The following is a 1,153,433-nucleotide window of genomic DNA, read 5'->3' as shown; positions in this document are numbered from 1 at the left end:
AGTAGAATTACTATAATGCTTGTTTTTGACTACTTCCTCCATCACCCCTTCCCCAAATGAAAATTGGCCATCGTTTTTTCTGTGACAGTGAAAAGCATTGCTAGGCCTAGGTAAGGTTTGTTTCATGCGGCCAGATGCTCTAATGAATCTATGCAGATAATTACAGCCTAGCGCTAAGACACCATGGCTATTTTGTTATTGTTCTTGATATGTGTGTGACTGAGTCACTTTGCTGTACAGCAGAGGTTGGCACAGCACTGGGAATCAACTATAGGTCAATAAAAGTGAATAAATAAATAAATTTTTAAAAAATTAAAAGTGCTGGGCTTCCCTGGTGGCGCAGTGGTTGAGAGTCCACCTGCCGATGCAGGGGTCACGGGTTCGTGCCCCGGTCCGGGAAGATCCCACATGCCATAGAGCAGCTGGGCCCGTGAACCATGGCTGCTGAGCCTGTGCGTCCAGAGCCTGTGCTCCGCAACGGGCGAGGCCACAACAGTGAGAGGCCCGCGTACCGCAAAAAAAAAAAAAAAATTAAAAGTGCTAATAGCTTAGCATCTAAGTGCTGGCTCTGGAGCCAGACCCCTTGGCCTTGAATCCTCCCCCACCCGCCTTACTAGCTGGGGGCCTCAGATCTCTCTGTCCTCAGTTTCATCATCTGTAAAATGGAAATAATACCTACCTCATTTGGCGGTTTTAAGGATTAAATGAGATAAATTTGGAGGACCCAGGAGAGGGCCTAGCACATAAGTATCAAAAATATTTATGTTGGTGACTCAGTGTTCACCTCCAGCTTCTTATGACCTGAGACTCATTTGATGATAATAAGAAAAAAGACAATGATTAAAATAGATACGATTTGAGTTGTAGAATTTTATTTTCTGGGATCTTTAGTAAATAAACGTTAAATGGCAAGGTCGTTTAAAATATAAACATTATATGGAAGTGATTTCAAAAGTGTCTAAAATAGTAAATCAAAATATTGGCCCTCATTAAGAAAACAAGATAAACAGGGCCACAGATGTGATAAGTCAGAAGCTATCTGGGAGTGGTGATGGCTGTAGTGCTCTGGAAGGGAGGTACCCAGGGCTGGGCTGAGCCAGTTGGTCTCCAAGCGAGATAGGTGTTGGTTCTGTCCTTGCAGATTTCAGAGAGAGAAGTTGCCAAAGCTGCCCAAGTCCTTTACCTGATAGCAAGTCATGTGTTCTATTTCTCTTGCAGATATCATTTGATTTGGAAAATAGGAGTATTGACTTCATCCGAAGGAAGCTAATAGGATCTTTGAAATGCATCTTTTCCTTTTATTTGTGTTATTAGAATAATCTCTTCTGTTGGTATTAAGGAGACTGAGTAGTCAGTCACATATTTTCATGTTCAAAATAATACAAATGGCTGGCAGATCTGTGTCCTCGTGTCTTGACCACAGCAGGAAAGTATTAGATATTTTATGAGCAACATTTTTCAATTATCCTAAATTTTGAAAGACAATTTGCATTGGGAAAAATGTCAGTGAAAACTCAAAACAAGATTAAAGACCCATTTTCAAATGTTACTTTTTTTGTTTATTTGTTTTCTCGATGATTTAGTGTTCGTTCCCAATTCATACGGTGCCCAAACTGACTCACCTTACACACTTGCCTCTTAATCACAAAAGAAGTTCTTGACTGTGGATTAAAAAAAAATAGCAGCAGCAGCTAACTAATCTTGAATGGTAAAGCATTTTGCACACAAATATACTTACTTTTTCACCAGTGTGTATTAATTACAATGCTCAATGTTCCTGGAGAATTCCTCTTCTTCTGAGGCAAGGGATTTTTTTCCAAGCAATTTCCTTGAAAGGTTACTAAACTGTAAATATTGTTGCAGAGAATACAGGGGGGAAATGACTTGATGGAAACAGGTTCTCCTTTAATGTGCACTGACCAGTTACCCTCTCTGCCATCCTATTTATAGCCTCTGGACCTGGCCTGGGGCCAACTGCAGAGAAGACACGCCATCCGTCCTTAATCATGTTTATGTAGCTGAAGTAGAAAATAATCACTGCCTTCTCTTTTCTACCCAAAAATATCTGCCAGATGGTGGCTTGAGCTTTTCAGGCTTTGGGATTTCTTTTTAAATCAGTCATCCTAGCTTATCTTTCTCCCAAACTGGTTTTCTCCTGACTGGCATCACAGATGTAATCTCCCGTTGGAAAGAAAACATTTAATCTATTAGTTTATCTTTTGGAAACATCTTTTTTTAGGCAACAGTAACATCTGAGAGTTGAACTCTGTTTTATATTACTTATTACCTTGTTTTATTTCCTAGTTTGCAGCGTACATCCGAGCAGCTGTCCGCAAAGAAAAAGGGCTCCCCATCCTTGTAGAACTTCTGAGAATGGACAATGATAGAGTTGTTTCTTCTGTGGCGACTGCCTTGAGGAATATGGCCCTAGATGTCCGCAACAAGGAGCTCATAGGTATGTTCTGGTGACCAGGTGAGCTATAAAGAGAGAAACAACAGCGTTTATAAAACTCTTCTTTTGATTTATAAAAATATGACATTTAAAATGATTAACAACTCAGTCCTAGTCCCCGGTGTCTTGGCATGTTTGGTGCCCGTGTGTCTGTCCTTTCTGACCATTCCTTTTCAGCAAGAGGCAGCCTCATTCATTAAACACTGGATCAGGAAGGTAAATTTTCAGAAGAGCTAGCAATTTCAGTCATACATTATAAAACTGCTTGGTAGATTTGGTGTATCTGTTTTCCCAGAGAGTCATTTCTTGAACAACCAAAAAGGTTTAATTCTCCCTTTTCTGATTTTTGAGACGTATCTGCTAATTCTCCAACACTACCGTGTTCTAAATTAAAAAAAAGAAATCACATGAATGTTTTATAGCTTTTCCCTCTCACATCTGTGTAAGTGCTCGCCTTAAAACAGAGGCACTGTTCCGAGGCCTGACCCCAGGGCAGGGTCAGGATGAGGATAAGGCAAGCGAGGCACACAGGGTGCACAATTTTAGGAGGCATTCACCCTTGGGTCCATCCAGACGTCGGGTTGGCGCTTGCATGAACTTGAGAATGAGTGCCTCTTCAAAGTTGTGCACCCACGGCAGCTTAGCTTGCTTACCTCCAGAGCATGGCCACATCCCAAGCAGAGTGTGGGGAAAAGAAAAGATCAGAGACCCTCCAGTGGACCTCAGGTTAAACCCTGGATGTGCTGCTCACTGGCGGTATAACCTGGAGTGTCCTGTATGGAGCCCATGTGGGCTTCATTCCTTCTTCTGAACTGAAAACTCTCCCTTGGTTCCCATCTCTGAAAGGGAGCTGCCCATGCCTGCACTCGTCACCGTGGGCTTGCTGTGAAAATGCCCCTTGTAAACCCCCCAGCTCCACGCCAGTCCTACAGCCGATGACAGGTCGGGGAGAAGGAGGGAAAATTTGACAAGATCTTATGTGGATTAGTGGATATATATTGAACTCATATTAAAATACACCTGCCATGATAGAGCAAGACAAAGGTGGAGAGAGAAAAGGAACAAGGACAACAATGTTTACCTCAGAGAGTGTCTACGAGGAGTCACCACGGCCCCTCACACAGTGCCTGGTAGACGTGCTATTTTAAATTATTGCCTGGATTAACCTGCTCTTAAAACACTGTCTCTTCGGGCCAAATTGTACCCCCCGGAGAGGAAAGGAGGCTCTTCCATGCCCTGTTCATAGCCAGCTCATGCCTGATTCCAATAGATGTGTTATAGCTCCAAGATCCCACATTTCCTTGAGAGAAATCCTTTAGGTCCCTAAAAAGATATTTTTTAAGTTATTTGTTACATCTATATTATTTGAATTTCTTATAAGAAGCCCGTATAGTTTGGGAGTTCTTAATGCTAAAAAACAGTGTTGGCCACACACACCTTGTGTCCTGTAATTCCACAAATGGGAGGAGAGAGATGGGAGAGCAGAGGGTGCACAGCCAGCTCCATGAGTGCTAAGACCTTGGGGAAGAACGAATGTATATTCAGGGGCGTCGCCTTCTCTCGGTGCATCCCTGTGTTTTCTGTGAATGTCCTCACCCCCTTTTAAACTTTCACGCGTGTTTTCTCTCTCCGCTGATGAGCATTATTTTACCCAGCTGGAGTACTCTTGAGCTGTCTCAGGAGTCACTTTTTCTTGTTTCCCCATGAAGATCCCTGCCTTCCTGTGTGGTCTGAGCCCCTCCCATAATCAGTATTGGACTCTGATTTACCCAGCACTTCTGTTGCTAAGAAGCATGCCCTTCTCTGACCTCTTCACTCTCTCCTCACATCCGTCACCAGCGCTAGCCATGGACTTTCTCTCCAGAGCCGTTTTTTACGAGGAAACAAAGTTTTGTCAGTTCACAAAAGTTGCTGCATACTCAACTGAGTCTGACCAAGCCAGCTGTCTGGGCTGCAGGCTCTGAAGGGACCACTAGGGTCACTCACAGACCGAGTGACTGGCCTTCTCCCAAGCCTCCAGAGTGCAGTTTAAAATTGTGCCGTAGCAAAGTGACGAATTACATGTTGTGGACCTTTTGGTCATTCGTGAGTATTCAGAATCACCAGTGCTAACTTATCATCTGTTCTTAAAAACCACATTTATCTTCTGGCTTACAGTGTCATCACTGCTTTTCCACTCTTCCTAACAACGTTCTCTGTGAGTTATGCCCGCGTCTTCACTTTGACGTGCTGTAAATTATGCGGCGTGTACTCAGGCCCTGTCTTCTTCTGCTTGCCATTGTGTATAAATAGGTCTTCAATAAAAACCCCATTTAGCATCCACTCAGTTATTAGCATAGGGAGAAAAGCTAAGAAAATATTTACTTGAGTTTTAGTTAATTTCTTTTGTCTGCAGTACAGTTATTCCAGTTTGTCAGTCAGTAACTGAAATGGAAAAAGCTTGAGATAATCTCTTTTTGGAGAAGAGTAAGGGGAATTGAGGATCTGTACGGAAATGCCTCAGTAGCAAAGGGACACCCCAGCCTGGTCCTGTCGGGAACTTTATTATTGCACTACTTCTGGGACGTAACATGCCCTTAATCTTCATACCAGAATTATACTTCTGTCTTCTTTAAAAGAAACGAGCATGTTGTTACTGATGTCAGACCAACTGATATAAACCCTCAACTTGATAAAAATGTGGGATGAATTGGGAGATTGGGATTGACATATAGATATATATATATATATACCAATATGTATAAAATAGATAACTAATAAGAACCTGCTGTATAAAAAAATAAGATAAAATTCAAAAGTTTTGAAAAAAAAAAAGTGTAACTGTACCCAGTTCACATGTTGAGATCTAGAAAGATTTCATGAATTGTTTGGCAGCCTTACTTGGTCCAGCTTAAAATTTCTTCAAAGAAAAGTTTTTAAAGGCTTTAAGAGGAAGTTGTATTTCCTATATGACGCATAGGAACTGAATGGAGAGTAAAATTTACTGTCATAATTCCTTTATTCTTGCTGTTAATGAAAATAGTGGAACTAAAGCAACTTGTTTGTTACACCCAGTTTTATACCCTGATTTACATTTTCTTTCAGCAATTTGCAGTAAGGTTTTATAAACCAATCATTTCTTCGAGCAGCATGGCCATAGATGTTAACCTGCCCCATACAGTTAAAATGTTTGTTATTTCTTCTTTACCGTGGATTTTTTCTTTCCGGTTATTGTCTCTTTTGAGGTTTTGTTTTCAAGAGACTGCACAGTCACAACCTTTCAATGACAACAATAACAAAAACCAGGTCCCTTCCAAAAGTGGAATGAGCTCTCTTTTGCCTCGGGCAGGTAAATACGCCATGCGAGACCTGGTCAACAGGCTTCCGGGTGGTACCAGCCCCAGCGTGCTGTCGGATGAGACCGTGGCAGCCATCTGCTGCGCCCTGCACGAGGTCACCAGCAAGAACATGGAGAATGCCAAGGCCCTGGCTGACTCGGGGGGCATAGAAAAGCTGGTGAACATAACCAAGGGCAGAGGAGACAGGCAAGTCTGCTGCAAGGAGACGCCAGCGCCAGGCCCTCATTCCTGTGACAAGGGCCTTGGTCGAGGATACACTGCTTATTGGGAAGGATTTATCTGTGCACTTCTCATGTGCCAATAAGCTAAGTGGTTTCCAGCAGTTAAAACCTGTTTTTTGCTGGGAGAGGTATCTGTGGTCATGTGGCCCCTTTTCTGCTCTTTATTTTCTTAGAGCATCCCTCACCCCTACCGTCATTCCTGTCCCTAAAGCCACATTTGGCCGTTTTGACTCCTGGAAGAATCAGACGTTTCATGAGGAGGAAAACCTGGGGCCCCATCTCCCTTGGACCTTTGGCTCTGCTCCAGGCTCCAGGGCCTGTTCTGCAAGAACATCTTCTTAAATCCTCAGTTCTGGGATTATTTCACCTAAATAATATTTCACCTAAAATCACCACGTGCAGCAGAGCCAGAGCCTGTTGTGTGGCCTCAGGATGTGCCCTGGGCTTGGATCATACCTCTCTTGTGGGTGACACCCAAGTGATGAAGCAGCAGAAGTAGGGATTAGAGAATTGGTGGCAAAAATGGAAGGTTTCTTGTCACGGAGCTATAGCAGTGACTGTGAATTTGCCTTAGTATCAGATCAGAGAATCCTTCAAGGAAGCTGGAAGTGTAGAGCTGCTTGTCGCATACAACAGGACAGTAGCCTCCCGATCAGTGGTAAAATGGCCCACCCGTCCCCCCACTCTCCTCCTGCACACGGCAGTGGCTTCCCCGGGGTTATTTACGACCCCTCTGGCATCTGACAGCCCCCCCGGAGCGGGTGCCTTGTCTTTTCATTCACTGCTGCATCCTCGGTATCTAGAACAAAGACTGGCCCATAGTAGTAAACGTTTATTAATTGGCTGAGTGTCAGTACTAGAACTCACACTATGTGTACTTTTTTTTTTTTTTTTTTTTTTTTTTTGCGGTACGCGGGCCTCTCACTGTTATGGCCTCTCCCGTTGTGGAGCACAGGCGCCGGACGCGCAGGCTCAGCGGCCATGGCTCACGGGCCCAGCCACTCCGTGGCATGTGGGATCTTCCCGGACCGGGGCACGAACCCGTGTCCCCTGCATCGGCAGGCGGACTCTCAACCACTGCGCCACCAGGGAAGCCCCTGTGTATACTTTTGAAGAATAATGTAGCAAATCATATTCTCACCCCGCAGAAACCACAGCTACCAACATTATTCATATTTCCTTTCAGTCCTTTTCTGTTAGGTATCTTTTTTTATCTCATTAGTAATAAGTGCAAACACACTCATTTTTATTTCAAAGGAAACGAAACATTACAGATAAAGCTAAGGCCCTGTTCCACTAACTCCCCCTCCAGCTCCCTTCCCCTCTCTTGTAAGAGTAACCGAAATCACATTTAGTGCTCCCAAAATTTTGTGAGATAGGCTTTATTCGTGAAAGGCATTAAAAACAGGCTGGAGAAATGCTGAACCAGTGCCAAAATCTTTGTATATTGAAAAAAAAAGTCTAATTTTTTTTTTCCAATACAAGAGATTCAGAAAACCTGGATCAAATCAAGCTGTCTTCTGAACGTACACTTACTTTCCTTTTGATTCACTCACCAAGCTTCTATCTCTTGCCCACCTGCCACGTGCTACAGCAGTGAGCAGTTCACACCTGCCCGCAGGTAGCTTACATTCCATGGGTGGAACAGACAAGGTACCGGTGGAATGAGCAGCGCCTGTGGATGGTGCTGAGTGAAAGGCAGATAATAAAATCGGGGACAGTGATTGGGCTTGCCAGGGCGAGGAGGGGTTGTCACAATTTCAGACACACTGGTCGGGAAGGCCTCAGGGAGAGGGGAGGTAATACCTGACCTTATTTTCCAAGTCAAACACTAGAGCACACAGACACATCTGTTTACAAAGAGGCACAAATGACAAGAAGGCAGTGAACATGTTTTATATGAAGGCCTAATAATGGGGGTGGGGGGTAACTTAAGTTAACTTGGGAGGGTCCTCAGACACTTGAGATGTGTGATCATGGTCAGAAGTCGTGGGCTCATCCCGACCACAGCTTCTGACCACAGAGCCAAGTGCCTGTGAGCCTCTCTTTGGTCCTTGCCACCTCTGGCCAGCCCTGAACTTGACTGACTCCCAGGTACACCTGATTCCTTGGTGGTGGTTTCTAGCAGCAGCCTCCTTGCCCCCTGGTCCTTGGAGTGATGGCCTCTTGGCCATTGCTTTGCTGCCAGAGTCTCTTCAAGTGGAGCCGCCCATGTTCATTAACATCCCCACTCTCTCCCTAGATCATCTCTGAAAGTGGTGAAGGCAGCAGCCCAGGTCTTGAATACATTATGGCAATATCGGGACCTCCGGAGCATCTATAAAAAGGTAACTTACAAGAATAGCTCTGGCATAATTAGCATTCATGAGAGCACACGCTCGTAATCATTTATTGTAATGAAATGTCATTATCCACTTTGAGAGGTTTCTTTTCCTCTTTTAACTCCACAGGATGGGTGGAATCAGAACCATTTTATTACACCTGTGTCAACATTAGAGCGAGACCGATTCAAATCACATCCTTCGTTGTCTACCACCAACCAACAGATGTCACCTGTCATTCAGTCAGGTCAGTGGGTAAACTCCCCTTCTTGGTGAGAGCATTTGTGTGACAGAACATTGTTTCCCATTCAGAGATCGAACGTACGCTGATTAAGCCTGTCACCTCCAAACACTGAGGAAAGGAGAGTTTGCTCTTCAGGCTGAAAGCCTCCTTTGGGAATTACATGGTATTGTATACAGCAGACCCACTCTCCTCCTTCTGCTTTAAAAGTTTATGTAAGTTTACACCAACTGTGGCGCATAAAAGTATCCCGGGGTCCTCAATAGCATCTGTTCCCCCTAAGATTCTGCTTCACTAGGTTTGCAAAGGGGCCTGGGAACCTGCACTTAATAAGCTGGCCCAGTGATGCGGATACAGGAGAGTGGACGAACACACTTTGAGAACCACTAGGTTGTGCCTGAAAATGGCTGCCCTTGCCTGCCTGCAGGCCCTAAATCTGAAATCTCTTCAAAGTGATTTTTTTCGTTTTCTTGGTGAAAACTCTTAGAAAGAATCCCTTAGACGCGGGCTTTAGACCCATAGCCTGGGAGAGCCGTGATCTCCACCTGCGCCTTACTCCTCAGCAGTTAAAGCTTCATCCCCTGGCTGCCTTCCAGACCCCCAGCATCCATGGCTAATGGGAGCAGGCCCTGCAGGTGGCTTTACAGGAATTCCCTGTGATTTGTAAGTTGGGAATCTTGACAACCACACTACCTACCTATTGGTGGTGTTTAATTTGGTAGAAAGAATGTATTGAGGCTCAGACTGGGTTTTGTCGGGGGGGGGTTGTTTTTTGGGGGGGGTTTTTTTGCATGTAAGAACAGAATATTACTACCAAGTCGATTCAGTCCTGTAAATTTAATTCTTAACTAAATGAAACAGGAAAAGTAATAAATATCTTTTTCTATTCGGCTTTAAATCTCCCATTCTGACATATAAATATTACCTGTTGTATTCAACTGTGCTCCTGCTGGCAGTCTTATTTCTCACGTGGACAAATGTGACCAAAAAGACTAATATATGACTGGTGGTTCTTGTCACATAATTGGACGTCTCCGCTTGTACCAGGAATTTTTAAAAATTATCTCTGCCTACTGCATATGGTGTATATTTATGTCTTAGTTTTTAAATTATGAGTTGTTTTCTTGAAAGAGACCTCTGCTTGGTTTTTAGTACATCTTGCTGGGTTCCCAGGTGTAGCCTGAGGCTGTCTTGCTTTATAAAAATGCTCAGGATTCTTTAGAGACTCAGGAAGAGGGGTGCCCGGAGAAGCAAGAGAGTTTGCTGTTTAACGAAAGGCATGTGTACAGGCAAAAGAATAATTTCAGACAAATCAGGACATAGTCACTAAGCAATGAACTCGTTTTGAGGACCTCTTAAATATACGCACTGGACAGTGCTGACAGGCCCCGTCCAAGTTCCTAGGTCCCTCTCTGGATTCCATTTGAAGGTAGGATCTGATTCACACTTGTTTCTCCATTTATTCTGAGGACTGATCATCCACCCCTCAGCACTAGCACGGCATCTGCTTACGGGCACATCTCATATCTTGCTGATGTAATTATGGGAGGTGGGTGGCGATGGCCTCTGTCCTCCTACCTTGTAGAAAGTAGGCAGGATGAGAAGCACATAGACACTGCCCATGCATGCTCACTGTGTGTCAGTGAAGTGACTTTCTAGGGAAAATATTTTGATGTCAGTCTTCCTCTGAAAGCATCCGTGCACACAAAACCACTGGTAGCAGGGCCTGGGGCCTGCCGCTTTGAAGTGGATCCAGTGAATAAGTGACCACTCTTAATTACAAGATACTTCATTGCAAGCAAGATGTTTTTTTTTAATGAGAAAAAGAAGATGTTTTCCTTCTGTGCAAAAATGTCCCAGCAGGACACCCATGGGTAGACACGTTATTATGAAATGTTTGGCTCCAGCTGGGTTAAAAAAGCTGGGCCTTTGTGAGGCCTGGGCTTCTCAGCACCATGAGCTTGATGAGCAGGGCTTACGGAGTTTATAAATTTCCCTGACAGCTGATCACCATAAAAAGAATTATAAATTTTATGGGCTGGGCACTCTTATTCAGACACATTTAGAGATGCAGATATTTCTGAAATCATCAGAAATCAAAACATGCCGTAAAACATCTACTTACTGAAGAGCTATACATAACGGATAATAGATGGGTGTGTTACGAGTAAGTGAACTGAGATCATAAAGCAGCAAATGGAACTCTTGCATGACTGGGAAGTTACCATCACTCGGTTTCGAAGGCCCGAGCAGGTGGTTGAGACCCACCGTGTCAGTGGGGAAGCCGCATGATCCCTGCAACCACGTGCTGTGGCTCTCTAGCAAGCTTGGGGGTTGACAGTGCTGATCCTCACAGTGGCCGGCCTGCAGGTCACCTTCCAGAGACCCAGGGCTGGCTGCCCTACGACTCACAGCACCTCTAAGAGCTGACTTTAGTGCCAGCCACGTGCACTTCTAATTACTGACCTTTGTTTTTCCAGAGGGGACTTTCTAGAGACACTGACAGCCTGATTTCTCTTTCTTCTCTCTCTCTCCCTCCTCCTCTTGCCTCTCCCTTCAGTCGGCAGTACCTCTTCCTCACCAGCACTGTTAGGAATCAGAGACCCTCGCTCTGAATACGATAGGACCCAGCCACCTATGCAGTATTACGGTAGCCAAGGGGATGCCACACATAGAGGCCTGTACCCTGGTAAGACGCCAGTCGGGTGTGTGATAGAGTATCTCGAAAAGCCGCGTGTCCCCAGGCACTTGGCCGGTGGCCTGGGAGGTAACCTCTGCCTGCAATGAGATGGTCCCCCAGCAGCAAACCATGGTCCAGTCTCTGCATCTCCTGCTTCAGGGCCTTTTCCACTTGTTTTAAGTAAAAACAAGTGAGGGTAGTGGTCTGGTGACCGCACATAAAATGAGCACTGTATCCAAACGAGAAAGCGTTTCCGACTCCCCTGCAGCGCAGGCCCTTTGTCCTGCCCCCCTCCCCCCTCCCCTGTGTGTTCCAGAACCCTGAGCTCTGTGACACTTGGCAGGCCCACATCTCCTGGACTGACTCATAAATTCAAACCTGCGGATGGAGATTAATTCCACTTACATTTTTGTGGAGAAGAGTTTGAATGAATAACAAAATATATAACGGGATTCTCCTCAGAGTGATTATTTTTTAAGAATAACAAAAATGATGTTGCCCAGTATTAATATTTTTATGTCCTATTCAGAAAGCCCTGCATATAATTTACTTAAAGAAGGCCAACCTGAAGGGTTACCAAGGTTTCCTATTGTCTCCATTCTCAACTATGTTGCAAATTAGTACTCTACAGGTTTCAAATGAAGCAGTGTGAGCTACCAAAAAGTGGGGGAGAAACCCTCCTTTCTCAACAACAACAAAAAAAAACTGTTTCTTAAAAAGAAAGAAATAAAAACTGGTGGCAATTTAACAACTGCTGGGGGAGCAGTCTCAGTTGTGCTGTTGTCTTTAAGATTGTGATTTCACAGGACTGTTTACTAATCAACTACTGTTACTATGGCAATTAATAGCTCAGAAAATTGCAGATGCTACATTTCAAACACCAAGCTCTTTGCAGAGGAAATGCACATACCAACTGAAGTGCATTGTTGCTTCAGGTTTGCGGCAGCCTGCTTTATTTTAAAGATCGCCTCCTTAGCATGCACGCCCTTCTGTATCTTCTTTGCTTGCTTCAATAAACTAATTTGCCTCAAATATGTTTCATTTTCCTCATTAAAAAAAAAATAAAAATCTTTGCTAGCCTTAACAGTACTTGAAGGGTACCCAATGACATCATTGGGAGTCTACTGTGGACTCATGAAGACAGCTATCTGATTACCAGGTTCTTTTTGTTTTGAAACATACTTAAATATGGTGGACACAAGGATGTGCCCCCAGGTGGCCGGCCTGTTAGAACACACCTGTGCCTGCTCCTTCCAGGACCTGGGATTTTGAATCAACGCTGTTCTGAGGGCATGGAGCTTGTTCCACTGTGTTTCCCTACCCCCTCATCTGACCCAGTTCTCTAGCTCAGAGCCCTGGAAAAGCCGTGTTCCTTGGCACAGGGAGCGAGTCTGCTCTTCAGAGCCAGCCAGGGAAATCTTCACAGGTGGGAAGAGCTCAACCCGAGGTTGAGAAGGAACCCTTTTTGGATGAGCTATGCATTGGCATTGCTTTTTGGTGAAACACACAGCCTCTCTTTGCCGTATTCATTAGCCCCTAAGAACCCTGGGTAAGCAGCAAGCAGGCTTGATCCAGGGCACCCAGGCTGCTGACTGGTCCGGGGCTGTGCTGGCACCGGGGAAGGCAGGGCCTGTCGGGGACGCCACCAGCCCTAGAGCAGGGAGTCCACACAACCTAATGGGACAGAGTAATGAGCACTAGTTTTAATTTCGTAAAATATTTTCTTACAGGCTCCAGCAAACCTTCACCAATTTACATCAGTTCCTATTCCTCACCAGCAAGAGAACAAAATAGACGGCTACAGGTGAATTTGCAATATCATTTTTACAGAAGGCCGATTAGCAGGGATCAACACAGTAAGGGGTCCGCGCCGGTTGACTTACCTGAGCTGGGCCCACCCGGCAGGGGCCGAGGAGCTTTCCCGGGGGAATCTCTGCTCCTCGGAAGCTCATCCGTGGTTTAAGCAAATCACTTCCACAATAGCCTTATGTCCTTGCATATCCGAATTGGTACCACCATGCCACTGATGGCAACCAGCTGAGAAGTCTTTAACTCCTATTCTTTGCCCAACAGTTTCTTTTCCCCACTCTTATTTTTTTTTTTCCTGTTAATCTTTAAAATCTCTTCCATCCTGTGGGTGCGGAAAGGTTGGTAAGCACACTTCATTCTCTCTTCGCATTGTTCTTTTTTGTACGTACACCTCTTTCTCCATCTTCATGACTCCCTCGCATCCAAGCCTCCGTGGTTTGAAAACACCTGAGTCCACAGCCAGATCTCTATTAGGCTCAGAGGTCAGAGTGGACCCAGCCCTGCAGGGGTGAATTCCACTCTCCATCACAATAGGGACTAGTGATTGTAACGTTCAATCTCTGCGTTCATGAGGGGCCTTGAAGTTCATTTTGGTCCTTCCTGATGCCATGTCCACCTGGGCCATCTGATCTCTCCTCTTACCTTCCATTAACACATGAGCAACTGGGGGTTTCCCAAACAAGCCTGTATCCTGCTCTGCAGAAAAGGATGCTCTTAGACCTCCCTTCACATCATCTTTTCTCTGTAGATGGAAGAAGAAAAACCTCTCAAGTTACTCATAATCTTCTTTAGCCAGGAGAAATAGCCTCAGAATCGTAACTCTAATTAAAAAGCAAGTTTAGCTCTGAAATCCTTATAATATTAGAATGCGTTTAGTTCCAGAACGTGGTGTTGATACCTATGTGATAAATATGTTACATCTTACTAAGAGGGGGATTTGGGCATGATCGGGGGAAAGATAGACATTAGAATCATTACAGTTTTTCTCCAAACATGTTTGAAGAAATTAACGTGAGGTCAGAGATAAGACAACACAAAAGAAAATGAGGGCAGGGGTGGATGAAGCCCACCTGTGTTTCACCTTGCTTCCTTACAGATGGAGTTATTATTAGCCCCAGCTTGGGGAAGTCTTTTCCTTTAGAATTGTATGTGCTCACGTATCTCTTCTAATTTTGCTACTCTCCTGCCCAGAGACTGCCTTATTCCTTTAAAAGCACAGCCAGCAGGGTTTCCAAAGTGTGACTGTTCACCAAACTACATATTTCTTTTTCTTTTTTATAAACATCTTTACATGTTTCTTTTAAAACTGAGGGATGGACTCAATCTTCATCTCTGAGGTAAATGTTTTAAAAGATGGTTGTGCAATTACACAACAATCCAAAGCCCAAAAATCCAACCTTTAACTAATGTGCTAATGGTTTCCCTGTGTCAAAGCAAAAATCAAGTCTGTCCTTTCATTGGGCACGCCCAGGTCACAGGCTCCTCCACAGCAGAGCACGGAACTCGGCCTCTAGTAAGGAGGGAGGTGTCTTGGGTTCTCCCAAGGCGCTGACTTCTAGAGGCCATAGGAAAGGACTTGAGCAAACTGCCGGCCTGCCTGTAAACATAGTGTAAAATCCCTACGGTCCACTAGTGAACATACAGTATGCACCAGAAACAACTTTCAACCATAAATTCACAAACACTGAAAATTGCTTTAAAAATATGAAGCAGGAAGCCCACGTTAATTTTCCCTAAACATGTACTTCCAAAAATTGCCTTGATTTATTTGCTTTTTCATTTTGTCAACAGCATCAACAGCTGTATTATAGTCAAGATGACTCCAACAGAAAGAACTTTGATGCATACAGATTGTATTTGCAGTCTCCTCATAGCTATGAAGATCCTTATTTTGATGACCGAGTTCACTTTCCAGCTTCTACTGATTATTCAACACAGTATGGACTGAAATCGACCACAAATTATGTAGACTTTTATTCCACTAAACGACCTTCTTACAGATCAGAACAGTACCCAGGGTCCCCAGACTCGTGGGTGTAGCATCAATGCTTGGGAGAGGAACTCTTTCTTTCTAACCTTGTTTGGATTGAGATGAGAAGTCCGTCTTGCTGATTTGCTGATGAAATGTGAAAGTGACATGGAAGGAATGAGTGAAGAGAATTTTTTTTTCTTTTTTGAGGAATTATCAGGGAAGTGAGGCAACCTTTGGGAGGGAGGACTTTCTAAGCTCTACTTAGGCATTAGATCTAATTACCTGTAGATTCTATAGTCTGGTGAAGGTGTGGGCGATGTGATGAGAGGTTTGTGAAATGGGTGAAATGAGATGGGGGATGTGTAGGTCAAATCAAATTAAAGATGATTTTTTTAATGTGAATAAGTTATGTTCTGATAGTTTGTACAGAAAAAAAATAATAAAATGGATGCCCTTCATGTTTTATTGCTATTACTAAATGTCAAGATTGTATGCTATTGTGTCTTGTAAATTTCTTTTGTTGGTGTAAATATGGAAATGCCACATTGGTTGAGTGCCATCATCTGTAACGCAGTGTGTCATTTGAAAAGAGATTTGAAGAAACTGACAGCTTAAAAAACAAACGGGAAACCCAAGGAATCGTTAGCAGTTAAAAACAAACTACAACATCCTTTGTTTTCAAAATGAATAGTGTACCTTTGAAGCACAAAGTCCAGTCTGGTATAGCAGCGCCATGCCCATTCCCTTGTCTCTTTCATAGGACACTTCACTGCCATTTTCTATGCACATGAAAGAAAAATAAATGTGGAAATTTCATCCTTGGAAATTTGTTCCCTGTTCTTTTTTTTTTTTTCTGTGTATGACACGGAAAAGCAGATTGATAAATGCGAATCTCATTGCATCATGTAGGAAACGGCTTAAATATATCGAACTATTTTGGACTTTTCCTAGTTCTGTACAGTTAATACACTTTGTGAGATGGACTATACCAAAGAATGAAGCTGTGAACTTTCCTCCTCTTTACCTATCTTAGTGTTTTTATTTCTTGGGTTCTGTTTTGAATCTAATGCCCATTACCGTTTTATCATGTTTTTTTTCCAGACTGCTGTATATTTAACACCACTTTTCAACGAAGAGAAATTACATCTGGCAGCCTGGCCCTAACTAAATTGACAGACTCCTTTGGGCATCACTTTAAGAACTCCATAACTACATAAGAACAGTGGTCGGGCATTTATTGGTTGGCACCAACGTAATAGACCAAAACAAATTCTAAATTATTTTGCTAAGTGATTCCATGAGACAGAATAATTCCTGGCTTAGAGACAGGGTGGGGAGGCCCCAACCTGCATGGCAGGCGGGGGTCTTAATGCCAAACTGCATCACTTCTGAGCTTTTCTCCATCCTTGGAGACGACAAGGGCATCAGCCCCGGGAGGCCCAAAGTCTGAGGCCTTCCCAAGTCTGGGGTTTCCACCCTGCATCTTACATGGGAAACAACCCATATGGCAAGTCAAACCCAGAGGTGTTGACTCAGCTCAGTATATCCTGCGTATATGACACAAACCCTAGACGAAAACGTGTGTGCTTATATTTGTGAGTGCACAGAAAGAGTCCCAAGGCAAAAGTGCTTTCCCTTGCTGAGTGGACTGCGACCCAAGGTTAGGCTCCAAAGTGAAATGGAAGTACAAGTATAAGCAGGAAGATTCCCGAAGGCTGCCAATGGGGAGCCTTCCTGACATGCAGGCTCTCTGAAATGACACTTGAGCCAGTTCCCACAGACTGCCCAGCTGCCTCCGCCTCACGTGCCCTGGAAACAGCCCTCTTTAGACGGCAGAGGCTGCCAGACTCCCCCCAAGGAACTGGCATCAGGACTTTGGATATGTCTGGTATCCGTTTGAGTTTTGAATCACTGACTTCCCTGAACCTGATTGATTTTTGTGCATCTGGGTTAAAGGCCCTCCCCCAGGGAGTCAGGAATACAAGGGAATCTGCAGCCGGCCTGAGCTAATTGAGAGTGACTGTTGCTTTTAGGGACCTCATTAGCCTTTGGGGTAACTTAGCGGACCCAGGTTCCCCATCTGACAGAGCATTTCAAAAACTGACCCAAATTTAGATTGCAAAGAACTCACTTGGGCCTCCAGCCAGACCTTGTAATGGGACCAGAAAGAAGCCTGTGGGTGACGACTGGACAGAAAATCAGATGCCCTCTCAGGCTCCTCCCTTATAACCAGAGAAAAGAACCTGCAGACGGAGCCTGAAAGACACAGAACTGCATGATGGATCAAAGAGCTGAGCCCACTCCCACTCCAAGGCATAGGCATGAAACTCTACTAAAACAAAGTTGACTTTCTGCTGCTGCCCGGAAACGTGACCCAGTAGAACGCAGAATTCAGCTCTCGTGAAGAGGGCTGCGCTTCCACTCAGCCAGGATCGGCGTACTTCCACCCAATCCTGGAGAGTCAAGGCTGAACTGAGCCGATGTTGGTCAGCTAGACCAGGTTGCACCCTGACCGCACATCAGAACCACCTGGGAAGCTTTCATAGATAGGAGGGTCCCACCCTGACCCATGGAAACCCCAGGAGGTGGGGTCCAGGCATCAGTGTTCTTGAGAAGCTCCCTGGCTGATGGCAATGTGCGGTCAAGGTGAGAGGCCACTTGGCCTGCGTGCCATTCCCTCCCCTCACCACCTTCCTGCCCTGTGACCTGAAAGTTTAGTGGTTGGAGTTTGGGGTGTGAAGTTTGCCTGGAAGAGAGTGATAAAGATTTGGAGTAGTAAAATTGAGATCTTAAATTTAGAATGTCAGAAGTGAGGTTTTTCTTCTTGGCCAGAGTATATATCTTTTGCCCATGCATACTTTTTAAAAAGTTATGAAAGCCCAAGGGTGTTCCATGGGTGTCAGAAGTGATGACTTCAGACTTCCCTGGTGGTGCAGTGGTTAATAATCCACCTGCCCATGCAGGGGACATGGGTTCGATCCCAGGTCTGGGAAGATCCCACATGCCGTGGAGCAGCTAAGCCCACAAACCACAACTACTGAGCCCTCACACCACAACTCCTGAAGCCTGCGTGCCTAGAGCCCATGCTCCGCAACAAGAGAAGCCACCACGATGAGAAGCCCACGCACTGCAACGAAGAGCAGCCCCTCTCTCCGCAACTAGAGAAAGCCCGCGCGCAACAACAAAGACCAAACTCAGCCGAAAATAAATAAATAAGTAAGTAAGTAAGTAAGTATTTAAAAAAAAGAAATGATGACCTCACATAACACTTCCAGTCATCAATCCCTGGCCAGTGTTTGGTTGTCCAACGTGATTGCTGATTCTTGCAGTGAAATACCACTAGTTCACTAGTTAGTGCTAGTTTATCTAGCACTAACGATGTGCTACTAGTATCACAGACATCATTTAACCCTCACAGCAAATGTATGGAACCTGTACTGATAGCCCATTTTATGGATCCTGAAGCTAACTTGGAGGGTAACTTGCTAAAGGTGACATAATGAGTGGCAAAGGCAAGGTTAGCACCACAGTCTACCTTAACTACAATGCCAGTGTTTTTAAAATTCAGCAATCTGAGTTTTCAACCGAATTATTTTCCTGAAAATTTCTCATCGGTCTTAAATTTGCCGAAGGGAAATTTATCACAAAGGATAAAGGAAAAACTATCATCACTTGCCATAAATAAAAGGCAACCATAAAACGTTTGAGGGGCTGAATTTATCTAAAAAAAAAAAAAGAGGCAACCATAAAAATGAACATTTAACTATTAAACATACAAATATCCATGTACCACCAAAATTCATTGTCTACCACCACTGGTGTTACATGAACCTCATTTCTGGAAATGTGGGTCCTGATCATATATGATGATTTAGGTTGGGCTGAGAACTCCCCTTAAAAGAACCTTGTCTATGAACACAGGCCTGTTAAAATCTGCCACTGGGCAACCCTGTCATTTTGGAGTCTCAGTAATACCTTTGGAGGAACATGTATCTAAATCCACGGGATGGTGGTTTTATTTCCATGATCAAACCAGATTATAAGGAAAAACTGTTTGCAAATTTGGCCATTGCTGCTCACTTAGATTTTTGAAAATTTTTTATAACAGCATTATTCATAATAGCCAAAAACTGGAAACAGCCCAAATCTCCAATAGGAGAATAGATAAATAAATTGGGGTACACTCATAATGGAATACTAGTCAGCAATAAAAAAGAATGAACCACAGATACTCATAATAACATGGGTGAATCTCAAAAACATGCTCAAAAGAAACCAGACACAAAAGACTATACATACCGAATGATTCTATTTTAAAAAGAGGCAAAAATCATCTATGTTGATAGAAATCAGATCCATTGTTGCCTACTGAGTACCAATACCTACAGGGGTATTGACTAGAGCACTTTAGGAGATGATGGAAAGGCTCTATATCTTGCTTGGGGTGGCTCTTACACAGATGTATACATTTAGGAAAACTCATCAAAATGTAGACATAAGATCTTACATTTCATCACATGTAAAATTTATTCCAATTAAAAAAATTAACACTTCAAAAATCATGAAAGAAATGAGTGATGACATTGTCTGAGACTTAGTTTTATAACCTAGAATCAAAGTTATTCTTCCTAGTCTCCCGAGTTGAGAAAAATCCAATTTATAAATTTCAAACCTTATAAAACATCTACTTACAGTGGTTCTCACACAAAAGATTTCAGCACAGAATTCTTTGCAGTTATATACACCAGTCTGCTTAAAAGCTGACAGCTTACTAAAGTTAAACAATTCCAGAAAATTGATATTTGAAAAGCACTGTATGGGAGAGTCCTTTTGAATGAGCCTGTGACTGGACAGATTTACGTATGTGTTGACAAGAAAGTAAGTTGAAAAGTAAAACTCGGGCTTATGTTTAAACATGTTGCCAAGAGAGAGAAGTGTGTCACCCCTTTTATCTAATGATCCAAAGAGATGTGTAAACAAACACCTCACCCACCTTGGTGCTACCCAAGCTGAGGGAAAGGAATGTGGGAAAGGAGCCCTTTCAGCAAAGTACCAGAGAGGTATTAGCACAAAAACAGGTCAGTGAAATCAGAGGTAGAGCAGCTAATAGGATTTTTTTTTTTAACTCTACAAATGCAGGGTGGATTGAATTCAAAGAGGATCTTGCTATAGGTCAAGGAAATCCTTGCTGGAGAGGAAGCAAACAGTCTTAATTAGTGTGCAACTGGCGAGGGGGGTTGAAGAACAAAGGACGCAAAGCATGTTGGGGGATTCCATAGGCAGCTTCCATTCTGATAGGGAGCTGCCCTCTTCTGACCTATCCAGGGGCTGGACCTCAGAGACCATGTGCAGCCATGAGCTGCCACCCATACAGAAAAACTTCTCAGCTGGTGCTTGTCCATTCTGCCCCGCTCCAGGAGATCCTGCCTTTTGACTCCGGCCTTACTCACCCTTACGATAGAAGTTTGCTGTTATTCATCAGTGTGGTGGCTTGACTTGGCTTGCTGTCTTTATGAATGCACTTACTCAGGACAATCTTTCAAGGCTGCAGACACAAAAAGGAAATTATTAGCAACCAAATTATGACTTGAATTGTATCTGTTTTAGTGCTTTTCCCTGTTTTTTATGTCAGCAGCTTCACTAGAAGCAGCTGGCCTGTCCCCTGAGTGGCTATTTGTACCCATTGCTATTGCCTAATTCTAACTTGAAATCACCAAAAAGCATTTTGTGCTGTCATAATCATTTGCATGAGCTATAACAAGCTCTTTCATTATAAAAGCCCCATCCAAAGGTTGGGGAAGTTTTGATAGACTTCATGACACAATGGGCTAATTCACCCTCCATTCATGCCCCAGTGATTCCAGAGCTGACCAGTGCATTATCTTGTAAAGTAAACACAGCTTCTGCTGGGTCAGAGGTGTAATTCTGAGATCAGTGGGAAAATATCCAATTCTTCCTTTAGAAAGCTCCTATAACTGTTCAGTTGCTTCCCCAAAGGCAACACCCCTGAAATTTGCCTTTATTTGCTGGTGATGGGATATAATGTGTTTGGCTCCAATGCCTTGATGAGCTGCCATCCACTGAGTACTAATGTAATAAAATGACTTCGGGGAGGTTGATGCCCTTCCAGGGTCTCTCTTCAGGGTTCTGCAGAGTCAGTTGCCGTCCCATCCCAATCCTAAGGAACTCTCTTTTCCTCTCAGGTGTGAGAATGATACAGGTGTGCCCAGCTTCCTGGGGCACTAGAGGAAAGGATTCAATCCAGATGGGCTCCAGGTTGGAGATGACCATAATAGGAGGGGATCTGGCAGCCATTACTGAAATGGTTGTGCAATGAGGAATGCATTTCAGGCCTTTACAGACTATTTTGTGAAGACAAGCCAGAAAGCACATTCTGTAGCTGAATGATTAAAATATTTACATATCCACCAACATCCCTGCAATCATGGCTGGCCTCAGTGACCAGAAATCTCCTTTTTGTCTCTAAACTGTGATCTAAAGATAATGGTGTGTTCACTTTGCAATAATCAGTTTGCAAATAATTAGGTGCTCCTTTTCTCACTTTTACTGCTTGTATCCTACTTTTGAATTGCTTCTTTGATAATTAACACTTCTGTGGAGAAAAGCTATCAGAGGAAAGGTGCGGTGATACTGAAACTCATCCAGCCTGTCACTATATAACATCTTAATTAGAGAAAAGCTGGCCTAACACCACCTGGAACTATTAATAATATTATCCTCTGAGGCCACATCACTGGGTTGTGGTAGTGACATATCATCACTGAGGAATTATATTTGGTTGATAATAACAAAATCCCCCAAAGTTGTGGCTTCAACAAGATGAGTTATAGAAGGCCTTGGATTTTTTTCTCCCTCACATACGGAAATCAACAAAGAAAGGCATACCAATGCTAGTATGGTGGTTCTACAATGTCCTCAGGGACCCAGGCTCCACCCTAATCTCTGGGTATGGCCCTCATCCTCATGGCTTCCAAGCTGGCTGCTGGAACTCCAGCCATCACATCCTCATTCTTCAATGAAGAGAAGCCCTCACTCCTCAACTCAATTGGCAGGAAATGTGGAACCGCCAACTGAGTTAGCCTCTTGAAAGAGCTTTTCTAGACTCCATCCCATATATCTCACTGGAAGAATAGTTTAACCTGGACTCATTGCTGCCTCTGCTCACGTAGGGGTTCTGTTAGAAAGGAAAATGAGGGTATGGATAAGGCTCTATAGGTCTCTGCCCAAGATATAGATGATGTTACGGGGTGATCTCTACATTTCTATTACAGTACTTGGGTTCCTATGAATGTAGGCTCCAAGCCAGAGACCTGTGTTGTATTAATTCTGTGCTTGGGCAGAAGCCAGTACCCAGCCCTCACTAGACATGAAAGATAAAGCTGTATAAAATTTCTCAAGCTCAGGTTGTCCTAGAAGCAAGACTCCCCATCAGGTCAGTTTCAACTTACTGACCCATCTCACAGCTTAGATGTTAACCACAGAAAGCCAGGTACCATCAGTAATCTATGGTCAGAAACCCCACCCTGTGGTGGGTTCTAATCTCTGAGGGGCAGAGCCATAGGTGTCCTCAGAAGAGCTTCAGAAGTTGAGGATAGGGACTCTGGCCCCTCTACCCACTGCATCAAAAGCAGCCCCCTCTGAGCCCATCAGAACAGACAGCGGCCATCAAATCAGCTGTCAAGGTAAACCTCATAGAGTAAGAGGAACTCAACTTCGGGTTAATTAACTTCAGGTTAATTCTAAGCAAAGGCACGAGAAAATAAATGAGAATGGCATGGGGCTAACGAGAAAACCAGCTGAACCCAAGGACAGGGAGAAGGGCAAGTGGAAAAGGCAGAAAGAAGCAACAAAGAGTTTCTCTCACTGGTTTGGGTGAGAACAAACCTCCAAATAATAACCCTTTGCTGAGTGTTTACTAGGATATTGAGTGTCAAGGGCTGCGCTAAGTGCTTTACACACAGGAGCCCATTTAATCTTCAAAACAGTCCTAAAACAATGTGCAAGAGAAGACTGTGCTCAAAAATGGAGCATGAGTAGCTCAAGGTGATATCAATCAGAGATCTGTTGGATTCTAGAACCCCATCAGTCCTTCTGGGTCTCCCTGATGAGGCAGAAGAGCAGTCACCTCCAGCCTTCACATAATCTAAATTTCTGCTAAAGTAAGCCCATGAGACAACCCCTCTCCCAGCCAGGAATTCCCCTCCAGCTTCCTACTAGCTTCTCCGCCAAATTAGGCTCAAAGAATGTAAACCAGTTTTAACGTTTGCCTTAGCAAAGACAGCTAGGAAGATACTTTACCGGCTCAAGTCAAAGTAGATGTTTTGAAAACTACAGAAAACTATAAAGTTGCCTGTTCACAAACTATGCTCTGAGTTTTGGCAGATCTGCTGCAAAAGGCCTCAAGGAATAAAGCAAACCCGAGAGAGCACCTTACGAGCTCCGTCAGCCCACCGCCAGCAGCCCAGCCTGCAGGAGCAACTCAGCTGGGAACGTCTGAAGCCTGGGCAGGAGGAGGGGGCAGGGGGCCCGGCAGAGCAGCCTGGGAAAGGGGCTGGTGGCCTCCAAGCCTGAGAAGGCCCTACCCGCTACCCTAGCTTTTGTGAAGAAAGGGCATACACGGACGGCTGACCCACAGTCCTCCAAGTCTCAAAAGGGAACCATGGGCACCTCGCTCCTCTTCAAGGGGCAGAGGAGGGACCACCTGATGCGCCTAGGAAAATCCAAGGTAAGCTCAGGGCGCTCAGCGGCCCGGGTGAACGCCAGAGCGTCCAGCCTGCCTGCGCGGTGGCTGGACCGCCCCCCTCGCCCGCGAAGTCCTGGCTGGGTGAGTTCTGTTCACCCGAGTAGCTATGGAAGCCTGCTTTTCACTCTGGTTCAGGCTATAGGTCCTAAATCCACTTCCCAAATGAGAACGCTGACCTGCGTTTGCATACACTATACACCTGGGCGTGCCCTTCCCTGATTCTGACCGCAAGAGAGGAGAGGAGTGCGTCCTTATCACACAGGGACCGAACTGAATCTCGACATGTAAACCAGAAACCCCCCTCCCCGGGAAAAGATAAGAAGAGGGTTTGTCTTGGGTGCTGGGGAACAGACACCATACTTCGAGGGCGGGAGCCCGCCTCGCTAACCCGGGCAGCACCCAAAACCCTGGGAAAACAGCCGTCCTTTTGGAGAACACAGCCGAACCTGAGGTTGAAACTGGATTTCCCACCTCTCCCCTCGCATCCCCACGTAGAATTTAAGACAGTCAAGTCCGTGGTGCAGGTCTGAGCTGACCTACCCGCCCCAGTCAGAGGCTGAAGGGAGGCTGGAGAAGCAGGAGTGGAGAGCATCCGGGTGGGGAAGTCCGCTGGGGTGCGGAACACCAGGGAGGGCCGTCCCCCTAGCCTGGTGCCCCCGCCCCGGGGCGCCACGTTCATGCTGTGTCTCAGGCACTGAGTAAAGCCCTTTGCCTGGATTGTCTCACTGGGAGGTTGTGAGGAGAGGGTCACTGCGACCCCATTTTACAGATGAGGAAGCCCAGTCTAGGGAGGTTAAGAGACTCACCCCAAGTGACAGTGGCAGAGCGTCTGCCTCCAGAGCCACTTCCCTAAAGGAACATCAGGCTCTCACCTATGGGATGAGTAGCTGCCCCTCTGCTGGGAGAGCAGGGAAGCAGGGACGGGACCTCTCCCAGCAGCCGTAGCCCTCTCAACCTTTGTGGGCCAGGTGGAAACTCCATTCCCCCTTCCTGTTCTGTGACTGGATGGGTAAGGCGGGCCAGCCCTGCCCTCTCTTCCCGCCTCTCACTGTGTCACTGTACCCCCCTGGGGGGCTCTGCTCTCCCATGCCCAGTATCCCGTGTTCCCCACTAACTCTAGAAAGCCTCCCTTTCTGCTTCTCCCCGCAGGCCTGCCCTGGGCTTCCAATCACCTCTCTATCCAACGTGATGGAGTGAATGTTTTCCAGCCCATGCCACCCCCAACCAGACCCTGCACACCTGGAGTGAGCGTGCAGCCAGCCCTAACTTCCCTCACGGGATCAAGCAAGTGGATTTCAGGATACTAAGCAGCTCTCAGCACTCGAGAGACCACTTCATCCTTTTGCTGAGTAAAGGAGTTTCCCACGTTCTTTGGAAGATTAGTTCCACAAGTTGTCCCTAGAAAGAGGTTTATGCTCAGGTAAGTCTGGAAAATGGAGCATAATATCGCTCATGTAGAGATTCACAGTACCTTTAATGCTCATTTTGGGGACTCTGAGAAAACTTGCAGTAAATACTGGGTTCAGAAGTCCAGTACTTCTCAAATTTATTTGACCCAAGAACATTTTGTTTTGAGGAGTGGGCACCTTTTTTAGAAAACAGTGTTCAGTGGAACACACTTTGTGCAATATGAGAGTAGATGAAAGTTATTTTTCCTCAATCATAGTGATCTCAGGGGCTGCAAGGGGCTGCAGCTTGAAGGGGGATCTTAGTTCCCTGACTAGGAATCGAATCCAGGCCTCAGTGGTAAAAGTGCCGAATCCCAGCCACTAGAGCACGAGGGCCAGCAGGCTTGAAACAGAACCTCAGTCCTCATTTTCTCTGAAGAAGGAATTCAGCAAAGAGACAAAAGGTAGTGAAGCAGGCAAAGCATTTATTAGAAGAAAAGTACATGCAGAAAGACGCACAGGTGGGCTCAGCGAGACAGTCGCACTTTTGAGGTGACTTAAATTGCTTATATGGGGGCAGTTTTCCGGGTTCCCTCTGGCCGATCATCTTGCTTTGTCTTGCATCCTGCCTGTATTTGCTCTGACTCAGGGCCCTTCCTGATGTGCACATGTGTCCTTTAGCCAAGATGGATTCCAGCCTGAGGGTCTCTGGGAGGTTGGCAGGACGTATTATGGACTAGTGCCCCTTCCCTTTTTTGACCCCTGAGGAACCTTTTTGCACATGTGTAGTCAGGGAAGTCTCCTTGAGCTCAAGAATGGAAAATGTGCTCATCTTATCTCTCTACTCAAGCAGAGCTCAGCTCCTCTCTGCTCCTGCCTTTTTTTCCTTTAAGTGCCAGCAGGAGACAAGCTCCAGCTGTTCACCCCGGAGCCCGTCTACCTCCTACCTCAACAGGTGAAGGTTCTTTTTTCCTTACGTAGTCTATACTTTTATAATTAAAACACATCTTCATAGACTGTAAGGTCCCCTTAAATCCATGATAGCCTAATTAAGATCTGAACCCATTTAATTATTCTGTGGAGACCAGGAGTAGGCATATAACGTGGCCCAGAGGCACTGATGCTAAGTGATGGACGGGTGTTCTGTACCCTCAATAACATCAGTAGTTCTCAAACTTTTTGGTCTCAAGACCCCTTTATTGTTTTTTTTTTTAAAACAGAGAACAGGAGTATTTATTTATTTTTAAATTTACTTATTTCTTTATTTACTTATATTTTGGGCTGTGTTGGGTCTTTGTTTCTGTGCGAGGGCTTTCTCTAGTTGTGGCAAGCAGGGGCCACTCTTCATCGCAGTGCACGGGCCTCTCACTATCGCGGCCTGTCTTGTTGCGGAGCACAGGCTCCAGACGCGCAGGCTCAGTAGTTGTGGCTCACAGGCCCAGTTGCCCCGCGGCATGTGGGATCTTCCCAGACAAGGGCTCGAACCCGTGTCCCCTGAATTAGCAGGCAGATTCTCAACCACTGCGCCACCAGGGAAGCCCAAGACCCCTTTATATTCTTAAAAAATATTGAGAATCCCAAGGAACTTTCATTTATGTGGGTTATATCTATTGATATTTATGATATTAGAAATTAAAATTCAGAAATGTATAAAATATTTTAATACTTCATTAAAAAATAAACCCATTACCTGCTAACATAAATTACACATTTTGGAAAAAATAACTATCATTCTCCAGAACAACAAAAAATTCAGAAGAATGGCACTGTTTTTCATTTTTGCAAATTTTTTTTTTTTCCTTTTCTTTTCTGGCTACACCATACGGCTTGCAGGATCTTAGTTCCCCAGCCAGGGTTTGAACCCAAGCCACCACGTGAAAGCACCTGGTCCTAACCACTGGACCACCAGGGAATTCCCTCAAATCTCTTTAATGTCTGGCTTTTTTTAAAATTAATTTTTATTGGAGTATAGTTGATTTACAATGTTGTGTTAGTTTCTGCTGTACAGCAAAGTGAATCAGTTATATATATATTCACTCTTTTTTAGATTCTTTTCCCATATAGGTCATTACAGAGTATTGAGTAGAGTTCCCTGTGCTATACAGTAGGTTCTTATTAGTTATCTATTTTATATATAGTAGTGTGTATATGTCAATCCCAATCTCCCAATTTATCCCTCCCCCTCAGTAACCGTAAGTTTGTTTTCTACATCTGTGACTGTATTTCTGTTTTGTAAATAGGTTCACTTGTACCATTTTTTTTTAGATTCCACATATAAGCAATATTGTATGATATTTGTCTTCCTCTGTCTTACTTCGCTCAGTATGACAATCTCTAGGTCCATCCACGTTGCTGCAAATGGCATTATTTTGTTCTTTTTTATGGCTGAGTAATATTCCATTGTGTATATATACCACATCTTTATCCATTCATTCGTTGATGGACATTTATGCTGCTTCCATGTCCTGGCTATTGTAAATAGTGCTGCAGTGAACATTGGAGTGCATGTATCTTTAATGTCTGGCTTAACAGAAGACAGCTGTATTTTACCTGCTTCTACATTCAATCTGTTCTGACATCACACATCATATGGTCTTCATAACGTGCCACTGTACACTGGTGAGAGAATATGGGTGAAAAGGGAAAATGACATATTAGTACTATGCAGGTAATAGTTTAGACCTTGTGGACCCCCTGAAAGAGTCTCTAGGACCCCAGTGTCCCTGGACCACACTTGGAGAGCTGCTGCTTCAGATGACCAGCCCAGTTCCTTCTCACTCTGCACATACCTGAAAGGAGTAAGGGGGATGGATGCATCTCCCTGCTCCTGAGATGAGCACATCCATGACCAAGGCATCCACCTCTCAGGGGGCCCTGGTGCTCTGGGCTGGCTCATACTCCTTCCTCTCCCCTACCCACCACTTTCCACCGCATCACTTTTCACCAGGAGCCCAGTAGAGGGAGGGTCATTTTGCATGTTCTTGACACAGGGTTTTTTTAAGACTTCTGATGTATAGAACTTCATTAAAACCATAAGTTCCCCAAGGTAGCCATTGTCCAAACACAGATATTGCCTTCATTTGTAAACCACCCAATTCCTGCAAGAATGGAGTTAAGCTTTATCTATAATCCATGCCCTGTTCTCCTGCAGGGTTTGAGTGGGTCTATGATGTAAGTGAGCCAAGAAGAGCTATCTTTTATTCTTCTTCACACATGGGAGGAAGGTGAAACAGTGTTTCATCTTGGCCCTGGGAGATTTGAAGCCCAGACACAAAAGAGAACAGAGGGAAAGACACCAGCTTTGGTAGATCTGAGCATAAAGACCACATGCTGTGCCCATGCGGAGCCCCTCCCTTGGGCCAGCCCCTTAAGACTGTGTGACAGATGGCTCTAGATGAACAGGACCTGGGTGCATCCTTGTTCTGTAGAATCCCCAGGTGAACAATCAGAAACAGCTAACAATTTTTCTGCCACGGACCCAAAGGAGAGGAAATGAAACCTTGAGGATCCTGCTTGGTACCAGGGCAGTAGCTACACACCTGTTCCCTCTACACAAACCTGTGTTTAGGAGACTCAGGTAAAAAGTTCTGATTTTGGAGTTGGGTGGATAGAACATAGTCCCAGCTCACCCACGCACTGGCAGGATGACCTCAAGCAAAGCCCAAGTCTCCGTTTTATCGTCTGTATAATGGGTTATTGTAGGATTTGCTGAGATAGTGCATGTAAGCACTTAGCACAGTGTCTGGCCTACAAAAAAGTGCTCAATAAATGCTAGCCATTATTTTAGACTCTAGCTCACCTTCTAACATGATTAGAGGCATGAAAGTGCAGGCCCACCCTTAACATTTGCAGAGCACAGGGAAATACGTACCATGTAAATATAGAGAGAGATTTAAAAGATATAAATCTGTTAATACTGTTATATAAAATGTTTCATATATTTATCTCAAGTATTTCTTCATAACAAAATTTTTAAAGCATGCCTAAAGGTATGGTTTTTATATGACTAAAAGTTTGCAAGATATGAAATATGACTGAATTTAATTATGCTTGCACATATCTGGGGACCAGTATTACTTGTATGAATAATAAATACAAACATAATTCATTATTATAAATATTTTTTCACAAAATACGTTCTTGCTTCACCTTTGGCAAAGGTCTTTTCAGTGGGTTTTCCTCATTTACCATATGTATTAGCTCCTAAATTAAGGTGTTAGCAGGGCCATGCCCCCTCCAAAGGCTCTAGGGGAGGACCCTTTCTTGTCTCTTCCAGCTTTTCATGGCCCTGGGTGTTTCCTGCCTTGTGGCAACAGAACTCAATCTCTGTCTCCATCTTCACATTGCCTTCGTCCTAGTGTGTCTCTGTGTTCTGTCCTCTTCTTTTTTTTTTTTTTTTTTTTGCGGTACGTGGGCCTCTCACTGTTGTGGCCTCTCCCGCTGCGGAGCACAGGCTCCGGACGCGCAGGCTCAGTGGCCATGGCTCACGCGCCCAGCCGCTCCACGGCATGTGGGATCTTCCTGGACTGGGGCACGAACCCGTGTCCCCTGCATCGGCAGGCGGATTCTCAACCACTGCGCCACCAGGGAAGCCCTGTCCTCTTCTTATAAGGACCTCAGTCACTGGATTTAGGAAAAACCCTAAATCCAGGATGATTTTTATCTCCAGATCCTTAACTAATTACATCTGCAAAAACCCCATTTACAAATAAGATCACATTCTGAGATGTGAATTTGAGGTGAAGGGATACTGTTCAACACAGTGTATCCTAGAAAGGAGTGACTTTTTAGCTGAGAGTAGTGGCAGTTGATGTTTTAGAAAACAAAAGCCATGGGTACCCATCCTTACTTCCTAAATACCTGAGCTGCAGCTGCAGAGAAGTGAAAATAAAGCAGGTGAATCTGGCAATACCCAGCTATCTATTATCAAGTTTAGACACTAAAAAGGTAGGTTCATCCTCTTCTGTGTGTTCCTCCTGCTCAAAGCCTTGCTTTTTTTCCCTTACATAAAAATGAGCAGAAAATAGCACAGAAAAAAATGAACTCCATGGGAACTGTATGGAGTCGGTGGCAGTTTTAAAGCATGGCCACACGGGCTTCCCTCGTGGCACAGTGGTTAAGAATCTGCCTGCCAATGCAGGGGACACAGGTTTGAGCCCTGGTCCGCAAAGATCCCACATGCCACGGAGCAACTAAGCCCGTGCGCCACAACTACTGAGCCCACGTGCCACAACTACTAAAGCCTGCACGCCTAGAGCCCGTGCTCCGCAACAAGAGAAGCCACCGCAATGAGAAGCCCACGCACCGCAATGAAAAGTAGCCCCCGCTCACCGCAACTAGAGAAAGCCTGCGCACAGCAACGAAGACCCAACACAGCCAAAAATAAAAAAACAAACAAATTAATTAATTAATTAAAAAAAAAAGCATGGCCACAAATTCTTTGGCATTCCTGCCATTGAAAGGTCCTTGTCTTAGTCCATTGGGGCTGCTATAACAAAATACCATAGACTGGGTGACTTATAAACAAAATAAATGTATTTCTTATAGTTCTAGCTGAGAAGTCCAAGATCAAGTCACCAGCAGATTTGGTGACTGATGATGGCCCATTTCCTGGTTCGTAGATAGCCATTTTTTTGCTGTGTCCTCACATGGCAGAAGGGGCAAGGGAGTTCTCTGGGGTCACTTTTCTAAGGACACTAATCCCCTTCATGAGACCCCTGCCCTCATAACCTAAACACCTCCCAAAGGCCCCATCTCCAAATACCAGTATGTTGGAGATTAAGTTTCAACATATGAATTTGAGGGGACACAGACATTCAGTCTGTAGCAGTCCCCTTCCCTTGAATCTGGGTGAGCTTGTGTCAGTTTTGTCCAATAGAGTAGGTGAAAACGTAAACAACACAGCTAGTGAAGCCTGACCTGGGAGCCAGTCCAGTCTGAATCTATGTCCCTCGCTCCTAGCCTCTACGCTATCTTCCTTGGAGCAGAGCATATCTGAAGTGGTTACCTACACATTCTTCAGGCAAATTAAGTTTTCTGGAAGTTTGTCTTCTTGAGAAAATTAAATTAGAGCACTGTTGAAAAGGCTACAGCATCTCAGGAAGGATTAATTGAATCAAAACATCCCTGGGGATGTTTTGCCCCAAGATGGCACAACCAGTGTTCATTTGGCTGCTTTGTGTAGATGTTTTCTTTTAAGCTCACAGCAAATATTCTTGACAATTAGAGACCTTGCAAGGGGAGGGGTCCTGTTTTCCAAGTATAAGCCCTGGGGTTTTCTCCTCATATCCCTTAAGAACAGTTTGTCCAAAATGAAAACAGAAGTAACTTGTTTACCATGTAACTTGTAGAGAGTTGAGGAAAGAACTTTATATTAATTTATTTAAGACAACCTTTTAGACTTTCAGTTTTTGGTCTAGCATGTAAGGCGCTTGGAAGTCATCACTCCATCCTAACAGCAAGTAAAATGCTGAAAATCAACAACTCTTCTTAGATCCACCAGGGAACTGAGGTCACAGAGAAAACCACTGCCCCAGGTGTTGGAGAAACAAAGAGGCAGATACAGAGAATCACAACTTACCAGAGCAGAAACCTCTGTGGGAACAAGTGCTGGGGTAGGAAAACCTAAACTGTAAATAACAAATTGGTGGAGGCTCAATAATTCATCAGTCTCAACTCTGAGAGTTAAAAACTCCATGGTGGGGGGGCTTCCCTGGTGGCGCAGTGGTTGAGAGTCCGCCTGCCGATGCAGGGGACACGGGTTCGTGCCCCGGTCCGGGAAGATCCCACATGCCGCGGAGCGGCTGGGCCCGTGAGCCATGGCCGCTGAGCCTGCGCGTCCGGAGCCTGTGCTCGGCAACGGGAGAGGCCATGGCAGTGAGAGGCTCGCGTACCGCAAAATAAAAACAAAAAAACTCCATGGGGCCCAGTCTTGGGTGGGGGGTAGGGCACACTTTTGTGAGTTCTACCTCCAGACCCCTACCAGGTTCTCACAGGGAAGATGGAAGAAAAATCCCCTCATGCTTCCAGCAAGAGGAAGGGAAAGATAATCATTCTGAAATAAAACCAGAGCATTCTCTTCTTCTTAACAAGGCCTGCCCTCAAGAGAAACTATCTTACCAGAACCTTACCTACTGAGGTTTTAACAGAGCCTAACAGAGCTTGGGGGAAGGGAAATACCCAACTCCACTCCCCCCCCCAACTTCCTGTCCCACCTAAGGTTCAGGGAGGGGTGGCAAGGAGCACAAGTTCAATAAAAGTCTGAGATCTAATCATAGGATTATAGAATACTTCCTCTCCCTGTATACCTTACCACTACAACACTACAGGCCATGTACCTCAGGTCCTCGTACCCAGTATATCATGTCTAGCTTTCAACCAAAAATTACAAAGCATACTACAAGGCAAAAATACAATCTGGAGAGACAGTAAGTATTAGAACCAGACTCAGATGTGGCAGGAACGTTGTTTCTATCAAGTGTTGAGAGAGGGGAATTAAGGTCTCCAGCTATAATTGTGGATTTATCTATTTCTCCTTCCTATTCTACTTGGTTTTACTTCACGTATTTTGCAACTCTCTTGTTGGCTGGATATACCTTGAGCACTGCTAAATTGTTTTCTTGGTGAACTGACCCTGTTATCATGATAGAATGTCTCTGGTATTTTCCTTTGCTCTGATGTCTACTTTATCTAATATTAATATAGCCATTCCTGCTTTCCTTTGATTAATGTTTATATGATATATCCTTTTCTATCCTTTTTTTTTTTTTTACCATTTTAAGTGTGCACTTCAGTGGCATTAAGACCATTTGCAGTGTTGTACAACCATCACCACGACCCATACCCATTTCATGTTCCAAAACTAAAACATACCCATTAAACCAGCTCCCCATTTTTGTATCCCCACCAGCCCCTGGAAACCACCATTCTACTTTCCACCTCTATGAATTTGACTACTGTGGGTACCTCATGGGACTGTGAAATAAGCCAGTCACATTTTTTTTGTGACTGACTTATTTCACTTAGCATAATATCCTCACAATTCTTCCATATCTTAGCAAGTGTCAGAATTTCCTTATTTTTTAAGGCTAAATAATATTGTCAGTGTATACTACATTTTGTTTATCCATTCATCCATTGATGAACACTTGGGTTACTTCCACCTTTTGGCTATTTGTGAATAATACTGCTATAAACATGGATGTACAAATATTTGTTCGAATCTCCACTTTCACTTCCTTTAGATCTATGCCCAGAAGTGGTAATAGTAATTCTATGTTAAAGTTTTTGAGGAACCACCTTACTGTTTTCCATGTGGCTGCACCATTTTACATTCCTATCAGCAGTGCACAAGAGTTCCAATTTTTTCTAAATCCTCACCAATGCTTATTATTTTCTGTTTTATTTTTTAAATAATTGGCATACTAATGGTGTGAAGTGGTTTTATCCTTTAACTTTTAACTTGCCTATATCATTGTACTGTAGTTGAAGTTTCTTATAGACAGCATACAGTTAGGTCATGTTTTTTGATCCACTGTGCCAATCCCTTTTAATTGGTGTTTTTAGACCATTTATAGTTAAAGTAATTGTTAACATCTTAAGGCTTAAGTCTACCATTTAATTTTTGTTTTATATTTGTTCTCTCTGTTTTTAATTTCTCTTTTTTCTTTTTCCTGACTCTCATTAGGTTACTTGAATGTTTTTCAGAATTCTATCTGGGTTTATCTATAATTTTTTAGTGTATCTCTTTGTATGGCTTTTTGGTGGTTACTCTAGGCATTATATTATGTATACATAATTTATTACAGTTTACTGATGGTATCATTTTGTCAGTTTGAGTGAGGTACAGAAAGTTTACCTCCCTTTATATCCCTTTACCCTCGTCTATTTGTAACTGCCTTAAATATTTCCTCTGCATACATTTAGAACCACATTAGTCAGTGTTGTAATTTTTGCTCCAACCATCAAACATAATTTAGAAAATTTAAGAGAAGTAAAGTATACAGTAATTACCCATGTTTTTGCTTACCATGTTCTTTGTTCCTTTCTGATATTCTAAAGTTCCTTCTTTCTTCATTTCCTTTCTGTTTAGAGAATGTCCTTTAGTTATTCTTTTAGGATAGGCCTGCTTGTAACAAATTCTGCTGATTTTCATTCATCTCAGAATATCTTGACTTCCTCTCATTTCCGAAGAATATTTTCACTGCCTATAGGATGCTGACCATTCTTTTCTTTTAGCATTATAAAATTATTATGTTGACTCCTTCTTGTCCCCATGGTTTCTGAAGAGAAATCTACTGTCATTCAAACTAGTTTCCCCCTATAAGTACGGTGTTGTTTTTCTCTGGTTGCTTTCAAGATTTTTTTATGTCTTTAGTTTTTAGAAATTTAATTATTATGTGTCTTGATGTAGATTTTTTTTTTTTTAAGAAGATGTTGGGGGTAGGAGTTTAGTAATTTATTTATTTTTGCTGTGTTGTGTCTTCGTTTCTGTGCGAGGGCTTCCTCTAGTTGTGGCAAGCAGGGGCCACTCTTCATCACAGTGCATGGGCCTCTCACTTTCGCGGCCTCTCTTGTTGCGGAGCACAGGCTCCAGATGCGCAGGCTCAGTAGTTGTGGCTCATGGGCCTAGTTGCTCCGCGGCATGTGGGATCCTCCCAGACCAGGGCTCAAACCTGTGTCCCCTGCATTAGCAGGCAGATTCTCAACCACTGCGCCACCAGGGAAGCCCCTTGATGTAGATTTATTTGAGTTTATCCTAACTGGATTTTACTCAGCTTCTAGAATCTATAGCTTTATATCTCTTGCTAAATTTTGGAAGTTATCAGTGATTATTTCTTCAAATACTTTTTCACTCCTTCCCTCTTTCTCTTTCTTTCTGGACCTCCAGTGATACAAATGTTAGATCTTTTGTTATAGTGCCACAGGTACCTGTAGCTCTGTCTATTTGTTTGTTTCAGTCTGTTTTCTCTCAGTTGTTCAGGTTGGGTAATCTCTATTGTTCAATCTTCTAGCTCACTGATTGTTTCCTTTGTCCCCTCTGTTCTGCTGTTGAACCCATCTGCTGAGGTTTTTTATTTTGGTTATTGTGTTTTTCAGTTCTGAAATTCTTTATATGATCTATAGTGTTGCTGATATTTTTCTGTTTCTTTGCTGAGGCTTTCTATTTTTTCATTTGTTTCAAATATGTTCATAATGTTGAAGCATTAAATCACATTAGACAATTACAACATTTCTGTCATTTCATTGTTGGCATCTATTAACTGTCTTTGCATTCTATTTGAGATGTTCTTGGTTTTTGGTGTGATGAATGACTTCCGATTGAAATATGAACATGTTCATATTATTTTCTGTCTTAGCTCTCTTTCTTTGACATTGCTCAAGCAAGGGAAGGGTTATGCTGCCTCGTTATTGCCATGTGGAGGTGGAATTCTAAGTTCCCTACTCAGGCTCCACTGACACATAGGGGTGAGGGGGCTCCTTGTCACTGCTGGGTGGGAGTTCTGGCTCCCCAATGCGGTCTCCACTGACACCATTGTGGAGATGGCCGTGTTACCACTGGGCAATGCTAAACATCCTGATTCTCCATTAGATCTCCTGGGACACCAAAAGCCTTACTTGGCCTTTGCTAGTAAAGGGGAGGCAGGGACCACAGTATTTCCTGCATTGTCTGGTTGGAATGAAGTTGTTATTGCCTAAAAGTTTCCTCTCTGGTTAGAAGGCCCCTTTCCTGGTCCTTTGGCAAGAGAGAACAGGCTTTTGTGGGAACTTTATTTTGTCTGTGCTTGTTGCTGTTTCCAGCTTCTTTTTTCTTAACTATTTTTTAAATTGAAGTATAGTTGTTGTACAATATTACATAAGTTACGGGTGTGCAATATAGTGATTCACAGTTTTTAAAGGTTGTACTCCATTTATAGTCATTATAAAATATTGGCTATATTCCCTGTGTTGTACAGTATATTCTTGTAGTTTATATGTAATAGTTTGTACCTCTTAATCCCCTACCCCTGTCTTGCCCCTCCTGCTTCCCTCTCCCCACTGGTAACCACTCGTTTGTCCTCTATCATCTGTGAAACTGTTTCTTTTTTGTTATATTCACTAGTTTGTTGTATTTTTTAGATTCCACATATAAATGATATCATACAGTATTTGTCTTTCTCTGACTCATTTCACTTAGCATGATACCCTCCAAGTCCACCTGTGTTGTTGCAAATGGCAAAATTTTATTCTTTTTTATGTCTGAGTAATATTCCATTGAATGTTTATACCACATCTTCTTTATCCATTCATCTGTTGGTGGACACTTAGGTTGCTTCCATATCTCAGCAATTGTAAATAATGCTGCAATGAACATTGGGGTACATGTATCTTTTCAAATTAGTGTTTTTGTTTTATTTTGGAGTAGAATTGCTGGGTCATATGGTAGTTCTATTTTTAGTTTTTTGTCAAACCTCCATACTGTTTTCCACAGTGGCTGCACTAATTTACATTCCCACCAACAGTGTATGAGGGTTCCATTTTCTCTGTTTCCAGCTTCTTTAGCTTCAAACCTTGATAAATGAGACAAGAAGAAAACCCAGAGAACTCATCACTGTGTCATTCCTGGGGCTGAGTTCCCTAGTCAGGCTGCCTTCTTTTCTCCACCTTTCAAATTTTTCTGTTTGTTTTTGTTTTTGTTTTTTTGCGGTACGCGGGCCTCTCACTGGTGTGACCTCTCCCGTTGTGGAGCACAGGCTCCGGACGCGCAGGCTCAGCGGCCATGGCTCACGGGCCTAGCCACTCCATGGCATGTGGGATCCTCCCAGACCGGGGCACGAACTCGTGTCCCCTGCATCGGCAGGTGGACTCTCAACCACTGCGCCACCAGGGAAGCCCTATGTTTGTTTTATATGTAATGTCCAGTGGTTTCCAGTGTTGATTAGCAGGAAGAATAGGGAAAATTATGTCTACTCCACCTTCCCAGAAGCAGAAGTCTGAGAGAATGGTGTTTAGCAGTGGATTTCTTTTTTGAACCTGATATCAAGAACAAAATACTTTGTATAGCCAAAGGCATACGAATGGACATTGGCATTTACCACCCTGTTCTGAGATACATTAACAGTTGTGCCATGAGAAAAATATTTCTCTGAGATCAAAAATATCTAGGAGAGGCTTCATTTTATGTCCCTCCCTTTGGGATTCTCAATGCAATTAGCATATTAGAAGCTCTGAGAACATCTGCAGTGAAGAATCTGCTTAATTTTTTAATCCAGTGTTTCCCAAATTAACGTGAGCATGAAACATATTTTCCCAGAATATCTGATCCTATCCTGTAATAGTGTCCACTTTGGAAATGTTGAGCCACACACATAATCCAGGGAGTTATCTCAGGACTCAGGCTCTGCAAGGGAGGGGACTGGTACCTCGCTATGTGATCTGTCCTCCCGGGTCTCCAGAAGGGTGGATATTCTGTCTTGACGGAACATGCACAGTAGAGAGGTGGAGGGAACATAGCCATCGTTCGCATTTTCCCGACTCTAGTAACCTGTGCTTTTACTTTGTTTTAGTTATCGATTGTTATTGGTACACTACTTCTATAAGGTAAGAGGGGAAAGTATTACTATTTCCATTTTGCAAATGATGAACAGAGGCCCAAAGAAATGTGTGTTCCTAGAAGATCCAAATCTGGATCTGTAGCCTTTGGATTACAAAGGCTGTTCACAGTTACTGAGTCCCTGCAGTGCCTGACTGGGGCCCTGTCCTGCCAGACACGGGTGCAGTCTGGCCTCCCGGGCCTGCATGCTCGCACCACGTGACCTGAATCTTAGCTGGGTCTCCCCAGCAGAAGCACACCCACGGGGCTTCTAGAACCTCACTCTCTGCTCCACACAGGGCTCTACCAGGATGGGCTTCGTGCTTTCCAGAAACCTTTGTTCCGTGGAAAATAAGTGCTTGTTTTCCAGAACAAAAACTCTGGGGGAGGTGAGGGGAAGCTAGAATCCTAAATACAGGATGAGGATCAGAATTGCTTCCTGACCCTCACGTCGTCTTCAGCCACCACAGCCCACTGTGCAACTCGAGAGAGGAAGTGGCCAGGACTTCAGAAAGCAGATTTACTGAGAAGAAGTGTTCCCAGTAAACATAACACATCTACGTGGCATGTCCCCCCGCTCCCAGAACCACACAATAGTGACTTGTCTGCCATATGCTGCCTTTAGGGAATCAGGAGGAGGAAATGGCCACTCTCTTAGTTTAAGGAGGTTCAGCATGAGGGCAAAATCACTGAATAAAATGAGACGAGACACTGGATGATGCTGTAAAAACTAAAATTTGTCCCAGAAGAGAGCCCCTGTCTGAAGGCCTTGATGTTTATCTTCCTTTCCGGTGATGTCCTAGCCACCCTTTCCCCAGCAAATGGTCAGAGAGGAGAGCAATTCTTCAGTGGGGAAAAGATGAGAGAGGACAAGGGATTTTGTGGTTGACATCTCTTGTCTGACTGGACTCACCAGAGAATGGAATTTAGTGTTGCCTACAATTAGTTCTTCCTTCCTACTTAGCAACTCTTCTTGCTACTAAGAACATTACCTGAGGCATTAAATTCTGCAAGAGCTTCCCCACTGGCCAGGCCTGGCTGCTGCAGTGGTTACAGGAGTCCTGTAAGTCACTGATGACTGCTGTTAATATCCAGCTATAACCTGCAAGGGAAAAAATAGGGTCAGATGTTCACTTGTGCGCTTGGATTCGTTTCTCCAGCTTAACCAGATAGGTTCAAGGAATCAGATGTGGACACAAGGCAGATCTGATTGCCAGGGAGGTCAGAAAAACATGGAGCATGTCCAAATGATGGGCCCAAGAAGGACCTAGAAAAGTCACTGTAATCAGCCTGGTGCCGGCATGAGAGCCCTCTGCACCTGAGGCAGGCCCAGAGATGGTGAGAGGAAGGGAGGAATGTACTCCATTTATTTTCCTTTTATTGAAATAGATTTGACATATAACATTGTGTGCATTTAAGGTGTACAACGTGTTGATTTGATACATTTATACATCGTAATATGATTGCCATGGTAGCCATCACATTACATAATTATCATTTCTTTATTGCGGTGGGAATAATTAAAATCTAGCCTCTGAGCAAGTTTGATGATTATAATACAGTGTTGTCTATATTCACTATACTGTGCATTAGAGCTCCAGGACTTCATCTACTAGTTACAACTTTGTACGCTTAAACAACATCTCTCCTATTTCCATCCCCCCACCCCAGCTCCTGGTAACCATCATTTTACTCTGTTTTTATGAGTTTGGCTTTTTTTAGATTCCATGTATCAGTAATAACATAGAGTATTTGTCTGTCTGACACCTGTTAGAAAGGCTGCCATCAATAAGACAAGATACCAACTGTTGGTGAGGGTGTGGAGAAAAGGGAACCCTTACACACACACTGTTGATGGGAACGTAAATTGGTGCAGTCACTATGGAAAACTGTATGGAGGTTCCTCAAAAAGTTAAAAATAGAACTACCATGTGATCCAGCAATGCCACTTTTGGGTATATATTTGAAGGAAATGAAAACAGGATCTCAAAGAGAGATCTGCGCTCCCATGTTTATTGCAGCATTATTCACAATAGCCAAGATAGGGAAACAGCCTAAGGGTCCATCAATGGATAAATGGATATAGAAGATGTGGTGTATGTATACAATAGAATATTATTCAGTCATGAGAAAGAAGGAAATCCTGCTATTGGCCATGCACAGATGGACCTTGAGGCTATTATGCTAAGTGAGGAATGTAGAAAGTCAGGTGAAGGAGCAAGCAAACCTACCTCAGCCACGCCTCCGCCTTCAGGTGGCGCATAAATACTGTCCTGTGGGAGGACCTGAGAGGAAGTGACAAGGACAGTAAGGACAGCCAGGTTTTCCTCCAGATTCTGTCATCACCAGCTCACTGTGCGGCCTGGGACAGTTGCTTCACCTTCAGGACAATTTCCTCCTTGGGCTAGATCATCTCTAAGGTCACTTTCAGAGCTAACATTCCATGATTTAAAAAAATTATGAGGCATTTTTTATTTTCTTTTCCCAGATTTGCATTTTTATTACATATCCATCTCAACCGAACTTTATAATGGAAAAAGCAAAGGACACCACCCACCTCCTCAGCCCTGCTTCCCCCAGATCGTTGCCCCTGGAATTTCATTTCTACACAATGAAAGCAGAGAGTTTAAAACCATGGGCTTCTGAACCACATGGCCTGGTTCAAATCCATTCCCTTCTCCTTCCCAGTTCTGGGGCCTTGAACACAGTTGTCCTCTCCCGCTTTTGTCCTGATCTACAAAACTAGGAAATGAGAGTATGTATGTTACTATGAATTGACACATATAAACACAGCAATGCCTGGTACCTAGCGTTCCATACCTGTTAGCTGTTTTCCCCACAGCAGACCTCCGCCTATAATAAGGGAACAATAGATAGAGTAGACCTGGGTGCTACCTGTAAGGAGCTCACAGTCTAAAGTCAGCCCAGGCATCTGTCAGGACCCACGCTGTGTCTGTTCCATGCCCCTCTGTGTGGACATTCTCGACAGAAGGAAATGCTGGTTAGAGCAGAAAGTGGGTAAGGAGCTGCCCAGGACAGGCACGTCCCACACCATGACATCACAGTACCAATCCCTTCAGCCAAATGAGTCTGAAACAGGAGGGAAGGGGACAGGGCACAACCTTTAAAAAATGACATAGCCCAAGGACATGACATAAGCTGATTAGAACCAAATAGGTCCAAGATGGCAGATGAGTCAACTTCTACTAGACCTTGACCTTGAGCCTCAGTATATGCTCATTGTAACACATCAGCAAGCTAAATGACACACCCACAGGCGCCATGGCAGTTCCAAGGCCAAACATAAAGGTCAAAAAGTGGGTGGTGGCCCAATTCCTGGAAATCCCCACCCTTTCCCCAGAACAGCTGGAATACTCCTTTGGCTCATTAGTGTATGAAATTACCCAACCCTGTAAAAACTGACAACCCCATACCCTGGTGCCACTTTCGCCTTCTGGGATGGCCTACACTCTGTGGAGTGTGTTTCTCCCTAAATAAATCTACTTCTTACCTATCACTTTGTCTCTCATGGAATTCTTTCTGCGATGAGACATCAAGAACCTGGTGTGATCTCAGTTCAAAGATCATGGGTTCAAGTCCCAATCTGAGTTGCACAGTTCCAAGTCCTCAGAAGAAAGCTGGACAATCCATTTAAAAACAAGCATCTGAAAACAGCATTGCCAAGAAAGCAACAGAGGGAAAAACTGAATTTCCTGTTAATAGTGATGTGTTTTTAAAAAATCCATTCCATGCCAAAATTCCCATTCAGGCGTTGTCTGGCACTGAATACTCCGCCCCAGAGAAAGGCAGAAATGCTTCTTGACACAGAGAACAAACAAAACCCCTCCTGTACCCCTGCCTCCCCCAGGTTATGCCCTGCCTTCTTCAGCCTCCACCCAAAAATGAGTTGAAGGGCTTCCCTGGTGGCGCAGTGGTTGAGAGTCCACCTGCCAATACAGGGGACGCGGGTTCGTGCCCCAGTCCGGGAGGATCCCACATGCTGCGGAGCGGCTGGGCCCGTGAGCCATGGCCGCTGAGCCTGCGCGTCCGGAGCCTGTGCTCCGCAACGGGAGAGGCCACAACAGTGAGAGGCCCACGTACCACAAAAAAAAAAAAAGAAAAAAAAGGGTTGAAGAGATTTCCAGGCTCCCCAGCAGGCTGCTCACCCAATGATGCTATCTGGCTTCTCTAGCTCGTTATCACCACATCTCACCCCTGAACTGATTTAGTGGCCTACGATCTCAGGCTCCCAATCCTTGTCCTTAGCCAGGCCCCACTGAGGCTTTCCCTCCTACCCTGAGTGCCAGCTGCCCCTTCCTCTGATTCTTTAAGATTTATACAGGTTATAAAGGGACATCAGGAGCTAGGAGGAAAAGCACGGGCTTTGGAGTCAGGACTTAACTTCCATAGGTCTCAGTATCCTATTCTCTAAAATGGGCTAATAATAGTGTCAGCCCTCATAGGCTTGCAGCAAAGACTAAGTGAGACGAGAATGTAGATAAAATGCTTAGCATTATGCCTGGCATATAGATGATGTTCAATAAAAATTAATCTACTTGTCACTTCCTATGACAATTATACGTTTGTCAGCCTATCTGCCCCACTAGACTACAAACTCCTCAAGGGTAAGAACAATGTCTTAGCTGTACCGTCATTGTATCTCTCACTCTCTGTGGCTCCAGACTCCAGAACAGTGGTAGTATATAGTAGATACCCAGGGTATTGGTTATCTATTGCCATAATAATGCTACATAGTGAACCAAAATTAAAACAATCATTGTTTAGCTCATGATTCAGCAGTTAGTCTGTTTAAGCCAGGCTCAGCTGGGTGGTTCTTCTGCCATGGGCTGGGCTCAACTGCAAGTCATGAAGGCTCTGACCTGAGGATGGGGGAGGGCTGGGGTGGGTAAGGGAGGGTGGCAGCCATGTCTCTTATCGAGCAGCAGCTGAGCCTGGGCCTGTTCACATGGCAGCTGGCAGGGTCCTCAGAGTGGAAGAGTGAAAAGCCTCTTATGGACCAGACTGGAAACTTCCATTGTCACTTCCACCACATTCTAAAAGCCAAAGCAAGTCACAAGCCCAGCTCAGATTCAAAGGATAGCAAAATAGACACCATCATTCTATCTCTTAATGGGAAGAGTGACAAAGTTACATTTTAAAGGGCATGGATTCAGAGAAAAGTGGGGAGTTATTACTATTTTTGCAATTTGCCACACCCAGTTTTTTGAATGAATGAGGTTAGTTAGGGAGAGATAAATGAACCAAAAAGGCAATAAGAAGAAAGGTCCAATTTAAGTGATGGGCAAGGACACTTAAATTCTAGGTTGTTCAATACAAGCAAGATGGAAATTGACCTCTCAAACCATTAAGTAGTTGAACGTTCTCTAAGGTACAGTAAAGAGAACATGTGCCAGTTGGGGGATAAATCAAGCTACTCCCCTCCCCGTGTCTTGGAAAGGCACATGAGCCTTGATTTATCGAGGACACTCAGCCTCCTGACAGCAGTATAATTACAGACTCCAGCATCATTAATCAGCAACCGCTGATGATCAAGGGAGACTATAAACCACTAACTCTCTCTGTTCCAAAATTGGTTTGACTTAAAAACAATTATTTAAATTCCAAATACTTGAGCATTTAGCTTAGGAGAAAGGAAAATATTGAAAGGAAAAGTTTGTGTTTTTTATTAATCTCCACTTCTGGAACATCTTTTATTAGCCTTTCAAAAATTGGATAAACCTTCTGTTTTACACATACACACACACAAAACTTCTATCAGAGAGACTCTCACCAACACCAAATAAAATGGATTAGGAAAGTCCCCATTCCACCTACTGCAGGAAGTCTGTCATCTCCCAGTATATCTGTGAATTTCCAAGGGCAGTGGCTTGCATTGGTTTTGTCATTCCTTGCTACCAGCTACTTCCTCACCGTCACTCCAATTCCTGCAGCGCCCACCTCTCTCCTTTCTTAAGATGTCCTGGAATGGTGCAAAACCCTTGTCTTCTTTTCCTGCAAAGGTCTTTGCAGACAGCCTCACATAGATTTTACTGAAGATTTTGTGGCTAAAGGGGGATATTTACAGCACAGAGCAGAAAATAAATTCAGTGTTAGGCAGACATCACCATTCCTAATTTTGATCACCTCTACGTACCAGTGGGGCTTTTTCTCCAGCTCTGTCTTCTGCGTGCTCCAGCCTTGTGCCATGTCACTGTGCTCTGTGTTCTCTCAGAGCTCCTTCTAGACCACTGTGCCATGTCCTGCTGGTCTGGTCTTCTAGCTTCTCATCTCTTCCTCCTCCTCCTAGATGCCAACAAAATTTTAACAGTTCTTGATTCCAAGAGCTGTTTAGCCTTCTTTTGTTTCACCCTTACTCATCCAGCTCAGGCCCACGGACCTCTTTTCTCAGCACTTGGGAGGCTCCTATAATTGTTCCCCAAACAAAAGTGCAGTTCTATTTAAGAACAATTCTTCCTCCCAGACCAACAAAGAAAAATTGCTTTCACCTTCTAAAATAACAAGTGCTTTCTGCCATCTGTCCACTCTATCTGCCACGTGATTTGAAAGCTCAGAGAGCTGTGTCTCACCTCCATGCCTGACACCTCCACCAGAAAGGTCATTCCTTCAGGTTAAGAGATTATATCCAGAAGACACATATAATCAACTCTGTATTTGGAAGAAGCAGCTCATGAAGCTAGAAGTTCTCAAACTCTATACGAAAATCTTCTGGTGCACAGGTTAAAAATACAGCTTCCCTAGTCCTATCTGGTCAGTCTGATTCTGAAGCTCTGAGGTAGAACCTAGGAATCTGAATTTTAAAAAGTGTCCCACTGCCACCTCTCCCTCAGTTGATTCTGAGGTGGGGAATCAGTTAACCACACCTTTAGAAACACTGCTTTTCTGTTTGACCCATGGAGAGGAAAGTGGGGGTGCCAAGGATCAACTTACCACCTATATGAGTTCCCTAGGGCTGCTGTAACAAATTACCACTACATTGACGTGCAGCATTATTCACAATAGTCAAAAGGTCCATCGATGGATGAATGGATAAACAAAATGTGATATAGACATGCAAGGAAATATTAGCCTTAAAAAGGAAGGGAATTCTGATCCATGCTCTGACAGTGGATGAACCTTGAAGACACTATACTGAGTAAAATGAGCCAGACACACAAGGATAAATATCGTATGATTCCATTTATATGAGGGAAATTCATAGAGTCAGAAAGTAGAAAACTGTTTTCTAGGGATTGTGGGAAAGGGGGAGGAGGAATTGTTGTTTGATTGGTATGGGGTTTCCATTTAGAATGATAAAGTCTGGAGCTGGGTAGAGGTGATGGTTGCACAACAAAGCAAATGTACTTAATGCCAGAGAAGTGTACACTTAGAAGTGGTTAAAGTAATAAATATTATGTATATTTTAACAGAGTTTTAAGCTAAAAAAACCAAAACCCAGATATTTATTCTTTCACAAATCTGGAGGCCAGAAGTTGAAAATCAGTATCACTGGGCCACACTCTCTCCAGAGGCTCTGGGGAGGATCTCTTGCATTGGTTCTTCCAGCTGCTGGTGGCTGCCAGCACTCCTGGCTTGTGGCCACATCACTTCAGCCTCCGCCTTCATCTTCACGTTACCTTCTTCTCTATTTTCTCTGTGTGAGATCTTCCTCTTCCTCTCTCTTATAAAGACTCTCGTGATTATATTTAGGGCCCACTCAGATGATCTCCTCGTCTCCAAGTCCTTAACTTAATCACATCTGTAAAGTCCTTTTTTACCACACAAAATAACACTCACAGGCTCCAGATCAGGATGTGGATATCTTTGGGAGCCTTTTTTTCCCTGCCACACAGTCTGTCAGGGTTCCCAGGAATGGGGCCAGGATGGGAAGAGGGGAAGGGGTCCAGAGCTGGGATTTTGACCTCAGGGAGAGCAGGTCCAGGGGAAGGATGGGCATCTTGGGTAGACAAGGGGACCACTCTGTAGTTTCCTGGTGTCTGGATGCAGTCCCAACATAGCAGGAGGGGCCAGCTCAAGACGGATCCATCTGTCAGGGAAGGGTGGCCAGGATGCAGCCAGGGGCCAAGTCACTGCCTAGCCTCACAGATCCTCCATGGTTGGTGGGTACCTAGGTGCTCTCAGTGTCACATGCTCTGGAGTTGAAAGGGAAGCAAAAAGTGACCACAACCTCCCTCATGCCCACCTTGGACCCCAGTGAGAGCATCCCAGATCTCAAGGAAGGACCAAGAGCTGCGTTTAGCACCTGCTGTGTGCCAGGAATAGAGCCAGGCTCTCTCCATACTTATTCTCATCTAATCCCTACTCCAGCTTTAGGAAGGAGGTGTATTACGCCCCCGTTACAGATGAGGCACCTGCAGCTTAGAGAGGTGAAGTGACTTGCTTACAGTTACACAGCAGATCTGAGTCCCATCAAGGTGAAGGGCTTGAATTCAAGTTGAGTTCACATCCTGACCCTGTACTTACTGCCCACGGGGCCTTGGACACAACTGCTCTGCACCTGCTTCCTGATCTCTAACACTGGGGGCACTGCTGCAGGAAGCATCTACCTCGTGGGCTCAATTGTGATGCATATGAGCAGAGTGCTGAGCATGGTGTTTGGCACAAAAATGCCCAGAGAAGCAAGATTAACACTCCCACCTGGCCCAGGTGCAGGGAGCAGGGCCCGCCCCAGCCTGAGCTCCTCCCTCCCTCCCCTGCCTGAGGACCCGAGGCAGGCCTGCAGCCCGCTGAGCTGGCCTGGGTCGGAGGGGGGTTTCTGTACAGGCAGTGCCTGGGTTTGCAGCAGCTGGACTCTTCCAGTCCCCGCCCTTCTGCCTCCCCAGCGAGTCCATCACTGACCCTCAGCAAAGCAGAGGGCAGGGAAGCCTCAAGATAATCCCCTGTTTGTTCTCCACCACCGCCGCCGCCAACATGGGTCTCGATGGGCGTCAGCAAGCCCAGCCTCACCCCCAGTGCCAGCTGCAACTGCAAGGCTGGCGGCCAGACTGGGAAAAGCAGGGGGTGACCCCATCCCCTGCCCTGGGCCTTCTGGGGGTTTTGCCTGCACAAGAACCTCTTTCAGAGCCACGAGTACAGTTGCAGGACAGGCCTGTGATTGTATGAGCTGTTTTTAAGGGTTTTAACAAACACAACTGGCCCAACAATAGCCTGACTAACATTGACTCTGGAGGTCACCAAGCCCGGGCGCCCACAGGGAAATCACAGAGGCTCCGCCTGAGCGTCCCCAGGCGCCCAGGGCCTGGTGGGGGTCAGCGGGGCGGTGGGGAACAGCTCGCACAGGCCATGTTCTGGGCAAACCTCGTGCTCCCTCGGAAAGGAGGGAGCCTGCCCTTAACCGAGCACCGCTATATGTGAGGCCCCGGCCTCCGCGTCATAGGAGAGGGGCTGGTGCTCTACGAAGAGGCCCAGGCTCTGCCCAAGGCCTCAGGGAGTTTTTCCCAAATGAACCTCCTGCCCTCAGTTCCAGACCTACCTGCTCCGACCTGGTATCTCTAGTTCCTGCTCCGTAGCGGGCCTCTGCCCCTGCCTCTCAGAGAGGGTGGTGTGACAAATCCCCCCATGGAGCTCACTCTGCGCCTTGCCGGTTCACTGTCAAGCGCGGTCCTATTTGCCATGGCCTTTGCCCAAGTGGAAACAGCCAGTGACAATGGCTCCAGGGCTCACACCTGGCCTCGTGCAGCGAGCCTTGTCTTTGCCTTGAAATTTGACACCTCAGAGTTCCTCTTTTAACTTGAAAAGTGCTGCAGGCAAAGCAACATGACCCAAATGAGGACTGGGTGTGCTTATCTACATACGCATTTTTGAGGGGAGGGGTGGTTGGCTGATCTTAGTTCCTGGACGGGGGATTGAGCCCATACACCCTGCAGTGGAAGCGCAGCGTTCTAACAACTGGACCGCCAGGGAATTCTTGGTGTGCTTATTTGTGTCATCAGTAACAACAGCAAACAAAGCACTTCTGACACAGGAGGAAATTTCCTTTGTTTTTTTGTTTTTAATTTATTTTCTTTCTTTATTTTTGGCTGTTGGGTCTTCGTTGCTCGGTGCGTGGGCTTTTCTCATTGCCGTGGTGTCTCTTGTTGCAGAGCATGGGCTCTAGGTGCGCAGGCTTCAGTAGTTGTGGCCCGAGAGCTCAGTAGTTGTGGCTCATGGGCTTAGTTGCTCCTCGGCATGTGGGATCTTCCCAGAGCAGGGCTCAAACCCGTGTCCCCTGCATGGGCAGGCGGATTCTTAACTACTGAGCAACCAGCGGAGTCCCATAAGCAGGTCAATTTTTTTAGGTGCTTAATAGTATTTATACAAACAAGATCCTATATAACTGCCTCTCCCGATGCCCATCCCAGAGATCTTCCCACCAGACCAAGAAGCCCACTGCTCAAGCAGAGCCTGAAGTTGCTGAAGAAACATTGATTTCTTACCTATCTATGTTGCTACCCTTCTGGCTTGGCCTGTGTGAATGAGCTAGGGAACTGAGGCTTTAGCTAATTTTTAAAGTCCATCTAGCTCCATAACGAGCAGCAGGTCCTACACTGGGGACAGGTAGGTCAGCCATCAGTCCTCAAGGCAACCCACAGGTGGACCTGTTACTCTGGACCTCAGTTTCTCCAATTATAAAAATTAAGATAGAAGATGGAGAACAGGTTTACCTAATGCAGGCTGATTTTCAGGAGCCCCCAACTTGCACAAGCACTTTTCAAGGCTTATAAGTAGTATATGTATAATTTACATTCCTTTTCTTTTAAAGGTCCCCAAATTACATACGTCTAAGACTCGATAAAACCTAATCTAACCCTAGATGGTGTCATGTAGCTAATTCAGAGGCACTAAACCTTCACACATTTTGAAGAAAGAACCCAAGCTCCTTGAGAGAAAGACTGGAAACCATACAATCTTATCTCTGGCTTTTACCGACTCCTTTTTTTTCCCCCACCACTAAAATGTTAGTAATGTTGGTATCAATAGCAAGCTAACATTAGACATTCATAAACATGATTCTATTTGAAAAGCCACAGGGCTTTGGGTTACAATGGTGCCTCTTATTAATGAGGAGATTTGAGGAGCTTCCACTGTGAAAAATAAAACTAAGTTCATACAAAATTCAGCCTGGCTAATTTGACTTGAAGGTTGTGAAGCTGGAGGAAGGCAGGAAGAGAAGAAAAATGAGGTAGGAAAGGCTATGAAGCAGGGAAAGATTGAGAGAGGGGCCTAAAGACAAGGAAAAGCCATCCCCTTAGCACGGGGCCCCCTTAACAGCACAGAGACAAGCATCACCACGGCCCTGCTAACATTCTAAGTAGCAACTAAGGTTGCATCCAACAAAAACCCCCTTCTGTGCTGAAAGATTGATTCCATGATGTGTTATGAAGGGATGTGACCATTCATTTTTCAGTCAACAAATGGTTTAAGTACGTGTTGCTAGTTGCTGGGGACATAATGATGAGCAAAACAGACATGGTCCCTCTCTCCAGTGTGGGGGAATGCAGAGAAGCAGAGATGACTGCAGTGCAGTGTGAGATGGGCTTTGATGGGGGAGGTACAGGATGTTAGGAGAGCACAAAGAGGGTATCTATGGGCTTCCCTGGTGGCGCAGTGGTTGGGAATCTGCCTGCCGATGCAGGGGACACGGGTTCGTGCCCCGGTCCGGGAAGATCCCACATGCCGCGGAGTAGCTGGGCCCGTGAGCCATGGCCGCTGGGCCTGCACGTCCGGAGCCTGTGCTCCGCAACGGGAGAGGCCACAGCAGTGAGAGGCCCGCGTACCACAAAAAAAAAAAAAAAGAGGGTATCTAATCCAGATTCAGGGAGTCAGGGGAGACTTCTCCAGAGGAATGAGGAACTGAGACCTGCAAGATGAGCAGACACCCATCAGAAGGAATGAGAAGCATGTTTTAGGCAGAACAAAGAGGGAAACAGTTGAGCGTTTCTGAAGCAATGTGGCCCCGGTGCATGGTGGGTTGTGGGAGGAGGGTGGAGGAGGCGTGGCTTAAACAGCGCTGGATCACAGAGGTTTTGAAAGGCTTAATAAGGAGTGTGGACTTTCCCTTAAAGCTAATGTGGTTGACTTTATGAGACCGGTGTGGGGAGTCGACTAGAGAGAAGCAAGGGGATAAGGAGGCCAGTTAGGAGGCCGTGGCAGAGATGATAGTGGCCTCAATGGAAGGAAGCTGCAACCTTGGGATGGAGAGATTTGTATGGATTCAAAGAATATTAAGAGGCACCATGGATATACCTTGATAACTGGTTAGAAATGAAGTGTGAAGTGTCCAAGTGGCCAGGGATGACCTCAGGTATGTCTGGCTTGAGCAGTTGGGCAGCCAGGTGGTAGAGCCATTTGGAAAGGCAGTGACTCCAGAAGGAGCATGTTTAGTGCTTCTGAACTGAATCACCCATTAGGATAAAAGGAGGCTTCAACATTCACAGCAGAAGGCCAGGCTGAAAGACCCAGGAGAGACTGACTTACGAAAGTTATGGAGGCCAGGACAGAGGTGGAAAAGGCAAGAGGTTAAGTCCGAGTGAAAAGATGTTCAGGTGAGAAAGGAAGGCTACAAAACCATGCGTACAGTAAAATACATACACGCAAAATATATAGTGACCCGGAGGAAAGACACTGGCAGTATTTTCATGAATAGCTTAGCAGTTGTGAGATTACTGGTGATTTGTATTTCCTTCTCCTCTCCTGACTGTATTTGCAAAGCTAAGGATTGTACAACAAATGTATGGTATTTTGTAATAAAAACAAATGTTATTTTTGAAAAGTGGCTAAAAGAGGGACGATTATTAAAGGACTTTTAACTTAAAGAGCTTAATTGGAAAGGGTAGCAACAAGGGAGCTAGTGGACAGCTGAAGGAGATAAGTAAAGTGATTTACCACCTCAGAACCATGGTTGCATATTGAGATCACCTGCTAAATGGAAAACTACTGATCCTGGATCCCAACTCCAGAGATTCTGGTTTAATTGGCAGGCAGTGTGGCCTGAGCCCTGGAGATATTTTTTAATGCTACCAGGTGACTCTAATGTCACAAAGATGGAGAACCACTCATGTAATTAATGAGAAGTAAGAGGGTTCACTTCAGAGTGGCATTCTGAGTTAATTAGTAAAGAGTAAGAATCTCCAGGACAAAGTTATCGTAGTGAGGCCAGGAGGCGGGTGAAAGGTTAGCAATGAGATGACGCCCGCCAAGCTGGGCATGGGCCAGTCACACAGGATGGTTTTAAATGATACAAGTGAAGGGAGCTTAATGCAATCTAATTTTTTGTTTTTTAAAAAAAGGAGCTCTAAGAAACTGCAAAAAATGAGGGCATTTTACATGGAAAGAAATTCTGTAGTTTCAGAGACCTCAGTGCAGTCAGGAACAGGTGGGGAGGCTGGTACCATGTTAAAGGCAAGGGGCTTGGGCAGCCTAAAGGGTTGTTTAGTAAAAGGCAGTGTCAGGACAGCAACTCAGCTGAAAGCCTTCGAATCCACGGAAGACAGAGTATGGATTACTCACGAACACTGAGGAATGATTGCAGCGCGGCGTGTTGCGACGCAGGCGCACGCACGTGGCAGAGCTGTGCTTCCGGAGTCGCCGGCTCGGCGGGGCTGCGGTCATGCTTCTTTTTGAATTCTGGTCCCACTACTGAGGATCCCGCATTCTTCTTGGGTGAGTTATTTCATTTCTCTGACTTCGCTCTCTTCACTTGTGAGAAAGAGGATAGTAATACCTGTTTGACAGGTTTCTCAGGATTAAATACAGTAACATTGTGAAAGCAGTGAATAGGTTTTTTCAATGTTTTCTGTTGGCCGGTGTTTGAAATAGGAAAAGGAGATACGATAGCTGTTAGAGGCAGCCTGGACCCATGTCTTTCTGCCTCATTTCCATCTCTCACTTGGTATTTTCTCCATTCTTATTTAACTTTCTAAATTCTAAAGTATGGTGGCTAGGGCAGACAAACTGTTTTTCTTAGTAGCAGATTAAAACCGTGGAGTTGGTGGACCTAAAAAAAAATGTAAAACTTAAAAAGCGTAATTAACAAACTCAAAACTTTATTTTCTACTTAAACTATGTTTGTTAGGGGGCATCGGAGTGAAACAATGATTATTAAAATTTAAACTCTAAGAGAAAAGGCAATTGTGGTAAAGTGTGTGGGACTTTGACTTATATTTCATGAAATCTGAGATGGCTTTGCTTGTAAGATACGCCATATAGTGTATTATGAAGGAAAAGGGATGTTCCTTATTAACTATGACCAAATGCTTTCCTTCCTCATATTTTTTTTCCTTATTGAAAGAGCCCTTTGAGGTTAATTTAAACATCTATTGTTATCATGTATCACTCTTACATGCATCTAAGAAGGAAAACAGTGGAAAAGTTGGTTAAGGCATCACTTTTCAGTCATTGATGTGTGTATTTTTCCAAACAGTAATGTCCTCTGGGCTTTCAAGTGAATTGGTGATATGCTGTCTCATAATATCCCATATCTTCTAAGCCACTGACATCTTTTTGCAAGCTTTCTTGCCTAGCATGGGATAATCTTTCTGTGCGTATCTCTGTAATGAAACATAACTCAGCTATATCCACCTGTGGATATTTTTTCTTAAGTCGTATAGCACTATGCTTCTCAAACTTTCATGTTCATACAAGTCACCTGGGGATCCTGTCAAAAGCAGATGTAAAGTAGGTCTGAGATAGGCCTGAGATTCTGCAGTTTTCACACAGCCCCAGGTGAGGCCAACACGGTTGGTAGGTACCACAGTTTGAGAAGCAAAGCTACAAAGCAATTGGTTCAATTGGTTGCTTCTTTGCAAGAAAATGAGGAAGTATGGTTCTTCCTCCAGTAGATAGTTGTTTCGCTAATATCAAATTTATGCCCTGCTGCTCTGTCTTCATGGCCTTGTGTGTACACAACAATTTTTAACTTCAATACCAAATTATAGTATAATCTCCTGGAAATTATTTAAATGGCAGTGAAACTCAACATGTGCAGCGCCGGCAATGCACACAATTCGTTGGCATGATGGTGGAGTAAAGAGCTAGGAACAAGTTAGCGTGCGGACAGTCAGTGCTGCACTCCAAAGCCAATTGTAAGCTGCACTCTGATGTCAAAGATGCTAAAAAGTGCAAAAATGTGCAGCTTCGGGCTTCCCTGGTGGCGCAGTTGTTGAGAGTCCGCCTGTCAATGCAGGGGACATGGGTTCTTGCCCCGGTCCGGGAGGATCCCACATGCCGCGGAGTGGCTGGGCCCGTGAACCGTGGCCGCTGAGCCTGCGCGTCCGGAGCCTGTGCTCCGCAATGGGAGAGGCCACAACAGTGAGAGGCCCGCATAGCGCAAAAAAAAAAAAAAAAAAAGAAAAGAAAAATGTGCCGCTTCAGCTCAAGGAAATATGGAGAATCTGTTGCAGACCTCTGTGCTATCTTAACCTCTACTCTTTGCAGCTTTTTTCTACTTAAGAAAATGCTGAAATCAGCTTAGGAAGCATGAGAGATAACAATAATAACCCCAGCGTGTTTCTCAGCCTCTCTGTTTTTTAACATTTTGGCTTCACCTACGTGAGTGGTACACAAGGATGTTGTTGAATGTGTTAGCGTTGGTGATTTGTGTGTTTCACAACTGACTTCTCAGTGGTCAAAATTACCTTAGTACTTGTAGAAAATGTCTGACTCTGAGTTCCCCCAACCTACTGAAGCAGCATCTTTGGGAGAGGATTCTGGGAAACTCTTCCACCAAGTCCCCTGGGAAAGCCTAACTCAGCTCAAGTTTGAGAACCATTGGTTTAGTGTCTTCACACCTTCTACAGGATTTAGTCTGTCCATCTCCAGGTAGGGGAACCTACCGTGTACCAAACACTGCCAAGTGTTAAAGGGAACACCACACCCGTCAGAAATCTGACACAGTGTTTCTCCCCGTCCTCTCGGAGCTTATGCTCCAAGTAGGTTGAGAGAGAGAAGACTGTGTCATGGCCATTCAGAAGGGGTGGAAGAGAGGAAGAAGGAGGCTGCTTCTGATGGATATGATTGGAAAAGCCTTTATGGAGAGGTGGGAAATTTGCTAGTCTTGAAAGGCAGAGTGAAATGTGGATAGTACATTGGAAAAGGGCCTTTCTGGCAGGTGGTACAGCATAAGCAAAGGCAAGGAGGCAGAGAGCCGACCAGGTGTTCTAAGAAGATGGTTCATGTCACGGAATCATAAAGTGCACCCTAGACAGAAGCAAGACGATGCCCCGGGAGAGCCTGCTCTCTTGTATCTTGCCTCTCCATCTAGAGTTTTTTCATTTATTTCCTTTTCTTCTTTTTCCTTCTCCTCCTCTTCCATTCTAGTCTCTTTTGAAGTTGAGAGAGGAGACCCAGAGCCTTTGATTTTTCATCAGTACCTTGAGCCACACCCCTCTTCCCTCATCGCTGGCTTCGCCTGCCACTCAATTTGTTTCCTCACAGACTCCTGTGTCTCACCCCCTCTGCTGTCAGCTGACTCGTGAGAAATGCAAGCGTAATGCAATATTAATCTGAGCAAAACACAACTAGAGAGGAGATTTTGCTGCTCTGTTGCAAATAGCATATAGCACCTCCCCAAAGCCAAAAGGAATGATTTTTTAATCATCTGCTGTTCAGGATTATCTACGCTCCCTTTCCTCGGTGTGGATAACTGAGAGTTGGTTGCATTTGGGTTTCAAAGCAGTTTGGACTTTACTGAAATCCAAGGTTCCCTGTTTGCACCACACCCCCATGGGCATTCATGCCTGTAATTAAAGTGATGTGCAAAGGGAGGGCCACAGAAGTACCTCTGATGTGAGTGGTTACCGGAGAAGGACAGCTGGCGTTCTTTATGTCGTGCACGTGAGACTAAAATGATAGTAGCTGCCTTCCTTCAGGAGAGATGGCCTTTGTGCTCTGGGTCTGGGGTGCTGTAAGCTCTAAACATTTCAATCTGCGCTCCAAAAAGTCTTTGGTCAACTTAACACCTTTTTAAGGTGAGACTTCACTATGGTGCCCTTGGGGTTTCACAGTGATACAAGCAGAGATGTTAGAGATGATTTGTTTTAAGGTAGGCAAAAACTGGCCAACACATCCACGCACATATATATTCTGGGAGCGGAAATTTTGAGGGAAGGAGAATGCTGAATACAGCATGGTTAGAAAACTTCGTGTGTTCCCTGCGCGTGTGTAGAGTGTGTGCAAGGAGGAAAGATGGGCAGCTTCTTCTAGAACACGCGGAGCTCGGGAGCCGGAGCTGTGTTGCTTCAAACACAGTTTTTGCTGGGGGCAGGGGGGCAGGGGGCGGGGCAGAGGAGATGTAAGCCAGCCCTTCACCTGGACGTGTTTGCCACCTAGAGAAGAAGAGAGGAAAATCTTAGATGAAAACATAGGAACACACACAAGAAGCGCTGGAGGATGTCCTCCGCAGCCGCAGAGGCTCCACACCGCGCTGGGGGAAGGCCCGGGAGCCGGGTGGTCGCTGCCTGGCCAGGTGGCTGTGTGCCTTGGAGGGGCTGGGCGTAATGACAGAAGAGGAGGGCTGGAGCAGGACTGCACCTCTTTCTGGTGGCCACCTTCAGAAGAAGCATCGGCTGAAGCCTCCTGGGCGCTCTCAGTGACTTCTCCACGCCGTGCCCCTCCTTGTTGGCAAGGGCGCTCTCCTGGTTGCCAGGGGCCGTGAGGAGCATTCTCCTGAAGCCCACTGACCGTGTCAGCCCGCAGGGGCAGCCCACGTCCATGTTTAAGGTCAGAAGCAGGACATGGGTGTGCGTCGGGGGGACTCCATCCCTTCTTTGCTAAAGTCAGAATAGGGAGTCAGGACCCCAGGTACCCCTGACTCCCCACCTCCCCGAAATTGCACCACTGCAGCCCCTTCTTGCCCCTCCCCCGGCCACACCCTCACCACGGACATCCCTGCTGCAGTGCAGCACTCGTTCTGTTTTGCTGGCTGGCGCCAACTGGCCCATGAGAAAGAATGTCGTTGATCCGTCAGGAAGGCCGGCACGGGTGCTGTGGCCGGTACCCCTCCCTCTCGCTCCTTAGCCTCCCCTCTCTGTTCCTCTGCCACAGCCAGAGACACTGCTCTTCTTGCCTGGCGCATCTGGGAAGAGGTCAGGTCAAGACTCCCTGCACTCCTGTGGAGCTCACTACGGAATATGTGCGCCCCCGTGTCCGTCCCCTCAGCACCACGTAGACGCGGAGCCGGTGGCCCTGCACAGCCGGCTGGCTCCCCACCGAAATGAGGGTGGGCTCTGGGTGAGGACAGAAAGCCATCCAAGGCGTCACTTCCCTGCCGTCCTCGGAGAGGACAACCAGGTCATTCTCATGATTAAACACAGGAACCACTCCCATTGGCTCTGTGACAGCTTCTCCTGGCCATCGTGGTTGCTGATTAAAGAGAAGCTGGATTATTTTTCTTAGAAGTAAATTAAAACCACAGAGAGAGAGAGAGAGAGAGAAAGGGCCTTCCACTGCAGTGCCTTTGGTGAGAGCCACAGACTGCTCAACCTGTCTCCACCCTCGTGACATCTGGCTCTCCCTCCGTCACCCAGGATACACCCAAGAGGACGCAGGCCATTGCGCAGTAGGTGTGCATATCTGGGGGAGGGGGTGCAGCTGCTCTGGGCCTCCCCTCACTGAGCATATAGCAGTTCCCCCTGAGTGTCAGGCACCGTGCTGGGTCCTGAGTGCAAAGCAAGTTGTCCTCAGGCTCCCTCTCCCACAGGGAGACTGGCCAGCACACCCTGAGCATCTAGGGGAGGATTTCAGACAGTCCTTCCTCCCGAACTGTTCCATCCTGCAGAGCTGCCCGTGCACGTTGCTTTATAGACTGCAGAGCTGCAGCTCTGCCTCAAAAGCTAACGTGTGTCCCTCTGGCTCAGAAGCAATGACCTGTCCACTGGCAGCTTTCCCAGCAGGAATAGAAAGCCTGTACTTCAAATACAGTTTCCTCTAAAAAATATAATAAAAATAAGGCACTACCCTGGTGTTTTCCATCTGTGCGCCTGCCTTTTATGGCCTGGACTTTTGACTCTCATTACAGTTGCTGGCGAGGAGCTGGTGACTGAACATAGGAGTGGCTCCAGGTTTCCGGTATGGGGGCCTTGGGGGTAGCTTTATGGTCGGTGGTGGGGTCCTTGTGTATTGAGCTCACTGGTTATTTGGGGGATGCTGATGGAGACTGCAGGAGGATTAAGCCCTCTCCCATAGCCCCCACCAGTCCTTAGCAGCCTCCCAAATTGAGCCTTTGTTCCATGAATGAAGCCAGCACTGGGAATCAGAGCTGCGGCCCAGTTCCAGCTCTCATTAGCTGGAGGGGGACCTCGTACAAGACTTGGGATTCTCATCTGTAAATAGACTGGGCTTGGACCACATCATCTGTAAAATCCCTTGCAGTGATTCTAGGCCTTGGAGGAAGGAAATGAGATTAGAGATACAGTCTCAAACCCAGAAAAAGCTGATGATGGTGAAAATATATCTCTGAAGGAAAAATGCATGAGACTACAAATGGTGGAAGTAATGGAAAGTTCTTGCTTTTTGTCCCCCAGCATCTATCACCACTACTTCTGACAACAGCACCTAATTTCCATTTGGGAAAGTTGCGAGGATCTTCCAGGGATGGAACCCATAACTTAAAATGTATCCTAAGTCTAGCCACTTCTCCCCAGCTCTGCCCCCCCTTTGTCCCAGCCACTGTTGTCTGTGCCTGCTTCCCGCAGCCCTCTCCACACAAGAGCAATGGGAGCTTTTGTGGTTGTTGTTACCTGTTGTACATAATGTCTTTCATTATTTTTTAATTTTTAAAACAGATATAATTGACATATAACACTATATACTTTAAAGGCGTATGTGTTGGTTTGATACATTGATATATTGTACTATGATTACTGCAGTAGCCTTACTAACACTTTGTCCTGTCACATAATTATTTCTTTTTGTGTGTTGACAATAGTTAAGATTTAGTCTCTAAGCAACTTTGAAGTTTATAATACAGTATTATTGACCATAATCACTAGGTTGTATATTCGATCTCCAGAACTTATTTATCTACTAGTTGTAAGTTTATACCCTTAAACAGCAACTCCCCAATTTCTCCACCCCCAGCCCCTGGGAACCACCATTCTACTCTCTGTTTTCACAAGTTCAGTTTTTTTAGGTTCCACATATAAGTGAGATCATACAGTTTTTGTCTTTCTCTGTCTGACTTAGTTCACTTAACATAAAGCATTCAAGGTCTATCCTTGTTGTCACAAATGGCAGGATTTCCTGCTTTTTCTTGGCTGAATAATATTCCATTGAACATATACACCACTTTTTTTATCCATTCATCTATTGGTGGACACAGGTTGTTTCCAAAACTTAGCTATTGTGAATAATGCTGCAATAAACAAGGGAGGGCAGATACCCCTTCTAGACACTGATTTCAGTGCCTTCAGATATACACCCAGGGGTGGGATTGCTGGATCATATGTTCAATTTTTTAATTTTTTGAGGGACCGCCATACTGTTTTCTGTAATGGCTGCACCAATTTACATTCCCACCAATACTTTATAAGGGTTCCTTTTTCTCCACACCCTCACCAACGTTTGTTATCTCTTGTCTTTGATAAAAGCCATCCTAACAGGTGTGAGGTGATATCTCATTGCGATTTGATGGGCATTTCACTGATGATTAGTGACGTTGAGCAACTTTTCATGTGCGAGTTGGCCGTTTGTACGTGGAGATCTTTTTCAAACATAACTCATGTCATGTCTTTCCTTTGAAAAGCCTTCCGTCCCTCCACCATGGTCAGAATAAAATTCCATCTCCTTCCCTTGGCTGGGCTGGCATCTCGTGACTCCTTCTCCACTTCCTCTCCCATGGCTCTCTGCTCGGTTCACACTGCTTGGGCCACACTGGCCTTCATGGCTCTTCCTTAATAACCCTGGTTTGTTCTGCCTCAGGGCCTTTGCACTTGTTCCCTCTGCCCAGGTCTTTACATGGCCTCTATTCTCCTTTCATTCAGGCCTCTACTCAAATGCTACCTCCTAAGAGGGGCCTTCCCTGACCATCTCATCTAAGGTAGCACTCCACCACCTCCCCACTTCACTCTCTACCTTCTTAATCTGCTTTGGTTCTTGGGTTTTTTTTTTTTTTCAATAGCTCTTGTCATTTCTTAATTTGTATCATTTTACACGATATACTTGTTTTTTTTTTCTTTCCTACTAGTAACTAAGCCCCCAAAGGGTGGGGCTCTGATCTGTCTTGTCCCTACTGTGTCCCCAGAATATACAATAGTGCCTGGCACATAGCTGGTGCTCAGTAAACACTAGGTGAGTGAGTGAGGTCAATCCATGCATTCAGTGTCCTGGCCACACTGCTTGGTTCAGGGTAGGCACATGACTTAACCTGGTCCAGGCAGAGTGAATCCCTGGACTTTGTCAGAATGGTGAGCTGCGGGTACACATTTTCCTTCGCTGCCCTACGTGTCGTAATGGTATGAGGCTGAGGCCAGAGCTGCCAGATGGATCCAGAACCGCTGGCCAACGCAGGGGAAAGCAAGACCAAGGGGCAAAACCTGGTGGCATCCTTAGGACCTTGAATGAAGCCATGCCTGAAGCTGTAACTTTTCAACCAACGTGAGCCAATACATTTCTTAAGCAAAGTAGCGCTGCTTCCCCACATCTCCCAGAGGTTAGAATAAGACTCAGATGAAAAAAAGTTGCGTGACTTAGCCAAGGTCACATGGTCAGATTCAGGCTCCATTTCAGCTCTTCTGACCACAGTGCCATGCTTGGTATTCTTCTCTGCATGGCCTCAAAGGGCCCTGCTCTGGGAAAGGCAGCAGCCTCGCTGACATGACAGAGCCTGATAGGCGTGGGGTCATCTTAGCCTCGAGGCAGAGCAACCTGCTATTTGTCTTCTGTTTACATGGGGCTTTTCTTTAAAGCACCCCACCTGCTTTTGCAAATAACTATTGCAAATATTCTCTACAGCAAGGCTAGAGGAGACAGGTCAGGTCAAACAACGGCAACAGATGTTCTCCAGCCTTAGAAACCAATGAGTGTCCAGGTGACAGAGGCCGGATTAACAGTGCAGACCTCTGTGATTTGGCTAGTGGAGTGATGTGGCGCCTCCCAGGTGTTTAATTCTCCTTGTCCATCGGCACCACCAACAGAGTGTGAGATGTGCAATTCCTTATGTTTCAAAGAGTGGCCCTCCGCCCTCACAGGCTCCTCTCCCGTGAGAGCCACTGAGGACGGCTTTGCTGGGCTGTCCCACAGGCCCGGTCTGCCTGCCTGCTCCAGGATGAGCTTCATTTCTGGAAGCTGGACTCACACTGTGTGAATCCTGAGCCCACCCTCTAGGCTTGAGGTCTTTCCAACAGCTTCCTGCTGACAGCCCAGGGGCTGTTTTCAGGAGGGAGCCTGCAGGAGCATCTCAGCCACACGTTCTCACGTTTGCTCCAGGCCCAAACAGCATCCAGGGAGCTGTGCCCTGGAGGCGGTGCCCAGGCTCCCCTGCCAGCCCTCAGGCTCTTTATGAGGGATGGGACCCCATTCATCCTTGGGAGTTGTCTCCATTCACGCGTGGCAGCATGCACAACAGCTCATCAGGAACCTCCCCTCGATCTGGGATAATGACCTGCTGTGGCTCCCACTTTGCTTCTCAGCTAGCCTCTTGGGTTCCTTCCTATTATCAGCCTGCTCTGCCACTTGGACGAGGACACGTCTCAAGCCCGATACTCAAAGACCCCCCACCTGGGTGTTGGCACTCATTTAGGCATATGGCCCTACAGAAGGGGGGCTGGGAAACTACCCAGCGTGGAGTTTGAATTCAGCTAGTAAAGATGGGAGAACGATTTTTGACTTCCTCGGGCAGTTCTCAGCAAACTAGAGTCTGGACAGAACCTACTAGGCCTATGCTCAATGACCATCTGGCTTCAGACCCCTAAGGTTGGAAAATTCCCACAAATGCGTGTTCTTCCAGCAGGGAGGTGTATCAGAATCAGTTAGGGCAACCTGGCCTCTGCCTGCGGACATTTGAGTTCAGTGATCTGGGACGGAATCACTACACACGTTTCCCTACCCCGACACGCCAAAGCCCTGAACTCCATAGACAGAAAGGAAAGTTCTGCAGATACAAGGAAACTTGAGAGGTGATCTCAGCTGACAGGGAAGACAGCTTCATCTGACAGCAGACCGTCAGCTAATGGGTTTCAGCTAAAGAGCACAGGGTGTCACATGCTGCAGAGCCGAATGGAGCAAGTAGCCAGCACTTTCCCCCACCTTCCTCATTGTCTCCTTCACTGGAACTGACAGCAATCTCCTCATAATTTGCCTCTAGGACAGCCAAGCTCTTACCACCTGGGGGACAAAGACAGCCCCTACTGTCCATCAGGGGTAGCCCATGGCCAGGCCGTAGAGACAGTCTCCACTCATCCAGCAATTTGTGCTTGGCTACCCCCTAGCCAGGACCTCGGTGGGAGGCTGGCAAGTGGCAGCCACCCCAAGCCACAGGGGCTCTGCCCTCCGAAAGGGATGCTACTGTCAGTCCCAACGGGGACGGGGCAGGGTGGATGTCTGGGGGAAAACCTGGCCGTAGTTCAGCAGGAAGCAAGCCATGCTTTTGTTCACGGCGAGGATTACATTTCACCCGTACTTAGCTGCTCCAAGCAAGCAGCGGTGATCTCTGCTCTAGAAGGTCGCACAGGGTAGGCTTTCTCTGCAGCTGGACTGGGATGTGTGTGGCCATAATGCTGTTTCTCCTGTCAACAGTAACAGCTGGCACGTTCTAGGTACTGTTGTAAACACATCGTGTTATTAGCTGCCTAATCCCCATTATGGTGTCTTCAGGTAGGTACTACAATTATCCCACTTTGTAGGTAACCGGGGCACAGAGAGTTCGAGTAACCTGTCTGAGATCACACGGAGAGTGGGTGGAGGAGCTGGAAAGAGAACCCAGGTGTTCTGCCCCCAGAGTTCTCCATAGCTTGGGTATGAAGACAGGGTACCAGGTGGGTCTGCAGTTCTGTCAGGTCAATTCAGGGACCCATCGGATCAGAGCGAAGTGGTGGCAAAGGCACCGTCTGCCTAACAGGGTGGTTAGAGTTGATGTAGTCTGGGCACTGGGAGTCAAGGCTTTTATGATTAATGTCAGCTATATGCGATTGGGTGACATAAAAGCACCATCAGAGTGTTGTAGCCAGGCGTGCTGGTGAGGCAGTGGGGGAGCACCAGATACCGGCCATAGACACCTGAAGGGCCGGGCTAATTCAAGCTTCTGCTTTCCCCAGACACACGTTCCAATACCAGGAAAGAGAAACCGGAACCAAGCTCCAAAGGGCTGGCTTCAGATCCTGTCCAAGGCAGCTGTCGTGGTCCTAGAAGGCCTTTGGTTCCCTCCCTCCTCTCCCTTAGCCAGGCGCCCACCTGCAGGGGGCCCTTCTCTGTGCCAGGCTTTGGAGGCACAGAATAGAACCAAACAGCACCTGCCTCATATGACTGTAGCTGGCGTTGCTCTGTGTAATTCATAAGCATGCTCTGCGTTGAAGAAAAGGCCACCTGCCCTCTCTTCCTGTGTGTCTGCCCAGGAGATCCCTCCCCTGCAGACCTTCGGGAGGGGAATCCACTGAGTGCCTTGTGGAAGAGTCACCGCTCCTGCACAGGGAGGGGGCGAGCGGGAGACACTGAACGGTTCTGCTGGAACCAAAGAGCAAAGGCTTGTGAGTAGAGCAGAGAGAGCGGGGGCAGCAGCTTCCTGCGTGGCTGGGGGCGGGTGGTCGGCACGCCGCCTGGCCAGTGGGCGCTGCAGAGTGGATGTGGGAGGACAGGGACGTCTTGCGAACCAGGGCAGGAAGGACCTGAGATGCAAACAGGTGGCCTTGGCCAAGTGAATAAGGAATCCAGAACTCGGGGACAGAGCTCCCTGGAAGGGCTGTGTCCTGGGCTCACAGAGCCGTAGCCCCCGTCACTTGTGGCTGGAACTGCTCATCTGCATGGGACCTGGTCCTCTGAGGCAAACAGACACCTGAACTGGCATTCATTGAGGAGGAGAAGGAGGAGAGAAAAACGGATGGCGACATTTCTGAGGCCCAGTCGCAGATGGAGGCTTAGAGGAGAGTCCCCAGTCTCGGTACAATTTATACAGTGAGAGTGTACCTGCAACCCCTGAGCGTTTTCTCTCTTCTCTCTCACACTCCTCACAAACACACGTACTACAAACACACTCACTCCACCACCAACACACCCCACCACAGACACCTACTCCACCCCCACCCACCCCCACTCACACACCCAACCACGTGTGCGTGCACGCGCATGCACGCACACATACACAAACACACCCCGCCGGGTATCAGGCTATGACCCCAGCTTGGAGCTTCATCCTTGGGTCTATGTTCTGGAACCTTATCACAGGAACTTTAGAACTGCAGTGACTAAACCCTCTAGGATGAAGTCCAATGAGACCTTCTTATTCTAAATTCTGTTTTCCAGTGAATGCCGGCACAATGAGTTTCCAGCTGACAAGCAGAACCACAAAGCCAGACAATATCTCAGATGATCGCTCAGGGCCTAAGGGAACAGACGGGACACCACCCAAATCTCTTCCAATAATCGCAGTTGCCTTTTAGTAATCCTTTCCGGAAGGGACATATGGCTCAATCTCAATTCCAGAGTCAGTCAGTTTTTCTTAGGTAGAAACGGTGCATGATTTTCCTGGTTTGGAACCAGACTCATAATCTGCCCCCCATTATTTATTTACCATTACTTAGAGCATCACTTTTTGTTGGAATCTCTTCATTTTAGATTCATTACAGTTCCTCTTTCAGATTCTTTCCCCCATTCACGGCAGACTTGCTTTCGACTGGGAGGCCGTGAGGCTGCTGGGGGGTGTATTTGTAGGTGGAAATCTCTCCTGGGGGGGTGGGGCAGGCATTTAGGGTGTTTGTGGAGAGGAAACGAAAAACAACAATCCGGTGGTACCGGTCCAGCAGTCACAGGAAGCTGCACAAGCTGGAGGTCTCTGTGGCCAGTAGATTCCATCCTGTACCCCGCTCACCTTTTATCTGTGGTTTTTGCGGGCGCAGGAACCCAGTCCTTGGGATGGTCCTTGTTCTCCCAAACGCCTACCTCCTGGATCCCTGAGTTGGTGTTATGCAAACCTGGGAGGCCCTTAGGTTTGTCAGTCTCTCCATTCAGGTCCTCTGTTCAATCTTCAGAGTCCTGAGGTGGGGAAGAAAAGGACTGCAGTAGCTTCAGAGGACAGACCAACCTCACCAAAGTGCACGGTCTGACAAGTCCCTGTTGAGACTGTTGGAGACAGATGTCACCGTGCTTGGGGCCAAGTTTCCCCAGAGCCTCAGAGTCTCAGCAATGAATGCAAAACCCCCCCTGGGAAAAATCTTCCCATGCAAGTTCCACCCAAAATTGTTCAAAGAAGTAAGCCTAATGGCAGACAAGTGTAAATCTGGACACCAGGGTTCTTCTCAAGCTAGGAAGTTATTTAAAGTCATAGGTCTTCCTACATCTTGCACATTTTGCATTCTATTCTGTATTTATTTGTTTAATATAAAAATATTTTAATTATTCACAAGCTAAATTATAACTTTCCCCCATAAGTCTTCACATTAAATGAACTCTCTAGGAAAATGCCTGCTCTTTATTTGTATTCCTTGCAGTAGGACTTAATTCATGAAGAGTGGGCCTATTCTATCCCTTACTACTGTAATCGGAATAGTAATACAACTTTCACTACCCATGATTGGTAGTGGAATTCTGGACAGGATATTGTGCTAAGTGTTCTCTATGTATCCCCTTTTTCCCACTTTTAAAAATTGAGATATGATTCCCGTACCCTAAATTTCAACATTCCATGGGTTTTAGTATATTCACAAGGTTGTGCAACAATCTTCACAATCTAACTTTAGAATAGTTTCATCCCCCCGAAAAGAAATGCTCCAAGCATCACCTTGTGCCCTTTAGCAATCGCTCCCCATTCCCCCCTCCCTCAGCCCCTGGCAACCCCTCATCTACTTTGTCTCTATGGATACTTGCGTTCTTTCAGATCATCCTAAACAACAACTTTGAAGGATGAGAAAACTAAGCCTCTGAGAAGTTCAGTAACTTGCCCAAGCCCCATATGTAGTAAGTGGCTGAGCCAGGTTTTAAATCCAGGTCTGTCTGACTCCAGCACGTCTGCTCACAGACCGTTCCCGTCACTCCCTCCGCTCTGTCTACCGCTGCTCTCATTCCATCCCAGTGCCCTAGTTCAACCTGAACACATCCAAGGGACTTTGCTCATTCCATTTCCGCAGGGCCAGGTGCCCTGCTGCCACGTAGCAGGTGCTTTCTACCCCACACCTGCTGGGGATCAAGCCAGCCCCTATTTGCATACCTTTGGGATGAGGTTTATCCCTCACTCACTGGGTTCCACCTACAGGGAAGGGCTCATGTTGAAAGTAGGGACCTTGGCTAAGAATAAGGATGGGACCAGATGCGTGAAGCTAGAGAGTAAGGAAGTGCCAAGAGGGGAAGCAGGAGGACCAAGAATCCACCTCACGTCTTTAGGGATTATCCATCCTATTCAGAGTCATCCCAGTGGCTTGTCACACACTTAGGACATGGTTGGTAGCCCCTGGTCTTCTATTTGGAGGGAAGTCAAGCCCGCATGGTTCTTTCACAATCAGTAAATGTTTCCAGGACAGCAAATTCAAGGAGAGTAGGGATGGGGGGGAAAACTTGCAACTTTAGATGTCTGACAACTTGGTCATTAGGCCTAATCATCAAAAGGAACAATTTTTTCAGGTCATTAGCTCTCGATGTGAACTGCCCCTTCTGCCAGAGCGCAGACAAAATTCTCGATGGCAGCATGGTTTAAGTTGGGGCCCCTGTTTAGTGCAACAGCAGGCAGGCCTCAGATGCTAATCCCACATGTTACAAGGCGTCTTTATGAGTGGGTACCTTCTGCCTCTCGCAAGGCCCCTCCTCCAGTGCTATTGCCAAGGGGAGCAGGGAAAAATGATACCTTTCAGCTGTGACCTTTCTGCTAGGAAATCTCTCAGTTGATCAGTTCCCAATATGTTTAATGTGATATTTGCAGGGAGAATGGCCTTCATTAAATGGTAAGGTCAAATGCACCATTGGAGGAGGGAGACAAGAAACACCATGAGAGAAGGGAATCGCGCCACCCCCCCCCCGCCCCCGCCACCCAGGGTGTTGAATGAGTCCAGAAATATTGAAAAAGGTCTCTAGGGCAATGACTGCAGCTTTCCAACATCGAAGGTTGCTGAGTCAAGCTCCAAGTACTCAAAAGCAAGCTCCCCGTATACTCACTGGATAAATAAAAGCAAAGGGTAAAGTGACTGCTGGCCGCCTCAGAGCTCACTTTGCTGTGCTCTGGCAGGAGCCAAGGTATTCAATTTAATTCAGCTGATGGGAAAGGCATAAACTACAGCAGTTCTGTTTAGAGACCTCCCCCCCCCCCATTCTAGGGGAAAAAAAAAAAAAAGCCAGGATCCCAAAGTGTTTCCTAAGGGCCCTCAGGAAGATCAATCCATAGAAAAGACCACAAAGTGTAGCTGCCGGTGAGTTTTTAAAGTCTGCATGTGGTTTTCATGTGCCTACAAAACCCAGACAATCAGAAGAAGCTCAGGCAAGATCCAAGGTAAAATATTTTTCTTACGGCCCTAAAGGTGTCATTTCTTGGTTATTTTGTCAGTTTCTCCCTGAGAGCCTTTGAAATGTAGACACAGTTCATGTAGGGGAGAAACAGTATGATAAAAAGAGAGCATGTGTTCTGGCATCAAGAAATCTATATTTGTGTCCTGGCTCTCCCTTTTACTAGCTAGCAGACTGGGCAAGTTATTAAAGTTCTGTTAGCCCGAGTTTCATTATCTGCAGAATGGGGTTATCAACTGAGGTTCTTGGGCTGCAAGTCACAGAAAGTTTAACTCTTAATGCTCAAACAATGGAGGGGCTGAATGGCTGACATTACTGAGGACCAGAGGACCAGCAGCTGCTCAGTCTGGGCCTGTTTCCTTTGTCTGTATCTGGGCTCACTGCCCCACCACATGTCAGCAATAGAGAAACGGCTGTAGCGGTTGCAGGCCTTATATGCACACACAAGTTCAGCAGAAAGAGACGCCTCCAGCAACTCTCCCTTAGGAGAAACCAAATTTCTTTCCCAGAAGCACTTCACCAACTTCCTCTTGTTTCCTATTAGCCCGAAGAAGTCACATGCCATTTCTTAACTAACTGCTGCGGCAGCAAGGATGCCATATCCTGATTGGCTGAGAGCTGAGTTCCTCAGCCTATCAGTGGCAAATGATTCCTCTTGGACCAAACAGACCCACTTCTGGAGCTAGAGCTGGAGCTGGGAGTGGGATCTGTTTCCTGGGAAGGCCGAGGGATGGATGGATGATGCTTAGGTAGGCATCAATTACCCCATTCACAGAAGACTGTGAGAATTAAATGAGATGTGTGAAAGTACTTAGCCCAGCCTCTGGCACACAGTGAATCTCAGTGAGAGTTTCTCAGGGTGGAAGGTGGGGAAGAATATCATAGATGAAGTGAAACCAGAAATGAATCATTCACATATCTGGAGGCTACAGGTTAGAGAACATGTTTCTAAATGGCTTGAAATTCTATTCCGATAACTGTCCAGCACCTACCACCCCCCAAACACAAACATGTAGCGTGTTAGCATTAAGACCATCCTCAGGGTGCTTCTAAACTCTGGAGTAGGAATTAGAAGACCATTCCCTGGCTGAAAGACACAGCATGCCTGAGCCTTCATTTCCTCCCATTAATTTGCTCTTAGTTAATTGCCATTGTTGTAAGTGGTCTCACATCGTTCCCATAGGCGCCCCAAACAGTACTGTTTAATAGAACTTTCTGAAATGATGGAAACGGTTTTGGTGCTGTCCGGTATAGTAGCCACTGGCCACGTGTGACTATCGAGCACTTGAAATTGTGGCTAGTATGACTTAGGAGTTGAATTTTCAATTTTCTTTTCATTTTAATATAAATAGCCACATGGGGCTCGTGGCTACCATAATGGATAATGCAGCCCTAGACTGGAGCTCCCTGAACGATGAGGCAGAAGTTTCTGCTTCCTCCGTATCTCACCCCAGCCTTGAGTCAAGCCCTTGGAGGGCCCTCCATCAGTGCGTCTGACCGATTGACTAATGATGCCACTTTGCACCGAATCACGCACAGACCTGCCCTCACGCAGCTGTGTAAGAGAGAGGAGAAAGATGGAATTAACTTGGGCACAAGAGTGATGTGCTGCTTGCTCCATTCTCTGCAGCAATGGATTGCTTTATTATCTAGGTCATTATCAAGTCTGTTCCTGACTGGGTTTGCAAGTGTGCCTGTTAATTGTTTGTGTAAATAAGAATGGCCCTGGATGGTGAGGGGAGCTGCCTCCTCCTTCCTCATCTTCCTGGCGCCTGGCCCTGCCTTCCGAGTTGATGACCTTTGTCCTGGTCTCCTGCTCACTTGAGCACTTGCTGAGATGATGCAGGCTTGCAAAGGGGAGGAAAAAAACTTACTTCAGGGGCTGAGCAGACTGAATACATTCTCGCTTGACAGCTGAGAGAATCACCACTTCTACCATTGTGTTCCGGAAACACCGCTGCTGATACTCTCTCAAGAGTAACAGTAACCCTGGTGAACGGTGCCCTTTCTGGGGAGCTGAAAACATGGGCACACTTCACCTCTCTCTCCTCCATGAAAAGGCCACCGCGGATGGCTCAGGTAGATGCAGTGCCTCCCCCACTATTGTCCTCAAGACGATGGAAGCCCTGCCCTCTTTAACATTGGATCCAGAAGGGTTTAGACGTGGGAGTTGTTTCTCAGCTGCTGTGGGGAGTAGCTTATTTGTAAAGGCTCCCCTGCTTCTGAACTGAACCTTGAAGCTCAAGTCGCAGATGAAAATCGCCTCTTCTCCGGGTATTTATTAAGGTGTGTGCACCACCTAGAGGCTGCTGTCTGAAATTCAGACAGTTCGGCCACCAACCTGTCGTCTTTCTCTTTTTTCCATGTCAGACAAATGACCTCAGAAAACCTGTCTTTGCTGAGTAAACTCCATTTTCCTCCTGCCTCCTCAATGCTGGCTCTCTGTGATCCCAAACTCTCCTCTCACAGAGCTCTGGGCCTAAGGGAGGCCTGGAAGTCTTCCCAGGACTTTCCGGCCTCTATCAAAAGGAAAGAACTTTCCAGGCTGTCTTGAGACTTAAGAAAGATGCTTAAGAAAGGTGAAAGGAGCCTTCCTGTTTATGTCCCAGACCTACACAAGCACTCTGAGCCACACTCGGGCTGGGTTCCTATGCATGGGCTTCAGTCACCCAGGACTGAAGGTCTAGGGCCTCTTATCCCCTCTCCTGGGACCACAACACGGATTAGGAGCTGTCCCCAGGGATGGACACTACATTAGGGGAACCGATATCAAATATTTTATTGGTGTCACTGCTATTTATTTTGTTTTATTGTGGCAAGGTATACGTAACATAAAATTTACCATTTTAACTATTTTTAAGTGTACAGTTCAGGGCCATCAAGTACATGCACAACACTGTGCAACCATCTCCACTGTCCATCTCCAGAGCTTTCTTGTCATTCCCAACCAAAACCTCCACACTCGCTACCCAGTAAACCCCTATTCCTCCCTCCCTCCAGCCCCCAGGTACCTTGATTCTGCTTTCTGTCTCTATGAGTTTGCCTCGTCTAGATAACTTATGTAAGCGGAATCGTCCAATTCTTGTCGTTCTGTGTCTGGCTTGGTCAAATATTTTTAGCTGTGCCTGTTTTGACTTGGGCTAGAGAGGCCTGGCTTTTCTGTTTTCTCTGGAGGAGAGACGGGAAAGAAGTCAGCAAAATGAACTTAAACCTTGCCCTTGAGCCCCCGCCAGCCCTGCTTGTGCTCTCCGGCTGGGTGTGCCTCTGAAAACTGCTGTGGAGTGGAGGAAAGGTGGAGCCACAGCTCAAATCTCTCAAAACAAACAAGGAAGTGTCCATTGTTTAGGGGCTTAGGCGAATCAGGCCTCTGCTGGCATTTCCTAGCCAGGGTTTATGGGGATCCGGAGAAGGCAGGCATTGTGAAATCTGACGGGAGGGGCCGCCACTGCAGAGCCTGTGGGGAACTAGAGGGTCTGACCCTGCAGGTTTGGGGCCAGACAGGCAAGAGGCAGCTCTGAGTGTCTGAACTTATTGGTGGAGTGGTTTTGGGGTTTGTGGGTCTGGAGGGAACCTGAGGAATCCAGGGGTTGGGGTCTACACTTCTTTCTTCCTCATTCTGCGGAGAATTGATTGTGTACTTTACAGTCACCGTATTGCACTGACAGAAAGGACCCTGTGGTAGAAATGGCTATGATTATGTGTGTAGGTTTCAGCTCTTCTTATATTATGGAACTGTAATTCTGAAAATGCCATTTCCCAGGGAGAAGGGGATTGGAGCACCGGCGTGAGTCATTGTACAGGTAACAACATGTACACAGCATTTAAATGGCTGGCAAAGCACCTTTCACTGACATGACCTCATTTTTCATCCCAGAGACTAGAAGGAGGTAAATGGCACCGGGAAAGGGTGCGTCAGTTAAATGGTGATCATCTCAGACCTGCCCATGGGCCTCAACCCTGAGATATCTCCTTGGCTGCAAAGAGGGACTCAATGGGAGGTTCCCCCAGGAGCAAGGAAACTTGACCTCTAGGCCAAGGTCTTTTAGTTGATGAGTGGAAAATGTTGAGTTGAACGGTCACTTACTTCTTTGCAGGACTTCTCAGAGCTTGTAACGTGTTAGTGTGCATTGTGACTCGCCAAGGGGGGGCTAGAGCATGTAATGTTTCTCACACATATTTTACAGTGGAGAAGTGTTTGAGACTAATGCTCCTCAGGACACCGTTTGGGAAGTACCGACTAAAGAGGGTGGGTCCCTTGGCCCAGGGAGAGACCGGGACCACCAAAAAGTGGAAGCAAAGAGCTTTGCAGAGAGGTAAAGGAAGCTGGAGATCTAAGCAGAATGGTCTGAAGCCCAGAGGAGCAGAGCACATGGCAAGGGGCTCACTCCTGGAGTGAGGATAGAGCAAGTCTGAAAGCAGAAGGTCCAGCTGCAGAACTTCCCGCAGTAGTCGGGCTCATCTGAGTGCGGTCAGTGCAGCCTCTGCCCTTCCATCTCTACCAGCTCGACAGCAGTGGGATCAGGAAAAGCCCCCATCCCTTCAGGTTCATGGGGAGTCCCTCAAACTGGTCAAACCCGCTCACACAGGAATTCAAGGACACCTCAGGTCATTAAGTCCTGTGGGGATCACACTCGAGAGGAGTCATCAGCACAGGCTTGGAAACCCCTCACATGTTTTCTGGATGACACATTCATTCGAATGGGCTTTAATTTTTATCGTGGATAAGCATAGAAGTTGTAGACGTTTTGCTTTCTTTCCCAGCCTCTTAAATCAGAGTGACGGTAATAGCTGCTGTTTTGGAGGGCTTTCGCTCTACCAGGCACTGTCCTGAGCGTCCTAGGTCAACGGTTTTACCTGACTTTCACAACAAACCTGTGGGAGAGGTTTTATTACTTTCTTCATTTTACAGATGAGGAAACTGTGTCTCAGAAATGTTATTAGGTGTCTTGTTGTTGATCACACAGCTAGTAGCTGATGGAGCTTAACCTAAGTAACCTTGGAGGCTCCAAGCTTAACCATGAGAATTTACTGCCCCATTACATGTAGAAAAGATTACTAGTTGCCCCACCTGCCCATTCATTCTCCCCATCTAACTTTCCAGAAGGGTCTGTTTTATTCCAAAAAGCCAAGACTGTATTTCCCGGCTTCCCTTTCAGCCTGTTCACTGAGTTGTGAGCAGAAGTCATTGGGTGTAGCTTCTGGGAAGGCTACTTAAAAGGCTACCGGGCTAAGACACACCCTGTTGACCTTTTCCTGATTCCACCTACCTAAAATTTGGAGATGGTGGTAAGAGTTTCAGAAGCCATCTTGGACCATGAGGTGTCCTTGAGGATGGACATCCCCTTGCTAAGGATGACAAAGCAGGAAGGTAGCAGTCCCTGCCAATCAAGGAATCAACACACCCACGATGGACTACATACCATCAGAGACAAATTAGTCTCTATTGTATTTAAGCCACTGTTATTTGGACTTCCTTTCAGTTCTGTGAAATGAAGCATATCCTAACAGATTCACCAAGCCGTATTTCAAATTGTGCTTCCTGGTCTGGATTTCTAACTGCCTGCCCGTCAATGAATAATCTCTTCCACTAAGCCCTGTTTCCTTTCCATACCGCATGCCCCAGGGAAGCATGTTCCCTCCTTGTCTGACTCAAGTCCTAAGTCCCAGTGACCTTTTCCACACCCGCCCAGCCTCTCCCTTTCTTTTTTTTTTTGAATTTTATTTTATTTTATTTTATTTTATTTTTATACAGCAGGTTCTTATTACAGCCTCTCCCTTTCTAAATCCAGCAATTAATACCATACCCACACATCTGGCCCTGCATTCTTTTCAGCACCATTCAAAATAGTATTAGGAATGTTTTATACCAATGACTGTTTGGGGAGGAGTATGGTTTAGTGTAAAAAGCACTGACCTGGTAGAAAAATAAGGGGGTGACTCTCCCCTTTGCAAGCAGCAAGGTTGTAAGGGGAGAACTGGTAGGTGATCACTTCCTCCACATGAGCCTGAGACCCCCTGACTCGGCCAGTAATGACTTTTCCATTTTATGGGAAGCAGATGGGATTTTAATGGACTGTGATTATTGTCTGTTTTCTTTAAGCAACATACACCGAGATGTCTGTGCCCCTTCCAGGCAATAGGATATGTAGTCACAAAAAAGAAGGTGATGTTTGCAAGTTCCTACTTAAACCCTTTGCTTTAGCAATCATGCTGCTTTGCTTTTTTATTCCCCCCAGATAAGAGGAGACCCCAGCCCTCTGTTTTCTAGATGAATCAAGAGAGTTGTGATTGGGTAGTACCACAGTGCCCCTTTTTTTTTACCCTGAAGAAAACAAACAAAAAAAGGACCGTTTCTTGATACAATAAATATTAGGATACTCTTAGCAGGGGAAAAACAGGGTAGAGTTTGGACAGAGCAGTGGAGAGGGCTCCTAGGATGGCTGGCAAAGTTCTACCCTCCAACTCATCATGATGAGAGTTTTCACTCTGTAGTAATTTATGAAGCTATACATTTGTTTTATGCCACTTTCTGTATTTGTTATATTTAACATAAAAGGTTTAAAAAAGGGGGGAGGGAAGAGAGATCACATCTTCCCATTAGAACTGTCTCCTAGTCACGTTCATTTGTAAATAGCGGCAGGATTCTTTAAACCCGCCCCCGCCCACTGCCAAGGAAGCAATGCAGGCTCTGGAAAAATGGAAGAACCCCATTTCTGCAGAGAGAGGTGTGACAGTAATAAGTGTCCAGCTAGTTACAGTTGAAAGAGTATTATATATTTTTTCTTTTCGAATCCTTAGCATGACCCCATAAGACATACTTAAAAAAATTTTTTTTTTATTTTATATTGGAGTATAGCTGATTTACAGTGTTGTGTTGGTTTCAGGTATACAGCAAAGCGATTCGGTTATACATGTATATATATCCATTCTTTTTCAGATTCTTTTCCCATATGGGTTATTACAGAATATTGAGTAGAGGTCTTTGTTGATTATCTATTATATAGCTATAGTAGTGTGTATATGTTAATCCCAAACTCCTAATTTATCCCTCCTTACCACCTTTCCCCTTTGGTAACTATAAGTTCGTTTTTGAAGTCTGTGAGTGTGTTTCTGTTTTGTAAATAAGTTCATTTGTATCATTTTTTTAAGATTCCACATATAAGTGATATCATACGATTTTTGTCTTTCTCTGACTTCATTTAGTATGATAATCTCTAGGTCCATCCATGTTGCTGCAAATGACATTATTTCATTCTTTTTTATGGCTGAGTAATATTCCATTGTATATATGTGCCACAGCTTCTTTATCCATTCGTCTGTCGATGGACACTTAGGTTGCTTCCATGTCCTGGCTATTGTAAATAGAGCTGCAATGAACATTTTGGTACATGACTCTTTTGGAATTATGGTTTTCTCAGGGTATATGCCCAGTAGTGGGATTGCTGGGTCGTATGGTAGTTCTATTTGTAGTTTTTTAAGGAACCTCTATACTGTTCTCCATAGTGGCTGTATCAATTTACATTCCCACCAACAGTGCAAGAAGGTTCCCTTTTCTCCACACCCTCTCCAGCATTTATTGTTTGTAGATTTTTGATGATGGCTATTCTGACCTGTGTGAGGTGATACCTCATTGTAGATTGTTTTGTTTTGTTTGCAACTCAAAAGACATACTTTTTTTAATACCCATCTTACAGAGGAGGAATCTGAGGCACCGAGAGGTTGAGTAACTTGTAGTTAGGAAGGGCCTGGGTCGGAACTCAAATGCAGGCAGTCTGGGTTTCCCTACCACCCATTTGACTGGGGGATGGAGGATGGGGGTGGGGTAAAATCATTGTGGCTACTGTCTCTCTCCGGGTGTCTCGCATTTACATTTTACTGAAATGAGAATAAAGCACGGTTTTGCCAGAGAGAGACGTTTCTAATTTGGCACCGCTAGCATGAGCCAGTTTGGCTGTGCCGACAAGAAGGCCCAAGCTCCTGCTTCCTTCTCGGTGTGCCCTGCTCTTGTGACCAGCCATCCCCGTGTGCCCAGGTCTGAGAGGTGTCCTCACACACAGGACTTTCGGTGCTACAATTGGGAACCCTGGGAGAGTTCCTCACCCTAAATGGGCCCCTGCATCGGAGGGATGCAGGGACAGTCTCCCCAGAACAAAGCTCAGGCGACAGCTGGGACACTATGATGCATCCGTGAGCCACAAACTCCCATCAGGGAGCACACCCAGCAAGGAGGGGTTCTGGCCGCTCAGAGCCTGACTAGGGGGCTGCCTGGGATTGAGTCAACTTCCTAATGCGGAAGGCTGAATTAATCCTGACACCTAGAGAAGAAAAAGATTTGATGGTAGCATAGGAATGGTTTGAATGAGAGCGAAATTACATTTCTTTATATTGGGCCATAAATCCCTCTTGGACTTCTCATAAGCCTAGACCATGTTTAATTCTGTCAGTCACCCTGAGCCGGCACCGTGGCCTTAGCAGACAAGGATTTGTGCCTGCTGCTATAATCCCTTGCCGGGGAACAGAGCTCAGGGCATCCACAAATGTCACAGTCGCCTCTGCAGCTGTTAAGTGATGGGCTCATTGTCAGGGGAGATGTGATTCGGCAGAGGCCACACGACTTGCCACCAGCATCCTTTTCCTCTGGTCATGTAATGGGTTGGAGAGGCGGACGTGGAATTGTAGAGTTGCAGGGGTGGAAGGGACGTGGGAGGAGATGTGCAGCCGGGGCCTTTGGGGGAGGGGCGGTGCTGCAGTGGGTAGTGGGGGCTGGTGGGGGAGCAAGGACATTAAAAATGATCACCCTGTGACTTACTTTCATGCATATTCCTCACTATATTGCCTTTAGTATTCATTCAACAATATTTGTTAAGCATCTGCTGAGTATTTAGGCAGTGAGGATCATAGATGACGTTCATGTCCTCCTGGCCTTATATTCTGGTGGGGGAGCCAACCTTCTGGAGGAGCTTATATTCTCGTGCCTGGATCTCACAGTCTTGCTGTCTTTGATGCCTCTTCATTGTAGATTTTATACATAGAATGTCAACACGTTACCTTCAAGGATCTGTTGCAAAGGTACCATTGTTTGGAGAACATGCTTGGGAAGAGGGACTGGTACAGCTGCTCCCCACTTCCCCCATGAACATCTCTAATCCAATCCTAGGAACACCAAGGACAACCGTACAAGTTGTGCACTGCACAATGCCATAGGGCACCATACACTTAGATTACAACAGGTCCACCTTGACCCTTACAACCTTAGGTGGAACTCCTGCCCACCACCATCTACCTAATGCAGAAACCTTATCACCTCATCCTGCCAAGGGATGAGGCCTTTGGATTCATCCCTAAAGATGAGTTTACCCTACTTGACTTCTAGTTCTGAAATCTTGACCTGTCTTTGTTCCTTCTAAAATGCAAATTGATCTTATTCCTCTATTCAAACCCCTTTAAGTCAGTGGCTTTCAAACTTCAGTGAAATGCATCTTACGTTACGACCCAGCGCACATACACATGCATACGTACACACATACATACAGCTAAAACCTTGCCCCCGCCAGCTCCTAACACTGTGTTCTCTTTCCTGTTGAGGAAAGTACAGTGGTTGAGAGTAGCCAGGCTCTGGGCCTGCATCTCAGTTCCTCAGTTACTAGCCGTGTTAACGGAGCATCACACACTGGGTGGCTTGAAACAGCGGCCATGTATTCTATTACAGCTCTGGAGGCTAGAAGTCCCAAATCCAGGTGTCAGCAGGGTAGGCTCCTCCTGAGAGCTGTGAGGGAGAATCTGTTCGTGCCTCCCTCCTAGCTTCCGGTGCCAGCCAGCCAGCCTCGGCATCCTTGGCTTCTAGCTGGACCACTCTGCTCTCCGCCTCCATCTTTACATGGTGTTCTCCCCGCGTCCCTGTCTTCACATGGCCGTCTTCTTATAAGGATACCAGCTTTGTTGGATTAGGGACTACCCTACTCCAGTATGACCTCATCTTAACTAATGACATCTACAACACCTTATTTCCAAATAAGGATCCATTCTGAGGTAGTGAGGGTTAGCACATCTGTTTTGAGGGGGACACAATTCAACCCCTAACAGGCCTTAGGCAAGTGCTTCAGTTTCCTCATCTGCAAAATGGAGATAACGGTGGATCAATGAGTTGATCGTGAATACGTAAAACTCTCAGAAATGTGCCATGACTGCCTGACGTAATTACTATTTACAAATTCGCCATTATTATTTTATTTTTATATGCTGGTTATGAACCACTGTATTGATTTCACAACCACATTTTAAAGATCATTGCTCTAAATGTACCTGACCCATGGCAGCCAGAATAGAATTCCAACTCCCCCACGTGGTTTCCATGGTCTTTGTGATGGGCCCCTGCTAACCACCTAGCGGGCTCTATCTGGGTCTCCCGTTCCAGGGTGAACTTCTCTCAGTTACCTGAATGTCATAATCACTCTTGCTCCCGGGGCTTTCATGCAAGCTCTCATTCTATTCCTATCCCTAATCATCTGGAAAACTCCTGCTTTATCTCTCAAAGAGCACCTCCTCCAGGAAGTCTTCCCTGACCACCAAATATGGGTCACTGCCCTACAGTTCTCCCTGCATAGCACCTACACACTATACTGTTAATGCCAGTTTACTTGTCTGTAACCTCCCCTACAAGCTCCCCAGGAATGGCATCTGTCTTAAAAACTACCATATGCTCAATACCAACTACAGTGCCCAGAAAATACTCTCGGTTGCCTACCAATAGCCATTTCTTCCCTTCTGTCTTTACTGATTGATTTTGTTCTGGTATCAACAACTCCAGAAGACTAAGCGACATCTTAGGGTGAATAATGACTGGTCCATTCCAATCACAGAAACCCATTCATCTCACCAGGAACTGATTTAGGGAGGGGTGAAGTGACCTGCTTCTGGTCCATGAGACATGAGGGAAGGTCAGCTGGGGCAACTTCTGGAAAACAGTTCCAGGAGGATTCTAAAGAGTCTTGTGAGAGGAAAGAGCCCAGGCCTGCCCCCAGGTGAGTGGAGTGGCAGTCGTCCTGAAGCCATGGTGGGAGAGGCACCGGGACAGATGGGAACTGGCTGAGGATGGCGGAGTCAAAGTAGGGAAGGAATCGAGTCCCTGATAATTTTGCTAAGACTCCACAGTAACCCGCCCTAGAACTGCCCTGCCTCCCGACTGCTTGTTATGAGATAATACCTTTTCCGTACTGTTTACTGCCATTTAGGTGAGGTTTTCTGTCACTTGCAGCTGAAAGCGACGTAACTGATACAGGTACTCAGGAAATGTTCTTGAATGAATAAGTGTTTATAAGCTAAAGAGGGGGAAGAGAGGAGAGAACCAGAACGTTTACTGTCTAGAGCCAGGTAGGAGAGGACTTGCATGCACGGTACATTACTTACTCTTCACAGCAAACTAGTAACTACAGTAGTTTTCCCTCATATTAGAGATGAGGAAACTGAAGCTCAGAGAAATTGTATACCCTACCCAAGGTCCCAGCACTGGAACTGGGAAACATTTCCCTACTGTTTTATGAGGACTTAGTTCATCCAAGCTGAGAGTTCTCATCGATAGTACGGGGTTTTTTTAAATTCCTTTTTCCTTCTTCTTTCATTTCCACTTACCGTTGAATTTTTGCCTGCTAGTTTAGAAGTTAAGCGACCTAATTTTGATCTTATCCAGGTCACTTCTGACTTTTGACCCACACTCATGTTTATTTACCCCAATTAATTTCTCCATCCCATCACTATATCTGTGTTCCCCTCCAGAGTAGGGTGTATCACCCCTCCTCTGAAAGCAGGGCCCAAGGGACCTGATTCAAGGACAATCCTAACTTCTCTGCTACCTCACATCAAGTTCCTGTTGGAGTTTCTCCAGGGCTGCCAGCAGCCCGCACTAGTTTGCCACCTTGGCAGGAAGCCTGGGGATAGGAAACGAATCCCATATAGATCTAATTCCAAAGCACATTATTTGCACTATACTATAAGGCCTGTGTAGACACACGTATCCTACAGGTATATTCTACTAGTAATCTTAGAAACAACAAAACTCATTCTTTCGGCTTCCTGCAGCCCTTTTCTTCTCCCGGGGGTGGGACTAAGCAACAGGAACAGAGAGTGCAGTGTTTCCTTCACCCGCCAGAATGTCTGCTCCTCGCAGCCAACATTTCACAGATGAATGCCATAGAAAATGCCTTAGCTGCATCCAGGGAATTTCAAGTGCTTTCCTCCTGTTTCTGAGGGAAAACAAACAAACAGACAAACAGAAACTGTCCTTTCTGCTGAGAAGCCCCAGGAATTGGCTGTATGGAGGGCCTCATGAGCTGGCAATCATGTGCCCTCTAGTGGTCATCTGGAGGAAGTCCTACCCATTGGTCGTTTCCGCGGAAAATCTGCAGGGAGTGTGGGATTCAAAAACACAGAATGCCTCAGAACGCTTTAATAATACATTTTAATGGTGGAAAGCCACTTGCTTTAGAATTTTACTTAAAATACCAAGTACCGGTCACGGGTGTGAAAAGGGATATCCAAGCTGTCCACAAATCCCGGCAGGTTTCACTGAAGTTGCCCTGGCACTGGCCTCCCAGCCCAGAGCCCCTAAAGCTTGGATGGGTTCCCGAAGCAAGGGTGCTGAGCTGGAGGAAATCCACTTGCCAGAATTCCTCCCGAGAAGGGAGGGCTGTTTCTGATGGGAAAATATTTGGTAAGAAGCTGAGACCTGAGTGGCAGAATGGTTCTGGCTTGACCCGGCGGAGGATCTGTTTGTTTGTTGTTGCTTTGTTTTTATTGCAGCCTAAGAAAGGGAAGAAGAAAAGGACAAATGAAAAAGTGGGAAAGCCAGGTGAGGGAAGGCTGCCCACCCCTCCACGTGTGAGCCCTCCCAGGGCTGGGCCCACGACAACCCTACCAAGCCTTCAGATGAGTCTCTAAGGCCAATGAGTTGGGAGGGGGGGTCCCTTGGGGCATCTCAAAAGGGGAGCTGAACTCTGCATCGGTGTCAGTGCAAAAGTGAAAATAGCACGTGGGCACAGGAGTGGGGTGGCCTGGAGAAGCACAAGGAAGTAAGCCCCACGAGCTCACAGGTATCAGGGGAAGGGACTGAACCATAATTATCCAAGTTTAACCAGATTTAAACTTGGATAATTAAGTCATGGGGGGGGGGAACCCTAGTGGGTAAAGTTGCACAGGCATAAACTTGGTTAAAGCAGATGTTCGGGCTTGGGTGTTCAGAGACAACTACCCACCTAACTAGCAACTCCAGCCTGAATGCCGAAATTCACATCATAAGAGCAACAGCAAGGTACCTTGACGACGGTCCATCTCAACTCAGAAATGACGAATGTGACATTAGGGTTCAAGAACAGAGCCTGTGATCTCAGAATGATGTAATAAACTGCCGAAAAGCCTCCAGATTTAGTTATTTAAATTTCCCAAGGCAGGGGGCGGGGTGTGTGACAGAGAAGATAGACCCAGATGAGCACCCCAGATCCAGAGACTTGTCTGTTGGAACGTGACAAATGAGTAGCAGATCTAGGACTCAAACCCAGGTCTTTAATTGCAAATCCCACATTCTTCTCCTAGCCTACCTTGTCTCTCCCATACAGAAAGCCCATTTTTATTGTTGTTGTTTTTATGGTGAAATAACTTCAGTTGAGAAAAGCTCGATAGTCAAATCCTTCTCTCTGATGTCATCTACTACCTTTCTGTTGGTACTAGAAAAATCAGTGTTATAACAGCCCTAAAACTGCCAACACATCTGAAAAATATTTAGCTCTTCGTCCAAGGATGGGAACCAACTGACCAAGTAAAACCAAAATGAAGTACCTATAACTGCTCTTCCCCACGTCTTTCATGTGTGCCTGGAAACAAATTGTATATCTCTTTCCATGGAGATTTCTTTCTCTAAAATAATCCAGGTATGTGGCTTCTTAACACACATCGTCTTACACACGGACACATTGAGAACAGGGTGGGATCTTATTTATCTTTGCCTTCCCAGGGCCTAGCATCTTTTTGACACCTTTTGGTGAATGGAACGTGGACAGATGCTCTGAAGTGGGCAGCAGGAGGAAGTATGCAAAATTTTACAGCGAGAGACAAGGAGTGAAAAGAAAGGGCTAAGTCACACAGGGGCACACATTCACCTTGTCACTAGGGAGAGCCTTGCACGCCAGAGTCACAGTTTCCCCAGAAGGCTTTCATTTATTGTATGATGATTCATGCAGATGCCTGCAAGAGCTCTTTTCATCCTCCGGACTGACTTGTGCAGGCACGATAAAGCGAAGACAGTTTGGAGTCATTTACTTTGTTTCTCCAGTAAAAGAAAGAGGTGGATTTACACAGCCTCTCTTCTCCAAAGAGCTCAGCATGCTTGCCCATCTGGTGTCTCATTTGTCTTCCTTTGAAGACTTCTTGTGACGTCAGTAAAGTGTTTAGCCCAGGGCAGGTGAGAGAGTATGTAGGCTTATTCCTGCTCACCACAGGGAGGGAGCCTGTGAGCCCTCCAGTCACACATTCAGGCAGCAGACACCTATGGCCCACCTGAGTGGCCAGCACCGCTCTGCAGGTACTAAGAGATCTCTGTCCACAAGCAGCCGCAGCCTGCCAAGTCTAACAATGGAGAGAGACACGTGAACACAGAATTAAAGTATAGAATTACAGTATAGTGTGATTAAGGGCAATGCTGCAGGAATGGATCAGGTATGGGTATGGAGGGTCTGGAGTGGGCATAAAAGGAAAGGGGTTATTGAAGAGTTTAAAAGTAGACCTTCAGCATACATCATAGTAAGCAAAATAACTGGAAAGATGGTCTTCAATTCTTTCTAGTTAGTTAAGTTAATTAAATCAGACTTTCCACTCTCCAAAATGACTGCCTTATATGTTTTCTATGCTCGACTGGCAATTTTGCCTGAAAGGACTAAACAGTGCTTTGCTTAATAATCACCAAGTAAATAGAAAAAAATTTCCCTGCAAGAAAAGTAAAGCTTCAAACAGCAAGTATTAATGAGGATATGGAGAAGTTGGAACCCTCGTGCATTGCTGGTTTGAATGCAAAATGGTTCAGCTGTTGTGGAAAAGTTTAGCAGTTCCTCAAGAAGTTAAACATAGAATTACCATATGACCCAGTAAATCCACTCTTAGACATATATACAAAAGAACTGAACACCAGTACTCAAAGCCCTGTACACGCATGTTCATAGCAGAACTATTCACATGGCAGCACCATCCATATTAGCAGAAACAACGTCCATCAACGGATGAAAAGATACACAAATTCTGGTGCATCCGTCTGGTGAAATATTACGCAGCCATAAAAAGGACTGAAGTGCGTTAGCACTGTGTACTTTGTACTGCAACTTAGGTGAGCCTGGAAAACATTAAGCTGAGTGAACGAAGCCAGACACAAAAGGTCACATCTTGTGTGATTCCATTCATATGAAATATCCAAGATATGCAAGTCCATAGAGACAGGATGTGGATTGGTGATGGCCAGGGGCTGGGAGAGTGTTGAAAGGGGAGTTTAATGAGGAGAAAGTTTTATTTTGGAATGCTGGGAATGTTTTGGAACTAGATGGAGATGGTGGTTGCATAACATTGTGAATGTACTGGATGCCATGAAATTGTTCACTCCAGAATGGTTCACTTTGTGTTATATGAATTTCAACCTTAATTTTTTTTTTTAAGTGAAGCTTGAGCCAAGAGGTGACTGGGAACAGGAGGACAGCAGGATCTTGACAGATGGCTGGGAGGAGGACATTTGAGTCCAAGAATCATGTGTAAGAGAGAGGCAGCACAGAACAGAGGACATGGGTGGTGTGTCTGGGTGGTGGAAGCAGTCCTGTGTGCTGGATGGGAGTCCCAGGGGGAGATAGGCTTAGAGAGATCTCTAACCAGGAGTAGAAAATTAGACAGCACATAGTTCACAGCTATATTTGCATTAAGTCCCTTTGTCCTGTCACAGGCATTTCCAAATGCTTAGACAAATGACTGAGGAGGGTAGGAGTTGGTGGGACCTGGACGAGGGGTAGGGTACCCCAGTACTACACAGAGAAGACCGGTCCTCACCTGAGGCCAGGACAAGATTTTTCTCAGAAACTATCAGCTCTAGGTCTGTCTCAAACCACCACTGGAACAAATGAGGGATCGAGGCCCCGGACTCGGAATCCACAGGGCAGGGCCGCAGCCGTCTTCGCTGGGGAACGTTCTCAGACCTTTAAGTTACAATCCAGGGCAGAGGTTCTTAAGATTTACTGTGCCACGGACCTCTGGGTGCGTCTTCGTTAACAGAAACTGTGCAGTAACATAATCAGGTGACGGTTCTAATAATTACGCTGTAGTGATAAGTACCAGTGATAAGCCTAGATATCTGCAACATCTGTAATGTGATACAAAAATATCCATGATTGCTCCTGCCAAAAAAGTCGTGGGATCTACTGACTGTGGAGTGGTTTGTTGTCTCTATTCATGACTGAAGCAGATGATGAATTTCAGTGAGAGGCTGATAAAAATAAAGGTGTGTTTCACGGATCCCAGCTTAAGACCCCTGTATTACAACCCGGAAGGGAGGTTGTGGAGCGACAGCTAAAACTCTCCTCCCTCAAACGGGCTGGTTGTCACTGGTGTCTAACCAAAAGAATTGAGGTATTGTGCACGGCTGGGTTGGTTGACCCAGTTGAGGTATTGGGTCTCATCGAGGCTGGACAGCAGGCAAGGGGAGATGTGATGAGCTGAAGGAGGGAGGGGTGGGGAGGGAGAGGTTTCAAAGTGCATGGTCAGTGAGAGGGAGACATCCAGGCGGCCCTTAGGTTTCCCGCCTGCTTCTGTGGCTGGGCGTGTGATGGTATCTGCAGTTTCCTCCGTGTAGAACTGGTCCAGCCAGTTCCACTCAATGAGGTTTGTGTATCACCAACTGAGAAGGGTTTAGTAATGACATCTTTGCTCAAGTAGCTCTGTGTGTGTGTGTGTGTGTGTGTGTGTGTGTGTGTGTGTGTGTTAGGGGTGGGACATATATAGGAAAAATTCCCCAGAAATTGCTCTTATCAGGCAAATGGTAGAAGAGGGAGAAACCCAACTCGGTGCAGTGTGCCTCTCATTCTACCCTAACAACGAAAATGCAAGCCTGCCGCCTACTTTAAAGACCCTCATTCTCTTGTAGTGGCCTCATGGGGCACCTAGAAGGAATGGCTAATAGATGTGTGCCTTACACTCCGTCCTGGCCCCTCCCAGGATTACTGCAGCTGCCTCCTCAGAACACCCCGAAACCCCCGTTCTCCCCCGATCTGTACTCTCCGCCTAAATGTCATCACTCTTCAACTTGCCTCCAAAGCCCGACATGTCCTGGGTCCAAGGACCTCCCCCCAGCAGCCTTATCCTTAGTCATTCCCACCACCCTCACTGGACCACCCAGCAGTTCTGGGCCACCAGGCTCTCATTTTCCCGGATGTGCCAGGCTCTCCTGCCTCCAGACCCTTCTCTACTGCTCTGGCCCCTCTCAGGTCCATCTCCACCAGCAGGTGAGGACAGGAACTGTGTCTCATTTATATGAGTTTAGCCTCAGCGCCAGGAGAGAGTCGGTGTGTATTTGTTGAATGAATTAACATTTGAGTGACAAATTAATACTAAATACAACAGAATGTAGCTGTTTGGGTCTTGCATTAGTCTGCTTGGGCTGCCATAAGAAAATAGCTCAGATTTGGTGACTTCAACACACAGACACTTATTTTCTCACAGCTCTGGAGGCTGGAAGTCCAAGATCAAGGTGTGAACAGGTTTAGTTTCTCCTGAGGGCTCTTTCCTTGGCTTGCAGATGACCATCTTCTTGCTGTGTCCTCACCTGCCTTTTCTCTGTGTGCACATCCCTGATACCTCTCCCTCTTCTCATAGAGACACCAGTCCTATCAGATTAGGGTTCAACTCATTTTAACCTAATTACCTCTTTAGAGACCTTATCTCCAAATACAGGCACATTGTGATGTACTGAGGGTTGGAACTTCAATATATGAATTTGGGGGGAGGGTGGGCATAATTCATCTCGTAACAAGTCTGGAGCAGTTTATTGAGCAGGGTAGATTGCCCTGTGGCAATATAATGCATTTGCACCCCTCTTCTGCCTCTACTCCCTATGCTGTCATCTAAATATCATAATAAATATAAAGCCCAGAAAACCGAGACTGAGAATCTTGGGCCCAGCCCTTGTCTTTCCAGGGCAGTAGCTTCCTTAGCAGACTTCTCCCTAGCGGGGCTGGAGCTATCGGGGTACTTAGAGAATCTTGCACAATCACACTTTCTCAAAATCGAAGAAACGCTCTTAGAAAACTTTCAAATCAATTTGAAAATAACTGAACAGGTACTAACCACCAAACTAGAGATACATTTTGTCTTCATATTCACCGGAGACTTACTCAGAATGCAAAACCCAGAAGGCCTTGGGAGAATCAACCACAGCGTTTGGTCCTTCCAGATGCCCCGAGCGTGGGCTTCTCGGCTCCACTGGGTCTTGCTGCCCTGCAGCTCTAGGCCCTCCTCTGGCTGGCTGGCTTTGGTGCTGCTGGCCAGGCAGGCAGTGCTGATGCCGCAGAAAACATTCAGCTTGAAGTTTTGTTATGGACTGAATCATGGCCCCTCAAATTCATATGTTGAAGCCCTAACCCCCAATGCGGCTATATTTGGAGATAGGGCCTTTAAGGAGGTAATTAAGGTTAAATGAGGTCATGAGGGTGGGGCTGTAATCCAATAGCATTGGTGTCCTTATAAAAAGAGGAAAAGACATCAGCGCTCGCTCTCCACGCATGCACAGAGGAACGGCCGTGTGAGGACACAGCAGGAAGGAGCCATCTACAGGCCAGGAAGAGAGTCTTCACCAGGAACCAAACTTGGACTTCAAAACTGTGAGAAAATAAATTTCTGTAGTTTAAGTCACCCAGGTTGTGGCATTTTTATGGCAGCCCAAGCAGACTAGTATAATCTTGTAAAACATGAAGAATCCCAGGTCCCACCCCAGACCTGGTGACTGAGAACCTGCATTTTAACAGGTTCATTCATGAGCACATTGCAATTTGAGAAGCACTGTCCTGGAGCACCTTCTGTCTTAAAACTCTATGCTGCTTTAGATACAATAAAATGGACCACTCAGGAACCTCAGCTATACTGAGAGCTAACAGATACACAAATTGGATGAAATGATTTTTATGACAGAAACACGCAACTGGCGTGGACATCTGATGCTTTTGTCTGTCCAGCACTCCTTTTTCTGTTGGAAAACTAGCCCATCCCCTGTGGCTCCCACAGTTCTTGTCATTCACAGAGCTCCATCAGCCACCTGTCCACAGGTATGGACACCTGACCCAGGGTTGGCCAAGCCTGGTACCTCGTGTGCCTGTCCACTATGATTTGTCAATGCATATGACCAAACAGGTCCAAGCAGACTCCCTTGAAATTTGGTATGTGGATGCTGAGAGAGAGAATGTCTTTCTCTTTTGGATCATAAACTGTAAGGACATAGGCTTAGAGCTGCCAGACCTCAGGGAACAAAAGAGACCAACTTGCAAAGAAAACCAGAGATGAGATGGTTAAGAGAGACCCCTGACAGCATCGTTTGGACCGCCCTCCTAAGTCCAGCTGCACCCTTGGAGTTACCAGTTCTATAAGCCAACTTGTGCTTGCACTCGGTAGAGATGGATTACTGTCACATGCAACCAATAGATTCAGGTATTAGGCACAGTTCCCCTCACAAACCCTGATTGCTATAAAGCAATATTGAGTCCAGAGGTTGGCCAATCTAGTACCCACACATTTTAACATTATGTGCCAGGCATGAAGTGGAGGGCTGGGGACACCCACGTGAAGAAGGCGCAGCCTCTGCCTTCAAGTTGCTGACAGTCTGGATGGGGGCTGGCGGAGATTGAGAGATGTGAGCGAGTCATGCATCAGAGGTGCTAAGTGCTGTCATGGACTATGGGCAAAGTTACGGGTGAATATAGGGGAAGAAGGTAGAAACCTCACAAGAGAACCAACAACGAGCTAAGGCTTCACGAAGGAGTTAGCATTTGAGCAGAACCTCAAAAAGCAGGCATGTCCCAGGAGTTTGATATGGAGAATGAGGAATTCACATGTGTAAAAACAAGGATCTGTGAAACACTTGTGGGTCCCCTGGGACTTGCCCACAGAGGGTGTGGTTGGGGAGGGGGGCAGATTATGAGAGTTGAGACTGTGGAGACAGGTTCAATGATGTTGTGAAAAGACCGTGTCCAGCCATGGAATCGTATCTAATCCTTAGGCAGCAAGGAGCTAATGTGGGTTTTTGAGCAGAGCAGATTTGTAAATCAGTAAGATCCCTCTACAGGTTAAATGGGATCGTTAAACTATGAACCCCTAGATGGCAGAAATGTCTCCGGTACATGGTAGTAGTTAATAAATATTTCTTGAATCAGGAGACAATGACAGACTCAATGGAGGCAGTGGCACTAGAAAAAAGGGAGCAATTTTGAAAGACATTTTTGAGTTAGAATCAATAGAACTTATCAACAATTAGGGAGGAAGAAAAAAAGGAAAGAACTAAGAATGATGGTGAATCCGGGGTGCAGACACCTGTCAAGCTCAGGCGGAGTCCCTGGCATGCTGGGTGGCGCAGATTGCCTGGCTCTGACCCCAAGGACACCAGGCCACCCTGTGCTCCTCAGGCCACCACCTGCCCCTCCGGCGGCTCCAGGTCCTCATCACTGCGCACCAGCCAGGCGGTTCCAGGGATTTGGATGTCCATATCTTTGGGGGACCATTACTTCTCCTGCCACATGCCGTGTGGCTGACAGGGTCTTGGTGCTCTGGCCTGGTGTCAGGCCTGAGCCTCTGAAGGGGGAGAGCCGAGTTCAGGACCTTGGACCACCAGAGACCTGGCGCCATGTAATATCAGTCAGCAAAAACTCTCCCAGAGATATCCACCTCAACGCTAAAATCCAGCTCCACCCAATAGACAGCAAGCTCCAGTGCTGGACACCCCATGCCAAACAACTAGCAAGACAAGAACACAGCGTCCCCCATTAGCAGAGAATCTGCCTAAAATCATACTAAGTTCACAGCCACCCAAGAACATACCACCGGACATGGCCCTGCCCACCAGAAAGATAAGATCCAGCCCCACCCACAAAAACACAGGCACCAGTCCCCTCCACCAGGGAGCCTACACAAGCCACTGAACCAACCTCACCCACTGGGGACAGACACCAAAAACAACGGGAACTATAAACCTGCAGCCTGCAAAAAGGAGACCCCAAACACAGTAAGTTAAACAAAATGGGAAGACAGAGAAATATGCAGCAGATGAAGGAGCAAGGTAAAAACCCACCAGACCAAACAAATGAAGAGGAAATAGGCAGTCTACCTGAAAAATAATTCAGAGTAATGATAGTAAAGATGATCCAAAATCTTGGAAATAGAATGGAGAAAATACAAGAAACATTTAACAAGGACCTAGAAGAACTAAAGGGCAAACAAACAATGATGAACAACACAATAAATGAAATTAAAAATTCTCCAGAAGGAATCAGTAGCAGAGTAACTGAGGCAGAAGAAAGGATAAGTGACCTGGAAGATAAAATAGTGAAAATAACTGCCACAGAGCAGAATAAAGAAAAAAGAATGAAAAGAATTGAGGACAGTCTCAGAGACCTCTGGAACAACATTAAATGCACCAACACTCAAATTATAGGGGTCCCAGAAGAAGAAGAGAAATAGAAAGGGTCTGAGAAAGTATTTGAAGAGATTATAGTTAAAAACTTCCCTAACATGGGAAAGGAAATAGTCAAGTCCAGGAAGCACAAAGAGTCCCATACAGGATAAATCCAAGGAGAAACATGCCAAGATACATGCCAAGATATTAATCAAACTGTCAAAAATTAAAACTATCATGCCAAGATATTAATCAAACTATCAAAAATTAAATTCAAAGAAAAAATATTAAAAGCAGCAAGGGAAAAGCAACAAAAAACATACAAGGGAAAACCCATAAGTTTAATAGCTGATCTTTCAGCAGAAACTCTGCAAGCCAGAGGGAGTGGCAGGACATGTTGAAAGTGATGAAAGGGAAAAACCTACAACCAAGATTACTCTACCCAGCAAGGATCTCATTCAGGTTTTACAGAGAAATTGTCTGTTTTACAGACAAGCAAAATTTAAGAGAGTTTAGCACCACCAAACCAGTTTTACAACAAATGCTAAAGGAACTTCTCTAGGCAGAAAACACAAGAGAAGGACAAGACCTACAAAAAACAAACCCAGAATAATTAAGAAAATGGTAAAATGAACGTACATATCAATAATTACCTTAATTGTAAGTGGGTTAAATGCTCCAACCAAAAGGCACAGACTGGCTGAATGGATACAAAAACAAGACTCTTATATATGCTGTCTACAAGAGACCCACTTCAGACCTAGGGACACATACAGACTGAAAGTGAGGGGATGGAAAAAGATATTCCATGCAAATGGAAATCAAAAGAAAGCTGGAGTAGCAATTCTCATATCAGACAAAATAGATTTTAAAATAAAGACTATTACAAGAGACAAAGAAGGACACTACATAAGGATCAAGGGATCAATCCAAGAAGAAGATATAACAATTGTAAATATTTATGCACCCAACAAAGGAGCTCCTCGATACATAAGGCAAATGCTAACAGCCATAAAAGGGGAAACCAACAGTAACACAATAATAGTAGGGGACTTTAACACCCCACTTTCACCAGTGGACAGAATATCCAAAATGAAATTAAATAAGGAAAAACAAGCTTTAAATGACACATTAAATAAGGTGGACTGAATTGATATTTATAGGACATTCTATCCAAAACAACAGAATATACTTTCTTCTCAAGTGCTCATGGACATTCTCCAGGATAGATCATATCTTGGGTCACAAATCAAGCCTTCCTAAATTTAAGAAAATTGAAATCGTAACAAGTATCTTTTCCAACCACAAGGCTATGAGACTAGATATCAGTTACAGGAAAAAAAACTGTAAAAAAATACAAACACATGGTGGCTAAACAATACACTACTAAATAACCAAGTTATAACCAATAACCAAATTTTCAAAGAAAAAATAAAAAAATACCTAGAAACAAATGACAGTGAAAACATGACGACCCAAAACCTATGGAATGCAGCAAAAGCAGTTCTAAGAGGGAAGTTTATAGCAATACAATCCTACCTCAAGAAACAAGACAAATCTCAAGTAAACAACCTAACCTTACACCTAAAGCAATTAGACAAAGAAGAACAGAAACACCCCCAAAGTTAGCATAATGAAAGAAATCCTAAAGATCAGATCAGAAATAAATGAAAAAGAAATGAAGGAAACAATAGCAAAGATCAATAAAACTAAAAGTTCGTTCTTTGAGAAGGTAAACAAAATTGATAAACCATAAGGCAGACTCATCAAGAAAGAAAGGGAGAAGACTCAAATCAATAGAATTAGAAATGAAAAAGGAGAAGTAATAACTGACACGGCAGAAATACAAAGGATCATGAGAGATTACTACAAGCAACTCTATGCCAATGAAATGGACAACCTGGAAGAAATGTACAAATTATTAGAAAAGCACAACCTTCTGAGACTGAACCAGAAAGAACTAGAAAACATAAACAGACCAATCACAAGCACTGAAATTGAAACTGTGATTAAAATCTTCCAACAAACAAAAACCCAGGACCAGATGGCTTCACAGGCGAATTCTATCAAACATTTAGAGAAGAGCTAACACCTATCTTTCTCAAACTCTTCCAAAATATAGCAGAGGGAGGAACACTCCCAAAATCATTCTAGAGGTCACCATCACCCTGATACCAAAAGCAGACAAAGATGTCACACACACAAAAAGAAAACTACAGGCCGATATCACTGGTGAACATAGATGCAAAAATCCTCAGCAAAATACTAGCAAACAGAATCCAAAAGCACATTAAAAGGATCATGCACCATGATCAAGTGGGACTTATCCCAGGAATGCAAGGACTCTTCAATATACACAAATCAATCAATGTGATAAACCATATTAGGAAACTGAAGGATAAAAACCATATGATAATCTCAATAGATGCAGAAAAAGCTTTCAACAAAATTCAACACCCATTTATGATAAAAACCCTCCAGAAAGTAGGCTTAGAGGGAACCTACCTCAACGTAATAGAGACCATATATGACAAACACACAGCCAACACCATTCTCAGTGTTGAAAAACTGAGACTATTTCCTCTACAATCAGGAACAAGACAAGGTTGCCCACTCTCACCACTATTATTCAACATAGTTTTGGAAGTTTTATCCAAAGCAATCAGAGAAGAAAAAGAAATAATGGGAACAAATTGGAGAAGAAGTAAAACTGTCACCGTTTGCAGATGACGTGATACTATACATAGAGAATCCTAAAGATGCTACCAGAAAACTACTAGAGCTAATCAATGAATTTGGTAAAGTAACAGGATCCAAAATTAACGCACAGAAATGTCTTGCATTCCTATACACTAATGATGAAAAATCTGAAAGAGAAATTAAGGAAGCACTCCCATTTACCACTGCAACAAAAAGAATAAAATACCTAGGAATAAACCTGCCTAAGGAGATGAAAGACCTGTATACAGAAAACTATAAGACACTGATGAAAGAAATTAAAGACAATACAAGCAGGTGGAGAGATATACCATGTTCTTGGATTGGAAGAATCAACATTGTGAAAATGACTCTACTACCCAAAGCAATCTGCAGATTCAATGCAATCCCTATCAAACTACCGATGGAATTTTTTTCAGAACTAGAACAAAAAAATTCACAATTTATATGGAAACACAAGAGAACCTGAATAGCCAAAGCAATCTTGAGAAAGAAAAACAGAGCTGGAGGAATCAGGCTCCCTGATTTCAGGCTATACTACAAGGCTACAGTAATCAAGACAGTATGGTACTGGCACAAAAACAGAAAGATAGATCAATGGAACAGGATAGAAAGCCCAGAGATAAACCCACATACATATGGTTACCTTACCTTTGATAAAGAAGGCAAGAATATACAATGCAGAAAATACAGCCTCTTCAATAAGTGGTGCTGGGAAAACTGGACAGCTACATGTAAAAGAATGAAATTATAACATTCCCTAACACCATACACAAAAATAAACTCAAAATGGATTAGAGACCTAAATGTAAGGCCAGACACTATAAAACTCTTAGAGGAAAACATAGGCAGAACACTCTATGACATAAATCACAGCAAGATCCTTTTTGACCCACCCCCTAGAGAAATGGAAATAAAAACAAAAATTAGCAAATGGGACTTCAGGAAACTTAAAAGCTTTTGCACAGCAAAAGAAATCATAAACAAGACAAAAAGACAACCCTCAGAATGGGAGAAAATATTTGCAAATGAAACAACTGACACAAGGATTAATGTCCAAAATATACAAGCAGGTCATGCAGCTCAATATCAAAAAAACAAACAACCCAATCCAAAAATGGGCAGAAGACCTACATAGACATTTCTCCAAAGAAGATATACAGATTGCCAACAAACACATGAAAGGATGCTCAACATCACTAATCATTAGAGAGATACAAATAAAAACTACAGTGAGGTATCACCTCACACCAGTCAGAATGGCCATCATCAAAATATTTACAGACAATAAATGCTGGAGAGGGTGTAGAGAAAAGGGAACCCTCTTGCACTCTTGGTGCAAATGTAAATTGATACAGCCACTGTGGAGAACAGTATGATAGTTCCTTAAAAGACTAAAAATAGAACTACCATATGACCCAGCAATCCCACTACTGGGCAGATACCCTGAGAAAACCATAATTCAAAACGAGTCATGTACCACAATATTCATTGCAGCTGTATTTACATTAGCCAGGACATGGAAGCAACCTAAGTGTCCATCAACAGATGAATGGATAAAGAAGATGTGGCACATATATACAATGGAATATTACTCAGCCATATAAAGAAATGAAACTGAGTTATTTGTAGTGAGGTGGATGGACCTAGAGACTGTCATACAGAGTGAAGTAAGTCAGAAAGAGAAAAACAAATACTGTGTGCTAACACATGTATATGGAATCTAAAAAAAAAGAAAATTGTTCTGAAGAACCTAGGGGCAGGATAGGAATAAAGATGCAGATATAGAGAAAGGACTTGAGGACATGGGGAGGGGGAAGTGTAAGCTGGAACGAAGTGAGAGAGTGGCATTGACATATATGCACTACCAAATGTAAAATAGATAGCTAGTGGGAAGAAGCTGCGTAGCACAGGGAGATCAGCTCGGTGCTTTGTGACCACCTAGAGGGGTGGGATAGGGAGGGTGGGAGAGAGATGCAAGAGGGAGGGGATATGGGGATACATGTATACTTATAGCTGATTCACTTTGTTATAAAGCAGAAACTAACACAACATTGTAAAGCAATTATACTCCGATAAGATGTTAAAAAAAGAATTAAGAATGATTTAAGGGCTTCCCTGGTGGCGCAGTGGTTGAGAGTTCGCCTGTCGATGCAGGGGATGCGGGTTCGTGCCCCAGCCTGGGAGGATCCCATGTGCCGCGGAGCGGCTGGGCCCGTGAGCCATGGCCGCTGAGCCTGTGCATCCGGAGCCTGTGCTCTGCAGCGGGAGAAGCCACGGCAGTGGGAAGCCCGCGTACCAAAAAAAAAAAAAAAAGGAATGATTTAAGCGATTTATCTCTAGGGTGACCAGAGAAGTGGAAATAAGAAATTCGTACAGGTTTTCAGGCGAAGATATTGGCTTCACTTTGAACAAATTAGATGTGGGCCTGGGAATCCAGTGTGCACTTTTTGGAAGGAAGTTGGTCTAACAGACCAGGAGCTCACGAAAGTGGTCAGGGCAAAAGATGGGAGGGCCTGGAAGTCATCATCACAAAGATGCAGTTCAGAAGAGAGGGTGTTAGTCGAGAGAATTAGCCTCTGAAATGCCAGAAATTGCTCAAATTATGATCCTCCAAAAGAATGTGTCATACCCAAGAACAGCGCAGTCCCCCTAGTGTCCACACCCCCAAACAACAGTGGCAAGCGCCTCTACGCTACCCGGAGGGTAAAATGAGGAAGACTCCAGAAACTTGACTCCCCTGGCACGTCTGGGTCATAAACAAACCAACCATAAGTTTCTGGAGATTCTGGCTGGCAGCCGATGTTGGACCATTGATGAGAAATAGCACCAGCCCAGGGGCTTCCCTGGTGGCGCAGTGGTTGAGAGTCCGCCTGCCGATGCAGGGGACACGGGTTCGTGCCCCGGTCCGGGAAGATCCCACATGCCGCGGAGCGGCTGGGCCCGTGAGCCATGGCCGCTGAGCCTGCGCGTCCGGAGCCTGTGCTCCACAAGGGGAGAGGCCACAGCAGTGAGAGGCCCGCGTACCGCAAAAAAAAAAAAAAACCCCAAAAAACCAGAAGTAGCACCAGCCTCCACTGGACCAGACAACATTTGAAGTCCTCCCGCCTACCCTTGGATAACCACGGAGCCCAGAGGCCGTCTGGTCTTCTAATTTTCCTGCCAAACTGGCCACACACTCACTCTCCGTCGCCACAAGTTCCTGCCTGCACCTCCATGGGCACTTAGTAAGTGGGGGCACACACAGGAGCGCAGGGGGCAGGCGGCCACGGGAGACACCAGCCCAGGGTCGGTTGTACCAGTGATTCTCAGCTAATCGCTCAGGTTGAGCTGAGGTTCAGAACCTGATTTGAATATGAACCTATCAGAAAGTAGATTACTTATTGTTATATCCTTTTCCTTTAAAACAATGAATTGACATCGAAGGGTATCTCTGCTATAAAGTAGCTTGTATAGCTGTATTATAGTATGACCTGAGTTTTTTTTTCAAGGATGTATAAATGTGTGTGTGTGTGTGTGTGTGTGTGTGTGTGTGTGTGTGTGTGTGTGTGTGTGTGTGTGTGTGTAGAATATACCTGAAAGAATATACACCCAACACTGGAAGCTAGAATGAGGAAGAGGGAGTGCAGCACTTTTACGTTTTACCCTTCCATATAGTTTGCTTTTTTTCAAGAAAATTAATTTTCAAATAAAACTTTTTTCAAAAAGCATTGAACATTTAAATCAATCATAGGAGGACAGCCCAATGTTTAATAGCCTTCCAAGGCCTGTGTGCGAACATGCATCACTGAACATCGTGGTTTCATGACGATGCTCTTAGCCAAGTCAGTACAAGTTTCAGACTGAAGGAGAGGCGGCCTCCTGTCCCTAGAACCCCTGCCTGTCAGTCTCCCTTCATCTCGCCCAGGTCAGGTAAGAACTTGCCTGGAGAATGTTTGTAGGAGAAGGGAGTTACCATGATGGTAAATGTAGGGGTCACTGGCTGCAAGGACTCTCGTGAAGTAAGACCAGGCACTGGATTACTTAGTGCAAATTCATGGGGAATTTGATACTCTTTGCCCAGCTTGACCCAGGTTTATCATCCCCAGTCTAAGCTAACGTGAAATTCATAATCAGGCCAATGATCAAGGCTAATCAAGACTGGCTTGTCCCTGGCTTGAAGGCAGGTGGATGCATGTTCTGGGCTGACTTTTTTCCCTTGGCAAGAGCCAGATTCCTGACTGCTTGAGGTATTTTCCCCGCCAGCCTGGGGAAAGGCCATTTGGAGCATAAATCCTGAGCGCCTCCTCAGAAAAATCAGAAGAAACCATGAGGAATCAGGACTAACTAGCTCAGAAAACACTTCTTAAGGGCAGAGATTTTTAAAAATTCTCATTTGGAGAATTTAAGAAATTAAGTAAAATTAAACATAAAAATCAACTTGGAAAACAATATACAGCCATACCTCAGAGATATTGTAGGTTTGGTTCCAGACCACCGCAATAAAGCAAATGTTGCAATAAAACGAGTCGCACGATTTTTTTGGTTTCCCAGTGTGTATAAAAGTTATATTTATACTATACTGTAATCTATTAAGTACGCAATAGCATTATGTCAAAAAAACATGTACATACATTAATTTAAATATACAAAGCAAAGAAACAATTACAGTAGTAACATCAAAGATCACTGATCTCAGATCACCATGACAAATATAATAATAATGAAGAAGTTTGAAATATCGCAAGAATTACCAAAATGTGACACAGAGACACAAAGTGAGCAAATCACTGCTGGAAAAATGGCGCCAATATAGACTTGCTCAAGGTGGGGTTGCCACAAAGCTTCCATTTGTAAAAAACACAATATTTGCAAAGCACAGTAAATTGAGGTATGCCTATACTCTCTATTAATTTTTGATGCTCTTTAAATATTAGGAAACTGAGAATGTCAACATCAATGATAGGCAGCCCAAACAGGAAAGGGGCTTCCTTTACATCCTGTGACATCACCAATAGCCCTGGTGCAAGAGCCCCACCTGCCCGAGGCAGGGGGAGATTGTTAGGAAGAAAGCCTGAGAAGCTTCCTCCCTGCCCACTCACCTCGCCATCACCTCCACCCTCTACCGCCCCCATCAAAGGGCTTGCCTGACTACTCCCACCACTGCCAACTACAGTGTCCTCATTCTCCACTTTCCCTCTCCCTCTCTCTCTTTTTACTATTTTATCTTTGTCTGTATATTTGCTTAAAATCAGCAAATTTTTATGCCATGTTCAGGTAACAGAAGGGCTTTCTGAACAGTTTATGTTGTTAGGCCCAGGGTCTGCAGCAAACGCAGTCTGGAGTGAAGTGAAAACATCTTTGTAAAGAGAGGTTAGAAATTCTAATCCAGTGAGTTAAGCTACTTCTTTCTCTGGGAACAGGGATGAGTTATATCTGGCCACAAAGCCACCCTTCAAAGGTATAACCAAGAAAAGAGGAAGCAGATCACCAAAAACCAAGATCAACCATGGGATATACCATGTTACAGTACAGCGACCACAGTTCAAACCACCTGCAGTCAAAGGTAAACTTACAAAATCTTTGTAAGGTACATGCACTGTCCAAAATGAGATTACTGCCATTGGTAACCTAGCAGATATTCTAACCCATGTTGCACTTGAGACACATCAAAAGAGACTTTTTATGAGGATGTGGAGAAATTAGAACCCTTGTGCATTGCTGGTGGGAATGTGAAATGATGTACCCACTGTGGAAACCGTAGGTGATTCCTCAAAAAATTAAACACAGAATTATCATGGCCCAACAATTCCACTTCTGGGTTTATACCCCAAAGAAGCAAAAGTAGGACTCAGATATTTGTACACCTATGTTTACAGCAGCATTATTCACAATAACCAAAAGGCAGAGACAACCCAAGTTGTCAATTGGATACACAAAATGTGTTATGTACACACAATGGAGTATTAATCAGTTTAAGAAGAAAGGCAATTCTGACACATGCTACAACATGCATGAACCTTCAGGACATTATGCTAAGTAAAATAAGCCGGTCACAAAAGGATAAATATTGTATGATTCCACTTATATGAGGTCACTAAAGTAGTCAAATTTATACTGACAGAAAGCAGAAGGGGGGTTGCCAGAGCCTGGGGGAGGGAGGGAATGGGGAGTTAGTATTTAATGGGTACAGAGTTTTAATCTGAGAAGATGAAAAAGTTCTGGAGGTGAACGGTGGTGACAGTTGCACAACAATGCAAATGTACTTAATGCAGATGAACTCTATACTTAAAAACGGCTAAAATGATTAATTTTAATTACTATCATAATAATTAAAATAATTTTTAAAAGACTGTTCTTAGGCCACAGAGCATAGCATTAAGTCCAAGACATGTTGACCCATGTTCATGTAGGTCCATTTCCTCTTCCGGAACTTGGCTAATGTTTCTGGTTATGATATCACAAGTTGTTAACTTTTTCCTGATGGTGTCACCTGGTTCATGATTTTCCATCTTGAGCCTCACGCTCCCCTTCTCTCAGCAGCTGGTCCCTCTGCCACATCCAGCACGCACAGCACCTTCTGCGTATCTCTCCCAGGCATGGCCATCTTTGACTGACCTCATCCCTCCAGGTTTTAACCCTACAGGTCTGTCCTGACTTCTGGTTTTACCAGCACTCACTATTATCGTCATCTAAAACTCCTCAAGTGTGCCAACATGCTCTATACGGAGCAAATAAAAGGTCTATTTCCTCGTCCTGGCAGATAGCATTCTAAGGGTGACAATGAGCTTAAGAGGGTGGAAATTATTTCTCATGTTGTGTTTTTAAAATTCTTAGTGGGAGGAGTCTGGCCCATATAGCTTTAGAAACATAGCCTAGAGATGTTAATTTCTCATGTTTTTATATCCTCTCTCTCGTCTTCACTTTATTTTGTCCCTCCCTGTGCACACAAACGAACAAACAACACAACTCATCTTCTGTAGAGTATGAATCTTCACTCCTTTCTCTGAAATACTGGAGTCTCTGGAATCTCAACTTCTTCCCTAAGCAGACTTATCAGAAAGTTCTTTTCAAATAAGTACTCACTCAGAATATATTTTGGTAAATAAAAAATACAAATTTACATCCAGTTATAAATATGTATGTATCATCTTACATTTGTATAGTGTTTTGGAGTTGGCCACGTACTTTAACAAGCATGATCTGATTTGATCTTGCCAAGAATGCTGGGAGGTAGACAGGATTGTCAAGCCTCCATGTTATAAGTGAGGAAACTGAGGCCCAGAGAGGTTGTGTGTGGCCCAAAGTTAGAGGTAACCAATCAAGAAAAGCAAGATTCATTCCAAGTCTGCTTCTTTTTCTACTACCCTTTGCTGTCAAAGCAATTAGCCAGACACCATCAGCAGCTACCACTTCGGCTTCCTACTGTGTGTGGGATCTGGAGCCGGCCCTAGAGTACTAAAGCTTAGTCCCCGCCCTCAGTGGAGAGTTCAGTGAGAAAGGCAGAATTTAGTCAATAAGAAGTGGCATATGCCAATCACCAAATACACCCTACAGGCAGTAAATGCAACAGGCAAAGTGTCCTACGCCTTCTAGCACACGAGCAGGCAGGACCTACGTGGTATAGTACTGACACCCTGGCAGGAACTGTGAAAGGAGTTTGGGAAATCCAAGACCCTCTAGAAAAGGATGAGCTCCTCCAAGTGGTCTGAACCCCTTGCAGGCACTGACTGAGTTGGTCTCAGCCTACTGTTTTGTCTGGCATGGCTGTACCTGGGCCTTTTCCACCCTTTTCCATGGTAGACCCCAGCAATGACTCACCTCCTTTTTGTGGCAAATCTTGCCACAAGCTCAGGTGTGCTGACAAACCTGGCCTAGAGCTGCAGATGTCCTTCTGTCAATCCGCCCTCCAGGTCATACACCCATCCATAATTGTTCCTCCTCCTCTGGAACCACTGCTCAGTCTCTCTTGGAATATTGGCGCCCTACCTGTCCCTGTAATTTAAGAGAGCAAAATCCTTGGACAAAGTCTAATCAAAGACTACTTCAGCCAACAAGCATTTATTTAGCACCTAAGAGATGCAAAACATTTATGACCTTGAGTTTGAGCAATCAGTAACCATCAATCAAGTTAATAATTAACCAGACATTGATGTCTATGATTTACCCTGCATGTAGGTGGAGTAGGTGGCCAGTGGAAATTGCCAAAGACTCGCCCAAATTCGCTTTCTGTTAGACCACCTAATTTGGAACTTGCAGGGAAATCTGGGAAGCCTGACACACCTAATTGCTACTACTAAAGAGACTCTTGATGATTCTTTCTGGACCCATTAACAGTATAGTGATATGAGGTGAAAGAAGGTCTCAGAGGGACACCGGAAGGGTATATTTTATGCGGGCAGAGAAAATGGAAAGCCTGAAGCATAAAGCATTGGCCAATAACGACTGGTCTAAGACTGTTTGTGGGAATGTAAATTGATACAGCCACTATGGAGAACAGCATGGAGGTTCCTTAAAACACTAAAAATAGAACTACCACATGACCCAGCAATCGCACTACTGGGCATATACCCTGAGAAAACCATAATTCAAAAAGAGTCATGTACCAGAATGTTCATTGCAGTACTATTTACAATAGCCAGGACATGGAAGCAACCTAAGGGTCCATCAACAGGTGAATGGATAAAGAAGATGTGGCACATATATACAATGGAATATCACTCAGCCATAAAAAGAAACAAAATTATTTGTAATGAGGTGGATGGACCTAGAGACTGTCATACAGAGTGAAGTAAGTCAGAAAGAGAAGAACAAGTACCATATGTTAACACATATATATGGAATGTAAAAAAAAAAAAATGGTTCTGAGGAACCTAGGGGCAGGACAGGAATAAAGACGCAGACATAGAGAATGGACTTGAGGACACAGGGAGGAGCTAAATAGATAGCTAGCGGGAAGCAGCCGCATAGCACAGGGAGATCAGCTCGATGCTTTGTGTCCCCCTAGAGGGGTGAGTTAGGGAGGGTAGGAGGGAGACACAAGAGGGAGGCGATATGGGGATACATGTATACATATAGCTGATTTACTTTGTTATACAGCAGAAACTAACATGCCATTGTAAAGCAATTATATTCCAATAAAGATGTTAAAAAAAAAAAAGTCTGGCCTAAGGAATAAACAACACTGAGTGGCCTTGGACAACCAAGGTTTAATGAGGACACCAAGAATCAGGTGAAGGACTATCTAAAAGGCACATGGGGGTAGAAGAAGAGGCACAAGAGAGGAAGTGGCCTCCTCCATGGTTTGGCCCTGGGCCAGCCCTGAGCATAACTAATGGAAGCATGTGGAAAAAGGGACACTGCCTCTCAGTGCCTCCCAGCCTAGCCTTTGCCTGGGAGAGAACAGATGGTGCCAAGGCTGAAATGCTTCAGTGTGCTCTCCCATACTATGCAGATTCCCAAGACTGGAGAGGCGTCTTCTTTGGAGGCTCTCAACCTAATATTTCTCTGAGGCAGCTACTCTGTCAAGAAGACAACACTGTCAGACTTTGAGATGCCACAGCCCCTTGGAATCTTCTGAGTAGAGTGGGATCCTGCTCTAGTTTTCCAATCCATCCGATTCACTAGCCAAATTATTGTGTGTAAAACATGAAGTCTGTGACCAGTCTTCCTTTGGTGGTCTGCCATGTTGTTAATGTGCCAAAAAACAGCTGAGATTAAAGCTTAATGGAGCTGAGGGAAATACTCTGTAATGAGCATTAGTAAGCACCAAGTGTGAAACTATTAGTGGGATTGTTACTGGGATAAATCACCTTATTAAATGGCATGGGATACTTTGTGGTCCAGAGAGTCCAGCCCTCTGTTCTTGATACTCTTTCAAACCCAGGAAAGCATTCAGTGTTTCAACCAGTTCTCCTGGACATTCTACCCTGTGGCTACTGGAAACCAAAGCTGTATCTATAATGGGAATTTTAAGGACCGAATTTTATAGCTGTTCCACACTTAAAGTGTAAACATAGTGTGATATTTTAGAACTGGTTAATTTCCCATGACTTTCTATTTTTTGTACTTGTAAATATATGAACCAGCCAACTGGGGACTCATTAATGTTGTAATTTAATATTAGAATTTCAATAATTTTCTTGAAATGTACAAACCATGATTTCCCCTTTTGGCCGTTTTAGTGGGTATGTGTGCTGTGTGAACTTGGTTTAGCTGGAACTACATTTCCCAGAATCCCCTTATGGTTCTGAAATAGAGTTCGCCAAAAGAGGAATTTATGTAAGGTTTAGAAGGCAGGAGAAAACATGACCATTATTCTTCAAAGGTGACAGACACAGAGGTGCAGGCAAGTTCCAGATTTTCCTCATTCTCTCCCGCTCTGGGTCCAGCTGTTCCCAACTGACAGCGCTGCTGACCAACAGCCCCCCACACCCCCCTTCATGAAGCTTGGCTGCAGACTTTCGGAAGCAATAGTTTTGCAGAAATCACACCTTTCACCAGGTCTCCTTCATGATCCTACTTTGGCAACTGGATGTATCTGGTTTTCCAGATAGATTCCCCTGCAAGTTCCACTCTGTTCACCACACTAACCCTTCAGGGGACAGATTAATGACTTTTCTCTGGTCCTCCAACTCCTCCTTTCAGACCCTCACTTCCCCAGCATCTCCCACCGTTGTGTAATGAGTTGCTACGGCCCTAATATACCTAGTAGTTGTGCTTCCCTGATTAAGCCCTGACTTGAGTACCTTGTCTCACCATGTTAGAGTCAACCAACCAGCCAAAGAGATTTTGCAGAGTTAAGTGTTGCGTCCACACTCATTCCTGCAGAAAGGTGTTCACAGCTAAACTCAATATCCATTAATAATTCTCAGCAGAAGTCAACATGAATTATATAAGGTGACATTCTATGTAAATCCTCTTTCTTATGATGTAAAATGAAGACCTGGCCTTTAAAAGAGCTAAGAAGTTAGTAGTTTTAACTTGTCCTTTGTGGATTCCTAAGATAGTGCTAGGTAGGGTGAGCACCAGCTTTCTGCAAATCTACAGGCCCCAATTTTACCAGCTAGTTCACAACAGTGCACAAAGGAAAAGGAAAAAAGAATTGGAAGCCATGGGTTTTATGCTGTTTAAACGGCAAGGCTCCCGTCTTTAGTCTTCACCTGGGTACAACAACAACAACATAGTAATCATAAATATTTTTCCACCTTCTGAAAGTATATTACACAAGAGATGTCCCAAGCACTAAGACTTCCTTTATTATTCAGATAATTTCACCCTCTTACATACCCCCAAGGGTCTCATTTCAGTCTCTGCCAAAGGCAGCCTCTCTTGATTATCTTGAAAATTCCTCCATGTGCTACAAACAATTCTTATCTGCTTCATTGCTTTCTCTGCACTTTCTTAGGTGCCCAAGAGACCACCCAAGATCCCAATCCTTCATCTGGTGTGACTTGAGAATATTCTGCCATGTGATATTGGGACAAGAGGACCCACACACAGCATCACATACATTGCCAGAATGTCACACACACATATAGAGGAAAATGGTAATTCAAGAAAACGTGGTAGGTCGCCAGAGAGGCATCCGCCCATGGTAGAGAGATGTATGCAGTTCAGTGGGCAAGTTAAGGAGCTAGAATAAAAATGATACCAAACAACAAGTAACAGGAAACCTGGGAGAGCTGGCTTCTACCTAGTCCTGACTCTACGCTAACTTGCCGTGCAGCTGTAGGTAAATCACACACATCTGTTGGGGCAGAAAGTGCTAATTTTGCCCCTTTAGAATGTCCACAGTTTATCTGAGCGCATGACAGCCGGGAACAGAGACTCAACTTTCCAGCCTTCTTTGCAGCTAGATGTAGCCAGAGGACCAAGATCTGACCAATGGAATGTAAGAGGAACAATTACATGGAAGTTTCCAGAAATTTCCTTAAGAGAAAACTGAGACTTGTGCCCTTGGCTTTTTCACCCCCTCCTTCCACCCTGTATCTTCGGATGTGGAAATGTTAGAATTCTATCTTGGAACATGAGGACATGAGACATACTTTAGTGACTGTGAAGCCACAAGGGAGAAGTAGCCTGGGTTGCCAATGACTGGGGAGCCTCCACATCAGACTTTCATGTGATAAAAATCTTAATTTCTATGCTGTTTAAGCCACTGTTTTTCAGGTCTCTGTTAGTTAGAGCTAATCTCAACAAATGTATATGTTATTATTTTTTCCATTGCATTTAGATGCTCTTAAAATTAATAAGATAAATATCCAACTGAAATGTTAGTGCATGAGCAATATTTTTGATGGTATGTATATTTTAATCAGTAGAAGCAACTGCTGTTGCAGTTTTTCTAGAGACTTTTGATGTTAAAAAAATCTTTATTCTCAAAAATATTGGGATACTTTGCTCTGGAAGTTGGGAAGAAGTTGGAAGTAAAGAGGAAGGAGCTGGAGTGGAAGAGTCACACTGAAACCACTAGGTGACGTTTCAGGGGCTCCAAGGAGCTCCAGTCATTTATGTCTCAGCACAGAAAGAATTCAGCAAAAGGCAAAGTGATAGATAAGCGATTTATTTGCATATATACAATGGAATATTACTCAGCCATAAAAAGAAACGAAATTGAGTTATTTGTAGTGAGGTGGATGGACCTAGAGTCTGTCATACAGAGTGAAGTAAGTCAGAAGGAGCAAAACAAATACCATATGCTAACACATATATATGGAATCTAAGAAAAAAAAAAGGTCATGAAGAACCTAAGGGCAGGACAGGAATAAAGACACAGACCTACTAGAGAATGGACTTGACGATATGGGGAGGGGGAAGGGTAAGCTGTGACAAAGTGAGAGAGTGGCATGGACATATATACACTACCAAACATAAAATAGCTAGTGGGAAGCAGCTGCATAGCACAGGGAGATCAGCTCGGTGCTTTGTGACCACCTAGAGGGGTGGGATAGGGAGGGTGGGAGGGAGGGAGACACAAGAGGGAAGAGATATGGGAACATATGTAAATGTATAGCTGATTCACTTTGTTATAAAGCAGAAACTAACACACCATTGTAAAGCAATTATACTCCAATAAAGAGGTTAAAAAAAAACGATTTATTAGAATAGGACGCTTGTGAGGCCTACAAGTGGGCGGGCAAGAGGGTGCTGAGCCCGGAGAACTTAGTGGGCTACAGTTTTATAATCAAAGGAGGAGTGGGGAGGGGAAAGAGACCACCTTTCCCCTCATTCTTGAGTAGATGTGGCACTTCCGTCATCAGCTCCTCCTCCAGGCTGGGTGGGGGAGTTTTCTTGTTCCCACATAGTCAAGCCAGGACCGTCATGGCACTCTGGAAAAATTACTTCAGGTCTTAGTAAATGAAGGTCTTTCACTTTGAAATGTCACCTTTCCATAAATTATTGTTTTTTATGTGTGTGGAGAGCGTGTCCTGGGGGTCATTAGCTTCCTGAGCTCAATGGGCAGGATGTGGGTCTCATGCCACCATTGTTTTATTGTTTGGGGGCATGTCTCATGTTTCTGTTGCATGGTTTTGTTGCTAAGCCAGCCTGCTTGGTTTTGTGATTAAGCAAACCTGCTTTTTTTTGAGTGATCATTAACTTACAGGGGTCTCCCATACTTTTTTCTTTACTTACAGTCCCCTAGTGGGATTAACTATTTAATGACCTACTTTGTCCCTTTATCTGTCCCTATCAGCATGAGCTGACTGTTTCCAACCTTGCAAATCCACCTGGTTAACCTACTTGGCATAATTCGGGAAAGAAAAGTGAAAGCAGGTGGAGGGAAACAGCGTATGGCTTCCCCAAATCTCGGTACGGTAATCGACAGTATTGCTGGGATTTGTCCCCAGGTGTCCCAAGTTGTTTGCTTCACTGGGCCTCTTTACCATGTTTCTCTAGGACTCATGGTGTGAGCTACGCACGTCTTCAGTGATGCGAGGATCTTTGTTTCACTTGTCCCTTTCCTTGCCATCCTCTGTCACTCCATGTCTGCACTTGAGCTAGAATCCTGACAGAGCTCCCTGCTCAAATTTTCTCTAGACTTCTAACCTTTGCTGTCTTCCCCTCTGTTGTTCCTCATGTCATCAGTTTCACTCTCCCAGAGTTATAATCTCCTTCTCTCCCTACCTCTCCTGCCTCTCTGCTAAGATGTGAAATGAGCACACTTTTGTTAGAAAAGAACACCCACTGGTCTGCCATCCCTCCATCAAGGTGTATTAATTACACCCTGATACCATGTCAACTTGGAGGCAGAACACAGACCCTTCACTGATTATCACAGGAACACCATTATTCCAAGCACTTTGACTTTGTTTTTCTGGTCTTTACTGAAGCTTTGTGGGTCACAGAGAGAGGTCAAATCAAGCAGCACATTAGATATTTCTCATCTCCAGTAGCATTGTCATTGGAGTTTTCTCTCCAAGGTTTCCCCATGCAGCTCCCACCCCTCTGGCTTCTCCCTCCTTGATTCTCCCTCCCTACTTCCTACTCCTTTTATGTGAGGAGCATTTGAGCCCATTTTTCACAGCCTGTCTCTGCAGACTCAGATGCCCCAAGGTGCTTAAACAAATACCTGTAAATTGACAGAAATCCTCTTTGGGAGACAGTTTACCCATTTCCTCTTGTCACCTGGACCTCACCTTGGGGCCTCACCTTTCTCTCAAGTTTATCACGAGTATTTCTTCCAAACTAATATAATGCCCTTCTCAAGGGGAAATCTACCAGCAGCTAAGAGAATAAAATGTGCTTCTGCCCTATGGATTTCCATGGAACCACTAATCTAACCTTGGTATATCCTCAATTATCAGTTCATTTTATATTTTGTTAATTTCATAGGCTCATTGAAAAGAATGCAGTTCTTTCCCTTTTGCTTTATTTTTTCTTAAAATTACTCTTACTCTTCATGGTGAGCATGGCCTACAAGAGTTCTGCATATGCACTTAAAGTCAGGCACACATTATCCTTCTAAAAGTGTACTTCCTCTTAGGTTTTAATATTTGCTAAAGGATATTCGTAAAGAAACTAAATGGACATTTAGCAGAATGGATAATACTGACTTTATCTTAGCAAGTTCAAAATAGGATCAAGTGAGTCTGACCCTTAGCTCTGGGCCTTAAACTACACATATAATTTCCGGCAGATGGATTCCCATCTATAGCATAAGGAAAAAGCATAATTCCTTAGTAGGGCCTATGCCCATTTCATTTGCCAAGGACAGTCCTGGCATAATTATAAATAGAAGCCCTTTTCATTCTCAGAAATGTCCTATTTTGGGCAATAATCCATATGGTCCACCTGGGTGAGGCACCCACAATCTGGAGCCCAACGCAGTGTCTGCCCAAAGTAGAGGTGGTGCCTGTAGGGCTCAAGAATGTGGGTTCTGGACTTCCCTGGTGGCACAGTGGTAAAGAATCCACCTTCCAATGCAGGGGACACCGGTTCGATCCCTGGTCAGGGAACTAAGATCCCACATGCCGCGGGGCAACTAAGCCCACACGCCACAACTACTGAGCTCACGCGCCTCAATGAGAGAGCCCGCATGCTGCAAACTACAGAGCCCATGCACCCTGGAGCCTGTGCGCAACAACTAGAGAGAGAAAACCTGCAGGCCACAGCTAGAGAGAAGCCTGCACGCCGCAACAAATGATCCCGCATGCCTCAACGAAGACCCCACGTGCGGCAACTAAGACCCGGCACAGCTGGAAGGAAGGAAGGGAGGGAGGGGGGAAGGGAGGGAGGGGGGAGGGGAGGGAGGGAGGAAGGAAGAAAGGAAGGAAGGAAAATAAATACTTTTCTAAAAACAGAATGTGGGTTCTGGGGTCCAACTGTTTGGAACAAGTTCTGGTTTCCCCACCAGAGTGCCCAAATCAGTTAGGGTTCTTAGCCAAGAGTGCAGAAACTGATGCTGGCCAGTTTAGGCAGAGAATGAATTTATTAGGATTGGGGGTGGCTCATCCAACATTGCCAGGAAAGCTGGTGAACCACGCTCAGGAGCTAGGCCTCTGGGGCAAGATCCAAAATCACAGTGCAGAAGTGGTTTGGTGGTGGAAGCTACCGCCGTGCCCTTGTGCCTCCCCTCGCCCCCTAACTGGCAGCACTGCAAACACCAGGACGCAACCCTGCTGCAGCCAGCACTGCCCTGAGGGCTCTCCACGACTCTGCTTCTTTAGGCGGCAGGGCAGCTCCACACAGTGGAGCTCCAGGTCACCCCTTCTTTAGGTCATTTGCACACATCTCTTGAATATTTACTTTTACTTTGCTTCTGTGGAGTCTCATCTACATTGGAGCTCCTGGGTCTCTGATTTTACCATCTGGGATTATTCTATTCCAATATTTGTAAGAACATTTAAGTTAATGAGCACAAAACAGGCTGTTCCGTAAAGCTATAAACCATCACTATAGATAAAGAAGAAAAGGGTAACGTAAAAATCCTCAATTTAATCTAGAAATATTACAGAGATGTGCTCAGACTTTATTTAGAAAAGCAGTACATACTGACAGAAAGATCACTAATCCACCCCTAAATCTATCCCCACAGGAGACTCTGATATACCTTGGTTTTTTATGGCTCGTATTGAGCAATTTGTCACAGACCCTGTCCAGCTCCTCAGGACAGTGCACAACCTGGGATTTACACGGTAGCCACTGACCTTGCTAAATCAGTAGGTCATTATCTCCGAGTCCTGTGCCTTTGAGCTCTTTGGAGAGGTCATGGGCAGGGAAACACTCCCCAGTCCCATTCAGATTTACCCTACTGAAATAGGCAAAGATGCCCAGGCAGATGAATCTATGGGAAGGCAGAGCACAGAGTCAGCATTAAATGCAGAGGCAGATGCTGTTCACACTGGTCTCTCCAAAGCTGGCGGTCCTGTCCCCAGTGAGCAACCGGAATACTGTCCCTGCTTGCCAAACTACAGAATTAGAGAGCTGAGCCTGGGCTACTGTTGTCCAGTGCATTTAATGGACAATGACGAGATTTGAAGGTGATTCAGATGTGCTCAGCCCTCAGTCATGCTCTCGGAAGAGGATGTGCTCATTGTGGCAGATGGAATTTCCTGTTTTAATTATAAACCACTAGTGAACTATGTTTGAAACTTCTCAAATAATGAGTCCAGATCTCAATTTTCATTCCACAATTGGATGCTGTGAGAAAATAGGGCAATCATTGTTTCTTCCAGATTTTCATATGCCGAGCCTCTGAGGCTTGTGAAAACCAGTAAGAAACTTGTGAAACCAGTAAGAAAGGGAAGGCAGGAATCAAGGCTGAGACACCTATCTGGATCCTAATTCATCTGAGACATAGTATAGGCTCGTTATGCTTCCTTCCTCTGAAGCTTGAAATTTTACAGAAAATAAACGATGACAGTGAGGCTATTTCTGCTAAAAGAAAGGCTATGCCCTTTTTAAAAATCAAAACAGACAACACAGTTTATACGTGAATATGAGTACAGAATGACTGAATTGGAGAAAAAATCTATGTTCGGTATAGTGAATGTCCATGAATAAATCAGAAGTTGACCTCATGGGACTTCAGCTAGCTTGCAGAGCAACTTGTGCAAATTAGAAAAAGGCAGCCCCTTTTGGGGGGCTGAAACCTTGGGGAACATGTCTGTGCATTGAGGCAAAAGAAGGCATGCCCCAGGGTACATGGCGTGGTGAGGGCCATCCCGAGGCCTGAGCCTCAGGTCAGTTTGTTGATGGGCTCTTCTGGTCCTACACTAAAAGCAGAGTCTAGCGGTATAAAGATGATGAGACTGTAATGGGTTGAATTATATCTTCCCCAAAAGATGTAGATAGTCTAACCCACAGTACCTATGAACATGACCTAGTCTAACCCACAGTACCTATGAACATGACCTTATTTGAAAGCTGGGTCTTTACCAAATATCAAGTTAACATGAGGTCATTAGGGTGGGCTTTTATCCAGTATGACTGTATCCTTATTAAAAGGGGAAACTTGGACACAGAGATAGAAGCCCAGAGAGAAGCCAATGTGAAGATCCAGGGAAAAGAAGGTCATCTACAAGTCAAGAACATCCCAGGCCACCAACAGCTAGGAGCGGGGCCTGGAGCAGATCATTCTCTCCCACCTTCAGAGAGACAGAGCGTGGCCCTTCTGACAGCTTGACTTTGGACTTCTGGCCATCGGAATGGTGAGATGACACATCTCTGCTGTCAAGCCACCAAGTTTGTGGCACTTTGTTACAGCAGTCTTAGGAACTCCTACAGGGACCAACAGTAGGGCTGCAGCAGAAAACAAAGCCTCTGAGCGTGACCTGGACCAGGAGGCCTGCATTCAGCAGAGGCCACAACTTGCCCAAAGTTGACTCCAGGGCTGTGGAAACCGTGTAGCTGAAGCCAAAACTGAGCCTCAGGAAGGGTTGTAGAACTGCAAACCTACAGGGGAGAACGGAGGCCAGCTCTGGAGGGAAAAGCAGGTTGCATGAAAGCCTGGTCAGAGTCATGTGGCTGCCACTCTAGGCCCGTGGGGAGAACTTCCAACAGACACCGCCCCTGTAGCACAGGAGTAAGATAAAAGAGCCAGATCTCAGGCCTACGGAATAAAGGAGACAGTGCCTAAAGATAGGGCTTGGGGGTTCACATTCAGAGCCAAGAGATTTAAGCCACTCAGAAATGAAGAAAGAAGTTCCTGACCACAGTCAAAGCAATTGGGCCGAAAGAAAACAGGAACAATGACTTCTTCAAAAATAAAAATGTGTTTATGATATGTTGACTTTACCTTCATAAAAAATAAGATACAGGACCTCCCTGGTGGCACAGTGGTTAAGAATCCGCCTGCCTATGCAAGGGACATGGGTTCGAGCCCTGGTCTGGGGTGATCCCACATGCCGCGGAACAGCTAAGCCTGTGCACCACACTACTGAGCCTGCGCTCTAGAGCCCTCGAGCCACAACTACTGAGCCCACGAGCCACAACTACTGAAGCACACGCACCTAGAGCCCGTGCTCCGCAACAAGAGAAGCCACTGCGATGAGAAGCCCGCGCACCGCAACAAAGAGTAGCCCCCGTGCGCAACAACTAGAAAAAGCCCACGAGCGGCAATGAAGACCCAACACAGCCAAAAATAAATAAATTTAAAAAAAAATAAACAAGATACAAAATTAAAATGTGTGTTATTCATTATTGGTGGATCTATTTTCCTTACTATGAACAGAAACCAATAGAACACCTGAGGTTGTTGAAGGATTTTCAGGTCTGGCCAGAGAGGGATACCCCATGTCTGTATGATTACATCACACCAAGACCGTAACTGGCTCTTTTAGGCAGCATTGCTGAATGTTTTATATTTCCTACAGATAAACATCAAGCCATAAATCGCATGTTTGATCCAAGGGAAATACCAAAGCAGTTGCCAGTTCAGAAAAGATAGTTTGATGGCCTAGGAGGGAATTAACTGAGTCTCATATTACATTTGCAAAACATCTAGAACTGAATTGAGCCTGCAAGTGAAAGACAAGCTAGTGTTTCAGAACAAAAATAGAATAATGCATGAACTCTACCCACTCTTGATCACATCTGAGTAGAGGCAGAGGCACTGGGTTTTCCTTTCTGTCATTCTTGCCTTACCCACACATAAATGAACTAGCTAAGTGAGGTATAATCATAGTGTCCCAAATGGATCCATTTTCCTAGAGAGTTTCAAATCATCTCATAACCACATTCAGTTTAAATACGCTTTCCTCGTAACCCATAAAAGGGATGTTACACTCCTCCGCCACACAAAATATGAACATTATCCACGTCTCCAAGTGAGCAAAAGAATTCCCAGATGTTTGTTATTCTGAATCCTCCAATTCGAAGAAAACCTGTGGATCTTTTTTCTTCTGAAGAAAACTGTCTCTGACGCTTAGAGGAAAGGACCACAAATATATCACATATTCTCAACAAAAATATCTATAAAATCTTTGGAAATACAAATAACAGTGGGAATGCTATTTTTCAGCTTACTGTTTCCCATAGCAGCTGAGATCAATGCACGTGGATGTGGCATTTACTTTACCTTATATGACAGCAGTGGAACACTTCCATATGACGCCAAGCAAACAATCTCTGAAGGATGTTACCTGGAGCTTAATTTTATTATCTGCTGGAGAGATTTAAGGGAGGAGGTCAAAGGTCACTTGTTAAATAACATTAGATATTGTTTCACCAGATTAAAAAGAGCTTTACAGGGAGTTCCCTGCTGGCCTAGTGGTTAGGATTCCAGGCTTTCATTGCTATAGCCCAGGTTCAATCCCTGGTCGGGGAACTAAGATCCCACAAGCCACGCAGCACGACCACAAAAAAAAAAAAAAAAAAAAAAAGCCTTACAAAATGTGCAACAACTATATAAGGTCACTGAATCATCCAGTTGGGGAACATTTTAGTCAGTAACTAGACTCAACCACGAATCAGTCTAATCTTAGTGATAAAAATGATCAAAAATACTTAACTGAGCATTTAAAAATCTGCTCTGTTCTATTGTGTGAAAACACTGAGAGGAAGATACACACATGCAAACCATACACACAACCCAACCAATGATTGCACTAGACGCATTCCATCTACTAATAGGAATTACGGTAATAAAGTGGGAACTGTCACTCGCTCTTGAGGATCTATTATGTCCTGGGTGGGATGCTTAGGCTTTACCTGCACCATTTCCTTTGTCCTTACAACTTTTTAAATTTTTTTTAAAAGAAGACGTTGGGAGTAGGAGTTTATTAATTAATTTATTTATTTTTGCTGTGTTGGGTCTTCTTTTCTGTGCGAGGACTTTCTCTAGTTGTGGCAAGCGGGGACCACTCTTCATCGCGGTGCGCGGGCCTCTCACTATCGCGGCTTCTCTTGTTGCAGAGCACAGGCTCCAGACGCGCAGGCTCAGTAGTTGTGGCTCATGGGTCTAGTTGCTCCACGGCATGTGGGATCCTTCCAGACCAGGGCTCGAACCCATGTCCCCTGCATTAGCAGGCAGATTCTCAACCACTGAGCCACCAGGGAAGCCCCGTCCTCACAACTTTTTGAAGCAGATGCTATGATCTCCATTTTACAGAAAAGAAAACCCAGGCACAGGGAAGTACTCACCAAACATCTTACTGTCAAGAACTAGGAAAGGTTTGAAATTTTACCCTACTTGCCAGCTAATGACTTAGTCTGCCCCATTTTCATGCATGCTGGCAGAAGACACAAAACTTCTTGGTCAGAGACAAAGGACTTTATTTTCCTGGCATAGCAGACAGCAGGAGCTTCCTATACACATCAGTTTCCTACTTCACTAGAGTGACCAGCCATCCCAGTTTTCCCAGGACTGTTTCAGTTTTAGCATTGAAAGTCCTAGGCAAATGAGAACAGTTGGTCACTCTAGTTCCCCTTGTCCCTCAAGTCCAACGAAAGGACTGGGGAGCCGCTGGGGTGTGATGACTCACAGCTGAGGAACCCCAGGCTTAGGAAACCCCCAATCTTACAAGGAAGCTGTTAGTAAACTTGCCCAACTTTTGCCCTAAGAGTGACGTTATTTTTATTATCATGGATAGCAAACAAATCTGCCCAGTGCTCCAGAGGGAGACACTATATCTTCTAAGACTGTTCGCTATACAGACATCCTTGAAAAGATTATCTGATATAAAAGCTGTAACAAGTGAAGAAGTGTGAGAGACTCATAGGGAACTATCTCCCGACACCTATAGCTAATAAGTGAGGGAGGCAGTATTCAAATTCTTCAGCTGTCAAAACCCATGTGCTATCCTGCCTCTTAAATTATTATGCTCAAATTTACAGAGTTAAGGTCAGAAGAGGGTGAGCTTTTCTTTCAGTTGTAGCTTTGAACTCTTAGTTACGATGCCAGAAACTCAGCCTTTGTGCACTAGTGCTGCATTGAATCTCAGAGACAGAGTTTTGGGTGAAGTAGAAAAGAATAGCTTTATTGCTTTGTCAGGCAAAGAGGAACAGAGTGAGCTTATGCCCTCAAAAACTGTGTGTCCCAACCCGGGGCATTTGGTGAGGAGTTTTATAGAAATGGTTCAAGGGCGGGATTGCTGATAAGGATCAGGGTGTGTCTTCAGGGCCTGCACTCCTTTAACCTGGTCTCAGGTGGTTTGAGCTTCTCTGGTTCTCAAGGTTGTCAAACTGTGACCTTCTCTGGAATGAAGAAGGCTTCATCAAGTCGTTAACTTCATCAAGCAGTTCCATTTGCTGGGGGTTTTAGTTCTCCAGAAGAGCTCAGAGATCTTGTTATGTGTATCCCTTGAGGCAGAACCAGGACCCTGCCCCAAGGCTGCACTGTTGTTTCTTGACTGCTCCTCCCTCGTCTCTGCATCCCCTCCCTTCCCTGATTAGCAACTGTTTGAACCTGCCCTTTGGAACTCAAGGAAGGTCATGGATGCTGAAGCCTATTTCCTACAAACAAGAACCGGGGACACAGAAAGGCTTCCATGCACAGGAGCCCCATGGGGTCCTGCTCGGTTTCAGTTATATCAAAAAAAAAAAAAATACATGGTATTTTCAATCTTGAGTGAACCTACGGAAAAAAAGTCTGGAGGTATTGCAGAAATGATACTGTAATCCAAAATCAAATTAAATGAGTTGGTTAATCTACTTGACTTCTAAGGGCTCTTCCTGCCCTGAGAGTCTATGATTCTCCTTCCATCCACGTTATTACTACTTGCTGTTTTCTTTCCTCTTGTGGTGATGAATGCCTTACATGAAATTATATCCTTCTGCCTCATTTGGAATCCAGGCGGAATTTCAGCAACAAAGCTGGGATGTATGTTCTGATACCGGAATAATTAAAAAACAAGTTCCATTAGAAAAAGAAAAGCAAATAAGATTAGAACATGGGAGCTCACTTTTTTTAAAACAAATTTTCATTTATTGTACAATGGTAGCCACAGCACCAAACAGGTGTGAATTTTTTTAGGCAGACAGAGTTTAAAGTATATTTTTTCTCTAATATTCAGATCAAATTTCCTTTTTCTTTTTTTAACCCAAGGGGCTAGCAGGGGAGGATATTACTGTGTGTTTTAAAAGGTTATTTTGATTTCCTTTCTGGGTAGAGCTGGTTCTTCTCTCTATTGCCATCTGAAGATCAAAGAAAGATGAAAAGAAACAGGTAAGCAAACAGAGAACAAAAGACCTGTGATAAGAGAGTTTCTATATTGCCTGAGTGATAGTTTGCACAAAAGTTAAGCAAAGTATGAAAAAGTTGATAGAAACAACTCATCCTTCTAAGAGGAAGCTAGGGATGAAGGTGCCTTTAGGACATGATCATGCCACACAGAAACCACATGGATTAGCTGGTAGGAACAATTATGGTCCCCATTCTGGGACCTCAAGTCTGCTTGGGGACTGTAAAGATTAGCAGTCAGGATCTAGAGGTATTTTCAGTGAAGGGAAATCACGTACTCTCCCAGAAGATATCTTCAGGAGCCGGATCGTCCACCCAAATGCATGAAGCAGAAGCAACGCCTTGGGGAGTGGTGTAGCCTTTGGCAGACTAGAGAACATTTGTCCCACCTGAAATGTTCAAATTCAATTTTAACGAAGCTGCCCATAGATTCCCTGCTGGTTCAGTGGTTAGGACTCTGCACTTTCACTTCCAGGGGCCCACGCTCAATTCCTAGTCTGGAAATTGAGATCCTGCAAGCTGTGTGGTGGCACAGCCAAAATGAAATAAAATAAAATAGGCTTTAAAAAACCCTGCCCATATAGTCTCTGAGTTATTTTGGACAGTCAGAGGGCCAAACTGCAGCCCTGCCTCCTAGCCTATCTAGGCACAATGTGCTGGAATTTTAGCAGCAATGAGAAAATGCCCATGAAAAGCTTTGGTCCATACATTTGATGAAATATGTCAAAATATGACTTGCTTATCAAATGCAGTCTGGCTGAGGAAATCTTTCAGAACATGGAGTCCATGAGATAGAAAACAATGAAAGGGGTGCTTAGAATGGGGTTGGTTTTCTCTCCAAATGAAGCAACATCTGGCATACTGGGAATGAAACCAGAATGCATTTAGACTGTGCAAGAAAATTTAATAACATTTGTTTTCAGTAGGCTTATTTTTAAAAGGAATACTCTTTTGAGACCTCAGGCCTCTGTTTTCTACTCCCCAACACAAGCATGAAGATGCCCCTGCTTGGGAAGCACACGTGCACAGCCTTATTGATATTGCCACTGCTAAACTGAATGGGGGTCAGCAAAGGATATTGTTGCTTTTCTGAAGCATTTCCTGCTGCCTTAAAACAGAATGCTGGTGTTTAAGTAGGACCCAGTTACCTCCATGGCTTTGCTGCTGAAACCAGCTCCCCTCCCCTTGCTGACACCAACACTTCATCACAAAACTGTCATTTTATATAAGGTATTCTTTTTTTTTTTTATAAGGTATCCTTTGCATCTTCTTTTTTACTTTCTTCCCTCTCTTCTGCCCAATTTTTGACATTTCCATTCTTCATCCACTACCTTGGCTATTCTCTGACCTTTTCCACAGTTCATAGGCTTAAGGTGCTTTTCTTGTCATTTCTGTTTTCATGGAATACATACTGGTCACAGAGGAGAACCCTTAAAATTGTCATTTATTACAGTTGTTTGTCATATTGTCTTCCAAGTGTATCAGTAAGATTTTTTGGTGACTTGGATTGGTGGCCCTCCCTTTCTGAAGTGGAATTCTAGAAGTTGGAGCAGCCAACTTTTCTATTGACTGTTACTAGTACCATACAATTAAGATCCGAACACTTCTCATCATTGTCATTCCTGGTATAGCAGTCCCCCCTTATCTGTGGCGGATACATTTCAAGATCCCCAGTGGACGCCTGAAACCAAGGAGAGTACTGATGCTGAAAACTCGGCCTCTGTGCACCAGTGCCAAATCAAGTCTCAGAGACAGAGTTTTGGGTGAAGTAGAAAAGAATAGCTTTATTGCTTTGCCAGGCAAAGGGGGACACGGTGGGCTCGTGCCTCTCAAAAGTGTGTAAGAGTTTGGTGAGGAGTTTTATAGCAGTGGTTCAAGGGCAGGGTTGCTGATAAGGATAAGGGTGTGTGCAGGGCCTGCACTCCTTTAATCTGGCCTCAGGTGGTCTCCTGATGAGCTTCTCAAGGTTATCAAACTGTGATCTTCTCTGGAATAAAGAATGCTAGCATCTTCCATTTGTTGGGGGTTTAATTCTGTAAAGAGCTCAAAGATATTGTTATGTGTATCCCTTGAGGCGGAACCAGGACACTGCCCAAAGGCTGTGCTGTTGTTTCTTGGCCGTTCCTCCCTTGTCTCTGCATTTCCTCCATTCCCTGATTAGCAACTGTTTGAAAGGCTTCCCTGCCTAGGAGCCCCACAGGGTCCTGCTGGGTTTCAGTACTGAACCTTCTATGTACTGTTTTTTTCCTATACACACATGCCTATGATAAAGTTTAATTTATAAATTGGGCACAGCAAGAGATTAACAACAACAATAATAAAATAGAACAATGATAACAATATACTGTAATATAAGTTATGTGAATGTGGTCTGTGTCAAAATATCTTATTGTACTATACTCATCCTTCTGTCCCAAAATATCTTATTGTACTATACTCATCCTTCTTCTGATGATGTGAGATGATAAAGTAAGTACCTATGTGATGAAATGAAGTGAGGTGAATGACGTAGGCATTGTGACGTAGCATTAGGCTGCTTATGACCTGCTGAGCACACATGAGAAGGAGGATCATCTGCTTCTGGTGATCCTGGATCATCGAGCAGTGACACTGTCAATGGTTGGAGATCCTGTGTGGAACAGAGCAGGCCATCGTGAGATTTCATCACACCACTCTATGAATTGTTTCTTTCTGGAATTTTCCATGTAACATTTTCAGACCACGGTTGACTACAGGTAACTGAAACCACAGAAAGTGAAACCACAGATGGGGGGATGACTGTATTCTTAGCGTCAGTAACATACGTTTATTTTGTGCCAACCACATGCCATGAGATCTGAATAACAGATTCCGCTCTCCTAACCCCCACGCCACCCTCTTCCAAGCACACGCGAAGATAAAAATGCTGATGTTGCAAGTTAGCCTGTGTTAAAATTCATCCAGGGGCTGAAGAGACCCAGAATCCAGAGTCAAGATTCTTGTCCCAACTGTTCTGCATCTTAAAATCCATGACTTTGTATTGCCCACACCTACATGCAGACACAGATTTCAAATAGTATATACCCCAAGCAAAGCAAAGAAAATGAAGGGACTGTTTTTTTTAAATCTCTGTTTTGTTGTGGTCATCTAAGAAAAAAGGAATTGTTTTAGCATTACCCACCCTGAAAAGGTATTTTATTCAGAAATCAGATTATTGGGTGATATAAGACACTAAATTTATTAATGATATACTATAAAAAATTTTAGTATATACATGCGTGTCTTATTTTTGTAATCTCCGACCAAAACTGTTAAAGAGCAGAAGATTTTTGGAAAGTAGGTATTCTCTCACAACTTCTCTTCAGGCACAGTTGACATCAAAATTCTATAAGACCCGTCAGTGTCTTCAGATTTTCATCAATTTTTCAATTTCGAAAGCACATCAATTACCACATACACCCACAGCACAATATCCGAGAGAACAGAGCACATGTGCCTCCTTTCTAAGCCTGCCCACACCCCAACCCACACAAGCACACATCTTTTACTGAAGGCAGATTACTGTAGTTTCTTTCATACCCACAAGGAAGGGACAGCCCAAAGCAGGGGCATCTGTGGAAACCTTTCAAAGAAGACACTTTGCTTATAGTTTCATCAGTTTGTCATGTTTCATAAAAGGATTACCATAAGATATGTTTAGAAAAGTCATTTTTTATGGTTAAAAAGGAATTAACTAATAGGATTAAGAGCATTGTAAAAAAAAAATCATAAAATAAGATTATTCACAGTTGTGTTCCTATTACTTTATTTTTAAAATTTTTATTTTGTATTGGAGCATAGTTGATTAACAGTGTTGTGATAGTTTCAGGTGTATTGAAAGTGATTCAGTTATACATATACGTGTATCTATTCTTTTTTCAAATTCTTTTCCCATATAGTTTATTACAGAATATTGAGCAGCGTTCCCTGTGCTTTACAGTAGGTCCTTGTTATCTATTTTAAACATAGTAGTGTGTATCTGTTAATCCAAAATTTCCAATTTATCCCTTCCCCTAACTTTCCCCCTTGGGAACTGTAAGTTTGTTTTCTATGTCTGTGAGTCTGCTTCTGTTTTGTAAATAAGTTCATTTGTATCATTTTTTTAGATTCCACCTATAAGCAATATCATATGATATTTGTCTTTCTCTGTCTGCCTTACTTCACTTAGTATGATAATCTCTAGGTCCATCCATGTTGCTGCAAATGACATTATTTCATTCTTTTTAATGGCTGAGTAATATTCCATTGTATATATGTATAATACCACATCTTCTTTATCCATTCATCTGTCGATAGACATTTAGGTTGCTTCCATGTCTTGGCTATTGTAAACAGCGCTGCCATGAACACTGGGGTGCATGTATCCCTTCAAACCATGTTTTCTCCGAATATATGCCCAGGAGTGGGATTGCTGGATTATATGGTAGCTCTATTTTTAGTTTTTTAAGGAACCTCCATACTGTTCTCCATAGTGGCTGTACAGATTACATTCCACCAACAAGGTAGGAGGGTTCCCTTTTCTGCACACCCTCTCCAGCATTTACTATTTGTAGGTTTTTTGATGATGGAGATTCTGACTGGTGTGAGGTGGTACCTCATTGTAGTTTTGATTTGCATTTCTCTAATTATTAGGGATGTAGAGCATCCTTTCATATGCCTCCTAGCCATCTGTATGTCTTCTTTGGAGAAACGTCTATTTAGGTCTTCTGCCCTTTTTTTTTTTTCCCTTAAGTACAAAGATGTAATTTTATTCTTGCAATAATATGAATACTGTTCAACATGTAGGGCTTTTTCCTCCCTCTTTTTTTTTTTCCTCCCTTTTTAAGTTGAATTTCATTCTGAACATCTAATATTGACAAGCATCAAGCTACTTTAATCAGGTTACCTTTTACATTTATAAAAGTGGTACAAATGTCTCTGAATACCGCTCCAGAGATACTGACCCACACTTAGCATCTAATATTAGTCTCTTAAAAGTCCCAAAGATCTTAATAACATGTCTGCTCAGTACAACAAGGCAAACAACTACCCGACTCCTCTTTAGGTTCATATCACATAACGAGGCAAGACAGATGGAATAACATTCCCGGCGCTCTAGGGAAAGCAGAATACAGGAACAGGGTATGAGGGTTTCTGGGTGCCTGCCACTGTTTCACATGCCTCTTTCATCTTCTGTCTTCCTTCCCAGGCACGGCAGGGCTCCTTTGATGGAAGGCAAGATGGCTGCCATCCCTTCTGCCAATTGTTTGATTGAGTTGTTTTTTGGATATTGAGCTGCCTGAGCTGTTTGTAAATTTTTGAGATTAATCCCTTGTGCATCTCATCATTTGCAAATATTTTCTCCCATTTTGTGGATGTCTTTTCATTTTGTTTATGGTTTCCTTTGCTGTACAAAAGCTTTTGAGTTTAATTAGTTCCCATTAGTTTATTTTTGTTTTTAGTTCCATTACTCTAGGAGATGGCTTGGAAAAGATTTTACTGCTATTTATGTCAAAGAATGTTCCGCCTATGTTTTCCTCTAAAAGTTTTATAGTACCCAGTCTTACATTTAGCTCTTTAATCCATTTTGAGTTTATTTTTATGTATGGTGTTAAAGAATGTTCTAATTTCATTTTTTTACATGTAGCTTTTCAGTTTTCCCAGCACCATTTATTGAAGAGACTCTTTCCTCCATTGTATATTCTTGCTTCCTCTGTCATAGATTAATTGACCATAGGTGTGTGGGCTTATTTCTGGGCTTTCTATCCTGTTCCATTGATCTATATTTCAATTTTTGTGCCAGAACCATACTATTTTGATGACTGTAGCTTTGTAGTATAGTCTGAAGTCAGGGAGCCTGATTCCTCCAGCTCCATTTTTCTTTCTCAAGTTTGCTTTGACTATTCGGGGCCTTTTGTGTCTCCATACTCTATTACTTTATTTGAATAATAAAGAATTATCTCTTACCCAAGATGACCACAAAGTTGATATTCACTTAATCTAAACATGTAAGTACTTAGAAACAGATATTATAGAATGGCTTTGAGAAAAGTAATTTTTCATTGAGAAACCATATGGGTTAATTGTCTTTGAAGAAACGCAATTTTAAAAGTAGCATAAAACAGAGAAATTTGATTGCCTTTAAACAAGTACTTCTTGAGGACCTACAGGTTGGTTCAAATCTAGGATACAATGACATTTCATTCATCAACCCACAGAGCATTATGAATGGGAAGAGTGGGATGATTGCAGGAACATCTCATGGACTGATGGGATCATGGAAGGCTGGGGGTTAACCAAAGCAGGGGGCTGTAGAGAGAAAGGAAAGTGAAAGCTCAGAGGCAAGGAAGACAGGGTAAGCAATAGGCACTTAGAAACTGAAAGCCACTGTGATCACAGCTGAGACCTTGGACATCAAGTCCTCCTGGGAAGACATCTTCCAAGCCCCCTAACCTTTTATTAACATTTTAGAGGTAGCTGGCAGAAACAGTTTTAAAAGTGAGAGGTAATAAGCGAGATGAAGACATTTTTATTCCAAGTCAAATGAAAAGGAAAAGAAGGTATAAAAATGCCTGAAACCCAAATACATTTCGTTCAACACAGTGAGCCAACCTATAGGTCCCACAAATACCTGAATGTAAAACTAAATGGAACTTGGACCAAAAGAACACAGTTTCATTCTGAGCCTTTCACCATGTTAAACATGAAAGCTCCCCACGTCTCGTATTCTCTCCTCCCAAAATGAAAGTGTGGGTTTCTCCTTTGGCACTTCATTTTCTATAGAGACACAAGTTTTGTTTTCAGGATCTAATACAGTTCTTTAAAAGCAGAATGTCAGCGAAAGTGACACCAACCTCAACATCGCACAAAGAGAGACAACCAGACTTCACGTGCCTCTTGACATGATTCAGGAGGAGGTGCATGATAACCCTCGTGAAGTATACTTGCCAAAATAATAATAATAAACCTGTATCAGATCAAGCCTCTAGATCTAAACACCAGTTTACAGAAAAACATGGTAAACAGCAAAATGCTAATCCAACAAAATCCAGAATGTGGCACGTTCTGCAGGACTACAGACCCGGCTTCTTCAACAAATAAGTGCAAGAAGAAAGTCAAGAGAGGGGAACCTATAAATTTGAAAAGGACTTAACAGACATACATCAACCAAATGCAATGTGTGTAGTGGTTTGAGCAAACCATCTATAGGAAAAACTTTACAAGAGAATCAGGCAGATTTGAACACTGACTAAATATCTGATGAAATTAAAGAATGACTATTGATTTTGTTTAGGAGACCTAATAGTAATATTTTAAAATAATAGAAATCATTATGTTGAAATTATATAACACCAGGGATTTTTCCATCTAAATAGTCCAAGGGGCAGGGGAATGTGTATGTGTGTGTGGGAGGGTGGGCATGGGGGGAGGTTACAGTTGAAATAAGATTGGCTGTATGTTGATGATTGCTGAAGCTGGGTAATGGGTGCATGGTCATTTGTTGTGCTATTCTCTTTTTCTATCTATGTTTGAAAATATCAGTAATAAAAACGTTTTATTTAATGACTAAAAATAATTTTCTCTAGAGGAGACTTTTGACATATACGTCAATAATATCTATGTATTTTCTAATTTATACAAGAAAATTATCAAAGTGTTGCTTGCTATACTCATAACAACATGTAAAACCTTCTAAAAAGCAATAAGAAAAATGACCAAAATATCAACAAACCAACAGAAGAATCAACATAATTTATCAACAAACAAGTCACAACATAGAAAATACCAGTCAGTCTTAAACATTAAAAGATGTTTGATCTCACTCATACTAAGAGAAATGCAGATTAAAAAAAAATCAAATACTATATTTCACCTCTCAACCTGACAGAGATCAAAAGTGGGCCTATTGGCAAGACCGTGGGAGAAAAGGCACTCATATATTTCTGGTGGGAATTGCCCTCCAACTTTTATGGAAGGCAATTTGGCAATATCAGTATTACAAATGCATGTACCTTTTGATACAGAAGCTACTTCCAGGAATTTATCTTACAGATAAACTGGCATACACAGGCAAAGTTGCATTTGTACAAGATTATTCACTGTAACATTATTGGAATAATAATGGTTAGAAGCAACTTAAATCTTCATCAGAAAAGTACCAGTTAAATAAATTCTGATTCATCCAAAAAGTGGAAGGCTATAAAAATCACTAAATAATAGCAGAGATTTTATGTCTAATTAGGGAACTATCTTCAAGATACACTGCAAGTGAAAAATGTTAGGTACACGGTATATGTACCTATTGCCATATGTGTTATAGAAAGAAATATATATATATATATATAATTTTTTCTAAATGTATAAAATGCCTTAGGAAAACTGATAGCCTTGGTTGCTCTCAGAGACCTGGGGGTGGGGGTGGGCAGGGATAGGGGACGAAAGGCATATAGATTCACTATATACCCTTTTGTATCTTTTGAGTTTTGAATTACAGGGATGTGTTACTTGTTCAATATGTAAAAGTGTAAAAGTCTTTGGAGGTGTTAAGTTAGATGACTAATTTGTAGGAGACCTAAGTCAGGACTTTGTCAATAAAGAGACACACAATAAATATTTACTTGAGTGGGTGGTTTTTTTCTGAACAGTAGGATGGGACTTACAGAGCAGAGGGGCCCATCGCATGACTGAAGGGTCTCAGAATTCATGTGAAGGGATTCCCAGGCTCAGAAATCCACTCCTTACCCTGTGTGGCACGAAGAGAAGGCCCCCGTAGGCAAGTATGTCCCAGCCCTTTAAGCCAAAGGACCAAGTGAACATTTTCTCCATAAAGTCACCCCCATTCCCCACTTCCCACCTAGAGCACATTTAATGGGGAAACAGCAGGAAAATACTAAATGAAATCAAAAGAGAAAACAAAGCACTAAAACTCATCCAGACTAAAGAAAAAAATTACAGCAATGTCTATGAATTTCCAGCTCTAGTTTTCCCTGTAACAGGAAAGGCAGGGAGGGCCTTGGGCAGGAGGGGAGGGATGCCATCAGCAGAGCAGATACAGTCAAACACTGGCCCACAGAAGCCTGGTGGCTGGCACCCCCACAAGACATCTCTTTCCCATGGCCAGTCTGGCCACAGTTAGAACTTCTTTCAGAATCTTTGGTACCTGGAACTTTCTAACACATGGAAGGACCACTCATCCCTGTGATGTATAACCTATTACTAGCATCTGCTGCTCAGAGAGTAATGCTGCTCTCGGGCTGTTTGCTTACCCCAGTGTGTGATACAGATTCCCAGTAGGACTTTTCAGGTGCTTGATGGTCATGTCAAGCACCTGAACAATAATAAAGATTAGGCCAACAGTGGATCAGTAGAAGCTTCCAATCATTTCTCTGCCATTTAGTAATATTTAACAACTAATTTGCCCCTCTTTATCTCTTTCCATGGCCTTTTCCCACCTATAAAATGGGCTAACTACATTTTTACCTTTTTGGAGTTGGGGAAGTTTGGGGGTTGCAGAAATAGGTGTTTTCACTTATCTACTCAAGTGTGCTTCTATAAACAAGTCACTACTATTATCTTCTTATGAAGACTATCTGCCTCTTTGCTCTAACACCTACCACTAAAACTTCAAGGCCCAAGGCAAGAGGAAGTATACTCTTCACTGTTTACGTCATTATCAAGGTCGACTCACTCCAGATCTATGCCTCTATGCCATCCTGTACACAGAGCCAAGACTTGTTTTGTTGCTGGGGAAATCCCCCATCTGCAAAGGTGTGTGTCCGTGTGACAATTCAGAAGAAAGATCCCTACATACATCTCAATTATTCATGGATTCTTTGTTTCGGGTCTGACAAGTAGAGAGAGAAAACAGAGCAAGTTTAGCACTAAAGAATACCAGGAATTAAAAATGTGCCTGGAGGAGAGGAAAAGCCCAGTGTTTTGGAGAGAGAGGGGAGAGGAAGCCATGCTACTTCTTAAAAACAGACAAGGGAAGCTGGTGAGCCCAGGCAGGCACTGGAAGCCCAGAGACATCTTTCAAAACAGGGGACAGGGCCTCTTGCAGGGGGCTTCCCACTAAAACACGCTCTCACGTGAAAGTCACAGGCCTCCTGGTTAGCTTTCTTGCTGATCATGCCTGGGGATTAGATTCAGTATGTAACTAATATTAAAAGAAAAAGAAGTAAAATACAAACATGAGGGCTTCCCTGGTGGCGCAGTGGTTGAGAGTCCGCCTGCCGATGCAGGGGACACGGGTTTGTGCCCCAGTCCGGGGGGGTCCCACGTGCCGCGGAGTGGCTGGGCCCGTGAGCCATGGCCGCTGAGCCTGCGCGTCCGGAGCCTGTGCTCCGCAACGGGAGAGGCCACAACAGTGAGAGGCCCGCGTACTGGAAAAAAAACAAACAAACATGAGATACAGACTACAAAGCTTCAAGCGCTTGAAGAAGATAAAATAATGGCTCCCCACACACAAATTAAAAGAAGAAAGTACTCTACGATGAAAGTGTTGTATAATCTTAAAATATTATTAATGTCTTTAGTGTTATATTGTCCTTTCATTTCAAAAAGACAGAAAGCTCTCTGGCAACCTCAGCATCCTGAGAAGCCATTTCACTAGGCTTTTAGCGTTACGAAGCATAATCCCAAATACTTTGGTCCTAGCATGAACTACTCTCTCCCTGCAGCTAATTAGACTAATGCCTCTCTTAAAATGAGGTTTACAAGCCCATTTAAAGGGTAATATATTGCTTTCCTTGGATGAGACTTTCATCCTAATGGAGGCTCTAGTATATCCCCAACGTAAATAATCCGACTCACCTCACTGTGTGCAAAACAGGGCTGGACTTTCAGTGACTAATATAAGACAGGGCAAGGAAGCCCCACCCCCTGAGAGGGCTACCCCGTGGGGTACACATGCACCAAGGGAGTCAGGATTGCGACTCTGGGCTTCCTATTCCTGGGGAAGCAGATGGTGGCAGAGTGGGGAGGAACGTGCTAGAAGGGGCCACCCAGGAGGAAAACCACGGTGGCCTCATTTTTCCTTCTCCCCCGCCTCTATGGATGTTTCTACAGTAAAACAGTTGTTTGTCTCATTAGAGGTCATGCTGTCTTTTATATATCCTCATTTATAGTCATGTTATTAACGTATACATATTTTCCATGTTGGGGTAAAAGGAACAACGAAAGTTAGCCTACCACCTATTACTCCATGAGGCTCATGTTTAATGTGTAGTGTTGGGAGGAGAATAGAGGACGCCCTGTGGATTCTAATCAATTCTTCCGTTTCCTCCTTTATTTCTCTTTCACCGTCACCTCCTGAACACCATCACTCCCGTCGCTTAGATCAGAGTTTTCCTACTTGGGTTTCAAGAGCACGACCTCTAAGAGTTGTTATTCAGAGCCGTGCGAACAAAGGTTTCGTAATGAAAACAACTCTGAAAATGTTGCCTACTAACTCCCCCTATGGAGGTTCACAACATATGTCTACTCTTGAAGGCTTTGCATATGAATGAGGTAAAAAGGAAAGTTATTTGATAGGAGATCATGGTTAAATAAAGCAGCATGTGCTCAGAAGAAGTCTTCCTCGCTTGGGCATGCATTATGTTTTAGCCCCATCAGTTGGGCTGTCCTCCGTACAGACTCTCCTAAGAGGTGGTTGGCCTTTGATGTCCTCCTTGCCATCTGTAACCTGTAGAAGCAGAGGGTAATCAGTGAGATCTGGGTGACAGTCACATGTCTAGCTTTTATGCTACAGCTATTCTAAACAGTAGCCACAAGCCACATGTAGCTATTTATATTTAAATTATTTTAATTAAAATTAAAAATTCAGTTCCTCAGTTGCATCAGCCACATTTCATGTGCTCACATCACATGTGGCTTGTGGCTACCCTTTTGGTCAGAGCAGATACAGAAATTGCTACTGAACCTTGCTGCTATAACCCTTGTCAATCATCAAAGCAATCCTCTTAGCCTTCTTCTCACCTCACCTTCTACATCCCCCATGAGACCGTGAGATTCTCTGAAAACAAGGAAGGAGTTGTGTTACCTCTGAAACCCAGCTGCTAGTCCAGGGCACTGCAGGGAAGGCCACTCACAGAATATTTGCCTATGACGTGGATGATCCCTTCTCTTTGCTCCCATAGCATGTACCTACCTTGGTCAATGCTATAGCATACTTTTTCCCAAAAAAACAATTTAATTGATTTCTACTGATTTTAAAAACAATACAGAAAAACTGAGAAAAGATAGTAAAAGTCAACAGGTAATACTCTCACCTACAGACAACCACTCAACATTTTGGAGTATTCTCATTCATTTATTTAACAAATAGATATTTTTATTTACTGAGGTATAATTTGCATACAGTAAAATTCACCATTGTCGTGTGATGTATGTATGATGTATGATGAATGTAACCACCACTACAATCAAGATACAGAACATTTCTATCAACCCCTAAAAGTCCCCTCCTGCTTCTTTATGATGACACCTCTCTCCTCACCCCCTCCTCTGGCAGTCACTGGTCTGATTTCTGTTCTGTAATTTTGACTTTTCAAGTCATATAAATAGACTTGTATACGTGGCTTTTTTAGTCTCCTTTCACTTAGCACAATGCTTCTGAGATTCACCCATGTTGTTGCAAATATCTGTTCATTTCTTTTTATTGCTGAGTAGTATTCTATTCTATGGATATACCACCGTTTATCCATTTTACATTTGATGGACTTTGGGGTTGTTTCTATCTCTGGGCAATTATAGAATAGAGCTGTTATAAACATTTGCACACAGGTTTTTATGTGTACATATGTTTTCATTTCTCTTAGGAAAATTCCTAGGAATTAGATTGTTAGTCATGTACTAAGTATATGTTTAATTTTATGCGAAATACCAGACTTCCAAAGTGGCTTTACCAATTTGCATTCCCATCAGCCATGTTTGAGAGTTCTAGTTGCTCTGCATCTTCACCAGCACGTTGTATTTTCCAATTTTTTTAGTTGAGCCATTCTAATATGAATACATATGTGGTGTAGCTCATTGTGGTTTTAATTTGCATTTCCTTAATAGTTAATGATGTTGAGCAACTTTTTATGTGCTCACACGTTGTCAATATCTCTATTTGTGGAGTTTCTGTTTAAATCTTTTTCCCATTTTTTTTTTTTTTTTTTTTTTTTTTTTGCGGTACGCGGGCCTCTCACTGTTGGGGCCTCTCCTGTTGCGGAGCACAGGCTCCGGACGCGCAGGCTCAGCGGCCATGGCCCACGGGCCCAGCCGCTCCGCAGCATGTGGGATCTTCCCAGACCAGGGCACGAACCTGTGTCCCCTGCATCGGCAGGCGGACTCTCAACCACTGCGCCACCAGGGAAGCCCCTTTTTCCCATTTTTATATTGGCTTGTTCTCTTTGTATTGAGTTGTAAGAGTTCTTTATATATTCTAGATGCCAGTACTTGTCAGAAATATGCTCTACCAATATTTTCTCCCAGTTTGGGGCTGGTCTTCATTTTCTTAACAATGCCTTTTGAAGAGTGGAAGTTTTTAATTGTGTTGAAGAACAAAGAGACATTTCTAAGCACCTGCCTTTTGCTGAACTTTGATAGCACTGGAGATACAATAATGCCTAAGCTTGCATTTGTACTTTTTCTCTTTAACAAAGCAGGCATCTCTTGGTTTATAGCCTGCTTTTTCACTGTCTTATCATGAATATTTTTCACAACATTAAATATTATTCAAAAACACAATTTGTAATGAGTACATAGTACTCTCATGGCTATATCTTAATTAATTTAACTATCCCTCTCTATTTGGGGGTGTTTATGTGGACTCCAATCAATACTAAAAAGAAAATAAAAGAGAGAGAGAAATGTATGATTACCATCCCTTGCAGAAATCTCTGTGCACATCCCCAATTTTACTTTCTTAGTATAGATGCTTGACATTGCAAAGACTGAGACAAAGGCATCACACTTTGTTTTATAATTGCCTCCTCAGAAAAACAACTGATGTCTTGAAGCAAAGATCTTGTCTTGCCCTCCTTGTCACGCGAGTATATGACAAAACCTGTCACATTGTAGGTGCACCATACAAACTCGATGGATAAATAGTTAGAAAAAGAATTCCACTGAGCTTGATCCTTTCCCCTTCCTCCTGGGAAAGAAAGAGTCCCCTTAGCTGTCTACCTTGACTTCTCAGATGAAGGGAATAATAAGAAAGTTTTCTTCTAAGAGGAAACTTGCCCCCAATATGTAGGTTCCCAGAAAAGCTAGATGACAAGCCCTGTTGCTGCTCAGCAAAGCCCTGAAGGGACCCCGCCCCCAGCCCATATAAAGCCAGGGTGCAGTGGGGCAGCCGCACTCAGCCTCCAGAGCGCCGGCACTGACCCTGGCCCTGGCACGCGCTATGGCAAGTGAAGTGCAAGTCCAGCTCTCCGCATTGAAAGGGGGGCATCCTCCTGCAGGTAGGCTGCCCACCTGCCCTCTGTCCTGCAGACAGCAAGACCCCCTCAGCTGCTGTTGCCCCTCCTTCCACAGAGGTGCCCCAACAGAGCAGAGGCTCTCAACCTCCCCTTGTTCCTTTAACTTCCTCCAACCTGAGTTCCTCCTGTCTTTGATCCTTTTAGGCTTCTGTGTAAAAATCACCTGGGGATTTGTCAGGCCCGGTTGAATGAAAACCTAATTCTATGTGGGAGTACAAGGGATTGGGCGCTGGTAGAAAGGAGCAGGTGGTGAGCTTGGACCTTCCCTCCCTGGCTGCAGGTTAGCAGCGACCCATTCACACCTGGAAGGTAATTTACTGCCATGGAAACATTCCTCCCTAGAGGTCCCAGCTTTCGGACTCAGTCTCCCGGAGATGCCTGTACGTCATCCGACTTCATACCCAGCCAATCCAACCTCCACACTGAAGAGAGCAACCCAATTTTTCTCTCCCTTCTCAGGCTCTGGGGTCGGGCAGTGTGATCAGTAGTGTCTTTTGTCTGTCACCAAGCTGAGGAGCACTTTTTAATAAGGACACTAGTGTGGGAGGGGTTGACTGGAAAAGGTAGTTATCAAGGCATTTTGCAAAGCATCTACAGTTCTTTTCTTTTTGTAAAACAGGTATGCTATTTGTATCCACTCCCTGGAATATGGAAATTAGTTTTATTGTACTTAACCATATGTTCATATAGATTGGCTGAGGCATGCAGGCCTATTTTTAGCTGATTTGATGCTCTTTTAACTGCCTTTCTTCTTTTTTCCTTAAGAAATATCTCAGCAACTTGACCTCTTTGTTCTTGCCTTTCTCCATTAACAAAATTCATTTACTGGTATCATTCTTTGGCTCCTCTGAGCCAAGATTATTTCAGTCATCTTGCTGCAGAGGATGATGGCAGGTATAAACTTCACAAAGCATCGAAAACTGACACAAGGTTCAGTGGCTTTCTGGTGAGCAGCCCAGCCAAAGTCAGAATTGTTACTGCTAATTCCGAGTTTCCACTTCTCAGCACCCTGTCCTGGCCTCCTGTGGCAGACTCCTGACTTTTTATGTTTGTCATTGGATTTAGGAATATTTAACATTATCTATATTTAAAATTAATGATGCTAAATAATGATCAAGAACTATCGATGCAAATTATTAGAAGTTTCTACACAAGGACAAAAGAAAACGCCATTCTCTTCCCGCCACAATCCTTCATAAAACAGTTCAGCTAACACTTGATTTGCTAAATGACGTTTATACACAAAAATCACAGGGATAAACTTCACCAAGTGAAAGTTTGAATGAAACCACCAGGAACTTTCTGTCTCCGCCACTAATGATTGCTAATTACTCTGTGTACATAGCCCACCGTGACGCCATCAAGCATGTCAACAATGCCTCTGGTATGACAATTAATTATTATGAACTGTGACACTACAGATAAGAGGTTGGGGATAATTAGAATGGAGATGAAGGAAGACTTTTGCCTCCCCACTGAGAACAAGGGAGCAAAGAAGCCTCATCCTTCAGCTTGTCTCGCTATATATTTTAAGTCTGAACCAGATAGCTACTGTACAAAATTGTATTTATAGAACAAAAATAATTCATTGCCAGAATTCCATTAAATTTCACCTGATTTTTATAGGCAATGGACAGGTCCATGAAAGTAGGACACAGACATGATGAAAGGTCTGTGAAAGGTCTGACGTGGCCTTTGGAATCAGACAGTCCTGGATTTAAACCCCGCTTCCCTTCCACTTCTCTGAGCCTCAGTTTTCTCATCTCTAAAGCAGGCGGTAATAAATAACATTGATAGTGTAAGGTTGTTATGACTATTAAAGGAGATAATCTATGTAAGGTACCCAGCACATGAATGTGAATCCCTGTAAAATGCAGGCCTAGTAAAACACGTAGCCATCAAAAGAAATGATTCTCCTCAATTGCAAGACCTCCTGATGTTTGCAGACTGCATTCGGCACTACTGCAGTCATCGGAGCAGAAGAAAACTGCAGTGGGAAAGATACATATGCCTGCTCCATCATGGTTAAAAGTGAAACCGCTCCAAAGTCAGCCAGCTGTAACTTTCCCACCTACACAGGGGGTGCTTAGTGGTTTTTCTTTTATGTATATTAATATAACATATTGTACCTCTGTGGATCCTGGCTATAAATTTATGCTGTAAAACAAGACTACATTAAACATGAGGCGGCCTGGGCTCTAGGAAGCTTAGCTTTTCTGCTAAGGATTTTCTGCTGCTTTGGTTTGCCTCGCTCTCAGTTTTTAAGAACTCCATTACCTGAACAGTCAAAAATGTGTGAGTAGAAGGTAATCCGAGGAGACCGAGTACATATGTGATGAACCAGAAAAAGCAGCAGTTCATGAGTTTTTGTATATTCCTTGCACTTTAATTTGTTTTAAGGCAAATGAGTCAGAGCCATCAAAGGGGTCACCACTGAGAACCCCCAGAGAGAATCCATTTTCTGGCTCATTAAAGAGACGGAAGTTTGGGGAGTGTATCCCCCAGGGTGAAACTAATGCAGAAAATGGGGAGGAAATCATAGCTGCAGAAGGGTTAGTATGGTTTTTTAAAAAGCAAACACCAGAGGCTTAATTCTCTCAACTCCAGTCTGCTCACGTCAACTTCTGGGAGTTGATCTGTGAGGTTCAACAGAGAGGTTACGAGACCCACTACCCCACAGGTCACAGGGACAGGGGTTTGATGACAAGAACGGCTGCCATTCACTCAATCCTGTGTGACTGGCACTGCACAGAGCCTTCTAGACACAGCGCCAGTACTGCAGACTGATGATGAACCCTCATCCTTGTTTCACAGAGGAGCAAACTGAAAGTCAGCAAGGTCGAGGGACGCGCCCAGTGCCCCATAGCTGGTGAGAAGGGGCAGAGACGTGACAGTAAAGTGGGCCCAGGTCAAGCCCTCTCCCTCTGAAGCCCTCTCTCCTTGCTTTTCCTGATGAGAGTCTTTTGTCTTGACTGACAGTTTAGAATATGCCAAAAACTCAACGGTGAATGCAAAGTAAGCGTTTTGCAAACATCTAACCTTTTAATTAAAATCTTCAAATGAACGTTCTAAGTCACAAGGCAGAGTTTGCCCAAACCTCTGTGGTGGTCAGCTTTTTCACACACATTCTCCACTGATTAATGAGGGAAAGAAGCTCTTGCACAGTGTTTGGTAGAGGGTAGTCAAGATAAAGAAAGATAAGCCTGCAAGAAAAATTGTGCGATATAGCATTCTAAACTCAAGGGTCAACTTTCGAAAAGTTATAAACTACAAAAGCGGCCACAAAATTATACCTCTTACTCAGAGATAGGAAAGCAAAGTTTCATTTTCTCCACATCAATGTAGATTTTCTAACGAAACTATCCAAAACATCTCTCTCTTACATTTTAAAATCTCTCGTTCATTTTGCGTATTGAAAGGACCTAAACATGGAATTATGTGATTACACATTTTTTAAAATAAATTTATTTATTTATTTTTGGCTGCGTTGGGTCTTCGTTGCTGCACGCGGGCTTTCTCTAGTTGCGGTGAGCGGGAGCTACTCTTCTTTGTGGTGTGTGGGCTTCTTATTGCGGTGGCTTCTCGTTGCAGAGCATGGGCTCTAGGCACACGGGCTTCAGTAGTTGTGGCATGCGGGCTCCACAGTTGTGGCTCACGGGCTCTAGAGTGCAGGCTCAGTAGTTGTGGTGCACGGGCTTAGTTGGTCCGAAGCATGTGGCTCTTCCCGGACTAGGGCTCGAGCCCATGTCCCCTGCACTGGCAGGCAGATTCTTAACCACTGGGCTACCAGGAAAGTCCTTTACATTCCCTTTACATTTCTTTTGGGATTTGTTTCTCTGAGTACACTATATTCTTTCAAAAGGGAGGGACATGATAGATTTTCTTTTGTAGGTAGGTGGGAAGAGTTAGAATCATAGTAAAGACCTTACAATAAAAATCATCTAGTTCAACTTCTACCAAATTCCCCAAAATCCTTCTAAAATATTCATGGCAGATACACTTCTTTTCTTTACTTTAACACACTAAGGGACCAGAGATATACTATTGTACTACGCAATCTTCTTCACTTTGATTAACACAGTTATATGTAGCCAGACTCTGCCTTTCTGGAACTTTCATTCTTTGCTTTCCATTCTCTCCTCTGGAAAAACATAAATATAAATAATAATAACTACTAATTATTAAGTGCCTACCATGTGCCAGCTGCTTATGTCACCTCTATTCCCTAGGACAACCTAAACAAACAGTATTATTCCCTTTTGAAGGATGCAGAAACTGAGCCTCAGAGGAGTTTATCTTGCCCAAGGTCACAGGGCACAGGAGGGGGTAGAGCTTTCTGACCCTAGATAACATTTCCTTACCAGTAAATCCTTCCTCCTCCACAAGACAGCCCCTAAACTCCTTGAAGATGGTACCATAAGCTTCCCTTGAGTCTTTGCTTCCTCAGAAGCCATCTTTCCAGTTTTCCCAGTTCCTTGTCTGACACGGCTCCTTCTCCACTCTGGTTGCTCTCATCTGGACATTCTCTAAATTGTCTGTGCTCTTTCAAGTGAGTGGCACAGAGCTCAACATTTCAAAGGTCTTCTCACTTTTAACTATTGCTTATTTTAACTATAACAAGTGTGCTTCTATAGTTGGCTATAATAACCAGTGGAAGAAAACGTGCAAAAACAAAAGCATCAGAGAAAACAAAAGGAATACTAATAAGAAAGTAATTACAGCACTCCATGTTTTAAAAGCATTTGTCACAAGGAGGATGAAAGATACTGCTGGGAGAGCTACTGAAGCCTCAAGCTCTAGGTCTAGACCTATTGTGATTTGATTCCTCTTGGTAGAAGAGGCTATGAACCACACCACTCCTCATACAGTGGCACACCCTTCTCAAGCAGTCTTCCAGAAAAAGCCACCCCTTGGTTTATTTCATCTCTGTATTCCAGGGCTATTCAGAAGGTGTTTCCACATTATTTCATTTCTGTTGCTGATTATTTTGTATGCCTGTTTTTCATGTGTGTGTGTGTGTGTGTGTGTGTGTGTGTGTGTGTGTGTGAGAATTTAAAGCAGACCATGTATGAAAACAGGACTTTTTTCCTGGACTGTATCTAATATTACAGAATTCTAGTGAGACACCTTTATAATCAATAAAAAAAAAACTTGGTGATTCAAAATGACCAAGTGGAGTTTATTCCATGAACACAAGAATGGTTTGATAGTAAAATATTCATTAATATATATTTATAAAATTTTTATCTATTAATATAATTAACCTGATTAAGGTGAAAAACCATATTATATACATGATGATAAAAAGGCATTGGATAAAATTCAACATGTGTTTGTAATTTTTTAAGCCCAATGAAACAGTAATAGAAAGATATTTCCTTAATATGATGAAAGAAATATATTTGAATATACGTTATATATATTGTAAATATGTGTGTGTGTATATCCAACTAAGTATATACATCATACTTAATGGGAAAACACTAAAAGCAATCCATTAAAAATTAGGATGACAAAAAAAAAAATTAGGATGACAAAGATGTCCATCATCACCACTATTTAATATTATTCTAGAGAAAGTAATATTATAATTATTTGCAGATTATATAAATTTTTTTTACCTGGGAAACCTAAGGGAGTCAACAAAAATATTATAAATAATAAGAGAATTCAATAAGATCTGGGTATAAAGTCAATGATATTAATATAAGAACAACAATCTGTGAAAGCTATAATGGAAGAGTAGACCGTCTCTACAACTACAACAGCAGCAACAAAGACAAAATACTTAAGGAATAAACCTAGCAATAAATGTGTAAGATTTATGTGAACAAGTTACTGAGGGACCCAAAAGAAAATGTAGAAAATGGAAAAGCGTACCATGTTCTTAAATAGAGAGCAACCAGGAATATAAAGATACGAATTTTCCCTTTAAAAAAAAATCTATAAATCTAAAGCAAGACCATTAAAAAACTACCAGCAGGATTTTTTGGAGGAAATTGACAAACTGATTCAAAATTTCATGTGGAAAAATAAATAAGAATAGCTAATAAAATTCTGCAAAGAAAATGTAGCAAAGAAGGACTATCAAAATTAAAATATGTTAGGGACTTCCCTGGTGGTCCAGTGGTTAAGACTCCGCACTTCCACTGCAGGGGGCATGGGTTCGATCCCTGGTCAGGGAACTAAGATCCCACATGATGCATGGTGTGGCCAAAAAAAAATTTTTTTTAATATGTTATAAAGCTACAGTCATTAAAATAAAGTTGTAATGGCATATAAACAGAGAGATTAATGGAACAGAAGTCCAACAGGACAAATGGACCAAAAATGTGAACAGTTTATAAAAGAAAATACAACTGGCTTCTGAAACACAGAAATAAGCTCAACTTTTAATAAAATATTAGAAAGGCAAATTACCTTTCTTTTTCTTATTGGTTGATGAAGCCAAACATTTTCTAGTTCTCACTGTTGCTTGAGATATAGGGAAACAATCACTGTCATTGTGGCTGGTGAGATTGTAAACTGGTGCAACCACTGTGAAGGGTGACTTGGCAAGATTTAGCAAAATTTCAAATGCACATACTCTTAAGAATTAACAAGATCACTTATAGGAATTTATCCCATGGATATACTTGCACTTGTGCAAAATTATGTATATGCAAAGGATATTCATTGCAGCATTGTTTGTGATAGCAATGGGTTAGAAACATCTAAAATGTCCAGCGGTTGGAAATTGGTTAAGTAAACACAGAATGTTCATATAAAGAAATTTTAAAGCAGATGTTAAAAAGAAAGACATTCTCTCTATATATATATCGATAGGGAACTTACTCCAAAGTACATGACTGAATGAAAAGTATAAACAAACAAGATGTAGAACAATGTATGCTGCCATTTAAAAAAATATATAGGTATGTGTATAGAATGTCTATCGATGAATACATAGGGACTTGTTATCGTTAGCAGTATCTAGGGAGATGAACTGGAGACTTAAAAATAATGGTAGAAGGGAGACTGCAGACCTTTCCATGATTTTTGAATTGTGTGCCTTATGCATGTACTATTACATAATCAAAAAATTAATTAATAATAATTTTAAAAGAAAAATGATGAAGTCAATTCACGAGGGCATTGAGAAATAGGTTTTCCTATTTTTCACTCTATTGGAGCCAGTTTTAGAAAATTGCCAATCTGACATTTCCATAAAAAGAATTAACAGGTTCAAACAAATCAACGTCCATTTAGCTTTTTCTCATTTGAGCTTGTCAGATTTCAGATGTGCAAATTTCCTGGGAACAGAAAAAAGTATTTGCTTTGACTTGCAATCTGAAATGGGCTCCTCCTTTTCAAAAGTTGATTTCATCTGACATTGTTAAACACTTGAATTGCTGTTAGGTCATCTGTAGCCTAATTAACACTAATTGATCTCTTGAATGGCAGGATTATTAATGCAGTTTAATTACTCATTAGAACATCTGAGCTCCTCCAACATCGGAGGTTTGGGGTCTGGGATGGAAGGTGGGCATCTGGTGGGATCAGAAGCATCTCTCTTGAATTAAATGCCTGTTACCACCACATGCCCTGACTTTTGGCTCATTCTTCAATCTAGCTTTTGAAAGCTTTGGTTGAAAAAAAATTTTGCAAGCCTTGCACTTTAATCTTGTGGGAAAACAGAAGGGTCACATTGGAATTGTCGGTTGCTGTCATGAAGAATGTAATTGGTTTTCTAATAAGAAAAAATGTTTTTCAGTAAAATGCCTAAGGGAATAAATTGTTATCTCCTCCCCAAATCGAAGGTGTAAACACCTCTGCCTTTTTCAGCCTCAGGTCCCCCTCTCCGAACACAGACAAGCAAAAACCTTAGCCCTTCTCTCCTTCCCACCTTGTTTGCCCAAAATATTTTTTCTTCTGTTATGCTAGTTCAGGGTACCTTTTGATTATGTTGTTTTAGATTAAAGTTTAGCTCTTCAAAAAGTTCTAAAATTCTTCAAATCTACAGTAAACTCATACCTTGAATAACAAAGCAAACTTTCTCTTGCTGCCCTAAATATGACTCCCTTGTTGATGCTTATTTGTTTATAGTGAAAGCTGGAGGAAAGCGAATTTCCAAAAAACAAGAAATTGGCCTCTTGGAGAGACACACCAAGAAAACGGGATTCGAGAAAACAAGGTAGGGGACTGCTTAATTTCTTTTCCTTCTTCATCTTGATTTTTAAGTGACCCTACTGCCAGAAGTCAGAGGCTTCGCTGGATCTTAGGACAAACCAAGGCTCCCTAGGCACTTACTAACCAGAGTTAGAGGCAGCTGGCATGGTGGGGTGGGGTAGGGGTGGGGGTCAGCATGGGAGAGGGGGTTAGCTACCCTCTGGAGGACTCTCTCTGCCCATCCTCCTCTTCCCTGCAGCCAGCGCAACTGCCTCCTGCTTAAAAAGCAAGGTCCTGAATGCACCCAAACAGGACTCACATCCCTGTATCTCATTTTCACCTTAGCCTTTAAAGTACTGTCCCTAAGCTGGCCTTGTGTTTGTAATATGCTTTCTGCTGAAGCAAATCTGAATTAAAAATAAATGTGCTTTTATTTTAAATTCCTCACTCAATTATTTAGAAAATAAAGGCCACTGTATTTGGCACATCTGGAAGGAATTTGGATATGGAGGTTTTCTCCCTGCTCCTTCCGCAGTAACCTTGACACACTGCACCTTTCTCAGAGCTAAGCAGAGAGCCGTGGGCTGGATCTCATGTACAAATGGCCCAGCCCCTCTATGCCTTGGGTAAGAAAAATAGTGCCTTCAAAAAGAAGTGAACATGTGAAACTAGCTCCTCCAAGTAGAGGCGCTTCAGAGCCTATTTCAGGATGGTTTCCATAGGTGAGTTCATGAGTGACTCAAAAGGAGTGAAATAGAGGATGCTCAGATACATCCTTAAGAGTTAAAATGGTAACAGTCTCAGAAAGAAAGTGTGGAGGGAAATAGGCTATGGAATTTCTCGGGGCTTTTTCTTTCTGTATAAAATTACTTTTTAGATCACTTTAAAAGTTTTCTTCTCAATTTCTGGGAAGGAAATTTTTTGAGGATTTTTCTACTTTAAAATGAAATACTCTGGGCTTCCCTGGTGGCACAGTGGTTAAGAATCCTCCTGCCAATGCAGGTGACATGGGTTCGAGCCCTTGTCCGGGAAGATCCCACATGCCGTGGAGCAGCTAAGCCCATGCGCCACAACTACTGAGCCTGCACTTTATAGCCCCCAAGCCGCAACTACTGAAGCCCGTGTGCCTAGAACCCACAAGCCACAACTACTGAAGCCCGTGCACCACAATTACTGAAGCCCACGTGCCTAGAGCCCATGCTCCGCAACAAGACAAGCCACCGCAATGAGAAGGCTGTGCACCGCAATGAAGAGTAGCCCCCGCTCACCACAACTAGAGAAAAGCCCATGCACAGCAACAAAGACCCAACGAAGACCCAATGCAGCCAAAAATAAAATAAATAATAATAATAAAATATAATAAAATTAAAATATAAGAATTAAATTTTTAAAAAATGAAATACTCTATCCAAAATATATAAAGAACTCATACAACTCAGTAGCAGGAACGCAAACAAGCCAGTTTAAAACTGTGCAGAAGATTTAAATAGACATTTTTCCAAAGAAGATATACAGATAGCCAACGGGTACATGAAAATGTGCTCAACATTATTAATCATCAGGGAAATGCAAATCAAAACTACAACGAAATATCACCTTACATCTGTCAGAATGGCTATTAACGAAAAGTCAAGAAATACCAAGCTGTGTCAAGGACTTGGGAAAAAGGGAACCTCTGTGCACTGATAGCTTGTAATACACATTGGTACAGCCACTGTGGAAAGCAGTATGGAGTGTCCTCAAAACATTACAACTACAACTACCATGTGATCCAGCAATTCCAATTCTGAGTATTTGTCTGAAGAAAATGAAACCCTAACTTGAAAAGATACATGCACCTCCACATTTACTGCAGCATTATTACAGTAGCCAAGACATGGAAGCAACCCAAGTGTCCATCGACAGATGAATGGATAAAAAAATGTGATACACACACACACACACACATACATACAGAGGAATACTGTTCAGCCATAAAAAAGAAGGAAATCCTGCCACTTGTAACAACGTGGATGGACACTGAGGGCATTATATTAAGTGAAATAAGTCAGAGAAAGACAGTGCCATATGATCTCTCTTGTATATGGAATCTAAGAAGAAAAATAAACAGGACAACAACAGCAAAAACTCGAGCTCATAGGTGCAGAGAGCAGATTAGTGGTTGCCAAAGCTCGGGGGAGAGGGGATTGGTGTCTGGGGTAGAAAATGGGTGAAAGAGATCAAGAGGCACAAACTTAGAGTTATAAAATAATTAAGCCCTGGGGATGAAATTATAGCATGATGACTATAGTTAATGATACCATATTGTATATCTGTAAGTTACTCAGAGAGTACAGCTTAGAACTTCTCATTACAAGAAAAAACATTTAACTATGTATGGTGAGGGATGTTAACTAGACTTACTGTGGTGCTCATTTTGCAGTATATACAAATATCAAATCATTATGTTGTACACCTGAAACTAATGTAATATTATATGTCAGCTATACCTCAATTTTTTTTTTTTTTTTTTTTTTTTTGCGGTACACGGGCCTCTCACTGCTCTGGCCTCTCCCATTGCGGAGCACAGGCTCCGGACGCGCAGGCTCAGTGGCCATGGCTCACGGGCCCAGCCGCTCCGCGGCACGTGGGATCTTCCCGGACCGGGGCACGAACCCGTGTCCCCTGCATCGGCAGGCGGACTCTCAACCACTGCGCCACCAGGGAAGCCCTATAGCTCAATTTTTAAAAATTTGCCCCTTTGGCATTAAGCTTTTGTTTCTTCTGAATCAGAAAATAACTATCGCATAATTAAAGCAAAGCTATAAGTCCTCAAGGGTGGGAGTCACATATTATTTATCTCCTGACCCAGCATCTAGGACAGTTCCTAGAACAGAGAAAGCACTCTGTAAATGACGTCACACTGTCATTGAATTGCCAGCTGGTTAACTTCAGAAACCTATCCTGCTACTAAAACCTGACTCAAGTGTAAGCCCTGTTTAGTGTGACACCGGTAAACACGCCTGGGCCAGGGGCTCAGGAGCTAGAGTCATAGCTTGGAAATGACCTTCTAGTTGACAGCCATGGACAAGTCATCCGTTTCTTTGCACCTCAGCAAAAGGGACTTACTGTTAATTCTAACATCAGGTGAACACTGCAGGAAGAGGAGCTGCCTAGAGAGTCATAAAGTGCTGATTGGAACCCTCTTAAAAAAAATTCAGGGCTTCCTTGGTGGCGCAGGAAGCTGAATCTTATAGAATTGGGGGACCATTTTAAGGAAAAATAATACAAAATTACAAATATGAAATGGCTAGGGTCCCTCCCAGGGCCTTGAAAGGAGACTGTGCAGTGAGAGGCCCTGAAGCTTCCCTAGCTCCCCCATGAGTCACCTCTGCTCTTTATATCTGCTTTGTGAGCATTTCCATGGATAGGATTTCCTCCTTTTTGTGGACAAACACCTCCTTATATCTTCTAGGAGAATAGCTTTTGAAAAATATAGCGTAGAAAATAAATTTCTAAGCATCATCAATCTGTGTCCATACCCCAATAACTTCTACGAACCAACACAGACCATCCAGAAAAAAGTATGGCAAGCGCAGAGTTCCCTTCAAGAAATTGCACTGTAAGCTCAGCCCTGATTGAAACTCTCCCAGCAAATAACTTGGCCCGAGAAAAGAAGCCAGACACAAAAGAGTACCTGCTGTATGGTACCTTTTATGATATACAAATAAAGTCAAAACTAATATATGGGGCTGTAAGTCAGGGTAGTGATTATTCTTAGGGGCAACTGGTTTGACTACTGTTACAAGTTTGTGAGTGTTCACCAGCCTGTACGTCGATAACATGTGCACCTTTCTGCATGTATGCTGTACTTGGGTGAAAAGTTTAAAAATATTAATTATACTAAGTTGGCCTGCAAGGCTTGTTGTCGTACATGGGCATACAGAGTAGGACTTTTTTTTTTGTCTTCCAGAAGTAGCCAAGCAGAATGAAAGCTTAAAGGCCAAGTAGAAAACCCCCTGTAAAAGTGGCTGAGCCTCTTTAGTGGGAAAGTTTCCATTTCTATGTGAAGTTTCTTTTCATCTTCACAGTGCCATTGCAAATGCTGCCAAAATACAGACGATGGATGCCCTGAACGGTACGCTGGAGAAGGTGAGCCGTGGGGGAGGTGCATCACGTGATGCTCCCAGCCAGTATTCACCCAGCCTCCCAGCCGATCAGGCTGCATGGGTGAATGAGCTGATGACCACTGGGGTGTTTTCCAACTCAGAGGTTTGATGTCCTTGTGAAAGAATCTGCTCTCAGTTCAAGGAACACGAAGTGGTTTTGATGAGAAAAGCTGATGCTCCCAAATTCCTAGTGTCTATTTAATAAATCATTTCAAAAATAAGGTAGTAAATTAAGCAAGAATCATGATGCCAAACTGGCAGAACTTGACGTTGCCATCCCAAATATTTATTGGAAACGCTGGCCTGTTGTTATAAAAAAAGGCAGCCTGTGTATTGGGAATTCAGCCCTTTTTCAACTTCCTCCCCACCACTGCACTCCCAACAGGAAATGTTTGATTTGAGGCCAGGGTGGGTGGTGGAGGGTTGCCCATTTGGGGGCTGGAGGAAGCCTGGGCACTGGCTGCCTTTATCTAGTAAAGTCTATTTATGAAGGTGGTTGACCATTGCTATTTTTATTTCCGTATCTTGAATTCTTTCTAAGTAGCTCCGGAAACTCAGAAAATTCTTCCCACGTAGACAGTGGTTTAGTTTTGGATTCAATCTTTTGTTTTTAAATGTTGTAAGTGAGCTGAGTGAGGGTCCTTATTCTACTTCTAGGGGGCGGGTGCATTGAATTCAGGCATTGAAGGACCACTCTTTCTGCTGCCCCCATATATATTGAAGAGACAGGACTGGGCGGGTGTCCTTTGCAGAAGGAAGGCTTGCTGTTATTACCAAAATCAGGGGTCTGAAAAAGATTAGAGTAGAAACTGTGCAGCTAGACTTCTGAGACCCCTGTTTAGCACTGGCTTCTCCACTTGCTACCTCTGAGGTCTAGAGCAAGTTACTGATCCCGTGCCTCTGATTCGTCATTTGTAAAATGAAGATAAGGAAGAGGATATATATACTTCAGATGGCTGTTGAGTGGAATCGATGAGGTTCACACACAGGAAGTTCTTAGAACAGTGCCCGACACAGAGCAACCTGCCTGCATTCTCTGCTCTAATTAGTAACATCTGTTTCATGGCAATGAAAAGAAAAGGTGTGTCTGAAGCCCATGAGGCAAGTAGTATCAGGCAGGATCTTAATGAAAGACGAAAGCTACAGCCTTCTCACGTAGGGGGGCTTGGTTCGCCCATCAGATAGATCGGAAGGGGTGCGGTCATAAGTGACTCTTTGCCTTCCTGACTTTAGAAGAAGGGCAGGGATGGATGATGACCTGCCACACACATTCTCCGGCCTCTGCCCACTAAACGCTTCTTCCTCAGGGGCAATAGAATGTCCACAGTAAGTAGAGCTAAGTGGAATAGATATATTCCTCTAGAATATATGTTAACCCAAAATAAAATGTTTAAAGAGAGTGGTCAGTAAAGGTTGATGATGCTGTACTTTAGATATGATGCCAGAGCCTTTATTGTTTTTTGTAGACACGTGTGCATATGTCTATGACATAAAGGTTCTTTCCCTTTCATATTGTTCTTTCATATCACTTCTGAATCTCAAAGATAAACAGAAGAATCAAATAACAACAACAATAAGTTGTATTTAGAAATCATAAGAAAATATTGAGTTGGTGTGCTGTTACAAATATTTTTAATAGCAATTGTATCTATTTTTTTTTAAAAGCCGCTTTAACACTTAGCTCCATGTCTACTGGCGTAGGTCTATGGCTAAGACTGCATAGATTACTGGTTAGAACAGGTTCTGGCATTCTGGCGTCAGATATCAGGTGCCTGGGTCCTATGCTGACTCCATCACTTGCTAGATGTGTGTCTTTGGGCACGTTTCTTCACTTCTCTGTGCTTCTGTTTCCTCATATGTAAATGAGAATGTGGTTTATAGTATCCACTTCACGAAGATGTTGTGAGAATAAAATGAAGGTATAGAACATGTGCAAAGGACTCAGCACAGAGCCGGACACAGTTAGCCTGCAGTAAGTGTTAGCTTCTATTCCCAAGGAGATATCCTACAGGGCATCACTTGGAATCCAGGCAAAGGATAAGAGACCAGCAATAAAATCAAGTCCCAAGATTACCATAAGTCACTGTCTTGAATATGGAAGTTGGTGGGATCCACATGGTCCCTTACAGCTAAGAAAAATCTTCCCTGAATCCATAATTCAACGTGAAGCATAATAGGATTTCATAATAAAAAAGGTCAACCTGGGGTGGAAAGACCAATGCCTTTTAAGAAATAGATCTGCTGAGATCAGTGGTTGCCAGAGAGTGGGAGGAGGGGTTGACCACAAAGTGACAGGAGGGTATTTTGGGGGGTGAAGGAACGGTTCTATATGTTGACTGAGGTGGTGGTCACAGATGGTATGCACTTGTGAAAACCCATAGAACTAAACACTAAAGAGGGTATCTATTTTACTGTAGATAAATTATACCTTAATTTTTTAATGAAAAGAAATGCATAACTAGCAGCAACGAAGACAACGCAGCCAAAAATAAATAAATTAATTAATTTAATTTTAAAAAAAGAAATGCATAACTATACAGCCTAATATAAAAAAGTAAGACATATAAAATATAGAGATTTAGGGTTTCCCTGGTGGTGCAGTGGTTAAGAATCCACCTGCCAATGCAGGGGACACGGGTTCGAGCCCTGGCCCAGGAAGATTCCACATGCCACGGAGCAACTAAGCCCATGCGCCACAGCTACTGCCTGTGCTCTGGAGCACACTAGCCACAACTACTGAGCCCGCGTGCCACAGCTACTGAAGCCTGCGCGCTCTACGGCCCATGCTCCACAATGGGAAGCCACCTCAATGAGAAGCCACCGCAATGAGAAGCCCACGCACGACAAGGAAGAGTAGAACCTGCTCTCCACAACTAGAGAAAGCCCGTGCTCAGCAACAAAGACCCAGCACAGCCAAAAATAAATAAAATAAATTTATTAAAAAAAATATATATATATATATACAGAGAGATATCTGATGATAAATTTTCATCTGCATTACAATGATTTTCCCAACAATATATATTGTCATGAAGATCTAACAATATATAACTGGCCAGAAGAAATAATGAGGGTCATAGCCTCTGCATTTATTAACATTCCTTCATGCCCTCAGCTAGAATTATGTCTAGTTCCTAGAACCCATGTTAATTTTCATACCAGTTTAAGAACTTAGAGTCCAAAACAGTGAGTTATAGCCCTATTCACAGGAGCTCAGCAACCATTCAATCATGGCAGGAAATTTCTATCCATATGCCAATCATGTCTGGATACCCTACTTTAAAGCCAACCAAGGGTTTAAGATTTGGGAGATTGGAAAACAATTCCCAAGAGGTTGGAATTGGACAAATCTAAGTGGGAAGCAGCCTAACATTTTCCCTCCCACTCTTTCCCCCACTCATCTCCACACAGACTTCACTCCCCACTACCTTTCAAGGTAGGTAGGACCCTCCCTTCTTCTCTAGTCAGTCTTTCTCACCTCTTCCAGCCCTAAATACTGAGAGAATTCATGTTGCCCACTGACAGGCCACATCATGTGTTTATTCCTGCAGAAGAAGGGTTGTATAACCCCAAAGCTCTCTAAGATAAAAATCTAGGAGACCTGGTCTTAGACAAAGTTCCATCTACCCCTTAGAGTCACATAGCTCCCCTGAGATCTACGATTGCTTGTTTACTTAATTATTTTAAGGCAAGGAATGAGAGAGAATGACACTGCCAAATATATTCGTTCTCTGGATAGTTACAGAAGTTAAGTTTGGCAATAGTTGTGAAGCTTCTCCCAACATAAAAGTATCCAGTTAAACCATTAGTAACGGGGCTAGGTTATAGTGCAGATGGGGGTGGAATGTTGAAGCCTAGTTAAATTGGGGCCACTTTTCAAGCTGCCAGCTATGTCACCAGGGCCAAAGTTAGTGAGACTATGTGAAATGGGATCCTGGGGGAAAGGAAGCTGTCAAAGGCATCTGCAAATCTAAAAAGGTTTCTCTTGTTCTGTGTAGGATGATCCTTGAATTTCATTGACTCAAGCTGAATGTTTTGTTTTAAGCACTTTGCTTAACGGGGTGTGGAAATCTAAGTGCCAACGTTCACGTTGGAAGTTAACACCCTTCAAAGATGAATGGAAGAGCTGCCAGTCTTCTAATACCACCTGACTTCAGGCTCTAAAACAAAACCTGCCACTGACTTTTTAATTTCTAGAATTTCTTTCATAGCTCTAATCATAAAGACTTTTACCGTACTTCTTTGACTTTTTCTCTGAAACGAAAAATGTAGGCTCTGAGGTCACAACTACCCAAAATGATGGTAAATTCTCAATGTGGAAGTTTCTATTGATCTGCTATTCAAGTTCAATATTTTGCCCCTTATGGGATGGAACCACAGCCAGGAAGAATCCTTACACATATCCTTCTTTCTCTTGTGGGGTTAACCTAGATTCTTTTACCCTAATGAGTCAGACAAACACCTTTCATTCTACAAACCCTATCATTTTACAAAGATTAACGATGAAAAATCCAAAGTGTCCCCAAAGTTAAGATGTCAGACTAAAGCACAGGTTGTAGGTTAGAAACCTATTCCTACTTACTTCCGGTCTGGACTTGAATATAAAATGTTCCTATCTCCATTGGTTTAAAATCTACAGGAAAGAATCAGGGCATTTAATGATTGACTATTATTTACAGTTCCATCATCTGAAGGTAGACCCTTTGTAGACTCTCCACCCACAACCCCCAAGTCTTTCTATATTAGGACGTTCCTGATTGAGGGGGTGGGGTGTTTGAGAAAGAGAACTTGACTCTCTGGTTGTATTTTCACCTGTCCCTATAAAGCCCTTCCCCTCCGCAACTTGTACATTTGTAATTTAATAATTATGGGCAGTTTATCTAAGGCTCTTATCCTTGTCGGAATTGTTTCCACTATTTTCTCAATCCTGTTGATTTTTTTCCCCCTAAATTTTGCCAGACCAGTTCACAGATGGCCAACAGCCCCCAGGGGCAGTCTCCCATTCATTCTGATCTGTGGCATTCCTCTTTTGAGACACAGTTGAGCAGAGCTCTTACAACCTCAGTTAAATGCCTTAGTTGAAAGGTAGCCCCTAACACTTGTGCATTCCTGGTGAGAATGTAAAATGGTGTAGCCACTATAGAAAACAATATGGCAGTTCCTCAAAAAATTAACTATTGAATTACTGTATGATCTAACGATTTTACTTCTGAATGTATAGCCAAAAGAATTAAAAGCAGAAATTTGAAGAGATATTGGTGCAACAGTATTCATAGCAACATTATTCACAATAGTTAAAAGATGGAAGCCACCCAAGTGTCCATCAGCATATGAATGGATAAACAAAATGTGGTCTATGTACATGCAATGGAATATTATTCAACCTTAAAAAGGAAGGAAATTCTGACACATACTACAACATGGATATATCTTGAAGGCATTATGTTAAATGAAATCAGCCAGACACAAAAGGACAAGTATTACATGCTTTCACATTTATGAGATACATGAAGTAGTCAAATTCATGGAGAGAGAAGGTAGGATGGTGGTTACCAAAGGCTGGCAGAGGAGGTAATGAGGAATTATTCTTCAATGGGTACAGAGTTTCAGTTTGGTATGATGAAAAAGTTCTGGAGATGGATGGTAGTGATGGCTATACAACAATGTAAGTGTATGTATTGCTGCTAACCTGTGTATTTAAAAATTGTTGAAATGGTAAATTTTATGTTTTATGTATTTTATTGCAATTTTTTAAATGATCAATATTGTAGCCCCTGAATTGCGGAGATAACCCTGGAAATGATCAAATAATGAGTTAGTGCCAAATTAAGCAATAAGTGTATCCTCACGCACCGTTCTCCTCTCCCCTTTCCTTTCCCACCTCCACCCATCATCACTCTGACACCTTAAGAGCAACAATCAACACTGTGGCTTTCTCTCTTCTTTCTCACCTTGTCATCTTGCCCCATCCATCTCACCTTGGCTAATTGCCCAGATTTCTGTTATATCAGAATTATTTGTTCATTTCCTTTCTCACCCCCCTTTACCTTACATTTGACTTTAAGTAACTTGCCAAGTAGGTCTTCCTACCTGTAATCTCTTGAATGTGATTTAGAGCTAACCTGAAATAATCCATATGTTTTAGTTGACACTAAAGACACCTAGTCTGGAAGAAAACTACTGAAGTCAATGACCTCTTAAGTTTCCTTCTGGTTCTAATGTTAAAAGAAAAACGAAACAAAACACTCTGCCCTTACCACACTATAAAATGTATGTCATGTGGCCCAATGATATCTGATCTGACAAAAAAATAAATCAGCAGCTCTTTTGTTAGATTGTAAAGTAATACTTATAACCAATACCTCAATTATGTTTCTTCCTTTCTGCTAGAATGCCAGCATAGACCGTCCTTGGGTTTAATTATTACATAACTTTTACCTTCTCTTTGTAAAAGAAAACTTTTAGAGAAACAAAGGCAAAGTAAAGAAAAAGACTAGGAATTGCCCATAATTCTACCCCTCAGAGATAATCATTGTTAACACTTCAGTGTATATTCTTCCAGTATGTTTAATTTTTTTAAGACCAAGAAGAAAGAACTTTCTGGAGCCAAGTTTCACATGAAAGGGAATGCTGTGTGCTCAGAGCTCAGGGACATTTGAGAAGTGATGTAAGGCACATATGTTTTCCCTGGCTTAGAAGAGCCCAAACAAACCATAAACAGTGATGTTTGGGGTCATGAACAGTTTATCTCCCCTTTTATTTAAGTGTCAAGGCAAGGGCATCTAAGTTCAATAGTGATAAATTAAATTCCTGGTGAGCTGAGGCATCCCTTCCTTGCTGGCTAGGGAAGGTGTTCTTAGGTACCTTTATACTGAATCAGTGGGCTTGAAAACCAAGAACTGGAATGGAACCGAAAGGCCTCTGGGTCCAAATTCTCCTCCTAGGAAAACTATGCCTGAAAGACTTGCAACATTGGGCATCCTTTCCATCTTCAGCTGTCCTTAATGTAAATTCCATAAGGTCTCTTGGTTCCATATGAAATTCCTCTTATTGTCAAAGTCTCAATCTGTGTTAATTTAAATCTATTTAAGCTCATTTCCTCATAGATGTCTTCTGCAGAGATGACCAGTGAGAACTTTTGTTACCTGAAGCTAATAAGTCATTCCTCAGCCTTCTCTTTACCAGACTGTTTATTTGAACCTTATAAAATGGCCAGTTTCACATACTTCAACCTAAAACTCCCCTAACTTCTTTCAGAGGTTCTTTATTTCTGATCTTCTGACATCTGAGGCGTTCTTCCTCCCCACCCCAGGACCTTCTTCAGTGTCCCCATAGCCTTCTTAGCATATAGTGTTTCGTATATGCATAGTAGTGCCAGAATAAATTCTAATATTGGAGGACTGATGAAGATATTTCTACCTTTAAAAATGTCACTTCAGGGCTTCCCTGGTGGCACAGTGGTTGAGAGTCCGCCTGCCGACGCAGGGGACACGGGTACGTGCCCTGGTCCAGGAGGATCCCACATGTCGCGGAGCGGCTGGGCCCATGAGCCATGGCCGCTGGGCCTGCGCGTCCGGAGCCTGTGCTCCGCAACAGGAGAGGCCACAACAGTGAGAGGCCCGCGTACCGCAAAAACAAAACAAAACAAAACAAAACAAAAAAAGTCACTTCAAAACATATATATATATATAATTTATATAATTACCTTATATATAATATATTTTATAATTTTAAAAACTTAGAAACACACTAATGAGGGAAAACCCAGGTTAACAAGTATATCCATGGATACAGAGCTAGAGGTGGTATGGAAAAAAGAGATACTATCAAAGAAGTAAACAAAACTGTGAAATTCCTCTGACCAGCTGTTTTGTTTTCTACTACTTTAATGCTTTATGACCCAAAAGATCCAATATGCTCATTTTTTTCTTTCCTCCTCACCTTTAGCTCAGCCATAAATTTCCAGCAATAATGCACATGACACATCAAAAACCCAGACCTGCTCTGGAGAAGGTCACTCCACTGAAAAGGATCTACATTATTCAGCAGCCTCGAAAATGTTAATCTGGGATGTAAAACACAGCCGTCTAGCCAACTGCCTCTAATATCTGAGAGCTTAGCAAAAAGGACCGACTTTCCACAGGCCTAGTGCACTTTCTTGGTAAATAAAACAGCTTTTATATCTTCTCTTCTGACTTTAGGTAATAAAGCATCTGAAATTGCAAATCCAGTTCATTCCTGGGCCTCATTTTGGTCCTAGTCAGGATCCCATTGATGTTTACGTGTGCAATTTTCTTGAATAAGTGGAGAATCTAGAATACTGGACTACCCACTCCACCTCCCTGGATAAGCTCTTTTCTCCTGGATGCGGACCGAGCGGTTCCACCCACAGTGAGTTCTCCCTGAAGGCAAAGGTTAGAAAGCGGTACACTGAGCCTTGCAAAGGCCAGCGTTCTATGCAAACGTAAGGAGTGATTCTTCTCAGTGTGTTTGTATAACATGCTCAAGTTTTCACTTGAGGTGAAATGTCTTTTCCAGTTTCCCACATAAATACATAGTTTGTTTTGAAGGTTTGGTGAGGGAAAATGAAAGTATTAGGTTTATTACAGACATATTCTCTTCTGCAAAGCAATCAGGTCGGAAAGTAGAATTCTAGTTTCAAGGGGAGATTTACTCAGGGCCTCCCACAAAGTTGATGCTCTAGAACTGAGGGGCCCTGATGCTACAGGACATTGTGGTTGGGGTATAGAAGTTGGTTTTAACTGGAGGTGGAGGTGAGAGGGAAACCTGCTGTAGCTCTTCTACCCTCCGACACACACACACACACACACACACACTTCATATGCTCACAGGTGAATAGCCAAAGCATCCTCAGGTGACAGTAGGGGACAACCACATTTTTCTTGCCACAGAAGTTAGCTGCCACTCATAGTTCCACCATTCTGCACCTCTAACTAATAATGCTATCCAACAGTCAGCAGTTCTCTCTACCCAAGGAAGGGGTCAGCACTCCAGCCCATCATTTTACAGGTTGACAGCCCTTGGAGTATGACCTGATGCCAAGACTTTCTCTGATTCCTGGAAGTCCAAAGGCACCTGGCGAAGGTCCAGTGGTCATGATGTTGCACCCCACCTCCTCTCCTGAATTGTTCGGCTCTTTTCAGGATTAAGAGAACTGTTTGAGACAATAGCCAGCTTCAGTCAGCGCCAGCATGAATCAATAAGGCAGTTAGTCCTGACCACCCCACGCTGGCTTAGCTCAGTTCCCAGTCCTCTGGGACTATTGTCAGAAATATTCCAAAAAGGTAAATGTTGCAAGGCAAATAAATGCACAGAAGTTCAAGGTCAGCCATCACTTCCCAGGGGACAGTAGCAAAGTATAAGCCAGATGGTGGGTACCAGGTATAACATTGGACTGTGATAAGGAAACTAGGGTTCTATTTCTGACACTTACTAGGTCATAAACCTCAAGCAAGCCACTCAACCTTTCTGATCCTTGTCATACAAGCATAAGAACATCTGACCCCTCAGTTGAACCCTCGGAGTAGCATAATGGGAAGAAGACAAAAGGGACACAGGGATTTGTAATAAGCCATTTAAAGGGTATTGAGAGCAAGGTGATACCAGGATGATTGTCCTAGAAGCCACCAGAACTGTAGTAGTTGCAGAGAACTATGAGAGATGATATAAGCTGAACCTAGAATAGGAAAGCTGAAGATTTGGGCTAGATGACAGCAGGGAGGAAACTGGGGAGGACGATAAGACACATGGGAAGCAAAGATGGCAGCACTGCTACATTTGCCTTTCCAGAGGGTGATATGAGGGCCAACCACCCCAAGGAAATGCAAAGAGAAAAGGACGACATTCTCTGTGTCCTGAGACAGAAGGTGAATTGCAGGGAAAGAGAGGCTGCTCAGAATGACACCAGGCAGCGAGGACCCGCACATTAACCTAGGCCCACAATTGCAGTCACTTGAATCACCGAATCATAGGAGGAAGTTTGATGTGAACTCCAGATCTGAAAGGAAACTGGAATTATCTTGGAGACTGTCTTGGAATGACTGGAAATATCTTGAAGAAGAACCAGGCTGATAAGAGAAATTTGTGGTGATAGGGCTGCGCACGTAGAAAGCCAAAGGGGCTATTCCCTCTCCCTCCTGGGGAATGCAGCCCTGCACCAGGGGGCTGTGACCCCACGCAGTTAGAAGCCCCTATATGTGGTCACAGACCCAGCAAAAGCCAGGACGATGGGGGAGGGGGCATCTGTCAGTGAAGGGCTGGGGGTTTACTGACAGGTAATTTAGCTCATTCCTCCTCAGTTCAACAGGCTGCATCCTAGGCACTACCAAGATGAGTAAGACACTAGCCCTTGCCCACCAGGAGCTCTTAGGCCAAAGGGAAGTTGGCAAGCCAACAAACCAATATGGAAAGTTTAGAAATGGCTCAGTGGGGGGCAAGGGATGTGCTGGGGATGAGGTCACGTACAGGAAAAAAAAATGTGCTAGCTGTGGAGATCAATGACGCCCATGCAGATCTTTAATAAACAGACTTTAATTGAACTTTTTATTTTGGAAATTTCAAACTTACAAAAACGTTCAGTGAATATCATACTGAACTGTCAGGTACCCATCACAGAACTTGAACAATGCAGCCAATCTTGTTTATCCATAACACCCCCCTCCACCTCCCACTGCCACTTTTTCTCCCTCTTCCCTCTTTTCTTCTGGATTATTTTAGAGCAAATCCCAAACCTTAAATAATTTCATCTAGAAATACTTCAGTATGTTACCCCAAGAGATAAGTGCTCATGTGTGCATGAGTGTGCACTCACACTCTCTCTTCTTCTCTCTCTCTCTGTCTCTAAATTGAATTTTACAAATATGGTGGAGCAAAAGGGAGTATTTATGTAAACCATCCAAGAATCTTTCACCATAAAAAGGAGACTGGCTAGCCACAAGAGCCAGAAACCACAACCAAAACATTACAGAGAGAGAGCAAGAGAGAGAATGCTGAGACAGGAACAGCCACAGAAATGACTGCTGTGGAATTTGAGAAAACAGTGAGAAGTGGAACTTCTGGAGGGAAAGTAGAAAATTAAGATAACATGCAGCTGTCAGGGGTTAACAAGAGGTACAGGAAGGAAGCACTAGGGAAATTAGTTCTTGTTGAGGAAGAGGATAAAGAGAACACTTAAACATAGCTAGTTCTGAGGTCACTCAGATTTAAAAAAAAAAGAGTGTGATAGGAGTAAAGGAGGGTAAATAAATGGCAGTAAAAATTAAAGTCGATTTATTCAACGAACATCGATCAAGTTCCTCCTGTGCGATAGGCTTTCTTTAGTTGGAAACCAAGTCCAAAGAGGCTATGGCATTTGTACATATTATGTTTTAAAATGAATGTCTAGGGCTTCCCTGGTGGCGCAGTGGTTAAGAATCTGCCTACTAATGCAGGGGACACAGGTTCAAGCTCTGGTCCGGGAAGATCCCACATGCCATGGAGCAAATAAACCTGTGTGCCACAACTACTGAGCCTGTACTCTAGAGCCCACAAGCCACAACTACTGAGCCCATGTGCCACAACTACTGAGCCCACGTGCCACAACTACTGAAGCTGGCACGCCTAGAGCCCGTGCTCTGCAACAAGAGAAGCCACTGCAGTGAGAAGTCCGCGCATCGCAATGAAGAGTAGCCCCCGCTTGCTGCAACTAGAGAAAGGCCACGCGCAACAACGAAGACCCAATGCAGCCAAAAATTAATTAATTAATTAAAAAATAAAATGAATGTCTAGATGTCAGCAAGAACTGCCACTCCCTTCAAGTAAGATTAGCTCAGATGCCCATCCTGCCTCTACTGGATGTTCAAAGCCCTCCCCATGGTATCTGTGAGCCTCTAGGGGGTTACATTGTCATGGTCACTTCTGATTTCCAATAGATTTGTTCATTACTTGCTGTCCCCATATCCTACCACCCTGCTCTTGGCTTGGGACTTAGCCCTTTTCCACGATAAGCCTTACCAAAGATTTGGCATAGATTTACATCACAGGAACCAGACAGCTTCCAATAGAGTATTAGATAGCCCCACTCACTTCTTACTCTCCCGCAACCTGGATTTTGTTCACTGCTCATTGCACCCTTGGCAGTCTCCTACTCCTCACACCATCTTCCTGGATGCTTTCCTCTCTCCCACTCTCCCTTTCCTCACTCTTCTCCTCTCCCCCTCCTCCTGATTTCTATTCCATCCCAAATCAGCAATTAGTATTTCTGTAGTTGTCTCGACTCCAGAAAAACTACGTCCTTAGGGAGTCACCTTACCCCCAAATCATCTCCCTGCCTCCAGCAAGTCTGACATCAACTCTCAGGAGGTCAACATTTTCATCCAGATACAATAGAATGGATGAATGATCAATCAATTAGTTAATTAGAAAAAGCAAAGTGACAGAGAACCTGAGCCAAGAAAAATGAAGCGCCAAAGGAAAGAGGAAAACTTGCAAAGGAAACATTAGAAGACTAAAAGAAAACGCACACATACACACACACATACACACACATACATGACTAAGGTGAGCAGCGCTTTAACTAAATGAGTACAGTATTTCATGAAATCCTCACAACAATCATGCGGGATGGTAGCTATCATCCCATTTTATAGATGAGAAAAATAAGTCTCATGGAAGTTAAGAGATTCCCCAAGGTTTTATAGCTTGTTAAGTGGTGGAACTTCTCTGGGAATCTTGTCATCTCAAATCTAGCACTGTCTCCATTACCCCATAAGAACACAGGCTGGAGCTAAAGCTTAGAAATCTCCACAAAGAGAGGATCTGAATGTAACTTGGGCTTAAGAAATAGAGCTGAATTTGAAGAGAGAAATCGGTGTATGAAAGGACTGCTTGGGGACTAATCAAGTTCCTCAGTGGGAGAAGAGGCACCTAAGTTCAGATTTCCAGATTTTTGTTTAAAAGTTTGGAAAGGTCATGGACGTCAACCAGGTTGGGAGAAAAGATACAGTTTTTAGATCTGAACCCTCAAAAGAAAGAATGAAAGCTAAAAAAGGAAAATGTGCACAGGATGCCTGTCCAGTGTGCAGAAAAGCCATGAGGCTGAGGGAGATGTCACATGCATCTTGGGAAAGGAGCTGGGGCAGTAGATAAACAAAAGGTGACCCCTTCAGTGAAGTATTTGTTATCAGCCCATAAGAGGTAGATACGGAGATGTGAACGTCTTCTATAAGAGCTTTCCAAATCAATCTGAATAATTGCAAAAGCGTATTTGGATGACCTGTGTGCCCACTTTATCAGCAGGTGTTAAACAAGACCTCAGGCACAAGTTTGCACCGGTGTTTTCAACCTCAGTCTCACTGGGGTCAATCATATCACTAATATAATTATCAGAGACCTATGAGGAAAGAAAAAAAAAGGAAGCCTTACCACATAAATGTTCATCATGAACAAAAGTTTTAGGATAGTTTGAAAAGAAAAGAATGTGAGAGAATTAATTTTCGTAGGCTTGCTAAAGTCAGGAAACTACCCACACTAGCCAGAACCATATCTGTATTAAAACAGCAATTTATCATAAATAAAATAATTTAGATCAATACTGTAGGTCAAGAAAATTTTTCTTTTTTTAATAAAAGGGTCCGTCAATTATTCAAGTTTAAAAATTACTAGATTGGAGAGAGAGAGATTTATTTAGCTGTCCATGCTGGCTAGCCATCTGAAAATAGTAGACTTGAGTATCACAAGCAAAAATGCTAGAGGTCATAAAATTGAAGTGAAAGATCTTATCACTTCTATTCATGCAATGATTGAGGTTGAAATTAATTTCTTAAAACATAGGGAATTGGGTAGAGAAGTGAAGAACCAAAGTAGTGCTTCCCTTTAAAGATTTCAGAAAAGTGAAACACTTTTTAATGACATAAAGAGAGCTCTCCAAAGAAATACAGCCAAAGATTTTCAAGAGTAAAATAGATATTGTCACAAAGGCATTTAAGGGAGAGCACAGACAGCTAAAATCAAGGTAAAGACACTGGGGCAGGAACAGTGAAATCAAAGAATAGATAAAACAGAATGGAGACGATGAGAGCAGAAAAAGGTCACAGAAGAACAAAACTACTCCCTCTGAAAGCTAAAGAAGAGAGAGGATTGCTGCAAGATTAAAATGGGCAGAATAAGGTACCAAAAGAGAGTCTAGAGATAATGGAAGGGTTTAACCAAACTCATCAAGTGTAAGGAAAGATTGAGCGATGAGCTTGGCTGTGGGCTGATGAAGAAACAAGCCATCTGACAGAGAATATCATGGGTCAAGTGATTCTAAGGGAGGCAGATTTTGAAGCAAGGACACACTTCTGGGTCTGGCCGACATGCTGCTCAGTTCTTCCAAGCTTTTAAAAACCTAGCCAACCGCACTTTTCCACAGCATACACTTGAGAGGAAGGTGAAGTGACCTGTACAGGGAAACAAGGAGCCAGTGATCATTTAAAAAGGAAAGAGGGCAGATGTTGGGAACTAGACACCACTCTCTTTATAAGGACAGAATAGGGAACATAGGGACTTCCCTGGTGGCACAGTGGTTAAGAATATGCTTGCCAATGCAGGGGACACGGGTTTGATCCCTGGTCCGGGAAGATCCCACATGCCACGGAGCAACTAAGTCCATGTGCCACAGTTACTGAGCCTGCGCTCTAGAGCCCACGAGCCATGACTACTGAGCTTGCATGGCAAGCAAGAGGAGCCATGACTACTGAGCTTGCATGGCAAGCAAGAGGTCTTCGTTGCACAGCAACGAAGACCCAACACAGCCAGAAATAAATAAATAAATAATAAATTAATTTAAAAAAAATAGGAGGCTTTTGTAGGAAATTTTCCCTTGCATAGCAGAATGCTCAACAAAGTAAAAAAATTTTTTCAGCCATTATTTCTACAAATAAAATTTATGCCCCTCTCTCTCTCTTCTCCTTCTGGGAGCCTTATAATGCAAATGTTAGTCTGTTTGATGTTGTCCCATATGTTCCTTAAGCTATCTTCAATTTTTTAAATTCTTTTTTTAAAATAAATAAATTTATTTATTTATTTTTGGCTGCATTGGGTCTTCGTTGCTGTGCACAGGCTTTCTCTAGTTGCGGCGAGCGGGGGCTACTCTTCATTGCGATGCATAGGCTTCTCATTGTGGTGGCTTCTCTTGTTGCAGAGCACGGGCTCTAGGCATGCCAGCTTCAGTAGTTGTGGCACACAGGATCAGTAGTCGTGGCTCGTGGGCTCTAGAGTGCAGGCTCAGTAGTTGTGGTGCACGGGCTTAGTTGCTCCATGGCATGTGGGATCTACCCGGACCAGGGCTTGAACCCGTGTCCCCTGCATTGGCAGGCAGATTCTTAACCACTGTGCCACCAGAGAAGTCCCTAAATTTTTTTTTCTATTTGCTACTTTGATTGGGTGGGTTCCATGCCTTGTCTTCAAGTTCACTGATTCGTTCTTCATCTAATCTGCTTTTGAACCCCTCTAGTGTATTTTTCAGTCCTATTATTGTCTTCTCCAGCTCTGTGACTTCAACTGGTACTTTCTTATATTTTCCATCTCTTTGTTCCATCACTGTGTTCTTTCATTCTTCTCCCCAGTTCAGTGAGCAAGTTTATGACCATTACTTTGAACTCTTTATCAGATAAATGACATCTGTTTCATTAAGGTTTTTTTCTGAGGTTTTATCTTGTTCTTTCCTTTGGGAAATATTCTTCTGTTTCTTCATTTTGCTTGACTCTCTGTTTTGGTTTCTATGCAGTAGATAAAGAAACCACCTCTTCCAGTCTTGAAGGAGTGGCCTCCTGTAGGAGATGAATCTTGTCATTCACCCCTCCCCTAGCTCATAGTTGTCTCTCAGACTTTGGTAATTATTTAAGCAGCCTGTTATATTTTCAGTAGCTCCCAGTAATTGAGGATGTGCCGAGACTTCAGTGTTCAAGAGGGGAGGCTCTCAGCACCTAGATTCAGGCTGATTGAAAGCCAGACTTTCAGCGAGCAGCTTTTAAAAGTATACAAGGGGGCTTCCCTGGTGGCGCAGTGATTGAGAGTCCGCCTGCCGATGCAGGGGACGCGGGTTCATGCCCTCGTCCGGGAAGATCCCACATGTCGTGGAGCGGCTGGGCCCGTGACCGATGGCCGCTGAGCCTGCACGTCCACCTGTGCTCCACAACGGGAGAGGCCACAACAGTGAGAGGCCCGCGTACCGCAAAAAAAAAAAAGTATACAAAATATGCAATCCTGTAGGACCACAAGCATAAGCCCTGCTGGCCACCACAGACAGGCAATCTGGAGGTATCCTCTGGGCAGCAGTCACGAATATAGGGGCTCCAGACAAGTATATAAGTTCTTCTCTGGACGATACCAGCAAGCTGGAGTGAGGCCAAGATCACATCTACAGCCTACATTCCTTGAGAGCAGCCCTGTAGGCTACTAGATGTGTGCCCAACACAAAGCCTGCCCCTCAGGCCAGAGCTCCAGCACAGGCAAAGAGGCCTCCTTCACAGAAGGATGGTGGGGAGTGACCCAGTCTGCTGTCTGTACAGTATCCTGCGGGTGGCAGCCTGCCAAGAATCATCACTCCAGTTCCTGCAGGACCCAGGAACGCAAGCCCCTCTGGCCACCAGAGCAAGGCAATCAAGGTGCATTCCCTGGGCAATTACCACAAAACCTGGGGCAACAGACACAAAAACCAGGGTGCCAGATGCATGCAAATCTCCCCTTTAGGGAAGGAACACTGGTGCTTTGAAGCATAACGGAGGGAGAGTGCAAAGATAGCACTTTCCTCTAAGGTCTCTGGAAAGGATTAGAGTCAACTCCTAGATGCATGTTTAATTAGAAGCCTGACCCTCAGGCCACAGCTATTATAATTACCTAACAGGTATCCTTCACAGGAAGACCAAACCCCTGCGTCTGGGTCGGTGTCCATGAAGACATGAGAGTACCTAGTATAGGCAGGGAAATGGCAAACAACTCAGTGCCACTAGAATTCAAGGCAGGGAATAGCAGAAGATGTGGCTGGAAAGGGGGGGCTCTTGTATGGTCTGCCAAGGAGCTGGGGCTTGACTCTGGGTGGTTGTTAAAGGAAGGAGCTTTGGCATGTTTGCCTTTTAGAAGGCTCATCTTCCTCTTGACTTTGATATGGAGGGTGGTTTGGAGGAGGGGATCAATCCATAGGCAGAGAGACATAAGGGTGGAGAGGAGGAAGCATATTTGAAAAAGGTTTGGACAACAAACTCTGTAGGGTTGGATGGTTATTGGTTGTGGGTGGGAGGAGGCCAGGAAGACCCATGGGTTCTGAGTTGCGTGACTCAGGGAATGGTGGTTCCATTAAATGAAACAGGGAAACACAGAAGGAGGAGGGAGACGGTGATGAGTTCTTTTTGGGTCACGTTGAATTGAAGATAGCAGGCAGATGACTGTGACGGATGATCAGAGGAGAGTTCTGATGTTAGAGCTATAGATTTGGGCGTTGTATTAGGGTCCCGAGGCTGCTGTAACCACTTACCACAAAGCTAATGGCTTAAAACCATACAACTTCTTTCTTACAGTTTTAGCAGTCAGAGGTCTAAAATCAGTCTGGCTGGGCTAAAGTCAAGGTGTCAGCAGGGCTGGTTCCTTCTGGCGGCTCTAGGAGAGAATACTTTCCTTGCCTTTCCTGCTTCTAGAGGCCATCTACATTTCTTGGCTGGTGGCCCCTCCTCCATCTTCAAAGCCGCAAGTGTGGCATCTTGCTTCAATGTGTGTGGCATCACATTGGTTTCTTCTGCTATAGTCAAGTCTCCCTCTGCCTCCCTTTTGTAAGGATACTTGTGATTACACTGGGTCCACACAGATAATCCAGGATAATCTTTGCATCACAAGATCCTTAACTTAATCACATCTGCAAAGTCCCTTTTGCCAAAAAAGGTAACATTCACAAGTTCCAAAGGTTAGAACCTGGATATATTGGGGGGCAATTATTCAGCCTACCGTATGTGTTGTTGGCATTAAGTTCACGAGAGTGTGTACAATCAATGGGATGGATGTGTACGGAGAGAAGAGCATTAGATCAAGAAGAGAGCACTGGGAACATCAAAGTTAAAGGAGTGAATGTTGGAAGAAGGAACCCAAAGGAGATGGAGAAGGAAGTCTGACCAAGAAGGGCAGTACCAGGAAAGAGCTAGTGTCAGGGAGACGGGAGAGCCTAGAGTAATAGGGAGGAGGGAGTAGTCAAGAGCTGCAGGTGAAGCTGAATAAACCATGTGGAGGTCCCTGGGTATCTTCTCCATCAGTGGAGTACAGGGATAGAAAACAGATGGCAGTGGATAGTAGTAATGGGCAATAAGGAAAGGTGGGGACGAAGTGAGAGAGTAGCACTGACATATATACACTACTAAATGTGAAATAGATAGCTAGTGGGAAGCTGCTGCATAGCACAGGGAGATCAGCTCGGTGCTTTGTGACCACCTAGAGGGGTGGGATAGGGAGGGTGGGAGGGAGACGCAAGAGGGAAGGGATATGGGGATATATGTATATGTATAGCTAACTCACTTTGTTATAAAGCAGAAATGAACACACCATTGTAAAGCAATTATATTCCAATAAAGACGTTAAAAAGAAAAAGAGAGTGGAGAAGGAAAAACTGATGGCAGCCAGAAAGCAGTGCAGACTCAGTGGAAGTTATTTTGTTTTATTCTACTTTGTTTCTAAAACGATTTGAGTCTGGAGTATGCTTGTGGGCTGAACAGAAAGAGCCCAAAGATGGGAGAGGCTAAATATTTGTGCAAGAGTGAGAATACCTGATAGAATGAGGTCCCAAAATAGGCTGAAGGATATGAACTCCAAGAGCACAGATAAACAAAATTTGAAATAGGCCTATCCTTTGATCCAGCTTCTAGGAATTTATCTTACAAAAAAATCTTATGAAAATGCTTACATAAGAGGAAAAAATGTACAAGATTCTTCAAAGGCAGAAGATGTACAAGAGTGTTCAAGGCAACATTGCTTATAACAGGGAAAACTGGAAACAACTTACTTGTCTATCAGCAAAGGATTAGTTAAGCTCTGGAGTTGAGAATAGCTTTAAAATCTTAGAGTGGAAAGGTTTCCCTGTGTATGATATGATTTACAGACATCATAAGGAAAGGTATTACAGAATAGATAATAAAATATACAGTTTCTATAGACCCCATAATCAAGTAGATACTTGAAAAAAAACATTTCTAGTCTACCTAATATATAAAGAATTCCTTCAAATGCATTTTTAAATGACAGCCTAACAGGAAAATGGTCAAAAGCTATAAACTAGCATTTCAGAGAAAAAAATCAAATAGCTAATAAATATATATTTTTTGTAATCAATGTCATTAGAGATGAGAGATATGCAATGAGATACCATCATTTTGTCTATAAGATCAACAAAAATTAGAAAGATTGTTATCTGTTGTTGGTAAGTTTATGGAGAAAAGGACATTCTCAAACAGGGTTGATGGAATTTAAATATATACAAGTTTTATAGAGAAATTTGGTAGTATTTATCAAAATATTTAATGTACCTGACTTTTAACTTAGCAATTCCACTTCTAAGAATCTATCTTATAGAAATACTCTATACATACACAAGAAATTATGAACAAGTATGTGTTTTACTGGTTCATACATTTTTACTTGCCTGGAATGGTGAAAATTTGGACATGACCTGAATGTCCGATACAAGAAGAGCAGCTAAATACATCTGTAACACGTGTATAATGGAATACTGAGCAGCTATTCAAAAGAAAGAATTAGATCTAGATGTAGTAAATTATACGGAAGTAGGTTTATAATATTTAAGTAAACAAGCAAAAATAAAATAGCTTAATTCCAGGTATAGCATGATTCCATTTTTGGAAACAAAAACTATTTCTGGGCTTCCCTGGTGGCACAGTGGTTGAGAGTCCGCCTGCCGATGCAGGGGACGTGGGTTCGTGCCCCGGTCCGGGAGGATCCCACATGCCGCGGAGCGGCTGGGCCCATGAGCCATGGCCGCTGAGCCTGCGCATCTGGAGCCTGTGCTCCGCAACGGGAGAGGCCACAACAGTGAGAGACCCGCGTACCGCAAAAAAAACCAAAAACTGTGTACTAGACAAAATAAGGACTTGATAATACATACATCAACACAGATGAATCTCAGATGTATTATGCTAAATGAAAGAAGCCACACTCAAAAAGTCACACATTGTGTATTCTGTTTATATGACACAAATATAAATATATTTGCTCTGGAAAAAGCAAAATTATAGGAACAGAAAACAGACCAATGGTTGAGAGGGCTGAGCATTGGAAAGAGAGTCATTATAAAAGGGCATGAGGGAAGTTTTTTTGGGGTGATGGAAATGTTCCATATCTCAACTATGGTGATGGTTCCACAACTATATGCGTTTGTACATTTGTAGGCTACAAAACGTGAATTTTACTGTATGTGAATTATACTCTGGTAAATCTGACTTTTTTAAAAGTTCATAAAGATTCCCAGCAAGTTGTTAATAATAGTTACCCCTTGGAGAATGGGACTGGGGAATATGGGAAGGGAAGCATCTTTAACTTTTTATACTCTGTATAATTTGGATTATTTTTAGTAAGCATACACTACTTTTGGAATTTTGGAAAGGGTTTGAATAAGATGGCATACGCAAACAATGGAACACTATACAGCTACTAGAAGCAGATTTACATGTACTGACACATAAAGGCATTCACAAGCACTGTTAAGTAGAGAAACACAAATTACACAAAAATATACAATCATAGTTTTGGAAAAATACAATACAATTTTGTGTATACATATATGTTTAGGTATATACGAGGATGTGTATGTCTCTGTGCATGTGTGCGCATGTGCACACACCAGGATTTCGTCCAAATATTTAACAGTAATTTAACAGTATTTACTTTTGAGGAGTAGGATCATTGTGGGTTTGTGGAGGGGACTACTTTTATTTTTAACTTTGGCTGAATGGTTATGAGGGTACATCATTTCTATAATTATAAAAAACATTATGTTTTTAAAATAACATAACTGAAGAGGTTGCTTCATCTAAAAGGAGGACTGTCCATTCTCTGAGAGTGGAAGCAAGATATGGACAGTTATAGAAAACTTTGTAGGTTGGACAGCAGATAGAAGAGTCAGTAACTTTGGTCTCAGTTTTGTCAATAAAATAGGTTATCTGATGAGAGTGCAGGGGAACAAATGTTGGGGAGGGTAGGGAGTTTAAGGAAAATGCAAAGATCTGGAATAAGTTTTTTTGTTTGTTTGTTTGTTTTTTTGCGGTACGTGGGCCTCTCACTGTTGTGGCCTCTCCCGTTGCAGAGCACAGGCTCCGGACGCGCAGGCTCAGCGGCCATGGCTCACGGGCCCAGCCGCCCCGCGGCATGTGGGATCTTCCCGGACCGGGGCACGAACCCGTGTCCCCTGCATCGGCAGGCGGACTCTCAACCACTGCACCACCAGGGAAGCCCCTGGAATAAGTTTTAAGAGGTATGATGAGGAAGGACATTGAGGGTAAATGAAAACGATTGTCGAGGATGGAGGTTACAAATGCCCTTAGGGGCTGGGCCATAAGGTGAGTGTGGTAGGGACCAAGAGGGGGCTTCAGCAAACTGGGACAGTCAGGATTATCCAAAATGGGTCCTGGTGACTGTCACAGCCCAGTGTCACCGAGACCCCAAGAGAAGGCAGAAATATAACTTTTTAGATGAAGTCATCCAATCGAAAATATTGGCAGCTAGTTACATGCTGCTTCAAATGCTGTCCAGGCCAAATAAAACCTGACAGCCCATGGCAGGGGGTGTTTGTATGTGCATGTGTGTGTTTTGTTGTTTTTCCCGGACTTTTTATAGCTGAACATCTTTTTTTTTTAATTATTTATTTATTTTTATTTTTGGCTGTGTGGGTCTTTGTTTCTGTGCGAGGGCTTTCTCTAGTTGCGGCGAGCGGGGGCCACTCTTCATTGCGGTGCGCGGGCTTCTCACCGTGGTAGCTTCTCTTGTTGTGGAGCACGGGCTCTAGGCGCGTGGGCTTCAGTAGTTGTGGCACGTGGGCTCAGTAGCTGCGGCTCGTGGGGTTTAGAGCCCAGGCTCAGTAGTTGTGGCACACGGGCTTAGTTGCTCTGCGGCATGTGGGATCTTCCCGGACCAGGGCTCGAACCCGTGTCCCCTGAATTGGCAGGAGGATTCTTAACCACTGCGCCACCAAGGAAGTCCCTCTTTATACTTTTTGAATTACATCTAGGACAAGGGCACCGTAGTTTTTTCAGCACCTAGGTCATCTAATCTGGCCCTGATTTTCAGGTGAGTAACTGCGATCCCATCTGGATGAGCTAAGAAACAAAAGGTGCTGACAACAAGAAGACAATAAAAGGCTCAAGGGTTCAGGGTCTCCATGGGGTCAGTGACCTGGCATGGTAGGAGGGAGGCGGTAAGGAAGGTTGTGGTCAGAGCCCCTTGAGGGCAGGCTCTAGGCTGTGGCCACGGAGGTCGGTGATTAAGTGAAGCTGGAGAAGGGAACAAGATTACTGATAAAATCACCAAGGTTGTAGGATAGAGAAGATGACCATGAGTCAGGAGCCAGTCTCAGGGAAAGCCAGAGAGCGTCCCAACGCTGAGCGGATGCCAGATGCAGTCGGTTCAGTGACTATAACCTGTCAGCCACACGTTTCTATAACTGGACCTTCATCTAATGCAGCCCCATAGGCAAGTTACATTGAATAATGGGCTTACACGGAATGCTGATATAATTACACATTGATTAATAACATTGGTTATGTTTCTCATTTGTCAGATTTTAGCATATGCAATAGTAACTCTTTATACTGCTTACTTGGTCTCCTCTTAAACACATATAAACTTCTCCTTCCCAATTTTTCAGTTGACAAAGGAAATATATTCTGAAATTTTTGGTTTTAAGCAGCTAAAGTTGGACCCCAGCTGCCAGGGGAGACTGCTGTGTGCATTTTTACTTGACATTCAAAATGAGGTTGCAGAGAAAGCATTTTATTCAACATAAATGCTGCTCTTTTTTTTTTTTTTTTTTCTTAAGTCTCCAGAGAAAAATTACTACCCGGGAATGGTTTTTTTTTTTTTTAACTTGTTTTCATTTTCCCTGTGCCAGACTAAGTATTCCTGAGAGAAAACAGACCTTTTCAAGGAATCCAGACTCAGTGCCACGATAGCCAATTCCGAGTGAATTAACACTTTTTTCCCACCGATATAAGTAGAAAACAGACTATAAGAGAACCTGTTGACTCCTAGTTAATCTTTAGTTCTACAACAGCATTAGGCTGTCATTTCTCCTTAACGATTTAAGTATCTGATACTAAGCTTTCTTGTCAAATAAACGAAAAGTCTGGTTTTATTCTGTCTTGAGGTTTGTAGCTAAATATTTATCTCTGGTCTGAAGAAAGAGGGGGAAATCCAGTTGGTCGTAGTAGAATGTATTTCTGCACACATCCTCAGAAACTACGCAAGATGGTGACACAATTACTGCCACTTTAAGTGCTTGGATCTGCCGAGTAAGGGAAGTTCTTTTTGTCTCCCCAACAATGTTCACTTACTTTAATTTTTATTTTACTTTGCTAATCAAGACGTCTGTAAGATCTGAGGCTGCATTGGATCTAATTTAGGAATTTGTGGGGTGCAGGGAGTCCTTTGAAAATGAAAGCAAACAGTTTATGTCCTTGATGTGATGGAGTAAGTGCTCAATTACCCATGTAGATAGAGAGGGGATATTTAGGAAAATATAATATAATATATGATATAAAAATCCTTTTTATTTAATGTGAACTCTTGTCCAGATATATCACACAGCACTGTGACTGCAAATTGCTCACAGGGTCTGGAGGGAGATATTGCCAGACTTGCCTCCCTATCTCCTTGCAATATTCAGAACTGGTAGAGAGGGGTCTTTTGTGGTATGGAAACTCTTCAGAATTCTGAGACAGAAGCAGAAGTTGGAGTGATATGTTTGTTTGTTTTTTAAAATTTTTTTTTATTTATTTAATTTTTTCTTTTTGGCTGTGTTGGGTCTTCGTTTCTGTGCAAGGGCTTTCTCTAGTTGTGGTGAGCGGGGGCCACTGTTCATCGCGGTGCGCGGGCCTCTCTCACTGTTGTGGCCTCTCCCGTTGTGGAGCACAGGCTCCAGACACACAGGCTCAGCGGCCGTGGCTCACGGGCCCAGCCGCTCCCTGGCATGTGGGATCTTCCCGGACCGGGGCACAAACCCGTGTCCGCTGCATCGGCAGGCGGACTCTCAACCACTGCGCCACCAGGGAAGCCCCAAGCAGGACAATTTTTGGAATATTTAGCGTTCCAGGTCTTTGCCCTCTAAATGCCAGTAGCACCCTCACCACTAAGCATTATAACAATCAAAACACACTCCTACAAACTTCCTCCTGATCCTTAGGGAGGTGAGATTAGCAGAAAACTGAGGCAGGCCCCTGACTCATCTGTTCCCTCTCAGGGCCTCAGGGAGCAATTGTTTAATGTTCCCTTTAGGTCACGCAGTCTCTATTCAGCAATTAGGATGCCTGATCAATACAAAAATTGAAATTCTGGTGGATTTAGGGCTCTGCTGGAGAAATCTGCCATGGGGTCAACTTCCCCCTTATCCCCCTCAGGGCCCCAGTTTGCTAACTCGAGTGGGGAAGGATCAGCGAAAGGGGGTCAGAGAGGTTCCCAAGTTTCTTGCTGATGGCGTGATCACAACTGACTTTTCCTTTTGTGGGTTTTTCGGAGAGTCCCGTCACTGGGAACTTCTGGTACAACTCTCAGGAAGTATGGAATGCATTCCATTCTCAAGGCAATTCTCCCGCCATCCCTGCCATGGTACTCTCCCCCAACCCGCCAGCCCCCAGGGTTCACCTCCCTCTGGGGTAAAGTGTCATGAGTCAAGGAGCTGCTTCTCCATTTCTGCAAATGATGTGGCCTCCACTTGGAATGTCACATCTATGGCATCTTTGTACATAGTTGACACTTCCATTGCAACATTCTGTTGTGAGAAGGAATTAAGAGAATTATTTCAAAACAAATCAATAGAGCTGATTCTTCAATGACTAGAGAACCTCTGGGTCTCTGAGTTTTCACAACATTGTGAAGTACATACAATTCATTTTTATAATCCAATACCTTTTCAAGCTGAATGTTGAAGATAATACTTAAAATGCTGCTTGTCTGGAAGAGTGTTTAGGAAGTTTTTTTTCTTCCCATTAAAATGCTGTTTTTCTCTTTTCCACTAAATCTTAAAAGCTCTTATTCCTGCTGCTTTATATTCCAGTCCCTTCAAAATGGAGGTTTGGGACCCACAGAAAACTTCTCATTGTTGTTCTTTTCTTTTTTTACTTTAAGGAATATCTGGAACACAGAGGAGTGACTGACTCAAATATGATGAAAATATAATGACCTGTTTCATAGTAACTACTAGTGCATGTAGCACTTCCCAGCTTACAAAGTGTCATTATGTAGGTTTTCTCCTTTGATCCTTATGAGGCAAGGATGAGGCAGGTCCCATGTTACAGATGAAATAAGTGAGAAAGACAAATACTGTATGCTAACACATATATTTGGAATTTAAGGAAACAAAAATGTCATGAAGAACCTAGGGGTGAGACAGGAATAAAGACACAGACCTACTAGAGAATAGACTTGAGGATATGGGGAGGGGGAAGGGTAAGCTGTGACAAAGCGAGAGAGAGGCATGGACATATATATACTACCAAAGGTAAGGTAGATAGCTAGTGGGAAGCAGCCGCATAGCACAGGGAGAGCAGCTCGGTGATTTGTGACTGCCTGGAGGGGTGGGATAAGGAGGGTGGGAGGGAGGGAGATGCAAGAGGGAAGAGATATGGGAACATATGTATATGTACAACTGATTCACTTTGTTATAAAAAAAAAAAAGATAGGCCCCTGTCTGTCATACCTTAGATTAAGAGGTATGTCCTTGGATTAAGAAGTCATCTTCCATGATGGAAAAGAATCTGAAAAAGAGTGTGTATATGTAGCTGAGTCACTTTGTTGTACACCTTGGAACATTGTAGATCAGCTGTACTTCAATTTAAAAAATAAAAAAGAAGTCGTCTTCCAGTTAAAAAAAAAGTATATATGTACATGTATATATGTATATGGCATATAAAACACACATATATAGATCATTTAAAAATCATATGTAATCAATTCTAAATACAGTCTTAGTTTCATTCTTTCATCCTATTATTGTTAAAGATGAGATTTGCATAAAGGGGTAAGTGTGCATTAAGAAAACAATGTCTGCTCAATTTGCATTTTCTCCCTGGTAGTCTGTCCTGTTGCATTTCTGATAAACCATGGTTGTCATGTGTTTAATGAATTTTCTTATGGCGAGCTAGCATCTCTTTGTTTAAAGCTACTCACTGCTTTCAGTTGGGACTGGCTGTTGATCACAGCTTTGGTACAGCAAAAGAGTTGTGTCCAATCCCTTCATCCCTTCCTGCTATTTTGAAATGGACTATTAGGTCTGTCACTTAGACAATTAGATAAATAATAACTGTTGGGTTTATTGTTAAAAAAAAAGAAAGTGAAGCCTAGGCAGAAAAGAAGGGAGAACTAACATTTAGTGAGTACTGTTATGTACTAGGTGGTTTTTGATACATTTATCATCTCATTTAGTGTCCTTAGTGAACATAGAGGATAGGTATTACCATCGTCTCCAGGAAACTGAGGCTCAGAAAGATTGTTACCCAAACTCACAAAGCCAGTACGTTTGCTTTTTGCTGTACCATATATTTAATCTTCTCTCCTTTTTTTAAAAAAATTTATTTATTTATTGTTGGCTGTGTTGTTTCTTCCTTGCTGCACACAGGCTTTCTCTAGTTGCTGCGAGTGGGGGCTACTCTTCATTGTGGTGCGCGGGCTTCTCATTGCTGTGGCTTCTCTTGTTGCGGAGCACAGGCTCTAGGCGCACGGGCTTCAGTAGTTGTGGCATGTGGGCTCCGTAGTTGCGGATCACGGGCTCTAGAGCAACAGGCTCAGTTGCTCTGAAGCATGTGCGATCTTCCCGGACCAGGGCTCGAACCCGTGTCCTCTCCGTGTCCCCTGCATTGGCAGACAGATTCTTAACCACTGTGCCACCAGGGAAGCCCCTAATCTGCTCTCTTGAATTAGAACTTGATCAGTTACCCATAAAATGCTTTCATATTCACCCTAAACAGGAAAAAAGAAAAGGTCTGGGTGTTTTTGTCTGTCTGTCTTACTGGATTCTAATGCCAGCAGAAAGCCAGATGGCCAGAAAGAGAAGCCTTTTATGGTTCCCAATTTTGACATTTAAGAGTGAATGAAAAGGAACATAGATTTGAGGAAATAGCAGTGCAAGGCATTGCACTTTGTAAAACGATTACTTTGAGACCAATCAAGCCAAGATAAACACTGAATCATTTCAAGCAAGACAAACCCAATCCCGTCTCTACATTGCGCATTGGGAGCCCAGAGCACAAAGCTCACAGGACTGGTAGTAGAGGGTTACATTCTGGAGCACCCTGTAAACATTTCCAGGAACTTCTTTGCCCTTTGTCAACTGTACATTAAACAGCTTCCTCAGCCCACTGGGGCGCTTTCTTTCGCAGACCTCCTGCTGGGCAGGGCCTTCCACCCACTATTTCTCTCTTTACCTATCATTTGGGGAAAGCCCTGTTCCCTCCCTCTGTTGCAGAGTTCTGTTCTGCTCTGAGTACTCAGGCCTTCCTGAGCCCTTTGTCCCCTGAAGTTTTATAGCTTGTGCTGAGTCCTCTATCCAGTATAGCACTTCATAACATGTGGTATTCCTTGCTGTTATGTACGTTCCATTATTACTACAATCAAGCCTTTATAAATCATTGAGTTGTGGGAAAGAACTGTGTAATGCAAGTTCAGATGACGATGTTTTACTGGACACAGGAGATTCTTGAAAAAAACACAAAGAGCATAAATATTTAGCAGCAGTGATGTGGCTACCCATACAGTAGCACCCTACATGGGAGAGTCTGGCTAGCACCGTGCAGAGGACCCTATCTAAGAGGATGAAGTGGTTATTATAAGCAAATAATGCAGGAGAATTAAGAAAAGAACAAGGCAAGCCTTAAAACTGAATGGCTCCCCAGAAGGAAACCTCTCTTCTCTGAACTCTATAATCTCACTTCAAAGCAATTTAATGGTGCCAGTAATTCTATGGCTGGTCAGTATTAGCATAATGAACTTCTTGCTTTTAGAGCAATTGATGATGGAGTAAAGCACCCGGGATCAAGGTAAGAACTCATCTGTGGCTATTTTGCATCAAAGTGGTTAAAACAGACGGTGGGTTTACAAAAGCAGGTCTGCACTGTCCAGGGATGGAGTTCACTACTGCCCAAGTGGGGCTCTTTCAGATTGTCAGGGAAAAAGGCTCGGATGTCCTGCCTTCAATGATAGGTTTTTGGTTTGGGTTTTTTTTTTTTTTTTTAACTCATAGCAGTCTCTTTATTGATAACTCTCTTGGAACTAAACCTATTTCCCATATCATTACATCCAGGTCAGTTCTACAATCTTTTGATACTCAATGTTGTTTTGTATTCTCCTAGTTTAGATTTTGCTTCTTAACTTTATTATTTTATTGTATTTTTATTAGGTAACTTTGATGTGTACAACATTATATTTCTACTTCTGTCTTCCCTACAACGTGCTCACCACCAAAAATTTATTTTCCATCCATCACCATACAGTTGATCTCTTTTACCCATTTTATGCTCCCTCCCATTCTTTTCCCTTCCCCCTAACCACTACTCTGTTCTCTGTAATCATGGGGCTTTGTGATTAAAACGAAAGAGTCACGACCCAAAGGCTGGTGTGTAGCTAGAACCTCAGGCTCTGAAGTGAGGCTAATTCAAAAACAGGCTCTCTCATCCGTGAACTGTGTGTAAATTATTTAACCTCCCTCAGCATTCATTTTGTCATCTGTTAAATGGGAAGATGAATATCTAACTTTAAAAATTAATTAAATAAAACAACTGGTAAAGCACTTAATACTGTGGCTGGTTCAGTGTGAGCTCTTTCATCAAAAAAAACATCATTAGGGACTTCCCTGGTGGTGGCACAGTGATTAAGAATCCGCCTGCCAATGCAGGCGGACACGGGTCCGAGCCCTGGTCCGGGAAGATCCCACATGCCGCGGAGCAACGAAGCCTGTGTGCCACAACTACTGAGCCTGTGCTCTAGAGCCCACGTGCCACAACTACTGCAGCCCGCGTGCTTAGAGCCTGTGCTCTGCAACAAAGAGAAGCCGCCACTCCTGCAACTAGAGAAAGCCCGCGCACAGCAACGAAGACCCAACGCAGCCAAAAGATAAATAAATAAAATTTTTAAAGTAAAAAAACATCATTAGGAAAATGAATAGGCAAGCTACAGATTGGAAAAATACATAGAGTGTATTTATCTGAAAAAGTATTCATAACCAGAATAGACACAGAACTGCTACAAGTCAAAAACAGATGAACCACTCAGTTTTGTTTTTTTTTTAAATGGGTAAAAAACTTGGACAGACACTTCACAAAAGAAGAAATACAAATGGACGTTAGCACATGCAAAGGTACTCAACATCATTAATCTTCAGGGAAATGCATATTAAAGCTACAGTGAGATACCGTTTCCACCCAATAGAATGACTAAAATCAAAAAGACTAATGACACTAAATGTTGACAGTGATACAGAGCAACTAGAATTCTCATCTGTGGCTGTTAGGAGTGTAGAATGGTACAATCACTTTCGGAAACAGACTCGCCGTTTCTCATAAATGTAAGTATGCATTAATCCTATGACCCAGAAATTCCATTCTGTTGTATTTAGCCAAGAAAATTAAAACATATATCCACCAAAAGATTTGAACATGAACGTTTGTAGCAGCCTTATCCTCAATGACCTCAAACTGGAACCAAGACAAATGCTCATCAACAGGAGAAAAAAGAAACTTTAGCACATTCCTACTGTGGAATTGTACCCAGCCATGCAAAGAAGCCAACTGTTGATACTTGCAACCACATGGATTACTCTCCAAATGAGTGAAAGAAGCTGGACACCAGAAGGACATTTTGTATGAAGCATAAGAACAGGCACATTAGTCTACAGTGCTCTTGTGCAAGAAGAATTGACTGGAAAGGAGCACAAGAGAAACTTCTAGGGTCATGACAGTGTTCCATCAGGTTTTGCGTGGTGGTGACATGGATGTATACAATTTTCAAAATTCACAGAACAGAACATTTAAGATCTGTGGATATTATTGTGTTAAACTGTATATCTGAAAAAGATAAATGAATGTTACTTATTGCTTTATCGTTATTCCGACAAATCATCTCATCTCAACACCGCAGGCCTCTTGGAGAACTGAACACGATTCACAGCTGTCCAGGATGCTCCAGCAGCTCGACGACGCCAGCATTTTATGGTCCATCCAAACTGAGCATCTGTTGTTGCCTGGTGCCTTTGCACTCTCATGGCTCGGATCCTCTCTCAAGTCTCCAGCTGTTTCTACTGCTACCTCTGTCTTTACTTCTCTTGGCTTCTGAGTTTCCCACTTCCCTCTCTTTTCGCCAGAATGAGGAAGATAAGACGAGTGAGTTAGCATTCTATTTGGCACCCCTACTGGTCTGACTTCTCGTGTCTCACCACCTCAGAAGCCTCTGCTCTCCTTACATAAAACATATAGAGTTGCCTTTGTCAGAACCCTATTTCTTTCCTTTTTCCAGTTTTCTTGAGATACACTTGACAGAGCACTGTGGAAGTTTAAGGTGTACAGCACAATGCCTAGATTTACATATACTGTGGAACAATGACCACAGTCAGTTTAATTCACATTCATCATCTCATATAGGTACAAAAAGAAGAAGAAAGAAAATTGTGTTTTTCCTTGTGATGAGAACTCTTAGATTCACTCTCTTAACAACATTCAAATATACCATACGGCAGTGCTAACTGTAGTCACCGTGTTGTACATCACATCCCCAGTACTTATCTACCTTATGACTGGAAGGTATAAGGTAGATAAGTACCACCTTTTGACCACCTTCATTCAATTCCCCATCCCCTGCCTCTGGTAACCACAAATCTGATCTCCTTTTCTATGAGTTTTGGGAGGGATTTATTGTTATGTTTTTGTAATTCTACATATAAATGTTTTTACCCTTAAACAACATCTCCTCAATTCCTCTATCCCCAGCCCCTGGTAACAACCATTCTACTCTCTATTTTTACAAGTTCATTTTTTTTAGATTCCACCTATAAGTTAGATCATTAGTTTTTCTCTGTCTGACTTATGTCACTTAGCGTAACGCCCTCAGTGTTCATCCATGTTGTTGCAAATGGCAGGATTTCCTTCCTTTATGGCTGAATAATATTCCACTGTGTGTGTGTGTGTGTGTGTGTGTATACCACAACTTCTTTATCCACTCATCTGTTGATGGCCACTTAGGTTGTTCCCATGTCTTAGCTGTTGTGAATAAAGCTGCTATGAACATGGGAGTGAAGATATCTCTTTGACATAGTGTTTTTATTTGTCAGAACCTTATTTCTGGTCCAATCTATATGGCCAAGTTGGCCGGGTCTCATGACACACACATGGCAACTTGGGTGGAAGGCAGGAACTCAAGAGACTGTGGATGGTGGGCACTTGGAGGTCCCTGAGCCGGTCATTGTAATGACCACGTTCTACCACATGCAGTGTCGCTGGGCCCCCCAGGTTATAAGTCTCTGGCTCTAGTTTTGGAGCACATATCACTACAGCAGGAAGGATCCAAATGCATGTGTTTTATACCCATAAGACTGCGCTAAGACTTGGTCATCTTACTGACAAGGTCACAATGTTATCGCAATATATAGTTAAATATATGCTTGATGTCAACTGTTAAGTCCCCAAAGACCACCAGAATAAACCTGTTGATAAACATCACCTTTTAGGGCAGGATGTTTCTAGGGTTTTTTGGACCTGAGCTGTGTGATTTTTCCGGCGACTCTTGCAAAGTGCGGAACTGTTCGGAATTAGGCAGCGTTTATGAAACAATAGCTGTGCATTCATGGGCTCAGCGGGAAAGGGTCTTGAGGGGCATGTTTATGAGCAAGTTGTTATTCTTGATTGGGAAGATATTTAGTTGGTTCATACTCTTATCTTCTAGGAGTAACAGTTTCTTGGAAGAAGCAACTAACTTATTTCTGCTTGACCCAGCATCAGTTAACCCAGAGACAGAGAACTCTGATTTTCAATTCTCACTGGTTGACCTGTCAAATTTTAAAGCAATTTCTCACATATTCTACTTTAATCTTCTGCCTTCAGATCCGTCAATCACAAAGTTTTAGTGTAGGTTGTAGCTGCTGGAGACCTTGGGCCATGAGAGCAGGCTGTGATGGGGAGGCTATTGTCTCTGAAATTCCTGTGAGACAGTAGGATGTTTTTTACTTTCTATTCATTGTTTTCTTTCTATTAGTTTATGATCCAGTACACTCCTTGATTTCCTCTTTTGGAAAATAGGGATAAAAAACATACTTACCCCCGTGGAATTGTTGTGAGAATTAAAAGAGTTACGTAATTATGAAGAGCTTGAAAACGATCATCATGATCTCCTCTTTTCTCCAGCCCTGACCCCGCAGCCATCTGTTATGCCACGAACGTGGCATAACATCCTGGCAAGTCCTTCTCCGGCACTTGCCCCAGGTCTCCTGCCCCTCACCCCTCACCCTCAGTAACCAGGTGCACCAGGATGGCCATAAGAATTATTTAAAATATTGAGAAACTTCCATTCAAGTGTACATGTGCCTCCCTCCCCACCACCTCTCCCTTGGGACACTTTATTTTCCCTGTCAAGCAGCTGAAGGGTAAGCACTTTTTTTTTTTTGCGGTACGCGGGCCTCTCACTGTTGTGGCCTCTCCCGTTGCGGAGCACAGGCTCCGGACACGCAGGCTCAGCGGCCATGGCTCACGGGCCCAGCCGCTCCGCGGCATGTGGGATCTTCCCGGACCGGGGCACAAACCCGCGTCCCCTGCATCGGCAGGCGGACTCTCAACCACTGCGCCACCAGGGAAGCCCATGGGTAAGCACTTTTACTGGGCTTCCAGAAAGGGCTCCAGACCCTGCTCAGCCCAGGTTTCTCTCTACTCCCTACCTCTGCTCCTGGTTTCAGCCCATACACCCTTTTGTTCCTTCCTCTCCCAATATTAATAATGTGCAGCCTTTCAAAAAATGTTGCTACAAGCCATAGGGCTGTATTCAGATGTACACAGTTATAAGGAAAGAATCTCGTTAAGTGAATCACTTGAGTTTAATTCCATTTAGGAATCATTCACCAGAGCCAGTATTATGCTGAGCTGCGGGCTCCCAAACAAGGGACTGTTCTCAAATGCTCAGCTGGAAAGTGTCCTCAACGCAAGGGGGAAGAGATATGGGGATACATGTATATGTATAGCTGATTCACTTTGTTACAAAGCAGAAACTAACACACCATTATAAAGCAATTATACTCCAATAAAGGTGTTAAAAAAATTTTTTTTAAGTGTCCTCAGCTAGTAAGACTAATGCTACATGAGCCCAATAGGTCACCTCGGCCTCTGGGGTTCAACCGACTCCCTGGCCCTCTGCCTGTTCCTACAGCAGTTGGTGGCAACCTTAGGGCTGGCTCTGATATGTTCTGGTATCCAGCCACTGCCAGATTAAAGCACTTCTCTTCTACGGACAGTCTTCTTTGCTTTGCACCCAAATGCCTTGTCCCTCCTGCTTTTCTCAGGATTAGAGGCTGTTGGTTCCCCTGGAAGGGCTAAAGGGACATTCCTTGTTTACCTGCTTACTACTCAAGTCCTGTACTGCATATGGAAGCCACAGACATCACATCGTACGCACATGCAGACCCTTCCTTCCCCGAGGCGGGAGTGGGGGCAGGAGACATTCACCACAGGCCTCCCTTGTTCTGAGCCGTCCCCACTGTTTCACATGTCAGTGGGCAGGAGTGCTGCTGCCTCACGAGTAGGGGGAGGCCCAGCCTGTGTGTGAAGGAACAGATGGCTGCAAGGGGGCGGGGGCCCAGCCGCTCTCCACGCCCTGCCTGGCTTGTCCTGGCAAGTTCACCGACTAGCACAGCCTGGCTGTGGCACCCGCCACCTCCGCTCTCTCCCACTGCCTTTTGTCCTGAACTGAAGCCGGCTGAGGGTTCTCAATACTATCAGTACCCTTGTGCCTCCCCCTTTTCCCTCCCCATGTACCGCCTCTTGGGGCCTAGGGGTTATAGGAAAAGGGTCCTGTCACACTCTGCTGCACAGCCTTTGTTGATCTGGTAGGCTCCAGGATAAATGCTGACTTCTTAGTTCTGCCTATTCTCCACTAATCACAGAGTGCTCCTGTCACATGACCCTCCTGTCATTCCTAAAGTTATTATAGCTGCAACCACTCTCTAGACTCTGCACCAGGCAATTTCTTCCTCCCAGAATTCCTAGAACCTTCTTTCACATTCATCCCACCAGCCAAACTCCTATTCACCCTTCAATACCCATTCTAATATCCCTTACTCTGGAAAGCTTTCCCAAAGGCCTCTGTGGAAAGATTGCCTCTTCAGAGTTCTCTTAGCACTGGATTCATACATCTAATACCACATATTTCATGTTTTATTATAAGTTATGTTTACATCTCTCTCCCCCACTAGGCTGTAAGATCCTCAGATACAGAATCCCTGTCATAAGTTGATGTTCAATATATTTAATGAATAAATTATGAAAAGTCTAATTCACACCATGTACTTACAGTTTCTTCCTAAGCTTTAAGAGGCTTCTCAGTACTATCAGTATCCTTGTGCCTCCCCCTTTTCCCTCCCCATTTACCACCTCTTGGGGCTTAGGGGTTATAGGAAAAGGGAAATTATGATGACTGAAGTGGGACACCCATGTCTCTTCTACCTGCTGTCTTCTGATGCTTCCCCACTCCCCTTGAGAACTCTCTCCCTCTCCAGATGCCCAGAGGGAGGGCAAAAGTAAACCCCATTAGTGTGCATCTGTGGGCGAGTCATTTAACATTCTAGACAGCAGGTCCTCATCTGAGAAATGGGAGGTTTGAACAGGCGATGTCTAAGATTATCTGTAGTTCTGACAATCTATAAGTCATAAAGGAAGTAACTGGGATTCTAGGCATTCCCAACGAATAGGAAGGTTAGTTCTGTGCAGAGGGCCTTTCCAGTGTCCTGTATAACATCCATCTATGCATTTATCTGCGAATGAGGCCAACTCTGGCGGCGTCTTTCTGTCCTGGCGCAACCACTTCGGATTCAAAGCTGCCTCCTGAGTTGCCAGGTGGACCCCTTGGGAGCCTTCATTTTTGGCTTATTCACATTGATATGACAGCATTTTCAGCTACTGCAAGCTGTATAGTCCAAACTCTCCATATCAAACATTTCTTGTGTTTTCCCATCTCCCAAAGTTTCAAAAAGCCACAACTCACACCATGGACTATTGGCAGAGCCTCTCAGAAGTGCGGAAGCCAGGGTCCTTGCATTTTGCAGAGCTCTTAGTCAGGGATTCTTTGAACGACACAAGGGTAGCACATTGTGTGCTACAACTCTAGAGGGGGGCACCTTTCGTGCAGAGATCCTTGTGGACTTGTACCTGCATGAGAATCACCTTCTGGCAGATGGCAGCAAGGTGTCTGAGGAAAAGGGGCCTTTTCTTACTTGCACAAAGGTGCTTTGGAGGTTTGCTACCCTTTTTTTTTTTTTAAAGGAAGCTATGCCAAAATAGCGTTATGCAAACTGTAGTAGATCATCAATGTTTCCAAGCCACAAAATAGTATTTTTAAAATTATGCTAAAATATAAAATGTACCTTCGTAACCATTTTTAAGTGTTAAATTCAGTAGTCATTTAAGTTCAGTAGTGTTGAGTGCAGTCACACTATTGTACCACCAATCTCCAGAGCTCTTTTCATCTTGCAAAACTAAAATTCTCTACCTATTTAGCAACGATCCCCACTAGTACCTCCTCCAGCCCCTGGCAACCACCATTCTACTTCCTGTCCCTATGAACTTGACTACTCTAGGAACCTCATGTAAGTGGAATCATACAGCATTTGTCTTTTCCTGACTGACCTATTTCACTTAGTATAACGTCCTCAGGGTTCCTCCATGTTGTAGCATGTGACAGGATTTCCTTCCTTTTTAAGGCTGGGTAATATGTCCCTGTATTTGTATACCAGATTTTGTTTATCCGTTTATACTTTGACAGACGCTTGGGTTGCCTCCACCTTTTGACTACCGTGAATAATGCTGGTATGAACATAAGTGTACAAATTAATATTTTTAACACACCAAAAGTGTTACGTGATAAGTAACTCTCTTGTGCCTTTGAGAGCACCTCTGGGATTACTTGTATAAACCTCATTTCCTTTTGTGGGTATGAGGCCAACATCCTACTGCTCCCACCCCACATACTGCAGGGTCTTTTTATATAATCCCTCTAGCAGGCCTCCCTAGCATAACTGGCAACCAGAACAGAACATTTTTAACACCACTCTTCTAAACAACAAAATTATTTTCGGAAATAATTATGAAATAAAATAAAAAATAGGGGCTTCCCTGGTGGCGCAGTGGTTGAGAGTCCGCCTGCCGATGCAGGGGACACGGGTTTGTGCCCCGGTCCTGGAAGATCCCACATGCCGCAGAGCGGCTGGGCCCGTGAGCCATGGCCGCTGAGCCTGCGCGTCCAGAGCCTGTGCTCCACAACGGAGAGGCCACAACATTGATGAGGTCCACGTACCGCAAAAAAAAGTAAATAAATAAATAATAGTGATAGCCAGAAAAGAAATGCAGACAGTATTCATTTTACTTTATTGAACTTTGCATATGTTGAGAAACGAAATCATCTACAGCCACACAGTTTACTATCTGCATTAACACAACTCTACTCTTGTTAATTTACCAGAAGATTCTTGATCAGGAAGGTCAAGTTGAATTTCCTGAAAAATTAATTTATCCAAGCAACAGACCATCAATTTGCCCTTAGTGGGTGTCTTAGTTTGGGCTGCTGTAAAAAAAAGTACTGTAGACTGGGTGGCTGAAACAGAAGACATTTGTTTTCTCCCAGTTCTGGAGGCTGGGAAGTCCAAGACCAAGATGCTGACAGATTAGGTTCTCAGTGAGGGCCCTCTCCCTGGCTTGTAGACAGCCACTTTCTCGCTGTGCACTCATGTGGCCTTTCCTCAGTGCGTGCACATGAGAAAGAGAAAATTCTGGTGTCTCTTCCTCTTCTTATAAGGACACTGATCCCGTTATGGGGGTTCTACTCTCTTGACATCATTTAAACCAAATTACAGCCCCCAAACCCCACCTCCTAATACCATCACATTGGGGATTAGGACGTTAACATATGAATTTTGGGAGGACACACTTGGTCCACAACACTGGGTAAATAGCTACTGAGCTACCTCTCAAAGCAATACTTAACTGTACTTAGCAATTGATTGTTTAGTTTTTGAAGACTCACTTCAAAATCCTAAATTATACTAAATTATATTAAAATTATTATATCATGAACTTTGCCCAAACCCAATCAAGTCTGACACTGAAAGGCCCACCTTAAACCAGACCCCGATACCTTATAAATATCCCATGTCTGACCTCCCTCTTCAGAGACACTATGAAGACTGTCAAAGTAGTGACCTCCACAGGGCATCAGCAGTCATTGATATAATGAAGTCAGTAAAAAAAATTTTTAACAAAAAACAAATATCACAGGACGCAAAAGAAAACATGTAATGGATTTTTGAAAAGGGGGCTAAAACTTATACCTACATTTGGTGTGTTGCAGAAATGAATAGCATTAGTTTCTATTTTTGAGCCTTCACGCCTGCAAATTTGTCAATGATTGTCAAAATCAACCTTCTTCACATGTTTAATAGACAGCATAGCTGTCTCCACTTATATTAAACAAAGAACCCTTTTAATTATTTTAATTTTGACGGTCCTCTTTCAAATGAAGCAATACATATACAAAGAGTTAGCAAAAAACTTAACCATAAGGATGAGATTGGCAGAGATTATAGCAATCCTATTTCACAACAGATCTCAGAGATTGCAATATTGTCTATGTCTTTGTTTCCTCAGGATGAATAGTAGCAGTTTTCAAATATCTCTGCAGTCCACCCCACAAAGTAAATTCCCTAAAGTATCTTCATCAAAAAATTCATCATAAATTTCTACTGTATTTGGTTTAAACCTCCTAAATTTTTGTTTTGCAGAAATCAGAGAAAGTGGCTGAGTGATAGTTAACATTGATTGTATTTGATATTTTATACCCGTTCTTGGTGAAAATGATTGAAGCATTCAAACATGGTCTTCTTGATTACTTCTGGCAGTGTAAGGCCAGCATCATTTGCTGCTTCTCTTGACATTCTTCTTCGAAATGTTCATTTTCCTTATGCTTTGTTTTGGCAGAGTTAATAGTATTCTCCACATTTTCTATGTGCCAGTCTTCAGTGAGCAATTCTAAAGCTTAGCATTTCACTGTACGTTGTCCTAGGTTGATTATGGCTGTTTGCAAATATGTTTGTATGGTTACAGGGAAGGACAGAATGAAAGTTACTCAAATTCCGTTAGTCTTTGTAGTCACTGTGTTGTCACTGATTCTCTCAAATCTGTAGTTTAGACTCAGAAATACGTGGTTCAACTAAGTGCAAATTGAGGTCTAATGATTCCAGTTTATCATGAACTTACTCCTGGAAAAAAAATGCTTATAGCTGCGCCTGCATGTGTCACAGGCCAACTGTATTAACCAGAAGTTCTCCAAATTACCTTCTATGTCACAGAACACAACGTTTATGAAAGGATAAGTAACACAAATATGTTAATTAGAAACATATTAAATGTTAAAGTGTTAGTGTGTTATTAAAACTAAGCAGAAACCATAGTTGTTTAGAATTTAGACCAGCAAAAAATTTTTCAGGGAGAATTATTTTATCGTTGTCATTGTTTAGAATTGCCCACTGATGGAGATAATAAAAAGCAGACCCTTTTTACGTTGGTTTTATTGTTGTTTTTAAATTCCTCATTACTTCAAGAGAAAGATTGTTCCCACTGCCCTCCCACCTGTAGGCCAGCACCTCCTAAAGTCAGCCAGGGATGGAGATTGGGGGACGAGAGACTTAAGTAAGACTGTGATGTACTCATGTAGCAGGACTTCCTCCTCCTAAACAGAGCACCAGGGAAGGGGTCCCTATGCCCAATTCAGGGGAATATTAATTAATCTAAGATCTTGTGTTTATTCTGTTCCCCTTGTCTGTGATTGGTTTAGGCATGGGTATTTGTTGAAATTATAGCCAAAGAGCCTTGGAGGGAAGTCTTCTGTGAGGCTTTCAGATCCATCAGTGTACCCCACGCATTGTCTATAGCTAAGACTTACACATAAATTATAAATAAATCGCACACATGTATATGTATATATGTATGTATGTATGTGAATGTATATGTGTGTGTGTATATATGTGTACATTGGAAACAAGATGGTGCATATCTTGTTTGCAATGTGTATGTATACTCTTGACATTAATAAAACATACCCACATAAAAGAGGTACTGAATTCATAGTAGCTTTTTGTCTTTATGAATCCCCCGGGCCCCCCACCCTCACAGTTAAAAGATACTGTAAGTACAAATATTATCAATCCAGGTTCAGGACTTAGTCCTCTTAACAGGCAACATTCTCTTTGTCATCAAATAGCCACATCATCAGAATTTTCTATTAACCACTAGAGGGTAGTATAAACCAACAAAAAGTTCAACCATACAGCCTGCTGCAGAATAGCCCTGAGACTACCTAAGCAGGGATCAACAGCCATTTCATTAGAATAACTGATTTAGGCAAAGCAATTCAGGTCCCATTTTTTAGCAATCCAAAATGAAAATACTTTTACTAATTCCCGTAAGAAATACGTATATTCTAAGCAGTTAGACAAACTTAGACACTAAGTGCTCAGAGTCTAGGGTCACAGTGACTGGTTTTAAATCTGACCTCCACCCTTAATAACAATGTGACCTCGGGAAAGCTTTTTTTTACCTCTTTATTTCCTTATCTGTGAAATGATAGTAATAATGCGGTGAGAACAGTGCCTGCCTGGTGCACAGGGAGCATGCACCGTAAGTGTTAGCCCTTATCAGAGGTTAAGCTCTCAGGCTCTGGAGTTGCACTGCCTGGATTCAAATACCCGCTCTACCAAGCTAAATAAATAACTTGCTAACTCTGGGCAAATTATTTTTCTTAACTTCAGTGTCCTCATTTGTAAAATTGGGCTAATAACACGAAGCCCAGGAAAACTGCTTGAGGACTAAATGCACATCTGCACTTAGTACAGTGCCTGGCATATAGTAAAATGTAATATACGCTTATTGTTAGTATTATTTTTAATATTCTTTTTATGATTACGAACAATATTATTGCTAGACTTGTAATGAAAAATTTGGTACTGGTCTTTGTTCATATTTGAGAAATAGCATCAGGGAGAACACTTCCTGATTCTTGCTGAAGTTAGGCGCGCTCCTGACCACAGACTACTTCATCACTGTTCTAAAGCTTTGCCTGTACCGGAAAACCAAATGGAAATTGTGCAATTAAGTGGAGATTTTGATCTTTGTCAACAGTGTGGATAGTGTGTGCCCTTTAAAACCTGCTTTCTTTTTGGAAGGAGATATTTTCTTTGGATCCAAAAACTTTGAGTTTCTGTACAAGGTGTCAGCCCTTGTGTATTTCTGGAGAAATTTTACAGATCAAAGTGAGCATCTGCTTTTTCCCTAAGCTGGTGTCTGCTGGGGGTCTTTGCTGTCATTGAACAAGGATGGCTAAGCATTGGCAGCCCAGCTTATTTACATCCTTCTATCTCCATGGAGAAACTTGTCTTTTAAAAACTCATACATCAAAATGATACAAATACATCATTAGTCATTTTAAGTATTTTATTATATCTGCCAGAAGAATTTGGACTGTTGCTTAGCATATAGTCTCTCTTTTTCTTTTTTTTGGCCACAGCATGCAGCATGTGGGATCTTAGTTCCCTGATTAGGGATCGAACCCACATCCCCTGCACTGGAAGTGCAGAGTCTTAACCACTGGACCGCCAGGGAAGTCCCAGCATACAGTCTCTTTTAGTAATCAAAAAAAAAAAGAAAGAGGGCTTCCCTGGTGGCGCAGTGGTTGAGAGTCCGCCTGCCGTTGCAGGGGACACGGGTTTGTGCCCCGGTCCGGGAGGATCCCACATGCCGCGGAGCGGCTGGGCCCGTGAGCCATGGCCGCTGAGCCTGCGCGTCTGGAGCCTGTGCTCCACGACGGGAGAGGCCACAACAATGAGAGGCCCGCGTACCGCAAAAAAAAAAAAAAAAGAAAGAAAGAAAAGAAAGCCACAAAAATGAATTGATTTCATGAGCTTACCAATAGTATTAGAAGATTTAGAGTTTGTCAAAATGAACCAAGAAGGCCAAACTGCTTTGGCTGGCCTATAAATCCTGAAGATGCCAGGCAATCTGGTCAGTATAGGGCAGTGAATTGACTTCCCTGTCAGTTCTGCTCAGTCTCAGTTCTGAACTTCCTGTTTCACTGAACACCATCACTAGTCAAATCAACCGCGTTACGGACAGCACTCCAGTGGTGATATCTTGGAAGGACAGAGAAAATGGCTGGGTTGGACTACTCTAAGCCCTGGATCGCTTCCAGAAGACAACTTCCTCATGCGAGCCAAGCAATCTGTTTTCACCAAGTTAAAAGTTCAGAAGACTTGGCCCAAAAGTCAGAACTTATGTAGCCGGACAACTGGTGTTCCAGCATAATCATGTCTGCCCTTTCAGTGTAAAAACTAAAGCACTTTGTAAAACCTGAAAACAGTTTAAGACATTAACAAGATAGAGGCCTCCCCTCCCCAAAAAAAGGAATTTTCATGCACTGCAGAAACCATTCAGAGGCAAAACATCACATCCTACTGAATATAATAGGGTCTTGCATCCCCCTCTTATTTGAACACAACTCTCATTGACTTAAAAGTGACATTTCCAAACGGCCTGCAAGAATGGTTTGTCCTCTAGACAAAGCAGGCTGCATTTGTTCTGGTAGAATGGCTTCTCTTCTTTGTCCCCGGATAATTTGATACAGCATTCATTCATTCAAGTGTGACTCTCATTTGAAAATTTTCTCAATGAGACCATTTAAAAAATATTTTTTAATCTGGAGCTTTCATGACTGACTCTAAGGCTTCTTTCAGCCTTTAGCCTTGTCCCTGTTAGCTTAATAGAACTGGCAAACATTGATCTTTTGAAATAAAATTTTTCACAGTAAATTTCAAATTAAAACTAATCATTTTCCCCTAAGACTTCGTTTGGGCTACGTACGTGCAGGTTGTGTCTATAATTTTAGGGCTAGGGATTTTCTAATTGCTTCAAGAATTTTTTTTTCCCCAGGTAAAATGACAGGCTATCAGCCTTCAAACTTGGAAGGGGAGGGAAGGGAAATCTATTAAATGACATCTAGTGAATTCCACATGCCGGCGGCTATTTTAAGAGGAGTAACGAATCTCTGCAAGTTTAAAACTCTAGAGCTGCGGGTAATATTGTTTTCTCTCCTGGGAAATGTGCCCCACGGGAGGCCAGTCCCCTTTCTACCCACCTTCTCCAGTCTCCTGCACTTCCTGGCCCTTTAGGTCAGAATTCCCATAAATTTCAGGGCCTGCCATTTTCTCAGGGCAGAGGTGAGATGGGGAAGAGGAGACGCCAAAATCACATCTTCATTAACTCAAACAAAGCAGCCTTGCAGGGTTTACATTTTAAGCCTATGAATCTTCTTCATGATGGTTCCCATGTCTCTTGAAATAAACCATGTGGAAAGAAAAATATGATGGTCTCTATTTGCAGCATTTTGTTCTGAAAATAACTATGCGGGTGAGGTGGCCTAGTGGCACATGCCTGAGGAAAGCTCTCTGACCTCACTTTTACAATCGCCTCTTTCTAATCAACAACCAGCCCACCAGTTACTGCAATACCTGTGTGCACATAAGAAATCCAAAATTAGAAGGTCTCTTTAACACTAAAGGTAAGCTGCCAGTTACATTTAGAATTAACCAGAAGGCAGTCTGGTTAGTGGTTGTGCTTTGCATTCAACTTCTGTTTTTAGCCTGTGACTAGGGTTTAAATGAATAATCAGTATTTAAAGTCAGTGTGGGCCTTTAAGACATAAATAACAGAGACCATCAATGAGATTGTTAAATATCAAAGAGGTTACTACTACTTCCTAAATTTCCCCTTGAGTGAGAAGTGAGTGATCAAATTCAGAAACATTTCATTTGGTAAAACTAAATGTGGTCCTTCTCCCCGCTAATCTCCTCCTGAAGCTTCGCTAGAGCAAGTTAACTGAGGGCAAACGATGATCAAAAGAAAAACTCATGAAGAGCCAACGCCATAAATCACTGGCGAGACTGAAACACAGATCAGAAAAAAGTCTTTCTTTAGTCAGAGATCAGAAGCAAAAGGCACAGATATAATCACGAGATAGCTGCTATAAATAAATAGAGAGAAAACAGCAAGCAGCGTTAAGTCACAGTCATGAGAGGACTTTGTGGTGCTCGACAGCCCCTCACAGCCCTCTTCCTGCACCTTTCCTGGCAGGTAGAGCTCCCAGTTTGTAGCCTCACCCCCTCCCTATTCCTCTAAACACCCTACGCCCACACACACAACACAACACCCCACATTCACACAACACCTATACCCGCACATAACACCTCCACACACAACATCACAAACACAACAGTACACACACGCAGACCACCCTCCCTATACACACACCACACACACACACACCATCCTACACCCACACATCTCACACACACCAATTTTCTTTTTTCATAAATAGGGTTTACACAACCCCCCCCCCCACCCCGAGTTTAGTTGAAATGAACAGAGGAAGTTTACGTAGCCATTAAGGAAGTCCGTGCTTTAAGAAATAGTAATCTGGGGCTTCCCTGGTGGCACAGTGGTTGAGAGTCCGCCTGCCGATGCAGGTGACACGGGTTCGTGCCCCGGTCCGGGAGGATCCCAAATGCCGCGGAGCGGCTGGGCCCGTGAGCCATGGCCGCTGAGCCTGCGCTCCGCAATGCAAGAGGCCACAACAGTGAGAGGCCCGCGTACCGCAAAAAAAAAAAGAAAAAGAAAAAGAAATAGTAATCTGAAAATCACTTCTGGAATATATCTCACCGAGAGAACTGCACGCAAAGGACCTGTGTACAAGGTTATTAATTGTCATGTTGTTTATACAGAAATAGATGGAAACGACTCAGTGGCCCTCAACAGGGAACTGTCTAAATAAGCGGCTCCTCATCCCCACAACAGAACCACGTGACTGTAAAACCATACTGTCCGAGAATGCTCTCCAGGATATATTGGTGCTGAACAGTGTATGTATTTTGTTATTTCTAGCATAAGAATGGAGAGGACATAGGAATATGTATTTATATTTACGGAAAGAAGCTCTGGAAGGAAACAAATTAGTGAAACTATTCTCTAACAGGTTAATGGGGACAGAGTTGGGCATTTCTTGATGAATGATTTTTTAAATCACTTTTGGTGATTTTCAACCATGTGAATGTATTACCTATTCAGAATATTTTATTTAGAACAATGATAATAAAACTCAGTAGCAGGGCTTCCCTGGTGGCGCAGTGGTTGAGAGTCCGCCTGCCGATGCAGGGGACACGGGTTCGTGCCCCGATCCGGGAAGATCCCACATGCCGCGGAGCGGCTGGGCCTGTGAACCATGGCCGCTGAGCCTGCGTCCGGAGCCTGTGCTCCGCAACGGGAGAGGCCACAGCAGTGAGAGGCCCGCGTACTGCCAAAAAAAAAACTCAGTAATAAAACAACCCAATTTTTTTTAATGGGCAACAAATTTGAACACTTCACCAAAGAAAAAATATGGATAGTAACTAAGCACATAAAAAGATGCTCAACATCATTAGTCATTAGAGAAATGCAAATTAAAGCCAGAATGGCTCAAATAAACACCCCAATAATACCAAGTGCTGAGGGGAATGTGGAGCAACTGGAATTCATACACTGCTGGTGGGAACGCAAAATGGTACGGCCACTTTGGAAGACAGGGCATCGGTTTCCTATAATATTTAATATACATTTACCGTATTATCCAGTAATCCAACTCCTACATGTTTAACCAAGAGAAGTAGATACCTATGAACTCCCCCATTGCCCCCCAAAATCCAACAAAGCTGTACGCAAATGTTTATAATAGCTTCTATCATAGTCACCAAAAACTGGAAACAATGCAAATGTCTACGAACTGGTACATAGATAAAGAGTTATGTTGCTGGAATACCACTTAGCAATAAAAAGGAATGAGCTACTGACACAAGCAACAACATGAATAAATTTCAAATGCATTCCGTTAAGTAAAGGAAACCAGACTCAAAAGGCTACATAGTGTACGGTTCCATTTATGTGACACTGTGAAAAAGGTAATGGTATAGAGACAGAAAACAGATCAGTGGCCAGGAGCTGTAGGTGGAGAAAGGTTTGCCTACAAAGGCGCTCCAGGGAACTTTTGGAAGCATAGAATTGTTCTATATCTTGATTATGGTGGGAGGTAACACAACAGAGTGTGTTTGTTAAAATCCATAGAATTATTGGGAATTCCCTGGCAGTCCAGTGGTTAGGGCTCCGAGCTTCCATTGCAGGGGGCACGGGTTTGATCCCTGGTCAGGAAACTAAGGTCCCACAAGGTGCGCAGCACAGCCAAAAAAAAAAAAAAAAAAAAAAAAAATCATAGAATTATATACCTTAAAGGGATGAATTTTACTTTATGTAAATTATACCTCAACCAACCTGACCTTTTTAAACAAAATTATAATAAAGTGGTCAAACTTCTGTTTTGGAAAGGTCACTCTGTGTTGCTACATGGTAGAAAGACTGGAGGGAGCAAGAGTAAAAACCGGTTTGCAGGTGTGACAGTGGTTCCATCAGACGTCTCTCCTGATAGCCAGGATCAGGTGGGGATGCTGAAGATGGGGAGAAGTGGATCCATCAGAGACATATTTTGGAGTGAGAATTGGGAAGACTTGCTAACGGACAGGACATGGGTCAGGAGAGACCTACAGTTGTCAAGGGGCACTTCACAGATTTAAAAATTTCCTGTGTACCTTAGTCTGTTCAGGCTGCTATACCAAAACTACCACCAATAGTCTGGCTTAAACAGCAACCATTTATTTCTCAATTCTGAGTCTGGGAAGTCCAAGATCAAGGTACCAGAAGATTGGATGTCTCATGAGGGTCTGCTTCCTTGTTCTTAGATAGCTGTCCTCTTGCTGTGTCCTCAAGTGGGAGAAGGAGCAAGCGATCTCTCTGGGGTCTCTTTTTTTTTTTGTGGTACACGGGCCTCTCGCTGTTGTGGCCTCTCCCATTGCGGACCACAGGCTCCGGACGCGCAGGCTCAGCGGCCATGGCTCACGGCCCAGCTGCTCCACGGCACGTGGGATCTTCCCGGACTGGGGCACGAACCCGTGTCCCCTGCATCGGCAGGCGGACTCTCAACCACTGTGCCACCAGGGAAGCCCTCTGGGGTCTCTTTTATAAAGGCACTAATCCCATTCAGGAGGGCTCCATCCTCATGGCCTAATCACCTCACTTCCCAAAGGCCACACTTCCAAATACCATCACATTGGGGATTAGGTTTCAACATAGGAATTGCAGGAACACAAAAACATGCCGTCTGTAGCATTATGCCATTTGAGGCAGGCATTGAGCAAAGACTGTCAAACAGCGCTATTCCTAATTCTACTATGAATTACCTATAGAACCTCCTGCAGCATCTCTAAATGCATGCTAAGGACTGGAATAATAATAATATAAAATCTGGAGAACATGAGACCGAGAATCCTAAAAATTAAAAAACAAAGAACTAATCCAGTCAGGGTCTTCTCAGATAAGAAGGGCTACTTTGAAAGAAGATGCTTCCCACTCCTGAAGGACAATAGCAAAAAGATGAAACTCCATTACTTGTGTTTTCTGGTCAACATAAAATGGCCTAACAAGGAAAGGAGGAAAACAAACTGGCTGAAATGTACTCCATTTATTAATTAATAAACAATCATTATAATTTATTTGTTTGTTTGTTTGTTTTTAATCTGTAAAGTTCATCTCCAGTGCTTGCACATGTATTTTCTGTGGCTGATTGTGGACTGACAAGTTGTTGCCCATTAGCCTAGCTTGGATATTCCTAGCTGTACCACTAACATGCTGAACGCAATTTGGATCTAACAGTCTAGAGCAGGGCAGTTGCCCTTGATCACCTCAGTTCAGAGTCATTTGGTTAAAGTAGCTAAACCAGATCATAGAATGTCAGGTGAAGTTCAACAGGATATTCTTTCAGGTTTGTGATAGTGAAATCCCTTTATGATGAAGGCGAAAACAATAAAGAATTGCAGTAGAGCCCAAAACTACTATGTAAAACCTCTTATTTTATCCTACATATATACATATACACATATGCATTCACAAATATATTGTGATTATAAAAATAACACACAAAGGCTGTAAAACATTTTAGAAAATCCTACCCAATTCTACATCCCAGATATCCACTGTTAGTTTTTTATTATATGTTTTTCTAGATTGTTTTCTATAGAACTACGTGTTTAAGAGAATTGCTTATACAAAGATAATTTGAAGAAATTCAAGCCAAGATATACAGATTGGATATTAATACTTCTACCCTGATTAGAAGGAGGAAATTATATGAGAGGATATATCTAAATATCTCAAAAGGATATGTCTAAATAATTCATTAACTTTTAAAGCATTAATCTAGTGCTATTCCCTTCGACTGTTACTGTGAGAATTTGATAGAAGATGTATGTAAAAAGAGTAAAATAAAATTACAGAATTATCTGATTCTACATAAAGATTCTTAGCAAGAATATTTCACAAAGAGTTAATACATTTAATTTATGATAGTAACAGGGTTAAGAACACGCTACCCCCAAATATGGCACCTTGGCGTACTGAATATTTTAAGCTGAAGGACTTTGAGAAATGGCAGGTGTAGGAAGGTGTCTCTGCTCTTCCTTTCTCCCTGGAAGCAGGTCGAAAGACCTTCATGTGGGAAGTGCTCTCCCTCTACCCAGAGAAAAGGAGGGACACTGAGAGGAATCCAAACAAGCAGGCCTCCTCGCTAAGCTTTCCTCAGTTTACTACTCTCAGCTCATGCCCTTTTGTCCTATCACATTTTCTGTGACTTTCCATTCTTCACCAAACTTAGTATAGATACATTCAGGTTTAACTGTTTCTTGGGGTCTTCATTTCCTTCTTGTGTCACATAAAACTTATATTGAATAAATTTGAATGCTTTCTCTTGTTAATCTCTGCCTTTTGTCGCAGAGCCCCAACCAAGAACCTAGAAAGGGTAGAAGGAAAAAAAAATTTTTCATCCCTTATAATAGAAAATATTTTACTCTGATAGAAATACTTTCTAAATAATATAATAAAGTACAAGCCCTCATGAATTTAGCCATTTGAATTAGGTATTTGAATTAAGGAAGAATAGTGATTAATAGCTAGAGGTAATTAACATCAAGATATCTTGTTTGTTGGGCTTCCCTGGTGGCGCAGTGGTTGAGAGTCCTCCTGCCGATGCAGGGGACACGGGTTCGTGCCCCGGTCCGGGAGGATCCTACATGCCGTGAGCGGCTGGGCCCGTGAGCCATGGCCGCTGGGCCTGCGTGTCCGGAGCCTGTGCTCCACAATGGGAGAGGCCCGCATATCGAAAAAAAAAAGGTATCTTGTTTGTCTAGACCCAGCCTATTCCAAAAAGATTAAGAAAACCTTTAAGACGAATGTTTTATATCACCTTATATACAATTTGTTTAGGTCATAAAAATATTTTTGGCATCAAAAAATACCCAGAAAAGGTTTGAAAGGTCAACTAATACTTACAAAATTTTAAATAACAAACAAACAGCAACAAAGTAATACTCAGCCCCAGTAGTACAATAGATTCCCCAAAGGCAGAGGCAACTTCTAATCCAGTTAGCTGCTTCTCCTCTTATATTTAACTCCATATTTTTGCTAATAACTTTATGCAATTTTAGACATTATCTACTCACTTCTTACTATGGAAGATAAGGACTTACTATCCTTTCACCACCCCTACACACATATAAACTTCTCCCTCCCTATGTATTTTTATTTTTTTATTTTTTATTTTTGGCTGCGTTGCGTGTTTGCTGTGCGCAGGCTTTCTCTAGTTGCAGCAAGCGGGGGCTACTCTTCCTTGCGGTGCATGGGCTTCTTATTGCACTGGCTTCTCTTGTTGAGGAGCACTGGCTCTAGGCATGTGGGCTTCAGTAGTTGTGGCACACGGGCTCAGTAGTTGTGGCTTGCGGGCTCTAGGGCACGGCTCAGTAGTTGTGGCGCACGGGCTTAGTTGCTCCGCGGCATGTGGGATCTTCCCAGACCAGGGCTCAAACCGTGTCCCCTGCATTGGCAGGTGGATTCTTAACCACTGCACTGCCAAGGAAGTCCCTCCCTATGTATTTTAATTGCAATTTTTTAATTAAGTGAATAGTTTTATAATATAATGATAATGAAAATATTGTTCATGAGTAAGCAATACTTTGTTTACATTTCTTTTCTTATGCATTTTTTGTTTTCCTGGAATTAAATATTGTCTACTTATTCATTTTGTTATGTTTTATGCATTTGTGTTAGTGGAGATACAGATATAAAATACTTTTCTTATACTTCTCCAATTCTCTTTCCAGCAACATGGTCAAGCACCTTAAGTATTCTAATAGTTATTCTTCATTTTTTTTTTTTAATAGAGACATCTCTCCTGGATCCTTCCATCCTTCAGTTTCTACCTGAACTGGTTTGTCTCTAGAACCGGTTTGTCACCTTAGTACATTTCTTCATCACCCTTCTAGAAATTCAACTTGCCTCTTTCCTTGTTGGAATCCTTGTTTTCTCAATCAGATCTTCCTCTTGGTTTATTCCCTTCTTTTGGTAACACACATGCTCCAGAAGCTTCTTGGAAAAAGAGATACAAAGAAAGCAAAGTGTTTGAGATTTGCCTGCTTGAAAACATCTTTTTTTTTTTTTGCTACCTTCCTATTTTTATAGTTTGAGCAGAGAATCGGGTTGGAAATTTTTTCTTGCAGAATTTTGGAGACATTGCTGCATTAGCTTTTAGCTACTAGTGTTGCTGAGAGTCTAATGCCATTCTATTTCCTTGTGACCTTTCTGGAAGCTTTTAGATTCTTATTATCCCTGCTGATGGAGGATTTTACAGTGATGTGCCTTGGTATGGCTTGTTTTCATTTCTCATTCTCATTTGGACCTGTCACATTCTTTATCCTGGGATATGTTCCTGCATCGTGTCTGCGATGGTTAATTTTATGTCAGCTTGACTGGGCCACAAGGCGCCCAGATATTTGGTTAAACATTATTCTGGGTGTGCCTATGCGTGTTTCTAGACGAGATTAACATTTGAATCAGTGAGTAAAGCAAATTGCCCTCCAATGTGGGTAAGCCTCATTCAATTCATTGAAACCCTGACTAGAAAAAAAAAAGGCTGAGGAAGAGAGAATTCGCTTTCTCTGTCTGACTGTCTTCCATGTGGGAAATCAGTCTTCTCCCGCCTTTGGACTAGGCTTGAACTGGAAACATACCATTGACTTTCCTGGGTCTTCAGCTTGCTGCTTGCAGATCTGGCCTCCATAATCAAGTAAGCTGATTCCTTAAAATAAATATATTAAATTTATGTAAATATAAATATATACCCCATTGGTTTTGTTTCTCTGGAGAACCCAGACTAATATAATAGCTGACAATTTCTGCTTCTTTCTTTTATTTTCTTTCTGAAATCCCTATTAATCAGATATTGAACCTCTTGAACTGCCCTACTTTTCTTCCCTTTTCTAGTTTTTTGTTCTACTTTTCAGGGATTCTTCAACTTTGTCTTTTAACCCTTCTATTGAATTTTTTACTTAAATCAACATATTTTTAATTTCTAAAGCTTTTTGTTAATTATTCCATTGTCTCATCATTCTGTTTTTGTCTCAAGGATTTAATATCATCACTTATCTTTCAGAGGATATTAGTCATTTGTTTGAAGTTTCCTTCCGTTCCTTGTACTGTCTTTGATTTTTCTGAGTTCCTTTTTTCTGTCGTTTTTTTTTTCCTGTTTTTTTTCATGTCAGAGGCTTTCCTCAAAAAGTCTGCCAGTTCATATTAAATGTGAGGTGCTAAAAGGCTGACTGGAAGCTCTAGGAATATGAATGGGGTTTGTTGAATGGTGAGTTTTACTGTAGGTTAATCAAGTGGAACATGGACATTTTACTGGACAACGCTAAATGTCAATAGGTCTTTCTTCTTGGAAATTCTCCAAGGAAAAATTATCCAGTCTGCTAACTGAGGCATATAAACTTCCCTGCCAGCATTCTGGGGGTTGAGAAGGGGAGAAGGCCTGGATGTCACTGTGCAGTGTGTAGCCTTTCACTCAATCCCACTGTTTTCTGTCTGGTGCCTTATCCCCTTCAGTTGTGCCTGTCATCATCCCGGAGTTCACCGTCTCTTCAACATCATCTCTCCATGGATCAAACCTCCCATTTCCTGCTGAGGTTGGGGGTTTAATCACTGGACATCATGGGGGTGGGGTAGAAGTTCAAGGGGTCTACTTGCTCCTTATGCAAACTCTCAGCTAATTTTCCTATGTTCATCTCACATCTTGCCCCTCCTGAAAGTACATGGTGTCTCTAATTCTGAGTCTCTCAGGTGTTCTGGGCCATGAATCAGTTTGCTTCTCATTGGAAACTACCTCTGCAGAAACATAAGCTTCAGTTTTCCCTATTCTGGTAACTCAGTTACCACTTATTCTCCACTTTTAACCTTCCAAAGTTTTGTCGATGTCTCTAATCCTCTATGGTGCTCTCTCTCATCTATTGGCCCTGTATTATCTCTGTATGTCTTTACTCTCATTTGGGTGAGGTTTTAGGAGAAAGCATAGATGAACACAAAACACATGTTGCAATAGATACACAAGAATCCTTTACAATACATTAAGTATAGAGAACAAAATGTGAACGCATCATTCTCCCAAGCCCTCCATTCTCCCAAGGCAGTCCCTGTCTGTGATTTGGTACACACACACTCCCCAAGCTATTCTTGATTATTACAGATATACAGACTATTTGATTCTATATTTTTTTGTCTGGTCTTGGTTTTGTCACTTAACAAAATGTCTTGGAGCTCTTTCCATATTAATATCTACAGACCTATCTCATTCTTTTTAATAACTATATCATATTCAATAGTATAAATTTATCATAAGTTATTTAACCATTTAACCACTCTCTTTTTTAAACTTTATACACATACACAGACATATATATACACATATATATCTTCTTGAAAAGTAAGTAAATTAGGTGACTAGAATTGCATAAATATCAAATAATCACATATATGTAAGGAAGAGATCAAAAGGACAATGTTATATACCTAGAAATCTTCATGGTTATATCTAATAGTGGATGAACAGAGCCATCTCCAATGCCTCTACAATCTGAGATATTAGGATTCACCTCCAGCTAAAGATGCACCATAGTTCAACATAGAGAATCCTAAAGATGCTACCAGAAAACTACTAGAGCTAATCAATGAATTTGGTAAAGTTGCAGGATCCAAAATTAATGCACAGAAATCACTTGCATTCCTATACACTAATGATGAAAAATCTGAAAGTGAAATTAAGAAAACACTCCCATTTACCATTGCAACAAAAAGAATAAAATATCTAGGAATGAACCTACCTAAGGAGACAAAAGACTTGTATGCAGAAAATTATAAGACACTGATGAAAGAAATTAAAGATGATACAAATAGATGGAGAGATATACCATGTTCTTGGATTGGAAGAATCAACATTGTGAAAATGACTCTACTACCCAAAGCAATCTACAGATTCAACGCAATCCCTATCAAACTACCAATGGCATTTTACAGAACTAGAACAAAAATCTCACAATTTGTATGGAAACACAAAAGACCCCGAATAGCAAAAGCAATGTTGAGAAAGAAAAATGGAGCTGGAGGAATCAGGCTCCCTGATTTCAGACTATACTACAAAGCTACAGTAATCAAGACAGTATGGTACTGGCACAAAAACAGAAATATAGATCAATGGAACAGGATAGAAAGCCCAGAGATAAACCCATGCACATATGGTCACCTTATCTTTGATAAAGGAGGCAAGAATATACAGTAGAGAAAAGACAGCCTCTTCAATAAGTGGTGCTGGGAAAACTGGACAGCTACATGTAAAAGAATGAAATTAGAACACTCCCTAACACCATACACAAAAATGAACTCAAAATGGATTAAAGACCTAAATGTAAGGCCAGACACTATTAAACTCTTAGAGGAAAACATAGGCAGAATACTCAATGACATAAATCACAACAAGATCCTTTTTGACCCACCTCCTAGAGAAATGGATATAAAAATAAGCAAATGGGACCTAATGAAACTTAAAAGCTTTTGCACAGCAAAGGAAACCATAAACAAGATGAAAAGACAACCCTCAGAATGGGAGAAAATATTTGCAAATGAAGCAACTGACAAAGGATTAATCTCCAAAATTCACAAGCAGCTCATGCAGCTCAATATCAAAAAACAAACAACACAATCCAAAAATGGGCAGAAGATCTAAATAGACATTTCTCCAAAGAAGACATACAGATTGCCAACAAACACATGAAAAGATGCTCAACATCATTAATCATTAGAGAAATGCAAGTCAAAACTACAATGAGATATCATCTCACACCAGTCAGAATGGCCATCATCAAAAAATCTACAAACAGTAAATGCTGGAGAGGGTGTGGAGACAAGGGAACCCTCTTGCTCTGTTGGTGGGAATGTAAATTGATACTGCCACTATGGAGAACAGTATGGAGGTTCCTTAAAAAACTAAAATAAACCTACCATATGACCCAGCAATCCCACTACTGGGCATATACCCTGAGAAAACCATAATTCAAAAAGAGTCATGTACTACAATGTTCATTGCAGCTCTATTTACGATAGCCAGGAGATGGAAGCAACCTAAGTGTCCATCAACAGATGAATGGATAAAGAAGATGTGGCACATATATACAATGGAATATTACTCAGCCATAAAAAGAAACAAAATTGAGTTATTTGTAGTGAGGTGGATGGACTTAGAGTCTGTCATACAGAGTGAAGTAAGTCAGAAAGAGAAAAACAAATACCGTATGCTAACACATATATATGGAATCTAAGAAAAAAAATGGTCATGAAGAACCTAGGGGCCAGACGGCAATAAAGATGCAGACCTACTAGAGAATGGACTTGAGGATATGGGGAGGGCAAAGGGTAAGCTGGGACAAAGTGAGAGAGTGGCATGAACGTATATACTCTACCAAATGTAAATTAGATAGCTAGTGGGAAGCAGCCGCATAGCACAGGGAGATCAGCTCGATGCTTTGTGTCCCCCTAGAGGCCTGGATAGAGAGTGTGGGAGAGAGGGAGACGCAAGAGGGAGGAGATATGGGGATATATGTATATGTATAACTGATTTGCTTTGTTATAAAGCAGAAACTATCATAATTAAGCTAAAGCATTCTTGAAGCTATGCAAGCCCATAGACATAAAGCTATGTTAATCAATAACTCCATGGGGGACTTCCTTGGCGGTACAGTGGTTAAGAATCCACCTGCCCAGCTTCCTTGCTGGTGCAGTGGTTAAGAATCCACCTGTCAGTGCAGGGAACACAGGTTCCAGCCCTGGTCCGGGAAGATCCCACATGCCACGGAGCAACAAAGCCCATGCACCACAACAGCTGAGCCTGCACTCTAGAGCCCACGAGCCACAACTACTGAGCCCGCATGCCTAGAGCCCGTGCTCCACAACAAGAGAAGCCACGGCAGTGAGAAGCCCATGCACCGCAACAAAGAGTAGCCCTGTTCGCCACAACTAGAGAAAGCTCGCGCTTACTAATGAAGACCCAATGCAGCCAAAAATAAATTTAAAAAACAACAACAACAACAAAAAAGAATCTGCCTGCCAATGCAGGGGACACGGGTTCAAGCACTGGTCCGGGAAGATCCCACATGCCGCGGAGCAACTAAGCCCGTGCGCCACAACTACAACTTGTTGCGGAGCCCGTGTGCTCCGCAACAAGAGAAGCCACTGCAATAAGAAGCCTGCACACCACAACTAAGAGTAGCCCCTGCTCACCGTAGCTAGAGAAAGCCTGCGTGCAGCAACGAAGACCCAATGCAGCCAAAAAGAAATAAATTTATTAAAAAAAATAATAACTCTATGGTTCAATTTACAATTTATCTTTTTGCAAAACATGTGATGTATTCTCCACTAATCAGAACCACTTTGTGTCAGAGTCCTGACAGGAAACAGATGGCACTTTCAAGTGGGGAACTGAGGCAAATTTAATGAAGGGACCATTTTCAGGGTGTGAGGGTTAAGCGAGAACAGAAAGGGATGGTGAGCTTTCTGAGGCTTGCAACACAGAGAACCATGACCCCCTTTAGGCCCCAAGATCAGGGAAGAGAGCAGTTACTGGGCCCAGGGAGTATCTCTAGCTGTAAGAGAGGGCACCTACAGGAGCCGCGGCTTGACAGAGGGACACAGCCAACCTTCCGCAACCAGAAAGGGAGGAGCTGGAGGAAAACACCTGACCTCACTCTTCATCTTGTATTTTTCTTTGCTGAATCTGGCACCCCCAGGTGAGGAGAAGAGTAGAGAGTCAATCTGGAGGGACAAATGGAAACTACTTCTCTTATATGAAGAGGTACCTCAGTGTCCTACTTGCTCTTTATTAGCCATGTCTGTGGACCTCAGGGTAAAGCCATTCACCAAGAACCACAGATAATGTATTTATCCAATCACAGTAATGAATTAATTAAATCTGCTCTGAAAATTGCCCACACATTGGCTTATAATTCCAATTATATAGAAAAGAGACTACATAGAAGAAGAGTCAATAAAAATGAAAAGGTAAACTTTGGACGGAAAACCATCTGTTTTTGTGCCTGAACTGTGCAGGCACAAATGAGTGCATGTAAAACTGATGGACGTGGAATGGCTGTGGACTGGACCAAGGTCAATCTCCTGGTTTTGATATTGCACTGTAGTTATGTAAGATGTCAGCATTGGAGTAACTGGGTGAAGGGTACCAGGATTTCTCTGTACTATTTTTGCAACTTTCTGTGAATCTATAATTATCACCCCCACACAAAAAAATCTTTTAAAGGTTACGTACCGAGTTATTCCATTTATTTGATATATTTTTTTAAATAATTTATTTGATATATATTTTTAAAATAAATTTATTCATTTTAGGCTGTGTTGGGTCTTCGTTGCTGCTGTGCTTTCTCTAGTTGCAGCGAGCAGGGGCTACTCTTTGTTGTGGTGTGTGGTCTTCTCATTGTGGTGGCTTCTCTTGTTGCAGAGCACGGGCTCTAGGTGCGCGGGCTTCAGTAGTTGCAACACGTGGGCTCGCTAGTTGTGGTGCACGGGCTTAGTTGCTCCGCGGCATGTGGGATCTTCCTATGCCAGGGCTCAAACCCACGTCCCCTGCATTGGCAGGCAGATTCTCAACCACTGAGCCACCAGGGAAGCCCCTATTTGATATTCTTGAAAGGACAAAAGTATAGCAACAGAGAACAGATCATTGGTTGCCAGGGGCAGGGAAGGATGTGACTACAAAAGAGTAGCTCACAGAGATTTGTGGGGTGATGGGACACTTTCGTATCCTGATTGTGGTTGTGGTTAAGTGAATCTATACATGTGTTAAAGCTCATAGAACTGTATACCAAGAAAATGTCAATTTTACTGTATAATAATTATTTTTAAAACTTGTCATTCTCTTTTTTAAAATTTATTTATTTATTTATTTATTTTTGGCTACATTGGGTCTTTGTTGCTGCACACGGGCTTTCTCTAGTTGTGGCGAGCAGGGGCTACTCTTCGTTACAGTCTGTGGGCTTCTCGTTGCGGTGACTTCTCTTGTTGCAGAGCACAGGCTTTAGGCGCAGGGCTTCAGTAGTTGTGGCGCACGGGCTTAGTTGCTCTGTGGCATGTGGGATCTTCCCAGACCAGGCCTCAAACCTGTGTCCCCTGCATTAGCAGGCGGATTCTTAACCACTGCGCCACCAGGGAAGCCCAAACTTGTCATTATCTTAAATATTCTTTGAAAACTGTTGAAAGCTTTGGAATCAGTCAGACTTTCACTTAAATTCTGGGCTAGGGAATTCCCTGGCAGTCCAGTGGTTAGCACTCTGCTCTCTCACTGCTAAGGGCCTGGGTTCCCTCCCTGGTCAGGGAACTAAGATCCTGCAAGCCATGAGACAGGACCAAAAAAAAAAAAAAAAAAGTTAGGTCTCAGTTATCCTATCTATAAAATAATAATAACAGTATCCATCTAATGATAATGTATGTAAAGGTCTTAGCACATTGCCTAGCACTGAGTAAATAGCATCACTTATTTTAATAATTTTTTTTTATTTTGAGAATTCAGTCTGTAAGGACATTCAGAATAAGGAAAAGGGCTTACTGGATGTCTCTAATGGAAAACTGCATTGTCTAGAGCATACCCTTTGCTTTGTCGGATTCTAGCCTTTTCCTGACTTTGAGCTATTTCATAACTCTGAATTTGTAGATATTTGGTAGCAATGCAAAATAATTTTTATCTAGTGTCATACAAATAAATTCTGTGGTGGAATTATGGCATGGTGGTTTAATCTGACTACTCCACATCCCTCAACTGCCCTGCTCCACATCCCCGTGAAAATTCCAGTTTTGTGTCCCTTTGTAAATTCATTTCAACATTTCTTTATTCCATAGAAAATTGTGGTTCTTTTGACTTCTCCTTTGAACCAGTTATAATGTAATTCCAGTTTCTTCATTGAATAATGAGTAAGTAAAATCTTTAACATGTGTTCATTTTACATCTGCATGAGAGTCATGATTTTACCTTTTGGGGGAAATCTACCCTTTAACAATTTTATAGCTGGAAAATGCTCAGAGGCAATGGGAAATTGTAATAAAAGCACTATGCACAGCATCTTAGATGCTAAGTCATTTTGGCTATTTTGAATTATCTGGAATTTTAGTGTCTTTTAAATAAATAATCCTGATAATCAAATAAAGTTTTTGTTACCCTTGTTAATAGTGCTTTGAACAGAGTAAGTCCTTAATTAAGATTTGCTAAATGAATCAATTGAATTGTTATTTTATCTGAGATTTCTCCAGCAGATGGAAAAACAGACTTTAACTTTTGACTTCACGGGCTGAGGCAAAGATTCCCAATGCTCTTCATTACTTATTTATAGTTGTTTCAAATTTTATCAGTCTAGAGGGGCTAGATTGTAACGAATAGCTCCCAAACCTCAGTGGTTTAACATAAAAAAAGTGGGGGCTTCCCTGGTGGCACAGTGGTTGGGACTCCGCCTGCCGATGCAGGAGACACGGGTTCGTGCCCCGGTCCGGGAAGATCCCCCATGCCGCGGAGCGGCTGGGCCCGTGAGCCATGGCCGCTGAGCCTGCGCGTCCGGAGCCTGTGTTCCGCAACGGGAGAGGCCACAACAGTGAGAGGCCCGCGTACCGCAAGAAAAAAAAAAGTTAATTTTTCACTGTTCATTGCAGTGAGGGAGGGTCTTTTAATCATTGCCACGCGAGGACCCAGGCTGTGGAGGATCTATGCTAACATCTACTACTACAACCACTGCAGCAGCGGGATGGGGATCTGAGGCATCACACGCGGGTTTTTAAAGTTTTCCCTGAGAAATGATACACGTCACCTCTCAAGTTCCTTTGGCCAAAGCAAATCGCGTGGTCTCACCTTAATTCTAAAGGGGCAGGGAATTACAGCCCCTACCATGTGCCAGGAGGAAAAAAATCCCAAAACAGCAGTAATGAATCCCACATCAGTACACTCAGAGATAAAATGAACACAGAAGGATGGGGTGCCCAGCAACAGACTTCTAATAATTTTTAATGTAAACTGTGGGGATGTTAGAAATTTACTCGACATCTTCCCCCTGCATGAAAACGTTCCCCTGCCACTGCCCCACAAGAAATCATTCTTTGCAAATTTTGTTGTTGTTGTCAGAGTTTACAGAAAAGGAAGAAAACTTTCCTTTTTATTACCACTACCAGAAAATCACTGAAGTCCCTGGTAGAGGTGAAGAGAGCCTGGGGGCACTAATCTAAGAAAAGGAATAGTCTAAATGTCTAAGGGAAAACTGAATGCTCAGAGAGAATCAAAATGAAATTTCAAGTGAAAAGCAAAGGAGGAGTGAAAAAATAGAGTTCTTATTGGATAAAAGTAGAAGATTTTTTTTTAAATAGATCTTCATTGGAGTATAATTGCTTCACAATACTGTGTTAGTTTCTATTGTACAACAAAGCGAATCAGCCCTATGCGTACACGTGTCCCCATATCCCCTCCCTCTTGAGCCTCCCTCCCACCCTCCCCATCCCACCCCTCTAGGTCATAGCAAAGCACCAAACCAATCTCCCTGTGCTGTGCTGCTGCTTCCCACCAGCCAGATAGATGGGCCTGAGAAAGTGTTTACCTGATTATCCACCATGGGGGTGGCTGGCTACAGAGCTCTGGTTGATTTTTGTGTACTCTTTGGTGAAGAAAGAATAATTATGCCCTGGCACAATTTAAAAACAGGAAGAATGAAGGTTTTAAATCACTGTTTTATTGAAGGAAAAGCGTAGCCTGCACCAGAGGACTCAAAAAACCCAGGAAGTGAAGTGTAGCCAACGACTGGCTGGAGGCAAGGAGCGGGTCGGTTCTATACCTGGATCCAGACCAAGTCTGTTTCAAGTTTATTTGACTGAGAATTTCACTTTGAAAAGAGTACTTCACTGGGACCTTTGGGAGCTGTCAAACTCTGCCCCAGGGGAGAAGATTAACGGCTCTGTGGACCAGCAGGGAGAAGCCTAGTAAATCAGAGGCCCCTTGTCTGTGGGTCTGTGGTTTACAGGTGGCAACATAACAGGCTGTGCCTCTCCACGGGCGCCTCAGGGACTTCACAGTTTATGGGTCAGAACTTACCATGGGGATGGAAGGGAGCATCTGAATCTGTTCTCCAAACTGCTGATTGAAAAATGGGCTTGAATGAGCCTACAAAAGAAAAGTTTCCTTGAATTATCTATCTTCTGGAAGGATCCCCAGGAAGCTGGTAACAGTGGTGGCCTCTGAGGAGGGGACCAGCCCTTTTGTGTCTCACGCGGGGGCGGTCAAGCGTAGCGGTTAAGAGCGTGACCCTGGAAGCTTTGGTCTGTCCTTTAGTGGCTGTGTGGGTTTTCAACCTAAATGGTCTTGGCTGTAAAATGGGGATTATAATAAGGATTAAATGAGTTAATTATTCGGAAAGTGGAACAATGAACATAGTGCTATACACCTATTGGCTTTTCTTATCCCATGTATTTGCATATATATACACCTATTGAAAAATTTTTTTTAATTTTATGTTTTTATTGAAGTATAGTTGATTTACAGTGTTGTGCCATGAAAAAATTTAATTTTATATTTTTATAAAGCATTAGAAATATTTCTACAGTGCAAATAATTGTCTCCTAATCTGCTTTCTGTGATTTTATTTTTATAAATGAAATTTTCTTACAATTAGACACAACTCTAGTGCCCCTTCCTCCCTCTATCTCCCTTCTTTGCATTTCTTTTCCATGATTCTGTCCTGCACACAGCTGTGTGGTGACCTGGAAGTGTGAGGGGTCATTTCCATCAGTGGTCCCCAGAGCCCAGTTCTCTGGTGATCACCTGATTGCTCCCCAGAGAGCTTATCAATAGCAGAGGAAATGAAATAATATTTACTACCCCTCACGCAGTCCCCAAAGAGGGAATGATGCTCTCTTCCTCCATTTTATTTTGCAATTAGGAAAAGCAAGGGAATGCCTTCTAAAAGTGATGTGTAAGGGCATGGATGTTCAGCGAGAATTACCACCATCCAGTTTTTATTTTTTAAAAATTTCAAATATACAAAAAGGTAGAGAGAATGGTATAATGAACGCTTGTCATATCCAGCACCCAGGTTTAACAATGTTAACTCTGCCATATTTGCTCCTTTTTTCTCTTAGTTGTTTTAAACAAAATTATAGAGCATGACTTTTTTCCCTCTTTTGTAAATACAGCTTTATTGAGGTGTAAGTCACATGCCATACAATTCACCCATTTAAAGTGCACAATTCAATGTTTTTTACTATATTCACAGATATGTGCCACCCATCACCACAATCAATTTAAGAACATTTTCATCATCGCAAAAGGAAATCTTGAATCCTTAAGCCGTTAACCCCACTTCCATCCACATGCCCAGCCCTAGGCAACCACTAATCTACCTTCCATCTTTTTAAATACATTTGCCTATTCTAGACATTATAGGTAAGAGGAATCATACAATATGTAGCCTTTTATGACTGGCTTCTTTCATTTAGCATAATATTTTCAAGGTTCAACCATGTTGTGGCACTAGTCAATACTTTATGTCTGAATAATATCCCATCATATAGATATTCCATATTTTATTTATCCATTCATTAGTTGATAGACATTTAAGTTGTTCCCTTTTTTTTTTTTTTTTTTTTTTTTGCCGTACGCGGGCCTCTCACTGTTATGGCCTCTCCCATTGCGGAGCACAGGCTCCGGACATGCAGGCTCAGCGGCCATGGCTCACGGGCCCAGCTGCTCCGCGGCATGTGGGATCCTCCCGGAGCGGGGCACGAACCCGCGTCCCCTGCATCGGCAGGCGGACTCCCAACCACTGCGCCACCAGGGAAGCCCCTAAGTTGTTCCCATTTTTGACTACTATAAGGCTGCTATGAACATCGGCCTACAAGTAACCTGATATTTTATCCCTAATTTTTTTATATTCATGTCTAAGAGATAAGGACATTTTCCCACATAGCCACAATGTCATCCAAATCAGCAATCCTCTAATAACCCAATCAAGATACAAATTTCTGGGGACTTCCCTGGCGGTCCAGTGGTTAAGACTCCATGCAATACAGGAGGCACAATTCAGGTTGGGGTTTCATCTTTCCCCAGGTGGTATCCAAGTTCCTGGGGGTTTATAGAGTGTGGATGTGTATAGACGGGTGGGTCTTGGGTGCCTGGACAGTCATCTCTCCATGACATCCACTGAAGCATTCCCATGGCCCTCTGTCCACTCAGTCCATGCAGATCAGCACTAGATCAGATTCCCCTCAGTCTGAATCTGTTTCCACATCAGGTCCAACTGCTCGCTGCTCAAAAATCAATACTCAAGAGGAAAATGTTGGTAGAGAGGAAAGATCCTTCTAATCAGAACACTGGCAATCTGGGGAGATGGTGGACTCAATGTCCCCCAAAAACCACCTCTGAAGATTCTGCTCAGCCGTGAAAGTTTTTCAGGGGAAAAAAGGAAGTACTCTCAGTTAATCATTGAGATAGGGGTTCAGAGTCGTCACCATCCCCCACTGTGTGCAGGCTGATGTGCAGGCTTGTCCACTCCTCGTGAGTTTTCTTTAGATGCTATCTTGTTCACACAGTTTGTTCTTGAGATTACTGAAGGGGAATCTAGGGATGAGATCTGGTCATCTGTTAATTATTTATTTTTCATTTCTACTTCTTTGATCTGCAGAAAGAACCAACAGGTTAGGCAAGGTATTGTGTGATCAAAAGATTTGAAAGTTGTGCTAGGGCCAGAGATGAGTAGATCATGGGGGTGCCTTGTTTAAGGTTAGCGACAAGACAAAAGGGGCCTCCTGCAGAGAACTTTTTCCTGCAAAGAGCTATGTCCTGCCAACAGCTGCTTACCAAACAAGATCTCCTTAGGTCACCTGGCTTTTTGGTCCTTGTCTATGATATTCTTGAGCACACAGGAAACATTTTATGTCTCCAGTCCTCAGCTGTGGGATTAGGCAGTCCATGGGACCATTTTCCATCTGATTGTCCAGACCCGCCCATGCTGTCTAGCGTGGTCTCCAGCCACAGGTGGCTGCTGAACTTTTTCTTTTTTTAAATTGGAATCACACATTTCTATTTCATAGATTATTTTAAAGCAGAGCAAATATCAAAAGATACATTTGAGCCTGATGGTTCTTCTCTGAAAATCGTTACTATACATTTGCATTTCCTTAAGTACTGATTCCTTTTCTTTTTTTAATTAAATTTTTTATTGGAGTATAGTTGATTTATAATGTTGTGTTAGTTTCTGCTGTACAGCAAAGTGAATCAGTTATACATATACATATATCCACTCTTTTTTAGATCCTTTTCCCATATAGGTCATTACAGAGTATTGAATAGAATTCCTTGTGCTATTCAGTAGGTTCTTATTAGTTATGTATTCTATATATAGCAGTGTGTATATGTCAATCCCAATCTCCCAATTTATCCCGCCTCCCCTGCCCCCCCGCTTATCCCCTGGTAACCACAAGTTTGTTTTTACATCTGTGACTCAACTTCTGTTTTGTAAATAGGTTCATTTGTACCATTTCTTTAGATTCCACATATAAGTGATATCATATGATATTTGTCTTTCTCTGTCTGACACTTAATTGAAATATGGCTACTCCAAACTGGGGTGTGCTGTAACTATAAAATACACACTAGATTTCAAAAACTTAGTACAGAAAAATGCAAAACATCTCATTAATAATTTCTCTATCAATTACATGTTAAAATGATGATATTTGGATATGCTGGTATAAATAAAATATTTAAAATTAATTTTACCCATTTCTTCTTACTCTCTTTAATGTGGCTACTTACTAGAACACTCAAAATTACATACATAGCTCAATATATTTCTGTCGGACAGTGTGCTGGTCTAGATTTTCCATGTGGCCATTTCCCCCCTACTATGCCACTTCCTCTTCTCTGCCACGAGGCAGGGGGCTTCTGATGTTCTACCTACTCCACAAACTCTACTCAGGAATGGGGTTCAGCAGGGTGGGAGATAGCACCCAGGCCCCTTTCTCAGGAACACTCGCCGGTATCTTACTTGTTTCCTTTTCCTCAACTTTCCTTTCTCCTCCCAATTAGACCATATTTAGTCAGGGAGGAGGTAATACAGCTTTTCCGCCTGTCTTCCAAAACTGTTGTTTATACCCCACCTGAGTATTTGAAAGTCAAAAGCCAAGAATGCAACTCTGGTTCTACTGTGTTATTCTTACCTGGAGGCAGTCTGGGCATGAAACACTCTCACTACTGCCGGAATGGGGGAGTCATTACAGAGAAGCAGGAAATACTGGAAATTAAAACTGCATTAGTTACTCTACCAAAGCATTACCCATCATTCTAGAAACACGTGTTGCACAGTGATTATGTCAAATGCCATGCTAGGATTTGGGAATACTGGGATGAAGGAGACCTAGGCCCTACTGTCAAAGAGGACAGACCTAGTTGGTGATTTAAGTATATAATCCTTAGGTGCAGTGAAATTTTAGAGGTACTGCAGCTGAAGTATCTGTTCAGGACACAACGGGGCACAAGAAAAGGGCTGACTGGCCAATTCTGCTGCACAGTAAGGGCAGAGCACCCAGTAAATGCAAGCCAAAGCACTATGGGAATCAAACAGCTTGTTATGGACTCTTCAGGCCTCAGGAAAGTCACTTTCTGAGCCTTGGTTTCCTCATCTGAGAATAATATAATATGGATGATTTTGACCATTTCCTCTCTCTTAACGCACTGTTGTAAAGGAGAAATATTCATTAAATAAATATACCAAAATCTTAGCATGGCTTGGCATTGGGTGGGGGGATTATGGGTGACTATTATTTTGTACTTAATATTCTGTATTACCCAACTTTATATAATAAACAAGTATTGGGCTTCACTGGTGGCGCAGTGGTTGAGAGTCCGCCTGCCGATGCAGGGGACACGGGTTCGTGCCCCGGTCCGGGAAGATCCCACATGCCGCGGAGCGGCTGGGCCCGTGAGCCATGGCCGCTGAGCCTGCGCGTCCAGAGCCTGTGCTCTGCAGCGGGAGAGGCCACAACAGTGAGAGGCCCGTGTACCACAAAAAAACAAAAAACAAGTATTACTTTTATAATCCGTTTAAAAAAGAACAATTTTATTTTAAATTTTGCCTTTGCTGCCAAACTTTTTGAACTAATGGTCTATACTGGCTCCCTGCACTTCCTCCCCTTCCACTGAATCCAGCCATTGTAATCTGGCTTCCACCCCCTCATCAAAAGGTCTCCAGTGGCCTCCCACTTGCCAAGGCCAATGACCTCTTTTCAACCCTTGTCCAACTTGACTTCTCCACATCATTAACACAGCTCCTTAACCTTTCTGAAAATCATTGTTTAAATTATAGAAAGAATGGACCTGTACTACAAAAAACAAAACAAACTATCACCTACAGTGTCACCACCATAATATAACCAAGGTCACTTTGGTATATTTCCTGCTAGTCTTTTTACTTAAGTATTTTTTTACATCATTATGGCATGAATGTAAATCCATTTTTGAATTTACCACCTCTTTCTTGAAACTCTCCTTATTTCCACAAAACAACTGTTTCCTGGGTTTTCAATAATTTACTCATCTCTTAAACTTGTACACTAATGCACTACTTTGCATAAAATTTTCTAAAGTGCTTGTTAAAGTGCAGGTCCCTGGACCCCACTCTACCCCCTCACAAATACTCTATTTCATTAGGATTGGTTTGGACCCAAGAGCCTATGTTTCTATTTTTAGTTTTTTAAGGAACCTCCATACTGTTCTCCATAGTGGCTGTATCAATTTACATTCCCACCAACAGTGCAAAAGGGTTCCATTTTCTCCACACCCTCTCCAGCATTTATTGTTCGTAGATATTTTGATGATGCCCATTCTGACCGGTGTGAAGTGATACCTCATTGTAGTTTTGATTTGCATTTCTCTAATAGTTAGTGATGTTGAGCATGTTCTCATGTGCCTCTTGGCCACCTGTATGTCTTCTTTGGAGAAATGTCTATTTAGGTCTTCTGCCCATTTTTTAATTGAGTTGTTTGGTTTTTTGATATTCAGCTCCCTGGGCTGTTTGTATATTTTGGAGGTTAATCCTTTGTCCACTGCTTCATTTGCAAATATTTTCTCCCCTTTTGAGGGTTGTCTTCTCATCTTGTTTATGGTTTTCTTTGCTGTGCAAAAGCTTTTAAGTTTCATTAAGTCCCATTTTTTATTTTTGGTTTTATTTTCATTACCCTAGGAGGTAGATCAAAAAAGATCTTGCTGTGGTTTGTGTTAAAGAGTGTTTTTCCTATGTTTTCCTCTAAGAGTTTTATAGTGTCTGGTCTTATGTTTAAGTTTTTAATCCATTTGGAGTTTATTTTTGTGTATGGTGTTAGGGAGTGTTCTAATTTCATTCTTTTACATGTAGCTGTCCAGTTTTCCCAGCACCATTTATTGAAGAGGCTGTCTTTTCTCCCTTGTTTGTTCTTGCCTCGTTTGTCATAAATTAGGTGACCATATGTGTGTGGGTTTATCTCTGGGTTTTCTATCCTGTACCATTGATCTATATTTCTGTTTTTGTGCCAGTACCATTTTGTGCCAGTCTTGATTACTGTAGCTTTGTAGTATAGTCTGAAATCAGGGAGCCTGATTCCTCCAGCTCTGTTTTCCTTTTTCAAGATTGCTTTGGCTATTCGGGGTCTTTTGTGTTTCCACACAAATTGTAAAATTTTTGATCTAATTCTGTGAAGAATGCCATTGATAGTTAAGACCCAGCAATCCCACTACTGGGCATATACCCTGAGAAAACGATAATTCAAAAGGACACATGTACCCCAATGTTCATTGCAGCACTGTTTACAATAGCCAGGACATGGAAACAACCTAAATGTCCAATGATAGATGAATGGATAAAGAAGATGTGGTACATATATACAAAGGAATATTACTCAGCCATAAAAAGGAATGAAATTGGGTCATTTATAAAGATGTGGATGGACCTAGAGTCTGTCATACAGAATGAAGTTAGCCAGAAAGAGAAAAATGGTACAGATGAACCTATTTGTAGGAAAGGAATAGAGACACAGATGTAGAGAATGGACATGTGGACACAGTGGGGGAAGGGGAGAGTGGGACGAATTGGGAGATTAGGTTTGACATAAATACACTACCATGTGTAAAATAGCTAGTGGGAACTTGCTGTATAGCACAGCGAGCTCAGCTTGGTGCTTTGTGACGACCTAGGTGGATGGGATGGGGCGGGGAGGGAGGTCCAAGAGGGAGGGGATATATGTATACATGTAGCTGATTCACTGCATTGTACAGCAGAAACTAACACAACATTGTAAAGCAATTATACTCCAATTTAAAAAACCCAAAAAACAAAAACCAAGAGCCGGTGTTTCCTGCTTTCTATAGCAAGTGGTCCAGAGATCCTACTGAGAAACACTGCTGCAGACTCACCCCTCCACAGCAAACAGCTAACCAACCAACTGAAGACCAAAAGCAACTTTGGAAACGCAAACCAGTGCTTCCTAATCATCAGATTCTCTAGGGGTTGGGTTTGAGTGTCTGTCTATTTTTTAAGCCCTTCTTGTGATTCTAATGAGCCACGGCCTTACCTACAACTACGTTATTCTATTTGCATTTCCCACTCTCAAGTCTCATATCTTTGCCTGCACCGTTCCCTTGGCCTGGATTTCCATTCCTACTCACACTCATCCTTGAAGTCCCGCTCAAAAGTGGCCTCCTCTGAAAACTTCACAGAGGCTTCTTTTCCGTCTCCTCTGTCTTTCTTGCCCACTCACAAATTAGAGTTAGTCCTTTAAATGTCTGTGACTTTAGGCTGGGCAACAAGCTACTTGAGAGCAAGTATAGTGGATGTATTAGTTACCTACTCCTGAGTAACAAATTTCCTCAAAACTTACTGGTTTAAAACAACAGTAAACATTTATTGTCTCACAGATCTCATAACATCTGCAGTTCAGGAATTCAGAAGCAGCTTAGCTGGGTAGTTCGGGCTTGATTCTCTCATGAAGTTGCAGTCAAGGTGTAGGCCAGGGCTGTAGTCGTCTGAAGGTTTGACCAGGGCTGGAAAATCCACTTTCCAGATGGCACACTTAAGTGGCTAGCAAGTTGGTACCAGCTATTGACAGAGGGCCTCTGTTACTCTTCATGTGGATCTCGTCATAAGGCTGCTTGGGCATCCTCACAACATGGTGGCTGGCTTCCTTCAGAGCAGGTATTCTAAGAGAGAGCAAGATGAAGTCTACAATGTCTTTTATGACCTAGCTGTGAAGGTCACACACCATCACTTCTGTAGGATTCTGTTGGTCACACATGATACAATGTAGAAGATTATGCAAGGATATAAAAATACCAGGAAGTGAGGATCATTTGGGGTCATCTTTGAGGCTGGCTACCACAGAGAATATCTATTATTTTTGTCTATCAGTCACCCTTTGCTCTGTGTGGGAAACACATTTCATGTTATACAACCAGGTTGAACCTTCCTCATCTGAGGGGGAAGTATGTAACCTAAGCCTGGCCAATTTGAATGTTCCATTCGTCTGGTCAGAGTGGTCAGTTAAACAGGCATGTGATCAACTAGAGATAATCAGAATCTTTCTGAATTTTGATATGTGGATTCTGAGGGAGAGAGGATCTCTATTCTGCTATTTTGAGCTCTAAGAATGATCTTAGAAGATCATTCTTAAGAAGCTGGAACTTCTTAAGGCCATTTGTTCAGGTCATATTGGAGGAAGCTATCTTTAGTAAGAGAAAATGAGGTCAGCACACAAAGAGAGGCAAAGACGAGTGGAGATGAATAGAGAAAAAGGAGTCCTGATGAAATCATTTGAGCTCCCTTGATCCAGGCATGCCTGAATTTACACACAGACTTTTCAGTTACATGAGTCAATAAATTTCCTTTTTTGTTTAAGCTAGTTTAAGTTGGATTCCTATCACCTGCAACCAAAACAACTCCAACGGATCCGCAGGGTCTGTATCTTATTCCTCCTGAGTTTTCAGCATTGGGTTCCAAGTACTCAACTCAAGTTGGATGAATACATTAACTATTTATTATATGTTTACATAAAAGTAATCTGATACATGCAAACATTGGGAATTTTTTTAAAAAAGAATTGGCAACTTACCAAGTAAGTAACAGTTATGAGAACACTAAAAATTCTAGAACCTTTAAAAATTTGGTGATGTGGCAGCCCACAGAGCCATTATGTTAGTCTGGTGCTCAGTTTCCTAGAGTTCTGTGTAATGTGGTTGAATGAGTGACTGACCAGCATCCTGAGAACATGCAGAGCAAGGCTGAGGAAAGGAGGACCGTGGGAGATGCACACCAGGTTGCCTCGGTGACAGGGAAATGGAAGAAGGCCCTGAATGCACCTCGCAACACTCGGGTAACACTTGGTAAAATTACGTAGTGGGAATTAGAATGAGTAAATCAGCCAAGGACATCCACAGGATGCTGGCTATGGGTGGTGGGTTTCTGGTCTCTCTAAGAACCACGCCCAGAGAGGAACTTGCAAAAGCAAGATGCAAGACCAGATTTATACCTGCAGGTAAAGAGTTCACCAAATGACTGTGCTAGTAATCAGATTATCCCAACTCTTGCCCTGGTTGAGGGAGTACAAGGAGCAGAGAAAAATATGGCTTCATGAAGGAACGTTTTGCTGTGACTTAGATGTGTGAGCGGTTGTTCTGGTGTAGGGAGACAGAAAAGGAAGGGAGCCAAATATGGGAAAGAGAAGCAAATTGTCACCTGCCTGCCTTTCTCATCAAAGTCTTCTAATACTCAGCAGCTTTGTTGCGTCTAGAAAAACTGTTACACACATCATCAACCAAGTGACAGGTCTTTATTTTTAATTCATCACCGAAGCCCTGCTGCCCAAATGATGCTTGACAGGAAAATCTCTGGTTGGTAAGGGCCTTTTCTCAAGCCAAGGAAAACCTCAGAATTCCTTAGTTTCCCCCCAGGGCTCTTAAAGCAAGTCCAGTTTTCTTTAATTCTATAAACTCCTGTGGCTCCTGGTCACTAACCGACTGCTATTTTTCAGAAAGGAAACTAGTGTCTATAACAGTAAGAGCCTGGATTCAGACTGCCTGGGTTCAAACCACAGCTTCCCCACTCACTTTGTCTGTATCATCTAGGACAAGTCATACTGTGTGCCCCAGTTTCCTTGCCAGTAAAATGGGGTTAATAATGTGATAATAGTATCTCTTTATAGAGTTATGACAAGTATTAAATGAATATATATATGGAGAGAGAGAGAGAGTTTAGAACAGTGCCTGACACGTAGTAAGCCGTTTTAAATTTTTGGATATTATTATATAGACAAAACCACATTTCTATGAAACTTCCTCAAATCTTTGTCATTGTACATAGACTTTTTTTTTCCTATTGGTCCTCTTTTTTTTTTTTTTTCATTAAATACATCTCATGAGAACTGTTTGTGGATCAAGTGTTGTCAACTGGCTTAAGCCAGTTTGGTGGCACACAATCGTCGGTGTCCTGGTGGAACCTCTGACAATTTGTCCCCTTAGAGCCTGGAGTTCCATGAACTTGTAGCTCCTGACCAGACCCATCAGGAAAACTTGAACTGGACACCACAGTGTTGTAGAGTAGGATCCAGCCACGCATCTCATCGGATCAGGTGACAGAATCCTGCACTAAGTGGCAAGCACAGGACTAAACAAACACCCGGGCCTAGAGCACTGTTCTGGGCTCACCCAAAACTTATGCCCCATTCATTTAAGGGTAAGATGCCCGTGCAGTGCACATACCTCAATAACCATCCATGTCATCAATAAATTATTAAGTTATTTCCAACATCTCTTATTGCTAAAGAATAAATTCTCTAGTGTAGGTTCAGAAACAGATAGTCAAAGGAGCTGCAGTAGCCACTATTCCAAGTCCAGGGTCCTGATTAGGGCCCTTCAGTGGTGACAAACCACCCCCTAGAGTGTATATTCCCCATTAGAGCACTGTAGTGTTCATTAACAACTCCTAGGGTTTAATAGAATATTAAAACTATTTCTTTAAAGCACACACATAGGGACTTTCCTGGTGGCGCAGTGGTTAAGAATTCACCTGCCAATGTAGGGGACACAGGTTCAAGCCCTGGTCCGGGATGATCCCACATGCCACGGAGCAACTAAACCCGGGTACCACCACTACTGAGCCTGCGCTCTAGAGCCCGCGAGCCACAAGTACTGAGCCCATGTGCCGCAGCTACTGAGCCTGCACTCTAGAGCCCACTAGCTGCAACTACTGAGCCCACACACCGCAACTACTGAAGCCCTTGCACTCTATGGCCCATGGGCTACAACTTCTGAGCCCGCATGCTGCAACTACTGAAGCCTGGGTGCCTAGAGCCCGTGCACCGCAATGAAGAGGAGCCCCCACTCACCACAACTAGAGAAAGCCTGTGTGCAGCAACGAAGACCCAGCACAGCCAAAAGTAAATAAACAAAATTTTTAAAAAATGACATCAGCTGACAAAATGCTCTCTTTGCAAGGTACTTTCACAGCTCTTGACTTTATAATCTCCGAAAAATGTGTTTTCAGCTGCGTGGGTGGGTTAGAAGTGATTCTACATGTGACTCAGACACTAACTAGACCTCCTTAATTCCAGGATTATCAGTGGGAAACAGTTTTCAAACAAACAGATTTTTGATGAAGCAAGTGGAATTTCAGAACTTGAATATCAGTGTATTGACACGGAAGATCTTTGCAACTTTTGCTGTCTATAGAAAACAACTTTGGTTGACAGTACAAAAGCCATGCAGCCAAAACGGTAGGACAGAGTTCACTGACATGTTTATTTAGGGCACACCTCACCCCTTTGCTTTTGACATTGAACCAAAAGTAGGTCACAGTAGGCAAAATATTAAAAGAAAATATAGATATTTATTTTTAGTGTCCTTGATGGTACATAGGTTTGGCACTAGTTAACTGTACAGAGGGCAGCAGGAGGACACAGATCCTTTCTGCAGGTTAAGGGAGAGAAGGAAGAAGGAAGGAAAGATTAAGAAGGGCAATTGCCGAAGACAAGCTTTGTCTAGTTTGAAGTGGATGGTGTATCACTAAAAACCTGAACCAAAGTTTTTTGGTTTGGTTTCGTTTTTCGTTGTTATGTTGTTAGGGGAAATGAAAGAACCCTGTGATTTTTTATTTTTGGCCGCATTGGGTCTTCGTTGCTGCGCGCGGGCTTTCTCTAGCTGCAGTGAGCGGGGGCTATTCTTCGTTGCGGTGCTCGGGCTCTAGATGCGCGGGCTTCAGTAGTTGTGGCACGCAGGCTCAGTAGTTGTGGCTCTCGGGCTCGGTTGCTCCGCGGCATGTGAGATCTTCCCGGACCAGGGCTCGAACCTGTATCCCCTGCATCGGCAGGCAGATTCCCAACCACTGTGCCACCAGGGAAGTCCAGAACCCTATGATTATTAAGGCGTAGCAATTCATTGGGGTGTAAACATGAAGCTGTTTAACTGCTCCCTGCCTCCTCTGGTAAAATCCCCCCTTTACTCTGGGCAGTGAACTCCCTTATCTTTATGATGTCTCCATCTAATTCCATAACTTCCCAGTCTTATCTCTAATGCCCAGCCCTATTCATATTCCAACTTCAATCTCACAAACAAAGCAATACAAAACTTCAATGTCAATCTAGTGGGAGAGGGGATGGGAGATATGTCTGCTCTCACACCCCCGTCTTCTCCCCCTTTCCCAGCAGAAGCACGCTCAGTTTGGAGGGTGAAATGAGAATCTCCTCCCTTGGCTCCTTTGGACAGGGGGCAGTAGGTGCTACCACTGAGGTTGCCGCTGCTTCTCTAACGTCAACAAATTTTCTTCCCCCTCTGGAGCTGCCTGTGTTGGCTCTCCCTAAGTCACATGTCCCGGCCCACAGTCTCCTGACAGAGGGTCTGGCTCAGGCTCAGCCTCTTCTCTCCCTCAGCCCAAATGGTCCTCTTGTCTAACATTCTCTTGGATGTGAAACTGGCAAGATGGCTCAAGCTCAGCTACTTCGTCTACTCCACTTACAGGAAATCCTATCCTTGCAGTACAAATGGTGGAAATGTAGTCTGGAGCCTCTTTAAGAGTGAATTAGAAAAAAAAAAAAAAAGTGAATTAGAACACTTCATAGGAGGCAAGGGGAACAATAGAAAACAACCTGTCATTAACTCAAAAGGAAGGCACCGTTCCTGGAAGTAATGCAATTCCAAGCTGAGGCGTGGAGCCGATTAATTAAGCTACCAATTCATCTCCTAACTCCAAACATTAATGCCCAATACACAGATAAAGAATGCATCAGGTGCTTTAATTGGTAAGACAGATACTACGTTTGATTTTAGCTCATAGACAGAGAAGAGATAACAGTTCTACTTAAGGCACACCCGTTCCCTTTCACACTTGTGGTGGAAGCTGATACCTTCAGAGCCCCCCCTCTCCAGTGCACCAAATCTTACCCTGATATTGCTCTAACCTGATATAATGCTCCTGAAGAAACATCTTCCTCACTGAAAATCAGTTTTGATGTCTTGTTCCTGAGACCGTCTCCAAACACCTCCCTTATTTACTTACTCACTAAACTTAATTGATCAACTCCATCTTCTCAGCTCCCATATTTTCTGTACACCTTGGGGAGTCAAAGGACAACTCTGGGACTCAAGTTGATAGACTGTTTTTTTTTTTTACTTTTTATTATGAAAATTTCTAAGCATTAACAAAAGTAGAAAGAATAGTATGATAAACTGTCATGTTCTCAACACCCAGCTCAACAATTATCAACTCATGACTAAGCTATACCCTAACCTACCTTCCCTTTCCCCTGGACCATGTGTCTAAAATAAAAGAACTATTTTTGTTGTGTTAAACATAACTGCAGGGGTTTCCCTGGTGGTCCAGTGGTTAAGAATCCGCCTTCCAATGCAGAGGACGCGGGTTCGATCCCTGGTCAGGGAACTAGGATCCCACATGCCACGGGGCAACTAAGCCCACATGCTGCAACTACTGAGCCCGGGCGCTCTGGAGCCCATGCGCTATAACTAGAGAGAAGCCCGTGCGCCACAACTAGAGAGAAGCCCGCGCACCACAACAAAGAGCCTGCACGCCGCAACGAAAGATCCCGCGTGCCACAACTAAGACCCGACGCAGCCAAAAATAAATAAATAAATAAAGGTCTAAATCTTAAAACTTAAAAAACTGCAGTACCGTCAACATACCTGTAAAATAAATAGCAATTCTTAATTATCATTAAATATCTAGTCCATATTCAAATTTCTACCGTGGTCTCATAAATTGGAATCCTAACCAGGTTTACCTTTTGTATTTGATTAAAACATTTATTGCATGAATCAGATTATACTAGGTTATGCTGTGGTAGCAAACTGCTCCATAATCACAGTAGCTTATGACAACTTGGGTTTCTTTTCTGCTCACGTGAATTTCCACTGTGAGTCAGCTCTGCATCCTCTTCACTCTTGGCCATGGGCTGAAGAAACAGTCCCTATTTGGGATACACCCACTTCCTGGCAGATGGAAATGATGAATGGTTGAAACACAATGACTTTTAAAACTTCTGCTCAGAAGTAGCAACCATCACATCTGCTCACATTTCATTGGTCAAAGAGTGTCACATGGCCAAAGCCAACGTCAGAGAGGAGAAGGGAAGAATAAGTCTCCCACAGGAGAGGACAGCAAATACTGGGAGTAATACAATCTATCATACCTTGTAAGTCCCTTTTAATTTATGGGTTCCCTTTCTCATCTTTTTTTTTTTTCCAATTTACTAGCTGAAGGAGTTGGGTCATTTATGCTGTAGAGTTTCCTATATTCTGGATTTTTGCTATTTGCATCCCTGTGCACATTTATTCAACATGTTGCTTTGTCACCTCTACTTCTTCTAACCTGTGTTTAAATATAGAGGCATTATCAGATGCAGGTTCAAATTTTGGCCAAGTATATTTTCTAGGTGATCACGTGTATTATGTTAATTATCTCTTGCATAACAAATCATCCCAACATTTGGCGGCTTAAAACAACAATAATCATGTATTGTCTCATGGTTTCTGTGGATCAGGGATTCAGAGAGGGCACAGGGGGATAGCTTGTCTCTACTTTATGATTTCTGGGGTCTAGCTGGAAATTTCAAAGGCTGGAGGACTAAAGTCATCTGAAGGCTTGACTGAGGCGGAAGTTTGTTCAAGGTGGCTCCCTCACTTGGTTAGCAAGTTGGCGTTGGTAAATTGGTCTTTTCTCTGTGGGCCTGTCCACAGGGCCGCTTGAGCATCCTCACACATGGTGGCTGACTTCCCCCAGAGTGATTGATCCAAAAGACCGAACACTGAAGCAGCATTGCCTTCTATGACCTAGCTTATGAACTGATACACTGACACTTCCATTGGTCACAAAACCAGCCCATATTCATTGTGGAACGTCTACACAAAAGCATGAATACCAAGAGAGAAGGTTCACTGGGGGCCATCTTGGAGGCTGGCTGCCATACGTATCAAGTGGTTTTTGATGTGAAAATAATAATTAGGAACAATCTATATCATGTTATGTGAGACAATGGTTTCTAGCATTTGGGATGTCATGACCCAGTAAGATTTCAGGCGGGAAATAGGGCCTAAATGGAACTATTAGATCTTTATTTTACCATGTAAAGCCATTTAGAAAGAGTAATCTGTTAATTCTACCATTATCAATTTTATCACTTTTTTTTTTAAAAGGTCTTTTTCATACAGAAGTACATTATCTCAGAATGAAGAATGATCATTTTAGATGCGAAGCATAGAGAACTCTCCTAAACTGCTTGTGGTAATGTACATTGGGAATCCACTTGGAAAACATTCTATAGTCCAGTTGAGAATTCACATACTCTATCACCCAACAATTCCACTCCTAGCTATACACCCTAAAGAAATGTATACATACACACCCGTAATCATGTATAAGAATGTTTACAGCAGCATGTGGAACCTAGCAAAATGGTACAGATGAACCGGTTTGCAGGGCAGAAATTGAGACACAGATGTAGAGAACAAACGTATGGACACCAAGGGGGGAAAGCGGCGGGGGGCGGTGGTGGTGGTGTGATGACCTGGGAGATTGGGATTGACATGTATACACTGATGTGTATAAAATTGATGACTAATAAGAAACTGCTATATAAAAAAAATAAAATAAAATTCAAAAATTAAAAAAAAAGAATGTTTACAGCAACATGTTAATAATAGTCCTGAATTGGAAACAAACCAAATGCCCATCAACAGTAGCATAGATATACAAATTGATGTATATCCACACTGTGTGATTCCATTTATATAAATTCCCCAAACAAGCCATACTGAAGTATAATGTTTGGGATGCAAGCTTAAATTTTTTTTCAAAAAAAAAAAGACCAAGAGTATGATTATTATAAAGGTCAAGTCATGGTTACGTTTTGGGGGAGGGAGGGTTTTCTGATTTTGAAGAGACACAGGTGGAGAGGGCTAGGGTGTTGGCAATGTTTTGTTTATTGACCTGAGTGATAGTTACACAGATATTTCTTTGATAACTCATTAAGTGGAACATTTAATGTTTTTTTCTGTCTATGTCTATATTTTACCATAAAAAGAGAGTTCTAAGAAGGAAAATAATAGTCTTTTTAATTAAAAATTTTAACTTTAGGGGAAACTTAAAAACAAAAAAAAGACCGTCTGTTCTTTCTCGACTCCATCCTCCTCCTCCCACCCCTTTTTCCATACGGGGTGTTGGCAGGATCTCTGCTAGTTCCAGCACTGACAGCTTCACACGAGACACTTTCACATGTCCCTGACTCGGTGGAGCAGGAATGGATGTGGTCACACACACACACACACACACACACACACGTGAAGCTTCCCTCCCGGTGCTTCAGGAAGAGGAAGTACCTTCTCTTCCCTGGTTGGTGAGAAGAGGGAATAGCCTCTCCTCAAGGACTCTGCAGCCCCCCACACCTCCTGCCAAAAGTCCCCCACTTGTTCCCAGGCGGTCTGGGCAGGAATGACAGCAGACTTGACGGCTCTTCTGACGGGCACCGTCAGCTCGCCCTGCCAGCAGCCCCAGTGCCTGGTAGTGCCCCAGACTAAGGCTGAGTGGTGCTTCCTGCTCTGGTGGGCCTGAATAGATCATTTTAGTACTGGGCACTGTACAGCATCTTGTTACACCACTGTTGATGGAGCATCTAGTATATGCCACGGATTTTGCTAGTTGTTTCATTTCACGCAGTGCATTACAATTTACAGTATTTTATTTCATGCTCATAACAATCCTATGTAACAGGTGGAAGACATCTAATTATTTCTGCTTTTCTCATGGGTCACTGAGTCTCTAAGGTTTGAGTGTCTTAGGTAAATTCACTCTAAAGGGCTAGTCATACCTCTGAATACTTACCATACCCACAGCCTCATGGTAGAAAAGTAGCCCTGGGTGGTTCTTCAGACAGGGTTTGTTTAATGGTATCTCCTGACCCATCTCCCACCCCCAGTCCACAGCCGATTCTGCCAGAAGTGGTTGCTTGATTCAAGGACAGCCAAGCTGTAGGGCCGAGATATATGGGATGGCCTGGAGAGACAGATCTGCCCAAACAGGAATAATGGAATGGTGATTAGGTAGATAATTAGATTATCTCAGAAACATTTCATGAGAAATACAAATTAGGTGTTGGAAAAGCTAAAAGACACCAGAGATGAGAAAATTCTGCACAGATACCACAGGCAGTAGGAATAATCAGTAAACAGAGAGGATGAGTAAGAGTAATGTAACTGTGCATAGAAAGGAAACTTTTGAAGGGCAATTTGATAGTACCTATCAAAATAGTAAAAGCAGAAATGTTTTGATACAGCAATTCCATTTATAAGAATGTATCATGCAGAAATACTTAAATAAGCAGGCAAGGTTTTACGTACCAGGATGTGTACTGCAATATTATTCATAGTAACAAAAAACTGTAGACAACCCAAATGTACATCTTTGGGGAAATGATTAAATAAATTATGTTATTAGTATCTAATGAAATGCTATGCAGCTATTAAAAAGAATGAGCTATGTGTTACAAGGAGAAATGATATCCTTAACATATTATGTAATGAATAAAAATTTTTAAAATAATATTCATAGCATTTTCTAGACAACTATAAATATATGTAAAACATGTATATGTAATAGATATACATTCATATGTACCTCATATATGTATTTGTATGTGCATAGAAAAATGTCTAAAACGTTATATAACAATATATTAACAGTGATTATCCTTTAAAGAATAGGAGCACTATGGTAGTTCTAAAGTATGTCTACAAGTACTTCAGTACTCCTGTCTCCAAAAGTGAGGACCAGTTTCCCTCCCCTTGAGTGTGGCTTGGATTTGGTGTGTGTCTGTGTGTGATTCCCGAGATTAGGTCATACAAGACTTTCAGCCTCTTCCTTGCCATCTTTTGGATCTCTCACCCTGGGCATAACTAGCTTCCACCTTGTGAAAACACCCAGCAGCCCTGTGGTAAGGTCCACGTGGTAAAGAACTGAGGCCTCCTGCCAACAACCAGCACTAACTTGCCAGGTGTGTGGATGGATCCTACCTTGTTAGCAGATCTTGCAACCCCAGTCAAGCCTTCAGATGACTGCAATCCTGCTGGCTCCATGATTGCAATTTGTGAAAGACTCTGAGCTGAGAACCACCCAGCTAAGCCACTTTAGATTACTGACCCACAGAAGCTGTGTGAGATAATAAATATTTATTGTTTTAGGCCATTACATTTTGGGGATAATTTTTTTTTGGGGGGGGGATAATTTTTTATGCAGCAACAGACAGCTAAAATGAGTATGAAGAGGAGAAGGGTAACGGAGAACAAGTTACTGTAAAAATTTTACTCTAAAATTTTTTTTCTATTCCTCTTCATTGTTTATATTTTTATAATTAGCATTTATGATTTTTTTTTTTTTTTTTTTTTTGCAGTACGCGGGCCTCTCACTGCTGTGGCCTCTCCCATTGCGGAGCACAGGCTCCGGACGCACAGGCCCAGCGGCCATGGCTCACGGGTCCGGCCGCTCCGCAGCATGTGGGATCTTCTCGGACCAGGGCATGAACCCGCGTCCCCTGCATCGGCAGGCGGACTCTTAACCACTGCACCACCAGGGAAGCCCTGCATTTATGATTTTTAAATTAAAAAACTTTAAGTTGAAAAGGGCAACCTTTATGGAAAAGTACTAGCTCACATTGGCTAGACCTAGAGAGAATAATACATATTTCAAAAAGCATGTAAGAAACTCAATGACTAGTACTGGTGACTGCACATATAAACAAGCCAAAAAATAAAAATATCTCCTCTCAGTGATATAAAACATAAAACTTTGCCAGTCATCGATCATTATGTTTTTCTAACTAAATATTATCCAGTCATCCCTGAAAGGAGAAAACCACAGAAGGGCATTTCTCTCTGTTGTACAAATATTTATGTTTGTGTTAACAAAGGACAAAGGACCCCTTTCTAATTTTTTTCTTAAAGAACCAGTACTTAAATTGGCAGCTTTGATTAATGGTAATGCCACTAGTTAAGACACCGTTAAAGAAGTTAATTAAGTATTTAACATCTGCTTCTTTCTCATCAACTCCACAGCCTTCCTCTGGGTTGTACCCATTAGAACTTCAGTTTTTATCTTCTGTTCACATCATTTTTTATCTCTGCAGTCCTTGGACAAACCCAGGAAATCAGTCTAGCCAGGTTGCAAAGTAAGAAATTCCTAAAAAAATACCATTGACTTAACAACCTCCCCTGTTCATAGTTACATTTAATTCTTTTTGAGCTAATGGCACCAGGGAACTGATGTCTGCATCCTGGAGCAAACATTCTCATCATTTCTTCCTCTCCATTTAAAAACATTCCTTAGCCCTTACAAAAGTTAAGGGCCCCAGAGTTTTTTATGTGAGTATTGTATGTGCTGTTATATGGATTTTATCCATGTACCAGATTTTTTATAAAGTAAATATTAATCTTGCCTGTTATATAAACTAAACATCTGTAATTTTCCATATGTAATGATACCATCAAGGGAGGAAGGAGCGTAAGAGAAGAAGGGGAAAAGTCATCAAAAAGAGAATGTTAGGCTAAGACAAAGGAATCTAGCTAGACCTAGACCGTCTGCCTCTGGAAAGTTAAACTGTTCAACTTGAATTACATCATCAAAGTTGGGGTGTTCAGGGCCATTCCAGTCATGGCCATTTCGGTTAACCACCCACGTAGTATAAAAACTGCTCTCAACCAGTTCTTATTCATTTTTAGTATCCAGGCTTAATTAGTGTTCAGACAGGAACTTGACACCTATTTGAGACATTTAAAATATTTTAGTAAAATAATTGTCCCAACATCCTCCCCTAGTCCCCTTTGCTAACACAACCAAAACATCCACTGTAACATTCCCCAAAGACAGTCCAGATCTATACCGTTATGACTATGAAAAGCAGGTCTTTCGTATACTGACTATTTTATGGTCTCATTTGGATTGTGATGGGCAAATAACAGTGAGATAAAGTCCAAATAAACTGGCTTTCAAATTCCCATGTTTGTGTGGATTTATTTGGTCCTTTGATGTCTCTTCTGTTTCTCTGTTGGAATGTTTCAAATATGAACTTAAGTCACCCATAGAAAAGGCTGCTAATGTAAATGGATGTGTGTTTAGAATGGGCTGTCATCTTAACCTTCCCAGAGATGCAAAACCCATAAAACACAAGGGGTCAATTGGAATTACCTCTTCTGTTTCTTCTTTTAAATATGAGAGTTTGCAGAGTTCAGGTTGCCCTTTCCTTCTTGTCTCTCTGTTTATTCAGGTGACTTAAATTTTGGCTGTTATAAGGCGGGGTTGACCCTCAACTCTAGGACATTCCTCTTAAAATTGAGTTTTGACTTCCATGCCTTACTGATTATTTTAAGAGTATGATTCTGAGTCTTTGATACTCTATCTTCATAGTGATTTCCATTAAAAAAAACAGTAATATAGGAGTGTGTAATCTGCAGTATTTGATCTCTTACTATAAATGCACTTTTCAAATAAAAAAACATTTTGTCATAAAAGTGTTATAAAAGTAATACTAAAGAAAAATTGAGAGGTGGGGGCGGGGTGGGGATCATCTGTAATCTATAACACACACAAGTGTTGCTAAAATAGACCTAATTAGGGCTTCCCTGGTGGCGCAGTGGTTGAGGGTCCGCCTGCCAATGCAGGGGACACGGGTTCGTGCAGTGGTCTGGGAAGATCCCACATGCCGCGGAGCAGCCGCGAGAGCTATGGCTGCTGGGCCTGTGCGTCCGGAGCCTGTGCTCCGCAACGGGAGAGGCCACAACAGTGAGAGGCCCGTGTACCGCAAAAAAAAAAAAAAAAAAAAAAAAAGACCTAATCAGAGGTGAGCTGGGGCATTGACCCGTGCAAGCACTCCAGGTTGCTATGTTGAAGCTGGTGAGAACTGGCTGCCCAGCAGCTCTAGAACCAATGGTGTTGTAAAAGTGTAAGGACTGCCTTTTACATGTAATATAACATCACAAGCATTTTTAGGTACAGTCTTCACAACAGGAGGAATTATATGGCTTCAAGTTTAGAGGGTTTTTTTTAGTGTGTACTTAGAGAAATCAAAATCTAGCTATATCATATCCACATCTTCAACTTTTGTTGAATACTTAAGGTCTTACCATTAACAATGGAGTAGAAATGAGTCACAGTGAAAAAACCATTTTAAAAGCTTAAAGGATCATTCTCTCCTTACTGAAAATTACATCCCTCGTAGAAGCAGTTCTATGGTACACAACCGTGCTTTGCCTGAGACTTCTAGATAGAATCTGTATCGCAGACATGCTTGAGTACATACTTCAAGTCAAAATGTGAATCCCTGTCAGCATTCGTATATTCAGAGCAATAATATTGATATATACATAATGCTTTTAATGAACTTCCCAAAATTGTAAATAATCTTATGGATTAAGGTTGAGAATTATGGAACAGCCAAGAGAGCTCCTTAAAAAAATGGGGCTTCAGGGCTTCCCTGGTGGCGCAGTGGTTGAGAGTCCGCCTACCAATTCAGGGGACACGGGTTTGTGCCCCGGTCCGGGAAGATCCCACATGCCGCGGAGCGGCTGGGTCCGTGAGCCATGGCCGCTGAGCCTGCGCGTCCGGAGCCTGTGCTCCGCAACGGGAGAGGCCACAGCAGTGAGAGGCCCGTGTATCGCAAAAAAAAAAAAAAAAAAAAAAAAAATGGGGCTTCACCCTGGGTAATGCGAGGCATTCTGAAGGGATCCCTTGAAGGTTTTTGAGGAAAAGAAATAGCATGATGCTGCCTCTCAATTTGATGGCACTGATGCACTTGGCATCCTTAGTATCTCCTTTTCCACAATCTCGTTTTAGTCATTTTTTGTTTCTGTTCTGGTGGGTTCAATTTCAGATCCTTGGTTAGGTTACTTTGTTTGGTCCCCTCGTGGTACTAATGAGGCCACAGAAATAGGGACCATTTGGCTTTGTGGAGAAAAGTATTTCTTAACAATAAACCCTACCCTTCTCTCCATTCCCTACCCCGCTATTCCACTTGAACCCTCAAGGTTGTGAGGTGGTGAGCAGCTGAACATGTTATACTAGGAGGCTTGGGGAAATAATAGAAAAAGCTCCGATTCTGGAATCAGATGAAACTGAAATCAAATCTACATATTTGATGGGACTCTTGGACAAATTACTTGACCTGTGTAAGCCTCAGATTTCTCATCTGAAAATTAAAGTTAATATCAAAATTTGTTTTGAGAATTAGATAACACAAGTGCTGTGACACACAGCTGGTATATAACAGGCATTCAGTGATGCTGTTTCTCTAATGTCAGTGCAATTTGCCAACTCTTGTTGGTGCTTCCCTTTTCAGTACATGGTAGGATTGCCCTTCAAGGTCCACTTTCGGTTGCCTGGGGCCATGGGACTGGTTCTAGCTATTGAGTTGTGAGCAAAAGTGATACATATTTGAAACTGCCAGTACAAGGTTTTTTCCTTTGATGTGATGACTGGCAACATTCAAGGTGGTGGTTTCTCTCAGCTTGGGTTCAATGACTGTAATGAGAAGAGTGTCCTGCTGACCCATGAAGGCTGAAGAGAATGAACAAGGAACAAATTTTGATATCTTCAGCCACTGAGATTTTAATATTGTGACTGTAGCATAACCCAACCTATCCTGTTGCTTTCCTCTACTTGACCAAGAAAGTATAAAAATGGAGAAAAGAGGACTGCAATTTAATTAGTGGATTGAGGAGACATCTGATAGTTTCTTTGATTTCACCCTGGTCAACATGGTGAAGTTATATTTCCAGACAGAAGCTAGAAATAGCTTTTCTGATGTTGGGAGTGCCTCCATATTTCAGTCCAAGTAGAGGAGCTTGATGAAGCAGAGATATGAGGGCAAGCTATTTATGGTGTCATGTACTAACCCTTCAGAAAGTCTTGACAAATCTCCTAGAGCTTTTAAGTAAATTTCAGATTTACTCTTGGATGAATCAACAACATTCTCTTCTCCCTACCCCCACCACAAGTCTTACTTAGAAAGCATTAAAATGTTCTTGAGTTGCAAAGAAACTAATCTACTATATTCATAAATGAAAATAAAGCAAGCATCTCTTGGAAATGAACATTTCTTTCCACCAAACAAAATAAATGTTCATCAAAATATTTCAATGTCCTGGAAAAGAAGAAGTAAAACTGTCACTGTTTGCAGATGACATGATACTATACATAGATAATCGTAAAGATGCCACCAGAAAACTACTAGAGCTAATCAATGAATTTGGTAAAGTTGCAGGATCCAAAATTAATGCACAGAAATCTCTTGCATTCCTATACACTAATGATGAAAAATCTGAAAGAGAAATTAAGGAAACACTCCCATTTACCATTGCAACAAAAAGAATAAAATACCTAGGAATAAACCTACCCAGGGAGACAAAAGACCTGTATGTAGAAAACTATAAAATACTGATGAAAGAAATTAAAGATGATACAAACAGATGGAGAGATATACCATGTTCTTGGATTGGAAGAATCAATATTGTGAAAATGACTATACTACCAAAAGCAATCTACAGATTCAATGCAATCCCTATCAAATTACCAATGGCATTTTTTTTTTTTACAGAACTAGAACAAAAAATCTTAAAATTTGTTTGGAGACACAAAAGACCCTGAATAGCCAAAGCAGTCTTGAGGGAAAAAAACGGAGCTGGAGGAATCAGACTCCGTGACTTCAGACTATACTAAAAAGCTACAGTAATCAAGAAAACATGGTACTGGCACAAAAACAGAAATATAGATCAATGGAACAGGATAGAAAGCCCAGAGATACACCCACATACCTATGGTCAACTAATCTATGACAAAGGAGGCAAGGATATACAATGCAGAAAAGACAGCCTCTTAAATAAGTGGTGCTGGGAAAACTGGACAGCTGCATGTAAAAGAATGAAATTGGAACACTCCCTAACACCATACACAAAAATAAACTCAAAATGGATTAGAGACCTAAATGTAAGACCGGACACTATAAAAGTCTTAGAGGAAAACATAGGAAGGACACTCTTTAACATGAATCACAGCAAGATCTTTTTTGATCCACCTCCTAGAGTAATGGAAATAAAAACACAAATAAATAAATGGGACCTAATGAAACTTAAAAGCTTTTGCAAAGCAAAGGAAACTACAAACAAGACAAAAAGACGACCCTCAGAATGGGAGAAAATACTTGCAAACAAATCAATGGACAAAGGATTAATCGCCAAAATATATAAACAGCTCATTCAGCTCAATATTAACAAAACAAACAACCCGATCCAAAAATGGGCAGAAGACCTAAACAGACATTTCTCCAAAGAAGACATACAGATGGCCAAGCAGCACATGAAAAACTGCTCAACATCACTAATTATTAGAGGAATGCAAATCAAAACTACAATGAGGTATCACCTCACACCAGTTAGCATGGGCATCATCAGAAAATCTACAAACAACAAATGCTAGAGAGGGTGTGGAGAAAAGGGAACCCTCTTGCACTGTTGGTGGGAATGTAAATTGATACAGCCACTATGGAGAACAGTATGGAGGTTCCTTAAAGAACTAAAAATAGAATTACCATATGACCCAGCAATCCCACTACTGGGCATATACCCAGAGAAAACTAATTCAAAAAGACACATGCACCCCATTGTTCATTGCAGCACTATTTACAATAACCAGGTCATGGAAGCAACCTAAATGCCCATTGACAGACGAATGGATAAAGAAGATGTGGTACATATATACAATGGAATATTACTCAGCCATAAAAAGGAACGAAATTGGATCATTTGTAGAGATGTGGATGAACCTAGAGACTGTCATACAGAGTGAAGTAAGTCAGAAAGAGAAAAACAAATATTGTATATTAATGCATATATGTGGAACCTAGAAAAATGGTACAGATAAACTGGTTTGCAGGGCAATAATTGAGACACAGATATAGAGAACAAACATATAGACACCAAGGGGGGAAAGTGGCGGGAGCGGGGTGGTGGTGGTGGGATGAATTGGGAGATTGGGATTGACATATATACACTAATATGTATAAAATGGATAACTAATAAGAACCTGCTGTATAAAAAAATAATTAAAATTAAATTAAAAAAAGGACTTCCCTGGTGGCACAGTGGTTAAGAATCTGCCTGCCAATGCAGACGGACACGAGTTCAAGCCCTGGTCCACGAAGATCCCACATGCCATGGAGCAGCTAAGCCTGTGCGCCACAACTACTGAGTCTGCACTCTAGAGCCCACGAGCCAAAACGACTGAGCCCGTGCGCTGCAACTACTGAAGCCCGCATGGCTAGAGCCCTTGCTCCGCAACAAGAGAAGCCACCGCAATGAGAAGCCTGCGCAATGCAAGGAAGAGCAGCTCCCACTCGCTGCAACTAGAGAAAGCCCTTGCACAGCAACAAAGACCCAACTCAGCCAAAAATAAATAAAGAAATAAATTTGTTAAAAAAAAAAAAGAAAGATTAACCAAGAGGGAAAAAAATTTTTTTTCAATGTCCTATTCCCTTCCCCCTCATAAATTTTCTAGATTTATCAGTAAAATCATCTCCTCAGACGACTAGCTGAATATAACCTAGCAGCAATTTAAAAAACAACAGTACAATGTCAAATTCTATTTTAACAAATGTTATTACAGCCAGTGTCTCTGAATAATGAGAATGTTTTACTAGTCATAGTTGACAAGTGATAACTTTATGCACTATTTACCATAACTAAATTCCAGAGCAATAACTGTGAAACTCTCTTAGTGCTCATTGCCATGACAGGTGACTTATAATCATGACGCTTTACAGAAAAATGAAAAGTAACCTGTATTAAGGTATTACTATTGGCAGGCAGTATGCTGAGTGCTTAGGTCAGGATAGCACTCAGCTGCATATAACAGAAACCCGACCCCAATGGTTAGCCAAATGAAGTTCATTTTTCTCATCTAACAAGAAGTTAGGAAGTAGGTAGCCCACTCCTGGTACAGCAGCTTGAGAAAATCATAGAGAACTCAGGTTCCTCCTAGCTTCCTGATCTACCATTCTTAGCACATAGCTTTTGTTCTCTTAGTTCCAAGATGGCAGCTTTTCCTCCAGGTATCCCCATTCTATACAGAAAGAAAAAGGAAGGACAAAGAGCAAAATACACATGCCAACTGGCTCTGTCCCTTTTTTTTTTTTTTTTAAATCAGAAACTGTCTTTTTCTTGGAAGCCCCTCCCTGTAGAACAGAATCAGATGGTCACCATAGCTGTAAGAGAGTCTGTGGACAGAGTATTTTTAGCTGGGCACATTGCCACCTCAAACAAAACTGTGTTTCTGTTAATAAAAAAGAAAAGTAGAATGGATCTTGGGTAGAACACTAGCAGTATCCTCCATTAGGCCTTAAGGGCATTGTCCCTGATCTTTGCAGCAAAACTATGAAGCAGCTACTGCTATTTCCTGTTATTTCTCCCATTTTATACATTAGGAAACCGAGGCATGGAGGCTGAGATAACTTACCTAGGGTCACACAGATGGTAGGTGGAGAAACTGGAACAGGAATCTAGACACCGTTTGGAAGATGATTCTCAAGTCATCACAAAAGGCAAAAATGACAAGCTAATCGAGTTGGGCGCTTGTTTCTCCTGGAAGGCCTCTAACTGCTTAATCAACCACACAGAGAGCCAACCCAGGGGATGGCCAAGGTCTCTTGGGCAATCTGCCAGCAGGTCCCTGCAGGAGGCAGTTATGCTGTCATACTTTCCCTGTTGTAACCACATACTCTCAGACTCCCAGTTGTCACGAGGCAGCTGTGACAAGCATCTGTATGAGCCTGTTAATGAGGCAGAGTTCATGAGTGCAAAGTACTTGGCATATCAAGGTTCTGAGAAGCAACATGGGCTAGGGGAGGGGTGAATCAAAGGTGTGGCCTTTCTGCCCTCTGGGTTTAGGGAGTTTTGTTTCAGGCAGGGTATAAGGCACTTCAGTCTGTGCAGAGGATGGGGCAGCGGCAGGGGAGAACAGACCATTTTGAAGCAATGAATATTTACAAAAATCCGAATAGTCATTAACAGGCTAATGGGTTTTTTGTTTGTTTGTTTTGGTTTTTGTTGTTTTGTTTTTTACCCACCCTGTTATCTTTATTCATTGCTTTAGTTAACTTTAGCAGTTCCTAGCCTGTAGTAAAATACGTGAAGTATAGCAACAAGAAGAAAGGCTCCGCTCAGGGCAGGAGACCAGAGGCACTGGGAGAGAGCCAGTCTTCTCAGGTTGTAAAATAAAATCTCTAGACCAATTGGACACTGGCCTCGGGCCATGGCAGTGACTCATGCCAGAGTTGTAAAAAGTGCTATGGTGGGAATGGTTAGCCAGGTTGTATTGTGTGTGTGTGTGTGTGTGTGTGTGTGTGTGTGTGTGTGTGTGTGTTGCTGGTTTTTTCTTCAAAGCAGCTTAACATGAAACACATCATTTTCATTTGGTTTGGAATCTAAATATACAATTAAAGACTCGCTTACTTTTCTTTTTAAATTAAGAACTTAAGCAACTTTATAGAAGAAAAGAAGCCTAAGAAGCATTAAGCTCTAAACTAGTTACATCATCTCCCCTGATCTTTGTTTATATGCTTTTGTACATTTTTACACAATTGTAATTATTATAGTACACATACAGTTCTAAACGTTCTACTTTTTTTCCTTATATTCACTTCATGTGAACATTTTCATACTTATTTGAAATACATGGGTTCTTTTTTTTTAAGCTTTAGAGTATTTTATTACATCCATTTACCACAGTTTGCTTAATCATCTCCCTACTGTTGAGTATATGGGCTGTTTTCGTGGTTTTGCTGTTATAAATGTGCCACTTTCAACATCTTGGTACAAAGTTTTTATTTCTTTTTTGCCTTTAAGTTATTTCTTTCAGTCATGTTCCCCTAAGTGGCACTGTTTAGTCAATGAGTATGAAGAGTTTCTTATTTCTAGCTGTGTTCTGACTCACAGTGTTATCAGCAATGTAGAAATACACTTGCTTTTCCAAATCACTGGATCTGCTATTTACTTGTCTCTGAGCTCTGTATCAGTCCTCCTATAATCTGCTTTGAAATGTTGGGGCTAAGAGCCTGGAAACTGCATTTCCCAGGCCTCATTTCTAGCTGGCTTCCTGTTAAGTTCTGCCAGTAGAAGGTGTCAGCAGAGAATTAGAAGGCATTAGAGGAAAAGAGGGGAGAAGTCATAAGTCTCTTTCTTTCTGTTTCTGGCAGTATCTCTAGAAGTGACTTCATCTCTGGCTGCCCTGTCCCTGGTGTTCCCAGCATCCCGTTTAGCGCTCCCAGTGACGCAGTAAGAAGTGCAGTCCTGTGCTATTATAGTGCTGCCCCCTCCTCTTCGTTTTCCCACTTGCTTTCTGTCTTTCTGTCCTACTGATCTCAGGGTTACCTACCTCTCCCTTTTTGACATTTCAGCTCTCCCAGCAATATAATTTCCTATATGAAATGCCCTCTCTTTGAAATACCTAGCTTGGTTTCTATTTTCCTGACTAGACCCTGACTTATAAGCTGAGTTTTATAATTCAAATATATATTTTATTAAGGTAGTGTGTGTACGATGGCTCCCCAAAGCCTTCAAAAATATTTATTTATTTATTTGGCTGCTCTGGATCTTAGTTGTGGCACGCAGCATCTTTGTTGCAATATGCGGGAAGTTGCGGCATGTGGGATCTTTAGCTGCAGCATGCAGGATCTAGTTCCCTGACCAGGGATTGAACCCGGGGCCCCCGCATTGGGTGTGCGGAGTTTTAACTGCTGGACCATCAGGGAAGACCCCTTTTGTTGCATTTTAAAAAATTACTAATGGAAATGGATTTCACCCATTTGTCATTAACCTAATTGCTCTGCATGTCTTTAACTACAATGATACAAATTTCTAGATGACTACACATATGTGCATTAATTTAATAAAATAAATTACTTGTATTAAGCAGAAAAAAAATAAGCATTTTATTAGCAAATATAATTGATTTGAAAATTTAAATCTAGTCTTAGGATCTTTATACAATTTGGTTAGCTTATTTTTCTGTTTTAACAAATATTGTAGTAGGTTGAGGGGCGGCCCTCCAAAAAGATATGTCCAGGTCCAAATGCCTGGAACTTGGGAATGTCACCTTATTGGGAAAAAGGGTCTCTGTGGATATGATTAAATTAAGGATATTGGGATTAGATCATCCTGGATTATGTAGATAGGGGCCCTAAATCCAATGGCAAGAGTTCCTATGAAAGAAAGGCTGAGAGAGATTTGAGACAGAAGAGGAGAAGACCCAGACACAGAGGAGAAGGCCATGCAGAGGTGAGGGCAGAGGCTGAAGTTATGCAGCCACAGCCGAGAAATGCTTGGCGCCATCAAAAGCTGGAAGAGGGCTTCCCTGGTGGCGCAGTGGTTGAGAGTTCGCCTGCCGATGCAGGGGACACGGGTTCGTGCCCTGGTCCGGGAAGATCCCACATGCCGCAGAGCGGCTGGGCCCGTGAGCCATGGCCGCTGAGCCTGTGCATCTGGAGCCTGTGCTCCGCAGCGGGAGAGGCCACAAGAGTGAGAGGCCTGCGTACGGCAAAAAAAAAAAAAAGCTGGAAGAGGTAAGTAAGCATTCTTTCCCAGAGCTTTTGGAGGGAGCAGAGAGCACTGTCCTGCTGACACCTTGACTTTAAACTTCTGGCCTCCAGAACTGTGAGAAAGTAAATTTCTGTTGTTGGAAGCCCCCAGGTTTGTGGTAATTCGTGGCAGCAGCCACAGGACACTCATGCAAATATTATACAATTTCAGTATTTATTGTTAACTATATTTATTCCATTTGTAGTATTCAAAGAATTTATACATTAAAAGGGAAAAAGGTTGCATAAATTTTGCCATTAGATAATTGGGTTTCAGATGCTTCTTTACTTGTATCCATCCCTTATTTAGTATTTGTTCCCATCTTTTTTTTCTTTTTTTTTTTTGCGGTACGTGGGCCTCTCACTGCTGTGGCCTCTCCCGTTGCGGAGCACAGACTCCGGACGCGCAGGCTCAGCGGCCATGGCTCACGGGCCCAGCCGCTCTGTGGCATGTGGGATCCTCCTGGACCGGGGCACGAACCCGTGTCCCCTGCATCGGCAGGCGGACTCTCAACCACTGTGCCACCAGGGAAGCCCTCCCACCTTTTTTAGGTGAGATTTATTTCAAGTTGTTCCTGTTCTTTTCTTTTCTGTTCCATTTTGCTGATGACTCTCATAAAACTTATAATTAGGCCTCTGTGTCATTTGTGTTCAAGGAAAAAATAAACCTATTAGCTTCTTCTTGAGCCAAGACTCTTACAATTAAGTTATCTTTGCCTCTGTTTTTTCTTTCCAATACTTCTGTTTTCATTTTCAATCCGTTATCCTTTTCTCTTCCCTTTGTTTTTTTTTTCTTGTTATATCTGTGATTCCCAGCTTTTTCTTTTAAATTGTGGTTAAAAAAAACCATATAACTTGTTTTTTAATCACCAAAGCTCCCCTTGATTATTTCCCCCCATATAGTGCATAATCTGGAGGATTTTTGCCTGTAATCCATATTTGCCAGTTGTGGTAGATATTTTTTTGTTTGCTTCTCCCTAATCTGATATTCTTTGGGGAACTTACCCTTTCCTGGCATTGCCCACATGCTTCGAGGCAAACTAACCACCTCCTCTTCTAACACCAGAGATATCACACCAGAGATAGGCCACGACTGACTCAGGCCAATCAGTACATCCCTGCCCTTGTCCACGGTCACTGATTTAGAAGCGGACACTAGACCTCAGACGGTCCAATAAAGGTGACTCTCAGGACTCTTGCTTATAATGTTGGGACAAGAATGTGTGTTCTCTCCTACTAGATGCAAACAGGGAAACACAGCTCAGTTGCAGTTGGCAGCCACGTTCCACTGCCAAGGGGAATTGGCTTTAAGATGAAGGATGGAGGTCACATGGTACATAGCTGAGCAGAGGGTGGAAAGAAAATCAATCTCTGATGACCTTGTTGAGTTGACGGATCATCCAGTTCTGAGGCTTACTCTACCTGTGGCCTTGCCACTTAAGTGAGCCAATAACACACTATTATTGGTTAAGCCCTTTTAAGCTTAATTTTCTCTGATGGCCTTAACTGGTATATTAAGAATAGTTAGTCACTTTTATTAAGACATGTAAAATTTGAATTTTTGATCAATAGCTATAATACCTGTTACTATTTATTGAATATCTACTTTGTGCCATTACATTGAAAAGTGAATACAGTCATTGTCATTAAAGTATAATTCGTATGTCAGCTGCAGAGGGAGGGGAGAATGGCACAGAAGGACACATAGAAGCACACGTGACTGTAAACAATCTTCAGTTTAGTAATAGACATTCTATCATTTTTATAATGTCCTTTAGCCTCTCCGTTGAAGGGAACTTCTAAGGGCAGTGGGGAGGGGTGGTTAGTCATACACATTGCTTTGCACCTTTTGCTATCTTGCAGTTTCCTCTTACCTCCTCTCCTCAGAAGCAAACACAGATTCCTCTCCTTGTCACACTCAGAGCTGTCTAGCCCTTGTCTGTAATGCCTTGCCTCTCAACTTACACTGAGGTCCAAAGTTCTTACCTCCTGACCCAATAAATGTTTTCCCAGTGAATACCTTCTAAAGGTGAATTCTGATGCCAGTTATTAAGAAAACAGTTTCACCTTGGGTTACAAAGAGGTTAAATCACTTTGCCAAGAAGGGGGAACTGGGCTGTGAATGCAGGTCTGCCTGTCTCTGAAGCCCAAGGCCTTTTTATTACACCATGGCCACTCTCAACAAGAGCCATAAAGGTTGCTGTGTGACTTCTGAGTCTGGGTTAGAAAAGGCCACGCACCTTCCACAGATGCTCTTGGGAACTTGTGCTGCGAGCCCTCAGCTACCATGTAAGAGGTCTGGCTATACTGGGGCCACCATGTGGAGAAACCACGTGGAGACAGATAGAGAGATGCCTAAGGAGCCCCAGCTCTTCTGGGTCTTCTTAGTCCAGGCTCCAGACCCCACCAGCGCCACATTCTGACCGCAACCTGAGTGAGAACTGCCTAGCTGAGCCCAGGCAAACCCTAGATTGCTATTATACGAAGACACTGAGTTTGGGATGGTTTAGTACACAGCAATAGATAACTGGGAAAAAATGCACAAGTTATATTCATTCAATAACGCAACATATTCCTTGTCCTTATGGAGCTCACATTCTAGTTGGGAAAAGCTGTCAGATTCACTATGACCAGACTTTAAACAACTCTGCCATTTGGTCATCAGCATTATTTATTGTACAGATCACTCTTCTCAAGGGCCTCTGGATGTTATGTTTTAATCAACATGTTGAGACTGTCTTTGCTTTTGATATGTTTGTCATTCTGAGTGATGATACACAGGACCTTTTGTTTAATGACAGTTTTTTTCTATTATTATTTTGGTTTTCATCTTCCTGAGTATTTTTTTTTTTGCCGTCTGATTTTTTAAAATTAAACTTTTTGTCTTGGGATCACTTTTTCCAACACATGCAATTGTAAGAACTAATATAGAGCTTTCCTGTCCCCTTTACCCAGTTTATCCCCAATAGTAATATCTTGCAAAACTATAGAACAGTACCACACGGATATTGACATCGACATGGTCAAGAAACAGCAACATTTCCATCACTCCAAGGATCTCTTCTGTTGTCCTTTTATAGCCACTCTGCTCTCCCTCCACCTTGCACCAACACTGACTCCTCGCAACCAATAATCTGTCCTCCATTTCTATAATTTTGTCATTTCAAGAATGTTATATAAGTGGATCATACAGTATGTAACCTTTTAGAATTGGCTTTTTTTCATTCAGCATAATCCCCTGCAGATTCATCCAAGTTGTGTGCACCAATAGTTCATTCCATTTTATTGCTGAGTAAGTATTCCATGGCATGCATGAACCAGTTTGTTTGACTATCTGTCTGTTGCCGGATCTCTGGGTTGTTTCTACTTTTTGGCTATTACAAATAAAGTTGCTATGAACATTTGTGTATAGGTTTTCGTGTGAACACAAGTCTTCATTTCACTGGGATAAATGTCCAGGAGTGTAATTGCTGGGTCATATAGTAGTTGCATATTTAGGGTTTTTTTTGGTTGCTGTTTGTTTGTTTTTAAAAGTAACTGCTCAGTCATTTCCCAGAGTGGCTGTATTATTTTATATTTCCACCAGCGATGTATGAGTGATCCAGTTTCTCCAAATGCCACCTTATTTTGAATAAGTTAAATATAGATTCCCAGATAAATATTAGGACAGTTTTTTTTTGTTTTTTTTTTTTAAATTGCAAGTACCAATTCTTTGTTAACAAAATTTAGGCCTCTAACATTCTGGTTGGCTCTTTGGGGACAGAGTGAGGGTGTGGAGAATTAGAAAGAAGATGAAGAGCCTAAGAGGACATCATCTAATTTTAACCCCCAGTGATTGCTGTCTTCTTTTGGGTTCCTTATGTCTTGTTTTAACCTGATTCTATTGTAATTGTATCAGTAATCTCTTTCCCTTCAGGTGGTCTTTTCAAAGGCACAGAAAACCTTGAAGAGTGAGAGGCAATAGATTAGCCGTGAAAGCTAGAAGAGCTTTGAATTCACTGAAAGGTAACAGGGCTTTAGCTACAGCTCACTAGGTAGTCAAATCAATCTTTACTAAGTAGCTGGTTTTTAGAACAAATGCTCTAGGTAAGGGGTGACTTCTCTAATGAAGCCCAGTGATAATTACATCATGCCCTATTTTCTCTTAGGCAGACATGATTCCCGTTAAAGCGATTGAAACATTTAGACATGACACACACGAAAGATCTAGAGTGCAAAAGTGTAGATTTAAACATTTCTGCCCCAACTTTAAAGATTTTTTAATAGACTGTTTTAGATAGAACTTCTAATTATTGTATTAAATACCAAGACTAGTTGAAAAGATAGTTTTCTAAATGGAGGAATCTTGCTGTATGAACATTTTGGCTTGGAAGTTGTCTCTGTCTATCCTACATTGCCCTTTAGTAGAGAAACCTCTCTCTGTTCTAGGAAATTGATTATCATCATCATCAATAGAATCAATATTCCTCATCCATTTCTGCGTTAGGATTTTTGATTATCAAAGGGGGAAACAGCCAACTGATTTTTAAACAAAACCGTACTTTCCGGTTAGTCTAGACTCTCCACATTTATGCCTCCTGTTCACTGCCCTTTAAACCAAATCTTGTGGTAGGTGCTAGTGTCTGATTTATATTTCTTCAAATAAATATGCAACTGCAAAGGAGTTTTGACTAGTGCTTGGTGTTACAAAAAATGTTTATATGGGTTCAAGCTCATAATCTCCTTAGTGTATCAGTACTATTTCACAGAATTGAAAGGATGATTATTAGTTATTAATAATGTAAATAAGATGGTAGTGGCACTTGGAAAGAATCTCAGCAAGAATTTTTAAAGAAGAAACATTTCCTTTTAATCAGTATATTGTGTAGTTAAGAATTTCCATATGTTGATTTGCATAAAGTGAGGTCCACCTGTATTGTATATATACTACAATTTTTCTTCCTTATCACTAACACAGAAGAATAATGAAAATGGCCCCTGACTACTACTGTTTGAGACAAGAACTGCCAATTTACCCCCAGATGAGCCTCTGAGGGCTTGATTGGAATTATTATCTACTTCTGAATCATTGTTAAGGCACTCTTCCTCTCACATTTGGCAAACGAGGGCCCTCTGGGCTGCCCTGATCAAGTCTCTAGGTTGTTATTCCAAACAAAGTGGTCCCAGGTAATGGGGAGGGAAAATATAGCTTATTGTTTATTAAAAAAATTAGCTTTTGTAGAGCATTTTCTAATTTATTAAGTGCTTTTCACCTTATTTCATTTAATCTTCCCACCAAATCTGTGAGGCAGAGATTCCATGCTACCCTCCTTATTTCATAGTTGACGGATCGGAGGCTCAAAAAAACTAAGTGAATTGCCAGGAATCACAAACAATAACCGCCGAAGTCAGAACTGGAGTCTAGATATTATGACTGTAATGTCCGGAATTTCATATAACTTGCTGAGAAGAAGGAAGGCACCCCTCACAAGGTGGGGAATAGTAAAATGCATTTGTTATGCTCAAACTTAACAGCACGTTTCTCCTTTCTTTTTAAGCCATCTTAACCAGACTCAACAACATTTATTGGAAGGATTATTACCTGATTGCATTACCTTACCCTTCCTGAACACAGGAAATTTCTCTTTCCTCGACAGACCATTTCACCATCAGAATATTGGACTAAATCTATATTTTAAATGTTAGTCAGAGGCATGCCATCTTAAACCAGATTCTCCCAGGATTTTAGTTACTCCTATATTCCAATAAGGAAATGTGAACCCCTGAATCTATCTCCCTACTTTCTTCCCTCAGTGGATTCCTTATCAGTTTAAATAATTCACGGCCTAGCCACTATTGGATGAGCTTCTGCAATATTGGCAGGCCATGTGCTAGACCTGCAGAGGGGTTTGTGTGTCCAGTTAGACAACTCTTTTAATTTAACTGCCTGAATAACTGTGTACAAGTATGGCTTTTGATATCCCTGGATGGATGTCTGCCATTAGCCCACATCTGACCATGCATTGGTATATGTGTGTGACCTTGGATTGTCACACACACAGGAACTGTGTAAGGGTATGTAATTCCTTTGTTTTTCCCAACTGATTTCTAAATATAACCCAACTTATTTCATTATTCCCCAGGTTTTAAAAAATTAGTTTCCTCTCCAAAACGTTAACAGGGAAAGGAGGAATGAATGGATCGAAGCAGAATGAATTCTGTAAACATTAAAAAACACTCCAAAGTAGGCAAAGTGTTTGTGGGCTGAATTATTTTGAGTCTGGATTGCCTACCTTGCCTTCATTTTTTTAAAGTCCTGTCTCAGTTTTTGCATTTAATTACTATACTGTTTTATTTTTTATTTTTTTAACAGCTTTATTGGAGTATAATTGCTTTACAATGGTGTGTTAGTTTCTGCTTTATAACAAAGTGAATCAGATATATATATATATATATATATATATATATATATATATATATCCCCGTATCTCGTTCCTCTTGCGTCTCCCTCCCACCCTCCCTATCCCACCCCTCTAGGTGGTCACAAAGCACTGAGCTGATCTCCCTGTGCTATGCGGCTGCTTCCCACTAGCTATCTATTTACATTTGGTAGTGTATATGTAAGTCCATGCCACTCTCTCACTTCGTCCCAACTTACCCTTCCTCCTCCCCGTGTCCTCAAGTCCATTCTCTACGGTCTGCATCTTTATTCCTGTCCTGCTCCTAGGATCTTCAGAACCATTTTTTTCCCCTTTAGATTCCATGCATATGTGTTAGCATACGGTATTTGTCTTTCTCTTTCTGACTTACTTCACTCTGTATGACAGACTCTAGGTCCATCTACCTCACTACAAATAACTCAATTTCGTTTCTTTTTATGGCTGAGTAATATTCAGCCATAAATATTCAGCCATTGTATATATGTGCCACATCTTCTTTATCCATTCATGGACACTTAGGTTGCTTCCATGTCCTGGCTATTGTAAATACAGCTGCAGTGAATATTGTGGCACATGACTCTGAATTATGGTTTTCTCAGGGTTTATGCCCAGTAGTGGGATTGCTGGGTTGTATGGTAGTTCTATTTTTAGTTTTTTAAGGAACCTCCATACTGTTCTCCATAGTGGCTGTATCAATTTACATTCCCACCAACAGTGCAGGAGGGTTCCCTTTTCTCCACACCCTGTCCAGCATTTGTCGTTTGTAGATTTTCTGATGATGCCCATTGTAACGGGTGTGAGGTGATACCTCATTGTAGTTTTGATTTGCATTTCTCCAATGACTAGTGATGTTGAGCATTCTTTCATGTGTTTGTTGGCAGTCTGTACTATACTGTTTTAAACATTTCACTTCTCACTATGTCTTCTATACTACACATACCATAATAAACACTGGCTATGATCCTAACTTAGTCTTGCTTTAAAATAGAAGTACTTAAGAATCTGAGCAAGGGAAAATAGTGTACTAACACTCACAAGGCACATTCTTTTCTCACGCCTTCCTCAGCCTATTGCCCTGGGTAATAAATTGTAGGGTAAAATAACCAGTTTATTTGCTGTTTCCTTTCACTCTGCTGAGAAAAGCTACACTGCTGGCAAACTGACAGAAAATTTAAAAATAGAATCCAGTATATTGTATGTATGCTTGGTGAACGTGTTCAACATATAACATTCATGTGATCTATATTTCTTTTAATTTTTTTTGACTGGAATTAACAGAAATGTAATGAGTGAGCTTTTTAAATTGGATAGGGTAAGCAGAAATACTGTAAGAAAAGCAAGAGGTGATTCTTGCCCTCCCCTCCCCCTAAAACTCAAGCCCTCACCTAACAACTAACCAAAAACATCTTTTATTTTTTTAAGGGAAAAGCAGATTTTTAAAAATCATTAAAATTCATTTTTTGAACCTGTGTTCCACTAATACTACACTTATTTAGTTGCTTACAAATTGTTCATAAATTTTTCTTGCAGACTTGGTCTTAATGGATCTCCCTTTTTTTTCCTCACCCATGAATTTTTATTACTCTGTGTTTTTGGCCTTGTTTTCTATAAAATGTACCCTTTTCACTCACAGCTTAACACAGCTTTGATGTTCTTAGTATGACATACTGTATGTAATGTTAACTGTTTAAAGGTGGAGATCAGATTGTGCATAATAACATAGTTAATTATAACTACCTAATAACATAGGTAGTTTGGATTATATAAACACTACAGGAAGAAGGGGAGACAGGGCCCTTCTGTGTACAAATTGCAGATTGCTAGCTGTATGCCTGTTTAGAATGTTAAACACTCCTAACTAGGCAGTGATGAAGTTACTTCTTTAATGACTGTGACTTCTGAAGCTATAAAGACAAAAAATTTTCAACTAGAAATAATTTAAAGATGATGCCGGTAATTAGCATATTTACTTTATGTGATTTTCTACTTGCTACTTAGGGAGCTTTGAGGATAGAGGGAAAAAAATGAATTTCATTGTCTTCAAAACCCAATTTAACAGAGCAATTTCATCAAAAACTTGGAGAATATAACTTAGAAGAGCCAAAGGCAGAAAAATGTGATACAAATTGTAAATTTCATCCATTTATACCTTTCACCTATTATAATGAAGTCGAAGTGGGAGGCAGGGAAATGTACCAGTCTATTTCCCTAGGATTGTTTCTTTTATATCTTAATATTTAAGATTAGTTAGACTAGCGTGGAGTTTTTTTTTTTTTTCTCTTTAATTTGTGTCATCCTTTTATTACTGAGGTTGCTGTCCTGCTTTTTCATCTGTTGTTGAAAGACTGGTAACTTTTGTGCATTTCAAGAGAAATTAAAACAGATTACCATATTTTTCAGCAATGGGACATTTCAGAATGAAGAAATAAGTCAACTGCTCTTCTGATTTAGTCAGTTTATATTTTATTTAAATATTCATATCCTGCTTTGTTTCAGGAAGACTTCAAGCCTGCTGATACGTTTACTGTTCAAATATCAGCACAGTAATAATCAGGCCTTTGAAACTGTGGGTGAAAAAGCCAGCAAGTTTCAGTCATCTTTTATTTATGTAAAGAGATTGTGTGGCATTTTACTTCCTGTCCCTTTTCACGGGAACTTTAAATATGGACGCTCCTCTCACCGGGTATCTTTATATTGGGAAGCTCTGCGTGAGGTTGAAGTTTTTATGTGGGGACTCGTTTAAAACACAGTTGTCTTTAAAGGCGGATTTGCCACAGCAAGGTTAGGGGTTGCCAATAAATCCATTTGTAGCAACTTCTGTATTCCCTGCTCTAGACACACCATTGGGGTGACCCGTGCATGATTCCCGCAGGCCACACAAGACAGCAACAGTCCTAGTTGATCCCTCCGTGAACAAGCCTGGTCTAAAAGCCTTCGGGTGTGGAGTAGGCTGCGCCCCCCAGCCTGAATTGCCTGCCTGGGAATCCAGGATTCCTGAATCCATAGGCCCTACCCCGGCTTTTGCTCTGCTGGGGGATAACAAAACATTTTGGGAACTCGGGAATTTAATTTACTGCTACCGACCGAAACAATAATAGCATCTTTGTGTTTCTCCTACCTCCATACCTCCCTCCTCCCGCCGATATAAGCATGACGTTTGCCCTCCAAGTTTTTAGCACAGACAACACAGGGCCAGCCCCGAGCGGCTGGAGGAGGCTGTTGGGACCCGGCCCCGGGGACGCTCGAGGCAATCACCGGTCCCCAAACCTCCCTAATTCGCGTTCGGGAAAGAAAAAGACACAGCAGGCGAGGTGCCCTTTACACCTTACATCTGCCTTAGCTCATTCTTGCCCAAGAAAGTGAGTGAGTGTGTATGTAGTTAAGTGAGGCAGAGAAAATTCAAGAAAGCCACACAAGTCACCCTAAAACATCCACCAAAACTTCATCTTGGTTAATTGCTCCCATATGTCCTCCTCGGCTGTTTTCAAAATGCAGCAAGGAGGGGAGGCCAGGCCACTTCACTGATTTTTTTAGAGGTTGAAAAAAAGATGGACTATCGCCCATCTTGGGTCCAATCCTGCAGGGAACCAAGCGCAGCCTCGGGGGACTAGCCCCCAAGGGGGAAGCTGGGCACCCCGCAGAAAGTTCACGCGCCGGGCCCCAGTGGGTCTCGGGAGCCGCCGCAAGCCTGGGCGGGGAGGGGCGCGAGAGGCGCGGCCGGGGCGGGCGCGCGAGAGGAAGGTGCCTTCGGGAACACGCGCAAGGGCGGGGATTCGCGCTGCCAATGAGGCCCCGGTGTGGGCCGTGCGAGGCGGGGGGACGGGCCGGAGCGCAGCCTGAGCTGTGGCAGCTGAGGGAGCAGCGGCCGCTTTGGGAGCTGGCGGAGAGGCAGCCGCGGAGCGCAGAGCTGGCCGCGCCCCGAGGCCCGGCCCTAGCGGTGGGGAACCGCACCGAGGGGCTGGAAACTTTCCCGGTAGGTAACTCCCGCCGCCCTGGCGCCGCCGCCGGCCTCCGCGCGTCCCGGGCAGCGCCAGCTGCTGCGGTGCAGAGGGGAGCGGGGGTCTCGGGAGGAGGAGAGGGTGATGGGAGAGTGGAAAGGCATGTGGGAAAGTTTCTGGAGGCTCCCTGCCCCCCCTTCGCTGGGCACACCCGGGAGCTTTCCGGGGATAGGCACGAACTTGTTGGGCGCCTCGGGCCTCGGTCCTGGCGGCTCTGGAGAATCGGTACCTTCCCTTCGCCTCAGCTCCGCGCCGGACCGAGCCGGCCCCGGGCGGAGCTGGGGTTCGGGGGCGCCGGGAACGCGCGACTGCACGCTCGAGTTTCTGGACCACCTCCGCCCGGCGCGTCTCCGCGCCCCCTTTCCCGCCTCCTCTGTTGCCTTCGGGCTTGGCAAGGGCCTGGGCTGCGCTTGGTACCTGGGGTTGGGGGAGGCGAGGAAGAAGCGCACCTGGCACCGCGGGGTCCGGGACGCCCCCGGAGGTGAGCGTGGGTCGCGAAGTTGACGGGTGAACTTAAGCCTCGGAGGGAGTCATATTGCCCCACTCTGGGCTGAAAGTATTGCTTCGCTTCCAAGAACACTGCGATGAGTATATCCACGTTCTTTTTTGGGGGGTGGGGGGGAGCTAGGATTAGATCTTTAGGGAGAGTGAGAATTGTTTCAAGGTTGTGTATCCCCCCCCGTTCTTGGAGACTGAAGAGTGCTCACTTCTTTGGGGGGACTTATGTCAGGGCGCACGTTTTTCCTGCCGGACTTTGGGGTGCGGGCGCGCAGCGCTGTGGGTGTGACGGGCTCCCCGCTTTGGCGCGGCAGCTTTCCGGAACGGCTGGCGAGGAAGGAAGCCCCAAGGCATTGTGTGCCGAGTTTGCAGACAGAAATGTCTCTGGACTGGCGTTCTCAAAACTTACTTCACTTATTGTGTAAGGCTCCGGGAGGAAATGCGGCGGTGGCCAGGTAGAAATACGGCGCCGCGGCCAGGGCTTCGGAGGACGCCGGGCTCGGCGACAGTCTACCCCTCCCAACCCCCTCCAGTCCACTGTTGGCAGCCCCAGATCCCCGTGTCTTGAGGGGTGGGACTCGTCTCTGTAGCGCTGTTCCCTGCTTGAGTCAACTCCGGGAGGTTAGGAGGGCACCTTCATCTTGAACTTGACCCTAGGAGCATCGCCGTCTGGGCAGGTTACAAGGTAAAAGGAAGCTGAATCTTCCCGTGTGATGGGCCTCGAGCTCTGGCATGGAAAGGAAGTGACTGGTTAAAAATCTTTGAGGAATGGCCTTAGGACTGCTGAGGTCATTAACTCCAAATGCCATACCATCAGACTGCAGAAGTTAATGTGTTTGGAGGGGGATGGGGATAGGAGAGGAAAGGAGAAACCTGGTGAGTTGGTACAGAGAGTTGGTATTTCTGCGTAGTGGAAATGAAGGGAGTCTGCATCTCTGCTTTCACCAGATCCGCTACTCTCTCTCTCTCTCTCCCCCTCCCTCCCTCCCTCTCTCTCTCTCTCCCCCCCCCCCCCGTCTCCCTCTCCCTCCCTCCTTCCCTTCCTCCCTCCCCCTTTTTTTTTTCTTTCCTTCCTGGGTCATCGTTATTCCTGCCAGCCTGGCACTCCTGGGATGGGGGAGGGGAAGGAGAAGAAAGCAGTTGGGAAGCTTCCCTGGCCAGCTTGGAGGTATTTAAGATCTGCTACTAGGAAGATTCCAGGATTTTAACAGCTGCTTTTTGATTGCTGGGAATGAAAGAATTTATGAGCCACCGAGAGATGTTCATTATAGTGGTAGTCTGACTGTTTTACTCATCTAAGCTACTGAAGATCTCACAAGGGACCTTCCCTTGGAGTATGCCAGTTTTTGCAAAATTTGTGTCAGCCAGAATGCTTGGTGAGTGTCAGTCAGAACTCATCGTAAATATATCCTGGAGGTATTAAGATGAAAAGTATGTGGGAGTGAAGGAAATATGGTATCTGACATCCTTCAGGACTTCCTCTTAGGGTTGCTCCTGTTACCTGCCAAGTGAATTCGGTCCAGGCTTCCGGATTGTTGTGATTTGACAATAAGAGATGGGAAATAGTGTCATCGATTTTAGTGGAGGCAGGAAAGTCCAGAAATAAATTTAAGGTCACTTTTCATGACCCTGTCTTTCAGCTGTGATACCACAAACTTAACTTTTACTGGGACTTGGGAGCCATGGTTTTCCTGCTTTTTTGGTTTAACCACCAGAATGTCTAAATTGTCATAATTTATGTCCATCGTGGAACTAAAACATAACTGATTCATAGTCAGCCTTTTTCTGCTTCCCATAACAGCCTGTAGAAAAGCACATTTCGTCTCTTTAACCACACACAATTTATTTGGTGCCATAGTGGGTTTTTGATAGTGGGTGATTGAGGGCACAAATCTAAAGACAGTGGAATTTTCTCGATTAAATTGTTCATTTTTAGGCAACACCCCCCTCTGAGTTGCTGATTAATTCTTTGTCTCCCGGGAACATTAAAATCAGTATCCCTGGGCTGCTAGAACTGTAATCCATAGTATAATGATGTCTGCCAGCATAGCTGGAGGTTCATGTTATGTCGATGTTTCCATTAGACATTTCTAACCCAATTGTAAAGATTTTTGTCTGGGTTGGATTACAAGTAGGCTGTGAGTCTCATAGTCAGGGAGATGGTTTTATTTTTTTATTTTTTTTTTGGTACGTGGGCCTCTCACTGTTGTGGCCTCTCCCGTTGCAGAGCACAGGCTCCGGACGCGCAGGCTCAGCAGCCATGGCTCACGGGCCCAGCCGCTCCGCGGCATGTGGGATCTTCCCGGATCGGGGCACGAACCCGTGTCCCCTGCATCGGCAGGCGGACTCTCAACCACTGCGCCACCAGGGAAGCCCATGGCTTTATTTTTTATCTTTCTGATGAAAAGTTTGTTTAACTTGTAAGTTACAGGAGTAAAGTTTACAAAAGCAAAATAAAGCAGAAGAAATACATGTATTGCTGGGGAGAGATTTGTTTTAGTTCCTAGGATAGCTTTGTTTTGAACCATCCTTTAAAATGCATATTTCAGTGGTGGAAAAACTAGAACCTCTTCCCAACCTCCCACCAGTTTACAAATGTTGTCTATTTACTAGGCTCTTAAGACTTTCTGGGCCTTAGTTTTCTCATTGTTATCATCCCTGTAATGGGATTACCTTTCAACCACAAAGTTCTGTGACTATCCAGTAGTTTGAGAAATGTAGGCATTCTGGAGCCAGTACTGTAATATTAGAATAGTACTTTGGGGTTTGTAAAGGGCTTTACGTACATATTTTATCCTTAAACCCTCAGTTAAGTAAACTGAGGCGGGACAAGTTAGATCAGTTTGCTTGATATCATCTATAAATGGTGGAGGTGAACTTGAACTTAGGTCTTCTGATTCTCCCTATTCCCACCCCCATATCTCTCTTTATTCACGGAGTCACAAGTAAGTTGGCTAAAACTTGACAAACAGACTAATGTTAATATGTGGCATTTCATTTATGGGCTATTCGGGTTTCAGAACCCCAGGGTTAACATCTATGCTTTGATGTCAGAGACTAAAAACAGTTCAGTAATAATGGTAATAAAACTTTCTTCCCAAGAGAGTTTCAGAAATTCACATACCTCAAACTAACCATTTGTTTATTTTCAACTTCTTTTTTATTAAGGAGGCTTCAGGGTCTAGTGCGATTTATAATCCAGACTAGTAACCCAGACAGCATTCTTAAGGAAATCACTTCTCAAATCTGTACATCTTTTTTAAAATAAGCAATGAACATATCATTTGCCTTTCTTCTTGATATCTCTCAGCTGAATTACAAAGCCTGGATAAATGTCCCATTTTTGGTGACATCCTTCTTGGGCTCTTTCTACTGATGTCTGGGTAAGTCTGATTCTGCAGCACTTCCTGTGCTAAATAAATTCTTCCCTTATGCTATTGGCTTAACGGTAAAGAAGTAGTAGGCTGCAGGTGACCCATTTTCACTGTGACTCTAAATGTTTGTACTGTGTCCTGCTTGCCTAGTTAAGAGCGGTGAGTGCAACTTGACACTCATCTGGAAGCTGGTATGGATTTTCTTTAAAAGGTTCTAAAATAAAATTATGTGCTAAGCTATAGGCTCTTTTATGTCTGAGCAACCTGTTCATCTTCAGCTCTTTAAACTTATTCTCAGAAGACCATCTTTTTAAAATATTAAGCAATGGGGTTTAAACCTCAGGAAGAGGATGCATCAATGAGTTCTGATTGGCTGACTACAAAATAAAAAGGCTGCCATTTTCAGGTGTGCGTGGAGAGACAGTGTTATGAAGCAGTATTTGCTAATGAAGTTGGGAGACTTGGTTATCAGTGTAACAGAAGGGGACGAGAGCAGCAAAGCAGAAGAATGGCTTCTGGTTTTTTATTATGAGGAGAATGGATTTTGAAGGTTAGGGGAGGACTTTTGATAAAGAAGGCTATCGGGAGACGTTATCTTGTGCAGTGTCGAAGGGGTTCTGGTTTGGGTTGGCTGTGTTACTGATGAGAGATACCCTTCTAGGGTAGATGTTGTCTCTAGGGGCTCCTGCAGGTGTGTGTGATCAAGGAGAATATTCTGGAAAGAAGAGTCCTATAGGTAGGAATGTCAAGGACAAGAAAAGTGTTGCAGAGGGATGGCATAGTCCCTGAATTTTAGCACAGATTTTGCCGCTACCATGAGGGAATTTATTAGTAAAAATCTTCCAGTCACAACTATATAGATGTGAACCCAGGATGTTCAGCCGTACAGCCCAGAACCACGGTGACTCACCACCCTGTCTGCCACGCCCAGAACAGAGGCTTATTACCTCTGTGAGTTGGGGTCGGAGTTGGGGAAGTCTCTAAGAAACACTTGGCTGTGACCTTTTCATGCATATATGCTCATGCAAAAATGGGATCTTCTATTACATGTGCTTTTGAAGAAATATGTAAAAGATTCGACACAAGGGTGCATGTAATGTATCTGCACAGTTTAGAGTACAGTATATACTTATGGGATGTGTTTTTTCTCCTGTCATATCTGTACATTCTTCTTTGGCACTGTTTTAATGGCTGTTTAGTAAATCCATTACATACATTACTATAATTTATTTTAACCAGCCCATTTTGACATTTAGGTGTTTTGGAAAGAAATATCTCTCAGGCTATCAGAGCCCTTTGGCTCAGATATGATTTACTCATCATTAAATCACAGGGCCCAATAAAAAATAAATTAAAAAATCATAGGGCCCAGCACACAGGGGTACCTGGCTGCTGGTACCTTCAAAACCTCTCATCATCAAGAAACTGACTCTTTGTTCTCAGTTCCAATTTGAGAAAACCCTGGAGAGAACCCAGATTGGCCTGATGCCAGCCAAAGGAGAGTTACGGTTGGCAGTCCCCATTAGACCCACAAGATGGGACTCTGGGGAGACAAAGTATCCTACAAAGAAGGGGGTTATAATTAATGGTAGAGAGAGAGAGCTGGGTAAACAAAAAGAGCTCGCTGTCTAACGCAGGATATGTTTCCAAAAGTGGTGTTGATGGTCATAACAACATACCAATATGCCAAATAATGTGAACATTTTTAATGCTCCTGTGATATATACCCTATAGTCTTGAGAGTAGTAGACTTTTCCACACTCTGTGGGGATTTGAATTGCTTCGTGCACAGGCACTTGTGTAACAGGGTATTGAATTACTGCAAAAAACTCGGAAGTTGGTCATTATTCCCATGTAACCCATTATACTCCCCTCTGTCTGCCATGCTTTATACTAAATTACGTGGGATTAGTAACATCAATTCTTAATGTTTATTGAGTGCTTGCTGACTCTGAACTAGATGATTGAACTTTAAAAATTCTGTGGAAATGAAACAGCATTGTTCTTTCTTCACCCACTGTCCTACATATGTAGAGTGCTGGGGCGCAGGGATAGTTTCTTGCCCATACCACAGCATTCCCCATCCTGGTCCTCCCTTCCTTCTTGTGGCTTAAACCAACAACCCTTTATTTGCTTGGGATTCAGAAATTGGAGCTGGGTTCAGCAGGGCGGCTTTTCTGCCTGGGTCTAGGCTCACTCATGCTCTGTGGTTACATGATTCATAGCAGGGGCCAATTGCTGTAAGAATTTACCACATTGCTTGATAACATAATGCTGCTTTTGATTAGTTTTCCATTGCCCATGTGTTGCAGGGTAAGTTGGGTGTACCTCCGGTCCCAGGGAGTGCATCTTGATTAAGCCAAGTTAACCTTAGTAATACCATCCATACCTGTGACTGGTTAATGATTAAGTGTTTGACCAACTATTGGGTCCCACCATATTGAGAACCTAAGATTGTCAGTACAATAAAATAGGTTGACACTCTGAAAATCACAGAGTACAAAGACGGAAGGAGCCTAAGACCACAGGGACTTTTTTTAGCTGCAGAATTAACCAACCCTAAAACCACTGTGACTCAGAACTTCTTATGTGGGAAAATTTTTTTTTATTATTGTTTGAGGCAGTGATCTCCAAAGTGGAGTGTGCCAGACCATCCAATATGGGAAGAAAGAAAATATTAAAAGTTTATCTAGAAAAAAAAATAAGCTTTACTAATATTTAATAGATGAGTTGACACTCGTTGTTATATCTGAAAGTCTTCTTGTCACTTAGGTTATAGAAGGTCGCCTGAGGGAAGAGGAGGCATTTTACAACCTGGTGGAACTGACAGTGGTACCCTCATTCTTATTCTTGTCTTTGGTGAACTCTATCCATGTAAATGGATTTATGGGTTACATCATCTAGTTTGTTTTTTTTGTTTTCGTTTTTGCGGTACACGGGCCTCTCACTGTTGTGGCCTCTCCCGTTGCGGAGCACAGGCTCCAGGCGCACAGGCTCAGCGGCCATGGCTCACGGACCCAGCCGCTCCACGGCATGTGGGATCTTCCCGGACCGGGGCACGAACCTGTGTCCCCTGCATCGGCAGGAGGACTCTCAACCACTGCGCCACCAGGGAAGCCCTATCATCTAGTTTTAAGTAGACTGACTACAACAAAATAGGCAAGTGGTTTAAAAAGATTCTTGCAAAGAAAGTTGAATGGTAATGATGTAAATCTACAGGAATAAGAACATGTATACGTGTTCTTAGGAAATGCCTTTTAAATCAGATTTAATGAGTTGGCACCAAAATTGTGCATGGATGTGTATTAATAAATGCAAATAAACCTAAGAGTACTGTTTGGATCGTTCTCATCCTTTAAAGAGTTGTTGATGGATGTTTTATAATGTATATACCACATTAGTATACACATGTAATTCGTAACTAGTGTTTTAATTATGTATAAATTATTGGGGTACATGTTTAATGTTTTTACTGTTAGGGCGGCATGATCAAAAGGTTTTGAAACCCCAGTGTAAGTCACTTATTGTCCCTTATTGTCACGTAGTTTTTGTTACTCGCAACTGAAAACACCATAGCTAATGCAAGGACAGATAAGAGCCCTGGCTGTTCCCCTTTTATTCATAGGTTTCAAGATTCTCTGTGGTCTGATTCGTAACTTTCTTTACTACACCCACTTGTCCTCCATGTGTCTCTGCCACTGAGACTGTAACTGTCCTACTTCGTTTCAATTTTGCCTCTGAGGAGGCTGTCCTCTCCTTCCCCCCACCACTGAACTTTTCATTGTCCTTCAAGGCCTAGCTTAAGTAAATATTGCTTTCTCATTCACATTTTTCTGATTTCTCCCTTCTGCCTCTAAATGGTTCCTGCCATTTAATCCCCCCAGCACATTGCTTGTACGTAGATTGTAATGTTTCTCTCTTTTTGTCTTTTATTAAAAAGTCGTTTGCCTGCTTGCTTTGCCTATGGGCTGTAGGCCTCTTGATGGTTGGGTCCTGGCTTGCCTTAGTCATTTTTAAAAATTGCTTGTTTCCCCTTCTGGGAGAAAGGCAGGCAGACACCCCGCAGTTGTTAAACACTGCTCTATGCTGTTTACCGTGGGGAGGGTCTCTCTCCCCCAGCCCTTGACAGCCTTAGGAGGTAGAGAGCGCCATGTACGTGTGAGGGATCTGAGAGCAAGGAGCGCACGTGGCCAAGACAGGAGGATCCAGGATCCAAACCAGGGTCACTTTATTCCAAAGCAGTTTTGTCTGCCCGCATATGTGTTGCCTGCAGTTCCACGTTGTCCTTCTTTTATGTGGGAACACTGGCATGGGTGAAAATGGAAAGCTCCGTGGGATGATGCTACAAAGATGTTACTGGACCATCCTAGGCAGGTGTAGTGAGTTCAGAGGAGAGTCTACTCTCCTTGTGGGATAATAGGAAAGGCCTGGAGGATGATATGTGTGAAGATCTAAATGCCTATGGACAGTTAGCTGCCTGCAAGTACCCCCAAGCAAAATCATGTGTGATAGTCCCTGTGGTAGGGTCTGGCCTGAGCATCCCCACTGAGAGACAGGAGGTGAGGGACACTACACTGCTCAGCTGAATCAAATTACTTATGCCGACATTCTCTCCATGGTAAGGATAATTGAGGGTTGACAGGTTGTCAGCTTTCAACTTGAGCCATGTTAGATATATGTTATGATGGAAAACAGGCGTCTCTCCAGGGTTTTGAGGGTCAGATGACGGAATGTATATGAAAGGGTTTTGAATGTTGTAAATGACTTCCTAGATACCAGGGAGACATCAAATTTGATTCTTTCCTCGTAGTAGTGACTTCTAGCTTAGATTTCTTTGTTAGCCATTTTTGTTACTTTTAAGTGAATTTCCAAAGGATTTTTTAAAAGTACTGGGGAATAGGACACAGTTTTTCTCAAATGAACTACAGATATCTCAAAGCTTGCTATAAAACTTTTCGCTGTGGAGTAAGTAGAATTTGTGGTAAGGTGAATTTGTCTTGGGATTTAGTTGTTCAAGTACCCATAGGATCCGTTTATAAGAATGGGACCACTTCTGGTGCATAAAGATGGAAATCTGGGGGTCTCTGAGGTAAGTTATTAGGAACCCTTAAGTACCACCTGAAGGACTGTGAAAGAGTTTTGATTTGAGGTTATGTTTTGTTCTGTTTTGTGTTTTTTTTCTGTGAAGCCAGTTACTGATTTTGAGGAGTCTCTGGAGAGGGTTTGGGGAGGGACCCTTTGAAATATCTCAAGATACTTTTGAGAGTGAAAACTAGGTGTGGTTTGAAACTTAAGAATTCGAAATCTATTCCATTGTAGATTTCCAAGAAAGTGGATGTGAATACGTGAAATTTAAGTCCATTTGAGGGAGATTTTCCAGTGGCAATTTCATATTACAGAAAGAGTATGACATAAATTAAAGCATGTTAACTTAAAGAGTAAGTATAATAATTTATCGACTCAAAAGACAGAAGAGGTGAGCGTCTCCTAAGTTGCAGATAGATGCAGTTGTGAATATTTGATTATTCAGGATTCTTGAAGCTTGCACGTGACTTAAGAGAACCTTACCTCAGGGTGGTTTAGCTAGATAAGGCAGCAGTTCCCAAAGTGGGTTCCATGGAAATGGACTCTCAGGAAATTAATAGACATTATGCAGGGAAGCAAGGTTTTATGTTCAAATAAGCAGGAAGATCTGGGGTAACAAAAGTAAAACAGGTGTTTTTGTTTTTAACTGCAGGACTTTTGAGCATCCTTATTTCTAATGTTCATTCTCTATGTCCTTGAAGGGAAACAGAGGAGTTAGTATTTCCCAAGTGCATTGAATTGTAGAAGCTTTTTTTGCAGAGCATCTTTCAGCGAAGACAATGTTGGGTTAATTTGCCAAAATATTTTAAAGCAAATCCCAGGCATCATATAATTTCAGCTGACAAATTTTAGTATGCATTTCTAACTAAAGACTTAAGGACAAAAATCACCACCTCATTATCACTTTTAATAAAATTAACAGTAATTTCTTACTGTTATCTAATTGTCCTCCAAACGTCATTTGTCACCATTTCTGTTTTGTGGAACCAGTCAGTCAAGGGTTACATATTGCACTGTGGGTTGTTGCTTTTGTCCCTGTAGTTTTTTAAATATAGAAAAATACCACCTCCTCCCTCCCTCTGCTGACTTTCAGCAGAGAACTTGTAGGATGTACCATATCTGAATTTGTTTCCTTGTGTTGGTGTTTACCTTGTTTGTTTGTCATCTGTATTTTCTGTAAACTAGAGGCTTTCCTTTAATCTAAAGGCACGTTTAGATTCAGGTTAAATATTTTTCGCAAGAATAGGTCCTTATGATTTGGGAGCAGGCAATTTAATTTAGCAATTCATAAGTTGCTTTCTTTAAAATATAAAGAAGTAATGGGGGCTTCCCTGGTGACGCAGTGGATAAGAATCCGCCTGCCAATGCAGGGAACACGGGTTCACGCCCTGATCTGGGAAGATCCCACATGCCACGGAGCAACTAAGCCTGTGCGCCACAACTACTGAGCCTGCGCTCTAGAGCCCACGAGCCACAACTACTGAGCCCATGAGCAAACTACTGAAGCCCGTGCGCCTAGAGCCCCTGCTCCGCAACAAGAGAAGCCACAACAATGAGGGGCCGTAGCACTGCAATGAAGAGTAGCCCCCGTTCGCCACAACTAGAGAAAGCCCATGCGCAGCAACAAAGGCCCAAAGCAGCCAAAAATAAATAAAATAAAATAAATTTATAAAAAAAAAAGAAGTAATGCCTTAGAGTTTGTTTGGAAATTTATTAATATATCATGGGGGAGGGGTGCAAGTTCAGTTTATTCCAGTTGTGGTTGAAACACCATGGTATTCTGAATAGTTGACCTGGTTAAATGGGTATAAGTTTTCAGTATATCTTAAGACTATAAATCATGTGACTCTTGGGTAAAATGGCTTGAGTGTTAAACATTTCTGGTGGTAGAATTTTATTCAGAATGACAAGTTACCTGAGTTATAATGGTGAAACACTGTTCTATAAAGATTTATTTCTAAATACATTAATTTAGGAATATGCATTAATTCTACCTCTATTCAATAAATTTTAACAGAATATTTTTCTGATAAATGCTTATGCTGATTTGAAGTACAGCCATAAGTCTAAATACACCCTCAGGGTGATAATTTTATATGTACATTGTGTTTGAAACCCAGACATGTAAATAAAAGTTCGTATCATAACTGACTTCGCTAACTTAATTTGATATTTAAGTTTTTTCCCTTGATATCTTTCCAAGTGCTTGTTGTATGTCTGGGAAAAATCAAACTTAAAGGCGTTTTGTATGTCTTAATGAAGAATAGCATGGTATATATAGAGTAGCTTTGATGGACGGAAGCTATCATTGGCAGTTCCCAGCATATCCTTATGTTTACTGCTTGGTGGGCAGGGATACTGTTTTATACATTACAACTTGCCTGTTGTGAATAATAAGGTGCCTTGGACAGCGTAATGCTTTGTACCTATAGTAGTACACTAAAAATATACACATATACACTGCTTTTTTCTCCTCCTTTTTAAAAAATACAAATATATAGGAGATAGTGAAAAAAGCATGATCTTTGAAGCCAGATGAACCATGGGTAGTTTACTGGACCTCTGTCGCTTTGTCTGTAAAATGGAATAGTAATTCCTGTTTTATAGGGTTCGTGCCAAGACTGAAGGTGAGAACCTACACAAAATATTTCAGTTGGCCAAAAAGTTCGTTCGGGTTTTCTGTACCATCTGACATACATAGCTATACATAGCAGTGTGCTTGGCTCATAGGTGCCCAAAACAGGTCCTTTTCTCCCTTCTCCTCTTAACCCTATTTTTATTTTTAAAAATTTTATTCATTTATTTATTTATGGCTGCATTGGGTCTTTGTCTCTGTGCGCGGGCTTTCTCTAGTTGCGGCGAGCGGGGGCTCTTCTCCGTTGCGGTGCGTAGGCTTCTCATTGCGGTGGCCTCTCTCGTTGCCGAGCACGGGCTTAGTTGGTCCGCGGCATGTGGGATCTTCCCGGACCAGGACTTGAATCCGTGTCCCCTGCATTGGCAGGCGGATTCTTAACCACTGCGCCACCAGGGAAGCTCCCTAACCCAATTTTTAAATTCAGCTTTCTGGATCAGTAATTGAATGGATGTTTCTGTTTGTTCTGAGGGTTTTAAAAATTGCTAACTTTAAGGTACTTGTTACAGAAGTCCAGATAAGAGCTTGATTTCAAGATAACCTTTATGCATAATTTCCCAGTTGCTTATATTAAAATAGTGAGACGTTTATATGAAATGTTTTGAACAAACAAGTGGGACATTTTTAGATGGTAATATATAGAGGAGAAGGAACCAGAGAATAAAATGGGTATTTTATTATTGCCATGAGGATATTGCTAACAAACCTTCTGGTTTTAATGAAAGTCAGTATTTATAAAGTCCATTTATTTACTAAGCCTGTGAGAACATGAGATGCTCCGCACACTTATGTAGAGTTTTGCTGGAGTGCGGTTTAGAATGAGAAACTTCATTTTATTTAGATGGAGTAAGTCTGTAGTGCCGCACTCAAGTCCTACGTGTGGTTTATTTATGAACAGGGCCACCGCCAACGTGGAGCGCAGTCTTCCCTTCAGAGGAGAGGCATCGGTGCTTCCCTGAAGGGCCCCGAATCCTCACGAGGGGGGAGGACTCTCTTTGCTGGCTTGTGCCCTATTAAAGACTCATGGAAGGGAGAATTAATATGATTAATTCTGATGATGTTCGAGGCCTGAGTTATCGGGAGGAAGAATATGAAAGTCAGTTGAATACCTTTTAACGTGGATTTAGGGTGTGTTAGCTCATATAACATTCGCAGAAACTTTTCAGAGTGCTGTTGTTATCATTTTGCAGACAAGGAAGCGGCTACGTTTGAACAGCCTACGTTTTGAACGGCAGAAGTCAAGGAACAGCTTGGAGGTTGCTTAAATAGGCATTTATGGGTGAAGCGAGATATGTTTTCTTCTATCAGGTGTTTCTAAGTCTTGGGGCATTTGGCTTTGTTAATGGCTTGTGGAAGAAGAGGTCTCACGAAGACAAGGGCGCACGCTGCTCCCTGCTCTGGTAGTACCTGTTCTGTGAGAATGACCTTGATTCCCTGAGGCTACTCAAGTTCAGCCGCACTGGAGCTTTTTTTTTTTTTCTTCTTTTTTCACTGGAGCTTTTTTACACTTCTTTTTTCCTGCCGTGAAGTAACAGTTTGTTTATCCCTTCCTTTCTGTAATGTTTTGTTTAAGCAAGAAGGACTCCTTAAATTGTCCAGCTCCACGTACAAACGTCAAGCCAAGAGGAATCAAAGAACGTGATTGCCCCTCCCGTCGTGGAAACAGTGATGAGATACCATTTTTAGAGGGATAGTGATTGAGTTCTAAGCTGATGGGATTTATAGGCATTTGACCTTGACAGGGCTTTTTTTTTTTTTTTTTTGCTTTCTTCATTAAGAGCAGTCTTAGCTAGCTCAGAGAATATAATATCCTTAGGAGTTTTAGAAGTAAAAAGTTACCATGAAGGTGTTAACTGTTTGACAAATTCGAAACTGTTTGCACTTGTCAAAGGGTGGCGGAAGTCTTGCATTGATTTTTCCAACAAATATTTCTTGAGGGCTGTCATTGTGCCTTTCTAAGTTTGAAGCCCAGCTCTGTGTCAGTCTGAGGAGACAAGTGCATGCAGAGTACAAATGTTAGAGAGACACGTGCGCTGCGGGAGCCAGGAGGAGGAAGGGGAGGAGGAGTTGGGGCTGGGGAAGGCTTCAGGGCGGAGGTGGAGGATGCCTAGCCCTTTGCCAGGTGGGGAAGAGAGTGAGGGGCTTTCTATGAAGGGAGCCTGCTGAGCAGAGGCTGGGAGGCATGAAAATACAAGTCATGTTTGGGGTGTTGTTACTAGAACAGATGGCGCCTGGCATTTGGGTACAGTGGCAGGGAGGGGAGAGCCAGATTGCAAAAGGCCTTGCTTGCCAGGCAAAGAAGTACGGACTTGATCCTATGCAGCCAGTGATAGCTGTCAAAGGTTCTAAAGCAGGGAGATGATGAAATCAGAGCCGCGTGTTGGAGAAAAGCTTGGGTGGCAGCAGTGTGGAGGAGAGGCTGGCGTGGGGACAGATGGGTGGCAGGGCTCTCTGTTATGAGGCTTTTGAAGTAGGTCAGGTGAAAGATGATGTTCGGGGCCTGAGTTAACGGGAGGAAGAATATGAAAGTCAGTTGAATACCTTTTAACGTGGATTTAGGGTGTGTTAGCTCATATAACATTCGCAAAAACTTTTCAGAGTGCTGTTGTTGTCATCCTCGTTTTGCAGACAAGGAAACGGGTTCAGCCCAAGATTTGAACTCAGGTTGCCGGTCCTCTGTCACCATGCGTTTAGAACAGGGATGAGAACACAGAACGTGTGCATGGAGAGGTGATTTTTGCAGTGGAGTGGAAGCTGCTTCCAGAACAGAAAAGGAATCCTTGGCAGCTGACTGAAGGTAGAGAGCAAGGCTGCTTCCAGGCTGGGCAGCAAGCTGGGGACGATGAATGATACCGGGAGCCGAGAACTCTCTCAGGAGGGGCAGGTTCAGGGCCCCTCTGGGATACCCAGCTGGAAATGCCCAGTGGGCAGTAGGAAATTTGGTTCTTGAAGCAGCATCCCCGCCTCCCTGTAGAAACTCCTTCACGTCCTCTGGGTGGGCTTGGAGTAGAACTTCTGTGGGTGGAGATGGGTAACAGCTTCTCCTCCTGTAACCCCTAGTTCCAAGCAGTATTGTGCTGCACATAGGAATCACCTGGGGCACTTACGCCGAATGCACATTTCCAGGCCTGCCCACAGGTGGTATTTCAGTAGGTCTGGCGTGGGGTTTGGCAACTATATTTGTATCAAGACCTTGGGATGAGTGAGGAAGGGTGCAACAGGATCATACTTTTGAGAATGTTTGGCTGTGAATGGTCTAGGCGGTCTTTTAATTTTACTTCTATCACAGAGCTTTTGAGAGCTCTTTAAACAGCATGATGCTGATCTCTGGTGAAAAGCAACACCTAGGAGAATTGCTTGTTTTTAGGAACTTATGTACATTCATATTTAATTCTGCTAAGGATGCTTTTTAGTTATTTGGATTAATACTCAAAAGTAGCAAGCCCTCAAAATTAGGTTTGTTTTTGCTTATTTATTTATTTTTGCGGTACGCGGGCCTCTCACGGTTGTGGCCTCTCCCGTTGCGGAGCACAGGCTCCGGACTCGCAGGCTCAGCGGCCATGGCTCACGGGCCCAGATGCTCCGCGGCATGTGGGATCTTCCTGGACCGGGACACAAACCCGCGTCCCCTGCATCGGCAGGCGGACTCCCAACCACTGCGCCACCAGGGAAGCCCTGTTTTTGCCTTTTAAGTGGACCTTTGGCAAGAAATTTCTAGTGAAATTAGTTTCTGAGTATTTTTCCTGCTTATGAAAAATAGGTTGAAGGAGGGAACCTGGGATGTAGAGAGTGAGGAATAATAGCATGGGGTTCTTGGTTTGCCTGGGTGTGGCCTAGGTTGTCACAGATGAAAAAGTCACTGAATGGGGATCTGAGGTGCAGCATGGTGACTATAATTAACAGTACTATATTATAGATTTGAAAGTTGTCAAGAAAGTAGATCCTAAATGTTATCACCACACACAGACGCAAGTGGTAATTATGTGAGGGGATGGAGGTATGAACTAACCTTAATGTGGTAATCATTTTGCAATATTATATATGTGTGTCTAATCATCATGTTGTATGCCTTAAACTTACATACATATCAATGATATCTCAATAAAGCTGGAAAAAAAAAGTCACTGAAAGGGACTGAACTCTTTGAAATCTGGGTTTTAAACCCAATCAACCCGCCGGTTATTACACTATTTGCTTATTATTAGTCCTGACTCCAGCCTGGATCCCTCTCCCCTTCTTCTCTGTCAGTTGGGTCTTTTCTTTTTTTCCTGTTGAGATAAAATTGACATGTAACATTATATTAGTTTGAGGTGTGCAACAGAATTATCCAGCATTTGTAGATGCTGTGAAATGATCACCACAGTAAGTCTAGTTAACATCCATCACCACACGTAGCTACAGTTTTTTTTCCCTTGTAAGGAGAACTTTTAAGATCTATTCTCTTGACAACTTTCAAATATACAATACAGTATCATTAACTATAGTCACCATGCTGTACATTATATCCCCAGGACTTATTTCATAACTACAAGTTTTACCTTTTGACCACCTTCACTGACTTCCCCCCTTCCCTCCCCCCAGAGCCCCTCCACCCCCTACCCCTGTCTTATCTTTTTTTGGTACATGAGACTTTGAAGCCAGCCAGACTGGGTTCAAGTCCCAGCTCAGCCCCTTAACATCAGTGTGACCCTGGGCGGATTACCTAGCCTTCCTGAGCTTGTTTTCTGTGACTTTGGAATGCTGGTGCTTTTGAAGGTTGTTTTGGGAATTGAGTGACATGGGTCCAAACACCTGGACCCAAACCCAGCCATACTCCCTAACCATGGGAGGGAGGTTGAGGGGTGGAGATGTGCTTCAGTCAGCACACCACAAGTGCCTACCCACTACACTGGGCAGTATATTCAGGGCTGACTGCCCGGTGCGTTTCCTTACAGTCCTTACCTACCTTATTGCACCTTTCCTCCAGAGTCAGGAGGCATTCTTGTTTGGGTGTGGCTGATGATATGCCAGAAAGGGGTTTTTTTGGTTTTTGTTTTCAGCCTGTGTGTCTTTTTTGCTGGTGTCTGGTTACCCTTGGGATAAGTTTTGCTTCTTTGTCTCCCCTAGTGAACAAGGTTTGGGTTCATTGACTGCTGCTGATTGGTTCGTACTTCTCCTGTGTGGGAGGGAGGAGCTGCCTCCTCTGGTTTTCCCACCTTTGCTAAATGCCATTTACTACTTCCTGTGTTAATTAGGGGGCTTCTCAGTTGCCTTTCCTTAGTCCCCATCCTGGTGGAGGGAATGGGGAGGGGGCCCACTTGCTCTCTGATTTCTTCCGTCACTGGATAGATGCCAGTGAGCCCTTAACTTTGTGCCAGTTCTGTGGTAAGTGCTTATTCTTAAATTACCTACTTTCATTTTTTTAAAGACCTTAAGAGGAAGTAGGTATTCTTACTCTGCCCAGTTGGGAGGGTCCATATCTGGCCCCAGGTCTCATAGCAGGATAACAGGACCCTGGTACCTACTCCTGCAGTGCTGCCCTTCTCTCCCACCTCTTGTCCATGATAGGTGTAGCTATCTGTTGGTAGCTACCAGTCAACTTTTTTTTTTTTCTTTTTTAAAAAAATTTATTTATTTATTTATGGCTGTGTTGGGTCTTCATTTCTGTGCATGGGCTTTCTCTAGTTGTGGCAAGCAGGGGCCACTCTTCATCATGGTGCGCAGGCTTCTCACTATCGCGGCCTCTGTTGTTGCGGAGCAGCACAGGCTCCAGACGCGCAGGCTCAGTTAATTGTGGCTCACGGGCCAAGTTGGTCCGCAGCATGTGGGATCTTCCTAGACCAGGGCTCGAACCCATGTCCCCTGCATTGGCAGGTGGATTCTGAACCACTGCGCCACCAAGGAAGCCCAGAACCAGTCAACCTTTAAATCCTTTAGGAGTGCTGGTTCAAAGGTCAGTTTTAGTAAGTGGTCTGGGGACTTAGATGGTGCAGTGTTGGGGAGTGGGGAGAAATTTGGGACAAACCAACAGTGCTCACAGGGAGAGCAAGCTGGTGGAATTAAGTGGGGATATTGCAGCTGCTTAAGTCTGCTTGTTCTCATTTTGAATGGCTCCTGAAAGACTCAGCCTGGGTGTGCTAAGTGCATATTTGTGGATGCTATAGACAAGACTTGCTTGTTCATAACCCTTTTGTTTTTTTGCCATTTTAATCCTACATTATGGATTGCTTTTGGCTGATTTCTTTTGGAGGGGGGAACCACAGTGCCCTTAGATTATCCACAGTGTTAATTAACATGTCCTACCCTTAGGGACTGCTCATTTGACCTCTTCGCTTAACTTCCAGCATCCAAACATGTAGAAGAAGAGCATAATGGAGAGATCAGTGATTCTGGAGTAAAGTAGACTTTGTTTCAAATTTCAGCTCTCCATTAATGCCCTTGGACAAATTTCTTAACTTCAGGGCCCTCAGTTTCTTCATCTGTAAAATGGGGATCATTGTACCCAGTGAGAAATAATGTTCGTACAGTACATCTTGGTAGGGCTTGGTACCTACCAAGCCCTCTTACCAAGGTAAGAGGTGTTCAAAAGTTTCCTTATTCATTTCAGCTTGATTCAATGGGTATTAAATACAATTAGTGTTCTAGACTTTGTACTAAACTCCAGCAGTTACAGAGATCAGTAAGAGGTGGTTTCTGTCCTGGGGAGCTTAAATTCTAGTGGTCAGGGCTGATGCATACACATTCATCATGAGGCGCTTAGGTGCCAAGACCCAGGCTACGGCAGGAACCGAGCACAGGAGCATTTCCTCTGCCTTGAGGGCTGGGAAATCCTTTCCTTCCTGAAGGAGGTTATGCCCAAGCCCTGACTTAAAGGACTGAGTAAGAATTAACCAAGCAAAGGAATGTGGGATGGGTTGCAGCCAAAGCAACAGCATAAGCAATGGATGGACGGAGTATCTGGGAGAAGTGTATGCAGCCTGGGTTTGGCTGGAAGCAGGAAGTACAGGGAAAGGAGCCCCGAGAGCCTGGTGTCTGTGAAGGTGCTGGCAGGGCTGGTATGCTGGCTGAAGAGCTTAGAAGACATAAAATTTGCTAGGATGGAGAATCCAATGTAAGGGAAAAGAATTATGTAAATAGTGGTTGATAGTTTTGTCAGACATTTTCATAGTGTAGTCTGATAAATTCTGGTGTGTCCATGCAATAAAGTGATCTGCAGATGTTAAAAGACTGAGGTAGGTTTATTTGTGCTCTTAAGGAAAAACTTACAAGAATATTACTAAATGAAAAAAAAAATGCATTGGGCATCTTTGGAAGTGTATATGTATTAATAAGTGACTACTTACAGCAGCTGCCTGTGGGAGGAGCTGGGGGGCTGGGATAGACGACAGTCTTGCATTTTACTGCAGACCCTTTTGTACTGTTTGGCCATTTTCCCACATGCACCCATTTCTTTATAAAAAAGAAAATACTGTAAAGAAATGACTGATGCTGTACATTATCAGGTGAGCTGGAAACCAAGTGGCAGAGTGTAAAAATAACTTGTGTTAGTGCACTGTAGTGCCATTATGCGGAATGCTAGATTATTTCATGCTCTGACAATAATACCATTCATGGGGGGTTTTAGAGCTTCCCACTTTCACATACATTATTTCAGTCAGAATTAATCACTTCCATCTGTGCTCTCCTAGCAATTAAAATATTTTAAGAATTATAAATGTTAAATGATGCAAAATTATAAATGTTAAATGTAAAGGTTGGGAAAGGGGAGAAAAGAATATTATTTGTTTAATACGACATCCATGACTTTATTCCCTTGCTTTCTTTGCATATGCCTTTGTAAAAAATATAATTGTAACTAAAATATACATTTACTTAGAGGCTTTTCTGTTCAGTGTGATTTCATGCGTTTCCCAGGTGTTGTGTCATTGTTCTCCTTGCCTTTTTGGATGGCTGCTATTTCGTGGTACACCGTGACTCATTCACCCGTGGCCCCTTGAATCACTCACGCTCCTGTGTGCTCTCCTAGCTGTGCTGGTTTTCTGGGTTGATGTTCTTCTTTCCTATACCCTTGGAGCTGGGATGGCCTCTTGTCACCAGTGCAGGGCACAGGGCAAGTGCTATTTTTGAAGGAATAGAGGTTCCTTTTGGGCTTTGCAGCAGCATCTTGAGATAAAGATGAAAGATATGGGTAGTTTACAGCCAAGGAAAGAGACTCGGGAAGCAGTCTTCCCAGAGTCACACAGCAGCTACCTGTAAGTGGCTGAATTCAACCTTGAATTCAGTTCTCCTAACACCAGCGCAGCAGTCTATCTACTGGTCATGAAATCAGAATTTTCAGCAGGTCTTGCTGGGGGAAGAGATGGTTGGGTTCCATTGAGAGTAAGTGAGTGAACAGATTTTTGACCTTTCCAAGAAATTTAATTGCTCTACTGTGTGTTCTGGTGACGGGTGAAATGGGTTCACACCCCAGTAGCATCTTTTTTTTTTTTTTTTTTTGAGGTACGCGGGCCTCTCACTGTTGTGGCCTCTCCCGTTGCGGAGCACAGGCTCCGGACGTGCAGGCTCAGCAGCCGTGGCTCACGGGCCCAGCTGGTCTGCGGCATGTGGGATTTTCCCGGACCGGGGCACGAACCCGTGTCCCCTGCATCGGCAGGCGGACTCTCAACCACTGCACCACCAGGGAAGCCCCCCAGTAGCATTTTTGACAGTGTATGGCCTTGGGCAGGTTACTTAACATATCTGGGCATTAGTTTCCCATCAGTTAGACTGCTGGATGGGGGAACCTCCCTCCACAGGGTTATCCAAATACACATAAGCCTTTTAAGATGGTACCTGGCACAGGGTAGGAGCTCACTAAATGCTAATAGAACTTTTTTTCCTGTTGGTTTGATGAAAAAGAATAATACCAGTGTTGGTAAGGGTGATGGGGAAAAGAGTACTGTCATACAGTGTTGGTAGAATAAATGGGGACATCTCTTCTGGAGAGTAACCTGTCAGTGTGCTAATTTAAAGCATGACAACTCTTTGACCCAGAAATTCCAGCACCGGAAATTTATACTAAGGAAATAATTGTACAAACACATAAAGTTATATAGATTTGCATTGCAGTATTGCTTAATAGCAAAAAAAATTGGGAAAACCAAATGTTTACCTCAAAAGGAGCTTGGTGAAAACTTGGTCACCCATACAATGGAATAACGAGCCCTTTTATACATGGTGAGGGGGAGCTGAGTGGAGTGGTGTGGAAAGATGTCTTCTGTCTACTGTTAAGTTGAAAAATAGGCCACAGAATAGTATGTATGCTGTAACCACATTTATGCTTTTTTTTTCCCTTCAAAGTATGTATTATGTAACTGTTTGACACATTTAAGGGTCTACTATATACAGGTTCTAAGCTGGGCCCCTTTAAATGTGTTTGTGTACATAGAAAACAAGTGTGGAAGATCTTTGGATGGTAGGGTCGACAGTTTTCCTTAGTTAAAAAATTACTTTACACCATATTTTTCATTATTTGTTACTGTTACAATCTGTGTTAAAAAAGAAATCTTCAAAAAAATAAGAACATCAGCATTTCCTTTCTCTCCACCTCCAAATTTCAACCCTTAAGCTTTCTTGTTAATTAAAAAAATTAATTACTAAAGTTTTATTCTGGTTTGCCTAAAGAGAAGACATTGTCTTTTGTCCTGAAATCTTTTACTCTGTAACTAACGGCATTTGAGTGCTTCCTGTGTGAATGAATACGCTAAGGTGGCAGTGATACTCCAAACATCTTCAGTGTGTATTTGACAGGTCACTCCAAAGCATTTAAAGAGAGCTTAAGAAATTAAATCATTTTAATATGGAAAACGTTTCAGGTGGTTTGGGCAAAGTAACTCTCGTATACCTGACATACTTGGTTTTAACCTTCTAGGGGGATTTCTGTCTCAGGACAACAGAGATTAAACTATCAATGGGTCCTAACCTTTTATATTTCATGGTTTATAGATCACAGGATAGAACTTTTGTTTTGCAATTAATGGTAGAAGGAGAACCTCTTTTTGTGGGGAGGGGAGAGTAAGTGGAAGGGGAGGAGAAGGGATATAGAGAGGAAGAGGGTAATATATTTTAGAATACAAACTAGATTAGTCCTCATTGAGAATGAAAAAGATCAGTCTTGATGTTCATGTCTCAATTTGAGGTCTTCATATTGCAAAAAAGTTGAGTTTTTAATATTTTAGACATGCCATCATTTAAAATATTTTACATCTTGTAATCAAGTTGATTTATTTGTGGGCTTTGTAATATTGATATTATTTTGCTAAATCATAAGTGGTTAACTTTATTGCATTGGGGCTTAAAATATGCTTTAGATTTTTAAATTGAATTCTTGGCATCATATATGAATTATATTGTGAAAGAACTATTTTGAGAGAAAACTGACCAGATATCTCTTTTTTGTAAACGAGTGATACTGAAGGTATGTTTAAGTCTGCTTTTGAGGTTTGTTGAAACACATGACACCACTCCAAGTGGAAGATGACGGGCTTGGAGCTGGGTGGAGCTGAGCGTGAATTGAAGTTTTGCCATTTCCAAACTGAGTGGCCATTTACAAGACTAATCCTTGCCTTGCTGGTTGTGAAGACTAAGAGATAACTCGTGTAAAACATCTGCTGCCTTGTCTAGTTAAATGTTAACCAAATACTTGTTTCTCCTGAGCTCTTAGAGTTGAGATGCAGATTCTCTGGGTGTGTGGCCCTGCATTTGTAGAAGGTTGTCCTATAGCTCTTTCTTTGTTTACACCTGTGTGTGATCTGGTCCTGGAGGTGGCTGGCAGGTGGGCACAGTGTTGTGCCTTGGAAAGTTATAACAAGCTGAAAGTTAGTCATTGTCGCCATTGACCCTCTCAGTGTAATGCATGGTTACTATGTGTTTATTTGTGTTGTTCTATTTTAAAAAGCACTTTTGGGCTTCCTGGTGGCACAGTGGTTAAGAATCTGCCTGCCAATGCAGGGGACACGGGTTCGAGCCTTGGTCTGGGAAGATCCCACATGCCGCGGAGCAACTAAGCCCATGTGCCACAACTACTGAGCCTGCGCTCAGAGCCCGTGCGCCTCAACTACTGAGCCCGCGTGCCACAACTACTGAAGCCCGCACGCCTAGAGCCTGTGCTCTGCAACAAGAGAAGCCACCACAATGAGAAGCCCACGCACTGCAACGAAGAGTAACCCCTGCTCGCCGCAACTAGAGAAAGCCCGCGTGAGCAACGAAGACCCAACTCAGCCAGAAATAAATAAAAGCACTTTTTATAGGGATAGAGTGTAAATTCCACTTTAAAAATGTTAATCTTTGAAAACCCAGAGCTAGACCCCTGTTATCAGCCACTTGAGTGTTATCCAATCTGCTATAGGCTAACCAGATCCCGTTAGGTAATCCTGCCTCACTCCCTGCAAGCCCTTTGCCAAGAGGGCCGGACACTTTAATCGGAAGCTCCCACTGTGGCTGTCATTTCTTAAGGTTTTTTTCTTGGGTTTTTGTGGAATGGGATGAGAAAACTTCCAGGTGGGTGGGTAGATTTGTTAATACCTGTCCCCATTCACACTGCCTCCTTCCTTCTCCCATTTAGATCTTTCCTGTCCTTGAAGGCTCTGTCCAAGCCCCACATTTCTCAGGATGCTTCCCAGACAGCTCTCCAGTCCACTCTTGTACTTCTGTCTGTAGTGGACGTATTAGCACAGGCACCACTGTCCTCACCTTCTTTATGTTAGTCTCAGATTATAGGTGACCTGAGGGCATCCATCAACCGTGCATTTTGCTCCCTTTTCTTTGGTCCTTACCTGATGTGGAACTCCAGTAGATAACTCCTGATTTTGTTTCTTTCTCTTTGTCTGGTCCAATGCCTTATGTCTTGGAAGAACCCTCTGTAAAGTTTCCCATGTAGCAAACAATCTTCTGTCCTTTAATTTTAATTAAAAAAGAAGACAGAAAGGAACTTAAAAAAATAATTTTTTGGTATGTCCTTCCTTCAGTGTTTTTTCTTTGCACAAACGTACATGTGTATGATAGATGTGTTAAACGATATGCTGTCCTTTTTATTACATAGTTTGCCGTTTTTAGATACACACACATAAGGTACATATTATCTCATATTAGTATATATTTAACAAGTGATTTCTAATGATTGCATGTAATTCATATTCCAGCCTATAGGTATAATATAATTTTATATTTTATAATGTAGTAAAATTTAAAACTATTTACTTATTATTGAATTTTAAATAACACTGCAATGAACATTCTTCCTCTACAGTTTTATTCTCTAGCAATTAAACTGTTACAGTCAATTTAGCATAGTAGTTTTAAAAAATAAATTCATAGAATCTGTTCATTTTATTAGTATCTGAGTAATCACTGTGGTTCAGGATCATTATAGGTGTTGTGGGATACACTCAGATATAAGTACTGAAGTACTAAGGATAAAATAAAATATGTATACCAATAGAAAGTGATGTCAAGTATTTAAGTAGACTATTTAGATTGGCACTAAGGAACTTATGCAGACAACCTGTGTCCATCAGTGGATGACGGATTTTAAAAATGTGATATATATACACAATAGAATAATATTCAGCCTTAAAAAACGAAGGAAGTTCCGTTATTTGCGAGAACACAGGCAAACCTGGAGGGCATTATGCTAAGTGAAATAAGCTAGATAGAGAAAAACACTGCATGGTGTCATTGATATGTGGAATCATTAAAAAAAAGAAAAGAAAAAAGGTTGAGCTTGTAGAATGAGACTAGAAAAGTGGTTGGTGGGGACGAGGGAAATAGAGTTTGGTAGAAGGGTACAAATTTTCAGTTATAAGATGAATAAGGTCTGAGGATCCAATGGCGACGATAGTTGACAACACTGTATTGTATAATTGAAATTTGCTAAGAGAGCAGAACTTACTTGTTCTCACCAAAAAAAAAGTAAATATGTGAGATGAAAGGTGTGTTAATTAACTTGGGTGGGGGGGAATCCTTTCACAATGTATATGTACATCAAAACATGACCTTGTGCACTGTAACTATCTTACATAATTTTGTCATTTATACCTCAGTAAAGCAGGAAAAGAAAAAGAACCTTATGTAAGAAATGTATACAAATTAAAAACAAAAACCTGGAGGGTGTGTGAGCGTGTGTCCCAGGGTGAATGAAGACTTTGGCAAAAGAATCTCCCTGTATTACAGTTGTATGGCACAACCGCACTGAAGGGGGCAAGGACAAAAAGGCATGAACCTAAGTAACTTTGGAAGCTGGTGTTTTGACTAGACACTGTAAGGCTAAAGACAAAACAAACAGTACATCAACAATGTACTCTAGTTGGTGAGGTTGTTTCTCATGGGAGCACGGGTTAACAATTCTGAAATGTATTCAGGGGTCAAACAAATAAATAAATGGATAGTGGAAGGTGGAGCTAGATTTCCTACCGTTGGAGAGAGAATTTACAGATAAGCAAGGGCAGAAGGCTGCCGGGAACCATGCAGTACTGGGTTAGAGTTGGAGACATCACTGTGAACTCAGTATGAACATATGTTTAGCTTCATATAGATAGGTGAGTGTGCGTACGTGGGTTAGTATACATACGTGCATTTTCTAGATCTGTTCACTGAGAGGGCTTGGAAGCAATGACACCTCAGTAGCCACAGTATACCCAGGTCTTGGTTTCTAAATACCATCCTTCAATAAAAGTAATCAGGACTTCTTGGAGAAATGGATAATTATAGGTCTAGAGCATCTTGTATTACCAGAAAATAAGGAAATGCTCAAAAAGCCAAGGCTGGGGCATACCAAAGGACATAGGAGCCAACCTCAAAGAGCTCCTAATAGCCAAAGCTGGAACAACTTGAGCAACAAAATAAATAGAGCGGTACTGCATTGTAACACAAAGATTCAAGTGAATATACATAAGCTATGTAGGGAAAAGAGGTGTCCTCCTTATAGAAGAATTCCAAATGGTTTACGTAGGTACTTACCCCTTCCGGAGCGGGGGCTTCATTTCCCCCAGCTCTTGAGTGTGGGCTGAAATTTAGTGACTTGCTTCTAAGGAATAGATTATAGAAAGAATGAAAAGGGAACTTTACAGTGGAGAAAACTCATAAACACTACCTTAACCAAATAATCAAGGTTGATATCACCAGTGGTCATGCTGAGAGCATGCGCCCTTAATATGATGTGATGAGAAAGACAACTTACCTCCATGGTTCCCACTTCAGAACCCATCACCCCAGTCTAACTCTGAGAAAAAACATCAGACAAATCCAAACTGAGGGATATAATACACAGTACCTGCCCAGTATTCTCCAAAACCATCAAGGTTATGAAAAACAAGGGAAGACTGAGAAAGTGTGACCGACCGGAGGAGACTAGGGAGATAGGATGAGTAATTTGCAAAGTGGGATCCTGGGATGGGTCCTGGAATGGAAAGAGGACATTAGTGGGAAAGTTGGCGGAACACAAACACAGGTGAAGTCTGGAATTCAGTTAATTTTTTAGAAAGGCACTAAAAACATTTCCCTCCAACATTTCATTAAGAAAATACTCACATGCCAAAGAGAAGTTGAAAGAAATGTAGAGTGAACGTACCCACCACCTAGATTCTACAATTAGGATTTTGTGGCCTTTGCTTTATTACATACCTACCTATCGACCCACCTTATTCTTACAGATATTTCAGAGTAAGCTGTAACGATCAGTACGTGTAACCCCCTCTTCCACAACAACAACAAAAACCAAAACCTGTTTAAAATGTAATTTCTGCCAAGGTTATGGTCTGTCGCCTACCAGGCGCTCACAGTTAACATTATGTCTGTGGTTGTGCTCTGTGGAGAACAGAGGCGGATGAAAAGTTGGGAGGTTGCAGGTTACGTATGCGCTGTCAGAGGTGATCATGGGGACCATGCTTGACTGAAGTAGACCTGTGCTAGCGGGCACTGGGGTGTTGGGGGGCAGGCTGTGAGCATCCAGGAATAGCAGCTGGTTTCGTGCCACGTGTTTTCAATACCTCAAATGGTGTTAACCAATGTGGGAAGCTTTCAGGGGCTGGAAGGAATGGCACGTCTGGACTGGGACTGTTGTATAATGCCTGAGCATTTATGTGGGGAGAGCCCAAGGCCCCCCTCCCCATGCCATTCTCCCCTCCCCTCTGGCCCCTGGGAAAATAAATAGAGCGGGAAGAGAGAGGCTTTCGCCCTGGATGGGGGTAGGAGGGCTGATCAGCTCATCAATCAGGAGAGTGTGTAATTATGTGGAAAGGACAGAAATCACTCCCTGAAAACCACAGACTTGGGGATTTGCCCAGAAGAGAACCTTACAGCTGCTAACAGTAACCCTATTCAGCTTGGGTGCATAATGATTTTAAAACTAATCAGGAGCCAAGGCCAGAGCTGGGGACAAACACAAATATTTTGTTGACAGAGCAAACGTCTAGATTTTGTCGGATAGGAAGTTGCTGAGGAAGGCCAGAGTGATGTAATGGTGTGCACCAAGCTTTCATCCTGAAACAGATGGGCCCCTGAGGTACCATCTGCAGTGCCCGGGGGCCGTTTGAAATCACTTCCTATAAATTAAATCGTCGTTAAGTTAGTATCAAGAAATTAGTATGGAAGCCATACCTGAAGTGAAACTAGACAAAGGAAGGAAATTTCCACTGGAGTTACTTGCTTCCTCTTCCTTCCTTGCCCTACAATAGACCCAAGACTTATTAGTTTGGTCAATTCTCTTGTTTAGTACTTGAATCTCATTGCCTCCCCCAAACAGCCGTCCGAAGTAAACTTCCCTTTCCCTTCTTAAGCACGGACAACTGTACTTATCCCTACCTAAGCCAGTGTCAGCTGGATACTTTTCATACACTGTCTTGCTATTTTAGGTTTTCTGTTTCGGTTGAGGAGGAAGTAGTGTTTTGTTTCTGGTTCTTTCTTTTATCAAAGGAATATTTGTTCTGGGCAGGCAGGGGGAAGGGACGCTTCTTAGTCTAGATCAGAGGAAGAAAATATATGGCATCATAGGTAAGTGACTGATCACAAATCTTAATTGGTGCTGTTTCTAATAAAACATTTAATAAAACACTTCAGAGCAGAAAGCAGGATCTGTTGCCCTTATCCTTTGATTTATTCAGCAGTTATTGCTACCCCTATGTGCCAGGCACTGAGAATGTGCAATGGACCATGTACCTCTGTCTCAGGGAGAGACACGGTCAGAAGAAATGGCAATGTGAAGTTTGTTGAGGTGTGTGTGGAATATTACAGGAGTCGGAGGAGTCTGGGGAGACTTCTTGGAGGAGGTGATTTCTGAGCAGCATCTTAAGGGAGTAGCGAGGTGCGGTGGCGGTTGGGTGGAGGGGACACAAGCTGAGGTGTGGAAGGTAAACAGTGGGGAACAAAGTAGGTAAGTGTGAGGTAGGTGGAGCGCAGGAGGGTGTTTGTAGCAGAGGCCGGGGGAAAGGTTGATTGGGAATTAGAGTGAAGAGGAGAGGCCAGGGGAGGCGCATGTGGATACACTGGTGGGTGAAGAACAGGGGCAGGAAATTGGGGTGTCAGCATAGCAAGCCTGCTTTTTTGGGTTTCTGGGTGAAGTGGGAGGAAAGCTAGAGCAGGGTTGAGAAGAATGGTGATCAAAGTTTGAGATAGTTGCTTGGGGAATGGGAGGGGCCTTTTTAGGATACCGGGGGCCTTTTTGGGTAGAGATATTCAAGTGTAGTGGCGTGTCTCCATGGGAGGGGCCACTTCTCTTTGGGGACTTTTAGGCCTAGGGCATAGGTGTGGAGAAGCTGAGTAGTGGTGTGGATTCCCATTGATGTGGCCAGAGAAGAGGGGTGCAGAGCATCGAGGGTGCTGGCGAGGGGGCTGGGTCAGAAGATCACCCTCAATGCAGAAAGAGGCACACCGAGGGACATTGGAGAGCAAGTACCCTGGGGATGAGGGGGTGTGAGAGCTGGAGGGACAGAAGGTTGTGGTCACCGGCAAGAGCAATGAATTGTGCCCTCTGACTCTGAGTTGTGGCCCTGGGAATGACGTAGACTCTAGTCCACTAGAGTCCCAGGATCAGAGGCTCAAGTGCAGTGATGGTGATAGTAACTGCTGTCACGTCCTAATGCTGTGTGCTAGGCACTGCTCGAAGTGCCGTGAACTGTTAATTCAACAACTTCATGATGAAGTATTATTATTCCCATTAATAGGTGAGGCAACTAAGCCCAGAGAGGTTAAGCTGTGACTCAGTGTCACACAGTTGATAATTGATGGATTCCAATCCAGGTTGTACAAGTACCTCCCCCACCCCCGACCCAGCTGCTCTCATCCATTCCTTTGGGAGCTGACTGTTGGCAGAAGAGATGATTGTGAACTGAGCCCCTCCCCTTTTGCCTGGTGAAGAGGAGAAGTTACCAAAAATAGGTAGGTGACAGCTGAGAATTGGGGTGGAGGGTGGTATGACTGTGAGTGGTGAGAGCCTCAAAGGAGGATGAATTTTTTACATGGGGTTGGAAGAGAAGCCCTCCACCAGCACCTCCCAGTAGAGAGGGGCCCTGTCCAAGGCGGGGAAGGGGGGATGGGGAGTGAGTGTTTAATGGATACAGAGTTGTAGTTTGGGAAGCTGAGAAAGTTCTGGAGATGGATGGTGGTGAAGGTTGCACAACAATGTGAATGTACTTAGTGCCACTGAAGTGTACACTTAAAAATGGCTAAAATGGTAAAGTTCATGTTGTGTTTATTTTACCACCATGAAAAATAAAAAGGTGCGGGGGGGAGAAAATGATCATCGCTACCATTTATGATTTTCCTGGTACAAAACGGGCACTTATTTCATATTTGAAAGTGTGTGGGGATTTTGCTAAATGCTTTATGTGTATTTTTCATTTAATCCTCACTTTCCGAGATAGGTAAACCCTGCTGTACTGATGATGAATCTCAGGTTTGAAGACATTCAACATCTCCCATCCAGAAAGCGGCAGAGGCTGGGCACTGCCAGATCCACTGACTCTCAAATCCTTGCCAGTAATCCCTAGGGAATTTAACAATGGAAAGAAGGTTCCAGAGACTGGGTGGAGAGGGAGAGGGAAGGGGTTGTAGGTAGAGGGAGGACTGGAATAGGGGAAATGCTGGATGAGGAAAGGAGGGTGGGGGATGGGAGAGAGGACCGTGGGGATGAGAGGTCGGATGCAGGGATGCGAGGACTTGCATGTCCAGATCAGGCATGAGCTGTGATGGAACTGATGGGAAGTCCAGGTAACTCTGACCTGGTCTCAGGAGGGATTTGGGGGCTACAGAGAAGCATAAGGGCCCAGTGTCGGGGGAGGTACCTGCCATCTATAGACAGTCTTTTTTTTTTTTTTTTTGCGGTACGCGGGCCTCTGTTGTGGCCTCTCCCGTTGCGGAGCACAGGCTCCGGACGCGCAGGCTCAGCGGCCATGGCTCACGGGCCTAGCCGCTCCGCGGCATGTGGGATCTTCCCGGACCGGGGCACGAACCCGTGTCCCCTGCATCGGCAGGCGGACTCTCAACCACTGCGCCACCAGGGTAGCCCCTATAGACAGTCTTGTAGGCAGCAGGCTCTTCCCAGATTGGGACCTGCGGTGGGAGGAGCTGGAGATATGGACAGTACAGAGTTGGGGCTCAGCCCATACCCCTGTTCTCATCCCTTCCCTCCCTCCCTCCCTCCCCCTTCCTTCCTTCCCTCCCCCCTCCTCTCCCTCCCTCCCCCCTCCTCTCCCTCCCTCCCCCCTCCTCTCCCTCCCTCCCCCTCCTCTCCCTCCCTCCCCCTCCTCTCCCTCCCTCCCCCTCCTCTCCCTCCCTCCCCCTCCTCTCCCTCCCCCCTCCCCCTCCTCTCCCTCCCCCTCCCCTCCTCTCCCCCCTCCCTCCCTCCCTCCCCCTCTCCTCCCTCCCTCCCTTCCTCCCCTCCTTCCTTCCTTCCTTCCTTCCTTCCTTCCTTCCTTCCTTCCTTCCTATTGCCTGTTGAGTCTAAGTCTGCAACCTGATGTTGAATTTCAGTGCATGAATTTGGGGAGGAGGAGGCTGCGGGGTTGAGGAGGATTGGCTGTGTTTCTGATGCTGACAGAGCAAATACCAAGGGTGAGGTCAAATCATGGCCAACTACCTGGCCAACCAGCAAACTGCAAAGATTGTGCTGCAGATTTTTTAACGGAATGGGGTGAAACATATATATTAAGAAATAGATTTTACCTGGCTCTTCAGGAAGTTTTTGAGGTTGTAACCTAAACACCTAAGGCGCATCCTGTCTTCAGTGGTGGCCGGTGGCATTTGTGACCTTCACCCTGCCCCCACCCCGGGTGGAGATGCGGGGCCTGACTCAGATATTTGGATTTAGCCAGGTGTTTGTGAAGTGATCTAAGCTGTTTATAAGGGAAGTGCTCTCCTGAGAGTTCCTGTTATCATTTTACTTCATGTGTTTACTTTGGATTCAGAAGAATTCATTTATTCTCCTGCTGGTGGTTTTAGATTCTGTGCTGAAAGACAGGCTGCTTTCTGTGCATGGCGACCGTGGCTAGCATGGCCTGTGATTATATAATAATTTTGAATAAGTAAAGAGATGTTCTCATGGCAGGTCTTGTAAGGGCAGTCTGGAAGCTGACATCATGAGGGATTAAGTTGCACTGCAGTGAAAATTTGCAGCTGTCAGAGGTGCAGCAGCACATCAGCTATAACCTCCAGGTGTAAATAGACCTTCATCAGCATCATTGAAAAGTCCTGGGAAGACCCAAAGCACAGCGGCATGCTGTCCATCAAAAGTCATTTGCAGAATCTTGTTCCTGACAGTGATATGTTTTATCCCCAGTAGCTGGCTGGATCTATAGCACTTTACAACAGTTCTTTTCAAGGAAAGGTAGAGTTTATATGCTTGCTGGTACCAAATTCTGATGAATTATTTTACTTTTCTGCCCTTTTTCTCTTGCTAAGAAACATTTGGGGGCTAGGTAAAATAAGGCAAATGGGAATTTATTTTAACATGAAAGTAGGACTAAGATAATGATAACTAAGGTGATCCTTAGTTTTGAGAAATAATGATGACTGACAGGAGGCACAGTTATCTTCTGGGCCAGGTGCCATCCGGATATTACCTAATCGGCTTCTTGAGAACATGATCTTGTCTTTTGTTCACAGACGTATCCCCCAGCCCAGAACAGTGTCTGGCACAGAGTAGGCACTGCAGTGAGTGAACTCAATGCAGATAAGGATTCTGCATCACAGGGTAGTTAAGTTGCCTGCCCAAGGCCACACCATTAATAACTGGGATTCCTTGACAATAGGTAGATGAAGAAAGTGAAAGGCACAGAGAATAATGATTAGTCTTCAGAACTCTTTCACTGAAAATATTATTTACTATGGTTTTAGAGGTGTCTTGAGTTTTCCGAAAGAAAATTTCGTCATCTATTAAAATACACTATTTTTAATAATTAACTTTATTAAAAATAAATATGACATAATTTTTTTTTTTTTTTGTACACGGGCCTCTCACTGTTGTGGCGTCTCCCGTTGCAGAGCACAGGCTCCGGACGCGCAGGCTCAGCGGCCATGGCTCACGGGCCCAGCCACTTCGCGGCATGTGGGATCGTCCCGGACCGGGGCATGAATCTGTGTCCCCTGCATCGGCAGGCGGACTCTCAACCACTGCGCCACCAGGGAAGCCCGACATAATTTTATAATTATAATATTATGAGGATTAAATGAGAAAGAAGTTAGAACAGTGCCTGTACTTTGTAAAGCGCCATATGTATGAAAATTTGCCTTGGGTGTCATTTATCTTTTAAAGGGTGTTTGATCATTTATTTGGTTTTAATTTTGAAGTAAAGATAAAAATTTTCTTTAACTACGGAGACTGTCTTTAAGAGTACACCTGAATGAGAAAATATAATTCAGAGATATAATAGGAAAGCCAAGAGTGAGGTCTGATTTTAGTAATGAGAATATTGTTACCATCTAAATACTACATGAGGGGCTTCCCTGGTGGCACAGTGGTTAAGAATCCGCCTGCCAATGCAGGGGACACCGGTTCTAGCCCTGGTCAGGGAAGATCCCACATGCCGCGGAGCAACTAAGTTCCTGTGCCACAACTACTGAAGCCCATGCTCTGCAACAAGAGAAGCCACCACAGTGAGAAGCCCGCGCACCACAATGAAGAGTAGCCCCCTCTCGCTGCAGCTAGAGAAAGACTGAGTGCAGCAACAAAGACCCAATGCAGCCAAAAATAAATAAATAAAATAAATAAATTTTAAAAAATAAAAAAATAGTACATGAATATACAATATTTTCTTAGCCAAAAAACTAGAATACAGCAGTTTAGTAGGAATTGTCCTTAGAGCACCAAGAAGTGTATTATAAGAAAGTGTGGGCTTCCCTGGTGGCGCAGTGGTTGAGAGTCTGCCTGCCAATGCAGGGGACACGGGTTCGAGCCCTGGTCTGGGAGGATCCCACATGCTGCGGAGCGGCTAGCCCCGTGAGCCACAATTTCTGAGCCTACGCGTCTGGAGCCTGTGCTCCGCAACAAGAGAGGCCACAATAGTGAGAGGCCCACGCACCGCGATGAGGAGTGGCCCCCACTTGCTGCAACTAGAAAAAAGCCCTCGCACAGAAACGAAGAGCCGACACAGCCATAAATAAATAAAATTAAAAAAAAAAAGGCAAAATTCCTTTAAAAAAGTAAATGAAGGTGTTACTCTTTAGCCCAATAGCCTAAACATTGGTTTTTTTGTTTTGGCTGCGTTGGGTCTTTGTTTTTGCATGCGGGCTTTCTCTAGTTGCGGCGAGCAGGGGCTACTTTTTGTTATGGTGCGCGGGCTTCTCATTGTGGTGGCTTCTCTTGTTGCGGAGCATGGGCTCTAGGTGCACGGGCTTGGTAGTTGTGGGCCACGGGCTCTAGAGCACAGGCACAGTAGTTGTGGCGCACGGACTTAGTTGCTCCTCGGCATGTGGGATCTTCCGGGACCAGGGCTCGAACCTGTGTCCCCTGCATTGGCAGGCGGATTCTTAACCACTGCGCCACCAGGGAAGCCCAGCCTAAACATTTTTGACATAGCAATTCTATCAGTAAAATACTTTCTGCTCGTACCTGCAACATTTGTATATTTATGAATTATAATATTATTAAATCCACAAAAATAGAAATAAAAGAATGAGACAAGTAAACATGATTAGGCATTCTAATACCTTTTTTCTATATCCAAGAGATCACCTTGCACCCTCTACTTTTGGTCTGGTTTAGAAAGACCGAAAGTCATCTAGAAGAGAAAGCACATAGTAGTTTTTGAAAGAGGGCTTGCTAGATTTTTGGCGTGGTAGGTGGATGAGATAGTGACAGAGAGGTACACTGTCAGGCAGATTGCGTGTAGGATGTTTTGGGGGGTAAACCAGAAAGCTCTCCTTGGCCATCTGCTAGAAAATGTTGGTGAGGTGATCACAGACCAAACTCCTAAGGATTAAAGTACCCCCATTAGATTGGTCACATCACTTCCCCATAATGGATTATGCTGGGCACGCTGGACGAGAGGAAAAAATGTAGTTCATACACAAGGTTTGCAAAATTGCTTTTAAATGTGAAGGGTGTTTCAGCTCTTTGAAGGAGAGAGACTTGAATGGAGTGGTAAGGAAGGCAAGTTAATCATTTAGAAGTGAGAAAGTGGAAATAATGTTACTGAACGCAAGTTCCTGTGCCCCAGGCACAGTGAGGCCAAACAAACCAAAACATCAGAGTTTGGAGCAGAGAAAGGTTTACTGCAGGGCTGAGCAAGGAGCACAGGTGGCTCACACTCCAAAACCCCGAACTCCTAGATGGTTTTTTTTTTTTTTTTGTGGTACGCGGGCCTCTCACTGTTGCGGCCTCTCCCGCTGCGGAGCACAGGGTCCGGACGCGCAGGCTCAGCGGCCATGGCTCACGAGCCCAGCCGCTCCGCGGCATGTGGGATCTTCCTGGACCGGGGCATGAACCTGTGTCCCCTGCATCGGCAGGCGGACTCTCAACCACTGCGCCACCAGGAAAGCCCTCCTAGATGGTTTTTGAGGAAAAGTTTTTATAGGCAAAATTTGGGGTGAGGGTTGCACTGTTGTTTCTTGACCCCTCCTCCTTTGTTTCTGCATCTCCCCTCCCTTCCCTGATTAGCAGCTGTTTAAATCTGCCCCTTGGAACTCAGGGAAGGTCAAGGAGGCCGAATGAAGCCTATTTCCTGCCAACAAGAAACTGGGAACATGGAAAGCGTTTGTACCAGGGAGGGCCCCACAGGGTCCTGCTCCATTTCAGTAAGATGAAATCATTGGATTTGACCTTGGCGGGAGGGATGGGTGTATAGAGGGGTAGTGAGGAGGTGGCTGAGCACCACGAAGCCCCCAGGAGAGACCTGTGTGGAGGCTGCTTTAGTCTTTGGAAGGGCAGGAGCAGAGCATAGAGTAGGGCCCTTTTTGTCGTTATTGTGGAATATTTCAGGTAAATTAGTCTTAGTTTCCTCACAAATTAACACTTTCTAAGATTGTCAAATACTTTACCTGTTTCTCGACTTAAAAGATCGCGTGAAGGGAGAGTATCAAGTTAACAAACTGTTGTTTGCTTACCTGGAGGAGGGTGCTGTAGTATCCCTCCAAGGCAGAGCTCATCAGCCTGGCACGTCAGACCAACAGGTGGTGATGAATATGAATTTAATAGGCTGATGGTTGGGGTAGACTGGTCATCTGTGATTTTCTGTTGATCTCTGGGACTGGGTTTAACTACTGTGATAAACTGGGAATTTTAGACAGATTTAGAATTCAAAATGACTGTTTTTTGAAGAACTAAAAGCAGACTGGAGAAGTACCTGGGTTGCCCAAAGCTTCATTTTCATTTGAGAATGTGCAAAACTGTACTTAGTACTGAATGGAAAGTGGAATTTGGTAGCTTTTCAACAGTGATGCAATTTATTGATTACTCACAAGTAAAATTCTTGAGTGCTATTTGAGTATTTTCAGCAGAAGCATTTCACAACAAGAGCGAGAAAGAGGCCTCTTCTGGAAATAGGTGGGCCAGATGTTAAAGAACCAGAGGAAAAAGCAAATATGGGCCCTTGGTGGGTACGTTCCATTTGCTTAGGAACTTCCTTGAAAGATGGGGTAGATAGAGGGACCTAGTCTTTGGCAGCATTCAGCTCTGGAGAAGTTTTCTTAAATGGTAGTTATAATATCATTCAGAAAACACGGTAAATATTCCTGTCCTTAATTTTATATAAAAAAAGGCTTAGTCACTCTCATAAATTATTGGTTGATGTGTTTGTGGCTTAGATGGAGAATGTGAGAAACTGTGATAATAGGCAAATACTTAGAAATAGATTCAGAAACTGATAAAATAAGGATTTGGGGTTGCTGGGAGCCATTGAGAAAAGTGACCTCACTCAAAGAGGGAATCAAGGAAGAGTTAGGCTGATTCCAGAAACATGACTCATTAGGGGAATGCAGCCTGCGTGCCCTTCCCTGCTCTTTCATTGAAAAGGCGTGGGAGCGTCAGGTGGTGGGCCTGGCCTGAGGGCAGGTATGCCCATAAACCCTGTGAGTCTTCTTCTCCATCCTTTGTACAGTAAGGGAAGATCCAGTACTAACACATGGCTCTGGTGTGCAGATTGTAATCCACCAAATCCTATTTCAAGAGTGTGGGAAGGGCATAACATTCAGAAATAAGTGTTTAGAGAAATGAATGAAAAGCTTTAGATTTTTTTCTCTGAGTGACCTTTGGGTTGCAATTTCCTCCTCTAAAAGTAAAAGAAAGGTTTATTGGAATAATCTCCTAAAGCCCCTTCTGATTCTCAGTGAGTGTGTCCGTTTTGAAGAGATGAGCCTGGGAGATGACATTTATTTAACACTACCTACCGTGTACATTCCAGGTGCTTTATGTACAAGTTCCTTCAATCCTCATTATTTCGTTCACTCTATAAATTATACCCACGAGGTAGGGATATCACTATTCCCGTTTTATAAATGAGTGTGAGTAATATGGATAAGTTCACTCAGCTACCTCTAATCACTGGCTGAGCTGGAATACAGTGAGAAATGGTCATAATAGTAACAGTGATTCGTTGTCAGTTTTGAATGAAATGGAAAAAAGTCAGTGTTTTGGGTTTTAGAGTTGTTCTATTGTCTCACAGGTCACTAGAAGTAAAATACACTTTTTAAAGAGAGTAAGATCTCAAAGTCTATCCCTTAAACAGGAAAACTCATTCTTTATATTGTTGGGATTTGAGGGAGGGGCGCTAAATGACACCCCACTTTTATCCTGTCAATCTGAGTTCTGAACGAGCTCTCATAGAGACAGGAGAAAGACAACATCAGGAATTCAAATTGTACCTTTTTTTTTTTTTTTTTAACTGATGGAAGTAATATTGGAGAATGTGTCTTAAATGTATGTCAACAGTAGGCTTCCTAACCTGAGCCCCACAGTAGTCAGGCTTGTCTGGCTGCTCATGTGGTGCTGGACCATCAGGGTTTCCCCACGCGGAGGCCTGTCCCCATAGAGCCAGGATGTTTAAGAAGACTCAGATGTGTGCCTCCAGAGAGTAGCTTGGCATCCAGGAAGAAGAAGATGGGAGGGGCTGTGTCACCATCCCCAGTTTCTGTTCCCAGACTTCAAGGATGAGGTATTTCATTGGCTTTCTAAGAAGAGATGAGTGTAGGGCCGGGATGGTAAGCTAGAAAGAAGCCTGCTCTCCACCTAAAAGGAGCCAGGAACGAGGCACACACCCCGCTTCCCTGAGCCCCACCCCCCAGGAATGAACGTTGGTCTGTTTCCCAAGGCCAGCAACATTCTGGATAAGTTTTTTTCTACTTGAGATACTGGCTTTTGTGAAAGTGAAATTGGATTTAAAAACAAAACAAAAACCCCCAGACCATATTGTTGCTGAGGCCAGTGCCGCTGCTATTTCCATTTTAGTAGATGTCAAAGTGAAACATTCTGCCTTATATTATTCACTCGATGTTCTAAGAAAGTCACTGTAACTGCTTGTGCTAATAGTAATGTCTTTCAGAAGCTGAATTCAAACACGTGCCTTTGGAACTTTAAAATACCTTGGTACTTCTCGGCTTTTTTTTTTTTCTTTTTTGGAGATGGTGAATAGCTCGAAAACTTAAGGTAAACAAAAACTGCCCCTTTCCATATGGCTGTTGAAGTCCCTGCCGTTCCAGAGACCCAGTGTTAAAAGTTGCTCTCTCCCCTCCCATGCTATTTTTTCCTACGAGGAATGGAAGATGTTCAGACTGAAAATTATTGTGGGCAAAACTGGCTTGTCATTTTCTAAAGTAACATTTTTATTCAACAAGTAAAACAAATTTGCCCAACTAAATTATTCATAGGAATTACAAAACTTGTCATTTAGAGTGGATGTTGGGATATTCAGGTCATTTAGAAGGCTGTGGTTAAAAATAAAATGACCTAAATATATAGCTCTACTTTTTTTTTTTTTAAGGGAAGTTTAAGCTTTTAATTTTTTTTTGACATTGGTCCTAATTCTGTTTCTGTTGGGAATGTAACTAGCTACTCGTTCAGTGTTCTAAATAAAGACAATTCCTTCTTGTTGGTTGTTTCTCATAGTATAATATGTGGCTGTTTTTTAGTCAAGTTGTGTAAGTTCTGGATCCTTTTTGATGCATGAGGATGTACATGTGAGTGACAGAGAAACTGGAGAAGTGGCAAGCAAATGACTCCTCCAAGAAAACTTGAAGAGAGTTCGTTCACTGTTCTGATCACTCCTTTTGTACTTGAAAAGAAGGAGCATTTGAAATGTGAACTTGTCCCAATCTGCTTTGGGGCAGTAACTGGAGCATAAAATGTTGAAAATCAATTATGTATTTAGGGAGGTAAAACAGGCTGACATATTGAAGGCATATTATGTTCTGTTTGGTGGACAAAAGCAGGGCAGTTACATCATATTCCTGCAGTAAAATTATGTCCCAAGGGGGTGAGACACAGAGGATAACACATCTTTATGTATCCAGACTTCACAGAATATGAGAGTATTTACGCTGTATTTGCCATTTGTCCTGGGAAAAAATCCTGTCTTAAAACTGACTCTGCTTTTTTGGTGGTGAGCTGATAAGTATAGAATTTGCTTTTTAAAAAATACATTCTTGGCCCTGATTTATAGTGGTGTGGTCAATTTGCAACGCATTGTACATTCCTGTGCCAATTAGGAGAGGGTAGGAAGAGTTTTAGATTTCTTCTGTAACCACTGTGCCTTGTAGTGCTGACTGCTACATAGCCGTTTGTAGATTTACAAGATATTTGCATGGGTGTTGTCTTATGTTCACTTGATCAAGGAAAGGTCCCTGAGGACTGGGTTGTGTTGAATCTGAGACCGTATGTGTTGGTAAATAGTTGTATTAGTCGGCTAAGGCTGCCGTAACAAAGTCCCACAAACTAGGTGGCTTAAACAACAGAAATTTATTGTCTCAGAGTTCCGGAGGTTGGAAGTCCAAGATCAAGGTGTTGGCTCGGTGCATGTGACCCCCTAGAGGGGTGGGATAGGGAGGGTGAGAGGGAGACGCAAGAGGGAGGAGATATGGGGGGGATATATGTATATGTATAGCTGATTCACTTTGTTATAAAGCAGAAACTAACACACCATTGTAAAGCAATTATACTCCAATAAAGATGTTTAAAAAGAAAAAAAGATCAAGGTGTTGGCAGGGTTGGTTGCTTCTGAAACCTGAGAGGGAAGGATGTGTATTAGGCTCCCCTCCTTGGCTTATAACCGTCTTCACATCATCTTCTCTCTCTATACATCGTCTGTCTCTGTTTCCAAATTTCCCCTTTTTATAAGGACACTAGTCATATTGGATTAGGGCCCCCCTTAGGTTCTCCTTTAACTTGATTATTTCTGTATAAAGACCCTGTCTTCAAATACAGTCACATTCACTTAACTGAGAGTTGTCTTCAACAAGAATTTTGGGGGGGACACAATTCAGCCCATAACAGCAGCAGATCTGGGGTCATAACTCTCTTTTTGTCTCCTAATTCAACAACTCTCCCAGCCCTGTTTAATAAAGATTTGTTATTTGGCGTATATGCAGCTTGGACACAGAAGGCCACATTTTCTACTCACAAAAATACCAACTCCTCTGCTCGCAGTTTCCTGCTATGCTGGCTAGTAAATTGAAGCCATTTCTTACATGGAGACAGTTTTGTTTGAGGCTGTTTTTTAGTGAGTTTTTAAAACATTTATCTTCTCCGCCTTTGATCCCTGGAGTATAAAAATACTTGTCATTTGATGCACACGTTGGCTTTAAAGAGATATAAAGTGTGCACTTTGCCTATGATCTTTTCCCTTTTTGTCTTTCTGGAATACTTTTTTTGGCCTTAGCAGGGGAAAATGATCATCAGAGTTTGAGGGTTTATATATAGGACATACAGTCACCTGGGTAGATGGTCTCTTAACTCCCAGGCAGCAGTGGAAATCATGGTACCAGGTAGTTCTCCCATCCCAAGTTTGGGTTGGTACTCAAAATGTAATATTTAAAAGATAAAATATATTCTATCACTTTGATTATTCAGTAATATTTAGAGGGATCTTTCCTGCCAAACAACATTGCTGCCAAAAAGGCGTCAGTTTAGTAAGAAATTTCGAAGTGCAGTGCAATTTCTTCTTAGAAGGAGCTAAGTGCAGTTTGTCTGACCCAAGGTTGTAAACTCGTGGGGGCGGGGGTGGCCCTGTAAAGGTTAGGAAATGAATGTTTGCAGTGGTTCTGAGTTGGAAGACTGCAGATGTATACTGGATATAATGTGTGTGTGTGTGTGTGTGTTTCTCAGGTTAAATGCAGTTTTCAGAGTTTTAAATTTGCTTATATTTTATGTACTTTTTTAAAAAAATGAAGGACCGATGCCACAGAAAGCAGCCACATATAGAAATTAAAAAATAGGACCCTGACTGAAATAGTTTGGGACCTTCTCTTGTGCTTGTTGATTTACAGCCTGGCAAGACTCTTGTGTGTGCACGTTTTGAATGCTATTGTAGAACAGGCATGGAGATTAAAACGTCTTGTCACTGTTACCCGGCATCCCACAGTTCAAAGGCAGCCAGTTACATAGTACTTGGCAGGAAGCTGCCCATTTTGTATATTTTTGAGAGAAAAGAGAGAATGAGGTGTCTGTGCGGAGCATTTTATAATGAAGGAAGAACAGCCCGACTGCTGTAAACAGGTATTAAAAGGCTATCCCACTGGCCTCATAACTGTATCTGCTACAGAGTCATCCCCATGAGGCCTCCAGATTGAGAAGAAAGCCCACAGTTGTGCTGCACAGCTGTTAAAATAGTTAATATAGTTCTTCCTAAACCATTATGGGAAATGCAGTAGTTGGCTTTTGAGAACATGAACTTGTAGTGTATTGGGGGTCTTTGGGATCATTAACAACTTGATTCTAGCAAACAGCAGCAGACGAGATTATGTCGGCTCTGTCATTCATTGTTTAAAAATTGTCTTAAAGTATACATAACAAAAGTTACATTTTAACCATTTTTAAGTGTATAGTTCAGTGGCGTTAAGTACATTCCAACTGTTGCACAGTCATCACCCATCCATCCCCGGTACTTCTTCATCTTCCCCAAGAGAAACTATACCCATTAGACACTAACTGCCCATTCTCCACTCCCTCCTGCCCCTCCAACATCTATTCTACTTTCTGTCTCTGTGCCTTTGCCTCTTCTAAGTATCTCATGTGCGTGAAATCATAATATTTGTCCTTTGTGAGTAGCGGGTCTCATGATGCTTAAGCTGTATCTGAACAGCTTTCACCATATGCCATTTTCTTTTTGATCATAAAATAATTTACTAGGTAACCTTAGACTATTACAGCTCTAGGACAGAAGTTTGAAACTGACATGCCTTCAGGGGCCAGAGAGTAGTAACATCTAATATTTATAGAGCAGTTGCTGTGTATGAGGCGCTTTGCAGGCAACGACACATTTCCCCTCACACCAGCCTTATGAGGTAAATACTATTAATACCCAGATTTGCAGATGGGAAGCTAAGAGATGAATTACTTGCCTAAGATAATGACATGGCTGGTATGTGGCAGAGTGGAGGTGCCAGCTCAGTTGTCTCTGCTCCAGAGCTCTTGAGCTCTCCTTGATTATACGCAGGTGGAGGGAGCAAAGGCAGACGGGATCCTGAGCTAGCGAGGGAGTGAACCGAGGGGGAAGGCTGAGCCTCAGCTCCAGTGGTGGGGTTAATTAAGGGAGTAGTGGAGGTCGAGGGGCTGCACGGCTGCCTGCCGTGGGGTGTCGCAGAGTAGGAATGCGGGCTCAATACTGCTGGCACTCCCAAACTTCCAAGAGAAGCTAGACCATTATTTAGAGATGACCTCTGGATTTCTGAGTGTTTGAGACCTAACTCAAGTAGAAACTACAACAAAGCGTGTGGGCCAGACAGAATATCTGTGGCACACTAGTGTGAGACCTTTTTTTCCGGAAGCCTTGTACTTATCCAGACCCTTCAGCAGTTTGTACCCCTAGGACACTCATCGCTTGCCATTGTTTGGACCCAGAGGCAGGGTCTCGCGGATCTTTGCTTCCCCAGCTGCCACGTTTTCGGTTAATGTGTGCTGAGCCAGTGAGTCTCGACAGCGCTCATGATTTCCACCTGCGTGCTGCCAAGAGTTCACTGAAAGTCTAATTCAAAACAAAACAAAGCGGTTGATTTTGAGAGGCTCATATCCTCTCCTGCGGAGCTTCATAATTTATTGTTTCATTGGGGCTCCTTTGATTTAACGATGCTGATTAAAATAGGACTTTAAAGTGTGTGATTGTTTTCCTTTAGAAAATCCCACCAAAGATACTCAAGTATACGCTGTGTACAACACATACAAACCTGAACTGCCTTATTTTATTAACAGCCGCCAGCGTTTGTGACATGCGTACGGCGTGCTCGCCACTGTGTTAAGGATTTTACATGCCTTATTTTGTTAAATTCGGAGTTAATTAATCAAGAGTTTGTGGACTTGATTGAGTTTTAGTATGGGAAGGGCTTGAACACGTCTAATTCAATTTGCTGACTTTGCATACGAAGCTGGTCAGGGCGAGCAAATTTAAGACTGGTTCAAGGTCATCCATCTGTTGTATGGTATAGCCAGAACCCTTTGGACATACACACCTGTTGAGTGGTATAGACATAACCCTCTCGGATGTACATATATGTTGTGTGGTGTAGCCAGGGTCGCCCCCCTGCCCGAAATACTGTCCAATAGTCTTTTTCTAGACACCATAGTGCTTCTACTTTTCTCTCTCTACCAACTGTGGGAAACACAGGGCTTATTAAGTTAAAGTGTAATAATTTGTTACCACTCATATAAACAGCTTCTGAACTATGGATTATTACCAGGGGGTTTGAAGTTGTTTGCTAGTACAGGTATGGTTTTAGAACATCTGTTGTGCCTTTGTGAAATGTCTGTAGTCTGGAGTTACATGAAGCTAAGAAAAGAGACTCAAGTCCTTACCTCATTAGCCCAGGACCCCAAACTAAAAGAGCTGACCATCTTACACATAATACCGTAATTGACAATGTAGGGCGAATGGTTAACTTAAAACAGATTATTTACAAACGAATGATGCATAATCATCATATTCATCTAATATTTGACCTTTTGCAACTACTTTGGTAGTTGCCAGTGGTTTTTGAATCCATGTTTTAAGCCAGAGGGCAGGGTTTGGGCCCTTCTTGCATTCAACTGAAACTAATTAAGGCTTTTCTTTTTAAAAGTTATTTTCCTATTGACAAAAGCAATCTACATTCTGGTACAAATTTCTTTAAAAGTACAGAAAAGTAATTTTACCATTCAGAAATTTACTTCAGACATTAAAATAAAATAGTAAGTTTTATTTAAATTGAACAGAATATAACTGAAATTAAAACTGAAGGACTTGCTGAACTTAAGATGAATCTTTTTCAAAGTTAATGTCCCCCCACACACACCTGAAGAAGATTGCTCTAAAGTTAAAAACAATATATGAAAAATATTGGCAAGCTAGCACAAGAATGCAGATTACTGTGACTTCAAATTTCCTGTCTTTTCTACTTTACCATATTGTCCACATATTAGAAAAGGATAAACAATATAGAGTGGCATATAATTAAGGGCTAGAGTGTGAGATATAGGCCATAAGTCAAAGTTTAAGGGCTGGAGAGGGGACTTGGAAAGTCCTATTTAAAAAATTAGGGACTTCCCTGGCAGTCCAGTGGTTAAGACTTCGCCTTCCAATGGAGGGGATGCAGGTTCGATCCCTGGTTGGGGAGCCAAGAATCCCACATGCCTCAGGGCCAAAAAACCTAAAACATAAAACAGAAACAACATTGTAACAAACTCAATAAAGACTTAAAAAAAAAAATGGTCCACATCAAAAAAATCTTAAAAAAAAATAAGAGAACTAAAGACAGCTAAAAATTTTTCCTAGAGAGATCAATATCTTTTTCATCATTTCAAAATTGTACAAGAAAAATGTTCTGCTACTTAAAAATAGGTTGGAGAGAGTTCCCTGGTGGTCTAGTGGCTAGGATTTGGTGCTTTCACTGCCCTGACCTTGGGCTCAATCCCTGGTGGGGGAACTGAGATGATTTAAAAGCCCTGGATGTACATTATTTGGTTGCTCAGACAGCCTTTTGAGGTGTTCGTACTTTGATCGTTGAAGTCTGATCATTTTAACTCAGACTGACCCTGATAAAGGGCTGTGCCTTATAACTTTTTATATTGTACTTACTTGTCAATAGCAAGACCTTTTCCAGGATTCAAAAAACACTCAAATTTGGAGGGCTAGATTATAAATGGCTTAGGGTACTCTGACCACTTCCTTTGGTTTTGCTTTGATTTTTAGCCCTCTGGGTTTAGTTCACGAGCTGGAAGCATGGAGTTTATTCTACATAATGCTACCTTTGCAGCCTTTGAAAGCGATTTCCTAGCATGCCTTCTAAGCTTGGACCAGCCCAGTGTTTGCACCCAGATGCCAGGCTTGTTGCAATCTTCATGGGCTCAGCTTGACCTTCAGGGGTCGGCCTAAGTTGCCCTCTACTTTGAGGCTTTCCTCAACTACTTCAGCCTTCTTTGGTTCCCTGTCCCCTCTCCTTTTCTGTTATGCAGTTTAGCCCATAATTATATGCTAATCTATGTTGTTTATGCTTCTCTTGCAAGCAGGCCATATGAAGCAGTAGAAGGGATGGGAGCTTTGAAACCAGCATAATCTGAATTCCTGAGCCTGTTTCCTCATTTTCAAAAAGTTGTGGTTTAAAAAAAACAAAACAAAACACTTAAAACTTAAATTTGCAATGTATGATCCAGTATTGTTAACTATAAGTACAGTGTTGTATAGCAGATCGGTATAAATTTTTCATCTTACGTCACTGACACTCTATATTCATGGAACAGCAACACCCCATTTACCCCCCACTCCCCACTCCAGCCTCTAGCAACCACCATTCTACCTTCTGCTTCTATGAGTCTGACTGCTTTAGATTCCTCATATGAATTGGAATCTTTGCAGTGTTTGTGCTCCTGAGATTGGTTTATTTCATCGAGCAAGCATAATGTCCCCAAGTTGCATCCGTGTTGTAGCATATGACAGGATTTTCTTTTTTTGAGGCTAAATAATATTCCGTTGTACAGATGTGCCACATTTTCTTTGTCCATTCATCTGTTGATGGACATTTAGGGTGCTTCCAGTCTTAGCTATTGTGAATAAAGCCGCAGGGAACATGAGAGTGCAGAGAGCTCTTCGAGATCCTGATTTGAGTTCTTTTGGATAAATACCTAGAAGTTGGATTGCTGGATCATATGCCTCATTTTTTTTTTTTTTTAGGGTTTGTAATACAGAATTTGTGCACCATGTAATGCCTGGCACACAGAGTGGGTCCTCTCCTGTCTGGAGTCCTTGAGCAACCTCTTTTGTTCATGTATATTCACTGGGCTTTATTATAGTACTTTATCATAGTACTTCTTGCTTTACTAATGCCTTACTGGTTTTGACCATGTGTTCAATAACTTTGATAATTATTTTGGAGAGAAGTCATTATCCACATCTACCCCCTCAGCCCCTGCCAAAAACAAAACAAAACAAAACAAAAACCCAACAACAAAGAAACCCAAATTTTTATTCACTGGTCACTCACAGCAGCTGTGTCATTGAGGAAACATTGACATTGCTTTTGGTTTTTAAATGACTGTGTGTTATTCCTTCCCAGGACTGAAAAAATTGCAAGGTTGGAATTTTCAGGATTGTTAACAAGATCAAAAAGCAAAGATATAATGCCAAGGGGGAAAAGTCTTTCTACAAAATAGTGGTAGGAAGCAGAAAATGCTAGAATTCTGTAGAAAATGATAGGTGTTGCAAAAATAAGCTTTGACCAGAAAATGAAGGTTGCTGTTTTTATGTTATTTTGAAATGGAAGACAGTTTAGCCATCTAGAGTTTTTAATGTCTGATTTTTTTTAAGGCTGTGGATAAAAATGTACATATAAATTTAGCTTTGTTAATAGCATTTTAGAAGACGACTTGATTTCTTGCAGAGAATTATCTAGTTATTTTCATATTCTGTATTTCATATTCAGTAGCCATAGATGTTAGCTTTGAGGTGGTTTATAAGAAGTCCTCTGATTCCCCTCCACCCAGGGAAGACACAGTTGCCGCCATTTCTCTGATTTTCCTCGGGTTTCATCTTAGAACTAGTGAACAAGGGGGCCGTGGCTTCAGTACCCACAGGCAGCATGGGGGTGTCGAATTCTCAGGGAACAGATATATCCTATTTGCTTTTGCTTTGTTGATGTCTCATTGCTGAGGTTTTAATTTCTGATAGGTTAAGATTCAGATCCTGTGACTTATTTGTGTTCTGACCAGAGGACCCTCGGCTTTTTGTGATATGAGTCATTTCTTTGTGAGGCCCACTTTGGGCCAGGAACCCTCCACCCGGAGGTGGGGACAGCAGTGCTGGCACCTGCAGCTGGAAGTCCTGTGCGCCGGGAGGAAAGAACGGGAGTCTGCAGCGCTGGTGGCCTGGCAGGGAGCGGTGCAGGGTGGCAGAGTAGCCTGACGGAGCACCTGTGTCCCCTGACCAGCTGCAGCCCAGTGGGTTCAGAGTGCACCTCCGGTCCCCTGGAGGATTTTCAAGAGGCAGGCAGCGCCTCGGAGCCCAAGGACTTACAGGTTATCCAGCGAGGGGCCCGGGCTCAGTTATCAGAACCGAGCGAGAGGGTCACCCAGGCCTGTGGAATGCAGGAGAGAGAAGCCCAGTCATTAGACACAATAAGGTCAGGGCTGGTTAAGCAGCAAGAACAACTTGGCTTGAGCTGTTTAAATCTCTTATTCTAGAAATTCCCGCTGGCTCACGCCAGGGAGGGGAGGGTGCGGGCAAGGGTCAAGAGGCTTCAGCTGTGGGGAAGGAAGGATGGGCTGTGGAAGCTGGAAACAGCAGGCCAGGCCTAGAAGGCCTGGACAGCCCAGACCTGATGAGATAAGCTTTCGGTACTGGGTGGGTCGTTGTAGCTTGTTTGTAAATGGACGGGTCTCAGAGTGTAAGTAGCATATTCAACAGTGAGCTTGAAACAAAACTGAGAGTTACTTTTGTGAATCTGGACATAGATTGAGTTTTTAACTCGATTTAGGTAAAAAAAATTCGTTGAACCAAGTATAAATCGTAACCTTATGATTATAGAACTACCAGTTAAATTCATTACTCTCTTTACTAAACCTAAAGCAAATCGGTACTTGAATGCTATTACGTATTGAGACATAAATATGAAGTTACCCAATAATCAGTTCTGAGTTAGATGAATGATTGAAGCCGTTTGAGGTTAGATTTCCTTTAGATCAAGGATAAACTCACCCTAACCTTTGCGGTTCAGACAGGCACATGCAGTTTGTTGCAGAATTTACGCCTGGGCTCTCTCTGTCCTGTACAGATTAGACTGCAAAGTAAATCGAGGCTTGCCCCATTGATCACAGAATTCTAACATTTAAACCTGTATTTTTAAAAACTCTGTCAGAAAGCAGGAAAACCAATACCTTTAAAGACTATAGAAATGCTTGGGCTGTTTTAAAACAGCTCATTTAGATACCTCCTTCCTTAAGATCATCTGGCTGTAGGGCTTCCAGACTGTCAGTAGGCATCAGCTGTGAGATGCAGAGATGGGGGGCATGGTGTCCATGCAAAAGGTGCAATCCCTCTGCTCAAGGAAGTTTATGATCTGGTGAGCAGCTTCACTCACAAGTACCACAAGAAAAGGTAGATGGGAAGTGATGAGAGCACGTGGCAAGTGTAAGAGTAGCCAGAAGGAAGGCTCCCAATCAGGATGGCAACACCTAGGGGTGTGTGCCTTTGAAAGTCTGTTCTGATGGTCACTCGTATTGGAGACCACATAGGGACAGTGCATTGCAGTTGGATACAGTGCCCATTCCTTTGTTTTGTTTTGTTTTGTTTTTTGGCCTTATCCTGCGGCTTGTGGGATCTTAGCTCCCCGACCAGGGATCAAACCCTGGCCATGGCAGTGAAAGGGCAGTGAAAGCGCTGAGTCCTAACCACTGGACCACCAGGGAATTCTCAGTGCCCATTCGTATTTTTGAGAACACTTGGTTCTTAGGGACTGAGGTTGCCTCTGTGGGCATCTTCTCTCCTGAATGTAGTTACTGGAGATCCACTGAGAAGAAAATAACCTTCTCTTAGTGCCTGGGGTGATCTCTCAGAGCCACTAATGGTGCTATTTTGAAATGCTTTGTTTAGGTGTTCTTGGACAGTTTTGGGGATTGAAAGGCTGTTTAAACTATAACTGCCTGTAATCTGCTGTTTGGGATTTTATACAGTGTCTCCTGTCAGGCATAATTTCTCAGGATGTTCATTGTGCCTTGATCTAGCAATCGCCCTCCATCTTCTTAATTTATGGTGACTGGGAAAAACACATATTTCCGTCCTGTTAGAGTTGTATCTAGAAGAGGAGTAAACTAGCTCTCGGGAGGGCCTGGGAAGGAGGTGTTGGAGAAAAATGGGAAGAAGCTGGGAAGTTCTCTTCTGAATTGTGTGTGAATTTAGTTACTGATTTTGGCAGCTTCGGAGACTAAATAGATCTTCTTGGTTTCTAGGTGTTTGCTGGAGAGTTGAGGTTGCTGGCTTATGACTTTCACCCCGCCCCCACTCTTTCCCCACTAGTATGTAAATCTTTTCTCCCACCTTTGCCTGAGTCAATTTTGTTATGGAAAGGAGAGAATGAAAGTTTTCCCAGGGAGAATGAGAAGGTGAAAGAAGGAAAACCTAGGGCTGAGGCAAGAGCTTGGTCTGTTAGTCAACCACTGCTCTTGGAACCTAAGAGGTACTGGGCCCTGTGGAAGATACAGAGGGATGATGTGGGCCCTGCCTTCAAGAAGCTTGAGGTTTAGTTGGGAGAGAGAACTAGCAGACCTGAAACCCTCGATTGAAATTGGTAGAGAAGTTTTGCATCAGGTGTGCGTTCAGAGAAGCGTGACTTGAGTTGGGAGCTTTGAGCCAGCAGTGGTATTGAGTAAATGGCCATGCAGTGTACCTTGGAGAGACCAGTTACCCTGGGAGACCACGGAGGAGGGTGAGTTAATGAAAGCCCAGTTAGGAAGTGGCAGAGGTTATGGACAGATTTAGCAGCACCTCTGATAAACCTATTTCAAAGGAGGAGTTGTTGAGGGTTTATGACGGGTTCACAGGCCATTGTGTCTGTGTGGTTGATTAAAATGCAGACTCTTGGGCTGTACTCCAGATACTATGATTCCCTTCGTATGCAGCCTGGGGCGTCCAGGAATGGCTCAGGTCCTTCTGGTACAGATGACCTGCAGGATATACTTTGGGCAACACTGGTAATGGATGGATAATGTAAAACTGATTAATTCCTCCATGAGAGACTGAAATTGGGAAGGAGGCATCCCAGCTGGACAGCCTGATTTTTGTCCCTCTGTTACAGGACAGGTAGAGAGCAGGTAGCCCTACGAACTAAGGAACAAGGAAGTGAGAATAGAATTAGCTCTCCTCAGCTGGAGACGGTGTTCCCTGCAGTCCTCACCCTTCCCCCAGGTAGCCAGCATCTCTTATCCACGCACTGTCACATCTGAGAGAACATCATGATGCTAATTGAGATCAAGTTTCGATTCAGCTCTCATAGGAGCCTAGGAAAGCTTTGTTCTCTGGGCATTGTAACTCGAGGCAGTTACCCTGTAATGAGGGTGTGCTCTGTCAGATTCAGTGAGCAAGAAAATATGGGTTATCAGTTAAAAAAAAACAAGCAAACCTGTCAGTACTGTTACTGGAAGAACCAGGAGAAATCATAGTGGTAAATCCAGGTCTTCACATCTGAAAACCATATTATAATCACTTCTCACATAGCAAACCCTTGACATAGGGATGGTCTTTACCGATGAGCTGTGAATCGCTTCCTCTCACCAACTCCATGACAGTGCCTTTCCAGGGCTTACTTGGGGAATGACCCGGTCTGTCCCCACCCCGTCCTCTCTCTGGGGAGTGTGCACCCCCCAGGCCCTACCTCACACCCACTCCAGCAATCATCCCCTGCAAGGTGTTATTCACTCCAGCTTCCTCCAGCCCTCTCCCCGTCCATTTGTGTTTCTCCTCCCATTCCCTTCTTTTAGGCATAAATATGTCCTGCTCCCTACCTGCCGCAACAGAAGAAAACACCCTGAGGATAGGTCAGGGGCAGTGGTTCCAGGTCCTGGCTATGCGTTAGAATCAGCTGGTCAGCTTTAAAAAGTAACATTTGGGTCCCCAGAGATTCTGTTTTCATTCTTCTGGGCATCAGAATTGTTAAAGCTCCCCAGGAGATTCTGGTGGGTGGTGAGGATTGAAACCACCTCTGTGTACTTGATAGGTTTAATGGTACTAGCACTACACCTGTATTAAGGAAAATGGAAGCCACAAGATTTGAAATGGAAGTAAGTATTTTTATATAATGCCTGTTGCTGCTCGAGTCCCAGACGGATGCGGAGTCCCCAGAGTTTTCCTCCTTCCTATTTTTTGCCTTTATTTAAGTTTGCTTTCTATTAAGCACCAGCATTCAAAATGAAACAAAACAAAGAGCTTCCTTTTACTGGCTTCAGGATTTCTGTGGGATTGTTCTCCACTGCGATGCATGAGCTCTCAGAGCGGGGTGTGACCCAGTGAAAGCTGTGGGCTTCATCACTGGTCACCCTCTCTGGGCCTCACCCTCTCTGGAGTAGCATTCAGTGCAGCAAGACCCTGTACCACTGGAGGACTTGGACTGTCACACGAAATCACCGGACACACACTTTGGACGATAAACACAAACCCCTAGTCATTGTGGTCCGAGGATGCCCGCTGCTAGGTTTCTGGAAGGACACTTAAGAGAAAAAAGCTTATTTCTGTTGGATAAACAACTTTAACGTCTCTCTGTTCATCTTTGAAACAGTGAGGACCAGGAGGTAAACCCTAATGATTCTCCTCAAAAGCCTTTTCAGGTTTTATTTTTAGGCACTAATTGGAAATTAGATCCATGACAATGAAAAGGTAGTGATTGGCAATTGAAGGCAATCATTGGCAATCATTCACCTGGTCTCTGAACGTCTGTTTTAGGTTCCATAAAAATTCCTCCAATAAGTGTATGTTGTCTTCTTTTGCAGTTTACATGAGAATATTTTGTGGCATAATGCTTGTTTTTCAAAACTGTCTTGGGCCCACATTTTGGACTGTGCATTGAAACTGAATGGAACCCTTTGGGTGGAGGAGTGGTGAAATGAGAAAATGTAAAAAAGTAAAAAGTTCCATTTTTTCCCTCATCTAACATTGATTTTAAAGGACAATTGAAAACTCGAGGCCTAGTTTCTCTTCTGAGTCTGGTGGATGAGTGATCTAACTGTAGTTATAAGTAACTTCTCAAACACCACTCAGAGTTCCTCTGGTCTCGTTGACCTCCGTTTTTCCTTTCTGTAATTACTGAATATGGCCCTTAAAACCCATGTAGGACTGAATACAGAATCTAGACTCTGTGATCTCATCACCACAAAAACAGACTGTAGGGACAGTCCTTTTTGCAGGAAGTCATCTCCCCTTGGGACTTCTGTGACTCTGTAATTTACAGAGCTGTCTTTGTCATCTTAAACTCAGAAAGGACTGCCCCACCCACCCCGCCCTTACAGAGGTAGTAACAAATGGGTTGCTGTAGGTGAAGAGGCCAGAGAGAAAGCACGTGTGTGCATCACCTGTTAGAGATGTAGTTGTAAGAGTGCACGCAGGTCCGTGCGTGCTCTGGGCCGAGGGTCTGCATGACAGCAGGCATGTCGTGGGCTGTGATGGCTATTCTTTTAGATTTGTCTGTTGGCTGCGGTTGGGACAGAAGAGGCGACTGCCTTTTCTGCTGAGGTGTGTTATGTGGAAGGAGGTTGGCTGAAATCCTTGCGGCAGCTGCGAGATGGATTCCTTCCCTGGCTGCGAGTCTCGGTGAAGAGGCAGGTGATCCCTTTTATGAGTGAATAATAGGAGGATGCCTCAGATATTTGAGCTGCTGTGCACCAGGTGGTGCTGTCCTGCAGTGAATGCTTAAATACTACCAGTGAGGTCAGCAACCCCGGGAGGGAGAAACTTGGAGCGCTCAGAAGGCTTGGCAGAGTTTATGGGCTGTCGCCGAACATGAGGTGAGATTTGACAGAGGGTGACCACCTGGACTGTGTAGGTTTCTCCTCTGCGTTCTCCTTGAATGAGACCTCAGCTGTCCTGAAGTGGGGGGGGAGACTGGACCTGTGTCCTGCCTCGGTCCCTGGTTTCCTCCCAGAGAAAAGCTCCCGTGCTCCGTTTTTATCTTTGAAGTCGTAGTGGGTAAGGGGGGCATGTCTTGTAGAGCCCATCAAACAGACTTACAAGGGAGAAAAGGCCTCCACCCGTACTTTGCATGCACAAACCTATTACACTCCGGTGCCTTGCCAAGGTGGTTTTGTTGGCTCTAACGTGACTACACATGATCCGTCCTCTTTGGCAGTGAAGCCCGGCAGCGTTGCTGCAAGGGGATTGACTTGAGCCAGAGCCCGGTTGTCGGTGTGTTTGAGCATAGATAGGACCCTTGAAAAAGAACGTCTTCCAGTACCAGAGTAGTAGTAAAAAAGAATATTTCCCAAGGAAATGGACTCCGAGTCAGTCATGGAGAACCTCTTGTTGGAATCCTTTAATGAACAAACATGCATTGACATCTGCCTCTACTTTTGATTACAGCAGGAGGGTGATGTAGGGGACGGCAGGGAAGACCAGCCCTTGAGAAACGGGGAGGAGGGGAGGTCAAGGCAGCAGGAAGCAAATGCTAGAATGCAGGTACCCTGCATTCTACCACTCTCAAGGTGCTTTGACTGCAGAGGAAGGACTGGCGAGGTTCCATGGGGATGGGTGGGGTGGGGTGGGCAGGCAGGTGATACTTGAGCTGTGCCTGGAGGATGACTCATCTCCAGAGTGGGGGGAGGGGTTTCAGGATGAGGGACTGGGGAGAGTAAAGGTGTGAGATTGGACAGTGTGTTCGGAAATGATGAGTCGTATAGAGAGCTGGGACCTGTTAAGAGTGAGGTAGGAAATACGGGAAGAAAATGTTCTGGAGAACTTGAGCGCCCTGAGTGCTTTAGAGAGGTTCTTGGCTCGATATCTCAAACCTTTGAAACATTTGTGCTTTGGGCTGCAAACCCATTAGCATCACTTAAAGAGAAAACCTGAGATAGAAAGGGTAGTCCGGACACTGCAGTACCTTGCTCAAGACAAGGGGCTTTCAGTCAGTGTCCCTGGTCACTTGGACAGAGGGTATCAGGAGAAGGAATGAGTTTTCTTTGATTTGCCAGCCCATCACCCTGTTTTTTCCCCTGTTAAGAGTATGTAGATGCTGACAGCTGTTTCCTCTCCATCACTGCTTTGTCTGGAGTCCTGGTTGTAGCTGTGGCTTTTTTGTTTTTTTGCGTCACGCGGGCCTCTCACCGCCGCAGCCCCTCCCATCGCGGAGCACAGGCTTCGGACGCGCAGGCTCAGCAGCCATGGCTCACGGGCCCAGCCGCTCCGCGGCACGGGGATCCTCCTGGACCGGGGCACGAACGCGCGTCCGCCGCATCGGCAGGCGGACTCTCAACCACTGCGCCACCAGGGAAGCCCGGTTGTAGCTAGTTTTATAAGCTCTGTGCTTCTTGCGTCGGAGGACGGGTATGCTGACCGGTTTTCTTTTTTGCAGTTCTCTTCCCAGCTTTCTGTGGTCACAGAGGAACTTTCTGGGTGCCCCCCGAGTAAGACAGCGTCTCTCTGTTGCCAGCAAGTAGAGTCTGGGGTGAAGCGAGGTGAGTGAGACCCAGGGAGAATTCGTGCTCTGACAGACCAAGTTTCCCAAGATATGTTACTTTCTGAACAATTTTGAGGTCTTTGAAAGTGAACTGGGATTTTTTTTTTTTTGCGGTACGCAGGCCTCTCACTGTTGTGGCCTCTCCCGCTGCGGAGCACAGGCTCCGGACGCGCAGGCTCAGCGGCCATGGCTCACGGGCCCAGCCGCTCCGCGGCATGTGGGGTCTTCCCAGACCGGGGCACGAACCCATGTCCCCTGCATCGGCAGGCGGACTCTCAACCACTGCGCCACCAGGGAAGCCCTGAACTGGGATTTTGTTCAAAGAAATTTAAGAATAATTTTTTAAAAATTCGTGACTTAATTACGATGTTAAAGCAGTCATTATTAATAATAGGGATGCATTGATTCATTCTTTTAAAACTTTGCTGACTTTTTTTGGTGCCCGTTTCAGGGTTTTTTGGTCTCTATGGTGCCTAGCACAGTGCTTTTCCATTAAAAACATCTAATATATGTTGTGTGACTGGCTTAATATCTTACAGTTTGTAAACAAAGAAGTAGAACTGATAAACATTTTCAGACTTTTAATAATGTCAGACTGGCTGCCAGTTTTTTTTTGCTGTTTTTTAAATCGAGATGTAGTTGGCATGTAACACTATTAGTTTCAGGTGTACGACATAACTAGTCAATAGATGAATATATTGTGATGTCTGTTCTTTATCATGTCATTTTCTTGTTCCCCAATCCCCATGAAAAACTTATCAAGTTTAATTACAAACCTCCCTTTAGTTACTGAGACAAATAAGGGAATGTTTTCACCTGCCTTACCCAGCTGCTCTTCCCAGGTTGTTTTTTTTTTTGCGGTACGCAGGCCTCTCACTGCTGTGGCCTCTCCCATTGCAGAGCACGGGCACCGGATGCTCAGGCTCAGAGGCCATGGCTCACGGGTCTAGCCGCTCCGCGGCATGTGGGATCTTCCTGGACTGGGGCATGAACCTGTGTCTGCTGCATCGGCAGGCAGACTCTCAACCACTGTGCCACCAGGGAAGCCCCCCCAGGTTGGCTTTTTAGGGCCACAGCAGTTACAATGGCTTGGGTTCCATCTCCCATCTGCTCTACATACTGTCTTTTTTTTAACAAATTTATTTATTTTTGGCTGTGTTGGGTCTTCGTTGCTGCACGTGGGCTTTCTCTTGTTGCGGTGCACATGCTCTAGGCGCATGGGCTTCAGTAGTTGTGGCACGCAGACCCAGTAGTTGTGGCTCATGGGCTCTAGAGCGCAGGCTCAGTAGTTGTGGCACGTGGGCATAGTTGCTCTGTAGCATGTGGGATCTTCCTGGACCAGGGCTCCAACCCGTTTCCCCTGAATTGGCAGGCAGATTCTTAACCACTGTGCCACCAGGGAAGCCCCTCTACATACTGTCTTGTTAACCTCTTCTGAGTGTGTCCTTCCCTTCCTGGGCCTTAGGAACTTTAAGCAAGTTGCTAAACTTCTCCTGTACTATGGTTTTCCTGTACTGCAGTCTTACATGTAAATTGTGAAACAGAAATACCTACTACAAGGGGTTTGGTGAGGCCGGAGGCTCCTGATGGTTAAGAGTTTGTTCTGTTTCTCCTTTTTTGTTTGTATTCTCTATCTGCAGTGTGGAGCATATAGTAGGACTCAAATATTCCCTCTTTCCTTTAAGGAGAGAGAGAATTGGCTGAGAACGGAGTCTCTAATCCCATCCTAAGTGCGCACAGCTTGGAGGACTGTTGTTATCCATGCTCAGGTGCTTACGGTTGAGGCTGTGGAGTCGGGATCCCCAGGAGGTCCAGGATGGAACGGTTGACTAGGGACATTGGAGGCTCTGCCCTGGATCTCTTTTCTGTGGGTGCTGGAAATGCTCCCCCGTAGGAGATGGGGTCAAGGTTAAAGCTGCTTCCAAACCTCTGAGTGTTCTTGAGACATCCATGTGACGTGCAGGTGCGCTGTGCCATCTGTCCAGCATGGCTTACTCCTGGGATTTCATGTTCTGTGCTCACCCCTCCTGCCGTGCCTGGCTCGTCCATGAAGAACACAGTGGCCAATTGTCCCCCACCTCAACTCTGTGGGAATCCTGCCAGGAGGTAAAAGCTTCTCAACAGGCGCATGGCAAGGGAGTACACATGATAATCTCCTGTGAGGTTTCAAAGATTAGGGCACCAGGGCTCACCCTAGGTCTGCTGAAGTAGAATTTGGGGGATGGGGCGGGCGTCCCTGCTATCTGTGTGTGTGTGTGTTTTTAGAAGCTCCTCAAGAGGTGATGGTGTGTAACTTCTTGAAAGATATTTGTATGTGGAGTAGACTTAAAACAAAAACCTCTTTCTGAGCCTGAGCAGATGTTTGGGGGCATTATTTTTGAACTCTGCTAACTAGTGTGACCAGTTTATACTGCCAAGGCGAGCAGTCCCTTGTAGTGCCATAATCTGCATCGTAGAACCATTTCATAACTTTTATTTAAAATTGCATAGGACAACACTTTCTATGGCTGTAAGTATACAAGGAATGAGGAAAATGACACTGAAGAACAACTTACTAAATTTAACGAGAGCTTAGGCTTATTTAGAAATCCAGGTGGGAATCTGCTTAAATGGAATTTTTGCCACTGTATGCAGGGATTTGCATATTGAAACCAAAGCCTTTCCGACTTGTGGTAACACATTTCTCAAAATAATGTTGAAATAGCAATTTATATGCACTGTGCTAAGAGAGTTATTGGACAGGAAATTTAGTAAGTTAGACATTTTTTCCTCCTCCAGTTTTAGGGTGGTAGAGAATTTAAGCTAATTTTTCTTTTCTCTTTCCCTGGGGACCAGCTTCAAGGAAATAGGAGCTTAATAGCAAAGATCATGTTAAATGGCTTTTGTGGGTTTTAACTATGTCTCTTTTGCAAATTTCCTTTTCTCTGGGGAAAAAACCTTTGCAATCTGTTGTTGTTGGTTTTAATAATTTGACGGGTTTGGAGAAGGGTGGGTGTCTATTTGGAAATCAAAGAACCTTACCATTTAGGGAGAGACCTTACAGATGATCTGCTCTCTGGTTTCCATCACCTCAACTTCATAGAAACTGCTCCTAAGGTCACACATGGCCTCTAATAGGACTTGTGACGTGACTTTTCTGTAGCACTTGATATATTGATCACTCCTCATTTGAAACTTTCTCCTTTGGGTTCCTTTGCATTTTTCCTACTTTTCTCCTTTCGTTTCTTCCTAGGCCCTACTCTTCCTGCTGTTAATGTTCATGTTCCCTGGGCTTGCATCCTTGGTGGTTTGCTTTTAGTCTGCTCAGCCTCTTTGGGGAGCTTCAATATTCCTGTGGCTTTAGCCACCACCCACATGTTAATCACCCCCAAGTCTTTCTCTGAGTTTACCCTTGTCTTAAACAATCTTTTGGACATTTCTACTTGGATGACTCATACGTACTTTTAACTTGAGCTATCCAAACTGAACTCATTTTCCTCCTAATTATTGCCTGCTTTCCACTCTCCACCCCCCAGAGTTCCCTCACCCCCATGCTTCTGTCTGCTTTTCCCACTTTGGTCATTGGCACTGTTCAAGCCAGAAATGTGTGACTCATCCTTCACCCTCCCTCAGTCCTCTCCATATCGTAATTGGCGATTAAGTTCTTTCTTTTTTTTTTTGCGGTACGCGGGCCTCTCACTGTTGTGGCCTCTCCCGTTGCGGAGCACAGGCTCCGGACGCGCAGGCTCAGCGGCCATGGCTCACGGGCCCAGCCGCTCCGCGGCATGTGGGATCCTCCCGGACCGGGGCACGAACCCGCGTCCCCTGCATCAGTAGGCGGACTCTTAACCGCTGCGCCACCAGGGAAGCCCAAGTTCTATCATTTTAATATCCCCGATAAGAAAGGAAAAGGCCATTCCAGTGACATTTAATTGGGCTTTAAAAGTTGTAGTTGGGCTGTATAAGCAGATGTAATAACGTGGGACCATTTATGTCATATACTTTTCTTGCTAGGCAGAGTCCTAGGTACTTGTCATGTTGTTTCTAATTCTTACAGTTATTCTGTAGTATGTCATCTCTGTTACAAAGGAGGATTCTAAGGTTTAGAGAGTTTAAGTTACAGGCTCAGGATCACAGGGTAGGTAAAGCATGGTGGGTTAGGATTTGGGGATTTTAACCCTATGGATTGGTCTGCCTGCCTCCAAAGCCTGTACTGTCATGTCACTCTGTCTTGTTATGTTCCCATGATGCCACAGATTTAGATTTCTAGTGAGTAGGTTGACTGTGTTGAAGGCAGGAACTGGGTCTTACTCAAATTTCTGTGTCTGTGTGTGTGTGCGCGCATTTTTTTTTTTTTTTTTAACATAGTAGGTGGTAAACACAAGACTCTTAAATGGCAAAACCATGGTCTATGTCGTCTGTGGCTTCATCTGGGTTCAATCCCTTGTTTTCCTATAAGCTGTGCACTAGCTGGGTAGCCTGAGATAAGGATGGTAGGGTCATGCTGCTTACCCTTGCAGGGTTTTTATGGGAAAGTGCTTTAAAATTCAGGGACAATTTTGAGAAATTCTGTTTAGTTGTGGAAGTTGATACAGTTGGCCAGCCCAGATGAGCTTTTTTTTTTTTTTTTTGCGGTACGCGGGCCTCTCACTGTTGTGGCCTCTCCCGTTGCGGAGCAGGCTCCGGATGCGCAGGCTCAGTGGCCATGGTTCACGGGCCCAGCCGCTCCGCGGCATGTGGGATCTTCCCGGACCGGGGAACGAACCCGCGTCCCCTGCATCGGCAGGCGGACTCTCAACCACTGCGCCACCAGGGAAGCCCCAGATGAGCCTCTTTTTTTGGTTTTAAATAACAGCATGTGAAAATATAAAGTCTTCTGGACCTCTGATCGTGCTGATTGAATCATTCGTGTGCTTGCAGTAATAAAGGCAGAAAAGTCCCTTCCAAGTAAAAACCTTGTTAATGAGAATAGTATATATAGATCTGATTTTTGCTCTTAGTTCTGAATATAACTTTTGGAACAGATGAGGATATGATCTCTGAAACCAGATAGTACGTATTTAGGTCTAGGCAAGTGAATTAAAGCAGAGTCTATTGAAGTTTTTTCTTCTGTTTGATTGATCTTAGGACGATGGACTTGAAGATGTGCTGTACCAAAACAATCCCTAAATCCTGGCACAGACGGTTCTGCATTTTGTTTCCTCATAGCTCTCTCCTCTTGCCCTGTCCTGAGAAGGAAATGCTCTTTGTTTTCCGTCATAGTTCTCCCTTTTCCATCATAGTTTGGTAACAAGGTCCTCTGAGGAGAGGGTTGTCTTTAGTGAAGGTTTAATGGTTTCTAAATTCCACAGTGACAAATTGGTTTTATATATCCTGTCTTTAGGCCCCATGCTGTGCAATAGAGGCTGGTCTTGTACATCATTTAATTTCGGGATCCAAGGCTTAGGGTGCCAAAAGTGAGGATCTAGTGTTCAAGAGAAGAAATGGAGTGCCGTGTTAAGAGGGAAGGTGTGGCCTGGGCAGGCTACGAAGTTTCTCTGACTCTCTCTTTATCCCCTCCTTTCATCAGAGAGGACAATTATAGTCCCTGCCTCCTCCTTGCTGTGAGGACCAAACCAGACACTTCACAGTGGAAAACGTAACGGTGCCTGCTACTGGGTGTGTTTGTGTCCCCACCTCTGCTGTTATTTTTATGGTGGTTTGTCGGATTCGTGGAGTAAAGGTCTTCTTCTGTTTGTTACAGATTTACAGTGTTGATAAGAGATAATTGTAAGAAGTCATAACATAAGTCTGAATTGGAAATGAATGGCTTTGTGGTTTTCAGTGAGTTATCAGTACCTTGAAATATGGGCTTTATTAGGTTTGTGAGAAGGAATAAGGGAATTGGCTTGGGAAGTTGGACTACATAGAGACAGGGGCCAGGTATTTATTATTTTATATCCAGCTCTGTTGCAGACTCGCATATTTTTCTGTACCAGAAAGATGTTTCAGTGAGACTGTGACAACTTAGTACATCTGTGCAACATCTTCATTTTATCTAGAACAGCTTCACATCTACTGTCTCTAATTCAGTCATTCAAGAAACATGTGTTCCACTGGGTTCTAATTGGGCTGCTTTTCCTTTAAGAAGGCATTGGGACCACACACATATTTAGGAAATAACTTTGTAACTGTGTTCATGTACTGTGTATAAGGAACCTTTCCAGTTTGGAGACTGTAGTTTCTGCAACTCAGCCCCTCAACCCCAACTTGAAAGGAGAGTGATCTCTGTGTATATGTATGTGCAAGTGTGGTTTCTGTGCCACTTCACAATACCGATTTTGTTCCTTAGGTCTGAGATATGTTTCATACTTGTGTGTATGTGTCGAGAGGTGGTGACAGAATTCATGATCAAAGGTTTCACTGCAGAGTTAAAGGGCCTTCATTGAACCTGTCAGTGTGTTTTAGAGAGAAAAAAAAAATCTGATGTTCATACCTGGCATGTCACCTAACTTCAGGTGTAAAGCTTGAACTTCACAGGTTTGATTAAAGTTTTATCTGACTTTAAAAATGACGTTTGTAATCTCCATGCATAGGAATTCTGGAATTCAGAACTTAGTCGATGTGTTTTTTGCTGTTGGGTTGGGGTTGAATGCCTCCAGTTTAGATCAGAGCTACCATCCCAGCCCTTCTGGAAACTGCACAAGGCTTTCATCTTTCTGGGAAGTGTGGCTGGTGCCACAGCTGAAACAGTGAGCCAGATTTAGGTAATTTTATTAGTCTAGAAAAAGTATTACACTTTTGCAGCTGTTGTTGTAGGTTCCTAATCATGGAAACAAAAACCGTCTCAGTTACCCAGGATCCATGAGAAATTGGCAATGGCCCAGCGTAAGTCCATGTATTTTGGGCTCTGAATTATATTTATCTTCATAGGGCATCCCCTGTGAAGGCATGCAGCTGGGGAATGGCCTGGCTGCATGAAGCAGAGAGGGCAGAAGAGGCCAAGCCTTGGGTACCAGTCTTACTAGGAAGCCTGATCCAGTTAACTGGAAGACTATATTGCTAGACCTTAAATACCTTTTAAAAGGGTAAGAAGAGCATCCATGAAAACAATAAAAGTGATGTAAAACACACTTGTCCCCAATATGCACCCTGGCTTTCCTGGTTTTGAATATTGTCTCATGCTGTAAATTTCTACAGCGCTCTCTCGCGCTCTGTCTCTGCCTCTGTCTCAGTGCCAGACTGGCTATTGTGAGTTAGTAATTTGGTGGTGATGGACTTCCTTCTTAAATAGAACTTTTACAGACTACTCTGAAAACTAATCATGGAACTTGGCATTTAAATGTTAAGAGTGGTGCATATGTGGAATACCCAATCCTGCTAATGTGTGCCAATTAGTAAGTTACCATCTAATTTCCTGAATTTCAGTTGTTCCATGAGTGGTGTAAAACTGAGCTACTGTTTCTCTAGAAACTCCTGGGCTATTAGCAGAACTTTTGGCAAGTCTGAGTAATTGTTCTGTTGGGTCTGACTCTGATTCTCTGGGTCAGGGTCCCTAACCCTTAGGGTCATTGGATGCACTTCAGAGGATCTGTGAATGTGGGTGAGTGGGTGAAGAAAAAAAAGTACATCTTTATTTTCACTATCCTCTAGCCAAAATGTGTTTTTTTCCCCTCCAATCATGAAAGGGGCCCATAAACCATGTACTGTCAGCACCTGTGGCTTTGCCACTTAGAAATTACACTTTTGTATCACATTGTGGGAGATAGTTTAAGCTATCAGTTATGTCTACCACTGCTCAGAAAACTACAGTAGCTCTTAGACCTACTCTTGTGTCGTGTTATTTATGCATTAAGAAGCACACATTACTATTATCACAGATTGCTTTCTAAATATTTTGATGTCGTTTCAATATAATTGATTTTCTTTGTAATTGCATTTTCTATGTCAGAATCGCTCGGGAACATTCTGATTGGAGGGTCTAGATTGCTGAAGCAGCCCGTGGCACTTAAAAGGTCACATGCTCCTGCCTTGGATGACACCCTTGTATTATCTTTCCTATCTTCCTTGGAGACTGGATTTGTTAACATTTAAAAAAACAAAACTCTACATGTTTGGCTTTTATTTCCTAGCATGAGTTGTCTTTGACTTTTATCGTCTAGAGCTCTGGTATTCCCCCATTTTGGGGCTGTTGGAATGGATTAAAAAATGTAGCCATCACCTGTTCCCACGTGATCTTTCTCATGGGCCCCCGTGGCAGTCGCACTTGGAGATTGCCCTGCAGCCAAATGTGTATGGCCCAGAATGGTTTCCCTTACAAATTTCAGATGAGAGCACCGTGATCCATGTGTTGAGATATTTGCTTTAGCTGTGGGAAGAGATGATCCTGTGTGGCTTGTATGAATTTGATTCAGCTCTCCACTGCATTAGCACTGCAGGCATTCCCCAATTTATTTTAGAACTTGATGTCCAAGGTTAAGACCATATTACATTTATTGGACTGTGTAAAACAGCCCAGAGAAGGAAAGCTTGGGTACCAGGCCATTCCTTGCCCCAGCCCATCACCTTTTAATAAGCTTCGTACAACTCATTCTAGTGAGAAATGGGCAGTTTTTTTTGTTGCTGTGTTTTTGAGCTCCCCTCTTGAATAACGTAGTTCCGAATTTCCGGGTAATTGTTAGGAATAGGGGAAGCATTGCCCATGTGACACAGAGGTCTCTGCCCCCGAATAATCTTCCTCGTTGGCGGTATGGCCATCTCCGTGTTCTCCCCCTGTAAGCTCATGAATTGAAGAGTGTGCTCTTCTTGTTGCATGTATTTTGTCGTGTGATGCCTCCAGGTCATACACATTGACAGCACTGTAGTTTGAAGTAACTGATGAGATGGATGCCTAGCAGAACTCAAGGGAGTGGACAGGAGGTGTCTTTCAATAGAGGTAGATTCTCTTTTTCAAGATAGATTGAGGCATGGGATGCCTCTCTGGGGGTGGGGGGGTTGTGTTTGTGTGTGTGTGTGTCCACGCGTGTATGTGTGGCCAAAGATGATTTTTCTCCCCGTTTGAAGGTTTTGTCTGGTTTACCACCTCACCAGGCCCCTGGGAGCTCGTCTCTCATTTTTATCCAAAAAAGTAGGCATAGAATAGGGACTTCATGGTCGGGCTCTGGAGCGAAACTGCTTGGATGGGCCCCCATGAGCTACATGACCCTGGGCAAGTCCCAGCCTCTCTGTGCCTTCACAGAATGGAGACATTAATAGTACCTTCCCCAGAGGGCGGTTGTGAGGATTAAATGACTGTGTGTGTGTGTCTGTGTGTATACATACATGTATGTGTGTGTGTATATATATAAAAGTAAAGTGCTTAGAGCAGGGCCTGGAATATAATTAGTGTTAAATACATGTTGCTGGCTGAACATCAGAATCACCTGGGGGAGTTTAAAAAAAAAAACTACATGGGTATTGCAAACTCCCAACTTAATGAAATCAGGGCCTGGGGAGGTTAAAACCTTGTTCAGAGCATCCTAGCAAGTCACTGACAGAAGTGGAGGAGGGATTTTGACGTCTTGTATTCTGGGGCTTTAAGAGAAAGATCCGTCTGTCAGCTCCGTAAGCAAGAAATCTTTGTGTAATGAATAGCTGCCTTTCACGGGGCATCTTTGAAGTTGTCTGACCTTTTTCACTTTGAGGCCAGTTGCAGTGCAATTTAAAAAATTTAATTTCTTTAGATTTATGATACCAGGCTTCATTCAGCTGGCACCGATGATTGAGTACCTTTACACTTTTTGAAAAATGGACTTTCTGACATGTCTTCAAGGTCTCTTCTCCTTTCATACCAAAGGCGTATCATCAACCCATGCCGTAGACTCCTCAGAGGAGTTCCTTTTTCATCTGTGGTGATAGTTTATCAGCTACTGTGATGACAGTGGCCCTAGGAACAAGAAATAAATCTTCCCCCTTACAGTGATAGCACCTACAGGTGGAAGAGACTTGGTATTGTCCTGTCACACGGTAAAGGGAGCGGTGTTCCTGTTAGACAGATGAGCCCGTGAAAGGTGAAATAACTTGCCCAAGGTCATTTTGTTAATGTAATGCCTCCTACCTTTACTCAGGGACCTGTGATTGTCACACATCAAGAAGGTGGTCAGGTTCATAGCTCCGTTGTGTGATACAAGTGGAATACTTAACGGGAAGGAGAAGGGAAAAGAAAAGAGGATGTCATCGGGGTGGTTGTTAGGGAGCTAACCGCCATATGAGGATTGGGACTGGGGTCTCCAGTTGCTATAAACCTTCCACAGGGGAGCATCCTGTGATCCTGGTCACATCCTGCACGGAGCTCTGTGAGACAGGATGGGACCACATGCAAAGTCTGTGGTTCATGTTCAAACCCTAGGTGGTTCTGTACGGGCTTTTGGCCTCATGGCCGCTGTGGCTTAGCGTTGGCTTTCTCCCAGCTCTCCTCGGCTGGAGCCATAACAACGGTACTTTCACCCTCATACAAAAGCCACTGTGTCCTTTAGACTTGTATTCTGTGCTCTCCTGGTCACCTCCCTGTCCCACCTTCCCTCAGTTCATTGAGGACTTTGGAGGCAGCAGGTCAGAGCCTGAGCTTTCAAGGCAGACCTGGGTTCAAGTCCCAGCTTCACCTTTACAAATTGTGTAACCTTGGGAACGTTGTTAATCCCTCTGAGCCTTTGCTTCCTTATTAATAAAAAGGAATCAGTAAAACTGTCCCATAGATTTTTTTTTTAAGGATAAAATGAGATTACATATGAATGTAAAGCTCTTCCACTTACCTGATACACAGTAAACACTTAGTAAATAAGAGCTGTTCGGGTGGTTGCTCTGCGACATGTGAGATCTTCCCGGACCAGGGCTCGAACCCGTGTCCCCTGCATTGGCAGGCGGATTCTTAACCACTGCGCCACCAGGGAAGTCCCATGGGCCTTGCATTTTAAATGAGGATGCTATATTTACCTAAATTTATTAGGCTGGCAGTGTGTTTTGAGGTACAGTTATTTCCTTTGAGAATTATAGCTGGAAAACTTATGTTCCTCCCCGATGTATCCATTGATACTGAAGTGAGAAAGCATACTGTGCTTGCTGGTGAAGCAGAGCAAGGTCTGGCCATCCAGAGTCCCGCAGACTAGTGGAGGAAGCAGGTGGGTGAGCAATTAAGATAAGACCCAGAAGGCTTCTAAGAGGAAGCTTTTGAGGTGGGTTTTGAAGTGGGCTTGGGAAGTGTCTTTGCTTTGTCTAATAGATTAAGTATCTATGACTGTCTAGATGGTGGTGGTGATGGTAATAATGTCACAGTTATTTTGTCCTCGAGTTAGGTAGTGTCTTGCTGTTAGGTTGAGAGGTGGGTGCTTGGCTGGGGAACGTCCGGGTGAAGACAGCTTCTGGATGAGCAGGGGCTTTCTGCAAGACTGGTGCTCAATCTTGCTCCAGAGCCATTGGCCTGGGAGGCACGATTATTGCCAGGAACGCTGCCCTTGGTTATTTCCCTGTCTGAGCCCTTCCTGGTTTGAGGCAGAATGTATTACTTTCAGGTTTTCTGTTATTATACTTATCCCTTCTGTATGCATATTCGAAACGCCAAAATATAACCTGCCTGCAGCTGGTGCTTCTGAAGGCCTGGTAACAGAACAGGTCCTGCTATGGAGATGTGCTGTTCATCGTGTATAAGTCAGATAACTTGGGCCATAAACTTGGAAATTTGTACTTGGTATCAGAAGAAGTCTTACATTATTAGTCCAAATCCCTTGTGGGAGAGAATTGATTTTGATTTCCCCTCCGTAACAACCTTGCTATTCTTTCATTTAAGGAGATTTATTTAGTGTTTGTTGCATGTAAGGTACTTTTTTTGGTGCCATGGGGGATTTGTAGAGTTCAACATTTTTTACAGTGATTTTGATTGATAACCATCTGTAAGTACAAAGTGGCATGTGGAATTAAAGATACCTTTTGACTATCATGGCCTGGGAAGGCTCTATGGATGAGATAGTGTTCAAAGTTGAATGGAACAAATCCCTTCACAATCTAGAAAAATGGCTCTTGTAGCCAGAAACAGGTAGCTTCTTCATATTTTCTTCCGAAAGTGAAATTTCTTTTTTGCCAAGTGTTATCAAAATGAAAACGTCTTTAAACAAACTTGTATATAGTAATTTTTTAGCAGCTTGAAATACTGGCTTAGGAGAGTTCGATATTTAAGGACACTTCTCTCAAAACAACTTGTATATCTTTCTACAGAGTCTTTTAAATATGGGTTGAAAATGATTTCAATCTAATAGGGAATTTCCACTTAATCTTGTGCATCAGAACTTAAACATTTGAGTTCAAACCTCATGCCCAGAACTCTTTTACATTCATATTACTTGTGACTGTAAATTTACTTTGCTTTTAATGACTTAGGCAAAAAGACGTCAGGTTTGAGTATAAGACAAACCTAACTCTAAAGAAAAGAACAGCAGAATTAGAGGCACAATTTGTAGAATGGCTTTGAAGAAAGAGGACCAAATGGTTGGGTCGATGTGTCTTAGGGGGTAAATCACAGCCGAATGATGTCCTGTTTCCCAGCTCTGCATGTTAAGCAATACCAAGGGCCGCTTTTTTACTTACCATCACAATTGCTTTCTGGTTTCTTGGTCAATAACCCCTTCTCCTCCCCACCAGCTTTCCTGGACGAGGCGTCTGAATCCTAGAGAAGTTTGGTAACATGTTCCCAGTCACAATGCCAGGACCAGGTCTCCTAATTCCTAGGCTCCTTCTACTACCCGGGGTGGGGGTGGGGGGGGAAATGAGAGAGAGACCTCCTAGAATTTCAAGTATTCATCAAGAGCTGGTTTTTCCCCAGCCTCCTGGGATCTTTAAAAGAGTGTCAAGATATGGCTCTTGCTTTCAGGAAGCTTCTAGAAGGCAGTTTTCCGTGAATTTCCAGCAGCAGCCATTGCCGCCTCTAGCAGGGCTTTGTTTCCTTTTGTGGTCTCTGTCCTGCTTTGTCTTCTCTTACTTCCTCTCTACTATATTATTTATTCTGTAGGCTGCTTTAGACAGCACCTCCCCACCCATCACCACCACCCATTTCCTTTCTTTTGATAAACACTAAAGGTTGCCAATGCAAAGGAAAGTTCTAAAGGCAGTACTACAGAAGACATGGCTATCGTGTAGGTGAGTCTTAGTCTTATTAGGTTGAGACATTTTTGAGCCCCTAAAACTGAGGATGTTTTTGATGTATCTCTTCTCTTAAATTAAAAAAAAAAAATTCTTAATGATCCTGTGCATCTTACTTTCCAGTGTTTCACTGTAGCAGTAGCAGTGTTTCACTTGCTACTCTGTCTTTATTTATTTTGTCAAAAGAAAGGAGGCACCTTCTGAGACTGCTTTGCTTTGAGGTCAGACGGATGGTTTGATGCAAGAAGCTCCTTTTAGTGGAGTGAGCACAGAGCGTGTGTTTAGGTGTCCAGGATAACTGGATAATAAGGGTTTATTATCTTGAGATTTTAAGGCTGACTCAGGTGTGGACATGAAGGGACATTATGAAATGCAGCATTTTCCTCCCAAGTATCTCTTGGATTTAACTGTTTTCTTGCATTCCTTGCAAATGAGAATATATAGGAATATTCTTTGTAATTTATAAACTGCTATGAATGTTGGTTAATTGCTTGATTTGGAGGAGATGGCTCATCTGTGTTCATTGCAGCCTAGTTAAATCTATCAACAAATACTGAGAACAGAGTGTGTGGGAAGGCTGTGTTCCGGCTTCTGTTTGCATCTATTAAAGAATAAACATAGTCCCTGCCCTCAGCTCACGGAGTCGATTTGAAATTTCATAAATAGGTGTTACGGCACTCCAGAAGAGGAAAGTTTTAAGGCTGGTGTTATTCTATGATTTCAGACAAGGTGGTCATGGTTATGATACTGCCATTGGGATTGCAAACAGAAATAGATTTTTCTCTTATTTTTCAATCATCTCACTGTTTAATCTAGGATAACTTTTGTTATATACCTTTGTAATCACTGCGGAATGCTTTATTTAACACATAACATGGAGACATTGTGCCTATCTCCAAAGAGTTTGTGTTAAAGGAGAAATCTAAGAAGTAAAAGTAAGCTCAATAGTTGGTTTAACTTCTGTGGGTTTTGAAAAGAAGAATCTATGGCATCTATGGCATTTGGGAAAGTTAGATGTCGAATGATAGTAGAAAAATAAGGAAATTTAGGTGACTTCAGATGATTGACCTAAAGGTAATGTCATATACTCATTTTACTTTCTTTGAAATGAACATTATAGGAAATTTTCTCCCATTAGATCATTTCAGTTGTTGTAATCTAGAGGCTGGTCTTTTCTCTCTTCCTCAAAAATATATGAAGAAACGAGAGCTGAAGTTCTCGACTTCTTCAAAGGTTTATTTTTATTTATTTTTTATTTTTAAATAGGACATATTCATTCTTTTTTTTTAAAATTATCTTAGTTTTGGCTCCGTTGAGTCTTCCTTGCTGCGTGCAGTCTTTCTCTAGTAGTGGCGAGCAGGGGCTACTCTTCGTTGCGGTGCACGAGCTTCTCATCGCGGTGGCTTCTCTTATTGCGGAGCACGGGCTCTAGGCGCGGGCTTCAGTAGTTTCAGCATGCGGGCTCAGTAGTTGTGGCGCACAGGCTTAGTTGCTCCATGGCAAGTGGGATCTTCCTGGACCAGGGCTCGAACCCGGGTCCCCTGCATTGGCAGGCGGATTCCTAACCACTATACCACCAGGGAAGTGCCATCAGAGATTTATTTTTAAATCCTTAAATCCAGCCATATATTTATACTACTTGTGTGATAGAGGCTAAAGTTTTATGGGGCAGAAATTGAGGGATTCTATTTGGCCAGTATTTATTTGAGTTACACCTGTGCCTTTTGATCTATAGTATTTAAAGTGAAAAAGGACAGCCTTTCTTGTTTTATCCTATTATGCTTGTCCATAAGAACTTCCTTACATGTATGGTCCTCTAGTAGGAACTTGATACCTTCTGGCAGTTTCTTTTTGTGTGTCTGGAAGGCTGGTTTGCATCGTTTCTATGTGGTTCACTTCTGTAGCAGGGCAGTGTTCACCCTTTTTAGGGGAAAATTGTCAGGAGTTGAAGTTGCTACAGGAAGGGAAGTGATGCAGAAGGTGTCATTCAGGGAGAGCCCGCTGGCTGCCCTCATAAGACTGCTTCACGGTGGCATTTGCATTCAAGAATTTACCACTGTCTTCCTTTTGGTACTCAAACTGGAATCAGAAACTTAATATTCTTTATGTCTTAAATAGATGATACTTGGCAAAGTGATTCCCTTGAACAAAGCTCATGAGAGCTTTTGTTTAAAGCCAGAACACTGGTTTATTAATTTATTCCCAGAAGCATGTCTGTCAACAAGCTAGACAATTGTGTTGGGTGGACTAGACCAGCACACTCTCCCCCACTGTTGTTAGGTTAAAAAGCCAAATTAAGAGGCACTGCTCATTGAGAACAGGATCAGAAGAAGGGGAAGTAGTTATGATGCCAGTGTTTAATAGCACTGGGTCCGATAGCCTGATGGGTCTATTTCCAGAACTGGATGTGGGAGTATGTATTTATAAGTTCACAGGTACTGTCAGGTGTGCAGGTAATCTTCTCTGGACTATACTGCCACCGTTGGCCCCTCCAGCCTATTACTATAGTTGCTTTTTCTGACCACCTCGCTTCAGATGGGCATAGTCTTTAAAGGGTCTGTTGATGAGTGTCACGTTCCAGTTACATTTTTCAGGCCATGACTGATTGGGACTTTGCACAGCTCTACTCTGATCTGTATTAATTTCAGAATTTAACCCACGGGGAGCAGTCTTTGTTTTTCCTTTCTACCTTGTGTGGGTATGGGGGTTCCTTAATTTTTGCACCCAGATATATAATCAGTTAAAGTTTCTCCATGTGCAGTTTGAATATCTTTTAGAGTATAAATTTAAGCTCTTTCCCTTGAGTTATTATTTAGGGAGGAAAACTAGAACTGGGAGAAGAACTTACAGCGAATAGCTGATAGCCTCTTCACTTGAGATCACTGATGGGGAAGATTTCACTATCCTGAAAACAGCTGAGCTCCGAAAAATAGACATCTAAGGTGTCTGGGATGAGATGCCCAAGTCCGTGTCTGCCAGTCCTTGCCCTGTGGGCTGTGTATTCCGAGTGGCATGGTAGATCTGTTGTGGGTTGGTGGTGACAAAGGTCATTAATCAGGGGCAGCTTCACCGCCGTGGTGGGGCCTGAGCTCTGTTCAGTGATCCAGGGAAACATGGGGAAAAGTTCCCTAAGGACCTTGGCCAAGCTTTGCTGGCCTGGCTCCATTGATATTTTTCTCTTATTCTTATTTCTTTAGTATGTAGTCTTTGCTAAATGACAAACCCTGAAGGGTTGGTTGATTTTTTTTTTTTTTTTTTAATTTGGAGAAGAAAATATCTGTGCTTACCAGGCATCTATTTTTTAACTCTTCCTACCGTTTTTTATGCCACAACGTTTTGCATTGTTTCCTTCAAGCATGGCTGTCAGGAGAAATTTGTGTTTCCACAGCTCTCCTATGGAAGCACACTGTGGCCCACTTCCAGATTCAGTGTTTGCCCTTTACGTGAAACCCAAGTCTTTTCACAGGGGTCCATTCAAGTAGCATTTTTAAAAAGAATTAGGCTCTAAGCCATGCTCCTTTTGTGTGTAAAGACTTGTTTGTAAGATGATTTAACCCTAATAGGCTTCACTATGGCTTTTTCCAAATTATGCTTAAGATATTTACTTCCTAGTATCTTTCAGGTTGGTTGGTTTGTTGTTAATTTTTTTGATTGTTTGATTGCTGTTTCCCAAAGCTTTCATTGCTCTAAGCAGAGAGGTCAGCACTGGGGAAGAAGGACCCTTGCTGGGAGTCCGCAGATTTGGATTCTGGCCCTGCTGTTAATTAGCTTCGTGACCCTGGGGCAAGTCAGCCTCCCAGGGTCTCTGTTTCTTCATCAGGAAAACAAAGGGCTTGGAAAAATAAATACAGGCCTGGACCCAATGATAAGAAAGGTCACCCTGGGTGCTTATGTTGTGCATGGCAGCACTTTGGGACCCTTCCTCCCTCTCAGTGGGCTCCACAAAACCTCGGCTCAACTCTGGGGTCGAGCACTTGTGCGGGGCGTTGTACAGAGACCACTGGAAGCGTTGATGCTAACAAGGCAGGTTTTCTACAGAGGAGTCATCCCCTCTTTGTTTTCTTCAGCAGTAAAGCTACTTGCCTTCTTCTACCTGCTTCTCCTTAGTGCGTTAACAAGCGTGTGATGGTAACACAACCCACTCAGATTTGTTACTGTTTTTGCTTTGTCTAGCCGTCTCATCTGAGTTAGTGGAGGGAAGAGGGAGCTGGAGGAGACTGACTAACTGATGAAATAATGGTCCTTTTGTCTGTCTCTTTGCTGGAGGGGTGGTTTTATGTTTCACCTTAGGCCTGGGCCATTGTGTTGTTTTTATGTGCTCTGTACAACCCTGCTTAAAAATACAGCTCATTATTTAAAGGATTCAGCCCTGGGCCTGTTCTTCTTACCTCCCCCCACCCCTGCCCAAAAGTCATAACAATATGTGGTAAAAACCCATTGCAGTGTGTGCTGTTTGATCAGACACCCCAGACATCAGTGTTGAAATGTGTTCCCACTGTATTTATTTTGCAAATGTTTTTAAGGTATGTTTCATTCTGATTAACCTTCCACAATGTTTTCCTTATGGTTAAATAATCAGTAGCACCTGTAAAACATGCCTTTAACCATGTAGCTTTCCTTCTTAACCATTATCTTTTTGATTCTGTCTTAATGTTTTCTTTTGATGAATGGGGGTTGGGAGACCCACATTCCTATGCCAGATATCTTACAGTAATGTGTCCAGATTTAGCCTCATAACCTTAATTAGATGTGGAATGCTGAGAATGCGCTGTTGTTGTGTTTTTTTTAACTTATAACAAGACGGTGAACTTCTGATCACTTCATTAAACATTATAAAACACTCCTTGTGTCTTAGCATTTAGTTCCCCATGTTAGTTTATTCATAGAAAATTAATGTAAAACTCAAGGTACCTTTATATTATCCTAAGTGATCTGTTTGTTTGAAGACAAGTCACTGTTTGTGTCAATATGCAAGTTACGTTCCAATTTATAATACTTAATTCCTCTTCCCTCTTCTCCTTTTCTCTTTAGAAGCGAAAGAGTGTTGAAAATGTTAAAGGCTGTGCTGAAGAAAAGCCGAGAGGGAGGAAAGGGAAGCAAGAAGGAAACAGGTATGTGTCCAGGATTGAGTTGAGCTGAGCAAGCATGGTGGGCGTGAGCCAGCAAGGCCCCACTTAATCCAGGCGGGGCAGATGTTACTGCCTTGGGAATGGGTCAGAGAAGTGATATGGCTTAGAAGAAACAGCAACCTGGAGGCCATGAGAAACTAAATACGTTCGTGAGCTTTCTCCTGGGAAGTGCCTTTGAAGATTGAGTTTGGGTTCTGAACCAAATCCTTTCCCAGAAGATTTGTAAGGGTCATAATTTTAACAGGTCATTCAGATCCCGAGGCGGAGTTATAGACATTGAGGGAGAGCAGGTGTGTCCAGGAATTTGATTTCTAGAAAGCGCTTTCTCTTTTCCCACGCATGCTTGCATTTTATATGTTTGACCAACTGCTGGCTGACTGGTCTTCATCTTCTGAGTATCAGATTTTCCCCCTGACAGGTGTAGCCACACTCAATGCCAGGCTGCTAAGTTTTCATTATGATGAGAGCTACTTAATTTGGCTTGGATTTCACTCCTGTTGGGAGAGTTCTGGTGCATATGTGGTCATTGTGACTCTACGCTGCATTCCGTGTGATAAGCTACTGTAAGGTTATTTTGGGGACCACTCACCAGAAAAACTACATGTTATCTACCCGTCTTGCACAATAAAAATCTGTTAGCATGGATCGGTTTCCCTGAAATGTGCCGTTTCACTCAAACTCATGTTAATCCAGAGTCAGAGAATGGCTGGTGTCTGAGTTATTGTATATTGAATAACACTTCAGTTTTAATTTCTATTAAGGTATAAATAAGTAGGCTGAATTATAGTTAACTCTTTAATTCAAAAGATCTTGTAATGCCTTGTGGTAATATTGTTATATATGTTGTTTCTGTAAAAGAATAAGTGGACTTTGTAAACTTTTCGGTTATGTGGAACCTTGACAAATTTTCTATTATTAATTTCCCTTTAACCAAACCTGCAAAAGGCAAACTTAACCTTAAAAGTGAGACTTTGTTGTAAAGTTGCTGATAAGATTCCATTAAAAGCCTCTCATTAATGCCTGGCTAAGCAGATGCAAAGAAAAGAAGAAACCAGTTTTTGATGATCGAAACAGGAGACCATAGGTTAGCTCTTAACCTTAGAAAATCAACTCCTAGCTTTGAATAATTAATTAGAATTGTTATTACGGGGAATTTTCAGTGCACATAATTTCTATCCAGGGGACCCTTCACCCTCTGCTGGGTTAAGGCCAAAACATCCTTCTCTTTAGTTCTCGAAAAGCTGTCTTAACAACAACAACAAAAAATTTTTCCCCAGTTTTGGCTCACCTGACACTCATCCTAGGAACTATGTTTGCTTCTTTACATGCCTTTGTAATTTCCAGGATGAAGTTAGATCCTAAAGCTGTCTGTTGGACTGGAGCTGCCAACCAGTGGGTTATTTTTCTCAGGGCCAGGGTCTCCAAGCCAAAACTCTCTGCTTAGTAATGGAGTCTTTCACAACAGGCTTACCATCCTCTTTGATCCGTGCCAGACTCATGTGAAATTACAGTATGTTAATGATTTTCGGCACCCTGCCTTTCAGATGGGCCAGACAGTGAACACTGTTTGCGTTTGAAACTTTTCCAGTTGTAGAGCGTATTATTTGGGGTTTATTTCCCCCTTTGGTCTTTAAGAGCAACTATTGTGTTTTCTGAATCATTTCTTCATAATAATTCCCACACTTTGGCTTTTCACTAATGCAAACCAACTTGAAAAAGCAATGGGAACATTTCTCATAAAACATCTGTATGGTGTATGCCTTTTTTCTCTTAACTAGAACCTGGTTGTATTCCACTGGGGAACAAAGCAGATGGAATTTTAAATCTTGACGAAGTTATGTCACAAGATGATTGGGGAAAATACTTGGAATTTGACCATTCATGTGTTGAGCTCTGTGCCAGCTCTCATTATATAAGTAAATCACAGCTAAGTTTCTCTGTAAATTAAAGCTGGCTAATCTACTGAGACCGCTGTGAAACTTGGGTAATAATATCTGCTGCAATATGGAAAAATTTTGCTCTACTGTTTCCAATTAAACCAATCTTTGTTGTAAAGACAAAGGAAAATTCATTTTTATGTACTTGAACTCACAGTCACAGAAATTTAGAAAATATTTGTCTAAAATTTTGAGTTCAGATTTTCATATCCTTTGTAGATCGTTGTTACAGACAATCTTGAGCTACACTTTTATGTTGAACCTGTTTTGAGAATTTGGAAAATCACTGAGTTAAACTTAGTATTCTTCAAAAGAAAACAAATATTTTTCATAAGTATTGAAGTTTTTATATCCTCAGCGCCTGTCCCTAAAAGAAAATGTCACTTTATTGGTAAAATTTTAGCAGGTATTGAAATTTAAGTTATACGTATATAAGGATATTTCAAGTATTATGTACAGTGAGATATCAAATTATTGAAAGTTATTGAAGTCATTAAGTCAGCTCTAAAAATAGCAAAATTACTTTTTGATGATCTTTTTTTTATACCTAGGAAATGCTTATAGCTGAGCACAAAGTATTTTCTGGAGGCTGCAGAATCACACTGGAGAATGCAGTATTAAAAACTTAAAAATTTTTTTGGAAACTACATATTTACCTTGTTTCCACTAGTCCATCAGTGCAAATGAGTGTTCTTGACCTTGAGTCAGGCCTAAGGGAGCAAAAATCAATATTAAACCATAATGTGGGGAAGGCAAGATGAGGGCATCTATTTTTTCTTTCCCTGCTGTTATGTTAGGACCTTGATCTAAAACAAGCGGATGAGGTGTTATCTTTATTTTGAAGCTCTCTAGAGAGGTCTACAACCTTCTACCACGTGTGTAAATGACCTTTACTATCAGCAAACTTTCATGTCACTATCATTAAAGTTCCTTAATTTAAAAGTAATTATTGAACTCTTTTTTTTCTTTTGTCTTGTCCGGTACGCGGGCCTCTCACTGCCGTGGCCTCTCCTGTTGCGGAGCACAGGCTCCGGACGCGCAGGCCCAGCGGCCATGGCTCACGGGCCCAGCTGCGCCGCGGCATGCGGGATCCTCCCGGACCGGGGCATGAACCCGCGTCCCCTGCATTGGCAGGCGGACCCCTCAACCACTGCGCCACCAGGGAAGCTCTACTGAACTCTTAAGATTTCAGAGTATTGATGTCAAACCTGGACCTAGTAAGAGTTTAGAGTGGATATAAGAGCAGCATAGGAAATTAGCAGCACTGTTTAGAAAATGAAAAGGAAAAAAGTCTCATTTTATAATAGAAACAGAAACTTTAAATATCAACCTAAGAAGAAAGGTACAAGCCTTATATTGAAGAAAATAAAACTTTGTTGAAGGACTTACAGGAAGACTGAATAAATGGAAAGAAATACTGTATTTCTGAATGGGCAAATTTATTATTTTAAACTGACTAGCTCTTACAAAATTATCTATACATGCCATTTAATCTCTAATGAAATCCCAACTATTTTCTTTTTTTTTTGAAGATGTTGGTAGGAGTTTATTAATTAATTAATTTATTTTTGCTGTGTTGTGTCTTAGTTTCTGTGCGAGGGCTTTCTATAGTTGTGGCAAGCAGGGGCCACTCTTCATCGCGGTGCGCGGGCCTCTCACTGTCGCGGCCTCTCGTTGCGGAGCACAGGCTCCAGATGCGCAGGCTCAGTAGCTGTGGCTCACGGGCCTAGTTGCTCCGCGGCATGTGGGATCCTCCCAGACCAGGGCTCGAACCCTTGTCCTCTGCATTAGCAGGCAGATTCTCAACTAGTGCACCACCAGGGAAGCCCCAACTATTTTCTTTTTAAAGACGTAATTTTTTTTAGAGCCAGTTTTAGGTTCACAGCAAAATTGAGAGGAGGGTGCAGAGATTTTCTGTATACCCCATGCCTCCACTCATTCCTAGCGTCCCCATTATCAATGTTCTCCTATCAAGGAGGTATATTTGTTACAACTGATGAACCTACATTGACACATCCTCACCCGCAGACCATAGTTTACATTAGGGGTCACTCTTGGTGTGGGACATCCTGTGGGTTTGCCCAAGTATATAATGACATGTATTCACCATCATAGTATCATACCGAGTACTTTCACTGCCCTAAAAATCCTGTTTTGTTTTGCTTTTGACATAGTTGATTTTAAAATTCATCTGGAAGTGAAAATGCTTAAGAATAACCAAGGAGAAATTGAAAGTGTGGGGCAGGTACGTCAAAAGGGCTGAGCCTGGTTCCCATGCCTGGATTCTGGCTGTAGGAGAGGCTGAGCAAGTGTGTATTTGGACTTCTTAGCTTCTCTAGGGCAAGGTGGACTTCATCTCCCACCAAGATGTGCGTTAGGGAGGATTCTCAGTTGTAGACATTTGCAGGTCCTCTCCACTTCAAAAGCTAACCAACACAGATATCTAGTATAGCTTATTATAATAGGTACTGCTTCCACAGAGCAAGTACATGTCTTGGCTAGTTTTTTGGACTTTTTTTCTTACTGGTCTCCAAGAAATGAAACCTAATTTTATCTAACATCTACGATGTAATCAAATCTCACTGTTGATAGTGGTTTTGTTTTTTTCCTTTTAACCCTGGAAATAGTGACACCAATCTGGATGCATTAGATGGGCAAAGCCTCTTACCTTCCTAGAAAGGGCTAGTCCCTCTCTCTCTCTCTCTGTGTCCCTTTTGCCTCTGCCAATCTTGAAGCCATAGTCTCTTGACCTGTCCAGCTCTCCTACTTGCCCGCTATTGGTGTGGAAGTATTGGGTTGGCCAAAAAGTACCTTTGGTTTTTAAGTAAAAATAAGACACATTTTTCATTTTCACCGAGAACTTTATTGAACAACTTATTCACCCTTTTGTTCCACAGGCAACTTCACAATTCCATCTTACCCAAATTTTTTATCTTTTTGAGCAAAGAACTGTTCCAGGTGCCTTTTACAGTCTTCCAGGGAATTGAAATTTTTTCTATTAAGAGAATTTTGTAAAGACCTAAATAAATGGAAATCCGAAGGTGTGATGTTTGGTGAATACAGCGGGTGAATCAAAACTTCCCAGCCAAGCTGTAACTGTTTTTGGCTGGTCAGCAAAGAAACATTCGGTCTTGCGGTATCCTGATGGAAGATTATGATTTTTCTGTTTACTAATCCTGGACTCTCTTCGTCAAGTGCTGCTTCCAGTTGGTCTGACTGGGAGCAGTACTTGTTGGAATTAGTTGTTTGATTTTCTGGAAGGAGTTCATATAAAGGACTCCCTTCCAATCCGACCATATACATATCACCTTCTTTAGCCTTTCGTGTGGTTGGTGGTGGTTTATTTCGCTTGCCCCAGTCCACCTTATTGTATAGTATCCACTTTTCATCGCCCTCACAATTTGTTGTAAAAACTGAAAGTTTTCATTACGTTTAAGTAGAGAATCCCATGCGGAAATATGGTCAAGAAGGTTTTTTTCGCTTAACTTATGTGGAACCCAAACATCAAAGCGATGAACATAACCAAGCTGGTGCAAATGATTTTCAACGCTTGATTTGGATATTTTGAGTATGTCGGCTGTCTCCTGCGTGGTATATAACTTTGATTGTTCTAAGTGTCTTGATTTGCTCACCTGGTCTACCTGACCGTGGAGCATCGTCCAGCGAGAAATCTCCAGCACGAAACTTCGCAAACCACTTTTGACATGTTCGCTCAGTCACAGCATCTTCTCCATACACTGCACAAATCTTTCTTTGCGTTTCAGTTGTGTTTTTACCTTTCTTGAAATAATAAAGCATAATATGCCAAAAATGTTGCTTTTTTCTTCCATCTTCAATATTAAAATTGCTACACAGAAATTCACCAATTATAATGTCTTTTTTTTAAATGCATGCTGATATGACAGATGTCACATACAATCTAACAGAATTGTTTCGAATGAAGTTAAAGACAACTAAGTGCTACCAGAGTCATCTTACAGAAAAAACAAACAAACCTTTTGGCCAACCCAGTAGCTCCAAGTTGAGGCAGAAGAGCAAAGTTTGGTGAACTCTTACTTGTGGTATTGTCTCAATTAAAATATAGACTGATTAAGGTTGCTAAATATGCCAAAATAATTGTTTATTAGGCTTTTCCTTTCAGTTTAATTATTGGTGTTCTTTTTTCAGCAGGGGGGCTTAGTTTGAAGCAATTTATTTAAAAATTTTGACCTTCACTGTTTCATCATTAAAACCCAGCTAGTTGGCTCAATACACTTGTAATTAATGGTGTTAATTAAGGCATTGGATGGTCCCTAAGCTTGAATGTGTCCTGAATCTGTTAGCTTTGCATCTAATCCTTCACTTTGAATTTGTAGTAAAAGGAAGCTGTTTGCCTCTAAAGTTTAAAAGCCATTGATGTGATTGTTAAATGTGGTATTTTAAGCCATTCCAGGCTGCAGTCTGGCTTTCAGTGGTACCTTCTAAAAATGCCTCAATACAAACGATGCTTTGTTTTATCCGGAAAATCTGAAGCTGCTTTTGATTATTCTCTGCTGCGTTGCCCATTTTTTGTGGCTGTGGACTGTTATTGAGGAATTTAGTGCAGGGACTGTCGTGCTGAGCTGCGGATATTTGGTATCTTGTTGGTAACTGACTCAAAAAATGTTTCCGAAGCAACCAAATAAGCAGAAATAGTTCAGTCTAAAGGTATTGTATTTCTATTTACCAGAGCATTTAAATAAATTCTGCAAAATCCTGTAGGACAGGATTTGAACGTAGAATGGAACAGGCTGGTTACTAGTAGGGGTGGGAATGCTGTTCCCTCTGGTTCCATTGGTCCCTTCATCAGTTTTTCTCTGTCACCCCTCACACCTCAGAATCTCGAAAAAGCACAGACTTTGGAATCTGAAGATGCAAATTCAAATCCTAGCTTGTTCGCTTCCCTGTGTACTTGGACAAATTTCTTAACCTATTTAAGCTACCCTACAGGGATGTTGTTAGGGTTAAATAAGATAACCTGTCTACAGAAGTGCCTTGCTTGACATATGGCTTCTGCTAGATGTTCAGTTTCTTTCTCGAGAAAACTGTTTGGTACGTTCAAGAACAAACAAAATCCTTCTGAAACATCTTGTTCCTTCCCTGTTGGTCTCAGGCAAGAGAATGATGTTCTAGAAGCTTCTATCCATGATGTCCTCTCTCTAAATACCGATTCTGCCATTGACTTTGGATACTAAAGGCTCTTCTGCCATCTTTAGCCTTTTCCTCATGATAAAACCGAAGCAGCTCTGAGTCATCTGTCTGTTGTATGGTGATTGATACTTTGATTTATAACTTGTTTTACCTTTTAACCTATATCATGTCACTTGCATTTTATCCTTTTTTCTTTGTGAAGTTAAACTGAGAGGCTTTTCCCCTTACTAAAGAAATTTCGGGAGTTAGCAAGCAGCCTTAAGAATAGATTTCTAAGTACAGTTTATAAAGTTGCTGAGATGTTTCATTTCAACATATCCTTATTAGTAAAGGTCTTTATATGTGGAAGGCTCCATTGCCCATCCTCTTTATAGCTTCCCCGTACATTTTAGGGATATATAAAGTATGAAAGAGAAGGATGGGCACAAATACCGAGCATTCATCATGTGTGTCGGGCACTATACATAATGGACCACGGCTGGTCCATCTGAGCTGTTTCCTAGGAGAGGCGTAATTAGAGAAAAGTCTGGACTGAGAAGGTGAAATCAAGACTTATCCTGGATCTTCCCCTTTTTATGGCCAGTACAACCTCTAGCAAGTCACAGCCTATCTGAATCATCATAAAGGATGCAGCAAAATTCTCAGACGACAATATTTATTTTCTTGGGTCCCTTTTTGTATGTATATGTGTAAATGCAACAAGAAAGCTAATACAGAAATATAATAATTCAGAGTCCATTTTTATGTCAAACCTAATTTCATTTCACAGATTTTTGTTCATGCAAGCTGCTTTACTGTTAAAAAACAAAAAACAACCAATGGTCTTAGTTTCTATAGACCAGGTCTTCAGAGAGTTTTGTCATGTATAGCTTAATTCTCATTAAAAGCTCCATATTTGAGTTTTCATGTGACCTATTTGCATAAGTTTTATACGTATTCTACAGAAATGTAGAAAACTGGATTTGATGTAATCTATTGGCACACATAGTTCCTGAGAGGGGAGATAGGCTACCAAAAATTTTGACCTAGGTTGACTTCTTTTTTCCATGCAGGATGGTCTAAACTAAATGATTCTTCTTTTAGGGATTGAGGGCTTTGACCTTATACTTGTCCTGCTGTCGACAGACGGCCATCAGGGGTAACCTGTTGGGTAGCCCTAGCCTTGGTATACAGCATCAAATTGAGAAACCCTTATTCATATTGGAAATCATGGAGTTGGAATGTAGGATCTGTGTCTGTCTCTCACTCCCCCTCTCCCTTTGGTGGCAGGCTGGTTATAACACATCAGCCATCAGCAGTGCCAATATAGAATCAGAGATTCTTGTCCTGTGTTCTGGTGATCACAGCACTGTCATGGGGGTCAGGGTGAAATAAGACTTTAGAGCTGATTTTTAATTCTTCATTCTCAAAAGTTTGTGTGAGAGTTGTCCATTTTTAAGGGACTTTGGGAGCATCATACTGCTACATTGGGTACATGATGACATTCTTTGTGCCCTGAGACTGTTCCAGAGCCCAGAGTACTCAGTAATAATGATGTCTCTGATATAAGACATACACATAGGGGCCTATAATGGTTTGGGCACTTGTCTGGATTTTATATAGAGCATGGAACTGGCTGGTAGCAGAGATGAAGAGGATGCAAACTCTGGGTTGAGGATGGAAGAGAGCCACCTGTGCACTGCTACCTTCCTGATGATCTTATGTTTGGTTCTCAAACAATTTATATGTTAATGTCTCGTATCTTTGCGAGGGCTTGTTTGCCTCCCACCTTACCAACCCACCCCAAGAAAGTTTTCTACATAACTTTAGAGTTATGTAGAAAACTTCCTTTCAAGTACCAGATGTTAAAAATATTTTGACTTCTGATGGCACATTTTCTTGTTGTCTTAGTTTGGGCAGCCATAACACAATGCCAGACATTGAGTGGCTTAGACAACAGAAGTTTATTTTCTCACAGTTCTGGAGGCTAGAATTCTGAGCTCAAGGCACCAGCATGATCAGGTTCTGGTTGAAGGTTCTCTTTCTGGCTTGCAGATGGCTGCCTTATACTTGAATCCTCACATGGCAAGAGAGACAGCAAGCACTCCAGTGCCCCTTGTTATAAGGATGCAAATCCCATTGTGAAGGCCCCATCCTCATGCCCTCATTTAAACCTAAGTATCTCTAAAAAGCCTCTTCTCCAAATACCATCATGTTGGGGGTTAGGGCTTCAACATATGAATTTGAGGGAACACAGTTCAGCCCACAGCACTTGTCTTTATTGTTCTGATTATAAATGTTACACAGTACTTCATTGATTATAAAACACACCATTATTTTGGGTACTGCTAAGGAAGAAAGAACTGCTGTCAATTAAATTGACATACTTTACTACTTAAAATGTTACACTTTACTGAAGATTTCCTTTCTTTAGAAAGTTATTTTTACATGTCTCAATCTTTTTCATAAAACGGGAGGAAAATGAAATAAGTTGGTTAAGGTATTTCAAATTTATGTTCAGAACCTGATTCTTCTAAATAATTTTTTTCACCTAGTTGTCAATACTCATTTTTCTTCATATGACATCATCTTCTCTACCATTATAGAGCATTGATGTTGCAGCATTTTTCTGAGCCCTTCACTGTTTTCTCCAGGACTTTTCTTCCAAGCTGCAGATCATGCATTCTGCAAGTTTGATGCCATTCTTTCATGATCTCAGAAGGAGGTTTTAATGGAAGGCTTTCAGATAAAATTCAGGGCTCTTATTCCTTCCACGTGGACTTTAAGTGATCTGTTGACTGAAACCTGGAGGAGGTTATCATTGTCTAGTCACTCTACCAGATGTAATAACATAGGTTTGCATAGTCAGTGCTTGCCACGTTGCAACCATTCCTTGGCTGGTAGCAATTTTAAGGTGCCACCAACTGTTATATCCATTTTGGTTTTGGAAAAGTTAAAGTCAGAATAAATATGGGCCTTTGATCAATGCCCAGTATAATATGTGCTCATTGTAGAAAATTTGTAAAATACTGATAAAGAATATCCTGGGGTTTTTTCTTAATTCTTATCTTTTGCTTTATCCTTTTTAATGTCATTACTCTTTGAAAAATGCCTAAGAGTCTATTGTACCAATATACCATGATTTTGTTTGGGTGAATTTTGGTTACATATTTTTCTCATTCATTAAAGAAAAAACCCTCTGGAAAATATGTATCTCTGTATAAATCTCTGATTATTTTAGTGGAATGTTTCTAGATAAGGAATTAATAGTGAAGGAGAGGAACTTTTCAGAAGCTCATGGTACTTCTTGACAAATTGTTTTCCAGAAGGATTGTGTTGGTTGCCACCTGTGTAAGCAGTGTGTGAGTGTGCCTGCTTGCATGGCTCTTTCTAGTATTGGGTATTTGTGGATTTTAATAATCTTTGTCAAGTTTGTAGGTTAAAACATGTATTTGTTTTTTTTTTTTTTTTTAATTTATTATTATTTTTCTTTAGCGGTACGCGGGCCTCTCACTGCTGTGGCCTCTCCCGTTGTGGAGCACAGGCTCCAGAGACGCAGGCTCAGCGGCCATGGCTCATGGGCCCAGCCGCTCCGCGACATGTGGGATCCTCCCAGACCGGGGCACGAACCCGTGTCCCCTGCATCGGCAGGCGGACTCTCAACCACTGCGCCACCAGGGAAGCCCCTGTATTTGTTTTTAATTAGCATTTCTTTGAGGTCGGAAGACCTCTTTAAATATTTAGTGCCCATTTATAGTTCCTCTTCAATAATTGTCTTTTTATGTCCTTGTACATTTTTTCTGTTGGGAATGTGAGAAGCTCTTTAGTTTGATTCTTCCCTTTTCCAAGTGTGGCCCTGGTGTGTAGTAGTGGGGCTTCCTTATAAAGTTACTGGTAGGGGAATTTTCCTTGAAGTTGCTGGAAGTCCCATTGCCTGTCTTCAGTGGGTAGCAGTGTCTCCTGCATTATTAAAAATTTCATGTTTGTGCTGAGGCTAGATATCTGCTAGTCTGATTGACTTATATTTAAGAAATTTATTTTATAGAGAAACCAAAATAAAGACATAAAACCAACACAAATGAGTCATTAGGTTTTCCACAGTACCTAAAAACATTCTACCTCTGTACATACACAGTCAAAAAAGTCTAAGCGCTCCCTGCTCCCTGGATGTGCTGGGAGCCCTCATCCTGTGAGTTTCTGATAGCGGGCAGGGATAGTTCCAGACAGGAAAGCATCTCCTTAATAAATTGCTATAGTCTTAAGTGTAAAAAACATTGTCCATGGCTTATATTCTTAGATTATTAGGTACATGGATGTTTTTTTTTCAAACTAAGCTAAAGTAATGAAATAAAGGGTTTTAGATCTAGAAGGACTTTAAGAAATTGAGTTCAGTGTCTTCAGTTTTCGAGAACTATTTGGTAAACATTGAGCAACTGCCCAAGGCCTTATAGCTCGTTAAAACAAAGATGTGGGCTCAAGGTATAGCTTTTGACTCCAGACTAGTTCAGTTTCTACTATGTCTCTGGCTAGTTCCCTTATTTTTATCTCTAGCACTGAGTAAATATAAAGGAAAATACATCCCTGAGATAGAAGACAGTGAATTACTTTATAATTTCTCTCTCCAGGGCTACTTGTTTTGATTTTTTTTCCTTCTCTAGAAGTATTTTCCCCCCTCCCTAGAAAGTTTATTTCAGAAATTCTTACATGGCCTTAATCTAGATTCAGTAGCACTGTAATATCTCTTTCTTTTTCTGTATCTTAAAGCCCATTTCTGCTTGATGTCCTTGAGACTGTTATAAATCCATCCTTTTTTTTTGTAAAGTCACTCAAACACCGTAAATGTAATAATTAAATATACAATCATTAAAAAAAGCTATACAATGGTATTAAAAGTACAGATACCCCCCATTTGTTCTCTGCTTCCATTTTTGCTCCCCAAAGGAAATTAATGGTTTATTTGATCTTTCTAGATATTTTCAGTGCATATATGTGTGTATGCATGCATAATGTACATGTATAAATCCTTAAGAAAACCGATAGACTTTACAGTGTGTTTTATTTTGTAAGTTACCATGTTGACTGAATACATTTTTAGACATATTTTCATAGCAGCACATACTAATATATAGGCTTTTAAAAAGTTTCTCAGTGTTACATTAGACAGATATTCTGTAACTTGTTTTATTATTCCCTTTGATGGTTTTATCTTTTTCGTTGTCGTTACAATCAATACTAGAGTAAATATCCTTGTGCCTAACTCCCTGTCCTTTCATAAGGATAGTTGTAAGAAAAATTGTTGGTTAATAAGTTTATTCATTTATAATTTTCCTAAATTTTGTCAAATTGCCCTTCATAAAGGTGCCAATAAATTTACAGTTGCACCTTCAATATGTGAGAATGCTTGTTTATTCACATGCTTATCAGCATAGGTTATAATCAAACTATCAATATTTCATCTTGTCCGGTATAATAGGCAAAAGTGATATCTCATTGTTTTAATTTTGCAATTCTTTAGAGTGAATCCAAAGGCATTTTTATATGTTTATGGGCCATTTGAAGCCACACTGCCTGGATTGGTATCCTGGCTCCATAGTTTAGTAACTGTGTGAACTTGAGCAAATTACATAACCTTTCTGTGCCTCATGGGTCACTTATGATGATTATATGAGTTAATATTTATAAAGTACTTAAATCCATGCTTGGCAGATAGTATATAAGTATTTGACAAAAATAAAATTTACATTTCTTTCTTTGTCCTGCCTGTTCATTTACCTAATTTTCTGTTGGTTTCAATAGGTGTTTTAATATTTTGTTAAGTGGTTAACCATTGATTGTTTACTAGCTAGAGTTCTAAGCAAGTGAAACATGTCATGTTTAGTTTTGAATTATAAAACCTAAGAAGATTCATCTAACTCAGACTTCATTTTTTATAGGATTAAGGGAAGGATTTTGTTTTAATTCTGTAAGTTCAGTGTTGAAAAGTGACTGAGGTTATAAGTCATTATTTCAGGGAGGTCGGCTTTCTTTCCCTGCTTTGTGTGAGAGTTTTGATGCTGCTAATCTGATTAAACCTCCTTACATCCTTAGCTCTAAGATTCTGAAGATTAAGAGATTCTGGGGTTTTCCCCCCTCTATCCATTAAATTGTTACCATGGTTATTGGGCTCCCCAAACAGTACCTCAAATTCCTTCTGATTTATGGAAGCGGCATCTTAAAGATGAATAAGCACTCTGCTGGTTTGGCTTCAGGAAACTTAGGTAAGAGTTCCAGTTTGAATGTACCTACTAGTTCTCTTTGAAAAAGTTGTTTCATTTTTCTGAACCTCAGTTTTCTTGCCTATAAAATGAAGGTAGCAGGGACTTCCCTGGTGGCGCAGTGGTTAAGAATCCACTTGTCAATGCAGGGAACACAGGTTCGAACCCTGGTCCAGGAAGATCCCACATGCCGTGGAGCAACTAAGCCCATGCGCCACAACTACTGAGCCTGCGCTCTAGAGCCCGTGAGCCACAGCTACTGAGCCCGTGTGCCTAGAGCCTGTGCTCCACAAAGAGAAGCCACTGCAATGAGAAGCCTGCGCACTGCAACGAAAAGTAGCCCCTGCTCACCGCAACTAGAGAAAGCCCGCGTGCAGCAACGAAGACCCAAATGCAGCCAAAATATAAATAATTTAAAAAAATGAAGGTAACAGTCTCTGTGTCATAGAGTAATTACAAGGGTCAAATGAAAGGAAGATTTGTTTTTTTTTAAAACTTCAGGCATGATAATGTTGATGATGAAGGGAATTTGTTTTGTTTTTCGTTCACATAGTATCTGTTTTGGGGAAATAAAATATACAGATATTTGAATTTACATGGAGAGTTTTTGATACTCGAGTGTTGTGAGGGGCAGGTGAGATATTTTTCTTCAAGGTATTGAAGAAACTAGGAAGTGAACTGCAGTTCATCAGGAAGTGAATCCCCTGGGGTAAAATGTGGCAGTACTAATAAAAGTTGCTCTTTGAGTGTTTACTGTGTATCAGATAGTGTGCTGCATGCTTATAAACAGTAGCTTATTAGTGGAGGTTAAGGAACTAGCTTAAGACTAAACAGCTGCTAAGTGGCAGAGCCAGGATTTGAATCCAGTTTGTCTTTCTGTCTCCAAAACCTTATGATCAGGACAGTATAGCAGCCAGGTTGCATGGGTTCAATTCCCAGGTCAAGTTGATTAACCTCATTGTTTCCATTTTTACGCCTGTAAAATGGGGATGATGACAGCATCTCCCTCTGAGGGTTGTTGGTTGTCCTGAGGATTCAGTGAGTTAAAGTGCTTGGAACAGTGCCTGGACCATTGTAAGCATTTCATAAATGTTTGCTCTTATTATAATTGATGGTAATTTCTATACCCTTCTGGCTTCTTTGTTTCTGCCCCTTGACCCTCTCCTTTTGGCTTTAGGCCAAAATGGCGGCATCTCAGATATTTTTGTCTCCTTGGTTCCCTTGTCTGTGTGGCACACACGGCCCAGGCCATTCCATCTGGTGCAGGAGGAGAGAGTGTGGTAGGCCTGCCCCTAGTGGAGTGCTGTGGGGCAGTTGCTGCAACCGTCTGGGGTGGCATGTGTTTGCTGGGAGGGAGGAGGGGGAGGAATGTGAGGCCAGACTGCAAGGATCCACCACCAGCATTCTGCGAAGAGAAGCTGTGTGCACTCAAAGGGGGTGTACCTGTGAGACTCAGTACTCACCTCGGCTTTACAAGAGCAGGCTCTAGTGCAGCGATTACTAAACCTGGCTAGTTCATCCAAGGCACTTGTGACTCAGATTCCTACCAGACCTACTGCATTACTCACCGTGGTGGGACTCAGGCTTCTGTAATTTTTTTTTTTTTTTTAATGGTTTTTGAGTGGTTAGCCAGGTTTGGGAGCCGCTGGCATGCCATTTGTTCCTGTGTCTGTGCAGGACCAGCTCCAGCCAACCTTGGCAGGGGTATGTGTATATGACTTGGAAAACTCCTAGGAAAAGGAGCTCCCCCACTATCTAGTAGACTCTGTTCCTGGCAGCCCTATAAAGATGAATTTGAAATACAGGTATACGAGCAGATGAGTGAAAGGATTCTCTTACAGAAATAACAAGGGGCAGGATTTGATCAGAGTAATTTGTCAGTATATTTTATTTGGTTCTTGTGTTTATGCAGATTCCTCATCAACACTTGCTTATTCTCACACTTGCAAGTTAGATACACAAAAACGAATAGCCATTGAATATAATTTTGATGCTTAATTGTTTTTAATTGAAGTATAGTTGATTTACAATGTAATTTCTGCTGTACAGCAAAGTGACTCAGTTGTACATATATGTATATTTTTTAAGATTTATCATTTATTTATTTTTGGCTGTGTCAGGTCTTAGTTGAGGCATGTGGGATCTTTGTTGAGGCATGCAGGATCTTTCATTGCGGTGCGCGGGCTTCTCTCCTTTAGTTATGGAGTGTGGGTTTTCTCTTCTCTAGTTGTGGTGCATGGGCTCTTTAGTTGTGGCGCACAGGCTCCAGGGCGTTTGGGCTCTGTAGTTTGCAGTACGTGGGCTCTAGTTGAGGCACACGAGCTCAGTAGTTGTGGTGTGCGGGTTTAGTTGCTCTGCGGCATGTGGGATCTTAGTTCTCTGCCCAGGGATCGAACCCACGTCCCCTGCACTGTAAGGTGGATTTTTTACCACTGGACCACCAGGGAAAGTCCCTATACATTCATTTTTTTTTTATATTCTTTTCCATTATGGTTTATCCCAGGACAGATATATATATGTTATTTATTTGTTTGTTTATCTAGTCATTTATTTACAGTGTTGTTAATTTGTCATGCAGCCTTATAGAAATTGTTAGAGGGCTGTTTTTCCCAGTGATACTCAGAATGAATTAAGTAATGCACATTCCATTTTATATTTGAGAAATCATGATTAGAGTGGAATGTTAATATGGTTAGCTGGAGTGAGACAATATTGACATTGTTGCTAAGATATTTTACCAGACATGTCATTGAGGCTGCTGCTTCAGAAACTGAGCAATGCTGTTTTCTTTTTTTCCTCCCTCCCTTCCTCCCTTCTTTCTTTTTATTTTATTTATTTAACTATTTATTTATTTATTTTTGGCTGCATTGGGTCCTCGTTGTGCGCGGGCTTTCTCTAGTTGCGGTGAGTGGGGGCTACTCTTCTTTGTGGTGTGCGGGCTTCTCATTGCAGTGGCTTCTCTTGTTGCGGAGCACGGGCTCTAGGCGCGTGGGCTTCAGTAGTTGTGGCCCATGGGCTCAGTAGTTGTGGCACGTGGGCTCAGTAGTTGTGGCTCATGGGCTTAGTTGCTCCGCGGCATGTGGGATCTTCCCAGAGCAGGGCTCGAACCCGTGTCCCCTGCATTGGCAGGCGGATTCTTAACCACTGCGCCACCAGGGAAGCCCCCTTCCTTCTTTCTTTTGTGATGGTGGTGATGGTGGTGGTAATGATGGAGCAGGAATATAACAAATAAAATGACAGAGTCAAAGAGTGAAGAGTCATCTCATTCTCTCCCCTACTCCCTGCTCCCCAGTACAGGTCTGAAAGGGATCTTGGTAAAAAGCCACATGTACACAATTGATTCATTCTGCTGCTTTCTAGAATGTATACTGAGTTGGTTGTATTGTATTTTTAATCTGTTTGTGGGGGAGAAACTTTAAATGCTGCTTAGAAACTTTGAGGCATTTTCCCACAAATGTTTATAGGTCCCATTTTCCTTGTAAGGAGTTGAAGCAGGATAAATGGCACTGCTCCGTGTACTCTCCCTTTCTCTTGTAACGAGGCCTGTTGGCAGACAGTTTTGCTGACGGGACTGCCAGAGTTTGGATTTGAGTAGTTAGTGAGGGGTGGTGTGCTGGTTATGGTATTGTTCTAAAAGTCTTTTTCCCTCCACTTATTTTTCCACCCCCAAAATGTCAGCATGTCCAGTATGACAGAATGTTCCTGATGATTATTATTCAGAGAAACTTGCTAAATTATCTGTAGATGATAGTCAGAATTCCTTAAGCACCAACAGCACTCCATGTTCGTTATGCACCTTGGTCAGGGGATCCACACGGTGTGGGAAGGCAGACCAGGGTAATGCCGTGATTGGGAATTCTGACTGTGGTCTCAAGTCTGCCTGGGTTCAAATCTGGATCTACCGCTTACAGGCAACTTACTTAGCTTCCCTTAGCCTTAGTTTCCTTGTCTGTAACTAGGGGGCAGTGACAGCATTTACTTGCAATGGAATACGTTGAAAAAATTAGCTAATGGATATAAAGTGCTTAGCAGGGGGTCTCTTACATCAAGTAAGGTCTTAATAATGGTTAGCTTAATCACCCTCATTATTAGGGCAGATATATTCAATGAGCATACACATATTGTTAAAACAGAAAACTCACAATCAATCCTGATGTGTTACCTGGGTACGTACTTAATGTGGAGCTCGAGGGTAAGCGAGCTCTGATAGTTATGGTGGCGCTAGGTGTGTAATTGAGGGTGCAGGATGGCTTTAGGAGTTGGATATCCAGTGTGTCATTACAGTCCCCAGGGCTGCCTTATGGCACAGTTCTGGGGCACTGTCACGTAGATGTGTGATGTGGGGACGGTGGTCCTTCCCTCATCATTCCTCAGTCACACCCACCCCCTCCCAAGGAAGTTCTGTGTAAAAAGTGGAGTTTTCTATGTTTTTATAAATAAGAGGGTATATTCAGGTTGCCAGTTTTTAGTTTAATGCTAAGAGAAGGATTAATTTTTTGGAGATTGGAAGTTAAAAGCAGAGGAAAGTGTAGACAGAGCTAGGGCAGTGGGGTTCCTTTTGACTACTTTGAAGTATACAGTTGAACCTTGAACAACATGGCAGGGAGGTGTGGTGACCCTCCCCGCAGTTGAAAATCTGCATATAACTTATAGTCAGCCCTCTGTATACGTGGTTCCTCCATCTCTGCAGTTCCACATCGGTGCATTCAACCAACCACAGGTTGTGTAGTACGGTAGTTTTTACTATTAAAAAAAAAAAAACTGTGTATAAGTGGACCCACGCAGTTCCAACCCATGTCGTTCAGGGGTCAACTGTACAGGGTAGGGGACTGGATCTTGGACCACACAGTGGGTGTCACAGGAAGCCGGTCCGTAGCTTCACTGTGGGAATAATCAACAAGGAAGAACATCCCTGATCAGTAAGACCTGGGAGATAGATGACTGTGGAGAGTTTGGGCTAGATGGATGAGGGCAAATCAGCCAGGTGGATTAAGTAAAACTAGTGGGCATAGTTAGAAGAGCCTGGATAAAGGCAAAGTGAGCCCTCCTTCCTGAAGAAAGGAACTCAGGAGAGCAGGAACTTGACAGGTATCCAGTAGAGGGGCTTGCTGGGAAACCTCTGGAAGTAAAAGGAGATAGATAAAAATTTATGTGTTACATAAATGTTTAATGGAAAAGTGTGTTTTGTCTTATAAAACATTCTCGTTATGAAAATGTCAGAACATATGTCAACCTTAAAATGTAAAAGGAAGGGAAAAATCCATTGATAGTTCCCACCCTCTTAGGAATAACCATATCAACGTTTTATTGAATTTCCTTCTAGTTTTTGGTGGTGCATATTATTTTCCCATTGTCATCATATGGCATATAGAAAATTGTGCACATTAGGGCTACCCTGGTGGCGCAGTGGTTGAGAGTCCGCCCGCCGATGCGGGGGACGTGGGTTCGTGCCCTGGTCCGGGAAGATCCCACATGCCGCGGAGTGGCTGGGCCCGTGAGCCATGGCCGTGAGCCTGCGCGTTCGGAGCCTGTGCTCCGCAACAGGAGAGACCACAACAGTGAGAGGCCCGCGCACTGCAAAAAAAAAAAAAAAAAAAAAAAAATCGTGCACACTAGCTTAAATGTTTATCCTGCATGTTTGAAAAATGATCCTGTGGTAAACTTAAATGCCTCTTTTTTTGTTAATTTCAGTTCCTTGGCAATGAAAATGGTCATTGTGGTGGTGTGTGCTACTCTTCTTCTTTGGGGTGCGTTATTGGTGAGGAGCAGTAAAGAGAGCTTTCTCTGCCCAGTGTCACAATCATGTAGAAAATGTTAGCCATTGTTAGCAAGTTCTGGCACAGGACGCTATTGTTTTAAGAGGTCACCAGATAAAGAGGTTCTTTCTGGGGACTTCCCTGGTGGTGCAGTGGTTAGGAATCCGCCTGCCAATGCAGCGGACACGAGTTTGAGCTCTGGTCCGGGAAGATCCCACATGCCGCAGAGCAGCTAAGCCCGTGTGCCACAACTGCTGAGCCTGCACTCTGGAGCCCGTGAGCCACAACAACTGAGCCCACGTGCTGCAACTACTGAAGCTTGCGCGCCTAGAGCCCGTGCTCCGCAACAAGAGAAACCACGGCAATGAGAAGCCCGCGCACCGCAACAAAGACCCAACACAGCCAAAGATAAATAAATTTATAAAAAAAAATTCTGCACCATGGGGTGAAGGATATGGTTTGAAAAACTCATTTCCTGAGTGAGAAGGGAGTGGAAGCAGAAGAGGGACAGTTGAGTGAAGTGTTGAAGGCTGGGCATGAGTTATAGTTTATTGCTTTTTCCCCCCACTCATAATGTCCCCACTGTTGAGTAGTTAATTTTGATTCTTAAGTAACTTTTTCCTCAAAAAGGATAAATGGGCTGGGCGTTTTCTGAGCCTTTGAGTACCTGAGAATGTTTTTTGGTTGGTGTTGCACTTGATAGAAAACTTGGTTTGGCTTTATGAGGTTTGGTCATGCTCTTTGCTCCCTCAGGTTTCAAAGATACTGCTTTTTGGCTTTCGGCTCTCGATGTTGGAGAAGAGAAGTGTTGTGAGTGGAATTGTGTCCCTCCAAAAAGAAAAAGTTGAAGTCCTCACCCTTGATACCTGTGAAAGTGACCTTATTTGGAAGTAGGGTCTTTGTAGACATAATCAAATGAAAATAAGGTCATAATAGATTAGGGTGGGCTCTGCTGTAGGGACTGGTGTCCTTAGAAGAGACCCAGACACAGGGAAGTATGACATGTGATTATGGAGGTAGAGCTTGGAGTGATGTGTCTACAAGCCAAGGAACGTTGAGGATTGTAGGCAACACCAGGAACTAAGAGAAAGGCATGGACCATATTCTCCCCTAGAGTTTTCAAAGAAAGCATGACCCACCTGACGTGTGGATTTTGGACTTACAGCCTCCAGAAATGTGAGAATAAATTTCTGTTGTTTAAATAACCCAGTTTGTGGTACTTTGTTACAGCAGCCCTAAGAACTAATTGAAGAAGTCTGAGGGCAGTTGGGTTCTAGGTTCTGGTTCCTTTGAAAGTCTCTGCAGTTTTGTTTCCCCTTAATTATTTTTATAAAAATATATACTTACCTGGATGCTTGTGATACTTTTTTTTTTTTAAACTATCAACTTAAAGTTTTGCCAGGATACATCTAGGTATGGGTCTCCCTCTAGGGAAACAGCCTGGAGCACTGTGAGTCCTTTTTTTTTTTTTTTTTTTTTTTTTTTGCCATTGGCCTTAGCAATATATTTTTTTGAAGTATAGTTGATTTACAGTGTTGTGCTAATTTCTGCTGTATAGCAAAGTGACTCATTTATACACATATATACATTATTTTTTTTTTAATTTATTATTTTTTTTGCGGTATGCGGGCCTCTCACCGTTGTGGCCTCTCCCATTGCGGAGCACAGGCTCCGGACGCGCAGGATCAGCGGCCATGGCTCACGGGTCCAGCCGCTCCGCGGCATGTGGGATCCTCCCAGGGCACGAACCCGTGTCCCCTGCATCGGCAGGCAGACTCTCAACCACTGCGCCACCAGGGAAGCCCTATACATTCTTTTTTATATTCTTTTCCATTATGGTTTATCCCAGGAGATGGGATATAGTTCCCTGCACTGTACAGTAGGACCCTGTTGTTTATCCATCCTAAATGTAATAGTTTTCATCTACTAACCCCAAACTCCCAGTCCATCCCTCTCCCTCCCTCCACCCCCTTGGCAACCACAAGTCTGTTCTCTATGTCTGTGAGTCTGGTTCTGTTTTGTAGATATGTTCCTTGGTGCCATATTTTAGATTCCACATATAAGTCATATCATATGGTATTTGTCTTTCTCTTTCTGACTTCACTTAGTATGATCATTTCTAGTTGCATCCATGTTGCTGCAAATGGCATTATTTCTTTTTTATGGCTGAGTGGTATTCCATTGTATGTATTCTTTATCCATTCATCTGTCGACGGACATTTAGGTTGTTTCCATGTCTTGGCTATTGTGAATAGTGCTGCTGTGAGCATTGGGGTGCGTGTATCTTTGAATTACGGTTTTCTCTGGGTATATGCCCAGGAGTGGGATTGCTGGATCATATGGTAGTTCTGTTTTTAGTTTTCTGAGGAACCTCCATAGTGTTTTCCATAGTGGCTGTATCAACTTGCATTCCCATCAGCAGTGTAGGGGAGTTCCCTTTTCTCCACACCCTCTTTAGCATTTGTTATTTGTAGATTTTAATGATGGCCATTCTGAGGCGGGTCCTTTTTTAATTTGCAAACCTCAATTCAGAAAAGATTGTTTTTTTTTTCTTTGAGTTTAAAAAATTATTTTGTGCTTGTTTCTCCTCAGAAATACCTTTGTTTTACATATCTGTAATCTTTTCTTGCTTCATGAAAATGTTTGCCCCTTCCCCCTACATCCTGGGGACACCTCCTCAAGCTTGTTCTTTATCAGTGAGTGGACTTTCTGTAGTGTTAGTTCTAGTCTTTATGCCTGAAATGTGGATAATAATCAGCTGTTGCTTTTGAAATGTCCTTGCTTTTCTTTCTCTTTAATATTAGTCTATACTAATCAAAAAAGAAATGCCGTATGAAGGATATAGAGGCCATGTCCCCCTATATTCTATTGAGGGTGACAAGCAGTTCACTGAATTTTTATCTCAGCCTTCTTTGTGTGAATCTTCAAAAAGATAGCCCCTTTCCTTTTGCTAATAAGCTACATTCTCCTCAGTCTCCCACCATTTATTATTTTGAGGGGGGTGTTGAGGGAGTTGGCTTTTCATGGAAAGAGAAAAGATCTCATCAGCTCTGTTTTATCTACTGGAGTCAGTTGGTTTCTGCTGGTGGCTATAGGGGGAGATACTGGAGCCAACACTGGGGCAGGGGATGGATGTCTCCCCATCCTGTGGGCTGAAGCCTGGTTGGGCCACCAATTGTTGCAATGAAAACAAAGGAAGCTCCATTGTCATCCTTAAAATTGCTAGGAATTCTTTGCTTTTCTGGCACTCCTTATCTTTTGGAGTAGACTTTGCACTTGTGAGTTGTTGTCTTTTACTTTGTAGTTACAGGTGTTTTATCAGGGTGTTGGGAGGGCTTGTTAGCCAGATACAATAGTTGAAAACAGAAACGGGAATTCGTGCGCCCGCACCCTGCCTCTCCCCACCACTGGCTCCTTCCCTCTTCCTCCTACCGCTGTATTCCTAGGTCCCATCCTGCCTTATTCCTTTCCCTTTTAGCCTCTCCTTATTCCCCTACCCCCCATCTGACAGGTCCCCATGCCTACCCCTCCCTCATCTTGCCCTCTCCCTGGCAGACCTGGTGTTTCCCTAGGGCCCTGCATTATCCTGTGTGGGCTGCTTCCACGAGTGCGCCCACACTCCACCCACAGCAGCAGAGATGACCAGGACATGAAAGAGCCCAGGGTGCAGGGTGAGGAGAGAGGATGATTGTGCTGCACAGTGGGAGCGGGAATGCTTGGGGCTGCCGAGAGTCCCACCTCTTTCAGAGCACGGCCCTGGGGCTCTTCTTACTCACCTGTCCTGTGTCCACCTCCGTCAACCAGAAACAAGCTCACCTCCGACCAGTCAGCACACACACCGTCACTTTGAACAGTCTTTGTGGAAGGGAGCTTCATCTCGCCCACTTGCCAAGTTAGGCCATAGGGTGTGGCCCAGTTAGACTTAAGATCTTCCTATCCACACCTGGCTCAATCCTAGGAAACGTAGATTTAAAATATTTATAGGAAACGTATGCACATAGCAAAAAATGTAAACCATTTAAAAGTGTATATACTTCCCATCCGTGTTCCCAGTTGGTGAGTTCCTGTTCCCAGAGGCAAGCACTGCTCCTGGATCCTGTGTGTTCTTCTTAGAGACCTTCCATGCATGTACGAGTGTGTATATTTACATTATTTATATACACATAAAAAACCATACAGCGTGTGCACACGTGTATATAAACACAGGTGTGTACATATACATACACTCAAGGAATGCATGTTGTGCATAAGGGGAACATTTATTTAATCATCTACATGATTATTCCCTCACGTTTCTTTTCCTTTTCATCTCCCTCCCACCCCTCCCTCCCTACCCCTTATCTTGTAATAGGAACACAAAACGTTTCAGATCTTTTTGACCACTTTCTTGTGGTCTCACAATCTTTGGCGGTTCTCGTTCCTGGCTGTACGTGAGAATCACCTAGTGAGCTTTCACTCACGACTGGTGCCCAGGCTGCACCCCAGAGCGCTCGCGACAGCCTTCCCGGGAAGGGCTCGGGCTCCCTTCTGTGGCAGGGCTGGGAACTCCTGCTCCAGTCCTGTGCAGCGGGCCTGGCAGATCTCAGAGTCCAAGTGTGGAGTGTTTGACAGGACCCATGGACTTGGGCAATGAGTTTATCCCAACAAGGAGATGTAGGATAATGAATTCCACGCAGATTTAAGGCGAACCCTGAACCCGGCTTGCTTTTGGTCGCAGTTGTCCCACGGCTACCTTCATCACCTGGCCACGTAGAGTGTCAGGATTCTGTCCTGTGTGGTGGGAATGGCATTCAGCAGTCCACCCCAGGCAGAGAGAGCAGGCCCGGAGGCTGCGAGAGTTAATGAGTTTACAGCATAAAGTGAAAGAAGAGGAAACTGTTTAGGGTGCTTGATGACCGAACATCTGTCTCGGATCTACTTTGCCTGTATGGTGACAGCATAAGGTGTGACTGAAAGAAAATTAATGAACACTGGGCCTGGGTGCCTCCCAAATGGAGTGCTGTGGAGCTAATTAAGCAGCCAGCATGAAAAGTGAAAATAGGTGAGGGAACAGGTTTCTTCTCACAGTGGCCGGGTACTGTGTGCGTGTAGACCTACCTAGACTATTTCTGATCTTCCTTGTTAGGTATACAAAACGATATAATGTGGAAAGGCATCTCTCAGTAGCCTTTCCTTAGGGGAGCAGTGCCGAGAGAATGGACTCTGGATCGCACTGCCTGGGGTCAGACCTGACTCTGCCATTTGCCGGAGTCCTTGGGCGAGATACTTGATGCTTTCCGTGCCTCAGTTTCCTCACTGAAGGAGGGACATAATACTAGCACCTACCTTCATGAGTTGGCTGCAATGATACAAAGTGCCTGAAACCCTGTCCTAACACATAGTGTATCTAAAAAAGCATTTATTATGTTAAAGTGCACCCTCCGGGGCTTGGGAGTGGGAGTGTTTCTGAGGTCATATACATATTCTTAAAGCTCAGAATCTCTTGCATGGCAACATGCCTTAAAGGGAAAACTTTGACAATTAGAGAGGAAATGCCAGTCTGTTTACTCATCTGTTTTGGAATAAAGTACATTTGGTTCTGTAACCCTTGAGTATTAAGAATAAAACTGTGAGGATAGTCTTTACTGAGCTCTGTTTAGAACCCACTTGGAGTTCTGAAGACAAAAGGATAAACTTGTCCTATTGACCAGATTTTTCTGTACTCTGGAGTTAGCTGCTTTGTTGCCTCTCAGCAGTATTGTTTGAGAATTAGTCATGACTGTGTGAATAATGTTTTGGAAAATTGCTTTCTTGGATACATTAATCTTTCTTTTTGAAAATGCACATTAACAATCAGCTCTGGCTGGGTAGTTGGGGAGATCCTATAAGATGTAAAGCGGTTTAAAGTGCTTTCAGTTGCAGAGAGAAACTTCTGAGGGTTTCAAAAATGATACTGGATCTTGCGGGAGGAAATTTTTTCCAATTTTCTAGGTTTCTGTAAATATATATGAGTTATATGGTCATAAAGCCTTATGATGGAAAATATGTTTAAGAAACATGAGAGCACTCCCAGGCAGGGACTGCACAAAAGAAGCCCTAACACATTTAATGCCCTAGTTAAATGTATTGCACAAGTCCCGTTTTCTGGAACTGGATAAACAGAACATCTTTTCTCTTTCTATTCTAAGCTTCCATTCCCCCCTCCTCCATCTAGCCACTTCAATGGCACAATAAATGGAAATCTTACTTCCTGCATCTGCAGACCTATTTACCTGAACGTCTAAGCTCACCCTTGCCTTTCTCAGATCTACTCTTTTTGAAATGCAGTTTTACTTTCATCTCCCTGGCTTCGTTGCCCTCATTTTTTTTTTTTAAGCCTTCCTTAATCCTGCACTCCATGCACTTTAATCTGTAATGTTGGACATTGCCACTCTGCATAGCCGCCTTTAAACACTCATCATCTCCCAGGTTCGCATTTTCTGCCATTATGAGTTTAAATCCCTGTTCACAGCCTGTAATAGTGGAAAAAATTAAAAAAGAACTGTTATCACAAGCTATTTCTGCCAATTTAAAAAGCCTTATTGGATGGCTTTATCCCCTTTGATAATTCTATTATCTTTGCAAACTATGACTTGGATTTAGTTTTTGCATGTGTGAGTGAGTATATATGTATGTGTATTTACTTTTATTTATTACATATATTCGTATGTGTATTTATATTTATTACAAACAGGAAGAACCTTATACCCTCATGCCCTTTCTGGTCTTTTATTTTTGAAACTCAGAGTTGGTGATTTTAAAATAAGAAAAGGTATGTGTGTGTGTATGTTATGTATATGAATGACAGAGACTGTGTGTGACCTACAAAGCCTAAACTTTTATAGCAAAAATGTGCTGACTCCTTTATAGAATTAACTCATTCAATAACATGTCTATTTTGGGACTTCCCTGGTGGTCCAGTAGCTAAGACTCCGTGCTCCCAGTGCAGGGGGCCTGGGTTCAATCCCGGGTCAGGGAGCTCTATCCCACATGCCGCAACTAAGAGTTCACATGCCACAACTAAAGATCCTGTGTGCTGCAACTAAAGATCGCACGCAGCAATGAAGATCCCACGTGCTGCAACTAAGACCCGGCCCAGCCAAGTAATGTTTTTAACAAAATAAAAACATGTCTATTTTGAGTACCTCCTTTTTTTTTTTTTCTTCAAAGTTAAGTTCTTAAATGTGTCGAGTAGTGAGTATGTTAGAGCGTGAGTCAGCCACTTGGGGGGATTTTGGAAGTTCTAGCTGTGACCTTCCTCCTCACGGATAACCCCCATGCCCTGGCTTCTTGTCTGAGAACCTGTGTGATTGGACTAGGTGCTCTCTGAAAGTGAAAGCACGTTGGGGTGGATGTGAGTGTCCATGATGAATCAATGGGAAACACCTGCCAGAGGAACTGGAGGAGGTAGTTGATAATATGGTTTTCCTACCCTGGAAGGGATGCGTCGTTCTACCTGGCCTGGGCATTTCTGCTGCAGCAACAGGAAGGGGGACTGAGGTGTATTTCCCATCACTTAATTGAGGTGGGGAATAAAATAGGTCACAGTCAACAGAAAAACATGTATTCAAAGCTAAAAGAAATGTGCTGGCCATGCTGGTTGTTGCAGTGAGATGTTTTTAATTCCTCTTAAACCTCTTTAAGCATCTGTTGAGGAATGTGAAATCAACTGGAGGATTTCTGGTGTCATGTTGCCTAGAACCAATATTGTTTAGTCCTATGGATGCCCCAGGAGACTTTCACTTTCTGGCACTGGCGTCGGCATCCTTGTGATGCTCTTGGACTGACTTTGACCTGAACCCCTTGCCTGATGCAGTTAAAGCACCAGACTCCGGAGTGCTGTCTCCAGCTTCTAAGCCGCTGGATCACCCACTTCTTTGCGCCACCTGCTCATACATAAAACTCCTTTCCCTGCTTTGTGCCTTTCTGATAAAAGGAAGTTGGAAGTTAGGGATCTGAAAAATAAACCAACAGAACAGCATGTTTGGGACTGATATTATGGTGAGATGTCAAAGTAAACTTGAAATAGAGATCCTTCCTCCCCAAACCCCACCTCTAAGTCCTGTTTTATTGCAGACCACATAAAATCAAAGTGCTGGAGCACAGCTGCTCCGAAAGCTGAAGGTCTTCATGGTTATGGCTTTCTTTGGAAACTCATCCCCACCAGACTTGCAGTTAATGAAAATATTTGCTTTGCTTGATGTAAACAAAGTTTATGGGCAGAATTTGTAATTAGGAAACTCTTTAATTCTCTTTTACCCCTCAGTCCCCAATTTCTCTTGTGTCACTGAAGAATTCCAAGTATTTAAGAAAATAAACCCTCTCTCAGTAATGAGCTCATTGTTTTATTTCTGATGTTGTCATAAAAGATGCATTGCTCCCTCATTTTGTGTCCTCATCCAGATTAAGTGACCTGAAATCTGAGGTTTGTTTGTTTTCGGTCAGAGATACTCGTGTGTGAGTAGGAAAAGACAGTGCCTTGTCACAGCGCCTGCTCCCATCAGGCCATCCCATAGCTATTTGGGTACCCAGGTTGGTGATTTAGGCGGTGTAAGGGCAGCCACAGGGCAGGGTAGCTTTCTTCAAGCCACATGGAAAACCAGTGTCGCCTCTTCAAGGCCCCCCACATTCTGTGTGTGTAACTCCCTGGGGCTGTGGGCTGTAGCCTCAATGCTTTCCAAGTTCTCGTCTGTCTCCTAGGGTTTCTTGTGACACATCCAGGGATCAGATGACCAGACACCATTCTTGTAGGTACAGCACCTGCTTGCATTCCTAGATGAGACGGAGGTGGTGGTGGGGACTGGTCATGAGAACCTGATATTGGACCAGAGAAAACAACTGTCCCTTCAACTGTCCCAAGTCTCAGTATGGTGGACCTTCAGCCCCAGTGGGAGTTGGCATTGTGGTGCACCCCCTGTTCTGCCTTAAGATCTGTTTCCTCGGCAGACTGTTGAAGGGGCAGCAGCTAGGAGGCTTCACGCCCTGGCTTAAGACGCCAAGGAGGAGGTTTTTGAAGGATTTCAGGCTTGTCCATGGTGGCGTTAAGAGATTAGCTCCTGGGTCCTGGGCATTGGTGATGATGGTATCCTACAGTGCAGGCTCGGGAAGCAGGGTGGGCAAGGGTTGTAAGAGGACCAGAGTGGGAGACACTGCAGTTCACTTGGACTTAGGAAGTAAGGATCTCCATTAACTCCTTCCTTCCTGCTTCCCTCCCTCATGGGCAGAAAGTCAATTTATTTGTCTTGGGTGTTGACATAATGTCCTTGTTTTTGAAAATTCTAGTGAGAGTTTCCTGGTAATTCTCGTTGTTTCTTCAAATGTCAGTCATTTGGATATTTAGTTTCCCAAGTTTATTAAAACCCCTTCAAGCATAACTGGCCCAGCTGAGACTGAAATTACCTTTCTGATGGTGCCAACTTATGCCTTGCGGAACCTGTGGCTTTTCTGTTCACAGCTCTGCTTGTTTTGAGTTGCCTTTGAAAGCCATGCATGAGCCTGTTTGCCTGTTTTAAATGCCCCCTGGTCTGTGGTGGGGGTAACTCTCTACTTCACCGTGCCTCCTAACATGAAAAACAAGTACAGTGATGCCACTGGGAACTTGACAGTTGGGGTTGCATCCTTTTTGAGTATTGTACACAAAGATCTGCAAAAATTGAGTTCCCACTTGGCTAGACAGACGGTTTAAGTTCAAATCCAGGCCTCGATTTTTCAGAGTCAGGAAGGCGTGGTAAACTTTCATCAGTTGGATAACTTTCATCAGAGAGAAAAGTTTGCTTGTGGAAAACTTTCTATACCTTTCCAGTTCTGCTGTATATAATTCAGAGCTTAAAGATGCTTTTTTAATCATCAGGAAAATGATTTACCTCTTCTTCTTGCAGCATCTCAGTTGCTTCTTTGTATATACCTGGGGGTAAGGAGGAAAGCATGTCATATGAGTACTTGAGGACTGGCTGTATTTTTTCAGAGGTGCTGGTCCTAGCCGATGTAGTCCCTTCCTTGTGTCCTCTCTACACTGCAATTGCCTCCTCTGTATTTTTTTTTTAAAATACGTCTACCACCCTAGAATGTTTAATTTCCCCCCCTTTTTTTTGCTGCACCACGTAGCTCGCAGGTTCTTAGTTCCCCAACCAGGGATTGAACTGATGCCCTCGACAGTGAGAGAGCAGAGTCCTAACCACTGGACTGCCAGGGAGTTCCCTAGAATGTTTAATTTCGCTACAGTAAGCTTGTTTGTCCTTAAGTTCATTTAGGGGTTGAATACTGAGGAGAACCTGCTTCATCAGTGAGCCACGGTTCCAGTCTCATGACTAAGGGTTTGGGCTGCTTGAGTTGTAGGATGGTGGAGTCTGTGCCATGCGGAGTATGAAGTGAATGGGATGCAAGAAGAATCTTAAAAAAAAAAAAATTCCACACACACATATGGCATATGGGAATTCTAAGAATGTAGTTCTCAGGAATTAAATTCGCGTCTAGCTATCACGGATGGCCTAACCTAAGGTTTTCTCTCTCCACTCCAGGAGGTGACTTTGGTCTGGAGATTTCCCCTCCAGTCCTGCCCCCTGGCCATGGTGGTGAGTTTTCTGTGAGCAGCCTTCCAGTGGCAGAGGACGCCTACAGGGTGAGCTTGGCCAAAGGTGTCTCCATGTCTCTGCCTTCGTCACCTCTGCTGCCTCGACAGTCTCACTCTGTGCCATCAAGATCAACCAAAAAGTCCCCAGGTAAGCGAGCAACAAAACAGCCCCCGAGCTGCATGTATTGGAATTAGGCAGAACTAGTGCTTGTACCTTCTGGGAGAAGGTTTTTTCTTTGTTACGGTAACTTCTCGAAGAAGGGAATCTTCAAAAAAAAAAAAAAAAGATGATTTGAATAGATTGATTTCTTTAGTTCAACCTATATATAAACTATTTTGATTGCCCAGGCTATAGTTTTACAAAGATTCATGTTATCAATATTAACCATCAGTTTTGTTTTCTTGTTCACAAATTAGGGAAACGCTGTAATCTAAATTCATTGTGGTATGTTTAAAGGTTATGGATTTTGGCAAGTGTAATCCGACCACAGTCTGTTTATTACCACCCAGCGCTATATACTGATGTGTTTCCTTGATTACATCATCCAGCATTTGAGCAGCTATAAAATTTAATTGTTGGTGAAAATTCAGACTTGTAAAGGGGTGGAACAAGGGACTTATGGATTACTTGTATGAAGTATTTTGGCTTCCCTTATTATTACCGACTTTTTGCACTTAACTTTACCAATAAAAACTCAAACATCATTTAACTTTAATCAGGTGTGAGGAAGGCCTTTCCAAAATAATGATACACGGAATCATAAAAGTTCTTTGATCTTCTTTGAGGTTTTCTGAGTATTTGTTTACTGAGGGCAAGATAAATTGGGGCCTTACTGATCATATGCCACTGTAAGAATTGGTCACATTTACACATAAACATGTTTGGAATTGATCTAAGATCTGCTCTGGGACTGTGAAATTGGTATCTGTTTTTCTAATCTCCTGAATGAGTGTATTACTTGAGATGTTATAGGCATTATTTCTGAATCATTTAGTGGATATTTGCAGTTTATGTGGGGTAAAATTAAGAGCGCAAACCTTAAGCTCTGAGTGTTAGAAATGGTGCTGTGAATTGGTGAGTGGCCAAAATCTTTTATTCTAGAACTTTCTTTGGACAACATTGTTTACAATCCAGTCATTAGCTGGAACTTGGAAACCTCTTTGGTATGAAGTGATTTCCTGTGCCAAGGAATCTGACCTGTTTATCAGTATTTGGGGAAATTCCTGGAATGTCCTTTCTTCTTTTTGCCCTCCCCCTACTGCTATATCTCTTTGTCAGATTTCTTCTCTTCTTTCAAATTCCAGTTCCCACACTGCCTCTTTTGCCGGTTAGCCCACTGGAATTACTCCTTTTTACAAATTGTGCACAGCATTTTACTTTTATTCTTATTAGCTTCATCATTTGTCCTTTTTTCTTGAATTAGTGTGTATGTGCTTCCTATGTCTGATGGTTGAGGATGGGCATGATGTCTTCTCCAAGTATACCTCATCTATATAAAACAGATAATAGAGGTTTCCCTCCTATAGTCTGTGCTACTGTAGATGAATTGATGCTGCTTGGGCCCTAGGATTGGCCAACACCTGAGAGACTCTGGGGAATACTGCATTTCAGGTATAGTTTTATTAATAAAAAAATCAGTGTTAGTTTTAGTGAGACTTCAATCTTTAAAAATTTTTTTCCAGCTTTCCTGAAATATAATCAACCCATGACATTGTAAGTTTAAGGTATACAATGTAGTGATTTTATATATATATATATATATATATATATATATATATATATATAAAAAATATTACAGACTGATTACCACAATAAGGTTAGCTAACATATTCATCACTTCACAGTTACTATTATTTATTTTGTGGCATTTTAGGGGGACATCAGGTAGCAATGAATGGCATGGCAAGCTTGGGCAGAGTGGCAAGCCAGAAGAGTCTCATTTAGGCTGCAGGCACACCTGCAGAGAAATCCCTGACAAGGCCTCATCTCCTCTGTCCTGACCAAATTAGATATCTTTGGTTTTAGAGAAAATATCCCAAAGTTTGTTTTTCTCCATAGGAATAAATTTATGTCTGCTAAGGTCTTTGCAAGGCCTTATGAATAGAAGGGAGTAGTTAGCTCTGCAACATTCAACGTTTTAGTGGGTTGAAGGAAATATTCTCCATATTAGATGCTTTTGGTCCAAATGATAATTAAATACACTAAGCAGCTTCCTCTTTGGTGGGGCAGTGTTTGTGGATTGCCCAAATTTGTACATCAAATTAGTGTCTCACAGTGTTAATTTGGTTTCATTATCTTGGTAATTTTAATTCGAAAAGGAAAATTAAAGGCAGAGGTGCTTGCTTAAAAATGGCAGTGACTCAGGATGCATCAGACAGTAAACAATGTTTTTTCCAGTGTCGAACACACACAGATTTCTGTTTAAACCATATTGTTGGAAAAGTATCTAGAGTCCTAATGTTCTACCTGCCTATAAAAATAGTTGACATACGGTTGTGAACATGCTCTGGATTTTAAAATAGCCATCTATTTAAAAAGCTAGCACTGTTGTTGCTAATGATACAGTAAATATGGTGTGTGTGCAGAGCCCATAGTTAGAGACCCGCCTCCGCCTACCCCACCTCCTCTGTTTTCCCTCCCCATCTGGCTTTGCTTCAGGAGCACATCATCTTTCAGCCCCAGCTCTGAGAGATGCTGACTTCTGTTCTCATTTGTAAGATTAGATGCCTTTTTCTTTTGTTTAAGGCAAAAACAAAATGAAAAAAACTGCACCAAGAACCAAACCTGTTTTACTTGTTTGGGTAGAACGTCTTCACTAATTGACGCTAATCAAGAAACTGTTGGCCCGAAACTGTTATTCTAGCAAAGGTCAAATACTATAAACTCCTGTCACAGGCACTCAGCACAGCCTGCATTAATAATGAAAGTTTGTATGCTAGTATACTTGGTGATTGGCTCCTGGGCCATGGGAACTCGGGACCAGAGAAAACGTCGTTAATGTCGCAGTAATGTGACCCTGCATTTCACATGACTTGAGTTTCTTACGTTCCACTTACATTGCTAGTTATTATTTTTATTTACTCTCCTTCCACCTTGCTCCACCTTATTTATATGTTTTTCACTGCTAGTCGGAAGATTCAGTTTCCTGAGTACTGTTTCACATCTTTTGTTTTTTTCTAAATGAAACATAAATTTTCTGATGAAAACAAGGATCAGTATCCATTAAGTAGTGCTGTGGCTGGTGCAAGCCTTTTTGGGTTAAGAATTCATTAATATTTGTAATGCATTCTTTGGTCTCCGAGAGAAGAGCAAGCCCATTTCCTGTGGATTGTTTATTAGTAATATAATTTGTTACTTTATATTTGGATTACATTTCCCAGATCACTTTGGGCCCATTATGGATCAAAAGGAGGCACAGAGCAACCATTTAAAACACTGAATGGAGTAAAACAGCAGATGGTGAAAAGTGGGTGATACTGCTTTTCTCATCCTCGCATATGGGGAGGCTGGGTAGTGCTGGTTATAGTCATCCCCCCTTATTTGTGGTTTCTCTTTCTTTGGTTTCAGTTACTCGTGGTCAGTGTCCAAAAATATTAAATGGAAAATTCCAGAAGTAAACAATTCATAAGTTTTTTTTTTTTTTGGCTGTGTCGGGTCTTTAGTTGGGGCACGTGGGATCTTCGTTGAGGCACATGGGATCTTTTGTTGCGGTGCGCGGGCTCTTCATTGTGGTGCGCGGGCTTGTCTCTAGTTGTGGCCTACCCAGCCTGGCGGGCACCAGGGCGCGTGGGCTCTGTAGTTGGTGGCACGCGGGCTCTCTAGTTGAGGTGCACGAGCTCAGTAGTCGTGGCGCGCAGGCTTAGTTGCCCTGTGGCATGTGGGATCTTAGTTCCCCGACCAGGGATCAAACCCGCATCCCCTGCGTTTGAAGGCGGATTCTTTACCACTGGACCACCAGGGAAGTCCCAACAGTTCATAAGTTTTAAATTGTGTGCCGTTCTGAGTAGCTCACGTGATGAAGTCTCGCTCTGTCCTGCCCAGAATGTGAATCGTCCCTCTGTCCAGTGTGCCCTGCCCATTAGTCTCTGCATAGCCCCCTCAGTCATCAGATCCACTGTTGTGATATCGAGGTGCTTGGGTTCAAGTAACCCTTATTTTACTTAATAAAGGACCTGAAGTGCAAGAGTAGTGATGCTGGCAGTTCGGTTATGCAAAGAGAACGGTTTGTAAAGTGTTTTCCTGTAAGTGAAAACGTTCTTGACTTAATAAGGAAAAAATCATATGCTGAGGTAGCTAAGATCTATGGTAAGAAAGAATTTTCTATTCGTGAAATTGTGAAGAAGGAAAAAAATGTGTGCTAGTTTTGCTCTCGCACCTCAGACTGTAAAAGTTATGGCCACGGTATGTAATAAGAGCTTTAGTTAAGATAGAAAATGTGTTAAATTTGTACAGTAAGGTACTTTGAGAGAGAGGCCCCATTCTATTTTATTGTTAGTCACTGCCGTTAATCTCTTACTTTGCCTAACTTATAAATTAAATTTTATCATAGGTATATATGCATAGGAAAAAACCCTATAGTATACATGGGGCTCAGTACTATCAGCAGTTTCAGGCATCCACTGGGGGTCTTGGAACGTATGAGGGGAGCTGCTGTATTTGCATCTCTGCCATCTCCAGTCCCAGTTCTGTGTCAGTTGACAGAGCTGATGCAGCAGTTTTGAAAACCCCTCTGGCTGTCTGTTTCTTTAAGGGAAAAACCTCAAAGCTGACAGGCTGTAAAGTGGAAATCATTCTGCCCTTTGATTCTTGGACCATGAATTAATGTCCACCAAGGCCCTCCTTCCCTCACCCTGCTGGAGTGTTTCTTGTAGAAAATTTGGAAATCCCAGTGTAGAGACAGAACTATGCTTAGTGTTTTGATTTTCTAGTTTTTTTTTTTTTTCAATCGATTCTTCCTAAACCCAGGACCACACGCACTTTGCCATTTTTCACTGAATATTATATCATGAGCACGTTCCAGTCTGCTTGAAGAATTTGACATTCGATGTCCATTGTTTCAATATTCCGTAATTGATTTTTAACTAATTTCTGGCTGTTAGATATTTACATTATTTTTCAGTTTAAAAAAATTGTAGCGTGAGCCAAGGTATTTTGTTTTTGCTATTAAATGCCTATGAATTTTTAATTTTATAAATGTATTTTATTTATTTTATTTTTGGCTGTGTTGGGTCTTCGTTGCTGCGCGCGGGCTTTTCTCTGGTTGTGGTGAGTGGGGTCTACTCTTTGTTGCGGTGTGCAGGCTTCTCATTGCGGTGGCTTCTCTTTTTGTGGAGCACGGGCTCTAGGCGCGCAGGCTTCAGTAGTTATGGCACGTGGGCTCAGTAGTTGTGACGCATGGGCTTAGTTGCTCCACGACATGTGGGATCTTCCCGGACCAGGGCTCGAACCCGTGTCCCCTGCACTGACAGGCAGATTCTTAACCAATGCACCACCAGGGAAGCCTGAATTTTTAGTTTTAGATGTGATAAAATACACATAATAAAATTTCCCATCTTAACCATTTTTAAATGTATAGTTTAGTCATGTTACATACACTTACATTGTTGTGCACCCAGTCTCCAGAACTCCCCATGTGAATATTTTTGTTCAGTAACTTTTACATACGTCTGATCTCTCAAGAGTAGCAGGTTCTGGGAAGTGGAAGTATTGCAGTAAATGGACTACATGTTTTTTTTTTTTTTTTTTGGTACGCGGGCCTCTACTGTTGTGGCCTCTCCCGCTGTGGAGCACAGGCTCCGGACGCGCAGGCTCCGCGGCATGTGGGATCTTCCCAGACCGGGGCACGAACCCGTGTCCCCTGCATCGGCAGGCCAACTCTCAACCACCGTGCCACCAGGGAAGCCCGATGGACTACATTTTTAAAGATTTAAAGATTCTTGGTACATACTGCCCAGTCACTTTACAAAAAGCTGCATTGATTACACACTCCCGCCAGCGTTCTTTGAGTGCCTCCTTTTGAAGTGAGCATCTTCAGGGGACAGTCTTGAGTGGATGGGCTAGTAGGGTGCTTCGTCAGGCCTCGTTGTGGACCACTGAGAATCAGCAAGAAGAGGCTGAGAGTAGTCGTTCTGTAACCCTCCTCTTTTGAACTTCCCTTCTGTCTGCGCTTCTCAATTTCCAGTTTTTCTTTCTTTCCACGGTACTATGGCCAGGGAATTATCACAGCTGAGTCAGATCAAGTTCATAGTCAGAACCACACTCAGCTGGCTTGCAGTTTTAGCTACTGCCGCAGTCTCTGTTCTGTGTGCGGACCTTGGAGGATCACAGACAGGTTGGGGTTGGCAAGGCCTCTAGGGCACAACCAGTCAGGCCTCTTTGCAGATACGGAAGCATCATTACGGAACTTGCCCCAGTGTGCAAGTTAAGGTAGAGGCTGCCCTAAGTCCAGCCCCCTGCCCTGCCCTAGCACGTTCTCCTATGCCAGTGCCAGTCTGCATTGTTCTGTCTGCACATTGCTGACACATGAGCTGTAGGTGACATGGCACTGTGTTCTGGTTGCATGCCCGGGGGGAGGCTATAGGCTGGAGGTTGTACACACAAGCATCTGTGAGGCTTCTTCCTAGGGAGGTGGAGGATAGCACGGGGAACACACAGTCTCAGCACAGGTCTGCTGGAAGAACCAGCTAGTTCTCAGTCCTGCTGTCACCTCTGAGTAGTCAGGTCACAATCAGGGCTCTGACCTTCAGCAAGGACGGTTCCTCCTGCTGTGGTGAACTGGACAGCTCTCTTTGTTTCCTCCTGCAAACTTGTTATATGACCGCCTACTCCAAGGAGCCGGGCGGCCCTGCCTGTACCTTACTGCTCCATGCAGCCGTGACCAGGACACACATACTTTGTTGTTCTGTGCTCACACACAGACCTGTGTGCATTCGGTTTGCTCCACTGTGAACTTAAGGACCTTTGAGTGCCGTTAATTCTCCTGCCTGTGACTCCTGGTTCACCCATACACGATTTGGCTGTACCATGCGATCATACCCAGGAATTTTAAAGAAGACTGCTTTAAAATTTAAAGCAGCCCTTTAAAAAAGGGTCCTACCTTCAGAGATGCTGATTTAGTGCATGTGAGGTATGGCCTGGGCGTTGGGATTTAAAAAAAATCTTCCCAGGTGATTCTAATATTTAGCAAAGTTTGAGAACTTTGGTAAAGAATATGTGATTATATGATAAAATTCCTTTTCAGTGAAGGTAGATGTAGGTATTTGTTATCTTTATTTTTTAAATTTTAGAATATTTGTGGAGAAAAATTCATTACAAAAATGTACAGAACAAGGTACAGTAAATCTTGGTCCCTTCCACCCCGTGCCACTAAAAAGACAACCATTTCTGACGGTTGAATTTCTGGGTTTTTTCTTTCTTTATTTTATTTATTGGCTGCGTTGGGTCTTTGTTGCTGTGCGTAGGCTTTCTCTACTTGCAGCGAGTGAGGGCTACTCTTTGTTGCGGTGTGTGGGCTTCTCATTGCAGTGGCTTCTCTTTGTTGCAGAGCGCAGGCTCTAGGCATGCGGGCTGCAGTAGTAGTGGCACGTGGGCTCAGTAGTTGTGCCTCATGGGCTCTAGAGCGCAGGCTCAGCAGTTGTGGCACACGGACCTAGCTGCTCCGTGGCATGTGGGATCCTCCCAGACCAGGGCTTGAACCCTTGTCCCCTGCACTGGCAGGCGGACTCTTAACCACTGCGCCACCAGGGAAGTCTGGTTGAATTTCTTTCCTGCCTTGTTTCTGTAGTGAATAAATGATAGTATTTGTTCACTCCCCCTAGCATCGTACATGTAAGACGATCCCAGTTTCCCACTAAATAAAGAACATTCTTACATATTAATATTTAAAAGCCTCTTTATATTTTCATTGGATAGGCTTTAACTCTAGGATTACTAGTTGAAAAGTGTTTTGATTAATGTTGTGAATGGATTATTACATACTTATTGGTCATTTGTACTTTTTTCTTTGGGGAATTCTTGTGGTATTTGTCTTCTGTTCTACTGGGGCAATATAGAGTTCTTACTGAATTACCACAGCTTTCTTGTTGTTTGTTTTAAGGCCATCAGTCATGTATGTTATTCAAAAATTTTCCCAGTTCATGATTTTCCATTAGGTTTATAGTGTTTTATGACTCACAAAAGTTTTTTGTTCTTTCAATTCAAGTTTACATATTTTTCCATTATCATTTATCCCTTTGCATTTTTAAAAAAAACAGCTTTATTGGGATATTTTGCATATCATATAATTCATCCATTTAAAGTTTACAGTTCAGTGTTTTTAGCATTTTCACGGGGTTGTGCATCCATTGCCACAATCTAATTTTAGAACATTTTTATGTCCCTTTAAAAAAAAATCCATTTGCATTAGCAGTTACTCCACATTCCTCCCTCCCTCCAGCCCCCTACCCCACAGCCCTAAGCAAACACTAATCTATGTTTTTTTCCTTTATGGATTTGCCTGTTTGGGGCATTTCGTATAAATAGAATCATATGATATGTGGTCTTTTGTGACTGGCTTCTTTCATGTATGTATTATATATGCACGTTTTTTAATCCATTCTTCAGTTTATGGACGTTTGAGTTGTTTCCACTTTTTGGCTATTATGCTATGAACATTTGTGTATGCATTTTTGTGTGATTGTAGCTTTTCATTTTTTTCTGGGGTACGTACCAAGGAGTGGAATTGCTGGATTAATATGATGACTCTATGTTCAACCTTTTGAAGTACTGCCAAATTATTTTCCACCATGACTGCACTATTTTGGATTTCCAGCTGTGGAGCATGAGGTTTCCAGTTTCTCCACATCCTTGCCAACTCTTGTTATTATCAATCTTTTTGATTATAGCCATTGTAGTACATGTGAACTGGTATCTCATTGTAATTGTAAGAATTCTTTGTATGTTCTAGATACAAGTTATGCAATATGCAAAATTTTCTTCCATTCTGTGCTCTTGATACTATTGTCATAAGTGCAAGAGTTTCAATTTTTTTTTTTTTTTTTTTTTGCGGTACGTGGGCCTCTCACCGTCGTGGCCTCTCCTGTTGCGGAGAACAGGCTCCAGATGCGCAGGCTCAGCGGCCATGGCTCACGGGCCCAGCCGCTCAGCGGCATGTGGGATCCTCCCGGACCGGGGCACGAACCCGTGTCCCTCCCCTGCATCGGCAGGTGGACTCTCAACCACTGCGCCACCAGGGAAGCCCAAAAGTTTCAAATTTTGATGTCCAGTTTATTAATATTTTGCCACTGTCTTTTTGATGTCGTATCCAAGAAACTATTGTCTAGTCCAAGGTCACAAAGATTTATGCCTATGTGTCCTCCTAAGAGTTTTATAGTTTTAACTCTTACATTTAGGTCTGGATCCTTTTTAACTCCATTTTTTGTGAACGGTGTGTGGTAGGGGTCATCTTCATTCTTGCACATGAGGAAGGATATACAGTTGTCCCAGCACCATTTATTGACAAGTCGATTCTTTTCCTGCTGAATGGACTTTGAGTGATCAAGTCACTGTTGTGCCCAGACCAGCCCTTCTGTTCCACTTCCCCTTTGCTTATTCTCCTTCTTCTGTCTTAGGTCAAAACTTTCTCTTTCAGAGTTGACCTCAGGTGTGGCTTGCATCTGTTGCTTCATCCAGCCTTCCTTTATGTCTCTCCTTTTCCCTATATGAGAAAAAACTTACTGTTCCAAACACCTGTAGCACTGTGCTTCCTCCTCCCTCTGCACTGCCTTTCATGGCGTTTCACTGCCTTGACGTTCCGTGAGTTCCTTGTCTTTGGATCTTGCCTTTGTGTTTCCCCTTGGATACTTGGAAACAGGATCTAATCACTTCCTTCAGACAGTTACCCTGTTGATGGGGCACTGGTATGCACCTATTAAAATGAGTAGGATTTTAGTAGTCCACCTTCACCAGTTCCATGTGATTGGTTGAAAATCAGGAAAACAATTTAAATTGCAGCACCTTGCATTTGTAAAGCTGGGAACATACCTTTCCCCATATCTAGAGAAAACTGATGCTTAATTAAGGTCGTACCTCTCTCAGGACTTTGCTGTGATCAGGGATAGGCAAAGAGGAGTATGTTTGAAACTGGGTCAGCAGCCTTCTCATGCCTCCTTTTCTATGTTCCTGTCACTCTTCTACTTTCTCGGGCTTCTGGCATTTTTTTGCTGCGTGATTCCCGCCACCTGTAGTTAATGATGACTGGAGGTTTTACCCAGTCATACTTTACGGCAGTGTCAGGTGCACCCTTTGGTGGTGTCAGATGGCGGCTAGAACAAACCAAGTGCCGTGCTCAGAAATGAGGGTTTTTACCTTAAGAAAATAGATGGGAGCAGAGGCAGTGGCGGTGGGAACCTCTTCTTTTTGATCATTTCTGATTCACAGAGAAACATAGAAGTCACAGAAGCCCATGGAAGCTATTGCACCCCTATCTAACATTAATGAAAGTTAGTGAGTGGTCAAAACCGACAGGAAGGAAGGATTGATGTTCCAGCCTGAATCCTCAAATTTGTAGTGAAACAAGTCTGTGGGTGGGTCAGCAGGAACAGCTGGCTTTGTGCCAGGCAGAGTGGCAAAGGTGTGCAAAGCTGGGAGTTGGGAAGCGAAAGTGGACATAGAATGGTGATCTCTAGAAGAGAGGTCAGTAAGAGCTGGAGCGTCCTGCAAAAGGACAACCGGGACCATCAAGAAAATCTTCATTATTCAGGCCTGGAGTGTTGAAACCAGTAAGCTTTGCCTCTGGGGGTTTATTGAGAGTTACCAGCTAACAGTTACAGATGGAACCCCTTTTCTGTGCAAGGGTTCTGAGAAATAAAATTTAGGAAACTCTTCCAAGGAGATGTGACTTTCTTTTTGTTTCTCTCACCAACAAAATGCTCCTTTATTGGCCAAAGGTCCTAAGTGGTAGTTAATGAGCTCACCTTTTTTAAAAAATAGAATTTATTTAAGAACAGTTTTAGGTTCACTGCAAAACTAAATGGAAGGTACAGAGATTTCCTGTTGACTCCTGTCCCCACACATGCATGGCCTCCCTCATTGTCAATATCCCCACCAGAGGGTACATTTGCTACAGCTAATGAATCTGTATTGACACATCTTTATCACCCCAAGTCCAAAGTTTACATTATGGTGTTAGACATTCTCTGAGTTTGGACAAATGTATAATGACATGTATCCATCATTGTGGTATTATACAGAATTTTTACTGCCCCCCAAATCCTCTGTGCTCCACCTAATCGTCCCTCTCTCCCTACCCCAACTCAAACCCCTGGCAACTACTGATCTGTTTACTGTCTCCATGGTTTTGCCTTTTCCAGAATGTCATATAGTTGAAATTATACAGTATGTAGCCTTTTCAGATTGATTTTTTCATTTAGTAATAGGCATTGAAGATTCCTCCATGTCTTTTCATGGCTTGAGAGCTCATCTTTTTAGTGCTGAATAATATTCCATTGTCTGGATGTACCACGGTTATTTATCCATTCATCTACTAAAGGACATCTTGGTGGTTTGAGGTTTTGGCAGTTATGAATAAAACTGCGGCAAACATCTGTGTGGAGGTTTTTGTGTGGACATAGTTTTCAACTTGTTTAGGTAAATAAATACCGAGGAACGTGATTGCTGGATCGTATGGTAAGAGTGCTTAGTTTCATAAGGAACTAACAAACTGTCTTCTGAAGTTGCTGTACCCATTTTGCATTCTCACAAGCAATGAATGAGTTCCTGTGGCTCTGCATCCTCGCTAGCATTTGGTGGTGTTAATGTTTTGGATTTTGGCCTTTCTAATAGGTGTATGGTGGTGTCTTGTTGTTTTAATTGGCATTTCCCTGATGACACATGTTGTGGTGCATCTTTTTGTATGCTTATTTGCCATCCGTATATCTTCTCTGGTGAGGTGTCTGCTAAGATTTGGTCCTTTTTAAAAATCAGGTTGTTTTCTTATTGTTGAGTTTTAAGAGTTCTTTGTATATTTTGGATAACAGTCCTTTATCAGATATATCTTTTACAAATATTTTCTCCTTGTCTGTGGCTCATCTGCTTAGTCTGTTGACATTGTCTTAGAGCAGAAGCTTTTAGTTTTTTTGTTTGTTTGTTTGTTTCTTGCGGTACGCGGGCCTCTCACTGTTGTGGCCTCTCCCGTTGCGGAGCACAGGCTCCAGACGCGCAGGCTCAGCGGCCATGGCTCACGGGCCCAGCCGCTCAGCGGCATGTGGGATCCTCCCGGACCGGGGCACGAACCCGTGTCCCTCCCCTGCATCGGCAGGCGGACTCTCAACCACTGCGCCACCAGGGAAGCCCAGAAGCTTTTAATTTTAATGAAGTCCAGCTTATCAGTGATTTCTCCCATGAATCATACCTTTGGTATTATATCTAAAAAGCCCTTGCCATACCCAAGGTCATATAGCTTTTCTCCTATTTTACCTTCTAGAAGTTTTATAGTTTTAAGTTTGTGAGCCATTTTGAGTTAAATTTTGTGAAGGGTGTGGAGTTTGTGTCCAGATTCATTTTTTTGTATGTGGATGTCCAGTTATTCCAGCACCATTTGTTGAAAAGACTTTGCTCCATTGTATTGCCTTTGCTCCTTTGTGAAAGATCAGTTGACTGTATTTATATGGGTCTATTTCTGGGCTTTCTGTTATGTTCCATTGATCTGTTTGTCTATTCTGTGCCAATACCACACTGTCTTGATTACTTTAGTTTTATAGTAAATCTTGAAGTCTGGTAGAAGAAATGTGTTCTTCTTCTTCCGTGTTATGTTGGCTATTCTGGGTCTTTTGCCTCTCCATAGAAACTTCAGAAGCAGTTTGTCAGTATCCACAAAATAACTTGTTGGGGGTTTGATTGAGATTATATTGAATCTGTTGATCAATTTGGGAAGAACTGACATCTTGACAGTATTGAGTCTTCCCATCCTTGAATGTGGACCACCTCTCATTTTGTTAGTTCTTTGATTTCTTTCTTCTGCGTTTTGTAGCTTTCCTCACATAGATCTTGTATCTATTTTGCTTTTTATACCTAAGTATTTCATTTTGAGGGATGCTAATGCAAATGATATCCTATTTTTAATTTCATATTCCACTTGTTCATTGCTGGCATATAGAAAATTGATTGACTTTTGTATATTAACCTTGTATCTTAGAACCTTGCTATAATCCCTTGTTACAGGAGTTTTTGGTCAGTTCTTTCAGATTTTCCACATTGACGGTCATGTCATCTGTGAATAAAGACAGTTTTATTTCTTCCTTCCCAAGTTGTATACCTTTTATTTCCTTTTCTTGTCTTATTGCATTAGCTAGGACTTCTCGTACAATGTTGAAAAGGAGTGGAGAGAGGGGATATCGTTGCCTTGTTCCTGATCTCAGTGAGAAAGCTTTTTGTTTCCACCAGTAAGTATATTAGTTGTAGAGTTTTTATAGATATCTTTATCAAGGTGAGGAAGTTCCCCTCTATTCCTAGTTTACTGAGAGTTTTTATCAAGAATGTGTGTTAGATTTTGTCAAATACATATTCTGCATCTGTTGATATGACCATGTGATTTTGCTTTTTAGCCTATTAATGTGATGGATTACATTAGTTGATTTCCTAGTGATGAACCAGCCTTGCATACCTGGGATAAATCCCACTTGGTTGTGATGTGTAATTCTTTTTATATGTTCTTAGATTCAACTTGATAGTATTTTGTTGAGGATTTTTTCATCTACGCTCATGAGAGATATTGTTCTGTAGGTTTCTTATAATGTCTTTGTCTGGTTTTGGTATTAGAGCAATGTTGGCTTCATAGAGTGAGTTAGGAAGTATTCCCTCTGCTTCCATCCTCTGACAGAGATTGTAGAGAATTGGTACCTATCTGGGCTTGGTGCTTTCTGTTTTGGAAAGTTATTAATTATTGATTCAATTTCTTTAATAGATATAGGCCTACTCAGAATCAATTTCACTTTTGGAAAAGCCTAGGAGAATAAGTTAGCCACCATAAGTTAGGGAGCTGTGAGTCTCTGGTTTTAGCTGAGTTGTTAATGATCCTGATAGGTGCCTTTCTCCACCCCAGTCTTGGGCAGGTTAGAACTGTATTCACCTCCCACTTGGTGTGCTTGGTTAAGTTATAGGTGTTTCTTCATCTGAGCGATGGGGGTAATAATGGTGCTTCTCTTATAGGGGAAGTGAAATCGAGATGTATACCGTAAAGCGTAGGGCATGGTACCCAAGCTCTCCTTTGGTGCTGGCTATTTCACTGCAGCCGTCTGCCTTGGAGCCCATCTTCAACTTCCTTCATCTGACTCAGTGGCTGATTCTCACAGTATCGGTCCTCTTGATTCCCTGTCCTCAGCCAGATGCTTCCCAGTGGAATTTCACCCTCAGATCTGTATGCTTTCTGGCATACATATGTCTTCTTGATGTGCAGCAGGCTTTGTTCCCTGTGAATAGGATGAAAGCAGCATAACGCAGTGACTGACCGACTGTCTGGATTCCAGTTCCAGCTCTGCCATCAACTACTTATGTTATTCATCTTCTTTTGGTTTGCACATGATTCGTGTGAAGTAATTAAAATTATGTCGTAAAATTCCCCTGTAAAGGAAGCCAGCTCTTGGAACTAGTGATGCAAATGCAAAGGTTTAAGAAAGCAGTAGTTCTTAGCAGGAAAGAGACAATTAGGTAAAGAAACAAGGTCGGATTCCTGGTGGTGCCCTGCCTCAGTAATCTGTGAAGCTCCCATGAGCTCTTCGTTGAAATGAGAAACAGTGATTCGTGAAGCTGATAGAGAGTAAGTGCTCCAAAATGGTTCAGATGTGTTCACTGGGCAGTGAGAGCAAAAGTCCAATGAAAGTTGAGCAGACAGCTACGTATTGTCTGAAGCTGAGCACGAGAACAGGGTTACAAAGTTGCTCCTTACCCAGGTAAATGAAAAAGAATGTAAGGCAGAAACGTTTGCATCAGGTTACCCTTGAGCATCCCTCAAATGGCTCATAAAGGCTACATGTAGACACAGCGTCTTTGGATGGTACCACCATTTTTCTTCTGCCATTGGCGGATTGTTGTGTTTTGTTTTTTGCACCAGGTGAAGTAGATAGTTTGTACTTAGGATGGCATTGTACCAGAAATCACGTACTTTATACACCAGAATTCCACTATGTGAAAAGCACGTAGGGGCTGAGAGTGGCTGAAGGAGAAGCAGATGTGTGTGTCTCATCCTCCAGAACCATCCCCCATCTCGTAGAACACATGTAGTTGAAAGCAAGTGAGGTAACTCTGCTCCACTGTAATGCAGGAGGGGAGTGGCATCTGAGAATGCAGGAAGTGTTATGGACACGTCTGTCTCAGGCATTTTGACGTTTCACAAGGACTCTGGATGTTGACGGTCTTCAGTAATCAAAAGAAAATATGCGCCTGTTGTACACATCCTGGAGTCTAGTGTTAATATTTGACATGGAAGCTAGAGGTCTTGGTGGTGAGGCTGACAGGCTAGGAATCTCCTGTTGTGTTAATCAAAGAATGATTGTCGACTTTGAGCTCTTTAGCAAAAATTCAATAGCTTTATTAAAAATAATTTACTTTTACAAAATAATTTATAACCTTTTTTTCCACTTCTACAGTTCCTATTAGAGCCAGATGTATTCTCTAAGATTTGAATGAGTGTGTATATGTTCTCATGTACACATTAAAATATGAGTATATGCATGCAAAAGATTTGCAGAGTCCATGATTTGTTTGTTTGGGGGTGTTTTTGGAAGTTGTGAGGTTTAAGCAGATCTTGTTTGCGTTAGATAAGCTTGAACTTCTGGACACTCCGCCTTTTACCTCGCTGCCTTCTAGATGGAGAAATTCTACCCAAGCTATGTGGCATTGTGGGAAGCTTCTGGCCCTAAAAGACAGGCAGACCTGGGTTCAAATCCTGTTCTCAGTAGCTCTGTGTCCTTGGAAATTACTTTGCCACCTCTCTGATTCTCGGTTTTCCTCATCTGGGAATGAGAATGAACTACGTACTGTGTTGGCCTTTGAGAGGATAGAGGGAATGTGTGACGAGTGCCTGGCTCCTAAAACCCCCACAAGAAACGCTTCTGCTGCCCCTGGTTCCCCAGAGCAGGTAATTCGCCCCTCTCTCCCTTTGTTGGCCTCTCTCATACTTCTTGTTTTGGCTTCAGTCTGGTTTTCTGACATGGACAGCAGGGAAAGCTCCACAGCTTCAGTGCAGGGACCTGTAAAGTCTAATTGTTGATATTTGGATATGGGTTTGTTAGCTCTGGTCATGGTTTTCATCTCCTGTTGTCTGTGCTGCTCCCGACCAAATACCTTGTTTATTCTTGGTCCCATTTTAGCTCTTATTGAAAGTGATAAAGGTCAACCTGTGAGGATGCAAGTAACCATGTTTTGGAGGAGTGTGGAAAGCAGTTCCCAGGGAAGCAAACTGGTGCTAAAGATGTTGCGGGTGAGAGTAGGGAAACCACCCAGCATCTGTGTGTTGTCTTGAGGTGACGTTTGCTTCTGCCCGGCTGTACAGGATGCCTTGGAACGGCCACCCGAGCCCTACGAGACTCTCAGGAAGAAGTGGTGTCACAGTCCAGGCCAGGGACTTGATAGTAACTTGATGTTAAGTTTTACTGCATATTTTTCTTAAGTTTGTGGTGTTTTAATAAGCAATTGAGGAATAACAGGTCCTTTTAAGGCAGGAAAAATATGACTGTAGCTTGTTACCTGCCAATCATGTGACTGACTCGCACTGTTGCTTGTAGATTTCTTCATGATACACAGAAAGGAAAAAGTAAAGATGTGTTGAGTCCCATGTGTTTTCCCTGAAACGAGAAAGGAACGTCCTAGCAGACTGCTTAAGAGAATCACATTTTTGATTTGCATTTGGACACCTTTTCATTATTTTTGTGGTTCATGTTCCACATTTCTTCCTTTCATACTGGCAAGTCTTAGTTTGTGTGCCCTTTAGCCTTTAAAAACAGCCCTTTTTTATGCATTAGCGCTCTTCCGAGCTCCTTCTCCCCCAGCTCTTCTGGACTTGCTGGCAGCTAAGCTGGCAAGAGATAGTTCAAGGCTTCCTTCTTAAGAGGACACTGTGGGTGGACGGGAATTGGGACTTTTTTTGGTGGTGAACTTTAATTTTCCAAATGGCTTCAGAGGCACTCTGGGTTACTTCCATCTTTCCTTCACTCAGTGATTTCATGAGGTTCCATAAACATTTGTTTTTAAGGGGTTTACTGAGCATCAGCTGCGTGTTGGGCTCTGCTCTAGAGATGAGGTAGATGTAAAGGTAAATACATGCTCTGGCCTTAAGCTTTGGGGGCGTCCCAGTTTAGTGAGAGAGGCAATGACTTTTAAGACACTGTGGTGTCTACAAAGTGCTGTGACCACACAGAGAAGAGCAAGCATCTCTTTGGGGGAGCTGGCAACGTTCCAAGCGCAGGTGACATTGGAGGGTGCTATTCAAGCATGAGTTAGGGGTTACATGGCAGACAGGGATTGGGTTGGGTGGGAAGACTGCCCCGTAGGGGAAGAAGAACCCTGCATGAAGTCTGGACTGGCCCGCAGTGGCTCAGTCTCACACAGCATTATAGGACAGGTTGCATTTGAGGACCAAGGATGGAAATACAGTGGGGCCGGGGAGGATTTGGTTCTTCTGGCAGTGTTGTCTTATTCTTTTGACTGTTTTTAAAATAGAGGGATGAAATACATAGATTTGGGTTGGGATAGTAAGTATTTATTTTGTACAGGCCATCTTGGAGTAGAGGAGACTGGTTGGGACTCTCCTGTAATGATTCAAAGGATGTATAGTAGCTGAAACCTTGGCAGTGACAGAGAAGGAAGATGGAGGGAGGTGGAGGTCCATTTGAGAAAATTTTAGGAAAAGGAGTCTATAGGTTGTGGTGACCCATTTGTACATGAGAATTAGAGAAGGAAGAAAAGGGCAAAATGGGCCAGGGCTTGTGAACCCGTTTCGTATCACGGCACATATAGGAAATATTTGTCCAGCAATGGGGTAAATGGACTGTCCCTTGTAGCACTGCCCCAGACTGCCCTGCAGTCCACAGAGCTGGGGGATCTGCATCCCAGCACATCCTGTAACAAATTCTTTGCACAGCAGTTGGGAAGCTTGCTAAGGTCTCTAGCTTGGGTTTCCAGATAGATCTGGATTCAAAAACTTTTTGCTGCACTAGTGGCTTTATTCACATTTTCCCCCTATTGTTATGGGGTCTCCAAGGGGAGTCGTTATTTTCGTGTTTTAGGTAAGGCTCTGACAGGTGGAATTTCAACCCCGGTGCTGGGATTGCAAGTCATGCTGTCTCTGTACAGCCACAGGCATAGGTGCTGGTGTAATTAATTACAATGTGGAACACAGAAACAGGTTGGCCAGGTGGGGTGGCGACTTTGAATATGTCTAAGCTTGGTATTCTGCAGAGATCCTTGCTTGTGAAGAGCACCAGGGAATTGGAGATGCAGAGCCTGAGCTCAGATCACTGGCCTCCAGGGAGGAGGAAGGATCTCAAGACATTGGCATCTGTGGCAGATGCTGGGAAGTTCAAGTATGATGAGGAATGACAAGCATCTGTCAGCTTTTGGAAATAGGAAAACAGCAGAATCAACAAACTCTGTCAAGGGTAGATAGTAAATATTTTAGGCTTTGAGGGCCATATGGTCTGTGTTGTAACCACTCACCTTTCACTGTAGCGCAGCTCAGCCATAGACAGTTCATTCATGAATGGTCATGGCCATGTTCCAGTAACATTTTATTTATAAAAACATGCAGTGGGTCAGACTTGGCCCCTAGACCATAGTGTGCCAACCTGACTTTTGCCTTAGCGGAAAGGAAGGGGAGAATGGAAACTTAGTATTTTTTCAGTGCTTACCATGTACTAGACCCTTTGTAAACATTTTTAACCCTGAGATGTAGGCACCAATCCCATTTACAGTTGCTGGAAAAACCCAAGCGTTTAGATAATTTGCCTGAAGGTTATACAGCTACTTAGGGACTGGCTGGGATTTGGACTTCAGTCTGCCTGAGTCCAAAGCCCGGGCCATCTCCACGTCACTTAGTTGCCACCCAGAACAGCAGCCTTAGGTCAGATCCCTCTCAAAAGGTACACATGGCACAGAACCCATCAAGCTCTGCATTCCCACTGCTGTCCTTCACGTAACATTCAGTGAAGCACTGTTTTTCTGCTTCACCTCTGTATTAGTTTGCTAGGGCTGCCATGACAAAGTACCACAAGATGGGTAGCTTAAACAACAGAAATTAATTTTGTCATAGGTCTGGAGGCTGGAAGTCCAAGATCAAAGTACTGGCACGTTTGGTTTCTCCTGCAGCCTCTATCCTTGGCTTCCAGATGGCCACCTTCTCCCTATGTCCTCACGTGGTCTTTCCTCTGTGTCTGTGCATCCCTGGTGTCCCTTTGTCCACATTTCCTCTTGTAAGGACAGCACTCAGATTGGATTAGGGCCCACCTCAATGGCCTCATTTTAACTCAGTCACCTCTTAAAGACCTAGTCTGCAAATATAGTCACATGCTGAGGTACTAGGACGTAGGACTTCAGCGTATGAAATTTGGGGGCACGTCCTTCAGCCTGTAACAACCTTCCTCCTCTATGGTGGATGTCAAGGGATTGTTGGGAACACAGCCTAAGTTCCTTAATACAGAAGCTGAAGGAATTCTCCTGTATGTGAAGGTTTCTCTTAGTTACCATTTGAGCCTTAGATAAAAAGTTTATTTTGGAATAGTTGAAAGATAGTTTGGAGTTCCCATATATTCCCACATAGCCACTTTCTTTTATCATTAACATAGTATATTAGTATGATACATTGTCACAACTAATGATCTCATACTGATACATTATTATTAACCGAAGTCTGTACTTCCTGTTTCTTTAGTTGATACCTAATATCCAGGATCTTAGTCAAGGATACCCTATGACATTTATTTGTCATGTTTCCTTGGGCTCCAGTTGGCTCTGACAGTTTCCCAGACTTTCCTTGGTTTTGATGACCTTGGCACTTCTGAAGCTACTGTTCCCATGGTTTGTGGGATGCCCCTCTTTGAGGGGTTTGTCTGATGCTTCTCATGATTAGACTTTAGTTTTGAGGAGGCGGACCACAGAGGTAAGGTGCCCTTCTCATCACATCATGTTGACACTTCAACATGACTTACCACGGTTTTCGTTCACTTTGTTCACCCGGCCCAGGTAGAGGTTGCCAGGTTTCTCCAGGGTGAAGTTACTCTTTTTCTTACATCCCTCTCCATCCTCTACTCTCTGGAGGGAAGTTGCTATGCACAGCCCCCCATGCAGGGTGGGGACTTGGGCTCCCCACCTTGTTAGTGGAGTATGTACATAAATTATTTGGAATTTTTCTGCCTTGAGCGATTCATGTCTTCTTCCTCACTTACCTGTTTATATCAGTATAGATTCACAGGCAGGGGACATGTCAGTGTTGCGCTGTGAGACATCTCACTCAGGCACTCGGCCCTTCTGCCCAACACATTGCATTGCTGGCTGTCAGGCTGATCAGCCTTCCCCTGGCAAATATGTCAGAATTCTGTTAAGTCCAACCTAAAAAGAGGGCAGAGTTGCTGCCTGAGCAGTTTTAATTTATCCATATAGACTGTTAACCATATGTATATTGCCTAAAACCTTAAAAAAAAAAAACCCCAAAATTTTCTGGACGTCACGCTCCTAACGGGTTGCAAGCGTTATTGTCTTGGTGGTGAAGAAATACACTTCTGGATTTTGTCTGGAATTAGTGTTGAAGCAGCGCCACCGTGTGGTAAATGCAGAAGGATTGCCGTGTTCTAGAGACCCATGTCTTTTTCCTGACCCTCGTGGATGTCTAGTAGCTAAAGTACTTGAAGAAAAAAATGTTTTGAGTTCTTAAAAGAGAGGCTGATTTCTGACTTTGCCTTTATACATGATTGGGTTTACATAAACAGTGAACGCTTTAAAGTTAAAATTCCCAGTAGTTATTATTATTTTTGGCACATGAACTTAACTTTAAAATTTTTTTTTACTTTATTTATTTATTTATGGCTGCTTTGGGTCTTAGTTGCGTCACAAGAGATCTTCGTTGCGGCCCACTGGCTTCTCTCTAGTTGTGGCCTGTGGGTTTTCCCTCTCTAGTTGTGGCGCGTGGGCTCCAGAGCACGTGGGCTCTATAGTTTGCAGCATGTGGGCTCTCTCATTGAAGTGCACGGGCTCAGTAGTTGTGGCACACGGACTTAGTTGCCCCAGGGCGTGTGGGATCTTTGTTCCGCCAGCAGGAATCGAACCCGCGTCCCCTGCATTGGAAGGCAGGTTCTTTACCGCTGGACCACCAGGGAAGTCCCCATTAACTTGTAATGCGTATCTTAAGGTAAGCTTTTTTTCTGATTATTCAAAATTGTTTAATAGCTGAGGTATAAAAGTGCAACAGGTTGAAACTCTGAACTTCTGGAGCTTTTATCTTGGGGTGTACGCAGGTGGGGGACTTATTTTGTTTCATTCTTCTTTGGCCAGATGTTTTAAGAAGTTTAAGGCTGTGTGGAAGTTAGCCAGGGAGCCTGCAAGTGCCCACCATGATGTGTGGGAACGGGGGGGGGGGGCGGGGGGGGATTAGCAGCCCTCTGCCTCCTGCAATGTAAATCCATAGGAGGAGTCTTCAGAACGGGAGAGGTGGTGAAGTTGGTGGGATGGTTTAATATGGCCTGTGGTTGACCTGGGTGGGGGTTAGGGAGTGCTAAGCTGGAGACTCGTGTGACAGCCTGTTAGAGTTGGTTCTAAAGAAAATCAAGAAGCAGGCACTCTTTTTGTTGTGATAAATCAGTGTGTCATCAGGAATTCCAAATTTTTTAAAAAATTTTTATTTTCCTGATTTTTGGCAGATTTTTTGTGACAGCCTGTTAGAGTTGGTTCTAAAGAAAATCAAGAAGCAGGCACTCTTTTTGTTGTGATAAATCAGTGTGTCATCAGGAATTCCAAATTTTTAAAAAAATTTTTATTTTCCTGATTTTTGGCAGATTTTTTGTGACAGCCTGTTAGAGTTGGTTCTAAAGAAAATCAAGAAGCAGTCACTCTTTTTCTTGTGATAAATCAGTGTGTCATCAGGAATTCCAAATTTTTAAAAAAATTTTTATTTATCTTCCTGATTTTTGGCAGAGTTGTGTCTCCGTTACTGTGCGTGGGCTTTCTCTAGTTGCAGCGAGCGGGGGCTACTCTTTGTTGCGGTGCACGGGCTTCTCATTGCCATGGCCTCTCTTGCTGTGGAGCATGGGCTCTAAGCGTGCAGGCTTCATTAGTTGTGGCTCGCGGGCTCTAGAGCACAGGCTCAGCAGTTGTGGTGCACGGGCTCAGTTGCTCCGCGGCATGTGGGATCTTCCCCGGCCAGGGCTCAAACCCGGTCCCTTGCATTGGCAGGTGGATTCTTAACCACTGCGCCACCAGGGAAGCCCAGGAATTCCAAATTTAATGTTAATCTTGATCAACTTTTGAGAGTGAGGTAAAATTGTTGCTTTTGAGGAGAGGAATGGCTATTCACTGGAAGGACCATGAGAGAACTTTCTTAAAAAAAATTGTAATATTTTAAAACTTGATCTAGATTGCTTTACATAGATATATACATATGTAAACATTTATCGAGCTGGACACTTACGATCTGTGTGTTTTAATAAAGTGTATTAACATCCATTATTTAGCTAAAAAAAATGGTTCTTGCTTTGATGGATAAGAAAAGTTCATAAAGAACTTGAACTGTAACTCAGTTAATGTGGCAGCCCTTCCCTCTGCTGTGTCCTAAACCCAAGACACTAGTAGAAAGCTGAACATTGGAGCTGAGAGGGCTGTGACTGTCTCATTCATTACAGGGGGTGGCAGCTGTGTCGGGAGGAGATGAGCTCTGCCTGTGGCTCGTCATCTGGCTCCTTGTCAGTGATGTCATGGGTTACCTATGTCATCTGTGAGTGCAATTTGTCCTGTTCAACCTCGAAAGAGATAACAGCTAAGCCCCCCAAATATCACTTAGCTGCTGCCCTCTTAGGTTCCCGATGTTTTCAAGAGGTGTTTCAGATAATGGAAACCATGTGCGTTCAAGTGTGAGCTCCTCACCACAGAGGTCAGAGAAGGACGTTTGCCTCAAGCTCACACACCCGGCCTGTCATGGCTCTCCGGGACTATTAGAGGCCACTCGTGTGGGGCCCGACACACCAGCCTCTGACTGTGCATAGCAAGATTGCAGGCTGCTCCTGACCTGAGAGCATCTCAGAGCAGAGTGCCTCCTCTGTACAGATGCCAGGAACGTGGAGGAGTTCATTGGGGTTGCTGAGAAGTACACAGCGATGACAGTGAGGACTGCAGTAGCACGTGGAAGGTTCTAGAATGTGGCTGGGGGGCCAGAAATGAATGATGGCTAGCTTTGTTGGCCAGCTGGGGGCTGTAGGTGACTTGTGGTGGACTTGGAGTTAAGGGATTTTTTTTCTCCTTTCTCCCTCCCTCCTTCTTTCCTTCCGTCTTGAATTCCTTCCAGTGAGCATTTTGAAAGTGAGAGACTGACTTTAACAATGGTCTCTCCAATGTATAAAACGAGGCTTTCGATGTCTGAGAGCAGCATTTTGTGTACAGATGATGATATAAGTTTCAAATTACTATTCATTGTATCATAGTTAATTTTAAACGTGGCTTTCCATGGCCTTTAAATTCAACTTACAAATCTTATGTTTATAGTCTAATTGAAAACCATACATTTAAAACAGCTCATATAACTCAATATCAAAAAAACAATCAACCCAAGAAAATGGGCAGAAGACCTGAATAGATATTTTTCCAAAGAAGACACACCGATGGCCAACAGGCACATGAAAAGATGCTCAACGTCGCTAATTATTAGAGAAATGCCAGTCAAAACTACAATGAGGTATCATCTCACACCTGTCGGAATGGCTGTTGTCAAAAAGTCTACAAATAATAAATGCTGGAGAGGGAGTGGAGAAAAGGGAACCCTCGTAAACTGTTGGTGGGAATGTAAATTGGCGCAGCCACTATGGAGAACAGTACGAAGGTTCCTTAAAAAACTTAGAACCGTGTGATCCGGCAGTTCCACTCCTGGGCATATATATCTGGAAAAAGCAAAAACTCCAATTTGAAAAGATGCATGCACCCTAACGTTCATAGCAGAACTATTTACAATAGCCAAGACATGGAAACAACCCAGGTGTCCATTAAGAGACGATTGGCTTAAGAAGATGTGAGATACATAGATAAGCAACAGGGATTTACTGTATAGCACAGGGAACTATATTCAATATCTTGTAATAACCTGTAATGGAATATAATCTGCAAAAAACCTGAATTACTGTGCTGTACACCTGAAACTAGCACAATATTATAAATTGAAGTATAAATACTTCAATTTAAAAGTAATAAAAATAAGAAATATATTGAAGTAAATTTTACTTAAAGCTGAAAATTACCCATTTCAAATAGGAATCATAAAGGTAATCAGTTAGATACTCTGATATGCCACATTTTAAAAGCGTTAAAAAATTCTTTACTACACGTACTCCCTGATTATGCCCAGTGGTGCAAACTTAATCTTAACCGTAACACAGTTGTTTTGATCCTTTGGGTGTGACTTCTTTTTTCTTCAGCTCTTCATTTAATTCTCAACCTTGCTCAGATTGCAGGACAACCAATATGATTGATCAGCGGAGGCGAGGTGAGGTTGGGGCCAGGAACTCGTGATCTCAGTATGCTGCAGTATTAGGATTAAGTTTGGCTTCAAGGAAAAAAAGTCAAATACGTAATCGCTTAAACAAGATAAAAATGTGTTTCTCTCTCTCTAGTTAATGGTCCAGAGGTACGTGGCTCGGAGCCTTGGTGAGTTCAAGGTGTCGTCAGGGAACCTAGCTTGGTGCTCATCCTTGGCGTTAGTTTCCTGGGGCTACCACAAACTTGGTGGCTTAAAACAACAGAAATTTATTCTCTCGCACTTCCGGAGGCCGAAAGTCAGAAATCAAGGTATCAGCAGGATTGCATCCCCTGTGGAGGCTAGGGAGAATCGGTTCCTTGCCTCTTCTAGCTTCTGATGGCTCTAAGTATTCCTTGGTTTGTGGCTTCATCATTCCATTCTCTGTGTCACATGGCCTTCTCTGTGTGTGATGGTCTGATCCCCCTCTGCCTTTCTTTTTTTTTTTTGCGGTACATGGGCCTCTCACTGTTGTGGCCTCTCCCGTTGCGGAGCACAGGCTCTGGACGCGCAGGCTCAGCGGCCATGGCTCACGGGCCCAGCCGCTCCGCGGCATGTGAGATCTTCCCGGACCGGGGCACGAACCCGTGTTCCCTGCATCGGCAGGCGGATTCTCAACCACTGCACCGCCAGGGAAGCCCTGCCTTTCTTTTATAAGGAGACTTGTGATGATTATTGTGATGGCATTTGGGGCCTACCTGGATAATCCAGAATGATGCTTTCATCTCAAAAATCCTTAACCACAGCCACATGGACCACTTTTCCAAATGAAGTCATGTGTACAGATTCTAGGGATTGGGTCCTGGACATTCCTTTGGGAGCTGTTATCAGCCTACATTCCCTCTCACCACAAGGTCACCTCACTGTCCGGTAGGAGTGTTGAGTAGCACCTGGTATGTCAGCATTTCTGCCAGAAAGGGGCCTCTCCCAGCTGGGTTGGCTCCCTTTAGACAGTCCTTCTTGAAATCCCACCCAACACTCACTTTCCTCTCAGTGGTTGCCAAGAAGGCTAGAAAATGCAGCCTTTTATTCATTTAATATGCTGTGCTGCTAAAGTATGATTTTTCAAAAAAGCAAAAGTATGACATGTAAATATAAAACGGTCCTGTGTCCACAGTTTTATTTAGCTCATTCGTTAAGGCAGGAACAAGCAAGACATTAAGACCCGTTTAAATGAGAATTTGGATTACAGGGATTTATAGTCTCTGCCAGACAAAATTCATATGCATTGCTATCAGTTTTTTTGCAATTCGCAGAGCTGTAAAGTAGTTCAGTTGATAGGAAGTCAGTCCACAAGAGTCCACACCTATGGACTGAGAGAGCCTGGAGAGTCTGCTTTACATAAACAACCCCCAGTACCCCACTGAAGGGGTATCCTGTGATCTCTCATTTCTTTCCAGGTATTGGGTACTTTGAAAACCGTGACCAGGTAAAAACCAGGGCTGTCTTATCAAGGTGCAAGGAGATGACAGATGCTGGGGCTGGCCTCTGGTTGGTTCTGCGTCTCGGTGGGTCAGAGATGTTTACCCGGGATAGAAGTTGCGTGCAGTGAGAGTCACTCCCCAGCACAGAAAGACACCCTCAGTCGGGCCCACTCTTCTTTAATTTTTTTCACTTATTTTTTGATTTACATAGAATAGAATTATTTTTGCTCTATGAGCTTTGGCAAATACGTGGAGTTGTGTAAGCACCACCACAATCAAGCCCAGAACAGTTCCCTCTCCTGCCCCTTTGTAGTCAACCCCTACTCCCGGGCAACCACTGGCACGTTCTCCAAGACTGTAGTTTGCCTTTTCCAGAATGTCATCTAAATAGAAGCATACGTTATACAGCCTTTTGAATGTGGCTTCTTTCACTAAGCATAATACATTTGAAATTCATCCACGTCGTAGTGGGTGTCAATACCTCTTTTTTTTTTCCCCCAATATATTTTTCTTACTGAAGTATAGTTGATTTACAACGTTGTGTCTTACCGCTTTACTTTTTATTGCTGAGTAGTGTTAATTTATTGCATGGACATACTGTCATTTATCCATTCACTAGTTGAAGGACATTTGAATAGCTTTCAGGGTTTTTTTGGTGATTATGAGTCAATGTGTATGCATGTATTGCTGTAAATACGTTCATACAGGTTTTTGAGTAAATTTATATTTTCATTTCTCTTGAGTCAATGTGTAGTTGTGGAATTGCTTGGTGATATGTTAAATGTCTTAATGTAATTTTATAGGAAAATGCCAACTGTTTGCCAAAGTGGTTGTACCATTTGCATTCCCACCAGCAGTGTAGGAGAGTTCCTATTGATCTGCATCCTCACGAGCAGTTTTTTTTTTAATTTATTTATTTTTTTTGCGGTACGTGGGCCTCTCACCGTTGTGGCCTCTCCCGCTGCGGAGCACAGGCTCCGGACGCGCAGGCTCAGCGGCCATGGCTCACGGGCCCAGCCGCTCCGCGGCATGTGGAATCTTCCCGGACCGGGGCACGAACCCGTGTCCCCTGCATCGGCAGGCGGACTCTCAACCACTGCGCCACCAGAGAAGCCCATCACGAGCAGTTTTTAATCATCAAAAAAAATTTTTTTTAATTTTAGCCATTCTACTAGGTGTGTAGTGGTAGCTCATTGTCCTAACTGGATCTTAATGGTCTCAGTGCAAGCTAGTCAGGTTGTAACTAACATCCAAGGATAATCTTTTAACCTAATCTAATTAAGCTCATAAAGTCTCCTCCTATCCAGGGTAACCATTAGAGATATTTCTCTGTATAAACTGTTGGATCCTGCACCTCTCTCACCTTTCCTTGCCCTTGATCTTGGCACCCTGAGCATAGGTAGAAGGGTTAACTTTACACAGATACGACAGGATGAGTGCCATTGCAAGTGTGTGTGAGGAAGGAGCTGAGGAGACTTTCAGGTGTTTCCTTCTGTTGCCATTATCTCTGTGACATAGGACCCGGGGGTTCCTGCAGAGGGGGGAGGGTGGGGTGTGTGTGTGCACCAGAGCTTTGTTTGAAGAGGATGGGCAAGTCTGGACCTGGGCCCTGAGGAGGATGGATTGCTGCGGCGTGAGACACGACTGCTCTTCTCCTGCCCTCTCCAGGGTGGTTTAGGAGCGTCATGGAGCACCAGCCAACAGGTGGGACCTCTGGATAGACTGGAACTCATGCTCTTTCCTCCCACCCCATCCCTTCCCCCACAGATCTCCTGCCCTTGGCAAAAAGAACGAATGAGGGTTAGAACAGGATTCCGCAGTAGCCACTGTACTGAATGAATATTTGAAAAAATAACCCCGAATCATAAAAGTTATTAGTTTATAGCAAATACGTATAATTTATTCAAAAAGCAGAAAGGAACTTCTTGTCAAAATTAACCTTTGTGTACCTACTCAGTACGTGGCACTTTGTGGAAGCCAACAGAAGAGGCATGGCTTTCTTCCTTCAGCTGCTTCATCCTCAGGCCCAGTTCAGGTCCCGCCTCTTCCCTCTGCTGTTTTCCCCAGTCACTTAACACTGTCCGCTGGGCAGCTCTTTCTAATCTTCTTATTTGATTGGAAGCTGCCTCAGGGCATGGACAAGGTCCTGTATTGCTAACCCCTGTGGTGGATTTCAAGCATGAGTATCAGAATCATCCGGGTGCTCTGGGGTGGGGCTGAGAATTTGCATTTCTAACAAGATCCCAGGTGATGCTGTTGCTGCCGGTCCAGTCCAGGGATCGCACTTTGAACCCTCAGGGAAAGAAAGTTCTCCAGGGCCCTGCCTCCCTGTTTCTGGGGTCTTTACTTCATCACGCAGCACAGGGCTCATCTCCTGCTAAATATCAGGAGAACTCCTTCCCCCTTATGGGCTCCTTCCCTAGTTCCTTAGAGAAACTGAAATGATTCCAGGAAGGACTCCGATCTTTCTTCCAGAGACATCTTAGAACCAAAGTTTGTGGTTATTCATTTATTTGTGATGGTTTGGTTAGTGATTCTTACTTGCAAAACAAAACCAACTTCAGGTATTAGATTCTTTATGGTAAATTATAACTACTACCAGTAGTTATAAGACGTGAGGGCTAGAGTTTTCCTCCCTGTAAACTCAGGTATGAATGAAAACAAGGGTCAGATGGCATTCTGCCCATATAGAGGTTTATTAGCAGGCTGGCACAGTGCAGTCATATCACCTGTTTCATATGCCTGGTAAACTTCCAGCTCTGTCCTTTTAGAAGGTCGCTGCCCTCATGGCACGTCACACTCAGTGTTTACCTGTAGCAAGTATGGCAGCATTTCGTGGACGACATGTTAGTTTTCTACTGTTGCCCTAAGAAATTACTACAAAGATATCAGCTTAAAACAAATTGATTATATTAGAGTTTCGTGGGTTGGAAGTCGTGGCACAGTGGGTTCTCTGCTCTGGGTTTCACGAGACCCAGCTTATGATGTTGCTGGGACTGCATTCCTTTCTGGGGCTCAGGGGATGAAATATTCCCCAACTCATTCGGGCTGGGTGAGTTCAGTGCCACATGGCTGTAGGACTGAGGTCCTCATTTCCTTGCTGGCTCTTGGCTAGGTGTCGTTCTCAACTTCTAGAGGCTGGCTGCATTCCTTTGCATGTGGCCCCCTTCCTCCCGTCTTCAAAACTAGCAACATGCCAAGTCCAGAAGGGCTGAATCCTTCTCAGGCTTTGGGTCCCACTGCCTTCTGTCTCATTTCACCTCATACTCTTAACTCAGATTGCACTGACTTGCTACCCTTCTCTCCTTACACAAGGCCCCAGGCCCTTGGAAAAAGGTTTCTGGAAGTTCTGGAATCCCCCCAGGGGACACATCACATGTATTCATGAGATGAAGACTGACTTCAGTCTTCCTCTTCTGCTTTTAGGGGTTCGTGTGATTACATGGGGCCCACTCAGTAATCCAAAATGATCTCTCTAGTTGAAGGTCAGCTGGTTAGTAACCTTAATTCTTTTTTTAAAAAATTTATTTTATTTATTTTTATTTTTGGCTGTGTTGGGTCTTCGTTGCTGCGCACAGGCTTTCTCTAGTTGCAGTGAGCGGGGGCTACTCTTCGTTGCGGTGCGCAGGCTCATTGTGGTGGCTTCTCTTGTTGTGGAGCACGGGCTCTAGGTGTGTGGGCTTCAGTAGTTGCGGCACTTTGGGCTCAGTAGTTGTGACTCGCAAGCCCTGGAGCGCAGGCTCAGTAGTTGTGGCGCACAGGTTTAGTTGCTCCGTGGCATGTGGGATCTCCCGGACCAGGGCTCGAACCCGTGTCCCCTGCATTGACAGGCGGATTCTTAACCACTGCGCCATGAGGGAAGCCCAGTAACCTTAATTCTTAATCCCACCTGCAGATCCCCTTCACAGTAGTGCCTGGATTGTGTTTGATTCAATAATCAGGGCCTGGGAATCTTGGAGTGACATCTTTGGAGTTCTCCCTACCACAGACAGAACTTCAGTTATCCTGACATTTTTGAATCAGAGGCCAAATAATTCCCTGGAATCAGTAGCTGGACCTCCAGCCACTTACTTATCAAGCCTAGGGCACATCTGTGAGGGCTGGCTAGATTTTCATCTGCCTGGGTCATACATGGGCCAGGGTGCTTCTGTGATATTTCTAGTCTATCCTCTTTCCTCAAATACCATGAATTCACCGCTGGAAAGAGATTTCCAGCAACCATAATACTAAATAACAAGTCAGTAATTTAACCTGTGTGAAATTCTATTTCTAACCTCCAGGGTGCTAATTAGGGTGACTGTGGTGCTGGTTGCTGATAAGGATGGCTAGCTGACCAACTTGGACTTGTGGTGGCCTTAGCTGTTGTGTGTGGCCTTCTGATTAAAGGCTAGTTAACTATTTCAGGAGCCTGTATTCCAGATTAAGACAAGTAATTGCCCTCAGGCAGGAGATTAAAGGCAACGGACAGACACACATTTCTATCGCACTGTTTATGTTGAAGTGTTTTGAAATAAAATTCAGACGATGTGATAAAGACTCTTGTCCCCTCAACTGAGAGCTTCAGGGAAGTGCCGTCACATCTTGTTGTCACCCTGTGCCTGGCACGCAGTGGATGTGCAACAGATACTTGTTGAGTAAATAAATAAGGTGAATGAATGCACTTCCGTGCTGTAATACATGAAAACTTAGATAAAGTATAGGAACAGCATGGCAGACAGAGTGCATTGGGAGAAAGTGGAAACATTGCTCAGGGTACTTTGAACTGAGAATTTATTGTATTCATGGTGCTATAAACATGCACACTGCAAGCTGAGACTTGCAAATCTTTGCCAACATTTATTTTAACGATGCTTTATTGAAAGGGGGATGGCTCCGTTTTGATAGACTATTTTCCTACTAGATTTAAGTGCCTTAATGGCAGTGCACGTTTACATCGCACGGTGCCTGTGCATCGCATGAGTAAATAAAGGCTGTCCACCCTTCTCAGTGCACTCTTACAAAAAATAAGGTATTCAAAATAAGAAAAAGGAGGCTTAATGAGAGTAATGTCAGGTAACTTTCGTATTTCGTTACCCATTTTTTCCCTCTTGCCTTCTGCTTTTTTTCTTCCCTAGAATTAACAGTCTGAATTTCCCCAGACCTCACCTGTCTTTGGGTAATGAGGTTACAGGAGTAATAACTCAGATTACACTGACTTGTTGCCCACCTCTCTTCACACAAGGTCCCAGGCCCTTGTAAACGTGTTTCTGGAAGTTTTGGGAAGCTCCCCAGGGGCACGTCATGTGTTCACGACCAGGGATGCTGGGGCAGCTGGTGCTTCTCTCCCGGAGCCCTGCCCCGCATCAGCTCCCGGTACCCAAGTGTCATTCCCTGGAGCTGAGTCCGTTCAAGTAGCATTCCGGAGTTTTATTTACAGCCTCTCTGCTGCTTCTTGAAGGAGAAATCCAAGTGATGGATGACACACTGTGCTTGAAATTGCCCTCCCCTTGGGCCGAGGCTTTCTGACTGAGTCAGTTCATCATTTGGCTTCTTCTTCCTCAAAGTGAATCTTCCCAACAGGCTCTCACCCTCCATAGATAGGCTTGTGGGCAGTCCTGGCAGTTCACCTGCCCAGCCTCACCACGGTGTGGGACAAAGTGGTCAGAGGCAAGGCCAGGTTCCCTCCATCCCATAAACTTAGGCTAAGTCTTCCCCTTTCTCAGTTCCAAAGTGCATGTCTCTCCCTCCCCCCCACAATGCTTGCTTTTGGGTGTAGGGGAGAGAGAAGGGCCAGACTTTGGAAGCTCTGTGCAGGTATTGTGCTCTTTAAAAATCCAAGACTGTGATCTGATAGTTTACCACAGTTTACCATTTCTTACTGACTATTTAATGACGTTTGCCCTAGTGATAAAGGTACCCCCGCCCCCGCCAAAGGAATCCTCTTCCTCATCCTTTTTATTTTTCTCATCTTGTTGTGAACATTTCCCAGTGTGAGATGAAAACTCAGACCAGATACAATCAACAGGAACCTTTACTGTGAAAGTTCAAGATGGTTTAAAAAAAAAAAAAAAATCTCTAAAATGATTGATAACACAGGAGGGTCACTTTTCATAGTCTTCAGATGTCATGAAAAATGTAACATCTGCTTTAAATGCAGTAAGTAGCCTCAGGTGTTCTGTGTCCCAAATTTTGCTTTCACATATATATATATATATGTATATATATATAATTATTTTTAACTGAAACACTCAGAAATGAAAAGTAACCCCTGCCCTTCTCTCTCTCTCACTGCCTAGAGATAAAGCCCAGTTTGGTTTATTTCTGCCATTCCTTTTTAAAAAAATATTCCTTATATGGTCGTTTCTAAGCAGCAAAATAGTCAGCTGTGTGATTAAAATGTCAAAAGGAGTAGGAAAGCTGGCCACTGGGAAAAGTGTATTTGGAGATTTACATAAAGTCAGGAAAGGCACAGGGAGGAGGCTGAGCTCCAGGCTGTAGACCGATTGGATTGATGGAGATTGCCCCTCCCCCACCTCCAGCTGACACAAGCCCTTCTGTACAGTGCAAGGAGCTTGCAGGAGCTCTTCTGTGCCGGCTGCCTACTGGGTACCTCTGTAACCTCTTTGGGGGCACACTGTATGTTTCTCTTCATCTAGAGAGCCCTTTATCTTTAAATTTGAGAGCCCCCTTCCCCTGTGTCACAGAGTAGAGAATGGTGGGCAGAGGAGGTGGGGAATCGGGATGAAGAAAGGGATCCAGAGTATGAACTGGGTGTAATTTATGGTCAAGAACAATCCCCGTTTATCTTAAACCTTGTAAACTGGGCAAGTTGGTGCCCCATCCACGGCCCTAGACCCTGCTCAGACCCTGCCAGAAGGGTGGCCTTCCTTAGAGGTCCCGCCTGTGGTGACCTGTGCTTTGCCTACTTGATACGTTTGCTACCAAAGTATGGCCCGTGGTCCTGACTATACCTGGTAAGTGCATCAAAATCTGCATCTTGACAAGACCCCCATGGCATCCTTATGCCCAGTTAAGCTTGAAAAGTGCTTTATACCAGTGTCTTGGGTCCCCAGGAGTGACTGGGTGGCAAGGCCGGTGGGACAAGGAAGCACATTGGCTACTGGATGAGCCCGTTTTCAAGCTAATACCTGACAGTCTTGTTTTTAAGAGCCTCTTGCCTTAAACAGTTAGGAGCCCACATATCATGCTTTCTGGGTAATTATTATTGTAGTATTGGATTTTGGTTAATTTGGGGGGATTAACCTGAGGGCGCTTGGTTTACATAAAGAAGGGAAGTTATTTTAGGTAGTTTATGCTTGGGAATGTTGAGCATTTCATTGTAAACAGAAAGCTGTGTGTAGAAAAGTGCTGGGCAGTAGTTTCCCCTGAGTAAGGGGGGTGTTAGGGGGATGGATTTTTCAGTTTTGATCTCTGTTGATAAAGAATTTGGCCACTTCATTTAAAAGGAGTTTTTCATTTCAGTGGCATAGAACTCAGTGTCCTTGTGGTTTAATAGACGGCATTTTAGTGTAAGATCAGTGATTACAATGGGTCTTAAGTGGTGTGGCCTCGGTTGTCTGTCCTGCGGTCAGTCTGGTCAGCTGATCACCTCACTAGACCCTGAAGGCCCTTGTTATAGTGCCCCCTATGTAGTAGAAACGGTAGCTCTTCTCTTTCTGGAGGGTGTACCTCCTATAACCCTGATTCCTCAGGGTTTCTCTTTTAACCTGTTATTGTTGTTTTCTTTTAGGGTAGGGTCTTTCCTTGAGTGTCTGATAATTTTAGTTTGTAAGTAAATACAAGGTACTACAAAGCTGATTGAAAGGTAGGGTTGGTGTGTATGTGTTTGTGTGTGTGTGTGTGTAGGGCAGGCTTTATGGTAGCATGAATGGTCAGGGATCCACCATTTCTTTGAGGGCTTGTCCCCAACTGTTTCTCGTCCCAGGGAGGAATCCTCTAATCTATTCCTGCTTGGTGTGCAAGCTTGCTGTCAGCATTTTCACAGCTGGGGCAGGGAGTGTGGAGAGATGCATCTGGGGCCACATGGAGAATTTTCCTTAAGCCCAGTGTTTCAGTGTGGCACTCAAGAGTTTAGCTGTTGAATCTCCACGGTGTTGGAATTCAGCCTTTCCAGGGGAAAAGCTCTGCTTCCAGGATGAAGGAGGGAATGCTTCCTGGTTTGGGAAGGGGTTCTATGGGTCTTACTCTCCCTTCAATAGATTTCCAACCCATGGTCCTGCGTTCAGCCCTGCCGCGCCCCTGCCTTCAGAGGTGTCTGCTGTCTGGGAGGCTGAGCCCTTCCTCCCCCGACCCCCAGCCCTAACCTCTTCTGCTGTGTTTCATCCATGCTCCTCGGCAGTCTGTTTCCACTTTCAGAAGTTTGGTTTCTTGCCTGTGGCTGTCTTCTTTTCCCACTGGTCTCTCTTAAATCCCTTTACTGCAGCTTTAATGGTGTTTTGAAAGGGAGTGAGGGCAAATGAGTGTTCATCTGCTGTGTTTAATGGAAAGCGCCCAGAGTCTCTAACGAGCGATTGAGGGGGAAAGAAGAAAACCTCTGTAGTTATAAATTTATCTGGTTTTATAGCATTTGAGGTTCAGCAGTTTGTGAAAAGCAATTTAAATAAAAGGATCATGTTGGAGAGCAGTGGTTTATATTCACTTCATAATATTTCAACTCTTAGGAAAGGGGAGATCAGAGACAAGTGAGTATGAATAAAAGATTTGCTGAATGTATAGCCAAGACCTGTGGATTTGGTGTTGGAAGGTTCCACTGCCCTGACCTTTTCTAGGATTGCCTATTTAATCTAGATTTCCTAGTTGGATAAGTGCTGAATGGTGATTCAGTACATGGGCTTCAAACCTGCACAGACCACGAAACCATTTGAATTCCTGCTTTGCCATGTGTGGGCCATGAGCACATTGTTCCACTGATTTGAGCCTCAGCTTCCTGACCTAAAAATGGGGGAAATAATGCTTCTCTCCCAAAGTTATTAGGATCGAATGAATTAATATATGTAAGTGCTTAGCCTTGTGTGGTCACTGAATACAGTTGTATTTACTTTGTTACATTCTAGGTCTCCTTTTGTGTCCAGCCTCACAGGTCGCTATGCCAGGCACTGTGCCAAGTGTGGGAACCTGAGAGACCTGCCCTCTGCTTTCAGGATTTTCCCCTTAGAGCTGAACTCTCCCTCATTCATCGTTTAGCTCTGGGATGTACTGAGGTCCGAACTGGAGAGGGAGGGAGACCGTATTTGAACCTAGGTCTGCCCAGGTCTAGAGGCTCTGCTCTTTTTTTTTTTTTAATTAATTTTTATTGGAGTATAGACAACATTGTATAGTTACAATGTTGTGTTAGTTTCTGCTGTATGTGCAGCAAAGTGAATCAGTTATACATACACATATAACCACTCTTTCTTAGATTCTTTTCCCATATGGGTCATTACAGAGTGCTGAGTAGAGTTCCCTGTGCTATACTGTAGGTTCTTATCAGTTGTCTATTTTATGTATGGTAGTGTGTGTATGTCAATCCCAATCTCCCAATTTATCCCTCGCCCCCTTACCTCTTGCTAACCATAAGTTTGTTTTCTACATCTGTGACTCTATTTCTGTTTTGTAAGTAAGTTCATTTGTACCATTTTTTAGATTCCACATATAAGCGATATCGTGATATTTGTCTTTTTCTGTCTGACTTACTTCCCTCAGTATGACAATCTCTAGGTCCATCCATGTGGACCATGTAATGCATGGCATCCATGTAATGCAAATGGCATTAGTTTGTTCTTTTTTATGGCTGAGTAATATTCCATTGTGTGTATGTACCACATCTTCTTTATCCATTCTAGAGGCTCTGCTCTTAACACCGTCACCTTAGTGTTGAGTATTTCTTACAATGAGGGGTTGACCTCTGAGTAGAACACAGTTACAGACAAACAGATGGGCATAGATGCTTTCTGAAGGCTCTGGGTGACGTTGAGGTTCACATTCTAACCATTCCTAACAACAGCTGTACATCCATGTGAAATAGCCCATTTTGAAGAGAGTGCTTATTGTTAGAGAACATCTTTGAAGGATGTGTGGCGTAGGTAGATTGGCTGGAAGTAGATCTATTTAGATTGGTTATTACTGTACCCTGAGGAGTTAAGGTGAACAGAATCTTACAGGTACTTCATGAGTGGTGCATGGTTGCCGGTTGGGGCAATGTGAATCATTGGACGATAATAAAAGAAGGCTTTAGCTCCCTTGAGTTCTTTAAATGGAGGAGAGCAGATGATGCGAAAAAGGTGCCCTTGATCTCTTTTACCATAGGGAGTAGGTTGGGAACCAAGAGTGTGGAACAGTTCTCGTATTTGTCCATTTCTGCCTGCCCTGTTCAAGCTCTTCTTCCAAGTTGCTGTCTCCTTCACAGCAAATATCTTTGTTTCCCCTCGCCCTCCAGTCTTTCCCTTCATGCATATTTATATATGGATAAGTGTGTACTTTTGATGAAATCTGAATTGTATTTTGTGTACTGTTGTATAGCTTACATTTTCCACTTAATTTTCTTTCTCTCCACCCCCCCCCCCCAAACCATTCCACTTTAACCTTTAAAAACATTCCCTTTCTGACAGGGTTAAATCAATTATGAAGACAGCCATATGGTTAAATACTACATTAACCATTTTAGAACCATGATTTCTGAAGTCTGAAATAATACCCCTATCTGTCAAGCTCTATAAGCTTCTTTGATAATGCAGCCTATTTTCAGATGTGGTACATTATAACTGGCTGGGAATTATTAGAGTGTTTTTATAGTGTAGATGCTTTTGCAGTAAACCTTTAGGTGGCAGCACTTTCACCGTAAACCACATTCTGAATAGAATTTCTCAGATGCATAACATGTTTGACACAGAAGTATAATCAGAAGCCACCTGACTTACCCCTTCAGTGTGCAGTGGTGGAGCTGAGGACCTGGGAGGGGCAGGGCTGTGGCTCAGGGTTGAGCAGGAGGGAGATCTGTGAACCACTGTCTGGCACTCTTCCTCCACCCTTTCTCTTACTGATGTGAAATGTTGCCTGTCTCTGTGGCATTGTTAAAATCACACTTTTAAGTATAAGACAACCAAGGAAAATAAGAGTCAAGTGGATGATTCTGGACCAAAATGTAATGGGCTGTTTGAAAGGACCAGACAGAATAGGCAATCTTTTTTTTTTTTTCTCTAAGCAGCTTTATTTAGATATGATTCACATACCATACAGTTCACTCATTTGAAGTGTACACTACAGCAGTTTTTAGTATATTCACAAGTTTTTGCAACCATCACCACAACCTAATTTTAGACCATTTTTATCACCGCAGACCCCTTAGCCATCATCACCCCACAAGCCCGCACATCCTCCAGTCCCTGGCGACCATTCATACTTGTTTCCATAAATTTGCCTGTTCTGGACATTCCATATGAATGGAGTCATATAACATGTGGTCTTTGGGGACTGGCTCCTTTTACTTAATTTTTTACTTTTTTTTTTTTTTTTTTGGCTGCAACGCATGGCACGTGGGATCTCAGTTCCCTCCTGACCAGGGATCGAACCTGCGTCCTCTGCATTGGAAGCACGGAGTCTTAGCTACTGGACTGCCGGGAAGTCCCTGGCTTCTTTTACTTACAAAATATTTTCAGGCTTTGTCCATGTTGTAGCATGAATAAGTACTTCTTTTTATTGCCCAGTAATGTTACATTGTATGAATATATCACATTTTGTTGTCAGTTGATGGACGTTTGGCTGTTATGAATAATGCTGCTACGAGCATTCATGTACAGGTTTTTGTCTGAACATACATTTACATAGAAGTGGATTTGTTGGGCCGTATGATAACTCTGTTTGTGTAAACTTCTGGGGAACCACCCAGCTGTTTTCCAAAGCGGCTGCGTGTGTGCATTGCCACCAGCAATGTGTGAGGGTTCCATTCATTGTAATTCAGAATTCCAGGTCTTCTGATGATAAGTTGGGGATGAAGGGGAGGTGAGAGAGACGATTCTCAGGCTCTCTTGTGTCCCCGAATCGTATGCCGGACTGCCTGTTCTGCCTTTCCGAAGGTAGCTGTGTCAGCTACCAAGAAACCAGCCGGCTTCCCTGCCCCACACAATTGCTTTGCGTCACCAGGCTGATAAAATGCCTGCGGTCTGTGGCCACGCAGAGCATATTGATGTTATAGCCTGGCTGTTTGTAATCCTTGCCTCCTGACTTTGGAGATACCAGCAACCTGATCGTCTTGGTCCCAGTTAGAGAAAAATTCCAAATAAAAAACCCTTTGCCATGAGCCATCCAGGTCTGGACATGTCAAAATCACTTACGTGACATACACCAAAGACAGCTGTAGAGACTGCACAGCAAAAGAGCAGCTTTTGTTTTTGTCAGAGTTTATATTCTCCAAGCTGAGCTTACAGCCCTTTCTTTGGCAGCCCAGACTGGCCGTTCTTACATCTGTACTGAAATGACTGTGTGTGTGTTCAAGGGAGGGGAAGGGGCCGGCTCTTCCTTTAGGCCTATCTGGGTCCTGGTGAGGACACACACTGTACATTCTGAAGCTTTGTTTGCAGCTGGAAAAAATTAGCCACACTCAGATCTTTCTCACTGCAGGTCCCGTCAGGAAGCCCAAGTATGTGGAAAGCCCCAGAGTGCCTGGAGATACAGTCATAATCCCGTTCCGAGACGTGCCCAAGCCAACAGAGCCCAGTGAAAATGGTAAGAATATGTTTTCAATGATTTTCCCCCCTCAAGATTTTACACCATGACACTCCACTTCTGAATGAAAACTTGAGTGCCTCTTGCAGGAGTGCTTTGCTAAACTGAATGTATCTGGGAGGTGGTTTTCCTTGGGCAGTTACAGAGATCTGTTTCGTTAATGTAAATTCTTGGGATTATGTACACAGTGTAGGAATAGTTGAGTGGGTGCATGTGCATTGCTTACAGGTTGAGACTTAACTTCCTGTCAATTTTGACCTTCCTGGTTTGGGGGGACATGAAAAGCCAGCCAGTAGACTGCTTCCAAGATTTTGTTCTGTTTTGTTTTTTAGTGCTCCATCGTTTTAGAATATTCAACAGCAGGCTTTGGCTGAAAAGCTGAAACTGTAGCTAGACAAAGCTTATAATAACTAGCTTTCTTAAAAGCATTTGGTAACTTTTGAAAGCTGCTTATTTTTTTTTTAAACATCGAAAGTTTTTCTTCAGAAAATGTTGAAGTAGAGGCAAAAAAAATATCCAAATTGATTGAAACTTTTCATGAAGACACTTTATATTTTGCTTTTTTCTCTATATCTGGAAATACGTGTAACAGACGGTACATACTCTAGCATTTCGTAGATGTATTAATAGTTCTTTATTTTTTTTAATCGATTCCAGAATGTACCTGTTTGTTTCTTTCTCTGGGGTGGGGGGTTGTGTCCACAACTCACAACTCTAAGGTCTTTAATTTATGTGTTTTGAACTTACATCCTGTTTTCCTGCAGAAACACATGGTTAAGAATCCTGGCATATGTAGAGAAGCCTGTTGTACCCCCAATATGCACACAGGTTTATGTAGTAATGCTGAAAGAGAAAACTCACCCATATTTCCACCTTGGAAGACCTGGCATCCTCCTCTCCCTAATTGTGGGTGGAGAGGGGTATAGCTTCTTTATGTTCTACCACTGTATGTGCATTTCATGTTTCTGCTGAGGCATAGGAGGGAGTGGGTACGAAGTGTAGGGCATGGTAGGAACATGGAGTGGGGTGGCAGTAGTGGTGGTGAAAATAAAGCTAAAAATGAGCTGAGTGTGAGGGGTTGGCAGGAGAGGAAAATCAAGAATAGGAGTTTGGGGTGGGCGGGGGTCGAGATGGGACCAGGAACTGAGCATTCTGGGCAGGGAAGAGATGCTGTTGCCTGCATCCTGGCATGAGAAATGCCACCCTTTTTCCTTCTGTTCAGGCACCCAGCCGTTTGGTTTAGGTAAGAGGTTCCCACTAGGATTTGTGCTGAGGAGGGGCAGGGCACCAGGTGTGTGGTGGTGCAGAGGGGCGAGGGTCCACAGTGCTGTCTGGTCAGGATAGCCGGAAACCCTGCAGACATGAGGACCCTCCTGGTTGTGAATTCACGTGTGCAAGGTGTCTGTGGGTCAATCTTCTCGCTCATTTCTATTCTGGGTGTCAAAAAGAAAGTGAAAACCTGTTCCTCTGAAGTGAGTATCAATAATCTGAATTTACTGAGCCGTCTGCCCATTTCAGAATAAGCCTGCCCCCCCCTTACCCTCATCCCCACCTGCCTTTGGAGTCCTGGTTGGTTACGCCCCTGCCATTTGGCTGGTGTGAACTCCATTATGTGACGCCTTCCTCGGTGGCCAGGAGTCCTGTTGACATCCTGTCTAGAGTTTAGGGCTCCCCCTGGGGTAAGAATGAGGACAAATTTGGGATTTTTATTGGGCAAAGAAAAGAGGTTATAAAACAGTTCCCGCTGTGAACTTTTCTGCCCTTGCCCAAGGCAGAATTGGCTTTCTTAGGGGAGGAGGTATTCTTACGCTTGGCTGCCAGCTGAGCTAAATTCAAGCAGCGTGATTGATATTGTTGGTGTAGCCTGCGGTCTGCTTACAGAGGGGCTTACTCTCGAGACCCTGACTCCTGGATTCAGCATCATCAGTCTCCATGGGGACTGAAATTATGACATACCCGGGCTACGAATACACACCAGGAGTTTCCAGAAGTCTCACCTAGAATTAAGAAGCAGGATACATTTCCCCTTTTTTGGGCGTCGGGAAAGGGGCGTAGTTCATGCTTGCGGGCACGTGGTCTTTTGTGGCTAGCCACGAAGCCGGTGGAAGCCCCAGGAGAGTTGTCTGTTGGTTGATGAAGAGGTGGTTGCCTAACAAAATTTAACTTGATGATTAGTAAACGATGGTGTGTTTTGTAATCCCCATGGAATCCTTTACATTTCAGTGGGGTTAATTAAGTTTGCCATATTAAAGTACAAATTTTATGTCCAGGTCACTGAATCTGAAGGTGAGGCTGGAGCAAACTAAAACTAATTGAGTTTGAGTATTAGCCCAAGCATGTACAGATGCATGCATGATGGACTAAATCCTAATTTCTAGGGTTTCATGGTAGCAGCATTACTTAAGTTTTAATTTAAAATTTGGGCTTATACTTTCCGTATTTCCTTTGGGCATTTTTAAAAAGTCTCTAAGACACTTTTCTGGATTCTGTCAATAATAGCATTTCAGTAATCCCCAGACCAACAAACTATTGACGACAGCCCCTCACGAAATGCTTTTGAAATTTCCCATAGACTCGTGAAATATCAAGTTATTCCTAGATGTTTGAAATACCCTTTTTTCCAGACTAAGCTGCCTCACTTTATGGTCGTGTTGCTCCATAAATTCTTGACTCTTAGCTCTCTGAAATTTAAATCAAAGTAAAACAAAACCAATGAGCACTTTGAATTTATCCATGAACTTATAAGCAGTTGTATTTATGTGTAATCTGCTTATTTTAGCCATCTGGGTAGTGGGATATATGATATGGGCAGATGAACATTTTTATTATAAGCAAAGAACCTGTTTATTAAAGTTTACATTAACCTGGAAACATCTTTATGGAAAGAGATTCTACTTTATTCAGTATTTTAAAATATTTTGGAAAAACAGCACTTTCTACTCTGACAAAAAGAGTGACTTAGTGAGGTCCTCAAACAAAATACAATCCCCTTTTTCCTGTCAAATGATCCTAATAAGCTATGTGTCATATAGAGTATGTTCTTCACAAATAAGCTTCCTATTGCTAAACCAACGTATTGTTTAAGGGGAAAATGTCACCCACAAAACAATACCTCTGCCTTAAGGGAAAATAGAAAACTAGATAAATTACGGAGGGTTATTAGATTATAATAGGATTCACAGCTATGTTTCTTGGAATTAGGGGCAACCATAATCCATTTAGGTTTGCTTCAATCTATCCTTAGCTACTTAAGCAAGCTTTGATGGGGAGGGGTGAGAAAGTTTTAGTCTTATGAGTCATTGCTTGGTGAAGTCTCAAAATACGATGAAACTTTTTTTTCTAGCAGTGTGGTTAGCAAGTAAAACCAACACATATGAAACAGCAGAATAATTAAATGCAGGACTATCTTACTGGGAGGAGTGAATCTTTTTTAGATATATGTTTAAGTACACATTGATGCCTTATGCTTTTGATCACTATTATAAACATTCAAAAAGATGTAGAGAATGAAACAGGTATAAAGAATATGGTACCTGTCTACCCACTACTCAGTTTAAGAAATAAAACATGACTGTGTTTCCTCCTGATCACATTTCTCTTCCTTTCCCGAGAGGTAACCTTGCTCCTGCTTTTTTAATTTTCAGCTTCTTAGCATGGTGATGCAGCACTTGACCGATGGTTGGATAAGGTTTTAGTTAGATGGAGGTACAGAAGGGGGACATCCCTGGTATGTGTGTAGTGGAGGAGAGACTAGAGGTAGAGTAGCCATTCGTTCTGCATTCCCTTGAATAAATATTAAATTCTTGTGCTGTGAAAAGTACTGTGTTGGATGCTATTTGAGATGGGTTATCAAGCATAGGTCCTTTTTTCTTGGAGGCTTAGAGTCTGGTCAGGGATTAAAGACATATATATACAGAGTAACTATAGTACAGGGGTGAGGGAGTAGTATTGACTAATCCAAGCTGGGTGACCAGTCGGGTGCAGATGGAGGTGCTGTGCCGGGAAAGACTTGCTTGGAGTACTATGCCTTGATTCACTTGTTGGCAAAGTATAGGATGGAGTGGGGCAGGAAAGGGACTAGAGTCAGGGAGAATGGTTAGAAAATGATTTCAGTAGTTAAGTGAGAGAATAAGATCTCAAATTAGAACAGGGGCCTCCCTGGGGGCGCAGTGGTTGAGAGTCCGCCTGCCGATGCAGGGGACACGGGTTCGTGCCCCGGTCTGGGAAGATCCCACATGCCGCGGAGCGGCTGGGCCCGTGCGCCATGCCGCCTAGCCTGCGCGTCTGGAGCCTGTGCTCTGCAACGGGAGAGGCCACAGCAGTGAGAGGCCCGGGTACCGCAAAAAAAAAAAAAAAAAAATTAGAACAGGATCAGGAAAAAAGTGATACAGGAAGATTCCTGAGGAATTGCAAGGATCTGGAAGCCATAAGAGACAAAGATGATGACATCAGGGTTTTGAGACTACATTAACCAGACACTAGGAGAGAGGGACCTGTCCATTTTGGTTTGAGTTCAGTTTCGGGCATGTTGAGTTTGAGGTCTGGGCACATCTAGGCAAAAGTGTCCAGTGAACAGTTGGAAAAATCAAACTGGGGCTTAAGAAAGAGCTCAGGCGGTAAATTGAGCAGCCTTTTACTTAGAGGGAACGTGATGAGGTTAGGTGCATTACACTAGGGAAAAGGTCATTGAGAGAAGAGACCTGAAAACCTCTGGTATTTTATTTTTGAGCTGTGAATAAGGTGGAAGAAGCACCAGCAAAAGGGTAGAAGAACCCACAAGACCACACAGTGTCCATGGGTTTCCCCTCTGAGTGTCTGATGTGACAGTTGCCACTTTCTTCCTTGCAGAGCAGAGTATCTGCCAAGGTCAAAAATTTACAGGAAAATCAAAAGAGGAGATGGGGCATGAAAAGAGAGTTACTGTGCCTAATAGGGCTGTTTTAGGAGGCTTGTGAAGGTGAATGAGTTTAAGTTGTAGGTATGTGATAAGGAAATGGAATTGCTGAGGTTATCTTTTCCGCCTAAGAAGCTGAGCAAGTAAGGGAAGATGAGAGATCAGTTAGTAGGGTGGAGGGAGTCTGCGACTATGGTTTTATTTATTATTTTTATGAGAAGGGAGAATTTAGTACAATTGAAGACTTAAAGGTTCTACAGGAGTGGGACATGGACTTCTAGGCATCCCTGAGACCCTTGCACAGGGTCTGTGAAGTCACAGCTCTTTGCATAATAACACTAAGATATTTCCATTTCTTTTGCATTGACAGTTGCAGTGATGGTGCAAGGGCAATTGTTGGTAAGACTTCTGATGCCTTAATACATGTTAAAGTAGGGGCTCCTGCTATTCTAGGGCTACATGTGGTATTTTTTTTTTTACCAACACCCACTTGCAGCAGAAATAATAATTCACTGAAAAATGTCCTTGAATGAAGCCCTAAAAATAATGAATTTTAAGTCTTGACCCTTGAATACCCATCTTTTTAATATTCTGTGTGATGAAATGGGAAGTCCGCAGAAAGCAGCGTCCACTGTGTGCTGAAGTATGATGGTTGTCTCAAGGAAAAGCCCTTGTGTAATTGTTTGAATTGCAAGCTGAACTAGCCTTTCTTTAAAAAAAAAAAAAAAAAAAAGAACATCATTTTTACTTGAAAGTACAACTGACAAATCAGGGTTATTCAGAATTGGGTATTTGACATGTTTCCTCGAAAAGGAACAAAATGAACACCTCACTTCAATTAAAAAAACAAACAAAAAATCCTGACAGGGATTAGTTGCCAATGATACAATTTGACCTTTCGAATGAAAATTAGGTTTTGGGGAATTTGCATCTGTCGCAAAAAGCTTGATGGCTTCCCAAGACTTTGCTATTGAGATCTGTGGTGATGTTAATGAATGTGATATTTTGGTGTTGTATAATAAAATGTGTCAACACTTGCAAGATCTGCAAAACCAGTATTTTCCAAATGACCCAGTGCATGATGTTAGAAAATCTTGCATGGGTAAAATCCATTTGAAGCATAAAACAGACCATTGGATTTTACTGTAACAGAGTACAGAAGTTCACTGATTCAGATTCAGATCAACATTGGAACTTACCTTTAAGAAATTGCTACTTGTCAGATTGGGGAGGTGTCAAAGAAGAATATATGTAATTAACTGGAAAGGTTCCTCCCTTTCCCAACTGTTCAATACATTGTTCTCTAAAGCCACAATTCTTCACATGCTTCAACCCATAGAACCTATCACAACAGATTGAATGCAGAAGTAGACATTAGAATCCAACTGTCTTCTATTAAATCAGACCTTAAAAAGAATTTGCAAAAATGTAGAACAATGCCATTCTTAACTTTTTAAATTAAAATACGGTTATTATCAAAAATATTATTTGTTAGTGTAATTTTTATTAACCCGAAATGGATTAACAGAGATTTTAACATTCTTAGTTTTAATTTCAAACATGCTAAATATCAATAGACATAACCCATATAAGCCCAAGCTCTTTGGAGTTCTTACTTTTTAGCGGTGAGCTCTGATACTAAAAGATTTGAGAACCACTGGCTTAGAGGAAGGAAAAGAGAGGGAGAAAATAAAAATAGGTGAGAAAATTGATTCACAGACTAATAGTTATCTAGACTGGAGAGGATGAGGACTTAAAGCGGCAGTGTGACTGAAGAGAAAAAGGCGAATTCAGGAAACATTTTGAAACAGGAAATGGTAAGATTTGGTAACAATTTCAGTGTGGGATGCATGAGATGAAAAGCCTAAAGATAACTTATACGATAACTATGTTTTGGTATTCCAGACTAGAAACCAGTTATAGACAGAACCAGATCAGGTTCATGGATAGATGCTCCTCTGTAAATAGTATTTTTGGAAATTGAAGGAGGAGGGAATGGCGATGCCTTAGGAGAAGGAGTAAGCAGAAAGAAACAGGAAAATGTTTGTGGAGTAGAAGGCAAGGAAGGCAAGAGGTTTAGCAAGAAGCAGGTCCTAGACAGGTAGAGGCAGAGGAAGGGATTTAACATCAATCAAGGCTGTGTCTCACTTAACAGACTTGATTCAGAAGTACTGTCTTGGAAGCTGATGTTAAGTCAGTGGTTCACGGTTACCTGCTAGTGAATAGCCAAGCGTCATCAACAGTGCCCAGCGCTCTGTTGAGGTTGAGGAGACCGAGAGTGGAGAAAAGGCTTCTCTTGACGGCATTATCACTGGTAATCCCCAGGCACTTCCAAGGTTCTAATAGCGTCTGGCTTTAAAGAAGTCAGAATGATTATATGGGAAATGAAAGCAGTTAAGTGTGGGCCAAGTTGGAACAGTTTGATAGCAGGAGGGGATTTGTTGTCTTGAAGGAATAGTGAGTTCAGAAAAAGTTAAATTAAGGCAGAAAAATTCTAAACAGAAAACTATTTTTTTTTTTCCGTAAAGAGAAATATATGCACATTAAATATAGAACGGAAGCCATGAAAACAGAAAATGAAGTAATAGTGAGAAAGTGGGCTCTTGGTGTTAAAATTGGTAGAACTAATGACCAACTTTGGTACAGTGTTTTATCTCAAAGATATTCGGCTCATAAGATGTTTCTCACATTTGTTTTGAGCTTCACAATCTTTAAGAAGTAGGTGATGGCCACTTCCCTGATGAGGAAATTGAGGTTTAGAGAGGCTCACGCTGTAAGGGATCCAGAATAGCTTTAGTGTGGGGAAGTCTTTTCCTCTGAGTCTGTAGGGGGGGAAGGTGAGGGGATGGTTATTAAGGGGACAAATAGGTTTGAAGTTAGGATGGAGCCAGTCACCTTGTGGACCGTACCTGGATGTTGGCACCCCAGATGTGATCTAACAGGTGTGAACAGGTGAAAAGAGCCAGGCAGGGAGTGATCAAAGAAATTCCCTTTGCCTTTCTCCATGTGATTATTCCACAGTGGTGTAATAGCAAGGATTTCATGAGAACATTATTGGGAGGAATATCGCTCTCCACTTACCTAACGGGTTCCTAGGGAGTGTGAGGCCAGATACTCTGTCACCTCCAGCTACAGTCATCATAAGTTCTTTGGCTATTTAAATCTATGAGATGTGAAAGCATTGCTAAGAGATGAGGTCTTTCTCTCCAGCCCTTATCCCACTGCTGTGGGGTAAGGTACACCCATTATTGATGAGTGATTTAATATTAACTACACAAATGAAAATAGACTATCTAGAGTATCCCATTGAATTTTGGTTTGGGAGTCGTTCTGGAATCATTAGCTCAAAGAAAATCCTATCTGACTGTTCAGATCTCAGTATTTGGTAATTGACTATGGAAGGACAAATACATTTCCATTTCACAGTCGAGTGTATCAGTGTGTGTTCCCAGGCAACTCATCTTCCCCAAAATGGCACTGTCACACTTCACCCAGGGGTCCTTCTGCCAGAATGAAAAGTTCAGCGAGAGACACTCTGTGCATTAGGGAAGGAAAGATGCGGACAGCTTGACGTGGATTAAGGAATTCAGACCAAAGGCGACTTCTGAGGGGAAGGTCACTAGGATGACATTTTAGTAGAAAGAGTAATATGAAAAGACAGTTGGGAAGCTTCTGGAAGAAAGAAAATTGTAGTGGCTTAATGGATGCCAAAACTGCAATAAAGAACATCTGTTCATTCCTCCCAAACCTGGGTAGATTTTTGGAACGTTGGTAGCAACAAAGACCAGATTGAACAGTTAAGAGAACAAGTTAATGATGAATTTGGGCATCTCTTGTCTCTTCAGGAGACTGGAATGGCCACTGCTCCCCAACTTGTCTGAAGGGGGGAAGTTTAGATGACTAGTTGTCTTTGAATTTATACACACACACACACAAACACACACGTGTGTGTGTGTGTGTGTGTGTGTATATATATATATATATATATATATACACAGTGATATGCGTATATAAAATTATTATTTTCTTAATGAAAACCTTGACAATCTGGGGTGAATCTGCTGCCTCCGGCCCCCCTCCCACCCAGGACCTACACAGGATGCGGGTCTCAGAGTGAGCCATTGGCTGTGGCCCTGTTTGTAGTCAGGGTAAATTTCGTGACGGCAACTGCCAACTGGGAGTAGTTTTTGGCTCTCTCCCCAGAGTGTTTCAGGTTGAACCAGAAGCTAGACATTCTGGGGCAGGTCACAATTGGGAAGCAGTGTAGAGATTGTTTTGAAAAGAAAGTGGGGTGTGGAGTAGAGAAAGTGCTGAGTACTGGCCCCTCACCCACTTCTTCCCCTTTCCAGCTGCATCCTGTTCTCTCCCTCCCGTCCAGCTGCCACACCTAAGATAAAGTAGCTGCCCTGCCTGAGCCTTGGGGCAGGGGAGGGCGGCACTGATCCTGTTCTGAAGTGGTCCAGCCCTTGGGTGTGCCTGGATCATGCTGATTTGGTTTGGTTCCTGGTTTCCTTTCCCCAGTGCCCATGTACCTTAAGAGTCAAAATGTGGTTGGAGATCTCTGGTGGGAAGGGACCTTCTGTAGAGTAGCTTTGAGGGTGTGGTTGACCTGCTCTGGGGTGGCTTCCTTACCCCTGTCATTGGTTTGGGGCCACTGCTCCTTCGTGTTATGGGTTTATCTCAAATGATCCAGAAACATCAGGGCTCTTTTAACCCACAACGATCAAGCCTTGGTTATTTTATCTCTGCAGTATTCTAGAGCAACTGAAAACTGTCCAAGCTGGGAAACAGCTCTTCTCACCCTAAACATTGGGAGCTTTTGAGAGCAAGCCAAGGGGTGGGGTACTTTTCCTTCCTTGAGGATACAGTCAGCCTAGTTCCTCTTACAGCTGCCATCCTGGGAGCATGACTTAGCAAAACTCATAATGTGGGTGAGTATAATACAGGTGGTCTTCTCAGCTCTGCTTATGTTGATTTTTGTAGTTCCTTACAAAAGGCAAAGTTAGCATTGAACTTTGGGGTTGATGTTGTAGCTCAAAAGTAATATCTCGAATTTGTTCTTTCCTCATTTTATTTTTCTGTGACCTATTATCTGTAGATTTCCACATCCAGGGAAAATTGTTCATGAAGGTATGGATCTAGGTACCTAGACAATTAACAAAAAACAACAAAACATTAAGAGGAACGACTGTTACGGGTTGTATGTTGTTCTTAAGCTCTAACTTTTGTAGGCACAGTTAACTTTATACGTTATTTCATTCCCTGATGGATGCTGACTTAAAACTGTAAGAGAGCTGTTAGAATGATGTGAATATCATTTTGTCCACCAAAATTAAGTTCCCTTAGGCTTTGGATACAAGATTAATCTACAGCTCAACATTTAAGTCAAGTCCAACAATAAAATTATCTCGAGTGCACCGAGCAAGATGACCAGGCTTAGGGCATCCAAACATGCCCTGTGACCTTCAGGTGGAACGTGCTTCCAGCCTTACTGTGGAGTGTGCTGAGAAGACAACCCATTTTTCTGCACCTCCCCATGGACAGCAGGGTGTACTACTGGGCCCTGTCTCTTAGGACACAGTTCACTGGGACTTAAGATCTTTGTTTCAACGTGGATCCCTGATGATTGACCCTTGGGTTGGAATTCTGGTTTTGACTTTCACTCCTAGGGGGTGTGCACAGGAAGTTTCCACTGAAGTGGTCATGCCTCTTTCTTGTTAAATGAGAGCTTGCATTTCAGTCCCCCTCTGCCCCCGCATCTAATAGCTCTGGCAGCATGCCACTTGGATTTTACTTTATTTCAGCCTCCTGTTGGCATTGGACACACTGTGCTCTTCAAGAGTAAGAGGAGTAGGCCTTTTTCTGCCTTTGGTGTCTGAAGTACCCATTTTTCATGCCATGGAAGTAGGAATTGCCATCAGAAAATGACACCGTGTCTCCTGATTCGGGTCAACAATTTCACCCTTTGCACTTGGAGTTTCTCTTTTACTGTTTGCTTAACCTGTCACAGTCTCTTAATTAGAATGTATTGCTGGCGGACAGGCAGCATTGTCAAACTTTGTGCGTTTTATAAAAATACGCAGAAGCACCAGACAGGCAGCTGTAATGCCAACTCCTCCAGATGCGATACTGCAATTCCAGAGAGGGGTGTCTTTCATTGTTTTCTTTCTTTCTTCCAGAAGCAAAGGCCGATAACGAACCGAGCTGTTCGCCAGCCGCTCAAGAACTGTTGACAAGGCTGGGATTTTTACTGGGAGAAGGGATTCCAAGCTCCACACACATCACCATTGAAGAAAAAAACGAAACCATGGTAATGCCCGAGGAGGACACTGCATGTCATACTTGCTCAGGGGATGAATGAAGGCATGACCGTCTTCCCCCCTCCCTGAGTGGGGAGGTCATTGTTCGGGCCAAATGAGTCTGGGCTGCTGCGTGTTGAAATGCATTTCAACAGTGTGTTTGTGAATCTTTGTAGTTGAGGTTGGGGCGGTGAGGAGAAGCAGAAGGGTGTAGAATTTACGAAAATGTCCACATTAACCTGATCAGCACCCGGAGAAGAGTAGCGGAGTGAATTAAAGCGGCTGAGAGAATTCCTTAGTAACGACACTACTTTTATCTTTATAGCACCGTTCTTCTCATCTGGCTGCTTTGGTGTACGCTTTCCTGTGCATTTTTATCCGTTGAAATTTTGGAGGGTCAGTGGGGTGAGGAAAAGATTTATAGGAGATTATATATAGAGACAAAATAAAATGAGATCAAATGGTCCATCTACGGAGGAGCACTCCCCTTCCTAGGGAACAGCAGCCTGCCACATCTGAGATGAGAAGTGTACGTCTGAATAGCAACGAGGGGCCGGAGCCTCTGCCCCCTGCGAGGGTCTCAGGGAGGGTGTCATGCATTGATTAAGATCGCAGTGGCCACCCGTCTCCTTCCCCTGATCGCAGAGCCCATAAATCTTAAGGAATCGAACCAGGTTGCAGTGCTTGTGAAACATTACAAAAACAGAATTCCCAGATTTAACGCACAGAGGTCAAAGAACCCATTTGTCTTCTGCAGACGTTAAATGAAAGGGAGTCTGCCTGTTTGCTATTTCTGCTCTACTAAATGCACATTCCCACTAAATTATTTCTAAGACTGCCCTTTTAAGAAAAAAGAAGATGGCAAAGTCGGGGGAACAGAACTAGGAGATTTCTCTTTTAAATGTTGGAAGACCGTATATATTAAGATCGCTAGATTTGAAGAACAAAACAAAACTGTTTTCCATTTTCCGATTTGTAGTTTCATTGTTTCAGCATCAAAAACAAAGGGATGTGTAGCTGTGCTAACTCCTCCTTCCCTTCATCTTACAGTGCACAGCTCTGAGCCAAGGCATCAGTCCTTGCTCCACACTTACAAGCAGTACCGCGTCTCCTAGCACCGATAGCCCCTGCTCAACCTTGAATAGCTGTGTCAGCAAGACGGCAGCCAACAAAAGTCCCTGTGAGACCATTAGCAGCCCTAGTTCCACCCTGGAAAGCAAGGACAGTGGAATCATAGGTAAGAAGCTCACTCCTCGGTCATGTGCTGGCTCCGTGCGTTTCAGCCAGAGCGTTCACCAGGCACGTCTTAAGAGGGTTTTAGCATGCGCGGTTTCTGAAGGTCGGGCCTGCCCTGTCCTTTGCAGATAGCACCGGCTCCATGGACAGCTGAGAGGATGAAGCATTGGCTTTTACGTTCCTTGGTGTTTACTTTTATAACCCTGGGCTCATTTGGTAAAAAATTTTCCAGATCAGGTCTGGCCTGGGAAGTTACAAAAATCTTCCCTCCTCACTGAGCAATTCTACTTGATGGGAATCGGGTCTGGATAGGACACACCGTAGGGCAAGGAAATCCCTGCATATTGAGAAGTCTTCCCAGCTCAGTCTCAAGGTCACTGATCTCCCACGTATTTCTGGGTGTGTGTTCTTTAGTTTCTTATAACGGCATCTGACCACTGTTTGGAGGCCAGGAGTTTCTAAGGAAACCTAACTGCCCACACACACCCATGCCCATACCCACAAAGTAGGTGTGCTTGTGCTGAGCTGTGAGTCTGGAGACAGAGTGTAGTCCTGACCCTTAGGCTGCTTGACTAGGTGACTTGAGCAACATTTCATTGAATTCTTTGCACACTTCTTTCCTTCTCAAAGGAAATCAAAAGTAAGGCTTCTGATTAGGTCAGTAGTTTCTAGTCCCATGTTCACAATAGCATCAACCAGGGAATTTAAGAGCCCTTGTCTTTACATACTATCCCAGACAGAGTGCGTTCGCATTTCTGCAGGAGGGCCTGGGCGCCTGTGTGTCCCAGTCTGCAGCCTGGTGTCTTTCGGGGGAGCCGTTCGGGTCTCTTGTGTGCTGAGGCCATGCTGCTGTCTGACACCAGTGCTCTCCTGCACAGCTCAGCCCCTCCCTGTTGCCCAAGTGATGCACTTATCTTTGAGGGATAGTTTATGTTTTATGTATGTAACCAAATGCAGTGACATTTGAGCTTTGTTTTCTCCAGTCGCCTGCAATTTCTTTCAAGTGTAATTTGAAAAACCCAGCTCTGCAGGTTCATCCAATTTTATTTTGGCGATTGCCCCAGAAGATCTGTGAGATGCCTAGGACTGGGTAGTGGGCTCTGTGAGGGGTCGGTCAGCACGAGGAAGGCAGTCTCTTCCCTCAGTTTTCACTTGGATCAGGATCTTCTATGGGTTTTTGTTTCCTTTTTGTTTGAGTTGTCTCATTGAGATATAATTTGCATACCACAATATTCACCCATTTAAACCATTGAGTGGACTGTGTTTATTCAGTACTGTGCAGCCATCACCACAATCTGATTTCAGAATATTTTTACCACTTCAGAAAGAAACCCTGTACCCTTAGAAGTCACACCTCGTTTCCCCGCACACCCCAGCCCTACTCAACTGGTAATCGACTTTCTGTCTCTACAGACCGGCTAGCTCATTCTGGACATTTCATGTGAATGGTGGGTTGTGGTTTTTGTAGCAGGTTTGAATTCTTTTCACTCAGCTTCAAGCCCTTCCAGTGAGCTTATTCTGCTAATTCCCCTTTCTCATCTCACTCTGCTTCCCCACCTGCTGTTTTGTCTAACAGATTTTTCCCAGTGTTACCTCTGTTTTCATGCCCCGTCTCTCTGAGCTGCCCACCACCGAAGGATCTCTGGTATTAATTCTGTGATAGCCAGATGACTTTTTTTTTTACAAATTATTTATTCATTTATTTTTGGCTGCTTGGGGCCTCCGTTGCTGCGCGCAGACTCGCGCTGTCGTAAAGAGCTGGGGCTACTTTTTGTTGCGGTGCGCGGACTTCGAGCCGTGGTGGCTTTGGCTGTTCCAGGTGACTTTCTTTACAGCATTCTTAGCCTTCTGCAATGTCCTCTCCTCCTCAGAGTTTGTCTTCCTTCAAGAAATTGGCTAGCGCTACAGATTTTTTTTTTTTTTTTTTGACAGCCTTTTACTTCTTATTCTGGGTTCTGGCCTTGACGTCTCATGCCTCTGATTATGGCCAAGCCAATTTCTTGTTTTGACAGAAACCCTTTCAATGACAGAAAACTACCCTCATTCATTCATTCATTCTCACTCTGTCTCTTTCTCTCATTGAGAGATTGCTGCTATGTTAAAGGTGTTCTAAAGAGGGAAAAGAAAAGGTGCTGGTTGGTCTTCTGCATTGTCAATGAACGACTGAACTGCAGGAGTATTGAGGCTCTTAATTAGTACTTGATTTAATACAGTCCCTGCTGAGCCCAGACCAGTGAGTCCCCCTATTACATGCTCTCCGTAGATCTCAATATTTTCAATTTACTTATTTTTTTCTTTTTAATTTTTTTTTTTTGTTTATTTTATTTTTGGCTGTGTTGGGTCTTCGTTTCTGTGCGAGGGCTTTCTCTAGTTGCAGCTAGTGGGGGCCACTCTTCATCGCGGTGTGCGGGCCTCTCACTGTCGCGGCCTCTCTTGTTGCGGAGCACAGGCTCCAGACGCGCAGGCTCAGTAGTTGTGGCTCATGGGCCTAGTTGCTCTGCGCCATGTGGGATCTTCCCAGACCAGGGCTCGAACCCGTGTCCCCTGCATCGGCAGGCAGATTCTCAACCATTCCGCCACCAGGGAAGCCCCTCGGTTTACTTATTTTTGTTTTGTTATTTACTTTTGTCTCCACATAGTTAGGGGGTCTCATTTATCTTATTCTGGCTGTCTACTGGGCTCCTAGCATGGTGTTGGGCATGAGAAATTAAGGAAAGAGAATTGTGGCTACTTACCAAGTTGCATTGCAGGAGGCAGTGGTTTAGTTGGTTTCTAAGGAAGCTATGTGGGATTCCCATTCCAAGTTGGCATTGTCCAGTCTTTTCATGTCGTCTGTATTTTAAGTTGTGTCTTGTCGTTAAAGTTAAATGACCCACTTCATGTCATTGAGGCTGTCCTTCCTTCCTTGACTCAGTCAGCATGTTCCCTTAACTCGGCTGAACAGGAAAAATGGCAACGATTGAGATGAAAGTGGGAGGAACTGGGAAGAGGTTCCTGAGTCCCTCTTTCAGCAAAGACCCCCTGCTTCATGCGACTGTGCTTCGTGCCCGGTCACCTGATCTCCTGCAGGGAGCGAGGACCATAGGTGGCCGAGAGGGAAACCCTGTGCTGGTGACAGTGTTTCTCTGTTCTCTCTCCTTCAGGGACCTGCAGAATTAGAACCTGTTGCCAAGGGACACATTGGAGGTGTGGTAGGGAGGAGAAGGAAAAACAAGCATTTCATCTCCAGGCAGACTTACCCACAGCTCTCTGTGAAGAGGTGGGCGTGGCAGGGCCAGAGGAGGGACGAGCTTCCTCCTGAATCAGTACAGGGTACGCAGGTTCCGTTGCCGCTTCAAGGAGCAGGGATCTGTGACTCAGTTGTGGTTCTGTGATTGCTGGGGGGTGGGCAGTGACGAACATGTCTGTTTTATAAGGTGTAGCCTTTGGGCATCTTAACTGTTCCACAGAGTAAAATATTCAAGAACACAGTGATCCCATTGGGCACCGATGAAGGCGAGATATGTTGGCTTCCTGCTTTGGGAGGCCCTGCAGCTGCTTGTAAAACAGGCTGGTTAAGATTCATGTCCCGGATTACACAGGGCCTGGAGAAGGGAGGAAGAGGCTTTCCATTTAATTTTCCATTTGAAGTTGTTTGAGATTTATCAACCCATGGAGCTCAGGTTGGAGTGGCAAAGGTTTGGGGGTGGGCTGACGTAAAGAGCACACAACTCATGACATAGCAAGCTTTGGGAAAGCTGTAGGCTCCCATCCAGGGCTCAGGCCAGAGCTCCACGTACAGTATTAGCACAGTTTATTTAGGGGAAATTTCTAACAATGCTAACCCATCCTTAAAAATTCCTGGGCCTCCCCCTTACTATTCAAGGTGACTTCCTTCATGATGATTCTATTCAGTCTAAATATTTTTGCCCAACAGATGCCGTGAAGGGAAGTTTGTGTTCCCACGTGCCCAGACAGCCTTCTCAGGCTGCCACAGGGTGCCCTGCCTGGGTTCTGTTTCTACTGGTTTTGATTCATTTGCAGGTGAAGAGAATTTCCTTTGGGAATTGCTTAGTAGGAGAAAGGGCAGGCTAATGACCATGTAGAGGAATTTATTTGGGCCCCTTCCAGTCCCTCTCTGTGGAGGCCAAGGCCTAGCGGGGCCCCTGTCCACCCACTGCCCCATGTTCATGGTGTAATGCAGAGGGGAGTCCCGCTGCATCCTATTTCAGGAGCTCCAAGTTCTTCCAACATAAATGTCTTTAGAAGTTTAATAATTCTGTCATGTAGAAATACTGTCTGAGCTGGATGGGATTAACTACATTCCCTACAAATGTCTTTTTTTTTTTTTTTTTTTTTTTGTGGTACGCGGGCCTCTCATTGTTGTGGCCTCTCCCGTTGGGGAGCACAGGCTCCAACGCGCAGGCTCAGCAGCCATGGCTCACGGGCCCAGCTGCTCCGCGGCACGTGGGATCTTCCTGGACCGGGGCACGAACCCGTGTTCCCTGCATCGGCAGGCGGACTCTCAACCACTGCGCCACCAGGGAAGCCCTCTTTTTTTTTTTAAAGTAAAATTCCTTACTCTTTACATAATAAAATCATTGGCATTACCTAGAAGTTAGTGTCTGATTTTCAAAGCTGCAGTGTGAAAACCTTCTAAATGTGACAGCAGCTGTACTCAGTCACCATGAAGCAGCTTTTTAATTATTTGCTTTGAAAAGGAAGACTTTATAAAGAAGTAGCATTTAAAGGTATTTCCTCCATGGTGGAAAGAACATTTTTTCTTAGTGACACTCCCTTGAATATAACTTGCTTCCAGCTGTTACAAATGGAAATTGTAGACTATTAATCCCAGCTTAGAAAAAAATTAAGTACAGGCAGACCTGCAGGCTTGATTCCAGACCACCATAACAGAGCAAATATCGCAGTAAAGCGAGTCACACAAATTTTTTTGTTTTTTAATGTGTATAAAAGTTGTACTGTAGTCTGTTAAGTGTGCAACAGCATTATGTCTAAAGAAAAAAGCAGTGTACTTACCTTAATTAAAAAATACGTTATTGCTAAAAAATGCTGACCGTCATCGGTGCCTTCAGCGAGTTGTAATCTTTTTGTTGGTAGAGGATTTGAAATATTTCGAGAATGACCAAAATGTGACACATAGACATGAAGTGAGCAAACGCTGTTGGAAAAATGGCGCCCTTAGACTTGTTCAATGCCGAGTTGCCACAAACCTTCAATTTGAAAAAAAACCCAATTTCTGTGAAGTGCAATAAAACATAGTATGCCTCTGTGTATTCATTGGAATCTGTGTGAAAACCAATCTGATTAAAAAAAAGAAAACATCACTGAGAATAGCAGGCTTTAAAGCACTTCTTGATTTAAAGGTACTGTTTAGTTTTTGTTTATGTCCATATCATGTTCAGTATTTTATGTGTGTGTGTATGTATTTCAGAGAAGTGGGCTATTTATTTAGGGAGAAAGAGGATGGATGTTGGATGAGGAGAAACAAACAAAACTCAGCTTTCCTATCAAGATTTAAAACAATAATAAATCCTTCCTATCCATTAATGATAGAGGTGCCCAGGAGAAGGATTTCCAGGTAGCAATTTAAAAAATTCTGGCAGAGGGAGAGGCCATTGAAAATCAGTCATGCCTTCCATTTCCTTTCTCTGCCACCTGCTTGTACCTGCTGGCATTTATAATCTCCCAGTGGCTTTCATAGCTTGTTGGATGGGTTTCCTTCTGAGAGTTGGTGTTAGGACAGCCCCATGAAGGGAGGGGAGGGAGTTCTGAGTGGAGGACAGCCATATCTCACCTCTCACCCCACCATCTCCTGCACTGGGTGTGTCTTCTCAGCAGATCAGGTGTGTCTCCACCTGCCCTGCTGCCCCACACCTGAGCCACCCGCATTCCACCAGGCCAGGTAGCTTTCAGGATGATTAAGTGCTCAGAATTTTAAGAGGGTAAAGCAAGAACTCAGGCTTTTCCTGCTGCCTTTCCCCTTTCTCTGGGGTGGGGGGGTGGGGGAGGGAGCTTACATTTGCTCTCCCGCTGCTCACTTTGAAGCTGGGAGGCAGGTCTACATTTTTTTTAATTAATTAATTTATTTGTTTTATTTTTGGCTGTGTTGGTATATATTTAGGCAGGGGAATTACCGTCACAGGAATATTGCTCCTGCAAAAGTGGCTTGCAGTGAAATACCGGACACTTGATTAGCATCCTTGCTGGAGTTTGATAATATTTGTTCTTCTGCCCAGTTGCTTAGGACATAAAGAAAAGTTACCCATGGGCTGACTTCTATCTTCCTGCATCTCTCTTCTCTGCCTTCCTAGGCTTGTAAAATGAAAGTGATTCTAGAGGTAGCTTTAGACCTTTTATTTCCTGGACTTTGTGTCCCAAGGGAGATGATCAGATGCAGAGAGAGGCACACAAAGAGGAATTAATTGTACTTTATTTTCCTTTTTAACTTGTTGTAACTCCTGTCCTTTTGATTTTATGCTAATACTGCTTTGTTGCCACCTGTCTTGCCCTGCTTGCTACTAAATTGAAATGCTTTGAAATTGATTTGGTAATAACTATTTAGAGTGTTTCAAATCTGTGTTACTATTCATTTTGCTACACTGCCTGCAATTTAAAAAATCATCCTTAATTATAGAAGCTTTTTAATCTCTTGGGTGAAGGAGGAAAATTTGCTTTTACATATATAATTTGGTAACGTACTTAACATGGGAAAGGAGTCCTTGGCGGTGATGCGAGTTAGCAAAGCGCTTGCTATACTTGTATTCAGACCGTGGTTGGATTCTCCGGGCTGTTTTGTCGGAAGCATTTACTGGCCCCGACTGCACACTGGGAGCACGTTTTTTTTCAGTACTGGGACAACAGAGATAGGCATAGTATCTACTTTAAAACTTGTTTACCTGTGGAACCAAAGAGTGGTCTCCTGCCCTTTGAAACTTGGGCAAGTTGTCACTAGCCGAAAAGGGTTTAAAACATGGCAGTGCCCTCTGATGGAAGGTGTATGCCGTAGGTGCATAATAATACCAACCCCTGATAGTGCCTTCTGCTTTTTTCTGGAAGAATCCAGAATTCTGTGGAGTCATTGGACTAAGTCAGAAGTGCCAGCATCTAGACCTTTGGTGTTCGGGTTATGCGAAGCCTTACGGGGACACCGTGTCACGTGCTGTTGCTAGAAAACTTCCTGTTGTTCAGGTCCGCAGGCCGTTCTCCAGAGGCCACTGCCTGCCCTGTCCCACTGAGTCTGGGCCATGTGGGGTGGGGCTGAGGTTGGAATGGTGTGGCCGAGTGAGGAGGCCTGTCCTCCCCTCCCCCACTGCCCCGCCCCAGCTGCCCACGGAGCGCTGCTGTGACCGCGTGGCTGTGGCTCGGGCCCCTGGCCTCGCTGCCTGTCACAGCAGAGTGCGCCTTGTGCACAGCCGTGAGCACTGAGCCAGAGATTTGGGACAGAGATCTGTCTGTCACGAGCCAAAGCGCAGGGCCCTCGGCGGTTCCCCAGGGCTGGCCAGAGGAGCCACGCGCTGCTGTCCACGCAGAGTGGCGAGAGGAAGAGCCAGAGGTGACTCAGGCCACCCCCCCACCCCCTGCTCCCATCCTGCCAGACGTGAGTGCCTTCGCTCGCCTTCCTGGGCTGCCGGAGGTGAGAGCAGCAAGGGTCAGACTTTGTTCCCTGCGGTTTGTTAGTATGTGGGTGGGGCAGAGGGAGAAGCACAGTCTGGCATTTCTGGTCAGAAGGTTCCCAGCAGGCTGGTTTCATCCTTGCAGTCTTCCCCCTTTGTCACTCAGGGAAGTCCAGAGTGTGGCACGGCAGCCTGAACCGTGTGAGGCGTGAGTACACAGCAGAGGAGTGCACAGCAGAGGAGTGCACCGAGTGCTGTCGGGTCCAAAGGACCAGGTGGTGGGCCCGTGGCTTCCTGGACCTGTCACTTTGATCTTGTCCCAGCCTCGGTGGGACGTTCTTCGCTTTCTAGAGTCGCTGATGATCTTTATGCAGTCGGGTCAAAGAGACAGTGTCTGCACTAGTTGGATTTTCCTTTTTTTACTCACTTCTTCCCTTCCTCCACTTTCATAAGCAACCGGTCTACTTCTTTCTTGTTTGGTCTCTAATTCTTCGGTCCCGTGTTTTAACTTTTAGACTCTTCCCGTCAACCATTAAACTGGATATAGAAGCTGAAAGATGTTTGTTTGGGTTTTATTAGTGCTACTTTATTTTTCTTCAGTTGTATGGGGAGGAAAGCATTCTTGGGTCCTTATGATATACGAGGCACTTTACATATGCCCTTCTATCTAATTTTCTCTCCCAGGGAGAGAGTTTGGAACAGGACCCGGACATGATTAACACTATTATAATATTCATGTTAGCCACTATTGTTGTTCTTATTTCCTAGGGATACTTATTTATTTATATTTCATCCCTCCCTAGTGGATTTGAAATGCTCATAGGCATTTGCTAAAACAAGATTTTTCTTTTTCAGGGAAGGTATGAGTTGGGAAAGAGTGAGAGAAAAGATGAAGTCAGCAGTCAGGTTCATAAGATTTTATTAATTTTGCTTATAAGTGGGCAGAAAGTTTTAAGATTCCTAGTAACCTGTGTAAAGGGAGAAATACAATCAAACACACAAGATGATGTCAGTAAGGTAAGACAAAAATGTGCCCATTCCTAGTAGTGGGCCCAGAGAGACATACCCCCTTGTGGGTCCTCAAAAGAAGAAAAGCCAAAGTTTGAACCAAGCCCCTTGCACTTTTCACCTCTTGTCTTTTCCAGAGCTAAGAGAGAGAAGAATTTGGCTCTGTGTATACATTTGATATCAGTGGCCCTTAGTTTCTAAACAATTCTGGACTAATGCATTAGTCTATAATTATTAGTCCATCTATAATTAGTCCATCTGTAATTCTATTAGTCCATCTATAATTCTGGACTAATACGTTAAATAGTCAATTTAATGTATTTCTATCTATCTGTTTATTATTTTTGGCTGCATTGTGTCTTTGCTGTATGTGGGCTTTCTCTAGTTGCGGTGAGCAGGGGCTATTCTTCGTTGCAGTGCACGGGCTTCTCATTGTGGTGGCTTCTCTTGTTGTGGAGCACAGGCTCTAGGTGCACGGGCTTCAGTAGTTGTGGCGCGTGGGCTCAGTAGTTGTGGCGCACAGGCTTTGTTGCTTCATGGCATGTGGGATCTTCCTGGACCAGGGATTGAACCCATGTCCCCTGCACTGGCAGGCGGATTCTTAACCACTGTGCCACCAGGGAAGTCCCTTAATTTATTTCTTGATGTTCTTTTAAACCTACAACTTGATTTAGATCCCACCAAACTACTTACTGGGCCCTGGACTTTACTGTTTTTTTGGTTTTTTTAAATTCTGTTTCAAGTGAACATTCAACATATGAAAGAACCTTCAATAAGCAAAGAGGGGATGAGGGAAAGTTGGGAAGGAGAAGGAATCATTTTATTGCAGTGCCATATGTAGCAAAACGTTTAATGACTGAGTGGGTCTCTCTCTCTGCTTCCCCCACCTCCCTGTCAGACTCCCTCCTGGCTGCTGTGAGCCCATGATTGGCCTCTCTCCACTAGCCCCTGCCCAGGGGCTGCTGTTTTTAACAAGGCAGATTTCATGAACTGCAAAATACTTTTTAGCCACAGATACTTTACAGAACTCCTTTTACATGTTGAGAATTGCACAAGGCAAAGGGAGTTTTAATACACACTGCATGTGCAGTCAAAAGAACTGGGACATACCACTAACTCTGTGTGTGTGTGTGTGTGTGTGTATGTGAGTGAGAGAGAGACAGAGAGAGATCAGTTTCTCCCAGTGTGTTTCCATATCTATAAAGTGGGATTGATGGTTCTCAGCCTTTCCACCTCTTCTCTCGTGTTGTGGTGATCATGTATATGTCTTAACATAATTAGAAAGTGCTTTGGAGGTGGTATAGACCAGTGCACTAGTAGATCTGGTTAAATGTGCTGTTTCTACAGAGGAAGATAACCCCCTGTCCTTGGCTAAAAGGAATTTTCAAGTTACATGGAGAGTCGGAAGTAGTAGCACATGAGAATCAATGAGCAGTGCCAAACCTAATATAATACTGACTTGTAAGGCACAGCCTAACCTCGCAGCTTGGTAAAACTTAAGGCCTGATAAGTTGCTCATTTTACAGAATCCTGTGTGTTTGCAGAGTGACTGAGACCCAGCCTGAGTGATGATGGCAAGTCTTAATTGATGAACACTGGCATCTATAATAGTTGAAGTCATAAGATGCTAGAATTTTTGAGTTGAGTTGTTAGGGAACTTTTCAAGATTATCCAGTCTCTGGAAAATGTCAAATGGCACTGATTTTTTAGAGCTTTTTTTTTTTTTTTTTTTTTAAAAAGAAACATCATAGTTAGGATGTTGCTCTGTGTGTGTTAAAACTTGAAGGTGACTGGGTTAACTTAATTAGGAATTTATTTCTGTTAGCTTGGAAGAAGAATAAGTATTTTTTGAGTAGCTTGTCATGTGTTATAAGAAATACTTTCCCTTTCTTGGAGACGTGGAACTTCCCTCTTTGGTGTGCTTCCTGGGTCGTGTGGGAGAACTGGGGCCTTCATCTGCCCCACTGGATCTGCTTCAGAGCTGAACCGAGATGAAAGTTCACTGCTGGGGCTTCCAGCCGTCAGCCTGGGTCTGGTACTGGATCCCAGGGAAGAATGTTGTGAAGTGGGGCAATCTTAGTGGAGCATCTTTGGGGGAGGGCCCTGGCTTCAGAGCTCCTCACCTGCCTGCCTCTGAGAGGGCCCTGCTCAGTGTGGACTCTGGAACGCGTCCCTTAATTGAACTTCTTGAGGACAGTGGGAGAGTCTCCTCCTTACAAACATACTGTAAACTCGTAATAGCCTCCTTTTGAAATCGTGGCCCCATCTGGGACTTCTCTTCCCAGCTGCCTGGGGGCCTTCCTCCTCTACCTGCTTCCCTTCCGCTCACTGCCACGACCTGAATGGTGCCACTCATCAGGGCCTGGGCACCTGTGGCTGTGCTGACAGAACTGGGCGTTCAGCCTGTCCCAGCATCCCGTGAGCCCTGACCAGAATGTCCCTGCCTAGCTGCTGCTTGGGTTCCGGAAGCCCTGCTTCTGGTGCTGTCCCTGGCCACAGGGAGTAGGGAAGTCTCAGTTTCTGTTCCCACTGCTTGAGGTCTGAGTTAGGATCAGATCCTTAGGGGTTTGATTCTGAAGTGCTTGGCACTTCGGGAGAGCAAAGGAGAAAGAACATCACTCTGACATTGTTTGTTTTTCACCTTAAGAACGTGTGCCCCCAGATAAAACAGCCACAACATAAAAACCAGACCAGTCGCCCCACCCGCTTTCTGTAACTTAGGTGTTGGGGTAGCCTGGGAACCTAATGACAACATGCCTGCAGGAAAAGCTTTCTGAGTCCTGAGCACTGGACTTTTAAATGAAAATTTGGAACACAGTCACAGCTTATTAATAGGGTTATCATTAGTAACTAATTACCATTGAGGCAATAATCTCATTAATAAATTAGAGTATTCCTGTGATGCCCTTAGCACAGTCCATGATATATACAGTAACCTTCAATAAATATCAACTGCTGCTATTACTACCACCACCTGCATTTTTAGGATGGAAAGAGTCATACTTAATATACGTATGCTAATATGAATGATCCATTTAAAAACCACACAATGAAGACTGTGATCGATTCCAAATAGATAGAGGGATTAGTATTCATACGCCTGCTAGAAAACTTGGAAATGCTGGGAGTAATGACAGGTACCCTGAAGATGTGACAGGCCCATCTCAAATCAGCTTACACTTTGTTTAGAGACATAATGTCAACAATCCTGAACCAGTAACAGTGAGATTAAATGTAGTTTGTTCATTTGCTCATTCGTTGAATAAGCAAACATTTACTGAGCACTGAGTATGTGCTCAGAAAAGGAAGGGATCAGCTCGTGGTGAATCCTCTAAGGAGGCTTCAGCATGTAGAAGGGATTTTTAAACAGGGAGATAAGCAGTGGGTGGTAAGTCCAGCAGGAGCAAAGATAGTTTGAGAATTGGGACAGGATACCCTGCGGTCGGTCGCATCACAGGAGGAAATTGTTTTGTCCTTACTTCTAAACCATAAAGAGCATTGTAAAAATAAACAAAACCAAACCCCTTCAGACCCTTTGATCCTAGATGACAGACTCTGTTGGAGCTAATTCACCAGCCTGCTGGTAAAGTGTGTATCGTCGGGGTATGTTGAAGAAGCAGCTTCATCCAGGCAGCTGGGTCCTGAATGCCCTCTGACCCTGTGCACTCCCATTTGAGTCTTGCAGTTAAGGGCCTGAGCTGCTGGGATCCAAATAAAGATCAGAGGACCTGGTCTCTCTTCTCAAGGACTCAAGCCAGTGTTGCTTGCAAGCGGATCACATATGGCTCAGCGTCTTTAAGTCAGAAGTGGCTGTTTGTAGATGTGTGGAGCGAATGCTGCTGCTTTCCTTCGTCATATTCGTCCTCTTTTGCCAAGATGTTTTTCCATCCTGTTTTTCTTCGAAGAGGTTAAATTTTAATTCTGCCATCAAGTGTCCCTTCCCATGCTTGCGTATTCCCGGCGCTGGTTACGTAGAGGTTTCCATTCTGAGCTGCTGAAGGAATAAAGTCACGTCAACCTCTCTGGATCGTCTTGAACAGATGTTATAAAGTTTAATTCTAAGGATCAAATTTCTGCTTGACTTAATAATTGTGTTTTTGTTTTATAGATTTTTCTCCTGCATCTCTTCTGTATTAACTATTGTGCTGCCCTGCCCCCTCTCTTTATACACAAATGTTATTAATTTGGGAAAAATACTTAAAGGTTCAAGGGAATTTAATGAGATTTGAATTCTTTTGTGAGCAATTCATCTTTGTTAAAAGACAGGCTATATCATTTCCAAATTACATAGGTTTACTGTTAGCTCTCAGGTACTTTTAGACAGCTTTTTCATTATCTTCTTCTCAGAGTTTTCTTTTTCCTCCCCTGTAGAATGATTTAGCAGTTTATTTCCCCTGATAAGCAACATTCTTCTAATTTACTAAAATACACTGTATGAAACATACTTTGATAAAAATCTGTGCGGGCCAGAAAGCTTTCCATTGATCATGGGGAAGGGTGTGTGCATGTGTGTGTGTGCGCGCGCACGCGCGTGTGCGCGTGTGTGTGTGTACTCTCAACGGCACCAGCAATTCCTGGCTTCCTTCAAAGTATTTTGGTCTCTCATTTCAGCCACGATTACAAGTTCATCCGAAAATGATGACCGGAGTGGCTCCAGTTTGGAATGGAATAAGGACGGAAGCCTAAGGTTAGGGGTACAGAAGGGAGTGCTTCATGACCGCAGGGCAGATAATTGCTCCCCAGTGGCAGAAGAGGAGCCCCCTGGGCCAGCGGAGAGTGTGCTGCCCAAAGCCGAAGCCTCAGTTGGAGATGGTCCGGTCCCTTATTCTCAGAGCTCCAGCTCGCTAATAATGCCACGGCCCAACTCAGTTGCAGGTAAGGCCACGCCTCTCCCTGGAAGGGTGATCTCACTGGGTCTGAGGTGCCCCCTGCTCACTCTCTTCACTTGGGAATCTAATCCAGACACAGGCCAAACTTGTGATCATGGGTCAGGCCCTTACCTTTTGTAGGCCTTAGTTTACCCATCTGTAAACATGAGGGTAAACATAAGGCCGCACTTAATGGTCTTTAAGTGACCCTCCCCCCTCTGGAATTCTTTAAATCTAATATTTACACTGTATGGCTCTTTGTGTTTGAGGGAAGAAAGCACCAAAAACTCTGTCCTTGTTTTTTGTTATTTTGAGCCGGAGTTAATTGAGGATTTACAGCTTGGTCAATGGGAATTGTTGTTTAGAATCAGTTTGTTAATATTAGCTCAAAGAATTTCTAATCCAACTTTCAAACTAAGGTTTTGTAACTGAGGCCCATCACACAGATACGAGGTCCAATTTTTGTATAATTCAGTTTCAAGGGAGCTCATAGTTTAAAACACAAGCCAGCAGGAAAGAGAGGAAATGAAAATAGGTGAGACAGACGTGCCCTTCAGCAAGATGCGGCAGCCAGAGCTGAGACGAGAGTGCAGAAGTGGTGACTGGTGCTGGGTGACTGGTCAGTGAGTGGTTGTGAGGCAAGGAGACTAGTTCTCAGCGGGTGGGGAAGGGAACTCTGCCTCTGAGCTGTCGTGCCTGCTTTAAGCTCCCAAGTTTCTAAACTCAGTGCTCTTCTGTTGAATTTAGAAGAGGAACTTGTTTTGATCATCTTTGTTACCAATGAGGCCTTTAAATTTCTCCTCTGCCAAGGCCTGGACCCAGGATCTTTCTTCCTACATCAAAGGATTTCTCTGTGATTTTATATTGCTCCTTTGGGATGTGCCAGGCCGCTCTGGTTGTTATTGGGTGTGTTTTACAATGGAACTCTGAAGCAGCTGATAAATAAATGGCCCTAATGGAAAAGTTCAGAGACACAACTCTTAATTCACTTTCAAAGGGATTTGGCGTGCCTGCCAGAGGGAAGTACTGAGAGCTTTATGCGTATTGAGTGATGATTCTTCCAGAAGCTTTTGTGTCCTCCCACCACCCTCCCACTATCTACGGCATAATATGTTGCACCCAAGGCATTTTAGACCCTTTTTACCTGGATGTGATGAATGGTTCATTTGTATTATCCCAGGACTTCATAGCTTTGTTGACTTCAACAAAATAGCAAACTCATATTCAGTTTAATGAAGCTATTTCAAAATTAGGAAACACATTAATAAATTACCTTAACAGTGGTAAAAGGACCCCCTTTCGGGTTATGTTTTCTGCTTGATGTTCTTTTATGGGGTTTCCTGCCACGTGAAGTGACAGTGGGTATGAGCTGAGCGTTTCCAGGAGACTGCAGTGATTACAGAGCAGGCCTTTCTGCTTTCTGCTGTGCTCATTCATTAGCATCTGTGGATGCACTTGAACTGGACCTCCTGTGGAATTGGGAGGGTTTCACCTCTGGTGTTGAGCAGTGGCTGCCCAGCCTAATGGGTTTGCTCATTTCTCCGTGTTGCATATTTTATACACTAAAAACGTATCTTGGAAGGAAATAGGCAAGTGCCTTACATCATAGTAGTATCAATTCTGCTAACAAGCTGGGAGTCTGGTAGATTCTTCATTGCCCACCCTCTTACCCCTAAAGCTGAACCTCAGTTAAGAGGGAATGCCAAGATTTTTCAAGTATCACTGAAAAGAATAAAAGACTCAGGTTATAGACTATATGCAGAGCTGTTTATCTAGGGATTAGAAGGCAGGCTGCTACAAACAGGGCAGCAGGCAACGCTCAGTGTTCGAAGGATTGAAGTAAAATGGGAAGGACCGTATACTGAAATCTCTTGGAAGTGTTTGCATGTCAAGGTCCACGTAAACACAGAGAAATTGCCATTTGATAGGAAAGGTATTTTGGTACACGAGGGCCGAGTAAGGACTAGCAGGTGAAGGAAGGGTGATGCCAACTTCCCCAAGGGACATGGTTCCCCTGGGGGGTGAGGATATGGAAACAAGTTCCTAAGGCTGCCTGCCTGTACTGTCACTGAGCCTGTCACAAAGAACTGGAGTTGTCGCTTCCGTGTTAACTGTCTCGTACAGCGAAATTTTTTGGTCAAAGATGATGAAAGTAAGTTGGCCAGCTGTGGTGATTGTTTTGCTCTGCAGAGATTTTTCTTTGCAAAAGCATTTGTTGGAGTGGAATTGATTTAGAAAGCTGCAGTCAGGTTATTACTGTATATGCCACATCAAAATGTATGAAGCGGACACCTTATTCCTTCATTAAAAAGCAGAGTGAGAAGCCTTTAAAATGATATCTTGGATAATCCAGAAGTTGGATGATTGGGTTCTACCTGTTTTTAAAAATATTTATTTATTTATTTTGGCTGCGCTGGGTCTTAGTTGTGGCACGTGAGATCTTCGTTGTGGCATCTTTTGTTGTGGCATGCGGACTCTTTTTTAAAAAAAATTTGAATATTACTTTATTTTTTTATACAGCATGTTCTTATTAGTTATCTATTTTATACATATTAGTGTATATCTGTCAATCCCAATCTCCCAATTCATCCCACCACCACCACCCCCGATCCGTCCTGCTTTCCCCCCTTGGTGTTCATACGTTTGCTCTCTACATCTGTGTCTCAATTTCTGCCCTGCAAACCAGTTCATCTGTACCATTTTTCTGGGTTCCACATATATGCGTTAATATATGATATTTGTTTTTCTCTTTCTGGCTTACTTCACTCTGTATGACTGTCTCTAGAGCCATCCACATCTCTACAAATGACCCAATTTCGTTCCTTTTTATGGCTGAGTAATTTACTCAGCCACATCATCTTTATCCATTCGCCTGTCGATGGGCATTTAGGTTGCTTGCATGTCCTGGCTATTGTAAATAGTGCTGCAATGAACATTGGTGTGCATGTGTCTTTTTGAATTATGGTTTTCTCTGGGCATATGCCCAGTAGTGGGATTGCTGGGTCATATGGTAGTTCTATTTTTAGGTTTTTAAGGAACCTCCATACCGTTCTCCATAGTGGCTCTATCAATTTACATTCCCACCAACAGTGCAAGAGGGTTCCCTTTTCTCCACACCCTCTTTAGCATTTATTGCATTTATTGTTTGAAGATTTTTTGATGATGGCCATTCTGACTGGTGTGAGGTGATACCTCATTGCAGTTTTGATTTGCATTTCTCTAATAATTAGTGATGTTGAGCATCCTTTCATGTGCCCCTTGGCCATCTGTATGTCCTCCTTGGAGAGATGTCTGTTTAGGTCTTCTGCCCATTTTTTGATTGGGTTGTTTGTTTGTTTTTTTTTTTATATTGAGCTCCATGAACTGTTTGTATATTTGGGGGATTAATCCTTTGTCTGTTGCTTCATTTGCAAATATTTTCTCCCATTCTTAGTTGCAGCATGTGGGCTTCTTAGTTGCGGCATGTGGGCTTCTTAGTTGCGGCATGCGGGATCTAGTTCCCCCACCAGGGGTCAAACCTGGGCCCCCCCTGCATTGGGAGCGTGGAGTCTTACCCATTGGCTCACTCCCTGGGTTCTACCTTTTGGACTACCTGTTTTTGTCTTTTGAAATTCTAAGTGAATCACAGAACACTGTGTTTAGTGTAGGAAATCAACAAGCAAAATTACCAACCAATTTTCTTGAAACTCTAACTGGTAATTGCCCTGGACTTAATGGTATTTACCTTTGATAGGTTAATCCATGGTGTTTCAACAGATGTTTCCCTTTGCTCAGCTTAGAGAAGTCTCCCTGTGCTTCTCACTCCACCTACTCCACCCCATCCCCTTTTCCCCCCAAAAAAACCCTCTGTCCTGCAGCGTCTTAAAATGTACCTCTCACCCAGATGTTAGACACAATGTATGTATGCAGTGAGTATAAATTAATTATAATTAATTTAACTGTAGGGATACTAGCAGTAGGTTTATTGCAGCATGAAATTATTGTTTCCTCTCTGATTTTTCTGGGCCCTGTATAGCGTTCAGGCTTTTGAAAGCACTTACTGTTAAATACCAGAAGCGAACTAATTTTTGTAGTGTCCGAGCATCCGTAGGCACGTGTGAGAGGACAGCACGTCAGCCTAGTCACCTGATCAGCTGGGTGGGCGTCTCCTGGGTGCGGTGCTAAGCAGCTGCAGCGTCACTGCTGCTCCTTTTCCATCCCTCTCAGTGGCTGTGATGATACCTTAGAAAGCAGAGGGAGCTGGCAGCTGGGGGCTTGCAGCCCATTTGAGCAGTGGTCCATTTCAAAGCAGCATATTCATGTTTTAAATAGAGCTCTGGAGTTGCTGGGGCCGCTCTGTTGCTTGCTTCAGAGCTGAAGCTGTGGTGACTGGATATCTGAAAAGAGGCATTCAAAACCCCACTGTCTTCTGCCTCTGTGTCAAACTAGGGCTTTTTTGCAACCCTTTCTTTGGCATGCCCTTCATAGTCTCTTCTTCTTAAACCTGTCCATTGTTACGAGATTATGAACTGAATGTCATGTTTTGACGGGTTAGGGTGGAAAGGCAAACGGGAAACCTTTGGAGGCTGCGGGCGTCTTTGTGCTCTCCGGGGCTGAAGCAGCAGCCAGTCAGGCAGTCGTGGCTCTTCCAGCTCTAAACTGAACCAGCTTGTGGATTGTTCTACCTCAGCCTTCAACATGTGCGTTTATTCACAGTGAGGCGTGCTGAGGAGGGGGGCATTTGCAGAGGCCCGAGTCAGAGTCCCAGGTCCCAGGTGGGAACCTGGAAATATGTTCCAAGCTATATTATTATAGGGAGCCAGGGTGATGGTTGTGGTCCTTGCGGCCCTCTGAGAAGTTTCACATGCCCTGGTTGTGAAGGACCTGGAGAGAAGCTAGAGGTTGCCATTGGATTCCCATAATTTAGGCCCATTTGGACGTCCTGCATAAGGAGTTAGCCGAGTCTTTCTAACAGGAAAGTTTTGTGTTGCATATTGACATAACGTGTACGGGGTGTGTGAACAGGCTGTGGGTGTGCACTGAAGAAGCATCAGTGTGTGCTTTATTAGAGTCAAGGTGTCTGATCCTTCTCCATGGCCTGGGAAGGTGAGTAGGGCACATGGTTGATTGCCCTTTGGAGACTGCGGCAAGAGGGGACACATCATCACAGAGGCAGGCCATGGAGCCACGCAGGTGCCTGTTGAAGGAATGAGAGGAGGTGGTGCTAACAGTGAGGAAGCAAAGGACCAAGGCCTTAGGAGGGGAAGTAAGGAAGGGCCTAGGTCGGGCAGGTGGTCCTGGTCGGTGGTCGGCAGCTGGGCCAGAGCCCGTGGGATAGCCAGAGGGTTTTCAGCAGGCAGATGGCCCAACTTGACTTCTGTCCCTCCAGCGTTTGTTGCACTAATGATTTCACCAGTCCTTAGAAGCCTTAGCCCTGGGAATATGAGTCCCTCTCCCCCGTCATTTACCCTCAAATGATAACATGTATTTTATCATCCTGTAAGATAATCATATGTCTAGGATTGTCGGTACTTTATAATTGGACTACTTAACCCACAAACCAAATTAGGTTTATTTTTATTTAGATTTTTCTCATTGTGACCTAGGATGTGTATGTAAATAAGAGGAGGTTCCTTTTTTTTTAAGGCAAAAACATGTACTGTATATTTGCTTTAAAGATTTGCTAAGAATTAACAAAATTATTTTGTACTGATTATTTTTATAATTGAACTGATGTATGCTTCAGTTAATGATCCTTAATGCTTTTTAACAGGTAGCTATGTGCTATGAGTCTTATTGATTTGGTCAGAGGTAAATGTGATTACTTATTTTTAGAATTAAAAAAATGCATACATAGATGTAATATAATATATAATCTATAACGTATACATAAAAATTTGAAGCTTTCTGATAAAGTCCACTCGGCTACTTTTACCGCCAAAAGCTGACTTTTAGGGTTCTGAGCACTGTGGAATTGTCCGTGCAGAATCTGCTCACTTAGTTAACAAGGTTGGAATTCCAGCAACAGCAGAAGGCTCCCTGGAGCTGCAGAGAAGACAGGTCACCATGCTGCGTGTTTGCAGTCAGTACTGAAGCTTTACTGAGTGACCCTCGATTGTCAGTTTTCTTCATAAGATTTTTTGGTGAGGTCTGTCTCTTTCCAGGAGTAATGGAGACTCCTGGCAACCACATCAACGTGACTTTGACTCAAGAATGAGGAGCACTTAGTTTTGTCCACTTTTCAGTTAACGACATTGCCGGAAAAATTAACTGGGGTAGGCAAACAAAACCAAAATCACCCTGAAGTAAGTTTTGTTGAAAGCCTGAAATGAATTGCTTAGTAATTTATAATTTATAGTAGTTTGGGTATGATATTAAACTCAACTTTGAAGAGACTAAACTTCAGTTTAATATTACAGCGACGAGCTCAACCAAATTGGAAGATCTGAGTTATTTAGACGGACAGAGAAATGCTCCCCTTCGGACATCAATTAGGTTACCGTGGCACAATACGGCCAGAGGCAGGGCACAGGAAGTTAAAGGTATTTATCTTTGCATCCGCTGTGATCATGGCTATGATGAGCTCATTCACTAAATACGGAAAGTCTGTGGTAACCAGCACTCAAGCCAGCTGTTTTAAAAACATGCTATGAAGTGTGTATGCGAAAAGTTTATCTTTTAGTAAGGTGTGCTAGGAGGCCATCCTTAACAGTTTTGGGGCTTCTTCCTTATAGTGTGTGATTAACTTGCTTCTGGAGTTGAAAAACTATTCTGCAATACGTTGTTTTGAAGTGAGGAGTCCTTTAACACTCACTAGATTTTTTTGGTCGTCAACAAAGAATCGGCTTTGTTACAGTTCCTTGGGCTGTATGGGCCACCTCCTGCTTCTTCTACCCGTAGTGCACAGTTGGGTGGCCAATGATCTCACCATAAGGGGCGCAAAGCACCACCACACCCTGATAAGAGCTGGGACTCTGTCTCCAGGGACGATGCATTTCCATTTTATTCCTATAGGAGTGGAAGAAACACGTCTCAAGTACTGTTTCAGATAAACTGATGAGACATGGTTTGGTCCCTTCACCACTTTCTCTAATCCTCTGTGTGTCTCTCTTGAGTCATGAAAATAACTTAGAAGCATGAAAGGACTAGAAAGTCATTTTAATAGGACCCTTTGTAAGGCCAATAGGGTACGATAAATGAGGTATTAGGAAGTATTACTGGAACCAAACTGGTAATATTAATACTTCCAGATCCCTTGTGTTGTAAAACTAAAGTCTGTGCTAAAAGTAACATACAAGCAATGATAAACTGAGTTTTTTAGTGTATAAAATTATGTCATTCTTCTAAAATAATGATCTTTTCTTTTTTTCTAAGCACGATTTGCTCCCTACAAGCCGCAAGACATTTTGTTGAAACCCCTGTTGTTCGAAGTACCGAGCATAACTACAGACTCTGTGTTTGTGGGAAGGGATTGGCTCTTTCACCAGATAGAAGAAAACTTGAGGAACACAGAACTGACAGAAAACAGAGGAGCCGTGGTTGTCGGAAACGTGGGCTTTGGGAAGACGGCGATCATTTCTAAGCTGGTGGCACTGAGCTGCCACGGAAGCCGCATGAGGCAGATTGCTTCCAACAGCCCCAGTTCATCACCGAAAAGTGTGTCCCTGTTTAACTGCTTGTCTAGTTTATTATATTACTGTACGATAGATGGAGGAAACTGCTGTTGGGATAGACATAAATTCCCCATTTTCCTCAAGTTGTCCCAGCTGCTGTATCAGGTTGGCGATTGTATGCTGGAGAACTATCAATAGTTATCTCTCATGGTCTTCTGAGGCTATAACCTGGCTTGAGGCCAGCCCTCCCTGGTGTTCTCCCCACTGTCAGGCCTGTCCCCCTCTTGATGTGGGCAGTGAGGCCTGATCAGATGCTCTGGGGAATTCAGGGTCCTAACACTGAGCGGGTTAGACTTCTGGCGCAGCAAGCCAGAAGGAGTCTGCGCAGAATCCGTTCACACCCTATTTCCCACAGCCTTTGTCTTCTATGCCAGATTTACCCAAAGTATAAAAACTAACCTAAAATCAGGAGTAGGCAAATAGTTGACTATGCTTAGCTTACTTTATATGTAAAAAAAGAAAGTGTCTCTAACATGGTAAACAGGGACAAGTGAGCCAGGAAAGGTTTTTTGTTTTTTTAAACCCAAAGGAATGTAATAAAGGAAACCAGAAACAGCAGTTCTCCTGGGAGGGGCCCTGGAAGGCGGAAGACAGGGCTGAGAGGGAGCCTTGTATCCCCATCTGGGCTTTTGCATTTGTTACCATGTTCACTCATTACCCGTTAAAATACTTTCTGGGTCCGACCAAGAAATATGTTCAATATTCCACCCTATCCTTGTTGTAAATAATGAAACTAGTCTCTTTGTCTCTTTGCTTCAGATTCCTCCCAGGATCTTCCTTTCACTCCATTGCTTTCACCAAGTTCTTCTACAAGTGGTATCAATGCAGCTAAATCCCCCCCTGGGTCTGGGTCTGATACTCCAGAGAACCAGAGACCAAGAGAGGATGCAGTGAAATACCTCGCTTCTAAGGTAATCTGCTCCTGATCTCTGGGAGCCTTCCAAAGAGAGAGGTTTGCTAGTTTGCCTTTTGAGAAATGAATTTTAAAAAGGGATCTTAAAACAGAGACAAGGGTTACTTAATGCGAAAGTGTAGCTTTTGATAAAATTGTGGTAGAGTACGCCAGATAAAAGGTATTAATGAAAATTAGTATCTTAGGACACTGGCAGTAGACTTTTATTCCTCCTAAACAATGGATTGAAAGAGTTCCTCAAAGCAGCCAGAGGTATCATTGCACTTGCCACAAATCCATCCTTATAAGCATGTGTCCTCCTTCATTGCGTATGAGAGCAGGAGATTGGGAGCCTTTAACCCAGTGACCCAGGGCTCCGCCCCACCTGCACTCTGTTGCCTAGAGCCCTTGGTTCCAAGTGTCTTTCTGTCAGAGGTGTTTTGTGATGTTGTAAGAGACTTGGCCAATTTTCCCTTCCTAGATTCATGGTCAGTCATGATCCTTCTGAAATTTTCTATCTGCTTGACATCTGGTACAGGTTCATAAGCTGCCCTCCTGCATTGAAGCGGTTACACCTCTCATTCCTGGTGAGCCACTTGGGTCTCCTGGGGCAGCAGTGGCGTGAGTTGGTGGAGCTGGAGAACCACCAGGGGTGGACAGCGGTGAGAAGCATCTAGCGAGGAAAGCCCCTGGGGTGAGGTTGGTGCAGGGGAACTGAAAGGAAAGCTCCTCTGCCCCAGGTCCCTTCTCCTCGCTTCTGCTTCCCAGATGAGGGCCGTTCCTCACCCAGCATGGGCAGCCCTGATGCCCTGACCACTGATTCGGGGCAGTCCTCTGGTCATGAGTGGGTGATCTGAGATGAGGGATGTAGTGCAGACGTCAAAGCCACCCCGTGATAGTGATTTTTCAAACCACTTTGTGACCCATAATGTGAAATACATGTTACACTAAACACCTGATACTCACACACAGCATCACACACCCAACTGAAGAAAAAGCATTATAAGATTACACTTATTCTTACATCCTATAAAATTCACTGTATTAAATTAAAAAAAGAAAAACTTTTATGGCTCCAAATTGGTTTCATCGCCCACTGTTGGATTGCCAAACACCATGCTAGGTGGACTGTGGTACTAGCTCATTGGTGGTTCGTACAAGCTCACAGGTCCTCTTGCGTTGCAGCTAATCTCTTTCCAGGTGAGAGGCGAAGAGCTGTCAGCTTTCCTCTGAGTGTCGATGATAAATTTAATAAAAACAAGAAGTCACAGGGCAGTTCCAAATTGGAACTGCTTTTTGGAACTTGCCCCTTGCTTTTTAAGAGTCTACAGACCAGGAATCGAATCCCAGATATTCCATTGACTGTCTGTCACCCTGGCGAGTCATTCAACCTGTCTGTGTGCTGCCCTCACCTCTGAACCGTAGCTAGTGGTTCTTGTCCTACTTATGTAGGGGTTGTAGGGCTGAGTGGGACAGCAGTGTCGCAAACCCTTCTGAAAAACATAAAGCACTTTACATGAGGTGTTTTGACCTTTTGCACCCCCCTTACCTTGTACGTATATGCCTCCATTCATCCTCGTTTGGGACAGTCTCAGATTCTCCATTGATCGGCAGTGTGCCTCTCCTCTCAAGACAGTGCCGCATTTGGTACTTCCCTGGGGGTCTCTCTCATGACTAGCCTGTTGCCACTTCAAATCCATCGCAACAAAAAGGATCCTCTCGGTGCTTGGGCAGGACCCTCCCTCCTCCTATGTGTCCCTTCGCAAGATAGGCAGGAATTTGGTAGTGTCTGACGTTGATCCTTCAGACAGTGTTGCTGTTGAAGTTCTCCATGGTGTCGCTGGCGGCGGCCCTCCTGCCAGGGAGAGGAAGCAGCTGTGACTTGAGAGCCTGGCTTTCATTGCCACCAATTTTATCTGCTTTTTGGGGGCCGCACATGAGTTCCCCAAGGAGATGCTGCTGTTTTTGAAAACAGAAATGTAGTGAATATGGTACTTGTGGATGTCGAGAACGTCGGGGTTGCTTGGAATTGTTTCAAGCCAGGGTGGGCTTTAAGTTTTGTGAATGACTTTTATGAGTTTATATTCAATACAGAGTAACTTGTGCTGATCTTAGTGCCGGTCAAGACGGACTTGTGGCTGCAAGTAAAAGTCGGCCTGAAATTTGCCAAACTTCAGAATTCCTCCCAAACTAAAGGGATAACTGGATCAATTAAGCTAAATAATGACTCAGTCTTGGGGAATAGAAGCAACGTTTCTTGTTACCTCAGAGAACGGGAAAATGGCATCCCTGATGGAGAGCCCGCAGGGTGCCGTGTGAAGAGGATGAGGCGATGCTGACCACTCTGCTTCTTCTGCAGGTCGTGGCCTACCACTACTGCCAGGCCGACAACACCTACACGTGCCTGGTGCCCGAGTTCGTGCACAGCATCGCCGCTCTGCTCTGCCGGTCCCATCAGCTGGCCGCCTACCGAGACCTGCTGATAAGGGAGCCCCAGCTCCAGAGCGTGCTGAGCCTCAGGTCCTGTGTGCAGGACCCAGTGGCCGCGTTCAAGAGGGGTGTGCTGGAGCCACTCGCAAGCCTGAGACACGGTACCTCCCAGCAGCCACCCGTGTCCTCCCTCTCCCCAGGACAGTCCTCAGAAGCGGGGTGGGGGTCCGCTTGACTCTGGGGTATGAGTGCAGTGGGCCCAGGGAGGATGTGAGTACATCTCTCCTCCCCTTCCTCAGAACCGTCTCCGCAGGGCTCCTCCTGGCTCCACTCCAGATGGCCTTGTTTTCAATTTCAATATCTCTAGTGAGAATTCACTCCGCGGTTGAACATTTCCAAAGTAGCTAATTTGTAACCATAGGTTCCTTAGATGACTTGCTGTCTAGGAACTGCTGCCTGCATATTTTGCACTCCTAAGGCGCAGGGGTGTAAGTTGATTGTCTGGGGAACTTGCCGGCATGTTTTTCCAGGGGCCTCTGCTCAGTTGAACCTGAAGCTGTTTCTAGAAGTGTCCGTTTGGCTTTTTTGCCCTTGAATCTTCTCCACAGTAGGGGCATTAGTGATATTATGGGCCTTTGACTTTCCATCTTCCCTCCCCCCTTTCGCTCTTCACCTTTTGAGCTAGTTTACCTGCCTACATAGCGCTTCTGCCAGATGGTGCCAGAGAGAGGGAATTGAAACAGATATGTCGTCATTGCACCTCATCCCTGGGCAGAAAGTTGGCACTAATGAATAGAAAACTAGATTCGGGCTTGGAGGAGTCTCTGCAGCAGAGTTCTCGCCTCCATTGGCTGTGTGCCTCGGACGGGATGCTTTGCCCTTTGAGGGTCAGATTTCCTCGCCAGAATCCATCCAGGGAGCTCTAGGCGGGGTTGCGGGGTGGGGAAACCTAGAGTCTTTGGCAGGTTTCATCTCGGTCCGTGTTGGTTATCTTTGCTGTAGCTCTCCCCAGTGACAGGAGTTTTTGAAGAGCTAAGTGTATCATACACAGGGGTGAGATTCTGCTGATGTGTGTAATACAGTACGTTTCTGAAAACTGTTTGGTGAGAATTGGTTTTCTTTAGGCTCTGCGCTCTGGTTTTCATTACAAATTTAATAGAAAGCATGCTTCTGTGAAAACCATGTCTTCTGCCATATGTAAACCTTTTTAGTTTTCCTTACACTTTAAATTGTGCATTAAAATACACTGGGGGGGTGCTATCTTATAGAAATGTATAATTTCCTAATTAAAAAAAATTATTTTCTCCTTTAGAGCAGAAAATTCCTGCAGAAGAGTACATTATTTTGATAGATGGTTTAAACGAAGCTGAGTTTCATAAACCTGATTACGGAGATACACTGTCTTCATTTATTACCAAGATTATTTCTAAATTCCCTGCGTGGTTGAAGTTGATTGTGACTGTAAGAGCGAATTTTCAGGTAAAAGAGAGTTCTCACATGTCTTTCCAAGACCCCAAACCCCAATGTTACAGTTTTTACAATTACGATTTTAGATGAATGCTAACAGCTTCAACTGTTGTCAACCATTTAGCTGCTGAATTGAAAACTGTATTAGAGCTTTGACATATTAGTGCACAGAGCTCTAAACAGGAAAACTCTGACCTTTTTACCCCCAAGGCACATTTATCAGGATGTCAAGTGAGTTTCTTATTATCATCAAGCTGTACTTGTGCTTCTAAAATAGAAGTGTCTCGCCCTGGTTCACCATAACTCAGTTTGGGGGGGCTCTTTGAGGCGCCTGGCTAACAGGTCTACCAGATTTTGAAGTTATTCCTGCTTGTAGTTATTTGTATGGGTTTGTAGTGGGACTTTGTTTTTTTTGTTTTTTGGTTTTTTTGTTTGTTTGTTTGTTTTAATGAAGGGAAAAGGGAGGGATGAAGGAGGAAGATTTTTAAGGCCTATTCTGAATAAAAGCCTAGTTTTTCATAAAACTTAGACATGAGGTAACGCTTGCAGCGAGATGAAGAGTGTTTTTTTTTTTTTTTAAAATTCTCTTCCTCATCTGTCCCCCCATTTAAACCCTAAAATTGTATCTTAACAGCCATTGACTCCTTCCCTCCTATCCATTTTTAGTAAAGACACGAGACATTAGATTCTGATCTTTTCCCTTTTAGGATATTTATCTTAAAATAGCATTTGGGTTCTTTCTTTCCTCCTTAAAAGTAGAATTAGACCTCATTCGAACTTGGTGTTTGTTTTTATGGACGTTTGATCCATACACTTTTCAGTCATTTTTCACACAGCGAGCAGAATCTGGCAGTCAGCAGCACAGAAGCAGGAGTCCTGTGTTTTACATGCGAGCTGTGTAAGTTTTCAGAGGCTCCGTTAGCATCTGTGTAAAATGGGGGGGGGGGTGCGGTAATTGTCTTCAGCCTGTCTCCTACGACTGTCACATTCAATGAGGACATGTACTTAGCTACTTCACAAATGATAGAGGGATTTAAAAAAAAAAACCTCATCTCTGCTGTTAGGTGTCAGGACAATGCTTATCTGTGGGATGGCAAAGGGACACGGGGCTTCTGGGAGCTGGCAATGTTCTTTGTCTACCTGCTGGTCCCACAGGTATATTTGACTTTGTGGAAGTGACTGACGCTGTGCAGTTAGGATTTGTGCACCTCTGTGTATCGCACTTCAATTTAAGTTTACCAAAAAACAGCAACTACAGAAAACCAAAATGACAGTGGGCTCTACGAATGTCCAGCAGCTTGGTTACGGCAGGCTGTCACTGGAGCCCAGCCTGGGGGCAGTTTCAGATGTCCCAGTTGGGTTATGCAGCCCCAGTATCTAATGCACAGTGAAAGATGCCTCTCGTCTGGCCACGGTCTTAGACGTACGGCGTTGGTTTGTGTCTGTCCTTGTTATTATAAGCAGTTGCACAGTGTAAAGATTACGGGTATCAAGTCACCTGGGGGTCTCACTGCCCCTTTGCTGGTGCAGCCAGGCTGCCGCCATCTGCTTGAGGCTCTTCCATCTCTCTTGGCTCTGCGTCCTCGGATGAGGACCTCAGGAAAGCCTTTTCTGATTTGATCTCGCATCAGGAATTTCTTTCACATAAGCCTTTTATCTTCAGTTTATCCTATTACATGTTTTAATACAAAACAATGAGTCCCTGTAATCCGTGAAAATCCTCCTTGAAAGGAAACCAGTGGATCTGGTTTGAAATGCAGCTGACGTGAAAAAGAAAGCTCTGTGGAGTGGCACTGGGCGTCTCATTCTTTTGCAGGAAATCGTGAGCAAGCTGCCATTCGTCAAGCTGTCCTTAGATGACTTCCCAGACAACAAGGACATCCACAGCGACCTGCACGCCTACGTCCAGCACAGGGTCCACAGCAGCCAGGACATCCTCAGCAACATCTCTCTGAACAGCAAGGCCGACGCCGCCCTCATCGGGAAAGTGAGCAGCCACCTGGTGCTGCGGAGCCTCGGCTCCTACCTGTACCTCAAACTCACCTTGGACCTCTTCCAGAGGGGACACCTGGTCATCAAGAGCGCCAGCTACAAGGTGGTGCCCGTGTCGCTGTCTGAGCTCTACCTGCTGCAGTGCAACATGAAGTTCATGACCCAGTCCGCCTTTGAGAGAGCGCTGCCCATTTTAAACGTGGCCCTCGCGTCCCTCCACCCCATGACCGACGAGCAGATCTTCCAGGCGATTAATGCCGGCCACATCCAAGGGGAGCAGGGCTGGGAGGACTTTCAGCAGAGGATGGATGCCCTCTCCTGCTTCCTCATTAAGAGGCGAGACAAAACCCGCATGTTCTGCCACCCGTCCTTCAGGGAGTGGCTCGTGTGGAGAGCAGATGGTGAAAACACGGCCTTCCTGTGTGAACCCAGGTACGACGGGCAGCTCTGTGCAGGGAGTCTGATGTGTGACTGGGGAAGGGATTCCAAACACTAGTTGTGCTCTTTAACAGAAAGACAGTACAGCATGAATAATTCAGGAAGGGTGATGGAAAATTCTCTCTGCTGCTACAACAAAAGCTTCCTTCCTTTGATTGCTGGAATTTTAGGACTCCTCAGTACATTTGGACGAAAGAGAAGCTCGGCAGTGCCCGGGCCATATTTCTCTGGTGATTCTCTTCTAGATCCCTGCCCCCTTGCACATGGGTCACCCGTGGGAGAGTGTGGCATTAGCTGCAGGGAACAGCGGGCTTCCTTCGAGCCTGTTCACGGCTCAGTTTCTTCACCAGAGGGTCTGTGGACTGTCTCGCATCCTCGGCGCTGCCACTCCCCCACCCCTTGAGCTTGTGGCATCTTGTCCCAGAGATCTGATGTGTCTGTGGGCCCAGAGGGCAGCACAGCCATCACGTCTGGCCTCCTCGTTTTGCATTTGTGTTCTGCACTATGTAACAGACTGGGATTTGGGGTCGGGAGGATTCAGGTTCAGAGCTCAGATGCCCCACTTACAAGATGGCGATGGGGCACCTGCATCCGGGGAGTCAGAGGTTCCACTGAGGCTTTGTAGCAGGTCTGGGCCAGGATGCAGGTCTCCTCACCGCCCAGGGGAGGAGACGGGTGGGAAGCCTGCCTGCCCTGTGGCATATGGTGCCAGTCAGGGTGAAGGACTGGGTGCTTCAAGGTGCGAACGCTCTCAGTAAGGGTGTGTTCATGTCCACCACCTCTCCCTGGCCCTGGCCTTGGCCGACATCATTGCTGTCTTTTTTTTTTTTTTTTGGCTGCGTTGGGTCTTCATTGCTGAGCGTGGGCTACTCTTCGTTGCCGTGTGTGGGCTTCTCATTGCGGCGGCTTCTCTTGTTGGGGAGCACGGGCTCTAGGTGCGTGGGCTTCAGTAGTTGTGGCACGTGGGCTCAGTAGTTGTGGCTTGCGGGCTCTAGAGCGCAGGCTCAGTAGTTGTGGCGCACGGACTTAGTTGCTCCACGGCGTGTGGGATCTTCCCAGACCAGGGCTCGAACCTACGTTCCCTGCATTGGCAGGTGGATTCTTAACCACTGTGTCACCAGGGCAGTCCATCATTTCTGTCTTGAATGGCTTCTGCCCTCTGTGAGTCAGAATTGCTCTCAGCCTCGTGTAAGAGGTCTGACAAGCTGCTAAACCGTCTGCTTTGGGCTGGACTGGACCTTGCGTCAGATGCTGGGGCCAGAGATGAAATGAATATGCACTTGTGGGCCGCACACTCCCTTCCTTCCATGACTGTTGACTTAACATTGACACACTAGGTCTAGCAGCTCTTTTCATGTTGTGGATAAGGTGTTTTCTTAGGCAGTACTGGGCTAAGAGTTTATTGTCCTCTGAACCTGCTTTGGGGCTGTAAACTGTAAGTTCCAGGTTATTTGGCCAGACCGTAATAACTAGGTGAAATGCATGCTGTGACACGTTTAGTCAAATCAGCTCATTTTCTAGGAGGATAGTGAGGTGGAGGCCAGCCTTGCTGACGTGAGATAGACAGGCCTGGCTTGGCCTGTGGGCATAGTCGAGCAGAAGGAGGTGCCGTATGTAGGTCACACTGAGGCGTTAAGCTTCAGAAACTAGGAATGGCGTTGCTCTTAGAGTGGGTAAGAAAGGCATGGGCGGCTTTGGATTTTAGCAGTTTGAGTTCATGGGGTTGGTGGTGAGGTTCTGAGGCAGGTGGGGTCTAAACGGTTGGAGGAGAGGTTGGCGTTGAAGATCTGGCATCATTGATGGAGAGACAATGGTGGGATGTAGTGAGGAAGTGCAGTGAGAGGAAAGGGAGCTCTGGACTTCTGGGACAAGGAGACGGATTGCACGGAAGGAGGTGAGGGGGGTATATGCTGCCAAGAAGTGAAGGAAGGTGAGGATGAAGGGGAAGCCATTGGCTTTTCATTGTGGGAGGAGGGTCCTAGATCCTTAGGAGATTCCTTCCATTGGGTTGTGAGGCGTGAAAGAGGAGAGAGCCAACGTCCCGGCATGGGAAGTGGACGGGTTGAGAGGTTTCGGGTAGTTTGAGGGTGGGGAAGGGTATTGGTTTATGTTTTTAACCACGCAGGGGATTGGGACGTTGTTGGAAGCATCATTGAGACAGCATGGGGAAACACAATCAGTGAAGAGGGAGCAACTGGAAACACAAGGGAACGGGGTCAGCTAGCCTCCTCTGTGCTCCCGTTGAGTCCGTTCACAGTGCCGTTCCAGCTGGATTTTGTCTTGTTTACGTGTCTCCAGTCCAGTTGCTGAGACCTCCTCAGGGCAAGGACCTCGCGTTGTTCCCCGTGGGATCCCCATCATTAAGCCATGATGCTGGTTATAGGGGGATGTTAACGCACAAATGAATGAATGAGAAATCGAGTTACGCTGACGAAGAGCATAGAAGGCACTCACGTTGCATAGACTGTGGTCAAATTCTGCACAGTCGTTACCACCTGTTTGATCGTGGGCACATCATTTACCTGTCCAGGCCTCTGTTGCCCCATGCAAACAAATTGGGGATCGTAAGACACAGTGATTCACAGGGTCGAGCAAGTTAATGAAATAATTTAGTTAACTTTCTGCATCTGGCACGTAGTAAAAACTTGATACGTATAAGCTTCAGAAAATGAACAGACTCGTAAGTGCAGGTAGACTTAGAAGGGGGCACATGATCCCAGGGCCAGGAAGGAAGGACGTCAAGGTAGATGGGATGTAGAGGAGTGCAGGTGCCCAGTGACTGCATGGTGAATTGTCTCCTCGGGGAGGTGGGAAGCCACGTGCTTAGCTCAGAGCACTGGACACCTTTGGCCCAGCCACTGAGGGCTGCGTGATCGTCACCCGCAAGGGCCAGCCAGCCACAGTACTTGGCATGTCCTTGTGTTGGACGCAGATGGCATGGCCACAGAGCCGGCAGACTGGGAGACTGAGGATAGCTGAGCCCGTGGGTGGGAGAGTGGCCCTGACTAGAGTGATGTGGGACTAGCCCATGGATAGGGACCAGGTGGGGCATGGAGCGCTGGGAGGTGGCAGAGAGTGTTTTCCACGGGAGCAAGGGAGGCTCTCATCTGAGAGGGGAAACCGAAGCCTGAGGTCTGGGAGGTAGTGTGTGTGAGGGAGCACAGGGTACGTGCTCTAGACCCTGACAGGACGCGAGGCAGGACACTCAGTGGCAGTGTGGTCTTAAATGTCATGCCTTCCCCTGCAGGATAAAAAGCAATCTCGTGGTTTCCACCTGCCCTGATTTCCTTGTCTGTAACATGATTTATACGTGATATGAGAAACAGGCAAGCATCTGGATAGATAAATATGATTTAAATGATGAATGCTTTTAATCCTCTAGATCAGCGACTACTAGAAAACACATTTAGAAGAATGCTTTTCTTTTTCACAGTTTATCTTTTCCTCCACAACTAGCTGCTTTTCCTCAGCAAAGCAGCACTGCAAAGTTTGTCAGGTTAATAGAAATGAAAATAATTCACCCTGCACAGAGGTCACTGCTGTGACCTTGGAATAAGCAGCCCTTAGCATCTTTTCCAAACAGATTGGCTCAGACAAAGGCATGGAGTCCACAGGAGACAGAATGAGTCCTACGGATGTAGAGGGGGAAAATGGGTGGGATGGCTCCTTCATGAGAGGGTTAGTTGGGGGATTAATTGGTGGTGTCAGTTGAATGTCTACCCTGTGCCCAGACGCAGCAAACCTACTCATACAGCTTAGCTTTTTTACCCCTACAAGGAAGGATCTGTGTTCCATTCAAGCCTAGAATTCTAGGTGTTTCTGATCATGAGCTGTTGCTGTACATGGCCTGGTTTTTCTTTCCCTTCCATTGTAAGGCCTTGTCCTTTGGCCCAGGTCTGTCCCCAGTGGTGATTGTACTGAGGGGAGGCCTGAACGTCAGGTCCAGTGACGGTTCTGCTCCATTTGTCCACTTGCGCATCTGTCCTTCGTCCGTCCGTCCGTCCATCCATCCAAGAAATGTGTATTTGCGTTCTTACTGAGTCTTGGGCATTTGCTAGGTTTTGTGGCTATAGCTGTGACTTAGACAAGACCCTTAGTCACGTGGAGTTTACGTTTTTGTGACAGACCTAAATCAACAAATAGACTGATGAGAGAGTGATGGAGGATGAATAGGGGGCGGGTGGTTCCATCTTCAAAGACCTGCCCTGTCCAGAGGCTTCTCTCTGAGTCACTCCACAGAGATAGAGGAAGCCTGAGAAAGCCCTTAAAGTGACTCGAGGAATAAACAGCATTGACCATCTTCTGTGAAGAAGCAGCTTTGCACCCGTTTTGTTTGGTGATGCTGAAGCACCAGGAGAACAGTTCAGGGGTCGAGGGGCGATGTTCGCCCCGAGGGCCTGCAGAGAGATGGACTCGGGTATTTGGTTACCAACCTGTGTGTTTCTCGTCCTAGGAACGGGCATGCTCTCCTGGCATTCATGTTCTCGAGACAGGAGGGCAAGCTGAACCGCCAGCAGACCATGGAGCTCGGCCATCACATCCTGAAGGCACACATTTTCAAGGTGAGACCCACACCACTGCAGGGAGTAGCCCTCCATGAGCCTCACTCCCAGCACAGCCTCCTCCCTAAAAGTAATTGTTCTCGCTCAAGTGTGTATCTACCGCTATGATTACATTTTACTTTTTCCCTGTCTAAATCTTTTCTTTTCACTTAAAGCTTCCACTTCATTCATTCCCTTTGTTTCCTTGTTATTTAGTTGTTGAACCAGATTTCGTGACCTGTGTAGTTGCAGACCACCTGGATTTTCTGATTGTGTCCTTATTTCTTGTGGCCTACGTTAACGTGTTCCTCTTTCCTCTGGATTTTTTTATCATTTGGTATTTATATTGAGCGGCTTAATCAGGTTCAGGTTTGATCCCCACCCCCTCTGCCCCACCGGGTGTCACAATTACTTTATACAGGGAAACCTTGTTTTATTGCACTTTGCTTTATTGTGCTTTGCAAAATTTTTTTTTTTTTTTTTACAAATTGAAGGTCTGTGGCAACCCTGCGTTGAGCTAGACTTTCAGGACCATTTTTCCAAAAGCATTTGCTTCCTTCATGTCTCTGTGTCACATTTTGGAAATTCTTGCAATATTTCAAACTTTCTCATTATCACTTGTGGTGATGATATGTGATCTTTGATGTTACTACGATGACTTACCGAAGTCTCAGATGATGGTTAGCGTTTTTTTAGCAATAAAGTATTTTTAAATTAAGGCATGCACATTGTTTTGGGCAATGCTGTTGCACACTGAATAGACTACAGTATAGTGTAAACATAACTTGCATGTGCACCAGGAAACCAAAGAAATTGCATGACTCGGTTTATTGCTGTGGTCTGGAACCAGACCCACAGTATCTTCGAGGTCTGCCTGTTAGAGTTAAAATGCTCTGTAAGTCTGTATAAGGTTTCTTGTGTCAGGATGCGTAGCATGTGTGCTTGGTGTGATGCCATTGGCCACGATTGGTCTCTTCCTTCATTAGGGGTTCCAGATGGCGATATTCTAACATTTATTCTTCCTTTAATTGATTGGAGAACCTCTGTCAAGAGAAGCTTTCTCCTCATCTGCCCCCGCCCTTTCCCCAGGCGTACAGTCGATGTAGGCTAGTTCCTCGACCCTTGGCTTTAGGGCGGGAAGGCTTACAGGTTCAGGTCTTTTCTGTGTGCACAGCTTTTGCCCCGCGTTCAGCAGGGACCTGCGCCCTCCCGGGCACACCCGCTTTCAGACCCACACTGCAGGTGGGAAAGGAGACCTTGAAGCTGATTGGTCGCTGTTGCTTCCAGGGCCTCAGTAAGAAGACTGGAATCTCTTCAAGCCATCTGCAAGCCCTGTGGATTGGGTACAGCACCGAGGGGCTGTCTGCCGCCCTGGCCTCCCTCAGGAATCTCTACACTCCCAATGTGAAGGTAAGTGACCCTCTGCCGGGAGGGCCAGAGTCCCCTGCCCCCCTGGCCGCTGTTGCTCCAACAGTCCTGCTCTCCCCAACACTGGCTGGTGGCCAGAGAAGGCTGGGACGCTACTACTAAAGATGCTGTTTCCCGATGGGAAGCACACAGACCCGAATGCTCTATTGCCAGTTCTCCTCTACAAGTTTAGCTTTCACTGGGGCAGGAAGAGGTGGGTGGTCAGGGGCTGCTACGTGAGCATGTGGTGACTGTTTCAGAGTGGATGAGATAAGGGAAGCAATTCACAAAGGAAACCAAAGGTCAGAGGAAACCCTGGTCAGATATCCAGGGAAAATGGACTTTTAGGGCATCCTGGTTTCAAATCTGGACTATCTCTTTATGGTTCGTAGGAAATTAAGCACTGATGAGTAACACGAAGTGCTGGGCACACAGAGGGAAACTGTTACTAAAGGTTTTGTGCACAAGTGTATTGATGACCACGGAAAGCGTAGCAGGGTCTGCCCGCTGCTGAACCACGAGCTTCCTCACTCTTGGTCAGTGGCTATCATGTCACGACGTTCTGCTGAGGTTTTTAGGATAGATTTTCCCTCCTCATTTAGTGCAGCCTAAGAATCTGCAGCACACAGAGGCCGAGTATCTGTTAAGGCAACAAAGAGGAGTTAACTCCCACAGAACGTGGAAATTACTGTCTCATATCACTTTACCACCATCTTTCCCAGAGCAAAGTAAGATGCGATCGTAAGTGTCTTCACATTTTAGATTTCTCACCTGTTTGACACACCTGCTAGACTCCAGGCCTTTCAGCCCCAGGCCCTGACGTGTCCGGCTGCCTTCAAAAGCTCTGACATCGTTTCCCAAGGAGTCATATTCTCCCCTTCAGTCACCTCCATGAGAACAGTCATACCTGTTCTCTCCTTAGTAGCACAAAGGTGCCGTGACATGGTCGCAGTGTGGTCAAGGGAAGCCCTGGAACTTTCCAGGAATCTGTCTTCTACTTCTCCTCACTTTGGTTCATCAAATCCACCTGGGGAGGGGGCCACGTGCCCCAGAGATGGTGCCGTGGAGGACACTTGGGGGCCACTCTCGGGGGACTTCTGTGCCTCTCCTCCCCTGCTGTCAGTACGTCCCACCCTCAGCACCTACACCGTGGGTGTGTGTCTGGGGATCAGGGCCTTACGGAGCATTTCCTGTGTCTGGTGATGTGAACTCTCCTCCCTCTTCTCCCTTCCTTGCCTTCCTGGTGTATAGTGGTCCCTCGGATCAGTTCCAGGACCTCCCACAGATACCAAAATCCAAGGATGCTCCAGTCCCATATATAAAATGGTGCAGTATTTGAATATGACCTGCGCACATCCTCCCGTATACTCTATTTTTTTTGGCCACGCCTTGCGACATGTGGGATCTTAGTTACTAGACCAGAGATTGAACCCGTGCCCCCTGCGGTGGAAGCGCAGTGTTAACCACTGGACTGCTGGGAAAGTCCCATTTCCCCCCCCACTCCAGTATACTTTAAATCATCTCTAGAGCACTTATAATACCTAACACAATGTAAAGGCTATGTAAGTAGCTGCTGGCACACAGAAAATGCAAGTTTCGCTTTTTGGAGCTTTGTGGAAATTTTGGTTTTTGAATATTTTCAATCTGCTGTTGGTTGAGTCCACAGATGCAGAACCTACTGATACAGAGGGCAGGCTGTATTTATTTTCTTTCGCTTTTTTTTCTGCAACTGAAATATAATTGACAGATAACATTACATCTCAGATGTGCAACCTAGCGATGTGTTATTTCTTTGGATTGTGAAATGACTACCACAAAAGGTCTAGTTAACAGCTATCACCACATATGGTTATAAATTTTTTCTTGCGATGAAAAGATCTGCTCTCTTAGCAACTTTGAAATATATAATACAGTGTTATTAACTGTAGTCCCTGTGGTGGACATTACATCTCCGCCTGCTGGTGTACAGAAGGGAGGAGCCTGGGTGTCAGGAAGGACCTAGCGGTGCTCTGACCCTGGGGCAGCTCACCCACAGCCCTGCTGCCCAGTGAAGAGCTTGGGTGTTGGTTAGAGAAAGGCCACCACCCCCTGGTGGGTTCGGACAAGGTCTTTTGCAAATAGAAAAGTGCAGGTGGGCTCAGCACTGTTGGGGTTCCAGGCTTGATGGGCAGAGGCCACATTGGATTTCAGCCTGGCTCACCCCTGGGTGGGGTGCCTGGGAGTAGAGCAGCCCCAGGGAGCCGCTCCTGGGAACCTTGTGCTCAGCCCTGCTCCTTTGGACATTTCTACTCATTCTGCAGACCTCTAGGCTTGAGGGCTTTTGTCCCGACTGAAGCTACGTGCAAGTTTCATGCGGTGAGGACAGGGAAGCCGCTTTTATAGTTAAGGAGCACGAGCTCTAAGCTGTTGCTCGGGGTCAAAGTGAGCGCTTCCTTTTTAGATAGCGTTACTCTGCAAAAGGTGGAGAACACGCCGAGCGTAGACTTCATGTGATGAAGGAATTGTGTTTAGAATTTTTGTTTTTTGCTTTACTTTTTTTTTTTTTTTTTTTTTTTGCGGTACGCGGGCCTCTCACCGTTGCGGCCTCTCCCGTTGCTGAGCACAGTCTCCGGACGCGCAGGCTTAGCGGCCATGTCTCACGGGCCCAGCCGCTCCGCGGCATGTGGGATCTTCCCGGACCGGGGTACGAACCTGTGTCCCCTGCATCGGCAGGCGGACTTTCAACCACTGCGCCACCAGGGAAGCCCTGTTTTACTTTTTATAGAAATTGGAATTGAGTTTACTGTAATAACACTGTTTCATCTTTCACTTCAGTTAAAATTATATCTTTCGGCTTCTCCATAATTAATAAAATTCTGTAATGATGGCAAGGAAGAAAGAAAGAAAAATTAAAATGGCAGAATCTGTTGTCACCATTTGAATGAATTATAGGCCCAAAAGTTATTTTAATGTGGAGAAAAGTAAATGGGGAACATCACACTCTGTTGAATACGAGTTTTTAAGGCAGTAAATTAAAAGGTACAGTGTAATAATGTAATGAGCTTGACCCTCCTGGGATTATAAACTTTCCTCTTTAACATATTTGCAATTTTAAGAGTTATTCATCTTTACTTTGTTTTATAGAACTCCAGTGTCACCTACCTCTACGCTATCCCCCAAATTGTATAACTTGGTTACCGAATTTTAAGGCATTCATTATCCTTCTGTTTCTTTTATCTTTCAAGAAAAAGAAAAGAAGGGGGGGTTCACAGACTCATGAACAAATTACGGTAATTTAAAATTATGCATGCAATTAAGGAGTTTTTTTAGAGAGTATTAAATGTCATTACAGGAAGGGATGTCATTTTGAGCAATAATTGTAGTTTGCTACTTTGGTCAATTACAGCGACTTGCTCCCGGATGATTACTTGGTAGATGAATTTTAATTTTGGTGGCATGCCTGTGATTTCTAACAATGTGATCTCCCATTGCCCGGCCAGGCTTATGCCAGCCCGGGCCCTGGCTGGCCCACTGGGGAGCTTGCCGCCAGTGCCTTCAGGCTCCCGTCCAGCTGGTTGTTTTGCTCACGTAGTCGCATGGGACCGGCTGCCAGCCACAGGCTCCCGAAGGCTGTGCGCTCAAGAGAATTAAGGTTGTGATTCTTCTCTCAGCTGGAGCTGGAGCTGGAGCTGGAGCTGGGGCCACGGGGGAGGAGACAGGAGCTAGGCATGGACTTTGGCCCAACTTCCCTGGCTCAGAGGATCCAGTCATATTCTGCATAACTAGTAGGCAGCACACATTCACACCGGTTGTATTGATGAGAACCTCCAACATACTTAATGAGAAAACTGAGCTTCCCACTTTACGACCTTGCTGGACAGTGCCTCTTCTGTTTCTCAGGAGCACATCATTTTTGCCTACCCCCCTAGCCCCTTTTTTATTTTCTTGTATTCATCAAATCCAGAAGTATAGAGGTAATATTGCCATTTCCAGGTGTTATCCGGGGAGAGCTTCGTGGTGGTGATGACCAGATGATTTCCATGTGATTGGGAGAAAATGTACAGGAAGAACCATTTAAAACCCCTTCCTCGAAGGCGGAGTAATCTTAGCCAGAGCTGCTGCTTCGGCTGCTGGACTGCTCTGTGATACTAATTAGCATTGTGCCCAGGGCTGATTTGTGGCTTATCTGCTCTGAGCCTCAGTTTTCTCACGTGTAAAATGAAAGTAACAAAAGAACCTGCATCATAGAGTGATGGGAAACCTCATTGAGATGTTAAAGCTCTTGGGAGAATACTTGGCATTTATTATATGGTCAAGTGAGAACTGAGATTCTACTGTAAGCACCTGAGAACTTGTGAGTGTGCAGGTTGGTGGTCGTGAAGGGGAGCTGCCCATCATGAGGCATTAATGGGTCCACATCTGCCCTCAAATAAGCATGAGGTCTCCCTGCTGCTCTGTGCTGGTGAGCAGCCCAGGCAGGCCAGACCCTCCAGGTCTCCAGGTTCCTGGGGTAGAGCGCCCTCCTGTGCCTTCCAGGGGTCAGGGACTAGGGCCCTTGTCTCTTCTAAAGATTCCATCAAAGGTGATTGTAACAATAGCAAGTAATATTTATTTAGCACTTACAGGATGCTGAGGGCTGTGCTAAGTGCTTTGTGTGTCTGGCACGTTCATTTTTAATCTTCACAACAACCCGAGGAGGTGAAACTGTTTTTACCTCCACCTTTCAGATGAGGAAACTGAAGGTGAGGGCAGTGACAGGGTGACGCAAATCCCACAGCGGGAAGGGTGCCTGCCGCCGAGCAAGCCCATGCTCCTTCCACAGGTGCGCTCTGCACCTGACATGTTTACAGCCATGGCTGCCAGCTGGAACCACTCAGGAGCCCCGGGGCCCTAGCCAAGTCAGAATCTCCCAGGGTGCGGCTGGGGCTTTGGAAACTTGCAAGCTCCCAGGTGATTTCATTGTGCAGCGAGGTTAAGAAACGTGGGTTCGGGGTAGATCCACAGACTGATTGGGGGGTAAGTGGTAAAAATACCCGCCGCGTTGCACCCACAAAGGAAAGGAACTTTGGTTGAGAACTTACCCTTTTAAAATGCTTTCAAATCCTATTTGAGTCTGTGCTGTTTTTAAGAGCAAACCTGCACAGGGTGGTAGAGCAAGCGTGGCAGGGATGAGTTTGCCCAGGGTTGAGCGTCGCATGTCACTCTTGGGACAGGGACAGCTCTCCGGATTTCTCCTCCCTGCTTTTTCTGCCCTTCCATCCTCACGTGCTGGTTTGTTGCAGGAGGCTGGGTTGGTGCTGACCCAGATGGGGTTGAAAGATGGTCCCCCTGATTGGGTGAATGACGAGGCAGGTGTTGGTCACTTGGGTACAAGCTGTCCTTCCTTCCTTTCTTTTTTTTAACTGAAGTATAGTTGATTTACAATGTTGTGTTAGTTTCAGGTGTACAGCAAAGTGATTCAGTTTTATATATATAAATAATTTTTTAGATTCTTCTCCCTTTTAGGTTATTACAAAATATTGTGTTGTTCCCTGTGCTATATAGTAGGACCTTGTTGATTATTTTATATAGGGTAGTGTATATGTGTGAATCCCAAACTCCTAATTTATCCCTCCCCCCAACTGCAAGCGGTCCTTCCTTAAAGGTAAGTGATGATCCTAATGGCAGGAAGGAACTGACTTGTGGGCCATCCTCACCCATAAAGGGGCTATGTTTACCTCTCTGTGAACTTCTGTGTCTTAGAACCAGTATCTTGTGCCATGGGCTGAGCCGGGAAGTGGAGTGTGCAGAGTAGATGGCCATGCACGGGGTCGGCCTCTGTGTGTGTGTGTGTTGGGGAGCGGGGGGCGTGTGCATGGGGAGGGCTGGGGGCATTCTGTATAGGATGGGGGGACTTCTCTCTGGTGTCCTGGCATTGAAGCAGGGACCCATAGGAAGTGATCCTTTGTCATCTGTAGCTATGGAAAGGGTATTTATTCCTGGCAGAGGGAACCATATGAGAAAGAGGGAAAGACCAGGAGGCCAGGGCCTGCTTGCCATTGCTGTAGGACAAGCGTTAGACCCAGCATGGTCACGGTGCGGGGAAGTGAGGGAAAGGGTGCTGGGAGACGAGGTCAGAGAAGGAGCTGAAGGGCTGGGTCACCCGGGGTTCAAGCTTCAGTGGCAACCCAGACCGCTTCAGGTTTGACACTTTGGGTTCTAACCTGTCTGTATGCTGTCTCACTCTTCTGAGGTGTGGTGTCACCACCAGAATAATAATTTCTATCACTTTGTAAGTATTCTGTCAGCTACTCTTGTGGACACCGTATCATTGAAATACCTTGAATTTTGTGTGTTTTGTCATCTTTCTGTATCTTTTAATGATCCCATGTGTCTCCGGTCAAATGAGAGACCCAGTCTGTGTGGTTTTCACACCTAATGGGCAGCCCGGAAGTGGCCAGGGTCTGTTGGGAGTGATTGATGTCGATCCGGGACCATTGAAGGGAACTGTTAGAAGAAACACAGTGGGCATCTTAATAGGTGTTTAAAGGAGTGTCATTTTTCCAATGACCTGGAGATTTGAAGAAGATATTAGTATAGCTAAAATTTGCCTAAGGTATTCTGTGATTTTATTTTAAAACCTACAAATAACAAACTTCCCTTGATATCTGGGTCCAAGGAGTTAAGTGGGTGGTGGATGTAGTAATTAGAAAAAGCCGCTGATTTTCTGTGAGTCTTGTGCTGCTGACAGCCCCAAGCATGTGAACATTGTCACGTGTTCTGCTTTTTCTTGAAGGTACAATTCCTTGTAAAGAAAAGAGAGTATTTGCTTTCACTTTTGGCTTTATTATCTCACTGTTAATTATTTAATCCTGTGATGATTATTTCATTGCCCCCCAAAATGAATTTTCTGTTTTCATTTGGATCAAACAGTGGTTTTCAAAGTGTGGTCCCCAGGGACTTTGCTGGTGGCGCAGTGGTTAGGAATCCGCCTGCCAACGCAGGGGACACGGATTTGTGCCCTGGTCCGGGAAGATCCCACATGCTGTGGAGCAACTAAGCCCGTGAGCCACAGCTACTGAGCCTGTGTTCCACAACAAGAGAAGCTACCGCAATGAGAAACATGCACACCGCAACGAAGAGCAGCCCCCGCTCACCCGCAACTAGAGAGAGCCCCTTCCCAGCAATGAAGACCCAATGCAGCCAAAAATAAATAAATTAATTAAAAAAAAAAAAGGGTGGTCCCCAGACCAACAGCATCAGTATCACCTGGGGGGAATTCATTAAAAAGGCACATTCTTGGGCTTCCCTGGTGGCGCAGTGGTTGAGAGTCCGCCTGCCGATGCAGGGGACATGGGTTCGTGCCCCGGTCCAGGAAGATCCCACATGCTGCGGAGCGGCTGGACCCGTGAGCCGTGGCCGCTGAGCCTGCGCGTCCGGAGCCTGTGTTCCGCAACGGGAGAGGCCACAACAGTGAGAGGCCCGCGTACCGCAAAAAAAAAAAAAAAAAAAAAGGCACATTCTCAGGCCCTACCCCAGGCCTACTGAATACAGAGGTCTGATTCCAGAGAATGTGCATTTCTAAATTTTTAACTGTGATTAAAAAAACATAAAATAAAACATACCATCTTAACTATTTTTAAGGACAGAATTCAGTAGTGTTAAATATTTTCACATTATTGTACAGTAGGTCTCTAGAATAAAACTAAATCTCCATGCCTATTAAATAATTATCATTTCCCCTCTTTTCCAGCCCCTGGCAGCCACCATTGTACTTTCTGTCTCTATGAATTTGACTACTTTATGTCCCTCATTTAAGTGAAATCATATAGTGTTTGTCTCTTTGTGGCTGGCTCAGTTCACTTAGCCTCATGTTCTCAAGGTTCATCTGTGCTGTGGCAAGTAACAGGATTTCCTTCCTTTTAAAGGCTGAGTGATTTTCCACTGTATGTATTTACATATCACATTTTTCCATTCATCTGTTGACCTTCTAGTTCACCTGCATCTCTTGGCTATTGTGAACAGTGCTTCCGTACACAGCAGTGCAGATACCGAGACCCTGATTTCATTTCCTTTGGATCTGTACCCAGAGTGGGATTGCTGGCTCTTAAGAAACCTCCATACTGTTTTCTGTGGCAGCTGTGCCATTTTACATTCCCACCGGCAAGAATGTCCATTTTCAGTGCATGTGCAGGTCACACTGGTGCACACTCAAGTTTTTGAGAACCACTGGATCAAGAATACCACCCTTCTCCACAGCTGTTGTTGTGACTGACATCTACGTGAGAAGTTAATCTTGTTGGGGGACCTTCTCCCACAGGTGAGCCGTCTCCTAATTTTGGGAGGGGCCAACGTGAACTACAGGACCGAAGTGTTAAATAACGCCCCGATCCTGTGCGTCCAGTCTCACCTCGGCCACGAGGAGGTGGTCACTCTGCTCCTGGAATTTGGCGCCTGCCTGGACGGCACGTCAGAGAACGGCATGACTGCCCTCTGCTACGCGGCCGCTGCCGGCCACACGAAGCTGGTGTGTCTGCTGGCCAAGAAGGGGGCGAGGGTAAGCAGCAGCGGGGGAGGCAGGGGTGAAGGTGGGAGGGGTCTTCCATTGCTTGTAGAATTCTCATTTTCTGGGCCAAGCTCCCTTTGGTCTCTGCTTTGTCAAGCTGCAGCGAACAGAAATCACCACATAAACAGAAAAGGTGGAGCTACAGGCTCCAGACAGTGTGTGATGTAGCCTGATGTGGGTGTGTGTGTCGCCTCCGAGAAAGAGAGGGCCCGTGTGTTTTGTTCGAAGCTCTTACTCTGCTTAATCCTGCCCAAGGGGAGGCTCCTGACCGCCAGCAGCCTGAGTAAGGCCATCCTTTCAAAAGCCTGCAAGTGTGGCCCTGGAACTTGTCACAGAATTTAACACAGCACTGGATTGGTTGAAAACATATAAATGTTTGATTTTTTTTCTCCTTTCTTCTTATTCCGTTTCATGTCTTTTTTTAAAAAAAAAAAACCAATAAAATGAGTTCTGTGGGTCTTGGAAGGCATGTGCTTAAGCATAGGGTTGCAGGAACACTAGAAGGCCCCAAATTCTCATTTCTCCAGCTGCCAGCTGGGACGTTGGGCAAGTTGTTGAGCCTGTGTGCCTCAGGCTTCTCATCCGTAAAATGGGCATAACAACAGGACCTACCACAGGGCTGTTGTGTGAGCATAAGTAAATCAGTATGTTAACAATACAGAGTGACTATATTGTTAAGGGGTTACTCGAGGACTATCAATGTTAAGAGATTAAATGAGAACAGTGCCAAGTTCCCAGTAAACTCTGTTTAGGTTTATAAGCACTTCATTGGGGAAGGGAGAAGGTACTTTTGAACAACAATAGAAGTAAATCACTGATGTGTGTCTTTCTTCTTTATAGTTAGGATCTTTAAGGTTCAACGACAAGATATTAGGCTTATAGTAACTATGGGAGTCTTTTTGGTTTTTTCTCTCAAAAATAAAGCATTTGGGACAGGTCACCCTTAGCTCATGGAAGAAGGGAAATGTTGCTGGTAAGCCTTCCCGGTGGGTTCATTACTGCTCATCACCACACCTCCATTTCCACTTCCAAATCGTGGCTGGGCTTTGTCCGGAGGCCAGCTGAAAGCTCTGTAGGAGGGGGTGGGTTGTGTAGTGGCTCTTGCAAAAGCCTCTGGGTTGAGCTGTAGAGCATCCTCAGAATTTGCGAGCAAGGCTGGACCCTGAATCCTCTTCCAGGCTGATATTTCCAGGTTTAGACAGGGAATGATGTGTTGTCTGCTGCCTCTTGCACCATTAGGGGGTATGCAGCACTTGGGTACTCCCCATTTGTGGCTAGCCGGCCTTCCTGGCTTTGCGACCACACTTAGCATGCTGACACGTCCTGGGTCACCTGCCTTCCCCAGTAAAATGCCGCTTGGGGTCCCTTCCTGCTCTTCTTCGTTCAGAGCTGGGTTTTCCAGATCCCTTCCTTTCGCTGGCTTTCCTGTCTCAGTAAGCAAAGAACTGCTCTACTCCCCAAGTCATAGCTTGTCACAGCAGAGTTAGAATACTCTGCCCAAGTTACCAAGGTTGGGAAGTATAGGTTTTGGTCTGTCCTCATACCTGCTTCCCAGAGAACTTGGAGCGCTGAGTCATTTGCGAGGAGGATCACTAGTTGTACAGAGGGAACTCGAGGCCTGGAATAGTGCATTAATTACACCATAGTAATTCAGATGGAGACTCTCCAGAGAGACGTACTGGGACATTATCCCCTTACACCTGCAGTGGGATGGGGTTTGTGCAGAGCGTGTGTGGGGCACTGTGACAAAGTGATGCTAAACCATGACCTTCCCCTGTTCCTCCCCCCCACCCCCCGCCCAGGTGGACCACTTGGATAAGAAAGGCCAGTGCGCGCTGGTCCACAGCGCACTGAGGGGCCACGGCGACATTCTCCGCTACCTGCTGACCTGTGAGTGGTCCGTGGGCCCACCCCAGCCAGGCGTGCTGAGGAAGAGCCAGGCCCTGCAGCAGGCACTGACAGCGGCCGCCAGCATGGGCCACAGCTCGGTGAGTGGGGCTGCCAGGGCTCTTCCTGGGAAACTGGGAGCCCCGTGTAGCCCAGTGGGTCTGGTGTTTTGCATCCACCTTCTTCTGAGTTGCTAGCTTGTGATGCACCAAAGGAATGAAAGAAAATGAGGGTTTCACCACGTGTAAAGATCTTCTGTTGTTATCAAGCCTGTCCTGTGAGTGAAAACGCTGGGGAGTGCCCACAGTCTCAGGTGCTGGCCCGGTAGGGGCTGGCTGCTCCCACGTGGAGCCCCTCCATGGTGTGCATTCTCTGCTCTTCCTTGTTTCTTCCCCTCTTCCTTCCTTGTTCTATTTTTACCCTCTAGCTCTGCTGTCTACCTTTTTCCCCTTTGATTCATTCTTTTGTCCTTGTGATCTTTTAACAATAATCACATGGAATCCTAATTATAAACTTGTTCTTGAGTATTTGAAGGATTTTTAAAAATAGAACTTCAGTGCTCTGGTAGCATGAAAGAGTGCTTACCATCGTGGTTCCTGCACTGAAGGAAAACCTCATGCCGTAGTTACATTGAGCACTTCATTTCTGGTAGGTGTCAGTATTCCTCGATTTGAAGAATTCATTGGCATCTCCTGACCCGTGTGTCTGTAAATTTAATAATATTTGACCCTCTCTCTCCGTGTATTTCTCACGCTGTATTACGTATCTTCAAGCAGTTACAGAGTTGCCAGTGTTTGGTAAGATTCTTCTCCACAATGACTAAAACGTAAATTTGGTTGCAAAGCCAGCTGGCTGACTTTTAGCATTTAAAACACTAGAGCAGATACACGCACACACTGCTAGCTTATTGTTGGCATTTAAAACATCAAAACTATACACATACACTACTCCAGCCAACACAATATATTGCAGTAAGTTGAATGCAGAAGCATATAAGAAAACGCAGCTGTCTTTTCTTAATACAGACATAAAAGAGATTTACAAAAATGTGAAACGATGCCAGTCAACTCCTCTATATGTTTTAGCTTGAAGAAAATACTCATTTCATAAAAATGTGTTAACTGTTACCATGTGGTGGGTTTATTATAATTCCTTTAAAATAAAAATGTGAATAAATACTTTTAAATACCCATATACATAGATTCAGAGAGAGCACGTTAAGTCCACTTATTTGAATGTAGGTGTTTTTCCTCTTTAAACTGTTCCCTAAATCTGTGTGTGTCCAGAATGTGCAAAATCATCTTAGGGAGCACAGGGAAGCCACAGTGGATGTGACCTTGGTCTCAGCTCGTTTTAAAGCTGGCTGCGGGGAGCTGTGGAAAAGCAACTGCAGGACATCCAGTAACTGTTCCGTGGAAAAGGACAGGATTTGTTCACCAAACGACTTGAAGGGTGTATTAGTTTCCTCATGCTGTTGTAACAAGGGTCCACAGACTTTAGTGTCTTAAAACAACCTGTTCTGGAGGTCAGAGGCTGAAATTAAGTTGGGTCAGGAAGCCAGTGTTCCTTCTGGAGGCTCCAGAGGAGAGTGTTTCTCTATTTTTTGCAGCTTCTAGAAGCCACCTTTATTCCTTAGCTTGTGACCCTGCCTCTATCTTCAGAGTGTGTCACTCTAACTGAGGCTCCTGTCTCCTGATGTCTTCCTTCCTCTGACCCTGGTTCCTCCTGTCCCTCTTATAAACAGCTGTGTTCTTATCAAGTGTATATCAAATATACACTTGGATAATTCAGGATAATCGTCCCATTTCAAGATTCGTCATCACATCCGCACATCCCCTCCTGCCACGTAAGGTAACATTCACAGGTTTTCAGGACTAGGATGTAGGGCCCTTATTGGGAGTGGATTGAGAGACTGGAAAATGGCTTCGGCGAGCTCGAGGTCGCTGCCACACGAGTGGGGTGGATATTGGCTCTGGTTCGGGGCTCAGACACTTCTGTTTCCCCGCGGGCCAGCACCCCTGCCTCCACACCTATGACCCAGCCTGCTCTTTGACAGAGGGAAAAGAATAATGTTGTCAGTAGAGAAATTTGGAACAGCACTATTTTATTTTACTGAAAAGGTATGTACATCACCTTGTTTTCCTTCCTTGTGAAAAAAGGGAGTCACCGTCTTCTGGCGACTTATGCAGAAACTGCACTGTGTATGATCTCCCCTGTCCTTTGTTGATTAGGCTGGCATATTTGGGTCATGTTGGAATTCATTAGAATTCTGAGTACCTAGTAATCCTGAACAATGTTGCCGAAATTCACTGTCTTTTTTCTTCTCCTTCTCAAAGGGAAAGTGTGAATAGCATACGAATTATGCTGGAAAACCGTTTTCATCATGTTTTCTCTCCTTGTGCAGCATAAGATAATCATGGTTAAAAAACAGCACACTCTCTCCTTTGATACATAGGTTACAATAAGCACATGTGGCTTTGAGAACTCATTAAATCACCTTGCCACTTCTGACAGGTGGTCCAGTGCTTGCTGGGACTGGAAAAGGAGCATGAAATAGACATCAATGGCACCGACACACTGTGGGGAGAAACAGGTAATTATGGTTCCACTGCTTGTAGTTGGGGCCAAGTAGCTTCTTGACGTTAGCCTGCATTTTGGCCCAATTGTCTTAAGAATGACTTGGGATGCATCTAGTCCTATTGTTATTTTATCACAAGGCATTTGAAGTTAAGAGCTTTTAAAGCTTCCCGAATGGCTAGTAAAACTTTTCTAGAAGCAAGTGTAATTTGAATCATTTTGGATTTACCAGTAGTTTCTGTGCATGTGATGAATGTCAGCTAGAAATACCCAAATAAGGTAGCGGTTTCTGCTTTGCTGAGTTTTCTCATGTCCTAACCGACCTGGTCTTCCTGTGACCTGTGCAGAGTGAGCAGAGTGGGAACTTCCAGCCCCATGTTCAGGTGAATCAAAGGTGCTCAGCAAGGGAGGCTCTGACCTGCCTCCTGGAAGGAGAGTAGCACTCAGTCCTCGTGGAGCTGCTTAAAATCCTGAATACCAGCTAACAAGTCAGTTTCCAAGGGCGTGCGGGTGTGTGTTGAGCTGTAGTGGAGGAAGGAAGCCCGGGGCGAGTACATCTGAGTTGGATACTTGTCAGCTCAATATAAATAACACTGCTTTGAAATTTTCCATTTGACTGAATCGGTATTAGAAATGTAAGACTTTGTGAGCAGTTGTTGTTTAATAGATGTAACCAAGGTGTTTAATATGCATTTCCGGGCTGTGTCCTGTGTGTATACATAGCGTATATGACTTCAGTGTCTCCTGCAGAGATTTGTTTCCAAATGCTTCTCACTTATTTCCTAACAAGCCAAATGGTGGTGTGTAGAGTCCATCAGCTCACTCATACTTATTAGGAAAAGCCTCAGAGTTTCCTGGTGGGTATCACAGGTGCTCAACCCCCGACCACGGTTGCCATCACACACACACGTGGGGCTTACAGTTGCTTGATGTGGGCCATGGAGGTCCCGGCAGGAGGAGAGGTGGCATGACCCGGGGTTCAGGGAGAGCACAGGACCCCCAAACGGGATTGGATTATGCTTGGGGTACACGTGTGTGGATGTAAATACTGGCCTTAATTCCTTCTGGAGTCTTTCCCCCACCCATTTCTCTGTACCACAGTAGGGACTGCTCTGTAATTTGATAGAAGGACAGCTTCTACCACTTCCTATTGTGTTGCAGGCAGCAGGATAGCTGGGCAGGTTAGCACGTGACTTCCTCTGTGCTTAGCCAGAAGGTCCGAATCCCTGCCTTCCGTTGCCTGGTTATTCAACTTCGGGCAGGTAACTTTGCCTCCTTGTCAAACGAGGTAAATAAGTTTTTATAGGATTGCAGTGAAGACTAAATGAGATGAGATAATCTTGGCCAAATGTTCCCAATGATCAGATTCCCTGGGACAGTTGAGCCTAGAAATTCTGATTCATTAGGTCTAGGGTGAGTCCAAGACGACCCTTTCCTAACAGGGCACCCAGGTGGTTTCGTGGCTTCAGGACAAATAGAGAAGCACTGTGAGAAGCTGTCTAAAGTGCCGGCCTTACAGTGCCAGTAATGAGAGGAGCTGGTGATGATGATGAGGGTCAGTGCTAGTAGCAGTACAGTGACAGCCCTCATTTAGCTCAAATAAGAATCTCCAATCTTTAATATTAGAGTTGAGTTTTCTTTCTGGAAAAAAATGTCCAGAGAAGGGCTTCATTTGAGGGCTCTGTGTGAGCAGTCTGTTTTGTCTGGAGATGATGCGTCCTGAATTTCAGTAACCACCTCCCTCCCTTCCCCCCTGAGAATCTGCTAGGTTGCAGGCTAAAGAAGCACGTAAGGGAAACTACAGACACCCATCAGCCTCAGTGAAAGGATGAGTAAGAGTTCAGCCTCTCCCTTCCAAAGCCTCATGCATAACCTTCAGACCACTTTGCAGCCTGAGAAGCAGGTCACATCTTCCCTCAGCAGGCATTAAGCGTGAATTAACTCAGGCAAGCCTTTGAGAGACTTTTGAAAAAATTTAAACCAAGTGAAAGCTAAGCACTATTTCTCAGGCTTCGAGGCCCCAGCAGTGCTCTGTGGCTGCATGTCAGTAAAACCAATCTTGCCTGCTCCGCGTTTTTCTATCTGATACCTTTCTCCTGTGTTCCTTCAAAAATGTCCACCAATGTCGGCTACCACAAACGCTCCTGATTTCCAGGTCTGTGGTTGTCAGAGGAATACTTTGAAATCTTGAGGAGGAGGTTTTAGATGAGAAAACATCTGCAAATAACGGGGCTTTGCACGAGTGTCTGCTGCATTGCTCAGATTGTGAGGTCTGTGTTTGGGATTTGGCCACATAGGGTCCACACCACCTGACCCCAAGTGCCTTCTGGAAGAGAAGGCCCCGGTGCTGATGACAGCCTGAGTGGATGGGTCAGCTCATAATCCTGTTCTCACCAAGCCGCCAGCTGGTGGGTCCCCAGCAGCTGCTCTGTGCACTCTTCCTAATTGCTGGGGACCCTCAGAGTGAAAGCGATTGTTTTGCTTCCTGGTTTGTTTGATCCTCTTTCCTGGGTGTGGTCAGTGGTGCTTTGTGTCTAAGGCACTCTAGGATGGAGCTTGTCTTTCTCCAACCACAGTGAGAGGGTAGGATCCCAGGAGTGATCGTGTCTGGGGTGTGGGCAGGTGACGGGACAACCAGACGCTGTGTGTGAATAATGCAGTTCCTTATTTCTGTTTGACCCTGTGTGAGTTCATACAAGTCTGTTCAGTGTAGGTTAGCTATGGACAGCTTGGCTTTAAAATGCCAGCTGATGACGGGCTTCCCTGGTGGCGCAGTGGTTGAGAGTCTGCCTGCCGATGCAAGGGACACGGGTTCGTGCCCCGGTCCGGGAAGATCCCACATGCCGCGGAGTGGCTGGGCCCGTGAGCCATGGCCGCTGAGCCTGCGCGTCCGGAGCCTGTGCTCCGCAACGGGAGAGGCCACAACAGTGAGAGGCCCGCGTACCGCAAAAAAAAAAAAAAAAAAGCCAGCTGATGGGGCTCCCAGAGAGGGTCTCCGGGGTGTGTTCTTGGCTCACCTGCCCATCTTTGAAGGGCCCGTTGGTTTCCATGCAGTACTACGCCGCCCTGTTTGGAGCACAGCTACCTGCCCATCTGTCCTCTCCCAGCCACGTCCAGGAGGTGGGAGCGCTAAATCAGTGTGCAAAGTCCTCCTCCACTTTTCTGCTGGGAGGGACCTTTGCAATCCCGGGGGAGCTGCTGTGTGTTGCACAAGTAGGGTTTTCATGCCTGTTGCCGACTGGAAGCAGCAGTTCATCAGTGAGAGATAATGACAGCGGACAGCCGGGGAGGAGGGAGCACAGGGGGCACAGCCCCACGGGAGGCCCTCTGTCACCCAGGCCCATCCGCGTGGAGGTGATGGCAGTAGGTTCAGTTGTGTGTCTTCAGTGCGCTGAGCAACTCCCTGCTGATGACCTGGAGTCAGCAAACAGTGTCCCGAAAGGGGGTGGCTCCTGCCTTAGGTATAAAGAGACAAGACAGTGTATAGAGTAGATTTTTAAGACATTCATCTAAAATGGGAACAATGTTTACTTTGGGGTTTATTGCAGTAAACTCAGAGTTTTAAGAAAAGTTGCAGAATACAGATGTGCCTTGGCGATATATGGTGACTTTGGTTCTAGACCGCTGTAATAAAGTGAATGGCACAGTACAAGTGAGTCACACAAATTTTTTGGTTTCCCAGCGCATGTAAGTTACATTTACACTGTACTGTAGTCTATTAAGTGTGTAATAGCTTTATGTCTTTAAAAAATGTATATACCTTAATTTAAAAATACTTTATTGCTAAAGAAATGCTCACCATCATCTGAGCCTTCGGTGTGTTGTAATCTTTTTGCAATAATAACATCAAAGATCACTGATCACAGATCACCGTAACGAGTACATAATAATAATAAAAAATTTTTAAATACTGCAAGAATTACCAAAACATGACACCGGGGCACAAAGTGAGCAAAGGCAGTATCTGCAAAGTGCAATTAAATGAGTTATGCCTGTATGTCTACTCGTTTTGGAGAGCAGAGGGCCTAATTTATGTAAGTTTCCCTTTCCACCAGCATCTGGAGCCATTTGCCTTTTACGTCTGTTTGATGTCTAGATCCAGCCCTTCCAAAATCAGTCCTGTAGCTCTTTAGCGCTTCTCCTCGGGCTCACGCAGTTCAAGGAGTGTGACACTCAGGCGGAGGGGGGGAGTAAGGAGAAAGCTCGGAGCTACAGCGCAGTGGGCTTGGGGTGCATCTCCACCAAGCGGCTCTGCCCGCGAGGCAGCCGAGACCCTCTGCTCGTGACGTTCACACTCTTGGTCGGACAGCCTTGATCCCATGGTTTCCAGGCAGCCTGAACCATCAGATGCTTGCGTTATCTCTGTTTCAGGCATTCCACAGCCATAACAAGCAAGTACTGGCTCCCACGAAGTCTTGACCTAACCGAGTTACTGTTTCCTTGTCAGCGTGTGATGGGAATCTGCCCAAACTGGAATGATCAGAAATGCTTAACTGGTGACTCATAGTGTTGTGAATTGTCAGAGGAACTGTGCTTCCAAACTCTAGGCCACTGTCAAGTCTGTGAGCCTGTTATCTGTCTCTGGGCAGAACTTCACGCTCTTTACAGGGGCATAAAGGCCCTTCTGTTTCAGCAAGTTTGCCTGTCTTGTAAGCAAAGACTTCCCAGCCCCGGCCCCTTGGGGTCACCTTGCAGTTCCCTTCGTAGTACTTACCACTGATAAATTCGATTGTTGGTGTTGCTTATTTGATGCAAGCTTGTCGTCCCCAAACTGTGGGCTTCAGGAGGGCAGAATTTTCCAGGTCTCCTGTGCTCACCTCTGTGTGGTCACTGTGTCTGGTCTCGTGTTGTCCGGTAGAACTTTCCGTGGTGATGGAAATGCTTGCTTTCTGTGCTGTCCAGCCAGGTAGCCACTAGCCACCGATCTTGCCGGGTGCTTGTCACATAGGTGTTGAATGAGCGGACAAGCGGGTTTAGAGAAAACAAGGCTAGGTAACTTTTAGGGTAGGTGACACTCACTTTGCAGAATAATTTGGGAGAAATTGTGTTGTTGGAGGGGAGAGGTAAGGAGCCCAGTTGCTCATCGGGACCCAATCCTCGGGTGTCTTCGTGTCTTGCTGGATTCCAGGCTGGCTGAGATGCCTTCATCCCAGTCATCAGTGTGGCTGGGTGCTGGGTTACATCTTTTGGAACACCCAGCTATTAGCAGCCACACGTGGTGTGGGCACGGGTGACAGGCCAGGATGGACCGTGCCAGCCCCTTCTGTGTGTCCATAACATCTCCCTCCCTGCATCACCAGCCCAACTGCCCGCTCCCCCGATGTGCCGCGCCCTCACACTGTTGTCCCTCGGAAATCCTTCTCACTGCTTCACAGCTGGTCTGCAGCAGGCCTGGAGCCGTGGGCTCCACCAACGGACAGGACGCTGTCCCGCCTGCCATACGACTGCTCCCAAGGGCTGCCCTTCCCTAATTTCTGACCTGAGAGGCCCCGTCAGTCAGAGGGAGGTAGACGTCTGACGGAAATGTTTCATGCCAAGTGTTCTTTTATGTTGTCCATGCTTTTTTAGTTGGTAAATACTTTCCAAAGAAGTTGAATCATTGTAAACACTATGTTTGTATTGCCCAAGCTGTTACCAGCGCCGTATTTTCCTGTCTTTCTAAGAAGGGCTGAAGTTTTCTCCCCAGTATTTAGCTGCGTGGCCCTCCATCGTCATAGTTCACACAGGCAGTTTGGTCCAGCATGTGTGCTGATCACAGGTCACTCACTCTTCTCTAATTCTGCTCGGAACTCTGGATGGGACTTGACTCTCAGGCCCAGCCTGTCAGCTGGGGTGTGGGCATTTCCAGGCGAGTCTTGGGGGCGGGTCCTCACATCTGCTTCCTTACGGGGCCAGGAAGCCAGGTAATGAGTTGTACTTCGTCCTTGATGTCTTAAAAGTTTCCCTCTCGTCTCCATACAGCTGCTTCAGTTTCCACTCTGGGGCTCTGCCTGTCCTTCTGGGGGTGAGGTGTCCTCCTGCTCTCATTGCAGGGACCACGGACAGCAGAGCTCATCACACCCAAAGCCACCCCAGAGCTCGGTGCATGCATGTCGGGCGACAGGATGCCTTGTTGTTGATTTAAAAATAACCCTTTGTTTATTCAGATTTCACCTTAGGTCTTTTGGAGAGAGGAGGGCTATTGTTTGGTAAGAATTTAAAGAATGTTTGAGACTTACTGGATTGAGTTTGGCCTTCACACAGGTTAGGTACATCTCAGGGCAGAATTCAGGTGAGAGACTGGAAAGAAAAGAATTGGTCTCTTGCTTGTTGGGGCATGTGGAGAATTTGTGTGAAGGAATTTACTAAATGTATCTTGTAGGGAAAAGCAAGTGACTTCTCTTGTACACTGAAGATACCTGATTTTTTTGGAGGTCCTGAGCCCCTCACCAGTACTGCTGTTGGAAAATCCTTGTCCAGGCACACCTTCCTCTGCTGGTGTTTACTTTAGGAAAGTATAAGAAGATTGGTGGAAATCCAGGTTTCTGTCAGTCCTAAACAAGGTAGAAGTTCTTGGTTGTCCTTTGAAAGCATGAAAGAGGGGTAACCCAGGACCTTAGAGGATATGAGGGAGGGGATAACCCAGAATGAGGTGGGGAGAGGTGATCCAGGATCCTGGATGGAGGGGGCAACCCAGGACCTAGGCAGGGAGGGGAAGGGTGGATAACCCAGAACCCTGGAGAGGATGGGAGGGGGGAGCTCTGGACCCTGAATGGAGGGGAATTGGGGAATAACCCAGGACGGTGAAAGGGGAGGGACAAAGTTGAGTAATGTAGGCACTGGGGAAGGGGGTAATGTAGGTACTGGGGGAGGGGGTAGTGCAGGCTCTGGAAGGAGGGAGATGGGGTCACCCTAACAATAGAGAGTATTTGGGGGGTAAGAACCAAAGGGACTGGGTGTGTCCACACCCTGTCCCCTTCCTGCTCTAGCAGACCCCTGGGGTTTGCCCCTGACGTGGGTGTGTTCTGGAGACCTTTCCTCTGCTGAGAGGACAGCAGGAATCAGTGGACCTGTGTGTCCCTGGCCTACAGGGCAGGTGGGGGGCAAGGAGTGGGGGCCCGTAGAAACCCGCAGAGGCATTTCAGGTGTAGATGGACTGGTAGCTTGACTGCTTACCGGGACCCTGTGCTCCGCCTTCATCCTGCTGCTTTCGCTGTACACAGAGGCCTTTGTTCTAGGGAGTTCCTTCCTATTCGTTAAAAAAACAAAAACAAAACTTGGGCTCTCACCAGAAAGGCACGTGCTCATCTACATTTTGGTAGCTTAGAGCATCTTTACCCACAAACGCAGCCGCTAGTTCTTTTGGTCACTCCCTCCTAACAGGACCGCACGTGATCTACCTGCTCTCCCCCAGAAAAATCATCCTTGATTCTTCCAAATTCCTACAGCAGTGATACTTGGATTCTCTTTTTTTGAGCCTGGATCTCAACTTGTGTAGGATGGTTTTGTCGAAACTGCCCCCCCCCCTTTTTAAACACTGACCCCTCACATGGGGTCCTGCCCATAGCTCTGTTCTCCTCAGCCCACGCCCAGCCCTTTGAGGGCACAAGAAGGAGCACGTTGTATGTGCTTCACATAATTCGGTGTGTAAAGGGGGTCTGTCCAAAATGGGAACATTCTCAGCACACTTTGCAAGTGACAGCTGGTCAAAGCTGCGATCCCCTGATAGATTTTTGGCACAAAGTCCGTATAAAACATGATTTATGTCATCCATAGTTTAGGAAATTGTTTTTAAATTGAATTATGTTATTTATAGCACACATAATTCCTCAAAGGATTTGAAGAGGCTTACTTGAATTAATACATATAAGAAGAGGGGAAAAAGTCAGGAATTGGACATGAGGAAGAGCAGGGATATTCCTGCCATAATGTCCTGAATGTTTACTAGGTTGAGCTACTGTTTTGGCCGTAGGATGCTGTGTGACCAGGGTTAGAAGGAAACATAGTCATTACAGATTATTCTTACTGTCTGTGGGAGAAAGCTTAACAGCTCTTCAGGAGAAGAAAAGTGTTTTCTAGTACCCTTGTTCTAAAACAACGTTCATGGTCTGTTTGATTAGTTGGATATTTTTTAAAAGGAGACTTCTTAGGGGCAGAAGTGTGAGAATTAAGAACTCAGATTTCAGCCAGACTCCCTGACTTCAAATCTTATCTTCCCTCCCACTAGCTGTGTGACCTTAGGTGAGTTGTTCAACTTCTCTGGACCATATTTTCCTCATCTGCAAAACCAGGATGAGTGGTACTTGCCTTGTAAAAGTTAGGGGTGTGTGTGTGTGTATATATATATATATATATATTTTAAGATTTTTGATGTGGACCATTTTTAAAGTCTTTATTGAATTTGTTACAATATTGCTTCTGTTTTATATTTTGGTTTTTTGGCCCCAAGGCATGTGATGTGGGATCTTAGCTCCCCAACCAGGGATCGAACCTGCACCCCTCCCTCATTGGAAGGTAAAGTCTTAACCACTGGACCGCCAGGGAAATCCCAGAAGTTAGTTGTATATTAAATTTATGAATTTGAAGGGCCATGAAGCATCATGTAGGAGGCAGTTTACGAGTGTCAGAGTATATTATTAAAATATGTCAGGATCTTCGTCTTTTGCTTGTGAGAAGAGGTAAGCTCAAGGTCCTTCTGTTCTGCCGTCTTGTCCAGTAATCTCACATTGCACTGTTTTCTTATCCTTTAAAAGTTCTCAAGACCTAGGACCCTTAGAATCACAAAGCATATCATTGAAAGAGACTAATAAGCTTATGGTATAGGTGCAGGTAGTTGAGGTCCAAAGAAATTTAATTATTTCATCAAGGTTTCACAGTGAATGGGTGGCAGAACCAGGACCCAAACTCTTAGATAACCAGGATCTTCCTATTCTGATTGAGAGCATGCCTCCAGGTTCTTTCAGCTGCTTGGGTTTAATTTCTAACTGACACTGAATCAGCTTTATGATTCAGGGCAAATGATGTGACTCAGTTCCTTCACCTCAGTAAAATGGACATCATAATCTTCTAATTCGAAGGATTCTTGTCAAGCTTAAGTAAGAATTTACCCATAGTCTTTTTGTGTGTGTGTGGTACGCGGGCCTCTCACTGTTGTGGCCCCTCCCACTGCGGAGCACAGGCTCCGGACGCGCAGGCTCAGTGGCCATGGCTCACGGGCCCAGCTGCTCTGCGGCACGTGGTATCTTCCCGGACCGGGGCACGAACCCGTGTCCCCTGCATCGGCAGGCGGACTCTCAACCACTGCGCCACCAGGGAAGCCCTCACCCATAGTCTTTTGCCCAGAGCTCGGCAGCTCTAAGTGTTCAACAGATACGATATGCTGCAAAGGTTGTGATGAGCTGATTGTTAATATTAATTATTGTAATATATTTATGCTATACCTTTGGTCTTGATAGAGCATTGAAATGAATGCTTAAGTGACAGAATCTTAGTTACTTTGCAATTCCTTTATGGATTTGAAGGATGGAAAAGAATTTTGGTCACATGGGAAGTCCCATTTCGTGGCAATGACACATTTTATTTCTATAAAAAAATTCCTTGGTAATTGGAGGTTCATATTTAAACTGTACAGAGACTGGCAGCATGTTGTTACTCTAGAACTGGTCACATGCCAGGGGTGTCTTGGTTCCTCAGGTTTGGTGTCTGCCTTGCTTTGTAAGTAGTCCATTGGGAAATGGGCTGGTTTGGTGCGGGCATCTTTATGTGTGGTTTGGTTGCCGCCTGTTGCCTTGTCAACAGAGATTCCCTCTCCTTGACCCCAGCCCGGCCTGCAGCTGCAGGCCCTCCTGGGAGACTTAATGCCAAGTGCAGAACGAGGAGGCAGGGTCAGAACAATAAGGAAGGTGTTCCAAGCAGCCACTGGTGAGCTTCAGAGAGCTTTGGGGCAGAGCCGGCTTCCTGTTCGCAAGGTCACCCTCCCAGCACGGGTGTCAAGGCTGGGGGTGCTGGAGGTTCCTGGGGGTTCGTCTCCCGGTGCAATGGCATTTTTCAGTGAGAGCAATCTTTGTTGTGTTTTATTTTATCCTTTGCATTGTTGAGGATTCAGATTTTTGCGGAGATGAAGAATTTATAGCTGTTGGGGAGTTTGTTCTTCTAATGGAAGCCCTCCCCTCCTTCAGCCAGGAAGGAAATACTTAACAAAGCAAGGCTATGATACTGGACTTTTATAAATCTCAGCCCTGTCCGTAGAAGGGGGAGGGGGAGGGGGTATTGCCTGACTTCCCAGGGCGAGGACAGGGCACTGCTTTCATTCAGAGGCCTTTGGGACCAGCCTCTCTGAGTGGCAGCCCTGCCCAGACCCAAAGGGCAGCAAAGCAAAATACAGGCCGACTAGCCTCTGGGGTGACAACTCCTCGAGAGGTCATTTGTTAAGTGCAGGGCGAGGGGCTGCCATTCCCAAAGAGGTTTAAAAAATTATAGAATCCCAAATTACATTTCAGCATTTAGATAAAATAGCTGAGAATTCCCCGGCGTTCCACGTGCACTTTTACCTTTGTTCTCCTCCGGCCCGGGTTCTGTCTTCACTGCCTTTGTCGCATCTAATGGTTTCCATCCTGGTCGCAACTAGATGACATTTATGAGACCCCTGCTGCTTATCACTATTCATTTTCCACCCATTTTTATAAAAGATGGGAAGAGCCAGCATGTCAGGAAATAAATCACACCAGTGAACACACGTAGGGAAGCAAAGCCGAGCGGCGCTGCCCACGACCCGGGCCGCCATCTCAGCCGGCAGGAAGCGCGCTTCTGCGGGTGCGCACTGTTGTGGCTCGCGTGCTCAGCTGGGGCCTGGGGGTGTGGGCTGGCTCGTCACTGTGTGGTGTATGAAGAGGTCACTGTCCAGAAGCAGGGACCGCCTGCGTGTGCTCTGACCTGTCACCCTTTTCTGTAAGTCGGGAGAGAAGGATGTGGGCAGAGGGGGGGACACTCCATTGTTGAAGCTCCCAGGCCTGCCGGCCTGGCCCAGGAACACACCCCTGTGTGTCTGAGGGACAGACCTGCCATCAAATATCACAAACAGCCCTGCTCATGGAATGACTGTGTTCCAGGCAAGTTGCCGTTGAGCTTTTGTAAATCACATCTCTGCCCAGAGAACTTTAGTTCTTAAAAGATTCCTGGAAATGATCCATTTTACCAGGAACCATCATCTCTCACTGATGTTTTCAGTGAGGATTTCGTATTGTTGAGGGTCAGTTGGGTTTTCTTAAAATGAACATCCGCCACGACCAACGTACTCATGCTCTGAAGACAGAAGACAGTATGGCCGAGGTAAAATGAATCAGAAAATGACACATGCCCTCATGGGAATTTAATTACAGAAATGCCATCTTGTTGAGGATTTTGCAGTAGAAGAAATTATGTTCAGTTTGAGTCCTACGCAGCGCCGTGAGCTCAGGCTGACTCTGAGAGCCCCCGTTTCCTACCAGGTCTTCTTTCTCCTTCCTCTCTGAATTCCGCTGGCCGGAAGCCACGGCTTTGCCCTGCTGCCAGGCGCTCTCTCCTGTCCGGCCCCTCCCCCTTCTCCGGCCAGGCAGAGTGCGCTGACCCTTGTTAGGGGCCGCTGGTCTGCTCGGAAGACAGCCTTTTCAGCAGAATAACTGGAATTCCTGAGCAGAGTTCTGCTGGTTTTGTTTGTTTGAGCATCTGGTTGACTGTTCTTCAGCCTGGCTTGTTTCCGAATATGGTATCCTTAACTCCTCGTGGCTGCTAGAACTTGAGAGACACCCTTAACCTCAGGGGTCCTGAGTGACGGCAACAAAAAGATTCCCTCTGAGTAGAAAAAGGAGAACACAGGTCCTGTTGTTTGGGGCATCGGGGTGAAAGCGAGAGCCTCGTTAGGAAGGTGTGATCCATTTTAGGCCGGCTGTGTGAGACTCCCAGCCTGTGCTGATAGGTGCTTCACCTTCTCAGAAGAAGACTAATCACCAGAAGTGCAGCCGGGCGGGCTGGAAGGGAGAAGGGAATCCAGCCCTGTCTCCGGGCCTGGGCGGTGCTCCCCTCCGACTGTCAGCTGTTCTAACTTCTGGCTCCTCTGGCACCTCCTTCAAACACGGGGCCCTATTTTTAGTGCCGGGCTGTCATTTTTGATGTGCTGTTGCAAAAAAAAAAAAAAATCAGTGGCAGCTGCAACAGAAATCCTGACTTAAAGGCCCCATTTATAATGCGGATGAAGCCTGTTTACCAAATAAAAGAGACTTGAGCTTATTACATCCACGGTGTCCTGCCTGCGCCTGGCCACGTCCCCGCCTGCAGCGCCAGTGCCCACGCCGTGCCACAGGCCGCTCCCGGCAGAGGAGGGGCTCCCTAATTGCAGGAAGGATGCCGGGGAGCCCCAGGCCCAGGGAGTGGCTCAGCGTCCAGAGCTTCCATCTCACAAAGCCCCCGCTTGCAGGGATGTGGTGTTAGACCCATCCAGACAGTGTGAAGAAAAGCGCCCCAAGGCCCACGTTACTTCAGAATCGTCAACATTCACACCGTGGCAGGAGCAGACCGTGACGGGCATGCCCGGCAGCAGGACCAGGACCCGCTAGTGTAGAAGCTCACAGGACAGACAGGATCACTTGGCCACCGATGCTCAGACGTTTGGGGTATGGGAACTCCCACCTCCAGCCCAGTGCATCCGTCTATAAACCGATATCCGTACTAGTCTGTTTACGGTATTTATTTGTAAGTTATTTACAAGTTTAGATGTGCGATGGGTGACAACGAGCCTGTCTGTGTAACACGGATAGGAATGGCACCCGTGGTCGAGACCCGAGACAGCTTCCACTCCCCGTCTGTGGTTTTTACTGGTTGCCCTGTCTTGAGAAAATCAGTAAAGCGGTTGGCGACTTCTTTGTCCCTGAGAGGGAGCTGAGGTCCAGGTGTCATGTTTACATCCTTTGGGTGTGTGCGGTCCTGGGAGGTAAACCGTGGTCGGCCGACAGAGCTGGAGTAGGCATGGTGTCTGTCCTGAGAAGGGGGTCTGGAGAGGACACAGGGAAGCTGCATTGCTGAGCCCCTGGCTCCCCGTCTCAGCGACGCCGGGAGACCCAGGGTTCCCAGTGACGCCGGCCCTGCCCTCCCGGAAAGGGGGCCATTGTGGGCCTGTCCTGAGACCGCCCAGCAGTGCTCTCAGTTCTGAGCTATTGCCCTGTGTGTTCTTCTGTGTTTTGCTTCTTGGAATCTCTGTTAAATTTGGGAGGCGGACCCGTTGCACTGCATTTAGCCGCGTGGTGTTTATTTGGTGGCCGTGTAGTGTTGGCACCATGACCTGTGGCCGGCTGTCCACAGCCAGCTGGGCTGCTCCAGCTCAGGCTGTTACAAGCACGCCTCCCCGTGTGCTCCAGGGGCACGTCCGGGCACCCATCTACACCTGGGTTGCTGCGTGGAAGGATGTGTACGTCCTCAACCAGCAGCGAGTCCCATTTCTCAATTACTTGGACTGCTAGTGAGGTTGGGCGCTTTTCATAAGTTCTTTGGCCTTTGGACTTCACCTTTTGTGAAGGATCTATTCCTGTGCCTTCCTGGTTTTCATACTGAGATGTCTGACTGATTTGGAGGGACGCTTACTTTATTCAGGAAGCCAGAAGTTTGAGGTGTGAGGTTGTATGTAGAGATGGAGTCGCCCCAGGACTAGAGCCAAGCCGCAGCGTCGGGCGCCACCCTCTCCTTCCCCCTCTGTGTTGTAGACACTCCCAACTGCGGTGTCTCCGTCTCCCACCCTCGCCCCTTCCTGTCCTCTGCTGAAGAGCTTTGTCTTGGCCTGGGGCTGTCCCTGCAACCTGCCGCTGTCCTTCCCTCTAGACAGGGGTTCATGCCATGGCAGAGCCCCTCTTCTAACTAAACCCGTCTTTCTGCCTCCCCAGCCCCCACTAGGAGTTATGCCTTGGGGGTGGGGAGGCGCAGTCACTGCTGTGAGGGTGTCCTGAGGACCCTTGACCTGCATTCGTTCCCTTCACACCGTGCTCGTTTTGTCCTCGGCTGACCTTCCCGCAGCACCTCTGCTGCCAGCTACAGCTCCCTGCCTCAGGATCACACTGGGCTGTTCGCCCGGGCACTCAAGGCCCTCCACAGCCTAATTGTCCTTTTGTTCCTTTGCTGACATTCTTAACCCAGGATCTGGACTTGTTACAGACATTCTAAGCTCCCTGAAGGCAGGAAGGATGTGATATGCTCTCACTGCCTTAGCAATCGTTAGCTCTTGTTGACTGAAATGTGTGACTTTAGGGTAAGAAGCTGGTCTTGACAGTAATACTGATCTTTGTGTTTGTGTGGCCCTATGTTCTCATTGTCTCTTACTGTGAAAAAAGACGACAATAAGACAAACGCTTAGTGGCTCCCGAATCTGCGTTTGGGCCAGGCTTGTAGGGACGGCTCATCTCTGCTCTCACAGCTCTAGCTGGTGTGGCTTGACTGTGTCTGGGGACCCCTTTCCAGGATGGCACACACGCACGTAGGTGACAGTGTTGCTGGCTGGCTGCTAGGACGTTGGCCACGCACAGCTTCTCCCAGTGGGTCTCACCTCAGGGCTGCTTGGGCTTCCTCACAGCATGGCAGCTGGTTCCAAGGAGCGCTCAAGGAAGTGGAAGTTGCCCACCTCAGGGCCTGGGCCCATGCACTGGCACGGCATCATGTCTGCTCTGTTCTGTTGGTCAAAGGTATCACAGAGGGACTTCCCCTAGTGGTCCAGTGGTAAATAATCCGCCTTCCAACGCAGGGGACGCAGGTTCAATTCCTAGTCGGGGAGCTAAGAACCCACATGCCGCAGAGCAACTAAGCCCGTGCACCACAACTGCTGTGCCCATGCGCCTCAACTAGAGAGCCTGTGTGCTGCAAACTACAGAGCCCACACACTCTGGAGCCTGTGGGCCACAGCTTACAGAGTCCACGCGCTCTGGAGCCCACACGCCACAACTAGAGAGAGAAAACCCACGCGCCACAACTAGAGAGAAGCCGGCATGCCACAACGAAGAGCCTGCGTGCCACAACGAAAGGTTCTGCGAGCCGCAACTGAGACCCGATACAGCCAAAAACAATTTTTTTAAAAAAGAAAGAAAGAAAAAGGTGTCACAGAGCCTGCCCAGATTCAAGGGGGGCAGGATACGTGGTCCCCCTCCTCTCAGTGAGAGGAGCGTGAGAGAGTCTGTGGCCACCTTTAGCCACTACCATGTGGCCATCATACTAACAGACCCCTCCCCCGTGACTTCCCTCTAGCCCTGACGGCCGCTGCAGGACGAGGCAAGCTGGAGGTCTGCGAGCTGCTGCTGGAGCGTGGAGCTGCTGCGTCTCGGACTAACAGGAGAGGGGTCCCTCCGTTGTTTTGTGCGGCACGCCAGGGGCATTGGCAGGTACCCGGGGGACCCCGAGTGCTTCAGAAACAGTGAATGGGATAGAGATCGCTACTTCCCGTCTCCCCTGCTGGGCCCTGTCTTTTTCACATTCTTGGCTTCTGCTTGTGCTGTGAGCACTGCTGTATCAAGGCAGACATTTGACAGGCTAGCACAGTCAGCCACATTGGCTGGTAACTGGGAGCAAGGCCGGTAACCAGGTCAGAGACCCACAGCTGCTTCCCCGTAACCGGGGAGGGGAAATGGAGTGGGTGCACCCCATCCCGACAGCAGAAGACTTGCTGTAACACAGCGGCTGCTGTGGTTGTGCAACCCACTTGTCCAGCAGGCTTGGGAGAAGAGTGGCGTTGTTGTGCTCCTTGGGAGGGGAAGCCTTTTCCCTCTGGTCCTGCACTGTGATTCAGGCTGGTTTCTTTTTACAAGGAGCGACGCATCATTGCTTTTAGTCTAATTAAGGGAGCAAGGGGCCCTTGATAGCAGTGGTTCAGTCATTTATTCCTTCATTTTGTAAACAGTGACCATGTATCTACCCCATGGCTGGCACCAGGTTACACACAGCTGCAAACAGACAGATGGATTTCCGCATCATGTCCATTATAGAAGGAATTTTCTAGACCCAAGTTCACAGCGCGGAGTCGCAACCCTTCCGGTTCCTGCTAGCTCTGCTGGCAGGAGCTGTGAGGGTGCCCCACCGAGATTCTGGCTTTTCTCCTTCCCGTTTCTAAGAGCTTGGTTTGTGCCGGCCACTCCCTGCCTATCTCACGAGTCCTTGAGATGCCCTGGCTAATAATCCTCTCTCCTGTTCTCCGTGTTCCCTAAGTCGTGGGGGAGTCTGGAGACATACGTTAGTGTGTCAGGAACAAGAGAGCAGTGGGAACATGCCACCTTCTGCTGTGGTGGCAATAAAACAAGCACGGTGCCAGAGGGAGAGAGGCTGGACCACAACCCCCTGGACAGAGCAGTTCCCTCCAGGATGGTCATTGTAAGAGACCCCTCTCTGGGTTTTTTTTCCCCTTCTCACCATGTACTGTTTAAAGGCATAACTTGGAGGCTGAAACTCTCCTCCAGGAAGCTTTGCTAAAAATCACCTGCTATGAAGGTCCCCCAGTCCTAAGCCTCAGGAAGCAGACTGCTGAGGGGAGAGGGTGGGTGAGTGTTTTTGCATCCATTGCCCGTGCCGCGTCCGCCTGCTGCAGGAACGTGGTGTCAGCACCGCCATGGGGCCATGGCTGTCGTGCCTTCCCTTTAGTTCTGCTCAGCTACCCCACGTGCCCTGTAGTGGCTGTCGTGTCATCACTTGACTGTGCTTGGAATCCTCCCTTCTCCAAATTTCTGCCTTGTGTGTGCAAGTTTTACAGACATAGTAATGAATCAGGCTTGTTAAAGAGAAGATATATTTGGGAGAAGAGTGTTCGAAGGAATACAGTAGAAAGATTTTACAGGCCCCATGGATCACACGACTTACAGGGGTTTTTAAAAAGAGGGGAGAGTCCTTTCACTACTCTGAAAGGTGGAAAAACCATCCCGAGTAGAGAGCACGTGATTCAAGGGGCAGCAGGAAGCGTGTAATCCCGAGGGTTTCTTTCAGATCGTTGGGTTGCTGTTGGACCGTGGCTGTGACGTGAACCTAAGTGACAAGCAGGGCCGGACGCCCCTCATGGTGGCTGCTTGTGAAGGGCACTTGAGCACCGTGGAATTTCTCCTTTCGAAAGGTAGCCGCACTGTCCCCCCCTGCGTGGGACTCTCTTGGAGGGACAAGGACAAGAGCTTTGGCAGACTCGTTCAGTACTTTCTGATTTCGTTTTTTTGTTTTTTTTGTTGTTGTCTTTGTTTTGTTTTTGAAAAAATCTTTTTGTTTAGTGTTCTTGTCATGGAAATTTTTTAACTTGCACACAAGTGGAGGGAATAGGGATACATCCCACGTACCCTTTACTCAGCTGCAGGAGGGATGGTCATTTCACCCTTGGCTTCAGATGCTGTTTAGGCCAGGCCCCTGTGGGTGTGAAAGGGTCTGCCTCTGGCCTTGTCTTTCCACGGTCACGTTCTGTGAATGGGCTTGTCTTTCAGGTGCCGCCCTTTCTTCTCTGGACAAAGAGGGTCTGTCGGCATTAAGCTGGGCTTGTCTGAAAGGGCACAGGGCTGTGGTCCAGTTCCTGGTGGAGGAAGGAGCCAAGATCGACCAGACGGACAAGAACGGCCGCAGCCCCCTGGACCTGGCCGCCTTCTACGGCGATGCGGAGACCGTAGGTACCGCGGCGGCCACGCTCCCCACCTGTGCCAGGCGGACTGGGCCGCGTGGAGACTCGGGAGCTGAGCCATCCCCAAGTGTGCATGGCGCTGGCCCCGTGTGGCCGGGGCATACACGTGTGCTGTGGGGTGGCTTTCGTTTTCCTCTAATTCTGTGGCACGCAGTCTGTTCCAGACCTGGGGTAAAGATTTTAATAGACTCTAAAGGCTTAAAATTCCATGATTACAAACTGCACGCACATACATGAATATGTGTACACACGTGCATATGTCGTTTCATTTTCTTACAATTTCCATGTAAATAGAATGCCTGTATAGATCATTTAAAAATCACTTTTATATGTGAGAAATTACTCATCAAATAATCAGTTGGTTTGTTTTTAAATTGATGCGGCTTTGTCTAGAAATAACAGAAAATGCTTTGGGCACTGTCTTTATCTCTTTGCCAAAGGCCCAAGTCTAACTGAGGAAGGAAGGGATAAAACCTTAATAAACTAAAACCCACAAGATGTCTTTCAGGGCAAAAACCACCTTGTCAGTGTCCATATCCCAGGCACCAAGCAGGTGCTGGAGGAATGTTCATCTCTCCTTGAGAATTATCATTTATGAATCGTTACGTGTATCTAAGGTGAGGATTAGCTAGACAGACGGGTACTGTATTGCTGGGGGCTGTGGACCTCGGAGCAGAAGCCATCCCCACCCTGCACGTCTGTGCCTGATGGTTTTACAAGGCAGTGAGGTTACAGTTAAATAGTTTCAATTTCCTGCACATTATACACTGTACTTAAATGTCGATTTTCAGAAACAGCTCTTTAACTAAACCTCGCATCTCCACGCTTTTCTCTTTCAGCTTATGTTACATTACCAGATCCTGTCGTTTATCAACATTAGGGAAGAGTGAAGGATCTTAGCATTCTAAGCGTCATTTAAAAAAAGTCTTGGTAAAAACACGTAACATAAAATTTACCGTCATAACCATTCCTAGGTGAAGAGTTCAGTAGTGTTACATACATTTCACATCGTTGTGCAGCCAAAGTCCAGGCTTTTTTTGTCTTGTAAAACTGAAACTGCACCCGTTAAACAGTTACCTCGTTACCCAACCCCGCTCCCGGCAAACACCTTTCTACTTTGCGTCTCTGTGAATGACAGCTCTAGGTCCCTGAACACAAGTGGAATCGTACAAGATTGTTGTTTTGTGACTGACTTATTTCACTTGACATAATGTCTTCTAGGTTCATTCATGTTATAGCATACGTCAGGATGTCCTTTTTTTTAAGGCTGAATAATGTTCCATTTATGTGTTTACCACGTTTTGTTAATCCATTCATCCATCATTGGGCACTTGGGTTGCTTCCACCTCTTGGCTATTATGAGTAGTGCTGTTGCAAACACGGGTGTGCAAATATCTCTTTGAGAGCCTGAAGATTTTTCGAGATCTAGCCATTCTTTTGGATAGATACCCAGATGTAAGATTGCTCAATCGAGGGGTAATTCTATTTTTAATTTTTTGAGGAAGCTTCATGCTGTGTCCGTAGTGGGTGCATCATTTTACATTCTCACCAAAAGTGCACATGGCTACCTGTTTCTCCACACCCTCTCCAGCACTTATTTTCTGTTTTGTTCTTTTCTTTGACAGCAGCCATCCTAACAGTTAATAGCTTGTTGTTTTGATTTGCAGTTCCCTAGTGATGATGAGCATCTTCTGACATGCTTATTGGCTATTTTTATATCACCTTTGGAAAAATATCTATTCAGATCCTTTGCCTATTTTTTTTTTTTTTTTGCGGTACACGGGCCTCTCACCGTTGCGGCCTCTCCCGTTGCGGAGCACAGGCTCCGGACGCGCAGGCTCAGCGGCCATGGCTCACAGGCCCAGCCACTCCGTGGCATGTGGGATCTTCCCGGACCGGGGCACGAACCTGTGTCCCCTGCATCGGCAGGCGGACTCTCAACCACTGCGCCGCCGGGGAAGCCCCTTTGCCTATTTTTTAAATTTTATTGAAGTATAGTTGATTTACAGTGTGTTAATTTCTGCTATACAGCAAATCGACTCAGTTACACACACACACATATATATGTATATATATATGTTCTTTTTCATATTCTTTTCCATTACGGATTATCACAGCCTTTGCCTATTTTTAAATTGGGTTTTTGAGGTTTTGTTGAGTTGTAGGAGTTCTTTATATATTCTGGATATTAATCCCTCTAGTGTCATTTTGAACAGCTGGTGGACTGATGGGATCTACTAGATCCACGTGAAAATCTAAGCAGGCTACAGACTTTTCCAGTGAATAGAGCAATTTTAGTGGCCAGCATGGTTTTCCCTGTTGTTCTCTGTTTAGTCCAAGTGACAGCTGTTTGATCACATCACGGCAGTCTTTGTACCATGGTCTCACAGTTGCCACCTTTACAGTGCCCATATTCAGGTCTCTTTCCTAAGCCCTAAAGTGAGTTATAACCGGGTCCAGTTGACCCTGGTCTTTCCGGCTTCTGCACCCAGGCTGTGTGGGTCTGAGTGTCTCTGAAGTACCATTGCCGTAACCTGCCAGCACGCTGGAGCTATGGCAGAAGCCTGCCTCCTGAGTAACTGGAGATGAAAAGGTGACTGTGTCTCGTCTCTGTGGCCTGGGAAGTGGGGTGAGACAGACAGGCGATAGCGTGCGTGTACTGTCTGTGGTCTGTGGGTGCACAGACACACGTCCCGCCCTGGGAACATCCACCTGCCTGTCTCATTGCCAACATCAAAATCACTTTAGCAGAGAGGGTGTGAGCTGTGGATTGCAGCTCCTCTGCTCTGTTCTATGTCAGCTTCGTTTCCCTTCTGAGATCCCGTTAGGCCAGAGCGTCTGAGACCAGAGTGAAGCTAAGACCGCCAGCTCCTACGCCAGCTGCAGCGTCGGGCAAGGTGAGGGCTCCTGCTACCCGCGCCCTCAGGTCCTGTGTCTCCCTTTTGCAGGTGCTGTACCTGGTCGACAAGGGGGCCGTGATCGAGCACGTGGACCACAGTGGCATGCGGCCCTTGGACAGAGCCATCGGTTGTCGAAACACATCTGTAGTGATTACACTGCTGAGAAAAGGAGCCAAGTTAGGTCAGTAAACTCTGCAGTTCACCAGCGAGAGGGAGGGTACCTTCAGATTTTAGAGTACGCGAGGGACCGTACCCACCTGCTCCCGGGTGAAGAAGTAAGATGTCAGGCGTGTGGAGACTTTTTTTGTCCCTCTCTAAGGCTCAGTTAATCACAGTCATTCAGAGTGTGTAAAAGACTCATATTATTACAGCCCACGTGGGCAGAAAGCAGAGGCCAGTGTTGAAGGACAGCCCAGCCCTGGGAAGCCACAGCGGGAGCAGTTCCGGGGGCCTCTGTGGGGAGGGCCCGAGGGCGGGTGGGCAGGAGCTGGAGGGCGGTTGTCATGACCCACGAGTGCGAGGACTGCTGTTCGGGAGGGGCGGCTAGTCCTCTGGGAAGGCCAGCGGCAACCCTAGCACAGGTTCTGGGAGGGAGAGCTCTCGGGGCTTACTGGAGACGAGACGGGGTGACTTGAGGATAATGTCAGGGACCGGAGCTCTGAGGAGGTTGGAACATGGTCCAGGGTTCAGAGTGCGGGGAAGAGTGCCCCGTATGGCACTGTCTTTTCTGGTCTCACGCCAGACCTTTGGCTGCCAGCAGTTCTGGGGAGGGGACTGCGATGAAGGTGGTGAAATGACATTATTAAGCAGCTCATGGTATCAGGAGCTATTCTGAGCAGTTGCATGTTTTAACTTATCTCATCCTCACCTACCCTGTAAGTAGGGAATGATGAAAGCATCATGTTACAGAGGAGGAACCCCAGGCCTGAAGATGGTGAATAGTTCCCCTGAGGTCATAGTGGGCGGCAGGTCACCTTGAACCTGAGTCCGACTCCTTAGGCCATGCCCTTAAGAGTTGTTTGGAAGAGGCTTACACAGAGGTTGTGGCTGTGCCGTCAGCCGGGAGAGAAGGAGACACAGGCGGGAGCAGGGAGGCCGAGGGCGGGGATGGTGGGAGGAGGGCAGCAGGGCCAGAGCTGGCGTCTCAGAGTGGATTTGGTGGTGACTCTGCAGCGAGTGTGAGAGATGCTGAGAAGCCTCGCGTCCACCTGCGCGTGGTCCTGACAGCACTGCAGGGAACTAAAGAGATGATTGGGAAGCAAATCCCCGTAGAAAGGAGGGGTGGCTCATGGCTGCGCTGATGCTTGCGTGTCCCAGCACTCTTGTCCCCCCAAGTGACAGGGTGTGCGGGGTGCAACTCCCTGCTCAATGCTCCCTTCCCTTAGCTGTATTGTCACGCAGGACAATACACCTGCAGGACACGCTGCAGTGTCCTCTGCAGCTGGGTTCTCTGCTGTTTGTGGGCTTAGCTGTGACGGGGCCACGGAAGCATTGAGCTCCTTTGCTCCAGGCCCACTGGAATGTCTCTGAACGCATGTTTATTTTGCAGGAAATGCTGCCTGGGCGATGGCTACTTCCAAACCTGATATTCTGATTATACTTTTACAGAAATTGATGGAGGAAGGAAACTTGATGTACAAAGTAAGTGGTGTCGCCCTTTTCTTGTGATCCTGTAAACAACCTATGAGCAGCCTCTTCGTTTGCGGTATAATGGATGTAGCTGTGCTGCTGCACAGAATGCATGGAGCTCAGCTAATAGAAGTTCTGGGAAGTGCTAACCTAGCCTTGTGCCCAGGATTTGATATCCTCACAGCAGAATCTTCAATGTGGAAAGCACTCCTCTTTGTGTTTGAGAACCATTATTTCTGAACGAATCCTTGGGGCTGTAACTGTGACTTACAGCCTGAAGCCTTGATACGAAGGCAGAGGTGCTTCTTGTTTAACAGGCACATCCTACAGGAAATTCCTTGGTGCTTGGAATCATGAGACATGGGAAAGGAACACTCAGGAGACATTTTCAGAAGAAAAGAATCATGAAATCTCCCAAGCCTTTATTATCTTAATTTTAATGTCTGTAAGCTTCTGGAATTTGAAACTGTTTCTGGAGAGATTTTTACTTAAAATAGTCAAGTAATAGATAACACTCAGTTACTCAGGAGGTGGAATTAATTTCTTTTTCTCATTTTCCCTTAGAAATGGAAAGACAATTTAAAGATTAGTAAATTTGATTTTAAAGTAAAAATGTTCAAACTAACACATGCAGTTTAGATCAGAGGGCAGTACACTTCATCTGGAAAGAGCCAGGTAGCAACCATGTCAGGCTTTGCTCTGCGGTCCCTGTCACAGCCCTCTAGCTTTGCTCTTGTGGCACAGACGCAGCCAAGATAACACACAGACAAATGAGCCAGGCCGTGTCCCAGTCAAACTGTGTTTGTAGAAACAGGTGTCAGGCCGGGTTTGGCCCGGAAACCGTAGTTTGCCAACCCCGAGTTTAGAGAGATGCTCAGGCCATTTCCATAGATCATTTTTCTTTCCAGGTCTGTGATTAGACAGAATTAAAAGATGATGAAAACAGAAAACTACATCATGACCATTTTAATCCTTTCTGGCATGAAGCTGCTGTACTTTCTATGTTTTAGTTTTTCCTTTTCTTTTTTAATAACAACAAATAAATAGGCATATAGCATGACCCAGCAGGGTTCCTGGCCTGGAATCAGTTTGAAATTGAGTTCAGAGTGTGTATCGTTGTGGCTTTGAAGTGGTTTTAATATGAATTTTGGTAGGCAATTATTAGCCATTTTCGACAGACTTCATACCTGCTGTGCAACAGAACCAACAGAGCAAATGGATTTCTTTAGCCTTGAAAATGACGTGCAGTGCTGTGCTAAGTTTTAAAGCCCGTGCTTTAGTTCCTCTTAAAAGAAAAATTATCATTCTACAGCAGCTCTAGGTTTATCCACAAGACTCTACTTTGCTTTAGGGACGGCGTGGTTTCTCCATTTGATTTCTGTTACACTCTGCATTAAAGTATCTTTAGATGAGAGATCATTCATGAAATGGTTGTCACAAATATGTAACAGAGAAGATAATCTGATGTTTTAATTAAGATTGACGGTTATGGGTTTGGCAATTTACAGATCCCTTCCTGTAAACCCAGCTCTGGTTGCAGACGCCTAGGCGGACAGTGAAGCTGCGTGTCCAGGCCAGTCAGTGGACTGGTTCTGGCCGTGGCCTGTCCTCATCAGGATCTTTATCCATCTTGGAGCCTCTGGAAACGATAAATTTCTCTGATTTTTGAATCCTAGAAGGGGAAGATGAAAGAGGCAGCCCAGAGGTACCAGTATGCCTTAAGGAAGTTTCCTCGAGAAGGATTCGGAGAGGACATGAGACCGTTCAATGAGCTAAGGATTTCCCTCTATCTCAATTTGTCTCGCTGCCGAAGAAAAACAAATGTAAGCCGGGCCCCTTATTCCAGTCCTTTAGCTGTTCTCACAGTGGTGAAGGCCTGCCCTTCTACAGACCAAATCATGAGACCTCCTGTCTGGTTTGTTTGCACTTTTCTGTGAACCTGGCGCATGGGGAGCTGCTTGTCTGGGGTGACCATCATTAGATCACAGCACCACCCACCTCCCAAGGTGTTGAGAGAGTGCACATGGACGTAGTTTCTCTGCCTCAGTGATGACGAGCACATGCAAACTGCTCCTCCACCGCTGCCCAACTGCACGCTGCCAGCACGAGTGGCTGTCCCCAGATTCAGAAGGCAAGGGCATCATTGTAAAGTTCACCACAAATGTGTTATAATCAGCTTAGTGTTATTATGTTTGCTCAGAGGGTAAGCCAGGAACTGGTCAATTTGTAATTAATTGTAGTTAACTCACAGTTAACTTGTAACTAGTAACTAGATTTGTTTCAGTACCACTTTCTTTGTTTTTCTTTTTTAAACCTCATCCCCCCTCCACCAAATCTGTGACCTGCCTGCTTCTATGCCCACGGACTCTGCCCACCTTCCTGCTGCAGGTGCTGCAGTGTCCGGGCCCCTCTGAGGCTCCCCCTCCCCCCAAGGGCGGGCTCCCATCAGCCCTCACCTCTGCTGCGCTGCTTCCACCACCATTCTCTCTCTCGAGTCACTGACTCCTGAGTCACCGACTTTTGCTTCTCTGTGGGATTCTTCTTGTAAGAACATTAATAAGCTACAACTGTCTCCTAACTTCACAACAAGAAAACCAACTTACCTTCCCCTTCATCTCGCTCCAAATGTGTCCCACTTCTCTACTAACCTCTAGAGCAAAACTCTTATTAAAAGGTTGCCTGTAATCATGTTTCAGTGCTGCTTCTGACTTGTGTATTTAAATATTGATACCAGGACTTCGGCATGGCAGAAGAATTTGCTTCCAAGGCTCTCGAGTTGAAACCAAAGTCCTATGAAGCCTTTTATGCCAGAGCGAGAGCAAAGAGGAGCAGCAGGTACCATCTGGGGTTAGATATGTGACTGTGACTAGAGAAGCCTGCTTATCTTTCTCTGACATCAAAGCTGCTGCTTTGATTTTGGGGGCTTCTGATGCACGAGCATCACTCAGTGCCTCTCCTCCCTTGTAATACTGAACAGCTAGCTTCCAGAAGGCGCAGCAGTGGCTGTCATTAGCAATGGCTAAACTTTTCATTTTCTCCAGACATCTCAGTAACTCTCCCCACAGTTGACATCTGCAACGTAAAGTTCCTAGCTTAGTCCATGTTACCAGTGAGACCGCCAACTAGAGACGCTGGGAGGCGGCGGCGGGGAGGCTGGGTGGAGTCCATAGGTCTTGAGTTGCAGGTGGACGTGGTGAGAGGGATGGGGAAGGTGACGTTAAGAGGATTCTGACCCCCACTGCTTTCTGCCTGCGCTCACCCCAGCCCAGTGGTCTTTATAGAGACAGCAGGGCCCCGGAGCCGCTCAGGTCTGGGTTAGAGTTCAGCGTTGCCACTTAGCCGAGGAACTCTAAGCTAGTTCCGTGGGGTCCGTCCACACCATGACTGTGCAGCACTCACTCAGCTACCTTCTCTTTTCTTTTAGCAGAGCTGCTTTATGAACAGTTAACGTTCAGAGCTTGTTCTTACGTGGCCTGTAATTATATCGTCTCTTTTAATATAAAGGCAGTTCACGGCCGCTCTGGCTGACTTGCGGGAAGCCGTGAAGCTCTGTCCCACCAACCAGGAGATCAGGAGGCTCCTGGCGCGCGTAGAAGAGGAATGCAGGCAGCTCCAGAGGAGCCAGCAGCAGAAGCAGCAGTGCCCGCCGCCAGCGCCCCCCGCCGACTCGGACCACGAGGAGGACGCCCCGACCCCCGGCCTGAACGACTGCTTTCACCTCGAGGAGGCTGAAGAGGAGGAGACTTCTCCACAGGAAGAATCCGTTCCCCTCGCTCCCAGGCCCCAGCCGCCCTCCTCTGCCCCCTCCCCATACATCCGAAACCTTCAAGAAGGGCTCCAGTCCAAAATGAGGCCGCTATCGCCACAGAATCGGCTGGGGGTGAGCAAGCCCCCGAGGGAGCCGGTCGCTCAGCCGGGGCTGAGGGTGCAGCCCACCAAGCAGGCGCAGATCGTGAAAACCAGCCAGCACCTGGGTTCTGGGCAAGCTGGCCTGAGAAATGCTAGCTCGAAAACGCAGGTCTCTTCGCAGAATCCTCCCCCGAGTCCCATGCCTGGAAGACTCTCTGCCACCCCCGCCGCCGGAAGCAGAAACCAGCATCTGGAGGGAACAGGCACCTTCCCTGCGGGAGCAGCTTCTAGCCACTCGGGAGATCGGCTGGGGCCCAGCCCCAGCGTCCAGCTGCAGCCCAGTGAGGGTGACGCTGCGTATCCTCTACCGAGTAAGATAAAAACTGCAGAGAGGCTTCTGTCTCGTGCCACCGTGGCTGTGGACGTAGCCCCTCTAAACCCAGGCGGGCCAGTGAGCTGCAGCGACGTGCGACACCCGGCTTCCCTCACCAGCTCAGGCTCTTCCGGTTCTCCGTCAAGCAGCATCAAGATGTCAAGTTCAACCAGTAGTTTGGCTTCAAGCAGCAGTTTTTCAGAGGGCTTCAAGGTCCAAGGACCAGATGCTCGAATGAAAGACAGGGTTGGTAGCCAGGCTCCGAGTGGCCCAGCTGAGCACAGGCCGCGCAGTACTCCGTTCATGGGCATCATGGACAAGACAGCGAGGTTCCAGCAGCAGAGCCATCCTCCCAGCTGCGCCTGGCACTGCACGGTGCCAGAGGGGCTGCCGACGAACATGCCTTCCGCGGCTGGCCTGCAGGCCGCAAGCTCTGAGAAGCCCTCTCTCAAGCAAGCAGGAGGATACAGTAGCCAAGCCAAAACCCGTTCTGTGTCTACTCTGGGTGGAGGGGTCCACAACGGGGCCCAGGGGAAGGAGCTAGAAGAAAAGAAGTGCCAAATTCCAGTCCACTGCCAAGACAGCCGGGTAACTAAGACGGTTTCTCACGCGTATCAGGAAGGTCTCTCTAAACAGCAGCCTCACATCAGCAGTGAAGCCCACAGGAGTCACCTCCCTTCAGCAAAACCAAAGCGATCATTCATAGAATCAAACGTGTGAGCCGTGAGGGAGACCCACGTGTGGTATTTGGAAAACGGTGTGCTGGCTCCTGGTAGTCATTAAATGGTGGTTTGTGAGAAAAATTACTCTTTAGTCACATATTTATTTTTCCCTTGGGGGTGGATCAGATGCCATTGATATGTTGAAAATGTGGGATTAAATTTCTTTGATAGATAGAAGTCACCAGAAATAAGAATGCTAACCAGAATTGAAAACTACAACTAGTTATGCCTGTTAAGTTAAAAATTGAAGACAGCCAAGAAGACATTAACTCATGCTTCTCTCTTTTGAAATTATTTGGTTTTTATCACTTTTCTCCTAGCCTTTGCTATGTGGTAAGATCATATTATTTCTTAGATAATGTAAATGTCTAGTGATAAGTTTAGCTCATGACATAATATCCAGGTGATATGTTCTGGAAAAGATGGAATTTTCAAGTTACAGTTCCAATGAGTCATATCTTAATTTATATATATATGCACGTACACATAGAGTTGACTGTTGAACAACATGGGACTTAGGGGCGCCCATCCCCTGTACGGTCAAAAATGTACAGTGTAGCTTTTAGTCGGCCCTGTGGAGGGTTCCACATCCTCGTATTCAACCAGCCGTGGATCATGTAGTATGTATTGACCGGGGAAAAAAAAATCCATGTATAGGTGGACCTGCACAATTCAAACCTTTGTTGTTCAAGGGTCAGTGTGTATGTGCACGTGTATATATATATATGAAAGACCTGAGTAATTTCTAGCTGAATGTGACTATACGTGTTATATGGGTCACTTTTTTTTTTTAAGCAAAATATAAGAACATCCAAGTATTGTTCCCTTTATAGCAGTTTCCTTAAAAAGATTAAACAGCTATTTCTGTGTTATGGTTCCTTTTTTTGGAACTATATTCCCGCTTCAAGGTGTTTTTAATATTTGGAAACAGTATAAACCATTTGGAATCATGATTGGTGGTTAAGTTGAATTTGGGCTAAAATACTAAGAATACAGCATTCTCGGTGACATGTAAATTAGCTCTCAGTTGGTCCCCAAACGGCTTTTATCAATGATAGCACTCCTGGAACAAACCTTCCAAGGTCCTCTAATGACAATATTTAATTCGGATACTTAAGGTGTGGTTGGTTATTGCTTTCGTTTTATTATAGTCATTACTTTATAGCCACATGTTGTATATATCATATAGCCAAGTTGTATTCAGACTTGTAAATATAACTATTTGAAGTAGTTAATCTTAAAGTCATACATTTGCATGTTCTTTTTAAGCTTCGTCCATGCTGGTTATTGCACTGAACGATAATATATATGGCATGTTAACAGTATACCAGTAACAGCACTTTATCTCATTTATATGAACACCTCTGAGGTGCTACTTAAGTCCAAACTGATGTATTATTCATTTGTAAAGATAAGGTACAGGAGTGAACCTTGATTTTAAAGGTATTTTTATAAGAAAATGGTGTGCTATTGGAGGATGTTAAAATACTAGTTTGAGAGAGGTGGTGGGAGTGTATTTGTTTTGTATGTTGGGATGTGAAATTTATTTTCTAGAATTGGAGAGAAGGAAGTTCTATATTTACAGAATGTTTTAAAAACGAATAGTTGTAATGAAGTCCCTGTGAGCATCATTATGGTTTTGTACGAATAGGACTCTTCTGGTGTCATTCTCCATTTGTTCCTGAGTGTGTACAGAGTACTTTGTACAGCTTTGTCAGTCTTTTTTAGAGGCGTCTCATGAGTTCTGCTATAACTACTATGGCTTATTTATTGTTTTCTTTAATATTTGTGGAAGTCTTACTCTTTTGTTATGTAGTTTTGTTTCTGCACAACTACTGTACTTTTCCATATGGAATAAAGACAATTAATAGAATTTGTTTTGCATTAAATGAAACAATGGCTGCGTAGAGAAGATCCTGATGTCAGCTATCTGCCTTGCTTAAATCCAGAGTGATTTTATCCTAAAGAAGTGGAAAGCCTGTTTCTCAGTAATACTACAAATACATATTTAATTTTATTTAATAATTTCAGAACAAGGGTAATGGCTTCCAGAAATCCCAAAACATTCCAGGGTCAAAATTAGTCTTTTTGCCTGAAATGAGAAGAACGCATGAAGAGCATTCTGTACTTCTCTGTTCGGAAATCCTGGAGCGTGGTTTTAGTGGCAACAGTGCATCTTCAGTATATAACTCCCACTTTGGCGATACATACACTGAACACTGTGCCAGTGTGAAAGTTTGTTCTTCATATTTCTATTATCTTTGAGTTAAAAGTGTTTGTCTTTATAACCACATATTTCAGTTTCAAAGTAGTATGAATGAGTGTGAACATTAAACTGTTGTATTGTGATAAAATCCTGATGTGGAATCTTAAGCCTAAGCAACTTCAGGTTATTGTGTGGTTACTGCTATTACTAGCAAGGCCAAGTAAAGTATTTTCAGTCACTCTTGAAAGCTATATATTTAAACTAAAGGTAAAAAACAAAAAACTGGGTAGGAGGGGAAAACTCTATTAATCATTCTTATTGGATGACTTCCTGTGATGCTGCCAGTGTGACTATTAGAATGTATTATACATTACATTACGATTTTGATAGATTCTTAGTAAAGGTATTTGGTCCAGTTACCCCAGGAAGTGCAGTCTCCTTGGGATGCTACTGGTCAGTGCTGAGGACCGGGCAGTGGGCAGGTAGGTGATGGCTGCTCCTGCCTAGTCCTGCACGGATGGTGGTCCCCAAGAGTGCAGAGGGGCCGTGTGGTGTCCTTTCCTATGGGTGAGTTTGGGTTTGGTTTATTTAGTTTGTTTGCTTGTGTTTGTGGGAAGGAGTAGCAGCTCCGCTTCGGTTTGTTTGTATATAAAAACAGATGCACTTCACTTTTGTAAATTGGCATCTTAGTTTTCGGCCATTTAACAAGAAACTATCCTAGTGAAACGTAAAAAAGAAAATCACCTTCTTTAACACATTCAGCAAATAACCAACATTTACTGTTTTCTCTCAGTGACTTCAGTGATTTTCAGTAATTTTTATGTGAAAACCAGCCAGCCTTCTTTGGAAAATAAGTCTATTTTATCAAAACAAAAGATATCTGGTCCAATGGTGGGCTCTATCAATTTTACCCAGTCTTTTGTTAGAATTATGTTAGCATACTTCCTCTACAGAATACAATAGAAAAACCCCTTCTAGAACATGTTCCCATCTTTTGGTCCTCATGAGTAAGAATGTGAGCAGCATGTGTAGTATGAAAAAAAAAAAAACTCTTCTAGAATCACGTATTGTGAATCCCAGCTGTGACACAAAGGAAATAAAATTCAGTAATACATTAGGATGACAGAAATTTTACAAAGCAGCAATTACAAAGAACAGGTTTTTGGAGATTTCTGTGGTAGCTTTCCACCCTTCTGTGAACATACAGCATATTAGCTATAAGTTTATAAAACACTAGAAAAGGCTGACGGAATAAATACTTACACTGATTTTTCCCTTTTATTTCTGTGTTTTCAAATTTCAGAACGACGACAGTGAGGATTTCGGGGGTAAGCACAGAGTCTTGGTCCCTGCCTGCCCTTAGAGTTTAGTTCTAACAAGCTTTCCCACTAATGGCTTCCATTCTGGTAAACAACTTGTGAGACAAATGGAGAGTCCACACAACCTCAGCTTTCCAAACTTGATGTTTTCTTCTGAATGTTTATCAGGGTGTTGTATTAGCTATCAGTCTGTTGTGTAAAAATGTATAGTCACCTTAGCTTAAACTATTATGTGAGAACTTTTAAGAATTCTAAATTGTAAAGGGAGGCTAGTTTGCCACTTTATATGTTTCAGCAAAGTCAACTTGATGTATCTGTGATAATTTATTCCATCTAACTTGTACCTAGGTTTGGACAATGGGGGAAAATCATTACTACCTTGCAAACTTAGAATCTAACAAAATTGCTCATTAAACGTCAAAGTGATTTTCTCAATTTAGTCATAAACAAATCTACAATTGTTTTGCTAAAAATTCTCTTTAGAAGGATTCCAAAGAGTTATCAAATGAACAGTTATTAACTAGGATTTATCTGTTATATTCTAGATTATTCCAATCTCTGGTTATAATGGAATATGATCTATAACAAGAATAAATTTGAGCATGGCAAATTTAAAGTTGTAAAACTTTACTTCTTTACAGGTTAAGCTTTTTTTTCACTAGTATAAAAAGGCTTTTATAGTAAAAATAGAAAAGATGTTATATGTGTTACTTAGTTCCTATGTTTTAAAGAATGAAAATAGCCAGTAAATAGTTTTTATAGGTAACTAAGTTTAAGAAGTTTACCTTTCTCCTTCTGTTTTGCTTTTAATAATGTCTGATTAGTATCTACCTTTAAATCATTCAAATGAAATCACAGAAAATATAAATAATGCAATATAAAATGAACAGTTTTATTTTTTATGTGTCTCCAGCCATCGATCAATGGCCATTTTCAGAGTCCTATTTGGTATAAGTACCACTGAAGGAAGAACAAGATTTGTCATGGGACTTGTACGTTTCTTTTTGCTGATCCAATTTTCTATTGCTTCCTTTTCGTATGAATAGCCATCTAAAAACAAAACAAAACCACATACACAAATTATTTGCAACGTAGGAAAGGGAAGTTAGGATTACTAAAATGGGTACAAAAACTCCATTGCCAAGGCCTTTACTGTAATTTAAGTGGTAGTCTTGTCTAGCACCACTGCTCCCCAAATATTTCTGCAACAACATCCTAAATTCTACCATTTAAGATGCATTAAGATTGCACAAATTACCTCAAACAGTGTCAAAAAACTGAAAAAAGGACTGTCAAAAATTCAGATGTAGCACAAAGGAAGAAAGGAAACGAGCCAGGTAGAGGAAAGTGGTAGTGAAGCTACAGTGCCCTGCTAGTGCTGTCAGCTATGTGTCAGTTAATGTGGCTAAAGATGGGAGCAAAAAGCTCTGGGGATGACAAGGCAAAACTTTCTGACATGTTGAAAAGTCAGGGAAACAGATACCAAGAGATTATAGAGCTCACCCCACTAAGGACTTGACAGTAAAGGGATTTACTATGCAAAAAAAAAAAAAAAATTCATTGGCTAAGGTTTTTCATACCATGTTCTTACAAACTTTTTTGCATGTGTTAAGGTTGGAGGTTTTGCTTCACTACTTTTTTTATACTTGTAGCTCTTTCTCTTAAACTTAAAATCTTAGTTCCTAATTACATTTACACATTAACCTATTTCTTTTAATCTGCAATGCATACAACTGTTTCAAACTAACAATGCCAATATATTACTAATGTAAGACTGTGAAAGATTTTTTTCTGGCTTCTTCTGTCACCAAGATAGATCCACTAGGGTTGTCTAATTGAAATCCTGTGTTTGACAATCACTTGAAAAAAAAATTTCTGATTATGTTACTGGACATATAATGTGGTCCATTTGCTTCCCTTTTTATCCTCCCAATTTTTAGAGACTGGTTTGTTTTTCATGATGTATTTTAACATTTAAATGGTTTCAAAGTAAAAACTATAAAAAGTCACATTAAGAGTTTCTCTGTCCAACCCACGTTCTCTCCCTTCCCATATAGGTAACCATGTATGTTAGTTTGTTTACCCTTTCCTTTTGAAAATATAAGCAAATGTATGTGTACAGACACAGTGCACATACATTCTTACATAAAAGTTAGCATGCTCCACACTATTCTGTACCTGGTTGGTTGGTTTTTTACTTAACTATACATTGCTTTTTTATTCCCCCACAGTACTCCCCTGTATGGATGTATTGATGGACATCTGGGTTATTTCCAATACCTTTTTACAAATAGTGCTGCAGTGAACAGTGAGTGCTATCATTTGGGGGGAGATTCTAGCAGTAGGACTGCTGCATCAGAGAAAATGTATACAATTTTGTTAGAAATGCTAGTACTTCCATAGGAATTCTACCATCTTTTTTCCCCACTAGCAATGGCATTTAGAGTGCCTGAATCTTCCCCAGAGCCCAACCAAGAGAATATGCTGTCAAACTGAGTTTTTACCAGTCTCTCATGAGCAATGGTATAGTGTATCAAGTAGTTTTATTTTATTATGAGGGAGCTAGAACATTTCTTTGTATGTTTGAGCCATTTGCTTTTCATTTTCCTGTAAACTGACCATATTTTTGGCTCACTTTTCTATTAGATTGTTCTTTATTTCAGAAGATTTATTTTTGAGATGTAACTGACAAAAGTTTCAGGTGTGCAACATGATTTTTGCTTTTCTTTCTCCAGATTGCTTTGGTTAGTTGGAATCTTCTGTGGTTTCATACAAATCTTAGGATTGTTATTTTCTGTGAAAAATGCCATTGCGATTTCGATAGAGATTGCATTAAATCTGTAGATTGCTTGGGTAGTGTGGACATTTTAACAATATTATCAATGAGCACAGAATATCTTTCCATTTATTTGTGTCTTCTTCAATTACCTTAATGTCTTGTAGTTTTCAGTGTACCGATCTCTTACTTCCTGAGTTAAATTCCTAGGTATTTTATTCTTCTTGATGCAATTGCAAATGGGATTGTTTTCTTAATTTCTCTTTCTGCTAGCTTGTTACTAGTATACAGAAACACAAGTGATATTTATATATCAATTTTTGTTAACCTGCAACTTTATCGAATTGTTTGATTAGTTATAATAGTTCTTTGGTGGGCTTTATAGGGTTTTCTATATATATTACATCATATGCAATAGAGACAAGTTTTACTTCTTTTCCAATTTGGATGCCTTTTCTTTTTCTTGCCCAAATGCTCTGGCTAGGACTTCCAATGCTATGTTGAATGAAAGTGGTGAGAGTCTGCATCCTTGTCTTGTTCCAGATCTTTGGAGGGAGAGATTTCAGCTTTGCACCATCGAGTATGATATGAGCTGTGGGCCTGTCATATACGGCCTTTATGATGTTGAGGTAATGCTCTCTATGCCTGCTTTATTTACAGTTCTTTTTATCATACATGGATATTAAATTTTGGCAAATGCTCTTCTGCATCTGTTGAGATGGTCATATGATTTTTAATCCTTCATTTTGTCAATGTGATATATCACACTGATTGATTTACAGATGCTGAATAATCCTTGCATCCATGGAATAAACCCCACTTGACCATGGTGTATGATCCTTTTAATGTGTTGTTGAATTTGGTTTGCTGATATTTTGTTGAGGATTTTTGCATCTATGGTTATCAATGATATTGGCCTGTAATTTTCTTTCCTTGTGGTGTCCTCGTCTGGTTTTCTTAAGAGTAATACTGGCTTGTAAAATGAGTTTGTAAGTGTTCCTTCCTCTTCTGTTGTTTGAAAGAGTTTAAGAAGGATTGATATTAATTTTTTTAATGTTTATTTCATCTATGGAATATGAACATTTTTCAATTTTTATACTTATTTCTTTTGGATTTTGAGTCCAGGTTAGGAAGTATCCCTATTTCCAGGTTATCAAGGAGTTTAGCTACATTTTCTTCTGGGACTTGTAAAGGTTTCATTTTTTATATGTCTAATTCATTTGGAATTAATTTAGATGTGTAGTATGACAGATGAAGCCAGTTTTATCCTTTTCCATATGACTACTTAGTTGTCAGAATACCCCTTTTTTAAATTCCTTATTTTTCCCACTGATTTAAAATTTCATGTTTATCATTCACTAAATTTCCAAATGTACTTGGATCAATTTCTGGATTTTTAAGAATTATTTTCCATTAGTCTGTCTATTCATGTGCCAATCTCACACTGTATACTTTATAGACACTTTATAACATGTTCTAATATCTGGTAGGGCTCTTTGTTTTTTATAATCTAGGTTATTTGTTGTGTGTTCTTTCCAATGGAACCTAATAATCACCTTCTGTATTTCGAAAAAGCCTAATAGTGACATCTTGCTCGCGATGAGTCTTCCTATCTATCAGTGTGCTATGCTTTCCATTTTTTTTCCAAGTAGACTTTACAGGGATGTTTTATAGTGTTTTGTTTTTGTTCTTGTAAATTGTCTTCCATCATACCTTTTAACTGCTTTTTGTTTACACACACACACACACACACACGAAGGCTATTGATTCCGCATTGATGTAACTTGCTAAATGCTGATTAGCCCTATTAACCTATGGTGCCTCAGCTCCAAATCCATATGTAATGCTGAGGACTCAGCATGCTGGGAGCCAGGATACTGTAAACCACATTTCTGCTTTGCCAGCTGGCTTCTTGTTATGTCCTGCAATAGGATTTCTCTAGAAGGAGACAAAAACAAGGTGAAGGCTCCTATCAGTGTTGTGCCTGGTCATGGCCCTTTATCTGGCAGGGGTAACTGGTTATACTCTCCAAATTTTTTTATATTTGCTTCATTGTAGGTACTGCCCAAAGCTCTTACCCTTCCCCCTTTAGAGAAAGAAGCACCAGCTGGGTAGCTCCCCCTTCTTAGAAGCCTGAGTTCTGGTTCTGAGAGACCCACGTGAGGTTCTAATAACCTCAACTCATTCTCTTTGTTCCCTGCGTCCTAGCGAACATAGATGCTTTCTGCAGATACTGTACCACCTTTTGTTTTTGAGATATAAGTCACATACCATAAAAGCCACCCTTTAAAATATACAATTCAGTGGTTCTTAGTGGCGATGGTTGCACAACTCTGTAAATTATACTATCTAATTTCAGAACATTTTCATCATTCCATAAAGAAACTCTGAACCTATTAGCAGTCATTCCTCTCCCCCAGTGACCACTAATCTACTTTGTCTCTACGGATTTGCCTATTCTGGACATTTCCTATAAACAGACCCATACAACATGTGGCCTTTGTTGTCTGGCTTCTTTCACTTAGCATAATGTTTCCAAGGTTCATCTATGTAGCATGTATAGTATCTGTTCCCTTTTATATCTGATTAATATTCCATTGTGTAGATATACCAGATTTTTAAATTTGTCCATCCAGTGATGGGACATTTGAGTTATTACCACTTTTTGGCTATTATCAATAAGACTGCTATGAACATTCAAGTACAACTTTTTGTATGAACATATTTTCAATTCTCTAGGATAAATATCTAGAAGTACAATTGTGTGGTCACATGGAACTTTCTGAGGAATTGCCAAACTGTTTTCAACAGCAGCTGCACCATTTTCCACTCCCACTAGCAATATTTCTGCATCTCCTTGCCATCTTCCATCCTTTTGATTCTAGTCATCCTAGTGGGTGTGAAGGTGGTATCTCTCTGTGGTTTTGATTGTCACTTCCCTAATGATGTTGAGCACCTTTTCCAGTGTTTATTGGCCATTTGTATATCGTCTGTGGAGAAAGGTCTATTCAAATCCTTTACCTGTTTTCTCAGTTGGGTTATTTGTCTTACTATTGAGTTGTAAGAATAGTTTCTGTAGGAAAATATACTCAATTTTTATTTATGCAAAGCTGATATATAATGAACCGCAATCTTACATATCACACTGGCCTCTGAAAAATGGTGGGCGTGTGAAATATTGTGAGTTCAGTGACAGCTAATTCATTTGCCACCAAGCTGGATACATATGATAACAGCATGTTTTTAACCCTCCAGGTGAAAGGGGCCCACTTTCGTTATTAATTTCTTAGTTATATTCCACTGTGGTGACCCAATGGTGTTTTTGTTATTTCTGGCGATCTATTCAAAAAGAAGGTGTACTTCCTATTTTGGACTGACAGGTATGATCAAGCCTATTACTGTGCTGTATTTCTCCTTCCATTGCCTTACACTGTCTGTAGCTTCTGCTCTGTGAAAGTCTTTGCTGTGTTTGGGACTGCATAGCTAGTAATGGTTTGTCCTCACTGAGAATCGTGGTCTTCAGTATTATATAGTATCCTGTGTCATTTTAACTTTTTTTTGGTCTGAATTCTCTTGCAGGCAAGTATGTAACTCCTTTATTTTTAGTTGCAACTGTCTCATTTTTGTCTATCCTTTTATTTCTAACCTTTCTGAATCTTTAAGTTAGATTGTGCTTTGTCAACTAACCTCAAATCTTTCATCTCTTTAGGGATGAGTTAAGCCAAATTGTTTATTATCAGTACGTTTGGTAATACAGTTCTGTCATTCTTTTTATATCTTTATAGATTACTTACATAAATTCTTTCACTGTAGAGCTGGTTTCTTCCATTTTGATACTTAGGGAAGTTTGTATTTTTGATCTACTGGTTTACCTTTACACTAATACCTTTAAAAAAGATGAGACCAATAGTATTAGTGTCTATTGGTTCCTTACTATATAAGTAATATTCAAACTAGCTAGTAGTCTTTTTTCTGTCCCTCACTGTCTAAACTTCAAATAGGCTTTTTACTCAGTTAATAATCAGTGAGCTTATTCAACTTTTCATACTCTCTACTCTCCATGTTTAATAGTTCTATGATATCTACATTGTTAGAGCCTATTAGAGCCTATTATCATCTTATAGTATTTTATCACCTTTAATTGAATTCCCTTAAATGAATAATTTTTCCTTCCCTGCCTGTGGGTTGTCAGTTTCTTGAGCGGTAGCAGTGAATAAAATATCAACCCATTCACTCTATGGAGGTACAAGCTTCCTGCTATAAGAAAGTCAGTTACACTGGTCACAGTTTATCCTAAAGTTTAATATAAGCTTTCTATGATATTATAAAGTAGTGATTCTTTGGAATAATCAACAGTTTTCTACTGGGGTCAAATACATTCCCTGAAACATTTGTTTAACAGAGAAAGTAGGAATTCTGAGTGCATTGCTGTTTATATGTCAGCTTTCAAACTGTTCTACCAAAGTTCATCCCAAAGCACTAAAAGGTATTATCAGAGCTACAGTACAAAGCAAGGACCGCTTCCCCACCCACAGACAGTGTGTCTGTCATGTATAATTAAAAAAGCAATGAAACACTGTAACTAGAAATAACTGCATCTGAAAATTTGGATTTCTTTTAGAAATTCATGCCTGAAGTTTACTATAACTAGAGTTAGCTTATTTGAAATCAAACATGTATCACTAGGGGAAAAAACTGACAGTTTTTAAAAGAAAATATATAGTGCACATACATTCAGTATTAACTAAGTTTGCTTGTTTTCATATTTTTTAAATTGACCTAAGGATTTTAAAGCTTTCAATAATTTTTAAAATTATTTTTGCCCAGACAGTACCATCTGACTCTTGCTATAAACCAAGATACTGAGTTGACAAATCAAGAGCTATACCAGAAAGAAAAAAAAAGAGCTATACCAGATAGTTCTAGGAAATAAACAATATTTAATAAGCTCTATTCACAGAATTTTACTTCATAATTATTATTTTTTGCAGTACGCAGGCCTCTCACTGTTGTGGCCTCTCCCGTTGCAGAGCACAGGCTCCGGACGCACAGGCTCAGCGGCCATGGCTCATGGGCCCAGCCGCTCCGCAGCATGTGGGATCTTCCCGGACCGGGGCACGAACCCGTGTCCCCTGCATTGGCAGGCAGACTCTCAACCACTGCACCACCAGGGAAGCCCTACTTCATAATTATTGAATATACTCACATAATTAAGTTGTGATAAGATACCAAAGTAATGACACTTACTTTATTCATTCCATACACTGCTATTTCTAGTAATAAAGATTAAGTAAACCCCCAAATTTCTTACTAGATTATACTTAAAAGGTGCTTCTTTTAGTCACCATTTCTAACAATGGATAGCTGACTTACAGGTTCAAATGGCTTTGCTCTAGTGAAAAAAGTTCAAGTGAAAAATATTATTAGCTCACAGGCCTGGGCTCTGAATTTTTAATACATCTGTTGTCCAAGTTCTTAGCCCACCGCTGCCCACCTGTTGTCCTGAGAAACAGACAAAGCAAGCCCAACACTCCTTTGGAGCTATATGCCCTCTTCCTGTACTCAACTTCCACAGGTAACACTTGACTGAAGACAAGCATGCAGAAACAAAGAGAAGGATTAGATCACACAAACCTCAGAAACTGATAATAGAAACAACCAGTGAGTATTCCTAAAATGGGAATGAATCTAAAACAATGTACTATGAAAAAGAAATATTTAATACTTATACAGCTAATTGTGTATCATTAGGCTGTTCCAGGGCACTGTTACCTGTATTATTTAATCTGTACAACTTTATGAAGAAATTCATGCATGGCCTGAATAACTAACTTTCCAAGATCATACAAGTATGGAAAGACACAGCTGGGATTTAAACCCAAGCAGTCTATGCGCCTTAATCTACATGCTAAATCAGATTTCCAGAAATGACAAATACTGACATGTTGAAAGAAAATCTCAACGGTATAGCATTAACACAATGCAGAAGAGATGACTGGTAGGCAAGCTGGAGAAGGTGTACAGAATGAGAATAGCAAAGTTTTCCAGAACTGATAAAAGGCACAGAATTCATTCAAGAAGCAGTGTACCCTGAACAAGAGAAATAAAAATACATATCAAACTGAAACAAAAAATCAGAAACTGACATTATACTTGCACTGAAACAACAGATGCTAAAGAATGTATTCTCTATAAATAATTGAGATAAATCACCGTTGAAACGGAGCAGGACCCTATGGTCCTTGCCCCCCGCCCCCAACCATGTACTCAGCCTGCCTTTTGTCTGTGGAAAAACTTTAGCCAAAGAATAAGTTTAATCGGAGTGCAGAAACAAAGGAAAACAGTCAAAGGAGATCAAATAATAATAGTTTAGTCATTAAGCATAGTCAAGGACCTTTAGTTCCTCCTCAAGGGCTACAGATAATATTCTGAGCCATATCCTGTGAGCTGTCTTATAAATACTGAAACCTCCACCAGGTGGAAGAAGTTATCTACATGATGACCAGGCTCTAGTCATGACATAAGCTGCCACAAGAACTGGCCTCAAAGAAATGGAAACTGAACTTGGAACTGAAGATTAACTGTACCTAAAACGATCAAGATGACGCTGGTAAGGCCACCGATGACCAATTTCAAGATGACTGTCAGAGCTGACTGTATTGTTTCTGCATGTAGCCCCCTCCCTCTGTCTATATACACTCTTGCCCCCTAATTGTCGGCAGGGGGAGTCAGGCTTTGGACTGGCATCTGCCCTCCCCGCCAGTTGCCAGCCTCCAAAATAAAGCAACCTTTCCTTTCCTACCAACACTTGTCTCTCGAGAATCGGCTTTCAAGCAGCAAGCAGCCAGACCTGGGTTTGGTAACACTGTGAAGGCTTTAGAGAAAAATCAGCGTGCTCAGATAAGGTTTATTAGGTTTATACAATTTAGAATGATGAGTTATAAATGTGAACACTTATTTTTCTAAAAATTAACATATTTAAATATTCAGAAGAGATGGAAAGCTTGACTAGTGAAAGTTGTCATTCCTACTCGCTCCACCCCAAAATTAACATTTCGTTTTTAGATTTTTCTGTCATTCTAATCAAAACGTCAATGAGATTTTCTTTTGTAGCATAAAATGATTCTAAAATTTATCTGGAGGTCAAAATGGACAAAAATTGCACATGCTAATATTTAAAAATAAAGCTGAGCATAATTAAAACAAAAAAATTAAATATGGCAGTGCCTATCAGTATTGAGAATTTATCCAACAGAAATAGTTCAACAAGTATACCTGTATATACTATATGACTGGATTTTTTTCTGCAGAATTACTTGGCAAAATGTCTTAACAGAGTAAGAGTTAATATATGGAACATCCATACCATAAAATACTGTCCTACAGTTGAGAATGAAGTAGTTCTGAATATACTAACAAGGGAATACTATCTGATATATATTAAATAAAAAATTTTTAATGTATCATCTTATTCGTTATAGAACAAAATTATAAGTGGCTAGAAAAATACCTGGAAGGATATACCAGAGTATGGAAGAGTCTCCACATTTTCAAAATATTTATTTCTGTGTTGCTGAAGTGTTTTTCACCAAGCACATGCTGCAGTCATAATTTAAAAGGATAGATAAAAAAATACTGTGTAAGAATGCTGAAATATAGGCAGAAACAAGTCTCAGAAATTTTTTTCTGAGACAGTTAATTCAACAGATTTAAGATATAAGGCTTCCAAAACACCATGGGGAAGAAAAAAGCCAAAAAGGACATGTGATCAATTCAGGAAAGAAGGGGGAAAAGGGAAGTAGAAGAAAGCAAAAGAAATTGGTTCTGTTCTATTAAAGATAAGACTGAATTTTTAAAATTTAATTCAACTGTATGTTTTCCACAGGGAACACTTCTAAAACAAACACAGGAAGGCTAAAAATAAATGGATGGTGACTAGCTGGGAATTATGCTAAATGAAAAAAGCTAATCCCAAAAGGTTATATACTGTATGAGCCCATCTATATAACAATTTTGAAATGACAAAATTTTAGAAACAGAGGACACACTGGGGTGGAGGTGGGAAGAGAGCAGGCAGATGATGGATATAGTTATAAGAAGGCAACAGGAGCGGTCCTTGTAGGTTTTGTCTTCAATAGTGGTTGATACTCAAACTTCCAAAAGGGGCAAAACTGTATACAACTTAATACACATCTGGGGAAATCTAAATATAAGATTTGTGGATCGCATCAATGTTAATACCCTAGTTGTAATAGTACAGTATCATCTGCAAAATGCTACCAGTGAGGGAACTGGGAAAAGTGCAAGGAATCTCTCATTTCTTACAGAACAGAGTGTGAATCTACAATTGTTTCAATAAAATAAAATTTAAAAATGAACGGGTGGCACCACAAAGGTTTAAATGAAAAACAAAGGCAATACTAAATGTACAGAAGGCTATGGAGCAACTAGAACTCTCACCCGCTGCTGGTGGAAGCATAAACTGATTCAACCACTCCGGGTAACTACGTATATCCATTCCTAGGAATACACCCAACAGAAATGCATTTGTACATTCATACACACAAAAAATGATCAAAGGTTCATGGCAGCATGTTTACGATAGCCAGCAATGACTATCAATAGTAGAATGGATAAATAAACTGTATACTGACACGAGAATGAACAATTACTGCTTTGTGCAACAGCACGAACAAATCACACAAACATGATACTTAAAGAAGCTAGACCCAAAAGAGACACTCTCTGTTTCAATTTAGATAAAAATGTGCTTCTCAGCAAAGGAAACCATAAACAAAAAGACAACCTATGGACTGGGAGAAAATATTTGCAAATGATGCAACCAATATGGGCTTAATTTCCAAAATATACAAAGAGTTCATACAACTCAACAAAAAACAAACAACCCAACTGAAAAATGGGCATTAGACCTAAATAGACATTTCTCCAAATAAGACATAAAGATGGCCAAGAGGCATATGAAAAGCTGCTCAACATCACTAATTATTAGAGAAATGCAAATCAAAACTACAATGAGGTATCACCTCACACCAGTTAGAATGGTCATCAGAAAATCTATAAACAACAAATGCTGGAGAGGGTGTGGAGAAAAGGGAACCCTCTTGCACTGTTGGTGGGAATGTAAATCGATACAGCCACTATGGAGAACAGTATGGAGGTTCCTTAAAAAACTAAAAATAGAATTACCATATGATCCAGCAATCCCACTACTGGGCATATACCCAGAGAAAACCATAATTCAAAAAGATACATGCACCCCAATGTTTATAGCAACACCATTTACAATAGTCAAAGACATGGAAACAACCTAAATACCCACTGACAGATGAATGAATAAAGAAGATATGGTAAAATGGAATACTACTCACCCATAAAAAAGAATGAAATAATGCCATTTGCAGCAACATGGATGGACCTAGAGATTATCATACTAAGTGAAGTCAGAAAGACAAATACCATATCACTTTTATGTGGAATCTAAAATACGACACAAACATATCTACAAAACAAAAATAGACTTACAGATATAGAGAACAGACTTGTGGTTGCCAAGGGAGAGGGAAGGTTGGGCAGTTTGGGATTAGCAGATGCAAACTATTATATATAGGATGGATAAACAACAAAGTCCTACGTCTAGCACAGGGAACTATATTCAATATCCTTTGATAAACCGTAATGGAAAAGAACATGAAAAAGTATATATGTGTATAACTGAATCACTTTGCTGCACAGCAGAAATTAACACTGAAAATCAACAGTACTTCAGTAAAATTAAATATATATATACACTTGAAAAATAAAGTGCTTCTGATTAATGTTAAGTCACAATATTGACTACCCTTCTTGGCTTGATTATGTGAAAATTCAATATGTATACTTACGTTTATTTTAAAAATACATAAAATGAAAGAAATATACCATGCAGCTATTAAAAAAAAACAAGAGAGCCAAGACTGAAATGTATGAGACAAAATTCAAGACAAAATACATTAAATGATACCAACAAGGGTATTTTAAGATGATAAAAAATGCAAACCTCCAACAGAGAACAGTCACAAATTCAATTTTGTGAACTAACCTATTAAACCTGGATTTGAATTCATAATTGAATTTGTGGTTAAGAACTCTCCTACAAAAAACTTCAGGCCTAGATGACGTCACTGGTAAGTTCTAACAAACATTTAAGGAAAAAACAATAGCAATACCGTACAAACTCAGAAAATGGAGAGGAAACACTTAGCAATCATTTATGAGGCCAGAATTACTTTCATACCATGTCAGACATTACAAGAAAAGTACAACCAATATCCCCTTATGAACACATATATAAAAATACTGGAAGTATTAGCACATCAAATCCAGCAATATGTAAAGAGGATAATTCAGATTCCACACAAAAAATAAATTCAGCAAAGCTGCAGGATAGAAAATCAACATATAAAAATCACTTGTGTATAGAGGAAACATACCTCAACATAATAAAGTCCATTATGAAAAACCCACAGCTAACATCATACTAAATGGTGAAAAACTGAAAGCCTTTCCTCTAAAATCAGAAATAAGACAAGGATACCCACTCTTGCCACATCTTTTTTTTTTTTTTTTTTTTTGGCGGTATGCGGGCCTCTCACTGTTGTGGCCTCTCCCGTTGCGGAGCACAGGCTCCGGACGTGCAGGCTCAGCGGCCATGGCTCACGGGCCCAGCCACTCTGTGGCATGTGGGATCTTCCCGGACCGGGGCACAAACCCGTGTCCCCTGCATCGGCAGGTGGACTCCCACCCACTGCGCCACCAGGGAAGCCCTTGCCACATCTCTTTAACGTAGTATTAAAAGTCCTAGCCACATGGGGCTTCCCTGGTGGTGCACTAGTTGAGAATCTGCCTGCCAATGCAGCAGACACGGGTTCAAGCCCTGGTCTGGGAAGATCCCACATGCTGTGGAGCAACTAGGCCCGTGAGCCACAACTACTGAGCCTGAGCGTCTGGAGCTCGTGCTCCGCAACGAGAGGCCGTGACAGTGAGAGGCCCACGCACTGCAACTAGAGAAAGCCCACGCACAGAAACGAAGACCCAGCACAGCCGAAAAAAAAAGAAAAAAAAAAAAGGCCTAGCCACAGCAATCAGATAAGAAAAAGAAAAGGCATCCAAATTGGAAGGGAAGAAGTAAAACTGTCACATTTCCAGATGACATGATACTATATATAGAAAACCCTAAAATCTCCACCAAAATATTAGAATAAATTCAGTAAAGGTGCAGGATACAGGGTTAATATACAGAAATCTGTTGCTTTTCTATACATTAATAACGAGCTATCAGAGAAAGCAATCCCATTTAAAGTTGCATTAAAAATAACTAAATAGCTAGGAAAAAACTTCACCAAGGAAATGAAAGACCTACACTGTGAAAACTATAAAACACTGATGAAGGGAAATGAAGATGATACAGAGAAATGGAAAGATATCCAGTGCTCTTGGGTTGGAAGAATTAATATTGTTAAAATGTCCATACTACGCAAAGCAATCTATAGATTTACACAAAAGACCCCAAATTCCCAAAGCAATTTTGAGAAAGAACAGAGCTGGAGGTATCATGCCCCCTGACTTCAGACTATACTACAAAGCTACAGTCATCAATACAGTATGGTACTGGCAGAAAAACAGACACATAGATCAATGCAACAGAATAGAGAGCCCTGAAATAAACCCATACACTCACAGTCAATTAATCTATGACAAAGGAGGCAAGAAAATACAATAAGGACAGTCTCTTCAATAAGTAGTGCTGGAAAAACTGGACAGCTAAATGTGTAAGAATGGAAATAGAACATTTTCTCATGCCATATACAAAAATAAACTCAAAATGGTTTAAAGACCTATATGTAAGACCTGACACCATAAAACTCCTAGAAGAAAACAGGCAGAACATTCTTTGCATAAATTGTAGCAATATTTTTTTGGATCTTTCTCCTAAGGCAAAGAAAACAAAAGCAAAACTAAACAAATGGGACCTAATTAAAAGCTTTTGTACAGCAAAGGAAACCAGCAATAAAACAAAAAGAAAACCTACTGAATGGGAGAAAGTATTTGCAAATGATACAACTGATAAGGGGTTAATATCTAAAATATATAAACAACTCATACATCTCAATATCAACAAAGAACCTGATTTTAAAATGTGCAGGAGACCTGAATAGACATTTTTCCAAAGAAGACATACAGATGGCCAACAGGCACACGAAAAAATTCCCAACATTGCTAATCATCAGAGAAACGCAAATTAAAACTACAATAAGATATAGCCTTACAGCTGTGAGAATGGCTATCATCAAAAAGACAACAAATAACAAATGTTGTGAGCATGTGGAGAAAGGGAACTCCAGTATACTGTTGGTGGGAATGTAAACTGGTGCAGCCACTGTGGAAAACAAGATGGAGGTTCCTCAAAAACCTAAAAACAGAACTACATATGATCCAGCGGTTCCACTGTTGGGTATATATCCGAAGAAAATGAAAAGAGTAATTCAAAAAGATACATGTTTATAGTAGCATTCTTTACAACAGCCAAGATATTAAAGCAATATAAGTGTCCATCAATGGATGAAGGGATAAAGAAGATGTGGTATGTATATATAATGGAATACTAGTCTGCTATAAAAAAGAATGAAATTTTGCCATTTACAGCAACATGGCTGGACCTGGAGAGTATTATGCTTAATGAAATAAGTCAGAGAAAAATAAATACTGTATATTATCACTTACATGTGGAATCTAAAAAATAAAATGAATTTTTTTTTTTACTTTAGAAAGTCAAAGGATCTATTTTAAAAGCTCTTGTTACTAATAAACTAAGCAAGTCAAAAAATAAAGTAAATCTACAAAATCCAGTGTGAAATATCAGGCAATTAAGAACTGGAAATCGAAAGTTTGAAAAGTTGTATTTACAAATTTGTTATAAAAAATGAAATACCTAAGGATAATGTTGGCAAAATATGTGCAAAACCTATAGACCGAAACATAAACACTGTTCAGCAAACATTAAGAAGACCTAAATAGAGCTTCCCTGGTGGTGCAGTGGTTAAGAATCCACCTGCCAGTGCAGGGGACACAGGTTCGAGCCCTGGTCCAGGAAGATCCCACATGCTGCGGAACAACTAAGGCTGTGCACCACAACGGCTGAGGCCCGTGCACCTAGAGCCCATGCTCCGCAACAAGAGAAGCTACTGCAATGAGAAGCCTGCGCACCACAATGAAGAGTAGCCCTTGCTCACCACAAATAGAGAAAGCCTGCACACAGCAATGGAGACCCAACGCAGCCAAAAATAAATAAAATAAACTCAGTTTAAATTTTAAAAGAACACCTAAATAAAAGGAGAGCTATATCATACCTGTGAATTGGAGTTGTCAATACCAAAGGGATCTACAGATTAAACACTATCCCAAGCAAAATCCTTGTAAGCTTTTATACTGCAAACTACAAAACATGCTGAAAGAAATAAAAGAAGACACAAACAAATGGAAAGACATCCTGTATTCACGGGTTGGAAGAGTTAATAATGTTAAATACTCCATACTACCCAAAGTGATCTACAGAATCAATGCAATCTCTATCAAAATCCCAACTGCATTTTTTGCAAAAATAGAAAAATCTATCCTAAAATTCATATGGAATCTCAAGGGACCCTGAAGAGTCAAAACAACCCTGAGAAAGAACAAAGCTAGAAGCTTCATGCTTTATTTCAAAACATACTACAAAGCTACAATAATCAAAATAGTGTGGTACTGGCATAAAGACAGACATACAGACCAATGGAACAGAATAGAGAGCTCAGAAATGAACACTCACATATATGGTCAAATGATCTTCAACAAGGGTGCCAACATTACACAATGGGGAAAGACTACACATTTTTCCACGTCATGAAGCTTTCCCCTATGCTTTCTTCTTGGAGGTTTATAGTTTCAACTCTTTTTTTTTGCGGTACGCGGGCCTCTCACTGTTGTGGCCTCTCCTGTTGTGGAGCACAGGCTCCAGATGCGCAGGCCCAGTGGCCATGGCTCATGGGCCTAGCCGCTCCACGGCATGTGGGATCTTCCCAGACCGGGGCACGAACCAGTGTCCCCTGCATCAGCAGGCGGACTCTCAACCACTGCGCCACCAGGGAAGCCCTATAGTTTCAACTCTTATACTTAGTTCTTTAATCCATCTGAATTCATTTTTGTATATGGTTAAAGTAAGGATCCAACTTCATTCTTCCATATGTGGATATCTAGTTTTCCCAGCAACACTTGTTGAAGAGAATATTCATTGAGTTTGGCAATGCTTTCTTGGCTAGGACACCAAAGGCACAGGCAACAAAAGCAAAAACAGACAAATGGGACTGAAGTCGTCCCTAGTATCCAAAGTAGTTTGGTTAAAGGACCCCCTGTGGATACCAAAATCCACAGGTGCAAAAGTCCCTTACGTAAAATGGCATAGTACTTGCATGTAACCTATGCACATACTCCCATATACTTTTTTTTTGAATTTTATTTGACTTTATTTAATACAGCCAGTTCTTAATATCTATTTTACACATACTACTGTACATACGTCAATCCCAATCTCCCAATTCATCCCACCACCACTCACTCTGCTTCCCCCCTTGGTGTCCATATGTTTGTTCTCTACATCTGTGTCTTTATTTCTGCCTTGCAAACAGGTTCATCTGTACCATTTTTCTTGATTCCACATATATGCGTTAACATACGATATTTGTTTTTCTCTTTCTTACTTACTTCACCCTGTATGATAATCTCTAGGTCCATCCACGTCTCTACGAATGACCCAATTTCATTCCCTTTTATGGATGAGTAATATTCCATTCTATACATGTCCCACACCTTCTTGTAGATGGGCATTTAGATTGCTTCCATAACCTGGCTATTGTAAACAGTGCTGCAATGAACATTGGGGTGCATGTGTCTTTTTTTTTTTTTTTTTTTTTGTGGTACACGGGCCTCTCACTGTTGTGGCCTCTCCCTTTGCAGAGCACAGGCTCTGGACACGCAGGCCCAGCAGCCATGGCTCACGGGCCTAGCCGCTCCGTGGCATGTGGGATCCTCCTGGACTGGGGCACGAACCCGTGTCCCCTGCATCGGCAGGCGGATTCTCAACCACTGCGCCACCAGGGAAGCCCTGCATGGGTCTTTCTGAATTACGGTTTTTTCCGGGTATATGCCCAGTAGTGGGATTGCTGGGTCATATGGTAATTTTAGTTTTTTTAAGGAACCTCCATACTGTTCTCCACAGTGGCTGTATCAATTTACATTCCCACCAACAGTGCAAGGGGGTTCCCTTTTCTCCACACCCTCTCCAGCCTTTGTAGTTTGCAGATTTTCTGATGACGGCCATTCTGACTGGTGTGAGGTGATACCTCATTGTAGTTTTGATTTGCATTTCTCTAATAATTAGTGATGTTGAGCAGCTTTTCATGTGCCTCTTGGCCATCTGTATGTCTTCTTTGGAGAAATGCCTATTTAGGTATTCTGTGCTTTTCATTGGGTTGTTTGTTTTTTTAATATTGAGCTGCATGAGCTGTTTATATATTTTGGAGATTAATCCTTTGTCCTTTGACTCATTTGCAAATATTTTCTCCCATTCTGAGGGTTGCCTTTTCGTCTTCTTTATAGGTTCCTTTGCCATGCAAAAGCTTTTAAGTTTCATTAGGTTCCATTTATTTTTGTTTTTATTTCCATTAATCTAGGGCTTTCTATCCTGTTCCATTGATCTGTATTTCTGTTTTTCTGCCAGTACCATACTGTCTTGAATACTGTAGCTTTGTAGTATAGTCTGAAGTCAGCAGTCTGATTCCACCAGCTCTGTTTTCTTCCCTCAAGATTGCTTCGGCTATTCGGGGTCTTTTGTGTCTCCATACAGATTTTTAAGATTTTTTGATCTAGTTTTGTAAAAAAATGCCATTGGTAATTTGATAGGGATTGCACTGAATCTGTAGATGTCTCTGGGTAGTGTAGTCATTTTCACAATATTGATTCTTCCAATCCAAGAACACAGTATATCACTCCATCTGTTTGTGTCATCTTTGATATATTTCATCAGTGTTTCATAGTTTTCTGAGTGCAGGTCTTTTACCTCCGTAGGTAGGTTTATTCCCAGGTATTTTATTCTTTTTGTTGCAGTGGTGAACAGGACTGTTTAATTTCTCTTTCTGATCTTTTGTTGTTAGTGTATAGGAATGCAAGAGATTACTGTGTATTACTTTTGTATCCTGCAACTTTACCAAATTCATTAATTAGCTCTAGTAGTTTTCTAGTGGCGTCGTTACCATTCTCTATGTATAGTATCATGTCATTGGCAAACAGTGACAGTTTTACTTCTTCTTTTCCAATTTGTATTCATTTCATTCTTTTTCTTCTCTTATTGCCATGGCTAGGCCTTCCAAAACTATGTTGAATAATAGTGGCGAGAGTGGACATCCTTGTCTTGTTCCTGATTTTAGAGGAAATGCTTTCAGTTTTTCACCATTGAGAATGATATTTACTGTGGGTTTGTCATATATGGCCTTTATTATGTTGAGGTAGGTTCCCTCTATGGCCACTTTCTGGAGAGTTTTATCATAAATGGTGTTTAATTTTGTCAAAAGCTTTTCCTGCATCTATTGAGATGACCATATGATTTTTACTCCTCAATTTGTTAATATAGTGTATCACACTGATTGATTTGCATATACTGAAAAATCCTTGCATCCCTGGGATAAATCCCACTTGATCATGGTATATGATCCTTTTAATGTGGTATTGAATTTTGTTTCCTAGTATTTTGTTGAGGATTTTTGATTCTATATTCATCAGTGATGTTGGTCTGTAATTTTCTTTTTTTGTAGTATCTTTGTCTCGTTTTGGTATCAGGGTGATGGTGGCCTCATAGAATGAGTTTTGGAATGTTCCTTCCTCTGCAATTTTTTGGAAAAGTTTGAGAAGGATGGGTGTTAGGTCTTCTCTAAATGTTTGATAGAATACACCTGTGAAGCCATCTGGTGCTGGACTTTTGTTTGTTGGAAGATTTTTAGTCACAGTTTCAATTTCATTACTTGTGATTGGTCTGTTCATATTTTCTATTTCTTCCTGGTTCAGTCTTGGAAGATTATACCTTTCTAAGAATTTGTCCATTTCTTCCAGGTTGTCCATTTTATTGGCATAGAGTTGCTTGTACTAGTCTCTTAGGATCTTTTGTATTTCTGTGGTATCTAACTTCTCCTTTTTCATTTCTAATTTTATTGAGTCCTCTCTCTCTTTTTCTTGATGAGTCTGGCTAATGCTTTATCAATTTTGTTTATCTTCTCAAAGAACCAACTTTTAGTTTTACTGATCATTGCTATTCTTTGTTTCTACTTCATTTATTTCTGCTCTGATCTTTATGATTTTTTCCTTCTACTAACTTTAGGTTTTGTTTGTTCTTTCTCTAGTTCCTTTCAGTGTAAGGTTAGATTGTTTATTTGAGATTTTTCTTGTTTCTTGAGGTAAGCTTGTATTGCTATACACTTGCTTCTTAGAACTGCTTTTGCTGCATCCCATAGGCTTTGGATCATCGTGTTTCTGTTGTCATTTATCTCTAGGTATTTTCTGATTTCCTCTTTGATTTCTTCAGTGATTACTTGGTTATTTAGTAACGTATTGTTTAGCCTCCATGTGTTTGTGTTTTTTACGTTTTTTCCCCCTGTAATTGAATTCTAATCTCATAACGTTGTGGTCGGAAAAGATGCTTGATATGATTTCAATTTTCTTAAATTTACTGTGGCTTGATTTTTGACCCAAGATGTGATCTATCCTGGAGAATGTTCTGTGTGCACTTGAGAAGAAAGTGTAATCTGCTGTTTTTGGATGGAATGTCCTATATATATCAATTAAATCTATCTGGTCTGTTGTGTCATTTAAATTTAGGGTTCCCTTATTAATTTTATGGCTGGATGATCTGTCCATTGCTGTAAGTGAGGTGTTAAAGTCCCCCACTAGTATTGTGTTACTGTAGATTTCCTCCTTGATAGCTGTTAGCACCTGCCTTATGCACTGAGGTGCTCTTATGTTGGGTGCATATATATTTATAATTGTTATATCTTCTTCTTGGATTGATCCCTTGATCATTATGTAGTGTCCTTCCTTGTCTCTTGTAACATCTTTAAAGCCTATTTTATCTGATACGAGTATTGCTACTCCAGCTTTCTCTTGATTTCCATTTGCATGGAATATATTTTTCCATCCCCTCACTTTCAGTCTATATGTGTCCCTAGGTCTGAAGTAGGTCTCTTGTAGACAGCATATATATGGGTCTTGTTTTTGTATCCATTCAGCAAGCCTGTGTCTTTCGGTTGGAGCATTTAATCCATTCACGTTTAAAGTAATTATCAATACATATGTTCCTATCACCATTTTCTTAACAGTTTTGAGTTTGTTTTCCTAGATTCTTTTCTTCTCTTGTGTTTCCAGAAGTTCCTTTAGCATTTGTTGTAGAGCTGGTTTGGTGGTGCTGAATTCTCTTAGCTTTTCCTTGTCTGTAAAGGTTTTGATTTCTCCATCGAATCTGAATGAGATCCTTGCCAGGTAGAGTAATCTTGGTTGTAGGTTGTTCCCTTTCATCACTTTAAATATATCGTGTCACTCCCTTCTGGCTTGTAGAGTTTCTGCTGAGAAATCAGCTGTTAACCTTAGAGTTCCCTTGCATGTTACTTGTCGTTTTTCCCTTGTTGCTTTTAATAATTTTTCTTTATTTTTTGTCAGTTTGATTACTATGTGTCTCAGTGTGTTTCTCCTTGGGTTTATGCTGCCTGGGACTCTCTGTGCTTCCTGGACTTGGGTGGCTATTTCCTTTTCCATGTTAGGGAGGTTTTCAACTATAATCTCTTCAAATCTTTTCTCAGGTCCTTTCTCTCTCTCTTCTCCTTCTGGCACCCCTATAATGCAAATGTTGGTGCGTTTAATATCCCAGAGATCTCTTTGGCTGTGTTGATTTCTTTTCATTCTTTTTTCTTTATTATGTTCCACAGCAGTGAATCCCACCATTCTGTCTTCCAGGTCACTTATCCGTTCTTCTGCCTCAGTTATTCTGCTATTGATTCCTTCTAGTGTATTTTTCATTTCAGTTATTGTATTGTTCATCTCTGTTTGTTTGTTCTTTAACTTTTCTAGGAGTTTATTCTTCAATTCTTCTAGGTCTTTGTTAAATATTTCTTACATCTTCTTGATCTTTGCCTCCATTCTTTTTCCGAGGTCCTGGATCTTCACTATCATTATTCTTAATTCTTTTTCTGGAAGGTTGCCTATCTCCACTTCATTTAGTTGTTCTTCTGGGGTTTTATGTTGTTCCTTCATCTGGTACATAGTCCTCTGCCTTTTCATTTTGTCTATCTTTCTGTGAAAAGGGATTTCGTTCCACAGACTGCAGGATTGTTGTAGTTCTTGCTTCTTCTGTCTGCCCTCTGTTGGATGAGGCTATCTAAGAGGCTTGTGTAAGCTTCCTGATGGGACGGACTGGTGGTGGGTATAGTTGGGTGTTGCTCTGGTGGGCAAAGCTCAGTAAAACTTTAATCTGCTTGTCTGCTGATGGGTGGGGCTGAGTTCCCCCCCTGTTGGTTGTTTGGCCTGAGGCAACCCAGCACTGGAGGCTATGGGCTCTTTGGTGGGGCTAATGGAGTACTTCCCAGAACTTCCGCTGCCAGTGTCCTTGTCCCTGCAGTGGGCCACAGCCACCCCCTGCCTCTGCAAGGGACCCTCCAACAACAGCATGCAGGCCTGGCTTAGTCTCCTATGGGGTCACTGCTCCTTCCACCTGGGTCCCGATATGCACACTACCCTGTGTGTGCCCTTCAAGAGTGAAGTCTCTGTTTCCCCCAGTCCTGTCAAAGTCCTGCAATCAAATCCCGCTAGCCTTCAAAGTCTGATTCTCTGGGAATTCCTCCTCCTGTGCCAGACCCCCAGTTGGGAAGCCTGACATGGGGCTCAGAACCTTCACTCCAGTGGATGGACCTCTGTGGTATAACTGTTCTCCAGTTTTTGAGTCACCTACCCAGCGGTTATGGGATTTGAATTTATTGTGATTGAGCCCCTCCTACCGTCTCATTGAAGCTTCTCCTTTGTCTTTGGATGTGATGTATCTTTTTTGGTGAGTTCCGGTGTCTTCCTGTCGATTACTGTTCAGCAGTTAGTTGTGATTCCAGTGCTGTCATAAGAGGGAGTGAGCACACACCCTTCTACTCCACCATCTTGAACCAATCTCCCCTCCCATATACTTTAAATCATCTCTAGATTACTTATAATACCCAGTAGAATGTAAATACTATTTAAATAGATGTCAGCGTGCAGAAAATTCAAGATTTGCTTTTTGAAACTTTCTGGAATTTGGGGGGAAGCTGTGTATACAGAGGGCTGACTGTACATCAAACTTAAAAACTTCTCCGCAGCAAAGGAAACAATCAACAGAGTGGAAAGGCAACCTACAGAGAAATATCTGCAAACCATATATATGGTAAGTTAATACCTAAAACATATAAAGCATTCCTAGGGCTCAACAAAAAAAAATAAACAACCTCATTTTTTAAATGTGCAAAGGTCTTGAATAGACATTTCTCCAAAGAAGATGTACAAATGGCCAACAAGCATATGAAAAGGTGCTCAACATCACAAATCATTAGGAAAATGCAAATCAGAATTACAATGAGAAATCACCTCACACCCATTAGGATAGTCACTATCAAAACAAAACAAAACAAAAACCAGAAAATAACTAGTGTTGGTGAGAATGCAGAAAAATAAGAACCCTCGTGCATTGTTGGCAGTAATGTAAAATGGTGCCGCCACTATAAAAGGTAGTATGGAGGCTCGTCAAAAAAATTAAAAATAGAATTACAATGTGATCCAGCAATTCCACTTCTGGGTATATACCCGAAGGAAGTGAAAACATAATCTCAAAGAGCTATCTGCACACCCATATTCCCAGCATCATTACTGACAACCACCAAGAGGGAGAAGCAACCCAAGTGTCCAACAATGGATGAATGGATAAACAAGATAGGGTATACTCATACAATAGAATATTATCCAGCCTTAATAGAAGGGAAATCCTGCCATTTGTAGCAACCTTAATGAACCTTTAAGACATTATGCTGAATGTAATAAGCCAGCCACAAAAAAACAAATACTGTATGATTCCACTTATATGAGGTATGTAAACTATAGAAACAGAAAGTAGACTGTGGTTACCAGGGGCTGGGGAGAGGAGGAACAGGAGAATTGTTCAATAAATAGAGAATTTCAGTTTTGCAAAATGAAAAAGTTCTAGAGATCTGTCACAGAACAATGTGCATACTGTTAAAACTTACCTTCTTAACCATTTTTAAGTGTACAGTAGTGTTATTTATTTTTTAACACACACACACACAGAAAAACATCTGGCACACTATTCCATAAAAACTGAGAAAGTAATTCTAACGTCTATACAGAAATATGCTAAAGACCAAGAATAACTAAAACAGTTTTGAAAAAGAACTAATATGTAAAGGAGGCAAAAATATACAGTGGAGAAAAGACAGCCTCTTCAATAAGTGGTGCTGGGAAAAATGGACAGCTACATGTAAAAGAATGAAATTAGAACACTCCCTAACACCATACACAAAAATAAGCTCAAAATGGATTAAAGACCTAAATGTAAGGCCAGACACTATCAAACTCTTAGAAGAAACCATAGGCAGAACACCCTATGACATAAATCACAACAAGATCCTTTCTGACCCACCTCCTAGAGAAATGGATATAAAAATAAAAATAAACAAATGGAACCTAATGAAACTCAAAAGCTTTTGCACAGCAAAGGAAACCATAAACAAGACCAAAAGACAACCCTCAGAATGGGAGAAAATATTTACAAATGAAGCAACTGACAAAGGATTAATCTCCAAAATATACAAGCGGCTCATGCAGCTTAATATCAAAAAAACAAACAACCCAATCCAAAAATGGGCAGAAGACCTAAATAGACATTTATCCAAAGAAGATATACAGATGGCCAACAAACACATGAAAGGATGCTCAACATTACTAATCGTTAAGAGAAATGCAAATCAAGACCACAATGAGGTATCACCTCACACTGGTCAGAATGGCCATCATCAAAAAGTCTACAAACAATAAATGCTGGAGAGGGTGTGGAGAAAAGGGAACCCTCTTGCACTGCTGGTAGGACTATAAATTGATACAGCCACTATGGAGAACAGTATGGAGGTTCCTGAAAAAACTAAAAATAGAACTACCGTATGAGCCAGCAATCCCACTACTGGGCATATACCCAAGAAAACTGTAATTCAAAAAGAGTCACATACCACAATGTTCACTGCAGCTCTATTTACAACAGCCAGGACATGGAAGCAACCTAAGTGTCCACTGACAGATGAATGGATAAAGAAGGTGTGGCATATATATACAATGGGATATTACTGAGTCATAAAAAGAAATGAAATTGAGTTATTTGTAGTGAGGTGGATGGACCTAGAGACTATCACGCAGAGTGAAGTAAGTCAGAAAGAGAAAAACAAACACCATATGCTAACACATATATATGGAATCTAAAAAACAAAAAAATGGTTCTGAAGAACCTACAGGCAGGACAGGAATAAAGATGCAGATGTAGAGAATGGACTTGAGGACATGGTGGGGGGAGGTTAAGCTGTGACAAAGTGAGAGAGTGGCATGGACATATATACACTACCGAATGTAAAATAGATAGCTAGTGGGAAGCAGCTGCATAGCACAGGGAGATCAGCTCGGTGCTTTGTGTCCAACTGGAGGGGTGCGATAGGGAGGGTGGGAGGGAGATGCAAGAGGGAGGAGATATGGGAATATATGTATACATATAGCTGATTCACTTTGTTATACAGCAGACACTAACACACCATTGTAAAGCAATTATACTCCAATAAAGATGCTAAAAAAAGAACTAATATGACTTATACTACCTGATTTCAACACTTATTTCAAGGGCCTCCCTGGTGGCACAGTGGTTAAGAATATGGGTTCAAGCCCTGGTCCAGGAAGAGCCCACATGCCGCAGAGCAATTAAGCCCATGCGCCACAACTACTAACCCTGAGCTCTAGAGCCCACGAGCCACAACTACTGAGCCTGTGTGCCACAACTACTGAAGCCCGTGTGCCTAGAGCCCATGCTCCGCAACAAGAAAAGCCACCACAATGAGAAGTCCGTGCACTGCAACAAAGAGTAGCCTCTGCTCGCCACAGCTAAAGAAAGCCTGCACGCAGCAACAAAGAACCAATACAGCCAAAAATTAATTAATTAAGAAAAGAAAAAGAACACCTACTTCAAGATAAAGCTACAGTAATCAAGGCACTGATGTAACCGGCACAAGGACAGACATAAAGATCAACAGGTCACAGAAAATCTATAAACAGACCAGTAATACAGTCAAGTGATTTTCAACAAAGTTGCTAAAATAATTCAATGGGAAAAGATTTCTCAATTAATGCTGTTGGAACAATTGAATTCCCATTTAGGAAAAGAAGAAAAGCTTACTCTTATCTTGCAAACATTAACTTGAAATAAATCATAGACCTAAACATAAAATATACAACTATAAAACATCTAGAAGAAAACAGGATAAAATCTCAACAACACTAATAATCAGAAAAATGCAAATTACAGGTACAATGAGATACCACTTCACACCCACCAGAATGGCAAAAATTAAAAGACTAACAATACCAAATGTTGGCAAGTATGTGGAGAAATTGGAATTTTCAGTTGGGAACTTAAATGGTGCAACTGCTTTGAGAAACAGTTTGGCAGTCTCTCTCGAAAGTTAAACATTCACTTACTATACAACACAGAAATTTCACTCCTAACTAACCAAGAGAAAGGAACCATGTCCAGACAAAGACATGTACATGTACATGAATGTTACAGTAGCTTCATTCATAATAGCCATAAACTGGAGAAGCCCAGAAGTTCATTAACAGTTAATGGATAAATATACTATGGTATATCCATGTAATGGAACACTACTCAACAATTCAAAGCAATGAATTACTGATATGTGCAATAATATAAATGAATCCTAAGCATTCTGCTGAGTGAAAAAAGCCAGATACCAAAAGTATATACTGAAGGATTCCATTTATATCAAATTCTAGACAGGCAAATATGATCTAGAGTGCCAAAAAGTAGATCAGTGGTTACATAAGGCCAGGGGTGGAAAAATATTGACTGTAAAGGGGATAAAATAACTTTCTGGGATGATGATAACATTTATACCTTGATCATGATGGTGGATGCACAGGTATACACGTTTCAAAAACTCATCACACTGTATACTTAAAATGAAGAGATATTATTATTTAAATTATACCTCAATAAATTTTATCCAAAAAAATAGATTATGGAGCTGTACTGTCCAATACAGTAGCCACAAGTGGCTATTTGAATTTAAATCAATCACAATTAAGTAAAATATTCATATCCCCAGTAACAGTAGCCACATTTCAAGTGCTCAGTAACCACATGTGCCTGATGTTACTACAATGGTCAGTACAAAGAACACTTCCATCATCACAAAAAGTTCTACTGGATAGCAATGATACAGAGGATCTGAATTAGACAATTATCAATTTGATATCTATATCTATCTATATATTGATATACTGTAATATATCAATAATGTTGCAAAAAATAATTTTGGAACCAAAGAGAAGAAATACTTTTCCTTCAAATATCCATCGAAACTTTATAAAAAATTAACCATATAAATTTTATAACAAACATACAAGGAAAATCTCTAACTCCCCAAAGAAATACAGTTTCACATTTGATTCCATGCAACAAAACTAGACACCCCTTTCCCAAAACACAATCTCAAAACTAATCAAACAATTTGCAAAGTTTAAAACAGTTTTTCTACCAACCTTTGGGTAAAAGTAGAAATGTAAGCTGAAAGTATATATTACTTAGAAATTGAAGATATGGAAAATATGGCAAAATCTAGGTAGTGAATATTTATTATTTGGTCAGTACCCCTTTTCTGGAAACTGTCCCTTCCACCACTATCCTCCTTATGATGTTGCTCCATTTATATATAATTCTACTCTCCACGGTCAGACAAATCTCAGCGCTGCACCTCATGCCTGCAGAGACTAGCACCGGGGTAGGCTCCTGGATCAGGTTGGGAGCCTCTGGGATTTTTGGAGTTGGCACTAGAGAGAAATGTCAGAATGGTCCCTTTCTGGTGGGTGAAACTGTAAAATGTAAAATTTGGGACCTACAGGTGTTCATGTTTTTCTAACACATGGAAGAGGCACACTGAGTATCACAGAAGGTGGCTATTCAGAAGCCTTGGAGCAGATAAGAAACAGTCCCCCAACAACACTCACGTCTCTGGTGCCAGTTTTTCCTGAGACTCACTTACAGTAACTATTAATAATTACCATTTAAGCTTAACCTAATTCAAGTTGAGTTACTTTCAGTTGCAAATAAGGGTCCTGATATAACATACCAAAGCCAAAAATATACAGCCATTACCATGCTCAGAGAAAATTTCATAGCCTGAAATTAAACGGGTTTACTGCCATTGAGTGGTGCTCTTTTAAGTACCTAACATGCATTAACTCATTTGATTCTTATAAGAATCCCATGAGGTTAAGTACTAGTATCCCATTTTGTACATAAGGAAAATGAGACACAGCAAGATTATATAACCTCCCACAAGGTAACTCAGCTAATAAGTAATGAAACAGATTTAGACCCAGGCAGTCTGGTTCTTCAGTGCATATGCTCAACAACTAGATCATAGTGGCTCCCATTAAGTATGTTTCTTACTAAATAATAACTAAAAATAATGAAATTAAATTTGAATTAAATGCTGATGAATAAGAGAGTCACATAAGGAATTATAAGTGGTTAAAAACATTTAAAAGCGCTCAAACTCAATATTATACAAAAAAATGCAAAGTGAGATTACTTCTCACTTATTAGAATGAGAAAGATTAAGATTGCTAACACCCAGTAGAGGCAAGGATATGGGAAATAGGGACCCCATATAATGTTGAGAGGACAATTTGTCAGTATCCTTCACTAACTGTAGCTTTAGGTAATTTATTCTACAGAAACATTCACATTAAGACTGCAAGACAGGGCGGAGTCAAGATGGCAGACTAGGGGGACACAGAATTTGCATCTCTGCACAACTAGAGCACCTACCAGGGACCAGTGGGGGACCATGGACACCTAAGGGGATGAGAGGAACCCCCAGTGACCGGGTAGGACGTGAGGTGTGTGTGAGGGGCAGTGATGGGGGAGGAGAAGTGGAGGCGGGATGGGACCAGCACCCCTGAGGGGCGGCTGGGGGAGGGGAAGGGATCCCACACCCAGAAGGGGGAAGTGGGGGACAATTAGGAGGGCAGAGGATCAAAAGGGAGCATGTCCAGGGTTTCCCCTGCCCAACTGGGCCCCTGGGAGCCTGCAGAGATCCCGGTCCTGATCCTCTGTCCACCTAGGCCCCCTCTAGCCATGCAGGTCCTGAGAGAGTGGGAGGGAGGGAAGGGGGAGCAAAAGTAAAGGCCAGACCTCTGGGACCAGCACCCCTGAGGGGCGGCTGGGGGAGGGGAAGAGTTCCTACACGCAGCGGGACCCACCCATGGTTGGGGTCCAGCAGTGATGGGGGAGACTGTTGGGGGCGGAAGAATGGAAAGGAATGCGGCCAGCGCTTTGCCTGCCCATTTGGGCACCGGGGAGCCTGCTGCCCTTGTGGGCATAATCCTCTGCCCTCAGACCCTCCCTTCTGCTGCGCAGAGCCCAAGCCCCAGCCCTACACCCTCACCTAGGGCCCTACATCTACACTCAGAGACACCGCCTGAGACCCCCTCCAATGAGCTGGGCCTAAACCCCACCCACGCACCCTCACATAGGGCCCTACCTCCAAACTCTGGAACTCCACACTCCGGAGGCCCTCTGGATGTGCTGCCTCTCCCCTTCTGCGCAGGTCCTAAGCCTAGGCCTTGCCCCCAAGGCCTCTGACAGCTGTGCGGGTCTTGAGCCTAAGCCCCGCCCCATGCTTAAACATAACCACCCCCCCACAGGTCTCACCACAGCCTAAGCCCCGCCCCTACCTAAGTTCCACCCCTGCATAAGCTCCGCCCCCAATAGCCAAGGCTTTTTTTTTCTTCTTTTAGGTTGGCATTCACTTTTACCTTGTTGTTGACTCCTTTATATTTTTATTTTTTCTAATCTTTTATTTTTCCAATTTTATTTTATTCTTTATACTTTGTTATTGTTTGTTCCTTTTGGCTTGTTCCCCCTACCCTTTTTTTCTCTTTTTTCTGTTGTGGTTTTCTTTTACCTTGTTGCAGTTGTTTCAATTATATTTTTATTTTCCTAATGCATTTTTTATCTTTCTAAATTTATTTTATTATTTATTCTTTGTTATTGTACTACTCCTTTTTTTCTTATTTTTTGCTGAACCGCACAGCTTGCGGGATCTTGGTTCCCAGCCGGAGGTTGGGCCTGAGCTCCTGTGGTGGGAGCACTGAGTCCAAATCACTGGACTAACAGAGAACTTCAGGGAATATTAATCAGAGTGAGGCCTCCCAGAGGTGCTCATCTCACCACCAAGATCAGCTCCACCCAACCACCTGCAAACTCCAGTGCTGGACGCCTCAGGCCAAACAACCAGTAAAACAGGAACACAATCCCACTCATCAAAAAAAAAAAACAAACAACAAAACAATGTTACAGACAAAGGAGCAAAGTAAAAACCTACAACACCAAATAAATGAAGATGAAATAGTCAACTTACTTGAAAAAGAATTAAGAGTAAGGACAGTAAAGATGATCCAAAATCTCGGAAACAGAATGGAGAAAATACAAGAAACGTTTTTACAAGGACCTAGAAGAACTAAAGAGCAAACAGTGAGGAACAACACAATAACTGAAATTAAAAATACTCTAGAAGGAATCAATAGCAGAATAACTGAGGCAGAAGAAAGGATAAGTGAGCTGGAAGATAAAATGGTAGAAATAACTGCCATGGAGCAGAATAAAAAAAAAAGAATGAGAAGAAGTAAGGACAGTCTCAGAGACGTCTGGGACAACATTAAACACACCAACATTTGAATAATAGGGGTCCCAGAAGTAAAAGAGAAACAGAAAGGGTCTGAGAAAATATTTGAAGACATCATAGTTGAAAACTTCCCTAACACCAGAAGGGAAATAACCACTTAAGTCCAGAAAGCGCAGAGAGTCCCATACAGGATAAAGCCAAGGAGAAAAACTCCAAGACATGTTAATCAAACTAGCAAAAATTAAATTAAAAAAATATTAAAACTAGCAAGGGAAAAGCAAAAAATAACACACAAGGGAATCCCATAAGGACATCAGCTGATTTCTCAGCAGAAACTTTAAAGGCCAGAAGGGAGTGGCAGGATATATTTTAAATGATGAAAGGGAAAAACCTACAACCAAGATTACTCTACCCAGCAAGGATATCATTCAGATTCGACGGAAAAATCAAAAGCTTTACAGACAAGCAAAAGCTATGAGAATTCAGGACCACCAAACCTGCCTTACAACAAATGCTAAAGGAACTTCTCTAAGTGGGAAACACAAGAGAAGAAAAAGACCCACAAAAACAAACCCAAGTCAATTAAGAAAATGGTAATAGGAACATACATATCGATAATCACCTTGAATGTAAATGGATTAAATGCTTCAACCAAAAGACAGACTGGCTGAATGGATACAAAAACAAGACCCATATATAGGCCGTCTACAAGAAACACACTTCAGAGATATGGGAACATATGTGTATGTATAACTGATTCACTTTGTTATAAAGCAGAAACTAACACACCATTGTAAAGCAATTATACTCCACTAAAGATGTTAAAAAAAAAAAGAAACGCACTTCAGACCTAGGAACACATACAGACTGAAAGTGAGGGGGTGGAAAAAGATATCCCATGCAAATGGAAATCGAAAGAAAGCTGGAGTAGCAATACTCATATTAGATAAAATAGACTTTAAAATAAAGACTGTTACAAGAAGTAAGGAAGAACACTATATAATGATCAAGGGATCAATCCAAGAAAACATAACAATTATAAATATTTATGCACCCAACGTAGGAGCACCTCAATACATAAGGCAAATACCAACAGCCTTAAAAGGAGAAATTCGCCGTAACACAATAATAGTGGGGGACTTTAACACCCTACTTACACCAACAGACAGATCAACCAGGCAGAAAATAAATAAGGAAACACAAGCTTTAAATGACACAACAGAGCAGGTAGACGTAATTAATATTTTCAGGACATACCACCCAAAAGCATAGAGTACACTTTCTTCTCAAGTGCACATGAAAAGTTCCCCAGAATAGATCACATCTTGGGTCACAAATCATATCAAGTATCTTTTCCAACCACAACACTATGAGATTAGAAATCAATTACACACACACAAAAAAAAACTGTAAAAAAACATAAATACAAGGAGACTAAATAGTGTGCTGCTAAATAACCATAGATTACTGAAGAAATAAAAAAATACCTACAGGGCTTCCCTGGTGGCGCAGTGGTTGGGAGTCTGCCTCCCGATGCAGGGGACGCGGATTCGTGCCCCGGTCCAGGAGGATCCCACATGCTGCGGAGCGGCTGGGCCCGTGAGCCGTGGCTGCTGAGCCTGCGTGTTCGGAGCCTGTGCTCCGCAACGGGAGAGGCCACAGCAGTGAGAGGCCCGCGTACCGCCAAAAAAAAAAAAAACCTACAAACAAATGACAAAGAAAACATGATGATACAAAACCTATGGGATGCAGCAAAAGCACTTCTAAGATGGAAGTTTGTAGCAATACAATCCTACCTCAAAAAACAAGAAAAATCTCAAACAATCTAACCGTACATCTAAAGGAACTAGAGAAAGAAGAACAAACAAAACCCAAAGTTAGTAGAAGAAATAAAGATCAAAGCAGAAATAAATGAAACAGAAACAAAGAAAACAATAACAAAGATCAATAAAACTGTAAGTTGTTTGAGAAGATAAACAAAATTGATAAACCTTTAGCCAGACTCAGCAAGAAAAAGAGAGAGGACGCAAATCAATAAAATTAGAACTGAAAAAGGAGAGATTACAACTGACACCACAGAAATACAAAAGATCATAAGAGACTACTATAAGCAGCTATATGCCAATAAAATGGACAACCTGGAAGAAATGGACTAATTCTTGGAAAAGTACAACCTTCCAATATTGAACCAGGAAGAATGAGAAGATATAAACAGACCAATCACAGGTAATGAAATTGAAACCATAATGAAAAATCTTCCAACAAACAAAAGTCCAGGACCAGATGGCTTCACAGGGGAATTCTATGAAATATTTAGAGAAGAGGTAACACCCGCCCTTCTCAAACTCTTCCAAAAAACTGCAGAGGATGGAACACTCCCAAACTCATTCTAGGAGGCCACCATCAGCCTGATATCAAAACCAGACAAAGATAGTACAAAAAAAGAAAATTACAGACCAACATCACTGATGAATATAGATGTAAAAATCCTCAACAAAACACTAGCAAACAGAATCCAACAGCACATTAAAAAGACTGTACAGCATGATCAAGTGCGATTTATCCCAGGGATGCAAGGATTCTTCAATATATGCAAAACAATCAATGTGATACACCATATTAACAAATGAAAGAATAAAAACCATATGATCATCTCAATAGATGCAGAAACAGCTTTTGAAAAAATTCAACATCCATTTATGATAAAAACTCTCCAGAAAGTGGGCATAGAGGGAACCTACCTCAACATAATAAAGACCATATATGACAAACCAGCAGCCACATCATTCTCGATGTGAAAAACTGAAAGCATTTCCTCTAAGATCAGGAACAAGACAAGGAGGTCCACTCTCGTCACTATTATTCAACATAGTATTGTAAGTCCTAGCCACAGCATTCAAAGAAAAAGAAATAAAAGGAATACAAATTGGAAAAGAAGAAGTAAAACTGTCATTGTTTTCAATGACATGATACTATACAAAGAAAATCTGAACGATGCCACCAGAAAACTACTAGAACTAATGCATTTGGTAAGGTTGCAGGATACAAAATAATGCACAGTATCTCTTGAATTCCTATACACTAACAGCGAAAGATCAGAAAGAGAAATTAAGGAAACAATCCCATTTACCATCACAACAAAAAGAATAAAATACTTAGGAATAAACCTACCTAAGGAGACAAAAGACCTGTACTCAGAAAACTATAAAACACCGATGAAAGAAATCAAAGATAACATAAACAGATGGAGGGATATACCATGCTGCTGGATTGGAAGAATCAATATTGTGAAAATGACTATACTACCCAAAGCAGGGTAGTTCAATGCAATCTCTATCAAATTACCTATGGCATTTTTCACAGAACTAGAACAAGAAATTTTACAATTTATATGGAAACATAAAAGACCCGAATAGCCATAGCAATCTCGAGAAAGAAAAACGGAGCTGGAGGAATCAGGCTCCCTGACTTCAGACTATACTACAAAGCTACAGTAATTAAGACAGTATGGTACTGACACAAAAGCAGAAATATAGATCAATGGAACAGGATAGAAACCCCAGAGATAAACCCACACACATATGGTCACCTTATCTTAGACAAAGGAGGCAAGGATATACAATGGAGAAAAGACAGTCTCTTCAATAAGTGGTGCTGGGTAAAATGGACAGCTACATGTAAAAGAATGAAATTGGAACACACCCTAACACCATACACAAAAATAAACTCAAAATGGATTAAAAACCTAAATGTAATTCCAGACACTATAAAACCCTTAGAAGAAAACGTACGTAGAACACTCTTGACATAAATCCCAGCAAGATCCTTTTTGACCCATCTCCTAAAGGGAAATAAAAATAAATGGGACCTAATGAAACTTAAAAGCGTTTGCACAGCAAAGGCAACCATAAACAAGATGAAAAGGCAACCCTCAGAATGGGAGAAAATATTTGCAAATGAAGCAACTGACAAAGGATTAATCTCCAAAATATACAAGCAGCTCATGCAGCTCAATATCACAAAAACAAACAACCCAGTCCAAAAATGGGCGGAAGACTTAAATAGACATTTTTCCAAAGAAGACATACAGATGGCCAACAAATGCATGAAAAGATGCTCAACATCACTAATCATTAGAGAAATGCAAATCAAGACCACAACGAGGTATCACCTCACACCAGTCAGAATGGCCATCATCAAAAAATCTAGAAACAGTAAATGCTGGAGAGGGTGTGGAGAAAAGGGAACCCTCCTGCATTGTTGGTGGGAATGTAAATTGATACAGCCACTATGGAGAACAGTATGGAGGTTCCTGAAAAAACTAAAAATAGAACTACCGTATGAGCCAGCAATCCCACTACTGGGGATATACCCTTGAAAACCGTAATTCAAAAAGAGACATGTACCACAATGTTCATTGCAGCACTATTTACAATACCCAGGACATGGAAGTAACCTAAATGTCCATCAACAGATGATTGGATAAAGAAGATGTGGCACATATATACAATGGAATATTACTCACCCATAAAAGGAACAAAACTGAGTTATTTGTAGTGAGGTGGATGGACCTAGAATCTGTCATACAGAGTGAAGACTGTCAGAAAGAGAAAAACAAATACCGTATGCTAATGCATATATATGGAATTTAAAAAAGCAGTACTGATGAACCTAGTGGCAGGGCAGGAATAAAGACGCAGACGTAGAGAACAGACTTGAGGGAAGACTTGAGGGCACGGGGTGGGGAAGGGAAAGCTGGGATGAAGTGAGAGTACCACTGACATATATACACTACCAAATGTAAAACGGATGGCTAGTGGGAAGCTGCTGCTTAGCACAGGGAGATCAGCTCGGTGCTTTGTGACGACCTAGAGGGATGGGATAGGGAAGGTGGGAGGGAGGCTCAAGTGGGAGGGTATATGGGGATATATGTATACATATAGCTGATTCACTTTGTTGTGCGGCACGCAAACACCATGGAGCATTTATACACCAATAAAGATGTGAAAAATAAAGAAAAAAGAAAAAAAAAGAATTACCATATAACCTAGCAATTCGACTTCTGGGCATTTACCCAAAGGAAGTGAAAGCAGCAACTCAAAGAGATATTTGTATATCCCTGTTCAAAGCAGCATTATTCATAATAGCCAAAAGCTGGAAGGAAACCAAACATCCACTGATGGATGAATGGATAAACAAGATGTGTACACATACAATGGTGTATTATTCAGCTTTAAAAAGGAACGAAATTCTGACACAGGCTACAATGTGGATGAACCTCGAGGACATTATGCTAAATGAAATAAGCCAGACACAAGAAGACAAACACTGTATGGTTCCACTTATATGAGATATGTAGAATAGTCAAATTCATAGAAACAAGAAGGTATATAGTTTCAGTTTTGCAAGAAGAAAATATTCTGGAGATTGGTTACACAATAGTGTAATACACTTAAAAATGGTTAAGACAGTAAATTTTATGTGTATTTTACTACAATTAAGAAAAGATGTATTTAAATAATTAATGCCTGCATCTAATTACAAATTTCCCCAAATCTGGTATACCTGTCTCTCTGATGAGCTGGGTAAGTTTAGGACGTAAGTCCCAGTTTATTATCACCCCCATCAACCATCAACTCACTCTCAGACTACACTCCACTACACCTCCACTGTAGTGGAATTTTGCCTTCACTATAACTGATCCAGACCAGAAATGAGGCAGTCTAAAGATTTCTGAGAAATAAAAACAAATAGAAAGGGGCCCACATGTGCACACTTTCTTAAAGACTTTTTTAAGATTTTTACTTACTGTTTAACAATAATTTAGTTTAACTGTAAAAGTACACTACTGGCATAAGAAACAAAATCGGAGTAAATAAATGTAAATTCAGCAAAAAAAAAATTAATTTTAAAAAAAAGGAATACAGTTTCAAACAAGTGTTAAACTTGCAAAAATAAATGAGTTCTAAAATTCAATGATCACAAAACTGGAAAAACAGGTACACTTACATACATTTCTGGTAGCATTCTAAACTATTTTTTCCTAGAAAACAATCTAATAAAAGTCTAACAAGAACTATCAAAACTCCTCTTTTTAACATTCATAAAATATCCTGGGGGCTTCCCTGGTGGCACAGTGGTTGAGAGTCTGCCTGCCGATGCAGGGGACACGGGTTCGTGCCCCGGTCCAGGAAGATCCCACATGCCGCGGAGTGGCTGGGCCTGAGCCATGGCTGTTAAGCCTGCGCGTCCGGAGCCTGTGCTCCACAACGGGAGAGTCCACAGCAGTGAGAGGCCCGCATACCGCCAAAAAAAAAAAAATATATATATATATATATATATATATATTCTGATCAGTTAATTCTGCTTTGGGGAACACATGTCATGAAAATACCCCTAAGTAATGGTAACAACACAATGAAAGGAGTACCAAGATATCGGCACAATGCTATTAACAACATAAAGCTTTTCAAACATATACATACACCAAATAGTAGAAGAGTCAAATTGTAGCATAGAGCTCCAGTGTAATAAAGTTATTAACACTGAAAATTATGTAGACTAAGCCAATATTCAGAAATGTATATAATAGTCTTAAAAATAAAAAGCACGATATGGATTCACTGATTACAACTATGTAAAGTATGTATGTCTGTGTTCATTTACAAAGATTAGAAATTAATGTGAAATGATGTAACTTTATATCCTTTAAATTCTTATTTCTGTAAGGTTGTTTAAATTCATGATAGACAAAATAAATATAATAGATCTCAACAGTCTATCTTAAAAAACAGTATTTTAACTATACATTCTAGTAACTAAATACATATTTCACAAGTTTAAGTAAGGCTTGTCAAGATTATTTCTTTTGTCTCTAATCTTATCCAAACCTGCTCCATCCAATTTTATTCATTAAGAAACATACAATGTTTAGTAGTTCACCTCAGATCTAAGGAATTTTTAAAAAGAAAAAAAAAAAGAACTTATGAGAAATAAATTTTGAAAAAGTTTCACATTTAAACACAAACTTCTGTGAACTGTCTACATTATTTATTTAGTACATAATATGCCCTGAAACTTAGAATAGCATCACATACCTGATGCAATGACAGGATCTTTCATAAGCTCCCTAGTTATTGGACATATAAATTCATCAGGAATTTCAGAGGAAAGCGTTTTCATCTTTGTCCTGAGCTCTTCAATTTTCCGCAGAACTTTACTACGCAGCCCTAGAGATTCTGAAAAGAAATTATTCTGTTAGGGCTGGAGAACTATTACTTCTAACCTTTATGCAAGTCTTCAGCAAAGAGAAATTTCATCTACTACAACCAAAAATCTTCAGACATCCAGTTTTACCACATGGAACCTTTTCTTTATAAATTCTTTAATCAATATTTGTAGTATAGAATACTGTGTGATTAAAATAACTCAGCAAGTTTATTCTAAATAACTTTTGATTCTCAAAGTTCCTCAAGAATTTCAGATTGCCCAAATACTAATATACCACACAAAATCAGAAAAGGCTCATTATTATAGGTTAATTTATTTAGACAACAAAAAATTTCCTAAAAATCATTTCTAAAGATGTTCAATTTGATAATATAAAAATTCCATCTATTTTTAAACATTATGAAGTTGGGTATATTACTTGCTGATTCTCATATGAAACACAATCTCAAATAAAGTTCATATGTTTGTCCAAGACTCTACACATATGTTTCATTCATTTGTATTACTTTTATCTTAAGTTTTTAAAATTATCTTAGTTTTTAATTTCGGGAAGATTAATACAATGAAGTTTACGAAGTTTAGTGTGATTATCTGTTTATATTTTTAGATAATCTAGCTGACAGTTCTATTTTAGGTGGAGGTGTTTGGAGGGTGTAGGGTGGGTAGGAAAAAAGAACAACATTTTAGAACACCTCAGAGTTCCCATAAAAAGCCAAATCAGCTTTCTTTCTGATTGGAAGGTAATTCTCCATGTGTTTATACACACCTTATGACACCTTTTGTCTAGCAATCTTTTCAAGGATGTCTGCAAACTTACTTGGAAGCTAGAGATAGTGTTTCCCTCCCAGTCTGAGGGCAGATTTGTTTCCTGACAAGAACAAAGATAATGTCTTCCTCTTGGACTAGTCTGCTAGCAGTCCCTTTATACGATTGGAGGGGGGTTTCATAAACTCAGGGTTCCTCAGCTATGACACCAACACAAATTGCCCCCACAAGACTAGGTGGAAAGGGCAACCAATTTAAATATGAAGCTCATGCTGCCTGCTGTGCCATGAGTAATAAACTGTTCAAATCTATTTGGACTCATTGACCATATCTATGCAAGTATGGTAAGTCAACCTAGCAGCTGCCTACATCTTAGGAACTGCTTTACTGCTTTCCTATGACTTACCTCCTATGTAATTCATTGAAACAAAATTGAGGATTTTTAATACAATTTTTTAAAAGCACCATGTTATAAACACTTTTATAATTGGACTAATTAGACACATTAATAATTACGTAACTACTAAAATAATTAAGTCATATCATTTAAGGGGAAAATTATACAACATGTAATAAGGATATAGAGGTATTTAATATTCTGAAAACAATATATATATTACCCTGTCGAATATACATGTGTGCCAATATTTAGAATGTTTATTAATAAAGAATATAGAAACCCTATTTCAAAATGTACTGGATAAGGTTAAATTGTGTGTTACCCTTTTCTAATTTTAATGTCATTTAAGAATGCCCTCAGGCAAGCAGTTACCAAATCATATGCACAGAACTTGGCCAGAAGAAGACATCTCCTTTTGTGATTGGGGTTTGGCAGTGAGTGTTATTAAACTTAATTGCTCAGAAAGAAAAGACCCTTACCAGCTGAGGGCTAGTAAACCCTGAGTATGGGCAATGGGCAATATTTAGCTATATTTACTATAACTCTGAAAAGGCATCTGGCTATTAATAAGATGACAAATTAAATAGGCTATCACCTCCTGTACCCTCTTCCCCATCCCTGGAAATGCTACATAATTGAGAATTGATGGAGTGTGGACACAAATAACCATCAAAAATACAAAACAAAATTCAGAAAACCCTCAAGGAAACAGAACTAACTAGGTTCCAGAGTAGGGGATGGGAAACAGCTTAAAGCAGAGATTTGTGTACACAAATGGAAGAAATACCTTTCTACTTGTAGCCTTCACTCTCCCCAACTTTGTCCTGTAAATATCATTGCTAAGGCAGCAACACCAGCATGAGCTGGAGGCAGGGTAACAAGAGAGCGCTATGGCCTGGACTAACAATTACAGCCCATTGGGCTGGTCACTGAATCACCTCTGCAATGCCCTGAGACAGAACAACAGAATCAAAAGCTGGTTTCTTGGAGAAAAAAACTTAAAAACTTTTTATTTTTTAAAAATAAAATTTATTAACAAACTTCTGACTTGAAAGATCAAGAGAAAACAAGACATAAAACTGTATTAGGAAAGAAAAGGGACACAAAACTATAGGTACAGTAGGGATTTTTTAAAGGATTTAGAGAAGATGGTGATAGAAGCAATATAATTTTTAAACTTCTCTGAATCCCCACATAAAAACAGAGCAACGAGATAGCAAAATCAAATCCCACCGACACTTCCAAAAAACAAGGTAGCAGGGTATCCTCATGAATCCCGGTATATAAGTGGAAGAGAATAAACCACCAACATCCATAAGACCTGTGATTGATATCAATGCGGAAGCAACAGGACATCTGATAGGCCTGAGGAATGGAGACCCCGAAATGCCCTACTCTCAGGAAAGTGGGGTAGGCCAATTTAAGAGCAGCAGCTGAACTGGAAGGGTTATGCCCACTCTAACAGCAGGTCAGTGCACAGGCCTATACATGTGAAAGGACTATTTCACTTCAATTGTGTGTAAAGAAAAAAATGGTAAATGTTCTTATTACTTAACAGTATATGCAGTTAGGCAACAAGTGAAAGTCTACATAAGGAAGTATTACTAGAATTTGAAACATGAAACTTCCAAAATCTGAAGATGTTAAGACAGCTGGTGCATAAAGTTTTAAAAAGCATTTGATATAATAATTTGATATTATAATTTTTAAAGCAGAAAATGATAAAAATGTCTCAAGTGCTTTCATGGTTTCTTGGAAAGACAAGAGCAAAAAGAAGAGGGAACGCTTTGAAGAAACCTCATTCCCAATTAAGAATCTACGACTGATAAATCTATGACTGATAATCAGTTGAATATAAGGGTAAGGACTAACACAATATACAATAGTTCCTTGTCATTTGTCATTCCATGGTTCTACCATTATATCGTCTACAGCAATTCCAAACTCCAAGATAGGTAGCAGTTTGCAATATTCCTGAGTCCTGGATATAAACTGAAGCCAAACTGCAGATGAAAATCACGTGGCTAGTTAGTGGACTTACTGCTTGCCTAGGATCACATCTCAAAGAGACTTCCTTGCTCTTTATCTTCATACTTTATGCCTTTTGGCTGCAATATTAAAGGCTATCGTAGAGTTCACAAATTCATGGATACACATATGTCTTAAGACATACCTCTCTTAATATCAAGGATCTCTTGTACCTGTAATCTCTTTCTGGATATTCCTTATGCAAATATAGCACTAGATATAAGGAGTTATTTCCTACCTAAAACTATGTCTATTGTACCCTTAGTTTTCATTAACACTATCCTAGAAAAGGACTATTACTCTAGGTTAAAACACCAGGTTCCAACAGATACTCAAATCTATAGAAGGTTCCTTTATTGTATATTTACAAAGCCTCATTGAAAAAAGATTTGATAGACTGCTTGACTCCTTAAAAATAATTTTTAAGTGTCAAACGTTATAGATATACTACTTCGTTCCCTAACACTCCAATACACTTCACTGAAAATTAATTAACTTCCTTCATATGATGCATGTTAAATTCATATTTATTCACATTGACATAGGAACCATTTTAACAGCTGTACCACAAAAGCAAATGCAAGTAAAATAGTTATCCATCACAAGAGTAAAATTCATTATCACATACTCATCAGTTTGCCTCTTAACACATTTTTTTCTAGACCCAATTTCACTTCTCTATTACTCCAATTTACTGTTTTGAGGAAGAGCCTACTTTTCTTAAAACTCAAGACTAACAGAAATCCACTGTAGCTTAAAGTAGCAGCTGCAGATTAACGTTAGCCTGCTGACCCTTTATAATTGTGCAAAAACTTTAAAATATTGATACTATAGAATGATGCAGAAAAAAATTATTTAAAAACTTATTTATTTAAAAATTTACTTACTAATTTATTCTGTATTTAATTTGTTGTATTTGCTAACTTTCCAAATCTTAAGCACAAACACAAAGCAAATTCCTTACTTACTAGAGAGTATGCAATGTTCTTGTCTCCGTTTATAATGATCTTCCTAATTCAGCTTTTAGACCACAGCAGACTTATTTAAATTATATTTCAATTTTGGCTTGAGCCTGGTAGTTCCAAAACTTATTTCACTGAACGTCAAAATGATCATAACTACTAAACCCGAGACTCACCTTCAAAAACTATTTCAGGCCACTAATTGAATCCTGTAAGAATTTCTTATACTTTATTTACCAGGCTATTGGGACAGAATTCTATTCCTATTGTTTTTACTATGCTCTCTTATGTTTTGAAACATCCTTTGTTGAAATCTGAAATTATTATTTTATATTGTCATGTGCTTCTGTGTGATAAGGTATTGTTAAAACTTATTGTGAGAGAGTAATGAGAAATCAGCTAATGAACATGCTAAATTCACCAGAACTTTAAAAAAAAAACAAAAACAAAAAAATCCCTGTACTCTATTACCTACTTTCAGGAAGAAAGAGTAAACTATAAAGGAAATAAGTTACTAGAGATACAAAAATAGCTTTCACAGTACGGCCTGAGTACAAAACCATCTGATTCTAATTATTTTCACAAAATCATCATTCTATTAACTTCTTAAAAGGCCATAAGCTTCCAAGACACTTAAATAGGTTCACATACTATATTTACTATGTAATGAAAGTATACCACTATAGATGATTTTCTATAACAAACACTTTTTTGCTCTTTGACTCCTCATTAACAGTAAATTCACTATGGACATCCTATTTCCTAAGCTTTCTGGTTAATTAAGATTTTACTAGAGCACACTGAGAAGTGTCTGAGTATTATGTTCATTAGAGCGCAACACTAAGACTTCAAACTGTTTTTGATAAGGAGGTATTGATAATAGCCAGAACACATAAAACAACTCTTACAATTCAACAATAAAAAGACAAACCAATTTTAACCAAAGAAGATACACAAACAGCCAATAAACACTCGAAAATATGCTCCATATCATTAGGTAAATGCAAATCAAAAACCACAATGAAATACCACTTCACATCTATTGAATGGCTATAATCAATAAGATAGGTAATAACCAGTGCTGACAAAGAGGTGAAGAAATTGGAAAGCTCACACAGTGCTGGTGGGAATGTAAAATAGTACAGCTGCTTTGGAAAACAGTCTGCCAGTTCCTCAAAATGGTATATGTAGTTATTCTACTTTTAATCATATATCCAAGGGAAATGAAAATATACTCACACAAAAACTCATACATATATATTCACAGCAGCATTATTGATAACAGACAAAAAGTAGAAACAACTCAAATGACCATCAGCTGATGAGTGGATAAACAAAATGTGGTATAGCCATACAATGGAATATTTTTCAGCCATAAAAAGGAAGGAAGTACTTACACATACAAAAACATGGATGAACCTTGAAAGGTTAAATTAAAAAAGCCAGATACAAAAGGCCACATATTGTATGGTTCCACTTAAAAGAAATGTCCAAAATAGGTAGATCCTATTTCTACAGAAGATAGATCAGTGGTTGCCAAGAGGCTAGAAAGAGGAAAGAATGGGATTCTTTTGGGGGGATAAAAATGTTCTGCAATTAGGGCTTCCCTAGTGGCGCAGTGGTTGAGAGTCCGCCTGCCGATGCAGGGGACACGGGTTCGTGCCCTGGTCCGGGAAGATCCCACATGCCGCAGAGCGGCTAGGCCCATGAGCCATGGCCGCTGAGCCTGCGCTCCACAACGGGAGAGGCCACAACAGTGAGAGGCCTGCGTACCGCAAAAAAAAAAAAAAAAAAAAAAAAGTTCTGCAATTAGATAGTGGTGACGGTTGTACAACTCTGTGAGTACACTAAAAACCAGTGGATTGTACACTTAAGAAAAAATGACTTGTGCATTGAAAATTACAAAGCATTGTTGAAAAAGAAATTAAGACGACCTGAATAAACATAAAAATATCCTGTACTGGGCTTCCCTGGTGACGCAGTGGTTGAGTCCGCCTGCCAATGCAGGGGACATGGGTTCGTGCCCCAGTCCGGGAAGATCCCACATGCCGCGGAGCGGCTGGGCCCGTGAGCCATGGCCGCTGAGCCTGCGCTTCCGGAGCCTGTGCTCCGCAACGGGAGAGGCCACAACAGTGAGAGGCCCGCGTACCGCAAAAAAAAAAAAAAAAAAAAAAAAAAAATCCTGTGTTTATGGATTAGAAGAATTAATATTGTTAAAATGACAATAATCCCCAAACTGATGTAGAAATCCAGTATAATCCCCATCAAAGTCAGGTGGCTTTTTTGCAGAATTTGACAAGTTGATCCTAAAATTCCTATGGAAATGCCAAGGGACCCAAAGGAGCAAAACCAATCCTGGAGAGAAAAAAAATCCAGAGATGGAGGACACACAATTTTCAATTTCAACACTTACTACAAAGCTATAGTAATTAAGACACTGTGGCACTAGCATATGGACAGACAAATAGATCAGTGAAATAGAATTGAGAGTCCAGAAATAAACCCTCACATTTACGGTCAACTCATATTTAACAAGGGTGCTAAGATAATTTAAAGGGGAAAGAATAGTCTTTTCAACAAATGGTGCTGGGACAACTGGATATATACATCTGAAAGAATATAGCTAAACCCTTACCTCACATTATATACAAAAATTAAGTCAAAACTGATCACACAGCTAAATGTAAGAGCTAGAACTATAAAAGTCATAGAAGAAACACAGGTGTAAATCTTCAAGATTCAGGATTAGGTTTGGGTTTCTTAAATACGACACCTACAGCACAAGCAATGACAGAAAAAAAACAGATAAACTGGACTTCACCAAAATTTATAACTTTTGTGCATCAAAGGACACTTTCAAGAAAGCGTAATGATAAACCACAGAATGGGAGAAAATATTTATAAATCATATATCTGATTAAGGGTCTAGTATCTAAATTTATATAAACAACTCAACAATAAAAAGACAAATAACCCAGTTTTTAAAATGGGCAAAGAATCTGAACAGACATTTTTCCAAAGAAGATATACAAATGGCCACTAAGCATATGGAAAGTTGTTCAACATCACTAGTCATCAGGAAAATGCATATCAAAACCACAATGAGAAACCACTAGGATGGCTATAATTGAAAAACTAAACAATTGTTGATGAGGATGCAGAGAAATTGGAATCCTCATACACTGCTGGTGAGAATATAAAAAAGCACAGTTGCTTTGGAAAATAGCCTGGCAGTTCTTCAAATGCAAGCACAGAGTTACCATATGATCTACCAATTCCACTCGACAGTTTTCAGAATTCTGTTTTGTATATTGGATGGTTATTTGTGTCTAGACTCATCAGTCTTCAATTATGTAGCATTTCCAGGGATGGGGAAGGGGTGGGGAAGAGCGTACAGGAGCTGATGGCCTATTTAATTTGTCATCTTATTAAGAGCCAGATGCCTTTTCAGAGTTATATTAAATATAGCCAAATGTTGCTCATTGCCCACACTGAGGAGCTACTAGCCCTCAAGCTGGTAAAGGGTCTTTTCTTCCTGAGCAATTAAGTTTAATAACACGCATTCCCAACTCCCAATCACAAAAGGAGACATCTTCTTCTGGCCAAGTTCTGTCAATATGATTTGGTAACGCCCTAGAAAACTGAAAACAGATGCCCACACGAAACGTGTATATGAATGTTTATAGAAGCAATTTTCATAAAATCTAAAAACTGGGAACAATCTAAATCCAATCAACCAGTGAATGGATGAACAGAAAGTGATAAATTCATACAATGGAATATTATTCAGCCATAAAAAAGTGAAGTACTAATATATACTACAACATGTATGAACTTTGAGAACACGCTATGCAAAAGAGGCCAGACACAAAAGGCCATACATTTTATGAAATGTAGAACAGGCAAATCCTTAGAGACAGAAAGTAGATTAGTGGTTGCCAGGAGCTAGAGAGACAAGGAATAGGAGTGACTGCTAATGGGAATGGAGTTTCTTTCTGAAGTGATGAACATGTTCTGGAATCAGATAGTGGTGATGGTTATACAACTTGAATAGTCACTGCACTGTACACTTATAAAAGGGTGAATTATACCACAATTTAAAATATATATACATTTTAAGAATTACAGTTACATGATAGCTTTAATTACCTAAAGAAACAGTATGTAACATTTCTTTTCCATAATCTAATAAAAATATACTACACTTCTACACACAGACATATACCAGAACTACTACTGTGCTAGAATATTAAGAGGAAACCATTAATGCAATTAAAACCAATCTCAGAGTAAATTATTAAAAGTTGTCTTTAAGACTGCCTAACTTTCACTAGGTCTTACCAATTTTCAAATCATCAGCTAGACTTTCTTTTGTAAGATTCAACAGTTCTCGTCCATCAATGTTATTCATTTTGAAAATACCAACAAGGTCTTTTAAACCTTGTGCACAAAGCCAGTTTGAGACATCGTCCTCTGACCAATCTTCAGTAAATTGCTTTGGTTGATCTTCCACGATCCTTGCTTAAAAACAAACAAACCAAAAAAACCCCACAAACAAAAAGTAAGTAAAAAGTAAGTAAAAACAAGAAAAAGTATATCCTTTATAAACATTCTCACTTTGTACTAAAAAGTAAATGAAATTTTCTTAAGTCTGTGTTTTCTACTTTAAAATCCTTTAAGAAATTTTAAAAAATCAAATAATACTACGTATAAAGTATTATTTAATGCTACATTAAATGCTACCCTTTTGGAACATTTTACACTCCAGAAAAAGTTTATCTTTATTATATAAAATTCATATCAGCAAAAGTATTATATGTGATCTGTCATCTGCATATCAGCACCACTAATTGGTTAATTCTGACAGTGATAAAAATAAAACTCCTAAATTAGGTGTCAATGTTGCTTGAGAAAACCAAAAATAAAAGCAACAAGATAAAACTACCATTTCTATTTTGTTCTAGGCTATATTTATCTGAAAAATTAGTATGGAGTATAAATAAAGAGCTTACAAAACTATGGGAGGTATGATATACACGAATGTGCATCCAAAAGCATTTACCAACAGTTTTAATGTAGATGTCTGGGTTAACTTTAACACTGGGTTCTCTAAAATTATTTTTAAATTATATTAAATTTGTATGTATGCTTTATATTGAGAAAAGCAACATGAATAATTTGTCAAAAAATTACTGAATTTCTCCTTTTAATGGTGAATGGTGCTGAACTGGGTTACACATGATATCCTTACTAACCTTGGCAAGGTGTTTCCAGGTCAAACTGCCAGATATTCACTGTTTTGTCCATTGAACCAGTAGCAAGTAAAAGGATATTGGGTGCAAAGGCACAAGTCGTGACATACCTAGTTAATAAAAACAACTATTATATATCCTCAGACCAATTTTTTAATTATATTAATACAAAGTGAGGTTAAGTTCAGACCTGGTGTGCTGAGTCAAGGTGTGAAGTATATCCTCAGTATTCTGAAAAACAACACAAACAGCTTTATATTTACTCAGGCAAGAGTAAAGCTACTGATAAAGACTTGTTTGACCTGAATGGTTTATATACTCTATGTATTCTAATATTATGAGTCACTAATATAAACCAAAACTTTACCCAATGAATAGAGAATAGCATTTATAACTAATAACATTATCAAGTACTTATTTCACTTTCTCAATTATCAGCACTGCTGTCTGCTGAAATTTTTAGTATAATACAGTCCTGGCTGATTTGTCTCAACTTACTAATAGTAACCATGAAATTATTTGCATTTTTGCTATGGCATTTGACTGTACCCACTGCAGACCAGTGAGTAGAAATTAGTCATTTCAATATTGAGTACACTTAGCGGGCCATCCAACAACTAGATCTATTTAACTAAGACTCATATACATATTTTATGGAGAAAATTTAACATTATAGCTATTTCTGTGAATGTAAAATCTCGTGAAAATTTCCTGAGAAATATTAAGGATCTATTTCACCTCGTTTGAGTACTCTTGCCCACTTCCTGCCAGAACTCAATAATTTTAACTGCTGTGTGGAGGACTAGCTTAGCTTCCTTGCTTGACCCACTACACTTTGATAATTCACATCTCTATTTCTTTGCAGGCATAGCTACAACCTAAGCTCAACCACTGTAAGGTCCCACTCAACACCGATTTCTCTTGGCGAATATTTTCATCAATCCTACTTTCACTATATATTAAATGTTCATTTTTCTTCATACTTATGCAACCTGGTCTTTATTCACATGCATCTACCAAAAAGCCCTATTTTTCCAAATCCTTTATAACCTACTCTTCTTATACTAGTCTCTAAATCCAGGTGGGACTCTATAAAGTGACAGAGCCGCTTTCAGCTATACCTTCCCAAAACCCTCGGGTAAACACTCCTTTGTTGTTATGGAAACCTGGTGTAAGAGTTTAAGAAAAATTGACTTAAAGTGATTTTTTAATATTGATGCTCTTTAAATCTGTATTTTCTTTGATCAGACTAAACATCTGTCTATCTTAAAACCATTATTGAAATATTTAAGGGCTTGTTCCAGAAGCAATACCTTACCTGCATTAACTATTTTAGCATTTCTGAAAATGTATATATTATATTCTTGGGCATCCTAAACGGAAAAAACATGTACATTTTTCTCATCTTGCCTAGCTAAACTTGAAGTTCAGTAGCCTAATAAGCAAACATAATTTATACAAATCATACAAGATTTTGAAATACTTACAGTATCATACACTATGACAGACTTATCCACTGATCTTTAAAAGAAAAAAAAAAAGATTATGGGTGAAAGTTCTATAAAAACAAAGTACAGTATTTATGTAATTAGTATTTTTAATCATTTTAATAACTTTTTAAGGCTGACATATTGATATGCACACATTCAGAATGCAGTCTATTTTGTTCATATGTATAAACTTTTATTTAAAAAAACTACATGCCATATACCAAATACCAAATTTATCAGAAAATTATAAACTCTATTAAACGCTAGCACATGCTATTTATACTATATAGCCATAAACAGAATAAGCATTTGTAATGTATAAATAAGACGCAATCTCATATCAAGTTAGTAACTCGAAGGGAAAAACTACTACAAGGAAAAGGTAGTACATTCTACTTGATTCTTGTTCCAAATAGCATTGCTATTATTGATATGGCCGTGCCTTAATTACTAATCAATATGTATATATGTCTTGATTGTGACTCATTTTTGAAAATTATGATTCTAAACTTGATATGGACCCTACATTGTTTCTTTCAATGCTATAAAAATTAAAACAACCAGGGCTTCCCTGGTGGCGCAGTGGTTGAGAGTCTGCCTGCTGATGCAGGGGACACGGGTTCGTGCCCCGGTCCGGGAAGATCCCACATGCTGCGGAGCGGCTGGGCCCATGAGCCATGGCCGCTGAGCCTGTGCGTCTGGAGCCTGTGCTCCGCAGCGGGAGAGGCCACGACAATGAGAGGCCCACGTACCACAAAAAAAAAAAAAAAAAAAAAATTAAAACAACCATCTGGGTTTATTCTAGTGGTGAAAAAGAAAACCATCATACAAAGAAAAATGCAATAACATAACAAACTACTTAATTGAGAACAACAGATAAATATGTTTCTACATGATATTTTCCCCCGATATAGCTGTTATGCCATGATATATGTTGCAAAGCAAGAAAACATACCAACAATACGAGTGTTACTGCTCTCTGCACAACTTTAATAGTATTTGTACTTATTATTATTAAAAGGTAGCTGATTACAGTCTGACCACAGGAGTCACACCTATTAGAAGGCTTAAAATTCTTTTAAGGACTTCCCTGGCAATCCAGTGGTTAAGACCCAGAGCTTCCAATGCAGGGGGCTCAGGTTCGATCCCTGGTTGGGGAACTAGGATCCCACATGCCACCAAAATTCCTTTGAATAAGACTTAAAATTTCATATTTAGTAGTCTCTCCAGTGTTGGTGATGGATTTTGACTACAGAATCTTTGCCATAATTTCAAAATAGAACTTGTACGTTGTTCAATGTAAAATAAAATACAAACAAATAAGAAGCATATAAATGCATTCTGGCATCAAAAACCAGAATTATAGCATTAAACATTAAATTCCAGCCAAAAAACACTGAGAAACTGTATTAGCAGCTAATATGTATATGCTAGACATGATTTATAGACACTCTTATTTTGTCCTAAATTCCTCGAAGTACAAAGTATTATTTCTGGAATATCTAAAATTCTTAGGGAAAACTTCATTACTTCTTAGCATCCTTAAAACAAACTAAAAGGAATTTCCACTTTCTGAGACTACCACTAGTGCAATTAAACCTAACTCATCCTAATGATGTATCACTTGAGAAGCTCAATCATCATTAGATAGTCTTGTAGGCAACAGATAGCCAGCCATGATGGCAATGAAATAGGTTCACTTGCTGATGAGGTATAAAAATGAATTTGAGAAGCAAAAGGCCAAACATGAAGAACTCTTTAAGAGTCTACTGAATCTACGCAAGAAGACTAGAGATTATGGGCAGAGACCTGTGCCCATTTAGAGATTAAAAGGATTTTAAACTCGCCTCCTATAGTCCCTAATTTGACTAATGGGAATTCAAAGGAAGATGTAATGGGATTTGATAACTGATTAGATTTGGGGGGAAGGAAGTTAGGATTAGGGAAAAATAATAGTTTTCAATATTCAAGATTTGGGTTTCAAAGGCAGAAAATAATTATAACCACTGTAAACAGACATAAAATACCTTGAAACTACTAAAACAATATAAAACCTCAAAATATTCCCTAAATAGAACGTGAGCCAACAGCAAACAAAAATTCTGATTGTTTGGTGCCGCTGGTTATACATTTCTTGCCTGCTATATATAACTCTTCCCCCTGCTATATATAATTCTTTCAGTACCCACAATCTGCCCTGTCACCTTAACCTCACTTTCCCTTATAAAGGATGCATTAATTGTTAAGTCTTTTTGGTACTCCATTCCTACCATTTTGTGGCACTCTAAAACCTTAACTCTACTCACTCAAGAATACAAGAGAGGGCTTCCCTGGTGGCGCAGTGGTTAAGAATCTGCCGGCCAATGCAAGGGACACGGGTTCAAGCCCTGGTCCGGGAAGATCCCACATGCCGCGGAGCAACTAAGCCCGTGCGCCACAACTACTGAGCCTGCGCTCTAGAGCCCGCAAGCCACAACTACTGAGCCCACGTGCCACAACTACTGAAGCCTGCGCACCTAGAGCCCGTGCTCCGCAACAAGAGAAGCCATGACAATGAGAAGCCCGCGCACCGCAATGAAGAGTAGCCCTCACTCACCACAACTAGAGAAAGCCTACACACAGCAACGAAGACCCAACACAGCCAAAAATAAATAAATAAATAAATTTGTTAAAAAAAAAAGAATACAAGAGAAACACGCCAATTTTATCTGCACAGCTGCTAGGCAAGAGCAACAACACATACAGTTATGTGCTTGATATGGAAGAGCATATAATCACAAGCTCAAGGGAGATGAGTGACACTGTAGTGACGTCGTACAGCCACCCATGTCACAAATCACCTAAAGCATTTTAATTCAAACCAGTTTTATACAATGACCAAAAAACTAATCAAATGAAATTACCCACAACTATTTCATTAGGTCAAGTATGTTCCTAAGGTTTAAAGATTTATTTTACACTCACACATTTTTATTTTAAATATATATGTTTCTTCTCATTCGGAAAGTATGTGTAGTCTCTTACAAAGATGTAGAAAAAAGAAGATAAAAATTATGTGAAGAAACTGGGGACGAAGAGAACATAAAGATGAGGTGGGGGAAAGAGGTGAAGATTAAGATTAGTATTTAAAATATATGTCACAACATAGAGTCCACTTCGTTAACAGAGGGCTGCAGGTTTGTTGCCGAGCTTCTTCAATAGCAATTTAAAAAAGGAAACACGCTCTGTCATACAATTTAAGATAGAAACACAAACTCAATGTATGGGAAAGGGACATCAATTCTTTAGACTGAGACCTGTAGGAACTATTTTCCCCAAAGTCTTTACAGAGGTGATTCTATGAAACATAGTCCCCAACAACTCTTCCTGAATGAAGATGGTACGTTTCAAACAGCTGTTTTATAATGCCACTCAGTATAGATAAATGGCTAAAAACTTAACCCAGAAAAAGCAGAAATCAGAAAATGAGGGAGTAAAATAATATGTTATATGTTATATAATTGCCTAATGTTCTGGATTACAAAAATAATACATAAAAATAATATTCTTGTAATATACATAATATTTAATGAACCTATACTGAGCAATTATTGTGCCCCAAACCTAATAAATGCTTTGCCTGCATTTTCTTATTTAAGCTTCATAACACTCTTATGAGGAAAGTGTTCTGACTTTCCCCATTTTATAATTCAGAAAAATGAAGCCGAGAGAAGATATGGAACTAGAACTTGTTTGAGGTTGCATAGCTAGTGCATGGCAGGGCTGGGATTAAAACTCAGTAACCTGTGTTTCTGGATTTTACACTTCCTAGAACATCATCCCCCATGAATGTATTATAATTAAACTTGATTCATAATGGGCACACACCCTGACAGTTTTATCCTAAAAACTTACAAAACAGATCGCATGACTATTCAAATTTCACTAGAGTTTTCACAAGACATCTATTTTTTCAAGCCGTGTAATATCTAATAACCCTCATGATAACCAAACTGCAACATGGACTCTGTCTAAAGAACTGACTTGTTCAATAGTTCTGTTAACAATGTTGTAGAGAGTACGGGGAAATAAATGATGATCTGAGTTTTGGAAAGGTGACCTTAAGCCTTCTTATGCTAGTCATTACTGAGTGAGAGAGGGTGGCTGTTGAGCCATTACTAATTCATGACAGTAAAACTCTGTTGTCCACATTTATAAAAGATAAAACATAAACAAGCATCTTGTTGAGAAGAGGGGGGACAATTACTTCCAGTTCTTTCTGGAATAAGATCCCTGGCCTCTTTTCTCCCTCTCTTGCTTAGCAGGAGACAGATGACTGGAAAGATGACAGATGACTGGAAAGTCTGGGGAAGATGCTGGGCCATGTGGTTCAGCCCCTTCTGGATTTTCTTTTTTCTGATCTGCCCTTTCAGGGGAAGTCTGCAGTGGTCCATGCCACCCAAGAGCGGGTGAACAAGTCAGCTGCAGATCTACAGTCCTGCTATCTAGTAGTTATCTGTCCAGTATTTCTCTTACTGGTTTTCAACTCAAGAAGAAGAAAAAAAGGTGTTATTTTTGAACTCTTAAAACTCTAACAATGATAGCCATTCTTAAACTGGTTTCCAAAGAATCATAACTACTAGAACTGAGAATTTATGGAAAAAGGCAACCTCTATTTGAATTACAAAGATTGACTCTTCCTGTTTGAATAGCAGCTAATTCATATAATGTTAACTTTATCTGGTTGGATCAAGAGAAGTAAGGGTGAAACAAAACACAAATTCGGCTAAGGGGCTAGAGGAAACTTATTAGAGGAGAGATGTGGAGAAAGATGTAGAGAAAAAGTTCCTACACATTTTGCTGTATGACATGTGATGCCATCATAGCCCTGAGAGCTAATGAAGTGTGTGAAGCAGATATGAGAATCTATGTATCTTCTGCTAACCCAGATACTAAAGAGATTTTCATAAATGTAAAACAATGCCACGTTTCTCACTATTTCTGGTTTTATTTCTCCTAAAGAAAAATGTTATGTTAATATACGAGTTTATTATTGTTTGAACAAACTTAAAATATTTTAGTCTTCTTAGTTTTATTTCCTATAAATAGCAATATATGGAACCCTTATAAGCAAAAGCTCTTTGGAGTCCTCAATAACTTTTAAAAGTGTCAAAGAATCCTAAGACTAAAAAGCAATGAGGGGGGTGGAGTCAAGATGGCGTACTAGGAGGACACGGAATTCCCATCTCCTCACAACTAGGGCACCTACCAGGCACCAGTGGGGGGCCACGGACACCTAAGGGGACGGGAGGAACAGCCAACTACCAGGTAGGACGTGGGGCGTGGGGGGAGTGAAGGGGGAGAAGTGGATGTGGGACAGGACTGGCGCTGCTGAGGGGCGGCTGGGGGAGGGGAAGGGATCCCACGCCTGAAGAGGGAACTTGGGGAACCACTGGGAGGGCAGAGAATCAAAAGGGGGCGTGGCCAGGTTTCCCCTGCCCACTCGGACCCCCAGGAACCTGTTGAGATCCAGGGCCTGATCCTCTGCCCACCTAGGCTCCCTCCAGCTGCACGGGTCTTGAGGGAATGGGAGGGAGGGAAGGGGGAGCAAAAGTAAAGGCCGGACCTCCGGGACCCCTGAGGGGCAGCTGGGGGAGGGGAGGAGTTCCTACACCCAGCAGGACCCACCCACGGTTAGGGGTCCAGCAGCGACGGGGGAGACACTGGGGGAGACGGTACGGCAGGGCGTAAAGGAACAGAAGGGAAAGGGGCCAGTGCTTTCCCTGTCCACTCAGGCACGGGGAAGCCTGTTGGGCTCCCAGGCCTAATCCTCTGCCCTCGGAGCCTCCCTCCTGCTGTGCAGAGCCCAAGCCCCGCCCCTACACCCCCACCCAGGGCCCCACCTCTACACTCGGAGACCCCCTCCAATGAGCTGGGCCTACACCCCACCCACACAGCCTCACTCAGGGCCCTACCTGCAAACTCCAGAACTCCACACTCCAGAGGGCCCCCTCAGGTCTTGATGCCTCTCTCATTCTGGGCAGGGCCTAAGTAGAGGCCCCACCCCACACTTGAATGTCCCCCCCTACCCCGTCCCCCCCAGGCCCCGCCCCAGGCTTAAACGTCACACCCCCACCTGCCTAGGTCTCACCCCACCCTAAACCCCACTGCCAAAACTCCACCCCCACAGTCAAGGTTTTTTCTTTCTTTTTGCCTTTTTTAGATTGGAGTTCTGTTTTACCTGTGGATTCACTGTTGTTGATTCTTCTACATTTTTATTTTTCCTAATAAACCTTTTATTTTTCTAATTCTACTTTATTCTTTACACTTTGTTATTGCTCTCTCCTTTTGGCTTGTTCTCCCACACACACTTTTTTCTTTTGTGGTTTTATTTTACCTTGCTGCAGTTGTTTCAATTATAGTTTTAATTTTCCTAATACATTTTTCATCTTTCTAATTTTATTTTATTATTCTTTGATATTTTACTGCTCCTTTCTTCTTTTTTTCTTTCTTCCCCCCACTTTTTTTTTTTTTAACCATGCCATGAAGCTTGTGGGATTTTGGTTCCCAGGCCGGAGGTCACGCCCAAGCTCCTGTGCTGGGAGTTCCGAGTCCAAACTGATGGACTAACAGAGAACCTCAGACCCCAGGGAATATCAATCAGAGTGAGGCCTCCCAGAAGTCCTCATCTCAGCACCAAGACCCAGCTCTATCCAACTGTCTGCAACCTCCAATGCTGGACGTCTCAGGCCAAACAACCAGTAAGACAGGAATATAGCACCATCCATCAAAAAAAAAAAAAAAAGAAACTAGAAAAAAATATGTTACAGACAAAGGAGCAAGGTAAAAACCTACACCACCAAATAAATGAAGACAAAATAGGGAACCTACCTGAAAAAGAATTAAGAGTAATGACAGTAAAGATGATCGAAAATCTCAGAAACAGAATGGAGAAAATACAAGAAACATTTAACAGGATCAAGAAGAACTAAAGAGCAAACAAACAGTGATGAGCAACACAATTACTGAAATTAAACATACTCTAGAAGGAATCAATAACAGAATAACTGAGGCAGAAGAACGAATAAGTGAGCTGGAAGATAAAATGGTGGAAATAACTGCCAGGGAGCAGAATAAAGAAAAAGGAATGAAAAGAACTGAGGACAGTCTGAGAGACCTCTGGGACAACATTAAATGCACCAACATTCGAATTACAGGGGTCCCAGAAGAAGAAGACAGTAAGAAAGGTCTGAGAAAATATCTGAAGACATTATACTTGAAAACTTTCCTAACATGGGAAAGGAAATAGTCGATCAAGTCCAGGAAGCACAGAGAGTCCCATACAGAATAAACCCAAGGAGAAACACACCGAGACACATATTAATCAAACTATCAAAAATTAAATACAAAGAAAAAATATTAAAAGCAGCAAGGGAAAAGCAACAAATAACATAAAAGGGACTCCCCATAAGGTTAACAGCTGATATTTCAGCAGACACTCTGCAAGCCAAAACAGAGCGGCAGGACATATTTAGTGATGAAACGGAAAAACCTTCAACCAAGATTGCCCAGCAAGGATCTCATTCATACTTGATGGGTAAATTAAAACCTTTACAGACAAGCAAAAGCTATGAGAATTGAGCACTACAAACCAGCTTTACAACAAATGCTAAAGGAACTTCTCTAGGCAGGAAACACAAGAGAAGGAAAAGACCTACAATAACAAACCCAAAACAATTAAGAAAATGGTAATAAGAACATACATACTGATAATTACCTTAAATGTAAATGGATTAAATGCTCCAACCAAAAGACACAGACTGGTTGAACGGATACAAAAACAAGACCTGTACATATGCTGTCTACAAGTGACCCACTTCAGACCTAGGGACACACAGAGACTGAAAGTGAGGGGATGGAAAAGATAGTCCATGAAAATAGAAATGGAAATTAAAAGAAAGCTGGAGTAGCAATTCCCATATCAGACAAAACAGACTTTAAAAGAAAGACTACTGCAAGAGACAAAGAAGGACACTACATGATGATCAAGAGATCAATGCAAGAAGAAGATATAATAATTGTAAAAATTTATGCACCCAACAGAGGAACACCTCAATACATAAGGCAAATGCTAACAGCCATAAAAGGGGAAATCGACAGTAACACAATCATAGTAGGGGACTTTAACACCCCACTTTCAACAGTGGACAGAACAACCAAAATGAAAATAAATAAGGAAACACAAGCTTTAAATGACACATTAAACAAGATGGACATAATTGATATTTACAGGACATTCCATCCAAAAACAACACAATACACTTTCTTCTCAAGTGCTCATGGAACATTCTCAGGACAGATCATATCTTGGGTCACAAATCAAGCCTTGGTAAATTTAAGAAATTGAAATTGTATAAAGTATCTTTTCCTACCACAACTCTATGAGACTAGATAGCAACTACAGGGGAAAAGCTGTAAAAATTACAAACATATGGAGGCTAAACAATACACTACTAAATAACCAAGAAGTCACTAAAGAAATCAAAGAGGAAATCAAAAAATACCTAGCAACAAATGACAATGAAAACACGACAACCCAAAACCTATGGGATGCAGCAAGGGCAGTTCTAACAGGGAAGTTTATAGCAATACAATCCTACATCAAGAAATAAGAAACATCTCAAATAAACACCCTAACCTTACATCTAAAGCAATTAGAGAAAGAAGAACAAAAAAACCCCAAAATTTAGCAGAAGGAAAGAAATCACAAAGATCAGATCAGAAAGAAATGAAGGAAACACTAGCAAAGATCAATAAAACTAGAAGCTGGTTCTTTGAGAAGATAAACAAAATTGATAAACCATTAGCCAGACGCATCAAGAAAAAAAGGGAGAGGACTCAAATCAACAGAATTAGAAATGAAAAAGGGGAAGTAACAACTGACACTGCAGAAATACCAAGGATCATGACAGATTAATAGATTACTACAAGCAACTATGCGACAATGAAATGGACAACCTGGAAGAAATGGACAAATTCTTAGGAAAGCACAACCTTCCCAGACTGAGCCAGGAAGAAACTGAAAATATAAACAGACCCATCACAAGCACTGAAATTGAAACTGTGATTAAAAATCTTCCAACAAACAAAAGCCCCGTAGTAGATGGCTTCACAGGTGAATTCTATCAAACATTTAGAGAAGAGCTAACACATATCCTTCTCAAACTCCTCCAAAATATAGCAGAGGGAGGAACACTCCCAAACTCATTCTACCATGAGAATGAGAGGCCACCATCACCCTGATACCAAAACCAGACAAAAATACTACAAAAACAGAAAATTACAGACCAGTATCACTGATGAATATAGATGCAAAAATCTTCAACAAAATACTAGCAAACAGAATCCAACAGCACATTAAAAGGATCATACACCATGATCAAGTGGGGTTTATCCCAGGAATGCAAGGATTCCTCAATATAAGCAAATCAATCAATGTGATACACCATATTAACAAATTGAAGAATAAAAACCATATGATCATCTCCATAGATGCAGAAAAAGCTTTTGACAAAATTCAATACCCATTTATGATAAAAACTCTCCAGAAAGTGGGCATAGAGGGAACTTACTTCAATATAATAAAAGCCATATATGACAAACCCACAGCAAACATCATTCTCAATGGTGAAAAACTGAAAGCATTTCCTCTAAGATCAGGAACAAGACAAGGATATCCACTCTCACCACTATTATTCAACATAGTTTTGGAAGTCCTAGCCACAGAGATCAGAGAAGAAAAAGAAATAAAAGGAATACAAATTGGAAAAGAAGAAGTAAAACTGTCACTGATTGCAGATGACATGATACTACATATACAGAGTCCTAAAGATGCCACCAGAAAACTACTAGAGCTAATCAATGAATTTGGTAAAGTTGCAGGATACAAAATTAATGCACAGAAATCTCTTGCATTCCTATACACTAATGATGAAAAATTTGAAAGAGAAATTAAGGAAACACTCCCATTTACCACTGCAACAAAAAGAATAAAATACCTAGGAATAAACCGACCAAGGGAGACAAAAGAACTGTATGCAGAGAACTGTAAGCCACCGATGAAAGAAATTAAAGGTGTTACCAACAAATGGAGAGATATACCATGTTCTTGGATTGGAAGAACCAATATCGTGAAAATGACTATACTACACAAAGCAATCTACAGATGCAACGCAATCCCTATCAAATTACCAATGGCATTTTTTTACAGAACTAGAACAAAAAATCTTAAAATTTGTATGGAGACACAAAAGACCCCGAATAGCCAAAGCAGTCTTGAGGAAAAAAAACGGAGCTGGAGGAATCAGACTCCCTGACTTCAGACTATACTACAAAGTTACAGTAATGAAGACTATGGTACTGGCACAAAAACAGAAATATAGATCAATGGAACAGGATAGAAAGCCCAGAGATAAACCCATGCACATATGGTCAACTAATCTATGACAAAGGAGGCAAGGAAAAATAACGGAGAAAAGACAGTCTCTTCAACAAGTGGTGCTGGTAAAACTGGACAGCTACATGTAAAAGAATGAAATTAGAACACTCCCTAACACCATTCACAAAAATAAACTCAAAATGGATTCGAGACCTAAATGTAAGACCGGACACTATAAAACTCTTAGAGGAAAACATAGGAAGAACACTCTTTGACATAAATCACAACAAGATCTTTTTTGACCCACCTCCTAGAGTAATGGAAATAAAAACAAAAATAAATGAATGGGACCTAATGAAACTTAAAAGCCTCTGCAAAGCAAAGGAAACGACAAACGAGATGAAAAGACAACCCTCAGAATGGGAGAAAATATTTGTAAATTAATCAATGGACAAAGGATTAATCTGCAAAATATATGAACAGCTCATGCAGCTCAATATCAAAAAAAACAAACAACCCAATCCAAAAATGGGCAGAAGACCTAAATAGACATTTCTCCAAAGAAGACATACAGATGGCCAAGAAGCACATGAAAAGCTGCTCAACATCACTAATTATTAGAGAAATGCAAATCAAAACTACAATGAGGTATCACCTTACACCAGTCAGAATGGCCATCATCAAAAAGTCTACAAACAAGAAATGCTAAAGAGGGTGTGGAGAAAAGGGAACCCTCTTGCACTGTTGCAGGGGAATGTAAATTGATACAGCCACTGTGGAAAACAGTATGGAGGTTCCTTAAAAAACTAAAAACAGAACTACCATATGACCCAGCAATCCCACTACTGGGCATATACCCTGAGAAAACCATAATTCAAAAGGACACATGTACCCCAATGTTCACTGCAGCACTATTTACAACAGCCAGGACACAAAAACAACCTAAATGTCCAAAGACAGATGAATGGGTAAAGAAGATGTGGTACATGTATACAATGGAATATTATTCAGCCATACAAAGGAACGAAATTGGTCATTTGTAGAGATGTGGATGGATCTAGAGACTGTCATACAGAGTGAAGTAAGCCAGAAAGAGAAAAACAAATATCGTATATTAACGCATATATGTGGAATCTAGAAAAATGGTACAGATGAACCTATTTGTAGGGCAGCAATAGAGATGTAGGTACAGAAACGGACATGTGGACGCAGAGGGGGAACAGGAGGGTTGGATGAACTGGGAGATTAGGTTTGACATAAATACACTACCAGGTGTTAAACAGATAGCTAGTGGGAACCTGCTGTATAGCACAGGGAGCTCAGCTTGGTGCTTTGTGATGACCTAGGTAGATGGGATAGGGGGTGGGGAGGGGGAGGTCCAAGAGGGAAGAGATATATGTATACATATAGCTGACTCACTTCACTGTATAGCAGAAACTAACAGAATATTGTAAAGCAATTATACTCCAATTAAAAAACAAAAAGAATCACTAATTATTAGAGAAATGTAAATCAAAACTACAATGAGGTTATCACCTCACACCAGTTAGAATGGGCATCATCAGAAAATCTACGAACACCAAATGCTTAAGAGGGTGTGGAGAAAAGGGAACCCTCTTGCACTGTTGGTGGGAATGTAAATTGATAACAGCCACTGCGGAGAAGAGTATGGAGGTTCCTTAAAAAACTAAAAATAGAACTACTATATGACCCAGCAATCCCACTACTGGGCATATACCCAGAGAAAACCATAATTCAAAAAGACACATGCACCCCAATGTTCACTGCAGCACTATTTACAATAGCCAGGTCATGGAAGCAACTTAAATGCCCATCAACAGACGAATTAAAGAAAAGGTAGTACATATATACAATGGAATATTACTCGGCCATAAAAAGGAATGAAACTGGGTTATTTGTAGAGATGTGGATGGCTCTGGAGACAGTCATACAGGGTGAAGTAAGTCAGAAAGAGAAAAACAAATATAGTATATTAACGCATATATGTGGAACCTAGAAAAATGGTACAGATGAACTGGTTTGCAGGGCAGAAATTGAGACACAGATGTAGACAACAAACGTATGAACACCAAGGGGGGAAAGTGGTAGAGGGCGGGTGGTGGTGGGATGAATTGGGAGATTGGGATTGACATGTATACACTAATATGTATAAAATAGATAATAAGAACCTGCTGTATAAGAAAATAAATAAAATTCAAAATTTCAAAATAAAATACAAAAGAGAGAATAAGTCATAAAGTTTACAGTAAGAAGGTATTATGTGCATTTAATTGGAATCCCCGAATTAGAGAAAGAAAAGGACAGAGGCAATATTGGAAGAGATAATAAATGAGAATTTCCCCCCAAACTGATGAAATTTCATTCTACATCTTTAAGAAGTTCAGTAAATTCCAAGCAAACCAAATAATAAGAAACCCAATACTAGATACATCAAAGTAAATGTGCAGAAAACTCAAAATGTGTGAGAAGCCAGTGAAAAAAATATAAATTATATCCAAAAAAAGCAACAGTCATAATAAAACTGACTTCTCTGTAGCAATACACAAAAATAATATGGCCTAAGTTGTATTTATTCCAACAAAAGATCAGTTAACATGTGTAAAGCAGATTTATAAAAATCAGTATAATTTATGACAGTTATAGAATAAAAAAGAAAAAGCATATGCTCATTTCAAAAGATGCATGAAAAATCATTCGATAAACTATAACACCTATTCATGAAAAAAATTCTTACAAACTATATAGAAGGAACAGAAGAGTTAATAAAGCTTATCTCCCAAAATCTACAGTGATCACACTTAAAAATGAAAGCGTTCCCTTTGCAGTTAGGTCAGACAAGGTTGGCTATTTTCACTATTTCCATTATCCTGGTAGCCAGTTAGCCAGTTCAGTAAGGCACAGGAGATACCAAAGGTATAAGGATTAGAAAGGAAGAGACAAAAGCCATAATTAACATATGATATGATTTTATACATAAAAAATCCAAAATTAGAATCTTAACAGATAAATCCAGTCTTTCCACATATATTTCCCTATATTAGCCACATCTTTTATAATAGCAACAAAATAATTAAGTGCCTAGAATAAATCTAATAAAAGATGAGGAGGACCTCCACAAGGATGACAAATAAACTGTATTCTATTGAGAGACATTATATTGAGAGAAATCAAAAGACAAATAAATGGAAACATACACCATATTCATGGGTTGGAGACTCAACATCATAAAGATGTCAATTCTCCCCAAATTTATCAGACTCAATACAATCCCAGTCAAAATCTAAACAGGTTTGTGTGGGTAGAGGGAGGAACTGGAGACAATCTGACAAGCTAACTCTAAAATTTACATGGAAGTGTCAAAAGCCAGGAACAGGCAAGTTATAAAGGCTCAGAAAGATATCAGAGCAAGGATAAACAGAAAAACAGAACAGAGTAACAGGCTGAGAAGACCCACACATATATGATCAGTGATTTCTGACAAGGTGGCATATGAAAATGGTGAAGAAAAGATTATCTTTTCACCTTACAGTACTGAGACAACTGGATATCCATGTGGAAAGAAATGAAACTGGATTCCTATCACATATTATATACATCAGATTTGTTCAACCACTAGGAAAACAAACGTAATGTTGAGTAAAGGAAGCCAGACACAAAATAATTCATAATGTATGATTTCTTTTAAATCAATTTAAAAGGAAAAAGCAATGTTGCATATGACCTGAGGTACTGTCACCAGAAAGGGGCACTTGGAAGGGGAGGACTTCTAGAGTAAAACCAGCAATGGTCTATTTCCTGACCTGAGCAGCGGTTACAACTTTGCATCACAATGATTTATCAACCTATTCTCTTATGTTTTATGTACTTTTCTGTAAGTCTACTCTATTTCATACCAAAATGGTTTAAGGAAATTAAACTAAGTAACTTACCCTGAAACTAACATCTGCCCATCGTGAGAAAAAGCACAAGTCAGAACAGGAGCACAGTGCCCACTCAGTATACTTTTATATTTTAATTCAAAACCTGCAAACAACAAGGTGAGAAAAATTAGCAAGCTGACTGTGCTTAGAATTTATTTTTAAGTAAAAACTATTTCATTTATTTGTTCAATAAAATCTTTGAGTGCCTAAAAGACACAAAAATGAAAAAAAAATTGTCATGCAACTCAAGTGAGTAAGTGGTTTCAAAAGTTCAGCAATGGGTAAAGAAAATGGTGGGGTTAGCAAAGGCTAGATGGGGGGTTATAATCATCAAATTATTTTTAAATTAAAAAATTCTAAACTATTAAATATATAAAATTTTCAACTAATTGAAATTTTAAACTATACTTCATCTTGTTATCTTAAAAAATACACACACACCACACACCAACTGCCCAAACGCCTAAAAGAATCAAATACCTGTAGTTTTAAATATCTGATATTAAGAAAATATTTTGTGATTCCAGAAATTAAAAATAATAGTAATGTAACATCTTATAATTCCAATATATCCTATAAAACTCCTACAAGTATGGTAACACTAAAATTCTTTTTATGCTTTCTATAATTACTGAAAAGGAATATCATAACTCTTTTAAAGGTAAGCTGAGGGAATTCAATGTATTTTAGTGACAACATATAAAAACAATCACTAAGAAGTTGGCCTGGCAAGACAAGGAAATAAGTGATATCTGTAATTTTCTCGCACCTAATAAGAACTTTTTCGAAGTGTTAATGGCTCTTAAGATATAAAGCATTTAACTAAACAAAAAGGTCATTAGAGCAGGTAAAAGTTTCAACAAATAAAAAATATATATTTATTTCCCTTTATTATTAAGTATTTCATTTCTATCCAAAATAGAAAAAATATGTTTTTATATGGGACAGCAGATATAGGCATTCAAGGCACTGATCAATACTTAGGCATATACAGATCAATAAGTAGGCACAATCAATCAAACAAAGCAAAAATGTTAAGATGCAAACTAAATGAAGATTTAATAAACCTGCAACAGGATCCTAAGAATCTATTACATTCTCAAGTATAAGATCCATTTGTCTATCTATTCCTCTCTACAAATAAGCATTAAAATTAGGTGCAGGGGCTTCCCTGGTGGCGCAGTGGTTGAGAGTCCGCCTGCCGATGCAGGGGACACGGTTTCGTGCCCCGGTCCGGGAAGATCCCACATGCCGCGGAGCGGCTGGACCCGTGAGCCATGGCCACTGAGCCTGCGCGTCCGGAGCCTGTGCTCCGCAGCGGGAGAGGCCACAGCAGTGAGAGGTCCGCCAAAAGGTGCAAATAATGCTAAACGCTTTATTGAAAGGCTTTAACTGCACATGTTTATATACTGTTATATATGTCTTTTAAAGAGCCAGTGTAAAAACACATTTTCCAGACAACGTATGAAAAGCTTTGCTTTCGAATTATTAAAGATATGTTGTATTTAGAACATCCACATACATGACTATATTTATGGTTTCTTATAAGAATTTCACCTTGAAAACAGAAGAGGTAGGATAGACCAGAGAAGTAATAGAACTCTTATCTTTACCAGCATGTCACCGAATACATTAAAAAATTACTGAATGTAACCTAACAGACAATAAAGTAACTAAATTTCCTCAAAAAAAAAATGTATTTATTACTTTGTAATAGCAGACCCTTCTCTATACACTAGCATAATGACAAAGATTCTCTCCCTGACCGAACTCTACCCAGGCTCTTCTGAGATGCCTCCTGGACTAGGCCTTGACCTTGGCCTACAAAGACTTTAACACAGTTTCTAAGAGTTCAAGGTTGCATCCCTAGGATGACCCTACCCCCCTTATAAAGTGCCTGCCTGGGAAAACTCAGGGCTGCCAAAAGAATTTACGTTTATTCCAGCCAACACCTGGAGATAGAGCTCCTGTCTCCCCGGCTCTGTGAGAGGGGAGGAGCCTAGCTTCCATAAGTGCCAGTTACAAACTCACATGCGTTTCACATGGACAAATTCCTCACTTCTTGCTTTTTGTAATTTTTTCACTTCCTGGATGCTACGGAGCCCCCATTTACCCCTGCTTTATTCCCTCATTCTCCCTTTAAAATACACAGTCACCTCTGCATAAACTGAAGTTAAGCTCAGTTCATGCTGGACACTTGCAATAGTATATTACTGATTAAAATCTATTGCAATAGTATATTAAAATCCTTCCTTACCGCTTTAACTAGTGTTCAGCTTTGTTTATCTCTGGCAATAATTTTATAAACAATGAAATATAACTCATGATTTAGCTAAAGCTTATTAGGTAACAAATAATAAAATAAGAATATTTTTGGGCATCTGAAGCAAGATGGCCAACTGACCATATAATTTCAGAGTTCCCATTAAAATGATAATGAAGGAATTAATAAAGATATAAATTCACATCAATGAAGAGAAGGGGAAGGGGGGCATCAGGAAATGAGAAACTGAAACCAATTTTGGAAAAGCAGATGCAAATTAATTGACGAGATTATATATAGAGAACAGCTTGGGGTGTAAAATGAGGGGGCTACAGCAAAGAAGTAAGCTAGTCTTCCCTAGAAAACCCCAAAAGACTTAGGACTATTAACAGAAAACCCCAAAAGACAACTATTAAAAGCCAAGGAAAAAGAAAGTCAGAGATATAGACCTGAAAACAGAAGAATTAACTTTAAGTCTGTTTATAAAACAATATCTACCTCCCATCCCTCCCTGACCCCACCCATAGTATGCTGCATGAAAGCTAGATGCTTCTCCCCAGGATGAAGGAAAACAATGACTGCCTGGGGAGCTCGAGGGCAGCTCCAGGGCAACACAGACACCCACATTCTCTAAATCTCCAACCCTTCCGCAATAAGGGCCAACAGTCCACCTTCTTATCCTAAAGAGAAGCCAGCAAATACAAACCACCACCATGTGCCCAGAGCTTTTAAACTTCTTCTTCTTGTTTAATTCTTGAAAGTAAATGGAATACTAAGGATCATCAGGCATTTGAAGAAGGTCATCATATGAAAGAGAAAGATCAGGGTAAACAAAAAAGGGCCCAAACAAAGTTCATTAGGAAACAGAAGGGAACTTAAAGCCAAAACAAAAAGCCTCTAATCGGTATCCTGAGAGTTTAGAGAGGATCTTGCATTAAATGGAGGACACTAGGAAAAAGAAACAAAAAAGATAAGCATTTGGAAATTGAAAATATTACTGATGGGATTAAAAAATTCAAAAAAGGTTAAAAGATAGAGCTAAGGAATTTTTTCCTAAGATAGAAAAAATGATAAAGAGATAAATGTGGGGGAAAAATAGACACAGGGAATCAAGTCAGGAGGTCCAACACTCAACTAATGGAAGTTATAAAAAGAGAAGTAGAGAAGAATTAGAATAAATGAATACTGTATACCAAAAATGAAAGACATAAGTTTCCTGACTGACTGACGAGTCACCTGAAAGAATAGTACAATGCATGGGGGAAAGACCCACACATGCTCAAAAAACAGTAACTACAATGAACAAATTTAAAATGTGGTGGTACATTTCTCCCAAGAAGATATACAGATTGCCAACAAATACATGAAAGGATGCTCAACATCACTAATCATTAGAGAAATGCAAATCAAAACTACAATGAGGTATCACCTCACACCGGTCAGAATGGCCATCATCAAAAAATCTACAAACAATAAATGCTAAAGAGGGTGTGGAGAAAAGGGAACCCTCTTGCACTGCTGGAGGGAATGTAAATTGATACAGCCACTATGGAGAACAGTAGGGAGGTTCCTTAAAAAACTAAAAATAGAACTACCATACAACCCAGCAATCCCACTACTGGGCACATACCCTGAGAAAACCATAATTCAAAAAGAGTCATGTACCACAATGTTCACTGCAGTGCTATTTACAATAGGCAGGACATGGAAGCAACCTAAGTGTCCATCCACAGATGAATGGGTAAAGAAGATGTGGCACATGTATATAATGGAATATTACTCACCCATAAAGAAACGAAATTGAGTTATTTGTAGTGAGGTGGATGGACCTGGAGTCTGTCATACAGAGTGAAGTAAGTCAGAAAGAGAAAAACAAATACCGTATGCGAATACATATATATGGAATCTAAAAAAAACAAAAAAATGGTTCTGAAGAACCTAGGGGCAGGACAGGAATAAAGACACAGACGTAGAAAATGGACTTGAGGACACGGGGAGGGGGGAGGGCAACCTGAGATGAAGCGAGAGAGTGGTATTGACATATATACACTAGAAAATGTAAAACAGATAGCTAGTGGGAAGCAGTCGCATAGCACAGGGAGATCAGCTCGGTGTTTTGTGACCACATAGAGGGGTGGGATAGGAAAGGTGGGAGGGAGATGCAAGAGGGAGGGGTTATGGGGATATATGTATACATATAGCTGATTCACTTTGTTATACAGCAGCAACTAACACAACAATGTAAAGCAATGATACCTCAATAAAGATGTTAAAAAATAAATAAATAAATAATAAAATGTGGTGGTGTAAACAGGATTTAGAGAAACTTTGAAAACCATCAAAAAAATTGAAAACAGAAAAAGGAGGAATGTGTGAGCAGGAATGTGTGTAGTGGTAGTGGTGAGGTCATAATCAGTAGCGTGCATATAATTTCTAAATCATGTATATGTATCACTTTGACTAAAAGTTCTTAAAATATATTTTTATAATCACTTTTAGATATCCAGAGTTCTTTAGTGAAAAAGATTAAGTAAAATATAAATTTTACCTGAATCACAAAAAATCATTTTAGAGAACTACTAGTTGAATACATACCTAAGGTATGGGTAAAGGAAATAACCCAAATTTTGATCTGGCAATCCTGACCACATGATGCCAGTCGAAAGAATTGAAGACCTTGTTCTCCACCTAAAAATATAAATTTGTTACAAATAAATACACAAGAATTGTTAAAACATTTAAACCAAAAATTTTCAATTTCTTAACTCAGATCTGTTAATTCTATTCATTTAACCCACATTCACAGGCAATATTAATTATATTAATTAATTTATACCATATAACGAAATGTCGGTTAAAGAATTTCTTTTAAGCAAGGTACTTCAAAGGATTATGACTTTAGCCCCTGAAGTTGCGACAACAAAATACCTTTTTATTTCCCTTCCACTAAGGATATAATTCAATGTTGCAAGGGCCAATATTGAGCCACGAAGCCTAGGGCACCCTCCAACCCAATTTTAGAGTCTATGAGGTTAGCATTGATGGAAAAAATTAGGAAGAAAAGTCAGTTATGAGATGAGTGTTAAATGCTTAATTGCTCCCAACTTAACTTTTTTAGGATATGTTCACTTAAAAACTTAGTCTTAATTCACATGGAATGAGACTGTTTCCCCATTTGATTTAATCAAGACAAAGACTAGAATTACGTAAATCCAAAACAACATCAATTCAGTCTAATAGATTTGGTGGAAAATATTACACAAATCAGGGAAAGTAATCAGTTAAATTTGGTGTTACAAAAAAACCGCTAGTTATGCTTACTTAGATACTTTCAGTGTATCTTTATCTACCCACTAGATAAGTTCCTAAATATTGTGGGTAATGTAAATATTGGTATCACCAACTCAATTTTATATGAATTCCACCTAATATCACAGGTCAAAGGAAATGTCAGCACTCATATGCAGTAAGACACAATTAAGAAACCTACTACCCATCTTAAGATTGCACTCCTGGACTTCCCTGGTGGCACAGTGGTTAGGAATCCGCCTGCTAATGCAGGGGACACGGGTTCGAGCCCTGGTCCAGGAAAATCCCACATGCCGCGGAGCAACTAAGCCCGTGAGCCACAACTACTGAGCCTGCATGCCACAACTACTGAAGCCTGCGTGCCTAGAGGCCGTGCTCAGCAACAAGAGAAGCTAACACAGTGAGAAGCCCGTGCACTGCAACAAAGAGTAGCCCCCGCTCACCGCAACTAGAGAAAGCTTGTGTGCAGCAACAAAGGCCCAACGCGGCCAAAATAAATAAATTAAATAAATTAAAAAAAAAAAAGATTGCACTCCTGTTTTGTAAATATTTAGTATATGGTATTTAATTTATACACCTGGGTATGTAAAATAAATGCTTCCTATGGATTCCCTCTGTTTTGTTGAAAGCACATATACTTTATTAACATAAAACAAATTAAAATTTCTTTTTCACTGAAAGTTTTTCTAACAGCATGGGACTTCCACATTTCAACAGCATTTTTGTTTTTGTAGCACAGGTTCAGCCAAACAGCATCCTTTCTCAGAGATCTTGATGGATGTAAGCAATTCCTAATAATCATTAAATCTTCTTAAGGCAAAACAGTTTACCCAAAAATGGCTGAGAGTAAAATATTTAAGTACTAGACTCAGTTAAGAGAACTTTTTTTCCTATTGTTTCTAGACTAAATAAGATCCTTAAGTTAATTCAGAAGTTTCTTTCAGTAGTAAGAATTCATCTAGGACAATGTAAAATTATAAAGCTTAAAATATGCCTATCCTTGAGATCCAAATATAATATTTAAAAATAAACTTTTCTTCAGGAAAAATATTTAAATTGTAATAATAATCTAATCCAAACTGTCTTTTCACTTAAAAACTGGAGAGAATTAAACATTCATCCTCCAGCACAAACAGTATTATTTTTCCTTATTTGAGCAAAATGTCACAAAGACAGAAGATTCAATATGTCATAAGTATTTACAGATATTAACAAATACCAAATTAAACAATAACAAGTTAAAAATTACATACTTTGTCTTTTAAGAAAATACATAGTTACCACAAATTCCTATAATAATCATTTATTGGTTTATATGCTTTAAAGCATATATTGATCTGTTTCAGGGAATTTACACATAAGGTTAATACCTATTTTAACAGAAATTGAACTAAAGAAAGTACAGAAGGGACATATTAGAAGTATATTGAAAAATATACTCTACAGGCAGGGTAGGGATGTGAGTATTAAACTTATTTTAGAATCTCACCAAATTTTCTGCCTTGTTTAGTGAAACTTTCCAGGACCCATGAACTGCAACCCCTCTAAAGATAGAACAAGGATGTCCTTAGTTTTACTCTAATATCACTATAAAAATGGTATTTTAATTGAAAATCTTTTTTTCAGGTAACTTAGAATCAAAAAGGAAACCTAAATCTCCCTATGTTTATATAACTCATTAAAGATTCACTGAGTGCCTGTAAGATTTTGGAGAAGGTCTCACAGAATGGAAGAAATGGTTCTTGTCTGTTGCAAGCTGGTCTTCTTAGAATAAAACAGCATAAAACAATATATTAAAAAGAATAAATTATCGTAAGTAAATTAGGTAGGGAGTTTAATATAAAAATGGGTTCATGAAAAGAAAATCTGTTAATCTGCTATATGATACTAAAAGGCTAAGAAAACAAAAACAAGAAATTTCAGCAAATCAATCTTATTCATCAGTCTGCATTTCAAGGCCTATTATATTCCAAGCACTGTAAATAAAACAGACCCAGGCCCTGCCCTATGGAGCTTACAATCTAACAGGAAAAACACCATTAAACACAATCCATATAAACAACTATATAATTAAAGCCTGTGATACTTCACTAAGTCCTATTTTAAAAGAAAAATAAAGCGTGCAAATAAAGACTGTATCAAAATACTTTAGACTGTGTGCAGGAGGTAAGAGAAGGGGAAACTCACCTGAAGTGATTTTTTTTTTTTTTTTACCTGAAAGCTAAAGGATGACTAATAGTGAACCAGGTGAAGGGTCCACATGTAAAACCCTTGGAAAAATCTTAAGAGACATTCAAGGAATGAAAGGCCAGTGTGGCAAGAGAACGCGTGAAGCCAAGTGTGATTTGGGATGAGGCAGGGAAACAGAATATGAAGGTTCTTACAGGCTTTGTGTTTGGGATTTGGTATGTTATCTTACCTTAATCATATTTTAATATGTCATTGATGGTTTTGAAATAGGGGAGTGCCAAAGCCATCCTGCTACTGGACCTGAGCTGTCCAATAAGGTGTAACTCGCCACACATGGCTACTGAACAGTTGAAGTGTGACTACTACAAATTGAGATGTGACATAATACGCACACTAGATTTCGAAGACTTCACACCAAAATATAGTAAAATATCTTACTGATATTTTACTATCAATTATTGAAATAATATTTTAGATATATAGGGTAAAATATGTTAAAATTAATTTCACCTACTACTAGAAAATTTTAAATTTGCATACGTAGCTCACATTATATTGCTATGGGCCAGCACTGGTCTGGCAATAAGACTGGAGCAGCCAAAAGCAGAGCTTCATCCTAACACAGAAGATGAAAATAAAAGAAGACAACTTCCCAATTCACTGTATTTATTTAAAACCAAGAGTCTATATTCAGGAGTTTTTGTTTCTTCTTTTTCTGAAAACTAATTGTATTGTCAAATGCTTTATAAATTTATGTTTCGAAAGATTAAATTAGTAAACGGAAAATGAAACCTGTTTCCAATTTTTACACTTCACATTTCTATTTGAATATCAATAGACAATATTTCAAAAATCACAGTAAAACCAACAGGGTTAAGGCCTCTACATTACCGTACTCAAGGAATCCAGATCTACTGCACCAAGTTGAGTCAGCCCCTACATATTTTCCCAAAGATCCTGATTTTCCCTAAAAAAATATCTGTGATTTCATTTTGATCAAAAAAGATAAAGGAGAAGGATGATTCCTTGAAAGGAATGAATTAAAAGGGCTTGTTGTTTTACGAATGATGAAGTGAAAATAAGTAAAAGAATGAAAAGTCACATACAAATTGCAAATGGGAATTACTAGTGCTTACAAGAGTAAAATAACTAACCAGAAACTGGCTGTGAAGAAAAATCGCAGCAGGTCATTCCAAGATCATGTGCTTTTTCACTATGCAGACACCTCATTTTATCATCCCACACTGTTAAATCTCCACACGAGGAGCCAGTGACAAAGAAGTTTCCATTAGGAGAAAATGCACAGGCCACCAAGGAGCCATCCTTAACACTAGCACATCTGAAATAAAAGCAAAAGAAAAGGGAATTTTCATTTCAGAGAATCTTTTACTTGACATTACAATCTCTAACAGCAGCTTGATATACTAAAAAGAGGATAAATGGCTATCACAGAACTAGAGATAAAAGGCAGTAGATGCCTAGAGAAATAAAATATCATTTATGTGCTTGCTAAAGTAAGAGGATCTAAACATTATCTTAACCAAACCAAAGTCGACAGTATCTTCATACTTTTCCATATGGCAAGTCAGTAGGAACATGTTAAAATCTACAAAGCTTAACAAAAAAAGCAATAACAACCAACAATATCAACTACAGTCACATTTTTTTTTTTTAAAGATATAACTTTTTGATTGAAAAACATGTTACTGGGGTCAAAAGTACTTTCAACTTTTGTATTAAAATCACCTAGAGGGCTTCCCTGGTGGCGCAGTGGTTGAGAGTCCGCCTGCCGATGCAGGGGACACGGGTTCGTGCCCCGGTCTGGGAAGATCCCACGTGCCGCGGAGTGGCTGGGCCTGTGAGCCACGGCCGCTGGGCCTGCGCGTCTGGAGCCAGTGCTCCGCAACGGGAGAGGATGCAACAGTGAGAGGCCCGCGTACCGCAAAAAATAAATAAAAAATCACCTAGAAACAACAAACAGCAAAATCACCCAGGAACTTTCATCCCATCTTCAAATACCAATTCTTTATGTAAAGAAAATGCTGTGAACAAGTTAAAATTATCTAGGGAAGATTAGGAAGCACTGGCCTAACAATATTAATTATTTTCTCAATTAGGAAAAACTGGTAAAAACCCAACAATTAGTGCAGTGTCCTAGCCAGTGCTTAAATCTACTGCAGTGTACCATTTTTATATCATTAATTACATACACTAGAGAAATAATGCTAGGGAGACAGAATTTATCACCCAATAAGTGAAAAAGATTCGTTAGCTGACAGCTGTATTTCATTCACACAAAATAACTTAAAGGCATTTCATTCTTCTTGTGCTTTCTCTTTACTGTTTAACACCACTTAAATCACATCACTTTCTTCAATCCAAAGACCCAAATCTAAATGAGTAACAGTTGTTTACCAGCTACCATTTGTGCTCTGAGTGATGCTGGGGGGTAGGGAGAAAGGAAGGTACATTAAGCTATTTTAATTGGTAACACTTGAAAGTTTACAGTTTTTAATGTACTTAATGTCACGTTAAAATGGTTAAAATGTTTGATGTTACATATATTTCACCACACTATAAATACATACAAGTGCATGGTTTTAATGTTGGTGAGTTGCAACACAACATTACCAGTGTAAATTAATTGATGTATTTTTATCCAAAAGGAGTTTTTTAAGTGATTTTTTTTAAAAAGAAATGATAACACAACACCATGCTGATCACAAGGTTCCTTCTTCTGGGCTTGGTCAGCAAGAATCCTAGTCAGGAAAGAGCTGTGTAGGTGAGATTTACCTACATTACTTTATTATTGAGAACACCTGAGCCACGAGTGGCAAAAATAAAGCCTAAAATTACTAAATTTTATTCAAAAGACTATTGTGGGGGGTTTTTTTGGCCGAACTCTTACCCAAAAAATCCATGAAAGTCTAACAAGATTAATCTTATTTTACAAAAGAGAGACTGGAAATTTAAAACACTCAGAGCCAAGCAAATCTACTTCAAGAATCATATGTTTTTATGACCTTCAGAAGATAGGTCAAAATACTTTTCCTTGTGATGTCTAAAAATTATCTGCTTCTTAACGTCATCAAAATATTCTGCCTTTTTTTTTCTTCTTTTTTTTGTGGACCTGTTAATAGGATTAAAAACGGAAAGCCGTTTAAATATTCCTACCTATATAACTTGTATGACTGTGCATTCCACAAAACAACAGTTCCATCAGCTGCCCCTGATACCAAACAAGTGGAGTCTGGGGAAAACCGGCAAACCCTCACGGGGCTACCACTGGGCTGTTCCAACACTGCCAAAGTCTGTCCGTTTTGAGTATCCCATAAGACAGTGGTACCGTCTGTTGAACATGAAGCCAAAATATGTCCTGAAGCGGAGAAACAGCAGCAGTGGACAGCATAGGTGTGAAACTTCAATGGAGAATGTGGCAATTCACTGAAGTCACTCAGGGAGTACAGGCGAATTGTTTTGTCCAAGGAGCAAGTGGCCAAGAGGGAAGAGGACAAGGCACAGCAGTTGACATCATCATCATGATCCGCTAACGTGTGAATTAGTTTCACCATGTTCTTTACTTGAAGTAAAATATCCTGCAATTTTTAGACAGATAAAGGTTACTTCACCCTAGGAATCAAATAAACGCAACTCAAATCAATATAAAAGAGCCAAAATCAATTAACTTGCTCGATGAAAGCTCCTACATTCACATTTTTAAAAGACAATATATTATACCGGGGGTTAGAATAATTTGGAGAGAAATAAAACATTTTAAGACTATAACCTCTGATGACTATCACAATCACCAGTGCTATACCAATAAAATTCCATAACTCCTGAAAAGGAACCTAGTCAAATAACTTCAAACTGATTTGACACTGAACATCCAGAACCTTGGGTATTTATTTCACCTTTGAAGACTTTCCCTTAACTAACTGCTACTCAACACTGCCTCACTCCACATCAGCTAATCTCAGCTTAAAAAGATTTTTCACTACTTAACAAACTCTGCTGCTCCTTCCACAGGACGGAGCCAAGGCTATTGCTCTGCCTTTAAGATGCAGAATTATATAGTTCACTCATAAAAAAGGACCAAAAGGTTTCATTCACAATTTAAGTGGCAGTGTTGAAAGCTATCAATCATGTCATGGTTTGTCATCTTTTCCGACAAAGAATAAAAAGATATAAAAGATTTGAGATGAAGAATCAATGTAATAAATCAAGGAAACCAAAAAGGAAGAGTGGCGAAAAATGGACTTAGCTGGTCTGCACCTAAGAACAAATTTACAAATTTAGAATAAAATCCAAACTCCTCACCAAGACTTACAAAACCCTACATGGTCTGTCTCTTGCTTGCCTACTTCTCAGACCTCAACTCCTTCCACTTTCCCTCACCCTCCCTCTTTCCAGCCTCCCTGGTCAAAAGGATTACACCTAAGATCTTCACAAAGTGGTTTTCTTATGCGTATCCCCTGCTTTTGGGATCTAATTTTACATTTCGATTTCAATTTCAGTGTCCTTCCTCAGAGAGAGTTTCCCAGTCTGAAGTAGCCCCTCTACAGGCTAGCACATCACCCTATTTTAATCCTCAGTGTAGCAATTACCACCCTCTGACATATTTATTACTTGTCTCCCCTCACTAGAAGGTAAGCACAAACCAACAAAGATCGGGTCTGTTTCGCTCATTTCTGTATCCACAACATGTAAAACGTAAAACAGTATCGGCACCTAATGTGGTCAAATAAATATTTGCTGAATTAACATTTTCCCCCAAATCCAGTTCTAGGCTTTAAACATTATATGTGAATATAATACAAAATGATTGGATAACTAAAAATAAAGCTACTAATACTAAAAAAAAAGAAAAAGAAAAAAAATCTGACAGTGGAAAAATGGTGTAGAACGAGGCAATAATCAGCCCTGAAGGGACAGGCGTAACTTTGAATTGTAAAATTCATAATACCTTGTTCTAGTATTATTTACAGAAATCTTTCCAAATAAATGGAGCGAGCCTTTTCCAACATTTATCTTATCCCAAAAGTTCAGCCTCTTTTTTCAAACAAACTTCAATGAAGTCTAAAAAACCAACCAACCACCAAAAACCCTGGTAGATTACCGCCTAAGGTATTGCACTGGAAACAAACGCCATCAGGGGGTGCTTTCTAGGGAACTCCCAAATCCCAACTGTGCAAGTGCACACGGGTAATTTTCCAAACAAACTTCCTCACCCTTGTGGCGCTCGGCTCTCTTTGCAGTTCGAAGCCCTCGAGTCGCAAGGACAGAGACGCAATCAGCTCAACTCTTTGTTTTGAAACGCGCTCTCAAGTCTACCCCTACCTGGTGTGGTAGTCCACTTAAACCTCAGCCTTCAAGCCAAACACTCAATTTCCGGTCATATCCCGAATCAACTCGCCAGTGTAAACACACGCATACCCATCTAATGCAAGGCAAACCCGAAATGTGCCAAGAATCCTCCAACATAAAGCTCGAGACCTACTCCCACCGCGCCCACGCGGGGACCAAGGATTTGCCCAACTGTGAGAGCCAACCAGGCCCCAGCGGACCCGCGGCAGGAGCGCGGCCGGCGGGGAGCAGGGCCTTCCGGGGCGCGGGGACCGGCGCTCGGGTTGTGGGGGAGGGATGGAAGCCAGCTGGGGCTTTCACGCCCCGCCGGGATGCGCCGCCCGGCTCCCAGACCGAGGCCGCAAAACCGTGCATCGCTCTGGTCAAGGTCTCAGCAGGTCCCTGTCGCGCGCTTAGAACCTGACACGGAGGGTTTAGACACCTCGAGCGGGGAAGTTCGGCGGGCTGACCCCAGTCAAGGTCCCCCACCTGCCTCCGCCGCTGTTAAACTGGCCCATGGGCACTGCCCCTTTCACCTCGAAGACCCACGACGGTGGGGATCATTGCTCAGATGCCGGCGAGTGGCGCAGGGCACGTAACGCGCAGGTGAGGCGGGCGTAGCCGACGCCGGCGGACGTCCTAAAGCGAAAGGAAAGCCCCGCCCCCCCGGGAGGCGGCCTGCGCCGCGGCGCATGCGCGCCCTTTCGCTTTCTAATGAAGAGGTTACTAAAACCTGGCTCTAGGATAAAAATGAGTCCGGATTTCCTTTAGTTGAAATTTTTTTCTGGTTGCTGAAGCTGAGGTCTCAAGGTCTAGCGAGTGCCTGAAATGTGATTTTATGCCCCCTTTAACTCTCCAGTTACTACAGCTGAAAGTTTTTGAGCCTCCTTCTTCTGCTGTATTTCTTTATCCTGCTCTGTCTATTCTGTGACCTCCCTGATTGGTCTTTTCTGTTTCGGCCAGCTCTGACCTCAGTGGTTCATGACTTATGCCATCGCCTTTGTGCTCAGGTTACCCAAATCTGTCTTTCCAGGGCAGGCTGCTGGAAAGGATATACTGCTATCACCTGAACCCGATGTGCATTTCTTATAGCGTTTCCGAGCGCCTCCTAAGCTCACGTGGAGCTTACACCGTGGTTTCCACGTGTAATTGATTACGAACTGGTTTTGCCAGTCCCTTTTGAGATTAAAAAATTGACCAGAAAAAAGTTCCTCGGCGTGCTAACACTTACGAACTAAGTGCACGTCACAGTATTGAACCATGTTCAGATTAAAATCAAAGGTACAAAGAGTTTTCTTCAGCGAGGAAACATTTAAAAATTACAAACCTGAGGAAACCAAAGTCACATATTTGAAGAGTAATAACCTAAAATACTCAAATTTAAACATGAAATTGAGATTCGCTGAAGATTTGTAATGAAAAAGACAAAGGGAAAAGAGGAGATCAAAATTCATGATTTTGAGATGTTCCTGTGATTTTTAAATTGATTAACGAGTGCATTATGACTGACACTTTGAAACCTGATTACAGGCCGAAGTACTGCCAAAACAGTATTTTTCTAAAAGTAACTTTTTGATTGTATAAATAGAGCTCTCTCTTGGAAATATAGAAACTATAAATAAGAAAAACAACTAATAATCACACCACTCGAAAATAAGCCACTCAGATACATTTACTTTCAGTTTTTCATGAATAATAATATCAATAATTTTACAAAAGGATCTGCTAACTACCTTTTTCAACTTAAACTTGTATCCTGAGCATTTTCCACGTCTAAAATTTCTCAGTAGTGTAATTACTGTTTCTGCCTAATGGTCCACAGCCCCAGAAACATACCATAATTTACTTAACATTTTCCCAGTTGTTTCTATATTTTTGTGCTTATTATAGATAATACTGGATTCAATGACATTGTACATAAATATTTACTTTAATGAAATTTGCTAAGGAAATTGTTAGAAATGGAATTACTGGGCATAAGGGTGTAAATAGTCTTAATAAATATTGCCATATTGCTTTTCAGAGAGGCTGTATGGTTTCACCTCTCAGTAACATATGGTGGTGCCTGTCTCTCCACATTCTTGACAGACTTGAGTAATTTTTTTTAAATTTTCACTAATTTGATGGGTAAGATTTGTTATAATATTCTTCAAGTAGAATATGTAAAAGAAACCCCTGACTACACAGGCCAGTAATTTAGCATGGAGATCTCAAGCCCAGTATGGTCAGTTTTGAGGACAGGCAGTTTCAAAGCGGGAAGCTTTATTGTAGCTGGTCTCTGGTCTGTGAATTTGCAATTTGGGAGATGTTAATTAAAATATCTTGGCAATATATTAGAGAAACATTTTAAGAATTTATAGAGATCTTTGATCACATGAGTGAACTGGTTATCCTACTACATAGGACAGAGTGTCAAATAATTGGAACTTTGACTTGGAACATTAAAGATTTGAACACTTTATATATTTTTTGCTCTAATTATGTAACTGTGGTCAATAATCCTGTTTTATCATTAATTTCTAGTTTTGTTCCTTGTAATAATGCTTCTTGGGGAATATAGAAAACAATTTTAAGTGGTATATTTAAAGGAAAACTAACTTTTCAGTTAAATAATAAGCAATACATGCTCTCCAAATACAATCCAGTGGGAACAGAATAGGTGTGAATCAGTTAGTGAGTCAATGATTATTCCAATGTTTAGTTGAGAGTAACCAAGAGCTCAAAGGAGAGAGAGATGATAGGCACTGAAGTAATTAGAAAAGGTGGGTGTAGGGATGAGCTTGGGAAATACCCAGTTTCACAGTAAATACTCAGGAATGCATTTGGGTTGTTCTGCTTTGCAGGCAAATAAGGCCAGAGTTTCCAGAACCATCAGGCAAGGTAGAGTACAAGATGTAAAAAACTCCCTGGAGGTGTTCAGTTTGCAAAAAATGTATCAAGCTCAATATATATAATACATGCATTTGTGTGTAGTGTATATTAAACTTCAAAAAAAGTTTCTAAAAATATCCATGAGAAAGGCCCAGGGATTCTCTCATACTGATGCAATCATTCACTTTCCACACCTGGTATTATCTACAGCGCTACCTCCCAGCAGAGAGGAAGCTGTAACTGGGGGCAGGCTGTGTTATCTTCTGCATTATGGAATAGTCTCCGAATTCCTCTTATCCTTTGCCATTAAATAAACTTTACACCCTCTAACTGGCCATGTTTCCATTAATCCACCCAGTCCTGGATGCCAGCCAAGTAATAAGAGTTCGCTAGAGTTCTTTAAGTTGGTGTTTCATACAGATAGAAGAAAGACCCAGGGGCTGCCAAATGAGGATGAGGAAGGCTCACACTGGGCACAGTGAGAGCTGCCTTATGATAGAAAACATACATGTAGCTAAAAATAAGCAGACAAGAAAGAAGTGTGATGGCATTTGGTATCTGTATATGCTAAAGAAATTTTGCAGTTCCAACTATGCCTTTTCTTCCTCTTTGGTACAAAAAACATTCTTCTTGTTAATGGATTTTTATGGACTTTTATTTCCTATAATTAAAATTTTTCTTTTCTTATTTCTTCTGTCTCATCCTCTCAAATTCTTTATTTTCCAGTATCTTGTTACTAATGCTCCACAAGAGAATTCAAGATTTAAAATACAGTTTTGAAAAAGAAACCCACATTGTTACTTTCAGATTCCTGGTTTTTTATAAGAATATAATAGACATTGTATAATCAAATTTACTTGATAATAGCCCAACTTACAGAATTATTAATTCAATCTCTTTGTCATAGGTCTATTTAGATATTCTCTTTCTTCTTGAGTCAGTTGCAGTACTTTGTATCTTATAGGAATTTGTCATTATCATCCAAGTTATCTACTTGGTCCATAGTATTCACTTAAAGTCCGTTTTTGTTTCTACAATGTCCCCTCTTTCATTCCTGACTTTAGTAATTAGTCTTCCCTCTTTTTTCTCAGTTGGTTCAGCTAAAGCTTTGTCAATTTTGTTGATCTTTTCAAAGAACCAATTTTTGGTTTAATTAATTTTTCTATTCTTTTTATTAATTTCTGCTCTAATTATTATTTCCTTCCTCCTGCTTGCTTAATGCTTCGTTTGGTCTTCTTTCTCTATTGGAAGGTTAGCTTACTGATTTATGATTTTTTTTTCCATATAGGATTTACAACTATAAATATCCCTCTAACCACTGCGTTGGCTGAAGCCCTGTAATTCTTTGTATTAATAAAATCTACCGATCTTTTTTAGGTCGATCACAATTTGGGTCTCAATAATAGCATAAAGCATTGTCCACACAAATCCGTATCAGCCCAAAGTTTCACTGGGTCAAAATGCACTCCAGCCCCTCCACTTTCTTATTGGTTGTGTGTTTTCCATCATGAGGTTTCTCAAAAGCAGTGTCTCCCCTTTGAACCTAAGGTAAAATATATTAGCAGTCTTTCCTGACCATGACACATTACTACAGTTCAATCTACTAACTTTGCCAAGACCCTCTTCAATTGTGCATTTTAGTTCTTTTCCAGGACCATTTCATAAGTGATGGGATACAGAGAGGTAAGATATTATGCCCTACAGGGCCTATTTTTTTCCTTCTAATCCAATGGTTTAATAGCCAGTCTGCATCAGGATAGCCTAGGATATGAGGCAATTACAATGAACCCTAATATCTTAGTGACTTAAAATAAGGTTTATTTCTTGTTTATGCTATGTGTCCATTGGGAATTATGTTCAACATAGTTAATCAGAGACCTGGGCTAACAGAACATGAGTCATTTTGAGCATTAATAGTAGCTGTGCCAGAGGGAGAGGAGAGAAATTAAATACTTGGCCAACAAGATGCACATGATAATTATATTCAGATCTCTTTGGCCAGAACTAGCTTGTCAAATGGCCTCACTCAACCACAAGGAGTATAGGAAATACAATTCCATCATGTGCCCAGGAAGATAAGTCTTTGATTTTATGGTATTAATGACTATACCAGATGATAGGTACTCTCCTCTTAGAAAGGAAATGAGATCAAAGTTAGAGACCAGAGGAAAGCAATCTGGAGACTTACAAAGAAGTTTTACTTTGTACCAGATAATCCCTTCTTTTTGACCTATTTAGTTCACCTGGGACGTCTTAGGTCTTTTATTACAGACATGAGCCTCTTTAACACGTCCCAGGAAGCAGCTGTATGCTATCAGAACATTACTAGGCTTCAAGATATGATTATAAAGTAATATGACCTCATATTTCATGAAATATAATCCAACATATACGTGCAATAAGAGCTATCCTTTTCAAGGCAATCATTTGGAAAATTCAAACATTTATTCCAGCATAGCTGCTACCTAAAAGATATTTAGAACCTGGATTTTGGCATTGCTTTCAGAGTATAGCTCATTCTTTTGAGTAACTTCCTTGATGGGAAGGCTTTATTGACAAAGTTTTACTGAGTGCCATTAATATGTCAGACATTATACTAGATACTGGGTGTTTAAAAAATGTGTAAGACACAATCTCTTGAGAAGCTGTGTCAGGTGAGAGTGGGAGATACACAGCCCATAACAGCAATACCCTTAGTTATGGGAGAATATGAATTCTAGCTGCTCACAGGAAATTTGAGTGGAGGACTAAGAAAGCCAGTTAAATCCATATATAATGGACAGTTATCTCTTGTCATAAAATAAGAGCATGTCGATAAACACATGACTCATGAAATGTGCAGAATTCCAATCAGATAGCTAGAAATAATTTTAAATAGGCAGAACTGGAAAATGTGATAATCAAGGAAGCTGAGATATTTCATTTTCTCAGGAACACAAAATGGGGATAAGCATCATGGAACAGAGAAAAAGGGGAGTTTGAGGGGTAATATATGCTGTTTTGTATGTATTGTCCAGGAAAGAACCCCAGAAGTTGTCAGATAGAGACTACATTGTGGTTTGCTGTGTTGTGGAGAAGGGCTGATTCGCCTGCCCTTACCATGCCTGGATAAAACACTCCCAAGCATATCTCATTCTCATTGTGTTGAGTCTATATGCTCACCTAGTATATTTCAGATAATTCAGTCTCTTTCTTAGATATCACGATACTGGAAACCTGGACATGGTACTTTAGCTAGTTGAATGGCTCTTTCCCTTCATAATTTAGTTGATGTGATAATGGCTCTGATAGTAACAAAATTCTATAGGAGTAAAAAGTAACTGCCGCCTGGGGGTGGAGGGTGGGAAGGAGAACAGAGGAAGGCACAAATAATAGCATTTAGCAGGTGGTGGGTGGGTATACATTGTGTTCTGGAGTTATTTTGTGGGATGAGTAGCCAATAGGGAAGAGAGGATGGGGTTATGATAGGACAAAAGACTAAGAATAGGCCGAGGCCAAGTCTGAAGAGCCTTTAATGCTACACGAATACCTTTTTAGCAAGGGACTAACAGAATCAGATCTGGGTTCAAGATGGCAGAGTGGTGGACAAAAGGAGGATGACTAGACTGATTTCAAAACTTATTACAACAATGGAAAAAAACATTGGGAAAGACGAGAGAGCCTAGAAATAAATCCTCGCAAATATGGTCAAATGATTTTCAACAAGGGTGTTGAGACCACGAAATGGAGAAAGGAGTTTTTTCAACAAATGGTATGGCAAAAACTGGATATCCACATGCAAAATAATGAAGTTGGACATTTACTTTCTACCATGTACAAAAATTAAGTCAAAATGGATCGAAAACCTAACTGTAAGAGCTAAAACTATTAGAAGAAAACATAGGGGGAATGATTTATGACTTGGATTTGAAATGATTTCTTGCATAGGACACCAAAAACATAGACAAAAGAAAAAAACAGACAAATTGGACTACATCAAAATTAAAAATTTCTGTGCATCAAAGGATATAATCAATCAACAAAGTGAAAAGGCACCCCATGGAATGGAAGAAACTGTTTGTAAATCATATATCTGATAAGGGTTGTTAATATTTAGAATATATTAAAAAAAACTCCTGTAACTCAACAACAACAAAAAACAAACAACTTGATTTTCAAATGGGCAAAGGACTTGAACAGACACATCTCCAAAGAAGATGTGCAAAAGAGCAACAAGCAAGTGAAAAGATACTTATCACTAACCATCAGGGAAATGCAAATCAAAACCACAGTGAGATACCACATCACACCTGTTAGGATGGCTACTGTCAAAAAATAAACAACAAAACGAGTGTTGACAAAGACGTGGAGAAATTGGAAACTTGTGTACTGTTGGAGGGAATGTAAAATGGTACAGCTGCTGTGGAAATCATTATGGTGGTTCCTTAAAAACTAAAAAATAGAATTACCATCTGATCCAGCAATTCCATTTCTGGGTATAAACCCAAAAGAATTGAAAGCAGAGTCTTGAAGAGATATTTGTACACCCATATTCATAGCAGCATTATTCACAATAGCTATAGAGTGGAAGCAACCCAAATGTCCATCAACAGATGCATACATAAACAAAATGTGGTCTATACATATACGATGATATTATTATTCAGCCTTAAAAAGAAAGGAAATTCTGAAACATGGTACAACATGGATGAATCTTGAAGACATGTTAAGTGAAATAAGTCAGATACAAAAAGATAAAAAGTAGAATGGTGGTTGCCAGGGGCTGGGGGAAGGAGGAGTTACTGTGTAATGGATATAGAGTCTCAGTTCTGGAATGGATAGTGGTGATAGATGTGCAAAAATATGGATCTACTGAACACCACTGAACTGTACACTTAAAAATAATTAAGATGGCAAATTTTATGTCATGTATATTTAACCACAATTTTTTTAAAAAGGGAGGATGGCTAGAGAGAGAGAGGCATGGACATATATACACTACAAAACATAAGGTACATAGCTAGTGGGAAGCAGCCGCATAGCACAGGGATATCAGCTCGGTGCTTTGTGACCGCCTGGAGGGATGGGATAGGGAGGGTGGGAGGGAGGGAGACGCAAGAAGGAAGAGATATGGGAACATATGTATATGTATAACTGATTCACTTTGTTATAAAGCAGAAACTAACACACCATTGTAAAGCAATTATACCCCAATAAAGATGTTAAAAAAATAAAATAAAATAAAAAGGGAGGATGGCTAGAAAAAATGAGATACTGGTACTTAGCAAATGATGAGGCCTAAACTAGTATAGTGGCAGAGGGAATGGAAAATTGGAGATAAATGTACACCATAGGAATTTTAGAGGAAGATTCTTCAGGATGTCATGGAGAGATGGGTAAAGTGAGAAGTCCAAAGGAATTCTGAGGTTTCCTACCATGGGTGGCTAGATGTATGTTGATTCTGTTAACCGTGGTATGGAATACAGGGGAAAGAGCAAGTGTGAAAAGTAGGAAGACAATGAGATCATTTTTAGATTGTTGAGGTTGTGTTATCTGTGTCATGTCCTAAGATAGAGTTTGAGGTCAGAAGAAGAATACAGTGTGTATTTATTGATACAGGAATCATCAATGATAAGTAAGCCTGAGGTTCTCCAACTTCTAGGCAGACTCTGAATGTTATAACTAGGGGTGTTATGCTATTTTTAATGACCCAAATAGTCTCAAATGAATGGCACGTGTGCCTGTAATTATGGTGTACAAGGTATTTTTTTTTAAATCCCACTGCTTTGTAAATAAAACTCTTCAAGCATTGCGACATGGAAATAAAAACAACAATAACAGTTGTACATAATAGTGAAAAGATTGGGAACCACTACAGAGGTAATACTTGAATCTATATGAAGATGAGTAAGGAATATAACTTTTATTCCAAGTTTACTTAAGACATCAATCTGTTATATTCAAACCTGGGTTACCCCACATTATAAAATGAAGTTCCTTTCCACTTGTCTTTCATATAATATGACTCTTAACTTACCTTAAGGATTTAGACATATTTTATGCCATCATAGCACCAGTCCCATAACGAAAAACATCAACACCAAAGGATGAACTGCAGTGAAAATCCTCTACCTGTGGAGGATACTGCATTGCATGCTGTAAAGTGCTGAGTTAATCAAAATAATGGGTAAGATAATAAAATTAAGACTGGAGCACCTCCAGATACTAAATCTTTAGCCAGGGTAATTGTAAGGCCAGCTTCATTTCTTACTCTTATTTCAGGAATCAGTCTTGTGTTGTAGTCTAATGTCTAAAAACATTTGTTTTATATACTTTGTTCAGTTGCCTGATTGCTTACAGCAGGAGGCTAAAGATAATTCCAGTTCCTTCCTCATGTACAGAAGTGAACTTAGTGTTCAATATTCTTTTCAGATTTTGATTCCATAGCAGTGTAACTATTTCTAAATAAACTAGAATACATTCATCTCTTAAAAATTACCATCTTGTTATTATTCCATAACACTACCAATGCTCAAATTAGTTTTGGAATATTTTGGTGAGAAAATGCATTCAAATAATGTTCAAAGTAATCAAGAAAATCAGTCTTATGTTACTGAGGAATTTTATTTGAAGGCCAAAGACCTTACCAACTGAAGCTTACTAAGTTTGCTGCCAATGCGTAAATTACTCGACCTTTTTGGTGTTGGTTTTGTCATCTGTAAAATGGGCTATATCCTGGCCTATATGAATGGGGCCCTCTGGAATTGTGCAGCATGTAGCCTGAATTGCTGCAAAGCAGTAGCCCAGGCTATATTAAGATGCTTTCATCTGAAACAAAATATTCAAAATTGCTTATGCAATAAATTATCTCATCTAGCAAAATGTTCAGAGGTAGTGTGGCTCTAAGATTAATTTGATGGCTCATGTCATCAAGAACCCAAGTCCTTTCCATCTCCCTCACTTCCCCCATCTTCAGCATTACTGTTGTCATCTCTCAGGTTTGTCTCTGCATAGCTGAATGATGGTTGCAGTAGCTCCAAGCATCATGGCCTCCTATAACCATCTCCAAAGACCAAAAGGGACAGAAATTCTCCTCTGAACAATTCCCCAGAAGACTTCTCACATATGTCACTGCCCAGGATTATATCACATGCTCATTCTTTAAGCAGTCACTTTCAACAGGAATGGAATTACCATGATTGGCTTACTAATTAAAAGATTTATCCTCCTGGGGCTAAAAAAGTGCCCACTTTCCCATGAAGTTTACAGCCAGCCAACATCTACAGAGTGGATGGAAGGAAGAAGACAAGACAGCCAGCTACTGAATATGCAATTCAAGTGTCTTCCACATGAAAAATACCTATACAATAAAAAGCTATTTAACTTAAGTGAAATAATAGATGTGAAAGTAATCCACAACTCAATTATTATGTAAATGTTATGCCTTAACCTTTAAATGGCATCATTCAGTATATTCACCAGTTATATTTACCAGCTAAATTTACCATACTTGGTTTGTGACTTTTTAAATGTTAAAAAAAAGCACATTTTTTTGCAGAGATATTATGATCTATAGATAAGGAAGATGACAAAGATGTTAGTCTTCCCAAATTCTACCAACCAGAGAAAAAAAGCACTGTTAATGTTTTATACATCCCTGCAGAAAAAAAGCACTAACATTTTAGTATATGCATCCCAGCAAAGTTTGCCCCATGCTAAGTGCATTAAATATATTTTAACAGAATTACTATACATACTATACTATAACCAGCCATTTCACTTAATTTACCAATATTAATATAGATTTTCATGATAATTTTTAATGGCTGAATAGAATCAGCCTTTGTTTTTAAACAGTCACTTCTATATTCAAAAGAATTGAGATTTGCTATAATGAGGATATTCAGAAAAGCAATATTGAAGAAGAGCTGTAAACGTAATTGAAGAATTGGAGGAATCACAGATGAGAACATACCTTTCAAGGCCTTCCACTGTCTCCATACAAACCTGCCATGTAAATGTCTTGTTAGCCTTTGGTGATGTAATGACCTTGCTGAGCTTTCCTTTCATCTCAGCACAAGGTTTATTCTCGACTGGCTATAAGCCTTAGGTCTCTTTCATTCACTACTGAATTCCCCTTCAAGATTCAACCACATTCTTTGGTATCCATTACCATGATTATTAGGGCTATTTTTAAATATTTATTTATTTATTTAACAAACTTATTTTTGGCTGTGTTGGGTCTTCGTTGCTGCACGGGGGCTTTCTCTAGTTGTGGCGAGTGGGGGCTACTCTTCACTGGGGCGCGTGGGCCTCTCACTGTGGTGGCTTCTCTTGTTGCGGAGCATGGGCTCTGGGCATGCTAGCTTCAGTAGTTGTGGCACACGGGCTCAGTAGTTGTGGCTCGCGGGCTCTAGAGAGCAGGCATAGTAGTTGCGGTGCACGGGTCCAGTAGTTCCGCGGCATGTGGGATCCTCCCAGAGCAGGGCTTGAACCCATGTCCCTTGCATGGGCAGGCGGATCCTCAACCACTGTGCCAGCCGGGAAGTCCCAGGGCTATTTTTTATTAAAGGACATGGTAAGGAGTTTGTTCAGGGAGAATAAGGGCACTCTTAGAAGTCCAGCTTGATACTTAAATTTTTTTTTTTAATTTCAAGAATGAACTACATACAACTTATAGCATACCTCACAATGCTTTTATTTAGTCATCCAAGTGAGAACAACCCAAATGATCTTCATGTGTTTGGTCAGGGTAGAAATAGAACAAATAAATCTCAGATATTAATTTTGCTACGGTGCAAAATTCTCTTCCAGTGAAGGTCCAGAAGATCCAAATTATCTTTTCCTTTAACCCTGCCTTTAGCCAACTTGTTACCCATCACACTTCCAAGCACTGCTTTTGCTACAGTAACTCATAAGTCTATATAAGCTCCAACAATACCCAAGAACTCTCAATATTTTCTACTCACCTCCATTTACCTGAGCTTTTGCCTGCTCATCTCCTGAATGTTCCGTCTCCTGAATATCATTGGCTGAATATAAAATTTGGGGCAGTTTTATAGTCCCTAAAAAGCAGATAGGGTTAGATATGATGTCTACATAAAACAAAAACTATAAAAAGAATCAAAGTTGAAGCTGCTAAAAAGATTGGAGAAATTGCTCGATATCCCTCAAAACATGGTATTCGAATTCAAAATCTGTAATAAATTGTTAGTGAAAATTAATCCAAACAAATATTGAATACTGGTTGAGAAGTAGGGGGAAGAATCCTCTTCCACTGCTAGTAGGAGTGTAAACTGGTGTAGTCATCTGGAGGGTAGTATGGCAATAGCGTGGAAAGTTAGTGTGCACATACCTAACAACTTGGGGATTCTCCCCTACATATAGATCCTAGAGAAACTCTTACCACAGTCTGTTAGTTATCTATTGCTATGTAACAAATTACTCAAAACTGAGTGGCTTAAAACAACGATAAACATTTATTGTTCCACAGTTTCTATGGGTCAAGAATTCAGCAGTGTCTCTTGTAAAGTTGCAGTCCAGATGTTGGCCGGGGCTCCTGTCATCTGTTTAACTTCAGCTGAAGGATCCACTTCTAAGATGCTGCTGTCACATGACGTGCACATTGGTGCTAGCTGTTGGCTGTCCCATGGGGCTGCTACAGTGTCCTCAACAACACTGTTGGCTTTACCAGGAGCAAGTGATCCAAGAGAACAAGGTGGAAATAGCAATGTATTTATTACCTAGTCTGGGAGTTCACACATCACTGCCACATTATGTTGGTCACACAGGCGAAACCCGATACAATATGGGAAGGGGTTACACAGGGGCATGAATCATGTGGGACCATCTAGGAAACAGGCTTGCACACGCAGGTCCATAGAAGACATGTATGACAACATTCACCGCAGTATTATTTGCAGTGACAAGGAGTTGCAGGCAACTTAGGTTTTCATTCTGAGAGAAGTTTGAAAGTAAAATGTGGTATACGCCTGTGATGGAATACCTTGTAGCAATCAAAAGTAATGAACTAGATTTATGTATTCCTTTTTCAACTCAAAAGAAACAAAAATAGAAAAATAGAAAGACATGTATAGCATAATGCAACTGATACAAGTTTGAAAAACACTGTATATATATATATATATATATATATATATATATGTTTTTTTTCCCACACCATATATTTTTAAAGATGTATGTGTTGCTAAATACATATATAAAAGGTTGACTGGAAAGACATATGTGGTTGTATGTGCGGGGGAAAGGGCATTGAAGAGGAGCTGAAGGAAGAAGTAAGAAAATGAAAGAAAAGGGGCTTTGTAACAACAATGTGAAGAGTGTGTCATGAATTGAGGAGAGGAATTATCTTAATTCTGTGTAGTTGAGGTTTAAAAAAAATTTTTTTTTTTTAGGCAGAGTTGTAATGTGGTCCAAGCAGGCCTCCTAAGAGATCTAACTGAGGCAAAATTCCTAGTAGATAAGGTTCTACTAGTTTCTCTGTGTTGTATTTTTTATGAGTCATATTCCTGTGGAAGGAAAATTTCAATTGTCTTAGAATACCTCTCTTATCTCCTTGTTGGAATGAAATTCTTTTAACAGAACACAAACTTCTTTTGTTTCTCAAATGCAAATAATCTTGAGAGAGGTAGCCCACAAATACAATTTATAAAAAGGAGTAACTCATAGATATCAGATCTCCTTGTTAAGGATGTGTTTCATAGGAGCCTAAATGAACAGGATTTTAAATTTCTTGAACGGGTATGGGGGTAGAGGGGATAGAAAAGAGAAGCAGCACAGAGTGGGTGCAGTAAGGTACCAAAGACAGATCAGCTCCCTCATGATTCTGATTAAAACTAGTGCTTTTAACAAATTTCATTTTGGGGTTGAAATAAGAAAAAGAGATTACCTTGCATTTATGGTAATTTAGTTCTTTTGAGTTCAAGGTATACCCACAGATAAATTTTCATTTGTTTAATTTTAACCACGGTTAACAACTAAACAAATATATTAATTTACTCTCTAGATGTTGTTTCAAACTGATGACTATTTTTGGGGTTCGGTAGTAGTGGATTGATTGGTTTATCCTTAGGATAAATCAAAACCTATACTTGAGGTCAGGCCAATTTTTTACAACTCACAGAGCAACCAGGACTAGAATGGAGAAGGTTCAGGTTAAAGCCTAATTTATCTTAGAAAAAGTATGTTGTGCATACTTGTATGACAGCAGAGGGTTAGGAAAATGTTTTTATATTTGAGGAGAATAATAATACTGGTTTTATTGAAGATAGGCCCAACCTATGGCACCGTGAATGCAAGAGTCATTCACATAACAAATGATCCACATGTGTATTGTAACAATTGTTCTGGAGACTAATTGTGGCCCTTTGGGGATCATGGCCAGTACTTCCTGAACAGCTACTCCTGCTGAGTAACAACAATGAAGACAGCAGTCCAAAGTAGCCAATAGTCACCTTTCTTTTTTTCAGGGATATTTAATTTATTTTTAAAAGAAAATTAATCATTGAAAAACTGTTCTTCGTGTGTGTTTAAGTATTTTATTTCTCATTCGCCCCTCGGACATCAGACATGTTAATATCAAGCTCTTATATGCCATCTAATATAAAGTAATGTAACCACATATGCTCCCTAAGGCAAAACACCCCAATGAAGACGACTCTCCATGGAGCATCTGGCAGCCAGTTCTATAAACACAAAAACCACACACTTGATTCACAGCACCACCTTGTTCTCTGTTCCACATGGTATTTTTGATTGAGCACCAGCTCCTTAAGGCATCACTGTAATATTTGGTTAACAGAAACCGACATATGTACATAATAACAGCTGATTTTCATATAAGCCTTCACAAACACTCTAGGAATTTTGGAAAATACTCTGAGGTTATGAAGCATTCTAAAGCTTAATATTTCTTCAAAACTTTTCTATTCTCCCTTCACTACTTATGAAAAGCCCTTTACTAAGGACATTAGCTAAGGATCACGTCTGCACTAGACTGTAAGCTCCATGAAGGTAGGGCCTGTGCCTGTCTTGTTCATTCAATGATTCCTCAGACCCCAGCAAGGCATCAAATCATAGTTCATGAATGCTTGAACTTGTATCTCATGACTTATTAGACAAATTTATATAATAAATTTTTCTTAATGACAACTGGGTTGTATGTCTACAATAGAGACATTTCACCTATTAGAACAAGACCTTAAAAAATATTCTAATATTTTCATATTAGAAATGTGAAATAAACAATAAAAAGTGGTCCAGAGAGGTTCAGAGACTCATCAAAGTCACATCACTTGACTTAAGACCACCTTCCTCCACCCAGCCCAATGCTCTTTGAACCACACTCTGCTGCTCCTCCTTTATGATTCTGTAAAAAGCAAATTTAAATTAACTAGCTTTTTTTGAGAAAAAAAAAATGCCAGGTTCATTAAGAAAAACTAAAAAACTAGTTTGTAAAAGTCTTTTATTGTATCCGTGCCACACATAGTAGTGAAAAATAACACTCCTAAAAAAAAGAATGCTACCTTTTCCACAACATTTTATTTTAAATAAAACTTCAAGTACTCTTACATAGGTACAAAAAAATTCTGATCTACTTGCCTCCAACAGGCCACCACAACACACAGTAGTTAAAACACAGTGGTTACAAATGTCTTTTAAATTTATTTCTGAGGCAAGGCAAATGGGAGGGAAATGTTTCTATGAAAAAATACTGTGTGCGTAGGAAATTGTCACAATTTTATTCCACATGGATACAAATGATTATACTTTAATTTAGGCCCTGGTGGCTTAAAATTATATAACAAAATAGAAAAAATGGAAAACTAATATCCCCTACACCCTGTTTCAAAGGCAGGCACTACCAAGATCAAGGAGATGCCACAGTGTTGGTAGAGGATAATTACTGTACAAGCTGTATAGCTATAATTACCTTCAGACTAAAATAAAATGCTACAATCCTTCTAAGGCATAAACAATAATGTCTGCAAACAATATATACACATAATACATATTTAAAACAAGACTTAATATAAACAATAATGAACAGTATATACATGTCAATTTTTCTTCACTGTCTTGAAATACAATTTAACTACACAAGTGATGCAGCAACATATATATATATACATATATATATGTATATATATATATATATATATAAATGTACTTGTAACTCTACAGTAAAGTTTATTTTTGGTGCTTTTATAGCACATCAGTGTAAACAGTTTAACTTGGCTTTGTTTTATATTTTAAAACATTCCTTGTTGTATTTTCAAGATTTAAAGCAATTTTTCTAGTTCTTCCTTTTCACAGAAAACGAAGATTCTGGATGTGGTTTAATCATAAATAATTCATAAAATTAAATACATTCACTAAAAAATAAACTACAAAGTAAAAAAATGAAAAATAGATATTTATTGAGAGGGAAAGGAGAACCATTTCCCACGTTAGAGCTCTGGTGTTGAATATTCAGTGCGATTTGATACATTTTAATTGCTATTGCACTATAACACCCTTTCCTTTGAAAATTCTTTGGGTGTGCTTCCCTGTTCTACCTAAATTAGCTGATAAATCACACAAACCAATAACCAAGGGCCTTGGTTGTTGTAGGAGTGAAGCCTTTAAAAACGGTATCATTCTTCTGATACTTTTTTTTTGTGTGATATTTATTTTAAGGAAAAAAAAGTCATTATGTATGTGCCTTGCACATGTATGTAAATACAGTTCACATTGCTGGTTCATTTGTCCTTGTTTAAAAGGAAAAAAAAAAAGAGAGATTATTATAACTTCAGCTCACTTTGAAAGTATCTGTCCACTTTTTTTCAAAATACTTCCTCATACTGTGGCCAGCTCTGCCTATATCAGAATCATCTTCATTAAATGTTTCACAGTTGTCAAAAACAAGCCTGACATCTAGAGCAAAAGTTTCAAGGTTTGGATACCTGGAAGAAAACACATGATTACAGGTTGCTTTTGTAGGCTGGTTTTGTTTTGCAAACAAATGAAGAGGTAATAAAAGATAAAATAAAACATAAAATTGAAAGGAAAAAGAAAAAGATTAGGGTAACTGCATTTAAACTGATATAAAACATATTATACCCTCTTATAAATAGGACGTTTAAAAGACTGCACGTGTTCTGGACATATAGAATTTAAAGACAGGTTAAATGGAAAACAGATTTCTCTTGAAGATCAAGATATATTTCAACAAACTTGCATTTTTCTTACATCCAATTTCCTGTTCGACCTGTATCACAATTTTGTTACAGGACTCATCCTACTTGATTAGTTTATTAACTCTGACCAACTGTATCACTTGCAGTACCCTATTTTTTACACTCAAAAATATTTAGCTACAGTAGAAATAATATAAATGCTTCCCATGCACTATGTACATGACACTTGCCCTGTAGCTTTTACATACATCCCAGGATAGGTCACTCTGTGTTAAACCTTGCCCCTTTCCCATTTCTCTTCTTCTCTCTTCAGATATGCTCTTTTGCTCAAACACTGTCATATGATGATCGAAAACAAGCAAAAAAAGCATGTGCTATCTCTTTACTGGAGATAACATTATCAGGAAACTGCCTTTCAATGAGAAGCACTGTGAATTCAGTGCTTTTTTTTGGTGGGATAATCCCAGGCCTCTTTCCCTGTAAGAACACAGAGAAGAGAACTGAAAGGTGCACGACTAGACTTATTAGTAAGGAAGGAGTGGTGCATTTCAAGCCAAATCAATACATTTTGAAAAAGGGCTTTTGGAAAGTCAAATTTAAATTAACTCTAACTTATGACAAATTGAATACTAAAATAATTTACCCATTAGAAATACCTATGAAGCGCACACTGAAGCTCTGAGATCTGGTAAAAGTGGAATTATTTCTTTGATGAAATACCTTGTACAGTCTTTTCACTCCTTTCTTCTAATATGTGCAATAATAAATGAAGAAAATTTCTTTATCTGTAATGAGCTCACAGAATTGTCAGCCCTGTGTAACCTCACCCATTTTCCTTTTCTTCTGAGAATTATTATTTTTTAAATTAAGGTGAAATGCACATAACATCATATTAACCATTTAAGGTAGATAATTAAGGCACTTAGCACACTCACAACATTGCATTACCTAGTTCCAAAACACTGTCATTACCCCAAAAGGAAACTCTATCCATTAAGCATTTACTCTCTATTCCTTCCTATCCCCAGCCCGTGGCAACCATCAACTTGTCTTTTGGTCTCTATACATTTACCTATTCTGGACATTTCATATAAATGCAATCATATAACATGTGTGGGAATAATTTTTATAAAATATTTTAAAGTTGCCTTGAGAAATATTTATCTCTTTAGACCGTTCCTTACTACAAGAAAAGGTTAATGATTAGCACTAGGGAGACAAATCCGGGAGAGAATTTTAGGCGAGATTCTAGATGAAATAAGTACAACAGAAGGAAGGGGAAGCTGATGGAACCCAGAAAGATTCATTAAAGGAGGCACTTCCTCCCCTCTGTTCTCTAAGTTTCTAGTTTGAAATTTGAAATACTGTTTGTGAGTTTGGGTCCCAGCTCATTAATTTGGGTTTAATGAAATAAGTCGAAGTGAGAGGAGTCTGAATTCTCTGAATTCTGTCTCCCACACCTGGCATCACAAACAGGATTATACAGAACTGCTTCTCTCTGCTTGCTTCTGCTGTGACCTCCTCCATTTACTGGCGCTCATTCTCAAAAGGGAACTTAGGGTTTCCCTGGTGGCGCAGTGGTTGGGAGTCTGCCTGCCAATGCAGGGGATACGGGTTCGTGCCCCAGTCCGGGAAGATCCCACATGCCGCGGAGCGGCTAGGCCCGTGAGCCATGGCTGCTGAGCCTGCGAGTCTGGAGCCTGTGCTCTGCAACGGGAGAGGCCACAGCGGTGAGAGGCCCACATAACAAAAAAAAAAAAGAAAGAAAAAAGGGAGCTTAGATTTTGCAGATCTTTTGGTACTTCTGTGTTAATGTGTAAGCCTGTTTATTTTGAGGTTTAGGTTCATCCTCTATCCAGGAACTGGAGAATTATGGAAGTTAAAAATGTTCATTGCAGCTCTATTTACAATAGCCAGGACATGGAAGCAACCTAAGTGTCCATCAACAGATGAATGGATAAAGAAAATGTGGCACATATATACAATGGAATATTACTCAGCCATAAAAAAAACGAAATTGAGTTATTTGTGGTGAGGTGGATGGACCTAGAGTCTGTCATACAGAGTGAAGTAAGTCAGAAAGAGAAAAACAAATACCATATGCTAACACATATATATGGAATCTAAGAAAAAATAAAAGGTCATGAAGAACCTAGGGGTAAGACAGGAATAAAGACACAGACCTACTAGAGCATGGACTTGAGGATATGGGGAGGGGGAAGGGTAAGCTGTGACAAAGTGAGAGAGTGGCATGGACATATATACACTACCAAATGTAAAATAGCTAGTGGGAAGAAGCCGCATAGCATAGGGAGATCAGCTAGGTGGTTTGTGACCACCTAGAGGGGTGGGATAGGGAGGGGGGGAGGGAGGGAGACGCAAGAGTGAAGAGATATGGGAACATATGTATATGTATAACTGATTCACTTTGTTATAAAGCAGAAACTAACACACCATTGTAAAGCAATTATACTCCAATAAAGATGTTAAAAAAAAAAAAAGCAAAAGCAAAAAAACCAGTTCATATATAGACAGAAGTTTTTGCTATTTGGATCATATAAGAACCAATAATTTTGGGCTTCCCTGGTGGCGCAGTGGTTGAGAGTCTGCCTGCCGACACGGCAGGGAACACGGGTTTGTGCCCCGGTCCGGGAAGATTCCACATGCCGCGGAGCGGCTAGGCCCGTGAGCCATGGCCACTGAGCCTGCGCGTCCGGAGCCTGTGCTCCGCAACGGGAGAGGCCACAACAGTGAGAGGCCCGCGTACCGAAAAAAAAAAAAAAAAGAACCAATAGTTTTAATGTTTTCGGAATTTAGGCAGGTCCCTTTCGAAATTAAAAAATAATAAAATGGGACAGACATAATTCTTTAAAAGATTGACAGTTCAGCCTCCAGAGAAATAAACTAGTCATTTGGTCAGTCTCGTAAATCATCTGATACATGTAAGACAGACACTGATCTTTATGAGTTAAGTTCTACTCAACTCTTCTAAACTGAGTTTAAATTACAGATTACAGTGATTTTCACCAAAAGAATATCTAGAAAGAACATAATAATAATAACAATAATAATGCAATTAAATATATGTTATAGTTTTTTTAAATGTAAAGTTCCTTCTTTCTCCTTATTTATGACTTTGCTTGAAGTGATGCGCATGGGCTACACTAAGGTAAACTGGTATGCAGGAATAAAGGGTGCAGGGAGAATGGAGAAGGGAGATGCACAGCTCCTGGCCATTAACACATGGAATGCTTTTGTGTGGGCTTGTTTTGTAAGAGAACAGCCTTATTCTTGTGGCTCCAAAATGTTTAGAACCAGTGTCCAATGTCCAGAACCAACTAAATGCCAACATCTAACAGCTGCTACCCTCTGGCAAGAAGTCTGAGGCAATCTAACAAAGATCATTAACTGTGGCCAGAAGTCATTTTGCTCTTTGGATAGGATCACAAAGAGAATATAGTAGAGAGGAGCAAATAATAATTTTCTTCCACATTTAATAAACACATTTTTAGTATTCTCCAACAACTCACAATAAAGCTTTTTTTTTTTTTTTTTTTTTTTTGCGGTACGTGGGCCTCTCACTGTTGTGGCCTCTCCCGTTGTGGAGCACAGGCTCCGGACGCACAGGTTCAGCGGCCATGGCTCACGGTCGCAGCCGCTCCGCGGCATGTGGGATCTTCCCAGACCGGGGCACGAACCTGTGTCCCCTGCATCGGCAAGCGGACTCTCAACCACTGCGCCACCAGGGAAGCCCCACAATAAAGCTTTTAATAGTTAAAATTTCCAGTGATCTTCTATCTCTACATTGTAATAATCTGAAAATATTACAGAGTCAATTTTTATTAAATCCACGAGACAGTGTCAATATTCCACTGATGTACAATACAAGCTCTAGCTTACATGTAATTTACTTTGGGAGGCTTTCTTGATACTCTTCCTTACCTTCCAGGCTGAGTTTGGTGCCCTTCCAATGTCAAAATGCTTTATCACACTGCTTTTTAATTACTTACATAATTTTAATTGATTTGTCTTACATACTATACTACCCTGACCAAAAGCGAGTGACACACACACACATCCCTCTCCAAAGGCAGAGCCTATGTCTTTGTTGTTAATGTATTTTTAGCTCCCTCGAAAAGTACCCAGCATGTACCAAGCATTCAATAAATATCGAACTGAAATGATTTACTTACTGTCCACTACTTAATTTCTCTCTAATTGTGGAAAAATCCATAGGCTTCTTAATAACTTTCTTATAACCAGGAACAAGTTTCAAGTTTACAGGAAGTAGAAAAGGCCATGCATCCTCATGAGTTTCCATTTCAGTAAGGATCATACTAAAGAAAACAATGTCTGAAATCAGTATCTATGCTTTAGAAATATCTATTTTTATTAAAAATTTACCTTTCATAATCTTTCAAGTAAAAAATGCAAATTAATTTATTTAAAAAGATAAAAGAATATATTTACTTATACTATAGACTTTCATTCACTACTTACACAAATTGTCAAAAAGTTGCCTTTAGTATGGCAGAAGATTTCTAAGCAAATAAAATAGGAAGTTGTAAATATACAGTACATGAAAACTGAAATAATACCTGCAAAGAGCTAGGTCCTTGGAGTCATCTCTTTTAGGTTTCTTAACAAAAGTAAAACTTTCTTGTTTTGACAAACTAATAGAAGTATTTTCCTCCATTTTTCTTTTTTTCAGGTCTTTGATTCCTCTTTTTAATGAACTACTTGTAGATGCAGAGTCTTCATCCTCAGTATCCCCTGTTAAAGTTACTTTCTTGACTTTTTTTGACTCAGTCTTTTTTCCTTTGACATGAAGTTTTTTGATTTTTAGAGTTTGACCACTTGCCTTTAATTTAAAAAAAAAAAGGAAATGAGGTATATGAAAAATAACTGTCTACAGGCCTTTTATTATTTTAAGTTAGGAAAGCCTGACAGGGCCAAGAAAAAGAATATTATCTCTGATCTCGAAGGTTGATCATTTTATTATTTTCAAGAGAGATCTATTAATTTGTTCTCCCATAATATGAGGCAAAAATCTAATAAAGCGTAAAAAAATTTATTTTAGGAATTCTTAAAATCTGAAGATGTTGATCTCGTGGTAATCCATCTTCGGAACTATAGAACTTATCAGCAGTATTTCTTTAATCTAGGTCAGCAGACCCCAACCTTTTTGGCACCAGGGACCGGTTTCACGTAAGAAAATTTTTCTATGGACGGGGGATGGTTCAGGTGGTAATGCGAGCAATGGGGAGGATTGGGGAGCGGCAGATGAAGCTTCACTCGCTCCCTGCCACTCACCTCCTGCAGTGCGGCCTGGTTCCTAACAGGCCACCGAGTTAACAGTCTGAGGCCTGGGGTCTAGGTCACTAACTGAATGAGTTTAAAGATACAAAAGTACTATCTTTTGGAGCACAGTATAATTAAGAACAAAGGTTGAATATAAACAAAAATATAGATCTTATTAATAAGAAAGTTGAGATAATTAAGAAGCTAGGCCAAAACAAGGAAAATAGCTCATGAAGTGTCCAATAGAGAAAAAGTCCTTTGTAAATGATCAGATCTACTGGAAATTGATATTTCTTTCTAGGTAAAGAAAAAAAGCATTTTCTATAAGAATACAGTTCCACAAACTTGTGGTTACCAGATGTGAACAAAGCAGAGGTGAAGGAAGAGGGGGAAAAAATGTCTGTTTTTGAGGAAAACAATAAAGAAATAGTATAAAAGAGATTATATTTGGAATCAAAGAATATGATTTCCAGCTATGGCTCTGTCAGTAACTAGCTATGGAACTTTGTACAAAAATATCTGTGAGTCCCTGTTTTCTAACCTGTAAAATAAGAAAGATAAGCCACACAATTCCTACGGTCATTCTAGCTCTAAAATTACACGAAAAAAAACAACAAAAAAAAACAACTTCAAAAAAACTCAACATGGCCGTACGCAATCTAACTACAATGTACAGGCAGCACACTGATGTAACAGTAGCTGCCCACCACATCCCCCAACCTAGAAATAGCGAAATAAATCTGTACTTTCAGATTTTACAATACTACAATAAATATATCAGATCATAGAAGAATATCAGTGCAAAGACCCTGCAATGTATGGTTTTTGTTTTAATTTTCCGGAACAGTGTTTATCCTCTTTTAGCAAATTATTTCCTCTCTTACCCAGACTATTAAGAAATCTTAGACTTAAGACGTAGGGTCAGATATCAATCAGCTGTAATTTAAAGTTGGATGTATCCTTGAAATGAATTTGGCTGAAAAACGTTTCTCTGGAGTATTTTATACCAATTTCTTTGAGGATTTCAGGACCTCTTCTAGCATTATTTTTAAAAATTGCTTTTAATCAAGCAATTAAAATTATTTGGTTCTCTATTGGTAGGTTAAAAGTATAGTTAAAGAGATATTTTAATTGACTAAAATAATAAAACAAACCATAAATCTAACATCTTCCCTATACCATATGAAAGAATCACTACCCCTTGAAACTAGATGGAATAATTAAAATGTTTTACTAAGTCTCTTCTCCATTTAGTTTATTAATTTTTATTCACTAAAATCTGATTATTTTGAGTTTTTATACTACACTGAGATTTTAGCACTCTGAAATCATAAAAAAAGAGAAAGAGAATGCTTAGTTCATGAGGAAAAGGTCTATTTAATGAAGATTAAATTAAGTTAGATTGAGTAATTGTGTTACTTAAAAAGAACAAAATTTCATGAATAATGGGTCAAAATTTCTAGTTCCTATTTGAACGAAAATACTATTGGGTTGGCCAAAAAGTTCATTCGGGTTTTTCCATAAGATGTTACGGATCCCAATACTTGGGATCATATTCTAACAAATTAATACTCATAGTAAGAAAACATGAAATTTAAATCCACAGAAATAAAAACTTTGGCGATGTTTTAAAAAGACAATGGAGCCTCTCTCTTCCTTTTATAAATGATGTTTATCAGCTTACCTCATTAGATCATGCACATACACTTTTAAAAGCAAGCTTTTACACAGTTGCTCTGTTACTGATGACTTTGTTCTTGGACAGAGAAGTCCCTGTTCCCCACCCTTTCTATCTTATTAGAGCCCAAATCCAAAGAGGAACTTGAGGATATCTTAATCCGAACCTATCAGATTATACATACAAGGGCTTATTTCTGTTATGCTTGTATATCTATATATCAGAAGTTGTGAACTGGTGGCTCAGAGGCTGTAAACAGCCCACAGAATGTGTTGTTGTTTGGCTCATAATGCTTGTAAAAATCCTGAATTTGTTGCCAACATTTAACATTTGGGAGGGCATGCATAAAAATCCATAATGAAATATTGGTAGATCCTGGAACACTGGGCCCACATGTCTACATGACGGCTGGAGTTGAGCAATGTCTGTCACATATAAATGGGGCCATGGCTTGACTTTCCTGTTTGCTACAGTCCCAACTCTTTTGTGTTATTTGGCTTTTGTAGGCACTGGAATTTAAAATTTCGTGTGTGTGTGTGTGTGTGTGTGTGTGTGTGTGTGTGTGTATGAGTGTGTATAAGTATGTATATATACACACATGCAAGTTTTTTTGATTCTGTGATCCTGAGAGAAAGTATATATATCTATCTTTAATATATATACATAGTGTATGTATATATATTGGCACGAAAACACACATATACACAGAATAAAAACAGTCACAATGACGTATGCAGATAGCTATTTGAGAGCAAGATGTATAATATAGATATTTGTAAATAACTGAATTACTGGAAAGATATTTTTAAAATCTTAACTTTAAAAATCTTTACCAAAATCCAGTGTTTTTAACATTTTTTATTGCTGTAAGAAACATAACACCTAATCCACCACATTTAAAAAACAAGAAAGCAGAGGCTTAGAAAGCTGTATTTACATAGAAGGGTTTAGATGAGATCATACACCTCACATCTTCTAGTCCATTCCTGGAATGATAGATAGCCAGAATTCTAATTTAAGCAAATTTACAGAAAACAAAACCTCCTATAGCCTACCAGATGATACCCCCTAGAATTAAAACACTGATTTGTTAGTAATTCATAAAGTATTAGAGACACTTTTCTATAACTTGACATTTATGAAGTTAAAAGATAAGTTATGTACCACCAGGGAAGATTATTATTAAACTACATTTAACTATATATAACAAAAATGATCAAGTAATGAGAAATAAAAAAGCAATTATTAGTGAATATGGTGCCATGTGAGACCTCTGCTATTTTGTAAAATATAGCCTAAAATATAATAAGGTATTAATATAAATATATCCCCCCCCCCAAAATAGATCACAGAATTTTAAAGTCATAAAAACCTTCAAACACACAATATTTGATCCTTACAAATCCTCGCAAAGCAGATACGATTCCATTTTACAGATATATCTTTGAAGCTAAGGAAGCACTCCGTATTTATAGATCTGGGAGGTGAGAAAAACCAGCAAAGGAGACTGAAAAGGAGCAAAAGCAAGAAGAAAATCAGGTGAGTATGGTATCCTAGAAGACAAGTGAAAACAGGATTTCAAGGAGGAGGGGAAGTTCCATTCTATCAAATGTAAGTGATGGGTTAGATGAGATCTAAGCACTGATCACTGGACCGAGCAATGTGGAAGTCATTTGTGGGCATAGCAAGAGAAATTTTGGAGAAGCTGTGGAGATGAAAATATGACTGGAGTGAGTTTAAGAGTGAATCAGAAAGAACCAGAACAGAAAACTTTCTAGTAAAGGGAAGGGGAGAAATGGGGGAAGTGGATCAAGGAAGAAGTGAGGCCAAAAGAGGGTTTTTGTTTAGTTTTTGTAAGATGGGAGAAAGAGTACCATGTTAGTAGGCTGATGAGAAAGAACCCAGTGTAGAAGGAAAAACTGATGATGCAGGAGAAGACAGAACTGCTGGAGCCATTCTCCTAAGGAGGTGAGAGGGGATGGGATCTGAAGCACAAGTGGGGTTATTGGCTTAGTTAGGGGCACACAAGCAGTTCATAGCAACAGGAGGGAGGGTAGAGTATGAGAGCCCAGATATAGGAAGGATGGTAAGTGTGGTGGTGGATGCTTGTGATATTTTCTTCTGATGGCTTCCATTATCATAGTGAAATGGGAGTAAGGTCATCAGCTGAGAATGAGGATGGAGGAGACAGTAAATTATCAGGCACCACTAAAGGCCCTCTTAGCCTTAAATTTAAAGGGGTGGGTGTTTTCTCCAGCCACATTCAAGATACCTTTGTATCTGTATATATAGGTGCCGGAGAAGTCATAGAGTTGGATTAACCAGAATGATGGTTTTACCAAGTGAGAGAGAGGCACAGGAGCTAAGGGTGGATGCAGTGATTATAGGAGGAAAGAGAGGACATGAATGGGGAGAGGCACAGTGAAAAGGTCTTAAGATAAATGAATTGAAGGTCCTGATGAGATCAAAGAATTATTGGAATTGGAGCACTAGAGGGAGTGAACAGGAAAGAAAGGAGGCAGTGGAGAGATGGATGCTTGAAACTGAGTTTATGAAGTGGTGGTAGTTACTGGTAGTAACTACGTCAAGAGATTAAACATGGAAGAGAGTGTCTGAGATAGGGAAAACCTAATGAAGAGTCTGGCCCTCAATACATTCTAACCCTTTCACACTTCTTACTCCTTACTTTATAACTCTAAAACCCATTTCTTTCTACTTTATCATAGTGCTACTCTTTAATCAATTAGTATTAGAATTCACAGGTTTCCAATTTATATGTGACTGGAAAGTGACTTAAAATACATATGCTTATTACCATATGACCTAGCAATTCTACTCTTGGGTATATAACAGAAAAATTGAAAACATATATTCATACAAAAACTTGGGTATGACTGTTCATAGCAGCATTATTCATAAAAGCCAAAATGTAGAAACAACCCAAATGTCCATCAGCTGAACAGATAAACAAAATGTAGTCTGTCCATATAATGAAATATCATTTGACTTTAAAGATGAAGGGCTAGAACACAGATGAACCTTGAAAATATTGTGCTAAGTGAAAGAAAAAGGCCACATATTGTATGATTTGATGTATATGTAATGACAATAGGCAAACCCACAGAGATAGAAAATAGATTAATGGTTGCCAAAGGCTGAGAAGAGAAGGGGAATGGGGAGTGAATGATAATGTGTACAAGCATACTTTTTGGGGATCATGAAGATGTTCTGGAACTTGATAGTGGTGATGGTTGTACAACTTTGTGAATATATTAAAAACCACTGAATTGCACACTTTAAAATGAATTTTACAGTATACAAATTATATCTCAAAAAAAAAATCCCCATAAAACTCTTCATTTTGATCTGGCAATTAAAAAGTTTTAAGTAATAATGCTACTTAAAAAATACTAAAATTTATATGGAGCCATAAAAGACCCAGAATTGCCAAAGTAATCCTTAGGAAAAAGAACAAAGCTGGAGGCATAACCCTTCCAGACTTCAGACACTACTACAAAGCTACAGTAATCAAAACAGTGTGGTATTGGGGCAGAAACAGACATATAGATCAATGAAACAGAATAGAGAACCCAGAAATAAACCCGCACACCTACAGTAAATTAATCTACAACAAAAGCGGTAAGCATATACAATGGAGAAAAAGCAGTCTCTTCAGCAAGTGGTGTTGGAAAAGCTGGACTGCTAAATCAGTGAAATTAGAACACTCCCTCACACCCTCACACCATATATAAAAATAAACTCAAAATAGTTTAAAGACCTAAACATAACACATAAAAGTCCTAGAAGAGAACACAGGCAAAACATTCTTGGACATAAATCATAGCAATATTTTCTTAGATCACTTTTCCAAGGCAAAAGAAATAAAAGCAAAAATAAATGGGACCTAATCAAACTTGAAAGCTTTTTCACAGCAAAGGAAACCAACAAAACAAAAAGACAACCTACCAGACTGGGAGAAAATATTTGCAAATGATGCAACTGACAAGGGGTTAATAACCAAAATACACAAACAGCTCATACAACTCAATATCAAAAACACAAACAACCCAATCGAAAAATGGGTGGAAGACCTAAATAGATATTTCTCTAAATAAGACATACAGCTGGCCAACAGGCATGTGAAAAGATGCTCAGCATTAAGCGTTACTAAGTATTAGAGAAATGTACATCAAAACCACAACGAGGTATCATCTCACACCAGTCAGAATGGCTATCATCAAAAAGTCTACAAATAATAAGTGCTGGAGAGGGTGTGGAGAAAAGGGAACCCTAGTACACTGTTGGTGGGAATGTAAATTGGTGCAGCCAGTATGGAAACAAGTATGAAGGTTCTTAAAAAATTAAAAATAGAGCTACCATATGATCCAGGAATCCCACTCCTGGGCATATACCTAGAAAAGAAGAAAACTCTTAATTTGAAAAGATACATGCACCCTAATGTTCATAACAGCCCTATTTACAATAGCCAAGACATGGAACCAATCCAAGTACCCATCAACAGACAACTGGTTTAAGAAGATGTGGTACACATATACAATGGACTATTACTCAGCCATAAAAAAGAATGAAATATTGTCATTTGCAACAAATGGATGGACCTAGAGATTATCATACTAAGCGAAGTAAGTTAGAGAAAGACAAATATCATATCACTTATATGTGCAATCTAAAAAATAATACAAATGAATCTATATACAAAACAGAATCTACATACAAAACAGATTTCTAGAAAACAAACTTATGGTTACCAAAGGGGAAAGGTGCTGGGGGTGGTGGTGGGGAGGATAAATTAGGAGTATGGGATTCACAGATACAAACTACTACACATAAAATAGATAAGCAACAAGGATTTACTGTAGAGCACAGGGAACTCTATTCAAAATCTTGTAATAACCTATAATGGAAAAGAATCTGAAAAAAAATATATAACTGAATCACTCTGCTGTATACCCAAAACTAACACAATATTGTAAATCAACTATACTTCAATAAAAAAAATTTAGTTTTAGATCAGTCTTACCTTAGCAATGCAAGCTGGACAAAACCAGTCCCCATCTGGTATAGTTGTAATCTTGGGTCTATGGCAGTATGTATGACAGCCTTTGTCACAGCCATCGCAAAGGAGGAGCAGTTCTTCATTATCTCCCTTTCGACAGATCTGGCAGTACTATAATACATGGAAAATCATTTAAAATTAACACTCTGCTACAAATAATAGTTTTTGGGATATTAAACACACCATTAATTCCTAATTTATATTAGTAATGAACATTCCGCTTGCTAACAAATGTACAGTAGCCATACACATCTATGTATCTCTCGTTACACAGATATGGACCACATGATGGGGTGAGCAGTTCAGTTGGGATAAATGCACATTTCAGGTACACTGCAAAAAACAAAGCTAGAGGTTGAATGCCTGCACACACTTCAGAAGCATGTACACATTAACATACGAAATAATTAACATGACATTAGAGCACATAAAGCAATGAATAGCTTTAATACATGGTGTTTTAATTTTTTAATATATTTCATCGTTTGCTTATCTTAGCATCCTCATGATATCCTGAGAAAGAAATAAGTAAGAGTTAGAGTAATTTTTAAGATCAAAATTAGGAACATGTATTAGTAACAGAATTATAAATAATAATAATAAGATGTCACTGTATTTTGACTATGTCCAAATCAGGAAACTTTGGAAATCAACCCAAATCAAACATATGTCACAAATGTAGAAAATGGATCCTACAAAATGATTTCTAAGGGAAAAAGAAATTGATACAATAAATTAAATAAAAGAATTTAGAAGTCATAATTTATTTTCTAGGACTAAAAATAAAATTGTTCCTTCTCTGTTGAAAAACTTCTAATACCATTAAGAACTTTAAAATCTATAAAGAGATTTTTTTCCCCCCATGCACACATATTCTGTATAACAAGTTTCACAAAGGGAAAGAAGGAAGATTAGACAGGTAAAAACTTTAAAGATGCCTTTAAAAAATGGTAAGTACTAACATTATATTTTGACATTTAGTTTTTATTTCAGTCACAGTAGACAATGTCCTGTAATCAATATTCCAAAAAATGAAAACATTACTAATATAATATTGTACAACTATATTTCAATTGAAAATAATTAAAACATTTAAATTATAAATCATTTGTACTAATTTTAAGTTATGTATTTATATACTGTTAAAAACAAAATAGCTTAATTGTTCAAACTTAATTTAATTTCAATAAAACATTAAATCTTAATCTGGGAATGTCTAAAATAGTTTTTCATAACTCAATACGTACACCAATGATAGCTTAAGAATCTTATCAAAACAGCAGATACATGCTATTCACCTTAACAAATATCTATCAAATATATGTAATATACATGTAATACTGAAACTGGCATGTGTACTAAGAGCAAAAGCAGTAGAGTTTAATATCCTAACAGTAAGTATTTATTTTATGACCTTTCCTGATAACCACATCACTAAATACCTTAATATGGTGTTATTTCTCCAAATTTGAGTTATTTCTTTAAAATTTCTATTATAAAAATACTCATTGAGAAATAACATTTCGAAGGTTATATTTCAATCCCTATAACAATAAATTTTAAAAATCAGGTTCATGAACATTAAGTAAATTCTCATTGTTTTCTACAATAGCTAAAAATACTATGAAGCCTGTCTTACATCTCACATTTATGATTTAAAAATAAAATTATTTTCTGATACTTATTAAGAAAGGGTGGCAGGTATCAAGTTCATAACATTTTTGAAAATCCACAGTAATAGCTCACAATATGTTAGAGCAAATGTAGTAATATTTGGTTTTAACTCCTTTGCTACCACAGTAAAAAAAAAACAGTGGATGCTGCCGATTGCTTAACATTAACAACAGAAAACATATTGTGGGCTGAGAAGTATCTGGAGGAAAATCATGGCAGCTCCTTCTTTCCTAGTAATCATGGTTTCTGGTAAAGAGGATATTTCTAAAGACATTGAGCACTTTAACATTTTTTTTAGGACTTCTTATGAGGATTATTATAGGTTTTGTTACATTTCTAATTCAAGGTTACCAAGTGCTCATTAATCTTTGAATAAGAAACTCTGCCTTCTTTTCAAAGTAGTTTTATAGCAAATAATGTATTATTAAACATTAAAAAAAGAAATAAAAATTATGAGATGGAGTTAAATAATGATGAATGTATATTAATTTATTAATAACAATGGAAAAGAAGTTTGCAAAACCTGAAATAAAATTTTAGATTGCAGAAAGTAAGTACACTAATATAAAGGTAGATTTTGGTACAAGTTTTGGGTTTCTGTGTATAGGTTATAACAAAACTGCCTACATTGTGATGATTGTTTTGGTGTAGATGAGAAAAGTAACTGTACAAATTTCATTCTGATATAGGAATTGAATCTTTTTTTATCATTATAGCCTACATTTCACCAAATATATTTGTCTAAGGTGACTTTAAAACTGGTTTTAATAATAATTTTTAGAAGGAAAATTATTTTTACCTGGTAAAAATGCTACCAGATGACCTGAACAATGCCTTAAAACTTATAGTAAATTCTAATCTATATAGGGAAAGACCTAAATTTGAGCATATTGTGAAAAATGCAGATTCATTATTCCATGGACATTTTAGAAAGAAGTGAAAAAAACCATAGAAGAAAGCAAATATATTTGTATAGAATGAATAAAGTATTGAGTAGTCTAAGTATAGAGGTAAAAAGGAAGGAGAGAATGCTAAACTATTTAAGAATCACTTCTTTTCTTTGGGGAAGATTATTTAAAATAGGTATTTTACCCTTAGTCATTCATGAAAACAAATCTCAAATGTTTGAATTTTAAAGCTAACCTGTAATTCAAAAGCAACTGTTAAAGTAATTCATAAAAGTCTACATATAATAGATATTTCTGTATATGATACAAAAGAGGCAAAAGGGACACGTACATGATTTAAAATAAATCTCTCTGGAAAATATAAGAAATATAGCTTTTATTTTGAACATATAGCATTTGTTGCCTAGTACAAAGTAGAGGCCACTACATGATAACTAACTGGGCTTGAACAAAGAAGGAGAAAAAACATTTTTAACTGTTAGAGGAAAGACTAAAAGATCTACTCAATGCCAACCATATCCAAATATTGGGTTGGCCAAAAGGTTCGTTCGCTTTTTTCCGCAAGATGGCTCTAGTAACACTTAGTTGTCTGTAAGTTCATTCAAAACAATTTTGTTAGATTGTATGTGACACCTATCATATCAGCGTGCATTTAAAAAAAAGCCTTATCAAAATTGGTGAATTTTTGTGTAGCCATTTTAATACTGAAGACGGAAGAAAAAAGGCAACATTTTCGGCATATTATGCTTTATTATTTCAAGAAAGGTAAAAACGCAACCGAAATGCAAAACAAGATTTGTGCAGTGTATGGAGAAGGTGCTGTGACTGATTGAACACATCAAAAGTGGTTTGTGAAGTTTCACGCTGGAAACTTCTCACTGGATGATGCTCCACGGTTGGGTAGACCAGTTGAAGTTGACAGCGATCAAATCAAGATATTAATTGAGAACGATCAACGTTATACCATGCGGGAGATAGCCAACATACTCAAAATATCCAAATCAAGTGCTGAAAATCATTTACACCAGCTTGGTTATGTGAATCGCTTTGATGTTTGAGTTCCACATAAATTAAGCAAAAAAACCCTTCTTGACCGTATTTCCTCATGCGATTCTCTGCTTAAACATAACGAAAATGTTCCATTTTAAAAACACATTGTGACGGGTGATGAAAAGTGGATACTGTACAATAATGTGGAATGGAAGAGATAGTGGGGCAAGCGAAATGAAACACCACCAACCACACCAAAGGCCGGTATATGGTGGGATTGGAAGGGAGTCCTCTACTATGAGCTCCTTCCAGAAAACCAAACGATCAATTCCAACAAGTACTGCTCCCAATTAGACCAACTGAAAGCAGCACTCAACAAAAAGTGTCCAGAATTAGTCAACAGAAAATGCATAATCTTCCATCAGTATAATGCAAGACTGCATGTTTCTTTGATGACCAGGCAAAAACTGTTACAGCTTAGCTGGGAAGCTCTGATTCATCCAGCTTATTCACCAGACATTACACCTTTGGATTTCCATTTATTTAGGCTTTACAAAATTCTCTTAATGGAAAAAATTTTAATTCCCTGGAAGACTGTAAAAGGCACCTGGATCAGTTCTTTGCTCAAAAAGATAAAAAGTTTTGGGAAGATGGAATTATGAAGTTGCCTGAAATATGGTAGAAGGTAGTGGAACAAAAGGGTGAATACGCTGTTCAATAAAGTTCTTGGTGAAAATGAAAAATGTATCTTTTATTTTTACTTAAAAACCTAAGGCAATCTTTTGGCCAACCCAAAACATGATATTGGTGCATAAAGGAAGAGCTCTCTGCTTATTCTGTATTTACTTAGCTAAGTAAAGTAAAAAAAGAAAATTTTAAAAAAAGAAAATTGATACAAATATAGATATTTTAGAAATGAAGTGAACGTACTTAGCAGGTAATGTTAGCAACTGGAGTGTTTACAAGATTGAAAGGGCCTTCAAAACATTCAGATTAACAACTATTATGTTGACAGAATGGAGAAGACAACTTCAGTCAGAGTTATAAACAATATTCAAAGGAGAGAAAGATAAGATTTAAAAAAACGAAAGATAACATTTGGTAGGTTCCTTCAAAAAGCTCAAAATAAGGAGGAAAGTATCAAACTATACAGTATTTAAGAATTAAGGAAATTCTCAAGTACAGCATACATTATTTTGACAATAAGTAATGCATAATTAAGAAATATCTGAAGATTGGAAAAAAAACAGGACAAAGTAAATTATAGTATTTCTTAAATAAAAACACTTACAACTTTCATAATTGATTTTTCCCATGCTACTGATTTCTGTAACTGCTGAATGCACAGAGCTACCTGTGCAGCACTGCGAGCTTCTGATAATGCCCTTCTCCATACCCTGAGCCCTGGAGCAATATCCTCTTCAATTCTGCATTGAAATATAGAAAAATTAAGTAGGTCACGTCCACATTTATGGTTACTGAATGTGAAACAATCATCACACTGAAAGCCAAGCAATGACAAAAACATGTAACAGCCAATAAGTATAAGGTTTAAGCAACTAAATTTGATGTAGTGCACAGACTGTGGCTACGTGCCTCAAAGCTTAGTCACAACCAGGTAAATGTAAGATCACTTTGCAGGATTATCAACGCACATAACAACAAAAAAAAATGTTTTTACAAAGCACCATGCAAACAGCATGATCCATATGGATCACAGACATACAAGAAGATACATAGATAACAGGCAATAGAAAATAGGCTCCAATTAGCAAAGAAGCACAATAATTTTTCAAGTTAATCTCAATAACCTACCCGTCACCATCACCACTAATGGATGGTGCAGGAGCAGGGACAGTAACTGTGCCCACATTATCCAGTTTGATCTGAATGGTGGTACTTAAGGGGCTCTTCAGATACCTTCTTTCAATGTTCCACTCCAAATCAGCCAGCCTGGTTACAGCTATATCTAGGGGGTTGTCACTCTTCCGTTCCAGTGCATGTGCACTGCTTTCTTCTTCGCCAGTAAATTCTCCATCATGCTCCTTGCACAATTTAGAAAATGATTTATGTTCAAAATATACCAAGTCCTCCCTTTCTGATGCAGGCTCTGGACACATCCAACCCTATATATCAAAAGAATAATGTTATTATGGTTTCCTCTTAAAATGCCTGCTGGGTGAATTACCTTTACTTAAAATACAGCAGCAGACACCAGCAGACCTTAAGGATCTTTTCTAAAAGTTTTTATCTTGTGTTTCCTAATGCTAGGTAGAAACAAGAATAAAAAATTAAAAGAAACAGTTGTGAGAAGTTTGAAAAAGAAAATTTAATAACTTTTGATATTATGAAAGGTATAATGAAAATCAGCAAAGTATTCTGAGAGACTTTAGACTACATGCTTATTCATTTCAACAGATATCTCTCCGTGGTCTCTGAATTCAGCTCTTCCTTTCCATTTCCATTCCTTCTACCACTCTTCAGTACAGGGGTCTGTACAATACTTACCATTTTTCCTCCAGCTGTAGGAGTTTGCGTGAGCTGTTATATTTGTCTGTAGAGCCTTTCCCTGTTGCTCTTAAGCTGGTTAAATCCACTCATCCTGCAGCTCTCATTTTAAAAGTCCTCAGGGAATCCTTCCCTGACCTACTTTAGCAGGTAAGTCTTCATATTACAAGCCCACAAAGGACCATATAGTATGCCACAGCCTTGTGGTACTCACAATTTTTTACTATTGTGATTATTTGATTCACATCTTTTTACCTCTAAATTCCATGATGGCAGGGACCACGTCTGCTTTTACTCCTTTTATCTCCAGCACAGTGAAAGCAAAGAGTAGGCACTCAGTACACACGTGTTGATTGAATAAGTGAATGATCTTATAACTCAGCTTGCTTTTATTGATCTTCTACCTCAAAATCCTTCAAAGTTTCCCTACTGTTTAACAAAGTCCATATTTTTATCATGACATTCAAGTACCTCAATCTGCCTCTTCCTCTCATGTTCCCGTTCACATATCCTACACTGCAAATTCCACAACTTGCAACTCCACAAACATGCCCTAAACTTCTGGATCCTGGTGCTCTGCTCAGGCTGTTCCCTCTTCCTAGTATGGCATTGCTTGTCAAAAGCTGACACACCTTCTCAAGTTCCATCTCGACTTCTACGTGAAATGTTCCCTGGTCTCTCCCATGTCTCCATCAGAAGTTATGCATTCTTTTTCTAAATTCATGTATGACTCTGTACTCCTCTGGGATCAGTTAACAGATTCTGTGGAGATGTATATATGACTTATCTCCCTATTAGATGACAAGATTTCTGACAGTAGAAACCACATTTTATCCAATTTTGTGGTGCCTACTGTCTGATGTGGAATAGGGGCTTAGTAAATGCATATTAAATGAAAAACAGAATGAACATTATCCTTTTTATTAAACCTCTTTAGAGATTATTATTTTATCTTGTATATTAGGATCAATTCCTCTTCTTTAATTCAGTAGAACATTTATATTTGTGAAGTAAGGATGGAATTATGAATAGTACATGTAAGTGCATTAGGTACAAGTCATGTCAAATGAACCGCATTCCCGTATTTTGAAAAGGGTACTAAATTCATAAATCAAGAGAACCCTGTAAACATAGCATATCTTGATGTCTGCAAGGCAAATGACAAGACAAAAAATGAAGACTAGATTAAAGAAATCTAGACGGTTGAAAACTGCTTCCAAAAAATGGTGATTGACAGAACTTGTGTCACCTTAGAAAAGGTCCCCAGTGCCAGTGTCCAAAAGGCTCTGTACTTGGTTTGTCCTGTTAATACACTTATGAGTAACTTGGTTGATTGTTATTAAATCTGCAGATGATTTAAAACTAGGGAGAAAATTTAATATTCTGTATAACAGGACTAAGATAAAAGTAGTTCCATATGCTGAAAAATGTACCCACATGAAATTAATAAAAATAAAACAATGATAAATGTAAATTTTAGGTTTGAAGGTTAGGCAACTAATCACAGAAATATTGAATACTATATGTGATACAACTTGCTTAAAAGCTCTTTGAAAGAGGGCCAAAGTTTGTTTTTTCATAGCGTATACTCAGTGAAGCAAGAGAATGATGTGGATGCCAAAAAGCTAGTACAAAATTCAAGCAGCATTAATGGAAGTATAGTGCTGGATTAAGGAAAGTAAAAGTCCCATGAACACATTCAGACAGCGCTATGTACAGTTATGGATACAACATTTTAAGAAGGATATTAACACTGGTGTTTATACAGAAGAGAATCGTGTACATGGAAACTCTTTCACAGGACTAATGGTTGAAGGAATTAATTAGCTTGTAAAAGAGAAAACTTAGAGACACAGGAGCTATCTTTAGAGGAGCTGGAAGAGTAATTAGGTTCTTTGTATACTCGCAACAACAGAACTAGGACAAGAGACTTGCAGATTTTCCTACAAAATAATAAAGAATGTCCAAATTATCAGCAATATTAAAAATATAAATGAATGCACCTAAGTAAGTCCCACAGGCCACCTGTGTGATGTGTCTTCACAATGGCTAGTTCCCCACGTTAAACATATAACTCTATTTTCTTAAAAAAAAAAAAAAAAAACATTAAATCTTGTATAGATGTTAAAATAATGTCTTGTGGTTATTTTCATCATTTGTGTTTTTAGACTCTTCAAGAATAATATAATTCATTTTTTCAGAATAATACAGAACAATTTAGTAATACCTTAATAACAGAATATTAAAACATTTCACTTAAAAAACAAATTCTACTTTTCTTATATACTTAGAACACAGCCAAGATTGTCTAAGCAGCCAGTAATGTGATAAGGTTAATGCAGGAAAATATGAGTATGGCTCCAGGAAAATGTTTCAGGCCCACACCCTGACTTTATACTTAACGTAAAAAAGCTTGGGACTTCCCTGGCAGCACAGTGGCTAAGAATCCACCTGCCAATGCAGGGGACACGGGTTTGAGCCCTGGTCCGGGAAGATCCCACATGCCGCGGAGCAACTAAGCCCATGTGCCACAACTACTGAGCCTGTGCGCCACAACTACTGAACCCACGCACCTAGAGCCTGTGCTCTGCAACAAGAGAAGCCACCACAATGAGAAGCCCGCGTGCAGCAACGAAGACCCAACTCAGCCAAAAATAAATAAAATTATATCTTAAAAAAAAAAATCTTGGTGATATGTTTTCCCAACCAATAGCCAATTAGAACTGGCAAATTAGGTGGAGGAAGTTGGGGGAAAATTGGGCCAGAAGAACCAACCAAATTTAAACCAGCAAGTAGTAGCAACTGACCATGAGAGAAGACAGAAACAGACTATAGAAAGCAGACACAGTCGTTTAAAAGCAAAGCACACTAGGACCATTTAATGTAGGGGCAAAACCTCTTCACATTTCCTGAGGGAATCATCATCTAATAATTGGTCTTCGCACTAATGATCCTGTGTCACCAAGATAATTTAAATCAAACTCATTATTCTCAATTTAAGAAGGCAGTGTAATGCGTAACATAAGCGATTTGACAAACATGTTAAAAAATTATGGTGCTAAATGGAATAATTTTCATTTCTCTAGAAAATTAACTTGTGTGGAAGACTTCATTTGTTGAAGATGCCAAATAAATGAGGCATTTTTATACTGTATTATAGTACTAGGAGGAAGATATAGTTTGCTAGCAAAATAGAGTCAACAAATGATAAATTTTGTTTCCCAAAGTTGGTAATTATGTTTGCGGCAAGAAAGGGATATGTTATTACCTCTGGAAAGTGACATTTTTTGGAGAACTTCAAAAGTTTCCAAATGCCATAGGATAGTATTATGGCATAAGTTTCTCATTCTGAATAAAACATAAAATAGCAAATCAAATTACATGGATACTACATTTTCTAAACCTTTTCAGGTGTCTCATACTTATTCATCATCCATCCATTTATTCTCAGAGACATCACCTTATTATCAACTGAGAAGACTTTATATCTCTCCTACCAAAACTAAAAATTCTTGCACTACAGCAAAGCTTTCCTTTTGCCCGTCCATTGGAAGCCAGTCTGATCATGATAATGCTTGTGACATGGTAATGCCCAGTAGATAAATAAATTTAAAATTTACATATATATGTAGGGTGTGTGGGTATGTGTATAATGATACAGTGTATATTTGGATATATCTATATTCTCCAATTTTAAATTATATAGAGCGAAATTTTGACATACAACATAGCTTGATGCAAGGAGGTTCCTCTATATGAAACAGTTCAGTAGGAATTTGATAGAGCATTATATTTATCATGGGTAAAACTAGAAATGACACTTTTGAATACCATTAAGGAGGCAGCAAGATTTGGTAAAAAGAACACAGGTTCTGGAGTCAGACAGACTTGGATGAATACACACTTAGCTTATGATATGACCACTAGCAGGTTACTTACTTTGAGTCTTGTTCCTTACCTGTAAGATGGGGGAAATTAGTTCAGGATCATTTTGAGAATTAAATGAGATAAAGTGAAAACATTTAGCAGAGTAACTGGCACATATCAGGTATACAACAAATAATAGTTACCTTCCATCATCCTTAAAACAGATTTCATTCCAATCAATTTTACCTTCACTTGCAAACTTGCTGATGCAACTCTCCTTTCTAGATCTTCTACCTGTTGAAGAATACTCAAATCCATTTCCATTGCTTGTTCTTCTACTGACCAGTTCTCCACAATATCTCGAGTTACCTGGTTTTCTTCATGTTCATTTAATTCAATAATAGCAACTATATTTGAAAAGAAATTAATTTTAAAATCCACTTCATCCCTCAATGATTTCTTCTAAAAAGTGAATAAGGTTCCAGGGATAACATATACGTGTAACTTAACACACACAAATGTACTTGTGCATACACAGGCAGATTACTCTTAAAAGTAGGAATATTCTTTTTTAAGAAACAAAACAATATGTCTGCAGGTTGTGAGAAATTGTAAAAAGGAATACCTATTTAAGAAATGTAAAGAGTTACTGTTTGTTGAACAACATAGAAAAAAAAGCCTATTAGTAATAAATTAAGAATTAGGATATACTAAAATATGTTTTAAGATAAAAGAACTAATTCTCATAACTAAGCAAGAGAGCAGAAGTCTCTTTTAGGTACATACCATCCTTATTTTTGATGCAAGCTTGAGTAATATAATCCAAGTGTTTCTGAATTTGCTTTTGTAACGCCTTTTCTCTTATTCCTCTGAGATGGAGTACTTTGAGCAAAGCTTTTAGGTCCTCTGGGTCAATAATTCTCCACCAACCAAACTGCATTTCTGAGTTAAGATAAATATGTAGATCTTTTTACAAATATTTTGAATATAAATTAATGGCACAATGCAAAACAGAAGACTTATAACTATGTAGAAAACCATCAAAGATTCGGTTATAATGCAGGAATCTATAACAATAAAATAAAGTAAGTGGCTATAAACCATCTCAATGTACCTACCTTCTGGAATAGGTTTTGGATTAGGAAAATCTACTGGTTTTGCTACTTCAACAGCTACAGGCTGAGTTGAAGAGACTTTTTCATTCTGTGGTACTGGAGATTCACTTTTACTTGAAGCAACATTAGGAGTCAAGAATGAATTACTGTTTCCTTCTGATAATCCCAACCCTGATCCAAGACTAGGTAAAGGTGATGTAAATGGATTACTGGAAGTAAGCACACTGGTGGGCCACCCACAAAACTGGAGTCCCATCATAGATACTCCACTTTTCATCTGCAAAAAAACCCAAAACATTTAAAAAGTAGAACAATCTAAGAAGTTAGGAAAAGTGTTTAGAACCAGAAATTATTTAGAAAATTCGGAAAAAACATTCTTTCACTTATCACAATTAGAGGCATACGTCATTTCATTTGCTCCCCAAGTAATTTCTTTTTGGATATAATGCAACAGTAATAAGTTAAAAAGTAATTAAAGAAGGCTTTGACTTAGACATCAGTAGTTCTGATGAATCTTGGTGATAGCAAGTCTGACTCTTCAATTTTCAAACCATGGCGGAGATAATATTGTAAATATTCAACTGATTTCCCTTGAGAGAAAATCTTTATGCGGGCAAAGATTAAATAAAGCAACATAAAAATGAGTTACAATTAGCAGCACTAACCTGAAGAGGTGATAAAGCAAATGGATTTAGGCCAACAGGATTCTGAGCAGAAGATGATCCAAGAAGAGGAGCTGGGGCAGGCGAAGGTGACTTAGATGGTGGCTGAGACTGAGGGGTCACTAAAGAAGCAGTTGACATACCTGCATGGGTAAGTGATGTGTCATCACAAGGTGTCCTTGGCAAAAGGCTAAACCACTGTCTATTCTTTTCAGTCAGTGTTTTTAACAACTGGTCATTGGGGAGAGGACTATAGAACTTCCCTGGACCACCTGAACTGGTATTGAACAGATTATTAGAGTCTGTCTTTTCCACGCTGCTTTGTGTTGCTGTTGACTGAATGCTGCCCAATGAATGTTTTCCACTGTTTTGATAAGACAATGTGCACCCATTTGCACTACTGTTTGGTTTGGGGGTTATTACATCTGACTCAGGAGGCATCTTAGCTACTTCTAAAAGCTTGCTTAATTTTGAAAATGAATCAGGTTTCTGAAGAAACAGATTTGTGTTATCTTTTTCTTTAGTATCTTCCTTTTGCTCACAATGATTTGGATTTGAACAATTTAAAGTGTCCTCAGAAGTCTCAAATAGTTCTTCTTTGATCTGGATACTTTCTGCCTTTTTTAGTTTTTCTCTTTCTTTTGCAATTTCTTCTAGTCCTAAAAAATTGAAAAGCATTATAAAGATCAGTTACTCCAGATCAAACCAATACTATAATTATATTCTTTTATTACTTATCAAGTTATATGCATAAATATTTTAGGAAACTTTTCTAGATTACTTAATACTCCCCATTTTCCCCTTTTTTATAGATTAGATTCTTTTGCTCATTGGAAAATTAATGTAATTTTGTGACTAATCTTTAGAAAAACTAAAATATAAAAAATTTAAAAGCCCTAATACACAGCAAAAATTATTATTAATATTTTTGTCTAAATCCTTCCAGGCATTCTATATGTACACACATACACACTTAAACCTATAAATTAAAAAAAGGAAATCTTATTATATACATAATGCCTAACCTACATGTTTTTCTCTGTAAACATCCTGATATGTCAATAAATATATAACTACATCATAAATTTTAATGGCTATAGAATATTCAATAGAATATAACATAATTTAAATAATCAATCTTCTACTATTAATAGGGCCAAGTTATTCACTATTATAAAAAATGCTATAAATGATTTACTGAGTCCTAAGATATATACTTTTCAGAGTTTTTGAAATATGTTGTCAAACTGAAAGTCTAGATCAATACACGTTCATACCAGAAGCAAGAGCATCTGTTTGCCTACACCCTCAAGGAAACTAAATACTATCAGTATTTTTTGTTTTTGTCAATATCTGGGCAATAAAAATCTAAGCTGCATTTTTTTTTTTTTCTGATATCCAGTAAGGCTGAGTATCTTTTCATGGGCTTACTGGCATTTCTCCTTTGTGAACTTCTGGTTCATATTTTTGAACAGTGTTTTTAAAATAATTTATAAGAACTCTTTAAAAAATATAAATCCACTACTTTATTCAATTTGAAAAGTAATATATGTCCAAGGTAAAATATTCAGTAATGAGAGGTATAAAAAAAACCCTTTCTGCCCTACTCCCTTCGTCCCTATTTCTACTCTTCAGAGGTAACCATGGTTAATCTATCACGTCTATATATCCTTCTGGAAATCTTACATGCATCTATAGGAATATCATTTTGCAGTATTACATAAATGGATACTACCCTTCACTTTTCTGCAACTCAGAATAAAATCCAAACTCCTAAGCAAGGCCTACAATGCTGTATGGTCTGGTTCCTGAAAATTCCTACAACCTCTGACCACTCTTGTCCTTGCTAACCTTGCTCTTCCTTTCTTCCTTTTTTTCAGCTTCTCAAACATGCCCAGTTCTTTCCTTTTCTGGGCACTTTGCACTTGCTGCTCCCTCCACCTGGGATATTGTTTTGTTGACTGGCTCCTTATCCTTCATGTCTCAGATCAAGTCATTTCCTCACAGAGGTTTTCTCTGATCATTTTATCTGAAGTAGGTTCCCTATTCCATTCACTTGATTTATTTGTTTTCCTGACATATGGCTGACGTACAATATTAGATAAGTTACAGGTATATAATGTAGTGATTCACAATTGTTAAAGGTCATACTCCATTTACAGTTATTTAAAAATATTGGCTATATTCCCTGTGTTGTACAATACAGCCTTGTGTCTTATTTTACCCATTCACTTTAGAATATCATCCTACATATTTCCGTCACAGAATTTATCATTATAAACAATAACCTAATTATCTGTTTATTTTCTACTCCACTCCCACCCACACACTAGAATTTAAATCAGCAAGCTTTTAAAAGTAGAGCAATGTTTCTCTTGCTTATTATTGGATCCCAAATGCCTAACATGGTGGCTGCTATAAAACAGAAGCTCCATAAATATTTCTTGAACGATGAAATAAAAGGATGGATTTGATATTTTCACTAAATACCTTAGACGGTTTTCTATGCTAAAACATATAACTGTACTTCATTTTTTTCAATCAGCTGAATAATATTCTATTTTATGGATACATCATAACTTAACCAATCCTCTACTAATGTTTGAAATGGCTTTCACATGCTTCTCTTGAAATTAGTTTCTACCCCAAATTAAAATCCTATACTTCAGACTTATGCTTCTGGACAATATGGAATAATAGGGACTAGATTTACACTCTTGCATGAAACAACCAAAAAAGAGGCAAAATATATGAAACAACAGTTTGCAAGAAACTGGACTTCAGGCAACAAAAAAAGAAAACAAACACAGTCAGACCTATGATTGCCCCAGCTTATTGCTTTGGGTTAATTTCCAGGCTACAGCATAGGGAGGAAGAATCCAGGTGGAGCCTGGCAGACTCCCTGAGATGAGGAGATGAAACTGAGAGTCCAGGGAGATCAAAGTAGCTACAGTGCCCAGGAGAGAGTACTAGAGAGGAGAGCACTGCATGGAGAGAGAACTCCAGAGATCTGCAGTATTCAGCTGAATAATGAGCAGTGTGTCCATGTGAGGAACTTATCTGAGACCAGGAAAGAACCACCTGAAAGGATTGGAGGTGACAGTGCCAGGTGCTCATACTGGCTGGGCATCTGGTACCTGTTCCTACCAACCAGATTGGGAAACCTCAAGATTCACGGCCATCAGGTGGAGTACTCAGAAGGACCTTGCTTTACTAGTTAGGGGATAAACTAGACTGAGCACTGTTTTAGTCCTGCCTAACAAATTTTAAAAGAAAGATCTGAAAGGATCAAACTTCTCCCAAGTAACTTAACTGTGTTCCAGCTAAACAAATCTCAAAAATATTTACAGAAATTCAAAAATATCCAGCACCAAACAAGGTAAAATTCACAATGTCTCGCATTCAATCAAAATTAAAAGACATACATGAATGATACATAATTAGAGAACTCAATCAATGAAAACTAACCTCAAACTGACAAGACAGTAGCATTAGCAGACAAGGTCATTAAATTTGAAAAATAATGGCCGAAAAATTGCCAAATTTGATGAAAATTATAAACTAAAGATCCAAAAAACTCAACTCCAAGCAAAAGAAACATGAAGATACATAACTACTCCAAGACATACCATGATCTAATTGCTCAAAACCAATAATAGAGAAAATCTTAAAAACAGCCAGAAAAAAATATTGTGCCTCATATGATCTTTATGCACTTCTGCACATTTGCCCTTAGAAGACCACCCTACTTCATCACCTCCAATTAGGCCCACATGAAAAGAGTCACAAATATTCTCTTCAAATACCCATGCTCACAAATTTCCTTAACTTTACACAAATTATTGGCTAGTAAGGAAACATAAATATTTGTGCTTGATTTATTCTGAGAACTAGTATCTCAAAAACCACTGTCATATATCCAAAAACAAACAGACCAACCAACCAACAGACAAGTTTTTTACTGGTTTGAGACTAGCTGATGACTTCCCATTTGCACCTAGGAAAGTGAGCTGATGATACATTTCAATAGCCTATTCGTGGTTGTCTTTAACTTTTATATTCAAATTGCTTAATTATAAACAACTAAACCTCTAACAGAAGTGTAAAATTATTTTTAAAAATTTGAAAAATATACAGGATATTTAGTAAAAAGATTTTTTAAATAGTTGTCTATCTCCTATTTCACACAATCCTCTGTTCTTTCCAGTCCTTACTTCTTTGACATGTATCAATGAGTGTTAAAAAAAGTCTTCAACGCAGACGTAGAGAATGGACTTGAGGACATGGGGAGTGGGAAGGGTAAGCTGGGACGAAGTGAGAGAATGGCATGGACATATATACACTACCAAATGTAAAACAGATAGCTAGTGGGAAGCAGCCACATAGCACAGGGAGATCAGCTCAGTGCTTTGTGACCCCCTAGAGGGATGGGATAGGGAGGGTGGGAGGGAGACGCAAGAGGGAGGAGATACGGGGATATATGTATATGCATAGCTGATTCACTTTGTTATAAAGCAGAAACTAACACACCATTGTAAAGCAATTATACTCCAATAAAGATGTTAAAAAAAGAAGTTTTCAAAACAGACTAAAGAAGAGGAAAATAAGTAAGAGATGAAACAGGGAGTGCCGTTCACTTGATTGATTTCCTTGGTAGTAACTGCAAGTATATAATGACAAAGAAAATACCATTTCCCAATTAAACCAATTGAAACCAATCCTAATAAGAGCAAGTTTGCTATTGGAAAAGAGACTATGTCTTCTTGAGCTTAATCAGAATCACTTTGAAACCCTTTAGTTTACCTAATAGTTGTCACTGGACCCTAGGGGTCCACGATTCTCAGTTCGAATGAAATTTTTTCCTTTGGCTCTCCTTAGTTGGGCTGAAGCAGGCTAAAACTTTCAAATAGATTTTACTAAAATCTAAGTGAAACACAAACAAAGAACACAAGAAATGTAAAAACATTGGCATTTAGAATACAGGTCTCTGTTCAGTGGCTTCCTCCGAGGGTTCAAAGGCTCTCACCCATTCAGTATAGCCTAACCTCAGGAGTACTTTCACAGCTCCTTAAGTGACTTCATGTTGTCAGTACTACCACAACTCAGCTCCTAGGAGACATCTTGCTATTACTGTGGAGAAGACTCAAGGAAGCAGGTTCTTATTGTTGTCTATCTAGGATTGTTCCTTCCCAGTCTGATCCAGGAATTTTTTTAAAAGATGCCTTTTACCATAATACCTTCATCCTCCAGGTAAGATTCCTCCACTCATCCTAACAGGAATTAGTTTCTGTACTTATAGACCTAATGCTGTAAACATATCCTAATACAAAATGGAAGAGTAATATTCACATCACAGTACAAAAAACTTGTTCATTTTCCTTCCAATATTGAAGGAATTATCCACAATCCAATATACCCCAAACAGAACAGTGAATTGAAGGGCAACAAATCCTTGGTTTTGGCTGCGTGGCCATGGGGCTTTCTTCCTTCCCACTTTCCTGGGGGCCAGCGGAAGGATAGCAGGGCCTTTAGCCAGCTAATGTCAACACTGTTCTCAGGATCCTCGGTGTGTAGATTTTGATTCTTGGTATGCATACCTGTAAGCACTGTTCCTAGACCCAAAGGTCCCTTGACATGTTTACTGTTACTTAGAGAAATTCAGTGCTTCTTACCCCTTCTTACACTAACCCATAAATAGAGAGCAAGGTATGGGGTATAATGTTTTGTCTCTTGGAGTGTTCTTGTCACACATCCAAGTCCTATGGAACCATTATGGGAGCTGGGAGATCCTATGTACTGTAACTTCTCTGCTTATAAGTTGCCTTCAGTAATAAATTATGCTGTTATTAGCACTATGTATGTCATTAGTGATTTTTGTGACCATGCATCTTGTACAATTGGTGACCAACAAAATCCTGATGTCATGGATTTCTGGAAGGGGCACACCCAGGGGTGGAAGAATTCCTTCTTGGGGTCAGTGGTAATTCACTTGGTGGAGTTAGAATGGTCTTAGTAGCAATGCCTGAAGACGGCAGAAGCCATAAAAGTGGTATGCTAAAGAGGATGACTAGTGGTGATAAGCTGACTTGAAATCCAGTTCTGTCTCTCTTCCTTACCAGCTTAGAGATTTTCATGAGCCCTAAGGGGGGGTGGTAAACTAAAAAGGGTGACGCCAGCCCCTTTAGAAGGGAAAGTGGGGCAAACTCCCACGAATACATGAGGCAACTGGCCCCTGTGTATGTGAAAAGCCAGTTATTGTGAGGCATGCTCTAAAGGAATCTGAGTGGACACAACCGCGGGAGGAAATCCAGCAGTGTGCAGAGTAAGAACTAGGTTCTCAACAGGTCTACTACCATACGCACTTGGAAGGATCCTTAGAGGTTTGGCGTGTTTGTTTGCATGATGGAGGGACAGCAGTGATATTAAATGAAGCTGAGAAGGGGGAACACATGCCCCTGTTACAGAATGAGCCGTCTGGGTTGACTAATAATGCTGAGATAGGCGTTGCCACCCTGTTTCCAAACTGAATGCTTGGTAGTGTTGGTAAAATATAGCCCCGTGGTTTTCCTGACCCTTGAATGTGAGTGGAACTAGATCCGCAGAGGATGTAGCTGTTCTGAGACCCTGGCTGTGTTAGCATGATTATAAGAAAACCCAGGGCTTGAGAGGGGAAGGCCTGACAACATGTTCTTGGTGCAAATTATGTTGAACGATCAAATCAGAACAGGTCCACCTGAGTGGACGACTGCTTTGACTTTACTCCATCACGTGTGAAGCACTGATAGAAATGAAATAGTTCTTTTAGGTCACACACGCCCCATCTCAGGGGAGGAAATGGAAAGAGGGAGCTTAGTAAGTGGTACAGGTTTCCATACAAAAGAAAAACAAAGAAGGAACAAAGGAAGGAGAAGATAAAAATAAAAAAGAATCAAAGACAGGCTAGACTTCTGGCAGAGGCTCCCACACACCACTAAGTGTGGTATTGCTCATAAGCAGAAGGATTAATAGGACAGAAGTTGATGGTTGTGTAATCCTGGAGTGCGGGAATGTGGTCCTATTCAGAAACTTGAAAGACCTACTGAGACCGAGAAAAAGATTCCTGTGAGGTAAGACACAATATTGAATGGTTCACATGCCATACTGAAGAGTTGTTAGAAGAGTGGGAGACACCAGAAGATTAGATGGAGAAGGTCCCTGGTAAGGAATCTCCTTCAGGGATTACAGCTATTAAGCCTCACTCCCACAAACCATCTGGTAAGATCTCATGGCCTCTACACTCCTCAGAAAAGAACTCAGAGAACAGAGCTGAGGGAAATACCCTACATTAACTTGACTCTCTTGAAATGGGATTACATCAGCTCCACCTTATGAGTTTGACTCAACTCCTGAAGCCAGGTTTCTTTGTTCCCTGACCTAAGCTCTTTCAAACTTAAGGAGGACCAGGGCTGGGCTCAGTCCCCAGGGTCTCCTCCAAGGGATCACTAACCATACTCCTCAGTTCATTATGCTGGAAAGGAGAACAGCCTCAAACGTTTATGGGCTTGCTAGACATGAGGAACCAAGTATCTACTGTTCCAGAATGCAACAGAGCCGTGGCAAACACATTTCCCTACTGGGGTTGGGATTCTGGGTTCACTATGGCTGGAAGACCAGAATCACAACCACTGCAAAAGCTTTTGCATGAACTCATTCCTTCCTCAGGTTGCATACCTGGCATGGACAGACTGGGGTATTTAAGTCCTGCACAAGGATGCCCACATATCAGTTGGACTTATTTTTTGTGACCTCTACTGGTAGCTTCTATACCTGTTGGTCAGGTATGTTGCCAAAACCCAGCTATACTTACAGGGCCAGATTGTACAACAGTGTTGCATACCTGGAGGAGAAAGGTTGCATTTCTTCTTCTTTTTTAAAAAATAAATTTATTTATTTATCTTTGGCTGTGTTGGGTCTTCGTTGCTGTGCATGGGCTTTGTCTAGTTGCAGTGAGCGGGGGCTACTCTTCGCTGTGGTAAGCGGGCTTCTCATTGCAGTGGCTTCCCTTGTTGCGGAGCATGGGCTCTAGGCACGTGGGCTTCAGTACTTGTGGCACGTGGGCTCTAGAGCGCAGGCTCAGTAGCTGTGGCACACGGGCTTAGTTGCTCCACGGCACGTGGGAATCTTCCCAGACCAGGGCTCGAACCCGTGTCCCCTGCATTGGCAGGTGGATTCTTAACCACTGTGCCACCAGGGAAGCCTCAGATTGCATTTCTTAAACAAGCAGAGATTCAGGTAGGGGTACTGAGCAACCTCATTTCACAATTTAACAACCCTGTTTAGTCAACTTTATTTGATAGTAGCACTACAAGTATCTGTGACTAAAGTCTCTGACAAAGAGACTCTGATGACATTTGCTAGCTTTTGGATATCTGATTTCCTCTAGCCACTGAATAATATACACCTTTTCTGGATATGGAGTTACTGTGTCCCTTGTGTGTGCACACAATACACATACTATAAAGACTGAAACGTATTTGTTATATATTGGAGTTTCCAAAAATTATACAAACAATTGGGATTTTTTTCACAGCTTCTGCCATTTAACAATGGGCTTACTAATATGGTATTGGGTGGCTGATTCATGCTCCCCCTTACCCACAGGCAGTAGAGAATGCAGAAATAGCATTCTAAAAGATAGCTCCAATTGTAACCAGGCATGTTGACTGTTCTCATTGTTGCCATTGGACTAAATCTCAGAAGCCTGAATGATGGTGGCATGATTACATGGAGAAGCTCAGAATGGTGTGATTCTGAGGCTTCATTTCAATGCTCTCGTAAGTATTAAGTGCATATATTTAAAATTTTCACTTATCACAGGGAAATTTAAAATTGATTAACAAAAAATCATCTTTTTCAAAATTTCAAAGGATGTGGAAATTTGTGAAGTATAATATTTTACTTCTTTTTCTTTTTTAATTAATTAATTTATTTTTGGCCGCATTGGGTCTTTGTTGCTGTGCGCGGGCTTTCTCTAGCTGTGGCGAGTGGGGCCTACTCTTCGTTTTGGTGCGCAGGCTTCTCACTGTGGCAGCTTCCCTTGTTGCAGAGCACAGGCTCTAAGAGCGCGGGCGTCAGTAGTTGCGGTATGTGGGCTCAGTAGTTGTGGCTCGCGGGCTCTAGAGCACAGGCTCAGTAGTTGTGGCACACAGGCTTAGTTGCTCCGCGGCATGTGGGATCTTCCTGGACCAGGGCTGGAACCCGCGTCCCCTGCATTGGCAGGTGGATTCTCAACCACAGCACCACCAGTGAAGCCCAATATTTTACTTCTTAAATGCCTTTTTTTCCTCCTCTAATTCTGCCACCTCCGACTATGTTATCTACTATTAATGAAATTTTGTACACATACTTTTGGGTGTACTGATAAATTAATATGCAAGTCATTTTTGGGGGGTCTATATACTAGCTACACATTTTCCATGCAGTAAACATGATTTATATATAAATTGTAAATTTATCCAACTAATTTGTTGAAATAATTCCAATGAATTGGAACTGCTAGAACTAAGGATATCCAAAATTTTATAGTTTTGAGTCCAAACTAGAGTTTCCCCTACTATATAGATGGGACCTCATCTTGTCCCCCAGTGTTTATGCGGGTATGTTTCCTAAAACTGTACAAGTGTTAAATTTTTAATCTTTAGTAATATGATATTTCAAAGAACTTGCTTTTCTTCTGTTATTGTTCAGCTCAGTCATCTTCATATATGCTTAATCCTTACTAGTCACTTGTGTTATTTCATTTTCTTCTGGTTTGTTTTTGTTTTAATTTCCCTTGGTTTATTAATGTCTTTGTTACTGGTTTCTAAGAACTCATTTAGGACTAAGGATGTTAACCATCTGTCATGCAATGCAAATGAAATATCAATATTATATTTTATTGCCATCAATTTACTATAGTGTTTTACATTTTGGTTGTGTATTAAAATATAATCATGTTGTGTTTTAAAAAAATAAAAAAATAAAAGATAGCTGCACCAACCCCTTCAACAATGACCTCTGTAAGACTTGTCTGGTCTGGCTACCTTGGACTGTTTTTACTTTGAATACTGCTTATACCTCATAAAGGTCCTCCTACTTTTGTGAAGTTCCTGGAGTTGAAGAGCAGAAATGAGGACTCTATTTGGTATGCCAGGATCCTGAGTTTTTTTTAATTTATTTATTTAAAAAAAATTTTTTTTTAAGACTTTAATTTATTTATTTATTTTTGCTGTGTTGCGTCTTCATTTCTGTGAGAGGGCTTTCTCTAGTTGTGGCAAGTGGGGGCCACTCTTCATCGCGGTGCGCGGGCCTCTCACAAACGCGTCCTCTGTTGTTGCAGAGCACAGGCTCCAGACGCGCAGGCTCAGTAGTTGTGGCTCACGGGCCTAGTTGCTCCGCGGCATGTGGGATCCTCCCAGACCAGGGCTTGAACCCGTGTCCCCTGCATTAGCAGGCAGATTCTCAACCACTGCGCCACCAGGGAAGCCCGGGATCCTGAGTTTTTAATACCTCAATATTCCTCTCCTTTTTTGGTACCTTTCATGATTGCAGTAGGTGGTTGGGCGGTTCCTGTTGTTCATATTACGGATGAATGGATGGATACAAATGTAGATACTCTCCTGCTTTCCAGATGAAACTCACTAGCTATACCCACAGGAGGGTAAATTTTGATTCTCTCTTCACTCCAAACAGTTCTAAAATTTGTTATACACTCACTCTAGAAGTGGGAGATTTTTCCACAGGCCTTATACTCATATAGGTAATCCAAGATCTGATTATCATCTCTGTGTAATATTATTGATCATAATGATATTATAGGGATTTTTTAAAAAACTTGTGTATTTAAACTTTTAAATAGATGAGTATTAAATCTAACTTTATTAAGTAAAGACTGTGCTTTTATAGAACTTTTAAAAAGTGATAAATGAGCAGAATATAAAAATACATATTGTTGGGTTCCCTGGTGGAGCAGTGGTTAAGAATCTGCCTGCCAATGCAGGGGACATGGGTTCGAGTCCGGGTCTGGGAAGATCCCACATGCTGCGGAGCAACTAAGCCCACGCGCCACAACTACTGAGCTTGCGCTCTAGAGCCCATGTGCCACAACTACTAAGCCAGCATGCTGCAACTATTGAAACCCATGCGCCTAGAGCCCGTGTTCCACAACAAGAGAAGCCACCCAATGAGAAGCCTGCACACCACAACGAAGACTAGCCCTCTGCTCGCCGCAACTAGAGAAAGCCCATGCGCAGCAACGAGGACCCAACACAGACAAAAAAAAAAAAAAGAAGCATATTGGTAACACTCTATTAACTTTCATTACCCACTTATTTCATGGTAGTTTCTAACAGCTGGTACTTATTCATCCTTATCAGCCTTGCCTCTCAGATATAGTACTTGCCTATAATATTACATATTTACATGCTTTTGTTCTTTGTCTTCATATATGCTATATCTTTCCAATTAGACTGTGATCTTTTTGTGGATAGAGATAGGTTAATTGATTCTTTTTTATTTCCACAGTACTCAGTACAAGGCACAGTAAACACGATTAAAGAAAAGGAATCTACATCTGTTATTTATTTTATGACTTCCATAGCACTTAGAATAATACAGCAGATGCAAATTACCGAATTAATAAAAATTTTATGAGAAAATAATCTTTAAATAAAAAGTTATTCCTACCTTTCCCGTGTACTGTGCAATGAACCCAAATAATAGTATAAGGTACAATTAATAGTTAAATATCTTGTAGCTCTTTTAGATTCATTATGTGACATGATCCTTATAACAACCAAAGAATTTATACAGAGCCTATTAAAATTCTATTGTAGAGAGGAAAATCAGAGTCTAGAGAGGTTAAGTGGTGGGGCCTGAATGGAAACTGAGTTCTAACAACTACAAATTCAATTAATGCTATCTAACTGGAGAGGCCTAACATTTAAAAAAAAGAAAGTCTCCTATAAGCTATTCTTATAAACCTTATAGACATTTAATTAATTATTTACTTACTTTCTTAATTAAAGCATTTTTAGTGTGCCTAGGTATATAAGGTACTATGCTTAACACTATGGAAAATAAAAAGTTGTACATACAAGGATTATCAAATTTAAGTAAAATAAATAAATAGTATGTGGATCAATGTGCCAAGATAATGGTATAATTATTTGGTTTTCTAGGAACTCACAGATAGTAAAAATTGGTTCCACTTAAATAAGCTAGAGAGGAGTTTCAAAAGGGCTAGGATTTGAGCTGGATCAAGAAAGACGGGCAAAATTTAGATGTCTGAAGAAAAGGCAAATTAGCATTACATTGAACAGAATTTGGCAAAGCACAGTGAAGTTACAGGGGGAGGAATACACATGTGTTGAGCAACAGTAAATAGACTGGTTCATGTACATTCATACTGGAGAACCATGTAAAGATCTTTTGAGGTCAGATTTATAGAGGGCCTTGAATGCCAGGTTACATACAGATTTATTTCAACATCTTATAGGCAATAGGGAGTCATTTGAGGTTTTGGAGTACAGACATGATACAATGCCAGAATGCAATGGAAGAAGGGGATTGCACAGAGAGAAGCTGAGGACAGCGGTAATAATTCACATATATATTGAAAAAGACCTGATTTCACTAGTGTTGCAAAGAGACTGACTTCAGATATTTTGAAGGAAAAGTTTATGTCCTAGATAACTTCAAGTTTACATGCCCAAGTGACTACAAATGACGTGACCCTTAATCAAATTGAGGGATATTTAATTGTTCTGGGGTAGGGCTCACTTTTTTTTTTTTTTAAGCTTCTCAGGTGATTCTTAATACAGCTAAGGCAAAGCCACTCACCGGGACATTTCTTTATTTTGCTTTTTAGCTTTACCAAGGCTCTGCACTCTCAAGTGACTCACAGCTTCGTCATTTTAAATTAGATTTCTAGGGATCATATGGTAGTTCTAGTTTTAATTTTTGAGGAACATCCATATTATTTTCCATTGTGGCTGCACCAATTTATATTCCCACCAACAGTGCACAGGGGTTCCCTTTTCTCTACATCCTCCCTCACCAGCACTTGTTATTTCTTGTCTTTTTTTTTTGTGGTACGCGGGCCTCTCACTGTTCTGGCCTCTCCTGTCGTGGAGCACAGGCTCCAGACGCGCAGGCTCAGCGGCCATGGCTCACAGGCCCAGCTGCTCTGTGGCACGTCGGATCTTCCCGGACCGGGGCACGAACCCGTGTCCCCTGCATCGGCAGGCGGACTCTCAACCACTGTGCCACCAGGGAAGCCCTTCTTGTCTTTTTGATAACAGCCATTCTGACATGTGAGAGGTGATATCTCACTGTGATTTTGATTTGCATTTCCCTAATGATTAATGATGTTGAGTATCTTTTCATGTACCATCTGTGTATCTTCTTTGGGAGAATGTCTTTTCAGATCTTTTGTCCATTTTTAAACCAGATTTTTTTTTTTTTGGCTATTGAGTTGTATAAGTTCTTTATATATTTTGGATATTAGTCCCTTATCAGATATATAATTTGTAAATATTTGTCCCCATTCAATAGGTTACCTTTTCATTTTGTTGAAGGTTTCCTTTGCTGTATAGAAGCTTTTTAATATGATTAGTCCCACTTATTTATTTTTAATTTATTATTTTAATTAATTAATATATTTTCCATGGTTAAAAATACTTTTATTTTTAAATATTGTAAGCAAACAGTTAAAAAAAGAACCCACCACACTATCCTATTAAATCAACATCTACATCAATTTAAAAACAACTACTTTATATGATTTCTGTTCTAGATGTCTATGTGATTAATCAATCCCCTCTCTCCAATGGACTGTTAAATTTCTACATGGCATGGACTATGTTTTTCATATCTTTCAACTTCCTGTAGTACCTAGAAATGCCTGGCATATAGTGGGTATTCCAAAAAAAAAATGTTTTGCAAGAAGTTTTTCCTCCATGTACCACCATGGGGAAATAGCTATACCCTGAAACCTGTAAGCACTGACATAACGCTTTTGGCCCCATCAGAATTTAAGCATTTGTAAATGTCCAGGTACAGAGTTCTAAAAAGTTCAATTCAGATGGTTTATTGAGCACGTATATGCATTATGTTACATGCTAGTTAATGTAACAGGAATGGAGCCAGCGAAAAAATAGTCCAAAGGTAGACTGTAGAATTGTGTGGTAATTCAGAACTGAAGAAAGGAAGAAGTTTAATGGAGGAGGAGGTGATCACAAATTTCAAACATGAACAAGATTTCAAGATGAATGAGGATTATAATAAGGGTCTTAGATTGAAGCAAGTTACCTCCAGGGATACTGTTGGGATGTACGCTTGTTGGGAAGGTTAAAGAATAAAACCACATGTTGGAAAACTTGAAAATGGAAAGGAAGAGAAATGGAGCAGTAGTTATAAAGAATAATACAGGTGAAGACCTTTGTCTGCTAAAGAAAAAGAATAGTTCATGTTTGATGTCAGAAAGAGTGGCAGAAGAAAAATCATGGAGAGAGAAGGAATATTTATCAGCGCACGGGGCATTATGAGTTCAAAAGGAATGGGAATCAAGGTTTTACAATGTTTATCCATAAAGCAGATTTGATTCTGGAAGCACAAAATATATTGAAGGAGTAACAGGGTTTTTAAAAAATATGGTTCCTTATATTACTTTGTAACAGATTAATAGTTCCTACCTTCACCACTCTCCATGCCTTCTACAAAAATCCCCCCACATTGGGGAAGAATCCAGTACCGGCGTCTGTAACGATCCTGGCCAAACATCATCGAACGTAAAGAGTGAGAAGCGTCAAAGAGCTTCCTTCTGTACTGACTCTGTTGCTGTTAAAAAATGATGCATATAATTAAGCTATGGATGTTAAGTGCTTTAAAAATTAATACATAAGCGACTTTACACTTATTATGTCTTTAGAGCAGATAAATTTCACTACTGGGAAAAGACAGCAAAAGAGTTAAATATTACAAGCCTGACTTCAATTTTAGTTACACTTATAAATATAGAAATTACTTTGAGGGTAGATGGAATATTTTTGTTGCCGTGGATTAAAGGGTTAAGTTTATTGTATCAAGTATAGTATAGTAAAGCATGTCTTATACTTAATAATAAACAGTGTGACCAGGTATTTCATTAAGCCAAAGCAAATTGGCTTAATTCTATTGATTACAATATGTAACAAGTAACACTCATATATGTAATTGACCAGACCTCTATTTGCCTATTTTTATACTCATGTTGTAAACCTAGGTAACATATGACTAAATTTTGGGATAAATTTGTGATGAATCTAACATGGCTATAGTATACAGGTATCTCATAATATCAATTTCATAATACTTTTAAAAACTCATTTTTTTAAAACAAAAAATTCATCTAAAACTTCACTAATACTACTGAAATTCAATTTTTAATGAGAAGTTCATAAACATTTATAGTTTACAAATCCATTGAAAATAAAACCCACAAATGTACTAATATAAAATAAAACATGAGCTGCCAAAACTATTATCATAAAATTCGACTGAATTTTTAAAGTAATTAATTCCAAGAAATAAAACCATGCATTTACTGGTATTTTATACTTAAAAGAAGACCTGAAGAATAGAAGCCCTGGTGAAATTTAGTACCATGTCTTAAGAGGCAAGTTTTTAACCTTGGCATTAAACTTTTAAGGTTTAATTGTGAGAATGTTTCTAAAGCTCCTCATTTTAGCTAGTTACAAAAAAGCTTGTTTTTATTTAGCAACCAGAAAAACTAATCCCATACAAGGTGGATTTTTGAAATGCTGCAAAATAAATAAATAAATAAATAAATAAACTGTAATCTGAAAAGTGCTTACTTTACTCAGTTTTTCAATCTGTTTTTCTAGCTCTTCAACACTTGCTGCTTGGTCACCTTCATCCTATACATAACAAAATACAGTATCATTTACCTGTTTTTAAGATTTATTTATTCAGTCAATCAGCAAATATTTAATGAAAGCCTCCTTCCTATATACAAAGTACTAGGATAGGCACCATGGAAATGAGAATATCAATATCAGTTCTTGCTCCCGATAAAGCGTTAATCTGGTAGGGAGACACATAAAACATCACACTAATAAATAAAAACTGCCAAACAGCAGAAAGCTATAAGGACCTCAAGAGAGGTGGAGATTAAGAGTCATGGAGCTCAGGGAAGGGTGAGGTTACTTCTAGTGGGAATCTATACCAAGAGAGGCTATATGGAAGAAGTTATGTTTTAATTAGCTACTGAAGAATTGTTAGGATTTGATTGATCAGAGAAAAGAGGACAGGGCATTTCAGAAAGAGTTTGACCTGAAGAGGTAAGGTGGGGAGATGAGGCACAGATGAGTTTAGGGCTAAATTATCTAGAGCTATAAGTGCTTGGCAATGGACAATAATACGATCCTTTGAGGGAGATTAAATACCAGAACTATGCTTTACAAAGATTAGTATGGTAATAGTTGTAAGATGGCCTGGAGCAGGGAAAGGACTACAGTTGGCAAATCTAGTTAGCGAATTGTTGCAATGATTCAAGAGGAAAAGAGGATGTGGGTCGTACTAGGATAAAAGAAATAGAAAAGGAGAAAAGGAAATGGATATAAGAGATAGTACATAGTCAGAACTGTTAAGTCCTGGCAGCTCACGGATACAAGGCAGAAATGGGTGAGGGAGATGAAGGAAGGAGTAAATTATGATATTAAGGGTTTAAATCTGGGAGACTGCAAAAATATTGGTATCATTAACTGAAAGAGTCATTTTAGAGCAAAAAAGGGTAAGTTATATTTTGAACACATTGAGCTTTTAGAAGAAAAATAATCCCTACTATATAGAGTACTGATTTCATAAATAGAAATTTTGTGATTATATAAAATTTTTCATTCTACAAAATGAATATAGGAAAGCTACACTCAAAGTTTTAGAGGGAAAGCATGACATAATATAAAGTATATGTGCTTCCTTGGACTTCAGCTGCACGATTTCATATAGGCAAATTATTTAACTCCTCTAAAACTGTTTCCTAATCTGTAAATTGGTGATAACATTATCTTGTGATAACATTATCTGTAACATGGGATTTTTGTGAGGACTAAATAAGAACACATCTGAAAGCAACTAGCAGAGTTCCTGGTACATAATATATAAATAAGGTTACTTTCCTTCTTTCTGGAAGTTGTCCTTTAATTAGAAAATGTAGGTACATCTCAGGTTTAAAAAACATAAGCAATTGTTTTTGATGTTCACTTTCTATATGCTTTTTAAAAAAGCCACACTGCCACCAACCACTCTCACGAACAGATATTTCTAAACCAGTATAGTTATCTCGCCAACAGAAAGAAGTGAAAGGAAAACTTCAATAGTTTTACCATTCTCTGTCTACTCTTCACCCAAATTTAGGGGACCAATTTACAAAGGCATTTAGGCATATTATTTGTGGTAATAATAACATCATTTCTATTTATTTATTTATTTAAACATCTTTATTGGAGTATAATTGCTTTACAATGGTGTGTTAGTTTCTGCTGTATAACAAAGTGAATCAGCTATACATATACATATATCCCCATATCTCCTGCCTCTTACGTCTCCCTCCCTCCCACCCTCCGTATCCCACTCCTCTAGGTGGTCACAAAGCACCGAGCTGATCTCCCTGTGCTATGAGCTGCTTCCCACTAGCTATCTATTTTACATTTGGTAGTGTATATATGTCAATGCTACTCTTTCACTTCGTCCCAGCTTACCCTTCCCCCTCCCCGTGTCCTCAAGTCCATTCTCTATGTCTGCGTCTTTTTTCCTGTCCTGCCCCTAGGTTCTTCAGAACCATTTTTTTTTAAGATTCCATATATACATCATTTCTATTTAAAAGAGAACAGGCTCAATGACCCTTAAACCTTGACTCTTCAATTAAATAGATATTTAATAGCTATATGATTGTATAGTGACCGTTTGACCAGCAGGATGTTTGAAAATTTGCTTACATAAAAATCAACTCTATCAACAAATATTTGAAATAAGACATCAAAGTAGCTATGTATCAGCCAAATTAGCTAACTACCAGTTCTAAGACTTTTCTTATGATGAAAAAGAAGTAAAATATCTACTAAAGTTTTATTTAAAGGAGCTTTGGCTAATAGTCCTTATAATTTAAGAGATATGAAGGAATTTGAAAGGCCAGAGAGAAAGGCAATAACTACAAAGCTAAGAACGCAGAATCTATCCCTGCCATGGTTCCCCATGGTTTCCCAATCAGAAGAGAAGGCTGTTGTATGTGTCACTACATATCAAAGTTTAATTGTCCACATAACCTCCTCCACAGCAACTTGTGAGGTTAAAGCTCACATAGATTTCAACACAAACCTAAGTATTAGGGAAAGAGTCCATGTGTTGAAGGAATGAAGAGTGAAGAAAAGTGGGAATCACCCTTGAGACAGGGCTGTGACTGTGTCTCAGGGCAGTATCTTCTAATTGAAAGGGATCACACGGGTCTCAATGGAAAGGCTCCTGCAATTAGTCCTTTAAGGAGCATAACTACTGACACTCTACCTATACTTTAATCAAGAGGCCAGACCTATTTTCAGAGGATAATCTTATCAATAAGGTTCATTAACAAGTTAACCTTTAATTTTATTAGGAAATTGATAAATGGTTACCACTTCTTCATGATAAAGAAAAACTCTCAAATAATTGAAAGGAAATGCTAATTTGGTTTCTTAGGTCCTAAAATATTCATTATTTTCAAATGTTTTTAAACTGTTTTCTCACATTAATAACAAATACACATTTGCCAGGATTTTGATCACTCTAATTAATTCTATAATTCAACATTCATAAAAATAAAAATGACTACTTTAAATGACACATCTGGTCTTAAAATATTAAAAATGATGTTTAAATCATTAGTACTGATTTTTAATAGTCTTCATCTCCCTTAAAGAAAAACAAATGCATAGTTTGTTAATTCTCCATGTGAAAAAGGCCAGGTGAAACACATAATTTCTGTAAATAAATTCCAATTTAGTGGGATGACCACCCAGTAGAAGATACTGAAGTCCCAACACAAGGCTGTCAAATTTATGAGAGTTAACACCTTAAAACAATTTATAATATTAAGTGCTGAAAAGGGATGCTAATTCTATAAAAAGGTGATTAGTATTGGTCAGAAAAGTTTAATTCCCGCTGTGGAAACAGCTCTACTTGCCAAATGAAGCAGATTGGTTATAAATAGTATCTTTGGGTAATTACAATACTGATACCCAAATTATATACCCTTCACATTATTTGTCACAGCATGAAAGTATTTGATCAAGTGGTTTCAGAAATACAACATTATGAAGTAATTTCTGCAAGGAATCTCAGTGTAGTCTCCTTTTCAGCCTGGTACTCTTAAGAGAAGTAAAGGTCACTCTAACGATTTTTATCATTCTGGTTTAAAATATAACATGGGGGGTGGAATTTATGAAAACATTTTGTATTTATGCTATTTTTACTTATGAGAAATTGTATAGCACATGATCTTATAAATTATATTATTATCCAGATTTAGTAAAAAATTTGATTCAGTAATTTGTCATTGGTCTTGATTAGATATTATTTTCACACATTCGATCAATAATTCATCTCTCTAAGTCTTCTTTCTTTATTTCTCCAGCAGTACTGAGTTGATACAAGAAAGGAGAAGAGTTCTTTCTAGACTTCCTTGGCTAAATAGTCCTGGCATCAAGGGCAGAAGGAATAGTTGGCTGTATATTGTTTTCTGAATGCCATTCTGCAACCTATCAATATTTCTAGCATTCTTTTCTGGTAAAAGGTAAACATCAACCTTTATCTCCCTTTTATATATGTCCATTTCTATGGCTTATGGTAGCTTCACACACACACACACACACACACACACACACACACACACACACACACACACACACACACACACACACACACACACACACACACACACACACACACACACACACACACACACACACACACACACACACACACCCCTCTGTGACCTTGCCTTCTTCCCTTTAGCCTGCTCTTCAAAGCTAGCCCCGGGCTTCCCTGGTGGCGCAGTCATTGACAGTCCGTCTGCCGATGCAGGGAACGCGGGTTCGTGCCCCGGTTCGGGAAGATCCCACATGCCGCGGAGCGGCTGGGCCCGTGAGCCATGGCCGCTGAGCCTGCGCGTCCGGAGCCTGTGCTCCGCAACGGGAGAGGCCACAGCAGTAAGAGGCCCGCGTACAGAAAAACAAAAAAACGCTAGCCCCTCTCTTTACCTTAATTGAATCCCCTCCAATATTTTTAGGGACCTTATACCATTAATTATTCTCTTCCTCTCTTTAATCTTCAGTGCCCCTCTCTTATTTAATTGGCTCTTTCCCTTCAACCAAAAATCATCTCAAACCTTCTGCATCTGAAAAATGCTTGGTCTTTGTCTGCCTCTAGGAACTACCCTTTCTTTTGAGGCATAATGCTTGAAATAGATAAGTTTACTTTCTCACTTTCTATTGTTTTCAATCAATCATAGCCTGGCTTGTGCTCTCACCCTTCCAACGAAACGGTGCTGGCACTGGTTACCAATGACCTCTGGGTTGCCAAATACAACGAACACTTTCAATCCTCGTCACACTAGGCCCCTGCTCCCTTAACATTGTTTATCATTCCCTCCTTTTTAAAATGTTCAAGTTTCTTGATTTTTATTATTATGACATGTGTAGAAGAGAGTTAACACTGTAGGCCCTTGAAAGGTCGGCTTACAAAGTTTGCCCTTGGCTAGTGTCTGGAAACTTGAATTTTGGGGGGTTCCCCCACCCTAACTGATAAGAATAGCTCACTGGACCTAAACTGTGCTAACAATGTGGGTTATACTGCACATCTACTTTTCTTTTGGGAATCTGGAATTTGGCACATGTTATGCAGAGGGTGCCTATGTGGCCAGCCCTGAATAAACAACTCTGGGCACAGCGTTTCTAATGAGCTTCCTTAGAACACAGCATTTCACAGATTGTCGCAATTCACTGCTGGGAGAATTAGGCCCATCCTGTGTGACTCCACTGGGAAAAGACTCTTGAAAGCTGGGCCTGGTTTCCTCTGGACTTTGGCCCATATGCCTTTCTCTTTGCTGGTTTTGCTTTGTTTCCTTTTGCTGTAATAACTCGTAGCCATGGCATGACTAGATGCTGATTTCTGTGAGTCATCCTAGTGAATCGCTCTGACTCTGGAGGTGGTCTTGGTATTGGAAATCCCTGACCCACTACAGAAATTTTCTACACCTTTGTTCCTTCTTCAACAAGAAGCCTTGTGGGCTCTTCTTAAATATTGACATTCCCCGGGGATCCAACCCCAGTACACTACTCTAATTAATAAACCAATCCTGCTGTGCAAACTTATCCAACTCATTATTTTAAACTATTGTCTATGTGCTAATAATAACTTCCAGATCTACACTTTCAAGACTAAACTCTTCTCCAGACTTTAGATTCTTTTTTTTTTTTGCGATACGCGGGCCTCTCACTCTTGTGGCCTCTCCTGTTGCGGAGCACAGGCTCCGGATGCGCAGGCTCAGCAGCCGTGGCTCACGGGCCCAGCCGCTCCGCAGCATGTGGGATCTTCCCAGACCGGGGCACGAACCCGTGTCCCCTGCATCGGCAGGCATACTCTCAATCACTGCACCACCAGGGAAGCCCCCAGACTTTAGATTCTTAAATCCAACTGACTGCTGAGCTTCTGAACAGGCACCTCAAACTCAACATGTCCAAAATAAACCTACCATCATTTCCTGTCTTCAGTTATCTGTTCCATATTCCCCTCCTCCCCTGTCATCTATTTCCTCTGCTCCTTCTGATTTCTCTGTCTCAGTTAATGGCAACAATAGCAGAGCAAGCAGTCCCCAAGCCAGATAGCTGGTATCAACCCTACCTCTCCCTCCATCAACCTACACAGTCCATCTTCAGATACTACTCATTTTTCCTCCTAAATATTTATTGAATCCTTTCCTTCCTTTAGTCCAGTTTCAGACCCCTCGTAATTCACCTAAACTACTGCAGTATCTCCTGATTGATCTTCCTACCTCTGATCTTGCTCTGTTCAAATCTATTTCTATCTTCCACAGAGCTGCCATAGTGAGCCAATGAAAAAAATCAAGTCTGACCATGTCATTCCCTCACTTGTAAACCTTCAGTGGCTTCCTATTACCACAAAACTATAAAATCCGAGTTCACAGTTGTGGCATGTGAAGCTGTCTCGTAACACTAGAGCACTTGTAAGTCGCTTAAAGCACGTTGTGATTTCAAGGCTCTGCGCCCTTGCTCATGCTGTTCTCTCTGCTTGAAGATTTTTCCATGGATTCCTGGATTCTTCTCTAGGTTAACATTTAGTCCAACTTGTAGCCTCAGCTAATGAGTCCAGAAAGCCTTTGTGAAAATTTATTCCTCAGAAAGGTTCAATGTCCTTCCTTCGTACCTGCCTAGTACATTGTAAATACCACTATCAAAGCAGTTAACACTTAACACATTACATTTTCTTACTGTAAATCTTCCTCAGTGAGACTGTAAATTGAGAGGAGACTTTGATCAAAAATGCCTAGAGCTAAAAAAAAAAAAAGGAAAAGAAAAAAAGCCTAGAGCTAGGCACTTAATAAATTGGGCTTTGAGAAATACATCAGTTTCATTAAACCTGACAACACTTTTAAGGCATGAAGTATTGTACAAAATAAATGTAAGATAGCATGTTAAATAGATAGAATGAAAAAGGATACCTAAAATTAAGAATCTGAATAGTTCTCTGGAGAACTCTCATTATATAAACAGAAAAATTTAACTTCTTTTATTCAATGTAAATACCCTCTCTGTATAGAAGGCATTGTATTCTACTCAATATTTACCTAACCATCACAAAAAACTTTGAGGTGAATATTATAATATTCAGTTTCAGATGAAGAAACTGAGTCAAGTGTGACAACGAAATTCAAACCCAAATCTATTTGACTTCAAATTCTGTGTTATTTTCAATATGTTATGTAATATTAGTTAAGTATTGAAATCGACCTAAATTTGATTACCTCATCTTCACAGATCTCAGTCTTCTTTCCTTTTTTGTCTTCTTTATCTTCTTCATCCTCATCATCTTCATCAGCTTGGTCATCACTATCATCATCATCATCATCATCATAATCACTATCTCCTCCCTTCCTTCTTCGTTTGCGTCCTGGAGTGGGTGTGCCCAGTGGATGCTGTTCTTCTCCAAGATCAATGCCACCTGAAGTGTCTCTTTTGCCTGTTTTCTTAGCATGAATGATTCTGAGCCTTTAAGTATGAAAAAATGATGACATGGAAGAAAAGCCTTCTTCTTATACTTTTTGAAGAGCATACTATGAGTTGTAAGCAAAAATACCTTATGGTATTTCTCTCACACTGATCAATAAATGAATGACAATAAAAATTAGCATGAAAGAAACTTAAGAAGTATGTTCCCAGAAACTACAAAATATATTAACATTCAAGAATTATTCTGGCTATCTCTTTGGAATTAGAATACATTTTTTAAAAAACCAGAAAACTGAGAAGATTAACTCAGGAATGGCCAAGTGGTAAGACCTGATCCTATACTATCTGACTGAATAAGTTTCAATTCAAGTTACTGCAAAGAAACTATCCTCTTAACACAGAAGCTGAATAATTTCAGCATTATATTTCCTAGCAGGAAGCTAATTAAGTTTTAATGCTGAATACATTTGGATATGTTAGGCCCTCTATAAAAGCAAACTTTAATTAGAAAGCAATTAAGGAAAAAAGTAGTAGTTCCAAACAGATTCTATTTGTGACAAAAATAACCTGATAGCAACAGCAATCTTAGAATATGTGATTGCTTGACTTCTTTGAAAGAAAAAAGATAAACTGACTTTCTTCTAAGTTTGAAGCATATGAGCTCAGTGAATATCATTATATCTTTTGTCTACTGAAAATTCTGGCACTGAGTTCTATTAGTTTCATATCTCATCTTAATTAAGCTTTACCTTTTCTAATTCTTAGACAAAATAAAGTTTAAATTCTACCTTTGCAATTTGTATGTTTTACTCAGAAACTTGCAAAAAAAGGAAAACAGTATATTAGTTTTAATAAAACATGACTTACTTGCGGAGTTTACCTTCTACCACCCATTTATCTCTCCTCAAATTTGACATGTAATCAATGTTCTTGTCGATTTCACTGCCAATGCAAAAGTTTATTAGAAGACATATATTAATCCATTATGCAATACATTAATTTGGTAAGCAAAATGATGCAGTTTTGGGGTAAGTACAAATGATGATTGCCAATGAACAGCAAAAACAAATGAAAAATTGTATTAATACATAGCTAAGAGATGCGTAGAAAACTTAGAGATGCCCAGCAATGGTAGAAATGCATGGCTCTGAAATGTTTGCATTGATTATTTTCCTAGAAAGGTAAAGGAATAAAAGTAACATAATTAAAATCTGTAAAATAATGAACAGTAAGAACAAGATGAACATGGAATTTGTTCACCAAATCTTCAAATACTATAGTGGAGGACTTACTTTGACTCTGAAATGAGATCAAGTACTTTTTTTTAAGTGCAAATTAATACACAATAAATAAATAATATTAAGATTGTATCAGCACATGATAAAAAGTAGGTAGATAATTCTACAAATGGCAGCTACTAAGGAAAATCAAGTAGTCATTTATCATCAAAAGATGAAAGAAAAATTCTAGGTTTTTGCAACAGTGCTGGATTCTGGAGCCATAGCAAGAAAAACCTGCTTACACTTCAGTATACAAATAAATAACAAAATTACCAAATAAACAAAACGGGTTACAAAGACTATACACAGTATGATTCAAAATTTCTTTTCCAATAGACTGCAAAGAAATACATTGAAACATTATTAGCAGTAGTCATCTCTGAATGGTGAGATTAGTGTAATTTTAATCTTTTTCTTTGTGGTAGTCTGTAACTTCAAAATTTTCTATAAGCAATTTGTATTACTTTGTGACCAGACAAATTCAAAACAGAAAAGAATCACCAGAAATGTCTGGGCATATGCTTACCTCACCACACTCTTGCTGCACGCCAGTTCATTGATCAGGAAAGCCAGAACTGAGGCTTTCTGTGCTGGAGTGTGAGCCTGAAAAGCTTTGGTCTTCAGGCTTTCAGTAAGCTCAGTTTGTCCACAGTGTGCTTCCATAAAAATTTGCAAAATCTCGGAAACATTGTCTCGATTCACACCAACATTCAGCAAATGTTCTCCAAGAGCTGTTTTGGCCTATAAAAGGTTGGCATTTTTATCAGTATTGACCACAACGACTCATAAGATATAAACAATAAGACTTTTAAATATTGGTATTATATGATTTAGGTATTACTGACAAGGGCTTTATTCACATTTTTGATGAAGTGGCGATAAAACATGACGTTCAACATCATTTAGTCAACAGATGATAGACAAGTTTTCAAGTACTTGTAATTTTTCTCTTCCTTCTTCAAACCCTTGGTTAAAAAGTTTGGTGGGGGGAAGGGTATGTAAACTTGTGGCTAAAAATGGTCTCACCATACCTTCTTTGACTACAGACACTATCCCAAGCTTTTCCAGGCTCTACCAGTAGTAGTGGGGGAGAGGTTGAAAAGTACTAGCAATGTGTTTTCTTGCTCTATGGTGTCACGGATTTTATTGCCTAGTATGCTGAATGAATAGGGAGATGGAAAAAAAAGTAACAGGTGCATCTGGAAGATTCTCTCTACATTACCTAGAGCAAAGCTGACTGAAATGTGTATCTTAATTGGAATTAAGATAAATTTGAATTATTGAGTATCCACTTAGCAGTACAGTATCTTAACATGCTGGTCTGTAGGGGCCTTGATTAGCCTCGGTTATTCATAGTGTTTCAGAGAGAACACAGTATAATTTCAGAAGGCACACATAAGTTAATTGCTTTATGAATTAAGAATTCTCTGTTTTGCTGAATATCACTTAGGTATTTCCTTAGATCAGATTGCTTTTTACCAAAAGCTAGAGGGAAAGAAAGTAATCTGGTAATGATTTACATTCCTTAGGCTTTGTGAACCAGGTTTTTCTAAGTTTGCACCAGTTGTACCAATCTACCTTTAACTTTGTACGAAGTTATGTAGAAAAAATTGGATGTTTGTACAATCTTCTGCTAATACACTAAAGCCAGCTATCAATGCACTGATAGTACAAATTAAAAAAATTATATTTTGGGTTTTTTTACCTTGTATCCTGTAATTAGACCGGGATCACATACAGCAGCTGAGAGGAGCCTCACAAGCAAGTCTTGTACTTCACCCATGCTGTCTCCTATATTTAGCAATCCCTCTTGAAGAACACTCAGGTTTGGAACATCAATATTCACATCGAAGCCCAAAACTTTACCAAAGTTTCGTAAGAACTGCACCACCATCAGACAGTCTGAAAATGTACTTCCAGAGAGAACAAGTCCTGGAATACGAGGCAACTCTGGCAAAGGCTGAAAATAAAAGAAAAGAGAGAAAAAGTAGTTCAAAAAGCCATGATTTTATAGCTCCTGAAGTAAAGTAAGTTGCTATTTTTCTCTTGCGTTAAACCAGTGGTCTTCCCGCTGGACTGTAAATTCCCTGGGGGCATTTCTATAACCCCACGGTACTAAGCATAGAATGCTGAACACAAGTAACCACTAATAAATTTTGGTTGAACTCAACATGAACTTAGATCTCTGCAAAAGAGAACACTAATTTTAACTTAGGTATTGATAAAACACACGTTATACAACTGGACCAAAAATCAGGTAACATAAGAAATAAACATCTCAAAAGTACTTTATCATGGACATACTTAGTAGGGCATATGCAATAGTTTCTTCTACTGATGTAGATTGATTTATAATTCACACTTTTTTGGGAGCTCAGAAGTTAACAGTGTGCATCTGTGTGCCGTATGGTTGGAGAGAGTACCATCTTTAGTTAATGACTGCAGATAAATTACTAGGTCCACATGACCAGAACCCATGACCCTATCAAGAACCCAGTAATACTGCAACTATCAGTCTTTAGGTTTCCCGTATATTAGCGAAACATTGAATTTCAGTGTTAAAATTAGAGAGCTCTCTTGCTATTTCTCAAATATGCTCACATATTAACATTTTAATGACTAACTGTATTATCAGTTGTTATGGACATTTTAGAAGTTAGATAAATAAGTAACCTAAATTAAAAACATTTTTGTCCATGAATGGGATTCAATAATAGTACTTTCAATTCTGATTGAGAAAAATGTGGCTTGTAAATATTTCTATTTATCTAAATTTGCCCTTGTTCAAAAACGTTTCCTCCACTCTGTGCTTGCTGAAATAACTAATCAAAGACTTTTTCTACTAATAGTGTGTGGAAACACAGAACTAGGGACAGTTGCTGATATCATACAAATCTTTTGTTACATATGAAAACCATTTAATTCTGAGTTTTCTTTTTTCGTGAATCAGATCAGACATACACATTTCCATATGATTCTAAAAATTTATATAACAAAGCTAACGACAGTAAGGCTTAAAATGGACTTACAAATATTTGATATAGTGCATATGGATTTAAATGAAAACAAAAGATCACTTAGGACAATTTAGGATTAAAAAAAGATCATTTAGGATTAGCAAGAAAATAAAGCTCACTTAGGATTAAAAAAATTGCTCACCAGGAGCTTATTAAACGTGTTGACTAACCACTATACCCATTCTGTGCTTAGGAAATTTTAAACATCCAATTGACTAAAACTAGAATGCATACTTTCACTTTTATTTAGAAGCATTTATGCTAGGTAAATAAATAGAATATTAGTATCATTAAATTTTCCACTTGGGTACTAAAGTTTGCTTTAAGCACTTTAGAAAAGAGCTTGCATAATCAAGAGACAAGCACTATCTGTATATCATATGGCATGTAAGTAAATATAGATGCTATTGACCAAGTATAATATTCTATTACTGAGACAGTATTATAGATATGATATGCATTATTGTATAATTTTCTAGGAATACTATCTTCTTAACTATAGCCAAACATAATTGATTTCTATTCATAAGTATGTGAAATCATGCCAGTTATCACGGTGATTTTGCTCTTTCCAAGTTGCTACTTTTCTGTATTTTAGCAATATTATAAATCTGTGAAGCATGATGGAAGAGAAAACACACATGAGGTACTTTGCTTGGATACATTTCTTGGCTTTCAGGATCATAAACAGTATGGGCTCTGGAGTTTAAAAAACTGGGGACTGCATCCAAGTTGCCACTTATGAGCTGTATAATGTTGAGCAAGTTCCTTAACCTCTCTGTGTCTCAAGTTTTCTCATCTGTAAATGGGCATAAATACCAGTCCTATAGGATTGTGGTGAGGATTAAATGAGAAAATTCATTTAAAGCACTTAGCATAGGGCCTGGCATGTACTAAACATACTCAATAGTTAGCTACCATCACTAAAGCATTGAAGGAGGTTATAGATTATAAATCCTAATTTATTTAAACATCCATGGAGGCATGGGGGAGGAGTTAGATCTTTCTGTAACTAAATGCCTGGGAAGGACCAAATGAAACACAGAAATCCTATCTATTTCTATAATTCATTTTTATAGATTTCTGTAGTATTTCTACTTAAATTAAAAAGGTTTGCAGTGCTCCGTTTGTATATTAAGAACTGCCATTATCAGCACAGGGCTCTAGAGAGGTTTACTCGTGGCCATCCAGGAGGGACAGATTGACCTAGACTTGGAAATCCACTGCTCCAGCTAAAAACACAAGGCTTTCATAATGGCAGCTCTGGCAAAGGAATCAGGTGAGAACACAAAAAATTAAATTTATTAATGAAATGGTTTACTTGATAAATTACCTTTTGGTCTGCTAAGCACATGTCTTCATTAGGCTTCTTTAGTTCCTTTGCCATTTCTAATTCTAATCTTCGTTGCTCTAGTTTACGTTCTTTATTTAATCTTTTCTCATCACGTTTTTCTTGCTTTAACCGTTCTTTTTCCTTAAAAAGAAAACCATGTCCACATATTCTGTTTAATCATTATACGTGTTTAAAAAACCTCCAGTTAAAATTTAAAAAGTAATCAAAGTGTTATTTCCATGAAAAAAATTCTCTTAGGATGTTTAGGAATAGACTTGGAATTACATAGAAACAATGACGTATTTTGCTTTTCAGCGTTTTCACCTTTTGAGTTTCAAAATCATCTTATGACTGTATGTATATATACATACATATACAAAATATCAATATTAGTTTCAACCCAGATTATTTCATTATCAAAATTTATTCAATCCTTTCCCAGGTTATAATATGAGAATAAAATAGTTATTAATAAAGGCAGGTATATAAAATGCACATGGGCAAGTAAGTATTAATAAAAAAAAGTTAACTAGTATGAACAAAAATTTTTGTGTAGCTCAAGGAAGCAAGAAAAGATTTACAGCATGAAAATGGAAGCAACATGTTTGAATCTGCAAACGCAGTTCTTTCAAAGTGAATTAGCTAGTCTTAAGATGTGCACCTATGATGAAATAAAAATATTATTTACCACTCTAAACAACATTTAAAATAATGTAAAATGGGTTTTGAAGGCAATTCCAAAAGCTTTAAAATTATTTTGGGTAATGGCAACAATATGGAAATAATCATCCTGTTTCCCTGTTGTAGAGTATGGCATTCTTTTGGAAGAAGTGACTTTCTATAATAATACTGGTGTCATTACTTTATCGTCACACATCAAATACAATTCTCTTTTTAAACTGAAGTATAACTGACTTACAATATTATATTGGTTTTAGGTGTACAACACAGTGATTCGATATTTTTATACATTCTGAAATGATCACCATAATCAAGTCTAGTTACCATACAAAGTTATTACAATATTAATGACTATATTCCTTATGCTGTACATTACATCCCCATGGCTTATTTATTTTATAACTGGACATCTTAATTCCTTCACCTATTTCATCCATTCCCCGTAATCCCCCTCCCCTCTGGCAACCACTAGTTTGTTCTCTGTATCTACGAGCTTGTTTCTGTTTTATGTTTGTTTTGCTTTCTAGGTTCTACATATAAGTGAAATCATATGGTGTTTGTCTTTGTCTGACTTATTTCACTTAAGACAATACCCTCCAGGTGCATCCATGCTATCGCAAATGGTAAGATTTCATGCTTTTTTATGGCTGAGTAATATGCCATTGTATATATACATATATATATCATCTTCTTTATCTATTCATCTATTGATGAACACAGAGGTTGCTTCCATGTCTTGGTGATTGTAAATAGTGAGGCAGTGAACATGGGGGTGCATGTATCTTTTCGAGTTCGTGTTTCCATTTTCGTTGGATAAATACCTAGGAGTGGGATTGCTGAATCATGTGGTAGTTCTATTTTTAAGTTTTTGAGAAACCTCCATATTGTTATCTATAGTGGCTGCACGAGTTTACATTCCCACCAACAGTGGACAAACATCCCCTTTTCTCCACATCCTTGCCAACACTTGTTACTTCTTGTCTTTTTGATAAAAGGCATTTTGACAGGTGTGAGGTTATATCTCATTGTCCTCTGCCCACAATCCAATCAAATACAACTCTTATTTATTAGAGGAGAAATAATGGTAGACTCAACAGGCAATTCTAAACTATTACCACATACGTCTTTCAATTTTCTTTATTTTTGCCAAAATAAAGTCCAAATCCTTACTTTTGAATTCAGGACTCTCTTCTTTTCCAACCTTATCTCCCACTGTTATAGTCTATGTAAATTTAGTCAAACTATTTGCTATTCCTGATAAACATCTATTGTTTCCTTACCTCCTTATATTGGTGTACTCCAGTTAGGAAGGTCATTATTCCCATCTTGCATACAAATCCTAATTAAAAACCTCCACCTCCTTCCTATTCCTAATTTCTCTTAATTGTCTTACCTAATTATAGCTCTTACCTATAATTTTAACCTAGCACTATTGCTTCCTCTAGTATATTAGCATTTTTGCCCATATCTTAACCATTTCCATTTCAATTATCACTGGTAAGACAGCACGCTGACTGCTGCGGCAGAGCATGCCAAGGGGGAGACAGAGAGGAGTGGAGAAGTAATACATTCCCAGCCAAGAGCTGAGAAAGCACGATTCTTGGATATTATTTTTACCTAGTGATATGCAGTATCTTTCAAATTAAAAAAGCATGTCCATAATATGGAATAGAATGTAAAAGTGACATCTATACCTTAGGATGAAACGGAGGTTTGCAAGAAATCTTAGAAATTCATAGGACCTTTATTACTTAAAGACAAGCATCTACTCCCTCAGTGGGATACTTTAAGGGAAACATGGAGTCTCTAAATTTAATGCATTTATTCACTACTTTATTTAGTGACTTCTACTGAATTGTATAGGACTAATACAAATCCTGCGGTTTTGGTATAAAGTGACTCTCAAAGAACCAGAGCTTCTAGGATCCCCTCAACAATAAACTAATATTTAAAATGGCATATAAAGACAGTCACAATCTAGCCCCACACAAGTTCTGGTCTCCTATCTCATGATTCTCAGTGAATCTCCCAAACTCTAGGCACATTTTGTGATACAACTGTGTTGAGCAAACAGTGTAACCAGTTTGAGGCACTGCTTGGATGATAATGATAATGATCATGAGGGGCGGAGGGGGGGGGGGGAGGGGGGAGGAGGAGGAGAAGCAGCAAAGCCAAGAGAGGTATATGCACAAGGTTAAAATTGACTAACCCCTCTTTGTACCTTCCTCCCAAGATCCCAGAGGTCCTGTTTAGTTGCAACATTGTATTTATGTACCTGTCATCCCCTCTTGACAGGAATGCATAGCCCTTCTTACTTCACACAAAAATAAAGCCTATGTTTTAATTTTTCCCACAGCTAGTTCAGGAGTTTTAATATTTCCCTTTTTTGAGCTTCCACATAACTTATTACAGCATTTATTGCACTGAGTGACAATTATTTGTTTAAAGTTGATCTCTCGCACTGTAGTGTGAACTTCTAGAGATCAGAGGAACCAACTTCTGCACCTCTTTGTGGACCTATTCAATTCCCAGCAGTATAATTTGCCAGAAGCCCTCAGGAGAGTTTTTAATATTATCTTTGTCTCTGACAACTCAAGCCTGTATCAGTGCAATTTTCCTCTCGCACTGGTCTAAATATTGTTCTTATTTCCAACTATAATAGTTATCATATGTCTCTAATGGACATATACAGTGTGCATTAGCATATAAAAATTATTTAAGCATTGATTAATTTGCTGAATGATTAAATTTACAAATGCCACATTGTTTAAATTTCAGGGCAATAACTTACAGTGTCTACAAATGACTACGAAATATAGCTCTTAACTATATTTTAGATTGACTATAAACAATTACAAGCAAATTAGAATGCCTCCTTCCAATTTTTTGGGGCCTTTATTCCCAACTTTCCCCGTCCTTACGCAGTTTTCTAGATGTAAAAATTTATGAAATAAATGTAGATTCTTGGTATATATGTCATTTACAATAAAATATCTTTTTATCATCTTAATTATAGTAATGAAATTTTCTGTATCAAAATATTACTAATATCCTAATTAAGAAGTTATTTAAATTTCATTCGAAGTTGCAACACTTTTCAATAGCAAAAGTGTTAAATTTAGATTACACTAAATAGCCTAAGATACATAGGGTGAAAATTTTAAATGCATAAAAGGATTATTTTAGGGACTCTAAACGCATAACTGAAAGTATTTCTAGAACTCTATAGCAAAATAACAAAGGTATGAAATGAATTTATTCTATTTTAGAATCATAGAAGTTTAAAAACTAAGCAATGAGTGTGGTAGGAGGATCTGTTATTATAAAGTTTTACAACTTATCAAATTGCCAAACAGGCCATTTTTAAGAGGCCATGTTGCAAAGATGCCTATGTTTCCTGTATCTTATGATTCTACTGGGTCTCTTAGGTGTTTGCTCTGGGCATAATTAGGAGATTGCATTTCTTTTCACAGCAACTGTACTTAAATTTCAAAGACATAAATATTCTTTAAGAGACACAGATTTACCTCAGGGTGCAAGAAGAATAAAGTGTAAATAAGATTAATAACATAAGCCATTTATAGAAGACAGATATAAAGAATAAAAGTGATACTATTTTACGTCACATATTGAGCGTGAGTAGAAAAATCAGGGTAATTTTTTTAAAGGACCTATTTTTACATTTAAAATGTAATAATAAATTAAGTTTAAACAAATGAAAAAATTATGAATCCATGATAAAAGAAATCCTTATATTTTAAATTTTTAATAAAATTATATATTATTTATATTATATTTTATTGTATTTTACAGGTATAAATATAAAATACTATTTAAAAAGAGTAAAAATTTCCAGTTATCACATTTTCATAAAATCCACCAAAGTATTACACAAAAGTCTGTACTTACTTTAGATTAACTATCACCAAATATTCTTAGAGTAGCTACTACTATACAAATGTCTCCTAAATTAAAATCAAAATTGTTAATTCTTGAGTCAGATAAGTAGAGATTTTAATACATCTAAATTACATTGATAATAATTCGTTCCAAAATTGTGCATGTATCTTTTAAATGTGTATGACATTTAACATTTTACTGAATAGTTAATACAAAATCATTTTACATGGGGTTTTTTTTGTGCTTTTTTTTACGGTACGCGGGCGTCTCACTGCTGTGGCCTGTCCCGTTGCGGAGCACAGGCTCCGGACGCACAGGCTCAGCGGCCATGGCTCACGGGCCCAGCCGCTCCGCAGCATGTGGGATCTTCCCGGACCGGGGCACGAACCCGTGTCCCCCGCATCGGCAGGCGGACTCTCAACCACTGGGCCACCAGGGAAGCCCTTACATGTTTTTAAAGACAATTTAATTTTAAAATTGAAATTAAGTACATTATATAAAGTACAATACACAAGTATGTCATATAAGTACATTTATTATATCTTCAACTGAAAAATGGGTTTGTTTAAACAAAACTGTCTACATGAGCAATTCTTTTTATTTTTCACTAAGTAATGATTAGTATAAATATAGGATTATAAAATATTCTCATGACTTGAATCATTGAATGGGTTATACATTTTTTATGCTTGCAAATTATTAGATGATTTCTGAAACCTGAACTACTCTCTTCTATTTTATGGTTTTGTCTCCTAAAGTGCTGACATAGTCATTCTGTAATAGACGCATGTTTAACAACCTTTTGTTGTTTATTGATCCTTGGGGAAACACACATACAAAAGACTCTGTTACGGGTACGACGGTTGATTATTCAGATAATATGAGTAAAATGTTTATAAATTTGTGACTGACACAGTTTGAAGTTTTTATAAATGAAACAGGAGATTTTGAGCTACTTTGTCACACTGCTTAAACCAACCTAAGTTTCCAGTGATTAGTAATAATGAAAGCACAAATATATTAAGACTTGAATTATACTAGGACATAAGCCTTTTTTATTCATGAGGCTAAAGATTATCCTTCCTTACATTATATAATAAAAATATTTATGAACTATGATGATACACTAAAATTAATATAATAATAAGTAAGGTAATTTATATGTCTGAATATTCTTATTAATTATAGATTTATATAAAGGAAAAACTATAGAAATTAGATTCCTAAGTTAGGGAACCAATATAAATTTGGGATGTTTTTAGTGAAAAATAAGTTAACACTAAATCAAAAAGTAAGATCAGGGCTTCCCTGGTGGCGCAGTGGTTGAGAGTCCGTCTGCCGATGCAGGGGACGCGGGGTTCGTGCCCCGGTCCGGGAAGATCCCACATGCCGCGGAGCGGCTGGGCCCGTGAGCCATGGCTGCTGAGGCTGCGCGTCCGGAGCCTGTGCTCCGCAACGGGAGAGGCCACAGCAGTGGGAGGCCCGCGTACCGCAAAAAAAAAAAAAAAAAAAAAGTAAGATCAGTGTAGTGTACACAAAGAAACATAAAAATGGTGTTTGTGTTACCTTTTTGATGACTATGGGAGTTTCTTGGAATAGATTCAGATGTTATAAGAGATTTTTAATTAACAAGGTGAAAGCAATTAATTTTTTAACCTCATAATTCTATAAACATTACCCATAACATCAGCATTTTTGTTTATCTTATTTTTTCTTCACAACTTAATAATTAAATGTCTAAAGGTATTAAAGTTTAGAATCAAGGGTTACACATAGGCTATTTTAGAATTTTGAGTTGGCCCTGCCTAAGTATCATATGGCTTTAACTTTACAATAAAGTTTGTTCTTTTAACAGTTAATAACAGAAAAAACTGCAGTTGAGCTGTTAGGAGGTAATAAGAGGCAGAATATGAAGCCAAGATGTGCCCATTACTGGCATTACTCTAGTTACATCTCATGCACATTAATAATGAAGAAATGAACAAATAGACATAGGAAGGGTTTGTTAATATTCACGGAGGTGTAAGTTTATGTAAAAGATATGGTGAAAGTTTGGATTATCAGTAAAAATATATGCCTAGTCACTGCTTAACTGTTTATACTGTAAAGATTTCTCTCTCTGATATGATAAAAAGCGTCTTTAATTTTTTTGCTTTTCCTGCAGCATCTAATTTAATGCTGTGTACACAACAGTCTTTTAAGAAATGTAAAAACATACTTAGTTGATTACTAAGATCTATAGGTATCATTCAACAGAGGAACACAATTTAAGATCTGAATAACTGGGGACTTCCCTGGTGGTCCAGTGGTTAAGAAGACTACACAGCTCCCAATGCAGGGGTCGCGGTTTGAACCCTGGTCGGAGGGAACTAGGATCCTGCATACCGCACGGTGTGGCCAAAAAAAAAAAAATCTGAATAACTGGTAAAATTCTCTAGTCCTGTTCACAGGTCTATAGTTATCAGAGGATAAAAATATTTTGAGAATTCAGCTTTACCTATGGGATTCTCTCAAACATCCTGATAAAGGATTATTTGTAACATATGTTGTTGTATTGTTATTTTAAATAATAGTTCCTAAGTGTTTAAAAAAAGAAAACCACCTAGAATAAAGTAAAATGACTTTATTATTATTATATAAAGAAAATTATATAGACAGAAAACATATAATGTACTCTGTTCTGGGAAGGCCTCTTTGATAAGTTAATATTTGACCTATGACTGAACAATAGACAAGAACCACTTGAATATTCAGTGGAAGAACAGCAACAGTAAAGACCCTTTGTTTAGAAATAATAAAAAGACAAAAATGTCTGGAACATAGTACATAAGGTACAAATTGTATGAGGTAAAGTTGGAGAGGTTGGCAGAGGTCAGAGCATGTGGGTCTGATATGTCACTGGTGAGGAATTTGGACTTTATTACTACTGTAATGAGAAGCCACTGGATAGTGTTTATCCAGATATAATCTGGTTTCTTTTTTGAATAGATCACTCCGGCTACTCTGTGGAGAATGCATAGGGAGTGTGCTGAGGAAAGCAAGAATGAAAGCAGGGAAAACAGGTTCTTTAAGTTATTATGCTTTAAGCTGTTACTTTATGTATACATGCATGCACACGTGCGTACACACATATATTTTTGGTTTGATATTTTGGCAGTTTTCTTGCATTTCTTTTCTAATTACTCATGCTTGATACGGGCAGCCCTATCACGAACTTGCATTGCTCCAATGTAGGTGGGTTAATTTTCCTTTAGTTTCTTCTCACTTTATCTGATAATTGTTTTTATATTTCAAAGTACTTCAAATTGAAGAGTATTTTGTATGCTATTCATGTTCCTTTTTTTCTGAGGATGAAGGTAGCTAGAAGAGGGAGAGCTGTACCCGGTTTCTCATATCCCTTTCCGAGTTTTATTGGAAGCAGTGTACCTGATTTCACTCTATCTAGTCAAGGGTATATCCTTTTCCCATGAAAGATGCTCTTGGGTCTTGAGAGATTCTTAGAAGATTTCATTTGAATTATCTTCATTTATCCCATGGTTGCTACCTTCCACTCAATGCAGATCTTACTCACCTCTCTTCAGCAGCTTTTCTTACTCTCCTCCCAGGCCACAGAGCAAATATAAAAAAACCAGTGAGAGAGGTCATGACTTTTGGGCCTTTTGGGTACCTCTTAACCTGAGCATTCACTCCCTCGGATGATCTTATCCTTATTATTCTCTTGGGTGTCCCCTTCTACCAAATCCTAGTACGTCTGGAGATAATGCTCTTGGTTATTTTCATTATTCTGCCTTTCTTTAGCTTTCCTCTCCAAGAGGAAAAATCAGAATAACAAGCCCTGGTTCTTCTTGGTCCTTCTGGTAAGAGGAATACCTGGCAGGGAAGAACTTGACTCTTGAGGGATATTCCAGGTCTTTTCCCTGAGTTATTCCCTCAGTTCCCATCTCTCCAGATAGGAGAAAATTAGGTCGAGCTTTTAGAATTTTAATTAATCCCCTTCCCTACTCTTCCCGCCACTGCATTCAGAAGGGAACAGAGTTCGCAGCCATGCCCAATCCTGGAATCTGTCACCTCTCTCTCTTTCCCTGCCTGTCATTTTTCAGAGATTGTGTTTATAAATCCATGTGTAGATTCCCTTGTTGTGTTAGGTGTAGAGGGTGTCAGTGGCCCTGGATAATTAACAAGTAAGGAAAAAAACACCTACATAGTAATAAATAACTTATTGTGATAAGTAAGTAGGCACTATGTGGTGCCAGGCACCGTTCCAAGAACTTTACACATACGCTCATATAGACACACACCCATTTAATCATAACTACAAACCCTATGAAATAGGAATTAGTATCATCTCCATTTTACAGATGAAAAACCTGAATCGCAGAGAGATTAAATAACTTGCCCAAGGTCATATAGCTGGAATGTATGAAATTAGAATTCAAATCCTGATCATTTGGTTACAATGTCCAGGTTCCTAAACAATACACATACTGTGCCTTCATATCAGAAATCTGTAATGAGAGTTTAAGCCACAGCTGAGGCTAAAAAACTGAAATATAGGGCACTCAACTTCTAGACCAAATAGTCTCATTTTCATTAATTATTATTTATTAAATGCTTATCCCACTTGATAATCTTATAATCCTACCAGAATCATTTTCTCAATTTTAAAGAAGAAATAACCTGACGAGCTTAAAGCAAGTTGGTTTAGAGCCAGCATAGGTATCTGAGTCTCTGAAACTCCAAAGCCCTGGTTATAATGGCCATACCTCTATTCAACTGCTTTAATTCAGAATGCATTCCTTTGTAACATTTTTTAACCTTTAAGTGATTTCTATTAACATCCATATAAGTTCATTTTGACTTATTGCAATAATTTTCTTATTCTGAAGTATACGGTAAAAGTCTATTTCAAAGATAGTACTTAGGCCTAATTTTACACATAGAATGCTAAAGAGTAATTCTGAGGGCAGAAGTCCATGGCTGAACTGACTGATGTTTGAATTAGGACACATAGGATTTGTCTAGGCATGCCTGTAATTTTGTGAAACTCTAGTCACAGTAAGAAGAATTCATTTTATCCAAATGAATGCCATTCACTATATTTTAAAAAGGTAATTAAAATCTCAGCCAAGGGGCTTCCCTGGTGGCGCAGTGGTTGAGAGTCCGCCTGCCGGTGCGGGGGACGCGCATTCGTACCCCTGTCCGGGAAGATCCCACATGCCGCAGAGCGGCTGGGCCCGTGAGCCATGGCCGCTGAGCCTGCGCGTCCGGAGCCTGTGCTCCGCAGCGGGAGAGGCCACAACAGTGAGAGGCCCTAGTACCGCAAAAATAAAAAAAATAATAATAAAAAAAATAATAAAAATAAAAAATCTCAGCCAAGAAAATTAACTCATACATTGGAATCCATCCTATGGATTCTTTTATGTTCTAACACTCGGTTACTATCTCTAACCTTTGGTTTGCTTATGTATGAGAGTCGGTAAATCATGACAATCCCTACTCCAAAAAATCTATACTTAGAAGAGCCAATGTTTTAAGAAAAAATATTAATTTATGACAAGATAATATTTTTCCAGAAACATACACTTACTTCTGCTTTTTTACGCGCTTCCATAGCTTTCATAAGCATCATATGTTGTCTCCTTCTCTCTCGTTCCTATTAGGCCAGATAAAATTAGGAATATAACTCAACCATAGTTAATAGTTTGATTTTCAAATGGAAAAACAAAACAAAACAGAACAAAAAAACTCGGTATAGCATGTTTAGCATTTATAGACAAGTCACAGTAAATACTAAATATAAGACAAGAATGGCCAGTCTGTGCATGTTTTAGTTCAGGTTTAGAAAGCAAATACAAGAACAATCAAAAGCAAAAAGGTAAAGCAATGAACATGGAGACAGTGTAAACAGAAGCATACAAGGTTTACTTATGGTCAGTTGTGATGCTCCTTCAAAAGCTGGCAGAACAAAAAGCATAATGGTTGGCTGGAACAGGTCAGTTACCTTACATCTGCTATTAGAAAAACCACAAATATGTACTACAGCCAATTAAACCAAAGGTTGTGCTGTTCTTAAATTTTTAGATCAGGTAGAAATTGATTTATATTCACTTTCACTTCATGGTTTTAGAATTAGTTATTTTTATTTCAAGTACACTATCATTTTGTAAATCCAATAAGCCACCGACAAATTAGAAAGTTTTTTTCAAGCTGTTATAGGCATGATTCATATAACAACATCAATGAAATGGGATATTCCTGTTTACTGATGTCTGCCACTTGATGCACTATTTAAAGCCACAAAAGCTGCACCATGGGCGCGTAAGTGGAATCTAAAAGGCACAGTGTGAAAATAAGGTAAGCATTAGCTTACTTCGATAGTCTCATTTTACTTTAAAATAAAAAAGTCACATAGCTATAGTACTGAATCATTCTTTTTGATTAAATATACGTGGTTCCCCCAAAGGGATATTTCTAAAAATTTCTAAAATTTGTCCATAAAACCAGAATATATTTCATATTCTCTCATCAACCTAACTCAAAATTCCCATTGTATTCAATGGCAGTTTTGCATCTAGAATGATGGGAGAATATGGGTCATAGTCGTATCTAATTGGATAGTGATCCAACTTTCACTGTGACATCAGTAACGTAAACTTTTAGACAGCAGCCTTATATAAGGCCTGCCCAATTCAATTGAAAATCTTGGAAATGTACCATATTTCTTTATAGACAGACAAGCAGATGTATGCAATGCACTGTGCTGTAAAGCCATGCAGCAGTATGTAATATGACAGCAGCCAGTGCTACACTTTATGCATTGCTATGACAACCATATCACAACCAAATCACAATGCGGTGTTAGATGTACAGAAATAAACATACCCATACCATATCTAGTCTATGCCTCTCCAACTCCTGGTAGAAAGAGTTGGCACAACATTATGAAACAGAAATCACAGAGTCATGAAACCAATTTTTAACCCCCCGAAAGACACCAATCCCAAAACCAGGAATTTAAGCAGGAATTATACTGGAACTTTTAAAGAAAATATCTTGAAGATTTTTCCAAAAATAGATTTAAGAAAAATTATAAAATGTACATTTCGACAACTGTATAACTATGTGTCTACAGACCTGATGCTTTAGAAGAACAGCTTGTTGTCTTCTCATTTCTTTTTCCTTAAAAATAAGAAACTTTTAAGATGGATTTTTAGGGAAAATTTAGAACATGCAACAAGTATTAGAAGTTCCTTTTCTGAGATTCTATAGTCTTCCATTAGGTTGAACCATATGAAACTGCAAACATCCAATAATTTTTTACTTATGTAGTGGCAACTTCATATGGTTCTACCTAATATATAAAAACTGTAGGACAGGAGCAAGGATCCTTATTCAGTAGACATTTAGAGTTAAGATTCAGTGACCTAATAGTAAACACACTTCAATGACCCATTCACTGAACTGACTAGCTAGATAGAGCATATCAGATAAAACTGGCACTAAAAAAAAAAAAAAAAGAAAACATAATGAAGCAACCCTCAAATCTAGCTAATTAAAACTCTCTCCACTCTGAATATAAATCCCTAAATACACTCTGGGATTAACAGCATCTATATCATTTCCATCACTGTGTAGGAATGAAAGTGACAAGAGAAAAGGAATCAGCTGGAGATTTTTATGTCCACCTATGATTGAGGGCACCATCCCAAAGGGGTAGGGCTTAATCCAAACAGTTCTGGGAATGTCACCAATTTGAATCTTTTTATAAAGATAAAATACGGATTAATTAATATTAAGGGCAGCCATTTTGAAAAGGAGTAGAAATTTAAAGAACAAAGTAAGAGAGTCTATGTAGAAAAAGGTAACAAACAGTTCCCTGGTTTTATAAGATATAGCTGTAGTGGCTGTTTCTTGAACCAGTAGGACCACATGGCTGCCCAATTTCAGTAAATAACTATCAGAAAAAATGGAAGGTAGGGGTGTAATGTGTGTCGGGGTGGAGGCTGGTGGGGGAGTGAGGGTCCAACTCTCTTATGTTTCACACCAGAAAATCAAAACCAAAACATCCCCAAACAACACATCAAGTTACAATATGTAACAATGGCTACTTTTATTATTGGTAAATTATAGCTGATAAAGTTAGGTTTTTGTTTCTGTAGGCTTTTCACTTTTTAATAGTTAAAACAGTTATTAGACATTAACAAAGAGAACGTTATAATCTAAGGAGAGAATCGGATTTGGAACACATTTTGAAACTTAAACATAAATGATACAAAATAGCTCTGGGGAGATCTTATCCATCAAAACTATATACAGGTATTATGCAATAGTTTGCATTTCTGATTTGGTCTGCTATTTAAAGAGCTCAAAGTATCACATATAACCTGTATAACGAAATATAAAAATATACATACAATATACATACAATAAAAACACACACTATACACATGTTTTATCTGTGCTAAACATTTTTTTAGATAGTCATTTTGAGGAGGGCTTTTTTTTAATACAATTGATACTGGTATAATATACAGTTTTTATTTTTGAAAAATGAAAACTGATTCTCATCTAAACTAACCTTTATTCGTTTCTCGGCCTCCAATAATTTGGCATTTGCTGCTTCTTCCTTCTTTTTCTTTTTTGCCTGTGCATGCAAAACAGGTCTCAAAGTCATGCAACAGCACCACTGCAACTTGAAAGTAATCTATGACTTGAAAATGGAGCTACATGCCTCACAGGTACAAAACAACATGGAACATATATGTAAACAATTACAGATTTTCCCACAGTTAATATTGTACTTAACATACTAATTTCATTTCTAATGTATAGATTAGCATTAAGATATAAAAAATTCTTAAATTCATAAGCGTATGTCAGCTTTTCTTGACTTCTTCAAACTCTATTAAAAGTCTGAAATAATTGAGTGTTTATTATTTTACATTAAAACTTAATCACAGAAAAATTTTATGTAATTTTTCCTTTTTTTTCTGATTTTTAAAAGTAAAAAATGATCATAAAAAATTTAGAAGATGGGATAGATTTTAACTGATAATAAAAGTTACTTAAATAATAAATCAGTAACACATTTAAAAATGAACATGTCTATTTGGATTTTTTTAATACTTGAAATTTGAGATAAAGTAATCCATTACTCAGCTGATATAAATGAAACACATTAAATCTGATTTTCTCTAGCTGTATATTGTGATTAAATTCAAGGTTTTTTAAAAAGATAGAATGGAAACTTATAATCTTTCATGAAGTACATTTTGAATATCAAGGTCATGATACCAAATCTGAGCGTCATAATGTTAAAGTCATTAATTATCTAGTAGTTTGATAACTATCCAGTAGCTATTGTTAATTTACTTGAAGGTAGGAGTACTTTTGATTTGAATTTTTTAAATTAATTTGAAATGGATAAGGAAACATGTGTATATTTCTAGAAGGAATAATCATGTAACATAGAACACTTCAGCTATTTGACACCCTCAGGGAATAAATCGTTTATACCAAGAGTTTCCTGAATAGCTGGGAGGTTATAGCAATTCTGAACATTAAAAGTTTATTTTCACTATTTTGGATGGAAATAGTTTTGAGATATATACTGCTTAGACACATTACGCTAAATATAATTTGGCTTTTTCTTGATGACTTGGGGCAATTATTCTGAACATCAGTTATTATACTGTACAGTTCCACAGAGTAATGCCTTTCAGCTGCTAAGGTGTTGAAAATTGCTTGCTATTCAACTAAAAGATTACAGACTCTTGGTAGGCTTTTGAATTCCTATACATGCTGGTTGGAGTTTTTCTGTATTTTCCCTTGCTATCTTGTGGCTATTATTTTACTGATTCCAATATATGTCCTCTAGTCCTATTCCATCAGCTTGTGGGGAAGCAGGGTATATTAGAAGCCAAAAAAACAAGCTGATTAAACTGTTTCTACGTTTAAAATTTACTTTCACTCTTGTAATGTTTTATTTCTAAATTAAAAGTAAATATCTGACTATAAGTCCTAATGAGTTTTCTAAAAGTAAAGAACACGAGTTTCAGCACATGAACCTTATGACACCTATACTGGCTGTTCAGAGGTTTCCCTGTTTTCTTCTTCTCTTTTGTCTTATTTCCTGGGTTGTTAGGATTAGATGAGTCTGCTAAATAAGGATCAGATAAGGTCTTACTCTATGCATTATGTTTAAAGAGAGTTTCTGATGGACATATTAATTTGTATAAGTGACAGAATATGTAGGTAAGATTTTTATTTTGGGAGACTTTAAAATATATGACTATATTACTTTAATCATATCACATTTAAGAATTCTACCTCTAGAATTTGCTGGGCTCGAAGCTCTTTTTCCATTCTGATTTGTTGTATTCTCTTAATTTTTTCCTGTAGAAAAAATTATAATAATTTAAGATAATAAAATAAACTAAATATCTAGGTGAAAAGTATTTAAGTCAAATCAAATAAGTTAAGATATAAATACAGAGTTACCAAAGGTTGCCCATGGTGGATGTAAAACTTGTTTAGTTTAACATCATATATAAGTTCATGTCAAATTAATATGACTTTATAAAATTTCTCAAAACAATTTGTAAAATACAAATGCTAAATATGTATACAGAAACTACATAAACTAAACTCATTTAGCCTGTGAATTTTTATAAGTATCTGCAGTTACAATTATACTTAGTTTTAAATAAAAACAGGACAGAAAAGTAGAAAAATAATGTATCAGGAGTGAGAATACCTAAGGCTAGTCCTGAGTTACTGTCATTCATACGATGATCTTGAGCAAAGAATAACTACTCTTGTATAAAATGGGGAGAGGTGTTTGCCCTCTCTCACTATGTCATGAATAAACTAAAAATGCTTAAAAAAGTGTGTGGCAGGGGCTTCCCTGGTGGCACAGTGGTTAAGAATCCGCCTGCCAATGCAGGGGACCCGGGTTCGAGCCCTGGTCTGGGAAGACCCCCACATGCCGCAGAGCAGCTAAGCCCGTGTGCCATAACTACTGAGCCTGCGCTCTAGAGTCCGCGAGCCACAACTACTGAGGCCCGCGTGCCTAGAGCCCGTGCTCCGCAATGAGAGAAGCCACTGCAATGAGAAGCCCGTGCACTGCAACGGAAAGTAGCCCCCGCTCACCGCAACTAGAGAAAGCCCGCGGGCAGCAACGAAGACCCACCGCAGCCAAAATAAATAAATTTATAATAAAAAAAAAAGTGTGTGGTGCCACACAACTGTAATCGATTATCATTAACAATTTCCATACTATAATTTCTTACTTCACATGATAATATTACATTGCTTTTTTTTTTTTTCTTTTTTTGCGGTACGCGGGCCTCTCACCGTTGTGGCCTCTCCCATTGTGGAGCACAGGCTCCGGACGCGCAGGCTCAGCGGCCATGGCTCACGGGCCCAGACGCTCCGCGGCATGTGGGATCTTCGCGGTCCGGGGCACGAACCCGTGTCCCTTGCATCGGCAGGCGGACTCTCAACCACTGTGCCACCAGGGAAGCCCTACATTGCTTTTAACTACTACAATAAGCCAAATTCAGAAATAATCTGTAATATTATTTTTAAAAGGCTTAATTACAATTGAACATTCTAGAGAATGATTCCAATGGCATAATTGGTGTTCACATTGTTTAAATTTAATGTACTAGTTATTGTTTTAGAATTCAGTGATTAAAGTTTGATAAAACTTTACATTTTGATTTAAAAACATTATCTCATATGCTATCAGCACAATGTTAACAATTTCATGTTCAGAAACCCCTTTGAATGTCCCAAACTGGTACTCAATAATAATACATCGTTTGCCCCCAAACACCCCAATTTTCCTACTAGCAAATTGCATTTGTCGTAGGATTTCCAGAGCGAACACATTTTATACTGCTTAATGTTATAATACCTGTTCCAATTTCCAGATGCTAGCTGTACCTTTGCAAGCTATACTTTAACGTTTTTAAACATTTCTTTTTATGTACACTGATGTTATTGATCTCAATATATACATACATAGACATACATAGACATATATATACACACACACATATATATGGTAGTGGTGTCATTAGCATTAGTAGAGATAAACATTATTTATAAGTTATTATAATACAGATTCACTTTATAATATTGGGTATCCAACCCCTCAACTGGGCACTCTACATAAAATATCTTATTGATCATGAAAAGAGTTGAAATTATCTTCTTTTTACCTAATAGAAAGCTAAAGTTCCTAGAGAGTAAATATTTTGCCTTAAATCAAATAGTAAATACAGAGCCTTGGTCACATTCCAATGCTTTTGTTCCTTCTGCTTCATAATAATGCTTCTGTAAGCTTCCAGAATATTGTCTTGAGGACTATCTGGTGATACTGGCCTACTAGGTGGAAAAAATAATCCAGAAGCACATGCTACTATTTTATTCTAGATCTAAAGCTGACTTTAAAATAGGCATTATGTAACTGACTATGTGAGTAGACCTAAGCTATACTTTGATTCACTTTGTTGGCAATAAGGAATAAGTCAGACTGTATTCTGAAACTAGCCTCAGATAAATATCTTGACAAAACTCTATGATCAGCTCATTTGTATTAACGTTGCTGAAACGTTGGTACTCCAATGCTTTTTTATTTTTTAACATCTTTATTGGAGTATAACTGCTTTACAATGGTGTGCTAGTTTCTGCTTTATAACAAAGTGTATCAGCTATACAGATACATATATCCCCATATCTCCTCCCTCTTGCATCTCCCTCCCACACTCCCTATCCCACCCCTCTAGGTGGTCACAAAGCACAGAGCTGAGCTCCCTGTGCTATGCAGCTGATTTTTTGATGAGCATGTATATTTAGGTTGTAGCCACTTCAAGACTTTAGGGTCACAAAGCTGAATTTAAAGTGCTGATAAGATTTGATGGATCTCTAGCCATTAGGAAATAGGATGAGCTATAAAAAGGTATAATATTTAGAAACAATAGTATTTCACTTGAAAATGAAACATAAACTTATTTTTATATATATGTGATATACAGTAAATATTTATATTTTAACAAAGGCATTCATTAGACTAGATATTTATAAGTCAATCTTACAGTGTCTTTAGCAGTGACAATTAACAAACTATTTGGAATTAACAAACTAAAGGAATTCAAGTTTACTGCTGACTACTTTAAATTACGGTAAAAGAGTTTAGTATGCAGTTTGGTGTTTTATATCATCTTTTAAAAAGTGAGCATTTGCTTTGTGCCAGGCACTGTTGCATGTACTTTACATTTATCACCTCATTTAATCTTCAGATAATGCAGTTATTTTCTTTCACAGTGGAGGAAACAGAGACTTAGAGGTTGAGAAATTCATCTAAGGTTACAAAATTCTTAAGTAGCAGAGCCCATATTCAACTCTTACAGTCTGCCTGACTGTAAACTAAATTCTGAATCCCAATTCCATATCAACTCTTTCTAATCATACTGCTTTAGTCAATACTGGAAAGAACCTTCGAGACAGCCACATCAAATCCAATCCAAGCCATTTATTTAGCAGCTATTTATATAATAACACAATTGGTTTCATTTCATACTCAGAAATAACTACTTGCCATTTAAAAATTTTTTAAAGAATATTAGTTATCCCCATTTCCTTTCTGCTTTAATGATTACAGTGAATATATGGAGATGGGAGAGTAGTGTACACATTCCCATCTTCAATAAAGTTGAATATCTTGTCATATAATACTTTACCTGTAAGAATTTTAAAATTACTTTATTTACCTATACTTAATTTTGAAAACTACACACAGGAGAGGTACTGTAGATATACAACAGAATGCTGCTGAAATGATGCTTTTTTCATTGTTTGCACTGTAGTTGGCTCTCCTTACCTGCAGGTTCTGTATCCATGGACTCTACCAACCATGGATCAAAGATAAATTAGAAAAAAAATTTTTCAGGAAGTTCCTAAAAGCAAAACTTGAATTTGCCCCATGCTGGCAACTATTTGCATAGCCTTCACATTGTATTAGGTATTACAAATAATCAAGAGATGATTTAAAGTATACAGGAAGATGTGCATAGGTTATATGCAAATACTACACCATTTTACATAAGGGACTTGCATCTGTGGATTTTGGTATCCATGGGGGTCCTGGAACCGATCCCTTGTGGATACTGAGAGACGACTGCAGTAATTTTTTAGTAACTCTGAAAGCAATCACAAGCAATGGAGGCAAGCCTTATTCTATATAACTTGAATTTAATTTTTTACTAGTATTTTACATGTTTTAGGACAACAACATTTCTTATTAAAATTTGAATATTTAAGGAATATCCTTCATTTACTAATACATTAATTTAAAAAGTTTGAAAGTTATTCATGATGTCAACTTATATTCAAAGTCTATCAGGATATTAAAAGTACTTATACAAAATTTACTGTTTGGTAAGCAATTTTTTTTTTTTTTTTTTTGCAGTACGCGGGCCTCTCACTGTTGTGGCCTCTCCCGTTGTGGAGCACAGGCTCCGGTGGTAATCAATTCTTAGAAAAACTTGGAAGTAGAAGACTTCGCTTTAAAATGAGGTGAATTTAGGGACTTCCCTGGTGGCCCAGTGGTTAAGAATCCACCTGCCAATGCAGGGGACACAGGTTTGAGCCCTGGTCCGGGAACTTTCCACATGCCACGGAACAACTAAGCCTGTGCACCACAACTACTGAGCCCGTGCTCTAGAGCCCACGTGCCACAACTACTGAGCCCACGTGCCACAACTACTGGAGCCCGTGCTCTGCAACAAGAGAAGCCACCGCAGTGAGAAGCCCGCGCACTGCAGTGAAGAACAGCCCCCGCTTGCCACAGCTAGAGAAAGCCTCTGTGCAGCAAGGAAGATCCAATGCAGCCAAAAATAAATAAATAAATAAAAATAATAAAAATTAAAAAAAATAAAATGAGGTGAATTTTAACTAATGAAAGAGGACAACTTTCTAAATAAGATACATAACATTAATGTGAAATACAGTTATTTCAGAAATCAAAATGAAAATAATGTACACAGAGAAAGATACAGATAGATCCCCAAAACAATGCCTGTGTTTTAAAAATCAGTTCCAATGAATAAACATACCTGTTGTTTCATAATCTTTATCTGTTCTTTTTGCTTTCGCTTCTCCTCAGCAGCCATTATTGCTATGATGAAAAATCAAGGCACAGATATCATCAGAAAAGGAACAAAGAAGAGATGCCTCTTATGAATTACCCAATCCTCACTCTTCAAGTTTAGGCTACCATTTAAATCACCCACCTCGTTGTTTTTTAGCTTCTTTGGCAACCCGAGCCTGTTCCTGCTTTTGCAGTTTTCTCAAAAGCTTTATTTGTGCTGCTTGCCTGGCTATTTCTGAAAAATACAAAATTTCAAGGAATGTTATTAACAACTTTACATAACTGCTAACCTAAAAACAATACCTGTGAAACTGGTATCATCATGAAGGACATAATTTTTAAGAAAATTGCCAAACATTAGATACCAAGTAGGAGAACCTCAGAAAATGTCATGTTCATTTCCCCTAGAAATTGCCAAACTATTTCATCGAATATGATCCCATATACATAAGAAAAATGATGCCTCTCTTACTCCTCATTGTAAAGGCTAATATAAGTACATTTTTTTTCACATTTCATGTAACCCTCACTTATAATGAAAGTACCTGCTAATATGTAAAAAAAAGTGATTCAGCTTCAGTCTTAAAAATAACAAAATACATAAAAAAAAGAAAGAGAACCCAAAATAGAACAAAGCTCCCAAACTTAGCATTTCAGTCCGCTATATAAATGGTAAAATTTTTGAATCCATTGATATTTTCATTTATGAAGGAAAGCGACTACATCTCCTAAATAAAGAGTACAGAATGTCAATGAGTTTTAAGGACAACCTCGTTCTCATACTTTTTAAGGACAAATGTATGAAACTGGGATAGACTGACATAATTAATGGTCCCAAGTCTTCATTCCTTGACTATCCATGCCATTTGTAATGTGACTTTGCGGTCCCCTCTCATCAAGACATGCGTGGAATATATCTTCTTGTTCCTTGATTTTGAGTTCAGCCATGTGATCTTCTTTGGCCAATGGGATGTAAACAGTGTGATGCAAGTAGAAGTCTGAAAGTATACCTGTACTCTTTCTACTCTTTTTACTCTTGTGCCTTGCCCTTTACTATGAGGACAAGTTCGGGCTAGGCTGCCTGAGGTTGGGACACATGGAGGCAGCTGACTCCACTAATGTGAAAAAGCCCAGCCAAGATCAGCAGAGATGCCTAACTGCTAATTTGCCACCAGCTCATTCCATCCGCACAAATAGGTAATGCTTAGAGCTGTACACCACTGAGGTTTTGTGGTTGGCCTTAATGTGGCAATAGGTAGCTGATACAGAAAAGCATGTAACGTTACACATTCTTCTGCTGGCAAACTTGATCAAAATACTGCTAACTATAAAAGTGGTGTATCATTCATAAAATCATTTTAGAAAATACCACTTTACATTAGACATTGTTTTCAACTTTGTAACAGGTGAAGAATTTTAAGAAACTTATATTCACTAATAATGGATATGATTAGGTAATCACTTGAGCTCTGCTCATAACCTCCACCATTTACTGAACTGTTGTATTAAATTTACATGATCTTGTTTAATTTTCATAACAACCTTATGAGATAGGCAACATTATGCCCAGCTTACAAATGAAATAAACTAAGGCTCCCCGAAGTTAAAGAGCAAAGCTAACATACACACCCAGGACTTTCTGACTTCACAGTCTATATGTTACTACTTCTAAAACCCTTAGAGAAATTTAAATGCCTTGAGATTTTAGAAAGAAACTTAACCCTATGTCCTTGTAACAGCTGAGGTGCAGTTGGTTACTACGGTTGATTTCCTATCATGAAGACTTAATAAAAGGGGAGGGGATATAAGAAGGTTTGATTTTATCTAGGAAACTTGAAGTGTTAATAAAAGATGAAACAGAAGCTGATACTAAAGTATACCTCCAATCTTCCAATAATTTTCAGTATTAAGTTTTAAGCATCATCAAAAATTTCTGAGCCGCATAAAAAGGATTCTCCTGTTCACGAAATACTCTGGGAAATAAAAATGTATCAACTGGCCTGCAGAGTTAGCAAGCTCTGATAATAATACACCTGCAGGACACTGTTCTCATCTACGATAGATCCAGGTAAACATTATTTTTTAACATATAAGAATTGAAGGCTTTCACTGAACTCTGATATAAAGACCTAAATCTGCCTTAAAATGTAAAGGGTTGCTAAGTGGTTAAAAAAAATTTCCTAGAAAAGGTGGCATAAGTATGATGCTTTGTTCCAAGCTAAACTGATGCTTTCTAATAGAAGTTTGGCTTATAATAAAGAAATTTTTATCACATATATTGGTGTATTTTTTTGTATATGAATGTATCAGTCAATTTCAAACTCCACACAAGTTCACAGTAATTTTCATGTTTAAACTGGAAAAGAAAAACATTAAAAAGCTCAACTCATATCTTTTCACTTTAGCAAGGAAGATACAATTTGGATTAATCACTTAAAATTTATATAGCTTAACTTTCACGTTACGAACAGTTGGAGAAAACATGAAAAAAAAATGTTAAAAGAAATTAGAGACACTATGGAGGAAGGAGAATGAGCTAGAGACCAAGAAAATTCACTCAGGCTCTGAGGAATAAACTGCTCCCAATATCTTCTCATTTATTTGGTTTATGGTTGCTGAATATATTATTATTATTATTATTTTTTAAGATGTTGGGGGTAGGAGTTTATTAATTAATTAATTTATTTTTGCTGTGTTGGGTCTTAGTTTCTGTGCGAGGGCTTTCTCTAGTTGTGGCAAGCGGGGGCCACTCTTCATCACGGTGCGCGGGCCTCTCACTATCGCGGCCTCTCGTGGCGGAGCACAGGCTCCAGACGCACAGGCTCAGTAGTTGTGGCTCACAGGCCCAGTTGCCCCGCGGCATGTGGGATCTTCCCAGACCAGGGCTCGAACCCGTGTCCCCTGCATTAGCAGGCAGATTCTCAACCACTGCACCATCAGGGAAGCCCTGTATATATTATTATTGTAATGAGCATTTGAAATATTAATTTGAAAACTATCTTTCATGGTTGAAGAATTTGCCTCTTTAAATTTCAAAGGTAAAAACTTATTTTGAAATAAAGTTTATTTTCACTTAGAATTAGGGATATTTTACATATACCACACTTCTTTGGTTCTAAGATGCATTTTTACACATGTCTAAAATCAGAGTGTGTGTAGACATTGGCAGCTCTTTTCTTCCTTAGTGGAACATCTTAAAATACTGAGGCATTGCACAGACTAGGGCATCTCAGATCCTACAATGTATGAAATGGACAAGTGTTACTCGGTATCTCAGAAAATCTGAGATATGAATGGTATTGGCCAATTAAGAAGCAGGTTTATTTAGATAGGTTAAAAGGTTTTTTCATATTCAAACTTTGTCAGATTCTTATTTGTATTCCCTGAGAAATTAGAGACCTCTCATTTCACAATGCTTGAAAGTACATTCAAAGTTTGCATTTATTTTACTGTTCTGAATCTGTCTTCAAATTAAGTCCAGTTGTTCAGCCTAGTTGAGTCCTTGTACGATGATAATATATAACAGAAACTTATAGAATCCCCTTGGATAACCCCCTCAAACTGTTAATGTAGAAACCTTTTAGAAATAAAAGGGGTGATAGTGATTCATTGCTATTTTCTTTTCTTCCCAAGAAAAAAAAATACATATTATACCACAGTTGCTTGTACATATTAATAATTATTATTTATCTAATGTTAAATATTTAACATTTATATACATGCGAGAAAGAACATATATACACAGTAAGGTCAAATGTAAAATAATTTGCAGAATGCAACATAATACAACAAGGGAAAAGTATGTAACGGAATACAAACCAATTTGAAATCTAGAGGGAGAAAAAACCTTGAGTAAAAGTTGAATAATCAACTTCTATTTTGTAAAAATTTAGTTACTTTTGCAAATATAAAGTTGCCATTTTGGATACTAAGTATTAATGCTATTTGTATAAGATATGCAAAACATGCATGAAAAGCCCAGACTTTGGACATCAGTTAATTTCAAGCTTTCTTATTTTACGCAAACAATGCACATTCCCCACTATTATACATTCTTTAGAAGAGCCAGTGGTTTATTGACAATACTAACTTTAAAAACTCATCATGTATGGCTGTATCTGTTAATATATTAACTTATTTTTAACCTTCACTAATAACTCTTCAAGGGAGATAAACGTCTTAATAGAAACCAAACAGAATAACTTTTAAAAATATTTTAAAAACATACTAAGACAGAGAAAAACTTATACAACATTAAGTTACATAGCAGGCAATTAACTTACATGCCACTGGTGGAAGTATGAACTGGTGCCAACTTTTTGGAGATAATATTTGCCTGCTATTTACCAAAATTGAAAACGCACACACCCTTTGATTCAGAGATTCTCTCTCTAGGATTTTATACTATACATAGCCACACCTGTAGAAGGATGTGAAGATATGTGTAATATGTACTACTGCAGCACTGTTTGTGATAGCGAATGTCAGGAATAGCTAGAACAGTCACCAAAAGGAGACTAATTTAATGAAGTGTGGTAGAATCATACACAGTATCACTCACTATTCAGCCATTAAAAGCATAAGGTTGATTTTTAAGTGCTGATACAGAAAGATGTTCAAGATAAATTAAGTGGAAAAAAAGCCAAGCTGAATAGTATGTACACTATAAGCCATTTATTTTAGAAATCAAAAAGGATATATATGTAATACAACATATTGTATATGCATATGTATATATATGAGTGTTTGAAGGCATGTGCTATAGGAGTTTATGTACAGTTTATGTATACGAGTCTCTGATAGCCTAACAAAAAACTGTTAATAATGATTCCACTCATGAATATCTTTTACAGAAAGTTTTCTGTTCTATGAGCTTTTGTCATAGATATTTGTTTCATAACAAAAACAAAGGAGCTACAAAGAAGTCAACATTATGATGTTGTTTACAATAAACAAATAAGTCAGGCTTTTCCCCCAGAGAGAACCTATGAGAAGTAAAATCCTGTTAGTCTTCTAAGTTAGTTCTTATTGTTGAACTTTTATTTTACATTGATATATATGTTTATATATATGCTTGTGAATATAAGACACGAACACATATACTGATATATATTCAGATAGCCTTCACAAGAAGCCCTTCACAAGAAGAGTCTTCCCAGTTGTAACTAGTAACTCAAACTCAGGGCAGGACTGTTTTATTTATGCCAGCTTTTTCTGTGTCAGACATAGCCTGGGAACTTAATGTTAACAATTTATGTATGCTTTTTTTTTTTTTTTTTTGCGGTACGCAGTCCTCTCACTGTTGTGGCCTCTCCCGTTGTGGAGCACAGGCTCCAGACGCGCAGGCTCAGCGGCCATGGCTCACGGGCCTAGCCGCTCCGCGGCATGTGGGATCTTTCCGGACCAGGGCACGAACCCGTGTCCCCTGCATCGGCAGGCAGACTCTCAACCACTGTGCCACCAGGGAAGCGCTATGTACACTTTTGAGTCATAAATACATTTGAGGTTATTATGAGCACTTTGTGCTTGACAGTGATACTTTCTGATGGTCTTAAAATAAATATCTGTGAATTAAATCTATTACTTGGGCATTTTGAAAATATCTGTAATATGTGCATACTACAGAAGAACCCAAAGACTGGGGTTACTTACCAGTAATTGGAGTTCTCTGACTGAAAATTTACTCCACAGATCCACATATTTTGGAGTTATCCCCTTGTACCACCTCAAGGAATCGGGAGCTGTTAAAATGAGAATTTCCAGAAGGTTGGCACAACCTTAAGGCATGTGCCGAGTGCTGGTAGATGCCCTTTCAGTGCAAGCCTTAAAAGCTTATCACCCACCTTTGTAGTTCTCAACACACAGGGTCTGCTGTGTTTATGAATATGGCTCTTGAAAGGAGCTTACCTAATCAAAGAACTCCAGTTACCAGTGGGACTCCTTATTTTCTCATTTTTATTCTAACACAAATATCTACTTTTTAGAAATTGAGAGCAGTGTTAATCTTTCATCAGTCAAAAATATAAGAAATATTTACACTTTTTAATATGACTATTACAGTGTCAGATACGTTCTGTTTCTTACCTTGAGCTTGCAGTTTTCTTAGTAACTTGGCATCTGTGTTATCTAGAAATTCAGCACTGCCAACATTTGGAGGCCGACCCTTCCGACATCTCATCCTGGATTCCTCTCTTGCTCGCTGTCTATCTGGATTTGGTGGTCTTCCTCTACGACACTCCATTGCCCTGATACGGGGAATGACATCCTCTTCTTTCAAAAGACACCACTGCATTCCCTTTTAATTAACATTTTATAGAAATAAAGATTACAAACGAAATAAACACAAGTGATCAATATGTCAGAAAATTCTAGGCAAATTCACAGATATTTTGAAATTTATAAAGCTGGTACAAACTTTAGGAATTTTATTTTTTTAATTAAATTTATATTTATAATTATTCATGGACTTGGCATCGTTTTGATATTCTTAATGAATTCAACTTTAAACACAAAGAGATTTATATCTGTATCTATAAACATATAAATAGATATATATTTTTAAATAACCATTTCTGAACTACAATGACCATAAAGTTGGCAGATATTTGAAAATTAGTTGTGTGATGACACCTCTGTGGATTGTTCTCATGGGTTAACAGTTAAACCAAACATTAAACTATCCAAATAATAGATGAAAGTTCTCTTTATAGAAATATTAGAGCTAATAAATCAAGATAGAATGTAAGAGTTCGAATATCAGCATCTTGCAATACCTGATGAATTAATGAGTCTAAGCACTGAACTTGAATGGTTGCCAATCACCAAAAAGAGAGACAACCAGACAGACATTAGCCTCCTGATGGAGGTTCACTCGATCACCTATAAATTAGTCTTGTCCCCTACAAAATGAAATCAAATCTAGATTAGACTTAATTACTATAACTTCACAGGAAAAACTGGGTGAGAAGTGTATGGTTAACTACACAGCAAAATCCAGTCGAGGAAATATTACAAATTTCTTCAACAGTTTCTTCAACAAATAAATTTCAAGAGGTAAAAAAACCTGTGGGACAATTAAAGGAGCCTTAAAAGATGTACCAAACAATCCCAAAGTGTGGAGCTTACCTAGATATTGATTCAAATACACGAACTGTTCAGAAACTTTTGACAGTTAAGGGAAACTGAAAATTTGAACAATGACTATTATTTGATGATATCAAGGAACTATTAAAGTGTCATAATGGTACCATGGTACCCTTGTAGACAACAAGAGTCCTTATCTTTTAGAGATATGAACGAAACATTTATAGAGGAAATAACATGTATATTATTTGCTTCAACAAATTATGGAAGAGGCGAAGTAGATGGGGGTATATGTAAAATAATATTGGCCACATGATAATTTCTACAGCCAATGATGAATATATGGTGTATAATTGAGATTTCCCATTATAAGCCTCCTGATGGAAACACATTCACCAGCATAATGCTAGTGTATTATAGGAATAATCCTGTTCAGTGTATAGATACCATCAGTGTCTGGTTTTCATTATCCTTCATATGTCATTCAAAACAAATATATTATTTGTTTGTGATGAGCTGCTTTTCTCTTAAAAAATACATTATTATATTACCTTACTTATTTTCCAAATCAACATGTTCAAATACAGAAAAGGCACCCTTTTAAAATAATCCTTCTAATATAATTGTTTTCTTATTTCTTTTTTTAAAGAGATAATTCCTTTAGTGTGACATTTAAGAAAATGTTTTAAACATGCTTTTTTTCTTAAAAGAATCTCAAACTAGGAATTTAGCTTGAACCACTATGGGCAATTCTGCAACCAAAAATAATCAAAAGTTCTTGAGGTATACTTTATGCCATGGTACCTAACTTGGGGCAAGGAGACTATGAATATCTCATTCAATGGGTACGAAAAACACAAATACCACTCCTGCTACCACTACGGATGATGGTTACATCCCACATTCCAAGCACTCTGCTTAGTTCCAGGCATTTTGATTACATTATGTACTTTAATCTTCACAACAGTACTATCTAATACGGTGGATTTTACTGTACCTACTTTACAACCGAGAGAATTCAGGCCCAGTTGAATAATTTCCTAAGGTAAGGAGGCAATAAGGAACAGAACTATGATTTGAACCCAACTGTCTCACTCTCAAACCTGTGCTCTTAACCACTACATGTACTTAACTGATGTCACAAAGATGTTCTTATACTTGATAAATGACTGATCACAGTATTCAGCCATGAAAGCACAGCCAAGGTTATGGCAAGGCAAGATTGTGGCAGAAAAAAATTAATGCATATAACCCATATATGTTTAAAATAATATCTATACTAATTCTTTTCAGTAATTGCCAGGTTAAAAATAATTTTACAAATTAATTCTGAGGAAAGTAAGAATTTTTTTGGCTGAGATTTCAATGAAGTCAACAGAAACAGTAGTTGTACCAACTGCATTTTCATGCCATAAACCACTAAGAAGGAAGCCATCGAAACATTTTTATGTTCACCAATATGGGAAGCTTTTGATTAGTTCAGGCTTTCATTTTTCTATTATGCTCTTAGGCACCAAGGCAGCATGCATCACATAAATTGAAAAATATAAAAGTGACATTTGTGACACTTGAAGTAGAAGACAAAGACTAATAAAGGAGTCTGTAAAGGAATCTGCATTCAGTTTTTAAAGTACCTTATTAATAATAAAATCAACTTTTAGCCAAGATTTGAAGGGTTTCATCAATTTATTTTTTTATTCAGTTATAATTTTACAGTTATGTTTTATTCAGCTAGGAAAATATACCTGCCTGTGTCAAAAAAGGAATAGAATATGTTGGCGCCCCAAACTGGTAACATTATAGCGACATTATCATTTACATTTTTGCCCTTGGCATTTATAAAGTAAATGCTTTCTAAGGGAGTTGCATATATTGGACTACATATAATGTCTTTTGACTCCTGGATTTTAGAAAATGAGAAATGGATTGTTAGGAATCTGAAGCTTATATTACAGCTTTAATTCACTGAGTAGCCAAGATAACCGTGGGTAAGGAAAAAAAAGAAGCATTTTTCTTAATAAACTTTTCCTTAGGAAAAGCAAATACAATTTACATCACTTGATTCATATGCTATAAATTTTTTGAAATTATTCATCAAAAGAGTAAATTTATTACTTTTTTTCTTAATTTTTAAAACTAAGATAGTAAATGGTTCCTGAAAATAATCTTTCTTGACTAAGATTTAAAAGATATGGATAAAAAGAAAATAGATATTCAACATGATGGAGATGATGGCAGATTAAGTCTCTTATACCATTATAATTCCACTTTCAAGAGTTACTAATTTAAAGCCTTAGCAATAACATACTTCTGTAAATACTACGAAGAGAAGGAAAAAAGGGCTTATGTTTTATTTCAGAAGACTGAACAAAATAATTAAGTTTAAGTGAATGAGATAACTACATTATATACTATACACTCTAATGCATTATACAAGACTACACTGTAAGACTGTAATGTATAATAGAAATAGTTTCCAACTACTTGAACATTTGTTGAAGTACCTACTCTGTATCGGCGTAACATTTTCTAAAGGTAAACTAGACAGAGTTCTCTCCCCCAAATGACCAACATTTTTAACTAGGACCCGAGGCTCCGGCTATTCTAATGCAGGTGATTCAAGGACCACACCCTCAGCAGTAATGAATTTGAAAAAGTTTAGAGGTTGGGACAGTAAGTTGCCTCAATTGTCCACTTAAAAAATAATGATGGTCTAGATTAGGACCTGAGAATCAGAGTGGAAAGGAAAGTGAATACTTTAGTCTTTTTTTGGAGGGAGAACTTCCTGGATGTGAAGGAGAGAAGTCTGAATGGAGACCAGAAAGGTCTGGAGAAATACTTGAGAAAACTGGCAAATAAATTTATTGCTTTCAGGTATTTTATACTTTAAAGACAAAATGGAGCTTTAAAGAAAACATTTGAAATGAATTAGTTTTTAAATGTTTTCTGTATTCAGAAATTCAAAAAAGATGCTAAGAAATTTAACTTAAATAGGATTTTCTATTTCAACCTTTCTATTATTCTTCATAAATGATACTCTGAACATCTCATGAGCAACTGCTTTGTTTTCACCTTATGTTATGGACACTGAATTGTCTAGTTCAGGAGATATTTGACAGTCCTAACTCTTACATTTCACTGATAACTAAAGTCAATTTGTGGCTTACCAGAAACATGTTTAGGTCTTAAAGGGAGGTGTTATCAAGTCTCACTCCTGCTTCAATTTTATACTCTAGCTTATCTTTATTTTTCTTTTGTTGTTCCCATTTTGCTTGATTTTGTATACTTGAAGGTTTATTTATTTTGGGGGGAAAGCAGTATATAAGTAAAGTAAACCAGTCCACCAAAAACCAATTCACTGAATGATCTATTTACCAAGTTACTGTGGTTTTTTATTTTTTGTTTTTTTAAGTTTTAGTATCACCAAGACTTTGCTGCAGCAATTTCACCAGGGATTTGCAGTCCTGGGCCACTAAGTGTCAATGCCCTCATTAATATTTGAGATGCCTACTACTTCTAGAACGCTCAATGTTATATAAGCGAATAGATGATCTTTACTCATAGTTTTCTGGATCAGGACCTCTATCTATCCCAGTCTTTGACTCTGATAGAAAAATAGCTGTGATGAATGTTTTAAATCTGGCTTAAGGCATTGGTCTGACAATTTTAGGTCTGTTGGTCATTGAGTGAAGGATCATTTACCGAATTGATTTCTGGCTAAATAATTTTCAGTAAATTTAACCACGGTTCAAGTAAACAAAGATAATTGTTTTCTACTACTTTTCTCTTTTAAGTGTAATTTCAGAATCTTTTACTTCCTGATACTTAGTTTATTAAAAAACTTTAGAATGTCACACCTAAAAGGGAACTGATCTTAAAGACCTCCTATAATATATATACTTCACATTACAGATGAGGAAATTAAGGCCTAGAAAAGTAGGATTCCGTTTTTCAAAGTAACATAGGATGCTGAATTACCCTGCTAGGAGTCTAAGAAAAATCTTAGGGCACAAGCAAAGCAAGGACATCAAATATTTTTCACAGGACTTGACATTCCATATTTTAAGAAAAACATTAAAGTTATTTTCATGAGAAAAATCAGAATTTTGTTGGATTTCCTTACACCTAATTCACAGTTTAGTATTATGTCTATTTTTAGCTACTTTGTGGTGCCAGAGGTAGGTAGTGAGAGCTTTATATACCATAAACTTTACAGCATTAGGGATTCTTAATCTTAATAATAAACTATATTAATATCATATACTGAATAGAACTTTAAAGATGTGAAAGAGTAAGAATAGTTATCTATGCTGGGAGATGGTTGTCACCTATTAAAAACAGTTGAGGAAGATGTGGTTTGATACAATTGTTTCCATAACACTGACTATGATTTCCAGGGACAGTAGGTTACCCTCAAAAACTTAGGACTGTCAGATATCTCCTTAGCGCTACTCTTGGATTCTTACAGTTGGCTTCCTAGTAGAGGCCTTTGCCTAGCCATCAAAAATCCTACCTGGTAGATTAGTGACATAAATTTCCAGAGTTTTGGACTTCTGGTACTGATCTTTCGTGTTCTCAGGGTCCATATATGCCCACAGCTGTGTTGCATTCGGTATGACAGTTAACAGTAGAGTTGAATTAGAACCCTGGGTGTTGACTCCCAATCGTTTGTTCTTTACTTATTTGAAATAATTACCGGCATTACAGTCTTGCCACAGACTGCGTGTTGACTGCTTTATTGTGAAGTCTCCCCTTATTCCTTATTAACAAAACCCTGATTTTAGCTGAAAAGCATTGTGCTTAGTGTTTTATCTTCCCCAGACAACAAGCTTCTCTAAACCAATGATCATAACTTCTATTTCTTTTGTACTCTGCAGTTTCTCCATGAACATTAGTTTTTCCTCAGAGTCAGGCTTTCAAGTTCATTTCTGTAGTGAAATGTGTTCACAATTTCCTTTATGGAAAATGCCTTTAGGGAAAATTTATTTGGGAAGAAATACCTGGAACATTAAGTATTTGCCACAAATATCAACTGATTAAATGACTAAGAACAAAAGGCTCTTTTCAGTAAGAACTATAGATGTTTTTCTTTTCTCGTGGCATTATGCCATTAAAAAAATATCTTAAAAAATACATCTCAAATAGAGAGAGCAACGTTTTTTTCCTAAGTCACTTTTAATTATTCCTTCTTTGCGGCTTTCCTTTTCTTTGCTTTTTTGGCATGAATGCAGCAGACATTCATTGACCTTTGCTTGTTAACTTCCTGGTTGAAAAAAATAAATTTAATTGTTATATTTATGCTTAGACGTTTTGTTCTCTACCATTCACACACAAAAAATCCTTCCCAAATTAGATTATCATATATTTCAAAATAATCTTTGCCATTAACAATTCATTTTGAAACCTTCATATATCGCTAACAAAAATGTGAATACTTTTTACCTTTTTACCTAAGTATCATATTTAGGAAAATAAAAATAACCCTATTTTATATTTACCAAAATTTGCCTAGCTCAACCACACTTTCTATTATTCTGACACTCAAAAACAAAATAAAATGAAAACAATGATAAACATTAGGTTCAACTAGTTCTTTATAATGTGATGGAGAAGTCTGTAAGAAATATATTTACCTTATTGCCTTTTCAAAGGGGTTTCACTGATTAAAATAGTTAAAAGAATTTCAGTAAGAAGGTAGCCAGCCAGTATATCACGTGATTATAAAGAGTGCCATGGTTCATTTTGTTCCATGAAATCTATCATCCTTAAAATCATGATTTTTATAGAAGCCAGGAGGAAGTGTTTGGTATCTAAGGATCAGTAGATACTAACCAGTAGATGATTTTGCAAATCTCTTACCACATTTGTAGACTGAAATAAATAAAATTGATAATAGATAGATTAAAGGCTCCCCCAACCCCAATTTCTTGTGTCAACCCTATCTTATTTAATTAAGGACTTCTCTTTTTAATTTTTTTAAAGTTAATCATTAGATTTTTGTCCTTTAGTTGATGAATTTACTAAATTTCAATAAATATGAACTCTCATACCTCTCATCTTACTGTACTGCACATAAAATTAGTCAATACTTTCAACAAATGTTTGCTGTTAATAAATATATATATAGTCACTGTCTTAAGCTCAGAAATACCTTGAGTCAAAAATGATTAACATATAAAATAACCACGGTTCTCTACTGCAGATATTATCTTCTAACAGAAATTACCATTTCCTAAATTTCATCTGTAAAATATAGAGCTTTGGAATACCATTGCTGCAATTTTTTGAAATACTTTGAATGAAATTAGAACTTAGAGAACTACTATTGGTTGTTTTTTTTTTTTTTTTTGGTAAGTTTTAAGAGAAAAAAGAAAAATATGATGGAGAAAATTACATTTTCCAATGCAAATGTTTTATTAGGAGAGTGATTAAGAATACTAATGAATTTACAAATACAGCATTTCATTTGCTATCAAACACCAAAAATAAATATATGAAACTTGGAAAACTGTAGCGGTAACACTTAAAATCGTTATGTAAAATCTCCATGCATTTGGAAAACTGCATGCTCAGCTTTATTGGATTACAAGGGGTAGATGCAATTATTTTTTAAATAGGAAATTGTTTTTCATACTATATATGTAATACAAGCACAATTTAGAAATTATGAAACATGCAAGAACATAGGAAAAAAAAGTTCCACTGTACCACCAATCATTACATCCATTACTAAAATTTTGGCACATTTCCTTTCAGTCTTTCAATATGCATAGTGTTGTTTTTCAATATACGTACAGCCATCATACCATTTATACAATTTGTATAGAGGCAGACCTATTGTAAACATATACAGATCATCACTGCTTGGTAATGGTGTCTTTATCCCAAATTATATTTTATATCTTCTACAAAATTTAAGCCAATCAAAGTTATTACACATGACAGTTACTCTACCAAAAATATGTAATCTTTGCTCATTTTCATAGAAAATTGTAAGTATATACATTTCTAATTAACTATATGCTTATACATATTATACAATAAAAAAGTATATGGTTCTTCAACTATATGCATCTCTAATTAATTAACTAAATGTTGTTTTGATTACTCACCTTTAATTGTTGTTCTCTAAAAGTATCCTGAAATGAATTCAACTTACTCTTATTTTTTAACCAAGAGAAGTACAGTCAAAATTGCTAATATTTTCCCTTAGTAGTCTGCTGAAATGTTGGCAGCTTAACACATTCTGGATTTAGTAATTCATCATATTTCCTTGATTGGAATTGATCTCTCAACAAGACAATATGCTTTGGAAAACACTGATTATGTTTAATAAAAAGTGAATGGATGTCAAAGAACAATCTGTTCTGCCTAATAAGGCTTTATAGACTGAGTCTAATTATCACTGATAAAAAACTAAAAGTCCTTTACGTATTGGACAGCAATTAGCTTTCCTCTCAGAATAAAATTCTATTGAACTTAAAAACATAAAGATATCTTTAGCATATTTAAATGAAACAAGTAAGGTTATGATAACATGGAAATCAAAAGATTTAAAAAATGAGAATTTTTAAATAAAATTATTATTGCCTTCTAATATGTTTTGTGACTTAAAAACTGATCTAGTATATATGGAGTGCGTAAAATAACACTGTGGTTCACTAAAATTCCGAGAATCTGTTTGGTGACAAATTTAGTCCAAGTTAGACACATTTTTAAGTTTAGAAAAGAAAAATCCTAGAATATATTTCCATAAATAAGTTAAACCTCAGATGAATATATTTTGGCATTTTAGAATTACGGGTAAAGAAACAAGTGGATGTGGACATAAAAAGTCATGGACAACAATGGAAAATAGGTTACACAATGAATGCAAAAGAACACTTGTTAGAAATTTTGAGTTCAATTATGTCTCTGCCTGGTTGAGGTTGTGTAATCTTGGAAAACTCCCTTAACCTTTGAGCTCTCAAAATGAACTTCCTGCAGAATTAGGAAGGCCTCTTCTATTTCTATAACTATAAAATTAAAGGGTAAATAGTATGGAAAAGCCTGTCTATTCACAACAGAAAATATTAATTGCCAGAAAAAATCTTTCTGTGCATTATAATGGGCCAAAAGAGAGAAAGGTTCAATCAAGAAAGAAAATAACAACTTCAGTTGGTTGAGCATTTTAACCTTTTGAAACATTGTCATGCGTATGATCTCATTTTAACCTCTCCATAATCCTATGAGGCAGAAGTAAAATTATGATTGTCTCTATTCTGCAGATAAAGAAACTGAAGAAAAAGTGGGCATTATTTTGTTGTTTGAAATCACAAAACTATTTCATGGGTTAACAAGAATCTAGGTCTCCTTAGTCCGTAGCTATGACCTCTTTCAATGGAGCTAATAAAGTTAAAGGGAATAATAAGCATATGTAGCTGAATCTAAGTAAGGAACAAAGGCAAACCATTAAAGGACACATATAGGAAACAAGGTTTCAGTGGTAAGTTCTTTGCGCTGATCGGTGAGGTTGTGTACTTAATCCTCAAACTCAAAGGGAGCTGTGGTCATTATTTCAGAAATGTGTATAATTATTTAAAAATTCAATTTCTGCAAAAAGCAGAAATTTCACTCATTTAATATTATGGAATTCCCCCTACCCCCATCAAAAATTATCAGACTTGTGACAATGAATCATGTAGTATGGCATAATCAAATGGACAAGATCCTTCCAAAAACGAAGGCATATTTATCCTCTCTTGTACTGACTTATAAACAACATGTTTTTTCCTATTCAAATTAATTTTCAAAAAACTGTTTACCTTTCAGGGAATTAAGGTTTTCCTATATTTCTCATGAACATACAGATTCTTTTATACCTGTATAAACTGTAAAATTAATGACAGAACTAACAAACAGGAAAAACTTTACTTAAGAAATTTGAAAAAAATGTCAAAGCTCCTCGTTACTGAAATATAGTAAATTGAGGTCTTGTGAGTGTTTACCACAAAGGTATATGTATAGCTACACGAGTTAACTAACAAAAGGCAATGCTCCAGAGTGTAGTGAAATTTACTTCATTTAGGTTATGTTACTACTTTTTGGTTCAAAGACTGTACTTTTTAAAAAGTGGATACCTGCGGTCCATCTCTGGCTTCATAGAAGTCACCCAATCTTATTTTTGCACTGAAGCTGAAATTGTCCCTTGAGATATCCATTATTCCATTTCTGCTGAGATACTGAAAAAATCACATATTTTTCCACTTCAGGTTTTAATAATTACAACCCAGCTCTGATGTATAGCTATCTTCAGGACACTACTGTTTTGCATATTCTATCAAGGGGCTATGGATTTACAGGAGATCAATTTAGGTTAAGCACATTCATTAGTCCCATACAAGAGAATATTTTGTATCAAGGAACTTTATCTGAGAAAGGAGTGTACTTCTTTTTCCATAAGCATGCTTAATAGGCACCAAATGTGTGTCATTTGGTGAAAAGTATGTACCTTTATTACTTCAGGGTACTGCCTAAGTTTCTTTCCACATGGAGCATAATATGCTACTTCTCCTTGAAGTCGCCCTCCAAAGTTTCTTATTCTTGTCTCTCTCTGCCAGCTACACATAATAGAAATGAGGGTTATCACACACGTAATTTTAAGAAAGCTTTTAAAAATAAAAATTTAAAAAAGTTTGAGAACACATGCTCTTTAGAAAACATGAAAAATACAAAGAAAACAAATATAAACAGCCAGTCATGCAATTCAGATACATTTACTATTAAAATAATTTAGATATTTTTGCTAAGTAATTCAACTAAAAATTAATCAAGGACTCAATTTACAAATATTAAACTCCATTAAATTTTTTAAGAGATCATACTGGCATTACGTTGGGTATTCGGACATGTTCAGGCACATGTGTCAATGTGTACTGATTTTTTTACAGCTGAAAAGCTTTAAATGAGAAGAGTACAGTAAACCTGGCTCTCTGCTCTTTGGGGATCATGAAAATTCTCAGTTCCTATTCAACCATTTTAGCCAAACTCTGCTCAAGTCCCTCCGTTTCGCCCACAGTGGCTTTCACCTTCCTTTAAATCTATCTTCACAAAAACCTCTGACACTCTTAACTGTGTCTCTGCTCTTTGCCAAATGATTTGCTCTTGTGACTGTTTCAGTCATATTCCCACCTGGATGCATATGTTCCCATCTGTCATACCTAAACCCAGAAGTTAGTCTTAATTTTTTTTCTGGTATATCAACTTCAGATATATCAGCTTTGCTCCTCTGCTCTAACAAATAACTATGCAGTATATTCACTTCTCTTATTAATAGTAGAGAATGAGAAATCAAACATGCCTAAATATGTGGGGGGAAGTATAAAGATATATCTTATTTTGCATACCCATATTCCAAAGGAATACGCAGCTCACGTTCATCTGTTACTCTTCTTCTTTTGGAAGTGCCTTCAAGAAAATTCAACCAGTTAACATAAAAGATTAGTTTACATACATGAAAACTTTTTGATAGTTTTGAAACTTTTCTTTGAATAATATATCTTAATGACTTGAATTATTTAGTGTATTTCTGCAACTTGTGCATTATTTTTAGATTCTTTTCAACAAAACACATTGTATATAAAGTAAAGGGTGTTTTTCTTTTTTCTTTGGTCTGCATGACAGAATAACTAGTATTCCTCTCTAATGAAAAGACAATGCAAGGTAAAAATATACAGCTTTCCTGTCATTTTGTTATTAATGAAATGGCTAAAGAAGTAGGAGGAAAATAGCAGATAGAGGTTTTGGAAAACTATGTACAGTTGTTTTCTTTGAAAATATGAGTTTTAAGATGCTGAAAAATTTCAACATCTGGATCATACATTTTAAAATAATATAACTTCTATAGCCATATGAATCTATAGTCAAAAACACTTTTAATTAATCTAGAGTATAAAGAATAGGATTATGATTATATGGAAAATTTTTCTTAGATAATGATCAAGCTTCACCAATGCAAATGCACACATCTTATATTAGTAGGATATCATATTGGTTTGTGGCAAATGAAAACAAAACTAGAAAATTTCAAGAAAACAGTGAAATATGTAAAACAATATAATATTTTACTATACACATCTATATTTTCTTAGCTATTGAATGAGAATAGAGATTAATTTGGGAGTATTAATGTAAAACCTTTTAATGAAGACCTCTGCAAGTTTATAAAAGGTCAAATAGAAAAAAAAGATACGGCATGTTAAAGGAATAATAATGCTAACTCACTAATACAAATGACATTGGCTATGTGTTGGGCAGATATGCAATTGTACCTTAAGTAACCAAGTGAGCTCATTTTTATAAATTACAAAAAAAGTCCACTGTCAAACTCTAAATTCTAGAAGCATAAACTGAACACAAAAACAGGAAAGTATGCAAACTCAAAAGCTGCCATCCATCAGGTTCTTAAATTGGAAGCACAGAGAATAAAAATGGTAATGAGTCATATCCTTTGAAAATACACGCTGACCTTTCTTAGCCAACCTAAAATCTAGCCCTTGATTCCAGTGAGATCATCCCCAGAACACTGTATAAATAAGAATTCTTGTTATGGTTTGACTTCTACTTCACAATAATAAAAATAAAGTGTAGGTACCAGAGTGTGGACTTGAAGTAAGTGTGGAAGAAGGTGTGCCAAGGAAAGCAGGTGACTGGGATTCAGAACATAAGGCAGCAGGAGCAGAGCCTGGGGCTTTTGCTATGTGGAGGTTACGAGGTGTTGAGTGAGCTGTGAGACTGATGGAAGGGCTTTTGACAGAGGAAGTTGTTTTATTCAGTTTCATTGAAGTTTTCTCTCCTTCAGTATCACTATCTGATTCATCTTGGTCTTTATCATCATCATCATCCTCTTCTGATCCTTCTGTATCTGATTCTGAATTACTATCTGATTCTGGGAAGTAAAAGAAGCATTTGTATATTATAACTAGATAATCACCAACAGTTTGCAGTTTGTATCTAAATGGAATAGTTCAGGAATCAGCATCTGTGACTGAGAGCTCAAGTGAGCAACTTTTCTGAAGAGTAAATGTAAAAATTACTATCTTAAAAGCTATTTGAGTACAATGTATGCAGGCCATAAATCCTCAAAATTCTTCATTAAAAGTAACTGTTTTACTCAAATTATAAAACTTAAATCATAAAACAGTTCTTCTCACATGACAGTATTCACATGATGAGTTTCTGCTTAGTGGTTTCAAAAGCACTTTTAATTTAATAAAGAAGCCAAAGTATAGAGGAAACAGAATTGATTATTTAAATTAATAGATTCTAGTAGCTTAAGAAGTATACTAGGTTCAGTATGAGGAAGAGAACTCTGGAACTATCATTATCCTTTCTTCTGGGCTTTGAGGCCAAAGAAAACAATTTTTGCGGGGAGATGTTTGGCTTTGGAGGTTACAGTTATTCTATTTAGCTGCAAGATTTCATCAAGTTTCTCAGGCTTTACAAAAGACTAGGATTACAGAAATAATTGTGGGGAATAATTTAATGATTTAATAATTTAAGTTCATGCTAGCAATGTAGTCCTATAAATGCATCCATTCCTATAGATATGTAAAATCTATTTCTGGGTTAAACTTGATAACACAGGACTAATACTTGGACTGTATCTTAATCGTTCCCAGAACAACAGCTTCTGTGGAATTGTTTTTTGTGTAGTACTAGCTGTCTACACTGAAGTTCATTATAAAAATTATCTTTGAAAGTGATTAATATTGATATCCATGATCTATCATGCAAAGTTGTGTTTATGGGAACCCTAGGAAAAATATCAGGAAAAGCTGTTCTTACCCTGAGCAAATAGGTTGTTTTTACCTTATAGACACTTTTTAAATTGTATAATTGACTATATTTTCCTCTTCATATTGGTAGATAGAAAATTTACAATTGGATTTGTGGCTGACTAGGAACAAATCCAAAACCTTTCATAATATGTATTTCATCTTTGTATTTAAATTTTAAACTATCTTATATTTTATGTTTTCAATCTTCTGTGGAACAAGAAGGAGAGTTAAGAGGAAATAAACAAAAAGAAATTAAAAAGAAAACTAGAAAGTAAATCAAAATAAAATCAGGGGGTACTCTATATATGTTGTTAAATACATTCTGTGTTGCTAACAAATATTCATAGGGATATAGGTTTTTGGTATTTTCTGAATGACTGTGACTACAATTTTACCTTTATTCAAAATATCTAGTGACACAATATAACAAGCAGCAGAAGAGATGAAAAAGAAAGGACAAATGAGTGGTCATGAATTAAATGAAAATGAAGCAAGTTCCTGAATTTCTTAATTCATGAATTATTTATATTCAATTTAAAGTTATTTGTTTAATGTTAAATGAATAACAGAGCTGAGAACTTAATTTAGGATTTCCAATTTCAATTATTCCTGTATTTTACCACTCATTATAGAAAGGCGCATAGCTGTGTGAAACACAGTGAATGACAATGATTTTCAGTCTGTGAATTAAGAACCTCTTTAAAATGTTTTGGTTCACATAGCATTTAGAGAAATACTTTAAACTTAAAAATAGAAAATAACCTGATTGGCTGTCATCAGATTCATCATCTTCATCATCTTCCTCATCTTCTTCCTCATCATCTTCCTCTTCATCTTCATTTGAATCTTCAGAATCTTTGCTACTAGGAATGTCTGAATCTGTTCCTCTGAACTGTTCCACTAAAGATTTTGCAGGATGAGAGTGATGCTGTGTTTTTACTGTGTTCACATTATTGCTAACTGCTTTTTCCTTCCCTTGACTATGCAGTATGGGAGAGGCAGAGGGCATGACAGTTGTCTGATTGCCAGGGGTTCTTCTCCCACTTGTACTCAGATTTACAGGTGAGGAAAAAGGGGTGCTACTTGAAGTAGCAATGTTTTCATTAATCTTACTTTGCATTTTAGTTTTGGTAGTAAGTGCCAGAGGAGCTTCTTGAATGACACTTTGAATAACTCCATTTGGTTGATGATTACCTAAAAGTGCATTTGTCAAGAAAGGATTAGGGTGGTTGTTTTCTAATGTTTGTTTTGGATGTGCTGGTGAACTAGAGGTTGCTTTTGGATTTGACAAAGCTGCAATAACCTTCTTCAGGCTCTTAGATGACTCCTGTTTCTTTAACTGAGCTGGGAATGTCTGTTTATATTGTTCCTGTTGAAACATAAGTTTAAAAAAAAAAAACAATAATGTACCATAAGAACAAAAATTACTTTTTTTTTGCCTTCTGTAGCTGACACAGCTACTCATATACAAATTTAAATCATGATATACAAGTGCTACAAAAGTAGTGGCAATAATGACTAGTTGGTTCCTGAATCTTGCTAGACATAATATATTTAAAAATTCAATTAGTCTTTCTGCTTCAAAACATGTTTCCTGACTGCCCACCTCTTATAACTACAGCTCCCGTTTTTCTCAATAACCCAAACTTGAAACTCTCAAAACATCTTTTACTTTTCTTTTTTCCAAGTCAGCCATATTACTATGAGTTTGGATTCTCTCATTGAAATATTGCTCAAATTTAAGCTGTACTATCACTTCTTCCTAACCAACTCCCAATATATGCTATATGCCAATGCCAATTCTCTCGTTATATAAGCCGTATTTTATTATATTAGCTCTTTGGTCAAAACCTTTAGTGCCTCTTCCATCATTGCCAACTTTATAAACCCTAAACAGTTAAATCTGATCCTCAAATTACTTTTTACTACCTTTGTTGTCCAAGTGGACTATTTGCCATGCCCTGTGTATGTCATACTTTCACCACGTCCACATTTTGCCATCACCATTTTCTTTGCGTGAAATATCTTCCTCTAATAAATTTCAAGCAGATGAAATCCTGTTCATTCTTCAAAAGCCAACCCAAGAAGCTTTCCATGTTTGTCCCAGCCCAAAGCACTCATTGCCTCTATCCTTGAGCTCCTTTATACCCCCTTTTATTCTATCCTGTATTACCTACAGTAATCATGATTTGAGGTTAGTGGGAAGGCTGGCTCAACATTCTGTGGGATATACTTTTGAGTGCCTTCAGCACATTAACATTGGAAAGAGTTTAGAAAATAATTTAGAAAAATTATACCTTCCTTGGGAAAAATTATTTTGTAAACCATTAAGCCATAAAATTTACATATGTAAATAAGAAACAAAAAATTATTTGGCTATCAGAATCTTCATGAAAAGAATAACATCATATGAATTTCATTAAATTTGTATAATTAAAATATAAAAAACCAAACCGAAATAGGATGATTAAAATATCAAGTTAATAGAAATAGAGTTGAATTTTGAAAGGTAAAATTCTGTAATGAAAATGGTTGCCTTGAAATTAAAATCATCAGTACTGTCAGCATTGGACCTGGGCTGTTAACACTCAAGTCAGCAAAGCCTTGTGGTGGGTTATTTCACAAGTATAAATGCAGATGGAATGCCATATAGAATGACTTATTAAATATTTTAAAGCACCAGTACTAATAAGCAGTAAGAAATTCCCATATAAACTTCTCTATCTTATTTAACTTATCCTCACTGTATTTGTTTAGAAAGTTAAGTTAGTACTTTGTAAACAAAGACTGTCACATTATATTTGTATTGATACATAAAGCAATGCCTCACAAAGAGAAACTGCTTAATTGGTATTTATTCAGTGCATAAAATATGGAATATTATACGACATAATTGTGTTTACCTTTTTAAAAGAATTTTATGGCAAAATTTTTACATAAGATACTTTAATATAATTTTACTTAATATTTATATGAAACATAAATATTTTATGTTATATTATGTGAGTATACATATAATGTACTTATACTTCATATTTTATACATATGCTGATTTAAATTTTCAGCAGAAAAATTTAGTGTATTTTCATTTCTTAGAACAAAATTTTGTCACATAATCATTTTGTATTCTTTTTTTAATAGGTAGTAAATATTCCTTCCAAATACATAGGATCAAAAGAGCAATGAAAATTAAAACTTTCCCTTTAGTTTTAAATTTTATATTTTAATTTTTTGAAATTGTTTCTCACTCTATAACTCTGAAGAATCACTCCTCATATGCTGACATCTGAAGGTTTTCGAAAATAACCAACAATCACTGTATTTTATCCCAAGACTAGTATCAGTAACTCTTTTACAGCAAACATGCTATCTTTTTTGATATTAGGGGTGTACATAAAGTAGGAGGGGAGAAAAAAGAGACCTGTATAGCAGCAAGTGTCCTGCTACTTTAAGATATCCCCTTGGGTGACAGGAGTATGAAAGAGAGAGGTTCGAAGCTTTGTCCTACCACCAAGCTCTTGCTCCCCTAGTTCTTACCTGAGTCTCTGTAAGGCCATAAAAAATCCACTAGGCAAAACTTGATAAAGACTTTTCACTCCTGGTCTTTATATATGATTAATGTATATTGATTTAAATTAAATGTCTACAGTATAAGGGTATGAAAGGATCCAATGATTAAATAACACTGAAGAAAATCATAAGACTAGTGTGGGAGCCAGATACATAGCAGGAAGCATGAAACAATTGAGACTATCATAAGAAATCAAGCAAAATTCTATGTTAGACTGTCACATAAAGAAAGAGAACTGATATAAGAGAAATATTTCTAAAAATACCCTTTAACTCAATAGTAGATACCAATAAAAAGTAGATAAAGTCATTGAGAGTTGAGTCTACTGTGAATGCCCATTCACATAAAATATTTCCCATTAACAACCATTATCATTTCAGAAACACCAAATTATTTCATCTTAATCATGGGCTTTGAAATCAGAATGATCTTGTTTTAAAACCTGTCTGCTCTTAACTTGTTATATGATGTTGAAAAGTGACTTAACCTCTCTGAGCCTTAGTTCCTTTACCTGACACAATTTTGTAAGGATTACATAAGATCCTATGTGTAGAAAGCCTAGCTTGGCTACATTTAAATAAGCAAGTGTTTAACAAATGACTTTCTAATAGGCAGTCATGAAAATCTTTAAATAAGAATTTAAGAAACTCTGAAAAAATTAAGAAAACTTTCATAATGCAAGTAACTCGATGTGGCTCTATACATTCATTTGTCTTAAAGTGGAATATATATTAATGAAAAATTAAAATAACCCAGTGTGATTTTTAATTTGCTTAATTTCTCAAGGAGAGTCAATAATGTGATGCCAATAACTCCTTATGATTGACCCATGCATTACAAGTTCTCATATGTGTGATACTATGATACCACTGGTCATTCCATTTAGATCAGTGATTCTCAAATTTGGTTGCACATTTGAGTCACTTGGGAGGCTTTTTAGACATGTAATACCTCAGTCTCAACACAAGAGATCCTGATTTTAAATTGTTCTAAGGTGGTTAGTTCATTTTTAAAGTTTCCCAGGTGATTCTAATGTACACTTAGTCTTGAGAACTACTCATTTAGATTCTCAAAAGAGCCTGATTTGCTCAAGTCATTTTTCTTTGAACTTGTTCTGAAATTCTTCACTGTAAAATAAAAGTCAGTGGACAAGGACATTGCAACTTTTTTGAGAAAGAAAGGCAGCATACCACAGTGATTAAGAACAAGGATTCTAGTACCACACTGCCTAGGTTTGAATTCTAGCTCCATCACCAACTAGCAGTGTGATCTTGGGAGAGTTATGTAAGTCTTATGAATCTCAATTTGATCATCTGAAAATGGACATAATATTATTAGTGGCACTTACAGATGTTAGTATCCAATGAGTAAATGCATGTTCAGCACTTAAAACAATGAATGGCTGGCAAAACAGTTAAGTGCTCTACAGGTCTTTTCCAATGATTAGGATGCCTACTGATAATTTGTATAACCAAAAGACAGGAGACTGTGTTCAAAAATAGTATTTTTTCTCTAGTCTGGGTGAGTTCTAGAATAAAAAGCACTGGTTATTTAATTACTAGAATTCTTCTGGACATATGACTGTAGACTATATAATATTATAATATAAAACTAACAGCAAGAAAATAAAGATGAAAAAAATTCTCTGATGAGAGTGGTTCTGGTGTTTATAGAAGTAACGTTACGAAAAATATTTTGTATTTTGTATAATTAATTAAGAATGGTAAAGGAAAAGCATTCTTTATAAAGGATTTTTATACTTAAAATTGACAAATTATAGGACTACAGAGGTAAATGACTCAAGAGTTCATTTCTTTAAAAAAGAATATACTAATATTAGAAAAAAAAGGACATTGATTTTAAACAAAAGTAATTGTAAAGTATGTCCAATACAAACATATTTCTCCCCTTACTGCTAAATCATTAAACCTGGGGAAAAATGACAAGACTGTGTTTCCAAAAATACATTCAACAGATGTGTATGTAAATATAAAATCAGAGAAATTTAGTTTTCTGATGTGCATATTCTATTCCTGGTGACTAAGAAAGTATAACAATAAGAGTAGAATTCAGTTTAAACTTGTATAAGACTATATAAAAGCTGTTTTTATAATAGTAAAATTCTTCTATAAATAATTTTTAACTCACCCGTTTGGAACGCAATTCACTGGTCAAAGGACTAGATTCTTCAGAGGTATTTTTATTCCCTGCTTTAAGTACATCAGGAGAAGGAACTATGAGTTTCATGTAAATTTCCTTTTTGGCTTGATTTACCAAAGATAAAGGTTTCACATTGGACACCAATCCCGTAGACTGTATTACACTTGTGTGTTTGTTCACAGATTCCTCCTTTGCCTGAGAGCTTTGGAAAATAAATGGAAGCTGCTGTGACAAAACCTGAGGCTGCTTCTGCTGGGATTGGAATGATGAGTGAGTCTGGGACTCAGACACAAGAGGTAATGGCTGGTGTATTCTTTTTTCCTGGGCTTTTTCAGTTGCTTTCTGTCCTTCTGCTTTTGGGTCTGAAACACCATGTAATAGCACCTGTAAATACAAATTAAAAGGCAACTTCTTAACGTCTATTAAAACAAAGAGCATCAAGGAGTAAAACATGGAGGAAAAAAAGGGTACTTAAAAAAGTGTTCCTAATGACTTACAATAGATATATAAAACTCACTAAAAAATACACAAAATGTTCCTTTAAAAATGTTTCACCACCTCCTTTTTTTTCTTATGCAAAAGGAAGAACTAAAGGCAATGATTAACTTTAAACTTTATAGACTTTGAGAGTTAAGATAAGACAGTTAGTTCCTAAATTTGAATAATGTGTAGATATTGCCTATGAAATGATTTGTACCTACCTGGTTGTTACTTTTATGTTGTGCTTCACTCTCTGAATCAGAATCATCATCTTCACTTTCTTCAATACTTTGATCTTCTTCTTCCTCATCTTCCTCTAGATCATCTGAATCACTACTACTAATGCCTTCACTTGATGTGTCTGATGATGTGCCTGAATCACTATCACTGTTGCTAGAACTTTCCATAGCTTTCTTCCTTGGTTTCTGGATAAAGACAAGATTTTTAAAAAGACTTCTATTTTTGGAGAAAATTCAAGTTTCAGTAAGAGGTATGCTCTTTTAATTTTTTAATGATATTTTCAATCTCAAAACATTTTTCTAAAATGTCATTTTAGAAAAATGTAAAAAGTCACATGTTTTAAGGGTATTTATTCAACCAACTGATCAAATTAACTTATCTGACAGGAATTCTCCAGTAAAAAGTATAAACTCTGTCAATATGCTATACAGTATTCTGTATAGAATATTGAAAACATCAATATAGTATGTATATATGTACATATGTATACATATATACACACTCATATGACTGCCATGCTTCAAAATGTAGGAGAGATTAAAAAGAGCAATTTATGATAGGGTTACATACACTGATGTTCTACATTTAGCTTTTAGTCTTCTTTCTTTGTGCAAATAGTGAGTCAGTAGCCAAACACACCTTTTTAGGTGCTGGACTCCAGTGAAGTCTAAGATGAGCCTCTGCCTTCAAGAAACTTACATTCTAGTGGTGGTGGTGGTGGACTAGACAGAGAGTAATTTCAAAACAAATAATCCCATATAGTAAAAAGTACTGGAGAGAAGATAAAATAGGTAGAAAAAGGCTCAAGGGGCTGCTTTAATTAGGGTCAAGGAATTTAAGTTTTTCAATATTTCTGAATCAAAAAGATAGAAAAATATAAAGAAGGAGATTAATTTCTGGAACATTTAAAATCCTATAGGACAATGAAAATCCAAAGCTGGAAAGGGACATTTGGTCGCATAAAAGGAAAGTTGTGTGTTTAAAGGACAGACAATGGTAGTGGATAAAAAGATGAAAAATAATGAGATGAATTATAACTAATAACTATATAACAATGAAAAAGTTAAAATTCTGCCAATAGGAAGACTATAAAGGAGGAATGTCAAAACGACAGAGCAACAAGATTGAGTACAATCCAAAGTTACTTAGGAACATTTCTATAGTGTTTGCTGGTAGATAAAATAGAGAACAAGATACAGAAAAATCAGCAATAAATTACAAAAGCAGCAAATTAGAAAAGTTATGGCCTTAATAGAAATACAGCCTTTCATAACTACTGGGTTTGGAGAATAAAAGACAGTAATACACCTCTACAACAGGATGCCAGGTTGAAGCCGTAGTTACAGATTGCAAACCTACACTCTTTCCTTTGTGTCTTCTAAAATTTGATTTAAATCATATAAAATACATGAGTGAGGAGAGTCACTCCTGTTATATTCTGTTTGCCATGGTACTGTGTTAACTGCTCCAAACTAGCAACTGTAATGCTTCCTCCACAGACACACCCTTCAATAAGCTAATATTTCCATCATTCCCTGAGCTACCTTCTTCCCTCACAGTAAAGCAGAAAGTGAATTGGAATAAAGGAAATCAAAGGATGAGAAAGACCAAAGTAGAGATTAAAGGGAAACAATAGTAACATAATAACATTAAGCCTATCATTTATTTGGCAGAGAAACCGCTCCTTCTTTGCAACCAAAATCTGCTGTTGAGTTTTCTAAGCATGTATAGCAAGACTATGAAAGTCATTTCATTTGACTATGAAAGTCAAATCCAAAGTTATCACTTTTGGATTTAGTAGAGGCTAAGTAAGGAAGGGAATGAGGGAGCTACCGTGATTTGGCAGAAAAAAATAAAACTCCTATTTCAATGTCCAAGTAATCTGTGTAGTTTTAATTTAAAGGCAGCATGACAGATGCGTCCTATACTCCCCAAGAGTGGGTCTAGAGATGCGGGTTCTAAAGCTTTAGGGAGCATAATATTCAGCACAGAAGTTGCTGCAACCAGCAGATTCCTGGGTCCCAATTCCAAACAGGCACAGGGATCTGTATGAAACAAGCCCTTAATGTGATTCTGGTGCAGGTGGTCTTTGCAGAGCATACTCTGACAGTGTGCAAAGGGTTTGTGTTTTATAAGGTAACAAATTTAGTACCCATGTTAAAAAAAAAAGTAGACATGAGTAGACATGTCCAAGTATTAGAGAAAAATGAATTTCAATATCACCAATTCCATCTCCTTGGTCCCTATTAACATGTGTGGGGGGTGAGGGTGGTCCTTTTGCCTGCTCACAATTAGGTAGTCTGTCTTTTTTCTGTCATTTATACATTTTAAAAATGAGTCTTCTTAGGTTCATAAAAAAATGATCAAAGGAGAGTTTATTAATAATAAACTCCATCCCCCAACCAACCTGGGAAAGCTTTTCAGAACCCTCTCCTTGAACTTTCATTTCACTGTATATTTCTTACATTCAATAGCAAAACAAATACATATTCAAGGCTATTATGTACCAGACACAGTTGCTCTAGTCTCTGGGGATACAAGGGTGTGATAAACAGACAGCAACTCTGCTCTCATGGGAACAGGCAGAAGAGAATCAACAAACAATATAAATAAGGGTTTTTCAGTGATAAATACCATGACTAAAACAGGATAATTGAGTAGACAGTGTGTGCTGGATGGACATTTAGATGTAGTTGTCAGGTAAGACTCTTCTGAGCTGAGACCTAAATGGAGAGCAAGAGCCAGTCATAGAAAGATAAAAGGGCCTTTCAAGACAGGGGAAACAGCAAAGGCAAAAGCCACGAGCTGGAAACAAGTTTGACATGTTCAAAGAATGGAAAAGGCAGCTAGACCTGCTACAGCACAGAAACCTGGGAGAGAACAGTAGGAAATAAGGCTGGATGGACTGGCAGGGGTGAGACCACACATGGTCTTATGGGCCATGGCAAGGATTTTATTCTTAGTGGGATAGGAAACTATTAGACAGAGTGATAACACAGGATGTTTTAAAACGATAAAAAATCACTTACGTTTTTAAAAGACTGTTACAGCTGCTGTGGTAACAAGAATTTGTATGGCAGCAGGAGTGGAACTTAACCTTGAATTGTCTTATTTTTTTTCTCAACAGGCTGTATGTTAGTATATTTTAGTTTGTGTTGACTTACTTTAATTGTTTAATTTAAAATACTTATTCTAAATATACATGTAGACTATGAGAGGGAACTGGACTTAATCAATGATTTTCAATGAGTACTACTGAGATAAGTAACCCTGCCTCCCAGGGGGGATTATCAAAATCAGCTGAAGAACATTTTTCAAACTACACATGAAAAGGGCTGATGAAGCAATTTTTTTTTTTAAGTTTTTAAAACTGAAAAACATTGGGTAATAAAAGTATTGGATTTTCTTCTTCAGTTTCAACTCCCTTCATCTTCATTTAACAACCTACTAATGCAAATTCATTCCAGACCATGTATTATCCAAAGATACGCTTCTGAAATCTTAAATTCTAGTATCCCTCACATTGATAGTCAATCTCTCTCTAGTGTTACTTCTATGTAGATGTAAATCAACACCCCTATGGTACCTGGAATTTCTTTATATCGTTAAAGAGGTACCTCTGCAAGTTTTTAATACCTGCTCCTGGAAATATTTTCTACTTTAACAGCACCAATTTTGTTTAGGAATGTCAATACTGATTCCTTACTAGAACTAAGGACACGATCTCTTTCAAATCCATTCCTCCAAAGTCTTGCCTTGTACCTTGTTACTAGATTTAGCACTACTTCTAAGAGGTAGGATAGTGTAAAGTTTAAAAACATGGACACTTAACTTTTAGAAATACATATAGATATAAATATATTCCATGATACTATGTCTACGACCTGCTTCAAAGTACCATGGGAGCAAGGAATGGGTGGTGTTTTCAGACAGCGTCTGGTGTGCAGAGAAGCTAGAAGCAGTACAGAGACAGGCCTTTGGAGCTCGTACTAATGTGAATGCCCTTGAAACAAATCATAAGGGAAAAGAGTAAAGAGCAGTTGAAGAGGAACAGGTGGAGAGTATGACCCTAGAACCTGTGTCCCTGGAAGGAAACAACCAAGAGTCTTTTATCACATTTGCTCAAGTGCTCAGTGGGGTGGCTTGAAGAGGAAAGTAAATGTTTGTCTTGGGGCCTAAATAGAGTCCTGTCGAATTTTTGTGATGGCTATCATTAGGCTTTGAGGCTTCACCAGATGACCTTCCCCCAGACCCTCATATGTCTTGCTATGTGCTAGAAAACATTTATCTTCTGTTGAGAGGGAACTGAAAGATCTAGAGGAAGTATTTCTATAAAATATGCTGGGCAAAAGGGAAGAAACCTTTATTTGTTTAGCTGATCCTGGAAAATATATGGAGCTCAATGCTGTCTTGAGAAAGGACAAAGAAAAATTTGATAAAATAGTTCCTTGGGGTTAAAAATTGGAGCCTGGGAGGCATGTTGTTCAGATTTAAAGTTCAAATCAGCGCTATCTGAAATCAGTGACTACTCATACCTTGCTCTTGCTGTGGTGTGTCACAAGCTTTTCAATTCCCTTATTATTATAGCTGAGGTCATGGAGAAAGTGGTATTACAGTATCACAAACTTTTGACTCTCTTCCCCCAGAAAAATCAGGCCCTGAAAGTGGTTTTTATAAAATCTAGACGAAAAGACATTGCTCTCGTTATTATCTTTGTTTCCGAAATGTTTGCAGTTGATGCGAAGGCTTTAACTCAGAATAAACCAAGACTTCTCTCTCAAGAAGAAATTCCCAATGGGAGCAGACCAAATTCACCGATACAGATGCACTTACTAGAAATTCTGGATATAATGTGGTAGTTCCTGTAGCTGGAGGTATCTCAGCTTACTTGGTTGGATGAATGAAATCTAGACACAGTGGTGAACTATACTTAGTAAAGTTGAAATGTCACAGCTTCCCTGGCATGACATGGAAGAGGAAATCCAAAGGCTCAGAGTGACCAGAATATTGGAGTGAATTTACCGTGTGCAATCTGCACACCCACCCTACTCCTGATACTGCTTCTACGGCAGACAAGGTCTAGTCAGGAGGCAGAAACCACATGATCAGTTTGAACAGCGAAATTTTATCATAAGGAAGCAACAACTAGTAACAGAACATGAACTACTAAGAGGGAAAGAGACCTGTGAAGAATACCGGAATAGCCGATGTAGGGAAGAGCCACTTCCTGTATGGCTGAGGTAGAGTACTAAAATAAACTCGGAAGAGGGTCTTTCTTCTCCAACCCCTCATTCACCCAAGGCTGAACTTCAGACTTTGTTGGAAAGGATGTGGCTGTTGCCCACTGGATGGCAGAGAAGCTCACTGAGGTATCACAGATCAAGGCTGGTACACAGGAGACACCACCTGCTGGAGTGCCAGAAAAACTTGCTGGGAATCTGCTATCAGGGGTGACAGTAAAGTTAGCTAGAAAGCCAACCACTGGCATCCCAGAAAAACTCACTAATAAGCTGCCTGCTGGGATGTCAGTGACACTCACTAGACAGTATACAGTACTGGGTCTCCTGAACACAACTGGCAGAGTAGCCGCCAGCTGGTGAGGAAGCCACCCACTGGCAGCCATAGCATAAGACCAAGAAGAAAACACTTGAACCAGGAACAGAAGCATTTTCCTCTTCCAGTGTGTCTCTAGGACCCTCTAATGACAAGGTCTAACATAGTGCCAACTGGCAAAGGAGAAAAGGAGAATTCAGCTGGGGTTATGATGAAATATAATTGGCCATGAGATGGTAACTGTTGAAACTGAATAATGGATACACAGGATTATTATGCTGTTCTGTCTTCTGTGTATATTTGAAATTTTCCATAATGAAAGTTTTTTTGTTTTTGTTTTCCTAAAGCATGGGCTCTGGAGTCAACCTGCCTGACTTTGAATCCTGACCACTTAATGGCCAACTATTTGGGGGCTCTTTTTCCCAGTTTATAATAATAGTACCTACCTCAGTAGGGGTATAAGGAGGATTGAAATAGATACTATATGCAAAGCAATTACAGCAGAACTGGCCTGTGTTAAGTTCTCAATAAATCTTATCTATGACTACTATTTGTATTATTTATACTGGTGCTGACAGTTTTAATTTTTTAGATGCATAATACTAAAACCACCCCGCAAAAATGAATATCTATAAAAATAGGAGTTGATAATTCATAAAAAGTTATTCCATAGATTCAGGTGGTTTGATCTTTAGAATACTTATATCGATCTGTTATATTTGTGCCTCAAAGAACAACTTACCTTATCTTTGATTTTGTCAGCTCTAGCATCCAAAGGCTGGGTTTTGTTTGGTTCCTGACTACACTTTCGATTTCCTCCACCTGAGCTTATACTTTTAGTTTGTCCCACAGAACTTGAAGCAGTAGTGGATAGTACAGATGTGTTGATACCAGATACAGACGACGTATTGTTTCCATTTATTGACCCATTTACACCTTGAAAGTAAAAATAAATATATTTATGCAAGAGAATGTTATTCAGCCATAAAAAGGAATGAAGTAATGACATATGCCACAATGTGGATGACTCTTGAAAACATTAAGCTAAGTGAAAGAAGTCAGACACAAATTATGATTCCATCTATATGAGATATTCACAACAGGTAAATCTATAGAGATAGAGTGCAAGCTAGTGGTTGCCAGGGACTGGGAGAGGGAATAATAGAGAGAAACTGGTTAACGGGGATGAAGTTTCCTTTCGGGGTGATGAAAATGTTTTGAAACTAGATAGAGGTGGTTGTTGTACAACACTATGAATGCATTACATGTCGCTGAATTGTTCAGTTTAAATTGGTTAATTTTACATTTATGTGAATTTCACTTCAATTAAAAAATTTTTAGAAAGATAATTAAATGCGAGTATTCCCCCTTTCGGAGCAAACTCCCCAAACACTTACTTAAGTGAAAAGAAAGGTAATAAAAAACATCTAAAATGCTATTATAATTTGCAAATGTATTCTAACAACAGTTATCAACTATGAAATATTAATGACAATTTAAAAGAAAAAGGCATACTAACATATTAGTTTTAATTAATTTAATGCTTAATTACAGAAAAAGTAATATATTTTATTGAGTGAACGTGAAGGAGGTAATGAGATACAGAGGAAAAAGCAGTGGAGTCTGGAGTTAGAAAACCTGGGTTAAATTCTGCTATGCAATGTCAACATGTAAACAGTGCTTCCTTGAATAACTTATTTAACCTTAGCTGCAAAATGACAATGCTTCCAATCTCAAAGAGTTATTATAAGGATTAAGCAAGACAATGTGAAAGTGTCTAGCACAATGCCCCATAATTGTTACTAAATGTGAACCCTATTAAAAATAGGTATTGAAATGGAGGATTTGTAGTACTTCACTTAAAGTTAACATGGATACCTTTTTCAGGACCATTTCGATTACTTTTTCCCGAAGCCCTCGAATGGAATGAAGAAGAATCATGATTCTGGGCTGGAGGAGCAAACAGTGGTGGAATTCCCAGTAATGGTGGAAAGAAGGTTGCCCCTGCACGCGTATGAACATCTGTTGTTCGCCACCATTCTGCACCTCAAAGTCAAACATCAAACAAGCAAAAATATTTGAATTAACTTTCTAGCTAATTTAACAGTGCTTTTTATATTTTATTCCTGAAAAAAAAATTCAAATTTCATCTTGGAACAGAATTGCTGAATTACACATAGTTCTGATCATCTTTCTAATTATAAGACAGCTGATTAGAAGTTATACACTCATTATTCTGCTCATTAAGACAGTATCCAAGGATCTTCACTTAGCAGCTTCCTTGAGTTCAAATTTATGAAGAACAAAAGTAGTCTATGGTTTTAAAAATAAAATGGGAAACTTGGTATATTAAAGAACTGTGACTCTTTGATGACTTACATCATAATTTTTCTAAATTAGTAAAGAAACAATATTTAAGACTATTTTAATCTACTTTAAAACCTTAGAATTTAAGGTTACCATCTACAACCTATGTTAAGAATTTCCTTAAATTACATACAATATAAAGCTGGCTTTGATAAATCAGGTGGTTTAAATAATAATACAAAGACCACTGTAATCCAGCATATCTCAAATGCATTTTTGGAAGAAAACATCCTATACTCAAAACAATAGAGATAGCAAAATCAGTAAGCCTTTTTATTTTGGGGGGGTGGTGTCTAAGCAATGAAAAGTGCTTCAAAGAAGATTTTTAAAACAAGTTAAGTCACATTAAAATATAAAAGATTTATAGTTTCTCCCCTTAAAGTTAATGAAGAAAGCCTGAATTTTATTTATACTTCCTCTCATAAATTACAGATAACAATGTTTTATCAATGTAAAATGACTAAATGGTAGAAAATCATCAAATGCAATTTAGATATTCAAACAGTGGCATTTAGTTAAAACTTTTAGAAAAGGAGAGAAGACAAATTTTATAGAATACATTATTTAGGGAAGGGTGAAGATTAAGAAGAAATTTGAAATAACCCAATGGACAGTCTTGTATTGCCCCATGTAAAATCTCGGAAAGAATATTTTCCAATTGGCTAACCAGCTAGATTACCAAATCAGTTATTACCTTTCAGGCTAATCTTCCAAGAGATATAGGTTACTTTTCATTGACTTGATAACCACGAAAAAATTAGAGGAAAACCCCCAATAATATAGTATGGGAAAAATTCAATATTGTCAGTGTACTGTATTATATGATCTTTAAAGCTTTTCTAGGAATATCTCTTTATTAAAAATAGGATGTTAAGTGATGTGCACCTTCATTAGCTAAAGACAAAAGTTTAGCTTAATAAAAAGTGAAATGTTCATGGTAACTGACATTCTGAAAGGTCTAAAAAACAGTATAAGCAGAAAACTGCAAAAGCTATTCTTCTGCACTGCAGGAAGGCACTGCTAGTGAAATGACACCAATGTATATTCAGCAGTGGCTGAATGATGGGAACTGAACCAAGAATAACTATACAAAACCATAAATCATTTATCTACTGTTTAGATGAAAGAACTGTATGTAGATAGGAAGAAAAACTATGTATTTGGGGCTTGTATTAGCACAGCTGGAATCTGTTGTTATTTATAGGTTTGAAAACTAGGTCCTACATAGCTGATAAAAAAGGAAACTTCAGTTTCCTGAAATATTCATATTATTTAAAATAGAGTCTATAATTAAAGCATTACAGTTGAACGTTCAGACTTTGTAAACAACCCACAAATCGGTAAGGCAGTCAAAGGGTAATAAGACTCAAATATTTTAGACATAATCAAACTCAGAAACAACATAAAAATGTACTTAGAATGTCAATGGTAAATAAGCACACAATAGGGATTAGAAAAAAACACAACTGGAAAATGTGTACATTATAAATAAGGTGACACCATGAGGAAAAATACAAGTAAATAAGATCAATTAAATAAAAAGATGAAAAAGATAGCGCTTCTGATCACAAGCTTCATAAATGTCTAATAATTCATGGGAAATAACAGAATTTTTGACAAGTGATGAGCTTATTTCTCTTCCAAATTTAAGAAAATAAAAAAACAAAATTTAGTCACTCACAAACTAGCTTGTTGATAAAATGAAATATACAAAATAAGAATCACATAAACCAGCACATGATGAATTTCTAAATGTATTCAAGGGCAGTAACTGCATGGTAAAAACATTAATCATATTCAACTGAAAGATTCTAATATTTCAGAGGATATACTGAATCTCAATTTGAACATAGAAGACAGGAGAATTTAAAAATCTTTCAAACTTGATAGTCAGATACTTCATGAAAATTCACGGTAATATAAAAATATAATGATTAAAAACTGTAAATGTTTTAAAAGAACTTACCGTGAAATACTATTTCAATATAAAAAACTTTACTATACTAATATCCATTAAGTAATTTGCATGTGTTGATTTAGTCATCTGAAATGTAGACACATTTAGAAGTGGATAATATTTAAAAATAAACTATTTCTCATTTAAAATTCCTAGTAATTTCTTCCTGTGTGTCTTCATCTATTTAGTAGGTGATTTAAAATTTTTGGCATTTTGGTTACCCTTCTGAATAAAACTAATCATAGAAAATGTAAATTTAAGTTATACAAAACGTACAACTTAAACAAATGAGGCCTCTAAAACAAGGTATAGTCTCTGTTCACTTGGCAAAAAGTATGCTTATACAGGCATACTTTTACCACTAAAGACTCTGTCTTGTAATTGTCTGTTTATCTATCTCCTAAAAACTATAAGCAACATAACATATACTATGTTAGTATATTCCTCAGTGCTTGGCCTACTGCACAGAACACAGTAGATGCTCAAAGAACTTTGTATAGGAAATGAATGAGTGAATAGTTTATGTAGGCTAGGGAAGTTATCAGAATTTTTTTCTATACAGTGGAAGTATCAACATTATTGAAGTTGAGATGAGTAACTCTTTACACCTGTTAACCATGTTTTCAGTGCAAAAGATAATTGATTTTAATTATACAATAATTACATTGTGGTTTAGAAATGCTCAAAAGTAATTAATACTTTATATATCAAACTATATCAAATATAATAAACTATGATAAAACAATTTTAAAAATTTAAGATACTAGCAACTATCTATATTACTATTACCTATTTTAATTTTTTATTCAGCAATACTATATTTCAGCAAATACCTATTGAATACTCATCTTGCTAAGCAACCATGCTCAAAACTGACTGAAATAAATTCCTATTAGTATTTTTAAAGCAAATGTCAAGACTTAGTTTAAGACTTTGTTTTAACTTTCTAGCCACATTACTATCTCCTCTCTGAATTAAAGAAATAATATGACTCAAGAAATAGTACTTGAAATATATACTTAGCCAACTTTCCATTCTACATATATAATTCAAACAAGATACTTGTTTCCTTTTAAAGAAACACTCGACAAGAATAAAAACAATGATGGTTACCAATTACATACTAATTAGGTGTGCTAAACACTGCATTCAGCACTAAACATGGCTTATTGCCTTTAATCTTCACAAGAACCCTAAGAGGCAGATACTATTATTATTATTATTGTTATTCTCATTTTTCAGATGAGAAAACTGAGGCTGAGAGGTCGGATTACTTGTTCAATCAAGGTCACACAGCTAAAACGTAACAAAGCCAGATTTAAATTCAGATCTATTTGTCTCTGAATTATGCTCTAATTTTTAAACTACTTTCTATAACAGTAAATCATGCATCCTTAACTAAAATTTATTAAGGTAAAGTTAATCAGGAAACACATTAAAGTTTAGACTTTCAAAATAATATAACAAGAGAAATTACAGCATGTTTGTCTAAATTAAGCTTTAATTGGTGTCTTACTGAACTCCTGAATCCTCATAATCTGTAGAATTTGGGATAATTCTGGTCTTCCTGCCACACAAGTGGTGCAAATCTATGGTTGTTTTAATGAAATATGAAAAAAATAGAAATTTAAGAGCCAAGCTCATCTTACTTATAAATGCAGAGAAATGAGAACTCAAAATAAAAGTGTATTCATTATAAGAACTGGACTGCAGTTTTCCACTGTAAGTTAAATATTTTTAAAAAAAATCAAATAAAGCTGAGAATAATTAATCAAACTCTATACTTCCCATACATATACTTTTCTACTTCAATAAAAAGCATGAGAAAAACCTGGCCTAATTACTCACTTTTGTGGCAGATGCCTATTTTTCTAGCTTAACACTTGAATACCTAGTCAGTTGTGCTGCCACCTAGCACACAGAGTGTTTTATTTTTTTGCACAGGATAAAAAGGACTGAGTTAATTCTTGCACAAGAGCTTTAATATACCAGGCATAATACTATTCTTTTTGTTCAAGTTAATTATCAAACTACTGCTTGAACATTTTCAAGCTTTCCTCCTTTCCTTGAACACTGTTTGTAACAGATGTTTACCTGGAAAAGACGCTAGTTGGGGATGTGCAGCTAAGGCTGTGGGTGTACCAAGTGTCCCCAAACCACCAAATTCTGAATGCCCTGAGCTGGCTGAATGCAGACCAAAGACTGGGTGGCTGACCACTGGGAAGGCACTCGACACTGTGGACAGGTTAAACAGGTGATCCCCAGCTGCTCTGAATAAATGTCCTGGGAGGGAAAAAAACACACTTAAAGTTGTACTAGAAAAAACAGATGAGATTTATCTGATTTCAGCGTTCATAGTGGGTTAAAATTTATAATAGTTTATCTATTAAATTTTTATTATACCTTTTTTCTTTTGCATTTCTGTTCTTCAAACCCTGCAGAATGTTTCTAGAAACATGAAAGTACTCTAAAAATAATTAAAACGAATGGTATAACCTTATTTACTTTGAATTTTGAGATTTGAGAATGACGCTTTAAGTACATAACTTTCACTAATTGTAAAGTTTGACCTGCCAAAGTGAGGCAAACTTTCTGCTAATACATGTACATTAATATTTTATCAAAATTTTTTACTCATAAGAAGGAAGATAAAAACATCTAGTTAATACGAAGTTGAAAATCAATAAAATAAATCCAGAATCTGTCACCAATTCATTACTCAAACTGTCATACACTCTAGGCAAAGAGTTCCTAGTTTCCATGTGCCAGAATTGAAGCTATGTTCTCCATCGAACATCTTTTAAGTGAGGAGAGTTGATACCAAAAATGGATTATATTCTAGCCTGATAAGGCAATGTATACGACAGCATAAAGATTTAATAAATAAACTTACTAATTTATTTCTAAATGCATCCGAGGGTGGTTATCAATATAAAAATCATTTTTAAACATTTTGATAGAAAGTTGATATTCAATCCAAATGTGTCGTTTTTCAATCTCTACGTTTACTCTAAAGAGAATCTAGTACTAAGTGTCATAACCCCAAGTTGCAGTGTTATACCATCAAAAACACAACTTATTTTTCATAGTTTGTGGGGATTTGGCAGAAGATTTGTTAATACTTGGAAATCTTCCTTTTACTTCCGGGAAATAATTAAGTTTCCCTGGCTTGATACTGTGAAAACAGAATATCAAAAACCCACACTCCAGGCTATCTTAAGAATTTACTGCATGAAAGCTATTGCGCTCTGTGTTAAAATAAACATAAGGCTTCTTTATTATCCTGTTTATATCAGACCTGACTATGCACTACAATATAGTTTCAATACAATATGTTTAAAGTAAATTAAAAAATACAACTTAAAAATAAGTATATTTTTGTTATCATTTAGTTATCAACAAAATCCCTCCTCTTTGCTTTTTTATTCGCTGAAAACTAAGAGGAAGTCATCAAAGAGGTCACAGTGTACTCTCATTGACTAATATAATCCCTATATTCTTTACTGAAATAACACTATATTTTTCATTGAAGTGGTAACATTTAAATAGATTGTATCAAGTATATCTTACATTAGCCTACAAGGTAAAAAGTTCTGATTGAGGGTTGAGGTCCCACTATAACAAAGCAATAAGTAGATCTCATAGGGAAGATCCTCAAAGTGCCTTTACAAGGAAGGCTCACAAAGAAACTGAGGGAGGAGAACAAGGGAAGGATACAAACTTGAGTATATTTTCTAAGTCAGCCAATCTTAGTTTTTGTTCATCAAAGCCTAAACAGAAAATCTGTGAATTTGGTACTTTTGTGTAACCAGAATTCTAGACTGCAATTAGCACTGAAGTTAATGTAGCAGTGACTTAATACAAAAAGTTTTGTGAGGTAAGCTCAAAACTACACAAACTATTATAAAAATTCAGAACACATTAAAATTATAAAGGGTCAGAAACTGATAGAAATAGTTGCTAGTAAGCAGCATTCTTAGATGTATAGTTAAAACATTAATTTTCTAACTGTGAAGAAATAAATGAGCTTAAACCTTGGAGTCTCATGAACAGAAAACATGAGTAATACCTGAATGAAGTTGTCACTCTTGCAGCAATAATTAAGAATCGATCTTACACAACTTGATAATTTAAAAAGTTCTTTTTTTTAACTCTAAAAAGAGTGATATCTAGAAAGAGCTGAATATAAAATTTCAACAAAATATGAGCTTTATTCACCATAGATTCAAACTGGGGAAAAAAATATAGTCTTGTTCACAGAGTTATATCTATGCCTAGCAAAATTACGAAGAAGCTACCTTACTCTATTTTCTTATTCTTTCTTATAAAACTTTTGAAGATAATTAAAGCATAGAAAGTACTCGAGTGACAACAGAATCGATAGGGCCTATTCCTTGTTGGTAAGAAAAGGTTCACGTCTGTATTTAGTAAAGAATATCAGGCCCACATTATAATGATTACAATGATACCATGCATTATTAAAAACACACATTAGAGATTTTCTTTGCTTTACATGGATAAAGTTATACAACAGAAGAGAAATAATTTCATATTACATTTAATAATCTTTACTAAATTTTGCCTTTATAGCAAGAATATAGAAGTCAGTGATACAAAAGTGTATCTTTCTCATTAAAAGGCTCTGTAATACTACATATAATTTTAGTATTGTTTTTGCCACTGCCTTTAAAAAAAAAGCCAGCTACTAATTCCATGTAAAAACCTTCCAGAATTACTGTTCTTTATTCAACAGTTTCCATAATTCACACATTTCATGAACATATCTATTAAGCACCAGGTGCTACGTTTAGTAATTAGCATACAAGGATGAATAAGACATAATCCCTAGTCTTAAGGAACTCAATGGTTTGAACATAATTGAAATAGTGTAAGACTGTTTTTCATACCACAATGTATAAAACAAGTTAGTTAATATTTTAATATTATAAACTGGTACTGTCACATACAGGACTTAGTAACAGATCCCAAATACCTAAAACAGTGTCTTGTACATAGTAGATATACAATAAATACCTGTTGAGTGAATTGATTACTCATTAAGAGCAGAAGAGGCACATCCATGGGACTGATTCCAAAGGGCTTCATCAGAATAAGAAGTTGTCCTGAATTTTCATATAAACTTGCAAGGATGATTCTTACTAGTTTCCTTTTGCCTTACATGTCACCAACCCTGGGTCCTAATTTTTTTTTTTTTAATTACCATTTGGCCTTTTATTTCTCCTTGATTCCATTTAGGCCACATGTTGGATTTGATCACATAAAATTCTACCACCTCCAAGTTCTTAAATTCTTAAATTTTACTCTAACCATGGTTTCCACATTTCCGTTTCCTTATTTCTCAGCATGACCGTTGGTCTCTCTCAATCTTCTACCAGTCCCTTGACCCTATCTATCTCCTTCCCTCTCAATCCCATCTCGGCATCTCTCCTTGTTAACCTTGAAAGAAAATTCTTACACTTGTATGTCTACTTCCTCCTCACTTCTCAGAATCTTTAATAGCTGTGCCAAGTCCAAGCCTCCCTTCCATTTTGTCTGTAAAGGAACTTAAGTTTTCCTAACCACTAGATTCCATTAATCTTTGCCCTTCTCATTTTTAACCTGTCTCTATAAATCTGGCATTGCTGATTACCTCTTCCTTATTAAAACCCATGTTTATCCTTAAGCTCTGGGTCATGGAATTATTTTGATGTTCTTCTTAACTATATTTTTCCATAATACTACTGTCCACTTTACTGGGTTTTCTTTTTTCTAAATGTAAGATTCTTAAAGATTTTGTCCAACTGTCTCTTTTTTCCTCTTTATATTTTCTTCCTCAGTCATTTCATGGGCTTCCACTATTTTAACTATCACTTCTATGCACATGAATTCTAAACTAGGATTTTAGCTCCCTGAGAGCAAAACTGAATCTCATTCATCTCGGTAATCCCCAATATCTGGCATAATCTGAAATATAACAGGTGCTTAATGAATGTTTCCCACTGTTGTATTTTGGGTCACATTATTTCTTCTTCTTCAGACCCTCCATGCTTATATAACATGCTCTTTGACTTCTTTTGCCTTTTATAACCTTAACTATCCTTTCATAATCATCTCAAAAAAATATTGCCCAAGAAGTATTCCTGAATCTCCCAGACAGATATGTTTTGGACCTCCTTTGAATATTCATGATTATTCACAATCTTTCATCATACCATTACTAGAGTATAAGGTTATAAAGGAAAGAATCATTTCTTAATCATTTTTACTCTGTACAAAACACTGTATAAAGCAAACTGTTAGCAGTTGCAGGGATAATACTTCATAATAATACCTGCTGTGGATAACTCTAAAATGGTAGTTTTCAATTCTTTGTTTCTCTCTTCCTTTAAAAAGCTAGAATAACCAGGAGTCATTTTTAAGTGATAACAATATATCACATTTTTTCTCTGTTCCAATTATAAAAAGCATTCACAATGTTACTAAAAGCTCTTTGGGTAATTAGAAGCTAATTTAATGACATCTATATTGTGGCTTTAATCTTGTTATACAGCAAGAGGGTGCTGTTTCGGTTACATCCTTTGGTTTCATTGCCAGGACAATGCCCTTCGCCTTCTCCAACTGTCTTGAAACTTCAAGCCACTGTTCACAAGGGGATTTTTGATCACAGACTGGAGATGACTCAGTGAACTCTACAACTACATTTACAACAAAGCATATTCTGTATTAACAAAAGGGCAGAATATCTTCTTATAGGAAACAAAAGACAACACAAGCCAAACCAGCTCTATTAGATTTATGACTACAAAAATAAAATTATTTGGATGTTAGCATGCCCTCCTTTTGGAGAAGTAACTTTTTTCTACATTAATATACCTAATATCAGAAGATCCTCCCAAATAAAAACGTGTTATGATTAAAACTCTTCAATTTTGCTCAAAGAACACATTTGCAAACTGATAAATTACATCATAAAATGAAAACAGTTTTAGAACACCATAATTATTCTTTTTTACAGATATTAACATTCAAGCGTAGTTTCAATATTATAGATGCAACTTTTATTAGTTTCCATTTTAACTGACAGGTAACAATGTGCGTGTACTGCATAATGAAAATATATGTCTGTAATGTCTAAATCCTCAACTTACGTTATAGTAAGCTGACTACTTTTTAGCAGAGCTTTTCAGATTGTACTAGCCAATCTATATGTAAGTGATTAAAAGCAGTTACACAAAATGCCAGTGTCTCAGTAGCAATGCACGGTAACTGCAAGTGTCTTTATTAATATTAATGAACTTCACGTAGCGACACAATAAGGGTTTTTCCCTCCCACAAGAACAAAATAATATAAATACTGTACTAATGTCTTGAACCTACACTACCAGTGGACAAATCTCCTATCAATAAGGAAAAACCCAAATAGCAAATTAAAACAAAATGATTATAAGGAATAAGTATCCTAAAGTATCTAATCTTTTTTAAAAAATCAAGGAGACTGCTTACTATGACAGAATTCTACCTATGCTGTGTTTTGTGTGCTAAAAATGCCTTTACTTTTTCACTGCTACACAAACTTGTTGCAGCATGTCTTCTAACTCTTATCTCTAGTTCTTTAAACTGTTAGCACATTTTACAGCATTGCAAAATCAGCCTCTAGTATACAACCTGCAAAGTATGGTTAATCATGAAAAATGGTAGCACATTCAAATATAGGTTACAAGAGTACTTTAACACTAGTAATAACCGAGTGTAATAAACAAAGTGAAATTACTGTAAATTAAAGAAATGCTCAAATTATTGGCCCATATATTAAAATTCTTAAACATTAATGTTTAAATATTCTGAAACTCACAATGTACAAATTCTACAAACTTGAACTTTGATTAAAGAACAAACAGAAAGAATTCTATAGCAAATGGTGACAAAATATTCCCCCCAATAATCTTCATTTCATTCCTTTATTCTCATAACTTTTTAGTAGTTAACCTTTACATTTTAACATTAGAAAAGCATGGTATGGAAATAAAGTCTTTCATTTTATTTTTAAGTATTTGCTTTGAGATTGTTTTAGACTTACAAGAGTTGCAAAAATAGTACAGAGTTCCAACTTCCCCTATGTTAACATCTTATATGATAAAAAATAATTTTCAAAGCCAAGAAGTTAACCCTGATTAATTAACTAAAATAAAGAATTTATTCAGATCTCATTAGTTTTTCCACTAGTGTCATTTTCCTGTGCTAAGATCCAATCTAGGATCTCACACTGCATTTAGTTACTGTGTCTCCTTAATTTTCTCCAACTTGTGACAGTTCCTCAGTCTTGTCTTTCATGACCTTGATACATTAAAGAGTACTAGTCAGGTAGTTTGTAGAATGTATCTCAACGTGGGTTTGTCTGATGCTTTCTCATGATTAGAAGAGGTTAATTAAACATGATTGGGAAGAGTACCCAATGTGTCCTCAGCACAACATATCTGGGGTCTGTGATGTTGCTATATGGTGCTGGTGATATTAACTTTGATCACTCGGTTAAGTTAGTATCTGCCAGGATTCAATATAAAGTTACTAATTTCCTTTCAAACAGTCTTTTCATTAGAAAAAAAAAATCATTAAAAGTCTAGGTAGGGCTTCCCTGGTGGCGCAGTGGTTAAGAATCCGCCTGCCATTGCAGGGGACACGGGTTCAAGCCCTGGTCCGGGAAGATCCCACATGCCATGAAGCAACTAAGCCCGTGCGCCACAACTACGGAGCCTGCGCTCTAGAGCTGGTGAGCCACAGCTACTGAGCCCGTGTGCCACAACTACTGAAGCCCACGCGCCTAGAGCCTGTGCTCCGCAGCAGGAGTAGCCCCCGCTCGCCTCAACTTGAGAAAGCCTGCACGCAGCAACAAAGACCCAACACAGCCAAAAAAAAAAAAAAAAGTCTAGGTAGCCTTGGGAACAAAATCTACTACTCTACATAACACTGAACATGGTGAACAAGATTTTGATTCAGTTCAGCCAATATGTATCAATCTTCAGGCAAATGACTATTCTTCAAAGATAGGAGTAGCTGCTCTTTTGTAAAAAAGCATTTTTGTTAGATCTAATGAAAGAATTTAGAGTTCACAGATTAAAATACTAAAATTACACTATATTTTATATATTCAAATATAGATGTACTTTATTTTTATAATGAAATATAAAAAATAACAGTGAAAACAATCTAATTCTAAAATCTTATTTTACTTATGTTTCAATAAAGAAGTCTTAGTTTTCCCATAATGAACAAAAATTACTAAAACCAACTTTGAAAAACACACCTTTCATTGCTACATAAACTTGTTGCAACATGTCTTTAAACTCTTTTCTCTAGTTCTTTAAACGATCAGCATATTTTTACAGCATTGCAAAATCAGCCTCTAGTTTACAACCTGCAAAGTACAGCTAATGATCAAAAATGGTAGTGCATTAAAATGTGCATTAAAATAAAAGTCATATATTAATTTGCTGGGGCTGCCATAACAAAGTACCACAAACTGGGTGACTTAGAACAACAGAAATTTATTGGCTCAGTTCTGGAGCTACAAAAGTCTGAAAGCAGGGTGTGGGCAAGGCCATGCTCCCTCTGAAGGTACTAAGGAAGGATCTGTTCCATCCTTCTCTCCTAACTTTTGGTAACCTCAGGCATTTTTTCCTATGTCTTCACATGGGCTTCTTTCTGTACACATCTCTGTGTCTAAATTCCCCCATTTTAATAAGGATACCAGTCATTTCGGTTTAGAGCTCACCCTAATAACCTCATTTTAACTTGATTACCTCTTTTAAGGACCCAATTTCCAAACAGGTCACATTCTGAGGAACCAGGGATTAAGACTTCAACATATTTTTGGGGGGAGGAAGAAACAATTTTATCCATAACCCTAAGTTCATTTTTAAGATTACTTAGTTGATTTGAAGGCATTACCTTTCTTTAGTAATTTACCTATAAAATTCTAATTAAAACTCTGAAGTTCTACTCATGAAAGTTAGGTAAGGACTCCCCTAGTGGTGCAGTGGTTAAGAATCCGCCTGCCAATGCAAGGGACACGGGTTTGAGTCCTGGTCTGGGAAGATCCCACATACCACGAAGCAACTAAGCCCGCGCACCACAACTACTGAGCCTGCACTCTAGAGCCTGTGAGCCACAACTACTGAACCTGCATGCCACAACTACGGAAGCCCGTGCTCCTACAGCCCGTGTTCTACAATGAGAGAAGCCACTGCCATGAGAAGCGCACTCACTGCAAGGAAGAGTAGCCCCTGCTCGCCACAACTAGAGAGAGCCTGCGCACAGCAACGAAGACTCAAAGAAGCCATAAATAAATAAATAAATAATTTTTTTTTTTTAAAGTTAGGTAAAATATATTTCAAAAATACCTGGTGCCTTGTGATCAAACCCTTCATTAAATAAATCTACTGAAAGGCAAAAAAAGCTAGACAGTTGAACATTCCAGGGCCTTTATTTGTGACTTAGAGATATCTAGAATATAGAAAACTAAAAAACAATTATTGTTATAATAGTTCATACTATAATATAAATACTCAAAGAGACTAGAACTTTGGCTTTATATCCAAACCCTCAAGAATAAGCCTATCTCATTCTCTTGACAATTCTCTATTGACTGTAAATGTAAGCTCCATCTTTTAAATAAGAAGTTCTAATTAATAACTTTGTATTTTCAGGGTTTATTTATTCAATGCCTCGTCAGTAAGGTCTGATCTTTTAAGATTCTTTACCCTGTGGCTTATAATGCCCATCTCTAACTAAAATCAGCACGGTTATTTGGTATTACCAGAGCAAAGCATAATACAGCCTAGAAAACTTATTAATTAGAGTAAATTTATCATTTAATTTGCAAGTCCTATTCCTGAGAGTTCACCTCTCCTTCCCTCCCTTTCTTCAACAATTGTTTCTTGAGCATATATTTTGTGCCAGGCACTGACTGGATACATATCAATTAAAAAAACCATATGGTCCCTGCCTTTTAAATGTAGAAGAAGGGACAAATAAGTAAAACAACACCAAATCTATAATTATAAACTGTTAAGAGTATTATGGAGGAAATTACTAGGTGCAAAAACAGGTAATAGTAGAGCAATTACCTAGACACTATGAACAGAGGAGACTTCTCTAATGTCTCAGGACACTTAACCTGAGACAAAGCATGAAAATCAGCCTTATGCAGTTCCTCTAAGACAAAGAGAGAACATGGTTGAGACCCTGAGTTGGGATTCGATCATGGAGGGTATATCAATTAGGTTGAAAAGTACAAAACATCCAGCTCAAAATGGCTAAGTGAAAGGTAAACGTATTGATTCACATAACATACGAGCATTTGGAAAAGGCACACTTCAGATAAAGAAGGTTGGCTGAAAGCTTACTGGGACTTAATTTCTCTTTCGTCTCTTGGCTCTACTTCCTCAGATAGGCCCTTCCTTTTAGGTTTGTGGGACAAAAGGGTATCCTCCCTCACCAGTCCCAGTAAAAATCCTAGAACAGAATCTCTCTGCCTTTGATTAGTCTCATGTGCCTTCCTTAACCAATCACTTAACCATCATTGTGTGGGAAATATGATGTTTGGACTGGCTAGATTGTATCACGTCACCCCTGGAGTCTCAGGTGAAAATTTTTTTAAAAAAGAAAGTGATTCGTTTTACGGGGGACAACTTCAGGTAATGGTGGAGTAGTAGTGAAGTGGCCACACAAATCATCCACAGAAAATAATTTTAAAAATGTGATTTAAAACAACAACAAGGGACTTCCTGGTGGTCCAGTGGTTAAGACTCCACACCCCCAATGCAGGGACCCCGGGGGTTCAATCCCTGGTCAGGGAACTAGATCCCGCATGCCACAACTAAGAGCCTGCATGCAGCAACTAAAAGATCCCGCATGCCACAACTAAGACCTGGTGCAGCCAAATAAATATCAAAAAACAACAACAACAAAACTAAAGATACTGCAAAGCATCCAAAAGCAGAGAAAAGTCAGGGGAAGGTTTAATCTAGAAAAAATGGTAACAAGAAGGGGTGAGAAGTGTGACTTTGTGGCTTTCTGGTCTGATACTGCTGTCTAAACCTCACAGCTATAACTCCAGAAAACAGTGGAAGATGAAACAACAGGCTTATCAACTAAAGGTGCCAGAGGTCAGACTCCAGGGCTAAGAAAACATCAGGAAATCAGGAAATTTAAAGGGGAAATCTTGGCAGTGATCAAACCACAGAAAGAAGGAGACTCAAATTCAGAGATTAAACTTTCCAAGTGCCTAGCTAAAAGTACACTGTGCGTGGGGCACCACAACATAGCCAGGAGAGAACGTACAGAAAGTCGGAGCTACACACAGCAGATCTGTTTAACTTGATGTATTCCTTAATTGAGTGCATACGTTCACCTTGATTAGAAAGGCTGAAGTGTCAGAGAACAGAGTCGAAAGCTGGCAGAGCAGCTGGAAATCAAGGGGTAATCTTAGGAGCAAGGAAACCACAAAGAGAGAGAGAAGCATCTCTGCCACGTAGTTGGCTGACCCAACAACTTTCACAGGCACAGAGGTCGCGACCCACAGGGGGCCAGTCTGCAAAAGTGGCAGTGGGAAGCCAAAAAACAGAGCACATATCATTAGTATGCTTTTTGACCACAATAAAACTAAAATAGACATCAACTGAAACATTTAACATCTAAATGTTAAATTACTGACTTTTAAACAACCGATCAAAGAAGAATTCACAAAGGAAAATAGAAAATATTTTTACTAGAATGATAATGAAATGAAAACTATCAAAATTTGTGGGAGGTGGCTATAGTTGTATTTAAAAGGGAAATTCATAGCATTAAATGCATATATAAGAAAAGGAGAAAGGTCTAACATAAATGATCTAAGTTTTCTCTTCAAGAAATTAGGAGAAAAGATGAGGAAATCCCATCCATGGAAAAACTGAAGGAAATAATAAAGGGCAGAAATCAATGAAACAGAAAACAGAATATCGGAAAAAAAAAATCAATGAAACCAAAATCTAGTTTGTCAAAAAGATTAATAAAAGGAAAAAAGAGCACAAATTATTAATATCAATAATGAAAGAGAAGATATCATTACAAATCCTACAGACATTCAAAGGATAAGGTACTATTTTTAAAATTAATTAATTAATTAATTAATATTTTGGCTGCGTTGGGTCTTCGTTGCTGCGTGCAGGCTTTCTCTAGTTGCGGCGAACAGGAGCCTCTCTGTTGTGGTGCGCGGGCTTCTCATTGCGGTGGCTTCTCTTGTTGTGGAGCATGGGCTCTAGGCGCGTGGACTTCAGTAGTTGTGGCACGTGGGCTCAGTAGTGTGGCTCACGGGTTCTACAGGGGAGGCTCAGTAGTTGTGGCGCACAGGCTTAGTTGCTCTGCAGCATGTGGGATCTTCCCGGACCAGGGCTCGAACCCATGTCCCCTACATTGGCAGGAGGATTCTTAACCATTGCGCCACCAGGGAAGTCCCAGGATAAGGTACTATTTGGAACAACTCTGTACCTGTAAATTCAACGACTTAGAGGAAATGGACAAATTCCTTGAAAGACATCACTAACAAAGCTCACTCACAAAGAAAAAGATAACCTGAATAGTTTTATACTTCTATTTTAAAAGTTGAAATCCTGGGAATTCCCTGGTGGTCCAGTGGTTAGGAATTCATGGTCTCACTGCCGAGGGCCCGGGTTCAATCCCTGGATGGGGAACTAAAAAAAAATCCCACAACCCACACAAGCGTGGCCAAAAAAAATGTTGAACTCCTGATTTATTATCCTCAACAACAACATTAAAACAAACAAAAAAACAAAAATCTTCCAAGCCCATATGACTTCAGAGTGGATTCTACCAAACTTTTAGAGAAGAAATATTATCAATTTGATACAAACTCTTCCCTAAAAAAGGTTTTTAAGAAGGAAGGACTGGTCAATTGTGTCAATTCTTCCGAGAGGTTGAGTGAGATGAGGACAGAAAAGTGACACTGGTGTGGACTGAGATATACATAAAAGATGAGGAAAAGGATAAAGCACATACAACTATGTATTTTGAGAAGTTTGGTTATAAAGTAAGGGAGAAAACAGAGTAATTGCCAGAAGAGTGTTTGGGGTGAAAGAGGCAAGGGTTTTTGGTGTGTATTATTTTTTACGATGGGAGATACTATGAGCATGCTTTTATACTAATGGACATGATCCAATAAATACAGAAAAATTAATGATACTGTATAGGAGGAACGGAGTCCTTGAAAAGTTTTTTGCAATCTTTAAAAAGAATTGATAGGTATTTGCTTTTGTGACAGTTAAGAGCCATATCGTCTTGAGTTAAGCATTTATTTTATTTGGTTTAACTTATATTATTACATAGAATAGTATATCAAAAGAGATCTGTAGTAAGTATATATGAGCTACTAGATGCACTAATGAAATACTATTTTTTTCAGAAGAAAAGAACCACTGAAGGTGGAATAAAGTTCATGTATAGGTATCAGGAGTTTATTATAATACAAAGGTGGGGAGATATGGCAGGGGGGCTATCACCAGATGAGCTGAAATGGATAGATAACTGGCTCATAATTTAACATGTGCCCCAACCTCCTTTTAGTGTACCTTCCTGTGATGCAGAAGCTGAACAGCTAAAAAGTATATTTACCAGTCTCTCTTGCAGCCAGTATTCTGGATATAATTTAGATTCTGCCAATCAGATGTATTTGGCACTGAGTTAAGCTGTTAGATTGGCAGTACATGAGGTATACTTTTTGCTGGTGCAGATCTAGCAGGCAGCACAGAACAGCCCTGGAGCCTGTTATGTCAGTGGTTCTTGATCACGGGATTGCAACTGAGGTGGTATGATCCATGGAGCCACCAGTTAGCACAATGGTGTCCTGACTGAACTAGAGGTAATTTCCTTAAGCAGGTCAATTCAACAGTAATGCTCTGAAATCACTCATGGGGGTCAGGGGTCAGCTCCTCAATAATTTTATAAGTACCTAATTCCTTGTATTAAATCTTTCTGCTTAAAATAGCATCAGTGGTTTATGTTATCTCTAGCTGAACTCACTGATACATCAAACAACAATCTCAACTGGTGATAGTTCCAAAACCAAAAAGCCAATTCAGTCTATCACAACTGGCCTGGTATCTGATAACCATATACTTTTCAAAGTAATATTAAATGAGAGATAAGTGAAATCTCAAAAATATATATGCATAACCTTGGAGGTAGAGGACAATTTCTTAGACAAAAATCATAATCATAAATAAAAATATTGGTAAATCTGCCAACATTAAAATTGGAAGTTCTTTTCATCAAAAGACAATGTAGAATAAAAAAAGACACACCATGTGGGAAAAGCTATCTCCCACAAAGATAACTGAAAGAAGGACCAGCATCCAAAATATAAAAAGAACTCACAAATCTATAAGAAAAAGATGCACAACCCAATAGAAATATGCACCAAAGCCCTAAACAATCACTTCAAAAGAGAGGAAAACCCCAAAAGCTATAAACTTATTAAAAGGCACCTTAATGAACACTACTTCATATTCATCGACAAAAATCAAAAAGTCTGGCAATGACAAGTGTCAACATGAATGATAAGCATCAGGAATTATAATACACAGCTGATGAGAAAATAAATTGGTACTACTGGTAAAGTTGAAGACATCTTCAAAACCGTATGCATATGCATCAGGATTCATGTATAATGATGGTCATAACATTGTAACTGGCAAAAGTTGGCAACAACTCTAATATTTACCAAGAGTATTTACATGGATGTACAGTCCATTCAAATGCAACATGCAAAAAGATAAATGACCCTTTTACACTTTAAAACGTATTCTTCCTCCACATTTCTCATTACATCACCCTTCTCCCAGTTATCCAGGTCATGTCAGGGTTTCTCTCTCAATCTCTCTCTCAACATCCCTTTGCCCAAATCCAGTCATTATATCCTATAAGAATCTACTCCCCAAATATCTCTGGAACCTTGTTTCTTTCTCCATCTCCAATAACTCCTTAATTTTGGCCCTTATCATTTCTCACCCAGATAAATTTAAGTACCTTCTAATGGTCTTCTTTGCCTCTAGTCCCATCCTTATTGCAAACTGATGCTCTACATGCTGCTAGCATGCTAGCATTTTCAAAGCATTAAAATCCTTCCACTTGATCAAGTATGAATAAAAATAAAGGTTACAATTTGCTAGGCACCTATTCTATGTCAGGCATTAGCTCATTTATCGTTATAAAATGGGTATCATATTTATTTTATAGATGAGGTACCGAAGTTCAGAAAGGGCTAATGTACCCAAATTCACATAGCTAATAAGTGGACAAGCCAAGATTCAATTTCAGGGCCTTTCAATTGCAAAGTCCTTGCTTTTAGTCAATACATCATTCTGTCTAAACTCTTAAACATGGTGCATGAAGTTCTAAATGATCTGACCTTAACCTACTCCCCAGCTTGATCTCCTGTCCCTCTGTTCCATTTAGCCATAGCAGATACTGGCTATCCATTCTCTCCTTATTCCTTACTAATAACCTCTATTTTCTTCAGGATGGCAATATGCTCAGCTAAAAACTAATTTTCCTGGCCTTCCTTGAAGCTGAGATTACCATTCATATAGTTCCGACAAAAGAGATACTAAGTGGAAATCTCTGGATGGGGTTTCTGGGAAAGCTCTTTAAAAGGGGTCAAAGTAAGCTGGCATACAAATTTTGCCCTCTTCTACTCCACCTTCTTCCTTCCTGGAAAACAGGGCTGTAGGTGGATCAGCCTTCTAAAAGCCATGAGATAAGACACGTGAGCATGAAGGTCCCATACCTCAGAAGACAGGATATAAAATTAGGAGCCCAGGTCTGTGATGGCATCACCCACCTCAGAACTGCGGATCTATGGACTGGTACGTGTATTTGCCATGTGTTCCTATTCATAGTTAATCATTGTCATAACTGACACATACCCTAAGTTGAGGCCTGACTGATCAACTTGCGATTTCCTCAATATACCATGATTTGGCACAGTTCTACAGAGGTAGGCCTGCAATTAAGATACATGTGTGGGGCTTCCCTGGTGGCGCAGTGGTTGAGTGTCCGCCTGCTGATGCAGGGGACATGGGTTCGTGCCCCGGCCCGGGAAGATCCCACATGCCGCAAAGCGGCTGGGCCCGTGAGCCATGGCCGCTGAGCCTGTGCATAAGGTACATGTGTAATTCAGTCCCTAACTTTAAAAGAAAAGTAGGCATACCCCAGCTTTAATGAGAGAAGTTTTAAACAGTTTCTCTGTTTTATACATTCAGCATTTTACAAGTTTTGTTTGACGGGTTCTACCTCAAAAATGGATTGAAAACCACTGGTCTATGGCACAGTTTAACTATCACTGAAATTTCTCAAAGTTCTATGCTTTGTTTGTATTAGGTCAAATGACCACAAATCTCGAACAAATCCACTCTGTAAAGTTTAATTTTGGAACTATGCTGAAATACTATTCCTTCAGCTTTCACTCAGAGATAATATGTGAAATAGTGTCTGAATACTTATGAAATTGGCATATAGGATATTGTGTATCATGCGGCCTTTTATACAAAGATTCTAGTGGTATATTCCCCAAACCACTCAGAGCCAGGAACTGATATGTTCACTAGCACCAGTATGTGAGCCATGTAGCCCACTATGTTTTCTTTTTATTCTTAACAGCTAATTAGTTAATTTTTTTGTTCAATATCTGTGGCTTTCCTTGGCTAATACTTTTATACTTTTTAGAGCCTATCTTTTAATATTTTAGTTAATTGTTTTGTTTATTATGCCAATATATTTATTGAAAGCTGTCCAAAATTATTTAGAAGTAGGCAAGTTATTTTTTAAAAATTATACTTTAAAGGGAAAAGAAATATAACTCTTCTAAGACCGACAAGACCCACTATATGCAGAGAGCCTTAGATTAATCAATCTTTATTGCAGTGTTATTTTCTATCCAAGTTACTGTAATAAAATTAAAGGCGTGTTGTGAGAGACAGTCCTCCAAGGTCCCTGCATGTTGTTGCCAAGAATGCAAGGTCTTGACCACTCTTTAAAACTGGGCCATTTCTCAGGACTGCAGTGAGCAACCTTGATGGATGAGGTGACATTTCCTTCCAGACAAAGAGCGGCTTTGCTTTCATTTACTATAAAAGCAGTGGGCCGCCTAAGCCGTGACACAACCTCCACTATATGTATAAGATTCAACTGGGCCCCTCCATGTTGCCCCTGTGGGACTTGGGAGACATGGGGAGCCAATGCCAACATGATGTTTATGCTATTTGCTATGCTATAGTAATAAAATCTCTGACCTAGGAGTCTCACATCTTCTACCAGTATCATAATAGTAACAGTACATATGTATACTCCCAGACCCTGACAAGGTGTTGATTCAAAAGAAATTAGTTGATCATTCAAAGTTCGAAAGTAGGCTTGAATTAAATCCTTTGTAACTCAGAAGAATTCCTACAGAAATATCATTAATGAAGATGACAGAGAAAGGCCAATTAAAATAACTGTTTAAAACAAAAGAATGTCCTCAAAGGGACCATTAAAGAACTGGTGAGGTTTTGACATTTTACATATGAAAATTCTTTTTTGTTGTTTCTATACATCAAAAACATTGAGGAGATTCAAATTGTTTAAAATAAAGAGGCTAGGCGCATTATCATTCTATAATTTTACTTTTAAAAGGAGAAAATTACAGACAACGACTAGGCCAAAAACAATGAATCAAATAAGAGAAGACAGGAAAATATGATAAACTGAATTATGCAGGACAACTGAGCATTCTCCATGCCTTGTAAGGCTCTACTTTAAACATAAACCACAACACTGCAAATGTTAAAAACAAAAAATAATTTTCTTAGAAAGGAAAAAACTCATGCTGTAGGTATTAAAGATATAATGTGTTAATAAGTGATACATTTTGGAATAAACATTGAAATAAACTATAGTTTCATTCAATTTAAGTATCTCCACATAAAAATTCAACAACCTATTTTACTTGCAAATAAATGACGAAAACTAATTCCTTTCTAGATAAGGAAATTTCTGATGTTATTCAGCAACTAAGCATACCCCACCCTTCTGCAACTCTCAACTACCACGAACAAAAAATAGCGCCCAACAGGTGACTACTCAGAATCATAAGCAATTCAAGTGTCACTAATTCAGAAAACTAAGTGAGAAATAGGTGGTGGCAAAGGGTCCAGAAAACTCAAGGCTCTGTACTCAAGGAGTGAAAGCTTCAACGTTAAAAAAAGGACCTTTCCCTAGAAATATTATATATTTGAAATACAAATTCACAAGTAAATACAAAGACAGCAGATGGGAGGAACACAATGAAAGGAGCTGACACAAACGAAAGGAGAAGAGTTATAAAAAGCACGAAAGAATAATTACAAAAGTACAGCTGTGTGCAATCATTTAGACAAAGAAACAAGGTAAAATGCCAACCATGGTATCACTATTTTTGAACACAGCATATCATCAAAGGCATTCATCATTTTATATATAGCCATCATTTTATACACAAGGGAAATGTGGTTGAAGCTGTTAAATGAATGCCTTAACCAAGATTGTACAAGGTGCGGGAGAACAGGAATTTTATTTATTTTTTTAAATGTAATGGTATTTTATTTTAGTTATTTTATAATCACTAAGAAAATGTTAGAAAATTGTTCTGATAAAATGACAAAATGACATCCTTGTCATTCCATTGATTGGAAAAAATCAGAATAATTCAATAAATATATATTTGACAATTTGCTAGGGTATTTTGTCAGCAAACATTCCATATTTATGTATTTCATTTACCCAAAATTATAAATCTAATTTTTAAAAAGTAAAATATCATTTAGTTCTAATGTTTAAACATATGAAATAATCTATAAGATAAAATATATTTAAGATTAAAAATCTTCCTAGTGATAAAGGAATAAGTTAATCAAGTTTAGGTTGAAAAAAAGAATGTATTCTACCAAACATCCAAACACGTGTTTAGGAAAAAAGTGATTTTGAGGGGTAAATAAAAGTACCTTCCACATAAAACTAAAACTGAGGATATTTTCACTACTGAAATAAAGTTCCCTTTTTAGCAGTATAAACTTCATTCATGTTTAAGAAAAATTTGTCAAATATCTTAAAATATTTTTCAAAATATTTAAAACTTTAAACATATTTTCCATCAGGTAAATGATATGCCTTAGTATACATCTTGTGAACTAGGATAGCTGGGGTTTGGTGAAGGTCATTTCGAATACTGGAAGCAAATTTGGGGCAAATGGTCCATGGCATTGGGACCTTATCTTACCATCAAGGATTCCTTTATATTTCTTCACTCCCTCATGGGTCCATTGTTTTAAAAGAGTTTGCATGTATTAATTTATTAATTAAAATGGTCAAAGGAAGATATTAAAATGAAACTCTCAAAGCTTCTAAAAATCATAGAAAACATGGAATAAGCAGTGCTACTCCAGTGTGCTCATAAAATACAGAAAAAGCAGAGACTAAATGTTTAACCTAGCCATTGTTCAACAGATCAACAGATGTAATGAGAACATTTGATTCAGAGTTCAATAAAACACTATGAATGCAAATTAGTAAAAGGATGGCATTCTAAAATTGAGTTAATAAAGGGTATTCACCACATGGGTTGATTGTAGAGCTAAGTGAAGCAGCTCCAGTGGAAAGGCCGCCTTTTGAAACTGATGAAGCCACAGAAGGTATAGAAGATGAAGTTGGTGTAGCAGAGGAGGCTGTTGAGGACGGTAACCGTTCTCCAGACTCCATATCTATGGGAGGGAGACAAATGTTAATTTACAATATTAAATAGTGGAATTAAGCAAAAGAATTAAACATACTTAAAATAAGTCAAACTTTTAGGAATACTTTTTTAAAATATGAAATAAGTTTAGAAATACATGTTCTTCAGAGAGATAAAATATGAAATAAATAAAAATAATACAATTTAAAATACCAGTTTATGAAATAAGTTTAATAATGTTAAGTATACCAAATTTTCTTCTAATAGACTTGCAGAATATTCTTATATAAAAAAATAATAAGGCTTCCCTGGTGGCGCAGTGGTTGAGAGTCCGCCTGCCGATGCAGGGGACACGGGTTCATGCCCTGGTCCGGGAAGATCCCACATGTCGCAGAGCGGCTGGGCCCGTGAGCCATGGCCGCTGAGCCTGCATGTCCGGAGCCTGTGCTCCGCAACGGGAGAGGCCACAGCAGTGAGAGGCCTGCATACCACACACACACACACACACACACACAAACACACACACACACACAAATAATAATAATAGTCATTTGAATACAGTAACTTGATAAAACTGTGTGTTGCCATAACTTTAGGAAAATTAGCATATTAACTTCTTATTCTTCTTAAATCATCTCATGGTCTATTCACTTACATCATAATACCCATATTATCTTAATGAATCAAGAAGATACAACCACGTCTCAGTGAACTGTAACCCTGTCTTCTAAATCCAGATACCAATATAGTTGTAGGTCTTAAACATCCATGAATCTGACCTGGTAATCCCCAATACAGTGAGTCCTGCCCAAAATAGACAAATACATTTTAGAGTTTATACTAGAGTCTAGTCTGAACTATGGTCTCAAAATGTCTTTAGTATGATCCATTTATAATGACTTAACCACTTCTAAGCATCTGTATTAATTTGCTTAGCTATTTTGGGTACAATCTTACATTGGTCTTATTGTAATAGTTTATGTTGATATTAAAAATCTAGAACAGAAATGGATGAAGCAGTCAAAAGGTACAAACTTCCAATTATAAAACAAGTTAAGTCATAGGATGTAATGGGCCGCATGGTGACCATGGTTAATAATACTTTATTGTACATTTGAAAGTTGCTAAGAGAGTAGATCTTAAAAGTTTTCATCACAAGGAAAACAATTTGTAACTGTGTGGTGATGGATATTAACTTTTTGTGGTGTTCATTTCACAATACACACAAATATCGAATCATTATGTTGTACACCTGAAACTAATATAATGTTATATGTGAATTATATCTCATTTTTTTTTTTTTTTTTGCGGTACGTGGGCCTCTCATTGTTGTGGCCTCTCCCGTTGCGGAGCACAGGCTCCGGATGCGCAGGCACAGCGTCCATGCATGGCTCACGGGCTCAGCCGCTCCGCGGCATGTGGGATCTTCGCAGACCGGGGCACAAACCCGCGTCCCCTGCATCGGCAGGCGGACTCTCAACCACTGCGCCACCAGGGAAGCCCTACCAATCTACTTTTAAGACTCTATTCTATAGAAATAAGGCACAAATAGTTCCTTTGTTATAACACTGTTTAAAGGTAAAATAAAATTGAAACCTGGCAGTACAAAAGAGTAGAACTAGAGCTAGTAGTATGAGGTTGGGGGCCTTTTTCAGTTTCAGTAAAAGTGCAGTTTTCTCATTTATTCTGGTTGTTCTTGCTGTTCATTTAAGTGGGGAAAGTTTACCTCTTTTTAAAAAAACAGGCTTATGCAGCCATTTTCCTTAGAAGTTCTATTATATACATTATTCATATATTCTTTTATTTCAACTGTTTTAATTTTAGATATATATTTCTAGCCAGTATTCGTCTCATACATAAAGTACTTTTTGTTGCACTGGCCTTAAGTTAAAACTTTTTTTCTCATGTTTTAATAGGTATTTCTTTGTTCTAGTAACTCAAAATTTGGTCAACTATTCCATGTTCATCTTATAGATACCTTTCTTTTCATTTTAAAGAAATTTAACAAATCCACTCTAGCCTTTGCTACTCTAGAATGAAGATTGTTTTATGCTTGCATTAACAAGGATTGGCTTTTCAAGTTTTTCTTTTTAAGTTAAATATTATTGAATTCAGATTTTATTTACTATTGTTCCCTGTTAAGCTTAACTCTGGAAAGAATCCTAGCCACCAACTTGAAAGTTAAAAGGTAGGAAGGCAATGCCTTTGTAACAGTGAATAATTCACAAAACAATCATTGGCTTGCCATATTGTAAGAACTATTCAAAGGAGAAAGTTTAAAATACATGTGCACCAAAGGATGCTAAAAGCAGTAGGTGAAAGTCTGAGTAGAAACAAGGTATTTGCATAGTCTCAAAGTATCTCCTTTAAGATATTTACTAATTAAAAAGGGCAAACACCACAGTGGAGAAACTATATCACCAATAATAAAACATATTGATATCCTGTATCCTCTGATGTGCTTAGAAGAGCATATCACCTCTGTGGTATTCTTCCCAATAACATATAACCTCCGTTGAATCATGAGAAAACATCAGACAAACCCAAACTGAGAGACCATATACAAAATAATTGACTAGTATTCATCAAGTATCAAGGTCATGAAAGAAAAGGAAAGACTGAGGAACTGCCATAGGTTGAAGACTAAGGAGATACAACAACTAAATAATGTGGGATCAGATTGGATTTTGGAACAGAAGAAGGACATTAATGGAAAAACTGGTAAAATTCATAAAAGATATGTAGTTTATGGTTAATAGCATTGTACCAATGTAAATTTTCTGATTTTTTAATTTTAATAATTGTACTATGGTTATATAAATTAATAACATTAGGGAAAGCTGGGTAAAAAATATAGGTGAATACTATGTATTTGCTTATTAATTGTCTTTTAAGTCTAAAATTATTTCAAAATAAAAAGTAAAGAAAAGAAAAAACAAAGTCTGGCATACAGTAAGCACTTAAAAAAAAATATATATGTATGCATTGGGATTGAAGAGTGTAAACTTAGACCTTGAAGAAATAAAGAAAGAGATTACATTGTATCAGCAAGACACTTGATAATAGATGTTAGGTGGGTTTAAAAACTGTATCTGAACCTTATTAGCTATGACCTTATAAATTATGTAACTTCAGTGAACTTCCAGTTTCCTCATGAGTAGTATGAAGGTATAACTGGGAAGATTAAATGGGATAATGCATATAAAGTTCTGAATACCTGGCATTCAATAACTGTCAGCAATTGTTTTTAATAAGTGAATGTCTGTGCATATAATTATCCATGGGTATATGTGGCAGTAAAAGGTATTTTTAGATTATTCATTTCAAGTAAATATTTCTGAGTCACATCTATTTATAGGTTATATGTATATGCATAGCATGTTTGACATTTTTTACCCAGATAAATTATGATAAGAATTTAAAATAGGGAGATTGGGATTGACACATATACACTATTGATACTATGTATAAAATAGACAACTGTTGGAAACATACTGTATACCACAGGGAACTCTAATGCACTGTGGTGTCCTAAATGGGAGGGAAATCCAAAAGCGAGGGGATACATGTATATGTATGGCTGATTCATTCTGCTGTGCAGTAGAAGCTAATACAACATTGTAAAGCAACTATACTCAGATAAAAATTTAAAAATAAAGAATTTAAAATAAATGCCTTGGGACTTCCCTGGTGGCGCAGTGGTTAAGAATCCGTCTGCCAATGCAGGGACATGGATTCGATCCCTGGTCCGGGAAGAACCCACAAGTTGCAGAGCAACTAAGCCCATGCGCCACAACTACTGAGCCTGCACTCTAGAGCCAGCGAATCACAACTACTGAGCCCACGTGCCACAACTACTGAAGCCCGTGCACCTAGAGCCCGTGCTCCGCAACAAGAGAAGCCACTGCAATGAGAAGCCCATGCACTGCAATAAGGAGTAGCCCCTGCTCACCGCAACTAGAGAAAAGCCCCAGCAACGAAGACCCAATGCAGCCAAAAGATAAATAAATAAAATAAAATATTTTAAAAACATTTTTAAAAAATGCCTCACAAAGTAGCTGCATAGCACAGGGAGATCAGCTCGGTGCTTTGTGACCACCTAGAGGGGTGGGATAGGGAGGGTGGGAGGGAGGGAGACACAAGAGGGAAGAGATATGGGAACATATGTATATGTATAACTGATTCACTTTGTTATAAAGCAGAAACTAACACACCATTGTAAAGCAATTATACTCCAATAAAGATGTAAAAAAAAATAAAAGAAACAAGTAAAAAAAAAAAGCCTCACAATTGTATAAGTACAAATGGCAAGGTGTTTTACCTCAAAACTTTCAAAAAAACCTGGAGCACAAATATAAATGAAAATTAACATATTAATTATCAGTTGAAAAAATTTACTCTGTGATCACATGAGTTATTATTCATCATTCAAACATACTGCATAAAAGTTGGCAGAAATCCATTTATTCAAACCATCTTAGAAAAATACATTCATTAAAATAAAAATAGTATCCAAGAGCCACCTATTCCCAGATTTCGGTTCTGGCCAAAGCATCCAGATCTGATACTTGCACACCTGTAATAGCCTCTCATTCTTACTCTGTGTGTTAAGAATACTACCTTCATCTCACGTTCCAAACAAACACCATCCAATCAATTCTTTGTGGCCAAAACCAGCCCAGACACAAGATAAAAATAAGCAGACTGTAAGAACATGATCCCCACCACAACACACTCACCTATGGGAGAATATCAATTAGTAGGTATGTCTTTTAGCTTAAGGCCATTCATGAGAGGATATTTTCTAATGTATAACTTCAGGATTTTCTTATTTACAAAGCTAATCAGGTAGGGTAAAGATTACTACAACTGAAATTTAACATATAACACTACAGTAAAAAAAAGTTGATGTGAATGGGTGAAAAATGTGTGATGATGAAGGGATTTTAAATGATTTGATCCATTAGAGATCTTTCCCATGGTCTGAAGCAGTAGTTCTTAACCAGAGGTGATGCTGTAATACCCCCTCATCTACTAGGAAAACATTTGACAATGTCTGGGAACAGCTTTGATTGTCATAACTGAGAAGGTGCTACTGGTATCACATAGAAAGAGTCCAGGCAGGGATAGTGCTAAACACCGTACATTTCACAGGACATTCCCCCAGAGATAATTACCTGGCCCAGAATGTTAGTAGTGCTAAGATTAAGAAATTCTGATCTAAAGTACCAAAAACTGTATTACTTGGAATTCAATCAACCAAAACTTTCTGTTAAGTAGCAGTTCTTTATAATTATTATAAGAAAATATTTCAAGCTGATTTATTGCCACTGCAATAAATGATAAAATTATATTCAACCTATCTTTATCAGCATACCGCCAGAGTTTATTATTTTACATTTCGTCCTAATTGTTTAAAACTGATCATGTATAATATACAATTAATGCACATCATAATGTTCACGCACACTGGGTAACATGAATTTACTGTATTTTACTGAGATGATATTTACCTATAACAATTCTGAGAACAGACAAAAATCAGAATTACCACAAACAACTTCTTCCCTGCATGATGATTTTATACACGCCAAAAAAATTCAATGATTAGTTGTTAATGATAATACTAATCAAATTCACACATATCAGATGTTCCTTTTTCTGTAAACATAGAGCTTATGAACACTGACAGCTGCTAGGTGTAAATGTGAACAGGTGCAAATAGGGACGGGCAAGACAAGTTGGCTCCAAAACATAAACATGATCAGCTGCCCTCTGTCTCACCTGCATGAATCCTTTAAAAGTATAGCTATAGAATAGACTGAAGATTCAGAAAGTAGATATATAAATAGACAGATATTTCTCCTGCAAAGAGTTTTCTTAGAATGTCTTTATCTTTGCTAACAATACCAAAAGTTCTCTGTGGGAGTTCAAGGCACAAAAGTAGATTTGGCGAACACTCACTTTTCCTTACAATATAACCTCACGTGAAAAACAATAATTGCGAAGAATATCAGGAGACAGTCACTATGCTGCTTCTTTTGCTTTAGCAGGATCACTAACAGTAGAGCTTTATAAATCAATTATTTTCTCAAAGTTCTGACAAAGGCTTTTATATAACTATTATTTTTTATTATTATTTATTTTTATTTTTATTTTTTTTGCGGTACGCGGGTCTGTCACTGTTGTGGCCTCTTCCGTTGTGGAGCACAGGCTCCAAACGCGCAGGCTCAGCGGCCATGGTTCACGGTCCCAGCCGCTCCGCGGCATGTGGGATCTTCCCGGACCGGGGCACAAACCCGTGTCCCCTGCATCGGCAGGCGGACTCAACCACTGCGCCACCAGGAAAGCCCTATATAACTATTTAAAAAACAACTTACAGGAAACTGAATATTTGGATAAACAATACTTCAAAATATTACATAGCAAAACAAAAAATAAGCAACAAAAATTTTTCTGTTAAAGGATTTAGAGAAATAGGAGATGAGGCAGAAATACTTTATTAGACAACAAACAAAATTATTTTCTGAGTATAATACTTTTGAAGGAAAATGATTCTATTTATAACATTTTTATTTACCTACATTTTCAGAAATAGTCATTTCAACTTATTAAGTATAATACATTGTAGTTTAAAATAAGAATATATGAAAGGGATCAATTTCCTTTGCCACTTGACACATTTTTAACTACTACAGTAAACAGTCAAGCAATTACATCCCCAAACAAAAGTGGGCTGGCAGTCAGGTGCTCTGGTTGCAGCCTGTGAGCTGGAGCAAGTCTCTGACAATACCTCTACATAATAGTTTCCTTACCAGAAAAATGATGGGATTGAATTAAACTAGCCCTCAAATCCATATCAATTTGATGAAAAAGAACAAAACAACAACCAAAAACCTTCACATTGCATTAACATATTTAACAATTTAATTCCTCATTTCCCTCATCCTCCCTACCACTTGCCTTCATTCTATCTTCAAATGTATGTCATTCTAAATTACAGATTTCTGTTAAATCTTTAAAGATTTACTCTTGTTTTTTTTATACCTCAAGAGACTTGATGATGAGAAAATTAGCCAAGAGTAAAGCACTGATTTTCATACTGCTCAGTAAATATCTATTCAAGGAGTAAACTTTTCCATCCAAAGGATTAAGTATTCCTTTGCAACGAGCTATCTGTGAGGAAGAGGTTATCCTAAGATACAAGAAAGAATATAAAAGAATATTAAAGAAACATTTGAACAAGATTTAACATATACAGATCAACTAAACTGTAGGTAGAGTCTGTGAATTTAAATACTGATGAGAATTAACAATTTCTAAAAAGGATACAAATGTTAGAAGGATTAAAAGAGAGACAATGTCTGATTAATTGATCCTTTCACCTACAAATGCAAGGGGTCCCAAAGAACAAGCAAAAAGACCCAAATCTTTGCTTAACTAAGAAACACAATTACAATTAACTGAAATTTCTAAGACATTTCTGGATAGTAACTGAGGCGGATTAGTAACAGATTGAGAAAATAAAACAGGGTAACAAACCAAAATCAAGTAACTCTATGTAAAATATCTACATATACTCAGAAGTCAAGGAAAGAAAGATGCCAAGTACTACATGACTGATAAACTAGAATAAAAAATCCGTTTCAATGGGGAAGAAGCAGAGCTAACCTAACAGGGAAAACAGCATACTTCTTAAAGAACAAAATTAGCCTAAAAGTTTATGAACACCAATGCAGAAATATTTTTGTCCTGGTCACCTTAACTCTATCTAATATTATCACTCTCCTGTTCAAAAGTCTTCAATTTATCCATATCACACATATGGGTAAAGATACATGTGAAGAATATTTATTATAACATATTAACTGCAAAGACTTTTACAAACAAAAAATTCCATCAGTAAGAAACTGTTAAATTATGATACTACGCAGCTGCTACCAAAGAATGAAGTAGATCTAGACTAGCTAATCTGCTGAATGAAAAGAGTAAAGTGAGGAAGAATAGAAATAGCAAGATCTCATGTGTGAAAAAGAAAAAAAGGGATATATTCTCATGAATGTATGCTCAGAATATTTCTGGAAAAATATATAAGACACTGGTAACTGTGTTTCCTTGTAGGTAAAGAGACTAGGGAATTAATCTAGGATGTGAGAATTCTTTTTCACTATATATCTTTTTCTTTTTTCTAACCACTTGAATGATTTACAATGTGCTAGTATTAATGACAGTTAAACTAATTTTTAAAAAAGATTTCTACAGGTTTGTTATTGCAAGAAATTATCTTTCAGAACGTTGTGCAGAAGTCCCAGTTCAAGATGGTGACATAAGAAAATCCCGAACTCACCTCCTCCCACAGCCACACTGAGCCTACAGCTATATATGGAAGAATTTCCTTTCAAAAAACCTAAAGTCTGGGTGGATGATGACTACACATTGGGCAAACAAGAAGAAAAACACATCAAAGATGGTAGGAGAGGCTGGGATGAAACCCCACCATAAACCCCACCATTGCTGCAGCAACCCACAGTGCAGAAGGAACTCAAAACCTGGAGCTTCTTCCTGAGGAGCTGAGGGTTCAAAACCCACATCGGGCATCCCATATGCTTTAGACATGAGTCCTTAAAAAATCTAACTTTGAAAACCAGTAGGGTTCCTGTCTCGAGACCCACAGGACTGCAGAGATCTGAGAAAGCCCTCTGAAAGAACTCACATGCTCGGACCCCAGGGCCCAGCTAAGAGGCCGTGTATGGTGTCCAGACTTAAAAAATGAAGGAGGCTCTCACCTGAGGGGCAGACACCTAATTTAACACACACTTCTAGGAGAGTGCTGGAACACTCACCAGGGATGCAAGCTGCATCTTTGCATTTTCCCTTTGCTGTGCTCCAGAGCACCAGTATCTCCAGGAAGGTGCCCCAATTTTGGTGGGTATCATCTAGGGGACCCTCTACATCACCTGGTTCTGGTGACCAGTAGGGCTTATGCCTATGGGTCCCACAGGACTATAACCCATGAAGAAAGAGTTCTTAAATAGCTACCACCTCTAGGGCACAGGGGCACAGCAAGAGACAACAGACCCAGGAGCTCAGTCTTTCTCTGAAGGCCTATTAGCTAATCATCATGCCTGTGGACTGAGGGGCAGGCTTCTAAATAAACATGCGTCTGGGGGGCTGACTGTAATCCTTTCCAGACACCTCAGAGGGCAGGCCTTATCTTCGTGTTTACCCTCTGCCATGCTTCACAATGTCAGTGTCTCCTGGAGGGGAACATTACAAATGTCTGATGCCCTGGATTTTATGTCTGGTGGCCTAGTTTTTGCAGCTATCACCCAGGGAACACTCTTTATCACCTGGCTCTGGTGGCTGCGGGGAGGTTGCATTCTTGCATCCTATGGGACTGTGGCAGAGACGTTTCTGGACAGGCTACCATCACCATGGCACTATGCAGACAGTGAACTGAGGCACACTCCCCAGTCTTTCTGTAAGAAGGCCTCTTTGCTTGTCCTGAAACTCTGGCCTGAGGGGCAGACTTGGTACTCTCCCACTGCCTTACTCCAGCTTGCTGGTAAAACCCAGAAAAGAGCTAATATACTCATCTGGAGGTCTGACTTTTGTGATTCCTGCCCAGGGGACACCTCCAGATCACCTGGCTCTAGTGGCAAGCAGGGCTTATACTTGTTCTCCCACAGGACTGTACATATTTGCATACTTATAAAAGCTGATGTCTGAGGGTCTAGGTGCTGAGATCCTCCCCTTTAGGACAGTGACAGATCTTAGAACATTCTCAACTGCTGGGAGCTATTAAAAACAGGCTATTTGGACAAGCGCAAAGGTTGGAGAGAAAACCAAGAGCTGAGGCAGTGTTGAATAACAAAGTTCATCTCATACTAGAGGCCCCTCCTTCAAGAATGGGAGAGGTGGTTGTTTCACCTACTATATAGAAACCAACACAGAGAGTCAAGCAAAACGAAGAAACTGAGGAATATGTCCCAAGTGAAAGAATAAGATAAAACCTGAGGGGGGAAAAAAGCATAAAATCAGAGATAAGTAATACATGTGATAAAGAGTTTAAGGTAATAGTCCTACTGATACTCACTGAACTGGGGAGAAGAATTAACTCAGTTAGAACTTCAACAAAGAGATGTAAAATATAAGAAAGTCACGGAGCTGAAGAATACAAGAAATGAAATGAAATATACACAGGGTGAGGTGTGGGGGGAGGAGGTTCAACAGTAGACTAGATGAAGCAGAAGAAAGAATCAATCAACTTGAAGACAAGCCTGTGAAACTCACCCAATCAAAGCAGCAAAACAAACAACAAAACAAAAAGAAAATCAATGAAGACAGCTTAAGGGACTTATGGGACAACATCAAATGGACTAACACTCACATGATATGAATCCCATAAGGATAAGAAGGAGAGAAAACTTATCTGAAGAAATAATGGCTGAAAAATTCCTAACCTGGGAAAGGAACAGATATCCATATCCAGGAAGTACAGAGAGCTCCAAATAAGAGCAACCTAAAGAGACCCACACCAAGACACATTATAACTAAATATTAAAAGTTAAAGACAAGGAGAGAATATTAAAAGCATCAAGAGAAAAACAATTTTATGAACAAGGGAACTGCCATAAGACTATAAGGAGACTTTTCAGCAGAAACTTTGCAGGCCAGAAAGGACTGACATGATATATTCAAAGTGCTGAAAAAAAAAAAAATTTCCAACCAAGCACACTCTATCTCACAGAGTTATCATTCAGAAGTGAAAGAGAGATAAAGTTTTCCAGATAAGAAAAAGCTAAAGGAGTTAAAACTGCCTTATAAGAAATGTTAAAGACACTTCTCTAAGCTGAAAAAAATTAGTAATAAGAAAACATTTGAAAGAATAAATCTCACTGGAAAGGTAAATATATAATAAAGGTAGTGGATTAATCACTTATAAAGCAAGTATGAAGGTTAAAAGACAAAAGTAGTAAAAAACAACCCTATGATTATAATAATTAGTTAAGGGATACACAAGATAAAATTATGCAAAACAGCACACCAAAAACATAAAATATAGGTGAGGGAGGGAGAGTAATAATGTTGAGCTCTACAATGAAATCAAACAAGTTTGTTATCAACTTTAAAACAGATTGTTATGGATATGAGTTGTTTTATGTAAGCCTCATGGTAACCACAAAGCAAAAAGCTATAGTAAATACACAAGGGGAAAAGAGAAAGGAATATAAGCATACCACAAAAAAGTAATCAAAACACAAAGGAAAAGAGCAAGAGAAGAAGAAAGGAACAGAGAGGAACAACAAAAACAGCCAGAAAGCAATTAACAAAATGGCAACAAGCACATATCTATCAATAATTACTTTAAATGTAAATGGGCTAAATTCCCCAATCTAAAGATGTAGAGTGGCTGAATGGATTAAAAAAAAAAAAAGAAATAAACCCACCCATCTATATGCTGCCTACCAGAGACTCACTTAAGATGTTGGGACACACACAGACTGAAAGTAAAGGGACAGAAAAAGATATTCCATGCAAACAGAAACCAAAAGAAAGCTAGAGTAGCTCTGCTATACTTATATCAGACAAAATAAACTTTAAAAATTTGTAAATATATATGCACACAACATAGCAGCACCTAAATATGTAAAGCAAATATAAATAGACCTAAAGGGAGAAATACAAAGCAATACGATAATAGTAAGGGACTTTAATACCCACTTACATCAATGGATAGATCATCCAGAAAGAAAATCAACAAGGAGACACTGGCCTTAAATGACACATTAAACCAGATGGACTTAACAAATATTTATAGAACATTCATTCAAAAGCAACAGGATACGCATTCTGGTTAAATGCACATGGAACATTCTCCAGTATACATCGTATGTTAGAACACAAAATAAGTCTTAATAAATTTAAGAAGATTGAAACCATGTCACACAACTTTTCCAACCAGAATGGCATGAAACTAGAAATTAATTACACAAGGAAAACTTGAAAATTCACAAGTAGGTGGAGATTAAAAAATATGCTACTGAACAACCATGGGTCAAAGGAGAAATAAAAAAATATCTGAGACAAATGAAAGTAGAAATGTAACACACCAAAATTTATGGGATGCAGCAAAAGCAGTTCTAAAAGGGAGGTTCACAGTGATAAATGCCTGTTTCAATAGACCAGAAAAGTCCCAAATAAACAAACTAATTTTATAGCTGATAGATCCAGAATAAGAAGAACAAACAAAGCCCAAAGTTAGTAGAAGGGAGGAAATAAAAAAAGATTAGAGCAGAAATAAATGAAATAGAGAGTAAATAGACAAGAGCAAAGATCAATCAAAGTAAGAGCTGGTTTTTTAACAAGATAAACAAGGGCTTCCCTGGTGGCGCAGTGGTTGAGAGTCTGCCTGCCGATGCAGGGGACACGAGTTTGTGCCCCCGTCTGGGAAGATCCCACATGCCATGGAGCGGATGGGCCCCTGAGCCATGGCCGCTGAGCCTGTGCGTCTGGAGCCTGTGCTCTGCAACGCGAGAGGCCACAACAGTGAGAGGCCCGGGTACCACAAAAAAAAAAAAGATAAACAAGTTGGGGAGTTCTCTGGCAATCCAGTGGTTAGGACTCTGTGCTTCTATTGCAGGGGGCCCAGGTTCGATCCCTGGTCGGGGATCTAAGATCTCGCAAGCCGTGCACGTGACCAAAATAAAATAAAATAAAATAAAGTAAACAAAATGGACTGACCAAGAAAAAAGAGAGAAGATTCAAATAAATAAAATAGAAATGAAAGAGGAGACACTACAACTAATACCACAGAAATACGAGAAACCATAAGAGACTACTACAAAGAATCAAACACCAACAAATTGAACAACCTAGAAGAAATGGATAAATTCCTATAAACATGCAACCTACCAAGACTGAATTATGATGAAATAGAAAATCTGAACAGACTGATTACTAGCAAGAAGATTGAATGAGTAATCAAAACTCTTCCAAAAAGCAAAGGTCCAGTACCAGACAGCTTTACTGGTAAATTTTATAAAACATTCAAAGAAGAATTAACACCAATCCTTCTCAAACTCTTCCAAACAATAGAAGAGGAGGGAACTCTTGCAAACTCACTTTCCAAGGCCAGCATTACCCTGATACCAAAAGCAGACAAGGATCGCCACAAGAAAAAAAATTATAACCCAGTAACTCTGATGAACATAGATGTGAAAATTCTCAACAAAATATTAGCACACTGAATTTAAAAATACACTGAAAGGATCACACACCATGATCAGGTGGCATTTATTCCAGGAATGCAAGGCTGGCTCAACATCAGCAAATCAGTCAATGTGATACAACACATTAATAAAATGAAAGATAAAAATCATATGATCATATCACTTGATGCAGAAAGAGCATTTGACAAAATTCAACATCCATTTATGATAAAAACTCATCAAAATGGGTATAGAGGAACATAACCTCAACATAACAAAGGCCATAATGACAAGCCCACAGCTATCATCATACTCAATGGTGAAAAGCTCAAAGCTTTTCCTCTAAGATCAGGAACAAAACAAGGATGCCCACTCCTACTGCTTTTATTCAACATAGTGTATTGAAGGTCTAACCACAGCAATGAGATAAGAAAAAGAAGTAAAAGTAAACCCAATTGGAAAGGAAGATGTAAAACTCTCAGTATTTGCAGAAGATATAATACTAAATAGAGAGAAACCTAAAGATTCTATCAAAAAACTATTAGAACTAATAAATAAATTCAGTGAAGTTGCAGGATACAAAATCAATACACAAAAATTTGTTGTGCTTCTATAATCTAATAACAAACTATCTGAACTAGAAGTTTAAGGAAACATTCCATTTACGAGTGTAACTAAAAGCATAAAATACCTAGGAATAAATTTAAGCAAGGAGGTGAAAGACATGTATACTAAAAACCATAAGATATTACAGAAATTAAAGAATACACAAAAATATGGAAAGATATTCTGTGCTCATGAGTTGGAAGAATCAATATTGTTAAAATGTCCCTACTACCCCAAGCAACCTACAAACTCAATGCAATCCCTATCAAAATTCCAATGGCATTTTTCACAGAAACAGAACAAACAATTGTAAAATTTGTATGGAACCGCATAAGACCCTGAATAGCCACAGCAATCCTGAGAAAGAATAAAAAAGCTGGAGGCATCATGCTACGTAATTTCAAACTTTATTACAAAGCTATAGTAATTAAAAGAACATTGTATTGGCCTAAAAAATAGACACATAGACCAATGGAACAGAATTGAGCCCAGCAATTTTTATGGTCAACTAATTTATGACAATGGAGCCAAGAATATACTATGAGCAATCCTATTTCTGGGTACTTATACTAAGAAAATGAAAACACTAACTTGAAAAGACATATGGACCCCCATGTTCACTGCGGGGCCATTTACAATACCCAAGATATGGGATAATCCTAAGTGTCCACTGGCGGATGAATGCATAAAGAAATATTGTGATAAATAAATATATAATGGAATGTTATTCAGCCATAAGAAAAATGAAATCTTGCCATTTGTAACACCATGGATAAACCTTGAGGGCATTATGCTAAGTGAAATAATTCAGAGAAAGACAAACACTGTATGATCTCTCTTATATGTGAAATCTCAAAACCAAAACAAAACCAAGCTCAGAGATACAGAAAACAGATTGGTGGTTTCCGTAGGTAGGGGGTGGAAGAGGGATGGGAGAAATGGGTAAAGCAGGTCAAAAGGTTAAAAGAAGTAAGAGGTCAGACATGATAAGGGGTCAAGAACATGTACATAACTGTGGGGAGTAAGAATGGAAGAGTGTACCCTCATGAGTGCAAGCCTCAGCAAAGATTTCAGCTATTGTGAGTATATGAAATTAGGTTACAGGCCTGGAACATAGAAAAAAATGTTTTTTTAAATTGTATTTCATTCTTTTACAACTAGGGTCCTGTTAACACTTTCAGTTTAAACTCAGGACTATAGGATTTTTATTGTACCTGATCAATTTTTACAACACAGAATTACTCATTTGATTTATGACACAATATACAAGCAATAGCCTCAGAAAAAAATACCTCTAACTAGATTTTAAAAATCAAGTCTTTTCATTAGATTTCATTCCAATTTGTATGGACATCATTCAACTAGACAAGCAATTCTGATGAACCAAAGACCAGTGTATCAAAAGCAATGTCTAAATCTGCACAGTCCAATATGGTAGTCATTAGCCAACCACACGCAGATAATTAATCTTAATTAAAACTAAAAATTTAAAAGTCACACTAGCTATATTTCAAGTGCTCAACAGACATCACATTATCATTATAGAAAGTTCTGTTCTATAGCACTTGTCTAAATGATACTCTTCCCTCAGACACTGAAATCTTGCTTAGTGAGGTAGCCTGCTTCATACTGAATAACTACAGCTGTTAAAACTGTCAAAGCATGAGTTGGCAGCCTTAGGGCAGATACTACCTTATTAAAGTTTTCTAGAGGAAGGTTGATGGACAAGAAGTTATCTGGGTCGGCAGTTACCTCCATGAAGAAACTGAAACTATTATCATGCTGTCGTGGTTTGTTTACAGAGTATATTACCAAAATATTGAAAATATCTTTAAAATCTCTTGGAGATTATTTAAAATGGAGTTGAGTTATTTATAAACTATTCACTTAAAAACTTGAACTATTCACTTAGAAGGTAACTTCAAATAACTCTCTTGTTACATCTTGCATTACTTCTTAAATGTTTCCATTAAAATATCCCTAACACAATTGTGACATCAATTATACAAAGTTTAACCATTTACGAAAACAATCTATGTCCAACCTTTCAGACAGCACTTATTAAACCATGAAGCGTTTTATTCTATCCACAACATTGTAAGTCCAATTATTATTTGCAGAAGAGGTGATACACATATACCTGCTAAAAGTTCTCAATGTGTTTAGTTAGAGACAGAATTAAACAAAAAAAAAAAAAAGTGGCTTCATAGAACAGGAGCAGATACAGGATTTCTTTGCCTGGGTTTTCCCTTGCCCCTCCACTGATGCTGATGACACTCGGTATAGGTAGGATCTCTCAAGAGTTGGAAAAGAAGCTAAAGACTTGGTGAACTACTACTCTTTATACTAGAACTTATATCAGAATTTCAGAAAAACCCACTACTCCAGTGACAGAAGATAAATAATACACAGGAAACACTGGCTACCAATCCTCAAATTTTAAGTCATTCCTATTTACTGAATTCTTTAGTCCAAGTTGCAGCCATATTTTTAAAACTGTGGGTCATAACCCATCAGAGGATCATGAAATCCACATAGTAGGGTCATAAAAAGTGAAATATTCTGGGTTGCTGTCAAAGAAGCTTGAAAAACGCTGATCTATGTGGCTTCCCAATAATGTACAGTTTTTACAGGCAAACACAGAAGGATTTTACAATCCCTAGTCATACTAGATGCTATACTAGTATAGCATCTATATATACTATATATACCACTATATATACACTCTTGTGTGTGTTTGTGTGTATACTACTACACTAGCAGAATTCATGCTATTTGTAAACAGTCCATTAAAGTGAGAGTGGTTATACAAAATTCTTAGAATTCCTTTAGGACCCAGAGACCTATACTGTTAATTTTCCAGCCTATGACAAAGAAATATGGGGCATTATATTTGCTGGGCACCTGGGATGCCACCTAAATACTAGTCTTCTACTCTGCACACTTAGCTAATTAAGGATAGAGCAAAGTTCTTTCACCCAGATGCTATAAGTGACATCAATTATACAAAGTTTAACCATTTATGAAAACGTTCTATGTTCAACCTTTCAGACAACACTTATTAAACCATGAAGGATGCTAGGTGTTTGGGATATAACAAATAAGTCAATTACGTTAAGTAGTCTACTTCAAGGTTTTAGAGTCTAACAGGTTGAAGCAATGGTGGAAATCTAATCAAGGCTAAGTTAAACAGATTCTTACTTGCAAGAAATTGAGCTATGTGACTGTCACAGTGATACCAGGTATTGAAAGATGGTACAGACTTAGGAGTTGGGGTAGCCTTTTGGGGGGCCATATGTGTAGATGAGCAAACAGTCAAGTAGGAAAATAAGTCAAATATGCAGTGGAAAGATATCACATTTATCCTTTATTTTGTTAACGATTAGGTATTTCTATATTAAAAGCTACACATTTTCTCATATTCAGGAAAATAAAAAAACGTTTAGTATGAAAAAGTAAAATGCTTCTGAAAATAAATTGCCATTCTAGAATCCAATTCTAAGTACAGATTTATAATTGTTTTATTATATACAGGATATTTATATACTTTTAATTATTCTCTAAGGATTACATTTATGGTTCATCTATACTTGTAAATTTTAATATCTACAGAGACCACATGGCAGTATCTCATATTACAGTAAAGTAGGAGAAAGAGATGAGTACCCAAAACTATATATAAATTTTAATCAAAGAAGAAATACATTTAAAAACTCAATACTACTGAAGTTAAAGACAATGAGAAATTTGAGAATTCTAGTAAAATTTCAAGGAAAAATTATTTTACATAAAGGATTCATTCTCTCTCTGCCTCTTATAGCTGGCCTATTGCTAATTCATTTAACAACTATTATTGATCATCTACTACAAAATTATATAATGGCTTAGTTGCTAGAATATAAAGATGAATGTCATAATCTTTCCCTTATAAAAGTTCATCATCAAATAATCTTCATTTCACACTATTCTCACCATAATTTAATCCAAATATAAATTACTACAAATTAAAAAAATTTTTTTCTAGTAAAGAGAAATGTGCTAACTTTACAAAATTCAGAAAATATGTTAAAAATACAGGAAGGAAAAATTTTAAATCCACCTCCTCACATACTACATAGAAGTGGGAAAGAAGAGCTAGGGTGATAAGAGGGGTGGACAGGCAGGGTGGGAGTGCAAAAGCTTAAGAGTTTGGGGAGATACAACATCACTGATAGAGTAAACAACCAGGAAGAAAAAAAGATCTCTGCCTTGAAGTAATTTTTATATGATGACAGTTTCCCTGAAGGCAAAATCCTACCCTTCACCCACATCCAGGATGTAGGAGGTCCATGCCCCACTGAGATTTCCCTGTGCTTCACTCATGCTTCCTCTATACAGACCATCTAAGGTACCAGACAGGACTTTTTGCTACTGCGGTAATTCTTGACCCTCAACAATGGGTCATATGACCCCACTCCTGTGGTCAAAGCTGTCTGAACCAGACATTACCCAAGGAGATAATGGTTGACCAGAAATCTATGACATGTGTTAGCTGCCTCTGAAAGATGCTATGATCTAATCAGATTCTCCCTGACACATGTCTTAACTAATAGGAGGGGAAGTTGTTGTTGAGTAGGAGATTATAAAGGCTATGGGCCTAAAGATATACAAGCTAAAGAAAAGTGGGTTGGGAAAAATGTTGAAAGAATACATGTACAGAGAGGTGAGTGGTCCTGAGAGAGAGGAGATAAGAGTATGGCCAATCTCAGGTACTTTTCCTTAGACTGCCCTTTTGATTTTTCTATATTCCCTGAGACTTCTCTGTAGCCTTCCAAGTACCTATCCTTTTAATTGAGTTTTAGTGGGTTACTGTTATTTGCAACTGAGACTGGTAGAAAACTTCCTAACAACAAATGTCATGTTTAGTCTTCTTTTGTCATCTTTACTCATGCTATTTACCTATTCTGTTTTCCCTTTCAACAATCTAAATACTATATTCCTTCAAATATAGGCCCAAGAATCATTTTATCCATAAAGCTGTATCTGACTAATCCTACGCCACAACTTCCCATCTTTGAACTATAGAGCATTTTAGCTTCTACCCAGGAAGCTACTAATTACATGAACTGTATTTGTTTTATGAATTCACTGTATTATTCAACACATAGCCAGTATGTCTGTTGGGTCTTAGTTTCTGAATCAGTAAAACGGATTAATTACACCTCCTTCAAAGAGCAATTGTGAAGAGAATGCTTAGCACACTTCCTGCTAGGTATTTTGTTCTTGAGTGTTTGGCCAAAATTCAGAAGCAAATATCTTTATTTTCTTCAAACTAAATATACAAGAGTGAGAAAATAGCTCATTAAAAGTCAATACTATTTCTTTCATAAATTCAGTGTGAGCAAAAATAAGTTAAAAATGTCAAGAGCATTTTCATTTCCAAGCAGATTTCTTTCATAGGTAAATCTGAATAGATGGTCAAGAAGTATATTAGAGTATCCCCTGTCAATCTGCCTCTCAAAAGAGTGTTATCATTACTTTAGCTTTAGATAATACTAAAATTTAAAATTTGTTTTTAGATACCAGCAACATTTTCAGTTTAGTTTTTAGATAAGCAAAATAGTAAAACTGCTTTTTCCTGAGAAGATAATGCATAATTTTATAACTTTCATTATTCAAAAAATTAATTTTGTTCAGAGTGTAACTTTTTTTAGTAAAGACCAAGATTTCTCCTTTATGACTTCAATAATTTCTAAAACTTCACAAATAGTTACAATAATTCCCTATACCATCTCTTAGCTATAAAACTTAGTCAAATTATGCACTAACATCCTTTCACATACGCCTCTTCCATTTTCCTCTTTTTTATTATTTTCTGAACTGCATATAGATGGTCCATTCCTTATTGCACTGACAGGCCAAAATATTAATATAATAATACTCCTAACTTTTCATTTGGAAGATTCAAGACCCTTCAAAACATTGCTCAGAGAGAATTTAACTGCCTACTTTCATAATACAAGGCTCTAAGTATACATCTCAAATGTGTCTTAACATGACCTGCACTAAATACATGAAAACATCATATAACTGTTAAATATAGTGATATAATAAATACAACTATAAGCCATTTTTTTAGTATTTCTACAAAGTACCAACTCAATAATAAGATCATTCTAAAAACAAGCATTAAAGTGATAAAAAAATTAAGTATCCTTTATAAATAGCTTACTGATTACTAAGATGAATGTAGTATAATGATAGAACCATATATTTCTATTGAAACTACAAAACTGTCTGTACTTTAAATGCTCATCTGAATATTCCACTTCAAATGTTCAAAAGTTAAGAATATTTGGGTTCCTCAAAAGGCTAAACATATGGGCTTCCCTGGTGGCGCAGTAGTTGAGAGTCCGCCTGCCAATGCAGGGGACACAGGTTTATGCCCCGGTCCGGGAAGATCCCACATGCCGCAGAGCGGCTAGGCCCGTGAGCCATGGCCGCTGAGCCTGCACGTCTGGAGCCTGTGCTCCACAACAGGAGAGGCCAAAACAGTGAGAGGCCTGCGTACCGCAAAAAAAAAAAAAAAAAAAAAAATTGAAAAAAAAAAAAGGCTAAACATAGAGTTACCAGATGACCCAGCAATCCTTTTCCTAATTATATGCCCAAGAGAAATTAAAACATATGTCCACACAAAAACTTGTACACAAATGTGGAAATAATCCAAATGACTATAAACTGATAAACAGATAAATAAAATGTGCTATATCTATACAATGAAATATTATTCAGTAATAAAAAGAATGAAGTATTGATACATGCTTCAACATGGAAGAACCTTGAAAATGTTATACTAAGTGAAATAAGCCAATCATAAAGGACCACATACTGCATAATTCCATGTATATGAAATGCCCTGAAAGGGCAAATCTATAAAGACACAAAGTAGATTAGTAGTTGCCTTGGGCCATGGGACAGTTGAGGAAAAATGGGAGATGACTACTAATGGGAATTGGGTTTCTTTTTGGGAATGATGAAAATGTTTTAGTTGACTATGGTTATGGTTGCACAACTCTGTGAATACACTAAAAACTGAATTACATACTTTAAATGGGTGAATTGTATGGTATGTGAATTGTATGTCCATAAAGCTGTTAAAAACAAGAACCTTTGGATCTCGTGTTGATAAAATGCTATTTGACTTAATGTATTCTCTATTGAAATTTTAAAATCAGTATTCTCAATTCTAGCCTCCATATTCAAGACTAAATGTAGAATGTCCCTAGTATGACCTTTCATGTTTCACTTATCAAACTCAGGCACTCATCCATTTAGTTAATTTTACATCACTCTCCCTCTCTCCCTTCTACCTCCCTCCCTCCCTCCCTCCTCTCTCCCTCTCTCTCCCTCTCTATAGATATAGAGACAGAGACAGAGGTAGAGACAGAGACAGAGATAGATACAGAAATAATTTTTTAACTTGCTAAAGTTACATTAATTCAGTTTGGGAACTAACAGGTTTATCCAACATATAAGCTCCTAAGTACTTACCAGACTTGTTCCACAACTTCATTCCAATAGTCACATGACTAGCTAGATTTTTATAATAGAGGGATTTAACAGAGATAAATAAGCCTGAGATTCTAAACCACAAATTATTCACTCTCTTCTGCTGACTCTGTTTGCTAAATATCTTCTCTCTATTCCCACCATCATCTTAGCATAACCCTAAATCAGTTCTTACTGGAAATACTGCAAGAGCCTTCTAAGAGGTTCCTCTGCTTCTCTTCTCCACTCCTCCACGCAGACACAGCAATCCTATTTATTTTAATAGTAATCTTTTTAATATAAAAATCTGATCCTGCCACTCTACCACTTTAAAAAATCTTTCATTATCTCTCCATCAAATACACGATAAAATCCCAGGTCCTCTGTTTGGCATAAAAAGCTCTTCTTAATGAGGCCTGTGACTTCATCTTTGGTGTCACTCTCTTCTCATACACTAAGTAACTAAACTTCTCGCCATTTCCCCAAATATAATATGGTCTCCCATGTATCCATGCCATGTATTTGGTACATGGTGTTCACCTCCCTCAAATGTCCTTCCCTTATTCCCTGTTAAACTCCTATACACATTCTAGGTTTCATCTCATGTTATTACCTAATCTGGGGAACCATTCTAATTCACTGAGGTAGTCTTAGGTACTCCTTTCTTGTTGCTCTGGTATATTCCCTAATTAAAGCACTTACAACACTGTATAGCAATTTTCTGTTTTGATATCTGACTTCCTGCCACAATGTGAGATCCTTGAGAAGCAGGGACTACTGCTTATCACCTTCACAGCCTTAAACCTAGAATGTAAGACCTCAATAAAAGGCTTTGAATGAAAATGTATAATAATCTTTAAAATTTATATGGAACTTGATAATTTACCAAAAAAAGTATGTGCATATATTCTCACTTTACACTAAGGAAAAACCCTGAAGTAGGTAGATCAGGCATTATTACTTCAATTTTACAGATGAGGAATTCTGACTTAATATCTATCATCAGTTGTCAGTCAGTTAAAAAAAATGAGAAACTTAAGATTGAGAAAAGTCTCTCCTTACTTCTTATAAATTGTTTATGTCAGAATAACTTTAAAGTAAGTTTTCTTAAATATACTTGTAAATAACTACACAAACTGCTTATACATTTTCAGTTTCTGAAGTAGAAAAATGTTGACCAACGAGGCCTACACGTTTCCTTTAATCTATCACTCCAAAGTCAACAACAAATATTAAGGACCTGTAAGAGGGACAGACATATACTTGTCAATCATGAGCCTAATTTTGAACCCGCTCTCCTGTTTCTACTTGATTCTACTCTAGTGCTGTCACTACTATCAACTTTTCATTCTTCCTCATTTTTCTGATTTGATGGTTTCATTTATTGTGTAAGACCTTGGCTTCCCTTGAAAACTATTTTGATACCCTATACTAACTCCAGTGTTTCCCAGCTGCTTTGTTGGACAACTCCCATAACCTTGTTAAAGTTAATACAAAGTAGTCTTTATCTTGCATTCCAAGTCTTTTATCACTTAACCTAATCCCACTACCATAATAGTAGAAAAATTTACTCATTCTTATTTTCAAGCAGTACCCACTCTGTTTTAAGTATGAATATTAACTTATCCTTTTTGGTCTTCTGTAATTTTGTACTTAGGAGCAACACATTTTATCATTGTTTATGTTTTCTTACCTAAAATATCAATTTTTAGGTGATTATAGATCTTCTAAATAAATAGCAGAAAGGTTTAACAATAACATATTTAATAACTAACCTCACCTCATCCTCATATCCCCAAATAAGAGTAAAATAACAAGGAAGAAAAGAGCATAGGGAATAGGGATGCCTGAATTCCATTTGCAGCTATGACACTAACCAATAGCATGTGACACTGGGCAATTTAACATCTCTAAACTATAGTTTTCCCATATGCTTGGGACTTTACTTTTTACAATACACCAGTAATGCTCCTTTTTTTTTTTTTTTTTAACCTTCTCCTGAAAGTTTAGTTCAGGATGTTCAAATGTCCTGTCACATTGCCTTCTCCATGAGGCCTTTCCTGGCCATATTATTTAAAAATCAGCACTACATCACCAGCACCATTTCTCCTTAGCACTTATTACCATCTAAAATATTTCATTTATTTTTCTAATTTGTCTGACTCCCCCACAAGACTATTGACTAATATATCCATTTTGTTCACTACCGTATCTTCACAAGCCTAGAAGAGTCCTGGCACATAGAATGTGTTCAAAGAATATTTGTTGAATAAATAGCTGAAGACCTCTTTAATTCTAAAAATTCATTCACCTAAAAAAGTAAATCAGAAAATCTCTTCAAAAAGCTTCCACAAACTGGTCAAGTAAATTGAATACAATAAATGTCTACACTTTGTTTTAACTTTGTCTAAGTATATTATAAATATACTATAAATGTGATAATTAAAGGAAAAGCATCACTCTTGATTAGTAATTTACCCTATCTATATCATTCAAGAAACCTGACTTGTAAAGCACACAGTACAGAGTGTCTTCTGTTGGCACCTAGTCCTCATTTCCGAATTTTAATAAACTGTTGAAACCAAAAAAAAAAAAAAAAAAAATGTAACTTGCCATTCATGTGACCTATTTGTGCTAATAAACTCTTTTCCATAGTTATACCAAACTTCTCAAATTCACTAAAGTAAGGAGTTAGGGTCTACTAGTTCATTCTTGTTAGCTAATTTTACTTTACTTAAAACATAGCAACACCCTGGGGTCAGTTGAGTCACATTTGTTTTATGAATCTCACTGAACATCTCTCTCTTAAGACGTATATCGGAGTCCCATAGAGGATAGATAAATGAGATTCCACCCAGCGTACACAATAAGATACTTTTTCATATAAATATAAAATACTATATACAAATACATAAAAGTACAGGTCTAGAATATTCCTCTAACAAAGTTTCACATAAATTTGTTTGGGTCTACTCTTCAATCTTATATAAAGGTTATATTTTAAACAAAGACACAGACAGCAAAAATGTTTCAAAATCTGCCTTAGTAAACAGAACTTGATTTACAAAGCTACATGTTTATTATATAAACACTATCAAGTTATTTTAAAGCTTGATGAACAGGAGGAGTAACATTATGAAAATGATTTACAAAATATCCACAGATAAAATAAGCTACTACAAATGAAGGGACTCATCTACTCAGAGAAAATTTGACCAATTAAAAAAATTTGACCAATTAAAAAAAATTAATTTAGAATCTAGTGAAACAAAGGAGTGTATGATTTATTTCACAGTAGAAGAGAATTGGGCATAGTGCCTTCAACTACTAGGTTTTCAAATATTTACTATTAAATGAATTTTTTACTACAAAAAGTTTTACCCTAGACTTTCTTTAATGCAATGATTCTCAATCCTGGCTATACATTAGAATCACCTGGGGGATCTTAAAAATATTTATATACATGCAGAGCCCAATTCCAGACCAATTATATCAGAATCTCTGGGGATGGGGGCTATGCTATGCATTAATAATTTTAGAAAGCCCTCTAGGAGATTTTAATGGGCAAGGAGGGTTGAGAATCGTTGCCACAGTGCTTTACAAAGCTTCAATTCAACATTACTAGATAATATCAATCTGGGGGTTCAAATGAAAATAACAATCAACTAGTGTTGACTGCACTGTTGGCCTGGTATATAATATTACTAATATTAAGGATGCTATAAGTCTGACTAAAATGGAAAGAAAAAAAGAAAAAGATCTGCTAAAATGAGGTGGTGAGAGGGATTAAGATGAGTACAAGAAGAGTAGGAAAAATATACAGACAGCCTGGAAAAGAAGAGCACAACGAGAAAATGGGAAAAAAACAGAAATAATCACCATTTTAAAGTCCAAAAGCCAAGTGGGAAAATAAAAACAGAATAATTCATACAGTAAGTAATTGTATACAGCAAATAATTCATAACAGCAAATACATGTAAAGGGAGCTTCTATAACTGGCTTTACTGTTACACAAAGGTTCTAAATAGGTATATATGCATAAGCTAAATGAATATTACAGACTGTCTACCCTGTATCCAGGTGAGCATTCAGGGTGATTGGTAACAAGGGCAGGTATGAGAACTTCCAGCCATCTTCCTGTCATAGTAAGGACAGAGAAATCCAAACCAAGGATCTCTCCTTCCACTTCTCCTCAAAGAACTCTCATAGGCGCTGGCTGCTATGTCCTATAAGTAGATTATTTAAACTGAGTTTTACATATACACTAGGCATACTGAAAGGAAGTAGGGAAACGGGACCACCACTCCTCCAAAAAAGTTTCTACAAGGACAAGTGACTATCTGGGTAAGGCTCTACAGTTACCCACATATCCCTTACCAGGTAGCCCTTACCATGGTCTATCACTTCTTCGGTCTCCACCTCACCCACACAGAGGGAGCCAGGAAGATGGGAGGGTAACTGGACCTAGCAATGGAACCTATTGTCCCAAATATTCAAGAGATTTGAATTATAATTTGCCATATTATACTAAGATAATTGAATATCCATAAAGTTCAGTTTCAATATCATGTCTACAGAATGATTAATGAAATAAACAGATTAGAATAAACCAATCTTCTTAGGCAATAAAGATTTTAGAAAAGCTTCCAGAGAGGGAAGATAGATATAGACTTCTATAAGCTGTTTATTAGGTGGAGGAATATCTCCCAGTACTTAGGCAGTAATTCCACAAAGAACCAGATAGGCCTGTTTCAGGAAACACCCCAACCTTCAGAAAGGATACTATTAATAACTTAGGCTACAGTTTAGAGAACAGGACCTGCCTTTTACAAACTATATATTTATTACAATACAGGGCCAGCAAGGGAAACATCATTACCACCAATGTCCTGTTCTCCACTTCCCAATTTTTGAGATCCTAAAAACTTTCCTTTTGGAGTTAGAGATGAATAACTGAGAGTACTAAGTCCGTTTCCACCCTCCGTAAGTTGTGTCCCAGGATGTGAGGAGGGTAAGAAAAAGCAAAGGGAAAGAATGAGGTAAGTAAAAGAATCTTAACAATATAAAATATCCAAAGAGGTTAAAGAGTCCAAAAATTGGCACTATTAGTAGGACTGATAAGTAATCCATCACTCACAAACAAACCCTTTGTTCAATATCAAGTATGATACTTTACAGGATAAGCCAACAGAGAAGTCGTGGTATTCCTAAAAAAGTATCTAAACTATGGTAATGAAAAATTATAGATTCCTGGGGTCCCCAATTAAGTTTGGAATTATAAGAAAAGAGAGCCTTCTGACAGATGCTAGATGGCCATCAAAGAAAAGCTGGATGGCAGCAAGGAGACCTCAATGTTCCTGAGGACAAAAAATTGAGGTTTTCTTCTAAAATGTAGCCTGATATACTGAAGAGAAGCCCAAAACCTTGAGAAATCTGCTAAGAACTCTAGAAAAAGTTTATTAGGCTGACTCAGTAATAAAATTCAGAATTCAAATACTACAATAGAGTAACGAGATAATAGGAATTCTGGCCAATCTTGGAAGAAGGAAGATAAAAAGGGGGATCTGGGAAGAGGAACAGCAAGCAAAGAAACTCCCCAGCTGTTGACTCATCCACATTTGGTGTTACACTGGAAAAGGCCAGTGTTTGCATAGTAGGCAAGGGCCACAAACATACCTTGAACACCACTCCATCCAGTCTGATAGGGTTACCGGTGACAAGGTCTGGGGTAGCATCCTGGAAAAACTGATAGGTGTGGAAGACTCAGAGAATATGTCAGAGACAAACAGAGACACTAACTCTAACCATATTTCCTTAGAGGACCTTGAAAAGCTTTCAAAGTGAAAGGAAACATTACCTGGACCAGTAAAGGGGAGGATTCTTCAAATTGGAATATCAACCTCCGAGTCTATTTGGACAGTTTTTCCTTTTGTTTTTTGTATGTAAAAAGTGTAGAAGCACTAGACTCTAGAATACAACCTCTCAAGAAATGGCAATAAAGAAATTATATCTAGAAAGAAAATTAATTCCAACTATTAGGTGAAAACTAAGACTTGGAAAGGTATTCTTCCTAGAAAAAAAGCAGTGGTATCTCTAAAAAAATTTCATTTGAATTTCACATAAACTAGTTCCAGAAAGTTCTAAGGCATTAAGTCTATTTGAGTATGTGTCTACATGTTCATCAGGGATTAATTTGATTTTGGAAAATTAGATGTGTTTTTCAATCAGTGCACTAAGATACTGGCAATAAAATTAGATCTAGGATTCATTTGATGCTTCTGACCACATGACCAGTAATCTTTTAAAATTGAATGATAAAAGAATAATTAAAATAACAAAAATGAGAAGGGGCAAAGTAGGTAACAGTTAGTTATACTAAAGGTACAGATACTTTTAAAAAGAAGGAACTTAAAAGTTTGAAAAAGTGAGGTTCAAAAGGGACCATATTGCTTCTAACTGGAAGTAGAGATATTTTGAAATAGAAGTAATAGCAAGATGGGATTTCCCTGGTGGTCCAGTGGCTAAGACTCCACGCTCCCAATGCAGGGGGCCTCGGTTCGATCTCTGGTCAAGGAACTAGATCCTGAATGCCACAACTAAAAGATCCCGCATGCCGCAACTAAGACCCGATACACCCAAGTAAATAAATAAATATTTTTTAAAAAAAGAATTAATAGCAAGATAATTTGATTTCTACTATGGAATATTACACAACCTAATAAATACTCCTATCACCAGGGTGCAGCAAGTATCTTGAAAGGAAAGCTGACTTCAGTGGTCTTTTTTTACCCTCTTTTAATTTCTTTTTTTAAAAATTTTTCTTACTGTCACAAGAACACTCAATATGAAATCTACCCTCTTAACAAATTTGTAAGTGTACAATACACTACTGTTGACTGTACGTACAATGCTGCACAACAGATCTCTAGAGCTTATTTACCTTCTTAACTGAAACTTTGTGCCCACTGTCTAGTAACCCTCCATTTCTCCTTCCCCCCAGTCCCTGGCAACCACCATCCCACGCTTTGATTCTAATAAATTTGACTATTTTAGATATTTTATGTAAGTGGAATCATGCAGTATTTGTCTTCCTGTGACTGGCTTATTCTACTAAGCATAACGTCCTCAAGGTTCATCCATGTTGTTGCATATTGCAGATTTTCCTTCTTTTTTTAAGGCGAAATAGTTATTTCACTGTATTCTTATAACTACATTTTCTTTATCTATTCATCTGCTGATGGACAGTTAGGTGGTTTCTACAACTTGGCCACTGTGAACAGTGCTGTAATGAATATAGGTGCAGTAATATGTCTTTAAGATTGTGAGTTGAATTCTTTTGGATAAATACCCAGAAGTGAGTTTGCTGGATTATATGCTAATTCTATTTTTCTTTTTTTTTCTTTTTTTTTTTGCGGTACGCGGGCCTCTCACTGCTGTGGCCTCTCCCGTTGCGGAGCACAGGCTCGGGAAGCACAGGCTCAGCGGCCATGGCTCACAGGCCCAGCCGCTCTGCGGTATGTGGGATCTTCCCGGACCAGGGCACGAACTCGTGTCCCCTGCATCGGCAGGCGGACCCTCAACCACTGCGCCACCAGGGAGGCCCAATTCTATTTTTAATTTCTTGAGGAACCTCTATACTATTTTCCAAAGTGACTGCACCATTCTACATTCCCACAGTGTGCGGGGTTCCAATTTCTCCACATCCTAGCCAATACTCACTGTTTTTTTGTTTTTTTGATAATAGCCACCCTGAAAGGTATGAGGTAATATCTCATTGTGGATTTGATCTGCATTTCTCTGATAATCAGTGACATTGAGCATTTTTTCATACCTGTTGGCCATTTGTATGTCTTTTTTGGAGTAATGTCTGCTCAAGTTGTTAGCCCATTTTTAAAATCAGACTATTAGTTTTTTTACTATTGAACTGTAAGAGTTCTCATATGTTTTGGAGATTAACACTTTATCAGATATGTAGTTTGCAAATATTTTTTCCCATTCCATAGGTTGCCTTTTCTCTCTGACAATTGTTTCCTTTGCTATGCAGAAGATTTTTTAGTTTGATGCAGTCTCCCTCATTAATTTTTGTTTTTGTTGCCAATGCTTTGGGTGTCATATCCGTGATACCTTTGCCACGATCAATGTCATGAAGCTTTTCCCCTGAGTTTTCTTCTAGGAATTTTACAGCTTCAGATCTTACATTGAAGTCTTTAATCCATTTTGAGTTGATTTTTGTGTATGGTGTAAGATAAGGGTCCAATTTAATTCTTTTGTATGTGAATATGCAGTTTTCCCAACACCTTTTGTTGGAAAAACTAGGCTTTCCTTATCACATATTCTTGGCACCCTTTTTGAAGATTAATTGACTGTATCTGCATGGATTTATTTCTGGACCCTCTATTCTGTTCCTTTAGTCTATATGTTTGTCTTTATGTCAGTAATATACTGTTTTGACCACTGTAGCTTTGTAATATATTTTTATATGAGGAAATTGATGCCTCCAACTTTGTTCTTCTTTCTAAAGATTGATTTGGCTATTTGTGATCTTTCATGGTTCCATGTGAATTTTAGAATTTTTTTTTTCTATTTCTGTGAAAAATGTCATTGGGATTTTAATAGGAATTGCTTTCAGTCTGTAGGTCTCTTTATGTACTATGGACATTTTAAGAATATTGTCTTCTAATCCCCCTCCTCAAATTTTCTATTTCACTTAGTCTTTTATCCCTTTAAATTCTTTACTTCCTTAGCTCAACAATGCCACAATAAAAATTTTTTAAAATATTTTATCTAATTATTTAATTTTCAGTAGGTTATTCAAAGTATTTAAAAGTCTACCACAATTCTGTACTTAATAGACTATTGTCTTTTTGGTTTTAACCAAGTGGAAAATTATTTCCCCAAAGTTTTTCCCTAAGTCTAAACTTTGTTGATGATTTAGACACCCCATAACCTCGATCTCTCTTCCTACTTAGGTGTGGAAAGACTCACTAAGCTCAAATCAATATTAAGGAATTTGTCTCAGAGGTTTGAACAAAGAAAACAAAAATTATTCTATGAGCTATCTTGTGTCAATTTTCTCAAAATTGCTGGCTATTTCAAACTCCCTATGCATCAAATATTCACATGTACATCTTTGATGAGAAATACCTCTCTGATATCCTAACCAATATTCTTACCAGGAAGACTCATTACATCTGCTGTTACTATTTCCATACTGAGTTCACAAGCGTGATTCATTACTGTATGTGTGCTTGTGATATTACATATCTCTCCTAGGGAAATCTGTAATTAGGTCAAAAAGTTTCCCTATCCCAATATTGCTTCCCATTTCCTGAGTCACATGATCTTATCAAGCCCATGAAATAAGCTTCTTTTGGCTCAGTGGTCCCTCACTGATATATGAAAAGATAGGTAAACACTGTTTTCCTAACTCACATTGAATTCCAGAATTTATACTTTAAGAGAGTCATTTATTAAATGTCAACTGAAATACCTCTAGTCTTTTGTCTCAGACTTATATAAAATGTTAGCCTATATGAAGTAAATAAATATAAAATAACTAAATAGAATATATTGGAATATTTTCCAGTTAGAGATAATTAAGGGAGATTTTACTTTACAGTGCAAAAAAGGCAACTAAAAAACTAAAATAGAAGTACCTTAAAATTGGGCAGAAATAAACTAAATTGCACTAACTACTTACAGAAATATCTGTACCTATCTATTTATAATAGATGCCTAGGGACTGAGAAATAGAAATTTGGTGACCATGTTTTATAAACTACTAGAGCAATATTGAGATAACATACAACCCGAAGGTTTAATTATTTTATTAAAATTCACTTTAAGAGGTAGCTCTTTATACATACACATTTTCTCATGTGTTAACACATGGCTTTCTGTTTCTTTTCTTTCCTTGATCCTTTTAAAAAATATATATGGTATTTACCGAAGCCAGTATTCATTCAGCTTAATTTTTTACATACTGTATATCTATAGTATAATAAAATAAAAATTAATGCTTGATAAGATGCTTGCTATGGAAAACAGTTTGACAGTTCCTCAAAAAGCTAAACATAAAATTACCACATGACCTAGCAATTCTTCTCCAAGGTACATACATACCAAAAAAAATTCGAAGAGACTTGAACAAATATTTGTACATCCAAATGTCCATCAACAGATGAATGGACAAATAAAATGATATATATATATATACATTTATATGTTTGTATTATATATATAATATTTATTTATATGTATAATGGGATATCACTGAGTCCTAAAGAGCAATGGAGTTGGGATATATGCTATAACGTGGATGAACCTTGAAAACATTACAGTGAGTGAAATAAACCTGACACAAAAGGACAAATATTATATGATTTCACTTATAGGAAATATCTAGAATAAGCAAATCAACAGGACAGAAAGTAGATTCAAGTTTACCAGGGGCAGGGGTAGGGAGAAATGGAGTTAGTGCTTAACAGTTATAGAGTTTCTATTTAGAATGATGAAAATTTTTGGAAATAGACAGTGGTGATGTTTGCACAACATTTTGAATGTAATTAATGACAATGAATTGTAAACATAAAAAGTATTAAAAAGGCAAATTTTATGTTATATACTTTTACCACCACTTCAAAAATGTAATAATGTAATTTACCAAAAGCCATTGGATTGTACACTTTACATGGGTGAACTGTATGGTGTATAAATTATATCTCAATAAAAATGTTATAACAAGTAATGTTTGAAGTCCCTCTTCAATGTTTGAAGCTCAGGTCCCTTTTCCTTAAAGAAGCCTTCCTTGATCATTCTATGACCTTCTCTTATTATCAACTCATAGTATTTTACTTGTTTATATCACTCATTTAGCACTAAATTTCATCCTCCTTTTGAAATCTCTGGTGTTTTTAAATTACTATTACACATTTAATATTTGATTATGCTTTGTTTACAAAACAAGATTAGTTGCTCAAATTATCAAATCAAGACTCATATTTAATATTTGTTTGTACTTTTTTTTTACCAAACGAGATTAGTAGTAGCTGAAATTGTCAAATCAGAATCCAACAGCCCTCTATCATCTTCAAATTATCAAAAAAATTTCAATTTTACACTTGTACTTATCCATTAAGTAAGAATTTCAATAACAACTGTTATTTCTGGGAAAAAATAATCAGAATACTCATTCCCTGGGCACTCCAATGAATGAAGGATGTAATAGACTTAGTTTTATAACTATTAAAAATAGGTAGTAGGACACTTTTAACAGAAAATGCTGTTTGACCAATCACTTTTCTTTTTCCCCAAATGAATTAAAGATAAGATACGATCCAAACAAAAAATTAAAAAGGTGAGGGCTTCCCTGGTGGCACCGTGGTTGAGAGTCCGCCTGCCGATGCAGGGGACACGGATTTGTGCCCCGGTCCGGGAAGATCCCACATGCCGCGGAGCGGCTGGACCCGTGAGCCATGGCTGCTGAGCCTGCGCGTCCGGAGCCTGTGCTCCGCAACAGGAGAGGCCACAACGGTGAGAGTTCCGCGTACCGCAAAAAAAAAAAAAAAAAAAAAAAAAAAGGTGAGGAATACACATTTAACATATATACAAATATTTTTTGTCTAAGTAGAAATGTACAGGATATATACATTTAATACTGAACAGGATTAAATAAAATATGAAATTACACAGACAATTTAATTATAATAAAAAAGGTGTCTGGGGGCCAACCAAAAGTTTTGTTTACTTAAAAATCTTATTTAATGATTATAGTGATCTTAAAATAAATTATACATAAGAATTTGGGGTATAATGATGAGAGAGAAGGAAGACTTTAAAGAAAAGAATAAGAAGAATGAATATATATATATATATATGAGATATTCCTTTGGAAAATAGCATAAAAACTTGAGAAATAGATATAGCACACTTACGATAAAGTTATATACTTATAGAACAGAGATACAAAGGCTAGGTAAATTTTCTACCTATATAGAAAATTAGTATATGCTTAAAATGACCTTTGAGGCTTATAGGCTATTTTAATCCACAGCAGGGTTTTCTTTTTTTAATTGGTACTTAGAGAAATGCATAATATGTGTTTGTTAAAATATTTCTTTCCTGCAGAATGTCTGAATGATTTGCTCTTTAAGTATGTCTTTGAAAACATATCATAAATGTAAAGAGTATTAGCTCAGGGCTTCCCTGGTGGCGCAGTGGTTGAGAGTCCGCCTGCCGATGTAAGGGACACGGGTTCGTGCCCCAGTCCACGAGGATCCCACATGCCGCGGAGCGGCTGGGCCCGTGAGCCATGGCGGCTGAGCCTGCACGTCCAGAGCCTGTGCTCCGCAACGGGAGAGGCCACAATAGTGAAAGGCCCGCGTACCGCAAAAGGGTATTGGCTCACATGAAATTTAAGAAATAACGTATTTTGATCTAAAGGCAAAAGGTTTAAGTTTTTAAAATATGGCATCATTACCTCAAAAGTAAATCTATTTCAATGAACAGCTATATTTCTATTCCCTACCAAAGTAGAATGACTTATGTTCACTTTTACAGTGAAAATACCCACTGGCGTCTCAGAGAATATTGCTTTTCCAGCCAGAAATACAGCTATTTATCAAATTCAGTTCCCCAGAAAACAGTCAATAAAGAGAAGGAAACAAAAAATGGTTTCCATCAGACAAAATAAATGAGTTAAAACTCATTCTTCATTAATTGGGAAGTCCTCATACCCTTAATCTCTGTGGCTTTATAATTTACACATGATCCAACAAGCTTGGGTTGAGATTCCCAAGGTCCCAGCATATTAGAAAGAGGGATAAAGATGATGATGATAGCAGCTGTAAATTTCTAAGCACATATTAAGCACTACACATGGGAACGAGGGCCAGGAATGGAGAGAGTATCTGTAATAGGAAACTGTACTGAAAGCTGTGTAGGAACTTAAAAAAGACCAACAAATGGCTTGACTCCATGACCAAGAGTCTACAAATATTATGTCTCAAGGGTATCATTATGCTACAATACAGAATAACTAATGCTCAAAAAGACAACTCCTTGAGACCTTAAACAAATGTTTAAAACTTTGCAAGGTTAAAAATATACATTTTTAAAATAAGGAGCATGGACAATACAATCTAAATACCTAGATTTGAATCCAGACCCATCATCTAATACATCAATGACCTTAGGCAACTGTAATCTCCTTCAGACTCAGTTTCTCCAAATGTAAAATGGAAATAAAACTTACCTTACAGCATTATGGTGAGAATCAATATATGTAAAAGCACCCAGCACAACTCATGAATACAGTAGCTACTGAAATACTCTGAAAACTTAACTACTTAGAATAATTTGTTGGGATAAACAATTTTTTTACTTTTAAATGTTATTACTTTTTAGATGTTTAGACGTTACTCTAACGTAACGTAACTCTAGTTTGTAAATATGTAAAAGTAGAAAAAGCCAATTCATTTAAGTGTATAAAGAATGTTCTCAAAGTTCATCATAAATCACCACCAATTCACTCTTCAGCCTCAATTTAGATGGTATCTCCTCTGGAAAATCTTCCCACAATCTCCACTTGCATATCTATTAAACACTTAAAAATCTACCACATCCAAAACCAAACTCCTGATTGTCCATCCCTATCCCAAACCTGCTCCCTATGAAAACCGTCCCCATCTCACAGTTGATGGCAACGCCATCCTTCTAGTTGCTCAGCAGAAAACCTTGGAGTCATCTGGCCTTCTCTTTTTCTCATATTCCACATCCAATCCATCAGAAAACATTTTGGTTGTACCTTAAAAACATCCAGAATTTAACCACTACCAGCCTTACCTAAGCCACTACTTTTCAATCAGATTACTCTAAGAGACTTCTAACTGGTGGTCAATGCCTCCCTACCGTCTATTCTCAACATAGCAAGTGGAGTGAACCTTTACAAATATAAGCCAGATTTACCGAAAGCCCGCAATGGCTCCTTAAAGTCCCTACAGTGCTCTGTAAAGCCCCAGTTACCTCTGTCAAAACCTCCTACTCTCCCTTCTCCCTCACTCTACTCCAATCATTACTCTGAACACACCGGGTATGCTTTTGCCTTGAGTCCTCTACCTGGAAGGCTCTTCCCAAAGATATCTGCATAGTTAACTTCCTTGATCGTTGCTCAAACATCACCCAACTCATCACCACCACAGCCTTCTTACCCTTCTCTACTTTTTCTTTCCTCCATAACACTTGTCACCTTCTAACATGCTATATACTTATTTATTATGCTTACTGTTGACTCCGCCCCAATATACGTTCCACAAGAGCAGAGACGTTTGAAAATTTTATTTACTTATATATCCCTAGAACAGCACCCCAAATATAAATTAAATATATAAATAAAAGGAGACATTAGAACTTCTTTGTGTCACCTTTAGTATCTTGCACTTACCCCTATTATATCAGTTATCACATGGTACTATAATAGGCTGTTATATTTTTGCCTCTTCCACTAAACTGTAAGTTTTGTGAAACGAGGGACTTAATTTTGCTTTCCATTACTATCGCAGAATGTACTTATAGTGTCTGACACTTAGTAAGGCTTCTAATATTTGATAAACTGCTGAAAAAAAACCCCATCTAAATCAAAGGCTTTAACGCCTTTATTATCTCCAAAATATAAACACAATGCTTAAAGGCATGACACTGAAGACTGAGTTCTTTCTAGATTTTGTTAGAGATTTTGGTCTGGCTCTGGCACTTACTGACTAAAGGACATTGACGAAATCATTTAAATTCTCTACAGCTATTTCCTGATCAGCAGAAATGGGGGTAATGATACTACCTATACCTCATGTGATTATCATGAATGTAAAATAAGATGATAATGAAGGAATTCAGAACATCCTTCTTCAAAATACGCTGCTCTGGCATATTGACTGTTTTGAGTTAAAGGCACTTGAAAAACAGCAAATACAAGAAAAACACTGACTTTCCTCCTTTCTCTTAAAAGCAGGAAATGAAATTACTATATGAAAGATGTCCTCCCTATACCAGAAGGAAAGTAATATTCTTATCATCAAAGATGAAAAGTTGAGACTGAGAGAATTCTCAACAAACAGACCTTGTTAAAATAATTCTTATCTTCCTTTAGTCTCTCCAAATAGCTTAGTCACTTTTCCACAATTGCCTCTCTTTGGTCAACCTAACATAAAAAAAGTAGATTTCACCATTTCTTTGGTCTTCATTCCTTTTGCAGACTCTGTTTCACACAAAACTATGTGTTAAATAAAGCTGTATGCTTTTCTCCTGTTGATCTATCTTACGTCAATTTAATTCTCAGGCCCTGCCAAATAGAACTCTAAGAGGGTAAAGTTAAAAGTTTGCCTCTCCTACAATAAAATTAGCGCAGTAGTTTGCACATATTAAGTATTCAATAAGTGACATCTATTATTTGCTATTACAAATTAAACAGGACTTCCCTGGCGGCACAATGGTTAAGAATCCGCCTGCCAGTGAAGGGAGATGGGTTCGAGCCCTGGACCAGGAAGATCCCACATGCCACAGAGCAACTAAGCCCGTGTGCTCTAGAGCTCACAGGCCACAACTACTGAGTCCGCATGCCACAACCACTGAAGCCCACACACCTAGAGCCCGTGCTCCGCAACAAGAGAAGCCACCGCACCGCAACAAAGAGTACCCCCCCCACTCACCGTAACCAGAGAAAGCCCACGCACAGCAACAAAGGCCCAATGCAGCAAAAACAAATAAATAAATAAATAACAAATTAAACAGAGGCACTACTATAAGTCCTACTTCAATAACTTGACCAAGTTGGAATATTCATTAAATACAATCTTTGGAATCTCCTTAGAATGACCAATAACATAAATTACCAAGTTACCTAAAATATCTTTGATAATCATTTTGCAAAAGAAGTTACCTTAACTGTCTCAGCAAAAGTATTTACATTATCCCAGAATATTTTTAAAATATTTCTGAATGTTAGGTTCTATGACCATCTTCAGTAGCTGCCTTCAGTGTTTAATAATTTCATAGTATTTTTAAATATAACCAGGATGCCTAGTTCTAGAGTTTAAAAATTAAACATCTTACTTTTTAGGTGAACTATACTTATAGGCCTATAATATATACACATCTTCTTCCCTCTACTCTAAATAATCTCATTTCCAGGAATAAGACTTTTGAGAAAAAGTTAAATAATTTAAGTATATTTGTGACTCTTTACTAAATCACCTCCAAGCTTTCCACTTCTCATTTTAGTCATGTACCCAACAATATGTAGAATCCTCTGGTAATGTTATATTAGGGATTTAGCAAAACTAACAATTTTGTTGAAATTAAAAGGGCAGTTATATGGTGTTTATTTTAAACTTTACTTTCCACTATTTTACAATAGAAATAATTTTTCTATTATTTCCTTGTCTACTGTGACTCCTAAATGTTTTCCTATTCTATGTTCAGGGTCTGTTGTCCATTTTATAAAATACTTATGAATAATCATTTTCTTTACACTTTGTACTACCATAAAGAAAAACAACATTCATTTTACTTAGCACACATATGAACAGTAGGCAAGAAAACCAAGGTAAGCAGTTTAAATGATTGTCCCAAGACCACAGATGGAGTGACTGCCAGCTTTAGGATTAAAACTAAGAAGCTCATTATTCCCTTTCTTATATTCTGAGTACTTAATATTGTTTTTACATCACAGGGATCTCATAATTAATTTAAGAATAATAATTTAATTTAATAATTAAAACAATTATCAATAATCCTGACAATATATTTAAATAGACTTCTGAAATGTATTAAATAAAAATAAAATTAGTTTACCCAAATATTCCCTGAAAAAATTAATCTGATTTACTACATAAGTTATTTTTAAAATTTTGATTAGAGTGCCAAGAAAGTGACAGCTTAATATAATTTATCATTTCAATGTCTTTTTTAAAAGCTAATTTCTCTAACCAAAATCTACAGTAAGTATATGAGAAGGTTGGATTTAATACCAAACATACTTTTCCATTAAAAAAAAAAAATCCTCCAAACTTAAAACAGTAGTTTCTACTCTAATTGTAAACTTCAACTTCAAGAATTACTTACAACAGATATATCTAAGAAAAGACAATGATAAAAAGTAAAGAAAACACAAAATACTACTGCATTTACAGGAGAAAAAGACATACAGTATAATATTAACAGCTTACTGTGGAGAGTGGGTTTAATCAGGAAGTAGCCATTATCCTTTCGATTCAGAGCAGTGACAGCACTCCAAAACAACAAGCCGTGATATTTTTCAGTTAAAAGGCATGAAAGAATACCTACTATTGTGTCCTAGCTTTGCTGACCCCAAAGGTCACCATATGTCTTTTATCAGAAGCTATCATGAAAACATAATCCAAGTAAGCATTTACAATGCTTTATTTGTTGAAACACCTAAAATCTACCTAACACAACCTCCCTCTCTCAGTTACTCACAAAACATGGCTGTCTTATTCAGAGATTAGCAATTATTGTAATGAGATACTGTCGGAGAGGGTCAAATAGTACTTCCTGCAGTTTACACATCTTGATTTCCTGGTAAACAAACTGAAAGGCAGGTGGAGCACTTAGATCACCAGTAACCGTGAATGCTCACGTGACAAAACTAAGCCAGGTGAGGTTGATGTCTCAATCTTTCTTTTCTTAATTTTATTAACGTCAAAACAGACAATAAAGAGTTCTTTCTTCCTTTTTTAAGGAGGGTTTATTCCTGACATGTGAAGGCACACAGTTTATAATAAGGAATGCTTGAGAAACGAATCTGTTTAAGTAGGTTTTAAAAATTACTTCTCGGCAGGTAAATTTAAAAACAAGGCAACACTAGCTAACAAGGTTTGAAAAGAAACTAAGATTAACTGTTCAAAAACCTGCTAACTGTAGGGAAATGTCTTTGAATTTCAATTCCTTCAAGAAAATAGATAAAAGAAGTTTCTGAGTTATAAATAAAGACAAGCTCTTGCAAAATAAAACTATAATTCATGTGGCAGTCTTTGGGAAAAAATCTCAATTATATGAATCAAAAAGTTTACATAACTTGAAGCTACTCCCTGCATCATTTAAAATTCATATTTCAAAAAGAAAACAAAACCTAAAATATTTAACTTGAGCATTTAAAAATACATATTGTTAGCTTGAAAATTAAATTTCTCTGTCCTTAGTTTTTCCTCCAAATTGCTGTTTTTCACTCTGAAATTTCTAGTATAGTTGAATGAAGATTGATTTAAACTAACTAAGGGTATAAAACAAACACACACTCTGTCAAAATGATAAATTCCCTAATTTAAAAATATTTAGGAGACTTTTTTAATCTACAAAATTTCATTTATCTTTAAAATTCTATATATTCTAAGGCCCAGCATCTGTCCTAACTATTATGAACACAGCATGCTTTAATTTTAATGCAAAGAGCTCTTAACGACCCTTTTACAGCAATATAATCAAGGCATTAAATTATATAACTTAAATCAGGTGTATATTTACTCTGCAAAATAAAACTCTAATGTATTGCAACAGAAAACAAAACAAAGTGACAATAAAATCACTGACAACAAAAAGAACCTAAGTAGACAAGACTGTGCCAAGAATACAAAATATCAGAACAGATTATGTTACAAACATTTAATATGTATCATTTGAAAGGAGTACATATTTAATACTGAACAACATTAATGCAAGTTGCTAACCACCATCTTTACTATGATGACGCATGAAATAGCAAATTTTCAGAAAACTATTACTAAAAGTTTCAGCTGAATTTCTTGGTCCAATTAAATAATTCAAATATCCTATAGTTACTTGGAATGCAAGACACAGCCCTTATTTCCCTTATAGATAATTTAAGATATAATTCCTACCAAATAGGTAGCTTTGACTATGTAATTCATATATGGAAACAAAACAAAATTTTAAATTAGAAAACTATTATTTCAATTATTTCAAAGAGCCATGAGTATCTTAGTTTCGCATATGGATCAAATTTAAAGGATAATGAAATTAAAATAGAGAAGTAAAGAAAATAAATTTGAAATTTTGTTTCATTCAAGGTAGTTTTTATCAAATGTCAGCAAATTTCAGGGTAAGAGTTTACAATTCGGTTGAAAGGGCAAGGGTGAAAACCAGGGTAAATATGATACCCTCTGAGTTAGAAAAAGACCCCCTCTGAGCTAACATGTGAGAAAAGGAAACCTTTTCCTCCTCTAGATATATTTCAGTTCTAACTTGTTCTCTCAGTCAGGCACTCTTGCGTAAAGCACACTTAGCACAACGAACTATACCTGGCAGTTCTGTACAGGGAAAAACCTCCAGAAATGATTCCCTTGCCCCTGGCAGGTCTAAGAACCACAGAGATTAGTCCTCCATGACTTAAAGAATTCATGCAAAATGAAAATGAAAGACAGGAAAGGGGACAGGAGAAGGAAGAGAGGCTCCTATATTTATTTGCTTACATTCTGCTGACAATAAAGAAGCTTTCCATAGTTATTTATATCCCATCTTATTTCAAAATAACTTAAGGTGACTTATGGACATATGATTAGTAAAACAGAATGCTTTCAAAATGTAAATTAATATGAATAAAGGGAAGCAAGAAGATGAAACACAAAGTAAAGCTGGAACATAAAAACGCCTGTCATAAGGCCTTGCACAACTCTAAGACGTGAGTGGTTCAGCTCTGAGCTTCCTAGCAATCAAAGTAAAGTGGGAAACAAGATCAAATTATAAAATTCTCATTTTGTATAAGCTGCATTTTACAAATAAGCGCCAAAGCTTTCCCTAGTACTTAGAACTGAGAGAAATATCTTCATACTTTTCAATAATGCAACCCTGGACAAAAAAATAATTTTCTCAACAGCATCTTTACAGAGATTAAATAACAAATTTCATATGGAATTCCTTTCAACCTTTCTTCGGGGCAAGTTGGTATCATAACATGATGAAAGGTTACCCAGAAAATGAGCCAACTTGCTAGGAAGCTATGTATCTAACTGGGATCTTTAAACAAACACTAACAATCCCCAGCATCTTTTGTTAAATTCACAGTCCATTTTCATATTCCAAGTTAATATTTCATTTTCTAAATGCAGATTCTTCTGCTGGATGAGTAAATAAAATGGACATGCAAGTGATAACTGTGGTTCCAGATCAAGGAGAAGACATTGGTAGGATAGGTCCAGACACTTAAGAGGGATCTCTCTTTTTAACTTAAAACAGTTCCTCTCTCCCTCTTTGTTGACCCTCCATGATCCTGCTCAGTTGAACAGCCTGGGAGCCCAATCTCTGATGATTTACATTCCTCCTCAGTTTGGTATTTGTAACTACGGTAGAGAAATCTGATTTATTAGAGTTTCTAGATTCCTACCTTCTCAGACAGTCTGCACCAATTTCAATTTATTTTAGAGCATGAATCTTGGCATATTTTTGCAGCATTTACTTTTCATATTATTGGTGGGGGAGAAAGACAGTAAAATTAATATAAAAGCAATTTCCTATTTCCCATTTCATTATACAAGATAAAACAAGGTCCACAATAGTAGCACCTCAACACACCATACATCTGGACTGAATAATACTAAAATTTAACAATGCTACAATCTAATTTTTATGTGGGGTAAAATAAATAAGTAGTAGCAAATATATTCCATTACAGTTGTGTTGGTCTCTTCGGTGTCTCCCAAAGATGCCAAGGTTATGTTCTCTTACCTACCAGTTTGTTTATATTGTTTCCCATTTCTTCCTTACCACACTATCAGCTTAGATCTCATCACTTTCAGGAGGCTCCTCACTCAGAGCCTAACTATTTGAGCCCAGAAAACCTTCTTTCTCCACATGATTTAGCTCTATATTACTCTCTAATTATTTTAGGGATCTCCCTTACTAGATTTTGAAATTTCTTATTTTGTATTACCCATTGTGAACAATAAAATGTAAACATTATAAGTACAAATTAACTTAAGATGGTTCATTAATAAACTGCTGTACATATTTATAACAGCTCATGTTTGTCCAACATAAACAAGTTACTTATTATGATTGCATCAAGTGAACCAGAAGGCCAATTTTTATTTTAATTTCTTTATTTTTGGCTGTGTTGGGTCTTCGTTGCTGCGCGCCGGCTTTCTCTAGTTGCAGCAAGTGGGTGCTACTCTTCGTTGCAGTGCGCGGGCTTCTCATTGTGGTGGCTTCTCTTGTTGCGGAGTATGGGCTCTAGGTGCAGGCTTCAGTGGTTTCAGCATGTGGGCTCAATAGTTGTGGCTCGTGGGCTCTAGAGCGCAGGCTCAGTAGTTGTGGCGCACAGGCTTAGTTGCTCCACGGCAAGTGGAATCTTCCTGGACCAGGGTTCGAATCCATGTCCCCTGCATTGGCAGGCGGATTCTTAACCACTGTGCCACCAGGGAAGTCCCCAATTTTTATTATATAGATAATTTCTAAATGATATACAATCAACTTATATTAAATCAAATCTTGGGCTTTTCTATTTTCGAGCTTGTCAAAAGAATTTTAGTTGTGACAACTTTTGATAACACTACCAAAAGCCAACTAGATTTTGTAAATTATTGTCAGACCTCAAAATAACTAAAATTAAATGACAATTGTGTCCAGTACAGTTTGATCCACATTTGAATTCATATACATAACCCTAAGAGTCATGCAGTCTTTTACCTGATTAAATGAACTCTTCCAATGTGGAGCCACTGAAATTTGTTATTTCTGAATTTCCTATTTTATGAAAATTAAAATCTAACTATAGTAATCTCAACATACAATTTTTGCTATTGCAAAAGGTAGTAGTATTTACATTTGGCATAATATGTACACTTGCTTAACATTCTTTTTGCGATAAGAAAACCCATCCTAACATTTAAAAATATGTTAGAAAGCTTATGGTTAACCTCATATTAATTATCAGCTTAAATCAATCAAGATTATAGTCTATTCATGTAAAAAGTTATAGGATAATTTAAATGGTTACATTATTAACCACCTTACAATTGTTTATTTCAGGGAACAAAAGTAGGAAATATATCTATAATATAAATTGGAAAGCTTTGAATAAATTTAATAACAAAAGAAAGAATATAATTCAATTTTCTTTCTTTTCCTAAAAGACAAACTGAAAAGAGTAAACCAAAGAAAGCTACACATATATATTTTTTCATTTATTGTAACATAATAGATACACACAGAGCCTGTAAAAATACAGTATTCATTTTGCTGCAGAAGAACAGACATTGCATAACAATGAGATTTGCTAATGAAATCAACCATCAACCTGGAATACATATGTATTAAACCAAGACCCCAGTGTCATTTTCTTTTTGCACCGTTTGTTCTTTCTTTCATTTTTTCTTGACCTTGTCAGTATTTTTGTCCTTTAGATTTTGGAACTTTGGTAAAGAAAAATCAAGACTATAACATTATTATATAGAGTACTGCTTTTTATTCATCACATTTATTTTTAATGTAAATTCCAATTGTTCTGCTTCTATCAGCACTATTAATGTATCTTTGGGGAAAAAAAAAATCAATAGATGCTACCAGAAGAAACAAAGGAAGTTTATTTCTATACAAAATTGTTGAATCAGGTTTGAAGAAAACTTTTATCAACATTTGACATAAATTCCATATAAAAACTTTTATAGCAATATTAGTTCTTACTTAAGAAATAAGAAAATAATAATATATTTTAAAGTCACTTTTGTAATAATGTAATTCTTCCAGCAGTTCTCACTACTGACAATTAGTAGGTGAAATAATGTAAGGCTGATATAATAATCATGTTTTTAGATAAAAATCATAACTTTTCCCCCCAAAATGCTCTGCTGTTCTGGTCTACAAAGTTAATCACTAATTTCCATTTATCAAAAATAAGCAATTTTGAGAATTTCCTTAAAGATTTATGACTTAAATTTACAATTTAGTTATTATAATTTTCTATAAAAGCCCAAAAGGCTATGAAAATATTTGATATATATGTCTTAAAGCATTAATGTCCCTCAGAATTGATTTATATCTTTTTGAGTATAAGCTATTTAACTAAATGACTATCTGTCCTATTGGTTGTCCATTTACACAAATTAAGTTTTCAGTTCACGTGTACTACAGATAATATTAACAGCCTAGCCTGCTGTGGTATACAACTGCTACTAATTCATGATTATAATAGTTTTTTTTAAAAGCAGTACTTATACCAGCTAAAACAACTTTAGCCAAACAAAACTGTTTCCTATTTTTATTTTCATAACAACTTAATATCTAACCTCAAACAATATCCTGAAAAATAACAAGTCAATAAATATTACAGTTTTATTGGAAGAGTAAACCAAACAAGACATTCCTTATCAAACTTAAATTCTCTAAAAGTTGGCACTGACAGTCTAATAGTTCTCAAGGCTAACTATTTTAAAAATAGTGAAGGATAATTTTAAACAAAGAACTACATAATCACAGGGCAATCATTAATCCACACACAAAGTATTTCCCTAAAACCCCAGAAATTTCTGTTAAAATGGCAAATTATAAATCAGACTGTAGAGAAACAGACAACTAGAAAAATGTCTATGGCAATACTGAAAACCTACTTTCACTAAGGCAAAGGATGAAATCCTAATAAAATGTGGTGATAGGCTTTGGAAGGTTATCAAGCTCCTTGCTACTCAAACTGTAGTCCACAGACCAGCAACGCTGAAACTACTTGTTAGAAATAAAGAATCTCAAGCACTAGCCCAGACCAAATGAATCAGAATCTTATGCACATTAAATTTTAAGAAGCCATGATCTAGAGAATTCCTTAGCCTACCTAACAATTTGTATATCAATTCCAGTAACTCCTGATATTCTAATAACTCCTCAAAAATCCATATTAAAATGCAGAATACTCGGAGAATAAACTATTTGTCACGTTCAAAGCCCATTACCTACTATTTGCTTAATTATCTGAAGTTTCGTATTCACATGGACTACAGATTTTAAATTTGTAGTAATACAAAAAAATAAGGTGGGAATATGTATTTTTTGTAAGATCTTAGAAAATATTAAATAAATGGATAAAATTGAAGTATTTATTATACAGTCTTAGCAATTATTTTAAACTACTTCAGCAAAAGAATCCTTTCTTAAATAAAATCCTGTGAAGAAGCCCTGTATAGTAAAAAAGAAATAAAGGGCTGCTCATTGGGGCAGAGGAAGCACCCAGCAGTAGCCAACACATCTCAACAGAACCAACTCATACGATTCCTCAGACTACAGTTTGAAAACCTGATTTAAGGGAATTTGAACTTAAGAGTCTAAAAGTGAACTGAACAACTGTTATACTGATCACAGATAAAGTTTACTATTCATCAAAGCAAGTTGTAAAGATCACTAAATAGAAACCCACCCATAATTTAGTTTTTCTATACTGTTTTAAAGTAAGAACACTAGATAAAATTACATAATTAAGCATTTTTTTTCTAATTCAAATTGAGCTTTCCCCAAATAGGTCTAATTGGTGAACTTGGATTTAACTAATATGTTATCTTCAATTAAATTATTTTAGTTAACAGTTTGCCTACCTTATATAAGACATTATGTTATATGCTATATGGGCAATACAGATGAATAGACAAAGTACTTATCACCGTGGAAGGCTAAGACAAATACATGAAATACAGTATGTGCCATGAAAGCAACAGAAATATAGTACTACAGGAGCAAAGTTAACTGTGGATATCAGAAAAGACTTCATGCAAAGCTAACATCTTAAGTAGGCCTTGAAAAGTATATAGGATTTTTTTGAAAGGCAAAGATGGCTAGGCAGAGGAACTAGGGAAAACGGTATACTAAGTGGAGGGAAAACAATATGCTGAGGGTAGAGGCTGAAAAGTATTGGGCATGCTCAAAGAATAGCTTGAGGTAGCTTGCAAGTCCCCCAATAACAAGAAGCATGAGTTATTAATTTTTATAGTAGTAGCACTTACAAAACTCAAGCGTTAATACACTTGTATAGCCTAATAAAAGCTTTCAGTATCTACTGTTTGAATGAACTAATCAATCAATAAGTGAATGTAATCTAGTCTAGCTAGTATATAAGGCATATATAGAAAATAGTGGGAGATGTGGCTGAAAAGCTAGTTTAGGACCTTATTAGAGACAACCTTGAACATCACTTTAAGTGTTAAATTTATTCAACACTGCAAACAGTGGTAAACTACTTGCATTAGAAATATTGATCTAGCCGTTTTAAGTAGGATGAATTGGAGCAGAAAGCGATTTCCAAGAGGGATATTACAATATTCAGCCTGTTGCAAAAGATTAGGCAAGAGGAAAGGGCCTGAACTAAGATTGTGGCAGTTGAGTCAGAAATACGGAGATAAATATGAATATGAAAGATAAGATGAATCAATTCTTTTTTTACTTGTTGACTGGTCAAAGTAGAGCAAGAAACAAAAAATTAAATTATAGATGTAAAATCTACTGAACTTCATAGCAGATTCTACATAGACGGAGTAGGAAGGCAAAAATTAAGGAAAATCCAAAAGTTGGGAAAAATGTAGACCAGGAAATCTCTTATGCACTTACGGTGTAAACTCATATAACCACTGCAGAAAGAAATTAAGCAATACTTAGTAAAATCAAAGCTGTATGTAGTCAATATCACAGAAATTCTACTTCTGGGTATGTAACCCAGAAAAACTCTCATACATATGCATAAAGTCATATACAAAAATGTAAACTACAGCATTATTTGTATAGTGAAATACTAGAAAATAAATAAAAGATTGTGGTGTGTTTTTATAATGAAATATATAGCAATTAAAATAAATGAACTAGAGCTACACATGTTAACATGGATATATATATCTTTAATATACAAATACAACCACTTATGGGAAGTAAAGGTTTTGTTGGTTTGTTTACTTCTATTTATCATTTAAGATAGGACAATCTGAAATAAATCAGTCAAGTAAGGAGAAGCTGGATATGTCTTATGAATAATCAATGAAACAAGTCTCTGGAGGACACAGAAAAGGATAAAAATCAAAAAGCATGAATAAAGTCTTAGGTTTAGTAAGGAGGCAAAACATTTTTTGTTTGTTTTTACCAGGACTGATTTATTTTATAACTGGAAGTTTGTACTTTTTGAAAACCCTCACCGATTTTACCCACCCCCCACCTCTGGCAACCACCAATCTGTTCTCTATTAACTATGAGTTTGGGTAATTTTTTTTGTTTTTGTTTTTAGATTCCACATATAAGTGAGATCATACAGTATTTGTCTTTCTCTGTCTTACTTCATGTAGCAAAATGCCCTCAAGGTCCATCCACGTTGCTACAAATGGCAGAATTTCCTTCTTTTTATGGCTGAGTAATATTCCATTGTATAAATATATAACACATTTTCTTTATCCACTTATCCATCCGTGGACTCAGGTTTTTTCTACGTCTTAGCTATTGTTAAGTAATGCTGCAATAAACATGGAGGTGCAAGGTAAAACAATTTTTTTTTTCTCAGAGATGGGTGGGAAGGTAGAAGAAAAAAAGACAATTTTGTAACTTTTTAATTTGAAATAACTATATATTTACAGAAAGTTGCAAAAATAGTATAGTGAGATTGCATGTACTCATCACTCAGGTCCCACTAATGATTACACCTTATATAACTATAGTGCAATATCAAAACCAGGAAACTAACTACAATGTATACATATAGTTCTATGTCATCTTACCACAGATCTAGATTCATGTAAACAGCACTGCAAACAAGATACAGATCTATTCCATCACCACAAGGATCTTTCTCATGCTACTCCTTTACAGTCACACCCAAACCCCGCTCTCCTCTACCATCCCTAACCCCTGGTACCACAAATTTGTTCTCAGTCTCTATAATTTTGTCTTTACATAAATGGAATTATTGAGTGACCTTTTGAGATTGACTTTTCTCACTGAGCCTGATGTCCTTGAGATCTGTGTATCAATAGTTGATACCTTTGTATTGCTGAGTAGTATTGCATGATATGGACACACCATACCGTGTTTAGCCATTCACTTATTGTAAGACATTTTGATAGTTTCCAGTTTTGGCTATTACAAATAAAGCTGCTATAAACAACCATGTACAGTCATTTTGCTGGGATAAATGACCAGGAGTGCATTTGCTGGGTCATGTATTTCACATATGTTTAGTTGTTTTCTTGTTTTTTTAAGAAACTACCAAACTCTTTTCCAGAGTGGTTGTACCATTTTACATTCCCAATGGCAATGTATAAGAGCTCAATTTCTCCACATTCTTGCCAGTGGTAGATATTGTCACTAATTTTTGTTTTAGCTGTTCTGATAGGTGACTAGTGATAGTTCATTTTTGTATTTCTCTGATGGCTAATGATTTTGAACATCTTTTCATGTGCTCGTTTGACATCTGGATATCCTCTTCAGTGAAATGCTACTTCAGTGAAATGTTACCGAGTTTTCTAATTAGACTGTTGGCATTTTTACTGTTGAGTTTTGAGAGTTTTTATATATCCTAGATATGAGTCCTTTGTCAGATATGTGGTTTTCCATATTTTCTCCTAGTATATAGCTTGTTTCTTCACCATCATAACAGGGTATTTTACAAAGCAAACAGTTTTAATTTTTGTAAAGTCCAATTTACTGATTTTTTTACTTTCAAGGGTTGTGGTTTTTTGTGTCAGGTATCAATATAAGAACGCTTCACCAAGTTAGGACTTACAGATTTTCCCTTATGTTTTCTTCTAAAAGTTTTACAGTTTTATGTTTTACATTTATGTCTATAATCCAAACAGATCTTGAACTGGAAAAAAGGGGAACTGATAGATCTGTTTATAAGAAAGTCTTCAACTACTTGGTAGAGTTGTTTGCCATATTTATTGGGTATCTACTTAAAGTATGAAGCACTTAAGATACAGATACAAGGTACAGGATACAGAGAATGGAGAAAACACATAGTTTTACTTCATTGTTTTAAGTGCTTTGGCAGAATTGTACATCAGTGTACCTGACTTAGACAGGAAGAACTTGAGAGTATTCTTCAAGAAGAGTATGTCTGCTCTAAGTCTTTAAGAATGGAGAAATTAGGCTACTCACAGAGGGAAAGCTATGTCAGGAAGAAATAATAGCACTGAACAAAGGCAAAAAGACTATATACCCACTGCCTGCTTTAAGGAAGTATAAATGGTTTCAAAGTTGGGGAATACTAAGTATGGGAAATTTAGGCAAAATTTTAGATGTAGATAGGAGACAGATTGTAGAAGATACCATGTGCCCTGTAAATGAGATTAAATTTTATTCTGTAGTGATGGGAAGCTAGTAAAGGATTTTAAGTAGGTGAATAATCAAGTTAGATTTGTGATGCCATTTAAATGGTCACTGAAGAGGACGCTGAATCTGGACACAGCAAGACTAGAGGCAGAGCCACCAGTTAGGAGGCTACTGTGATAGCCCAGGTGAGGCATGATGCAAACCTACATAAAGATTTAGGCATCACGAATAGAGAAAAAAGGATGGATTTGAGAATTACTTAGGAAAACAATAAAGAAATGTTGTCTTTACTGAAAAAGGAGGCAGAGAGAAATGTTGGCTTAAGGAGCATAGAGGTTATGAAACAGCAATTGTGGAAAACCCTTTTAGTAACCAATAGTTAATCTGTAGGATTATATAATACAGCATTTACCAAAGCATTGAAAAACACTAGCCCCTCTTAAGAGGTTCCTTGAAGGAAGGGTCAAAGATTGGAGATTCACAAAACATGTTAGCACATTAAAAGATGTGCCTAAACAGTTGTTAAACAAAACAAAACCTGTTTACCTTTGTTTAACATTAACCCTAGGTTTTCCAAACTTACTTGACCATGGAATCTTTTTATCAAGCAATACTCACTCTACACAACTAAGGCTCTAGCAAAACTATTTTGGGGATCACTGGTTTAGCAACAATATGAGCTTTAGTTAAGCTTACAGCATAATTTTTTTCAATATTCTCTTTTTTTAAAAAAAACTTAATTCTTAAATGTAGGTCTATGTGAAATCTCTCTAGCTTCATTTATTACTCCCTTTCATTACTCACAGCACTCCAGACACACTGGTTTCCTTATTGTTACCGGAATATGCCAAGTACAATCTTCCTCAGTGTCTTGGCACCGGCTGTTTTCTTTGGAAGAGTCATCACCCAGATATATGCATGACTTGCTCCTTCACTTTCCTAAGATCTCTGTTAAACTGTCATCTTCTTAGGAGGGGCTTCACCAACCACCCTATAACAAATACTAACTTCACAACCCTGACACTCATGACTCTTAATTCGCTTTATCTTTTTTCATAGTGTTGATTGCCATCTAATATAGTAAATATTAGTTTATTAACTGTTATCTCTTTCGCTCATTGACTGTTAGCCCCACGTGTGCACAGTCTGTTTTGTTCACTGCCTTATCCTCAGCATTTGCATGCACTAGGCATACAATAATTAGTTATTGAATAATTTAGTAACCATCATTTAACCTCTATCTGAGTGTATTTACTTCATATCAAAGTAGATTATAGGTGAATAGCTACATATCAACATATCCATTGATAGGAATAGTATTCTTTATGACGTTATGGTTAATATTTTTTATGCCCACTTTCTATCTAAAAGGTCTAACCAGTTTTATCCTTAAAAACAAAAACCCAAAAGAAAAAAAACTTACTTCAAGATTTGGGGACCTTTCAAATTTTTCTCCTAATCAAAAACAATTAATTGTATAATTTTTTTTATTATTATTATTATTTTTTTTTTTGCGGTATGCAGGCCTCTCACTGCTGTGGCCTCTCCCTTGCGGAGCACAGGCTCCAGACGCGCAGGCTCAGCGGCCATGGCTCACGGGCCCAGCCACTCCGCAGCATGTGGGATCTTCTGGGAGTGGGGCACGAACCCATGTCCCCTGCATCGGCAGGCGGACTCTCAACCACTGCGCCACGAGGGAAGCCCTAATTGTATAATTTTATCTTTAGAAAATGCATGGACATTATTTTGAATAATTGTTGTTAAATTTCTCTTTAAGTTTACTTCTTTAGACACTGGCTTAAGAAAGACTACAAATTGAAGCAATTTGTACAGCAACCTTGACCTTCTAGAACAAAGGGTAGTTTTCTTCCATGATGTACAGAGATTCCTTTCTATAACTTTAGCAACTGTCAAATGCTTTAGTAGGTTTTACGTGTGTAATGCTTCCACTTTTAATTTTGGCCATGACTTACTACTCTTCAGTATAAGTCAGCTGTCCAATTAAATATACTCCACATGGTAGTACACTCTCATGGAGACCTCTAAAAGCTGGATTCCTCTAAAAACTGGATTTCTCACTGATACATGCAACAATATTTCATTCAAAACATTTCAGTACAAAATCTACAAAACCCTCAAATATTTTAATATGAAATGCTATCTCTAAAAGAAAGAACCTTTAAAAATACACAAATAAATCAACACAAGATACATATTTGACCCAGGTATAAACTCTTCATTCAACAAAAATTTTTCTGTACAGCAATCTAGCAATGATTAAAATGATAAACTTGAAGTCTTTCCAATAAAAATATGTGCAATTAAATAGTAAATAAAAGTCTCTAAAATTATGTATGCTCATTATGCAGTGGTCATGAATAAGTAGGTATACTCTGTAGTATTCTAAGTTTTATTCAAAGAGACTAGTTTCTTTTACCTTCATAACTAGAGCTATTTTATATGTATAACAAGTCATAATCTAAGAGTCACCTAACGTTTTTCATGAACTAGTTTAATGACCTTGGTTGAATCACAGTCTATGAGACTCAGTTCCTTCATCTGTAAAATGAGAAAGTTTGTCTAGGATTTTTAACATATTTTCTAGCTTTAATATTCTGTAATTCTAAAAATATACTTTTTCAATTAAACTCTATTGTTTTTACCCTTGCAAACTAACTGAGAAATATTTCTGATTCCGAGAAATTCCTGTTCCCTTAAAAGCTTACTTCTTTAAGAACTAGATAATAAAACATATTTCTATTTCTCTGTAACGAAAACACCTCAATTTGTACTGAAATATGATAAGTACTGTTTAACTATGTTAGGTGAATAAAAGCTGAGGACAGTTTATTAGAGCATAAGAAAGACTCCTAGAAGGAGTCTAGAAGGTCACAGACTGTGTGCTGAGCTGCTAGCAAAACATCTATGATGCTCCAAAGCTGCCATTTTTCTTCCTTGACAAAGACTCCATCTGCCACTGAGCCATTTACAGCCTCCAAGTCAGAATATCAATGATTTCCAACCATTCTGCAAGCTTGCTTTCACCTTGACATCACCTCTGTAATACATCTAATGCAGAAGATACATATATCCCCAACTATAAGCATGAAGCCCGTGCTTTATTCATCTGATAGGTATTTAAACTACCCTCTAATGTACCATTTTTATTCATGCTGAATTGTAAAGGAATTTTAAAGTGCATATATTTGCTATAATTCTTGTTGCTTTACTTACTTGCTTTCAATCAGATATATTCATAAAATTTTAAAACCTGAAAAGACTGTACTAGGTAGTTTTCAACTAAGACAACAGAACTATATCATGTTTCCATTTAATATAATCTACTCTAAAATTATTTCATATAAAACATTTTATTTCCTTAAAAACTGAGAACATTAAAGCAATGAAGAAATGTTGATAAAATTTAGTTTTGCACTTGAATCTGTGTTCTTTACATTGTAAACAAGTGAAACCCATTTACTTAGCAATGAAAGAGAAAATTTTTCAATTATATTTTGTTGTTTCCTACTATTTTTTAGTGGAAATAGATGCAAACTGCCAAAAACTATTAAAAATTCTTCTTCCATTCCTTTTAAACAAAAGCAGTATAGGGACTTCCCTGGCGGTCCAGCGGTTAAGACTCCGTGCTTCCACTGCAGGGGGCATGGGTTCGATCCCTGGTCGGGTAACTAAGATCCCACATGCCACACGGTGCAGCCAAAAAAAAAAAGCAGTATAATACTTAATCATCAATATTTATAAAAATGGAAATAACCTTACTTAAAATATTGCTTCTCTACAAAGTAAATAATGAATTAAGACCTACTCTGTGCAAAACATTAAGGGGAGTATAAAAAGTTTACAACAAGATTCTCGGCCTCAAGTAGAGGAAATAATAAACGTACTCATGAAAAACTATATAAAAAGACAAGGTATTTTACAGTGAGCGGAAGTGTGTTACACGAGAAGAAATTATAGATTACAGGTTAGGAGACAAGTCTAAATACATCTTTGCTCTGAACCCTCCAAGTACTTAGTCATTTATCTAGAAAAACCACTTACTCACCTGTAAAGTGAGGTGACTAGAATAAGTGATATCTAAAGTCTCTTCCTGTTCTAGCACGCTATGATAATAGGATACCATGAGTCTAGACGTCAGATGATTACAGATACTAACTGACCCTAAATTTTCAAAGGGTACTCCCTTTGGGTAGATATGGCTAGTCCTGAAAAGGAAAGGAGATTTGAATTGGGTCTTGAAGGATGTACAGCATTTGAATATATATGCAGAGGCAGAAAAAGAATCTTCAAAAAAAAAGGGAATATTATAAACAAAGACACGGAAAAAGAAATCATGATTTCAGATATGTTAATATGGCAATGTTAACCATAAGCAGTAAGAACAGGAGACATGATCCTGGAGACAGAGAAGCTAGTAAGTAAACCAATAGAGCAATCTAAACATGACCTAAATAGGGTGGTGGTAGGAATGACAGGAAGACAAAGAATGCAAAAAATACTGAAGCTAGAACACAGCCACTTTTAAGTTTGGATTATCTAGAGCCAGAGGAAGGAGAGTAATGCAAAATGATAACAGCATTCATATATTGATGTGGGAAATAGTGATACTATTAACAGAAATAGACCTGAAATGTGATCATCTTTCTAAAATAATATGAAAGAAATATATAATACATTAAAAAGAAATAAAATCATCTAATTTTCAGAAAAAGAATTGGATTAGGAAGTAGCTACTGATGCTGGAGTCTCTGCCATAAACTGTGTAACATCCAGCCAATCACTCTAAAGTTTGGTTTTCTAAAAGGAGAGTACTGAACATAATATGATTTTAAGATTCTTTTCAGTTTTATAATAACACATCATATTAATTTCTGAATAAACTTGAAATTGTAGAGGCAATCTTTTGAAATAGTCTTAATCCTGACTGATTGAAGATTTAACATTTTGCGAACATATGAAAAGTTGAGAAATACAAAGTAATTCAACGAAAAAATTATTTAAATGTTTATTTTCACCTACAGGTACAACCAAAACACAAGTGCCACAAAACTAAAGGCAAAAGCAGCAATTTCAGGACTCACCCTGCATTTTTGATCCTACATTACTCATTAGCTAACTCATTAAACACCTTTTACTAGGCACTAAGGGAAAACCAAAACAGAATAGTTTCCATGTTTAAGCTTATCATAACTTTATTGGTGAGGTAAAATGAATGTATGTAAAATAATAAAAAGTTGCCTTTTGATATAGACTAACCCACATACAAAGAAAATCATAGCTTAACAATATTTCAAAGGGGAAATGAACCCCAAAGTGCAATCTAAAAAACATAATGGATATAAACTTTGGTTAAAGGAGAAAATAGTCTTAGAAAGTTTCTTAAAAAGAGAGGCCACAATCAAATCAAAAATTTATTCATATTTCATACTTTTTTTTTTTTTTTTTTTTTTGCGGTACGCGGGCCTCTCACTGTTGTGGCCTCTCCCGCTGTGGAGCACAGGATCCGGACGCGCAGGCTCAGCGGCCATGGCTCACGGGCCCAGCCGCTCCACGGCATGTGGGATCTTCCCGAACCGGGTCACGAACCCGTGTCCCCTGCATCGGCAGGTGGACTCTCAACCACTGCGCCACCAGGGAAGCCCCCATACTTATTTTTATACAATGATTACTCATAATTTCAAGAAAAGGACCTCATATTTATTCCAATGTCATGATTAAAAATATATGGCGGATTTATAAAGTGTGCTTCTAGAGGTATGTGTGAAACAAAATAAAACAATTTTTTTCTAAACGTTAAATTACAATTAAATCATATTCTGAAATAATTTGTATTCTAAAAATAATTTTTATATTAAGTTATAGCTTTAATATTTTTCAGGAAACTACTTAAATTTAACAAACATACAAAAGAGGGAAGTCAACTTCTAGTAATGCCTTATTTCTTCCATGAAGTATGCTTACAATAAATAATTAAAACAGCATATCAGAGCTTATTACTATTAATTTCTCAGTACTTAATATTTACATTATACTCAACCAAAGATATAATTACATTGGCAGGTACTACACATGTTACAGTGTGGTAAATTTTTATTCTTTGGGAAAAATATTTCTATGCACTCATAAACTTCAATCTACAAGGTGACACCTTTCTTATTAAAATATATGTTTATTTTATTTGAAAACTAAACCTTCTCTAGTTTTCCTAGTAAGTCCAATATTCAGTATGTAAAAATGATCACAATACAATACTTAAAATAGACCAAAAAAACAGATTAGAAATAGTGTTACTTATAGAAGTACAACTTCAGATAATAATGAACTCGGCTCTCTTCAAAGATATGAATATCCTCTTTTCATTATTAACATTTAACTAAAATAAAATCAACTCTCTTCCCACCTCTCCAAGTGAAATCCACAGTAAAAAGTGGTCTGGAGTTACTGCAGTTGTCCAATAGCTTCCTTAAACAATGCTGAGGATATCTGTGTGGCAACAGTCTAAATGAGTTATTGCTACTACAGTGATTTGATAATTGGTTTGGTCCCCAAGTTCTCATATATTAATCCCTCTTTAAATGGCGCCTTAGCTCAACATCATTAATCATTAGAGAAATGCAAATCAAAACTACAATGAGATATCATCTCACACCAGTCAGAATGGCCATCATCAAAAAATCTAGAAACAATAAATGCTGGAGAGGGTGTGGAGAAAAGGGAACACTCTTGCACTGCTGGTGGGAATGTGAATTGGTTCAGCCACTATGGAGAACAGTATGGAGGTTCCTTAAAAAACTACAAATAGAACTACCATATGACCCAGCAATCTCACTACTGGGAATATACCCTGAGAAAACCAAAATTCAAAAAGAGTCATGTACCAAAATGTTCACTGCAGCTCTATTTACAATAACCCGGAGATGGAAACAACCTAAGTGCCCATCATCGGATGAATGGATAAAGAAGACGTGGCACATATATACAATGGAATATTACTCAGCCATAAAAAGAAACGAAATTGAACTATTTGTAATGAGGTGGATAGAACTAGAGTCCATCATAAAGAGTGAAGAAAGTCAGAAAGAAAAAGAGAAATACCGTATGCTAACACATATATATGGAATGTAAGAAAAAAATGTCATGAAGAACCTAGGGGTAAGACAGGAATAAAGACACGGACCTACTGGAGAACGGACTTGAGGATATGGGGAGGGGGAAGGGTGAGCTGTGACAGGGCGAGAGAGAGTCATGGACATATATACACTAACAAACGTAAGGTAGATAGCTAGTGGGAAGCAGCCGCATGGCACAGGGATATCGGCTCTGTGCTTTGTGACCGCCTGGAGGGGTGGGATAGGGAGGGTGGGAGGGAGGGAGACACAAGAGGGAAGAGATATGGGAACATATGTATATGTATAACTGATTCACTTTGTTATAAAGCAGAAACTAACACACCATTGTAAAGCAATTATACCCCAATAAAGATGTTAAAAAAAAAATGGTGCCTTAGACAAGAAAAATTAATAGAAGGTAACTAGATCACAGTATGGGTAAAATTATATACAGATTTGCTGAATACATGTGTAAATAACTATACATACACATTTAGAAACCTACTCAATCCAACAAATACTTACTGGAAACAAGTTTGAGGGCTTAAACTCCAACACTGTGAACAGACATATGTGAATAAGATAGTTTTGTCCACAAAGAGGTTACAACTGAATACTGTTAGTTAAAAACTTCTCAAAGAGTTTCATGCATAGTTTCACAGTGTTCATATTTTTAAATGAGGTAATAGCTTAAAAATCTATTTTTAATAACAAAGAAAATATAACTTTCTCAATATGCAGAAAAGAATAGTCTGAGAACCCTAAACTAAACCAGTGTGGGACTTCCCTGTTGGTCCAGTGGGTAAGACTTTGTGCTCCTGGTGCAGGGGGTCCGGGTTTGATCACTGGTGGGGAACTAGATCTCGCATGCATGCTGCAACTAAGAACTCCGCATGCCACAAGGAAGATCCCACAAACCACAACTAAGACCCACTGCGGACTAAATAAATAAAAAATTAAAAAAAAATCTAAACCAGTGTATTTGTTGATACTGTAAGAACTTCAAACATTAGCAAATGAAAGCAATTTTGAACTTTTAAACTGTTGTAACACTGTTACATTTAAACCTATGCTTAATAAACGAAATAAAAATGTCATTTTAAAATGTTGATAACACCATAGTGAAGGGTTGGAAGCAACTTGTGTCCACTGGAGGATGAATGGATAAAGAAAATGTGGTGTATATATATATATATATATATATATAAAATGCAATATATATATTTAAAAAGGAAGGAAATTCTGACACATGCTACAGTATGGTTGAATGTCTCAAGGACATTATAAATACTAAGTGAAATAGGCCAGTTACAAAACAAAAAATATTTTATAAACCCACTAATATGAGGTACTTAGAGTAATCAAGTTCATAGAAACAGCATGTAGAATGGTGGTTGCCAAGGGCTAGAGGGAGGGAATATGGAGATTGTTTAATGTGTATAGAGTTTCAGTTCTGCAAAATGAAAAAGTTCTGAGATTGGCTGCAAAACAGTGTGAATATACTTAACACTATTGAACTGTACAATCAGAAATGGTTAAGGTGGTAAATTCTATGTTATGCATTTTTACCACAGTAAAAAAAAGAAAAGACCCTCAGGTGCTTATTCAGAGGTGCCTGGCTTAAAAGTTGATAAGGTATGTCTTATATAATTAAAAATAAATTAAAATTGTGTCCCTTGCACGGGTTTGATCACTGGTCCGGAAGACCCCACATGCCGCGGAGAAACTAAGCCCGTGCACCCCAGCTACTGAGCCTGCGCTCTAGAGCCCATGAGCCACAACTACTGAGCCCACATGTCACAACTACTGAAGCCCGCACGCTTAGAGCCCGTGCTCCGCAACAAGAGAAGCCACCGCAATGAGAAGCCCACGCACTGCAACGAAGAGTAGCGCCTACTTATCGCAACTAGAGAAAGCCTGTGCACAGCAACGAAGACCCAACACTGCCATAAATAAATAAATAAATTTATTGATAAAATAAAATAGTGCATTTTCTACCCTTGCAAAGTAGAAAAAAAGTCTTTATATATTAAAAAATTATCAAGATTAAATTCAAATGATATTATATTTATTGATGTACTGATCAAACATATAGTATTTTTACTGAAAATCAACTTATTATATGTTATACAAAAACTGATTAGAGATTATATTTCCTAAAGAGATTCATAAGACTATGCATTATTATAAACAAGGTTTAAGAGATCTTAAAAATATTAAAAATGATGTAAGCAAATAAATTATAAACAGCAGCTAAAGGAAATAATAAAAGATAGTCACAGTTCTCCATCCTAGAGAGGAGCACAGTGATATTTTATTCAATTTGGGAGTGTAAGAAAGGCTTAATTGAGAAGGCAAATAAGTTTTAAGAATAAACAGTTCAATACAAGAAAATCCATCAACGTAACATACCACACCAGAACGAAGGGGGGAAAAAATGACATGAGTATCTCAACCAACACAGATAAAACGTTTGACAAAATCCACCAATTTTTCATATTAAAAAAACACTCAGAAAACTAGTAATATAGGGTAACATTCTCAACATAAGAAGGGCATTCTGGAAAACCCACAGCTAACATCATAGTAAATGGTGAAAGACCAAAAGCTTTCCTCCTAAGATCAGGAAGAAGAAAAGAACGCCTGCTTTCACAACTGAAAGATCTAAGCTCCCAGTTGAGGACCTCAGAAGATGCTATCACCACTCAGAAATAAATCAATTCTCTTTTTACAATGACACACCCCCTTCAAAAAACAAACAAAACAAAACAAAAACAAAAAACGAAACTTGCTGTGAAGACTTCCTTCAAAACTTTTAACATTTTATCTTCTTCCTACTGCAGGTACACTTACAAAAATGGAAGGTAAAGGGTGAGAGAAAACAGAAGGGGAAAAGGGCAGCAGTAATAAAGAGCACCATAACGATTTTTCACCCTCCACTTAGAAGAGAAATTTGACTTTCTAGTGTATAAGTTAAATACCATTTATTTATTTTGCTATATAGCTGGAAATCATAAACTCTTTGTAAAGATTTTTTTGCAGCATAAACATTCCTGTTCAAATACTGATACCTGGCTCCTAGTATGCTTCAAAAAGCAGGATGAGGGCTTCCCTGGTGATGCAGTGGTTGGGAATCCACCCGCCAATGCAGGGGACACGGTTTGATCCCTGGTCGGGGAGGATCCCACATGCCTCGGAGCAACTGGGCCCGTGTGCCACGGCTGCTGAGCCTGCGCTCTGGAGCCCGCGAGCCACAGCTACCGAGGACCGAGCACCTGGAGCCCGTGCTCCGCAGCAGGAGAGGCCACCAAAATGAGAAGCCCACAAGCAGCAATGAAGACCCAATGCAGCCAAAAATAAACAAACAAACTTATTTATTTATTTGTTTATTTTTTTAAAAAAGCAGGATGAAAATCTTTGTAGAATGAGCATTTTTATAGAACGAGTATTTTTGATGAGGCCTTTCCCACCCCCAGGGATCACACCATCCTTTCTATATTCAAAAAATATTATACATATACTTCTATTGTGACATCCTCCACATATGTAATGACTGGTTTGTGTGTCAGTTTCTCCACTAGACTGTAAGCTCTCAAAGAAGAGAAGAGGGACAGTATATTTTCCATGTTTATAAACTTCCTAAGTAATTCAAAAGGAATAATGAATATCCATGAATTTCTCTTTAAGATGATAGAAACTTCTTAACTACAATAGTAATGGTATTTAATTTAGGAATAAGACGGTAGAATGTCTCCAAAAATATAAATTCATACAAAACATAAAGAATTTACAACAATGCTTTAATGTCACCAATGTAATAGACATTCCTCCTTAAAGTTTCCAATAGGAAACTGAATGTAGTACAGTTTCAAGTTAAACAAGGGATGAGGGGAAATAAAATCAACCATTATAAAGTGGCTTCTCTTCACATTAGAAAGAGTTCTAACTAGTTTCAGTGACATCTGTCTACCTCAATTCCCCAAGCTCACAGTGTCCTAGCTCCATTGGCACTGTGATTCCTAGTTCCTCAGATCCTCATGTGGCTGGCTCCTTCTGGTGATTCATTTCTCAACACAAGCACTGCCTCCTCACGGAGGTCTTCCCAAACTTTTATATGTATTTTGCCCTTCATTCTACCCTGCCCCCAGTGTACGCTATCACATTTTCCTTACTTTCCTCCCTCCTTTGGAGCCCTTATCAATATTTGAAAACATTTATTTCTTTACTTCTGTTCTCCTACTAGAAAGTAAACTTAATAGCAGAAGGAACTTTGTCTTATTGACCATAGCATCCCCAACTGGTAGATGGTAGAATATGCCTGTGCTCCATAAATGTTTGTTGAATGAATGAACAAATGAATGAGTGACTGATTGAATGTGAAGCACATAATATATTGATTGACCGAATGAAAGACTCACAATCCCTACCTAGGGAATATTTTATTAGAATATTTGAGAACAAGCAACTTTCCATTTACAGCATACATCATGTCTCTTCCTTACTGAGTATCAATACTATAACTAAGGTATACAAAACTAAAGATAATTAAATAAGAGAGAGAAAGGCAGTATATGAATTGTTTGAAGAATGTGTCTTAGAAAATCACCTCAGGGCACATACCGGCTGATTCTAGAATTCTTTTCTCCCATAATTCTGCTTCTGTCATTCAATCAGCTAACAAATATTTATTGAGCATTATGTACTTTATTTCTAAGTATATATACTCAGTTCTCTTGAACACAAATTGGTTTTATATTCTTTGAATAAATTATAGTAGAAACATTATTGTCTTTAGTTAGAGAAATACGAACCTGAAACCCAGTTACAACCATAACTAATTATGTCAACTTGGAGCAGTTACTTAACATCAATAAGTCTAAGATAAAATGATACTTGGAAACTCTCTGGCACATAATTAGCCTTCATTATTAATTCTCCCCTAAAGGACAGGAATTGAAAGGTGAAATAAATCACAAGAACAGATCAAATATACGTTTGTTCTAAAGCACTGAAGCACTCTTGTTACATCTCCACATTCAGTTCTAGCCTGCCATGAAACCTTCATTCTCCCACTGGCACCCTACAGGTCCTTTGATTACCTAATTAAAGTAATTCATACAACACTGTAAGTGACCAAAATCCTACAGGACATTTAATTTAAAAATAGGAATTTGTGGGCTTCCCTGTGGCACAGTGGTTGAGAATCTGCCTGCCAATGCAGGGGACACGGGTTCGAGCCCTGGTCTGGGAAGATCCCACATGCTGCGGAGCAACTAGGCCTGTGAGCCACAATTGCTGAGCCTGCGTGTCTGGAGCCTGTGCTCCACAACAAGAGAGGCCGCGATAGTGAGAGGCCCGCGCACCGCGATGAAGAGTGGCCCTCACTTGCCGCAACTAGAGAAAGCCCTCGCACAGAAACGAAGACCCAACACAGCCATAAATTAATTAATTAATTAATTAATTTTAAAAAAAGAACAAACCACTCAAAAGTCATAAGGAGAGTGTGTTTCCTTTAAAAAAAAATAGGAATTTGTTAACTTATATGAATTTCAAATTGTTAAAATGTATATATTGCCTATATTGTTTTCTATATATTTATCCATTCTAGTTCAATTGAACAGATTATCAACAATAAGAGGCACACTTGCATAGGCCAGTTTTTTTCATAAATATCTGCTGTGCCACTACTGGGGATAAGGCATTGTAATAGACTCTAAGGGGACTGCAAGAATTAATAAAACATAATCTATGGCTTCACTAGACTGTAAGGACTTTACCATCTAATAGTTGAAACAGCCAAACACACAAATCACCTCATATGGCAGATAAAGGCTCTATAAGAATGTTTCTGAAACTTAGGTTATGTATAAATCCTCATAAAGGGAGAAAAAAATGTATTGTGGACACATGCTGACACACTAATTAAATTATTATGTTACTGAAATACCTAGAAAAGTAAAACTATGGATAAGGATAAACTCTTCTTCTTGCTTCCAGATCTTATTCAAAAATAGTATCGAAACAAATTTACAAAGTGTGCATATAAAAGCTACAAAACTAACGGATTTCTAATTGTTATCAATATGATGTTTTTGCTAAAATAAAATCATTGTACTCAACATGAATATGGTATTGACTGCTATTTCCCCATTAGTTTCCAGTTACCTTTGAGTTTGGCATGTGTATCTTATGGTCTAGCATTCGCTGAACAATTTAATATTCCACCATTTCTTTCTACTCAAATTACTACAAAGCTATAATTTAGTTCACTCTGATGTCAACTGGCCTTCAGTCGGTACAAATGAACCATTTGTACATATCAAATCTATTTTTGTTCTTTTCTTATTAAACTGACATAATTAAATACAATCATTGCCCTGAAAGTCGATGGCAGTGACTGTTTATAAGGTAAGCATCCCGGATGATCCAAGAATATTTCTTTTACATTAATGTTGAACTTTGTAAATTCTTATAGCAAACTCTCTCTCTCCCCCACAGAGAATATATCTACATACTCAGGAGGTCCAAGGACTCCAGTGTTGAAGAACAATGCTGTGATAGAAATAACAAATACTAGACAGGCAGAAATGATGGGGAGAGTAATTCCAACTGCAGAGGTTTCATGGAAGAGGCAACATTTGAGGGGAGCTATGATATTTAAGTTTAGTGCCAAGTGTGTATGATCGACACTGAAAATATGAAACAAACTAGAGTAAAAAAAGACACAGGAATTTTCATTGGTAAAGGCAATAAAGAGACAATAATTATGGATTTTATGAACAAAAGTTGAGGACATTTTCCTAAGAAAGAAAATCAGATAATAAAATTGCAAGTATTATAAAAATAAGTGGCATACTTTGAACATGGAAAAGTTTACACATACTATCTTATATTATGATGGAAATGTACCTATTGATGCAATGTTTTTTAAATGTTTTTTAAATATACTCACATAAGGAGAGCATCAGGAATATTTGTATTAGTCAGATTTTTTTAAACATCTATGACATGCTAATTTTAGGTACCCTTTTTTTTTTTTTTTTTTTTTGCGGTATGCGGGCCTCTCACTGTTGTGGCCTCTCCCGTTGCGGAGCACAGGCTCTGGATGTGCAGGCTCGGCGGCCATGGCTCACGGGCCCAGCTGCTCCGTGGCATGTGGGATCTTCCCGGACTGGGGCACGAACCCGTGTCCCCTACATCGGCAGGCGGACTCTCAACCACTGCGCCACCAGGGAAGCCCCTAGGTACCCTTTTGATGCAATAAAATAAGAATTTTTCCATTTATATCAAAATATTTTCTCCTCCAGTTTTTCATTTGTGTATTTATAGAAAAGGAATGAAGAGTCAAATATCATAACCCCATAACTCAGTCTATAACACCCTCTTCTCATCCCTAAAAACAGTTTCTGTAGACTGTACTTGTAGGTTATCCACTCCTTGACTAACATTTCAATGAATGTACATCTCACAGCAGATGTATGCATGGTGTTCTAGAAAGTGTGAGGGGAAAAGAATAATGTATTAACCAGATTAACTTTCAAGTCACTTTAATTCATAAAATACTGACCTAGTGGTCTAGGTACTAGATTCTTTGCTGATTACAATTAAAAAACACCAAACCAAATTAGAAAATTAGTTTTTCTTTTATATTCTCTCATGCCTCTACAATTATCTCTAAGATATATTAAGGTTACTGTATTTTCTATTTTTAGGCAGATTTATTAAATAGTAGCTCATTTAGAGTTTTCAGATAAGAAGTAATCTTTAAACCAAACGAGTGTGTAACATTATATACTTTTACTTGTTCAGAGAAGTTCAGTTGGGTCTCTGCAGCAGGGTGTCATTTCTATCTATAGGTACTCATACTAAGAACACCATGCATGCTTTTAGCTGCATTAATGTTAAAACAGTGCAACTTTTTGGTGAGGTGCAATAGGAGATGGAGGTTTCTTTTATCCAAATATACACTTAGGAATAGCAATGGAAATTTGATTTGTATGAAGTAATTTAAATGGCTATTATACACTAACTTTGAAGATACTCTTCACAATTCAGACTCTAGAAAACAAAATGTTTACTAGTTTATAACTTTAAGATATTAGATTTTTTAATTTAATATTTTAGATGTATTCATTGGCATAAAATATGGAAATTCTTATATAGACTTTACTTCTGGTTTGATCACTGTTACTATATTTTACCAAAGATATTTTAAATTTGACTATAACGCTCTTTTTGGTATTAGAAAAGTAGAAAAATAAAGGTCAGACAACATATAGCAGACTTGTTCTTAAATGGTTGATTTTTGTAATTTCCAAATAATGACTTAACTACCACACTGGGAAAGACACTTGACTCTTCTGAGTCTCAGTTTAGCCATCTGTAAAATGTAATAATATGTCTTCTAAAATTGTTAAAGACTCAAATAGAAATCACCTAGTATCTTAATCCATGAATAAATAAATAATAGTTTTGTTCTTCCTTCCTAAAAGCTTGTATAAAAATGTATTTCTTTTAAAAATATTTAATGGTAAAACCATAAGTAATATTAAAATTATTAACATTAAAAGAAACTTCGCTAGGTACTTAGCACTTACCAAACTTCTTGGTTTGTAAATTCCTATAAGATCTGACCTTTAGGCTCATTTACTTACTCAAATTTTACATTTCAACAATATTTAACTAAAATAGTTGCACGTCCCTGAACATATGTTGTTTCCAATCTATATGCCTATTTTCTTTCTGGATTCTCTTCTAACTCATATCTCAAAAATCTAGCCTAAATGTCTCCCCTCTCTTTAGAGATTTCCCTAGTCTCCTCTCCTAGACAGAGTGAGTGAATTATTTCCTTTTGTATTCTCCTCCTAAAATTGAAGCTATCAAAAAAGTGACAAGAGTCCAAGAAAAATAAATGAAATGTAAACAAATCAAAGACATTTAAACAATGGCATAAACTTTGTAAAATTATCTTGATGTAATCAGGATTAATTTTGGTCATGAGTGACAGAAAGCCAAAACTCAAGTGTCTTACAAGATAGAAGTTTATCTCACTCAAGTCATAGGTCACTGTGGGCAGGGTGACATCCTGAAGTTATCAGGGACTTTCCATCTTATTGCTTTGCCCATTCTTAGCTTGTGGTTTCCACTCATTGTCCAGTTATCATGCCCACATCTCAGCAAGCATGGAGGATGGGGGAAAAATAGGGTATGCCCGCCTTCCTTTAACAATACTTTCTGCAAGGTGCACACAGTACTACTGCTTATGTATCTCTAGCCAAAACTTAGTCACATGAGCACATTTAGCTGTAAGAGAGACTGAAAGTGATACTTTTATTCCAGGTAGTCATAGGCTGGGAACAAAACTAGTAGACGGAGAAAATTGATATTAGGGTACAAGAATCAGTCATTGCCATGCTTGTTTATATCTTATCTGTGGTAGGTACCTAACTGACATTTAAAATTTACTATCTAACACCAATATTTCTAATAGTGTGTACACTGTAAAATTATATAGTAATTTCTTCTAAATTTGAATTTTTAAGTTAAATATTTCTATTGGTAGACATAAATCTCTATGAAATTTAAATAATATTCACAATAAAATTACCAAAGGAAAAGAAGAAATTTTAATAAAAACAGGAAAAGCCACTTTATTTTAAAAGTTGCTTTGTAACAAGTTACTAAATATGAAGCAAAATGTTAAATAAGAATATTTAAAATAAAATATAGCCACTGTATTAATAAAATTACATATAAACAAAACTGCACATAAGCAAAATTGCACGAATACTCTCAGAGAAGATAGAGGATTTGGGGAGATGCGAGAAGAAAAAAGTCTATGAGTTACTTTATTATACTTCCTACAAATGCCATTCAGAGATTTTTAATCAATTAAGAGGTGATCATGAAACAGAAGTAAAAATTATAATAGAATAAAGCAAAACCAGGTTTGGATCAAGATCTCACACTATGTGACTTAGAGCAAGTAACTTTACAGATAGATGATGATGACTATGACAAGGGGTCAACAGAATTTACCATGTCAGCCTCTGTGCTGCGCTTTTATTATAAGCATTTTAAAATTTAATATTCACAACACTCCTGAAGTATAAACACTACTCTGCTTTAGAGAGAAAAAAACTGGATCTTAGACTATGTAACTGACTTAAGATCAAAACAGCTATATGAATATTACAGCACAAACTTAAAGGTTTTTCTGACCCAGTTCCTCTTCTTAACCATTATGCATGTTACTTCCCTTCAAATTCTCTGGATGTTGGTTTTCTCATCTGTTATATAAGGGGAATGTAGCACAACCTAAACTTTTCTAAAGTTCATTCTGGCCTTTTAAGATATTTGTATTCTAGTAAGGTCTGACTCTCCCCACCCCGAAAAAAGCACATTGTATCAATAGATCTAATCAGCCTCCTTGCTGGAACTTATGTAAGTCAACAAAGTTATCATTACTATATGTAATGTAGAAACTAAAAATCCATACATTAAAACGTACAAATGAAAGGATCACAATGTGTAAGTAAGGTAAATTTGGATATATCCCTGATCTTTATAGTTGATGTCCTACCCCTCTCATATCAATAAAGGAGTAAACTATAACATTAAACAAGTAAGAGGGAAGAAAGGTAACTAATACTTATAAAAATCCTTTTAAATATATGCATAAATCATTTTCTGCAGATACTGAGGCACAAAGAGGCTGACTTGCTAAAGGTCATATACACAGTATACAGCGGCATCAGTACTTGAACTCGCTCTGGTTCTAAAACCTATGCCCTTTCCTAACTACCCTGCTTCCCATGGTTCAATTTTGGATATGCATGTATTAATATTCTTGTTTCAATTTTAATATAAGAAAACTAAAGATACTAATTAATTTAGTTCTTTCTGGGGTATTTATGATTACTAGCAACATTTGCTAAATACTCATTTGCTCAATTGGAAAATACATATTAAAGTATGCAGAATACAAGGGAATATATGTTATCAGTTACATAAGAATAATAAAAATTAAGCATCACCAAACTACTAAGGAGGGAGAATCACTTTCAAGTAGGATGATTAGGGAAGGCCTCAAAGAGATGATTACAGGTATACAGGGCATTAGAAGGGAGGTTTGATTTCATCAGGAGAAACAAAAGACTGAAAAGGAAAAAGAATATTCTAGGAAAAGGGAATGACATGAATGTAAGTATGGAGACAAAATGTATACTCAAGGTGGAGTATGTAGTTCACATTGTATAGAATGTAGGGTTCTTCTTCTTGAATAATAGGATATTTGTCTGGGAAATATGTTAGAGCCAAACTGAGGAGGGGTCTTGAATACCAAGTTAGAAAGCCTTAATTTGAACTTATAAGAAATGGAAAGTCACTATACATCTTCAGGTAGAGACATAAAAGAATCAGAGCAACGCTTTAATAAAGTTCAACTGAGGATCACATATAGGCTTCAATAGAATTGATGATGGCCAGGAGGAAAAGAGATCATTTAGAAGATCTTGACACTTCAGAGAAATGTAACATAAGGAGTAAAAAGAGAAATTCTCCTGAGTTCTGAAGAAAAAAATACACAAGGTGTATATTATATATGAATACTCCAGCTCCAGCTCTGAAACAATCTATAATAGCCCCTTCCTAACCACAGCATTCTACTCTTTTAGTTCTTTATCATCTCATTTCACCAGCTTATCTACCTCTGACCAGTCCTTTCTCCATTTTCTCTGAATATATCAGCCCTTCTCCCTGGCCTCATTTTATTCCAGTCCCATGGTCAACACTTGAACTACTCTCTCAATGCCCTCAGTCTGAATCAGTGATGAAATCTACCCTCTTCTTGACACAAGGAGCTAGAGAAAGCCTCACAACCCGTACATTATTACACAGGGTTTCTACTATCAGTCACTTATGAAACTCTCAAATGAATACTTCTTAATTTTTAACTTATTTAACATCTGATAATATTGAACACCACCTCTCTTCCTGAAATTCTTGAATTCCGAACAGTTGCAATTAAGTGTTCCCTTAACATTACCCTAAAAATGTACTGAGAGTTAGCATTTTTTAATTAAAAAAAACACCTTTTTCATCCAATGCTAATTTTAACTTCCTTGATTATAAAACATTAGATGCAAAACAGAAGGTTACTACAGAAATATGTTAATATTTTGTTGTAAACCATTCAGTTAGGGCAATAAAGTTCTGATTAAGAAAAAACAAACAAGCAAAGAGCAACAAATCAGAGATAGCTAAAATGCTCCCTTAGGAAAATGAACATGGCATATACATCTGTAGACTCAATGATGATGATAAAGCCTTTAAAAATAGAATAGAATAAAAGTTGTCTCTGGCCTCTCTGAAAAATGTTAAATGTACCAGTTTTCCAAAAAAATATTAAAACATTAAGGTTTTATATACACGGAATAACATTTCTGATAATTACTGCTTCTAATGAACAATTAAAACGGGATTTAAGAAGCAGATTAACTGAGTAAATAATTTACTCAATTTTTTTCCTCTGTTACTTAAAAGGAGTTTTCAAAAATGCTGTAAAATTTCATTACTGCAATTCAGATTTTAATAGTTAGAATTTTCTAATAATGTAGATCAAGGCCTTGGATAAAAGTTTTTCTTTAAGTAACATATTACCTTATACACAGTAGAAATTAACACTTTAAATAAAATTAAAGCGGAAAAGTTCAGTTTCTTAAGAGAACTATCCTTTTTCAACAACTCTCCATATTTGGAAGACTGTTTATAAATCATTTAAATATCAATGAAAAATTTAATCAAGAAGTCTAAGAATCCTTTCAATGCTGTTTTCACAGTCTTTCCTTAATATGTGATTAGTCCCAAGTAATTTTATTTTTGTAATTTTTTTCCTAATGTGAAGTCACCTTAAATGTTTCATGCCATATTTTAATAAAAACAAAAACTAAAAAAGATGATGTTCAGATTATGATTCACACTGAAATATGTTAGTATAATTAGGCATATAATTTCAGTTATAAATTAAGTGTATTTTTCATTTAAAATGTTTTAAAATCATTTAAAGAAGTATTTAAATAAGTAGAGTGTGAGGTGTGAATCATTAAATGTAAACATTCATTTGGCTCTTGAAAGAAAGAACAACAATCTAAAATCATAAATATTTTCTAACTTAATTCTCATTCTCAGAGAAAACAAAACATCCTTAAAAGCTTAATTATCATTTTAGTCTTACTGTGATCAATGTGGTCAATCTTGTGACATAACTGTTGAGAAATCTGCAATAAAAAAACAGAAATAGCATTCAGCTGAATCATACTTGAGTAAGTGATTTCAGAAACTAAAAAGTTTGTTTAGAATATTTGTCTTTCTTGATGCCATAAGTCATATTTAAATTAATCTAAAATTGTCAGGAAAAGTACAATTGGCATGACACAAATAAGCCTAAAACACCTGGAGTTTATTTATAGGTCATTATTTATTATAGTATGGTAAAATATGTTTTGTTATAATCAACAACACCCCAGGGTTAACGTAATATAACATATTAGTAAATAAACTATAGGTCATTTGGGTTAGTTTTATTTGTTTTCAAATATTTACCGAGAGGAGAATCACAGTGTCTTAAATATACTACAGAACAAAAGACAGCCAGGTATTGTTTACCTTTTTCTCTATGATTAGATTAGCAGTGTAGTCTATGGCCAGAACATGATCTACTTATTATCAATTAATAGGAGAAATTGCTTCATGCTATTCCTTATGAACAGTGTCAAAACTATTAAAGATTGAAAATATAATTGGAAAGGAACTATATACTATAAACCCAGGGAAAGTTATAAGTTAAACTATTTCCTAAGCTGTATATGGGTTAGAGTTCTTATTCCTGTCAAATCTAAGCTTTTAGAAATTTCTTAATTAACAAGGTATGATTTAATTTAAGGTGAACTTTAAAATGTTTAGTGTTAAAAATTAATACAATGTTAATGGTGTTTTAAGATTCATAATTATCTTTCATGTGTTATTTCATCAGATCCTCATAACAATTCCTTCAAGAAGTGGAAAAGAGGTATTTCTCATTATATACTCAGGAAAATCGATATTGGAGAGGATACATGACTTGTCCAAGCACACAGAACTGAGTTTTCCTTGGTTCCTTTTTTATCTCACACCTCCCATCCAATCTATCCTGCCAACCATTCTTCCTCATTCTATCCTTAATTCAAAACACTTATTACTGCTTTTTACCTCACTAGTTCAAGATATTGCTCTCCAATATTACTATTATAGTCTCCCTACTTCTATTCTTAACTTAGCAACAAATATATTAGCTCACAACACTCCCTTACTCAAAACTGTCCAAAGGCTTTTCCATCACGTAAGATAAAATCCATAATACCTACCATGGCCTATTAGTCCCTCTGTCACCTGGTCTCCTGACTACATCTCCTGTCACTCTCTCTCTACTATGTTCCAGTCACAGTGACCTTTTTGATACTTCCCAAACATACCAAACTTGTCCCTCTTCAGGGCCTTGACATTTGCTGATCTCTCAGCCTGCAGGAATTGTTCCCCATATCTTTGCAGGACTGGCTTTCTCATTTCATTCAGGTCTGATAACAAATGCCACCTCCTCAGAGAAGCCTTCTCTTCTCACCAGAGACTGTTTTCAGCTGTAAGCTGCATGAGAGATCACTGGAGCACTAGTATAACAGCTGGAATCCAACAATTACTCAAGAAAGAGCTGCTGAATGAATGAGTGAACAATTACTGATTCCCTACCGCATCCAGCACTACGCCCAGAGGGATATATAAATAAAAATGCTTACAATTTCTATTTAAGGAAAATATGCATTAACAACTTTGTATACATTTTAAAAAGTCACTGTAGGGAGATTTTGGGAAGCTCAAGAAAAAAAAAAAGGCAAAGCGGGGTTGGTGTGAAAGTGGTTGTAGTGAGTTAACAGATGTGATACAATGAGGGTCTGGATAGTGCAGATGAGTACAGAGAGAATGGGAAACCCAAGATACATCTTACATGGAGAAACAAGAGGACTTCATGCTAAATTAAGTACAGGAACGAGGACAGCAGAGAAAGATTACCAGGGACACAATGAAAGAAACCTGTAGTGGTAGGGTGGAGTGACTTTTATTTTGGACAGTAAGTAAGTCCAGTGTTACCACAGGCTATTCAAATGGAGACGCTTCTCAACAACGGGTAGATATTGCGATTTAGAATAGTCCAAGGTTTAAAAATCAGTCATATAAAAAGTACAATTCAAGCCAAGAGAGTTTACCAAGGGAATGAATATAAAGAAAAGACAAGACTATCCAACAGAATTTGGGGGATACCTATAAATAAGGCTCATGGGAAGCAAGAGAGGTGACACTGTACGGTGTTTTGTTATGTTTTAAGTCCAAGAAATAGAGAAATGGAAAATACACTGAAGGCGAAAGAGGAAAGATTTCTAAGGAGGAGAACGTGTTAGCTTTAAATGATGCATGGAGGTATAAAAGAATATAAGACCGGAAACTTATTCTCTCCAAATTATCTGTTCCCACCGTATCAGATCAGATCAGAAAAAGCCTACATAGATGGAATGCATTACTCTCTGTATCCAAAGACCTGCCTTCAGTGAACTCCTTCCTAGCATTATGCTTTCAACTTCAATCAATACAAAAAAAAACAGGCTTGTGATGGTAAAGAGTCAATAAAAAGGCTTGTGAAAGAACCAAATATACTTTCTATAAAACTCTGTAATTTAAAAAGCTATTAAATATTTTTAAATACATTCAAATAAAATAAGTAACTGAATAAAAAGATAAATGTTCCATTTTATTTTTTATTTTCTTGGACAAAAACAAGATAATTAAGACTAAATCTATAATTTAAAATGCATACTTGATTTAAAGCCCTAATCCTTAGAGTATAAAAACCTTGTAAAGGCATTCCTGGGCTTCCCTGGTGGCGCAGTGGTTGAGAATCCGTCTGCCAATGCAGGGGACATGGGTTCGATCCCTGGTCCGGGAAGATCCCACATGCTGCGGAGCAACTAGGCCCGTGAGCCACAATTACTGAGCCTGTGCTCTAGAGCCTGTGAGCCACAATTACTGAGCCTGCATGCCGCAACTACTGAGGCCTGTGTGCCTAGAGCCTGTGCTCCACAATGAGAGAGGCCACCACAGTGAGAAGCCCACACACTGCAAGGAAGAGTAGCCCCCCGCTCGCTGCAACTAGAGAAGGCACGCGCGCAGCAACGAAGACCCAACACAGCCAAAATAAATAAATAAATAAAATAAATTTATTAAAAAAAAAAAGGCATTCCTTCATCATGGTAGTAGCAATTTTTACACATAACTTACTGGATATTTGCAAATGCATGAGAAAAAAAAATACATGAAATTAAGACGACACTAGAGGTTAAAGTCAGACAAATCTTAGGGCTTCTCATAAAAATCCTGGGTGGCTTTTACAATGAAAAGGTAATTCTTTAAAATCATCTTGAAACTAGGAAATATATTCAAATTAGACATATAAAAAGTAATATTACATTTTATGAAAACATAATTCAACTAATGTATTGGTTATATACTTTTCCCCCACCAGACACCATCTTAGTAAATATGCACAGAGAAAATCTCAACTATATTTACCAGTTTACCAACTATATTTACTATGTTTCCAGTAATTAGCATGTAACTATCTCTATTTTTCTTCTTCCTCTGCCCCCAAATGGAAAAAGTCTTTCCTTATCTAATCAATTTTAGCATACTCAAGATTTCACCTTCACTTGACAACCTTACATAAGTTTCAATATATACAACGTAAGGATATTTATCCCTACCAAGCTTATTGAAAAGGTTCAAAGGAATAAATGAATAAAAAATTTACTGGCTTTTTCTCACTCTATTCAATCTGAACATGAAAATATATGCTAATTAACCCTAAAATTCATTTAAAGTAATAGTCACTAAAATATTTAATCATTAATTCATATACCAGTTTAATGTTTTCTCTGTGTTCTATGCTCATTTCAAGGTGTGGTTATATAATAAAAATTCTCTCTAAAATTTACATATGAAAAGTAATCTCATAAACCATATGCTACTGGTAGGCTATTTCAGTGTTGCAATCTTGGATTGTAGACATGGAAATTCTGTCTTTATCATTCACTTTTTAGAGAATCACAAGTATGCACAATTTGGCATACGTTTTTAAGGTTAATAACAAACTTTATAAAAATCTAAACATGCTTCTACCATCATCTAGCTATTTCAAATCCTGTCTATTATTATTATTATTTTTATTACTTGGGGAAATTACTTGGTAGGAAAAAAATCACATGCTTCAATAAGCAATACTTTAGGGGGGAAGGATACTTGTAAATAATAGGAATCTATAAAACCGGAGAAACTGGTAAAAATGTGATCTACCACTAATGGAATACATATCAATATTCATGGGATGTGGGTCCCACAGATAAGGGAAGCCTGACTGTACTATGCTGCTTTATATAAGAGACTTGTGCATCTACTGATTTTGGTACCTGTGGCAGGTCCTAGAATCAATCCCCCACTGATATCAAGGGACAACTCTATTCTATACAGAGCCGTGCAATGGAACTTAATGCAATAATGGAAAAGTTTACTATCTGCACTGTCCGATACCCAGCCCATAGCCAAATGTGGCTATTGAGTACTTGTAATATGGTTAGTGTGATTAAGGAACTGACTTTTAGATATTAACTAATTTAAATTTAAGTATCCACATGTGGCTAGTGACTACCGTATTAGCGCAACTAGGCATTTCTGAAACTATACTAAGATCAAAGTGTAAATGATCCTCCTAAAATATTTGAAAATTTATTTTCTCTATTTTTTTTAGACATAGGGAAAAAACCGTCAACTGTGTTGGGCAGAATATGTTCCATTCAGGAACAGTGCTCCAAATTTGGAGGGAAATTATTTTATCTTCAAATAACTTTCAAGTTTATGTTGGGTGGAAAAGAAGGTTTACTTTATTGCAGAATTCTTAATGTACCATAGTGCTTATAAGAGGAAGTAGTCTTAGATTTTGGAGAACTGAGTTTTAAATCTCTTTAAATTTAAATCTAAATCAGCTGGGTAGAAGTGGTTTACTTCATTTATTCATGCACTGTTATGACTAAAACCTCAACAGAACTTAGCAAAAAAAGAAATTTATTTTATTAACAATTTTAATAGTTCTGATCCTTGGGAACCTCTTTTTCCAACAATTATTTTCCCTTTCTTATTATGTTTTAAGAAAAAAACATGAGCCAGCTTTAACAACAAGACAAGAATTTTATTTAACTAAGCACGTAATACGGTATGTATGAAAGAAGCCTGCCATCTAGTCTAGAGTAGGCATATAAATAGAAGACTTTATATAACATTAATATAAGTTTTGTTAAGCAGTTTTGTCAAATTATAAAAGCACCAATCAATTTAGATACTTTATCTACAAGCAACAAAGCTCTAAAGTGATAGAAATCATTTCCTGACCCATACAAACAGTTGACTATGTTGGTGTCTGGCTAAAAGTTGTTTTTCTGATTTCATGGGGGGAAGACATCGAAGGAAAGAAAACAGGCAGCTTGAATGGATAGTTCCAATTCCAAGCAGTATTTTGGTGCATAATACTCACTGAATGCTTTCTGTCCTCAGTTTCACCTGTACGCCTAAGCAGGGTATTCAGTAAAATATTAGATGTGCATCTTCACTTAATGTTCAGAGAAGCTGTGAAGGCCAGAGTTCCAATGATTCCTGCCACTGCACATTAATCCATGCAAATTAATCCAATCCCTACCAGATACCAAGGGACGACTGTAATTCAACACCTGCTGTTAGAAAATAACCAGAGCCCACTATCTACACTAGAGATACCCAGGAAGTTAAAAAGTGATTATAGCCTCCCAAGAGAAGTCTAGAAATAAAACAAATGATAGTTTCTCATTTTAAAACACCAAACTTCGTCATATCACAACCTAAAACAAAGTGAGCTTCCCCTTAAGAGAACTGCTTTAAGTATTAAAGAAAACCAAAAGCAGAAAAAAAAAAGTTGTACATCTCTTTAAGTTCTTAAAGAGATGATTTACCACGATTCTAACTTTTTGCCACTCTTCAGCTAAACTACTTCATACTAAACTACTAAATACTACTTCTGGTAAAACCAAATATAAACAGATAGCATTTAAAAAAGCACTTCTTGGAGAAAACTCTAATTTGAAAAGATACAGGCATCCCAATGCCCATAGCAGCACTATTTACAATAGCCAAGACATGGAAGCAACCTAAATGTCCATCTATAGATGAATGGATAAAGAATATGTGGTACATATATACAACGGAATATTACTCACCCATAAAAAGAAATAAAATAGGGACTTCCCTGGTGGCACAGTGGTTAAGAATCTGCCTGCCAATGCAGGGGACACGGGCTTGAGCCCTGGTCCAGGAAGATCCCACATGCCGCGGAGCAACTAAGCCCATGCCCAACAAATACTGAGCCTGTGCTCTAGAGCCTACGAGCCACAATTACTCAGCCTATGTGCCACAACTACTGAAACCTGCACACCTAGAGCCCGTGCTCTGCCACAAGAGAAGCCACTGCAATAAGAAGCCTGCGCACTGCAACGAAGAGCTGCCCCTGCTCGCTGCAACTAGAGAAAGCCTGTGCGCAGCAACAAAGACCCAACACAGCCATAAATAAATTTATTTATTTATTTTTTAAAAAAAGAATGAAATAATGCCATTTGCAGAAACATGGATGGACCTAGAGACTACCATACTAAGTGAAGTCAGACAAATATGATATCACTTATATATCTATACAAGTGGAATCTAAAAAAATGATACAAATGAACTTACTTGCAAAACAGAAATAGACCCATAGACATAGAAAACAAACAAGAAAGAGGGGAGAGAGATAAATTAGGAGCTTGGGATTAACAGATACACACTAGTATATGTAAAATAGATAAATAAGGTCCTACTGTATAACATAGGGAACTATAGTCAATGTCTTGTAATAACCTATAATGGAAAAGAATCTATATGTACACTTTGCTGTACACCAGAAACTATCACAACATTGTAAATCAACTATACTTCAATAAAAAATAAATATAAAATAAAACAGCACTTCTTGTATTATCAGTGATTTTACATTTCTTATAAAATTATATTTCCATAAATTACCAAAATATATCAATAATTTCACTATCCTTACTACAAAAAGCTGTCATTCCCTCAAAATATATCATATCCTTCATTTGCAACACTTGTCCTTACTGTTCTGTGTGATTGAAACTTCTCTAGAAGAGTTATAATTCCCACAGGTTAACATACAAAATTTTTAGACAACTAACATAAGCTTTACTACAATGCAGTTTAGCTAGAGCTCAGATGGCAACTTTATAATTTTGCTGATAATAAAAACCACGCAAACAAAGCACAACTGGCTATTAAACTTGAATTGTTTTTTAATTTAAGTATATATAAAGCTGTGTGTTTTTCTAAAGTTTACCACCCTATTCTTCCAACACTAATTAGTACCTCTCAAAATCTTTACTCCCTCTTCATGGGTTTCTGCTTCAGAGCCATAAATGGGTATCCAGTAGAAGAAGAAAGTGGTAGCACTGTCAAGAGGTGTTGAAACACTCTTGAGGCTAATATATACACAATATCCAAAAATGAACTAATCACTTAGATGAAGTAATATAATGAAGGGCTTCATTTGAGAAAAATTATATGCTGTTTTGGCTGTATTTTTATTTCTCTAACTATAAGTTTTTTAGGGAATTCAACTCAAATTGTAGCAATAGAGAGGTAAAGCCTTTAGGAATTACTATTAACTAAACTAAAATACATTATTTGAATATAAATTTGGGGGAAATTTTAGTTTTTATCTAAATTAGAGTCCATCTCAGTCTTGTCAACAAATGCCAAACGAATAATTTGCCACTGATAAGACTGCCTTGTAAAAAACTACCTTACTCGAACAGGCTAGCAATCAAGACAAACACAAAGCTCGTAGTTTTATAAAGCTTTCATGTACCGTAGCTAAAAGACCTAAATGAAACGATTCCACTCCAAACCTTCAAAGATCCAATTCAGATTATGGCTATGAAGACTTGGTGAAGCAATTAAGCAATCTAACAACATACAATCAAAAAAAATATATTTCATTAGATATAACAAAGTTGCCATCACTAATAAATACTAGATTTCAGATAATACACATTTTACTCTTTTCTATTAAAAGAACTTTGCTATGAATATTTAGGGATATTAAGTAATCATTACTACTATTTTACTTTTCCTGAGAATTCTTAGAATGATTTCATCATAAAAAGAAATCTGGTCTAATGCTTCCAACAGGGACTACATTACCTTGGTCCACTTTCAAAATTTTGGCATACATGCATAAGATACCTTAGGCAATCTCTTAGTACATCAGTTTGCCATGCCATAATTATCTACTTCACAAGGATGTTGTGAAGTTTTAGTTAATTATGCTTATAAAATTTTTTGAGGTATACAGATGAAAGAGAGGTGTAAGGCTCAGATCCAATTAATTGCTATGTACTTGATGAAAAAAAATGCCACTTAAAAGCATTTATTAGTAACAACATGGATGAGATGGAGAAGACTTGGGTAGGAATAAGTTTGGTGATGGCGATAGTGATAGTGTTAAGAAATCAAGAATTTGGTTTTGGCAAAGTACCCAAGTGAAAAGTTTCAGAAAAAAACATGACATGATTGACTGTGACAATGCTGCTGGGAAAACACTTAACCTAAGGACTGAGAAATGACCATTGGATTTAGCTAGATAAACTTCACTGGTGCCCAGGACACGAATGTTGTCATCAGAGTGGTGTGGACAAAAGCACTGAATAGGATAAGTAAAGCAGAGAAAGTGCAATGAGGATGTAGAAGCAGCATATATGGAAAACTCTTCGAAAGGGTTTGCTATAAAAAACTGTAGAGAAACAGCACTGTAGCTTGAGGGGGATGTGGGACCTTGAAAGGTTTTTGTATTAAGATGGAGGAATACTACAGCATGTTTATATGCTGACGAGATGGATTTAGGGAAGGAAAAAATGCTGATGGGAAAATTACAAAAGCAAAATCAATGATTACTAAGCACTTAATAAATGTATAAATCTGTCCTTGCTGCTAGAAATGCAAAGATAATAAAGACATGAACTAATTTAATACTTCTATGGAAACTATATTAAAAATGATAGGGGAAAATACCACATATAATTCAATTAAAAATCCTTTAGAAACAATATTATTTTGTAATAGAGGCTGCCATGTTAAAAATATGAAAGCAATGTTGACATATTTTATGATGTGACAGCAATGTCCTTCTAAGCTATACACATGCAGCTGCACAGTATAAAAATAATGCCATACACAGCTCTTATTTGATTATGCACAGTGGGGCTTAAATAGGATCAATGTTAGACAAAAAGTACAGCAATTTCAGGAAACATCTCCACCATATTTTCCCTTTTCCCTCCTCTGTACTGACCTATTTCCACTTTTGGATTTCCAGCACCATCCTATTCTATAACGTATCACCCTATTCAAAACAGAAAGCAATTCATATTATCAATCATTATATTGATATTATCAATCATTTTATACAATTATCATTTATACAAATGTTTATCAATCATTTATACAAATGTTTATCATTTCCAAAGTTCCATTCTTTTTGCTTATTACTTCCTACCATTTTCCCCTGCCTCCTTAAAAAAGTTAAAACTTAGATAGTTGTAAGGAATTTGAAAGTTATAAAGACAGTTACTAATTACATATTAGGGTAAATTAATCTAGATAAGTTTCTCAAACACATTTGCATTTCAGGCTTTTTTTCCCTCTAATTATAACATCCTTTATCTCTGTATATTTTTATACCCTGTCTTGTTCTAAAATATGAGGTAATAAACTAAGATGAGGTAAGCTACTAATAAGGTACATAATATTCATAATAAAAATAAGAACCTGAGAGTGAAAAAAATAAGATCAGGCCAAGAGCTTAAAACTGCATGCCATAAGGCCCTGTACTCTATGTTGCTGAAGGATGAAATATATGTCTTTGAGTTTCCTGATAACCAATGCAAAGAAGAAATGATTGTCATATGCAGCTTTTGCTTGTATATATTATTCACAGTACTCATAAAGTGAAAAGAAATAATTTTCTTAAAGAAAGCACAGCTCTTTTTGTTACTGTGACCTGAGGAAAGTCGTTGTATTGAGTGGTCAAAAATATTCCAGCAATAAACAAAATAATGAGTTTTTTGTGTGTTTTTTTGTTTGTTTGTTTTGGCCATGCCACATGGCTTGTGGGATCCTAGTTCCCCAACCAGGCATTGAACCCAGGCCACCAGCAGTGAGAGCACGGAGTCCTAACCACTGGATCACCAGGGAATTCCCAAATAATGAGTTTTGAAGAACTATTTCTTTAACTTCCCTCAGAGATTGGCCATTGCCATCATACTAGAGAGCATTTTAGCAGCTAAAACAGCATATGGTTCAAGTATGTCACACATAAGTTTAATTCAAGGATAAGATATGGACAATGCAGAGCAGTATTCTACATGTCTCAGGGATTCTTCTGCCAAATATTAAAATTTCAGAAATCACAATGAATTTTTTAGATTGAGATACAATTCACATAAAATAAAATTCACCATTTTAAAGTGTACACTTCAGTGGTTTTAGTATATTCATAATGTTGTGCAACCATCACCACTATTTAATTCCAGAACATTTTCATCAACCCCAAAAGAAACACCATACCAATTAAGTAGTCATTACCTATTCTCCCCTTCACTCTCTCTTCCAGCCCCTGGCAACCACTGATCTACTTTCTGTCTCTATGAATTTGCCTATTCTGGACATCTCATATAAATGGAATCATATAATACGTGAACTTTTGTGTGTGGCTTCTTTCACTTAGCATGTTTTCAAAGCTCATCCATATTGTAGCTTATATCAGTGCTTCACTCTCTTTTATGGCTGAATAATATCCAATTATATGCACATTTTACTTACCCAGTCGTCAGCTGATAGACATTTTGGTTGTTTCCACTTTTTGGCTATTATGAATAACACTATGAACATTCATGTACAAGTTTTTGTGTGGACATAAATTTTCAGTTCTCTTAGATATATACCTAGAATGGAAGTTGGGTCATACGGTAGCTCTATGTTTAACTTACTGAATAATTGCAAAACTGTTTTCCAAAGCGCCTGTACCATTTTACATTCCCACAAACAGTATATGAGACTGCCATATACTCCATCCTCGCCAGCACTTATTTGTCAGTTTTTGTCTTTTTATATTTCTTAGTAGATATGAAGTATTATCTCATTGTGGTTTTGATTTGCATTTCCTGATATCTAATGATGTTGAGCCCCTTTTCATGTGCTTATTGCCATTTCTATAACTTCTTTAGAGAAATATTCAAATCCTTTGCCCAGTCTTTAATTGGGTTATCGTTTTTGTTGTGGCGTTCACACTGTGAACACTGTTGTGTTCAAAATGAATTTTTAAGATTGTCATCTATTACCAGTTTCTAAATTAAGAGTGACAAACGTAAAAGATTATAATTTGTGGGGCTTCCCTGGTAGCGCAGTGGTTGAGAGTCCGCCTGCCGTTGCAGGGGACACGGGTTCGTGCCCTGGTCCGGGAAGATCGCACATGCCACAGAGCGGCTGGGCCCGTGAGCCATGGCCGCTGGGCCTGCGCGTCCAGAGCCTGTGCTCCGCAGCAGGAGAGGCCACGGCGGTAAGAGCCTCACGGACCGCAAAAAAAAAAAAAAAAAAAAAAGATTATAATTTGTGAAAATGAAGATGGCAGATCAAAACTACTTTGAGACAGAATACACATCTCGATATCATAAGGATCTATTGTATAATATTAATGTCAACACTAAATCCTTGCACTGCTTGCGAATTCTCTTCCTCTTCACCATCAAATATACCACCTAGTTAATGAACAGTTGATATCCATAAGGAGGCATATTGTTTTAACATTCAACAAAAACTGGCAATTGTCAAATAATCAGAAAAAAGGGGAGATATTAAAACAGCTTGCAGGAGTTCAAAAAAAAACTTAACAAGATAAATGGATTACTGTCTGAAAAAGTAACAGCACATAATACTTGCATGCTCATTGAGTTCTTATGCAGACTGAAAAGCTTTAAAAAAATTAAAAGCTCTCTTATTTGGGGCTTTAAAAGCAATGCTGGCTTGATTTTTTTCAACAACGTCCAAGAATATGCCAGTGCCTGTATTACTCTAGTTTGAACAAGTAATGTTTTTCTTTAAAGTTCTAGGTTAGAAAAAAAGTACCTTACTGATCATCAAACTAGTTAACCAGATTCAAACAGCAGTTGGAATTCATGGTAAAAAGGATGGTGAAAAGAACACTTCTGAGTTTCCTGATTGTGATTATTAGGAGATGGAATTTGAAACAAAGATAATACTGAATTTGCTGGGAGTAGAGGACAAGATCATGAAAAGTTACTAAGCTAAAGTACTTGAATATCTAAGTTTTATTAGACATAATTTTAATTCACTTCTATCATACTAAGTTTTATTATGCTACTTACTCTTTTTTTCCTTATATTAGAGTTTCCATGACCTAACCCCTCACATTACTTGGCATGCTCTCTGCTCTACCTAGTGATGTGCAGGCAGCATTTATCAAGTAACAATGAATATACATCATCATAACATCATAACAAATATGTCTTGCCTTATATCTCCAACATATATTTGTGATATTATCAGTGATACATAATCATTACATATTAATAACACCCAGCTTTGTTCTCAAAACAAGTTAAAAAGATAGTTTAAGTGAAAAATAGATTCTTGGTCTTAAAACTGCTAGTGAATTAAACAAGCATAAAGGTTGTAATATTTCAAAGAGAATATCTGCCTTTAGTTTCTAAAACAATTGTGAAGTGAGCTATTCAAGATGAAACAATGACTGTTTTTGGAGCAATCCAAAGAATAACCACATACTACAAAATGTGCACACTGTGTTCTTCCTTTTCCTATCATATACTTAAACAAAAAAGAAGCTTCAATAAAAATATAAAACAGGGACTTCCCTGGTGGTCCAGTGGTAAAGAATCCACCTTCCAATGCAGGGGGTGCGGGTTTGATCCCTGGTTGGGGAACTAAGATCCCACATGCCGCAGGGCAAACCCTGCGCCGCCACAACTGCTGAACCCGGGTGCCTCAACTAGAGAGCCTGTATGCTGCAAACTACAGAGCCCATGCACTCTGGAGTCCATGTGTCACAACTAGAGAGAGAAAACTCACATGCCACAACTAGAAAGGAGCCTGCATGCCGCAACAAAAGATCTCACCTACCTCAGTGAAGATCCCATGTGCCACAACTAAGACATGATGCATCCGAAAAATAAATTAAATTTTTTAAAAAAGAAATGAGAGCAGTCTTGCAGGACAGAGACCTCAATCTATGGAATCTGTACTAACTCTGAATAGTTTGTGTACGGATTGAATTAAATTCTTGGAGACCCAGTTGGTGTTGAAGAATTGGAGAATTCATTGCTCGTTTTTGGGAAAAAAACCCAGTAATACTCAATACATTTATTTTTGGAGAAATGAATGAGTGAAAAGTAAATACAAAAGAAGTAAATCACACTTATTTATTAAAATGTATAGTCATTCTTGTGTCACTTTTTAGAGTTTGCTTTTCCTTTTTCCTATTCTTTTGTATTCAATTTTTGTATATAGATAAAGTTTGCTTTTATCTTTAATAATTATTTTAGCATAAGCACTCTCCTTTAAACTGAATATTACTTTCAAGTTCACCAAAACTTAAACCAAAGCATATTATTAAAATCAAAAACAAAAATCTGATTCTCCTTTATGAAAGAGGATCTAGCATGGATTTATATACTTGTCTCTTATATTATTTACCATAAGCAATGTAAGAATAGTGTTTAAAAGATTTTCTTTTCCAGAGATTAGCAGAGTACTAAGGATATGAAGGGTACTTACTAACTAGCTGGAAGAGAAAAGGAAATATTGTAAGAGAAAAAAAGTTAGAAAAAACTCTGGAAATTGGGAGAGAAGAAGGGAAAGATAGAAAATTGAAAAAAAAAAAGTACAGGATGGGACAGGGGAATAAGGGGTAGACTGAATTTGCCCAAAGAATATTTTAAGTGATCCTCAAGAAAATAATTTCATATTAAAAAAAACCATGCAATGTTAACAAGACTACACAGAGGTAAGACATGAAAGGAAAACTTGATGCAAGAAGTCTGGTAATAAGAGACCCTGAGTTGCTAAAACGATCTTGAAAAAGAACAAAGTCAGAGGGCTCCACTTTTTGCTTTCAAAACTTACTACAAATCTACACCAATCAAAGCAGTGTGCTAATGCTTTACTGCTGTATATTTAGATCAATGAAATGGAATTGAAAATCAAGAAATAAACCTTTACTTTTATGGTCAATTGATATCTGACATCAGTGCCAAAACAATTCAATGAGGAAAGAATGTCTTTTCAACAAAATGTGCTGGGACAACTGGATAACCATAATGCAAAAGAACAAAGTTGAATCCCCTACGTCACACCATACATAAAGATGAACTCAAAATGGATCAATGAACCAAATGTAAGAGCTACAATTATAAAACTCTTTAAAGAAAATATAGATGTAAATCTTTTCTACCTTGGATTAGGCAATAATTTCTTATATCTGACATTAAAAGTAAAAGCAATCAGTCAAAAGCACAAGTAATCAAAGGAAAGACAGATAAATTGAGTTTTATCTAAATGAAAAATTTTGTGCTTCAAAGGACACTATGAAGAAAGTGAAAAGACACCAATGTAATGTGGGAAAATATTTGGAAATCATATCTCTAATGAGGGAATTATATCCAAAATATATATTAAAAACTCCTAAAACTCAATAATTAAAAACAAATGACACAATTTAAAAATGGGGAAAGGATTTGTATAGACATTTATTCAAAGAAGATATAAAAATTACCAATGAGCACAAGAAAAGATGCTCAATATCATTAGCCATCAGGGAAATGCAAAGCAAAACCATAATGAGATACCATTTCACACCCACTAGAATGGCTAAAATGAAAAATACAAAATATAGCAAGTGTTGGTGAAGATGTGAAAAAACTGTAAACTTTAAATATTGCCAGTGGGATTGCAAAATGTTGCAGCCACCTTGGAAAATATTTGGCAGTTCCTCAGTAAGTTAAACATAAATTACCATGTCACCCAGCAATTCTATTGCCAGGTATATACCCAAGAGAACTGAAAACATATGTCCATACAAAAATCTATATGTATGTAGATTTTATATATGAGTGTTCATAGCAGCATTATTCCTAATTATTCAATATTTAAAATTATTCAAAACTCCATCACTAATAAATGGATAACAAAATATGGTATATCTCTACAATGAAAGATTATTTGGTAATAAAGTGGAAGGAAGGCAGTGATACATGCTACAACATAGGTAAACCTAGAAAACATTATATTACATGAAGAAAACTAGTCACAAAGACCACGTATTATAAGGTTCCATTTATATGTCCAGAATAGGGAAACCTATAGAGATAAAAAGTAAATTATTGGTTATTAAGGCCTGGGAGAGTGGAAAATAGGGAGTGATTTCTGGTTTATATGAGATTTCTTCATGGGATGATAAAAATGTTCTAAGGGAGTTCCCTGGCCATCCAGTGGTTAGGACATGGTGGTTTCACTGCCATGGCCCAGGTTCAGTCCTTGGGCAGGGAACTAAGATCCTGCAAGCCACATGGCACAGTAAGTAAATAAATGTTATTAATTAATTTAAATTACTTAGTGGTGATGGGTATACAACTCTGTGAATATATGAAAAACCATTGAATTGTATGTGTATTTAAAAGGGAGAATTTTGGGGATGTGAGTTATATCTCAATAAACCTTTTTTTTTTTAAAGTTAAGAGACACATAGGAGACATTAAGAGGCTCAGACATAACTAATAGGAGGGCCATAGGAAAGAAATGAAGGAAATGATAAAGAACTGATATTTGAAGAGTTAACAGCTAAGTGATTGTTCGAATTGAGGAAAGGATAAGTTTCTAGATTGAAAGTACATTTTGTGTCTCAAAAAGGTTAAATAAAAATACATCCATATCTAGACACCACAAGATGAAACTCCAAAGCATTGGGATAAACAGGAAATCATAAGAGATGTCAAAGGGAAAAAGACAGATGACCTCATAAGGAATAAGGACATACTATTCTTCAGCAACAACAGAAACCAAAACACAATAAAGTAATAGCTTCAAAGTTAGAAGTTTTATATAAAATACAGTTATCTGTTCCTTAATGACTAGTTTATTTTTTTCTTATTTTATGGGAGGGTAATTGTAATTGTTGACAGTGTTTCTTTCTTGATTCTTCATTTACTCCGGTCTTTAAAAATCCTGAAACAATTTTGCTACTTCATTTTTCTAGGAAATTATACATTTTATATAAGACGTCAACTTACTGAGATAAAGTTATTTGTTTGTTATTTTTTGGGTGCACAAAATTTTAGGATTTTTATGTCTTGATAAGTCTTGATGAAAGCAATCCTTTATCATTAATTTCTGTCAGCCCTGATAATATTCCTTGCTTTAATATCTAATTTGCTTTAAATTAATATGATCAATCTAGTTTTCTTTTAATTAGCATTTGTAGAGTATATATTTTATAGCACTTTACTTTTAATCTACCTAGGTCTTTATATTTAAAATGAGTTTCTGTTCAACAGCATATAGTTGGGCCTTAGACTTTTAGCCAATCTGACAATCTCTTGTTCTTATTGAAGTATTTAGATCATTTACATTTATTATAATTATTGATAAGACTGGATTTAAATCCACCCTTTTGCTACCTGTTTTCTATTAGTCCTATGTTTTTATGTTCCTTTTCCCTCTTTTCCTGCTTTCTTTTGGATTAAGTATATATCATTTATTATGAAAATGAGGAAAGACAGACAAAGAGGAAAAGGCTCCTTTTATGAATCTAGTTTAATTTTGAAAGCAAAACCAAACAAATTTTAATTGCAAAATTCTAAATAAACTAGTAAATCAAATCAAGCAAAATATTAAAATACTATTAACAAATCATGATTAAGTAGGTTTCATTCAGAGAATGCAATGATGAGTCTGTTTTTGAAAAGCTATTAATCATGGTCACAATATTAATTAATTCAAAAGAGAAAATTATAATATCTTCTCAAAAATGAGAAATAAAAAGTATTCAAGAAAATTTAACTCTAAACTGTGATTAAAAATTCTTATCCAACTTAGTGGAACAGTAGAGAATTTCTTTAAGAGGACAACATATTAATAGTCAAAAACAATAGTTAAAATAAAGAAGCATTCCCAATATGTTAAAAAAAAAAAAAAGGTAAATGTTTGTTGTTACCACTTCTGCTTAATATTATAATTCCTACTCAATGAAATAAGTTAAGTCTGTGGGATTTCTGGCTCGCAGCCAAGGTGAAGTCCCAGTCAACAACTAGCATCTACCACAAGATGCCAGCGAAGGTATCTCCAGATAATTCCAGCCCACAGCAGTCAAGCCACCCCAGACTTCCAGTCATTCCATCTGAGGCATGTGGAACAGAAACAAGGCAACTTTGCTATAAGCTTTCTGAACTCTGAACACACAGAAACCAGGATATATAATAAAATAACTGTTGTTGATTAAAGCAACTAAGTTTTGCGTTCTCACTGGAACAATGAAACAACAGCAAAATTTTTTTAAAAGCATAATCATAAAATAAAAAGCTAACTTTGAAAATTAACAATTTTTAAGTTGCTATACAACAAAGGCACTTAAATCAAAGTGAAAAGACAAGGCACTGAATGAGAGAAGACATATCTAATGCATTTAGGATATATGTAGAGTAAGAAATACACCTAATTTTGAAAAATAGGCCAAGAATATGAATAGGCAATTCACAAAAGTAGAAACTTTGACTAGTAAACACATGAAAGCTCCTCAACCAGAAATATCAGAGAATTTAAAATAACAATCAGCTATCATTTAATAATCAGTCAGACTGGTAAAAAATTTAAGTCTGAATATCAAATTCATTCAGTATCAAAAGAAATGGAAAATTGCATGCATTTTTGTCACAGCGACTTCTCCTGAATGATGATGTTTAGAAAAGCCAGGGGCCTACTGCCAAGACAGCAGTAGGCATTGGGGTATTGAGCCACTTGGGAACACTGAAGAGGACACCCTGAGGGATGGGAGAGTGGTCCACTGGCAGCCATGAGGTCAGAGCTGTGCCAAAACACAGCACAGACTGGTCTGTGGAATATTAATTGTACAACCATCAGAGAGAGAGCAATTTGTCAACAGCTAATCATTTCAAGGTGCAAGTCTAGTTCTAGATAGATATGCTTCAGTACTCACACAGCTATGCCTAAGAAGACAAATAGAAGAATGTTCCTTGTGGCATTTATAGTAAAAAACTATAAGCATTCTACCTATCCATTATTAGGAGAAGAGAAATTAATTGTATTATAGTCATACAATGAAGTATGATTCGGCAATTACGATGAATGACTTACAGTACATGAATAAAAATGGACAAATATTTAAAAAAAAAACTATTGAAAAACACAAGTTGAAAAATGATATATACAGTATAATGCTACATAAGGTGTTAAAACATGCCAAACAATGCTGCATACCATATACATGTGTGGTAAAAAATGGTACAAACACTTTCATAGGAATGATCAACATAAATCTCTCTTCTGTGGAGAGAGGGAAGAGAAAGAATGGGATTGGGTTATCCATTATACGAGGTTTCAAATGTATCTGTTGTTATTCATTTAAAATAATAAGTTGAAGCATATGTGGCAAAAGGTTAACTTTTATTAAAACAAGATAATAGGTACAGTACATGCATTTTCATTGTATTATTTTATAGTGTGTATGTTTGCAATGTTTAAAAATTTTTTAAGTTTTAAAAAATATTGCAAGGACTGTTGCTGGGAATTTAAATTGATACAGCCACTATGGAGAACAGTATGGAAGTGCCTTAAAAAACTAAAAATAGAACTAACATACGACCCAGCAATCCCACTACTGGTCATATACCCTGAGAAAACCATAATTCAAAAAGAGTCATGTACCACAATGTTCACTGCAGCTCTATTTACAATAGCCAGGATATGGAAGCAACCTAAGTGTCCATCGACAGATGAATGGATAAAGAAGATGTGGCTCATATATACAATGGAATATTACTCAGCCATAAAAAGAAACATAATTGAGTTATTTGTAGTGAGGTGGATGGACCTAGAGTCTGTCATACAGAGTGAAGTAAGTCAGAAAGAGTAAAACAAATATCGTATGCTAACACATATATATGGAATCTAAAAAAAAAAAAGTTTCTGAAGAATCCAGGAGCAGGACAGGAATAAAGACGCAGACATAGAGAATGGACTTGAGGACACGAGGAAGGGGAAGGGTAAGATGGGACAAAGTGAGAGAGTGGCATGGACATATATACACTACCAAATGTAAAACAGATAGCTAGTGGGAAGCAATCACATAGCACAGGGAGATCAGCTCAATGCTTTGTGACCACCTAGAGGGGTAGGGTAGGGAGGGTGGGAGGGAGAGGCAAGAGGGAGGAGATATGGGGATATATGTATATCTGATTCACTTTGTTATAAAGCAGAAACTAACAAACCATTGTAAAGCAATTATACTCCAATAAAGATGTTAAAAAATTATTTTAAAAACAAACAAACAAAAACATTGCAAGGGAAGGTAGAGGGGTTGAGGGCTTGAGAAAAGTGAAAAAGATTTAGAGTCTTGATTGTGGAGAATGTACTATAAGTTCAGTTTATTAGAAATGAGTGATAGAATTGCCAGTATAATACAGTAACTGGACAGCAGGAAGCAAAATATAGAAAGATTCAAAACAGGGTCTTTTTAGATAGATGTTTCCTTAATACATTTAATAATGTCTATTTACAAAACATTTTACTTGAATTTCTCTGCTCTAGAAAACAGACAACTGTATAATAATCAAAGACAAATCTCTGAAACTATAATATAAATTTATACAAATATATTTTGTTTCTATCAGCAACTTTTAAGTTACGTCTATTCTAGAAGACATATCTCTTTTCAAGGATACAGTAATTGAAGTGCTGTGAATTCTGAATACCAATATTTGAGTGGAAAATGCTTTGCTTTTATTAACTAACTGACACAATGTAAAGGAGATCTATGAAAACCCCTCTTAGGTCTTCCAAATTCTAAACTTCAAAATTACTGTATACCCGGGCTTCCCTGGTGGTGCAGTGGTTGAGAGTCCGCCTGCCGATGCAGGGGACATGGGTTCATGCCCCGGTCAGGGAAGATCCCACATGCCACGGAGTGGCTGGGCCCGTGAGCCACAGCTGCTGAGCCTGCGCGTCCGGAGCCTGTGCTCCGCAACGGGAGAGGCCACAACAGTGAGAGGCCCGCGTACTGCAAAAAATAATAATAATTATTATTATGGTCTTGTTTTTTGTATCCATTCAGCCAGTCTATGTCTTTTGGTTGGAGCATTTAATCCACTTACATTTAAGGTAGTTATCGACATGTATGTTCTTATTCCCATTTTCTTAATTGTTTTGGCTTTGTTACTGTTGGTCTTTTCCTTCTCTTGTGTTTCCTGCCTAGAGAAGTTCCTTTAGCATTTGTTGTAAAGCTGGTTTGGTGGTGCTGAATTCTCTTAACTTTTGCTTGTCTGTAAAGGTTTCAATTTCTCTGTCGAATCTGAATGAGATCCTTGCTGGGTAGAGTAATCTTGGTTGTAGTTTTTGCCCTTTCTTCTCTTTAAATATGTCCTGCCACTCCCTTCTGGCTTGCAGAGCTTCTGCTGAAAGATCAGCTGTTAACCTCATAGGGATTCCCTTGTATGTTATTTTTCTCTTGCTGCTTTTAATATTTTTTCTTCATATATAATTTTTGATAGTTTGATTAATGTGTCTTGGCGTGTTTCTCCTTGGATTTATCCTGTATGGGACTCTGCGCTTCCTGGACTTGATTGACTATTTCCTTTCCCATATTAGGGAAATTTTCAACTATAATCTCTTCAAATATTTTCTCAGTCCCTTTCTTTTTCTCTTCTTCTTCTGGGACCCCTATAATTCAAATGTGGGTGTGTTTAATGTTGTCCCAGACGTCTCTGAGACTGTCCTCAGTTCTTTTCATTCTTTTTTCTTTATTCTGCTCTGCGGTAGTTATTTCCACTATTTTATCTTCCAGGTCACTTATCTGTTCTTCTGCCTCAATTATTCTGCTATTGATTCCTTCTAGAGAACTTTTAGTTTCATTTATTGTGTTGTTCATCATTGCTTCTTTGCTCTTTAGTTCTTGTAGGTCCTTGTTAAATGTTTCTTGTGTTTTCTCCATTCTATTTCCAAGATTTTGGATCATCTTTTCTATCATTACTCTGAATTCTTTTTCAGGTAGACTGCCTATTTCCTCTTCATTTGTTTGGTCTGTTGGGTTTTTACCTTGCTCCTACATCTGTGTGTTTCTCTGTCTTCTCATGTTGCTTAACATACTGTGTTTGGGGTCTCCTTTTCACAGGCTGCAGGTTCATAGTTCCCATTGTTTTTGGTGTCTGCCCCAAGTGTCTAAGGTTGGTTCAGTGGGTTGTGTAGGCTTCCTGGTTGAGGGGACTGGTGCCTCTGTTCTGGTGGATGAGGCTGGATTTTGTCTTTCTGGTGGGCAGGACTGTGTCCAGTGGTGTGTTTTGGGGTGTCTGTGAGCTTAGTATGATTTTAGACAGCCTCTCTGCTAATGGGTGGGGTTGTGTTCCTGTCTTGCTAGTTGTTTGACATATAGTGTCCAGCACTGTAGCTTGGTGGTCCTTGAGTGGAGCTGAGTCTTCACGTTGAGATGGAGATCTCTGGGAGAGCTTTCACCGTTTGGTATTACATGGGGCTGGGAGGTCTCTGCTGGACCAATGTCCTGAACTTGTCTCCCATGTCAGAGGCACAGGCCTGACACCCAGTCAGAACACCAAGACCCTGTCAGCCACACACCATGTGTTCTTTTAAGAGCACTCTTAAGTAACAACCTGATTGTGTGTGGTACAACTAGAGTAAAAGGGCTAAGCAAAAAGAAAGTTCAATGACTTAACTGCAGTGAACTGAACATAAAGGTGGTCAGTGACAGTGCAAGTATTCTGTGGTATTCTGGTCTGGAATGTGCAACCTAAATCTAACCATGCAAAGATATCAGACAACCCCAAATTAGGAGCACTCAATTGAAAAGAAAGTGACGGGGGATATTTTCTTCAAACATGTCAATGTTAAAGATGATAAAGAAAAGCTGTAGAGAAGTTATAGCTTAAAGGAAACCAAAGAGAAATAACAATCAATTGCACAACTTCATCCTAGAATGGATTCCGTATTGAATGGAGGATAAATGCAAAGGATAATATTCCTTCTATTAAAGAGAAATGTGCACAGGAGGTTATAACTTTACCCTTATTCTTAAGTATTAAACACTGAAGCATTAGGGGTAAAGAGCCACTACTCTCAAATGGTACAGAACAACAGCAAAAGTAGGTGAATTTGGAAAAAGGGATCAAGGCTATATTGGGTGTTCTCCAGGATTTTTTTTCTTGCAACTTTTCTGCAGTTTGAAATTATACACAAAGAGTTAAAAATTGTGCTTAATTAGGTACAAGCTACAAATGGAATTCTAATTCACAACACTAAAGAATACAGGGAATTATTAACATATAGCTCTTACAAAAATAATTTTTTAAAAATACATGTAATTTCAAAGCACTATCAATTTATCATACCTAATTGTGAATGATGTCAGATCTGTGCCTTTCATGAAACTCGGCAAATATAACGGGGTCATTTGAATCAGGACATTCTGCATCTTGGTCAGTAATTTTAAGATTCAGTACTTGTGGGAAATTACCTTGAGCTATGTTTGTTTATAATGTTATAAATGTTGAAAAAACATTTTTTGCATCGCTGAATTCAGTTCTTGCTGACTAACACTTCATGGATCAAAATGAATCGGTTTTCTGTTGACTCAGCCAATGTGGTAATTGACAACTATAATTCAATAACAGCAGAACAAATAAAATGTCAACTTGTGTGTCTGATCCTTATGAGACTCCATAAGTGCTTTATTTTTATCCTATCTATTTAAAATTATTTTATCTTACTTTTGGTTCATTTTCTTGTTTCCTGCTTCTTTGTTTTAATTTTTCAGTAGCCTTTTTGTTTTTTCTTTCATTATTTTTTAATCTTACTTTTCCTTTCAATTGTAAGTTTTATCTTATTTATTATTATTCATTTAGTCTCAGTTTATAATGATGAGAAGGAAGTATGGTAATATGATTGACACAAAAGATGAACATAAGAGCAAAATAGATTAGAGTGCTTTTTCCCATCTACTTCTGTTAATTTTCTACAAAATCTGAGCCTTAGTAAATTAGAAGTTATATATTCAGACGAAAATTCATTCCTACAATATTAAGGTATTTGTGCCAATACCATACATAGACTGCTGGACAGTGTTGCTTTCTCACATTATATACCATCCTTGGTTTTTGCCTTATGTCATCACTAGATAAGCCCTATAAACAATTTACATTACAAAAAGGTGAGTAAGACTTTGTATTCATGGAAGGGCTTAACGCCCTGATTTAATTATAGAAAAGATATAAGTAGTAAAGAATCTTCTGATAGAACTCCAAATCTGTCTCCTGTAATTGCTTTATAGTGTCCTAGCTCCAATCTTGTCTATCTGAATAAAATTTTACAGTTTATGAAAATACTTTACATATATTTTTGTATTATTTCTTAATATATTAATGAGGTACATAGAGCAAGCATCACTGAAGGAAAGGCAACTGAAGCTAAGAGAGAGATCAAGTGATTTAACAAAATTATACAGACAGTAAAGTGGCAGATCACACAGGACTTAAACACCAATGTGCTCCAAACCTAAACAACTGGAAGGACTTCTCTTGGTCATGTGACAGGAATAGGAGAAGGGAAATATTAAAAAATGGCTATGCAGAACCAAAAGCAGGATACTGTCACTATCCTACTAGATCTAAACCATCAAGATTATCTCATGATATCTGCTAGATACCTCATAGAAGCACAGGCACCTTGGCACTTCATTTTGTGCTGGTCAGCAAAAGGCAAACATGTTCTACTTCCAAAATTTCTGCTACACTAAAAACACTGAATCAGACAGTGATTTTAAAAGCTTTTTGTTTGGGGCATGTATAGAAGAACCAATAGGAGAGCAAATAGTAAATAATGGTGAAATATACATTAGTTCTCTTTCAAGATGAGCTCTTCAGTGAGAAGGGTTTAACCTGAATCATTGTAATTATAACCCGGAACCAAGCAAATAAAGGATCAAATGAGTTAGGAACAAGGAATGAAGACAGAAGAGAGTCGTGGAAAAAGGCTGGTCCACCACACTGGAATATGCTTTCCCTTGCCATTGATCAAAAGCATCGTTGTTGCAGAAGCAAAGCTGAAAGTGAATAAGCATAGCCAGTCCTCATCGTTTACCTCTGACCCAGACTCCAAAGACTCCTTAGGGCTCGCTCTGATCATGGGGTGTGGTTGGAGGGATAATCTCTCAAGTTGGCAATATATAAGAAGCAACACTACAGGAAAGATCGACACCAATCTTCCTGGAGTTTTTTCACAGCTGTAGAATAACAGCAATAGAGGCCACACTTGGTAGGGATGAGAGCATGGATGGATATAGTCTCACCAGATAGAGAGCTTTTAGGCAGCGGGATAAATTTTCAAACTATCTTCTTACCAAATGGGCACTCTAAAGTGCAAGTGAAAACAGAATTGGAGCCTGGGCAAGCAGTTTCTCAAATGTATCAGCCTAAATGTGAATTTAAGGGTTTCAAAGAAAAAAAAAAAAATCAACAAAGTGAAAGGTTAAATTTCCTCCTTAACCCTCTCAGGCTACAGAATGAGGAACTAAATGATTGCATAAAGCTACATTATCAAAGCCCTCTGGATACAAAACAGTATCCAGATAAACAGGGAAGAAAATCAAGAATCTTACCTATTCTTAAGTAAATAATAGGTCTATATAAATCTGCCCTTATATGAAGATGACTTAATGAGGAAAAAAGGAAGCTGAACAAAAATTTGGTCATTAAAATGCATGAAATAAACACAGTATGTAAAAGATTAATGAAAAAGATATATATGAGGAAACAAGAATGAAAAAATACCCTCTATTCCCGGGAAAATCAAGAAAAATTGTATCTATAAATTATAAAATGAAATAAAACAACAGAATAAATCAAAATTTGTAAATTTAATCCAACCCTAATCAAAATTCAAAGGGTTATTTTTTGGAACTTGACAAAAATGGTCAAAATATATCTGAAAAAAATAACTAACAGAAGAATTCTTAAGTAAATGAGCAAAGATTAGAGGTCTGCCCTAAGAAATATCAAAACTTAAACAGCTAGCAATTAAAAGTGAGGTACTGAGGAAGAAATAAGAAGATGCAAAATCAATACAAACAATACAAAAACAATCCTGTGAATTTATTTATTTATTTATGGCCATGCTGCTAGCATGCGGGATCCTAGTTTCCTGACCAGGGATCAAACCCGCGCCCCCTGCATTGGGAGCACAGAGTCTTAACCACTGGACCCCCAGGGAAGTCCCACCTGTGAGTTTAGTATATATTTTAAAAGAGGTATTTCAAATGAGTGAAAAAAGGGATAAGTATTCAATAAATAGTGTTGGGACAACTGACTAGAAATTTAAGAGAAAAATTAGACTGAATCCATAACACACAATTCCAGATTTCCAAATCAGACTAAAAGGAAAACATTAAAAAATATCAGCAGAATCACTTTAGCACAAAGAATGACATCCTGCTAAGTAAGCATGGCACCTGTGTCACAGAATACTCTTTATCCCCTCAATGTCCATTCTCTCCTTTTTAGCTTAGTGACAGAACTCTATTCCCCCCAAAACCTCACAAAAACCCAAATTTTAGCTGGGCACTTCACTATCAGCTGTCAGTTTCATTCCCCAATGCTCTCTTGTAGCCTTCTGACTAAGTTCTGGACAACTTGATATGAACAAAGTGATTTGTGCAACTTCCAAGTTATATTCTTAAAAGAGGCCCACCTTCCACTTCTGCCTCCCTCTCTGATGCTGGGAGAAAGGAAAGCACCAATTAGTACAGTCACCTTGGACTCACATATGGAATTCGCATGGTAGGGATGACAAAGCCATTCCTCAACCACTCCACTCTGGGCTATTATGTGCAAAAGAAAGTTTTATCTTATTTAGCAGTTTCGTTCTCTTTGTTATAGCAGGTTAGCATATACTTTAACATCAAAGCTGTAAAATGTAAAGGGAAAAGAAAAATCTTAGTACTTATGAAATGAAAATCTTTCATAAGGAACATGTATACAATTAAATTTATACACTTAATTATACAAAGTTAAAATGTAAACAACAAACTGTGAAAAATATATTTACAACATATGTGGTAAAATTTTCATTCTTATGAATAACTAAAATAGGACATCTACCTAAAATAAAAGTGGACAAAATATACAGGCAGGAAATTCAAGAGAAAACGTAAATACCAAAGAAAACTGACACTACGACTTACATCTAATGTTCTAATAAACATACATCTAAATGTTACATAATTTTTTCCTTATTAGATTGGTAAGGATTAAAAGGGTGGGAAAATGGGAACTCTCATACACTTAATATTAATATAAATTGGCACAACTTTTCTACAGAGAAATCTGCCAAAATAGATAAAATTTAATGTATGTACTCTTGATCAAATAATTCTACTTCGCGTTAAGGAAATAATCACACACACACACACACACACACACACACACACACACACACAAGCATTTCTCACAGCAACATCTCTGACAGTGAAAAGCAAGAAACTTACATTCCTTGTTTAACCAATTTGATTGGTGAAACAAATTAAGAGTATATCCACATGGGACTTCCCTGGTGGTCCAGTGGTAATGAATCATCTTACGAACACTCCCAAACCCATTCTATGAGGCCACCATCACCCTGATACCAAAACCAGACAAAAACACTACAAAACAAGAAAATTACAGACGAATATCACTGATGAATATAGATGCAAAATTCCTCAACAAAATACCAGCAAACAGAATCCAACAACACATTAAAAGGATCATACACCATGATCAGGTGGGATTTATCCCAGGGATTCAAGGATTCTTCAATATATGCAAATCAATCAATGTGATACACCATATTAACAAACTGAAGAATAAAAACCATATGATCATCTCAATAGATGCAGAAAAAGCTTTTGACAAAATTCAACACCCATTTATGATAAAAACTCTCCAGAAAGTGGGCGTAGAGGGAACATGCTTCAACATAATAAAGGCCATATACGACAAACCCACAGCAAACATCATTCTCAATGGTGAAAAACTGAAAGCATTTCCTCTAAGATCAGGAAAAAGACAAGGATGTCCACTCTTTCCACGATTATTCAACATAGTTTTGGAAGTCCTTGCCACAGCAATCAGAGAAGAAAAAGAAATAAAATGAATACAAATTGAAAAAGAATAAGTAAAACTGTCAGTGTTTGCAGATGACATGATACTATACACAGAGAATCCTAAAGATGCCACCAGAAAACTATTAGAGCTAATCAATGAATTTGGTAAAGCTGGAGGATACAAAATTAATGCACAGAAATCTCTTGCATTCCTATACACTAATGATGAAACATCTGAAAGAGAAATTAAGGAAACACTCCCATTTACAACTGCAGCAAAAAGAATAATATACCTAGGAATAAACCTACCTAGGGAGACAAAAGACCTGTATGCAGAAAATTATAAGACACTGCTGAAAGAAATTAAAGATGATACCAACAGATGGAGAGAAATACCATGTTCTTCGATTGCAAGAATCAATATTGTGAAAATGACTCTACTACCCAAAGCAATCTACAGATTCAATGCAATCCCTATCAAATTACCAATGGCATTTTGTACAGAACTAGAACAAAAAAATCTTAAAATTTGTATGGAGACACAAAAGACTTCGAATAGCCAAAGCAGTCTTGAGGGAAAAAAACAGAGCTGGAGAAATCAGACTCCCTGACTTCAAACTATACTACAAAGCTACAGTAATCAAGACAATATGGTACTGGCACAAAAACAAAAATATAGCTCAATGGAACAGGAGAGAAAGCTCAGAGATAAACCCATGCACCTACAGTCAACTAATCTATGACAAAGGAGGCAAGGATATACAATGGGCAAAAGACAGTCTCTTCAATAAATGGTGCTGGGAAAACTGGACAGCTACATGTAAAAGAATGAAATTAGAACACTGCCTAATACCACACACAAAAATAAACTCAAAATAGATTCAAGAACTAAATTAAGACCAAACACTATAAAACTCTTAGAGGAAAACATAGGAAAAACACTCTTTGACATAAATCACAGCAAGATCCTTTTTGACCCACCTCCTAGAGAAAGGGAAATAAAAACAAAAATAAACAAATGGAACCTAATGAAACTTCAAACCTTTTGCAAAGCAAAGGAAACTACAAACAAGACAAAAAGACAACCCTCAGAATGGGAAAAAATATTTGCAAACGAATCAACAGACAAAGGATTAATCTCCAAAATACATAAACAGCTCATGCAGCTTAATATTAAAAAAACCGAACAATCCAATCAAAAACTGGGCAGAAGACCGAAACAGACATTTCTCCAAAGAAGAGATACAGATGGCCAAGAAGCACATGAAAAGCTGCTCAACATCACTAATTATTAGAGAAATGCAAATCAAAACTACAATGAGGTATCACCTCACACCAGTTAGAATGGGCATCATCAGAAAATCTACAAACAACAAATGCTGGAGAGGGTGTGGAGGAAAGGGAACCTTCTTGCACTGTTGGTGGGAATGTAAATTGATACAGCCACTATAGAGAACAGTACGGAGGTTCCTTAAAAAACTAAAAACACAAGTACCATATGACCCAGCAATCCCACTACTGGGCACATACCCAGAGAAAACCATAATTCAAAAGGACACATGCACCCCAATGTTCATTGCAGCACTATTTACAATAGCCAGGACATGGAAGAAACCTAAATGCCCATCGACAGATGAATTGATAAAGAAGTTGTGTTACATATATACAATGGAATATTACTCAGCCATAAAAAGGAACAGAATTGAGTCATTTGTAGAGATGAGGATGGATCTAGAGACTGTCATACAGAGTAAAGTAAGTCAGAAAGAGAAAAACAAATATCATATATTAACACACATATGTGGAACCTAGAAAAATGGTACAGATGAACTGGTTTGCAGGGCAGAAACTGAGACACATATGTACAGAACAAATGTATGGACACCAAGAGGGGAAAGTGGTGGGGGGGGGCCTGCGGTGGTGGGATGAATTGGGAGATTGGGATTGACATACACACACTAATATGTATAAAATGGATAACTAATAAGAACCTGCTGTATAAAAACATGACTAAAATAAAATTTTTTTAAAAAACAAAAGAATCACCTTCCAAATTCAGGGGATGAGGGTTCAATCCCTGGCTGGGGAACTAAGATCCCACATGCCATGGGGCAACTAAGCCTGTGTGCCACAATTATTGAGCTTGTGAGCCTCAATGAAAGACCCTGCGTGCGACAAACTACAAAGCTCACGTGCTCTGGAGCCTGAGCACCACAACGAGAGAGAGAAAACCTGCACACCACAACTAAAGAGAAGACCGCACACCGCAGTGAAGAGGGCGCTTGTTGTGACGAAAAATCCCGCATGCCGCAACAAAGATCCCACATGCTGCAACTAAGACTCGATGCAGCCAAAAAAAATAAAGTAAATAAATAAATTAATTAAATATTTTTAAAAATCATAAAAAAAAAGAGTATGTCCACAAAAAGGGAGGGAACTGAGAGGGGGGAAGATGGCGGAAGAGTAAGACGCAGAGATCAGCTTCCTCCCCACAGATATACAGAAATACATCTACACGTGGAACAACTCCTACAGAACACCTACTGAATGCTGGCAGAACACCTCAGACCTCCCAAAAGGCAAGAAACTCCCCACGTACCTGGGTAAGGCAAAAGAAAAAAAAACAAACAGAGACAAAAGAATAGGGACGGGACCTGCACCAGTGGGAGGGAGCCGTGAAGGAGGAAAGGTTTCCACACACTAGAAGCCCCTTCACGGGCGGAGACTGTGGGTGGCGGAGGCGGGTAGCTTCAGGGCCGCGGAGGAGAGCGCAGCCACAGGGGAGCAGAGGGCAAAGGGGAGAGATTCCCGCACAGAGGATCGGTGCCGACCAGCACTCACCAGCCCGAGAGGCTTGTCTGCTCACCCGCCGGGGTGGGCGGGGCTGGGAGCTGAGGCTCGGGCTTCGGCCGGGAGGGAGTCCGGGAAAAAGTCTGGACCTGCCGAAGAGGCAAGAGACTTTTTCTTCCCTCTTTGTTTCCTGCTGTGCGAGGAGAGGGGATTAAGAGCGCTGCTTAAAGGAGCTCCAGAGACTTGCGCGAGCCAGCACCGACCCCAGAGATGGTCATGAGACACTAAGGCTGCTGCTGCTGCCACCAAGAAGCCTGTGTGCGAGCACAGGTCACTATCCACACACCCCTTCCGGGGAGCCTCTGCAGCCCACCACTGCCAGGGTCCCAGGATCCAGGGACAATTTCCCCGGGAGAACGCACGGCGCGCCTCAGGCTGGTGCAACGTCACAACGGCCCCTGCCGCTGCAGGCTCACCCGCACTCCGTACCCCTCCCTTGACCCGGCCTGAGTGAGCCAGAGCCCCTGAATCAGCGGCTCCTTTAACCCCATCCTGTTTGAGCGAAGAACAGACGCCCTCCGGCGAGCTACATGCAGAGGCAGGGCCAAATCCAAAGCTGAAACCCGGGAGCTGTGTGAACAAAGAAGAGAAAGGGAAATCTCTCCCAGCAACCTCAGGAGCCAAGGATTAAATCTCCACAATCAACTTGCTGTACCCTGAATCTGTGGAATACCTGAATAGACAACGAATCATCCCAAATTGACGAGGTGGACTTTGAGAGCAAGATTTATTATTTTTTCCCCTTTTCCCCTTTTTGTGAGTGCGTATGTGTATGCTTCTGTGTGAGATTTTGTCTGTATAGCTTTGTTTTCACCATTTGTCTTAGGGTTCCATCCATCCATTTTTTTTTTCCTTAAAAAAATTTTTTTTCTTAATAATTTTTTTTGTTTTAATAACTTTACCTTACTGTACCTTATTTTATTTTATCACTTTCCTTCCTTCCTTCCTTCCTTTCTTCCTTTCTTTCTTTCTCTCTTTCTACTTTTTCTCCCTTTAATTCTGAGTTGTATGGATGAAAGGCTCTTGGTGCTGCAGCCAGGAGTCAGTGCTGTGCCTCTGAGGTGGGAGACCCAACTTCAGGACACTGGTCCACAAGAGACCTCCCAGATCCATGTAATATCAAACGGCAAAAATCTCCCAGAGATCTCTATCTCAACACGAACACCCAGCTTCACTCAACGACCAGCAAGCTACAGTGCTGGACACCCTATGCCAAACAACTAGCAAGACAGGAACACAACCAAACCCATTAGCAGAGAGGCCGCCTAAAATCATAGTAAGTCCACAGAAACCCCAAAACACAGCACCGGACGTGCACCTGCCCACCAGAAAGACAAGATCCAGCCTCATTCACCAGAACACAGGCACTAGTCCCCTCCACCAGGAAGCCTACAAAACCCACTAAACCAACTTTAGCCACTGGGGACAGACACCAAAAACACCGGAAAGCACAAACCTGCAGCCTGCAAAAAGGAGACCCCAAACACAGTAAGATAAGCAAAATGAGAAGACAGAAAAACACATAGCAGATGAAGGAGCAAGATAAAAACCCACCAGACCTAACAAATGAAGAGGAAATAGGCAGTCTACCTGAAAAAGAATTCAGAATAATGATAGTAAAGATGATCCAAAATCTTGGAAATAGAATGGAGAAAATGCAAGAAACATTTAAAAAGGACCTAGAAGAACTAAAGACAAAACAAGCAACAATGAACAACACAACAAATGAAATTAAAAATACTCTAGAATGGATCAATAGCAGAATAACTGAGGCAGAAGAATGCATAAGTGACCTAGAAAATAAAATAGTGGAAATAACTACTGCAGAGCAGAATAAAGAAAAAAGAATGGGGGCTTCCCTGGTGGTGCAGTGGTTGAGAGTCTGCCTGCTGATGCAGGGGACACGGGTTTGTGGCCCGGTCTGGGAAGATCCCACATGCCGTGGAGCAGCTGGGTCCGTGAGCCATGGCCACTGAGCCTGCATGTCCAGAGCCTGTGCTCCACAACGGGAGAGGCCACAACAGTGAGAGGCCCGTGTATCGCAAAAAAAAAAAGAAAAAAGAATGAAAAGAACTGAGGACAGTCTCAGAGACCTCTGGGACAACATTAAACACACCAACATTCGAATTATAGGGGTTCCAGAAGAAGAAGAGAAAAAGAAAGGGACTGAGAAAATATTTGAAGAGATTATAGTTGAAAACTTCCTTAATATGGGAAAGGAAATAGTTAATCAAGTCCAGAAAGTACAGAGAGTCCCATACAGGATAAATCCAAGGAGACACACGCCAAGACACATATTAATCAAACTGTCAAAAATTAAATACAAAGAAAACATATTAAAAGCAGCAACAGAAAAACAACAAATAAAACACAAGGGAATCCCCATAAGGTTAACAGCTGATCTTTCAACAGAAACTCTGCAAGCCAGAAGGGACTGGCAGGACATATTTAAAGTGATGAAGGAGAAAAACCTACAACTAAGATTACTCTACCCAGCAAGGATCTCATTCAGATTTGATGGAGAAATTAAAACCTTTACAGACAAGCAAAAGCTGAGAGTTCAGCACCACCAAACCAGCTGCACAAGAAATGCTAAAGGAACTTCTCTAGGCAAGGAACACAAGAAAATGGGAATAGGAACATTCATATCGATAATTACCTTTAATGTAAATGGATTAAATGCTTCCACCAAAAGACACAGACTGGCTGAATGGATACAAAAACAAGACCCATATATATGCTGTCTACAAGAGTCCCACTTCAGACCTAGAGACACACACAGACTGAAAGTGAGGGGATGGAAAAACATATTCCATGCAAATGGAAACCAAAAGAAAGCTGGAGTAGCAATTCTCATATCAGAAAAAATAGACTTTAAAATAAAGACTATTAGAAGAGACAAAGAAGGACACTACATAATGATCAAGGGATCGATCCAAGAAGAAGATATAACAATTGTAAATATTTATGCACCCAACACAGGAGCACCTCAATACATAAGGCAATTACTAACAGCCATAAAAGGGGAAATCAACAGTAACACATTCATAGTAGGGGACTTTAACACCCCACTTTCACCAATGGACAGATCATCCAAAATGAAAATAAATAAGGAAACACAAACTTTAAATGATACATTATACAACATGGGCTTAATTGATATTTATAAAGGACATTCCATCCAAAAACAACAGAATACACATTTTTCTCAAGTGCTCATGGAACATTCTCCAGGATAGATCATATCTTGGGTCACAAATCAAGCCTTGGTAAATTTAAGAAAATTGAAATTGTATCAAGTATCTTTTCCAACCACAACGCTATGAGACTAGATATCAATTACAGGAAAAGATCTGTAAAAAATACAAACACAGGGAGGCTAAACAATACACTACTTAATAACGAAGTGATCACTGAAAAACTCAAAGAGGAAATCAAAAAATACCTAGAAACAAATGACAATGGAGACACGACGACCCAAAACCTATGGGATGCAGCAAAAGCAGTTCTAAGAGGGAAGTTTATAGAAATACAATCCTACCTTAAGAAACAGGAAACATCTCAAATAAACAACCTAACCTTGCACCTAAAGCAATTAGAGAAAGAAGAACAAAGAAACCCCAAAATTAGCAGAAGGAAAGAAATCATAAAGATCAGATCAGAAATAAATGAAAAAGAAATGAAGGAAATGATAGCAAAGATCAATAAAACTAAAAGCTGGTTCTTTGAGAAGATAAACAAAATTGATAAACCATTAGCCAGACTCATCAAGAAAAAAAGGGAGAAGACTCAAATCAATAGAATTAGAAATGAAAAAGGAGAAGTAACAACTGACACTGCAGAAATACAAAAGATTATGAGAGATTACTACAAGCAACTCTATGGAAATAAAATGGACAATCTGGAAGAAATGGACAAATTCTTAGAAATGCACTATCTGCCAAGACTGAATTAGGAAGAAATAGAAAATATGAACAGACCAATCACAAGTAATGAAATTGAAACTGTGACTAAAAATCTTCCAAAAAACAAAAGCCCAGGACCAGATGGCTTCACAGGCGAATTCCATCAAACATTTAGAGAAGAGATAACACCTATCCTTCTCAAACTCTTCCAAAATATAGCAGAGGGAGGAACACTCCCAAACTCATTCTAGGAGGCCACCATCACCCTGATACCAAAACCAGACAAGGATGTCACAAAGAAAGAAAACTACCGGCCAATATCACTGATGAACATAGATGCAAAAATCCTCAACAAAATACTAGCAAACAGAATCCAACAGCACATTAAAAGGATCATACACCATGATTAAGTGGGGTTTATTCCAGGAATGCAAGGATTCTTCAATATATGCAAATCAATCAATGAGATACACCATATTAACAAACTGAAGGAGAAAAATCATCTGGTCCTCTCAATAGATGCAGAGAAAGCTTTCGACAAAATTCAACACTGATTTATGATAAAAACCCTCCAGAAAGTAGGCATAGAGGGAACTTTCCTCAACATAATAAAGGCCATATATGACAAACCCACAGCCAACATCGTCCTTAATGGTGAAAAACTGAAAGCATTTCCACTAAGATCAGAAACAAGACAAGGTTGCCCACTCTCACCACCCTTATTCAACATAGTTTTGGAAGTTTTAGCCACAGCAATCAGAGAAGAAAAAGAAATAAAAGGAATACAAAATGGAAAAGAAGAAGTAAAACTGTCATTGTTTGCAGATGACATGATTCTATACATAGAAAATCCTGAAGATGCTACCAGAAAACTACTAGAACTAATCAATGAATTTGGTAAAGTAGCAGGATACAAAATTAATGCACAGAAATCTCTCGCATTCCTAAACACTAATGATGAAAAATCTGAAAATAAAATCAAGAAAACACTCCCATTTACCATTGCAACAAAAAGAATAAAATATCTAGGAATAAACCTAGCTAAGGAGACAAAAGACCTGTATGCAGAAAATTATAAGACACTGATGAAAGAAATTAAAGATGATACAAATAGATGGAGAGATATACCATGTTCTTGGATTCGAAGAATCAACCTTGTGAAAATGACTATACTACCCAAAGCAATCTACAGATTCAATGTAATCTCTATCAAACTAACACTGGCATTTTTCACAGAACTACGACAAAAAAATTCACAATTTGTATAGAAACACAAAAGACCCTGAATAGCCAAAGCAATCTTGAGAACGAAAAACAGAACTGGAGGAATCAGGCTCCCGGACTTCAGACTATACTACAAAGCGACAGTAATCAAGACAGTATGGTACAGGCACAAAAACAGAAATATAGATCAATGGAACAGGATAGAAAGCCCAGAGATAAACCCACACACATATGGTCACCTTGTCTTTGATAAAGGAGGCAGGAATGTACAGTGGAGAAAGGACAGCCTCTTTAATAAGTGGTGCTGGGAAAACTGGACGAGTACATATAAAAGTATGCGATTAGATCACTCCCTAACACCATACACAAAAATAAGCTCAAAATGGATTAAAGACCTAAGTGTACAGCCAGAAACTATCAAACTCTTAGAGAAAAACATAGGCAGAACACTCTATGACATAAATCACAGCAAGATCCTTTTTGACCCACCTCCTAGAGAAATGGAAATAAAAACAAAAATAAACAAATGGGACCTAATGAAGCTTCAAACCTTTTGCACAGCAAAGGATACCATAAACAAGACCAAAAGACAACCCTCAGAATGGGTGAAAATATTTGCAAATGAAGCAACCGACAGAGGATTAACCTCCAAAATTTACAAGCAGCTAATGCAGCTCAATAACAAAAACACAAACAACCCAATACAAAAATGGGCAGAAGACCTAAATAGACATTTCTCCAAAGAAGATATACAGACTGCCAATAAACACATGAAAGAATGCTCAACATCACTAATCATTAGAGAAATGCAAATCAAAACTACAATGAGATATCATCTCACACCAGTCAGAATGGCCATCATCAAAAAATCTAGAAACAATAAATGCTGGTGAGGGTGTGGAGAAAAGGGAACACTCTTGCACTGCTGGTGGGAATGTGAATTGGTACAGCCACTATGGAGAACAGTATGGAGGTTCCTTAAAAAACTATAAAGAGAACTACCATATGACCCAGCAATCCCACTACTGGGCATATACCCTGAGAAAATCATAATTCAAAAAGTCATGTACCAAAATGTTCATTGCAGCTCTATTTACAATAGCCAGGAGATGGGAACAACCTAAGTGTCCATCATCAGATGAATGGATAAAGAAGATGTGGCACATATATACAACGGAATATTACTCAGCTATAAAAAGAAACAAAATTGTGCTATTTGTAATGAGCTGGATGGACCTACAGTCTGTCATACGGAGTGAAATAAGTCAGAAAGAGAAAGACAAATACCGTATGCTAACACATATATATGGAATGTAAGAAAAAAAATGTCATTAAGAACCTAGGGGTAAGACAGGAATAAAGACACAGACCTACTAGAGAATGGACTTGAGGATATGGGGAGGGGAAAGGGTAAGCTGTGACAAAGTGAGAGAGTGGCATGGACATATATACACTACCAAACATAAAATAGATAGCTAGTGGGAAGCAGCCGCATAGCACAGGGAGATCAGCTCGGTGCTTTGTGACCACCTAGAGGGGTGGGGTAGGGAGGCTGGGAGGGAGGGAGACGCAAGAGAGAAGAGATAGGAGAACATATGTATATGTATAACTGATTCAGTTTGTTATAAAGCAGAAACTAACACACCATTGTAAAGCAATTATACTCCAATAAAGATGTAAAAAATAAAATAAAATAAAATTCTCAAGGAGACCAAAAAAAAAGGGAGGGAACCTGACAGCTCAGAGAAAGGCAAAAGTAAGATCAATTAAGGTGGCAAGATTCAACAGTATCTCTATTTTAAGACATACCTAGAATTAATCTAGATTGACTAGAGTCTTCCTATACACTACAATAATTAAAACTAGGAACTTGAATGATGAAGACCAAGGCAAAAGAAACAACTATGAAATTTACTAGGCACATTCTAACTTAATACTACTTTTCAAGTAACTCTTACTCTTAAAGTTACTGAAAGAATTATTCAACATAAGAAAGGAACTAGTAGTTCATTCATGTCACAGGACTTAAATGATTTAAGGAAAGTTGTATAATTTTTAATAATTCCTTTATTTGTCTCTAATTATGAGAAAGGGTGGCTTATACAAAGTTATATATTTTCTTTTCTGCAGTACAGTGCATTATCATTCTCCAAAGAGAAACCTGGTTGAATCCTAACTTTTTTTCACTTGTCACTAGTTACCTACCAAGACATAGCATACTGATATCAAGAAAAACCTACAGACACACAAATGTTAACTTCCTGTAGTATCTTTCCCTTATAAAAATTTCCAGTGTTTAACTTTCCTATTTGAATTCAGGAAAAAGCACTAAATGAAGATTAATTTCAAAGCAAAAGGAACAACATGGAACAAGTATCAAGAAACCGTGAGTATGGTTTCAATTTTCCATTACCTCAGTCTCAATTTTCTTACAAGTAAAATAAGATTGACCAGAGCTCCAAATACATTTAATAGAGCATCAGAGTTATGACAAGCTCTTTGAAAGAATTACATGCTTCATGAAAATATTGGTGAAATAAGTTCAGGAAATTGCATATAATTTACACTCTTTGGAGATTCATACACACTGTACTGCAGAAAGAAAATATTTAACTTTGTATAACCTACTTTTAACGATAATTAGATATAAACTATATGTCTGTCAGTAAAGAAATTATAAAATTACACATCATTGTGTAATCTTTACAAAGAATATATTTTATATATTGATATGGCAGATCTCTGTGACACAAGTTAGAAGAGATAAACTACAGAAAAATACAGATATGAACTAGCTATTTTTTTTAATTTTAGTTTTTGTGTATACACTTGTCCTTTTGTATCCACAGGGACCCCCAAGGATACCAAAATCTGAAAAGGCTCAAGTCCTTTATATAAAATGGCACAGTATTTGCTAACCTATGCACATCCTCCAGTATACTTCAAATCATCTCCAGATTACTTATAATACCTAATACAAAGTAAATGCTATGTAAGTAGTAGTATATACAATGTAAATGTTATGTAGGGACTTCCCTGGTGGTCCAATGGTTAAGAATCTGCCTTCCAGTGCAGGGGGCGCGGGTTTGATCCCTGGTCAGGGAAATAAGATCCCACATGCTGTAGGACAACTAAGCCCGTGCACCGCAACTACTGAGCCCGTGCACTCTGGAGGCCTCGCGCCACAACTAGAGAGCCCGCTCACTATAACTACTGAGCCCATGTGCTCTGGAGCTCGGGCACTGCAGCCAGAGAGAAGCCTATGTGCTGCAGCGAAGATCCTGTGTGCCGCAACTAAGATCCAATGCAGCCAAATTAATTATTTATTTTTAAAATTCTATGTAAATAGTTGCCAGCTCAGCAAGTTCAAGTTTTGCTTTTTGAACCTTTTAGAATTTCTTTTCCCTGAATATTTTCAGTCTGTGGTTGGTTGAATCCACGGATATGGAACTCATGGATATGGAGAGCCAACCGTATGTATACATATATTTATATGTAGTCATATGTATATAAAAAGATCTAAAAGGATACATAATGAACATCTTTAACAGTGATTCTGGAAATGGCAATTGGCAGGGCCTAAGGGGATACATTTACTTATAAACTGATAGATTCAAGTTTTTCCAAATAAAAGTATATCTTTCTGTAATAAAAACAAGTAGCCAAGAAAAAAATATAAATGCACTAGGGCAGTTCATACTATTTAAAGTGAATCTTTTCACAACAGAAATATACTGGCTCTTTTATAAATGTGAAATTTCATGCATTTTTTAATACCATGGTGTACCTCTAGGTTACTGAATTAAAGGCTTCCTGAAATATTCACTTAGACCTTATCTGTAATAAATACAAGCTGTAAAAAACTTAAATGCTCCTAACAATAAATAGCTAAGTAAAGGATAAACAACAACCCAAGAGAATTTTTCAGTGTTATCTGTTTTATTAATTCCCTACATGGTTTCATAAGAATTGTGAAAGTTAATTCAACAAAATGATATGTATAACTATGTAGAATCCATAGCAACTAAAATAATACTTGTCAACATAAGTGAAAAAATTCCAATGTGTAATTTTGTTATGATTATACTTGTGTAAAATGAGAAGTATATGTTTTGATAAATTGAACAAATGTATGCAACCATGTGTGCTAAACCCTGAAGAAACAGAAGTTGCAGCACTTGACTATCAAGCTTATAGTCAAGTGAAATAGAGACAAGTAAATCAATTATAATACGAGATTCATTTATTCCACAAAAAATGTATTCAGTGCCTACTATGTGCCAAGCGCTATCTAGATGCTATTCGCTAGTGAACCGAAACAAAAAATAATTCTTGCCTTCTTCTAGAGAAAATCTACAATAAAAAAATTTGAAGGCTGTAAGTGCCATAAAAAAAACAGAGTGGAAAAAGGGATAGAGAGTTAAGTGCAGGGTGGAAGGTTTCCAATTTTGCTTAGGGTATTAAAGGAAAGAGTCATGTGAAAGGATCTCTTTGAGCAATGGTTTGAAAGAGATGAGAACAAGCCATAAGGTTATTTGAAGAAATGGGGAATGCAAATGTCTTAAGACAAGAGTGTATCTGACATGTATAGAAGAAACAATAAGGAAGCTAGTGTAGCTGGCCTAGAGTAAACTGGAGGAAATGTAGCAAGAAATGATGTGAAAGAGGTTAACGGGCTGTAAGGAAGATCATGCAAGGCCTTACAGGTTACTGCAAGGACTCATGTGGGTTAGTTGGTTAGTTGGTTTTTGTAGACTTTATTTTTTAGAGGAGTTTTAGGTTCACAGCAAAACTGAGACGAAGGTACAGAGATTTCTCATATACCCCTCGCCCTGACACATGCATACCCATTATCAACATCCAGAATTGTATATTTGTTACAAAGATGAATCTACATGAATACATCATTATCATACAAAGTCCACAGTTTGCATTACGGTTCACTCTTGGTGTTGTACATTCTACGGGTCTGAACAAATGTATAATGACATATATCCACCATTATAACATCATACAGAGTAGTTTCATTGCCCTAAAAAATCTCTTTGCTCTGCCTATTCATCTCTCTCTCCCCCTGCAACCTCTGGCCAACACTGATCTTTTTACTGTCTCCAGTTTTGCCTTTTCCAGAGTGTCATATAGTTGGAATTATACAGTCTGTAGCCTTTTCAGATTACCTTCTTTGACTTAGTGATAGGCATTTAAAGTTCCTCTATGTCCGTTCCTGGCTTGATAACTCATTTCTTTATAGCACTGAATAGTATTCCATTGTCTGGAGGTACCACAGTTTTTTTACCCATTCATCTACTAAAGGACATCTTGGTTGCTTCCAGGTTTTGGCAATCATGAATGAAACTACAGGTTTTTGTGTGGACAAAAGTTTTCAACTAATTTGAGTAAATACCAAGGAGAGCAATTGCTGGATCCTATCGTAAGAATATGGTAAGTTTTGTAAGAAACGGCCAAACTGTCTTCCAAAGTGGCTGCACTGTGTTGCAGTCCCACCATTAAAAAAGAAAAGAAAAAAGAAAGATAGTGAGTGTTCCTGTTGCTCCACATTCTTACCAGAATTCAGTGTTGTCAATGTTTTGAATTTTGTCCATTCTAATAGGTGTATAGTGGTATCTCGTTGTTTCAATTTGCATTTCCCTGATGACATATGATACAGAGCATCTTTTCATGTGTTTATATGCCATCAGTGTTTCCTTGGTGAATTATCTGTTAAGATCTTTGGCCCACTTTTTAATTAGATTGTTTACTGTCATATTGTTGAGTTTTAAGAGTTATTTATATGTTTTGGATAACAGTCCTTTATCAGATGTGTGTTTTGAAAATATTTTCTCCCACCCTGTGCCTTATCTTCTCATTCTCTTGTGTCTTTCATAGGACAATTTTTAATTTTAATAAAATCCAGCTTATCAATAATTTCTTCCATGAATCATGGCTTTGGTGTTATATCTAAAAAGGCATCCATACCAAAGGTCATCTAGGTTTTTTCCTATGTTATCCTCTGGAGTTTTATAGTTTTGCCTTTTACATTTAGGTTTATGATTCATTTTACGTTAATTTTTGTGAAGGTTCTAAGGTCTGTGTCAAAATTAATTTTTGCACGTGGATGTCCGGATATCACAGCACCAACTGTTGAAAAGACTATCCTGCTCCACTGTATTACTGTCTTTGCCCCTTTGTCAAAGATCAGTTGCCTATGTGAATCTATTTCTGGGTTTTCCATTTTGTTCAATTCAGCTATTTGTCTATTGTTTTGCCCATACCACACTGTCTTGATTACTGCAGTCCTATAGTATGTCTTCAAGTTGGGTAGTATCAGTTCTCCAACATTAACATTGAGCATGTTAAATTTGAGATGCCTAGTAAACATGCAGGTATGGATATCAAAGAGGCAGTTAGCTATGAGAATCTGAGTTCAAGAAAAAAAATTTCAACTTTTAATTACTTCATTTTAAAAAGAGGTCCTTTTCAAAACTCTTCCAAAAAATGTAAGAGGAGGAAACACACACAAACTCACATTGAGGCCAGCATTACCCTGATTCTAAAACCACACAAAGACACTGCAAGAAATTTACTGACCTATTAAATCTGATGAACACAGATGAAAATTTCCTGAACAAAGTATTATATTTTGTATTATAAAAATGCATGAAAGGGATCATACATCATGATCAAGTAGGACTTATCTCTGGGATACAACTATGGCTCGACATCCAGAAATCAATTAATGTAAAACACCACAATAACAAAATGAAGGATAAAAATCATATCATCATCTCAATAGATGTAGAAAAGCATCTGACAAAATTCAACATCCATTTATGATAAAAACTCTCATCAAAATGGGTATGGAAGGAATATACCTCAACATAATAAAGGCCATATATGACTATCCCACAGCGAATATAATACTCAATGGTGAAAACCTGAACGATTTTCCTGTAAGATCAGGAACAAGACAAGAGACAAGAATGCCCACTCTCACCACTTTTATTCAACATAGTATTGGAAGCTCTACCCAAAGCTGTTAGACAAGAAAGAGAAATAAGAGGCATCCAAATCAGAAAGAAAGGAGTAAAACTGTCTCTATATGCAGATGACATGGTATTATATACAGAATCTTTAAACCATAAAGATTCTACCAAAAAACTGTCACAATTAAAAAATGAATTCAGTAAAGCTGCAGGATATAAAATCAATATACAAAAATCTGTTGTTTCTATACACTAAAAATGAATTATCAGAAAGAGAAATTAAGAAAACAACAAGATCCTACTATAGAGCACAGAGAACTATATTCAATGTCCTGTGATAAACCATAATGGAAAAGAATATAAAAGAAGAATATATACATATATGTATAACTGAATCACTTTGCTGTACAGAAGAAATTAACAACATTGTGAATCAACTACACTTCAATTAAAAAAAAAAAAGAAAACAGCCCCATTACAATCATATCAAAAAGAATAAAATACCTAGGTATTAGTTAACCAAGGCAGTGAAAGATCTGTACACAGAAAACTATAATACACTGATGAAGACACAAAAAAATGAAAAGACAGTCCATGCACATAGATTGGAAGAATTAATATTGTTAAAATGTCCATACTACCCAAAGCAATCTACAGATTTAATGCAACGCCTATCAAAATTTCAATGGCATTTTTCACAGAAATAGAACAAACAGTCCTAAAATTTGTATGGAACTACAAAAGACCTCAAATAGCAAAAGCAATCTTAGAAAAAAAGAACAAAGCTGAAGGCATCACGTTTCCAAACACTATTACAAAGCTATATTAATCAAAAGAGTGTGGTATTGGGATAACAACAGACACATAGATCATGGAACAGAAAAGAAAGCCCAGCAATAAACCCATTAATTAAACAGAGGAGCCAAGAATACACATTACGGAGTGGATAGCATCTTTTTCTCCCCATGATGTCCTACATCTTTTTTTTGTTAAGTTGAACTATACTTAATTTACAATGCTGTATTAGTTTTAAGTGTACAGGAAAGTGATTCAGTTTTATATATATACATTCTTTTTCAGATTCTTTTCCATTATAGGTTAACACAAGATATTGAGTATAGTTCCCTGTGCTATACAGTAAGTCCTTGTTGTTTAAACAAACATAGCAGTGTTTATATGTTAATTCCAAGCCCCTAATTTATCCCTCCCCTTTCCCTTTTAGTAACCATAAGTTTGTTTTGTGTCTGTGAGTCACTTTTGGTTTTATAAATAAGTTCATTTGTATCATTTTTTTAGATTCCACAAATAAGGGATATCATATGATATTTGTTTTTCTCTGACTTATTTCAATTAATATGATAACCTCTAGGTCCAGCCATGTCGCTACAAATGGCATTATTTCATTCTTTTTCATGGCTGAGCAATAGTCCATTGTATATATACATCACATCTTCTTTATCAATTCATCTGTTAATGGGCATTTAGGTTGCTTCCATGTCTTGGCTATCATAAATAGTGCTGCTATGAACACTGGGGTGCATGTATCTTCTCAAATTGGAGTTTTCTTCAGATACATGCCCAGGGGTGGGATTACAGGATCATATGGTAACTTTATTTTTAATTTTTTAAAGGAACATTTATTTTTTTTTTATTTATTTGTGGCTGCATTGGGTCTTTTCTGCTGCACACAGGCTTTCTCTAGTTGCGGCGGGTGGGGACTACTCTTCGTTGTGGTGCATAGGCTTCTCATTGCAATGGCTTCTCATTGTGGAGCATGGGCTCTAGGTGCGTGGGCTCAGCAGTTGTGGCACGTGGGCTCAGTAGTCGCGGCTTGCAGGCTCCAGAGCACAGAGCACAGGCTCAGCAGTTGTGGCGCACGGGCTTAGTTGCTCCGTGGCATGTGGGATCTTCCCCTTCCCACAGGGCTTGAACCTGTGTCCCCTGCATTGGCAGGCAGATTCTTAAGCACTGTGTCACCAGGGAAGTCCTGGTAACTCTATTTTTAGTTTTTCAAGGAACCACCATACTGTTCTACATAGTGGCTGCACCAATTTATATTCCCACCAACACTGTAGGAGCGCTCCTTTTTCTCCACACTCTCTCCAGCATTTATTATTTGTAGACTATTTAATAATGGCCATTCTGACTGCTCTGAGGTGACACTTCATTGCAGTTTTGATTTGCGTTTCTCTAATAATTAGTGATACTGAACATCTTTTCATGTGCATGTTGGCCATCTGTATGTCTTCTTTGGAGAAATGTTTACTTAGGTCTCCTGACCAATTTTTTTTTCTCTTGATATTAAGCTATACGACCTGCTCATATATTTTGAAAATTAATCCCTTGTCAGTACATTAGCATGCTTGATACTATCCCAGAGGTCTCCTAAACTGTCCTCATTTCTTTTCATTGTTTTTTCTTTTTTCTATTCAGTGTCAATGATTTCCATTACTGTCTTCCAGCTCACTGATCCATTCTTCATCCTCATTTAGTCTACTATTGATTCCTTCTGATATATTTTTCATTTCAGTTATCGTATTCTTTAATTCTGTTTGATTGTTCTTTATATTTTCTTTATTTTTTGAATTTTTTGAATTTACTTACTTTTTTATACAACAGGTTCTTATTAGTCATCAATTTTATACACACCAGTGTATACATGTCAATCCCAATCGCCCAATTCAGCACACCACCATCCGGCCCCCCTCGCCCCACGGTTTCCCCCCCCGGGTGCATACGTTTGTTCTCTACATCTGTGTATCAACTTCTACCCTGCAAACCAGTTTATCTGTACCATTCTTCTAAGTTCCACATACATGCGTTAATATATTTGTTTTTTTCTTTCTGACTTACTTCACTCTGTATGACAGTCTCTAGATCCATCCACATCTCAAATGACTCAATTTCATTCCTTTTTATGGCTGAGTAATATTCCATTGTATATATGTACCACATCTTCTTTATCAATTCATCTGTCGATGGACATTTAGGTTGCTTCCATGACCTGGCTATTGTAAATAGTGCTGCAATGAACATTGGAGTGCATGTGTCTTTTTGAATTACGGTTTTCTCTCGGTATATGCCCAGTAGTGGGATTGCTGGATCATATGGTAATTCTATTTTGTTTTTTAAGGGACCTCCATACTATTCTTCACAGTGGCTGTATCAATTTACATTCCCACCAAAAGTGCAAGAGGGTTCCATTTTCTCCACACCCTCTTCAGCATTTGTTGTTTGCAGATTTTCTGATGGTGCCCATTCTAACTGGTGTGAGGTGATACCTCATTGTAGTTTTGATTTGCGTTTCTCTAATAATTAGTGATGTTGAGCACCTTTTCATGTGCTTCTTGGCCATCTGTATGTCTTCTTTGGAGAAATATCTATTTAGGTCTTCTGCCCATTTTTGGATTCGGTTATTTGTTTCTTTAATATTGAGCTGCATGAGCTGTTTATATATTTTGGAGATTAATCTTTTGTCTGTTGATTCATTTGCAAATATTTTCTCCCATTCTGAGGGTTGTCTTTGCGTCTTGTTTATGGTTTCCTTTGCTGTGCAAAAGCTTTGAAGTTTCATTAGGTCCCATTTGTTTATTTTTGGTTTTATTTCCATTACTCTAGGAGGTGGATCAAAAAAGATCTTGCTGTGATTTATGTCAAAGAGTGTTCTTCCTATGTTCTCCTCTAAGAGTTTTATAGTATCTGCTCTTACGTTTAGGTCTCGAATCCATTTTTTTTTTTTTTTTTTGGCGGTACGTGGGCGTCTCACTGCCATGGCCTCTCCCATTGTGGAGCACAGGCTCCAGACGCGCAGGCCCAGCAGCCATGGCTCACGGACCCAGCCGCTCCGCGGCATGTGGGATCCTCCCGGACTGGGGCATGAACCCGTGTCCCCCGCATCGGCAGGCGGACTCTCAACCACTGCGCCACCAGTGAAGCCCTCAAATCCATTTTGAGTTTATTTTTGTATATGGTGTTAAGGAGTGTTCTAATTTCATTCTTTTACATGTAGCTGTCCAGTTTTCCCAGCACCACTTATTGAAGAGACTGTCTTTTCTCCATCGCATATCCTTGCCTCCTCTGTCATAGATTATTATTTTTTTGTTTTGTTTTATTTTTGTTTGTTTGGTTTTTTGTGTGTGTGGTACATGGGGCTCTCACTGCTGTGGCTTCTCCCGTTGCGGAGCACAGGCTCCGGACGCGCAGGCTCAGCAGTCACGGCTCACGGGCCCAGCCACTCCGCGGCATGTGAGATCCTCCTGGACCGGGGCACAAACCCACGTCCCCTGCAACAACAGGTGGACTCTCAACCACTGTACCACCAGGGAAGCCCTGTCATACATTATTTAAACATAGGTGCATGGGTTTATCTCTGGGCTTTCTATCTGGTTTCATTGATCTATGTTTCTGTTTTTGTGCAGGACCATATTGTCTTGATTACTGTAGCATTGTAGTACAGTCTGAAATCAGGGAGTCTGATTCCTCCAGCTCCATTTTTTTCCCTCAAGACTGATTTGGCCATTCGGGGTCGTTTGTGTCTCCATACAAATTTTAAGATTTTATTGTTCTAGTTCCGTAAAAAATGCCATTGGTAATATCATAGGGAATGCATTGAATCTGTAGATTACTTTTGGAAGTATAGTCATTTTCATAATGTTGATTCTTCCAATCCAAGAACATGGTATATCTCATCATCTGTTGGTATCATCTTTAATTTCTTTCAGCAGTGTCATAGTTTTCTGCATACAGGTCTTTTGTCTCCCTAGGTAGGTTTACTCCTGGGTATTTTATTCTTTTTGTTGCAATGGTAAATGGGAGTGTTTCCTTAATTTCTCTCAGATTTTTCATCATTAGTGTATAGGAATGCAAGAGATTTCTGTGCATTAATTTTGTATCCTGCTACTTTACCAAATTCATTGATTAGTTCTGGTAGTTTTCTGGTGGCATCTTTAGGATTCTTTATGTATTGTATCATGTACCTGCAAACAGTGACAGCTTTACTTCTTCTTTTCCAATTTGTATTCCTTTTATTTCTTTTTATTCTCTGATTGCCATGCCTAGGACTTCCAAAACTATGTTGAATAATAGTGGTGAGAGTGGACATCCTTGTCTTGTTCCTGATCTTAGAGGAAATGCTTTCAGTTTTTCACCATTGAGAATGATGTTTGCTGTGGGTTTGTTGTATATGGCCTTTATTATGTTGAGGTTGGTTCCCTCTATGCCCACTTTCTGGAGAGTTTTTATCATAAATGGGTGTTGAATTTTGTCAAAAACTTTTTCTGCATCTATTGAGATGATCATATGGTTTTTATTCTTCAATTTGTTAATATGGTGTATCACATTGATTGATTTGCATATACTGAAGAATCCTTGCATCACTTGGATAAATCCCACTTGATCATGGTGCATGACCCTTTTAATGTGTTGTTGGATTCTGTTTGCTAGTATTTTGTTGAGGATTTTTGCATCAATATTCATCAGTGATATTGGTCTGTAATTTTCTTTTTCTGTAGTATCTTTGTCTGGTTTTGGTATCAGGGTGATGGTGGCCTCCTAGAATGAGTTTGGGAGTGTTCCTTCCTCTGCAATTTTTTGGAAGAGTTTGAGAAGGATGGGTGTTAGGTCTTCTCTAAATGTTTGATAGAATACACCTGTGAAGCCATCTGGTCCTGGACTTTCGTTTGTTGGAAGATTTTTAGTCACAGTTTCAATTTCATTACTTGTGATTGGTCTGTTCATATTTTCTACTTCTTCCTGGTTCAGTCAGAAGGTTATACCTTTCTAAGAATTTGTCCATTTCTTCCAGGTTGTCCATTTTATTGGCATAGAGTTGCTTGTAGTAGTCTCTTAGGATGCTTTGTATTTCTGTGGTGTCTGTTTTAACTTCTCCTTTTTCGTTTCTAATTTTATTGATTTGAGTCCTCTCTCTCTTTTTCTTGATGAGTCTGGCTAATGCTTTATCAATTTTGTTTATCCTCTGAAAGAACCAGCTTTTAGTTTTATTGATCTTCGCTATTGTTTTCTTTGTTTCTATTTCATTTATTTCTGCTCTGATCTTTATGATTTCTTTCCTTCTGTTAACTTTGGGTTTTCTTTGTTCTTCTTTCTTTAGTTCCTTTAGGTGTAAGGTTAGATTGTTTATTTCAGATTTTTCTTGTTTCTTGAGGTAGGCTTATACTGCTATAAACTTCCCTCTTAGAACTTCTTTTGCTGCATCCCGTAGGTTTTGGATCATCGTGTTTTCATTGTCATTCATCACTAGGTATTTTTTGATTTCCTCTTTGATTTCTTCAGTGATCTCTTCGTTATTTAGTAACGTATTGTTTAGCCTCCATGTGTTCGTGTTTTTTACGTTTTTTTCCCTGTAATTCATTTCTAATCTCATAGAGTTGTGGTCAGAAAAGATGCTTGGTATGATTTCATTTTTCTTAAATTTACTGAGGCTTGATTTGTGTCCCAAGTTGTGATCTATCCTGGAGAATGTTCTGTGCGCACTTGAGAAGAAAGTGTAACCTGCTGTTTTTGGATGGAATGTCCTATAAATATCAATGAAATCTATCTGGTTTATTGTGTCATTTAAAGCTTGTGTTTCCTGGGCTTCCCTGGTGGTACAGTGGTTGAGAGTCCACCTGCTGATGCAGGGGACGCGGTTTCATACCCTGGTCCAGGAAGATCCCACATACCGTGGAGTGGCTGGGCCCGTGCGCCATGGCCGCTGAGCCTGCGCGTCTGGAGCCTGTGCTCCGCATCGGGAGAGGCCACAAGAGTGAGAGGCCGACATACTGCAAAAAAAAAAAAAAAAAAAAAAAAGCTTGTCTTTCCTTATTTATTTTCATTTTGGATGATCTGTCCATTTGTGTAAATGAGGTGTTAAAGTCCCCCACTATTATTGTGTTATTGTCGATTTCCTCTTTTATAGCTGTTAACAGTTGCCTTATGTATTGAGGTGCTCGTATTCTGGGTGCATATATATATTTATAAGTGTTATATCTTCTTCTTGGATTGATCCCTTGATCATTATGTAGTGTCCTTCCTTGTCTCTTGTAACATTCTTTATTTTAAAATCTATTTTATTGGATATGAGTATAGCTACTCCAGCTTTATTTTGATTTCCATTTGCATGGAATATCTTTTTCCATCCCATCACTTTCAGTCTGTATGTGTCCCTAGGTCTGAAGTGGGTCTCTTGTAGACAGCATATATATGGGTCTTGTTTTTGTATCCATTCAGCAAGCATGTGTCTTTTGGTTGGAGTATTTAATCCATTCACGTTTAAGGTAATTATCGATATGTATGTTCCTATGATCATTTTCTTAATTGTTTTGGGTTTGTTTTTTTAGGTTCTTTTCTTCTCTTGTGCTTCCCACTTAGAGGAGTTCCTTTAGCATTTGTTGTAGAGCTGGTTTGGTGGTGCTGAATTCTCCTAGCTTTGGCTTGTCTGTAAAGCTTTTGATTTCTCCTTTGAATCTGAATGAGATCCTTGCTGGGTAGAGCAATCTTGGTTGTAGGTTCTTCCCTTTCACCACTTTATGTATATCATGCCACTCCCTTCTGGCTTGTAGAGTTTCTGCTGAGAAATCAGCTGTTAACCTTATGGGAGTTCCCTTGTATGTTATTTGTCGTTTTTCCCTTGCTGCTTTCAATAATTTTTCTCTGTCTTTAATTTTTCCCAATTTGATTACTATGTGTCTCGGCATGTTTCTCTTTGGGTTTATCCTGTATGGGACTCGTGGCACTTCCTGGACTTGGGTGGCTATTTCCTTTACCATGTTAGGGAAGTTTTCGACTATAATCTCTTCAAATATTTTCTCTGGTCCTTTCTCTCCCTCTTCTCCTTCTAGGACCCCTATAATGCAAATGTTGTTGCATCTTATGTTATGTTGTCCCAGAGGTCTCTTAGGCTGTGTTCATTTCTTTTCATTCTTTTTTCTTTAGTCTGTTCCACAGCAGTGAATTCCACCATTCTGTCTTATAGGTCACTTATCCGTTCTTCTGCCTCAGTTATTCTGCTATTGATTCCTTCTAGTGTAGTTTTCATTTCAGTTATTGTATTGTTCATCTCTGTTTGTTTGTTCTTTAATTCTTCTAGGTCTTCGATAAACATTTCCTGCATCTTCTCGATCTTTGCCTCCATTCTTTTTCCGAGGTCTTGGATCATCTTCACTATCATTATTCTGAATTCTTTTTATGGAAGGTTGCCTATTTCCACTTCATTTAGTTGTTTTTCTGGGGTTTTATCTTGTGCCTTCATCTGGTACATAGTCCTCTGCCTTTTCATCTTGTCTATCTTTCTGTGAATGTGGTTTTTGTTCCACAAGCTGCAGGACTGTAGTTCTTCTTGCTTCTGCTGTCTGCCTTCTGGTGGATGAGGCTATCTAAGTGGTTTGTGTACGTTTCCTGATGTTCTTTATATTTTCTAATTATTTGTTGAAAATTTCTAATTTCTCACTCTGTGCATTCATTCTCCTCCCTAGTTCTTTGATCATCTTTATGATCATTACTTTAAATTCTTTCTTGGGTAGATTGCCTATCTCCACATCACTTAATTCTTCTTCTGTCATTTCACTTTGTTCCTTCCTCTGAAAATATTCCTCTGTCACCTCATTCTGTCTAAATTGCTATTTGTATTTTTACGTGTGTGGTGGGTTAGTTACATTTCTTGACCTTGGAGAAGTGGCCCTCTGTAGGAGATGTCCTATGCATCCCAGCAGTGCACTCCTCTCTGATCACCCAAGGGCCAGAGGCCAGCTGGTCCCAGGGTGGTGTCTGGCCTGTGTCTGCAGGCTGTGGGACTGTAGTTTTCTTGCTTCTGGTGTCTGCCCTCTGGTGGGTGAGGCTGGTCTAGAGGCTTGTGCAGGCTTACTGGTAGGAGGGGACTGTGCCTGCCGCCTGGTGGGTGGAGCTGGGTCTTGGTCCTCTGGTGGGCAGGGCCATGTCAAGGGGTGTGTCTAGAGGCAGCTATGGGCTCAGAAAGTCTTTAGGCAGCTTGTCTGTTTATGGGTAGGGCTGTGCCCCTGCCCAGTTTGTTCTTTGGCCTGAGGCCTACCAGCACTGGAGCCTACAGGCTGCTGGGTGGGGTCTGGTCTTGGCGCCAAAATGTCAGCCTCTAGGAGAGCTCATGCAGATGAATACTCCCCTGTATATTCGCCACCACTGTCTATGTGCCCAGGACTACAGTCTGACTACTGCCGCCTCCCAGCTTCCCAGAAGATGCTCTAAGACGAGCAGGTAGGTCTGGCCCAGGTTCCTATCAAATTACTGCTTTTGCCCTTGGTCCCAGTGTGCATGACATTTTGTGTGTGGCCTTTAAGAGTGAGGAGCTCCTGCAGTCAAGCCCCACTGGCCTTCAAAGCCAAATGCTCTGGGGGCTCCTCTTCCCAGTGCCGGACTGCCAGGCTGGGAAGCCTGACATGGGACTTGGAACTCTCACTCTGTGGGAGAACCTCTGTAATATATTCTCCAGTTTGTGGGTTGCCCACCTGGGGTGGGTATGGGATTTGATTATATCACAAGTCCACCCCTCCGACCAGTCTAGCTGTGGTTCTGTCTTTATGTCTTTATCTGTAGAGGATCTGAGGATCTTTTCTGGTAGCTATCAGTCTTTTTCAATGATGGTTGTTTTGCAGATTGTTGTGATTTTGGTGTGCTCGTGAGAGGAGGTGAGCTTAGGGTCCTTCTACTCCGCCATCTTGACCACTCTCCAGGGAAGTATAGCATCTTAAATAAATGGTGCTGGTAAAACTGGACAGCCATATGCAAAGGAATGAAACTGGGCTACCACCTTACATCATACACAAAAACTAGCTCAAAATGGATTAAAGACTTGAATGTAAGACCTGAAACCATAAAACCCCTAAAAGAAAAGATAAGCAGTAAGTTCCTTGACATGGGTCTTAGCAATAACTTTTTGGTTTTGACACAAAAAGAAAAGGCAACAAAAACAAAAATAAACAAGTAGGACTAAATCAAACTAAAAAGCTTCTATGCAGGAAAGAAAACCACCAAAAAAATGAAAAGGCAATTAATACTGAATGGGAGAAAATATTTGTACATCACATATCTGATACGGGGTTAATATTCAAAACATATAAAGAATTCATAAAACTCAAAAGCAAAAGAACAAACAATCTGAATAAAAAATGGGCAGAATATCTGAATAGACATTTTTCCAAAGAAGACATACAGACAACAGATACATGATTAGGTGCTCAAAATCACTAATCATCAGAAAACTGCAAATCAAAACAGTGATATATCAACCTCACACCTGTTAGAATAGCTACCATCAAAAATACACACAATAATAAAGTGTTGGCAAGAATGTGGAGAAAAGGGAATCCCTGTGCATTGCTAGTGGTAATGTAAATTGGTTCAGTCACTATGGAAAATAGTACGGAGGGTCCTCAAAAAGTTAAAATCAGAACTACCATATGATCCAACAATTCCACTTCTGGGTATTTATCCAAAGAAAATGAAAACACTAACTGGACAAGATACATGCACCCTGATGCTCACTGCAGCAATATTTACAACAGCCAAGACATGGAAACAACCTAAGTGTCCAAGTGTCCATCAATGTATAAAGAAACAAATAAAGAAAATGTGATACATACATACACACACACATATATATATGTATATATATGGTGGAATATTATTCAGCAATAAAAAAGGAAATCCTGCCATCTGTGATAACTGTATGGACCTTGAGGGCATTATGCTAACTAAAATAAGGCAGAGAAAGATAAATACCATATGATCTCACTTATACGTGGAATCTAAAAAGAAAAAAACACAATAAGGACAACCAAACTCATAGACACAGAGAACAGACTGGTGGTTGCCAGAGGCAATGGATGGGGGTGGTGCGTGAAATGGATGAAGGGAATTGAATATAAAATAATGTCATGGGATGTAATGTACAGTATGATGACGATAGTTAATATTGTATATTTGAAAGTTGCTAAGGGAATAAAGTTCTCATTACAAGAAAAAAATTTTGTAACTATATGTGGTGATGGATGTTAACCAGACTCACTGTAGTGATCATTTCACAATATACACAAATATTAAATCATTATGCTGTACACCTCAAGCCAAAATAACATTATGTGTCAATTATATCTCAATTTTTTAAATTCCCCTTTTAAAAAAAGAAATAAACAAATTTGGGAGTCATTAGCATTTAGATGCTATCTAAATCCAGGTGAGTGAATTATTTCACAATAAAGTGATGACAGTGAAAGAACAGAAGTTGTGCAAGGACTGTAGCCTGGAGCATGGATGGCGAGATGAAGAGAAACAAGCAAAAAAGTGAGAACAGAAAACTAGGAGAAGAAACAAACTATGAAATTCTGGAATGAAAAGTAAAAAGCATGTTTCAAGGAGGATAGAGTGGTAAAATGTGTCAAATGCTACAAGTTTTGTCATGAAAGATGAGAACTGAGAGCTGACTGAAGTTACAGAGGTCACCAGAGACACTGGCAAGAACAGTTTCAGTGAAGTTGATATGAAGCAAAAGCATGACTGAAGCCAGATCAAGAAGGAATGGTAGGAGAGCATTATAAGTAGCAAATATAGAGAATTAGGACAATAATGAAGGGAATGAAAATGTCGAGAGGATTTTTTTTTTCCTAGCATGTTGATGGTAATAATCCAAGAAAGGGAAAAACTATGATGCAAGAGGAAGATAAGTGAGTAATATGAAGACACTATAGGAAAACAGAAGGTGTTATGTCTATGTAATAAAAACCTCAGGGGTATGGGGGAGCAGGAGGGTGAGTATACCAGGGCTGACCTCCCAGAACTACCTCAGGGCAGATCTCTTTGAGATACCTTTCAAAGATGATTTGATGTGATGATGAGTGTGGGTAATACCAGGCCCATGGAACGAAGAAGTTTGGCAAAGGCAAAAATCCTAATGGCAATTATTTATTTCTCTTTCCAGTAGGCCATCATATTTTTGTTTCCATTATTTGCATGCCTAAGAAATTTTGTTTGTTCTCAAACCTATTAAGGTTAGTAATATCTGATACTGTATTCATATAATTCAGTTAATTACAATATAAAACAATCAGTGCAAAAAGAAAAGGTATTTCCCTGAAAATTCAATGCTTCTGAAAAACTTGATAAAAGTGGGTTTTTAAAAAAACTTACTGTTAAATTAGATGTAGGTAAATTATATGTAGGTAAAACAAGTATAAAATACTGGCAGGAAACATGATAAAAAATGTACTAGGATCTGCACCCAGAAATTTTAGTAAGTGGCTAAGTTCTGGCACCAATTTAAAGAATCTGATATGAAACTTCTATTCGGGGAGTTTGTTCAAGAAAAACAACAATGTGTGTTCAAGAAAGACAACAATAATTTCCAATTAGGGAATCTATCCTCAAAGAAAAAGTATGGATTGGCCCTCGCAAACACATTAAAAACTTGCAAATGAATGTGAAAGTTTCAATTTATTAAATGCTTACATCTAAATGTGTATGTCTTTTTTTATGATTTCCCATTTTGAACTAAAAGGATTAAATGAATAGCTGTCAGCTCCAAATGCACTGGAGAAGTTTTCGTTCCTGTAAATTCTACAAATAACAGAAGCCATTTTTAAAAATTTAAGTATCCACATTTAAATATTCTAAATAAAACGGTTAAGATACTTTCCCTTCTTCCTTAAATAGTTGCTTTTTTTCTGATACTCAGAATCACCTAACAAATCAACCAGCTATTTCCTATGTATTAGCTTTATGGCCATAATATGGTGATGCTTTCAGTAAATGACTAGGACTTTGTCCCTATGTCAAATGGCGCCAGCCAGACAGCTTTCAAGTTTTCCAGTTCTCTCTCTTATGAGAAGGCTTGTAGCAGTGACCTGCTTGCTGCCTGAATGCTTACTTAAAAATAATCTTTTTAACATTATTGACCTAAATAAATGGCTTTTTTCTTTACAGGCCTACTTATTCCATATTTTAGCAAAAGTCACCTTTACAATGCTCATTAAGAAATTTCTTATTTTAAGTATGAGTAAGGCAGAGTTAATATTTAGAATTTAAATGTATTAATAAGTCATTTTATGTGTGGTAAAGATGCGGATTATTGTTTTTACAATAATATAATTATTTCACAGCTCCAGCCTTAACATTAAAAATCACATTAAAAAAAAGATCGTGGGCTTCCCTGGTGGCGCAGTGGTTGAGAGTCCGCCTGCCGATGCAGCGGACACGGGTTCGTGCCCTGGTCCGGGAGGATCCCACATGCAGCGGAGCGGCTGGGCCCGTGAGCCATGGCCACTGAGCCTGCGAGTCCGGAGCCTGTGCTCCGCAACGGGAGAGACCACAACAGTGAGAGGCCCGCGTACCGCAAAAAAAAAAAAAAAAAAAAAAAAAAAAAGATCGCCATTTAATTGTTAACTTATTGACGATCTAGAGTCTGTGGTAATTATATTATGATTAGAAGTTACATTCGGCATAGCAAAAAAGGATTTGAGAGGATCTCAAGACAAAAAGTCATCACTTGACTCTGGAAAATATATTTTCATTTTGTGACCCAAATAGTTTTGTTTGTTTGGGTTTTTGTGTGGAAGGTACTAGGCTATATTCAAGTCTGCTGAGTAGAAGTAATCAAATCACCTAATTCTACATAAAACTCAGAATTTTTCTTGCAAATTACTACTAAGCTTTTTATCAAGCTGCCTTAAAAATGTTAACTAATCTTCAGCTGAACCAGTTTATTAACTTCAGGCTTAAAACTTCCTTACTTAAAAAAAAATTAAGCAAGATCACTAATTATTCTCCCTGTCTATATCCAAACACCACTAGCATAAATGAATTAGTTATTTTGAACATTAAAAAACTTACTCAGTTATAAAGGATAACTAAAAATGCATTGAAAAATTAAAATTATTCAATACAAAATATAGACTAGAATAATATAAACTCTAAGACTAAATAATATAAAGTATGAAAACTTGATTTTCAGGTAACATTTTGATCCTACAAGGTCTTACATGTGTTAAGTTCACAACTAAGAAATGATAACGTCTCTCTCTTCTCCCTCTACATCTTCCACAGTGCTAAGAGAGATACCTTTCTGAAATCTAAATCTAACTAAATCTAATTATATCTCTCCCCCTTTCTAAATACTTAATCTTAAAACCCCATAACTTGGGACCTCCCTGGTGGCGCAGTGGATGGGATTCTGCACTCCCAATGCAGGGGGCCTGGGTTCGATCCCCGGTCAGGGAGCTAGATCCCACGTGCATGCTGCAAATAAGAGTTCGCATGTCACAACTAAGGAGCCCGCCTGCCGCAACTAAGACCTGGTACAACCAAATAAAGAAATACATATTTAAAAACAAAAACAAAAACAAACCTATAACTTTAATGATGTCCCATCACCTGCAAGCTTCTTCACTGCTTATCTAATCTAAGCCTCATCTTCTAACGTTATTTGCTAACACTTCCTACAATGTCTGAGTTCCTTAAGCCTGACTGTCCCTTCCCACTTTGCCTACCTGGCCATACTTCAATTAATTCTTCAAAACTTTGCTAAGATGGCATGCCCCCCCCCCAAAAAAATTTGCTAAGATATCAACTTGTTTAATCACTAATATTTATTGACTATGATTACACTACCAAGTTTAAGGTCCAGTGACATGTGTTGTAAATATGTAACTTTTAGATGAAAAGATGCAGGCAGTCCTTTCCCTCAGAGAGTTTAACAATATGATGACTTTCTCCCTAAAACCTTACCCCTCTGAGCTACCTTTCTCAGAGCTACCTCTTTACATTAAATCTAATTCTTCTGATGTACTTATCATACTTTATTGTAATTATTTATATGACTCTTTCCTCCTACTAGCCTGTGAACAGGGAGAAAAGTAACTGTTATTTATCTCTATAGTCTCAGCACCTGGCCAAATGAATTACCAATAGTAGTTGCTCAGTGCTACAATGAATTTTATGAGCAAAAACAATTTGCCAATGCATCTTTTACGGTCATACTTTGCCATTATATCAACATATGTAAATGAGCTTTAATTTTAATCTATAATATAGAAAAAATAATCTATGAATTAATTGTGAGTCTTCCTAACAAATGATAACTCTAAAATACAACTTTAGCCCTGTGTTTCACAGTTACTACTATCATCTTGGATGGGACAATTCTTCATTGGAGTGAGGCTATTCCAAACCTTGCAGATGGTTAATACTGCTGGCCTTGCACTCTCAGTGTCAACAGCTGCCCTTTAGTCACTATGGAATCAATACATCCAACATACTTGAAAGTGCCCCCTAGGTGAATAATTCTCCCTTGATAACTCCTGCTTATTTCAACTTTGTGACTTTGTTCAACTTTATTTGCAAATAAATCTACTCCATAGAGAATGTTGCTGTGTATCTTTAAAACTAAAAATTAAAATACGTGTAAAATAAAAAATTTAATATAAAATCATTTCTTTGTATATGAGGTATAGATTTAATATTTAGCCTCTCTACCTTAAAGAGATATACATAAGCAAAAGAAAGACTAAACAATTTATTTAAATATAGGATGAAATCATACAGAGTCCAATTTGAGGGGATACATGGGCTATATTACTAAGGCTTTGAATGGAATGTCACATTTGAGAGAGATGTGCATAGACTCAGATATGACCAGACAGCTTCAATGAACTGCTTGGAAAAATCAACCTGGAACCCTGCTTACAAGGTCCCAGGCAAAGCAGTTTTTAAAAAGAAATTATATGGTCAATCAGTATTCTTGCTGTACTTATAAATAAATGAGGCCAAGTTTAATATAAACAAATTTGTTTCACTACGATTATCTTTGGGGAAAAGTGGGGTAATTGTAGAGAGAAAAATTATGTTGGCACCTTTGTAGACATTAGATTCTAGTCCTGTTAACTGCCTTTGAGCTTTTGTTATATACCTGTAAACTGGACTAGATCCGAATTCTTCTAGTTTCCTCAAATATCTGGCTAGACTCACCAAACTAATGTTTCCCATTTTCTCCCACACTTCTGATTGGAAATCACCAAGAATAAAGTCAACCCTGGAGCCCCACTTACCAACTGCTCCTAACCACTGACACTGCTGCAAAACTAGAAAGTATTGAGCCTTGGGTACACATCTCACAGCTGAAAAAGGCCCCACCTGATACCTGGTCCTGTATAAACAATGGAGACCTACAAATCAAACTGATGAGGAAAAGAAGTAGCTGATATCGATGTAGACTGCTTCTGCCCAAGATGCCGGATCAAGACTCCCTACTCTAGCTAAACATGAAACCCTTTCTTTTTTTCTTTCTTTCCTTTATTCTGACATTGGCCTGGAAAGATAATACCCTCATTTGTATCTCCCAGGCCATTGCTAAGGGAAGTAATCTTTGGATTTAGAATAACTCTTTATTTCAGGCTAGAAGAAAATCGAACTTAACTCCTGGCTTGAATGGACAATTGTGCCCTGATAGGATTTATCTTTGTCTGTGATTATCATTATCCTTGGGCTTATGAATGCTTAGATGACCAGTGCACAGCTGGGCAATGCCTCTTAGGTTATTTAACTGTGCCACTCACTGTTCTAAAAAAAAAAAAAAAAACCTACCAGGAGGATTTTCATGATACAGGGTTCGCTTCCTTTGGCAGGGCTGTATTTCCCTGGTTAGGAGTAAATATGAATGAGAATATAATCAGAAGCCTCTCCTTAACTCTTGAACGTACTGCAGAATCCGCTGCTGCTAAAGCATTAGCTGCCCAGCAAAGATCCTAACACTCTCTAGCCAAAGTTGTTCTTGAAAATATAATAGCCATTGATTATCTTCTAGCTAAGCAAGAAGGTGCTAGGGCCACCACCCCCCGTTGTATCTGGATTGACATTTCTGGGAAAGTTAAAACTCAGTTACGTAAGACCATTGAGCAAGCCACTTGGCTTAAAAGGGTGACTCCAAGACCCCCCTTCAAGGGGGTCTTTGACTGGTTTGAGTCCTGCAGACCAGGGCTCTGAAGTGCACTCCAAACACTGGGAATTATCCTGCTCATAGTTAAATCAAAATAATCTCCCTGGCACTGTATTCTCTCAAAAATTTTAAATGCATTTTGCAGCAGCCAACTGCCAAGCAAATGATATCCCTAAGACTGGAATGTCAGAAAAGTAACCAAAAGAATGACCAACTTAAAATTCATGAACCTGGAACTGTGATCCATAGATGTCATAGAGATTAAGCAAAAACTTCATGCCACGCCAAGGATCAGTAGCTGAGAGTGACACTAATACATTAATTTTTAATCACATCTCTCTGTTAAGCTGAGAGTCTGATCAAAGGGGAGGGAATTGTTAAAGAGGAAACCACTGGCCCAAAATGGCATCACTTGTGCAAAAGCCCATAATTTTACCAAACCTAGACTTAATACCTGACAATTGCAGTTATGCTCTTCCCCAGAAATGTAATCTTAATCAACCAGTTTAGAATTTTCTGGTTGGCAGCAATGAGGTAATCTGTCACATGGGCCCTCTCCATCCAACCTGCACCCCGCCCCAACCCTGCCCCCTGCCCCCAGAGGAAAAAGAAGCAATCTGCACCTAAAAAATCCCTGCCTTCCCTTGACTTCAAAAAGATGTCCTGGTCTAAAAGTAATTCTTTCTTTTCTTTTGCTAATAGCTCCCTTGCCCCACCCTTCCATTTTGTACAACCCCTTGGAGTGCCCTTCTAGTTGCTAATGGGATGCTGGCTGATTCATGAATTGCCTAATGAAGCCAACTAGACCTTCAAAAAAAAATTTTAGTAACGAAAAATAAGAAAAATTTGCTAGGGCTTCCCTGGTGGCGCAGTGGTTGACAGTCCGCCTGCCGATGCCGGGGACGCGGGTTCGTGCCCTGGTCTGGCAAGATCCCACATGCCGCGGAGCGGCTGGGCCCGTGAGCCGTGGCCGCTGAGCCTGCGCGTCCGGAGCCTGCGCTCCGCAACCGGAGAGGCCACAACAGTGAGAGGCCCGCGTACCGCCAAAAAAAAAAAAAAAAAAAAATCAAGTAATCAGCTCAATAGATGCAGAAAAACCATTTGAAAAAAAATCAATAATCCTTCACGATAAAAATTCCCAGAAAACTAAGAATAGAATTGAACTTCTTAAACTTCACAGAGGGCAATTCTAAAATAAAACTACAGCTAACAACATACTTTATGGTGAAAGATTGAATGATTTCCCCTGAGACAGGGAACAATGAAAAGATAACTGCTCTTAACCCATCTATTAAATGAGCAGGAGTGTGTGTGTGTGTGATTGTGATAAAATTCACCACTGTAATTTTAGAGTGTACAATTCAGTGGCATTCAGTGCATTCACAATACTGTGTAACCATCACCACTATGTAGTTCCAGAATTTTTCATCACCACAAAAGGAAATCCTGTACTCCCCATTCTCTGCTCTCTCCAGCCCTAGGCAACCACTAATCTAATATCTGTCTCTATGGATTTGCCTCTTCTGGCTATTTCCTATAAATAGAATCATACAATATGTGGCTTCTTTCACTGAGTATAATGTTTTCAAAGTTCACCCATGTTGTGACATATATCAGTACTTCATTCCTTTTTATGGCCGAACAATATTCCACTGTATGGAGAGACCATATTTTGCTTATCCAGGCATCTGTTGAGGGACAGGTGTGTGTATTTTAACAGAAAGATAGCCTTTATCCTCAAGGAATGAATCTCTATGGTGGGATTTCAAGCATAACATCAAACTGGAGATAAGAGAGTTGGCAGCAAGGGCCTTTCTCAGAACTTTCAAGTCACAATTTAGAAATCACTTGTTCTGTGACTAGCTCTGTGGGAGTGGCAATGAGGCGGGATGTCTAATGGTACATGCTCCCCACAGGTGTCAAGGCTTCCAAACCACTTCTGCCTGGTAGGGAGGTTACTACAGGACGGCATCTGGCAGGCTCTTGGAATCAAAGCTTACATCTCAGGCTACTCACCCCCCATTTCACTGGGGGAGGACATGTCATAAGAATAACTAGGTTTCCACACACAGGCTGTTTGCACAAGCATAAAGGAAGGGAGGATCTGAGTGATCCCCTGGATAATTTAATCCCCACGTCAGCCCAACTGCTGTCTTGGGTTCTCTCCATAACATATATACACACATAAAATTAATTACACAACTTCTAATAATGCACCAAATAGGTCCTCTTAAAGGTAGTTAAATCAGTCCAGTTTGAAAACATTTGGCTGGGCCAAGCTTTCTTTGTGAGGCTAAGTACTGTAGTGGTTCAGAACAAAGGCTTTAGAATCAGGTAGACCTACATTCAAATAGTGCCTCTGCTACCATTAGCTCTGGGAATTTAAACAGGAGATACAACCTCAATTTCTTCACCTATAAACTGGGAACAGTAGTTAACAGTACCAAACTCAGTGCATTCTCACCACCATATGTGAAGAATGCAGCATGGTGCCTAGGAGAAGCAATTTTTAATGTGATTATTAAAAATCACCGTCGTCAACGTTTACTGAGATTTTATGAAAGGACAGACTAAGGATCGCAACTGCCAACTCTACGTTATTCGATACAATTAAACCATGAGCTTAAATGGTTCAAATTTATCCCATCATCTTACATTCCTACAGATTTCATCCAGTAGCTGAATTTGGGGGAGGAAAAGAAAAAGGACCCACACAAAACTTTCCCAGTTGAAGACATTTTTATTTCGGTACACACCTGAGTCCCTGGCAGGACAGGCCTGTCCTCCGCGGGAGGACATGTCCTCCCCCTCCTTTGGGAGAGGATGGGGGCCCTGCCCTGAGGGGGTAGCTGGGGGATGAGGCAAAGGGCTATGTGACAGTGATAGGTCACAATGAGGCAAAGGGCTATGCGACAGTGATAGGTCACAAAGGGCCCAGAGGATAAATAGGCTGTGCCAGGGGGTTAGGCTGAGAAAGTGGTTACTTCTCTCACTAGGACTGAAGTTCACCACACCCTCTTGGGGAGATAAAAACCCAGAAGCAGAAGTGAGGGGAGGCAGAGGGGGAGCCTACCATACCCTCTCTACACACTTGAAGAGATTCAGCCTGGGGTCCAGGCGCCCTACAGCGTCCCCGCTGTGATCATCTGTGCCCCTACCCACACCCCTGCCTCTGGGAGACCCTGAGGCAAAGCTGGGGGCCTGTGGGTCGGGCTTGGAAGACCTGCCGTAGGGCCGCCTGTGTGTGACTTACAAGCACCGCAGCTCGCTCTTCTGCCAGTGAGGCCGAGGGAGGGAAGAGCCAGGGGCCCACCTTAACCGCGCTGCCTGTCGTGATCAAAGGCAGCCATGAGTGGGGACTCTCTGCTCCCGTATCACACGGCCCAGAGCAGCACCGGGGTGGGCCTGTTCAACACCACCACGGGGAAGCTGCAGCAGCAACTGCGCAATGGCGAATATGACATCTTCAAGTACGCACCGATATTCGAGAGCGACTTTATCCAGATCACGAAGAGGGGAGACCTGATTGACGTGCACAACTGTGTCTGCATGGTGACCGTGGGCATCACATCCAGCAGCCCCGTCCTCCCACTCCCAGACACCATGCTGCTGGCCCGATGGGTCACCGACTGTGAAGAGCACGCTGAGCACAGCCAGGCCGCCAAGGGCAAGAGCCACGAGCCTGCAAAGACCTTAGAGCTCACCAGGCTCCTTCCCTTGACGTTCGTGAGCATCTCCACTCACAATCGCGAGAAACAACAGCTGCGCGTGAAGTTTGCCACTGGCCGCTCCTGGTACCTGCAGCTGTGTGCCCCTCCGGACGCACAGGAAGACCTCTTCACCTCTTGGGAAGAGCTGATTTACCTCCTGCGACCACCAGTGGAGAGTTACAGCCGCACCTATGCCGTTCCAGCCTGGGACATGATCGGCCTGCCTGTGTTCGAGGAGGAGGAGGACGGCAGGAGCCCAGCAGTGGAGGATTTCCAAGGAAAGTGGGATCAGGACCAGGTGAGCATCTGCAGCCTCCACACGTGCTCTGAGCTGTCCGGGGTCACGTCTGCCGCTTTTGCTGGCGGGGAGGGGATCCAACTGGACTCCCACAAGCCCAACACCATGCCCGATGTGGCCACTGCAAAAGCAAAACCTACAGTGCTTGACAAAGCGTCAGCATCGCGGGCAACGACAAAGGTGGAGACAGCAGGGGTGGCAGGAGGCACCGCAGCGGGTGCTTTGAGCGTGGCAGTGATCAAGTCTCCTGCCCTGAAGAGCAGAGCATGGCCACAGCAGCCACAGCCAGCAACGGTCCAGGAGGAAGCAAAACCAACATAGCCACTGGGGGCACTGCCAGAACATCCCTGAGGAGCAGGAAAACGGTGCTGCGAAAAATTCAGGGTATGCTTGGCAGGTGCCGCGAACTATTCAGGGTATGCTTCCAGCATGTCCACCAGTCTCTCCCCAGAGGCCGGCGTGACTGTGGTCGGAGCAGAACCTACAGGCAAGACTGCTGAAGGAAGAGCCAACGAGGAGGACGAGGGGACCCTCATCTCAACCTTGCCACAGGAAGGCAAAGTGAGTGAACAGGATGGCAGCTCACAGAGGGTGTCCCAGGCCCGCAAGGGAAGAAAGGAGAGAAGGGAGCACTGGGGAGAGGACAGAGCTCTTACGAGCCCCTCGCTCTGCAGTTCAGTGGAAAGCCACCACAAGGCAGCAGGGAACAAGACCATCCAGAAAGCAGCTGGCCCGTGCTCAGGCGGCCGCAGAGCCACTAGAGATGACCAAAAGGACAAAGGCCATGGCAGCCCGGGGGGCAGCGAGCAGGGCACTGCTCACAAAGACATCAGCCGTGCTCCCATCACCAACGAGTCCAGGATCTCGCACAAATCGGGCAGGAGCTTATCTACAGCGAGTTCAGGTCCCACCACCGAGAGACTCAGCAGGATCAGCTCTTTCTTCAGGAACGTCAGAGCCAGTCTTACTACAAAGACAGTGGCCTCCTCACGCGATAAATATGTGAGCATCATGGCGAAGCCAGTGGAAGGGACCCGAATGGAGGCCATCGTAGAGACAGCAGAGAGTGGCCAGGGGCTGGAGATCACTGGAGGTGTGACATCTGAGACCGTGTAGCCAGTGACCGTTGAAGCCCATCAATAGTACCTAGAGCTGGGAGCTGCAAAGGGGACCAGGGCTCAGGGAAATACCCCTGGAGAGCCCATTTCAGCTTCCTTACTGCAATTTAAATAAAAAACCAAACAATCTGAGAATGCATGGTGTCTTGTCGGAATTTCTAGTTCCTGAAGCCCAGCCATAGCCTCACAGTGGATTCTGTGATGTCAGCTGTGCCACAGTCTGAGACCCAGTGTCCAGACAAGGGCAGCCCCACCTCACACACATGCTCAGCGCCAACAGCAGTGCTGCATCTGGCCTCCACTCCTTTCTGGCTTGCCCCCCAGGGCCATGGCTCAAAGTCAGACTATGGTCTGGGAAGCTCTCCTTCACTATCCCCCTATTCTTTTTATAAACGCTTATTTCCCCTGAAGGTCTGTAAACATAGCAAGAACAGGACTCATGTCCCCTCGGGCTATTCAGTGGACAGAAGTATTAGCTAGCAATCAGAACCGCAAGCACTCTCATCTAGACTTAGCCGTTCCCTGCCCAGGTATTAGCTCGCAATCAGAACCGCAAGTATTAGCTAGTGTGCCATCGTAAGCATACCACTCGATGACATTTCACAAGATAAGCAACCCCACGAAACTAGCACCTGGCGAAGAATCAGAACGTCACTGCAACTCTGGAAGTGCCCCCCTGCAGTCACTCAAGGGTAACCACTACCCTAGCTTCCAACACCATAGATGACTGTTGTTTGCTTTTTCAACTTTACATACTGGAATCACATAGTATGTACTCTTTGACTCTAGTTTCTTTCCCTTAACATTATATTTATGAGGTTTGTGCATGACTTTCCTGGCGATCGTCCATTTATTTTCACTGCTATACAGTATTCCATTGTGTGATGATACTACAACTTATTCTGTTATTGATTTAAGCTATTATCAGTTTTGGGCTATTAAAAATAGTGCTATTATGAACATTTATATACAGATCTGCTGGTAAAAATATACATAAACTTCTTTTCGGCATATACATAGGAATGGAATTGAATATATGCATATGTTCAGCTTCCGATTATACTGCCAAGCTATTTTCCTTCCAAAATGACTGTGGAAATAATAATTCCCACCAGGAATGTATTAAAGTCCTGGTTGTTCCACATCCTTGCCAACATTTGATACTGTTTAGCTCTTTCCTTTTAGCCATTCAGGTGGGATATAGTGACTTTTCTCCCTTTTTCATGATAAAAATATACTTAAAAATATATAATTGGGCTTCCCTGGTGGCGCAGTGGTTGAGAGTCCGCCTGCCGATGCAGGGGACGCGGGTTCGTGGCCCGGTCCGGGAAGATCCCACATGCCGCGGAGCATGGGCCCGTGAGCCATGGCCGCTGAGCCTGCGCGTCCGGAGCCTGTGCTCCGCAACGGGAGAGGCCACAACAGTGAGAGGCCCGCGTACCGCAAAAAAAAAAAAAAAAAAAAAAGTAATGCATTAAATATGCTATGGTCTGAGTGTTTGTGTCACCACCCCTTCCAAATTTATATTGAAATCCTAACCCCAATGTGATGGTATTAAGAGGGAGGGCCTCTGGGAGATAATTAGTGTAACCAGCCCAAACTGACCCTATCCTGTTTCTAGAAGGATAACTGAGTTGTTTTTTAAGAGACTACAGAACAAAACCACCAATCATGCAGCTGAAGCATGTGCAGAGGAGAAAATTTTGACCTCAAATACACCTGGAACCAAAGTTTATCCCCCTGCTCCATGGAACCAAAGGACCGGGACATGACCGGAACGAGAACACCAGAACCCATTCAGAAGCAAAGGGTCCATCGTCCAGGAAGATGTGATGTTGAAGCCCCTTTACCATAAATGGCCAGGTTCCAAAGCTCTCCAAGTGGAAGATCCACATACCAACCCTACCAGCTAACTCATAAAAGCTTGACCGAACCCTAGATCTTAGAGACAGATTTGAGCCTTGCCAGCTCACATCACAATAAAGCTTCTTCTTTTCTCAAAAGCCTGTACCATAGTACTGGCTACTATGTGAATCAGGCAGTGACCCCTTGCTAGCTAACATTAGGACATGAGGACAGAGCCCTTATGAATGAGATTAGTGCCGATATAAAAAAAGGCCCCAAAGAGCTCCCTTGCTCCCCCAACCACATGAGGACACAGCAAAACAAGATGGCCATGGTCTATGGAACCAGGAAGCAGGCTGTCACCGGACTTGGAATCTGCCAGCGCCCTGATCTTGATCTCACAGCCTCCAGAACTGTGAGAAATAAATTTCTGTGGTTTACAAGCCACCCAGTCTATGGTATTCTGTTACATCAGGCTAAACGGACTAAGACAGAATATAATACTAGTAATAAAGTCACAAGAGACAACATGAAAATGCCAAAGCTGATGCTTCTGCTCCAAGTTATCAGCCACATTATGAGGAAAAAACAAGGATGACCTCAGCTAAAAATAACTATGAGTTTAACAATACATCATTTGAAATATAGATATCTACTATTGTTAACAACTACCCCCCTACATGTTCAATGCACTTTGAGAAACTGGTTAATAATATAAAGTCTTCATCATTAGCAAAATATTTTAGGATCCTATTTATATCATCTTTATCTCATTTTATTTTCATTTATATTCATTAGTACATCATATATCCTACATACTATATTAGAATATTATTAGATTTATGTAGTTCATTAAAAATGTACATATATTGGTGATCTATGCTCCAAAAAATTTTAACTGATAGGGAAGCACAATCAAAAATAGTTCAGAACAAGACCATTAATATAGAAGACTGGAGGCTAAAAATCATGTAGTCTAAGAAGAATTAAGAATGAACCAGATTTAAAGACAATACCCTAACAAAGGTCACCCAGCAAGAAGCAATTACAGTTGACCCTCAGTATCCACAGGTTTCATATCTGCAGGTTCCACATCTGCAGGTTCCACATTCACAGATTCAACCAACCGAGGATCAAAAAATCGTTGGAAAAAAAATTCCAGAGAGTTCCAAAAAGCAAAACTTGAATTTGCCCCAAATCCAGAAACTATTTACATAGCCGTTATGTTGTATTTACAACTATTTACATAGCATTTACATAGTATTAGGTATTATAAGTAATCTAGAGATGATTTAAAGTATACAGGCATCCGATTTTAACCAGTGAGAACACCGAGACCCAGAGAGTCGAGATAACTGGCTGGAGATCATCCCATAATGATACATCACAATCTTCACATTGATAGGGGAGATGTTTGATGCTGTCACTGGAAACCTTCCACAATCCCTCCCAGAACTAGCCTTCCCGGGATTCATAAACACCAGTTAACTCCCAAGAAAGGACACAATATGCAGAGATGTCCTAACTCAGTATATTTTTTAAAAGTGATACATTTGGCTTGGGCTTATCTTAATGGCTAGTAGGAGAATCATGGGGAATGAAATCAACCAGTTTTGGTATTCTGTGCCCCAACTCAAAAATAAAATAGGTGTTATTTTAAAGTCAAAAAAAAAATATATATATATATATATATACACATACATACAGGAGGATGTGCCTAGGTTATATGCAAATACTATGCAATTTTATATAAGGGTCATGAGCATCCACAGACTTTGGTATCCACAGGGGTCCTGGAAACAATGCCCAACCTAGGGACTACTGTTTTGTTAATCAACCACTCAAAGGAAAACCAAGTAAAAGTTCTCCAAAACTAAACAAAAAATAAATCTATAAGATAGATTCAATATAAGAATTAAAATTTTTAAAGGCAACAACCAGAGGAAGGAAACTTTAATTTAGGTTTCTAAAGCAAAAAATTCCAAAAGGTATGTTATTTCTTAATTGCAAAAAAACGGGGAAAAAAATGAAGGAAGCAAACTTCTAGCAATCTCTAATAATTCCTATTCCCAATATGGACATTATCAGATTTATCTACATTTCAAGAGGAAAACAAAAAATGCAAAGAAGCACGTTTTAAAAGCTGCTAACTAGCCTTAAAACACGACATTTTACATTTTAAAATATAACTTTTTTTTTTTTTGGCCACGTCATGTGGCTAGCAGGATCCTATTCCCCGACCAGGGATTGAAGCTGACCCTGGAAGTGAAAGCGCTGAGTCCTAACCACTGGACCGCCAGGGAACTTCCTAAAATTTAACTATTTTAAAACATTTATTTCTTGACATGATAAACAAATAACAGTCTGGTTAAATTTAATAATATTTTAATACCTTCTTACAGAGTTTAAGATCTGTATTTATTTTTCAAGGTTCACTTAAATAACATGTAAAAAAAATTTTGACCACAGGAGGCTAACATCAAAATAATATCAAAACTCATCCCCTAGAAAAACATGTATTATTTTAATACCTACAAATGAAAAGCACATTATAAACATTTTAATGTATAATAATATGGAAATGGAAAGTGATCTAACCGTTTCACAAGAATGAAAATCTCTTTCCCAAGCTATTAGAAAAGCTCTTTCATCATAGTGTAGCTTTCTAGGCAAGTGAAGAAGTCTGAAGCAAAGGAGTTAAGTTGCCGGCTTTTTTTTTCCCTCCCTGTGGGAGCCTGTGGGTGGGTGGGGGTGTGAGGGCCTCTCGGGGCTCAGCATGGACCCAGCCCTGTGCCCCCTCCACCCCGAGCCCCTGCACACGAGCACTGCGCTGGTCAGCGTCTGCCCAGGTGGGCAGCAGCCTCACCTTGGCCTTCTTCACACGCTCCACGGCCTCAGCATATGTTCCTAGGGGCTGGTGCCGAACACCTGCACAGGGCGGGCAGGTTTGAGGGGCCAGGTACCGCTGAAGCAGGGCTGACTATCGTCCTGGGGGCCTCACGGGGTTGGGGGAGCACACACAGGTGATGAATAAAGGTGTCTGTCTATCGGTTAGTCCTTTCTACTTTTTTTAAGGCCTCCTAGTCAACAGGCCTTATGTCGCCTGCTTATTTCTATTAAAACAAGAGTAGGAATGGGACACAACAACTACAGGTGATGACTTAGAATGCACATTAATTTCAGTTACTGGCCATCTTAAAAGTTCCCTAGTCTGCTTCTGTTTCTATGGTAACAAAGGTAGAATCAGGAAGCAGAAGCAAATACTTTAACAGTTAAATAGTGAGAGTCAAGTATTGAATGGCATATACAGTAATTTCATTTTAAGAAAATCTAAAATGTAAAAAGGAAGAAGGGAATCATATTTCATACAATCTTAAAGACTCAAAAGGAGGAGCCTACCAGTCCAGTATTTTTCCCTTGATTGTTTTAATTGAGAATTATTTACATTTTACTTTTAACTTTTCTAAAAATTTGATTCCACTCCCACCATGGGTGGCCACAAAAACAAAACAAAAACTTAGAATCACCAAGTGTCCTGATTCACTTTCTAGAACAAAATTCACAGTACTAGATTTAAGGCTTTTAAATATGATACCATATTTTGTGATCCTAAATAGAACGTGATTTTAAGATTTTTCTTTGAAATAGTGATCCTAATATGACTTTTTAAGTGAAGCAAAGCAGCTATCTTTAAGAATGAAAATAAACCTTCTGTTAGTACGGATATGAACCTTTCCTGTACACACACACACACACACACACACACACACACACACACACACACACACACACACACACACACACACACACACCCCTTATACCAGTGAAATATATACAATGTGTTTAGAATGGAAATTTCTTCAGTATATTTTCTAAGTATTTCTGGGATCATCTTAAGTTTGTGAGTATTCAAAATCATGACTTTATTAGAATTTTTAAACTGTTTATTCTTTTCCAAATTGCTTTATGTTCAAACTTTTCTTCTTCCTCTCTCAAAACACTGTCACTGCAAAGAGTCTCTGTCTCTTGTCTCTCATCACTCACTCTGGGGGCAGCAACCTGCCATGTCAGAAGCAGCACTATGGAAATGACCATGTGACAAAGAACTGAGGCCTCCTGCCAAAGCCAACAAGGAACTGAGGTCGGCCAGTAACCTGTGAGCTTGGCAGCAGATCCGCCAGCCACAGCTGAGACTTGAGATGACTGCCGTCCCTACAGACTTGACAGCCACCTCGTGAGAAAACCCGAGCTAAAACCACCTAAATTAATCCCAGATTCCTGACCCCCAGAAACTGAAATAAATATTTGTTGTTTTAAGCTGCTAAACCTAGAAATTTTTTGCTAAACAGAATTAGATAATCAATAAAGTATCTTATTCATCTTTTTATTTTCTCCCATTCCAACTCTAAGAGTTCCTTGACTTTAGTAAATACTTGACAAATATATCACAAAGTAAAGCACTAAAATATAATGCAGTTTGGCCAAAACTCCTACCAAATGGGCTTGCCCTACTGCTAAGGGAAACAGAAAAATTGTAAGCCCCCATCTCCTTGTGACAAATGAAATAATTTTTTTAATGTTCATTTATAAAACATATGATACCCTCACCTGTAAACATCAGAAAACAAAGAGTATGTCCAAAAGCTATATTTCAACCCTATCTACGACTGTTCTGCACAGTGAATATTCAAATGTTGGCCAAATTTTTGCATCTCATCTTTATCTATAGACAATCTGAACTATACCTTTAGTTCTGCACATCCAAATCTCACCTCTCTTGTAATAATGTTCCTAAGAGGAAAAATGGTGGAAGACTTACCAAAGGCAAAGAAAGATTGCTGATATCCTATCTAGGACATCTTACCTAGTTATCTGCGCCTTTCGTTGTCTTTTTTTTTTGGTGGTAAAATATATATAACATACCATTTACCACTGTAATAATTTTTAAATGTACATTTCAGTGGTATTAAGTACATTCATATAGTGCAGTACCACCACTATCCATTTCCAGGCCTTTGTCTTTAAACCAAATTTCTCAGAGAATAAAAAAACTGAACTTCTAATATTTTAAATGTGCATTACAAAACAAATTTTAAAAATAATAAAAACAAAGTCAGGACCTTTTAAGAACCCAAGTTTGCATAATTAAGGAAAATCTTTGGTAAACAGATTAATAAATTTTATTTAAATAAAAGTTATGTCTTTAACCCAATAAGCTAAAATTAATCCCATACAGGGTTTATAATTTTGAAAATTTTCTATGTTCTAATAAATAGGATCATTATTCTAGCAAAATTTTTCTTCAACAGTAACTATTTTGTAGCATGGCAGCTTGAAGGTAATTTCAAAATCTTTAGGTAACCTAAAGCCTTGGACTGATACTAAATTGAGTTAACTAAATGATGATTATTAGAGTCCTAGGAAAAAATCTAAGTAAGATAAAATACTGAAACATTAATTACTAAGCATAGTTTTAAGTTTATATACTTTTGCTTCTTATTTTAATATTGACAGGCTATAGTTCTGGGTCATGTTAATGAAAGTGTCAATTTTTGCCTCTTTAAGGTTTAAAGGCATTTATATGGCTATAAAAAGTTGTCTTGTGTGTGATCAAGAGCTCTGCTAGTCTGCTAAAATGCTGGTGTGTGGCAGACAGTTCTCAATTACCCACCTCTAACTTTTCTCTGTGAAACAGAAATTAATTTAGCTAAAAGGTACAGTCAATATGAGCAGTTGAGGCTACCTTAGGAGCAACAGTGACAGAGAAGTACAACTGAGTATGTGCATTTCTTTGTCCAAAAAAAAAAAAGTGTTTCATCCCAAAGAAGGGATTCTTGGGCTTTTTTGGGTCTCCAGACCCCATTCCACTCTTAGAAATTATTGAGGACTCCAAAGAGCTTTTATTTTATATGGATTATAGCTATTGATGTTTACCATATTGGAAATTAAAACCGAGGTATTATTTTAAATACTTATTTACTGATACATTTGCAAATAGCAATGATTAATGTATTGCACAATAATACAAATAACATCTTAGTATTGTTACAAATATTGTTTTGACCTCGCAGATCCCCTTAGAGAGAACCACTAACCTCTAAGGGGATCTTAGTGAAGTGTCTGTTTATTCCAGAACATGAAAGAAAATAAAGAAGGACCTAACTTGGAAAGTGAATTTTGTTTGCCTTGATTTATAACAGCCAATTCTGAAAAGAAGCTATGAAACATTTTAAATTTTAGCAAATTTCATTCAATGTTGATGGGCTTGCTTCCTTGAGGTACTGATTAATACCTTTATCTTCAACATGAAAGGCTATTCCATAACTTCTGTGCAGTGTGCGCAAAGAGTAGAAATGCTGTGTCCTACCAGAATAATTTTCTGTGCTTTATGCTCACATTTTTATTTCCTTGATTATCTAAAGAAAAAAAAAGTAATTAAGGTTATTCCTCACTTATGAATCAGCAAACATATTATCTTCTATGTTTATTTTTAATGTTACTTTGATTAAATAGATAACCAAATATTATTTCTCAGGTACCCACGATTCTATTTTTATCAAGCCCCAAATCTTCTAACAACTCTCAATTTTGCATTTTCCTAATCATATCCTAAATATAGACTATATAAAACTTTTTACAATATTTTATACTAACCTATCTTTGAGATTTCCCAGAGTGCCTCAAGAAAGCCAAAAAGACTTGTTGCTTCACCTTATAAAAACAGAGGTGTTAGAAAGAATTAGGTTTGTTTTATACGTTACTATTCTAAGAGTCACATGGGAAAAATTGTCAAATCAAAAAAGACACCTATCCTTTCCTAGGTTAAGTCTGTATAGGTAACATGTTATTAATGTAAATATTTCAGAAATTTTGTGGTGTGAGAAGTCCCTGGAGATGTGTCAATGCCCTCACTGTCCATTATATTTTTACCCTCAGGGGAAATGCTGATCAAAACTTTTATGACATATTTACATACCATACCCCAATAGAGAATTTTACTCTCTTCCATTTTCATATTATGAATTAGAGTAACAAATTAACCACAGCCATTAAGTCTCTGTTTTCCACAGAGAGCTTTTGTTTTACTTTGATGTTTTCTTGAAAGCTCTGCCTATAAGCTATAAGCGAGAGTTTGTGTCTTCAACAAAAAACTTTCAGAGTTTGTGGAAAGAATTGTGCCAGGTAGTTGTAACTATTAACACTTCAAAGAATAAAATATCGGTAAGGCTTTTTGGTGACATCTCTCGAACAACTTTCAGACCATCTTTGGACTAAGTAAAAATTTCCAGGACTCTTTTTAGTCTAGAAGCAGAAACGTACATAACAACAGACAGCTAACCCAAGCTCCAGAGAAACAACAACAAAAACTACACACATAGTACTGAATGAACTGACTATAGAAAGTTAATTTGACTGGAATATTGTTGACAATGTTTTAGTGTTCTGTTTTCTTTCTTCTTAAGCTATCTATAACCACAACACTTTAGTAAACTCTGCTTTTGTAAACTAAAATGAAGCTTTAAAAATATTATCTGACTCTTTCTAACCCTTAGAATTCAGAAACTCTTTAGTGAATCACCCTTTCATGGCAGTAGAGATATCTGCACAGATACAGTTAAGAATCTGTCCTCCTTTTTATTAGGATATAATTGGACAAATCTATTAAGCAACCCAAGTTTTGTTACCTAGAGTATCACATTTGAGAACAATGCTCATTTAAACAGGTATTTTTAAGAAACTAAGGTTGGCTTTACTTAAGGATCCAATGCCTAGAGAGCCCTTGCAGGAAACCTGGCCTGGTCCCTGGCTTACAAGGCTCAGCCTTACATGTGATAAGGAAGATCACTTGCTGGCAGGCTAGGAACCTTAAGAAATTTGAGGGATATTTAAGGATTCTTCTGTAGGTGAAATCTGGTAGTGTCCTGGGCTTGCTTTCCTAGCCTGAGGAAAGCAAATAACAGTAGCTTTTAAATGTCCTAGCTGAGATTCCCTATGGGAAGTTACAGTCAAGTTAATGTTGTAGCCTTAATAGTTGTACAGTAGTGTATAGGCTCTAGGTTTGCAAAAGCCAACTCAAGGAGGCCTACATGGTTAACTCTTTTTGCACCTGTGAAAATAACCAGCCATACCTTACAATGAGACCAGCTGTTTGGGGATTACTGCTATCACATCACTCCAAAACTCTTGCCAAAACCACTCCTTCTAAACAATTCAAACATAAATACCATACCTCAATATATTTAGGAACCTATGATTATCGGTAACAATGAAGGATATACAAATTAAAATGAAATTATTCCCATTAAGAATACAATGAAAAAAATTCTCAAAGTCCAGCAGCAGTAGTTTAAAATGGTATACCTTTTCTGAGGAGAATTTTTTGGATATGTGAAACGAGCTTTAAAATCTGAATAAGATAGCATCCATTCACATAATCACTGCCAAAAATCCACCAAAAAGGACCAAAATTAGTGAGGGAAATGCCATTATTCAAGAAGCCAGGGAAAATACCAACATTATAAAAAGATTTTTATTTTATACATATATGCCCCAAGAATACAAGGTGTAGATTTTAGGAAATAAGTGAGAATATTCTGAAATACCCTAAGTCGTAACTTGCAGAATTAAAGTTTAGGGACACGAAAGGCCTATAGGAGAAGTGGGAATCACAGAACTTGGGACCCATGTTCACCCAGCAGAAAAACATCATGGGCTACGTTTTGGCCTCATTGTTTTCATTTTCCTCAACCAGTCATTAGGGTTGAAAAGGAGCCATTTTTTTGCAGGTAATGATCAAGTCTGACTAGGCAGACGTAAGTAAGCACTGACTCACCATAAAAAACTCATAAACCACAGTATTAGAGTGGCCATTCTCCTCTTCCTGCTGCCCCCTCCCACGGCCCCATTCACAGGTCGGCCAGGATGAAGCAGTAGAACTGCTAAAATCAAAGGCTGACCCTCAAACATAGGATCACAGGTACACCCACAACACAGATCTCAAGAGATTCAGAGAAAAAGTTCCAGGGGAAAACATATCTGAATTTTATTTTCTGTTGCTCAGGTCACCTTGTTGCTTACCCCAAATATCAAAGGCCATCAATATCTAAACCTCTAGCACAAAATAGAAAACAAAAACCAACCAACCAACTTAAACAACACTAAGGTAAATGGAGAAGGTCATCAAGAATTACCAAGCTTCTCATGCATTTACATAAAATTAAACTTCCTTTCTGAATTTTTTAAGTCTTAACAAAATAGAAATAAATGGATACTTGCTTAATGTGATTTTCATAAACACATATAACAAACCGAAAGCCGCCAAAAAAGCGCCAAAACTAGTGAGGGAAATGCCATCATTAAAGAAGCTAATAGACGATGATACAGTATTTGAAGCATTTCCAAAATCAGGAAAAAATAAGGATGCTCAATGTTAACACTGCTTTGTAGGTACTGACCAACTTTATTCTTTACACAGAAAAATAAAGTTATAAGTACTAGGATCAAAGGCAGCAAAGTTATCTTTATTTGCATAATATAATTATATATCTAGAAAATCCTAGAGAATCAAGTAAAAAATTATTAGAAACAATAAGAGAGTTTTGGGGAAAAAAAGCTGGGAATCCACACCTCACTTCTTTCACTTGAATAGAGTCCATCTATAATAAAATTCAAGAGTAAAGCAAGATTAACCTAGAAGCCATAAACAAAAAGAGTAAAACATTTGTCTTCTAAGTATTTATATTTCTTCCTATATTGAAAACAGCAATCTTGGAAGAAAAATTCCACCATAAATATCAGAAAAGGGAAGAAGGAAGGAGAAGAGGAAAGGAAGAGGAGGATAAAAAAAGAAAAAAAAAAAGATAACCTAGCAGTGGTGTGCTGGAGCTTACTCATAATAGTTCACAAGAGCCAACTGTTAAATTTTCAGGAATGTTGTGACCCAGTTGTTAAACATAGTCATTATTAAAAGTTAAATTACATAAACTTACCATTCAATAAATTATATTAAAAATAAGGTAATAAACACTTAAAACTGACCACTCCCTAATTACCTCACTTATTTTATTACATTTTATTATTGCCTATGCTGTTGACATCATTTACGTCTACTTTTCCAGTTTGGTGTAAATACTATATAATGGTTGTATGACTACACATCTCATATCTGTTCAGTGGTATTAAGTTGTTGGATTGAAATAGACCATGTTTGGAGTATTACACCAAAGGAAACAACACACACTACAAATCAGGGCTCCCTCCACCAGACATACAAGCCAGTTGTTAACATTTACCAGAATACCAGAATACCGCTGCGTATATGTAAAATATTCATATGCTTTGACACAGCAATTCAATCTCCAGGAATGCATCATAAGGAAATAAATTAGAATATGCAAAAAGGCTTAGGGATGTTTGATGTAATATTATTCCATTATATATTGTAACATATGCTAACCAAAAGCAATTTAAATGTCCCAAACTTAGATAGTTGAATCAATTATGATATGCTGTTTAAAAATATTTAATGATATGAGAAAATGCTCATAATATAATCCAAAAAGAAAATAAAGTGTAAAAAGCAGAATGCAAAACTACATATAACATTGCTATTTTGTAAAATATATATGTGTATATTGACCTATACATATATACATGCATACATAGAAAAAAGATTGGAAATTAAAACTTTGTTTTATTAAAAAACAGCAAAAAGCCATTTCTGGTTGAAGAATTTCTGATATTTGGAATCTGAACTCTCTGAAATTTCTTTCCACCAAAGCTGCAATCTCACTGGTGTATACATCCACAGATTTTCCAATTCCCCCTAATTACAGAAGTACTCCTCCTCCTAGTTAATGTCAATCAGTCTAACATGGGTCTGGAACCTGTTTCTTCTAATTTCTCAAAGAATTTCTGAATCATATTCCCTGCCGCTATATCTTTATTTTCATTATTAAGAAAATCATCTTCAAGCCCACATTTCCTTCCTGAACACTTCCCAATCTATTTTTCTTTTCCTTTACAAGAAAGAAAGAAAACCTATCTAAACTCCATGTTTCTATTTCTTCATCTTTAGTCCAAACCATTCCACTGAAACTATTATTGCCAAGGTCACCAGTGTTCTTATTGCTTAATCCAATGGGTTTTTTTGGTTCTTTCTTAGTTGATATCACAAAAGTATTTCACTCCATGCCCACTCCCCTCATTTACACCTTTTAGAGGGGGAGGTTCATCACACTAACTTGCTGTTTCATTTATGAACACTTTCGTTTCACTAAATAAACTGCAACATAAAATAAATTTAAAAAGCAAATAATAGAATTTTGGATATTTGAAAGTTTTATGTTAATACTTTTCTGTGTTTTTCAAAACTGAGAGTATTCTTTAGTAAAAAATATACTTTTAATTTTAAGAAAAGTCATGTTGTACTTCTGAAACTAATATAATGTTATATGTCAATCATACCTCAATTATTTTTTTAGAGTGCTCTTTTTTTTTAAAAAAATATTTATTTATTTGGCTATGCCAGGTCTTAGTTGCAGCACACTGGATCTTCTTTTGCCACGTGCGGGATCTTCCTTGCAGCATGCAGGATCTTTTAGTTGCAGCATGCAGGATCTTTAGCTGTGGCATGAGAACCCTTAGTTGTGGCATGTGGGATCTAGTTCCCTGACCAGGGATCAAACCCAGGCCCCCTTCACTGGGAGCACAAAATCTTAGCCACTGGACCACCAAGGAAGCCCCTATACCTCAATTTTTTTTAAAGTTAGAAAATAAACAATAAAATGAATATAAAAAAAGAAAAATCAAAGGGCAATGAACATGATTAATTGTAAGAAGAAATAACCGGCAAGCTGTAGAGCTGCATTTACAATTTATTTTTATCATAAACAAGCAAACAGCTCAAATATAATATTAGAATTTATTTTTAAAGGTCCAAGTTATATTCTCAAATAGTCTTAATTCAGGTATCTAATAAGAAATAGAATTATTTACCAGGATAACAACCTTACCTGATCAATGAAAATTTATTTTTAATATGTTCAGAACTATCTAATAAAATTAATATTTTTTAGAAAGAGTCCTTTTACAAGAGGTAGAAAAAAATAATAAAAAATTGACAATGCTTTAAAAAGCTGACGTTTAGTTATCTAGTTTAACATTCCTTATAGCAGAGATTTTGAGGAAATGTAGTATAGATAATAAGTACTGATGGGAAGTTGGGCCTTAATATGGGCATTAAAAGACAGTTTTCCTAGCAAAAAGGAATGGGGAAGACTTAAATGCCAAAAATAAAATACAGAACTAGTGGTTACCAGTAGAGAGAGGGGGTCAGGCAAGATAGGGGTATCAGATTAAGAGATACAAACTACTATGTATAAAATAAATAAACAACAAGGATATATTGTACAGCACAGGGAAATATAGCTATTATTTTGTAATAGCTTTAGATGGAGTATTATCGATACAAATATTGAATCACTATGTTGTACATCTGAAACTAATATAGTATTGTAAATCAACAATAGTTCAATAAAAAAAAAAATTTTTTTTATCCTGAGGAAAAAGAACAAAGTTGGAAGCATAACCATTCCAGACTTCAGACAATACTACAAAGCTACACTAATCAAAACAGTGTGGTATTAGCACAAAAAACAGACATGGATCAGTGGAACAGAACAGAGAGTCCAGAAATAAACCCATACACCTACAGTCAATTAATCTAAGACAAAGGAGGCAAGAATATACAATGGGGAAAAAAAGACAGTCTCTTCAGCAAGTGGTGTTGTGAAAGCTAGACAGCTCCATGTAAATCAATGAAATTAGAACACTTCTTCACACCCTCACACCATATACAAAAATCAACTCAAAATGGTTTAAAGACCTAAATGTAAGACACCATAGAACTCCTAGAAGAGAACATAGGCAAAACATTCTCTGACATAAACTGTAGCAATGTCAGTGCTGATTCTGACTGATTCTTAGGTCAGTCTCCCAAGGCAATAGAAATAAAAGCAAAAATAAACAAATGGGACCTAACCAAACTTAAAAGCTTTTGCACAAAAAAGGAAATCCTAAACAAAACAAAAAGACACCCTACAGATTGGGAGAAAATATTCACAAACCATGCCACCGACAAGGGCTTAATTTCCAAAATACTGTACAAACAACTCATACAACTCAAGATCACACACACAAACAACCCAATCAAAATATGGGCAGAAGACCTAAATAGACATTTCTCCAAAGAAGACATACAGATGGTCAAGAGGCACACGAAAAGATGCTCAACATCACTAATTATTAGAGAAATGCAAATCAAAACTACAATGAGGTATCATCACTTCACACTGGTCAGAATGGCCATCATCAAAAAGCCTACAAATAATAAATGCTGGAGGTGGTATAGAGAAAAGGGAACCCTCCTACACTGTTGGTTGGAATGTAAATTGGTACAGCCACTGTGGAAAACAGTCTGGAGGTTCCTTAAAAAACTAAAAATAGAGTTACCACAGGATCCAGCAACCCCACTCCTGGGCATATAGCTGGAAAAGATGAAAACTCTTAATTCAAAAAGATACATGCACTTCAATATTCACAGCAGCACTATTTGCAATAGCCAAGATGTGGAAGCAACTCAAGTGCTCATTAACAGACTATTGGTTTAAGAAGATGTAGTTTGTATATAGAATGGAATATTACTCAGCCATAAAAAAAGAAGAAAATATTGCCATTTGCAGCAACATGGATGGACCTACAGAATATCATATTAAGTGAAGTAAGTCAGAGAAAGACAAATATGATATGAAACCACTTATATGTGGAATCTTAAAAATAATACAAATGAATCTATATGTAAAACAGAAATAGGTTCACAGACATAGAAAACAAACTATGGTTACCGAAGAGGAAAGGGAGTCGGGGGAGGGATAAATTAGAAGTATGGGAATAACAGATACAAACTACTATATATAAAATAGATAAGCAACAAAGATTTACTGTATGGCCCAGGGAACTATATTCAATATCTTCTAATAACCTATAATGGAAAATAATCTGAAAATATATATATATATATATATATAACTGAATCACTGTGCTGTACACCTGAAACTAACAAAATGCTATACATCAACTATACTTCAATTTAAAAAGAAAACTCTGCTTCTCTTCAATCTAAAGATTTATACCTTCATTGAGAAAAATTAGTCCTCCAAAATTTATTTTTTTAAATAAATAAATAAGATAAAAATATGAGAAGTGACTATAAACATTCTGCCAAGGGGGCTTCCCTGGTGGCGCAGTGGTTGAGAGTCGCCTGCCGATGCAGGGGACACGGGTTCGTGCCCCGGTCCAGGAAGATCCCACATGCCGCAGAGCGGCTGGGCCCGTGAGCCATGGAGGCTGAGCCTGCACGTCCGGAGCCTGTGCTCTGCAACGGGAGAGGCCACAAGAGAGAGAGGTCCGCGTACCGGAAAAAAAAAAAAAAAAAAAAAAAGGAAATAAAATGTTTTTTAAAATCTAAAGAACTGACAATTTAATATTTCACATTTCTGTAAATTAAAACATTATTATAAAGCCAAATAATTATAGTAAATATAATTAAAACATACCATTAATATTTAGAAGAATTTATAGTTTATCATAAACATACTAAGATCTCAGTGCAATAACAGGTAAATGTCAAAGACTAACTACAGAAGAGAAATACAACAGGTTAAGACACTGAAAAATGGTCACTCTAATTATTCACAGAAATGCAGATTAAATAAGATACATTTTTGGGAGTTCCCTTGTGGTCCAGTGGTTATGACTCCGCGCTTTCACTGCCGAGGGTCTGGGTTCAATCCCTGGTCAGTGAACTAAGATCCTGCAAGCCGTGTGGCATGGTCAAAGAAATAAAATAAAAAATAAGGTACAGTTTTTTGCAATGCAATTGGCAAGGGCTAAAAATAATGAATATACCCAATCCAATGAAAGTGGGGTAAATAGGTAAAGTTATGTATTGCTACTGAGATATAAAATCATACAATCCTTGCAAAAGCCAAATTCACAATACATAGATTAAGAGTTTTAAAATATTCCTAGCACTTGACCCAGCAATTGCATTTCTGGGAATTCATGTTATGAAATAACGTCAAACAACAACAAATAAAAGCATTATGAATAAAAAATGTTCATTGAAGCATTATTTATAAAGGTAGGAAGGAAAGAATCTATTTGCACAACAATGTATTCCACCATTAGCACTCAACTGGGGCACAAAGGGAAGAATCTGATAATCTTGTGGGGAGGTAGACAGTTGGGAAGATTTCACAAAAGTAACTCTTCAGAAGGATATTAGAAAATAAGCAGATTCTATCAAGCAAGAAGAAAGAAAATAATCATTGCATATAGGGAAGATCATATGCAAAATCATGGAGTCATGAAAGTCTACGCTCAGGGATCCATAACATACGGTATGTTGCCTCCTATCTCCCAGTGGCTTTCAGAAAGTGATGTCTGGCAGTGGTATAAATACATACAGAGCTATAAACATAAATGCAAATGAAAAATATTAGGCTAACTGGATGTGATTATTCATCTATACATAATGTGATATACCAGGAGGGAAGTAGAGGGGTTTTAAAAAGCAGATGAGAGTTTGTCTTAAGCTAAACTCATCATGAGATTGTATGATGTATTAGAAAAAATATCTAACCACTGGTGAGCGGTAAGCCACAGTCAATCTCTCTAGTTTTCACTTTCATCGTCTGAAAAGGAGGAAATAAGCGTTCAACTACATCAAATTATTGTTATGGTCATATGAAATTAATTTAAATGTAAGGTAATACAATCTCCTACCTCCCCCAACTAGCCCAACCCCATTCCTTTAAATTATGTACCTCATATCAATCCTTCTGCCCATTCACATTGCTATTAGTCTAGTCATTATCACCTAACATTGGAATTTCTGTAATAAATTACTGATCTTTCTTTTAATAGCCTCTTCTTTCTACAGAGTTAATAGATTTCTTCCAATACAGTTAACAGATTTCTTCCAAATCTATCTTTCTAAAACAACGTTTTAATCATGTCACACCTCTGCTTGAAAATCTATTAGCTAACCCAACCCACTTTCTAACTTTATCTCCCATGATTTTCAAACAAATTTTAGCTAGGTAGGTTTCCCTCCATCCTCTCCCTTGTTCAGGTTGCTGTTCTAAGCTAAAATATCTACTACTTCCTTCAAAGCCCAACTGAAAAAAAAAAAAGCCCAACTGAAGTTTCACCATCTCCCTGAACCCTTTTAAATCCAAAGCAATTTTTTTTTAACATTTTGGGGACAGGAATACTTAAGCATATAAACTATCTCAAACCATGCAACCTTCATATACAGTAGAAACTCATCTTACTGGTGGATTGGGGAGTGTGGTAGGTTCTATTCAGTAGGTTGTATTAAAATATAATAAAAAATATCACCTTAAATCAACCATACTCCAATATTATTACAATTTTAAATATATATCATTGACATGGACCACACTGAAGACAGATTATACTGTTCCTCATAAGTCCAACACAGCCAGTTTTACCACCACTAATAAAGCAGATGCAATTTATGTAACTGAGCTCAGGATACCCATAGCTAGCCTGCATTTAGAAGCTATGATGATATACAAAAAACATTTATATTAAGACATAAGAGCCATATTTACTGCAAGATGCCCCACTGTGAGAGTTACTCAGGAACAGAGAGCACCGGACATGTATCCCACTTGGAGCATAAGTTCACTAAGTCAATGATGGCTATTGAAATTGTTTTTCGGGACTTCCCTGGTGGCGCAGTGGTTAAGAATCCGCCTGCCAATGCAGGGAACACGGGTTCAATCCCTGGTCCGGGAAGAGCCCACACGCCACAGAGCAACTAAGCCCCAGCACCACAACTACTGAAGCCCGCACGCCTAGAGCCGGTGCTCCACAAGAGAAGCCACTGCAATGAAAAGCCTGCATACCGCAACTGAAGAGTAGCCCCTGCTCACCACAACTAGAGAAAACCTGCGCACAGCAATGAAGACCCAATGCAGCCAAAAATTAATTAATTAATTTTAAAAAGAAATTGTTTTTCCTTTCCTACCCCAAACTTTTTTCCTGACATAAATAATTGAATATCTAATACAAAAATCACAAAAGATGAGACTTTCTGTACATCCTTTCTATGTAAATTATTAACTCCTTGAGCATATTATAGACAATGCATTTTATTTCTGGGCACCTTGAATTGTTTCTAGTTATTAAAAAATAGATGCTGACCTGTTTCTCGTTCGCAATTTAACTAACAATTTATTTAACTAATCACTGCTGCCTAATACAGAACTATTAACATATCACAACAGTACTAAACATGAGGAACTAGTTAAGTGATTGTTTCCATGGGTGGCTACAGGATTATTTTTTGCTCACTTGTGAAGCGCTAGGATTACAAATACAGAAAAAAACATTCATTTTTACCCAGGCCCATATACTTAATTTAGTTGTATCTCTGGACTTCAGCTGCAACATATCAGATGCTCCCTCCTAAGAATAAAATATTTGCAATAAATTGCCAAAAATGACCTATTTCACAAACGGTGTTTCACATTAAAATGAAAAAGGTCAAATTCAAGGTACTATGTCATAGAAAAACACTTCATTTAAAACAAAAACAGGGAAATTCGGGTCACATTCTCTTTAGCTCTTCCCCTCCTCCCCCCAGCATGCCTTGCTCCTCCCCTCCCATTTCACACTTAGTACAAAAGCATTTACATATTCTTTAAACCAATTCTTCTCTTTTATGAGTTTTGGCAAGTACATCTCCTTCTGGAGAGGGAAGGGGAAGGAGCTTTTACCTAACTGGCCAAAGTTATTACATGTTCTCTTCCTGGACAAACTATCTCACTGTTTACACAGCCCTTCCCTAACCCGTCAACTTCCTACTTCAAAATCCCAAGGTATGATTATAGATAAGAGTTATTTTCTCAACAACTGCTAAAAATATTAATAAGAACGCACAGGAATTTTAATGCTAAGGTACTTAGACCAGAATGAAGAAAATCTTGATACTTTCCAAGAGGATTAAATTACGTAATAGTGCTACACTCCTCTTGACTCCATTTAAAAGCCTTCTTTAAAACTGTCTCCTCTTTTTGTTGTTGTTACTGCCTACCCTCAACATTTCCTTTAGCTCTGCAGTACCCTTCTTTTAAAATAGATTTGACCCACAATCTCTGTTACTGTTGCCTTGCAGACCCTATTTCTTTCATTATGCTACACTAATAACCCATAAAAGGAGAAATACATTATCCTGTGACTTACAGGCTGCTCCCTAATTTTTTCAGATGCACAAGATAGGCTTTGCTCCTTCTTACATCACCGTAATGTTTTTTTTGTTAACAATGACCCTTTTCCCAAGGAAGTCCAGAAGTTACGTTTCAACAACCATGTCATCATGGAAACCAGAAAAGATAATAAGTATGGCTTCTCTCTAAACTCAGATACTAGATAGCCTTCTATTTCCACTCATTTTCACATTTCATTTACTCAAAACTCATCATCATCAAGATTAAGAAATGATTACATAAAAGTTTTAAGGTTTTCTTCTAACACATCCCTTCAGGTAAATGTTCATCACAATATTGCAAATAAGGAAAATGAATAAGCTTCATTATCTTAGTACAGCAACAATGAAGTATGGAAAAGTCTAATCAATGAAAATTATGACACTTTCTTGTACATTTGTCTTTGAATTTTTTTAAATCTTTCCTTTTCATATTTTCTATTCTTCGTGGAATTTCTATTATAAGTGAAATTCAGTACTGATGTAATTTAAAGTAAGGGCTTATACATTCGGTTGCTTTTTGTCCTTATGGATATTCCCATTATTGATAGTGCAGCCAGTATGTCTGTCTGTCTTCATTCATCCAAAGGAACTAAAAGAAGTAAAAGTGTTTGAGTCAGAAGACATCAAACCCCCTTGGAAAGCTAGTTCGTCATCATCAAATCTAAAAAAAGGGAAACAGAGGTGATGTCCTCTTTGCTCAATGTTCTTAGTAGGTATGACCGTGCATTAGGTTTCAAGAAAAAACATTTATAGAAGCATAGGAATATAATGAGGGAGAAGAAAGTGGTTCTGGTTAATCTTACGTTAAGCACAATATTTGAATAACTCTGACCAGAAAGGGCAGTTTTGTCAGTTATAACCTGGCTTCCACAAACAACAATCCTATCATTGAAATGGATGATTTGAAACTGATCAACCCACCTTCTCCAGAGAAAGCCAAGCAGCAGACTTTTAAAGCAATGGAGGAAAAGTAGGACCCCGTAACATTTTCTCTTCCTTCTGGGGTGACCTCAAAAAGGCTGCATAACCACTCCAGATGCTCAGTAGATCTAGCCTGAATTAATTTGTTCTAGAGCGGGCTCAGGCTGTCCTATTTTAGTTGCATTCTTTCTTCCAGATCTCTGAATATTCAGTTTATTCATTCTTCTTGGTCTAATTCAAAGCTGCCTAAACCAAAGAGCCTTTTCTAATGATTCCGAACAAAAGTCATCTCTCGCCTACTCTGAGCTTTCACAAACTTTTTTCCACGAGTATGCCTGAAGACAGCATTCAGTACAAACTTGATGAATGCAGGTAGCTGCCCTCCTTTTCCCCTATTATTAGTGCTAGAACAATAAAAGTGTATCAAATACCTGTGGTTCTCCTGTAGTTGTGGTTATTGAGTCAATTCAGTTTTCAAGTACTGGCTAAATTTTCTACTGTTTTGTTGGGTTACTAATATTTTAAAAATTGAATCCATTAACTCACTTTTCTTTTTATCTAAATATAATTATCTGTTATAATGAGAACCAGAAAAGGTAGACAAATAAAATCCTAAACCTTCATTTTGGTGAAAATCTAAGGACTTCTCTCCATCTGATCTACCAAGAACTGGGGGAGGAAGCAAAACTAGACTCATTTGAAATTTACTTCCTTTTATTTCCTCAGCTTATTCTGTGTTAAGATGCTAAAGAGCAGGGAAATAACTGAAAGGCCAATCGTCAAAAGGGAGAGAAAAAAAGGGCATAGAATAATTCACAAAATGACTAATGCAACCTCCAATAATGGCAAATTAACTATATATATATATATAAGTTATTGCAAAACTAAAACATTGTCCTTTAATAACCTTTGAATTTATTATTTAAAAAAAGTACAGCCTACTGTCAGCTGGATTAAATTTGGCCATATATTCTGTGATATTACCAACATATCCAGCCATTTGTGAAGCCAAGAAACAGTAAAATGCACTCTTAGGACTGGTACTCAACCTTGAAGTGCTGAAAGCTACTTCATCATCTAGTGTAGGGACAAACACATGCATGCACATGTGAACCTAACACTATGCTGTGTGGAAAGCTTGATATAATCACCACACCACTGTAAATCACTCAGGCATCCACTTACTTTAACATACACAAATCAAGGCAGAGCTCCCTGTGATTCCTACCAGAATATCTGAAATCACATTTAACATTTTCTCCTCCTACTCTTCTCACTTGGGATAAGTGATTTTCTTTTCAGTGTGAAAACTTGGGATGTAGTGGTTTTCTCCTCTTTTCAGTCACTACTAGGCAGCACAACATGTAGGACACTATTATAGCTGGACTAGCTTACACATGTCATTTCAATACTGTAACTGTATAGCTGTGCTTTATATTCCAGAAGTGACCCAAAAAGCAGAAGAGACTCCTCATTAGATTCCTTCTAAAAATTCTGAATAGCTTTATAGTTTTAGGATTAGCATTATTCTAATCCAATTGTAATGTCTTGTTAATTTTCCTTTCTATCTTGCCTTATACCACTCAAAATTAAAAGTACTGTCATTTTACTATATATTAGATGAAACTGTTTTACACGCTAATTAATCACAATTTATTGTTTGTGTTGTTTCTTAAAACTATACATAACTAGTAAAATATAATTAACAATATTTTCATATCAAAGATAATTTGATTATTCATCTATGGACAAAATCATAAAACATATTTTCCAAAAATTACAATGGTTGTACCATCTAGGTTGGTTTTGGGCCAAGATGAGACATATAATGAGTAATACATTATTGACCTTTTACATTTGGTTCCTTCAAAGCTTCTTCATTTTATTCAGCATTTAGTTTAAATATTTAAAATTGAAGCTGTTCTATGTTGCAAACACAGCTAAAATGAAGAGCTTCTGTAGCAGCAGTGACCAGATTTTAAATGCAGGTAGATCAATAAAAAAAAAAAAAAAAAAAATCCACCAAGCACAGGCTCCATGTGTGAGTGGAATGGTTTATAATAGCTTGCAAATGACTATGTGCTTGCTGTAACCAGCTGTTCTTAAATTATGAATATGCAACCAATTCATGTTAAAGCCAAATCCCAGCACTATTTCTACAGAGAAATCCCAGTAGTTTTGCTTGTTCTACATGTTAGCTCTGTTAAGGATACAAATAGCAGTAAGCTTCTGAACAAATAGGACCAAACTATTGGCATTTCATGCACTGGGTCCATTATCACAGCAGGGGATGTCAATCATTGGTACATTCCTATAACAGCTCAGGCAATATAACAATGATCTCGTATGAAAAAAAATCAAAATCTCTGCAGCAAACTCAAAGTCCTTCTGACAACCTAATGCTTTCTTACTTCGGCCAATCAGATTGTCAGACCTGACCTACTAGAAGACTTGCATCAAGCTTGAAACATTTAAAAACATCAATCATAAAAACAAAGACAGGACACTGAATTATACAGTATTAACCTCCAGGGTTTGCATACAAAGACCTTAGATTTATTTATGTCCCAGCGAGTTAAGAGCTTCAGGACACCGTTCTTTACACCAAACTGACTGCCAATTTGATGAACCTCTCTGCCCTCAGCAGGAGTGCACCGTCTTTGATTAATGAGTGCATGCTTGTGGAAAAGTGTTAAGAGGAGAAAACAGAGGAAAAACACACAATTATGTCTACACATAGCTGAAGTACAATAATTATCTTCAAACAAAATGCTCCTTTTTCCTTACATACACATGCATACGTGTGCATACATAAAGTTAGTAAAGGTTCTGATCTATGTATTACCTTCATTATTACTGTTATCACTAACATTTAATTTTTATTTGAAAGGCATTAAAAAAACCAAAGTACAAGCCAAATGTCATAAATTATAAAAACAACTTTTCAAAGCATTAATTTATTTCTAAAAACACCTTATCTTACATAGTAAATTCTAAATATGTGGGATAAAAACTGTACTTACTTTCACCTCATATTCTTATAAGAGCTATTCATTTAAAAAGCTCAATGTTTAACTTAAAATATCAGTTCTCTTAGATATTTTACATCTCAAACTATGTTATGACTTGCCACAAATCACAAAGCATTCAAAACACATTTGAAAGTCATGTAAATTCGTTTTAGTTTAAGCTCCATATGTAATTGTAAATCAATCAAATATATTTATTGTTCATAATTCCAAAGTTAATAGAGTCAACAGAAAAACTTATGAATGAAAGTTTAAACTTTTTATGACTCTTCTGTTTAGAACTGCTTTCCTTTAAGAAACCCAATGTGGAAAAACTCCTACTTAAATTACGGGATGCTTATTTGCACTACAAATAAAATTACGTCATCTCTAAAACTGAGCTAAGCATTGAGCTTCCTTTAAAAAAAGCTTACATTTAATATACAACTCAATTTACCATTTAGTTTATATGAATATCTGACATGACACAAATATTTTATGAGTAAATATATTTCTCAAAAATTGAATCATAGGCTAAGGTAACAGAATAATTTCAAGAAACTGCATGGTGATTATACTAAAAGGTTATATAAAAGCATTATTATCCAAATATAAATTTTACCTTTAGTCTCAGTAATGTATGATCTATTTAAAAGAAAAGCATGTTCAGAAAACTTATTATTTCAGGAAATCATAATTCTGAAATCACTCAGCAGTGTATTATAAGTGTTTAAATTTGTTTATATTGTATAAGAAGTCCTTTTAATGGGATTTACCTCAGCAAATTATCTATTCTAATTATCAATTTCATTTTAAGAATTTTTTAAAAGCAAACTTTTAAGTATGTTATAAACGTCAAGCTCTTTGAAAAACTGTTAGTGTACTTAAAGATTTTAAAATTAAAAATCAATAAATATTACAACTAGAAAATATCTCTTAACAGTGATAAGCTACGTTTTATCCTTAAACTTATCACCCTTACGTTTTTTTTACACAAATTTTTTTAAATGTGTTTTTTTCTGTTGAGATTATCACTCTTAATTCTCTCTTCCGATCTCCTCACCCACCAAAAAAAAAAGCAAGTAATTAGAAAAAGTAGAAAACACTTTGGCATCAATGGTGATCTGACATCATTTTAGTACCACAGTATGATAGTTGAAACTACCAATAAAAGTTACTAGTACAATAAAAATATAATTTCAAATTTTAAAATCATTTAATGACTAATAGTCAATTATTTAGTGATATTTTACCTCCTTATAAAGAAAAGTAAACCCCAAATTGCCCTTTTCCTCAATAATTCTTTTCTCCTCTGATTATCTTCTGCAACAAAAGTTTAAAGAAATGTTTATTCAAACAAGTCAACATTTATTAAATAAAGCACAGTATTTTTAAAACCTTATGATATAAAATATTTAATTAAATACAAGCAAAAACTTCTTAAAATACTTCGCTAGGTAACTGAATTAATCCCTCAGAATATCAAGTTTATTAAAAATCATTAAACCTTGATGATGTAATTTCATCTAGGGGTCAAAATCCCCACATTACTTTGTGCTAAATCATACCTTCTTTTGGTGGTTCTAGCTAGGACTAGGTCAAAAACCCAAAAACTACAACTTAAAAGCTTTCTTTGAGAAACCTTTAAACCTAAAAGTAATCAAGTTCTAATGCATACTTTCACTAATTCAAGGAGATAAGACAAAAAACTGAACTTTCATGCAACTGTGATATCCTACATCTTGTATAGTAACACAAAAGTAGCAACAAAGACATTAACAATTGCAGTTGGAGCTGGGAGTGACTGTTCTGTTTCAATTCAATGACACCACTAATGGCTTCTTAGCAGCTCCATGAAATCAACCAGCTGTCAAGTTGATGCATCAGAAGGAACAGTTATGCACTCCCATAAGAAAAAGCAACACATCAGGATGTTTGGCAAAACATCTGCTCCTTTACACTGCAGTTCTATAATAAACATGCAAACAAAGAAATGGGAGAAAGGGCAACAGAATTAAAATTCCAAGGTTTCCATTACAGTCTCATATGCATTTTAAATAAATGGCTTATAAAAATAAAAACAAATTTCTGCCAAATTGAATACTTTTATTTTAAATCTTTTGAAAATGCAAAATATAATTACTCAGATTCTTCTAGAAAGGAAAACCTACACACAAATCTTTCCATTTTTAAAACTGAGAGTAAACTATAGTTACCAAGTAAAACCTTATTATTGTTATGCACAAACCCAAAAATTAATACTAAAATATACCCTTCTTTCATTTAATATGTATTTAGTAACTTATGCCAACAGTACTCTATTAAATGCATTTCCAAGACTGCAGAGTCTAAAAATATTTTTCAGTAGTGTTTGAAAGAGTAAATGCTGCTACACAGTTCAGCCCTAGTTTAACATATAATAACAGTAAATATACTATTCTCTGTATTTCAAAATATATATCTACTCCTACTTCTCTCCAAACCATTATATGAGTACAACAATATTAAGTTCTTATAAATAACTTCCTGTTTTAAAGCATACAATTGGATTTTCTAAAAAAAAAACTCTTGTCATCACAGGCTTAAAATAATTTTATATTCAACAATTCGTTTCAAACATTTGTAAAATCTTACTTTTTTCTATCTGAAACTTACAAGCACCTCAATGTGTCTAAGTTATTGATTATGCAGCACAGTGACAATATGTACAGTGTTTACAATAGGTGTGAGACATCAAATGTACTTAACTAACATTTTCTTAAACTGCTTATCCTCTGTTGCTTGCCATTTATAATCTGCCAAATCTTCTAGTCCTTTGTTGCATGTATAATTTAGAACCATCTGTTCTATGTGCTTTTAACTATTTAAACATTTTTCACCTACCTACAATTCACATAAATGGCAGGCTCAATTCAGTCAAGCTTTCTATATAGCGTTTTACATAAAGCAAATCCCTAAATAAATAACATAGCAGAAAACACCAAATATGACTGCTACAGAGATAAAAGCATACCACATACAACATAAGTTTTTATGTGTTAGACAAACCTTTTCAATGTACTCAGAAATGTTTCTATTAGCTTTTTTTGAGTTAACTGTAGTCAATGTTTTTCCCCAACCCAGAAGACAAAGAGAATGCAAATTAAATAGACAGTTTCATGTCCTTGTTAGAAGAGAAGTAAATATGCTGACTGAAAATGACTACAGCAGACAGAATTCCACTTTCCCATTCAATTTACAGTGCCTCTTATTTATATACCAGTCAGTGTATCATTAAGTTTGATCATGTGACCAACCGAACTTTAGTGAGGTGAAAAACTATTTTAGACAAGCAAATTAAAACGCCAGTTTTACTGTTTATCTTTTCATAATGGTTGACAAAGGGCATATAACTTTAGATTATAGAATATATTTTAAAATCTATTCTGCCTTTTAAATACTAACTACATTTTCACCAATAGTTTTACTTAATACTGCTACTAAATTTTTAAAGTTTCCAGTATCTCCAGGTATTTTCAATAGTTGTACCTTTTCAAATGTAAAGGCATATGTAAAATATATAAGTTAATTACAAAAGGGGATCTAAGTCATCTAAAATAAGTATACGTAAATATTAACCAAGCTGATTAAAGACAAATCCACAGAAGAGAGTGGAGTAAATAAGAAAGGAAACATGTTAATTAAAAATAACATTCAAATCCTTTAAAGAAACATGCAGACAAAAGCTAAGTGAATACCAAAGGACACTATAAAAGTTACCACCATTTTTTTGCACATAATTTTCCACCTGTTACCAAAACATAAAATGTGCAGAAACTGAGGGCTCACTTTGAGAGAACACAAAAATAAGCAGCACAGCTTATCGTCAGCCTGTTAAGTTACATGGTCCTTTACATGGTCGCTTAAAACAGGAAAAAAATTAAGCGAAAAATTTACTCCTGGGAAAATTTCTCCATAAAGTTTACATGACGTCACTGGACCCCCTGAACATTCCCTAAACTTTGTCTTACCCAGACACACTTTTCGACTTTCTAAGGCTTCTTTCCATTCCTTAAAAAATAAGAAAAAAAAAAAAAGAGGGACTTGGGAATAAAAATTGCCCAAGATGGCGAAACGCTTGTTGTTTAGAGGGCAGAGGGAAAAAATGGAGGATATTGTAATATACACAAAGGGATAAATTTCAACAACTCGGCCAAGGACTGCAGCTGCTTCTCTCTTTATAAGGAAGCAACACACAAAAGATAAATACAGAGGGAGAGAAAAGAAGAGAAAATCTCCCAAACAGCAGGGCCAGCTCTGACTCTCCGAACACTTCCTTCCTTTCCCAAGTCCCAATTCTAGGGTTCGTGGAACTACTTTAAGAGGAGAGGAGCCGCGAAAGGGAAGGGGGGAGGGGGAGCAACAAGAACACTAGAAGACCGAAGAAGAGTTGAGAGCAGGGGGCAGCTCCCGGGGAAGAACTGCTGGGAGACAGACATTACTGTCGGAAAAGCTATGCTCCTCTAATCCTCTGCGTACTGAAACAGACCTTCACAGGTATCCAGATCTTTTCCCAGTCCCACCTGCACCCCCCCCCCCAGCTCACTTTCCGTAAACTCCTGAGCTCCAAGCTACTACAGGAGAGAGAGCAAAAGAGGCCCGAATCGGGGGGGGGGGGGGGGTGTAGCAGGCGCAGCTAAGCAGTCCTACAGGGAAGAGGGGGCGGAGGCAAAAAAGGGCAGCAGTAGGCGGACGGGGGGGGGGTATCTTGAAACTACCCCGGCGGGGATGGGGGGAGCAGCGGCTATTCCCGGGTAGGAACGGCGATCGCAACAGTGCCAGAGGTTGTTTTTTTTTGAGAAGCCAAACTGTTGTCGGCGACCTGAGCGCTGGAAGCCGAAGGGAGGAAGGACACGCGAAGCCCGGGCGGCCGAGCAGGGCGGCCGGCACAAAGGAAGCAGACTCGCCACGGCAGCGTATGCCCGCGCCGGCGAAGGCACGGCCCGCGGCCCTGCTAGACCGAAGTCCCGCACCGGCAGCTAGGAATAAAGTTTACATTCTCCTGAGACCGCACCCCCCCTCCCACCCAGAACCGCGCATCTCCGCGTCCTCCTCCCCCAAACTGCACTCGGGACCCCGAGCACCACCCCAGCCTTCCAGCCAGCACAACAAAGAGACAGACCGACCGGCGAGGGTAAACAGCCGCGGCAGGGCGAGCAGGGCGAGCAGGGCGGGCAGGGCGAGCGCCTCGAGATAAGCAACTCTGGAGTCACCCGCTCTCTGGAGCGTAGTTTCTCCTTTTCGGTTTCAACCGGCTTTACGATATTTGGAATTTTCATCGTCACCCGCACCCCTCACACCCGAGGATTTTAAACTCACCTTTACTTTCGAACTGAGAGTTGCGGTTGATGGGATTTTTGCCTTCCCCAGATGGTTGAAGGTTACGATTTTTGTTTTTGGAAACCCCACCACCTCCTTATTTCTATTATTATTTTTGCAAGAGAAGTATAAAGAGAGTTGGAGTGGAGGTGAAATTTGTGATCGGGAAAGCCCTGGACGCCCTCCTTCTCCGTCTTCCGCCTCTCTCTCTCTGATTAGTTCCTATCCAGCAGCAGATTGAAGCAGGAGATGATTCTTCTCAAGGTTTGTTCAGCAGCTTCACTTCTAGGCGAAGGCTTCATGAACCAAGTGACGTCAACCAACGAGGCTTCTCTCTCTCTCCTCTCTCTAACAATGAAAGTTGCTGTTAACAAGGGAAAAAAGAGAATTGTTTATACCATTTCAGTTCCAATAATAAATGACCTATCAGCTCCTAAAGTAGCCAAGGGAGGGAGGGGGTTGCTTCTTCCTCCCAAGAATCCTGTAGCTTTGAGTTTGCACCGATCCTTGTCCCAGGAAAAAGTTAAGAAACTCAAATGTTTTGTTTTGCCGTTAAAAGTAGAGAAGACAGAAAATAGGATTGAACACGTAATTTTAAAAAAAAGTACACTGGCGAATAGGGAGCATATATTAACCATTTCTACCTAAACTTTTTTGTCTGTAAACTCAGAATTTGGTTAAACTCTAAAAGCCAACTAATGTAATATGCCAAAAATTCGTGGATGTTTGGAACTCAAAATAAAAAAGCAGGACGCAAAATGGTCCCGGGGTAAAACGTTACTGCCCTGACACCGGCAAGTTAAGCTGCTGTAATGTTTATGGATTGAGTTAAAATTTATATAAAACGTTAAAATAGTAAATCATTTTAAAGTTATACGTTAGAACTGTAAAAGGTAACCTCAGTAGTTTTTCCCCCCAGCTTCTGAGAGGGCAAAAGAAAAAGGGGGGAGGATAGCTAATTGTACGAATTAGAACACTTAAAAAATCAAGTGAAAACTGGGTAGCCCATTGCTCCATCTTTAAATTACACACAAGGTATGCTATTTGTCTATCCCCAGAATTTCTTCCAACTTCCTATTTTTTACCCTTCCATTTTCTCCCACCAATTTCAGCATCCTAAAACCAAAAAAGTTAAAGGTGAAGTCCACCCAATTCCCTCCTACGGCACACCACCCTGTAGCTTCCTAAAAATGATTCTTTTAAAAAGGTCTTAACCGTGGTAACGCTTTATTACCCAAGAAGATAAATAATTTAAAAATTTTTTCATTGAGGTAGTGTTTTTCCCCTGGAACACATTAAAGTCTCAAAAGTTCATATAATTAAAACTTGCATAATTTAATTTTCAGGATAAAGAGCAAGTGAAAGGCAAGCTATAGAAAATTAATTTGACCATATATGTATATTTTGTACATGCATATGTGGATAAATGTATCTTAAAAGATGCTATTGTTTTATGTTTCCTCTTCAGCCACTGGCTGTGATTTTAATTGTGCTGGAGGATCTTCATTAGTATTAACACATGGGGAGATTTCACAAAGCTGCTTCATTAAGACAAAAAAAAAAAGCTTGGCAGACTAGGTCTTTTTGCATGCACTGAGAATGTCAGCCTTACCTCGGTCATTTGTAACATAATAAGTGCAAGTACAATGATTGCAATGCAGGAGCGCTGGGGGGAAGGGCAGAAATACTGCCTGTCTAATAGGGATATCTGAAAAGAAGGCTGCTCATTATATAGTAAAATGTATGCTAAAAATTAGTGAAGATGATGTCTCAGGAGACTGATGCTAAATAAATTAATGTGCTGATATGTTTTTAATTATTATTTTTGTAGTAGTTTATTTCATTCTCAGGATTCACATTGAGCAGCAAAGCTGTGCTAGCATTTATTGATTTTTTTTCCCTGCCACATTCCCGGAATACAGATTTTAATCATTTCACTACACCACACTCAGTAATTTCATTAAAAACTGGAACCTTCCATCCCCAGAAAAGCATTTAATTTCAATGACATACAATTTCAGTCTTAGCAGAAAACTGTCTCTACAGTAAAAGCTGGCCTAAGGTTCAAATGCATAATTTAATCCTGAGTTTTCCATGCTCTGCATTCCTTTTGAAGCTATAATTTGAGTAACTACCTAATAACTGTAATAAGGATAATAATTTCCTTATAATATATTATTAACTCATATTTAATTAACTCAGAGGCCAAGCTCTGTACATGTATGACTGGTCAACAGTTCCACAATATCAAAATTTACTAATAATGTTACAGAAGAAAAATACAGACTACAACAAGTGTGGAAAGCCATCATTTACATATTACTTTAGCAAAGTAACATATAAAAAAGTTCATGCATTTTATAGAATAGTGGTCATTACTCAAAACAGTATTTTAAAATATTTGGAAGTAAACAAGACAATTCACTGATATTTCTATATGTAAATAAAGTATTTTAATATTAATATTTCAACAATCCATTTCTGATATTTTGCCTAATCACTAGCATTACTGTTGAAAATATTCAATTTTGAAAGGGTAAAAAGAAATAGCTAGATTCAAATTGTCTCAATTTTCATAAAGAATTCTCTTAAAACATTTCTCTTGAAATAAAGTTGTGGCACACTTGAATAACTTAGATAACTAGGATGTATCTTTTACTTAAATACTTTAAACAGTATACTGCAAAGCATAGTTCAATTTTTGGTTCCAATAACATTTTGAAATAATACTGGGTTTGAAGATGGCACATTGGTTTTCCAAACAATAAGTTTCATAAGAATATGTAATTTACATTGCCTAGTTTTTAGAGGAAAAAACCTGTGGGGGAAACTATTTAACATAAGAAAACTCATTTAGTAATTTAAAGTTTGGATATATGCCTAATCAATAGAAAAAATGGTTCACAGATAATGAAAGTGATTAACTTATAGAAAAATTCACATTAAAAATTCCTATCATTCTCCTGGGAGACTTTAGAACCACAGTTCAAAAAAATTTTTAAAGAGAGTGTGTGGATGTATATATATATAATTTAAAATTGAAGCCACATATAACACAAAGTTGTCTTTTCCTTGGTTGAATGATGAAGTAACTTAAAATAAGACTTAGTGTCATCAAAGGTTAGAATAAGGGATAAAACTGGTGATAATGAAGAACTTGATCTTGGTGTCTTTAAAATATATTAAAACTATATTTTTATTATCATCAGGGCTCTTTACATAGTTTGAAAAATATTTTTGCAACATTCTTAAAGGTGAAATACAGTTAAATGAAAATCAATAACAAAATAGTTGACAAATGAAAAACTCACACAGATTGATATCTAAAATTCATAAAATGAATTTTCTATATTTCAATAAAAAACAAAAGCTTCAATTTTTATATTAAAATATATCTTTAAAATAATTTGTTGTTATTTGGTAATTCAAATATATTAATTATCCAATTTAATCTACCTTTAAAACTGATTTTTAAAAATAATGATACACTAAAAATCTGAAACTGGATTACTCCAGTATTTGATACCCATTTACTAAGAAGTTGTGCCTAAATTATTTTTTAATATGATTCCTTCCCTTTTTCATGTTATCACATTTGATCATTTCAGAGATGACAACATAATCATAGAGCTGAGGGGGTAAAAAAAGAGAAAATAATCACAAGTTTTAAAATAATTTGTCTCCCGTAGCACTTAGTCTTCTACTTAAGATCATCATCTAAATCAATACCTGATGTAAAAGAATTTAATGATCAAATAGATCTTTTCCAATATAACTGATAATTATTTCTGAAATTCTATATGATACATACCTAAACTAATTACTAATACCAATAATTTAACTAAATTATAATGCCATAAACTAATTATTCCACCACTATAGACTAAATTGTTGCACTTTCTTCTATAAAGCATCATCTATTTTTAGGACCAAGACAGAACTTCTTAAACAGGCAGATATAAAGATGGACAGGTATTTACTACTGTAGGTATTGTACATGGACCTTCAAAGAGTAAGGAATTGCCATGGACAGAGAACAAAGTCTAGGCTGACTATAAACTACAAAAAGCCAAACGAAGGAGAGATCTTAATAGTAGAACAAGTTGGCCACTGTCATGTCTTGTTTCTGTTTCAATCAGTACAGACTAATGAAGCTTTATTTGTTTTCATTCACTGAACAAACATTTGAGTGCTTGCTGTATGCTGTGCACTCTGCTAGAGGCTGGAAAAACATGAAAAGCTCACATTCTGGTTGATGTTGAAAGTGTGAAATTCCTGGGAGATTACAGACTCACAAAAATCACATTATAAAGATACAAATAATAAAGTTTTGTGAGAATAAAGAGAATGGGGCAACTAATTCTGACTGAGAGTCTATAAAAAGCTTTATCAAAGAAATGCCATTTGAACTGCATCTCAAATACTGAGAGCTTACCAGGCAAGGAAGGCAGGAGCAGCTTCTAAGTGAAAGAAACCATAAATTTAAATGCAAAGAGCTACTAGGTGTGATGTCCATCCACTAGTGAGAAATTCATTGTAACAGGAATATTCAGTGTGAGGTGTGGAATAACAGGAACTAAGGAGGAAAAGGAGGCTTGGACCTGAGAGTGAAAGGCCTTAAGTACCATGGTTGAATTTATCCTGAGAGCCAACAAAGGTCAGCAAAGAAGTGACATGATCGACCTTATTTTTAGGGAAAATAAACTGTGTAGGCAGTGCAGATAATAGACTGTAGTATGAAGAGACTGCTTAACAGTCCATGAGAAAAGGGGTAAGAGACAGTGGTATTGGAGGTTTAAAGCCAGACGTTTTTGAGGTAAAATGTGGATTTTGTGACCAACTGAAAACAGAGGGAGTTAAAGGAAAGGAAGAACTAAAGGAAAACTAGAGAGGCTTCTGGCTTAGGGAACTGGGTAAATGCTGCAGTCACTTAGTAAGGTCCAGAATACGTAAGGTAAAACAAATCATAAGGTAGTCTGGAATTAGACCTTGAATTTATGCTTTGTAAGTTTTTTGGGGGTTTTTTTGCCACGCTGCGCAGCATATGGGATCTTAGTTCCCTGACCAGGGATCGAATCCGCACCCCCTGCATTGGAAGCGCAGTCTTAACCATTGGATCGCCAGGGAAGTCCCCTTAGGTCATTTTTAAATGGGATTATTAAAATCAACTGGACAGCTTTTTCAAAATATACATACCCAGGCCCAATATCTAGAGATTCACTAGGTCTGGGTGGGGGTCTAGTATTTATTTCCTTTTTTAAAAAAATTCTGATGGTGCTTCAAATAAACACTGCTGATTAAGAATGCTGTTGTGTGACCTCCCTGGTGGTTCAGTGGTTAAGACTCCACCCTTCCACTACAGGGGGCATGTGTTTGATCCCTGGTCGGGGAACTAAGATCCTGCATGCCGTGCCACAAGGCACACAGCACCACCACCACCACCCCCAAAAAAAGAATGCTGTTATAAGCACAAGTTGGTTATAAAATTCATTTGGAATAAAAAAAAACAAGAAAAGCCTAGAAAACTCTGAAAAAGAGCATTGGGAGTAGGGGGAGGGTGTAATATCAGATATTAAAATATGCTATAAAGGCTTAATAATTTAACAGTGGCATTGGCACATGAAATAAAAAGACCAATAAACACAATAGAAAGTTGAGAAATTACCCAAGTGCATATGGAAATTTAACTTAGACAAAGGCTGTATCTCAAAGCAGTAAGGAAGAGATGGACGTTTTCATAAGTGATGTTGGGATAACTGGGTAGTCATAAGGAAAAAGACGAATTTGGATCTGTTCCAAGAATAAATTTCAAAAAGATCAGATATTTAAATATAAAAATTTGAACCACACAAGTACTAGGAGAAATTATGGGTCAATTCCTCTATAGGTGGAGAGTAGGGAAAACGTTCCTAACAATGGTCAAAACTAGATGCAGTAAAGTGAAATATTGGTAAATCTCAATATGTAAAAATAAAAAGCTTTTGTATTGAGAAAAAGAAAAAAATACTGCAAGTGAAGTATAAAGACAAATGAGAAACTGTGAAAAAAATCTGTAACATATCAGAGATAATTTAATAACCCTACATATAAAGAGTATCTAAAAATGAATAAAACACCAACACCCTGAGAGAAAAATGGCAAGAGATATGAACAGACATTTCACAGGAAAAGAAATGCAAATGCCCCTTAAATAGAAACATTCTCAACCTTGTTCATAAGAGAAATGCAAATTAAGAATCACTGAGATACTATGTCTCGCCCAACAAATTGGCAAAAATCCAAAAGTTTCACAACACAGCCTGTTAGTGAGGCAGTTGTGGGGAAAAGGAACACTCTCAAATATTCTTTGTTAGAGTGAAAAATAGAAAAACTCCAACGAGAGAGAATTTTACGGTATCTAGCAAAGTTACATATGCATTTATTTTGTGTCTAGCAAATCCCACTTCCAAGAATCTGACCAAAACTGAAAAAATATAAAATAAGTATATAAGAAAATATACATTGAAGCACTGTTTCTTATAGCAAAAGTCTGCATGAAAATTAATAGAGAAACCTCACTAAAATGGAGTCTGAAGGCCAAAAGAGGGAGCCCATGTACCAGTCAAGGTCCATACAATGATCCCAATAGGAAAAGACATACCATGCATCTCCAGCTGGAAGTGACACTGTTTTACTTACTACAAATGCCAGCAGAAGGAAGAAAGATCTCTTCCTTGCCTGGCAACAGCTCAGCCAATGAAACTGTCACAACTCATCCAATTAAGAGCCATTATACTTTGAATTCCCAGTTTCCTCCAATGGACTTTTTGTTTATCAACATCTCTCCCAACTTCCCCTTCTCCTCTATAAAAAAATTTTCTTTCCTTTTCTTTATTGGACTTGCATGTGATTCACAGAGTCGCATGTCACGAATTGCAATTCTTTGCTGCCCCCAAATAAACCCATTTTGCTGGTAAAATATCTGACCGTTTATTGTTTTAGATTAACATCTGGAAATAACACAAATCTCCATCATAGGGAAATGGCTGAATTAATTATGGTACACACATACAGTGAAGTACTATGCAATTTTTTAAAAGGAATAAAGAATATATGGAATATAAAGTATTTCACTGTCAGCTCCAGTATTTTGTTAAGTAAAAAAAATCAAAGTAGAGAAAAGCATCTATGGCATGCTACCATTCATCTATATATGTATTTCACTTTTTAAATGAAATGAAAAGTCAAAACCTTAAAACACGTGGTTACCTGTAAAAAGGAAAAGAGCAGGGTAGTAAAGATAGAATAGTAGGAAGGTTTCTCATAAAAATGTGATTTTGGAAACATAAAATAATTTACATAATTATAAAACAAAAATACATTAAATTTTAAAAGCAATCCCTTCTAAATGAAATAAATGAACTTAATTGTATATGGAGTTGGTGGCATAACCATACAGAGAAGAATATTCTAAGTGACTTGAAATACAGTAATTTTTAAAAATCACATACAAACACAATAATTTAACAGTACTTTCCGCATAGGATTTAAACTAAGAAAATGAACTTTAAAGAAGCAACAAAATAGGAACTTAATTTGTTATCATTAGCCATAGTTTTGTGGTATTAATTGGCAGTGTTATTGTAATATTATTGTATGCATAGTCTGAGAAAAAGCAAATGGATAATTAAGTTGGTGTTTTTGATGTGGGACAAAAAAGAAACAGATGTAAAATCAATGAGTTACATAAAAATTCTGTGATCATGAATTTGAACTGGATGTATTAGAATGAACTCATCACATATTTTATATTTAAAAATATATATTTCTTAGTTCTACCCACTGTAAATGCCTAAAACCAGGGACTACTTCAGTAGCAACAAGCACATACTTATGTTTCCAATTATGGACACTAAACATCATTTGCCCCTGAAACAAATTCCTTGAAGCAAAGGTTGATTCTAGGTTTGGGATAGGTAATGGCCAAGATAAGCCTAAAATACCCTATCATACCTTTAAGCATGAAAACTATCAAAGATTATTGGGGTCATATAAAAAGGACTTGAGAGTAAATTTGAAGAACCCAACTTGAATTGGCTCCCACTGGCCAAAGATGAGACAATCTGAACTTGTTAAGAATAACTACAATGGATTGAAACATAACAAATATATCTTAAGACATGAGTTCTAATGATACTTAAAAAACACATTGTTCACCTTTGAAGAATGCTAGGGAACCAACTCATTACTTTGAAAACTGGTAAATAAAGGAAACAAATTAAGACTTTATTCAACATTTCATATCAAATGTACCTTAGGAAACCTAATTTGAAATTGTGTTTGTATGTATACATATATATGTATGAAAGAAGGTCTGTATATGTATTATATGTATATATGTATGTATATGTACATACGTATATATACATATATCTCTTAAAATTTGAACATAAGATTTTTTTTAAATGAAATGTTATTGGTCTGCACTAACAGTTATTATGATCAAGTGTACAATTTACCTGTGAGTTTCAAGGCAGATAAAACAAAGAGGGAACAGGATACTATTCTTGTCTGATAAATAAGAAAGTAACCAATTCAATAAGACAAACTTAAAACATTGGAGTAAAATGTCAAAGTTTTGATGTAATCTTATAGCCAATGCATAGACATCATTTGTATGGTCTTTCTTATAGCAATCCTCCATAAAAGCCAAGGGCATATGATGAACATGTTAAGTTGATTGCATTAAATCAATTAACAAATCAGTCACATAAGGCTGTGTAGATTATGCATGGGACCACTCCAGGGGCAGCAGTGTGATGAATCCAACTCATACAAGCACATGCTGTCAAAAATTAAATCTTTAGGGATTCTTCAAGCTACTAGTTAAACACAGCCATTACCAAAAATAAATATTTTCAAACTTATATTAAAAACAAATAAATACAACTCATCACTTCTTATTTTATTATGCTTTACTATTATCGATGCCCTTGAGGTTATTTATGTCCATTGTAGCATGCAGAAAAAGCTATACAGTGGTGTGCTACTGCCCATCTCTTCCCAACTCTATTACCAGTGATATCACATTGGTAGCTTGAAACAGACCACAGTGGGAATGTTTACAACCTAGAAATCGGCAAATGCTACAAATCAGGGCATGAGCTTAATGTTTTGTTGATAGTCTAGACCAGGGGTCCCCAAGCCCTGGGCCACGAACTGGTATCAGTCCATGGCCCATTGGGAACTGGGCCGCACAGCAGGAGGTGAGCAGTGGGCAAGCGAGCAAATCTTCCTCTGTATTTATAGCCGCTCCCCATCTCTTGCATTACCGCCTGAGCTACACCCCCTGTCAGATCAGTGGTGGCATTAGATTCTCATAGGAGTGCGAACCCTACTGTGAACTGTGCATGTGAGGCATCTAGGCTGCGCGCTCCTTATGAGAATCTAATGCCTGATGATCTGAGGTGGAGCTGAGGTGATGATGCTAGCAGTGGGGAGCGGCTGCAAATACAGATCATCATTAGCAGAGAGGTTTGACTGCACAGAGACCATAATAAATCAGTTGCTTGCAGACTCATATCAAAACCCTATCAGTGAGTGGCAAGTGAAAACAAGTTCAGGGCTCCCACTGATTCTGCATTATGGTGAGTTATATAATTATTTCATTATATATTACAATGTAATAATAATAGAAATAAACTGCACAATAAATGTAATGTGCTTGAATCATCCTGAAACCATCCCTTCCTGCCCCCAGTCTATGGAAAAATTGTCTTCCATGAAACTGGTCCCTGGTGCCAAAAAGGTTGGGGAACCACTGGTCTAGACTCAAGTAATAGAAAAAAGTATTAATCAAATTAAATTTAAAGTGTTACGCTGAAATAAATAATCTTCTAATACTATTTTAAAACTATTAGTTAGTGAGAAGTCACATCATTGATGAAAAAGTAAAGTTTAATTTTCATCTTACTCTTTTACTTAGACAAAAATATCAATGACCATTTATGTTAACACTACATTCTTCAACAATTGCACACCTATAGGTTGGCTACAGACAGGGCTATAGAAACAAGAGTTTGGTAAAAATCAACCAAAGCATTCTGTAAGAATCAATCGCCTATATGGATTTTACAATACAGTATTGTATATGTTATTATTTGTAAATTGTAATTATTTTTATTCCCAGAAAGATTTACTAGCACACCTCTTTTGGGGAGGACCACGATCACTAGCCCTTGAGGAGTGCACAGTCCAACTGAGAAATGTAAATACTCCAAAGTATCTGATACAATGTGTTAAATACTCTAATAGAGGTATTCAAAGTGAAATGAGTACACATTAGAAGTGGTTATTTTTTCTGGGTGGAGATGGTGGAAGAAGAATGCATATCCTAATTTGTGAAACAGTCCATCTCATAGTAATAAAGCCTTCTTTGCATTATAGTTTGTCCTAATATATTATTTTCAGCACTAATGTAATAATTTAGCCCTAATGTAATAATTTAGCCCTGAAAGACAATTTTAGGCTTTTCAAGCTTCTGATACATGCTGCCATTGGGGCAAGCCACCTGAAATCACAGAAATGGTCTTTTTTAGGGTCATGAAGAAATTTTTTTTTTTTTTTTTTTTTTTTTTGCCGAGTAGCTTGCAGGATCTTAGTTCCCTGACCGGGGATTGAACCCGGACCCCAGCAGTGAAAGTGCTGAGTCCTAACCACTGGACTGCCAGAGAATTCCCATGAAAAAATATTTTTATATCATATCTGATTTCAAAAATTCATATGACTAACTTCCCTCTTGACAGCCAACCTGTTTCAAGGTGGAAAACAAGAGTTTTCTATTCACTGCTCATTTTTTTTCACAGCATTTTGAAGAATATATACTCAAGGACCAAAATTCAATCATAGGCACAATTCTCATGATTTCCTTTAAAAACTGAATCAAGATCAAAGTCCATATTGTTTACAGACAATTGTGTTCTGGCAATAATGCACTATGAGAAATAATATTCACGTGTCAACTCTTTAACTAGTGTAGAGATGTTGTTCCTGTTCTCTGCTTGTACTCTGTCAATACTGAATCCAACAAACCTTTTCCAGAAAATTTTTTGGCTCAGAAAATAACCACAAGCCAAAATTTAAAAATTTCTTCCCCTTTAAGCATGGATTTTCAGTGATTAAAAAGAAAAACAAACAAGAAGCTGTCAAGCACTTTTCCCTCATAAACAGTAAAACATCCATGTATGCTCTTTACATAGAAGGTTTCACCCAACTGTAAAGTATCTGTTAGCATGCACATGTTAAGAGTAGGTAGAGGGCTTCCCTGGTGGTGCAGTTGTTGAGAATCTGCCTGCCAATGCAGGGGACACGGGTTCGAGTCCTGGTCTGGGAAGATCCCACATGCCACGGAGCAACTAGGCCCGTGCGCTACAGCTACTGAACCTGCGCGTCTGGAGCCTGTGCTCCGCAACAAGAGAAGGCCGCGACAGTGAGAGGCCCGCGCACCACCATGAAGAGTGGCCCCCGCTCGTCGCAACTAGAGAAAGCCCACGCACAGAAACGAAGACCCAACACAGCCAAAAATAAATAAATAAATTTATATTAAGAAAAGAGTAGGTAGAGTAACTATGCTTTCTTATTACATCATTGATATTATAATGTCCAGAACTATCACATTAAAGGAATTCTGCCAATACTTGATCCTGAGTTCTTGCCAGACATAATATTTATTATTTTGCTGCAGGTTTAATAAACTTGGCAACTGTATGGTTTTATATCTACTTTTGCTCTGAGAAGTGCAACACTGAATTAATACTTCCTTAGCTTTAGTGTCTTTTCCACCTTTAGAGACAAAAATACTGGAAAGTGTTATTTTGTGCTTATTCTGGGAAGCTTTTACTGTTTTACCAGAATAGTTTACCCAAAAAAAGTCATCATATTTTGTTTAAAACAGAGTCAATGGCTTTAAAATACCCCAGCCCAGGGAATTCCCTGGTGGTCCAGGGGTTAGGATCCATGCTTCCACTGCAGGGGGCATGGGTTCATCCCTGGTTGGGGAAATAAGATCCCGCTTGCTACACAGATCCTAGCCCAAGTGCATTAAAATTACTTTTTATTACTTCTCTCTCTCCCCCATATATCTATAACCTTTCTCTCTCTTTCCCACTCTTGACTGAAGAGAGGCAATTGGAGAGAGAGAAAAAAAAATTATCCTCTGAGAGGCAAATCAAATGATAGAAATCACCTGGAAATAATATAAGTTGAGCTCTTTTTCTTGGCGCCTCGGAGGTGGTCGGCTGCTTCAGAATGAGGCTGAACATCTCTTTTCCAGCCACTGGCTGCCAGAAACTCATTGAAGTGGAAGATAAATGAAAACTTCGTAGCTTTTATGAGAAGCGTATGGCTACAGAAGTTGCTGCTGACGCTCTGGGTGAAGAATGGAAGGGTTATGTGGTCCGAATCAGTGGTGGGAACGACAAACAGGGTTTCCCCATGAAGCAGGGTGTCTTGACCCATGTAGTTTTGATTTGCATTTCTCCAGTGATTAGTGATGTTGAGCATCCTTTCATGTGTTTGCTGGCAATCTGTATATCTTCTTTGGAGAAATGTCTATTTAGGTCTTCTGCCCATTTCTGGACATGGCCAAGTCTGCCTACTACTGAGTAAGGGGCATTCCTGTTACAGACCAAGGAGGACTGGAGAAAGAAAGCACAGATCTGTGCGGGGTTGCATTGTGGATGCCAAATTGAGCGTTCTCAATTTGGTCATCGTAAAAAAAGGGGAGAAGGATATTCCTGGACTCGCTGATACTACTGTGCCTCATCGCCTGGGGCCCAAAAGAGCTAGCAGAATCCGCAAACTTTTCAGACTCCCTAAAGAAGATGATGTCCGCCGGTATGTTGTGAAAAAGCCCCTAAACAAAGAAGGTAAGAAACCTAGGACCAAAACACCCAAGGTGCAGCGTCTTGTTACTCCACGTGTTCTGCAACACAAACGTCGGTGTATTGCTCTGAAGAAACAGCGAACTAAGAAAAATAAGAGGCTGCAGAATATGCTAAACTTTTGGCCAAGAGAATGAAGGAGGCCAAAGAAAAACACCAGGAAGAGACTGCGAAGAAACGGAGGCTGTCCTCTCTGAGAGCGTCTACTTCTGAGTCCAGTCAAAAGTGAGACGTTCTAAGAGTAACAAATAAATAAGATCAGACATCAAAAAAAAGAAAAAAAGATAATATAAGTTGAATCTTTAAAAATGTCAAAAAAGAAACTTATGTACTGTGAATTTTTTTGTATGGCCAAAGAATAAGAAGAGAGGAGCTTTTGTGGCAGCTTTTTTTTTTAACATCTTTATTGGAGTATAATTGCTTTACAATGGTGTGTTAGTTTCTGCTTTATAACAAAGTGAATCAGCTATACATACACATATATCCCCATATCTCCTCCCTCTTGCGTCTCCCTCCCACCCTCCCTATCCCAGCCCTCTAGGTGGTCACAAAGCACCAGCTGATCTCCCTGCTATGTGGTCGCTTCCCACTAGCTATCTATTTTACATTTGGTAGTGTATATATGTCCATGCCACTCTCTCACTTCATCCCAGCTTACCCTTCTCCCTCCCCGTATCCTCAAGTCAATCCTCTATGTCTGTGTCTTTATTCCTGTCCTGCCCCTAGGTTCTTCAGAACCTTTTTTTTTTTTTAGATTCCATATATATGTGTTAACATACAGTATTTGTTTTATTCTTTCTGACTTACTTCACTCTGTATGGCAGACTCTAGGTCCATCCACCTCACCACAAATAGCTCAATTTCGTTACTTTTTATGGCTGAGTAATATTGCACTGTATATATGTGCCACATCTTCTTTATCCATTCATCTGTCGATGGACACTTAGGTTGCTTCCATGTCCTGGCTATTGTAAATAGAGCTGCAATGAACATTGTGGTACATGACTCTTTTTGAATTACGGTTTTCTCAGGGTATATGCCCAGTAGTGGGATTGCTGGGTCATATGGTAGTTCTATTTTTAGTTTTTTAAGGAACCTCCATATTGTTCTCCATAGTGGCTGTATCAATTTACATTCTCAACAACAGTGCAAGAAGGTTCCCTCTTCTCCACACCCTCTCCAGCATTTGTTGTTTGTAGATTTTTTGATGATGACCATTCTGACTGGTGTAAGGTGATACCTCATTGTAGTTTTGATTTGCATTTCTCCAGTGATTAGTGATGTTGAGCATCCTTTCATGTGTTTGTTGGCAATCTGTATATCTTCTTTGGAGAAATGTCTATTTAGGTCTTCTGCCCATTTTTGGACTGGGTTGTTTGATTTTTTGATATTGAGCTGCATGAGCTGCTTGTAAATTTTGGAGGTTAATCCTTTGTCAGTTGCTTCATTTGAAAATATTTTCTTCCATTCTGAGGGCTGTCTTTTCATCTTGTTTATGGTTTGCTTTGCTGTGCAAAAGCCTCTGTTTCATTAGGTCCCATTTGTTTATTTTTGTTTTAATTTCCATTTCTCTAGGAGGTGGGTCAAAAAGGATCTTGCTGTGATTTATGTCATAGAGTGTTCTGCCTATGTTTTCCTCTAAGAGTTTTATAGTGTCTGGCCTTACATTTAGGTCTCTAATCCATTTTGACTTTATTTTTGTGTATGGTGTTAGGGAGTGTTCTAAGTTCATTCTTTTACATGTACCTGTCCAGTTTTCCCAGCACCACTTATTGAACAGGCTGTCTTTTCTCCATTGTATATTCTTGCCTCCTTTATCAAAAATGAGGTGACCATATGTGCGTGGGTTTATCCCCGGGCTTTCTATCCTGTTCCGTTGATCCATATTTCTGTTTTTGTGTGCGGCAGCTTTTATGTGTGGCTTTTGTTGGAGGAATTGGGATCAGTTCTTTGAGATTTTCCTGGCGTTTCACCCTAACTACGTGGGGAGGGAACAAACTTATTCCTATAGGGAGATAGCCATTGGGATATAGACCATTCCCTCAATTCAGGAGTCCTGAAGCCTCTGCTTCTGCCAGGAAATCATCCCTAATCCTCACTTTTCACCTTTCAGACATCTCTTCCCAGCAGCTTTTTCTACTTTCACATAGTAAGAAAAAGAAAAATGTAAGGAGACTCTACACAGTTACTCCCCCTACTATTTCAGTTGTATCAATGATGAATCTCAAGATCATCATTAATCTTGACATTAAGATAAGATTTGGGGGAGAATGGGGCTGGGTGCCATTCCATGCTTTGGCAAATCTTTTTCTTTCCTCAGCTATCATCTTTTGAAATATATGACGTTGAGATTCTATCCTGTTTCTTATTTCTGGTTACTGCTGACAAATGTTTTGTTTTCTTTTTTTCTTCTGGTTCTGCTGTTCTTATCTTTTTTTTTTTTAATTGTTGAAGATCATATCATTAGGTATCAGAGGAGGGAAATTCTGTAGCTTCTTTCTACCATCTTTACACAGGAGTCTTTTTTTTTGGCCACATGCGTGGCTTGCGGGATCTCAGTTCCCCGACCAGGGACTGAACCCAGGCCACTGCAGTGAAAGCCCGGAATCCTAATCACTAGGCCACCAGCGAATTCCCCCTACACAGGAGTCTCTTTTCTTAATTGCAAACATGCTTAATTGAAAAAAAAAGTGTATTTATTTTTAGATGATAATGATACATAATAACAAAGCTTATAATCTAGAAGAATTTTTGTCTTTAAAGCCTAAAATCCTTTAATATATCCTTTAATTACTAGACCATATCATGTATTCTCTTTAATTGTCATTTAATTGTTCCTGAAATACTTATTGAATACCTATTACGTGCCAGATACTATTCTAGGTGCTAAGGATGCAGCAGTGAAAAAAGTAACTGCCTTCATAGGACTTACTTTCTCGTGGGGAGAGACAGGCAATAAACACAAGCAGACACATAGTGCATATCAGGGTCCGCAACCTTCTTCTGTAAATGGCCAAACAGTAAATGTTTTAGGCTTTAGAGGTCTCATGTCTCTATTGCGATTACTCAACTTTGTCATTGTAGTGAAAAACCAGCCATAGGCAACAGATAAAAAAGTGAGCATAGTTGTGTTCCAAGAAAACTTTATATGCAAAAACAGGTGGTAGCTAAGATTTATCCAATGGCCATAGTTTGCACACGCCTGCTATATATAATTTTGACATGTCTTACAGAAAAAAGTAGGGAAAGCAAGATGTACAAGAAGTTCTAGGAAAGGTGAGAAAGGGCCTCCTGATAAGACATCTGAGCACAGACTTTTTAAAAGTGAGGGAATAAGGCATGTAGTCTTATGGGGGAAGAGCTTCCCAAGCAGAGGGAACAAGATTTACAAATGTCCTGTGACAGGAGCATGCTTAGTTTGTTCAACAAACAGTAAATAGTCTGATGTGGTCAAGAAGAGCACCAAGAGATAAGGTCAAGAGAGTGCCATAGATGGCGCCATATTCTGCAGGGTTTTTGAAGCCATTATACAAAGATGTTGAATTTTTATCCTGAGGAGGAAACCACTGTGTGGCTTTGAGCAATGAAAGGACATGGCGTGACTTACCTTTGAAAAAGTTCTCTCTGGCTTTAGTATTAGAACAGACTGTAGTGAAAAAAGAATGGAAGTTAGACCATGTAGGAGATCGCTGCAAACTCTAAGCAAAGGATGATCATACTAAGGTTAGAACTGATGGTAGTGATTGAAGTAGTAGAAAGTGGTCAGATTCTTTATATATGTTGAAGGTAGAGGTAAAGGATCTGCTGATGGATTTGATATGTGCTATAAGAGAAAGAGTTCTAGTGAATGATGACTCCACGGTTTTTGTCCTCAGGAACTAGAAGGCAAAAGTTAGTGTTTATGTACATAGTGAGACTGCAAAAGAGCTGCTTTGGGTGAGGGTGTTGTGGTTTGGTGTAAATCAGTTGGTTTGGGACTTCCCTGGTGGTCCAGTGGTAAAGAATCCACCTTCCAATGCAGGGGACGCAAGTTTGATCCCTGGTCAGGGAACTAAGATCCCACATGCTGTGGGGCAACTAAGCCCACATGCCACAACTACTGAGCTCGTGAGCCTCAACGAGAGAGCCTGCATGCCCCAAACTACAAGGCCCACGCACTCTGGAGCCCCCACGCCACAATTAAAGAGCCCATGCACCCTGGAGCCCACACGCCACAACTAGAGAGAGAAAACCCACACACCACAACTAGAGAGGAGTCCGAACGCTGCAACTAGAGAGAAACCTGAGCGCTGCAACGAAGATATCTTGCATGCCTCAACAAAGATCCAGCACACCGCAACTAAGATCTGACACAGCCAAAAATAAATAATAAATAAGATAAATACATTTTTTAAAAAATCAGTAGGTTTGTTTGTTACTTGTTACATTGAAGACACTAATTAAATATCCAGGTGGAGATGTTAAGCACAAAGAAGGTTATATAAGTTTGGAGTCTGGGGTAAGGTCCTGGCTGGAAATACAAATCTGGGAGTTACTTGCTTATAGTATTTAAAATATGAAATGGTGAGATCAAAGAGTGACTTCACACAGACTAAGTTCTGTGATACTGCAATACTTAGAAGCTGGAGATATGAGGAAAAACCAGGAAAAGAAATTAAGAAGGAGTGGCTAGTGAAATGAGTACATCTTTTCATTCCCTTAAGGGTATTTTTTTTTTTTTTTTTTTTTTTTTTGTGGTACGCAGGCCTTTCACTGTTGTGGCCTCTCCCATTGCGGAGCACAGGCTCCGGACGCGCAGGCCCAGCGGCCATGGCTCACGGGCCCAACCGCTCCGCAGCATGTGGGATCTTCCCGGACCGGGGTACGAGCCCGTGTCCCCTGCATCGGCAGGCGGACTCTCAACCACTGCGCCACCAAGGAAGCCCTAAGGGTATATTTTTAAGAGCAGAGTTTATTTTTATCTTGATAAAAACTGATTTATCAGTTTTTACTTTTATTGATCCAGCTTTTGGAAATCTTAGTAGAAAATCATGAAGATTTTCTCCTTTCCTTATGTTTTGTTCTAGAAGCTTTATAGTTGAGGTCTTATTTACATTTAGGCCTGTGATCCATTTTGAGTTACTTTGTACATATCATGCAAAGTATGGATGAAAATCCATTTCTGCCATATGGATATCCAATTTTGCCAGCTCTATCTACTGAAAAGACTATCCTTTTTCCATTAAGTTGATTCTGTACCTTTATCAAAAATCATTTGTCTTTCAGCTTTTGTATATCTATAAAAGACTTCACTTTCATGTTTCAAAGATTTTTGCTGGGTATAGGATTCTCGGTTAAAAGTATTTTCTTTATTTTAAAGATGCTGGTCTATGGTCTTCCTCTTTACATTGTTTCTGATGCTATATCTGCTTAAATTCTGATATTTGTTGCTCTGTAGTCATGTGTCTCTTTTCTTCAAACTGCTCTCGAGATTTTCTCTTTATCACTGGTTTTGAACAATTTCGTGATGACCTACCTTATCATGTTTTAGATGTTTATTATTATTATTATTGTTATTATTATTATTACTTGGCCACTCTGCGCAGCATGTGGGATCTTAGTTCCCCAACCAGGGATTGAACCCATGCCCCCTGCATTGGAAGCTCAGAGTCTTAACCACTGGACCGCCAGGGAAGTTCCTAGATGTTTATTATTGAAATATAAATCACTTAATATAAATTTCACCCTTTTAAAGTATGCAAATCCATGTTTTTTAGTATATTCACAAGTTTGTGCAATCATCACTACTGTCTAATTCCAGATTTTCATCACCCTAAAAAGACATCCTATACCCATTAGCAGCCACTACCAATTCTCCTCTTCACCCAGTTCCTAGCAACCACCAATCGACTTGCTCTCTCTATGGATTTGCTTATTCTGGACATTACATATGTATGGAAACATACAACATGTGGTCTTTTGTGATTGGCTTCTTTCACATAGCATAATGTTTTTAAGGTTCACCTATATTGTAGCATGTATCAGTACTTCATTCCATTTTATTGTTGAATAATATTTCACTGTATGGATATACCACATTTTCTTTTTCCATTTGTCCACTAATGCACATTTGGATTGTTTCTACCTTTTGGCTATTATGAATAATACTGCTATAAACATTCATATACAGGTTTTGGTGAACCTATGTTTTCAGTTCCCTTGGGTATACACCTGGAGTGAAATTGCTAAGTCATATACTTTTAACTTTTTGAGGAACTGCCAAACTATTGTCCAGAGTAGCTGTAACGTGTGTATTCCCACCAGCAACATATGAGGGTTACAATTTCTCCACATCCTCACCATCATTTGCTGCTCTCTGTCTTTGATATTGTAACCATCCTTAATGGGTGTAAAGAGTGTAAAGTGCTTTCTGTTTACATTTCACCATAATTAATGATGTTGAGTATTCAAGATGGCATTTTCAACTAACCTCCTACACTACCTCTTTATAAAAAACTGTTTAAAAATTTTAACTAACAAATACCTGATAAGCATTTGACATTAGTGGTTTTTCAAAAATGTCATTTCTGTAAGATTTCTCCTATTAGACTATTTTTGAATTTGTTCAAATGTGTACATAATCTCAACTGTGCACAGTTGAGATAGATATTGTATACTTACTTTAAAAAAATATATAAAAGAGTTGGAAAGAATCGTAGCTTACAAGTTTTGTGTCACCTGGTCCCTCTCACCAAAACTTAAGGTAGTCTTTGCTTGGCATCTTATAAATGAAAACCATTTAGAATTGAATTTAAAACTGAAATAGATCTTAAAGGAAACCTGGATCAGCTGGCTTATATGATCTATTTTGTAATTACAAATAAAGTTCAGTGACTTCCAAAATCTTTCAGCTAATTAATGACATATCTATAACTAAAAGCTAGATATGTTGATCACTATAGTAGGGTTCTTTCTAATGGAATTCACTACAAATAAGCTCAAATAATAAAAGATGTAGCATGAAATAATGCAAAGGGCAGTGGACTGGCAAACAGAAGACCTGCCTGTATTTTATTACATTTGGTTGTTCCTAGAATCCTAATTTAACCTCTTTACTATATCTTCAACAAATAGAAAATTCTACTAGATAATCTCTAATGAATTCTTCCTCATCTAGAATTCTTTGGGAGTTAATGGAGTACAAAATAGCAAGAGTAACTGGACACGGGAGTTGACTTAAAAGAGTACAGAAACTTTAAACAATAAAACTTCAGTGGAATTTTCACTGTTACAAAATGGGAATGGAATCAGTAGTACATTCCATGAATAAGAATAGCACAGACTAACACAGACAGAAAAAGAACTCAACTACCACTACATGTTGCAATGTACTGATGAGTAAAAAGATAGGCATTTCCCAATTATACAGAATGATATACTGAGGCAGCCAGAATCAGAAGCTTGATTCCAAAGGTTCCACCTTAGCTTCTTTTGTCTGTAATATCTTCAGAGACTAAAACTGCCAGCATGAAATATAAAGAAGCAGCGGCACATGGTGGAAACCTACAAAATTTTGCATACTTGGAGTGGAAAAGGATGGAAAGATAGACTTGAATATAGCACATACATTCTAAGCATTGTAAACTGAGATCTCACACTAACTTAGACAGAAAACCCAAGACAAAAAACACATGACAGGTCAACTAATCCATACAAGACAAATGTCAATGGGTATTTCAAAATGAGGTAGAAATTTGCCTTCAAAGTTAATGCTTAGAGGGCTATTTCCCAGCAGTTGTTTTAAAGTAAAAATATACAGGGGTGGGCTTCCCTGGTGGCGCAGTGGTTGAGAGGCCGCCTGCCGATGCAGGGGACACGGGTTCGTGCCCCGGTCCGGGAAGATCCCACATGCTGCGGAGTGGCTGGGCCCGTGAGCCATGGCTGCTGAGCCTGCGCCTCCGGAGCCTGTGCTCCGCAACAGGAGAGGCCACAACAGTGAGAGGCCCGCGTACCGCAAAAAATAAATAAATAAATAAATATACATATATATATATATATATATATATATACACACACACACACATATATATATTTACACATACAGGGGTGCCTCTTCAATGCTGTGTATTAAAAAAATGTCAGATGGGGTTACATGAGAAGAAAGCGGGGGGCGGGGGGCGGGGGGGAGGGAGGGAGGGAGAAAGAGGAGACTGCTTTGAAAAGACACTGTGGCAAATGTAAAATAGCATACATTCTATAAATGGTTTCCTCTGAACAGAATGTAAACATACAGTTTTCATCTGCTTGGTTACTTCAAAGAATATGCAACAGGAGAGGCAAAGATAGAAATTAAAAAGACAAGATGGACTGAAAAACAATTCATCAATAGAAGGAATTACATAATGCAAAATAACAAATAAAATAATTAATATATGCATTATAGGCACACTAAAACAGAATAAAGATGTGAGAGTTTTGAAGATTTTTCAGAATGAAGAAAAATATATATAACATTGAAAAAGATTTAAAAGAAGATGGCTGATATGGAGTAAAAAAAAATATCCTACCTAAAAATTCATAGATATATCAGCCAGGGTTCATTTGGGACACAGATGGCATATTCAACTTGGGACAATCCAAGGGAGGTTAAGGTACAAAGATACTATTTATAAAAGTAAGAGTGAAGAGGAACCACAGGGGACAGTGCCATAACCCAAGGCTAACAGCAGAAGAACTTCCCCTTTCCTTATACCTGTAGGTTTAAGTAGAGGGGTTAGTGACTGTAATCAGAAGGAGGGAGTAGTGTAGAAAAGGCCACTTTCAGTGTACAGACCTAGATAGCCTGCTGTGCCCCCACAGGGAGCCAGGGAAAATAAATGCTTGTTACATACTCTTCCCTGCAGTATTCCTGAGGGTCTCCTCATTGGTAAAAACTGACCAGGTGCCAGAGGGTACACCCATATGATCCAAACAAATAAGCTTCCTATGGTAAAAAGCAAAGTATACTAAGGAGAAGAGTGGATCTGGAAAGGCAAATGGAAGACAGTCATAATACTGTTTACAGGAATAAAGAAAAGAAATGTAAATTTTTGTCTTTCAATCGAAGTCCATTCACAAGTATTGTAATTACTGATATGGTTGGATTTTATTTTCCATTTTGATATTTGCTTTCTAAATGTCTTTTTTGGTCCTCTGTTACTCCTTTAGGGTCTTTTACATAAAATAAGTATGTTTTCAATGTAACATTGTAATTCCTCTTTCGATTAAATTATTTGATTTTGTAAAGTTTCTTTTTAGTCATTGTTTTAGGGGTTAAAAAATGAATCTTTAACTTATGACAATCTATTTCAGATAAATAATTGACTTAATTCTATTATAACAAATGTGCTCCTATATGGTCCATATCAACCACCCTCGTTAGTAATCTTAATATTAATTATATTACTTTCATATACATGTCCAACAATAAAGTACTATAATTATTGCTTTAAATACTTTTGGTTTTTGAAGAAATAAGAAGACAAGGAAAAACATTATATGGTCTTTTGTATTTACCCACACATGTACCATTGCTAGTGCTCTTCATTCCTTCATGTGGCTATGAGTTATTGCTAAGTATCATTAAGTAATGATGAAGAATTTCATTAAGTAATGCTTGTAGTACAGATCTGCTAAGCAATAAAATCTTAGTTTTTGTTTTCTTAGAAGGAATGTTTTTCACTTTCATTACTGAAGGATAATTTTACTGCATATAGAATTCTTAGTTGTCAGTTCCCCTACCAGACTCAACTCCAGGACCCTGAATATGTCATTACATTGTCTTCTTGATGCTCTTCTTGTTTCTGATTAGAGAACTTAGCTATTAATCACATTGTTGCTCCCTTATTCATGATGAGTTTTTTTCCTATTGCTTCTTTCAAGAGTTTCTATTTGTCTTTGCCTTTCAACAGTTTCACTGTAAAGTATCCAGGTGTATCCCTTGTCTTTTTCATATTTGGAGTTTGTTGAGCTTCTTCAATCTCTAGTTTAATGTTCTTATCAAAATTGGGGGGTTTTCATTAATTATTTTTTCTGCCACTCCCAACACTTCCTCTCATTTTAGCATGTCCATTAAATGTATGTTGGGATACTTCATACTATCCTAAAGTTCTCTGAGATTCTTTTTTATCACTTTTCTTCAATTTGTCTCCCTATTCCTTGCATTGGGGTATTTCTAATAATTTTCAAGTTCATGGAGTCTTTCTTTTCACTACTGAGCCCATCTAGTGAATTTTTCATTCCAGTACTTTCCAGTATTTTTAAGCTCTAGAATTTCTATTTGGTTCTTTTTCTATAGATTGTATTTCTCTATTTAGATTCCTTTTTTGTTGAGTTGTTACTACTATGTTTTCCATTAGTTCTTTAAACTTAAGTTTTTTAAATATTAAAAACATATTTTTAATAGTTGCTTTGAGATCTTTGTCTGCTAAGTCTAACATTTGGACCCAGAGTTAGTTACTACTGACTATCTTATTTTCTGGTATGTGTCACTGTTTCTTTTTTTTTTTTTTTGCATGTCTAGTATTTTTGGAAACTACATTTTAGAGAGCATATAGCAACTCTGGATTCTGCTTTATTTTCCAGAAAGTTTTTGTCTCAGTAACTTGCCTGAACTTAAGTTGCAGAATCTGTCTATGTTACAGTGTGTATCACTGATGACTCTGCTTAAATTTTTAAAAAATTAATGTACTTTTTTGGGAGCAGTTTCGTTTTTTTTTTGCACTACGCGGGCCTCTCACTGTTGTGGCCTCTCCCACTGCGGAGCACAGGCTCCGGACGCACAGGCTCAGCAGCCATGGCTCATGTGCCCAGCTGCTCCGCGGCATGTGGGATCTTCCCGGACTGGGGCATGAACCCGTGTCCTCTGCATCAGCAGGCGGACTCTCAACCACTGTGCCACCAGGGAAGCCCCTCCCCCAAATTCTTATATGTTGTGTTTTCACTGTCTTTCACTTCAAAATATTTTCTAATTTCCCTTCTAATTTCTTTTTTGCTCTATAATTTATTTAGAAGTACGTTGTTGGGCATTCCCTGGTAGTCCAGTGGTTAGGACTCTGCACTTCCACTGCAGGCGGCACAGGTTCAATCTCTGGTCAGGGAACTTTATATCCCACATAGCTGCGCTGCCAAAAGAAAAGGAAAAAAGTATGTTGTTAAATTTCAAAGTACGTTGTTAAATTTCAAAATACTTTGTATTTTCCTATCTTATTGTTATTGACTTCTATTTTAATTGTGTTGGGTTAAGAGAATATATTCTATATAATTTCATTCCTTTCAAATTTGTTGATCTGTTTTTTTTTAATCATATGATCTATATGTGGGAATGTACCACGTGCACATGAAAAGAATATGTGTTCAGCAGTTTTTTTCGGTGTAGCATTCTAAATGCTTATATGTAGCATATAAGTTGATAAGTGTTATATCCTCTTCTTGTATTAATCCTTTTATCATTATATAGTGTCTTTCTTTATAGTCTTTACTTTAAAGTCTATTTTGTCTTATATGAGTATTGCAACTCCTGCTTTCTTGTCATTTCTGTTTGCCTGAAATATCTTTTTCCATACCTTTAGTTTCAAACTATGTGTGTCCTTTGCTCTAAGGTGGGTCTCTTGTAGGCAGCATATTGTAGGCTTTTGTTTTTTTATCCAGTCTGCCACTCTATGTCTTCTGATTGGAGCATTCAGTCCATTGATATTTAAGGTAATTATTGATACATATGTATTTACTGCCATTTCAGATCTTGTTTTCCAGTTGATTCTTTGTTTAGTCTTTGTTCTCAATTGCTTCTCGGCCTTTTGGCTAAGATCAAGTGTAGTCTTTGTTCTCTTCTTTTTCTTGTTGTTTTTCTTTTTATGGTTTGATGATTTCCTTTTATTTTATGCTTGTGTTCTCTTCTTTTTGGTTTTTGTGAATTTACTGTATATTTTTGATTTGTGATTGCCCTGTTTTTCAAGTATGTTAACCCCTCCCTATATCTGCTTGCTTTAGACTGATAGTCATGTATGTTTAGACACATTCTAAAAAAGAAAAAAGAATATGCATTATCTTACTCTCCTTCCCCACATTTTATGAGTTTGATGTCCCTGTTTACATCTTCATGTTTATCCTTTTGCTGTTCCTTTTATTTATCATTGCTTTCACAGTTTTTTTCTTTTTGATCTGTAGCCTGGTTAATTTAAGTGATTTACTTTCCAATTGTGATTTCCTCCTTCCTATATCTTTTTGCTTCTTTTCTATTTAGAGATGACCTTTCAATATTACTTTTAGGATAGGTTTAGTATTGCTGTATTCTTTTAGTTTTGGCTTGTCTGAGAAATTCTTTATTTCTCTTCGTATTCCAAATGATAATCTTGCTGGGTAGAGTATTCTAGGTTGCAGATTTTTCTCTTTCAAGACTTTGAATATATTTTGCCCCTCCCTTCTGGCCTGTAGTGTTTCTGTAGAGAAAACAGCTGATAGCCTTATGGGGGTTCTCTTGTAATTAACTCTTTTTTTCTTGCTGCCTTTAGAATTCTCTCTTTATCTTTAACTTTGCCATTTTTATTATACTATGTCTTGGTGTAGGTCTGTTAGGGTTCATCTTGTTTGGGACTCTCTGTGCTTCCTGTATCTGGATATTTGTTTCCTTCTTTAGGTGTAGGAAGTTTTCAGCCATAATTTCTTCATATACATTTTCAATCCCCTTTTCTCTTTCTGAAATCCCTGTTATGCATAGATTGGCCTGCTTTATATTATTCCATATGTCTCTTATATTGCTTTCATTTTTTTTTTTAATTTGGCTTTCCGTCAAATGGAAATTTTCTGTCTGGAAATGGGGTAATTTCCATTATTCTATCTTCCATGTCACTTATTCTTTCTTCTGCATTATTCGTTCTGCTATTCATTGCCTTGAGCTCAGCTTTCGTCTTGGCAAATGAATTTTCTAATTGTTCTTGGCTCCTCCTTATAGTTTCTAGTCCCTTTTTACAGTAAACTGCATTTCTGTTGATAGCCTTTCTTAATTCCTTCAGTATTTTCATTACCTCCTTTTTGAACTCAGTGTCTGTTAGACTGAAGAGGTCTGTTTCATTGTTTATTCCTTCAGGGGAATTTTCTTGGTCTTTTAACTGAGAGTGGTTCCTCTGCTTCTTCATTTTGCTTATATTTCTCTTACTCTGTGAGTTTAGGACAAACAAATTATCTACTGTAGTGTTGGAGGGCTATTTACATGCGGGAGCATGTCTGCATAGCTTATGTGGGTTTAATATTTTTTTGGTGTGAGTGCTGTTTTTGGTTTGGATGCTTGCCATCTCTTTCCTCAGCCTGTGCTGGCCATTATCCCCTTGATAAGGGGTGTGCGGATGCACGGCCCACACACACGTTCCCAGGAAGGCGGGGGCAGCGGGTGGCTCCTGGTCGTGGGTCCCTTGGCGAAGGCAGCTGGCTGCACATACTCCCAGGAAGGTGGGGGCAGTGGTTGGTGCCAGGTCAGAGCACCCTTAGAAGCGGCATGGATCACATGCACCCCAGGGGAGGCAGGGGCAGTGGTTGGTGCAGGGTTGCGGGACACTTGGTGTTGGTGGGCTGCACAAGCTTCTGGGAAGGTGGAGGCGGTGACCTGCACCTGTTCACAGGAACCTCCACAGAGGCTGCAGTCCGCACTGCCTCTGGAGTCTGAGATGGCAGCGACGGCTCACGCCTGCCCCCACTCATGTAGACGGTGCCCTGCCACTTGAGAGCACAAGGAGAAAGAAACTCTTATGGCAAGCACACCCTTCTCCTTCTGGGAAGGAGATCTTCTTCCCAGATTCCCTCAGATGTGGTGCACCACACCCTAGCCCCCTCAGGCTGTCTTCACACAGCCAATCCCAGTCCTCTTCCCAGTGTCTGACCTCCGAAGCCCGAACCTCAATACCCAGCCTCCACCAGCCCCAAAGGACAAGCATCTCAGCCTGGGAAATGCCAGTTGGCACCGCTAATCTGTGCAGGTCTCTCTCAGCTTTGCCCTCCACAAACCTGTTGCTGTGCTCTCCTCCAAGGCTCCAAATCTCCCCCTCTGTCCTGGCTGATCTCCCGGCCAGTGAGGAGACTTCCCCGTGTGTGGAAACTTTTCCTCTTTCACAGCTCCCTTCCAGGGGAACAGATTCCATCCCAATTCCTTTTTTGCTCTTTTCTTTCTTTTTTCTTTTGTCCTACCTGGTTACATGGAGATTTTCTTGCCCTTTTGGAGGTCTGAGGTCTTCTGCCAGCATTCAGTAGCTGTGCTGTGAGAGTCATTCCACATGTAGATGTATTTTTGATGTATCTTGTGGGAAAAAGGTGAGCCCCACATCCTACTCCTCTGCTATCTTGATCCATTTCCCCTGAAATGTCCTTTTAACATTATGAAATATCCCTCTTTATCTCTGATAATACCCTCTATCTTGAAAGCTATTTTATCTGATATTAATATAGTTATTCCTTGCTTTTAATGCTTATTGTTTGCCTGGTATAGTTTTGTCCATTCATTTACTTTCATCATACCTGTGTGTTTTTATACCTAAAAGATAATTCCTGTACGCTGTATATAGTTTGGTCTTCCTTTTTTATCCACTCTGACAACATCTGCTTTTTAATTGCAGTGTTTAGACCTTTAATATTTAATATAATTACTGTTATCATCAGATCTCATTCAATATTTTATTATTCTTTCTATCTCTCTGCTGTTATTGCTGCTATTTCTTCTTTCTTATCTTTTAAAAATATAACAAATAATTTTTAATCTTACCTTTTAATATTTCTATCAACTTTTAAGACATATCTCTGTATTTTTTTTTTTTTTTTTCGGTACGCGGGCCTCTCACTGTTTTGGCCTCTCCCGTTGCGGAGCACAGGCTCCGGACGCACAGGCTCCGGACGCACAGGCTCAGCAGCCATGGCTCACAGGCCCAGCCGCTCCGCGGCATGTGGGATCTTCCCGGACCGGGGCATGAACCCGCGTCCCCTGCATCGGCAGGCAGACTCTCAACCACTGCGCCACCAGGGAAGCCCCCTCTGTATTTTTTTAGTATTTTATTTAAGAAAATATATCAGAATTCAACCAGAATACTGTACATTTTCATGCAAAATATAGACACCTCACAAGCATACAGTCCCTTTAACCACCTCCCCCCAACCACACTCTGAAATAGTTTTATATATTTCCTAGCAGCTTATTGATTTGTTTTATTATACACTTATGGATTACATCTGCATACATTGAAAACCGCAAAGAACAATGTTATAATTTTCTTTTAAACATCCACAGGTCTTTTTTAAAGAATTTAAGAGGATAAAAATAGTCTTCTATTTTTATCCAGATATTTACCATTTCTGATGCTCTTCATTTGCTCCTGAAGATCCAACTTTTCTGTTAATATTCTTTTTTCCTTTGAAGAACTTCCACTACCATTTCTTGTAGTACAGGTCTGCTGGAGACAAATTTCTCTTAGTTTTCCATTTATAAAATTGTGTTAAATTTGCCATCATTTCTGAAGGATATTTTCACTGGACACAGAATTTTGGGTTGACTGAAGTTTCAGTTTTAAAGTGTCCTGGCCACTATGATTTCTTCCGTTGTTTTTGTTTTCGTTTATGGCCACTGATTTCTGATGAAAAATCTGTTGGCATTTGAATCACTGTTCTTTTGTATGTAAAGCATCACTTTCCTCTGTCTGCTTTCAAGATTTTCTCTTTATCTTAGGGTTTCATTTTGTAATGTGTCTAGGCATAGTTTTCTTAGAATAGCCCTCATGGATTTAAACTGCACTGCAACACACCTCATCCCTTGATTTCCTGTTATATCCAATATATCAGTCCTCTAAGCCTAGTCCTTCCTATTATCTTTACTCATAACCTGTCCATGTTGGAATGACCAGAGCTGCTCACTTACAAGTTGATGTTTTATAATTCAACTGAGTCATCAGAGTTCCTGGAAAATACTTTAATTCTCCCAAAGGACCATTCCAAATAAAAAAAAATACATGAAGGAGAGATATGCACTAAGATAGAAAATACTTAGTAGCTACATAAGACATCAAAAACTAACCCCTTCTAGAAGATGCTACATTAAATCCTTTTTAAAATGAGTAGTATAATATCTTTTAAATAAGTTCAGAGGTAAAAGTTCCAATTTTAAAAAGAAGAGAACAAATCAGATAGGATAGTTAGAACTTATGGGGTGATTTCACCAATAAGACAAAAGAAAAAATTGTCTAGTCTTCCTGAAGTCATCAGAGGCCTGCTCAACAGGTGAACATGAATGTTTTCTGCTCAGAGATACTCAGGATATTGGTCAAACTAAAAGAAACAAAGGATTCACATATTCTTAGTAAAGAATATATTTATATCACTAAGATCAAAGACTGGATATGCTTATGCTAATTGCCTTTCACCATGTATTTTCTTCACTAACAGCCACTTCTCATGGATATAGTTTGTAATTATATCAATAAATTCTTTTATAAAACAACAAATCCCAATTGCATGCAATATTGTTCAACTCCTCTTAGAATGGTTCACTTGGGAAATATACAATTATATAATCATTCTGTCAGACCTCAGAGTGACCTGAAAATTCTTCACATCACACTCATCCCACAAACCCTTTGTCTTTTGCCTTTTTTAAAAAATATATCATTATCATGTTATAGTGAAATTACTATTTAATTTTCCATAAATAAACATTCTAAACTTTTGTATATGATATAAGAATAGTTATCCGGTTGACAGGAAAATAGTAATAGTAATTTTGCTCAAAAATATGAGCGCTCGTAGTCAAACAATGGGATTTATGGTACACACTTCAAAAATGCTGAAGATCAAAGGGTATAACAACTGTGGATACACTTAAGGATTATCATTTAGTTAATTTATATTATTCTACCAGTTTAATACACAAATTGTAACCTTCTAATTGCTAGTTCCAAAGACTCACATTGTACATAAAGAATCTTCAACAGCTGTCAAAATTGTCTACTTTTTCTTTCCTATAAATGTGTCAATTGGGAAGGATAAACACAAAAAGAACTATATGACTTTCATTAAAATAGGAAAAATAGAAATTAGACAACACTTCCTCCTGTACAGCATCCTGGGTCCCTAGAATCCTCGTGGAAATACACAGTTGCCAGTGATACTAACCAAACAGAATGAAGGTTTTTTGCAGGGATATGCAGCACCTACTTTATACTCCTGATAGGAGGGGAGTGTTATAGCTTCCTGACTTCTCCCACTGCTTGAGATTCTAGAAAGTGTTTGCCAGCTAACCTGATATATGTATACAATGTACACCTAGCATGGGGGAATTTACTGAGAGGTAGGTGAGTATAGGTCAAATCCCAAGCTTCCCTGAGCATTTGTCCAGAACTAAGCCGCAGACTTCCTTGAAGGCTCCTTCAACATATGTACAACCACACTTGTATTGGGAAGGTTCTTATACTGAACATGGTCTAAGGACCACAGTTACAGATCCATTTCTCCACAGTCTACTCCTTGATCCTTGATGAGTTATTTAGCCAGTAGCCATGAGGTATATATTTTTGTGTATTTTGTAACTGAGGACCATAGATCCCCAGACATATATAGGTGTGATTTTACGGAACACAATCTGTTCTTTTTGAGCATTATCATGGACTTACGGCTTTTTACAGATTCAACTAGTTCTAGTTATTATAATCATGGTCTTCTTTTTCAAATTTAAATTATCAAAATTCAGCCAATAAAAGGTCTTTGAAACTGGCATCTTTGTCAGTACTTCTAAACATCTTGGAAAGTATTCTTGCTATCTCACAACAATAATATATTCCAGACCAGTCTTATTTATTCTGGCTGCAAACATGAATGCAGTGTTCTCCAAACAATTCTGGCTCATTTTACTTGACAATAGTATCTGCAGAAGGCCAACAAACAAGATATTTAAGCTCAGAGAGCCTTAGTTTCCTCTCTACAATGAGTATTTTAGAACACACTGAGCATTCTGATAATGTTTTCTAAATACCATTACCCATTATACAGAATAAGGGCTCCTTGGAGAAATGGCTCATTTTAAGTCTGGGTAAAGAAATGAACAAGACAGGCATAGAGTATCTTGTAACCGAAAGAAAATAAGTACTTAAAAAAATGAGCTACCTTGGGCTTCCCTGGTGGCGCAGTGGTTGAGAATCTGCCTGCCAATGCAGGGGACACGGGTTCAAGCCCTGGTCTGGGAAAATCCCACATGCCGCGGAGCAACTGGGCCCGTGAGCCACAACTACTGAGCCTGCGCGTCTGGAGCCTGTGCTCCACGACAAGAGAGGACTCGACAGTGAGAGGCCCGCACACCGCGATGAAAAGTAGTCCCCATGCACTGCAACTAGAGAAAGCCCACGCACAGAAACGAAGACCCAACACAGCCAAAAATAAATAAATAAATTTTTTAAAAAAATGAGCTACCTAGAAAAAAATTTAACAACAGAACTGCAAGACTTGTACACTTGAAACTATAAAACATTGCTGAAAGAAATTAAGATCTAAACAAATGGAAAGATAGCCTATGTTCACAAACTGAAATGCTTACCATTATTAAAATGGCAATATTCCCCAAAGTGATGAAGTGATTCAGCACAATCGCCATCCAAATCCTAGCTGCTTTTTTTTCCTCCCAGAAATCAACAAGCTGATCCTAATATTCATATGGGACCCAGGAAAACCAAAACAATCTTGTAAAGAAAGAACAAGGTTGAAAGACTCACACTTCTCAATTTTGAAACTTACTACAAAGCAAGAGTAATCAAGAAAGTGTGGTATTGGCCTAAGGACAGACTTATACATCAATGAAAAGGAATTGAGAGTCCAAAATTAAACGCTTATATCTACGGTAAATTGATTTTTTACAAGAGTACCAAGAGAATTAAATGGGGAAAGAAGAACATTTTTAACAAATGGTGTTAAGGAAACTGGATACCCACATGCAAAAGACTTAGTTGGACCTCTACCTCACACTATAAACAAAAATTAAACATGGTCTCAAAATGGATCAAACTCAAACTGGATCACAGACCTAAATATAATAGTTAAAACTATAAAACTCCTAGAAGAAAACATAGGAGTATATCTTCATTATATTGGGTTAGGCAACAATTTCTTAGATACAACACCAAAAAGGCAAAAGCAACTAAAAAAATGGATTAATTGGACCTTATTAAAATAAAAATCTTTTGTGCTTCAAAGAACACAAGTAAGAAAGTGAAAAGACAACTCACAAAATGGGATAAAACAATTGCAAATTATATATCTAACAAGGGACTTTTATCCAGAATATATAAAAAACTTACCATTCCAAAAAATAAAAATAAAAAATGGGCAAAGAATCTAAATAGACATTTCTCCAAATAAGAAATGCAAATGGCCAATAAACACATGAAAAGATGCTCAATATCATAAGTTATTAGGGAAATGCAAATAAAAACCAATAAGATACCACGTCACACTCACTAGGATAGCAAATGAAAATGATAGACAGTAACAAGTATCAGTGAAGATGCAGAGAAATTGGAACCCTGATATCAACACGTTGCCGGTGGGAAGGTAAAATGGTGTAGCTGCTTTCAAAACAGTTTGGCAGTTCATCAAAATGCTAAACATAGAACTACCACGTGATCCAGAAATTCCACTCTCCATACTCAAGAGAATTAAAAACACATACTCAGGGACTTCCCTGGTGGCACAGCGGTTAAGAATCCGCCTGCCAACGTAGCGGACATGGGATCGATCCCTGGTCCGGGAAGATCCCACATGCCCTGGAGTAACTAAGCCTGTGTACCACAACTACTGAGACTGCACTCTACAGCCTGCGAGCCACAACTACTGAAGCCCACGTGCCTACAGCCCGTGCTCTGCAATGAGAAGCCACCGCAATGAGAAGCCCGCGCATCGCAACGAAGAGTAGCCCCGGCTTGCCACAACTAGAGAAAGCCCACGCGCAGCAACGAAGACCCAACACAGCCAATAAACAAACAAATAAATAAATAAATGTTCTTTAAAAAAAAAAAAACTATTCGTAACGGGCAAGAAGTGAAAACAACCTATGTCCATCAACTGATGAACTGATTAACAAAATGGGGTACATCTGTACACTGGGATATTAATTGGTAATAAAAAAGAATGGCTGGCATACCAGTACATGCTTCAACAAGGATAAACCTTGAAATCATTATGTTGAGTGAGAGAAACCAGTAAAAAAAAAAAAAAAAAAAAAAAAAATCCACATTTTTGTGATTACTTTTATATGCAGTGTCTAGAACAGGCAAATTCATAGAGACTAAATTAGTGGTTGCCTAGGACTGGGATGGTAGGGGTGGGGAGAAGAGCAGGAATTGAGAATGACTGCTAATGTCATTTTGGAGTTTGAAAATATTCTAAAATTAGACAGTAGTGATGGTTGTGCAACGCTGTGAATATATCAAAAACCACTAAGCTGTACAACTTAAGTGGGTCGATTTTATGGTATGTGAAATGTATTTCAATAAAGCTATGAAAAAATGCATAATCTGAATTTAATGAGAAAACAATAAGGCAAACCCAATTTTAAAGAAATTCTATAGACTATTGGACTACACTTCAAAAATGTCACTTTCATAAAAGACAAAAGCTAAGGAAGTATTCCAGATTAGACTAACAAGACATGACAATTAATGACAATACATGAGAAAAATAATTGTTATAAGGAACAGCTGAGATAAAAGTGACAAATTCTGAAAGAGGACTGCATATTATTAGATACTAGTAGTCTATCAATTGTGAATTTCCTGATTTTTATAATTATACTATAGTAATGTAACAGAATATCCTTGTTTTTATCAGATACATGTTAAAGTAAAGGTATGGGGTCATGATGCCTGCAACTATTATTAAACAGATGATAATAATAATAGTAATAATGTATCTGTTATAGAAAGAGAGAGAAAGCAAATGTGGAAAATGTTAATAGTTATGAATTGAGGTGAAAAGTATAAAAGAAAATTCTTCTATAAGTTTGAAAGTTGGGCTTTTTATTTTTCAAAAAACTTATTTTTGAAAAATAAATGTTTTTCTATAATCAATTTTATCAATAGTTTATTTTATTATCATGAACTATTGATTTAAAACATTTTAATAGTCAGTTTTATCAATAGTTTATTATCATGGTTAGAAAAGATTTATCCACTCCTAGGTAATAAAGAAATTAATCCATGTTTTCTTCTAGTAACTATATGGTTTCACTTTGTACATTTCCATTTTTCACAGTTCAATTTGGAATTTATTCTGGTGTATGGTTGAGAAACATTTCACTTACAGCTGTTCCTTTATGTGTATATCTAGTTTATCCCAACAATATTTGTTTAAAAGTCCTTCTTTTCCCCACTGATTTTAAATGCTATTTTAACAAATTGGGTCTAGTTATAGATTTTCTATTGCATTAGCGAGCTGAAACCATTGTTTAAATTATAGTAGCTGTACTGTATGTTCTATTGTCTTAAAAAAAATTTTTTGGTTGAAATATAGTTGATTTACAATGTTGTATTAGTTTCAGGTTACAGCGAAGTGATTCAGTTATACATATATATATATATATATATTTGTTTTTTAGATTCTTTTCCACTCTAGGTTATTACAAGACACTTAGTTCCCTGTGCTATACAGTAGGTCCTTGTTGGTTATCTATTTTACATATAGTAGTGTGTATATTTTAATCCCAATCTCCTAATTTATCCCTCCTCCCCTTCCCCTTTGGTAACCATAAGTTTGTTTTGTATGTCTCTGAGTCATTTCTGTTTTGCAAATAAGTTCATTTGTATCATTTTTTTAAAATATCATTTTTATAATATTTTCATGGTTATTCTTGCTTTTTTTGTTTTTCTTAATAAACTTTATGAACTAAAGAAACAAAAAGGAGGATATTTGTACTGAGGTTTACATTTCAATTTATAAATTAAGAAAAACTGACCTTCTAATGATGTTAATAAATTTATATCCAAAAACATAATATGCCTTTCTATTGGTTCATGGCTCCTTTGGGCTCCTTCTGTGTGGTTTTTGTTTTTTTTTTTTTATGGTTTTAGGCATTTTGTATTGAGTTTATATCTAGATTTTTTTTCTTGCATTATTTTTGTCTTGCTACTAAAAATTTAGTCTCCTCTTCCATTACATCTTCTAACTGCTTATTTTTGAGTCTATGAAGGTGTTAATTTTTTTAAAAATTTATTTATTTTTGGCTGTGTTGGGTCTTCATTTGCTGCTCATGGGCTTTCTCTAGTTGTGGCGAGCAGGGACTACTCTTCATTGCGGTGTGTGGGCTTCTCATTGTGGTGGCTTCTCTGGCGGTAGAGCACGGGCTCTAGGCACGCAGGCTTCAGTAGTTCTGGCACATGGGCGCAGTAGCTGTGGCTTGCGGGCTCTAGAGCACAGGCTCAGTAGTTGTGGCACACGGGCTTAGTTGCTCTGCAGCATGTGGGATCTTCCTTGACCAGGGCTCGAACCCGTGTCCCCTGCATTGGCAGGCGGATTCTTAACCACTGCACCACCAGGGAAGTCCCAAAAGTGTTCATTTTTTAATGTTGATTTTATAACCTGATATTTATATTCTCTCATTCTTTCACTAGGTTTTCCACTAATTCTTTTGGGGTTTTTTGGATATAGAATTATTCCCTCTGCAAACAGAAACAGTTTCTCTTCCTTTCCAATTTTTTATGCCTGTAAATTCTTTGTCTTTCTAAAACTTCCAAGGCAATATTAGGCATCCTTATCTTTTCCTGAGTTGGTGGCAATGCTTCTATTGTTTCCCAAATAACAAAGGTATTTGACACAGGGAATGAGATGAATACAAAATTGCAAGAAGGGCTAGAGGAAGAGGTTCTAAAAAGCCTTTAAAAATGACTCCCAGAACAACCCCTCTGAACATCTCCTTGAACCTGCTGGCTAGCAGCAACAGCCAAGAGGAGCAGAAGCCTTTACTTCACTTCTTCCTTCTACATTTTCAGGAATGCATTTTATTAGAGGGATCTAATGTGTATTCAGAATGCTAGCAGCAAGGGATTCAGGAAATGCAATATTCAGCTTCCCAGTCTCTTCAGTACAACAAGGCACCAACAGAATGTAATTTAATGGATGTTGAACAAGCCAAACAACTCTAAAATCTCTGTTTCCTCAATCAGAGATAGAAAAAATTGTATGCATTAGTGAACTATTCTCCATTTCTACTCAAGTGAGGATATGAAGGATAAGTTCAGGGTAAAGAATGTGATAGCAACATAAGTGAAACATTACAAAGAAAAAACCTTTCCAGTTATAGAATTATGAAACTTAAGAAAGCCCATCAAAGAGATACTAAAAAACAGATCAAGTAACTATTTTTCTGGGACAATTCAGGTACACTTTTATCTAAAATAATGTACAGAAAAATAATTCTCCATATTTCCCCAACTGATTTATTATCCATCTATTTTTATATTTCCCAGCATATCAAGTTATTAGAGAATATAACAAAATATTAGCTTGTCTAAGTGAAAGACTTCAATTATCTCTTGCCTACCAGTGTTGTTCAATATATCTAGTTATGATACGAATCAAATATTAATTTTAGCACAGAAAGTTCTACAAGGATTCTGTTCACTTGTTGATCTACTTACTGTGTATCTTCCCATTTAGCAACACCAAAATCTGAGCCTTTAATTAAATTATGAATCATGTCTAAATTTCCTCTTCAGAAAATTCTAGGTATGAATAGTTAGTTGTTGACACCAATCTTTATAAGTCTCTATTGACTCTTGTTCAGAAAAACTCCAGTGGCTATGTTTGACTTACAGTGCAAGTCCTATCTTTAAAATAGTTTCATCTGACAGGCAGTTTCTTAAAATCAGTAAAAATATTTTTATACCATTTATTTGCTGCTTCCATTAGTAGTTTTAAACTAATGTGTCCTGAGTACAACCTAAATCAGTTAAACAAATGGAAACACCTTTAAAATGAAAGATTTTTTAAAAATCCTTTTTCCCTCTCATTTGTATTCCTCTATTTATTTCCTATGTTATACTATTTTATTATATTTGTCACCTTTAAATGAATAAAATAGGGACCTTAATTATGTATGTATGTATATAGGTTAACTGATTTTTGTTTTAAGATAAAGTACATGATAGTACAAAAGAAATGTAAGCTCTCTTCATCCTGAATTTAGGAAACCCTAAGAATGAAGAAGATGTTTAGTAAACTTACAGATACCAGGGGCTTGTTTCTTTGTGATGCTTCATAGCTATTTGTGTGTTTTTATGTATGTACACAGTACTGCTCAGTGTTTTAATTTCTCTAAACGAAAACAGTAGGCTTTACCACATTAGATGTTTTTCATCCAAGTAGAAAAATTAAAAATATGCAATCATATTAAAATTGAGTCATTCAAGACAAATTCAGAGATGGAAATTAGATTAGAGGTTACCAGTAGCTGAGTAAGAGTGGGGAGTTATTGCTTAATAGTTACAGAGTTTCTGTTTGTGGTGATGAAAGAGCTTTGGAAACAGCAGATGGTTGCACAACAGTGTGAATGTCATTACTACCACTGAATTTTACACTTAAAGATGGTGAAAATGGTAAAATTTATGCTATGTCTTTGTTACCACAATTTTTTTAAATGGTTAACATGGTAAATTTTACGTTATATGTATTTTAATCACAGTCTTAAAAAAGTAGACAGTCACTTACAAGAAGGGTTACGCCCTTAAAAATTGTTACATTTATTCATCTAAGATGTAAATATTAAATATATCATAGGGACTTCCCTGGTGGCGCAGTGGTTAAGAATCCGTCTGCCAATGCAGGGACTTGGATTCGATCCCTGATCCGGGAAGATCCCACATGCCGCTGAGCAACTAAGCCCGTGTGCCACAACTACTGAACCTGCGCTCTAGAGCCCGCAAGCCACAACTACTGAGCCTGTGTGCCACAACTACTGAAGCCCACGTACCTAGAGCCTGTGCTCTGCAACAAGAGAAGCCACCGCAATGAGAAGCCAGTGCGCCGCAACGAAGAGCAGCCCCTGCTGGCCGCAACTAGAGAAAGCCCATGCAGCAATGAAGACCCAACGCAGCCAAAAATAAAGAAGAAGAAAAAAAAATCCCACCAGGCTTTAATAAATAAATAAATATATATATCATAGTCTTAGACCTCCATTTTGGGGCTAGATTTTACCTGAGAATTTCAGATATGTAATAATCTATAATTCATCCCAATTATGCCATAAGTTGGCATAGTTTTCCCTGTTGGATAAATCATTTAAATTATAATAAATGTGCTAAAATCCTCTGTATTTTAGCTGAGCCCAAATATTGAGGATGAAATACTGAACAACTAAAAACCTAAGACAGTCTCCTAAAAGAAAACAAGTGTCAGTCCTTATTGGATAGAAGTCCTATACTGTGTTGAAGGGTAATCTTCAACAGTGATATGATGTATAGATACCAAAGCTCATATAATTATCAATAACCATGTGCATTTGTTTGAAAAGTAAAAAAATATATAGTATGAGCTAAGAAAATTCTCAAGAAATAAGGCAATTTCAACTCACCTCATTTGAGAGATAAGAAAGGAAAAAAGAAAGTTCCCTTTCCCTAATTTTTTCCTAAGTACTCTTTAAAAGACTATTTGCACAGTCTTTTAATATAACACAATGGTATTTTGTTTAAAAGCAATTCTTTAAAGATAATGTTTTGTGTAGCTATGTTTTTGCTAATTATATATAGAAAGCTAAAAATTACTAAGTCATGAAACTAACATAATTTTAGATGTACCTTTAAAGAGACAAATGATCACTCTTTTTTAAAGTATTGAAAAGAGGATGGAAAAACCCAGAAGAAGAAATTACAATGTATCTTAATTGTTACATTTTATTTCTGATTTTGTACCTATCATTAAATATGTAGCAGGACAAAATAAAGTCATAAAACCATGAATATCACATATTGTGACCATGGAGAGTCATTCAAAGAAATTATGGTTTTACAATATGCTACTTGACCAAAGACTTCACTCTTAATTCAGAAGGTTAATTTCTCCCAAATCCATATCACCGACATTTAGAAAGATAAAAACAAGTACTTGTGTGGATTTGTTCTTTGTTTTCTGCACTCTTCAGGGACTTAAGCTTAAGACTGTGTGGAGTTACTTCTGAGCACAAGACAAACAACAAACACTGTATTGTTTACATCCCCATCTAGTGGTCTTAACTTTCTATTCTGCCTAGTATTTAAAAATTGAATACTTAAAAACTGAAAACTCAAAAGAGTTATCTGGAAAAAATTAAAACAAAACAAAAATTTACAGCTAGGAGAGAGATTATTAGATTATATAGTCTCACGCTATTTCAACTAGAGGATGTAATGGGATGTCAGGAACTATATGAAGCCAACAGAAAAAAAAAAAAAAACAATGAAGCATGTCCTAAAGCCTCTATTTTACTTAATGCTATATATTAAGGCAAACACATATTCTGGAGTAAAATGCTTATTAGGAGTATTTCAGTTTAAAAAGCACAGGATCCAAACTTCTTATTCTATAGAAAAAGAATCTGATGACCTGAGCAATTAAATGACTTGCTCAAGTTTATTCAACCAGACAGTGATAGAGTGATATCAATAATATAGATGTTTTATACCCTTTCCATTACAAAATACAAGTACATACAAGATACAAATCAAGTTCGTAAGACACTAAATAATAACCCCAAGTGCCAACTAGGTATACACTGGTGGGTTCTTTGGGGTTTTTTTGTACATAGAATTTCTTAGATCTTTTTATCCTCAGAATTTTCCATTCACTTCATACCATAGCACACTTACAACCTGAAGGTAACTCAAACTACTATTCTACATTCTTTTCTAAAATTTGGCTAAAATTATATTAAATTGATTTTCCTTGGGAGTAGATAGTTCTATGAATTTTAACACATGTACAGATTCATGTCACTACCACCACAATCAGGATACAGAGCACTTCTATCACCCCCCACCCCCCCAAATCTCTTGTACTATACATTTGAAGTCACACATTCCCACAATCCCTAGCTCCTGGCAACCACTGATCTGTTTTTCTATCAATATAGGTTTGTCTTTTCAAGGGTAGTTTATAAAGGGAATCATACAGAATGTTAACTCTCAAGAATGGCTTCGTCATTTCAGCAATGTTGCCTCTGGGATTCATTCAAGTTGTTTCATGTATCTACAGTACATTCCTTTTTATTGTTGAATAGTATTCTATGGTATACTATATAATATATGGGATGGTATATAGCATAGTACAGCGTAAAGAGAAATACCATAGTTTGTTTACATATTCAGCCATTGAAGAACTTCTGGGTTGTTTCTGGTTTGGGGTGATTATTAATAAAGAGTCTATAAACATTTGTGTCTAGGCTCTTTTGTAATTCTTAAATGTAGGGGATTTACTATTAGAAGCATTTCATAAGTCATATGTATACAGAAAATGTGACACAAAATATAACTTTCATAAGGGTAAGAATTTAAATAAATACTTTCAATGTCTAAATTACTTCACCACTATTCAGGAATTGGCATTAAGAGGACAATTATTTCTACTTATACATGGGAAACATGAAATAGAAACATTGAATAATCAAACTTCCAGGCATACATCATAATTTACTTAAACACACAGGAAGGGAATGGCAAATAATGGGTCCACTATTTCCTCTTCCTCTGCTCATGGTGTATGTCAATAGTCAATCAAGGCACACTTTGCTGTAGAGCCTTGATGTAGCCTCAGAATGCTCAATACACAGCTCTAGGTTTGCTACTACTGCATAATCAGAGTTGGGACTCCAGTTGCAACAAATTTTCCATTTCTGGTTTTAGGGGAAATTATTCTCAACAAAGCGCAGTCTGTATACAATATTTTAGGAAAAAAAATAATGCTCTGTAGTACCCTTAATCCTAGGTCTATTACCTTCCAAATGTGTAGTTTTTCATAAGACAGAGCAAGAGAAACACTGACAGGGTAGTTCCGGACAGCCATTAGTACCAGAACAAAATCCAAAGTATACAAGGGAAAGGAGCCTAATCTTGTAAAAAGAAAAAAGAAGAGGAGAAGGAAGAAGAAAAGGAATAAGAGGAAGAAGAAGGGAGGATGGGAAGATAAAAAGAAGGAGGAGGAGGATAAGGAAGAAAAAGAGGAGGAGAAGGTTATAGTTCGTTGGGAAATTGTTAAAATCTTATTTGTCACCCATTGTATTAAGCTAACTCTTCCAGTTCTGTGTGTGGCACTTATTTGATAATAAGTCTGTTTTTATGCCTTCATACTACCTATTTGGTAAACATCAGTGTTAGATTATAATAGTGGACTCCCTCCTTATATTTCAAACATAAAAATGGAAGATAAAATTTTAAGGAGAGGTTGTAGGTAAAAATAGTAACATAGGAGAACCCAGCTTCCCCATCCCCCCCAGAAAGATCAAGGATTGAACAGCTATCAATGTGCAGAATTAGCTCTGGGAGACCTCTAAAGTCACTTAGGAAGTTTTAGAAACACAATGCAACATAACAAACTGAAAATAATCACACAAGAAGAGAAGGGAGACACCTTCATTTTGGCTGCATCATCCCATCCCCCAAGCTAGTATTGTTCAGCACCAAGAAGGAACTTTCCAGTTAGAAAGAGTTCTTCTTGCCAGGAAAGGAAGAGCAGGGTGAACAGCTTCTCCAGCCTCTTGGGGCACTCCATGAAGGTACTGCTTTGGTTTCACCCGGCCCAGACCAGCTAAGCTGAGACATATAGAGACAGCTGGGTACAAGGAAGAAAAGCAGAGGCTATTACTAACAGACATGCAGCAGGAGTGATCTAGATTCACAGAGTTAAGCAGATTTCACTACTGATAAAGCCAATAGCCAGCATAGCCTCTGAAGACCACCGGCAGATTTCGCCTCACAGGAAATAGAATTTTGTTAAAAACAGCTCACTGCAGCTGCACAAATGTTAAGTCACTAGCCACCTGAGTCCTTCCCTGTCCCTGCCAGAGTCTGGTAGTCACACTAGCAGCCAGCTGGGGCTTCTACAGCTACATAAGTGCAAGACATCAGCCTAAACCTCCACTGCTGTGCTCAGGGCTAGACCCTCCACCTGTGCACTTGCACACCACTGGCTTGACACCCATTATCAGCCCCCACTACAGTGCACATGCCCAGGGTGAGCGGGTACACCCACAGGCGAGCATGCAGAAAGCCAAGGCCCCGCAGCTGCTGTGGGACCAGATCAGACCCTGCCTCCTGTCTCTAGCTGGCACCACAGTACTCACCTGTAGCCAGCATTTCCAGCTGTGCACCTGCATGCCCCCAGTCTGACTCCTATCACTGGCCTCCACTGCAGTGTGCACACCTGGTGTAAGCATGGGCAGCCACAGGAGAGCATGCCAACAGTCAGGGCCTCCACAGTTTCCGTAAGCCCGTAATCAGCCCTGGCCCCTACCATTACATGTATGTCTGCAACTGGCCCCTGCCACGACATAGGCACTAGCAGCTGACCCCCACAGCCAAGTATAAGCACACCACTGACTCCAGCTCCCACCACTGCTTGCCCTTGTCCCTAGTTGCTGGACCTGGAAGAGTTGCTGAGGACACCAACAGCCCTTGATGCCACTGTAAATCACCTGCAGTGCTCTCCAATGCCCACAGAGTTATCGATGCTATGAATTCCAGCAGCCTGAGTCAAAAAGATATCATGCCCTTTGTACCTGGTACGGCCACATGCCCCTGCACTTGACACACCACACCATTAGAACCAAGGTCACAACTTCATCTAGTGTGCCCCCACCAGGTGAAACAGTTACCTTACTGAAGTTAGTCCCTAAAGTCTGAAAGAGGTGACTCCTTCTTCAAACACTCAGATACCTATGCAAGGCTACAGTGATCATGAAGAATCAGGGAAATATGTCTCTGCCAAAGGAATACAGTAAATCTTAGTAAGTGGCCCCAAAGAAATGGAGACCCAGGAATTGCCCAACAAATAATTCAAAATAATTTTTCTACAGATTGCTTAGAGAGCTACAAGAGAACACAGGAAAACAATTTCATGATATCAGGAAGACAACAGAAGAATAAAACAGATCTTAAACAAGGAGATAGAAAACGTAAAAAGAAGCAGCAAAAATTTGGAGCTGAGGAATACAGTGACTGAACTGAAGACTTTAGTAGAGAGCTTCAATAGTAGACTTGAACAAGCAGAAGAGCGATCTAGAAGACAGAGCAACTGAAATTATCTAATCATAGGGGCAAAAAGAAAAACAAATGAAAAGGAATGAAGAAAAAATCCTATGGTATTTATGGGACACCATCAAGTGAAATGATACATGTATCACTGGAGTCCTAGAAGGGGAAGAGAGAGAGAAAGGGGTAGAAAGCTTATTTTAAAAAATAGTGGATGAAAATGTCCTAAATCTGGGGAAATATTTGGACATCCAAGTTCATAGGTCACCTCAAAATTTCAATACAAAACAACCTTCTCCAAGACATCATAATAAAACTGTTTAAAACCAAAGACAAAAAAAGAATTCTAAAACAAGTAAGAGAAAAAAAATGTTCTCATACAAGGGAACCCCCATAAAGCTATCAATGGATTTCTCAGCAGAGACCTTGCAGGCCAGAAGAGGATGGGATAATATATTCTTCGAAGTGCTAAAAGAAAGAAACTGACAACCAAGAAACTTTACCCAGTAAACCCTTCCTTTAGAATTGAAGGTAGAAATAAAAACTTTCCCTAGTAAACAAAAGCTGAAGGAATTTATCACCAGTAACCTGCCTTAAAAGAAATACTGAAAGGAGCTCTTTGACCTGAAAAGAAGGATGCAAATTAGTAATATGAAAACATAGGAACATATATAACACACTGATAAAGGTAAGCATATAGCTAGATTCAGAATACCCTAATGATAATGTATTACAGTGATGCGTTAACTACTTAACTCTAGATAAAGGTTAAAGGACAAAAGTATTAAAAACAACTATAGCTTCAACAATTTGTTAAGGGATATACAATATAAAAAGATGTAAATGGTGACATCAAAAACATAAAAGGAAGGGAGTAAAAGGACAGAGTTTTTTTATGTGTTCAATTGTTACCATTATAAAACAGACTGTTGTATATATATAAGATACTTTATGTAAGCCTCATGGTAAACACGAAACAAAAACCTACAGTTAATACAGAAAAAGATAAAGAGAAGTGAATTAAAGCATACCACTACAGGAAGTCATTAATCCACAAAGGTAGGCAGCAAAAAAGAAAAAAGTAATAATGGCACTATAAAACAGCCAGAAAACAATAAGATAGCATTAGTAAGTCCTCACCTATCAAGAATTACTCTAAAAGTAAATAGATTGAATTCTCCAATCAAAAGGCATTGAGTGGCTGGATGGATTAAAAAAAAAGACCCAACTGTATGCGGCCCATAAGAGACTCACTTCAGCTTTAAAGACACACATAGGCCCAAAGCAAGGGAATGGCAAAAGATATTCCATGCAAGTAGAAACCAAAAGAGAGGAGAGGTAGCCATACTTATTTCAGACAAAATAGACTTTAAGTCAAAAATGGTAACAAGAGACAAAGATGGTCATTATATAATGATGAGGGGGTTAATTCAACAAGACAATTTAACAATCATAAATATATATGCATTTAACATCAGAACACCTAAATATATCAAGCAAATACTAACAGATCTGAAGAGATAAATAGACAATTCAAGAATAGCATGGAACTTCAATACCCCATTTTCAACAATAGATAAATCATCCAGACAGAAAATCAACAAGGAAATATTGAACTTGAACCGTATTTTAGACCAAATGGAGCTAACAGACATATACAGAAAATTCCATCAAATAGCAGCAGAATACACATTCTTTTCAAGTGCACAAGGAACATTTCCCAGCATATATCACAAGATAGGTCAAAAAACAAGTCTTAGCTAATTTTAAAAGTTTGAAATCATACCTAGCACGTCTGGTACTTTCAGTTACAAGCATCTTTGCTGTAGATGCCAAGAACATTTCTGCCATATAACTAACTGGCCATAAGGCAATTTTGCCATAAAAAATGAAATGAAAAATAAAAGAGGGGCATTAAAAAGGACATAAAGAAACATGATAAATTAACAACAAAATTAAGAAGACTTTCCTGTGAAATACAAAGTATTTGAATGTGTTTAAAATGTGTGTAGATTCATGGCAATGCTGTGCAAATAACTGATTTTATTTTGTGTGTTGCACCTAAGCATTTGTTTTCCAAGTCTTTTGTTCATAGTATTTTATACTTTTTTTTTGCTTGTTGATTCATCTCCTCCTTTGGCATTGCATTTTTTTCTTTATTGCCAAAATTTCTTCCTTCATTGAGGTGGTATCACTTTCCAAATACTAGGACGCATATTTGTAAAAGAGATTTGCATTGCATTGTGAAAGCCTTCTACGCTGTTAGCTGTTCTTGGTATATTGTCATATGTCCCTTGATAGACATTTCGAAGTTCTACACGAAATGTGGGTTCCACTATGTGCCTTCAAGGCTCTTGCCCTTATTCTCCTGCAATAGGATGTGTTCAAAATAAGAAACCAACACTTGTGGCAAATCATTATTATCTCGATAAAACCATCAATAATGTTGCTGACCAGAAGAAATGCCAAAGCATTTCAACGAGTTGAAACCAAACTGTCAACCCCCAAACCGTCAATCAGTTATTTTAACTTTCACGGAAAAATTGACTTAAGGTCAATTAGTTATGTTGCAGAAATGCTTGTGGCAAAGATGTCTGTGGCAAAGATGCTTATGGTGAAAGTACCTAGAACCCATACCAAGTTTCTTTTCTGACCACAGTGGTATGAAACGAGAAATCAGTAACGTGAGGAAACCTGTAAAATTCACAAATTGCAGATATTAAACAATATGTTCCTAAATAACCAATGAGTCAAAGAATAAATCAAAAGGGAAATCAAGAAATACAGACATACCTCAGAGATATCATGGGTTCCAGACCACCATAATAAAGCATATATCACAATAAAGTGAGTCACATGAATTTTTTGGTTTCCCTGTACGTATAAAAGTTATGTTTACATTATACTTCAGTCTACTATGTGTGCAACAGCATTATGTCTAAAAGCACAATGTATATACCTTAATTTTAAAATAATGCCTTTGAAAAAATGGTCCCAATATACTTGTTTGACCCAGGGTTGCCACAAACCTTCAATCTGTAAAAAACACAGTATCTGGAAAGCACCAAGGTGAAGTACAGTAAAACAAGGTATGCCTGCATCTTGAAAAAAAAGAAAATGGAATGACAACATATCAAAACCTGTGGGATGCTGCAAAAGCAGTTCTAAGAGAGAAAGTTTAAAAGGGTAAAGGCCAATATTAAAAACAAAGAAAAAGCTCAAAAAAAACCCTCACTTTATACCTCAAACAACTAGAAAAAGAAGAACAAACTAAGTAGAAGGATGGAAATAAAGATCAGAGCAGAAATAAATGAAATAGAAAGCAGAAAAACAATTAAAAAGATCAATAAAATTAAGAGTTGGTTTTTGAAAAAGATAAATAAAAGTGACAAACCTTTAGTTAAACTAACACAGTGTGTGGAGAAAAGGAAACTTTGTACACTGTTGGTGGGAATATAAATTAGTACAGCTACTATGGAAATCAGTATGGAGGCTCCTCAAAAAATTAAAAATAGAACTACCATATGATCCAGCAATCCTACTTCTGGGTATACATCCAAAGAAATGAAAACAGGATCTCAAAGAGATGTCTGCACCCCTATGTTCATTGCAGCAATATTCACAATAGCCAAGATGTGTCAACTTGGTGCCTTAAAAACACAAATTTACAATTCTGCAAGTCAGAAGCTTGAAATGAGTTGTTTAGGGCTAAAATCAAGGTGCTGACAGGGTGCTACCCTCTGGGGACTTTGAAGAATCTGTTTCTTCCTTCTTTCAGCTTCTAGAGGCTGCCAGCATCCATTGGTTCCTGGCTACATTACTCCAATCTCTGCTTTGTTGTCCTATTGCCACCTTCTCTATTAACCTCTTATAAAATATCTTGTGATTATATCTAGGATTCACCCAGGATAAATGTCCCATCTCAAGTTCTTTCACTTAATCATATCTGCAAGTCCCTTTTGCCATACAAAGCAACATTTTTAGGTTCTAGAAATTAAGGTGTGGACATTCCTGGGGGGGCCACTATTCAGTCTACCAGAGTAGTCAACTCCTCTCTCACCCAGCTGCCAGCAACCACTGTCCTCTTAGTTCTGTCCCTATAGCTTTGCCTTTTCCAGAATGTCATATAAACACAATGATTACAGTATGTTGCCTTTGGAGTCTGGTTTCTTAGCAAGATGCACATGAGATTCATCCATATTATACTGCACTTATAAGTAGTTCATTCCTTGGTATTGCTAAGAAGTACTCCACTGCATGGATGTACCATACTATGTTTATCCATTAACAAGTTGAGGGCCATTTGTGTTGTTTCCAGGTTTTGACAAACACTCATGTGTAGTTTTTTCGTGTGAACATAGTTTTCATTTCTCTTGGGTAAATACCTAGGAATAGGACTGCTAGGTTGCATGGTAAGTGCATGTTTAACTTTCTAAGAAACTGCCAAACAGTGTTCCAATGTGTCTGTACTCCTTATGTCTCTTCTAAAGCACACAGTCACCCACTGAGTAAACAATGAAAAAGTGTTCATAAAGAAAAAGTGGAGGAAATAGATTTTGGTTATAAAACACTGTTTGCCAAGGAAATAGGATGAATTCTCAATACAGAAAGATATAGAAATAAAAATAGAAAAGTACATTTAAGAGACAGGACAGATAGTACTAAAGGCTCCAACATATAGGTAATAATAATATTAGAAATTACTTAGAGAATAATAGAGGAGCAATACTGAATAGATAATAGCTGAAAATTTTCCAGAACTGAGGAGATATTTAAATCGACAGATTGATAATGCACAAGCAGAATAAAGAGTCACAACCAGATACATTATGATGAAAATGTGGGATATTAAAGATAAAGAGAAAATCTTAAATCTACCAGAAAGTATAAACAGATTTCCTAAAAGTATGAAAATTAAGACTGACAGCAGGCATTTCATCAACTGTTGATGAAATAACAAAGAAATAAATCAACAACTTTTTATGTGAAATATTAGGACCAGAAATACTTCAGAATTCAGATTTTATGGGAGGATGAAGGATGTTAGAAAATTAATGTGGTCCATATACTGTATATTACATAGCACATTTAGCCAGCTCTGAGGAACATGGCTTAAGTAGCAAGGTGAGAGGAAGAGAGTTGACAACAGGCTTCAGAAGCTTCTACAGAGCTATGAAGAGATCATGGTAGGGAAGATATGACAAACTGTATTAACTTTGTTTGGAAGCTGCAAATTAATCACCAATTTGCATGATTTTGTTACCTTGTTTCTCTGTACTGTTTATGCAAAAAGAGTATAAAGAAGTTAAAGCTTCCAGGACTTCCCTGGTGGCGTAGTAGTTAAGAATCTGCCTGCCAATGCAGGGGACATGGATTTGAGCCCTGGTCCAGGAAGATCCCACATGCCGTGGAGCAACTAAATCCGTGCGCCACAACTACTGAGTCTGCGCTCTAGAGTCTGTGAGCCACAACTACTGAAGCCCGCATGCCTTGAATAAAAATCCATGTTAGAAGTTAAAGCTTCCAGACCTTTTCTCCCAAAACATCTAACTGCAAAAATCTTTCTTCTGGTAACCAGAGGTCCACTCTTTTTTCTTTTAATTAATTAATTGATTGATTGATTAATTTATGGCTGCATTGGATCTTTGTTGCTGCATGTGGGTTTTCTCTAGTTGCGGCACACGGGCTTCTCATTGCGGTGGCTTCTCTTGTTGTGGTGCACAGGCTCTAGTGCGCAGGCTCAGTAGTTGTGGCAAACGGGCTTAGTTGCTCCGTGATATTTGGGATCTTCCCGGACCAGGGCTCAAACCTGTGTCCCCTGCATTGGCAGGCGGATTCCTAACCACTGCGTCACCAGGGAAGTCCTCAGAGGTCCACTCTTAAATGTTTTTGGTCTACAGTTCTAGAAACATATTTTTCAAATACTTTTTAAAATTCAGACTCAAAATAAGAAATGCATTTTACATCACAACCCAGAAATCAGTCGTACACACATATACACTTGAAATAAATGTTGCAGTAATAGTAATTACACTATGTGCTAAACACTGACATTTTCAACTCTATTTAACTTGAAAAAATGCTCGCTGTGGACTTACTAAATTGATTTCATGACACACCAATAGTAGCAACCTGCAGATTGACAAGGATTGAGAAATCTTCTATGCACATATATACAGTCAGTCCTCCATATCTGAGGGTTCCACATCCATGGACTCAACCAACTATGGGTCAGAAATATTTGAAAAAAAAAATTCCAGAAAGATCCAAAAAGCAAAGCTTGAATTTGCCGTGTACCAGAAACTATTTACATACCATTTACATTGCATTAGGTATTATAAGTAGAGTAGAGATGATTTAAAGTATAGAGGAGGATGTGCATGCATATGTTATATGCAAACTTTATATAAGGAACTTGAGCAATGGCAGATTTTGGTATTCTCAGAAGGTCTCGGAACCAATCCCCTGCGGATGCCAAGGAACAACTGTATACATTCTTTTATATAAAAATGAGATTATACAAATTGTACCTTTGTTACATTGTAACTATCCTTATTCATATTCCTTTTTACATTATTTATTAATATACTCTTAGTGTCACTAAGAGTTAAAGCATAACTATATCCTCATTTGCACACTTTTCTTATTCATTCTTGTAGTCTGGAAGAAATTATTTCCTACAATGACTTTCTAAGACACAAAATAGAAGCATCTGGTATAGTAGTAACCTTCTTATACGTCACAGAACAAAGAGGTATTTTAAAAACCTTCTCTAAGAAATGCTACATTTTCTTTCTTTTTTAAAAATATTCATTTATTTATTTGGCCACGCCAGGCCTTAGCTGTGGCACACGGGATCTTCGTTGCCGCGTACAGGATCTTCGTTGTGGCATGCAGGATCTTTAGTTGCTGCATGTGGGATCTTTAGTCACAGCATGAGGGATCTAATTCCGCAACCAGGGATTGAACCCAGGCCCCCTGCATTGGGAGCGTGGAGTCTTAACCACTGGACCACCAGGGAAGTCCCAAGAAATGCTACATTTTAAAAATATTTATTTGTTTGTTTACTTATTTATTTTTGGCTGTGTTGGGTCTTCATTGCTGCCTGCAGGCTTTCTCTAGTTGTGGCGATGGGGGGCTACTCTTCATTGTGGTGCTTGGGCTTTTCACTGCAGTAGCTTCTCCTATTGTGGAGCACGGGCTCTAGGCTCACAGACTTCAGTAGTTGTGGCAGACGGGCTTCAGTAGTTGTGGCACATGGGCTCAGTAGTTGTGGCTCACGGGCTCTGGAGTGCAGGCTCAGTAGTTGTGGCGCACAGGCTTAGTTGCTCTGCAGCATGTGGGACCTTCCTGGACCAGGGCTCGAACCCTGTCCCCTGCATTGGCAGGAGGATTCCTAACCACTGCGCCACCAGGGAAGTCCCTACATTTTCATATACAGAATTTCCTGTCAAACAGGCCAAGCTGGGCTTCCCTGGTGGCGCAGTGGTTGCGAGTCCGCCTGCCGATGCAGGGGACACGGGTTCATGCCCTGGTCCGGGAAGATCCCACATGCCGTGGAGCGGCTGGGCCCATGAGCCATGGCCGCTGGGCCTGCGCGTCCGGAGCCTGTGCTCCGTAATGGGAGAGGCCTCAACAGTGAGAGGCCTGTGTACCGCAAAAGCAAACAAATAAACCAACAAACAAAAACAGGCCAAGCTGTCCACATCATGCTTATTTACTAAAATGGAATTTGAGGGTGGAGGTATCATTGCTTGAAAAAATTAAGAGTAATGTCGAAATCTTTTTTTATGCCCTTTCATGTATGCATGTTGAACTATACTGCTCATTAATTTTGTAATATAAAGTTTTATGAATTTAATCATAGAACTCTATGATTTTCATAAGAGGGAGATAGGAGTGTTTCCACTCTATTTATTTATTTATTTGTTTGTTTGTTTTTTACATCTTTATTGAAGTATAATTGCTTTACAATGGTGTGTTAATTTCTGCTTTTTAACAGAGTGAATTAGCTATACATATACATATATCCCCATATCTCCTCCCTCTTGCATCTCCCTCCCACCCCACTCTATTTGAAAGGTGCAACTAAAACATACAAAAATGTTCTACTGAGGCTGTAGAAATTTTATTAATAATTTACAGATACCAAGTAAAATATAAGTATAATATATTTAGAAAGAATGCACATCTATGAATTTTAAAATGTAACATTTGATAACTTACATAATAACTTAACTAAGGTAGAACAGTTAAAAATAATAAATAGGATGTGCATTTTACAACTTTTAACTCAATTTTTTTATTTTTATTTTTTATTTTGAAGTGATTTCAGACTTATAAGCTACAAAACACAAACCACTCAGTGCCAAGAATGCGGTTTTTAAATATCATCCTCTGATTAAAAAAAAAAGCCAGGGACTGTGAAGAAACAGCAGACTGTAGAGCTGGAACAGGGAAAATATCAATACAAGACAAGGCAGAAGCATTTTGTACTACCAGAAAGCAAGGGAATGCTCACAAACCAAAAGGGTGGGGACATGACAAAAGGCCATGGAAGTCTATCAGGACTCCAGATGGTCAAAGCCGGAGCTACTAGAGCGACCAAACAAAGAGGGTATTAGATTATAACCTCCCAAATAAAAATATACAAACCCATACAAATATAAATAAATGATACATAAATAAGTAGGGGAGAAGAGTCAAATCTTCCCTACAGAGGAATCCAAATAATATATGTGGAAACAATCCTGTCCAGAAGGTGAAGTTTAAACCTGCCCCCTGCCCCTGCCTTTGAGAGTGGGCTTGAGTTAGTGACTCCCTTCCAAATAGGATGGGGGAAAACCTGGAACTTTACAGAGGGGAAACCTAGAAGATACTTCCTTAACCAAGATAACCAGGTTTACATCACTAGAATTACCCTGTTGATAGCATCCACTCCCTGACATAATGTGAGATGAGAATGGTACTTCACCTCTGTAGTACTTTTTCTAAAAAACCCATAACACCAGTCTAATTATGAGAAATACATATGACAAACCAAAATTGAGAGACAACCTATAAATATTTCACCAAGACTCCTCAAAACTATGAAAGTCATGAAAAATAAGGAAAGAATGAGACTGTCACAGACCAGAGGAGATTGGAGAGATGATGAATAAATGAAATGTGGTACCCTGGATTGGATCTTGGAGCAGAAAAAGGATATTAAAGGAAACATTAGTGAAACGTGATTAAAGTCTGGAGTTTAGAGGAACATTCAATGGAAAATGGGTGAAATCTGAATAAAGCCTGTGGTTTAATTAATAGTAATGTACCAATGTTTGTTTCTTAGTTTTGAAAAATGTACCACGGTAATTTTAAATGACATCAGAGGACAGAGGACACGGGTTCGTGCCCCGGTCCGGGAAGATCCCACGTGCCGCGGAGCGGCTGGGTCGGTGAGCCATGGCTGCTGAGCCTGCGCGTCCGGAGTCTGTGCTCCACAACGGGAGAGGCCACAACAGAGAGGCCCGCGTACCCAAAAAAAAAAAAAAAAAAATGACATCAGAGGAAACTGAAATTGGGTGAGGGGTGTACTATCTTTTCAAGTTTTCTGTAAACGTTAAATTATTCTAAAATAAAATAGTTTATTTTTTTAAAAAGTACAAATAACTGCCATATACACTTCAGATTCTCCAAACTCATTAACATTTTACCACGTTTGCCTTATCACTCTCTTTCTCCTCCCTCTACAGATTTTCTTCTGAATTTGATAACAAGCTGCAGACATCATTCCCCTTTACTCCTAAATATTTCAATGTATTTCCTTAAAAAGTACATTTATCGAAATAAGGTAATTACCATTAATACAGTACTATCCAATCCACAGACCTTCACATTTCACCAATTGTTTCACTAATGTACTTTATAACAAAAACAGAATAAAATAAATTATTTTTTCTGTCTTGGCCCATGGTCTATTCCAGGGTAAGAATTGTAGTTAATTGTCATATCTCTTTAGTATTTTTTGATCTGGAACAAGTTCCTCATTCTTTGTCTTTCTTTTTCTTTTCTTTTTTTTTTTCCGATACGCGGGCCTCTCACTGCTGGGGCCCCTCCCGTTGCGGAGCACAGGCTCCGGACGCACAGGCTCAGCGGCCATGGCTCACGGGCTTAGCTGCTCCGCGGCATGTGGGATCTTCCCGGACCGGGGCACGAACCCGTGTTCCCTGCATCGGCAGGCGGACTCTCAACCACCGCGCCACCAGGGAAGCCCTCTTCATCTTTCTTGACCTTGACATTTTTGAAGAATATAAGCCATTTATTTTGCAAAATGCCCCTCAATTTGGGTTTGACTTATGTTTCTTGTTTAAATTCAGGTTATACATTTTTGCAGGAATGCCACAGAAGTGATGTTATGCTCTTTTCAGTGCATCCTATCAGGACGCATGATGTCTATTTGTCCCATTACTAATAACATTAATTTTGAGAACGGTAAAGGTGATGCCTCCACTGTAAAGTTGCTGTTTTTCTTCCATTAATGATTAGTTAGTACGTTGTGGTGAGGTTATTTTGACGCTGCAAAAATATCCTCCTTGTCATCACCTCTTCATGAATTAGTTGTACGATCCATTGATGATTCTTGCCTGAAACAATTCCTGGCTATTTTGATGTATTTGTATTTCCGTATGAATTCTATATCAACTTGTCTAGCTCTCTTTTAAAAAAGGAGTAGGTATTTTTATTGAAATTATGTTAAAATTATAAAGTAGGGATAATTGTCTTTTCATTGGTTCAGTTCAATTTTTGTGTCTTTCAGAAGTGTTTTAAAGTTTTTCTAAAATAGCTTTTGTACATGTGTTACATTTATTCCCAAATATTTTACCTTTTTTGTTGTTATTTAACTGGGGTTTTCCCAACCACTATATCCTCTAACTGGTAAGTTTTTGTATATGTAAAGAATGTTGAGTTCTGAATGCTAATATACCTTCTAGTTACTGAATTATTTTATTGTTTGAGATAGTTTTATTATTTGATTCTCTAGGGCAGGAGTCCACAAACTTTTTCTGTACAATGTCAGATAAAGTATTTTCAACTTTATGGGCCAAACCCTTTCTATCACAACTATCCAACTCTGCCAGTGTAGGGCAAAAGTAGCTACAGGCAATACACAAACAAAATGATGTGATCAGATGTGGCTCTCAGGCTACTTTGCTGATCTTTGCTCTAGGGTTTCCACGTATACTTTCCTATCATAGTCAAATAGAGTTAGTTTTATTTCTTAATTTCCAATTGTTATACCTCTTCTGATTGCTCTTATCTAATTGCATTGCCTAATATCTCCAGTAAAATGTTGGACTGTAGTGGAGTCACTAGATATCCTTGCCTTGTTCTTGACGGCAGTAGTAAAAAACCACACATATGAAAGCATATATCACAGAGTAAGGTGTGATACATGGGTCTGATGTGAATGCAAACTTGCTACAGTAGGAGGACAGATGCAGAGGACTTTGAAAAGTGATTTCCTCAACCTAAATGTCCATCAACAGATGAATGGATAAAGAAGATGTGCTAAGTATACACAACGGAATATTACTCAGCTGTAAAAAGGAATGAAATAATGCCATTTGCAGCAACATGGATGGACCTAGAAATTATCATACTAAGTGAAGTAAATTAGAAAGAGAAAAACAAATACCATGTGATATCACTTATATGGGGAAACTAAGATACAACACAAAAGAACTTATATATGAAACAGAATCAGATTCACAAAGAGAACAGACTTGCGGTTGCCAAGGGGGAGGGGTGGGGGGGAGGGTAGGATTGGGAGTTTGGGACTACCAGATGCAAACTATTATATATAGAATGGATAAACTATAGGTCCTATTGTACAGCACAGGGAGTTATGTTTGAAATCCTGTAATAAACCATAATGGGAAAGAAAAATAAAATAAAATTAGGTTGTCTTTTTATCATTGAGTTGTAAGAGGTTCTTTATGTACTCGGGATACAAGTCCCTTGTCAGATATATGACTGACAAATTTTTTCTCCTGTATGTTGCTGTCTTTCCACTTTCTTGACAGTGTCTTCTGAAGCACACACATTTAAAATGTTGATGACATCCAATTTATTTATTCTTTCTTTGGTTGATTGAAGGTATCATGTCTAAAAAGCCACTGCTGAATCTAAGGTCAGGATGATTTATACGTACGCTTCCTTCTGAGAATTTTATATTTAGTTCTTACATTTAGATCTTCAATCCATTTTCAGTTAATTTTTGTGCATGATGTGAGTGAGATATGGGTCCAGCTTCATTCTTTGCATGTTGACATCCATTTGTCAGCAGCATTTGTTGAAAATACTATTTTTTCCCCATTGAATTGTCTTGGCATTCTTAGTGAAGATAAATTGACCATAAAGGTAATTTTTTAAAAATTTATTTATTTGGTTGCACTGGGTCTTAGTTGCAGCAGGCAGGCTCCTTAGTTGTGGCATGCAAACTTTTAGTTGGGGCATGCATGTGGGACTAGTTCCCTGACCAGGGATCAAACCCAGGCCCCTGCATTGGGAGCACAGAGTCTTATCCACTGCACCATCAGGGAAGTCCTGAGGTAAGTGTTTATTACTGGACTTTCAATTCTATTCCATGGATCCATGTGTCTATTTTTATGCCTTTTTGCGGGGGAAGAGGTAGGTAATAGATATTTTCATCAACTGAACTCTTTTTATCCTCACCTTCTGTTTTTTTTGTTTTTTTTCTTTTTTTTTTTTTTGCAGTACACGGGCCTCTCACTGTTGTGGCCTCTCCCATTGCAGAGCACAGGCTCCAGACGCGCAGGCTCAGCGGCCATGGCTCACGGGCCCATACACTCCGCAGCATGTAGGATCTTCCCGGACCAGGGCACGAACCCGTGTCCCCTGCATTGGCAGGCGGACTCTCAACCACTGCGCCACCAGGGAAGCCCAGCCCTCTGTTTTCTTTTTAAATGAGTTTTATATAGTTCAAGTTGCTGTCGCTTCTGCACGTCTGTGAATAGAACTGGCAATTTGGGGGAGTTTATAAGATTCCTAGTTTCAAAAGTGTCCTCTGCTTTAGGTAAAGTACGGTTTCTTTATTGATTAGACTTGGGGGCTGGGCGGTGTGAACAATTTGCCCTCCTATTTTAAAAAATATTCTTCTGCCTTGCAGGTTCCTAAATTTTCTTCTCTCCCTTCTCTATTTAACTGTTTAGCTTCTAAAAGGCATTTATTTCTTCCTTTTTAACCCTCTTCTCCCCAAAAGAGTTGCCTTTCCAAAACTGCCTCTTTGAGTCCTATGCAAACTTCTATGTCCCTTTTCTGCGGTCTATTCTTGCCTATCAGGATGTTTTTCAGTAATGTGGGAGAAATTTATTTTCCCGGAAGTGATTTTAGATCAGTCTTAAGCCTGTAACTAGTTCCCCTCTTATCCTGTAGAGTTTTTCGCAGACTACCCATGCTCTCCACCAAGGCTTGCACAAGAGTGTGAATGATTTGGTATTAATTTTTCTACTTACAGATAATTTGAAGTTTGAATGTTCTCTATGTTCTAGTTATGTTGAGACATGGGTTATGTGTAGTTTTATGTTCTTCTTTATTGTTTTTTTGAAGGATGTGTGGGCAAATTCAGATTCATGTATTTGCCATTATTTCAGTTACCCAGTCAATCTTTTAATATTTTTATAAGCATTTTGTTTGTTTGTTTTTCCTGGATGAAGGACTTTTGGGTTCTTAATAGTCTAGGTTACGTCTACTCTAGTATTGCAATGGTAATATTACTTGAGGATGATATTGCAACTGGCTAATCTTCATTGACTCAATGGTCAATACACTATAAGGTGAACTCTTATTAAAGACACTGTACTTCTACCATGATATTCAAATAATTAATATATCATGTGCTATCTAATCAGTGATGACAACAGTGGAAGAAAAAAACTATTAACTAAAATACAAAATAATGCAAAAGTCCTATATGCAAAACGAGCTACTTTCTTTTGTTTACATTTCTCTCTCCACTAGGAAAATTCTTTTTCTTTTAATAGTCAAGTTTAATAAATTAGTAGTTTATTGTACTCTCATATAAATAGTCTATATGAGACACTATTTGATTCACAGCCTATGCTACTTTTGGCTTTTCTTGAGCTTTGCTTACCAGAACAGAGCCCATGTCAAAACCTTAATGACCATGACATTAAAAATAAAATATCAAATGAAATTACTATCTCCTTAAATACAAATATCTAACAAAAATACATTTATCTGCATTTAACAGAAATTAAGTTGGAATACTTGTTTTAGTGAAGATATTTATTCTTTATTTTATTACTTTTAATTGAAGTGCAGTTGAATTACAATATTATATTAGTTTCAGGTGTATAGCATAGTGATTCAGTATTTTTACAGATTATACTCCATTAAAAGTTATTACAAGATAATGGCTATAATTCCGTGTGCTATACAATATATCCTTGTTGCTTATCTATTTTATACTCTGTAGTTTGTACTCTTAATCCCATTGCTCCTCCCCCTTCTCACTCCCTTATTAAAACCAGTTTATTTTCATTATCAGTAAATCTGTTTCTGTTTTGCATATACATTCATTTGTATTATTCTTTTACATTCCACATATAAGTAATATCATATAGTATTTGTTTTTCTCTGTCTGATTTATTTCACTAAGCATAATATTCTCTAGGTCCATCCATGTTGCTACAAATGGCAGAATTTCATTCTTTTTTATGACTAAGTGTCCATTGTATACCCATACCACATCTTCTTTATCCATTCGTCTGCTGATGGGCATTTGGAGTGCTTCTATATCTTGACTATTGTAAATAGTGCTACTACAAACACTGGGGTGCACGTATCTTTTCAAATTAGTATTCTTGTTTTTTCCAGATATATACCCAGGAGTGGAATTGCTGGATCATCTGGTAGTTCTAGTTTAGTTTTTTGAGGAACCTCCATACTGTTTTCCATAGTGGCCGTACCAATGTACATTCCCACCAACAGTGTAGGAGGGTTCCCTTTTCTCCACATCCTCTCCAAAATTGTTATTTGTAAAGCTATTGATATTTCTTTAAATTGCTATGACGTAGTATTTTTATTTTTGCAGCTACAATAGCATTCCTTAGGTATTACTGTACTGATTTTATTTTATATAGGAGTTAGAAATGATTACTGGGAATTTGGGACTACTCATTTTCCATCAGTTAAATGGTATGTGATCATAAGTAAATACTTTTGCCACTCTCAGCTTTTGTTTTTGCATATGAGATATGTAATTAATTTGCTAATACCTATTATGAGATGTTTTGAAAGGTTTAATATACTTTGAAATATTAGAATGAAAAGACTCAAAGCAAATTACCAATAATTATAATTTTGCCTAGTATATGTTACTATGCTAAAAAACACTGCAAGAGCACTTGTTGTGGTATCTTATGAAGCTAAAAGTATCTCCAACAATCTACTATTCTCTTCAATATAAAAATATTTCACTAAAAGGTACTCTTTTATCATATATAAAAAAATTTTATCCCTTTCTATCAAATACTATATATTATATAGTATTACAAAGTCTTTTTCTTCTTAATATAAAAAGATTTTAATATGAGCTACTATGTCACGTAATAAAAATGTTTAGTCCTTCCTATCATATTTCTATATAATGGTGAGTTTTAATACTACCTTGAATCAGTGCTTTCTTTTTTAATGTTCTTGGGAGTTAAGATCTGTCTGTTCACTTTACAGCTGTATCCAAAAGCACTAATGATAATTAAAAAAAATTTTTTTTTCTTTTTTTGGCTGTGTTGGGTCTTAGTTGCAGCATGCATGCAGGATCTTCGTTGTAGCATACGGGATCTTTCATTGTGGCACTCAGGCTCTTCATTGTAGCACTCAGGCTCTTCATTGTGGCACGCGTGCTTCTCTCTAGTTGTGGTGCACAGGCTTCTTTCTAGTTGTGGCATGCGGGCTCCAGAGCACGTGGGCTCTATAGTTGTGGCTTGTGTGTTCAGTTCAGTAGTTGCGGTGCGCGGGCTTAGTTGCCGGGTGTGGGTTTAGTTGCCCTGCGGCAAATGGGATCTTAGTTCCCCGACCGTGGATCGAACCCACGTCCCCTGCATTGGAAGGCGGATTCTTAACCACTGGACCACCAGGGAAGTCCCGATAATTTTAAAATTTCTAATGGCTATAAACATTTCTTACATAATTAAATAGTATCTTGAACTAAAGATTTCTCAGCAACAGTATTTACTCTGCCTAAAATGTATTTAGGGCATATGTACTACTACCAGATAATTACCGCTTAACTAACTTTAAGTACCTTACAAAAAACAAAACCCCAATATCTCCTTGTTCTCCTTGTTCGCTCATTTGCTTAACATTTACTGAGTGCCTACATCTTGCCAGGACTGTTTTCTGGTTATCCCAAATATTAGAAACAGTATGTGGCAACAGAGCAAAGAATGTAAGATGGAGTTAGACATACTCATTATCCTCAGAGGGTTGTGATGACATACAACTGAGGAACAGTCTCAAGTAACCCTTGAAAAACTGAGTGTGCCCCTTCATTAGAGATTTTTGTATTGAGTAGATTAAATCAATATTTAAGTAGGTCCAAGCACATCAATATTATTATTTAAAAGCCATGGTTAGGAAGAAACCCTGAATTTTCAAATTCTATTCTTCATGGAGCTTATAATAAATTTCAGTGGATACATGTCCTTTAGTATTTTGCCTCCACATTTTGATTAATCAATCACCCCAAATGCTACTTCTCACTTCTTTTTATTTGAATCTCACCCCTACTAGGTCCAGTTGCAATGCCACACCCACAAAGCCTACAATGGATTTTATTCATCTTATATTACAACACATTCTATCAACTCATAATTCCTAGAACCTTATGTATTAATCTTAGCTGCTCATCTCAGCCGTAGGAGTCAACAGTCCAGGGACTTTTACTCATATGGCATTACAATGCAAACTCATTACTGGCAGAAAAAGGTCAAACAAGTAAGAATCTTTAGAAATTGTTCAAAAATTAAAGATGTGAAGTAATGAAAAAGTGCCCACCTTAAAATGGTCTCTTGAGTCTGAAATACACGAGCTGTCAATACTATCTCTCATTACTAGTATAAATCACTTAATCAAGTTATCCTAATAAAACTTTCTAAGTATTTAAAATAGAAAACTATTTTACCATACTTTTAAAACATCAATGTAAAGCATACTAAATATATGTTAGATTATAACACAGCAAAGGATATGGACATAAAGTTTTCAAATTTTGTATCTTACCAACTGCCTTAAACTAACGAATTTATTTTAAATTTTTTTATCTGTAAAATTATTTTAAATAAATCACAAACGTAAATAACCCTAGACAGCCAGCTATTCACCTTTCAGATAAATGTTTTTTTTTTTTTTTTAATTTATTTATTTATTTTTGCCGTGTTGGGTCTTCGTTTCTGTGCGAGGGCTTTCTCTAGTTGTGGCAAGCCGGGGCCACTCTTCATCGCGGTGCGCAGGCCTCTCACTATCGCAGCCTCTCTTGTTGCGGAGCACATGCTCCAGACACGCAGGCTCAGTAGTTGTGGCTCACGGGCCTAGTTGCTCCGTGGCATGTGGGATCATCCCAGACCAGGGCTCGAACCTGTGTCCCCTGCTCCCCTGCATTAGCAGGCAGATTCTCAACCACTGCACCACCAGGGAAGCCCCAGATAAATGTTTTTTTTTAAAAAGCTTTGAGAATTTGGCATTAATACTATATTTCTATATCATATCTTTAACATCTATGATAATTTGGAATGACATAGAAAGCCTTATGCATATATTCTGAAGAGTCTGCGTTTCGTATTTAAATGTAAGATACTTACAGCTCTCCCAAGAAGACAGAAAAAGGAAAAACAGTGCATATGAAAAAAATTAACCTATAATAATAGCTATGTTTTTTTTGTTGGCTGCTCCTTGCAGCTTGTGGGATCTTAGTTCCCCAACCATGGATCAAACCCAGGCCCCGGCAGTAAAAACGCCAAGTCCTAACCACTGGACCACTAGGGAATTCCCAATAATGGCTATCTGAAAGAAATTTAGAGAATGAATTATATCTTCAACTTAACCACTTAAAAATCTTTTTCACAACAGATATCCATAAAGTTTTTAAATGTCATTTTCCTCTTTTCAAATTATAGGAAGATACCATAATTCAGTGAACTGCTATTCAAGCATTTAGAATATAAAATAAATAATTGAATCGGTTTTGTTTTATTTTACTTGCTATTGACATTTTATTTGTAGATGGCGATTTCTACCCTCAAACACTAATTATTTAAATAATAAAGTCTGGCAATTCAAAGATACTACTTTTTTCCCTAATATCAGACTTGCAATTTACAAAATAATTATAAAAGAGTAAATGCTACTAATTGTAAGTTCCATTTAACAGAATCTTTTTATACTATTTATTTGCTATTACTGTTTATTCTATATTATTTTATTTAGTTAGCTTGGACTTCTAGGACAAATAGACTGGATGGCTTAAACAACAGTTATCTCTCACAACTCTGGAGGTTAGGAACTCCAAGACCAAGATGCCTGCAGATTTGGTGTCTGGTGAGGCTCCACTTCCTGGTTTGCAGACAGTTACTTTCTCACTGTATACTCACATGACTCTCTCTTCCTCTTCTTATAGGGGCACTAATTCCATTATGAGGGTCCCACTACCATGACATAATCTAAACCTATTATCTCCCAAAGGTACCACCTCCTAATATCATCATGTTAGGGGGTTAGGGATTCAACATATGAATTTGAATATGGGGGGCGGATACAAACATTCAGTCCATGACACTAGTGGACAGGATGAAAAAGTTCTTAATCTCAAAAAGTGGTGTAGTCTACTTTTTCTTAGAAAAAAGACGTTCAAGCACAATTTATATTACCTATATATACTCTAAGTGAATAGATTTCATGGTTAAATTAAACAGGTGATTTACTAATCATAAATAACTTTAGAGCAAATTTAACTGGCAAACAAATTTTGATTAAAGAAAAATACTACAAACTTCATTTTGATGTGCTAAATAGAGCAATGCTTAGCTTTTAATAAAAACTACAGAAAAATTTTCTAATCATGCAATCAAAAAGAATATTATAGGGACTTCACTGCCGGTCCAGTGGTTACGACTCTGCACTTCCACTGCAGGGGGCGCAGGTTCAGTCACTGGTTGGGAACTAAGATCCCTCATGACGTGCAGGGTGGCCAGAAGATTAAAAAAAAATTATAAAGTATTCTATAAATTAAATCTAAATGTGATTAGCCTGAGTCATCAGCCACCAAGAAAAAGACACATCTATTCTAAAATAAAATTTATATGTATGTTTTACAGTGCAAATATTAAGGCAGCATTCAGTTATAGATACACAGAAGCTGCTAATTTTTATTTTTTATATATTTATTCTCTAAGTAATAATTTTTTCTATAATAATGAAGGTTATTCTAATATACTCCTTGATTTTCAAAAAAGACTTTATATTTTAAGAGCAATTTTAGGATTGAAATTGAGAGGAAAGAATAAACATTTGCCATATACCACCCACCATTCACCCATGCAGAGCTTCCCCCATTATCGACCTCACTCACCAGATGGCACTTTTTTTTTTTAACTAATGATGAACCTACATCATTATCATTCAAAGTCCACTGTTTACACTCTTGGTGTTGTACATTCTATGGGTTTGTACAAATGTATAATGACATATATTCATCATAATAATATACAGATATTTCCACTGCCCTAGAAATTCTCTGTGGTATGCTTATTCATCTGTCCCCACCCCTACCGCTGGCAACCACTAATCTTTTATTGTCTCCATAGTTTTGCCTTTTCCAAAACGTGAAATACTTGGATTCATATCTTCAGATTGGCTTCTTTCACTCAGCAATATGCATTACAGCTTCCTTCATGTCTTTTCATGGCTTGATAGCTCATTTCTTTTTAGCTCTGAATAATATTCTATTGCCTAGTTGTGCCAGTTTATTTCTCCATTTAGCTATTAAAGGACATCTTGGTTGCTTCCAAGATTTGGCAATTATAGATAAAACTGCTATAAACTTTCACGTGCAGTTTTTCTGTGGACATAAGTTTTCAATTCCTTTGGGTAAATACAAAGTAGTGTGCTTGCTGGATCATATGGTTAAGAGTAATTGTATTTTGTAAGAAATCATTTTCATCTTGTAAGAAACTATCTTCCAATGTGGCTGTAACATTTATTCCCACAAGCACTGTATGAGAGTTGCTGTGGCTCCACATCCTTGCCAGCATTTGGTGTTGTCAGTGTTCTAGATTTTGGCCATTGTAATAGGTATATAGTGGTATCTCCCGGTTGTTTTAATTTGTATTTCCCTGATGACATGCAAACTTTTTTTCTATATGATGTGGAACATCTTTTCATATGCTTACTTGCTATCTGTATATCTTCTTTAGTGAAGTGTCTGTGAAGGTCTTTGGCTCATTTTAATATCAGGTTGTTTATTTTCTTACTGTTGAGGATTAAGTGTTTTCTGTGTACTTTTTAAAATATATTTATTTATTTTGGTCACACCAGGTCTTAGTTGCAGTGTGCGGCATGTGGGCTTCTTAGTGGCGGCATGCGGACTCTTAGTTGAAGCATGCATGCAGGATCTTAGTTGCGGCATGCATGCGGGACCTAGTTCCCTGACCTGGGATCGAACCTGGGCTAACTGCATTGGGAGCGTGGAGTCTTACCCACTGAACTACCTGGGAAGTCCCTCTTTGTATACTTTGGGTAACAGTCCTTCAACAAACATTTCTTTGGCAAATATTTTCTCCCGGTCTGTGGCTTGACTTCTCATTCTCTTGTGATTGTCTTTCATAGAGCAGAAGTTTTAAATGTTAATGAAGTCCCAATTATTAATTATTTCTTTCCTGAATCATGTCTTTGCTGTTACATCTAATAAGGCATTACCATGCTGAAGATCATCTAAGTTTTCTCCTATGTTATTTCTATAGTTTTACACTCTTGCATTTTACATTTAGGTCTATGATCCATTTTGAGTTAATTTTGATGAACGGTGTAAGGTCTGTGTCTAGATTTATTTTTTTGCATGTGGATATCCATTTGTTGAAGGGACTATCTTTGCTCCATTGTATTGCCTTTATTCCTTTGTCAAAGATCAGTTGACTATATTTATGAAAATCTATTTCTGGGCTGTCCACTCTGTTCCATTGATCTATTTTGTCTATTCTTTCACCAATACAACACTCTCCTGATTACTGCAGCTTTAGAATAAGTCTTGAAGTTGAGTAGCATCAGTCCTCCAACTTCATTCTTCTTCAGTATTGTGTTGGCTATTGAGTTTTTTTCATCTCTGTATAAACTTTAGAATCAGTTTGTCTACATCTATGAAATAACTTGCTGGGATTTTAACTGGAATAATATTGTATCCACAGATCAAGTTGGAAAGAACTGACATTTTGACAATATTGACTAATTCTAACCATGAACATGGAATCTCTCTCCATTTATTTAGTTCTTTGATTCATTTATCAGAGTTTTGTAGTTTTCCTCATTATAGATATTATACATATTTTGTTATAGTTATACCCAAGTATTTAATGTTGGGGGTTGCTAATGTAAATAGTATTGAGTTTTACTTTCAGATTCCACTTGTTCATTATCAGTATATAGGAAGCCAATTGACTTTTGTATATTAACCTTGTATCCTGCATCCTTACTATAATTGCTTATTTGTTCCAGTTTTTGTTGATTCTTTCAGATTTTCTACATAAACAATCATGTCATCTTCAAATAAAGGCAGTTTTATGTCTTCCTTGCCAAACTATATACCTTTCCCCCTCGAATTTCAGCTTTATTTAGATATGACTGAAATAAAATTGTAAGATATTTAAAGTTTACATCATAGTGATTTGATATACGTATTTATTGTGAACCAATCTGTATAAGTTTTATTGCCTTATTGCATTAGCAAGGAGTTCCAGTACAATGTTGAAAAGGAGTGGTGCGAGGGAGACATCCTTGCCTCCTACCTGATTTTAGTGGGAAAGCTTCAAGTTTTTCACCATTAAGTATGACGTTAGTTGTAGGGTTTTTGTAGATAGTCTTTATCAAGCTGAGAACGTCCCCCTCTATTCCTAGTTTGCTGAGAGTTTTTATCACAAATGGGTATTGGATTTTGTCAAATGTTTTTTCGACATCTATTGACTTGATCATGTGTTTTTTCTTTATCAGTCTGTTGATGTGATGTATTGCATTAATTGATTTTTAAACGTTGAAACAGCTGTACATACCTGAGATAAATCCCACTGGGTATGATATATAATTCTTTTTATACTTTAGCAAATTTGGTTTGTTAATATTTTGTTGAGAATTGTTGCACATATGTTCTTAAGTGATATTGGTCTCTGGTTTCATTTTCTTGTAATGTCTTTGTCTGCTTTTGTAACCTGGCTAATGCTGGCCACACAGAGTAAGTTAAGATCATCCAAACAGAAAATAAATAAGGAAACAGAAGCTTTAAATGACACAATAGAACAGAGAGATTTATGTGATATTTATAGGACATTCCATCCAAAACCAGCAGATTACACTTTCTTCTCAACTGCGCACGGAACATTCTCCAGGACAGATCACATCTTGGGTCACAAATCAAGCCTCAGTAAATTTAAGAAAACTGAAATCATATCCAGCATCTTTTCTGACCACAATGCTATGAGATTAGAAATCAACTACAGGGAAAAAAACGTAAAAAACACAAACACATGGAGGCTAAACAATACGTTACTAAATAACCAAGAGATCACTGAAGAAATCAAAGAGGAAATCAAAAAATACCTAGAGACGAATGACAATAAAAACACGACAATCCGAAACCTATGGGATGCAGTAAAAGCAGTTCTAAGAGGGAAGTTTATAGCTATACAAGCCTACCTCAAGAAACAAGAAAAATCTCAAATAAACAATCTAACCTTACACCTAAAGGAACTAGAGAAAGAAGAACAAACAAAACCCAAAGTTAGTAGAAGGAAAGAAATCATAAAGATCAGAGCAGAAATAAATGAAATAGAAACAAAGAAAACAATAGCAAAGATCAATAAAACTAAAAGCTGGTTCTTTGAGAAGATAAACAAAATTGATAAATCATTAGCCAGACTCATCAAGAAAAAGAGGGAGAGGACTCAAATCAATAAAATTAGGAATGAAAAAGGAGAAGTTACAACAGACACTGCAGAAATACAAAGCATCCTAAGAGACTATTACAAGCAACTCTATGCCAATAAAATGGACAACCTGGAAGAAATGGACAAATTCTTAGAAAGGTATAACCTTCCAAGACTGAACCAGGAAGAAATAGAAAATATGAACAGACCAATCACAAGTAATGAAATTGAAACTGTGACTAAAAATCTTCCAACAAACAAAAGTCCAGGACCAGATGGCTTCACAGGTGAATTCTATCAAACATTTAGAGAAGAGCTAACACCCATCCTTCTCAAACTCTTCCAAAAAATTGCAGAGGAAGGAACGCTCCCAAACTCATTCTATGAGGCCACCATCACCCTCATACCAAAACCAGAGAAAGACACTACAAAAAAAGAAAATTATAGACCAATATCACTGATGGATATAGATGCAAAAATCCTCAACAAAATACTAGCAAACAGAATCCAGCAACACATTAAAAGGATCATACACCATGATCAGGTGGGATTTATCCCAGGGATGCAAGGATTCTTCAATATATGCAAATCAATCATTGTGATACACTGTATTAACAAATTGAAGAATAAAAACCATATGATCATCTCAGTAGATGCAGAAAAAGCTTTTGACAACATTCAACACCCATTTATGATAAAAACTCTCCAGAAAGTGGGCGTAGAGGGAACCTACCTCAACATAATAAAGGCCATATATGACAAACACACAGCAAACATCATTCTCAATGGTGAAAAACTGAAAGCATTTCCTCTAAGATCAGGAAGAAGAAAAGGATGTCCACTCTCACCACTATTATTCAACACAGTTTTGGAAGTCCTAGCCACAGCAATCAGAGAAGAAAAAGAAATAAAAGGAATATAAATTGGAAAAGAAGAAGTAAAGGTGTCACTGTTTGCAGATGACATGATACTATACATAAAGAATCCTAAAGATGCCACCAGAAAACTACTAGAGCTAATCAATGAATTTGGTAAAGTAGCAGGATACAAAATTAATGCACAGAAATCTCTTGCATTCCTATACACTAATGATGAAATATCTGAAAGAGAAATTAAGGCAGCACTCCCATTTACCATTGCAACAAAAAGAATAAAATACCTAGGAAGACAAATGACCTGTTTGCAGAAAACTATAAGAGACTGATGAAAGAAATTAAAGATGATACCAACAGGTGGAGAGATATACCATGTTCTTGTATTGGAAGAATCAACATTGTGAAAATGACTATACTACCCAAAGCAATCTACAGATTCAATGCAATCCCTATCAAATGACAATGGCATTTTTTACAGAACTAGAACAAAAAATCTGTCTGTATGGAGACACAAACGACCCCGAATAGCCAAAGCAGTCTTGAGGGAAAAAAATGGAGCTGGGGGAATCAGACTTCTGACTTCAGACTATACTACAAAGCTACAGTAATCAAGAAAATATGGTACTGGCACAAAAACAGAAACATAGATCAATGGAAGAAGATAGAAAGCCCAGAGATAAACCCACGCACCTATGGTCAACTAATCTATGACAAAGGAGGCAAGGATATACAATGGAGAAAAGACAGTCTCTTCAATAAGTGGTGCTGGTAAAACTGGACAGCTACATGTAAAAGAATGAAATTAGAACACTCCCTAACACCATACACAAAAATAAACTCAAAATGGATTTGAGACCTAAATGTAAGAACGGACACTATAAAACCCTTAGAGGAAAACATAGGAAGAACACTCTTTGACATAAATCACAGCAAGATCTTTTTGATCCACCTCCTAGAGTAATGGAAATGAAAACAAAAATAAACAAATGGGACCTAATGAAACTTCAAAGCTTTTGCACAGCAAAGGAAACCATAAACAAGAGAAAAAGACAACCCTCAGAATGGGAGAAAATATTTGCAAATGAATCAACAGACAAAGAATTAACCTCCAAAATATATAAACAGCTCATGCAGCTAAATATTAGAAAAACAAACAACACAATCCAAAAATGGGCAGAAGACCTAAGTAGACATTTCTCCAAAGAAGACATACAGGTAGCCAAGAAGAACATGAAAAGCTGCTCAACATCACTAATTATTAGAGAAACGCAAATCAAAACTACAATGAGGTATCACCTCACACCAGTTAGAATGGGCATCATCAGAAAATCTACAAACAACAAATGCTGGAGAGGGTGTGGAGAAAAGGGAACCCTCTTGCACTGTTGGTGGGAATGTAAATTGATACAGCCAGTATGGAGAAGAGTATCGAGGTTCTTTAAAAAGGAACCCTATTCCTGGGCACCCAGGAATCCCACTACTGGGCATATACACAGAGACAACCATAATTCAAAAAGACACATGCACCCCAATGTTCATTGCAGCACTATTTACAATAGCCAGGTCATGGAAGCAAACTAAATGCCCATCAACAGACGAATGGATAAAGATGTGGTATATATATACAATGGAATATTACTCAGCCATAAAAAGGAACGAAATTGGGTCATTTGTTGAGACGTGGATGGATATAGAGACTGTCATACACAGTGAAGTCAGAAAGAGAAAAACAAATATCGTATATTAACGCATATATGTGGAACCTAGATAAATGGTACAGATGAACAGGTTTGCAGGACAGAAATTGAGACAGATGTAGAGAACAAACTTATGGATACCAAGGGGGGAAAGCGGCAGGGGGGTGGTGGTGGTGGTGTGATGAATTGGGCGATTGGGATTGACATGTATACACTGATGTGTATAAAATTGATGACTAATAAGAACCTGCTGTATAAAAAAATAAATTAAAAAAAAGAAAAAATATAAATTTTAGGACAATTTGTTTTTAGGATGACCAACAGTCTGTGTTTGCCTGGGACTGTTCTAGTTTGAGCACTGAAAGTTATGAGTTTCAGTAAAATCCACAGTCCTTGACAAACTGAGACGATTGGTAAGTATATTTGTGATGTAGCAATAGATAATTAATACACTTATGCATATGCTATTTCTCATGGATGCAGGTGTATTTTCAAGATATATTCCTAGAAGTGGATTTTTTGAGGTCTAAGTGGTAAATTCATCTAGAATTCCAAATTCCCCTTTGTAGAGATTGTAACACTTCATACGCCCATCTGCAATATGAGAGTGCCTGTTTCTCTGTGGTCTCTTAAGTTTCTTCTAATTATCTTTTTTTGATAATTAAGTTAATTTAATATTTGATTATATGTGTAAGTGTAAGCTGACTCAAATTAGAATAAAGTAAAAAAAAAAAGAAGTATTCCTTCTGTTTCTATTCTCTGAAAGAGACTGTAGATAATTGGTTTAATTTCTTCTTAAATGTTTGGTAGAATTAACCAGTGAACCCATGTGGGCCTGATGCTTTCTGTTTTGGAATTGTTATGGATTATTGACTCAATTTCTTTAATAGATATAGGCCTATTCAGTTATCTATTTCTTTGTGTGTGAGTTTTGACAGATTGTGTCTTTAAAGGAATTGGTTCATTCCATCTAGGTCATCCAATTTGTGGGCACAGAGTTGTTTATAGTATTCCTTTACTATCCTTTCAATTCCCATGGAATCTGTAGTGATGTCCTCTCTTTCACATGTGATATTAGTAAATTGGGTCCTCTCTTTTTTCCTAATTGGCCTAGCTAGAGACATCAATTTCATTGATTTCTGTCCTAGTTCTTATTATTTCTTTTCTTCTGCTTACTTTGAATTTAATTTGTTCTTTTTCTAGTTTCCTAAGGTGGAAATATTCATTTTAGATTTTTCTTCTTTTCTAATACTTGCTTTCAATGTGATAAACTTCCCTCTAAGCACTGTTTTCACTGCATCCCACAAATTTTAATAAGTTGTTTTCATTAAGTTTAAAATATTTCTAAATTTCTTTTGAGATTTCTTCTTTGATCCATATATTATTTAGAAGTGTGTTGTTTAATCTCCATATATTTTGGGATCTTTTTTAGCTGTCTTTCTGTGATTGATTCCTAGTTTATTCCATTATGGTCTGAGATCACAGCACTGTATGATTTCTAGTCTTTTAAATCTGTTAAGGTGTGTTTTATATCCCAGAAAGTGGTTTATCTTGGTAAATGTTCCATTTAAGCTTGAGATAAATGTGAGTTCTGCTGTTTTGGATGAAGCAGTCTATCGATATCAATTATATCCAGTCGACTGAAGGTGTTGTTGAGTTCAAATAGTCCTTACTGATTTTCAGCCAGCTGGATTGTTCATTTCTGAGAGAAGGATGTGGAAGTCTCCAACTATAATAGTGAATTCATCTACTCTTCCCTGCAGTTCTATCAGCATTTGTCTCATGTTTGATGTTGTGTTAGTAGATGTATACACATTAAAAATTGTTATATCTTCTTGGAGAATTGAACCCTTTATCACTTACGTAAACCTCTTCTTTATCACTGATAACTTTCCTTACTTTGAAATCTAGTTTGTCTGAAATTAAAATAGCTAACTGCTGCTTTCTTTTGATTAGTGTTAGCATGGTAACACTATTTTTCTCTAACCATTTACTTTTTTTTCCTAACATCAACTCTTTATTGTATCAACACTAGCTGAATCAAACATCACAAAGTAAACACCAAAGCCTTCTCAAAAATCATATTTACACAATGTTTTACAATATATGGAAATGCTTATTCTACAGTAAGTTTTTAAATACTAAATTTGATCTGATGTCATATGTAAAAAAGTATGCACAGAAAAAATTTTTAACATATGTATATATGTGCATAGAAAAAAACAGAAGAAAATACACCGAAACGCTAGCAGTGGTTGTCTGGGTGGTGTGATGCCACCAGGCAGGAGGACAGCCTCTTTATCTGGGAGCTGCATGGTGGGGGCCCTGCCACATCCTGCCCTGGATTTCTCTGCACAATCCGAGTGTTCTACCATGAGCATGCATTTTATCAGCAGAAATTCTTTTTAAAAATCACTGAAGATATGGGAATTCCCTGGCGGTCCAGAGGTTAGGACTCCTCGCTTTCACTGCCCGGGCCCTGGGTTCAATCCCTGGTCAGGGAACTAAGATCCTGCAAGCCGCACAGTGCGGCCAATAAAAAAAAAAATCACTGAAGATAGAAATCTGTTATCTTCAACCTCTGCCTTGGTTGGGATGGTTACACGTGTGTGGACATTGGTCATGACCCCTCAAACCACACACTTAAAGTCTGTGCATTTGTTATGTCAAGTACGCCTCAATTTTAAACTGTAGCAGGACAAAACCAGTCACTGTGGAGCAGGGCTGTTTCACATCCACTCACTTCTGGAGCAGAAGCCTTCCCCAACTGCGCCTGTTTCCCCTCCATCCTGACTTCAGGAAGCATCCCTGTTCTGAACAGGATTTGGGGTAACTTAGGAAACTGCTCTCAATACAGTATTTTAAAGTTGAAGAAATTGACAGGAAAGGGAATCAGTGGGAATATCGAGGTAGTAATGGGATAAGTTAGCACACAAAGAAGGCACAGTCATGTCACCACGGACAAAGTGGGGGCAGAGTAGGGCCCCTGTGGCCACAGGCCATCACAGGGCTGTGTGTCCCTTTCGGGCTACAGGCACAGGGTCACAATACCTTGGGGAGGAGCAGCCCAGCCTTCTCTGTCCTCCCTGATAGGTGTATCCATTTACTTTTAATCTATATGTTTCATTATCTTTAAAGTGGTTTCTTGTAGACAACTTATACTTGGGTCTTGTTTTTTGATCCACTGTGATGATCTGTCTTTTAATTGATGCATTTAGACCATTGACATTAAACATAGTTACTGATATATTTGGATTTATATCTACTATATTTGTTACTGTTTTATATTTTTTGCCCTTGTTCTTTGTTCCTATTTTTGTCTTCCACTTTTTCTGCCTCTTGTGTTTTTTTTTAATTGAAGTATAGTTGATTTACAATATTGTGTTAGTTTCAGATGTACAGCAAAGTGATGATTCAGAGATACACATGCACACACACACACATACACTCTTTTCTAAAAATTCTTTTTCATTATAATTTATTACAAGATATTGAATATAGTTCCCTGTGCTATACAGTAAAATCTTGTTGTTTATCTATTTTATATATGGTAGTGTGCATCTGTTAATTCCATACTCCCAATTTATTCCTCCCCACCTTCCCCTTTGGTAACCATAAATATGTTTTCTACGCCTGTGAGTCTGTTTCTGTTTTGTAAATAAATTAATCTGTACTACTTTTTAGATTCCACATGTAAGTGATAGCATATAATATTTGTCTTTCTCTGTCTGACTTACTTCATTTAGTTTCACAATCTCTGTGTCCATCCATGTAGTTGCAATGGCATTATTTCACTCTTTTTTATGGCTGAGTAATATTTCACTCTCTCCCCACCCCATATATATATATATATATATATATATATATACACACACACACACACACACACACACACACATAATCTCATCTTCTTTATCCATTCATCTGTTGATGGACACTTGGGTTGCTTCCATGTCTTGGCTATTGTAAATAGTGCTGCTATGAACATTGGGATGTATGAATCTTTTCCAATTCGAGTTTTCACCCTTTCTGAATATATGCCCAGGAATGGGACTGCTGGATCATATGGCAACTCTATTTTTAGTTTTATAAGGAGCCTCCAGACTGTTCTCCATAGTGGCTGTATCAATTTACATTCCCACCAACAGTGCAAGAGGGTTCCCTTTTCTCCACACCCTCTCCAGCATTTGGTGTTTGTAGATTTTCTGATGATGCCCATTCTAACTGGTGTGAGGTGATACCTCATTGTAGTTTTGATTTGCATTTCTCTAATAATTTGTGATGTTGAGCAGCTTTTCATGTTCTTCTTGGCCACCTGTATGTCTTCTTTGGAGAAATGTCTATTTAGGTCTTCTGCCCATATTTTTATTGTGTTTTTTCTTTGTCAATGAGTTGTATGAGCTGTTTGTATATTTTGGAAATTAAGCCCTTGTTGGTCGCGTTGTTTACAAACATTTTCTCCCAGTCTACTGGCTGTCTTTTTGTTTTGTTGATGGTTTCCTTTGCTGTGCAAAAGCTTCTAAGTTTGATTAGGTCCTCTTCGTCTATTTTTGTTCTTATTTCTATTGCTTTGGGAGACTGACCTAAGAAAACATTGCTACGATTTATGTCAGAGACTGTTTTGCCTATGTTCTCTTCTAGGAGTTTTATGGTGACATGTCTTATATTTAAGTCTTTAAGCCTTTTGAGTTTATTTTTGTGTATGTTATGAGGGAGTGTTCTAACTTCACTGATTTACATGCAGCTGTCCTGCTTTCCCAACACTACTTGCTGAAGAGACTGTCTTTTCTCCACTGTATATTCTTGCCTCCTTTGTTCAAGAGTAATTGACTGTAAATGTGTGGGTTTATTTCTGGGCTCTCTTTTCTGTTCCATTGATCTATATGCCTGTTTTTGTCCCAACACCACACTGTTTTGATTACTGTAGCTTTGTAGTATTGTCTAAAGTCTGGAAGGGTTATGCCTCCAACTTTGTTCTTTTTCCTCAGGATTGCTTTGGCAATTCTGTCTTTTGTGGTTCCATATAAATTTTAGGACTATTTGTTCTAGTTCTGTGAAAAACGTTATGGGTAATTTGATAGGGATCACATTAAACCTGTAGATAGCTTTGGGTAGTATAGCCATTTTAATTCTATTAATTCTTCCAATCCAAGAGCATGGGCTATCTTTCCATTTCCTTGAACCCTCTTCAATCTCCTTTACCTATGTTTTATAGCTCTAAGCATATAAGTCTTTCACCTCCTTGGTTAGGTTTATTCCTAGTTTTTTTTTTTTTTTCGGTACGTGGGCCTCTCACTGCCGTGGCCTCTCCCGCTGCAGAGCACAGGCTCCGGACGCACAGGCCCAGTGACCATGGCTCATGGGCCCAGCCGCCCCGCGGCATGTGGGATCCTCCCGGATAGGGACACAAACCTGTGTCCCCTGCATCAGCAGGCGGACTCTCAACTACTGCGCCACCAGGGAAGCCCTCCTAGGTATTTTTTAATGCAATTTAAAACAATTTTATTTAACTTTCCCTTTCTGATATTACATTGTTAGTGTAAACAAATGCAACAGATTTCTGTATATTAATCTTGTATCCTGCTACCTTGCTTAATTCATTTATCAGTTCTAATAGTTTTCGTGTGGAGTCTTCAGGGTTTTCTATACAGCATGTCATCTGCACATAGTGACAATTTTACTCTTCCCTTCTGATTTGGATGCTTTTTATTCCTTTTTCTTTCTTATTGCTGTGGCTAGGACTTCCAATACTATGATGAATAGATGTGGTGAGAATGGGCATTCTTGTCTTGTTCCAGAATTTCATGGGAAGACTTTCAGCTTTTTGTTTAGTACTATGTTGGCTGTGGGTTTGTCATAAGTGGCTTTTATTATGTTGAGATATGTTCCCTCTATACCCAATTTGGCAAGAGTTTTTATCATGAATAAATGTTGATTTTTGTTGATGTTACTGTTGAATTTTATTAAATGATTTTCTGCATCTATTGAGAAGATCATGTGGTGTTTGCCTTTTCTTTTGTTAATGTGGTATATCAAATTGATTGATTTGCATATGCTAAACCATCTTTGTGACCCTGGAATGAAACCAGCTTGATCATGGTGTATGATCCTTTTTATTTGTTGTTGGATTCAGTTTGCTAAAATTATGTTGAGGATTTTTGCATCTACATTCACCAAAGATACTGGCTTGTAATTTTCTTTTTGGGTAGTGTCTTTGCCTGGTTTTGGTATCAGGGTGACGGTGGCTTCATAGAATGACTTTGGGAGTGTTCCCTCCTCTTCAATCTTTTGGAAGAGTTTGAGAGGAATAGGTACAAGTTCTTTGTTTATTTAGTGGAATTCCCCAGTGAAGCCATGCAGTCCTGGACTGTCATTTGAAGAAGTTTTTAAATTACAGATTCCATTTTACTTCTAGTATGGTCAGTTCAAATTATCTATTTCTTCTTGATTCAGTTTTGATAGGCTGTATGTTTCTAGAAACTTGTCCATTTCTTCTAGGTTATCCAATTTGTTGGCATATAACTGTTCACAGTATTCTCTTACCTGCCTCTTGTGGTTTTATTTTCTTTTTGTTATAAATACCTACAGAACTTAGCTTTATGGGTTTTTCTTCCTTTTTTTTCCTCTTATGGTTTTAAATGAGCATTTATATGATTCCACTTTCTCTCCTTTCTTAATATATCAGTTATACCTCATTTTTTGCTTTTTAAAAAAAATATAATAGTGTTTATTTATTTTTACTTGTTGACAGTTTGCTTTATTTATTTTTTTATTTTAGGGCTGTGTTGGGTCTTCGTTTCTGTGTGAGGGCTTTCTCCAGTTGTGGCAAGCGGGGGCCACTCTTCATTGTGGTGCGCGGGCCTCTCACTATCGTGGCCTCTCTTGTTGCAGAGCACAGGCTCCAGACGTGCAGGCTCAGTAATTGTGGCTCACGGGCCCAGCTGCTCCGCGGCATGTGGGATCTTCCCAGACCAGGGCTCGAACCCATGTACCCTGCATTGGCAGGCAGATTCTCAACCACTGCGCCACCAGGGATGCCCCATTTTTTGCTTTTTTATTGGTTGTCCTAGAGTTTTCAGTATACATTTACAATAGTCCAAATCCACTTTCAAATAACACTACACCACTTCACATGTAGTATACCTCATAATAACAAAATAATTCTAATTTCTTCCTCCTATTCCTTATATTATTGCTGTTATTCATTTCACTTATATATGAGAATACTTAAGTATATATATATACATAGTTGCATACAGTTTTGGTATTATTATTTTGAATAAAGTACTGTTAGTTCAATTAAGAATAAGGAAGATAAAAGTTCTTATTTTATCTTCACTTTTTCCTTCTTTTGATGTTCTTTTTTTTTTTTTTTTTGCGGTACACGGGCCTCTCACTGTTGTGGCCTCCCCCGTCGTGGAGCACAGGCTCCGGACGCGCAGGCTCAGTGGCCATGGCTCACCGGCCCAGCCGCTCCGCGGCATGTGGGATCTTCCCGGACCAGGCACGAACCCGTGTCCCCTGCATGGGCAGGCGGACTCTCAACCACTGCACCACCAGGGAAGCCTGTTCTTCCTTTCTTTATGTAGGTCTGAGTTTCTGAACTACGTTAATTTCCTTCTCTGTAAAGAACTTAGTGTTTGTTTTTTTTTTTTTGGCAAGGTAGGTCTACTGGCAACAAATTCTCTCAATTTTTTTTTGTCAATTTTCCCTTCAGTTTTGAAGGTAATTTCACATGATATAGAATTCTAGGTTGGAGGGTTTTTTTCTCCCAACAGTTTAAATATTTCAGTCCACGCTCTTCTTGTTTGCATGGTTTCTGAGGAGGTGTTGGATGTAATTCTTATTTTGTTCCATTATAGGTAAGGTGTTTTTTTAACTCTGTCTCCTTTCAGGATGTTTTTCTTTATCTTTGATTTTTTTTTTATTTGAAAGTGATATGCTAAGGTATAGTTTTTGGGGACATTTACCCTGCTTGATGTTCTCTGAGCTCCCTGGATCTGTGGTTAGGTGTCTAACATTAATTTGGGGGAAATTCTCAGTCATTTTTGTTTCAAATAGTTCTGTTCCTTTCTTTCTTCTGATAGTAACATTACACTTATGTTAAACGTTTTCTAGTTGTCCCTCAGTCTTTGTGTAAGCAGATAGGGTGGAGGGTCCCCGGAAAAAGAGAACCAGGCATGGCTTTCTTGACATAAGGGAAGACATTTTTGGCCTAGGCCATTTTGTGATCTAATCCTGGCCACAGTGCTTGAACTTGAACAGGTCTCAGTAATTAATGATCTTAAGGGAACAAAAGAACCCAGGAACAAACAACTGTTATCAGGCAAGAGAAGTAACAATAGTAACAAAATAGTAACAAAAGAATATATAACTGCTGTAAAGATTCCCAATTATGTTTCAATGGTAAAGATTAGCCTAAAGTGCTCAACCACTAGATCAATTGGAACCTAAGGGATGATGATGCTGACCTTTTCTTTTAATAATATAATGTATATCTTATCCATTAGAATTTACTATTTTTATTAATAAACTTTTATTTTATTAAAATATTTTAGAAATATTGAGATAATATGACAATGTTCTACTAGAAAAATATTGCCTCAAAAAGTCTTCATTTACTGCTCATTTTTTGTTTCTTCCTATGAAATTTATATAAAAGTGATGCTTTCATCTTTTCTAGATAGAGTTAAATAACATGTTCAAAAATCTTTCACATCTGGGGGACTCTACATTCTCTCTCTTTTTTTTTAATTTTTATATTATATTGGAGTATAGTTGATTTACAGTGTGTTAGTTTCAAGTGTACAGCAAAGTAATTTAGTTATACATGTACAATATATCTATTCTTTTTCAGATTCTTTCTGACCCTTGTGACTTCAATCAACTAAAGCTTAGACTCTGTCAACCTTTGCCTCAAATCTATGCTGAATTCTCCTGCTCAAGTCCCTTCATGAATATGCATGTACCCTCAGCTTAAAAATTCCCCAATTTCGCTGTTGGGGAGATACTACTTTGGGAAAGATCTCCGGTGTTCTCCTTACTTGCTGCAAGTAATAAATCTTCACTCTCCCGATTTTTGCCTTGCTTGTTTCTTTTGGCTTGACACCCACCAAGAGGTGAACCCATTTTCAGGTAACACTTGGATATTCTGTTCTTTTTTTTCTTTTTAAGTCTTTGTTCTCTTTGATTTTTAGTTCTCAAGGGTTCTACTGATATATCCTCTAGCTCAGATATTCTCTCCTCAGCCATATATCCAGACTATTAATAAATTCATGAAAGACATTCTTAATCTCTCTTACAGTGTTTTCTATTTCTAGCACTTCTTTTTGGTTCTTTCTTAGGATTTCCAGGGTTTGTTCTCTCTTCTTACGCTGCCCAGCTGTTTTTGCATGCTGTCTACTTTATCCATTAGAGTCTTTAGCATATTAATCATAGTTGTTTTAAATTCCTGTACTGATAATTCCAGCATCTCTGCTATGTCTGGTTCTGATGCTTGCTCTGTCTCTTCAAATTATGTTTTTCACCTTTTGGTATGCCTTGTAATTTTTTCTTGATAGCCAGACACAATATACTGAGTAAAAGGAACTGCCATAAATAGGCCTTTATTAATGTAGTGGTAAGGCATGGGGGGATGGGAAGCATTCTACAGTCCTATGGTTAGGTCTCAGTCTTTTAGTGAGCTTATGCCTCTGGACCATGAACTTCACAAGAGTTTCTTAGTTTTTTTCTATCCCCTTAGGTGGGACAAAATGGCTAGAGTTGGTTATTTCTCTTCCCAAGGTTACTTAGGCTCTGATAATACCTCAGCAGGTTAGGCTGTAATTAACTAGTTTCCCCTGAGGGCAGGGTTTGTTAAGAAGAGAAAGCAAGAGGGAGGGGACATGGGGATATATGTATGCATATGGCTGGTTCACTTTGTTATACAGCAGAAACTAATACAACATTGTAAAGCAATTATACTCCAATAAAGATGTTAAAAAAAAAATAAAGAATGGATACTTGTAAGAAAAAAAAAAAGAGTAGAATGCTGTGGTGTATTTCAAAATGGTTCCTTTTCCTCTCTCCCTGCCAGAAGCTTGATGGAACTTTTCTTTGATATTTATTGTGGAAATCTGGTTAAGCTCCTGGAGGTAAACCTCACAATACTGTGGGGCGCCCCCTGTGACTGGGTCTCCCTGGAGTTTAAACTCTTAGAGTTGTCCACACTGAGCCTCCAGCAATTCATCAATTACAGTTCCGGTTTTCCTACCTGGCCCTGCTTCCTGTGGTGATTTGAGTTCTTGAGTCTCTCCTCCCATAAACCACAACTCCCTGTATTCAAATGCCTGTCTGTTTCTCCAGTCTTGGGGGTAGAGGTTTGCCTCTGTTCTTCCCTCTCTTATGGATCCATAAAGAGTTATTGATTTTTCAGTCTGTTCAGCTTTTTACTTGTTGTTAAGGTAGACGGAGGACTTCCAGGCTCCTTATGTGAAAGTGGAAACTGGAACAACTATTCCTTGATTTTTAACAGAAATACATGGTCCCATTCTTAAGGACTGGAGACCTGAGTCATTTGTTTTTTTATAAATAAAGGTAATTAACTCATTCATCTGCAGGAGGTGATGGAATGCTAAGTTCTAATTTTTTTTTTTAATTCAGAAAAAAGGGGAAATGTTTTCTTACTACTACTTAAAAATTTTTTAATAATTCTATCTGTATTCTAAAAATCAACTTCACATTCTATTTGTCTTAAAAGGAATTTTTTTATCTACCTTATATTAATAATTTTTGTTCATTTCTTTTCCATGACACATTCTTTTCTTGCATAAAATAAGTTAGGAATGGGACTTCCCTGGTGGTCCAGTGGTTAAGAATCTGCGTTCCAGTGCAGTGGATGCAGGTTCAATCCCTCGTTGAGGAACTAAGATCCCACATGCTGCAGGGTAACTAAGCCTGCGCGCTGCAAATATTGAGCCCACACACTCTAGCGCCCACGCACCACAACTAGAGAGCCCACGTGTGGCAACTACTGAGCCCATGTGCTCTGGAGCCCACCTGCCACATCTAGAGAGCTCACGCGCTGTGACTACTGAGCCCATGCGCTCTAGAGCCTGCGTGCCACAACTATAGAGAAGCCTGCACACTGCAACAAGAGATCCTGCGTGCTGCAACGAAGATCCTGCGTGCCACAACTAAGACCTGACACAGCCAAATTAAAAAAAAGTAATAGTAAGTTAGGAGTATTGCAAAGATAGTCTGTGCCAATTTTGCTGTGAACAAAGCTTAAATTCCAAATGTGGTTCTGATAGCAAGAAAAATCTAAATAGGGCAATACTTCTATCAATGTCTAAGAGTTGCTTTTCTCCTACTTTGGTTCATTTAGAAGTTTTGTAGTAATATTTACTTCTTTGTATACATTTTTCTTTCAACAAAGAGAAGAAATGGTAATAGTTTCTATGTGGCCTTCTTCCAAGCACAGGTAAGACTAAATACTAACATTTTCCTTTCTGGACATTATCAATAAGAATTATTTAAATTTAACATTAAATTCTTTTCCCAAACTTTTTAGATACATATTTTCATCTACTCAATTAATTTTTAATGCTGTACTTTGATTAATATCTTATTTCTTCAGATAAAAAGTTATTAATAAGGCCTATTAAAATCTTGATATACAACTTCACAAAAATAATTGTATTTTAGAAGTATTCTAGCAATCTGTATTACTATGACTAGTAATGAAATTAAGGTATCAGAAAAGCATTTGATTATCAAACAACCTAAGGAAGTAAAGTCTAACAAAATGGTAATATCAATTTATTTATAAGACTGTTAAAAGACATAAAGGAAACCAAATATTCATTAAATTTATATTTTCATTCAAATCCCATGACGCTAATATGCAAACACATGCCCAAAACTTTCAATTCAAGTAACTATTTGAGATAAAGTTCATAAGATTTAAAAATATCTTACTAAATGGACTTGAAAACAATGAAACAATCACTTTCCTGAGAAAAGCCTTCCCACAAATTTAGGCAAAATTAACAGTATGCAAACAAAACAAAAAAAGTACTGAATTAATATCTTCTAAAAACTGAATTAAAATATAATTAATTAAAGTACAGAGTTCTTAGCTTTGAAGAGAATATTCAAACCACAACAAAAATCAACAAACACCACTATGTTTGTGTGATGTGCTAAAGCTAAGAATTACAAACATTAAACCTACATGAAAGATTTAAAGCACATCACCATTTTCATACCTTTTATGATGACATAATAGAGAAAATGTAGGATTTCTTCTATATTGTCCATGGTACAAATAGCCAACTTATCAAGAGTGACTAAGGCTCCATGGTAGAAAACTTAGGTTGGACTCTGGGATAGAGAACAGGGTGATTTAAGAAACTGAATAGTATGTATGTGCGTAGGTATATCGTTTTTTTAAAATTATTATGATATACAAAAGTATTGATGAGATGTTTTTAGATAACTGAAGTATATTCAATGGCTTTAGCAAACTGCTGAGAAAAGGAAACAAGAATAGTGGGAAAAGAAATTAAGATAATTCTTAGGCAGTTTGGTAGTATAACATGCACTGTATAATGCAAAGCTGGTTAAGTATATTGGGTGAGTCTGAAGGAAATAGTTACCATTCCTTATAATTGAATAGGTAGGTGACAGAAATGCAGAACAGTATTGATATATGAAAAAGATTCAAAAGGGAGCAAAACAATATTTAGAACTATAAACTATAGTTCTAAATAGTTCTGTTTAGTTTATAGTTTATAGTTCTGAATAGTTGTTTTCAAAATAGGAAATCCAGAAATAAATCCAGTAGAAATCTGAAAAGTCAATGTATAACAAAAGTAGTCTTTCTAATCACAAAGAATAGATTATTTAAGGGATGCTACTGGCAAAACTGGCTATCCATTGAGAAGAAAATAAAATTAGATCCTATTATCTTATTCCATATACAAACATTGATTTGAGTTTAATTAAACATAGTCTAGAAAAATCCAGGATATTACATGATACAATATAGGGATAGGTAATACTTTTTTTTTTTTTTTTTTTTTTTTTTGCGGTACACGGGCCTCTCACTGTTGTGGCCTCTCCCATTGTGGAGCACAGGCTCCGGACGCGCAGGCTCAGCAGCCATGGCTCACGGGCCCAGCCGCTCTGCGGCACGTGGGATCCTCCAGGACCGGGGCACGAACCCGTGTCCCCTGCATCGGCAGGCGGACTCTCAACCACTGCGCCACCAGGGAAGCCCGGTAATACTTTTTAAGCTAAGATACAAACCCCAAAATTATAAAAGAAATCACAGACACATTTTACCATATGAACATATCTATAGCAAAAGATAATAAATGGCAAGTCAACAGACACATGATAGAGTTGAAAAAAACACTGTGAAGGAAGGACAGAGTAGTAATATCTATGACATCAAAAAGAAAGGATAGGACTTCCCTGGTGGCACAGTGGTTAAGAATCTGCCTGCCAATGCAGGGGAAACAGGTTCGAGCCCTGGTCTGGGAAGATCCCACATGCTACAGAGCAACTAAGCCCATGTGCCACAACTACTGAGCCTGTGCTCTAGAGCCTGTGAGCCATAACTACTGAGCCCATGTGCCACAACTACTGAAGCCCTCACGCCTAGAGCCTGTGCTCCACAACAAGAGAAGCCACAACAGTGAGAAGCCTGTGCACCGCAATGAAGAGTAGCCCCCACTCATTGCAACTAGAGAAAGCCCGGGCACAGCAACGAAGACCCAACACAGCCAAAAATAAATAAAGAAAGAAATTTATTTTAAAAAAAGAAACAAAAGGATAAACAATCAATATAAATAGGGATTTAGAGAAAAAGGTACTTTTGATTGAAAAATTAAGATGAATATGCACATTGAAATTTGATGCTGTTTTATAAAATAAATGGTAAAAAAATTTCTATATGAGTATTTCTCTGTGTGTGTGTGTGTGTTAAATAACTATTCCTTCAACATTGTATAACTGCAGAAAAAAATGCAGAAGGATACTCACTAATTTTTCAAGAATGTTTATGGAGTAGTAAATATGGGTAAGAGAGCCAAATTAAAAAGGAAATTATAAGGGAAGAAAAGAGAAAAAAAAGAAAAGAAAAAGGGGGGAAAAAAGCAAAAGAACCATCCTGTACTAAAATAGCTAGTATGTACGATGTAATCACATACCTACATTGTTATAAAATTGTACACAAATGTAGACATGAAAAAAAAATTAAGATTAAAAAGGACGTTGCAATCAAACTTGCCAGAGGGCATATCCAAGGAATTCATATCAGTATTTAGATGCTCTTCTGCTTGCATTCTCACAAAATATAGTCCAAAGTGGCCATGGAGGCCGAGCATAGTTCTTGATTATTATCAATCTGAAGTTGTTATGTATGTGTTTGGCTTGACAGCATTAAAGGAACAGGGGTCACTTCAATCTGGTTTTATGGTTTATTCCAGAGGTCAACAAACTTTCTATGAAAAAACCAAATAGTAAATATATTTTAGGCTTTCTGGGCCATATCATCTCTATCACAGCTACTCATCTCTGCCGCTGTAGGCAAAAGCAGTCATAGACTTCGATGGTTAATTTTGTGGTTAAATTGGGGAGGCCAGAGTATCGAGTTAATTAATCATATGCTAATTTAGGCATTGTAGTGAAGATATTTTGTATAGTAATTGTAGATAGATAGATAGATAGGTAGACAAGTAGATAGATAGTTAGGTATCACATACTATTGGTTCTGTTTCTGTGGAGAACCCTGACATACACAGATAAGACTACATAAATTAAAAAAAAAAGACTACATAAATTAATGGACCTGGCTGTGTTCCAATAAAACTATTTACAGTAACAGGTAGTGGATCACATTTGGCCTTGTACCATAGTTTTCCAACCTTTAGTAGTATCGATAATAAAAGATAGTTGCTTTTATTAAAAACTCCATGTTTCAGGCAGTGTGAAAGGTGTTTCACACATGGATTCCAAGTGCTCCATAAGCTGAGAATTGTTCCTGACCAGGCCAGATGTTCTGGAGCAGCAATGTGATCTGGAATGATTTTTCTAGAACCAGTGAGATCTAGACCATAGCTTAAGCGTAAGAAAGAGTTTCTCAGAGAAGGCTTCAAGATGGTATTCTTTTTATTTGTTTTTATATTGTTTTACCTATTGGCTTTAGGGGTTGAAAGTTATTGCTTCTAATCCAACAGAAGTAAACCAACAGCATGTCTTGGATGCTCACTTATTAAATGGGGTACCTTTCAATTGAACTTGATAAGGGGAAAATTAAAATTCACTAAATCAGGGGTTTATTATTTTTGGTAAAAAGAATTTTTTACATCAAAGATTTAAAGGAAAGGACCTTTTAAGTAACATATTCCTTTGAAGACAGAGTCTTCAATCTATAGCTATTTTTCAGTAAGTACCATACACTTAAAGTTATCTATAACTTTAAATAGTAGAGCCTCAGTTTGGTTTATGCCACAAGGTTCCCTTCTCCAGAGATTAATAAAACTCCCATTTAAGAAGAATTGGCATCCTTTGTTTTCAACTTAGGGGCCCCCCAATAAGCACTCTTATTTCATCCCAGGTATTACCTTCTGTTCCTCAAAAGTTTAAGAAATAACCTACATTTAAATTAATTTGATTTACAAAAAGCAAATATAATCACATCTTTTCACGATCACATCATTTATGCAAAGTGGAGAATATCTATAAAATTACCCTTACCATAGAGAAGCTTCTTGGAAGGTAAGGTTGTAAATGTTAAAATGTGGGGAAAACAGGAACTTTGAAATTCAATATCTGAAAGAGAATTCTAACCTATCAAGTAGCTGAAGAAATACTTAAGCATAAGAGTAAAGGGTTGTTATGATCATGGCCAAATGACAGACAAATTTATAAAGTAAAAGGGGATAAATTAATAATAGTAAAGAAGACCTTAATTTAGAGAAGTCAAGTTCGGAAATGGAAACTAAAGGGTTGGTGTGGCAAGTGGTGAACAAAGATATTTAGATACAAAAAAGTATGTCAGAGTTGGTCATAAGCATAAAAAGTTCAGCAAAGGAAGGTCAAGTGGGGGAACTCTGTGCAAAAAAAGGCAACTGCTGGGTCTAAATTGGTCAGAACAGTTCTAATTTCAAATAAGTTGCCATCAAATCATTGGTCCTGATTTTAAGTTCAGAAAATATAGTCACTATCATACCTATTTGTATCTACAATCTGTTATCAAACTGTCTTTAACGTAGAAAATCTTAATAATTATTTGCTGATAATGATAATTATCTGGAAACTCAAATCAGAGAAAGGACATTTAAAAACAATATCAACTAATAATTCTTAAAAAAAATACTTATTAGTGGTCTTTATTTACTAGCATCAACAAGAAACTGATTTGGAAGTTCTGTTTAGCATAGGAAATTGGTGCCACACTCACCTCTGCTGATATTATCAGCGTTGGGTGGGGATGAAGCGACAATCTGCCAAAATCTGAACCATCCTTACCAGGTTTGGGGTTTCTGTAGAGAAGTCACCTCTATCAAGTCTGACTGCCATAGCTCAGGAAAATAGTGCAGTCATTCCTCCTAGCGTACAATGTACTTCAGAAGAAGATGTTTAAGGGACCTGTGTAATAAGCCCCAGGAAGATAATATTAGTAGTGGTTTAGACAAGGAATGTAATAGCTAACAATTATGGAATGCTTATTATGTTCCAGGAACTGATGCATTATCTCATTTAATCCTTTCAACAACCTTGTGGGTTATGGGTATTCTTATTAACTCCATTTTACAGAAAACCTGGGCTTGGCAAGGTTAAAGAATTGCTCAAGACAACAAAGGTAGTAAGAGGCTGGGCTAGGATTTGAACCCATGCAGTCTGATGCTTCAGGGTGTGTATACCCATAACCACAATGCTACAGGTACACTCAAACAGGCTGGGGGGAAAATAACAGTTTTCTATACATGGTAAATTAATTTTCTCAAACTTAATCTCTGTTCACTTTATCCCACACCAGATGGTTAATCTTCAACTCACATTTTTAAAAGTTATACTGGCATTTATGTGCCAACTTTAAATAATAATGATCTTTAGTATTTTACAATTTACAATAGTGAAGCATGGACAGTCTGTTAGTCCCCAAGACAGAGAGAAATAGAGATGATACTGATAGTGCACACTCTCCAAGTGAAATGACAAAGAAATACACATAAACTTCATACTTCATTTATTGAAATTATTTGGATCCAATGAATTGCTTAAACAACCCAATAAAACAGGTCAGTTTACAAATCAAGTGTCATCAGTATGCCTCCAAGTTTCAATAACTTATCTTCACCGGTGAAGAACTTATATGTTTGATACATTATTCAAAACCCACATATCACCTAAATCCACAGAAACTGTGGCTTTTTCCTCTAACCTACTCCCTTTTATTCATTAGTATTCACTTACATCTTCGTTCACCACATTTATAGCTCTTTGAAGGTTTCGTTTCATTCTCATCAGACCATTTACCTCACAATTTTCCTCCCTGTTTCTAAATGGATGCATTTTTACTGGAAAATCTGTAGCTACACTACCAAAGATCAGTATCACGATTTAAAAGACATGACTGCAAAAGTACACCACCACCAACACCGAATTACCGCAAGGAACGAAAGGTCCCAGACAAATGAGCTCCAGCCTTTAAAGAGGACAGCTCGCTGCCACCACCTAGGGCGGGCAGGGAATAGGAGGAGGGGAGGTCGGAAAGGCAGTGTTTGATTCAAGTCAATAAACGTTCACTGCGCCACTCACCAAGCGCCAAAAAAAAAAAAAAAAAAAAGATGGGCGGTATTTCGAGCAGTGGGCCTTGCAGGTTTGCCGGAGAGGGCAAGAGACTGTGGCGCGGACTCGGACGCTGGGGAGCGGCAGGGCTGGATCTGAGCCCTTCACCAGGCAGGCGACGGCGGCCAACCAGGGCCGGGCCTCCAGCGCCCCGCTCCCGCGGCCCGCACACTCGCCGGCCCAGCCACCAGCCCGATGGCCGACCAGCCGCAGCCGCTTACCGGTGGCGCCTCGCTGCCTCCCCGGAGGCAGCCCTTCAACGGTTGTCGCAGTCAGAGCACCACCCCGCGGTGGGGTACGTCGAGCCCGCCCGCAGCTCTCGGATCCGCTCAGCTCCACCACTCTCGCGAGAGGTCGGGGAGGCCGCGAAGTGGAGGAAGGAGAAGGGAGGGGCATTTAACGGTGGTGGCTGGTTCTGCGCCGGATCCGGGAGTCGGGCGGACGCCATTGTGATTCGGGGCCGACTCTTCTGCCTCTGTTAGAGGCCTTAACTCCGAGGAGGAAGGCGGCGGTGTGATCGCTGGAAGCGGGACGGGCCCTGTTCAGTGCCAGCTCTGGAGCAGGGGTAATAAGCTGCGGAGTTCGGGCTTCTCCCTCTCGGGGAGGGGGTTGTAAAGGCCGCGGGTGGGGGAGGGGAGGAAACGAAGTGCTAGCCTGGGGACGCCGAGGCCGCCTCCTTCCTCTCAGAATCGGGGCGGAGGAGCTTGATCCGGGACCGCGGGTACTAAGGGGAACCGGGCACAGGCCTCCTCTGCCGGCGGCCTTTCGTCCCGTGTTGGAGTTTGTGACGGTTGGAGGGGGCAGGCTGTGCGTCTTCGTTGTGGACGTGCGGCGGGCGAGGGCAAGGGGCTTGAGCCCTGTTTTGGCCTTTGGCTACCTCCTCCTCGACGGGGGTGAGGACGGTCCTCCGGGGCGGGCGGGGAGTGTCACGAGTGAGGTATTTAATGAGCGAGGTGTTGAAGACAGGGAGGCTTAGGGCTCTGCCAACCCAGGTTCGAATTGAAGGGACTTTGCCAGCCCCTTAGATGGGATAAAGGTTTGCTCATTGATCGTCCCAGATCTTGAGTATCGTGATACTTTGGGATTCCTTTTGTATTGTGGTAAGTTATATGTTATTCAAATTGAACTAGGTGGTGGTATGTATAAAAACGGACCTGTTGGCGTAAGAAGTGAAATATGGAAGGCACTAGTAGTTGAATACAGTACTCCCTCATTTTGTTGAAACTGCGTAGAGAAGATGAATGTGTACACACAGCAAAAATACTACAATTCTTTTTTCCTACGAACAGATGTAAATATATGGGGAACATCTCTGTCTTGGTAGTACATTGATCACGACCGTTGTCGTTTGGCGCTATTAAGAGCAAAGGTGCCAAGTGAAATTGAGTAATTTTTTTTCGGTTTTGTAGGATGTTTTAGGTTTTGTTTTTTCTTTAATAAAATAATTTTAAAATTTCCCCTTTTCTTTCTCTCATCTGTTCGTTTCTGTCTAGGACTAAGAGATAAGGTTAAAGATGAATTTTTGATTTAAAATCAAACGGTATACTGTTGTTAAAAAGGCAGACACACACTGTAACTAGATTTTTTCTTTTCCGTGAGATAAAATTGTGTTTCAGAAATGGGGTCAGTATTTGATTTACAGCTCTACAGCATTTTGTGAAACAGCAGTGGCGTAGGAGGCATTAGAGGCCGCTCTGGGTTTGAGTCTTGATTTCGCCATAATTATTTAACCTCTTCCTAGAGTTGAAATGAGGATTAAATTAGATGAAGTAGTGTGTAGCAGTCAGCACGCTGGGGGACATAATACTTGCAGAATGAACTTTGGATGAATGTAAGCAGTTGGAAATGATACTAAGTCCAGTTGTTTATATTCATGCATTCTTCAAATTTTACTCTCCCTGTAATATGTCCCTCACAGAGTACTGATTGCTTCTCAACACACACAATAATATACACTTATATAAGTTCTATACTACAAATGTTTTTAGATAAGAACATTTTACAGCTCTTCTTTTGCCCTAAATTATACCACAGATATCAGCATGGTCGGTAAGCATAGTCCTGAGTTTTTTTCTGAAGTTGCGTGCTGGGTCAAATGTCATGAATAAGAATGGTTAAAAATTCCTGCTTATTTAAGTACAGGCAATTTCTGTTTCTGTCACATTGGTAAGAGAGCTTAATTTCCCAGGTAAAGCACAAAGATGCCCCTATATAGACATGCACATATGTTCTATGTGAAGGTGTCAGATAATCAGGTTGAACATAAAAAGACATCCATGGCCCCAGTTTTTAACCAGCTACATATCCATTTCACACAGCTGTTCATCTGGTATATGTTCAAGAGTTGCCCGCTTAATTTTAGGAAAATAATTGTAATGGTGTAAAACTATCAAATGTAAAAATTTTTGAAAGTTTGTTATTTGTTGTATTTTAGCTACTAGATTAGGGCTTCACATTACAAGAAGGAGGTTGACACAGCTTCCACCTTCCACAACTCACAATTTAATCATCAGACTAATGTATAAACAACAACTGCTATTATCTTAGTGTAAGTATTGATATATGGTAGTATTGTGAGAGCACAGAGAAGAGGTGTTTGATCTTGGGGGAAATTTTTACAGGAAATATTACTTGAACTGAGATGTGAAGGATGATTAGGAGTTTGATAAGGAAACTGAAAGTCATGGTATCATGGTTTGTTTTAGGAATATACAGTTTGTTCCGCATAGCTGAAACAATTGAATGGAGGGTTAGAGCATGACATGAAAGACCTTCAGTACTGTTTTTGAAAGTTAGTGCTCTATGCTGTTGGGAATAAAGAGCTGTTGTGTCCCCAGCCAAATAAAAAATGATTTTAAATTATCTGTGCTGATACATCCTTCTGTTACTACAGATAATTAAGTGCTAGTAATAAAGAACAGTGGGGAATGCATAAGTGAAATGCACAAGGTTGTATCAAACCTCATTTTTAACCAACAAATTAAACTTAACTAATGAACGTTTTAACTGTTAAATAACTTAATCAACAACTGATCACATTAGTGTAATTACAGTTTAAAACTGAGTAAAGATTTTGAGTTCTTACTAAGATCTACTTGAATTCACTAAAGCAGAATTATAGTGAAATAATTTATCTTCTCACAATTATTATTTTGCAGAAATTCGATTTTTAATACACTTGCTAATCATAAGATGAACACAGAAATGGAGAGCAGGATAAAATTATAATTTGAGAGTTGGCTGCGTTTTACTTTTCATGATCTTAATTTTTAACTTTTCTTCTCTGGTCCAAACTCATGTGGTGAAAACTGGTTTTTCTTGTTCTCAAATGTATTTCTCTGGCTCTACTGGTTAGACTAGATAAGTTGAACACCTGGTTTTAAAATTACCTACTGTCATATACCCACTTTTGTCAATAACTTTAAGAAGGCATATTTTGAACCTTAAAAGTTAGTTTTCATCTCTTCATTATGATCATTGCACTTCAGTGTAACGTGTTTCCCACTTTCAGAATAACTCTAAAATGGTTTCCAGTTATGGAATGAAGATTGAAACTTGACACAGATTAAATACACTTCAAAGGAGGACAGATTACTTCAAAGTATTCTAACGTAGACTTAACATCATAGTCCTGTTTTTCATGGAGATGTTGAACTTTTTTCTAGTTATTGATAGTATTTTTTAAGACCTGGATGGCTGTATCTTTACGTGTTAAATATTTGTCAGCTAAAAATCAAGGCATTTTTTTAAAGACCCCACAAGTTCTGTGCTTTAGAAGTGCTTTCCTTATGTGACTACCTTTAGTTTTCATGTCTCCATGTTCACTAGGATCAATAAAACACTAGGATTTCCCATTAAGAAAAAAAAATTTTTTTCCCAGAAGATTTTTTAAACAAAAGGATATACCAAATAGAGGTAGATAAAGGAATTGTAACTGTGTTTATATTTCTGGAAGATTATTGGCTATTGAAATACATTGGTATTTTCTATGATAACTGTGGTCTTAATGCCATGAATTTATTGTATAGTAATGTTGTGCTTTTGGTAATTCAGTAACTGTAACTCCCCTGGATATTAAAGACGAAGTCTAAGTTAGACCCTGAAATCGAATCAGATTTTTCATAAGACCGGATGCATAATGATAATTGTAGGAAAGTAAAAGGAATAAGTTACAAAGCTTTACTTTATTGCTACGTAACGCAGCACCTCAAAACCGTGTGGATTAAAACTACTGTTTACAGTGTTTTTACAGTTCTCTGTGCCTGTTGGGTAGTTCTGGTTTCCCCTGGGTTCACTCATGTATCAGTTATTCAGCTGAAGGATTTCTCAGGCTGGCACGTCCAAGATGGCATCACTCACATTTCTGGCACTTGGTGTTGGTTAAACATGGAGGCTTTGCTTAGTGTGGTCTTTTATGACATGGGGGTCCCAAGACAGCATTCCAGGAGAGTGAAAGTGGAAGCTATAAGACTTCTTACAGCCTTGGAAATCATATGTCATAGTGTATTCTTAGTCAAAGTAAGTCTCACAAGGTGGCCCACACTCAGGGGGTGGGGAAATAGATTCCACCTCCTCTCAGGCAGACCAGCTAGAGGACAATGCAAAAGGGTCTGGGTATTCAGCTGGGAGGGATTTGTAGCCATACTTTGTAATTACCACAGATTGCTTAGAATATTTTAAGAACAGACATTCTTAAGGATGTCATCACTGGGATTTGCTTGAAAATAGAGGAGGGTGAAGTAGTCAAATGTTGATAATTGTTGAAGAATGTTGTTTGGCTTCTGGAGGCTTATTATTGTCTCCACTTTTGTGTAAGTTTGAAATTTTTTCATAGTAAAAAAAAAATTTTTTTAAGTGTACTCAGGTAATCTAAACTCCATTTTGCAAAGTGATTTTGACCTTATTTTCCATTTATTATTACCAGAATAGAATAGTACTCTGTTGCTTAGTATTTACTACTTCCTTTGTGGTATACAGATACTAAGGGGTATAAACTAGCAGTACTACAATTTATAAAGGGAATTGTTTTTAGGAGTTCTTTATAGATTTTATTGTAATGTAAGATAAAAAAAAACTTTTCTTCTGCCAGTAACTTTCCCTTAATTATCAAAGTTAGGTCAAATACATTAAAGAAGTTTTGGAAAACTAAGTTAAGAAAACAAAACCCACCCAGATGTACAGTAAAATGTGAATAATGGCTATTTTTTCCCCAATTTCGTATGCATATACTTATGTAAGGTATGTACGTTTTCTTTACTCAGCAGCAAGTATTCTCCTGTACATAAATCTGAATGACTTTAAAAAGTCTTCACTATGTATTAAAGACAAATTTCAAATAATGAAAAAGCCAAAATAATGCCTACTAAGCTGTTTGTATGAAAATCTTTTAACATCTGATGGTATTGCTTAATAATAGCTGGTATTTGAGGATTATATACTGTGTGCCAGCAAAGCTCATGATATACCTGTAAAGTTGGTACTATTATTATTCCCATTTTGTAGGTGAAGAAATTAAGCATTAGATTAAGGCTAGAGTCATACCAAGTAAGGGACAGACTTAAAAGCTAGCATTCTCAAATATTATGTTTTTACAAAAGTTAGAAGTTGGCTCATATGCTAAAAATTGGGCAGTGCTTAATTTATCTTGCCTATCCTGTTTCCTGTTTTGGAAAAAGAACCTTTGTTAATGAATAGTTTTAAAATAAAGGGAAAGTCTTAGGTGTAGGTTGTACTGTTTGTTAGTATGAATGGGGCTGGAGCCTTTTTGTTTGTCTGGTCATTTGGTTTATGACTACTATATGACTGTTGACAGATCCTGAACAAGACTGTTATTGTAGGAAGGGGACACAGTGATTTGTAGAGGATCACATGAGAGGATCTGAGAGGATACATGTTATTTGAGAGATCCCTTTATAAGCAGAATCATCGAAAAACCTTTGAGCATTGCTCTGCTATTTCTCTTAGGAATTAACAGCTTTCCAAATTTGGTAGAAAACAAAAATTCAAGTCCTATTTGGTAGACAACTTGTGGCGGTGCTCAGAAAAAACTTTACTCTTAAGTAACGTGTAGAACTCCTTTGTTCCAAGTGTTTTCCTATACTGCCTGAAGTTTTTCAGTTTACTTTTTCATAGTGCCCTAAATTCTACTAATTAGACATTCAGTGGCGGGGGCGGGGCTACCAAGAGTGATGAGATAGAAGTTACAGTTCAAGCAGAAGGCAAGGAGGTAGCATATGTGTATGGGAAAAAGTAAAATCAGTGTAAGTGATTGAAAATCAGTTAGCCCAGATTGCGCTCCTGGGTTTTCAGAACTATTTCTAGCATGCTTCTAGACCTCTTTTGGGTACTTCAGGCTACCTGTTTTTTATAACCAACTCATCTTGGTGTGCTTCTTTGTCCTCCACTCCCAACTCCCTGCAAATAAATAAAGAGAAAAATGTTTTTCATCAGTATGCTGAATAATCCAATCCCCCCCCCCACCCCCATTACATTCCTTTCTACTTGGGATGTTCTGAATCTACCTTCTATCCATATTTTGGCTCTCACTAATTTGTTTGGAGCCACTGTGTCTCTTCCTAATAACTTGTCCTTAGTTTGGGGCGTGGGTGGGTGGTTTGTTTTTAGCTGCCTCAAAATTTTTAGTAGATACTGAGCCTACTAAAGCCTAGAGCAGTGGTTTCTTTCCCATGGTTCCACAAAGGTAATAAGATTATTGACTTTCAGAATTGTAAGAAATTCAGGGAACTATATAAATCTATTATTAAGGCTAGGCAAAACTGAAGTTTTGTTGGACCACTGATTGTTTCATCTTTGAAAGCTCTAATTGCTTGTCAGGAACTTAATTTCTGGGATCCTTAGGGAGAAAAGTAATACACAACCTGCTTGTAAAAAGCTTCAGAATTGTTGCCTTATTAAAGTACAAACTTCCGAGCAAAGGACACAAGATTGCCTTTACAATCCGGATATAATCTACCTTATGTATTTATTTCCTTGAGAGTCCTTCGTGTTCTCCTTTTCCACGCCTTTGCTTTCATCCCTAACACATTATTTTCTATTTTCCAGTTCTTCAACATGCTTTAGCATCTTTATGTTTCCTCCTCTTTTTTTGTATTCAATCTTCAAAGGTCAACTCAGATGACACCTCATCTGAAATCTTTCTCATCTTGTTGGAACTTTTGGATCCCCATTCAATGCTCCCATAGCATTTTCAGAGTTTTCTTAAGTGTAATGATTTTTAGCAGTCTGGTATGAATGTGTAATCTAGCAATTAGTGTAATTGCTAATTATTTTAGTTGGTTTTTTTGGGGCTTCTTGACTGTGATCAAATCACTTCAGCCAATTTCTCTTCAAATTTTTTCTGTGCTCTAGTTCTTTCCTTCTGTAACTTTACTTAAATGTACAGTAGTTTTTTTACTCTTTCCTCAGTGTCTCTTAAATCCTCTCTTGTATTTACCATTATCTGTTTTTCCAAACTTCATTCTGGATAGTTTTCCTCTAGCCTATTTCCCAGTTCCCTAGTTTTTCAGGTTTGCCTAGGCTACTGGTAAATGCATCCATTTCCCAGTTTGCTAACATTAGGGCCATCTCTTCATCTGGTTCTGTTGATTTTTATCTCTTGATGATGGACTGTTTTTTTTTTCCTTGTATTTTTGTGTCTTAATTTTTGATTGAATGGGAAACAGTGGAAATAAAAGAATAGTAGAGACTGAGATCAATAATTTTGATGCCTGGATGTGGACATACTCTTCTGTCACTGTTAGTGTGGTGGGTTGAGTTGGTTTAGTCTGTAGTTAAGCTGGGTTTGAACTTTATTATTGCTTTATATATTTTCAAAGTATTGCAGTAGTGGATTGCTGCTGCATGGTGCTTAGTGTGAGGCTGGAGTGCTGGAGGATTTCTTTGAGTATTTCACTAGCCTCAACTTCCTGCAGGCCCTGCACATCTGCACCACTAAGGCTCTAAAGCTGTCGTAACTCCCTCAGCAGTAAACTGCTGCACCTTCCTATTGGAGCAAAGTTCATGGTGAAAGGAGGTGTTCTATGTTTTATGCATCCATCTCCAGTCTTAGGTGGGCTCTGTGTGCCTGATCCTCAGAGGTGGGGCTGTCCCAAGATTTATGCCCTTCTCCCTGTCTCCTGGGTATAGCGTGCAGGCAGACTCCTGCCACATTCTCCCCACCAGGGTGAACTGGAACTAGGATTTTTTTTAAGGTGGTAGTTGGAAGTTAACTGGAAAAGGTAGGTTAGAGTTCTGGATACTGGGGCAAAGAATTTAGACTTTGCTTTTAAGGTAGTAGAAAAACAGTTGAAAGTATGATTGGGGAGTGGTGCTGTTACTAGTAGGGTGAAATAGAAACGAAGAAAATGTGTGGATTAATGATGAGTTCTCTTTAGACAAGGCCTAGTGTGGTATTATTAGAGACAAACTTTGTTGGTTTACTTAGAGTAGGCCTCATATTCAAGTAAAGTCTTGCTGAAAAACATTGTAAAATTCAATTTAAATTTGTCTGTTTTAGTATAAGTTGTGTGATAGATGTTTTCAGTTGCATTTGACATGAGACTATGAGATCTTGTTAACTTGCAGATAGCATTGGGCACAGAACTTTGCATGTCAGGTAATGAGAGAATTCTTTGAGGCTTTTTACCTAGACTAAGAAAGTTTAAGTTAAGATTTATAGTGTTTAATGGGCCACCAAAAACATGAACTTGCTTTAAAGAACTCTTCAGAGGTTTCCTAGGAAGCCCAGCTGAATGAAATTACCTATTAAAAATGTAGTAATTTTTTACTAGGTAACAAGCCACAGGTTTATGAGACGAAAGACTACATAAATTTTGGAGTTGGTATGAATATCTGTTTTCCACTCTTGTTGCTCATGCCAATTACTATTAAAATGCCTGAAGGTAAGGGAACACTTAACAGTGATATTAAGACTAGTTGGGTAAACTAGCAGTTAAATATCAGCTTCAGAGAATCTTCACAAGTTGAAAAGTTCAATATAGTAAAAATCTCAAATATTGATCATAAGATTTTTGTGGCTTTGTGGTTCATTACCTTCCTTCTGCATTTGAAGTTGAAGCAAGTTCTGAAGAATGGAAATGGAATGACCTCTTGGAGCTGTCAGTGCCTCAGCTTACTCAGACATAGATGTGTTGATAAGGAACATGAGCAGACAAGTCCAGTGGATCCATCATGCCTAGGACTTGAGTGAGGCTCAAAGAGAGTAAAAATTAAGCATGTTAATAATGGAAGCTTCATAGCAATGAGGGCTGTATGCAAATTGAGTGGCAAGGCATAGCAGACAGGTACATATCTCTTCTTCTCAAGCTCATGCTTCACTATCCTATCTGACTTCACTTACAAAATACAAGTTCAGAGGTTAAAGTACTAATAATTTCAAGATGTCAGCAGTAGAGCTTTTAATCAAGCACAGGATCCCATGTGTCAGCATAGGTGGACACACATCTATAAACCAAGCCCTGGTGATAAGTTTTTATCTTATCACTAGAAAGACAGTTCAACTATCCAACTCTAGAATCAAATTTAAAGAAACTACATAGAGGCAAAAGGAAAGAAGGAGGCTATTATATTGACCACTGAGGAAAGATTGTACATATGAACTTTTTGTGCTTTACTCTTTAAGTCTTGGTTAAAAGCATTGAGCTTCAGATACTTTTTTCCTGCTAGTCTTTTTTTCTGGCTTATTCCTTTTCCTTTAGAGCACTTATAACTGTTTAAGTTGTATGGTATTTGTGTTTGTTCTCTACTAGACTACAGCTTCTTCATAGTCATTATCTTAGTAGGTTCAGTGTTGTCCCCTTTCCCTGTCCCCTTTGTTTGGTATTAATTAATGTGCCTAGCACATACTAAGCATGTAAAAAACTATTTCTTGAATGAATGAACTTGAAAAGATGCCTTGTAGTACCTTGTAAGTGGTCTGGTAGAAGTTTTTCAAGGACTGCTTATTTTAATTAATTTTATTTATTTTATTCTATTTTTTGTGCTTTTGACCTACAGCTTATACAACCAGATTACATAAGTTTTCTGGTAACACCTACATTGTCAAAATTCAATCAATTTATGTAGAGGAGTTGCCAAAAATAGTTTCATGCAGTATGAATTATAGCTCTCGGAGGACCCTGCCTCTTTGCTTTCTCCCAAGAGCTTTGTTTTGAGAGATTTCCTACTAGGTTAGTTTTATTCTGCAGTAAGAATTGGGTATAAATATAATCAAAGTAAAATACGCGAGGTATGATTAAGAAGCACTGTTATTAAAGAACCATCTATAGACCTGCATCTTTTTAAAGACATTTTATCTTCCCTTTTAAAATCCTCAACAAATACAGTCCCTTGTTTAGTGTTTGTAGAGCCTTCTTGATAAAATAACAAATTTGCTACTTGTTAAATCTTTTATGGGCTGTTGCATGTCAGTATTTAACCATTAGTATTCTTTCTACTAACGTATGCCTTCTTTAAATGTCCAATTCATAATTCACCTTTTTAATAAAAATGTTTATGTGGATGTATATATAGAATTTATAAAAAGCTGAAGGAAGTAAAGATTTATGTTAGGTGACTGTATGCTTTGTCATTCAAACCAGGCCACTTTTAAGAGACAGCGCAAGTACTATTAATAATTGTCCCAGGATAATGAGCACAAATTAGGACTTTTCTTGCCATAAACTGGGACTGGTCTAGGCAAACCAGGAAATATGGTCATCTCTGCTTAAAAGGAAAACAGCAGTCCTTTGCCTCACCCTTTACCTCATTCCCAGTCCCGCTTTCCATAGGCAGCAATCCTCACCTTTTAGCTGTTTTAGGATTTACCTTCATATTTCTAAATGATGTGTTCATGATTTTTTAGTATTATATATGTGCTTTTTTATTCACCATTGTGGTGGCTCAATCACACAGCATGTTTGTAGCAAAATTGATACAGTAATCTTATGTTTACACTATCTTAACTATATAAATATTAAAGAGTTCACCCAAACACTGCAGCATCTCCTTTCTTGAACAATAGCTCTGTTTTCCCAAGTTACAAAATTAATGTATTAAATTTGCCTTTTGTTCTAAGTACTCAGCATTTTTTTCCCAATTGTATTATCATCTCTGCCACGAACCAAAATAGTTTCCGTATGATGCTATTTTTTCCTGAGAATTTGCTTCCATTTTCTGTGATCCTGTTCCAGTCTTGATCAGTTGCTCCCTATGCTTTCCACATAATTTTGTAACTGTTTCCTGGGTTCTGTGTCTGGTTCTTTAATTCTTTACACTCCTGTTTTCCTAGGACCTGCTCTTCATTTAACTAACTTCTTATGGTTTTGTTTTTTAATAGTTTTTTTAAATCTTTCATGTCTGAATACTCTTTTCTCCACCTCACATTTAGTTGCTAGATAGGAGTTCATTGCTAAATTTTTTTCTCAGTACTATAGGCATTGCTTTATTGTCTTGAGAGTTTTTAAAGTTGTAATTAAGAAGCCATTCTGATTACTTTTCTTTTGTATATGACCCATTTTTCCATTCTTGTAAATTATAGAATCTTCTCTTTCTTTCTGATGTTCTGAAATTTCAAGATGATAAATGGTACTTAGTGTTGGTCTTTTTTCTTTGATCCTGCCCAGTACTCTTGACCCCTTTCAATGTGGAGATTTGTGTCCTTCAATTCTAGAAAAGTTCTTTCTTTTTTTTGATAATTTTCTCTACCTTATTTTCTTTTTTCTCTCTTTCTGTAACCATACTTACCGTCAAATGATCGATAACTCCCCTGGACAATTCTCCTGTTTTTTGAGTTACATTTTCTACTTCTGGGAGGTGTCCCAATCTTTCTGTTGGTTTATTTTAGTGTATCACATTTCTTTTTTAAGTGTGTAACATTTTGAATTTCCACAAGCTGTTCATTATACTGATTGCTTTCTCAAGCATCCTGTTTTTATTTTATGAATGAATGTCTTTTGCTCCCTTTGAGGAGAGTAGTTAATTAGCTCCTTTCCCCAGATTTTCTCTTAAGTTCCTTTTTTTGTTATTTACTTTAGTCTTATGGGAGGTTTTCCTTGGATACCTAGTGATCCTTGATGTTTGTCTATTAGAGGGAAATACTAAAAAAAGCTGATTAGAAACTCTTAGTGACTAGTGGACTTTGCTTTGGGTAGGATGGTCAAATGGCAGGCTAGCTGTATAATTGGAAGCATTCCAAATGTCAGTATCCAGAAATTTTATCTCAGGTATTTTGTTTGGTTTTCTGACAGCATTGTAAAAACAGCACCAGGAAAGAGTTTTTGGGTCTCAACATTGAATATATAGATTTTCTTTGATTCCTTATACTTAACCTTTGCAGAGATGGTTGTATATTTCCTGGGTGGGGGTGGGGAGGGTTACATGGGAGATCCTTATTCTCCAGAGAATAAATATCCTGTTTTCGGAAGAATGGTACTAGGGGGAGAATTGAGGGTTTTACTGCTCCAAGTACAGATTTTAATTCAGCAACTCCATGCATCATCCCTTTTTTATGATACCTTGTATCTCCAGGTCTTGATTCTTTCTAGGATGCTAAGGCCAACTGCTTTGCTTCCAGTTCCTACCTCTTTCTAGAAAGTACCTAGGGTGTATTTTTTATCCTTTCTGCTGAATTACTCTACCTCTCCTCGGACTTTTTTGGATTTTCCAAATATAACATTGAAATCTCTTGCCTATTATGGTCCCTTTTCCTATTCTTTTCATAGTTAAAGCTTTTGGATTCATCGACTGTCATTTTATAGGGGTTTTGGAAAGAGGGACCAAAACAGATGCATAAGGATAACCTTGTCATGTTTAACTGGGACTTCAAACAGACCTTTTCTGATAAGCTATCTTTGATTTAATCATGTCCCAGAGTGTAGCTTTTACTCTGGTTTCTCATTAGCTAGATACTCTTAGTCGAATAATTTTAATTGATATTAGGCTTGTGTTATATCTTTTTCATGTTTGTTGTGTGTCCTACTGCAGTATTGGCCATATGTTTTGTTGATGTTTTTGCGTCTTCATCCTCTTTTCTGTCATTGCTTGACACCCTGTTTTTGAGGCAGATATTGAAAAAGGAAATTCTTTTGTAGTAACTTTTAAGGTAGAATGATGCTAACACTTAGTTGATAAGTTAATGAGTTGAAAGTGAATTAGATATTTTTAACTTAAATGTTTAGATTTGAAGGTTTTAATACAGCAAATATACCTATCTAGGCAAGTGAAGTACATTTTTCTTGCCTTAATTTCAATCCACTACCAGAAAAATAAGGGAATAATTTTTGACCTTGAAAGTGGGTAACTGGGAGAAGTTGAAGAGATTATTGTGATTTCTTTTTACTGTTACTTTCTTTTGCCCTTCTCTTTTTACTCTCAAGACTGGTGGTATCTCAGTTGTTCAGAGGCCTCATTGTAAATCCTTTCCCCAGAAAACTTTAAAAGTTTTTCTTTAATTTATAAAATTAATGTTTTTATAGCAGCCTTACTTGTAATAGCCTAAAACTGGAAACAGTCCAGTGTCCATCTGCAGTAGAATAGACAAATAAATTGTGTGTATTGATACAGTGGAATATTACATAAACTAATCAGAGTGAACTTACTACAACTGCATGCAACAGCAGAATTAGTCTCACAAATATAATGTTGAGCAAATGAAGCCAGACATAAAGGAGTACATGTTGTATGAATCCACTTATAGAGAGAGTTAAAAAATAAGGCACAGCTAATGGTGACTCTTGGCATGTGTTGAGGAATGTTTAGTGAAGAAAACTTAGAAATTATTCTCACTTTTGAGAAGGGGAGACAGGAAAACAAATTACAGTGTGTAATATGATGTCTTTAAAAAAGTATGTAAAAAGTGGAAGTAACACTTGATCTTGTTTTAAGACTATGCCCAGGAATTGAATGGGGAATGTATAGACTTTGCAGGCACATACAAAGTCCTGGGAGAGCATATTGTGTTAGGGAATGTACAGATACTACAGTATAGCTAATGCTATGAGTATCAAACATTCATAATAGGTATAACAAGAGTCAAGGGCTGATTCGTGTAGGATTTTATTTACTTATTTACTTTATTTATTTACTTATTTAGGCTGTGCCGGGTCTTAGTTGTGACACTCGGACTTCATAGTTGCCGCATGCAGAGTCTTAGTTGCAGCATGCATGCGGGATCTACTTCCCCGAGCAGGGATCAGACGCGGGCCCCCTGCATTGGGAGCGTGGAGTCTTACCAATTGGACCACTAGGGAAGTCCCTAGGATTTTATATAGAGGAAATTGAATAAGGAAAAGAGCTCAGGCTTTAGAAACAACAAACCTCAGTTTCTCATCACCACTTTTATCATGTTTGCTTCATTTTATGGGCAATAGGGAACCTTTGATGGTCTTCAGACCTCTGCCTGAAGGAGAGTGATGATAATCTCACAGTTTACCGTTCGGTTAATTTGCATGGTTAATTCTTGATTTGAGCTGATCATTAAGGAGAGGATTAAGAATCAAAGGTTTGCATGTTTTCCAAAAGGCAATTAATCAAAATTTGCATTTCACAGGAAACATTAAGAATGGAGTCTAAACCTTCAAGGATTCCAAGAAGAATTTCTGTTCAACCCTCTAGCTCTTTAAGTGCTAGGATGATGTCTGGAAGCAGAGGAAGTAGTTTAAATGATACCTATCACTCAAGGGACTCTTCGTTTAGACTGGATTCTGAATATCAGGTAACATCTTAATTTGGAATGTGTGTATATACACAGTCTCATTTTCAAAATCCTTGGGGCCATGTGATTTTCTGGATTTTAGAAAAGTAGTAGAGTGTGTTTATAACACCCTCAGCTGGATCTGAGGCATCCTGTAATCAAAAGATTAATATATCTGCAGCGGACTGATTTAATGTTCCACACTAGCAAAAACTTAATGTTTTTCAAAGTTTTGAACTTAAGAATTTTGAATAAGGGATTGTGGTCATAAGTAAAATGTTCATAGTTTCCAAAGACTTGGAAACCTTCTAACCTAAAAGCATTGAAGTATCAGTTGAATTAACAGGTTGTCTTTTACATGAATTATGGGGTTTTATTTTTACAGTTAGTAATGAGTTTGCATTGATTCATAATCTACATAAAGCAATGTAAGTTCCTTTTATGTAGCTAATTTTCCTTAGGACCAATAACACTTTGGTTTTTGAAATAGCTTATTATTGTTATAACAATGGTTGTAGTATAAAACTGTAAATCTCAGAGGCATGGTTTGTAGCTTTAACACAGTTTATCTTGCTCATCTTTCAAATGTTAAGTTTATCGCATTATTGGCTGAACACCTCATTAAATCGCACGACATTTGCCAAAAGTCTGATGTTTCGGTAACTGACTCTAAGAGAATCCTTTAGTGAAAATGTCTGTTTAAGTCTTAAGTAATGTTTATATATTTATATATCATGCAATGTACTATATGATAAAGTCATTTGAAAGTTCTTCTGCGTAGTAATAAGCATTTTATAAAATACTCAGAGAAGCACAAATGAAATAAAATAATTTCTCTAAAATGCCCATATCTACTGCCAGCCTGCTGACATTATGTGTACTGTTTACTTGGACTTATTTTAAATGTTGTTTGATAATGTATTTTTTTTACTCTGTTGCTAGGCAAGAGTATGCTTGCCAGAGGTGCAGAATCACATATTTTCCATTCTACAGAAATGTTGTAGGTTAAATGATTGTGACTTGTTAAGAGCACACAATTGGGGTTTTTTCCTATATTAATAAAATTTTGTCTACTGATCTTTGTCTAATTTTTCGTATAGCTAATTAGTGAGGAACACAGACTCTGAAACCAGACTAAAAGTCTTGAATATATTTAGAAAACTTATTGACATTCACTTTAAAGTAATATTTTCAGACTTTTTCTTCCAGTTTGTTCTTAATGTCATAGATTATTCTGAAAGTCTAATTTTTCATTGTGGAAGTTAAACAAATGCAAACATGAAAAAAATTTTTAAATGTTTTATTGGTTCTTAATAAGATTAATCAGTTTTATAAATTTTGGTGTTTTCCTTAATGTTTTTCAGTTATTTTAAGTAGCTTCCGATCTTTTTCTTTCTTTCTTTAATGGGTTATAGGAATATTTCCAATCTTGTCAACTATTTGTAGGCTGCTTTGCTCTTTTAGTTTTGATTTAGGAACTGAAATTCCTGTGTTCTTGAGGAAAGTACTTTTCTGTTTCCTCTTCTGTGAAATGGTGATAATGGTAATTTTCTCACATAGTTACTGTTAAAATTAATTGGAAGAAATAATACATGTAAAGCACTTAGAACAGCAGTGCCTGGACCCTAGTAAGAGTTCAGATGTTACAGGTTATAATTATCATTGTGACTGCTGTTGTTATCATTTCCTGACTTTGCATTGGTTTAAAGAGATAATTAATATCCTTAGGGGATAGTATAATATGTTATCAGAATATTTAAATTATATATCACACATTTAGTTTTATTTAATATTCTTAAGATTATTCAGCAAGATGTGTACTTAATGAATGAAAGAGACCTTTGAATATCAAAGGGAACTTTTTTGGTTAATTGCTGATATTTTCTGACTCAAAACCATCTGGGACACAACACTCTTCCTCCCCCCTTTTTTAAAAAATTATTTATTTATTTATTGGCTGCGTTGGGTCTTCGTTGCTGTGCGCGGGCTTTCTCTAATTGCGGCCAGTGGGGGCTACTCTTTGTTGCGGTGTGCGGGCTTCTCATTGTGGTGGCTTCTCTTTGTTGTGGAGCACAGGCTGTAGGTACGCGGGCTGCAGTAGTTGTGGCACGTGGGCTCAGTAGTTGTGGCTTGCAGGCTCTAGAGCACAGCCTCAGTAGTTGTGGCACACAGGCTTAGTTGCTCTGTGGCATATGGGATCTTCCCGGACCAGGGATTGAACCCTTGTCTCCTGCATTGGCAGGTGGATTCGTAACTACTGTGCCACCAGGGAAGTCCCTCCCCTTCTTTATTATACTTAGTGAACCTTGAGAAAGGAGGGTCAGAACAGGGCATAGTAGTTCAATCTCATTTACATTATGGATCAGATGATAAGAAAACACCTTATTTATACAGTGCTTGACATTTTGCAGCAAATTTTTAATTTTTAATCTTAGTTAAATAGGACAGATGCTTGTGTCATTTCATAAATAAAGATCTGAAATCTGGAAAGATAAGTGGTTTCTCCCAGTTCCAGGATTAGTATACAGTGTGCCTGAGCTGAAGAATCTAAGACTTCTGGATAGCATTGTGTCTTTGGCAAATGTAGGTTCTAAGTTCCAAACAATTGATTTTCTAAATGTCTTTTGGTTCTTGGCCATTTGTAAGCTGGGCTGCCTCTGCTGTTAATCTTGCTGATATTTCTGTTACTCTATCTTTAAATTTTTGTTATAATTTGAATGGTAGAAAACTGTGATCACCTTAATCTCTTTGGTAACAGTAAATAGAATTTTAGATATTTTTGGAAAGAAAATTTATGTAATTCATATTGTTAAAAGTGAAAATTTGGGAGTATTCTGTGAATATGTAATTATTTTTGTTACTTTTATATATTTTTCTGTAACTTAATTTAAGCAACCCCTAATCCCACTTCTTGCTTTGTGGAGAGATTGATTACTTTTAATATGAAATAATAAAATAGGCTTTTTATGGAGGTTCTAGGTGTTGTTTTATTTTATTTTATTTATTTATTTATTTTTTTGCGGTACGCGGACCTCTCACTGTTGTGGCCCCTCCCGGTGCGGAGCACAGGCTCCGGATGCGCAGGCCCAGCGGCCATGGCTCATGGGCCCAGCCACTCCACGGCACGCAGGATTCTCCCAGACTGGGGCACGAACCCGTGTCCCCTGCATCAGCAGGTGGACTCCCACTACTGCACCACCAGGGAAGCCCTCTAGGTGTTTTTTACAGTTTTTTACATCTTTTTCTAGTTTGTATATTAAGTTACAGAACTCAGTACTATTGCGTATTTTGCAAAGTATATATTTTCAAGAATTAAAATAACCAATGGTCATTAACCTTTTTTCTGCTCATTTTGGTTTGTTTATCTGCTACAAAGGTAGTTTCCAGGGAAATACATACATATATACATACACACACACACACACACACACACACACACACAATTGGACAAGAAAATGAAAATAGTTTTAATTGCAATCAGGAAAATACAAATAAAATATTGAGAGTGAGTTAAGGTTGGTTATAACATTGGTATGCATTTGTAAGCCCTTGGCAGTATTCTAAAGTTAAACTTCGGCCCTTGTGTGGGTGGCAGGAGATCACAGGGAAACACAACCAGGTCTATAAGGTGTTTTGTTCATAAGGAAAAGGAAGCAGTGCTTGGCAGTTTAGTCTGAAAGCGGGGACAGTGAATGATATAGAAGACAGTGTCTTCAGGGCAGTATTCATACTATAAGTATATACCTAGTTTAGTGAAACTATTTCTTGGTAAACAGTATATGCAAAGGACATGATGTCAAACTACAGGTCAGTGAAAACAGTTCTGTAAAGGGACAACAGAGTGATCTAAATATTAACATTCTTGTAGTCTGTCTTGATCCAGATATTAATACTAGGATATTTTGAGGGATAAATGAACTCCTAGTCATTCCATTTTGTGTAAACATAAGGTTTCTTACCTAGATTTCTCATAAAGTTGGCCATCATGAATCCATACATTCTTAAGATCAGCTGTCTTTTTTGTGATAATTGAGAAGACTGCTCATTCTGAATAGAAACTAGAATGTAAGACTTCTGCATTAGCCTGGATATGGATACTCTCCAGCATGTGAATATTTAAAATAAAGAAGAGGTCAAAGTTTTAAGTTGTTGCTTATGGTCTGGAAAATTTTTAAGCAGGAATTGTCAGTCATCACAGTCAAGGCATTGATTCATGGAAATGAGGAGACAAGGAAGAGCATTTTATTCTGGACTTGCTTCCATTACTGTGTGTTATATGATTTCTCTTGATTAAGCGTTGTCCAGTGGATAACATTGGTTGCATTTGCAGCAATTGTTAAGATTATTTTTTTTAATAATAGCTTTATCAAGATATAAATCATATAACATATGACTTGCCCATTTAAAGTGTACAATTCAGTGATTTTTAGTATATTCACAGAATTGTGCAAACCATTGCCATAGTCAACTTCAGAATCTTTCATTACCTCAAGAGAATATCCCAGATCTTTTAGCTGTCACTAAACTGTCTCCCTCCTCTCCCCCTGAGCAATAAGCAGCCATTAATCTACTTTCTGTCTCTGTAGATTTCCTTATTTGGAACTTTCATATACATGAGTAGAAACATTCTGTATGGTCTTTTATTACTAGCTTGTCTTACATAGCATGTTTGTTTAAAGTTCATCTACATGATGATAGCAGTATCCGTATTTCATTTCTTTTTATGGATGAATAATATTCTATTGTATGGATGTACTACATTTTGTTAATTCATTCAACCACTGATGGACATTTGGGATGTTTTCACCTTTTGGCTATTATGAATAATGCTGCTGTAGGCATTCATGTGCAAGTCTCTCTGTGGACTAATGTTTTCAGTTATCTTGGGTATATACCTAAGAGTAGATTTGCTGAATCATACATACAATAACTCTGTGTTCAGTTTTTTGAGGAACTGCTACACTGTTTTCCAAACCCGTTGGGCCATTTTATATTCCCACAGAAGTTATACATGAAAGTTCTGATCTCTTCATCCTTTCCTGTACTTATCTTACATTTTGATTCTGGCCATCCTGTCGTGGGTGTGAAGTGTAGTGTCTTGTAGTTTTGATTTGGATTTCCTTGGTGACTCAGGGTGTTGAGCATTTTTTCATGTGCTGATTAGCTATTTTTATATTTTTGGAGAAATGTCTATTCAGATCTTTTGCTCATTTTTAAATCAGTTTATTTGTCATTTTATTATTGAATTGTAAGAGTTTTTAGTTTCAAATTCAAATTCTACTTTTTCATTGCTGATATATAGTAAAACAATTGACTTTTGTATATTAACCTTGTATCCTGAAACCTTTCTATAATTATTAGTTAGTTCCAAGAGTTTTTCTTTCAGATTTTCTGTATAATCATGTCATCTGCAAGTAAGGTCTTTCTTCCCAATCTGTATACCTTTTACTTTATTTTCTTGCCTTATTGCATTAGCTAGAACTTCCAGTACAGTGTTGAAAAAAAGAGTGGTGAAGTGAAAATAACAAAGATCAGAACATAAATAAATGAAATAGAGACTAAAAAGACAAAAGGATAAGTGTAATAAGAGATGGCTTTTTGAAAAGATAAACAAAATAGACATATCTTTAGCTAGACTCACCAAGAAAAAAAAAGACTCAAATAAATAAAACCAAAAATGAAAGAGGAGATGTTACAAATGATACCACAAAAATAAAAAGTAGCATAAGGGACTACTATGAACAGTTATACACCAAAAGATTGGACAACCTTTAAGAAATGGATAAATTCCCAGAAACACAAAACCTATGAAGATTGAATCATGAAGAATTAGGAAATCTGAGCAGACCAGTAATGAGTAAGGAGATTTAATTAGTAATCAAAAGCCTCCCAACAAAAAAAGTCTGGGATCAGAACACTTATTAATTCTACCAAACATTTAAAGAAGAATTAATACCAATCTTTCTCAAACTCTTCCAAAAAATAGAAGAGGGGTAACACTCCTTAACTCATTTTATGAGGCCAGCATTACCCTGATATCAACACTAGCCAAGGACACTACAAGAGAAGAAAATTAAAGGCTAGTATCCATGATGAACATAAATGCAAAACTCCTCTACAGAATATTAGCAAACTGAATTCAGCAATAATTTAAAAGGATCGTATACCATGGTCAAGGGAGATTTTATCCCTGGCTTGCAAGAATGATGGTTCAACATCTGCGTATTAATTAACATGGTACACTACATTAACTAAATGAAGGCTAAAAATCATATCATCTCAAATAGATGCAGAAAAAGCATTGAACAAAATTCAGCATTCATTTATGATAAAAACTCAACAAAATGGGTGTCAAGGGAACGTACCTCATTGTAATAAAGGCCATATATGACAAGCCCAGAGCTAACATCATACTAACTGTAGAAATGTGGAAAACTTTTCCTCTGAGATCAGGAGCAAGATGAGATAAGGATGCCCACTCTTGCCACTTTTATTCAGTATAGTATTGGAAGTCCTAGCCAGGGCAATCAGATAAGGAAAAGGAATAAAAGGAATCCAAATTGGAAAGGAGGAAGTAAAACTATCAGTATTTGCAGATGATATGATACTATATATAGAAAAATCTAAAGGTCCCATCAAAAAACAACTAATAAATGAATTTGGTGAAGCTGCAAGATATAAAATCAATACACAAAAATCTATTGTGTCAGAGAAATTAAGAAAACAATCCAATTTACAGTTGCATCAAAAAGAATAAAATACCTAGGAATAAATTTAGCCAAGGAAGTAAAAGACCTCTACACTGAAAGCTATAAGACATTGATGAAAGAAATCGAAGAAGACACAAATAAGTGGAAAGATATTCCATGCTCATGGATTGGAAGAATTAATATTCTTAAAATATCTGTACTACCCAAAGCAGAGTATAGAATGGGTGAAGGTGGTCAAAAGGTACAAACTTCCAGTTATAAAATAAATCATGGGGATGTAGTGTACAGAATGGTGACTGTAATTAATAATACTGTATTGTGTATTTGAAAGTTGCTAAGAGAGTAGATATTAAAAGTTCTCATCACAAGGAAAAAATTATACTATGTAGTGGGGAATGTTAAGTAGAATTATTGTGGTGGTCATTATATATGTGTGTCTGTATAATTACCTTGTGCACTAGAAACTGATATAATGTTATCTATCAATATATGTCAGTTTTTAAAAAAAATGAGAAAGGACATCCTTGCCTTGTACCTGATCTTGGTGTGAAGGCTTTTGAGTTTCTCTCCATTAAATATAATGTTAACTGTGCATTCTTTGCATTCTTTATCAAGTTGAGGAAGCTACCCTCTATTTCTAGTTTGCTGAGAGTTTTTAATCATAAAGGGGTATTGGATTTTGTACTTTTTTGGATTCAGTTTGCTAATTTTTTTTTTCTTGCTGCATCACACGGCTTGCAGGATCTTAGTACCCTGACCAGGGATTAAACCCAGGCCACAGCAGTGAAAGCACCAGGTCCTAACCACTATACTGTCAGGGGCTTCCCGATTTGCTCATATTTTGTTCAGGATTTTTACAGCTGTGTTCATGAGAGAGAATGCTCTATAGATTTCTTTCCTTATGTCTTTGTCTGGTTTTGGAATTAAGGTAGTGCTGGCCTCATCATATCATAGAATGAGTTAGGAAGTATTTTCTCTGCTGCTTTCCTCTGAAAGAGATTGTAGAGAATTAGTATAACTTCTTCCTTAAATGTTTGATTGAATTCTCCAGTGAACCCATGTGGGCTTGGTGTTTTCTGTTTTGAAAGCTTACTCTTGATTCTTAACTCTTTTATATATTCTAGTTACAAGTTCCTAATTAGGTATATGATTTACAAATATTTTCTCATTAAGGTTCTTTTTTGCTGTACTGTTTTAAGGGCATTTGCATTGGGAATATTTTTTAGCCTTTTTTAGAAGTAATTATTTTCTGAATGCAAATACTGACTTATACAATACTAATGGTAAATAAATAATGATTTCATTGACTGTCCTTCCCGAAAACCTCTTGTTGGAAGGGCAACCTAAATAAGTATCATGAAGGTAAAAATAAGTAAATAAATAAAAAGAAAATTGGATGCCTGCTAGTAGTTACAGAATGTTTGTAAACTTCCCTTCCATCAAGTTTTCAAACTGTTTAATATGATTTCTCAGATACACAAAGTAGTATTCAGCTACTTTGGTTGGGCTAGACAGCCCCCTGCACATACCATACAATTTTCCTTTCTAATCACAGATAGCCTTTTGAGAGTAACCCATAAAAATTGTTTATTACAGGAGCCAAATCTGTTACTTATTTGGGGTAGAGACTGGAAATTTAGTGAAAATGAGAGAGAACTCCATGGAACTTGAATGGATATTTAATAATTCTATCCACTTCTTATTTTCATATGAATGTTCTTAGTCTGGAGGTAATGAATGCAAAAAGATTAATTGGACTTAACTAATTAAAAAACTAGTGAGTCAAGTAATACCATGAAGAGAGTGAAAAGACAACTTACAGAATGGGAGAAAATATTTGTAAATGATATGCTGTCTGACAAGGAACTTGTAACCAGACTATGTAAGGAACTCTTACATCTTAACAATAAAAAAAAACCCAGCTTAAAATGGGCGAAGGACCTGAATAGACATGTGTCCAAAGATGTACAAATGGCAAATGAACGCATAAATAGATGCTCAACATCAGCCATTAGGAAATGCAAATGTACACTATAATGAGACACCACTTCATACCCACTAGAATGGCTAAAATAAAATTAAATAGTGAGACAATAACAAGAGTTGACAAGGTTGTGGAGAAATTTGGACCCTCATAAATTGCTTGTGGGGTTTTAAACTGGTACAGCCACTTTGGAAAACAGTTTATTAATTATTCTAAAAGTCAAACTTCGAGGTATTATATGACCCATTAGTTACACCCAAGAAAATTAGAAACATGTCTACGCAGAACTTGAACACAGACGTTCATAGTAGCATTATTCATAACAGCTAAGAAGTGCAAACAACCCCAAAAGTACTTTTTTAAGCATCTGGTGTCTGCAAGGCAGTATACTTAAGTATACTTTGGAGACAGACTCTTCCTGATTTCGTTTGGCCACCAGTAGTTTTAGATAGCAAAAGAGATAAGATAGTGTATAAATGAACCCCATCCTTTATTTAATTGTTAAAAGAATTCAGAGGGGGAAAAAAGCTAATTGCTTCAGACTGAGAATATTTGAACAGTGGACAAAATTGAATTGGTAGGAACCAGGGAAAAGTTTGACTTTGAATTTAAGCCAGCAGAAAAATTGGTCAGACTTTATTTCTCCTCTCCTATACTGAGTATTTTTGTCTCTGGGATGACATATAGGCTACCTTTTAGAGTTGTGAGTCATGAAAATTGCCGAACAGTGAGTGTGTCTTTATCTCACCAGTGGCCAGTGCCAGAAAACTGTGGAGTGACTTTATAGACTTTTTGTTCATTTCTCACGTTGTCTCTAAATTTGATGAATTTTTATCTTTTATAATGGCTGTCTATTCCCATTACTTTCGTCCCAACGAACGAAAGTAATGGGAATTACTAGCATTTCTTGCTAGTCCAGGGACTTCCTGATTTGCCCACTTTTTGTCCATACCACTCTTTTAACCTTCCACAATGCTCTAAAGATCTTTGTAAGTAGTTGATCTGATGGTATTACCTCCTTCAGTAGCTCCTAAAGTCTTATTTGTGGAGGTGCTATTCAATAACAATTTGTCCAGTCCATGCAAAATGAGAAAAATAAGGACAAGTTAGGAATTTTGTACAAGTAAAATTTATTCACCTTACGAGTCTGTTTTATTCTGTTATGTTCTTGTTTTAGGAGCATATAAAATGCCCTTTTTAAAAGATTGGGGAATGGGGTTAGGTGGTATTCGCTATTTTCGTTTTCCTTACCTGTCAAAAGTGACAGTTCTTCCTAAATTTTAAATCAAACCAGTTTTTTTAATTTTTGGTCTTTGATATTCAAAGGTCTTAGAACCACTGGCCTGCAGGATTAAGTCCCTGATACCTTGACAATGGCACATAAAATGATTTCATTTTGAAATATCTCATGAATTTCGTCTCATGTGCTATTCCAGTTCATTGATTGGGGGCTCTGTGGACAGCTTGGTGTGAAAGGCTTGTGAGACCAAGTTTGTGCTAAGCTGAGTTCTACGTTTAATTAGCAAAATATTGAATGGGCAAGGGATGGATGAAATCCTGATATGCCCATTCCTACTTTTTCAGCTTTGCATCTTCTGCTTTTCCATGTATGTGCACAGTTTATTCTGTAGAGTTACCATGGACTAATACAGTTCCCTGAATGCATGCAGTATGCTTCTCATAATTAAAAGATAATCGGAGATCAAGTAAGTAGTGATGCCTTAGAAGAATTCCCATGGCAGAATAGTTGAGACATCTTTTTATCTTTTTGTGTTGTCTGTCTATAATCTCCTTCCTCATTTGCCTACTCAGTGAACTCCACTTATGGAGTTCATAGTTAATCATCTATGAATTCTCCCCTGCTTTCCTCAGACATAGTTTTTTTTTTTTCTGTAAAACTTTCAACATATCTCCTATTACAGTACTTACTTACATTATACCTATTTATTTATCTGTACTCTAAAACTCTTTGATGGAGCACATTATTTGGGCTCTTATGTTTATAATACTAGGTTAATATAGACTGAATTTATGGCCCATGATAACATTCCATTTTTAACTTTTCTTTTGTCAAGAAATATAACACTTTAAAGAATGTTGTTTCATTTTAATATTCTTCAATAAAATGAACTACTTACCATCTACTTACATGTTAAAATGGTTTATAAATGTCTTTTTTCCTTTATTTCCTAGAATAAGTTATTTCCTAGAAATAACTTTTACGTTAGTGGTAAGTGTCTTCAAGCAATTCAGAGATTATGCGTCAAATTCGTCCTTCTTGGTCTCTTTCTGTGTTTGCGTGTGTGTGTGTGTGTGTGTGTGTGTGTACATTGTAACTTCTGTGTTATTTCATGTTGTACATATAATTATATGTTTAAAGAAAAAACCTTGAGCTTAGAGTTTTACAGTATGTAGTTTTAGCTGTTTCTTCCTTCACTGATGAAGAAATTCCGTATATTAGGATTTTTTTTTAGTACCATTTATAGTGTTTTACTGTATTCCTGAGATGGACATAAGATCCAGATACATTTTATATTAGTTGAAAATCTTATTTTTATAGTGGAGTATTCACAGTCACTTTCTGTATTGGTGCCTTTCTTAGTGTTCTGTTTATCTAAGAAGAGGAAACAAGGTTCCTCAAAAGGTTAATATTAAACCAGGAGAACAAAATGATTACATATAAAGTTTTTACTCTTCAGTGTTTCCTAGACTAGTGTTTATATTCAGTTACATAGAAGACATAATCTAAATCAGATTGGTTACCTAGCAAAGTACAATTAAAGTATAAAGTAAAGGGACAAGTGGTAGAAGGGAACAAAGACTATGAAAAACCTACATGGTAGAAAAATTTGTGTCTGTGAGGAATGAATGGTCCTTGGGAATTTATTAGAGCACTGTAGATTAAATGTAATATTTAAATTTAATATTTAAAAATTGCAAGTGTTTTATTGTTCCTTTAAAAAACTTTTTTTTAACTTACAGTCTACATCAGCATCAGCATCTGCATTACCATTTCAGTCTACATGGTATAGTGAGTCTGAGATAACTCAGGGAGCACGTTCAAGATCGCAAAACCAGCAACGGGATCATGATTCAAAAAGACCTAAACTTTCCTGTACAAACTGTACATCTACCTCAGCTGGGAGAAGTGTTGGACATGGTTTAAATGCAGCATCAGGTAATAATTAAATTTGTATAAATATAAATCACTGTGTATGTATTTTGGACAAAAGCCCTTTTCCCAAGATGTAGTGTACTAATAAGCAAGTAGATTGCACATAAGACTGGGTCAGAAATAGAGCGGAGGTTCCAAAATCTTAACTAAGTTAGAACTGAAATTAACTCTTCATCTTGGATTTTTGTTCTAAATTTGGTACAGATATCTTACACAAACAGGATATTAGCAGATTTTAATTAATTTGAATAGCTGATACATATGGTAATAAAATTAGTAAAAGTGACATGTATTTTGCTGGTTACTATAGGAGGTAAATTTTTAAATTGTTAATAAGAAAGCCAGATTTACTGATACATGTTTCCTTAGCATATTTTTTGTAAATAATGAACATTGTGCTATATAACACATATTTTCAGAAAATGTAGAAATTCTTTAGTTAAACAGAAAATAGTTGGCGATATTCTAGTGGGAGTTCTATACAAGGAATTAGAAAGCTATGGTTCTAGTCCTCTAACTATGTGACATTGGACAAGTCACTTTACCACTCTGGTATGAAAGACTTATGCTTAAAGTTCCATGCTTAGTATCTTGTACTCACAGATACTAAGATACAGGCACACATTTGTTGCACAAATTGGAAAGATCTTTTGTTGAGAGGTACTTCCTCACTTATACTTCTCTTCAAATGAAACACTAGCCAATGCCTGAAATAGTTTTAAGGTAAGATAAAACTTGTGATGACACAGTTGGAGAATAATATTCTTGAAATGCATACGTACTACTAATTGAATTAGTGTAAGCGATTCCTTTCTATTTCGATAGGCAGGACCGCCATGGGAAGGGCACTGCCCATCTGAAGAATTTTAAGAGTAGTGTGATGGGTAAGAGCAGACTGACCTTAACTTTGTAGACAAATACCATTGTGTAGAGATACTTTTGTTCTCCTCTGGTCTGTGAAGGCATAGCATTAACCCTGGGCTGTTTCCCTTAACGAAGGGAAATTATTAAGGCTGTTAGGACTAGAAGAGGAAGACCCAGAATTTCAAGGTAAATGGTGAGGGGGGAAAGTTTTGAGACTTAGTTTTTAATTTCTTTTTAAATGAAATCATATCTAACAAAGTTTAGATTATAATTGCAACGATACATTACTTCTTAGCATAAGAATGAACCAAATATGGTGGCAATAATAGTTCTGACAAAATAGTATTATAACCTACCGTATAAACCTCTTTCATTTCAAGATGGCTTTGATTTTGATTTTGGCTGTTCTCCGACATCACTTTGATCAACTTTTCATGAAATTCTGCATCTTTGGCAAGCTTTATATTTTTGTTCTGTAATCATTTTACGTCATGTTTATATATCGTACGGTCAGATGTTCTAGAGAGTGAGACATTGACATCCTAGATGGGGGTAGATTATAGTATTAGAGAAGGATGTGTTTGAGTAGGAGATAATTTTATAAGTGATTATTTCACTAGTGAATAATTTATGTTTTGCTCAGTTTTGCTTTTGATTGCAACTGTGTAACTGGGGATTCCTGTAATAAACCATAATTACCTCTCTGTGTAATACTGAAGATCTGTTGTCATCAGAAACCTTGAAAGCTTTCTCTGAATTAAGACTTCTTCAATTATTTTAAGATTCTTCTTGGAGGCATAGTCAAGTTCCCAGATCGTCATCAGTGGTACTTGGATCATTTGGAACTGACTTAATGAGAGAGAGGAGAGCAGATTCCTCCATTAGTAATCTTATGGATTATAGTCACCGAAGTGGTGATTTCACAACTTCATCATGTATGTATAAACTATATTGTTATGCATAATTTATCTAATAATGTTACATTTTTGTCTTTGTATGTCGTTAAAATCACAGTACAAAGGAACAAATGAAGTGAATATTATAAAGATTTAGAATACAGGATAGCTTGATATGTTTTCAACCTTATTTGTCATTTTACTTTTAAAAATGTAAATATAAAATATTTAGATATACATGAGTATCCAGATTCTGTCTGCCTATAATTTTTTCACTCTTAAGAATGTATGTTTTACATATACTTGATAATTCTTGTATACTACAATATAATTTGCCTTGTGAATTAACTAAAACTTGAAATCATCATTTTAAGACATAATTTAGAATTCCTTTAGTTTAACATGAATTTGTCTTTATTTTCATTTAGTTGGAATAAAGACCCACACTGTTTCTGTCAGTGTACATAAGCCAAAACTTTTAAAAAAATAGAAGTCCAATGCACTGTCCATTGTGCGACAGAGCCACCTTAAAAAAAATAAATGCCATAAAACAATAATACTAAATAACTGAAGATAAAAGGTGCTAATTGAAGTTGAGAAATATAGCAGACAGAAGTGGAATTTGATTTACAGAGAAGAAAATACATTTCTATTTAAAGATTTAACTAGATTATTTTAAATAATCTGTTGGGGCAGGCCGTTGCTTTATTTAAGACAAATGAAAGCATCTTTTCATTTGCTTGGCTTTGGGTGGAGGAGCTTTAGTAGACAGTGTCGGTAGCTTCTCGGTTTGGGGCATAAAAATGTACAGAATAGAATTGATTTGGTCCCTAACAGTTAATCCTTCCATGAGGCACCATGTATTAGCACAGTAGCAATCTAGCTGTTAAACTAGATGTATGGATGAATATTCTTTATGAAGGAATGCTTTGGTATTTCTCTTTCCATTTGATGATTAGAACCATCAGTAGTGTACTATTAAAATCACAGATGCCAGGGCTCTCTTCTGACTCAGTATTGGGAAAAAAAAAAAAAAAGCATAGTGATGTCTGATGAGTAACCGGGTGTAAGAGTCACTGCTGTTAACTTGAAAGAAAAGATAAAACATTGGAGAAATTTTGAACTGTTAGCATGGTTTGCTGTAAAATTATAAGGGTGATAGTATTTATGTGAAATAACTTTTGTTCTTGTTCCAGAGTAAGAAAAATCTCCAAAACACTCTATTATTATTTTGCTTTTACTTGTTATGAGTCATTTACCTTGAATTTGTTTGCCCATTTAAAATCCCTTATCCATTTAGATGTTAGATATTCTTCTACCATATCAATTTCTGATTAATAAATTCAACTGTTTTAACTTCATCAAGTTGGTAGATTGATGTTTGCCTCTCATAAGCTATAATACATTTCTTTTTTAAAAAATTTGTAATGCTGACTTTATACAGCAGTATTGGATTTTACCAAAGGTATAGAAAGATAAATAAATATGTTTATTTTTTCTGTAATAATAGTTAAGCTGTGTAGTTATAATATGCCAGTATTCAGTTTGAATCCAGTGTTTAATTTTGGCAGTGATTAGTTGTTAATAGACACAACCTTAATAATGCACAAATTTTTCATGTAATTGACTACCTTTCCTTTCTTTCAAAAATAGATGTTCAAGACAGAGTTCCTTCTTCATATTCACAAGGAGCAAGACCAAAAGAGAACTCTTTGAGCACTTTACAATTGAATACATCATCTACAAATCACCAAATGCCTTCTGAACATCAGACCATACCATGTTCTAGGGACTCTGGTAGAAATTCTTTAAGATCAAATTTTTCTCCAAGAGAATTAGAATCTCCCCAAAGCAGTATACAGCCTGGATTTTCTTATATTTCAAATAGAGGTGAAACCTCAACTATAGGCAGTTCAAATAGGGTTGGCTCATCTCCAAGATCATTTCAAGAATCTTCTGACAATGAAGGTAGGCGTACAACAAGGAGATTGCTGTCACGTATAGCTTCTAGTATGTCATCTACTTTTTTTTCACGAAGGTCTAGTCAGGATTCCTTGAATACAAGATCATTGAGTTCTGAGAATTCTTACATTTCTCCAAGAATCTTGACAGCTTCACAGTCTCGTAATGCAGCATCAGCTTCTGATGGTCCTGATAACAGGGCATCCGAAGCTTCTCAGGGATTTCGATTTCTTCGGCGAAGATGGGGTTTGTCATCTCTTAGCCAAAATCATAGCTCTGAGCCAGATTCCCAGAATTTTAACCAAGAATCTGAAGGTAGAAATACAGGACCATGGTTATCTTCCTCACTTAGAAATAGATGCACACCTTTGTTCTCTAGAAGGAGGCGAGAGGGACGAGATGAATCTTCAAGGATATCTACCTCTGATATACCATCTAGATCTCATCATATTTTTAGAAGAGAATCAAATGAAGTGGTTCACCTTGAAGCACAGAGTGATCCCCTTGGGGCTACTGCCAGCAGACCACAAGCATCTGCAGCACCAAGCAGTGCTGCTACGGGTGGCTCCATATCGGATTCGGCTCACAGTGGACGAAGTACAGGAATAACAGGGATCCTTCCTGGTTCCTTATTCCGATTTGCAGTGCCCCCGGCACTTGGAAGTAATTTGACCGACAATGTCATGATCACTGTAGATATTATTCCTTCAGGTTGGAGTTCATCTGATGGAAAAAATGATAAAACTAAAAGTGTACCCTCAAGAGACCCAGAAAGACTGCAAAAAATAAAAGAGAGGTAAGTTTGAATACCTATCTTAAGCCTGTGAAGAACAGATGAGAGAAAGAACTGTTTGTTTCTAAAATGGTTTCTCATAAGAGTGATGTCTGGGGCTTCGCTGGTGGCGCAGTGGTTGAGAGTCTGCCTGCTGATGCAGGGGACACGGGTTCGTGCCCCGGTCCGGGAAGATTCCACATGCCGCAGAGCGGCTGGGCCCGTGAGCCATGGCCACTGAGCCTGTGCGTCTGGAGCCTGTGCTCCGCAACGGGAGAGGCCACGGCAGTGAGGCCTGCGAACCCCCCGCCAAAAAAGAGTGATGTCTGAAATTTCTTGCCTTAAAATTTACATCCAGTAAGATGTTAGCGTCTTGCTCAGAGGTAAAATGGATAAGAATTAATACTGGTGGTGGGCACTGGGGGTGTAGATTGCATTGGGAAATAATCTAAAGGTTATTTTTAACCAGCTTTGGCTACAGATACATATAGATATATGTATATATAAAATATACAAAATCTTAATATACAAATATACAAATCTTACATATACAAAATCTTAATCTCTTACCCTGTTTCTAGGTAGACTAGTGCTAAATGGGATTGGTAAAGCAGCCCAAGTTGTTGTGGATTATCAAGACAATGTTTCAGCCTTTATAATATCATTTATTGGGACTTGCCTGTTGGTCCAGTGGCCGAGACTCTGCGCTCCCAATGCAGGGGGCCTGGGTTTGATCCCTGGTCAGGGAACTAGATCCCACATGCCACAGCTAAGAGTTTGCATGCCGCAACTAAAGATCCCACATGCCACAACTAAGACCCAGTGCAGCAAAATAAATAAATAACAAAAAAAAAGATCATTTATTTACCATTTATTTGTATTTCTCACTTCAGATCTTTTTTGGAATAAGTTAAAATCGTTTCCACAAATTTTAAAATTTTGTTTTTAAGTCCAAATGTATACTGAATATTCTTTATATATTGTGACTATTTGACAGAGATAGCAGTTTAAATTCAGGACTTAGAATCTTTTTATTCATGTGAAATCTTTTGTAGAGTTTAGTTGCTTAAAAATCTTTGGGAAAGGGCTTCCCTGGTGGCGCAGTGGTTGAGGGTCCGCCTGCCGATGCAGGGGACATGGGTTCGTGCCCTGGTCCGGGAAGATCCCACATGCCGCGGAGCGGCTGGGCCCGTGAGCCATGGCCGCTGAGCCTTCGCGTCCGGAGCCTGTGCTCCGCAACGGGAGAGACCACAACAGTGAGAAGCCCGTGTACCGAAAAAAAAAAAAAAAAAAAAAGATTAAAGATCTGAGATTTTTCACTCCAACTTAATTATTTTGTCATGTAAGTGTAGTTACTTACTTTTTCCACCTATTAAAATTAGTTTTATGATAAAATGGGATAGGATAGTAGATGTAAAATATACTTGTAAGAAGAAAAGACTTACGTGAAGCTAAGGTCGTTGGGTGTTTTTGTTTTTTCTTGTTCATAAAGGCCCCATGTGATGGAATTTTGGGGGAGCATAGTTGTTATATCATTTTAGGGTCTTATGGTGTTTAACAGGAAATACATTCAAATCTTGCTCTGGGGAATAAAGGGAGCTTCGCATGCTTTCTGAGATACTGAACATTGACTAATATCTTCCCACTTTCCCTTATATAGGACAAATTGTTACCATGTGACTCTTCTCTTCTTTTAAAATTTGCGCTTTTTCCTTCCTTGTAGAAAGATTTACTCTGCCCTGGTAGTGTTAGCTTTAATGTTATTACAGGGGCTCCCTCTAATTGCAAGCTGTCTACTGAGTAATGTAGTAACTATTATATTTCTTGTGCTCAAAGTTAGATTAATTTGAGTGCAGTAGTGTAAGTAGGGCAAAAAATTAATTTAGTGATTTCCAAAGAGAAACTAAGTAAGCCATCACCACCCTGTCTGGTAAGATAGTTTAAAAAGCAGCATTTGTTGCTTATTTTGACAGAGTTTATATGTGTGTGTTCCTTTATTACATATTTTGCTTAAAAATGAGGATTATAAGATACTTTACAATTAAATGAATAAAAGTATAAAAAAATTGAGTCTCCCAAAGTAAAAACTTACCAACCAAAGAAAGTTATATCTAAAGGTAAAACATAAATGTTAATGCTTGAGGTTGTATCTGTGGTTAATCCTAGGCATGAAAGTCACCTAAAAGTACACCTGTTCCTCTTTCCACACATCTTTTGCTAAACTCATTTGGAACCCATATAATCCAGGTTATATTTCAGTAACAGTTTAGCATTCTGTATCATCAATTTACTGAGTACCTTTTTCATGTCAGCAGTAGACTAAGGCAATAGGGATTTTAATTTAAAAAACTACTTGTCTTACAGTGATCATTCTGCATTTAAATTAAGCAGTACATGTTGGCCTGTGAAATAGAGGACATAGGTTAATGGAAACTGCTCCACACTTTAAAAGCCTACCCTTGTAGAAATAAGGATGATTTAATAACATCGCTGGGGTGGGGAAAATGAAAAATTTTTAAATCTCTTCTTTTGGTTTTTTTTATTATGATTTAATACAAAAAGCTTATCAGTTTAAACATATGTGGCTCTGCTAACATGTAAATTGAAAAATCACAAGTCAATATTTGTTTAATTCATCAAACTTGTCTTAAAAGTTTTGGGGGAATAGGGACTTCCCTGGTGGTCCAGTAGTTAAGACTGTGCTCCCTATGCAGGGGGCCCAGGTTCAATCCCATTGGGGAACTAGATCGCACATGGCACAACTAAAAGATCCCGCATGCTGCAACTAAGAGCCCACATGTCACAACTAAAAGATCCCGCAAGCTGCAACGAAGATCCCTCGTGCCACAACTAAGACCTGGTGCAGCCAAATAAATATTTTAAAAAAAAAAGTTTTGCAGGGACAAAAGTAATGGGTATATAAGTACATTATCTTTATACTGCTGGAATTGAAGTAGTCTGTGGTACTGCAGAAATTAAAATCTTAGTGAAACTTACAAATTGATTGTGAAAAATATGGAATTTAAACTCTGGTAGCAGGGGTGGGGTGTGGTGGTGGTGGGATGAATTGGGAAACTGGGATTGACATATATATACTAATATTTATAAAATAGATTAGTAAGAACCTGATGTATAAAAAATAAATAAAATTAAAAAAAATAAACTGTGGTACCAAAGATAATTACTTAAACCATTTGAAGATAAGTAATAGGATAGCCTACCTCATTTACCTTTAAAATATTTATTATAATTTTTATTCTTACTGATACAGTTTTTCTTAGAAGTTCCTGTTTACTATTATTGTTGTTTGCCTTTTTTCTACCTAGAGAGACCATGATATTGTTTGGGATTATGTATGATTGGAAATGACCAACCAGGATGGTTTTGATAGCTCTGTTTAGGAAATGTACCTTCTTTTCCAGCCTCCTTTTAGAGGACTCTGAAGAAGAAGAAGGTGATTTATGTAGAATTTGTCAGATGGCAGCTGCATCATCCTCTAACTTGCTGATAGAGCCATGCAAGTGCACAGGAAGTTTGCAATATGTCCACCAAGAGTGTATGAAAAAATGGTTACAGGCCAAAATTAACTCTGGTAAGATTTACCCTTTTGTGTATTTTGTTTTCACAGTTTTTTCAAGAGATGCACGTATGTATGCATTTTAATTAACAAATATGGTTATAATTTATTGATTGTCAAATTTATACTCTTATCAAAAGCATCAATCATTTTTTGAAGCAAAAGCGTTGAAGAGCATTAGTCTTGCTTCATAAATTTAACGTATAATAGTGTTTCTTATATTTCATTTACTGAACAATCTACTGTCATACATGTATAATGCAACTGTAATTTGTTATTGTTGGTAACCCTTACATCATGCAATATCTTTTTGAATCAAAGAAATATTCTTACTGTTTACCAACTATGTGTCCTTGAGAAAGTTTTATTGTCTGTAATGTTGCTATGCAGCAATAAGATTACTGTAGGGAGTCGTTTATTAGGTGCCTGTTATGGAGCCAGGCATTGTTCTAGATGTGGGATACAGAGAACAAGACAGACAAGGCACTTGCTCTCCTGGTGGGATTACGTGTTAAAGGAATGCCTTGTTGAGGTAAGGACATTTATACTTGAACGAAGAGGAGCTAGCTATTCTAGAATGAAAGGAAAAGCATTCCAGCACACAGAACAACTAGTACAGAGACTTTAAGGCGGGAATGACTTAGGTGTGTTTGAGGAATTGAATGAAGGCCCAGCATGGCTGGAATATAATTAGTGGGAAAGGAGAGGGGTGATAAGTTGAGGTAAGAGAGATTAGCAGAGGCTAGCTCATTTAGGACTTTGAGAGTTAATGTCAGAAGCTTAGGTTTTTAGGTAAGTGTCGTGGGAAGCCACTGAAGGTCAGGGGAGTGAAATGATCTTATTTATGTTTTGGCTGCTCTGTGAAGAGTGGAGTTTAGTGGGACAAGAGTAGAAGCAGGGAGGTCAACTGGGAATCTATTGTGTTGACCAACCAGGAGTCTGTCTTTACAAGAGGTAGTGATGGTGGTGGTAGAAATGGATGAGGGATTCTGGTATGTTTTGGAGGTAGATTCTATAAGACTCGCCAGTGGATTGGATGTGGTGGAGTGAAGGAGAAAGAACACTTAGCGAAGCTCATATTTTTGCCTTGAGCAACTAAATAAATGGTGGGGCCATTTACTGCAAATGAAGAAGACAGAATAGAATAAATTTGGGAGAGGAAACGTAGTTCTGTTTTAGAAATATTGTATTTGAACTGTTTATTAAATAACCATATGGAAATGGTTATGGGCAGTTAGCAAGACAGGCGTGATGTTTCAGGGGTTTTAGCGCAGAAAATAACAGTTTTAGGAATCATGATCACGTAATATTTTAAGATTTGAGATTAAGTAAGGTCACTTGAGCAAGAGCAGATATTAAAAAAATGAGCCCAAGGGCAGAACCCTGAGGCACCCAAACGCTTAGTGGGAACAGAGAAGGAGATTTGAGGAGCAGCCTCAGTCTGGTAGGAAGAAAACTGAGAAAATGTAGTGTTGTGCAAGCCAGAAGAAGAAAATGTTTTAAGAGGGTGTAACCAACCCTGTCAGGTACTGCAAAGAAATCAGAACAAAGAGATAAGAACAAAGAAATGGGGCTTCCCTGGTGGCGCAGTGGTTGAGAGTCCGCCTGCCGATGCAGGGGACGCGGGTTCCTGCCCCGGTCCACGAAGATCCCACATGCTGCGGAGCGGCTGGGCCCATGAGCCATGGCCGCTGAGCCTGCGCGTCCGGAGCCTGTGCTCCGCAATGGGAGAGGCCACAACAGTGAGAGGCCCAGGTACATCTTAAAAAAAAAAAAAAAAAAAAAAGGAACAAAGAAATGACAGCTGGATTTGGTAGCATGGATGACCTTGGTGACTTCAGTGCTGGGGAGGTGGTGGGGACGTGTCTTTATGATTAAATTGAGCTGAGTAAGACTGGGGAAGCAGCAGCATAGACGCCCTCTTACAATAAGCTTTACTGTCAAGGAGATTGGAGACACAGTAGGAATTGGAGAGTTATATGGGGTCATGGTACATGTTTTTGTTTTGTTTTTGTTTCGAGGTAGAAATTTGAGGGCATTTTTTATTTTAACAAGAGATACAATGGAGAGAAAAAAAATTATGAAAAGGGAAGGGAGGGCTTCCCTGGTGGCGCAGTGGTTGAGAGTCTGCCTGCCGATGCAGGGGACACGGGTTCGTGCCCTGGTCCGGGAAGATTCCACATGCCGCAAAGCGGCTGGGCCCGTGAGCCATGGCCGCTGAGCCTGCGCGTCCGGAGCCTGTGCTCCACAACGGGAGAGGCCTGCGTACCCGCGGTGAGAGGCCCGCGTACCGCAAAAAAAAAAGGGAAGGGAAAGATGGGATCCAGAGCACAAGTTGAGTAGTTAGCCTTTAATAGGAAAAAGGGTACTTCATCGCTAGAAAGCTAGTGTAGATATGGATTATTGATCAGATTGTTGCTTTGGTGAGAAGGTGCTTGAATTCCTATATAATTGCTTGTTTTCTTAGTAAGGTCTTTAGCTGATGAGGGGATGAGTTAAGAGATTTTCATGTGTGGGGAAAATAACATTCTAAAATGCTTTCAGGGTTTTCAGGTAGTACTAATGTCCATAAAAATCTGTGGCCATGAATATGATTTAAAAGTGGGATTGGGATACATGTACATTTTTTTAAGAAGCAGTTTTCAGGTACTTGGATACAGATGAGGATTTGAGTTTGATGGGTTTGGGACCTTTGCCAGGCAAGTATGATGAAGGGAGTTAAGGGTGTTATAAGGCTGTAGTTGTGGTAAGCCTAGAAATTAGACAAAATAAGGAAGGGAGTAAGGACATTAGGAAGTGGATAGCGAGAAGTGGTAGGGTCAGTGTCTCTGAATCTCAGTGACATTAAAGAGAATTGCCAGAGTAGGTGAGCTAAAATGATGAAAAGTTGTAGGTGCACAGGAGACGATGCTTAAAATACGGATTTTAAGAGTAGTGCAGTAGTACACTGCAATGACAGGGTCAAGGGTATGACCATAAAGTAGGTGGCTTAGGTGGGGAAGGGTAATATTGGAAGCAGGGATGTTGAGGAAGTCAGAATCAAATGTGGTCTTATGTGCATGTTGAAATAGCCAAGAAATAAGCTGGGTAAAGAAGAGACGTGCTAAAGTCATTAATGAATGAGGAGGGACTTAGAGTTTCAAAACAGCAATAGGTGTGGGGAGGGGGCATCTATCCCTATTTCTTGGTCCTGAGGTACAAAGCATTGTGGGGGAAAAAATGGCTGCAGAAGAGTATGTATCAGTTTGTGAGGCACTGTGGTTCAGGCTTGCAGTTGAAGAGATAATTCATAAAGGAGATTGGTTAAGAGGAATTTAATGTTAAACTATAAATACCAGAGGACCTAGTGAAATGTTACTCGTAGGGTAAGAATGTGACTAGTAGGGTAGGAAATTAGACCAGAGTAATAAATGTACATAATTGTGTGAAAAGGACAGTCTGATGATGATAGCTGGGTAGCATAGGCAAACAGGTTGTGAGGTATGATGGTATTAATTTTAATAATCTGTTGGAGGAGTTTGAGTAACCTATTCAAACTGGAGATTACGAGGCTAGTGGGAAACTTTTTTCCTGCAGCAAGGTTAGCAAAGGCCTCCTTGGGGTAGGGGGTTATCTTTTCTTGTAACCTAACCTGCTCCCGAACCTGTGGGATAGGGCTGTCTTACCTGTAGCAGCCTCTTCTTGGCTGTATAGTGTTATGACAGCCTCATAGGCTTTATTAGTCACCACCCTGGGGTGTTATTAAGATAAAATGAGTGCTCAGCATGGTTCTTGACACTTAGCAAGGGTCCAGAGATGTTAGGTATTACCAAAATGAAAAACAACTTGACTCACCTTCTGTTATATTTGCAATTGGATTGTTAGTATTATGTAGGCAGGAAAACAGATAACACAATATATTGTCTAAGAACATTGGATTTTTGGAGTTAGACATGCTTAGGTTGGAATATTGACTCCAACACTTAACTATAGGTTTTTGAGTAAGTCTCTTTTAACATTGGTTCTGAACCCTGGTTGCTGATCAAAATATTAACCATTGGAGTTTTTAAAAATATAGATGCCTCACATCCATTCCTAAACATTTTTAAGTAGGTCTGGGATTGAGCCTCAGTTTCATCATGAATAAAATTGAGTAATAGCTTGTTGTTATGGTCAAATGAGATGATGTTTATGAATAGTTTCTCACAGTATTGGACTCATAGTAAGTACTCAATTAAACAGGTTTTAAAGGTAATAATAAGTATTCATGGTCAAATGAATGTTAAGATCTCAAGAACTGAACCTTCCTTTTAAGTTTCCACAAGGCTTTCTCGTATTTACATAAAGACCCCCCATCTGGTAGGTGATTTCTCTGGTAGAGATTCATTTCAACATTTATTAGGCAGCTACTATATATGGACTGTTAAAACTCTACACGATGTTCAAAGATGAATAGAATACGTCTAGTACAAGTTTAGGCAAATGTAGTCAGGGCCTACTGAATGAGGTGGGGTGTAAAGGACAGAGTCCTGGATTAAAGATTGTAGGGATAAATGGGTTCCTCCCATCTGCGTATGGCCTTTTTGAACAACTTCTGTAGGTCACTTGTTCCGTGGAAGAGAAAAATGAAACCCTAAGATGTGAAAGACTTTGTTTTAATGATATCCAGTGTCCATATTTTATGACCATCACATTTTTTCCTGCTTGTGAATCAGAGAATAAATGTCTGATAAGAGAAAGCCTTCTGAAGTTTCACATTATTTATATTCTCCATCAGGTCATAATACTATGGACTTATCCTGAATCTCCAGAACTTCTAATCTATTTTGGCACATAACAAACACTCAGTAAATGTTAGTTAAATTGAATCTAAATCTTTATCTTGTTTATGCACGTGACTTGCTCTAATTTTTAGTACATTTTTTCATTTTAAAACCCTGTCTAAAAATAAACACAAGGGGGAAAATGTCTATTTATTTAATTAGACAAGACTTACTTAATTGGAGCCAGAAGCTTAGGAGTAACCAAATGTTGAGTGCCTATAGGACAGACGGAATTTTATTTAATTGTGGTAAAATATAAATTGATATAGCATGAAATTTGCCCTTTTAACCAATCCTAAGTATATAATTCAGTGACATTAAGTATATTCCAAATGTTTTGTGATCATCACCACTATTTATTTACAAAACTTTTAAGTCATCCTAATCAGAAATGTTATACCCATTAAGCACTAACACCCTTCTCCCCCTCCTCCCCAGCCCCTGCTAACTTCTGATCTACTTTCTCTGTGAATTTGTTTATTCTACATATTTCTTACAAGTGGAATCATACAACATTTGTCCTTTTTGTATCTTATTTGTGCCTTGTTTTACTTAGTTGTAGCATGTATAAGGACTTCATTCTTTTCATGGCGGAGGGGGGCTGTTTTTATCTGAACAAAGGTGGATCCCTTTTTTTGCCTTCTATCCTGCAGGGAAGACACATTTCTTAGACCACAGAAGGTCTTAGTATATGTTGTCACATTAAAGATGCTAGCCTGAGTATATGTAACTAGTTGTTTTAGATACCATGTTTTCTTGGCATCTTGCCAGAGTACTTGAGGAAGTAGGAAGTACAGATAACATTCCATTGTCAGCTTCCCATATCAAAATGTATGAGCATCTGGTGGGCTGAACCACAAATAATGGGTGGAGGCTTAGGTACCACAGAGTAGGACTTGACATGCACATCAGGTGTTACTGATTGATATTTTAGGAGACATTACTGGTTTATGGTCGTAGCACAGTCTCCCTGCTATCTCTTCCTCCCTGCCTTCCTTTCAGTTTTCTGTATTCCAAGCTTAAACCTACAAGGAAAAATGTTTTGTGGTGACCCTGCAAAATTAAGCTTTACTTGTAATTTTTTACCAGGTTCTTCGCTAGAGGCTGTAACCACCTGTGAACTCTGTAAAGAGAAGTTGCAGCTTAACCTGGAGGATTTTGATATTCATGAACTACATAGAGCTCATGCAAATGAACAAGTTAGTATATTTTGCCTAATTTACTTTGGTAAGTGTCTATTCTGTGCTTAAAGGACAACTCTTGAAGAAAAGATTAAATCATGGTCAGAAAACCTGCATTAAAATAATAACAACAATTTTCTTTTACTGCATTAGGTATGATTTTATAATTTTTCTTTACTTTCCTATAACTTTTTGAAAGTGAAAGGCAAAAAAGCAAGTCACAGGTTTAAAATTAAGGTAAAATTTATTATATGGTTGCTAAATAAAAGTGAAAATAAAGGCTTACTAAGGGGTCCCCAAATAGGCATGCTAAGAGCTGTCTTAGTTGTGAATACCTCTTAGTCCTAGAACATTTTTGAAACACCAAGCCCTGTATCTTCATCCTCTTTCTTCCTTCCTTCCTCCCTCCGTCCCTCCCTTCCTCCCTTCATTTTTTTTAATGTTAGGAATAGCTTTTTATGTGCCTATCTGCCCCCGTGTTCTTCTACTATCCTGGTTCCCTCCACTCTCCTCATTCCTACCTCCAACTTTATGTTGAACAACTTATAAAATCTTTTATTCCAAGTTCACATTGTTTATAAACCTCTTTCTTTTAGTATTTGTGTCATTATAGTCTATTCATATAATGAATAATCTGATCTTATTAAATTTTTTTTCAAATATTCTCATTTCTCAGATTTTGGGGTATTATTGATAAATGTTTTCCTCCTAATAATGATTTGGTCACTAATTTTTGTTTCTTGAAGCTTTAAATTAAAAAAAATTTTTGAGATGCTTAGATAGGTAGAATGAAGAGTTCAATATTATCCCCCTTTTCTTCCTCCTAAAGGAAAATTCTGGGGAAAAAAGATGTTAAAGGAGATTACAAGGATGACTCAAGAACCGTACTCTCCAAGTGTGCTTAGCATAATTGTTATAAAAAGAGATATGATGGTGGGAGAATGCATGAATGCTTGAAAAACACTTAAAGGAGTAGTGGACACCCCCCTTTTTTTGATAGAGGTAAAGTTCACATAAACATAAAAATCATTTTAAAGTGAACAATTTGGTATATTTGCGATGTTGTGCAACCACCACCGCCATCTACTTCCAAGACACTTTTATCTCTCCTAAAGAAAATCCTGTACCCGTTAGCCAGTTGCTCCCTGTCCCCTGCTTCCTTCGGCAACCTCCAACTGCCTTCTGTCTCTCTGGATTTATCCATTATGGATATTTCATATAAATGGAATCAAGCAACATGATCTTTTATGGATACCCTTTACTTTTAAAATGTGGGAATAATGAATACCCTTTGAAAATCTGATTAAAATCACACTCCTAACAAAATATACAAAGACACAATATTTGTATATGATTTAAGGGATTCCCAGATCCTTTGAAGCTGATTACTTAGATCCAGGTTAAGAATCACTGATTTAATTAATGAACCATTAAGGCAATTGATGTAGCATAGATGCTATTCATACTAATTATTACTTTATTCTTTAATGAGCCACTTGTCCAAAGAGAATAGTGTTTTCAGCAAGGAGTTGTCTTCAATCCCTAAGGAGTCTTTCTAGATAGCTGAGCATTGGTATTTTAAAGAACGGGGGAAAGAGTATGTAAAAATAGAATGATGGAAAGAAAAAATTTTTTTTTTCATCTTTTCAAAATGAGAGTAGATTTCAAAGGATGGTTTTCTTCTGCCATTCTTCCTTCTCTAGGTGCTCCATCATGTCTCTTAAAGGTGGTTCTTTGGCATTTCGATTCAACCAGGAATGTTTTCATGGTTCTCCAAGGATTTAATGACCCACAATCTTAAATAATTTAAGTGTGAGGAAATATTAGGTGGAGACATTGAAAAAGCAATGACAGTCTTGATTTAGCTTCCTGGCTTTAACTTCTTTGTTCTGTGTGAATCTTGGATTCTGGGGGCCCAAGAACTACTCTCATTTGAAATGATTAGTTTAATGCAGTTTATTTCCTCATTGTCCAGTAGCTTCAATTTTTTCAAGGTGATAAGCATTAAAATTTTTTTAAAAATTTTGAGGACATAAATTTATTTCCTTTTAAGTTAAAAATAAGAAAAGTAAGTGAAGATTTAAAGAAAGTTTTAATAAGTCAATTTCAGATTTCTTGAATGCTCTGTGGAATCTGATAACCCGTTACTTGCTGAAGTTGTTACTAAGAACATATAGTTCTTAACTTCAGATGAGTTAATTGCCAAAAATGGTACAACTTACAGGTAGTTCACTGTATAAAAATTACAGGACAGATTAGGTTTTTAATAACACTATATTCATGACTTGTATTCTTAGCTTCAGAACAACAATTTTGAACCAAAGGACAGTTTTTACCCACTATAAATTTCTATGTGAATGATACGAAGAACAGTTACTCTATTACCTTTATTAGTTCATTTTTATATCTGCTGTTGCCTTAAAGTTAATTATATTATGTAATAGACACTTGACCCATTTGACTAGGTTAATTGTATAATTTATTGATTTAGCTATAGATGAAATGATAATTTTAAGTAAACATTTGTAGCCATTTGTATTAATAAAATCTGTTAGGCTCATTATAACTTGATAGAACCAGAGCATTCATTCTGCCATCAAATGAGTTAAAAGTCCCACTTTTATATAAATTACATAAAAGAAGACTGTATGAAAATAAAGAGGATATTCACACACCTATTTGTACACCTTACAGCATTAGTAAAATTATGAAATTATGGAGCGTGACTTTTTATTTCTTGGTTTAATGGATGATGCTGTATCTCTTACTAAGACTGGATATGAATACATTTTCTCTAGTTTCTCAGTATACTTTGGATGTCAATCTCTTTGTCTATTAATTTTTCATTCTCCATATTCTTTTTCTCGTTTGCTTCCCTTTTGAAGGCTGAGTATGAGTTTATCAGCTCTGGTCTCTACCTAGTTGTGTTACTGCACTTGTGCGAACAAAGCTTTTCTGATATGATGGGAAATACGAATGAACCAAGCACACGTGTCCGAGTAAGTAACCTTGGAGCAGGGGAAAAGGGAGGATGTGATGCAACAAGTGTTTGCTTTGGAAAGCAGATTGTTTTATATGTTCACAGTCTATTTCCTTTGGGGAGTTCTTACATTAAAATCTTTCTTAAAATTAAAGGTACTGTAGATTTAATAGAAATTGCTGTCTGCCTTACCTCTTTATCAAGCAGCCTTATTTTCTCATAAAGCTGTTTTAGAAAAAGAAGTAATTTTCTAGCTCTTGAAGGTGATTGGAATATATTTCAGTGAAAAATGGGGACAGAATTGGAAGTACTAAGGAAAATGCTCTTTTTAATTAAAAAACAAAAACAAGACTCAGTATTTTAACTTAGAAACCTGAAATTGAACTCCAAAAACTGAAAGAGTATGGGAAATTAACTTCAATTTATTTGTTACTATCTTGTAAAAGATTACCAGTGTAGTAGTTTTTAAGCCTCCATATTTCAAACTACTTAAGATCTGGACTATTTGGTATTTAGTCTATACCCTATTGCCTTAATTTAACACTTAAGCTAGCTGTTTGTTAGGTATTTTTAATTAAATGGTACTGTTATGGAAATTTATACTGCCTTGCCCATTTTATGTAGTGGGGACTAGAGTCTATATCTCATTACAGTAGCATTCTGAACACCTACTATCTTGAAATGTATTCATAAACATATCCTTCAAACTATTTTTTATATAGATATTCTCTTGGTGATGAAAATTTAGTAGAGTTTATGGTGAGGTATAATGTTTCCATTATATTATCAAATAGCCAATTCAGTGTATATGGGTAGAACATTTTTCTGTAATCATGTAAACACTATTCCTGTGAGCCAGTTGACAGATTTATTATCATTCAGAGAAAAGAGAACGAACTATCAAGAGCTTTCAGAATTTGAGCAAAGAGCTCTTGATTTCTAAACAGGCAACTTACCTCTTCAGAGTGAACGAACCATATAAAGTATATAATAATATGTGTTGAATTCATGCCTTTGTAAAAGGTATACACAAGTTAATATTAAAGTGGAAGTCACTTTTATGATTTTTTTAAAAGTACGGAGTCAAATGTAATACTTCTAGGCAGGAAAATACTGATTTATTATTTTAATTGACCACTAAAGTTCACTTGGGTCCAAAATGCAGAGGTTTAATTTTTTTCTCCATAGTTTTTGGAAGTATTATATCAATGCAAGAAGACAGCGGTATTCATAGAATATTATATCTGCTCCCAGTTTCTACATGATTAATATATGATTTTTACATAGGTAATAATGATTATATAAGACATTAAAAAAAATCATATCCTTAAGCTTGTAAGTTTTGATGTGGGGGGAGAAAGACCCCCTATTTAAAGGCTTAAAATTATGTTTGACTTTTAAGTAGAAATGAATCTCTTATACTGATTCTCTCTTTAGATCCATTTGCTACATTTAAACTACTGTATTTCTTTCTGCATTGTTTCTAGTTTATTAACCTTGCAAGAACTCTTCAGGCACATATGGAAGATCTCGAAAGTAGGTGGAATTTCCCCTCCCCAGACTTGTTGAATTTACTTTTGCAAATTAAACCCACAGAGCAAAACCTAAGTATATATATACTCTTTCTACCAAATTAGAGCTTCATTTATAGGCTTAATAATACCAGAATAATTGATTTGGGAAAGATGGGTTGGGCAACTGACACTAGTTTTTTAAGAGCCTATTTTTTAAAAATTAAATTAATTTTAATGTATGGAAGGGTGTTATTATAACCATCGGTATTTTATTTAAAATAAAAAAATATATTTAATCACCTTAATTTTAACACTTTTAATGTTAACACTTTTTTAAAAGAAGACGTTTAACTACTAATCAAAACACACTTCTTTAGATTTTTTGTGTGTGAAATTTTACTTGTTCTTTAGCTTTGTTAGATCATAAAAGGTGTTCCCTGGGTTTATATACAGTTCTAGGAATATAATGGTGAAAGAGTCCTAATTCTGAGTCCCTAACAGAAGCCATAGTTTTTTGTTTTTTTTTTTGCTCCTTGTTCAGGTCCTCATGGACCTTTAATAGGCAGCCAGCTCCGCCAGCAGCTCCAATCTCTTAAGATCACGTTCCAGCTTTAGGACTTCTGCCTGGGCTCCTATGTGAAGGCACTTAATGCCCAAATCTTTACAGGCATCTGCACAGCTTACCCTCTTCTCAAAGTCCTACAACCTCCAGGGTGCTTCATACCAGGTGGGCACAGATATTGGTGGCTCTGGAACAGTTCCTGGGAATCCAAGATTACCCTATTGTGCTTTTTCACCCAAAGCAACTGGCATCCCATGATCAGATTCCAGTACACTCTTTGAAGTGTTTTTATATATGTATTCTCCAATTGATTATCTTCTATCCTCATCTTCAAAATACTTGGACTGTTAACCTGTAGTGTGCATAATATTTTTACCTCTAGAGAAAGCTTAGCATCCTTTGAAGTAAGGTTTTTTTTAAGTTTTAAAAGGATTAGAGGTACAACTAGGTAATGCATTTTCACAATTTTAGTTAGTATGTGTGGAAATGGTATATAAAGGAATCAAATGGTATAATAAAGTGGGACTTCATTAGTGTAAATCTTTTTTTCCTTCATTCCTTCTTAGTTCAGATCCATCATGTTAGCTAGTACAAAGATTAGTTCTGTCTTTTGTAAATTATAATTGATACTTTGTCAAATGTGATGAGAGTAATTTGTTGCAGTGTACATTTTCCCCAGATTGCTTGTTTTTTTTCAACTAACATTCTCATTTAGAATTTAGTTTTCTAAACATATAGGAGGGTCTACTCCCAACCTGTGAATGAGAGGAAAAAGGTGAAGTTGAAATATATACCCAGACTCAACTGAGAGTGAAAGATGTGGGTGCTACAAGTTAACTTCTAAGTACTAGAGTATTAATACATTCTGAAAATTGGTTCTGACTGAATTTTGTTCTGTAGAGTTAATCCAATAGAAAACATGAGAAATTCTCTGAAAAGCTATTTTATTTTTTAGTTTAACATTTCTCCATGATATTGCATAAAAGTTAAGCATAGGATTTACTCTTCATGAGCTAAGTATATGCTTGATATTTATTTAAAGTGGATTTTAAATTTCTGCAAGGTAAATATATGGAGATTGAAGTTTCATCTATACGTGTTGCATAATTTTTTCTTGTTGATTCCATTTGCTGGTTGCCCTTAAATTGTCCAGTATTAAATACAAGAAGAGTGTATATTTAACCTTTCTGCCCTTGATAATAGGGGAAATGCCGGTAGGATGTTTAGTGAACTTCCGTTTTCCTTCACATGCAGACAGTTACATAGTCTTGTACTTACTGTGTCCTTCTTAAAGACGTTCGTGGAAGTTTTATATTAAACTCTTGAGCCACTAATGACTTTAAAATAAATTGAGGTCGGACATGTTGCGAGAGTGATAAATTTCTGACAATGTGGAGGCATAGGAATAATCTCAACAAAAGGTTTTTACTAAATCCAATTATATCAACTTAGGCTGTGTCTATATAAAGCTTTTTTGACTGACTAGAGCTTTTTCTTGGCATTGTATAGACATAGCTCTGATGTAAATTTCAAGAACACCCATAACCTGTTATTCTATGTACATTTTTTTCATTCTCATCCGATACATCAAACATGCAGCGGTAATAAGCCAGATTCTACTCAGGTGTGTGAGAGCACTTGCCTTAAGTTTACTCTTTCTTTCTCTAGTGTATTTCTCATTAGCTACTATGAACACAAATTGATCTCAGAAACTTTTTAGATGTTCTTGGATCACATTTTTAAACATTTTCATTTTAATAAAAACTAACAGAAGAAAAAAGTGTGGGGGTGGGAGCGTTGTAGACGGGCCTCACCCACAGTCAGACCGCCCTAACCCTGGCATATACTACATTGGGGTTTTTATCGTACAAGTCATTGCTGTTCTGGCTTCATACTTACACTTCCATTCTCATCCCCCTTAAAATCATTCTTGATCATCCTGTTTTCTTTCAACAGCTTCAGAGGATGATTCTGAAGAAGATGGAGACCATAACAGAACATTTGATATTGCCTAACTTCACATGAGACAAATGGATGATCTGTGAACAGTGTTTATTAAAACTGGCAATTAAGTATGAATTAATTTTCTGGGGAAATACCTATTGAATACATTTACTGTCTATATATATATAGAATGAAAAAATATATATATATACACACACATATTATGCATGTATATATATGTTCATTCTCAAGTGTTGCTGAATTAAAATTCTGCTGGGCCTTTTAACATGGCCAGTGAATCTGATGTTTATAAACTGGTAATTAAAAGTATTTTTCTTTTAGATGAGTGGGGAAAGTGTTACCCTTGTTTTAAATATCTAAGCAATGCTGACAGCCCTTTTTTGTGTTGTGATTACTGTAGTTATATTTATGAAAAAAGGTTGGTGTTTTAGTCTCGTTAGTGAAAAAAGTGGGACAAAGTATGCTTTTAGAATAAATTGCCAAATGGCACCTAATTATTTTTCTTTTTAAAATGCCTTAAGTTGCGGTCTCATTTTCATAATCACTTGCTTCCAGTGTTTAAAAAAAAAAAAGAATGGGGAGAAAGTTAAGAAGAGCATTCATTATATTAGGTTTCCAAATTTAATTTGAATTCTAAATTCACTTAGCAATGGTCTAATTTTTAAAATATATAAAGTGTACAAATGGATAACTTTTTGTATTGATGTGCAAAATGCAGATTATATTTGATAGGCCATAGTATGTAGATATTCCTTTTAGGAATATTACAGCTGTAAATTATATCAGAATTGCCAGTCAGATGCTATTTGGTTAAAAATATTATTGCAGTCTCAAGTTAAATATTTTTAAATCCCACATTCAGAATTTAAAACACTGGTTTTCAATGTGTTTTTTAGTGTTGTCACTTCTTTATAGATAAATATGATATAAATAACCTGTTTGGATCCTGGTCGTTTTTAACTGTTCCTTGGTAATTCTAAGCATTTATTTGATGACTTAATATTTTTCACTACCTTTAGAGAAGAGATGAACATTAACTGTTCACCATACTGTGGTCCTGAGTTGTGTATATGTCCATAACACTGTATATTTTCTCTGTCAACACCCTTAGGATACACTTAAAAACGCCTGCAGGTGGGTTTCAGGTTAAATAAAGTCTTTTGTCCAGCTACTTTTTCAGAACCCAAATAGAAACCATGTAATTTCTCACATGTGAATCAACAGTTTGCCCACATTCAGTCAGATTGTTGGTCTTAATGTAAAACTTCGGCTTGAAATAAAGTGCATACTGATTGATTTACTATAGTTTGAAATGTTTCCTTTTAAACTGGTGCTCAAAGAAGCCTTCAAACCTTATAGCCAAGAATCTTATTTTAAATCCCGTTTTATATGAAATATAATTGTTTGTTTCTAAAATATTTGTTCAGCTTCTGCCTGTCAACTTCTGCCTGTTATCTTTGCGTTGCCTTCCTTAAAGCAGATATGCAAAATTTAAGGATGTCAGTAATATCTATTCTACAGGTCTTTAGGGATGCTTTGAATTTGAAACATTTATGCTTTTAATAGAACTCAGCATGAAAATGTAGTGTCTTAACCCACAGAATTTTTTATTTAAAAATTTTAAGTAAATGGTAGAAAACATTCCATTGGTGTGCATACAATTTATTTATGGTTTTGCTATATTAACTGCTAAATGACAGATACAGACAGTGGCTTGGGCTTTATAGTATTCTTGTAGTTCCTTTGTACCACTTAGTATTTCAATGTTGTATTAGCTTCATATGTCCTGTAAATGTGAATTAGAGGGAATAAGAAAAATCTTTCATTGGTATCACTTTTAAATTCTGAACAAAATAGAGACCATATACTACTCAAGTTCCTAAGAATTTAAGATTGCAAATTCCTAAGAAAATGTAGTTAAAGTAAATGGCAGCTAAAAGTAATGATAGTAGTAATAGTTGCCAAACATAAGAATTACATTGTCATTATTGGGTAGAACCAAGATGTTTGAAGAAAGCAGTTTATACATTCTGAATATAAACAGGCATGCTAATGTTACTGTTAATATTAAAAATAAACACAGACTTGAATGATTCAGTTATCTGTTGACCACCAAATAGATACAAGGGCCTACTACAGATGTTCAGATATATAAAGAGAATTAAGATTTAGCACTGCATTACCGGGGTCTTTAAGGACTTGTTTGAAAATAAAATCAAACATGGAAAATTAAATCAGTTAAAACAGCCATTTTGGTAGAGCTGTCATTATTAGGTAGAAGTTATTGAAATGAACTGAAGAAAATTAGTTATGTAGAAGTGGAAGGGGAGACTCTAGAGCAGCATTGTCCACTGAAACTTTCTATGATAATGGAAATGTTCTACAATTTGCATTGCCCATCGTGGTAGCTCCTAACTGCATGTGATCTGAGCATTTGAAATATGGCTAGTGCAATTGAGGAAATGAACTTTATTTAAATAGCCACATGTGGCTAGTGGCTACTGTATTAGATACTGTAAAGATCTGTGATTGATAGTTACAAAGCTTTAAGGAACAGATGGCTGGCCTCAGTTCTTAAAGGAGTGGTAGAATTTGAGTAGCAAAAGCAGTAAGGAATTCTAGTCTAATGTTCACGATTAGCAGCACTATTAATACTCTATCAGTAATAAAATAGACATCGCAATCAATACACAAAATCTCGAAGCTTTTACAGAGCATAATCGTTTTGTAATAACACCTAGTATAAAGTTTGTTTTTTAGTACCACATAGTCACATTATTCACTTTGCAGTTATTCATGTCTCATTAAGAAAACTGCCATTAATTGTGACGAGGGATGTTTCTGATTCATGGTGGCCAGTGGAAACAGATGGCGCAAGCTAGGACTTCGTTGCCACGGGTCAACCTTGAGAGATAGTGTCTCTATCCATATGAAAAGTATTCCCATAAGATGATAGATGATGGGATATGCATTAGGGAGAGAGATTACTTTCCTCGCACTTCCAAGTTTCTACGTAAAGTAAATACAATTTTATGTGAAGTACATACATTATCTTTTCTAATTCTGTGTTTTTAAGTTGCTAAAGAAATCATAGTTTCAGCTTTCTTCCATTTTCATTTTTTACCCCCCAAATGATTATTTCACCATTGTCTTAAAATGTACAATACACATACTGAAAACTTTGAACATGATCACTACAGTAGTATTTAGTTTTTCTCTGCAGTTATTGCTTACACAGGTTTCATGTCATTGAACGATAAACTTCATCAAGGCTTGGGGAGCATGAGATATATATAGGAACAGATATGGCAGTAGGAGAAAAATCCTTGAAGGACACTATGACCCAAGAGTTACCCGCAATGCCAGCCTCCTCTACACCTTCCTGGTATGGCTGTAATTTTTTTTTGTTTCACAAAATTTATTAAATCTTACTGAAATTCTGACCATTTATTATCAGTGCTAAATACTGTTTGTTTGTGGTCCAAAACAGTGTTCTAAGAGTACTGAAACTGTATAATTACATGGCATATGGGGTGTTAAAAATCTGTAAAATTTTCTGCATTACTAAATCATGAAGATGGAAATATTAGAGGAATTATCAGAGTAACCAGCATAAGTGATATCTAAATATAGAGAATCTATCTTAAGGTCAGGTTTATTCTCCATATCTTACTGATGAAGGAGCAAGACCATAGAAATTACTAAAGGCCTAGTGATTGCTAAAATTATAGTGATGATAAGTAGAAGTTTTCTTTTTTTTTTTAATTCAACTATAAACCAAGGTGGTTCAACTCACTCTGGGAGGGAAGATGGAGGAGGTAAAACAAGTAGACTGGGTTTTTTTTTTTTTTTTTTTACCTGATTTACTATTAATAAATAGTAAATCAGGCTTTAAGCTTTCCTTCATTCAAGTGAACGGTGCATTTGGGGAGGTGGTTAAAACCATTAAATTATATCTAAGATTGTTCCTTTTTAAAAAACTTTGTTCTTATAATCCTAAAGATTAATTTTTGTCACAGTCAGTGATAACATGAGAATAGTGAACATTACTGGAATTAGGTAATCATAAAAACCATGATTTTCATTGTTAGGTTTTATATTAAAATCTTGCATAGGAATCACTGTCAAGGTATTTGATGTCTTAATCTGAGATTTCCAGAACCTTAGTCGAATTGAACATCATATTCGTTTTCCTCTGCAACTACTAAAACACAGTCATCATTATAAGGTGATTGGGGTGCAGCTGAAAAAACTGTGGTGAAACCAGAATCCAAACTTCTTTTGTACAGGAACCAAACAACTGCTCCCAAAACTGTCAAAATTACTGTGCTAGCAATCACCAAAGCTGATATTAGAATATGGTTATCTGAAAAGGAAAAGACAAAAGAAAATATGGGAAATCAGAATATACAAGTTGATAGCATTGCTTTTTGGGGAGCACAAATATAGTTTCATCACATAAATATTTCACTATTTTGAGAATTTCTCACATTGGTTAGAAAAACAGTTACACACATTTATTCCTATCAAGATTTATATTTCTTAGCTTGAATAATTGCCATACTTCAAAATTTGAAATAAACTTTGCAGGTCTCCAGTCTACTTTAAGATCCTAAAATGGAAATTATCCACACTGAAGGTTTCACCATATATTTCTGTTTGCATATATCATTTTATGTTATCCAGAGTATACATGTGCATAGCTTAAAATTCATAGTTCTACAGGGTATGTAATGATAATACTGTGTTCTTCCTGCCCTACTACTACTCACCCTTAATTACCATTCTTCAAAGCAGCCACTCTTGTTACTTCTGTTATTTGCCTCCATGCATGCTTATACTGCTCTCTGATTTAAAAAATTTTTTTTAATTGTAAAATATGCATAACAAAATTTACCATCTTAACCATTTTAAAGTGTGCAGTTCAGTAGCATTAAGTACATTTACATTGTTGTGCTGTGTCACAACCATTCAACTATAGAACTTTCATCTTGCAAACCTGAAAACTGTTATTAAATATTAAGTCCCCATTCCCCCCTCTCCCCGGCAACCACCATTCTACCTTCTGTCTCTGAGGCTGACTACTCCAGGTACCTCAAATAATTAGAGCCATACAGTATTTGTCCTTTTGTGACTGGCTTATTTCACTTAGCCTAGTGTCCTCCAGGTTCATGCATGTTGTAGCATGTGTCAGAATTGCCTTTTTAAGGCTGAATAATATTCATACTATGTATATACCATGTTTTACTTACCCATTCATCTGTAGATGGACACTTGATTTGGTTCCACCTTTCTGGCTACTGAGAATAATACTGCTATAAACATGGTTGTTTAAATTCTGTTCAAGTCCCTGTTTTCACATCTTTTGGGTATATACTGGATCATATGGTAATTCTATGCTAAATTTTGGGGGGAAGCTCCTGTACTGTTTCCACGGCGGATGCACCATTTTACATTCCCATCAGTAGTGCACAGAGGTTCCACGGTCTCCACATTCTTGTCAACACTCGTTATTTTGTTTTCTTTTTTTTTTTTTTTGGCTTGGTTTGGTTTGGTTTTGGCTGCACCGTGCAGCATGTGAGATCTTAGTTCCCCAACCAGGGATCAAACCCATGCCCCCTGCAGTGGAAGCACAGAGTTTTAACCACTGGACCACCAGGAAGTCCCTCTGTTTTCTTTCTTTTCTTTCCTTCCTCCCTCCCTCCCTTTCTCTCTTTTTTCTCTTTCTCTCTCTCCCTTTCTTTCTCCCTTATTTCCCTTTCTTTTTTCTTTTTGATAGCCAACTTAATGAGTGTGAGGTGGTGCTTTGCTTTTTTTTTAGATGTTATATTCATCTTATAGAAGAGTGAGAATTTAACTCTCCTATATACACATGAACCCAGTGAACCCATAAACACTCCTTTCCTCCTCTTCTGTCATAGCAAGCTCCAAACTGAGTAATCATGATATTAAGGAAAAAATAAGGGCAAAAGAATAGGCATTTTATAAAAGAAGATATCCAAATGGCTAATAAATGTGTGAAGGTGCTCAACTTCATTTTTCATCAGGGAAATTAAAATAAGATCACTCGGACTTCCCTGGCGGCGCAGTGGTTGAGAGTCCGCCTGCCGATGCAGGGGACACGGGTTCGTGCCCCGGTCCGGGAAGATCGCACATGCTGCGGAGCAGCTGGGCCCGTGAGCCATGGCCGCTGAGCCTGCGCTCCGCAACGGGAGAGGCCCGCGTACCGCAAAAAAATAAAAATAAGATCACCCTACATACCCATCTGAATGGCTAAAATTTGACAAGACCATCATCGGATGGACGTAGAGCAAATGGAACTTGTCAGCAGGAATGTTAACATGGTTCAACCACTTTGAAAAATTATTTCTAATAATGCTAAACATTATTAGCTACCCTATGGCTGTTTCAAGGAAAATGAGAACAAAGGTCCAAAAAAAAGAGTATGAGAATGTTCATAGTACGATCACATTCATGCCAGACTAATAATGATCAAGTATCCATAAACAGGAGAATGGACAAATTATGGTGTGTTTATAAAGTAGTATGCAGCAATAGAAAAAGTACAATATATATGTGCAGCACTGATGAATCAAAATATTCTGACTGAAAAAGTTACATTTATGTGAAGTTCAAGAGCAAACAACTCTAACCTAAGATGATAGAAAGCAAAAGTGGTTGCCTGTGGGGTGGATGCTGGTAGGGTGGGCATTTATTGGGAGGGGCATGCGGGAATTTTGTGGTGTGATGGAAATGTTCTATCTCGATTTGAGTGGTGGTTATACAGGTTTATACATAAGCAACCACCAAGGTGTACATTTAAGATTGTGCATTTTATCCTCAGTTAATTACACATCAAAAATATGGAGGTTAAAAACTGCTACACAATTTGCAAAAATTTCATAACTGGCATTCACACATTATTTTTGGGGATGCAAAATGGTACAATTTCTCTGAAACTATCAGTATTGATCAAAGTTATATATTCATGTTCAATACGGCAGTTATATTTCAGGGAATCTAAGATAAACATGTTTTTGTGCAAGGTGATTCATTCCTTGCAGCACTGTAATAGCAAATGTTTGGAAACAACCCAGTAGGGGTCTGGAGTTGGTAAATAATTGAATGTATCTATACAATGGAAGAGTATACAGTTGTAAAAAAGAATGAAGATTTATCTATAGGTAATGATATGGAGAGGTATTTAGTGAATAAAAAAGTAAGTCATATCTCTTAATTTGTTTATGTTGGCAAAAGAAACACTAGACATTTAAAGAAGAAACTGAATTAGTGCCCAATAAGGGTTCAGGTAGAATAGGATGGAAGGAGACAGAGTTTTCAGTGTTTGCCTTATATAGTTTTGCTTTTGGAACCATGTAAATATATTACCTGTTCCTTTCCCAAAAAATACATTTAGTAAGCCCTAAGACAGATTCTTCATGAACTGTAATTACAACTATAAGAAAAACTTTTTTTAACAAAAGATGCAGTCATTTTCCACAAAAACAGATAATGGAGCAATGAGGAGATAGAATTTGGTTTTAAAAAAATGTTCATTTCATACGTAACTTGCAGATATATTTAAAGTGTCAAGTCTTTCTGTATTCTTATAAAAGTTGTTCTGCTTTACACTGTCATATAATTAAAGAGGTCTTCAGTACTACTTTAATATGCTAGAATCTTAATATATTCTTTCTTGTGGGAAAAATTTAACAAAAGACCATACTTACCTGATAAATATTTCTTTTCATATGGGACTAGAATACAAAAGAAAATCATAATTAATTTAAGTATGCCTTATTCTAAGAATGCTTCTAAACACTTTCAAAGTAGTTTAAAACGAACCCTTTAATAGCTTAGTATTACCCATATTTCTGTTGCTTGGTCATGTGTCTGTATTATCTGTTTTGAACTCAGTTTTTTTAAAAAAGGATGTAGAGAGGTAAAAACTCATTAGCTCAGTTGGTGGAAAAAGAATAAGGGAACTCAAGAAAAAGACAGTGATGAAGTGAGGGAAATAAGAGGATTTGGGTTGGAAAGTCTGTAGAAACAGTAAAAGTATACAATTGTGACCTTACCTTGGTAGTACAGACTTGCTCACTATTTCTGATGTATTGAAGTTATAGTTTAATTAAAAATTTGGCTTATATAATGGTGCCCTGAGGCATAGTATATGAAAAGAACCAACTTTCTAAAAATCCAACAAATATTGGAAGTCAAATGCTACTACTATAAAAGTGTGACTGATTAGTCAAAAACCCTGCTGAGGCAAGTTTAAAAAAAAAAAATTGTATGTAGTTCCAGATGTAAAGAAAGGAAATAATCGGAGGCAGATGTACAGTTTTGGTTTGCAGTTGGAGTAGAAGGGGGGAATATTAAGGATGCAATGCGGGAAATGTCTGTTTCTGTCTTGTTTCAAGCAACCCAAAATTGTATTTTGAAATTTAAATGTCTTTAGTGAGAAAACAATTCTTTCTACAACATAAAAGAACTAATGTTTAACAATAATATGAAAATATTTTGGGACAGGATAATTTTGTTCATTAGAAAGCACTGTGATGTGAGAGAAGAAAACTTATACTTTAATCCAGAGTAAATTATAAACTATGATGCAATTTTTCTTGGCCTAATCAAAGATGTCCTTGAATCAAATTCTTTTTACACTAACATTAGAATTCTGGAATCAGCCATGATTATTTTTCACCACTTCCACTGTTTAACCAAATCACAAAGAGGCTATTATAATTCCTTTGAACAACATAAGAAATTTTTGACTTCTTAGAAGCTCTAAGAATAAGCAGATAGAATAAAAGTATGCCTGGTTCACATGATCTGGCCCTACCTCTGAAATGTAATAGGATTACATATTTGACTTCCAAGAGTCTTGGGAGCAAACCAACCCAGTATCTTCTGAAGTCTTACTTCCTCTTTATATTGAGGCACACATCACAAAGAAAATTATTTTAAAACCAGTCCTATTTTCCCCACCTCTCTTAGAATGGAAAAAAGCCTTCAATTATACTTACTAGCTGCTTTACAAAGGGTTCCTTCCACAGAAGAAACTTCACAATTTCCTTTTTTCCAATCACCTGTCTTGGTGTGCAAAAAGGCACAGGTGTCAACTAGATCCTTGCCATCTTCTTGGTCTGACCACTTAACAAATGTCATATTTGACTTGTCAAACCACTTGAAGCTGTCATCTGTCAGTTAAGGAAAATTTTTAACGTTATGACAGTATAAAATGTGTTAAAAGAAAGTCAAAGAAAGGGTCTAGCTTTATTTTTTTTTAACTCTTTGACCACGCCTCATGGCTTGTGGGATCTTAGTTCCCTAACCAGGGATCGAACCCGGGCCCTCAGCAGTGAAAGCATGGAGTCCTAACCACTGGACACCAGGGATTTCCTGGGTCTAGTTTTAAAGGTAGGAAGTTACTAAGATATGTCTGGTCTAAACTTCTGATTGTAGGATTTAAATTAGAAGGAGGAATATATCCTGTACACAGGCAAAAGATACTGGTTCAAAAAGGTTCTGAAGATCCCATTTGTGATTAAAATATATATATAATTTTCATGAAGAAATAGTCAAGAAAATAGTTAAAATGTTAATGGTAACCTTAGTAATTTCATTTCATTTTGAAAATTATGTACTTTCTATTTTCAACAGTGACAGTAAATACATTTACATAGTATTACCCTGACAGTTGTCTATCTTTATCCTATTGTTGACACTAGTACCAATTTTTATTACCCTACCATATTACAGAAATACTGAGTCTAGAACCATATTTTAATCCAGATGAAAGAATCAACTTTAACTTTCATATGTGACACACATTGAGCTGCTCAGGGCAAAGCTGTGGTACATGGGTGCATACTGAAAATACAGTCCCTGGAAACCACAGGAAATAGCGAACTACAGAATTGAAGAATCTAAAAGAAAGTTATCAGTTTTACTAACATTAAGAAAAAAATGTAAGAAACAATTTAAGTATAAATATCACTTACCATCTGTGTCAAAAAACATGCCTAATAGGACATCATCTGGGCCTTTCCATTGCTTTTGCAAAGTATCCAGTATAAAAGCGTTTTCTTCTTCATTATGTATGCTTATCATGTCTGCTCCTGAAATTATTTTAGGGAGAAGAAATCAGCATGTTCCCCAAATCAATGAAAATCACATGAAGTATATACAAATTATACATTATTATAATACATTATATTTTACATCCTTTTAAAAAATTAAGCTTGAAAAAGACATGCACATTTCTGAAGAGACGATATACTCATGAGAAAAGTAAAATGATAATGTGATAAACTGAACAGAATCATACTTTTTATTTCATTCACTTAGGGTTAGTAACTAATCTCGTAAACAACACGGAAAGAAAACATCATGGGAAGGCTGGAGCAGTAGAACACACTTCCTGCATCTCAACTTTTCACTGCCCCTTCCTCTAGCAATCATGGCCGCTCCTGCCCTCAGTTCACAATTATAGGGAGGAGTAGCTCTGACCACACTCAGGAGAGCTGAAAACTACCAGGGCAACTTGCCAGAACAGTCCCAAGACCTAGTGAAGTTCAAGTAACAAGCGGTCTCTGACCGGCCTCACTTAACTGGCCATGTGCCTGCTGCCTGAAGCCTATGCCTTCCCTTATTTTCCTCTGTGGTCGCCCTTAGGGAAGTCCTGGTTAGGGAAAGTGATAAAGGAGGTCCTTGGTCCTTGTTCTCATTGGATAGCTGATATTTCCTAGTACTGTCTCACCTGGTTTGAGTAAGGAGCAGCAGCCACATACATTTTATGTCTCACATTTTCTAGCCTTTCAATCTAAAAGCTACATAGCAGCCTATAAAATATTAGCAATAACTTCACTTTTCCCAGATATATTTAATCTTGTTTCTTTACCCAACAAAGATTCTCTTGCAAATTAAAAAAAATCATTCCACTGTCTTAACTGGATAACACTTAGGAGAAAACGCTCATGGAGTTCGTTTCTCTCATGATATTGCATGTTTTTGCAAGTGAAGAATGAATGATGACATCACAGCCTAAAAGCAACCAGAAATCTGGTGGGGAAGGTACATCTAACCCCTGGGAAAAATACATCCTTTCAGCTGTACTCAGCTAAGTGAGGAATAAACATCAAAATGTTTCTAAGAAACATGACTTACCAGTCTCAGTAATTTTAGAAGTTAAAATTTTCATAATTTTCCAAGGAGAAGTCATTGATCCTAAACATTTTTTTTTTAACATCTTTATGGGGGTATAATTGCTTTACAATGGTGTGTTAGTTTGATCCTAAACATTTTTAAAGTTATCTTGGAAGCTTTGGGTACTACGACTAATCCAGGTACTACATGGAGAGATGAGGAAGTCTTTCCTATTATTAAATTACATTCTTCCAAAATCATCCTGACTTAACAAAAACTTCCGAAAACTTGAGAATACTGCCTTGGATCAGTGGCTCTCCAACTTTAGTGTGCACCAGAATCACATGGAGGGCTTGTTAAAACAATGTTGGCTCCTACACCCAGAGCTTCTGATTTAGCTGGAGTAACATGGGGCCTGAGAATTTACATTCCTAACCGGTTCCCAGGTGACACTGATGCTGCCGATCCAGGGAACACACTGAGAAATTATAGGAAACTTAAATAATAGGCCATTGTATTTATGACACCACTCTAAAATCAGTAACTTTTTGGTAATTAACAGATATATGGAGACGAGAAAGAACCATTAGGTCATGACGTGGTAAGAAAAATTTGTATTAGGCAATTACTTTCACATCTTTTAAAAGAGGCTTAAAAAATAAATTTAACTACAGGGGAAAAGAAAACTACAGGACCTAAAATCTCCCCCAAACAAACCATACTGTTAAAGAAGAAAAACTGGGCAGACTAAAGCTCTGTTATGAATAAAAAATAACAGGCAAACACCTTAACAGAAGAAAAAAAAAATTGGTCTCAGACTGTTAAAAAGGCAGTAGACACGTATAGAAAACAAACTAGTGCTTACCAGTGGGGAGAGGGATGGGGGAAGGGGGCAACATAGGGGTGGGGATTAAGAAGTACTATTATGCATAAAATAAGCTACAAGGATATATTGTACAACACTGGAATATAGCCAATATTTTATAGTAACCAAAGATGGAGTAAAACCTTTAAAAATTGTGAATCACTATATTGTTCAACTTGTAACTTACTTAGTATTGTACATCGACTATACTTCAATTAAAAAAAAAAGACAATTCACCCTCACGAAAGGAAATGTAACACAAGTGTGTGAAAAATGCAGTTTCACTGGTAAAAGAATGAAAATAAGAGTTTCAGACGTGCCAATTAAACTGTGCCGGCTTAGGGTGTAGAAAAATAGGAACTCATAAGTGGTTAGTTGGAGTAAAAATTAGTAAAACCTTTTTGGAGACAATTTGGCAAGATGTATGCAAGGCAATCATTGGCTCTGCTCAGATAGGCACAATCATTGATGATCATCACATTTACAACACTGGAAGACTGGAAATAATTTAATAACCAATATTAGAGGATTAAATCAATTACTGCATATCTATATAGAGGAATAGTGTACGGTTATTAGGAAATATGCATTCTATATTTACTGCCATGGAAAAATATGTTTAAGGGAAAATGTAGATTATGGAAATATATATGTACATATAGTATATACATGTATACATATATACATGTATATATACATATATATCAAATATTTATTAAAATATATCTGCCTGAGGGGTTGGAAGTCTAGAAGGATACTCACCAAAATGTTAATAGTCATTACATTTCCTTAGGATGGTACAATTTAGGGTAATTTTATTTTTAAAATATTTGCATATGTGCTTTTCTATATAGCGACTGTGAACTAATCGTGTAATTAAGAACTTTTAAAAGAAAAGAAAAAATAAGACTGACCTTTAAAATACTTAATACTTTTTTTTTTTTTTTTTTTTTTTTTTGTGGTACGCGGGCCTCGCACTGCCACGGCCCCTCCCGTTGTGGAGCACAGGCTCCAGACGTGCAGGCCCAGCAGTCATGGCTCACGGGCCCAGATGCTCCGCGGCATGTGGGATTCTCCCGGACCGGGGCACGAACCCGTGTCCCCTGCACCAGCAGGTGGACTCTCAACCACTGCGCCACCAGGGAAGCCTCTAAAATACTTAATACTTTAATCCAAAGTTAGAATTCAGCAAGGTTCTCTCTCTCAGTCATAGCTCCATTTTCAAAAATTCTATTATGGTTTTCTTATCAGTTCTAGCTGCTATCACCTCCTGTTAAATGTCATACAGACTTTTAGTCTGTTTTACCCTCATACTTACTTGTACTTAGCTGTGAAATGTAACCAAAATGCCATTTTAGAAAAATCCTCAAGGGAAATATTTAACTAGGTTAGAGTTTAGGCTTAGGTGTTCAGAGATGAGATTTTCATTCCTTTCTCTGACCTTGTGTCAGCCAATGGAACTTGAATGATTTTTAACATTGCAATTTAAGTAAATACTGTATAAACTTAAATTAATATGTCAGGAAAAAAGACACACTTTAATTTTCTTTAACAAATGATAGCATAAATCCCTGAAGAACACATGTGCTCAAGCGAATTTTTTTTTTTACAATGCATTACCAGTGATGCTACCTGCTGAGATGTAATTTGGGTCTTTAATTCTTTTTATGGTTAGTGACATAGCTCATACACAGATCACAAAACGGAAAGACTGGAAATATTTATTTGTTCTATTATAATGAAAATATCTAAATCAAAGGTAAATGTTGCAAAATAAGAAAAATTTTAGCCTCTCACAATTATTTTCCTAGATGAACAGTAACAGTACCCAAAATAAGTACAAGTAACATCAAGTAAATTACCACAAAGCACTGGGAATATTTCTAAATATAGCTCTCAGCAGTCCAAAAGGTAACAAGTCACCTATTTTCTATACCCCTAATTATAGGTTTAAGATAGGATTTTGTATACCTGTGAAGATTTTATAAATCCAAATGTAAATGTCCTAGTATTCCTTATGCTTTTCCTTCTTCATATATAGCAAACACTGAATTCATGTCCACCTACTGTTCTAAACCAAAACACCACCCTAGCCAAAAAAAGTAATGGTAATATTAACCAATTTTAGCTAATTTTCTGATTCATCAATGAAATGGATATTTCCAGAGTGGAAGCAAATGTAGAGGATGATCAAATAAATGATGAGATTATCAGAAATGTATGAGAAATTAAAAAAAATCAAATCAGTAAGACAAACTGAATTTATAAATATTTAACTGGGAAAAAAGACATTTTTCTTTAGACACAAGATAAACTTTATAAGCAAATTTATATACAACGATTTAAAATTCCTAAGTGGCTACTCTACTTGAACAAGTAGAGTTAATGGACTTCAAATAATCAAAAATTAGGCCTCAAAGTTGCTGGGTGTTTTCAATTTCATTTTGCTTTTTTCTAAAAAAAAAATTAGCAAATACAATTAACTACAGTTTAGTTGTAGAGGAAGTCAGTCAACAAATATTAACTATGCCTCTGTAGAGTATGCAGTTGCTTAACTGCTGAAATTAAGTATTAAAGCTGGACGACGAAATCTGACCTTGTGGTTCATACAAGCTAATAGGAGTACAGGAACATGTCTTTTCTTGGCTCTGAGCCTCCAATGTAATTTGTTTATTGAAATCTGTGTTTATGTCCAAGTATACCTGACATAAATGGTTTTTAAAAAAGAGATAGAAAATAGTTGTTGGGGAAACACCCTTTAAAAAAATCTTGTGGACTTCCCTGGTGGCGCAGTGGTTAAGAATCCACCTGCCAATGCAGGGGACACGGTTTCAAGCCCTGGCCTGGGAAGATTCCACATGCCGCGGAGCAACTAAGCCCGTGCGCCACAACTACTGAGCCTGTGCTCTAGAGCCCGCGAGCCGCAACTACTGAGCCCGTGTGCCACGACTACTGAAGCCCACGCGCCTGGAGCCTGTGCTCCACAACAAGAGAAGCCACCGCAATGAAGAGTGGCTCCTGCTTGCTGCAACTAGAGAGAGCCCGCGCGCAGCAACAGAGACCCAACACAGCCATACATACATACATATATATATAAATAAAAATCTTGGAAGACCAGCAAAATTCCTATTACTCCATTTCCTTGGAGTGAAACCATATTAGCATGTCGGAAATGTCTTGTTTTCAAAGAGCCAATGTTCAACACCATTTAGCAAGTAAGGAAAATATGTACTGAGTAGTACGTGGCACTTCGTAGGATTTAAAACTCCTATGCTTACATTTATTCCTTCTATAATAAGTGAATATGATTTTAATTAAAGCAATTTGATATTCTTCCAAAATGTTAATTGGTGGGTTGTCAGAAAATAGATAAAGGGCATTTTTATTTTTATTTTTTATTTATGTATTTTTTGGCCATGCCCTGTGGCATGCGGGATCTTAGTTCCCCAATCAGGGATGGAACCCATGCCCCCGGCATTGGGAGCGCAGAGTCTTAACCACTGGACATCCAGGGAAGTCCCAGTAAAGCACATTTTTAAATGCTGGTGTTATGAATATGCTTAAGACAAAATTTAATGAAATAAGAGATTTTTAGATCTCAAACAGTAATAAAAAGTACCTTTAAATAATCAAGGACTCTTATCTCATCATCATAGATATCTCAGTGGAAAAACATGGTAACTCACACCATCGTTTTCGTTTGAGCTGACAAGTATCACAATAAGAGGCTTAACAACAAGGATGCACTTTGGGCCAAACAGCCAAATATATAACGAGCACCCAAGCACACCTTTTTTAAAATGACATTTTTATTTAAAAGATTTCAAAATGTGAAGTTATATTTCCCAGAGAATACTGAGCATATCATGTAGCAAATACATAGCCTTTTTTTAATTTTTATTTAATGGTATGCTTCTTTACCACCGTCTCACGTCACAGTCCCATGTAAACTAACTTCTGCCCCCACTGCATGCCTGAAACAGTACTTTCAGGGCAGAATAAGAGTGATTAAGAACGCAGGTCCTAAAATCAGACAGTCCCTGGTTTGAATCCTGGCTGTGCCAATGATTTCCTGTGTGACCTCTAACAAATAACTAGTTTTATTCTCTTGATAAAAGGAGGCTAATAATTTACTACCTGATAGGTTTGCTGTAATAATTAAAGCCAGTTAAAGTATATTATGTGCTTAAGAACAGTGCCTGACACAGAGTACTTACATTAAATACACCCTGCTCTTGCTAAGGTTCTGTCACTCTGCTTTGGGCAGTGTGGTCCAACAACTGTCTTCCAGCTCAAGGGTATACCCCAATTCCACTGTTTGTGTCTTGTGTATTATAGAATAAAAGCTGTCCATTTATTACAAGGACCAAGGTAAAAGTGAGATAGGACAAAACTATTTTTTAAAGAAATTAGTGAACACTCTTTACTGATCTGTGAAAAAGCAAAACAGAAAAAGCTCCTTACCATGGTCAGTACACTGATTTCTGACATCCTCTATGCTTTCTACTTTGATGGCTTCTTGAAGAAAAATGTAACAACTGTCTTGGAACTGAACCCAGGTGGATGAAGGGCAGTCTATGTAGAAAAAGAGATACGCTATTAAATAACTTTAATTTCATGAATTCCTAAAGATAAAGATATTAGATATTAAATTTTCACAAAAGAAAAAGAATGGCAATTTCCCTTGTTAATTTAGCCATAAGGCTCTTGGTCTTTGTTAAAATAAGAAATTGACTAGCGTGATAGGAATTTCTTTTTCACCATTGTACATGTGGGAAAAGGAAAATGCGCCACTGATTCCCTTCTGATTTGACAGAGCAAAGTTACAAGTCTTTAGGTGTTTAGTAGTTCAGACATGTAAATTATAGCATATTACATATGCTAATAACCAAGGCAATAAACTATCAAGGAAGAAAACCAATCAGAATTACAAGTTCTCTTTCAAGGTTATCTTTGCAGTATATAGTAACAATTCAATTTCAAAAGTCGTAAGAGTCTTACAAGATCTTTTTGTTCAAAATATACTTTCAAGAACAGAGAAGAAAAGAAGTTGCTAGATTATGAATATTCAGATAAGTTTTCCTATTGCACAAGAAAACAAGATTGATATTTTTATGAACGTTTTAATTTAACACTTCATCAAAGCAGATTCTTTGAACTAGTTTTATGAAACAGAACCATACTTCTTCCTCTCTTGCTGTAGAGGGTCATCTCCTTCATCTCTATCTTTTGGTGTTATTCGTTATAAAGATGTGTATTTTTCAGCCTTGCCTCTGGAATTTCACTAGTTAGCATTAGAAGCAAAAGTAGGCCTGTTAAGACCTTGATTTCACTGGCCAGAATGGAGAAAGGATGTGAAGATGTTATTGAATTCCAGTGAATAAAGGAACATTAAGGCATTAACCTTCCATATTCTCTTAGGTCTGTACAGGGAAAATCACTTTTTACCTGGTTTTATTTTTGCGGGATCTCAGTTCCTCGACCAGGGATTGAACCCAGACCACAGCAATGAAATCACCAAATCCTAACCACTAGACCTAGCGCCAGGGAACTCCCTGAATTACAATTTTAATATAAACAAGCAGAAGAATGGCTTACCACAAAGATCAGAATTGAACCATCAGCTATGTTAGTCTAAATTCAACAACCTCCATCTCACTAAGCTCAGAATATGGCCGAGCCCATTCGTTGTCTCCAGTACTTGACCTCAGCTTCGTATACAGCACAGACTACAGGCCACCAAGCTACACTATCTCCCAGTTTTCTGGTGGCTTCTGGATAATGAAGTGTGAGCAGAAGTGAAATGTGCAAAAATATGCCTTTAAAAGGAAAGAGTGTGCTCCCTGGACCACATTTCCTCTTTCCCTCTGGCTAAAATGTAGCGAGGTATCTTCAATCAATTGTGTAAACAATGGAAACAGCCTAGGAATAACAGCAACAAGATAAAAGGATCCTAAGTGAAGCCAACATATCACACTCAGGTTGTAAAGAGAGAGAAAATAAACTTCGCTCTTGTTAAGCCATTGATAATTCAGGTCATTGTTATAGCAGCTGAATCAATAACCTAATTAATACAATGGGCTACTTAAAATTATCTCAATTTGTGAGTCATGAGTTTTTCTCTGGCCTCATACTGCTACATTTAAACCATCCAAGATGTACTAGCCTGAGGGTAGGCATTCCAAGATACAATTTATTTTGTATATAGGTTCTTTTTTTTTTTTTTTCCTTCCTGCTGTTTATAAATTCTTGTCTTACACGTGTGACTACCTTGGTTTGAACTCGGGTAGGAATCTAGAACTTTCCCATTATGGTGGCTTAAAGTTGGAGAGGGATGTTTTAACAACAAGCACTTTGCTTTGGGAAAATGCTCACAGTAAACCATTAATTTTTAAAAATCTCACTATAAAAATATATCTGCAGTATGATTCCAATGTTTAAAAAGCAAGGAAGTCTAAAATATCATGTATCACTTATATGTGGAATCTAAAAAAAGGGTACAAATGAACTTATCTACACAACAAATAGAGTTACAGATATAGAAAATAAACTTACTGTTACCAGGGGGTAATGGCGGGGAGGGGTAAATTGGAAGATTGGGATTGACATATATATACACTACTATATATAAAACATAACTAATAAGGACCTACTGTATAACACAGAACTCTACTCAATACTCTGTAATGGCCTATATGGGAAAAGAATCAAAAAAGGAGTGGATATATGTATATGTATAACTGATTCTCTTTGCTGTACACCTGAAACTAACATAACTAACAAACTAACAACATTGTAAATCAACTATACTCCAATAAAAATTAAAATAAATAAAGTAAAATTAAATTAAATTTTAAAATAGCAAGGAAGTCTAGAAAAGTTCAGGAATTGGAAAGGCGTTTTGTAGGAAGAAGGCTCAGGAAGGGCCTGAAAACAAGGTGCTTGGTTGAAAGTCTGTATGTGGAGCAAACCCTTAGATCCTCTTCCTGAGAAAGAGTACTCAGCCATCTCAGTTTCTCCATACACCTCTGCTGCCTTCTTTTCAGAAGAAAAGACTTTTATTCCTCCGTTTCCACTTCCAGACCATCAACATTACCCACTGCTCATCCTTTGAGATTCAGGCCATCTATCTACACCACTTTCTCCAAGACACCACCACTGTAATGTATTTTAACTTCTGCTTGTAATTTCATCACATAGTTCTTTCTCTTCGAACTCACCATCCAATGGCCACGGAAAGTAGCAGAAGGAACACAACTTTGAAGTCAGACAGACCTGTATTTTTATCTTGGTGGTGAGACCTTGGACAACTTATTTCCTGTATTTCCTCAGGCAAAAAGGGATAACGACCTCATTGGACTGTTGTTGTGAACATTAAGAAGCAACAAAACTGCACAGCACAGCGCCTAGTACAAGGAAGGTGCTCAATATATTGTAGCTTTTATTAACTCTACCATCCTCGGCACCCTTCTCTAGAGACAGTGACCTCTCTGAAAATAGGGGCCGAGCCTTATTTTTGAATCCCCAACACCTCAGATAGCTCCTTGGACTATAATAGGGACCAAAATATTTTGCTAAATGAATGAATGAATCCTATCTCTACATCCTTAAATGGCTTAATTTATCATCCCTTCAGCATCCTCAAACACTCCCTTTGCAGTGTATTCATCTTTTCCTTCTAGAAGCATGCTGTTTTCTTATACCCTGGAATAGAACTGGATTGACCTTGCTGCCAGTTCTAACACCGTTACTGGTACACTTGGCCCTCGGTATCTGTGGATGTGGAACCCTCGGATACAGAGCACCGACTGTACTACGCCACTTTATATAAAGTACTTGAGCGTCCTCGGATTTTGATATCCACAGAGGGTCCTGGTACCAGTCCCCTGAAGATACCGAGAGACTATACTTTTTAAAAATTAAACTTTTTACTGAAATACAATATACAATGTGCAAATCATACATACCTACCTTGGTGAATCTGCATAGAACGAACATACCCATGTAATCATCGGTGAGATGAAGAAACAGACCATTAACCAAACCCGTTTGGTCCACTCACTTCCAAAGGTAATCACACCTAACTTCTAACACCACAGATTAGTTCTGTCAGTTTTTGAACTCTATAGTAATGAACACATACAGTATGTACTCTTTAGTGTCTGGTTTCTTTTGATAAACATTACTTTTATGAGATTTATTTATGTTGTAGCATGTAGCTGTAGGTTCTTTCTCATTGCTATATAGTATTGTATGACTTTATTCATTCTGTTGATGAATGTTTGGGTAGTTTCTAGTTCGTGGCCATGACAATATATGATGCTATAAACATCCTCTGCACATGTTTTGGTGCACATATGCATGCTATCTTGTGGGTATATTTCTAGAAGTAGATTGCTGGGCCATAGAGTGTACATGTGTCCAGCTCTGACAGATACTGCCAAACACTTGTCCAAGGTGGTTATAATCCTTTTAAACAAGTAGGTTTAAAAAAAAACAAAAAACCCAGTTTGATAATCTTTGTCTTTTGAGTATTTCCATTAATATTTAACATAGTTATTGATGTATTTGAGTGTATATCTACCATCTTACTATTCATTTTCTATTTGTCCTACCTGTTTTATGTTCTTTTTTCCCCCTTTGTTGTCTTCTTTTTGGATTATTAAACAATGTTATATTCCATTTTTCTTTTAGCTTATTAATTACACATTCTTTAATTTTATTTCTATAGTGGGTACCCTGAAAATTACAGCATGCAACCTTGATTTATTAGTACCTAAAATAAATGAGTACTTTTACCATTTCCTAGACAGCACTAGGATCTTACAGTAATTTAACTTCTCTTCCTTTGTGTTATTGTTATTACTATTTTGCACGGTCAATGTTCATTTAGTTTTAAACACATATTTACCTTCTCTGTTGCTTTTCATTCCTTCTTACATTTCTGTATTACTAATTGTAATAATTTTCTGTTTGCCTGAATAAACCCCTTTAATGGTAGGTCTATTACAAATTCCCTCAACTCTTGATTTTCTGTAAATGTCTTTATACTGCCTTCCTGTTTGAAGGCTATTTTTGCAAGTACAAAATTCTAGAATGGCAGCTTATCTTTCATTGAAGATGTATATAATTTTACTGTTTTGGCTTCCATCATTCCTATTGCGAAATCAGGTATTAGTCTGATTGTTACTCTTTGATGGCTGCTTTCAAGATTTTCTTTGTCGTCTTCGGTTTTTAGTAGTTTGACAGTGGTACGCCTAGTATTTTTTTTTTAATCCTGGTAATAATGTAATGCAGTTATTGAATCTGTGCGTTTATTTTCACTGTTCACTTTTGGAAAGTTCTTGGCCATCATCACTTCAAATAATGCTTCTCCTCCATTTTCTTTCTCCTCCCTTTCTGGGACTCAAAATACATATATGTTAGATTTCTCACCATGTCCAATATGTTCACTTTGCTCTTTTCTATTTTTAATACTTTTGGCTCTCCATATCATAATCTTGTTCTTTCTGGTTTACTAATCTACTCTTCAGTTTTAACAAATCTGCTATTAAACCCATCTACTGAGTTCATAATGTCAGCTATTTTTCAGTTACAGAATTTCAGCTTGTTTGTATTTTTATAGATTCTGAGTCTCTGGTGAAATTCTCAATCTTATAAACATTCTCGAACTTATTACGATTATTTTTTTTATTTCTTTAATTTTTATTTTATTATTTATTTGATTGCACAGGCGGGCTCCTTAGTTGTGGCACATGGGCTCCTTAGTTGTGGCTCATGGGCTCCTTAGTTGCAGCTTGCTGGCTCCTTAGTTGCAGAACGCATGTGGGATCTAGTTCCCTGACCAGGGATCGAACCCGGGCCGCCTGCATTGGGAGCGTGTGTAGTCTTAACCACTGTGCCACCAAGGCAGTCCCTATTACGATTATTTTAAAGTTCATTTTTGAAAACTCTAATTTCTGGGGCACCTGTTGGTCTGTTTTTATTTTCCCCGCTTTGGCCTGTTTCTTATTATGCCTGGTAGTTTTTTTTTTTTTTTTTTTTTTTTTATCAAATACCAGATACTGTGCAGGAAAAATTGCACAGTATCTGGTATCTAATATTTAAAGTTAAAAACATTGCAGAGGCTCTAGAGGATGTCATTCTCCCCTAGAAAGGATTCTGGTAGGCATCTGGAGTATTGAAGATTATCTTAATACAATCAAGGGTGGAGTCCACCTGAGGGGGATGTTACAGCCTTTGTGAGGCCCAGTATCCATGGATTCCAACTGAAAGCCTGGATATTAGCTAAAGTCCCTCCTCTTTGGCAAGTAAAAACTCAAATTTTTGTCTCCTTAACACCATGAGAATGCCAAAAACTCTGCTCTGCTTTTAGCTGCTTAAAATTTGGGCAACTCTCCTAAAGGGAAAAGTAGTGCACAGAATATTGGGCTCGCATCAACGAGTTGCCTTAGCAGCTCTCTGATGCCTGCAAAAACCATTATTATGGAATTTTATTTAGATTTTCCAGTTGTTCTTAGTGGGAGCGTTAGTATCCCACTCCACTATAGCCAGAAGCAGAATTCCCTCTTTCACACTTTTAAGCAAGTTATCGATAAGTGCTACCATCATCCATCCAACAATCATTTGCTGGGCAACTCCCACGTGTCAGATACAACGGTCAGTGCTAAGGGGTAAGGATAAAAGGATTTAAGGGGAATTGTTCCTACACTTGAAGTGCTCAGTCTGATAGGAGAGTCAGACACATATAAATAACAAAGGTGTGAGAGGTTAAATGCTGTAAGACTATAGATGAAAAAGTAATAACTTGTAGAGTAAGGAGCCATTTCAAAAAGGAGACAATATTTGAGCTGCAATTCACAGGACAAATGAGTTTACCATGTGGAAAAGGAAAAAGAAATCCCAGGCAGAATGGAACACCATAAAAAGCACAGTGACAGGCACCTAGTAAAGAGTCAAATATTTGTTGAATGGGTGAACTAAGCAGGTCTCTCCCTCCCTACACTCCTCCCACCAGATGTTTTATGTATTAAGACGTGAGAGAGAAAAGAAAAGCAATCATTTCCAGAATGAAACTCAAATTGAAAGTCACAAGGGCACATACTCTGAATTGCAAACTTTGACTCTTTTTTCTTCTCCTATTTTCTTCTGGTTCCCTTTGTTGCTTTTTCTTTAGCCTTATGGAATTGAAAACAAATGGAAATGGAAACAGACTCCATTACCACATGTAAGGACACCTGAAACACCTTAATAAAGTGAAACACTGGAAGTCTTGAACCACGGGTTAAGAAATGCCCTCTTGTATCATTTCTAGTCAAAACTATACATAGGATTTTGTACTGACAATAAATAACTCAAGAATATAAAAAAATAATTTTTGAAATACTGTTTAAATGGAATAAAGCATGTCTATTAAGTATACAAAAATATAATCAACACCAAGTGAAGTGAAATTTATATTATTTCTTTGTATACTTGTAGCTCTTAGGCTTTACAATTACAATGAACTCTGATCTCCAAACCATCTATAAAGTATATTCTTTTTATCAGTAGCAACTCATGTGTCAGTTTTCCATGAAATGTCCAACCCTCACCTTCCCATAACCTCTGATTCCTCTGAACTTCTACAGGACTTTGCACTACACAACATGTAAGAGGCCTTTTCTGGTTATAAAGACTAAAGACTTGTTCAGGTTACCCCAAATAATAGAGATGTTTTGCAAGGATACATGGGGTAATAAGAAATCTGAGGATATTATCCCAGCAAACAGGCCTCCTAGGGCTCTTACATACAAGGTACCCCTTAGGTACCCCTACCTAGCTTAGGGTAGTCAGCCTTTGATATAGGAAATTATCCTTATTTTGATTACTTATGGCTTGGATGGTGAGCATAATACGGAACAAACCATGGCCCTATGCATAAGAACTGTAGGAAGCCATTCTTGGAAAAGGGGCTGTGTTATCCTTTGATGACCAACACACATTCACGTGCACTGACAAATCCTGCTTTTCTGTATGGTAGTTATCTGATACCTATCCTGTTTTCCCAATTGGACTGTTAACTGCATGACAACAGAGATCATAACTTAAACCTAACTTGTACCCCCAATAATAACTATGATAGAGTTTTGTACATAACACAGATAGCCTGCAGAGAAATGGGACAGTGCAGGGTTCTGATTAAGCACATTAAGCTATGGAGAAAAGTCTGGCTCTGACTACATGACCTCGGGTATGTTACTTAACTGTGCTCCAATTTCCTTATTTGTAAAATGGGGATGATAACAGTACCTATCTCAGGGAGTTGTTGTGAGAAAATTGTTTTAGGTGCTAGGGATTCCACAGTGAATAAAAAGGAACAAAAATCCTGCCATCCTGGAGCTTATATTCTAGTTGAGGCAGATACATGAAGGCAAGATAAATAGGTAAAATAATATGTTAGATGGTATTATTATTATTATTATTTGCAGTACGCGGACCTCTCACTGTTGTGGCCTCTCCCGTTGCGGAGCACAGGCTCCGGACGCGCAGGCTCAGCGGCCATGGCTCACGGGCCCAGCTGCTCCGCGGCATATGGGATCTTCCCGGACCGGGCCACGAACCCGTGTCCCCTGCATCGGCAGGCGGACTCTCAACCACTGCGCCACCAGGGAAGCCCTGGTATTTTATTTAGATAGTACATTAGCAATCTATTGCTATGTAACAAATTAGCAACTTAAAACAATAAAAACCTTTATTATCTCACACAATTTCTCTGCATCAGGAATTCAGAAGCAGCTGCTTAGCTGGGTGACTTTGGCTTGGCACCTCTCATAAAGTTTCAGTCAAGGCTGCATCTATCTGAAAAGTGAACTGGGGCTGGAGGATCGGCCACCAAGTGAGTAGGAGCTGGCTGTGGGTAGAAGGCCTCAGTTCCTCACCATCTGGACTTCTCCACAGGGCTGCTCAAGGGTCCTTATGACATGGCAGGTGGCTTCCCTAAGAGCAAGTGATTCAAATGAGAACAAGGTAGAAGTGCAATGTCTTTTACAATCCAGCCTTGGGAGCCACTCTCCATTATTTCCACAGTGTCCTGTTGGTTATACAGGATACAGGTCAGCCCTATTCAGTGAAGAGTATGAACACCAGGAAGCAAGAATCTTTGGGGCCACCTTGGAGGCTAGCAACCACAGATAAGAGATGCCAGGTCCTGACTGTAGGGTGGGGGCTGGGGTTGAAGTTGTAGAAAGGTGTCCAAGGAAGACGTCACTGTAAAGGTGACCTATACAAAAAGAGCTCTGAAGGAGCTGAAGGAAAAGAGCCAAGTACTTATCTAGGTCACACAGGCCTCTGGGATGGGAATGAGTGTGATGATAATGATAACTGATAAAGCCCCTTGCTGGATAATTCAATAAGCAGTATGTGATAAGACAAGAAAAAGCCCCAAAACCCAAAAATAAAAACAAAAAGCTATAGGCAGAAAAGCAGAAAACAAACTGCTAACTTCAGATCCTTACAACTTTCAACTGTTTCTTCCTTAGGCTCATTTCAGCATTAGCAATTAACTCCAGTTAATGTAGCACTGAACCCTTCTTCTCATGCTACCAGTCAGAGTGAGTGCCCCAGAAACAAGCTTTAAGCACTACTCAAGAGATATATATTTACTTTGGGAGAAGAGTGTTCCAACAGAGGCTGATACCTCTTGTGAGGGAACTACGGAGGTTCACGCACTTCATAAGCAGAAAGGCTAAACTAAGTCTTTTTCAATGCCAAGTATCTTTGCTATAATGAAAAACCTGTCTCCCCAAAATACTGCCACAAGTTTTCAATTACGGGTTCTGTAATGTTTTCTAGAAAGTATATTTCAAGAAACATCCTTGGGTCAAAAAAAAAAAAAAAATCCTGCCCACAATGCTCTCTCCAAAGTGCTTTTCTGTTACTCTTGCTTCTTCACAGCTGCTGAAAGATAGGTTGTTATTAATAACGCACCTAAATGACTCTTCATGGATTGTATAATTTTATAATTCTATTGATTTAATATGTACAGAAATTTAGGAGCCTGATGAAAATTTTGAAAGCTTGTACTTAACTCCAAAAGTTTCCAAATAGATCCTCCGCTTAAAATTATCATGTGCTGGGCTTCTCTGGTGGCGCAGTGGTTGAGAGTCCGCCTACCGATGCGGGGGACACGGGTCCGTGCCCCGGTCCGGGAAGATACCACATGCCGCGGAGCGGCTTGGGCCCGTGAGCCATGGCCGCTGAGCCTGCGCGTCCGGAGCCTGTGCTCCGCAGCGGGAGAGGCCACAACAGTGAGAGGCCCGCGTACCGCCAAAAACCAAAAAACAAAAAAAATTATCATGTGCTAAAAGACTAAAATGGCAGAGCCACAAGAATGTTTTGCATTACCAGTCAGCTCTAATGGAACTCTCTGTTCCCTTGTAATTAATTTTTTTAAAGAACCAGGCACAGCATAAGAGGAAGTGATCCTTGGGACAGACTTGTTCTGAATGTTAACAAAGGAGGCAAGATTGTACTTTTTTTTCCTTGCCAATAATAAGACCTTCGCCCCTCTCCTATTAGACATGAGTCAGTCACTTACCTTCCACAAGGGCAGAGGAGGAGGAAGAAAGGGGCGCTGGTTATTACCTTTATTAAGTATGGAGGAGGACATGGTGTACCAGGCCCCTGATAATCCGGAGGGCCTGGGCTGCAAAGATATCCCTGAATTGTAAGGAAATTCAGCCACTCTGACACTCAGTCCCCTCCCCACGCTACCCAACCTAGCTTCCAAGATGTCCACCCCCATCTTCTCCCTTCACGTCCCTTCTCAGAAAAGCTGTCATGACTTTTATTCATAGAATGAGGGTGCCAGTGCTTCTCTGCACCTTTCTTACTGGGCAACGCTGGTCTATTCTCTTATAGATGCAATCTCAAGATTTGTCCTCAAAATCTAAAATAATCTTAAATACTTGATATGTATAATAAAAAATTGTGGACAGCAACCCTGTTGCAAAACTAATTTTCAACACAGAAGCACATTTCTAAAAGCTTCTCAACAATGAAAGAAGTCCTGAAATAATACCTAATTACTATTTCACTTTTTCATTGGAAGGCAAATGAACACTTACTAACATTTCAAAATTTACAATCTGAAATAATTTCCCCTGAAACATCACTGCTCCATTCACAAAGGGCCAGAAAAAGTCACATCAATAGATTAAGGTGACTTAATGCTTTGAATTCAATTATGAGATGAGTTCATGGGCGGAAGTAAAAATAACTTGAAGGAAACTGCAATCCCATTATCGCCCCCTACTTCTTAAATCATTCATCTAAATTTTTTATCCTTTCATTATAAATTAGAATAAAGTACAGAGACACTTTTCAAAACAAAACAAAACAAAAAATCCACAAGATAGTAAAGTTTCTGCTGTTATGGAGCTCCTTTGGTAAGGGGAGCGAAAAGCAAGAAGAGAGTGAAGAAACGAGATTCATTCTGAGAGAATTCAGTGCTCTGAAGAAGAGAAAACACGGGGATGTGATAGAGAAGGTGGCATATGAACAGAGCTCTGAACGATATGGGAGTGGGCAGCCATGCCAAGGACTGGGGAAGGGGAGGGGGGTCTGGGCAGAAGAGCCAGGAGGTGGCTGAGTGCCCAGAGGTCATCGTGGATAAACAGAGTGGATAGCAGGAAGGGCGGTAAGAGGTGGCGTCAGGGAAGGAGGCAGAGTATTGTAGGCTACGGCAACTCAAAGTGAGAAACGATTCAGTGACCACAGAATGGGGTTTCCTCTAACATGCTTGTGTTCACTTATATTCACGCTGCTCACAGGAAACCACTGACCCAAGAAACAGACACCAATCATGTACTATGTACAACAAGTGCCGTTACAGAAGAACTTTTTAAAAGGGATGGCATGGAACCTTACTCAGGTATTTTTTGTTCATTGTGATTTTTCAAGATAATATCTAAGAACAACACAAGATCATTTACACTAATAAACTCCAAAATAACAGAGAACAATAATTTCCATTTCAATATTACATTTATGCTTTATGCAACACCCTAGGAGCTTTTCTGTTAAGACCTTGCCATTCAGCAAATTCCATGAGAACCTTGAAAAGCTCTTTCTTTACTTAGTTCTAAGCCAAATGTGATTCCTGATCTTGTCTAGATAGATTTGTGAAGTATGATGATAAAACACATAGTTTTTCAGCCCTGTGTTATCAACATGTATGGGAATGTGCTCGGTAACCATACACATCAACAGACATAAAGCGGCACTTGTGACATAATTTTCTAGTTGCAATAATTACCCTTCACTTCGTATGAAGAGAACAAAGGAAAACCAAGATTCACCATGTCTGGAATAGGTGCTAGACATGGAGTTCTCACTGAATGCTCACTACAGCCCCATGGGTATTATCTCCATTTTACTGAAGTGCAATGAGTTGCACAATTCGATCAAGGCCACAGACTCTGTACCTAACTCCAAAGCTCATACTCCTTCTAAATTAATCCTTCAAACCTCCTGAGAGAAGCTGATTCATTAATAGCAATCATTTATTCGACAGGCACTTCTTCAGCTCTTGAAAAGTCTATTTAACCATACTTGACTTATAAAAGGAAAAAGAACAAAACTTTCCAAAGATAGTTTTGAGACAGGCTGGGACCTGGGACCCTTTGCTGCAATGCTTGCACCTGGACAAACGTCTCCTCCAGCAACAGAATGCAAAGAAACTATAAGAGACTAAAAATAACTGCACGCATGCACAGTTGGGGCAAATTATGAGCAACAAGATACAAAAAGATCAAAACCCAACTGCTGCTTCTGAGCTGCCAGGAGCAAAGGCAGGGTACTGCGCATGATCCCTGCACACAGCACCACCAAGGGGGTGGGCAGCCCACCTAAGCAACCTCTCCAGCCACCCATGTCTGCTCCTACCCTCAACCCCACTTAGGGGATCAGCTCGCTCCCCGCTTAGGGAGCAAGCAAGGGCACTTGTTATTTGTTCTCACTCCCTCACGCTGCAGCATCCCTAATAAAGCCTCGCCTGAATTCCTCATCTGGCCTCGTCAATTTCTATTAAGGAGCCCAAGAGCCCAGGTGGGTAACAGCCTGTCTTCCACTGCTGATCAAAACAGCTTCTCTTAAGAAGAGAAATACCACACAATCTAGAAACGGACTTTTTAAAAAATCTGACAAGAAAAGTATTTGTTTTACTGAGCCTGACATATGAAGGCGCGGCAACCCAGAGGGTGGCTTAAATGGGCGTTTAGATGTTACTGGCAAACATAAGGAGGGCGTGCATAAGGAGGGATTCACAGAATCTCTGGTCCAGCCTTGTTTTGGACAAAACGAATGTGCTCAGTCTCAACAGTGTGAAACTCTTGTTTCTGCTCCTCCATAGGCAGCAGATGCCATAACTGGTCATAAATGCTGGTCGACAAAAGGTGTCAGGATAGGAGCTTTGAGTCTGTAAAAAAAGGCAACTTCTGAGCTCTTACTCTACTGCTGCCTCCAATACTGAGATCCTTTAATATATTCCTGCCTGTCAGCGGGCTTCCAGCCGGAATTTATAAAATGGCAGTGAAATTCACGGGGCGGGGGGGGAGCCAAACTCTTGCATAATCATTTTATTCAAACCCACGCAAGTACTCACTTAGTTCTTGTTTATTTTGCTCCTTAATTCCTGGAATTGTTCAATCAGTGATTTTGGATGGAAGTCTTTCCCCAGAGTTTCCCCCATCAACATTTTTGACATGTTTGCAAGAGAAACTTGTTTAAAAAAACACAAAACATTCAAGAGAATTGTCCATTTTCCTCACGATTCATTTTGGAAATGATTGACTAATCAAGAGTAATTTTTCAGATGTCACTTGCACAACAGCAGACTGGACTTAAAGATTTTTAAATCACACGACTTAAGTGGAATCCAAGCCTCGCCTGTTCTCGTCCCACTTCCATTCAGGGTTATTTGGCTGAACTGTTTTCCTGTTTCGACAACTTGAACACCAACCAATTGGTCAAACAACGCCGAGAGCAAAAGAGGGCCAGCTTCCTCCCACCCCCCGCCCCCGCCGCTCACGAGCTGAGGACATCTCCGCAGCCAACTTCCCCACTTCTCCTTTCAGCCCCAAATGGCCCTGAAACTATGTTCGTCCTGGGGCTCGAAGTCCCTCCGCTCTCCTGTCAATTAGCGCCGTTTGGGACCCCTGCCCGCGAGTGGGGTCTGCGCCGAGGATGTGGACGCGGCGGGAGACGAAGGGCGCTCTCGGGTCCCCGGCTACCTCCTCCCCGGGGGCGCTCTCTCGGAACCCACCGAACGCGGAGGTGCTGGGGGGGGATGACCAGACGCCAGGGCGCACGGGTGCGCGCGGGGTGGGCGTGCAGGGGAGCGCGACATGCCCGTGGAGTTGAAGCCCTCGGCCGCGGAGGGGGTGGAGAGTCTCCGCCGGGCGGCGGGAAGGCGGTCGCTCCGGGCCCGGGCTCCCAGGCCGAGGAGGGGGCGCGGCAAGGGGCCAGCTTACCCGCAGCGGCGGCGGCGACTGTGAGGCCCAGCAGCGGCAGCAGGAGAGCGGGGGGCGCGGCGCGGGGCATGACTGCGCTGCGGACACGGCGCGCACGCTGCTCGGAAGTGCGGAGCCGCCGCCCGACCCCTCCCACCCGCGGCCCCTAACCCGCCCGAGTGCCCGCCCGCGCTGCTTTCCGGCCGGCGCTCCGGCTCTCCGCGATTTTTAAAACTTTTCATCTGAACCGAAATAAATTCAGCCTCTCAGAAATGTTGCCAAAGTAGTACAAGGAATTTCTATAACCCTTTAGCCAGCTTTTCTAAATATTAACGTCGTATGTAACTCCAGTACAATGAGTCAAAGCCAGCATATTAACACGGGTGTAATACTGTGGACTAATCTACAGCCGTTATCACATTTCACCGATTGTCCCTCTGATGTTCTTTTTCTGTTCTAAAATCCAATCCAGGGTCATACACTATTGAGATATGACGTCTCCTCAGTCTCTTTAATGTGGGACAGTTCCTGTGTCATTGCTTATCTTTCACCATCGATCTGGATACAAGTTTGAAGAGTACTGGCCAGTCGCTATGTAGAATGTCCTTTAGTTTCAGTTTGTCTGATGTCTCCTCCTGAGGGAGATTAGAAGAACAGGATTCAGGTTATGTTTTTGTTTTGTTGTTGTTTGTTTTCTGGCAAGAGTACCACAGAAGGCATATGCCCAGCCCAGGAGGACCATGTCATTCTGTCTCATCACTGGTGATGCCAACTTTGATCCCTTGGTTAAAGTGGTGTTTGTCCTTTGGACCTAACGGTCAGAAACCTTTTCAAAGGCTCTTCTCTCAGTGGACTGTGGCCCTCAGACAACTCTTCTCTGTCAGCAGCTCCTGGATTAAGGGTCTTTAAACTACGCTTATACGGCCCGTGGAAGGAACCAACTCTGATGGATACCTTGATGTTGAACTTCTGGCCTCCAGAACTGTGGCACAATAAATTTCTGTCGTTTAAGAAAAAAAAAAAAAAAGGGAAACCACCCATACTTATTATATGTATAAACTATGCAACTGTAACTCCACTAGTGAGTGTCTCTGGAACCAGACAGTCAAGGCCAGGCAGGCTGCTTGTTTAAACCCTGACATTGTCTCATGTCATTACCAAAAGAGTGCTTTAAAATCAAGTCTAAACTCTACAAACACAAACAACTCAATTTTAAAATGTACAAATGAGCTGAACAGACACTTTGACAGAGAAGATACACAGATGGCAAAAAGCATATGAAAACATACAACGTCACATGTCACTAGGGAATTGCAAATTAAAACAAGATACCACTACACACCTATTAGAATGGCTTTTAAAATCAACAACACCAAATGCTGATGAAGATGGAGAGCAAAAGGAACTCTCATTCATTGCTGGTGAGAATGCAAAATGGTACAGCCACTTTGGAAGACACTTTGCAGCTTCTTGCAAAGCTAAATATACTCTTACCATGTGATTCAGTGATCATGCTCCTTGGTATTTATCCAAACAAGCTGAAACCTTACATATTCACAAAATTTTAAAAAATATTTTATTTATTTATTTTTAAATTTTATTTAAAATTTAAAAAAATAATTAATTAATTTATGGCTGTGCCAGGTCTTAGTTGTGGCATGTGGATCTTAGTTGCAGCATGCAGGATCTTTAGTTGCAGCATGCAGACTTCTTAGCTGCGGCATGAGGGCTCTTAGTTTCGACCTGCACGTGGGACCTAGTTCCCTGATCAGGGATTGAACCCAGGCCCCCTGTATTGGGTTACCCACTGGACCACCAGGGAAGTCCCTATCACAAAAATTTATATGTAGATATTTACAGTGGCTTTATTCATAATTGCCAAAATCTGGAAGCAACCCAGATATCCTTCAATAGGTGAATGGATAAATAAACTGTGGTACATCCAGACAATGAAATATTGTTCAGCACTAAAAAGAAATGCACTATCAGGCCATGAAAAGACATGGAAGAAGCTTAAATGCATATTGCTAAGTGAAAGAAGACAATCTGAAAAGTCCACATACCCTGTAATTTTAACTTTATATTTTGGAAAAGGTAAAACTGTGGTATCAGTAAAAGATCAGTGGTTGCCAAGGGTTGGGGGAGGTGGGAAGGGAGCCATGAATAGGTGGAGCACAGAGAACTATCAGGGCAGTGAAACTGTTCTGTAAGATACTATAATGGTAGACACATATCATTATACATTTGTCAAAACCCATAGAATATACAACATAAAGATGAATCCTAATGTAAACTACGGACTTTAGTTAATAATAATGTATCCATACTGGATCATCAGTTTTACCAAATGTCCCACACTAATGCAAGATGCTAATAATAGGGAAACATGGCGAGGGATAGGAGGTATATGGGAACTCTCTGTACTTTCTGCTCATTTTTTAACCTAAGACTGCTCAAAAATTAAAGTCTATTCTAAAAGATCAAGTCTAACCTTTTCCAATCCTTTCTAACCCTTTCCATTTCTCTAATAGTCCAGTCGGAAATGGAGTGATTGCACCGAGGAAATCTATCTGACCAAAGGGGTCTATAAGGAGAGTCACAGAATGTTAGAGGTGGTAGGGGCCATCTTCATTTACTGATAAGGAAACTGAGGTCCAAAGAAGGGATATCACTTAGCCACAGGCACACAGTGAATGCCAAAAAATGAACCAGAGCCCAGGTCTTCTGCTGGACTCTCCCACCCTCTCCAGGTTCAGTCTCTCTTGCCAAAGTATCAATGTCTTGCTCAACTTATTTATTTCCATCATTCCTCTCAGACTGTCAATAACGGGTTTATATACTAAACCCAAATCCAAAGCAAATCCTTCCAAATGTACACAATGTTTATTAAATACGAAAACATCCTGATTCTGGACACTTCTGTCCTGCTAACTACACAAGTAAAATGAACAGCTCTATGCAGTCATGTATTTGGAAAAGTCATCTCCACCCCCCACCTCGGGCACCAAAGCATATTGTATCAATCTGGATTACTTTGCATGAAAACTAATTGTCAAATAATGGTTAGATTTACAATAGAAGTAGAACCTTAATGAATCAACACCATTTAGGCAAATAACCCTTTTCAGCAGTCTTTTATTTTTAAGTCATTTGAACTAAGGGAAGGCATATTTTCCCCACTGTTAACTCTGATGCATACTTCCTCATTTTTTATGCTAATATGACAAAACAGACTACTTAACCACGTCTGCATGGAATAATACACTATTTCATCAAAATCTCTCACTATGATGTTCTACTTTCCAGTCACACCTCATACCTTTTATTTTTCCTTCTCTTTCACTTCTCTTTGACCTCATTCCAGACTCCAATCCCTTGACTTCATTTTTCCTGGCCTTTTATTTCTCCCTTCTTCATCCAGCCTGGATACCATACCCTCCCTTTTTTCTCTGTTGCATCCACCTGGTCAACTCTGACTCCTGGGGTCTCTTCCTTTTTTCCCTCTTTTTCCAAATTAAAAAAAAATTTTTTAACTTCCAGCTGTATTGAAATATTTTGAAATATAATTGACATATAACATTTTGTAAATTTAAGGTGCACAGTGTGTTGATTTGATGTATATTGCAAAAGGATTACCACCATAGCGTTCCATCTTGTCGCATAATTACCATTTCTTTCTTGTGATGAGAACATTTAATATCTACTCTCTTAGCCACTTTTAACTATATAACACAGTATTGTTAACTATAATCACCATGCTGTATATTCCTCAGAACTTATTCATCTTATAAGTGGAAGTTTGTACCCTTAAACCACATCCCCCCTTTTCCCCTACTCCCACCTCTGGTAACCACCATTCTGCTCTCTGTTTCTATGAGTTTGGCTCTTTTAGATTCCACATGTGAGTGATATCATACATATTTATCTTTCTTTGTATGACTTACTTCACTTAGTATAATGCCCTCCAGATTCACCAATATTGTTGAAAATGGCAGAATTTCTTTCTTTCTCATGGCTAAATAATAGTCGTGTGTGTGTATCACATCTTCTTTATCCATTCATCCATTGATGGATACTTAGGTTGTTTCCATACCTTGGCTATTGTGAATAATGCTGCAATGAACGTGGGAGTGCAGTTATCTCTTCAAGATCCTATTTCCATTTCCTTTGGATATACACCCAGAAGTGGGATTACTGGATCACATGGTAGTTCTGTTTTTAATTTTTTGAGGATGGGGTCTCTTCTTTCTTCTTCATAGTCTCCTTTCCCTCAATTCTAGTGAAGTAGCTGAGGGCAGGTAGAGGAAATCTATTAATCCTCTTGATGCTTGCCTCTACTAATATATGGCTTTTAATTTCATCTGGGCCCAGTAAGCCTCTTCTGCAGTCTTTTTATTTTGTCTTGGTCATTATCCTCTCTCATTCCCCACACAGAATATTTCAATTTTTTTATTATGCTCTTCAAGCTGAAACCCCATTTGATACTTGTCTTTCTCAGCAGAAAACCTCACCTTCTACTCAGTAGGAAAATAGGGGCCATCAGGTGTAGACAAACATCTTCAAAGACTTATCTGCTCTCCCCTTCCCTTTCACACAGGTCTTTCTCTTTTGTCCTCAGAGAGGAATGCATGCTTCCTCCCATCCCATCCAAACCTAGTCCCTCTTTATGTGGGTTTAGAACTGCGCCTCTCATCCCATCTGCTCCAAGATTTTCTTCCATTAATGATGCCCCATCTCTCCCCGGCATCATCAACTACTGTCCATCGTTTTTAGTTTTTGATGTGTTTTGTTTTCTTTCCTCTAAGCTTCTCAACGTGTGAATCTCTTTCTGTTCTCCTTTGGGAAAAAATCTGCTTCAACCCTCCTCCTCTCTCTAGCTATGGCCCATCTCTACATACTTCTCAAGATTTCATGTTCTCTATTTCCTAATTTCCCTTTCATTTTTCAGCTCACTCCCATCTGGATTCTGGTGATCTCCTGCATTTCCATTGGTTAAAATCACCAATGTTTTCCTGATTCCTGGATTCCAGTTTTATCTGACTTTGGCTCTTTGTTGTTTAGCAATTGGAGCAATATTGACTTGACCCTACATTGTATTAAGAGGGTATTTGGCCAGGGAACCAGATACCCTCTTAGGACTTCTCAGGACTGACATCAACCCACATAAGGTCCCTGGGGAGGGTCCTGGGCTGGGCACTGCTGAGCTCCCTTGTTGTGAGATAAGTTAGGCCTAGATAACTTTAGACCAAAACAGAGGAGGAGTCCTCCTCTGTGAACTTCAGGTCCCCTAGGCCCAGGAACAGGAAAAATGGGATGAAGAGGAAAGGCTGATGAGGAAGACCAGTGAAAAGCCTCGTGCAGATAATCCAGGAAGCAAAAAAGGATAGAGGTCTGAATTAAGACAGCTGGCAATGGAGATAACCAGTTCATGAGAAGTGTGGGAAAAAACTGACAGAATTGTTGGATTAGAGAGATGAGAAAGAGAGAATTTAAGGATGATTTCTGAGTTTCTAGCTTGGGAAACAAGGGGTATATTGTCTTCATATTAATTCAAGGAGAATATAAGAAGAACTGTTTGGAAGAATAGAAAAAAGTCTCAAATTCTGCTTGTGATTAAGTTAGCTTGGGAAAAAAGAGAAATAGGTGTATACTAAAGTTGTTGAGATGTAATATTGTGAAAATGTCTGAATTTAGATTATACAGGAAATCAGAGTTAACTTTGTACAGATCATGAGGTCTAATTAAAAAAAAAGTCTTTGATATATATAGTTAAAATTTGTCTTTTTAGGTAAAAAGTTGTTGAGCAAAGACCTAACAATTAGGTCTTTGTTTCTCCAAGAGGGCTTTAGGATTAAATGAACCTAAGAGAAAGGAACCTGAATCTCTGGCTTTCCCTAGATTCAACTCAGCAGAGGGGTCAGGACTGGGGGTTGCCAACACTATTTGCAGAGGAGATCTCCCAGATAACGAAACATCTTGGCCTGGGATCAGGGAAGGGAACATGCTGTGAGAGGATAGTCATTGGTAGCACTTCTAAATTTGTCCCCTATACCTGATCATTGGGTGTATTTGCCTGCTTTTTTAGGTGCCTGGTTTTGAAATATCAATTTTGTCAGACCACGTGTGGGTGTTGGATTAGTTAGGAAGATCGGAAAAAGTTGTCTTCAGTTCCTCTGAGACATTTGGAACAGGGGAAATGAGGAAGGGAACACAATACAGGCAGTTCTGATCGTGTTGAGAAGGACTTTCATGGAGATTGTTCAGTGGGAGTTAGAAACATAAACTAGATATTTGAACTACTGACTTAGAAGTGGTTGATGAATGTCGTGGGGCGGGAGGTGTTGTACTGGATCTCCTGAAGGGAGCACACAGAATGAGAAGCAAGTGGATCATAGGTGGAATCCCTGCTGATCCAGTAGTTTAAAGAAACGCTGAGTCAGAGGAATCGAAAAAAGAGCCTAAAATCAAACATTCAGAGATGTCGGGATGATTACGTTTATTCTTTTAAAAATGCACACAAAATCTTAAGGATGCCTTGCTTTACAATAGCTGGACACTTTATTTCTTGTCATGCTATGTGCCTAACATAATAAAGCCCAATCTAGAGATATTTTTTCCCCAACAAGGATCAACAACACTTTTACTTAAAAAATAAAATGACTTTATTATGGCATCACTACTACATTTACCTGTACTTTTTGCATCCAGTTTGTTTAGTTCTTTGAAGAAAGTCTTAACAACTAAAATTGTACAGATCATAGAGCAAGAGAATTACTTTAACAAATTCAGTAAAAAATAGTTCAGGACAACTGTACTATAGAGTTTTAGACTATACTAACGTTGTCTTAGAAATTTATTTACAATGTTATCACAGTATAAACACTCTAAATTTTAAAATAAATCTGTGGATTTTATACAAAAATATTCTAAAGTACAAGTATAAGTTAAACACTGAATAGAACATTCATCATATGCAGTAGAAGCTATTATTAAGAAAATATTCTAGGTGGTAAAATTCTAAACGATAACCACAAAACTGTTTCCTAAACCATTCCTAATTTTAAATATTTTAGTAGTAATCACAAGGTTTAGAGTTTCATGGTAAAATTTTCATTTTTACAAATGTGAGATACACAGTTACCTTCACAGGCCTCTTTTCTCTTTAGCTTATGTAAAAAGGCAACAAAGTAATAAAAATTTCTTAGTCAGAAGTTGCCATACTATATAAGTATATTAATTGTGAAATTTTCAAAAAATCTTATCCTTAGCTGATTCCCTTTAAAAAGAAAACAGTTATATGTTGTACCTAAAACAAAAAAACACATTTCAGAAAAATGTTAAGTACTAAATCTTTTTTTAAAGTCTTTTTTTTAAAGAAAACTATGACCAGAACAAAACATTTGCATTTAAATAATTTTGGTGTGAAATATCTTTGGAATAGTATAAGAAACTCTTGCCAAGAGGCACCATTTTGCTGTTTACATGTTTCATTGCTCAATAATTTCCCCCAAATGCTACAAATGACTATTTTAAAACAATGTTGACATTATTTACAGTTGTGTTTTTACCTTGAGGTACTAATTTTGCATTTGGCTCGGATGTTCTTAAAAGGTAGATCTGTGACCTAGTAATATGCCAGTTTTGATTTCCTAAGACGTTGTGTTAAAATACCATTAAAATATACATATCCTTATTACCAACCACATTCTTACAGAGAAAAATGCACATTAAACATTACCTTATGAACAATTTGGACTTTAGTTCCAGCTTTGGTTCCTTTTCATTCTATTAAGTAGTTATAAACATGGCATTTGTGGGTAATTGTGTAATTGTAGATACCAGGATAGCAATTAAACAAAAAAAAGAAAAAGTACTTAAGACTTCTACGTTGAAACAGAGTAAATACTGACACTGGGAAAATTTTAAATGGCCCATTTTTCCTAAACCATCAGTGCAAATTAGCAAACCTTTAGAAGAGTTTAGTCATGGAAAGAAGGAAGCATAATTTCATCTTCATTGACTCCTTGTTGATACCGAACTGAAGAGAAGCCCACCCAGTGCAAACGGTTCCTTTGGAAAAGGAACCAGATCAATCCGCTGATGAGAGCTAAGAAACTTAGCACAGCAAATGTGATACCCATTCCTCTGTAATCAGGGCCTAGAACAGGGAAAGGTTTGACAGTGGAGGAGAGAATATAAACGTGATTATTATTGATTTTATACATTAGGCTCTATGTCACATATGTAAACACTGTACAAATTAGATACAATAAGTACCTGATTGTTTCATAGTGTGAACACAATTCAAATTCATCATCAGATACTTAAGAGCTTTCTTTTCCAATTTAACTCTTTTCATTCAAATCCTCTTCATTGCTATAGCAATTTTCTTCCAAAGAAATTAAAGTGCTATCATTATTCTCACTTCCCTTCCCATCATCTCTGAGACCATCATTCCCAGTATATTACCTTACTTTGATAGCAAATTGCTAAAAGTTGTAAATGTTTGTGTTTGACTTACCTAGTGCCAAATAAAGTATTATTTGCTTTAAAGGAATTTAAGCCTTTAGGATGACCTCATTTAGCTCCTTGCTATTCAATTTCAAACACTGTCCCAGGCCCCTGTCTACATGCTGTCGAGATGGACTCATTTTTTCCCATGGCTTTAATACCGTCTCTATGCTGACCTCCCTTCTCTCTCCTACGTCCAAAGGCACACATCGCACATGCCATGTGGATAGTTCATCTCCACATGGATAGTTCAAAATGCCAAAACAGAACTCTTGGTTTATACCACTCTAACCCTGCTCCCCCCCAAATCTTTTAGTCACTCTCCATTCCACTCAGAATGGAACCTGAACTCTTGACTCGGGATTCCAAAGCCCTAAGTGTCTGGCACCTGTCTACTTGGCAGCTCTTCCCTGAGGCCACAGCAGGTTGTTCTGTCTCAGGCTCTCTGCTCCAGCTGGCACCTCTGCCTGCTATGACTCCTACCCTGGTTCCCAAGGCCTTTCCGATCTCAGCTTCAATATCTCCTGCTCTAAGATGTCTTCTCTGATAACCTGATCTAGAGTAGTCAACCTCCTAGTCTCCATTATACAGAGTTTATAACTATTTGATATTTTCCTCTCTTTTAAAAATAGACCTGCTTGGTTACTTATTATGTCTTCCCCTATTAGATTGTAAGCTCTGTGAGAAAAGGAATCTTATCTGTCTTGTACATGGGTAACAGCTCCACACATAAAACAGATAATCTAAATATTTGCTGAATCAATGCATAAATATATAGATACTGGTCACCTAGAATTAGGGTTTTATTTTTAATATTTGTACACCAAACTGAACATCTTATGCTAATCTTTAAAAATGTTGATGTGAAAATTTTAGAGCTTATTAAGATTTTTGTGGTTATTTTATGTATCAGTTATGATGAAATGGAAGTTCAAGTTATGATTTCCTATAGATACTCAGGACATTTTAAGTAATTAAATAGTTTTGCATTGTTCTTAATTATGAGTTGTATGGGAATGAGGAGAAAGGAAACACACTGCAGAATTAGACCTTTGAGTTTTTACATGTTTGAACTATGGAATAAAATACATCTTAACATTTTCATAGAAACAACCTCCCTAATACTCTGGCAGCTTCCATTTTTCTTAGGAAAGAATATACGAAGTTTGGACAGTTTAGCACTTTCCTCTGGGAGTCCTAGACATCTTTTGCATTTACTGTCATTTGTAATCTATCTATTTTTCTGAGGAAAAGAATCTATGAGTTAAGATTGTTTGGATATACTCTAAGGACTAAGTACTTTAGGACAAAGTACAAAACTTTGCACATAACTGAATTGTACAATTATTTCCTGACCTATTTTGCAAAGTGTTCCTTAAGGACAGGTTACATACTTACCCAAGGGAGCTCTGCAGACAACTCTTCCATAGCCACGTGAACATTCAACTTTTATCCAAGTTTCATTTGAAGCTAACAAAATGCTACATTGTCCACTGCCACTCTTAAATTTATTTGCCCATTTGACAAATGTCACTTTTGATCCATCTAACCAATTCCAGGACTGATCTAAAGAAAGAAATTAAGTATAACTATGTTTATTGCAACTAAATTACTAAGGTTAAAAGGTGCATGGCTCATATAATTTATTTCCTTAGAACTGTGCTGTGCCACTATTTTAAAATGAAATTTATTGAAAGTGAAAAAATTAAAATCAGTCCATCACCTGCACTTGCCACATTTCAAGTGTTCAATAGCCATATATGGCTAGTGATTACTACGTTGGACAGAGAAGATATAGAACAATTTCATCTTTGCAGAAAGTTCTGTTAGACAGCACTGATGTAGAATATGGTGCTTTGATTAAAGTGCAGAATGCCTGTACATTTACTGTGTGACGGATAGACTTCTAAAGACCTGTATCCCTTTTCTCTTGCTCTCCGCCCCCCTCCCCCATCAAAAATCATTCCCAGTGTGCTGGTGGGCGAGGAAAGGTACAGCGGGGTCCAAGAAGGCCTCCTCACCGTGACTCCATTTTTGCTTTCCAGCTGAGGTTGTACCACCTTGTGGTGATAGTATAAACACAATTTATAATTCATTTAGATGGCCAACTTTGAATTCACTGACTTTTTGACACATACTTAATATTTTGGAATTCACATTTTAATTATTTAGAATTCAAATTTGCATAAAATGTGAAGCAGACTTCCTATTCTTCTATCAAATTTGTACTCTTCATTCTTTATCAATTCCAAGTGCATTGAAACCCTCTATCTATTACGCCTTATTGAAAAACTCTTCCACAAACCTTTTTGAACCAAATTTCTGCCATTTTACTAAGCTAGTATGAAAAAAAAATCACCATTAAGACTTAATTTAGGGCTTCCCTGGTGGTGCAGTGGTTGAGAGTCCACCTGTCAATGCAGGGGACACGGGTTCGTGCCCCGGTCCGGGAAGATCCCACATGCCGTGGAGCGGCTAGGCCCGTGAGCCATGGCCCCTGAGCCATGGCCCCTGAGCCTGCACGTCCAGAGCCTGTGCTCCGCAACGGGAGAGGCCACAACAGTGAGAGGCCTGCGTACAGAAAAAAAAAAACAAACAAACAAACAAACAAAAACAAACAAACAAAATACTTAATTTAGCTCTATGGTAAAAAACGTTCCAAGAGGGAAGGGAACAACAGGAAGAGAACTTCTGAATAACAGTTAAAAGCTACAAAAACACTGTGTGATAGACACTAGAAATCTAAGGGTTCCTGGTGGGGGACACGAGGGACACAGATATTGCCACAGGAGAAAAACAAATTCTGTTGACCCAAGTATCTTAAGTCTCTAAAACAATTCCAGTTGAGTTAACCTGATTTTCTATTTCATTAGTGTTTCCATCATTACTAATGTCACCTGTTTATTCATTAGGAGTTTATGAGCCTCTAAAACAGCAGATCTAGTTTATTCATCACCAAGAAGCATTCGAATTAGCCACCACTTGACATTCTTTAGTGAGGCTGACTTGGTATTTAGGACAAGTTAGAACTCTCTTTGCACACTGTACATACAGATATGTCATTTACCGGCAGAAAGTTGAGATAATCCAAGCCAAACTCTCATGGTGATGTTATTATTTTCCCTCATCAGTCTGCTCACAAATTTATTCTCATCTTCATCCTTTATGGTAACGATAGTTGCAGAATGATCTGTTGAAGGAAAACAAACCCCAAACCAATTAGCTTTATGCAAACTAGGGAAGCGGTTTATTCTCAACCAGCCATTTGAAAAAAACTATCATGATCAAGATCACGAAGATATTCAAACTTGACATGGAATGTTCTTAAAATCTGATATTTATTTCAGATTTTTAAAAATATAACATTAATAGCTTCTAAAAAAGTTAGTAATGTTCTAGATTGAAACTTTGCATATAGAAATTTTACATTTCCTCAAAATGTTTACCTGGTAATATTTTTGGATCTTGGAACTACGTAACCAGTGAGACCTTTCTGTATAAACAGCAAGTCATAAGAATGGGGTATGTAATGGTAGAAGTCTGTGCTCCCCTATAGACTTTCAACACTCTCTCCTCAACAACCAGTTCTGTATAATAACTCAGCTTTAACTTTGCTTCTGTTAAAATGAAAGCAAATAGGTTTGGGATGTCAGAGAGCATTGGCCTTCCTTTTAATATTATTTTATACATAAGAGTACTTGGTCATCCATTGTAAGTTCCTAAATATAGTATGGCACTGAATGAGTGAGTATTCTTGAAGTTTGAGAGGTTGCCCTAAACCCACAGAGATAACAGTGCTATCACCAGCATCAGGCAACGGATAGAAACAAAATAATAACTAGACTTGGAAATCCATCCTAAATGGAATCAAATAGTCTTCAACCCAAACAAGCTTACCCATACTTGAACTAAAGCATTTCTTTTGTGGTGTGAAGTATTTAAAGAAGGGCAAAGGAAAGGCTTTTCTCCTCTACAGATCACCACAGTGTGCAGGGACTTTACCTTGTTTAATACTACGTAATCCTGTAGAAAAGGTATTATCACTATTTTACAGATGTAGAAATGGAGGGGCAAGAAGATTAAGGAAGTTTGTCAGACTTTCATAGCTAGACAGCTTTAGAAATAGAAAGTCAATCTCAATCTTTCTAATGATAAGAGTAGTTACGAATGCTCTCCATTTGCAGAGCTCTGTGATAAATTAGCACACATTATCCCATTTCATTCATTCCTATAACAACCCAACCTTTACCCAAACTTTGAAGTGAGTACTATTTTCATTCTCATTGTTCAGAGGAGAAAGAGAAACAATTACGTAGCTTCCACAATATCATTCAGCTTAGTTAGTATGGAAGCTGGGATTTGAACCCAGACCTGTCTCCAAGACTTAAGTGCTTAAACCCTACACTACAATGACAGTAAACCTTTTTTTCTCCTTTAGGAGCAAAAGGCTTCTGACTTTCAGAACATGTATATAGAGCTCAAAATAGTTCCTATCACGTGTAACATGTATAACACACAACAGTTCCCACACAAAAGTTTCCATCATGTAGTTAAGCAGTAACAAGGAGATTTTTAAATCATTAAAGTGTCTCCACAAGTTAGTAAAATAAATAAGATAAATGTCATCTGCCTGCTTAAACTGAGACCCAAGGATGCAGGTACTTGAAATACTCTAGGTGGTCTCCCTAGAAGTCATTTCACAGTTTGACTACCCGCCAAGTTTCTCATGGGAGGGAGCCAATCATTGCTGCTCTTTCATTTTAGTTAAATCTGAAGACAAAAAGTCCTGTCCCTTATAGTGTTCAGAGGTGTGGGCCATCCCTTTTGCAGAATGGATGAACAACCCATACTTCTTAGACTTTGTTACCCTGGTCAGGCTAAGCTTACTTATTAATGACTAGGTAATGAAAAATCTACAATTTTGCATTTACTACTTAACCAACTTTACAAAAAAACAGCTTCTTAATCCTTTCATTTAAGCATATCTAGCTATATTTAAAACAGTTTCATTTGTCAGTATTTTCACATATTAGTTTACTTAGCAATTTTTTTGGTTTTGTTTTGTTTGTATGTTTGTTTGTTTTTGCAGTACACGGGTCTCTCACTGCTGTGGCCTCTCCTGTTGAGGAGCACAGGCTCCGGACGCGCAGGCTCAGCGGCCATGGCTCACGGGCCCAGCCGCTCCACAGCATGTGGGATCTTCCCAGACCAGGGCACGAACCTGTGTCCCCTGCATTGGCAGGCGGACTCTCAACCACTGCGCCACCAGGGAAGCCCGATCATTTTTTTTTTTAACATCTTTATTGGAGCATAATTGCTTTACAATGTTGTGTTAGTTTCTGCTGTATAACAAAGTGAATCAGCTATATGCATACGTATATACCCTCCCTCTTGCGTCTCCCTCCCACCCTCCCTATCCGACCCCTCTAGGAGGTCACAAAGCACCGAGCTGATCTCCCTGTGCTATGCAGCTGCTTCCCGCTAGCTACCTATTTTACATTTGGTAGTGTATTTATGTCAATATTACTCTCTCACCTCATCTCAGCTTACCCTTCCCCCTTCCCAGGGTCCTCAAGTCCATTCTCTACGTCTGCGTCTTTATTCCTGTCCTGACCCTAGGTTCGTCAGACCATTTTTTTTTTAGATTCCATACATGTGTGTTAGCATACGGTATTTGCTTTTCTCTGACTTACTTCACTCTGTTTCACAGACTCTAGGTCCATCCACCTCACTACAAATAACTCAATTTTGTTTCTTTTTATGGCTGAGTAATATTCCATTGTATATATATGCCACATCTTCTTTATACATTCATCTGTCAGTGGAGACTTAGGTTGCTTCCATGTCCTGGCTATTGCAAATAGAGCTGCAGTGAACACTGCGGTACATGAGTCTTTTTGAATTATGGTTTTCTCAGTGTATATGCCCAGTAGTGGGCTTGCTGGGTCATATGGTAGTAATATTTTTAGTTTTTTAAGGAACCTCCATATTGTTCTCCATAGTGCTGTATCAATATACATTCCCACCAACAGTGCAACAGGGTTCCCTTTACTCCACACCCTCTCCAGCATTGTTTGTAGACTTTTTGACCAGTGTGAGGTGATACCTCATTGTAGTTTTCATTTGCATTTCTCTAATGATTAGTGATATTGAGCATCCTTTCATGTGTTTGTTGGCAATCTGATTATCTTCTTTGGGGAAATGTCTATTTAGGTCTTCTGCCCATTTTTGGATTGGGTTGTTCGCTTTTTTGATATTGAGCTGCATGAGCTGCTTGTATATTTTGGAGATTAATCCTTTGTCAGTTGCTTCGTTTGCAAATATTTTCTCCCATTTTAAGGGTTGTCTTTTCGTCTCGTTTATGGTTTCCTTTGCTGTGCAAAAGCTTTTAAGTTTCATTAGGTTCCATTTGTTTATTTTTGTTTTAATTTCCATTTCTCTCAGAGGTGGGTCAAAAAGGATCTTGCTGTGATTTATGTCATAGAGTGTTCTGCCTATGTTTTCCTCTAAGAGTTTTATAGTGTCAGGTCTTACATTTAGGTTTTTAATCCATTTTGAGTTTATTTTTGTGTATGGTGTTAGGGAGTGTTCTAATTTCATTCTTTGACATGTAGCTGTCCAGTTTTCCCAGCACCACTTGTTGAACAGGCTGTCTTTTCTCCATTGTATATTCTTGCCTCCTTTATAAAAAAATAAGGTGACCATATGTGCGTGGGTTTATCTCTGGGCTTTCTATCCTATTGCATTGATCTATATTTCTGTTTTTGTGCCAGTACCATACTGTCTTGATTATTGTAGCTTTGTAGTATAGTCTGAAGTCTGGGAGCCTGATTCCTCCAGCTCCATTTTTCTTTTTCAGGATTCCTTTGGCTATTTGGGGTCTTTTGTGTTTCCATACAAATTGTGAATTTTTTGTTCTACTTCTGTGAAAAATGCCATTGGTAGTTTGATAGGGATTGCACTGAATCTGTAGATTGCTTTGGGTAGTATAGTCATTTTCACAATGTTGACTCTTCCAATCCAAGAACATGGTATATCTCTCCATCTATTTGTATCATCTTTAATTTCTTTCATCAGTGTCTTATAATTTTCTGCATACAGGTCTTTTGTCTCCTTAGGTAGGTTTATTCCTAGGTATTTTATTCTTTTTGTTGCAATGGTAAATTAATTTAATTTCACTTTCAGAATTTTCATCATTAGTGTATAGGAATGCAAGAGATTTCTGTGCATTAATTTTGTATCCTGCTACTTTACCAAATTCATTGATTAGCTCTAGTAGTTTTCTGGTAGCATCTTTAGGATTCTCTATGTATAGTATCATGTCATATGCAAACAGTGACAGCTTTACTTCTTCTTTTCTGATTTGGATTCCTTTTATTTCTTTTTCTTCCTGATTGCCATGGCTAAAACTTCCAAAACTACGTTGAATAACAATGGTGAGAGTGGGCAGCCTTGTCTTGTTCCTGATCTTAGAGGAAGTGTTTTCAGTTTTTCACCACTGAAAATGATGTTGGCTGTGGGTTTGTCATATATGGCCTTTATGTCATATATGTTAAGGTAGCTTCCCTCTATGCCTACTTTCTGGAGAGCCTTTATCATAAATGGGTGAATTTTGTCAAAAGCTTTTTCTGCATCGATTGAGATGATCATATGGTTTTTCTCCTTCAATTTGTTAATATGATGTATCACATTGATTGATTTGCATATACTGAAGAATCTTTGCATTCCTGGGATAAACCCCACTTGATCATGGTGTATGATCCTTTTAATGTGCTGTTGGATTCTGTTTGCTAGTATTTTGTTGAGGATTTTTGCATCAATGTTCATCAGTGATATTGGCCTGTAGTTTTCTTTTTTTGTGTCATCTTTGTCTGGTTTTGGTATCAGGGTGATGGTGGCCTCGTAGAATGAGTTTGGGAATGTTCTTCCCTCTGCTATATTTTGGAAGAGTTTGAGAAGGATAGGTGTTAGCTCTTTTCTAAATGTTTGATAGAATTCGCCTGTAAAGCCATCTGGTCCTGGGCTTTTGTTTGTTGGAAGATTTTTAATCACAGTCTCAATTTCATTGCTTGTGATTGGTATGTTTATATTTTCTATTTCTTCCTGGTTCAGTCTTGGAAGCTTGTGCTTTTCCAGGAATTTGTCCATTTCTTCCAGGTTGTACATTTTATTGGCATGTAGTTGCTTGTAGTAATCTCTCATGATCCTTCGTATTTCTGCAGTGTGAGTTGTTACTTCTCCTTTTTCAGTTCTAATTCTGTTGACTTGAGTCTTCTCCCTTTTTTTCTTGATGAGTCTGGCTAATGCTTTATCAATTTTGTTTATCTTCTCAAAGAACTAGCTTTTAGTTTTATTAATCTTTGCTATTGTTTCCTTCATTTCTTTTTATTTTTGATCTGATCTTTGTGATTTCTTTCCTTCTGCTAACTTTGGGGTTTTTTTGTTCTTCTTTCTCTAATTGCTTTAGGTGTAAGGTTAGGTTGTTCATTTGAGATTTTTTTTGCTTCTTGAGGTAAGACTGTATTGCTATAAACTTCCCTCTTAGAAATGCTTTTGCTTCATCCTGTAGGTTTTGGGCTGTCATATTTTCATTGTCATGTATTTCTAGGTATTTTTTGATTTCCTCTTTGATTTCTTCAGTGATCTCTTCTTTATTTAGTAGCATATTGTTTAGCCTCCATGTGTTTGTATTTTTTACAGCTTTCTTCCTGTAATTGATATCTAGCCTCATAGCGTTGTGGTCAGAAAAGATACTTGATATGATTGCAATTTTCTTAAATTTACCAAGGCTTGATTTGTGACCCAAGGTATGCTCTAACCTGGAGAATGTTCCATGAGCACTTGAGAAGAAAGTGTATTCTGTTGTTTTTGGATGGAATGTCCTACAAATATCAATTAAGTCCATCTTGTTTAATGTGTCATTTAAAGCTTGTGTTTCCTTATTTATTTTCATTTTGGATGATCTGTCCATTGGTGAAAGTGGGGTGTTAATGTCCCCTACTATTATTGTGTTACTGTCGATTTCCCCTTTTATGGCTGTTAGCATTTGCCTTATATATTGATGTGCTCCTATGTTGGGTGCATAAATATTTATAATTGTTATATCTTCTTGGATTAATCCCTTGATCCTTATGTAGTGTCCTTCTTTGTCTCTTGCAATAGTCTTTATTTTAAAGTCTATTTTGTCTGATATGAGAATTGCTACTTCAGCTTTCTTTTGATTTCCATTTGCATGGAATATCTTTTTCCATCCCCTCACTTTCAGTCTGTATGTGTCCCTAGGTCTGACAGTGATCTTTTTTTTTTTGACACTGATCATTTTTAATGGCTATTTCAATATTACATTGAGCTCATATATCATAAAATACTTACCCATTTCCCCACCACTTGGCAATTGGGTAATAATGCTATTATAATTAGTGAGTGCTTTAGAAATATTTTCAAAAACATAATCTTTGTTTTAAAGGGTTTCGTTAAGAAAAATTCCAATGATTAAATTACTGAGTCAAAGAAAGTCAACACATTTTAACTTACCAAGCTCTGAACAAAACCGTCTGGCTTCTGAGAAACTGTGCAATGCCTGATCAGATGTGTAACAGTGGTCCCTGTACTGAATCCACTGTGACTTATTCCCTTTTACTGCTGGACATCTTGATGAGTATGTATGAGAGGACACCTCTTTAGCTGTAAAAATGTTAGACATAACTGTGAAAATGCACAGAAAAAAATGACTGACTTTTAAAATCTCATTAAATGTCACTGACACTGTGGTTGACACTGTGGTTCCTGTGGGTAAGAAGCATTCAACTCAATACACATCGGAGAGAGCTACAGCCCACACTTGCATTCTTGTTAGTTTTTGGGATACCATTTTTAAAACTGAGAATACAAAGGAAAGTACTTAGCCCTCTAAGATGAATTTAGACTAAAGTAAAAACAGTTGGAAAGACAGACTAGGAGAAGAAGAAAAGACAGCCTGGGTAGACTTGTAACTACTTTGAAATAATAATTAAAATTCTTTATTTCTTTGGATTCCTTTTTATAGTAATAATAAAAACGTAGTTGTACCTTGCCACAAAAAAAAAAATCACACCCACAAGTGAAAATTTGGTAATTTGTTTACAAAGCACAACAGATCAGCACAGCAAAATCTGTCTCAAACAGATTTTGTAAAGAAGTGTAGCTTCGCAGCTCTTAACAATTCCCCTTGTTTCCATTTAAACTCTTTAATTTTTAATTGTGCTGTGTAACACAAGAAGCCTGTGTAATGAAGCCTGTGCCCCTTAAGACCATTGTTAATTCCAACAGAAGAGAGTATGAGAACTGGAAAGTAAATTGCTGGCATCCTGTTGGTGGGGTACAGATTATCTGAATCAAATATCTGACCTCGTATGGCCAGTAATCTCAACCCAAACCATTTTTCTGTATGCATTATGTATGGTCTGCATATCCTTCAGTCACTGAAGGCCTCTTCTGCTTTTTTATCCTTGTCACAGTTTGGTAGAATTCTTTTTATTTATGATCCCTATGATTCCAGAAGAATGGCTGCTGTCCTTTCCTTCTTCATCAAGAGACTTCAGGATGGCTCTCCATTCCTCCTTCTGCTTCTCTATCCTCTGTTTCTCCACCTGGGCTTGTTCTTTTTTGAAATCTAATTATTTGATTGGCTTCTGCCTCCATACTTCCCACTAATGCCACTAGTTTGAGTTCTAAGTCTTCCTTCAGTTTGACAATTGATTACTCCTGGGTAAGTTTCCTAGTTGCAGATGACGTTTGGTCATCTGCAAATTCATCTGCAAAGTGTGTAAGACTTGTGACAATTCTTCATTAATGCTGCTGGAGGAGGAAGACGGTATTAGCAAGCTCTTGATTCTACCACATTGTGAATATAGTTTCTTTGCCAAAAATATACAGCTGACTACTCCTTCATTGCACAGGCAGTAATGTGTGTTGCTTCATTAGATGCAAAACATGTTGAACATTGGCTACCAATGCATGGCTAGGACAAGTGGACTTTTATGAATGGGCTGGCTTAAAAAAAATTCTTCTTACACTGGGAACATATGGAAATGTCTTATCTTTAAAGTCTGTTTGTTTCTAGTCCAGGCTGCAACTGGGCTGTTTTAGACTGCATACATTTTCTTTCCTTACTGTTCTTCATGAAGTTTTGCTTCCAACTCTTGCACTGTGGTAAGTTTGTTATATTCCTCTCAAGAAGATTCAACTTTTTTGAAAGGGGTAAAATACACGCAACATAAAATTTACCACTATAACTATTTTTAACTGTACCGTTCAGTGGCATTAAGTACATTCACATTATTGTGCAAACATCACCACCATCCACCTCCAAAATTTTTTCATCTTGCAAAATTGAAACTTTGTTCCCATTAAATAATAACTCCTCATTCCTCCCTCCTCCCCGCAACCACCATTCTACTTTACGTCCCTGTGAATTTGGCAACTCTATGTACCTCATATAAGTGGAATCATACAGTATTTGTCCTTTTGTGACTGGCTTATTTCACTAAGCATAATGTTAATGTCTTCAAGGTTCATCCATGTTGCATTATGTGTCATAATTTCCTTTCTTTTTAAGGCTGAACAATATTCCACAGGATGTACACAGCACATTTTGCTTATCCATTCATCTATCAATGGACACTTGAGTTGCTTCTACCTTTTGGCTATTGTGAATAGTGCTGCTGTGAACATGGTTTTACAAATATCTGTTCGAGTCCCTGTTTTCACTTGTTTTGGGTACATACCCAGATGTGGGATTGCTGGATCATACAGTAATTCTATGTTAAATTTTTTGAGGAGTCATCATACCATTTTCTACAGTGGCTACATACCATTTCACATTCCCACCAGCAATGCACAAGGGTTCCAATTTCTCCACATCCTCACCAGTACTTGTTATTTTCTTTTTAAGATCCAGTATAAGTTTGCACTTGTATTCGTTTCCCAGGGCTGCCATAATCAATTAGCACAAACTTGTTGACTTAAAATGACAGAAATTTATTCTCTCATAGTTCTGGAGACTACAAGTCTGAAAATAAGGTGTTAGCAGGGTTGGTTCTTTCTAGAGGCTCTGAGGAAGGATCTGTTTCATGCCTCTCTCCTAGCTTCTCATGGTTGCTGGCAATCCTTGGCTTGTAGCTGCATCACTGCCATCTCTGCCTCTGTTATCAAATGGCCTTCTTCCTGTGTGTCTGAGTCTCTCCTCTTATAAGAACACCAGTCACTGGATTTAGGGGCCATCCTAATCCAGTATGACCTCATCGTAACTAACGACCTCTGTAAAGACTATTTCTAAATAAGGTCACATTCTGAGGTTCTGGGTGGACATGCATTTTGGGGAACACCATTCAACCCAGTACATCACTGAATTTGTGTTTGAGCTGTTTTCATTCTCCTTTATCCTATAAAGTCTGTTTCTCTAACACAGATGTCCTCTCCATTTCTACATACTTTATCATATTTCTCATGTATTTCAATTGTTTTTCTAAAAGATTAAATTTATTTTCTATACCTAACAACTAAGATGTCAGTTCTTGATTGTGTCTTTATTCCTCATTCTCTATATCATTCTCCTTTTCTTGTATTCACTCGTATATCTAGATAAGGTGTTCACATTTTCTTCTGCTTAAATCCATTGAAATTCCAAATGTTAAATCTTCTCTTGAGGATTCTTCAGAACAGAAAATATGGTAAGCACTGAGAGAACCAGAAGCTTCAGATAACCACATGGCCACCATCTCGTGGCCTGCCCAGAGCGCCTCTGCAGCTTGTGTTGTAGGTTCTTGTGCTCTTCATCATGATTCATACTCCACCCACCAGGGACGACCCCAGGTCCAGTCCCTGATGGAAGGGGCTCTTTCCTTAGATTTTAACGATCCTATATGTTTGGAAAACATTTAGTTACACAAAACATTTCTTTACTATAGAAACTCTTTACTATAGAAACTTTCAGAGCCATCAATATGGTAAATCATAGAGGTATTTCCCAAATTTCTATGCTGTAGAACCCTTTTTTAAAAGAAGCATCTCAGCCTTTGAAAAACATTGCTAAGTGAAATTAAAATTCACAAATTCTAGAGTAAAACTCATCTAGTGACAGAACAATTGAAAGTCTTTGAGAACAAATTCCCTGAATGGGCATATCATATTTGTTTCTCTTCACAAAGTATCAAAAGTATTTTGATAGGACTTGTGAATAAACCTTATTTAAAATATACAAAAAGTTCCTTTGAGTATTTAATCATGTGCATAAAATAAATGTCACGTTTCAGTAAATATACAGTTATTTGAAATCAAGTCTTACATTTTGTAGGTTTATAACAAATAGCACCATCCTTAACAGAGTTGCATTTTTCATGTTTCCAAATTCCTTTTGGATCCAAGACAACACAATTTCCAGCAGATTTTTTATCTTTCCATGGGATGTAGTCAAAGGCACTGCCATCAGACCATTCAAAACTTGATTCACTTCCCTGTGTTAAGAATAATAGAGATAACTTGAATTCAGATGTATGACTTCAAAAAGAACATTAAGAAGAACATGCATGGAGAGAGAGGCATGGACATATATACACTAACAAACGTAAGGTAGATAGCTAGTGGGAAGCAGCCGCATAGCACAGTGATATCAGCTCGGTGCTTTGTGACCGCCTGGAGGGGTGGGATAGGGAGGGTGGGAGGGAGGGAGATGCAAGAGGGAAGAGATATGGGAACATATGTATATGTATAACTGATTCACTTTGTTATAAAGCAGAAACTAACACACCATTGTAAAGCAATTATACCCCAATAAAGATGTTAAAAAAAAAAAGAACATGCATGCTATAAAAAATACAGGGATGGAGTGTTAATTATTTGCTTACAAGTATTGTAGATCTGGACCTACTTGTAAAATCAGGGATTTATTTTTGATGCACTGATCTGAGACATTTGCTCTGGCATAATTTAAATAGGACTTTAAAGTTAAAGACAGGGTTACTATATCTCTAGATTTGTTTTTTTTGTTTAAAGGATGAGTTTATATAACACTTGAAATTAGATGACATGCAAATGTCTTCCATTTGTCACAATTACAGATTTACAGTCTCAACCTTCACATTATTCTAAATATTGTCTTTTATGTTTTATAGTTTTGTGGTTTGTGTCTCTGGCTAGATTTTTTCATATTACAGAAGTCATCAACCAGCAGGGGTCTGGAAGAGAAAAATACTTCCCAAGAAACTCATACGGGAAGATTAGTTTTGACTTGTCCTCGATTCTATAATCCTAATTTGCCAACCTTTTATTTTCCCCACTTTGTTCTAAAGATTATTTAAATTAAGCCTTCAATTCTAATCTCAATAGATGTCTATTTTTTGTATACTAGACATCATTATCAGTACATGAATATACTAATTAATAGGGTTCGAATAGTGGTACAAAAGATGTGTTTACCTGCAGAAAATTATTTTCAAATTAGTGTTAATTTCTAGGGGGAAAGTGGGGAGAAAATATACATCTATTAGTCCTAATGTTAAGAGTTTTACTTGGCACCTTATACAGTATAAATTTTGTGCTAATAATCCTCTATTAAGGAAAACATTATCACCCCAATTTTACAGATGAGGAAATAAGCTCGCAAAGGTTTAATAACTTGCTTGTGATCACCCAACATGTAAACAGAAGACCTGCCACTCGTATTGGAACTCAGGTTTTTCTGATCCTGTGCTATTCCCTTTTCACCAGCTCTCCAACTGGTCTATCCCAAATATGTTACAGGGGTGTCGTTGAGACATTAATCTACTAAGCCCTTGGGATGGCTTGGCAGTGCCCAGGGCAGCTGCAGTCCTGGCCATTTGCCTAGATCACTCTATAAATATAATTTTTCAATTTGCTCTATGTTGTGAAAAGATAGAAAGCACTATGGGATGCAAATGTAATCCGAGGACTTAATCTGATGTTATACTTTGAATTAATATCTTATGCTCAGATTTCCAGCCCTCTAACATATTTGGAAAATTTCTGGAAAACAAAACAAGACTTACATCGTGACTTGAGAGCCCAACCCATAGTGGAAATCCATCGCGCTTTACGATATCTTCCAGAAAAAGCTGGCCATTTTGGTCATGAACACTTGCCAAATGACCTCCACTTTGAGAACATGTATTTAATGCTTCATACCATGTTACCCTTTTTTGAATAACATTATAAATACCACCTTCATGTGGAATAAACCATGGCAGAGTAGTATTATAGTCTTCCTTGTAGTCAACTGTAATATTTAAATTAAAAGTGTTAGTGATTAAATTTAAATTATTCAAAATACATATTTTGGGTAAGGTTGGACATGCAATCATTTCAAAAGTTAAATAAAACTGGGGCATCCCTGGTGGCACAGTGGTTGAGAATCTGCCTGCCAATGCAGGGGACACGGGTTCGAGCCCTGGTCTGGGAAGATCCCACATGCCACGGAGCAACTGGGCCTGTGAGCCACAATTACTGAGCCTGCGCATCTGGAGCCTGTGCTCCACAACAACAGAGGCCGCGACAGTGAGAGGCCCGCGCACCGCGATGAAGAGTGGCCCCCGCTTGCCACAACCAGAGAAAGCCCAGGCACGGAAACGAAGACCCAACACAGCCAAAATAAATCAATAAATCAATATTTAAAAAAAAAACTTCCTCCCCTGAACCCTTGGATAGCCTTGATCAGATACCTTAAAAAATAAATAAAAAATAAATAAAACTGGGCCTCTTATTAATAAGGGAGGTCAAATGCATACTTTCTCTTATAGCCACAGCATATATAATAGGCTCTTAACTATTACAATTGTCTGAGTGATTAAAAAAAGGGATAAACATTGTCTTTTATTTAAGGAGCTCACATATTAGTTGGGCACAGAAAACAACACCACCTGAAATGAGGGCAAAACAATTAACCACTAAAATATGTGTGACTGACTAGAGAAAGAAAGAGTCATCTGAATTAAGGGAGTCAGAAAACCTGCTTGATAAATTAGATCTCCAGACTTTAGATTAGATGAAATTAGGACCAAAAAGAAATAAGGTAACCAGAAAGTCAGCTAAAAACAAACAACAGTAATAACAAAACCACAATGATGGTATTTCAAAAGGACACAGAAGCCAAGTAAAAGAGCTCCCAATGGCCAAATCTGAAACAATTTGAGCAAAATATTAAATAATATAGTCTATTAGATTATAACCCAAAGTATAAAATAAATAACCATGAGCCTGTGCTGATATAAATAAATGACAAAATAAATTTTTTTTAACGGAAGAGAATAGACAAATCTCCTGTGTAGAATTCCAAGTAACTTATATAGATACTTCCCACCTCAGGAAGATAGAGAATAACTCTCCATTCCACAAGTAAGGACTGAGTATGGTAACTTCCTTACAAAGAGTATGACATGGAAAGGGGGAAGAAGAGTAACTCTGCAGTGGAGAAAGCTAATGAACGTTACCTAGACCCAGGTGATCAAGGTTAAAATGAACAGTGGTAAGTAAGTCATGCTGACAGAATATACCCTTCACAGGATGTGATGAGAATGACATTTTACCTCTGTGTTTTTTTCCCTAAACCCCAAACCCATAACCCCAGTTTAATCATGAGAAAAACATCAGCCAACCCAAACTGAGGGACATTCTACAAAACACATGACCAGTGCTCCTTGAAATTGTCCAAAAAAGCAAGAAAATCTGAGAAACTATCACAGCTGAGAAGAACCTAGGAAGACATGAAGACCAAGTGTAACGCAGTATCCTGGATGAATTCCTGAACAGAAAACCAACATAAAGTAAAAACTAAGAAAATCTGAAAAAGGTATGGACTTTAGGTAATAATAATTTACCAACATTGGTTTATTTGTTGTGACAAGTGTACCATACTAATGTTAGATGTCAACAACAGGGGAAACTGGTTATGGTATATATGGGAATTCTCTGTAGTATCTCTGTGACTTTTCTGTAAATATAAAACTATTCTAAAATGAAAATTTTATTTAAAAAGGAAAGAAAAAAGAAGGTAGAAGACATCATGACAGGAAAAAAAACCATAAATAAAGGTGCAAATGAGAATGGGTATACACTGTACATGGGACAGTGATGAGATCAGCGTGACAGGAAAAGATACTAAACCAAAAATGGGGAAAAAAATGGAGACTGAGAGAAAGCCTAGAATTTTAGAAGAGACTCTGGTTTCTAAAAAGTCTCAAAAGCTTACATGAACTCAAAACAATTAATAATAGGGAATCCCTGGAGATTGTTGATGGAAATGGTGCATCAGAAAGTTATTCTGCAGGACTGTGAAGGGAGAAAATGGGCCTGGATGCAACTGTGATGGGCTCCATGTTAGCAGAGGACTTAGAGCAGAATGGCCATAGGAACAGTTTTTAAGCTGTGAAAATTTAAAAACTGACATGCATTTAAAAATACACGTATTTAAGGAATTAGGCAAGGTTGAGAGACATTCACTTTCGGCCTGTAATGTCAAAACTCTACCCAAACACACTTCCTTATTTATAGAAATCTTATCCAGCCTTCAAGGCCCAACCAAGTTTTTCCTCCTCCTCAGTACATTCTTTGTTTTCATTATTCCTGTTTTCATTGGTCTCTTTTGACTTCCCAACAAATGTAAGCCTGTACCAAATAACCTAAGACTAACCTGCATAAAACAGTGATAAACATTTAATGCTGTCTCCCCAACTACATTTTATTCCTTGAGATCAAGACCATGACACCAGGGAGTGTGTCTTTTCCTTCCTCTGTGACGTCTACAGCGCCTCTCATAGGACTGAATACAAGGGAGCCACTCAAAAAGTACAACTGCATGATTCCCGCTAGTGAAGCTAATGACTTTACATTCTCTTTCCCTGGAGTAGAAACCCTACATTAGCATACTTACCCATTTCAATTTTGCAAGCCAGAATGCTGTGCTGGTGAAAGTAAAGTATGTCTTCAACAACATTGAAGGTTTGAATATCCCAGAAACCATCAGTATTCAAGCCAGCAAAAAACTTGTCATTTTTTACAGCTGGTCTTCCTGATCTCCAGTGTGTATATGACAGCGTGGTCTTATCAGACCACATGAGAGAATTATCTAGAAAAGAAACACTTTTTTCTATGCTTAGAGATTAAATCAAGACTTGAGTTACACTTATGAGGTTAATATTTCAAACTCAACTAATTTTCTTTCTTCTTTCACCACCTTCTAAAAGGTTGTATAATTATGTGTATCCCTCTAAAATATTTTCTAACAGTAAACCATGCTTATTTTTAATATAGAAAGTACACATTATAAACATGAAAATTAATATTTATTTATCATTCTACCATCCTGAAGTAACTTTACATTTTGTTATTTTTTTCATCCAATATTCATTTTTTCCTACATATATGTTTAATTGTAATGGAAATTAACACAATTATTTTATTTAAAAAATTAACATATATAAAACTAGTGATAGAAACCTCTTCTCTGGACCTAAACTGTGCACAATTTATGTCAATTGATTTTTGACAAGGGCGCCAAGAAAATTCAATGGGGAAAGAATAGTTCCTGGGACAACAGGATATCTACATGCAAAAAAAGTGAAGTTGGACCTTCTCCTTTCACCATACAAAAAACTCAAAATTGATCACAGACCTATATGTAAGAGCTAAAACTATAAAACTCTTAGAAGAAAACACAGGAGTATGTCTTCACGAGCCTAGGATAGGCAAAGTCGATAGACACAAGTGATAAAATAAAAAATAGACAAACTGGGCTTCATTAAAATTTTTAAAGTTTTTGTGCTACAAATTATACTACCAAGAAAGTGATGAGAGAAAATATTTACAGATCATTTCTTTGACAAGGGACTTATATCCAGAATACATTAAAAAGTGCTTAAAACTCAGTAATAAAAAAGACAAATAATTTAAAAAATGGGAAAAGGATCAGAATATAGATTTCTCCAAAGATAACATACAAATAGTCAATAAGCACACGAAACGATGTTTAATATCATTAATCAATAGGGATATGAAATAAAAACCTCAATGAGATACCACTTCGTACCCACTGGAATGGCTATAATCAACATAACAGATAAAAGCAACTGTTGGCATGATATGGAGAAATTGGAACCCCTAATGGACAATGGTACAGCAGCTTTGGAAAACCATCTGTTAGTTCTTCAAAGAGTTACACAAAGACCCAGCAATTCCACTCCTAGGTATATACCCAAGAGAAACAAAAACATATATCCACATAAAAACTTGTACATGAATGTTATTCATAATAACCAAAAAAGTGAAAACCTAAATACCCATCAACTAATGAATGGATAAATAAAATGAGGTATATCCATACAATGGGATATTATTCAGCCAAAAAAGGAATGATACTTGCTACAGTGCCACATGCATAAACCTTGAAACCATTATGCTAAGTGGAATAAGCCGTTCACAAAATAGTCACATATTATATGATCTCACGTACATGAAATACCTAGAGTAGGCAATCTGTAGAGACAGAAAATAGATCAGTGGTTGCTGAGGGTTGGGAGAGGGGATGGGGAAAGAGGAGGGACTGCTAAATGGGTATGATGTTTCTTTGGGGGACAGCGATAGTTGCACAACCCTGTGACTATACCAAAAGCCACTAAATTGTACACCTTAAATGGCTGAATCGTATGCTACGTGAATATACCTTACTAAAGTTTTTGGTAAAACAAGTTGCTAGGCCTATTAAAATTATGAATTGGTATGAAGAGTGATGTCATTATTACCTACACATACTCCTTGTTGTCCTGGTTATTTCTTCCTTTCACTGATTACCGTCTCCCAAGGCATTCTACCTACACATCTGCCTGCAGCCATGATACACAAGGAATCTGGTACATGTGATTTGGTTCTTGCTTGCTGCTTTATCTCACCTCATGTCTTTGAGTCCCTCTCTCCCTCTCCCCCAATGTTAATAAAGTTACAATTTTCTGGCCCATGCGATGGGCAATGGTATATTTCTAAAGCTGTTATAACAAAAGAGTCACTTTTTCACTTGGCTTGAAATATCTCTCAGTTGACACATGGCTTCTCTTAGTAATTTCTATTCGCGGCCCTACTTTTGAAGAGTCAGAACTTTAAAAAAAACCAGAATCCTTTGTATAGGTGGTATATACAATTAAATAATATTTAAGCATATTTAAGTGATAAAAAACCACTATGGATATAAATTAAGCCAGTAAGAATTAGTTTTAAGCCAAATTTACTGTTTGCTGGAAATATCTTTCTATATGTCTCTTATATGTCTGTATATTTTAATAGAAGTTTTGTTACAACTACATCTTATAAAAGAAGTTAAGATGATTAAAAGAAAGCCTACAGATCTGAAAATGCTTTGCAGAATACAGAATACATTTTCAGTTGTTTCTGATAATATAACTAACAAAGTACAGCAAAGGGTACAATTGAAATCTCTAACTATATCCTGGGTATAGTTTCTGTTGCTCCACATGGGATCACTGTTTCCTCAGTCACTTTCAGGTAAAGCCTGGGAACTTTCTACCTAGTTCCTCTCCATTTTCTTCCATTCTTAAATTTAAGAGTGTTCAAGCATCATCAGAGAAAAGAATTGGGCAACTAAGTCCTACCATGATGAACTAATCTTCAGCTGGCAACCCAAGTCTTACCCATTACTCGATAGCTTAATTTTTGTTAACTCATCTGCAAGCCATAAACATTTAAGAAAAACCTGAGTAATTCTAAGAAAGAGACAGGTTAGATAGCAAAGAGAAGACTATTTTTAAAATGGTCAGATTTGAGTAATTAAGTTTCTTTGCCTACCCTACCTCTAGCTATCATTGTCCTGTGCCCCTTATTAAGCCCCTTTTTTGGGGTGAATGTATGATTTTAATGCTTTATGCCCACACAGTGATTTTTTTCTAATTCCAAAACTTTATGATTTTCAGGATACCTCTAATTGAGTATCTTTCTAAATTGGTCTTATTTCCCCTATTATTAGAGTCTGTGCTTTAAAAAAAATTTCATAGCAATTATATCTTGAATTTGTGGCATTTGCAATCTCAAATATTCTATCCCATTGGCAGACTATGTGTCTCATTTTTGTAATGTATACCCCAAGCCAATGATATAAAACCAAAGATGCAACATTAGTAGAAGTGTATTTCTCTTCTCACTCATCCCACATACATAGAGATATAAAGTAAGTATTGGAGATTTATGCAGGAGTGCAGTCATTTTAGTTAGTCTTGTACTGCTAGGAGGGAGGGTGAAGAAAGGAAATTATTTTCCACCATTTAACTCTAAGCTTGGTGGTAAAGGCATTTTAGTGGCAGAGCAGAGACACAAAAACTGTCTTGGTATTTGTATTAAGTTATGCTAAGTGCATAATTATAATTTTGTATACTGATTAACATATACTCTGAAGAATATACTTTCACAGCTTGATAAACAAGTAGTTTATAATGAACTATGAATATAAATAGTGAAAAACAGTAGATTTACAACTTACTTTCATAAGTTATACCTAACATGACCCATGAAGCCATGTAATGGTAGCGTAGAAGCTGCTCAAGAGCAAAGTTATTCTCTTTTTCATCTCGAATACTCAGAATATGTGATTTTGGATCTGTTAAATAAAAAAGAGTCAATAATTTAAATAATTAATTATTTAGAACACTTTGTTTGATAGATTTAGTCATTTTTATTTCCCAGTTTAACACACTCCAAAACTTAAACAATAGTAGAAAATAAGAAAGACATATAAATTAAAACTATCTTGTTGTACTAAATGAATAGGTTAAAACATTTTCAAACTTTTTTTTTTTTTTTTTTCTTGCGGTACGTGGGCCTCTCACTGCTGTGGCCTCTCCCGTTGCGGAGCACAGGCTCCGGATGCGCAGGCTCAGCGGCCATGGCTTACGGGCCCAGCCGCTCCGCGGCATGTGGGATCCTCCCGGACTGGGACACGAACCCGTGTCCCCTGCATCGGCAGGCGGACTCCCAACCACTGCGCCACCAGGGAAGCCCTTTCAAACGTTTTGATCTTCAATTTGGTCTCACAGAATAGTGGAAAACTAGTAGCTGAGAGGAGAATTTGAAACATTGATTCACTTTCCTTTTCCCCATTTAAGGCTTATTTTGAGTTGGTACAAATCCACCTATATTAATGACACACTGTCAAAGACTATAATAAATAAAAATCTCTTAGGTGGGCTAAAAGACAGACCTTCCTTTTCCTTAGCGATGACTGTTATAACAGGATTTTAAAAGTTTAATATTTCCCAAAGTGTGTTCCTCGGAAAAGAGCTACATTGAAAAAAACTTTACAAATTTTGGTTAACCAAAAGTAAACTAGTTCATTCATGTCAGTATTTCTTAAAGTATATGCTAATGCACATTTGATAATGTTTAAAAGGAAGTGAAGATGTGTGGTATTTCTCACCCTTGTTCTTTAACTAAGCATCTTTTTCTTTACAGAACATCTCAAGAGTAGTGTTCCACAGAACACACTTTGGGGAATAACGGTTTGACATTTTCCATAGGAACTTCCTATAAAGTTGATGGGTCCATTGTTCAAAAGTCACAAATCCTCAGTGGATCTCATAGGAAATATCTGGAGAGTCCTGAGAGCTGAAAGTATGAAATGTGTATTTCTTTTAAGCAGAGCTGCTTCTTTCTGGCTTATCTAAGTTTTCAACTACTCAAACTGGCCTATTTTCTCTCTGCCCACAGCCTAACTTGATTTAATATCCAGCTCTCTGCTCTCTAGTGTCATTTCTTTCTCTTTTTAAGTAGAACCCATTTATACATCTAAAGAGAGACTAGTTCCCTAATGGATGGGTAAGAAAGGAGATAACTCCTATACTTTCCATTTTAACTAAACACAAATTTTAATACTTTGTCATTGATAATGTAGAAATTAGGAGAGGAATATTTTTGAGTTCTAGTTACTAGCGCTAATTAGAGATATTTATTGAATATAATACACTCAGATGAGATTTGTTTACTAACGAGCACAATGCAACATATAACGGCCATACAACATACTCACTCAGTGTCTGGCATTGAGAATGAACTTCATCTCGTGTTGTCACTGTATATCTATTCTTTGTTATCATGAAATTGTAGCAAGAGTTCTCAAATGGTATCCATGGAGTATTTAGAACAGGAGACGGACATCGAACACTGTTAACTGGTTTGACCTCTTTTTCAGTCTCATCTAGAAAAAGAATTAATGGTAAGAATTCTAGCTTCAGATATAAATGTTAAATCCTGTTCATCATATTTAGACTTGATTTGTAGGAATATTCAGGAAGCCAAGAAATAATAGCCTGGTGATGCTTGTTCTGTTTATGCTCAAATAAAATGTGACCTCTTAACCGGCTTTCTGTAGGAAGGAAATTACTTAATACAATTTTCTTTTCCCTGATGTGGAATGAGTAGAAGAATGTGGAAAATGAGGTGTTATTAGGTTAAATGCAGTTTCTGTCTTCCTGCATCACCAAACTTCTAATACAAGGGGCCACTTCAGAGAAACTATACAAACATAATAAGAGGCACCTAAATATGACTTTGAGAATTCATCTTCAATTTTCTGGTTACTGATACCTTCTCTAACTTTAAAAGAATATTTTATGAAATACTTGATGTTCTAAATAAGTTATTGCTTTAACCAAAGCAAACAGAAATAATTTAAAATCTGACATCTAGAAAAATCTGAATTCAGCATTTCTTTTTCATTTTATGAAAAGGCCACAGATTCAAAAAGATGCAAATAGAGATATGCTCTATTCAAAGCCAATCACACTGATTCAACACATGGTAGAGACTATGCAATATTTCTCCCAGCTCACAGCAACTCCCTTTGTGAAGCAGTGTTTTTTCTAACCACAAACCCACAAATGTGGGCCCCTGGAAGCTGTAAAACCACTTTCCTCCGACTGGGCTAGAGACGGCATATCTGACTTAAGTTGAGTCTATCAGATTCTCTCTTTCAATTCTTTTCAGATTTGAAAAGTGGAATTCAGAGATAGTCAATTCATCTCCAGTTACGGCTAAAATTGAAAGCTGCAGAGCTGCCATGTTTCACCATGTGCAGAGAGAAGCAGGAAGTGCAGAGAGAAGCAGGAAGTACATAAAGAGAAGAGTGCAGATCCACTGAGAGAAACAGAAAGGAGAGGTGCAAGACAGCATCTCTGGCTTTGAGATCCCCTCTCCTCGGGAGGCTCAGCTCTATCCCCATTTCTGAGGATCTAAATTTTCCTTTGGGCTTAAGCTAGCGTGAGCTAATTACTGTTAGCAACCAAATGAATCTTAACAGTGACTCATAAAAGAAATGTTAAGCATTGATGATAAGAATTCCCACAAGTGTAAGTTTTCCATAAGAATATAAACACAAAGTGTATGCAAAATGAGGCTAACAAGGACTTAAAACTCAAAGGTCAATTACTATCGTCAGGTGACAAAAATAAAACATCTAAAATAACAAATTAATGACAAAATATTTAACATATAATAATTCTCCTCAAATACAAATTTTCACAACAGATTTTGTTGTAAAAAGGACATGATTATAATTACTTTATAATTTTAAAACCAGATTTTACAAAACCATTTCCTCAAAATTCCACTACTCATGAGACTGATAACAATTTAAGAATTAAAATATTTGAAATTAGCATACTTCCTGAATAATAGCAAATAGCGCCTGGTTGATTATTATCGCAGTCAGATGTTTTCCAGAATCCATCAGTGTCTAATACTACACAGTCTTCAAGTTGTTCATTATTTTCTGCCCAGCGACTAAATTGAAGATGTTTCCCATCTGACCAACCAAAGTTGAGTTCATCCTGTATGGAGCAGAAATATATCTTAAGTGGTTACACTTCATGTTATCCCTATTGTATGATTTTGACCCTTGTGGTCGATCTAATAATTTTTAAATTTGTTTAATTTTATTTATTTATTTTTGGCTGTGTTGGGTCTTCGTTGCTGCACACGGGCTTTCTCTAGTTCTGGCGAGCTGGGGCTACTCTTCATTGCAGTGCGTGGGCTTCTCATTGTGGTGGCTTCTCTTGTTGCAGAGCATGGGCTCTAGGCATGCAGGCTTCAGTAGTTGTGGTGTGTGAGCTCAGTAGTTGTGGTGCATGGGCTTAGCTGCTCCGTGGCATGTGGGATCTTCCCAGACCAGGGCTTGAACCCGTGTCCCCTGCACTGGCAGGTGGATTCTTAACCACTGCGCCACCAGGGAAGTCCCCAATCTAATAATTTTTAATTTTATCTTATGTTTAGCACATATTTACACAGCTCTTACTACATACCAGGCATTGTTTTAGGTACTCTGCAAATATTATATAATCTTCATAACAACCATACGAGATAGGTATTATTATTATATCCATTTTACAGATGAGAAAACTGAAGTCATGTAATGTGCACAGTCACACAGAATGTAAACCACAGTGTTGGGATACAAATCCAGGCCGTTAGGCCCTGGAGTCCATGGTCTGAACCATTATGCTTTGCTGCCTCACACATAATTGGAATCATTGGTTGTTGGAAATCAGAAAGCTAAAATGGAGTGAGGACCACTGTAAGCTCTGATTAACTTAGAGATAATATGTAGTAGTGGAAAGAACACAGGCTTTAGAGCTAAGCATACCTAGTTTTGAATTGCGGTTCGGTCACTTGTTAGCTTTTGATTGTGGCATTACCTTGCCACTTTTCCATCCCTTCATCTATTAAATGGATGTGACACTTAATCTCATGGGGTTGGAATTAATGGGGTAACGTGTAAGACACATAAGTCAGTGGCTATCTGGTACACAAGAAGAGCTACAGAGACGTCAGCTCCCTTCCTCTTAAACCTTCAGGCCCTGTGGATCTCACGCCACCCTTTTCACATTTGTCTTTGAAGAGAAACGTCCTTATTCACTACATTCTATTGTGCGCTAGAAGTCTGTGAACATCTATCTTTACATCCTGACAAGGGCCTGACCACCCACCTGTCTTGAGAGAGGCTTTACAAGGTAGGTACAGATGTGCAGGAGATGGATTGTGAAGTACAGGCCTGCCTGAGTTTTCCTGTGGTGCTGCCAGAGCACCAGCCCTTCCACACTGACCCACTGAGCTATGCTTTCCTGAGGCCTGGGGCAATTTTGCATCACTGGTTTATTTGGAATATTGGGCCAAAGGCCACACACAGTCTCACAGTCTCCTTCGTGAACCAAAACTAGCAAATGTGGCCAAACCTCAACACCACCAACTGTTTCATTCAGAAGTGTTCTCTACCAGTGTTCCAGTTGTAAACTTATGGCCAGTTAATCTCTAAACCAAGTGGCCTCAAATGTGGCCCTTTGCCCCTGTGATGTTGCCTGTACTGAGTATTACCCTGGATTCCTTCCCTCTTGTTGCACTCCCAACTAACCCAGGTCCCTGGGCCTTTGGAACTTCTGTTCCTTGTGGATAAGTCATCCCACTCCCACCATCTCTTTACTGAACACTAAATCTCTTTATTAAGACTGTAAGTATCTCTTCACTAAATTCTAGACCTTGATTGATCTTGATTAAAACCTGTCTTTTCTAATAGAATAAGTTCCTTTCAGCATCCCCAAGGGAAGGCTGCTTGTTTTTTTTAGTCTCAGATATCACAGAGCCATGAGAATGAGGTAGTGGGTATTTTTATTTCCTTCAGTCATTTCCTTTGAGGTTTATGCCCTTCTTGTCTGACATTCACTGAGGTCTTGGCAAACTCCCAGAGTCCTTCCGTCTCTCTGACATTCACTTTGGTCTTGGCCCCCTTGCTCCTTCCTGATATTTACTAAGGAGGTGTCCCATGCCCTGCTCTGTCCTCCTGGTCCTACCACTGACTTAGGGACGTCTATGTTCATGTGGATGACTCACCCCGTTCCCAAGCCTTCTTGACTTCCTCTTCTTCTATGGACTTTCACTTCTATGTACTCGAGTGACCTGCTCTCACAGCCACACTCCAGACCTTCTATAACCCAGAACTGCTGCACTGCAGACACTGTAAACATGCCTCGGTCCAGACCAACATCATTTCCTGCATGAATGTCTACAAGAAACTCTAACTGGTCTTCTATCTCTGGACTGCTCACTTCCTTCCCCAGCTTCTGCCCAGCATAGTTTTTCTCAAGTCAAAATCTGATATTGTTACTACCATGTTTAAAATCTTTCAAAACCTTCCCATTGCTTTCAATGTAAAGTTGTATTTACTTACACTCTGCCATGTTCCAAAGATTTCAGGCAGCTCATGAAGATACAAAAGAGCGAGCTATGTAAAATTTAATATGTTAAAGAGCAAAAGGGAAAAGAAAAACACAGGTGATGACTGAAAATAGGATAAGAAAGAAGACCGAAATCATCAAGTGGGGAAATAAAGTTACAAAACTGTATGATCCGAAGTGCCTTAAAAATAAATTCGTGTACATAGAAAAATAACTTGAAGGATATATACCAAATATTTAAACCACATTTATCACTAGATACTGGAATTATAGGTGATTCCAATTTTATTCTTTTAATTTATTCTAACTTCATGATTTTTCTCCAGCGACAATACTGCTTTTGTTTAAAAAGGTTTAAGGTGGTTAAAACTAGGAAATGTGATAACTTAATTACCACCCGCACAAGAGACACAGTGATGGGTTTCACATAATGCCAAACACACAAGAGAAAGGAAGTAAAGCAATGTTATGAAGGAATTGATACTGTGAGGTCTAGGGAAGCAGTTCAAGCTGATAACCTGGCTGGACCTGAGGGTACATTTTAAAATCCAGAATTTTGGAGAAGCTAGTCTTCAAGCAATTTCTAAATACTGCTTCTTTAATTGAGCTTCTGACAAATGCTGGTGGTAGTAAGTCCAGAGTTTGTCAAAGATAATGTTTACTTCTGAGTCTTAAGTTTTAAGTTTTTCATCCATTCTCCAGTTCAACTTGGGGTTTGCGCAAGGACTTAACTTGTCTTCAATCACATTTTCTCCATGCAGCCCTAAAACCATCTTGGTATACTGAGGGTTAGCCTACCATCTACGTAACTCAGGTTTGCTTCATAATGCAATGGACACTTCTTTCCTACTCTCCCAATTACCTTCCCTCCGAGAGTGGATTAGGAATACTGGTTCAGGTGACACTTATCTAACTAGGGCTTTACGGGTCACACACTGCACAGACGCAGGAAGCAAAATTCACATCACAATCTTTATAAATAAGTGACACCCCCATCAGTGCACAACGTACGCAGCCTTTTAGACCAGCCCTATATCTTACTTTTCAATACATGTCCGTGGGCAGAGCACCAGCTTATTACACACAAGGCTCAGAAAAGAGGCAAAAATGGCCTACAATGCTAAGAGGAATGCTACAGCTTTATTTAAAAAAAAAAGATTCCCTATTAATTATAGCCAAAAGCTTTAGTAGCATAAACATTCCTGTTTGTGCTACATGTATGTAGTTTAGTGCTGGGAATTAATAGGAGACTAGCATTCTTTGCTGGGCTATGAAATGAATGAGAAGTACCCAAGATCAGGGCTTGAGATGTGGCAAAATGCTATTCTAATCCCTTTGCAGAGTGGCTTAATTTCACTCTGCTGATTCGGAAAGGGATAAAAAGCCCTTTAATAACGTTCACGGGCTTCTGCTCACCCAACCCCATCTGAATTTTTAATTCTTCCCTCCCTCTCTTCTTTTCATTGGCTGAGGAGACATGGCAGCTCCTGATTCCAGCTCCATCTTCGATTGGAATAAATAAAAAGAAGTGCTCAGCTACATATGTCCATTAGACATTTTTCTTAAGCTAAACGATAAAGCACCTGATCTTTCAACAGTGGAAAGAGGACTGCTGCTAAAAATGACATACCTCATGAAATTCATTCACTGGAGTAAGATTTTATGATCTCTGGTTTCTTTTAGTCTGATATGAGAGATGCTGTGTGCAATAAAAAATGTCACATTCCGTCACCCAATTCTGGCAGTGGGACTGAAAACTTACGTCATGACTGGAGAGTCCAATCCATAAAGAAGTGTTATGAAGGACCGCCTGCACAGTCAGGAAGGCCTGCTGGTAAGGGTCTGTGATGCTCACCAGCTGCATGTTTTCTTTCTGGCACTCCTTGAGAGCATCAGTCCAAGTCAGAGTCTTCAGCACTATTTTGTACAGATTATTTTGATACTTCACAGTTTCTGAAGTATTCTGCAAGGTCTGTCTGCTTTCAATTTCTGTGTGTAAAAGAAAAATAAAGCCACAAAAACCACCTACTTGGCAAGTCATGGGACATTCTTTCAAATTTCTCCCTGTAATAATGTACTTTAGGTATTACTTATCTATTCATTTATTTTAGACTTTGGGTGGGAGAACTAGGTATGTTTTGCTGTATACCTTAGGTAAATTTGTGAACCACAAATTTGTTTTTTACAATTAGAACAAAATTCTGATTTAGTTGATCTGATTTAGGAAGGAGAAAAGCTATAAATAAAAGTAAACTGCAATAGAAGAAAAGCTATAAATAAAAGTAGACGACTTCTAATGGCAATAAGATTACCATTTCAGATGGGTGTCGAATTCTTCCTTTGTTTGAACTGCTTCAACAGGAGGTGTTGGGTGTCCCCTTACAAGTTTTCATCTGGGAGAACCCACGAAAAAATGTATACAACCACCCCTAAGAGGATATATTTGAATTATTGATTTACAGTACCTCTCTGAAAAAGGCAGTTACTAAAAAGTATGAGACAAATGAGCAAAGATTAATTTAGCAAAAAGTTCTTCAGAAGCGCATGGAGTACTCAGAAAACTGTAAGACACTGATGAAAGAAATCAAAGATGAGACAAACAGATGGAGAGATATACCATGTTCTTGGATTAGTAGAATCAATATTGTGAAAATGATCACACTACCCAAAGCAATCTACAGATTCAATGCAATCACTAACTATCAAATTACCAATGGCATTTTTTACAGAACTAGAACAAAATATCTTAAAATTTGTATGGAGACACAAAAGACCCCGAATAGCCAAAGCAGTCTTGAGGGAATAAAACTAAGCAGAAGGAATCAGACTCCCTGACTTCACACTATACTACAAAGCTACAGTCATCAAGACAATATGGTACTGGCACAAAAACAAAAATATAGATCAGGGCTTTCCTGGTGGTGCAGTGGTTGAGAGTCTGCCTGCCAATGCAGGAGACATCGGTTTGAGCCCTGGTCTGGGAGGATCCCACATGCCGCGGAGCAGCTGGGCCCGTGAGCCACAATTACTGAGCCTGCGCGTCTGGAGCCTGTGCTCCGCAACAACAGAGGCCGCGATGGTGAGAGGCCTGTGCACCGCAGTGAAGAGTAACCCCCGCTTGCCGCAACTAGAGAAAGCCCTCGCACAGAAACGAAGACCCAACACAGCCATAAATAAATAAGTAAATACATTTAAATATAAAAAAAGAAAAGAAAAGGGATAAAAAATATATATATATATTGTTCCTGTTCCATTGATCAGGATAGAAAGCCCAGAGATAAACCCATGCACCCATGGTCAACTGATCTATGACAAAGGAGGCAAGGATACACAATGGAGAAAAGATAGTCTCTTCAATAAATGGTGCTGGGAAAACTGGACAGCTACATGTAAATGAATGAAATTAGAACACTCCCTAACACCATCCACAAAAGTAAACTCAAAATGGATTAGAGACCTAAATGTAAGACCTGACACTATAAAACTCTTAGAGGAAAACATAGGTAGAACACTCTATGACATAAATCACAGCAACATCTTTTTTGACCCACCTCTTAGAGCAATGGAAATAAAACCGAAAATAAACAAATGGGACCTAAAGAAACTTAAAAGCTTTTGCACAGCAAAGGAAACTATAAACAAAATGAAAAGACAACCCTCGGAATGGGAGAAAATATTTGCAAATGAATCAATGGACAAAGGATTAATCTCCAAAATATATAAACAGCTCATGCAGCTCAATATTGAAAAAATAAACAACCCAATCAAAAAATGGGCGGAAGACCTAAATAGACATTTCTCCAAAGAAGACATACAGATGGCCAAGAAGCACATGAAAAGCTGCTCAACATCACTAATTATTAGAGAAATGCAAATCAAAACTACAATGAGGTATCACCTCACACCGGTAAGAATGGTCATCATCAGAAAATCTACAAACAACAAATGCTGGAGAGGGTGTGGAGAAAAGGGAACCCTCTTGCACTGTTGGTGGGAATGTAAATTGATACAGCCACTGTGGAGAACAGTATGGAAGTTCCTTAAAGAACTAAAAATAGAATTACCATATGACCCAGCAATCCCACTACTGGGCATATACTCTGAGAAAACCGTAATTCAAAAAGAGGCATGTACCACAACATTCACTGCAGCACTACTTACAAGAGCCAGGCCATGGAAGCAACCTAAATGCCCATCGACAGACAAATGGATAAAGAAGATGTGGTACATATATACAATGGAATATTACTCAGCCATAAAAAGGAATGAAACTGGGTCATTTGTAGAGACATGGATGGACCTAGAGACTGTTATACAGAGTGATGTAAGTCAGAAAAAGAAAAACAAATATCGTATATTAATGCAAACATGTGGAATCTAGAAAAATGGTACAGATGAACTGGTTTGCAAGGCAGAAACAGAGACACAGATGTAGAGAACAAACGTATGAATTGGGAGATTGGGATTGACATATACACACTAATATGTATAAAATAGATAATAAGAACGTGCTGTATAAAAATAAAATAAAATAAAATAAAAATCCAGAAGCACATGGATTAGCTACTTGAAGTTCTCATTACATGGCAAAGGTTTTTTTTTTTAATTGTTTGTTTAAAAACTTACTGTGACCAATGAAAACGATTTAATACCTTTAAAAAAATATCTTTTTGAATATATAGATGATCCCTACTTCTAAGTAAACATTTTACTTTTATTTGGATTATAGGAGGGCATAGACAGTGATCCATTTATAATGCTTCACATCCTTTTTTTTTTTTTGAGTCCTAGATTTAACCGTGATTGTTTATACCGAACTCAGTTAAAAACATTTTTTTTCTCCTCCTTTCCTCATGACAGTAAAATCTGAAAAATTCCAGAGTAGAAAGGAGAACAAAATGCAACCATAATTTACTGTCATTAGATAACACCGATTAACAAACTCCATTGGATACTTAATTTTGATATTTAATTATGGCAATGATCTTGACAAAAAATCACATTCTATTTGAGCTAATTTGACTCACTGAGTCAGTATGGATTTAGTCATGCTAAAATTTTAAGGAAGCTGTATGATTACAAATTAATATTAATTTATAAGTTTTTTTGTGAAAAAGTACTGTACATATCTAACAGCATAAAGTACCATAGTTATCTAAATAATAATCTATACCTGAATATTTCTGACAGAGAGACAGAGTATGGTGTTCACTGCAGGAAGTAAAATTCCACGTCCCAGTAAAAGGTGACTTTTGGAGGTTGAGCATTAGAGCACAGTGGTAGGACCCCTCTTCATCAAAAATCTAAACAAAAAGGCAAATATGTACAAGCAATTATGAAACTAACAGTCTGAAGATCCCAGCAAGGGAACTTTATATTCCAAATTGGATTTTTCTTCCTGTAAAAAACTCCATTAAGGAGCTGACCATGAAATCACTAAGAAAATCCTGATAAACTAACTTTTTTTTTTTTTTAACATCTTTATTGGAGCATAATTGCTTTACAATGGTGTGTTAGTTTCTGCTTTATAACAAAGTGAATCAGTTATACATATACATATGTTTCCATATCTCTTCCCTCTTGTGTCTCCCTCCCTCCCACCCTCCCTATCCCACCCCTCTAGGTGGTCACAAACCACTGAGCTGATCTCCCTGTGCTATGCGGCTGCTTCCCAGTAGCTATCTATTTTACATTTGGTAGTGTATATATGTCCATGCCACTCTCTCACTTTGTCACAGCTTACCCTTCCCCCTCCCCATATCCTCAAGTCCATTCTCTAGTAGGTCTGTGTCTTCTGATAAACTTTCAAAACATGGGAAAGGGCAATTAACTTTAGAAATTATAGAACAAAATAGTGGCGATATTGATGAATACATCTTCAAAACAGATAAAGAAAAACTGTTAGAAGACAAATACACAATTTTAATAATATTTAACACTCTGCTCTCCTTCTTGACGTTGCAAGTAAGCAAAAAAGTAATGACTGTTAATTCAACTCATTAGATGTTTATAAACTTTTTATAATGACAAATGGTGTACCACACAATAGAGAACTCACCTTAAAGCTTTGATCCTATACGTGTCACTATAAAACATCCATAAATAAAAGTATCTATCTAGATTTCATTCTCTGACCACAAATCAATAACATCAGACATGGAAATTTATTCAAAGTATATTGTCCCTATACTTTTCTGTATGGTTGAAACATATCACACTCAGAAAAATAAGAAAAGTAAGCTTATCCCAGGAGCTAAAAAAGTTTAAAAAAAACTGCATACTCCCATGCTATTCAATAAACATTAAAACAAAAATGAAAAAATTATAGGAAAGACTAATATGAGAAATATTACAAGAGATATGAGTAAAACTTTATGTGAAGGCAAACATGTATTATTAAATGCATTCTGATTTTTAAAGGAAAGATGAACTAAGAATTCAATATGAGATTAGAAAATCAGCAAAAATATAACTCCAAGAGAAACAGGATAGAAAAATGTAGTAGTATTTGTATATCTCAAGCAATAGGAGTAGGCGGTGGAGAAAGGGGAGGAAAAAACCAGTAACATACACTAGTTTTTGTAAAAATCTAAATAAGAAAAAGTAAAAACGATTAAAATAAGACATGGAGATTTTAAAAGATAATAGCAGACACGACTTTATTCTAATACATTTGAATATCTACATGAAATAGACAACTTCCTTGAAATATACAAATTAGCATAACTGTTACAAGGAAAAGTAGAAACACTAAAATGTACCAGTAACTTTAGAGGAAATTGAAAATTAATAATAATGCTCATTTTTAAAACTATATGTCAGGTACTGTGCTTAAAAGCTTTAAATGAAATATTTTATGCAATCCTCACATTGTGCTGTAGGAACAACAGTATCAGAACTTACAGATGAAAAAATGAGACTTAAGCAAAGTTAAGTGAATTTCCTAAGGCATACGAAATGGCTGAATGGAATTCAAACTCAACCTGACTCTAGAGTTTAGCCCTCACCTACTACACCAAATCCCTTCAGTATTAAACAATGATCTCTGAACAGGGTTCTAATATCACATGGTTTTGTATACAGTTCCTTCAAACTTTCAGGGAAAGATAATTCCCCAGACTGAGTCATAATTTCAAAACACAAAGGCAGAAAACTACCCAGTTCATCTTATGAAGCTGACATGATCAGAAAAAAAAAAAGCTTAAAAAAATTAACTCTATGAACAGAGATGAAAACATTCCCAAATAAAATTCTAACAAATCTAATTCAGTAGTAAAATAATAACCCACTCTCAGCAACTAGATTTTATGATAAGGAGATAAAAATGGTTTAATATAACATCTATTAATGTATTATACTACATATCCATAGGCCTAATGGGAAAAACTGTATGACAATTTCAATAGATGGTGAAAACAAGTTTTAGAAAATCCACTACTTATTCCTGAATAAAAATTCTAAATAAATGATATATCGTAAACAAAAAGTCCACATCAAATATAATAATGAAAGACTGCAGATATTCCCATTAAAGTCTAGATCAAGTCTAGGATGTTATTTATTACTCCTGGTATTTACCATGGTTCTGGAAGTCCTACCACATGTAGTGAAGCATGAATGGTTATTTGCCAATTATGATTATCTAATTAGAAAACCCAAGAAAATCTACTGAAAAACTCTGAGAAGTAATAAGAGCTTTTAGTAGATGGATGCCTATGAAATAAATATACAAAAATACCCAAATAATAGATTTCCTACATATCAGTAAGACAGTTTTAAAAAGCTGCCATTCTCAATGGCAAAAAGAAAGAGAACTTCTCTAAAAACTTCACTGAGGAATTTAAAAGGAAGACTTGAATCAATGGAGAGATATGTTACACCATATTCTTGAGGGAAAATTAATACAAAGATGTCAATTCTTCCTAAAATGTTGTCAAATTCTTATCAGAAGTTTTCTATTGAATTGTTTAGATTGGAAATTAACTAAATAATTCTAGTTTGTCTTGAAGAATAGACAAAAACAGCTAAAAATATTTTTAAAAGACATACAACAAAGGATAACTAATCCTATTATATTTTTTGAAATATGGCAACATTATAGTATTTAGATCAGTGTGGGAGCTATACAAGAATATGTCTCATACACACACAGATACATACACATGCACACTTCACATATGATAAAAAAGGCATTCTATATTGATTTTAACAGATGGAAGTATATACAACAAATGATGCTAGACAATTGGCCAGGATTAGGGAAAAGGATTAAGTAACCATTGACAACATATGCCATATACCATGGATGTATCATATTGTCAGAACAAAAAAGCAAGCTATAAAACAAAATGAAGAAAATAAAAGCATTCATTTAACTAACATTTACATGAGGGACTTTCTAACCTAAAAGCAATGGAGGGGAAAAAAAGAAATAGAGTTGAACACATACCAAAAAAATCAAGACTTATTTCTGTAATATTTTTGGTATTAGACCTAAAGAAAAAAAAAACCTGTGAAAATATCTGCAATAAATGCAAGAAACACAGGGTTAGCACACTTAGTATTTACACAGTCATAAAATCAATAAGAAATACATGAAGGCTTTGATAAATTGTCAAAGAATAAGAAATTCACATTGGATGAAATTCAAATTATTACTGAATTTATATGTTTTCATTAGAAATCAGAGCAATACAAATGAAAATATGATATCATTTAAACTATCAAATTAGCAAGAATTTTAAAAAGACAATTCTCCTTAGAGCATTGTAGTAGAAGCAATGCAGTAGAGAAGCTAAGAATGCTGACTCTGCAGACTTGGATTTAAATGCCGACCCTGCACGCATACCCTGCATGATTTCTGGGAAGTTACATGACTCTCTCTGTTTGTCTCCACATTTCTAAGATAGGAGAGGAGTACAGACTGTTTCACATCTATTGTGCAGATTAAATGAAATAATGCATGTGATGCATTAGCAGAGTGTCTGACACATATTAGCTGCTCAATAAATGTTGGAAATTATTAACACACTGGTATGAATAGAAAAGTAATCAAAATATATTGCTGACAAAAATATAAACTCATAAACCGTTCTGGAAACCAATTTGGTAACCAGAGTTTTACAACTACTTATATTTTTTGATCTGGCTATATCACTTCCTAAATCTATCTTAGGGAGGTAACCTGAAATATACGGCAAAGATTATGCATGAAGATGTTAATTGCAGCACTATTAAGAATTATGCAAAACTGGAAACAGCCAAAATACCCAGCATTGTTTAGGTAAATGATGGTATATCTATCAAGAAATATTGTGCAGCCATCAAAATGCTTATCAAGCACATCTTTTAATGGCATAAGAAACTACTTATGATATAATACTAAGTGAGAAAAGTAGATACAACAGTATATATACTATGATCTTATCTATGTCAAGAAGACAATGTATAGAAAAGCCCTAGAAGAAAAATGCTGAAATATTCATTGTGATTTCCTAGATCAGGATTCAAATATGGTTTGAGACTTATTTAGTAGCTCATGAAACCAGTTCAGTGGATCTTGATTCTTATTTGTGACAATGAAATAGAATAGGATAGAACACAGAAAATAGGTTGACTAGACTAGATCAGACTAGAGTAGAATAGAAAAGAAAGAAATATAAGCTCTAAGGGTAAGTATTATTTCCTGAAACTTTTGTTTCAATTCAATATTATATTTATATCTATGTGCTGAATGGTAATTTAAATTTATTTCTTACTATGGGTCATGAGTTAAAAGTTTAAAAGCTACCAGCCTAAGTATAAGCAGGATAAGGGTTGATATTTTTCTTTATTTTGTTTACTCTTCTATAACTTCCAAATGTTCTACAATAACCAAGCATTATTTTGATATTTACTTTGTACATAATTACACATGTTGCAGAGTTCCCTTTACCACCAACGTCAACGTTGAGCAAAGTGCCATTGCATCAGGAATATCAGTTGATATTGTCTAGGATGTACTTTTGGAATTCAACTTTAAAGTTAATCTCTTAATCTTTGCCTTTTGTGCAAAAGGTGGTTTGTATCCAGTAAATAAGGAAGACAGAAGTAGTGGGCAGCAATATCATGGTACAGGGTAACTACTGTTGATATAATGCCTTCTTCCATTCTATAGCTTCTTTACATTTAGATCTTAGGGAAAAATGATCACTAACCACAGACTTTGTACGTTTTAACCTCAGGAGACTGAGGCTGACAGCTCCAAATTCCAAGATGACAAGTAAAGCATTTATATTAGCTTCTATTTGTAACTCACTATTGATGGTTTTACATGGTTATGAAATAAGTGCTATGGAATCTGATACTACTATGAAAAACTAGGGCATCTACGTGAAGGCTGTGGAAGCTCTGTTGTTATTCTTCTTGTGACAGCATTATTGATATAATTCATAGATGGTATAATTCATTGATTTAAAGCATATATTCTATAGTTTTTAGTATATTCACAGAGTTGTGCAACCATCACCCCTAATCAATTTTAGAACATTTTCACCACCCCAGAAAGAAATCCCATATGCTTTAGGCCATCACCACCAATCCTTTTAGCCTCTTAGCCTCTGGCAACCAGTAATCTACTTTCTATCTTTATAGATTTGCCTATTTGGACGTTTCATATAAGTCGACTCATGAAATAGGCCCTTGTTCTTAATCCAATAATTTGTGGAAGACTCAGGTATTTCATAGAGCTACGTAGTTTACTGATTAAAAAAAAAAAAACCTTACATTTGTTGGTATTCTCAGCCTCCGACCAACCAATAATGGGTGAAAGTTACTGTATGTCAGCTCTCTGTTATCCATCCATTTGTTTATCTTCTCATAGGCAGTCCAGCGCAAACCAATCCATAAAGTAGCTTCCATATCCGGAAGCAAGGATGTAATAAAATCTGTCAGAAAGATTTTTTTTTTTTTTTTAAATTTGACTTATTCAAATTAAAGATATACTAAAAATGTCAATGAATACCTCTTGCTTATCTAACTACCAGGATAATCTTTCACCTACTCTGTAAAAAGTAATTTAATAAGATTCTTTGTATGTGTTAATTCCCCACAGCCTCCCAACACAAACATGGCCTCCAGATCAGAATAAAACAGGTTTACGAAAAAATTCTGCTACCTTGTTCTCTCTGGCTCAGCACTGAAGGAAGGGTTCCACCATAGGTGTGACAAGTATCGCTGGCTTCAGAAAATGTAAGAGACTTAGGTTTGATCCTTAAAAAGCACTGCAAACAAAGAACACATATGAAGTATAAGATTCCACACATGGGAAAGCTCACATAGGAAGAAAATGCCTCATCTTTTAGAAGGCTGCTAATTTTCTGTTTGTGAGATATAGACACTCACAAAGTAGTACCAAAAGAATGCAGATCTACACTCTTTTTTTTTTTGAAAGATTTATTTATTATTTATTTTATTTCTTATTTTTGGCTGCGTCAGGTCTTAGTTGCGGCACGCGGGCTCTTCGTTGTGGCACTCAGGCTTCTCTCCAGTTGTGGCGCGTGGGCTCCAGGGCGCGTGGGCTCTGTAGTTTGTGGCACGTGGGCTCTAGTTGAGGCACAAGAGCTCAGTAGTTGTGGCGTGCAGGCTCAGTTGCCCCCATGGCATGTGGGATCTTAGGTCCCTGACAAGGGAGTGAAACCATGTCACGGGCATCATAAGGTGGCTTCTTTACCACTGGACCACCAGGGAAGTCCCAAGAATGCAACGCTACACTTAATTTAGGCAACTGAAGAGTAGTCCTTGAGCTACTTTAAAAAAAAATCTCCCTTTTATTGAGTGCTTCCTTCCTAAAACACTTTGCACAGTATTATCTCATTTAATTCTCACAACAAATGGGAAAACTGAGGCACAAGGACATTAAGTAATTTTACCCATAAGTGAAATAGCCATAGCATGGTATGGTCAGCATTTAGACTCTGCTCCATTTGGTTTCAAATATGTATTCTTCATCATTACCTTATATTAAAAAAACCACATTTTTAAAGAAATCATGCCCCTGTCTCTTGACAGGATATTTTAATGGGGTGAAGGGGATTAAGAGATACAAACTAACAGTTATAAAATAAATAAGTCACAGGGATGTAATGCATAGCAAAGGGAATATAGTCAGTAATTTTATAATAACTTTGTATGGTGTGTAATCTATAGAAATATCAGATCACTATGTTGTACACCTGAAACTAATATATTTTCATTCAACTATACTTCAATAAAAACAAACAAAAAAACCATAAATTTACATCAACTATGTAAATTAATCTAGTACTCTGGGGGGGGGGGAAGATTGTCCAAATTTTAAAAAGTCAAAATATACCCCTAATATTTTAACTTTACTACAGATGCTTTCAGCTGTCAGACACACCTCTTCCTTTTTCTTCTTGATATTATGATCATGTTAGTGTGGAGTAGCATGTCCCAAATTGTGTTCCTTGAAACATGCTATAAAATGGGTTTTTTTTTTTCAGCCTCCTTACAGACTGGAATGGCCAGAGAAATATAAAGTCATTGGGTGGCTTCTAGAAAAGACTCTAGAGAGAACACCCTGAACTTGAGCTTGGAAGCCATAAGTTGAGGATGGCAGAGCAGAAAGACAAAGGAAGCCTGGTTTTGAAGACCACAGAGCTTTCATACCAACCCCAGCCTGCTTATCTTCAAACTTCTTTTATCTGAGAGAATAAATGTTTTAGCATACTATAGTAATCTTTTTAGCAGCCAAATGCATTTCCTAAGAGATACATACACCAATATGAATTGTGCATCTCAAGGAAGCAAATATAGAATGTGGCATTTCCCAAAGCTACTTAATCATAAACCCTGCTCTGGAAGCAACATCAATGATTAACATTTTGTTAGCATATGTGTATATTCCCAAAAAGTAGTTTGGGAAATGCTGGTCTAATTTGATTGGTAAATGCTGCTTGGATGTTTTCCTTAAGGGGGAAAATTTATCAGCCAGAAATTAAGCCAGTTTCCTACATGCCAAAGAGATAGTCCTGACTAGTCAATATATTACTATTCACTGAAAGATCAGCTTTGGCAGTTTAAGTGTCAGTAGCAACAGAACAGGAACACGGTACTCTGAAAGACCTGTACACGTGATTAACTTGAGAGTTAACTTCGTTTCTGAAAATGTAGAGAATCAGGTGAGATACTGAAATATGCAGAGTCTATCTTAGTGAAGTTACTTGGTGGGATGCCATTCTGCCACAGGCCATATGACCATCATGAAAGCAATCATCATTTGCACAACGTAGCAATTCTCTTTTTACCTTATTCTGAAAAGTAATCCAATCCCCAGAGCACTGTATTTTAGCGGCAGGATCTGGACTATATTTCTCTAATGAAGATACATTGTATTTTTCACAGACGAAGGGCAACTTCGTACTACAGTCTGCTGGTTTATGTATGTCTGAGAAATGAAAAGCAGGATTACTGTGGTGAGAATTTTCCATTCAGCACATTTTAAAACCATCCAGTAGTGAAGAAAGTCTCTTTAAATCAATCTTCCCCAAATGGTTAAAATATATTCCTTTTCTTCCCTAGTTATTTTTGTCTTCTATTATTATCATTCATATTAGTAAGTTGCAGCATACAAATATTGCCTATAAAAATGAACATACTTGGTACACACACAGTTACTATGGTTCCTGATGGCAGGAAATAGAGTTGAAGAAGGCTAATGAGGGGGAAAGGGACCTAAACTATACTTTAGAATTGCTGCCTGTTCATCTTTGTGAATTTGTCTATATCCTTATTGGTTATGAAAGTGGTCAGTTTATTTCTAAGTAACTGCTTTAGGATAAAGGAAGTCGAAATATTCACAGTGAAAAGCACCTTTATTTGCATTTGGAACTTGATCTACTGTCATCAGCAATAAATCAGAATATGACGAAGCTGCCAAACATATAATCAAAAGGAAAGCGAGATCAAGCTAGTAATTGAAACTGAAGTTCACATATTACATAATTAACGTTAAAGGATTGGGAATTAACCTTACCGCTAAACCAAGTCTTGGCAGAGAGGTAAAAGCATTCCTCTCCAAATGTTATAGGAAAGTGATGAAACGGATGTCGTGAGCTGAAAGAAAATAAGAGATGTGTCAGCTCATAACGTAGTTACATGTTCCCTTCTGTTTTTTCCTGAAGTAATTTTAATTCTAAATTTAAGGTTAGGCCATTATTTTATACTACTTTTTTTTGATGCTCATTTGCTAAAGGATTTGGTTTCTCTAGTCTAGGTAGTTTATGGATTAATGTTCAAAACTAATTACAAACAGTACTCCATTTAGTAAAAAGGGATTTGGGACTGCTTCTTTTAAACGATAACTTTACAAAGGCACCAGCCAGGATGTCACATACCTCAAAAAACGACGTTCTATTAGCTGGTCAGTAGTTCTCACCCACCACTTCTCCTCATCGCCAGATATCTGAAAAAAACCCCCACAAAAACAAAACAAAACAAAAAACAACTAAACACCCATCCTTATATATGCTGACTTTTCTAGAAGAGTTTTGATTTAATACCCTGGCCCATCATAACCACAAACCACTATAATTTCCAGATATTCATTACTTTGGTCTCTAAATTACATAAACCAGGTCCTTTCACAGAAGAAAGTAGTTTAGAAACTCTTTTTATATTCACAGGCCCTAGTTTGCATACAAAAAATATGGTCACCGTAATTATGGGCATATATAAATTGGACATATAGTATCCTATTGCTACTAGTTATAAATTTTAAAATATACAAATTATTTTTCCTCCAAAAAACTATTTTGCAAAATTAGTTATTATTAGAAACAGAATCGCAAGTTAACTACCAAGTTAACTTTTAGTAAAAAACGTGACAAGGAATTAGACTAATTTATATTATCTGTTGAAGCTCATCTTACCAACTGACATTAATAATTAATCTTGAATGTTTTAAAACATTAAGCAATTCTTTTTAACTTTTCTAACCCGAAGTGATGAACTTATATGTTGTTAGGCAAATTTTACTTGAGAGGAACATTTAACTTTTGTAGATTTTTGAAATTTTTTTAACAGAATAAATGTAAAAATAAGAAAATATTAAAAAAATACGTTCTTTTAAATTACATTTGCTATTTTGTTTTTGATGGCTCTTAGTCCTGCAAAAGACGTTACACTAGCCAGAGAGCTGTGATTGCTAGCACAATACAGGACGGCTTCTTCATAGTTTAAACGGGGATCAGCAACAAACCAATATTCACTCCCTTCTATTACAACTGGAGGTCCATGAATTCCAGCACGCTCTAAAGAAGAAAAATAGCACAATTATGACTGCATAAACCAAACTGTACCCTCTCAGCATGGATTATTTTTCAAAACTATTTATAAATAATAATCCATTTAGATTACTGGCTCTCTTTGGCCAGGGCAGTGCTGCCTGGAAGGATCCAACCAAGGATTCCTGAGCCAGTGAGTGACTCTGTTACCCTCCTGTACTCACAGAGAAGGACAAATCCAGCCTCAGAGTCTCACCCCACACCAGCTAATCACCTTCCCTGCACGGAGATACTTCATCTCATTTGAAGACACGACAGAGAAGAAGCCGGCACTTAGGCCTGGGCTTAAATAATTAACTAAATACGTCACTGAAAAGGTAAAAGCAGCTTTGGATACATTTTAGTTTTCTTAACTCACCTGGATTGTACCAGTCTGGCATTTTTGGAGTACGACCTGTAGAAGAAAGCAAATGGCTTAAGTTTAGTATCCAATTACAGACCATGGCGTACTAATAAGTGCCTTTAGTCTAACTCAAGAGGACTTGCAGTACGGCTGAGATTTGTCCATTTCTGGCCAAACCATCTCCTTTCATGTTAGGATCACTTCATAACACTGAATTTTGTGGGGCCCACACTAAAGTTGTTTTTGTGGCAACCAAAAAGGCAGATTTGTTAAATATTAATAGAGCATTACTAGCAGTTCTCTACCTTACATCACAGAAGTCACAAAGGAAGACTAGATGGATAAAGTATAGATAATAATTAGAAAGTACAAATAAGTAAATGAACACATTGTATACATTACATAGAAGCACTAAGGAACATGCACCAAAATAATCATCACTGTAGGATGAGGTTATTCAGGAACCATGTCTCCATCTAATGCAATTTGAATACACCTAGGTTGGTAGAGTTTATTGCCTCCCAAGATATCCTTGGAAAAAAATGTTCTGTGATCCAGTACTGAAACTTTTGAGAAAATGAGAGACAAAACTGGGAGGAAAATAATAAAATTCACCCAGCAGGAAATACGGTACCGTACAAAGAATTATGGTCTTTGAAGTTGGGTGAGTCAGTGTCTAAACGCCCTCAGACTCTGCTGCTGTGCTACTTGGGATCCGTTGTTTAACTCCCTGAGCCCCAACTTTCTAGTCTATAAAAATGAAATTCTCCTACCTAACTCACAAAGACAATGTAAAGATCATATAAGATCACCCCTATGCAAGCACCCCGCACAGGGCCAGGCACAGAACAGTTCCTCTCAGGATGCTAGCTGCTTTCCTCTCCCTTTTTATGCTGGTCATAGGTCACGTGGTTTCAAGCCAAAGACATAATCTGAGGAATTTTAGAAATTACAGGGTAAAATAGCTGTTCTTAATTTTGCTATTGTATCAGGGCCAATGCACGAGAGGACCCTACTTCGAGGACTGCCTATATATCCAGCATCTGTGGTTTTTCTCTCTAACTCAGTCCTCTGTATGTTGGATAATTTCCATTAACAATGCTGCAAATCAGTTAAAAAAAATAGACATAGTTTCTTGTTTGTAATCTTGTCAAAGAATTCTGTTCATTTGTATGTTGGGGGAAAGCTATGGCTAACCTTTAAATTTCTTTAAATTAGTGAGAAAAGCAAAATAAAAGGTGCCTTTTTACACAGGATTGCAAACATGCATGTGTGTACAAGGTATCAAGAAACACAATATAAAAAAGTTGTGTTTATAGGTCATTTTCCTAAAAACACTTTTATGAACCTTATTTTTGCTACTGTTTTTGCAACTAAAAAGGAATGTTTAAAAAGTATATATATCCATAGTGATTACGATAATTAAAAAAAAAGTAGGTTGTCAAAATATCCCTTTTAGAGAGGAGGGGACTAATTAGAACCAGCTGTATGCGGTAATAAAAAAGGCAAGAGCTAGAGAAAAGGCTTGGTGATCTGGGCTATTGAAGAGGTAAACTGCTTTAAGAAAACCAGAAAACACAGATTAATACAGAAGTGTCCAGTTGAGCAGGCTTTGGCTGTTCTAATAGCCAAGAAAATATCCAACCAGTGAATGTGACACATTGTAACTCAGAAATTTAGGGACTGTCAAAGGGGAGTTAATATAACATTTAAACCCTGGATCAAACCATCACTGATTGCTTCAAATGACTGCAAATAGGCTGAGGCAGGAAGTTCTTTAGTTTTTAATTTTGTTTCTGTATTGGAGAGAGCAGGGGTGCAATTATTTAAAAGATTTATTTATTTGGTTACCTGATTTATGTTTGCTAAGCTAGTTAATTCCCTTCTCTTTTGTTTAAAATAACAAATACATTAAAAAGAAAAAAGAAAACTATATGTTCTTCATAATATTTCCTGTGGTTACTGGTTTGTCATTTCTAAGGTTTTCCTGGTGTATACTCTAGGGTTTGCCTCAGTACTCAAACATGAGGCAGGGGAACAGCTACCAGTGAAAGCATACTTTGGAGGGAGCAGTGACACTCTCTGTGGCATGCCAAATACCAAAGAATAATAGGAGTGTCACAACTAATGCTTCAAGCCAGAGATATTGTCCAAGTTAATTATATATTAGTTACTTTGCCACTTGTTTGAAAGGTATCCAAGCTGGTTTTCCTTTTTTCTTCTTTCAGGTTTAATCAATAATCAGGACTAACTAACTCAGGTATAATTTCTCCTTTAGAAAACCCCCATCAGGGACTTCCCTGGTGGCGCAGTGGTTCACAATCCGCCTGCCAACGCAGGGGACACGGGTTCAAGCCCTGGTCTGGGAAGATCCCACATGCTGCAGAGCAACTAAGCCCATGCGCCACAACTACTGAGCCTGTGCCCTAGAGTCCATGAACCACAACTACTGAGCCCGTGACAACTACTGAAGCCTGTGCACCTAGAGCCCATGCTCCACAACAAGAGAAGCCACCGCAATGAGAAGCCCACACATTGCAGTGAAGAACAGTCCCTGCTCGCTGCAACTAGAGAAAGCCCGCATGCAGCACCGAAGACCCAACGCAGCCAAAAATAAATAAATAAACAAATTTAAATAAATAAATAAAAATAAATTCCACACACACAAAAAAGAAAAACCCCATCAACACACACACACACACAATTCCCCTTTTATTAATGACCCCCCAGTTTGCCCTGTGAAAGAGACTTTCCAGTTACTGCACTGCATGTTGCATCTGAAGCTCTTTTAAAGGCAAGATGGTAGCTTTGTTTAGGAAAGAAGAACAATCTCCTAATGGGCAGTTCCATGAGATAATCTTTGGGTTTCTGAGAACTTATATGAGGAATTCCCTTTAGTTTCAATGATCTGTTTACATTCAGTTCAGAAATTCATTTTGGAACTTCCTGTGCATTTACCATTATATTAATTAATTTAACGTATCTAATAACTGCTTAAAAATAATTTGGAAGTTAAAATCTTAACATTTTCTGTAATACATCCTTGACATTTTCCTACTAAAAAGTGAAGTAAAAGGATATCTACTTATTACCCTTTCTCTCTGTTTTGTCACCAAAGGCTCTACTATCAAGCTAACTGGTTTCCTGAATTTGAATGAGATAAACTACTAGTAATTTTGAGCTCACTGAAAACTGTTTCTAAATTGTAAAATTTAGATTGGGGACCTGCTTCATTCTTCCCAAGCCTGTCTTCATTTCGTCCTTCATTTTGCAACACAATAAAAATTAAAATGATTCCCTCTACTTCGTCTCTCCTTTCACTTGAAATAATCCTTCATTCCAAGACCTAATCTCCCTAAATTAGCCTTAAATTTTATCTCCTATACAATTTCTTTCATGACAGAAGAGGAAGGTAGTCTCTAATTTCAATAAGGCAGCATTTTACTAGGGGTAGGAGTCAGGCAGGATGGAGCTTAATATATTAACTGTAGTGTCAAAGGCTTTTAAAATTATAATTATAGACTAAAATGCCCTCCTAGGTACTCTGGCTCAGCATTCACAAGTTCACACGAGAAGACTGTGAAAAGGAATAACTACATTTACCTTTTGGAATCTGGCACATCCATTCAAGTTTTGTATCACAAGCAAAAGGCCTTAAATAAATAAATTCTCTGTCATCATAGAAATACCACCTTCTTCGCCATGGCCTATTAATGACCTAAAGGAGGAAGAGGATTGTAGAATATTTTCAAGTTGATGCAGCCCTTATACAACACTAATCTGTAAGCCCTATGGTCTTTAACTCTGCTTTAGCTCTAGCACCTAGGATATATGTTTATGAATGAACACATGAAAGAATGCAGTGTTTAAGCAGTAACAGTCTAAGCAAGAGCCTTCAAAGGGACTGATAAAATATAGCATAGGGTCATGTTTATGTCCAAAATGCAAATTACTGGGGTTTTTTTTTTCTGTTTTTTGTTGATATGAAATTGTAGAATCTTGCAACTTTAAATTTTGGGAAGATCAAGCTAGAAAAGAATATTTGGTTCAGTGGTTTCCAAACACCAGCCTGTGATCATAGCAGATCTGTGAAAAGTGACATAAAACTCTGGCATCAGGGGCCCAAGTTCCACCTTTGACGTTGCTTTGTGTTTCTGGGATATTGCCCTCCTCTGTGTGGTCTAAGATGGCTCTCTACAAATTCCAGGCAGCAAGCAACAGGGAAAGGAAAGGGGAGGACAGGACCTGGTAGGAGCATCCACCAGTTTTTGGACTGCTATCTCTTAAGGGCAACATTCTGGAGGGTTAGAACGTGGCAGGTGAGGTAAGATTCTCCTTCCAGACACTGCCCTAGCTGGCCTTGTTACTGATCAATGTCTCTTCTATTTAGTTTTTTTGGTAGGTTCTTCCAATCTTTTCACACATAGGGACACAACTTACATAGAATGTAGTTTATTGCATCAGTGTTCTGGAAACTTCACAAACTTCTATTAAGTTTTCATTCTTTCATGTGTTAAACTGGGAATTCTATAAAAACAGCATGATACTACAGAGTGTTTTACTAAAACAGTTACTTTGAAATAATGCTTTCCAATGGCCTTCTCAGTACTTGGTCTCAACCTTCGTGCAACATTTCTGGTCAATCATCTTCCTGAATCTCTTTCTTGGGCTTACATAGCAAAGATATTTTCTAGATGTCTCCTCCCTCCTCATCCTCTTACATTTTATAAAATGTTGGTAATCGCCTCAAATCCACTTCTTGGCCCTTTGCGATTTTTTTTTTTTCTTTTTTTGGCCGCGCTGCGTGGCTTGTGCGATCTCAGTTCCCTGACCAGGGACTGAACCTGGACCCTGGCAGTAAAAGCCCAGAATCCTAACCACTAGGCCATTAGAGAACTCTTTTTTTAATGAACATTTTCCTTCAACTCCAGTTTCTTTATTCTAACTTACTACAGCATATTTCTTACTGCAAGCCTGGATTCAAGACATCAGTTAAAACTAAAATGTACTACTATTTTCTCCATAAACAAATACCCCTTCTGACTGTTTCTGTAAATGCCATACATAGCATAGTAGACCCATACACCTGGGTTTAAATTTCAGTTCTGTGATCATGTAAGTTACTCAGAGCTCACATTTCTTCCCCGTAAGATGGATACAGTAACAGTACCTACCTGACAAGGTTGCTTAAGTATTAAGTGAGATAATATATGTGACATGACTGTGCCTGGCTCATGAGTCAACAAGTGTTAGCTGCTGTATCATAACCATCATCACTGTCATTGTTACTCTCCTGGAACACTCTTGTTCTTGCATAAAACATACACTTTGTCTGTCATAGCCCTTGTAATTGCCCTTTTACTTGTCTTTACCTCCTACGAGACTGTAAGTTCTGTGAAGACAATGACTGTTTTATATCTTGTCATTGTTGACCCCCCAGAGCATCACAGACTTCTTGGACATACTACTTATGGAACGAATAAACAAATGAAGTCTGCAAAGGAAGAGGCCTAACTGGTCTTCCATGTCTTCTGGTCCTATCTTTTGCATCTTGAAATCTGCCTCAAGATGAATCTTCTCACACCCTCCGTAGTTCTTGACAAAAACCGTTAATCATGCTCTGTTGCCTACCAAAAAAATGCACAAACTCCTTAACCTGGCATCAGTCTAACTTCCCACCTTTGTTTTCAACCACAGCACCAACTAAAACTTCTTGATCTGCATTGTTCCCCTCACTGCCCTAGCCTCTCCCTTCCACTCCCACTTTCTTTTATGCCTTACCCTATCCTACCTGTACAAACTCTATCCATCCTTAAAGGTCCAGTTGAGGTCCCACCTCTTTCTGGAAATAGGCAATAGAAATCACTTCCTCTTCTGAGTTTCACTAACCCTCCTCAGCCCACTCATTTGGAGCTTATTACTGCATAGTAACAAGAGTCGTCTTTCTTGAATATGAATTTTATCTTCTCAAATTAAGTGTCAGTTAGGTTGCTTGAGGGCTGGGCCATGGGTGTACTTCTAACCTCCCACTGCACCCAATATCATGCTCCACACGCAAAAGGCACTTCATGGGTCTGTTGCCTGACTGCACATACTGCCAGATTTATTTTTTAAATATGCAGATTTTCCAGCATTGTACTGACCTTGACAGCAGCACAGTCTCTGATATCATAATCCTGCTGAAACTCATTTGCCGTGATAATAGTAGACACCTTAAAAGACAAGAGAGGCTTGATAACTTAAGACTGATGTATAAATATCTGCAATTTAGATGTAATTTAGGCAGCTTTAATAACTCAAGTGTGTTCAAAAGCCAAGAGAGGAAAACTTTTTCATCTCTTTTTTATGTCAGGATGCTAAATCACGTGAGGACTTATAAAATGCCATGAGGTCTTCAGATTCCAAACAAAGGAGGCTACAGTTTCAGAAGTGGAGGTTAATCATGTATTAAGTTCACAGTTGGAGTCATAAAGAATCAGGAGCTTGCAAAATACTTTTTTTAAATGCACGTGTTGAAATGTTAGTTATTCGATTGACTATTCTTGGATATGCTACAATTTGAAAATGAAGTCAAGGAATTTTACATTTCGAAAGAACACACAATGACTTGACACAACGGTAATGTGGAACAAATATTTAATACCTGAGAATAATTTGCTCCTCTATGTGTTACCTAAAACCTCTCCTTAGGATAATGTAAACATTTGAAATAATATTTAAGGACTTTTTAAGGTTCTCCTGAATTGTTTCCTCCAATTAAAATTCTTTCTTTTTTATATAACTCATATTTTTAAATAATAAAAATAAACGTTGCTCATTATGAAAAAATGGAAAAAAAAACAAAGAAAAAGAAAAAAAATCACTTTTACTACCCCAAAATTACCGCTATATTTATATATCTATATTTTTATGTATTTTGGATTATATGTAGAGAGACTATGTGTATGGTTATTTTTTTAATAAAAGTGAGATTAGTAACTTATTTTTCCCCACTTCATATATGTGAATCTATTTCCATTTCAATAAAGATACATCTACATAACTTAATGGTTGTATGGCTATATTAATTAACAATCAACTTTCTTGTTATTGAAATAAATACTCTTTCCATATTATCCTAAACGAGAAAGATTAAACTTACTGGTGTATGATCACTCCATTGCCAGGATCCTTGTAAGTCAGGGCTCCTTTTATTCAAACCTATCCAAAGCCAACGCTGGTCACTATGTGAAAAGGAAGTGTTAAGAAAATTTGAGCACAGCATTTGGCAAAAACATTTAGTATCCACATGTCTAAAATGCTTAAGACATGTAAGCTTATTCAGAAGACCTTCTCACTAACTGAGAAACATAGTTTCAAGCTATATAAACAAGTCTCCTGAAATGAAACTGAACCCTATTTACAGGGTAGCTGTCAAAAAAGTACCAGACTTCTTTAAACTAAATTTTATGTTATTTTCTTCATATGAAAGGCAAAAACTATTCTGCTTTGAAAAACTTAGGAGGGGGAAAAAAGTATATGATTAATTCAAAACTTTTACTGAAGCGCTTCAATTTTAGATAATGTTTTCAGATACAAAAACAACCATAGCATTTCCTTAAAGCATTTGTCTATAACTATCAAGTATCTTTTCTTTAAAATGAAGAACCTGGCTAACCTTTGGCTTGGCTAACCTTTTATCAAATGAGATTTTAAAAAAAATTTAATTCCCTCTGCCCACTAAGTTTAAAGTAAAACAAGCATTCAAGTATCAGTATTTTCTAAATACCAAACTCCATGGGTTATACCAGAGCAATATAATTAAGCAATCACTTAAGTGAATATATTTAACTGTCATAACTATGATGCTTTTATGTACAAGGCATTGAGCTATGTGCAATGATGATACAGAGAAGTACAAGACATAATATCTACCCTCAAGTGGCATGTAAACTAGTCAGGGAGACAAGATATATATGAACAAAGAAAATATGAGGCCATTTTTGAAAAACATCAAATGATAAAAATTGGCATACATTTTAAGCACTACAAAAATTTCGGAAAAAGGAGAGGTCACTGTGGACTGTAGGAAGTCAGGAAACATTTTGTAGAGTTAATAGGACAAAAGACAGTCTTTGAAGAATTGCCAACATTTCTTTCGAGCCATAATCTAAGTGTTTACCACGTGCCAGTATTCAGGTTGGCTGAGCAGAGAAAGGATAGGCATTCCAAGGAAGAATACATACAACAACATATAGAGGCAGGGACATACATTGTAAGTGATCCCTTCCCCTCAATTAAACTTATACTCAAACCAGGGAGATATTTTCAATAAATTGAAGCGATATAACCATAAGAAATTTCTCCACCTCTAACTTCATTTGAAAATACTCTCTAAAATATAGTATACTTCTTAGGCCTTAAAAAGTAGACCATTTACCACGCAATTTTTTTTTTGGTGGGGGTGGTGGGTTGGTGATGCTGGTTATTTCCATATAATTTAACCTTCTGATTGTATATGTCATGTACCACCAGTACAAGAGTGAATGTTATATATGCAAAACAATGCATACATAAATGCTAAGTATAAATAGAACACATATTAGAAAAGGGGTAGAACCCAAATCTAAAGTTAATCCCTACTCTCAAGTTCAGTAGAATATATGGAACATATGGAACGTACAGTTACAAGACTGCTGGGAAACACAGTAAGTCTGCATTTAAAAATATTTGCCAGTGAATCCAAGGCAGGAACAAACTTAATTTTAAATTAATTTCTCACTTTTTAATGAAATAACTGCTTTTCTTTGTCTCTTTCCTCTGTTCAACATTCCCTCATATTTTAACATCAATAAGCATGTTTTTCACCTTACCAACCTCAAGCTTTTCAACTTACTGCAATGGAATATGAGGGCGGTCCCCTTTCAGTTTTTATTGTTTTACTGTTTTCTTTCAGAAAGAAAGATTACCAATTTGCAGAGTTAAGATAACTCCAGTGGAGACAATTAAGTCTAGTTTGAATTGAGCAGCTAAAAAAGGATTTTGCAGTTTGTGTCTTCAACTAATCAGAGCTTTCCTACGGACTTCCAAATGTATCATACTTTCTGATTGCTGGATTTCTAAACCACCAGGTCTAGATAATTGCCATATACATTATAATTAAAGTCAGACAGCTAAAATAAAGAGGAGGTCAAGTTTGCTTCCTCAAACTTCACTTCTTTCTAATTTTTGTAGATTATGTATTTGGGCCTGGAGAATTTGTGCGGAATTTTGTGTTTCCCTAAAGTAAGCATTAGATATTTTATCTTCTTTGCACAATCAACAGTACGACTGGAAGATGATCAAAGATCATTTGCCATCTGCATTTATTCTATAGGCAGCTCCCACAGAAAGCTTCTTTAGGGGTCTGTCCCCACCATTTCCACTCAGTCTGCTCTTAGCTCCCCATCTTCCCTTAGAAACCTCTGCTTTCAAGCCCATTTCTGCCTCCTCTGCTGCATCTCAGAGAACAGTTTCCTAGAGAGAAGTTTATCCCGTTGTCCGAAGCTTCTCATCTTCACTACTTTCTGAGACTGAACTTCATTGCAACCCAGACCTTTATAGTTTTTAGCTTCCATTTCAAGAGATTTATTATTCGGTTATAAATATAGTAAATAGTAGCTACTTGTGGGGTTTTTTTGTGTGTGTGGTAAGAGGTGGAAAATATTTCCTCATTTGTAACTTCTTCCTGGTTTGGCCTGATTTGTCTGTAGGTAGATAAAGAGAAGAAGAAATTCGAAATCACATTAATTGTTGCACACCTCTAATGTGGATTTTCAAAAATTCGAGGGAAGAAAAAAAATTTGTGGTTAGAAATGGATCATAACTGAGGAATTAAATCAAACTGAAAATTTCTCTCTGTATATAAATTTCTTCTGCTCCAAACACTAAGTATATGGTTTTAAGGCTATGAGGTTAAGAAGACATTGCACGAAAGGTTACTTTGTGTATTTGCGTTAAAATTTCTACTCTCAATCAAATTTCCTGCTGCATCTGGTTCCTAAGGAAAACAGCACCTCAACCATAACCCCCAGTAAACACTATTTGATGAGGGCGCTTAGTCCGCAAAGCCTTAGATTTATATCCAAATCCACTCATGCCACATCACTGGAGGTAGTGCATACAGCAGCAATCGCACTGCAAACAAGGCTTTCTTCCCTAATCCTAAAACTACTTTCGTTCTACAATGGCTTTCCCTGGTGGGCTGCTGTTAAGAGTTGCAAAGATTTTAGAGCCTTAGTGATCTGGTGCACCATGAACCCTTTTCATTGAAATACAGAGACATGGAACTTAGATTGTGAGAAGTAGAGCAGTAATCTGACCTTATTCCTTGGCAGGCAAAACACAATTTGGGCAATGGACGTCTTGCTGAGCAAGGTCAATCCCTGCAATAAAAAGCTAAGGTGTTCAAGGAATAAGCTTTAGAATCATTTTCTGATATAAATGGGCTGGCTTCCTTTCTTCCCTTCAAGCCATGGTTATAATATTGAATAAGTTTTAGAATACGTTGTCTAAATATAGCATGGGCAAATGATCTCTCTATTAATGGAGCACGTATTAAGCAGACGTTACAGTCTGCTTAATACATGGTACTATATTAGCTGCTAGGATGAGTACAAATAAAATATAGTCTCTATGAGTGAAAGGATTAGGTGATGTGTTTTTCCTTTGTGCTCTTCTGTTTTCTAAATTCAATATACATTTCCTCTGTGATCAGAAAAAAACCTAATCATTGTATATTCTGTAGAAAATAAAGTATATGATAGGAATAGAAGAAAATGGAAAAGATTTACACAAAATGTTAACTAAGTTTATAACTAGGAGCTAGGATTTGAGGTGATTTTAATTTTCTTCATTATCACTTTTTACATTCCCCAATTTTACATAATGAACCTGTATTTTTAAATTTTTAATTGAGGGGGAGAACTCATCAAGTGTGATTAGAAATTAAAAAATCAAGAAAGAGTCCTTAATTACCTCTCAGACTTTTGTTTTCTAGTGTAATTTGTTCTGTATATAGAAGCTCTTAATGATCATTTATATCATATATAATATTCCATTTTTCATCAACTGATTCCCACAAATACAGTTGCCCCTTGGTATCCACAGGGGATTGGTTCCAGGACCTCCCTCATACCAAAATCCAAAGATGCTCAAGTCCCTTATATAAAATGATGTAGTATTTGCATGTAACCTAAACATGTCCTCCTATATACGTTATTTTTAGATTACTTATTATACCTAAAACAGTGTAAATACTATGTAAATAGTTGCCAACATGAGGCAAATTCAAGTTTTGCTTTTTGGAACTTTCCAGAATTTTTTTCAAATATTTTCGATCTGAAGTTGATTGAATCTGCGGATGTGAAACGTGTGGATATGGAGGGCTGACTGTATCCACAACCTCATTGCTTAGTACTTATCCATGGCTCCCTGAACCACTTAAAGGTTCCTAATCTCTTGCTGGGTTAGGAACTTGATTCAAAACCCAGTTTGTTTATGTCAGTATTCTCCTTAAAGATACTTTAGCTTAGACAGTATGATACTGTGTGTGTCAAGCTTGAGATCTAGGGGCTAGCAAGCTGCCCAGCTGAAATTCTCTCTTCGGGGAGGGTCAGCAGGGCATTACAAAGGTTATGTTCCAGAGGCAGCCACCACAAGTGAGACTGCAGTCCAAAAGCCGTACCTGAGACTTTGGTTGTTAGCAGAGTAAATGTCAGAAATAGGTTAATATCAGCAAACTTAGAAGCTTGTTAATCAGCATGATCTTAGAAATGGGCACTCATTGGTAAAATTGAAGATATGAGGAATAGCTAAAAATACTTAGGGACACTCTCACTCTTCATGAAAGGGTATGAGAATCTCGTGAGGCTGGTATCTTGTACCACTGGAAATGGATCTACGTCCTGATCCTTCTTTTTTAAAAAAGTTTATCTATTTTTATTAATTTATTTTTGGCTGCGTTGGGTCTTTGTTGCTGTGTGCGGGCTTTCTCTAGTTGCGGCGAGCGGGGGTTACTCTTCATGGCAGTACACAAGCTTCTCACTGCGGTGGCTTCTCTTGTTGTGGAGCACGGGCTCTAGAGCGCAGGCTCAGTAGTTGTGGCTTGCGGGCTCTAGAGCGCAGGCTCAGTAGTTATAGCGCACGGGCTTAGTTGCTCCACGGCATGTGGGATCTTCCTGCACCAGGGCTCAAGCCCATGTCCCATGCATTGGCAGGCGGATTCTTAACCGCTGCGCAACCAGGGAAGTCCTGGGGCCTGATCTTTTAATGGTCCCATGTCCAGTCATTGGGTCAGGTGACTGGGACTGCCTGATGCCAGCTATAGTGGGAACAGAAGAATCCTGCTTTTGGAACATTGTCACATTTACCTCAAATGAGCGTTCCATGCCAAGATGGTCACTGGAACCTAAAAGGACAGACTACCGGGATGTTGTAAGCTTACAAGACAGGTTATATAACATGTTTTTTGCCTGCTTCAATGACTGTTTAATAAATGTATGTCTGGAAAGATTCGGTCTGAATATTGCATTCATTATACTCTACTCTCAAGGTTGTGGGCAGTAGCTAAGAAACACTCACCTTGAAAGAAACTTAAGAGTCTGTATATTCAAATTAGCTTAGTGTGCAATGAAATTTTGAATATTAATTTCTAATGCTAGAAAATGAAGTCTAAAATACTAGAAATTATACAACAGATGCTTAATAAATGATTATTTATGGAACGCATGTATTGTATTTTTCATCAGATTCCAAGCACACTGTAGTGAGACTTTACTTGCTTTAATGAAGAAAATACAATCGTTAGCATATTAATGCAAATCTGGAAAATGTGGAAAAATGTTCAAACATTTAAACACGCATTCAAAATCTTATCTTCCAGAGGTAACAACGATGATCTTTTCTGACGTAGTTTTGCAGTCTAATTTTTGATGTAAATAGTATATTTTCTACTCTTTTATAATTTGCCTTTCTTCCCACTTAATACATTATAAATACTTGCATGTTGTAATGTTCTTTTTTAAAATCTTAATGAACAGGGGATAAATTCCAAACAAAGATCAACAAAAGTGATGATACTAGGCATCTTTACCTTTTTTCTGACTTTCATGGAAATGCATTTAATGTTTAATCATTAAGTGTCATATGGCTATTGGTTGAACTACACTTCTATTTTTAATTTAATAAGAAATTATGTGTTAATTATGTTAAGTATATATTTATATATAAAACCAGGAATGAATAGTGAATTTTACCAGATGCATTCTCAGCACCTATTAAGCTGATCACGTATTTGACTAGATATATAGAGTTCCTAATACTGGCCCAACCTTGTACTCTTGGAAGAAATCCTACATGATCAAGGCATGTTATTTTGAGGTACTATAACACAGTCGGTTAAGAAAGTGGGCTCTAATGGGTTCATATATTGGATCCTTTATTTACTAACTATATAACCTTGGGCAAGTTGTTTTACTTCTCTGTGTCTCCATCTCCCCATTTAGATAAAATGGGCATAGTAACCTACCTCATAGGCCGTTGTAAGGATTAGTTAGTAGAAAATACTTAGGACATTATCTGGCATGCAATAAGCAGTGTATCTGCGTTTGTTATTGTATCCCTCGTTAGTATTTACTTTTTCAAGTCTAGATATGAGGTTGGTCTATAATTCTTTGTGCTATCTTTGACAGGTTGTGATATCAGAATTAGACTATTTGTGAAATAAACTGAATGCTTGCACCAGTTTCTATGTAATGGAATACAATCTCTTGGTTATACTACTGAAATACGTGGTAATGATCTCTTTTTTAAGATATGAAGGAGATCACATATAGAACCATATATGTAGTTACTATCTTTTTCTTGGAAGAAATTCTTTGTTAACTTTTTCCATTTTTTCCATGGCTATTGGAATACTGGGTTTCCACTTATTAAATCAATTATATACTAATTTATATTTCCCTAGATATTGTTCACTTTAATAATTTCATTATAATAACGTAGAATTATGCATAGGATTCTTACCAATTAAAAAATTCTCCATTGAAAGGATTTTATAATCTGTTACTTAGGTTTCATTTTAAGTATCTGTTTTCTTTTTTGTTTTCATGATTTAGTCATCAGTAGATTTTTTTCCTCTGTTTTGTAGTTTTATTTCTAGAGATAAAACTCTAGGATTTGTCAGTTCTACTGCTTTTCCAGTTTCTAATTAATTCATTTCACTTTTATCTTTATTAGGTTCTTTCTTATGGTTTCCTTTTATTTATGTTGATAAATATTTTAACTTTTAGGTGAATGCTTATTTTCATTATTTTTGTTTAATAATTAAAGCCCTTGAAGCTATTAATGTACCTCCAGCTATAGCTTTGGTTATATCTCATGAATTTCAGAATGAGTGTTTTTATTATCATCTATACAGTTTTGATTTACTCGCCAAAAGTGTTCTTAAAAACACTGAATGTTTATTTTGTAAATAAGAGTCACAGATGTAGAAAATAAACATGGATATGGGGGGGAAAGGGTGGGGGAAGGAATAAATTTGGAACTGGGATTGATACATACACACTACTATATATAAAATGGATAACTAATAAGGATGTACTGTATAACACAGGGAACTCTACTCAATACTCTGTAATGACTTATTTGGGAAAAGAATCTAAAAAAGAGTGGATATATGTATATGTATAACTGATTCACTTTGTTGTACACCTGAAACTAACACAACATTGTAAATCAACTATACTCCAATAAATTTTTTTAAAAAAACACTGAATTTTTAGGTGAAGGGGATTTGATTTCACTTCTAATGTAACTTGTATAATTCTACCACTTTGAAATGTTAGGGTTTTTTTTTTTTTAGCCTAATAGATCCATTATTTTAAGTGATCCAGGCAAAGAGCTTGAAGAGGAAGTATATACAGACTTTTTAATCTATAAATAAAGAGGATATTATTAAATCAATCTTAATTATACTATTCATATGTTCTATGTTATTTCTATTTTGCCTGTCTCGTTCGTTGATAAATGAGATGAGCGTTAGAGTCTCTCATTACTATTTTTTATTGAAAAATTTTAGCAATATAATTAATATTTTTGCTTTATACATTTTGATATCTTTGTGTAAGGGTTCTTGACTATTATAACTTCATTGTAGATTGTACCTTTAATCAATAATAAGATCTCATTTTCCCATTTAATGTCTTTTTACTTCAATTGTATTTTATCTAATATTAATACTACAACTCTAGCTTTTTCATTCACATTTACACAATATAATTTTGCCCATTATTTTAATTTTCCCATTCTAAGTTTTACATTAAGTTTGTGATTATTAACTCAATGCTACTTGGGTGAATAAGGCCCATACAGCAAATTATAAAGAAATAAAATAACATAAGTGAAGTGGCCAAGGAGTAATAAATTGGAGACCATAACAAATTGGAGAGTGATGCCACATTTTGGTGGGCCATTGGCTAATCAGCACTAATTATTGCTGCAATATGAAAATGTTGCCAGTAGTTTTAATTTTAAAAAGAGTGTCAGAAAATATGGATTTTATCAAAATGTTTTGATTCTGAAACACTTTGTGGTCCCTTCCTTCCAGGAAAAGAACATAATACTCCTTGGGCTGGAAAGGTACTAATTGGCAAGATTTGTTTTAGGTATCTTTCAACAGCATAGAGTTGGGTTTCATTACTGAACACATTTGCAAACTTGGACTTAAACATAACTGATAATGGATACATTTGGTCTTCTGCCATCTTCTTTATGCCGGACTTTATGCTTTGTTATTTTATTCCTTTATAATTTGCTGTATGGGCCTTTTTTTCCCCACTCATTACATATTCAGTAGATGAACATACTCTTTACAGTTTTAAAAAAATACAAACTCTGTGTTTCTAAATATGATTTCCAGGTAAAATGAAGAATTTATTATACTTTCAGTTTTCACAATCATTTTATCTCTTTACATCTCAGTTTTTATTTACAAACAGAGTTATAAACTCTGGTATTAACCAGAGTTAACACCTGGTTTTATTAAAATATTCTTGTTTCTCTTTCAGAATTTAGGATAATTACATTCTAACTTTAGGATAATTTAGGGTAATTTTATAATTACATATATTGCATTATTTAGACTGGGACTATGTTTTTATGTTATGTATTCTTCCTTCTAATTCTTTAACAACAAAATACCTGTTCATGTGTTTTGATTTTTATTCATCTCTCAACTGGAATATGTCTGAAATTTTTTTCAAGTAGGGAGCATTATCAATTACTATCTTCACAAATGAAAAACCACACAACTGGGAACTAAGATCAACACATTGCCCACATTTTCCAGTTCAAAACTCTTTAGATGTCAATTTTTAAAATGCCTTCTTATATTTAATGTCCTAGAGAAGAAGGCTAGCTGGATTTTGTGTTTTGGTACCTGTTTTATTTTTGCTATTTTTCTTTGAAGTCTTTGTTTTTTTGAGCCAAAACGATCAGGAAAGTATTCACTAGGGTATGTCCAGGTGGTGATTTCTTTTCCATAATTTTGCCTGGTATACCCTGAATCCTTGATTTACAAGTTCTGGTCTTCTTTTTTTTTTTTTTCGGTACGCGGGCCTCTCACTGTTGTGGCCTCTCCCGTTGCGGAGCACAGGCTCCGGATGCGCAAGCTCAGCGGCCACGGCTCACGGGCCCAGCCACTCCGTGGCATGTGGGATCTTCCCGGACCGGGGCACGAACCCGTGTCCCCTGCATCGGCAGATGGACTCTCAACCACTGCGCCACCAGGGAAACCCCAAGTTCTGGTCTTCTTTTCGATTCAAAAAGTGACGGGAGGGACTTCCCTCGTGGTCCAGCGGCTAAGAATCTGCCTTCCAATGCAGGGGATGCAGGTTTGATCCCTGGTCCGGGAAATAAGATCCCACATGCCACGGGGCAACTATGCCATTGCGCCGCAACTACTGAGCCCCCACATTCTGGAGCCTGCACGCCACAACTACAGAGCCTGTGCGCCGCAACTACTGAGCCCACGATCTCTGAAGCCCGCACACCACAACTACAGAGGCTGTGTGCCACAACTACTGAGCCCACAATGTCTGGAGCCCGCGCACCACAACTACAGAGGCTGTGCGCCGCAACTACTGACCCACGATCTCTGGAGCCCGCGCACCACAACTAGAGAGAAGCCTGTGCACTGCAACGAAGAGCCCATGTGCTGCAATGAAAGATCCCGCATGCTGCAACTAAGACCCCACACAGCCAAAAATAAATAAATAAATAAATTTAAAAGTTCATTCTCTTAAAAAAGAAAAAAAAAGTGAGGGGAAAAATAAATTGTGAAGTAGAAGCCCCTCGTACCTATGATTGTCCCCAAAGCTTCAGAAAAAATTCCCTCTATGGCAGCAACACCTTGCCCATATTTCTCCACATTATCTTTAAGGACACCAAGAAAACTGTTCAGGAATCCTCCTTCTACATAACATCAAAATCACAGTGGCTTATTGACTCCATCTTTGTTACATCTCTGATCACTTCCTTACTGTCCCATCTTACTGCCCTTCTTCAATGTAGTTTTCTACCAGCTGGGCTGTAATAGCCTTATAATTAATTGTTCTGCATCTACCTACCATGTCTGTCTGTCTGTCTGTCTGTCTGTTTCTCTCTCTCTCTCTCTCTCCACACACACACACACACACACACACACACACACTTTGTTTTTGTTTGTTTGTTTTTTGCCTATTGACTTACTAAACTCCTTCCCTGGCAAGAAAGGGTGTTTCAATTTTATACCCAAATTCCATTTTCTAGCTAAGTTCTTTGGCTCATTTCTCTTTCACCATATCTGTATATTCTAGTCCCAGTTCCTTTGCTTATGTTCTGCTTTCCCTGGCTTTTTCTCCCATCTTAACTTTCAAATATTACCTTACTTCCTAAGAACCATCCTTCTTCATAACATTTTCCCCAATTATACCTCCCAGAAACACTTCCTCCCTCCTCTAAATTCCCATGGCCTCTCCCTACTCGTGTTCTAGATTTTTCCACCATACTTTTCTTATCCCCACTGCTGCACACTATTACACTACACAAAGGGTGGGGACTCTGTCTCCTTCATCTCTGAATCCCTCATAGCGTCTTGCACATAAAAATGTTTGATGTTGAATGACTGTTAAAGTACTGAAAAACCCTTTTAGATAATAAAACATGTCAATTCTGAATACCTAGAGGACATCAAATTTAACAGAGAAGATCTCATTCTAAAAGTATTACCTGAACTGGTCTGTTAGAAAGTGAAGAAATTTCTTTATTTCATCCATATGACTGAAGCTAGGAAGGTGCCCTCCAAGTGCTTGGCAGAATCTCTCAGCTTCTTCCCAGTTCCTCTTTCTTACAATTCTTTCTATATGAAATAGCTTAACAAAATATAATGTTAATTTGTTTCCTGGTATAATCATAAAGTATTCATAAGTTCAAAGTCAATTACAGTCAAATGTGTGGGCCCCTGAAATGGACTCTTAGAAGTGTAATAAAGTCATAGGTAAAGGCCCATATACTGTGACACAAACAGGTCCTGTTGAAAGTGTCAACTAGAGGCCAGACTGACACGGACCCTAAAGTAAAATTTTTGACTTGTAAGAAGTGACAGAACTCTTCATTTGACAACAATAATTAAAGGGATATGAGAATCGTAAGCAAAGTATTAGCATGGCATACAGCTCACCCAATTTCCCAAAACAAAAGAACCCTAGGAAAGAGCCAGTTCTGGCTCTGGCCCTGCTCTTTTGGGTAGCACATGCGTTTATATGGGAATGAGTCATCTGACACCAGAGGTTCAATGATACCCTGACAAGGACTCTGTGCTCCCAAACACTTCAGTAGGTGATGTATATGTCTGGGAAGGAGCACAGTTTGGACAAAAACATGGACTAGGAGAGTAGACAGATAGCTTCATTGAGGGATTGAATGAGAATATTACTTTACCTTATAACAAGAAAGACCTGAGGGGAAACTATGCCAGCCTTCAGGACAGGGGTCTTCAGGCTTGGGGGCTGCTTTTTCAGGCTCAGGGTGCTCACTTATTTTCTTGCAAATTGAAAGTGCTCTGAAGCTTCTGCAGTCTTTTACCTCCCACTTTCCAAGAGACTTCCCCGTAGCCATAGCCACACACCCTCCTGGAGAAGCTGGGGTTGAACAGAAAAGTTTAATTAAAAATAACATTAAAGGGACTTCCCTGGTGGTCCAGTGGTTAAGAATCCACCTTCCAATGCAGGGGACGCGGGTTCGATCCCTGGTCAGGGAACTAAGATCCCACATGCTGCGGGGCAACTAAGACCGTGCACCGCAACTACTGAGCACGTGAGCCACAACTAGGGAGAAGCCTGCATGCCACAACTAGAGAGAACCCAGTGCACCACAACAATGATCCCGCATGCCTCAATGAAGGTCCCACGTACTGCAACTAAGACCCGACGCAGTCAAAAAATAAAATAAATATTTTTAAAAAACATTAAAAAATTAAAGCCCAAACATTTTCTAGTGCCTACACACTTTATTTGATTCAAAGTGGGGAGAGAGAATAGGAAAGAAAATGGAGGAAATAAATGTGTTGTTCACAATAATAATGATGACAGTAATACAGAGAAGTGTTTACTACTTGCCACGTACTATTCTAAGAGGATTAAGTGAATTGATCCTCACATAGAGTGGATTCTATTGTCACACTGAGGTACAGTGAGGATTAGTGATTTGTCCAAGGTCACATGTGAGAAAGTTGCTGATCCAGAATTGGAATCTAGGTGGTGTGTGTGTAGAGCTGTACCCTAAACCACTATGATGCTCAGAACAGTCTAAATCGTTCATATTCACCTAACAGCTTTCAACAGTTTTTAAGCAACTTAGTAAACCTCAAAACAAGACTCTCAGATTCAGATCCAAAGGAAGAGCTGGTACCATAGAGGTAGAAGGAGGTGTGTGGTAATATACATTTGTTTACTATTAATTTTATGGCAGCCAGAATTTTATTTACTCACTACAACATTAAAAGATAGTTTGTATTGTCAGATCCATTTCCAGATGAAGAATTAGTGACTTGCCCACAATCATAGTTAGTGAGTGGAGGAGTCAGAACTTGAACCCAGATTTGTCTGGCAAAATGCCATGCTCCCTTTCCCATTACATCACACTGCTGGAAATGCACAGAGGACAAGAAGAACATACATTGCAAAGTAATAAGGACAACTTCCATTCCATCACACAGAGAAGCCATATGGTCTCATGTCTCATTATACAAGGACAGCAAGAGGAACAAGGAACTGGGAAAAATAATGCTGTGTTACCCTGGATGGGTGTGCTATTTTCTCTTATTCTACCCCCTATCCACGGCTTGCCCAATGCAAACCAAACTGGCTGAATCTGGGAGTAATAATGGTAAAGAGGACTTACAGGCAGTCTTTCTGGCTACAGACTGAGAGAATAGCTATTACAGCTACTTCCTAAGCACCCCTGCCCCCGACCACTGAGGTTTATCCATGAAGAATGTGACGCTGACTCTAAAATGTCTGAGTGTCTAGAAAAGAAATCATGTATTTTGTATTTTAGAACATTCTAATTTAAGATGAAATTTAACCAGGATTAGCATCTGCATCCTCCATCTTCTACAAGTAAAAAGATGACCTTGTTATTATCAATACCACTCATATTTATACTGATGATCATGTATTACAAATTTTGTGGGCATTCTCTATTTCAAACAGTGTTTTTAACTACACATTCACATGTTCCAATTTCTACGTTATAAAAATGGTCTTCATGATTCCATTATACAAACATAAGAAAATATAAATAATTCAAAGGAAGAAAAGTCGAATGCTGTCTCATAAAAAGCGAAAGTCCTCTAAAAAGCATTGAATTAGAAATCAGATCTGGATTTTAGCAATTCAATAACCAGGTAACCTTCGTCAAGTAAGTCACCTTTCTAAGCCTCTGTTTTCTCAACTCTAAAATCAGAAGGGCCTTCTGAGGCCTTTTCTGGCTCAAATGTTCTGATTCTATGACTAATTATGGTCAACGCTTTAGGCTAAAGAAGGATAAACTACCTTTCAGAATAAATAATACCTATAATACATTACCTCCTTAATTCTCACCCATTGAGAATAATAAAAATAAACACATTCAATTTTGGAGAAAGAAGTTAAGAAGCAGAGAGGTGAAAATGTAAAGTGCTCCACAATGAAGCTTCTAGGTTCTGTTTGAGACTATGTGGAAAAGATAACAAACTCACACTGATGCTTCTAGCTCTGTGCCATTAGATGGTGGTTTCTGAGAACTGAGTTTTCTAGCTTTTATTGGGTAATTGCCGAGAATTTCATAGGGAAGACATAGTCGCTGCTTCTATTTATGGTTCCGTAGACAGACTCTAGTCCTGAAAATCATCATCTCCTTCGTATTTCAAAGGTATGTGAAGAACAGATTTGGGAAGAATGCTGCCTTTCACAAGTCACTGTATTCTACTGCTTTCAAGGCTAAGGCACTCACCTGGCTCAAGAAAATTCCAGTTGGAAAAGGTTACAGCCCGCTTTATTCCACCAGCACTTCCCCAACTATACTCTCCACTTGCATCTGTATCTCTCAGGCCAGTCCAGAAGTATTTTTCTGGAGACTTAGTATACTTTTTAATCATATCATTCAGGTATTCTTGCTCAAATCTACAAAATGAGAGTCAAATTAGTAGGTGTTTTTTTACAGTGACTGAAATACTATATAAATTGAAGACGCACTTTTTTTAAGGAAGATTATTTAGCAAAGGAACCCAGAGTTAAAAGTTCACACCTGTTAGTTACAGTCAGATTGCAGTTGGTTCCAAAGGGGACCTCATCCTTGTAAATCTTGTAACAGGCTTCTCCATGTCTCTTCCAGCCCTAAATCAGAGGAAAAATATCACACTGTCTTCTGCACTTGATAACAAGCCAGTTTCTGTTACATAAGTAACATCTTACAACTAAGGGAAATTAAGGACATGGATAGGGAATTTAAACACATGATGAGAGTGGGATACAATTTCATAGAAAACCTCCATAAGCCTGTGAGCCTGTGTCAGACAGAAGGAATGTCTTAACTTTCTTTACCCCTAATGCCTAGCTCATCATAAGAGTATAACAGTTGTTAGTTCAATTATTTTTGAATAAGAATAATACGAGTAAGAGAAATAAAAAATTAGCGTTGAGGATATAATCATATACATCTTTATAGAAATTCATGAATAGATAATTAGTTTTCCTATAACTCTTTCTTCTTCTGTAAGAGTGCCAATATCTATGATTCACCACCTTCTGGCTTGCTCTAACGTATAAATGAACAGAACCTAGTAATTTCTTCTATTTTCCAAGTCTAAAGTATTTAAGTCTCAACTACCATATCTAACCAAGAAGGTATAATATTGCTTAGAAAAACTTCCACAGGGGTTTTACATACCTCATCTGGAGGACACATTTTATCAGATCTTGTATCATTCAATTTTTCTCCCTTTTTCTTACATACATATTTAAGTTTCTCTTCACATGATTGGACCTTCCACTGACCTAGCTTTTAAAAAACAGAAAATAATTTTTCCCACAAGAGAAATTATTTGCCACATATTTAGAATTGAACTCTTATCTTAAATCAAGATAGTTTCTTCCCACAACTATCAGGGAGGGAGAGGGGGAGGAGGGGAAGGAGGAAAGGGAGGGGGAGAAAATGAATATAAATGAATGATTAAATCTGAGAACATACTCCTAGAAAATGCTACCCAACAAACCTGGAAGCCTGTTACTTCAGCATCACCTCAAGGTCACAGTGGGGATGAATTTCATTTTCTTATAAGTGTGACAATAAAACCACCAAAGGACACTATACAGAAGTTGAAGAGAGAAGAACCCAGCCCACAGAGTTGCCAGAGTTCTAGTCTTCTTCCATATGACACAGCCAGTTTGTCCACAGGTTAAAAAACTTTGGAGCGACGATTAGCCAGGACATGGAAGCAACTTAAGTGTCCATCGACAGATGAATGGATAAAGAAGATGTGGCATATATATACAATGGAATATTACTCAGCCATAAAAAGAAACGAAACTGAGTTATTTGTAGTGAGGTGGATGGACCTAGAGACTGTCATACAGAGTGAAGTAAGTCAGAAGGAGAAAAACAAATACCGTATGCTAACACATATATATGGAATCTAAAAAAAATGTTTCTGAAGAACCTAGGGGCAGGACAGGAATAAAGATGCAGATGTAGAGAATGGACTTGAGGACACAGGGAGAGGGAGGGGTAAGCTGGGATGAAGTGAGAGAGTGGCATGGACATATATACACTACCAAATGTGAAATAGATAGCTAGTGGGAAGCAGCCGCATAGCACAGGGAGATCAGCTTGGTGCTTTGTGACCACCTAAGGGGTGAGATAGAGAGGGTGGGAGGGAGGGAGACGCAAGAGGGAGGAGATATGGGGATATACGTATATGTATAGCTGATTCACTTTGTTATAAAGCAGAAACTAACACACCATTGTAAAGCAATTATACTCCAATAAAGATGTTAAAAGAACAAACAAACAAACAAAAACTTTGGGGCAGGTCACCTAATCTCCCTGTCTGAGTTTCCTCATATGTAAGAAGATGATGATGATTAGAATAGCTACTCCCTAAGAATTTTAGAATCAAAAGTTTCTGCCAACTCTACTTCAGTCTAGACGTCAAAGTTCTATCTTTCAAATATGCTCCTTAACATTGATTTTGCTTAAGTCACTCTGCTTTCTTTGAATTAAATTTTAGTAAGTCAATTGTGATGCGGGTCAGTTTTGAACGTTGGAAGCTGTCTAGATAAGCCAGCAGTTCACTCTGGCCTATGGGACCTCATTTCTATCTTTGATACTCTTTTAAAGATATCCTGTGTACCCTTTTAAATAGAGCATTAAATGGGACACCCTTCTAAATTCAGCTTTACACCTTTCTAAAAACATCTTTACTATTGAAACACTTCTAAATAGCCCTGCCATTTATGGCTTCCACTTAAGTCTCTCTAGAAGTCGGAGTGACACGACTGGCCTCCCAAACAATTAGGAGTCCACAGGAAAGTGCTACAAACAAAAATATAGAGATACGTATGTCCTTTCGGCTCAATAGTTTATTTTGGACTCTTCTGAAAGTCCAAAGCATGCTCAGTAAACATTTATGCATTCTATAGGAGTAAGACAGTCTCTGAACCAAGTCAGACCTAATTTTTTAACAACACTAGTTTTTCAGTTCTCAAAGTTGGCTTACTTTGATCTGAACATGAGAAGATGGGATTTTCCAGGTCAAATTGTGGCTACCTGCTAAATATCACACTGGTGGTACTGAGAGAAAGCAGCTTCTCAGAAGCAATCTGGCACAAGAATCTGAGCTCTAAAGGGATTCTCTTGATCTGTTTCACACCAGAGAAGATACTCTCAGACAGGAATTGGATTGCTTCTTTAGTAATTGCTTTATTTACCTTTTCTCAGCAGCTACTGGAAAGACAGTCTACAGTGTTTTTACCTTTTATTTTCTTTCCCAGCTTAAACACAAATATCCCAACCAAAGTCATCTTATTATTATTATTAGATTTTCAGGTATAACAATAAGGATATAAATAAACTTGAGGAGGTTTCCTACCTTTCCTAAATAGGAAACACAGTTGGGAGTCTTATTGTAGGGAACATGTGGCTCATTCTCATCCCAATAAGTCAGAGTAACTTCAGTACCATCTGACCACTGAAATAGAGTTGGTGTATTTATGTTCCTAAGGCCTGTCCATACTTCTTCTTTGGCATCTAAAAGAAAAATGTTTTATTTGTTTGGTTACTCAATTACATTCTTCAATATATACAATATGCTACTGAGTTTTACATTCTGATATGGGGTGTTAGGAGCCTTGACGGTATTTTTTTTCTTTTAAAATTTTAATTCAGTAAATGGTACTCTTAATTAACCTGTAAAAGTATTGATAAGTTAGGCAGGCCCGATGATGAGGGCTTTTCAGGTCACTTATACAGGTAGGGCACACAGGTGGAACAGCTGTACTATGACCTGTAGGCTGGATGTTCCTGATACCTGGTTTAGATAAACCTTGCTTTATGAGAAATAATGAAACCCTACAAATACAGTCATAGATATTCCAATTAGAATAAGGATATTGTCCATCACGGCCATGGAATGACTCTACTGCCTTCCCAGGTAAAACAACTGGCACCATGCTGGCACAGAATAGGTATCTAGTACTTACTATTACTATGGGTGAATCCTAGGAGGAGGTCTTAATACTGGCTCTCTAGTGTTTCGTTCTTCATTTTTCAGCTTTCAAATAATTATAAAAGTGAAACAATCATCACTTAAGTGTTGGGAGTAATTTAAACAGCATTTAGCTTATGAGAAGAGGGAAATGATTCAATCGATGGTTGTACTGTCAGGTTGGTAGCTGCTAGCTACATGCGGCTATTCAAAACTGTAAATCAATTAAAATGAAATGAAAGTAAAAATTCAGTCCTCCAGTCGCCCTAGCTACATTTCAAGGGCTCAAAAGCCACAAGTGGCTGGTGGCTACTGAATTGGACAGCACAGATTACAGAATGGTTCCATCACTGCAGAAAATTCTATTAGACCATGCTGATGTACAGGATCAAACTGTAAGCTTTTCTTTCTTGCTAAGAATCTGAAAACAGGGATACTTTAAAATGTTTTAAACCTCTCAAAGAGGATATCTTAAAAACTTACCCCCATTATGGAGTTTTGTGACAATCAGCTCCACATCTGCTAAAGAATGAATGCTGATGAGGTCACTGCTGAAGGTTTTGCATTTCATATGTGCCTTATCCCAGGAATCACTTTCATTTACCAGCAGATAGCAGAATCCATTATTTGGCAGCCAGTCTGCTGCATCACAGCGGGTATCTGAGTATGTCCAAACATCTGGAGGAAAAGAAGCTATTTATATTCCAGTAAAGACACATCTATTTTGAATCAATATTTAAATTCCTGAATATTGAATTGCAAATTCTTCTTTCTTGAATCATAAGACTTCTGGAAAACTGGAGAATGCGATGTCAGATGGTACAGTGACATGCATTTTTGTGGTGCCTAATGTATACATAACATCATAAGAGTGACTGCAGGTATTCAGATAATAATGTGACTTTAAAGGGATACAAATGTGCTACATGGCTGGCCACAGACTATTTAAAGAGGGATTGCCCTTAGTCCTAGTAGACAGAAGAAAAGTGTGGGGTAAGCCAGTTGTTGACAAATCTCTTCCTGGGTATGGGATTTGTGAGGTTCCCCTCCAGTCTCTGACTTTGAGAGATTATGAAGTTGAGCCTCCTTTTCATGTATGGTCAGCTTAGCAAAGGAATGTGCATTAATGCTCACTGTTGAACAGAGAACAGGCAGAGATTTAAGGAACATAATAAAACATTTATTCACTTCACACCCAAGAAATGGCATCACTGGAGGAAAAGGGCATCTCTGGACCTCTTCTTTCCTCCCCTCTGCTAGTCTTACAGTCCATGGAATGAGGGACTCTTTGTTTTGACTATAATAAAACTCACTCAAGTGATGGTCAAGAAAGCTTAGAGAAAAAGAGCAAGGTATAAACCATACAAAATACTTCTACCTACCCCTCTTAAAAGAACTAGAAAACAGTTTGGCTTTTCAGGCTTCATGGATTCGGACCACTTGGAATGTTTGTTATAAGAAAACATAGCATCTTAAAAATGTGGACAGTTTGAGTTTTACTAAACGATAAAATTCAGGTTCAGCTTCTCACACTTGTAAAATAACTCAATTAGCTTTAAGGTCCTGAAATAGCACTTATTATTATGATATTTTACAATTATAATAAAAGAACAGAGGGAAAAACACCCATAATTGAACTTGAAATAATTATTTTCATATTCTAGTCTTTGTCTCTATGAATACATATTTTTACAAGATTAAAATGATAGGTAGGCATATGATTTTGTTCTGCTTTTTTTTTTTTTTTTTTTTTTTTGCGATACGCAGGCCTCTCACTGTTGTGGCCTCTCCCGTTGCGGAGCACAGGCTCCGGACGCGCAGGCTCAGCGGCCATGGCTCACGGCCCCAGCCGCTCCGCGGCATGTGGGATCTTCCCGGACCGGGGGCACGAACCCGTGTCCCCTGCATCGGCAGGCGGACTCTCAACCACTGCGCCACCAGGGAAGCCCCTTGTTCCGCTTTTTGTATTTTCCTGCTGGCACAGTTATTTTAATAAATGCATACTGTTCAATCATGTGGAAGCATCTTGATTTACTTAACAATTGATACTACAGGATATTTATTTGATCTATCATTAGTCATCCTGGTTTATTTTCATTTGTGCTGTTTTTTCTGCTATGCCTTTTATCGTATGGACTAAATTTGGTTTGAATCAACTTGGAAGATAAATGTTCATTTTCCCCTATTATTTTTTAAACTTAAAATATAGCTTTATGCTCCTATTTGGATGATAAGAAATTTTATGCTTTATTCTCTTCCCCCAACATTCCTTAAAGCAAGACATTTTAAAACCTCCTCTTCTCCTCCCAGTTTTAAGTATTAGTTTTTCTTATTCAGTGAGGATTTAATCAAATACCAGGTATACGGTGGGCGCTGTGAAAGACAGTAGGGTATTTCTCTTCTCCATTCTTTCAAAGACTTTTCTTTCAAACTTTTCTGCAGCTCAGAAGTTGCAGCTGTCCTGTGTCTCTCTTATCCCCGAACTCCCTGGAAACCCCCCCCCCCGTGTACATATTTTGTCCATCTGCACCCCTCCTTTCTACCTGACTTAGCAACACAAAGAACTAGTCTGGCAAAAAAGGAGAGAGAGGTGGGCAAAGAAGGGGTGGGCATTGTGGGGAAGGGGGTGGGAACATTCCCGTGTCCATATCATTTTTTACTTCCCACGGAGGTAGGTAATATATAAGACCTGGCCTTAAAGCAGTGGCCCTCAAACTTGAGTGTGTATCAGAATCACCTGGAAGGCTTTTTAAAACCCAGATTGCTGGTTCCCACCCTCACAGTTCCTGATTCAGTAAATCTGGGGTAGGTCCTGAAAATTTGCATTTCTTACAGGTACAGGTGAAGCTGATGCTCTTGGTCTGGGGAAACCACTCTGCTCTAGAGAAAGAAGAGCCACCTGTGAACAGAAATATATTTCCTATCTAGAATATCTCTGCCTTCTCATGGGCATATACCAAACCAAAGCTTTACTCATGTGGAGTTGATAATATCTAACCACAGGTTCAAAACCAAATACTCCCCTGCACTGGCAGTATCAGGTGAAGGAAAGGGGAAAACAGGTATCTGAAATGGATTCACTTGACTTCACAAAACTGTAATTGTGGCATCTCTTTGTTGGAGGAAGTGAGAAAGGTACCTGTCAACTCCACTGTGTTATTTAACAGTTTCTTGCAGATGTAGGGCAGTTGAGCCTCACAGGAAAAACTCTGCCACAGACCCGAGTCGGCATCCATTCTCGCACAGCTTGATCTGTCAATTATAGGTGCACTCGGCACATCTTGAACAGCAGGATTTTCAAAGAGTTAAAAGAAGAAGGTTGGGGGCAAGGGTGGTGGTTAGAAAAAAATAACTTGTATTCCTAATTTTCTGCTTTTAGGGGGACTCATAAAATAGTTAAAACTTTCAACTAAATTGAAATGTTTAAGCTGCAATGGACAATCATGTGCTTACCTATGTCTTCTTAAATACAGGATATGGTGGGGGGGGCAGGAATACTCTGATCTGTTGTAGTTAATTTAAAAACCAAAACCAAAAACCAAACCTCTGCCCCAAACCAACTTGCATGTCATATCTTGTGGTCAGTAGCTCTTAATTTGCTACCCTACACAATAAAAATACCGATTTATGATTCTGCCATGCCTTTAAGGCTTTAAGATTAAATTCTCTTTAAAGATTTTATTTACTGAGATAATAGAAAATTTATTTACTACTTATAAAATTCCATTAACTAAAATGTCCCATGTACTGGTATCTTATTGTGCTTATTTTTCTTATATGTATGCAGAATATTTTGGTACTGAAGTTAGTGTTAACTTTTACATTCTACATTTGTCAGAAGCCTATGGTTTTATTTTTTAAAAAGGTATCTAAACCTTCTTTCCAGGGGGAAAAAAGGCATTTTGGCTAGTTAGTGAGTTAGGGTTTGTTTATTTAGTATAAAATTTTCTTTAAGGTCTTTTTTTGTGTATTAAAATATAACCATTATGTTGTCAGTACTTGGGTGCTGCAGTGGAAGACACCAAGAGTTTGAGGAACATTTCCATATCAGAGTTAAGCTGCAGATGAAACACAACATGGGTCAGTCATGGACACATCAAGTCCTCTCAGGGACACAGAATGGTTCCTGGGCCACGTAGCGGGGCTCATTCTGCTCCTATCTAAAAATGCAGCGTCACTCTAAAGATTAGGGACAAATGCTCAGTTGCCCACGCTGGGGGTCAACTTGCCTATAATGGTATCACAAGCGTGTAGGAAAAAATATTCTTCTGAGAGGTAACCATAATAAGAGTTGTCAAGGTTTGAAATTTGTACAAGCTCTCAGGGGATGGGAAACTCTTATTTTTTTTGAAGGCTGTGCTCTGTGCATAGTAAGCGGAAGAGGGAGCAATTACCTGGGTCCCAGTTGAGAAAGTTTAATGGCTTGTGGTCTGACCATTCCCAGCCTCTAGCAGAGTACAGCTGATTTAAACCAATCCAGAAAATTCTTGGAATGCCTTCTTTTTCTGTAAGAATTACACATTTTTAAAAAGTGACAAAATTACCTGTTATTATCTAAGTCAGACTTAAGTTTATACTAACAGCAAAAATATCTGAAGGCCTTGATTATGAGGCAGGAACCCTGTAGGAGGCTGTCTATCCAACAAAGGCAGATGATGTGAGAGGCAACAAAACTGCAGTCTATTGAGAAACCCAAAGGCTGCTAAGTTAATTCGCTGCTGCTTTCCCATTAGCTTGTCCAATTCCCTTTCTTCTAGTAAGAACAGAATATTCTCAGAGTAGATGTTTCACTATCTACTTTTAATCCTCTTGTACTGATATAGAAAAAGTAGTTTCCATTACATATCTAAGTTTTGAAGGTCTGATTATATTCCATACTGACAGTTTAAATTCGTTAAGCACATATCATTTGCCAGGTACTAAGGACATAAAAACCAAAACGATAAAGTCCTGCCCTCATGACGAGTTCAATCTAGTAGGACACAGATATGGATCCCCAAATGGTGAAGTGTAACCAGTACTGTTTCAGAAATATGTACTGAGCTAGGCAAGGGATATACAACTCTAGAGTCCAGAGGAGACATTAAGGCTGGAGATACAGAATGGGACACACACACACACAAAAAAACACACGCAAACACTCGTGTTACAGTTGAGATGCATCATTCAAAGTTATTATTTGACAACTAGATGACATTAGCATAAAAGAAAAAGAGAAGCAGAAATACTTTAAATAGAGAAGCTAAGTGCTGATATGCCACTCAATGTGCACATGCTCACAAGCAATGGATGCAATCATGCTTGTTGTATGGGGCCATGTGTATTAAAAAGAGAATGTGCGAACAATTGTAAGGATTTTCACACCACTGTCAAGGAAGTCAACACCATCATTCAAGAACCTGGTAAGACTTTATCGACATCACAAAGAATTTGAAGATATTAAAGGCCAAGTAGAAGAGATAAAGCAACTAATGAAATGGTCTACAGAAGACAAGGATGATGTTGACAAACAGGAAGAGCTAACAGGTTGGAATCTCTATAAATTTGTTGAAATATTCCCAGCAATAAAACACATGATAACAGTTTCTCAATTCCTCCCAGAGAATTCTGTATGATATATTATAGTATTATATATATAATTCATGTATCTTTATATATAAATATAAAATACAATTCTATATTACACAATATATATATTATATAAATATAAATAATTCTTAAAGTATGGATTTTGTTCCATCATACATTTCGGATATATCTGTGTGATTTGCATGCAGAGAACCATATCCATACCTTAAGGGCTCTTTGAGGGTAATTTTGACTATATGTAATTTTTGCCTTACTTTCACACTTTAGAACCCAAATGCCTAAAACAAGTAACTTCACCAGAACTGACACCTGGGAGTGGAGGAGAATCCCTGGGTAAAGCAGAAATAGCACCAGCAAAGACAAAAGCGGCCAAGAGCAGTAACCTGGACACCAACATCCAAGGGATGGGCAGGAGTCTGGGAAGAGGGTGGTAGGACAGAGGCCCAATTATCACTCCAGTGAGGAATAAATGTGAGGTTAAAAGTGAACTGTAGGGGCTTCCCTGGTGGCGCAGTGGTTGAGAGTCCGCCTGCCGATGCAGGGGACACGGGTTTGTGCCCCGGTCCAGGAGGATCCCACATGCCGCAGAGCGGCTAGGCCCGTGAGCCATGGCTGCTGAGCCTGTGCGTCCGGAGCCTGTGCTCCGCAGCGGGAGAGGCCACAACAGTGAGAGGCCCGTGTACCGCAAAAAAAAAAAAAAGTGAATTTTAAGGATACACTGTGCTTTCCAGGAGCTTCACTGTGAAAGATAGAGGCAGGGCCTCAGGGTCTAGGGAAAAAATTTTTAATGGTAGAAGTTTAAACAAGTTTATAGCCTACTGGGGAAGAGTTAATAGAGTGAGTGTCGATAAAAGTATAAGAGATAGAAGAAACAGTTGATGTGGATACAATGAGCTTGGAGGAAGTAGTTAACCTTGAACGAGCTGGAGAAATAACAGTATAGATAAATTTGTAAGTGTGAGGGTGACAAACTAAGGGTTCACCTCACTTTTCTCAAGGAGACAGATGATAAGGATACTCTCTCTACTAAGGAAGGAGAAGGTGGATGTTTGGGTAGATGGCTTGAGGAGAATGTTGAAGGGAACTCTGGATTTATCCTTTTCTTTCACCTTGTTAGCATAAGCAAAGGCTGCCAGCACTGGCATAGCAAGACCTTGAGGAATTACTCTAATCTAAATCTTTCTTCATTAGTAAATGTGATTGATTTTCCAGCATTCCTAAAGAAGTCCTGGGAACTATGACATATTGATGGTACTCCAGACTCAACCATACCTTGACATTCAGAATTCCTTTCATTCATCTCTAACCAGGGATACTATAGAGGACCAATCCTTCCCATCTATCCCAAGTTCAATGTCCTCTTTTCCATGAAGACTTTCCAGATATCCCCCAGCAGGAAGTCTGAATAATCCTACTGCTTCCTATGAATAATCCTATTGTTCACCTGCACATGACAAGTACACATTTACAGTGGAATGAAATGATGTTTGGAGGGTGTCAGGCTCTTGTTTACTTCATCACAATGTTCTATTTGTGATCTGTATTGATGATGACTTATTCTTCACTAGAATCATAAGATTTTAAAATTGTGACTGTGTTGGTAAATTCAAATGCTCTTTATGTGTCTCGTGCCAGGTGGGTGTGATAAATTTTAAGGGCCCTGGTTGGGCAGATGCAAAGGGCAGGGATTTCTTATATGGCCTGGACAATTTGGAGCTTGATTTTTCCCTTCCTAGAGTCCAGGCAAGGAAAGCTATGATGCATTTCCTCCAAATGCATCATTAGATTGTTTGGCAGGGCGTTGACCAATTTGAGACTCTATCAATGCCCATCTTTGCCATCAAGAATCAGATGATTGCTAGCGTAAGTTCCTATATCTAATCAAATGGGCGAGTCCAATAAGCTAGATATTCTTGACTGTTCCCAACACCCCTATTCCGACATGACCCTCTATTTCTATTCCTCTTCCCACAATGAGAAACTGCAGGGCCTGATAATGGTCATGCATCTGGGATGAACATCAGAAAGGCCACAGCAAGCAGAGGCCCTGACCTAGGAGTGTTCTAGCCTTGGGTCACTATCAAGGTAGTTCAAAGTGAGCAGCCCCTGAGGCCAGAGATAAATTAGAAAGAATTGAAATGTGTTGTTCCTGCTCTGGGGACTCTCAGTCCTCCTTTGAGCTCTGGGGTTGAATCTGTGGTTACAGGTCCCCGGGAAGGCCAGAGCCATAGGAAATTAGACTCTCAAACAGAATCCAGCGAGGCTGAGGAAACCAAATCCCCCACCGTAGGTCCCTGTATTAGTAAAACAAAATCGAAACAAGCTAATTAGGTGCAGGGCAGGCACAAAAGAGAAAGAAAGTTCTTTTAGACTGCATGGGATTTATCTTCAAGAGAGCTGATTCTGCTTTATTTCTGTCAGCAAATTCCCTAGTCCCACCTAACTACTAGCTGCGAAACCCTGAGGTCCTTTGGGAATAACATTCTCCACTATCTTCTGTGTATGTATAACTCTTATTTCCCTGAGTAGATCAAGCACTTTGATCACAAAATCTCTGATTCACTTTTGTGGGCCCCACTGTTCCTAGCCCACTGTTTAACATGGTAGTTTTCAGGGAAGGGACACAATATTAATAGGGACTTCAAGAAATGTTCCAGATGTTAAAGTACAGCTTTCTTAGGTCTTAGGAAACCGGCAGTCATAATTAGGCATACTGATATCCCTAAAGAACACTCACAGTGAAAGAGAAGCTTGGATCACTAGAAAGGGCTGTACCTCTAAAATTAGTGATATGCAAAAAATGTGGGGAGTGTCTGGCCAGGGATAGGGGAAAACTGGGTCCTTCAACACATTATCTCACTTTTATGTGTTATTAAAGAAAACTGATGCATAAAGGAAGCCTGCAACATTTATTCCTCCAAATGCATCATTAGATTGTTTGGTATGGTGTTGATGTCACACTTTGACACCTTTTTCCTTCATTGAAGCTATCAGTTTCCAAATGTCAGTATTTTGGGAAACTTAAATGTATTGGTCCTGTCTACTCTCAAAAATATTTTTTGTAAGGTTTCAGCGGGGTCTGGAATAGAATTCCATTGCCAAACACTAGCCCATTATGCTTCTCTGACAGATTTCTATTCAAGACGTCTGATTATTTAAGTCCCGAACAACACAGGAAAAGGTTAAAACTATAAGAAAGAGGTCTGAATAAAGCTTAAGCCAAAAAGCATGACAAAAGACCAGCAGACTTTTTTCTGAGGTTACACAGGTTTATAACATTACAGAAGTTTCATGTGCGCAACATTATATTTCAACTTGTGTACACACTACAGCGTGCTCACCACCAAATTTTAGTTTCCATCCATCACTACACAGTTGACCCCTTTTACCCATTTCACCCACTTCTCTCCCTGCTTCCCCTCTGATAACCATTGCTCTGTTCTCAGTATCTATGTGTTTGTTTTTTTTTGGTTTGGGTTGTTCGTTTATTTATTTAAATATTTCACATGAGTGGAACCGTACAGTATTTGTCTTTATCCGTCTGACTAATTTCACTTAACACAATACTCTCAAGTTCTCCCCATGACGTTTTTCACAGGAATAGAACAAAATTTTATATAAACAAGATTTACCTGGAGGCACAAAAGACCCCCAAATAACCAAAGCAATCCTGAGAAAGAAGAACAAAGCTGGAGGTAGCCACTCTCTGATTTCAAATTTTACCACAAAGCCATAGTAATTAAAACAGTAGAGTATTGGCAGGAAAAACAGACATATAGATCAAAAGAACAGAATTGAAAACCCAGAAATAAAGCCATGAATATATGGACAACTGATTTATAACAAAGGGGCAAAGAACATACAACGGAGGAAGGATAGTCTCTTCAATAAATGGTATTGGGAAAACTGGACAGCCATGTACAAAAGAAAGAAACTAGACCACCATCTTGTACCACACAAAAAAATCAACTCAAAATGGATTGAAGACTTGAATGTAAGACCTAAAACCATAAAATTCCTAAAAGAAAACATAGGCAGTGTGTTCTCTGACACCAGTGTTAGCAATGTTTCTGGATATGTTTCCTTAGGCAAGAGAAACAAAAGCAAAAGTAAATAAACTGGCCTATATAAAACTGAAAGCTTCTGCACAGCAAAGGAAACTATCAACAAAACAAAAAGACAATCTACCAAATGGGAGAAAATATTTGCATGTCATTTATCCTATAACGGTTAATATTAAAAATATACAAAGAACTCATACATTTCAACAGCAAAAAACAAACAACCCAATTGAAAAATGGGCAGACGATCTGAATTGACATTTTTCCAAAGACGACATACAGATGGCCAACATACATATGAAAAGATGTTCGACATGGCTAGTTATTAGGGAAACTCAAATCAAAACCACAATGAGACATCACCTCATGCCTGTTCGAATGGCTGTTGTCAAAAGGGCAAGAAATAAAAAATGCTGGAGAGGATGTGGAGAAATGGGAACCCTCTTACACTGTTGGTGGGAATGTGAAAGTCCAGTAGACTTTTAATGATGAAAACAAAGAAAAAAAAGATATGTAAGAGGAGTAAGTACTATAGTAAAAAAGCAAGGGCTCTGGAGTTATACACGTTGATATTCAAATCCCAATTCTGGTACTTCATAGCTCTGAGATGTTGGGTATATTATTTCTAAACATCAATTCCCAATCTGTAAGTGGGGATAAAAATACTTGTCTTACGGTGTTGTAATGATGATTAAATTATAGTTGACCCCTGAACAATATGGGTTTGAACTATGCAGGTCCACTTATATGCAGATTTTTTCACTAAATACATACTACAGAACTATACAATCTATGATTGGTTGAATCTACAGATGTGGAACTGAACTCATTTATTCAAGTGTGAAGATTTTTTACTGAGGTGATCTACTCTGACTCAGCCACCTTCTCCACCTTCCTCAAGTTCTCTACCATTCAACGTTCAAAGAGTTTAATGCTTACCTTTCTTCAAATCCTTTCACCTAGGCTTCAGGTAGCAGTTTAATCTTGCTACCTCACCTCGTTTTCTGAATATTAACCTCTCTTGGTCTCTATCATGAGATGCATTTTCAATAGACAGAATAGGATTACATTCAGTATTTTTTACTTGTGGGCTTTGGTGTTGAAGTTTAAATCCCAAGAAAAGATAAATATATGCAGAAAACAACATACCTAGATACGAAAACAGAAGGCAGACAGCACCTTTACAATCGCAGCAATTTGCTCTACCACACACAACTTAAACCTACCTGTAAGATAAGTTAACTCAGCAGCACTGTTGATGCTCAGTAAGTCAGCTCCTTGACTCTGACATGAAACATAAGCTTCTTTCCAAGAAAGAGTTGCCTGAGTGTTAAACTGGTAGCAACTTCCCATCTCCTCTTTCTTTTCCCAATTATCTTCACAGCCATTTTCTTTGATAAAAAGATACGTTAGTGATCATAAAGTAAGGGCACAATGTTGTCTATTACTTAAAATGCTTACAAATACTGCCATTCAATTTGCATACTCTTAGGATATGCTAAAATGGAGGCTGTTATTGTTCTACTGGACAACGTTTTGATTCTTTGGTTACACAAAAAAACTGAAGTCATAGGACAGGAAATGACTTAGGCTGGCTAAAGCTTCCACTCTCCTATCTTCTACCCTCCCTTTACCCCCATCAATTACAATGCCATGTTTTAGCCCATGCCTACCCTCTGCCTCAAAGTAGGAGTCTTCAACTGTGCTCAACCCCTGAGCTCACTTAAAGATGGTGGCAGACTGCAGAGGGGTTTGCTCATGGCCTGCAGTGAAACCACTGGATATGCATGTGTGTGTGTTTAGACATGCTGCTTAAGTACCCAAGATTTAAAGCCTAGTGATAGCTTATTTGGGAAACTCAGTCCATTTTCTCCTTAATATTTTAATAGATGATTTAATATATGACAAATATTATATAACTAACATTATACATGCATTGTATATCTATATGTACATATATATGTGCATATATGTGTTTATAAACATACAGATACGCATGTGAACATCATTTTCTTTCACAAATATCTAAAAAGCATGTATAATTTCAGATGAAGAACCTTCAAGCTCTTTCTGGGACAAGATTTGTAGGTCTTGATACAACTAGTTCAAAAATATACTCACAGCCTCCTATGTGCTCCCAACAAGGAGAAAAAACCAACATAACTTATGTCAAGCGTATCCCAGGTTTCACTTGGGGTTTTTCCAAAGGGTCTCCCATAACCAGTCAAACTTATGGACTCTCAAGCTGGAAGGCCCCTTAGAGATCATTTTGTGTCATGTCTTCATTTCACAGATAGGAACAAAGATATAGGGGTGTTTGTGGCAAAGCTATAACCAGAGTACTGTTGTCTAAGTCTGGTGGTGTTGATCTTCTGAATGGCATACACTGCTTCTTCAGCCACTTCTGAATGTCCTAAATAACAACAGACGTTGTTCTGATATTTGGTAAAAACAAAATAGGTGGATTTGCAAGTGCATTGCCTAAAGGTTCTTTGTTACCACTAAGGCCAACACTTGTAAATCTGGAAACTTTCAGCAGGAGGGCAGTGTGTTTGCTATAAAATACAGTCTCCGTGGTTTGGCAGTTCTCAGGTTTGAGAAACTCACAATCTTGCTTCTTCTGTAGAAAGGGAGTCACATGAATGCACTGACAATCCCCCCTTCCATCCAAAGTAGGCTAAAGGCACCAAGACACATGTCAGTCAAGGCAGCAAGGTAGAATGGGATAAATACACAGGGGAATAAGGGTCAGGAATCCTGGGATCTCCACCCGGCTCCACACAAATATGGTCTGACCCAGACAGGCTATTTCATCAACCAAGGCCCCAGAAATCTGTATTTTAACAAACTCTCCAAGTGATTCTGTTGCAACCTGAAGTTTGAGAACCATTGGCTCAATATAATTTCTTCAAGTTGCTTAGGACTCTGCATTTTGAAGCTCAGCTTCCCTTAAGGAGAACTGAGCTCTGGTGGTGGTATTACTAATACCACCAGACTGACTACTGAATAAGGCATGATAGTACAATTATTTGAGGCAAGGACTTCAGAGCCAGATATCCTGGGTTTGAATCCTAGCTCTGAAATTTATTAGCTATGTGACCTTAGGCAAATGAATTAACTCCCCCGTGCCTCACGTTGCTCATCTGTAAAATGGTGCTAAATAATGGTACCTACTTTGTAGAACTGTGTGAGGATTAAATGAGTTAAGAAAGGCTGAATGCTTAGAATAGTACCTGACACTCGGCAGTGCCAGGTAATAACTATTACTACTTTAAGTAATAACTATTACTACTTAGGCCTGGAGCTTTTTCCTTTCTATTTACTGTAGATTCTTTTAACTTATTGCCCATTAAAAAATATTTCTTAGGCACCCATCACATGTCAGGTACCATGATCCCCTGTAATTCTCACCAGATTATCGAGAAAATATGTCTCGGTTATATACCGGATAGTGACGCAGCTGCTGCTTTGGTCTCTCTTTCTAAAGAACAATGAATATTTTAGCACACCCTGAAGAGTTTGCTTCAAGTAAGAAGCAACTAGAAAAAATGCTTTGACCAACGTACAGGTACAGCAGAAGGAACAACGTCACCAATTTTGAGAGGGATAGGGATATCTGTCTCTTGTTCGTTGCTCTTTACTCAGGCCATAAACATACTTAGGTCTCCATCATCTGAAAAGAAGCTTCCTCAGTCCACTATCACCCATCTTCTTTGAACACTAGTTTTTTGGAAACTGCTCTATTAAAGGCCAACAGCAATTTCCTGACTGCTCCTGCCTGGTCCATTTCCCCTTCCTAAGGTATCTGGGGGTATAGAACACTTCTTCATCCTTTGTCTTCCATCACAACATTCTGTCTTGATTTTCTTCCTGGCCTACTTCTGAAAGTAAGTTCTTAGCTACACACGACTTCTCTCTCTTTCCTCAAATATATACCCCTTCTCTAGGATATTTGTTTTCGTCATTTTTGAGTCACGATGGACCCTTCCTTCTCCCTTTTGCCTCATAGGAATGGTATCCTTTCCCTTCCACATATGAAGTTTACCAGCCCATACATACCTGGTTGTAAGCAGATGCCCCACTTTTGATCATATTCATAATTTAAGGTGGTTGCACACCATGGCCCACTGCGATCTCCATCATGAATGCACTCATGGTGCCAGGTCCCATTAACTAAGAATGGAAATTCACAAGGTCTCCCATAGGAGTTCCCATCTCTAGTATAGATCTCTGTGGGTTGGGGAGAAAGTAGAGGAAAGAAGAGTTAAAAACTGGATAATCAGCTTTAGTTAACTAATTTCTAAAACTGTTGTGAAACAAAGATTATGTTTTCACATGTATGAGAATATAGTATCTGGGTGGGCTGCACAGTGTGGAGATTCAGAGCATGGATGCCGGCTCCCCCACTGATCATCTGTGCGTCTGTGGGCAAGCTTTCCAACCTCTATCAGTCTCAGTTTCTGCATTTGCAAATTAGGAATAATGATATGGGGCTCATAGGGTTATTCATGAGATTCTATGAGATGATCCATGTAAAGCTTCATTAACTGTGATGCGATGAAGAGCTAAAAGATTCCAGCTTTACCCAGTAAGGATCAACGGACTACTGTGGGTAGCAGAGTACTTCACCAGAAGGGGTGCCCCGCTTGAGATTAAACTTACACTCTATTTTCTTTAGTAAGAGTGAGGCTAGAAAAATACCTTGGAATCACTGAGGCTGGTTGTGGACTTTGAAACTAACTGTGCAGTTAGAGAGATGCACAAATAGCCCTGTTGTTTACAGTCTGGTGGTAGAACTGAGGCTGTGCGTTTTGAGGAAGGAGGACGAAGGGCTGCTGAGTCTCTCAGCAGTCTCTTGGAGAGGGCAGGACATGGTAATTCAGATTCTGAAAGAAGAACCAGCTTCAGCTAGGCAGTCATGGAACCAGCTGGTGACCAGCAAGGTAGCAGAACTAGCTTTTCCTTTTAACAATTTCCTCTGGTACACAGAGAGGAACTGAAAAATTATTCTAACCTCAAATATGTCTGGAAATGCTGGAGGAAGTGCTCAATACTTATGTTGATAACAGTTCTTTTGGAGAGGTGTCTTATAGAACAGCTAACCCTGTGACTATCTCGCTCACTTTTTTCCATAGCCTTAATTTGTTTAAAACCGTGGTTGTTACCAGATCAAATAATGACTATTAGGTAAAGCATAGTAATCAGATCTTAGCATCATTTACCAGGCTATTAGGGTCCCTCAAAATGTCTCATAGATTTGCTTGAAAGTGTGCTTAAGGTAGAATTTGATTCCATATCCTTTATTATTCTCAAATGTTCATTTAACTTAAGTGTGAGACTTAATTAGACAGTTTAGAATGTATTAAGGAGCAGTACAGCAAAAGGAAGAGTAATCTAGATGCTTTTACTTGCAAACAATCTTTTAAGGAACATTGGGTTTTCCTTTGACATATAAATGGTTTTGAACAGTGTACTTCTGTTAAAGAGTAATTTGACCTTATATTTTATAAGGATTCTGCTTATTAGCATGTTTTATTTTTAACCATACCAAAACTCCCAATAGCTCATGACCAATTTCTCTTCCCAAATTACAGCACTTAAAAGGAGAGTCCCTGAGCACAATGACTATCATTTGTAGAACCATCGGGGGTTTTTTGTAAAACCTTGTGTTTCTGTAATACAAAGTACTTTCACTTGTTCTTTCCCATAAGCCCACAAGATCAGTAGGGCAAGTATTACACTTGTTTGTGAAATCCCCATTTTTGCAAAGTTAAGTGAAACATTCAGTCATTCAGCTGTGCCAGGGATGAGAACTGACTCTCTGATTAGAGTCCTTGACATATAAGGACAACTTGTGACACCAATGGCTGCTTTCTCAGGTTCCAAGGTAGTGTCATAGCTCAAAGCTGGGCTTCAATTAAAACGCTCTCCTGTTCACAATATGCTTTAAAGAATGATAACATGGAACAACCACCACAAGAGCAGCAGCTAAATTATGCTAACTGCTCACTAAGGGTTCTTTTTTTAAATAGATCTTTATTGGGGTATAACTGCTTCACAATACTGTTAGTTTTATTCTTGCACATTGTTCGATGCTACTGGACCTCTTAAGTCCCAAGCGTCTCCCCAGAGACACAGGCTTTCTTGAGAAGAACCTTCTCTGAATGTATGAATTTATGGTGATGGCAGCCTTAAGACAGCAGCTTATTCTACGATAGGCACAAATTTGTGAGATGAGATGCTTACACGGAAAACATTTTTTTTCTGGCCGCATGGCACTGCATGCGGGATCTAGTTCCCCGACCAGGGATCGAACCCGTGCCCCCTGCATTGGGAGCACAGAGTCTTAACCACTGGACTGCCAGGGAAGTCCTGAAAACTAACATTAATCTCTTTGGTAACACAAGACAAAACAGTTTCAATGTTTAGAGAGCTCGGCAGGCTTCTGAGTTGCTCAGAATTTAGACACTTCTACAGCCACCCCTCCACTGTCTACTTCCTCTGCATGATTCACCAAACATTCAAAACTTGAAGACTGCTAGTGAGGTCAAGATATCTTAATGATATAAATGCATACCTGGATGCTAGTCAAGAGCAATTTATTCATAAAATTTATACAGCTAAAATTTTTCTCTGAGAGAAACATGGCTCACACAGGATGGGGGTTGGGGAGGGAGGTAACCCAGGACACAACGACAGATAAATGTTCTTATATCAGAGGTAATAAAAAAAGAAATTATACAGCAAAAGCCAAGGGAGAAATAAAGAAGCTAAATTTGGCCTTCCCTGGTGGCGCAGTGGTTGAGAGTCCGCCTGCTGATGCAGGGGACACGGCTTCATGCCCCAGTCCGGGAAGATCCCACGTGCCACGGAGCGGCTGGGCCCATGAGCCATGGCCGCTGAGCCTGCGCGTCCGGAGCCTGTGCTCCGCAATGGGAGAGGCCACAACAGTGAGAGGCCCAAAAAAAAGAAGCTAAATTTGGGGAACACAATGCTGGTTTTGAGCCTTAGCTTTGCTGTAACAAGCTGGGTTACCTTGAACTTCATTTTGTTGAACTCAGGTATCTTATCTTTCTTATTCTGTACAATTAGACAGGAAGGAGGGGGCAGGGACCAACATGAGGAGTCTGAGAGAGCAGCCCTAGGGGAAGTCCCTAACTTAAGACAGCAGTCTACAACCCAAGAACAGGAAGGGACTGCATAAATTTAAAAGAGTAGAATTGCCAGGACTTAATATTTGATTGAATTTGAATGGTGGGAGAAGAAAGCAAGGCAACTCTAGAGTGACTTGTAGATTTCTGACATATGCAACTTCGATGGTACAAGTCACCTGGAGAGGAATGAAGAAGAGGCACGTTTGGCCCTGGCCTCTGTGCATGTTAAAACTCGAGGTATGTGTTGATAAGTCAGGACTACATGCATCTTTTCTTAGAAATTTTTAAGTTTCTTATCTGGAAATTTAGTGTTCCAAACACTGTATTTGCTAAGGTCAAGAAACACTCTATGCCTATGGGTTGTTGCTGGTGAGCACTGTTTAGCTTTCTCTGGGGTAACATCCTAGGTGGGTTCCTTTTGTTTGTTTTTTAATTAATTAATTTTATTTTTGTCTGTGTTGGGTCATCGTTGCTATGCACGGGCTTCCTCTAGTTGTGGCGAGCAGGGGCTACTCTTCATTGCGGTGCACGGGTTCTCATTGCAGTGGCTTCTCTTGTTGTTCTCATTGGCTCTAGGTGTGTGGGCTCAGTAGTTGTGGTTTGCGGGCTCTAGAGCACAGGCTCAGTAGTTGTGGCGCACAGGCTTAGTTGCTCCACGGCATGTGGGATCTTCCTGGACCAGGGCTCGAACCCGTGTCCCCTGCATTGGCAGGCGAATTCTTGACCACTGTGCCACCATGGAAGTCCCCTAGGTGAGTTCTTAATCTTTTCTGTGCTACTGATCACTTTGGCAGCCATGTGAAGCACACGAGCCCCCTTCTCAGCAGAATATTATAAATGCATAATATAAAACACATAGGATTACAAAGAAAACCAGTTACGTTGAAATAAAGGCATTTTGGGGACTGAGGAATTTATAATTACAACTATGTCCCTCAAAAGAATTAGGAGCAGGGGACAGAAAGAGCCCTGCCAAGAAAATTATCTTTTCTAATCCTTGAACAAATACAAGGAAACAAGTCAAATCCAGTTCAAAAGGCAATTTGTTTGGTTCCATGTTTTCTCTTAGCTGCCAAGTTACAGAAAGGCTTTTATAGCACAAAATTTAAGCTTGCCATTAAGTGGTATCCAGAAAGCAGTTGCTCTTTTTTTTTTTTTTTTTTGCGGTACGCGGGCCTCTCACTGTTGTGGCCTCTCCCGTTGCGGAGCACAGGCTCCGGACGCGCAGGCTCAGCGGCCATGGCTCACGGGCCCAGCCGCTCCGCGGCACGTGGGATCTTCCCAGACCGGGGCATGAATCCGTGTCCCCTGCATCGGCAGGCGGACTCTCAACCACTGCGCCACCAGGGAAGCCCAGTTGCTCTTTAAGGTTAGGAGGAAGGTGGCTAGCAGAAGCAGACTTTTCAACTACTTAAGGGATGAGGACTAAAGAAAAGGAAAATGCCATCTCTGATTCTCTAATATTTCCCGTAACAGCAGAACCTGACATCTCAGAAGCTGCTGCATCTTCACTAGGAAACAGAAAGAGGTTCCCCTAGGAGAAAAAATTATGCAGACAACAAGAAGAATGGGAGGCCAAATTTAGCTTAAGAGAAGAGGAAAATCTCTGTAAAGCTATGTAAATGTACAAAGAAGAGCACAGACAATAGTTAAGACTTAGATAATTAAATATATATATATATATATATATATATATGCACCAACATTTGATGTAAGTTAGAGCAACATAATGAAAAAAAGATTTGCTTGGGTAATTTACATTTAGAGGTTTAAAAAATGAATCTACTCTTTCTTTCTAAACTCAGAAATTTGTTATCACTGAGTCTCTAGACTCAAAACAAAGTTCATGATCAGCTCCCCCAAAGGCAACAGAGACAGTTTCAGACTTACGATGGTTTGATTTATGATTTTTCGACTTTGTGATGGTGTGAAAGCGGGACTCATTCCATGGAAACCGTACTTTGAATTTGGTCTTTGCCTGGGCTCTCAGTACATGGTACAATCCTCTCCCATGATGCTGGGCAGCAGCAGCCACAGCTCCCAGTCAGCCACACGCTCATGAAGGTAAACAACTGACACACACCATTCTGTTTTTCACTTTCAGTACAGTATTCAATAAACTACATGAGATAGTCAACGCTTTATTTTAAACTAAGCTTTGTGGTAGATGATTTTTCCCAACTGTAGGCTAATGTAAGTGTTCTGAGCACATTTAAGGTAGGCCAGGCTATGATGTTCATTAGAAGTGTATTAAATGCATTTTTGACTTATGATATTTTCAACTTATGATGGGTTTATAGGGACATAACCCCATTGTTAGTGGAGGAAGATCTGTATTCATATACTTATTTTTGGAAGGAAGTGAGGAAAAAGTCCACTGTTAAAATGTTGAATCATAAATTCAAACATCAAAGTGTGATAGCCATGCCAAAAATAAAAGTAAAGCCCGCAAGACTCTTAAAGTTTTTCCATTACATCCAAATCTGCAGACAGGAAAAAATTCATTTCCTTTTTTTTTCCTTTCTCTTTCTTCTTTTTTAACTTAGAATAGGTTCAACTTTACTAGATCATTTGACTTTTATCCTGTGTAGAGGACTTCCTGTTCCTCTAACATTTCCTTTTCTCTGGAGTTCAGGATGTAATCATAGGAAGTACATATGCTCAGGCATCGGAGAGATTTCGAATCCCAGGGTGCCACAGAATGGCTGCAAGACCTCTGACAAGGCACCTAACCTCTCCTAGCCTTGCCTGTTAAAGGAAGCAAATGGCACTGACATCGGTGTCTGGAACTAAACACCAGCTCACTCCCCTCACAAGTGTATGACTCTCCTTGTGGTCAGTGGTACATGTTCAAGGCCACTTTCACCAAATACAGCAGCAAGTGAGTCAAAGTGCCTCTCCAGTACTCACCATGGTAAGGCTGGGCACAGAGGTTTTCCTCTGAGCCTCCTTTTTTCCAGACGTCAGATGAATTGGTACTTGCTATGGCATGTCCACCCTTCAGAGTCAACCTGTACTGGGCAGCTCCGTACAGAGAGTGGTGCTCACATTTCCACCACAGCATGGCATTGGAGTCACAGCTGAACATTCTCAAGGTATCCACGGGTTTGGTAATGTCTAGGCCAAGGCACTTCTGGGATTGCAAATGAAAGAGTCGATGCTGGGACACCCACTTCCACAACATGTCCTTGGTTTCATCACAGTCCTTTGCTACTATCCAGTCATTCAGTGGCGTGATGCACTTGCCTGTGTTTTCATTAACGATGGTGAATGAATCATTACCTGAGACAAGACAGGCAGAAAAGACATTTCAGGATTCTGAATTATGTGGTTGATATGCCCTGGCCCCTGTTTGCTAAGGAGAGTCTGAGCACCCCTGGACTGTTAAGACCCTCCAAGCTGTATAAACTGTAATGTTCTACACAAGGTCGGAGGACAGTGAGAGCCAGAGAGGCAGTTCAGTGTTGTGTAAGAGCATGGGCTCTGGAGCCAGTCTGCCTGGGTTTCTAGCTTGCCTCTGCTACTTACCGGCCATGTGATCAGGATGTTATTTACCTGCTATGCCTCAGCTTCCTCCTTTGTAAAACAGTACTTCATAGGGTAGATGTGAGGATACAATGAGCTCATACATGTAAAGCACTTAGAATAGTATGCATATTTGTTATTGCCATTCACTCAACTATTTCTCCCCCTTATTTAGTAAGATGAAGAAACTCCTTAGTTTTCATCTTCTTTAGATAAGTGACCTGTAGTCAATGAAAGATATCCTGAGCTTATTCAGGACTGCAATTCTGTCTTGCTTACACTTTGGCTACTACAGCAGGGTAAATTGTTATATAACATTAATGTGTCTGAGAGGAAATAGGGTAGAAGCAGAATAGTGAGATAAAAGGATGAGAGGAAATGGTGGCCTGGGTTCTGACGGTAGGGGCACCTATGACAAGCTCCACTCTTGAACCTCCAGGAAGGTGACAGGATGCCCCTGGGGAGGGGATGTGGGGACTGACCACCTGGATCGCCCGGGAAGGTCAAACCTGAGCTCCAGAAATCACCTGAGCCACAGGATTCAAGACCCAGTAGGTTTGGACAACGGGAAACTCAGAAGTAATCAGTGTGAGCTGAGGGCAAAGGGAGGGATCTCCCTGAATGCTTCCCTGGCAGTTTTGCATGAGCTGGGGAAGACCTCAGTAGTGACAGAAACTGAATTTCTGTTAATCTGGTAGAATGGGACCTCAGAACAAAACTTAATTTGATTTTATGAAAAGAAAGTAGTACACTGCTTCTTGCACGCCTGAGTTTGTGGAGCAAGAGTCACATCTGTTACAGAAAACCACAATTGAACAACTTGGTCAGTGCTTTTACAAAGAAACATTTTCCGACAAAGAAACACTTTTTGAAGGTATAGCACAGAACCTCACGTTGGTGAGCTGAAATAGTTTAGACAAACGTAAGGAATCTTTGTCAATGAACCAAAGGGTTCAGCAGAAGGAGCTGTAAGATTTTAGTTCTCAAAAGGCACTCTGATTTTGATACCAGCCTCACATTCAGTGGTTTTACTAACACTAAACACCTTTTCTAGTAATAATTCACAGGCTTGCAGAGTTAAAAATTCTCACACTAAGTAAGGCCTTGAGGGGAAATTTCACCATGCAAATAACAACTATAAAATTAAGTCCAATTCCAGTTTGAACTTTGGACGGAAGTTTTGTTTGTTTTAAATAGCAGTAGCAGGGGCTTCCCTGGTGGCGCAGTGGTTGAGAGTCCGCCTGCCGATGCAGGGGACACGGCTTCGTGCCCCGGTCCAGGAGGATCCCACATGCCGCGGAGCAGCTGGGCCCGTGAGCCATGGCGGCTGAGCCTGCGCGTCCGGAGCCTGTGCTCCACAATGGGAGAGGCCACAACCGTGAGAGGCCCGCGTACCGCAAAAGAAAAAAAAAAAAAGCAGTAGCAGCACCAAGAGAAACAACAGGAACAAGAACAAAATCCTTTAAAACTTTATTTCTGCTTTCAAATTGGTATTTTAAAATACTGCCTAGGGTTGCAGCTAGATCTGTTTGGATAGCAGCTTCCATCCCTCACTCTTCTTTGACATCACTCTGCCATTCTCTATTTTATGGGCACAGCTTGGAAGGATAGTTAACAAAAAAAAGGAAAATGTACTATTTTAGAAGATTATCAGACTGTGATGTACCTCTTTCCCAACCTATTCCCTCTCACCTCTCCTGTGTTCCAAAGTATCAGGAATTACCGCAGAAAAAAAGAAGTCTGCTTCTGCAGGAGAGTGGGCGGTGGCCACCCCTGCTGGAACCGTCCCCTCTCTTGCCCTATAATCTCTCTGCACATTATAATCTTTCCTGGGCACTTTGCTCTGTGCCCTTTGACCCCAGCTTTGCCTACCTTTGCAATCTGGATTTCTAGATTTTCTAAGTTGCCTTTGCAGAATGCAATGGATTAGCTACAGCTCTTAGAATAGTGGAAAGAGCAGTGGAATAAGGAGTTAGGGTCCTAGACTGAAGACTTACCTCTGCTATTGGTTAGCTGGGAGACCTTGGGGAAGTCAATTAATCTCCTCAGGGTCTTCTAATCTCCAAATGTAAGATGAAAGCAGTGGATATAAGAAATCTAAGTCACTTCCAGTACTAACATCCTATGCTTCTACTAACTGAGTTTTTCTAGCCTTGTAGGCTTTACAGGCCTGTGCTAAGTTCATTGCATATTGTTCTTAAACAGATGTCCACAACTTTATTATGTCATGCTAGTAGAATTTTAGGTCATTTGAATTCCATCTGTATTGGGCACGTGCACTTAAGTGACAGTGCTGCTTTATAAGTACTCTTTAGAAGAGAAAAAAAATTTAACCTTTCCCATTTACTGTATGTTCAACTTTTAGGACACCCATGGACTTAACAAGCTTGTAGGACCTCTGAAAGACTACAGGAGAGGTGTGGAGTAGCTACATTGAATAGGAATTGCCAAGCTTCTTACCTAATCGCAAACATCTGTGATTATAGATACTTGCCTCATTCTAAATCTGTCTTTTAACCAAGTATGTAATATCAATGCTTGACACCTATAGTGATCACTTAGCAAATACATTAATTATTGATATGATTTAAGGAAACTTGTTATTAGCCTTCATACATGATGTATGTGTAAGCATTCGTACATAATACATAACGTAGGGAGAGTCTTGTACTCATGATGTTTTCCCCTATCTTTCTTTACCCTTAAGAAGAAGCGTTCAGTCTGCCCCAGTCTTGTGACCCTATTGGGAGGGTAGGTTGAAGAGTGGGAAGAAGAACTAAGAAGGTGTGAAAATAATTTATTTAGAAAATTTGTTTAATAAGGGTCTATGACATATATCAGAAATGTATTACACTTTGAAAAGGTGATTGCAGAGCAATTTATAAAACAGATTCTTTATTGATAGCCCTATATTGCATCTTGTTCACTTTATACTGGCCCTAAATGGAATTTTAATATTTACCTACAAATACAATATTGGGACAAGTCTAAAAGACAGAGGTTGATGAAAAGAAGCCTCAACACCTCTAGCAGCACTTTTTAATGTTTCGTTTTATATAAACATTTTACTGGTGTTTGAGAGGAAATGGCTACATAGCATTATCATAATTGAAAATGAATTTTTAGACCATCACAGGAAAACTATTTCTTATTGTCTGATTGTGAAGTAACTCCTTTGTTACAAGCCCTAAACCAAAGAGTTCTGCACATTCCAAAGAGAAGTTGGACCTCAACTTTTTGTAACCACAGACAAATGGAGAAGAGATGGCTTGGGAAGGCAAGAAGGATGAAGACTGCAGCTTTTTTAGTTTCAGGGGAACTTCCACAGCCCACACTGCTAAGCATTTTGTGGAGCTGCTACCATGTGTGCACAGAGTGTACACTAGGAGAGACTCAGAAGTCTAGATTTGCCAGTTCAAAAACAGGTCCTCCTGCGTGCAGCAGCGGGGAGACCCAACTCAGCCAAAAATAAATAAATAAAGCCAAAACAAACAAACAAAACACAGGTCCTGAAGTGACACCTGGGTCCACATCAGTGTACTAGCAGTCAGAAAGTCATGGGGTTCAGACTGGGTGGTGTGGGCTGGTGAGAACCTCAGAAGTCCCTGAAGAATGAGTTTACTTCAAGCTGCTGGCTCTCCAAGGAGGCAAAAAAAGTTAACTAAGCAATTGGCATTTGCCCAAGGACACAGAGGTACTCGTCCAGCGTCTGAGCAATGGAGACCACCTGCGCAAACCTAGCTGCGTACATGGGATGGAGTGCACGCCATCACCAGCATCATGAAGCCGGCATACTGCCAACAAGCTACCCAAGTGGCTAGGGTTTCAAAATTCCAGCGCTTCCCTTAATAGGGCCACAAGTCTGGTCTGATGGTGCGTGTAAGCTGATCAGAGCAGCTGCTCAAGGTGGGGAAGGATGCAGGAAAACAAATACCTGCGAGGACCTAGTGCAGGAAGAATGGCGTTAAGCTGGTGCTCTTTGCTTTGGGTTAATGAGAAAGGCCAGGGATTGCAGAGACTGCAAAAATTAAGGAAGTCTTGAGTTCTATGGGGGAGACAAAACAGATAAGACTAAAGCAAATGTAGATGGAAACCAAGAGTATAGTGATTGAAAGGCTAGAGTGTTTTGACTATAGTTAGTCGCTGCGGTGAAAATTTTCTCTCTGGATTAGGGGGCAGGCAGAACAGAATTTCTCACAGCAGTAAAGGCCTTTAGGTAGTTTCCAACATGGAGGATCAAAGAACACAGAAATGTGAGTCAGCACAGGGTCAACTAAAAAGTTCTGGATGTAGATAAGACGATGCCACTCATACGCTGAACAAACTATAACTCAGATAGTAACTTAGTTTAGCTGCAAAGAAAGTAAATGCCACAAGCAAACTGAAGCTTTTCAAAAACTCCCTCGACCATCTTTCACTTCCTCATCTAGACAAGATGACGGAAGTGATAGGTAGGGACGGCTCATGGATTGCCTATTAAGCGGCCAGACTAAGAAACAAAATCCTCAGCGCACCTTTGGCCAAGGCAAAAAGAGAAAGTAAAAGCATACTCCAGGTGCTGCGAAGGGGTTGGTGCGGCAAGCACTGCCCAGAGCATCAGCGATCCTGGTCCTGCTTCTGAAGCGACAGGCAGGAGGTCTCCGGGCAAGCAACCTGAACTCCACCGCGGGACCACCGGCCTCTGGGGTAGGGCATGGGGCGGTCGTCTGGAGCTGATAAGCCAAGTAGAAGAAACGCTCGCTGCTCGAGGCACTGGGGGAGGGCATCATAACAGAGTCACGGCCATGGTCACCGGAGGAGACATGGCTTTTTGATGTGCACCATGAGCGCAGTGAAGTCAGGGCATCGTTACTCATTCTGGCGCTGTGGGTGGAAAGCTCCTCTTGACATTGAGTGGCCAAGGTGACCAAGGGACGAAGGAGGGGCGAGATGGGCGGGATGGGGCTTGGGGGGGGGTGTTAAGGAGCCCTATACTCTAGGGAAGCAAGATTTTAGAGGAGAGAGGACGAGGAAGGAGCGGGAGCCTCGTTCTGAAAAGACTCTGGGTGCCTCCGCTACGGTGGACTCCTCGCCCTCAGCACGAGAAAAGCCCGGCGCTCCCACGCCCCACCCAGCCCTCCTCCGGGACCCCGGGGGGTAATGGAGCTGCTTCTCCCTGGACCTCCCTTCGGCTCACTTGTCCGGCTCCAGCCCCTAGCAAAGCAGAGGTGACGTGACCCCGGAGCGCAGCCCTAACCCGAACTGAGGAAAGTCAGCCGGCCTGGCAACGTCGAGGTCCCTAGCCGGCCGGCGAGCGGACGCGCCCGCGGTTACCTGAGCGGTCAGAGGGCTCCACCAGACCGAAGCACGGGAGGAGCAGCACGAGCAGCTCCGCCGCACGGAGAGGGGTGGCCCAGCGCGTCCTCATCCTGAGCCGGCTCGGGCGGGTCAGTCGAGTCCTCGGGGGCACTCAGCACCCACCACTCCCGCTGCGCGCAGTCAGCCCCGCCAGCGCCTTTGGCCCCTGGCTTCCCCCGGTGGTCCGGACCCGCCCCCGCCGCCCTCGGCCAATCGGATCAGCACGTCCTCGGTCCCAGGGCGTGGGGGGGGGCGGTGCGGATACAAGGCGGGAAGACGATGCGTAAGGAGCTCTGCGCACCTGCGAAGGGCGGCCCCGCGAGGAGGCGGGTGGTGAGCGTCAGGCCAGAGGGCAGAGCGTCACCCAGACTAACGGATGAGGGGGGCCTGCGGCCCGCCGCTTCTTCAGTAAAGTTGAGGAGACGCGGCCCTTGCTGGGACTTGGCACTGCCCTGGTGAGTGTTCATTTTAGGACCTTGATTTCTGCCTAGCCCCCCTCAGTCAGGCAAGACTTCTTCCTTTTGCACGGTTGGCCTGGGAAGGCACCCACATCCCCTCGTACCCCAAAGAGGGAAATGGGCACCCATCCTGTTACAGCTGCGGTCGAGCCAAAGAATTCAGTCGTCCTTGGCAACGTCTTGCGTATTTTGATAGTGCAAACAAAGGTGAGGTAATGGCACAATGAGGTTCGACCCACAGTTGTTAAAGAATTAAAAGCAAGAGCTATTCGAGTGACCCTATAATACTTCCAAGGATGATTAGGCTTTATAACCATTTGGCTTTTGCAAGTAAGCTCTTTTCTTAATAATTAAACAGCAACAATAATAATCCAATAGAAATGTGGAAGTCTGCATCCAAAACTGGTAATTGTGAGAGTAGAATTTATCCTCAGCCTGTGGGAACCGCCATCATTATAAACAGGGTGATCTAAGTTACCTGGATCTGAATGTCCTATATTTTTAAACCCGTATTTACTGAGCGCATGGTGTGTGCCGGGGATGGCCTCCCGCCCTCCCTACAGGGTGAATTCTTCCAGGAAGAGGTGAATAGGAAGTTTACCTTTTCTGATGCCAACCACCAAGGCTTGGATGATGGCTTCCAAAGCTCCCTTGGCCCTGTTCTCTCACCAAGCCCCTGCCTTTCGGTTCAGTGTATATATTGAGCACCTGTCAGCACAGGAACTGGGCACTTCCCAGGATGAGATCAAAGGATGACACCCTGCCCTCTCCAGCTTACTGAGTACTGGGGGAGAGTGAGGCACACACAGTAAATCAGGGCAGAATGAATGGGGAGACTCCACAAAGCTTCAAGGAAGGCAACACCTCAAATGGGCCTTGAAGCATGGGTAATGGGTAGGCATTTGACCAGGCACAGCTGGTGGGAGGAAAATACTGACAGAACAGAGGCAGGAAAAGGCAAAGCAGTGTCAGAAGATAGTCAAGAGTCCCGTGTGGCCACCCTGCAGGGTGCAGGTGCGTGTTGAAAGAAGCTGTCATGCAGGCCTAAGTGGAAATGACAGCAGAAAAGTGAGATGTGGCTATTTTGTGAAATGCCTTGAACAAGATATTAAAGACTTTGACTTAATTCTGTAGGGAATGGGCAGTGGCAAGTTCTGGTTAAGACAATCTGCTACTGCTCTGATTCCCTCGACGTCTGTGGCTGCTTACCTTTCTGATCCTGCCCAGCTTGGAGCTCCTTGACAGCAGTGATCTTTTTTTCTTCATTAATAGAACCAGGCCTGTCTCAGAGTGAGCTCTCGATAAATATTAGTTTACCTAATTAGTGAGTGCCTAAAGCTGCTACCTTAGCCTAGGGCGGTATGAGCTCTGGCTTGCATTATATTGCAATAGTTTCTCAATTAACCTCACTGCCAACAGCTGTTAGCCTCTCAGGAAAGTGAAGGCTTCTAAACATGGTCTGAAATGTGCTGCCTTTCCTTCACTCACACCCTTTCAGTGCTACTTGCTTATAGCAGGGGTTCCTAAATGGGAGTTCAGGGGGATTGTGAACCCCTGAAATTGTATGCAGCTTTATGAATGCGCTTTCCTTTCTTTCTTTCTTCCTTCCTTCCTTCCTTCCTTCCCTCCCTCCCTCCCTTCTTCCTTTCTTCCTTTCTTTCTTTCTTTCTTTCTTTCTTTCTTTCTTTCTTTTCTTTTCTTTTCTTTCTTTTCTTTCTTTCTTATGAGGAGGGGTCCAAGGCTTTCATGAGAGTCTCAAAGAAGGCCATTCCTTCAAAGAAGGAAGAAAATTCCATGTAAGATAAAGCAAACCCCTCTATGACCCCACTCTTTGTCTTTAATTACTTTCCTATGTCACTCCTTGATTCAAGCAACCTGTCTAAATGTCTTGCCTTTTCCTATCTCTGCCCATATGTTTATATTTTCCCCTATCAAGAATTCCTCTTTTCCCCCATCCTTGTCTTAGTTCCACCTTTCCAGTTAAGGCCCTGCTCAAATCTCATACTTTATATAAAATGTTTCTAAGACGGTCTCTAACCTTCCGGGATTCCAATCATCGGTAGAAGGTACATTCTGTTCCCTTGGTAGTGCTACCTCCTGCGGCTATTTTTTCTGTAAGTACATATGCCTTGACATTCCACCTAGGTTATAGATCCTAAATAAACATTTATTGTCTATGGTGACAGTAGAAAGCAGTGTATCCTTTAAGCCTCAACTTGAATGTCACTTCTCAAAGAAACCTTTCTTGACTCTGCAGGCTAGGTGAGCTTCCTCTGTGACAGGTTCTCAGTGCATGCCACACTTTGTCTTGATAGCACTTAGCACAGCTGGATTAAATAATTACGTGCTTGCACGTTTGTTGAATGTCTGTCTCCCTCCCCAGGCCATAGGACCCATGAATGTGGTGACTGTATCTATTTTAGTCACTTCTATGTTCGCAGTACCTAGCCCATGAGTTGCTGGATGAATAAAAGAATAAATACGTGGTAAATGCCTCATAAATGGTGCAGGTAACAGGAGGTCTAGGTATTTAAAAGAGGGAGAAATCAGGGTGAAAGTGAGGGTCTGCAGGCCTTGATCTTCCCAGACCAGGGCGTGAACCCATGTGCCCTGCATTGGCAGGTGGATTCTTAACCACTGCGCCACCAGGGAAGTCCCATTTCACTACTGTTTATTACTATTATACTCATTGTGGAAACTGAAACAACACAGACAGTATCAACAACTTGACCATGGTCAGTAGCCATAAGTGAAGATACCAAGAATTTGCATGAGTGTGTGTGGTTGTTACTATTATTTTATTGCCAGTTACAATTAAGGAGAGGGAGTATGAACTTTCAGGACCCCTGAAGTCATGTTTTTTTTTCTTCTTTAACATCTTTATTGGAGTATAATTGCTTTACAATGGTGTGTTAGTTTCTCCTATATAACAAAGTGAATCAGCTATACATATACATATATCCCCAAATATCCTCCCTCTTGAGTCTCCCTCCCACCCTCCCTATCCCACCTCTCTAGGTGGTCACAAAGCATGGAACTAATCTCCCTGTGCTATGCAGTTGCTTCCCACTAGCTATCTATTTCACATTTGGTAGTGTATATATCTCCATGCCACTCTCTCACTTTGTCCCAGCTTACCCCTCCTTCTCCCTGTGTCCTCAAGTCCATTCTCTACGTCTGAGTCTTTATTGCTGTCCTGCCCCTAGGTTCTTCAGAACCTTTTCTTTTTTTAGATCCCATATATATGTGTTAGCATAGGGTATTTGTTTTTCTCTTTCTGACTTCACTGTGTTTCACAGACTCTAGGTCCATCCACCTCACTACAAATAACTCAATTTCATTTCTTTTTATGGCTGAGTAATATTCCATTGTATATATGTCCCACATCTTCTTTATCCACTTCATCTGTCAATGGACACTTAGGTTGCTTCCATGTCCTGGCTATTATAAATAGTACTGCAATGAACATTGTGGTACATGACTATTTTTGAATTATGGTTTTCTCAGGGTATAGCCCAGTAGTGGGATTGCTGGGTCATATGGTAGTTCTGTTTTTAGTTTTTTAAGGAACCTCCATACTGTTCTCATAGTGGCTGCATCAATTTACATTCCCACCAACAATACAAGAGGGTTCCCTTTTCTCCACACCCTCTCCAGCATTTATTCTTTGTAGATTTTTACATGATTGACATTCTGACCCGTGTGAAGTGATACCTCATTGAAGTTTTGACTTGCATTTCTCTAAGGATTAGGAACGTTGAGCATCCTTTCATGTGTTTGTTGGCAATCTGTATATCTTCTTTGGAGAAGTGTCTATTTAGGTCTTCTGCCCATTTTTGGATTGGGTTGTTTGTTTTTTTGATATTGAGCTGCATGTATATTTTGGAGATTAATCCTTTGTCAGTTGCTTCGTTTGCAAATATTTTCTCCCATTCTGAGGGTTGTCTTTTCGTCTTGTTTATGCTTTCCTTGGCTGTGCAAAAGCTTTTAAGTCTCAGTAGGTCCCATTTGTTTACTTTTGTTTTTATTTCCATTTCTCTAGGAGGTGGGTCAAAAAGGATCTTGCTGTGATTTATGTCATAGAGTGTTCTGCCTGTTTTCCTCTAAGAGTTTTTATAGTGTCTGGCCTTACATTTAGGTCTTTAATCCATTTTAAGTTTATTCTTGTGTATGGTGTTAGGGAGTGTTCTAATTTCATTCTTTTACATGTAGCTGTCCAGTTTTCCCAGCACCACTTATTGAAGAGGCTGTCTTTTCTCCATTGTATATTCTTGCCTCCTTTATCAAAGGTAAGGTGACCATATGTGCGTGGGCTTATCTCTTGGCTTTCTATCCTATTCCATTTATTTTATATTTTTGTTTTTGTGCCAGTACCATACCGGCACGATTACTGTAGCTTTGTATTATAGTCTGAAGTCAGGGAGCCTGATTCCTCCTGCTCCGTTTTTCTTTCTCAGGATTGCTTTGGCTATTTGGGGTCTTTTGTATTTCCATACAAAGTGTGAAAATTTTTGTTCTACTCCTGTGAAAAATGCCAGTGGTAGTTTGATAGGGATTGCACTGAATCTGTAGATTGCTTTGGGTAGTATAGTCATTTTCACAATGTTGATTCTTCCAATCCAAGAACGTGGTATATCTCTCCATCTATTTGTATCATCTTTAATTTCTTTCATCAGTGTCTTATAACTTTTGCCTACAGGTCTTTTGTCTCCTTAGGTAGGTTTATTCCTAGGTATTTTATTCTTTGTTGCAATGGTAAATGGGAGTGTTTCCTTAATTTCTCTTTCAGAATTTACATCATTAGTGTATAGGAATGCAAGAGATTTCTGTGCATTAATTTTGTATCCTGCTACTTTACCAAATTCATTGATTAGTCCTAGTAGTTTTCTGGTGGCACCTTTAGGATTCTCTATGTATAGTATCATGTCATCTGCAATCAGTGACAGTTTTACTTCTTTTCCAATTTGGATTCCTTTTATTTCTTTTTCTTCTCTTATTGTTGTGGCTAAAACTTCCAAAACTATGTTGAATAATAATGGTGAGAGTGGGCCACCTTGTCTTGTTCCTGATCTTAGTGGAAATGCTTTCAGTTTTTCACCATTGAGAACGATGTTGGCTGTGGGTTTGTCATATATGGCCTTTATTATGTTGAGGTAAGTTCCCCCTATGCCTACTTTCTGGAGGGTTTTTATCATAAATGGGTGTTGATTTCTGTTGAAAGATTTTTCTGCATCTATTGAGATGATCATATGGTTTTTATCCTTCAATTTGTTAATATGGTTTATTACATTGATTGATTTGCATATATTGAAGAATCCTTGGGAGAAACCCCACTTGATCATGGTGTATGATCCTTTTAATGTGCTGTTGGATTCTGTTTGCTAGTATATAGTTGAGGATTTTTGCATCTATATTCATTAGTGATATTGGCCTGTAGTTTTCTTTTTTTGTGACATCTTTGTCAGGTTTTGGTATCAGGGTGATGGTGGCCTTGTAGAATGAGTTTGGGAGTGTTCCTCCCTCTGCTATATTTTGGAAGAGTTTGAGAAGGATAAGTGTTAGCTCTTCTCTAAATGTTTGATAGAATTTGCCTGTGAATCCATCTGGTCCTGGGCTTTTGTTTGTAGGAAGATTTTTTAATCAGTTTCAATTTCAGTGCTTGTGATTGGTCTGTTTATATTTTCTATTTCTTCCTGGTTCAGACTTGGAAGGTTGTGCTTTTCTAAGAATTTGTCTATTTCTTCCAGGTTGCCCATTTTATTAGCATATAATGCTTGTAGTAATCTCTCATGATCCTTTGTATTTCTGCCATGTCAGTTGTTATTTCTCCTTTTTCATTTCTAATTCTCTTGATTTGAGTCTTCTCCCTTTTTTTCTTTATGAGTCTGGCTTATGGTTTATCAATTTTGTTTATCTTCTCAAAGAACCAGCTTTTAGTTTTATTGATCTTTGCTATTGTGTCCTTCTTTTTCATTTATTTCTGATCTGATTTTTTGATTTCTTTCCTTCTCCTAACTTTGGGTTTTTTTGTTCTTCTTTCTCTAGTTGCTTTAAGTGTAAGGTTAGGTTGTTTATTTGAGATTTTTTTGTTTCTTGAGGTAGGATTGTATTGCTATAAACTTCCCTCTTAGAACTGCTTTTGCTGCATCCCATGGGTTTTGGGCTGTCGTGTTTCATTGTCATTTGTTTCTAGGTGGTTTTTGATCTCCTCTTTTATTTCTTCAGTGATATCTTGGTTATTTAGTAGCATATGGTTTAGCCTCCATGTGTTTGTATTTTTTACAGTTTTTTTCCTGTAATTGATATCTAGTCTCATAGCGTTGTGGTCGGAAAAGATACTTGATATGATTTCAAATTTCTTAAATCTACCAAGGCTTGATTTGTGACCCAAGATATGATCTATCCTGGAGAAAGTTCCATGAGCACTTGAGAAGAAAGTGTATTCTGTTGTTTTTGGATGGAATGTCCTATAAATACAAATTAAGTCCATCTTGTTTAATGTATCATTTAAAGTTTGTGTTTCCTTATTTATTTTCATTTTGGATGATCTGTCCATTGGTGAAAGTGGGGTGTTAATGTGCCCTACTCTTATTGTGTTACTGTCGATTTCCCCTTTTATGGCTCTTAGCATTTACCTTATGTATTGAGGTGCTCCTATATTTGGTGCATAAATATTTTCAATTGTTATATCTTCTTCTTGGATCGATCCCTTGATCATTATATAGTGTCCTTCTTTGTCTCTTCTAATAGTCTTTATTTTAAAGTCTATTTTGTCTGATATGAGAATTGCTTCTCCAGCTTTCTTTTGATTTGCATTTGCATGGAGTATCTTTTTCCATCCCCTCACTTTCAGTCTGTATGTGTCCTTAGGTCTGAAGTGGGTCTCTTGTAGACAGCATATATGTGGGTCTTGTTTTTGTATCTGTTCAGCCAGTCTATGACTGGGTTGGAGCATTTAATACATTTACACTTAAGGTAATTATCGATATGTATGTTCTTATAACCATCTTCTTAATTGTTTTGGGTTTGTTATTGTAGATCTTTTCCTCCTCTTGTGTTTCCTGCCTAGAGAAATTCCTTTAGCAGTTGTTGTAAAGCTGGTTTTTTGGTGCTGAATTCTCTTAGCTTTTGCTTGTCTGTAAAGGTTTTATTTTCTCCGTCGAATCTGAATGATATCTTTGCTGGGTAGAGTAATCTTGGTTGTCCGTTTTTCCCTTTTATCACCTTAAATATGTTCTGCCACACCCTTCTGGCTTGCAGAGTTTCTGCTGAAAGATCAGATGTTAACCTTATAGGGATTCCCTTGTATGTTATTTGTTGCTTTTCCCTTGCTACTTTTAATACTTTTTCTTTGTATTTAATTTTAGATAGTTTGATTAATTTGTGTCTTGGTGTGTTTCTCCTTGCATTTATCCTGTATAGGACTCTCTCCCCTTCCTGTACTTGATTGACTATTTCCTTTCCCATATTAGGGAAGTTTTCAACTATAATCTCTTCAAATATTTTCTCAGTCCCTTTTTTTTCCTCTTCTTCTTCTGGGACCCCTATAATTTGAATGTTGGTGCATTTAATGTTGTCCCAGAGGTCTCTGAGACTGTCTTCAATTCTTTTCGTTCTTTTTTCTTTATTCTGCTCTGCGTTAGTTGTTTCCACTATTTTATCTTCCAGGTCACTTATTCATTTTTCTGCCTCAGTTATTCTGCTATTGATTCCTTCTAGAGAATTTTAAATTTCATTTATTGTGTTGTTCATCATCGTTTGTTTGCTCTTTAGTTCTTCTAGGTCCTTGTTAAACGTTTCTTGTATTTTCTCCATTCTATTTCCAAGATTTTGGATCATCTTTACTATCATTATTCTGAATCTTTTTTCAGGTAGACTGCCTATTTTCTCCTCATTTGTTTGGTCTGGTGGGTTTTTACCTTGTTCCTTCATCTGCTGCATATTTCTCTGTCTTCTTATTTTGTTTAACTTACTGTGTTTGGGGTCTCCTTTTCACAGCTGCGGGTTTGTAGTTCCAGTTGTTTTTGGTGTCTGCCCCCTATGGGTAAGGCTGGTTCAGTGGGTTGTATAGGCTTCCTGATGTAGGGGACTGGTGCCTCCGTTCTGGTGGATGAGGCTGGATCTTGTTTTCTGGTGGGCAGGAACGTGTCTGGTGGTTTATTTTGGGGTGTCTGTGAACTTAGTATGATTTTAGGTAGCCTCTCTGCTAATGGGTGGGGTTGTGTTCCTGTCTTGCTAGTTGTTTGGCATGGGCTATCCATCATTGTAGCTTGCTGGTCATTGAGTGGAGCTGGGTTTTAGTGTTGAGATGGAGATCTCTGGGAGAGCTCTCACTGATTGATATTACTTGGGCCCAGGAGGTCTCTGGTGGACAAATGTCCTGAACTCGGCTCTCCCACCTCAGAGGCTCAGGCCTGACACCCGGCCAGAGCACCAAGACCCTGTCAGCCACACGGCTCAGAAGAAAAGGGAGAAAAAAAAAGCAAGCAAGCAAGAAAAAATAAAATAAGATGAAGTAATTAAAATAAAAAATTGAAAAAATTATTAAAATAAAAAATAAAAACTAGTAAAAAAAGAAAGAGAAAGAAGAGAGCAACCAAACCGATAAACAAATCCACCAATGATAACACGTGATAAAAACTATACTAAAAAACAAACAAACAAACAAAAAACCAGACAGACAGAACCCTAGGACAAATGGTAAAAGCAATCCTATACAGACAAGATCACACAAAGAAGCATACACACTCACAAAAAGAGAAAAAGGAAAAAAAAATATATATGAAAGGAAGAGAGTAACCAAATCAATAAACAAATCTATAAATGATAATAAGCTCTAAATACTAAACTAAGATAAACATAAAACCAGAAACAAAGTAGATGCAGAAAGGAAACCCCAAGTCTACAGTTGCTCCCAAAGTGTACTGCCTCAATTTGGGGATGATTCATTGTCTATTTGGGTATTCCACAGTTGGTGGGTACATCAGGTTGATTGTGGAGATTTAATCCGCTGCTCCTGGGGCTGCTGGGAGAGATTTCCTTTTCTCTTCTTTGTTCGCACAGCTCTTGGGGTTCATTTTTGGATTTGGCCCCGCCTCTGCATGTAGATTGCCCTCTGGCGTCTGTTCTTCACCCAGACTGGAGGGGGTTAAAGTAGCAGCTGATTAGGGGGCTGTGGCTCACTCAGGCCAGGGGGGAGGGAGGGGTACAGAATGCAGGGTGAGCCTGTGGGGGCAGAGGCTGGTGTGACGTTGCAACAGCCTGAGACATGCCGTGTGCTCTCCCAGGAAGTTGTCCCTGGATCCCGGGACCCTGGCAGTGGCGGGCTGCACAGGCTCCTGGGAGGGGAGGTGTAAGTGACCTGGGCTCGCACACAGGCTTCTTGGTGGCTGCAGCAGCAGCTTTAGCGTTTCATTCCTGTCGCTGGTGTCCACGTGATAGCCACGGCTCACGCCCATCCCTGGAGCTTGTTTAGGCGGTGCTCTGAATCCCCTCTCCTCGCGCACCCTGAAACAATGGTCTCTTGCCTCTTAGGCAGTTCCAGACTTTTTCCCAGACTCCCTCCCAGCTAGCTGTGGTGCACTAGCCCCCTTCAGGCTGTGTTCACGTGGCCAACCCCAGTCCTCTCCCTGGGATCCGACCTCTGAAGCCTGAGCCTCAGCTCCCAGCCCCCACCGGTCCCGGCGGGTGAGCAGACAAGCCTCTCAGGCTGGTGAGTGCTGGTGGGCACCGATCCTCTGTGTGGGAATCTCTCCGCTTTGCCCTCTGCACCCCTGTTGCTGCGCTCTCCTCCGTGGCTCCGAAGCTTCCCCCCTGCCCAACCCCATCTCCACCAGTGAAGGGGCTTCCTAGTGTGTGGAAACCTTTCCTCCTTCATGGCTCCCTTCCACTGGTGCAGGACCCGTCCCTATCTTTTTGTCTCTGTTTATTCTTTTTTCTTTTGCCCTACCCAGGTACGTGGGGAGTTTCTTGCCTTTTGGGAGGTCTGAGGTCTTCTGCCAGCGTTCAGTAGGTGTTCTGTAGGAGTTGTTCCACATGTAGATGTATTTTTGATGTATTTGTGGGGAGGAAGGTGATCTCCACGTCTTACTCCTCTGCCATCTTGAAGGTCCCCCCTGAAGTCATGTTTTTAATTGTAAAGTATATCATACCTAAAAAAGAGTGGCTATGCTTGGGGGCCTCCTCCTGATTATACCCACCTCACTACCACACAGAAGTAACACTCCTCTGAATTATCATTCATTGTTTACAGTTTCCCATCTATGATTCATTTCTTAAACAGTGTATGTAACTTGGCTTGTTTTTGAATTTTATGCAAATAGAATCATTTCAAGTTTTTTTCCTACTTCTCCTTTTTGCTCAAAATTACACCTGTGACATTCATCCGTGTTGGCATTTGTAGGTATAATTCATTCATTTTTACGTGGTATTCAATTATAAGAATAAAGCACACTTTATCCATTCTCTTATTGGTGGACATTTGGGTAGGTTCCAGCTGGGTGGTTTGCTGTCCTTAGTAATGCTTCTGTGAACATTTTTGTACACATCTCCTGTGCACATTGCTGGATTTTCCTGAGGGTGTGTTCTTAGAAGTGGAATTCCTGGAGCATAGTGTATGTTCAGCATCACATTATTAGACGATGTCAATGCGCTTTCCATTCTGCTCTCCCAGTGATGTGCACATGTGTTTCCACTGCTGAACACCTCCATCAGCACTTGGCATTTTAACATTTTTGGTGGGAGGCAAAATGGTATCTGATTGTGGTTTAAAGTTGCATTTCCCTGATTACTAATGAGGTTGAACATGTTTTCCTATGATTATTGGTTATTTGTATTTCCTTTTCCAGTTCTTGTACAGGTTATTTGTCTGTTTTCTCTTGGATCCATTCCATGACCTTCCCTCCCTTGACTCCCAAGGGGCTGCTCTGCATTTTTCAGGCTCCCTCACCCACTGCCTTCTGATTAGGTTCAGCTAGTGGGAGTTCCTGACAGGAGATGGAAGTTTGGGAAGGGGAGGCCCTGAGGTGTTTCTCTCCTCTCTGCTTTGCAAGTTTGTCTAGCAGTGCTGTGTCTCTTCTGTGGTTCCAGCTTCTGCCTGGAAGCCTCACCCACCAGGCAACCCCTGTTTTGTTTCTAGCTCCTTTTGAATGGTTCCTTCTCCAAGGTTCTAGCTCCCACAGGGTAGCCCTGGCTCTTGTGCTGATAGCACCAGCCCTTTTCTGTCCCTCAGGCCCCATGGGTAGTAGTAGCTTCTTGTAGTTGTTACCTTCTACATAGCCTCATTAACACTTGTTTTTAGCCCCTCCAACACCTCTGTAACTAGTTCTTTCTCGATAGTAAAGTTCTTCTGTTGAACTTGTTTTGTTCTCCTCATTGGACCTTGGTGATACTGATTCAACTTACAAAAAAATTATACCTGAGACAGCATCCAAAATTGAGTTAGTATGTAAACAAGAAAAACTGCAAGTGGAGTGTGTTCACTGCACAAGGAGCTGTGGCATAAGGAGAGCCGGCGTGGGATGCATTTAAACTGAGGCTGCCCACAGATGGTCTCAGGTGTAGTAAGGAAGATCCAGGAGACCCAGGCAAGGGCTTGGTCTAAGAATAAATTTTAAACAATTCCCACTACACTATGATAATAAAGATCTGTGCTTATTCCTGGTCATAACTAAACTCATGAGAACTATAGTCATAGACATAGACCCCAAAGGTCAAAGACGAGATTGTAATTCATCCACTTAAAAAACAAAGAAAAAAATTTAAACAACTCTTCCTGTTAAAGTAAACTGAACTTCCTTCACAGACTTTCAACTGTAGAATTCTCAGATGAGGAAATACTCTGTTAGGATGTCTACAGAACATTGACGCAAGAGACTAGACAAGGAGTCGACGTGGTAGACGTTTTCACTTGCTTGACTTAACCTCATGCACAGACACCAAGGAACTGTGGAATTACAGAGCTCATAGAGATCTTGGAGTTCATTATCAGCCCTCTCACTTGATAGACAAGGAAACTGAGGCTCAGAGGATTCAGTGACCATTGTGGATATGAGGAACACTAAAGGGGTTAGTTGTAGACCCCTGAGATTCATAGGAAGAGTCCAAAACACCAACAAGAGCAACTTAGGGCTAGCGAGCTACTTCTGATTGGGGGCAGAGGTGGAATTTGGGTGTGAGGTGATGGTGCAAGGGTGGGTCACAGATCAAGAGGATGCTGATGCTTGTAGGAGTTGTGTAGCTGGTAGGAGTGTGTTGTAAAGATCAGTGATGTGTTTCAGATAGGAGTGCAATATCTCAAGCACGGTGGGAATTCTCTAGGAAACATTTTCATCAAAGGAGCATGCTTTGAAGAATAAGGAAATAATTGTGGTACAGATGATTTTCTGGATGTGGGAAATGCGATGAAGGGGTAAGTTTTGACTTTGCCAGAGACATGCATTCACTATGTTTTGTCAAAGAGGCAAGAACTGAGGTGATGTGTTTGCTTTTTCCTTATGTAATTGGAGGCTCTTTTCTCAGATTAACTAAATCCATTGCCCAAATCTGTTGCAAGAAAACAACAGTTCAAATGATAAATAACCAAAGCCTAGGAGTCCTTGCTTCTCGGGGAAACTGATCAGCTTTACACTTTAGAACAGTTATTTTTCCAACTTTAGCAGAAGATAAAGAAGGTCAGGTTTTCCAGCTTTAGAAATCAGAGGTGTTATGACCATATACCAAAGCTGACTCATAACCCAGGGACAAAGTTCAGGACCACCTAACCTGCTAGTTAAGGGTGAAGTTAAGAATGCTGGATTGCTAATTTTTAGAAATATATGTGAAGTGTAATGGTGAGAATCCTACTAAGAAATTCTATTACCTAGGGGCAAGAACCTATGACATTACCGTATTTACCAATTTTACCATTTGCTCGCCTTTTGTCAACTCACTAATATCTCCATAAAGCAGATGGTCCAAACCATTTCCTCTTCAGGACCCAGTTCCATCTCCCCATGGGCTTCCTCCATGGAGAGGAACATTCCTCTCACTTTGCTGATAGGCTAGAGGCCACTTGATGTGAGTTCACTAGATCTCTATTTTTCCTCTCTGTAAACTTATCTTTTTCTCAGCCTTGGAGGAAAAGCCAGCCCCCCCTTTTTTTAACTGTGCTCCCAATCACACTTCTCCCCTCTTCAATATTTTTTGTTTCTCCTTCTCCATGAATCAGAGGAAGAGAGACTCTGAGCATGTTTAAATTTTTAAAAAAAACTTCTTACTGTAGAATGTAAAAGCGACACCCAAAGTAGAGATAATTGCTGTTCCCATTTCCCTCCTTCAACAGTTATCAATATGTGGCCAGTCTTGTTTCATCTGTACTCTGACCCACTCTCCACTCTTCACAGATTATTTTGAATCAAATCTCAGACATCAAATATTTCATCTGTAAATATGTCAGCATACATCTCTAAAAGATAAGATCACGTAAAATATGCAACCGTATTATCTCCCGTAAAAACATTGACAACAATTCCTTAATACTGTTAAATATCCAACTGGTGTTCACATTTCCCCAGTTAGCTTATAAATGTTTTTTGCTTTTACATTGACACCAGTTGATATAGCTCTTAAATTATCTCTTAATCTCTGGGCACCCTGTCTTTCCATTCTTTTCCCCTTGTACTTGTGTGAGGAAGAGCCAGCTCATTTGTAGAATTTCTCACAGTCTGAACTTTTATTATTGCATCAGTGTTGTGTTGTTTAACATGTTCCATTATCCCTCATATTTCCTATAAATTAGTAGTAGGATTTATAAGATTCAGATTCAACTTATTCTTGACAGTACTATTTCCTATGTGTGGTACTTTTCCATCAGGGAGCACAAAATGTCATATTTTTTCTTGTTGTTTGGTGATGTTATCAGCCACTGATGATCATTACCTGGAACCTTTAGTTTATTAAGAATTAGAAAAGGGAGATGTTCTAATTCTACCATTTTTCCTTCACTTATTAGCTGGATGCTTCTTTAAAGAGAAGCTTTCCCTTATCAACTATTTGGTTACCCAGAGCTACAAATCATATAGGAAAGGCAGGAAAATGCTTGATTCTTTCCCTTTATTTATCAGTTTTAAAAATAAGGAGGTGGTTCCCTAGCATCCTCCAAAGGGGACCAATGAGCTTTTAGTTTTTTAAAAATCATTTAGTCATATTTTATGTGTTTTAATCCCTTGTAGTTATCATATTTATTGACATTCCACTTTGGCCAGCAGAGTCATGGCTGTAGGAGTTTCATAGTTTCCTTGTGATCTGGAATGACAAGATGTTTCAGCTTTAACCTGTACATGTCCGGTTTCAGAGCTAGAATCATCCACTTCTCTAAAGATCTTTGCTTCCTTAAGTAGGAAATGGTATTTAGAGACAACTACTTACTAGGAGTATTCATTCCTGATAGGTTGGTCCTTATTGCCATCATGGGCTTTAAACTCAAAACATGTGGACATGAGTCCTCACCCCACTACTCGTAGCTGTGTCCTTAGGCAAGATACAGTCTTCCCTTGGTATCTGCAGGGGATTGGGTCCAGAACCCCCCTTGAATACCCAAATCCATGGATGCTCAAACTCCTAATATAAAATGGTGTAATATTTGCATATAACCTATGCATATCCTCCTGTATACTTTAAATAATCTCTAGATTACTTATAATACCTAATACAACGTAAATGCTATGTAAATAGTTGCTGGAGTATGTGATGAATTCAAGTTTTGCTTTTTGGAAATTTATGGAATTTTTTCCGAATATTTTCGATTCGTGGTTGGTTGAATCCTTGGATGCAGAACCCATGGGTGCAGAGGGCCCACTGTTCTTAACTTGAGCCTCAGTTTCCTCATTTGAAAAAAGAATAGATAATGATAGTCATAAGATTATTGCAAGCCTTAAGTTGCCTAGCACAAAATAAGCAACCAATAAATAGTAGGTATTAATATTTCATGTCTTCATTAACACAGATGTGCATGTTATCAACTAGAGGGGGCTTACTAAACTGATCCAATGCTACCTATTCAACTTTATCATTCATTACTTTTCCATACTAACCACTGGAAATTTGAATATGCAACTTTTGTTCATGTTCCGCCAACCTGGACTGTCCTTTCTCTTTTGTGCAAAGTTTGATCCTTCAAAGCCTATTCTCTTTGACCTCTTATAGCAATACCTCTTATCTTTGGCATTTGATCATATGTTTTGTATTGTTTCAATAATTTTTCCATATATGTATGTCTTTTCCCCAGTAATGCTGTTACATCACTGATGGCACAGTTGTTTTGTTATATTTTATTTTGAAACATAACATATATGAAACAGTATGTAGAGCATCAATGTACAGTATAATCAATTACAAAGTGAATATCCATGTAACCACCACTTAGGCAAAAAGTATATAATATTTCCAGTACTCCAGAAGCTTTTATTTTATCACACACCCTTCCCTCCTCTCTAGAGGTAGCCACTATTTGCATTTTCATGGTAATAATGTCCTTGATTTACTTTATAGTTGGAACTCTTACAAATAGACCCCTTAGGTGTTGCCTGTTTTTGAACTACATATGGATGGGTTCATGATCTATGTATGGTTTTATATCTGATTTCTTTCGCTCAATACTGTATTTGTAAAATTTATTCACATTGTTGTGTGTAGCTGTGCTTTTTTTAACATTTTCATTGTTGTGTATATCCCATTGGATGAATATACCACAGTTTGTTTATCCATTTGATGATGTTTCCAGTTTCTGGCAAATAGAAATAAGGCACTTTGAGCATTGTTGTACAAATATTCTGATGTACAAGTGCAGGTGTTTGTTTTGAGAATATTGCAAAAGTGGAATTGCTTTGTCACAGGGTTTGAATATATCAAATTTTAACAGATGATGTCACACTATTTTCCAAAGTTCTTTTGCCAATTTACTCTCTCACCAGCAGTGTAGAAGAGTTTAGTAGCTCTGCAATCAAACCAACACATTTTCTGACTTTTAAGTTTTGCCAGTTTGGTTTATGTGTGGTAGTATCTTATTGTGATTTTAATTTGCTTTTCTGTGATGGCTAATGAGATTGTGCACCCTTCCATGTGTTAATTGGCTGATTGGATATTCCCTTTTGTGAAATATGTGTTCAAGTGTTTTGCCCATTGAAAAAAAATTAGTTGTCTACCTTTTTATTATTGGTTTGTAGAAACTCTTTGCATATTTTGGAAATTAGTCCTTTCTCAATTATAAATATTACAAATATCTTTTCCTATTCTTTGGTTTATATTTTTAAGCTTTAAAAACATTTAAATTGTTTATATATGTTTTGTTATATAACATATATGTGTGATATATAACACATATAGAGTTATACTTCAACTTAAGAATATATATTCAAATACATATATATATTAAATGCAATGACTTAGTATACAACTTAATGAATTACCACAAAATAAAAAACGTAGGTAAACAAATATCACCAGAAATAAGGCATGTTGATATCATGTACCTTCTGTATGATGTAATGAATGACTCATCAGTTTTGTGGTATTTTTTTTTCAAAATCCATAACTTTAGTCTAATCATGTGAAGACATCAGGAAAACCCATGTTGAGGGATATTCTGCAAAATACTTGACCATTAGTCTTCAAAAGTGCCTAGGTCATGAAAGATAGAGAATGATTGAGGAATTTTCTCAGAGAGGAGGAGACTAAGGAGATAGGACAACTAAATATAATGTGATGTCCTGGATTGGATTTTGGGAAAAGGATATTAGTGAAGAAACTGGGGAAATCTAAATAAAGTCTGTAGTTTAGTTATCCGTATTGCACCAATGTTAGTTTCTTAGTTTTGAGGTGGATTTTATTAGCCCTTCTTAACAGATGAGGAAATTGAGACTTAGCTTGAAAATTTGCCAAAAGCCAGATGGTTAGCAAATGGCAGAGCTATGACTCAAAGTCAGGAAAGAGCCACTGCAAAGCTTTTTATTATTTTTTTTTCTGTTTCATTATGTACATTTGTTTGTCTTATTTTTAGATTCCACATATAGGTGATAACATACAGTATTAGTCTTTCTCTGTCTGACTTATTTCACAAAGCATAATACTCTCTAGGTCCAACCACATTATTGCAAATAGCAGAATTTCATTCTTTTTTATGGCTGAGTACTATTCCATTGTATATATATACCACATCTTTATCCATTCATCTGTTGATGGACACTTGGGTTACCTCCATGCCTTGGCTGTTGTAAACAAAGCTGCTATGAACATTGTGGTGCATGTGTCTTTTCGAGTTACTGTTTTTGTTTTTGGAATTTTTGAGCTATATACCCAAGAGCAGAATTGCTGGATGATATGGTAGTTCTGTTTTTAGTCTTTGGAAGTCTTTTTAGTTTTTAGTCTTTGTTTTCCATTGTGGCTGCACCAGTTTACATTCCCACCAACAGTGTACAGGTGTTCCCTTTTCTCCACCTCCTTGACAATATTTGCAATATATTTGTAGATCTTTTGATGATAGCCATTTTGACAGGTGTGAGGTGATATCTCATTGTGGTTTTGATTTGCATTCCTCTAATAGTTGGCGATGCTGAGCGCTTTTCATGTGCCTATTAACCATCTGTATGTCTTCTTTGGAAAAATATCTATTTAGGTCTTTGGCCCATCTTTTTAATCAGGCTGTTTTTTTTTATATTGAGTTGTATGAGCCGTTTATATATTTTGGATATTAACCCCTTATTGGTCATATCATTTTCAAATATTTCTCGCATTCAGTAGGTTGTTTTGTTGATGGTTTCCTGGGCTGTGCAAAAGCTTTTGAGTTCAGTTAAGTCCCATTTGTTTATTTATTTATTTATTTTTGCGGTACGTGGGCCTCTTACTGTTGTGGCCTATCCCGTTGCGGAGCACAGGCTCCGGACGCGCAGGCTCAATGGCCATGGCTCACGGGCCCAGCCGCTCCACGGCATGTGGGATCTTCCCGGACCGGGGCACGAACCCGCATCCCCTGCATCAGCAGGTGGACTCTCAACCACTGCGCCACCAGGGAAGCCCCCATTTGTTTATTTTTGCTTTTGTTTCTTTTACCTTAGGAGGCAGATCCAAAAAAATATTGCTATGATTTATGTCAAAGAGTGTCCTGCCTATGTTCTCTTCTAGGAGTTTTTGGTTTCAGGTCTTACATTTAGATCTTTAAGCCACTTTGAGCTTATTTTTTGTATATGGTGTGAGAAACAAAGCATCTTTCTTAACTGTAATACTTATGTGCAGAGCAACCTGGAGGGTTCAGACTCTTTCCTCTCACACCTTCTGCACTGCATTGCCTTCATATCAAAAGATGGATGAGGACTAGAGAAGCTCCACACCAAAGAAAACAGTGGAGATAAATTAATATTTGGTGAACACATGATGAAGAAACTGGTGGCCGTGTGACTCCTTCGGTACATGAATGAAACTTTTTCTAAAATATACAGCTAGGAGGGAAATTGCTAGAAATTAAGGTATGTGTATTCAACTTGTTTTAATGTCGCCAATTGTTCACCAAAATGGTGAGCAATTGAACTCTCAGTTCACCAATGTGAACTCTCAGTTTCCACTGCTTTATATTGTCGTCAGCGATTGAGCATTCTGTGTTTATTGCCTTTTGATCTTCTTCCTTTGTGTGTTGATAGTCATTGTTTTGCTGTCTTTCTACTGATTTGTTTGTATTTTTCTTATTGGTTTTTAGAAGTTCTTTATATATTCTGGATACCAAACCTTTTTCAGTTATATGTATTACATATATCTTTTACAAATTTGATGTATATCTTTTTCCTTTATCTTCCAGACGTTTTAAACTTTAACTTAGTCAAATATGTAAATCTTTTCCTTTTAATGCAAAGAAAAAAATCCTGTCGGGCAACAACAATGGATGATAATTCAAGAATAAAAATTAAAACCTTTGCTTGTTCCATAAAGGACACTGGGGTTTTTTTCCTCCCTTTTGTGGGTAGAGTTTGGACGATTGTGCTGTATGAGGTCATCACAAACAAATTTGGGTAGAATTTTTTTTTGGGGGGGTGGAATATTTGTGGACCTTTCTCTTCTCATTTCCTTCAAAAGTACCTTGTGTGTTTGTGATTTCTTTCATTTCATGGCTGTTTTATAGTGTTACTGCTGTATTGTGATGTCTGTGTGTGAGTTAAGATAAGTAGTTATCAAGTCTAAAGGATTTTTTTAGTGTTTTATTATTCTTACAGTTAAATGATTTAATCTGTAAATCACCTACCATGTTTCTGTATGCAATTTACAGAATGAAAGATAGATACCTAACAATTCAAAAATTAAAAGCAGAATACAACCATAAATAAATGTATACCCTTGCTATCTTGTAAATAGCTGTAAACAGTTTCTGCCCCATGGGTGGTCAGACTTCCCCTATGAGTGAATTAATGGAAAACTAAGGAGATACTGTTAAGGTTCTTAAACATGGTTCAACCTCACATTGCTCTTAGTGAAAAGAGTTGATGTGTGTGTGTGCACGTGCATGTGCATGTGCACGTGCATACCTGTAGGTGTGCTTTCCCTCTTGATACTATACTCCCAAGTTTGTTTATTACATCTTTGTCTTTCATATTTTAAGGTACTGCTTTATGATTACAAATGACACATTATCATTTCCACACTTTTTCATCATTTCCACTACAGAGAGCATTTTGGTTTCTTCAATTTGACATACACAGTTCGCAATTATTGCCTTTACTTGTTATCCCCTTGCCATATTTATGCCCAGCAGGCATTATCCAAATAAATATGAATATGTTCTCAGGGAAGCTCTCTGGCTCTGAGATTCTGTTTCTCTTACTCAGAGAGGCTGCCAAGGCCTATGGCCAAAGCCTTTGATAAAGGGTATGCACAGATTACGATGCTCTCTGTTCCACATGACCCTGCAGCTCCAATCACAGCTGATTAGATCAAAGATGGGCTTCTGCCTCAAAGAGAGCCAGTTTCTACATGGCTTAACAGAGTATGAAATATTCTTTTCTATGAACATAAACCAAAATCCATAAGGTAGGCTGTTAAGAAGGGCAGATTGAAAACTCTCAAGAAAAAAAATGAAATGGCCTTTTCTGAGATGGGTTCCTCAAAAGCAGACCCTGGGATAATTGTGTGAAAGTGCCCTCCTGAAAAGAATCTTCAAATAGAATGTAGAGTTTGTCTCACTGTCACAGGACTCTTGAGATAGGAAGTATTCCCAGAAAAATCTAGAGCATTGTGGACCTGGGACAAGGATAAAAGTAAGACAAACAAGGGTGGGATGTCAAGCAAAGCCCCACAGAAAGTAACTTTGTAACTGTTCTGTAGAGAGGTTTGGAGACATGTGGGTCTCATCACAGACAATCCCATCAGGGGTGAGGGACCTGGGGCATTTATACTCCCATACTCATCAGTCTTTGGCCAAAAGCTGAGGCTGGGGTGGGGATATCAATTCCCAGGCACTGTCTGCTCTCTGTGCATGCAGAAAAAGCTGGGCCTTATGCAACCTGAGGGCAGCCCCGTGACAAAGAGATGCAGGTGCTGGCTGCTGGGAGTGAAAGCACTGCAAGACTGAAGTGCATTGACATAGCACAACCACCAGAGGGGATCTGCACAGAGCACCGTTAGTTGTGTTCTACAGGCCTGGCATTAGAGGTTGCTCAGCAGGGACTATTGTGATTCATGGAACTAATCACATCCTCTCTCTTATGGATCTCGGGATGACAAATACAAAGAGTTAGCAAGAATTCATGAGGCAGCAGGATCCAGGAGCAAGAAGCAGTAGAAAGAGTTGAAAAGAGTAGAAGTAAAAGTGTACAGAATTCTTTGTTTGTGGGCATGTGCCATGGTTTCACTCAGCTGAACTCTCTCATTCTCCTGGGGAAGTAGTTTTTTATTATTCGATCACTGCTTTTTTTAAAACTTAAGGAATTAAAAAATTTTTGGCCATGTTGCTCAGTTTGCGGGATCTCAGTTCCATAACCAGGGATTGAACCCAGGCCTCTGCAGTGAGAGCACCAAATCCTAACCACTGGACCACCAGGGAACTCCCCCATCACTGCTTTTTGTAATGACAGAATACCTTAAGTGTAAAGTAAAGACAACAGGCATGACTCCCACAACAGAAGAACAAGATAGTCAAATCCTTGGGTTCAACTACTTTATTATTCTGCTTCTGTTTTCCCTTTTCCTCACCTATGTCAGGTGAGGTGTGGATTCCACCTGGAGGGACTAACTAGATTGTTACTGAACTTATCCTTCTGTGATTTTCAGTATGGGTGGTGGGCATCTCTGATGAATTAGTCTAGAAACTGAAGGTGTTTTTGTAACACTTCTCTACCTCACTGGCAGAGCCAGCTTCATGGTGGGCAGTAGGTAGTTGCTACAAACTGTGTGATTTGGCACCAATCCTTGGACAAATACCTCAGCCTCTCATCTTCCACCCAGCCACCATCCCCCCCCATTTATTATGCATTTGAGTTCAGCATATTGGAGTTGTTAAAATGAAAATGTTTTCTGGAAATAACCAGTATTGGTTAACAATCTAAGTTCATGTGCTCATGTGCAGTGATGTAGCTGAAGAATTGCAAAACTGTAGTTTCACAGAACAACTGTTTCTTGCAATCTAGGATAACTCTCAAATCCATCTTAATAGTGAGACTTGCTGGAGAGAAGGACTCAAACCAGATAAATATTAAATTAGCACAAGAACTGCTCAGTCAGTGGTATTGAGGTGGGCATTTTTTTCTTCCCAGGCCTGGCAACCTTATCTCTGTATTGGACATTTTAAGGGAATAGACAGGAAATACCAATGCCAATGATTCATGTTGTTTAGGTACAGACAAGATTAGGGAAGGGGAAAATGATTTACAAAGCCAGTATAGCATGTGAAAACAAAAACAAAAACAGAAACAAAGCAGTTAATCTTGAAGCCCATTACATGTGGAGTTGAATTCAGAATGGCAGATAATCTAGGTCTTCCCAAATCAAATAGCTATCCTCATGCCACTGCATCTACCCTGCTACGCCAAGGTACCCACTTCATGTTGTAATAGTATCTGGGAGCTCTCAGGAGTAATGATGATATGAATACATTAAATTTTTTAAAAAGCAACAATATTCATTAACATTATTAAGCACCTACTTTGTGCTTTACTTTTCTTATCTATAAAATGGGGCTAATAATATTACCTAACTCATAAAGGTATTGTAAGAATTACATGAGGGAAGCAGTTAGATTAGCACCTGAGACAGTTCTAGTGTGTAATCACTAATATTTATTATTACTGTTAGCTACTCAAGTCAGTGTTGGAGATATAAAAATAGACAAGATACAGTCCTTCTCTTCAAGTAGCTCTGAGCCTAATGGAAAATGAGACATGTGAAGAAGCATTTATGATTTAGGAGGATTCAGTGTAACAGTAGAGACACATTAACACCAGGGTCCTGGCTTAAAAGAGGGACCAGTTAATTTTGCTTAGATAAGTAGCGAAAGATTTTCCAGAGTAGGAGGTTCTGGGAGCTGAAAGAGGTTGTTATATGGGAGAGGGGTGAAGGACTTACTAGTACTGAGACTTGTATATGCAGTGTCATAAAGACATGACACAGTGCAGAGCATTTGGGAGCTTGAGTGGATACCTAGAAGCGGAGCAAGGTCTGTCGGTGCAGAAGTGGCCACAGGTGATGCTGGATGGTAAGGTGGAGCCATGTCAAGAAAAGGTTCTATGTGCAACACTTAGGAGCTTGGACTTTATCCTGCGTACTGCACACCATTGAAAGGGTTTGACCAAAACAACAAGAACAAAACATATAACCAGATTTACATTTTAAAAAGGTGACAAGATGGCTCTGCCAGCTGTGGATACATTTAAAGTTGGTAAGACTGGGAGAGCTGTTAGGAAAGTCCAGCAAGAGAAACGAGAGTGTTAACTAGGACAGTTACAATGAGAGGAGATGAGTGATAAGGGAGATCATGCAGGGGTATAGAATATTTTTTTAACCTCTTTATTGGAGTATAATTACTTTACATTGTTGTGTTAGTTGCTGCTGTATAACAAAGTCAATCAGCTATTCATACACATATATCCCCATACCCCTCCCTCTTGCTTCTCCCTCCCACCCCCCCATCCCACCCCTCTAGGTGGTCAGAAACCACCGAGCTAATCTCCCTGTGCTATGTGGCTGCTTCCCACTAGCTATCTGTTTTACATTTGGTGTATATACGTCAATGCCACTCTCTCACTTCGTCTCAGCTTACCCTTCCCCCTCCCCGTGTCCTCAAGTCCATTCTCTACATCTGTGTCTTTATTCCTTTCCTGCCTCTAGGTTCTTCAGAACCTTTTTTTTTTTTTAGATTTCATATATATGTGTTAACATACGGTATTTGTTTTTCTCTGACTTACTTCACTCTGTTTCACAGACTCTAGGTCCATCCACCTCACTACAAATAACTCAATTTCATTTCTTTTTAATATGCTGAGTAATATTACATTGTATATATGTATCACATCTTCTTTATGCATTCATCTGTCGATGGAGACTTAGGTTGCTTCCATGTCCGAGCTATTGTAAATAGTGCTGCGATGAACATTTTGGTACATGACTCTTTCTGAATTATGGTTTTCTCAGGGTATATGCCCAGTAGTGGGATTGCTGGGTCATATGGTAGTTCTATTTTTAGTCTTTTAAGGAACCTCCATACTGTTCTCCATAGTGGCTGTATCAATTTACATTCCAACCAACGTGCAAGAGGGTTCCCTTTTCTCCATACCCTCTCCAGCATTTATTGTTTGTAGATTTTCTGATGATGGCGATTCTGACTGGTGTGAGGTGATACCTCATTGTAGTTTTGACTTGCGTTTCTCTAATGATTAGTGATGTGGAGCATCCTTTCATGTGTTTGTTGGCAATCTGTATATCTTCTTTGGAGAAATGTCTATTTAGGTCTTCTGCCCATTTTTGGATTGGATTGTCTGTTTTTTTGATATTGAGCTGCATGAGCTGCTTGTATATTTTTGAGATTAATCCTTTGTCAGTTGCTTCGTTTGCAAATATTTTCTCCCATTCTGAGAGTTGTTTTTTCGTCTTGTTTATGGTTTCCTTTGCTGTGCAAAGCCTCTGTTTCATTAGGTCCCATTTGTTTATTTTTGTTTTTATTTCCCTTTCTCTAGGAGGTGGGTCAAAAAGGATCTTGCTGTGATGTATATCATAGAGTGTTCTGCTTATGTTTTCCTCTAAGAGTTTTATAGTGTCTGGTCATACACTTAGGTCTTTAATCCATCTTGAGTTTATTTCTGTGTATGGTGTTATGGAGTGATCTAATTTCATTTTTTTACATGTAGCTGTCCAGTTTTCCCAGCACCACTTATTGAAGAGGCTGTCTTTTCTCCATTGTATATTCTTGCCTCCTTTATCAAAGATAAGGTGACCATATGTGCATGGGTATATCTCTGGGCTTTCTATCCTGTTCCATTGATCTATATTTCTGTTTCTGTGCCAGTACCATACTATCTTGATTACTGTAGCTTTGTAGTAAAGTATGAAGTCAGGAAGCCTTATTCCTCCAGCTCCGTTTTTCTTTCTCAAGTTTGTTTTTGCTATTCGGGGTCTTTTGTGTTTCCATACAAATTATGAAATTCTTTGTTCTACTCCTGTGAAAAATGCCAGTGGTAGTTTGATAGGGATTGCACTGAATCTGTAGATTGCTTTGGGTAGTAGAGTCATTTTCACAATGTTGATTCTGCCAATCCAAGAACATGGTATATCTCTCCATCTATTTGTATCATCTTTCTTTCATCAGTGTCTTACAGTTTTCTGTGTACAGGTCTTTTGTCTCCTTAGGTAGGTTTATTCCTAGGTATTTTATTCTTTTTGTTGCAAAGGTAAATGGGAGTGTTTCCTTAACTTCTCTTTCAGACTTTTCCATCATTAGTGTATAAGAATGCAAGAGATTTCTGTGCATTAATTTTGTATCCTGCTACTTTACCAAGTTCATTGATTAGGTCTAGTAGTTTTCTGGTGGCACCTTTAGGATTCTCTATGTATAGTATCATGTCATCTGCAAACAGTGACAGTTTTACTTCTTTGCCGATTTGGATTCCTTTTATTTCTTTTTCCTTTTATTATTTTTTTCTTTTTTTCTGATTGCTGTGGCTAAAACTTCCAAAACTATGTTGAATAATAGTGGTGAGACTGGGCAACCTTTTCTTTTTCCTGATCTTAGTGGAAATGGTTCCAGTTTTTCACCATTGAGAACCATGTTGGCTGTGAGTTTGTCGTATATGGCCTTTATTATGTTGAGGTAAGTTCCCTCTATGCCTACTTCCTGGAGAGTTTTTGTAATAAATGGGTGTTGAATTCTGTCGAAAGATTTTTCTGCATCTATTGAGATTATCATATGGTTTTTAATCCTTCAGTGTGTTAATATGGTGTATCACATTGATTGATTTGCATATATTGAAGATTCCTTGCATTCCTGGGATAAACCCCACTTGATCATGGTGTATGATCCTTTTAATGTGCTGTTGGATTCTGTTTGCTAGTGTTTTGTTGAGGATTTTTGCATCTATGTTCATCAGTGATAGTTTTCTTTTTTTTGTAACATCTTTGTCTGGTTTTGGTATCAGGGTGATGGTGGCCTTGTAGAATGAGTTTGGGAGTGTTCCTCCCTCTGCTATATTTTGGAAGGGTTTGGGAAGGATAGGTGTTAGCTCTTCTCTAAATGTTTGATAGAATTCGCCTGTGAATCCATCTGGTCCTGGGCTTTTGTTTGTTGGAAGATTTTAATCACAGTTTCAATTTCAGTGCTTGTGATTGGTCTGTTCATATTTTCTATTTTTTCCTGGTTCAGTCTCTGAAGGTTGTGCTTTTCTAAGAATTTGTCCATTTCTTCAAGGTTGTCCCTTTAATTGGCATATAGTTGCTTGTAGTCATCTCTCATGATCCTTTGTATTTCTGCAGTGTCACTTGTTACTTCTCCTTTTTCATTTCTAATTGTATTGATTTGAGTCTTTTCCCTTTTTTTTTGATGAGTCTGGCTAATAGTTTATCAATCTTGATTACCTTCTCAAAGAACCAGTGTTTAGTTTTATTGATCTTTGCCTACATTTACTTCATTTCTTTTTCATTTATTTCTGATCTGATTTTTATGATTTCTTTCCTTCTCCTAACTCTGGGTTTTTTTTTGTCCTTCTTTCTCTAATTGCTTTAGGTGAAAGTTTAGGTAGTTTATTTGAGATTTTTCTTGTTCCTAGAGGTAGAATATTGTATTGCTATAAACTTCCCTCTTAGAACTACTTTTGCTGCATCCCATAGGTTTTGGGTCGT

The 1,153,433-nt window shown here is 39.4% G+C and overlaps 8 protein-coding genes, 1 long non-coding RNA gene, 1 other non-coding gene and 2 pseudogenes across 67 annotated transcripts in view; 7 read left to right on the top strand and 5 right to left on the bottom strand.

Annotated features, from left to right (window-relative positions):
- Positions 1–15,423, top strand: part of PKP4 (plakophilin 4) — a 250,469-nt gene extending 235,046 nt beyond the window's left edge. For 12 of the 15 annotated variants that reach the window (XM_030852714.2, XM_030852713.2, XM_060302413.1 and 9 more), the window contains 7 exons: positions 2,305–2,455; positions 5,781–5,976; positions 8,254–8,338; positions 8,462–8,579; positions 11,134–11,262; positions 12,984–13,057; positions 14,854–15,423. In XM_030852714.2, coding sequence (XP_030708574.1) covers positions 2,305–2,455; positions 5,781–5,976; positions 8,254–8,338; positions 8,462–8,579; positions 11,134–11,262; positions 12,984–13,057; positions 14,854–15,102 — 1,002 coding nt within the window. In that variant the 3' untranslated portion in view covers positions 15,103–15,423. Of the gene's footprint in view, positions 1–2,304; positions 2,470–5,780; positions 5,977–8,253; positions 8,339–8,461; positions 8,580–11,133; positions 11,263–12,983; positions 13,058–14,853 lie in introns of those variants that run through there. The other 3 variants (XM_060302417.1, XM_070045981.1, XM_060302420.1) reach the window with 3 other exon arrangements.
- Positions 15,424–128,258: 112,835 nt separating this feature from the next.
- Positions 128,259–148,694, top strand: DAPL1 (death associated protein like 1). Its single transcript, XM_030849821.2, has 4 exons — positions 128,259–128,316; positions 136,420–136,507; positions 140,553–140,613; positions 148,578–148,694. The coding sequence occupies exons 1-4, from the start codon at positions 128,259–128,261 to the stop codon at positions 148,692–148,694; spliced, it is 324 nt and encodes a 107-aa protein (XP_030705681.1).
- Positions 148,695–213,859: 65,165 nt separating this feature from the next.
- Positions 213,860–214,045, bottom strand: LOC115851142 (U2 spliceosomal RNA). Its single transcript, XR_004038639.1, has one exon. It is a non-coding gene; the product is annotated as a U2 spliceosomal RNA (small nuclear RNA).
- Positions 214,046–241,078: 27,033 nt separating this feature from the next.
- On the top strand, positions 241,079–470,639 carry TANC1 (tetratricopeptide repeat, ankyrin repeat and coiled-coil containing 1). 4 transcript variants are annotated; one of them, XM_060302397.1, is made up of 27 exons: positions 241,230–241,267; positions 295,044–295,146; positions 313,305–313,384; positions 343,033–343,233; positions 381,838–381,942; positions 393,019–393,146; positions 394,186–394,372; positions 407,604–407,867; positions 414,259–414,381; positions 415,214–415,495; positions 416,272–416,423; positions 418,764–418,995; positions 420,147–420,313; positions 422,118–422,725; positions 427,185–427,293; positions 428,560–428,682; positions 436,958–437,194; positions 439,006–439,191; positions 441,605–441,683; positions 456,902–457,035; positions 458,624–458,747; positions 459,103–459,278; positions 462,242–462,374; positions 463,743–463,834; positions 465,499–465,645; positions 466,557–466,657; positions 467,327–470,639. In XM_060302397.1, exons 3-27 carry the CDS (start codon positions 313,324–313,326, stop codon positions 468,762–468,764), a joined length of 5,589 nt encoding a protein of 1,862 aa, XP_060158380.1. In that variant the 5' UTR covers positions 241,230–241,267; positions 295,044–295,146; positions 313,305–313,323; the 3' UTR covers positions 468,765–470,639. The 4 variants fall into 4 exon arrangements, with proteins under 4 accessions (XP_060158381.1, XP_060158379.1, XP_060158380.1 ...); XM_060302393.1 differs by having other exon boundaries at positions 393,016–393,146; XM_060302398.1 differs by lacking the exon at positions 313,305–313,384 and having other exon boundaries at positions 241,079–241,267; positions 393,016–393,146.
- On the bottom strand, positions 469,307–549,421 carry WDSUB1 (WD repeat, sterile alpha motif and U-box domain containing 1). Of its 8 annotated transcripts, XM_060302404.1 has the most exons (12): positions 549,274–549,415; positions 546,613–547,034; positions 544,593–544,777; positions 540,535–540,627; positions 535,686–535,779; positions 521,316–521,349; positions 520,019–520,059; positions 519,832–519,938; positions 518,918–519,097; positions 510,289–510,429; positions 488,474–488,571; positions 473,216–473,341 (listed from the first exon to the last, which is right to left on the bottom strand). In XM_060302404.1, the coding sequence occupies exons 2-11, from the start codon at positions 547,008–547,010 to the stop codon at positions 488,513–488,515; spliced, it is 1,332 nt and encodes a 443-aa protein (XP_060158387.1). In that variant the 5' UTR covers positions 547,011–547,034; positions 549,274–549,415; the 3' UTR covers positions 473,216–473,341; positions 488,474–488,512. The 8 variants fall into 8 exon arrangements, with proteins under 8 accessions (XP_069902079.1, XP_060158388.1, XP_060158385.1 ...); XM_060302402.2 differs by lacking the exon at positions 488,474–488,571 and having other exon boundaries at positions 469,313–473,341; positions 549,321–549,421; XM_060302401.2 differs by lacking the exon at positions 488,474–488,571 and having other exon boundaries at positions 469,313–473,341; positions 549,227–549,415.
- A 14,680-nt stretch (positions 549,422–564,101) lies between these two features.
- On the bottom strand, positions 564,102–946,421 carry BAZ2B (bromodomain adjacent to zinc finger domain 2B). 24 transcript variants are annotated; one of them, XM_060302371.1, is made up of 41 exons: positions 946,293–946,421; positions 944,681–944,868; positions 887,553–887,655; positions 859,290–859,653; positions 765,323–765,365; positions 695,188–695,334; positions 676,601–676,789; positions 672,061–672,228; positions 670,925–671,118; positions 664,611–664,814; positions 663,898–664,293; positions 658,941–659,547; positions 656,993–657,286; positions 655,746–655,806; positions 654,851–654,959; positions 654,480–654,581; positions 644,362–644,572; positions 638,420–638,512; positions 638,243–638,304; positions 633,450–633,515; positions 631,699–631,764; positions 630,255–630,299; positions 630,003–630,035; positions 628,708–628,773; positions 618,540–618,680; positions 615,895–616,149; positions 614,716–614,930; positions 613,777–613,851; positions 612,705–612,948; positions 605,485–605,547; positions 604,324–604,468; positions 589,616–590,271; positions 588,954–589,227; positions 588,622–588,777; positions 588,082–588,242; positions 583,276–583,586; positions 582,752–582,887; positions 577,853–577,999; positions 570,431–570,693; positions 570,026–570,169; positions 564,102–565,598 (listed from the first exon to the last, which is right to left on the bottom strand). In XM_060302371.1, the coding sequence occupies exons 6-41, from the start codon at positions 695,330–695,332 to the stop codon at positions 565,445–565,447; spliced, it is 6,651 nt and encodes a 2,216-aa protein (XP_060158354.1). In that variant the 5' UTR covers positions 695,333–695,334; positions 765,323–765,365; positions 859,290–859,653; positions 887,553–887,655; positions 944,681–944,868; positions 946,293–946,421; the 3' UTR covers positions 564,102–565,444. The 24 variants fall into 24 exon arrangements, with proteins under 24 accessions (XP_060158354.1, XP_060158352.1, XP_060158362.1 ...); XM_060302369.1 differs by having other exon boundaries at positions 887,553–887,652; XM_060302379.1 differs by having other exon boundaries at positions 583,381–583,586; positions 887,553–887,652.
- Positions 828,019–829,794, top strand: LOC115851105 (Golgi-associated RAB2 interactor protein 4-like). The gene is made up of 2 exons (XM_030852827.2): positions 828,019–828,895; positions 829,076–829,794. The coding sequence occupies exons 1-2, from the start codon at positions 828,019–828,021 to the stop codon at positions 829,792–829,794; spliced, it is 1,596 nt and encodes a 531-aa protein (XP_030708687.1).
- Positions 858,333–861,111, top strand: LOC132597614 (uncharacterized). Its single transcript, XR_009564620.1, has 2 exons — positions 858,333–858,467; positions 858,774–861,111. It is a non-coding gene; the product is annotated as an uncharacterized lncRNA (long non-coding RNA).
- LOC115851032 (small ribosomal subunit protein eS6-like) lies at positions 871,575–872,438 on the top strand (annotated as a pseudogene).
- Positions 946,422–946,448: 27 nt separating the features above from the next.
- On the top strand, positions 946,449–995,009 carry MARCHF7 (membrane associated ring-CH-type finger 7). Of its 7 annotated transcripts, none has more exons than XR_004038586.3 (11): positions 946,449–946,636; positions 960,617–960,781; positions 972,437–972,632; positions 974,276–974,428; positions 976,043–977,147; positions 980,546–980,715; positions 986,592–986,701; positions 989,569–989,682; positions 991,151–991,199; positions 991,719–991,904; positions 993,696–993,784. XR_004038586.3 is itself a non-coding variant. In XM_070045976.1 (11 exons), the coding sequence occupies exons 2-11, from the start codon at positions 960,629–960,631 to the stop codon at positions 993,752–993,754; spliced, it is 2,169 nt and encodes a 722-aa protein (XP_069902077.1). In that variant the 5' UTR covers positions 946,449–946,636; positions 960,617–960,628; the 3' UTR covers positions 993,755–995,009. The 7 variants fall into 7 exon arrangements, 6 of the variants coding, with proteins under 6 accessions (XP_069902077.1, XP_030708551.1, XP_069902076.1 ...); XM_070045976.1 differs by having other exon boundaries at positions 991,845–991,904; positions 993,696–995,009; XM_030852691.2 differs by lacking the exon at positions 991,719–991,904 and having other exon boundaries at positions 993,696–995,009.
- A 2,532-nt stretch (positions 995,010–997,541) lies between these two features.
- LOC115851029 (CD302 antigen) lies at positions 997,542–1,126,794 on the bottom strand. Of its 5 annotated transcripts, XM_030852687.2 has the most exons (39): positions 1,126,615–1,126,794; positions 1,120,687–1,121,058; positions 1,114,682–1,114,852; positions 1,111,849–1,112,013; positions 1,105,367–1,105,477; positions 1,104,112–1,104,252; positions 1,101,456–1,101,650; positions 1,100,358–1,100,515; positions 1,098,158–1,098,268; positions 1,097,516–1,097,604; positions 1,097,222–1,097,391; positions 1,094,669–1,094,868; positions 1,093,958–1,094,100; positions 1,082,814–1,082,895; positions 1,081,816–1,081,884; positions 1,079,276–1,079,390; positions 1,075,688–1,075,723; positions 1,075,121–1,075,296; positions 1,074,382–1,074,449; positions 1,074,021–1,074,100; positions 1,073,293–1,073,432; positions 1,071,141–1,071,246; positions 1,070,750–1,070,910; positions 1,065,159–1,065,288; positions 1,061,748–1,061,974; positions 1,057,423–1,057,588; positions 1,055,791–1,055,958; positions 1,054,249–1,054,365; positions 1,050,640–1,050,834; positions 1,047,764–1,047,990; positions 1,046,044–1,046,212; positions 1,042,254–1,042,403; positions 1,035,787–1,035,909; positions 1,034,118–1,034,285; positions 1,010,182–1,010,292; positions 1,003,709–1,003,825; positions 1,002,731–1,002,904; positions 1,001,435–1,001,461; positions 997,542–998,070 (listed from the first exon to the last, which is right to left on the bottom strand). In XM_030852687.2, the coding sequence occupies exons 1-39, from the start codon at positions 1,126,706–1,126,708 to the stop codon at positions 997,868–997,870; spliced, it is 5,625 nt and encodes a 1,874-aa protein (XP_030708547.2). In that variant the 5' UTR covers positions 1,126,709–1,126,794; the 3' UTR covers positions 997,542–997,867. The 5 variants fall into 5 exon arrangements, with proteins under 5 accessions (XP_030708547.2, XP_030708546.1, XP_060158373.1 ...); XM_030852685.2 differs by lacking the exons at positions 997,542–998,070; positions 1,001,435–1,001,461; positions 1,002,731–1,002,904; positions 1,003,709–1,003,825; positions 1,010,182–1,010,292 and adding an exon at positions 1,030,704–1,032,366; XM_060302389.1 differs by lacking the exons at positions 997,542–998,070; positions 1,001,435–1,001,461; positions 1,002,731–1,002,904; ... (1 more) ...; positions 1,010,182–1,010,292; positions 1,104,112–1,104,252 and adding an exon at positions 1,030,704–1,032,366.
- On the bottom strand, positions 1,043,093–1,044,696 carry LOC115851076 (centrosomal protein of 57 kDa-like; annotated as a pseudogene).
- Positions 1,126,795–1,153,433: the final 26,639 nt, after the last annotated feature.

This window comes from Globicephala melas, chromosome 7 (genome assembly GCF_963455315.2).
Source record: "Globicephala melas chromosome 7, mGloMel1.2, whole genome shotgun sequence".
NCBI classification, from domain to species: domain Eukaryota; kingdom Metazoa; phylum Chordata; class Mammalia; order Artiodactyla; family Delphinidae; genus Globicephala; species Globicephala melas.
The sequence above is the reverse complement of the archived record's forward strand: the minus strand, read 5'-3'. Positions and strand labels throughout refer to the sequence as shown.

Bases quoted from the DNA above. Each gene is read 5' to 3' on its own strand.
- DAPL1 (XM_030849821.2), top strand. From the start codon at position 128,259: ATGGCAAGTGAAGTGCAAGTCCAGCTCTCCGCATTGAAAGGGGGGCAT. The intron at 128,317-136,419 runs GTAGGCTGCCCA...ATTTGTTTATAG, and splicing joins AGGGGGGCATCCTCCTGCAG to TGAAAGCTGGAGGAAAGCGA. The intron at 140,614-148,577 runs GTGAGCCGTGGG...CCTCACCTTTAG, and splicing joins TGAACGGTACGCTGGAGAAG to CTCAGCCATAAATTTCCAGC.
- WDSUB1 (XM_060302402.2), bottom strand. From the start codon at position 547,010: ATGGTGAAACTAATTCACACGTTAGCGGATCATGATGATGATGTCAAC. The intron at 540,628-544,592 runs GTTAGTTATTTT...TTATATTTTTAG, and splicing joins TTCTTCACAGCCAGTTTCTG to GTGGAGAACAAGGTCTTCAA. The intron at 519,939-520,018 runs GTCTGAACTTAA...TTTATTAACTAG, and splicing joins ACCTTGACTCAGCACACCAG to GTATGTCACGACTTGTGCCT.
- TANC1 (XM_060302398.1), top strand. From the start codon at position 241,079: ATGAGGCCCCGGTGTGGGCCGTGCGAGGCGGGGGGACGGGCCGGAGCG. The intron at 437,195-439,005 runs GTAAGCAGCAGC...CCCCCCGCCCAG, and splicing joins TGGCCAAGAAGGGGGCGAGG to GTGGACCACTTGGATAAGAA. The intron at 466,658-467,326 runs GTACCATCTGGG...TTTAATATAAAG, and splicing joins AGAGCAAAGAGGAGCAGCAG to GCAGTTCACGGCCGCTCTGG.
- LOC115851105 (XM_030852827.2), top strand. From the start codon at position 828,019: ATGAGTGGGGACTCTCTGCTCCCGTATCACACGGCCCAGAGCAGCACC. The intron at 828,896-829,075 runs GTGCTTTGAGCG...TATGCTTGGCAG, and splicing joins GGCAGGAGGCACCGCAGCGG to GTGCCGCGAACTATTCAGGG.
- BAZ2B (XM_060302371.1), bottom strand. From the start codon at position 695,332: ATGGAGTCTGGAGAACGGTTACCGTCCTCAACAGCCTCCTCTGCTACA. The intron at 638,513-644,361 runs GTAAGAAACAGA...TGTATTTTTCAG, and splicing joins AAGAAAACTGCAAGCTCAAG to AAATAGCCAGGCAAGCAGCA. The intron at 605,548-612,704 runs GTAATCAAATTT...TGTTATGTATAG, and splicing joins CTGAGATCTGTGAAGATGAG to GATGAAGGTGACCAAGCAGC.
- MARCHF7 (XM_070045975.1), top strand. From the start codon at position 960,629: ATGGAGTCTAAACCTTCAAGGATTCCAAGAAGAATTTCTGTTCAACCC. The intron at 972,633-974,275 runs GTAATAATTAAA...AATTATTTTAAG, and splicing joins TGGTTTAAATGCAGCATCAG to ATTCTTCTTGGAGGCATAGT. The intron at 986,702-989,568 runs GTTAGTATATTT...TCCCTTTTGAAG, and splicing joins GAGCTCATGCAAATGAACAA to GCTGAGTATGAGTTTATCAG.
- LOC115851029 (XM_030852687.2), bottom strand. From the start codon at position 1,126,708: ATGAGGACGCGCTGGGCCACCCCTCTCCGTGCGGCGGAGCTGCTCGTG. The intron at 1,050,835-1,054,248 runs GTAAGTTGTAAA...TTTCTTTTCTAG, and splicing joins GTTAGGTATAACTTATGAAA to ATAATTCTCTCATGTGGTCT. The intron at 998,071-1,001,434 runs GTAAGTATGGTC...TTTCCTTTTCAG, and splicing joins TGAAAAGAAATATTTATCAG to ATAACCATATTCTAATATCA.